We start from the raw sequence: 957,379 nt of genomic DNA on the forward strand, positions 1-957,379 counted from the left end.
GTCAAATAAATAAATCTTTAAAAAAAAATGATAGAATGTATAGTTGACATGGTTGGAATGGGGGCAATTATATGCAAATGCTTTCAATAAATACATGATAGTACTGTAAATGTATTTCTCTTATGATTTCAATAACATTTTCTTTTCTCTAGCTCACTTTATTGGAAGAATATAATATGAAATATATATAACATACAAAACACAGCTTCATTGACTGTTCTGGTACCAGTAAGTTTTCTGGTCCACAGCACATTATTAGTAAAGTCAAAAGTTGGGGAGTCAAAAGTTATTCACGTATTTCTGACTGCAAGGGGTCAGTGCCCCTAACCCTGACATTATTCAAGGGTTAATTGTATTAGAGCTAGTTGTCTGATTGTCAGGGTTGTACAGTAGTTATGTGGAATGTACTGACTTGTAGGATATAAATGCTATGGGACTCAGGCATAATCTAGCAATTTACTTGCAAATGGTTCTGAGGGAACAAGTTCTTTTTTCTTTCTCTAAGTTTTCTTTTCCCTAATTTTAAGACTGTTTTGAAAAAGTAAATAAAAAATAAACAGAAAAAGTGAAAAGCCTTAGGCAAATCTTATTTCACCATGAGGAAAGAGCTATGAATCAGTACTTAAAATTAAAATTATACATAGGTTTTATGGCAGTATAAAAATTGTAATACATAGAAACATTGACAATAGCCTTAGCAGCAATATATCAAAATGATGTCTGTGTAAATCTCTAGGTCCATATATAGTAATAACAACTGGAAAATACAAAAACGCTATCAATTAACACCCCTGAAGTACTAATGACAATTTGGTTGGTTGGGTGCTGTTTAAAAAGCTGGTATTTGGGCAGCTTGAAGCATGTAAAACCCAATAGTGCTGGCCTCCACGTATAAAACCTGCTTAAAAGTTAATTAGGTGCCAAGAAACATAGCTTAAGATATTATATAAACTTTCATTACACACATGATCCAGAAGTATTTTCCTTTATTCAAGATTTTCACACAATACGTTTAGTAGGACAGAATTAAAATGTTATACAAACATCCAGTAAATAAATTTTACTGTTTGTCTTTCAGAACATATAATTTTTCTTCTAAGTCTGTAAAAATTCTTTTGATGATTTCGCTAGTAGATCGTCATTTACATATGATTCATAAGTACATTCTAAAGAGGAGGTCATATGCCATGAGTCTAATTCAAATTCAGCAGCTTCTGAAAAGAAAAATAATTATACATTCTTTATCTAAAATACTTTGTAGTTAATTACAAGTTAGTAAAAAACAAATTTGAAGCCTTATGAGTGTTAAGAAGAATGAAAAATATCTACATAGAACTACAATATAAAATACAAGATTACTTTTAAATATATTTTGCTCATGGTTGCCCACCGAGTTAATTGCTATTGTGGATAAATATCAGAGCTTCTAGTTTTCTCATTACAAGATGAAATTACAAGATGATGACAGAGCCCACCCCTGAGCAATCATATACTAGAAACTGAACAATCAAACAGGCAATTTTAGAGTTGAATATACCATGACAGGTATAAAACAAGACACTATAAGAACACACAAAAGGGACATCCTAGTTTTCTATCAATACTACATGCTTTTTGGTGGAGGTGATATATAAGTTGATACCTGACGTACAAGGAAAAAATGTGCCAGGTGGAGGCAAGACACATATACAAAGAACATATACAAAGAGTGAGGAAGAACACTTGTGGAATTGCAAGTAGTCTACGCTGAAGAGGTGCTAGAGCAAAGCAACAGAGTAGGGTAAGTAGCGACAGAGAAGGCTGAATAATCTGGCAAGAACCAAATTGACTTGGGTGTTTTTATTCCATATAAGGAACTTGGAATTTTACTCAATGGCAAAAGGTAAGCCAATGACAAAATCAATGACTGGAGATTTAAATATCACCTGTCAAGTGACAGCTATATGGACTATAATTGCTAAGACAAGTCTGGTAGTTTTGGTCTTATACCACTAGCAGAAACAAGAATTTGAGAAAGCCCACATATTCAGGTTGACGGTTCCATAGGAATGGCAGAAGTAAAGGAAGATTATAGCCAGAAATAATAACAGCTACATAGACATTTGGAGATTTAAAAAGCCTGAATGAACACGATGACTAAATGAGGAATAAGTAAGTTCTTCATTATGTTTATGTTTTACATTTTTTATTAGCTATATATTAAAAAAATTTAATGTAGTACCTATTATCCAAACAATGGACAGGGATACCATTTACTATTCATAGTTTATTTCAGAAATCAATGACCATCTTAATTCATAAATTTGGCAACATACCTTCTTCTAGTTCTCTAGTTATATTCCTTTCCATCTCCTGCTGCATCTGAAATAAGTCAAATATTATTTATAATGTTCAAGGGACATCATCGTAGGAACTATATATAGCTTATGAAATGTGGTTTTTAAATAACACTTTTAGAGACTAAAACTAAGTTAGGGATTGCTTAAATAGAAAGATAATGACATAAATAAAATAAATCCCTACTTATTTTAATCTTAGGTAACTGAGAAGAAACATATGTAATGCTATTTAGATGAATCTGATAAAAAGTACAATTAATATTGGTCTATTGAATATACATACTTTCTGGAAGAAGAGGAAGATGGCGGAGGAGTAGAGGACCGTAGTTTTGTCCGGTCCCTGGAATTCAGCTGGATAGCTTTCAAATCATTCTGAAGACCTGTGAACTCAACCTGAGATCTAAGAAAAGAACTGTTGCAATTCTACAAATAGAAAAGCAACCACTTTCTGCAAGGTAGGAGGTGTGGAGAAGCGAATTGGCGGTGATCCATGGGAAGATAAACCGTGGGGGAGAGGGAGCCTCCATAAGCCGGCTATCAGAAAGTGATAAAGCAGTGGTGTGCAAATCAGAACTTGTAGAAGTCTGCTCCGGTGAGGGACATCCCTGCTTGAAAGGCGCTCAGGTGCAGAAGCAGGGTGGAATCCTAGGTGGGACAGCCTTATCTCAGGATCACAGGTCACAGAAAGAATGGGGGTGCCTGAGTATGAGAGAGTTCCCAGCCATTTGAGCAGTGAAGCCGGCTGCAATCAGAGAGCTGAGGAGGGGGCTTTCAGCTCAGTGTTGCCATAAACCACAAACCGCAGCCAGTTGGGTGACCGCTCTCAGAGCAGGGGCCGTACAAGCGGCAGAACCAGGGCAAGACCTCCCTCCCTCCCCCAGGAGGAGTGGCACGAATGCATGCCACAGGAGACTGCAAAGTTTGGAAACTCCAAAGGGGGTTGCATGGCTGAGATAAAAATGTTCAGTCACAGGCTGGGTGTACACAGAATGCAGACAGAAAGCAGGGAGACAAGAGTGATTGACAGCTTCTCCATGAGGGCACACTGAAGAGTGGAGGGTGCCAGCTTTCAGCTCCAGGGCTGGACACTGGGAGGCTGACATTTTCATTCTCATCCTATAAAGTGGTGCGGAAAGCCTTCAGGGAACAAAAGCCACATAGAGCAATCCCGAGGCCCGGACTTAGCCTGGCCCCCTGGCAAGGGCAGTGCAGTACTGCTGGAGCAAAGACCCCTGAGAATCAGCACCACAGGGCCTCTCCTCCAGAAAATCAGCAAGAAAATCTGGCTAAGACCAAGTTTACCGATCACACAGAAATGCAAGACTCCAGCACTAGAGGAAAATACTATATAGAATTCATGGCTTTTTCTCATGATTCCTCAATCTCTCAATTGTAATTTTTTTCCCCATTTCAACCAATTTCTTATTTTATCAACTCGTTTTTTAAAACTTTTTCAATGTTCATTTTTATAATTACATTCTATACTTTCATTGTATTTAATTTTATTTTTGCATATATAGAAGTTTTTCTTTCTTTACAATTTTGGGGTGTAGTTTCTTCTAACAAACAAACCAAAATAACACCCAGAATCTACTGTATTGCTCTGTTCTCATCACCAGTCTGATTATATTCTCTTTCGCCTTTAATTCTTATCTATTTTTTTGGTTTCAGGTCTCCTCTGATTTGTTAAGAGTAGATTTCTCTGGGGTCGTTGTTGCTATTTTAGTATTTTGTTCTCTCATTCATCTATTCTTCTCTAGACAGAATGACTAGATGGAAAAACTCACCTCAAATAAGAGAACAAGAGACAGTACTGACTGACAGGGACCTAATCAGTATGGATAAAAGTAGGATGTTGGAATTAGAGCTTGGAATAACAATTATAAAGATGCTAGCTGGGCTTGAAAAAGCACAGAAGACACTACAGAATGCCTTTCTGGAGAAATCAAAGAACTAAAAGCTTAACAAATCGAAATCAAAAGGCTATTAATGAGATGCAGTAAAAAATGGAGGCTCTACCTCTGGAAAACAGTATGGAGCTTCCTCAAGAAGTTAAAAATAGAGCTACTCGATGACCCAGTAATTGTACTACAAGGTCTTTACCGCAAAGATGCAAATGTAGTGATCAGAAGGGGCACCTGGACACCAATTTTTATAGCAGCAATATCCACAATAGCCAAACTGTGGAAACAGCCCAAATGTCCATCAACAGACGAATGGATAAAGAAGATGTGGTATATATAAATACTATGGAATATTACTACGCCATCAAAAGGATGAAATCTTACAATTTACATTGACGTGGATGGAAATGGAGGGTATTTTGCGGAGAGAAAAGTCAATCAGAGAAAGACAATTATCATATGGTTTCATACATATGTGAAATATAAGAAAAAGTGCAGAGAATCATAGGGGAAGGGAGAGAAAACTAAAAAGGGAAGAAACCAGAGAGGGAAACAAACCATGAGAGACTCTTAACTATAGGAAACAAACAGGTTTGTTGGAGGGGAGGTGGGTGGGGGGATGGGGTAAGTGGGTGATGGGCATGAAGGAGGGCACGTGATGTGCAGAGCACTGGGCGTTATATACAACTGATGATTAACTGAACACTACATCTGAAACTAATGATATATCATATGTCAGCTAACTGAAGAGAAATTTTAGGAGTGCCTGGGGGGCTCAGTTGGTTAAGCGGCTGCATTCGGCTCAGGTCATAATCCGGGGTCTCGGGATCAAACCCATGTTGGGCTCCTTGCTCAGCGGGGAGTGTGCTTCTCCCTCTCTGTGCTCTCTCTCTCACTATCTCTATCTCTGTGTCAAATAAGTAAATATATTCTTTAAAATAAAATGAAATTTTAAAAAATTTATCATATATGTATGGGTAATGGTGAAGTAAAACGTTATTTTTTTTAAGATTTTTTATTTATTTATTTGACAGAGAGACCAGCGAGAGAGGGAACACAAGCAGGGGTAGGGGCAGAGGGAGAAGCAGGCGCCCACAGAGCAGGGAGCCCAATGGGGGGCTCAATCCCAGGACCCTGGGATCATGACCTGAGCCGAAGGCGGACGCTTAATGACTGAGCCACCCGGCGCCCCAATAAAACATTATTTACTTATCTTTTCCAGACTGACTGAGCTATACTTAATAAAAATTATGTATTTAAAATAAAAAAAAAATTGGATGCTCTGCTAGAATAAATGAGGCAGAAAGGAGAAGTAGTGATATAGAAAAGAAAATAAAATGATGGAGTATAGGGACACCTGGGTGGCTCAGTCATTAAGTGTCTGCCTTTTCCTCAGGTCATGATCCCATGGTCCTGGGATCGAGCACCGCATGGGGCTCTCTGTTCAGCGGAAAGCCTGCTTCTTCCTCACCCACGCCCCCTGCTTGTGTTCCCTCTCTTGCTGTGTCTCTCTCTGTCCAATAAATAAATAAAACCTTTAAAAAAATAAAAAAAATTAAAAATAATGGAGAACAAAGAAGCTGAGGAAAAAGAGAGATAAACAACTACTTGATCATGAGGCGAGAATTCAAGAGATAAGTGATACCATAAAGCGAAACAATAGTAGAATAATTGGGATCCCAGAAGAAGAGGAAGGGGGGGTGGAAGAAGGTATATTCTAGAAATCATAGCAGAAAACATCCCTAATCTGGGGACGGAAACAGGCATTCAAATCAAGGAGGCACAGAAAACCCAACCCACATCAACATCAATAAAAACATACAGTAGTGAAGCTTGCAAATTTCAGAGACAAAGAGAAAATCCTGAAAGCAGCTCGGCACAAGAGGTCCTTAACCGACAAGCGTAGAAACATTCGACTGGCAGCAGACCTAACCACGGAGACCTGGCAAGCCAGAAAGGACTGGCATGATATATTCAGGGTGCTAAACGAGAAAAATATGCAACCAAGAATACTGTATTTATCCAGCAAGGCTGTCATTCAAACTTGAAGGAGAGATAAAGAGTTTCCAGGACAAACAGAAACTAAAACATTTGTGATCACTAAACCATCCCTGCAAGAAATATTAAAGGGGATCCTTTACACAAAGAGAGAGCCCCACAGTAACACAGACCAGAAAGGAACACAGACAATATATAGAAACAGTGACATTACAGGTAATACAATGGCACTAAATTCATATCTTTCAATAGTTACCCTGAATGTAAATGGGCCAAATGTCCCAATCAAAAGGTGCAGGGTATCAGATTGGATAGAAAAGCAAGACCCATTGATATGCTGTCTGCAAGAGAATCAGTTTAGACCCAAGGACACCGCCAGATTGAAAGTGAGGGAGTGGAAAACAATTTATCATGCTAATGGACATCAAAAGAAAGCTGGGGTAGCAATCCTTGTATCAGACAAATTAGATTTTAAACCAAAGACTGTAATAAGAGGTGAGGAAGGACACTATCATAATGAATTAAAGGGGTCTATCCAACAAGAAGATCTAACAATTGTAAATATTTGTGCCCCTAACATGGGAGCAGCCAATGACATAAACCAATTAATAACAAAATTAAAGAACACATGGATGATGATACAATAATAACAGCAAATGACACAGTGGACTGCGGGAAACAGAACACCACAACAACCACTGGTGCATATTCATTCAGATTCCGAGGTCTCTGAGAAAACTTGAGATTGCAGGGTTAAAAATAAGCCGAAAGGATCAGAGTGAAATGCCCTTGGGACGTGTGCGGTCTGTTCTAAAGTATGCAGCAGAAGATGTTTTGTAGATAGGAAGCCACCTGTAAATAGCACACTGTGCACTCCCCTCTTGGTTCCCTTGCCCTGTAAATAGCACACTGTGCACTCCACTCTTTGCTCCCTTGTCCTGTAAATAGCACACTGTGCACTCCCCTCTTGGTTCCCTTGTCCTGCTTTAAAGATTCTTATCATACACGCGGGACTAATCCTATGTACATGGAAGAATATGCCTTACTAAGCCCCTGCTGTAAATCATTATAGATCTATATCGCTGTAGAAGGTATATAAGATTATGGAAAATAAACCTCGGGACCTTGGGCTGCTTGCTCAGGGTCCCCTGTGCCTCACTCTACTGTCATCTCTTTTCCTCAGTTCCTTCACCGCCCCACTTCCATGACTCTCCGAGGTCGACACTGGACCAGATGGACTTCACAGATATATTCAGAGCATTCCAGCCTAAAGCCACAGAATACACATTCTTCTGGAGCACACATAGAACTTTCTACAGAAGCGATCACATACTGCGTCACAAATCAGGTCTCAACTGGTACCAAAAGTATGGGATCATTCCCTGCATAGTTTCAGACCACAACGCCTTGAAACTTGAACTCAATCACAAGACGAAATTTGAAAAGAACTCAAATACATGGAAGTTAAAGAGCATCCTATTAAAGAATGAATGGGTCAACCAGTGAGATGGTGTAGGCTTGTAGACCCCTTGCAGGCCAGGGTCATTTGAGGACTGCACTGAGGTTAAGGTCGGCCAGGCAGGCCTAGGCCAGGAGGAGAAAATGTTCTCTTCCCCTTACCTCATGTTGCAAGGCCTAAATGCCTGGATCAGCAGGAAGTGGCTCTTGCCTAGCTTAAAGTGTATCTCTCTAAACAGAAGTGTTCTTTCTAAAGACAAAGAACATGTTGTCTCCAAAGAAAGGATGGCTAAGAGAATTCTTTATTCTGCAAGCATAAACAGGATGTATTTTGTTCTTATTGCATTTCGTGTATCTTTCTTCACGGATGTTGGGTTGATACTTTAAGTATACATTGTTTTGTTTATCTGATCACTGCGAGTATATAGCTATGTGAGTAATAAACGGCAGTATGCAGTTGCAAGTGCTGCCTTTGCTCTGCATCCCCTGTGTCCTGGTGATTTCGTAGACCCTTACCCAGGGACCCCAACGCACTAGACGTTGACAATTGGCTCCCGAACAGGGACCCTGAAGGACGTACAGGGAGGGTGAGTAACTTAATTAAGTACAGGGTGATGGGACAAGAAACTTCTACTCCTTATGTTCGAATGCTGAAGCATTCACTTGCTGTCTATGGTATTACTGTCGTTTCTAATGATATTGAGCTGTGTTTGAAGGTTTTTCAGCAGGTTATGGCTATGACGGAGGAGTCTAAGAAACCCTCTAGGAAGCCCTCTGCTCCGCCTTTGTCGTCTGTACCAGCTCTTTCTTCTAAAAATCCTTTCCTTTCTGCTGCTTTAGCTGAGCTTGATGCGCTAGAGGATAGCGATGATGAGGCTGGCGCAGCTAATTCTGTCTTTGCTTTTCCTGTTCTCAGGCCTCCCCCAATCCAGGGGGTGGCACAAGCACCATATTATGAAGGAATAGGTATAGAAGATATTGGTCGCTTGAAAAAGGCAGTGTCTTTATATGGACCTCAATCACATTATGTTAAGGAGCTAGTCAATGGTCTGGCTCGACATTATAACAATTTTTCTCCTGAGGACTGGAGGGTCCTCTGTCGGGCTCTTTTAAAGGAGCCTGAGTATCTGCAGTGGCAGATGTGGTTTTCTGAACTTTGTATGTATGTACATGTGGTAATAGATACATATTCTCAATTTATATGGGCCACACAGCACAAAGTGGCGAAACTGCACAACATGTTATCACCCATCTCTTAAAAACTTTTGCTGTGATGGGTTTACCATCTATTATTAAAACAGATAATGGACCTGCATATAGCAGTAAAAAATTTCAAACTTTCTGTAAACAATATGGTATAATGCACAAAACAGGCATTGAGTACAATCCTCAAGGGCAAGCTATTGTAGAACGTGCACATAATACTTTAAAGTAACAAATTAAAAAATTAAAAAGGAGGAAAAAGGACCATATTTTAGCATTCACTCAATCAAATGCACGTTCTATTTTGCAACAAGCTTTGTTCGCATTAAATTTCTTGAATCTTCTGCAGGGAGATATCCTCTCCCGTGCAGAGAAACAGTTCATAGAGGGAGAGGTCGCTCCCCCTCCATTAAATGAACATATATGGCTTAAACCAACCGCAGATGCAGAATGGCGACCGGGGCTATTGCTTTGCAGAGGGAAGGGTTATGCTTATGTCTCCACAGAGGATGGACGGACCTGTTCCTGGCTCCCTGCACGATGGATCTGGTCGAGGGCCAATTCGAACGGCACCGTATCCCACCAGGCGACGGATGGGGAATCCAGACCAAGATGAACTTCCGTTACAGGCCATGGCACATCTGAATTTGGGAGGACGACGTTGCCGTCGGCAGATATTTGCTACTGCTTTGCCAACTTGGGGGCAAATTAAAAAGCTTAGTGGGGAAGGGCAAAAAAATCCTGCAGCGAACGGGGAAGGCTTGTACGCCTGAAAATTTATTTTTGGCTATGTGTGCCTTGCTTACTGTATCAGATGCCGCTACGTTGGCCAATTTACTTCTTAAGCAACTTAAGGGACTAGATCCAAAAGGTATTATTCAGAGTTTGGGGCACACCGCTGGAGGAATGGGATTTGTATTGTTGATTGTTATCTTATGCTTTATGCTGTTGCATTTTTGTTATCTAAAACCTTCCCAGAATTCTATGGCCATCCTTTGGAGGGCACTTTTATTAAAACAAAAGAAAAAAGAGGGAATTGAGATGGTGTAGGCTTGTAGACCCCTTGCAGGCCAGGGTCATTTGAGGACTGCACTGAGGTTAAGGTCGGCCAGGCAGGCCTAGGCCAGGAGGAGAAAATGTTCTCTTCCCCTTACCTCATGTTGCAAGGCCTAAATGCCTGGATCAGCAGGAAGTGGCTCTTGCCTAGCTTAAAGTGTATCTCTCTAAACAGAAGTGTTCTTTCTAAAGACAAAGAACATGTTGTCTCCAAAGGAAGGATGGCTAAGAGAATTCTTTATTCTGCAAGCATAAACAGGATGTATTTTGTTCTTATTGCATTTCGTGTATCTTTCTTCACGGATGTTGGGTTGATACTTTAAGTATACATTGTTTTGTTTATCTGATCACTGCGAGTATATAGCTATGTGAGTAATAAACGGCAGTATGCAGTTGCAAGTGCTGCCTTTGCTCTGCATCCCCTGTGTCCTGGTGATTTCGTAGACCCTTACCCAGGGACCCCAACGCACTAGACGTTGACAAACCAGGAAATTAAAGAAGAATTAAAAGAATTTATGGAAACAAAGGAAAATGAAAACACAACTGTTCAAAACCTTTGGGATGCAGCAAAGGCAGTCTGGGGAGGGAAATATCGAGCAACAACAGACTTTCTCAAGAAACAAGAAAGGTCCTAAATACACAACCTAACCTTACACGTAAAGGAGCTGGAGAAAGAACAGCAAATAAAGCCGAAACCCAGCAGGATAAGAGAATTAATAACGATCAGAGCAGAAATCAATGAAATAGAAACCAAAACAACAGTAGAACACAGCAACGAAACTAGGAGCTGGTTCTTTGAAAGAATTAATGGGATCGATAAACCCTGGCTAGACTTAGCAAAAAGAAAAGAAAGGATCCAAATAAATGAAATCATGAATGAAAGAGGAGAGATCACAACCAACACCAAGGAAATACAAACAATTTTAAGAACATATTAGGAACGACGATATGCCAACCAACTAGGCAATCTGGAGGAAATGGATGCATTCCTAGGGAGGTAGAAACTACCAAAGCTGAAACAGGAAGAAACAGAAAACCCGAACAGACCCACAACCAGCAAGGAAATTGAAGCAGTAATCAAAAATCTCGCAACAAACAAAACTCCAGGGCCGGATGGCTTCCCTGGGGAGTTCTAACAAACACTTAAAGAGGAATTAATGCCTATTCCTATGAAGCTGTTTCAAAAAAATAGAAATGGAAGGAAATCTTCCAAACTCTTTCTCTGAGGCCAGCATTACCCTGATCCCAAAACCAGACAAAAACCCCACCCAAAAGGAGAATGACAGACCAATATCCCCGAAGAACACGGCTGCAAAAATTCTCATCAAACTACTTGTCAATAGGAGCCAACAGTACATTAAGAGGATTATTCACCACAACCAAGTGGGACTTATTCCTGGGCTGCAAAGGTGGTTCAATATCCGCAAATCTGTGATACGCTACATTAATAAAAGAAAGGACAAGAACCATATGATCCCCTCAATAAATGCAGAGAAAGCATTTGACAAAGGCAGCATACTTTCCTTATTAAAACTCTTCACAGTGCAAGGATAGAGGGCACAGACCTCAATGCCATAAAAGCCATCTATGAGAAGCCCACGGCGAATATCATTGTCAATGGGGAAAAACTGTGAGCTTTTCGCCTAAGGTCAGGAACATGGCAGAGATGTCCACTCTCACCACTGTTGTCCAACATAACACTAGAAGTCCTAGCCTCAGCAATCAGACAATAAAAAGAAAAAAAAAGCATTGGAATTGGCAAAGAAGAAGCCAAACTCTCACTCTTCGCAGGTGATGTAATACTCTATGTGGAAAACCCCAAAGACTCCACCCCAAAATTGCTAGAACTCATACAGGAATTCAGCAAAGTGGCAGGATATAAAATTAATGCACAGAAATCAGTTGCATTTCTATTCACTAACAATGCAACAGAAGAAAGAGAAATTGAGTCAAACCCATTTACAATTGCACCAAAAACCATAAGATACCTAGGAATAAACCTAACCAAAGAGGCAAAGGATCTGTACTCTGAAAACTATAGAACACACATGAGAGAAACTGAGGAAGACACAAAAAATGTAAAAACACTCCATGTTCATGGATTGGAAGAACAAATTTGTTAAAATGTCTATGCTACCGCTACCCAGAGCAACCTGTGCATTCAATGCAATCTCTATCAAAATACCATCAACTTGTTTCACAGGACTGGAACAAATCATCCTAAAATATGTATGGAGCCAGAAAAGACCCTGAATAGCCAAAGGAATGTTGAAAAAGAAAACCAAAGCTGGTGGCATCACAATTCCGGACCTCAAGCTCTATGACAAAGCTGTAATCATCAAGACAGTATGGTACTGGCACAAAAACAGACACATCGGACAATGAAACAGAAGAGAGAACCCAAGAAACGGACCCTCAACTCTATGGTCAACTAATCTTCGACAAAGCAGGAAAGAACGGCCAATGTAAAAAAGACAGTCTCTTCAGGAAATGGTGTTGGGAAAATTGGACAGCCACACACAGAAGAATGACACTGGACCATTTTCTTACACCATACACAAAAATACACTCAAAATGGATGTAAGACATAAATTTGAGACAGGAACCCATCAAAATCCTGGAGGAGAACACAGGCAGCAACTTCTGTGACCTGGACTGCAGCAACTTCTTGCTGGACACGTCTCCAAAGGCAAGGGAAACGACTTCATCAAGATAAAAAGCTTTTGCACAGCAAAGGAAGCGGTCGACAAAACCAAAAGACGACTGACAGAATGGGAGAAGATATTTGCAAATGACATGTCAGATAAAGGGCTAGTATGCAAAATCTATATAGAAAGAACTTATCAAACTCAACACCCAAAGAACAAATAATCCACTCAAGAAACGGGTGGAAGACGGGAACAGACATTTCTCCACAGAAGACATTCAAATGGTCAAGAGACACATGGAAAAGTGTCCAACATTACTCGGCATCAGGGAAATAAATACAAATCAAAACCACAATGAGATATCACCTCACACCTGTTGGAATGGCTAAAATGAACAAGTCAGGAAACAACAGAAGTTGGCGGGGATGCAGACAACGGGGAACTCTCTTACACTGCTCGTGGAAATGCAAGCTTGTACAGCCACTCTGGAAAACAGTATGGAGGTTCCTCAAAAAGTTGAAAGTAGAGCTACCCAACGACCCAGCAATTGCACTACTAAGGATTTACCCCAAAGATACAAATGTAGTGATCCGAAGGGGCACCTGCATCCCAATGTTTACAGCAATTTTATTTATTTGAGAATGAGAGCTAGAGAGAGAGAGAGAGCACGAGTGGGGGGAAGGTCCGAGGGAGGGGGAGTAGGAAACTCCCACTGAGCAGAGAGCCTGAAGTGCGGCTCTGTCCCAGAACCCTGGAATCATACCTGAGCTGAAAACAGACAGTTAACTGACTGAACCACCAAGGCACCCCTCAGTACCCTACTTTAGACCCCATTTGGGGCATTAAATGAAAGGATACCTTTTATAAGAAAGGTCTGAGGAAGAACATTCTAGATGGGAATACTTGTAATATACAGTTGATCCTTGACCAACATGTCTTTGAACGGTACAGGTCTACTCTACTTACACATGGACTTTTTTTGATACTGCATTGTACTGTATTTTACGTTTTTCTCAATAACATTTTTTTCTCTAGCTTATTTTATTTTGAGAATATAGTATATAATACCTGTAATGTACAAAACACGTGTTAACGGATTATTTAATGTTATGGGTAAGGCTTCCAGAAGATAGAGAAATTAAGTCGAACTAGGCTATTAGTAGTTTAGTTTTTTAGATTCCATGCATAAGTGAAATCATATGGTATTTTCCTTTCTCTGAGTTACTTCACTTAGGAAAATACTGTGTCTACCAATGTTGTCACAAATGACAAGATACCATTCTTTTTTGTAGCTGAGTAGTATTTCACTATATACATGTAACACATCTTCTTTTTCCATTCGTCTATTGATGGACACTGAGAATGCTTCCATACTCTCGTTATTGTAAATAATGTTTCAAAAAACACAGGGGTCCATACAACTTTTCGAATTAGTGTTTTCATTTTCTTTGGGTAAATACTCAGTAGTGGAATTACTGAATTGTATCGTATTTCTATTTTTAATTTTTTGAGGAACGATGACACTTTTTGACAGTAACATTATATTCAGGATTTATAAAACGAATAATCTGACAACACTACTAGACAGGCCTTGTAAAATTAATAACCCAACACCCCTTGATGGGAGAAATTTTTATTGAAGCAATTTTATAATACCATTAATAAATACTATGTAAAATACAAACCACTTTTTCATATGACGTGACTTAAGGAACTACCAATGTAATGTTACTATCTTTTCCCCAAAAGCTCTTTTCCTAAAAATTTACTTCTGTGACCTTTGTTTATTTCCAGGTAAGAATTGTGCTTAGATAGTAGAAATAGCTTGAAGTCCTTAATAAATAGAACACATCTGCAATTTTATTTATACTTTTCCATTTATCAAAAATATAGGAGGGTAAGAAAATTATACACAGAAGAACAACGTACAATGTATCAGCAAATTTTAATTTGAAGAATTATTAACTAGAAGGATTTTCTCATAACTGTTAGTTTTCAAACTATGCCCACAGAAATCTAAGGTTCCACTGGGGACACAGCAGGATTGAGGGAGAAGGAAGTTTACAGGTGTAGTCTCATCTCTCCTTTAGCTAAACAGCTCTACGTGTCTCTGTTTTATATAATACAGTTTAATGCAAAAAAACACAAAATTTAATTTCTATTCTTTGGAAAAAAAGTTTTTCCAAAGGTATAAAAGTCACTAACTTCGTCAAAGTCCCTAATTTTACATAAGAGACAAAAAGGATCCAGAGAGATTGTAGTTTGCCTGAGGTCAAAAAACCACCTGGCTGCAAGCCAGGAATGTGGTTTGGGTCTTACTGAGCCTAGAGTTTTATGGCAGTTACTTCCTCATATTCAGGAACAACGCATGTATTTTTAACTATAACTCAGAGAATATGAATACATAAAACTTTGTCATGTGGCTCAATAATGTTCAGGCATTAGGCACAAAATAGCTTTCTAACTAAATTACAAATTTTAAAGTCATGAAAAAAAGAAAGGGACAGAAGTTATCTTAACTCCTATTAGTAACAGTCAACATATGCAATTTATAAGCACAAAGTTTTTTAACCAAAAGACAAGGAACTTGAAGGAGAAAATCTTTAGTTGAACCAAAGAACCTGAAACTGAGGAAATTCTTCCTTGAAAGAATTATTCATTTCCTTCAAATAAAACTTGGTTTATCCAAATCAATCAACAAATGAGTTACCTATGTTGTGGGTTATTTATAGCAAAATTTAAAACGCACAACAGATTTCTCTTTACCATCTACCATGCTCTGTCCAACCTCTCATCATTAGTTGGTATGTACAAAAGACATGATTAACTTTAATTAGAATTTAAATCAAGTCAGAAATTATAGGTAAACCTTCATTTCCATGTGAGGACTTTTCTCTACCTTCCTCACGACAGGAAGGGAGATTTACCTAAAGGGTGAATTTGGGAGAAGGCACTAAGCAATGCATACATGGTTCCAAATCTCTTCTTTAAAAAGATGTGCCTGCCATAGTAGCATGAATTCAAGTCTGCTCTCATCTTTGTGGGATGGGCATCAAACATTTGTTCCTTCCATTACAACTGTGTGTGGAAGTGCCTAATTTGGGATAAAGTACTGGGAAGCTCACTGTGGCTACCTACCTAAACCATATCCTCCTATTTGTTAGTATGTATTAGTAATAAAGTTACTAAGCTTATCTCCATCTGCCTGACTCCTGTGTTCTCAACTCAGAAAAAGAAGAGCAATGTCATCTGCCACCTACTCCACCACAGTTCCAACAAGAAAAATGACCAGACAACACTTAGACATGTTTTCTTCTTCCTTGACTTTATAACTAACATTCATTCTTCAAAGCAACATACTTGAAAGAGGGAAAAAGTTGACAAGAACAATTTCAGAAACAAACATAGAAAGTCAACCAAAATGAGGAGACAGGGGAGTATGTTCCAAATGAATGGACAATGCAACACTTCAGAAAAATAACTAAATGAAACAGAGATAAGTAGTCTACCTGATAAAGAGTTCAAAGTAATGGTCATAAAGATGCTCAGCAAACTTGGGAGGAGAATGGATGGATTCAGTGAGAACTTCAACAAAGAGAAAATATAAAGAAGAACCAATCAGAGCTAAAGAATACAATAACTGAAATGAAAAATACACCAGAGGGAATCAACAGCAGATTGAAAGCTGCAGAAAAGACCAGTGATTTGCAAGACAGAGTAGTAGAAATCCTCCAAGCCAAAAAGAAAAAAAGAATTTTAAAAATGAGGATAGGTTAAGGGACCTCCTAGGATTGAGCCCCACATTAGAACCCCTGCTCAGAGAGCCTACTTCTCCCTTTCCCTCTGGCCCTCCCCTCCCACTTGTGTTCTCTCTCGCTTCCTCTGCTCCCTCTCTCTCTCATAAATAAATTAAAATTAAAAAAAAAAGGAGGGGTGCCTGGGTGGCTCAGTCATTAAGCATCTGCCTTCGACTCAGGTCATGATCCCGGGGTCCTGGGACCGAGCCCCACATTGGGCTCCCTGCTCAGCAGGAAGCCTGCTTCTCTCTCTCCCACTTACCCTGCTTGTGTTCTCTCTCTGGCTGTCTCTGTCAAATAAATAAATAAAATCCTCAAAAAACAAAAAAAAAGGAAATCCATAACTAGAAGTAAAAGAAATTATGAAAGAAAGTTTTATTGGGGGGCGCCTGGGTGGCTCAGTCGGTTAAGCGTCTACCTTCAGCTCAGTTCATGATCCCGGGGTCCTGGGATCGAGCCCCGCATCAGGCTCCCTGCTCCGTGGGAAGCCTGCTTCTTCCACCCTTCCCCTGCTCTCTCTCTCAAATAAATAAAATCTTTTTTTTTTTTAAGAAAGTTTTATTGGTAAAAACAAACATACAGGAAAGGTAATAGATTAATCACTTTTATAAAGCCAGTATGAAGGTTAAAAGACAAAAGTAGTAATATCAGTTATATCTACAGTAATTAGTTAAGGGATACACAAAATAAAAAGATGTAAACTAAGACATCAAATAAATAAAACAAGGTGGGGTGTAAAAATGTAGTGTTTTTAAAATGTGTTTGAACTTAAGTAACCATCAACTTAAAATAGACTGCTATATACATAGGATGTTATATATGAACTTCATGGTGATCACAAACCAAAAATCTAAAGGCATCCAAGCATAACACTAAAGAAAGTCCTCGAATTAGAAGGGAAGAGAGCAAGACAATAAGGATGCTGAATGAAGGAACAAGATTGAGGCCACATTTACCACGAGCCTATGCTACTTTTGTCTACATTAATAAGACCATGAATATACCATCAAAACCATAAACCTATGTGCATTCATTGAAATGGGTATTTTAATAACAATGATACACAAAGGAAACTAGCTGCTATTTAAAGACTCCCTATCATTCCCATCTTAGTCATCAATCATTTAAGTGATGGCAAGGTAGATATATGTGAACTTCTTTTTAAAAATTCAAATTGTGGGGCATCTGGGTGGCTCAGTCACAGTTAAGTGTCTGATCTTGATTTTGGCTCAGGTCACAATCTCAGGGTTGTGAGACTGAGCCCTACATTGGGCTCCACACTGAGCATGGAGCCTGCTTACGCTCTGCTCCTCACCCCCTGCTTGCACCCCCTCTCTGAAAAAAAAAAAAATCAAATATTTGCTTGATTTAGCTATTTAGAAAATGCTCTACAACTGCTCAAGACATTTTGTAAAACGTGAAAAAGAAGTGTTATAAGTAAAAAAAAAAAAAATGCTATAAGTAAGAAAGCAATTAAAAATGTACTCTCATGAAAGAAAAGAGGTCATGAGACTGGGCCCTAAGTAGGGTTCCACGCTTAGTGGGGAGTCTGCTTGAAAGTCACATGCTCTCTCTCCCTCTTGTGCACTCTCTCTCTCTAAAATAATAAAATCTTTAGGGGCACCTGGGTGGCTCAGTCGTTAAGCATCTGCCTTTGGCTCAGGTCGTGATCCCAGGGTCCTGGGATCAAGTCCCGCATCGGGCTCCCTGCTTGGAGGGAAGCCTGCTTCTCCCTCTCCCTCTCCCACTCCCCCTGCTTGTGTTCTCTCTCTCACTGTGTCTCTGTCAAATAAATAAATAAAATCTTCAAAAAAATAAAATGAAATAAAATAAATAAAATCTTTAAAAAATAGTAAAATATTTCAGTTTATTTATATCTACTAAATAAAGTTAATAATAGGTATCTCTTGAAAGTAAGAGCTCCAAGAACTAAAAAAAAATCATAAAATTTCCGTCTCATTTCTTTATTAGCACATATAATTATGACTTTTACTTAGTGTGTGTTAGTTAACAACTCAGAATTTCACCAAATTAAAAACAAAAATTATATCAGAAATCTGAAACCCAAGGAAAAAAAGATAACTAACCTTGGTCAAGAAAGTCTCGATGCCATTCTTTTTAGGCCATGAGCTTGAGGTAGGAATCACTAGGTTTTCTCTTGGAGCAACATATGTATTCAACAGTGAACTGTTATTCATATTTCTAACAGAAGGCAATTCTAGGACAGGGGTCATAGCAATAGTATTAATCAAAGACGTTTTTTCCTGTGTCTCCACCAGAAGTTTGGTACTGGTCTCTCTGCCAGCTAGCTTCTCATTAGTCCTGTTAGGATTACAAAACACAATGCTTAGTATTTCATTTCTCCCCAAATCATTCCTAAATGACTTGCATTTTTTTGAAGTTTCCATAATAGTAAACAGAATGTGCCATTAAACGGTATTTTAACACTGAAAGTGTGACAGAGCAGACCTACAATATATAATGATAGGTTTAAAATTGTTCTAAAGAAGGACATATATTTCTAGAGATTCCTAACTAACAAGTAATTCAAATTAAGGAGGGACAGAAATGGCTATTAGTGATGCACATGGCTTAACAGGTAATACCTGCTGCCTTCTGGAATGGCTGGACTTACAAGATTCTTGAGGATGCCATTACACATACTTATATTTAGTAAACCAGGATGCCATTACACATACTTCTATTTAGTAAACCAGTTTAGAGATATAAAAATATAAAACCATCCCGGGGGGCTGGGTGCTCAGTCAGTTAACCATCTGCCTTCGGCTCAGGTCATGACCCCAGAGTCCTGGAATCGAGCCCTTGCTTTTCCCTCAACCTCTGCCTGCCGCTCCCCCTGCTTGAGCTCACTCGCTCGCTCTCTGTCAAATAAATACATAAAATCTTTAAAATAAAAATAAAAATAAACCATCCCTCAAAGACATTTTCAAGCATTGGCTTTCACCACTCTTGCACATTTCACTCATTACCTCAGAGAAATTGAGCATTTGGCACTGAGGAATAATTTAGACCAACAATTGCTCGATGGCAGACTTGTGATCAGAAAGAAAGAAAACAGCTCCAGAGCCAATTAGGTTATAACACAGCTACCAGGGTACTGGAGGTGGAATCTACCCTTTCTGTCTTTCACCCAGCCCCTCCTCATGTCCACCATGGTGCTATTTTTAGCCACTTTGGGAATTATACTGCCTTTCGGCCCCTAGGGGAATCTTTTTGTATTTCACATATATACTTTTATGTAAGGTAGAAAAACTACAAAGAACAGTTTGTTTCAAAGCACCTCTATTTGGTAATAATAACAAAAATCACAATCGCAAAAGTAAATTTACCAAGCTGCCAGGATGTGCAGTTTGGGTTAAAGATGCACTCTTCCAAAAATAAACTAATATTAATAAGCTCATTTCTATATAGGGCAATTCTGACAAACAATTTTATAATAACATGTTGTCTAAATTATAAAGCTTCTAACCATTAGCTTAAAGACTAGGAGATCAGATTAACTGAAAATATTAAGGGGAAAAAAATAAAATCACGTAAAACCAAAAGAAGGAGGAGAGATGCAAACTGTGTTGGACGAACATTTCAAAGGTAAGTTCTTTTACAAACATCATTTTCCAAAATTAAACTATCTAATTGGCTTTCACTTCCTACTCATCTCATGAACCTGGTTCCATAAAAATTACGCTTTAGAGACAAATTAACAAGCTAAATCTATTTTCTATGATTCTGTTTTAACTTACTTCTTCAGTTCATTTGACAATGACGTTTGAACTTTTAATTCTCCTAGGTAGAGTCGCTTGTATTTTTCCAATTCTGTTTCATAAAAATCTTGAGAACTTTTCATTCTGGATAGTTCAAATTCCAGGTCTTCAATTCTGGTTTCCATTTGATTTCTCATTAAAGCATTAGTAGTTTCTCTTATCTGTCCTAAGCTTTCTTGAGATGCTATTTGTCTCTAAAGCAAATTAAAAGCATACTTTTAAAATAAGTTATAACCTGGGTAATTATAGTATATTTCTTTCCTTTAGTTTTGAGTCAATGATTCAGAGAGCAATTGTAAATGTGAAAAAAAAAGCTGAAGTATAAAATATTTATCATCAATGTCAACTGAATTAAATCTGAATGATAAAGTTTAATCATTCTTATATTAGAACTCATGCAATCTGATAATTCAGAGAATAATAGTCATTTAAAAAATTTAAAAAGTGAACAATACAACTTAAGAATACTCCAAGTACAGGGGGTGCCTGGCTGGCTTAGTCGGTTGAGTGCCCGACTCTGGGTTTCTGCTCAATCATGATCTCAGGGTCCTGAGATAAAGCCCTGGGTCATACTCAGCATGGAGTCTGCCTGGGATTCTTTCTCTCCCTCTGTGCATCCCCTCACCCGTGCTTTCTAAATAAATAAATAAATACCTTAAAAAAAAATAATCCAAGTATGGTACAATTTTTTTTTTTTTTAAGTAGGCTCCATGCTGGGCTTGATTTCACGAGCCTGAGCTGCTCAACCAACTGAGCCACCCAGGCACCCCATGGTTAAAATTTTTAAAACACCATCTTTTCTTTTCCTGTCAATAGTCTTGTTTTATACCAACTGATCTTAAAAAATAAAATGATTCTCTACTGTGAATCATTCTGAAAAATCAATTTAGTGAGAATAATGATGAAAACTGAAATTTTTAAAGAGAAGGAACTAATGCTTCCAGAAATTTACCAAATTGCTATAAAGGAAGTAGAGGAAAACTCTACAATGCATATAACCAAAATGTAACTTGCAGTGAAATGATTAAAGCATACTACAGATCAATAAATTAACCTGGAAAAACAGATTGGCTTCTTTTAATTTTTCTGTTATGTCCAATCTTGCTCTTTCTTCAAGCTCCCGTTTATATTGTTCTATTTTACTGTATTCTACCATACTGAATTCTGCATGACTTCTGAAGTTTACTACTTGTTGTTCCAACTTCTTTTTGTTCTTCTTTAGTTTTTCATACTTCTTCTGCATTTCTTTCATAGATGTTAACTCCTGGGTAAGAAGCTGGTTGTTTGCATCCAGGTATAGACATTTTGAAGACGCAGTTTCCAGTTTTGCTGTAAGATCATCAACCTGCATGAATAAAATAATACAGTTTGTAAGTAGAGTGAAAATAGTCTAATGCAAAACTATGACCAAGTTTTTTTTTTAAAGATTTTATTTTTAAGTCTCTACACCCAACACGGGGCTCGAACTCACAACGCCCAAGATCAAGAGTCACACGCTCTACTGACAGAGCCAGCCAGGTGCTCAAATTTTGAAATAAATTCATTTTCAACAAAATGTTATCTATATTGTAAGTAGAGTCTTGGAATGTGGAACCTCAAATAACTCAGAAAATCAAGAACAAAATTAAAACCACTAGTAGTTACTAAAACAGATCTCTGCTATTGTTCTCTTTGCCACACATTTATACTTTTATTTTTCTATGATTGTTTCAGATCTTTCCTCCATAAAATAACTGTAAGTCATCTCTTAGTAGGAAGCCTCTTAACCCTTCCCTCATCTTAACACTCTATAATTTTTTAAAAGATTTTATTTATTTGAGAGGGAGAGAGAGCAAGAGAGCAAGAGTGCAAGAGCAGGGGGTGGGAAAAGCAGACTCCCCACTGAGCAGGGAGCCCAGCGTGGGGCTCAATCCCAGCATGCCAGTATCACGACCTGAGCCAAAGGCAGACACTTAACTGACTGTGCCACCCAGGTGCCCTGGTACTCCATAATTTTTAAAGAAGTTTTAGGAATATCATATTGACTTATGTAGGTCTGAGCAAATAAATGCTCACCAAAATAAGACTTTGAAAATAAAACTCTAATTAATGAATCTAAAAAGACTGACTTTAATGCCATAAGCCTTTTTCTGAATTACAAATGTTTTACGCTAATTTGAATTGCATTCTGAGAAGAAATGATTTGCAAGGTTGAGAAATCGCATCTCTCAGTAAAAAAATTTAGTGAGATGATCCATTCATTTTTGGACCAAAACAAAACGAAACAAAAAACCTTAATTCAACAGTATTATAATCCTTTGTTACGTCCCACAAAATAAGACAAAAACAACCAAAAAACTTGCTGGAGTTTCAGTGATGCTGAATTGGGAAGAACTTCTTTCCTTTAGATATGATTGGTAAGACAAGGTGAGTGGATGTGGTGGTTTTATAAATTCTTTGACACTTCTCCCATGACAATCCCCCCTCCCCCTTAATATGTGCTGGCTTTAGTAACTGGTTTCTAGTGAATAGAATATGGCAGAACTGCTGTGTGATTTTTAAGGCTAGGTTACAAAATGTGAGATAGCCTCCATCTGACTTTTTCTAGGGAAGCTCACCCTTAGAATCCAGCTGTTGTGGGAAAGCCCAGGCCACCTAGTGAGTCCTCATGCAGATACTGCAGCTGAGACTGCCCCAGCTAACATCCTAGTCAAAAGGCAGCCTCAACAGCCAAACATGTGCATGAACAAGAATAAGGTTTTAGATGATTCTAGTTCCCAGCTTCCAGTCATCGCAGGTGATGCCAAATGAAGAAGAAATGAGTTGACCTTACTCAGCCTTGTCTAAAGATGTGTGAACAAGATAAATGCTGTTTTGAGCCACTACGTTTTGAGATGGTTTAGTATGCAGCAATAAATAACTGGCACAGATACTGATATTAAAAATGGGGTGCTGCCATTAAAAACAAAACAAACTAAAAATAAAACCTCCTTTGAACCAGGAGGTAGGTGGAACCTGAAAGGATGTAGAGAAGAGTAAGAATGAAAACCAAAAGGGATTCCAAGAGACTGTTAGTGGAAACCTGATGGCCCTTGAAGAGGCTTACAGCAAAGGTTTCTAGACAAGTGAAGAAAATGACACTAGAGGGAAAGGAACTCATGCCACAAACCACTTGAAAGGAAACTCATAGGGGAGATAAGCTAAAGAAACTCTCTTCAATATGAAGGAACCGGGATTTACTGGGTTCAAATATGTTTCTCATTTACAGCCTCTCCACATGCTGAATTGTCAAATAATGCTAAAATAAATGGCTTCTGGGTTGAGAGCAAATTGAGGAAAACATGGTCTATGGATGAAGCCAAGACTATGAAACCCTTTAGTAAGAACTCGGAAGGATTTAAGGTGTGCCTCCAATTTCTTTAAGGATCTTAAGAGTATAAGAATTTTAAAGGCATTGTCAAAATGAGGTTTACAGGAAACCTGAGGTGAAAAGCTTATCTCAAAAAGACCCAGGAGAATGGCTTTTCTAATGGCATGAACTCCAATAATATTCACAGAAAACTCAAAAAGTGAAGAGAATTATAGGGGTACCTGGGTGGCTCAGTTGGTTAAGCGGCTGTCTTCAGCTCAGGTCAAGATCTCAGGGTCCTGGGGGCGCCTGGGTGGCTCAGTTGGTTAAGCGACTGCCTTCGGCTCAGGTCATGATCCTGGAGTCCCGGGATCGAGTCCCGCATCGGGCTCCCTGCTCGGCAGGGAGACTGCCTCTCCCTCTCCCTCTGCCTGCCTCTCTGCCTACTTGTGCTGTCTATCTTTCTGTCAAATAAATAAAATCTTCCAAAAAAATAAAAGTGAAGAGAATTAGAGAAGCAAAAACACTGTTTGCGAGCTTGGACTAAGAGAGACCAAGATAGTACAAGCTGAAAACAGGCCTTTGGGTCTTAGAAGTCCCACAGGGAGGAAGCAGGCTGAAAAAACAGCTAAAAACACAGGTCATTCCTTATGAAAAGGACAGAACCAAGAGCTCAAAGAGTAAAGCAAAGAGCCATGGAGAAGTATTCCCATGGTTAGGACTAAGTCCTAACTAAAGAACTGACAGCATGCTTCAGGCTATATTTCAAAACTGCTATGGACTAGCGTGCTTCCCATCTTCTTTCTGAATGGGAGAGTCCTTAGCAGGTTACCAGCATCCTGCATTTTGAGTGGTAGAGAACTGTCACTTTAATTCTCAAGTCTTCATATTGAGAGGACTTGAACTCAAGGGACTATACTTCAGACACCTTATCTCCACTGCACCTGATTAAAATGGTAAGATCTTGGATCAAGCCTGAACCTAATGCCATGCTAATTGAGATTTGTGGGAGGAGTTGAGTGTATTTTTCATGTTGGAGGAATAAAAAAATATGCTGGTTTTTAAATGTGTCCATAGGTTTTTAAATATTCATTCTATTAAAAATAAATAAATAAAAAGACCGTGGGCAATCTTAGTGACTTATCTCCTAACAAACAGAATATGGTGAATGTGATGCTCTGTGTATTCCAAAGCTAGGTTACAAAGGTAATAGGGCTTCTGCCTTGCTCTGTATCTCAGGCAGCATACTTGGAATTTCACCCTCCAACTTGTGAGGAAGCTCAGGCCACAAAGAGAGTCTAGGTGTTTCAGCTGCCTGCCTTAACTATAGTCCTAGTCAACAGCCAGCATCAACAACACCAGAAGTGATGGAACAAATCTTCAAACACTTCCATCCCCAAACCTTTCAGCTGCCCCACCTGAAGCTACGGGAACAGAAACAAGCTGTCCTGGCCACACTTTTCCTAACAGATTTGTGAACAAAATAAATGTTATTTATTTAAGCCACTAAACTTTGGGGAGTTTGTTAAGAAAAAAACAAAAAAGATAAACAGATAAATTGGTGATAAAAAGAGTTAATAAGATACATAACTTATACAGTAGAAACTGGTCTCCATTAAAGTGGGAAGTAATAAATGTCAAGATTAATTTATTAATGACAAACAGTGCTAATGAGAAGCAGCACATAACTAGAAGCAAGATCTAAGTAGTTTTCTCTCCATTTCCCCCCATTTAGGATGACATTACCTATGCATTTTTTATATATGACCTTTATTATGTTGCAGGATGTTCCTTCTAAACCTACTTTGTTGAGGGTTTTTATCGTGAATGGACGTTGTACTTCGTCAAATGCTTTTTCTGCATCTATTGAAACGATCAGATGATTCTTCTCCTTTCTTTTATTAATGTGGTGTATCACATTGATTGATTTGCAGATATTGAACCACCCCTACAACCCAGGAATAAATCCCATTTGATCATGGTGATGATTTTTTTAATGTATTGTTGGATTCAGTCTGCTAGTATTTTGTTGAGGATTTTTGCATCTAGGTTCACTAGAGATACTGGCCTAGTTCTCTTTGTGGTGTCTTTATCTGGTTTTGGTATCAGGGTAATACTGGCCGCATAAAATGAATTTGGAAGTTTTCCTTCCTTTTCTGTTTTTTTTTTTGGGGGGGGGAACAGTTTGAGAAGAATAGGTACTAACTCTTCCTTTAAGTGCTTGGTAGAATTTGCCTCTGAAGCCGTCTGGTCCCAGACTTGGGTTTGTTCAGAGTTTTTTGATTACTGATTCAATTTCTTTGCGGGTTATCAGTCTGTTCAAATCTTCTATTCCCTCCTGTTTCAGTTTTGGTAATTTGTATGTTTCTAGGAATTTATCCATTTCTTCTAGATTGTCTATTTGTTGGCATATACTTTTTCATAATATTCTCTCATAACTGTTTGCATTTCTGTGGTGGTGTTATTTCTCCTCTCTCATTTGTGATTTTATTTATTTGGGTCCTTTCTCTTTTCTTTCTGTAACTCTGGCTAGAGCCTTGTCAGTTTTATTAATTTTTCCAAAGAACCAGCAACTGGTTTCATTGATCTCTTCTAGTTTTATCTTTTTTAAGTTTCTATACTATTTATTTCTGCTGTATTTTTTTAAAGGATTTGTTTATTTGAGAGAGAGAGAGAGTGGGGAAAGGGGCAAATGGAGACGGAGTGAGGGAATCCTCAAGTAGACTCCCCGCTGAGCATGGAGCCTGAAGCAGTGCTCAATCCCAGGACCTTGAGATCATGACCTGAGCGGAAATCAAGAGTTAGCTGCTTAACCAACTGAGCCACCCTGGTGCCCCTATTTCTGCTCTAATTTTTACTATTTCCTTCCTTCTGCTGACTCTACGCTTCATTTATTATTCTTTTTCTAGCTTCTTTAGGTGTAAGGTAGTTTGAGATTTTTCTTGCTCTCGAGCAAGGCCTGTATTGCTATATACTTCCCTCTTAGGACCACTTTTGCCGTATCTCAAAAGTTTTGGTGAATGTGTTTCATTTTCATTTGTTTCCATGTATTTTTAAATTTCTTCTTTTATTTCCTGGTTGGTCCATTCATTGTTTAGTAGAATGTTACTTAACCAACATGTATTTGTGGTCTTTCAGATTGTTTCTTGTGGCTGACTTCCAGTTTTATATTATTGTGGTCAGAAAAGGTGCATGGTATGACTTCACTCTTTTTTGTATCTATTAAGGCCTGTTTTGTGGCCTAATATGTAATATATTCTAGAGAATGTTTCAGAATGTGTATTCTGCTGTTTAAGGGTGGAATATTTTGAATATATCTCTTTAGTCCATCTAATCCAGTGTGTCATATAAAGACATTGTTTCCTTGTTGACTTTCTGTTAGTTGATCTGTCCATTGATGTAAGTAGAGTGTTAAAGTTCCCAACAATTGATTATTTCTATTCCTTCCTAAAGTATCCAAACTGTACATTGTGTTCATGGATACTTTTACTATTAGGAATAAAAGCAACTTATTCCATTAAAAAAAAAACTATATATATATTAAAAATAAAGTACCATAGTATTATTGTATTATTATCAATTAGTTCTTTTATGTTTGTCATTAATTGTTTTATGTATTTGGGTGATCCCATGTTGGGTGCATAAATATTTACAATTGATCTTCTTCCTGTCAGATTGTCCTCTTTCTTACGATATAGTGCCCTTGTCTCTTGTTACAGTCTTTGTTTTAAACTCTGTTTTGTCCAATATAAGTTATTGCTATTCTGGCTTTCTTTTGATGTCCATTTGCATGATACATGTTTCTCCATCCCCTCACTTTCAATCTGCAGGTATCCTTAGGTCAAAAATGAGTCTCTTGTAGGCAGCATATACATCCTATGTCTTTTGATTGGAGCATTTAGCCCATTTATATCCGAAGTAATTATTGATAGATATGTATTCGTCATTTTACTACTTGTTTTGTGGTTGTTTCTGAGATTTTTCTCTGACCCTTTTTTGTGTCTTTGATGCTTTGCTGATTTTCTTTAGTGATATATTTGGACTCTTTCTCTTTGCATGTTTATTAGTGGTTTTGTTTTTGGTTTTCTTTTCTTTTCTTTTTAGAGAAAACATGAGCGGGGCAGGGAGAGGGAAAGTGAATCTTAAGCAGATGCCATGCCCAGCACGGAGCCCAATGCAGGGCTCAATCTCACAACCCTGAGATCATGACTTGAGCGGAAATCAAGAGTCAGATGCTTAATCAACTAAGCCACCCAGGCACCCCTATTGGTGGTTTTTGATATATAATTTGTATATAACCTCTTCTACATATAGCAGTCTATATTAAGTTCTGGTCATTTAAGTTGGAACCAATTCTTTTCTCTTCTTCTCCCCATGCTTCAGATAAGGTATATTTTATATCCTTTGTTTCTGAGTTCCTTAAATTATTTTTTACATAAATGTTCATTTCTGTTACTTTTTGCCTTTATACTGTCACTTCTGGTATCTCTTTTCCACTCAAAGAGTCCCCTTTAATGTTTCTTGCAGGGCTAGTGTAGTGGTCACAAACTCATTTAATTTTTGTCTGGGAAACTCTCTCTCTCCTTCTATTCGGAGTAATAGGCTTGCTGGATAGAGTATTCATGGTTATAGATTTTTCCCATTCACCATGTTGAATATATAATGCCACTCCCATCTGGCTTGCAAAGTTTCTGTTGAAAATATTCCTGACAGCCTTAAGGGGTTTCCCCTGGAAGTTAACTAACTTGTTTTCCTGCTTTTAAGATGTTTTCTTTATCAGTATACTTTGCAAATTTAATTATAATGTATCTTGGTGTTGGCCTGCTTTTGTTGATTTTGATGGGAGTTTTCTGTGCCTGCTAGATCTTGATGTCTGTTGCTTTCCCCAGATTAGGGAAGTTTTCTGTTATTATTTCTTGAAATAAATTTTCTTACACCTTTTCTCCCTCTTCTACTGGGACTCCTACACTACAAATGTTATTACTTTTGATGGAGTCACTGAGTTCCCGAGGTCTTGTCTCATTTTGCATAATTCTTCTTTCTCTCCCTTCTTCAGCTTTATTGCTTTCCATTACTTTGTCTTCTAGGTGATTAATTTGTTCTTCTGCTTCTTCCAGCCTGCTGTCATTGCATCAGGTATGTTTCTAATCTCATTTATTGCACTCTTCATCTCTGATTCTTTAATTCTTTTATCTCTGTTTTAAGGGTCTCACTCATGTCTTCCATTCTTTTCTCAAGCCCAGTGAGTATCCTTATCATCACTGCTTTAAATCCTCCATCAGGCATGATATTTATATCTGCCTCACTTAAATCTCTGGCCCCATGGCCTTATCCTGTTCTTTCATTTCAGATAAATTCCTGTTTTCTCATTTTGTCTATGTCTCTACCAGCTTCTCTGTGTTAGAAAAGCCAGTTATGTCACCTGCTCCTGAAAGTAATGGACTTATGAAAAAGACGTCATGTAGTGCCCAGGGTCTGGCACTTAGGGTAGTGTCTGCAGTGTGTGCTACATGCACTCTGCTGTTGTGTTCTGACTGCTCGATCCTTTAGGCCAGTCATCTGCAGAGGCTCTCCCCACCTGCTGTGGGCAGTGTTTGGTACCTGGCTGGAATGTAGCAACTTTTAAATTCGGTGTGCTCTGGTGTGCTTGTGAAATGAGAGCTGTCACCACCTCCACTGGAACTGAGGCCCTCCTGAATCTGGTCAGGAGAGGTGGTGTGGGCAGGGGTCTTCTGGGGGGGGTGGGGGGGAAGGCCTGCTGTGCTGGAACTGAGGCAAGAATGATTGATCAGGGCAGTTCCACTGGAGTGCAAGGGGACGGTTTGGTGTAAGCAAATTAGGCAGCCAGTGTCAGAGCTGCACCACTTCCCACAGGAGGCTCTGTGTTGGTGCTGAGGGGCAGTGGAGGGAAATGGCATCAGCTGGTTCCTTTGTTCCTAGAGAAGTATCTCCCTGAACACTGCCTCCCAGGGACATGCTCTGAGAAGAGCGAGTAATCTCCCCACTGTATGCCCCAGGCACTGTTCAGATCACTATTTCCATGCTGTATGCTCCCGGGTTGTTTACCTGCCTTCTCTCCAAGAGCAGCACAGTGCCCTACAGGCTCTATCCCAGCTAAGCCTGATGACCTTTAGAACTCCAGGCTTTAAGCCCCCCTCGTTGTAAGAACTCATGAAATTCAGCCCCTCTCATCTTCTAAGCCAGTGGGTATGAAGAAACGTTCTCTTTGTGCATTTCCATGTACTCCTCTCCTGCCCTTCTCTATGACCATGAATCCCTCCCCTCTATAACAGCCAGGATCTGTTCTCTCCCAAACCACATCTCTGTACTTCTACCTTCTTCAATGTGTCCTCTTCCTTCTCTTTAGTTGTGGAGTTTGTTCTGTCAGTCTTCAGGTATTAGGTGAACCTAGGCTGCTCTTACTCTGCTACCATCTTCCTTTCTCTCAAGACATTTCTCTAAGATACGCTTCAATTACAAATTATTACAACTAGGCAGGCATGCCTCTATAGATTTTCCTCTCAAGTTAGGGGAGAAGAAAGACTGGCAAGCAGAAAGACAATATGATTGCAAGTATAACAGCTGAAAAACTAGGAATAGTTTAATAACCAAAATTGGACCTTTTACCTGATCTCCATTAACTGAAATTCTAAAAGAAATAGCCAGCTTTGAGTATTTTTTAATCAATCTACTACTCAATCTTCATTCTGCTTTCATCAGTGAGGAAATAAAGAGAACATTATGGAATCATTTTTAATTTTTTCAGTAGCAAACCAAATGTACTGTCCATTGGCACTATTTAAATTAAATATAGGTGGCGCCTGGGTGGCTCAGTCATTAAGCATCTGCCTTTGGCTCAGGTCATGATCCCAGGGTCCTGGGATGGAGCCCACATCAGGCTCCCTGCTCCACGGTAAGCCTGCTTCTCCCTCTCCCATCCCCCTGCTTGTGTTCCCTCTCTCGCTGTGTCTCTCTCTGTCAAATAAATAAATAAAATCGTAAAAAAAATAATTAATTAAATATAATTTCTCCTTTATCTTACTCCAAGCTTGTTTATGTGGGGAGGTAAGTAAGACCATCTCATCTTTATGTTGTATCACAATGCTTTCCCATATCATACAAACTGGCTTTGAAAATTTATGGCATTCAAATTGCTAATCTACTATTTGTCTCTGATAACTCAATTAAATACTACCTGATATTTTACAGCTGTATTCTTGAAATAATGTAATGAAACATTTATTCCATTAATTATTTATTGAGCTATTAAAGAACATATCTTTCTATTTAAAGTAAAAGAAGAGGGATACAGACAACTGTATTTTCTGAGAATGTAGGATCTGTGCCAAGAACAGGATCAGCACCTGTGTTATACAGAAGAACCCGGTCAAAATAGTATCTAATTGTGAATTACAAGATGATGGATTACCAAGATTTCAAAACAGGAAAGCTGACAGCCCAGAGTTCATCTTTTCCTTCCTGGATGGTGAAATTTATGGATGAGTCTATGCTTTATAATAAGTTAATAAAACACAATGAAGTAACGAGTAGACAGCTGATCCTATGACCAAGATTTGATGGAAACGGATGTGGGAGGCACTGAGTGAGAGACGAAAGATATGAATGGAGAAAAGAAACAGGACTCTATCTTTTTGAGTCTGACTTCTCATCATATCATGGAGTCAGCAAGGGATAAGCTGGTAAAAGGCTCCTTCAAGAAGCAAAAAATTTCTACAGGAATAAAGTTAAGTTCTACTACACTTTTATTAGTACATAAGTGAGTGGTAAATTTACAAGACGACTAGGGAAGAATTCTCATAAAATTTGGGCAGTGACATCAGGATAGTCATATAGATAAATGTATTAGAATTGACCATCTAAAAATAAACTGTCACGTTATGGTGAATTGATTTTCAAGAAGGGTGTCAATTAAATGGAATAAGAATAGTCTTTTTAACAAATCGTAGTGGGACAAAGTAATAAAATTAGACCTCTACCTCATAGCATATATACAAAATTAACTCCAAATATAAGAGCTATAATTATAAAACTCTTAGAAAAAAACATATCATTTGTGACTGGATTTGGCAACGGTTTCTTAGGACACCAAAAGAAAAAACAGATTAAGTATATTTCATCAAAATCAAAAACTTCTTTGCTTCAAATGTCACCATCAAGAAAGTGAAAAGGCAAGCTACTGAATAAGAGAAAATATTTGAAAAGCCTATATCTGATAAGGGATTTGTATTTAGGATATATATAAATAACTCTTACAATAATGAAAAGACAATCCAATAAAGAAATGGTCAAAACAATTGATTCATTCTTTAAGGAAGATATAGAAATGGGTAATAACCACATAAAAAGATGAGATACTCAACATCATTAGTTTTTGTTTAGTTTTTTTTTTTCTAACATTTTATTTGTTTCTTTGACAGAGAGAGAGAGCACAAGCAGGGGGAGCTGCAGAGGGAGACGGAGAAACAGGCTACCCGCTGAGCAGGGAGCCAGATGTGGGGCTCAATCCCAGGACCCTGGGGTCATGACCTGAGCCAAAGGCAGACGCTTAACTAATTGAGCCATCCAGGTGCCCCTCAACATCATTAGCTTTAAGAAAAATGCAAATCAAAGCCACAAGATTGATGGAACTCATCAAGTGTATTATGCTACACCAAACAAGTCAGTCAGAGAAAAACAAATCCTTATGATTTTACTCATATGTGGAATTTAAGAAACAAAACAGATGAACACAGGGGAAAGGGGGAAAAAAGAAGAGAAAGGGAGGCAAACCATAAAAGACTCTTAACTATAGAGAAAAAACTAAGTGTTGCTGTAGTGGAGGTGGATGGGGGGTGGGCTAAATGAATGATGTACTTGTTGTGATGAGCACTGGGTGTTGTATGTAAGTGATGAATCACTAAAGTCTACTCCTGAAACCAATATGTTAACTAACTAGAATTTTAAAACTTTAAACAAACAAACAAAAAACCCCACAAGATGCCGTTTCCTACCCACTACGATGGCTATAATAAAAACAACAGATAATGGCAAACATTGGCAAAAATCAGGAAAAATGAGAACGTTCAAACACTGCTGATGAAAATGTAAAATGGTGCAGCCATGTTGGAAAACAGTGTGGCAGTTCCTCAAAGGGTTAAAAGAAAAGGTTAAAGAGAGTTACCATATGACCCAGCAATTCCATTTGTAAGTATATACCCAAGAGAAATGAAAACATGTTCACACAAAAACTTGTACATGTGTGTGTACAATAGCATTATTAACAACAGCCAAAAAGCAAAACAATCTAAAGGTCTACCAACTGATAAATGAATAAATAAAATGTGGTATGTCTGTATGGTGGGATATTATTCAGTAATAAAAAGAAATAAAGTACTGACACATGCTACAAAATAGGTATATCTTGAAAATATTATGCTAAATGAAAGAAGGCAGTCACAAAGGACCACCTACTGTGTGATTCCATTGATATGAAATGTCCAAAATAGGCAAATTTATAGAGACAGAGAGTAAGTAGTGGTTCCCTAGGGCTAAGGAGAGTAGGGAAGGGGAAACTAGCATAGGGTGAGAGGTAAAAGGTACAGGCCTTCTTTACAGGGTGACAAAAATGTTCTAAAATTGATTGTGGTACTCTTTGAATATGCATATTACATTCATTTTATCTCAATAAAGCTGTTACCAAAAAAAAAAATGTAGCACGTATATAAAATTAATAGAAAACATTTCATTGCTCAAAGCACTGAGTGACTTATTTCCCAAAATTAAATGATTTTGGAGTCCCAAAACTAATTAAAAATTACCTTCTGTTTTAGCATATTAATCTGACTATCCATTTCAATTTGATTGGTTTTTGAATTTCCAGGGAAAGTAAGCTCTCCACCTTCATATTCACTTAACTTTCTCCTTGTCACGTTTAAGAGTTTCTTAAATCTGCGGAAGGTATAGAATGAGTAAGTCAGGTTCTTCAAGAGTAAATATTTAATAAATGTTTAAATATACAATATGTTCTATCATATAAACAAATCTATAAATTATGATCTCTCATTTGTCCCAATCTCACATTGTTTAAGAAGATACTAAATTACAATCTCAGGTAAAAAATATGAAGAAAATTTTTATGATACAAGTGGCAGAATTAGTTAACTAAATTACGAGTTCTTATACATAAGTTATTAATATTTATTCTCAGTATGTTAATATAATAATCTATTATTAAATAGTGACTATAAACCAGAGACCAGTATCCAAGGTGAAGAAAAAAAGCATACTTATCCATGAATGTTTTAAAAAGACACAAAAATACATTTTGGTACCCACTAACCACAGTCTACAAGAAGAAAAGAAAATACATGCAAAAAACATCAAAAGAGATCACTCACAAAAAAACAAGAAAGAAAAATCTTTAAAGTCTGAGTTGAGAGGAAAAATGAAGAGACAAAGCTTTAGAAGAAAGGAAATCAGCAAAGAGATAATGTGTGATGGTCTATGAGACTGTTTTAGGAAAGAAGTCACATATCTTGGCTAGGATACTGTTAACAAAGTGAAAGGGTTGCAAAACAATGCAGAGAAAGACAGTTAAATGAGAGAATATCAGAGAACAAATTTAAGTACTCAGCAAAAAAACAGAAAGGGAGCCCTGTGGGAGCTACAGACATTGGAAAAAACTTTTTTTTTTTTTTAATCTGAGTGGTAAAAGCATGATTGCTAATTTTATTCTTCTTTAAGTCAGACATATATTTTTCTCTGTATATTTTATAATTAAAAAATGCAGAAAGAAAATATAAGCAAGTTGAATCAAAAAAGATGGTGTAGGAGTAGGAGAGCTTAGTTTTGTCTGGTCCGGAACTCACTCGACAGCTATAAAATGATTTTGAACACCTGTGAACTCAACCGGAGATCTAAGAAAAGAATTGCCGCAATTCTACAAATAGAAAAGCGACCACATTTGGAGAGGGTATGTGTTGTGGTGACCGTTGTGTATTATGTAAGACTGATGAATCACAGATCTGTACCCCTGAAACAAATAATACACTGTATGTTAGTAATAAAAAAAAAAAAAAAGAAAAGCAACCACTTTCTGCAAGTCTTTTTTAACTTGCATTTTTACAATTACGTTCTATCCTTTCATTGTATTTAATTTTATTTTTGTATATATATAAGTTTTTCTTTCTTTACAATTTTGGGATGTACTTTTCTAACAGACCAAAATACACACAGGATCCAGTGTATTTCTCTGTTCTATTCACCTGATTATATTCTTTTTTTTTTTTTTTTTTTTTTTTTGGTTCTGGGTCTCTTCTAATTTGTTTAGTGTATATTTCACTGGGGTTGTTGTTGCTCTTTTAGTATTTTGTTCGCTCATTCATCTATTCTCTGGACAGAATGACAAGACGTAAAAACTCAGCTCAAATAAGAGAACTAGAGGCAGTAATGACTGCCAAGGACCTAATCTGTATGGATATAAGAGGTCAGAACTAGAGTTCAGAATAAAGATGATAAAGATACTACCTGGGCTTGAAAAAAGTATAGAAGTCACTAGAGAATCCCTTTCTGAAGAAATAAAAGAACTAAAATCTAATCAAGTCGATATCAAAAAGGCGATTAATGAGATGCAATCAAATATAGAGGCTCTAAAAAAAATAGAGGCTCTAACTGAGAGGATAAACGAGGCAGAAAGGAGAAGTAGTGATATAGAAGACAAAATGAGAGAGAATAAAGAAGCTGAGGAAAAAGAGAGATAAACGACTGGATCACGAGGTGAAATTTCAAGAGATAAGTGATACCATAAAGCGAAACAATAGTAGAATAATTGGGATCCCAGAAGATGAGGAAGGGGGGGTGGCAGAAGGTATATTTGAGAGATTATGGCAGAGAACCTCCCTAATCCGGGGAATGAAAGAGGCATTCAAATCCAGGAGGCACAGAAAACCCCCTTCAACATCAATAAAAACAGGTCAACATCTCGACATATAGTAGTAAAGCCTGCAAATTTCAGAGACAAAGAGAAAATCCTGAAAGCAGCTCAGCACAAGAGGCCCTTAACCAACAAGGGTAGAAACATTAGACTGGCAGCAGACCTAACCACAGAGACCTGGCAGGCCAGAAAGGACTGGCATGATATATTCAGGGTGCTAAACGAGAAAAATATGCAGCCAAGAATACTGTATTTATCCAGCAAGGCTGTCATTCAAACTTGAAGGAGAGATAAAGAGTTTCCAGGACAAACAGAAACTAAAACATTTGTGATCACCAAACCAGCCCTGCAAGAAATATTAAAGGGGATCCTTTATGCAAAGAGAGAGCCCCAAAGTAACACAGACCAGAAAGGAACACAGACAATATACAGAAACAGTGATGTTACAGTAGTACAATGGCACTAAATTCATATCTATCAATAGTTACCCTGAATTTAAATGGGCCAAATGCCCCAATCCAAAGATGCAGGGTATCAGATTGGAAAAAAAGCAAGACCCATCAATATGCTGTCTGCAAGAGACTCATTTTAGACCCAAGGACACCTCCAGATTGAAAGTGAGGGAGTGGAAAACCATCTGTCATGCTAATGGACATCAAAAGAAAGCTGGGGTAGCAATCCTTGTATCAGACAAATTAGATTTTAAACCAAAGACTGTAATAAGAGATGAGGAAGGACACTATCATAATGAATTAAAGGGGTCTATCCAACAAGAAGACTTAACAATTGTAAATATTTGTGCCCCTAACATGGGAGCAGCCAATGACATAAACCAATTAATAACAAAATTAAAGAAACACATTGATGATGATACAATAATAACAGTGAATGACACACCGGACTATGGGAAACAGAATGCCACAACAACCACTGGTGCATGTTCGTTCAGACTCCGAGATCTCTGAGAAAACTCGAAATTGCATGGTTAAAAATAAGCTGAAAGGATCTGAGTGAAATGCCCTTGGGACGTGTGCGGTCTGTTCTAAAGTACACAGCAGAAGATGTTTTGTAGATAGGAACCCACCTGTAAATAGCACACTGTGCACTCCCCTCTTTGTTCCCTGGCCCTGTAAATAGCACACTGTGCACTCCCCTCTTGGTTCCCTTGTCCTGCTTTAAAGATTCTTATCATACACGCGGGACTAATCCTATGTACATGGAAGAATATGCCTTACTAAGTCCCTGCTGTAAATCATTATAGATCTATATCGCTGTAGAAGGTATATAAGATTATGGAAAATAAACCTCGGGACCTTGGGCTGCTTGCTCGGGGGTCCCCTGTGCCTCACTCTACTGTCGTCTCTTTTCCTCAGTTCCTTCGCCACGCCACGTCCACGACTCTCCAAGGTCGACACTCGACCAGAAGGACTTCACAGATATATTCAGAGCATTCCAGCCACAGAATACACATTCTTCTGGAGCGCACATGGAACTTTCTCCAGAAGAGATCACATATCGTCACAAATCAGGTCTCAACCGGTACCAAAAGTATGGGATCATTCCCTGCAGAGTTTCAGACCACAACGCCTTGAAACTTGAACTCAATCACAAGAGGAAATTCAGAAAGAACTCAAATACATGGAAGTTAAAGAGCATCCTATTAAAGAATGAATGGGTCAACCAGGAAATTAAAGAGGAATTAAAAGAATTCACGGAAACCAAGGAAAATGAAAACACAACTGTTCAAAACCTTTGGGATGCAGCAAAGGCAATCCGGGGAGGGAAGTATAGAGTGACAACAGCCTTCCTCAAGAAACAAGAAAGGTCCTAAATACACAACCTAACCTTACACCTAAAGGAGCTGGAGAAAGAACAGCAAATAAAGCCGAAACCCAGGAGGAGAAGAGAATTAATAACGTTCAGAGCAGAAATCAATGAAATAGCAACCAAAAGAACAGTAGAACACAGCAACAAAACCAGGAGCTGGTTCTTTGAAAGAATTAATAGGATTGATAAACCCCTGGCCAGACATAGCAAAAAGAAAAGAGAAAGGATCCAAGTAAATAAAATCATGAATGAAAGAGGAGAGATCACAACCAACACCAAGCAAATACAAACAATTTTAAAGAACATATTAGGAACGACGATATGACAACCAACGAGGCAATCTGGAAGAAATGGGTGCACTCCTAGAGACGTATAAACTACCAAAACTGAAACAGGAAGAAACAGAAAACCCGAACAGACCCACAACCAGCAAGGAAATTGAAGCAGTAATCAAAAATCTCGCAACAAACAAAACTCCAGGGCCAGATGCCTTCCGTGGGTATTTCTAACAAACACTTAAAGAAGAATTAATGCCTCTTCTTCTGAAGCTGTTTCAAAAAATAGAAATGGAAGGAAAACTTCCAAACTCTATGAGGCCAGCATTACCTTGATCCCAAAACCAGACAAAGACCCCACCAAAAAGGAGAATTACAGACCAATATCCCTGATGAACACGGATGCAAAAATTCTCATCAAGATACTCACCAATAGGAGCCAACAGTACATTAAGAGGATTATTCACCACAACCAAGTGGGACTTATTCCTGGGTTGCAAAGGTGGTTCAACATCCGCAAATCAATAATCAGTGTGATATGGTACATTAATAAAAGAAAGGACAAGAACTATATGATCCCCTGAATAGATGTACAAAAAGCATTTGACAAAGTACAGCATGCTTTCTTGATTAAAACTCTTCATGGGGCGCCTGGGTGGCTCAGTCGGTTAAGCAGCTGCCTTCGGCTCAGGTCATGATCCTGGGGTCTTGGGATCGAGCCCCGCATCCGGCTCCCTGCTCAGCAGAAAGCCTGCTTCTGCCTCCCCTTATGCCTGCCGCTCTGTCTACTTGTGCTCTCTATCTCTCTGTCAAATAAATAAATAAAATCTTTAAAAAAAAAAAAAAAAACTCTTCACGATGCAGAGATAGAGGGCACATACCTCAATACTATAAAAGCCATGTATGAAAAGCCCACGGCAGAGATCATTCTCAATGGGGAGAAACTGCGAGCTTTTCCCCTAAAGTCAGGAACACGGCAGGGATGTCCACTTTCACCACTGTTGTCCAACATAGTACTAGAAGTCCTAGCCTCAGAAATCAGACAATGAAAAGAAATAAAACATATGGGAATCGGCAAAGAAGAAGTCAAACTCTCACTCTTCGCAGGTGACGTAATACTCTATGTGGAAAACCCAAAAGACTCCACCCCCAAATTGCTAGAACTCATACAGGAATTCAGCAAAGTAGCAGTATATAAAATCAATGCACAGAAATCAGTTGCATTTCTATACACTAACAATGAGACAGAAGAAAGAGAAATTAAGGAGTTGAACCCATTTACAATCGCACCAAAAACCGTAAGATACCTAGGAATCAACCTAACCAAAGAGGCAAAGGATCTATACTCTGAAAACTAAAGAACACTCTTGAGAGAAACTGAGGAAGATGCAAAGAAATGGAAAAACACTCCATGTTCATGGATTGGAAGAACAAATTTGTTAAAATGTCTATGCTACCGCTACCCAGAGCAATCTGCATTCAATGCAATCTCTTTCAAAATACCATCAACTTATTTCACAGAGCTGAAACCAATCATCCTAAAATTTGTACGGAGCCAGAAAAGACCCCGAATAGCCAAAGGAATGCTGAAAAAGAAAGCCAAAGCTGGTGGCATCACAATTCCGGACCTCAAGCTCTGTGACAAAGCTGTAATCATCAAGACAGTATGGTACTGGCACAACAACAGACACATTGGACAATGAAACAGAACAGAGAACCCAAGAAACGGACCCTCAACTCTATGGTCAACTAATCTTCGACAAAGCAGGAAAGAACAGCCAATGGAAAAAAGACAGTCCCTTCAACAAATGGTGTTGGGAAAAGTGGACAGCCACACACAAAAGAATGAAACTGGACCATTTTCTTACACCATACACAAAAATACACTCAAAATGGATGTAAGACCTAAATGTGAGACAGGAACCCATCAAAATCCTGGAGGAGAACACAGGCAGCAACTTCTGTGACCTGGGCCGCAGCAACTTCTTGCTAGACACGTCTCCAAAGGCAAGGGAAACAAAGACTTCATCAAGATAAAAAGCTTTTGCACAGCAAAGGAAGCGGTCGACAAAACCAAAAGACGACTGACAGAATGGGAGAAGATATTTGCAAATGACATGTCAGATAAAGGGCTAGTATGCAAAATCTATATAGAAAGAACTTATCAAACTCAACACCCAAAGAACAAATAATCCACTCAAGAAACGGGTGGAAGATGTGAACAGACATTTCTCCAAAGAAGACATTCAAATGGTCAACAGACACTTGAAAAAATGCCCAACATCACTCGGCATCAGGGAAATAAATACAAATCAAAACCACAATGAGATATCACCTCACACCTGTTGGAATGGCTAAAATGAACAAGTCAGGAAACAACAGATGTTGGCGGGGATGCAGACAACGGGGAATCCTCTTACACTGCTCGTGGGAATGCAAGCTGGGACAGCCACTCTGGAAAACAGTATGGAGGTTCCTCAAAAAGTTGAAAATAGAGCTACCCAACGACCCAGCAATTGCACTACTAAGGATTTACCCCAAAGATACAAATGTAGTGATCCGAAGGGGCACCTGCACCCCAATGTTTATAGCAGCAATGTCCACAATAGCCAAACTGTGGAAAGAGCCCTGATGTTCCTTGACAGGTGAATGGATAAAGAAGATGTGTAGATATATACAATGGACTATTACTCAGCCAATAAAAAAAATGAAATCATGCAATGATGTGGATGAAACTAGAGGCTATTATGCCAAATAAGTCAGTCAGAGAAAGATAATTATCATTTGATTTCACTTCTATGTAGAATTTAAGAAACAAAACAGAGGAGCATAATGGAAGGGAGGGGAAAATAAAACAAGATGAAATTAGAGTGGGAGACAAATCTCAAGAGACTCTTAATCATAGGAAACAAACTGAGGGTTGCTGGAGTGGAGGAGGGGAGAAGGATGGGGTAACCGGATGATGGACATTAAGGAGGGCCCCTAATGTAATTAGCACTGGGTGTTATATAAGACTGATGAATCACTGAACTCTACCTTGGAAATTAATATACTTTATGTCAGTTAACTGAATTTAAATTTAAAAAATAATATTAAAAAAAGAAAATATAAGCTAAACCAAGATAACTTTTGATATGATTAAATATTAACACAGGTTTTTAGATATTAAAGTACTTGTTGGAAGAGAAAGACACTATTAAAAGGAAGTATTACCAAAGAATAAAGATATCTTGCAGAAACTCTTCAAGATGGACAATGAAAATTACAGTTGTTATTGTTAAAGGAACTGTTGTAATTATTTAAGGAATCATTAAAGATTAAGTGTAATATTTTGAGAAGTATTTGTATTTAATAAAGTAAAATTACACTTAAATCAGTTAATTAATGGTTAAAATTATCTGAAATATTACAGTCTTACCTAGTAATCTCTTTTTCTAATTCACCATTTTTCTTCATTTCTTGATCCAAACTACATTCCAGACGTTCTTTCAACTCAATAAATTTCTTTATCTGTCCCTTTTCATCATCAGAATTTGAAAAAAATTTTTAAAGAAAATTATAATTTAAAGATCTAGATACTCATTCTTCTCTCACAAAATATTATTTCTCATGAATTCATAAGTAATAACGTCTTTAGAAAGGCTCATATACTACATTTTATAAATTTCATAAATTTATAATTTTAAATTTATATGTTGTTTAAAATTTATAATTATAAGTTTTATATAATATAGTTTTATAAACCTGATGCCAATAAATACAAATTTCAAATATAAGGACCTTTCTTAAAAACAGCTTAAACTGATTTTACATTTTCATCATTATTTTTTCTAGAATTGAAATTGCCAAAATTTACTTGTTAAATACAGAGGTTCTTACCATATTAACTAAGTGTTAATGAAAAATTTTAAAAAGTGGTTATATTTACATTTTAGTTTCTAAAGATGCCCTAGAAACATTTTCATCCATAGCTTAAAATACTCTGGGTTTTGTGAGATCATACCTTTCGAAGATAATCTCTGAAAAATTCCTATGCAGTCCCCATTACAGTTTTGATGATCGTCTGACTTTAGAATGAGATACTCTCCTTCTCTGCAAGCATTGCAAGCATCTCCGCAAGGTTTCAATTTCTTCTTTTCTATTAACTACCTTTCTCTTTAAATAAAGTTTAAGTCTTCTCCATATTACATAAAAACTTTTGCTTCACTCTTGCAGCTTTTTCTATCATCCTGCTTCTCCCCTTTCACTGGACTTGAGCATTCTTTAATGTGTCATCTCATCCACAGATTCATCTTTCCAACACTTATTTTCTTCTTTTACACTAACATCGGGAGTTTCAATCCTGGAATTCCACTAAAAACTTTTGAGGGTCATCAAGGATCTTTTTTTTAAAGTCTTTATCCTGCTTTACTTCTCAGCAACAGCTGAAAACAATGACCATACCCTCCCTCTGCTCTCTAATCCCATTTTATTTCTAAATGACAGCAACCGCGGTTAGTCCCTGACCTTTGCTATTCCTTTTATCAAATCCTCTCAGAGTTGGTTAAATCTCAAGGCTTCAAAACCAGATTCTCTAATCTACATTTCCAGCCTTGACCCCTTTACTGAGGTCATCTCTACTTTTTGATCTTCCTTCTCGTTCCTCATAGACAATATTCTCAACCACACACTCAAAAACCATTACCTGATGTGGATTACCTTTATAGACAGATAATTTTTTAAAAATTTATTTATTTGAAATAGAGAGTGCATGAATAGGGGGAAGGAGCAGAGGGAGAGGGAGAAGCAGACTCCCAGCTGAGCAGGGCTCGATCTCAGGACCCTGAGATCATGGTCTGAGCCGAAAGCAGGCGCTTAACTGACTGAGCCACCCGGGTACCCCTAGACAGCTAACTTTGTACATTTTATGTTGACTCTTTTTGGTATTACTTTGAGTGTATTGTTATTTTGTCATCTCAGGGGGCACCCTTACCCTTAGGATGCTGACCACCATACTCTGTCTTGCTTTTCTTTTCTGATGCAAATGTTTCTCCCAAGGGTCAGACTATCAATTGTTTGCCTTTGTTTTCTTTTGAATAATTTCCTATTCCATAGAGATTGGATCTTATGGAAGTCTTCTTCTGAAGTTCTTTTCAGACACATACTTGACTATACTGTTTGGAAGCTTAAGTCAGCCTAGAGCTATCTCTTCTTCCCAATCCAGACTTCACCTCAAAACTATGTCCATCAAATATCTTAACCCAGGTAGTCTCTGGCCTGGGGATTCATGAGATAAAATCCTTCTAGAGATGTTAGGACTATGGACTGAGTTGGTTGAAAGCTAAGTGTTTGTTTCACAGGGTAGACCTGAAAGTGGCTAATAATTTTATGTCACAACCCTAATTCATTTCCATTGGAATCTACAGAATACCTACGGATATTCTTACAAACTTTACAAGATTTGATAGCTTCCTTAATAGATTTCTATATGACACCGTAGGGGGACAACTCCTGGCATTCTCATTCACATTTCGTCACGTTACTTGCTCAATGAAAACTACAGTAATACAATGTGACTAATTTATAGGAAATCTAGAAAAAAAATAATTTTTGATTCCCATGCAGTCCCCATTACAGTTTTGATGATCGTCTGACTTTAGAAACTTTCGATGTTTCTTTGGCCACAAAAAGGACCAGTCAACAGAATGTGCTAGTTCCCCTGATAGGTATAGCTGTATAATGAAATTTGCAAGGATGCAGCTTCTGTGACTAAAAGTAACTAGTGGTAGGTGCATCTACCTCATTGTTCCAACCTAGGACTCACAATGCAGTCTTCTCATCTTAAATCATTGGTAGCCTCTCCTATGAAGGAGGGTATAAATGGCATGATAATCCGGTTCTGCTTGGTAAACAGTTATATAGTTTTCACTACGTATCAATAAGTTGTAATCCCGGATTGCACATTAATCTTTTCTGAGATTCGATTGCTAAATCTCTGAAAGGCTGATTAACTCAAATTAATGAAAAAAAAAAAAGTTCCTGAACTTGCAGTGAATGCTAGGAGCACTATGTTACTATGTAAGGCCCTGATTGAGCAGTCATTTCCACTTTTTCACTGGCATCTCTTTTCCTTTTCAAAATCCAACAAAGAGAAAAATATATTCCTTTGAGAAAAATGTTTGCATAATGACCTAGTAGTCATTCTTGATGAAGACAACAAATTACAAATTTATAATTACAAATCACAACAAATTATCATGAAAGTAATCCATTCTCAAATCTCACTGAAGGGTTTAGATTACAAGAGAAAGTCAGAATTCAAGATCAAATTATGACTCAAAGTTTCAGAATTTTTAAACATACTGAAAAATATTAGTAGGGACTCGGACGTTTGTATGCCAATATTCACAGCAGCATTATTAACAATAGCCAAAAGGTGGGAAAACTCAATTGTCCACTGCCAGATAGATAAATAAAATGTGGCATGTATAAAATATTGCTTATCTTAGACTACCACAATCTTTTTTATTACAATCTTACTATAAAAATTATTACTTTACGAATTCAGTCAACTTCATCTATAAAGAGGAATTATACTACCAGTAGCAAGTAGCAACAATATGAATACAATAAACATTTTTATTAGTGAGAATTTTCATATTATCCAAAATGGTCTTATATACTACTACTAGAGAAATAAAAATTCCTTTTCAGTAGGACAGAAATTAAGAGACTGACTTACCAAACTTGTACTTAACAGGTTTTCCTGAAGTTGTTCAATTTTGCGCGCTTGGTTTTTGACTGTAACTTTTAACTTCGCATTTTCAACTTCAAGCCTAAAATGAGTATTTTAAAATTTATCTCACACATAAATTTTAAAACTACCGTATAATTTCTAAACAAACATCTGACTGTCTTACATAAATTCTTAAAAATTTTCAAAGTAGAAGATTTGGCAATTGTGCCATTTTTCTGGTTGTGTTTTATAGTTAATGTGCAAAACTTAAAGATAATATGCAAAATTTATGCATTTCCAAATAGTGCAAAGCTGAAATTTTTATCCAGCTTAACAATGATGTAATTATCATAACTGATATATTTCTCATTCTACACTGCTTCTCTGTTTTATAAATACTCAAGTTATTTTCTGTGCTGCTTTAAATTGTACTTTTGCATGTGATCTTTCGACGTCTCAATACATCTTACAGCCTCTGCATGTCGATCTTGTGCTTCTTGCAACTAAAAAAGAAAAAAAAGAAATACTTTTAACTACTGGCAATCTAGTATAAAACCACCATCAGCTGTTTTTGTAAATAAAATTTTAGTGGACACAGCCACACTCTCCTCTACATACTGCTTTATGGCTACAGCAGATTTGAACTGCTGCAACAGAGACCTATGGCCTATGAAGCCTAAAATATTTACAGGGAGTCTGCTTCTCTCTATCTCTCCCTTTGCCCTTCCCCACTGTTCCTTCTCTCTCTCAAATAAATAAAATCTTAAAATAAAATATTTACAATCCCCTTACAGAAAAGTTTGCTGACTTCTCTAGTTACTAAAATGTCACATTTTTAATGTTTTTAAATTATATTTTATCAGCTAAATCTACGAATTTATATATTGGTCAAAGGGGGAAAGATAGGAAATTACCTTATGGTAAACATTTCTATTTTTGTATTCGAAGTACCACATCAATTATACCTTTAAATATTCACATATGTGATGACCATGGCTGTTCCAGTGATTATAAAAGTTAACATGTTGCTTTCAGTGACAACTAGATATTTCATGGAATAGTATGAGAGGCATTATCTTCGTAGGAACCAGAATGCCTGGGGTCTGAATCCCAACTCACTAGGTATTAGCTGTGTGACCTGGAAAAAATTACTTAAAATTTCTGTGTCTCAGCTTCTTCTCTGTAAAATGAAGATAATAATAGTATCTACCACACTGGCATGTTGGGAAGATTAATTTAGGAAATTTACATGAACTATTTTTTTTATTTTTATTTTTTAAAGATTGTATTTATTTGACAGGGAGAGAGACAGCGAGAGATGGAACACAAGCAGGGGGCATGGGAGAGGGAGAAGCAGGCTTCCTGCGGAGCAGAGAGCCCAATGCCACACTTGATCCCAGGACCCTGGGATCATGACCTGAGCCAAAGGCAGACACTTAACAACTGAGCCACCCAGGTGCCCCTATACATGAACTATTTAGAAGGGCATGTGGCACACACCAAATTCTGTCTGCAATTAGCATTATTATTGTTGCTGTAGGTTATGTTCTAATAATATTTCATATTTTAGGCAGATGGCAGGCCAATGAAAGTGGTCTCTTATACAAGTTACACTGAAATCGTTCTTCATACCACTGAAAGTGGCAGCAAATGGAGAGCATGAGGCCCAGAATACATCCTCCATACTTCAAAAAACTTTTACCAATTCCACTAGCTAACAGTACTTTTTTCCACTTATAATAATTTTAACTTACTGCCTCTCTATACTACTCAGTGGACAATCTCATGGACTACAGGGTAAATAGTACCTCCTAGACTGAGTAATAAATATTTACATGACCATCAGAGGCAAGGTAAAGCCACTGACGTGGAAATAATGGACTCTTGCTAAATCAACATTCCCAAATCATTTCATGTTTATATTATCTTAGCAACCGTCTGTGTTACACTGTGTTACACTGTGTTACACTGTGTAAGTGTAAAGTTACGCTGCTTTAGCAAGTACTCTGATGAATACATTAAGGCTATGTGATATGGCATATGAGAAAAAACTGTCCCCAGGGGCGCCTGGCTGGCTCAGTGGGAAGAACGTGACTCTTGACTTTGGGCTCATGAGTTCAAGCCCCACGATGGGTGTAGAAATTACATAAATAAATAAATACACAAACAAACAAACTTTAAAAAAGAAAGGTTAAAAAAAAAAAAAAGAAAGACAAGCTGTGCCCGGAGCTTTATAGTTGGTAAAGTAATCTCAGTACTGGCTGCAAAATGAAGAAAGGCAAATTTAGACGGCTCTTCCACAGTGAGGGGGGAGAAACAAGCATTTGATTGAACACTTCTCCTCTGTCAGATTAAATGCTTTCAATTTTACATTGAATTGCTTAAAATACATTTAGAATAAAAGCTTTGTTATGTCAATGCTTTCAATCAGAAATTATTGATATGGTATGAATACTTAATTTTATCCTAAACACTGTTAAGTTAAAATATTCTCAATTTATACAAGGATAGGTACCATGCATATCCCATATTTTCCCCCTTAGATAAATGTGTACGTAGACAAAATTCTCTCTCATGAAAAAAATAAAACCAATGTAAAATCAAGGACTAAATTGTTCTGCATAGACTAGATGAGACACGTGTGAAGAGATTAAAGTCAGTGGGAATTAGAATAGTCAGAGAGAGCTTCATGGAGAATGAGAGACTATGAGCCAGGTCTGAATAGTGTAAGATTACGCAAGAGGAAGGGAAACTAAAAGGACAGAAAGGACAGCATGAGTAAAAGGCTGAGAGATGGTGAAATCAACCCAATTAACTCAGAGGATAAAATCTGATGGCAGGGAAATAAAAACAGATGTCCAGACAATTAAATCAATGTTCAGAGCAGCATTATTAATGGCCATAAAGTGGGAAACAACCCAAAGGTGCATCAAATGATGAATGAACAAGGGTTTTGGCCCACAATGGAGTACTGTTGGACAATTAAAAAAAAAAATGAAGCACTGATATATGCTATAACACAGATGAACCCTGAAAACATTAAGTGAAAGAAGCTAGTCACAAAGGACCACACACTGTGTGACCCCCCTTTATATGAAATATTCAGAATAGGCCACTCTATAGAGGGTGGAAGTAGACTGGTGGTTGCCTGAGGCTGGGGGCTCAAGGGCTAAGGGTTTCTTTTCAGGGTGATGAAAATGTTCTACTTGATGGCAGTGATAGTTGCACAACCCTATGAATATGATCAGAAACACTGAACTATACATGTTAACTGGGTGAATTGTATGGTATGTGCATTATATCTCAATAAAGTTTTAAAAAAATCCAATGGGGGCGCCTGGGTGGCTCAGTCATTAAGCGGCTGCCTTCGGCTCAGGTCATGGTCCCAGGGTCCTGGGATCAAGCCCCACATCAGGCTCCTTGCTTGGCGGGAAGCCTGCTTCTCCCTCGCCCACTCCCCCTGCTTGTGTTCCCTCTCTCGCTGTGTCTCTCTCTGTCAAATAAAATCTTAAAAAAAAAAAAAAAAAACAACGGCAGGACCCATTCTTAATTTCTTAATTCTCTCTTTTGGGTGTATATACCACACATGATCTGAATATTTCTATGCATTTACAATATATCTAAAAGGAAAAGAAAATGAAGGAAACGCCTAAGTTCAACTGGTTTGTAAAATGACTTTTCTGTACAAGTTATCCTAAATTCAGTACAGATTCTATATCCGTTCATAAAAGTGAACATGAGAAATAAGACCATTGTCTGAAACATTCCATTAAAGATTATCTTCTGATTTTGTATGGCTCACCTCATCATGGTAACAGAGATATCATTAAAAAACATTGCACCTGGGTGGCTCAGTTGGTTAAACATCCAACTCATGATTTCAGCTCAGGATCATGGAATCGAGCTGGCGCAGGGCTCTGTACTGGGCAGGGAGTCTGCTTGAGATTCTCTCCCTCTCCCTCTGCCTCTCCCCCAACTCATGTGTGTGCATGCGCACGCGCTCTCGCTCTCTCTCAAATACTACATAAATCTTTAAAAAAATTGTACAGTAGGAAAAAAAACTCCCTCAATTTCTGTGAGGAATGATGAATAAGTTTCAACTTTCCTAAGGGTAAATACTGTAAGAAAAAAAAATGTATAACACAAATAGCAGAATGAAAGTCAAAGTTTAAGAAATAAGTGCATTGTGAAGATACTAAAATTACACTAAAATATAATGAAAATACAAAAGAAAATGGTTCATAGAAATTAGCATCCTAAAACACTTTGTATTAACCTGCTACAGATTAACTGTTGACATGCTACATCTAATACATACCTGACTTCTGATTTGACCTAATTTCTTCCTCAAATTCTGTGTCTCATCTTCAAAATTAATACGGCAACGTGATGTAACCTCCAGCGAAGCCTCTGACATAGATTGTTTTTTTAGGGAATCAGCCAGTTCTAGTTGAAGGTGTCTCACCGTTACCTAATAAGACGTTTCTGTTACTGATTTTATAAATTATCTTATATGAAGTTATGTTAATAATATATAACTCTAACATATGTACTTCGAAAAATATCACCACATACAGGTCTTATCCTCTTGCCTAGTCAGTGTTATGTTACTTAGATAATTAATTCAGCCCCACTCTCCATTCCTTGTTGATGAATCTGCAAAGCTTCCCACCCTACTGAAGTCTCAAAAAGAAATGGGTATATAGGTGGGGCTAGCAGTGGTAAATTCTACATGATGACATGGTTTCCCTCTTTTTTATTAGAGGCTTAAATTAATGTCAAAGTTCCTCACATATTCAATCCTCTGCTCAAATCCTTCCAATAGATTACTATCTCAGAACAAAAGTGAAGTCATTCTAATGGGCTTCAAGGCCCTAGATAACCTGGCTTTCACCTCCCTCCCTGACCTCCATTCCTGCTACAGTACAAGAATCCTGCCACCCCCCATTAGTCTGAAAATGGAGATCCAATGCCAAGTTAATATATTACAGATACAATTCTCTTTGTATTGGACAAACTTATGCCCAAATGATAGTCATTGAGCTTTGAAATAAGCAAATTATTTGTAAAATTGCCTTAAAAAATTATAAATAGCTGTGGGAAGATTAAATCAAACAGTTTTGCTAAAGCTCTCCACAGTTGTCCCAAATTACGATTTAATGAAAAGTGCCTGCAAAGGGTTAAAAGGTCATAAGATACATGATTTCAGACTAAAAATTCAAATTTATATAAATAAAAATAAAATTATTTCAACCTAAAATGTATAAAAAGCTACCAAAGGAGAAGTACTGAGATACAGCGTCTACACTTCAGTTCATGTGGGAAATCTGGAGTAAACCGTCAAGTGAATCCACTTAATTGAATCTCAGTTTCAACATGCTCATTGCAGGTATGAACATTTCCATTTATCTGTTCATCATGGTATTAAAATGTGGTAACAAAGATTAAAATTATTATTTTGCAGTATAAGACTAAATTATTAGTATCAGCCTACTATTAACAATTTATAACTTAACCTCTTAAACTTTCATAGATGACACAACAATTTTATTCAAATTAAAGCACCTCTCAAGTCTAGTTTTTATTTGCTGGATACAAGTTATGCTGAATCATAGTCTATATATTTTTTATATTCAAGTAGATTCAAAATTCAGCCATAATCATTCAGGTCACGATCTCGGGGGCATGAGGTGGAGTTCTCTGATGTGGAGACCTCTTGGGATTCTCTCTCCCTCTCCCTCTGCCCCACTCCCATTCATGTGCAGGTGCACTCTTTCTCTCTAAAAATAATAATAATAATCAAATACTACTTTGAATTTTCTCTTAGAAAGCTTGAAAAATATTTATCTTTCTGGATACTAACTTCTCTTTCTACTTTCTCCTTTTCATACTGATACATTCTTCCTTTTAAAAGATTACATTCATTGATTAGCTCTCTATTGCTTGCTTCCAGCCAAAGACCGTGTTTTTCACTTTCAGCTTGAAGTTTTTCTACGATACCCTGAAACTGGTCTTGGATATTAATTACTACATTTTCTTTACTGGCAGCTTTGTTGTGAGCATCATCTAGTTGCTGTTGAAGCAGCATATTTTCACTTTGTAGTTGAGATAATCTCTCCACTAAGGATTCCTGCTTTCCAATGTATTTATTCACTTGATCTTGTTCATTTTGATACATGTGTTCCATTTCCTTTTGCTGACACTGTGTTTGACTTAGGTCTCTCTGTACACATTCTAAAACCAAAGTCTTTTCCCTGAGAGCATCTCTTGTGTGATGGAGCTCAATTTCTAAAGTATTGAATTCACTTTCAGCTTTAGAAAGGTTTTGAGAAAGAAGCTCATTGTTTTCTTTTAGGTTAGACACATCAAAATTCAGTTTGTCCTGCAGACGAAACCATTCATCTTTTGTTCTCTGGAAAGCAAGTTCTAGGTCTCTTTTTGATGCCTGACTTTGATCATAATCCTCTAGAGCAGTAGCTAGTCTAGCTCGATATGATCCAACTTGTGTGTCCAGTCTTTCTTTGTTTTGCTTTTCATTCTCCAGTTTAGACTTTAGCATTGTATTCTCAGTGGTCAGGGCATTAATCTGTCCACTACATTCTAATATTGTTTTTGTTAATGTTTCCTCATTCAGTTTTATGGTCTTTAGAAGACTGACATTCTTTTCTTTTATAATTTCAATGTCTTCACAATATTTACTTTCCATTCCCTGGTTCTTATTGTTTATTGTGTCTATTTCTAGTCTTAGCATGGCAATTTCATCCTGCCACATGTGGGTTTTAGGCAACAGATCTTTTTCTTCTTTATGACTATTAGACATCTTAGTAAAACAAAGGAGACTTTTAGCTGGAACTCAATAAAATGACATTATCCTGATTTTCTCTGAAATTAAAGAATAACCTATGTTTATACAATGAACAGATTGCAGTAAGTGGATATCCCAACTGGGAAAAAATAAAGTTGGGTCCAAACCTCAAACTTGATACAAGCATAAATTCCCAAAGTTTCAAAAATTTAATTGAAGACAGTGAATGCATGAAAGGAGAAAAGAAATCAAGACACAATTTTTAAGAATCTCAGACCTGGAAAGGTCTTTCTCTGATTTACAACAAACCCAGAAAGCCTGAAATAAAAGATTAATAAATCTGATTACACTAAAAATTGAATTTACAGTCTGATATCTAACACAGCTACCCCACAATAAAATCCAGAGCTCTGCTTTTATTTTGACAGATTCAATTTCCTAAAATTCTTTTTTCTTGACAATATTCCATACAAATTCTACTTTTCTAACATTTCTATAGTCACGTATAAGAATTACATCTACTGATAACTAACAAATCTAGGCACTGTACTATAAACACTTCTACCGACATCAGTGAACTTTTTAGTATCACAAATCTAGAATGGACAGGTTTAAAACATTAAGTGAGCTACAGGACTTTCCCCAGGTCTTCTTACTCCACTACTAGTCTCTTACACCAAACCGCAGCTCTTCTCTAGTGTAAATCAAAAATACAAAAAAAGCCTTATATTTCAAAATCCTGATGGTAAATAATGTAAAATTTATACAACTGTTAGAAAAATCATGAGATTATTTGCTGCTGCAATAAATTTTATTTCCTCTTCATGATGTTTTAAATAGGGGAAAATACACTGAGCTATTTTATTAGGAATAAAACACTCATCAATAAATTATCATTAGCATATAATTGTTTTAAAAGCGCCTTGTAATGAAATAGGATATTACTTGGAGCAAATTGCTACTTTTCTCAAAAGTAGAGACTAAATCCAAAAGAAAGTCTCTGAACAGGCTACACTCTTCTCCTGTTCATCAGTGGCAGTGTTAAGCTAACTTCTCTTTCAATACAGAGGTGATGAAGTAACTGCCAAAAATTGAAACATATGTTGTTAGTAGCACTAGTTTTGAGCATATGGAAAGCTCAACAATTCTTATGGAAAGTAATAAAAGCCTCTCCTTTGGATGAGGACATGATGAATGTCACTATTTGACTCTTGCAGACAAACGCATTTAAATTAAGGATATTACTTTATCCACTGGACCAAAAATGTCATCACCCCCTATGGCCCCCAAATACACACACACATACACACACACACACACACACACATATATATGCTTTAAAAATCCTCTATGCTTTCCATGATCTACAGTGTTGGTTTTTAAAATATATATATGCATACATGGAGAAAAAAATAATAATTTCAGAAAATAAAATGTATATACATATAAATACATACACACATGTACTTAAAAATAACTAAAGAAAATACCCCAGAATTTCTTCTGTTATTACCCACTTCTATCTCCTTTTGTTTGCAAAGGTGATTCTTTAGAATTCCATCTTGTACTCTGGCATTCTGTTCTCGAGAAAGTTGTAACTTAGCGTCATTTCGCTCTTCTACAACCTAGAAACATATTTTCATTAGGATTTTGGATCACACCATTAAAAAAAAAAAAGGAGGGGCGCCTAGGTGGCTCAGTCGGTTAAGCGGCTGCCTTCAGCTCAGGTCATGATCCCAGGTCCTGGGATCGAGCCCCACATTGGGCTCCCTGCTTGGTGGAGAGTCTGCTTCTCCCTCTCCCTCTCCCTGCCTCTCTGCCTACTTGTGCTCTCTCTCTCTCTGTCTGCCAAATAAATAAATAAAATCTTTAAAAAAAAAATCAAAAGCTTAAGAGAACTTAAAAATAATGTTCAAAAGAAGTAGCCTTTTTAAATACAAGGATTTTATCCTGAATGAATAACTCAACTTTTAATTTAAATGACAGCTAAATTTGTCATAAGGTAAAAATACAAGAAGATAGAGTATGTGAAAGTAAAATTTCTTTACAAAACATTTAACTAGTTCCATCATAGTCTCAAGGCGATTGAGCCTCTATTTTAACATAAAAAATTCAAAACTGGGGTGCCTGGGTGGCTCAGTTGGTTAAGTGTCCTACCCTTGGTTTTGGCTCAGGTCATGGTCTCAGGGTTGTAAGATCCAACCCTGAGTCGGGCTCTTCATTCAGCGCAGAGTCTGCTTGAGATTCTTTTCCCTCCCTCTCCCTCCCCCTTTACTCCTTCCCTTGCTCATGCTCTCTCTCTAAAAATAAATAAAATCTTAAAAAAAAAAAAGCCAACATTCACATTTATCTCAGTATATATGAGAAGACAAGAATTCCAATAAGTTAATAATTTTAGCTAAAAATATTATAGTTCCTATTAGGATAAAATTAAATTTTTTATCTATTTTATACCTAAATAATATACATTAAATCAAGGGTATATTATAAATAATATTGATGGAAATATGCAATTTTTATCAAAGATTTACCTGATCCAAATTATTTCTTACAGTCCTCAATTCCGCACCTACTGTTGCAAGACGAAGTTCAAGTTGTTGTTTCATTTCAACTTCTTTATTATACTGCTCTTCTTTTTCTCTGAATTGCTCCCTCATTTTTTCATATAATTTATCAGCATTTCTTCTTTTCTCTTCTTCTTGTGTGAAGGTAAATCTGCAAATAAATGTGCTTATTTTAAAATGTTTTGAAAGCAATAAAAAGTTCATTTTATGATCTGGTTCCACATATGTTGGTTTATTAGCCAAATGAAATTTCTATGTTCTCAATTTTTTTCTCGGGCTCATGTTTACTTTCTCACTTCAATCTCTTCCAAAAAAATATATATAGTTGAAAAGAAGCAATGAGAAAGCATTATGCAGCTTAGTAATAAGTTTTAGTACTAACTCTAGTAGATATTGTAGAGAAAGGAATTTTGAAATTATTCAAGAAAGTTAGAATTAAAAATTATCATTTTCCCCATATAGTCATAATTACTCCTCCATTAGAACAGATAATTTAGTTACTAAATAAAAAGAGAAGTTGCTCTTTATAAGAAAGTTCTACTTCACAAAACATCACAGGTACCTCCAAAAATAATTTGCAGTATAAGACAGCATCTGCAGATGTCATTTACACAACATTCACCTGTAGATTACGGTGATCCAGGACTAGCTTGGGGAGTCTAATATCTATACATTTTATATAGATAGCCCTTTACATTTTAGGTTTCTTCTTCTGCAATATTCTCAATTTACCCTGTTGATTATTATTCATTTTACTTTTTTTAAAGATTTTATTTATTTATTTGACAGAGAGAGAGAGCACAAGCAGAGGGAGCAGCAGGCAGAGGGAGAGGGAGAAGTAGGCTCCCCACCGAGCAGAGATCTGGAAATGGGGCTCGATCCCAGGACCCTGGGATCATGACCTGAGCCGAAGGCAGACCCTTAACCAACTGAGTCACCCAGGCGCCCCTATTATCCATTTTATAAATCATTTGAAAACCCCTTTTAGAACACAGGATCCATATTAATTAAGTAAACAATAAAGAGTTATATGTGCTTACAACATAGACTTTTGGATTAATTTTATAAGAGAGATTTTGAAAAAACTTAGCAGTAATCATTTTCCATTTTACTTTTTAATTGCTGCATATGTTTAAAACTGAATAAATTTTTAAAATTTTTCCTATCTTGAGATAAATGGCCATTTCATACTCTGTTGATGGGCATATAAATTAATATAAACTTCCCAGAGAACAATTTAAAAATAGAATCAAAGACCTCCTTTAAAAATTTTTATACTTTAAACAAACAATACTATATTGAAGAATTTATTCCAAGTAAGTAACCAGAATTGTAGAAATAGATTTATATAAAAGATATTCCTTACAGCACTAATTAAAGTAGAGAAAAATGGAAAATAACCAAAATGCAATTTGTTAAATAATGAGGATTCCATATGGTGGACTTCTATATGGTCATTAAAATTATGATTTGGAATATACATTAAATTATCAGTAGAAGGATTCACTGTCAAGAACTTGCTGAATTATTTTGAAGAATCTCATACTTCACACTACTAAAGACGTTTTCTTCCCTATAAAAATTCCAGAAGGTAAGTTAGCAATTATCAAACTTCTCCTACACATCTGTAGTACAAAAGTAAAGAGTTCAAGGGGCACCTGACTGGCTCAGTTGGTAGAGCATGCGACTCTTGACCTCACAGCTGTGAGTTCACACCCCACATTGGCTGTGGAGCCTCTTAAAAAAAAAAAAAAAGGTAAATAGTTCAAATATTTCCTTGAAACCAAGATGTCATACCTCAAACTGCCGAGTTCTTGTTCCCATTTCACTTTTTGATGCTCCAACTGCAATTTCAATTCTTTTGTTTCTGATAGCTCCTTTTGTAGTCCATTAACTTTATTTTCCATTTCTTTATTTTTTCTTTTAAGTTGTTTACACTGATTTTTAAGTTCTACTAATTTTTGATATGAAAGAATCGCATCCTGGATTTCTAGTAAAGTAGTAGAATCTACATCAGAGAAAAAACAAAAACAAATAAAATATATAGGGCGCCTAGGTGGCTCAGTTGGTTAAGCGTCGAACTCTTGGTTTCGGCACAGGTCATAATCTCAGACTCGTGGGATCGAGCCCCACGTCGGGCTCCACACTCAGCACAGAGTCTGCTTGAGATTCTCCCCCTGCCTTCCCCTCTGTTCTCTCCCACCCCCCACTCATGCTCTCTTTCTCGCAAACAATTTAATTAAATCTTTAAAAAAAAAGAAAATATGTGAGTACTTTTTGCATATAAAGGACTGTGTGCTTTCACATTCACTCACTCATACTTTAAACAAATATATATTGAATGACTTCAATATAAAAGATATTTTAGGGGTGCCTGGGTGGCTCAGTCAGTTAAGTGTCTGCCATCAGCTCAGGTCATGATCTCAGGGTCCTGGGATCAAGTCCCGTGTCAGACTCCCTGCTTACTGGGGAGTCTGCTTCTCCCTCTGCCCTGCCCCATCCCCTCTCGTGCACTCTCACTCTCCTTCTCTCAAATAAATGAATAAAATCTTTAAAAAAGAAAAGAAAAAATGACCAAAACCTTTCTAAATAATGAAAACTATCATCCCACAGATCCAGAAGAATCTGGCTAGGAGAGAAGAAATGGAAGTAAGCTACTATAGTTTTCTTAAACTACTATGATGGGGCATAACATTACTCAAAGGTGGACTGTGATGCTTAAGTCATATACTTTAAACCCTAATCACTAAAATAGCACAACTAAAGAGTTATAGCTAGAGTAAGCAAAATACATACATATACATACTCACATAAATAAAACTAAATCATAAAAATTACTTGATTAATTTAAAAGACAGCAGAAAGAGGAGAATAGGAGCAAAAAGCAGAAAAGACAAATAGAAGTCAAACAATTCGATGACAGATTCAAATCAACTACATCCATAATCACATTAAATGAAAATGGTCTAAAAGCCTCAATTAAAAGGCAGACTGTCAAAATGGATGAAAAAGGAAGACCCAACTATATGCCACCTATTAAAAAAATACGCTTTAAGTGTAAAGACACAAATTTTTTAAAAGGCCAGAAATATGACAGACCACACTAACAACCTGACAAAAGAACGCTGAGCTGGAGTGGCTATATTAATACGAGACAAAATAGATTTCAAAGCAAAAAACATTAGCAACAATAAATTAGGTCATTTTATAATGATAGAAAAGCCAATTAAAAGAAGCATAACAAACCTAAATGTTTATGCATCAATTAATAGGTTCAAAAACACATAAAGCAAAAATCGACAGAATTACAGAGAAACAGGCAAATTCACAGTTATAGTCTGAGATTTCAATAGGCAGAAAATCAGCAAGGATATAGTAGACTGGAACACCACCATTCTTCTCAAGTATCCATGGAACACTTACCAAAAGAGACTATATTTTGGGTCATAAAATAAATTGTAATAAAAGGAGTCAGTCAAAAGGACTGAAGTCATGAAAGTGTGCTCTGCGACCACAAACTAATTAACACACATCTGAATAACCCCTAGGTCAGGGCACCTGGGTGGCTCAGTTGATGAAGCGTCTGCCTTCAGCTCAGGTCATGATCTCAGGGTCCTGGGATCAAGCCCCACATTTGGCTCCCTGCTCAGAGGGAAGGCTGCTTCCCCTCCAGCTCATGCTCTCTCTCTCTCTCTCTAATAAATAAAATCTTGAAATAACCCCTGGGTCAAAGAAGTCCTGAAAAAAGAAATTAGAAAATATTCTGAACTGAATACACATAACATGTTAGAATTTCTGAAACCCTGCTATACAAGCACTCATATGAGCATTTACAGCACTGAATGTATATTTTAAAAAAGAAGAAAAGTCTCAAATTGATGACCTTTGGCTCCACCTTAAGAAATTAGTAAAACAGCAGTTAAAGTTTGATAACCTTTGGTTATGTAGAAAATCTGACAGAATTTTTTAAAAAGCTACTAGAACTAATAAATGAACTCATCAAGTTTGGAGAACAGAGAATCATTATACAAAAATCTACTGTATTTCTACATATTAGCAATACAAAATTAAAATTTAAGAATTAAAATTAATTTTAATTAATTAAAAAATTGAAACTGCATTGCAAAATAAAAAATACCCACAGGTAATATCATAAAGGATAAAAAGACCTATACACTAAAAACTACAAAATATTACCAAGAAAATTAAAGAAGATTTATATAATTGGAGAGAGATACTCTGTTTGGGGTTGAAAAATTCAATATTGCTAAAATTAGTCTGTAGATTCAACATAATCCAAACCTAATCTCCAGAAGACCACCAGAATGGTTTTTTTTTTTTTTTTTTTAGGAAATGACAAGCTGACTCTAAAATTCATGTGGAAAACATAAATAAATAAAATAAATACAATTCATGTTCTGGAAACACAAAGGATCTAGAATAGAATAGCAAAAGAACCCTGAAAAAGAACAAAACTGGAGGACTAACACTAACTACCTGATTTCAAAAATTATCATAAACTGGTAGTAATTAAAACAGCATGATATTGACATCAAGAAGGCCAAAGAGATCAATGGGACAGAATAGAGTCCATAAATAAACCCACACACATATGATCAACTGATCCTGACAAAGACACAATGGCATGAAGTGGAGAAAATATAGCCTTTTCAACAAATGGTGCTGGAACTGGATATCCATATGCAAAAAGAATGAACCTGGACCCATACTATGCATCATAAGTAAAAAAAAAAAAAAAGAATACAAAATGGAGGCGCCTGGGGGTCTCGGTTGAGTGTCTGCCTTGGCTCAGGTCATGATCCCAGGGTCCTGGGATCGAGCCCCATGTCCAGCTCTCTGCTCAGCGGGGAGCCTGCTTCTCCCTCTCCCTCAGCCTGCCACTGCCCCTGCTCATGCTCTCTCTCTCTCTGTCAAATAAATAAATAAAATCTTAAAGAAAAAATACAAAATGGATGACATGGATCACATGGATCACAGATCTAAATGTAAGACCTAAAACTATAAAACTTTGTTTTTAAACTACGAAACTTCTAAAAGAAAGCATGAGAGAAAACCTCTGACTTTGTGCTAGGCAAAGCTTTCTTAGATAGGAACACCGAAAGCAAAAAATCCATAGAAGAACAAATGGATAAACTGGATTTTATCAAAAAGAAAAACTGCTCTTCAAAAGACACTGTTGATAGAATGAAAAGTCACAGATTGGGAGAAAATCTTTACAAAAAAATATAGGTGAGGGCGCCTGGGTGGCTCAGATGGTTGAGCGTCTGCCTTCGGCTCAGGTCATGATCTCAGGGTCCTGGGATCGAGTCCCGCATCGGGCTCCCTGCTCCTTGGGAGCCTGCTTCTCCCTGTGCCTTTCTCTCTCGCTCTGTCTCTCATGAATTAAAAAAAAAAAAAAAAAAAAAAAAAAAAATCTTAAAAAAAAAAAAAAAAAAAAAATATAGGTGAGGGACGCCTGGGTGGCTCAGTTGTTAAGCATCTGCCTTCGGCTCAGGTCATTATCCTGGGGTCCTGGGATCGAGCCCCACATTGGGCTTCCTGCTCAGCGGAGAGTCTGCTTCTCCCTCTCCCACTCCCCCTGCTTGTGTTCCCTCTCTAGTGTCTCTCTGTCAAATTAATAAAATCTTAAAATATATATATACATGATAAAGGAACTATATCTAGAATATACAAAGAATTCTCAAAACAAGTAAGAAAACAACCTAATTTTTAAAATGACAAAGGATTTGGATAGTTCAAAGCAGATATACAAATGCCAAATAAGCACATGAAAATATGATCAACATTATCAGTTATTAGGGAAATGTATATTAAAACCGTAATGGGTAAAGTAGGCAAGATGGCGGAGGAGTAGGAGACCTGGATTTCATCTGCTCTCAGGAATTCAGCTGGATAGGGATCAAACCATTCTGAACACCTACAAACTCAACAGGAGATCGAAGAAAAGAATAGCAACAACTCTGAACAGAAAATCGACCACTTTCTGGAAGGTAGGACGTGCGGAGAAGTAAATCGGAGGCGATATTCAGGAGGATAGATGGCGGGGGAGGGGCCTCCGTGGGCCACTTCTGGCAAGTGATAGAACCACGGAGCATAAAATCGGAACTTTTAGAAGTCTGCTCCACTGAGGGACATCACTCTGGTGGCTAAGTGGGGGGTGGAACCTTCGTGGGACAGTGTGGTCTCAGGACCCTCAGGGTCACAGAAAGACCGGGGGTCCCTGAGTGCGGCAGAGCTCCCAGGTATCGGAGCGGGAAGCCGGCTGCAGAGTTGGAGCCGAGGCACGGGCTCTCAGCTCGGGGTTGCTATAAACCATGATCCGTGATACAGTCGGGCCACTGCTCCTCCAGCAGAGACCCAACAAGAGGCAGATCTGGGGAGACTCACCTTCCTTCCCCGGGAGGAGCGGCACGGGAGTGCACCGCAGGGATCTGCTGGGTTTGGAGACTCCACACCAAGTCGGGTGCCAGGGATACAAACGCGCGGTCAGAGGCCGGGTGAGCATGGAATGTGGCCGGAGACCGGGGAGACGGGAGTAACTGACTACTTTTCTCTGGTGGTGCACTGAGGAGTGGGGCCCCGAGTTCTCGGCTCCTCCGGGGCGGAGATTGGGAGGCCGCCATTTTCACTCTCCACCTCCAAAGCAGTATGGAAAGCTTGAAGGGAAAAAAAGCTCCAGAGAGCAAACCCGAGCAGATTACTTAGCCCTGACGGGGCAAGGGCGGGGCAATTCCGCCTCTGGCAAAGACATTTGGGAACCACGGCAACAGGCCCCTCCCCCAGAAGATCAGCGAGAACAGCCAGCCAAGACCAAGTTTACCGATCAATGAGAATGGCAGAACTCCTGCGCTAGGGGAATACTGCACATAGAATTCATGAGTTTTTTACCATGATTCTTTAGTCTTTCAAAGGTAATTTTTTTTTAACTGGTTTTTTTTTTTTGAATTTTTCTTTTTCCCTTTTTCAACCAACATCTTATCAATCCCTTTTTTAAAAAACATTTTTATTTTTCATTTTTAGAGTCATATTCTATCCCTTCATAGTAGTTACCTGTATTTTTGGCATATATATATATAAGTTGTTCTCTCCTTAAAATTTTGAGATAGTTTCTTCTAACAGATCAAAATATACCCTAAATCTCTAGTGTATGGTTTTTTTCTACTCCCCTGCCTGATAACATTCTCTCCTTTTTTTCTTTTTTTAAAAAATCCTCTTCTTTCTTTTTTCAAACAACTTATCAATTCCTTTTATAAAATTTTTTATACTTTCCATCTTTACAGTCATATTCCATCCCTTCAATATATCAACCCTTATTTTTGTACATATATAAGTTTTTCTTTCTTTAAAATTTTGGGAGGAACTTTCTTTTAACAGACCAAAATACACCCAAAATCTAGTGTGTGGCACTGATCTATATACCAGCCTGATCATATTGGATCACATTCTGTTTTTGTTTTGTTTTGTTTTGTTTTTGTTTGTTTTTATCTTTATCTTTTTCTTTTTCTTTTTTTTTTTCCTTTTCTTTTTTCTCTCTTTCCCTTTCTTTTCCCAGTGCTTCAGGTCTTTTCTGATTTGTTTAGAGTATATTTTCTGGGGACGTTGTTACCCTGCTAGCATTTTGTTCTCTCATTAATCTATTCTCCTCTGCACAAAATGACAAGACGGAAAAAATCACCTCAACAAAAAGAACAAGAAGTAGTACCGAGTGCCAGGGACCTACTCAATACGGACATTAGTACCATGTCAGATCTAGAGTTCAGAATCATCACCTTAAAGATACTACCTGGGCTTGAAAAAAGCATAGAAGTTATTAGAGAAACGCTTTCTGGAGAAGTAAAAGAACTAAAATCTAACCAAGTAGAAATAAAAAAGGCTATTAATGAGGTGCAATCAAATATGGGGGCACTAACTGCTAGGATAAGTGAGGCAGAAGAGAGAATCAGTGATACAGAAGACCAAATGACGGAAAATAAAGAAGCTGAGAAAAAGAGAGAGAAACAACTACTGGATCACGAGGGCAGAATTCGAGAAATAAGCGATACCATAAGATGAAACAACATTAGAATAATTGGGATCCCAGAAGAAGAAGAAAGAGAGAGAGGGGTAGAAGGTATAATGGAGCAAATTATAGCAGAGAACTTCCCTAATTTGGGGAAGGAAACAGGCATCAAAATCCAGGAAGCAGGGCGCCTGGGTGGCTCAGTCGTTAAGCGTCTGCCTTCAGCTCAGGTCATGATCTCAGTGTCCTGGGATCGAGCCCCGCATCGGGCTCCCCCTGCTCTGCAGGGAGCCTGCTTCTGCCTCTCCCATTCCCCCTGCTCGTGTTCCCTCTCTCACTGTCTCTCTCTCTCTAATAAATAATAAATAAAATCTTTAAAAAAAAAAAAAATCCAGGAAGCACAGAGAACCCCTCTCAAAATCAATAAAAATAGGTCAACACCCCGACATCTAATAGTAAAACTTACGAGTCTCAGAGACAAAGAGAAAATCCTGAAGGCAGCTCGGGAGAAGAGATCTGTAACCTACAATGGTAGAAACATTAGATTGGCAACAGACCTATCCACAGAGACCTGGCAGGCCAGAAAGGACTGGCAGGATATATTCAGAGCACTAAATGAGAAAAATATGCAGCCAAGAATACTATATCCAGCTAGGTTGTCACTGAAAATAGAAGGAGAAATAAAAAGCTTCCAGGACAAACAAAAACTAAAGGAATTTGCAAACACGAAACCAGCTCTACAAGAAATCTTGAAAGGGGTCCTCTAAGCAAAGAGAGAGCCTAAAAGCAACATAGACCAGAAAAGAACACAGACAATATACAGTAACAGTCACCTTACAGGCAATACAATGGCACTAAATTCCTATCTTTCAATAGTTACCCTGAATGTAAATGGGCTAAATGCCCCAATCAAAAGATACAGGATATCAGATTGGATTAAAAAATAAGACCCATCAATATGCTGTCGGCAAGAGACTCATTTTAGACCCAAAGACACCCCCAGATTGAAAGTGAGGGGGTGGAAAACCATTTACCATGCTAATGGACACCAAAAGAAAGCTGGGGTGGCAATCCTTATATCAGACAAATTAGATTTTAAACCAAAGACTGTAATAAGAGATGAGGAAGGACACTATATGTTACTTAAAGGGTCTATCCAACAAGAAGATCTAACAATTGTAAATATCTATGCCCCTAACATGGGAGCAGCCAATTATATAAGGCAATTAATAACAAAAGCAAAGAAACATATCAACAACAATACAATAATAGTGGGGGACTTTAACACCCCCCTCACTGAAATGGACAGATCGTCTAAGCAAAATATCAACAAGGAAATAAAGACTTTAAATGACACACTGGACCCAATGGACTTCACAGACCTATTCAGAACATTCCATCCCAAAGCAACGGAATACACATTCTTCTCTAGTGCCCATGGAATATTCTCCAGAATTGATCACATCCTAGGTCATAAATCAGGTCTCAACCGGTACTAAAAGATTGGGATCATTCCCTGCCTATTTTCAGACCACAATGCTTTGAAACTAGAACTCAATCACAAGAGGAAAGTTGGAAAGAACTCAAATATATGGAGGCTAAAGAGCATCCTACTGAAGAATGAATGGGTCAACCAGGAAATTAAAGAAGAATTTTAAAAATTCATGGAAACCAATGAAAATGAAAACATAACGATTCAAAATCTTTGGGATGTAGCAAAGGCAGTCCTACAAGGAAAGTATATAGCAATACAAGCCTTTCTCAAGAAACAAGAAAGGTCTCAAGTACACAACCTAACCCTACACCTAAAGGAGCTGGAGAAGGAACAGCAAATAAAGCCTAAACCCAGCAGGAGAAGAGAAATAATAAACATCAGAGCAGAAATCAATGAAATAGAAACTAAAAGAACAGTAGAACAGATCAACGAAACAAGGAGCTGGTTCTTTGAAAGAATTAACAAGATTGATTAATCCCTGGCCAGACTTAGCAAAAAGAAAAGAGAAATCAACAAAATTATGAATGAGAGAGGAGAGATCACAACCAACATCAAAGAAATACAAACAATTATAAGAACATATTATGAGCAACTCTATGCCAGCAAATTAGATAACCTGGAAGAAATGGATGCATTCCTAGAGATGTATCAACTACCAAAACTGAACCAGGAAGAAATAGAAAACCTGAACAGACCTACAACCACTAAGGAAATTGAAGCAGTCATCAAAAATCTCCCAAAACACAAAAGCCCAGGGCCAGATGGCTTCCCAGGGGAATTCTACCAAACATTTAAAGAAGAATTAATACCTTTTCTTCTGAAACTGTTCCAAAAAATAGAAATGGAAGGAAAACTTCCAAACTCATTTTATGAGGCCAGCATTACCTTGATCCCAAAACCAGACAAAGAGACAAAGACCCCATCAAAAAGGAGAATTACAGACCAATATCCCTGATGAACATGGATGCAAAAATGCTCACCAAAATACTAGCCAATAGGATCCAACAGTACATTAAAAGGATTATTCACCACGACCAACTGGGATTTATCCCTGGGCTGCAAGGTTGGTTCAACATCCGCAAATCAATCAACGTGATACAATACATTAACAAAAGAAAGAACAAAAATCATATGATCCTCTCAATAGATGCAGAAAAAGCATTTGACAAAGTACAGCATCCTTTCTTGATCAAAACTCTTCAGAGTAGAGGCACTGAAGGTACATACCTCAATATCATAAAAGCCATCTATGAAAAACCTACAGCGAATATCATTCTCAATGGGGAAAAACTGAGAGCTTTCCCCCTAAGGTCAGGAGCATGGCAGGGATGTCCACTATCACCACTGCTATTCAACATAGTATTGGAAGTCCCAGCCACAGCAATCAGACAACAAAAAGAAATCAAAGGCATCCAAATCGGCAGAGAAGAAGTCAAACTCTCACTCTTTGCAGATGATAGGATACTTTATGTGGAAAACCCCAAAGACTCCACCCCAAAACTGCTAGAACTCATACAGGAATTCAGTAAAGTGGCAGGATATAAAATCAATGCACAGAAGTCAGTGGCATTCCTATACACCAACAACAAGACAGAAGAAAGACAAATTAAGGAATCGATCCCATTTACAACTGCACCCAAAACCATAAGATAACTAGGAATAAATCTAACCAAAGAGGCAAAGGATCGGTACTCAGAAAACTAGAAAATACTCATGAAAGAAATTGAGGAAGACACAAAGAAATGGAAAAACGTTCCATGATCATGGATTGGAAGAACAAATATTGTGAAGATGTCAATGCTACCTAGAGCAATCTACACATTCAATGCAATCCCCATCCAAATACCATCCACTTTTTTCAAAGAAATGGAACAAATAATCCTAAAATTTGTATGGAACCAGAAAAGACCCCAAATAGCCAGAGGAATGTTGAAAAAGAAAAGCAAAGCTGGTGGCATCACAATTCCAGACTTCCAGCTCTATTACAAAGCTGTCATCATCCAGACAGTATGGTACTGGCACAAAAACAGGCACATAGATCAATGGAACAGAGTAGAGAGCCCAGAAATGGACCCTCAACTCTATGGTCAACTAATCTTCAACAAAGCAGGAAAGAATGTCCAATGGAAAAAAGACAGTCTCTTCAGGAAATGGTGTTGGGAAACTTGGACAGCCACATGCAGAAGAATGAAACTGAACCATTTCCTTACACCACACACAAAAATAGACTCAAAATGGTTGAAAGACCTAAATGTGAGACAGGAGTCCATCAAAATCCTCAAGGAGAACACAGGCAGCAACCTCTTCGACCTCAGCCGCAGCAACTTCTTCCTAGAAACATCGCCAAAGGCAAGGGAAGGAAGGGCAAATATGAACTATTGGGACTTCATCAAGATAAAAAACTTTTGCAAAGCAAAGGAAACAGTCAACAAAACCAAAAGACAACTGACCAAATGGGAGAAGATATTTGCAAATGACTTATCAGATAAAGGGCTAGTATCCAAAATCTATAAAGGACTCATCAAACTCAACACCCAAAGAACAAAGAATCCAATCAAGAAATGGGCAGAAGACATGAACAGACATTTTTCCAAAGAAGACATCCAAACGGCCAACAGACACATGAAAAAGTGCTCAATATCGCTCGGCATCAGGGAAATCCAAATCAAAATCTCAATGAGATACCACCTCACACCAGTCAGAATGGCTAAAATTAACAAGTCAGGAAACAACAGATGTTGGCGGGGATGCGGAGAAAGGGGAACCCTCCTACATTGCTGGTGGGAATGCAAGCTGGTGCAGTCGCTCTGGAAAACAGTATGGAGGTTCCTCAGAAAGTTGAAAATGGATGCATTCCTAGAGATGTAAGTTGAAAATAGATGTAAGTTGAAAATAAAAGATGTTAATAAATAAATAAAATAAAATAAATAAATAATAAATAAATAAATAAATAAAAAGATGTAAGTTGAAAACAGAGAATTTATTTTGAAAATAATAAATCCAGCAATTGCACTGCTTGGTATACACCCCAAAGATACAAAAGTAGGGATCCAAAAGGGTACATGGACCCCGATGTTTATAGCAGCAATGTCCACAATAGCCAAACTGTGGAAAGAGCCAAGATGTCCATGGACAGATGAATGGCTAAAGAAGATGTGGTATATATATATACAATGGAATATTATGCAGCCATCAAAAGGAATGAGATCTTGCCATTTGCAACGACGTGGATGGAACTGGAGGGTATTATACTGAGCGAAATAAGTCAGTCAGAGAAAGACATGTATCATATGACCTCACTGATATGAGGAATTCTTAATCTCAGGAAACAAACTGAGGGTTGCTGGAGTGGGGGGTGTGGGGGAGGGATGGGCTGACTGGGTGATGGACATGGGGAGGGTATGTGCTCTGGTAAGCGCTGTGAATTGTGCAAGACTGTTGAATCTCAGATCTGTACCTATGAAACAAATAATGCAATATATGTTTAGAAAAAAAAAAAAGAAGATAGGAGGGGAAGAATGAAGGGGGAAAATCGGAGGGGTAGATGAACCATGAGAGACTATGGACTCTGAAAAACAAACTGAGGGTTCTAGAGGGGAGGGGGGTGGGAGGATGGGTTAGCCTGGTGATGGGTATTGAAGAGGGCATCTTCTGCATGGAGCACTGGGTGTTTTGCACAAACAATGAATCATGGAACACTACATCTAAAACTAATGATGTAATGTATGGGGATTAACATAACAATAAAAAATTAAAATAAAATAGAAAATAAAACCATAATGATTAAAAAAAACATAATGATATATATATTACGTACCCATCAGAATGGCTAAGATTTAAAAAACTGACAATACTAAGTGTTCATGAATATACAGGGAGAAATTAGAACTTTCATACACTGCTGGTGGGAATGGAAGATGGTACTACTTTAGAAAACAATTTGGCAGTTTCATAACAAGGGAATATAGAGAGACATGAGACTTATGGGTGATAGATATGTTCACTGCCTGAATTATGGTTATGGTTTCATATGCATATACATATGTCAAAACTATCAAATTATACACTTCATATATGTGCAGTTTACCTAACTAAAGCTGTTGGGGGGAAAAATTTTCTATTATAGGAAAAAACATCTAAAACAGTGGCTGAGACACAGATGGAAAGGATATGAAACATGGGCGCCTGGGTGGCTCAGTCATTAAGCATCTGCCTTCGGCTCAGGTCATGATCCCTGGGTCCTGGGATCGAGCCCTGCATCCAGCTCCCTGCTCCGCGGGGAGCCTGCTTCTCCCTCTCTCACTCTCCCTGCTTGTGTTCCCTCTCTCACTGGGTCTCTCTCTGCCAAATAAATAAAAAATTAAAAAAAAAAAAAAGGATATGAAACAATACAAGATGAAGCTAGAGTACTGTGGTCTTTCACCTTAGAGCAATGAGAAGTAATAGCTAAGCTTTAAGCAAGGGGGTAACGTGATGAAACATGAATTTTTAAAGATTATGATAACTATGGTTGCAGTGTAGACCAAGATTCTGGGAGGTGGAATGACAGGGAAAACAGTCCTGAGGTTATTTCAGTATTGTAGGAGAAAAATAATGGTAACCTGACCTTGGGTGAAGGCACAGAAGAGAAGCGGAGTTAACAATACATCAGGTGTGTTGTTTGCCATTCCCATGACAAAACATAGAGTGGAAATTATAGCCCTTTGGCTGAGAGTATTCAACAGTTCTCTATTCTCATATAAAACATATTTCTGAGGTGAGTAGCTCATGAGTGTTGTGTGGTACAGCACTATACAAGATGGGCACATATTACTACAGTAATATACATACAAAGGCTTTCTACTTATACAATGGTCCTACCTTTACGATCCTGGCCAACTTGTACAGTTAGCGACTTGCAACTCATATAATTAGAGCAAGGCAACTTGGAATCCTCTGAAGCTGTTCCAGATGACTCAGTTAAGTCAAGGTCATCCATAAAATTAATTTGCTTTTTGACCTACAAATAAAAAATACTATTTCAAAATGTCCCCCAAATATTCATAAAATATACTAAGTGTAGAGAGATGATAAATACCCATCTTTTTATAAGAGCAAAAACATAGGTACTTTTTAAAAGAACTGATCTGTATCAAAACGACCTTTATCAATAATTAGTACTTCTGAAAAACTTTTTCACAATAAATGTCTATACAACAAAGGAAGATTTTCTGTTTTCACTATGCCCTTCCTAAAGTAATTTTTTACCATGGAATAATATTTCTAATAAATATTATTTATCAAAGTAATATAATAAAGCCAAAATTAAAAAAAAATAAATGAAATAGAATTATGCATATTTTTTTACCTCTTTCTTTTCATGAGATGTTTTCTTTGCAGGTCTAAAAAAAAAGACAATTCTTTTCAGGCAAGTATTAAATACTTAAAATACAAAGAATATCTAAATCATATCTAAACAATATTATTAATAATACTAACTAAGCATTAAATTTAGATCAAATGGACATAAAGCAAAGGAAAAGCATAATGTTACTTGCATTATTTGATACGAAGAAATATACCACATTTTTTGTTGTCATTTTCAATAAAAACAAGCTTTTATTGGCTCTAAAATCTACTGGGAAAGTGCAAGTTAGGTTCTTATATGAAAGAAACCCATTTTTAATAATCATGATACTAGTGCTTTGAGGATTTACTGTACAACTACTATGCATTATTATGAACCCCTTACACATCTTAAAAGTATTTTAAGCCTCACAACAATCTTATAAACATGGGTAATTATATTAGGCATTTTACACAGGAAGAAAATGAGGCACAGAAATAATTAACTTCCCCAAGCCCATACAGCTGGTCAGGAGTAGACCCAGAATTCAAATCCAGGATATGTGCCTTCAAAACGTGTGTTTTACAGTATGTGGTGAAGGTAATATTTAAGAGTTTCCAAGTAATATGACAGCAAATGAATCTACTATTATTCCATTTCTAGCTATAATTATAAATAATCTATGGATCTAACACACATTTTTTTAAAATAAGAAGACTCCATACCTAGGCAATATTGAAAATCTACTTTCCATAAACTAAAGATCTGCTTCTTCTGAAGAAGTTCATCAATGGCATTCATCTATTTATTCAACTGTTTATTCACAAATATATACTTACTGAGCACACAATATGTGTCAATGACACTGTTGGTACAGGAACCATGGCTTTTGTCATTTAGAACTTTATAATCTAAAAGTAATAATCTATGATAGATTAATAGTTTATTTTTCAATTATAAAGTCTTTCCCCTTTCCCCAGAATCGAAACAAATATTAACTTAATGCAACCAGATACTTCAAAGTCCCTAACAAAACCATAGCTATTCATGATTCTGTCAAAGGCACTGAATATCTAAAATCATCAAGGAATGATTAGTTCTACTCAGAATGGCCTAAGAGTTTGTATATTTACTATCATTTATATACTTTTAAGTCTATGAATGATACTCTCTGCACATTCAATTATATGAGAATACTCCACTGGGGAACCAATTCTGAATCAACAACTTCTTGCCAAGGGACCTGGGTGGCTCAGTTGTTAAGCATCTGCCTTTGGCTCAGGTCATGGTCCCAGGGTCCTGGGATCGAGCCCCGCATCGGGCTCCCTGTTCAGTGGGAGTCTGCTTTTCCCTCTCCCACTCCCCCTGCTTGTGTTTCCTCTCTCGCTATGTCTCTGTCTGTCAAATGAATAAAATCCAAACCCCCCCCCCCAAAACCAAAAAAACAACCTCTTGCCACAAAACTACATGAATAGGAATACTAAGGACAATTACTGTAATCTTTAAAAGATAATGTAATACAGGGGAGCCTAGGTGGCTCAGTCATTAAGCATCTGCCTTCGGCTCAGGTCATGGTCCCGGGGTCCTGGGATCGAGTCCCACATCAGGCTCCCTGCTCGGTGGGGAGCCTGCTTCTCCCTCTCCCTCTGCCTGCCACTCCCCTTGCTTGTGCATTCTCTCTCTCTGTGTCAAGCAAATAAAAAAATCTTAAAATAGGGGCGCCTGGGTGGCTTAGTCGTTAGGCGTCTGCCTTCGGCTCAGGTCATGATCCCGGGATCCTGGGATCGAGTCCCACATCGGGCTCCCTGCTGGCTGGCAGGGAGCCTGCTTCTCCCTCTCCCTCTGCCTCTGCCTGCCGCTCCCCCTGCTTGTACTCTCTGTCTGTCAAATAAAAAATAAAAAATCTTAAAACAAAAAAGATAATGTAATACAATCAATAAGCTTTCTAATATTTGGAAATGCAAACAAAATTAAATGACCATGTCTATCTCTATCGGATCATTTCCAGCAGCATACAAATGTACTCTAAAAGCTCCCATCTTAAAATTAAAAAAGAAAGAAAATTCCCTTGAATTCCACATTCTTTTTCAGTTATCATCCATTTCTCTATTACCTTTCCCCGTAAAAATTCTCTAAGGAGTTGTTTATACTTTTTCATTACAGTCCAGCTTCCATGGTGACTATTGAAACTGCTCCTTGTCAAAGTCACTTGTCCTCATCTTAACCTTTCAAGCAGTGTATCTGATATACTTGAGTATTTCTTGCCTTAGCCTGTACCTACACGACAGCGTTTTATTTCCATAAAAAGTAATCACTGCTAAACTTCCTTCAGAGGGAAACAAAGAATTTATAGATTTTACCTTACTTCATCCTGATCCATTTCACTTGAAGTGCTGTCATCATTCACTTGTACTGGACGAGAAGGTAGGGAATCCGCCTTCTCAAGCCCTGGTGTAATCACAGATACTTCTGATGTCCATTTTTCATTTTCATCTTTCCTTACTCCCTTCATATGCAAACCAGGATCACTACTTTAAAAAATCCAGTTAAAATATCCATTAAAAAGCCAATGTTTTCTAATAATTTTACTGGTAAAGAATAAAAACAATTTTTTTCTAAAATTCTGTTACCCATCTCAATGAACATTTATTAATTCACAGAACAGTTATGAAATCCAACCATATACAAGGAAATACACATCCCTTGCTTCAAAGACAGGTAAATATACAATTACAATACAATGTCATTTGTGGGGACAAAACTGCTATGGATCTCTTTGTAGGAGCTGTGGAATCAAGGACCATACACCAAGGACCTAGGAAAAGTCTTGCCTACCCATGCATCGGGTAACGGGCACACTCACTACATGTCCAGCTGTGGACCCAGCAATAGCCCATAAACTGGTTCCAGCCCCTTCCTCTCAACCACATCTGGGAGCCCCTGGAAAACACTGTCTTAGATAATCACCCATGGATGAGAGAGACTTTTTGGAAAACCAGATTTCCTGCAGAAAAGTTCCGGCACACCACCAGAGCAAAAAAAAATCAGGTTTGGACACATTGGAAAGGTAGTCATTAAAGGCTACTTCAAAAGCAAAGACAGCAATGCCAAACTTCAAAGAATATAAAAAGTCAAGGATATACGACACCAAATCGTCCAATAATTGATCTCAAAAACATGGAGATCTGTAATTTATCCAAAAAAAGAATTCAAAATAGCAGTTTTAAGGAAACTTAATGAGCTACAAGAAAACACAAAAAGCCAATTCAGGGGTGCCTGGGTGGCTCAGTCAGTTAAGTGTCTGACTCTTGATTCTGTCTCAGGTCATGATCTCAGGGTCATGAGATCCAGCTATGCATCCTGCTTACGCTCAGTGCAGAGTCTGCTTGTCCCTCTCCCTCTGCTATTCCCCCCACTCACACGCACGCTCTCTCTAAAATAAATAAATAAAATCTTTAAAAAAAAGCCAATTCAATAAAATGAGAAAAACACTATATGAATAAAACGAGAAGTTTAATAAAGCATTGGAAGGGCACCTGGGTGGCTCAGTCAGTTAAGTGTCTGACTCTTGATTTCGGCTCAGGTCATGATCTCAGGATCGTGGGATCGAGCCCTGGGTCTGCTTGAGATTCTCTCACCCTCTCTCTGTCCCTCCCCTGACTTGCTCTCTTTCTCTCTCTCTCAAATAAATAAATAAAATCTTTTTTTGAAAAAGAGCTGGAAATAGTAAAAAAGAATTAAACAAAAATTCTGGAGCTGAATGATATAGTGAATGAAATGCAAAAAAAAATAGAAATCACTGACACTAAAATGGATCAAAAAAAAATCTGTGAATTTAAAATTTTCAAATTTTAAAACTTTCAAATTATCCAATCAAGGAAGTGAAAGATATGTACACTAAAAACTACAAGACTTTGATAAAAGAAAGAGCAGAGACACAAATAGGAAGATATCTTAGTTTATGGATTGGAAAAATTAATATTACATATCCACATTATTCAAAGCCATCTACAGATTCAATGCAATCTCTGCCAAAATTCCAGTGATATTTCTCACAGAAATAGGAAAAACAATCCTTAAATTTGTATGGAACAGAAAAGACCCCAAACCGCCAAAGCAGTCCTGAGAAAGAACAACAAAGGTGGAAGCAACACACTTCCTGTTTCAAACTGTTACAAAGCTATAGTCACCAAAACAGTATATGGAACTTGCATCAAAACAAACACAAAGACCAATGAAACAGAATCAAGAACCCAAAAATAAACCCATTCATATAGTCAAGAACACTTAAAGAAGAAAAGATAATCTCTTGAATAAATGATGCTGAGAAAACTGGATATTCACATGCAAAAGAATGAAACTGGACCCCTAACTTACATCACTCACAAAAATTAACCCAAACTGATTAAAGACTTAAATGGACAACCTTAAGCCATAAAACTCCTACAAGAAAACAGGGAAAACACTCCCTGACATTGGTCTTGGCAATGATTTTAGATATGACATCCAAAGTACAAGCAACAAAAGCAAAAACAATGGAACAATGTTTCTCCACAGTAAAAGAAACAAGCAACACTCTAGTTCCATTTACGTCAAGTATAGGTTAAGGAAGGGAAAAATAAGATAAAAACAGAGAGGGAGGCAAACCAGAAGAGACTCTTAACTACAGGAAACAAACTGAGGGCTGCTGGAGGGGAAGTGGGTGGGAAGATGCTGTAACTGGGTGCTGGGCATCAGGGAGGGCACTTGTGATGAGCATTGGGTATTACATGCAAGTGATGAATCATTAAAGTCCAGCCCTGAAACTAATAATACAATATAAGTTAACTAACTTGAATTTAAATAAAATCTAAAAAACAAAAATAAACAAGTAACATAATGAAAAGGCAACCTACAGAATGGAAGAAAATATCTGCAAACCACATATCTGAAAAAAGGTTAATGTCTAAAAAATGTAAGGAATTCATACAATTCAACAGCAAAAAAACAAATAATTCAAATAAGAACTCAGCAAAGCACCTTAATAGACAGCTTTCCTCAGAAGATACTCAAATGGCCAACGGTACCAAAAAAGGGGCTCAACAACACTATTCAACAGAGAAATGCATATCAAAGCCACAATGATATATCTATCACCTCACGCCTGTTAAATGGCTTTCATCAAAAAGACAAGAGATAGCACTGGCAAAGATGTACAGAAAAGGGAATCCTTGCACACTGTTGTTATGGGACTGTAAATTGGTACACCCACTATGCAAAACACTGTGGAGGTTCCTCAAAAAACTAAAAATAGAACTATCATATGATGCAGTAATCCCATTTCTGGGAACATTTCTGATGGAAATGAAATCATCTCAAACAGGTATCTGCACCCCTGTTTACTGCAGCATTATTTACAACAGCCAAACAGGGAAGCAACCTAAGTGTCCATCAATGGATCCATGGGTTTAAAACATGTGGTATATATTTACAATGGAATATTTTAGCCACAAAAAAGAGGGAAACCTTGCCATTTGCAACAACATAAATGAACCTGGAGGGAATTATGCTAAATGAAATAAGTCACACAAAAAGACAAATACTGTATGATCTGACTTACATGTAGAAACTTAAAAAAAACAACAACAACAAATTTACATCCTGGTGCTTGCCAGGGGTAGGAGGCTGTGGGAAATGGGTAGATATTGGCCAAAGGATACAAACTTCCTGTTACAAGAGTAGTAAGGTCTGAGGGTCTAATGTACAGAATGGTGATTACAGTTAACAATACTGTATTATATATTTGAAAGTCGCTAAGAGAGTTGCTAAAAAAGAAATGATAATTATGTGAGATGGAGTTATTAACACTATTACCATTTTACTATATAAAAGTGTATTAAATTAATATAGGTATACCTTAGACTTACACAGTTATCTATCAATTATACCTCAATAAATCTGGAGAAAATTCAAAAATACTCATATGTCACTATATATATATCACTCAAAAATAGCAATAACCTGGTTAATTCTGTTTGAAAATAAAATGATTTGGGGGTGCCTGGGTGGCTCAGTCGGTTAAGTGTCTGCGTTCGGCTCAGGTCATAATCTCCAGGTCCTGGGATCTAGCCCTGCCTCAGGCTCCCCACTGAGCTTCTACCTCTCCCTCTGCCCCTCCCTCCTGCTCATGCACTCATTCTCGCTCTCTTTCTCTCTCTCTCTCTTACAAATAAATAAAATAAAAATTAATTTTTTTAAAGAAAATGATTTGGTAACTTTTGCATACTTTTAGCCTAGTATTTAATCCTAATATAAAAAGCTAGATTTACCAACAGAAAATTATAATTACTTTTTCATGGACTAAATGTATGCAAGAGAATATGAGCAGCATATAGCTACATAAATTTACAAAAGACTGAAATTTCCCACAGGAGATTATTAATTTAGGAATTGAACATGAGCCCCTAAGAGCACTAAAAACAAAAACAGAGCCAGCAATTATTGTTTTAAAACTGTTACACAGATAACTCTTCTAGTTAAAATTTAACATCCAAAAAAGAAGGATCTTCCTGAAGGCAATTATTAAACAATTCTTCTTAACCCAAATCTCAAAAATAAATCTATACAGAATATGAAATAGCTTTCATTTTGAACACAATTGATAGAAGCAACTTTTAAATAGAAAACATCTATAGATGTTAAAGTCACCTCAAACTTGGGGGGGGGACCCAAATATGAAGCCATGGGAACAAGAAGCCACCAAAACCAGTTTTAAATGTGTGCGACTGATCAATGCCCACTGGCCTCACTCACCAACCAAGCAGTGTCAGCTCCTCCCTTCTAAAAGAAAGCCAATAGGAGACAAAACCACTCCATACACATTCCTCGTGTGGCAACCAACCAACAAGAGTCTCACCCAAATTACCATGGTGTTTCAGATGATGACAAACCACTTAATTCTCTGAAAGTCCCCCAAACCTTCCACTCTACTCTTCCCAAAACCCTGTATAAGAATAGCAGACTGCTCTGTCAGAAAAGACTGTAAGTGACCAGCATAGGTCTATCTTACCAGTGGGCAATAAATTCCAACTTCATCTTTTTATTTCAGATACTGAGGGCTCATAATCCTTTGGCAAGAATTTTTAAAGTCCTATAATTTACCACCATATTTCATTTTCCTTAATAAAATATAAAGGAAGTTTGCTATTCCTCTGATCCATTTTACCATAATTAAAACTAACCTAAATACCAGTAAAACCAATAAATAGCAAGTAACCACAATATTGGGCCCCCCCAAAATAAAAAAATGCATACAACTGACAGATTAAATTGTCAGAATGGACCCATATCAAACTTTCTTTTTGTTTAAGCGAGAGTTAGTATGATGTTAAAAAACAATACATGCAGGTTAAACTCCATTCACTCAATAAACATTTGTTGAATAGAACTATATATGCTAGAACATTTTCTAGGCACTGAGGACATGGCGATGAACAGATAAAAATCCTACTCATGAGAAGTAAACACAATAACAATAAACTACACAGGCAAGATAGTACTAGAGGAGAAAAACTAAAGCAGAGAAATCAAATTTTGATGTGCTGTAGGGAAAGAGGTAATCAGGATAACCAAGAAAGGCCTTGCTAAGAAAGTAACTTTTAAGCAAAAAATTGAAGGGGGAAAAAAAAGGAAGGAGCAAGTAGCTAGCAAGACAGGAGGGTATTGGTGGGAAAAGCACTCCAGATAGAGTCAACAGCAAGTACAGAGGGATGCTCGAAGTGTTTATAGTGAGCGGGAAAAAAAAAGTGAGAAATTCAGTGTGGCTGGACAGCGTGAAAGGGACAGAAAATAGGAGGGAGGCAGTAAGGGATAGGGAGAGACCAAGATGAACAGATCATACAAGGCCTTGTAGGTGTTAGAAAGAACTTTGGCATGTACTCTGAGTGAAATAGGAGGCAATTAGGTTTTGAGCAGAGGAAGACATAATCTGACTTACGTTTTAATAGATCCACTGTGTTTAGAATTAATGGAAACAGAGAAAAGACAAAAGAACAAACAAGAAGACCAATTAGTTAATTATTACACTTATACACACAACAGATGATAGTGGCTTGGTCATGGAAGATGTGTTTGGTTCTGGATATATTCTGAAGGAAGACCTGACAAGATCTGTTGACAGTTTAGATGTGACATGTATGAAAAAGAAAAAGACATGAGTCAAAGATGATACCAAGTTTTCTGGCAGAGCAACTGGAAGAACTGTCATTAACTCAATTAGGAAAGACAAGAAGGGCAGATATAAGAAAGAATATCAGTAGTTCGATTTTGGACATGTTAAGATCATAATACTCAATAGCTATCCCAAAGAGCTATCAAATAGGCAGTTTGATATGTAGGTCTGGAATTATGCAGAGAGATTTGGGCTGGAGATATAAACCTGAAGATCATTAGAATATACAAGATAGTAAAAGTCAAGAGAAAGAAAATCAAGGACTAATGATTCCTGGAAGATGTCAATGTGTAAGTAAGAGGTGGGGGATGAGGAGAAAGAATCAAATCAGGCTGAGATGTACAGACTAGAAAGGCAGGGAGAAAACCAGGTGAGTGAGTGATACCCTGAAAGCTAAATGAAGACAGAATTTTGGAGAAGAGAGTTCTCCATTGGGTCAAATATTGCTGATAGGTCAAATAAAATGAGATCTAAGAAATTATGTTTAGATTTATTAAAGTGAAAATCAGTGGTAACCTTTGAAAAATCAATTCCGGGGTAGTGGGAGTGAAAATTACTAGAGAGAATTCAAGAATGAATAGGAGGTAAATCAGGATCAGTGAGTGTACATGGTTCTTTTAAGGATTTCATAGCTAAGAGGAATGATCATAGATGATTTAATTTTCTTGTTTAGTTCAATCCTTACACAAGGATGATGTAGTATTTCTGTAATATATTTTGTAATATAGTTTTTCAAATTACATACATGTATCACTAAATTTTTTTTAAAAAATGCCAGACTAAGGGGGCACCTGGGAGGCTCAGTTGGTTAAACCTCTTGGTTTTGGCTCAGGTCATAATCTCAGGGTTGTGGGATCGAGCCCCACATGGGGCTCTGCTCCCAGTGCCAAGTCCGCTTGTCCCTCTCTCCCACCACGCACTCTCTCTCTCTAATATAAATAAAATCTTAAAAAAAAAAAAAAGGCAGACCAAGGCATTAAATAATTCACAAAACAATAAAACCAAAAGAGTCCTTAAAATTTTTCTAGATATATAATATATATATAATATTATATAACCTGATTATCACTTTTTCTCATGCTTAGAAAGACCATAGAAAAACTATTAAGGGGGCGCCTGGGTGTCTCAGTTGGTTAAGCGACTGCCTTCGGCTCAGGTCATGATCCTGGAGTCCCGGGATCGAGTCCCACATCGGGCTCCCTGCTGAGCAGGGAGCCTGCTTCTGCCTCTGACCCTTCCCCCTCTCATGTGCTCTCTGTCTCTCATTCTCTCTGTCTCAAATAAATAAATAAATAAATCTTTAAAAAAAAAAAAACTATTAAGTTTCAACAGCAATATTTCATGCTTGATAAAAATCATCTGACTCCAGGATATATCCGAAATAATAAGTCATATTAAAATTCTATAAGAGGGGCGCCTGGGTAGCTCAGTTTTTAAGCATCTGCCTTCAGCTCAGGTCATGGTCTCAGGGTTCTGGGATCGAGCCCCACATCGGGCTCCCTGCTCGGTGGGAAGCCTGCTTCTCCCTCTCCCACTCCCCCTGCTTGTGTTCCCTCTCTCGCTGTCTCTCTCTCTCTGTCAAATAAATAAATAAAATCTTTAAAAAAAATTAAATTTAAAAAATTAAAAAAATAAAATTCTATAAGAGAAGTATAAGGGGTTTGGAATGCAGAAAATATTCCTATTTTGTAAAATGAATTTTCGTAAATTATATAATATGAAGTCACTGTTGAAAAATTTGGTGTGGTGCATATAAAAATACACTCTCTTTAAAAAGGAAGGTTAATAGCATGCATGCAAGGTCCCTTCAAAAGAAGATTCACTGCATTAGGAACATCTTGGTTTATAGCACAAGGATCATCAAATCAAATGTTTATATACAATATGGGACAAGCTGACATACGAAATCTCTTGGTAATATTCAGATCAATTTGAGGGTCCAACATTTGAACACTCAAGCTCAACGGAACTAAAACCAAAAACCTAATAGCTAGCAATTTTGTTGGTAATAAGATAGAGTGCCAGTGTAGCAGGTAACTTCCTTTTGCAACTCAGCAGATATTAAAAGCATTCTAAAATTTGCATAAGACATGACACCAAACCGAACACTTTAAATATACTTTGTTAAACAATCAGCACACTGTAGACCTAAACTCATTTTTTCAAATGGTCGCATATTACATTGTCTCATAGGGGTGACAACTTACTTCCTTACTGAAGGCTATTTAGACTATCTCCAACTTTTGGATATGAGAATGCTATAATAAATATCCTTAACATATCTGTCATATTTTATATATACAATAATGCACAATAAATGTCCTTAGAATGTGTTCGTGTGTGTGTGTGTGTGTGTGTGTTTACACAAGTCATGTTTTCCTATAGGATCTAGCCCTGGCAATGAAACATTGGAATAAAGGGACAGCATATGGGGCGCCTGTGTGACTCAGTCGTTAAGCGTCTGCCTTCGGCTCAGGTCATGATCCCAGGGTCCTGGGATCGAGCCCCGCATCGGGCTCCCTGCTCAGCGGGAAGCCTGCTTCTCCCTCTCCCACTCCCCCTGCTTGTGTTCCCTCTCTCGCTGTGTCTCTCTCTGTCAAGTAAAGAAATAAAATCTTTAAAAAAAATTAAAAAATAAACTTAAAAAAGGGACAGCATATTTAAAGTTTTTGAAACACACTGCTAACTCACCCTTCAGAAAGGAATTACCAATTTCATCTAACAACAGTGTATAGGAATGCCTTTTTCCTCACATTTGCTAACTTTGGTTATTATTTTTTTAATAAAATATTTATCACTATGACTGCAAAAAATGATATCTCGTTATTTGCATTTTTCTGATTCGCACCCAGGATGGACTAGCCTTACTAAAAATATAAAATTTGTTAATCATGAATGTTAGCTCCAACTAGAACTGGTTTTATAGGAAAATAATAATTACCTACTATTTAAATATGGCCATAGGCTTACCCATCAAAATCTTCCTTTTTCCCAACAGGAAAGAGGTGGTTTTCAGTTTTTCCACTCTCTCTTTGTTGAATTAGTCCAGCAGCAGCAGCAGCGACAGCATATATGTTTTCTAATACTGCCGTCTCATTACGTTGGTGTCTCTTCTTTTCTTCATTAATCTTTAATGGAAATTTGATACTAAGGATAATTGTTACTACATTATTCATTAAAAAGAAATTTTTTTCATTATAAATTTCTTAAAGGTTTTATTTATTTATTTATCAGAGAGAGAGCACAAGCAGGGGGAGGGAGGTACAGACGGAGAAGCAGGCTCCCCGCTGAGCAGGGAGCCTGATGCGGGACCCGATCCCAGGACCCTGGGATCATGACCTGAGCCAAAGGCAGACTCTTAAGGACTGAGCCACCCAGTCATCCCAGAACTTTTTTCATTAATTTTATCATTTGACTCTTAGTTTGTTGTAATTTTAATCGATAAAAATATTTTGTGTTTAACTTTATCATTATAAATAATTGCAATTTTTATAAGTTCTGCTTCATTTCCGTTTGAATAAAAACAGCAGAATTGGGACGCGTGGGTGGCTCAGTTGGTTAAGCGTCTGCCTTCGGCTCGGGTCTCATCCAGGGTCCTGGGATCGAGCCCCGCATCAGGCTCCTTGCTCAGCGGGAAGCCTGCTTCTCCCTCTGCCTGCCGCTCCTCCTGCTTGTGCTCTCTCTCTCTCTCTCTCTCGCTCTCTCTGACAAATAAATAAAATCTTTAAAAAATAATTAATTAATTAAAACAGCAGAATTTTCCAAAATTTGAAAAAGGGCTTTCTTAATTTTGTATTCATATCCACGCTTTGCTACCTAACATTCCCACCCCACCCCATCTGACCAGCAGATACAAAGAAATAAAAAGACAAAGACACAAAATTTGTCCTCGTCTGTCGTTACCACCTGGATTTTGCAAAAACAGCCAGATTTAAAGGATGTGACATTGTGGAGCTCCAGGAGCAAAGAGTTTTCCTCTTTCTGCACTGAGCTATTTTTTCGCCAATTGCCTTTTACAATTCTTTTTTCATTTGGATCCTAGGGTTATCAAAAAAGTGGCAGTGTTCATTAAAATATATGAACCAAAGTTCACCACAACACAAAAAGAACAGAGTGAAACTGATATTAGTGTAGAATTTTGGGAAATGAGTAATGCTCCCCAAATTCCACATTCATGGTTATCATAAACTTTTATAGCTAGAGGGTATAAAAGTAATTATCAACTTTAATCCCATTTTCCACTGATCAATGGGAGTAGAACCAAAAAAGGTTAAATGATTTGTCCAAAGTTCCTAAAGTGGCACTACCTAGCATCTTATGGCACCAAAAGACATGATACAATTCTTTAATGCTGAATCAGGTAAGTTATCAAACAAATTCATTAAATTAATCAGATACATTAAAAGTATGACACTGGCACAGTAATTTAATATCTTAATTGGGGACAAGGTGCTTAGCTACTTTTTCTTTTGAAGGAGGATATCTCTAGATTTTTGTCTATTTTTAAAACTCAATTCACCTCAAAAGTCCGTTTTCTCCCTTCGAGTTAAATACTGAGGGTTTCTGAAGGTTTATGCTACCTACATTATAAAAATCATACATGTCAAAATGTACCATATTTTATTAAACATAATATGAACGTTTGACTCAACAGAAACATGTGAGAATGGTGACAAAAAAAAAAAAAAAGTGGAGGGGGGCACCTGGGTGGCTCAGTCAGTTGGGCCTCTGACTCTTGATTTTGACTCAGCTCATGATCTCAGGGTTGTGGGATTGAGCCCCGCACCAGGCTCCATGCTCAGTGGGGAGTCTACTTCTCTCCGTCTCTCTCTCTCCTTCTCTCTCTCTCTCTCTCCCTTTGCCCCTCCCCTTGCTCATGCTCTCTAAATAAATAAATAAATCTTAAAAAAAGAGTCTGTTTAAAAAACATGTGGAGGAAAAAAGTGATAATACAAATATCTGTTATTAAAAATATCTCAAAGTGGTCCTGTTGGAATTCTAAGTTCCAAGAGTGAGTACAAAGCAGAAAAGATTGCACATACTGAAACAATAAATAGGTTTAGCTGAAATACTTGTTTATATCCTTTCTCTTAGTCTTTGCTTCTTTCCCATTTTATTGTTTATGGAAATGCAATTTATATTTAAGCCAATAAATAAAAATAAAAACCCTAGAGATGGGGCACCTGGATGGCTCAGCGTTAAGCGTCTGCCTTCAGCTCAGGTCATGATCCCAGGGGCCTGGGATGGAGCCCCATGTCAGGCTCCCTGCTCAGCAGAGAATCTGCTTCTCCCTTTCTCTCTCCCTCTGCCTCTCCCCCGGCTCATGCTTGTGCGCACACATGTGCTCTCTCTCAAATAAATAAATAAATGTTAAAAAAAAAAAAAACACTAGAGATTATTATATATCTTTTTTTAAGATTTATTTATTTTAGAGAGAGAGCATGAGCAGGAAGGGCAGAGGGAGAATGAGAGAGAAACTAAAGCACACTCCACGCTGAGCACAGAGCCCAACGCGGGGCTCACTCTCATGAACCTGAGATCACAACCCAAGCCAAAACCAAGAGTCGGATGCTCAACTGTGCCACCCAGATGTGCCAAGATAATTGCATTTTTTAAGTTTTTTTTTTTTTAAGATTTTATTTATTTATTTGACAGAGAAAGACACAGTGAGAGAGGGAACACAAGCAGGGGGAGTGGGAGAGGGAGAAGCAGGCTTCCCGCTGAGCAGGGAGCCTGATGCAGGGCTCGATCTTAGGACCCCAGGATCATGACCGGAGCCGAAGGCAGATGCTTAGCGACTGAGCCACCCCAGGTGCCCCGATAATTGCATTTTTTAAGGAATTTTCTTTACGGTTACTCTGGTTCATGAGGTCACAGGGTGCATAGCTAAATTAGTTTCCCAGGCCACATGCCACTTGGGAGACTTACAGAGAAACTTATGGAAAACCAATCATAAGAATGTTTTCCTGCACTCCTATCATTTAGATAGCAGAAATAATCTATTTCCGAACACAATTACGTATTTAGACAACCCCATGTTATACACGAACTTTTTTCCTAAGTGGAGTATCAAAATGACTCAGATTAATTGATAAAGAGAAAAAACAAAAGAGCAGCAGCAAAGTGAACCTCTACCTCTTTTTGAAGTTGAACTTTCTTTTTTTCCAAATCCCAGATGTCTATCTGTAACATGCCTATCTCGTTCTTAAACTTTTGAACATCTTGCTGTAATTCTTCTTTTAGACATACTTCTGATGTTCTGTAACTACATGGTGGAGAAGAACTCACATTTTCTAATTCGGGTTCCATACTTCTATAGTTATTAGTACTGTTATTAACTGCACAGAATGGCTTCTGGAACAAGACTTTTGTTTTCTTGTAAATGTTTGTAACGGCAGAACTATGGTGCCTTTTTATTTGAGCCATTTGTCTCATCTCATTGGAGCGGGAAAACCTTTTGTCAAAATGGCTTTCTGAATCACTAGACTGAGGTATACGTCCAATGTCTAATTTAGAATTAGTGCTATTTTGGTTCATACTTTTTGCCATTTGCACGTCAAACTCTTGGTCTTCTTTCACTTCAAACGTAGCGAGTGGGTTCCTTACTTTTTTAGTTTCTGTATCACTTTTAAAACTCTTATTTTTGTTAAAAACATGCTCCGTGTCTGGTTTGCTATCATTTTCACAGTCTGATTTATTTTCACTTAGAGAAAAATCAGAAGATGCCTGGCAAGCATATTTGAGACTAGAATTTTTTTGTTCAGGAAATGCCTGAACTACTAGAGGGACAGGCACTGCAAATATATGCTTTTTCTCACAATCAAGTCTATCATTTGTCAAGTTAGAAGGTATTTCCATTAAGTTTGCTCCTTCTTTAAAGTTACCACGTAGTGACTCTTCCTTAGGATAAGGAGCAATTTTTTGTTTTTCACAAGTTTCACCAAACTTCCACTTTAACTCACTGATGATGTGTTTTAGATTATTTTTCCACACCAATTTGCCTTGTTTGATCGAGATTTCCTCACGCTTTTGCACAGAAGGATGTTCTGAATATACAGATATATTATCCTTTCTATCACATTTCTTATTCATTTCTGGTTCTCGAGACTTTTTTTGCAGATGCAAAAGTGGAACGTTAATTTGCTGGGCTTGATTTTCACATGTCTTTTCTGCCAGGATACATGTTTGTGAAATACCTTTATCCTTAAGTAATCAAGTAGGGACAAAGAAAAATTAGAAAATAATTAAAATTTAACTGTTAAATTTCTTAATCTATGTTAAGCTGCTCCCAAGTCACTATGTTGTAACAAAGAAGTGACAAATAACTCGCCCTAGCTTAGACAGAAGAAAAACATAAATCCATAAACTTAACTTTGTCAGTTTTTTTGAAATAAACAATTCATTACATGTTACATCTACCAAAAAATGAATTAGATTATTTTTTAATGTTGCAAACTTAAAAGCATTTTATCTCACCATACTTAAGAATATATATATATTTATATATATATATAAATTATAATTTTCATATTTAAGAATAGTGAGCCCCTACAGCACATTTGAGGATTTTCTTTAAAGATTAATAACTAGAGAATAGGCAAATTTTCAATTATTAGGAGCCAAGATCAATTAACATCAATCAGAAAGAAAATTCCTAAATCTTAATTCAAATTATGTACTATGATAGTGTTATACATCACTATAATTATCTGCTTATATACAGCTCTAATATAATGTCCACTGAGAGTGGATGAGAAAAATGTTAATAATACTTACTGATTTCCTATGCTAAAATGAAATAACTGAAAAAGTTATTGTTTATTACCCAACTACAAAGGTCCCACCCTGGAAGGTGTGATTCTACAATAGGCAATTGTGCTGATTTTATGACCCCACTCTCTGAAGTCAACTACACAGAGATCGCAAGGCGAAATAAATCTTTTATCTTGGTATTAGTGACTGGCAATACAGAACTGCACATTTTGAACCACTGAGAATTACTCCTTCTACCTGAATCTAAGTCACTAGTCATCATTATTATACTGCTCATAATTTCAACTCCTTAAACATATGATTCAATATTTGATGTTACCTTCTTTATTGCATAAAAAGTTACAAAAATGTGAAGAAGCAAACAATATTCAGGAATTTTTTTTATCTCAATTCCAAGGATGAAGTTTAGCTATAAGTTACTATAAATTCTAACAATATTTTAAGTTTTGTAACTTGTAAAATTTTATAAAAACTAAATATTAAATTATAATCTAATGACTTCAATATGTCCATTCAAAAGATCATTTCATTTGAACTATGTTACATTATTAAAGCAGGAAAAACAATATAAAATCGGAAATTTAAATTTAACTTTTTACATACCTTTAGGTGGTTATTTTCACTTTCATCAAGTCTTTTTTGCTCTTCCTCTGATGTCCTTTCTAAGTCTAGTTCTGCTGGCCAATCTATATATTTAGTTAAAATGGACTACTTAGAATGGTTAGATAAAAGCTATAACCTTCTTAAAAATAGAAAATAACATTTTATCTATTGATAGTTTAAACTTAATCTTTAGCTGAATATTTACTTTAAGAAATACTTTTAATTATAGGAAGCTTCAACAAACCATTTGGGAAATACTAAATGTCACCAGGTTAAAGACATACAAACATCTCAAAGATTCATTCACAGGTTCATCCACCTAACATCAATGAACAAAACAATCAGAAACAAAATTTTATAATGCAGCAGAAACGTATAAAATCACAACAGACTGTTCTTTACCTTGTAACAGCACCTCTTAACACTCAAAGCTTCAACTACATTATTCATGGTTTCCAAAATTATTAGTATTTTTTATGCCTTTATTAGTGTACAACCTTCCTATGGGTGTATGTCCCTGATGAGTGTAAACATGCCTGAAATGTTTTCCTCTACTACTTGATAAATTTCTTCACATCTTTTAGGACACAGACTGCTATGTAAAGCCATCCTTGATTATGGCTCTTCTTCCCCAGATGAATAGGTGTCTCTTTCTTCAGGGCTGCCTTAGTACTTTATCGATTTTTCTAGTGTATCTTCACCACCTGAACTGTAAATTACTTCTTTATATATCTCTTATTTTGCTCCTGGACTGTATGGGACAATCTCTCTCACTCTCCCTCTCTTTTTGGAGAGGGGGAGGAGCAGATAGAGAGAGAGGGAATCTTGACGGGGCTCCAAGCCCAGCACTGAGCCCCACACGGGGCTCGATCTCACAACTCTGAGGTCATGACCGGAGCCGAAATCAAGAGTTGGACACTCAACCGACTGAGCCAACCAGGTGCCCCTGTATGGGGCAATCCCTTAAGTCATTTCTGTGTCTACACTCTTTATTTTACTCAGTAATTATTTACAGAGTTTCCCGTAAGTGCTAGGCACCCAGGTTTAAAGAAGCATGTAGATAAAAGGTGTCAGGAATGGTTTTTCTGGAGATAATGCCTGAACTGAAACTGAAAACAGTGAGGTCAGCCAGATTCAAAGGGGTCAGAGGGAGGAAAACGGGAAGAGTATGCAAGGCTGTAGTAAGACAAGGGAGAGAAGCACACAACAGGGTAAATATTTGTCTAAAATACAGGGATCTAAGAGGAAGTCAAGACTATGAAAGCTTTATATGTAATTTTAAGATACCTGGACACAAATATATTTTCAACAGTGGTTCATAGTCATATTTACATTTGAGACAGATCACTCTAAATGCTGTGGGGAGGAATGAATTTGAGGGGCACTGTAATAAAAGATGGGAGATGAATTAGAAGGCAGTAAGGCAAAATAAAGATGAAGTACAACTGCACTGACAGAATGGTTCCAGAAATACTGAGGCTATAAAATGATCAGGGCACAGTACAGTATAAATCTGTATTAAATGAATAAACACACAATCTTGGGTCCCTAGAGACTAACTTTGCTCATTACTTTATAAAAGGCATCAAGTGAGAAGAGAAACAATCTACATGAACTGTTTTAAGTTGCTTGTATTTATAATTTGTGTTTCAGATCTTCCTTTGTTACAGGAGCCTGTAGGTATTTTAAAAGTCCTACTTCTTGGATCTACCAAGCTCATGAAGAAGTAAAAGCAAACAAGTCACTTGTATAGGTAAATAACTTTGGATTTATTGCCTGTACGCATTACTCTAGGAGATAATTGAAAATCTTTTGAAAATACAGTGTTAATTCTACAAGGAAAGAAAGAACATAAAAGTACAGGGGTGAAAAAAATATTGTACGGTTTATTAGTACAGACCTGATCATATGACTGATAAAAGGCATGGAATGAACTGGTACATTAAGTAGAGCACACATTAGAGGTGGTTAATCAATAGACAGAGTATCTTAGTAGAATTAAAATGGACTTTCCATATATTGTTTTTAAATAATATAGTGCTCCTTAAAACCAATATTCCATTTATTTATTAAAAATAATAAAGGGAGGTGCCTGGGTGGCTCAGTCAGTTAAACGGCTGCCTTCGGCTCAGGTCATTAACCCCTGGACCTGGGATCAAGTCCCGCATCGGGCTCCCTGCTCAGCTGGGAGTCTGCTTCTCCCTCTGCCACTCCTCCCACTCGTTCTCTCAATTTCCCTCTCTCTCAAATCAATAAAAATTTTAAATAACAATAATAATAATAAAGAGGCACCTGGGTGGCTCAGTGAGTTAAGTGTCCAACTTTTGATTTAGGCTCAGGTCATGATCTCAGGGTCATGAGATTGAGCCCTCCCCATCAGGCCCTGTGCTGAGCATGAAGCCTGCTTGGGATTCTCTCTCTCCCTCTCCCTCTCTCCCCCCATCTCTCTCTCTCTAAAGAGATAAAATAAAAATAATAAAACAAGGAGATGGACTATGCATACATAGCTGAGAAGATGATACTATATAGTAAATTCTCAACTATTCCCATTACTGCTGGGAAAGCCAACTCTAAAACAAAAGTCATATAGAACATAGGAAATATTTTAATATTTGATTTGGGAAGGTGCTTTTTATAGTTACAATGAATATAGCTTGACCAATACTTGTGAATTTAGAGCTACAAAATAAAGCTAAGAAACTATGTTTTGAGTAAGCAATCTTTAGATCTCTACCTAGTATTCCCCACTGGTCCCAAAGTTCTAAATATAATCCTGCTACCTACTCTCAAGTGAATGCTAAAAACTAGCCTAAAGGAAATTACTTTCTCATAATTCTTATTCAGATGTTCCTTTGGTTAGAGGAAGAAGAGAGAGAGAGAGAGCGCACAAGCAGGGGGAGCAGCAGGGGCAGAAGGAGAAGCAGGCTCTTCACTGAGCAAGGAGCCCAATGTGGGACTCGATCCCAGGATCCTGGGATCATGACCTGAGCCACAGGCAGACGCTCAACGGATTGAGCCACCCTCGCGTCCCTATCTTCAGAAATTTTTAAGCCTTGGACAAACATCATAAATTCATCTGAGAAATGAAAGCCTCGGGTGATCTAATCATTTCCATGTAAAAACACAGTCAGTCTCAGTCCACGCTAGATCCAAAAACTACAATGCCATGAAACAGAAAATGAATATATAACAAAAATACTTTCCTTTTTTTTTTTTTTAAACAAGATTGTCTGATTTAAACCTCTTAAGACAAGGGAAAGAAAAAAGCAAGAAATGCAGAAATGAAACCTTAATGCCCACTTCACCACAAGGGCCCCTCTTATCATTTTGTATCCATGAACCCTGTACACGGTTTAAAACAGTTCTCCCATGTCATCTGAGAATCCCCGGAGTTCCAATCCATCCATTCAGTAATGCTAAATGTTATTTGACATTTTCACTCTCATTCTCTTATTAAGTGTATGGTGAAGTTTTCTAAAGATAGGATACGTGATAGTATCACAACTTGCATGATTACTGGGTCAGAGCTCTAACGGCTGAGAATGTATGATCGTGTATGCTTGTATTTTAAATGCTTGTTTTAATTTCTACTATGGTAAATATCAACACTTAAACAGAAGTTCTTTGGAATTCCTAATAATTTTTAAATAGCATAAAAGGACCCTAAGGCCAATAAGTTTCAAAATTATGGTTTTAAAAGACTGTGTCTACCAAATACTAGGATAGAACTAATTACTTCCCACAGTTTTAATAATCAAAGACACCATACACACACACACACACACACACACACACACAGAGTCCACTAATCAGAACATCTGTTTGGCTTAAGATGATCAACATAATAACGCTAAGATGAAATAAACTTAAAACACAATTGACATGATAGCAAGTGAAGCTTTACTCTAGGGAAAGGTCAGAATTGAAATAAACATTGTGAACACTGGAAAAATCTGAGAGTCTAATAATTAACTTCTGGGAATCCCAAGGAAGTAATGGGATTCCAAACTGGGAACTTCAGGAATTCAAAGCATAAAAGTAGAAACTAGAGCTAAAGCTTACATTTTAAAAGTCTCTTTTTCTTATGCTTATAAATATCTTCTGTTCAAACATGGGTATCAACAATGGTATCTACCTTATTTATGTCAAATCCTTCAGTTAAATTTGCCACCAAAAAAAAAAAAAAATTCAGAATAAGAAGACTGTGAGCATTTCAAATATTTTAGTGTACTTCTTTCCACTGTGAAATTTGTATTGTAAAATTTACCTGAGTTGGATGCTTGTTTTTCCTTCACTTCTACTGTTTTATTAGGAACAGAATCTTTCACTTCAACAGTAGGCTGAATGGGTATTAAAACAATATGATTAAGACATGATGGACCTTTCATACAATCTGTAGTTAAAAATTCAAAATAAAAATATAAAAGTTTTACCTTCACGTAAGGATAACTTTTAGGAGAATCTGAAAAGTAAAATGGACATAATGTTAATTATATGTAAACATGAAAGGCAACTAAACATTCATGCAGTTAGTACTAAGCTGAATCCTCATGCTTGGCTCTGAAAATGATTACATTAGGTTTTGGTGTTCTGTTTCTGGAGATAGGAAGGTGGTTTCGGACAGCGACAAGAGAGAAATATGAACCCAGTATAAATATTGAAAAAAAATGCAAATATATGTATTCAGTGTCAATCTTACTGATAATAACAATTGTAGCATTTAGAGAACGAACCCTATAATCTCTTTGGTTTCCAAATTTAGTTTGATTTGGTAGATCATGTTATTCTTTAAAAGTTTTTGTGAAACAGCTATCATATAAAAAAATTAGCTATCTTAAAAAAAAAAAAGCCGAAGCTTCCATATTCAAATTAATCTCATTGAAATAATGAATACCAATACAAGAGAGATCTTTGATGTCCCATAGATCTGAGGAGGATGAAAGAGTGGCTGTTTTACCCCAACTTTAGCACTCCATCTGCTTTCAGTATTCTTTGTGGAGCAGCTGTAATTTAATGTTTTGTTGAGTTGAGTGCAAATACACTCAAGTCATCTAAAGTGAATTCTCTCGAGCTTCCTCATCAACTCCAAAATTTCCTAGCTAACACGCCTCACTTTCTTCCCTCCTTCCCTTCACTATCCACCTTCTTCAAAAGTAATTTCTGGGAGCACCTGGCTCTTGATTTCGGCTCAGGTCATGATGTCTGGGTCCTGGGAATGAGCCCCTCATCAGGCTCCAGGCCCAGCAGGGAGTCTGCTTAAGGATACTCTCTCCCTCTCCCGTTGCCCCTCGCCCTGGTCGCTCGCTCTCTCTATCCCTAATATAAATAAATTTTTTTAAAAAGTAATTTCTAGATCTATGGTCTTGATTGTTCTGCTTTTACATCCCTTTTATTACGGATTATCTCCACCACTTCTTTCCTCTTTGTTTAGCAGTAGTATCTTACATCTATAACCTCTATTTCTGCATCTCCTTGCTCCCCTCTAGCTAAAAACATGCTCAGCAATAAAAACAAAATAATGCTTTTCCTTGATTCCATTATGTCTTGAACTATCCAAAGGCCCTTCCTGATTTCGCTAAAGGGAAGTCTACATCCTTCCTATGGAGCACATGACCCAAGGACCGCCAACACTGACATCACCTGAGAAGTCAGACTGCAGAATCCCAGACCTGCTGCTCACAATGTGCATTTTTAACAAGGTCTCGGATGATTCACTAAAATTTGAGAAATTCTGGTCCACACTGAGTCTGTTGCCACATTCCTTTACCTTAACTGAACCTTCTAGAAAAAGTCTCAAGTTCGTCACTATCGATTCTCCAAAACTGAAAATGTATTAAAAGTCATAAACTTTCGGGGTGCCTGGGTAGCTCAGTTGTTAAGCGCCTGCCTTCAGCTCAGGTCATAGTCTCAGGGTCCTGGGATCGAGCCCCGCACTGGGCTCCCTGCTTGGCGGGAAGCCTGCTTCTCCCTCTCTCACTCCCCCTGCTTGTGTTCCCTCTCTTGCTGTGTCTCTCTCTGTGTCAAATAAATAAATAAAATTTAAAAAAAAGTCATAAACTTTCTAATGGACTTTTTATCAGGGCTAAAGCTTCCTTGATCTCCCCCTAACTGACCCTGCTCTCTTCTTCCTTCCAATTCTCCTATTTTGCACTAAATGATACTATCTTATGAAGTGCCACCATTTTATATGACATTAAGATATATACATTTATAGCTGACTAGGACATAGCTCTGCATAATCAGCTACGCCAGTCCTTAATGACATCCCAACAGTGAGGAAATCAGTAAGAGTGGAAAAATTTTGGCATACTACTCTGACAAACTTTGGTACTGGAAGCTCACTTGATATTATTCCTGCATTTCAAATACTCTGCTCTTCCTTTTAAAAGAATTATTTTATGTTACCACCTTCCACTATAAAGAGCTGCTTTGTCCTTCATTTACTCCCGGTACTCTCCGCCTTTCTCATCATTCCCTCTTTTCCTCTTATTTCCTGATGTCCCTTAGGTCTTAGAGTATCTTGAAATGGAACCAGTAATTTAGCTCCTTCAGTGGCACTCTCAATTTAATCTGTTGCTGACCCCTGATAAGATATACAATTGATCTCCTTTTCACATCTTTCTCCTTTCTATGCATTTAATAGGTGATTTTCTTTGGATATTAGAACATATCAGTATTCCCATTTTAAATTAACATTCTATCAAGTGACTTTTTAAGAAAATACAATTCTTACCTTCTACTTGTTCATTTAATATACGTGGTCCTTTCTGATCTGCAGCTCCAAATAAATGTTTAATGTCTTTCTTTGGAGGACTCTCAGAAATACTCTGTTAAAATTAACATCAAAAATGAGCTGCATAAAGACTTTCTAATCCTTTTCTAAGAAAATATCTGAATTTCCTACTTTAACAGCAATCAGACTTACAAATAAGAAAAGCATGTATTGAAAACCAAAACATCTAAAAACCTCATATATGCTTTCTAGACTAAGTGTACCTTTTAATCTGCATTTGCCCACCAACTCTGTAAACTGAACATGGAAGGCCAAAGGAGTAAATACTTTCATAGACAGAAGACTGATTTATATGTACATTTCAACAGGAACTAACAAAACACCTAACTCTCCTTTGCATTTCCCACCAAAATAAAAGGACATTAAAAATATGTAGTTAAACAAATTCTTTAATAAGTATATTTGCTACGGATTTAAACTGTTCCTAATGGCAGAAACTTTTTCAGTGCTAAAGTAAGATACTTGACATGATGAGAAACCTTGGAGTATATCATGTTGAGTATAAACAGAATACTGTGGTAGCTGCTGCTTCATTTAGATAAACAAAGGCTTGGACTTTTTATTGATAGGAGAAATGGTTGAATGAAATGGCAAAGTAGGAAGAAAAACTTTTCTTGAAATTATATTTAAATAATAGCAAAAAATTTTAGATACAGGTATGAAACTCTTCAAAAAGTATAGTAAGCGGGGAGGGGGGGAAAGATGGTGGAGGAGTAGGGGACCCTATTTCAACTGGTCCCCAGAATTGAGCTGGATATCTACCAGACCACTCTGAGCACCCACGAAATCAGCCTGAGATGTAAGAAGATCTGGATCTCTACAAACAGAATATCGCAGGCAGTTGGTTTTGAGGTACGAAGCGGAGAGCCCTGATTCTGCGGGCAGATATCGGAGGATAAATGGCAGCGGGAGGGTGCTTGGCCGTGGGGATCCTGCACCCCCGGTGAGTGACAGCTTCGCGCACTGCGGACAGGGCACAGACTCGCAGACCGGTAGCCTCTGGAAAGAACTTTAGGGCAGCCCCTGGGTGTAAAACCAGACTGGCGGGGTCGTGCACACGCGAACCGCAGCCCTCCGGACAGAAACCCGGAGCGACGGTCGCGCGCACGTGAACTGCAGCCTCCGAGAGGGAAACATGGTGCACCGCATCCCGCCGGAGAACTGCAAGCCCCGGGGTGGGAACCCCGAGCGGCGGATTTGCGCGCCCGCACGAACTGGGAGCGGCTGGCGGTTTTAGAAACACAAAGGGCAGAGACGTGCCCCGACCTGGAGGCAGGACTGGGGGCGCTGTGGAGGGGCGCACACCCCAGGACGCTGCAGTTTATAGCAGCACGGACAGAAGCAGAGATAGTGTGGCCTGGAGAGCTCACGGAAGAACAGACTGTGGTCTCTCTGCTCTGAGGCAGAGGGTTGGAAACGGTCTCTTCTGCTCTGACTCGCGGAAGAGACGCGGAAAGCTGCCAGGGAAAGCCGCCAGAGAACAAAAGCCCCAAAGACTGATCCCCACTGAGCCCATCCCCCACCACAGGGGCTCAGGGCAACTCCGCCCAAACAGGGTTGCCTGAGTAACAGTGCGGCAGGCCCCTCCCGCAGAAGACAGGCTGGGAAAACAAGAGACCAGCAACCCTAAGGTCCCAAGAAAACAGGTGCATCTTGCTTGGGTTCTGGTCAATAATTTAGACTCTATACATTCCCTCAAACACCCATCAACAGAATGACTAGGAGGAGGAGCCCCCAAAACAGAAAAGACTCAGAGATTATGACTTATGCTGCAGATTTATGAATGGATGCAGATATAACCAAGATGTCAGAGATGGAATTCAGGCTAGCAATTGTGAAGACAATGGCTAGAATGTAGAAATCAATTAATGGCAACATGGAGTCTCTAAGGGCAGAAATAAAAGGTGAATTGGCAGAACTTAAAAATGCTATCAATGAGATCCAATCCAATCTAGATAATCTAACAGCTGAGGTAACTGAGGCAGAAGAAGCGACCTGGAAGACAATATAATAGATAAAAAGGGAAAAGACAAGGCCAGGGAAAAACAACTCAGAATCCATGAAAATAGAATCAGAGAAATAAGTGACGCCACGAAGTGTTCCAATGTCAGAATAATTGGAATCCTGGAAGGAGTGGAGAGAGAGAGAGGACTAGAAGATGTATTTGAGCAAATCGTAGCTGAGAACTTCCCTAATCTGGGGAATGAAGCAAACATTTGAGTCTTAGAGGCAGAGAGGACCCCTCCCAAGATCAAGGAAAACAGGGCAACACCCCGGCATGTAATAGTAAAACTTGCAAATCTGAGAACCAAGGAAACCATCTTAAGGGCAGTTAGGAGGAAGAGATTCCTTACGTACAGAGGCAGGAACATCAGAATAACGTCAGACCTATCCACAGAGACCTGGCAAGCCAGAAAGGCCTGGCAAGATATACTCAGGGTACTAAAGGAGAAAAACATGCAGCCAAGAATACTTTATCTGGCAAGGCTTTCATTTAGAATGGATGGAGAGATGCAGAGCTTCCACGACCGGCAGAAACTGAAAGAATATGTGACCACTAAGCCGGCCCTGCAAGAAATATTAAGGGGAGTTCTATAAAAGGAGAAAGACCCCAAGAGTGATATACGACAGAAATTTACAGGGACAATGTATAAAAACAACATCTTCACAGGCAACATGATGACAATTAATTCATATCTTTTAATAATCACTCTCAACATGAATGGCCTAAACGCTCCCATAAAACGGCACAGGGTTACAGATTGGATAAAAAGACAGGACCCATCCATATGCTGTGTACAAGAGACTCATTTTGAACCTAAAGATACATCCAGACTGAAAGTGAAGGGATGGAGATCTATCTTCCATGCCAACGGACCTCAAAAGAAAGCTGGGGTAGCAATTCTTATATCAGACAAATTAGATTTTAAACTAAAGTCTGTAAATAAGAGACACGGAAGGACACTCTATCATTCTTAAAGGGTCCATCCAACAAGAAGATCTAACAATTGTAAATATCTATGCCCCCAACATGGGAGCAGCCATCTACATAAGCCAACTGTTAACCAAAATAAAGAGTCATATTGATAACAATACGTTAATTGTAGGAGACATCAATACTCCACACTCAGCAATGGACAGATCACCTAACCAGAAAATCAACAAGGAAACAAGAGCTTTGAATGACACACTGGACCAGATGGACCTCATAGATATTTACAGAACATTCCACCCTAAAACAACAGAAGACTCATTCTTCTCGAGCGCACATGGAACTTTCTCCAGAATAGACCATATACTGGGCGACAAATCAGGTCTCAACCGATACCAAAAGATTGAGATTATTCCCTGCATATTCTCAGACCACAATGCTCTAAAACTGGAACTCAATCACAAGAGAAAATTTGGCAGAAATTCAAACACTTGGAAGCTAAAGAGCATGCTGCTCAAGAATGTTTGGGTCAACCAAGAAATAAAAGAACTTAAACAATTCAAGGAAATCAATGAGAACGAAAACACATCAGTGCAAAACCTATGGGATACTGCAAAGGCGGTCCTAAGTGGGAAATACATAGCCATCCAAGCCTCACTCAAAAAAATAGAAAGATCCCGAATTCACCAACTAACTCTACACCTTAAAGAACTAGAGAAAAAGCAACAAATGACGCCTAAGCCACGCATTAGAAGAGAAATAATTAAAATTAGAGCAGAAATCAATGAATTAGAAACTAGAAACACAGTAGATCAGATCAATGAAACTAGAAGTTGGTTCGTTGAAAGAATTAGTAAGATTGATAAACCACTGGTCTGACTTATCCAAAAGAAGAGAGAAACGACCCAAATTAATAAAATTATGAATGAAAGGGGAGAGATCATGACCACCACCAAGGAAATAGAAACAATTATTAGAAATTATTATCAACAACTATATGCCAATAAACTGAGCAACACCTGGAAAAAATGGATGCCCTCCTGGAAACCTATAAGCTGCCAAGACTGAAAAAGGAAGAAATTGATAACCTGAATAGGCCAATAACCAGTAACGAGTTTGAAGCAGTGATCAAAAACCTCCCGAAAAACAAGAGTCCAGGGCCTGGTGGATTCCCTGGGGAATTCTACCACACATTCAAAGAAGAAAAAATACCTATTCTCCTGAAGCTGTTTCAAAAAATAGAAGCAGAAGGAAAACTTCCAAACTCATTCTATGAGGCCAGCATTACCTTAATCCCCAAACCAGGCAAAGATCCCATCAAAAAGGAGAATTTCAGACCGATATCCCTGATGAATATGGATTCCAAAATCCTCAACACAATCCTAGCTAATAGGATCCAACAATACATTAAAAGGATCATCTACCACGAACAAGTGGGATTTATCCCCGGGATGCAAGGGTGGTTCAACATTCGCAAATCAATCAATGTGATAGAACACATTAATAAGAGGAGGGAGAAGAACCATATGGTCCCCTCAATTGATTCAGAAAAAGCATTTGACAAAATACAACATCCTTTCCTGATTAAAACTCTCCAGAGGATAGGAATAGAGGGAATATTTCTCAAGCTCATAAAATCCAGCTATGAAAAACCCACAGCGAATATCATCCTCAATGCAGAAAAGCTGAGAGCCTTTCCCTTAAGATCAGGAACACGTCAAGGGTGCCCACTCTCACCACTGTTGTTCAACATAGTACTAGAAGTCCTAGCAACAGCAATCAGACAACAAAAAGAAATAAAAGGTATTCAAATTGGCAAAGAAGAAGTCAAACTCTCTCTTTTCGCAGACAACATGATACTTTATGTGGAAAACCCAAAAGACTCCACCCCCAAATTACTAGAACTCATCCAGCAATTCAGTAATGTGGCAGGATACAAAATCAATGCACAGAAATCAGTTGCTTTTTTATACACTAACAACACAAGTGTAGAAAGAGAAAATAAAGAAACGATTCCATTTACAATAGCAGCAAAAACCATAAGATACCTCGGAATAAACCTAACCAAAGAGGTATAGGATATATACTCTAGGAACTACAAAACACTCATGAAAGAAATTGAAGAAGACACAAAAAGATGGAAAAATATTCCATGCTCATGGATTGGAAGAATAAACATTGTTAAAATGTCTATGCTACCCAGAGCAATCTATACCTTCAATGCCATCCCGATCAAAATTCCAATGACATTTTTCAAAGTGCTGGAACAAACAATCCTAAAATTTGAATGGAATCAGAAAAGACCCCGAATCGCCAAGGAACTGTTAAAAAAGAAAAACAAAGCTGGGGGCATCACGTTGCCCGATTTCAAGCTATATTACAAAGCAGTGATCACCAAGACAGCATGGTACTGGCACAAAAACAGACATACAGAGCAATGGAACAGAATAGAGAACCCAGATATGGACCCTCAACTCTATGGTCAAATAATCTTTGACAAAGCAGGAAAAAACATGCAATGGAAAAAAGCCAGTCTCTTCAATAAATGGTGCTGGGAAAATTGGACAGCCACATGCAGAAGAATGAAACTCGACCATTCTCTAACACCATTCACAAAGATAAACTCAACGTCGATGAAAGACCTCAATGTGAGACAGGAATCCATCAAAATCCTAGAGGAGAACATAGGCAGTAACCTCTTTGACATAGGCCACAGCAACTTCTTTCAAGATACATCTCCAAAAGCTAGTGAAACAAAAGCAAAAATGAAATTTGGGACTTCATCAAGATAAAAAGCTTCTGCACAGCAAAGGAAACAGTCAACAAAACAAAGAGGCAACCCACAGAATGGGAGAAGATATTTGCAAATGACACTACAGATAAAGGGCTGGTACCCAAGATCTATAAAGAACTTCTCAAACTCAACACCCAAAAAACAAATAATCAAGTCAAAAAGTGGGCAGAAGAGATGAACAGACACTTCTCTGAAGAAGACATACAAATGGCTAATAGACACATGAAAAAATGTTCATCATCATTACCATCAGGGAAATTCAAATCGAAACCACACTGAGATACCACCTTACACCAGTTAGAATGGCAAAAATGGACAGGGAAAGAAACAACAAATGTTGGAGAGGTTGTGCAGGAAGGGGAACCCTCTTACACTGTTGGTGGGAATGCAAGTTGGTACAGCCACTTTGGAAAACAGTGTGGAGGTTCCTCAAAATTTTTAAATAGAGCTATTTAAATAAATTCATACCCTATGACCCAGCAATTGCACTCCTGGGTATTTACCCCAAAGACACAGATGTAGTGAAAGAAGGGCCATATGCACCCCAATGTTCATAGCAGCAATGTCCGCAATAGCCAAACTGTGGAAAGAGCCAAGATGCCCTTCAACAGGTGATTGGATAAAGAAGATGTGGTCCATATATACAATGGAATATTACTCAGCCTTCAAAAAAGATGAATACCCAACTTTTACATCAACATGGATGGGACTGGAGGAGATTATGCTAAGTGAAATAAGTCAAGCAGAGAAAGTCAATTATCATATGGTTTCACTTATTTGTGGAACATAAGGAATAACATGGAGGACATTAGGAGAAGGAAGGGAAAAATGGGCGGGGGGGATTGGAGGGAGAGATGAACCATGAGAGACTATGGACCTGAGAAACAAACAGGGTTTTAGAGGGGAGCGGGGAGGGGGGATTGGTTAGCCTGGTGATGGGTATTAAGGAGGGCACGCACTGCATGGAGCACTGGGTATTATACGAAAACAATGGATCGTGGATCACTACATCAAAAACTAATGATGTAATGTATGGTGACTAACATAACATAATAAAATTTAAAAAAAAAAGTAGTAAGCTTTCATAAGGGAAGAATAAGAACATTTATTTATTAATTACCTAAAATGTACCAGGCACTCGGGCGCCTGGGTGGCTCAGTTGGTTAAGCGACTGCCTTCGGCTCAGGTCATGATCCTGGAGTCCCTGGATCGAATCCCGCATCAGGCTCCCTGCTCAGCAGGGAGTCTGCTTCTCCCCCTGACCCTCCCGACCCTCCCCCTCTCATGCTCTCTCTCTCTCAGTCTCTCTCTCAAATAAATAAATAAAATCTTAAAAAAAAAAAATGTACCAGGCACTTATTTTAGTATGCACATTTTCTTTTCTACACACAACAATAACAATGACTATGTCAATGGGGTGGATCTTCCAGCTTCCTGGTCATTCCAAGTCATAAGAGTGAAATGATGAATAGATGTGATCCATGGTTCTCTCTGTCTAGAATGTCCTTCTCCAAGACCTTCACATGACTGGTCCTTCTCATCCGCCATTTGGAGGCTCTTGCCACATTCAGAGAGATCTTTCCTGAATAAAAAAATTCCACTCCCATTCTCATCCCCATCCTAATTACAAACTCCCCCAAAACTCCTTAACCTAACATTTCCATTTTCTTTATATGAAGCACTTATAGTAACTTACCAATGGATTGTTGTATCCTTATTTTTTCTGCTCCTACCACTACAGCCTAACCCCTCAACTTATACAACCTGGTACATAGCTGATATTCAATAACAGAAATGTATTTAAGGTCGGGCGCCTGGGTGGCTCAGTTGGTTAAGCGACTGCCTTCAGCTCAGGTCATGATCCTGGAGTCCTGGGATCGAGTCCCGCATCGGGCTCCCTGCTCGGCGGGGAGTCTGCTTCTCCCTCTGACCCTCCTCCCTCTCATGCTCTCTGTCTCTCATTCTCTCTCTCTCAAATAAATAAATAAAAATCTTTAAAAAAAAAAAAAAGAAATGTATTTAAGGTCAAAACATTTAAAATAATCTCACTGAGGGGGGTGCCTGCATGGCAGCATTAGTTAAGTGTCCAACTCTTGATTTCAGATCAGTTCATGATCTCAGGGTCATGAGATCAAGCCCCATGTCGGGCTCCGTGCTGAGCATGAAGCCTACTTGGAATTCGCTCTCTCTCTCTTCTTCTGCCCCTCCCCACCCTCTCACACGCTCTCTCTCTCTCTCTAAAAAATAAATAAAATCACCTCACTGAGAAGGTCTCAAGTACCAAGTCACTATACTGTCGACCCTTACACAATGCAAAGGTTAAGGGCGTTGACAGCTGTGCAGTCAAAAATCCACATATAACTTTTGATTCCCCAAAAACTTAACTACTAATCTCCTATTGAACTTCCTACTTTAAAAGCAATTAGACTTAAAAATAGGAACAATGTAAATGAAAAACCAAAACATTTAAATAGAAGACCTCGTATATGCTCTCTAGATCTAATCTACATCTTAATTCTCCTTTGGCCATTGACTCTGTAAACTGAGCATGGAAGGTCAGAGAAAATTATAACCTAATGCTGACCTTACCAATAATGTAAAGTCAATTAACACATTTTGTGTGTTATATGTATTATATACTGTATTCTTACAATATAAAGAAAAGTTTATTAAGAAAATCATAAGGAAGAGAAAACAGATTAACAGTACTGTACTGTATCAAAAAAAACCGTAACATACCCCAACTTAGAAATGCACCTGCCCGTTCTAACTTTCCCATTCTTTTCTGGACACTACTGCCATTTATTTTACTGTCCTTCAGAAATCTTCACATTTAAAAAAAAGTGTCCTCAATATTTAATAAATCACTAAATACTGCTGTGATCATTTTTGTCCTATATTTCTATAGCAGCCTTTACAGTATACAAAGTGTTTTCACATTTGTTACCACATTTGTTCATTACACATACCTGAGAGGTAGGTATTAGTACCATTTTTATGAATCAGGTCACTGACATTCAAACAGGTTAAACAAGTTTTTCTGGCATCCCACAGCTACCAAGTGACAGAACCAGGATGCAAGCATATCTTTTGACTTCAAATACGGTGCCTGCACCATCTGAAGCACCTGCCTGTGCTAAGAGATCAGGCCCTTTTTACCCCTTCCACAGTCTGTCACCTTAGAATAGGTCATCATTACTTTATACTTATGTTTCTACAAGTATGGCTGCCACAAAGATACTCAATGCATACTATTTTAACGATCCCAAATGGCTTTTACCTATTAAAACACCACAAAACCAGGGACACCTGGGTGGCTCAGTCGGTTCTGGGATCTAGCCCCATGTGCTCAGCGGGGAGCCTGCTTCTCCCTCTCCCTCCGCACCTCCCCCAGCTCATGCTCTCTTTCTCTATCTCTTTCTCTCTCAAATAAATAAATAAAATCTTTTTTAAAATAAATAAATAAAACACCACTAAACCAAATTGTTATTATAATCCCAATGCTCCTTGTAAATCTACTTGACAATCCAAATATAATACTTTCAGGGCCCCTGGATGGCTCAGTCAGTTGAGTGTCCAACTCTTGGTATCAGTAGGGCTCTGCGCCCAGAGGGAGTCTGCTTCAGATTCTCTCTCCCTCTCCCTCCTGCTCACTCACTCTCTCTCTCTCAAATAAATGAATAAAATCTTAAAAAAAAAAAAATATATATATATATATATATATATATATATATATATATATATATATATATAAAAAATACTTTCAATTCCCAGGCGTTAGCTTTTCAAGTTCCAAGTTGTAAAAAACTATAATCCAAACTTTCTAGATCTCATCAGGAATTTTGCACATCCATATACACCACAGAATCACATCTGGCCATAGGTTGGCCTGGAGTAATTCTTTAGTTTTTTAGATAACTTAATTTCAAAACGCAAACTAATTCCTTATCACTCCTAAACCTCAGTTTTCTGCAATAATACTACACAGCTTTCATTAAGTTAAGCTTGCAAATTAGCAGAACTGTATTATGCTGTATTATTATATTTAGCACATAATTATTTTATCAATTACAGGTAAAAAGTATAAGGAAATAGTTTTTATGGGCAAATGCAGAGATGACAGAGTAAAGTCTAAGCATCCCTTTTATGCTTTAACATCATTCAATGCTTATATTTTAAAATAATAAGAAGAAAACAGTACCTCAGAATCCCAAGGTGATTCTCCATCTTCCTCTTCTCCTAATCCCAACGCTGACATCGTAACTATAAAATACAGTCACAGATACATTAATGAGAACATGTATTATTATGAATTTTAAACATATGTACAAGCTTATCCCCACTCATGAATATTTCAATAAAATAAAAGTAATAGTAGTAAAGATTTTCAGAGGGTTGAATTATTTTCAGGAAGAAAAAGTTGGTAGTAGTCGGGATACTTAAAAAGAAAGACAGCAAAAGAAAAATATCTTAATGAAATGCATAACAATCTGGATCTACATACTTTCAGATTTCTTTATACCAGCATTTGAGCATAGAAAAAAATTCACAGATGTTTACTAACTTACCACTACTATTACTTTTGTATGCTCTATCAGCAGAAGTCAGATGGTCATTAACTGTTTGCTCTTGTGGAGCAATTTCAGTAATATTAACACCATTGTCCTTTTTTCCAGTTGCCGGCTGCACCTCTCCTTCCTATAAAAACAACACAAAACAAAAACCCAACTTCAGAAAACATCACATTAATTCACTTGTTCACTCACTCACTCACTCAGAAAGACAAATACATACCGTACCTGTCAAGTCATAGGCACTATCGTGGGAGAAGCTGGAAATATAAACGACAGAGACTGCCCTATATGCTAGTAGGGGTAGAGATGGACCAAAACAATTAAGAACAGAAGAGTATCATTTACTAGTTCTACAGGTGAAGTGAATAAAGCACAGTGAAGGCACAAAGGAGAAAAGAGTTGCATATGGGAAGCTCAGGAAATGCTGCAGATAGGGCTGTATATTGAAAGACAGACAAGGTGCACAAGGAGGGTGCAAAGGACACTCTAGAAAAGGTAGAATGAGCGAAAGGATGAAGTATGAAATAACGCAGTAAGTGACGATAGCTCCAGAATGTGGCAAAACTGGAACACAACTTTTGGGAATGGGACAGAGAGAGATAATTGGAAAATCAGGACTGAACCAAAAAAGGCAAGTATCATGCTAGAATATGAACTTTCTCCTTCATGTAATGGGGATCCACTAAATAAGCAGAGGAGTTACATCGTCAGAAATATATTGTAGAAAGGTCTGACAGCAATGTAAAGATGAACATAAAGGAACCAAAACCAGAAGAGTATTTCAAAACTATACGTGAGAGAGTGAATTATGATAATAAGATATGAAAAATGGTAAGCAGGGACAAAATACTGAATGTGGTGATTTTTTTGTTTTGTTTTTTACTTTTTTTTTTTTAAGATTTTTTATTTATTTGTCAGAGACAGAGAAAGCACAAGCAGGAGGAGTGGCAGGCAGAGCGAGAAGCAGGCTTCCCGCTGAGCAAGGAGCCCAACTTGGGACTCAATCCCAGGACTCCCGCATCATGACCTGAGCTGAAGGCAGCCCCCTAACCGACTGAGCCTCCCAGGCATCCCTTTTTCTAATTTAAATTCAATTAATTAACATATAATGTATTACTGGTTTCAGAGGTAGAGATGTGGTGATTTTTTTTTTTTTAAAGATTTACTTATTTTGAGAGAGAGAGTGTGTGTGCATGCAGGGGGAGGGGCAGAGGGAGAGGAAGAGAGAGAATCCTCAAGCAGACTCCCTACTCAGTATGGAGCCTGTAACAGGGCTTGATACCAGGACCCTGAGATCATGACCTGAGCCAACATCAAGAGTCGGATGCTTAACCAAGTGAGCCACCCAGGTGCCCCTGGATGTAGTAATTTCAGGGAAGTTTGCAGTCCAGGATTTTTCCTGCTTCAGTGTTTCAGTGGCACAATATACTAGGATGGGGAAAACAAATGACAAAGCAGATTACAAAAAGTCAGGGAAGAGGAAAGGGTCAGAAACAAAGTCTTCAATCTGGGACATACCAAATTGGAAGCACCCAGGAGACTTAAGGAGAAAGTTTTACACAAATATATTTGGAGTAGGAAAAAATGACAGGAAAAGCCATGATGTTAATAAAACAAATATCTATAAAATATACTAACCTGATATAATTAATGTAAACCTACACAGAACTCTGAAATTTTCAGAATAAAAATAAAAGCGGGGGGGGGAAACCATGGGATTCAATATTTCATTTATATACTTCAACATTAGTTTCAAGGATAGAAAATAGACTTTTATTAATATAGGCAAGTTAGTGGGCACCTGGGTGGCTCAACTCGTTAAGCATCTGACTCTTGATTTTAGCTCAGGTCATGATCTCAGGTTTGTCAGATTGAGTCCCAAATCAGGCTCCATGCTCAGTGGGGAGTCTGCTTCTCTCCCTCTCTTTTCCTCTCCTTCTGCCCCTCCCCCCGACTCTCTCTCTCTCTCTGAAATAAATATTTAGAAAAAAATATATATATATAGGCAAGTATTAATTTCTATAACGAATAGCATTTTTAAGATTAATAAAAAGATTTAATTGCAAAACACCAAGATTTTGTAAGAATAATTTTCTAAAAATTAATTTTAAAAGATTTAAATTGTAGAAGAGAAATACTTATAGGATTATAGAATTTTGAGGCATCTTTAAGTACTACTACAATGTACGAGAAAAATATAAAGCCCTATTTTAAAATTCACATGATTTTCTTATTCCACTGTGAACAGCATACTAATAGCTCTAATTTCCTATCAATGAATATAGGATGGTAGTTAAAGACTGGGGAAAGAATCTAGTATTAAAAAATTAATAATCATGATCATCCAAGTTGAAGGTTTTAAAGTCTCCAAATACATGTATGATCATCAAGCAGGACCCAATATTCACAGGAGGAAAGAAGAAAGGGACAAAAAAAAAATCAAATCACCAGTATTTCTGAATTTCAGATATGAAAGAATTCACATGTTAAATTTAACAACTATGGGGCGCCTGGCTGGCTCAGTCGGAAGAGTGTGTGACTCTTGATCTCAGGGTTGTAAGTTCAAGCCCCATGTTGGGTGTAGAGATTACTTAAAATTTTTTAAATCTAAAACAAAAATTAACAACGATGAATACTAAAGTTTCCTGAGAATAATATAAAATGTATCTACTATTGGAGATATTTGAAAAAGTAAAAATCATCTTCCAGAAATAATTCTGTATACTCTGTTGGCAACCTTTCCTTCCTTATGATTCTACAATGACAAACAGTTCATATTAGAAAAAAAACTATAAATTGTGAGTTCATTCATTTGATGTGTGTCTGTGTATCTATTAAATGCAGATACAATTAAAAATAAATTATAAATCACAATCCAGAAATAAAATTTTCTATTTTTTCTTTAAGAGTGTTACAGCTTAAAATTTATTTCATTTATTGGATAAAGATTAAGAACCTCACTTACATAATCAGAAATTTCAGTTTTAATTAATGAAAAGACTAAATGCTTACTTATTTCCTCTCTTTAGTCTCAAAAAGATCTAAAACCTACCAAGATTCTACCACACAGGAAGTTAAATCAGAAACCACAAGAAAGGGCACCTGGGTGGCTCGGTTGGTTTAGAGTCTGCCTTCAGCTTAGGTCATGAACTCAGGGTCCTTGGATTGAGTCCTGCATCAGGCTCCCTCCTCAGTGGGGAGTCTGCTTCTCCCTCTGCACCTCCCCCTGCTCGTGCACTCACACTCTCTCTCTCTCACAAAAATAAATATATAAAATCTTAAAAAAGAAAGAAAGAAAGAAACCACAAGAAAGACAATGGCCAAAAATTCAAAATTCATAATAAATCTGATTAAGGCCTAAAACAGATTCCACTTTGCATTATCTATAAACACAGGTTTTGCTAAATTAAATATAAGATAGCACACTTTATTAAACTTAAATGGAAGGATAAAATTTTCTTCCAGTTCTTCATAAAAGTCAGCTGTAAGTCATTCAGAAGAGTCTAAGCATTTTTTTTATTACTTCACGTTGTTTTCTTATTTTGCACTTAAAATAATTTCTACCATATTTTGTAATATAGAGTATCTGCTCTCCCTTAGCCTCACTACTGCTGTTGTCTTTTTATAATAATCTCTCTCAACTCTTCAATCTTTACATTCATCTTGCCCTTCTTAAATGAATTCTTCCCCCCACCCCCTCCCTCATCTTCACATCCATCTAGCTGTTCTTTCCAGTTGCTTTCTAATTCTTTCCTTCCATAATGGCATACCTAAGAATTGTTTACTCCCACCAACCTTTATAAATCTCAATCTGGTACTTACCTCTCTGTTGTTATTATTTCCCCTTATGATCTTGAGGACTTCTGTTTTTTCCTAAGATTCTTTTCATTATAAGGATCAAGAGGATGGTATGTGAAAAAAAATAGGGAAAAAAGCTTAAAACAGAACAACTTACCTTTATAACACCATGGCCTGCTAACGATTTGACAGAAGGTTTTGAAAAAGCAGGACAAGAAAAGTCATTGGCTTTGAATGGTGGTTTGTAAAGAAGTCCAACTATATTTTCATCTTCATAATCAGAATTATCGTGCTCAGATAAAGTTCTACCTCCTAGTGTTATAAGGCCACATTTTGTTCCCACTTAGTAAAAAACAAAATAAAAAGAACATGAAAATATCTGTAATTTCGAATTACTGAATAATACAAGAATGGGCAAAAATTAGTGAATAACACGTCTTCAAATAGCTTACCATTCTTGAATTGCTCAGAAGCATTCATTAGCGCTCTCAAGTTTGGTTTTGGGACAGTCTAGAAAAAAATTAATAGTTTTAAGGATTACAAGTATCACATTTGATAAAATAATTATAATATTCCCCATTATCAAATGAGCACCACTACACAGAGAACACAGGTTTTGGAATCATTCAAATGGAGATTCAAATCTCAGTTCTGCCATTTACTAAGCTTATATTTTCTCCTGGGATGAGGATTATGAGAGATTTAATAGCTAGTCCCAAAATGTTATTTTCCTTACCCCTAACTGATTATTATATAAATTCTTCCTCAAAAAGTTAAAAGTAAAGCTACCCTACAACCCAGCAATTGCACTACTAGGTATTTATCCAAAGGATACAAACATAGTGATCTGAAGGGGCACCTGCACCCCAACAATTTACTTTATAGTGAAAAAATTAAATTCTTTACTACAGTTTTTTTAAACAAATAAATGTAGAGTGAGAAAAGTCAGTGTTATTAGGGATATACTATGAACGAAAGCCTCTGTTTTAGATATATTTATAATATATATGTAATGTATATATTTACAATATATACATAATATATATATTTATAATATGTAATTCAAAAAATTTAAGAGACTTCTGTTTATAGTATATCCATAATCATATTTACATATACTGAAAAATATTTTTTCCACTTACCTTTACCTTATCAGTACCTGAAAGTTATAAATTATTACTATAGAGAGAAAAAAATAGAAAAAGAAATGTTTCTAACACATCAACTTTCCACATGGAGAAAGAATTGGTAATGAGAATTCTAAGGAGAAATGTACACCTTGAAAGGATATATCTAATGAGACACAGATGGGGTTAAAGAAAAAAGTTGAGGAATTTTTATCTAAAATTCTGAGCTCATGGGGTGCCTCGGTGGCTCAGTCGGTTGGTTAAGCATCTGCCTTTGGCTCGGGTCATGATCCCGGAATCCTGGGATTGAGCCCCACATCGTGCTCCTGGCTCTGCGGGGAGCCTGCTTCTCACTCTGACTCTCTCCCCTCTCATGCTGTTTCTCTCTCTCAAATAAATAAATAAATAAAATCTTAAAAAAAAAAAAAAAGAAAATTCTGAGCTCACAATTAGAGGATACTAAAAAATATACTGTAACCTTTTTTCTTATTTATTTATTTCCTCAACATCATTCATTTGCACTTATAAATCTTAAACATAAAAAGGGAATATAGGGCATCTGGGTGGCTCAGTTGGTTAAGCGACTGCCTTCAGCTCAGGTCATGATCTTGGAGTCCCGGGATTGAGTCCCACATCGGGGGCGGGGGGGGCGCCTGCTCAGCGGAGGGTCTGCTTCTCCCTCTGACCCTCCCCACTCTCATGTGGTCTCTCTCATTCTCTCTCTCTCAAATAAATAAATCTTTTTTAAAAATAGGAATATAAATTTGAGCCATATTTTTAAAAATTCATGTATTTAATTATGACACACTATGCACATTACTTATAACATTCCATTATACAGAATTCCACCTGTCTGCTCATTTATTCACATTCAAAAAATATTAAATTGCTTCTTCCAAGCAAGACTTTATTCTAGGTGTTCCAGGAGATGGACAATTACGTTTCCTAACATCCAGTAGCTTATAATGATGCAGGGACTTTAAAATGAATATTTAAATAAGAATGAAATTTTAAATTGTAGAATCTGATACAAAGATTGAGTAGATATTTTTAAAAACTGTAATATAAAAGATTTCTGAAATTGGACATTTTACCATATGGGTATGAAGAGCCTCTGCTTCTAGAGCTGATTATTTTAGACAAAACATGTATTCTTCACTTAGATAAAGTTTTAACTATACTCTTAACAGAATTATTTTGAAAACACAGTGGAATACCTTTGCAATATAAATTTTGAGAATTTAAATTTCTGAATTTCCACAATTTCTAATATTATTTTAGTCTAAATGTACAACAAAGGATAAAAATAGAGAAAAAAGTCTTTTGTAAAACTATATGTTACCAAGGAAAAAATGTCCGCAATAATTGAATCCACTAAAGATTTCATTTAGGCATGAGTATTATAAATGTCATATTAAGAAAGAAAAGTCATGTTAAGATAACTTAAAACTCACAGAAAAATCCTTATCCTTGACCAAATATCTTATTTCCTCCATTATGGAAAAGCTTTTCCCAATATAATTTTCCTGTCATTATGTATTTTCCAGCCCATTTTTTTCAGCCTCCACCTTCAGTATTTACCAGAGTAAAAAAAAAAAAAAAAAAAAAAAAAATTTCTACAAAATGGTTTGTTCTGACCCACTTTCCATTACAAACAAAATGATGATAGGTAGGCCACTGCTAAATTTTAAGAGTAAATAATATACAAACTAAATTCAGAGCAGGAAAACAAATTTCACAAGAGTACTTTACCTTGATATCAAAATTAAAGTCTTCATCATCTGATGTAGGCCATGAATCATCAGTACCAGGTTTAACAGAAATACTTTAGAGCAAAAACATCAACAAAAACAAGTTCATTAAAAAGAAAAATCAAATGAAAGGTCAGCTATTTACTGAATGAAGTTTCTTGATATACTTAAAATTTGGCCTCTGTTTTTGTTAAGTTTTTATTTTAAATCCTATATCATTAACATACAAATGCTATATTAGTTTCATGTACACAATATAATGATAGGGCAATTCCATACATCACCCAGTGCTCATCATGACAAGTGCATTCCTTAATCTCTGTCTCCTAATTCACCCATTCCCCCACCCATCTCCCCTCTGGTAACCATCAATTTGTTCTCTATCGTTAAGAGTCTGTTTCTTGGTTTGTCTTTTTTTTTTTTTTTCCCTTTGCTCATTTTTATTGTTTCTTAAATTCTACATGAGTAAAATCATATGGTATTTGTCTTTCTCTAACTGACTTCACTTAGCATAATACTCTCTAGTTCCACCCATTTCATTGCAAATGGCAAGATTTCATTCTTTTCTATGCCTGAATAATATTCCATTGTGTATGTATATCACTTCTTTACCCATTCATCTATCAATGGACACTTGGGCTGACTCTTGTAAATAATGCTGCAGTAAACATAGGAGTGCATGTATCCCTTTGAATTGGTGTTTCCGTATTTTTTGGTAAATACCCAGTAGTGCAATTACTCGATTATAGGGTAGTTCTATTTTTAACTTTTTGAGGAAACTCCATACTGTTTCCCACAGTGGCTGCACCAGTTTGCATTCCCACCAACAATCCAAGAGGGTTCCTTTTCCTCCACATCCTCGCCAACACTTGTTTCTTGTGTTTTTGATTTTAGTCATTCTGACAGGTGTGCAGTGGTGTCTCATTGTAGTTTTGATTTGCATTTCCCTGATGATGAGTGATGTTGAGCATCTTCTTAGGTGCCTGTTGACCATCTGTATGTTTTCTTTGGAAAAATGTCTGTTCATGTCTTCTGATCATTTTTCAACCGGGTTGTGTTTTGGGTGTTGAGTTCTATCAGTTCTTTGTATTTGTATACTAACCCTTTATCAGCTATGTCATTTGCAAAGATCTTCTCCTATTCATAGGTTGCCTTTTCATTTTGTGGACTGATTCCTTCACTGTGCAAAAGCTTTTGATTTTGATGTAGTCCCAATAGTTTATTTTTGCTTTTATTGTTCTTGCCTCAAGAGACATAATTAGAGAAAAACAAACAAACAAAAAAACAAAAAACCACTGCTACAGCCAATATCAGAGAGATTACTGCTTGTGCTCTCTTCAAGTATTTGATTTCAGGTGTCACATTTAGGTCTTAAACCCATTTTTGAGTTTATTTTTAAAGAAAGTGGTCCAGTTTCATTCTTTTGCATGTAGCTGTCCAGTTCTCCCAACACCATTTGTTGAAAAGACTGCTTTTTCTCCATTGGATATTCTTTCCTGCTTTGTCAAAGATTAATTGACCATATAGTTATGGGTTTATTTCTGGGGTTTTCTGTTCTATTCCACTGATCTATATTTGTTTTTTGCCAGTACCATACTGTTTTGATGACTACAGCTTTGTAATATAACTTGAAATCTGGAATTGTGATACTTCCAATTTGTTTTTCAATATTGCTTTGGCTATTCGAGGTCTTCAGTGGTTCCATACAAATTTTAGGATTGTTTGTTCTAGTTCTGTGAAAAATGTTGGTATTTTAATAGGCATTGCATTAAATCTGTAGATTGCCTGGGGTAGTATAGACATTTTAACAATATGTGTTTTTCCCATTCATGAGCATGCAACATCTTTCCACTTCTTCTGTCTTGACACAATTTCTGTCATCAATGTTTTATAGTTGTTAGAGTACAGGTCTTTCAAAATTTGGTCTCTGTTTTTAAGAAGGTTTTCATTATCTATCTTGCCTCCACCTCTCTGAAGATGTGAAATACCTAGTAAAGACCCAGTCTTAGTTCCCATAACTAAGAGTGACAGGTAAGGAATTCTCTGAAATGTTTGAAAGTTAATTGTTCAAAAGTTAACCACAATGAATTATCGCCTTACACCTGTCAGAATGGCTAGAATCAAAAACACAAAAAACAAGTGTTGGTGAGGATGTAGAGAAAAAGGAACCCTTGTGCACTGGTGATGGGGATAGAAAATGGTGTGAAAAACAGTATGGAGGTTCCTTGAAATATTAAAAATAGAAATACCATGTGATCCAGTAATTCCATTACTGGTTACTTACTTTCCCAAAGAAAATGAAAACACTGATTTCAAAAGATATATACACCCCCATGTTTACTGCAGCATTATTTACAACAGCCAATATATGGAAACAACCCAAGTGTCCATCAACAGATGTATCTCTTACACACACACACACACACACACACAGAGGAATGTTACTCAGCCATAAAAAAGAATATGATCTTGCCATTTGCAACAATGTAGATGTACCTAGAGGGTATTATGCTAAGTGAAATAGTCAGAGAAAGACAAATACTGTATGATTTCACTTATATGTAGAATCTAGAAAGCAGAACAAATGAACAAACAAAAAGCAGAAACAGACCCAGAAATAGAGGGAATTCTGTATTGCCAGAAGGGAAGGGTTGGGGGACGGACAAAATGGGTGAAGGGGAATGGGAGGTTCAGGATTCCAGTTATAGTAAGTCACAGGGATACAAGTACAGCATAGGGAATATAGTCAATGGTATTGTAATAGCATTATGCAGTAACAGATAGTAGCTACACTTGTGGTAAGCATGTGTAACATATAGAGTTGTTCAAGCACTACCTTGTACACCTGAAACTAACATAACATCTTGTGTCAACTATGCTTCAATTAAAAGAAATAAATATATAAATGTTAAAGAACAAATTTATGTTATTAGTGGGAATACTATTCCCAGATTAAAAGATTAAAAATTATAAGGTTCAAATTTTTTCCTTCACAGGTCCTGCCTTATTTAGGTCTACATAAACGAGCAAGACCTTAAAAACCTTCATAGGCACTCAGATACCCAAGAAGAGAGACTGCTATAAAAACAGAGTCCGGGTGGCTGTGCCTCTATTTCCCTATACACTGCCTAATATTTTCTTTCTGTGAGTTCCCACACCTATTATCACTCTTCTGCAGGGCTCAGTGGTACTCTCCAACCTTTAAGTCTTTAGTCTATGAAAGCACAGACTCCAAAACAAGGATAGGCTCAAATGTCCAAGAGTAGGAGCCATTTCCTGCTCCTGGAGAACAAGCGAAATGGAGTTTCAGTCATCCATGGAGTCATCTCAACATAGACATGTTACCAACTACCCAAATAAAATCCTGTTACTGATTTGACAGCCAGTCATACCCCACCAAACCCTACATGTACATGGGCAAGGCATCAGAGAATTAAGAAAAGAGGTGGAGTGAGGAGACCGCTACCTTGGGCCATACATCTATGTTGTGTAGAATCTCCATTCCGCCTATTACTCAAGAGGATCTAAGCCACTCTCTGTAAGTTGGGGTGGAAGTAGATGATACCACATTCTTATATGCTGTAAAAAGATTCTTCCCAGTGGCTCAAATGATTTTAATATCTCTCAACAGAAAACCTGAAGTATGCTAGTTCATTCAATTAAACCAACAAACAAAAAAGCTGCTCAAGATTCTCTTCAACCCTCTATTTTAATATGCCTTTCTAAACAACTCCCAATATCCTGTGTCCTTCATTCCTTTGTGTGTGTGTGTGTGTGTATCCGTCATTCCTATAATTCATCTTTATCTAACTTATCATAAACCCCAATATTCTGACATCTTTTCTAAAACTATCCAACCCAGTGTTATTCTTCTTGAAACTTGGCCTCTCCTGCTAATTCCTTTCTTACCCCCCTTCACTGTGTTCACAAGACCCCCTCCCCATCTTTCAATTATTAAAACATTTACCTACAAGATGAGAAAAAAGGAAAAAACCTGAATTTAAATCTCATTTCTGTCACTTATCATATCCAAGTAAGTCACTTTTAATCTCTTTTGAGTTTCAAATTCTCCATTTAAACAACCACTTGGTGAGGATGTTGAACATAGGTTGCAGTACCAGAGGGTATTTTGATTAATTCATCTCTAAGATTCCTTAAGATCCTGAAATTCTATGTGCTTTTGATTTTGTCTATAGAAACACAGAGACTATTTAGCTGGCAGAAATGGAAACAATTAATGGACTAAAAGAAACACCAAGAAAAGCAGAGAATAAAGTAAAAAAAAAAAAAATCAAGAAAAGATTATAGAAAAGTCATGGAGAAAAAGAAAAAGGTCTACCAAAAAAAAGAAGAAGCTTCAAAGAACTAGTCAAGGGTACTAGCCTAGGGAAAACTAGACTGGGAAGTCAGTAAGTAGAGAATCATTTAGAAATATCCTCTAAATAGATGATAAATTTAATTAATGCAACATGGTCTACACCTAGATTACATATCCTTCACTTCTGGAAAAATCATTCATCTCAAGGAGAGCAGACATCACTATATCTAAGAATTTGCCTGATTAGGTCTTGCTTATGTAAAAGCTATGTACTGTGGCCATAGGTAACTGAGATCCACCCTAAAAAATCTTTGACAGTAAAAACAACAGACTAGTTACCACTGCAGTAATTATCTCTAGTTATCACTAGTTGTCAAATATATTAGGACAAATGCTTGAACTAACCTGGTTTCTTAAGAAAACTCTAAATCAGGGTTAACACATAACTAAATTTGACTGAGTTGATCTGACTAGGATCTGTATCTTAATCCCAGTGCTACTGAGGGACAAAAGAATGGAGATGGGAGTCACACAGGCTGACAGTCAAATCATGGGTCTGCTACTCATTAACTATGTAATCACAGGTCAATTAATCAACCTCCCTGCACCACAGCTGACTAATAAAAAATAGGCTATAATAGCAGAGCTACTTTGTGAAGCTATTGTAATGACTATATAAGTAATAAGTGTCAAGCACATAATATAGTGTCTAGCCCAGAGCAGAACTCAACAAATGCTTTTCTCTGCATTCCCTTAGTTAACACATAATTTGAAAGACTCCATAAAAATCCTACCTGCTTAAAGACTCTTCTTCAGCACTCTTATCTGCCACTAAAGAAAAAAGCAAAATACATTTTAAATCAACAATAGAAAAATACAGAATATTAAAAGTATAAGACTGATGATTTGTTAAAAAGTATTCCTTCAAGATCACACCTGGAAACCACACTGGAATGAGTATTAATTATATTATTGGTAGGCAGTTAATGCATTAAGAAATCTTACTTTCTCCTCTACATTTACCAAATGCAAGAAAAGAATGGTATTTATCAGAATTTGATACCTCCAAGTGAATGTTTATAATGACCATAATTGTAACCAAACCCTATGAGACTGACAGAAAACGGTATCATTAGCAGAATCATTATCATAGACCGACACTGTTAAACCTAAATAACATGATTCTTCTGGACTTCCACTACTAGGAGCAGTTAAAAGAGACTGCATTTATTTTGCTGTAACACAACAGAACTTCTCCAGCTCTTCAGCAGAGACTGTTAAGTTTAGGATGAAACATCTCATCACAAACTTTGGTCTATAGCCACTGTACTTTGCAGCATGGCAAAACATAGCAAACAGACTCTCTCTGGCCTTATTTCCAATTGCAGGTAAGTATGAAAGATTTTAGTGATTTTAGTGATTCTGGTTTTATAAAGTATAACCTCTTGAGACTATCTACTTTCATTGCTAGAGAGTCTATCTGGACCCATCTCTTAGACCAGAATGGTACCAATGGTTAGTGCTAGGTAGTAGTACATGATATCATTGTTCTCAACCCTCCCCATTATGTGACAAATGTCTATAGAAATCACAGTTTTTCAGTCTGTAAGGCATATGTCATCAGATCCTACACTGATGAACACAAAACAAAACAAAGGACAAAGAATATCTTGAATCACTACATTCAATTACCTTGGAATTTTAATTTTTCAAACATTCAAGAAGAGGGGCGCCTGGGTGGCTCAGTCGGTTAAGCGGTTAAGCATCTGCCTTCAGCTCAGGTCATGATCTCAGGGTCCTGAAATCAAGCCCTGCATCGGGCTCCCTGCTCAGTGGGGGTGTCTGCATCTCCCTCTCCCTCTGCCCCTCCCCCTCCTCGAGTTCTCTCTCTCTCTCTCAAATAAATAAATAATATCTTTAAAAAAATAAAATAAAATAAAAATAAATAAATAAATAAACATTCAAGAAGATATCCACTGTATGATTGCAACTATATGACATTCTGGAAAAAGTAAAACTTTTCAAGTTAGGAGTTAAGGGTTGCGGCAAAAGGAGGGATGAATAGGCACAGCACAGAGGACTTTTAAGGCAGTGAAACTATTCCAGTTCATTATATATTTGTTAAAACCAATAGAATGTACAACACCAAGACTGCACTGAAATGTAAATTATGGACTTTGGATGATAAAGATGAGTTAATGTAAATAAAACAATGTATCCCTGTGGTACAGGATGTTTGCAACAGGGGAGGCTATGCATGTATGGGAACATGGGGTAAATGGAAACTCTGTACTTTCTGCTATATTTTGCTGTTAACTTGAAAATGTTCTAAAAAGTAAGGTCTATTTATCGTGAAGGAAAAAAAAGGTATCCATTAAGCCTGCTATCACCATGTATTAAAGTAAGATACAGCCACCGTGAAAATTAAGGTAAAGACCGAAGTAACAGAATACAGGTATTATCCACCAAATTGAAGTATATGAAAATACATAAAGCAAATAATTTTAACTGCATACTTAGGCAAGAAAATAATTGACAATTATATAATCGAATCTTATAAACAGGGATTCACTATCATATGAAACAAAACTGGATTATCTATATAATTAAGAATTTTTATTCTAATTTTAAATCAGAAACCATTGTTTAATCTAAGAATCACAATGAAAGTTTAATAAGGTAAAAAAAAGATTATAATTACCTAATATTGCCCCAGTAATTTATGTACAAATACCTGTTAAATATTCACCAAAAGTCAAAAAAGTAACCAGCACTTCATTTAATACAGATCATGCTACTGAAACCAGTACCATGTGATACCATCATATTTCTTGCTGTTAAAATAAAATCTTAAAACAACAACAAAAATTAAGTCAGGGCTATAATTCCTATGCAAAAAAGATTCCATAGAGCAGGCCAAAGACTGCCACCATTAGATCCCACTTGAATGGCTGGCCCTTGGTTGGTATCCGGGAACTTGGATTTGGGGAGGGTTCCCACCATTCCATAGCTGGTAAGAGTGGCTGTGCCTAAGTGTTGGTACAAACCAGGTGTCTTATCCTGTATACTTGATTTCCTTCAGGGAGCCTGGAATTTTGGTATACGCTAGGGAGAAGATGCCTACATGATTATCATTTCAAGAAAACTTCAGGCACTGAGTCTCTACAAGATTCTTGTACTGGCAGACAACATTTCATATGTGTTGTCATAATTTGATGCTGGAGGAATTAAGCACATAACTTGATGCTGGAGGAATTAAGCACAGCCATAGGCAGAGGATTCTTAGAAGCCTGCACTTGGTTTCCTCTAGACTTCACTCCATGCACCTTTCCTCTGTGCTGATTTTGCTTTGTATCCTTTCACCGTAATAAACCAAAGGCATGAGTACAAATATGCTAAGACCTGTGAGTTCTTCTAGTGAATAACCAAATCTGGGTGTCGATCTGGGAATCTCTAATACAACTGCATTATATGAAATTTTTATGATTTGGGTTGATATTTTATACATGATTACAGTCAGACGGTTATTTCACAGAACACCTTTACTTGAATCTGGTTTTCTTAGTATCTGCCTTGGAGATTCCTGTTTTTCTATACCCATCTGAATAAAGGCATAAAAAGAAGAGATGACATAATGATCGGAAAATAATGTCAAACAAGCAACAATCTTATTTTAATCAGGAAAAAAAAAGAGAATCCTGATGATTACCAAAATGTTCTACAGTATAAAATTTCCTATAAAAAAAATGAAAAGATCACATAAATTTTCTCCAACTAAATAGGGATTAATTCAGGGCGCATGGGTGGCTCAGTGGTTAAGCGTTTGACTTCAGCTCGGGTCATGGTCCCAGGGTCCTGGGATTGAGCCCCACATCGGGCTCCCTGCTCAGCGGGAAGCTTGCTTCTCCCTCTCCCATTCCCCCTAGTTGTGTTCCCTCTCTCGCTGTGTCTCTCTCTGTCAGATAAATAAAAAAAAAATCTTAAAGAAAATAAATACATAAATAAATAGGGCTTAATACCATTTTTATGGTAGTTATGAATCAATAAGGTAACTGGGATAATTATAGAAAAATATGTAACTATCATACACAGTTTAACAACACACTATTGATTATAGTTTTGTTTCCAGTCTTTTCCTTAATTTCTTACAGAATTAAAAGCATAGTTCACCTATTAAAGGCAGTTGTCGACAAACTAGTCAAAAAGCCAAAAATAGGATGCCTGGGTGGCTCAGTCGTTAAGCGTCTGCCTTCGGCTGAGGTCATGATCCCAGGATCCTGGGATCGAGTCCCACATCAGGCTCCCTGCTCCGTGGGAAGCCTGCTTCTCCCTTTCCCACTCCTCCTGCTTGTGTTCCTGCTCTTGCTATCTCTCTGTGTGTCAAGTAGATACATAAAATCTTAAAAAAAAAAAAAAAAAAGCCAAAAATACTCCATCCAAAATATGAGTTATCCGCTCCACCCTGAAAATAGTGGATTTGATCATTAAAGATCAATAGGGCTCATTTGGGGGAAAACAAAGTGAGTTATCTTATATACATAGATGGTTAAAAACTTAATAATCTAATTGGCCACATATTCTTGTTAAGTCACAGTTTACCAATTTCTGGAAAAAATATAAAAGCATGTCACATTAAAAGTGTATCAGATAAAAATTTCTGACAATCCAGAAAATGCTTTCAGTCTTGGCAGACCATCATCACTAACTTTGTCACTGTGATACAGATACAAAGAAATTTAGCACAAGAAACTAATAAAATATGAGATACACTTTAGATTAGGTAGCCCATTACCTTAGAAGGAAATACACATATATGTCAAACATACATATGGTAGAAATGTGTTCTAATAGTGTTGGATTCCAAGACAATTTTCCTTAGCGCTTTCTTTAGAGATGAAATTCAGAAAGGAGCAGTAGAAGTGGAGATATTAGAAGAAGGCAAATGAAAAGAGGATCAAGAGAGACAACACTAACCAAAATAGTCAGGTATTGACTGTTTTTACTGACACAGAATTCCTAAACTAGTGAGACTAGTATATTCAGTGTATCACCTTATCTTTTCTCCTCGGTATTATACTAGTTTTCTGCAATAAAATATTTAAAAGAGGTCAAAAGGCTCCAAACTGCAGGTCTGTAAACTATTTCTGATCAAAATTTAAAACTCTCAAAATACAGCTGCATCATGATTCCATATCAGAGATAGGGCCTGACAGTGGCTTCCTGCCTGTTGCTGTTTTTGTTTTTGTATTCATCCAGAAGAGTGTATCAAGGACTTGAGGAAAAACTCAAGTATCTCCACCAGAAACAGGTAAGAAAGACAACACTTTTCCTCACACTTGACTCCTAGGTTTTGACAATTATGGAAAAATGTTGGCAAGTCTACTCACCAGGCTAGACCATTTTCCCTTGACCCTGTCCGGGTAGATACTGCAGTTACAAAAAAGTTACGTAGGACCTTACTTGATGTGTTATTTTTCCATATTTGGACGTAGAAAGTACCAATCATGTAAATAATAGATCGTACAACTCAAAAATTCTTTTGAAAAGGTTACCACCAAAGAGCTTTTAAAAGTTAAATCCAACTTTCTTTTCAGTAATTTCTTTCTTTTCAGTAATACGCCTCCTTGAAATATTTTTTTAATTTTTTCACCATCACTTCCTCTAATTCCTCTCTTACGTTTCCCCAGTCACTCCTCAGTCTTCTCTACTAACTCCTACTCCTCCATCCACCCTTATATTTTGGTATTCCCAGGGTTTGTTCACTGGCCTCCTTCTCATTCTATATGTTTCTCCACCATGGACAAGCTCAATCTTTGTCCAAGCTATCACTTTGCTTAATAATTCTAATCAGATTATTTCAAATCTGCACCTCCAACCTTGAAGCTCTACCTCCAGCTAGAAACCTCCTAGTATTCGATTATCCAATTACTGAAAATATACTACATGGACATTCCATCAAATTCAACATATACAGAAAAAAACCTGGTCTTCCCTACTCCCACCACTCTCCACTCTTCATCCGATAAAGTCCTACTCATTCTTCATGTCCAATTTAAATGCCAGTGTTCAACCTGGAAACACATGAATCTTCTTAGATTTCCTCTCTCCCCTAACTTTTTACATTCAATAATCACGAAATCATATTAACTATACTTCTTTTCTGTCTCTGCTTTATATTTCCCCTGCCACTGCCCTACTCAAACATGAGCTCTTAACTGATGACTTCCAGAGGGGAAAAAAAAGCCACCAACTATTATGGTTATTTCTTAAATTAATAAAAAATTTTTAAGCAAAATGAATGAGAAAGGGGGCACGTGGGTGGCTCAGTCAGTTAAGCATCTGCCTTCAGCTCAGGTCATGGTCTCAGGGTCCTGGGATCAAGCCCTGCATCGGGCTCCCTTTTCAGTGGGGAGTCTGCTTCTCCCTCTCCCTCTGCCCCTGCCCCTCTGCCCCACTGTGCTCCCTATCTCTCTCTCTCTCTCAAATAAAGAGAATCTTTAAAAAAAATTGTTTAAATTTTTAAAAATGAGAAAGACATAAAGCCTAGAAAAAGAACAACATTTTAAATTGAATAAACTGAGCCTCCTGACTTTTTCAGTATAGAAGGGTGAAAATTTCATAATGGACTGATACTAGGCTAAGGAAATATAAGCTTCCTTTGTCTTCCAGTCTCTTTACATGGTTTCCTTCAATATATCCTCCACATGAGGGGCCAGCAAACTACGGCCACAGGCCAAGTCCGACCTGCCATCTGGTTCTGTAAATAAAGTTTTATTGGAGCACAGCCACATCTATTCACCTATATATTGCTATGGCTGCTTTCACCCTACAATGGTAATTGGAGTTGAGAAACCACATGGCCTAAAATAGTCACGATCTGGCCCTTGAAAGAAAAAGCTTGGTGATCCCTATTTTATGCCATAACCAGAGGGCCCTAATTCAAATCTAATCTTATTATCCTTCTGCTTCAAATTCTCCAATGAATCCCTGCATCAAATACTGCTGGCTCCCTCCCCAATGGCCATTCCGTAATTCTTCATTCTTGCTGCAGAACTACAACTTTATTTGGATATTTGTTGTCCCCATACAGAAAGAAGGTGGCCTCACCCCAGCTTCAAAATGAGAAATGATTATTCTAAGCTATTCACAGTACCTGATTTACCAGTGACTGGTTTAGGAACAAGCATGCGATACACCCTAGCCTAGAAAATGTTAGAGGAAATTCACTGTAAGCCTCTGAGTATTCTTATTTAAAAGAAACATATAGGGGCGCCTGGGTGGCTCAGATGGTTGAGCGTCTGCCTTCGGCTCAGGTCATGATCCCAGGGTCCTGGGATCGGGTCCCACATTGGGCTCCCTGCTCCTTGGGAGCCTGCTTCTCCCTCTGCCTCTCTCTCTCTCTCCCTGCCTCTCATGAATAAATAAATAAAATCTTTAAAAAATAAAAAAATAAAAGAAACATATAGGGGGGACCTCGGTGGCTCAGTCGTTAAGCGTCTGCCTTCAGCTCAGGTCACGATCCCAGGGTGCTGGGATTGAGCCCTGCATCAGGCTCCCTGCTCCGCAGGAAGCCTGCTTCTCCCTCTCCCACTCCCCCTGCTTGTGTTCCCTCTCTCGCTGTCTCTCTCTCTCTGTCAAATAAATGGATAAAATCTTAAATAAATTAATTAGTTAATTAATGAAAGAAACATATAAAGAAAAACAGTCCTTCCAGTCATTGGATATTATCATGTGAGACTAGGCCTGGAGCTGTTGCTAATTAGCCAACCAGGAAGGGAGACATAAAATACTGCCAACCTCAAAGCTGAACAAGAGACAACTGGGACCCTGATGACATCACTGAACCATCAAAACAATTCTAGTTCCTATTGTTTTAGTCACTGTTTTGTTTTTGGGTTTTTTTTTTAGATTTATTTATTTGAAAGAGAGAGAAAGAAAGGAAGCGTGCAATAGAGTGCAAGAATTGGGGGAAGGGAAGAGGAAGAGAATCTTCAAGCCCACTCCGTGCTGAGCACGGAGCCCAACGTGATGTGGGGCTTGATCTCATGACCCGAGACTGTGTAAAACCAAGAGTCAACACTTAACTGACTAAGCCACCCAGGTGCCCCTGTTTTAGTCACTGTTATAAGTCACCTATTATTTGCAGCTAAAAGCATTTTACCTGATAAAGTTACCAAGGTCTATGGGGCGCCTGGGTGGCTCAGTTGGTTAAGCGACTGCCTTCGGCTCAGGTCATGATCCTGGAGTCCCAGGATGGAGTCCCGCATCGGGCTCCCTGCTAGGCAGGGAGTCTGCTTCTCCCTCTGACCCTCCCCCCTCTCATGTGCTCTCTCTCATTCTCTCTCAAATAAATAAATAAAATCTTTAAAAAAAAAAAAAAAGTTACCAAGGTCTACAGGGTAAGATCTACTCCTTTCCATACGACTGAAAAACTTTCATAAGCTTGCCTTAGCTAAGTGTTCACCTCATTCCAACCATTCCCATAGCACACTTTTTGTACTGGCAAAACTGAACTGCTCATAAATCCTCCAAAGGTCACTCGTACATCTTAGCCTTTGCACTGCTGTTCCGTCTGCAAAACATGTCATCTTGATGGATGTTTCTCCTGCCAAACATCGTCCTTCTGCCACTTTACCTGGCAAACTTACTATTCATTCTGCATACTTACCCTAAATTCTACCCACTCTCCTAAAACTCTAATTCCTCACTATGGACATAGTATCTGGAACATATTAAATACCAATAAAAAAATAACAATGGTAATTATAAGCACTAGGGGACTCTGGCACATAGTAAGCACTGAATAAAGTAGAGTAAATAATAAAAATGACAATGATAATAACAAATTCCTGGAGGGCAGGGATTGTATTTTTTGAATGTTTGCATTCTACAACATCAGAATAACACTTAGGAACTAAAAGACACTTGACAGTTATTTGTTAAGTGAACAAATGAAAATAAGTAAATTGCAAAACCAATAGACAGTTACCCTAAAAAAAAAAATGTCTCATTGGTATTGCTGCATACTAGCTAAGTTTTGCAGTTCTTATTGTTTGCCATTTGTTTACGATACCAGGAAGGTATTGTAAAGTCCCCAGTTTTAAGGATAGTTCCTTTTTTTTTTTTTTTAACTTTTCCCCCTATTTTATTTTTTAGATTTTATTTATTTATTTGACAGAGAGATAAAGAGAGAGCACAAGTAAGCAGAGAGGCAGGCAGACGGAGAGGGAGAAGCAGACTCTCCACCAAGCAGGGAGCCCGATGCGGGACTCGATCCCAGGACCCTGGGATCATGACCTGGGCCGAAGGCAGCCACTTAACCGACTGAGCCACCCAGGCACCCCAAGGATAGTTCCTTTTTTAATGAGACAAATCACTATATAATAATATTTACTAAATGTAATCCACTTGTAAAAATTAAAAGATCCATTTTCATAACAGGTTCAATTTATTATAATATGCTTATAGAGAAAACATAAAACATACTAACTTAAAAATCTCTTTTTCTTATTTACACAAAGATATCATATGGGATTTTAGGGGTCATGACTAAAATAATGAATTTCTTTTCAGACAATACCGCCTCATATTTTAAATTACCTACAATTAACTTCTTTTGTTGTTGTTGTTCATACGGAGGTACTTTATTTAATTTTTTTTATTATGTTCAGTTAGCCAGCATATAGTCCATCATAAGTTTTTGATGTAGTGTTCAACAATTCATTAGTTGCATGTAACACCTACTGCTCATCATAACGCGTGTCCTCCTTAATACTCATCACCTGGTTACCCCATCCCCCCACCCCCCTCCCTTCTGTAACCCTCAGTTTGTTTCCCAGAGTCCAGTTTCTCTCACGGTTTGTCTCCCTCTGATTTCTTCCCATTGTTCATGACAGCAATGCCTACAATTAACTTCTTAAATAATCTTGAATACTAGACTATTAAGAAAGAAATTAAGAAAGAAAAAAAAAATAGGGGCATCTGGGTGGTTAAGGGTCTGCCTTCAGCTCAGTTCATGATCCCCAGACCTGGGATCAAGCCCCACATCGGGCTCCCTGCTAGGCAGGAAACGTGCTTCTCCCTCTCCCTCTGCCTGCCACTCCCCCTGCTTCTGCTGTCACTATCTCTCTCTGTCAAATAAATAGACCAAATCTTAAAAAAAAAAAAAAGAAAGAAAGAAAAAAATACATATGCAATTTACACAGTAGGTTTTTTTTTTTTTTCCATTGCTCTTTCATTATCAAAACTTCCTTACTCTGACTTCATCTATGTTAGGACCACCAAAAGTAATTCACTCTGAAAAGTCTTACCTGCATTCTTACTTTGCAAATAATTGTTAAGTTTTTCTTCTCTATGTTCGGCAATTAGTTGGCGACTGCTACATATAAAAAAGGGTGATAAACAATGTTACTATTTTAATACTGATATGAAAAACATTTACCAAATATCAAATTCTTAGGAGTATTTCAAATAATATTAGAACTAATATCAAAGCTTGAAGTACCCCATATACTTCACATTTGTAAGTTCTATACACTTTTTATTAAGTATGTAATTAAAGGAGAAAAAAAGTAAGGTGAACCAGTCATGAATTCGTAATTTAGTAATTAGTAAATTAGAGTTAGCTTGCCATAATGGAAAGTGTCTAGAACTCAGAAGTCCTAAGTCTCACAGCTATTTCCTCTTGGACAAGCCACTTCTCTTGGGCTCAGAGTCTTCCTCTATAAAACAGGCATCTTACTGCCTTATTTTACAAGGTTGTTAAGAGGATTTAATGAAATATTAAACCCAAGACATGGCCTTTCGGGAAAGGTGATGCCCACTACTCTGGGAAGGGCAATATGAGACCTTTCATCACCTAATAAGAAAAGGCGCTCCATAGGATTTAAAGCAGGCTTGGAATATAGGTCTAGTAACAAAGGAGAAAGAGAAGTCCAGTCTCTTCCTGCAGCATTATTTGAACCTCTTTAACAGCTTAGAATGGTCCCAACTACCATCTGCTGGAAGAAGAGACAAGGATAATTCATCCTGAAGGTCTGGGCTAACATATGGGCTTCACGTAAGGCTTTTGAGTGTGAAGGGAAGGGTGTGTGTGGCTAAAGCCAGGAGGCCCAGCTGACAGAACAGGGTGCTGGTGCTTTGGAATAGCTGAGCATAGAAGCTTATGTAGTAAACGAAAAAAAAGTTGTAACTTTGAAGTCTAACTGTGGATCACCACGAAGACTGAGGAATGTGGATCAGCAAGGGCATCCTAGGAGCAAAGGTCAATCATGACCAGACTGCAGAACCAGTTTCTTTCTTTTTTTTTTTGAAGATTTATTTATTTATTTATTTATTTATTTATTTATTTGAGAGAGAGAGCGTGAGAGGGGGGAGGGTCAGAGGGAGAAGCAGACTCCCCGCTGAGCAGGGAGCCTGATGTGGGACTCAATCCTGGGACTCCAGGATCATGACCTGATCCTAAGGCAGTTGCTTAACCAACTGAGCCACCCAGGCGCCCTGCAGAACCAGTTTCAATGGCAATGCTGTAGTAGTTGATGTCTTTTCCTTCCAAATGACTTGTGAAAAAAGATGGTCTCTTTGGTCTTAGGGAACTCCTCAGGTTCTTGGAAAATTCCAGGGGGAAAGTATAGGAGATAGCCCTCAAGGGAAAGTATAGGGTCTTCTACTAAACTGAACATCTCAAGACCCAAGTAACTAGTTAGAAAAAACAAGGATGTTGGGGCACCTGGGTGGCTCAGTCGGTTAAGCGTCTGCCTTCAGCTCAGGTCACGATCTTGGGGTCCTGAGATGGAGCCCCACGTCAGGCTCCCTGCTCAGCAGGGAATCTGCTTCTCCCTCTGTCCCTCCCCACCCGTGCTCTCTCTCTGTCTCTCTCTCAAATAAATAAAATCTACAAAAGAAAGAAAGAAAGAAAGAAGAAGAAAGAAAGAAAGAAAGAAAGAAAGAAAGAAAGAAAGAAAGAAAGAAAGAAAGAACGAACACAGATATAACATTATTTGTACCCCATGCATAACGGTTATACTTGGAATGAAACAGATACAGTTAGGATCCCTAAGGATAAAGGTCTCAATAGTCCTGAGATAAAGAATCCTGCACCCATTACTACTTCTTACTAGTCTAGCCTTTTTCTTGATTTCTGGCAAATGATGTGGGCGAACTCACTGCCATCCCAAAACTGCCTGAATCAAACAATGAACTCTCATCTGTTACATAAGAACTAACAGGGGTGCCTGGGTGGCTCAGTCGTTAAGCGTCTGCCTTCGGCTCAGGTCATGATCCCAGGGTCCTGGGATTGAGCCCCACATCAAGCTCTCTGCTCAGCCGGAAGCCTGCTTCTCCCTCTCCCGCTCCCCCTGCTTATGTTCCCTCTCTCGCTGTGTCTCTCTCTGTCAAATAAATAAATAAAATCTTAAAAAAAAAAAAACCTAACAGTTAAATTATTATATACCTCAGTTTAGTAATAACTAACATTTTAATGTAAACACTTACACTTTAAGATCATTAAAAATAGAATATTCTTCTGCAGTCCATCCACACGCATCTTCAGAAAAGATATTAATACCTTGCTGAAGAAGAACCCTGACTAGATCTGCAGAATCATAATGTACAGCAAGCATGAGGGCTGTTCTAAAATAACAGAGAGAGAACTTCACCCTTAGGAACTTAAGAGTTATTTAAACAGCTAATTTGATATACTTTATCAGGTTAATATCTTGCCTGTCAGTACAGAACTGCCCATTAACATGTTCAAGTGCTTATCTTTGTAAATACCTCCACGGCTAAAATGAAAGGACAAAAAAGAAGCCTCTTGTCCTACTTGGCTATGACAGTGAAGTTGCTAATTTAAAGTCCTTTGATAGGGGCGCCTGGGTGGCTCAGTCGTTCAGCGTCTGCCTTCGGCTCAGGTCATGATCCCAGGGTCCTGGGATGGAGCCCCGCATCAGGCTCCCTGCCCAGCGGGAAGCCTGCTTCTCCCTCTCCCACTCCCCCTGCTTGTGTTCCCTCTCTGGCTGTCTCTCTCTCTGTCAAATAAATAAATAAAATCTTTAAAAAAAAAAAAAGTCCTTTGATGAACAAGAAACTATGCTGAGGTCACTTATCTGATGGTAAAGATTTTAAAAAAGAATTCCCCATTTCTTCCTTAATCTGATACAGTGTACTTCCAAGCCATCTAGAGGACAGGTCCATATAAAAAGCTATTTGCAGGGGTGCCTGGGTGGCTCAGTCGGTTAAGCATCTGCCTTCAGCTCAGTCATGATCTCGGGGTCCTGGGATCGAGCTCCACGTCTGGCTCCCTGCTCTAGCCCCTCCCCCTGCTCATGCTCTCTCTCTCTCTCTCTCAAATAAATAAAATCTTTAAAAATAAAAAAAAAAAAGCTTATTTGCAGGCTGAAAATAACAGTATTCATACTAATGGTAATAAAACAGTCATAGTCACAGTTAATGATGCTAAGATAAGCACGTGGTAGACACTAAATTAAATGCTATATATATATAAAATAGTACACACAACCACCCTTGAAGGATATACTATTATCCTCCTTTTCATATCAGGAAATGTATCTGGTTATGATAAGTAATGTTTCCAAAGTCACACACCCAGCAAGTAGGAAAGCTAGGAATTAAACCTAGTCTTGTGTCAATCTAAAGCCCATCTCTTTTCTCTTTATCACCCACCTATGATTTGTCCTCATTAAAGGAAAAGTCTATTCAATTACAGTTATCTTTCATTCTTCTATCCTTACCAATGAAAACCAAAAAAAAAATATACTGAACATGAAAAAGGATGATGAGCCCATATTATCTGGTAACAGTAATTATTAATCACTTAGGGATCATCCAACGTCAGTATTCTTCAAAAACAAAAAGCAATTTAAAGAGTCATCCAAAAGACACAGCAACTCCTATTTATGTTTAATTTTCATCTTTTAAGGAAAATATATATGAAGTAGAAGTTTCAAAAATACTATAAAAGGGTTAAGAAGTCCAATATTGCGTCGTAAAGTAAAATAAAAGTTAGGAGTCCACACTTTATAAAACTAATAAAACTAATATGAAACCCCTTTAGCTAATATAAAATCATATGGCAAAAAAAAAAAAAAAAAGCCTCAAATGACATTAGTCAATAATATGAAGGAATATAAATTCTACCATATACTGTTCTTCACGTTGCCCCGTCAGAATAATTGCTTTCTGCCTAACTGATGACATGTTGACATTTTTCACTATATAAATTAATCCCCTTATTAAGTTAATCTTTCTGACTTGAGTGTGCCACTCTAGAACAATATAAGGTTTAAAAAAAAACCCAAAACTACTGTACCTTTGCAACTTATCAACTGCATGTACATTTGCTTCTTTTTCTATTAAAAATTCCACCATTTGCTGTTTGTTCTCACTTACAGCAAGTAAAAATGGTGTGAGTTCATCCTGTAAAAGTGCAAAAACAATTTATAATTTACAAAATTACATATTTCCATACTGAATTTTAAAACTTATAAAGGATCCTCTAAACTCAAATATATAATATAGAAAGTACTCTCACCCTTCTGTGCTTTCACCAGCTGCTCCTTCTCTTTCAAATAGCCCTCCTCAGGGGGCCTGGGTGGTTCAGTCGGTTAAGCATCTGCCCTGGACTCAGGTCAGCTCAGGTCGTGATCCCAAGGTCCTGGGATCCAGCCCCAAGTCAGGCTCCCTGCTCAGAGGGGAGTTGGCCTCTCCCTCTGCCCTGCCCCTATGCTCCTACTCTCTCACCCACTCTCTCTCTCTCAAATAAATAAATAAAATCTTTTTAAAAAAATAAATAAAACTAAATTAAATAGCCCTCTTCCACCTCTTCAACAGATTAACTGCAGTCATTCTCCAAAACTCACTTCATTGGCTGGTTCCAAGAATCTTGGCTTCTATCACAGTATTTATTATGGTATACTCTAGTTATTTTATTGCACCCCCTCTAAACCAAGAGCTTCTTGAGGGAAGGGATTATATTTTTTCTCTCTATCTCCAAAATCTAAAACATAGCAGTAAATGCTTTAAGTATTTTTATTGAGTTAGCAACCTAAATGATTATCTCTGGAGTAGTGTTTTTTAAATTACATTCCGAAGAACATATACTTTGCTGGAAGGTAAGTACTGTGCCCCAATAGAAAGATTCAATGATCATCTATGTCTGAGAAATATTACAAAATTGCACTATATATCTAGCACAAAAGAAATCCGTTTAAATTTGCTTATCCCCATTTGACAATAGTTTTTGTGGCAAACATTAACATTTGAGAAATTAGAGTTTTGGGGATATAGTTTTGAGAGCTTTCCAATAAAAATGAAGATTTTCGGGGTGCCTGGGTGGCTCAGTCGTTAAGCGTCTGCCTTCAGCTCAGGCCATGATCCCAGGGTCCTGGGATCGAGCCCCACATCCTGCTCGGCGGAAGCCTGCTTCTCCCTCTCCCGCTCCCCCTGCTTGTGTTCCCTCTCTCGCCGTCTCTCCATCAAATAAATAAATAAAATCATTAAAAAAAAAAAAAAATGAAGGTTTTCTCCAGGTTACACAAACATGCTTGATTCTCTTCTGTCAATGGTATCAGGATCCCAAATGGCAACATAAGGCACTCTTGATCCAAATGGGTCACTGAGGAGATGGACTCAGAATTAAAAGAGTGGCTTTGGGGCAACTGGGTGGCTCAGTCAGTTAAGCGTCTGTCTTTGGCTCAGGTCATGACCCCCGGGGTCCTGGGATCCACCCCTGCATCAGGCTCCCCTGTTTCTCCCTCTCCCTCTGCCCTTCCTCCATACTCATGTTTGTTCTCCGTCTCTCTCAAGTAAATAAAATCTTAAAAACAAAAAAAAGTATCATTAAAGTGAAATCTTAGACAATTAAGTTATTTCAAAATATTTTCATTCAGGGAATGCAGGAGCTTCCAAATATGAAAAACTGACCCTACCTATGTCAACCAACAGTGTTTCTGTAAGGGCAGTGGTAGAAATAATGCATGTCACAGAAACAGAAGGTGGACTGGTGTGCGTGGTCATCAACTACTCCCCATGTACAGCTACCACCCCACTGAGGAACTACACAAGGCTGAGCAGGAACTACTCTCTGAAATGGGAGACCCCAATGTGGTACGTGGCGGGAAGAGTGGCTACAAGCACAAGTAAATGCCCCTGTAGGATGTCATGACCTGATCCCTTTGCTCTCATTTTCAGAACCTTGGGGCCTCGAGTGCCCAGGGCCTGCAACCTGCTGCTTTCTCCTCCCACTTGCACTCACCCAAGTTACCCCACTGGGTCAGGGTCTCCCACCCATTCCCAGCAGCACCCATTTCCTAAGCCCCTGCACAGCACCCAGCCTCCACCACCTCCACTCCCCTCTAGGCCTTCAATCCTTTGTGGGCTCTGAGCCCACCATCCACTCCCAAGCACTAATGGGAAGATTTTCTTTCTGGGGTGGAAGCGGGGCTGGGAGACAGAACTTCGCCCTCTCCATGGGCATCACCTTTCTCTAGCCCTCCCTGCCCTGGCTTTGGAGTTGTTTCCAGGATGACAGGACCTGATGTATAGAATTCAGTATATGTATTTATTACACATATAAATAAATATGTAAATAAAATGATTTGTGGCTAAAAAAATTTATGTATACATATATATATTATTTCAAATACTCTATAAATACACTTGATCTGCACCTTGTTTCTCACTTCAATATTTGCATGGTGTAGAAGCAGCTTCTCTGCTATTGATGTATTCGAACCAAGGGCGGCATAGTGGAGAGCAGTATTGCCAGCAATGTCCGTAAGATTTGGATCAGCACCGTGTTCTAGAAGAATACTCACGCATCTCTCATCCTGACATTGTACAGCCTGTCAGTATTATACCAAGAAACAGTGTCAATTCTGGGAATTTAAAGTAAACATGCCACAGGTTTCACCAATTAGTTATGTTTAAATGCAATAAGTTTTCATTCTAAGTAATTAAATCAAATCCATCTCAGGCAGACACAGCTGCTTCCACATACCTTCATCAGAGCAGTCCTATAATCTTTATCAAATAGGTCAAGCTGGCATTTCCTCTCCACTAGGACAGTAACGACATCTGGATGGCCATTGGCACAGGCCAAATGAAGAGCAGTCCTATGAAAGTGAAAGAACTTTTTAGGAAATTATAGTGCACTATTTCAAAACATGCAATTAATTCATGTAATTGTAAACGTTAAATAGCATCTTATTCCTGTGACTCCAAAACCAGGATTTAGTTTTCTTTTGAAGAAAGTACAATATTTATTAGTGATTCTTCACCACACTAATAAAGAGCAGCCTATCTGAGTAGGTAGAGCATGACCTCAGGATTCAGCTTAACTTGGGTTTGACTCCTACTTTAACTCTGTCACTTAACAGTTATCACCTACTTAGCCTTATCCTCAATTTCCTCATCAACAAAATGGGGATAAAAATAGTTATCTCGGGTCCCCTGCCCAGCTCAGTTTGAAGATCATGTGACTCTTGATCTTGAGGGTTGTGAATTCGAGCCCCACGTTGGGTATAGAGATTACTAAAAAATAATAATAATAAATAAAGACTAGTTATCTCACAAGACCTCGGCGTGATGCTTAAATGAGGATCTATGCAAAGTTTGTTACATAATATTATTATAACTATTACTATTACTACTATTTTACAAAGACAACATCCAATTAGGTAAAGTGATACAATTATGCCTACTTTGTAGATATGTTTTAAGGATTCGCAAGAATACTACATTTCAGTGATTCTAAGATGCTCATTTTGTCACCTTTTAATATCTCTGACATTGGAATGCAATTTATAATTCAAAATGTCTTACAACTCTAATTGGCAGAATTGTTTTGCAATTTCTTATTGGTACAGAAAATACTGGGGCATCAGACAATCTATGGTGCCTTACATTACATGAAATAATGATATACACAACAGGTCTATTGCAGTTCTAGTCATATGCCTGGCATTTAAATAAATTTTAGTTCCTGAAAGCATTATGGGAAAAGAGGACTAAAATAACGGAGAATGTTTTTTAAGTAATTCTTACTCTAATTTTCAAGAAACTAAGCCAAAGGAAACTCAGGATTTAAATAAACAGGGACAGCTCATTTTATTAAATATTTCGATTTATAAATCACATGAAAATCAAGTACTACCAATTATCAATAGTAGTATTTAATACTATTATAAATTTCAAAAGGACAAGTAAAGGTTAACTTTTACAATTTCCTATCTTCAGAAATGTTTTCGTTTGAAAGGAAAGAGGAAAAGTTTTAACTGAGATTAAGTCCTAATACTTCAATTTAAAATTGCTCATCTTAGGGGCACTTCGGTGGCTAGTTGGTTGGGTGTCCGACTCTTGGTTTTGGCTCAGGTCATGATCTCCAGATCTTGAGATCGAGCCCCATGTCGGGCTCCGTGCTCAGCGTGGAGTCAGCTTGAGATCCTCTCTCTCCCTCTAACCCTCCCTTCTCCCTCCCCAGCCACTCCCATTCACTCTCTCTCTCTCAAATAAATCAATCTTTTCTTAAAATTAAAAAAATAAAATAAAATTTCTCATCTTAGTAGTACCTGGCCGGTTCAATGAGTAGAACATGCAACCTTAGTCTCAATGATATAAATTCAAGCCCCATGTTGGGTATAGAGATTACTTAAAAATAAAATCTTTAAAATAAATAAATAAATAGATAGATGATAGATAGATAGATAGATAGATAGATAGATAGATAGATAGATAGATAGATAGATAGATAGAATTTCTCATCTTACTAATACTGGGCAACATGAAGTCTTTAAGAATGAAAAGATTCTGGATAGAGTATGTCTCCTACATTACATGTGTTCAGATTCTATTTGATAAATAAATGGATTGAAAGAGTAGATAAATACAGTTGGAGAGCTCAATATTTTTTAAAGATTTATTTCTTTTAGAGAAAAAGAGAGAGTATGCACAAGCGGGGGGAAGGGCAGAGGGAGAGGGAGAGAATCTCAAGCAGTCTCCCCACCAAGCATGGAGCCCGACATGGGGCTCCACCCCCCAACCCCGAGATCACGACCCACGCCGAATTCAACACTCTGATGCTCAACCGATTATGCCACCCAGGCACCCCAGAGTTCAGTATCTTTAAAGAAAACTTTTATAAAGTAAAGCAATACATCTGAAATTGCAACAATCATTTATATTTCCTATTTTTGATTTTTTTCATAAGGACACAACTAAAATTTTATATACTTTTATAGTATTTATATTATTTATTTTCATAAGGATGTAACTAAAATAAAATGATTACTCTATAATCACTTATATGTAATAAAGCTACACACAACAAAAAACATGTATATATTTAATGTATGAATAAAATCTACAAGTACAGGTAAAAACATTCCCTTTACTTCTGAAGAGGTTAAACGTTGTCAGAAGATACCAATCCCCACCCGCAGTCCCCAATTTTTTTTAAATAGAAAGTAAGAGGGGCACCTGGGTGGCTCAGTCGTTAAACGTCTGCCTTCGCCTCAGGTCATGATCTCAGGGTCCTGGGATCGAGCCCCGCATCGGGCTCCCTGCTCGGCGGGAAGCCTGCTTCTCCCTCTCCCACTCCCCCTGTGTGTGTTCCCTCTCTCGCTGGGTCTCTCTCTGTCAAATAAGTAAATAAAATCTTAAAAAAAAAAAACAAAACACCTGTCTGTAAAGTGGTCTACCCGGGGAATTATGAGTGGGTCCAAAGGCAGCTGAAGCTTTCGTTTTCGTGCTCCGACAGCCGGCCTGGGCGCTAGACCCCTGCTGGGGGCCTCAGGAGGGAAGACCGCAAAGCGCCCTCGGTGACAGGGGGGCTCCGCTCCACAGGCGGAGCCCGGGAAGGTGCGCGCTTCTCCCGGTCCGCCCCACCTCCTCCCCGCCGTCTCCGGCAGCCGGCCTCCAAGTCCCTATTACCTGTTCATCCGGTCTCTTTCGTCCACGCCGTGTTTCCCGGAAAGTAGAATCTTCTGCAGTTTCCTTACGTTGCCCATGCTGGCAACTTTGTGGATCTTTCTGAGATCTTTGTCTCGGATGTTGTACCCCCACCCGAAGCTGTTGGTTCCAATTCTCCTCTCAGGCAGGATGCCCGGGCCGTCCCTCCGCGAGCTGGTAACGCGAAAGGACGACCCGCCCTTCTTACTCCCGAAGCTAAAAAACTTCTTCATCGCAAAGCCTGGAGGCTTTACAAACACTTCCCCTTCCCCTCGGCTTTTCACCGCCTCTAGAGCCCAACACTAGCGCTAGAGATAAGCCAAACCCGCCTCGCCACTACATCACAATAGCGAAATTGCCAGGTTTACAATCTTTGAGCGCAGCGTAATGTAACCAAGCAACGATGCCAAACACAGATGCGCTTGCGCGCCTCACAAACCGGCGTCGCTGGGCCTGCGCGCAAAGGGCGGGCGGCCAAGGATGCCCAAAGCGCATGTGCGAGGTCCAAGTCTCTCAAATCTCAGCGATCGCTTGTGAGCTGGGCTGGGTTCCCCTTCAAACATTGGCGAGAGTTGGCTGAGCGTTTCTGAACCTTTGCAGGAGTTAGACTCGCCCGTGAGGAAAGGCACTCTTCCTATACTACTGGGGCTAGAGAGCATGAAACTTCAGGATGCTGAATGCCTCATCCCCCAGAAAACTTGCCTAAAAAAAGCTCTCCCTCAGTTTATTCCTCTTCCATATCCCTCTGGGCCCCAGCCGGTCTCCATGCAATTGAGCAGATGCAGCAATAGAAAGTCGTTTTCAGGGGCTCCGGGGTGGCTCAGGTGGTTGGGCTTCTGCCTTCCCCAGGGCATGATCCCGGGGTCCTGGAATCGAGCCCCAGGTTGGGCTCCCGGCTCAGCAGGAAGCCTGCTTCTCCCTCTGCCTCTGCCTGATGCTCCTCCTGCTTGTTCTCTCTCTCTCTCTAATAATTAAAATCGTAAAAAAGAGAATATACTATAGAAGATGTAGAGAATGATGCAGTTCATCAGGTTCTTTAACAGGTAAACAGAAAATTACTACATGACCTAGCAATTTCAATCATAGAAGTCTATCCAAGAAAAATAAAAACATACATCTGCACAAAGACATGTATACATCCAGGGAGAAGTAAGGAAGGAGAGAGGGAGAGGGAAGGAGAAGAGAAAAGAGAAAGGGAGGTGGGCAATTAAAAAATGGGATGATGAATGTGGACCAAGGGCATATGGGAGTTCCTTGTATTATTCCAGTAACATTTCTGTAAGTTTGAAATTAGATCAAAATTTAGGGCGCCTGGGTGGCTCAGATGGTTAAGCGTCTGCCTTCGGCTCAGGTCATGATCCCAGGGTCCTGGGATCGAGTCCCGCATCGGGCTCCCGGCTCCGCGGGAAGCCTGCTTCTACCTCTGCCTCTCTCTCTCTGTCTCTCATGAATAAATAAATAAAATCTTTAAAAAAAAAAAAAAAAGAAATTAGATCAAAATTTAAAATTATAAAAAAAAAGAGGCGAGGATATTGTATAGCAAACTCCCTCTATTAACTTCTTCAATGAAGACCATATACAGCTTAAAAGTTATTAGAAAACTGTAGGTAATTTTAATAAAATCACTTCAAGAATATAATTTGGTTGTAAAACCAATACAATGAGCTCTAAAATAATTTTTCTATTGAGTTAAGTAAAGTCATCTGTAAATCCTGTAACAACATGTTCATATTCACAAAATCCAAATGAAAAGCAAACACAACTTTCCATTTCTAACATAGGGTAATTCAAAGTTCACTTTGAAGGGACTGAGATTTTGGGTTAATTTTTCTTTTAATACCAAGCATAATTATAGTTATTTAGATTTTGAAGTGACTCACTTTTTATTTAACAAAACACGTGCAGCTCTGAAATAAATTTCATTAGTAAGAATGATAATGATGTTTAAAAGAAAAAAGACCATGAAAATGCAAGCTGCATTTCCAAAAGGTTATAATCATTTAAATTCTGATTATATCTGTACATTTACAATTCTCTACTCTTAGGCAAAAACAAAAAGAACTATTTTATATATGGACACTCTGGAGCATAATTAAGTGCATCTTAATGAAGTTTCCACTGACCTATATAGAAATATGGTTCACCGATAGCCAAACGGCAGCATATCTTTAACAAAGATAAAAGGTACTATCTAAAAACAAAGACAATCCTTCAACAATTTTACTTTGCCAAGTAAAACTACTTCCAAAGAGCTAAAGGCACAATTTTTATTCACGTCTAGTAGAGGAACCAACCATAAAATCACTACTTATTTTCAAATGAATAACTTATTGACATTTCTCAAACAAGCTGTTTCCAATCCTAATAGTTCTTTATTTTCTTTAACATATTTATTATGGGTTGATAATTTGCAATAGGTGTCATTATGAGAATAACCAAAATTAGATTAAACATGACAAAAGAGAGACAAAGTGTTTCACACCCTTGAGTGACACCAAGGCAAGAATGGGAGAAAAGCATTGCAAAAGACTACTGAAATGCTACTTATATATTCTTGCAGTAAAACCAGCAATGCATCCATTTTAAGAGTTATCATCTCACTTCCAATTTCTTTCCCTCAAGAACAATTTGAATCTCTTTGGCATCCAAAGTCTCATAGGTTAGTAAAGCTTCTGCTAGATTCTTATGCTCTTTTGCATGAGTCTTCAAGATATGTTTCGCTCGTTCGTATGAGTCCTGAAATGAAAAAAGCAGGTATCTAAGAGGCAGAAAAAAAAAATGTATATGCCTTAAAAAATATGAAATATATTCATTTCTACTTATAAAAGATAAAAGCATTGGGCTCCATGCTGGGCGTGGAGGCTACTTGATAGATAGAGAGAGAGAGAGAGAGAGAGAGAGAGAGAGAGAGATAGGGCAAGCTTGGTTCTCAAAGAGAAGTTTCGTATTTGCAAATGTTCTATTTTTAACCTCAAAATCTATCACATTGATAAATGAGGATTACTTAGGGAGCTACTTAAAGATATAAAAGTATGTATTATACTTATCTGCATTTTAAATAAGGTCTGTGAACAAAGAAATCTATTTCTCTATTCAATATACATGTTAAAAAGGAAAGGGAGGTTTGCTCCTTTTGCCTTGTGAGATTTCAGCAGAAAAGATCTTCTTTTCTATTGTGTTATTTGATAACAACTCTGTCAGCCTGTGACAACCATACCACTGTAAAATGAGTTTACCAACATCAAGAAGCATAAGTCATATAAACATAACACAATTATTAAAAATAAACATCATTAGACATTCTGAACAAAACCGTTACGGTCAAGTGAAATCATCAAATTAAAGAAAACATATAAAGTATTATAAATATGTCATGGAATATTGAAACTAATATCCAAGGATGAATTAGTATTAACGTTAAAAACTTCATTGGAATGAAATCCTTACATTGTAACATGAAAGACTACGATAAGGTTTTCATATTTTTAAGTTTCATAAACATTTGAACCTAAAATGTATACTAGCTAGTCATCATTTCCCTTAATAACAATGTAACCGTGCCATCTAGTGGAAAGAGTACCTACAGCCTTCCCAATCTTAACATTTCAGAAAAGTACTAGAGCAAAGAAAGAGTATTTCCAATGCCCTAAGAGTACTAGAGTATAGATTTACTCAACATAAATAGTAAAGGAAAGAGAATGAAGATTCAGGGAAGGAAGGCAGAGAGAATTCCTCTTCTGAAACACCTTCTAAACCTTTCCATTATATAAACTTTTCATATACTTAATGACTTTAAACCATTTTCTACCTCCTTAAGTTAATCAAAACCTCGCCCTCCTGTGGGAGACTCCTGAGCCCTCAAGTGGCAGCTATTGATTCTTATCCCAGACATTTCAGGGTAAAGAGGTGAACTCTTTGTTCCCCTCACCGCTGACAGACCATTACTATGCTACCCTCTTCCATAAAGCACGATTCCTTTGAAGTTTACACCATCTGACTGTAGCCCTATTCAACAGCCTTGATTTTGCAATCTACTACCCTAATTACAGTTCTCATTCACTAGACTTTCTGGAATTTAGCTCTGTCTTTTCCATTCCAAGACCTGCCTTCATGCACATCCAAATGGAATGCACATATCGAACCTCTGCACTAAGCACCAGGTCCACGTAGCTCCCTCAACTTGAAATCTTCACTAAGACACCTCAAATTCAGGAGCACCTGGGTGGCTCAGTTGGTTAAGCGTCTGCCTTCAGCTCAGGTCATGATCCCAGAGTCCAGAGATCAAAACCCACGTCAGAATCCCTGCTCAGCAGGCAGTCTGCTTCTCCCTCTGCCCCTCACCCACCCCACTCATGCTCGCTCTCTCGTTCTCTCTCTCAAATAAACAAATAAAATTTAAAAAAAAAGACACCTCAAATTCAATATGTATAAAATTCAGCTCATAATCTACATACTTCCCCACCTTAGGCCATCATCAGTGTTTTCTCAGTAAATGGCACACACAACTATACAGCTGCATGAGGCAGAAACAGCTTTGTATTTAATTTAGCTGCTCTCTCACCCAAACATCAAAAAGGCATTTTGATTCCACTAGATCAGTATCTCTTGAACGCATTTTCTCAATTTCTACACTCACTGCCCTAATCCAAGCATCTGCTGTACCATGAGGAGACTCCACAGTAACTACCAACTGATCTCACTGAGTCTATGCTCACATATTCTGTACTGCACACTGCAATCAAAAAGACTTTTGTTTTCAAAGAACTTTGTGCTTCATTCTCAGCACATGCAGGCAGCTAGGCACAAAGCAAATAATATTTGTTGAATAAAATCTATGTCAGAGTGAAAAACCAATAAAGACTCAAATAATCAATACCCCTTATTCTAACAACTCTATGGTTTTACAGCTTAAGTAGAATACTTATAATTACTGATATTAACTGTTCCTAGCCTATAGCCAGAATAAAATATTCAGTCCATGACCAGAGGCTCCCAAACAACATATTGAAATCATGGTTTCAATGGTGCACTTACTCTCTTTATTATACATACTGACATTTCTAAACAGGGGATAACCATTATCTTCTGGTAGTACCTAACTATTGAGGCACATTATGACCAGACAAATAAATAAGCATATAAAAATATGATCATTACCCTTAGAAGGATTCTAATTTCTTGTTCAATAGCAGATTGAGTTTCTGGACTCAGTTTCCCAGTATCACTGTAGGTCATAACTCCAAGCTAAAACAAACGAAAAGAAATTGAACAGAAAAACCCTAAACCACTAATAAATGTAACAGAGGAAGTACTATCCTATACTTAAGGAAACATCATGGGGACAAGGAAGAAATTCAATATAAAAACACCCTTGAGGGCAAAGAAATTTCATCATTCTTCTGAAAGTATAAGACTAAAATTAAAAATATAAGAGAAAAAATTTAAAATAATAAGTATGGCTCTGAGTACCTTCTTCGAAAACCTTTGCAGCTATTCCAAATCCAGAAATCCACAATGTAATGTATTAGAAATGATTCATGAAGCCACAGTGATAATGTAGGAGAGTGAAATATGTGGAAAGGGTAAAGTAAGCAAGCTCAGCAAATAGGTGTTTTATGTCATAAGAACAGAAAATAGAGTATCTTATCATTTGCTTAACTCATGAGATACTGTTATTGTCCAAGCAGCCAGAATGGAAAGTGAATACTATATGTTATTACTCAAAAAACAAAAACAGTTTAGTTTAGAATAAGCTGTGACAAATCTACTTGAAATGAGACGGGCGGGGGGGAAGTAAGTGTTACCAATTTATAATGAGAACCCTCTCTCATAGGGCGCCTGGGTAGCTCAGTTATTTTAAGCGACTGCCTTCCGCTCAGGTCATGGTCCCAGAGTCCCGGGACTGAAGTCCTGCATCGGGTTCCCTGCTCCCTCTGACCCTCCCCCGTCTCGTGCTTTCTCTCTCTCTCGCTCGCTCTCTCTCAAATAAAATCTTAAAAAAAAAAAAAAAAGAACCCTCTCTCATAAACAGACACTTGGCAAATCATCATTTGATACATGAGGAAGGGTTAAAATTAGCTATTACCTTTTCACTCATTCCAAATTTGGTAACCATCCGCTTTGCTATTTTAGTTGCATTATCAAAATCACTGGAAGCACCTAAAATTTTAAAATATACATAGAACTCAATTTTTTAAAGTATTTTTAAATCAGCAAGCACAATTTGAACTAAAGCCATTCTTTACAGCCAACCTGTTGTGATATGGTCAGTTCCAAATATAAGCTCCTCAGCTACTCTTCCTCCCATACTAACGTCCATCTGTGCAAGCAACTGAGCTCTAGTTTCATTCCATCTGTCATTCTCAGGCAAAAGGGACACCTAGACAATTGAAAACAAAGAAAAACTTCAGACACAGTTTGAAATACCTATATTAATAATCAGAATTATCATTTGGCTCTTGCTATAGTACTTAATATCATGATGCTGACAGCTCAAAAAAATTGAGTAGAGATGGTCTCAGGCGACTAATGACAAAACTGGCAATATACAAAATAAGAAAAATTCTTTATAAGGCAAAAGTTCATTTTATATGTAATGCGTATATGATGCTGCAAGAGGATGGACTTATACCCAGGTGCACAAAAATGCTTAAAATGTCTATCATTAGAAAGGTATGAAAATGAAACTTGTACTCGATAAGAAAAATCTTAGAAAAACTATGGAACCACTGACATAGTTTCTTTGTGGAGGGAAAAGAGCAATTACCTATTTAAGAATGATACTTTGTTGTCATTCCAGATTTAAATTTCATAATGTAAATATATAATATTTGAAATATTAGTATTCTTTATTAGCAGATGTTTCACCAGTATCTCTGATTTCACAATGGTTCAGAAGGTTAAAGAAGAAAGTTCTCAGCAAACTTAGGAATTAGTTGAATTTTCTTTTTAATTATTTTCATCAATAATTTCCTACGTAAGTTTTTGGAGAGTGTTACTTGAAAGAAAAGAAAAAAAAACTACAAGATACTTACATGTCCAAGTGTTGGCCCTCGTGGCATGATTGTAGCTTTGTTGATAGGCATTGCATCTTTAGTATAATATGCAATAATAGCATGACCAGATTCATGATATGCTGTGATGGTTTTGTTTTTGTTATCAATTTCCACACTTCTACGTTCAGGCCCTAAGGATAAAAATTTAACTGAATAAAATTATTCTGTTAGGAAAGTATATTTAGATGAATGAAACCCACTTGCCTTTAAGTAATTCTTAGGGTGACATGACTTAATATCATTAACAAATATTTTAAACCACAATAACTTGACAAATGACAACCAAAATTGTAAGAGCTGTCATCTTACTCCTTACTATCAACAAGGAAAAAGTTTAATTCTATTTCCAGAAAATAAATTTAAAGAAGAAATGTCATAACTAACCTGTTCTGAAGCCAATTCAAGATTTAAAATCAAATACTGAAAATTAGTAAAATTATTCTTTTATCAGCAATATCAGACAAGAGGAAACACATGGGCACCCCTGCCCCCAAAGAGTATAATCATACAAACTATATTTGTTCTGTAAGAGGCCCAATTGTGTGGCTATTTTTGAGTATGTGTTTTCTTACTCCTGTACCTTTCTTTTTTATAACCTTTTTCTCAAAAAGAATTTATTCTTTAACATAATGAACAGTGTTAAGACAGGGAAAAAGAAAAAAGGGGAGAGAAAACCTACCCATTAGAATTTTATCTTTGGAAAACTCTAGTTCCTTCATGGTAACCGTTTCTTTTCCATCCACAGCTGCCTTTAATGCAGCCTGGTTCACAAGATTCTCCAACTCTGCTCCAGAAAAGCCAACAGTACCTCGAGCTATAATTTCTGGATCAACAGCTACACAGACAAACACAATATTAAAATTCCAGAACAACTCTTCAGAAACAACTCGCATTCCAAAAGAAAAAAGAAAACAGCTATCCTGAACTAGAACTTAAAATATTTGTTTCACTGTAACTATAAAATAAACTTATTTTTCTAGAGGAAAAAGCCAAAATTGCCATTAAATATATCATTAAAACTACCAGTGGGACAAATCACAGAAGTTCTTAAAGAACTTTGTGGAAAAAAAAAAACAAAGAAATTCAGAGTTGCCAGACTTGATTTATAAACCTTCAAATTATAACCTAAATTGTTACTAGCCTAAGCACAAACTGAAAATGTATACTCAGACAACAGTTTATTGGGGCACCTGGGTGGCTCAGTCGTTAAGCGTCTGCCTTTGGCTCAGGTCATGATCCCAGGGTCATGGGATCGAGCCCCACATCGGACTCCCTGCTCAGCGGGAGGCCTGCTTCTCCCTCTCCCACTCCCCCTGCTTGTGTTCCTGCTCTTGCTGTCTCTCTCTGTCAAATAAATAAATAAAATCTTTAAAAAAAAAAAGACATTTTGTTTTCTGAATTTCATCTTGAAATACTTTATACATAAGTATTCAGTATTTTATGTACATTTATAAAAGCTCCCATTATAAGAAACATATCTGGTTTTACAAATTGATTCACCTATCTTTGAAAATACTGCAGCTTAATAGCTGCATTGATTACTTACGTGGGTCCATAATATTTTCATGTGTTTTGTTTTACAGTTTGCTTCTTTTGGGCCCAAAGTGATTCTATGTGTTTTTTCTACTATTACATTCATCTTAAAAACAGTTATATATATATTTATCTTCAAGTATTATTTATCTAAATAATCTAAAGAAAATAGTCTTTTTTCTTTTAAGATTTTATTTATTTATTTGAGAGAGTGAGTGAGAAAGAGAACATGAACAGGGGCAGCGGGAAATGGAGAATCAGACTCCCCTGCTGAGCAGAAAATCCTATTCAGGGCTCAATCCCAGGACCCTGGGATTACGACCTGAGCCAAAGGCAGCTGCTTAACAGACTGAGCCACCCAGGTGCCCCAAGAAATAAACTTTTTAAAAAGGACATATAAGGGGCCCCTGGGTGGCTCAGTTGTTAAGCGTCTGCCTTTGGCTCAGGTCATGATCCCAAGGTCCTGGGATCGAGCCCCGCATCGGGCTCCCTGCTCTGTGGGAAGCCTGCTTCTCCTTCTCCCACTCCCCCTGCTTGTGTTCCCTCTCTCGCTGTGTCTCTCTCTGTCAAATAAATAAATAAAATCTTTAAAAAAAGGACATATAAACGGAGAGAAAAAAAGGACATATAAAAAACTGGTCTTTTGAGACATTTGTCAAGTAACCACAAACAGGGCAGAATGAAATATTACCATTTTATAGAGATAATAATAAAGTTTATTACTGGAATCAGACTTACACTGATCAAACTTTATTTTATTGAGATACCATTTCAAAATTTCTGTTCGACCTTTTACATCTGGTCTTGGAACTGTAACCTGCATGTCAAAACGACCAGGACGTATTAAGGCACTAAAGGGAGAAGAAGAAAATATAAATTAATAATCTGAGTACACTGAAGGTCAAATTAAATAGGACTGACACTCTAAAGTCAAGATGGAAGGATAATGGCAACCAGAGGTGAGACTGGAGTTTTGGTTTTTATTTTAATTCCAGGACAGTTAATATATAGTGCTGTATTAGTTTCAGGTATACAATATAGTGATTCAACAATTCCACACATCACCCAGTGCTCATCACAACAGGTGCACTCCCTAATCCCCATCACCTATTTCACCCTAGATTGGAGTTTTGAACATAAATATTCAGATAACTCCTTGTAAAACAGGACTCAAGTAACAGTTTCAATAACCAGAAGGCAGAACAAAGGTTGACAGAGAGAGGTAATACACAACCCTCAAAAACAAAAACACGCAAGCCAGTCACTCAAAGAAAAATAATTCTAGAGCAGTCTATTATGAGAGCTACACTGTGATAGCTTCCTATCACAACTGCTGTAAGTACAGAATGTTAAACTACAGACTTAGGCAAAGATAAAACTATTAGATCAAATTAAAATATGAGTAACTTCTATGATAAAATCAAAAATTTAAAACTATAATAAATTTTATTTTAAAAATGCTCTCCACCACCCCCAAATTCTGTGATATAAAGTTGTCAGAAGATTAATGACTTTACTGAAATTTAAATCACGTATCACAGAATCTCAAGTAGATAATCGAGTGGTTTTTAATATATTCAAAGTTGTGCAATTATCAACAATCTAACTCAAGAATATTTTTATTCCCCCACCCCAAAAGAAACCCCACAGCCACCAACAGTCACCAGTCTCCATTCTTCCCACCCTCTGGCAACCACTAATCTACTTTCTGTTGCCACCGATTTGCTTATTCTGGACATTTCATATAAAAAGAATCATATGTGATGTTTTGTGATGAGCTTCTTTCTCTTTTAAAGTTCAACCATGGTTCAGTATGCATCAGTACTTGTCAAAAAAGTCTTTTAATACGTACTTATCTAATGCCTCTGGGAAGTTTGTGGCTCCTATTATGATAACTCCTTCATTGGGTTTAAAACGATTAAAAAAGAAAAAAAGTAGCACAATAGCACATTAAAAGAATTATACACTGTGACCAAGGGGGATTTATTCATAGGATGCAAGGATGGGTCAACTCCACAAATCAATCAGTGTGATACACACCACAGTAACAAAAGAAGGGACAAAAGCACATGCTAATCTCAATTAATGCAGAAAAAGCATTTGATAAGACTCAATATCTTTTTGTGATAAAAATATTCAACAAACTAGGAATAGAAGAAATATACCTCAACATAATGAAGTCCTTATATGAAAAACCCAAAGCTAACATCATACTCAATGGTGAAAGACTGAAAGCTTTTCCTATAATATCAGGAACAAGGCAAGGATGCCACTCTTACTACTCATACTCAGTATATCAGAAATCCTAGCCAGAGCAATTAGGCAAGAAAAAGAAATAAAAGGAATCCAAAGTGGAAAAGAAGTAAAATTATCTCTAGATGCAGATGACATGATCTCATGTGCAGAAAACCCTACAGACTACCAAAAAAAAAAATTATTAGAACTAATAAACAAATGCAACAAAGTTGCAGGATACAAAATCAACACACAAAAATCAGTTGTGTCTATACACTAGTAATGAACAATCCAAAAAGAAAATGAAGAAAACAATCCATCTACAATAGCATCAAAAGAATAAAATACTTAGTAATAAACCTAACCAAGAATGTGAAAGACTTATACACTGAAAACTGCAAAACATTGCTAAAAGTAATTAAAGAAGCCACAAAAAAATGGAAAGACATCCCATGTTCATAAATTGGAAGACTTAATATGGTTAAGATGCCCATATTACCAAAGTGATCTACTGCTTCGACACAAACCCTATCCAAATTCCCATAGCATTATTTGCATTAAAAAAAAATCATCCTAAAATTCATATAGAATCTCAAAGGACTTCAAATAGTGAAAACAATATTGAAAAAGAAGAACAAAGTTGAAGGGCTCATACCTTCTGATTTCAAAACACACTGCAAAGCTACAGTGATCAAAATGGTATGATACTGCCGTAAATACAGACACACAGTCCAATGGAATAGAGAGCCCATAAATAAACCCTTGCATAAATGATCAAATGAATATCAGCAAGCATGCCAAGACCACTCAATGGGGAAAGGAGAGTCTCTTCAACAAATGATGCTGGGAAAACTGGATATCCACATGCAGAAGAATGAAGTTAGACCTGTATCTTACATCATAAACAAAAATAAATTCAAGATAGATTAAAGACTTAAACATAAGACCAAACCCATAAAACTCATAGAAGAAAATATAGGGGAAAAGCTTGATGACATTGGATTTGACAAGGATTTCTTGCATATGACACTAAAAGCACAAAGCAAAAATACACAAATGGGACAATGTCAAACTTAAACATTTTAAAGGCAACCTATGAAATAGGAAAAAAAAAATTGCAATCCTGTCTCTGATAAGGGGTTAATATTCAGAATAGATACAGAATTCCTATAACCCAACAACAAAAAATTAAAATCCCCAATTGAAAAATGGGCAAGGAACTTGAATAGACATTTCTCCAAAGATGATATACAAATGGTCAAAAAGCATATGAAAAGATGTTCAACATCGAAACTTATCATCAGAGAAATGCAAATCAAACCCACAATAAGAGAGCACCTCACACCCACTAGGATGGCTGCTATCAAAAAAGCAGAAAATAACAAGTGTTGGTAAGGATGTAGAGAAATTGGAGCACTTGTGCACTGTTGGTTGAACTATAAAATGTTGTGGCCACTACAGAAAACAGTGTGGACGTTCCTCAAAAAACTACCACATGGGAGAGCCAAGATGTCCATCGACAGATGAATGGATAAAGAAGATGTGGTATATATATACAATGGAATATTATGCAGCCATCAAAAGGGATGAGGTCTTGCCATTTGCAACGACGTGGATGGAACCGGAGGGTATTATGTTGAGTGAAATAAGTCAAACAGAGAAAGACATGTATCATATGATCTCACTGATATGAGGAATTCTTAATTGCAGGAAACCAACTGAGTGTTGTTGGAGTGGAGGGTGGGGTGGGAGGGATGGGGTGACTGGGTGATAGACACTGGGGAGGGTATGTGCTCTGGTAAGCGCTGTGAATTGTGCAAGACTGTTGAATCTCAGATCTGTACCTCTGAAACAAATAATGCAATATATGTTCAGAAAAAAAAAAAAAAAAGAAGGAGGAGGTAGCAGGAGAGGAAGAATGAAGCGGGGGAAATCGGAGGGGTAGACGAACCATGAGAGACGATGGACTCTGAAAAACAAACTGAGGGTTCTAGAGGGGAGGGGTGGGAGGATGGGTTAGCCTGGTGGTGGGTATTGAGGAGGGCACATTCTGCATGGAGCACTGGGTGTTATGCACAAACAATGAATCATGGAACACTTCATCTAAAACTAATGATGTAATGTATGGGGATTAACATAAGAATAAAAAAAAAAAAACTACCATATGGGGACGCGGGGGTGGCTCAGTCAGTTAAGTGTCCAACTCTTGATCTGAGTTCAGGTCTTGACCTCAGGGTGGTGAGCTCAAGCTCTGTGTAAAAAAAAGAACAAAAACACTACCATATGATCCAGCAAACCCACCTCTGGATATATCCAAAATAACTGAAAGCAGGGTCTTAAAGAGGTATTTGCAAAACCATGTTCATAACAGCACTATTCTCAAGTCAAGAGATGAAAGCCACCAGATGTCCATTGATGGAAAAATTAAAGAAAATGTGGTGTATGCATACAGTGGATTATTCAGCCTTAAAAAGGAACATAATTCTTTTTTTTTTTTTTTAAGGACTTTATGTTTAAGTGATCTCTACACCCAACATGGGGCTTGAACTTAAACCCTGAGATCAAGGGTCCCACACTCTACCGACTGAGCCAGCCAGGCATGCCGAAAAAAGAGGGTACTTCTGACACAAGCTACAACATAGATGCAACTTGAGGCCATTATGCCAAGTGAAATAAGTCACAGAAAAACAAACAGTATGATTCCACTTGCATGTGGTGTCTAAAGTGGTCAAATTCACAGGAACTGGAAGTAGAATGCTGGTAACCAGGGGCTGTGAGAAGGGGAAATGGGGGGTTGTCCTATGGGTGTGAAGTTGCAGTATCCCAAGATTAAAAGTTCTGGAGATCTGTTTCATCAGTGAACTATACACTTAAAAATGGCTAAAATGGTCAATTTTGTTATTTTTTTACCACAATAATAAAAAAAACCCCTAATATCGCTCATAAACACAGATGCAAAAATTCTTAAAATATAAGCAAGCGGAGGCCAATAGTGTATAAAAGGATTTTAACAAGGGAAAGTGGCGTTTTGACGGCTGCCAAGTGCCACTCCCGGCTGTCAGGTGTCCCCAGGCGGCAGCCGTGGGCGGCGGCACCGCGGGGCTCTTCGAGAACGCCCCGGCCCGGCCCCGGCCCCGGAGCCGGCAGCCACTCCGCCGGCCACAGGCACGCTCCGCCCCCCCCTCAGCCCCGCCAAGAGCGAGGCCAGGGCCGCGCCATTCCGGACCCCTGTCTCCAAAGGCCAAGGCGCGGCTCGCGTGATAGGCTCGGGCAGAGCCAAGGGCATCTACGCCGCGGCCCCTCGAGCGCAGGAGCAGCAAGAAGGCTGAAGAGGTGGGTTCTTGCTGAGTGTTGCTAAGGAACCACCGGGCGCTGCCGGGGCTCTGTGCTCCTTTTGAGGTTTCACAGACCGTTCCGAACACAGCTCTCGGGCGGAAGAAAGCAAGTGGCACCGATTCTCGAGGCTTCAATTCCTCCAGCAGGAAAATAAGGTGACTGGTTCCTGCTGGCTCTGGTGGTCAAACAAGTCTGAAATGCACATTCCAGACCCTCGAAAGAGCTGAGTCTCCCCTTCTCTCTCCCTCCCGGAATACTCAACCCATGCCAGTCGGAAAATAGTCCTATCTTTACTGTGCTGCATTCCATCCATCCATTTCTAACATACCTGGCGGGGAAGCTTATTTAGTGACCTCAGACAGTCTTTGTCCAGAATACAATTTCCAAGTGCATTCCCGAAACTTCTAAGGGTAAGGAAAGAAAAAAAAAAGAGCGAGAAACAGGTTGAGAATGATTAGGTGTAAATATCAGAGACCAGATACCTTTGTGGCAAGGTGCTTCTCAACTGCAGCAGAGGAGATGGTACCTAATATACATGCAGTAACGTTTCCTGGGCACGTGCCATGTTCACGCCCTCTGTATGAGGCTCTCAGAATACAGCACAGGGCCTAACAGTCACCAGTCTCTGCCCTCAACAAGAGGTAAGGAGGGGTGCCTGGGTGGCTCAGTTGGTTAAGCGACTGCCTTCGGCTCAGGTCACGATCCTGGAGTCCCGGGATCGAGTCCCGCATCGGGCTCCCTGCTCGGCAGGGAGTCTGCTTCTCCCTCTGACCTTCCCCCCTCTCATGTGCTCTCTCACTCTCTCAAATAAATGAATAAATAAAATCTTTAAAAAAAAAAAAAACAAGAGGTAAGGAGGACGAAAAGACTAAGAAACCACAAAACCCCATTAGCACCAACTCCAGAGCAGAGAATTCTTTTTCCAAGGACGGTTCCAATTCCCCAATAATAGTGGGCAACACACACTTAGGGCACATCCTCCTCCATGACTGAAGTTCTTTACTTGGGACATCTGGCCTCCTGTATGGGTTATGGTACAGCAAGTTTTTAGTGTAGGTTCATACATGTGTGATCCAATTCACTTCAATTCTCAAAGGCCATGTAAGACCCCAAAAAAGGTTAAAAAAACCCTTGTTCTATGCACCTAAGTTGTACATACCCAAGGAAACACTGTTTAGGTGTTTTAAAGAGAATGGGGAAGCTATCTCTGTCCTTGTGTGGAAAGGTCTCCAAGACACACGACTGAGATGGGGGTAAGCAAAGTGAAGTACAGAGTAGAGAATATAGTATTCTACCACTTGATCCCAAAGAAGGCAGACCTAAGCATAAAGAAGCATGGGGAAAATACGAAGTGTAGGAAACAGGGCCGAGGGGGACAAGGGGGAGTGAGACGTGGGTTATTTTATTATTTTATAAAAATATATATATAAATTATAATTTATAAAGTTATTTTAACTTTCGTACCACGTGAACGAATTATGTTTTAAACAAACGAACAGGAAATAAAACTGACGCAGGTTAAACCCCAGCCCTTGTGCTCACCTCAGCGCTCGCTTCAGCCCGTCGGTCACGGCCTCCTTCCTGGCCTTCTCCAAAGACAAGGCTTTTGACTTGAGGCCCTCACTGACACCATAGCCCACATCTTCATGATATGAGCCATCCTGCGGGTAGAAAAGGAGTTCAGACTCCAACATGAAAAGCTGCAGCCGTGTCCCTGGTTCCACAGCTTTTCTCGCCCTCAAGGGCGTTCGCACCAGGCGCACAGAACCCAGGCGCCTTGCTAAAGGGCACACGGGCACAGAGTTGGAAGAGAATTAATTTCCAGCACTACCTTCTAGACCTGATCTCCGCGTAAATGTGCAAGACAATTCTCCCTTCCCACTTCCTCTTTCACATAAAAAAGGCACATATCTGGGGCGCCTGGGTGGTTCAGTCTGTTAAGCATCTGCCTTCGGCTCAGGTCATGATCTCAGGGTCCTGGGATCGAGCCCTACATTGGGCTCCCTGCTCAGCAGGGAGTCTGCTTCTCCCTCTCCCTCTGCCTGCCGCTCCCCCTGCTTGTACTCTCTCTCTGACAAATAAATCAATAAAATCTTTAAAAAATAAAAAATATAAATAAAATAAAATGAAATAAAAAAGACACATAGCTAACCCACCCTAAGTCTTACTAAGGTGCATTACCCCAAGGTATAAAAACCTCTGGGACACTAAACAAAAGGAAAATGTGAAATACTGTATTTAACAGACTCTTAACGACTGGATAGCAAATCTTTTTATGGGTTAGGCAGGTATCCATTTCTTGGCTTTCACCAAAAATGAAGGTACACCTGATCAAGTTATTAGCTGATAGAGAACCAAATATAATTTTGGATGACAGGACTCTGATTTTTGAGGTATAACTCAGAAAGCTTATTCAAAGAAATGAGTGACACTGTAACAACACTCTCTCCATTCCCAGTTTATTTATGTAAGGTTTTTCAGTACTAATTATAAAAATGAGAAGTTAGAATAGAATTAATGCTGAATGTTCTATCTAGGAAAAAGTAATATTAAATGATGGACATATAAACTATCTAAAAAGAAAAAAAGCTTCATCCATCTTATTAATAAATGCATTTTCCTGGGGCCCGTGGGTGGCTCAGTCGGTTAAGCATCTGCCTTCAGCTCAGGTCATGATCCCAGGGTCCTGGGATCAAGCCCTGCGTCGGGCTCCCTGCTCAGCGGGGAATCTGCCTCTCCCTCTGCCTGCCACTCCCCTACTTGGGCTCTCTCTCTCTGACAAATAAATAAATACAATCTTAAAAAAAAAAAAGAAATGCATTTTCCATAAAAATTCATTTTTTTTAAGTATATAAATTTTGATGTAGTTATTTTGTCCCCCTCATAGACCCAATTGACTGATTAATTTTGTGTTAATAATACCTGTAATAGTAACTCAATCCAGAAGAAATTTTTTATAATTTAGAGCCTTAAGGTCACTGAAAATTTACCCAAAAAAATTACTTTTAGGGGCGCCTGGGTGGCTCAGTCGTTAAGTGTCTGCCTTCAGCTCAGGTCCTGATCCCAGGGTCCTGCGATCGAGCCCCGCATCGGGCTCCCTGCTCTGCGGGAAGCCTGCTTCTCCCTCTCACACTCCCCTTGCTTGTGTTCCCTCTCTCGCTGTGTCTGTCTCTCTGTCAAATAAATAAATAAAAAATCTTAAAAAAAAAAATACTTTTATATACACATACATACACACACAGAGGAATATGCTAAGGTTATTAATAAAAGGTTCTGAACACATATAATATATATAAAATATATATTCCAAACATATACATATATTCCAAACATGTATTTTGTTTATACATATATACATATACATACACATATATACATACACACACACACATATATATATATACTGACAAAAGCCAATGGGGAGATAGAATGGAAATATGAGTTTGAGAAGAAACAATGTAAAATTTCTCATGATTAAAGAATTAGCTGGGGCGCCTGGGTGGCTCAGTTGGTTAAGCGACTGCCTTCGGCTCAGGTCATGATCCTGGAGTCCCGGGATCGAGTCCCGCGTCGGGCTCCCTGCTCAGCAGGGAGCCTGCTTCTCCCTCTAACCCTCCCCTCTCTCATGTACTCTCTCTCTCTCTCTCATTCTCGCTCTCTCAAATAAATAAATAAATCTTTAAAAAAAAAAAGAATAGCTTGCTCGTGTATTTTTTTAAGTGGATGACAGTATTTAATCGTTTATGATATTTAAAATCCATTGGTACATTTAAAAAGGATGTAACAAAATATACGTGGAATAAAGGGGACAAAGGAGACACTTATCCTGATGAGCCGTGAGAAATGTACGGAAGTGTTGAATCACTATATTGTACACCTGACACTAATATACCACCATATGTTAATTACACTTGAATAAAAAAGGAAGATAAAAATGTAACAGATTTATTTTAGAATGTCAGATTTTACAATATGCTAAAAAACATACCGTTGCAACTACAGGTTTGCCCTGTTATCCAAAAGTAGAATGTTCTCATGAAAACTTTCGTAAGCCAAAATGGCATAAAGCAGAGAATTACCATTAATTTATATGGAAATGCTTTCTGAGCATTCCCAGATGCAAAAAATAACCTCTCTTAGGCTTTTCTGATACCTTAGGACACATCTTGCTAACGGATGCACAAAACATATGGAGATAAAACACAGATGCTCACAGATGGCGTTCAAAGCTCTGCCGAGATGCTGAGTGTGGTTCCCAGGGATGGACTCGCGGGGCCACTCTTGCCACCAGGCTGTGCCTTTTTTCATAAAAGCGAAAATCTTCTCTGGATTTCTTTCAGTTAAGCGAAAACAGGTACCAGCATAGGTCTTTCATAAAAGCAGAGTGGTGTAACACAAAATTTTGAAATGCAGAGGATCTGCATTTATACTTTGGGTGAAAATTTTTAGGTGTCAGCTTAAAATGTGCAGGAAAACACAAGTTTTTCAGAATTCATTTAGGGGGCACGTGAGTAAGAATGTTTGGGTACCACCATCCTAAGGAACACTGGCTGAGCCCCAGCTCTAGAGCCTAGCTCTCTAGGCCCAGGCCAGAGAATTCTCTACCTGCTCATTCTCTCTTACCACCCACCCGGTCCTTGGAGGCAGTGGGTCTATTCCATCACCCTCACCTTCAAATGGACTCTCACAAATGCACAGACTCCCACGTAGAATTTGCCATTGTTAAGGTCAACAAAATCTAGGAGTGGGAAAGAGAACCAGTTGAAGAGGATACTGATCCCTGTGCCTCACCCATATCCTGCTGGCAACAAAATACACCTACCCTACATCCTCACCCACAAACTACTCTCATCCGAAATTAGTACCAAAGTAAGGGAAATGAAGAAGTCACTGTTGCCAGGAAACATACCCACATTCTGCTGTGTGATAGAGTGTGCCCAGCCATTGTAACCAAACATCTCATTGGCCAGATTAATTACCCTGTGACCTTCAATGTAACATACCTGGGAAAAGAAATTAAAGAGGAAAAAAAAAAAGCTTATTAAAATTCCCTGCCATACTTAAATGAGAATCAAAATTTACTTAATTTACTCCTTACCAGCTTTTTTGGCAAAACTGCCCTTTAACATTCCAGGGAAATTCTCAGTGAACTTATTTCAAAGATCTTCCAGAAGGAACCAGTTAGAACTAATGTTTTGTCTGGAGGGAGGGACTAGACTCAGAGGGGAAAGATATCCACTCACCTAGCAGTTTCCAAAACTCACAGTTTCCAAAAAAGTACAAGTCTCAGGCTGACATATATTATTGAAGACCAAAAATATACACAGAAGTGAAAATTAGAAGCAAAGGGTAAAAGAAACATTTTTAAAAGACGGTGTAACAATCCCAAGATGGCAGGTATGGAAGTCTCAAGACAACACTTCGGTCGCTTCAGATGACAATGACGGCTGGAACCCATCCCCTCCCAAAGACACTAGGAAACATCTAGCAACGGTGAGCAGGAGACCTTCTGAATCCGTGAAGACCCAGAGAGGGAGCGAGATCCTCTGAGTAGCCAGCTAGAGGGGTACCCACTTTTCAAGCATATCAACTCTCCTACCCTCTGGCCTCCTCCAGCCGTGCGGCTACTGATGTATTCCGGGCCCAGCCTCTGCCTCAGAGCATTCTGGATGGCCTGGTACTCTTCTGCTGTGTACTGATACTGCAATCCAGAGAGGAAAATTAAATTGACATTTCCCCCATTCCTACGTCAGCAAGTCTTCAACTTTTTGGTCTCCAGACCCTTTACACTCTTAAAAAGTATTGAGGACCCTAGGAGCTCTTGTTTACAGGGTTATGTCTACCAATACTAGGTATTAAAACTGAGAAACTTCTAAGGCACACCTTCCATCAGCCGTCAAAGCAGCATCCCCCTAGGCCGTGCGTGCTCTGGAGAGCCCCACTGTTCACTCAGAGAGAATGAAAGGAAAAGGCAAGAAGTATTTTAGTATTATTAAGGAACTCTTCTTGACCTCATGCACTCGGAAGAGGTCTGGTGAACCTCTGGGGGTCACTGGGCCACATTTTGAGAGGCATTGCCCTGGTGTCACCACCCTCCTGACAAAACTTTCTCAAGCCAGAATTGGTAAACTAAAACGTCCCGCCTCAGAGTCTGTATATATGTTTAATGCCCGCAAGGGAGTAGGGGAAATACCTCTTCTCTAATTCAACAATTTTCCATCCTACACGTACATAAATATACTACTACTTGTTTTGACTTTTGTCCCCTTGGTAGTTTTCCCCTTGCCCTATTTAAATGAAATACCTTTGAACCAACAGATCTCTGGTATAGACAAAGATGGAATCGAGCGGACAAAGCAAGAATCTCTTTTATATGCACAGAATATCTCCACAAAGAATATGACACCAGAATCTTTGGAACTGGGTGAAATGCGGATAGGAGTGATGGGGAAAGAGTATAAGCCTTTTCATTCACATATAGTCTACGTTTCATTTTGAATGTTTTACCACGTGAATATGTAATCTATCCAAAAAAATAAACAAAATGTAAATCTAAATGTAATCCCCAGTACTAATGCTAAAGTTCCACAATGCCCTGAGAGTTTATCAGACTCCCAAAAAATGCACCTAACGGAAAACCCACTGACAATAAATAGCTTCCAAGTATATGACGATGCTCTACAAATTACTTTCTCCTACCTTTTCACTTAACCTCATTCTTCCCAGGTATGAAAAACACACAGTTACCTGTCCAAAGCATAATACAGAGTTGCCACCAGCAGAGGAAGGATGGCTGCCACGGCCTCCAAGAACTGCTTCCTCAGCCCCAGACATGTTGATTCCGGGTGACCTCTGTAAAAACAGAAGATTTAAAAAGATCTCAAAGAATGCTAAAAGATAAAAAACAGGAGCCTCTATTCAAAATCAGATTAAATCATCCATATGTAGTATCCTACAAGTCGCTTTATTTACTTAACACTTTATTTGTAAGCACTGCCCCAATCAAGGACTAAGTTCCTCAGTGCTTAGCTACCCTCCAACATGGCATTGAAAATCCTTTAGGGACCACTTATACCCTTCTGTTAAAATTCTTGCTAGGGGGCGCCTGGGTGGCTCAGTTGGTTAAGCGACTGCCTTCGGCTCAGGTCATGATCCTGGAGTCCCAGGATCGAGTCCCGCATCGGGCTCCCTGCTCGGCAGGGAGCCTGCTTCTGCCTCTGACCCTCCCCCCTCTCATGTGCTCTCTCTCTCTCATTCTCTCTCTCTCAAATAAATAAATAAAATCTTTAAAAAAAAAAATTCTTGCTAGGGTGGGGGCGCCTGGCTGGCTGAGTTGGTAGAGCATGCGAACCTTGATCTCAGGGTCATGAGTTCAAGCCCCACGTTGGGCATTGAGCCTACTTAAAAAAACAAACCATGAGGGTGCCTGGGTGGCTCAGTTGGTAAGCGACTGCCTTTGGCTCAGGTCATGATCCTGGAGTCCCGGGATCGAGTCCCGCATCGGGCTCCCTGCTCCTCAGGGAGTCTGCTTCTCCCTCTCCCGCTCCCCCCTCTTGTGCTCTTTCTCTCTCTCACTCTCTCTCTCAAATAAATAATAAATAAAATCTTTAAAAAAAAAAAACCATGAAATGTTTGCTAGGGTGATGGTGTTATTAAAGGTGATTTTTATAATTAGAATGTATTATAATTGCAGTATTTATCATTGAAAAAGTCAAAATTACAAAGACACTCCAAGGGAGATTAATCAAGCAACTGATTACTACTACTATATGAACAACATGATCCTGGCCTCAGTGGGGTCAAAAAGGGAAGTATAAGCCAGGGGCACCTGGGTGGCTCAGTCAGTTAAGTGTCTATCTTCAGCCCAGGTCATGATCTCGGGGTCCTGAGATCAAGCCCCATATCGGGCTCTCTGCTCAGTGCAGAGTCTGCTTTTCCCCTCTCCCTCTGCTCATGCTCTCTTTCTCTCTCAAAGAAATAAATAAAATATATGTGTTTTTTAAAAAAGGTAAAAGTCATAATAACTGACCGACTTTCCAGGAGCTAACAAGCTGGCTGGTAGGGGAAGACTAACAGGGAAGTTAAAGAGCAAGAGAGAGCAGTGTGGACAGCCCTAACATTCAGGAGGAATAAAGCGTTAGACCAGTTAGGTCTGTTGCAGCATCATCATCACCTGGGAACTTACTAGAAATGCAAACCCTCAGGTCCTGCCCTAGACCTCCTGGATCAGAAACTAGAGCGGAGGCCCAGGAGTTAGTGCTTGCCCAAGGCACCAGGTGATTCTGACACAAGCTCAAGTTGGGGAGCCAATGCATTAGACTGAGACTATGCAAATGTATAGTCCATTAGAAAACAGAATTACCCTCAGAAGCACCTGCAACTGGCTGACCCACTACCTGACTGACCCCTACACCCGTCTCAGAGCAGATGGATTCAATATTGTGCCCCAGCCTTTCTGTCCCTTTCCAGCGTTCAAGATGTGGAAGCGAGGACATGGTGGGTCCTCCGGTGTGAAATTCCGGATTTCCCTGGGTCTTCCCGTAGGAGCCGTGACCAACTGTGCTGACAGCACAGGAGCCAAAAATCTGTAGATGATCTCGGCGAAGGGGATCAGGGATGGAACCGGCTTCCTGCTGCTGGTGGGGGTGACATGATGATGGCCAGAGTGAAGAAAGGCAAACCAAGTTCAGAAAGAAGGTATATCCGGCAGGTAACTGGACAACGCAAGTCCTACTGGAGAAAAGCCGGTGTGTGTCCCTGTTTCGAAGGCAACGTGGGGGTCACAGTGAACAGTAAAGGCGAACTCAAAGGTGCTGCGGTCACCGGACCAGTTGCAAAGGAGTGTGCACGCGTGTGGCCCAGGGTTGCAGCCGCGGCGGGCAGCACTGCAGGATTCTTTGGTGTGTTCAAAAAAATTTTTAATTATGTGCTCCCAATGTTTGTCTTCCTATTCTTTTCTACCGGTCACCTTTCTTTTTTTTTTTTTTTAAGATTTTATTTATTTATTTGACAGAGAGAGACACAGCGAGAGAGGGAACACAAGCAGGGGGAGCGGGAGAGGGAGAAGCAGGCCCTCCGCTGAGCAGGGAGCCCGATGCGGGGCTGGATCCCAGGACCCTGGGATCACGACCTGAGCCGAAGGCAGGCGCTTAATGACTGAGCCACCCAGGCGCCCTACAGGTCACCTTTCTTGACACCACCCAACCCTTGCCTCCTTTTGTAAAATGAAATCACTCGGTGCAAACTGGCTGTGGGTGTGTGCAAAATAAAGATAAACAGTACTTGGCAAAAAAAAAAAAAAAAAAAGTTGTGCCTCAGCAAACTTGCTTGCTGTAGTCTTCAGGTTATTTGCTGACAGTAAAACTACAGAGCTAGGAATGTTAGGTGGCGGGACGCTCCCATGGCGCCGCAATACAGCGTTTAGGGGCTCAAGTTCCAAACGTCAGTTTCTGGCTATACACCCACTAGGTGCTTGACTAAGGGAAAAAAATCACACAATCTCTCTAAAGGATGTTCTCTCATCTAGAAAATGGACAAAGGAATAATACCTGCATTTCCTCCGGGTTCTGTCGAGATTAACATGATACTGCTTGAAAACTGCATTAGAATAGGACACACAAGAAGTCCTAAAAGGTTAGCTATTGCTAAGTGCGTCTTAACTTTCTTATGTACAGTACGATGAAAATGCAAAAGATTATTTAAATGATCATAAAACACTACATTTCAACTAAGAATGATCAATTATTTCTAATCTGGCACTGAAAAAGTAGAAGGGTGGCCTACACTAGGTTAATTAATTGTCTAAAATGGTTATAACAGGGGCGCCTGGCTGGCTCAGTCAGAAGAGCATGCGACTCTTGATCTTGGGGTCGTGAGTTCAAGCCCCATGTTGGGGGTAGAGAGTATTTAAATAAATAAATAAACTTAAAAAAATAAAACAAAAAATTGTTAAAATAGAATCAATATATTATATACCTGAAACTAATATTATACCCGTATGTTAACTAACTGGAATTTAAATAAAAACTTTTAAAAAAAGAAACACTTCACATATGCTGGGATAGCTACAATAAAAAAGACAGAGAATAACCAATGTTAGTTGAGGATGTGGAGAAATTGGAACACACACATAAACACACACACATACACACACACAATCTATTAAAACAGGTTGGGTGCCTGGCTGGCTCAGCTGATAGAGCACTAGACTCTTGATCTCGGGTTGTGAGTTCAAGTCCCACGTTGGGCACAGAGATTACTTTTAAAAAAAAAACAACCAACAGGGGCACCTGGGTGGCTCAGTCATTAAGCATCTGCCTTCGGCTCAGGTCATGATCCCAGGGTCCTGCGATCAGGCCCTGCATTGGGCTCCCTGCTCGGCGGGAAGCCTGCTTCTCCCTCTCCCACTCCCCCTGCTTGTGTTCCTTTCTCGCTGTGTCTCTCTCTGTCAAATAAATAAATAAAATCTTAAAAAAAAAAAAAACCAACAATTTAAAATTGTTACAACAGGAAATAGTGGAATAAGGATCATATTTAGAATGCAATTGTAAATGCCAGAAAAAATAGTTAAAAGAACAAAGTGGGGAGAGTGCCTGGGTGGCTCAGTCAGTTAAGCGTCTGCCTCAACTCAGGTCCTGATACCAAGTCCCACATCAGGCTCCCTGCTCATCCAGGAGTCTGCTTCTCCTCTACCCTTCCCCCTCCCCCCAGGTGGCTCAGTTGGTTGTGTCCGACTCTTGATCTCAGCTCAGCTCTTGATCTCAGAGTCATGAGTTCAAGTCCCTACTTAAAAAGAAAGAAAAGAATGCAGCGGATCTGTCTCCGACGGGTGGGACTGGGGTGGAGAATAGTGTAGCAGGGATCTTTTTCCAAATAAAACTTTTAGCACTATTTCACTTTCCAATATGTACATGTATTATTTTAATAAAAATTAGAATAAAAAATTTAAAGACCTGTTATATAAAGCAGAGGTCAGCAAACCTTTTCTTTAAAGTGCCAGATAGTAAATATCTTAGGTTTTGCAGGCTACGTGGTCTCTGTCACAACTATACAACTTGGGCCTCTGAGCCAAAGATAATATGTAAACAAATGGGTGTGGTTGTGTCCCAATAAAACTTTATCACAAAAAGAGGTGGCAGATTTGGGCCACAGGCCATAGTGTGCCAACCCCTGCTATAAAGCATGCTTTGAACGTTACAGTCAGACGTGGTTCAATATCCCACCCCACCTAATACATAATACATTATTTAAGTTGGGCAATTACTTAAACTTTCTGTGCTCCAATTTCCTCATCTGTAAAAGGGAATATTAGTAAAATCAACCTCATAAATGTGTCGTATTAAAATGATGTGATAAGGGGCACTGGGTGGCTCAGTTGGTTGGGCGTCTGCCTTTGGCTCAGGTCATGATCCCAGGGTCCTGGGATCGAGCCCTGCATCGGGCTCCCTGCTCAGCGGGGTGTCTGCTTCTCCCTCTCCCTCTGCTCCTCCCCCCGCTCGCGCTCGCTCACTCACTCTCTTTCTCAAATAAATAAAATCTTTAAAAAATAAAATAAAATTATGTGATAATAACAGTATCCAGCAAAAATCATCACTGGGTACTAAAAAGTTGTGGGGGAGACTCACAAAGTTTCAAATGAGCACTTGTTCACTTATTTGTTAAAAATAAAAGGGTATACACTGGGACTGTACCTAATGCCACTGAGTTGCACACTTAAAAATGGTTAAAATGGTTAAAAATTTAAGTTATGTATATTTTGCCACAATAAAAAAAAGGAGGGAGAATAACAACACAATCAAGGTTTATATCTCCTTCAGGCAGGATCTAACCCAGTCTGGGGCCCTGCCCATCCCGTGGCTGTGTCATCTCAGCACATGTGACCTCCAAGGTCATCACTGCAAGGGGAGAAAGTTGTTAAAGTCACACCAGTTCATAGCTGCCTTAGGCCAGAAGTGATATGCATCACTTGTGGTCACAGTTCACCGGACAGAACTTGTGACAAGGCTCCAACTTAATTGCAATGGAGGCTAGGAAATGTAAGAAAGCATTTGGTGAATACTGTCTCTTCTGCATCCGTTTTCCCCCCTCCAGTGTGAGCCCCTAGAAGGCAGAAGATTCTTGGATTCTTCTTGGCCCCCCAGTGAGTAGCATGGTACCTTGTTCCTAGTAAGGGGTCAGGGAGGGAAGTCTTTGGTGAGTGATTAAATGAATGAATGGATGGAGGATGAAGTACATAGTGTAGGATACAGAGACAAAGTATATTTTTTAATTCTTTAGAAACTGATTTTATAAAGCAAGAGTTACACTTCTCACACTTAAAAAGCAACTTGCTGGGGCGCGTGGGTGGCTCAGTCGTTAAGCATCTGCCTTTGGCTCAGGTCATGATCCCAGGGTTCTGGGATCGAGCCCCACATCGGGCTCCCTGCTCGGCGGGAAGCCTGCTTCTCCCTCTCCCACTCCCCCTGCTTGTGTTCCCTCTCTCGCTGTGTCTCTCTCTGTCAAATAAATAAATAAAATCCTAAAAAAAATAAAATAAAAAAGCAACTTGCTACTTTTCTAAACAGTATCTTAGAAGTCAACCTTTTATCACAGAAAAGGACAACTTCATCTCTGCCCATAAAGTAAAACACGGAATCATTCTTTTTTTTCCCTGCCAGTTACTACTTTGAGAAAAAGTTGACTGCCTTCCTTTCTAAAACTGTCTACAACCATTTTCCTATTATAAAATTAAAATATCTTTATTGTAGAAAGCTTTACACATATATCAAAAAATACGGAAGTAAAATTTGACTGGATCACCACAACAGATAACTGTCTTTTTTTATATGTGATTGAGTTTATGTGTGTATATTTTATGTGTGTGTGTATGTATGTGCATACTTGCTAAACAAAAGTAGAATCCAAATTTATCAGGCATATCTTACGCAGCAGCTCAAATCTTCTTGGCCTTGCCTGTCTCTGAGGCCCCTGACCACTTTTTCTACCCCGGTTGCCATGAGGTAGACCAAATATGCATGAGTTCTAACTGAATGCACAGAGGCACCACCACTGGTCCCTTACTTCCTGCTCATGCTGGATGCCTCTCTCCCATCCCTGGCTTCCCTCTCACCTTGAAGGTTTGAGAACCTGTGGGACCCACCTGATGCCCACACATGCACAACCTGGAAGTCTGAGGGAGGGAATATACCATGCAGCAAACCTTTTACCAATGAGATACAGAAGCTGAGGGGTAAATTCTTCTCCCTACTTTCTTTGGGGGGGTTGTCCTGGGATACGGAACTTCATACACGCTCCTGAGAGACAGCGTTAGGAGATCAAGCAGTCAGTTGTACTTGTTACCAAGGGGTGGCCAGCTTGGAAATGTACCCTTGAACTGACTTACTCTTCCTTCTCTCCTCAATCTCCCTTTCCCTTACTTCTGCTTCCTGAAGAAATCATAGCACATAAGGTTTTGCCTCAAGTCTAGGTTCTGGGGTCCCCAGATATAGAGATACCATGGATGCTCTGCCAACTCTCCCTTCAGCTCTTACCACAAACGTGCACCCTGGCCTAACCGCCGAATGCCAACATATGTATCTCTTTATCTGAGGGCCTTTTTTGGCATCTAGGGCCCATTTTGTACCTGTTCATGGTAAGTTGGAAGAGCCAGAGAACCGATGCCCTTGGGAGCAGCCCTCCAACACTGACTGATGGGAGACCCTAGATCTCTTACCCATTTTGTGAGATAACACTGAGCTGTGAGTTCTACATTGGCTCGAGTTCCCCAGTGAAATTAGGTTTGGTTGCCCACTGGTGGTAACTGGCTTGACCATGCACCCTCACCCTCTGATGACTGCCTTTTCTTTCCTGTCTCACTCCCCTCTCCTCTACCAGTCCATCCTGGACTCTTCTCTCAGATAAGCTACTTACATTTGAAGAAAAATGTAGGGGGAGCAAAAGATACCTTTACAATGGAGAAATCTAACAGATGCTACCTTAATCAGGTAATCAAACATAATGTCACCAGTAATAGTCCCATGATAAGCTTCCTGATGGATACACTGAAAAGGTCAAAACATCACTTAGGGAGTATTCCTACTAATTTAATCATGACTCTAATCAAGAGGAAATAAGTTGAAATCTACAAGGCTTGGACTCAAACCATGTCAATGTCTCAAAAAATAAAGCAAGTGAACTCTTCTAGATCAAGAGACTAAAGACACACAATGCACAACAACAACTACAGTGTGGTCCTTGAGAGGATTTTAGATCAGAAAAAAAAGCTGTAAAGGATAGTCTGGGACAGAGGTGATTCTGACGATGGACGGCATATTATTCAATGGTATTGCATTGTTGTTAAACTTGCGTCAGTTATGTAAGAGAATGATCTCGTTCTTATATATGAGGAAGTAGTATGAGTGAATTGTCATGTTTTCTGCAACTTACTCTCAAATCATTCAACTAATAAAATGTGTGTGTGTGCGCAAAGAGGAGGAGAGGAAGATAAAGCAAAGTAACAAATTTATAAATCTAGGTGAAGGATATGCAGGCATCCCTTGTATAACTTTTCCAAAGGCTTCAAATGTTTCAAAATAAAATGTTAGGAAAGACTTCCTGCATAGCCACAGATATGGTAGCTACATAAATCCAAATATCCCAATACATCTAATGCAGACCAAAAAGAGAAACAAATAAAACCACAAATATCCCATATCTTGTAATATAATTAGAAGACTGAAAATACTGCAAGCTTCAAACTGCCTGGAATTAGAAAAAATAAACATCAACTTCTGGTGGAGATATTTCTCAAACACACATCCTAACTCTTCAAGGAGAGTAAGGCGGGACATAGATGGGAAGAGAAATGCATAGGAGAGAGAGAGGAGTAGGATGGAGAGCCTAAGATGGACCTAAACTGCTCCCGGGAAAAAAAAACCCACACTAAGTATGCAGATACTGACAGAGAGTTCTGGTAGGTCAGAGCAGTCCAGGAAAAAAAGTGTATACACAACACAAGGACGCAGTATTTGAAAGCCCATGTTTCTGGGGAGAAGATGGCAAAAAGGAATGAGCTGCCTTTGAAACTGTGCTGTGAAGGGCGGAGAGCGCAGAGTATAGACCGTATAAGACAAGAGAAAATTTAAAAGTCAAAGGACATACAACCATGTCCCCTTTTTTGGCTTTTTGCCTTCTAGTAAAGAAACCATACTCACTACACTTACAAAAGAATAGGAACTGTTCTTGAACACGGAATCTCGTAAATCATCTATCAATCCTGTTCACAAAATACAAAATTAAAGATAAAAAAGAGTCAGTGAACTTGAAGATAGTGCAACAGAAATTATATAATCTGAAGAGGAGAAAAAGACAGACTGAAAATAATGAAAGAGTCTCAGGATCCTGTGGAATAATATAAAAACAGCTAACACAAATATAATTGAAGTCCCAAAAGAAGAGGTTAAAGAGAATGGAAAACAAAAACAACAACAAAAAAATTTAATGACTTGAAATTTCCTAAATTGGGTGACAGGAATAAATTTTTTAGATTTTTTTTTTTAAAGATTTTATTTATTCATTTGAGACACAGAGATACAGAGAGAGAGAGAGAGAGAGAGCATGAGCAGTGGGAGAGGCAGAGGGAGAGGAAGAAGCAGACTCCCCGCTGAGTCAGGAGCCCGATGTGGGACTCGATCCCAGGACCCCGGGATCATGACCTGAGCCGAAGGCAGACGCTTAACCATCTGAGCCACCCAGGCGCCCTAAATTTTTTAGATTTAAGGTCAGAAAACCTCAAGCAGGATAAACACAAAGAAAATCACACCTAGACACATTGCAGGCAAACTGCTGAAAACAAAAATAAAGAGAAAATCTGGGAAACAAAGAAAAATGGCACATTATATACAAAATAACAATAAAAATGATGACTCCATCTTACAATAGAGTTAAAAAGGCATACTTAGGAATAAATTTAATGAAAGATGTATAAGATCTCCCCACTGAAAACTACAAACAGTACTAAAAGCAACTAAGACTTAGTAAAAAGGGAGACAGACCATGCTCATAGATTTTAAGAGTCAATACCATTGAAATGTTAATTTTTCCCAAATTGATGTAAAGATTAAATGTCATCCCAGTCATAACCATAACAGACTTTTTCATAGAAATTGATAAAATAGGGGGCGCCTGAGTGGCTCAATCGTTAAGCGTCTGCCTTCGGCTCAGGTCATGATCCCAGGGTCCTGGGATCGAGCCCCGCATCAGGCTCGCTGCTCAGCGGGAAGCCTGCTTCTCCCTCTTCCACTCCCCCTGCTTGTGTTCCCTCTCTCGTTGTGTGTCTCTCTGTCAAATAAATAAATAAAATCTTTAAAAAAAAAAAAAAGAAATTGATAAAATGATTCTAATACTGATATGGAAATGCAAAGGAACTAGACTGTCCAAATCAATCTTGAAAAACAACAAAGTTGTAGGACCTACACTATGTGACTTCATGACTTACTATAAAGCTACAGTAATTAAAATTGAAGTAATTAAAACTATCACTGAAACAAATAATACATTATATGTTAATAATTTAAAAAATAAATTAAAAAGTAACTAAAACTGACATAAGAATTGATCAGTGGTGGAGCACCTGGGTGGCTCAGTTGGTTAGGTGACCAACTCTTGGTTTGGGCTCAGGTCAGGTTTCAGGGTCAAGGTCTTGGGGTTGTGGGATCAAGCCCTGCATTGAGCTCTGTGCTCAGCGGAGAGTCTACTGGAGACTCTCTCCCTCTCCCTCTCCTTCTGCCCCTCCCCCTACTCTTACACGCACTCTCTCTAAGATAAATAAATCTTTAATAAAAAAAAAATGAGGGGCGCCTGGGTGCTTCAGAAGTTAGGCGTCTGCCTTCGGCTCAGGTCATGAGCCCAGGGTCCTGGGATCGAGCCCTGCATCAGGCTCCCCGCTCCGCGGGAAGCCTGCTTCTCCCTCTCCCACTCCCCCTGCTTGTGTTCCTGCTCTCGCTGTGTCTCTCTCTGTCAAATAAACAAAATCTTTAAAAAAAAAAAAATGATCAGTGGAACAGGAAAAAAAAGCCCAGAAACTAACCACCATTTATACAGTCATCTGAATGGCAATCTGAATTGCAAAGATACAAATGTAATGCAATGGCATTTTCAACAAATGATGGGACAACTGGATATCCATATGGGGAAAAAATTTTATATTTTCCAGAAAGTATTTTTCACACAATTCACAAAAACTAGAGATAGATCATAGGCCTAAATATAAAAGCTACAACCATAAAATTTCTAGAAGAAAATATAGAACTATATCTTCACATCCTAGAGGTGGTCAAGATTTCTTAGACAAGACTCAGAAAGCAGTGACAATAAAAAAAAAAAGATAAATATGACTACACCAAAATGTAATACAAAATCAAAGAGCACTCTATGAAAACGGATACGCAACCATAAAAGACTGATATCCAGGATATAAAAAAGATATAACTCCTGCAACTCAATAATAAAGACAAAAACCCCAATTTTAAGTAGTCAAAAATCCGGGCAGGTGCTTAAAGGAAGATATCCAAATGTCAACAAGCCCAGAAAGTGTTCAACATCATTAGTAATCAAGGACTAAAATTAAAACCATAATGACATACCCCTCCATACCCTCCAGAATAGCTAAAAATAAAGACTACAGCACCAAAAGTTGGCAAGGATGTGAAGCTACTGGAATTCTCATACACCGTTGGCTGGAAAAAGAATGATAAAACTATTCAGCTGTAAGCACATGCTACCCTCCATGAATAAAGAATCATGACTTAGGTTCAGAGGGTAGAACAGCCGGCCACAGAGGATTATCCCCAGGCCTTGAACCCTAATGGCTCTTTTTATACCCTGGAGATCAGTCTTTTGTTAGGTAGGTGTTGATGTTTGCCTATTCATTTTCTTAGAGTGATCTTTGATGAGAAGTTTTAAATTTGATGTAATCACATTTTTTTTTAAGTGGGTACTGCTTTCTAAGTCTTGTCTAAGAAACCTCTGTACACGCCCAGGTCATGAAGATATTCTTTTATATTTTCTTCTAGGAGCCTTATGTTTTGTAATTTTGGAAAAGAACTGATAATTTCTTTAGAAATTAAACATGCACCTGCCATATGACCCAAGAATTCTTCTGATAGATATTTTCTCAGAGAAAAAAAATCAAAGGACCAAGAAAAGATTTGTGGGACAGAGGCACCTAGGTGGCTCAGTCAGTTAAGCTCTGATTGTTGATTTTGGCTCAGGGTTGTGAGATTGAGCCCCCGGTTGGGCTCCACATTGGGCTCTGCGCTGGGCATGGAGCCTGCTTAAGATTCTCTCTCCCTTGCCCCTCCACCACCCTCTCAAGAAAAAAAAAAAAAAATGTGGGATGGAAAGGGAAAGAGCTTGAACCAGGCAGGGGCTATGAGCAAGAAATGGATGAATTCAAGAGATATTAAGAAGATCAACAAGATTTGTAAAAATGTTTTTATTCTTATCTACTTCCTTCTCACCTAAAAGAGTTTCTAATTATAAGTGGAAGGAGGAAGGAGTAAGAGGGAATGAGGCATGTTACATACGGGAATCTTCCTCTTTTGTCTGACCTTTTCTCATCTTTACTAAAGACAGGACAGGAGGCACCTGGGTGGCTCAATCGGTTAAGTGTCTGCCTTCAGCTCATGTCATGATCCCAGAGTCCTGGGATCGAGCCCAGCATCCTGCCCTCTGCTCAGTGGAGAGCCTGCTTCTCTCTCTCCTGCTCCCCATGCTTATGTTCTCTCTGTCAAATAAATAAATAAAATCTTTAAATTAAAAAAATAAAGGATAGGCAGGGCATGATCATGAAGGGTAATATAAGCCCCCTTAAAAAGCTTGAAACATTAGATTATAAACCTTGGGAGAGCAATGGAAATTTTAAGCTGAGAATGATGAGATTATATTCAGGTGTCAGAAGGCTCTTTGTCAACAGTGAATAATTGAGGGAGGGATCAGTTAGGAGTCTGTTAGAACACTCCAGAGAGAAAATGATAAAGGAAGATCATGGCCATGCGGAGAAAGAATGGACTCTGGATATGTATTACAGGGGGCAGAACCGACAGAACTCAGTGACGGGAGAGGATCTTGATTGCAAGGATTAAGAACAGCAGGATTGGAGATCAAGTTTTTTTCTTTTACTTTCATTTATGTACATGCTGCTGTAACATTTTGTGAAACTTCAAATGTCATCTTCTCTTTGAAGCCTTATGCAGGTTACACTCTAAACAGAATCAATCCTACCTTCCCTAGCATTTTAGACACACATCAAAGCACACATTACACTCATAATCCACACTCAGCCATTCAAGAACAGAAAGGCCCATATACTAATTACTGAATCTCCAGCACTTAACATAGTCCTGACCTAGCACTAGTATAGAGAGCTTTTATTTTACTTTTATTTTAGCTTCTCTTCACTTTAAAACTGCCAGTATGGTATTAAAAATGAATACCTTGAGTGGCAAAATTTTAAAAGTTACAGAGATAGAAGAATATCCACACTAGGCTTTCTGCCCTTGAATAATTACATTGGTTATGCAGTCAATTCTCATTCATGGTAGTTCTATAAAGTCATCATGAACACTGAATTATCAAATACTGAACCATTTGCTCCTAGGAGAAACACAGGGTTAGGTTCTTGGGAGCCTCTGGTCACAACATTTTCTTAGTCAATACATAATCTTGTTTTATGTGTGTTTCTACTGAAAGATACCTCACTCCATATATATTAGCTCATTAACAACAACCTCATAGCCAGCAGCATATAACTCATACCTGAACAATGCTATCTAAAAGAAGCTTTCTTTTTTTTGTAAGAGACATCACAGCCTTCTTGCACTTGTAATGCTAAACAACATTTCAGCAATATGCTTAGAGGCCATTCCAAACTGCAAAATCACTACCAAAAAGTACAAAAATGAGAAAAATGTGACACTAAATATACCTCAAAGCACCATGAGTGTTGATTTAGGGGTTACAAAGAAATTTATGGGTAGATACATTCCCAAATAGTCTGTGAATAACGAGGATCAACTACAGGTTTTTTTTATTTGGTTTTGAGATAAAACCTCTCTCCCACAGCTATTATCAGCTACATTTTTCATACACTCATCTCCAACTGCACCCAGTTCATATCACAAGGTTAACAGGTCATGGCACACATCACTCAGCAACACAAATATTTCTCTGCTAGCTACTACAATTAATGGTCTAAGAGACGACTTTAAAAAGACAACTTTCCCTAAAAGATACCAGAACTGAGGCCACTAAAATACCTGAGCCAGTCCCAGAGTTAAATGCTGGCTTATGAGAATTTCGTTTAAAAATGTGTCTCGGGGCGCCTGGGTGGCTCAGATGGTTAAGCGTCTGCCTTCGGCTGGGGTCATGATCCCAGGGTCCTGGGATCGAGCCCCACATCCAGCTCCTAGCTTCGGGGGGGAGCCTGCTTCTCTCTCTCCCTCTGCCTCTCCCCCTGCTCATGCTGTGTCTCAAATGAATGAATATCTTTAAAATAATAATAAATAACAAATAATGTGTCTCAGACTGAGTTCAGACCTTAAAAGGTCTAGGAAGCCAAAAGTAGAAACAACCCAAATGCTCATCAACTAATGGAGCAACAAAATGTGGTATACCCCTACCAAGGATTATTATTATTCAGCCATAAAAAGGAGTGCAGTATTGACAATGCTACAACATGGATGAACCTCGAAAACGTTATACTAGGTGAAATAAGCCCAACACACAAAAACAAACCGTAGGATTCCACTTATCTAGAATTGGCAAATTCAGAGACAAAAAGTAGATGAGTGGGGGGGAGGGGATAGGGACAAATGAGAAGCGCCGGCTAACGAGTTGTGGGTTTCTTTTCGGGGTGATACAAATGTTATGGGACTAGAAAATGGTGATGGTTGCACAGCCCTCGAACCGTTTAAACGGATGAATTTAATCATATATGAATTGTATCTCAATTAAAAAAAAAAAACCTATGAAGGCTAAATATGTAGCTAAACTTGAACGTCAAATTCCTTTGAAATGGGTAATTCTTTCCCAACGGCGGCCACTCCTCCCAACTCCGCCTAGCTACAGACACAAACTCCAGCACCCTTGACCCCTGTCAACCAGCAGCGTTTGGGAGGTCTCGCGCCGGTGCACCGGACCGTCACAATTAACAATACGCCGCCTGCACCCCGTCGTGGCGTCTCGGGATGGTCCAAGTCTCCTGCACTCCCGTCCCTCCCAGGAAGCCCTGATCCTGAACCCCTCCTGTACTAACTAGTACAGGCCCTGGACTCAGGATCACTCTTTGGGAGCCCGCAAGACGAGCTCAACCGCCGCCCGAATCGATCTATTCAAAATCTACGCAGCCCCACGCCCCACAGCCCCCGGCCGGAACCACCCCAACTGGGCCGCCCCCCCGCCCCCCACCCCGCCACTTACGCGCCTCGGGCAGCGCGCGGTGCACGCAGGGAGCTCGGTCTAGGTTAAATGCAAGGGGAAGGGAGTTTAGATAGAGCCGCGCAGAGGAGACTGGGAAGGAACTGCAAGAGAACCCTGGGAAGAAGGTCCAAAACGAGAGCGAGCCCAGGGCGGGCGGGAAGGACAGGAGGAGGAGCCGAAAATCAAGTCGGAAGGGGAGAAGAGCCGCAAGGCAATCTGCCGAAAGCCGTAAAGCAAGCTGGCAGCGCGACGCTGACCTCGACGCGCCAAAGCTGGTCTCTCCGCGTCGCTCCCTCTGCCTCCATCTTCGCCGCATGCCCTCTACTTTTGCGGCCGCCCAGGTCTCTGCTGCCCCCTGGCGGACTCGGCGGGCTCACGAGGGGCATTGCAGCGCCTTACTGAGAGACCGCGCAAACCCAGTCCCCAGATAGAATGCGGCTATGGGGCAGGGTAGGAACTTCTCAGAATCCGTCCGTGCACGCGAGGGATACTGCAGGAAAAGAAAAACATGCTTTTAAGTCTTCTTAAGAATGGTCATCAGATGGGGCACCTGGGTGGCTCAGTCGTTGAGCGTCTGCCTTCCGTTCGGGTCATGATCCCGGGGTCCTGGAATCGAGCCCCGCGTCGGGCTCCCTGCTCAGCGGGAGGCCTGCTTCTCCCTCTCCCACTCCCCCTGCTTGTGTTCCCTCTCTCGCTGTGTTTCTCTCTGTCAAATAAATAAAATAAAATAAAATAAAAAGAATGGTCATCAGAGGCCTTTATAGATTCCACACCAGGCAGGCACAGCAAACCGAGGCAGTGTGGACATGTTTGCTCACTAAGCCATCTTCCTCTCCTGCCACTGCCCCGCGCGCACACACACACTCATCACCTGATGGCTTCTTAAATTAGCTGGGACCGGAGGGAAATGAGAGTGTGGCAACAAGGAGGAAGGGAGTTCTTTAGAATGGCCCTTGGAACTGTGCCTTGCAACTGGATGATGACTGCACATCCTATTAGCAGTGTTCAAAAACAAGATTAATATGTTTAGTCATGACAACCCTGTCTTAAGTATTTAAGAACTCCAACAAAATCATTCTCTTACGTTTCCAAATTGGTTGTTTCAGTACACCCCTTTTAACCAGAAGGTTCATTATCTGAGCAGCAATACTCCAGAGCAAGTCATTTCCTGGATGACTACTCACTCTTCCCAGTAACACCATCGGAAGCTGAGTAAAAAGCCTAGAATCAGATCCAATGCATGAACAATTTATTTGGTAAACGTGGCATTTCAAATCAACCAAGACAGGAATGGTTTACTTTTAAAATGGTGCTGGGACGATTAGTTAACCGTTTGGGTTAGATTCCTTATCAAAACATACACTAAAATAAATTACAATTGAATTCAAGAGTGAAATGTTAAACACAAAGATACACATAAAACAAAGTAAAAGATACACAGATGAGTATCCGACCTCAGAATGGAGGACTTTCTAAGTATAAAAATGAGACAAAAATCGTAAAGTAAGAGAGGGACAAATGTAATAACTACCTACATAAAACTTTTTAAACTCCTGGAAGTTGAAAATAAAATAAACTTTAGAAGTTAACAAGAAAAAGGGAAAATATCATGAATGGTAGAGAGTTTATGTATAAAAAGTTCTAATAATAACAGGCAAATGAAATAAGTAGGTATTTCACAAAAGGATAAATATAATAAATATGAAAAAAGGTTTAACTTTAATAAAAGTAAAAAAGACATGCATACTAAAATAAGTGTATCATTTCACTCATTTCTGTTTTAAATTAGGAAATTAAAATATTTTATACAAGTATTATATGATTACATTCTTATTGAAAAATACAAACAATAAAAATAAATCCAACATTTTATTTGACCACTCATACATCAAAACCCATCCTATTCTCAAAGTCAACCATTGTTATCAGTTGATGTATATTCTTGCTGACCTTGTATTTATGATCATACATTAAAATAATGTCTGAGGGGTGCCTGACTGGTTCAGTTGGTAGAGCGTGGGGCTCTTGATCTCAGGGTCATAAGTTAAAGCCCCACATTGGGTGAAGAGCTTACTTTAAAATAATTAATTAATTAGGGGCACCTGGGTGGCTCAGTCATTAAGCATATGCCTTCAGCTCAGATCATGATCCCAGGGTCCTGGGATCCAGCCCTGCGTCTGGCTCCCTGCTCAGTGGGAAGCCCGCTTCTCCCTCTCCCACTCCCCCTGCTTGTGTTCCCTCTCTCGCTGTGTCTCTCTCTGTCAAATAAATAAATAAAATCTAAAAAAATAAAAATAATTAATTAATATTTCTGATAATTATTAATTCAGTGTAGATGATACTTTTGCACTGCTGGTAGGAATATATACTGATGCAACCTTTCAGGAAAGCAATCAGACAATATATATATGACAAAAATATATACCCTCCAGGGGCTCCTGAGTGGCTCAGTTGGTTGAGCTTCTGTCTTCGGCTTGGGTCATGATCCCGGATCCCTGGGATCAAGCCCTGTGTCTGACTCCCTGCTCAGCAAGGAGTCTGCTTCTCCCTCTCTCTGTGCCTCTCCCCTCCGCTTGTTCTCTCTCTCTCAAGTAAATAAATAAAATCATATATATATATATATATATATATATATATATATATATATATATATATATATATATACACACTCTGACACAGGAATTCAACCTCCAGGACCTTATCAACTAAAGAAAATATCAGGGATGTACACAAAGATTTATACCCTAAAAATTACTGGAAACAAATTAAAATACCACATTATGGGATCTGTTCAATAATACAGCTATTGGGGCGCCTGGGTGGCTTAGTCGGTTAAGCATCTGCCTTCAGCTCAGGTCATGATCCTGGGGTCCTGGGATCAAGCCCCATGTTCGGTTCTCTGCTTAGTGGGAAGACTGCCTCTCCTGCTCCTTCTGCCCCTTTCCCTCTGCCCATTCCGCCCTCCCTGCTCGTGTGCTCTCTCTCTCTTTCTCTTTCTCTCTCTCTTGCTCTTTCTCTCTCACAAATAAATAAAATCTTTAAAAAAATACAGCCATTAAAAATCATGTTTAGAAAAATGTCCATTGACATGCAAAAATGTCCAAGATCATTTTCTGTGCAAAAAGCAGGGTCCAAAACTATACACATAAAACAACTTGCCTACACCCATTACAATGGCTAATAGTAATTTTAAAAATAGAAAATACTCGGTGTTGATGAGGATGTAGAAAAATTGAAACCCTTGTGCCCTACTGGTAGGAATGTACAATGGGGCAAACACCATGGAAGAACCATATAATGGGGATGCCTGGGTGGCTCAGTCTGTTGGGCATCTGCCTTTGGCTCAGGTCGTGATCCCAGGGTCCTGGGATCAAGCCCCCTGTCAGGCTCCCTGCTCAGTGGAGAGCCTGCTTCTCTCTCTCCCTCTGCCTGCCTCTCTGCCTACTTGTGCTCTCTGTCAAATAAAAAAATAAAATCTTAAAAAAAAGAAAGAAAGCCATATAATGGTTCTTCAATAAATTAAAAATGGAATTACCATATGACCCAGCAGTTCTTCCATGTATATACTCGAAAGAATTGAAGGCATAGTCTTAAAGAGATATCTGTACACCTACGTTCATAACAGCATTATGCACGATAGCCAAAAGGAAAGCAACCCCAGTGTGCATTGACAGATGAGTGGATAAGCAAAATGTGGTAAATACATACAATGGAATATGATTCAGCCTTAAAAAGGAAGTAAATTCTGATACCTGGTACAATATGGATGAAATTTAAGGACATTATGCTAAGTGAATTAAGCCTGTCACAAAAAGACAAATACTGTACAATTCTGCTTATGGGAGATACCTAAGGTAGTCAAATTCATAAAGACGAAAAGTGTAAGTGTGTTACCAGGGGCTAGGGTAAGGGGGAAATACACAGTTGTTATTTAACGGACATTGAATTTCCATTTTGCAAGAGGGAAAGAGTCCTGGAGATTGGTTGCACAACAATGTGAATATACTTAATACTACTGAGCTGTACACTTAAAAATGGTTAAGCTGGTAAATTTTATATTATGTGTATTTTACCACAATTAAACATTTTTTATTTTTTAAAGATTGTATTTATTTATTAGAGAGAGAGAGAGGACAAGCAGGGGGTACAGCAGAAGGAGAGGGAAAATCAGGCTTCCCGCTGAGCAGGGAGCCCAACGCAGGGCTCGATCCCAGGACCCTGTGATCATGACCTGAGCTGAAGGCAGAGGTTTAACTTACTGAGCCACCCAGGCGCCCTTAAACATTTTTAAATTAGAATAAAATAAGTTTTAAAAGGGCGCCTGGGTGGCTCAGATGGTTAAGCATCTGCCTTCGGCTCAGGTCATGATCTCAGGGTCCTGGAATCGAGCCCCGCATTGGGCTCCCTGCTCCTTGGGAGCCTGCTTCTCCCTCTGCCTTTCTCTCTCGCTCTGTCTCTCATGAATAAAAAAATAATAATAATAATAAGTTTTAAAAGCTTGCCTACAATGAAGTAAATCAAAGAGCTTCCATACCCTCAAAGTCTCAAATGAACTGATTAATAGCTCATTCTTAAGTGTGAGGGCAGTAAAAGATCCAAGGAATAACTTTGACATAAAAGCTATCAAAAAAAAAAAAGAAAGAAAGAAAGAAAGAAAAAGTAAAACCAAGAGACAAGGCAGACATTTTACTCTATCTGCTTTGTCATTTGTTTTCTTTGTCATCTGTCTCTACCTATAATCTACATTGATATAAAATGTAAGGGAGGGTCACATACATCATGGCTCTATCACCCCATAAAAATTTGGAAGATAAAGTGAAGAAAATCTCCCAGAGAGTTGATCAAAACAATGGATAATAAAAGAGAAATAATAAGAAAATTAGAGTATCAGTCAAGGAAATCCAATATCTGACAAATAGCTATTCTGGAAAAAGAGAATAACAAAACACCAGGAAGAAATTAACAAAGAAGGGGCACCTGGGTGGCTCAGTCTTTAAGCGTCTGCCTTCCGCCTCAGGTCATGATCCCAGCGTCCTGGGATTGAGCCCCACATCGGGCTCCTTGCTCGACAGAGAGCCTGCTTCTCCCTTTCCCACTCCCACTGCTTGTGTTCCCTCTCTCGCTGTCTCTCTCTCTGTCAAATAAATAAAATCGTAAAAAAAAAAAAAAAGAAAGAAATTAACAAAGAAAAACCACAAAAGAACTTTTCAGAAATGAAAAGATATCTATATGTCTATAGATCTTCATATTGAAGGGACCCACAGTATAGCTTGGTATGATTAATTAAAAAGAAGCCACGCTGAAAAATTTTAGATCATTAGAGGTGGAGGAAATATCTTAAATGAAAATATCCAAAACGAGTACTGAAAAACTATCATTACATCAAAGTATCCAGCACCAAAAGGATTAGGAATCAGAATGGCCTTGGGCTTCCCTTGCACAGCAATAGAAGCTAAAAGACACTAAAGCAAAGCCTTCAAAATTCTAAGGGAAAACAATTTCCAACCTAGAATTCAATACCCAAACTATCAATAAAGTGAGAGTAAAAGTAAAGATATTTTTGGACAGACATGTCCTCAGAAAAAAATTCACTTGTTGCCCACCTTCTCTTGGAAGGTGAGAATGTATCAAAATGTAAAACAAGACTTAGGAAGAGAGGACGCCTGATTGGTTCAGGCAGTTGAGCTTCCAACTCAGCTCAGGTCTTGATCTCTGGATCATGAGTTCAAGCCCCACATTGGGATGGAGCCTACTTTTTAAAAACAAAAACAAAACGAAGAAAGACAAAAGCACAGGATTTAGGAAATAGGATCCAACACAGAAGAAAGGCCATGAAATTTCTGAGATGGTATGAAGTAAAAATCTCAGGAAGGCAGCTAAGCAGCAGGCCAGAGACCTATCAGTACAGAGTGGAGAAAAGGATGACAAGCTCCAGATGGAATGTGTACGGGGCGCAGGCAGGGGGGGTGGGTGGGGATGGTGATAATAGATAACCTGGCTTTTTTGACATGTGGAAAAACTGAATTGAGAATAATTAATGAGTCCTTCTGAATTAAAAAATAATAATAAAAGGGAGGTCTCTTGTTTTAGCAGAATGAGAAAGGCTAATTGGCAAATGTCGAGGAAATGCCAGAGTTGAAAAATTATCATTTGGCAACCATCAGTAAAGATCGAAGCAGGCAAACATCACCAATGGATGCTAAATCTCAGGGGAAATTTTGATGAGGAGTGGAATATTTCCATGATCCGAAATTGTCTCCCCATAAACTTATAAGTTGCAAAGGAGGGAAAAAACAGTAAGAGTATAGTGGGCACACCTTGACTAGGTGATCAAAATTAACATTACCAATGAAGGGTAGCAGGACATTGTCTCCAGATGTGATATCCTGAGAAAGACACAGCATCACCTGTGTGGTGTCCCAGAGAGAATGTGTGACCTCAATGTAATCACAAAGCAACATCAGACAAACAAAATGAGGAGCGTTCAATTACAAGAAAAAGGGTATGTGTTAGGGGCCGGAACATGAGGCACTATATTCTTCAAAACATCAATGTCAGAAAAGATAAAGGCTACGAAAATGTCCCAGAAAAAAAGGAGGCTAAAGAGATTTGACAATCACATACAATGCCTGACCCTAGAGTGTGCTGGACAGTGGGAATGCTAGAAAGGACATTTTTGGCTCAGTCGATAACATTGGAATATGGATGGTAGATTAGATAAAATTCTTAAATCAGTGTAAATTTATAAATGTATAAAGCTGACAATTGTCGTCACGCAGGAGAAAAATCCTTCGTCTTAGGAAATACACATTGAAGTATTCAGGGGTGATAGAGCCATGATGTATGTGACCCTCCCTTACATTTTATATCGATGTAGATTATAGGTAGAGACAGATTACAAAGAAAACAAATGACAAAGCAGATGGAGTAAAATGTTAACTAGATACATATCTGGGTAAAGCATAGACAGGTATTCTGTGTGCTCTTTGTATTTTTGCAATTTTTTGTAAGTTTGGAATTATTTCCAAATAAAAAGCTTTAAAATACTGTAAATGCAATATGATACTAATTTTGGATCGTATGAATTATGTATTTGTTTTCTTTTCTTTTTTTTTTTTTTTTAGATTTTATTTATTTATTTGACAGAGAGAGATAGCAAGAGCAGGAACACAAGCAGGGGGAGTGGGAGAGGGAGAAGCAGGCTTCCTGCTGAGCAGGGAGCCGGATGTGGGACTCGATCCCAGGACCCTGGGATCATGACCTGAGCTGAAGGCAGACACTTAATGACTGAGCCACCCAGGCGCCCCTGTATTTGTTTTCTTAAAAAGACTAAAAGAAACAACAGATTTTTCTGGGCAATGGGAATATAGGTGATTTTATCTTTTTTATTTTTATTTATTTGTTTATTTTTTTGAAGATTTTACTTATTTATTTGACAGAGAGAGAGAGCACAAGAATGGGAAGCAGCAGAGGGAGAAGGAGAAGCAGGCTTCCTGCCGAGCAGGGAGCCCGGTACGGGGCTCGATCCCAGGAATCCGGGATCATGACTTGAGCTGAAGGGGGATGTTTAACCGACCGAGCCACCCAGGCACCTCTGGGATTTTAAAATTCTACTTTATCCTGAGCATAATTCTTTTTATTTATTTATTTTTTACCCCTCCCCTGAGCATAATTCTTTAGACAGGATGGGTGGAGTCTTATCTCATAACAAGGACATTATTGCATAACCTTAGAGCACCCTGCTGCGAGTTGTGTGTTCTACTCTCTTCCCGTACTGCCGATTGTTTCTGCGACTCTGCCTCCCAGTACACACTTAAACCAGGCATATTAAAAATCTATCTCTCCTACCTGAGTTGTCACCCCAGTGTAAGAACTGAATCTTAATGCTTCTAGAGCCAGAAAGGGGGGATGTAGAACAGATAGAACAGCAACCTCATACATTTTCAGAGTTTACTGATCCTTCATTTCTGTAGCCCACTGGTATCCTGGAGTAAGAGAGATGGCAGAATCTCTGTAGCCCCTCAACTCCTTCCCCTGCTCCTACGGCCCTTCCCGCATTGCTTGACCCTACCGAAGGGTCTAAAATGTCTAAAAATGGTATATGATATAAAGCCCAGAAAACGGAATTTGAGGTGAATGAAGATGTTACTTCTAAAGAGTCAGCAGGAAGACTTCTTGGAGGAAGCAGCATGTGAACTGGGATTTAGTATCTGTCTGAACTGATATCAGAACTTAGGCAGTAGAAGGCTAGACACTGTACCTAATGTAATATCTTAGGAATATTATTTTGAAGTTTGCTGAATTTTTAGAAATTGCTTTTTCTGAAGTAATATTAGTAATTTGGGGGTTTTTTTTCTTTTTCTTCCTCTTGCTTGTATAGGTCTCTACCTCTACTTCTCTTACCTAGTCTTCTGTTCTTCTGTTCAGCACTACTTGAAATAAGCTTAAGGGTCATCTCATTTAATATTTTTCAAAATCTTAGAAAAAGTATCCTTTTTGAAAAAATGAAACTGTAGATATAACCAACAGAGAAAATGCAGCGGTTCTGTTCTAATGAAATTGGTGTAGGACTAGGGCACCTGGGTGGCTCAGTCGTTAAAACATCTGCCTTCAGCTCAGGTCATGATCTCAGGGTCCTGGGATAGAGCCCCGCATCGGGCTCCCTGCTCGGTGGGAAGCCTGCTTCTCCTTCTCCCTCTGCTGCTTCCCATTCTTGTGCTCTCTCTCTCTGTCAAATAAATAAGTAAAATCTTTAAAAAAATAAACAAATAAATAAAAATAAAAAAGATAAAATCACCTATATTCCCATTGCCCAGAAAAATCTGTTGTTTCTTTTAGTCTTTTTAAGAAAACAAATACAGGGGCGCCTGGGTGGCTCAGTCGTTAAGCGTCTGCCTTCGGCTCAGGTCATGATCCCAGGGTCCCGGCATCGAGCCCCGCATCAGGCTCCTGCCTCGGCGGAGAGCCTGCTTCTCCCTCTTCCTCTACCCCTGCTTGTGTTCCCTCTCTCGCTGTGTCTCTCTCTGTCAAATAAATAAATAAAATCTTTAAAAAAAAAAAAAGAAATTGGTGTAGGACTATGAAGGCTTACCCTCTCTGCCTTGAAGCACCTCTGCGGAAAAGTTTGAAAATCACTACCCACTCCCCATTCAAAGGTTCAATTTAAATGGCAAATAGTCAAGCAGCTGGTGTTTGACCATCCGTCTTTTTTTTTTTTAAGATTTTATTTATTTATTTGACAGAGAGAGAGATAGCGAGAGCAGGAACACAAGCAGGGGGAGTGGGAGAGGGAGAAGCAGGCTTCCCGCCGAGTAGGGAGCCCGATGTGGGGCTCGATCCCAGGACCCTGGGATCGTGACCTGAGCCAAAGGCAGACGCTTAACGACTGAGCCACCCAGGCGCCCCCATCCATCTTGACAGATTATTAGAATATATGCAAAAGTAACTTATACATACATATAAGTGAATTATTATTTTGGAGGTATAGGGCAATTATATTGAAGTCAAAAGACCAAAATTTGAGTCACTCTCTCCATTTATTGTCCATCTTTCAAACTTTGAGTCTTACTTTCCTCACCTGAAAAACGGACACGAAACAGAAAAGCTCAGATGGTGGGATATTGTAGAAAATCACTAGACTGTACTCCTAAAAATGCCAGGGTATGAAAGATAAGAAAAATTGAGGACGTGAAGACTAAGGAGACAATGAAAACTGAATAAAATCTGTGATTTCAAATTTCCTTTTTCTATAAATGGCAGTATGAGGACAATTGTCAAAATTTGAGTAATATCTGTAAACTAGCTAATAGAATTATATTGATGTGAATTTCCTGATTTTGGAAGTTATGTGATGGTCATCTAAAAGAGTATGCTTGTTTCTAGAAAATACAAATAGAAATATTTAGAGGTAAAGGACCACGACAACTTTCAAACCAACCAAACAGATATAAAGCAAATGTGGTTAAATGTCAACTGTGGGAAAATCTGAGTGGGGTATATGCAAATTCTTTGTGCTATGGCAACTTTTCTTTAAGACTGAAATTATGTTGAAATGAAATGCTTTACAACAGAGATGATACCTGCTTATGCACTTCATATAATTTTGGGAAAGATCAAATAAAATCTTGTGAGTGAAAGAACTTTGTAAACTGTGTCTTCCTACAAATGTAGAACATAATTATTGCTACGGCAAAGAGTTTTATAAGCTATAGGGCTCTCTACAAATGTAAAACAATTATTTCTACTGCGTTTTATAGCTTCTACAGAGAATAAGTCTAGTTCTGTATCCATTAACTCAATTATTGCTCCTCTGAGAGAAGGCTTTTTATAGCCAAAAAAGATTGCCCTTTGGTTTCAAATTTTTAGAGGGTCAGTGATCAACAGTAACTTTATTACCTCATTTATTACAAAAAAAATGTATATCCTGAGAAATTGTCTCTTTTCTGTATTTACTGCCTGAGACTAAATGTCCTCCAAAGTCCTTTTCCAACACTGGAATTTCATGATTTAACAGAAGCAATTTAGAAAAGTTATGGGAAGACTGATGCTTCTTGTCCCTGTATCATTTCACAGCTGAGCCATGATGCTGTCTTCTTTGACGCTATGTGCTAATTGACTGAACTCTGATAGGCTGGCACAGAATAGGTGCTCAATACTATAATATATATAAAAGAACCCTAGAAGGCAGAGTGAAGGACTTCTGCATTGATCTAGCCCATTTTTCTTCCCTATTTCTTTTGTTTTGTTTTGTTTTTAAAGATTTTATTTATTTATTTGACAGAGAGACACAGCGAGAGAGGGAACACAAGCAGGGGGAGTGGAGAGGGAGAAGCAGGCTTCCCGCTGAGCAGGGAGCCTGACGTGGGGCTCGATCCCAGGACCCTGGGACCATGACCTGAGCCGAAGGCAGACGCTTAACGACTGAGCCACCCAGGCACCCCATTCTTCCCTATTTCTGATGAATTTCTTCTTTTGCTTGACATACACTTAGAACCATAAGAAATAGACATTTTTACAGGTCCAAAAAGGTTGAATATCAGCAATTTCTTATGTTTAAACTTAAGGTTGAGCTAATCTATTACATATATATTAGGAGGTGTTCCTTATTTGTTTATTCTGGAACTCATAGGTATGTAGTGTTGGGTTTTTTTAGGTGGCTTGCTTCCCTTCCCCTCTGAATGACTACAGTTTGGTCCTTTCACAACTCATTAATACAACTACCAAACAGCGGGCAGAGAATTGCAACCTATATTGCTATGGCTGTTCTGGTAAAATATTAGGTAAAGTAAGTTGAGATTATTGCCTTCAATGTAACCTGGGAATTCCTGTAGATTTTAGTTGTTCATGAAATATCAGTTTCCTTTGTTGCCAAGTAAAATCAGAAGTTGGTTTGCATGCAATTGTTCTTAAGCTAATGAAAGTCTGGGAGGAAATAATTTGCATATCAATGGCAGAAATAAAAACAGGCACCATTGTTTAAGTTCTGAAAGAAATCTTCTGCAAGAATCTGGGCTCCCTGCCTGGTATCATTTCAGTCTTTCTTGTTGACAAATTTCTTATCTATATAAGGCTTTCACTGTGTTGTTACTGTAATTTATCTGTTTACTTGTATGTATCCTCCTTAAGACTGTGAATTCCTGATAGGAATCTTGTATGGTGCTAGGCACAGAGCAGGTGACCCATAAATGGCTATTGTAGGGGGTGGGAATTGGAGGGGGGGGTTGGGATAGATGACTTAATGTAACTTTTTTTTTTTAAAGATTTTATTGATTTATTTGACAGAGACACAGTGAGACAGGGAACACAAGCAGGAGGAGTGGGAGAGGGAGAAGCAGGCTTCCCACCAAGCAGGGAGCCCGATGCGGGGCTCTATCCCAGGACCCTGGGACCATGACCTGAGCCGAAGGCAGACACTTAACAACTGAGCCACCCAGGCGCCCCTTAATGTAACTCTTTTTATCTCTCAGTCCAGAATCTTAAAGAGCCCTCATAATTGTCCCTTTAATGCCTTAGTTGTTATGTTTCATTTAAAAGAATCAACTTCCCAAAACACAAGCAATAAAAGCAAAATAGACAAATGGAACTACATCAAACTTAAAAAGCTTCTGAACGGCAAAAGAAACAAAGTGAAAAGGCAACCTATAGAGTGGGAGAAAATATTTGCACATCATACATCTGATAAGGGATTAATATCCAAAATTATAAAGAATTTATACAACTCACTAGAAAAAAAAAATTCAATTAGAAAATGAGCAGAGGAAGAGTGCCTGGGTGGCTGAATTGGTTAAGTGTCTGCCTTTGGCTCAGGTCATGGTCCCAGGGTACTTGGGTCGAGCCCCATGGCGGGCTCCCCACTCAGCGGGAGTCTGCTTCTCCCTCTCCCTCTGCCACTCCCCCTGCTCATGCTCCCTCTCTCTCTCATTCTCTCTCTCAAATAAATAAATAAAATCTTAAAAAAAAAAAAAAGAAAATGAGCAGTGGACTGAACAGACCTTTTTCCAAAGAAGACATACATATGGCCAACAGGTACATGAAAAGATGATGAACATCACTAATTATCAGGAAATGTAAATCAAAACCACAATGAGACATCACCTCATATCAGTTAGAATGGCTATTATCAAGAAGATAAGGAATCACAAGTTTTGGCAAGGATATGGAGGAAAGGGAACACTTGTGCCCTACTGGTGGGAATGTAAATTGACACAGCCACTATGGAATACGTCTGGAGATTCCTCAAAAAAATAAAAATAGTATTAACATAGAATCCAGCAATGCCAGTTCTGGGTATCTATCCAAAGGAAATGAAAACAGTATATTGAAAAGATACTTGAACTTCCGTGTTTATTGCAACATTATTCATAATAGCCAAGATATAGAAACAACCTAAGTGTCCTTTGAGGGATGAACGAATGGATAAAGAAGATGTGGTGGATAGATGATAGATGATGATAGATAGATAGATAGATAGATAGATAGATAGATAGATAGATAATAGATAGATAGATAGATGATAGATAGATAGATAGATAGATAGATAGATAGATAGATAGATGATAGATAATCAAATATTATTTAGTCATAAAAAAAAGAGGGAAATCCTGCCATTTGTGACATGAATGGACTTTGAGGTCATTATACTGAGTGAGGTAAGTCAGAGAAAGACAAATACTGCATGATATCACTTATATGTGGAATCTAAAACACCTGAATCTGTAGAAATAGAGAGTAGAATGGTGGTTACCAGGTGCTGGGGATGGGGGTAGAATTAGGGAGATGTTGGTCAAAGGGTACAGATTTGTAGTTAGAAGATGAGTAAGTTTTGGGGATCTAATGCACAGCATTGTAATTATAGTTAACAATCCTGTATTATATACTTTATTTTATTTTATTTTTTTAAAGATTTTATTTATTTGACAGAGAGAGACACAGCGAGAGAGGGAACACAAGCAAGGGGAGTGGGAGAGGGAGAAGCAGGCTCCCTGCAGAGCAGGGAGCCGGATGTGGGACTCGATCCCAGGACCCTGGGATCATGACCTGAGCCGAGGCAGTCGCTTAACCGACTGAGCCACCCAGGCACCCCTGTATTATATACTTTAAAGATGCTATGAGGGGCGCCTGGGTGGCTCAGTCGGTTAAGCAACTGCCTTCGGCTCAGGTCATGATCCTGGAGTCCCTGGATCGAGTCCCGCATCAGGCTCCCTGCTCATCAGGGAGTCTGCTTCTCCCTCTGGCCCTCCCCCCTCTCATGTGCTCTCTCTCATTCTCTCTGTCTCAAATAAATAAATAAAATCTTAAAAAAAAAAAAAAAAGGTGCTATGAGACTCCATCATAAATGTTCTCACCAGAAAAAAGAAATGATAATAATGTGACATGATGGAGGTGTTAGCTAATGCTGCAATGGTAATCATATCTCAATATGTAAGTGTGTCAAATCAACATATTGTATATCTTAAATTTACATAATGTTATATTTCTTTTTATTTTGTTTAAGGAGTGGGGCTCCCAACATGGGGCTTGAACTAACAACCCTGAGATTAAGAGTCACCTGCTCTACTGACTGAGCCAGCCAGGCATCCCCGTAATGCTGTATTTCAAGTATATCTCAATAAGAAAATAAAAGAATCAATTTAATTTATGTCATTGAAATGATACAACTATTGGGGTGCCTGGGTGGCTCAGTCGGTTGGGCATCTGCTTTCGGCTCAGGTCATGATCTCAGGGTCCTGGGATCGAGCCCTGCATCGGGCTCCCTGCTCAGTGGGGAGCCTGCTTGCTTCTCCCTCTCCCTTTGCCCCTCCTCCTGCTCATGCTCTCTGTCTCTCAAATAAATAAATAAAAAATATTTTTAGGGCGCCTGGGTGGCTCAGTTGGTTGAGCGACTGCCTTTGGCTCAGGTCATGATCCTGGAGTCCCTGGATCGAGTCCCGCATCGAGCTCCCTCCTCGGTAGGGAGTCTGCTTCTCCCTCTGACCCTCCCCCCTCTCATGCTCTCTCTATCTCATTTTCTCTCAAATGAATAAATAAAATCTTTAAAAAATAAAAAATAAAAATAAATAAAAATTAAAAAATAAAAAAATATATTTTTTAAAAAAGAAAGAAATGATACAACTATTACAACTTTACAACTTTATAAGAAACTGCCAAACTATTTTCCAGAGTGGTTGTACTAGTAGCAATGTATGGAAGTTAGTCTTGTTCTTGTTCCACACCCTCATAAACACTAGGTATTACCAATCTTTTTAAGTTTAGCTATTCTTGGGGCACCTGGGTGGCTCAGTCGGTTAAGTGTCCAACTTTTGATTTAGGCTCAGGTCATGATCTCAGGGCCGTGGGATCGAGCCTCACGTAGAGCCCTGAGTAGGGCTCCTCACTGGGCATAGAGTCTGCCTCAGATTCTCTCTCTCCCTCTCCCTCTGCCCCTTTCCCCCTGCTCTTTCTCGCTCTCTCTAAAAAATAACAAATATAAAATGTTTAGCCATTCTAGTAGGTATGCAGTTGGCTGCATCTGATTTTAACTTGTTTTTCCCTAATGATTACTGATAGTGATAAGCTTTTCACATGTTTATTTCCCACTTTTATATATTCTGTGATGAGGTGTCCATAAAATTACTAGTCCATTTTAAAGAAATCAGATTGTCTTCTTATTATTGAAGTGTAAGAGTTCTTTATATATTCTCTTAAAGCTCCTCGATCAGATATATGTTTTGTAAATATTTTCTAGACTATGCTTTGCCTTTTATTCTTTAACAGTGTCTTTTGGAGAAAAATAGTTTGTTTTTGTTTTTGTTTTTTTAAGAGAGAGAGAGAGTGTAGGGGAGAGGTAGAGGGGGAGAGAGAGAATCTTAAGCAGGCTCCATGCCCAGCTGGGAGCTGATGCGGGACTCAATCCCAGAACCCCGAGATCCCGACCTGAGCTGAAGGGAGATGCTTGACCAACTGAGCCACCCAGGCATCTGAGAAAGATAGTTTTAATTTTGATGAAGTGTTATCAATTTTTAGTTGTTTGAGCTTTTTTAAAAAGATTTTATTTATTTATTTTTATTATTATTATTATTATTATTATTATTATTTAAAGATTTTATTTATTTAGGGGCACCTGGGTGGTTCAGTCGGTTAAGCATTGGCCTTCAGCTTAGGCAATGATCCGAGGGTCCTGGGATCGAGCTCCACATCAGGCTGCCTGCTTAGTGGGTAGTCTGCTTTTCCCTCTCTCTCTCTCTGCCCCTCTCTGCTGCTCATGCTCTCTCGCACTCGTGCTCTCTCCCTCTCTCAAATAAATAAACAAAATCTTTAAAAAAATAAAAATAGGGGCGCCTGGGTGGCTCAGTCATTAAGCATCTGCCTTCCGCCCAGGTCATGATCCCAGGGTCCTGGGATCAAGCCCCACATCGGGCTCCCTGCTCAGCAGAAAGCCTGCTTCTCCCTCTCCCACTCCGCCTGCTTGTGTTCCCTCTCTCGCTGTCTCTCTCTGTCAAATAAATAAATAAAATATTAATAAAAATAAATATAAATATTTTTAAAAATTAAGATTTTATGTATTTATTTGAGAGAGAGTGAGCGAGAGAGAAGGAGCAGGGGGAGGGGCAGAGGGAGAAGCAGACTTCCTGCTGAGCAGGGAGCCCAGCATGGGGTTCAAACTCATGACCCCATGATCAAGTGTCACATGCTCTACTGACTGAGCCAGCCAGATGTCCCTTACCTTCTTGGATATATACTCATAAACAGAATTGCTGGATCATATGGTGCTCTACTTTAAATTTTTTGAAGGACATTCCATACTGTTTACTATCATGGCTGCACCAGTTTTCATTCCCACCAACAGAGCCCAAGGGTTTCTTTTTCTCCACAGTCTAGCCAACACTTATTTCTTGTCTTTTTGGTTTTTTTTAAGATTTTATTTATTTATTTGACAGAGAGAGAACACGAGCAGGGGGAGTGGGAGAGGGAGAAGCAGGCCTCCCACGGAGCAGGGAGCCCTACGCAGGGCCCAATCCCAGGACCCCAGGATCATGACCTTAGCCAAAGGCAGACGCTTAATGACTGAGCCACCCAGGTGCCCCTTGTCTTTTTAATAATAGCCATTCTAACACGTATGAGGTGATATCTCATCATGCATTTCCTTGTTGATTGGTGATGTCAAGCATCTTTTCACGTGTGTTTTTTGGAAAAAAAGTTCGGTTCCTCTGTCCATTTTTTAATGCTTGGGTATTGTTTTATTTTGGTTTGGTTTGTTTGTTTTGTTGTTATTGAGTCATATGATATTTTAAAAACTGTTTTGGATATTAATCCCTTATCAGATATATGTTTAGCAAATATTTTCTTCCATTCAATAGGTTGCCTTTCTGGGAAGGTTTATTGTTTGTTTGTTTGTTTGTTTGTTTTTTAGGATATTATTTTTGAGTAATCTCTACACCCAATGTGGGGCTTGAACTCACAACTCTGAGATCAAGAGTCCCATGCTCTACTGACTGAGCCAGCCAGGGGCCCCTGGGAAAGTTTTTACTGCAGATTCAATTTATTTTAAAGATGTAGAAATATTTGCTTTATCTATTTATTTTTGAGTGAGCTTTAGTATGCTTGCCTTTCAAGGAATTTTTTCATTTTATCTAAGTTGTTGAATTTGTTGACATAAAGTTGTTCATAGTATTTCCTAATTATCCTTCTAATGTCTGTAGTATCTGTAGTGATGTCTCCTTTGATTCCTGATTTTGGTAACTTGTGTCTTTTCCTTTTTTCTCAGTTAGTTTGGAGCTGGAGGTTTGTCAGTTTTATTGATCTTTCCCAGAAACAGCTCATGATTTTATTAATTGCTGTAATTATTTTTTATTTTTAAATTTTATTGATTTTTTTTTCAGTCATCATCATTTCCTTTTGTCTGCTTACTTTAGTTTTTATTTACTTTTCCTTTTTTCTAGTTCCTATAGTGGACACTAAACCTTTGATTTTTTAACAGTTCTTTTTTTTTTTAAGATTTTATTTATTTGTCAGAGAGAGAGTGAGCACAAGCAGGGGGAATGGCAGGCAGAGGGAGAAGCAGGATCCCTGCTGAGCAAGGACCCCCCAATGCAGGACTCAATCCCAGTACCCTAGGATCATGACCTGAACTGAAGGCAGACAGTCAACCAACTGAGCCACCCAGGCGTCCCAACACTTCTTTTTTTTCTTGTACAAGCATTTAAAGCTACATATTTCCTTCTAAGAAATACTTTAGCTGTATCCCACAAATTTTGATATATAATTTTTTGGGTTTATGTATTTTTAAATTTATCTAAATGTTATTGAATAGAATATCATTCTATTTCTCTTTTTTGAAAAGCATAATGTTTTTAAGGTTGTTCCTGTTGATGTTTGTTGAGGGTTGAATTGTGTCCCCTAAAAAGATATGTTGAAGTCCTAACCCCTACTACCTGTGAATGTGACCTTAATTAGAAATAGGGTCTTTGCAGATGTAATCAAGCTAATATGAAGTCATAACCAATTAATGATGGAACCGAATCCAATATAATTTGTATACTTACAAGAAGAGAAAACAGAGACAAAGAGGGAAGACAGGCATATGAAGACAGAAGCAGAGGGGCACCTGGGTGGCTCAGTTGGTTAAACTTCTGACTCATGATCTCAGCTCAGGTCTTGATCTCAGGGTCATGAATTCAGGCCCTGCATTGGGCTCCACTCTGGGTGTGGAGCCCACTTTAAAAGAATGAAGAAGAAAAAGAAGAAGACGACAGAGGCAGACATTGGAATTACGATGTCACAAGCCAAGGAACACCTAATACTACCAGAAGCTGAAAGAGGCAAAGAAGGATCCTTTCCCCTAGACTCTTTGGAGAAAGTGTGGCCCTGTTAATACCTTTATTTTTGATTTCTTGCCTCCCAACTGTCAGAGAATAAATCTCTGTTGTTTTAAGCCATTCTGTTTGTGGTAATTTATTATGGTGGCTCTAGGAAACTAATACATTGTTATATCTAATTCATTCTGTCTAATTGCCATAGAATTTTCCATGGTGTAACCTGTACCACATTTCACCTATTTACTTTCCCCACTGTGGACATCCAGGTTTCTTCCAACTCCCCATCACCATAAATAATACTATAGTGAATATATTCATACATGTCCCTGTATACACCTGTGTGGGAATTTCTTGGGAATATACATACAAGAGTGGAATTTTGGGTCATAGACATATGTTTTATTTGCCTGAGTAATGAGATTGTGCTCCACAATAGCTGCAGTGCAGGAGAGGGTTCCTATATTTTTCTATCCCTTCACATTTATATACTTGACATTATGTAGGTTTCTAACTTTTGGCAGTCTAATAGGTGTAAAAAGATACTTTATTGTTGTTTAAAATTACATTTCTAATTACTAATGATTTTAAGCATTTCTTCCTATGCATGCTTTACATAAGTTTTTTGGTTTTTTATTCTTTAAATTGGCTGTTCATACCATTCTTCTATTGATATGCTTTTTTTCCCACATGGTCATGACTTTTTTCTTGTTGATTTGAGGGTATTGTTGAAATTCTGGATGTTAATCTCTTGGTAGATTATGACTGTGTAAATATCTGCTATTATTCTGTTAGCTGCCTATTAACTATGTCCATGGTGCCTTTTCTTGAACACAAATCCTTACATTTTATGTAATAACATTCATAGATATTTTTCCTTATTGGTTTGTAGCTTAAAATTATATCTAAAAATCCCTTCCTGGCTATCATTATCTTACATCTCCATTAAAATTATAAATTAAATATTAATAGTGTAATCTTTTATATTTGGTCTTTAATCTAGAATTTTCCTTTAAATGTGGTATTGGTTAGGGGTCCATGAGGGATGTGACTGAAGCATTCCAGATTTATAGCTTCTTAATTCTGTCACCAATAGGGCAAGGGATTCTTTTTTCTAGATCCAATTTGAAAAATTGTAGAGAAAGACTGATTGACTACCTTGAGTCACATACCCATTATTATGGCCTGATTAGCAAGATGCTTTATCAAGTGCTGGGCAGACAAAACATAGTCACTATAGAAGTGGTAAGATAGGGGCGCCTGGGTGGCTCAGTTGGTTAAGTGGCTGACTCTTGATTTTGGCTCAGATCATGATCTCAGGGTCCTAAGATCTGGCCCCATGAAGGGCTCTAGGCTCCACACTCTGTGTTCAGTGGGGAGTCTGCTTGAGGATTCTCTTTCTCTCTGCTCACGCTCTCTTGCTCTCTAAAAAAATAAATAAATCTTTTTAAAAAATGATAAGATAAATATACCTACTAATTAGAATTTAAAGTTAAAAGTTCTTAAGACTTCAGATGTAAGAACAATTGCACCCTATTAGGGGAACCAGGTAATTTTTCATGACAGAAATGACATTTTCTTTTTTTTATTTAAGATTTTATTTATTTATTAGAGAGAGAGAACAAGCACAAAGGGGGGAGAGGGGCAGAGGGAGAAGGAGAAACAGATTCCCCACTGAGCAGAGAGCCTGACACAGGGCTCGATCCCAGGACCCCGGGATCAGGATCTGAGCCAAAGGCAGATGCTCAACCGACTGAGCCAGCCAGCTGCCCCCAGAAATGACATTTTCAATAGACTAAGTATGGGTAAAATTTAGACACATAAGAAATTACATGTGTAGTGACTTTTAAGTAGAGAAAAAAGCATAATAAAGATTCACGGGCAGGAAATTAGGACTGTGTCCAAATTGGATAAATGTGCCAAATTTCTCTGGACCATTGGACACAAAAAATTTTAGTGTGTTCTGACACTCCAAAAAGGTATTTGTAGAGGACAAATTGCCCAATGGCATTTACCCCAACCCTTCATCTTTGCTAATAGAACTCTGATTTGGGATAGCAATGGATCTTGATTGATGTAAGTCTGCAGTGACAATTCAGTTCCCCTTTGCCTGATACTCATTTTCTTAGACTCCCTTGAACAAGAGGTAGCCACATGACTCAGTTCTGGCCAACAAAACTCAAGTGGATTTTGCTTTTTGGGTCCTTCTCTGTCCATTCACTTCTATTTGGCATCTTGTGTCCAAATAGGAAAGGACAGGAAAATTGCAGATGCAAACCCAGAGTCCTGACATCATCAGAACCTGGTTCAGCTTCAGGGGACTAGTCATACGGGCCTCAGCACTTAGAATAATATTACACTTGGTTTAACACTCTGCTGTTGCTGTCCTAAAATTAGGAATAATTTTTAAGAAGGGACCTTGCATTACCATTTTGCACTGGGACTCATAAATTATGTAGCAAGTCCCAATTAGAGTGGCAATGTAAATTCTGGAATCTTCTATTTCCAAACTTCTTGCTCACAGTAAGTATTGTTCTCGATGGGCACACTGTCTTGAGGTCTTCTGTTACTTGTAGTTAAATATATTCTAATACAATACATAAACTTGAGACAAGATTAACCTATAACAATGTTTCCTATAAAGTCACTGGATTCTCTGGGGTGCCGGCTGGCTCAGTCGGTAGAGCATGCCACTCTTGATCTTCTGGTTGTGAGTTTGAGCGCCATGTTGGGGGTAGCGATTACTTTAGAAAAATTTTGTTTTTCTTTACTGCTCCACCCCCCAATTTTTTTTTAAAGAAAAGAAATCACTGGATTCTCACCTCAGATAGATAAAGACTGAAATTATGTAAAGAGCATGAATTTTGGATTCAGACAGCTCTACAACTTGAGTCTTTTGCTTTAAGCCTCTGAACATCAGTTTTCTTTCTCTTAAAATGGCAATAGTTAACTTTAATCAGAGTTGCAGGATTAAATGAGTTAATGTATAAAGCACACAGCTTAATATCTGATATTTAATAGATGCTCCAGAAATGTTTGTTCAGTCGTTCTTAATTCTACACCTTACAATAAGCCCACCTGATAAAAGGAGATAAGCATTAAGAATTCCATGCAGACCAAAGTCCTTGCTTGGGCAAATTACTTTCAGATCTTAGTAAATAATAATAATAATAATAAAACAAATAAACATATAAGAAATTAATAAGTAGATAACATTGTTTAAATTGAAGAATTAAAAGTCTATGAAGAGTGAAATACAATTTTTACTTATTAAGAATTACCATTTTGGTATAGACATTGGCAAAAATGAGCTTTATCCATATTCATTTTCTCCCATTGTAAATAATATTTGTTTGGAGAAGGATCCATCATTTATTCTGCTCACGACTCTCCTTTTGGGCAGTGCTTGGCAAGGCAGCTTCAACTCTGCTTTGTGCATCAGCTGGGGTGGCTTGACTGGGGCTGTAGGAATGCTTTTCAAGATGGCTCATCCACACAGCTGGCAGATTAAGTGCTGACGCTCAGCTCAGATTTCTGTTGTAGATGGGGATGGGGGCCTAGGTTCTTCTCCATATGGGCCTTTCCACGGGGACTGCTGGGGATTTCTCACAGCCTATGACTGGACTGTCAGAGCAAGCATTCCAGAACAGCAGAAAGGTGTATTGCTTTTTATGACCTAGCTTTAGCAGGCACATAACATCCACCTGAAAACCATAAGTACACCCTGATTCAAGGGGAGAAAATATAGCCTCATCTCTCCAGGAGAGAGTGGCAAAGTCACAGTGTAAGAAGAATATGCGAAATGGAAGTTACTCCATTTTTGGCAAATACTGTCTGCCACAGAATACTAACAATTTGGGCCAAGACATGAAGTGGTTGGTAAGGCTGAAATTGGAAGGCCCTGGGCCGTATGGAATTGATGCAGTGATTCAGAAGTCCTTTTATTTTATATAAAATGGAGGTGGGTGGGGTGCTTCAGTGATAGGATCAAGTCTGGCTTCGCGAGACTGGGTGGCATTTTCCTCAAACATCACTATGTGGGTATTAGCAACTTGGCCAGATTCCAAATCTAGTAATAACATACTGTTTCTTTGAATTCGCCATGATCCCCAGGGGATGGAGTATTCTTTTTGTTTCCTGGCCTTGTCCATTGTATGATGGCAGCTGGGCCGCTTATCAAGGCACTGATGCCCTCTTCACCAAAGAGAGATGTCCTTCCGCCTCTTCTGAAAGAAATGCTGAAGAAATAAAAATGTTAATATTAATTATTTAGTCAACAGATTGCTAAGTGTACAAGATGCAGTATCTCATTTAATTGTCAAAACTTCTCTAAGAACTAGACACTATGATCGTTGCTATTTCATAGTTACGGGAAGTGCATTTTAGAGAGATGAGGTAATTGGCAAGGTTAGGGAGTATCAGAAAAGGAACTCTTAACTCTACGATACTATTATATTTAAATATGTACTTTTGGGGTGCCTGGGGGGCTCAGTCAGTTAAGCATCTGCCTTCAGCTCAGGTCATGATCCCAGAGTCCTGGGATCAAGCCCTGCATCAGGTTCCCTGCTCAATGGGGAGTCTGCTTCTCCCTCTCCCTCTGCCCCTCCCCCTGCTTGTACTCTCTCTCTTGCTCTCGTGCTCTCTGACAAATAAATAAAATCTTTAAAAATATATTTAAAAAAAATGATCAAGAAGATACCTTGATGACTCTGCAAGGAGCAGTTCTGTGGAAGGCTGAGTAGAATTGAGAGAATAGGAAATGAGGAAGTAGAAATGGCCCCTGGAAGCCACACTCTCAAGAAAGGTCATGAAAGTGATCAGAGAAATGGGGGTAGATGGAGGGAAATGTGGAGTCAAGGAAGACATTATTTAAGACAGTTACTTAAGCATGTTTGGCTGGGCTTATTCTTACTGGATTTAAGGAGCATGAATGAGATTGGAACAAAAATAGAGGAGCACATTTTTTTTTTAAAGAAAAGATTTCATTTATTTAGTTTAAATCATCATATGCTTCCATGTGAAATGTGTGGGTTCTTTCTGTTTTGCAGAGGGTACTGTATAAAATGCCCTTCCAAATATTTTACCAGCTAAGGGCTCCTACAGTGTATGGTATATTGTAATGGTTAATATATCTCATTCATTCTTTTATTCATCTTTCATTAAATAAATATTTATTAAGATACTCCTTTGTGAAAGGCACTAATCTAGGCACTGAAGATAGAGTAAAGAACAAAAAAGTCTGGGCTCTCGTGGAACTTGTATTCTAGAAGGCAGAAACATAATCTACAAGTAAACAAATATGTAGTATGGCTGGTAGAAGTAAGTGCTACTAAAAAAAAAATGAGGCAGAAGCTAGAGAGTGATGACATAAATGGTACCATTTTATTTATTTTTTAAAGATTTTCTTTTTTTTTAAAGATTTTATTTATTTATTCATGAAAGACAGAGAGAGAGAGAGGCAGAGGGAGAAGCAGGCTCCCCACAGAGCAGGGAGCCCGACGCGGGACTTAATCCCAGGATCCTGGGATCACGACCCGAGCCGAAGACAGACGCTTAACCGACTGAGCCACCAAGGCGTCCCACGATTTTCTTTTTTAAGTAATCTCTACACCCAGTGTGGGGCCCAAACCCACAACCTCGAGATCAAGAGTCACATGCTCCACCAACTGAGCCAGTCAGGTGCCCTGAAATGGTATTTTTTTTTTAAGACTTTGTTTATTTTATTTATCTGACAGAGAGAGAGAGAACGAGCACAAGTAGGCAAAGCGGCAAGCAGAGGAAGAGGGAGAAGCAGGCTCCCCACTGAGCAGGGAGCCCGATGCGGGGTTTGATCCCAGGACCCTGGGATCATGACCTGAGCTGAAGGCTGATGCTTAACCAATGGAGCCATCCAGGCACCCCAAGAAATGGTACTTTTTTAGATGGAGTGATTCCTTGGGAAAGGCATCTGAGAAGGTGACATTGCAAAGAACTAAATGAAATGAATGAGAGGCTATAGGGAAAACGAAACTCTTCCTCCTGTTGTGTGTCTCCTTTACTCTCATAATACTGTAACACACTTCTGATAACAGATGTGTGGGTTTTCCACACATGAAATTCTCTGCAACACCGGCTGGGGGTTCTACAATTCAAATAATTTCTGACACTAACCTATGTTAGGCAGACTCCACAGAGTGGTTGATTCCATGTCTTGGCTCAGTCCCACGAGACTGCCCCTCACTTTAAACTCTGATTGCAAGTAGGAAGTTCCCAGGTTACCCACCATTTTTGCCAAGTTGGCTACAAAAGTAGAGGTTGCCATTACCCCCCTCTTTGGATTAAGTCATTTTCTAGAACAGCTCAGCGGAAGTCAGGGAAACACTTATGTTTACCACTTTATAAATAATAAAGGATATTGATGAACAGTTACATACAAAGATGTTTGGAAGGGTTCTGAGCACGGGAGCTTATGTCCTCATGAACTTGGGATGCACCTCCATCCCAACACATGGATGTGTTCAGCAACCCAGATAGCTCTCCAAACTCCACTTTTGAGCTTTTTATGGAGGCCTCCTCATGTAAGTATGATGGATCCTTAACTCAATCTCCAGTCCCTCTCCCCTTCCCAGAGAATGATCTTTCTGGTGATTAGCCCCCACCCTGAAGCTATTCAGAAGCCCACCAAGAGTTACCCGGTTAAAACAAAAGACACTCCAGGGGTGCCTGGCTGGCTTAGTTGGTAGAGTATTTGACTCTTGATCTCAGTGTTGTAAGTTCAAGCACCATGCTGGATGTAGAGATTACTTAAAAATAAAATCTTAAAGGGCTCCTGGGTGGCTCAGTTGGTTAAGCGACTGCCTTCGGCTCAGGTCATGATCCTGGAGTCCCGGGATCGAGTCCCGCATCGGGCTCCCTGCTCAGCGGGGGGGTCTGCTTCTCCCTCTGCCCTCTTCCCTCTCGTGCTCTCTGTCTCTCATTCTCTCTCTCTCAAATAAATAAATAAAATCTTTAAAAAAAATAAAATAAATAAAATAAAATCTTAAAAAAAAAAAAAAGACACTCCTATTACCCAGGAAATACCATGTTTTCTAAATCTCTGTGTCAGGAACCCAGAGTCAAAGACCAAATATTAGAACAAAACATACTGCTAGCACTCTTATCACTTAGGAAAATACAAGGGTTTTAGAAGTTCTGTGCTGGAAACCGAGAACAGAAACCAATATATATTTATGGTTTTTTCTTTCTTTTTTTCTCTAGCTTTATGCCATTGTTCAAGTTTAAGGTGTATAACGTGATAATGTGATATACATATGTACTGTGAAGTGATCACCATCGAAAGGTTGGTTAACATGTTCATCATCTCACACAGTTATCTTTTGTGTGTGTGTGATGAGAATTTTTAAGATGTACTTGCTTACCAATTTTCAAGTATACAGTACAGTATTAAGTAGAATCACCTTGCTATATATTACTCCTCTAGAACGTATTCATCTTATAGCTAGAAGTTTGTACCCTTTGACCACCCTCAACCATCCTGCCCCCTATGCCCCCTGCCATCAATCTACTCTGTTTCCATGAGTTTAGTTTGTTGGGTTTTTTTTTCTTTTTACATTCCACATATAGATCCGATGACAGAATATTTGTCTTTCTCTGTCTGACTTATTTCATTTAGCATAATGACCTCAAGGTCCATCTTTGTGTTGTCACAAATAGCAGGATTTCCTTCTTTTTAGTGGCTGAATAATATTCCATTTTATTTATACAGCTGACCCTTAAATAACATGGGTTTGAACTGCACAGCTTCACTTATTTTCATTTGGATTCTTTTTTTTTTTTTTAAAGATTTTATTTGACAGAGAGACAGAGAGCGAACACAAGCAGGGGGAGCAGCAGGCAGAGGGAGAGGGAGAAGCAGGCTCCCCACTGAGCAGGGAACCTGACGTGGGGCTTGAACCCAGGACCCTGGGATCATGACCTGAGCTGAAGGCAGACACTTAACTGACTGAGCCACTCACGCGCCCCTGGATTCTTTTTTTTTTTAAGACTGGAGAGCAAAAGCCATGAGGCATTTATTTACAACTGCTTCCAGTAGGACCAAATATTAGGTGGCTGGCATAGAGGTCAGACCTGCTGCCCTCTGGGCACATGGGGAGGCCACAGAAGCTGTCAGTAACCCCTGGTTGATTCCATATCTTGGCTGGAGGAAATAATACTGCAGTGAGCACAGGGGTGCATATATCTTTTCAAGTTAGTATTATCACTTCCTTTTGATAAATACCCAGAAATGGGAATTGCTGTATCATATGGTAGTTCTATTTATTCCTCGTAAGAAGGAAAGCCATTGAAGGATTTTGAGCAGAAGAGCGACATTACTTATGTAAGTTTTAAAAGGATCTTACTAGCTGCTATGTTCAAACTAAAGGGGGCGATGATGTTATATAAGGAAACTAGTTAGAAGTCTATTTCAATAATCTAGATGAGAGATGATAGTGACCTGAGCTGGAAATGGAAAAGTTGGACAGAAATATTCCTTCTGAAGGTGTAACTCAAAGATTTGCTGATGAATTGGATACAGGCTGGGAACCAAAGAGAAGAGTAAAGAATTTTTCTTTAACTTTATAAAATTTTCAGAATGACTTTGTTTTCTTCATAAATATTACTTTTAACTGTTGAGCGGGTTATTCAGCTATTAGAATTAAAGCAATGTAGTCAAACTTATTACATAGGTACTAGCACAATCCAAGTCAATTGGGTTTCTACTCCTGAGCTCCTGAAATTATGTTTGCATTTACTGTTTATAAAGCCAAAGAGTTGGGGCACCTGCGTGGCTCAGCCGGTTGAGCGTCCAACTTCTGGTTTTGGCTCAGGATGTGATCTCACCAGTCATGATATAGACGGAGCCCCACATTGGACTCGGTGCTCGGCAGGGAGTCAGCTTGAAGATTCTCTCCCTCTGCCCCTCCCCCCAATTGTGTGCGTGCTCTCTCTCTCTCTCTCCCTCAAATAAATAATCTTTTTAAAAAAGCCAAAAGGCTTTTTTCATTAATAAGTACAAGGATTCACTAAGGAATATGCTATCTGTTCTACAAAATGTACTGAGTTATTGGTCTTTGAGAGAAATGTTCAAATCAGTCTAAACAAAGTGGTTAAACTAAATTTATTTTTTTATTAAATTAATTTTCATATTGCTGCTATGTTAAGTTGACCTCGTTTGGGGCAAAACCAGATTTTCCCATCTTTTCAATTTTTTCTTAGAAATTATTCCTGGAAGGACTAAATATAGCTGCTTTGAAAAGTTGAATTTGAGCAAATTCTGAGTGAAAGTTTCTGATCAATCTTTTTTTAAAGATATTAGCACATTAGGGGTGCCTGGCTGGCTCAGTTGGCAGAGCATGAGGCTCTTGATCTTGGGGTCGTGAGTTCAAGCCCCATGTTGGGCATAGAGCCTACTTAAAAAAAAGTAAAAAGAAAAAAAATATTAGCACATTGTAAGCACAATGTGAGCTACATAGGTTACTAGTTTTTACCTATATGCCCCAATTTTTAAATATTTGATATTTTGGATAGACATCTACAGAAAATGTATCATACACATCTTTGCTTTCTTTACAGAAGATTGGTACACATAATTTAACATTTTCTTGATGTCTCTGGATCTGCATCAACACCTATTATTAGTATATATTGTTATATATTATGGCTATGCTGTGTTCAAAGTCTCTTGACATATACAGGTTAGTCTTTTTGCTCCCTGATTAAATTGTCCTTCTGGCAGAGATTGCTAGTTACCTACCAAATCTATTGTCTCCTTTCTCATGAACAGAATTCCAAATTTTAGCCACTCAGATAAAACACTTCTATTTCTTAACTTTCCTTATATCTAGATCTGAACAGGCAACTAATTCCCTGCCAATAAGATGTAAGTAGGAGTGTTGTATGGAATTTCTGGAAAGCTCCTTAATATGGGAGGATGTGTTCTTCTTTTCTTCTACTTTTTTACTATTGGATATGATAATGGAAGGACTAGTGTCTATCTTGGACCCGGAGGGGATCTTGAGACTAGCAACCATGAGCTAAAGATGGCAAAGTGGAAAAATGGGAGCTTGGGTCCCTCAATGAGCACTGAGAAATGTCTTCTTCATATATCCCACCTACACTTCCAGTGATTTAATCTTAATTTAGTCTTTGTCTCCAGAGTCACATTCTTTTTGGTGTTGATTTCTTCTCTCATTTTGCTGATTAGTGTGGGCATTGGATTCTTATGTAGCACAATCTAATACAGTCAGGAAGCTATCCACAGATTAAAATAAAAAGCAAGATATTTATAACCAAAAATGAAGGAACATTTCTTTTTTTAAATTTTTTTTAAAGATTTTATTTATTTATTTGAGAGAGAGAATGAGATAGAGAGAGCATGAGAGGGGGGAGGGTCAGAGGGAGAAGCAGACTCCCCGCTGAGCAGGGAGCCCGATGCGGGACTCGATCCCGGGACTCCAGGATCATGACCTGAGCCGAAGGCAGTCGCTTAACCAACTGAGCCACCCAGGCGCCCCAAGGAACATTTCTTTTAACCAAAATTCTTCTTGAAATCCTTGTAGTTTGAAAGGTTGGCCTATTAGGAATGGTGGTTGACAAAGAAAATTAGCTGTTAGGATAAAATGACAACTGGAAGGGTGGGGTTGAATTCAAGGTTGTAAGTTCAAGCCCCACGTTGGGTGTAGAGATTACTTAAAAAAAATAAAATCTTTTAAAAAAATGGCAAAGAACAGCAACAAAGTAGGAACTGTGAAACGTTGATTCAGAAAGGCGGTTGGGAGTGGGCATTAGGAGGAAGTGATTGCAAATGGTAATTTAGAATAACATTTGGGAGTAGGTGGCTCATGAGACAAGGTGGTATCTGAAAAAAGTGAACTAGCAACTGAGTTATTTTAGATAGGGTGTCATAGCAATTTTAATGTTATATTAACTGCTTTTCTCATCAATAATCAAAGCCAGGCATATCCCTTGCTGAGACCTTGGAGCATTCATATAAATATATGGCTGTATATAACTACTCTCATTCTATGAAAATATAATGGTATGAAATTACTCAAGCAGAGACATAAAATCCATATGCATACATTCATAAATTACAGGGTGCAGAAGACATTGTGGGGAGGGGCATGGTATTTTTTTTTTTAAAGGCATAATCATGAAGGCAGATAAACTGCTTCTCCCTCTAGATTCTGTTACTAAGATAAAATCTAATGAGTAGGACTAAGAATCCTGCACTTGGGGGCCAGTATGACACTTAATGGAGGAAAATAAGAAGCAGTGTTTAGAATAGGTTATTAAGTTCACCTTTAATTATAGTTAGCCAAGGGTAGGTCGGAGCCACAAAGGTGAATAAACCTGAGAAAATCTGTGGATGAGGTTTTAATTTTTTTTAAGTACTATTTTTATTTATATTATATTTATTTATTTAAACTTACTATTGATGGTTATAAATAAATATAACCAGTCTGGCTGGCTCAGTCAGTAAAGCATGTGACTCTTGATCTCGAGGTCGTGGGTTTGAGCCTCACACTGGATGTAGGAATTACTAAAATAAATAAATAAATAAATAAATAAATAAATAAATAAATAAACTCTAAAAAAATATGGAAAAATAATCAAATCTAGGCTTTCCTATAAAATTTGTGGAAAAGTTTTAAAGTATAATGCCTAGCAGGAGCCTCTTATAACTAGTACCCTTCTACCTAATTGTATTAATTATTTTGGAAAGCAATTTGATAACTTTTATTAAAAGCCAAAAAATGTTTTTTTCAATAGTCTCATTTTGGAAATATATACAAAGGAATTAATCATAAACCTCACTGGCTACGATACTGCCACTGCGCAAAGCTAGGAATTAATCATAAAGTATGGAAGTAATATGCATAAAACTTGGTACACACAAAGCTTGAAGCAACCCAAATGTCCAGTATTATTTGGTCAGTCATTTATTCATTAAGCAATTTTTTTCCTAAGGACCAGCTATGTTCCAAGCACTAGGGGTAAAATAGGGAATAAAAGAAAGTTCCTTCCCTCACAGAACTTACATTTCAGAGGAGGAGATAGAAAATAAACAAACAAGGGGTACCTGGGTGGCTCAGTCACTTAAGCATCTGCCTTCAGCTCAGGTCATGATCTCAGGGTCCTGGGATCAAGCCCTGCTTTGGGGGTCCCTGCTCAGTGGGGAGTCTGCTTCTTCCTCTCCCTCTATTACTCTCCCTGCTTATGCTCATTCTCTCTCTCTCAAATAAATAAAATAAAAATCTTAAAAAATGAAAATAAACAAGCATAATACATATACTACACACACACACACACACATATAGTATGTCAGATGGAGAAAAATGAAACGGTAAGAGGGTAAGGGGGACAGGGGGTACATAGAAAGATGACTGTTCTTTGTTTGCTGGGGTTTTTTTGCCCCTGAGGGAAGAGAGCTGGCTGTTCTGTATAGGGAGTTGGGAAGGCTTCGGGGATGGTGACATTTGAGACCTGAAAGAAGTGAGGAAACCAGGCTTGAAGCTATCTGGCAGAAGATGTGTCCATCAGAAGGAGCAAGTCTTGAGCCAAGAGCATGCTTGGCATTGTTGAGAAATAGCAAGGAACTCAGTGCAACTGGGGCAGAAAGAACTAGAAGGAAATTAGCAGATTAAAGTCAAAGAGTCAGAGAGGACCAAAGAGTATTCTGAGCACAAAGGTGATATAATGTGATCTAGCTTTTTAAAGGATGGTGGGGAGAGGGAAAGAAAGCACAGAGACCAGTTAGGGAACTATTGAAATAATCCAGATGAGAAACCACAGTGGGTTGGGTCATGGTAGTAATAATGGGGTGATGAATGTGGCTGGATTCTGGACATACTCTGAAAGTAGATTGAATGTGAGGGATTAGAGAGAGGAATTAAGGAGGACTCCAGCCTTTGGGCTGAGTAGCTGGAAGGATGGAGTTGCCTCTCCTCATGCCTTTGGTGGTCTCATCTTGGCTCAGTTTTACATGCTGTGGTGGATTAAAGTTCATCTGGCAGCTGAATACCATGCAGTGAGTGACCTCAGGTGATGCCACGTGAAAGAGAATAATTGCCCAGCTGAGACAGGCTCAAATTTCCCATCCACAAAATTGTAAGCTAAAAAACAAAACAAACAACCCCCCCTCCCCCCGTTTCAGACACTAAATTTTAGGTTAATCTCTCTTGTTGCGATAGACAACCGGAACAAAGAACCATCTCTTTGCTGATGACCCACATATTGCCCGAACCTCTCACCTGAATTTGACATTCATATTTAATTGCATATCTGACATTTCCACTTGGACATGTCTTATTTTGGGTTCTCCCAGAAGTAGACTCCGAGACAAGGATTCAAGTGCAAGTAGCTTACTTGGGAGGTGATCTCAGGAAACACCAGCAGAGTAATGGGGAAGTGAGACAGAGAAAGAAAGCAGACAATAATGAGTGTGTTATTAAGCCAGTTATCACTGAAGAAAACTGCTCCATACTGTTGGGAAACTTGGAGAATTCATGTCAAACCTGTACCTCACAGTTTTCACACTCAGAGGGCACGGGAACTGGAACACTTACATGCTAACTTGGGTGAGTCATTGGTTGAGGGCGGCTCCTGGGGAAGCTAATTCCCCACTGGTCTGCTTAGCCCTCAGGCAAAGAAATGAAAACCCTGGGGGTGGGGAGAGGATTAAAGTGGGAAAGTTGAGGAAATCTGAGCAGGACTCTGACAGCATTTGCTAGGACATTAACATTTTAATGATTCCAGGACAATTGTTTGTTTTGTTGTCCTTGTTGTTTAAAGATTTTATTTTTAAGTAATCTCTACACCCAGTGTGGGGCTCAAATTCACAACCCGGAGATCAAGAGTTGCCTGCTCCACTGGCTGAGTCAGCCAGGCGTCCCTCCGGAACAATTGTTTTGTAGAATGTTCTACACACTGGCTACTGGGGATAGTTCTCCATGGTCTCACATTTCTTCATGGCTTGTGAGCAGAAGCACTAACTGTCCTTTTGCTTTGGATTACCTTTCCAAAGGTATTTGGATAATGAACAGCTTTGGAAGCTAAAGTCTCCCATCAAGACAGGCTTGTTTGTTCTTACCCAGTGTAATAAAGGTAGTATCACTCTAAGGCAAAAGTCAGGCATGTTTGCTTGCAGCCCATTAAAAAATTGGGGCTCCCTAAGCTTAGGATTCCTCTCCTGTAACTTAAATTTTGTGTGGGTATCGCCTAGCTCTTGTATTATCCTGACTGGGGCTTGGGAAACTGGCACAAGAAAATAATGACTCTGATTGCTGTTACTGCAATCCAACAGTATAAAGCACTACTTCTCGTAATAACCTCAATATATTTACTTGTTTGCTTTATCCTACAACAAAGACAAAATAGTTCCAGAATTACTATTCCATTGATGCCACCAACAACAAATCTAAGTAACTTTCAAAATTTCTTTGTAGTTATTAGACGATGTATTATTAAGGATTATAGTCAGAATACTATGTTCAAAAATAAGTGAAATTTTCGTCAGTGTGGTTATGTACCAATTTGATATGATCAAGTTCATTTGCTTCATTATTTATTTTTTTTTTTTTAAGATTTTATTTATTTAGGGGTGCCTGAGTGGCTCAGTCGGTTCAGCGTCTGCCTTTGGCTCAGGTCATGATCCTGGGGTCCTGGGATCGAGTTCCGCATTGGGCTCCTTGTTCAGCTGGGAGCCTGCTTCTCCCTCTCCCTCTGCCTGCCGCGCCCCCTGCTTGTGTTTATTTATTTATTATTTATTTTATTTATTTATTTATTTATTTATCAGAGAGAGAGCACAAGTAAGGGGCGTGGCAGGCAGGGAGAGAAGCAGCTGCTGAGCAAGAAGCCCAAGGCTGCACTCGATCCCAGGACCCGGGGATCATGACTTGAGCCCAAAGCAGACACTTAACCGACTGAGCCACCCAGGCTCCATTTCATTATTTGTGAATTAATTTCTTAAAAATACATAAACCATTTATGTGATTAAAAATTTAAACTTTACAAACAAAATTTTAAATTTTACAAAAAGGTATGCTTGGAGAAATCTCATTAGAATCCCTATCCATTCCATTCACTCCCTAGAGGTTAACTGTTATGGACCAAATTGTGTTCCCCCAAAATTTGTGTGTTGAAGATCTAACCCCCAATGTTACTGCTTTTGGAGATAGGGATTTTTTTTTTTTTTTAAAGATTTTATTTATTTACTTGACAGAGAGAGACACAGCGAGAGAGGGAACACAAGCAGGGAGAGTGGGAGAGGGAGAAGCAGGCTTCCCGCTGAGCAGGGAGCCCGATGCAGGGCTCGATCCCAGGACGCTGGAATCACAACCTGAGCCGAAGGCAGACACTTAACGACTCAGCCACCCAAGCGCCCCGAGATAGGGCTTTTAATGAGGTAATAAAAGATAAATGAGAGCATAAGGGTGAGGCCCTTATCGGATAAGACTGGGGTTCTTATAAGAAGAAAATGAGACATCAGAGCACGTTCTCTCTCCCTGTGCGCATGCAGAGGGAAAAGGCCATGTGAGGACACAGAGAGGAGGCAGCCATTTGCAAGCCAGGAAGAGATGCCAACAGAGTTGATGTATCAACAAAGACCAAATTTTCTGGCACCTTGATCTTGAACTTTTAGCCTCTAGAACTGTGAGAATATACAATTCTGTTGTTTATGCCACCCGGGCTGTGGTATTTTGTGGTAGCCCTAGCAGATTTATATAGTAACTATTAATTAGGATTTGATTTATTCTTCTTTCTCTTTCTTTTAAAGATGGGGGAGGGGCAGAAGGTGAGAGAGAGAGCGAGAGAGAGAGAGAGAGAGAGAGAGAATCTTAAGCAGCTCCACACCCAGCACAGAGCCCGAGGTAGGGCTCTATCTCACAACCCCAAGATCACGACCTGACGTGAAATCAGGAGTTGGATGCTGAACCAACAGAGCCACTCAGGTGCCCTTCTTCTTTGTTTTTTTTTGTTCTTTTTTTTTTTTTTTTGAGAAAATAAGCAAATATGTCCATTTTCCTATACAAAAAGTAGCATATTATATACTCTTTTGCACTTAACAATATACCTATAAATCGCTCTATATCAGTCTGTAGAAATCTTCATTCTTTTTTACAATTCCATTTCTTTATTGTATGTATTAAGCATAGTTTATCCAACTATATACGCAATATTTTACTACTACAAAAATGCCTGAATGAATTACCTCATATATATGTTGTTTAATGTTTGTGGAAGTGCCTGTTTAGGGAAAACACCTAGGAAATGGATAGCTGAATCAAAGGGTACATGTATATATATTTTTGTTAGATAATGCCTAGTAATCCTTTAGAGGGGTTGCACTATTCTATATTCTCTCTGGCAATGCATGAGAGTGACTTTTTCTTCACTGCCTCACCAACAGTGTTGTCAAACTTGAATTTTTGCCAATCTAATAATGAGAGATGATATTTCATTGTATTTTAATTTACATTTTTTTATCATAAGTGAAGTTGAATCTTTTGTCATATTTTTATGGGTCATGTATATATCTTTTTCTCTGGTTATCTTTTTTTAAAGTTACATTTTCTAAAAAAAAAAAGGAAAAAAATTACATTTCCTATCCAGGGTATAGCATATGCTTGATTTTTGTATATTTATTTTCTATCTAGATACATTACTAAATTATTTTATTAAGTCTAGTGGTTAGTCTATCAATTCTTTTATATAAAAAACTCTAAAGGTGACAATCATCATTTATGAATAGTAGTATTTTTGTCTCTTCCTCTCTGATCCTTATAAATTTCTGTTCTTGTGTTAGTATGCTAATTAGGACAATGATATGATGTTGAATGGAAGAGACAATAGTGGCTTTGTCTTATTCCTTATTTTATTTTATTTTTTTTAAACAATAGCTTTATTTTTAAGGATTTTATTTATTTATTTGACAGAGAGAGACACAACGAGAGAGGGAACACAGGCAGGGGGAGCGGGAGAGGGAGAAGCAGGTTTCCCGCTGAGCAGGGAGCCCGATGCGCGGCTCGATCCCAGGATCCCAGGATCATGACCTGAGCTGAAGGCAGACGCTTAACGACTGAGCCACCCAGGCGCCCCTGTCTTATTCCTTATTTTAAGGAGAATGATTTTAATGTTTTTCCACTAAAGGTAATGTTTGCTATAAACATTTTCATTTACTTTTAATTATTATATTTTACTATAAGCATTTTTAAAAACAGTTGGTTTTTTTCCTAAGTGGAACCCAACATGGGGCTTAAACTCACGACCTGATGAGTTGGATGTTTAACTAACTGAGCCACTCAGGTGCCCCGAAAATAGCTTTCTGTTAGATTAAATTTCTCCTCCATAATTGTTTTGCTAAGAAGTTTAGTTTTTGTTTTTGTTTTCATCTTTGATTGGCCACGGTTTGATATTGTCCAGTGAAATGACTCTTGGTCTCAGAAAACTGCCACTTCCCGTAGTTCCAGCCCTCTGCCGTGGTCCCCTCTGAGCAGGTGAATTCCTCTGCTGAAACTTGCATACCGTAAGGAGCCAGTATCGCCAACAGCCGGGGAAGTCAAAGATCCTAATCTATCTAGGGACAAGGTGAACAGGCAGGCTCCAGTATACTGGTTCCAAAATGTCATTTTGTTTTTTTGTTTTTTAAAGATTTTATTTATTTGACACAGAGAGAAAGAGACAGCGAGAGCAGGAACACAAGCAGGGGGAGTGGGAGAGCGAGAAGCAGGCTTCCCGCCGAGCAGGGAGCCCGATGTTGGGCTCAATCCCAGGACCCTGGGATCATGACCTGAGCCGAAGGCAGATGCTTAAGGACTGAGCCACCCAGGTGCCCCCCAAAATGTCACTTTGTAGTCATGTGATAAAGTAGCAATTATAGGCATTGAGGCCAGTGCCCTTGGTAGAAAGACACAAGATGCAACAGTCTGGAAATGCCCCTTATATTCTCATATTCTGTTCCGTGTCTGCCTTAGGTTCCACTGTGTGGCTGGCTTCACAGCCTTCCCCTCCAAAGCCATTGCTGCAGGAGATACACTTGTGTCTGTCCTCACTGACCTCGCAGTACGTCTGAACATGCTGCTTTGCAGGAAATGTATGAGGTACCTGCAGCCCTGACTGTCCCATAATCTGACGGTTTTATCTTCAGATGTCTGTAGTGTATGTGGTTCTTGGGGGACCCAGCAACAGGTAAGTGACCAGGTTCCTAGAGACAGAGGCTCTCTCTGTACACTGGTCCCAACATCCCATGAAGAAGGGTCTTGTCCCGAGAGCCAGGGCACAGCTGTGACACATCCAGACTCAGCCAATGCAGTGACCACCAGGGCGTGGCCAGGGAACTTCGGCCTTGGTTGTGAGGGACCATGCAAGTGCCACATCATGACCGTCCTTCCACGACAGATGCTGAAGAACTGGCTTGATTTGTGAATACAGGCTACCTTACTGATTTCTCATTCCTGTCCTCTGAACCTTTCACCACATTTCCAGTTTTCCAGTTAGAGGCCACAGCTGTCTTATCTTTTCCTCTGGAGACACACAGGTCTGAGTTCAGAGCAGCAACAACAGAGACAGTGTCCACGGGGGCTGGGCTATACTCCTGACAAGCTTTAGTTCGAATCCTCTCTTCAGTAATTCCACTGGGCCTGCTGTATTTAAAAGTGCTGTGTCTGGGGGCGCCTGGGTGGCTCAGTTGGTTAGGCGACTGCCTTCGGCTCAGGTCATGATCCTGGAGTCCCGGGATCAAGTCCCGCATCGGGCTCCCTGCTCGGCAGGGAGTCTGCTTCATCCTCTGACCCTATCCCCTCTCATGTGTTCTCTCTCTCTCATTCTCTCTCTCTCAAATAAATAAATAAAATCTTTAAAAAAAAAAAAGTGCTGTGTCTGAGTTTGCTTTGCAGTTTCCCCATCACTGCACAGAATCTACACAAAACCTTCTGAGAAAGAGCTTTTCAGGTGGTACCTGAAGAGCAGCATCCCTGTGGCTGTTGGAAGTTGTGTTCCCCCGCCCCCCCCCCGACCAATGGGATTGATTTTCTTGGGGTGTCTGGCTGGCTCATTTGGGAGAGCATGCGACTCTTGATCTCAGGATTGTGAGTCTGGGTGTAGAGATTACTTAAAAATAAGAAAACCTTGGGCGCCTGGGTGGCTCAGTTGGTTAAGCGACTGCCTTCGGCTCAGGTCATGATCCCAGGGTCCTGGGATCGAGTCCCACATCGGGCTCCCTGCTCGGCAGGAGGCCTGCTTCTCCCTCTCCCACTCCCCCTGCTTGTGTTCCTGCTCTCACTGTCTCTGTCTCTGTCAAATAAATAAATAAAATCTCTAAAAAAAAAAAATAAGAAAACCTTTTTTAAAAAATAGGATTTTCTTGGTGAGCTTCTGTATTCAATGCCTTATAATGTTTATCCTTTGGAAAATAGTTCAGGCAGCCACTTGCTAATCTCTGTGATTACAGCGGGCTGGCCGGGCATGGAGCTGAGGCCGGTGGGGCGCAGAGTGGAGGGCGTCCACAGCTACCACACTCCAAGCCTCCCATGCCTCTGCCCCTAGCAGTGAGGTGTGTCGCTAGGACAGGACCTGTCTTGCTAGAATTTTTATCATAAATGGATATTGGATTTTATGAAATATTTTTTGTATATCTATTGATAAACTTTTTTCTTTTTTCTTTTTAAAGATTTTATTTATTTATTTGACAGCGAGAGAGGGAACACAAGCAGGCGGAGTGGGAGAGGGAGAAGCAGGCTTCCCGCGGAGCAGGGAGCCCGATGCGGGGCTCGATCCCAGGACCCTGAGATCATGACCTGAGCCGAAGGCAGACGCCCAACTGACTGAGCCACCCAGGCGCCCCAACTTTTTTTCTTTAATACCTTAATGTGGTAAATTACATTGATTTTCTAGTATTAAATTACATTTTTATGCCTGGGTAAACCCAACCTGGTTATAACACACTATCTTTTAAATATATTGTTGTCCTTGGTTTGCTACTTATTATTTTTGTAACTTTCTTCCATGAGTATTGCTCTATAATTTAATGTTCTTGTCTGGCTTTGGTATTAATATTTTATTAACTTCAGTAAATGAGTTGGACTAGGGCATTTTCTAACTCTATTTTTTATAAATTTTTTGGAAGAGTTGAAAATAAGTTTAAAATTATTTGTTCCTTAAATATTTTGTAGAACTGATATGTATAAACTTCTGGACTTTTATTTTTTTTTTTATGAGAGAGTTTTTACTACCAATCAAATTTCTTTGTTATAAAAATATTCAGGCTTACTATTTCTTCTTCAATCAGTTTTGGAAAGTTATAAAGTATGTGTATTTAGATATCTCCACATGTTCACTAATTTCTTTGATTACCATATTCCTGTCTTTCAGAAATTTTTCTAGGGTTTTTTTTTCTGAAGTGTCATTTATATTTTCCTTTGGCAAAGATCAATTGGTAATAAACTCTGTGCTTTTGTTTATGTGAAATGTCTTTATTTTGTCCTTGGTCTTATAAAATAGTGTTACTGGGTACATAATTCCAAGATGACAGTTATTTTCTCTAAGTACTTGAAGATATTATTCTGGCTTCTGGCTTCCCTTTTGTGTTAACAAGTCTGCTGTCAGTCTAATTACTGTGCCTTTGTAAGTAAGCTGATTTTTTTTCCTGGCCTGATGTTATGGGTTGAATTGTATCACTCAAAAGGATATGTTAAAACCCTAAGCCCCAGTACCTAAGAATGTGACCTTATGGGGCACCTGGGTGGCTCAGTCATTAGGCATCTGCCTTCAGCTCAGGTCATGATCCCAGGGTCCTGGAATGGAGCCCCGCATTGGGCTCCCTGCTCCGCGGGAAGCCAGCTTCTCCCTCTCCTACTCCCCCTGCTTGTGTTCCCGCTCTTGCGCTCTCTCTCTCTGTCAAATAAATAAATAAAACCTTAAAAAAAAAAAAAAGAATGTGACCTTATTTTGAAATAGGGTAATTGCACATATAATTAGTTAAGATAAGGTCATATTGGAGAAGGGCGGCCCATTGATCTAATATGACTGGTGTCCTTTTAGGAGAGGAAAAGAGACACAGAGACATAGGTATATGAAGATATAACAGATGCTGATGGAGGCAGAGATTGAGGTTTTGCAGTTGTGAGCCAAGGAATGACAAGGATTGCTAGCAAATCATCAGAAACAAGGAAGAGGCAAGGAAGGATTTTCTCCTACCAGTTCAGAGGAAGCGTGACCCTGCTGACACCTGGCTTTTGGACTTCTAGAATCCAGAACCGTGAGACAATAAATTTCTGTTATATTAATCCACCCAGTTTGTGGCACTATGTTACAGCAGTCTTTAGGATTTAATGCAACTGATTTTAAGGTATGTTGTCCAAAAAAAAAAAAAAAATTTCTTTTATGTTGTCAGTTTCACTGGAATTTTCCAGGTTGGATTTCTTTTTACTTAAATCTTCTTAGTAACTTCTGATGTGTGGATTTATGTTTTTTATCAATATGGAAAAATAGCACTCATTATATGGATATAAGCTCATTTCCATTCTCTTGATTCTCCTTCTGGGACTCTAAGTAAATTTAAATTAGGAAACTGCCTTTTCTATCTTCATGTCCTTAGCCTGTCATATTTTCATCTCCTTGAGTCTCTGTGCTGCTTTCTAGGTAGAGATGTGTGGCAGCAATTGATAGTTTTCACTCATTAGCTATTTTCTCTTTATTTTAGTAATAGAACTTAATTTTGATGCGTCCATGACCATCCACAGTAAAAGCTTTGCCCTTGAGCAAAGAATGACCATGTAGTGAGCTTTTGCCATGGGATATAAGCAGGGTGGTGTGCACAATTTTTAGGAAGTTTTCTTTTTGGCTATTTGTATATCTTCTTTGGAGAAATATCTATTCACATTTTGTGCCCGTTTTTTTAAATGGGGTTGTCCTTTTATTGTTGAATTTTAAGAGTTATTTATATATTCTAAATATAATATCAAATATATGGTTTGCAAAATTTTTCCCCATTCTATGCACTGTCTTTTCACTTCCCTGACAGTGTCTGAGTTAGTCTGCTAGGGCTGCCATAACAAAATGCCACAGACTGGATAGGACCTCATTTAACCTTTATCACCTTTTAAAAGGCCCTGTCCCCAAATACAGCCACATTGTGAATTAAGGCTTCCACATATAAATATTAGGAGAACACAGTTTAGTCCAAAACACTCTGCCTTCTGGGTACCCAAAGTTTATATCCTCATGTACAAAATACATTCACCCCAATCCTAAATTCTTAACCCGTTCCAGAATCAACTCTACGTCCAAAGCCTCATCTAAATATCATCTAAATCAGGTATGGATGAGACTTGAAATATGATTGATCCTGAGGTAAATTCTTCTTCCAGCTGTGAGCCTATGAAACAGAGAAATTCTGTGCTTCTAAGATACAATGGTGAGACAGGCATGGATAGACATTCCCATTTTAAAAGAGAGAAATCAGCAAGAAAGGGGGGGGGGGGTGGATGCAAAGGAAGTCCAAAACTTAGCAAAGCAAATTCCATTAGATTTTCTGGCTCAATACTTTGCCCTCTGGGGCTACGGGGGTGGCAGCATCATCCTCTTGGTTCTGGGCAGTAGTTTTGTTCCTGAGGGATTGGTTGGTAGCAGCCTGACCCACTAAAACTGAGGATACAGCCTTGCCCCCTGCCCCCCAGACCTGTATCCTCTGGGCTCATGGTAGGAGTGACAGTTCTACTCATCTCTGAATAGTTTTTGGTGTTATTCCTCCCTTTTCTTGAAGGATAATGAGGACTGGCAGCCAGATAGCTCTACTTTTTTTATCCTGTAGAATCCCAGAAGTCCAACAGGACTCCTTTATTTTGGTGACTCTCTCCCCATTCTTGCGAGCTGGCAGTGTTTCTGCTGGTATAATCTCATCTCTATTCCTGGATACTTCTGAGATAGCTGATTAAATCCATGAGTCACACTCTCAGGGGGAAGAATTTTCTCTACCCTCAAGGTCCTTCTAGCTGGACTAAGAATCAAATTGATAGGGGGCAGAGTAACAAGAGAAAATCAAATTTAATAGCATATATACAGGGAATCTACACAGACATGGAAATTCCAAAGACAGTCAGGCAACGTGATGCTTGTATGAGCTAAAGAGAGGGTATCTGAGGATACAAAGGGGAGAAAGACCATTAGCAGGAAGGTGAAAGATGTTTAGAAAACCAAGGTTACCTTATTATGTAGATAAGTTTCTTAGGTAAAGGGGCAGTTAATATTAATAGCTATTAATAGCTCTATTAAAAGCTCTATTAATAGCTCTATTAAAAGTGTCTATTAATAGCTCTCTTCCTGGCACAAAGGGGCAGTTGAGGGGGGAGGTAAAAAGCTTTTTCTGAATCTGCTGGGTTTTAATTGTTTTTAATTCAAAATAATGTTCATGCCGAAGTGGCCCATCTTGGGGCAGCCTGCCCTTAGACCCTACAGCACCTATGATCTCTTTATCAAATGATTTTCCAGCCACACCTTTGATGTGCTTTGTAGAATTTACCTTTTCTTTTTTTGTAATATGGACAGTAATTGGGTACTGCCCCCAATTCCAACATGTGGGAGGGGGGGTGGGTTTCCCCACATTACCAAGAAGTAGTTCTCCAGACACCAGCTGGCTATCTTATAATTTAACTCAATTCTGACAGTATCTACCCAGAAATAGTATCAGATCCCACAGGTAAGGGCTCAGTCCCACAGGAGTGCTGTCACCCCACTGTCTTTCCTGCTCCTTCATATGCCAGATGCAAGTCTATGTTATATACCTGTGTCCTTGGCCAACTGGCTACAAATTGAAGGTTCCAGTGATCCCCTCCAACTCAGGATGCTGTCTGCAAGTTCAGATTGTTACCTGTACTTCTGACCAGTTGGCTATAAATTAGAAGTTCCCATGACCCCCTCCTTAGGATTGATTAACTTCCTAGAGTGGCTCACAGAACTCAGAGCCACATCTTTCTTAGTGGTTCTTTCTTTCCTACTGGTTTATTATAAAAGGATATAACTCAGAAACAGCCAGATGGAAGAGAGGCATTGGGTAAGGTATGGTGAAAGGATGCAGAGCTTCCATGCCCTCTCCAGGTGCATCACTTAACCCATACCTCACATGTTCACCATCCCAGAAGCTCTCCAAATCCCATCTTTTTGGGTTTTTGATGGAGGTTTGATTACATAGACAAGATTGATTAAATCACCGGCCATTGGTAATTGATTCAAACTCTCGCCCCTCTCCCTTTCCAAGAGTTGGGGGTGGGATCGGACAGAAAGTTCCAAACCTCTATTCCTGTTTCGTTCCCCTGGCAACCAGCCCCCATCCTTAGGTGCTTTAAAAAGTCACTTTACTAACATAAGCCCAGTTGTGAAAAAGGGGCTTGTTACATCTATTTCACCTATGTCACCAAATATTTTGACAAAAGATGTTCCCATTGCTTTTATTGCTCAGGAAATTCCAAGGGTTTTGGGAGCTATGAGCCAGGAACAGCGGACAAAGACCAAATATATTTGAGAAATATATTTTGGTCATCTGAGTGACCAAATATAAATCATAATGCCATAGATAGGCTAAGAATTTTCTGAATCTTCAAGTTCTCGTTCCTTTTTGCTTAATAATTCCTTCAATTCATCTCTCTTCTCCTGCATTTTACTATAAGCAGTAAGAAGAAATCAGGCTGTACCTTCAGCACTTTGCTTAGAAATATTCAACTTTACTATTTTTAAATTCTACTTTCCAGGGGCGCCTGGGTGGCTCAGTCAGTTAAGCGTCTGCCTTCAGCTCAGGTCATGATCCAGGATCCTGGGATCGAGTCCCTGCATCAGGCTACTTGCTCAGCGGGGAGCCTGCTTCTCCCTCTCTCTCTGTCCTTCACCCTGCTCGTGTTCTCTCTCTCTCTCTCAAATAAATAAAATCTTTTAAAAAAATTCTACTTTCCACAAAATACAAGAACACAATTTGGCCAATTTCTTTGCCATTTGATAAGGGTTACCTTTCCTCCAGTTTTCAGCAACATGCTCATTTCTGTCCCAGAGCTCACCAGAATCACCTTTGATATCCATTTTTGTACCAACAGTCTCTTTTCAAGGCATGCTAGGCTTTTTCTAACATGGACCTCAAAACTCTTGCAGCCTCTAATCATAAAGCTACTTCTACATTTTTTAGATATTTGTTGCAGCATCATCTCACTTCTCAGTATCAGAATCTGTATTAGTCTGGTAGGGATACATTAACAAAATATCATGGCTTAAACAACAAAAATTTGTTTCTCACAGTTCTGCAGGCTGGGTATCCAAGATCAAGGTGTCAGCAGGTTTGGCCAGCTTGTAGATGGCCATCTTCGTGTTGTGTCCTCATGTGGCCTTTTCTCTGTGCATATTCCCCAAGTGTCTCTTCCTCTTCTTACAAGGACACCAGTCCTATTGGATTAGGGTTCCACTCCTACAACCTCATTTAAATTTAACTACCTTTTTGAAGGCCTCTCTCCAAGTATGTTCACAGTTTGGGAAAGGGTGAGGAATTTTGAAGGAACACAATTCAGTCCAAACCAGTGTACTTGAAGCACAAGAGATAATTTTTTTTTTATTGTGGTAAAATATATACAACATAAAAATTACCAATTTAACCATTTTTAAATGTACAGTTGTATGACATTAAGTGCATTCATATTGATATGCAATCATCACCACCATCCTCTCCAGAACTTCATCTTCCCAAACTGAGGTTTGGGAAGTACTCTAATTCCTAAACACTAACTCCGTATTCTCCCTTCCCCAAGCCCCTGGCAACCACCCTTTTACTTTCTGACTCTATGAATTTGACTACTCTAGGTATCTCATATAGATGGAATCATACAATATACAGTCCTTCTGTGATTGGGTTATTTCACTTGGCATCATGTCTCCAAGATTCACTCATGTTGTAACATGTGTCAGGATTTCCTTCCTTTTTAAGGCTGAGTAATATAAAAGTTTTCCATTTTGGTGAAGTCCAATTTTCCTATTTTTTTTCTTTTGTCACTTGTATGTTTGGTTTCATCGCTAAAAAACTATTGCCTAATCTAAGGTCACGCAGATTTATACCTATGTTTTCTCTAAGAGTATTACAGATTTAACATTTATATTTAGGTCTATGGTCCATTTTGAATTAATTTTTGTAAATGTGAGGTAGGGGTCCAGTTTTGTTCTTTTGCATTTGGATATACAATCATTACAGCACCCTTTGTTAGAAAGACTATTCTTTTCCCATTGAATTACCTTGATATTCTTGTTGAAAACTGTCCATAAATGTATGGGTTATTTCTGAACACTTAAGTCCATTTCAGTGATATATATATGTTTACTTTTCCAGTACTACACTGTCTAGATCACTGTAGCTTTGTAGTCAGTTTTGAAATCAGGAAGAATGAATGTTTTCCTTTTTTTTCTTTTTAAGGATTATTTTGGCTATCTTGCGTCCCTTACATTTCCACGTGAGGGACGCAGCTTGTCAATTTTTGAAAAAAAAAAAAAAGGCAGCTGAGATTTTAATAGGATTGCATAGAATCTGCAGAAAAATAGGGGAGTATTGCCATTATAACACTATTAAGTCTTCTGCTACCATTTCTTGATGAACTACCTAGATTGATGATGATTTAGCTAACTTATAAACCCTGTATCTTGTGTCTTCCTACCCTCTCAGTATAGACTAACAATTACTTGCTCTTCCATTAGTTACGTTTCCTACTTTTAATTTTTTTTCTAAAGATTTTATTTATTTATTTGACAGAGAGAGAGAGAGACAGCAAGAGAGGGAACACAAGCAGGGGAAGTGGGAGAGGGAAGAGCAGGCTTCTCCCTGAGCAGAGAGCCCGACGTGGGGCTCCATCCCAGGACCCTGGGACCATGACCTGAGCTGAAGGCAGACACTTAACGACTGAGCCACCCAGGCGCCCCTACTTTTCCTACTTCTTCTTTTTTTTTTTTTTTTTTAAAGATTTTATTTATTTGACAGAGAGATACACAGCGAGAGAGGGAACACAAGCAGGGGGAGTGGGAGAGGGAGAAGCAGGTTTCCCGCAGAGCAGGGAGCCCGATGTGGGACTCGATCCCAGGACCCTGGGATCATGACCTGAGCCGAAGGCAGACACTTAACGACTGAGCCACCCAGGCGTCCCTAAACATAATCTCTTGAATGCTTTTACCTTTACTTTTACCTTTCCTCCCTATGCTCCACATCTTAAACTGTCCACTGCATTTTTACCTTATATTGTCTCCCATCCAAGTACTGACCAGGCCCGACCCTGCTTAGCTTCCGAGATCAGACGAGATCGGGCGCGTTTTACCTTTATATTGTCAACAATGGTATACATTTACAAACTATGCTTTAATGATAGCAAGATTATTCATAATTTATTAATATGTTGGATCTAAAAGTTGAACACCAGAAAACAGCACTTTCTAAGCTTTCTATCATAGTAATTAGTTATTCAGTTGAATTCTCTCTTTTTCAGATTTCTCTCCCAGAGAGATTTTATTTCCAATCTAGCCTAGAACTCTTGGGACTTCCCTGAATTAGATCTGCCCTGTCCTCCTGAATTAGATCTGATATTGTCAACTACCCTATTTTCTATCTCATTTTGCTTGAGCTTATCTTCAAGTAACTCTATTTAAAAAATGGTATTTGAGGGGTGCCTGTGTAGCTCAATCAGTTAAACATCTGCTTTTGGCTCAGATCATGATCTCAGGTTACTGGGATTGAGCCCCCCCCCCCCATCAGCCGTCAGGCTCTTGCTCAGTGGGGAGTCTGCTTCTCCCTCTCCCTCTGCTGCTCCCCTTGCTTGTGCTCTCTCTCTCTGTTCCTCTCTTTGTCAAATAAATAAATAAAATCTTAAAAAAATATAAAAAAGGGTATGTGGGAGTTTACCTTTTTGAATCCCTGCAGATCTAAAACTGTTTTCATTCTGCCTTTTTTTTTTTTAAGGTTTTATTTATTTATTTATTTGAGAGAGAGTGAAAGACAGTGAGAAATAGTATGAGAGAGGAGAGGGTCAGAGGGGGAAGCAGGCTCCCCACTGAGCCGGGAGCCCAATGTGGGACTGATCTCAGAACTCTGGGATCATGACCTGAGCCGAAGCAGTCGCTTAACCAACTGAGCCACCCACGTGCCCCCATTCTGATCTTTTACTCAATGATAATTCAGCTAGGAGTGGAACTTTTCTGAAAAGTAATTTTTTTTCTTAGGTTTTGAGGTTCAAGAAATATTTCCCTCAGAAACTTGGAACTCTTTGTTATCTTGTTATATTTAGAGTTGCTGGTAAAAATTCCAATGTCAGCTTGATTCTTGGGTCACTTCTTTTCTTTGGAAATTTAAGATCTCTGTTTTTGCAGTTCTAACATTTTACAAGGTTGTTTTTTCTTCGTTTTTGCTCTGTGCTAGTAGACACTTCAAGCTCTGGGAAATTTTCTTCCATTATTTTTGAGTAATTTTCCATTCTTTATTTACTTTGTTTTCTCTTTCTCTTGTAATATTAGTTCTCTTGGATTTATTCTTTCTTATATTTTCTCTCGCAATTTCCATCTCTCTGAGTATGTCTTCTTTTTTTAAAGTTTATTTATTTATTTATGTAATCTTTACACCCAACATGGGGCTCAAACTCATGATTGGGAGATCAAGAGTCGTGCACTCTTCTGACTGAGCTAGCTAGGTGCCCCATATTTCTTCTATTTGTAAATTTCATTCACTTTATCTTTTAACACTTATAGTGAATTTATAATTTTGGCAATTTCTTTTTTTTTTTAAGATTTTATTTATTTATTTGAGAGAGAGAGCGTGCACAAGCTGGAGGTGGGGAGAGGCAGAGGGAGAAACAGACTCCCCTCTGAGCAGGGAGCCCAACGCGGGGCTCCATCCCAAGACCCTGGGATCTTGACCTGAGCCAAAGGCAGACGCTTAACTGACTGAAACACCCAGGCACCCCTAATTCTGGCAATTTCTTATTTATGATTTCAAGACTTACTTTTTATTCTTGGATTGTTACTTCATCTGAGTATACTGAGTATATTATTCTTATTTCATAGGTGTACTAAAAGTCCATGAGCATATTAACTATTATTTTTTAAGTTCTCTGAAGTTTCTTTATTTCCTCTATGGTCACATTTTGTTTATCTTTCTCCCCTCCCCCTAAATTGGAGACTTCTTTTAAAAATCTATTAATCTAATCCTTGGTTGTCTGTTCATGTTTAAGATGAAGTAATTGGAATGCTGATTAGGAATCTTGTGGTCTTGGGAGGGTCTTGCCAACTTGCACAACTTCACTCAAGGGTGAGTGGGTAGAAAACCAGCTCCTGTGCCAGAATGAAGACTGCTTCACTCAGTCATTAAATGCTCAAATAGGGGGTGCCTGGGTGGCTCAGTTGGTCAAGCATCTGCCTTTGGCTCACGTCATGATCCCAGGGTCCTGGGATCGAATCCCGCATTGGGCTCCCTGCTCAGTGGGGAGCCGGCTTCTCCCTCTGTCTGCAGCTCCCCTAGCTTATGTTCCCTCTCTCTCTGTCAAATAAATAAAATCTTAAAAAAAAAAAAATGCTCAAATAGCTGCCCAACTCCTCCCCAGAGAGGATGAGAACTCTTGATTTTTAGCCTGGGATAAATGCCTACTGACTGTATTCGAGATAAGGAAGGGTTCTTCTGTTCTATATGGAGATCTTTATTTCACCTTCCTATTGGCTGCAGCCTCCTTCTGCACCTACTCCACATTATGGTTCCTTTAATTTTGTTTAGTCAGACTGCACTCACTTCTTGTGTAAATTAAAAAAATATATATGTTTTGGTGGTCTCCTTCCCATTTTCTATTACGTATGGGTTTTGTATCATTTTAAAAATTCCTTTATTAGCATTTTAATTGGGGTCTCAGGAAGAAGAGGTAATGAGGGCGCCTGGGTGGCTCAGTTGGTTAAGCAACTGCCTTCGGCTCAGGTCATGATCCTGGAGTCCCAGGATCGAGTCCCGCATCGGGCTCCCTGCTCCGTAGGGAGTCTGCTTCTCCCTCTGACCCTCTACCCTCTCATGCTGTCTGTCATTCTCTCTCTCTCAATAAAATAAATAAAAATCTTAAAAAAAAAAAAAGAAGAGGTAATGAATGCATGTGCTTAGCCAGCTTTTTAAAAATTTATTTTTAATTTATTTTTATTATTTTTTAAAAGATTTTATTTATTTGAGAGAGAGTGAGCATGCGCAAGAGCCGGGGGAGGGAGAAGCAGACTTCCTGCTGAGCAGGGAGCCTGATATGGGCTCGATCCCAGGACTGTGGGATCATGACCTGAGCTGAAGGCAGATGCTTAACCATCTGAGCCACCCAGGTGCCCCCCAGCTTTTTTTTTTTTTTGTAATTGAAGTATGGTTGACAACCAATGTTACATTAGTTTAAAATTATGGAATGCTTCATTAATTTGTGTGTCATCCTTGCACAGGAGCTATGCTGCTCTTCTATCATTCCAATTTTAGTGTATGTGCTGCCCAAGGGTGCACTCAGCTGGCTTTAATAAAAAAAATACTAAACGTAAGTTAAAAAAACAAACAAAAACATCTGGGGCAGAGTAGGAAATAAGAAAAAACGACCAGTGGAAGGGCAAAAAAAACAAAAACAACCCTCCCCCAAAGCACACACAAAAAAACAAACTACCACAATTCTCAGTCTGTGATATTGATAGTACCCTGTGTATGTATAACTTAGTGCTTAACATAGCAACTCTCCAGATCCACACATTTTAGCAACATCGCGGATCTCAGACATGGAGTTCACACCCCATTTTACAGTTAAGAAAAGTAAAACCCAGAAATAAAGTGATTTCCCCAAGGTCATTCAAGTAGAGAGTGGCAGAATGGAAACTAGGATATGACTCCCACTTTTTTGTTTTTACCTCCCCACACTGCTGGGGAGTAACAGGATGAGCAGATCAGCAGTTAGATGAAAAAGATCTTGAAAAACAGTCGAAGAAGGATGGCTTTTTTTGGGGTAAAAAGCCAGATGTCTAAAAAAATGAAGTATTTTAGGATGCTTATTTGGCAGCTATACAGTCTTTGGCAGCACAGTCTAACAATTGGTAGGCATATGTTGAATGTACTGAAGGGGGCGACTGTACAGCAGGACCGGGAACTGCAATAATCCAAGTGCGTGGTGATCTGGGAGGGAACAGAGTCTGGGCAGGATGTAACAGTAGAATTTGGTGAATGAATGAATGTGAATACTGAGGAGAGATGGGAAAATGTTAGTGGGATTTTGAAGGAGTGTAAATTGGTTAATTGTAGTGGAGAATAGGGGTAAAATGATGACTCGACCCCTCCGCCTCCTCCGCCTCCTCCCGGGCATTTTAAATGATTCGATTCAACCTAAAAGACTGGTGCAAATATAATTCACATCACTCCTACTTTCTTGGTTAGGGATAGTTTACCTACATTTGTAAATTAATGGATGCAGCTGCCCTCTTTGCATGACTCCGACGAAAAAAAACCGACTGCAATTCAGTACAAGAAAATTGGATTTCCTGAAATAAGGTACCATTTGCTTAGTAGACTAGCCTAGCTGTTCTGAGGACCAAATAAGACAACGTAGCACCGCATTTGGCACATCGCAGGAGCTGACTGTGCACCTTAAATTCCGCCCACGCTCTCCTCTCCCGCCGAGCTCCTACAGAAAAACCACGTACACTGGGGTGGGTCTTCCGCGACGCCTAAGTTCTTTCCCTAAGGTCGAGTGGACAGCCCCGCGGCCACATTCGCAAAAGCTAAGGGTGGGGGAAAAATCCAATTTCCCTCGGACAAAGGGTTCCCACTGCGGCCTTGGGAGCGCAGCCCAGAATGTATGATGATTCTAGACCTACTCTCGACAGCGGTGGCGGTCCTGGGGCTTGTGTAACGGGTCCCGCCAAGGAGGGGGTGGGGCTACCCTAAGGTTTGGGAAAGCGACGATTCCGCTCTTCGGGCCTGGCCGGTCCACTTCCTACGGCAAGCAGAAGGAGACAAACGCCGCCTTGCCTCGCTCCCACCTACCGCCTCTTCCCGGAGCGAACTCCGGCTCTCCCTTCCCGTGGCCGCAGGGGCTGCGCGTGGGGGTTGTGGATGCCCCGCGCCCGTTGCTGTGCTTTGGCGCGCAATCGCCTCCGGAACCTTGAGTCACCCCACTCCCAGCCCCTGACCCGCCTTCCTTTGGAAGGCGCCGGAGGCCTGCGGGCTGCCAAGTCGCATTCTCAGGAGGGTGCGGGAAGGCTAGGTGGCCCGGCCGGGAGGAGGCGGAGCTCGCGGTGTCTCGCGGCCCCGGCGGGGGCGGGGCTAGGTGTCTCGCGCAGGGGGCGGGGCGCGGTGACGTCGGCGGGCGCTAGGGCAGTACTGTGGCTGTGGTGGTGGTGGCGGCGGTGGCGGCGGTGGTGGCGGCGGCGGCGGCGGTGGCGGCGTCCGGGCGGCAGCAGCAGCAACAGCAACAGCAGCAGCCCTGAGGAGGGTGAGACGGCCGCCGTGGCGGCAGCTCGGAAGTCGGGCGGGACCGAGAGCTTTCCGCCTGCCGCTGGCGCTGAGGCTTTTTTTTTGCCTTTTCTTAGCTTGCTTCTTCCTCACGGCCCTGGCTAGGGCTGGGCAGCGCGCCCCCGGGGAGGGGCGGAGCTGTAGGTGAGGCTTCAGGACCCCCCCTCCCCCTCCTCTCCCTACCGGGGGGATGGGAAAGTCCGGGGAGGGGCGGACCCCACCCCACCCCAGCCCCCCGCGGGCTCCACCCCACCGAGCTCCAGGATTGGGCGCGAGCTGAGGCGATAGATGTGGGGAGCCCGAGGTGGGAGATGGGAGATAGGGGCTCTGGGCGCTTGGTGAGCGGAGGGTTTGAGGCGTGATGTTGCCGGCGAGGTAGTGGCGAGATGGAGAAATTGGGGAGCTATGAAGAGGTTGGGGTGCGGTCAGGGTGGATCTGTGTTTAGGCGACCGATGTAGAATGTTGAAAGAGATGATTTTTTTTTCTTCTGTGAAATGGTAAGATAGGAGATGAAGGGTGTATTTCAAAAGGAAGATGAGCTGTGGATGTTGCCTTTGAGGCAATTGGAGAAGCTATTGAACTAGGTCTCACATTTCTACTTTGGGGTTTGGATATTATTATTTTTCTTTCTCGCGGGGTGAGTCGGGAGGAAGAAAATCCCTCTGCTTTTGGCGCAGGTCGGTACATTGTGAGGGTGGCTGGATTTAAAGTTTTACACCCTTCAAGGAGAGTGAGATCTTGGATTAAGACAACTTCATTTTGGCAGCAGCATAAGGGAATAGGTCCTATTACACCTAGTTCCCTAAAGGTGTTATCTTCCAGTCTTTTTTCTGTGCCTAAAAGATCTCTTTATACCATCTCACTTATAAGCTTTATCCTGTCCTCTCTAGAGAAGGCCTGAAAATCAAGTGGTTGCTTTGGAAGACACGTTTCTGAGTAATAGTTGCAGGTGGTTGTGGTTGACTGCTTTGGATGGATAATTTGAACAGTTCTGTTGGAGCTAATTATATGATAAATGTTTAAATGTTTTAAAGCACAGCTGTCTTTTACAGCTCGTTTTTCAACAGACCTTGACATTTAGACATTTTGTGTTCAACACAGTTATTGGGGATTATTTTTATTTCTCATTTGCAGATGTTATTAGACACTTTAAAAATGAAATGGAATAATTTTTTTTTCGGTAGGTCCCTCAATTTCTGAGAAATGTTCTTGGAGTCAAGTGCTTTTAAAATGCTCTTTAATAACATTTTGGGGGCATGTATCTCACTTCATAGGGAGATAATGTTACTAAGAGTAAACGGTGTTCAGTGTTCTTCACATCAGTGTTTCACAACTTTATACATTAAATCAATCTCTTCTCGATTCCTGCTTCCTATTAGATCACTGTCAGTATTCACTGACCTTACCTATCAGTTAGTGTCATTTAAGCTGTTTCTTGCTCAGAAAACAGGTCCTGTGATGGACATGTATTATGTAATGGATGGAAGTAGGCATGACTCTCAATAATTAATTTGTGGAGGAAGAAAAACCGTCATGAAGTGGAATTTTAGCAGTGACTTTCCCAAGGCTTACTCAATTTATTTGGGAGCATAGCCAGAGAAGTGCTTTCCTGTAACCCAAGAGAGAATTATACAGATGTGAGTGTCAGTAGTTGCAGATCATTGCCTTTTTTAACATGCCTAATTAATGAGAAGACTATTATCTTCTAGAAAATACTTAAGGGCAACAGATGATACAATAGCTATAGAGAAAGGGTGTGTCCAATTTGTAATTCTAAAAGATTCAATTAAATGTATTCAAACATCAAATTAGAAGTTGGTAAATGAATACTTTTGATTTGGATTAGTTACTTAGAAGGAAAAATTAAAATTCATATATCTAGTTTGGCTTTTAAATTCTACTTTGATTTAATTGGGTATGAATGAGGACAAATGTGAACTAAGATATCAGGTGAAACTTTGTGTATTGCTAAAATTATATTTGCATGGCTGACAGTGGCATTCTTTGTGGGAATGAAATCGTGGGATTGGGGGGAGAGTATAAGGTAGAAGTGGTCTGTTTCTCTTTAGAATTTCTTATGCCTAAAAAAAAATACTACATTTTATTTTTCCAAGAAATGTCACTTGCTAGTCATTACTGTGTTGTTCTTGTTGAATTTACTGAGCTCTCTCCTCCCACCCCCACCCATTACTAAAGTCAGGTAAGTATGTCAGTCTGTTAATTCAACATTAGTACTGGAAGCAAGATAAAAGTGAAGGTTATTATAGCAACAACTGCTCTTCTTGTGCTCTAAGTTTATGCTTTTGGAAGTAGTAGAAGAGGTGTTAAATGTGCATTTTATACATACCATATCAAAACATCAATGGAAGAAGACTAGGGAATGTAATATTTTGGTTAACTAAATAATGAGTACATTCATTATCAATTTTCAGACAAATATAATGTAATGAAGGAAACAGCATACAAGTTATATAAAATATTTATTTCTATAGCTCTTCAACATCTGAGCCTTGGGGGCACTGATTCATTCAATGGTTATTTATTGAGTATGGTTCTGGGTATTTTTTTAGCGATTGGGGATACAGTAGTGAACAAAACTGACAAAAATCCCTGCCTTCATGGAACTTACCTTCCAGATACCTTTTGGGGAGATGAAGAGAAACGTGGCAAAGGAAATTAATAAAAGGTCATTGGGTTAGGAAAACCAGGAGAGTGTGATGTACTAGCAGTGAAGGAAAGGAAGTTTAAGGAGGAGGGAATGATCAAGTGTGTCATTGTTAAAAGATATGTCGGAGTGTTGGGTAAGGGAGAATTTGCACGATTATAATGTCTAGTAAGAGAAATATGAGTAAATGCTTTCTAGTGTGGGATGAAATAGATGTAAGAATTTGTCAGTTTTTTACTTCCCTGGATTGATTTTTAAAAAACATATATTTCGGGGCGCCTGGGTGGCTCAGTTGGTTAAGTGACTGCCTTCGGCTCAGGTCATGATCCTGGAGTCCCTGGATCGAGTCCCGCATCGGGCTTCCTGCTCGGCAGGGAGTCTGCTTCTCCCTCTGACCCTCCCCCCTCTCATGTGCTCTCTCTCTCTCTCTCTCTCTCATTCTCTCTCTCAAATAAATAAATGAAGTCTTAAAAAACAAACAAACATATATTTCAGGGGCGCCTGGGTGGCTCAGTTGGTTAAGCAACTGCCTTTGGCTCAGGTCATGATCCCAGGGTCCTGGGATCGAGCCCCGCATCGGGCTCCCTGCTCCGCAGGAAGCCTGCTTCTCCCTCTCCCACTCCCCCTGCTTGTGTTACCTCTCTCGCTGTCTCTCTTTGTCAATTAAATAAATAAAATTAAAAAAACAAACAAAAACATATATTTCAGTTTTTATCCTTTTCAGAACAAAATAGGCAATCTGTGAGTGTATACTATACTAAGGACAGATATGACATTTTTCTTATTTTGTTATTTTTTAATGTACTAATAACTATTATACTCATTTAAAAAATAGGTAATACACATACCAAATCAGAAGGTATGCAAGAGTACATAGGGAAAAAAAAAAAGAGCACATAGGGAAAAGTAAGTCTCCTGTCCCATCACATTGTTCCTGAAGGCAGTCACTGTTTCCAAGTTCTTGTTTTTCCTAACCAGTGAAATTTTGTGCAATAATATGGTTTAGCTATTTTAAAATTGCATAAATATAACCTATTTTATCTTCTAGTTTTTTTTTTTTTCTTTTCAGGCTTAGTATTTGTTTTCATAATTTAAGTCTAGCTCCCTGCAGGCCTTTTGTTTTTATTTTATAACAGCTTTATCAAGAGAAAATTCATATACCAGACTCATTTGAAGTGTATAATTCAATTTTTTTGGTGTGTGTAACTATCACCACAATCAATTTTAGAACATTTTCTTCACCCTCAAGAGAAGCCCTAAATCCGTTAGCAGTTACTTTTCTGATCTTTAGTTTTTAAGTTAGGTATTCTTTTGTATATTATGTGGGAAAAATGTTGTGAAATACTTGCTTACCAACTAAATGGAAATTAAGCCATTTAGTGTAAAAACACAGGTTTGTGTAAAAGTCAACTTAGATAACATTTTATTTGGTTGAGTAATGCTTGTGAAATGATTTGATTACTTAAGTATCTTTTCATTATTCCTACATTTATCATATATTTATTGAGTACCTTTTGTGTTCTAAGTCCTGGGCTGGGCCAGGTGGAATCCAGGATTAATAATGGACAGGGTCCCTTAGTCTTAAGGAGTTTTATTCTAGTGAGAGAAGAGGAAGAATTAATAGGGGTTTGTGGGCTGCTGTGCTTCAGCTCATAGGATGGATTCCTAAGCTGGACTGTTGGAAAATCTGAGATGAGATCTTAAGGATAAGTAGGAATTGGCTAAATGAAAAGGATGCAAGTAGAGGGAACAGGGTTTGCAGAGCCCAAAGGCCAGAAAGCTGTAGGGCAAATTGAGTGATCTGAAAATACTTTGGTCTGCTGGAATGTTGAGTGCTAGTGTGAGGTGTTGGTATCACTCCTTCTTTATGTTAAATAATGTGTTGTCTTAAAAAGGCAAAATCATGGGGCACCTGGGTGGCTCAATCCTTAAGCGTCTGCCTTTGGCTCAGGTCATGATCCCAGGGTCCTGGGATCGAGCCTCACATCGGGCTCCTTGCTCAGCTGGGAGCCTGCTTCTCCTTCTCCCACTCCCCACTTCTGGTGTTCCCTCTCTCACTGTCTCTCTCTCTGTCAAATAAATAAAATCTTAAAAAAAAAAAAAGAAATCAAAATCATTACATTTTTAATTTGCTTAAACTCTATGGATTGCTGTTACTTTGTAGCTGTATAACTTTGGGTGAATTACTTTACTGTCTAAAACTCAGTTAATTTTCTCATCCATAAAAGGGGGGAAAAATTGTCCTACTTCATGTGATTGTTGTGAAGAATAAATGAAATGATACTCATAAAGCTTTTAATAAAGTGCTTGGAATATAGTAAGTACTCAATAAAAATCAACACCCTGATGGTGATGATAGGGTGTGGTGGTGGTAATGATGCCTGATTTGTGGAATTCCTTTAGGATATCGTGGAACCCCAGGGAGTTCTCAGGAGACTGGAAAATGATACCTGTCTTTTTAACATTTTTCCTGGGAGGAATGAAGTGAATACTAAAAACTTTAGGCCGGCACTGTCCAATAGAACTTTCTGTGATGATAGAAATGTTTCATATACCATTCGATACAGTAGCTACTAGTCCCATGTGCTTACTGAACACTTCAGATGTGGCTAGTATAATTGTTGAGAAATAATTAAAATTGTTAATTTTGTTAAAATTAATTTAAATTGCCATGGTAACTAGTGATTAGTGTATTGGGCAATATGTTTATAGATTGATGAATCTGATACTAAACTCTGGCAGTATTTTAGCATACATTATTTAAAAGGTAGTTTTAGAGGGTGCCTGGGGGGCTCAGTTGGTTAAGCATCCAACTCATGATTTCAGCTCAGGTCATGATCTTGGGGTCATGGGATGGAGCCCTACGTTGGGCTCTGAGCTCAGCTGAGTCTGCTTGAGATCCCCCATCCCTCTGCACTCTCTCTCAAATAAATAAAATCTTAAAAAAAAATAAAAGGTAGTTTTAGAAGCCTTGTTAAGGGATACAGTGATCACTGGGATATAGCAAGGATTCATGAGGTCACTTCAGATAATAATTTCAGTTTCCTAGAGTTGACATGGTTCCTAAGCTGATAAGGAAATGTAGTAGTTGTAATGTATCTAGACTTCACCTGGATCTTTTCATGCTGTCTTTGTGGAAAATATGAGATATTTTATGAGAACAGGGACTGTCATTTGTTCTCTGCTGAGCAAATAGTAGATACTTGCTAAATATTTGATGAATGAGTGGATGATAAGACAATTAAGTGAATTCCCAACTGGCTGTGAATGGATATACGCAGAGAATAGAGTTGCTTACTGAGGATGATGGGTTTGAGGAACGGGTATTAGATGACTCATCCATGTGTGTATTGAAATAACCCAGGAGCGGTGGTATAAAAGACCGTGGCAGTGTGAACTAGTTGCCAGCATCTCCTCACTGAGTGTGGAGGATGTCCAGGTGGTCATTAGCTGATAGTGAAAAGGCAGAGGTAGAAGACTGTGTTGCTGAAAAGCATGAGAATCAGAGTAACAAAGATTTTACATGGGGGTTCAGGATTTTACATGGTCTGGAGGTGGCATGGGAAGAAAGAAGGGTACCAGTCTCATTTCCCAATGTTGGGTGTGGAGTGTGAGAGACTTAATAGCCTCCACTTGAAAGGGCTGCTTGGGAAGAGGGTCCTGGAAAAATCAGTTTTCAGGTAAGGCAGAGAGGCAGTGAAAACTTTCAGAAGAGTTTCTTCATAATGGAACAAAGTTCCTTGAGAGTATTTTTCCACCCTGCTGGCTTCTTATCATCACTTAGACTTTATTATTTATTTATTCATTTATTTATTTATTTTTAAAGATTTTATTTATGTGACAGAGACACAGTGAGAGAGAGAACACAAGCAGGGGGAGTGGGAGAGGGAGAAGCAGGCTTCTTGCCGAGCAGGGAGCCTGATGGGGGCTGGATCCCAGAACCCTGGGATCATGACCTGAGCTGAAAGCAGGGGCTTAATGACTGAGCCACCCAGGAGCCTCTATCTATCTATCTATCTATCTATCTATCTATCTATCTATCTATCTATCATCTATCTATCTATCTATCTATTTGTTTGTTTATAATAGGCTTTACTACTGATTGAGCTAGCCAGGCACTCCTCATCACTTAAACTTTATTTATTTTTAAAACGTATGTCTGTAATCTCTGCACCCAACATGAGGCTTGAACTCAAGACCTGGAGATCAAGAGTAGCGTGTTCTTTAGACTGAGCCAGCCAGGTGCCCATCATTTAAGCTTTAAAATGTCTCTCTCATCTTAACAAAAAACTCTTCTCCCAACTTCATACTTTCTCTAAGTTGCTGTCTGCTTTACAGCCGCACTTTTTGAAAGATTTGTCTACATTTGTTGTATGTCTCCATTTCTTTGCCTGTGATTCTCTTCTCAACCTATTGCTTCTGTCTTCACAATTTCATTAAAACTGTTTTGCTGGGTTACTAATGTATTTAAAGCCAATGGCTATTTTTCTATCCTCTTATTTAACCTTTTAGCTGTACTAGTTGTCTATTGCTACCCAACAAATTACCCCCCAACTTAACTTAAAACAACAAACATTTGTTTCACAGTTTCTGTGGGTCAGGCATCTGGGTGTGGTATGTCTGATTCAAGGTCACTCATAAGGCTGCAATCAAATGTTGACTAAGACTGCAGTCATCGAAAGCTCCACTGGGGGAGGGTCTGTTTCCAAGCTCAAGCATGTGGCTGTTGGCAGGCCTGAGGTCCTTGTTGGTTGTTTGCTGGAGAAATCAGTCTCCTTGCCATTTGTATCTCTGCATACGAGTACTTGCAACATGGCACCTTGCTTCTAGATTGAGAGCTCTGTGGAGGAGGAGTGGAGATATTAGCCAGTTTTTTGTAACCTATTCTTGGTAGTGCCATTCTCTCACTTGCTCTGTTCTTTTCTTTAGAATGGAATCTCTAAGATCCAACACATCCAAGGAGGTGGGGGTTCCACAAAAGCATAAATACTAGGAGGCAGAGATCATTCAGAACCATTGTCAAGATTGCCTACCACAGCAGCATTTGATCCAGCTGATTTCTCCTTCCTTTGTAAAGCTCATTTCTTTCACTGTATTAGATCATGCTTCTGTATTTCTTCCTGGTTTTTGGGCTTTCTGTCACCTTTGTTGAATCTTTCTCTAGCCATTCATTACATATGTGAATTTTTTTTTTAAAGATTTTATTTATTTATTTGACAGAGAGATAGCGAGAACAGGAACACAAGCAGGGGGAGTGGGAGAGGGAGAAGCAGGCTTCCCGCTGAGCAGGGAGCCGGATGTGGGACTCGATCCCAGGACCCTGGGATCATGACCTGAGCCGAAGGCAGACGCTTAACGACTGAGCCACCCAGGCGCCCTAAATATGTGAATTTCTATGAGTGATCTCATCTCCTGTTTCTTTTTTTTTTTTTAAAGATTTTATTTATTTTTATTTGAGAGAGAGTGAATGAGAGAGAGGGAGTACATGAGAGGGGGGAGGGTCAGAGGGAGAAGCAGACTCCCTGCCGAGCAGGGAGCCCGATGCGGGACTCGATCCCGGGACTCCAGGATCATGACCTGAGCCGAAGGCAGTCGCTTAACCAACTGAGCCACACAGGCGCCCCTCCTGTTTCATTTTTTCATCTACATGCTGAGTATTCATTTTTCTGACTTCAGCTTTTACCTCATTGCTGAGTGTAAGGACCATTGTTACTCAGTATTTCCATTTGGATGCCCCTTAAACTCAGCATATCCAAAACTAAATGTATTATTCCTGCTCTTCTCTGGTGTTCCTTAATTAATTAAATGACACTTCCAGTTGCTCAAGCCAGAGATATGTGTAGTATTCTTGATTTCTCTCATTCCTCCACCTTCCATTTTATTGTTCCTATTGATTTTATAAAATTCATTGCTGTTCAGTGATGGTGTAAATGTTTTTATGAGGTAGTGCATCCCCTGTCAGATTCCAAGCATTGAATGAATGTTTGCTAGGTGATTTTTAAGTTTCTTTCCCATTTTGAGTTACCGTGTTGGTAACTAGTGAAGGTTTTTGATTGGGAGACACATGATCGAGCTGTGCTTTGTAGATGTAGCAACTCTTGAATTCATTAAAAAAAACAAACAAACAATTTTTTAGGGCAGTTTTAGGTGCACAGCAAAATTGAGTGGAAGGTACAGAGATTTCCCATAGATCCCCACTCCTGCCCCACACATGCAGAGCTTTCTCCATTATCATCTCCCACCAGAGCGGTACATTTATTACAGTTGATCCTTGATCAGCACATCATTATCACCCAAAGTCCATATGAACTCTTATTTTTAGTGGTTGACCAAGAATGAAACTAAACTTTGTATTCCTTTTAATTTTCTTTATTATGGTGTGCTGTGTGATGAATAGACAATGGTTTTCATCAGACGGTCCTTTGTATGTATTTATTATTTACATTTTCCCTTATTTTATTGTTTTACTTTTTTGTTTGGAAGACCTTTGTATGGAAATTAGGTAACTGGAAAAAAATTGTCTGAACTTCAGTTAAACATCTCTGAAATTGTGAAAATATTTCAAGAAGTAAGTTTGGACCTTAAACATAATTTTATTATAGAAGTATAGTTTTATTAAATGAAGGAATTAATTTCTCCTTGAAGCTCTTCTTGAATGTAACACACATAAAGGAAAGTATACAAAACAAATGTATAGTTTAACTTATGAAACAAACACTTGTATAACCATCATCTAGGTTATACATTCCAGAAACTTTCTTTGCCTCTTCCCAGTCATATAAAAGTTACTGTTGTCTTGACTTTTATGGGAATCATTTTTTGCTTTTCTTTATGTAAACCTATATTTAGTTTTGTCTGTTTTTCAATTTTGTATTCATGGGATCATATTGTATATATTTTATGCTTGGTTGCTTTCACTCAACATTTTGTGAGATTTAGATTGGTGTATAGCTGTAGTTTGTTCATTTTCATTGATAAATAGTCGTCGACTGTATAAATACACCACAATTTAGGGGCGCCTGGGTGGCTCAGTCGTTAAGCGTCTGCCTTCGGCTCAGGTCATGATCCCAGGGTCCTGGGATCAAGCCCCACATCGGGCTCCCTGCTTGGCGGGAAGCCTGCTTCTCCCTCTCCCACTTCCCCTGCTTGTGTTCTCTCTCTTGCTGTGCCTCTCTCTGTCAAATAAATAAATAAAATCTTTTAAAAAAAAAATACACCACAATTTATCCATATATCAATGATGGATATTTAGGTTGTTTCCAATTTTGGGTCATTATGAATATGTCACCATGGCCATTCTTATACAGGTCTTATGGTGCATGTATTTCTGATGACTGTAAGAGCCTGGAGTGGAAAGTTCTGGGTCATAGAGTATGCGTAAGTGGAATTTTAGTAGATAATTGCCAAACAATATTCCTGTGTAGTTCTACAAACTTACATGCCCCAAAGCAATATTTGAGAGTTCCTTTTGTTCTGTATCTTTGCCAGTACTTGGTATAGTCAGTGTTACTGATTTCAGCTATCTGGTAGATTTATGGTGATATCTCATGGTTTAATTTGCATTTTACTGATTACTACTGAAGTTGAATAACTTTATGTCTTTTGGTCATTTGAAAACTGTGAAGTGCTTATTCAAATATTTTACTCAATTTTCTGTTTGTCTTTTCTGTTCTAATTAATTTATAGGGGTTATATATTTTGGGTATGAGCCCTTTGTTGGTTATTTATGTTGCAAATATTCCACTCTAATCTGTTGCTTGGTATTTTGCTCTCAATGGTGTCTTTTGAAGAACAAGATTCTTTTTCTTTTTTTTTAAGATTTTATTTATTTGAGAGAGTGAGGGAGAGAGAGCACAAGCTGGGGGGAGGGGTAGAGGGAGAGGGAGAAACAGACTCCCCACTGAGCAGGGAGCCTGACATGGGGCTCAATCCCAGGACCCCGGGATCACGACCTGAGCTGAAGGCAGATGCTTAATTGACTGAATCACCAAGGCGTCCCTTGAAGAACAAGATTCTTAATTTTAGTGTAGTCCAATTAATATTTTCCTTTATGGTTGGTGCTTTTTATGTCTACATTAGGAATCATTCCCTACCCTAAGGTCATGAAGTTATTCTCTTCTACTATTTTCTTTTTTTTTAAAGATTTTATTTATTTATTTGAGAGAGAGAGCATGAGAGGGGGGAGGGTCAGAGGGAGAAGCAGACTCCCTGCCGAGCAGGGAGCCCGATGCGGGACTCGATCCCGGGACTCCAGGATCATGACCTGAGCCGAAGGCAGTTGCTTAACCAACTGAGCCACCCAGACGCCCTCTCTTCTACTATTTTCTGGAAGTGTCCTTGTTATACCTTTCTTATATAGCACTGTGGTCTGCCTATAATTGATTTTTTGTGTGTATGCTGTGAGGTAGGAGTTGTGGTTTATTTTTTTCCTGTATGGTTAGCTAATTTTCTCAGCACCATTTATTGACAATTCTTTCCTTTTCAAAATTGCTTTGTAGGGGCACCTGGGTTGCTCAGTCAGTTAAGCATCTGACTGTTGGACTGTTGGTTTTGGGTTAGGTCATGATCTCAGGGTCCTGGGATCGAGCTCTGCTCAGCATGGAGTCTGCTTGGGCTTCTTACCCCTCCCCCCACTACTCCCCCCACAACTTGTGTGCTCTTGTTATCTCTCTTGCTCTCTCTCTCAAATAACTAAAATTAAAACCAAACCAAAACAAAAAACTGCTCTGTAATAAATTAAGTCTCTCTGTTCTGTTCCATTGGTTTTTCTATCTTGGTCCAGTGCCAGACTGTTTTAGTTACTGTAGCTTTATAGTAAGTCTTAATATCTGGTAGAGGAAGTGCTTCCACCCTGTTCTATTTTTCAAGAATGTCGTCTTCTTCCTTTTTTTTCCCCAAGTAAACTCTAGGCCAAATGAGGGTCTTGAACTCATGACCCCGAGATCAAGAATTGCATGCTAGGTACCCCCAAGAATGTCTTCTTCACATTGAATGTTTGTTAGTGACTTGCATACTCAGTAATCAAGACAGTGTGGTATCAGCATAGGGATAGCCATATGCAACAGTGGAACAGAAGAGAGAGTCCAGAAATGAACCCACACATTTATGATTAATTGATTTTCAATAAAGGTACCAAGGTAATTCAGTGGAGGAAAGGATAATTTTTTTTTTTTGAAGATTTTATTTATTTATTTGACAGAGAGAGACATAGCGAGAAAGGGAATACAAGCAGGGGGAGTGGGAGAGGGAGAAGCAAGCGCTCTGCTGAGCGGAGAGCCTGATGCGGGGCTCGATCCTAGGACCCTAGGATCATGACCTGAGCCGAAGGCAGACCCTTAACGACTGAGCCACCCAGGTGCCCCAAGGATGATCTTTTTAACAGAAAGTACTACAACAATTGAATATCAACATGCCAAAAAAAAAAAGAAACTCAAACCTTACCTCATAGGAGAAAATCTTTGAGACCTTGGGTTAGGAGAGGATTTCTCAGATACAACACCAAAAGCATGACTCAGAAAAATATTGATAAATTGGCCTTTATCAAAATTAAAGTTTTGCTTTTCAAAAGAACCCACTAAGAAAATAAAAAAGACAAACATTGGAATGGGAGAAAATATTTGCAAATACTATATCTGATAAAGGACTTGCATCCAGAATATCTAAAGAACTCTTATAACTAAATAATAAGAAAAACAGTTCTCCCCAAAATGGGCAAAAGATTTGTATAGACACTTCATCAATGAAAATCTACTGATGGTAAGCACTTGGAAAAGATACTGATTATCATTAGTCATTAGGGAAATGCAAATTAAAATTACAATGTGTTACTACTGCATACCCACTAGAATGCCTAAAATAAAAAAACTGAAGTACCAAGTGGTAGCAGGGATGTAGAGAAACTGGGATTTTTGTGCATTGTTGGTGGGAATGTTAAATGTCACAGGTATTTTGGAAAATAGTTTGGTAGGTTCTTAAGTTGAACACACATTTACTGTATATCTTTAACCATTCAACTCTTAGGTATCTACCCAAGGGAAATGAAAACATATATTCACACAAACACTTGTGTGCACATATTCATAACAGCCTTATTCATAGTAGTAAAAACTGGATGCAATCCACATGTCCATCAGCTGGTAAGTTGATAAAATACAGTATATTCATATAATGGAATACTACTGAGCAGTAAAAAGAAACAAACTACTAATTTAACAAAATAAATGAACCTCAAAAAATGTTTTGCTGAGTGAAAAAACTGCCAGTTTATAATTTTATTTACATGCAATTTCTAGAAAAGCCTGTATTGCTGAGGCCAGGGGTGAGAGTGAAGATTTAGCTACAAGTGTGTGTAAGGGAACTTACTGAGGTGATGAAAATGTAAAACTGGATTGTGATGATGGTTGCACAACTGCATAAATTTACTAAAACTCATCAAATAGATACTTAAAATGGATGAGTGTTATGGTATGTAAGTTTTGACTTAATAAAGTTGTTTTTTAAAAAAATGTTTTGGTTATTCTTGGTCTATTGTATTTCCATATAAATTTTAGAGTCAGTTTGTCAAGTTAAAAAGAAATGTTGGTGAAAAAGAAAGGGAAAGAAACATTGGTATCCTGATTGAAATTACATTGCATTTATAGATGAATTTGGGTAGAATTACTTCCTCATAATGTGGAGTCTTTGAATCACTGAATATGGTATTTTTTTTTTTCTCACATCTCTGTAATGTTTTATAGTTTCCTGTGTAGTATTCTTACACATCTTTTGTAGATTAACCTTAGGTTTATGATGGTATTATAAATGGGATTTTATTTTATTTTTTTAAAAATTTATTTGAGAGAGAGAGAGAGAGCGCGTGTGCATGCGGGGGGAGGGGCAGAGGGAGAGGGACAAGCAGACTCGCAATTGAGCAAAGAGCCCAACTCGAGGCTCAATCCAGGATCAAGACCTGAGCCAAAGGCAGATGCTTAACCAACTGAGCCACCCAGGCGCCCCTATAAATGGGATTTTTATTTTATTTATTTATTTATTATTTTTTTTAAAGATTTTATTTATTTATTTGAGAGAGAGAATGAGACAGAGAGCATGAGAGGGAGGAGGGTCAGAGGGAGAAGCAGACTCCCTGCTGAGCAGGGAGCCCGATGCGGGACTCGATCCAGGGACTCCAGGATCATGACCTGAGCCGAAGGCAGCCGCTTAACCGACTGAGTCACCCAGGCGCCCCTAAATGGGATTTTTAAAAAAGATTTTATTTATTTATTTGACAGAGAGTGCACAAGTAGGGGGAATGGCAGGCAGAGGGAGAGGGAGAAGCAGGCCCCCTGCAGAGCAGGGAGCCCAATGTGGGGCTCAGTCCCAGGACCCTGGGATCATGACCTGAGCTGGAGGCAGAGGCTTAACTAACTGAGCCACCCAGGCTTTTTTAAATGGGATTTTATTTATTTATTTATTTTTAATTTTTTTTTTTTTTTAAGATTTTATTTATTTGACAGCGAGAGAGGGAACACAAGCAGGGGGAGTGGGAGAGGGAGAAAAAGGCTTCCCGCTTAGCAGGGAGCCCGATGTGGGGCTCGATCCCAGGACCCTGGGATCATGACCTGAGCTGAAGGCAGACGCATAACGACTGAGCCACCCAGGTGCCCCTAAATGGGATTTTAAAATAAATTTTATTTTCTATTTGTTGTTGACATATGGAATAAAGTTGAATTTGAGTATTGGCTCTATTTTGCCAGGTTTTGACCAAATCTGATGAATTCTAATAATTTAATCTGTAGATTTTCTTGGGTTTCCCACTTATATAATTATGTCATTTGTGAAAAATTACTGTTTTGTGTCTTTCCTTGCAATTCTTATACCTTTTTCTTGTCTTACTTTTGGCTAGGATCTGTGGCATGCTGTTGAGTGGAGCGGTGATAGGAGAGATCCTTGTTATTTTCCCATCTCAAAGGGAAATTGTTTAATTTTTCAGTATTAAGTATGATATTGTCAAGCATATACACATAAGGCAAGACAAGGCCTGACTGATTTGACTGGTATAGTTACAGTGAACCCTTTAGACTTAAGCAGTTTATCACTTACATGGGCAGCGGAAAGGTGAGTAAGCCAAAGGTGCCAGCTCCCTGTGACCTTTGTTCCACACATCAAAAAAGTCAACACCAGAACAAAAGCCTTGCCAGTGACTACAGTGGGGCACTCTATTGATGGAAGAGGCCATTCAAATTTGCCACACAGCAGTTTTGTGGTCTATAGCTCTGTTCTGAGATGGGCAGGCTGAAAGTCATGTGCCTCATCAGAATCCAGACAGTGATGAGAAAGTGTCTCATGTCATCCCCCAAGGGAGATAGAAAAGCGATGGGAGATGACCTAGTAGCAGCTCCTTATGGGCCTCCCATCCTTTCCTGTTCTGGGGGGATTACAAGGCATTCTGCCAAGACTCAAGGAAGCTGCAAGTTGCCAAATATGGAACAGCAGAGCTCTTCCTCTACAGATACTTGTTACTTGCTTTTGCACATGTTCTTTAGTAGATTAAGAAAGTTTCCTTCTATTCCTAATGTAAGATTTTTTTTTTTAAAGATTTTATTTATTTATTTGACAGAGACACAGCAAGAGAAGGAACACAAGCAGGGGGAGTGGGAGAGGGAGAAGCAGGCTTCCCGCCGAGCAGGGAGAAGCAGGCTTCCCGCCGAGCAGGGAGCCCAATGCAGGGCCCGATCCCAGAACCCTGAGATCATGACCTGAGCCGAAGTCAGACGCTTAATGACTGAGCCACCCAGGTGCCCCTTAATGTAAGATTTTTGATCATTAATAAATGCTAAAAATCTACCTGATGCATTTTCATATCTATTGAGACAATCAGAATTTTTTTTAACCTGTTAATGTGGCTCATTACATGGATTTTTTTAAAAAAGATTTTATTATTTGACAGAGACACAGCGAGAGAGGGAACACAAGCGGGGGTGTGGGAGAGGGAGAAGCAGGCTTCCCGCTGAGCAGGGAGCCCGAGGTGGGCTGATCCCAGGGTTCTGGGATCACGACCCCAGCCGAAGGCAGACGCTTAACGACTGAGCCACCCAGGCGCCCCCATTACATGGATTTTTGAAATAGAATATCTACTGGGTAAAGAGTTTTTCTTTTTCTTTTTTTTAAGATTTTATTTATTTATTTGACAGAGAGAGCAAGAGAGCACAAACTGGGGAACAGGAGGGTGAGGGAGAAGCAGGCTCCCCGCCAAGCAGGGAGCCCGATGTGGGGCTCGATCCCAGGACCCTGGGATCATGACCTGAGCTGAAGGCAGACGCTTAACCATCTGAGCCACCCAGGCGCCCCGGGGTAAAGAGTTTCTTAACATTTGTTACCCTTTATAAAGCTTTCACTTATTTAGGGGGAAAAAAAAAACTATTGACAGAGACCTTTTTTTCTCGGACTGCTTGCCTTTTTTCTCCCTTGAGTATATGTATAGTTTTGTCCTTGTACATATAGAATTTACTGTTGCTGACCTTTTCAAGGAAGAGACTGATTTGAACTTAAAATTGGTCGCTAAGTTATTAGAGATCTGATAGACTCATAGAATTCTTATGAAACAAGAAGTAGCTATGTTTTACATTTTTCTGAGTACATCCCTTCAGGTCTTTTAGGATACATCCCTACAGATGCCACACAGGTGACCTTTCTACCTTCATGGCAATATTGACTTCATTTTCATTAGTGGCAGATAATTTTGAGTATTTCAAATAGTTTTTCATTCCTTTTCTAAACTGCTCTATTAAATTTAGGCTGAACCTTTGCTTGATGTTTTTCTCCCCTGAATAAGTAGAAAGTTATTAAGTAGAAAGAATGATTGAAAGTAGAGTTATTGACCATTTCACTTGATTTGTTCTGGTGACTTTTCTAATGGTCTGCTGGTAGTTAATTTTATAGTATTGCCAAGTTTCTGAACCCATTTTGAAATAATTTGGTTATGGTTAAGGCATATTATTTTTTAAATTTTAATAGAGCAGCAGTTTTTATCTGTTTCGCTGGTTAATAACAAGTTAACTGAAAACAGACTTTTAAATGGGGAGAACAAACTGCTAGTTGCTAGAGGGGAGGTGGGTGGAGGGATGGGTGAAATAGATAATGGGGATTAAGAAGTAAAAACTTCTAGTTATAAGATAAATACCTCATGGAGATGAAAAGTACAGGGAAGGGAGCAGAGGCAATAATATTGTAGTAATGTTTGGTGCCAGATGGTGACTGTATTTATCGCGGTGAGCACTTGAGTAAAGTATAGAATTGTTCAATTAATATGTTGTACATCTGAAACTAATATAACACTGAGGTTAATTATACTTCAATTAAAAAAATAAGTGGAAAATGGATATAAATTCTTTAGGTTTATATTCACAAATGTAGGTAAGTACATAAATACTTATTTTTCTACATAGCAAGTATATGTGTAGTTTTTAAAAGTATCAAGATTTTCTTGAAAAATTCAAAAGTGGGTTGCTTCTTAACAAATTCATGTTAAAATTCTTTTGAATAGTATAACAAAAATACCAAATTTTTATTTTCATAGTTCAAGAGTAGTACATATCTATTCCCTTTTTTTTTTTTTCCCTGTGTCTTCCCTCATTCAGAAAAGCTGTATGGAAAATCTAGTATACTTTGTTTGTGTTCTATGACTGTGTATTGTGTCTGTTTTAGCAATATAATGTTTGAAACATTGTCTCTGCCCTCAGGGTGCTAGTGCCTGGGAAGGAAGACAAGTAGGCAGTGTTAATGGACTGTGATAAGGGTTAATGATATGGACAAGAGCTGGAGTGGAAGGGAGTGGTGAAAGATGAGGCTGGAGATTGGGTTTGGATCATGAAAGGCTTTGTAAATCATGTTAGAGTCTGGAATTTTACCTTGGGGCAGTGGCAAGACTTTGGAGACGAATAAAGGAAACGTTGATATTTACATTTTATAATGAGTAGATAGGAGGAAGCGAAGTGAGGAGGCCAACTAGAAGGCTGTGGCCTTAATCCATCAAAGCCTGAAAACCAAGGTAGTAGAAATGGGAATAGGGATGCGGACAGAATTGAAAGCTTTAAAGAACGCAGGACTGGAGGCTGCTGGGAAGATGGTGGAATAGGACGACCCTGGGCTCACCTCTTGCTGCGTGGCCGCCTAGAGAACACCCACATAAATAACCCAGAAAGCAGCCCGAAAACTGGCAGAACAGACTCTCTGCAGCCCCGGCATAGACAAGAGGCCACAGCGAAGAAGGTCCACCCCCTCTGGTCGCTCTTGGCAGGAGTCCATCTGAAGTGGTGCCACAAGCCTGGCAGTGCGTACGCAGCCCAGACAAGGGCCAGCACCACTCCAAAGTGAGTCCTGTCCCAGGGAGAGGGGAAGATAACCACACACTAGTCTGACTGTGACCCCAGCAGTGGGCTGGGGGCAGGCAGCTGGTCTGACTGCAGGCCCCACCCACCAACAAAAGCTTCTCGGGATAACACAGGGAAAGTGCCTGCAGTTTGGTGCTACTGCATCTCTGGCAAATACCTGGTCTGACTCAACTCAAGCCCAGGGCAGCTCCGGGCCAGCCCACTTACACCATGGGCACCAGACTCTGCCCACAATAGGCAGAGAGCCATCGCAGGCTGGACTGAAGGCAAACACATCCCAGCCACAACAGTAGGACACCCCTGGAGCAACACACATAGATAGGAGACACCCCCTGAAGCACCATTTTCTGGTGAAAAGGAGACATCGTGCTGCAGGACCTCTTCATAAAGCCACTACTTTCAAATGCGGGAGGCATAGCTTACTTTCCTAACACAAAGAAACAGACACAGCAATAGACAGAATGAGGAGACAGAGGAATATGTCTCAAATGAAAGAACAGAACAAAATGAGAGGAGGAGACCTAAGTGAAACAGATATAAGTAATATGTCTGATAGTGAATTTAAAGTAATGCTCATAAATACTCACTAGAATTGAGGAGGGAGTGCAGAACCTCCATGAGACCCTCCACCAAGAGATAGGAGACATAAAAAAGAACCAATTAGAATTATTGGACTCACTAAATGGAAATAAAAATAGACTACCTGGAATAAATAGCAAACAAGAAAAAGTAGAAGAACGGATCAGCCACCTGGAGGACAGAGTTATGGAAAGTAATCAAGCTGAGCAGATGAGAGGGGGGAAAATACGCAAAATGAGAATAGACCCAGGGAACTCAGGGACATTGCCAAGCATAACAGTCGCATGACAGGGATCCCAGAAGGAGAAGAGTGAGAAAAGGGGGCAGAAGATTTGTGTGAAGAAATAATAGCTGAAAACTTCCTGAATCTGGGGAAGGAAAGAGAAATCCAGATCCAGGAGGCACAGAGAGCCCCCAACACAACCAATCCAAAGAGGTCTGCACCAAGACACAAAGTAAATAAGATTACAAAAAGTAGTAAGAAAGAGAGAATTTTAAAAGCAGCAAGAGAAAGGAAAGCAGTGACATACAAGGGAAACCCCATACGGCTATCATTGGGTTTTTCAGCAGAAACTCTGCAGGCCAAAAGGGAGCGGCATGATCAATTCCAACTGCTAAAAGGAAAAAATCTACAGCCAAGAATACTCTATCTAGCAAGGCTTTCATTTAGAATAGAAGGAGAGATCGAGTTTCCCAGAAAAACAAAAGATAAAAGCAGAACCAGCCACGTCCCTGTCACACACGATGCCATCAGCCTGTGGGTCCCAAATTTACAGTCCAGCCACCCTCCTGCCCAAATCAGCATGCACGGCCTGCCACCTGCTCAATGCCAAGTCAACACGCCTTCACCTCAGATTGCCAAGGGTTCAAACTAGCACTCTTCCCCTCCAATTCCAGCCCCTGTGCTCAAGTTTGTGCACAAGAGTGGGCATATTTATAACAGCAGAATGAAGCAACCCAAACAGTGACCCTATTTCTGTGGAATATAGAATGGATAAAAGGAGTGTGCTAGGCTGAGAACATCAACAAGCACATCAAAGAATAATACATACAGCATGATTCTGGTTAGTAAAAAAAAAACCTGGGAAGAATAAAACAAGATGAAATCAGAGAGGGAGACAAACCATAAGAGACTCTTAAGCATAGGAAAGAAACTGAGGGTTGCTGGAGGGGAGGAGGGGGAATGGGGTAACTGGGTGATGGGCATGAAGGAGGGCACGTGATGGAATGAGCACTGGGTGTTGTATGCAACTGATGAATCACTTCTCTACCTCTGAAACTAATAATACACTATATGTTAATTAATTGAATTTAAATAAAAGAAAGGAACCGCTCCGCCCAAAAAAATAAAGAACACAGGACTGGGTAATTCAGAATCAGTATATGTGTGTGTGTGTGTGTGTGTGTTTACATGTGCTTTTGTGGGGGAAAGGACAGTTGAGGGGAGGGAGGAGACTAAGGTGACTTACAGACTTTCAGTTGGAGCAGGTAGAACAGTGCTGTCTGATTTTGTAGCCACTACTCATATATGGCTGCTTGAATTTAAAGTAATTTAAATGAAGTAAGATTTAAAATTCAGTTCTTCAGTTGTACTAGCCATGTTTCATGTGCTTAATAGCCAAATGGGACTAGTGGCTTCTGTGTTAGAAAGTGCAGATATAGAACATTTTCATTGTGACAGAAAGTTCTGTTGTATAGCACTGGTCTGAAGTTTTTGTACCTACTACTTTTTCCCCAGAGGAAAGTCAAAATAATAGGTGGTATTTGCCCAAGTCTCCTAAGAATTCTGGCTCCAGAATATTTTAAGGGATTCTGTGAGTCTCACATAGTTATCACCATCACCACAGCACCAGTCATCATCAGATCTAGAACACTTCCATAATCAGAGATGGTTGTGTTGGAGCACTGAACTAGAGGGATAGTCATGCCATTCACTGAACTATTTATTGCTGTGGTGAGGGCAACAGGAACCTCTGGAAGGTACTGTCCAATAGAAATATGATGTGAGCCACATATTAATTAAAATTGTAATTTTAGAAACTATTAGATCTTACAATTTTTTATAACATTTTATTTAACTGAATATATCCAAAATATCATTTTCAACATGTTAAAACATATATTTAAAAAACTATTGAGCAGTTTTACATTATTTTTTCACACTGTTTGAAATCATTTGTATACTTTTTAAATAGCACATTTGTTTTTTTAAAATAAATTTTTTTTTTTAGTAATCTCTACACCCAACGTGGGGCCTGAACTCTTAACCCTGATCAAGAGCCGTGTGCTCTTCCGACTGAGCCAGCCAGGTGCCTCTTTTACAGCATATCTTAATTCACGTGCTAAGTTTTTAACCAGAAATACTTAATCTACATTTAGATTTCATAAAATTTGCAGTTGAAAAAGTGGCCTCACATATCCAACTTTTCCCAAACATGCTTAAAAATTTTCTAGTAACTGAATTCTCAGTTTTTAAATTTAACTTTTATTTATTTTTATTTTTTCAAAAATTTTATTAGAGAGCAAGCACAAGCAGGGGGGTGGGGGGGTGACGGAAGGAGATGGAGGGAGGGAAGAAGCAGACTCCTCGCTGAGCAGAGAACCTGACATGGGGCTCAACATGACGGGGGTGGGGGCTCTATCCCAGGACCCTGGCATCAGGACCTGAGCCAAAGGCAGGCACTTAACTGACTGAGCCACCCAGGTACCCCAAAATTTAACTTTTAATTACAGTGACATAAAATTAAAAATTCAGTTCCTCAGTTTCACTAGCCGCATTTTAAGTGCTCACCAACTACATGTGGCTGACTACCATATTGGGCAGTACAGTTCTGGAATAACCAAGTGCATTCACTTGATAGTTGGAAATTCAGGTCTGGAGCTCAGGAAAGAGGTGTAGAAACAGATAGCTAGATGGCAGGGACTGTGAGGAACGGGGAGATAAATAAATATGTGATTTAGGACAAATCAATACTAACTTTTTTTGTGCTTCATTAAAAAAACATGTAAATGCATCTGGTGTGATTTAAAGTAGTAGATGAGTATGCTACATGCTCAAGCTCAATATGAGCATACTGTAGTGGTTAAGAGTCTGACTTTAGAGTCAGATGTGTGATCATGGGCAATTTACTGAGCCTTTATTTATTTATTTATTTATTTATTTATTTATTTATTTATTTATTTATTTATTCTTATGTTAATCCCCATACATTACATCATTAGTTTTAGATGAAGTGTTCCATGATTCATTGTTTGTGCATAACACCCAGTGCTCCATGCAGAATGTGCCCTCCTCAATACCCACCACCAGGCTAACCCATCCTCCCACCCCCCTTACTGAGCCTTTTTAAGCCTTAGTTTCCTCATCTAGAAATGGGATAATAAAATCTTTCTCCCTGAAAGGTTTGCTGGAAGGGTTATAGGAAGAATCCATGGCGAGTATTTACCATGTCTCATTTCTAACTTTCAATTTCTTTCTTGTGGACTGTACTATAAATTTAATAACTTATTTTTTAAAGATCCATTTGAGAGAGATCGCAAGAGTGCGGGTGGGGGAGGGGCAGAGGGAGATGGAGAGAGAAACTCAGACCCTGCACTGAACACCGAGCCTGATGGGGGGCCCGATCCCACAACCCCAAGATCACCACCTGAACTGAAACCAAGTCAGATGCCCAACCGACTACGCCACCCAGGCGCCCCTTAATAATTTGTTTTAAAAAGTTATACATATTGATATAAGCTGAATCCCAGTTTCAGAAACTTTAAATTATGAAAGAATGTTTATCTTAAAATAGAGGAAATTGGAGTGCCTGGGTGGCTCAGTCAGTTAAACGTCTGCCTTCAGCTCAGGTCATGATCCCAGGGTCTGGGATTGAGCCCCACATTGGGCTCTCTGCTCAGCGGGGAGCCTGCTTCTCCCTCTCCCTCTTCCTTTTGCTCCCCCTGCTTGTGCTCTCTCTCTCTGTCTCTGTCAAATAAATAAAATCTTTAAAAAAAGAAAAAACTAGAGGAAATACACTTATTGTTCATACTGATGAGTGCTCATTATGATCCACATACTATGTCAAATGCTTTACATGATGTGAAAGGTTTTTTTTAGAAAGTGCAGTGTAGCATATTTCTATTGTAAAGTTTCACGTAACCAGATTTTGTAATAGAAAATCTGTTCTAATTCTGGAACTTTGAAGTGTATTATGGTCTAGTCTTTTTTTAGTTAGTCCAGGAACCATTGAATTCTGCTTGAATCTCTTTGGATCTCTTAAATTTATGATTTTGTAGTACTCTAGGCTAAATCTATAGAATTTAAGAGTCTGTAATTCTATATTTGTGTGTATATGTGTAAAGAATTATGGCTTAAAAAAAATACCCTTGGTGGAGTTTATTCAGAGAACCATGGTGACAGGAGAAAAATGGACTCTCAAAGAGAAAGAATTATGATTTTTACTGGCTCCACAATTCTTTTTTTCAAGTCTTTTTCTTAAGTCATATCTTGCCCATTATATCTGGCAGTGTGCCATTTTTCAAGTGTACTGGAAAAGACAAACATTTGTATAATGCTTACCCCATATGTTGAATACCTCATACGTGCTGAGAAATGTTGGCTGTCTTCTTCACAGTAGTTCCCATATACTCAGGTCTAAAATAATATTAGACATCTTGCATCTGTATTATTGCAAATAATGAAAAAAAGTTATGATGCCTTTAGGGCCAGCAGATAGGTTTGATACTATATTCGTGTGTTGGGAAGGATTTTGAGACCAGGTTCAAAAGGAAGAAATGCTCACCTTAAATTATAGTGCCTTTTCCCTCTTGTTTCTGTTTAAACATTTTTTTTCTTTTTTTAACAAGTATTATATACCCATTTGGAAAATTTTGACAACTACTAAGACAAAGTAAACAGATTTCCTCCCATTCTTTTTGTTTTGCTTATATGGATATTTGCAAACTCTAGAGTATACTATATGTTAAATGTACATCCATTTTCATGTACTGTGTTGTAAATATTTTTTGTCAGACATTAGTTGTAAATGTATTTTTGTAGGTGGCATATTAAATCATAAAAATTTTACTTAAACATTTCCCAAATGAATGAGTTAATAATAAAGCTGATATATAATTCATAATTAATGGATTTATGTACATTTTAGATCATTTAAGTAGGTAGGCTTCTTGAATATGGAATTATTGTATCAAAAGATATGAATGTTTTTAAGACCCTAAGCATAACCATTTTCAAACTTGCTGCTTCCCAAATGCTCTTATATTTTAAGGAAGGAAACAAATACTTATACAGATGCTTTATTATTTTAGGCAAGAAAATCAAACATTGGGTGCCTGCAATTTATCACTTAAACTTTTAAAGTTTATGAAATGTTTCAGACATGCAAAAGGATAGAATTGTATAATTAATACCTGTGTACCCACCACCCAGCTCAGAAATAAAATATTGTAGAGTTAAAAGCTCCTTGTGGAGGGGCGCTTGGGTGGCTCAGTTGGTTAAGTGACTGCCTTCTGCTCAGGTCGTGATCCTGGAGTCCCGGGATCGAGTCCCGCATCGGGCAGGGAGTCTGCTTCTCCCTCTGACCCTCCCCCCTCTCATGTACTCTCTCTCTCTCTCTCATTCTCGCTCTCTCAAATAAATAAATCTTTAAAAAAAAAAAAAGCTCCTTGTGGAACTTTCCCTGATTATAAATGTCTTGACAAACAATGATGTGGATATTTAATCTTCTCCAATTATACAGGCCTAAGTCCAAGATTTTTTGGGCCAGAATTCAGAAATTCTCAGATTTTAGAAAGGTGATATGATGCATATACTATATGTATCTAACTTTCCAAGCAGGATTGAGGGGCATCTTCCAGTTCCTTCATCAAATACGGAAGTATTTCTGCATCACTTCAGGTGTGATTTTGCCACCAAATTGGTTACAAAAGTTTTTAGTTTTCACAGATTTTTGGAATCCAGATTTGTGGATAATGGCTTGTGAACATGTATATCTATCTATTCACTGTGTTTGTTCAGTTTAATCTGGTAGGATTTGTTCATCTTTTTGTCAGACTGATCATAGCGTAGTATGAGATGTATAAAATGAAAGGTAATATAGCTGGAATTCAGACAATTTAATATTTTAGGATTTTAAGATATCAGGATATCCTTGAGGACTGGAGTGGTTGGGAAAGGCTATACAGCCTCCAGCTGAACTCTCTGGAACTAAGTGGCACAGGTTGTTTTCTAAGTAGAGAACACTGATTAATCACCTTGTATTTGCTTCTGAGTAACTGCTTGACAAGATGTTTGTCATGGTGAGAACTTTGATAGACCTTACAATTAACTTGATTAACTGATTGATAAGAATTACTAAAAACCATAATTACCTTGACTATAATGGAGTTAATCACCTTCTCATCCTCCCATAAAGAAGAATGGAATGGCAGCCATGACCCGTGTTAAGTGTTATTGCTGCTCCTAGCAGAGGGGCTTTTTCAGGTAGGAATGTCACCAAAACATTGCTACTGTAGCCACATAATTCTGTAATTTTTGGATTCTATGAGAATCAGATTAAGGTCATACAAACTGATGCACGGTGTTAGCAAACCTGAGAAGTTGTATACTGAAGGTGGAAGCAGAGACATATGTGCTTTAACTGGTAGGGTGTGTGTGTGTATATGTAGATACATATATTTGTGTGTGTGTGTGTTTAACCTACTGGGTGTGTGTGTGTAACCTACTAGGGGTGTGCGTGTGTGTGTGTGTGTGTTTAACCTGGTACTCACAGAGACTTTATCAGCCAGGAGCCTAGCCCATACCTAGCCCTTACCATACAATAGTGCTGAATGGTTGAGGTCCTTACTTAAGCCTTTAGTTTATAGCGAGAAGTGTGTGTGTGTGTGTGTGTGTGTGTAAAAGTAATACATGCTTACTATTAAAGGATTAAAAAGAAAAGAAGTATATATGCAAGGGAAAAAGTGATTCCATCTGACCTTTAAGAAATAGCTTCTTACTATCCAGATCATTTCTGTGTGTATACAAACATACATGTATGTAACCTTTTATATACTGATGGGATAATATTATACAATTCTTCTGTAACTTTCTTCTCTCCTTCAAAACATATTAGAGATGTCTTTATAGAAGTTATCAGACATAGATTTAAGGAATTATTTTTATTTTTTATTTTAATTTTTAAAAAAGATTTTATTTATTAATTTGACAGAGAGATAGAGCAGGAACACAAGCAGGCGGGGTGGGAGAAGGGAGAAGCAGGCTTCTGGCGGAGCAGGGAGCCTGACATGGGACTTGATCCTAGGACCCTGGGATCATGACCCGAGCCGAAGGCAGATGCCTAATGACTGAGCCACCCAGGCGCCCCAGGAATTTTTTTTTTTAATAGCAGTATTTTATTTTATAGTTTGTAGATAGCATTTTTTAATCTCTTGGTAGAAATTTAAGTTTTCTCTTTTTGCTGTACAAATCATACAATAATTGAACACCCTTGTACATATATCCTTAAACCTGTGATATTTTAAAAGTGAGACTTCTAGGTCAGAGGGCATGCACACTTGAAATGGATTTGATTGATTCTGCCAAATTGTACTTGAATGGGATTTTAAAATTTTATCTGTTAATCTTTGCATGAAGTGCTTAAGATAGCAGTGTACTTCTTGCCCCTAGTGACATTTATAACCCTTTAATAAAATGAACAGAATCTTACAAATGTTGAAATACACTATTTAAAATATTCAATTCATTTTCTGATAATAAATGCTAATTACTCATGAGTACAACCCATCACAGCAGGTTGGACTAGTAATTTTGAGATTTAGTCACAATTTCACATACAATGCTTTATTTTTATTTTTATTAAAGATTTTATTTATTTTTTGACATACAGAGACATAGAGAGGGAACACAAGCAGGGGGAGTGGGAGAGGGTTAAGCAGGCTTTCCGCTGAGCCGGCAGCCCGATGTGGGGCTCGATCCCAGGACCCAGGGATCATGACCTGAGCCGAAGGCAGACACTTAACAACTCAGCCACCCAGGCGCCCCCACATACAACGCTTTAAATAGCTAATGGGTGATATATTTTCTAGTTCACCTTGAAAACATCTCAGAGTACACCTATGGCAGTTGTAATTAATTTGAGGTAGGTTACTATGTTGCTATTGAAGGATTTTCTGCTTTCCTTAGATTTATGAATATTTGGTGTTCCTTTGGAGATTCAGGTTGTAGAGAGCTATTCTTCTAATCTGTGAGGAAAGAGTTGAGACTACTGTTTGCAGTTGCATGTTATGCTTGTAGCTATTTGTGGGAAGAGTGAGAATTAAAGGCTGACATACAATCATTGTGTGTGGAACCCTTTTTATTTTTAGGCTTCTGGGTGTACTCCAGGATTCTGAGAGGCTGTGTATGGGTATCTGTGGGGTGTGTTTTCCCTCAGTATGTATATAGGTGTGTTTTCCCTGGGGTGTGTTTTCCCTCAGTATGTATATAGGTATTGGTACCAATGCTCTTCTTACAGGGAAAAATGATTCTGGAATTTTCTGGTAATCTTCTCTTTACGGTTTTCCTGACCTAGTTGACAAGTTCTGTGGGGTGAATATGTAGCAGTGGCCAGGTCTGAACTGAGTTTTGTTGTTTTAAGACCTCATGGAGATTTGGTAATGAATATGGGAAGTAGGATTTAGGATGTTAAGAAAAACCCTAGATCACAAAGAATTGACCTCTACAAGCTATGCCTCTTTCACTTTCCTTGAGGTTTTGTCTTGGCAGCATTTTGGTTCATTTTGGAGGCTTTGAAGTAGATTATTCTCATAATTACTACTTCGGTATGGCCATCTGTATATTCTGGCTAAGGGATACAAAAAAACACTTTTCTTGGTAGGAGTGAAAACTGTTCCAGAAGGAACTTTACTAAAGAACTAAGAGTGGAAAACCCCAAATCTCACCACCCCCCACATATATTAGAAGGGTTTTAAAAATAAGAGAATGGGATATTAAAAGCAATACATGTTTATTGTAAAAATTGTGAAATTACAGAGACAGGATACTACTTTCTTATTCTAACTTAACCTTTAGTTGATAGAGCTTATAGGATATGTAGACTCATTTCTTTTCACCTTAACTCTGTCTCATTTTGATGCTCATGAATGGATATTATATAAAGGTACATAATGTCTGTAGTAGATTGGCTTTCACATTCTTGATGGCCTGATCTTCCCACTTCTTTTCTCCCCTCTTCTTCCTTCCACAACTCTGTCCATCTGTTTATAAACATATAGTGACTGAATGCATACTCTGATGCACTAATGAGTAAGGTGTACGTGTGTATTAAAATCCTGTTTTCATAGAGTGTATGGTGTAGTAATAAATACAGACAAAACATGTAAAGAAAGTATTCATAAATTCTAGTACATCCTAGGAAGGGAGCAGGCAGAATTACATGTTCTCTGTAGAACATTACTACCTGGTTCTCAGTGAGTAATGTTTACGTTGTCATCATATTTTAAACTATTTATTGGCTTTCTGTTGTTAGAGTTGATGGTAGACAAAAGAAGACAGTTATAGATCAGAAAATAAGTGTAATGCACTTGTACAATGTAAAAATAACAGTAAAGGTGATTCATGTGAGGGGCACCTGGGTGGCTCAGTTGGTTAAGCATCTGACTCTTGATTTCAGCTCAGGTCTTGGTCGTGAGTTCAAGCCCTGCATTGGGCTCCATGCTGGGTGTGGAGCTTACTTAAAAAAAAAAAAAGTGATTCATGTCAGGTAGTTGGGTGTACTGAAAACCTAGATTGCTTATTTTATACTGAGATAGGTGGTAGGAGGTTAAGAGTTTAAATTTGGGGCACTCAGTCAGTTAAGCGTCTGCCTTTGGCTCAGGTCATGATCCCAGGATCCTGGGATCGAGCCCCACATTGGGCTCCCTGCTCAACAGGAAGCCTGCTTCTCCCTCTCCGTCTGCATCTCCCCCTGCCTGAGTGCGGGCACGTTCTCTCTCTCTCTCTCTGTGTCAAATAAATAAGTAGAATCTTTTAAAAAATTAATGTTTATTCGTTTAATATATTTACCTTCTTTGTGGTAGGCCCCATTCTAAGTGTTGAGGTACAGCAGTGGACAGAAAAGGGAGAATTTACTGTCCTCATGAAGCTTTCATTCTAGTGAAGGAAGCTGGCAATATCAAAATGGAGAAGTGAAACAAATTGCATATTATATGGTAATAAAAGGTATGAAGAAAAATTAAATAATTTAGAGTTATTTAAATTATTTATCTAGAGTTAGACTAGACTTAAAAGCAGAATGGTCAAAAGTGGTTATCTGTAATGAGAAGGACAGAGAGGGAGAGACTTTAATTTTTATTATTTGAATTTTTATTTCTACATGCATGTATTATTCAATAGTAATATTTAATGCCATAGGTATAAACATATTAGTAGGGGTGCCTGGGTGGCTCAGTCGTTAAGCGTCTGCCTTTGGCTCAGGTCATGATCCCAGGGTCCTGGGATCGAGCCCCACATTGGGCTCCCTGCTAGGCGGGAAACCTGCTTCTCCCTCTCCCACTCCCCCTGCTTGTGTTCCCTCTCTTGCTGTGTCTCTTTCTGTCAAATAAATAAATAAAATCTTAAAAAACAAAACAAAACACGTATTAGTAACATATATTACCAAAATGGACACCAAATATATTTGACTCCAAACATGCTTATAATTTTTTTGAAGATTATTATTTAAATAAAAAGACATAATATCAAGATCACAATAAGTTAATACTTCACACCAGCTAGGATGGCTAGATGGACAGTAACAAGCGTCCATGAAGACATGGAGAGATTAGAACCCTCATACATTGCCACTGAGGATGGCTAGATGGACAGTAACAAGCGTCCATAAAGGTATGGAGAGATTAGAACCCTCATACATTGCCACTGAGAACTGTTGCAGATGCTTTGGAAAACAGTTTGACATTTCCTTCACATGTTACATAGACTTTTCATATTGCTCAAATAATTTTACTCTGAGGTAGATACCTTAGAGAATTACAAACATGTGTCTACACAAAAACTTGTACATGAATGTTCATAGTAGGATTATTTATAATAGCAGGAACCGAAGTGTCCATCAACTGATGAATGGATGAGCAAAATGTAGAATTTCCATACAACAAAATATTATCCATTATATGGAATGAAATACTGATATACTACATATGAATGAACCTTGAAAACATTATGCTAAATGAAAGAAACCAGACACAGAAGGCCTCATATTGTATGTTTCCATTTATATGAAATGTCCATAGTAGGTAAATATATGGAGACAATGGTTACCAGGACCTGGGGAATGAGAAACGGGGAGTGGCTGCTTATGGGTTTGTGGGATTTCTTTTTGCAATGATGAAAGTATTTTGCAATTAGTGATATAACTGTAGCCTTGTGAATATACAAAAAAATCACTGAATTATACACATTAAAATGGTGAATCTTATGATATGTGAAGTATAGCTCAATTAAAAAATGGTGAAGCAAAAATGAAAAGGCATACAAAGAAAAGTGTATTGATTCTCAGTGGGGCATGGAGGGAGAAAACACAGGGTATTAGAATATGGCGCCTTTATCAAATGAAAAATGACTGCCTGGCATTTTTAATATGTCTCCCACCCTCAATTTGATATCTATCAAAATGAACTATTATGTGTCATATCCCTTAAATATGTTGGGCTGGGAAAATAAAATTAAGGAACATCAGCAGCTTGGAAGGCGGCAAGACTATATGGATAAGTAGGCTGTTTAGGAGATTGATGCAGAAGTACTGGCCAAACAGGATGAGGTGGTAGCTGTAGGGATGGAAAGGAAATATATTAGAAAGGTAAAAATTGGTGGTACACAGTGTTTAGTTAATGAGAGTTGAATAGAGGAGTGAAAAAGGAGGCGTCAAAATGAATTCCATCAAAGTAGAGAACATAGGAGAAGTGCATGTTGTAAGGAAAATGTATGTTTAGTTAGAACTGCTGAGTTGTCTATGGGAAATCTTGGCAGATATGTATAGTAAGTAGTTGGTCATATAAGTCTGCGGGCCAAGGGGGAAGCCAGAGTTGGGAATATTGATTGAGAAAACCTAAACTAAGTACCTGCCTAAAATAGGTGATCGTTGAAGCGAGCTCAAACAGTGGCTGTGGGTAAGATTGCCCAGGGAAAGTAAAACAGCAGGAGACAACAACATGTTTGGGGATAGAGCTGTAAGGTACATACCAATGTTTTAAGGATAGGTAGAGGAAGAGGAGCAATAAAATGTCTTAGAGAGATAGTAGAATCAGAAGAGTAGTATTAGAGAGACCCAGGTAAGGCTTTCAAGATCGAAGTGGTCAGTAGTGTCAAATGCAGTGAAAGTAAAGAGAATCCATTGATTTTGGCTATAAGGAAACCATTCTGGTTTTATTCTAGAAGTGGTAGTGGGAGTTTTTAGTGCCTAGGGCTTCATCTTATGACAATATACCATTTCTGTTGGATATCTTTATACCACCCATTCCTGAAAAAGTTTTATTTTTTTGGCTTGATTATAAAAAATAGTATACACTCGAAAAAAATCTGTGGTTTGGCAAGAAAGTGAGATCACCACCAGATATCTTACTACCCAGAGTTGTACATCCTGCTGAAACTTCAAAAAAAACCCAGCCAACCAAACTCAGGTAGAGTCTATGTTTGTAACTTTTTCTTTTTTGTCTTTGGTTTGACAGTAGATAACAAACATCTTTCTCTGTCATTAAGTATAGAGCTACAAATCATCAGTTATAGTGAGATGGTATATTAATTTTCTGGGTCTGCTATACCAAATTACCACAGACTTGTTGATGTAAAAATCCAGAAATTTATTCCCTCACAGTTTTGGAGGCTGGAAGTCCAAAATCAGTATAGGCAGGCCTTGCTCCCTCTGAAGGCTTAAGAGAGAATTCCTGGTTGCCTTTTCCTGGCTCTTGGCAGTCTTTGGTGTTCTGTGGCTTGTAGCTGTACCATTCCAGTCTCTGCCGCCATCTCCTGTGTGTGTCTCTGGGACTGAATTTCTCTTTTCTCATAGAAAGACACCAGTCATTAGATTTAAGGCCTACCATAATCCACTAGAACTTATCTTAAGTTGGTTACATCTGCGAAGACTGTATTTCCAAATAAGGTCACATCCAGAGGTTCCTGATTGACTTGAATTTAGGGGTGACACTCTTCAACCTATTGCAGATGGTATTTCATTTTATAGTTTTGCCTTAACTTATATAGCCAGTTCCCCATTGTTGGACATTTAGATTGTAATTTTTTCCTAGTATGAACATAATGGAGACAGGGAATAATATATGTAGTAGGTGATGTAGCTGGGCACCTTTTGGTACTCCCTTGTCCCATCTTAACCGGATGGACATGTCCAGCAGCCCTGGCCTGAGAGGAATATGATCATCAAGCGGTTAGGCCCCTTGGGAGTGAAAGTTTGGGTTGCCATCAGGTAAGCTACTAAGACCTGTAAATAAGATGAAATTAGTGGAGGAGGGAGAAGAAGAGTACCATTTGTGTTCTTGAGAGACTGACAGCATCTGTAGTTTGTTTCAGTAACCTTCCTCTTCTGTTATTCCCCTCAAGAACAGAAGCCTATGAGAATCACGGAGAAGCTGCTTCCTGTTCCCATGTGGAGAAGTAATTCTGCAGTGCAAGGGGTGGACTGTGGCAGCCACACAAATGTACTGTTCAGATCTCCTATTGTGCGGTGCAGAATTGCCTCACTTTCTCTACTGTTATTGCCTTTGTACTTTTGTCAAAAATGAGTTATCCATATGTGTGTGGGTCTATATTACTTTTTAAATTATGAAAGTAATTCATATTCATGTTAAAACCTCAATCAGTATAGAAGAGTGTAAAAAACCCACTTTTCCTCATGACTTCTTGTATTATTCTTATAAATTAAAAAAATTTAATTTACATAATTTACATACAGACTTTTTTTTTTTTTTGAGTGGGGGGGAGAGGGAGAGGGAGAATCTTAAGCAGGCTCCAGTGCCCAGCACGGAGCCTGATGGAGGGCTCGATCTCACAACCTGAGCTGAAATCAAGAGTCAGACACTTAATCAACTAAGCCACCAGGCGCCCCAGACTTATGTTATTATTTTTAATATCTGTAGAGTATTACCATAATTTTAGACTATTACGAGTCTTGTTATTTTATTTTCAGTTTATTCTTATTCAGTTTTCCCACTTGTGTAAAAATATATATAAGATGAATTCCTAGAAATGTAGTGACTAACATTTATTGAAAACCTACTAAGAACTAGATAGGTATTTTATACTTACTCACTGATTTGGTCTTCTTAGCCATCTTTTGAGGAGAACACTATGTCCATTTTATAGATGAGGATACTGAGGCTCTGACAGATATATTTATTTGTTTACTGTTACATATTTAAATCGTGGAGCTGAACCAACCAGCCCAAGCCTTTCCTACTAGATGCTACATGACTAAGCCTCAGGAGTACAGTAAGAATTACTTAATGGGAGCTTGTTAGGATGAAATGTATATAAGGTCTATGCATTACATTTTTGTTACTGTACATTTTTACACTTACTGCCCAGAAAAGATTTCAGGTCACATTTTTTATTTCATACTTGAGCATGGTATTATTAATGTGCTTTAATATGAAGAGCAACAGTGTTAAGGAGGGTAATATAAAAGCTGTGTCCATGTATTCTGAGCACTATTGCTTGATGATTTGGAATTGTATTTTTAGTTTTTGCCATTCCACTTCATTTGTGGAACTTTAAAAAAAAAATGACTGTTGTTTTAAAAATAAATCTGATTAGGGGCACCTGGGTGGCTCAGTTGGTTAAGCGGCTGCCTTCGGCTCAGGTCATGATCCCAGGGTCTTGGGATCGAGCCCCACGTCAGGCTCCCTGCTCAGTGGAGAGTCTGCTTCTCCCTCTCCCTCTGCCTGCTGCTCTGCCTACTTGTGCTCTCTCTCTGTCTGTCAAATAAATTAAAAAATTCTTTCCTTAAAGTGTATACCACCAAAACTGAATTAATTTTAGGTTTCTTAACTTTATTTTCTGAGAACGAATTGAACCTTCTCTTGATAGGGAAATCCACTATTTTGAGGCTTTTAGGCTGTTTTTGAGTTAAGAATGCTTGTTTGGTGAAAATAAAAACTGTAAAAATTGTAATTTTTTATGGGAACATGGAAATATGATTTGATGGTGAAACTGTTATTAATAAACACCAAATCTAAGATAAACCAGATTTCTAATAATGTTCTTGTCAAAATTAGATTTTAAGAAATTTTTCTAAACATAAATCGGGTAAACTTGCAGAGATTTAAACACTGTGCTAATATTTTTTAGTATTTTTTAAAACTCTATAGGATAAGAAAACTCATTTGAAGTACTTAATAGGTCTCAGGCTATAATATTAACTTGACAGATAATTTAATAGAGATTTTTAGGTATTAAGAGCAATGTTGTATTCATTGGCATATTTTCTGCATGTGATTGCTGTGTGTGTGTATGTGTGAGAGAGAGAGAGAATTTTTAATTTTCTTACAAAATGAGGCATTAATCTGTTCTTATTGAGCTTATGGTGTCTTTTTTTGGAATTAAAATGTAGCTACAGAATTTCCTATTTTTATTCATCTAGGAAGAACAGTTTTTTAAAATATTGAAATCTTGACTGTTTAGTACATTTCTTTTTTTTTTTTAAGATTTTTTTTTTTTTTAAAGATTTTATTTATTTATTTGAGACAGAGAGAATGAGAGAGAGAGAGCACATGAGAGGGGGGAGGGTCAGAGGCAGAAGCAGGCTCCCTGCCGAGCAGGGAGCCCGATGCGGGACTCGATCCAGGGACTCCAGGATCATGACCTGAGCCGAAGGCAGTCGCTTAACCAACTGAGCCACCCAGGCGCCCTAGTACATTTCTTTATGACTTTCAGGGCATAATTTTAGAGGACAAAAATACATAGCGAAACATATAGAGAAGGAGGTTGTCAATTTATGGAATTTGGTTACAATTTAAAAATAAAGTTTATTAACATAAAGGATTTATTATTAACATGATAAAAGGGCTTTCATTATATTTGTCTTACATTGCATTTAGTTGCAGTTTCCTTAAACTAATTTCAAGCTTACTACCACCTTGTGAATATAAGAACTATTTTACTGAATTATATTCAGATTTAGGTTAACTTGTGGATTTAGCAAACATTGCATATTTGATTTGTATTAGGCACTGTGCTAGGTTTTGGAGATAAGATACTCCTTTAAGGAAGCAATTAATTAAAACATAGTACATTATTTTGAAAGCTCTTGGTTCCATGAGAGGTGCACCTAAATTAGACTGAGGGATTTAAGGGTTTGTGTAGGACTGTGACTATTAAATTTAGTTTGGAAAAATGAGCAGTAAGTAGTTAGCCAGTTGAGGGGGAAGAGGAAGGTCATAGAAATAAAAAGAGGGTATGATATTTCAGGAAATTGCAGGTACTTGATCATGGCTGTCACATGGAAAGGGAGAGTGGTTAAGAAGTAAACTGCCTTAGGGAGGTAGGCAAGACTGAAATAATGAAAAATTTTATATGCCTGCCAAGGAATTTAGATTCTTATTTTGGGAAGCCATCAGAGGAAGTATGTAGGTGTGCTCATGTCATATTTAAATTTTAGAGCAGTGGTTCTTAAACTTTTTTGTTCCACCATCTCTATACACTCTTGAAAATCAAGACTATAAATAGCTTTTGTTTATGTAGGCTATATCTATTACTATGTACTGTTTTAGAAAGTAAAACTGAAAAAAAGTAAAACTGAGAAAAATTTAAAGCATAAGAGTATACAAGTATACATTCCATTAGTTGTCAGTGGGATATACCACGTATCATGTAGCCTCTGAAAGACAATACTATACATTTGTAAGAGTGTACAGTGAAAAAGGCAAATAATATAGTATTATGAAAGTAGTTCTGTTCTCATGGACCTCCTGAAAGGATCTTAGGGAGTCTTAGGGGTTCCTGACCCACTTGGGGAATCGTATTAGAAGATCATTCTGGTGGGGCACCTGGGTGGCTCATTCGTTGAGCGTCTGCCTTCGGCTCAGGTCATGATCCCAGGGTCCTGGGGTCAAGCCCTGAGTCTGGCTCTCTGCTCAGTGGAGAGCTTGCTTCTCCCTCTCCCACTCCCCCGGCTTGTGTTCCCTCTCTCGCTATGTCTCTCTGTCAAATAAATAAAATCTTAAAAAAAAAAAAAAGATCATTCTGGCAATGGTGTTGAGAATTGTTTAGAGCCTACAAAAAGAAACATTCTTTTAATTGTGATGCAGTATGGTATGCCCCCTTGAAACAAAGATTTCAGCAACAAGTCTGTATTAGTTTCTTTTGTGGTATTAAAAAAATTACTGGATTAAAAAAACCCAAACATCTCACAGTTGGTTTTGTTTTTTTTTTTTTTTTTTAAAGATTTTGTTTATTTATTTGTCAGAGAAAGAGAGAGCACAAGCAGGGGAGTGGCAGGCAGAGGGAGAAGCAGGCCTCCCCGCCAAGCAAGGAGCTGGATGCGGGACTTGATCCTAGAACCCTCGGACCAGGACCCGAGCCAAAGGCAGCCGCTTTACTGACTGAGCCACCCGGGCGTCCCCATCTCATAGTTGTTATGTAGAGCATATCTGGCTCAAGGTTCTGGCTCAAGATATTTTGTGAGGTTGCAGTCATTTGAAGGCTTGTTTGGAGTTGGAAGACCTTTTTTGAAGCTATCTCTCACATGACTGTTGGAAGGAGGCTTCAATTTCTCAGTATGTGGCTGTCTATAGGGTAGCTTGAACATCCTTACAAATGGCAGCTAGGTCCTTACAAAATGAGGGATCCAAAAGAATGACCAAGACAGAAGCCCCATTGTTCTTTATGAGTTGTCTTGGAAGCAAATCACTAAGTCCAGTTCACATTCAGAGAGAGAGGAATTTTGCTTTCCCTCTTGGAGGGAGCAGTATCAAAGAATTTATGGAAATACCGTAAAACTACCAAAATGCTTGTCAGGAGAGTGAGTCATCCATGGGTCTTTTCTGCATGCCTTTGTGGGTATGCTAAGAATACAAGGCCCTGAGTGCTCTTAACCTGGGCCATTTCTCAGGATTGTGTATGCAGCAGGCTACCTTGAGGTAATGTTTCCCATTGGGACAGAGCAGGCTTACTGCTCGTTATAAAAGTGGTGGATTCCCTAAACTAAGTATCCTCAGCTGCAGTGCAAACCCACTGCATGTGTAGCATCTATCTGGGCCCCTCTTGTAATCTGTTGGACTTGGGGATAACAGGGAACCAATGCAGACATTCTCATACTGTTAGCTGTGTAGTGAGTAATAAAGTTTTTGATCTCTGACCCAGGAGACTCACATGTTCTGTCTGATAGGCAGAGAGAGAAAATTTGAAATAACCACCACAATAGATAGTAGATAGGGAGCTAACAAAATATGGGTAGGAAGCTAACTAAAAGACCCTGGGAGCAACATTATGGGCTCAAACTGTACAGCTGTATGATTTTATCCAGCAGCAATCAGGATTCCAGTTGTATAATCAGTGAAGGTATTTCTTTTGGATTAATCAAGGACAAGGGAGTTAGGAGTGTGAAAATTTTTTTTTTTCTCAAACTTTTGTGGTATAATTAATGTACACTAAACTGAATGTATTTAAAGTATATTAGTTTGATGAGGGTTGCCTGGCTGGCTCAATCAGTAAAGCATGTGACTCTTGATAGTGCAATTGTAAGTTCAAGCCCCATGTTGGGTGTAAAGATTACTTAAAAAAATAAAATCTTAAAAAATATATACATAATTTGAAGAGTTTTGATATGTATATGCCCATGAAACCATTACTCCAGTCAAGATAATGAACGTTTGCATCACCCCGAAAGTTTCCTCCTCCTCCTTTTTGATCCGTGCCTCCCCCAGGCACACACTGATTTGCTTTCTGTCATAATAAATTAGTTCTAGAATTCTGCATACATGGAATCATACTGTATAACTTTTTTTTGGTCAAAATTCTTTTTTGTCAGTTGTTTAAAGTGCAAGAATTATTATTTTTGTTGTTGTATGTCTGGCATCTTTTTAAAAGAAACAAATTTTTTTTGAACACTATCTTCCCTGAAGCTCATGAGATTAAAAAGCCAGTATGAGGAATTCAGAGCTAGTAAATTTCTTCCTTTCGTTGTGTAAATGAATACGGTTCTGATAATAGCAAAGACTCCCCATGCAAATGCCGTTTTGGATCTGAAAGTGACTTGGACATTAGAGTGCACCTGCTAATGTTGAAAACTTGATGGGAGTTTTTGTTATTGGATCTTAGCCTATTCAGTGTGATTTAGCTACTTGACTAGATGAAAATAAAATTCTGCACAAAAGCACAGTTGGGAATTTTTTTCTTGAATGTGGCAGTTTAATGTTCTGATGGCATGATTCCTGAGACTCTGAATTATTACTCATTATTTTGTTACTTTCACTTATTTGTTCTTTTGCCCACCATCTTTTAAGAAAGACTTTCTCCTTAATAGAGAAGTGTGATTATTTAAGCTTTATACCTGGAAAGCCTAAAATTGCCTTAATGAGTACTAGATTAGCAGGACACACTGCCTTAAAACTGTGGAAGCCTTTAATATCCTATGAACAGTTGAGCTATTCTCATCAGCAGATGATCGTGGTTAAGCACAGTAGTTAAGAGCCTACAGGGTTGTGGAATTAGGTGCCCTAATTCAAATCTTGACCCTACCACTTAATGGCTATGTGACTTTAGATGTCACTTAACACCTATAAGCCTTGTTTGTGTCATCTCTAAAATGGAGATAATGGCAGTACCTATGTTATGGGAGGCTTTTAAATATTAAATTAGATCTTACAAAATTTTAACACAATGCCTGACATGGTAAATATTCAGTGTTAGCTTTTGTTATTATTTAAGGGATTCTGGATAATGAATGGCTCTCTTATTTTAAACAATATTCAGATTACTTAAAAGAAAAAGCTTTGCATCTCTCTTTGATCTTGAAATAGAATTCATTCAAACAGTAATATGTAGGTTATTACTTGTCACCTACCTCACAGTTCAGATTAATCGTGAAAAGGAGGGGTGCCTGGCTGGCCCAGGCAGTAGAACACGTGACTCTTGATCTCGGGCCTGTGAGTTTAAGCCCCATGTTGGGCATAGAGCTTACTTTAAAAAAAAATCATAAAAAAGAAATTTTTACTTCTTAAACTAGGTTATTCCTGGAGAGGAATTTCCTAACACTACTAGTAGAATATTGCAACTTCCGAACTTGGTGTACTATTGCTCTTTCTGAGATGGAACCTTGAAGATTCAGGCTCTGTGTATTTTCTGTTCTGCTTGCTGTTACCTTGGGGCTGTCTTTACTAATGATAAGGTGAGACTGCCAGTGTATTCATATTTCTGAAGAGTAACCTGTTTGAGTTCGACTAAAGTATATGGATTCTTTAAAATCCTATTTTTGACCATGTGAATTACTTGCGTAGAATGTTCAGTGAAGAAACACTTTTTAAAAAATTTTTTTTGAGAGAGAGAAAGCACGCATGCGAGTTGGGGGTTGGCAAAAGGTGAGGGGGAGGAACAAGCAGATACCCCACTGAGTGTGGAGCCAACTTGGGGGCTCAGTTTCACCACCCTGATAACATGACCCAAGCAAAAATCAAGAGCCGAAATCAAGAGTCTGACACTTAACTGAACTATCCATGTGCCCCAGTGAAGAAACACTTTTAAGAATTCTATGTAACAGTGGATTTTTGGAAAATATTATTTAGTGTGCTGATACCTGTTACTTGACCTAAGCCAGTTCTTTGGTACTATATTAGGAAGCCATGGAGATCTCGTTGACTTATTTTTGAGAGAAGTGTGGAAAGTAGATAGTTGTGTATGTGTTTTAAAATTGGTTTTAATTATACTTATAGAATATGAACATATTTTCTTTTTAAAAAATTCAAGTTTTATTGTAGTATGAGTATAAAGTGAACCTAAAGCCTCCATAAACATTTTGCCCCCAACCTCCTCTTACAATACAAGTTCCCTTCCTTCATATTGTTGCTCTTTCAAGTTTGGCATTTCCCTATAGGAATTCTTTATACATGTTGTATAGATCTTTATACATATGTATACATATACATTTTTCACCTAGTTTTTGGTTTCTCTTTTAATTATGCTTATAGTATTTTTTGGTATAATACTTCGCCATTTTGACATAATTAAATATATTATTTGTTTTTCTTTATGGTTTTTGCTTTTTGTTTCTTACTTAAGAAGCCCTACCTTAACTCAGGTTCACAAGGGTGTTCTAAGTTTTCTTCTAGTACTTTTGGTAGTTTTAAAATTTGTGTCTTTGGGGCATCTGGGTGGCTCAGTGAGTTAAGCATCCAACTCTTTTTTTTATTATTATGTTAATCACCATACATTACATCATTAGTTTTTGTTGTAGTGTTCCATGATTCATTGTTTGTACATAACACCCAGTGCTCCATGCAGAACGTGCCCTCCTTAATACCCACCACCAGGCCAACCCATCCCCCAATCCCCCTCCCCTCTAGGACCCTCAGTTTGTTTTTCAGAGTCCATCGTCATTCTTCCCCCCTTCATTCTTGCCCCTCCTGCTATCTTCTTCTTTTTTTTTTTTTAACATATAATGTATTATTTGTTTCAGAAGTACAGGTCTGTGATTCAACAGTCTTACACAATTCACAGCGCTCACCATAGCACATACCCTCCCCAATGTCTATCACCCAGCCACCCCATCCCCCCACCCCCCACCACTCCAGCAACCCTCAGTTTGTTTCCTGAGATTAAGAATTCCTCATATCAGTGAGGTCATATGATACATGTCTTTCTCTGATTGACTTATTTCGCTCAGCATAACACCCTCCAGTTCCATCCACGTCGTTGCAAATGGCAAGATCTCATTCCTTTTGATGGCTGCATAATATTCCATTGTATATATATACCACATCCTCTTTATCCATTCATCTGTCGATGGACATCTTGGCTCTTTCCACAGTTTGGCTATCGTGGACATTGCTCCTATAAACATCAGGGTGCATGTACCCCTTTGGATCCCTACATTTGTATCTTTGGAGAAAATACCCAGTAGTGCAATTGCTGAGTCGTATGGTAGCTCCATTTTCAACTTTTTGAGGAACCTCCATACTGTTTTCCAGAGTGGCTGCACCAGCTTGCATTCCCACCAACAGTGTAGGAGGGTTCCCCTTTCTCTGCATCCCCGCCAACATCTGTCGTTTCCTGACTTGTTAATTTTAGCCATTCTAAGCATCCAACTCTTGATTTTGACTCAGGTCATGATCTCAGGGTGGTGAGATTGAGCTCTGCGTCGGGCTTCATGTTGGGAATGGAGCCTGCTTGGGATTCTTTCTCTCCTTCTCCCTCTGTGCTGCCTCCCCCTCCTGTTCATGGTGCATATGCACATACACTCTCTCAAAAACATAAAATAAAATTTATACCTTTAATGTACATCAGATTTATTTCTGTGTACTGTGTGAAGTAGGGATGTAATTTATTTTTCCAAGAGCACCAGTTGTTCAAACCCCATTTATTGAATGATTTGTCTTTTCCTTACTCTTTTGAAATGTTACTTTTAGCATATACTGAACTTACATATACAGGTAAGACTGTTCCTGAACCTGTGCCATACAATTTTAAATACTGTAGCTTTTTTTAAAAAAGATTTTATTTATTTATTTGACAGAAAGAGAGATAGTGAGAGCAGGAACACAAGCAGGGGGAGTGGGAGAGGGAGAAGCAGGCTTCCTGCCGAGCAGGGAGCCGGATGTGGGACTCGATCCCAGGACCCTGGGATCATGATCTGAGCCGAAGGCAGATGCTTAACGACTGAGCTACCCAGGCGCCCTAAATTCTGTAGCTTTAAAAGGCTATGGGTCCTTATGCGAAATCCTGGGGGTCAGATGTGGTTTGGAGTCCAGATTTTTCCTCCTGATACCCAGTGGACATTATGCAGTATCCTGTAATCATATACATTGTTTTCTCAACGACTGTATGAATAATACCTATAAACAGTAAGTGACCTCATACCAGATCAAGTCAGGTTTTGCTGCTAAATAAGAAGAAACAAAACTTACTTTTAGAGGTTTTACGATTTTTGCATTGCAAGTGAAGGATCATGGACCTGTAATTTATCTTTCTATTTAAGGAACAGCTTCCTTCTTTGTTCTTCTGTTGCAAATCGTTTAGGTTATCTTATACCTTTACTCTTCTGTTTGAATTTTAGAGTCAGCTTGTTGAGTTATTTGGAGAATCCTGTAGAGATTTTCATTAGGATACGAAGTATTTCATGCTTGTACCTTTTTGTTAGATTTATACCAAAGTGTTTTTATGGTTTGGTTGCTATTGTGAGTGGGATTTAAAAAAAATTGCATTTTCTAATTGTTATTACTAATGTACAAGAAAGTACTGATATTTATATATTGATCTTGTATCTGACTGATTTGTAGAGTTCTGTTAACTTGTTAGTTGATGATCTTGGGTTTTCTAGTTAGAAAATCATATGTTCAAACTTGAGTTTTATCTTTTCATTGCTAGTATTTATGTCTCTTATTTCTTTTTCTTTTCCATTTGCATGGCATGGTTTCAGTCTTCAGTTTTGAGACATGCAAAATACCGTTAAAATGATGTTTACAGTAAAATGTGCTGTAGACAAAATTTGAATGTGTGATAAAAAGATGATAGAAAGGGAGATCTTTCTTATGTGGGGGTAATGAAAAGTGTCTGAGAGGCAGATATTTATTATTGGGGGATTTAATGTGTGATCTTTTCATTACAGATATGGTATAAGGTATTTCTTCAAGACTGGACAGCCGAAGACCTGTTACTTCTGATTAGCCTTAAGCAGACTTACAGCCATCGAGAAACCTCACGGAATTTCATATTTTGCTTTCTGCTTTACACCTTTCTTGGCACCCACATTCATCTTGCAACCATGTATGGAAGTGCTCGCTCAGTTGGGAAGGTGGAACCGAGCAACCAGAGCCCTGGGCGTTCACCTAGGCTTCCACGTTCCCCTCGCTTGGGTCATCGTCGAACCAACAGTACGGGAGGGAGTTCTGGAAGCAGTGTTGGAGGTGGCAGTGGGAAAACCCTTTCAATGGAGAATATCCAATCCTTAAATGCTGCCTATGCCACATCTGGCCCTATGTACCTAAGTGACCATGAAAATGTGGGTTCAGAAACACCTAAAAGCACTATGACGCTTGGCCGTTCTGGGGGACGTCTGCCATATGGTGTCAGGATGACTGCTATGGGCAGTAGCCCCAATATAGCTAGCAGTGGGGTTGCTAGTGACACCATAGCATTCGGAGAGCATCACCTCCCTCCTGTGAGTATGGCATCCACTGTTCCTCACTCTCTTCGTCAGGCAAGAGATAATACAATCATGGATCTGCAGACACAGCTGAAAGAAGTATTAAGAGAAAATGATCTCTTGCGGAAGGATGTGGAAGTAAAGGAGAGCAAATTAAGTTCTTCCATGAATAGCATTAAGACTTTTTGGAGCCCAGAGCTGAAGAAAGAACGAGCTCTGAGAAAAGATGAAGCCTCCAAAATCACTATTTGGAAGGAACAGTATAGAGTTGTGCAGGAGGAAAACCAGGTTAGTTTTATATGTATGTTTACCTTTATTGACTGAATTCATGTGTGTAAGTGAAATGAGCTATTCTCTTTCTTTTCTTTCTTAGGTTTTCCTCTTCTTGGTTCATTTATCTTTCTTTTTCCTATTTATCTGAGTATTTTTCTATCCTCCATTTCTTAACCTTTTCCGGATTTGGTCCTATACCTTTGTTTTTTTCTGGTTGCCAGGTCTGCTTGCTCACTATTCTTGCTTGCTTTTCCCACTTGCATTTCCCTGCTTCTCTTTCTCTTCCTGTCTTTTCTTTAAGCCTGTATTACCTTTCTCCAGTTCTTGCAAGAGTATAATTTTGTCATCTGCTCTAAGATGCATTATCAAAATTATTCAGGTTACGTATGTAAATGTGAGGTGTAGCAGTAAGATTTACCATAGTGCTCGCTTCGGCAGCTCATAAACTAACATCGAAATAATACAGAAGATTATCATGGCCCCTGCACAAGGATGACACGCAAATTTGTGAAGAGTTCCATATTTTTGCTGGTTGAACTTGGCATTCAAGCATCGTGCACCTAGCACAATTTATGGCTCACATTATTATCTGGCAGACTGGTGTGCTGACACTCATTTCACCTGACCCAGATTCTAGTCCTGTGCACTGCCACCTGTGTGATGTTAAGTTAGTCATCACCAGGCCTACCTGTAAAATGAGGGCTCAGACAAAATGAACTCAGGTTGTCAGATTGTATTGTCTGTTTGTTTGTATGCAAAGTGTCTGAATATCCATGGCCCTCAGAGTTTTAGGGAGGGGGCAGGGAAAGGGAGGGAAGAGATGAATGTTAGTGGCTGCTGCACACCTGTGACATCTCACCAGTCTGCCAGGAACGGACTTGAGGAGGCAAGAGGCTGTCCACACAGAGAAAAAGAAAGAAAAAAAATTTACCATAATAGGTGTCAACAAATCAGTCTTGAAAAAACCAGAAAAACTACCGCAAGGCAAATCAGTATGTTGATAGCACAGAATGAAAGTTAGTTTTAAGAAGTTAGTATTGATGATATAAATATTAAGTGCCAACAATGGGAAGCAGTTTTTTCTCTTGGCATTCATGAAAGTTTAACTTCAGGATGTTTATGTAGATTTTTAAAAGTCAAAAAATTTTTTTTCTTTTTTTAGTTCTTCAGGTATAAGGTGGAAGAAAGGCAATTTGGTATGGTTGTTTGCTTCTGGAAAATAAATGAGATAACTAGGCATTAAAATTAGGGCTTTGCAGTTCGAGAGCTAAATGCTATCCTATTAGATATATGAAACTTTTTTTTTTCCCTACTCTTCCAGGTTATAGTTGATGTTTTGGCCACTGTCATGTCACTTTGCTGAGTGACATATGACTCCAAAGATGTGAACAAATCATATTCACGCTTCCAGCAATTAAAATTTTTTTTTTTTAAAGATTTTATTTATTTATTTTAGAGACAGAGCACAAGAGGGGGGAGCAGGAGCAGGAGAAGCAGACTCCCTGCTGAGCAGGGAGCCCGATGCGGGACTCGATCCTGGGACTCCAGGATCATGACCTGAGCCGAAGGCAGTTGCTTAACCAACTGAGCCACCCAGGCGCCCCTAAAATTTTTTTTTTTTAAGATTTTATTTATTTGACAGACAACGAGAGAGGGAACACAAGCAGGGGGAGTGGGAGAGGGAGAAACAGGCTTCCGCTGAGCAGGGAACCCGATGTGGGGCTCAATCCCAGGACCCCGGGATCATGACCTGAGGGACGCTTAATGACTGAGCCACCCAGGCGCCCTCAGCAATTAAAATCTTAATCATACTTTTTTTTTGACTTTTAGAACTTTTCTTAAACGTGTGTTTGAATTATTTGCTTCCTTAATAAATTCTGTCACTCTTAAAGGAGAATTTTAAAGTAGCCATCTTATTGTTGATGTTATACTTTGTTTTGGGGTTAGGTTAATAAAAATTATGAAGAAAATAATAAACTTATTTGGATTTCTTCAGCATTCTTGAATGATGCTAAGAAAGAAGGAATTGGAAGTGATCTATCTTTGATGAAGTAAATCTAAGATTTCTTTTGGTTTGTTTTACCATTCTATTACTAATAGTTCAGGCATTCATATCTACTGTTTTGGTTATTTGAAGAAGATTGCTAGTTATATATATATATTTTAAAGATTTTATTTATTTATTTGACAGAGAGAGAGACAGCGAGAGAGGGAACACAAGCAGGGGGAGTGGGAGAGGGAGAAGCAGGCTTCCCGCGGAGTAGGGAGCCCGATGCGGGGCTCAATCCCAGGACCCTGGGATCATGACCTGAGCCGAAGGCAGACGCTTAACGACTGAGCCACCCGCTAGTTATATTGTTTTGTATGTTAAAGCCCCAGACTTACTTTTTCAGTAATAAAAATAGCTTCTTTTCTCTGATCATAAAAATAATACTGAAAAATATAGATACGAAATCAAAATTTATTCCAAATCCTCCCATCTCTGAAAACTTTGCTATTCCATTGTTAACATTTTGTTGTTTCTCCATAATGAACATCTCTGTGCATACACGCATAAAATTTATACAAATGGGTGTTACATTGTGACCTTTTTTAGCCAACACATCTGCTGTATATTAAAGCCCTTTGTGTCTGAATCATTATTTTAATGCCTATATACTATTGTGTCTGTACTAGTTAATTTAACATCACAGAGTTAAAAATCTTCAAATTTATTTGATAGTACAATATGAATTAAAACTAAACATTGGGGCACCTGTGGGTGGCTCAGTCGGTGAAGCATCCGACTCTTGGTTTTGGCTCAGGTGATCCAAGGGTTGTGAGATCGAGTCCTGCATTAGGCTCCACTCAGTGCAGAGTCTGCTTAAGATTCTTTTTCCCTCTCTCTGCCCGCACTCCTCTCTTTGTCTCTCTCAAATAAATCTTAAAAAAACAACAACAAAACTAAACCTTTAATTCATTTGAATCAGAGATTTGAAAATAATTAGAAATTATGATAATTTTCTTTTCTTAGGTATATTATAACCTCAAACTACTTTGCATTTAGTTTTTAACCAGTGATTAAATGTAATTTGTCATTATACAAAATCTGGATGTTTTATTAGTATACTTAAATTTTAAGTCTCTTAGAGACCCAGCCTTTTTTAAAAAAGAGGAAATGTCCTTTAAAAAGTATTCCTTAGGAAGTTTCTTGAGTTTGAGTCTTCAAGACTTTAAAAACAAAAATGTGAAAAGAAAGAGAAGAATTAAAATAGACCCCAGTGTTAGATCTTAAAAGTAAGGACAAGGTTCCTAAGTGTTGATTCTGATACATTTATTTATTTAAAATATAGATTTCCAGGCCTTTTGCTTCATAAATATCTCTGGAGATGGAGTCCAGGAGCCTATATTTTAAACAAGCTTCTCTGGTGGTTCTGAGATAAACCAATTTGGGGATCTTTAGAATGTAGTACATCTAATTCTTAAACCAGTGTGTTGCTCATTTGCCATAGGGAATTCATGATTATTCTCTTGTCACCTTTGAGCTCAGTTGTGACAGAAGGGAAAATAAACAAGGGACCATTGGCTAAGTGCTTCTCAACCTTTTTTCTGCCTACCACACTTCAGGGTAGTGACATGTGCAGGCTCCTGCACGTAATGATCATTAACTTTGTCAGTGACCCTTAGTAGAAGGAATGTGTGTAGAGAAAAAAGTGTTTAAAATCTTAGATATGTTTATTTAAAAAAAACATCCTGGTGGGGCGCCTGGGTGGCTCAGTCGTTAAGCGTCTGCCTTCGGCTCAGGTCATGATCCCAGGGTCCTGGGATCGAGCCCTGTATCGGGCTCCCTGCTCCGCGGGAAGCCTGCTTCTCCCTCTCCCACTCCCCCTGCTTGTGTTCCCTCTCTCACTGTCTCTCTCTCTGTCAAATAAATAAATAAAATCTTAAAAAAAAAAAAAAATCCTGGTGATTTTGATATCTCCTCACCTTGAGAATCACTGATGTACGAGGTAAAATACTTAAATGACATATGACAGTAGGAGGGGGAAATAGGTTTTCTTCAGTTCACATTTATGTTCTCAGAAGGTGAAGTACAACACCAAAAGTTTATCATTCCTAAATATGAAATAATAGTAGATACATTCTGAAAGTTTTTGCAGTTTGGTGTTTAATTGTAAATATCAAGAGAGAAAAAAGGAGTTTGCTTTATTTAATCTTATGGGAAGGTACCAATGTAGCATAGGTCTTAAAAACTGTATCTGTATTTCAAGGGTAGATATTAGGTTTTTTGTTTGTAAAAATCAGATAGATAAATTTGGAGTAAGTACTGATAGTGTTTCAGTGCTCAAATATGAGGTACTTTGTATGCATTTAGACAGTTAAGCATCATAGTCTATCATACTTGAATATTATTCAGTCTCAAATATATTGTTGATAAAAATCAGTTTACTTACGTTTATCTGAAAAGTAGTTGAGCTGTAACTTCTTGTTATAAATATTGTGTAAAAATTACACATGAATAAACAATTCCCTTTAAAGTTTCTACCTTTCAAGAGTATATTGACAGTATGTGTGTGTATAAATGTAATGTGTATCAATATAAGTATATATATAATTTAAAGTGGATTTTGGTAGAAATTGAATTCAGATTACTAGATTTATCATTGAATTATCTAGCCTCCAGTATACCTTTCTGATGATCCTAAAAATGTGCCTTTCACTGAGATGGTTTTTATCATCAAGCAACTTGGAAATGCCCATTTTAACAAGGAAGATAATTATTGGTATATGTCTTTATTTTCAAATCATGAGGCAGCTAATTATGCCTATTCTTTGAAAACTGTGTGGATAAAAAGCAATGACAATATCCTTTGTAGTTATTAAACTACATTCAAGAGCAAAGTATTTGACTCTTCTGCAAAGAGTGTAGTGGGGACTCAGCACTTCAGTCCAGTGGAAGTGAAAGAGCCCACAGGACTATGATGCCAAAAAAACCATATGCACTGAAGGAGGGTGAACACAGCCTTATCTAGATTCCGCCCCTTGCCCTAATTAAGCAGCAGTGCTGGCAGGAATATATTCTTCCTGCACCCACTATAATTACCACGCAATCCTAAAATTGTATAACTTTGGTCCAAAAAGCGAAGGGTGCAATTTTAAAGTAAAGTGAGACACTGCAGAGAACTGAGAATGCTAATTAATAGATTATAGTGAGCCAACAGTGGGCCCTAATTAAACTCTGCATTCATTATACCCTCCAGAGCCCTCAGAGGTCAGACATTTTCCACTTTACAAAGAAGCCTGGTTTAATAGGATTTACAGTAATTAAACAAATTTCCCCATTCCAGTTTGAGACTGGGGATTTAGATGCATTCTAAATGTTTGATCTGATTGGGCCACAGAGGTTTGTTCTAGAATCCTATCAAATGTAAAAACACATTTGCTTAGAATTGCCTGATGTGTATGGTTCATTATTACAAAGTCCTTTTAGAAAATTGTTTCTAAAATAAATACCCAGCTGTTTTTACATCTCACACTCCTTTTGTAGTTACTGAACTTTCAAATACTGGTGGTTGGAGATACGGAACAATACATGTTTTAACAGGAAAGACCTTTTCTTTTTCTTAAATTGAGAATGAGGAAGGTTTTTAGTTTATATTTGCTGAAGAATAAAAGTTCAGCTGTGAGCTTGGTTGAATTGCAAAGCTAAGGCTTTGGATGATTTGTTTTATTTTATTCTAACCAACATTTAACAAGTTATTGTCATACTTCTTTTTTTTGATACTATGCCTTGTAATATTTCTATATGTTGAGCTTAGTTGAAGCTTAATTTTAAAAATAACTGTTTTAAAACACTTTCATTGGGATTTTCTTTGGTCAGAGTACATTCTATTCAGTATTACAGTGTGGTAAGTGAGTTTAATGTTTTATGTATTTTTTGTTGTTGTTGTTTTTGGAGTCTGATTTTATTCAGGATTTTGATTTTTGGGTTTTTATTTTATTTGTTTAGGGATCAAGAGAATTTCCAAGTTCAGAAATACAAAAAGATAAACTTACCCTATATAAATCTTTTTTTGGTCATTTGTTCTGTTAGCACACTGGTGGCTTTTAACATTTTTACAGTTTTAGGTTGTACCTTCATTTGTCACATGGTGAAAGCTATTATTTGAATTTAAATAAGCTTTTTCATGAGGTTGCTAATTGTTTCACTGTCATTTAAGTTGATCTTAAAATCTGGAATCTATGTCTTGGACTATTTGTTTAACTAGTTAATTTTGATAATTCTGTTTTAACATAGAGATGAATTATGAATGATAAAGCAGTGTATGGTGGATAACTCGGTATTATAATTTATTTTCCGGATAGATGTGATCTTTTTAGGTGTTTCAGAAATGAGCTATGTTAAAGGAACTAGGCAGGATGCCCTAAGAATATTAAATCAGAAGTAAAATAGATATGTACCTTTTGGGAAATTAACAATCATTATGAGAAGCAAAATTTGTTCATGTTTGGCTTCTACAAATTTAAGCTACCTATCCATTGGATCTTGTCACATACAAAGGTAATGTAGGTGGGTATGAGAAATTGGCTGCTTGCAGAGTTGCTAAGTTTGCTTTACCTGGAATATAGTGGAGTGCTATGAAAAATGATTCATTGAATCTCATAAAAAATGTGCAAGTATCTGACGGCTTATTTGTGAGGAAATAAGAATTTGCCAGAATATTGCAGCTTCTTCCCTCCACTCCCCCTTCTTGCATTTCACAGTGCAGTCTAGTGTGTGATTTCATCTCCGTGACAGTACTTTTTAGGGATTTGTTAATTTACAGCAACTTTGCAGATAGTAGCTTAAATATGAATTGGGAAACCCACTTTTTATTTTGTTGTGCAGAGGAAACCAGAAAATGAACTTAGTTTTTAGTTAATTAAGGGAGGACAAAGTTCCATTTCACTTTTTAAAATCATATTGCTCCTAGAACTTGACATCATATTATGGGTGCCCTATTTGCCCAGGGTGGAGGCCTCTAGAAAGCATGCTTTATAAGAAGTGGTTGAGGGAACTAAAGAAGAGGAGACTTGTGACATTTTAGTTATACTCTGTGTATTTAATGGGCAGCCATATAGAAGGAAGTTTTTTCTCTCTCTTTTTTTGGTGGGGTTGGGTGGGGAAGGCCAACATTAGAAAAATGAGTGCAGATAATAGGATTATGGATTTGGCTCCTGAGGGAAGATACTGCCATTTTCTAATAAAGGTACATCTATCTGATGGAAGAGTCAGTCTCAGAAAGTAATGCTTGACCATTACTAGAATTGGTTAGGGGGAGGCCAGAATGCCTCTGACAGTGGTGTGGGTGTTCTAAGTCTTTCAGCTTTTCAGAATGTCAGAAGTGGTGGGGAATAAAGTGGTACTTTGTGTAGAGCCATTTGGGGAGTCATCCTCCCCATCCTCCCACCTCCTTTATCCTCCCCTCCCTTGCTTCCTCCTTCTCTTCCTTCTTGACAGCTTTATTGAGATATAATTCAATTCATCCTTTAAAAGTGTGTAATTTTTTCTTAATCTGGGGTTTATTTGAAGAAGAATTTGAAGAAAGTAATAGGAAATTGCCCTAGGGATTTCTTGAGCAAGGAAATGAATGACATAACAAAAAATACTATTTAGGAGCAGCTTTTATTGCTGTCAGCAGAATGGATTGAAGCAAGGAAGGCGGGGAAAGCAATTGACTTTGTTGCAGAAGGCCTGGATTAATGTGGGTAATAGGAATGCGGAGGAAGGTGCACAATCGTGATATATTTTCAAAGAAATATTTGCATATAGACAATGATTGCAAGAGAGAAGACTGTGATGAACCATGGTATTGACATAGGGGAAATGTTTTGGCCATTGATGGAAAGTGGATAGAGATTAGAAAGTGGAACTATAAAGCATAAGCATTTAGAAATAAGGGACTAATGACTGTGACCTTAGGTACATGTACATAGATGTTATTATATGTATGCTTGTTAATGTTGGAAAATTTACTGCTCTTGTTACTACGTGTCTCTGCTTATGGGAGTAAGGAGTGGAGAGGGAGAGAGAAGCCATTAAATGGTACATCTTTTATATGTATTTTCTCACCAAGCTATTTTTGTATTTGTCTTCTTTGTTGTGGTATATTTCTTTGAAGGCAGACAGCTTGAGAGAGTCTCTCAATTCCTGAAAGTCACTATTCATTAAAAAAGGATAATAATGGTTTGTATTCCGGTGGTAAATGAACTTCGATAATAGATGTCTTTATTTTAGTTAGCAAGTTCATTGAAGATCATGTACCTTTGCATGATGAATTTGGAGTGAATTTGTCAAAAACAAAAATATTGCAGAAAATGTGCTTTCACTGAGGAAGTGATTAACTCTGTATTGGAAATGTTCTGTTCTTCCCTTATGGACAAGATTAGAAATGCTTTTTTGAACTGTATTTTTCTTTTTCTGTGTTGCCATATGCATCTCTGAAAATATTTTTCTTCCTGGAGTTGGGAGGTTTTTAACACAGATCTCTTCCTTTAATTTTTTCTTATTATTAGCAATAATGCTTATTGAAACTACCTCCTTTCTCTTTGTTCTGGCAGTCTTTCTTACCTAATAGGCTCATGGTAAGTTCTGTTACGTTTTGACATTGGTGGAGAATACGGGGTTGAAATGATACCTGTCTAGCTTAATTTAATCTTTGGAGACCTTGTGGGCTGAGAAGGTGAGAAATAGTTAAACTTTGATGTGCACACTGTACCATTCTTTAACAGCAGCTGGTGGCTTTTATACTTTCAGAGTTTGTGATATGCAGAGACCTATTTCACTTTGAAATCACCCTCGGATAACTCTTCCAGTCTTGGATGAGCCCTAAGGCACTTGTATGGTCCCCGTTAGCAGCAATTCTCAAATTTTTTGGCCTCAGGATGTTGTAAACTTGTAGAAATTATTGAGCCCCAAGTAGCTTTTGATATTTGCTATATTAGAGACTAAAATAGAAATTTATTTTATTTTTTTAAAGATTTTATTTATTTCTTTGACAGAGAGAGACACAGCAAAAGAGAGGGAACACAAGCAGGGGGAGTGGGAGGGGGAGAAGCAGGCTTCCCACTGAGCGGGGAGCCCGGTGCGGGGCTCGATCCCAGGACACTGGGACCATGACCTGAGCCGAAGGCAGATGCTTAACCCACTGAGCCACCCAGGCGCCCCTAAAATAGAAATTTAAAACAATTTTTTTTTTTTTAAAGATTCTATTTATTTGACAGAGAGAGATACAGTGAGAGAGGGAACACAAGCAGGGGGAGTGGGAGAGGGAGAAGCAGGCTTCCCACTGAGCAGGGAGCCCGATGCGGGGCTCGATCCCAGGATGCTGGGATCAGGACCTGAGCCGAAGGCAGACGCTTAACGACTGAGCCACCCAGGGGCCCCTAAAACAATTTATTAACATATTTAAAAATAATAAACACATTAAATGTTTACAAAAATGACATTTTTAATGGAAAATCGTTTTGTAAGTCTCATGTCTGGCTTAATAGAAGACAGCTGATTGTCATAACTGCTGCTTTCAATGATCTATTGCATTTTTTTGTTTTGGTTGAAGTATTTGAAGAAAATCAGGCCTCACGTAAATATGTGGTTGGAAAAAGCAGAAGTGCTTTAAAAGCCTTTTTAGGGGGAACCTGGATGGCTCATTCGGTTGACCATCTGACTCTTGATTTCAGTTCAGGTCATGATCTCAGGGTTGTAAGATCAAGCCCTGCATCAGGCTCCACGCTTAGCAGGGAGTCTGCTTGAGATTCTCTCTCTCTCTCTGCCCTTCCATCCTGCTCTCATGCATGCGCTCTTTCTCTCTAAATAAATAAATAAAAAAAATTTTTTAAAGCCTTTTTAGCTAATCATGGATATATTTTGAAACCACACCAAAATTTATTTTTTTGACACTTCATTGAAGTATGTTTTATATGCCATAAAACTCATTGATTTTAAGTGTACATGCAGTTCAATGACTTTTTTTTAGTAGATTTGCTGAGGTGTGCAGCCATAACCATAATCAAGTTTTGAACATTTTCATCAGCAAGTGGTAGTGGCAGTGTGGAATCTGAACTCTCATCAATGAGTTTTCCATAATTTGTTATGTTAAAATGAATTGGTCTGTCTTGTACTTTGAGCAGATCTTGTACATGTAGAGGATGTACATAAATATGTATGCTTTCTCCAACATTTGTAACATTGCGTAGTGGTCATTTGGAAAGTATAGGTTCATTGAATTATGAAGATCTTTCAAATGTTGCTGTATTTCATTAGACAAATTAAAAAATTTGCATTCATTAATATTCCTATCTCATTAGAAAAGTCTTTTAAGTTTTGGTTGGCTGTCAAGCTCACCAGATGGGAGATACAGGTTTTCCAAAATCCTAATTTTTGCTTGAAACTTCAAATTTTATCATTGGCAAGAAATATTGTCTGTTATTGTCTTTGAAGTGACATGTTTGTTTTGTTAATTTTTGAGAAAAATTGTCATATATGAGACTGAATAAATCATAGGTTATCAGTTCAGTCTTTTAAATTAAGATGTTGTTCACTGAGGTAACCATTGTATTTCAACATGCAGCAAAAGTGTTTTATGCCTCTTTGAAGATGTTACTTGAGCAAAGAGAGACCTGATGATGTGACTGGTGTAAAAATATTCCAGGCAAAAGGAACTAACGGTCCCAAGGCCTTAGGATCTTTTGACTATGATAAGAGGTTGCCACTAAGGGTCTTAACTAGATTATTCTTTAGCTAATGATGTTCCTCTTCTCCTATCTGTTCAATGTTGTAAAAAGATGTTCTAGTCTTTGACATCAGCAAGGCTTTTGCTTCTTTGCTATGGTTTAGGAAGGTACACTATTTCTTCAATGATAGTGAGTAATGGGAAAAGACTGGCTAAAACCTAATAGGCCAAAATTTAGCCTGCGCAATATTAAATAAAAGGAGAAAGCTTCACTGTTCTAGAAAGCCAAAAAAGTACTTCTTTTCTTTTTTTAAAAAAGATTTTATTTATTTATAAACAGAGAGCACTGGTGGGGGGAGGGGCAGCAGTAGAGGGAGAATCTCAAGCGGACTCCGGGGTGAGCACAGAGCCTGAGGCAGAGCTCAGTCTTATGACCCTGAGATCATGACCAGAGCTGAAATCCAGAGTTGGACGCTCAACTAACTGAGCCACCCAGGCACCTGAAAAGTACTTATTCAAGTTTTGGAGTGAGTTTATCCATGCATATTGAATAAAAAATTCTGCTTTGAGATCTTTGATAATGTTTTTTGGTTGTGCATTCTCAGATAATAACTGATTAAAGAGGTCACCCTTTTCCTGACAAGCTATGAAAGTGTTCATCTGTTATTGTTAGTTTTAATGTTTAGTATTTATTATTTTTGATTTAACAAATATTGAGTACCTTCTTTTTATCATTATATTTTTTCTGGTGAACTGCCCTAAGTAGAAATAAAGCTGAAAGCAATGTGAAAACTTTACAAGGTGGTGACTTGTTTTGAGTTTTTTGACTCCTGAATTAACATTAAAATTAAAGTAATTTAATGATTTAGAGGATATGTGCAAAGAATACATACATTTTCTCTTGGATTTTTTGAACATTGTCTTATTTTGTAGGGTAATATGGATATGAAGATAGTAGACTTTTAGAAATATGTAGTAACCCTTAGAAGAAGCATCGTGAAAGCAAGAGCAACAAGGTGAAAAAGGCCAAAAGAACCAGTGTTTTTTTTCTTGTTTGTTGATAGCATATATTTCTGACCTTAGAGTTTCCTTGGGAGGCTCTTAAATAGCCAGTAGTTATAGTTGGATAACTAGTAAGTATTCTCCTTATTGAGTGTTTTGTGGTAAGGATTCCTCTTTGTCTCATCAATTACCCAGTTTTTACTGTGAAGAAATTAAAAAAGGGAAAGGCTATATTGATCTATTTTTGGTTGGAATGGTGTTCACACTAATACTTAATTTTGTTCTCCTACTCTCTGGAAGCTGTTTAATATAACCATATCCATAGCCCTAAAAGAAGGAGGACCTAAGTTCTTTAAGAATCACCGTATACTTTAAAAATTATCCTTTTTTTTTTTAAACCGGCGAAAGATGGGTTTATTTGGGAATAGCAGAGAATTGCAATCCAGGACTGGCAAGCTATGGCAAAACCATAGACAAGTCCCCAAAATTATCTTGTTAACAGTGCTTGAACATTATAATTCATTGCCTTGAAAAAGAAGAGAGCAAATCATCTCGAATTTCTTGACATTAGGAATCTGTATTATCATTGCTTAACATTAGAAAGCATTGTAAAATTCTGAAAGAGAGAGAGCTCAGTTTTAAAGACTAAAAATATTGGCAGGCAATGCATATTATTAAGCCATTCTCATGGAAAATTTTATGTAACTTTTTTATTTATTTATTTTTTTTAAAGATTTTATTTATTTATTTGAGAGAGAGAGAATGAGAGACAGAGAGCATGAGAGGGAGGAGGGTCAGAGGGAGAAGCAGACTCCCTGCCGAGCAGTGAGCCCGATGCGGGACTCGATCCCAGGACTCCAGGATCATGACCTGAGCCGAAGGCAGTCGCTTAACCAACTGAGCCACCCAGGCGCCCCTTTATGTAACTTTTTTAGTTAAATATTTTTAAAAAATTTTTAATTCCAGTGTATTTAACATGCAATGTTACCTTAGTTTTAGGTGTACAATATAGTAATCCAAGAGTTCCACATTACTCAGTGCTCATCAGAAGTGTACTCTGTATCCCCTTCACCTAGTTCACCCGTCCCCCCACCCACACCTCCTCTCTAGTAACCATCAGTTTGTTCTCTAGAGTTAAGAGTCTGTTTCTTTTTTTTTTTTTAAGATTTTATTTATTTATTTGACAGAGAGAGACACAGCGAGAGAGGGAACACAAGCAGGGGGAGTGGGAGAGGGAGAAGCAGGCTTCCCGCTGAGCAGGGAGCCTGATGTGGGGCTTGATCCCAGGACCCCGGGATCATGACCTGAGCTGAAGGCAAACGCTTAACGACTGAGCCACCCAGGTGCCCCAAGAGTCCTTTTCTTGGTCTCTCTCTCTTATTTTTTTTAAAGAGAGAGAGAGCGTTGGGGGGAGGGTGGGACCGGGACCGGGGGGTGGGGGGGGGGAGAGAGAGAGAATCCCAAGCAGGCTCCCACTCAGCACCAAGCCCGGAACTGTGGTTCAGTCTCAAGACCATGAGATCATGACCTGAGCCAAAAACCAAGAGTCTGAGGCTTAACCAACTGAGCCACCCAGGTACCCCTCTCTTTTTTTTTAATGTAACTTTTTATTACTTAGTTTGTACTTGAGGAGTACAATATCTTTCCCCCTCCATCTCATTAAGCTTAAAATAAGGGATTATTTTAGAATGGTGAGCCCACAATTGTGCTGCCTTCTGCTAAAGTTACATTGTGTGTTATAGGCCTGTTAATTCTGTATGTTTCATTTTGATTTGGTTTTTAAATTCTCTGTATGGTAAAAAAAAAAAAAAGAAATTATGTATTTTTATTTTTTGATACTACTAGCATAAGATCTGAAGAGAGGTTGTCAGTGTTTTATTACACAATACACTTTTTTTTTTTTTTTGGCCCTGAAGCAGGGATTTGGACAAGATAACTTGTAAGTTTTCCTTCATGCTGTAAAATTTTGTGATGAAGGAACTTTGTTTTTCATTTTCATAGTATCTTAAAAGCATAACTGAAGGAATTATTTTTTCATTGTTTATATTGAGTTTTGCTTTTTTTTTTTTTAGATTTTATTTATTTATTAGAGAGCACGAGCAAGGGGAGGGGCAGAGGGAGAGGGACAAGCAGATTCTTCACTGAGCACAGAGCCCAACAAGGGGCTCAGTTCCAGGACCCTGAGATTATGACCTGAGCCTAAGTCAGACGCTTAACCGACTGAGCCACCAGGTGTCCCTGTATTGACTTTTTATTACACATTTTGTGAAATCTAGGAGGAGATGTATGTCTGTAATTCAGGTGTTTTCATTGTCAAAAATTATAAATAATGGTATGTTATAGATTATCTGGAGTAAAGAGTTTTGGACAGGCATCTATATATTTTTTTTCTTTGTATGCCAGTGTCATTGCTGTCATTGGTCTGAGATAATGGTATTAAAATGAAAGCAAAACCGCTTTGATTAATTGTTTACAGGTAAATATTTGTTTAAGCATTGTATTAAAAATATATATTTTTAGAGATTTTATTTATTTATTTGAGACAGAGAGCACAAGCAGAGGGAGAGGTGGAGGGCGAGGGAGTAGCAGGCTCCCCACTGAGCAGGGAGCCCAATGCAGGGCTTGATCACGGGACCTTGGGATCATGACCTGAGCCGAAGGCAGATGCTTAACCGACTGAGCCACCCAGGCGCCTCTAAAAATATTTTTTTACACAGTTGCATCCTGTGTGTTTGCTTTTTATAAACTTATTGGGAACAAAGTGAAAAGACTGTTGTATAGGATTGAAAATCTGAGAAGTTGGAAGAATATATTCAGAAAACATTCTTAATTTTGATTATCTTTCATAGATTTGATAACCTGAATAATTAGAACTTATTCTTGCCACATAGCTCTTCTTCATGGGCATAGAAATTTAGAATAGGTGCCAGGTTCTTAGGAGAGAAGTGTGCTTTAATGAGTGTTTCCAGTCTTCCCTGTGATTTCCTGGGGTATATTTCTTGTTTCTCTATGAAAGCCTGTTACCCATGGTACAGAGTGTTTTCAATAGATAAAGCAGATAAAAGAGAATCTATTTAAATGATGGTGGATAAATTCCTGATTTTCTCTTAGTATTTCTGGTAATAGGTACTAATTTTCAAGATGAGGTGTATTGGTTCTCATTTATTGGAAAGTTGTGCTAACATTGGCTGCTAGAATAGCTTGGAGGCAGAAGGTGTTTTTTGGATTAAGGTTAGAGAGGGCTTAGGGTTGTTAGATATCCTGCAATGCTTAGGATGGCCTTGCATATTTAAAAGCTCTCCCACATTCCATGATTTTCAAATGTCTTGCCAGAAATTTGTGTAGATGAAATACCTGTTTATAAGATCCTAACTACATAAATGTGCATAAATACATTAGCATTTTTGAATGGCTTCAATATATGCTGAATTTTATAGCAGTGGGAGTACTGTGTAAGTTGATGGAAGATTGTGTTTTGTTTGGAACCTTATCTAGATTTTTCTTACTGGAAAATCACTTTAACAGCAGCATTGTCTTGTTGGATGCAACCGCTTATTCAGCCCCTGCTTGGCAGTGCGTGTGTCTGGGTGTAGCTGTGCCACAGCATTTACACATACACATATTTAGCATTTACATATTAACACACTTTATTATAAAATCCTTTTTTTATAGAGCATTACATTAGTTTTTTGATTGTATGTGAGGGTGGGCTTATCTATAAATTTCATTTCAGAATAGTAAAGGGCACATTTGAAAATATTTGTTATAAAAAGGGGAGGGGTGGTTTTGGGTCTGATGAACTTGAGAATCACTGGTGTAGTGGATCCTGAATTTTAAAAAGGGAGACTTGCATTCTTGTTTTGGTCCTGGCCTTGCTAATCAGTAACTAGGTGTGTGAGACCATGGGCACGTTGTTCAATCTTTTTGGACCCAGGTTTTTCATCTGTAAAACCCAGAGAGTTGGACAAGATGGTCTCTAGAGATGCCTTGTAGAATGATCTGATTTTCATTTTGTTATTCTAATGCAGTTCTCTAGTAGTCTCTTCACCTTGATTATAATGCCCTAATTCAAGACTGATTCATATAACCAGGTTAGCACTTCTGGGAATGAGAAATACTTGACTACTGGTGTTCTTTCCAAGGTAGGCAGCATAAAATCAAAGCTTATATATAAAGAGCAGAGAGCGTTCATGTGAGTTTCATCAGTTGTCAACTGGAAAAGATGCTTTTATGGTTGTTGTGATAGTAAATGAAATTAAAGGAGATATTACACGTTATTAATAAAAGTGTAAAATTATGGACAAGCCTACCTGATATAATAGATACGCACTGCAATAGATGTTAATTGAATAAGTCAAATATTTCATAAATACAAATAATATTGTATAACATTTTTTGAAGTATGTAATGTACCTTACAGTCTGCTCTGACAAGGGAAACAGTAGCAGGGATCTGTATAGGTTTTCTGGAAAGTGGGTCACAATGGATAATAGTTTCATTTGGATAACTAATCACTACCAGTGTAGCCTTAGTATTCCTGAAGGAGTTACCAGGAACTTTGAGTAGGGTAATTAGGCCTCAGAATTTTCAGTTACAGTCATATCCATTATTTAACATTTTCATTTCTACAATGACTCATCCATGGAATTATAGAGTGCTTTCCCAAAATGAATGTAATATTGCTGGAAATAATTTTTTTACTGCTCTATTTTCTTTCTGTGGCAAGGAGTTCCTGGCTGGTTAGTTGGACCCAAAGCTCTCCGCAAATAATTTAAACTATGTGCCTTTGTATGAAGGAGACTTAACCTCCATAGCACAGTGGAGATTTCTTTTTTTTTTAAGATTTTTATTTATTTATTTAACAGAGATAGCACAAGTAGGCAGAGCGGCAGACAGAGGGAGAGGGAGAAGCAGGCTCTCTGGCGAGCAGGGAGCCCGATGCGGGACTTGATCCCAGGACCCTGGGATCATGACTTGAGCCAAAGGCAGCCGCTTAACCGACTGAGCCACACAGGCACCCTGCACAGTGGAGATTTCTTGAAAATGGGCAACACAGAATGCTTGTATTTATTCGTTATGTTTATTTTATTTTTTAAAGATTTTATTTGAGAGAGAGAGAAAGCACGCGCTTGCATGCACGCACTCAAGCAGGAGGAGCTGCAGAGGCAGAGGGAGAAGCAGGCTCCCCCCTGAACAGGGAGCCTGACGTGGGGCTCCATCCCAGCACCCTGGGATCATGACCTGAGCTGAAGGCAGACGCTTAACGACTGAGCCACCCAGGCGCCCTCATTATGTTTATTTTAAACTATTAATTTCTGTGCTGTGTGTGGGTTTTTTTTTAGCTGAAATTTCACATAAATGTATGTCACTAAAAAGGATGCTTTGCTCACATTATTTATTCGACTGACCTAAAAAATGTAGCATTACAGTGTTCTGCAGGCATTGGGAGTGATTGGGGTGGTTGGAGGTTGGGGCAGTGGTAAAGGAAGATTTTTGACTTGTAGTTCACTTTACCTTCGTATTTGGGAAGTTGCTTTTTTTTTTTTTTTTAATTTTTAGGTATATGCATAGGTTGGAAATGTAATGCAGATAAAACTGCCGTGCTTTCTATAGAGGGAATTGAATTTGTCCAAGTGTTGTGACTTGTTTCTGAATTTTTGCATGTGTGTGGTTTCTGCCTGCTATGTTGTTGCTCTTTCTAGTAGTGAGATAAGACTCACAGTGTTGGAAGAATTAAGTGTTGGTGGTTTTTCTTCCTTTTACCCATTCCACTCATAATTTGACACTTACAAGTTTGAAAAAATGTTAAAAGAGTTAGCTGGAATTAAAACCTAAAACTTGACTGTGCCCAGGTTAAGGTGGCATGTTACAGTCCTTGACAGCTCCTGCCACCTCTTTTTCTTACGACAGATGGCTTCCCCTCCTGGTTGTAATCCACTGCTGACTTTTTTCAAAGAATGAATACCATGTGTTCTCCATTTTGGCTGTGATTGTCTTCTGCCCACTCATTGGCTTCAGAGGAACTTGAAATTGGATGTACTTGCTGCTGGCATTTATGGCAGGAAGTGGATACAACTGTGACTCTCTTTGCCAGGTGTTCATTTATTAGAAAAATTGTAGCTTCCTAAAATTAAACATTATTTCTTTGTCCTACCATGAGTAAAGTGGAAAAAAGAAAGAGTGAAGTGAATTTTATTACTTTTTTTAGAATATCACTTTTTACTTGATGATGCATAGTAAATATTTTTTTGGTGGCATATTAATTAAAAAATGGGTTTTTAAACCTGAATTTCACATACTCAGAGATTTATGGTATATTAGATTGCAGTCTGTACAAAATACTGAATAGATTTAATTTTACTGAGTATAGTAAATATAATCTTGAAAGGGATTTATATCAGAGAGACTCCAAGAACAATTGAAATTGTTTGTGATGTATGGTATATTTGAATATGCTTTGTGGTACAAATGGGCACTAGTATCTGTTAATTTTAACTTTCTTGCTCAGTATCTCTCTTGTCCATTGATGGATAAAAATGATACCATCATTGGCACTGAGGAAAATTATGTCTAAATCTGAGCTAGTTTAATTCTGTAAAAATTCTATTCATATTTGGAGATATGGTGTTTGGCTTTAAAAACACTTGCTAGGTCAGAGTAAACAAATATAGGGTATTTCTTGACAAAAAAGAACTATAAACAAATACTTGCATATTACCCTCATTAGTATTGGAATTTGGCATTTCTGTCCTCAGAAGTCACTGTTCTCTCTCGAGTCTCCTGTATTTGGCTAAGTGAATCTAGTGCAGTAATGGCAAAAGTATTGCCCACCCATGGCAGATAGCCTCTAAATGTATCTTGTTAATCTTTCTAGCTGAACCTAGTTCAGTGATTCTCAATCTTGGTTGCATGTTGGCATAACTTGAGGAACTTTAAAAAAAAAAAATGCCTAGTCTCATCCCTGCCTCCAGAGATTCTGATTTAATTGGGGCTGGAGCCTGGCCTCCATGTGGAGATTTTTAAAAGCTCCCTGGATAATTCCAATGTTTGGTTAAGGTTGAGAACCTCTGGTTACTACTAATGGATAAGAATTGGTACTTGAACTGAAAGCTGTTTTTCAGTTCTCTGCCTAGTGAGGTGGTTTATAAACATGGCATGATCTACGAACATTTAAAAACAACTTTCAATCTGAATGGATACAGAGAATGTTTATCGTTGGGAATTGAGAGTACAAATATAACCTGGGGGTGATTAACTTTGCCGGTATTTTGCGATATTTTAAAAGAATTAGCTTCACAGGGTAGCTGGAAAGGTGAATGAGTGTGGAACAAGAGGTGGTCGTGTCGGAGTGGGAATACTCAGGGCATGGGGCTCTTGTAAGGAAGATGAGAAGGGTGAAAGGAAGGGAGTAAAGTCAGAATGAGCTCTGCCTTCTGGAGTCTTGTAAAAAGGGGATGGACTGGGAAGTCAGGATGGGATCTAAGTCTTGCAGTAGAAACTGTACTTCCTCTTCACTGGGCAGGTGTAGCTGGGGCTCACCCTTCTGAGAGACCAGGACTTGATGGTAGTGAAATGAATGGAATGAGAGGGCTCCCTTTTACATCCAAACTTGTTCTCTGCCCAGTGGCAAAAGGCCGAACAACCTCTATTAGAGCATTTCTCAAGCTTTAGTGAATAAGAATTACCTTTACATTTATGGGCGCTGGTTGCTGCTTCCAGCCTTCATGGTTTAGGACTGCTGGGGTAGGGCTCAAAATCTGTATTTTTAATAAACACCTTGGTCAAAGTTAGACTTTTTTGTTTGCTTACCGTCTTCACAATGTTTGCCTCATTTCTTGTACTATTCTTAATTTTTTTTAAAAAAACTGACTCACTTTTAAAAAATGGAATCTTATTAGGAAATCGTTACTGACACCTGGAAAACATATCACTTGCAATTAACAAAAAACTAAAAGAAAATACATAGCTATTTAAAGTTTCATATATGTATGTTATCACTTAAAATTATCTTGACTATAGTTTTGAATATCTGCCTGCTGATTCTGATATAAGTAGTTTTTTCATCATACTTGGAAATATATCAAATAGAGACAGCTATCATTTAGACCGAGTGGTTTTCAGCTCTGGTTGCACACTACAGTTGCCTGGGGTGCTTTTAAGATACTTTTGGCCAGTCCCCATCCCCAGAAAAAGTGATTTAATTGGTTTGGGGTAGGAGCTGGGCATCAGTATTTTAAAAACATTCTCTTAGGTAATCGAATTGTAATGTATATTTTGGGCTGAGAATTTAGAGATTTTAAAAAAAGTACAATGTAAATAGACTAAGAAGCATAAATTCATGAGTGCTAAATGAATATATCTGGGTAGAATTAGAAATAAGGAAGAGTGGCCACGTAGGGGTCTGTGAGGAAGGTCAAAGAAGGTGAATTGGTAAAGCACCAACACTCTATCCTCATTATCTCCTCTGCCTCAACCTGCTTCTCTTGTTTTCTGTGCTTGATGAATGGTAAGATTTTTTAATCTAGTCAGATGGTCCTCAAACTTGAGTGTACATCAGAATACATGGGGAGGGTTTGTTAAAGCACAGATTATTGGGCCCCGCCCTCACAGCTTCTGATTGAGTAGGCCTGGGGTGGGGCCCAAGAATTTGTACCAACAGTTTCCCAAGTGATGCTTATGCTGCTGGTCCGAATGGGCTAGAAACCTAGAACATTAGACTTAGATTTATTTTTCTCTCTCTATATCCAGAAACTTAAAAAATGATAAACATAAACCCATATTTCTGTTACCTAGAATTAGCAAACGTTAATGGTGTGTGAAGAAATATTCATTATGAATTAATATTCCCTTTTTGGTCATTATAGGCAGTAGGTATCTTATTTCACACTTTTGAATACAAGGAATAAAATATGGCAACTTTTCTGGGTTTAAGATCAGTGCTCTTTAGGTTAAACTATATTTTTCTACTTAAATAGTTCCTTTTTTTGAATAGTTCACAGAATTAATAAGCTGTATTTATTTGCCAGTCTAGAAACCTGGGGAGAGAAAGGGTAAGCTGTTATATAGGGTGGTATAAACAGTTTGACAGTGTTGTGAAAACATAGGAAGTCAGAATCTGAAGGAATAACTCATTTGTTCAGTTCTGAAACAGCATGTTCTCTCTATGGATAACTGACATTCTGCACAAACATACAGGTTGAGAGGAAAGAGTATTGATGGGTATTATTTATTTAATAAAAACTGAATTCATAATCAGTGCCATCGACTTGATTCTGCAACAGTTAAGGTAATTTTGATTGTTTAGCTTTTTGTCATGCTTTAAATAGATGCTTCATTTTGGTTACAGATCTCTCTAGCCAAGTTAATTTTGTGAGATAGCCATGATGCTGTTTTTATATTCTTCTGAAGGACATTATTAATCACCTCTGTGTATTTTTTCTTAATCTTGGAGCTAATGTCAGGATTCCCTGAACTTGCTAGCCTCTGTGAATTTTCCTCACCATTTTTTAAATTTAAATTTAAATTTTTTTAGAGTGTGGGGCTAGGGGCAGACAGAGAGAATCTCAGGCAGGCTCCACGCTTAGCCCTGAGCTCGACGTGGGGCTTGATCTCATGACCACTAAATCATTACCTGGGTTGGAACATCCAAGGGTTTGGATGCTCAACTGACTAAGCTACCCAGGCACCCCTTCCTCACCACTTTCTTTTTCTTAAAGATTTATTTGAGAGAGCGAGCGAGCATGGGAGGGGAAGGGTAGAGGGGGAGAGAGGAGAGGTAGAAAGAGAATCTCAAGCAGACTCCTTGCAGAGCATGGAGCCTGACGTGGGGCCCAGTCCCAGGACCCTGAATCATGACCTGAGCTGAAACCAAGAGTCAGATGCTTAACTGACTGAGCCACCCAAGCGCCCCTCATCACTTTTTGAAATGAAGATTAGTGCATGGCTTTGTAAAGTATAAACTTACTGCCTGATGAAAATCCTTGTATAGCTTCAGTTTGTCTTCCTCTTTCCATCCTTTCCTCCTTCCTCCCCTCTTCCCTCCCTCCCATTCATACATCCATCTCTCCATTCATTCTTCATATCACAGTATTTCCTATAATTATCTTCTTGACATGTTTCTTTCTTTCCAGACTCTTTTCCTGTTTGCTTTCTTTCTTGGATTATTTGTTCCCTCTTGCCTAGAATTCTTTATCATCAGTCACAAGTAGACCTTAGGAAAATAATCCTTTCCTTTTTTTCTTTTAACAGGGGGGCCAGTTTATATTTGCAACTCACAGCGTAAGAATGTGCAGGTAGTAGAAGATAGATAAAAGCAGAGACCATACAAATTACTGAGGTGTTTGCTTTAGTTTTCATACAATTTGGGATTTTTCCTCTTCTCTCTGGAAACTGCCTCCCCCTCCCCCCCCCTTTTTTTCTTGGCAGATGGGAGCATGGTCTTAAAACAGCCTTGACTTTCTAGGTAGTATTTGATCATCTTTCAAGTGTTTGTAGTAATTAGAACCAACACGTCAAAGCATACTACCTGTGTTATTTCTGATGTCCGGGTCTTCTAGAGTCAGGGAAAAATAGGTTATTGATTTTTTTCTAACTGGATTTCTCCTATTCATGGGTAAGGATCTGAAAATTCACAAAGAGGAAATTATTTTACATATTATATGCTGTAAAAATCAGGTATTCAAAGTTTGAACTATCACAACTTTGAGTTCATGAGAATTAGCCAAATTTTGAAATCTAAGTCCAGTCATTAGCTGACTGCCTTCCTTGTAGAGGGCTTCTCTAAAGCCAGATGATTTTCTAGGACCTGGGCACATGGTATGATGAACATCACAAAACAATTGCAGTTGGTTAAGGACAGCATGTTGTAAGCCTTTTAGGATTTTCGTTTTTGCTGGTCATTCTCATGTCACTGGGATTCTTGCCTCCTTTTAAAAATAGTTCACTTAGTTTGTACCTTGCCTGTTTGTATATTTATCTGACCTTAGATGGTGCAAAGTTCAGCATTTAGGCAAAGTGGGTGGCAGTGTTTTTCCCTGGTATGTCACCATGCATTATCTGGGATGGAATGCTTTGTGGGTCTCCTGTGGTTTCCTGATGAGAGAAAGCTGGTCCGGCTGCATTCAGTGTGACAAGATGACCTTTGTTTCTGCATATTTTCTACTTCAACATAGCATTGTCTAACCAGTCTATCAATAAATATTTATTGAGTGCCTACTGTGAATACCCTGTAGTATGCTGGGTGCTTTGAGTGATTCTTTAAGAAAAGGGGAGGGGGAAAAAGAGAAACAGACATGCTTGTGAGGAGTTTAAAACCATTTTGTCATGAACTATGTATGCTCTGTGGTTTCATAAAGGTGAATTTTAGGAATGGTAGAATTCTAGAGTATTTTGGCTTATAGACTAGCTTCAAGATTTGAATTATTTGTAAGAGTAAGCTGTTTCGTTATTAAGGTGCAACTTGTTCATGTAAGTGGAATATTATTTAATGTTAAGAATTTCCTTAAATTTGGTATTTATAGATTTTTAAAAATCATTATCTTAAAATATATAGTGTATTTCCCACAATTTCAGGATTTAAAAAAGTATTGAAATGGAAAGATACTCATATATCATAGTATATATGATCAAGTTTTTGGAAGAAGTATAAAGTTATAACAAAATGGAGTCAGGCTGCTGGGTGATTTTAGGAAGGTGACCTAGGGCTAGTTAGTTTTCTTCTTTGTGTCTTGGTTTCCTTATTTGTAAAAAGAAAATAATAATAGTGCATCATGGGAGATATGTTAGATTTATATGAGTTAAAAATACATAGAGCATTTAAAATATGGACTGGCACTAATTAAATGTTAGCTGTTTTATTTTTATTATAATCTTTTTTTAAAGGTTGAAATACAGCATGGGAAAAACTGTTTTGAAGGATACTCACCAGAATATTTTCAGTGATTTTCTCAGGATGAGTAGATTATGGATTTTTTTCTTTTTATCTGTAATTACTTTTTCCCTCTTATGATGGGCATGCTTTTCTTATATAGTGAAGTAAATGAATAAGATTTAGTCTGAATATTTATATGAATTGTTACATGACAAAAGCTAGAATTAATTGCTAGTAAATTAGTAAATATTTGAATGGTATTGAATGGGCTACTTTATCTTTTAAAGTTCACAATTTAGTATAGGAAACATGGTAGGAATACAGAGGGGAAGAAATTCTAGAGGCAGTCTTGTTCAACTCTCCATCCACCTCTTTCAGAGTGTCCCTTACAGATGCAGTATCAACATTAAATTTGCAGTGACTGGTTGTTATGAGGTAATTTATTCAACCTAAAAAGGGTTTTTTGTTTTTTGTTTTTTTTTGTTTAAGATTTATTTATTTATTTGACAGAGAGAGACACAGCGAGAGAGGGAACACAAGCAGGGGGAGTGGGAGAGGGAGAAGCAGGCTTCCCGCCGAGCAGGGAGCCCAATGCGGGGCTTGATCCCAGGACCCCGGGATCATGACCTGAGCCGAAGGCAGACTCTTTAACGACTGAGCCACCCAGGCGCCCCAAAAGGGTTTTTTTTTTTTTTTTTTAAAGATTTTATTTATTTGACAGATAGCGAGAGCAGGAACACAGGCAAGGGGAGTGGGAGAAGGAGAAGGAGGCTTTGCAGTGAGCAGGGAGCCCGATGTGGGGCTCTATCCCAGGACCCTGGGATCATGACCTGAGCAGAAGGCAGACGCTTAACGACTGAGCCACCCAGGCGCCCCTAAAAAGGGTTTTTTTGATAGACATCTAAATGTTAGGAAATTTTCTTAGATTGAAATAGACCTGCCTCTGTGTAATGCTTCTTCCAGGATAATGATATAATTGAAAAGGAGTTTATCAAATGGATATTGAGTAGCTTACAGAATTGCTGGTAGGCTGGTGAGGCTTAGCTTCTACAATGTTCCCTACTGTGGTGATGAAGAAACTTTCACTACTGCCATTGCTTCAATGGATTCTGGGGGAAATTCTGCAGTTGACGCTTTGATGCCACTTAATAGCCAAAAATTGGCCTTGTAATCACTGGGAAACTGCTGCTATTCCTATCTCCCAGAGCAGGATTCATCTGTCACCATCTGCACCAGTAAAAATGGAAATAAGGCCTCTTTCTTTTTGTCACTCAATTGCAAGGCAATCTGTGCATACATCTGATTGACTCAGTCTGGGACACATGCCTGGGGTGTGGGAATTTGAGTTTTTATTACCTTGGGGAAGCAGGAGTCATAACAAGGGGATTGCTTCATATGTAGAAAGGCTACTTAAAAGATTATGAGCACAAGCACATGAAAAGATGTTCAACATTGTTAGTCATTAGGGAAGTGCAGATCAAAACCATCCACTAGGATGCCTATGATAATAATAGTGAAAAAAGGAAATAGCAAGTGTTGGTGAGGATATAGAGAAATGGGAACACTTTTACATTGTGGGTGGGAAGGTACAGTGGTTCAGCTGCTGTGGAAATCAGTTTGGCAGGTCCTGAAAAAGTTAAATGTAGGATTACTGTATGACTGTGCAGTTTCACTCCTGGGTATATGCCCCCAAGAAATGAGAACTGACACTCTAACAAGTACACATATATACATGTTTTTATAGCAGCATAATTCATGATAAGCAAAGTTTGGAAACATTCCACATATCCATTTGTGGTATCTACATACAATAGAATATTATTCAGGCATAAAAAGGAATGAAATTCTGATACATACTATTATGCGGGAGGACCTCCCAAACATTATATTAAGTGAAAGAAGGCAGATAAAAAAAGGTCACATATTGTTAGATTCCATTTCTATGGAATATCTGTAATAGATCTGTAGAGCTAGAACACCAGTTGGTGGTTGGTCTGTGGGGGGGAGGAGTGGATGGAAACTGCTTAATGAGTAAGGAGTTTTATTTGGGAGGGGTGGAAGTATTTTGGAACTAGATAAAGGTGGTGGATGCACAACATTGTGCATATACTAAATGCCACTGAATTCAGTTCACTTTAAAATGGTTGATTTTATGTTATGTAAATTTCACCTCTAAATTATTTTTTAAGAAGTTTATGAACAGCCATTAATAAAATGTTCACTATGAAGATGATGATTTATTTACATTGATTCTAATGCTTATGGCAGCATTGCAGGGTAGGTATTAGGGACAAGAAAACAAAGAACTATATTAGTGGGTTAAAAAAAATCTTTACAGTTTAAAATACTGACTTTGAATCTATCAGATTAAGAGTGAACTTTTGAAATCTTACCAAAGACTGGCCAGTAGGGAGCACTCTTGTTACTTAACCTTGTTCTGATTATGTCTAGAGCATCTTATGTCAAAAATTTAGATTTGTTGTATGAATTTGATACTTTGGCAATTGACAGCTGGAAGCATCTGATTTATGAACTTGCAGTTCTTTGAATTCAGTTTTCAGTATTGTAGTTGAAAAGCTGTTTTTTTTTCTCCAATTGAAAAGGTGTATTTGCAACCTCATGTATTTGAAGTATGATATTTATTTAAAAGAAACTATAAAAATTATAGCTAAGCAGTAAAAATATATATCTTGTAAGATTTGTTTAAAAGAAATAGTAAATTAGTTTCTTTTTTTTTTAAACTAGGAAAAGAATTTCCCTTTTGGTAGTCTATTTCCTTTTTTGTTTGCTTTAAATTTAAAAAAGTTTTTTAAAAAGATTTTATTTATTTGAGAGAGTGAGTGAGAGAGAGAGTACACTTGCAGGGGCAGAGGAAGAGAAAAGGGAGAAGGAGAAGCAGGCTCCCCGCTGAGCAGGGAGCCCCACACAGGGCTCAATCTCAGGACCCTGGGATCATGACCTGAACCGAATGTAGACGCTTAACCGACTGAGCCACCCAGGTGCCCCAGTTTTTTTGTTTTTTGTACCTAGTTCTAAATCCTGGTTAAATATACTTTTTTGGGTTTGCCAGATATTGATGTTTTAGGCATGACTGGCCCATTGAGAACATTATATGAATGAAGGTTTGCCTCCTTCAGTAGCACCCTCAATTTAAAAAATGGTAGTCATTTTTTCATGTTTTTTTTTAAATTTTTTTTTAAAGTAAGCTCTATGTACAGTAGGCGCTTGAACTCAGGACCGCGAGGTTGAGTTAAATGCTCTACGGACTGAGCCAGCCAGGCGCCCCCTGGTGGTCATGTTTTTACAAAAAATTTTAGTGACCTTTCTTTTTAATCCATTTAGTGACATCTAAAATTTTGAATTATTTTAGCAATCTGTATTTTAATTTGGCATACACAATGCTTTTTAATCATAATTTGTAGAAATATGTCATATAATATGTATGCCTAAGTAATCAAAATGTAAGTTTCATGATAAAACATTTGCTCTTTATGGGAGTTGTACTTAGATATTTTAAATTTTATTTTTTTCTGAGAAAATAATGTTGGTTGTCAATCACTAAATTTTATACATTTAAATACAACTAATTTTATAACAAGTCAGCTTGAAACTCGCTAGTGTCGTGTTTCTTTTATCACATGAACACCATCAGTTTCTGTAAGATTTCACTATAGGAAGGTTAGGGTTGGGGGAGACTACTCAAAATATATGCAACTTTGGGGGCACCTGGGTGGCTCAGATGGTTAAGCGTCTGCTTTCGGCTCAGGTCGTGATCTCCAGGTCCTGGGATTGAGTCCCACATTGGGCTCCCGGCTCAGCAGGGAGTCTGCTTCTCCCTCTCCCTCTGCTTCTCCCTCTGCTTATGCTCTCTCTGTCTGTCTCTCTCTCTCAAAATGCATAAATAAAATCTTAATATATATATATATGCAACTTTATAACTATGACAGTTAACAGAATAAATGGTACCTCAGGAGATAACTTGGATAGCTCCAGGGTGGCAGGTCATTTTGGCTGGAGGCTGCTCCAGCAGATGCTGAAAATTCATAAAAATAATAGAGTAGAAATGCTTGCTTGCAGTGCTGAGACAATGCAGATGGAAGTGGATTTTTGAGCCCAAGAGGAAATGCAGCCTGCCTTGAACAGAGAGCTGTGAGTGCTCGGGGTGTGCTACTGTAGGAAGGGAGTGCCCTGGCTGCAGGTGCTCATTTTTAATTTGCCTAAAATAGAGCTGAAAGGATTCCTGTTTATGCAACAGCCAAGATGAGAGCATTTTCCTTTCGAATGAAGGCTGTAATTCTGTTTCTGCCCTTTGTTGTTTCTTTGCCTAGTAGAAATTACTTATGCTTTGATATGATGGTAGTTCTCTATTTATCATGATTATGTATGAGCTAATACATAATATAAAAACACACTTTATAGCAAAACAGCCTGCATGTGTGTCCTTTGGAGTTTGCCACTTTGACTGTATTCCATTTTAGCTACTGCTTTTTAGAGTAATTGCCATAGCTGGTTGTGTTAGCTTGACATTTTGATTTCAAAGATCTTATTATAGTCTTGTTCGAAATGTCAGGCAGTGACTTCAGAGTTTCTGAATGATAGGCACAAACTCTTACTAGTGCTTTGTTAGAGCATAAGATGATTTTACAGTTTCTTTGTTACTGTCTGTGTCTGTAAACTGTATGTGTGTGGCTTAAATGAGAGTTTTACTTGAGTCTAGAGATTACATTTAGATTGCCTAGTGAACCTTATATATTGACTTCAGGTTATTTGCTGTCTAAATTTCACACTTAGGTGAATTTTGAACTTGGTTAGAAACTTGATGACACTAGGTGGGGAAGGGATTTTCATAGCAAGCAGATATTACATATAGGCCAAATCTCAAGGAAAAGTATTGCTTAATATAGCTTTTTTTTTTTTTTTTACAGTTGTATGTATGTATTTATGCAAGTAATCTCTATACCCAGCCTGGGGCTTGAATTCACAACCTCCAGTTGTATGTATGTATTTATGCAAGTAATCTCTATACCCAGCATGGGGCTTGAATTCACAACCTCAAGATCAAGAGTCACATGCTCCTCCAACTGAGCCAGCCCGGCGGCCCATTTAATATAGCTTTTTCTTATAAGTTGTCCTCTCTTCAGCGAATAAGTGTCATTTCTTTAAATAGCTAATGGAAGTTAACTTTTCAAATCTCATTTAGTCCCCAAAATCACCTTTTTTGGGTGAACTTTTTGAGACCCTCCCAAGGTAGGTCGGGTCTTTTTGTTATGTATTCTCTTCCTTGAATTTGTAGCTTTTATCCCTGTTTGCAGATATTATTGTGTGTATGTGTGTGTGTTTAAAGATTTTATTTATTTGACAGAGAGAGAGATAGAGCAGGAACACAAGCAGGGGGAGTGGGAGAGGGAGAAGCAGGCTTCCCGCCGAGCAGGGAGCCCGATGTGGGGCTTGATCCCAGGACCCTGGGACCATGACCTGAGCTGAAGGCAGACGCTTAACGACTGAGCCACCCAGGTGCCCGTGTGTGTGTATTTTGATTAATGACTATCTCACGTATTTTTATGTGGACACAGACTGTTTATTATGCCTACCTACCATTGTGTCTTTAGCAAGGAACATAATGCCTGGTATATAGGAGCTACTAAAAATATTTTTTCCATTAGTGAGGGATTATACTTTAGTATTTTTTCTTTTATTCTTCAATATTTGGTTAAGTTTATTTTTCAACACTGCTGCCTCCTTATCTTTAAAGCTGTCGGAAGTAGACAGTAGTTAATTACTAGCTTTTGTTATTGATAGGGAGATCTACCAGGGTGGCCAGAGTTTTTCTTCTCAGAATCTGTGTTATTCTTTTGGTATTGAAATAGGTTAGGAGTTAGTTTTTCCTCCTAGGATAAAGTGCTGGTCTTGAATTGCTGGGGGTTTCATTTTTTTTGTGGCGCTGGTCTATAGTTTGGAATTCAAATTTTCTTTTGCTTAAGTCTGTATTAGAAACAAACATGAGGGCGCCTGGGTGGCTCAGTTGGTTAAGCGACTGCCTTTGGCTCGGGTCATGATCCTGGAGTCCCGGGATCGAGTCCCACATTGGGCTCCCTGCTCAGTGGGGAGTCTGCTTCTCCCTCTGACCCTCCTCCCTCTCGTGCTCTCTCTCATTCTCTCTCTCGCAAAAAAAAAAAAAAAAAAGAAACAAACATGAAATATTTTAGGTTTACTGAAGTCCTTAAATATTCCTTATATTCCTTTATAAACATCTCATTTAAATGTTTTTGTTTTTGACTTCTGGGGAAGATAGCAGAGTATGAGGACCCTAAACTCACCTCGTCCCATGCATACAACTAGGTAATACATCAGTGCAAATAATCCAGAAAACAACCTGAAGACTGGCCAAACAAACTCCACAACTAGAGGTAGAGAACAGGCCACACTGAAGAGGGTAGGAAGGCTGAGGACTCAGTGGAAACCTAAACCTGTGGGTCTGTCCTCTGGAGGGAGGGAGCTGTGGATGCGGAGAGGGGCAAGAAACAGACTAGCACACCTGGGAGACTACATGGGGAAGGTGAATCCCCAAAGCATTTGGCTTTGACAATCAGAGGAGGAAATTTCATGAGTTACTGCAACAAGTGGGACTTTAAGCCTGGAACTTTAAAAAATTAGCAGGCTCACCTCCAGGAGAGCCCCGAGGGCAATACGAAGCTGAGTCTCCCCTCTTTTTTTTTTTTTTTTTTGAGAGAGAGAGATAGAGAAAGGTCCATATAAGTGGGGTGGGAGGGATGGACAGAGGGAGAGGGAGAGAGAGAATCTTAAGCATGCTGAGTATGGAGCCTGATGCTAGGCTTGTTCTTATGACTTTGAGATCATGACCTGAGCTGAAATCAAGAGTCTGCCACATAATTGACTTAGCCACCCAGATGCCCCTGTGTCTCCACTCTTAAAGAGGCAGCACTACAAACAGCCCTTAGAGATACTGCTTAGAAGCAGCAGTTTGAAAAATGCTTGGGGTGTATGGGAGGGAGGGAGAGTTGGTTACTAAACTCAGTTTGCTGAGGGACTTCTCTAAGAAGAAAGGAACTGCCAGGCACAGTTTCCTTCCTCTGCCCCCAGCATAATCACACAGCCACCTGCTAAAACTAGTACAGTGTTGGCATTCACTACCTAACTTGCTTACACTACACCCTTCCCCTCCAGCCAGGCCTGTGTCAGTCCTGGTGCTGTGGGTCCACTCCCAGAGAAGACATGTGCAAACCTTGCCAACACTACCTCTCTTGACCTCCTGCACAGGATGCTCATACTTTATTAAAGCTGTACTACCATTTGTGTATGCCCTTAGGGGAGCAGCCCCGTCTGGCCCAGTCTCAGTAGCAGCTCAGCTGTGTGTCCCCTGTGGGAGAGGATCAGCACCACCTTGTTAAAAGTGTGTGCCTGCCCATTCCTTTCAAGAGCAAGAGATGTAGCTGACTTTCCTAACACACAGAAACAGACAGAGTTAGGCAAAATGAGGAGACAAAGTAATATGTCTTAAGTGAAAGAACAGGACAAAATCACAGCAAGAGACCTAAGTGAAATAGATAAGTAAATTTTAAGTAATGATTATAAAGTATTCACTGGACTTGAGAAAAGAGTAGAGGACATCAGTGAGACCCTTATAACAGGAAAAAAAGAACCAATCAGAGATGAATACAATAATTGAAATTAAAAATACACTTGATGGAATAAATAGCAGGCTAGAAGAAGCAGAGGAACAAATTAATGACCTGGAAGACAGAGTAATGGAAGTAATGAAGCTGAGGAAGTGAGGGAAAAAACTATGCAAAATGAGACTTAGAGAACTCAGTGACTCCACCAAGCATAATAATATTTGCGTAACAGGGATCTCAAGAGAAGAAGAGAGAAAGGGGCAGAAATGATATGATCTCTTCAAAGTGCTGAGAGGAAAAAATCTGCATCCAAGAATACTCTGTCCAGCAAGGCTATCATTTAGAGTAGAAGGAGATATAAAGAGTTCCTCAGATAAAAACTAAAGGAATTCATGACCACTAAACCAGCCCAAAAAGAATTATTGAAGGGGACTCTGAGTAGAAAGACCATAAGTGGGAGTATGAAAAGTAGGAAACACAAAAACAGTAAAAATAAGATATCTGTAAAAATCAGTTAGTGGATTCACAAAAGTATATAAAATATGACACCATATACTTAAAACATGGGATGGGAGAGGAATAAAGAATAGGTTCAAACTTAAGTGACCATCAAGTTAATATAGACTGCTGCATGCAGAAAATATTATATACAAACCTAATGGTAACCACAAATCAAAACCCAGTAATAGATATACAAAGAATAAGGAGAAAGGAATCCAAGTAAATTAGTAAAGAAAGCCAACAAACCGTGAAAGGAGCAAGAGAAGAAAGGATCAGAGGAAAACTACAAAAACAACCACAAAACAAATAACAAAATGGCACTAAGTACATATCTATCAACAATTACTTTGGATAGGAATGGACTAACTGCTCCAATCAAAAGACATAGGGTGACAGGGTGGGTAAGAAAACAAGATTCATCTATATGTGTTTACAAGAGACTCATTTTAGACCTAAAAACACCTGCAGATTGAAAGTGAGGGGTTGGAGAAACATTTATCATGCAAATAGATGTCTAAAGAAAGCTGGGATAGCAATACTTATGTTGAACAAAATAGACCTTAAAACTAAGGCTCTAACAAGAGACTAAGAAGGACACTTAGTAAAGGGGACAAGAAGATATAACAATTTAAAATATTTATGCATCCCACATGGGAGCAAATACATAAAACAGTTAATAAACATAAAAGAACTAATCAATAGTAATACAATAATAGTAAGGGACTTTTAACACTCCAGTTACATCAGTGGACAGATCATCCAACAAAATCAACAAGGTGGGGGCACCTGGCTGGCACAGAAGGGGGAGCATGCGACTCTTGATCTTGGGGTTGTGACTTTAAGCCCCACATTGGTTGTAGAGATTACTAAAAAAATAAATATAAAAATCAACAAGGAAATGGTGGCTTTGAATGACACACTAGATCAGATAAATCTAACAGATATATTTAGAACATTCCATCCTAAAACAGAAGAATACACATTCTTTTCAAGTGCACATGGAATCTTCTCCAAAAGAGAGCATATGTTAGGCCACAAAATAAGTCTAAACAAATTTTAAAAGTTTAGAGTCATACCATGCATCTTTTCTGACCACAATGCTATGAAACCAGAAATCAGCCAGAAGAAAAAATCTGGAAAGAGCACAAATACATTGAGACTAAATAACATGCTAGTAAACAATGAATGGGTCAACCAAGAAACCAAAGAAATTAAAAATTGCATGGAAACAAATGAAAATGAAACACAGTGGTCCAAAACCTTTTGGGATGCAGCAAAAGCAGTTCTAAGAGGGAAGTTTATAGCAATACAGGCCTATCTCAAGAAGCAAGAAAATCTCAAATAAACAATTTAAGCTTACACCTAAAGGAGCTAGAAAAAGAACAACAAAGAAAACCCCATACCAGCAGAAGGAGGGAAAAATGAAAGATTAGAGCAGAAATAAATGGTATAGAAATTAAAAACAAAACAGTGGAACAGATAAGTGAAACCAGGAGCTGATTCTTTGAAAAGATCAACAAAATTGATAAACCTCTAACCAGATTCATTTAAAAAAATAAAAAAGGACTCAAGTAAATAAAATCAGAAATGAAAGAGGAGAAATAACAACTGAAACCACAGAAATACAACTATAAGAGAATATTTTGAAAAATTATATGCTAACAAATTAGGCAACCTAGGAGAAATGGATAAATTCCTAGAAACATATAACCTCCCAAAACTGAATCAGGAAGAAATAGAAAATTTGAACAGACCGATTACCAAAAGTGAAATTGAATCAGTAATCAAAAAACTCCCGACAACCTGAAGTCCAGGACCAGATGTATTCACAGGTGAATTCTACCAAACATTTAAAGAAGAGTTGGTACCTATTCTTCTCAAACTATTCCAAAAAATAGAAGAGGAGGGAAAACTTCCAAATTCATTCTATGAGGCCAGTACCAGCCCAATACCAAAACCAGATAGAGACACCACTGAAAGGGGTGCCTGGGTGGCTCAGTAATTGAGCGTCTCCCTTTGGCTCAGGTCATGATCCCGGGGTCCTGGGATCGAGCCCTGCATTGGGCTCCCCGCTCTGAGGGAAGCCTGCTTCTCTCCCTCTCCCACTCCCCCTGCTTGTGTTCCCTCTCTCGTTGTGTCTGTCTCTGTCAAATAAGTAAATAAAATCTTAAAAAAAGAAAAAAAGACACTACTGAAAAAGAGGACTACAGGCCAGTAGCTTTGATGAACATAGATGCAAAAATTCTCAACAAAATACTAGCAAACAAATTCAACACTACATTAAAAAATCATTCACCATGATCAAGTGGGATTTATTCCTGGGATGCAAGAGTGGTTCAGTATTTGGAAATCAATCAGTGTGTATCACATCAATAAGAGGATAAAAACCATATTATTTCAATAGATGCAGAAAAAGCATTTGAGAAAGTACCACATCCGTTCATGTAAAAACCCTCAACAAAGTAGGTTTAGAGGGACCATACCTCAACATAATAAAGGCCATTTAGGAAAAACCCATAGTGAACATCATACTCAATGGTGAAACACTCATAAAATAGAATACAGGTACAAAATCCCTTCCTCCAAGGTTCTTATGGCAGATGTATTTTGGAATTTAGATTCAGATTTTGAAAGGCAATCCAGTGTGTGTGTGTGTATGTGTGTGTGTATATATATGTGTGTGTGTGTGTGTATATATATATATATATGTAGTATTTTGTGTTTGGCAGCACTGAGTAATCAAGCATACCAATGTATCTGTAGTGTAACTTGGGTGTATTCACATTAAATTGGGTAAAGAAATGGTAAACACCTCAGCAGTTGAGGACTTGTTGGATCATATAGTAGTTCTATTTTTATTTTTTTTTAGAAAGAGCGAGTGGAGGTGGGGGTGGAAAGTCAGAGGGAAAGGGAGAGAGAGAATCCCAACCAGGCTCCATGCTCAGTGTGGAGCCCAACTCAGAACTCAATCCCACCACCTTGAGATCATGACCCAAGCCGAAATCAGGAGGCAGACGCTTAACTGACTGAGCCACCTAGGCGCTGCCATAGTTCTGTTTTTAATTTTTTGAGGAGCTCCCTACTGTTTCCATAGTGGCTACACCAATTTTCATTCTCAGACACATTAGGTTGAGTAACAAAAGCAAGTTGCAAAGAGAAGCATGTACAAATGACATCATTTATGTGAATTATAAACCAGTAATAGTGTGTGAGGGTGTGTGTGTGAGAGAGAGATCTGAAGAAAATAAGGCACATTGTTGATGGTGATTTCCTTTGTTGCATGTTTGAGGGTTTTTTTGTTTTTTGTTTTTTAAAGATTTATTCACCAGTTTTAGAGAGAGTGTGCACACTTGTGAGCTGGGGGTAGCGGCAGAGGGAGAAGGAGAGAGAGACTCTCACACAGACTCCCTGTTGAGCTCAGAGCCCAATGAAGAGCTTGACTCGTGTCCCCATGATCTTGACCTGAGCCAAAACCAAGAGTTGGATGCTCAACTGACTGAGCCACCCAGGACCCCCTTGAATGAGTCTTTAAAACCCTAGGCTTCTGCCTTTTTCTCTTTTACCTGTTTAAGAATGTAAGGTTACCACTGAATTAGGTGATAGAACATCCTACAGAGCATGTTAGAACTGGAAGAGTTCTTAAATTTCCTAAATTATTGTCTTTTTTTTTAAGTGAAGTCATTACTAGTTAAATTATCGTGAATATTTAGTTTTTTTCAAACTTATACCTCTAACTCTTGATTTTTTTGTTGTTGAGATGTAGTTTACATACAGTGAAATGCATAGATAGATCTTAAGCATCATAGTTCTATGAATTTTGACAAATGCCAATACCGATATAATCTGCAGTCTTACCAAGATACAACATTTTCATCATCCCATAAAGTTCCCTGTACCCTTTCCCAGTTCGTATATTCCTTGCCCTCCAACAAATAGTGTTCTAATTCCTTTCATCTTAGATTAATTTTGCTTGTTTTAGAACTTCATAAATGGAATTATCAGTCTGTACTCTATTGTGTTTGGCTTCTTTTGCTCAGCATATTGTTTTTTACATTTATTCATGTTTTTGCAATGTATCTGTAGTTATCCTTTTTATATTGAATAGTTTTATTTGTATGGATATTGCATAATCGGTTTATCCATTCTCATGTTGTTGGGGTTGTTTCCAGTTTTTGGCTGTTATGAATGAAGCTGTTGTAAACATTTTTTTTTTTAAGATTTATTTATTTTAGGGGGTGGGAGGGGCAGAGGAAGAGGGAGAGAGAAACTCAAGTGGACTCTGTGTTGTGAACCCAGAGCCTGACGTGGGGGTGGATCTCACGACCCTGAGATCAGACCTGAGCCAAAATCAAGAGTCAGTCACTTAACCGACTGCACCACCCAGGTGCCCCTGTTGTAAACATTTTTATTTATTTTTTTATTTTTAAAGATTTATTTATTTTAGAAAGAGAGAGGGTGTGAGTACAGGGAGGGACAGAGGGGGGAGGGAGAGAGAAACTTTAGCTGACTCCTTGTTGAGCTTGGAGCCTGATGCAGTGCTCCATCTCATGACCCTGAGATCATGACCTGAGCTGAAACCAAGAGTTGGATGCTTATCTGACTCTGCTACCCAGGGGCCCCGTAAATGTTTTTTATACACATGTGCTTGTGGACATGTTTTCATTTCTCTTAGGGGGAATCTAGGAGTATAATTGTTGGGTCATAGCATAGATACATTTTTAGCTTTATGAGACACTGGCTGGGGCACTTGGGAGGCTCAGTTGGTTAAGCGTCTGCTTTCAGCTCAGGTCATGATCCCAGAGTCCTGGGATCGAGTTCCGCATTGGGCTCCCAGCTCCGTAGGAAGTCTGCTTCTCCCTCACTCTCTGCCGCTCCACCTGACTCATGCTCACTTCTGCTCATGCTCTCTCTCAAATAAATCTTAAAAAAAAAAGAAAAAAGAAAAAAACTTTATGAGAAACTGGCAGACTAATTTCCAGAGTATTGGTATACTTTCACATTCTGGTTGCTTCACATCCTTGCTAACATTGGTGGTGTTTACATTTTAGCTCTTCTAGTGGGTATGTGGTGGTATCTCATTCTGGTTTTAATTTTCATTTCCGTAATTACTAATGATATTGGTCACTTTTTCACTTGCACATTGGCTAGTTGTATATCTTCCTTTTCAAAGTATATAAGTCTTTCATTTTTAAAGCATTAGCATGTTTTTATTTGTGTTACAGGAGTTGTTTCTATATTCAGGATACAAGTCCTTTGACAGTTACTATTTCCCTCAGTATGTCGCTTACCAATTTATTTTTATAATGGTCACTTTGATAAAAGTTTTGATAAAATTTTAATTTTGATTAAGTCCAGTGTGTCAGTTTTTATTTTATCAAGTGTGCTTTCTAACACAGATGTCTAAATATATTTTACTTAAAAGTATTCAGTCAGATGAAGTGATGGTGAAAGATTTTGTGGACATAGGCCTAAGTATTTGAATTGCAAATATGATGTGGTAAGTAAACTTTCTGCAAATATGGGTGCAGGAATTAAATATTTGAAAATAATGGTAACAAATGTATTTATTGGGGTTTATATGATAGAATTGGTGAGAGTCAGGAAAGCAAATTATTTTCCCTTTTTATGAAGATTCCATCTGTTGTTCTTATTTGCGCTTAACAGTGCTACTAAATCATGAAGCAATCTTTTATACTGTCTGTTTACTACCTAAATTAATTTCTTTTCTGTTTCTTCATTAACTTTTCAAAAAATTTTCATTAATTTTTATTTTTTTATTTTTTTAAAGATTTTATTTATTTATTTTGACAGAGACACAGCAAGAGAGGAAACACAAGCAGGGGGAGTGAGAGAGGAAGAAGCAGGCTTCCCGCTGAGCAGGGAGCCTGATGCGGGGTTCAGTCCCAGGACCCTGGGATCATGACCTGAGCCGAAGGCAGACGCTTAACAACTGAGCCACCCAGGCGCCCCTCATTAATTTTTAAAACTTTCTTTTACCTATTCCATTTTATTCTGTTTTTACAGAAGCATCTGCAAGAGTCTTAGTCATACCTTATTTGATGATTGCCAATGGAGAATATTAAAGGATTGTGTACAATAAATATTTGTATCTCAGTTACTTTCCAGAAAGATTTATGATTTTATCTATAAGAGCTTTTTATTTCTGTGGTTGTTGTTCATAATTTTATCCCCAGGTGCCTTTTTGTTCTTATCAAGCTTCTCTTTCTCTCCCTTTTTAATTACACTTTTGAAAGATTTGTTTTTGTGTAGAAAAATGTGGTTAAATTTTACGTGTTGATCTTACATTTATCAGGTTGCTGAACTCTTAATGATACAGATGCCTTGTCTATAATTTTTTCTGAGTTTTCATCATATAATCCTGTATAATGACTGTTTCTTCTTTTCTGATTCTCATACCTTTCATTTCTGACTACACTTGTTCTTAGTATTTCAGCAGTCTGTCACTTGCCTAGTGTAGTCAGTTTCATTCTGATTTGCTTAATAGATTTGATTTTTATAGGAAAGCTCATTTAGTAAAAAATATAAGTATTGAAATAAGATGTGAATAATTTTGGTGGTTTATTCTGGCTTACGGATGTTCTTTGTATATGTTTTATGTTATTTTCTCCAGAGAGAATTAATTATATAAGTAATTTTGTTGGGCTTCATCTCAATTTAAAATTTTTTTTGCTGATAGTGTATGTGAAAGCATCTTAAGCAATAGCAGTGTACATGAATGCTTTTCTCTACGACTGTAAGGTCATGATCTCTTTGTACTCTCAGTATCAGTCTTTCTTGCTTCTTCTCTTTCTCTGGAGGAGAAGGTGGGGGAGGAAGAAAGAAATTCTATAGTTTCTGATAAGCTGTGGGCACACAGTGACTTCAGTGTTGACACAGCTCTGTGGGACACAGACATCAGCCCCTGTCAGCTTTATGTTGTGTTCTGCAGCTGAATGTCAGCAGGGACTCCCTTCAGATTGCTAAATTTCTTGCTTCCTGTGTGTACTCATTCAGCAAAATCTACTCCCCAAAGCAGCATTGCCAAGATTAGATGTTAATCACTTTCATAGCTGATGGATATCACCTAACTCTTTGTTCTTTATTTTTCTTTCTTTTTGATTCACATACCAGTATTTCAGTGACTAAATTTGGGGATTTTGTTAACTCATTTACCTTTGTTGCAGGTGTTTGCAACTTTTGTGTTGCAGAGAATGAAGAAAGAAGTGAATTTGACACTTGAAATGCTGCTGGAATGAACAGTATCTTTTTGGTAGCTTGTAGTTGCAGTTGTTACTGCTGAGTGTTCTCAGGTTAAACATTTATGGAAGTGGTTGTTACAGGATCCCTTGGCTGCTGCTGGTGGTGTTGTTTTTAAGTTATTTGGATGTTATTTATAATGAAATGGATCTCTTCAATCCTGTTACTGCTTAGCATGATATTTTTACTATTTTAGTTTCTGGTTTGGAGTACTATCCTTTCTATACTTCCTTTACCAGTTCCTTCTCCCGTTTTTCTCTTTCTTCCAGTTTGGCAAGTCAGAACAGGCTTTCTAGAGGACATAATGCCTGAGCTAAGAAAGTAGGATTTAAATGGGAGTGAGAGGGGAAAGGGCAGAGACCACATAAGTAGAGGTGAAGGTGTAAAAGGTAGTATGGCGATTTGGGTAACAAAAAGTAATTTGGAATTTCTAGGACTTGTGGTAAAAGTGGTTTATTGTTACTTGAATTGTTGATTATCTCTCTGAGGCCATAAAATATAAAATGTACAGTTGACCCTTGAGGAACGTGGAGATAAGGGGCACTGTTCCCTGCACAGTTGAAAATCTGCGTATAACTTTTTACTCCCACCAAAATGAACTATTAATAGCCTACTATTGACTAGAAGTCTTACTGATAACATAAACAACACAGATTTTGTATATGTATTATATACTATATTCTTATAATAAAGCAAGCTAGAGAAAAAAAAAAGTTATTAAGAAAATCATGAGGGGGCGCCTAGGTGGCTAAGTCGTTAAGTCTTTGGCTCAGGTCATGATCCCAAGGTCCTGGGATCGAGCCCCACATCAGGCTCCCTGCTCTGTCGGAAGCCTGCTTCTACCTCTCTCACTTCCCCTGCTTGTGTTTCCTCTCTCGCTGTGTCTCTCTCTGTCAAATAAATAAAATCTTAAAAAAAAAAAAATCATGACGAAGGGGCACCTGGATGGCTCATTTGGTTAAGTGTGTGCCTTCGGCTCAGGTCATGATCCCAGGGTCCTGGGATTGAGCCCCATGTCGGGCTCCCAGCTCAGTGGAGCCTGCTTCTCTCTCTCCCTCTGCTGCTCCCCCTGCTTGTGCTCTCTCGCTCTCTCTGTCAAGTAAATAAAAAGTCTTTAAAAAGAAAAAGAAAAAATTATGAGGAAGAGAAAATGCGTTTACAGTTAAAGTACTGCACTGTTTTCTTTTTTTTTAAAGATTTTTAAAAAATTTGTATCTCTGTCAAATAAATAAAATCTTTAAAAAAATAAAATTTGTGATAGGGTATAGTGCTGGTGGGTCTGTGTAACTGCGTTTTATCAATTTCTAAGCTTTATTTTTTGGACAAGAACTCTATGTGCTTTGTATAGTACTAAAAGTATGAAAGGTTCTTGTTTACTGTTGATTATCTGAAAATGCTTCTCTTTGCTTTGGATCAAACATGAACAAATTCAGGGACGCCTGCTGGCTCAGTCAGTGGAGCATGTGACTCTTGCTCTCCGGGTTGTGGGTTTGAATGTCATATTGGGTGTAGAGATTACTTTAAAAAAAATACAACATGAATAAATCCAGAGTATATAGTTAACATTTTTTGTTAGGATTGTCTTTTGTATTTTGGATAGTTTGTATTTAAGATAAAAATTTTTTTGTGATAGTTGGTAAAGAATTAATTGTTACAGAGGATGAATAATTCATTGTATTATAGGGGAAAGATACAGCTTTCCAGGGAAATTTGCATGTACTATCTACTAGCTGTTTACTTTCAAAATAATTCTCAAAATTTGTTTTGGTCAGTCTTTCATCAAAAATTTATTGAGCACTTACTATACCAAGCACTGTGCTGTGCCCCAGAGTAAAGAGATGACAGCCCCAAGTCCTAGAAAGTTTTTATTGAAGACAGAAACAAAGAAATACATTTCAGGTTAGTCTGGCAAGTGCTATTGTTTAGGGATATAGTAATGTGGCAGTACAGATCAGAACATCAAATACCCTGAGGAAGCTGTAAGCTTGACTCAGATGACTTCAGTAAGAATTATTATAAGCTCTTTTGCATCTTACATGAATAAAGTTCCGTAATGTATACATTTATATGTTTCAGAAAAAAAATTGTTCTTAATTTAACATAAAATGGTGCAATACTGGTACTTTTTCTAACTGGTCATCTTAACAAATAGTGCATTGAGTTCTCCATGATGTATTGTTTGTAATGACCCATTTTCTTGTATCCATAATACAGTAGTCCCCCCTTGGCATGGTTTTGCTTTCTGTGGTTTCAGTTACTGGTGGTCACTTGTGGTCTGGAGGTAGACCTCATTTTTCCTTCTCATTTACTGTTAGAAGGTCACTAATAGCCTAACACTACCTCACAATGCCTGCGTCATTCACCTTCAGTTTGTCACGTAGGCATTTTATTATCTCACATCATCATCAGAAGAAGGTTGAGGACAGTACAATGAACTATTTTGAGAGAGAGAGAGAGAGAGAGAGACCACATTCACATAACTATTATTACAGCATATTATTGTAATTGTTCTATTTTATTTTAGCTTTTTTTGTTAATCTCTTACTATGCCTAATTTACGAATTAAATTTTTATCATAGGTATGTATGTATTGGAAAAAACATAGGGTATATAGGATTTGGTACTATCCATAGTTTTAGGCATCCACTGGGGGTCTTGGAACATATTCCTGTGGAAAAGGTCGGGGGTGGGGGGGAGGATACTGTATTTTTTTTTTTTTTTCCTAACTAAAAATAGCTCTAGACTGCAAACTTCTGTCATTTTAGAAATCAGGATAAACTGGATCAAAGTGTTCTGTTGTTCCAAGAAACTAATGATTATATTTGGGAAGTTCTGCCTCACAGGAGCTTCTGATATTTATCTAAAACATATTGTATGAAGGGTTGCTGTGACCTTCTGTAGTTTTTGCAGATAGATGTATTATTTTTCTAATAAAAGTCATAGTCCCTGTCAGAGATTTAAGAATTTTCATTACTGTTATTCACAGTATCCTACCATTTCACTGAGATACAGCTTGGCATAATAACAGCACAATCCTTGGAGTAAATTTTAAGCTGTTACTTTCCAGTCTTTCCAGATCAACTGAATGTCAGGGTGAAAAGTGGTAGACTAGTAAGTGTTGGTATAACATTTGGAATGTGAGAAGTGTGAGATCGTTTGGAGAGTGTCATGAACAGAATTCCCAAATAGAAATTCTCCTAATGTCTTACAACTGAGATCTTCCCTTTAAATTCAATCTATCTGTTTCTGGCTGATTATTATAAATGTTTGTGAGATGTGCAGGTTTGCTCATTTTATTATCTGTATGAGTATGCTGGAAAAGGAGTAGTCTGGCTTCTAGCCTGCCTGCTGTTGTCTTCTCCCAAGGGAATTGGGAAGAATTTTTTTTTTTCTTTTTTCTTTTTTTCTTTATATTTTAATTTTTAAATTAACATATAATGTATTATTTGTTTCAGGGATACAGGTCTGTGATTTGTCAGTCTTACACAATTCACAGTGCTCACCATATCACGTACTCTCCCCAAGGTCCATCACCCAGCCACCCCATCCTTCCCATCCTCCTCCACTCCGGCAACCCTCAGATTGTTTGCTGAGATTAAGAGTCTTTTATGTTTTGTCTCCCTCTCTGGTTTCGTCTTGTTTCATTTTTCTCTCCCTTCTCCTATAATCCTCTGTCTTGTTTCTTAAATTCCTCCTATCAGTGAGATCATATGATACTTGTCTATTTCTGATTGACTTATTTCGCTTAGCATAGTTCCATCCACATCGTTGTAAATGGCAAGATTTCATTTTTTGGTGGCTGCATAATATTCCATTGTATACACCCCCCCCCCACATCTTCTTTATCCATTCATCTGTTGATAGACATCTAGGCTGGGAAGAATTTAAGTAAAGCTAGCTTGAATGTAGCCTAAAGTAGGGATGTTGATTCCTATTTCAATGGAGAAGATTGCTGTAGCTTTCTAGGCTACCAGTCAAACTATCATTTTATTTCTATTTCATAGTAAAATGGATGCAAGCAGAGCTGAAGAAGTAGACACATTAGTAGCTGTAATTTATTTCTTCACCAAAATGATAATTGCCATACTAGATTTAATCATAAGTGCTATGTGAAACTATTAGCTATAGTCAACATCTGTTTCTCCTGACTTGAATAGTGATGAATGTCCAAAAAAGGAGGAACAGTTGTACTTAGAAATCAGTTTCGGGGGTGCCTGGGTGGCTCAGTCGTTAAGTGTCTGCCTTCGGCTCGGGTCATGATCCCAGGGTCCTGGGATCGAGCCCCGCATTGGGCTCCCTGCTCAGCGGGAAGCCTGCTTCTCCCTCTCCCACTCACCCTGTTTGTGTTCCCTCTCTTGCTGTCTCTTTCTCTCTGTCAAATAAATAAATAAAATCTTTTTTTAGATTTTATTTATTTGACAGAGAGAGACACAGTGAGAGAGGGAACACAAGCAGGGGGAGTGGCAGAGGGAGAAGCAGGCCTCCCGTGGAGCAGGGAGCCCGATATGGGGCTCGATCCCAGGACCCTGGGATCATGACCCGAGCCGAAGGCAGCCGCTTAACTGACTGAGCCACCCAGGCGCCCCAAATAAATAAAATCTTAAAAAAAAAAAAAAAAAGAAATCAGTTTCGTTGTTGAGTCTAACTTCTGATATTTTCCTTTGGGATAAATTCACTCAGACTTTATCTGGGCCTTTTGACTTCAGAGGTGAAGAAGGAAACCAGAATTGATCATAGATTTCAGAGAATTATTAGCATTTTGACACATTTTTTTATTAAGGATTTTGAACTCTAACAACTGTTAAGAATCTTTACAGGGTGATGCTGACAGTTAAATGCATTTAAAAAATCCTATTTCTGATTTAAAATATTTGATACTTTTATCCTTGTTAAGAAAAAAGCAGTGCTTTTCAGAAGGTTGAAGATCACCAGAATTGAAAATTCACTACTTGCTAAGCATAATAGCAAAACCAGAAACTATGAAAGAAACATTTGGTATGTTTGCACTAAAAAAAAAAAACCTCTATGATAGCCACCATAAACTTTGTTAAAAGAAAAATGTCTGACTTGGAAATATATTTGTAACATAGATAGCAGGCAAAGGTTATTTAATCCACTTAGGAAAATAACAAAACGGGCAGAGAACAAGAACAGATGAGTCACAAAGGAAGGAATACAAGGTGCCAGTAGATATGTGGATAGATACTCAGCCATGCGTGTAATTGAAGAAATGCCAGCAAAAGAAAGAAAATACCCAGAGTTTTCAAATGTGTGGGAAATGGCCACTCCCAGATATGGTTTGGTGTTAAGTTTAAATGTGTACAGACCTTTTAGAGATAATTTTAATATATATCAAATTATAATTGCATATCCTCCAGTTCAGCAATTCCACCTTTGACAATTTATCCCTAGGAAAAATTTGGATACATGTACAAAGATAGACATATGAAGGTGCCTGTTGTAATAGTGAAAACTGAGAACCAACCTAAATATTTATCAGTGGTCATAAATAAATAATTTAATATCTATACATTGCAGTTTTATGGCAGGCATCATTTTTTCCTCATTTTCTTTATTGTAAAATACACCTTACATTTACCATCTTTTTTTTTTTTTTTTAAAGATTTTATTTATTTATTTGACAGAGAGAGAGAGGGAGGCACAAGCAGGGAGAGCAGCAGGCAGAGGGAGAAGCAGACTCCCCACTGAGCAGGGGACTCGATCCCTGGACCCTGGGATCATGACCTGAGCCAAAGGCAGTTGCTTAACCTATTGAGCCACCCAGGCGCCCCTTACATTTACCGTCTTAACTATTTTTCAAGTGTACAGTTCAATGACCTAAAGTACATTGTTGTGCAAACATTACCACCATCCATCTCCAGAACTCTTCATCCTGTAAAATTGAATCTCCATATCCGTTCAACAGTGGCTCCCCATCCCTCCCCAACGCCCACTTTTTCCAGGCCCTGGCAGCCACTCTTCTACTTTCCACATCTGTAAATTTGACTACTCTAGATACCTCATGTAAATGGAATCATATAATATTTGTCTTTTGTGACTGATTTATTTAGCGTAATGTCCTCAAATTTCACCCATGTTGTAGCCTGTGTCAGAATTTCATTCTTTTTTAAGTTTAAAATATAGGCATTTTTAGAATTTAATTTTTGAGTGGGTAGAACATCTGTTCAAATTCAAGAGGAAGGTTGGGAGGAGGGAAGATGGGAAGCGATTGCTGATTGGCATGGAATTTCTCTAAGGGGTTATGGAAATGTTCTAGAATTGGTACTGTTTGATGTACAACTTTTAATATGCTAAAAGCCACTGAATTATACACTTAAAACAGGTGAACTTTATGTATGTGATTTGTATTTCAGTAAAGCTGTTACTAAAAAAATTTCAGTGTCAGTTATACTTCAGGTAAAAAAATTTTCAAGAGGAATACAATAAATTTCTAATAAAGTGTTTTTAGAAGTTGTCCCTCAACTATTCTAGTTTTACTTTTTTTTTTTTATATTAGAGCGAGAGATAGAGAGGGAAGGACAGAGGGAGAGGGAGAGAGAGAATCCCAAGCAGGCCCCACACTCAGCACAGAGCCGGTTACAGGGCTCGATCTCATGACCCTGAGAGCATGACCCGAGCCGAAATCAAGAGTTGGATGCCCAACCGAGTCACCCAGATGCCCTCTTGTTTTGCTTTTTAAAAAAATTGTGTGACTTTCCAGAAATACTTTTATTTCTTATGCATATTTTATTTATAGTAAATAGTAAATATTACTCCCCCACTTTTAACAAAAGTGGTAGTAAATTGAACATGGTGTTCTACACCAAGCAGACATCTCTGAAGTCTGTTTTTCTTAGTTTTAGGTAAAAAGGTTTTTTTTTTAAATTACAAAAGGAAATAAAAATCAATCACAGAAGGATTACATGGTTAGATAGTATAGAAAAGTATGATGTGAAATGTAAAAGCTATCCATACCCAGAGATAGTCATTGGTAATTGTATATCCTTTTTAGACTTTTATCTCCATGTATATATACTCTTTCAAAAATTAGAATTGAGGGGTGCCGGGATGGCTCGGTCGATTGGGTCTGCCTTCGCTTCGGGTCCTGATCCCAAGGGTCCTGGAATTGGGACCCGCATTGGACTCTCTGATCGGTGGGGAGTCTGCTTCTCCCTCCCCATCTGCCTTTCCCCCTTCTCGTGCTCTTTCCCTCTCTCTCACTCTCAAATAAATAAATAAGATCTTAAAAAAAATAAAAATTAGAACTGAGATCATCCTATACTTGATATTGTGTAGTCAGCTTTTTTACACTTAAAACAATATATTGTGATCATAGTTTTTAATCACTAAATATGATCTTCATTGTTATTCTTTTTATGGATGCATAGTATTAAATTGTGTGGACATTTTTCATTTACTGTAGCTCATCACCTATTAATATCTATTTAGGTTGTTTCTAATTTTGTCACTATTATAAACAAGAATGAGTATCTTTGTACATACACCTTTGTACCCTTGCCAGGTCATTTCTTGAGATATTTACTACACTGCTATTTTGTAGTCCACCAAAATTTTTTAACAACATATGTTTTAAAATATAAATTACAAAGATTTCCATTTTATAGGGATTATTATCTCTATAAAAAGATGGTGCAGGTATTTAAATCCTTATTTATTTTTAAATATGAGGAATCTGAAATGCAGAAAGTGGCATTGTGTCCAAAATTGCATAGCAGTTAGTGTGAGAGATGGCGCTAAAACTCACGTCTTCTATTTATTCATTCATTCATTCATTCATTCATTCATTCATTCATTCATGAGAGACACAGAGAGAGAGAGAGAGGCAGAGGGAGAAGCAGGCTCCCAAGGAGCAGGGAGCCCGATGCGGGATTCGATCCCAGGACCCTGAGATCATGACCTGAGCCGAAGACAGACGCTCAACCATCTGAGTCACCCAGGCGCCTGTAAAACTCACGTCTTCTGATTGTGGGTTAGCGTTCTTTCTACCGGGGCATACTGCCAGTCCTTAAATACCTTCAGGACAAGGGGTGATTTTGTTGTTGCTTCTTCATTTCTAAAAATATGATTCTTGTGACATACTTTTGGATTCTTTGTATAATGTGCTACAATTTATCCATTCAGATTAAAGGTACATATACCTTCATTAGGGGTACAGGCTAAAGATAGGCCCTCTCAAACATTTTGTAGTTTATCTGCATTAATATCTTCATTTAATTACTCACCTATATTCTTATCTTTCCCTGTATGAAAAGCTCTCATAGTCTGTTTTTTTTTCCCCCTCTTTTGAAAGCTTTAAGTCATTTTATTTTCTCTGGGTAGTACTAGTTTCAGTGGGTTGGGAGAATAGCTTTGGTTTCAATGACAGCTCCATTATTTACTATGTGATCTTGGGCAAGTTACTTAAATCTCTGTAAGGCTAGGGTCATCATCCGTAAAATCAAAATAATAGTACATGTGTCATGGGGATTAAGTGAATTAACACATAAAAAGTGCTTGGCACAATTTGGTAGATACTACTCATTAAATGTTAGTTATTATTTAATATGTGAATTTAAATCCTTAAAAGTCATTTTGTGTTTTGATATCCTTTGTATTTTTTTGTGAAACTTTTTTTTTAAATTAATTTGAGAGAGAGTGTGCGGGAGTGTGGGGGGAGGGGCAGAGGGAGAGAATCTCAAGCAGACTCCCTGCTGAGCGGGGAGCCCAGTGTAGGGCTCTGTCTCACAACCCTGAGATCATGACCTGAGCTGAAATCAAGAGTTGGACAGTCAACTGACGGAGCCATTTAGGTACCCATTTTGGTGAAACTTTTGTATGATGTGTTTGTATTCCTGTAGATTTTCCCTTTTTCCTCCCCTACCCTTTAGTTCTATGTAATACCTTCTACTGATTTTGAACAATATCTTTATTTTGTCATGGTTCATGCAAAGTGAGGCGCTGTCGTACTTACCTTGTTTCCTGTTGGGAATAAACACAAGTTAAATAACTGAGATTTTATAGATTATCTCGATCATTTTTTTAAGACAATGTAAAACAGAATAATGCGAATCCTAATTTATTGAATTCAGGGTTCTGAGAGCCGTGGTAGCTACTTTCTGACTGACTTCCCCAATCTGCTTCGTTTTTTCTACTTGAGGAGGAAAGCTGATTTGGGGTTTTCTTTTTTGTCTTGATTCTAGCACATGCAGATGACAATCCAGGCTCTCCAGGATGAATTGCGGATCCAAAGGGACCTGAACCAGCTGTTTCAGCAAGACAGTAGCAGTAGGACTGGTGAACCCTGTGTGGCAGAGCTGACGGAGGAGAACTTTCAGAGGCTACATGCTGAGCATGAGCGGCAGGCCAAAGAGCTGTTCCTTCTTCGAAAGACTTTGGAGGAAATGGAGCTGCGTATTGAGACTCAGAAGCAAACCCTAAGTGCTCGGGATGAATCCATCAAGAAACTTCTGGAGATGTTGCAGAGCAAAGGGCTTTCTGCTAAGGCTACTGAAGAAGACCATGAGAGAACAAGACGACTGGCAGAGGCAGAGATGCATGTCCACCACCTAGAAAGCCTTTTGGAGCAGAAGGAAAAAGAGAACAGTATGTTGAGAGAAGTGAGTGACTGCTTTTTCCCTTAAGACTTACTGATGGTCTTTTTTTCCCCCTGAATAGTCAGCATCTTAGCTTAGATAAATTTATATGTTCTACTGAGTTAGTGGAAAGTAATTTCTTCTTTGGTGTTTAAGTGCTTCACTGATTTCTCTTTTGATTGGCTCTCTTGAGTGAGATGGCATTGACTGGTATGTATACTGGCTTGATAACTTTCTGTATCTTTTTTCCCCCCTCCATTTGGTTTCTGTAGACTCATTTTGTTGCTAGAGGGGCAGAGAATTTTCTTTGTTACTCATCTCTTAATTTGTTCATAGAGACACACGCAACAAAACCAGAATCAGAGTACCTAATTATTATTTAATTTTAGAATATTACTAAGAGAAAGTAAGGGGTTACCTCAGTTTAGGTGTGCTTATATAGTCCTTGGCAGTAGTAATGGATGTTTGCCCTGTGGTTTCCATGGAAACTTGCCTTGCTGTAAAAGATACGTAATAAAAATCATTTGCTGCCATGGAGGCACAGTGAGAAAGAATGATACAGAGGCACACTGCAGTTATTTTTTATAGAGGAAACTCAGACTTTAGCTGACCACTGTGACTGTTGATAATTCTTTGCTTTTCTAGGTAATGATTCATTTTAAGGAAGTATAAATGAAAAATTCATCTTACATTGAATTAAAAAAATTGACATATAATTCTCTATATGTGGCCAGAGACTTTAGCCATTTGGATGGGGAAAAAAATCTCAGAACTGTGTTAGTTTTAGTCTGAATGAAATATGAGGAAAGAAATTTAAAAAAGGTGGAATATTCCCAAAACAGCAAAATAGCAACTTTAAAAGACTACTTCTATATTTGAAGTTCTATAACTTCTCCTTTTATAAAAATTCTGAAATATTTATTTACAGTGAGGATATTTTATTTTTGATAAAGGGGAAATTCAGTGTTTTTTAAATAACATGATTTTATTACGCAGTAAAGTCACTGTAGGTTATTGTAGTAAGATTAGGAAATAGATTAGCAAAAAATCAAAACCCCAGGTATTGTTACCTAGCGATAACTGTTATGTATATGTTTACAGTCATTTTTATTATGTATACATTCTTTTTATATTTCTTTCTCTTAAAAAGGTAGAATACTCAGGGCACTGGGTGGCTTAGTCGGTTGAGCATCTGACTCCTGATTTTAGCTCAGGTCATGATCTCAGGGTTGTGCAATCAAGGGATCGAGCCCTGTGTCCTAGGGCTCTCTGCACTCAGCGGGGAGTCTGCTTGGGATTCTCTCTACCCCTTCCCCCCCTGCGCTCTCTTGCTCTCTCTCTTAAATAAATAAATCTTAAAAAAAAAAAAAGAATGCTATCCATTAGTATTGTCTAATATAACTTTCTGTGATGATGGAAATGTTTTTTATCTGCTCTGTTCATTATGGTAGCCACTAGTTACATGTGCCTATTGAGCCCTTGCATGTGGCTAGTGTGACTGAGGAACTGAATTTTAATTTCTATTTAAATATAATTAATCCAGAATTAAATTTAGTTAGTCAAATTTAAAGTGTCTACATGCAGCTAGTGGCTACATATTAATGCAGGTATGCATAATGCAATGTCACCTGCTTTTCTTAATAATTTGTTTTGACCACCTTTCTTTGGTCAGGTACAGGTAGGGTTTTGTAATTTCTAATGAATTTATAAAGTTCCATTGCATTTATTTGAATACCTTTTGCTGTTGAAAATTTTATTTTCATATTAATTTTTCAGTATTATAAAACTGCTGCACTGAATATCCTTAACCATGTATCTCTGTACATTAATTTTTGTGTTTAGGATAAATTCCTAGAAATGAATTTGCTCAAAGTGTGTGTACATTTTTGAAACTGAATAATCTTATCTTCCAGAGTGATTGGACCAGTTTATGTTCCTAGCTGCATATAATGTGTTCTTATGATTAATCTGCAGCTATGTACATGTTACGCTCTTCAAATTATCAGACTGTGATATTTTAGAAAATTGTTAATCAACTGCTGTGTCAAGGAACATTCTGAGTTTGTTTCAGTTTACTTTCAATTTACTTTACTTTATGACCTGGCCATAGAACACTATTAGAGAAGTTGTGATAATCTTATACAGCATGCAACATGAAGTCTGTACCAACATCATGAATTTTGAATGTTAGGTTTTTAGTGCTTCTGTTCTGAATATTTCGACCTATGCCTATTTATTTATTTTATTTTATTTTATTATTTATTTATTTATTTATTTTTTAAAGATTTTATTTATTTATTTGAGAGAGAGAGAATGAGAGACAGAGAGCACGAGAGGGAGGAGGGTCAGAGGGAGAAGCAGACTCCCTGCTGAGCAGGGAGCCCGATGCGGGACTCGATCCAGGGACTCCAGGATCATGACCTGAGCCGAAGGCAGTCGCTTAACCAACTGAGCCACCCAGGCGCCCTATTTATTTATTTTAAAAAAATATAAATTGAAGTAGAGTTGACATACAATGTTATGTTATTTTCAGGTGTACAATATGGTGATTTGACAAGCCTATACATAATGTGCTATGCTCACAACAGTATTTGCTACCATTTGTCACCATACAGTGCTATTACAATACCATTGACTATATTTCCTCTGCTGTACCTTTTATCCTTGTCACTTATTCATTCCATAACTGGAAGCCTCCCCTTTACCCATTTTGTCCATCCCCCCAACCCATCTCCCCTCTTGGAACCATCAGTTTGTTCTCTGTATTTTTGGACTGTTTCTGCTTTTTGTTTTTTCTTTTATTTTGTTTTTTAGATTCCACAAATAAGTAAAATCATATATTTGTCTTTGTCTCACTTTTTGCACTTAGCATAATACCCTCTAGGTCCATCCATGTTGTCGTAAGTGGCAAGATCTCATTCTTTTTTATTATGCCTATTTAATTTTGAGTTTTGGAGTTAATAAGGGGTGAATAGTTAAGGATTGTGAAAAGCCACATTGTTATTCTGGCAGAGAACAAGCAGAAAGATGGTGAATTTGAAAAACCAGTAGGAAAAAACCCATGAATTTAAGGCTTATTTTCAAGTAACAAGCTCTACAAATATCAAGTCCCACTTACGTACATAATGTGGAAAGAAATACAGGCCTTGTCAATCATACCAACACACAATTCCAGTTGCTGTTAGTAACATAGCATCATTTTATAGGAGACAAAATCATACGAATTAAAATCTTTAAGAGCAAGTGGAAATGATTGCTTCAGAAACAAATGTTCTTTTTTAAAAAAGATTTATTTACTTATTTTAGAGAGAGCAAGCACAAGTTGGGAGGGGGGCAGAGGGAAAGGAAGAAAAGCAGACTCCCTGCTGAGGGAGAAGCCCTAAATGGGGCTTTATGTCACAACCCTGAGATCATGACCTGAATGAAATCAAGAGTCAGATGCTTAACCGGATGAGCCACCCAGGTACCCCTGGAACCAAATATAAAAAAAAAAAAAAGAAAAAGAAAAAGAAATCTTTAGAATTCTTGTTTTCTTTTCAGTTTCTCCTATTTACCTTCAAGACTTAGACCAAATTTCAGTTCTTCTGTGAAGTTTTCCTTGTGTAGCTTTATACATATATGTAGATGAATCAATCATATATTTATATTTACATGTATGTTTCTTCATCATTCACTTAATTTTTTGCATCAAAGATACATTTTTTTTAAAGATTTTATTTATTTATTTGAGAGAGAGAATAAGATATAGAGAGAGAGCATGAGAGGGGGAGGGTCAGAGGGAGAAGCAGACTCCCTGCTGAGCAGGGAGCCCGATGCGGGACTCGATCCCGGGACTCCAGGATCATGACCTGAGCTGAAGGCAGTCACTTAACCAACTGAGCCACCCAGGTGCCCCTCAAAGAAACATTTTTTTAAAAAGATTTTATTTTATTTATTTTATTTTTATTTTTTTGAGAGAGATAGACTGCGAGCTGGGGGGTGGGGATGGAGTGGAGGGACAGAGGGAGAGAGAGAGAATCTTTTTTTTTTTAAAGATTTTATTTATTTATTTGAGAGAGAGAGAATGAGAGACAGAGAGCACGAGAGGGAAGAGGGCAGAGGGAGAAGCAGACCCCCCGCTGAGCAGGGAGCCCGATGCGGGACTCGATCCAGGGACTCCAGGATCATGACCTGAGCCGAAGGCAGTTGCTTAACTAACTGAGCCACCCAGGCGCCTGAGAGAGAGAATCTTAAGCTCCATGCCCAGCACAGAGCCTAACACAGGGCTCAATCTCATAACCTTGAGATCATGATCTGAGCTGAAATCAAGAGTTGGTCACTTAACCAATTAAGCCACCCAGGTGCCCCTAAAGATCTTATTTTTAAGTAATCTCTATACCCATCGTGGGGGTTGAACCCACAACCCTGACCATGCTCTCTTACTGAGCCATCCAGGTGCCCCCAAAGATACATTTTTTTAAAAGTTTACTTTGAAGATTTATGTATTAGAGAGAGAGAAAGAGGGGTGTGCATGTGCATGTGCATGTGCACACGTGTGGCGGGAGGCAAAGAGGGAGAGAATCCTTAAGCAGACTTCCTGCTGAGCCGGAAGCCCAACCTGGGGCTTGATCTTACAACCCTGAGATCATGACTTGAGCCATAATCAAGAGTTGGAAGCTTAACTGACTGAGCCAATGTGGTGCCCCACCAAAGATACATTTTTTTTTTTTTAAATCTTTATTTTGCCAGTGTCTAACAAATACAGAAATCGAGAAATGTTAGTTGAATAAGTTGAAATGCAGGCAAAAAATTTAAACCTGGAACTTACAGAAAGGATAGAGTTTTGAGTTTTTTTTTTTCCCTGGTGTGACCGGGTACTAAAACCTGATGAAGATTTGAAAACAAGTTAAATCCCAAAGCTAGTTTTGCTTATGAGTTCACTTACACATGTTATAAATAAAATATTAGCAGATAGAATCAGCATTATGGTAAAATGATAATACTCCGATCAAAAGGAGTTTATTCCAGGAATGCCAGAATGGCTCAATATATCATACATAGTTATAGTTTGTATTAGGTAAAAGGAAAAGAGAACCTTGTGGTATTTGACGGCTGTCTCAAAGATATTAGATAAAATGTTACAGATATTTTCACTGAAAATGAAACAAAATGAACTAAAAATAAGGATTGAATGTTACTTTTATGGTAAGATTTAAATAAATAATAACATAATAAATGTATATTATAAACATATTTCAAACTAATAGCCAGCATCAAGCTTACTGTGACATACTAGAAATGCCCGTTGAAGTTAGAAAGAGGTCAAAAATGGTTGTGTTCATCAGTATTTAACATTATTTTGGAAGTGTTAGGTAGTGCAATTAGATAAGGAAATGCCATAAATAATATCAGTAATGATAATGGAAAGGATATGGCTAAATTGTCATTACAGTGTAGATGGGAATATTAATATAAAGATGTCACTTTACCCCAAATCTGTAAATTTAATGTAATCACAATAGGAATGATTTTGAAACATGCCCTAATGACGTTGTAGTTTATTTGCAAGAAGAACAGTGCAGGAACACTTGCTTAAACAGATCATGATGCACGTATTTGAAATCCAGTGTTATTAAAATGTGTGGTACTAGCACAGCAATAGATAGCTAGATCAATGAAACAGAATAGGATCCAGAAATAATATAGTTTTCAGTATATGATGGATGTTTTGAAATAGTGGCCATCCATTTGGAAAACAGTTATATCATTATATCAAATTAAATTCTGGATGAAATAAAGAGCTACTTTTTTAAAACATAAAAAACACTAGAAAATATAAGCAAAAAGCTTTTATTTTTTTTATTTTTTAAAGAATTTTTTATTTATTCATTTGAGATAGAGAGATACAGAGAGAGACAGAGTAGGAGCAGTGGGGAGAGGAAGAGGGAGCAGAAGAGGGAGAAGCAGACTGCTTGCTGAGCAGGGAGCCCAATGTGAGGCTCGATCCCAGGACCTGGAGATCATGACCTGAGCCAAAGGCAGACGCTTAACCGACTGAGCCACCCAGGCGCCCCAGTAAAAAGCTTTTAATATAATCTTGGGATAGGAAAGAATCTTTCATTGCCATAGCAAGAACCTTAAAGAATTAAATTTGTGTATGTTAGAAAATACAGTTAATAAAAGTTAAAATGATAATTTGGGATAAAGCTTTCTAATATATGGCTAGACTAATACATAAAGATTGTTTCTAAAACAATAAGAGGCTAGAGGCCCTTGGTACCACCTTTCCTTTCTTGTTTATTCAACAAATATCTTTTTTTTTTTTTTTAAGATTTTATTTATTTTTTGACAGAGGGGGAGACAGCGAGAGAGGGAACACAATCAGGGGGAGTGGGAGAGGGAGAAGCAGGCTTCCCACCGAGCAGGGAGCCCGACGCGGGGCTCAATCCCAGGACCCTGGGATCATGACCTGAGCCGAAGGCAGACGCTTAACGACTGAGCCACCCAGGTGCCCTTCAACAAATATCTTTTGAGCCTCTGATATGTATTTGATCCTGGGGTAGTCATGGGCTATACATTTTTCATGTCAGCACACGTGGTCTCTGCCCTCCTAGAATTTAAAGATCTGGTGGGAGACAGTAAATTGATAATTATGAGATGAGCTACGTGATTGGGTGGAGTCTAATTATGTTGCGGGAAGGGATTTCTGTAAACAGGATAAGCATCTTTGAGGAGGTGCCCCTTAAGGGAGATCTGAAGAAAGACAAGGGGAATATCTTGCTGAGCATTTGGATAAAATCCTTTCATGAAGAAAGGGTAACAGTTTCAAAAGGCCTCATGGGAAGGAATTTTGAGGAAACAGCAAGATGGCTAGGGGGCAAAAGTAAATTGTATAAGGTGAAGGCTGGCATCAGATGACAGGTTGAAGAGGTAGCCAGGGCCAAATACATTCCTTTCATTCATCAGATATTTACTGGGCACTAACCATGTGCAAAGCAGTAGGGAAATAGCAGTGAACAAAACATGCCCTCTAGGAGAAAAAGCACTTGCCTTCATGATCCTTGCAGGTAATGCAATTGTTATATTCAAAGTGCAAGAAGAGTCCTTTCCAATGTTTAATCAAGGGAATGTTAAGATCTGGTTTGCCTTTTACAATTTACTCTGCCTGTGTTGAGAACGAATGGGGGAGGGAGAGTCAAGAGTGAACAGGGAAGTCTAATAAAGAACTTAACAGCTCTAGTCTAGGTTAGGTGAGTGGCAACTTGAAATGACCATTGCACATTGTATTACTAGTGGATCAATAAAGTCAAGAGGAATTGTGAGTTGGCAACACCAAGATATCCATAGGTTTTATTTATTGGACTTTGACCGTCTTTAAAAAAAAAAATCAGTATTTCATCAGTTCTAAGACTCACGGTTTTTCTTATTTTAACAATATGGAATTGAGTTAAATCTTACCTTTGATGGCATCTTACAGTCTGTCAGCGAGGCAGTCATGCTGGATTTGTTTGCCTGTGCATTCAGAGTCATATACCTATTCCTTTTGTTACCACTTTAGTTTAGGGTGTGAGCATTGTTGGTATTTCTCATGTTAACTTTAATTGTTGATCAGTATGTCATCAGTAATAATCATGTAGTGAATTGGCATTGAAACCAAAGTTACTGACATAGGGAAAGTTATAAAAACAGTTCAAATGATATATAGTTAAACTTTGGTTAAATAAGTACAAGAGAACTCTTATAGTCAGTATAAAATAAAAATTTTGAATGAAAAAGTTTTGTGTTGTAATTTATTTGGAGGCATTTCCTCCCTTTCTTTCCACTACATAAAACAGTGGTATGTACTACAATCAATGGCATCTTAGATTTGATGAAGTACTATAACATTAAAATGGCATTCATATCCAGGAGCATTTGTGATTAGTTTTCCATTTTGTTTATGAAAATGATTCTGTAGTGACAGGTAAATAATTCTCCCAAATAAAAGCCAAAGAAGAAAAAAATAAATTTAAATTAAGCATCATGTTTTGTTTGTACTGAAATTACATTTTTATGGGACTACTTATTGTTAGATCTTATATTGTTTCCTGCAGTACTTTTCCTTTGATTGATAGAAAAGTGAAGACATTTATTGGACAAATATTGAACCACAGTCAAGACTTGTCTCAGTCAGTGCCTGGGGCTTGGGCATATAGAGTTTTAATAAGCTTTATAGGTAGTTCTGTTATACACCAAAGTTTGAGACCCAAGTTTGGGTTCTCATTCTGTTAGCAGAACATACTTAAAGTTGGCTATGGTTGGATCTGCATTCCATATGCATACCAAACATTATCTGTAGGTCAAAAAAATACTATATTTCATACCTATATATGCTCTGAATTTTAGAAATGTAGATGCTGTTGTGGTAAATAAAATATAAATTTGTTTTAAAACATTATTACATTCATGCTAGTTTTTGTGTCTATAATATTTCAATCAACAAACCTTGTTAGCATAACTGCTATCATATCATCTAGGGGTTTACAGAAATGTTTGAGGTTAAAAGTACTAATATTTGACTAGGTTCTGGGCTAGGAATTCTGAATCTAACTAGTATATCTGAGGAATGCCTATTTTTGTCATTGGCAGTTGTAAGGTAGAAGCAGAGAAGATAGGAAGGAAAAAAAGTAAGAGAAAAAATAGAAACAGACAAAGAATAGGAAGAATTTAAAAAAAGGAGGGGGTCCCAAGTTTTCTGCTTTGTGAGTGATTTTGGAAAATATGGACAGTTGCATACCATATTCAGGTTATTCTTCCCCTTTTCCTTGTATCATTTGTGCCCATTTCTGTTTTGACAAGATCACGTTTTCTCAGTAATGCCATTACTAGAGATGGCAAAGGGTTAAAGTATAATGGTTTCTGACACAGAGAACCACGAGGACTCTTTCTGCTTATTCTCCCCGTCTTCTTTATTCCTGTCTCCTCTGTGTTTTGAGTACAGTAAACCCAGAACTTGTGTGGAGGATTGAATCTGTGAAGGGGTCTCACAAGCAATCTGGAGCTTCTACCCTTGAACCAAGGGTGCTGGGGGCTAAAACCTGAAACTTGAAAGAAAGAAATTTCAGACATAAGTACTACTTTGCAGTCACAAATACTCCTTTTTCTCAGTTGTGTAAGTAAAAGTTGACTTACTTTTTTTTTTAAAGATTTTATTTATTTATTTGACAGAGAAGATGAGAGAGAGAGCACATGAGAGGGGGGAGGGTCAGAGGGAGAAGCAGACTCCCTGCCGAGCAGGGAGCCCGATGCGGGACTCGATCCAGGGGCTCCAGGATCATGACCTGAGCCGAAGGCAGTCGCTTAACCAACTGAGCCACCCAGGCGCCCAAGTTGACTTACTTTTTAAAAGAAACTACTTAAAAGAGAAAAATAGGAAAATTCCTAACTTGCTTGGTTTCTAACTCTAGATTAGTCATTATTCTTTGGTAAATTAGTGAGAGGAAATGAACACCTTTTCTTTTGTCTACCACAGTTGACAGTATAACAAGATCCAGATAATCCTACCTGTATTTTAATTGTTTCATTTCAGGCCAAAGGAGTGAAATAGAGTGAGCAAATAGAATATTCTAGTTCTTATTTTTATTTGAATAGTACATTCATTTCTATTTCCTGTCTCCTCTCTTTATTAACAGTGCATGCATGAGTCAGAGGCTTGATGTACTCAGTGGGAAAGGGGAGTTTATCAGCTCACTGACTGCAAGATGTATTCATAATGAGTTTTAATGTGTAGGCTTCTGAATGGAAATTTGTTACAAGTGATAGGTTTAGAAATGTCTTCATAGGAAAACTTCTGCCTGTGAATGGTTTAAAATGCATCCTAGTTCCTTAGCAAAGGAGGATTTTTTTGTTCAAATGGATTTGTTTTCCTTATGTTTTGCTTATATGCTTGCTAGCATTTAAAATTATTATCGTTTAACCTTAAGACATTTGGAAATCTACCTTATTTGGAATTAGGTAATAGGAAAGAAGTCAGATAAAATTAGTTCACTATCGGAGTTGTGAGGTATTTCAAAGAAATGCAGTTTTAATGTTTTCAAGTTGATACAGAAATACCAAATGAAAAATGTAAAGTATAGGTTATAGAATTTTATTAATAGATGAAGATGATTTACAATGAGCAGGATTCATTTTATTTTTTGCTTATTCTTTTAAACATTTTACACTCATTTTATTGAATAAATATTACTAAATATCTGCTGTGTGGCCAATTGATCATCTTGCTTACAGTGTGGAGAATAGATTAAATGTGGACAAACTGGAGGTGCAGAGGAAGCTGAAGAGTTTGTTGTTTTAATGTAAGTGAGAGATTGTTATGGCCTGAACTAATGTGTTGGGATTTTGTCCTGGATTAGTGTGTTCTGGATTTGACTCTCTTCCTTAAGTGTTTTGCCTTGTGAAAATTAATTGTGGATTAACTTGATCTTTAGAAGACTTGCTTTTAAACGCTGTTAGGGCTGACAAAGATAGCCTTTCCTCTTTCAGGGCTAAATTAGCTCTACTTCTAAGACTTGGCTTTTCTGGTGTCTCTACTAAATGCCTCTGATGTTCTCCTTACTTTGGTTATTTGGAGCTAGGATTTTTCCCAGCCCCATGTGAGTTCAGGTAGTTGCTCAACTCATAGCTCTCTGATAGTTGTTCTGTCGCTAGTAATTGTTTCATGTGGAGTCTTGCCCAGTGCATGCGCACTTAGGGTTTGGCCAGAGACTCAAGGGGACCTGTGTCAGATTAGGCACTGCTGCTTTTATGGCTACCTTCCTTCTCTGTGATATTCTGCTCTGCGCGTTTCTGCTGTCTTAGGAATCTTATCCATTGATCCTTCTTCTGAGTTCTGCATGACTGCTATCTTCTGTTTGGGCTTCCTCTCCCTGCTTCACATACTGAATAGCAAGTCTGGGCCATCAGTGTTTGTTTCTCCTCTTTCAAAGGATCATAGACCTATGCGCTTGTTTTCCAGTGTCTGAAAACAGTTACTTCGTGCATTTTATCTAATTTTAAAATAGTTTACAACAGGAGGGCCAGTTTTCTATCCATTATGGTCAGATCATGTTGGTTTTGTAGAGAGTGAGAAGCAAATGGGAAACTCATTGAAGGATTCAAAGCAGACTAAACTGTCATACTTTGTTGATCCTTTGTGAAGATTACCCTGGTGCTCTCTTGAGAATGGACAAAGGAAGTGGAGGGAAACTAACAGCTGTCGTAGTAATCTAGGGTTCAGCTGAACTGGAAATGGAGTGAAGTAGAATAATTCAAGACATATTTTGAAGATGGAGCAATCCCTGCCTCCTATTTGAATTGGTTGTGGGAAATGAAGATCTGGGAAGAATGAGACACTGGTGTTTGGCTGAACCACTGGGAGGGTGGTGCCATTTAATAAGATGGAGAACACTCATCTCTCATCACACTCATCAGATGAGAGGCTAGATTAAGGAAGAGAAAAATCAAGAGTTTTGTTATGGACAATATAAATTACCTATTAGACATCTAAATAGATATATCAAATGAGCAGTTGGATAAATGAGTCTAAAATCAGAGCAGAGGGCCTAAGAATTCACTAGTGTTTCAGATAGTGTTTAAGCAATGTTATGGATTAGAGAGTTAGATGGAAAAGAGAAGAGGGTTTAGGACTTGTCACCTGGTCACTGTAAGTATTTAGGGGTCTAATTTAGAAGGAAGAACCTGCAAAAGAAACAGAAGAAGCACTTGGAGAGAAAGAAGAATAGGAGAGTGTGGTGTCATAATAGTCAAGAGAAAATGTGTATATAGGAGGGAGTGGCCCACTGCTTTGAATGCCTCTGAGAGTTCTAGGAAGATGAGGACAGAAAGGTGTCCACTAGATTTGGCACCCTGGAATTCACTGGTGATGTGGATGAATTGTTTGAATGGAGAAGTAGAGAAAGAAATAACTAAAATAATTAAATTAAAGCACGTCTTCCATTGTGTTACTGGAGAGATCAACTTTGGGAGACTGTTGCTATAATCCAGGCAGAATCTCTAGGAGGGCTGGAGAGACTGGGTATAGAAGTTATACAGCCAAAACCAGTCTCCAGTCCATCGTGCTCCTTTATCGGTTTGGTGAAGACAGTGCTGCTCTTGGTGCAGAGCACAGACACAGCAGCCTGTTTGGCTGACACCACTGACACTGCTCACTACCTTTGGAACCTCTGCCATTCCTGAGAGTGGGAGCTCAAGGTAGCTGCTGCCTCTGCCACTCATTGCCGGAATTGTCACTGTTCACGTCCCCAAGTCTTCTGTTAAAAGATTCTGGTGGAGATGAGGTCTTGTGTCTGGACTTCAACTGCAAGAAAGGCTGGGGAAAAAAGTATGTGGCATTTTTAGCTTTTATTGTGGAAGGAAGACTGTCTTAAAATGTGGAATCCCCAAACATAAAAGGGAGATTAGATATCATGGTAAGAAAGAGTGATAGATGTCCACTACAAGGTTAGATAAATAGATTTTGCAGGTTATCCATGGAACGGTAAGACAGTTGACTTTTGAACAATGAGGGGGTTGGGAGCTGACCCTTCTTTTTTTTTTTTTTTTTAAAGATTTTATTTATTTATTTGAGAGAGAGAGTGAGAGAGAGAAAGAGCACAAGAGGGGGGAGCGGGAGAGGGAGAAGCAGACTCCCCGCTGAGCAGGGAGCCCGATGCGGGACTCGATCCCGGGACTCCAGGATCATGACCTGAGCCAAAGGCAGTTGCTTAACCAACTGAGCCACCCAGGCGCCCCGGGAGCTGACCCCTCTATAGTCGAAAATCTGCATAGAATGTCTGACTCCCCCAAAACTTAACTACTAATAACCTACTATTGACTTCAAGCCTTACTGATAACATAAATGGTTGATTTACACATAGTTTGTATGTTATATGTATTAGTTACTATATTCTTCAGGTGAGCTAGAGAAAAGAAAAAGGTATTAAAAATCATAAGAGAAAACACATTTACAGTACTGTACTATATTTATTTAAAAAAAATAATACGGGTGCCTGGGTGGCTCAGTTGGTTAAGCGACTGCCTTCGGCTCAGGTCATGATCCTGGAGTCCCGGGATCGAGTCGCATCGGGCTCCCTGCTCGGCAGGGAGTCTGCTTCTCTCTCTAACCCTCCCCCCTCTCATGTGCTCTCTCTCATTCTCTCTCTCTCAAATAAGTAAATAAAATCTTTAAAAAAAAAAAAAATAATACATATAAGGACGTCTAGGTGGCTCAGTCAGTTAAGCGTCTGCCTTCGGCTCAGGTCATGATCCTGGGGTCTTGGGATGGAGGCCCACGTTGGGCTCCCCACTCAGCAGGGAGTCTGCTTCTCCCTCTCCCTCTGCCCCTCCCCCTGCTTATGCTCTCTCTCTTTAATGAATATAAATAATAAAATCTTTAAAAAAAAGAAAAAATAATACATGTATAAGTGGACCAGTATAGTTCAAACCCGTGTTGTTTAAGAGTCAACTGTAGTTGAATCTGTGGGATTGGGGAAGGGCTACCTTGTATTGGTGTGCACATTATTCAGCCAAACAAGAGCTTCCTGCTGATGGAGCAAGTGGGGCTTAAAACTCAACCAATGTTTCATGGTGAGGTTGCATCTACTCCAGAGGGGTTGCTTTTTTTCTAATTCATATTAAGTTTCTCTGTGAGCTGGTGGAGTTCCTGGAGTGGGGCTATAGAACTGAGAAGAGTTCCAAGGATGGAATTTAGAAAATGTCTGTCTGTGCTTAGGCTAGGGAAAGGACAGCGAATAAGCCTTTAGAGTTAGGATAATTCTTTAATGGAAGGCAGTTGAAAATTTTAAAGACGTTCCTTCCTTAACTCTCTCTATGGTTTAAAAAAAGAAAAAGCTATTATGTGGAGTTCAGAAAGGATGTGGACTGACAACAGCTATTAGATTTAGGAACAAGATCGTCCTTTATTTGATATTGTAGAAAGAGTCATCCAGTAGTGAGGTGAAGAAGAAAACTAGCTGATAATTTATTCATTTTTTCAGTCTTTCCTTCATCCAACAAAAGAATGGATATGGAGGAGAAATAATTTTTAATGATTGCTTACATGTCACACACTGTCTGAGGAATACAAAGGACAGTTTTGCTCTGAAGGAGTTTATGGTCTGGTATGTTAGAGAAGATTATTCCAAATACAGTAATTCCAGACTGAGGGAAGAGTGGTAAGAGATGAGGTCTTGTAGGCTACTGAAGGGACTCTGATTTTGCTTTGAGTCAGATAGGGAACTATGACAAGAGTTTTGGGCAGAGGAGTGACAAGATTAAATTCATGCTTAAAGGTCACTCTGAGTGCTCTTTTGAGAATAGACTGTAGGGGAGCAAGATAAAGGTTGGGGAGCCTAATTAGGAGCTTTTTGTTGGATTTAAAAGATATATATATTTTGTTTGTTTTTAGATTTATTATTTGAGAGAGAGGGAGGGAGAGAGGAAGAGAGGGAGGGAGAGAGGAAGAGAGAGAGAGCGAGAAAGAGAACATGCTGGGGGAGGGACAAGGGAGAGAGGGAGAGAGAGTCCCAAGTAGACTCTGCTGAGTGTGGAGCCTGATGCGAGGCTTGATCCCGTGACGCTGAGATCACGACCTGAGCCAAAATCAGGAGTCGGATGCTTAACCAACTGTACCACCCAGGCACCCGTAAAAGATATATTTTTGTTTGTGGTTTACTCCAAGTGGTAACAGTGGAGATGGCAAGGAGTGCTTGCATTTTGGATATGTTTTGAAGTTAGAGTTAACTGGATTTCCTGATTGTGGCTTGAAAGCAGAAGGAAGGCATTAAGACTCAGGTGTTTCACCTGAGTGACTGGAAGGATGGAGCAGGCTTTAGAGCACCACCAGGAGTTTACTCTTGGGCTTGAAGAGTTTGAGGTATTTGTTAAACGTACAGATGGGATACCTTGTTGAATATTTAAGGCTGGAGTTAGGGAGAAAAGTAGCAGAAAGGGTGGTATATATTAATAGTGGTTTGCACTATAGTTTCAGCAGCCAACTGGTAAATGTGGATGTTCAACAGTTACTGGTTTTTAAACTGTTGACTTTATAATTTAGAACTTTTGTCAGTTAGTGGCACTACTCTTTGAGGAAGAGGTAACCCAGTGAAGTGTGCAGTTCTGTTTTCTGTTTTCTCTCAAACCATTCTTCCTGGCCAGGCAAGAATGAATAAGTTAGGTGAAAGGTATAATTAAAGTATTATACATTCCTTTTATTATGGTTAAGTATAGTTCAGATGGAAAGTATTCATCTGTGTATTCTCCGGGATCACTAGAAGCTATGTCAGGGTACTTTGGAAATGTTGACTGATTAAGTCAGAGACATTCACAAAATCTGACAGGAAATAGCCTGAGGTGGTCTGATAACTTCACTGTGACCCTTGAAGACCTTAATTGTGATATTACTACCATCGCTTCCTTTCTTCCTGATTCTGAACTCACTAAAATTTAGATGAAAAAGGATAGTTATGTTTTTATGACATTTTGTAGACATGAACAACCTTATCTTCTTTTTTCTTTCTACTTGTCACCCCAGTAGAGAGAGATTTTCATCACAGGTAGCCAGGTTGTTACTCCGGGGTAGATGCTATAGAAAGGATGTGGTTAACACAAATGCTTTCAGTAGCTCTGTGCAGTGCAGACTGATTGTGACTGCTTTTATTTCTTCTTTTAAAAGGGGAATATTTCTGATCTCCCTTTTGGACTGTTTGGAGTTCTGATTTATATGTCTTAGAGTTATGTGGAAAATTGACACACCAGTCTGGGGTTGCGTTGTAGTTTCCATCTGTTGTACTGATTTCATCTGTGTGACTGATTTTAAATAACTGGGTGTTCACTGACAGGGACCCTTTATGCCTGTATGTTTGACCCTTGTATTTCCTTAGCCTGAATGCAGCCTGTGGGTTTTCTGATCCACTGGGGAAGGTCTGGTGGACAGGGATCAGAGTGTCTTGTAAGGCTGGGGTAATCATCATCTTTACACAATTACTCCCTCTCCCCCGTCCTTCCCTACCCTCCCTTTAAGAAAAAACAAGAGTGTAAAGGAGGACACTTACTCTCTTTTTTGCTTCTCTTGTATAGGAGATGCATCGGAGATTTGAGAATGCACCTGATTCTGCCAAAACAAAAGCTCTGCAAACTGTTATTGAAATGAAGGTAAGTTAAGAATCTACAAGAATCTTGTGAGTCACTTTATACTTTGAAGTGATTACAGACTTTCCTGTGTGAGTTTTAGAAAGTGGTATGTAATAATATTTCACTTATTTTGTAGATTGAGAAGACATAGTAAGATGATTAAAATGACACTTTAAAAGAACTTCAGTTTTATTCCCTTTTAGTTATAGATCATAACTCAAATGGGACCAAGAAGGCTTGTCCAGAATTTCTTTAAATGAGCTATGCTTAAACCTTTTGATCTCAGGACCCCTGTATTCTCTTAAAATGACAGGTTCATTCATTCATTTTTAGAAAATGCCTGCCTAATACTAAGTCTAGTAGCCATAGTTTGTCAATTGTTCTTTCAAGTAAAAATGATGTTCCATGAAAAAACTACCTAATGCAGCTTGCAACTCAAAGAGGCACACAAGTGCTATTCTGAAGGAACAACTGTCGTACTTCAGTGGGCAGAAATGCCTAGCTCCTTCCCATTTCATCACACAGAATATTAAAAAGATGTGTTCCTAAGGGTTGTGACTAATTAAAAGTAATAAATTTTACTGCTTCATTAGGGGCATTCTCAAGGGAAGCAGTCTTCCAAAAATTTTATTTCTAGGGGCTCCTGGCTAGCTCAATTGGCAGAGCGTGTGACTCTTGACTTTGGGGTCGTGAGTTTAAGACCCACATTGGGCTGAGAGCTTACTTATTTTTTTTTTAATTTCTGATATTTCTTTCTTTTTTTCTGTGAGTGCCTGACACTGAAGAGTACAGTGACTGCTGGTATAGTTTGGTGCCACTGTCTGTTGTCCTAAAACACTAGCAGTTTTTTCCCACTATTGCTTTTATACCTTTAGTGCAAATGTTAACGTAGTGGAGAAGGCAAATAAAGTCATAGTATTATTATGAAAATAGTTTTGACTATGCAGACTTCTTGAAAAGGTCTGGGGGGATCCAGCACATAGAACATGGACCATACTTTTGAAAAACTCTGCCTTAAGTTAATGAATAGTTAGAAATCTTTGGGCTCTGTGTTATGTTAAGAACTTGCCTTCTAGGGGCGCCTGGGTGGCTCAGTCGTTAAGCGTCTGCCTTCGGCTCAGGTCATGATTCCAGGGTCCTGGGATTGAGCTCCGCATCGGGCTCCCTGCTCAGCGGGAAGCCTGTTTCTCCCTCTCCCTCTCCCCCTGCTTGTGATCCTGCTCTCACTGTGTCTCTCTCTGTCAAATAAATAAATAAAACCTTTAAAAAAAAAAAAAAAAGAGCTTGCCTTCTAAATTCCTTGGATTCAAAATTTGGCTTTACTTGAACCAGTTATATGACACAGAGTAAGTTACCTAACCTCCCTATACCTCAATTTATTTATTGATAGAAGGTGGTAATAATATTGCTATCCCATAGGTTGTTTTGAGGTTTAAATTAGTTATGGCAAGTAAAACACTTTGAATAGTATCTGGCATATCATAAACTGTTAGCTGCTGCTGCTATTATTATTTTTATGAACATCATAGTCTTTCTTACAAAAGCTGAAAGACTCTTACAGATAAGGACCTCTCTTTCTTTCTCTTTTTTAGCTTCTTCATATTCCCTAAAAAGTTTGACACTTTCTGCTTTTGGGCCTTTATTTAATATTTGGTGATACAACAAGAATATTTAGTTATTGGTATATAGTTTTATCGAAATAGAGGCTTCTCAAGTACAGTTTTAAGAACTTTTCTCTGAATTTAAATGATTTCCTCTTAAAATTTTGTTTGTGTATATCTTTATTTCCAATGGGGAAAGGATTTACCAAACAAATTCTAAATTAGTAGAATTCTGGGTTCTTTATAGTTAGACAGCAGTCTTGAACATAATCCTGTAAAGAGCCTTAAAAAGGTTTCATTGTATGTTCACATTTCCTACAAATCTCTTTGTACATTTTATTTCCTGAGCCCTGTTTAAACCTAAGAATAAAACACATGAATGTGCCTATGTTTCCAAAATCATGTTATTCACCTTTGGATAGAATAGGGAAGTATAATAGTATTAATTGGTAGTGGATCTGAGTTAAGTTGTGTTAACCTTCAGCCATTTGGTTAAGAAGCAAGAGATTCTGAGATTCTGGTGGCCCAGTTGGGTCAGGTGGATGCTTTGCTGAAATCACAGCTGAAATAGTTGAGTTCCTGAGAATGTGGCATGAGCTTGAGAGAATTATGAAGGTCTAGAGTAGTCTTGGGGGGAAGAGGAAAGGAAGATGATTGCTAGACCATTAAAGAGCCTACCTGTCTTCCAGGTGATGTAATTTTCTTTTCTCTTCCCTCTGCCTTTTCTTCCTCCTCTTCCTCCCTTCTCTTGCCTTCTTCCCCCTCCCATCTTCTCCCTCTCCACTCCACTTCCCCTTTCTTCTTCTCTAATTTTTTTCCTTTTTTCTTTAGTAGTGGAGGAACAGGGAAGACTTATTGTACTGCTCTAGATGAGAGTTTTGCCAGGTAGATAATGGGAGAATTATTGGGTTGCAGATGAATTGAGCATTATGGTGAGAGCGTAGTTTGTATGATCAGTACTAGAATGTAGTGTAGATAGGAAGGAAGAGAATTCAGAGTGGGCTGACAGGTTGGGAGAAAATGTGACAGGGAAGTGGAGATCTCTGTAAGAACAGCAAATAGAAAATGATGGTGCAACAGGCCTGGGGAGAGAGTCCTGGGTGATTTTAGGATCCAGAGGGTAGTCCTATCAAGTGGATAGCTGAAATGGACTGGTGGATGAGATCATTGGAATTTAGGACATTGAAATCCCAGGATGATGGCAGGAGTGGCATTTGAAGGGACAATCGATTGTGAGCCAGGTGCCAAAGATGTTTTCAAATGGCCAGGAGTGATTGGGAATTCCCTAGATGGCAGCAGCGAGGAGGGTAAAGTGAAAAGGAGTGTGAGCTGTAAATAAAGGGAGGCAGCACTTTTCCCCTGCTCTTTTCTGGTACTGGGGCATTAGTGACCTTCATTGGAGAGAGTGCAGGGAAAGTATATCCTTTGGGAAAGTCAGTTTACCTTGGGATAAGGAGACAATTTGGGGGGAAAAAAGGTGAGGATTTGAGAAATTTAACAAGGAACAGGGGATTCCAGTAGGCTCATTGGAATTGGCTGATTAATGATGGGAAACCCAGGGCTGGGGAAGTACAGAGTAGCAAGATGATAAGGAATTTATTTACTTATTATTATACATTCTAGGAATAAGAAACCTTGTTGGAAGGACTGTTCTCACTTAAACCCAGTCTGGTTGAGTTGGTGCTAGAACAGGTTGAGCATATCAGACATTGCTTTTCTGGCTTGATTTCAGTGAGTAGCCTGGCAGGTCTCTTATCTGGGCAGTCAGTGGCAGCTTCATGACTTTCACAGTTATAGTTTGGTCCCTTTTGGGGAGAAGCTTTTATGGGATGTGATTTGGTAGTGAGGGTGCTGATTTGGTCAAGAGCTGCCTCTGTATTTGTGTTGGAGTTAGAGGAGAAGATGGATAATGTTTCTTGGGGCATTGTGGGGGCTTTGTAGAGTTAGAGGTTGTCTGTGTGATGTGTGGAGCTTGAGTTCATAGCTGGAGGCAATTTTGTCTTGTGTGGAGTACCAATGATACTAGAAATACAGTCCCTCTTTCCATTGGCCCCTTTTCATCTCCCCCCCCGCCCCCCTAATGTCAGAGGTCAACCACCTTTCATTTGCAGGTTAGTCCCATGCATATGCTTAGTATTTTAGTTATTCTTAAGGGACTACATCCTGATTTTTCCAGGAAGATGTATAGTAATCTTAAAGGTGAATTTTCAGATAGTACAATGAAAATAGTTTACAGGCATACCTTGGTTTATTGTGCCTCGCTTTATTGTGTTTTGCAGATACTGTATTTTTTACAAATTGAAGGTTTGTGGCAACCTTGCATCAAGCAGGTCTTTTGGTGCTATTTTTCCAACAGCATTTGTTCACTTCATGTCTCTGTGTCACATGTTAGAAATTCTCCCAATATTTCAAACTTTTTCATCATTATTATATTTGTTATGGTGATCTGTGATCAGTGATCTTTGATGTTACTCTCATAATTGTTTTTGGGACGCCACAAACTTGTGCCTATTTAAGATGGCAAACTTGATAAATACGTGTGTTCTGGCTGCTTCACTGACCTGCCATTCCCCTGTAACTCTTCCTTTCCTCAGGTCTCCCTATTCCCTGAGACACAACAATATTGAAATTAAGCCAATTAATAACCCTACAGTGGTCTCTACATGTTTAAGTGAAAAGAGTCACATGTCTCTCACTTTAACTCAAAAGCTAGAAATGATTAAGCTCAGTGAGGAAGACAGGTCCAAAGCTGAGACAGGCTCAAAGCCAGGCCTCTTACACCAAACAGCTGAATTATAAATGCAAAGGAAGAGTTCTTGAAGGAAATTAAAAGTGGCTACTCTAGTGAACACATGAATAAGAGTGAAACAGCCTTATTGCTCATATGAAGAAAGTTACAGTGGTCTGGATAGAAGATCAAACTAGCCACAATGTTCCCTTAAGCCAAAGCCTAATCCAGAGCAAGGCTCTAAGTCTCAATTCTGTGACGGCTGAAAGAGGCGAGGAAACTGCAGAAGAAGAGTTTGAAGCCAGCAGAGATTTGTTCATGAGGTTTAAAGAAAAGCCATCTCTATGACATAAAAGTGCAAGGTAAAACAGCAGGTACGGAGGGAGAAGCTGCAGCAAGTTCCCCAGAAGACCTAGTAAGATCACTGATGAAGGTGGCGCCACTAAAGAACAGATTTTCAATGTAGATGAAACAGTTTTCTATTGGAAGAAGATGCCATCTAGGACTTTCATAGCTAGAGAAGTCAGTACCTGGCTTCAGAGCTTCTTATTAGAGGCTGATGTGGCTGGTGACTTTAAGTTGAAGCCAGTGCTCATTTACCATTCCAGAAATCCTGGGGCCTTAAGAATTATGCTGAGTCTGCTCTGCCTGTGCCCTATAAACAAAGCCTAGATGACAGCGCATCTGTTCACAACATTACTGAATATTTTAAGCCCACTGTTGGGACCTACTACAGAGAAAAAGAGGTTCTTTTCAAAATATGGCTGTTCATTGACAATGCACCTGCTCACTGAAGAGCTCTAATGGAGATGGACAAAGAGATTTTTGTTGTTTTCATGCCTACTAACAAAACATTCATTCTGCAACCCATGGATCAGGGAGTCATTTTGATTTCCAGGTCTTATTATTTAAGAAATGCATTCATAAGGCTATAGCTGCCATAGATAGTGATTCTCCTAAAGGATCTGGACCCAAGTAAATAAAAAACCTTCTGGAAAGGATTCACCATTCCAGATGCCAGTAAGAACATTTGCGATTCATGGGAAGAGGTAAAAATACCAACCTGTATAGGAGTTTGGAAGAAGTTGACTCCAACCCTCCTGGATGACTTTGAGGGGTTCAGGACTTCAGTAGGGGAAGAGCTGCAGATGTGGCAGAAATAGCAAGAAAACTAGAATTAGAAGTGGAGCCTGAAGGTGTGACTGAATTTCTTGAATCATATGCTAAAACTTGAACAGATGAGGAGTTGTTTCTTATGGATGAGCAAAAAAAGTGGTTTCTTAAGATGGAATCTACTCCTGGTGAAGATGCCGTGAAAGTTGTTGAAATGACAACCAAGGATTTAGAATATTACGTAATCTTAGTTGATGAAGCAGCAGCAGGGTTTGAGAGGATTGACTCCAGTTTTGAAAGAAGTTCTGTGGGTAAAATGCTGTCAGACAGTATCACAGGCTCTAGAGAAATTGTTCATGAAAGGAAAAGTTAATCGATGCAGCAAACCTCTTTGTTGCCTTATTTTAAGAAATTGCCACAGTCAGGGCGCCTGGGTGGCTCAGTTGTTAGGCGTCTGCCTTCGGCTCAGGTCGTGGTCCTGGGGTCCTGGGATCAAGCCCCGCATCAGGCTCCGTGCTCAGGCGGGGGGCCTGCTTCTCCCTCTCCAACTCCCCCCTGCTGTGTTCCCTCTCTCGCTATGTCTCTCTCTGTCAAAGAAATAAATAAAATATTAAAAAAAAAAAAAAAAAAGAAATTGCCACAGTCACTCCAAATTCAGCAGCCACCACCTTGACCAGTCAGTACCTATCAACATGTAGGCAAGTCCCTCCACCAGCAAAAAGATTATGATTCGCTGAAAGCTCAGATGATAGTATTTTTTAGCAATAAGTTATTTTTAAATTAAGGTATGTACATTTTTTCCATAATGTTATTATATACTTAATAGACCATATAAACATAACTTTTATATGCAGTGGGAAACCAAAAAATTTATTTGACTTGCTTTATTGTGATATTTACTTAACTGCAGTGGTCTGCAGCTGAGCCCACAATACTTTCAGGTTATGCTTGTATTTATTTTTTATGGGCCAGGAGATTAATTGTGGCCCACTATTTTTTTTTTTAGGCTGTGGTAGAAATGGGATGCACCCACCGATTTCAGAATTTATGTTTAGTGTATCTCTTGACTGCATTACTTCAGTGCATTTAATTTTGAACTAAATATAGGTTTGAGTAGATTTGTAAAAGAAAATTTTTGTTGTGATATTTTTAAAGGTAACACAATGCAGGACAAGGAGTACATCCCCCTTCTCTCCCCTGAACCTAAAAATTGCTAGTGGTATTTGTCTCATGATAAATCCTTTAACTTTTATCTTCATGCTCTAAGAATTATGATAGCAAGGAATGTCAGTCAAGAAATCTTTGAGATAAAGTGCAAAGGGAAGTAATTTCAAAATTACTTTCTAAAGGACTGGTTTCTCTGATGTTCCAAATAAAATAAAACTATACTTAATTTATGCTTCTACTTCTTTATTTCTTAGGTGAATAAACATATACAACTTTAGATATAAAATCTTCATTTTATGTAGGAATTTTTCTGTAACTGACATCTAAAGTGATCTTTCTGCAATTGATAACATCTTAACTAGGGGATAAATTAGATACTGTGACAAGCAAAACCAAGAAATTGAACATAGAACAATGTTCTGCTGGGAGGTGATATTTGTGGAGATGATGATTTATAAGGACAGTGATTTTTAAAAAAAATTATTACAAAATACTTAAAATGTGTAGAGAACTAGAAAATAAGTAATATGATAAACTGTAATTGTTAGCATAATTATTCATCCCTTTGTTATTTTTACAATGGGATGCTATAAAATCTTTATTATTGCAAATATAGTTATACACATTATTGCATAAGTCTTTGAAACACTTTTACTCTTCTTCTCCCTCCTTTGGGAGCAGAAATAAACTTTTAGGGATCACAGTAGAATGATAGAGTAACTAGGAACGGTTTCTCTGTTAATATTACAAAATTTTTCCCTAGAAATTTGTTTGACCATGAAGTACAAAGAAACTTTAACTAGCTTTCCATTGCTTCTACTTTTTTTTTTTTTTTTAAGATTTTATTTATTTGACAGAGACACAGCGAGAGAGGGAACACAAGCTGGCAGAGTGGGAAAGAGAGAAGCAGGCCTCCCACGGAGCGGGGAGCCTGATGCGGGGCTCAATCCCAGGACCCTGGGATCATAACCTGAGCCGAAGGCAGGCGCTTAACGACTGCGCCACCCAGGCGCCCCTCTTCTACTTTTTTTTAAAGTAATTCTCTCAACTTTAAATGAGAGGGTGCGGACTTGAGGAAGAGACAGAGGAAAAATCATATTCTAGATAAGAACTGTCCTCCTTTCACCCAAGTGGCCATAAAGGATATAATTTAGGAGCAAGGCACCAAATGCTAGACAGCAGTTTTCCTGCGTATTTGTTTATCTTTATTAAATTCACCATCTGTAAAGACTGAGTTTTTCAACTTCTCTGATTCTTTGTGAATACTTTAATGTCTATATCTTCCATTATCTTCAGGATTCAAAAATATCCTCTATGGAGCGTGGGCTCCGAGACTTGGAAGAGGAAATTCAGATGCTGAAATCAAATGGGGCCTTGAGTACTGAAGAACGGGAAGAAGAAATGAAACAAATGGAGGTCTATCGGAGCCATTCTAAATTTATGAAAAATAAGGTAATGGTTTGTGATACTGTAATTTTTAAAAGAGTTTTGAGAAATTGATGCATATTTCTATTTCCTTAGTGATGATGAAGAACTTCACATTGTTTTATCAGACTTCAGGAAGGATACTTAGAATTCTTTCAAATGCAACTTTCCCAGAACTAAAGTCAGAATTACTGATGTATTGTTATTTCAAGTTTTCACTTTTAAAAGAAAGGCTGATATGTGTTGTCACAGTTTAAGATTTATATCTATCAGTGCTTCTGAGGTGATTTAGTAGAATTATATCCAAATTGAGTTTTTCTCACTACATGAGACACCAAGTTCTTTAACTCTTCTGTAGTATTTTAAAAGTCAAAACCCTAAGAGGAACCCAGTTCCCCCACTTTTTTTTTTTTCTGAAATGGCTTAAATAATATTCTATTTTCCCTTCAAATACAGTTCCATAAAGAAAACCCCTTTGCTCTATCCCTTGGAGAAAATGCATTTGTATCAGGTTTATTGTTACCTGTGTGCAATTCAAGATACATATCAGCATGGCATGTCAGTCCGTATTTAGAAACTCAGTCACAATATTTTTTCCTTAGGTCCACAGCCATCTAGTTTGATTCTATAAACTATTTAGGCACATTGGAGGATCTAGTTTATTATAGTTATCAATTTGCCAAGTTTGTTTTGGTTTAATTAAAAATCATGATTGTGATTATAAAATATTAGCTAGAAAATAAGTACCCCTCGTATCCCAATTGTATTAGTTTCCCAGTTTCTCAGAACAGAGAACTGTAGAGGAATGATACACAATTATTCTAACTCCCTCTCCAGTTTCTGTCTTCTTGCTATGGACTCATACCTGGCGTAAAAGTCAGTAGAATATTCCTTTATTATTTTAAGAATCTGTTATCAGTGACTACTGAAAATTTATGTCAGTTTTAGAACTTAAAAATTCATATATTCAAGTTTCTATTAGTTTGTATTTTTCACCCTAATTTGAGAAAATACACTATAATACAATCTCTGCTTTCCATTTGTTGATTGGCACATTTAAGTCCATTAAGAAACCCCTGTGAAAATAGAGAAACTATCTAGGGTGCTTTGCAGAAGGAATTAGGGGAACAGATTTGATTGTGTTATATAGGTTATTGTTATTTCCAGTTACTGCTCTGGCTGAAAAGCAAATAGTAAGACCTAAATTGACACATAAGTGAAAAAGAATAACAATGTCGTGACAGGTAGAGCAACTGAAGGAGGAACTAAGTTCGAAAGAGGCTCAAGGGGAGGAGCTGAAAAAGAGAGCGGCTGGTCTTCAGGCTGAGGTCTTTGCCGTAAGATTTACTCTTTGTGTTCAGCGATCCCACAGTGGGACCCTGCTAGCTCTGGCTTCTGGGTGGCTTATACTTTCGTTTTCCGGTTGGCAGCTTTGCCCAACACTGGCACTAACCAGCCTGCTCTGCTCTTTAACTGACTCCTGTTCACCAGTTTCCCATATGTCACTTTGTGTGCAGTGAGCCCTCACTTGTTCTGGTTCTTTATTGTTGCTTTTGTCACTGTATGGATGGTACTTCAAAGTGTGTTTTTTTCCCTTCCTTTTGTAGATACTTGTTGATTTATATGAATGGTAATCTCTGTTTCTTCTTTGATACAAGGATATGCAGATGTTCTCTATTCTAGTGATTACTTGAATTTGAAATTCTTTTTCTTTTTAAAGTAAGGTATAATTGATTTATAACTTTATATTAGTTTCAGATTTGCAACATAATGATTTGAGATATATATATATTAAAATGATCTTCACAGTAAGTCTAGTTAACGTCCATCACCATAGTCACAAAATTTTTTTTCTTCTTTTGATGAGAACTTTTAAGATGGACTGTCTTAGAATTTGAAATTCTTGAGTAAAGAGCTTTAACTTCGTATGTATTATCTTTAAGTGTCCATTAGGTGATTTTCCAACAAATGTTACTTTTTTTAGAACAGATGTATAGAAAGTGATTTGCTTATTTAGAGTTATCTAGTAAATTAGAATTAGCCTGAAACATAAAGTCTCTAGATCTAGTTTAATCTTCTGTCTAAAGAACTTAAAATTCCATTTCAAGATATAATACAAAAATAATAAAATAGCTAACACTCAAGCACTTATAACCTGCTTAGGTTGGTATATCACCCAGCCCCAATTTATAGATGTGGAAACTGAGGTAGCCATGTGGTGCTCAGGTGGTATATCTGGTGAGAGGTAGAGCTTGATTTTTACACAAGCAATCTGTTCCAGAACCTGCGCTGGTGAGCTCTTCCGTCTTCTGCCCTGTACTACGCCATGTGCGCGTATGTCACACCAGTGTCAGGAAAAAACTGCTTCTGAAAATAATTGTGGGATAAGACAGGAACGCAGTGTTAAAAAAAAAAAAAACTTGTGCTAATTTGATGTTTTTACTATTTATGGACCCCTTTATAGTACAGATAGTAAAGTGAAATATTTTGTCTAAAAGGGACTGATTTGGTTTATGGTAACTGTATTTTCTAGAGGCGTAGTTGATGTATCACTTTACTTTTTTTTTCTTAGCTATTATAAATATTTCTTTGTTGTGTCAGACAACAGGCTGAACACATTCCATACATTATTTTATTTAATCTCCAAACAGTACAGTAGCGTCAGTTTACTTTCTCCATTTTACTGATTAGGAAACCAAGGCTTAGAGAGGTAAATACTCAAAGACACACTTATCCTCAGGTGTGAGTGACTGCAAAGCCTCATGCTCCTAACTTTTATGGAAAATGTGTGCTTCTAAACTCTGCTTTCCATTTAGAATATTTTTGTCCCTTTCTCAGTCTTTATGGTCAATATACTAGTATTTGATGATTCTTTAATAAAGTAGATGATGAGGAAACAGGGATTTTATACTTATTTTTAACCATGTGATTGGAGGTAATCTTTAAACCGTAGTAGTTCTTTAGTTGAGGAAGTGATAACATTTTAAACATTTCTCCTGAATATTCATTCATACAACAGTTTTTAGAGCAAACTGTATGTTAAGGATGGAATAATATAAATATGTACTTTTTGTTGGAAAAGGGATATCATGAAAGATGCCACAGCATTACAGTATGTGGTAACTCCAGGGTATATATTTATATTACAGGATGAAGATAGCTGCCGTTTACAGTCATCTTCTGTTGATGTTCTAAGTATCCTCAAGTAGTTTGCATACAGTATGCATATAGAAATATTTGTGGAATGAATGAATAACTAAATCGACGAATAGAATTTTCATGCATATGAGGAAAATGCTTGTCTTCTTGCTAAACAAGAAGAGTAAATTAGACATTTATTTTTAGCACTCCTTAAAAGTCTAATTTTAATTAAAGTAATATTTATTTCATACTTCCTCATGGGAAATTGTTCTTAAAATTGACCCTTATACCTAAGATTATTATAGTAAAAATACTATAGGTACATTCAATGAAAAGAATACGAAGAACTTTCATCAGTAATACTGAAATTACTGACTTGTCAGTCAGATTTATACTTCCAATAATTAATCTGTCTGTTAGTGCACAGCTTCCTTGCTAGGCAGGATACAGAATAGAATGTAAAAGCAAATCTGATTTTTATTTGGTGCACATTTAGAATAAGAGACTATTTAGAAAATTCTTAGAAACACAGTAGAAATGTAAATGAGATGTTTAAAATAAAAATTTTTTTAAGTTAAGATGATAGAAATTTATGGCAGAATGAATGGCACCTCTTGACTTATGGATTACTCTGTCAGTAATTCAGATTCAAATTACACATGTCGATTCTTACAGAATGAGCCTTTATGCATTTAAGTCATATACTTTTTTATCCATATAGTTGGTATTGATGTTGTAGATGATATAACTTTGTAGGTGGAATCTTTTTTAAGGTCAATATCCCTAACTCATCAAAATTATATGATTTCTAAGAGGCACAGGTTTATAATGCCTCATAACACAAAAGGTGGCTTTTTAAGATAAGGATTTTATGTAAACTTTTGTTTGTGAATGAAAAAATAAACAGTATACCAGCTGCAGCTTTTGAATTTAACTTTAGCAATGCTAGGAGGTTTTCTTTTTCCCTTCTGTTTTACATCTACACTAATCCTGCTTTATGTTTTAAGAGGTCTGACTTAATAAAATGAAAACTGATCAGCACAGTGGTATTCAGATGCTTCCTGTTATCTCATAGTAATCTAATTGAATTGGGATTTTTCTCCCTCTGTTCTTTTTCTAAGGGATTTTGAAGAGTGTTTAGGAGGCACAGTACATGAAACCTGGAATTTCCCTATTTGTTGAAAAACTTTTTTGGGGGGGGGCGATGGGTGGTCATCCAAGATACGATGATGTAATAAGATGAATTATGTTTTGTCATAAAACTAATGCTATATTTAGTTTCATATTTTGTGGCTTGGATCTGTCAAAGATCCAGATCAGAGGTGGTTGTTTCATTTCTTTTTTCCTTACAGTGTTTTATTTTCTTCTCTAGATTGGTCAGGTGAAGCAGGAGCTGTCCAGAAAGGACACAGAACTACTAGCCCTACAGACAAAGCTAGAAACACTCACAAACCAGTTCTCGGATAGTAAGCAACACATTGAAGTGCTGAAGGAGTCCTTGACTGCTAAAGAACAACGGGCTGCCATCCTGCAGACCGAGGTGAGAAGAATTCTGGTATTGGCAGGGAGTCACTTCCTTGCACCTTTTCACGTGTATCGCCTGTGCTGTTTTGGTTACACTTGGATTCGGGAGATATGAATAATGTAATGAATAATTCTTTAGCAGTGTGATCATACTTTACTAAAACTATAACTGCCTTGGTTCAGTTCTTAGATCTAACAAATCTGGTGCAGTTTATGTATGCTTTTAATTCTTTGAACGTTCCCTAAGTTTGTACTTCTAAGTATACTTTGACATTGTGAAATGTTGTAAAGATAGTTATAAAAAAGAAATCCAAATGAATCTTTTGTTCTCACCCATGATGAATCTTCTGGTCATGAATGGCAGTGAGCTTGGTTACCTTGTGTTTAGATTATTAAGTGTTGTTAATTTTTGATATTATGTCTAGCTTTATGTAGGCAAACTGCAGAATCTAGAAATGTTCTAAGTAGATCTTGTTTTGAACTGCAGATCATGAGACAGTGTGCCTTCATATCCTGTTTGAAAATGAAGTTAGTATTTTCAGAAATAGCCTGTCAGCCCTGATTATAGGTAGGAATACCCTAAATAATTCCGTACAGTTGAGAATTTATCATATTTGTAATCATCAAAGAGAAGGAATTGATGATGCTATTTGGATTTATTGTCTTAAATTTTTTTTTAAAGGTCTAGTGAAATAGGGAACTTAGGTAGAAATAGGTAAACAGTTCTGCTTTATAGAAGAAAAAATAAAGCATACAACATGGATTTTTTTTTTTTTTTTTAATCTTCTTCTTTTAAAGAACCAGATAGGTAAATAAGGGCATACTTGGATGGAAAAGAGAAATGAGAAGTAAAAAGAATGCATAAAAACATTATAGACCCAGAAGATGAGAATCTCCAAGTGAGGAGGAATGGGGAAATGACCAAAACTCTTTCATGTAGTATTTTATTTTTGTACAGTGGAACTTTGTTGAAAATGAGAGATTTGGATGATGTATTTGTAATTTTCCTTACAACTCAGACTTAGAATATCTGTCAGTCTGTTATCAGGATATCAATCTCATTCTACCTCACAGGGATATTTTAGATAAAAATTAGGTTTTGGCTCTGGGGTCATAGTTACTGAGTTTGAAATTCAGCTTTACCCACTTACTACCAGGTTATGTGATCCTGGGCATGTTATTTAACTTCACTGTGCCTCACTTTCCCTCCATCTGTAAGATGAAGAGAATAGGAGTGTCTGCCTCATTGGGTTGTTGTTAGGATTAAACTGGCTTATTGTACACAGTAAAGCTTTTGTTATTGTCATCATTGTAGCTATTGTATTAAAATCAACTGATATATATAAACTGAAAGTATTAAGAGAACACAGTTGGTTTTCTTTTCATTGGCATACATTTTATTTAGAAGATCTGCTCTCTCATATTTTTATTCAGCTAGTTTTGTGTTCATCCAGGGAATTGCAAATATAAAATTATCTGGAAAATGTTACCTGCAAAGTTACTAACTTACGCCTTTATTAGAGTTTTTCATCCCGGTAACTGGTGTGCATGCAGTACTACAGAAGGGTCAGAAGAGGGTGCCAGTGTTTTGGAGGTGAGCCTACTTCCAAGTTTAGGACTGATAGCATTGGCTAGAGGTGGCAGGTGTGTGAATCAGAGAATCAGGCAGTTGGTTAATGATAATGCTAACATTTAAAAGCTTGTCACAGTCTAATAAATGACTTTTTTCCTCTTGGCAATCCATCCTTTTCTTTGTACCCCTCTCAAATAGTGTTCTTATTCGCTAGGTCTCACACAGATGGGCTTGTGATTGATTTCTTGTACTATAGAGAGTAAAGACTATATTTGTGGTCATTCTTGAATGGTTCTTATTTGTTTTTAGCCATGTGGGAGTAACTGAGTTTCAGTGATTACCCCTATAAGTCACTAGGACAACTGCTCAAATATGACCATCTCATCCTAAAAAGATAACAGTGTAAAAGCCAACAATCTTTTGAGTATAGGATAATTATATGAATGTGATATGGTGATTTATTAGTATGTGCTTTTTTCCCTCAAATTACTCTGGTGACATTTGACTGGGGTCACTTTTTCCAAAACATCTTTCTCATGTTAGAGCCCAATAAAAGGCAGTTTGAACCAGCTCTATGAAAATTCTCACATATTTTTATAATTTGCTCTTAACTGATATTGTCCTCATCTCTCCAGCTCTCCTAGACTTTGATCTAACTCTCACATCACTAAATTAAGCATGTATGAAAAAGAACATGGATCAAGGAGTTTTTAAAAATCCTTTAAGGAAAAATGGGATATGGGAAAAGACCTGATTTTCTTCTTGTTCGTGGTCGAGGGAATGAGGCCCTTTTGTGTTGGGCAGTGTACAATATATAGTATTTCTGGAATTGCTCCTATTTTATGAACATCTCTTTTAATCTGTTCTTCACAGAGGTGGTCTGGATTTAGTACCATAGTGGTTAAAAGCATGGGCTTTGGAATCAGACCTAAATGCAGCTATCTATATTTATTAGTTATGTGACCTTCGATGAATTACTTTACCTCTTTAATCCTTCATTTCTTCATTTGTAAGTACCAACTTCCTAAGGTTGTTGTGGTTAGAACGGATGTTTAATTATGTAGCTCTTATCTGAATTTAGAGGGAAATATTAAATATCAATGGGTTTCAAATTTTTTTACTTACCTTACAGTTTATAAGCACTTTTTTTTATTTGATCTCTGTTGTTTTATGTGATCCTCAGATTAATAGTATGGATTAGGCAAGATAAGTATTGGGTTTTTTTTTTTTGCTTTCATTGTGGGGAATTATGTGAAGTTTTAATTAGCATATGACTTTTGGTTGGCACTTAGGGCCAATCTCACTAGTACCCCAGAACTTTGAATATTGGTTATAATATTTTCAGGAAATTTTCTATTTTATGCCCATTCTCTTGTTTCTGAGTCTTGATGACATAGTGTGGACCTACCAATGAATTTATTTTCTGTTTGAATTCTCAATGTGCAGAGCTGATTTTGTCAATAAATTAAAATAATGGACACCTTACTGCCTCAAAGTAGTACAATTTTTTCTTCTCCAGGACATTGAATTTTAGAATTCTGTTTTGTTATAGGTGAATACTCCCATCTATATCTTACGAACAGTTTGTAGGAAGTGGTTCTTCTTTCATAGCTGATCCAGCACAAAGTAAAGAACTGCCATGGATCTCGGATGTTTAGGCCCTGGAGCTTGGATGTAGGTGCACGAGAGCACGCACCTTTTGCTTGCATTCCCAACCCAATGCCCCAGTATGCTGTGCTCTTCAAGCTGGAGTTTTGACTTCCTCAGCACACTTAGAGTTAATAATACATCCTTAGGACTGAAGTGCATTTTAGAGATCTAGTCTTTCCATAATTCATAAAACATAATCGATAATACCTGATATTGGATGCTTTCTGTGTGTCATGCAAGGATGTGTACTTTCTTTCGTTTTCTCAGTTAATCCTTGCAGTAATCTTCTAAGAAATAAGAATTGTCATAACATTTCAAAGATGGGCACACTGAAGCTTGGAGAGATTGAGGTTACATGAGTTGTTGAGTGATTACCTGGGATTCAGAATTTGATCAGTTGAAACTCCAAAACTTATGTTCTTGGTCATAATGCTATAATGCTTCCCTGTGAGGAATCTGAATATATGTGTATATATGAAACAACTGCTCAGAATAAAAGAGGATTTGGCGTCATGAGGTGGTTTGGGTTATTTTTCAGTGACTGTTTCTCTCTTATTGTTCTAGTGCATCATTGCTCCATCACCACTCTGAGCAGTGCTCAGCCTGTTACGAGTCATGGGGTAGTGGTGGGGGCAGGTGCTGTAGTGTAACATTGGTATGGTATTCAAGCCAGCTTGTGAAGGTAGCCTGATTAGCTTCTGAGTGCCCCCTTCTCCTCCACATTACTTATACCTGAGTAGATCACCTCAGAAAAAGAGTGTTGGCAGAGTAGAGATATATATTATTACACTAGAGGCTCTCAGATTTGGGGGCTTCCTGCCCACCACCACCACTCGCCCAGCTCTAAATGGTGAGTTGGCACTGTTCATAGTGGTGGATGGGGCAGTGTCTTATTTGAGGAGATGCAGATGATGATAAGCTTAAGAAGATGACAGGAAAATATAAGTGTAAGTGTGGCTGTTAATATGCTAGGGGAATAAAACAATGTATAAGTTTCAAATCTTAAGTATAAAACTCAATTTATCTAGTGGAGAATAGAAAAAAATAGCGGAGGGGGTGGGGAAAAATAAGAGGTAGACATTATGAAAAATGTTGGCCAAATGGTATGAATAATGGGAAAGGCAATATATGCAAATAAGTTAAACTTAGATTAAAAGACAAACCTCAATTGGATTAAAAAACAAGATACAGAATATATTGTCAATAAGAGTTAAGCGTAAGACAAAAAATAGCAGAATTAAAAATAAAATAGAAAAAAATTTTTAAAAATAAAAGGTATGTCAAGAAAATATGTCTTCCCAGTCTGATTTATTTTAACATTAGTTAAATTATTTATTTATTTATTTAAAAGTAGACTCCACGCCCAGTGTGGAGTACAAGGAGGGGCTTGAACTCATGACCCAGAGAGCAAGACCTGAACTGAGATCAAGAGTGGAACACTTAGCTGACTGAGCCACCCAGGCGCCACTAATTAAATTATCTTTTTTTTTTTTTTTTTTTTAGAGAGCGAGTGTGAGCAGGTGGGGAGGTGTGGAACAGAGGAGGAGGGACAAGCAGACTCCATGCTGAGTGTGGAGCCCCACGTGGGGCTTGATCTCATGGCCCTGAGATTGTGACCTGAGCTGAAATCAAGAGTCATACGCTTAACTGACTGAGCAAAGAAGTTATAAACACAGAGAGCAATGTTACATACTGATAAAAAGAACGGTAGATCAAGAAAATACAATGATTGTGAACATTTATGCATCTAACAATGTTGCCTTTAAGTGTATAAAACAACAGTGGGGAGAAACAGATGAATCAACAATTGCAGTTGGTCATTAGTACATGTTCCTTTTAGAACTTGATCAAAGAAACAAAAAAAAATAATTTAGAAAATTTCACTAACATCAATAAGTTCAAATAGGTATTCTGTAGAATATTGCACTAACAGAGGATATGCAGTGATTTTTAAGAACTTACTGAATAGTCATAAAAATCAAATGTACTAGACCACAGAGGAAATGTCAAAATTCTCAAGAATTAAAGTCACATGGACTGTTTTCTTTGACCCCTAATGCAGCAAAATTAGCAATCAGTAATGAAGAATTGCAACATAAAACTAAAATAAATCTTGAATCTGAAAATGTAGTACTTTTTTGGGGGGGTATAGTTGACACACAGTGTTATATTAGTTTCAGGTATACAACTTGGTGATTTATTAGGTTTATACATTATGCTATGTTCACCACAAGAATAGCTACCATCTGTCCCCTTATATTGCTGTTACAATATCATTGTATTCCTAATGCTGTGCATTTATTCCCGTGACTTATTTATTCCATAACTGGAAGCCTGTACCTCCCACTCCCCTTCACCTCATTTGCCTAACCCCCCACTCCCCTGTCCTCTGGCAACCATCAGTTTGTTCTCTGTATTTATAGGTCTAATTCTGTATTTTTTTTGTTTATTCATTGTTTTAGATGCCATTTATGAGTGGAATCATATGGTATTTGTCTTAGTCTGACTTATTTCACTAAGTATAGTACTATCTAGGGCCATCCATGTTTCAAATGGCATGATCTCATCCTTTTTTATGGCTATGTAATATTTCATTGTATATGTACCATGTTTTCCTTATCTCTTTGTCTATTGATGGACACATATTACTTCCATATCTTGGCTGTTGGAAATACTGCTACAGTAAATATAGGGGTGCACATATCTTTTGGATTAGTATTGCAAATGTACTACTTAATAGTCGTTGGGTTAAGGGAGACTAGAATAGGGGTGCCTGGGTGGCTCAGTTGGTTAACCGTCCCAACTCTTGATCTCTTCCCAGGTCTTGATCTCAGGATCGTGAGTTCAAGCCCCATGCTGGGCGTGGAGCCTACTTTAAAAAAAAGAAAAAAGGCTGGAATAGAAAGCAAAAGAAAATCTGTGGGATATAACTAATCCTCTGGTTTTTAGAGGGAAATGTCTTGTATTATATTTGTCAGAAAGCAATAAAGAATGAAAGCAAATAAGCTAAGTGTACAAATCAGGAGCCTAGGAAAAAAACAACAATCAAAACCAAAGAAATGGTAAGTTGGAGGGTAATAGAAACTAAGTCAGCAATCAGTAGAGTAGAGGATAAAATAAGCTGTTAGTTGTTTTAAAAAGGCTAATCAGACAGGATCATCTCTTACAGAATGATAAAGAAGTAACTACTAGTACCATACAATTTAAAAATAATAAGACAATTATAAATAATTATATTCTAATAAGCTTGAAAAGATAGAACAAATACATTTCTGGAAAATGTGACAAAGTAGGTTCAAGAGATAATAGAAAACACGAACAACAATCATTATGAAAATTAAATTGTTAATCAGTCTCAACCCTATCTCCTCCTAAATCCTATGGCTCAGATGGCTCTTTATCAAAAATTCAAAAATAAATAATCATATTTATATTTAAGTTTTTCCAAAAAGTAGAAAAAGCAAGAAAGCCCAAGACTCTATAGGGAGATATGAGGAAAAAGAAATTCAGAGATCTAGTGATATCAGTAGATGGTATAATTTAATACCGTAAGGATATTAATTCTGCCTAAGTTAGTATATACATCAATTCCAATGAAAATTCACAGCAGTAATTTTTTAGCAACTCATTTTACTTTAAGTTTTACATGGACGAGTCACAAAAAAGATACATCATTTCACTTATAGGAGGTACCTAAAGAAGTCAGATTCATAAAGATAGACGTAGAATGGTGGTTGCTATGAGTTGTGGGGAATGGAGAGGTTTTGTTTTTTTTGTTTGTTTTTTTGTTTTTTAATTGTACAGTTTTTGTTTTGCAAGAGGAAGGGAGTTCTGGAGATTGGATATACAGCAATGTGAATGTACTGAACACCACTGAACTGTACACTTAAAAATGGTTAAGATGGCAAATTTTATGTTTGTGTATATTACAATTGAAAAATTTTAAAAATTATATGGACAAATAAAGCTATTCTAACAGTAATATGAAGAAAAAGAGGAAAAGATGGGAGATCTGCCCTAATAGATCTGAAAATGTACTCCAGAGCCATAAACCTAACCAAACCAATCAGTGCACTGCAGAATGGTAGAGTACTGGCACAAGAATGGGCAGATAGAGCAGTAGAAAAAAAAAAAAATAGAGTTTAGACATGTATGTAGAGGGGAGCATCATAACTAGTGCTAGTTAAGTGCGCGTTAGAAAACTGACATACTATATGGAGAATAAAATTGGCTACCTACCTGGTGCCAGATAAAACAGTGGACTTCATATTGATTACAGACCTCAGTGTGAAAGAGAAAACAATAAAGCTAATCAATGAAAATGTATCTTAGGTAAGATATCTTAAGTGACACCATCAAATTTAAGTATTTCTGTTCAAGAAAGAGCACTACTAACAAAGTTAACAAATATGTGACTGATTGGGAGAAGGTATTTTCACCGCCTCCCAAAATAACAAAGATTGAGATATAGAATAAAAAAAGAATGCTTGGAAATCTGTAAGAAAAAGAGACTATAGGGAGGGAGAAAAGGATTTAAATAGGCAATTAACAGACAAGGAAACCTAAGTGGTTAACAAATAAATATAGCATGGGATCCTCAGTCTCATTAGTAAAAAAGAAATGCAAATTTCAGAGACAAAAGCTACATTCCATTGATCAAATTGGTAAAAATTAGAAAATGAGTTAATATTCAGTGCTTGTAAGAATTTGGTCTAACAGGAACATAGATGGCATAGTTGGCTCCAGAATCCCACTCCTGGATATGTTCCCTAGAGAAAATTTCCCACTGGTCCACAGGAGGACGTGTATAAGGAATTGAAAGCAACCCAAATGTTTTTTACTAGAGGGGTTAGATAAGTAAAATACAGTGGATGTATACCATGTAATATTATGTAAAAGTCAAAAGCAATGGTCTAGAAGTATTCATAGGGCCATACATATATATTTTTTAAAAGTAAGAGACAGAATGAGGTATATAGCATTCATATAAATTAAAAAATATGTATATAAGAATAAGCCTCTGTATTTCTAAGTTATAAGCACATTCAGTAACATCACACACATTAGAATGGCTGTGTATTGAATGAGGAATGGATATTGGTTGTGGATGGAAAAATAAGAAAATAAGACAGTAGAACTTTGCATGGATAGTTTTAAGTGAATTGAGGATTATGAGTAATTTAGTTCTTTCCTCAAGTTGATAGGCGTTTGAAAGCATTAATTCTGACTGTGTAACTATTGGGAAGTATGTCGGATATGGTGTATTTACCACATTGATTCTCAGAGTTGTTGTGGCTGATCTCTCTGGCAGGGCAGATGTCCCTGTTTTTTCTCATCCCTTCCAACATTACGCATCTGTCAGCAAGGACTCTAGGGTTTTTCTGAAGGGTTATTCTTTTTGGTAACTAAGGGACTTGGATTTTAATGGTGACACATGGATAGCAGACCTTGGCCCTAAATAGGGTAGGGATTTGAAACCGATACTCGAGTGTAAATCCAGGACTTTCCTGGGAAAAAGTGGACTAGAAAAAATTCCTTCTACCAGTATTCGTTGACAGTATGAGAAACTGACTTACCTGGTCTTAGAGTTGGAGGAAAGGTGTCTTCTCATGAGCTTTGAGTTTGAAATATGCACAGCTGCTGTTAACACCGTGATTTTAGCCTAGTCCACATAGAATCCCACAGATGAGAGCTCTGCTTAGAATGAATTTACAATTCCAAATTACTTAAACCTGTGGAAATAACCTATTCTCCCCCCTCCCCCAATATCAGAAGTAAGAACAAATAGAGTGATTAGGCCCTTAGGAACATTGAGTGATAGAATGAGATCACAAATGAAAGATTAAAATGAAGGATGGAGTAGTTAGCATAGGAGCACTCTTTGGAATGGAGAAGAAGATACAACTTTTTGGGCTGTTGTTTTAGGACTGTTGAGAGTAAAACCTGAGGCAGTGTAATAAAGGTAGCACTATCTATAGTTGTTTAGTGTCTTTTAGTCTTGGCTTTGTCACTTACTTGTTATGTAAGTTTATACTTACTTTCAGAGAAAGATCATGAAAGGTAGAGCTTGTCACTTGCTTCTAGTCGTTGGTATAATGTTGTTAAATGATACAGCAGGTGAAATTCTGCATCTAGATTGTTGTTGTCTTCTCTATCATAGGACTAAAAAGAGTAGGTTGTATATTTTAATAGTGGAAAAATGAAAGTGAGGGCCTAAGATGAGTGAAAAGAGAAATTATAAAAAAGCATCCAAGAGATCTATCCAAAGTGTGATTCAAAAACCAGTGGCCTCCGCTCACTTAAGAACTTGGAAACACAAAATCTTTTTTTTTTCTTCTAATTTTTATTTAAATTCTAGTTAGTTAACATACAGTGCATTATTGGTTTCAGGAGTAGAAGTCAGTGATTCATCACTTATATACAACACCCAGTGCTCATCACAACAAGTGCCCTCCTCATTACCTACCCATCAACCAACTAGCCCATCCCCCACCCACATCCCTCCATCAACCTTCAGTTTGTTCTCTATCATTAAGAGTGTCTTATGGTTTCTGTCTTCTTTTTTTTTTCTTTTTTCTTTCTTCCCCCTTCCTATATGTTCATCTGTTTTGTTTCTTAAATTCCACATATGAGTGGGATTGTATGGTATTTGTGTTTCTCTGACTTATTTCACTTAGCATAATATGTGCTAGCTCCATCCACATCGTTGCAAATGGCAAGATTTCATTCTTTTTAATGGCTGACTGATATTCCATTTGTGTGTGTGTGTGTGTGTATGCCACATCTTCTTTATCCATTCATCAGTCAGTGGACATTTGGGCTCTCTCCATAGCTTGGCTATTGTTAGTAATTGCTGCTGTAAACATCGGGGTGACTGTGCCCCTTTGAAGCTGTATCTTTGTATCCTTTGGGTAAATATCTAGTAGTACAGTTGCTGGATTGTAGGGTAGTTCTATTTTTAACTTTTTGAAGAACCTCCATACTGTTCTCCAGAGTGGCTGCACCAGTTTGCATTCCCAGCAACAGTGCAAGAAGGTTCCCCTTCTCCGCATCCTTGCCAGCATCTGTTGTTTCTTGTGTTAATTTTCCCATTCTGACAGGTGTGAGGTGATACCTCATGTCTTTTTTTTTTATATATATTTATTTATTTGACAGAAAGAGAGAGAGTGAGCACAAGCAGGGGGAACAGCAGAGGGAGAGGGAGAAGCAGGCTTCCCGCTGAGCAGAAAGCACGACATGGGGCTTGATCCCAGGACCCTGGGATCATGACCTGAGCCGAAGGCAGGCAGACATTTAACGACTGAGCCACCCAGGCACCCCCTTATTGTCTTTTTGATTTGTATTTCCCTGATGCTGAGTGATGTGGAGCATCTCTTCATGTGTCTGTTAGCCATCTGGATGTCTTCTTTGGAAAAGTGACTATTCATGTCTTATGCCCATTTCTTAACTGGATTATTTGGTTTTTGGGGGTTGAGCTTGATAAGTTCCTTTTAGATTTTGGATACTAACTCTTTATCAGATAACATCATTTGCAAATATCTTCTCCAATTCTGTAGGCTGCCTTTTGGTTTTGTTGATTGAAGTTTCCTTCGCTGTGCAGAAGCTTTTTATCTTGATGAAGTCCCAGTGGTTCATTTTTGTTTTTGTTTCCCTTGCCTCCGGCGATGTGTCTGTCTAGTAAGAAATTGCTATGGCTGAGGTCAAAGAGGTTCTGCCTATATTCTCCTCTAGGATTTTGATGGTTTTTGTCTCACATTTAGGTCTTTCATCGATTTTGAATTTATTTTTGTGTATGGTCTGAGAAAGCGGTCCAGTTTCATTCTTCTGCGTGTTGTGTCCAGTTTTTCCAACACCATTTGTTGAAGAGACTGTCTTTTTTCCATTGAATATTCTTTACTGCTTTGTCAGTTAGTTGACCATATGGTTGTGGGTCCATTTCTGGGTTTTCTATTCTGTTCCATTGATCTATGTGTCTGTTTTTGTGCCATGACCATACTGTCTTGATGATTATAGCTTTGTAATATAGCTTGAAATCTGGAATTGTGATGCCTTTAGAAATTTAGAAATGTGGTGATAGGAAATTATACTTCGTGATCTTGGACAAATCACTTAGTTTGGGCTTTGGTTTCATCAGCTTTTTTAAAAGTTTATGAAATATTGCCAAATACAGGAAAAAATGCAGAAAGTAATATAATAAACACCGTAAGATTTAACTTACATTTATGTTGGACCACATTAGGTGATAATTAAAGGTTCTTTAAAAGAAAAGGTTCTTAAAAAATCTTATTCTAAACTAAATACTCAGTGGAAGATCTGGGTTAAGAAGAATATTTTGTTAGAATCTCAGGGTTTTTGAACTGTTGGTGTTAGGAATAAAGATTTGAAAGTTGTTATTATGGAGGTGGTGGTTAAAGCTTAGGATTGAATTGGTTTCTCCAGAGGAAGTTGTATAAAGTGACATATGAGGAAGGGAAAATGATAGAGGATCCAGTAAAGAAAACTGAAGAGGTGGGGTCAGAGAGTTAAAGAGGAGTGAATCATATTGGCAAAGCCAAGTTAGAAGTTAGAGGAAATTGTTTCCATGTAATTCTTACTGCTCGTATGTATTTAGATAGATGTATTTATTGAGGTAAAATGAAAGAAGTTTAAGATAACTTAAGATAATTAATAGTTTTGTGATCAGAAGTGAGTGGCCGGGACGCCTGGGTGTCTCAGTCAGTTAAGCGTCTGCCTTCAGCTCAGGCCATGGTCTCAGGGTCCTGGGATCGAGTCCCACATTGGGCTCCCTGCTCAGTGAGGAGCCTGCTTCTCCCTCTGCCTGCCACTCCCCCTGCTTGTGCTTTCTCTCTCTCCTAAATAAATAAATAAATAAATAAATAAATAAATAAAAAAGAAGTGAGTGGCCAAAAGAGCAAGGTAGCCATTTTTCTGTTCATGTCCATTGGTAGAAAGATCTTGTAGAGAAAAACCTTCTGTTTTTGTTGAAGTTGGCATAACTTGTTTGCCACAGACCTTGACTCTTGGCAAGCTAGGTGGATGCTATTCCTCCAGTGCATTTGATGTGAATAAACAAGGTCTTATTCCTCTTGCCAGGCATGGCATTAGGGTGATTACTATGTGTCCTGCTAGTCTCTGAGGGGCTTTCCTGAATATGTTTTTTGTGGTTTGCAAAATATGGACCTCACGCAAAATTGTACTATGAACTTAGCTCACTACTAACCAAAAAGATCAGTGTAGAATTCAGAGCAATTAATCTAGTAGTAGCAGAGTGGTTTTTGTGGTTATTTTTATCTTAGATCTTCATACCAGCACATTTAAATTCTGTATTGCACGAGAAAAGCAGACCAAGAAAAAGTGTATGAATTAAATACTTAGTAAAGAAAAGATCACTTAGTAATTAGAGTATGGACTTGAGTAACTTACTGTACCTAATATTTGTGATACGAGATATTTTTTATAGGAAAGCCTGAATTTATAGCTACTCTTACACCGAAGGTTTGTGTTTATTACAAGAGTCTTCATTTTTTACCTTTTCCAGTCACCAATTCCTGTGGGTCTCATACCTGACATTCCCTCAAAATGGCATGCAGGTATTTATGACTGGTTAGCACTGGCACATTTACGGGTCACTTAACTGAGTAAGGGCTCTAATGTAAGCATGCAGCTAGGACATCTAGGTACTCTTGGTAAAGAAGAAGCAACATGAGGTCTTACATTTATTGTTCTATGGGACTTTAGGACTATCAGAATGAGAAACATTTAGAAATGCTGAGGGATGTATTCCTGCTGTATTCTGATTCCTTACCCACAGATGGAAAACATTCATTTTTTTGAAGTTAATGCAGAGAAGAACTAAGAGACAAGGAAATTAGGCAGTTAAGATTTACCTACAAGTTTAAATGTCTGGGTTTTTTGCCTTTATAAAAAGAATTTAATAATGCATTTTGAGAATACTGTGTGAAATGTTTTTTAGGTGAGTTAGTTTGTTTTTTGCTTGTGGTTATTGGGATATGTGGTATATGTGTTAGAAGTAGAATATATAGTATACAGAATACAAATTAGAATGTAGAAGTTAGGTACAAATGATTTAGCGTATGATTTATTTATTTTTAAAAATTTCTGACATGTATACATTTCTAAGACTTTGACCTCTTTGTGAGGAGTCAATGGGTTCAATAAGCACCCTCTTGAATCACCATGACTGATGCCCTATAATGGATTCAGCTAATAGGAACCAAATCTTATACTGTCAAATAGGATTAGTAGCCATGCAGGCCAGCTTGAGCAGTGCCTGAGTGCCACGTGGATAAGGGTCACTGGGCTCTTTTGGCATCTTAAGCAGGCTGGTTGTTGAACTTCATATTCCACAAAGGTCCTTGCTCTGTGGTGGCAGTCCTTTTCTCCAAATTGAATCTATATTCAGTTCTGACATTTGTCTTGTGGACCTTTTTGTTTCTTTGCATGGTAGAGTCTTTCTGATTTTAATAGGTTGGTGAAGAAAAACCAAGGAAATGTAAAGACTTTTGTCATCTTGCACTTTAGAAAGGACTGTTGGGGAACTCTGTGGAAATCACACAGTTCATCTTTGTTTTGCATTGGATTTTAATTCTTGCTCTGAGATCTTTAGTGCTGAATTTATGCACCAAAACTGGAAGTTCTTAGTGGTAATATCTCTTGGATTCACTACATTATTGTAGTTCCACTGTTTTCAGCAAAACATTTTTTTTTTTTTTATTACTTTAAGTAATCTTTTCTTTTTCCATGTCTCTGAGGAAAATTTTAAGTAGGCTGGCTATCTTGACACATTACATTTCATAAGGTTTTTAAGGGAAAAACATATTTAGGTCTTCATTGATTTCGTTTATTGTAATTTTCAGCATATAGATTCTTTACATGTTTTGTTAGATTTATACCTAGATATTTAAATTTTTTTGAGGGATTGTAAATGGTCATAAATTTTAAAAAATTGAAGTTCAATATTGGGTCATATTTAATTTTGTTCAGTTTATAAAATACCTACATTTTTAAAGCAAGTATAAATATTCATCTATTTTCTTTAATATTACTGTTATTAAGACCTGTTATAGGCACGTGAAATATAGATAAAAAAATAAACACTATAAAATGGTATCATGATGTGAGGTTTTAAATTTTAACAGAGTTGGATTTACCAGTATTTTTCTTATGATATACCCTTTCTGTGTCTTTTTTTAAAGATTTTTTTTTTTTTTTTTTTTTTTATTTGACAGAGAGATAGCGAGAGCAGGAACACAAGCAGGGGGAGTGGGAAAGGGAGAAGCAGGCTTCCTGCCGAGCAGGGAGCCCGATGCGGGACTCAATCCCAGGACCCTGGGATCATGACCTGAGCCAAAGGCAGACGCTTAACGACTGAGCCACCCAGGCGCCCCCTTTCTGTGTCTTTAAACATGAAACCTTCCATGCCTCAGTGTCTTAAAAGTATTTTCCTGTATTTCCTTCCAGTACCACCATTAAGATAATGAACATGCCCCCCCCATATTTTCTTGTACCTCTTTGTAATCCCTTTCTTTTGCCTTTCCCTGATATTCTTCACTCCTTTCCCCTTCTCCCTCTTCCCATGCAACCCTTGATCTATTACTATTCTTTTCCATTACTGTAATTAGTGTACATTTTCTAGAATTTTATATATATATGAAATCATATAGTATATACTTTTTTGTCTCGCTCTTAGTGGGGTAATATATAATTAGTGGTTAAGATTGTAGGATCTGGAAACAGACCAGTTAATCTGAAAGTCCTGCTCTGCTGCTTATTTATAACTATCTTTTCTAAGTCTCAGTTTCCCAGGTTGCCATGGGAAAGTGAAATTTTCCACAGGGAGAGTGCAAGTGAAGAAGATACAATGCTTGATGATTAGAATTGGGGGGATTTTTAATATGCTGTGTATAGGGTTGGCAAGCATATACATGACCAAATGGAGAAAGGTTCAGAAATCTGAGGATAGAATGAAGAAAACCATTTAATTTAGAAGTAAAGATCTGTAAAATAAGTATGACTAAAATAAAAAGGAGATGATAAGAGACTGTGTTTGAAAGGATTGCTCAGGCTGGGAGAAAAACAAGACAAACCAGAATAGGGATGAATGACGAAAAAGAGATGATAGATGATAGATGATGGGTTATGCTACGCACCAAGAGTAGATTTAGTAAAGTATAGAAGAAAGAAAATGGTTGTTTCAGAAATAAGAATTTAAGTGTTTGAAAGTTTTCAGGTGGACCTTTCCAGAATATAACAAGGTTACCATATATCATTATTAGAATAGAGGGAAATCAGAAGTGAAAAGTATTTATTGAGGGGGCATGGTAGAACTTGTGGTGAAGAATTATAAATGGAACCTACAAAGATTACTTCCCCAATTTCTGGCTTGGTGGGACAAATGGCATTGAAGTGGTGGTTGGAACAAGTGTAGTTTAGCAGAGTGAAATCTGGTGTATTTATATGTTTTTCCTTTCCGGCATAGTCCAAGATAATTTTTAAGTACATAATGACTTAACTATAGAGTCTCAAATGAGACTAGTCTTGTAGGAAAATTTTCCATAGTACTTAGCAGTAAGTACTACCATACACACAGTATTGGTTCTCAGATACCTTATAGCTTAGATGTAATATTAGATTTTCCCTGAGAGTTTTGGTGTTCTCTAAATGTGAGTCATTACCCATGTTACCTGTTTTTTCTTTGTGGGTTGGTTAATCCACAGACAGCCAGGAAAAATAATATAGGACAAGTTCAAGATTAAGGATGTTTTATAGAAATATACTTGTATCTTTGATTTGCACTTTCAGTGTTGTAGCCACGAGCTATTTGTGGCTATTGAGCATTTGAAATAGGGTAATCCAAATTGAGATATGATGTAAATATAAAAATTACAATATGCATTGGACTTTTAACACAGTATGAAACAAAGAATGTAAAATAAAGTAGTTCATTGATAGTTTTTAATATGGATTACATGTTTGAAATGACAGTTTTATAGATATATTAGATTAAACAAGTTATAATATTAAAATTAATTTTGTTTCTTTTTTATTTTTTAATACAGCTCCTAGAAAGTTTAAAATTTCATATGTGGTTTGCATATGACTCACATTATATTTCTGTAGAATAACACTGTCTTGAGGTGAAAGAAATCCACGTCCCTATTTTGCAATATATATATATTTTGAAAGCTTTTATTTATTTATTTGACAGAGAGAGACACAGTGAGAGAAGGAACACAAGCAGGGGGAGTGGGAGAGGGAGAAGCAGGCTTCCCGCCGAGCAGGGAGCCCAATATGGGGCTCAATCCCAGGACCATGGGATCATGACCTGAGCCAAAGGCAGACACTTAACAACTGAGCCACCCAGGCGCCCCCCTGTTTTGCTATAATGAATGTTTAACTATTCACTGAATTGTAAATCCTTAGTGGAAAAGCAAAAAACAAAAACAAAAACAAAAAAAACCCTAAAATAAATTTGATGTGTGAGTATGCTTAATCAAATTTGCTTTGAATGGATTTAAAAATAAGTACTATCATTAGATTTCTTTGATTTCATTAGATTTCTAGTTATTTGAAAGTTATATTTAGTGAAAGCCGTTATTAAACTTGGGGGATAAAGGTAACTGGATGCCAGACTTTAGCTGACTAGTCTTTGGGCATGAAAATGGACCTTTGCTTTCCTTTGCACGATGTCTCGATGCATTATGGGATTTTTGGTCTAAAAAGCATCGTATTCTACCTCTAGTTTCTATTATGTGATAACAGCAAGTATCATGCTTGATGATGCTTATGGTTTTCTTTCTAATTTTAGATTTTCTAAAGCATTGGGAACTTGTTAGAAAAACTAATTCTTGCGCCCCCAAACCCATTGAATCAGACTCTGGTGGCTGGGCCTGGGAATCTGTTTAAACCCTCCAAAGAGGTGGCAAAACTCAGTCTCTTTATAACAGTTCTCCGTTTTATCCCTTAATTCAGATCTATTTATCCTGGTATCATTGTATATTTAACTGATGTAAATTTTATTTTTATTACAAAGGTGCTCATAAGGTTTTAGGGTTTAATTTCTAAATAGCTATAATTATATTTAGAGTGGTATTTTATTTGATTCTAATGAAAATTTATTATATACGTATCATTTGGGCAGCTATACACATGTATTTGGAAGGGATTACATTCCTTTCTTTTCATTTAATCATTTGTTAAAATGTCACATTCTTAGGTGGATGCTCTCCGATTGCGTTTGGAAGAGAAGGAAACCATGTTGAATAAGAAGACAAAACAAATTCAGGATATGGCTGAGGAGAAGGGGACACAAGCTGGAGAGATACATGACCTCAAAGACATGCTGGATGTGAAAGAGAGGAAGGTTAATGTTCTTCAGAAGAAGGTAAGGTGCAGGTGTTCTGAGTTTAGTTTCCTACATCTGGCATATATCCTCATTCCTACCATATATATGTGTGTGTATATGTACATATATATGTATATATATATTGATATCCTTCTCACCCTTTCCTCTGAAATGTTCACTTAAAAATTTTTTTTATTTATTTTTCTTTTATTTTTAAATTTTAATTCCAATATAGTTAACATATAGTGTTATATTAGTTTCAGATGTGCAATATAGTGATTCAGGAATTCTATACATTACTTAGTGCTCATCATTAAGTATGCTCTACTCATCAGGGACATTGGCCTATAGTTCTCTCTCTTTTTTTTTTTTTAAGTAGGCTCCATGCCCAGTATGGAGCCTGACGTGGGGCTTGAACTTATGACCCTGAGATCAAGACCTGAGTTGAGATCAAGAGTCAGATGCTTAACCTACTGAGCCAACCCAGGCGCCTCTGTAGTTCTCTTTTATTGTGGAGTCTTTATTTGGTTTTGGCATCAGGGTAATGTTGGCCTCATAGAATGAATTTGGAAGTTTTCCTTCCTTTTTTGTTTTTTGGAATAGTTTGAGAAGAATACGTATTAACACTTCTTTAAATATTTGGTAGAATTCGCCTTTGAAGCCATCTGGTCCTGGACTTTTATTTGTTGGGAGATTTTTGATTACTGATTCAGTTTCTTTGCTGGTAGTTGGTCTGTTCAAGTTTCTTTTTTCTTTTTTTTTTTTTTAAGATTTTATTTATTTATTTGACAGAGAGAGAGGGAACACAAGCAGGGGAGTGGGAGAGTGTGAAGCAGGCTTCCCGCGGAGCAGGGAGCCCGATGCGGGGCTCGATCCCAGGACCCTGAGATCACGACCCGAGCCGAAGGCAGTTGCTTAAGCGACTGAGCCATCCAGGCGCCCCAGTCTGTTCAAGTTTCTTATTTCTTCCTGTTTCAGTTTTGGTAGTTTATATATCCTGGAATTTATTCATTTCTTCTAGGTTGTCCAATTTGTTGGCATATAGTTTTTGATAATATTCCTGTATGACTGTTTGTATTTTTGTGATGTTGGTTATTTCTCCTCTCTCATTTGTGATTTAATTTATTTGGGTCCTTTCTCTTTTCTTTTTGATAAGTCTGGCAAGGGGTTTATCAATTTTATTAATTTTTTCAAAGACCCAGCTCTTCCTGGTTTCACTGACCTGTTCTTTTTCGTTAAGTTTCTATATCATTTTATTTATGCTCTAATCTTTATTATTTCCTTCCTTCTGTTGGTCCTAGGCTTTGTTTGTTGGTCTTTTTCTAGCTCCTTTAGGTATAAGTTTAGGTTGTTTATTTGAAGTTTCTCTTGCTTCTTGAGATAGGCCTGTATTGCTATAAACTTTCCTCTTAGAACTGTTTTTGCTGCATCCCAGAGGTTTGGGACCATTGTGTTTTCATTTTCATTTGTTTGCATGTACTTTTTAATTTGTTCTTTGATTTCTTAGTTGACCCATTCATTGTTTAGTAGCATGTTGTTTAACCTCCATGTATTTGTACTCTTTTGAAGATTTGCTTGTGGTTGACTTTTAGTTCCATAGTGTGGGGTTAGAAAAGGTGCATAGTATGACTTCAGTCATTTTGTATTTATTGAGACCTGTTGTGTGACCTAATAGGTGTTATATTCTGGAGAATGTTCCATGTGCATGTGAAAAGAATGTGTGTTCTGCTGTCTTAGGATGGAATGTTCTGAATAGATCTGTTAAGTCCATCTGGTCCAGTGTGTCATTCAAAGCCATTGTCTCCTTGTTGATTTTCTGCTAAGATGACCTGTCCATTGATGTAAGTGGGGTGTTAATATCCCCTATTATTTTGTTATTATCAGTAGTTCCTTTGTGTTTGTTATTGTTTTATATATTTGGGTGCTCCCATGTTGGGTGCATGAATATTTACAATTGTTATATCTTCTTGTTGAATTGTCCCCTTTATTATTATATAGTGCTCTTCTTTGTCTCTTGTTAATAGTCTTTGAAGGCTAGTTTGTCTGATATAAGTATTGGTATTCAGTGCTTTTTTTTGATATCCATTTGTGTAGTAGTTGTTTCTCCATCCCCTCACTTTCAATCTGGAGATATCTTTAGGTCTAAAATGAGTCTCTTGTAGGCAGCATATAGATGGGTATTTTTTTTTTTTTTAATCTATTCTGACACCCTATGTCTTGATTGGAGCACATAATCTATTCACAGAGTAATTATTGATAGATATGTATTTATTGCCATTTTATTACTTGTTTTGTGGTTGTTTCTGGAGATTTTCTCTGATCCTTTCTTGTCTTTTTCATGTTTTGCTGATTTTCTATAGTGATATATTTGGATTTCTTTCTCTTTATTCTTTGCATGTTAGTGTTTTTTGATATGGTTACCATTAGGTTTGTATATAACCTCTTCTGCAAATATCAGTCTATATATATGTGTGTGTGTATATATTTAAAAGATGTATTTATTTATTTTAGAGAGAGAGAGTGAGCATGTGAGGGAGGGGCAGAGAGACAGGGAGAGAGAGAATCTCAAGCAGACTCTCCGCTGAGCATGGAGCCTGACGCAGGGCTCCATCTCACGATCCTGAGATCGTGACCTGAGCTGAAATCAAGAATTGGAAGCTTAACCAACTGAGTCACCCAGACACCCCCAAATATCAGTCTATATTAAGTTGATGGTCGTTCAAGTTTGAACCCATTCTTTCTTCCTCTCCTCCCCATGTTTTAGGTATATGTTATTATATTTATGTCCTTTTTGTGTGTGTGAGTTCCTTGACTGATTTTTAGAGGAAGTATTCATTTATACTGCTTTTGTTTTTCCTACCTTTTATTGTCATTTTTGGTCTCTCCTTTCCATTCAAAGAGTCCCCTTTAATATTTCTTTCAGGACTGGTTTAGTGATCACGAACTCCTTTAGTTTTTGTTTGCCTGGGAAACTCTCTCTCTCCTTGTATTCTGAATGATAGCCTTGCTGGATAGAGTATTCTTGGCTGCAGATTTTTCCCCTTCAGCACTTTGAATAGATCATGTCACTCCCTTCTGGCTTGCCAAGTTTCTGTTGAGAAAGCTCCAGCTAGCCTTATGGCTTTTCCCTTGTAAGTTACGACTTCTTTTGTCTTGCTGCTTTTAAGATTTTTTCTTTATCACTATATTTTGCAAATGTAATTACAATATGTCTTGGTGTTGGCCTGCTATTAATGATTTTGAGGGGAGTTCTCTTTGCCTCCTTGGAGCTGGATGTCTGTTTCCTTCCCCAGATGAGGGAAATTTTCAGCTATTATATCTTTTTTTTAAGATTTTAATTTATTTATTTGACAGGGAGAGAGAGAGAGCGTGCACACAAGCAGGGGGAGCAGCAGGCAGGGGGAGAGGGAGAAGCAGGCTCCCCACTGAGCAAGGAGCCCGATGTGGAGCTCGATCCCAGGACCCTGAGATCATGACCTGAGCTGAAGGCAGACGCTAAACTGACTGAGCCACCCAGACGCCCCTCAGCTATTATTTCTTGAAATAAATTTTCTGCCCCCTTTTCTCTCTTCTTCTTTTGGGACTTCTTTTTTTTTAAAGATTTTATTTATTTATTCATGAGAGACAGAGAGAGAGAGAGAGAAGCAGAGGGAGAAGCAGACTCCCAAGGAGCAGGGAGCCCGATGCAGGACTCGATCCCAGAACCCCGGGATCATGACCTGAGCCGAAGGCAGACGCTTAACCATCTGAGCCACCCAGGCGCCCTTCTTTTGGGACTTCTATAATATGAATGTTATTATGTTTGATGGGGTCACTGAGTTCCCTAAATCTGTTCTTGTGTGGCATAATTCTTTTCTCTCTTTTGTTCAGCTTCATTGCTTACCATTACTTTGTCTTCTAGGTCATTAATTTGTTTCTCTGTATCTTCCAGCCTGCTGTTCATTGCCTCAAGCATGGTTCTAATTTCATTTATTACACTCTTCATCTCTTTTGATTCTTTTTTAACTCTTTTATCTCTGTGGTAAGGGTCTCACCAATGTCTTCTTTTCTCAAGGCCAGTGAGTATCCTTACGATCTTTGCTTTAAATTCTTCATCACGTATGTTCCTTATGTCTGTTTCACAAAGATCTCTGGCCATAGCCTTATCTTGTTCTTTCATTTGGGATAAATTCCTCTGTCTTCACATTTTGTCTAAGTCTCTGCCTTCTTCTCAGTGTTAGAAAAGCCAGTTATAGATCCTCCTGAAAGTTATGGCCTTATGAAGAAGAGGTCATGTAGTTCCCAGGGAGGACGTATCAAGGAGTGTCTCCTATGTGTGGTGCATGAGCTCTGCTTTTGTGTTCTGGCTGTTCTGCCCTTTAGACCAGTCACTTATAGAGGCTCTCCTTTCCTGCTATGGGCAGTGTTTGGTCCCTGGCCTGAATTTGGCAGGTTTTAGCTAGGTGTGTTCTGGTCTACTTGTGAAATGAGAGCTGTCACCATCTCCACCATAACTGAGGCCCTGCAAAACTCTCGGGTCTGGAGACATGGTATGGACAGGAGTTTGTCCTGGTCTTCTGGGGCAGGGTCCTGCTGCACTGGGACTGAGGCAAGCATGACTGAGAAGGGCAGTTCCACTAGAGCCAGGGTGGGTAGGGCTTAGTGTAAGCAAGTTAAGCAGCCAATGTGGGTGCTGTGCTGCTTCCCGCAGTTGGCTCTGTATTTATGCTGAGGGGCAGGGGAAGGAAATGGTGTTGGCAAGCTCCACTGTTCCCAGAGATGTGTCTCTGTGAATGTTGCCTCTCAGGGAAGTGCTCTGAGAAAAGTGTGTGATCTCCCTACTGTGTGCCCCAGATGCTCTTCAGATCGTTGTTTCTGCACTGTCTGCCCCTAGGTTGTTTGCCTGCCATCTCTCCAGGAGCAGCACAGTGCCCTCCAGACTCTATCCCAGCCAAGCCCGCTGACCTTTAAAACTCCAGGCTTTAATCCCTACTGCTTACAAGAACTCATGAAATGTAGCTCCTCTCATTTTCCAAGTCAATGGCTTTGGGAAAGTGTTCTCCTTTTGCTTTCCCCTCTGTGCTCCTCTCTCTCTCTCTCTCTTTCTCGCGCCCTTTTCTGACCATGGCTTCCCTCCATCCGCAGCACCCAAGATCTGTGTCTCCCCCAAACCATGTCTCCGTACTTCCTATCTTCTTCCATGTGGCCTCTTCTCTCCCTTTAGTTGTAGAGTTTGTTCTGTCAGTCATCTGGTTGATTTCTGGGATATTTAGGATGATTTGATAGTTATCTAGTTGTGTTTGTGAGACATGGTGAGCCTAGGGTCCTCGTACTCTGTTGCCATCTTCCTGCTTCATACCCCAAGGTTTAAATTTTTATTTAATTCATGGTTGCTCTAGAATTCCTTTGAAAAAATTTCAAGAAAAGTCATAGGTGCTATGTTTCCTAAGTTCTTGCTTATTGATTATGTTATATTATCTTTTTATATTTTATAACTTTCAGAGATACGAAGAATATAGAGAATAATATAAGTAATGGTAATCATTCAGCTTAAGAAGTAAAATTTCAAATACAGTTGATGTTCCTTGGCATATCTTTACTTGATAGTATTGTCCTCCATTTTGTCTGAGAGTTGAAAATTTAATTTTGGTGTTTATGCATGCCCCCATATATTAGATCAGGATACATGGTTTTATACTTTTATAACCCATGTAACTATTAGTGAGGAAGTATACCTTACAAATAAATATGAGAAATATTTACCCTGAATGTAATCAGGGGAATGTAAAAGAAAACCAGATTAAGAAATAATTTTATACCTATTCTTTTTTGCTTTGTGGGCAAAAATTAAGAAGTCTGTGACAGTATCAAGTGTTGATAAATATGGCAGTTGGATTTTTAAATTGGTACAACTACTTTGGAAAGTCGTTATGAAATTAAACATAAGCATATCCTCCCCGATAAAGATACTTTAGATGAACTCCAGGACATGTGTAGGAACGTTCATAGTAGCCTTGTTTGGCTATAAAAACAAAACAGAACAAAACTGAGGAAACATACAAAAGTTCATTAAGAGAAGAGTGAGTAGGTAAATTTGGTATGGTCACACAATGGAACCTGTTATTTTAAGGGAAAGGAATGTTTAGGATAAAAATTCAGCAAAGTCCTTTCTTCTAGAGGTAGGGAAGGTAGAGAGATGGCATAAGGAGGGATATATAAGTATCTTAAGATGAGTAATGAGTTTGTGTGTATTTAATTTATTATACTTCATAACATGTATAAAATATTAACATAATTTAAAATAACTGGAGGCAGATTAAGTTTTGTTAAATTTGCATGGTGTATTGGTATAAAAGATATAATATCTTTTATATGTTTTCCTCTGTTTGAATATTAGTTTGAAAATTGCTTAGAAAAAAAGCCTCTGTATATATACGTATTAGTATTTTCTTTGAAAAAGAACTTTTCATATATTTCACTTTAAATTTATTTCTAATTTTATAATTCTAAAATTAGAATCACTTTTCCCTAGAAGTTCATTTGTACATTTTGGAACAATGTCTGATACAGATGTAGGGTCTTACTTGATAAAGTTTAACTGTCTGATTAAAAATTTTCATATAAATTCTCAGGCAAAAGGGTTTATTTACCTTATGGTCAAATAGGTCCAATTATGATGAATTGATGACTTGGACAGTTTGACCCTCTTTCCTTGAACCAGAATTTGGCTATTTACAGTATTTGCTGATTGAGATTAACTTGGGGCTGTATTGAACAAGTATAATCCTCCTCCTGCAGAATGACTTTTTAGGTATTAGGAACTTGCCATTTGACAGCCCTCAAATCTTGTTTTTCTAGATGATATATTTCTGTTCCTCCCAGTGTTCTCCTTTGCCCTGGTTAGTTTTTCTGATGGCAGTTATTTGTCTGAACTCATTTTTCTCCCATACTTTACTTTTCCAGTTGGAACTTTGGATTTAATTGCAAGAGAGATAATTAGAACATTATTAATATTCTTGGCCCTAACTGGTATGTGATATTGGGCAACTCACTGAAACTGACTAACCTCCAGTTTTTTCAACTATAGACAGGGTATAATAGTTACCTCAGGAGGTTTTTGTTAAATGATGTAATGTGTTGGAAAGTACTTTGGAACCTGTAAAGTGTTGCATACTGTGGATATAAGGTGTTAATATTGTTTATTCTTTTTCTTTTAAAATTTTTATTTATTAGAGAGAGAGACCACGTGCACATGAGTTGGGGGAGGGGCAAAGGGAGAGGGACAAGTAGACTCCTCACTGAGCAGGGAGCCTGATGCCAGTCTCAATCCTGGAATCCTGAGATCATGACCTGAGCTGAAGGCAGACACTTAACCGACTGAGCCACCCAGGCGCCCCTTAATATTGTTTATTTTTACTAAGTTTTACTTTGCTTAATTCAGCCAATTAATCTTTGAGGATCTTCAACTTTATGCCTTCTACCCATTTATGAGCATATTCTTTATACTTTCATATAAATGATAAAATGTTGAATAGACCAGAAAAGGCTTTTGTGATATATTGTACCTCTTTCAGATTGATTATCGAAACAATTCTCAAAGCTCTTTTTGTTGTCTGTAGAATTTTTTTTCTTGTAAGCTCAGTTTGTTTTCAGGTCTAGCCTTTTTAAAAATTCTTATTTCTCTGTGTTCTTCATTCAGACCCTTATAAACCTGGCTTGAAAATCTGAGTCAGTTGGAGAGATCACTATATAATTCTTACACTGATGCCTGGGTTATGAGCCAGTGATATGCTCAGCTGTTTTTGGCTTTTTCAGGACCACTACCCACACATTTTCCTAGCTCTCTAATCAGTGGATATATTTATATATACTGGAGCAATGTGTATATTTATATACACTGGAGAATTGTTTGCTCTTTCTCCTTTTTCCCCCTTACTGAGTACATTTATAGTTGCATAGTCAAATTGTGTTTTGTGGCTTCCCTGGAAAACTGCCTTCGTTCATCCATTTGGTGTAGTGCCTTCTGCTATATAGTAGGCACTGAGCTAAGTACCTAGACAAATAAGATGTGGTTTCTGCTCTCTAAGTTTTAGTTAAAGAAGTGGTGATATACATGGTGTATAGTGGGATACAAAGCAAGAATTTTTCGATTTGAACTTGTGTGAACGGAACTAAGTCTTGAAATTGAATGAACGTTTGCTGAGCAAATGGGGAAGGAGTAAGACATCCCAAGCCAAGAGAGCAGTGTGAATGAAAACTTGGAATAGTGTTCCTTTCCACAGTGTCATGCCTTGGAATTCTGCCTTTGCTTTTTAAACATTTTTGTAACAGGAATTTTTTTTTTTTTTTTTTGGTAACAGGAATTCTTAAAAGTTTCTGGTAGAGCTCTGTCTATGAATGCCTTTTCTTTCTTATTAGTAACTCTCATTACCTGGTCTCTGGGAAAATTATTCCCAGTTCTTACATAATGAAGTTTTCAGTGAATATACTCATCTTTATTTTCCTTTTAGTTTATTTAGGAAACTAATAAAGAGAATTCAGAGAAAGGCTCTGAAGTTTTTCTGTCAAAAACTGAAAATTTATCTGCAGTGGGGTATTGAGATAACCTTTCAGGTAGAACTTAAGCTATGCCTGGAGAGATGGCTTAATTTTGTACACAGTTAACCTACTTTGCTTCTTGATTCAGAGACTTACTTCATAAGGAAGAGGGATAGGTTAACTCTGTTTTCATCCTTTCTTTTTTTTCTGGCATCAGTTTTCTATAATCATTTTTTTCACAAATACTTATTATTGTATGTTTAAGTAATATTTAAATATTTTAATATTTAAAGGAGGAATACCAGGAAACATACTACTTTGGCATTACTTTGGGTATATTAGAAATGCATTTTAAAAAAAATCATTTTTTTTTTTTTTTAAGATTTTATTTATTTATTTGACAGAGAGAGACACAGCGAGAGAGGGAACACAAGCAGGGGGAGTGGGAGAGGGAGAAGCAGTCTCCCCGCAGAGCAGGGAGCCTGATGCGGGACTCGATCCCAGGACCCTGGGATCATGACCTGAGCTGAAGGCAGTCGCTTAACCAACTGAGCCACCCAGGCGCCCCCCCCAAAAAAATCATTGTTTTTTGAGAATAGCAGCAGCTGTGATAATGGCTGGATTGTGAGTCACATACTCTGTACTGTTTGTGGCTCTGTTTTGGCCACCACTGCCCACCCACAATCTCCTGACTCTCTAGGCAGTGGATATATTTGTATGCACTGGGATAACCCTGTGCTCAGAGAATAAAATGGGACAATAGCAGATGGCCAAGCATGCTGTACAATGGGATTAGCATTGGGCTCCTCCTTCCCAAGGTTCTCCCCTATGGTTTTAAGTAGTTTTGTGTTACAGTAAATTTCTTATCTCTATAACAAATCACTGACCTGGAAAATGTAATTGAGCATTTGAATCTGAGCTGCATTCAAAAATCTGTGTTAAAATTGTACAGCTTCTTGCTTGATTGATTATAAATTATAATGTAGCTTGGAGTTTAATTTGCTGACGCAGATGTTACCATCATTGCTTTCTATGCTTCTATAACTTATGTTGATTTTGCCTTGCTTACTTCTCCAGTTTCCTAGGTTTGGGTATTTGGAGTTTAAATTTAACGGTAACAGAAAGCTGATTGATATATATAATTAGAAGGTTGCAGTTGGTTTGTTAGTTTGGTCCTAGATTGGTTCTTTAAGTCTCTTTTGTTATTTTGTTTTTGGTAGGAAATCAGAAAGAATAGGTTTTTTATATATTCTATTTGTTTTCTGTGGAGTCTTGGTTAAGATAGTGTTACTTTCTTCACTTTTTCCATATCATAAGATGGAAAGGAGAATATGTTTTATCACTAAAAAAACAGTGTTTAGTAATTTTACTCAGAAAATTAATATTTTTAAAAATTGTCATATTTTATTTTTAGTAAGGATTAATTGCAATGTTTTCTAAGTGCTATTATTTTTAAGTCACAGCCCAGCTGCTAATGAAGCTAAAGAGAGAACCAAGTCAGTCTCTAATCAAATATTAAGTTGGAAACGAGGCTTTAGAATTTTTTTTCATTCTTTTACTTATTTTTTTTAATAGAACACAGTTTAATTAAATTTTTTTGTTTATGGAGAATATGTACAGCTAAATTCTAAAATGTTTTGTCAAAAACCAGAATGTATAGTAGATGAAGTCTGACTGATGATGATATTTTTGTTGGGGAATATACTCCATATGGATTTACTTTGCTTCATATAACCTTCCTTGTCCCGTTCCCTCCACCCCCTTTTTTTCAAGTAAACCTTAAGGAGGTTGATAGCTGAACTTGGACAGTCTGATTTAACTTCTAGTTTGTCAGCAGATAACTTTTTAAATGATGTTGATATTATACAAGTGACATTTTGTAATGAGTGATGAGTTAGTCCCTAAGAAAAGTTTACCTTGTTATAAATTACTTTAATTATGATATATTCCTGCTCACCATCCTTTCTACTTCCAGAACATTTCTCTCCAAAAATAAAAAAATAAAACAAACACAACACCCCTCATCTCTACATTCTGATAATCTAGAAACAATAAAGTTCAGTTATAAGTGATTAAAGCAACAATAGCAATAGCACTGCTTTATAATAGATGGAGAAAAATCTTCGTCTGCATAATGAACTATTTCTAAAGCTTGGTAGCTTAAACAATGATTTTTGAATGCTCACTTATTTGTGAGTCATGAATTCAGGAAGGGCTCTTTTGGGTAGTTTGTCCCTGATATGTTTGGTGACAGCTGGGGGTGTCAGCAGTTGGACGATCCACTGCCAAGCTGGCTTTTTCACTTGCATACATTCTGTCTAGGTACTCCATGGCCTCTGGCTGCATGGCTACATGGTGTCTTTTGCCTCAGGGCTTCTGCATATGTCCTGGGTATCCCACAGCATGATGAGAGTCGTCACACTTCTTATGTGGCACCTGACTCCACAGTCATAGATGTTAGAAGCAGAAGCTGCCTGACCAGTTAAGGGTTATGCTATGAATGGGTTTAGAAGTGGCAGAGGATTCCTTTTGCTGTGTTCTGTTTGTCATAGTCACAGAACTTACCTTGATTTGGGGGGTTAAGAAATACACTTCACTTCTTAACGGAGCCGTGGCAAAGCCACATTGCAGAGGAGCCTGTAAGGTGGGAGGTATTATTGTGGCCATCTTTGGAAAAAATATCTGCTCCAGTTCAATAAAAATGTTGAATAAAGGATTGAGAATATGAGGTTAAGATTTTTGTGTGTGGTGCTATGGTGATAAAGCTCTTAGTCCCTTTTTTGGTGTCTTATAATGTTGCAGACTTATTAATCAGAATGGAAGAGGAATTTTTCTTTCTTTCTTTTTTTTAAAGATTTTATTTATTTATTTGACAGAGAGAGACACAGCAAGAGAGGGAACACAAGCAGAGGGAGTGGGAGAGAGAGAAGCAGGCTCCCTGCTGAGCAGGGAGCCCGATGTGGGGCTCGATCCCAGGACCCTGGGATCATGACCTGAGCCGAAGGCAGACGCTTAACGACTGAGCCACCCAGGCGCCCCTTAGAGGAATTTTTTTATTTCCGTGTTACTTAGTGTCTTAATCTGTTATTCATAGAGCTTCTACTGTCATCCACCATTCCCTACAGAAGTCACTTCAAATCAGAAGGAATTCTAAACAGTCTATAATTGTTTTACCCAATTTAGGAATTATCACAGGGTATAAAAATATTAAAAAAAGCGTACAAAGGAATAAGGTGTAAAGAAAGGATACAAAGGATGTACTAACAGCAGAAGGTGAATTAATGCTACGTATTTATTTTAGAGCTTCACCTTAGCTGAGAAGTGCAACTGTCTAGATGAAAACTTTGTGTATTAGTGCTCTCATACGGAAGAGACTGCCATCTAGAAGATAACTGGACTGAGTATGTGCATAGATTCAAAAGAATTTTAAAGTCTTTTTTTTTTTTTTAAAGATTTTATTTATTTGACAGAAAGAGAGAGAGAGCACAAGCAGGGGGAGTGGCAGGCAGAGGCAGAGAGAGAAGCAGGCTTCCCGCTGAGCAGGGGGAGCCCGATGTGGGACTCGATCCCAGGATCCTGGAATCATGACCTGAGCCGAAGGCAGTAGCTTAACCAACTGAGCCACCCAGGCTCCCTAAAGTCTTTAAAGAACAGAGAAACTTGGCTAAATTGTTTTGTGTTATTTGGGGGAATAAAACAGGATAAATCTTAGGCTTAGAATTTTTAAGCTAGCACTAGGGGCTAATTAAATAATTTTTTTCCTAATTGAGCTATAATTCATATATTGTGGAATTTACTATTTTAAGCTATAGAATTTATTGTTTTGTGTATACTTACAAGTTTGTGCAACCATCACCACTATTTAATTCCAGAACATTTTCAAGAAGAAACCCATACCTGTTAGCATTCACAACCCCTTATCCTCTGGCAACCCCGATCTACTTTTTATCTCTATGGATTTGCTTGTTCTGACATTTCGTATAAACATAATTGTATAATATGCAACTTTTTGTGTCTGGCTGTTTTTTAACATAATGTTTTCAAGGTTAACTCATTGTAATTCTTCACTCAAGTATCAGTACTTCATTCCTTTTTATGTCTGAATAATATTCCATTAGGATGAATATAGCGTATTTTGTGTATCCATTCATCAGTTTATGGACATTTGGGTTGTTTATAGCTTTTGCCTATTATGAATAATGATTCTATGAACATTGATGTATAAGTTTTTGTATGAACTTTTATGTTTTCATTTCTCTTGTGTGTATATCTAAGAATGGAATTGATGTTAACTTCATGTTTAACTTTTTGAGGAACTGCCAAACTGTTTCTAAAGCAGCTCTATGACATTCCTGTCAACATGTGTCATTCTGATAGGTATGCAGTGGTATCTTTTTGTGGTTTTCATTTGGATTTCCATAATGACTAATGATGTTGAGCATCTTTTCATGTACTTGGCCATTTGTATATCTTCTTTGGAGAAATGCCTATTCATATTTTTTTGTTTATTTTTCAATTATTTGTCTCTTTATGATTGAGTTCTGGAAAGTCTTTATATATTGGAGAATCCAATAAGGGATTTGCAAATATTTCTCCCAGTCTCTAGGTTATCTTTTCACTTACTTGATAGCATCCTTTGGTGCACAAGAGTTTTAAATTTTGATCAGGGCCAGTTTATCTTTTTTTTTTTCTTGGTTGCTTTTGCTTTTGGTGTCATGTCAAATAAACCAATTGCCTAAATGAAGGTCACAAAGATTTCCTCGTACGCTTTCTCCTATGATTTTGTAGTTTTAGATTTTGTATTTAGATCTTTGATCCATTCCAAGTTAATTTTTGGTCTAAGGAAGGGGTCAACTTCATTATTTTGTATGTGAGTATCCAGTTCTCCCAGCACCATTTGTTGAAAAGACAGTCTTTTCTCATTGAATGGTCTTAAGACTTTTGCTAAAACTCAGTTGCTTATGGACACGTGTGTTCATTTCTGAACTCTTAATTCTATTCCATCAATGTATATGCCTCTCCGTGTGTCATACCACCCTGTCTTGATTACTGTAGATTTTTGTAGGTTTGGATATTGGGAATCGTGAATCCTCTACCTTTGTTCATTTTCAGGATTGTTTTTTTTTGGGGGGGGGGTGTCTCTTGTAATTCCATATGAATTTTGAGATCAGTGTGTCCATTTCTGTGAAAAAAGCATTTGAAACTTTGATAGGGATTGTGTTGAATCTGTTCATCAGTTTGGGGAGTATTGCCATATTAACAATACCAAGTTTTTCAGTTGATGAACATGGGGTGTCTTTCACCTTCCTTAGGTTGTCATTAATTTCCTTTATCATTGTTTTGTAGTTTTCACTTTATAAGTTTTGAACTTCTTTACATTTATTCCTGAATATTTTATTCTTTTTTATGCCATTGTAAATGGAATTGTTTTCTTCATTTCATTTTCATATTATTCATTTTTTATAGATATACAACTGATTTTTGTATATTGATTTTGTATTTTGCAACTTTGCTAAACTTGTTTATTAGCTCTAATAGTGTTTGAGTGGATTTTTTAGTAATTTCTGTATATAAGATCATGCCATCTGCAAAGAGATAGTTGTACTTCTTCCTTTCCAATGTGGCTATCTTTCATTATTTTTATTCTTCCTTAATTGCTATTCCCAAATGTCTGGTACAATGGAGAATAGAGGTAGTGAAAGCCTATATCCTTTATCTTTTTCTTAAAGACTTTTTTATTTTTAAGAGATTTCTACACCCAGCATGGGTCTTGAACTCACAACCCCGAGATCAAAAGTTGCATGCTCTACCAGCCAGGTGCCTTCTTGTCTTGTTATTTATCTTAGGAGAAAGGCTTTCATTTTTCACCATTAAGTATGATGTTAAGTGTGGATTTTTTATAGATGTCCTTTATCAGGTTGAGGAAGTCCCCTTTTATTCCTAATTTATTGAGTGTTTTTATCATGAAAAGGTGTTGTACTTCATCAAATGGTTTTTCTAGATTTATTGAGATGATCGTGTCATTTTTGTTCTTTATTAAGATAGTACATTATATTGATTGATTTTTGTATGTTGAACCAACCTTGCATTCCTGGGATGGGGATGGGTATTTTTACATAGCCTTGCAGTTTTCATCTGGAGAAATGTGAAAGCTTGTTCTATCAACATTATCATCTTGGCAATAGGAATGGACCTGAGAGAATATAGCCTTTGGATACATGCCTTATTTTTAGGTGCTAAGGTATAATATAAATAAGAACCATTCAGATGCTTATAGTGTAATGCTTTATACAATATACAAGTAATTTTGACCCTTATTAAAACATTACTTCCTTGGATTTTTAACTGTGTTTGAGTAATTAGTGAATAACTTGAGGATTTATGTTTATCTGGGTCCATTTTCTACTGATAGAATGCCATAAAAATATTCTGAGAGTCTTGCAAGCTCTAGTTCAGAGTGCCCTGATTTCTATTTTGATTGAGCACACATTTTAAACTTGAAAATGGTAATTAGCAAGCAAATATGAAAGGGTCAGATCCCTGTTGTGATAAAGGTTGTTCTTAGAGGTATCTCGGGAGACCTCATAGCAGGAACTTGTCAGAGTAATAAATATATAGATAAGTATCTAGAAAGGGACAAAGGATTTAAAAAAATACTGATCAAAGTTTTGAAGCACAGTCAGTATTTTCTTCTGCTTAAAAACTGCTTCTAATTTGACATGAATTAACTTGCACTGCATTCTCACCTGTGGGAATGGCCGTTTGGATAAATGCCCAGGTACCTGTCAACTCTGGTTGAGAAGTTGAAATAATTAACCACCTTGAAGAAGTTATTAAATCAGACTTCGATGGAGTAGCTTTTCGTGCTGTTTCTTCTTCCTGTTACACCAGTATGTGCACCCTAACCAGAAAATAGCCTCTATTTTCTAATAGAAATAGAATCAGACATGTATTTTGTTCTTTATCTGTTTCATCTTCCTGTAATTGCCAGACCTGCTTGCTTTTTTCTCCTAACCCTTTTTTTTTCTAGAGGAATTTTTTTGGATTAGAAAATTCAGGGGTGCCTGGGTGGCTGAGTCAGTTAAGCATCTGCCTTCGGCTCAGGTCGTGATCCCAGGGTTCCTGGGATTGAGCCCCATGTTGGGCTCCCTGCTTAGCGGGGAGCCTGCTTCTCGCTCTCCCTCTGCTGCTCCCCTTGCTTGTGCGCATTCTCTCGCTGTCTGTCAAATGAATAAATAACATCTTAAAAAAAAAAAAAACTCATCCAAATCTATCAAGGAATATTTACTAAATTTGATAAGATCCTTAGGTTTCCGTTGTATATAGACAAGGAATTATTGTTTTGATCCATTCTCCCTGTGTCTCACCCAGGCCAGACTCTTATTTTACACACAGCAAATTTGGTAACACAATATTTTTATAAAGTAGCTAAGTGAGCAATTTTAAGTGAAGTGGCTGTTCATTTTAAACAACGTTCTGGGTGTTTGAAAAGAATGCCACTGATGAATGATTTTTAACTTCCCCTACCCTTTTGACAATCTGATGAAAGCTGTGGGCTCTCTCCATATAAAAATGTACATAACTCATTTATGTGGACTCTGACATCATACATCCCTGCCATCCATGAACTCCTGATTAAAAATGTCCACCATCTATGAAACAAACAAGTTTGGGAAGAAGGGTCTCTGGGTTTTACAAAGCCATTAAATTATGTATGTGGTTCAAATACAAGATAAATTGTTCAAATACAAACAATTTCATGTTAACTGTAATTTAACTAGAAAGAGTATAGCTGCTGGGTATAATGGATACTGTGATGAGTGACCCAGAGCACCTTCCCCCACCCCTCCAGGGTTGAGGTTGTATTCGCTCATATGCTGGAAGTGCTTTTGACATAGTCCTTAGTTGTTAGCCCCTATGGAGATTGCCTTGGTGAGAGAACTCCCTTGCATAAGGGCATACCACTTTCCATTGAAATCCCAATGATTGATCTCTGTAGGATATAAGAGATTGAATCCATTGCCCTGACTTGAGACAACTCTTAAAGATCATCCCGGATTCAGAGCTCCTCATGGGGTTGTCTGCATACCTTGGAACTTTGTGGCCCCTGAATTTCTCCCTCTGCACAATCCTGTTCTCTCCTGACCCCCTTCCTTTCCACTGGTAGTGATCCCAAGAGTACCCTTTAATAAACTTCTTGCATAGTAAAATCTGCCTCAAGGTCTGCTTCCTGGGAAACCCAGCTTTGTCACACTAGGGTTGAGTATTAGTACAAGTTAGCATAAAAGTAGGCTTGGCTGAAATAAAAGTTTAGTGAGAGGAACTTGAATTTAGACTCAAAATATGTGAAGCATCTTATTAGTATTCCCTTCAGACCTTATATTTCCATTGGTTTTTGGAAGTCTGGGTTTCTCTGAATTCATTAGTGGTTTCTCAGTCTTATTTTAGCTTTGCAAACCCCCCCCCCCCAAAAGTCTCTGACAGCTTGATTTGTTTGGTCCCTGAAAGGTGTATATTAAATGAAGAGTTACTTACATGTCCTGCAGAAATCCCTAGAGATTTCCCATGTTGATAAGTACATATGATAAGAGAACTCCTCTTGTCATAATCCTAATCATATTACTTATCACAAATCCTAAGATTTCTTTCTTAGATAGCATTTAGAAAATTCTTGCTTTTGTCATTATTATTGAAATAATGTATAGGTCTATTCTAAATATTTGAAAAAGATGGAAAAAACCTTATAACAAAGACATTTCGGGGTGCCTGGGTGGCTCAGTCGGTTGAGCGACTGCCTTCGGCTCAGGTCATGATCCTGGAGTCCGGGGATCGAGTCCCGCATCGGGCTCCCTGCTTGGCGGGGAGTCTGCTTCTCCCTCTGACCCTCCTCCCTCTCGTGCTCTCTGTCTCTCATTCTCTCTCGCAAATAAATAAATAAAATCTTAACAAGGACATTTCTATGTGAAACTAAACTTTTCCTTCCTTCAAATTGGGATAATATTGTACATACTTTTTGATAACTTTTCTTTTTCATGTAATATTATATGATAAACAGGTTTCCATATCCTCGGTTAATAAACTGTATATGGTTGCATATTATTCCATCCAGTGGGTAGACCATGTGTAACTTAGCTAGCCACCTGTTATGTCTTTGATTTTTCTCAACTTTGTTATTGTTAATAAGTAACAAGAATCATGGCTGCTTTTTCTTTGAAACTAAGCCTAGTATGTCTGCTTTAGTTATTTAAAAATACTGGGTTCTTCCATCACTAAAATGTACTGAACCATTAGATGTAAGGCCATTCTGTCTTGATAGCCATTGTTATTTCACAACTTAAAGGGATACCACTCACATAGATGATGTAAGTTGAGTTCCTAAGTACAGTGTCACCATTGTCACCACCTCCGAAGGATTGCCATTGTGAATTTGTGGATCTTCTTTGTTTGATTTTAGCATCAGAAGGTCAGGCAAATTTTTATATATGCCTGCCAGTTAAAAAAGTATTTGAGACATTTATAGAATTGTCTACCAAGCAGATCTTGATTGGCAGTGACCTTTGGTCTCCCCAAGTTTTGCTTCATATTATCCAGTTACTTTAAGCAAGTGGTCCCTAATTCCATTATCTGTCCCATAAGCAAGGTTACCAAGCAACTTACTTTGCCTCTCAGCAATTAATAAAATCTGTCAGGAGCAGTAGACTCTGAGTGTCTTTTCCTAAAGGTTTTACCTACACTTTCTGTATAGTTCAAATTGAACAGTTTTTAAGATAAAATATAGTGGTGCTCTGATGAAGTTTATTACTTTTTAAATGTTCTCAGCTTCCCTGTAAGAATACAGTTGTATTTTAGAATTGAAAGGGATATTAGTGTTCTTTTGTTTTATGATAAATAATTAGAAAGATAAGTAACTTGCCCAAGACCACATAGCCAGCTAGTTTTTATTTTATTTTTTTATATTTATTACCTACAGTAATCCGCTCCATGACTTACATGATGAGAGAACAGCACAGTTGAGAAGGAAACTCAACCAAAAAAATAGTTACCAACCAAAATCTTTGCTGGGCTTATTAAAGACCATAAACAGTAATTGTCAATATAGATATGGGAGCTTTTCACAACGTAAACTGAGTTTAAAACATTGCTTAGAGTTTCTCATGATTTGTTGTTCTTGTGTCTTCTCATCACTGGAAACACATGATTGGATAAGTAACGTTTTTTTCTTTTTTTTAAAGATTTTATTTATTTGACAGAGAGAGGAGAGAGAGAGCGCATACAAGCAGAGGGAGCAGCAGAGGAAGAGGGAGTAGCAGGCTCCCCGCTGAGCAGGGAGCCTGATGCGGGACTCGATTGCGGGACTCAATCCCAGGACCCTGGGATCATGACCTGAGCTGAAGGCAGATGCTTAACCGACTGAGCCACCAAGGCATCCCTGGACAAATAAAATTTAAAGGCCAATATAAATAGTCTGGGCAAAAACTCATTTTGGTAAATTATAATTGTGCCTAGTTGGTATTTTTTGCCAGGGCATAGGGTAGTAGATAAACAGTGACATAGAAATTAGGGGACTTAGGAAATTTTTCCTTTTTATATTTTATTAATTACTGTAGATCCCTTTTTGCCCCCGGTTATGACTATTCATGCAGATTGTACTTCTGCCATTGATACTGGAAGGTACCATTAACAAAGTAGGTAAAGATCAGAGCCTCTCTGAGTAACTTGCTTCACACAGTAAATTGATGCTGATGACTGCTTAGAACAACTGTGGAGACATCATCAAAAAATATTCTTTAAATGATGTTTAAAGTAGGTAGGTGATTGCAAGAAGTGTTTGGGATTCCTTGTCCTTAGAACTATATCCTAGAGGAAGTCTCTTTTACCTTTACTCAGTGATTAGAACCTCAAAGGCGGAGTAATCAGTTCCACTTGACTAGTATTAATCACCCATGTTGAAACATGATAGTTCCTGACAACTGGCAAGCCTGATAAAAACCAAAACAAAAGATGTCAAGAAATCTGTGCCAATGTGGAATTGGTATGCAGCTTTGATGAATTCACATGTAGCATGCATTTGGCATTAGTCTTCCTCTGGTTTCATATATTTTTCTCTCCGGAAAATAAAAATTGTATGAGGAGAAAAAGGCTCTATATAATATAATAATTATGTTATTTTTGGTTTGTTTTTTTTTTTACAACCCAGTTAACTGAACTATACTATGATTAGAGAAGGAAATGTCATCTTTCTATAAATAGTCATTTTTAAAAAATCTTGAGTTCTTAGTTCTTCTCTATGATAATAAACTGGTGTAAACCTGGTTGCCCCTCCTCCCTGTTTATCATCAAGGACATAGACATAGAGAATGAGCACCAATTCCTTTGATCTCTATAAAATTATACTCATGCAGAAATTGAGTATACACTCTTAATAGATACTTCATGATCTCTTTCTGTATGAGATAGGGTTTGTGGAAAGTAGGAAAAAAGCCCATAGAATTATAAAATATGTCATTTTCTGTAATAGTCATTGATTTTCAATATGATCAAAAACAAGACAGGGAAAGTCTTTTTAAATCTTAACTGTTTCATTGTCAAGTGCTTTCTAGTCCAAACTAGCTTCTTTCTAGCCCTTGGAAGTCAGGCTACACAGACTTTTAATAAGACCATGATACTGAAATCCTGATTATCAAGTGTGTTTGGCTCTGCCCACTAGCTTGAATGTATTGAGTTTGGATATATGTTCCTTCCATGGAAGATTCACTTTTGCATTTGTGGTGATTTGGTACCTTCACCCTTCATTCTTTGCTTCAGTAGGGCATACTATTTTAATATAAGTGACCATAGTAAAATGTACTATGTTTATTAGGTAAACAGTATTTAAAAATAGGAGACAGTTTATGTAAAGATGCTTGAGTCATTGGTATGATTGTCTTTTCTGTTTTTTTTTTTTTTTTTCCATTACAGAACATATTTATAGCATAGTGATTAAGAGTAGGATTCTAGAGGTAGATTGCCTAGTAATTATTTCATAGTCTTCTGGTGATGCTTAAATAGTTGTTATATATAAAGTTCTTATAATAATGCCTGACTTAAAAAGAATACTTTATTCTTTTATTTTTTTTTTTAAGATTTTATTTATTTATTTGAGAGAGGAGGAGGTGGGGAAGAGAGAATGAGTGAGAGGGAGAAACAGACTCCCTGCTCAGCAGAGAGCCAGATGCGGGACTTGATCCCAGGACCCTGAGATCATGACCTGAGCCAAAGGCAGACGCTTAACCGATTGAGCCACCCGGGTGCCCCATGAGAATACCATGTTCTTTTTAAGTGTTAGTTATCACCTGTTATCACCGCCTCCTCCTCACCACCACCACCATTATTATTATTCTTATATTGTTATTTTAGGGATTCTGTGGTTTCTGTTCCTAGAAAAGGGAGAGGGGTTTTTTGGGGTTTGTTGTTGTTGTTGTTGTTGTTCTGTTTTTTTTGTTTTGTTTTTTGGTTTTATTTTTTGCAGATAGCCCAAGCATATTTAAAGGAGTATTTTTCCACTTAACATGATTCCAAATCATTTTTATTGTTCACATTCAAGTTTGTGCACAACTGATCCAGTTTTTTTCTTGGATATTGTAGTCAAAGCTTTTTTGTAAATCATTTATTTTAGATCCTGTGGATAATTGAATTTAGTATAGAAATAGGAAACTGTATGTTTTATAGGAATTGCATAATAAGTACTGAAATGCCATGATATGACACTATCTGGATGATCAGCTTTTACATTGTCAACATTAGTTAAGAGCATGATTTTGAATCACAACCATAGTGAGGATGTGTAACAGCAGCTCTCCGTAGGGCTCATGCTATCCATCATGTTGTTAGGTAAACTAAAAGACAAGTAGTTTTGTACACACTCCTCCTCCCACATACCACATACAGCATCTTTAGGGTTTATTCAGTGCTTACATGGCCAGTTTGCACTTATCTGTGTCTATTTCAGGTCTTCCTTGCTGATGGCAACTTGCCCAAAAGAGGCAATTTTATTGTCTACTGTCCTTCATTTTGTCAGTTCTTTTCACTATGGAATGTTTATTCCTCCTCTTTAGAAGTGAATAGCCATCCTTTTCCTCCCCTCCAACTCAACAATCTGTTTAGACAGCTGGGTAATTGAAAAAGAAAGTAGCTTAGGGAGAACTTGTTAATGGGGATTTTACCAAGTTTAGCAGCTTCTCCACCTGAGTATATTATGAAAAGTTTTTGCCCGCAAAGAAGAATGGATTCCTTTAATAGTGTGACTGCATATAAATTATATGAGTGGTATTGTCAGCAGTTCAACTTAATTTCTTTCTTAGATGCTGATGATGAGGGAGTGGCGGAAAGAAGGGTTTTATCCTTATGATGCGTGTAAGGGCTATTTGTATATTAGGTGGGCTCCTAAAACAAATCTGTTTTCTTGTATGTCAAACTTGGTTGGTTCTGTGAAATTTCATTTTAAAAAATGGCTCTTGTACTGTCCTTTCTTGACAAGAAATTCTAATTGGCAGTGTGATTTTATCTTTTATTTGCTTAATAAGGCTTATATGTTAGCAACTGGAATGACATGCATAGCTGGTTAAACATGTACACACCAGGGCATTACATTCTCTGTATATGGAGTATTAGATTTTGAGTGGCAAAATTCTCTTTAGTGGTTGTGAGTTTACCTAAGTATTAATCCATATGAGATTCTAATAGTGGTGTCTGATTAAAGGAAGACTAATGATTTTCATCTGTGATGGTCTTTTCTCTGACAGTAGCTTTTGAACTTTTAATGGCATTGAAAAGACTGGAGCCCATTTCAGGCATTTTAGTGGTTTACCTGTATGATTATTTCATTGTTAAAGAATAAAAATCTAAGCCTTATACAGTATTTATGGTATCTTATTCTAAATTTACCAGATCTTTTTGCAGAGCTTATTTGTTCTGCTTGTGGAATTCTTTTTTTTTTTTTTTTTTTTAGATTTTTATTTATTTATTCATGAGAGACAGGGAGAGAGAGAGAGAGGCAGAGGCAGAGGGAGAGGGAGAAGCAGGCTCCCTGCTGAGCAGGGAGCCCGATGCGGGACTCGATCCCAGGACCCTGGGATCATGACCTGAGCCGAAGGCAGACGCTTAACCATCTGAGCCACCCAGGCACCCTGCTTGTGGAATTCTTTTTTTTTTTTAAGATTTTTATTTATTTGACAGAGAGAGATATAGCGAGAGAGGGAACACAAGCAGAGGGAGTGGAGAGGGAGAAGCAGGCCTCGTGCTGAGCAGGGAGCCCGATGCGGGGCTCGATCCCAGGACCCTGAGATCATGACCTGAGCCGAAAGCAGACGCTTAACCATCTGAGCCACCCAGGCGCCCTGCTTGTGGAATTCTTATTGACTCTAGAGAGAGACTTTTTCTCTTTCCCTGTAGAATGAGGCAGTTCCTAAATGAGCTTATATTAAATTGATTAATGCAGAAGTTATCTGAACATTGTATCTAGACTTCTTTTGTTTTGTTTCAAGTTTTTATTAAATTCTAGTTAACATATAGTGTAATATTTTCAGGAGTAGAATTTAGTAATTTATCATTTACATACAATGTGCAGTGTTCATCACAATAACTGCCCTCCTTAATACCCATCACACATTTAGCCCATCCCCCCCACCTCTCCTCTGGTAACCATCAGTTTGTTTTCTATAGTTAAAACTCTTTTATAGTTAAAAACTCTTTTATGGTTTGCCTTTCTCTCTCTCTTTTTTTCCTTTCCCCTATGACCATCTGTTTTATTTCTTAAATTTCACATATGAGTGAAATATGGTATTTGTCTTTCTCTGACTGACTGATTGCTCTTGGCATAATACACTCTGGCTCCATCCACATCATGGCAAATGGCAAAATTTCATTCTTTTTAATGGCTGAGTAATATTCCATTGAACATATATACCACATCTTCTTTATCCATTCATCAGATGATGGACATTTGGGCTCTTTCCATAATGTGGCTATTGTAGATAATGCTGCTATAAATATCGGGATATATGTGCCCCTTCGAATCAGTGTTTTTGTATCCTTTGAGTAAATACCTACTAGTGCAATCGCTAGGTCATAGGGTTGTTCTATTTTTAACTTTTTTTTTTTTAAATGTTTTATTTATTCATTCATGAGAGTCAGAGAGAGAGAGAGGCAGAGGCAGAGGCAGAGGGAGAAGCAGGCTCCCCGCCTAGCAGGGAGCCTGATGCGGGACTCGATCCCAGGACCCTGGGATCATGACTCGAGCCGAAGGCAGATGCTTAACCAACTGAGCCAACCAGGTGCTCCTATTTTTAACTTTTTGAGGAACCTCCATAGTGTTCTCCAGAGTGACTGCACCAGTTTGCATTCCCACCAGTAGTGTTGAGAGAGTTCCCTTTCTCCGTATCCTCGCCAACATCTGTTGTTTCTTGTGTTGTTAATTTTAGCCATTCTGACAGGTGTAAGGTGGTATCTCGTTGTGGTTTTGATTTGTATTTCCTGAGGATGAGTGATATTGAGCATCTTTTCATGTGTCTGTTAGCCAGTATCTAGGCTTCTTTTGTAGTTCCATTCTTGGCAGGAGTTTATGTGTACGCCTAAATACAGTTTCTAGAAGTCCAAGCTTATATATTATTCATTTACTGATTAATGAACTGATATTTATTATACACCTAGTGTGTGCCAGATATGAAGATAGAAAACTGGGGTAGAGGAACAGGATTCAGTCTCCTTATGGAGACATGTATCAAACAAAGAATTACAATACGGTCAGGGATTAGTGTTAAAATGTATATATAGATGGGATAAATAGAGATAAAGGTGGTAAACATATAGATAGATGAAAGAATGGAGAGAGTGTATGTATGTATGTATATATAACATGTATATGTGTGATAGAGTACAAAGAGCATTTTATTCTCATAGAGGTAAGAGCAAGGAAATCTTTTCAAAGGAGATAACATTTATGTTGCTTTTTGAAAGCCATGTGAAACATACCAGCTAGCTCTAGTATTAGCTCAAGAGGGGACTAATTTATATTCTCCTGCTTAATTTTTCTCTTGAGAACTTATTACCATCTTAATTACTGTGTTTATTTCATTCATTTATTGTCTGCTGTATTAGGATGTTATCTTTTTGAGGATAGAGATTTTTTTGTCTGTTTTGATTATTTCTATATTCTCAACACCTAGAAGAGTTTCTGGCACATAGCAAGAGCTCAAGTATGTGTTGAATGAATGAATGAAGTTTGTGAGTTCTACAGTAATTGCCTTATTTTCTTTTAGTTTATTAAGACTATCTCTCTACAATTCCTAAATATTTTTTTCTCAGTGTTTTTCATATATGTACTTTAATCCCCCATGATAACATGCTATCTCTATAATGTTTCTCAAACCCACGCCCTCTTTTCCATCTCTCTTAGCTTTTTAATCTTCAGTATCTCTCTTTTTTTTTTTTTTTAAGATTTTATTTATTTATCTGAGAGAGAATGGGAGACAGAAAGCATGAGAGGGGGAGGATCAGAGGGAAAAGCAGACTCCCCGCTGAGCAGGGAGCCCAATGTGGGACTCGATCCTGGGACTCCAGGATCATGACCTGTGCCGAAGGCAGTTGCTTAACCAACTGAGCCACCCAGGCGCCCAATCTTCAGTATCTCTTACCTGAATTGATAAACTCTAATTATTTTCCATGTCTCTATGCAAGTCCCCTTAAATTTTTTCTTCACAGCCATCAGAATTATCTATCTAAAATGCAGAACTGACCAGACTATTTCTTTGCTTAAAAATACCTAATGGTTGCCATCTGTCTAGAATAAAATTTGTGCTCTTTAGATTGCACACAGGGCCATCCATAGCTTGGATTCAGCTACATAATGGTGAGTTCTCTTACCATCTTATAACAATAAAAATCGGTCTATTCATTTTTCTTTGTACAACTAGTGCCTGGTAATATAAAGAATTGAATAAATATTTCTTTGAGTAAATGAATGCATTACAGATGTGTATGAAGGAATGAAAAACTACAATAAGGAATTTCATTGAAAATGCTTCATGTTTAGATAAAAGGTGATATAAAAATATATTTTAACACTAGCATTTAAGAACAATTTTTCTTGGGCGCCTGGGTGGCTCAGTTGGTTGAGCGACTGCCTTTGGCTCAGGTCATGGTCCTGGAGTCCCGGGATCGAGTCCCGCATCAGGCTCCCTGCTCAGCAGGGAGTCTGCTTCTCCCTCTGACCCTCCCCACTCTCATGCTCTCTCTATCTCATTCTCTCTCTCAAATAAATAAATAAAATCTTAAAAAAAAAAACAATTTTTCTTTATACAGCTGATTTGTCTTTCTTACTGTCTTGTTCTAATCCTCAATTCACTGTGAAGTGATTTACAGTGTCATTATTGAAGTAATCCCATTTCTCATGTCTTCCCTATATTCCTCCCTCAATCCCATCTCTATATGTTGGCTCTTTTCTCTCTAGCTACTTCCCTTATTTTTTTAGAGATTTATGTATATGCATAAATGTCCATAGCTACATGGGTGTCTTTTCTGTGTTCTGCCTGTAAGTTCTGTCTTGAAAATTTTGCATGCAGTTCTGAAACCCTAGTATTAAATTATTTCTATGGAACATACACTCAGAGACAACCCTGGTCTACCTGTTTCCAACTTAAAATGATTTTTATTGTGACTATTTGTATTTCTCTTAATTTCGTTTTTTTCCCCCACACTTAGATTGAAAATCTTCAAGAGCAACTTAGAGATAAGGAGAAGCAAATGAGCAGCTTGAAAGAACGAGTCAAATCGTTGCAGGCTGACACTACCAACACCGACACAGCCTTGACAACTTTGGAGGAGGCCCTTGCAGAGAAAGTGAGTGACTGGTTTGGACTCTCCGTAGACACGTTTGCTCTGCTTCCTCATTAATCTAAAATTTTCTCTAGTAATGAGACTTGGATATAAAAGAAGAAATCCCTTAGGGCAAAAGAGAAAAGAGCTTTCTGTACTGCTGCTGTCGTAGATAGTATAAAGGGATAGAAAATCCATTTTGTTTTTGTCAACTTAAGCATCTGTTGCTAGGCAAGGTGGATTTCACACTAGAGGGTAGTGGCTGACAGTTTTCCCCCTCCCTTCCCCTCTCTTCTCCTCCCCTCCCCTCCCCTCTTCTTTCATTGCTATATTTATTTTAGAGAGAGAGGTGGGTAGGGGCAGAGGGAGAGGGAGAGATAAGCAGACTCCACACTGAGCTAGGAGCCTGATGTGGGACTTGATCTCACCAACCTGAGATCATGACCTGAGCCGAAACCAAGAGTCAGACACTTAACCACCTGTGCCACCCAGGTGCCCCCAGTGGCTGAAATTTCTAAAGACTAAGCCATACATTCCCATTTACTCTCTTCTGAAGAAAAAGAAAAGTTCTTTTTATTTATCTCATCAACTAGAATTTGGGGATGTGGGAATATCAGACATTGACCATTAGGAAGCAACATATAAATAGTTCTCCTTTACTGTACAATGTTGATACCTAATATAGTCTTGGATTTTAGTTATTAATACAACATGTTGTTTTTCTAATCTTGGCCTTGCTACTTCATTTTTGTTCATGAGCAAACCTAATTTTTCAGGAATAGTTGAGTAAATAAAGAAGTGGCCCAGCCAGTTAGGTGTTAATGTCTTGGAAGGAGGTTCAAGGAATCTTGGTGGGGCATTTTAATAGGGTTTTTAAAAAAGATTTTATTTATTTATTTGACAGACAGAGAGCACAAGTAGGCAAAGAGGCAGGCAGAAGGAGAGGGAGAAGCAGGCTCCCTCAGCAGGGAGCCTGATGTGGGGCTCAATCCCAGGACCCTGGGATCATGACCTGAGCTGAAGGCAGCTGCTTAACCGACTGCGCCACCCAGGTGCCCCCTGATAAGATGGTTTTTTTTTCTTTTTTTAAAGGAATAGGGTCACTGTTCCTTAAGCCTCTTGGACTCATAATGCTTCAGGCTATGTGCCAGGGATCAAGGCTTGATCCCTGAATACAGTCAGAAATAATAACCAGAAATATACTTAAATTGCTTCAACTTTTAGACTTCCTGAGTATCTGTTGACAGAAATTTTAATGGATTCTCTCTTTTCCCCCCACTTTTTTATGCTCTAAGCTCAACATATCATAATCTCCCAAATCTCTTCCTTTTTTGTACGTGAATTTTGAGTTGAGTTGTTTCCATTGCCTTGTGGGCAACACGTGAATTACATATAAAAAAGAAATATTTGTTACTTATCACCCTTAGGGCTGTATGTGTGTAAAGTTTTTGGATACTTGGGAGTTGAATAAAGGGGATTATTCCAAAAGAATACTTTAAGGACTTCTAATACTATTTGAGATTATAGGAAAAGAAACCTAGGGGAATCAAAAGAACAAAGCCACATCTTTATTATTGCAAGAGAGGTAGGAAGTATGAATTCCTTGAAAAGTAGATTATTAACAACTTATCACTGTCTTTTGAATGGAGCATGAAAGTGTGAAATTTATCAGCTAAAAGCTGAATTAGAGTCATATGATAGAAATATGAAAGGAATTTTCTTACGGATTGACGTGTTCTCTCATCAGGAGCGGACAATTGAACGCTTAAAGGAGCAGCGGGACAGAGATGAACGAGAGAAGCAAGAGGAAATTGATAACTACAAAAAAGATCTTAAAGACTTGAAAGAAAAAGTCAGCTTATTGCAAGGCGACCTCTCAGAAAAAGAGGTTAAGATCACCAAAATAGAATGATTTGGTTTGCTTAGTGCGTTGTATGTATATGTTGTTGGTGTTTACATAATGCATATAAAAATGTATTTGATGGAAGATTTTCTTAATATTCTTATAGCAGGCCTTTTCAGAAGATGTTAAGGGGTATTTTGGGAAGCTTTGCAGAGACATAATGGCTATTGGATCATTCATTTCCCAAGTTTAGCTTTTTCAATATGTTACGAGTTGGTTTCTTACTTGTTAATGACATTTTTATAGATCCTGAAATAACTGAAACAGTTACACATGGAAAAATACTGTGCTAATGGTAAGAAAGGTGATAGATAAAAGAATATGCAGATGGAGGAGGGCTGCTTATTTACAATATGTCTTCAAGTGCGTCTCAGTACTGGCAGAGAAATCTTAAGTGATTGCTGACCATTTAGGTGACTTAGTATATTTTGGTCTTGCTTTTGGAAGATCCTGTTAATGTGACACAAATAGTAAAAATACTGCCTTGTGATCATGTAATAATGCCTGAGCTTTAGGGACACTCTCCGATTTTCTTTCTAGTATCTTTAAGGCAATTTATGGAAATTTAAGTTTGTGGTGGAACTTTCCTTCTAAAAGGGAAAAGTATTTTATATTTACGTCAGTGTAGCTACTACAGTAACTAGTAGTGAGTACTACTGCTAGTGACTAGTTTCATTCATGAAGCTTGATCTACTTCCATTTATTTTATGGGAATGGATATGTATTGATAGAACTCTTTAAGTCACAATTCAGTTGGTATTTCTTGGGAATTCAACTTACTTTAGTTAGGACTTGAAAGCTGAAGCTGACATTGTTTTATATTTCATGAATGTTCTTGAAATGGAATTGTCAGTATATAGTAATAAATAGAAACTACAAGCCACCAAGATAATAAATTTTAAAATTTACATTTTTATTTTGTTTGTACTTAGTATTTATTCTAGATGTGTGTTGCTTCTTTCAGGCTTCACTCTTGGATCTGAAAGAGCATGCTTCTTCCCTGGCTTCCTCAGGACTGAAAAAGGACTCACGGCTTAAGTCACTGGAGATTGCTTTGGAACAGAAGAAGGAGGAGTGTCTGAAGATGGAATCACAATTGAAAAAGGTTAAAGAAAATTTTTCCACTTTTCTTACTTTGCTTTAAATAAGAACAGAGTAGAGAGCTCTGCAGTGTTCAATGTGTAATAAATTACCAATGATGTAAAAATCCCCCACAGTTCAAAATATCATTTATACCTTCATCAGTTCTCTTAATGGTCTTGTCCTCTTTTATTTTACTACTGAGCATCCTCAAACTCTTAGAAAATTGACAGTTTAGAGAAAGATTAAAAAATGCAGCTCCTTTATGGACAAAGTATAAGACCACAATGTAAAAATCTTCATTTTCTGATATGTTCCTTCCATTAGCATTGAGCTTCCTAGAAGGAGATAATCTAGCAATGATAGTCACCCATACTGGCGAGTATTAGGATGTGGTACAGATATTTATTTTCCATTTCTTTGATTTATTTCCCTCTAAGATGTATATGGCAGTTTGTAGTTTTCAGAACACTTTCATATTTCTAATCTCTGAGCTACCAACTCTGTGAGAATTGGAGCTATGACTTTTGAGCAATTACGTTAACTGAGGCCAGTTGATATTGATGACTAATAAGAAAGGGTGCAGCCTAGTCTCAACACTTTAAGTCTTGTTCTCTTTCCATATATTGGGTGTATTCAACATGATACCCTTATAGTGAATCTTCATGTAGGGTATGTCAAAAGTAAAGTCATGTTTTTAGGCTAAAGAAAGAAAGAAAATCTAGGATCTTAAAGTTATTGCGAATAAGTAGGAGAATTCTGTGTATGAGATTACGGATTCTGATTATGACCAATTCACATTTTAGCTGGCTTTTTTTCCTCACTGAAAAGGTGGAGGTAGTTTTCTATATAAAACCTGAATATCGAAGATGAAGCTGCTTATGTGTATTTAGGGTTATAAAACAGAGCGGTAACTATCAAGAGTAATATTATTCATTCATATTCCAAATTCCCCTGTTTGTGACAATCCCACATTTTCTTTCTGTTTGTTTATTTTTAACCTCTTTGTTACCATAGTCTCTTATCTTGGACTTTATATTTAGGTTTATGAGAAAAAATAAAGTTATCTTTGGGTGGAGGAGGTTGATGGCTTCCCCCTACTTCGGTTTATTACCTGTTTTACTAATGGCCAGTTTTCTTTTCATATTTTCCCTTGTTTCATTCTGGATGATATTTTCTTTCATTTTAATTCATTATTGATATTTTCCTATTATACTCCTTCCACAATGCCCAACTCTAACAAGGAGGTTGATACTGTAGTTTTCCGTATGTTTCATTTGTTTTTTTGCTTTTTCTCCCCTCTTTTAATTGAGCATTTTATATAATTCCATTTTCTTGTTGCTTTTAGCATATCAGTTATATTTCTTAAATTTTTTCAAGTGATTACCCTAAAGTTTGCCATATACATTTTTGACTTAACCCCCAACTTTACTGAGATATAATTAACAAATAAAAATTGTATATATTTAAGGCGTACAACATGATGATTTGTGTATACATTGTGAAATGATTACCACAAACTAGTTAACACATTCATTACCTCACATAATACTGTTTTATTTTTTTGTGGTGAGAGCACTTTTTAATACTCTTAGCAAATTTCAGGTATACAATACAGCATTATTAAGTATGGTCACCATCCTGTACATTAGATTCCCAGAGCTTATTGATCTTACAACTGAAAATTTATACCCTTCTTTGATCACCTTCTCATTTTTCCATCCTCCAGCCTCTGACAACCACCATTCTATTTTGCTTCAATGAGTTCAGCTTTTTTAGATTCTACATATAAATGAGATCATACAGTATTTGTCTTTCTGTGTCTAGCTTAATTTTACTTAGCATAATGTCCTCCATGTTCATCCATGTAGTCACAAATGACAAGACCTACTTTCTTTTTATGATTAAATAGTATTTGAGTATACACACACACATCGTATTTCCTTTATCCATTCATCTACTGATGGACACTTAGAGTCTTTCAGTATCTTGGCTCTTGTGCGTAATGCTGCAATGAACATGAGAGTGCAGATACCTCTTTGAGATACTGATTTCATTTCTTTTGGATATATATCCAGGAGTGGGATTGCTGGATCATATACTAGCTCCATTTAAGAATTTCTGAGGAAGCTTCGTACTGTTTTCCATAATGGCTGTATGAATTTGCATTCACACCAACAGGGTACAAGGGTTCCTTTTTCTTCATACTCTTGCCAACTCTTATTTCTAGTCTTTTTGATGATAGCCATTCTAACAGATGTTAGTTGTTATCTCACTGTGGTTTTGATTTGCATTTCCTTGATGGTTAGTGATGTTGAGCTACTTTTCATGTACCTGCTGGCCATTGGTCTGTCTTCTTTGGAAGAATATCTGTTCAGGTCCTTCACCCGTTTTAATGGGATTATTTGTGTTTGTGCTATTAAGTTGTATGAGTTCCTTATATATTTTGAATATTAACCCCTTGTCAGCTATAAGGTTTTCAAATATTTTCTCCCATTCTGTAGGTTGCCTTTTCATTTTGTTGATAGTTTTCTTTGCTGTATAGAAGCTATTTAGTTTGATGCAGTCCACCTATTTTTGCTTTTGTTGCCTGTGCTTTAGGTGTCATATCAAAAAATCAGGCAGTAAGACATTTTTAATCTAAATTCACTTTCAAAAAAATGTTATCACTTTATGTGTTATGCAGGTACATACAACAGAATACTCCCAATTCCTTCCTCCCTTCCCTGATGACATTGTTATCATTCATTTATCCATATATGATAATCACCTAATACATTACTATTATTACTTTAAAGCATTACCTTTTAGATGAAGAATAAGAATAATAGAAGATGTAGTTTTAGCTTTATTCCTTCTCCAGTTCTCTTTCTTTATGTATATGTGAGTTTCTGACCTATATAATTTTCTTCTGCCTGAGAACTTTTTTTTTCTTTTTGAGAGAGAGAGCATGAGTGTGGTGGGGGAGGGGCAGAGGGAGAAAGAGAATCTTTAGCAGGCTCCACTCCCAATGTGTGGCTCCATCTCACGACCTTGAGATCATGACCTGACCTGAAATCAAGAGTTGGACACTTAACCGACTGAACCACCCAGGTGCCCCCCGAAGAACTTCTTTTAATATATTTTTGCACGGTAGGTCTCCTGGCTGTGAATTTCTCAGTTTTTATTAGTTTAAGAAAGTCTCTATTTCTCGTTCACTTTTGAGAGATAATAACACTGGTTATGGGTTTCTAGATTGGTGGGGTTTTTTTTCTCTGTAACACTTTAAAGGTTTCACTCTGATATCTTTTTATGTGATTTCTGATGAGAAGTCTACTGTAGTTCTTAACATTGTTGTTCTATAGGTAAGGTGTTTTTTCCCCCTCTGACTTTTTTTAAGCTTTTTTCTTTGTCTTTCATTTTCTACAATTTTAATACGATGTGCCTATGTATAGGTGTTTAGAATTTATATTGCCTGGTGTTCTGAGCTTCCTGATTTGGTGTGTGTCCTTAACTTTGGAAAATTATCAGCCATTATTACTTATAATATTTCTTCTTGTTTCTTTTCCTTTTCGTATTCCAGTTATGTATATATTGCACCTTTTGAAATTGCTCCATAGTTCCTGAATGTTCTGTACTGTTCTTTTTATTACTGTTTTTTTCTCTTTTCATTTTATTTTGGGAAGTTTCTTTCTTTTTTTTTTAAAGATTTTATTTATTTGAGAGAGAGCACAAGCAGAGGGGGAAGGGGCAGAGGCAGAGGGAGAGGGAGAAGCAGACTCCCTGCCGAGCAGGATGCCCAATGTGGGGCTCAGTCCCAGAACCTTGAGATCATGACCTGAGCTGAAGGCAGACACTCAACTGACTGACCACTCAGGTCATCATTTTCAGAAGTTTCTATTGACCTGTCTTTAAGCTTACTGATTCTTTCTTCAACTATATCTGGTCTACTAATTAGTCCATCAAAGGCATTAGTTTTTCTTACGTGTTTTTTATACCTAGAATTTCCTTTGGAGTCTTTCTTAGAGTGTCCATCTCTCTGATTATATTACCCATCTTTTCTTGGATATTGCCTACTCTTCTCATTAGAGACCTTAACTGTTAATCAGTTATTTTAAATTCCCTGTCTGATTAATTCCAGCATCAGTGTAAAATATCTGAGTCTGGTTCTGATGCTTGCTCTTTGTCTTCAGACTATGTCTTTTCTTGCCTTTTAGCATACCTTGTAATTTTTTTGTTGAAAGCCAGATATGTTGTATCAGATAGTGGGTAAATAGGCATATCAGGATGTGGGTAAATAGGCATCCTAAAACTAAGGTTTTAGTCTGGCTAGATGTTGAGCTGTATTTCATGTTTGCGGTGGCTGTAGGTGCCAGAGGCTTCAAATTCTTCTAGTATTCTCATCTCTGTTGACTTTGGGTTTCTCTCTTCAGAGACAGTCTGCATCTTGTAGCTCTTTCAGCTGTTATCCTTTGTTATTATACTGGAACCCTGTTGGTGTGATGGTAAGGTGAGAGGGAAGATAAACTTTCTATAGTCTAATGATTAAGTCTTGGTCTTTTATGAGCCTGTGTCCCTGGCTGTGACCTTCACAAAGGTTTTCCCCCTTAGCTAGAGGGGGCTAGAATGGGAGAAATGCCCATCTGCCAGGTGGGATAAAACTCTGTTAAAATCTTTACTCCTGGAGAGTCTGCCTTTGGGTAGAGTACAGTTTGGGCATATTTCACAATTATTGCCCCCCATACCCTTACCAGAACCACAAAGGGATTTTTGTCAGTTCTTCACTGTGAGAACCTAGTGGGGTTCCTGGATGTAAAGTTCATTAAAATAAACTGCCCTGGGGCGCCTGGGTGGCTCAGTTGGTTAAGCGACTGCCTTCGGCTCAGGTCATGATCCTGGAGTCCCTGGATCGAGTCCCGCATCGGGCTCCCTGCTCGGCGGGGAGTCTGCTTCTCCCTCTGACCCTCGCCACTCTCATGTGCTCTCTCTCATTCTCTCTCTCTCAAATAAATAAATAAAATCTTTAAAAAAAAAAAAAATAAAATAAAATAAACTGCCCTAAACTGCAGCTTCTAGGACTTTTTCACTGTCATGCTCATCCACACTCAGCCTCTAGTAATTCCTCAAAGTCACCATTGAAGTGTTTCTACCAACAGCTTTGCTCCAGGTGGGTAGATCTCAACTATGACCCTCTGCATTTGCCTGCGTCTCTTGATTTTGGAGTTGTAGTTTGCCCCTTGACCTCAGTTCTCTGATAGGTCCAAGAAAAGTAATTGATTTTCAGTTTTTTAACTTCTTCTTGTTTTAAGAATGGTAGTGATGACTTCCAGACTTTTTACATGTTGGGGCTGAAGTTACAACAGTTTTCCATATGGGACAGACCTATGCATTCTTGTTTTGTGAAGATACATATGTGAATTTTGCTATTTAGAATAACATCTAAAACCTAAAATAAAAATACAGTTATTGCTAACATGTTTGGGAATCAGCTTTAGTTTTATTAATTAACACATTAAATATTTATGGAATTAATAGGTTACCTATCCCAAGGAATTTGAGAGTATATCACAGAAGTCTGAATTAACAGTATACATGGCTATTTATTTATTTATTTATTTCAGAGGGTGAGGGTGTGCGTGCATGAGTGGGGGGAGGGGTGGAGGGAGAGGTTGGTAAGCAGATTCCCCGCTGAGTGGGGAGCCTGATACGGAGCTCGACCCAGGGCCCTGACATCATGACCTGAGCTGAAATCAAGAGTTGGAGGCTCAAGTGACTGAGCCACCCAGGCGCCCCCAATATACATGTTTTATATAGCTTTTTTAGTTCTACTAGATGTCAAATGAACTTTTTTTTATATTATCAAAATGTTTTCTAAACTCATTAATTTATATTGGAAACTACCTCTCAAGAAAGAAGAGAAAAACCTTTGACTTTAAAATATATCTTAGAATAAATGAGAGTGTATTTCCTAATGTAAGATTGAGATAAGAAGCAATAAGATGTAATAAGACTCAGAACAATTGTTAAATATTGTGCTTCAGATTTTATCTCATTCTAGTAGATAAATACTTCCCTAGCACTATTACATTTTAAAAGCAGGGCAGTGAAATAGAGAAAGACAAATACCATATGATCTCACTTATATGTGGAATGTAAAAACAAAAATAACCTGAACCCATAGATATAAAGAACAGATTGGTGGTTGCCAGGAGGTGATGCAGGGGGAGTGGTGGCATGTGGGTGAAATGGGTGAAGCGGGTCAGAAGGTAAAAACTTCCAGTTATAAAATAAATAAGTCCAGGGATATAGTGTACAGCATGGTGATTATAGTTAATAATACTTTATGTATATTTGAAATTTGCTAAGAGTAGATCTTAAAAGTTCTCATCACAAGAGGGGAATTATTTGTAACTTTGTAGTAATAGATGTTAATTAGATATATTGTGGTGATCATTTCACAGTATACTATACATATGTCAAATCATTATGGTGTACACCTGTAACTAATGTAATGTTATATGTCAATTCTATCTAAAAAAAAAAAATAGAGCCAAATATCGTCAGATGATTTTTCAGTTTTTTTATTTGCTATAATTTTAATTCTTTTTAAAGATTTTATTTATTTGTCAGAGAGAGAGAGAGTGAGCACAAGCAGGGGGAGCGGCAGGCAGAGGGAGAAGCAGATTTCCCACTGAGCAGGGAGCCCGATGTGGGGCACGATCCCAGGACCCCGGGATCAATGACCTGAGCCGAAGGCATACGCTTAACTGACTGAGCCACCCAGGCGTCCCTACAATTTTAATTCTTTAGGAGCTTACTAGGCCTAGGATTTTGTTGTCTTTGTTTTCTACATTAGCATTTTGTTTTGTTTTGTTTTATAGCTTATTTGTAGGTTTATTTTTGTTTACTTTTTTATATAGATACAATTTATTTTTTGTTTGTGGGAACTTTTAAAATTTACTCTCTCAACAATTTTCTAATAAAACAGTATTGTTAACCATAGTCACCATGCTGTGTAGTACATCCTGCGAACTTTACCATCTTATAATTGGAAGTTTGTACTCTTTGACCACTTTCACCCATTTCACACACTCCTCTCCCTTCCCCTGGTAACCAGCCATCTGTTCTCTGTTTGTCTGAGTTCAGTTGTTTAGATTCCACATATAAGCAAGATCATGTAATATTTCTCTTTCTCTGTGACATACTTCATTTTGCATAATGCCCTCAAGCTCCATCCATGTTGTTACAAATGGAAGGAATTCCTTCTTTTTTTTAATGGGTAAATAGTATTCCATTCTGTATATGTACCATGACTGCTTTATCCATTCATCCATCAGTGGACACTTAGGTTGATTCCTGTCTTGACTACTATAAATAATGCTGCAATGAATTTGCGGGTATGGATAATCTTTTCGAGATAGTGATTTTGTTTCCTTTGGATATATACCCTGAAGCAGAATTCCTGGATCATATGGTAGTTCTGTTTTTAACTTTTTGAGGAAGCTTCATACTGTTTCCATAGTGACTGTATCGAATTGCATTCCCACCAACAGTGTATAAGAGTTCTCTTTTCTGTACATCCCCACTATACTTATTTCTCTTTTTTTTCTTCTCAAACTATTCCAAAAAACAGAGAAGGAAGGAAAACTTCCAAATTCATTCTGTGAGGCCAGCATTACCCTGATTACCAAAACCAGATAAAGACTCCACTAAAACAGAGAACTGTAGGCCAGTATCCCTGATGAACCTGGATGCAGAAATCCTTAATAAAATACTAGCAAACCAAACACAACAATACATTAAAAAAAGTCATTCACCACAGTCAAGTAGCATTTATTCCTGGTTTGCAGGTGTGGTTCAATATTCACAAATCAATCAAAAAAAAAAAAAAACACAAATCAATCAATGTGATACACCACAATAATAAAAGAAAAGAACCATATGATCATTTCAGTAGATGGAGAAAAAGCATTTGACAAAGTATAACATCCATTCATGATACAAACCCTCAACAAAGTAGGTCTAAAGGGAACATACCTCAACAAAATAAAGGCAAATACAAAAAACCCACAGCTAATGTCATCCTCAGTGCCTCTAAGGTCAGGAACAAGACAGGGATGTCTACTCTCACTATAGTTATTTAACATAGTACGGGAAGTCCTAGCCACAGCAATCAGACAACAAAAAGAAATAAAAGGCATCCAAATTGGTAAGGAAGAAGTCAAATTTTCACTATTTGCAGATCACTTGATAGTTTATAAACATAGAAAACCTGAAAGACTCCACGAAAAAACTGCTAGAACTGATCAATGAATTCAGTAAAGTCACAAGGATATAAAATAACGTTGAGAAATCTGTTGTATTTCTATATACCAATAATGAACAACAAAAAGAGAAATTAAGGAATCAATCCCATTTACAGTTGTACCAAAAACAAGTAAGATCCCTAGGAATGAACCTAACCAAAGAGGTGAAAGACTTGTACTCTGAGAATTATAAAACACTGATGAAAGAAATTGTAGATGACACAAAGAAATGGAAAGACATTCCATGCTTATGGATTGGAAGAACAAATATTGTTAGAATGTCTGTATTACCCAAAGCAATCTACACATTTAATGCAATGCCTATCAAAATACCACCAGCAGGGTTGCCTGGGTGGCTCAGTCAGTTAAGCATCTACCTTCAGCTCAGGTCCTGGTATTGAGCCCTACATCGGGCCCTCTGCTCAGCAGGGAGCCTGCTTCTCCCTCTCCCTCTGCCCCCCGACCCCTTGTGCGTGCTCTCTCTCTCTCTCAAATAAAGAAATAAAATATTAAAAAAAAATACCACTAGAGTTTTTCCACAGAGTTAGAACAAACAGTCCTAAAATTTGTATGGAACTACTGAAGACCCTGAATAGCCAAAGCAATCTTGAAAAAGAAAAGCAAAGCTGGAGGCATCACAATTCTGGACTTCAAGTTATATTAAAAAGCTGTAGTGATCAAGACAGTACAGTACTAACACAAAAATAGAACAGAGTGGAAATGGAACAGAAACACTTCTAGCTTAGGAATTTATGCCCTGTAGGTGAATTTCCATATTTTATGTCTTCTGCATGAGATAATGACCTCAGAATTATTAAGGAAAGCATTGAAATTCAACTTCTGAATTACGAGAACTGTAAAAAGTGCTAAATTCTTTTTTTTTCCCTCTGGGAAGAAATATCTCTTTCTGGAGAATTTTTTTTATCACAAGTTTTTAAAAATTATATTTTTGATCTTTTACTCTCTTTCTCTTGCTTGTTCTTTTCTTTTTTTTTTTTTTTAAAGATTTTTATTTATTTGACAGAGATACAGCGAGAGAGGGAACACAAGCGGGGGGGTGGAGAGGGAGAAGCAGGCCTCCTGCTGAGCAGGGAGCCCGATGCGGGGCTCGATCCCAGGACCCTGAGATCATGACCTGAGCCGAAGGCAGACGCTTAACGACTGAGCCACCCAGGCGCCCCTTGCTTGTTCTTTTCTTATACCATTTCCTTCTACCTTTTTTTCTTCTTTTCTTACTGACTTTTCTCCCTTTAGGATCCTGAAATAGTATTAAGCCACCCATTCCGGCCAATAAGTGTTGTGACAGAGTAGTGCCATAAAGCCCTGGTTGATGTTTTTTCTGTATTTTTTTATGAGTGGTTTTTTACTACTCTGTAGAAAATGAATGCACTTGACTTTCTCTCTCCCTTCCTCAAGTAGGAACTCTAGACTTAAAAAATGACTCCTTTCTAAAGTATATTGGGATGAATACAAAGTAGAAAAGTTTCTGTAAGATCAAAATTTCCCTCCAGGCTTGGGAAGTGTTTGCATTTCTGCTGCTTTTGCCTTGTTTTATTCTTAATTAGTTAATTCATTCAGGGCTGCCTCTCTTTCTTCTTGATTTTACTTTGTTGTGGCTTTTAACCACACCAGTTTAGATTAGAATTTTGCTAACACATTAAAATACATGTCTGCCAGTGGAATCTTTTTTAAAGGCCACTGTTAGTAACTGGATTTTCCTAACTGATTAAACCTGAAACAGAAGATGTTGGTAAAGGTCTTGATCTTAGAAGTACAGCTTTTGCTTTGACAAAGCATTTAGCCCAATTTATAGGAACATTTCTCTTTTATTCAAGGTATTTGCATCAGAGCTTTCCGAAGTATTTCCTAATAATATATATTTACCCTTTTAATATTTTTTCAAACCATTTTAAAGAACTAATTATGTTTCATTGTCTATTAAATAAGGGAAAATAAAACATCTTCACCTCTACCTTCTCTTTAAATACATTATACATGCATGGCTTTAGAGATTCGGGAGAAAAATTAAAGACTTGATAATTAGTTTTTAATTATTGAAATTGCTTTGCATTCCAAAATGCATTGAAGGTACTAGTTATATTTGCAACAGGATTCTGAAAATTCTTCTTGGTTCTACATGGGACTATTGATTTCTGACTTAGTTTGTTCCATGTTATCTTGTAAAATCCTGAATCCTGTCTTAGGAGGATATCTGTGTGTGGATAGCCATTTTCTTAACCTAACTTCATTTTTTTTTAAAAGATGTATTTATTAGAGAAAGATTGAGAGAGTGTGGGGGGAGGGGCAGAGGGAGAGGGAGAGAATCTTAAGCAGACTCCATGCTGAGCACAGAGCCAAATGTGGGGCTCGATCTCATGACCCTGGGATCATGACCTGAGCCGAAACCAAGGATCAGACACTTAACTGACTGAGCCCCCCAGGTGCCCTGTAACCTAACTTCAGTTTTATGGCATCACATTTGTAGTATAGATTGTGTATGCTCCAGGCCATGTGATTCATACATGTTGGTAAAGCAGTATATAGGAAAAGGGAAGGGAAGTAAGGGTCAAGTGGGAATTAGATCTCAGCATTGGCATTGGTTATAGTAACATCAGCAGTGAATCTCTAGTGATGCCTTTTTGAGAGAAATTGGAGAGATTATCTTGGAGAGATCAATAGTAGTCTAATGGCTTTTTTGTATATCTCACACTCAGAAAAACATGTCTTGTCATATGATTTTTGACCTAATATTCAGATATGTACTGTAGTACATCTAAATACAAATCCATTTGAAATCCATGACAATTATTTCTCAATTTATTACTACTATTTTGTCTATGTACTATTTAAGCAGAGAAAAGCTTCATAAATTGAAGACCTGCTATTAGATATTTGATAATGCTCTATTTAAGTTGAAATATAGATGGTCCTTTGGGACATGGTTTGCCCACTGCCACTATATGTGTCTGATAGAATTTGAACACTTTTCTTTGTAGGCACATGAGGCAACATTGGAAGCCAGAGCCAGTCCAGAGATGAGTGACCGAATACAGCAGTTGGAGAGAGAGATTGCCAGGTTCAAAGATGAATCTAGCAAGGCCCAGGCAGAAGTTGACCGCCTCTTGGAAATCTTGAAGGAAGTGGAAAATGAGAAGAATGACAAAGATAAGAAGATCGCAGAGTTGGAAAGGTAAGGATAGGAAAGCTGAATGGTGGACTTACTTTGTTAGAAAGGTTTAAAGTATGGTTTTAAAACTGTATACTTTGGGGGGCATACTTGTTCAGTATATCTGCCTCTCGGAATTTAGGTTCTTGAGTGTTTGTATTATTTTTTTTAATCTACTTTTTATTCTAAGTCATTGTAAATTCATTGTTGCAACATCTGAAAGGCAACATCAAAGGGGGTATATTAGGAAGCTGTAGACACCAGCATCATTGATTGGAAAGTGAGAAAGTATTCATCAATGGAGAAATTGAACTTTTCTACTAGCTGATCATGAGGGTACAAATAGCTACTTGCTTTTTAATTACTTTATTATCTACAGAGCAAATGAACCTCAAGTTCAAGGAGGTAATATTTTTTTGGCTTAGACCTTTTTTATTGAGCCCAATGCTCCTTCCGGCTATGAATTTTTAGACTTTACACAATTTGTATTGTGGAGAAGCAGGCTGTTACATCAGCGCATAGGTCAAATTTAGAAGAAGCAACATTTTGAGGATAATTTAAGAGACTTGGATATGATTTTTATGGATCTTTGACTTTGAATTCTTCAAAATGAGCTGTGTTTACAGGTCTAGCCCGACAGCTCTCTTGGAGTTTTCTGTCTTGTCTTTTTTTTTTTTTGTAGACTGTTTTTTTTTTTTTTTTTTTAAAGATTTTATTTATTTATTTGAGAGAGAGAGAATGAGAGAGAGCACATGAGAGGGGGGAGGGTCAGAGGGAGAAGCAGACTCCCTGCCGAGCAGGGAGCCCGATGCGGGACTCGATCCAGGGACTCCAGGATCATGACCTGAGCCGAAGGCAGTTGCTTAACCAACTGAGCCACCCAGGCGCCCATGTAGACTGTTTTATACTAAAGATTAAGTGTATGTCTTTCGACCTCTTCTTTTACAGCATGTATTTAACATAAATTTACAAGTACATTGAAGTAGTTCTTCTAGTAGAACTTCATTCATTACCCATATTCTTCTAAATAGAAACAACAGTGACAGAATGAAGTCATTAACCTATGTGGCTCCTTGGAGCTGATTCTTAGGAATATTTTATTTTCATGTTCTTGAAGATTGGGAAATATGAAACGACTTTCATAAGTTGTTTACTAAGTTTAAAATTTTTGGGTGACTGGAGACTTGATATTCCCCCACCCATAGAATTTTAATTTTCAAGAAACTAAAACAATAAAGTCTAACCCTCACAATTTTTCTTCACTCTACTGATTGCATACTCATGAGATTCTTCTTACTTTGATATTAACTCTATTCATATTTTCTGGTTCTGGATAAGACGAATGGATAGAATTCTTTAGATTAGAATTAAAAATTCCCGGTCTCCAGATGAGATTATTGTATTTTTATATGCCCTTCTTCATGTTTGCATTAAGTTTGTCCCCCAGCACACACACACACACACACACACACACACTTATATAGTCACATGAACACATGCCTGTCTGCTTTTGTGTTGGCCTTTTGTGTATGACCTGTGCTGCATAGGTTTTAAAATATAATACTTTTGATGGATTAGTGACTTCCCACTAAATATTTTGATATTTCAGAAGAAAAATTCCTGATCAAGTTTCATATTTCAGTTTGTTTTCTTGTATTAGAAATCTACATTGAAATTATTGCTTGTTATTCCAGGCTGCTTGCTTGAAAAACTTTTTGATTCATTTTTGGACCTAATACTGATTTTTGGAGTTGGGTGTGACTTGGAAGATAGTAAGAAATAGGATTAAATTTATATTTGATACCCAAAGCACAACAAATTGCTTTTATTAACCACTATATTTCTCACATTTGGAGAAAGTTGTAAATTATCTACTCTTCCACAGAATATAACTTAAAAGGTTAAAAAGCACCACACAGTTTTAGCCTCTAGCCAGGTACCACTATAATTTTGTTTTAGGATTTGACACAAAGTTTCTTGGCTATCAAAAAAAAGAAAGTTTTTAAAACTCAGTTTTTGCTAGTGGCTTTATAATTTGTTGCCCAGCTATATAGTTTAAGATATGAATAATAGAGACAGTTAGGATTATATTATGCCTTTTGTTCCCATATTTAGTACTGAGGTGCATGTGTGTGGCTGCTGTGTTTCTTACTAACCATTTGCTTCTTGTGTTGCCATTCCACTATTTTCTATGTGTGGGTGTCTGTCTCCCCATAATTTATCATTTGAATTTCTTCACCTTTCTTTTGATTTGTCTTATGGTCCTAATCCATTGGGGTTTTGGTCTCTGTGTGTCTCTGTGTGTGTCCCCTCTTGCCCATGCTGTTTCTCAGAAAGCCAGTCTCCCACAGTTTGTACCTTCCACGCCAGGTTTCTGTCCCTGCACCGTCAGGGGGGTTTGTTTGGGCCTTCCTGGGAAAGTGAGTGTTATATAAGGCTACAGTTCTGTACTAGACTGAATTGCTCCTGCCGCTCCTGCTACTGCTGAGGCTTGCTGGGAATTTTGCTTGATCAGAATTAAAGAACAGCCGGTATGTGTCAAGTTGAACTGTACCTCTTGGGTACTTTGTTTTGTGGAAAAAGTACGTGTTCTCTCTGGTGCGATTCTGATATTGTTGATTATGATTGTCTTCGTCTTTGTTTCTAGCCAGTCTTGGATGTGGTTGTTCTAATGCTGGAATGCCCTTTAAGTAGTGTCCCCTTACTAGTGTGACGGTAGCACCACACCATAACTCGGGATATAGAATTAGTCTCCAAGGGTGTTCAGCAGCCATCTAAATGCAAAAAAAAAGAAAAAAAGGTAGACTGTTACGATCATTGAACTAGAGAAAATTCTTAGTAACCTTTGCACATTTCCTAGTGCTTCTTACATACGGATCTCCAATGTTAAAAGGTTTAGATTAAAGAATTCATAAAGAATTCCCAGACCTGTTCTTTGTGATCTAGATAAAAATGAATAGTCCCTTACAGTGCCCTTGTAGAACAATAGTAGCTCCTGTTAGAAGATGATTCAGTGTTGTAGCACTGACTTACTGCAGTTTTTTTTTTAAGATTTTATTTATTTATTTGACACAGAGAGATAGCGAGAGCAGGAACACAAGCAGGGGGAATGGGAGAGGGAGAAGCAGGCTTCCCGCAGAGCAGGGAGCCCGATGCGGGGCTCGATCCCAGGACCCTGGGATCATGACCTGAGCCGAAGGCAGACGCTTAACGACTGAGCCACCCAGGCGCCCTGACTTACTGCAGTTTTTAAAAGGATTATGTAAGCCCACCCATATGTCTGCACATATAAAATATTTTCCCAATTAAATGTAAGAAGTATTACTTCTAAATTCATATTTTATACTGTGCTGTATATAAGTTGGGAGTGCAACCAGAGAGGCAGAAGTAGTAGGAGATATATATATAATGTCTGGAAATTTATTACGAGGAGTTGTCTTGCATGATTGTGAGGGACTGGCAAAGGAAGTCTGAAATCTGGATGGCTAGCTGACAGGAAGAGAAGATCACCAGTAGGATAGAAATATCATGGGCATGGGCAAAAATTCTGCCAAGTTCATAGGCAGAATTTTTTTTTCTCACCTGGGGCAACCTCAGTCCTGCTTTTAGAGGCCTTCCAAAGGATTCAGTTATGCCCACTCTGATTATCTGGGATAATCTCCTTTACTTAAATGGATTAGAGGATTTAATTATACCTGCAAAATACTGTCATAGCAACATCTAAATTAGTGTATAGTTAAGTATCTGAGTGCTTTAGCCTAGCCAAGTTGACATTTTAAAAAGTTATCATCAGGTGATTTTGGATAGTCTTAATAAATCAATTTAAGGAAGAACAAAAACAAAAATAAAAAAACCCTAGAGCTTTACCTGTCCTTACATAAGTAGATCAATTTAGATTAGCCTCAGGAATCCTGAATGTAGTTATGAATTTCTCTTCTAAAGTGATCATATTAGAGTTTCTATTTAGATTTATAATAGAGAGGCTTATCTTTGGCATAATGTTTAAAATATTGAAAGAAGAGTTATGGAGGCTGATAGAATTCTGATTTAATAGCTTTTCAGACTTCTGCAATAATTGTTTAAAATTTTTTTAATTAAAGAAATTGTTTTTATTGAAGTATAATTGGCATATGACATTATATTAATTTCAGGCATACAATGTAATGATTCAGTATTTGTGTAGATTGCAAAATAATCACCACAATAACTGCAGTTAACATCTGTTACGGTACAGTTACAGAAATTTTTTTTTCATATGATGAGAACTTTTAAGATCTATTTTCTTAGCAACTTTCAAATATACCCTACAGTATTGTTAACTATAGTCACCATGCTGTATGTTAGATCCCCAGGAAGTTTATACCTTTTGACAACCTTTAACCATTTCGCCCCACCCCCCCAAACCATACTTCTGGCAACCACTTAGCTGTTCTCTCTACCTATGAGTACATTTTGGGTTTTTTTTTTTGTTATATATATTTTAATTGAAGTAGAGTTGACGTACAATATTATATTAGTTTCAGGTAGACAACATAATGACTTGACATTTATATACATTATGAAATGCTCACTACAGTAAGTGTAGTGACATCTGTCACCATTCAAAGTTATTATATTACTGACTGTATTCCCTGTGCTATATTTTCATCCCCATAACTTAATTCTTTTATGCTGGAAGTTTGTACCTTTTTTTTCCCCTTTCACCTATTTCACCCATTCTACCTTCCCCCTCCCTTTTGACAACCACCAGTTAGTTTTCTGGATTTATGAGTCTATTTCTGTTTTTGTTTTTTTTTGTTTTTGGTATTTGTTTTGGTTTTTGTGGTAGCATTTTTCTTTTTCTGTTTGACTTATTTCACTTGGCATAATACCATCTAGGTCCATCCAGTTGTCCCAGATGGCAAGATTTTATTCTTTTTTATGAATGAGTGATATTCCATTATAAATATATGTACCACATCTTCTTTATCCATGTGTCGATGGGCACTTAGCTTGCTTCCATATCTTGGTTCTTGTAAGTAATGCTGCAGTAAACATAGGGGTGCATACATCTTTCTGAATTTGTGTTTTTGTTTTCTTTGGGTGAATACCCAGAAGTGGATTGCTGGGTCTCAGTATTTTAATTTTTTAAGGAACCTCCATATTGTTTTCCACAGTGACTGCACCAGTTTGCATTCCCACCAGCAGTGCACCAGGGTTCTCTTTTCTCCACATCTTCACCGACACTAGTTATTTCTTGTCTTTTTTGATCCTAGCCATTCTGGCTGATGTGAGGTGATATCTCACTGTGGTTTTGATTTGCATTTCCCTGATGATTCGTGGTATTGAGCATCTTTTGTCAGTTGGCCATCTTTATGTCTTCTTTGGAAACATGTCTGTTCCATCCTCTGCCCATTTTTTAAATTAGGTTTTTGTTGTTATTGTTGACTTGTATGAATTCTTTATATATTCTAGATATTAGCCCCTTATCAGATATATCTTTTGCATGTATCTTCTCCCATTCGGTAGGTTGCCTTTTCATTTTGTTGATGGTTTCCTTTGCTATGCAAAAGCTCTTTGATTTGATATAGTCCCAGTAGTTTATTTTTGCTTTTGTTACCCTTTTCAGGGGAGACAGATCCAAAAAAACAATATTGCTAAAACTGATATCTAAGTATTTACTACTTATGGTTTCTTTTAGGAGTTTTATGGTTTTAGGTCTTACCATTTAGGTTTTTTATCTGTTTTGAGGTTTTTGTTTTGTTTTTGTTTTTTTTAATACAGTGATAGGAAGTAGTCTGGTTTGATTCTTTTGTATGTAGCTCTTTAGTGTTCCCAACACCATTTACTGAAGAGAATGTCTTTTTCCCATTGTATATTCTTGCCTCCTTTGTTGTAGATTAATTGACTGTGTAAGTGTGGGTTTATTTCATGGCTCTTTATCCTCTTTCATTGATCTGTGTGTCTGTTTTTGTTCCAGTGCTGTACTGTTTTGATTACTGTAGCTTTGTAGTATAGTTGAAAATCTGGGCTTGTGATACCTCCAGCTTTGTTGTTTTTTCTCAAGATTGCTTTTGCTTTTGAGGGTCTTTTGTGTTTTCATACAAATTTTAGAATTATTCTAGTTCTGTGCAAAATACACTGGTATTTTGATAGGGATCGCATTGAATATAGATTGCTTTGGATAGCATGGACATTTTAACAACATTAATTCTTCCAGCCCATGAGCATAATATATCTTTTCATTTGTTTGTGTCATCTTCAGTTTGGGAGTATCCTTGAACTCGTTTTAGGAGTATTTCTGAAACTGCACTTCCTGTTATGTGATATATACATTTTCTTAAAGCTTAAACTATTTTGAAACAAGATTTTCTGTAATTCGCCACCCAAAACATTCAGACGGTTACAGTTTACAAACTTACTTCCCCCTTTTTTGTTTTCTTTCTTTCTTTCTTTTTAAAGTGTTTCTATAGTAGAAGCAACCATTTTGAAAAGATTTAAAATTTTGAGAAGTTAAACAAGGATTGAAGGTGCTAGAACAGAAGCAGCTTAGAGGCCTTGACCAAGGTTGGGCTATCTTTGTCTACCTGATACTTTATGAATCAAAAATTAACTTCCTTGCTGTTTTAATTACTGCCTTAAATCAAGAGTGATTCCCTTGTCATGCCAACTTTGGTTCTTTTAAATAAGGCAGTAATTTGAGGATACCAGTTAAAGCAGTTACACAGATTCTGCTGTGCTGATATTTTCAGGTATGTCCACACAGGGGTCAGTGCTTCTTTACCTTTGTTTCAGTCCTCTCTTTGTCTCTTCTCTTACTTCATCCCCAGGCAAATGTGTGGAACAGATCCTGTCCCTTCACTTTTCGAAAGGGCCTTCATTATACAGGAGATTTTTGCCCTCAATCAGGCAACTATTTTAAAGAGGGATATATTTGACGTTTTAAAAACAAGTTTTTATTGTGGCAGAAATGGCCTTATTTCACTTTGAAGTGGGCATTACTCTTAAGTTATTTGTATTCAACAATCAATTCTTTTTCTGTCCTTTAGTGGAAACATTAAAAAGCAAACTGGCACATATTTTGGGTGGAGATTTCCTGTAGGAACTCTGTAAGCCTTGCATGTCTTCCTTTTGGTATTTATCAGGTGGATCTTATTTTTCTTAGAAAGATGCCCCCCAAATTTTAATGTACTTTGTTTAATAGTTGTATTTGTTAATTTTAGCTGCCCCTTCTTGTATCATGACTTTTTTGTTTGTTTTTGGAAAGGGTTCTTATATAGAGTTTTTAAAATATAAGGAGTCTGAGGCACACAGAGATTATTAAATGTCTGGTCCTCTATCACATAAGTAAGTGGGTGGTAATAGAGTTGTGCCTAAGAATTCCAGAATTCCAGAGTCTTTCCCTTCCTTTTTTTTTTTCCCCCCCTAACCTCCTGTGTTCAATTTTTTATTAAGAGGCTGTTCACTTGAAGATCTTGCTGAGGTCAAAGGCTTTTCCCACATGCTAGAATGCTGTCTTAGAGGACAGGTACTTTGGAACTGGCATGTGGGTTGCTTTGTCACCAGGTGTCAGTCTTGCCTTGTCTGACTTTTAGCCTTTCTGTCAGTCTGGACTCAATAAAGAGGTATTTCTGGCCCCAGAAGACTAAGACTTCAACAAAGCGCAGCTGTTGTCTTTTCCTTTGTGATGGTGCTAGCACAAGCGTCTTTCCATGGCTTGTGTGCTAGCTGGAAATTTCAGCACTAAGGTTTCAGTTTAAGGTTTGGTTGACTCTCCTGAGAAGTAATACTCAACATACCCAATTAATATGTGCCTCTGGATATAGGATTTTCATAGAGAAGGGACTTCTTGAACTTTGTACTCTTCAGTGTGGTCTTTTATTTATTTATTTATTTTAAAGATTTTATTTATTTATTTGACGGAGAGAGACACAGCGAGAGAGGGAACACAAGCGGGGGGAGTAGGAGAGGGAGAAGTGGGCCTCCCCCTGATCAGAGAGCCCAATGCGGGGCTCGATCCCAGGGTCCTGGGGTCATGACCTGAGCCGAAGGCAGACGCTCAATGACTGAGCCACCCAGGCGCCCCTCTGTTCATTTTTCTTTTTTCTTTTTTTTTTTAAGATTTTATTTATTTATTTGACAGAGACACAGCGAGAGAGGGAACACAAGCAGGGGGAGTGGGAGAGGGAGAAGCAGGCTTCCCGCCGAGCAGGGAGCCCGATGCGGGGCTCGATCCCGGGACCCTGGGGTCATGACCTGAGCCGAAGGCAGGCGCTTAACGACTGAGCCACCCAGGCGCCCCGAGTGTGGTCTTAAATTAATTTTTAAGACCAATATGAAATCACAATGACTTGAGAGGTTGTTTGGTTGGAACACTAGTAGGTAATTTTGGACCCTAGACTTTTAATTTCAGGTCCTGGAACTCTGGTGTAGAGATGTGAAATAGAGAGGGGAAGCCAGGATACTGCTACTGCTACCATTCTAAGGAAGCCAGAGAATCGGAGACAAGTTTTGTTATTTATTCATTCACACGCACATATATACACACACATCATTAGGCCAGTCCTATGAGTACTTATAATGGAGGAAACTTAGTTTTTTCACTTTTTGATGGTTAACTTTATTTTCTTTGCTAACCATCTTTTTTAGAGCTCATCTTGAACTATTAGTTCTAGGCTCTTGCATCATGACTAAACTTAAATTTCGTGGGCTATCAAGAAAACCTAAACTGCATGTATAATATTATTTCTAAGGGAATTACATTCTGATTTATAAACAACTGGCTTTATTTAAAAAGTAGAGTATATCTAGTCGTAAGATTTAGAGCCTCTTCAGTTGATTTTGTCTCCTCCCCACCGCCCCGATTTTTTTTTTTTTTTTAAAGCAAGAGTGTTCTCACTTTGCTCAGAATTTAGGCTCAAGGTAGTTAGCCCCTGAATTAGCTGTTTGAGCTGCTAAAGTAGTAACTTAATCTCATTTTGATAAGTGAGATAAATCTGTACTTCTGTGCATCAAGATCAAGGTACCGAACTGATCTTGAACACGAAGATTGGGGTGGTTTTCCTATCCTGTCAGGAGTGAGATATAATCTGGTGTGTTATTTGCATGTATGTATGCATAAGAGAAGGAACTTTTCTGGTGGTATTTGAAGAAATTAGGGAAGATAGTTGCTAGGCTTAAATCCCATGGCTCAAGGATTTGGCCTTTTGTTTTTGATTTGCTTCTAAAGATTATTAGTGTCTGAAATTTTATGTAATGAAAATGGGAGTTGTCTTTATTTTTCATAAATCTCCTAAAATGTTTTGGGAAATGTGAACTAGTTTACAGGATGATATTTTAAATTTTTGTTTTGATAATCTTAGTAGAATTACCTCTGTTTATGTAAAAAAAATGGACCTCAAAATTAAAAGATGAATCCTTTTTTCTTATCTGCTTTTTCTTACTCTTTTCTCTTTGACTAAAATTTTCTTTTTCTGTATTTGTTTTTGGGAATCTGACCCCTTTTAACTGTTACCTTTTTGGAAAAGAAAGCCAGCTTTACTGACTTCCCTGAGGTAGTAATTTCTCTTTTGTTTATTTGTGCTATTCTTATAGTGTCTATCATGTTCTGTTGTGTGACTCTACATTATTGAGGGCCTAATCAATATATATGTTAATACAAAGAGACAGAGCTCCTTTCTCGTTTCACTATCTAATCATCCCACATTTCTTCCATTTTTATCTTTCCATTACCTGTATATTCAGACCTTTCATAAATCAAACAGATGGAGATTTTTAATCCCTTATTATACTTAACTAGTGATATTGCAGATATTTTTATTCATTTCTTCTATGTTTGTAATGTGTTTACAGTTGTGCCTATACTTTTCCTACTGTAAAAGTATAAGTAAAACGTATCTATAAAATATTTTTATATAATTTAATATAATCCTGTGGGATTATTTTTTGATCTGTAGGTTAGATAGAAGTATAGATAACCTCCTACCTCTTTTGTCACAACGAAATACCAATTATAACTTTTATTTTTACATTTTAACATCTCTGAATCTGGGGTACATGTATAAATAATGGCATGGCTTAGTTTAATTAGTATTTTTTTTTCATCTTAGTGATACATAAAGTAATGGTGCATCTTCTGTTCTTGGTGAATAGATATTAAAGATGCATGCAGAGAGAGTGAATAAAATTGTTCCAGAGAATGTGGAAGTGGAAGAAAGTATTTCCAAATTAACTTTATTTTCTAATGTACCCCATTTTATTTTATTTTTTTAATTTTATTTTTAATTTTTTTTTAAAGATTTTATTTATTTGAGAGAGAGAATGAGACAGAGAGAGAGAGCATGAAATGGGGGAGGGTCAGAGGGAGAAGCAGGCTCCCCACCGAGCAGGGAGCCCGATGTGGGACTCGATCCTGGGACTCCAGGATCATGACCTGAGCCGAAGGCAGTCGCTTAACCAACTGAGCCACCCAGGCGCCCAAATGTACCCCATTTTAAATGTGTGTGTAACCAGATGAATATATTTACTATTATAATTAGATATTTGACTGTTTTACCTACTTCCTGTTTTTTATGTAGGTAGACCTAAAAATTTTTTTTTGGACCGTTTTATTGGGAAAATGGGCTTTATGTTTATGATTGCTTCATATTGGTATCACAGTTTATTTAGCCATCTACACAGTATAAGCTAAAAATGTAAATCTACATATTTAGTCTTCATATTTATAATTTTTTTTAAAGAAATGTCAAATCGATACTCAGTTTAAGGTCTTCAGATGTCTTCTGTCTAAAAATTAGTATTAAGCTGTATATAGCTTTGGCATAAACTAGTATACAATTCATGAGGAAAATGGTTCCTTAGAGAAGAATTTCCTTACTTTTAAATTCATGGGTATGTATATTTGACCCATGAAGTTCAGTGTCAGAAAATGTGGTCTTCATGTAGTTTGAGTAGAAGAGAAGTGACTACTGCTGCAGGGGTTGCGTGTTCTTGCATGAGGGAGAATGGGCTGTGTTTGGGAAAAAAAAAGGAAAGAAAGATACTAAGAATATGATAACTGAAGATGACTGGTTCTTTATCTGATCCTGCTTGCTTCAGCTTGCTTTCTGAGGAAGCTGCTTGTTTCTTTCTTCTGCCTTGATGAATTTCACTGATTTCATTTAAAAAAAAGAAATTAAACAGCTTTGCGTAATCAATTCTATTAGGTCATCTTCCCAAAATTTCTTGTGGGCACAGCACCTTGTAATTTATTAGTACAGTCTTTATAGGAATTTTTGTTTAGTGGTTACCTTAAGTTTTTACATAAAGGGGCAAACATTAGAATTCTATAGAATTTTTCTATATGCAGACTTTTTTCTTCCATATTAATTTCCCAAGAGCTATAGTTTGATGCCAAAGTGAAATATGACTCATGAACAATGAAATAGGTAAAAAGTTGCTCACTGTTGATAGGAGTAAGCTTAATTTTTTTCCCCATGGATTTACCCAGGTCTTATTTAAAGCCATGCAACCATAAGAAATTTCAGTTAGTGTCATTGTTGACCTAACATTATTCTAATTTATTGTGTCATAACCAACAAAGATAGAAAAGATAATTGGGAACAGTCATTTAGAGATTGGCCTATTTTTGCATTTGAACATTGTCTGCATTCTCTACTGTGTTAAATATGCCAAAGATGCATGGATTTATTTTATACATTCCCTTTAGGAATCTGTAAGCATCACAAAACATATAAAATATACCCAGGGAGATGTCAACAGACCAACATTTTTATCCTGTATCTGCCACTTACACACTGTATGATTGTGAGGAAGTCACTTTTATTCTCTGTTTTTCATTTCTCTTTATCTTATAGAGTGGGAATGATAAATTTTGTCATCCTTACCTTTCATTATTTTCACAATGACTTTTAAAAACCCTGGTTCTAAATACTGAAACATTAAAAAACATTAAAGTACAAATTGAAATGGTGCTTGCATTCAAGAAATAAACCTTTTGTTTTAGATTCTGAAAGTAAAATTTAGATCCTGAAGACAATCTGGATGGCACTGGCCATTAGAAGTCTTTAAGTATTTGGGGATAATACTAACTTCAGTGAAATTGATTAATTTTTAAAAAGGAAAAACTGCCTGTTGTTATAAAAAGCAATAATGAACTACCAGGGCTTCATGCTATGTAGGAATATTGAGCATGGCAAATCTTTGCATCTCTAACTGCTGAGCAGTATTAGAAGTGGAGTGATGTTTATAGAGCTGTATATTCTTGTTCATTATTGCTTTTAGATTGCACCATTTGAGGTAGATTTTGGTAGATTTGGAATGAGAAAAAAATTAGGTTCTAATTAGGAAAAAGTTACTGTTTTCACATTTGGGACCATTATTTCAAGTTCTTCCTCATCAATTAGAATTCTGTATTCTACAGAATGATTGAAGCTCTCGATGTTTTTCTGCTTTTGTTATGGATAACTTGGATCTAAGAAATGGAGTAGGGGGTGGGTAAAGGAGTAGTCAGTTATAAGGTGGGTATGTATAACATTAAGATGATTTAAATTGTGAAATCACAGCTACTTAAATGAAAAGGGGGAAGTGCTGACCTTCTTTTCTTTTCCTTTGTGTTTAATAAATTGCTTTTTCCCCCTGCTTCAAGAAATGGTAAATTTTAGACAAAAATTTTCCTTGAAACTTATATTAAGGTACAATGGTGTAATCTAATACGAAAACACATTTGTTGAGAATTGAAAATCTGAAATTACTAATTTTTAGTGCCTGTGCAGAATCTGTGTTACCCCTTTCCCTTCTCTAATCCTGTGCTTTTATGTTTTGTCTGTGTCTATGAATAACATTGTTTCCTGAATATTGTCCTTACTAATTCTTTCTGACTTTCTCTTTCACATTTTCTTCCTGGATTTGCTGTTGTCTTCAGTCTCACCTCAAGGTCAGTATGCTTGTACTAAAACAAAGAGAAGAGCATGGTGTACTAACATTATCTTGATCTCTAATGAGGAACTGAAATGATAGCACTTACTCCAGGAAAGATATGTGTAGAAATCTAGTTATGAGTGCATAAAATGTCAGAAGTTTTAGGTTTACCAGAAGAGTGGATTCAGAGTTCTATGCTTCAAAAGATAAAGTACTCAGAAAGCAAGAATCAGACTGAGCAGGTTTTGACTGAGAGCGAAATGAAGATGAAAGGAGTCACCAGGGGAATGAGAAGAAAAATTGTTTTAATTTAATTAAAATTTCATCAGAGACACAGAAAATGCAGTATGAACGCTGGAGGGAAATTTGCTGTAGTCTGTGGATTTTTAGAAGAATCTTGAAATTATTTTACATATACAAACCTATACACCCTTGAAATTTTGGTTTTGTTTTGTGATTCTGCTGAATGGTACAACAAGTGATAACCAAAACAGCCAGCGCTGCTTCAATTTATAAGTGCCGAGGCATTATGGTAGAACCTTTACATCTTTTATTTCAGGCGTTGATCTTCCCAGCAGCATATAGAGAGATTTATTGTTTCCACTCTTTAGGTGAATAACACAAGTTCTGAGCCCATTAAGTAATTTGTCCATCTTTATTGGGAAGAGAAACTAACAGAGCACAATTGGAAACCTGAATTTTTTTTTTTAAAGAAGGAGGGGGAGGGGCAGAGGGAGAGAGAGAATCCCAAGGAGGTTCCACACTCTGTGTGGAGCCCGATGTGGGTTTCAGTCTTACAACCCTGAGATCGTGACCTGAGTTGAAATCAAGAGTCAGACACTTAACTGGCTGAGCCACCCAGGCACCCTTGAAACCTGAATTTTAGAAGTTATTTCTTGGGCGCCTGGGTGGCTCAGTTGGTTAGGCGACTGCCTTCGGCTCAGGTCATGATCCTGGAGTCCCTGGATCGAGTCCTGCATTGGGCTCCCTGCTCAGCAGGGAGTCTGCTTCTCCCTCTGACCCTCCACCCTCTCATGCTCTCTCTCTGTCATTCTCTCTCTCTCAATAAATAAATACCTTTAAAAAAAAAAAAGAATTAAAAAAAAAAAAAGAAGTTATTTCTTTTGCATGTGAGCATGGAAATGTAAATGAAGGCATGAGAATTTCTGATATGGTTCCGAAAATGATATGGTTAACACCCTATACGCTTTACCTTCGCTGCTGTTTTCTAATAGTAATGGTACCATATATATTACTGTTTATAAAAGCACCTGTCTTCTTTGAGTCTCACAGTTGGTGTATGGGTTACACAGGACAGATTATCATTCTGATGAGGAACAAAGATTAGGGAACATGATTTCTCTAGGGTCAACCAACTAGTAAGTGGTGGAACTTAGATTTGAAGGTAGATCTTCTCATTTCAGCCTCAGGACTTTATGTATTCTCTGTACTCTATCGTCAGAGTTAGAATATGAGCTATAGAGTCCCAGATAGCTTGAATTTTTTGGGTAGATTTTTTATCTGTGGTGTTTTCATCTGTAAAATTGGGATAATTATCTAATCTAAAGGGTTGTTGTAAACACTGAATGAGTTCATATAAATAGCACTTAGAACAGTATCTGGTACAGGGTAAACAATCAATATATAGAGCTATTATGATACTTCTTTTTGCCTTTTTCATGGAGTCCTGTTTGATCCGGCATATGATAGCATGATGTGATATATTTCAGGTTCTCTAAGACAATATACAGTTCTTATTGATTCTTACCACTGTTAATAGAAAGTGCAAAGTAGAATCCCAGTGCAAAAGTTGTGTATGTGTAGAAAATGTGAAAAGTAGACATATTTCTTCTGTAATGATATTTTAAGACTCCACTTTTCAGGTGCTACATTTCTATTATAAGTAGAAAGATAAGGTGGTGAGGCGTTTTAGGAAAAAGGTTCTCTTTCCCATTTCTACTTCCTGGTATTTCTTCTCATTGTTTAAATTGATGACCTAAATGATATTTCTGAAAAAGGCCCCTTACCTTTTACTCATTTAAGAATAAAGCAATTTGTGTGGGTGTAAAATACAGTAAAAAGCAAAATTAGCCCTTCTTTCATACTTACACTGATCTAATTTATGAAGAGGCATCTTCAGTCAGATTTACACTGTCCTCTTTCTTCTTTCTTAACAGATGACCTCCCCTCCTTTGCCTGGTAAATAGAGCTTTAGGGTATCCACAGTCCTGGGTTTATGTTCACTCATGTTAACCTTCCTTTTGTTTCAGTGGAACTCATGTTCCAACTCTTTTCCAAGGCCAAATTTTCCTATTCTCTTTTCTTTGGTGTTGGTTGTGATCTCTCCTTTTTCATTCATGATTTTATTTATTTGGGTCCTTTCTCTTTTCTTTTCGATAAGTCTGGCCAGGGGTTTATCAATCTTACTAATTCTTTCAAAGAATCAGCTCCTAGTTTTGTTGATCTGTTCTACTGCTCTTTTGGTTTCTATTTCATTGATTTCTGCTCTGATCTTTATTATTTCTCTTCTCCTGCTGGTTTAGGCTTTATTTGCTGTTCTCCAGCTCCTTTAGGTGTAGGGTTAGGTTGTGTATTTGAGACCTTTCTTGTTTCTTGAGGAAGGCTTGTATTGCTATATACTTTCCTCTTAGGACCGCCTTTGCTGCATCCCAAAGATTTTGAACAGTTGTGTTTTCATTTTCATTTGTTTCCATGAATTTTTAAAATTCTTATTTAATTTCCTGGTTGACCCATTCATCCTTTAGTAGGACGCTCTTTAGCCTCCATGTATTTGAGTTCTTTCCAACTGTCCTCTTGTGATTGAGTTCTAGTTTCAAAGCACTGTGGTCCAAAAATATGCAGGGAATGATCCCAATCTTTTGGTACCGGTTGAGACCTGATTTGTGACCCAAAATGTGATCTATTCTGGAGAATGTTCCATGTGCACTAGAGAAGAATGTGTATTTTGTTGCTTTGGGATGGAATGTTCTGAATATATCTGTGAAGTCCATCTGGTCCAGTGTGTCATTTGAAGCCTTTATTTCCTTTGTTGATCTTTTGCTTACATCTGTCCATTTCAGTGAAGGGGGGGTGTTAAAGTCCCCTACTATTATTGTATTATTATTGATGTGTTTCTTTGATTTTGTTATTAATTGGCTTATATAATTGGCTGCTCCCATGTTAGGGGCATAGATTTTTACAATTGTTAGATCTTCTTGTTGGATAAACCCTTTAAGTATGATGTAGTGTCCTTCCTCCTCTCTTATTTTAGTCTTTGATTTAAAATCTAATTTGTCTGATACAAGGATTGCCACCCCAGCTTTCTTTTTATGTCCATTAGCATGGTAAATGGTTTTCCACCCCCTCACTTTCAATCTGGAGTTTTCTTTGGGTCTAAAATGAGTCTCTTGCAGACAGCATATCAATGGGTCTTGTTTTTTTATACAGTCTGATACTCTTTGTCTTTTGATTGGGGCATTTAGCCCATTTACATTCAGGGTAACTCTTGAAAGATATGAATTTAGTGCCATTGTATTGCCTGCAAGGTGACTGTTACTGTATATTGTCTGTGTTCCTTTCTGGTCTATTTTACTTTTAGGCTCTCCCTTTGTTTAGAGGACCCCTTTCAATATTTCTTGTAGGGCTGGTTTGGTGTTCGCAAATTCTTTTAGTTTTTGTTTGTCCTGGAAGCTTTTTATCTCTCCTTCTATTTTCAATGAGGCTAGCTGGATATAGTATTCTTGGCTGCATATTTTTCTCATTTAGTGCTCTGAATATATCATGCCAGTCCTTTCTGGCCTGCCAGGTCTCTGTGGATAGGTCTGCCAATCTAATGTTTCTACCGTTGTCGGTGACAGACCTCTTGTCCTGAGCTGCTTGATTTTCTCTTTGTCTCTGAGACTTGTGAAGCCTTGTGTTTGGAGAACTTTGATCTCTAACTTAAACATCAAGTGGACATATTTTTCGGGGAGGTTTTACTACTTTTGTCTTTTGTATGACAGGTTTTGATCAAAATATCTCTAAACAAAACCCTGCCCCAGAAGAATTTGTCTGTGGAAGTCATTGTTGTATGCATAATTCTCTGAGTTACAAGTTATGTTAATTATAATATTGTTAGCTGGTTCATTTTAGTAGTTTTTACTCTAGCAGTAAATGCCATTAAACTATACTTACTTCTAAATAAGTTTATTTTCCAAGGAATACAAAATAAAACAGGTTTTGTTTTTCCAGTGGCAAAAATCATTTTGGTTGTGGTGTGTAAAAAAAGTCATTCTTTGTTTCAGGTTGGAATTTAGTGCAGTATTTTTTTATACAGAAGCATTTCACCATTTTAATTATGTTTTGCTAAGTCCAGTTGAGCAGACCATCCAGAGAGTATTGATGGTTTAAGATTGGATTGGATATTTGGATAACTTCATTATGAGACCTTGGGCAAGATAACTCTTAAGTGTTTGTTTTAACCACCTGTTTTGTGTTAATAGTGACACTTAAGTGTAATGTTTGTTTTTTAAGCATTTCTGGTTTGGACAGATTTGTTTTCTCTCTTCCTCTCTTCTTCTCTCCTGCTTTCCTCTGTCCCTGTTTCTGTTTAGTACAAAGCAGAGAGATTTTTATTTAGAGTAATGATGACTGAAGATTCATTCTCTATCCTTAAACATATATACATGTCTTCAGTTACTATTCAATGACATTATCCCCACAGAAGGAATGCAGAGAAATGATTCCTTGAATAGGTGAAAATATATGATTTGATTCAGAATCATTGTTACTTTTTATTTAGCGGCACCTTTGGCTAAAGACAAGACATTTAATAGGTGAAGCCTATAATTGTCATCTCTTTTACTCATTCTCTGGTCTACACAAATTGAGCTCAATATTATTGTTACCCCTATTTTGTTTAGCATGCCTGTTGCAGACTTGTCTTCAAAGCAGATCTGTGGGATACTTTCTTTTTTTTTTTTTTTTTTAAAGATTTTATTTATTTATTTGAGAGAGAGAGCACATGAGAGGGGGGAGGGTCAGAGGGAGAAGCAGACTCCCCGCCAAGCAGGAAGCCCGATGCGGGACTCGATCCAGGGACTCCAGGATCATGACCTGAGCCGAAGGCAGTCGCTTAACCAACTGAGCCACCCAGGCGCCCCTGTGGGATACTTTCTGTCAACTGCATTTAGACCAGAGTCTCCCTATATTGTTATGTAATAAAAGTTAAATACTTTATGTCTTGCTCACATTCATTCCTGTTGCAGTCTCTTTAATCTAATTTGATGAAAGAGTTGTAGAACAACAAAGAGTTCTACACTGATTTCTAAAATCTAACTTAGGGGACTCCTGGGTGGCTCAGATGGTTAAGCATCTGCCTTCGGTTCAGGTCATGATCCCAGGGTCCTGGGATCGAGCCCCACATCAGGCTCTGTGCTCAGCAGGGAGCCTGCTTCTCCCTCTCCCTCTGCCTGCCTGTCTGCCTACTTGTGATTTCTCTCTCTCTCTGTCAAATAAATAAAATCTTAAAAAAAATAAAATAAAATCTAACTTAGTCAACGAGCCATTTCTCTGATTGCACATCTTAGAGGTTTTTTTTTTTCATTATTGTCTGATACTAGGCACTAAAACCTCATAAGTAACATTTACAAAAAGAGGTATAACTATATTTTGAAGGTTTCATTCTTTTCTTTTTTGTTTTTAGCTGATATGTTCAGGATTTTATAGGCCCAAGAGCATTTCTGACCTTGTGTGATCTATTTAAGGAGTTTGACTCACAGACAAGAGTTTATAATCTAGGAGAATGATCTGTTTTTAATTGCGTTTTTTGCTTCTATTTGTCATTCTTTTGCCTTTCTTAAATAGCATTATTGTTCAAGAGTGTTTTTCCTTATTTTCTTTCCTTTCAAACAATACTATTGCCTAGTCTTTTTGTAATGGGTCACGCAAGCACAGTGTAGCCACACCCCCGTTACCTAAGTTCTCCTGAAATATAGTGTTATTATTTTGAATGTTTCATTGGTAGAAAAAAATGTATGAACACATACCTGTACTGATCTACCTAACTGTTCTACTGAAAAGTATTGGGTTTTGTGCCATCATGCATTGAAAAGTGGTAAATGTAGTTTTTCTTAGTAGCAGCTGTAGACAATTACCTGGCATTCTGTACATGAGCTAAAGATGGCAAATTCTGTAGAAAAGGGAGGAAAGGCTAAATTTAGTTAAAATTTGAATTTGTATATGGTTGCCAGATTGAGCAAATACACATACGAGATATCAGTTAAATTTGTGTTTCAGATAAACAGTGACTACATTTTTAGTATTAGTGTGTTGTACATACTGGGACATACTTATACTAAAACATTGTCACATATCTGAAATAAAAATTTGAATGGACTTCCAGTATTTTATCTGACAAACCTCGTCTGTCCCAATCTCTCTTTATCTCACTTCAGATCATAACAATGGTATGAAGTGGATGATATTTTCCTGTTTTACAGATGAGAAAATTGAGATTCAGAGGATTCAGTTGACTTACTCAGGGTCATTGCTACGATATGGCAGTCTTTAGTACAAATTCAGTTTCTCTGATTTCATGTTTACCGCATACCTTAACTTTCCTCTGTTTCTTGTTTTGTATGTCCTTGTGAGGTCCAGACACAATATGTAGATTATAATACATTTTTAAATATATGTTTTTACCTCCTTGGAGTATGGGGGTCATAAGTTGGATTAATTGTGTTATCCTTTGGTGAGAATTGCCACTTTTTTTTTTTTTTTTAACCATTTCTAGCCTGCTGTATAAGATATTCCTTCAGTAGTGATGGGATTATTTCTGGGTGTTGCCCTGGTGATTCATACAACACTTACAGCCTTGCTCAAGAAAAGCTCCACAACAACTTATATTTTAGATAGTGGGATTTATTTGGTAAGGTAATTTAGAACTGTGCTTCTCAAATTTTGATGGCATACAAATTGTATTGGAGTTTGTTAAAATGTCGTTCTGATGTGGGTTTGGATAGGGCCTGGGCTTTTTACCTTCCTAACAGCTCTTAGTCAGTGCCAGTGGTGCTGATCTGCAGAGGATGCTTTGACTGGCAAGGCTTTAGAGCACTGGCTACGAATGAATAGTTTTGGGATTGATCTTTATCCTTTTTAAAAATTTTTCACATTTAACATTATCCCTGTTGATTTCTCTAGATGAGCTCATATTTGAACTAATAAAAATCCATTTTCCGTTGATTTCAAGATAGGAATGCCACCCTTTGGCTCTGTTAAACACCATCTGGGGTGTCATATTGGCATGGGTACAGAGGCAAGTGATACTCTTCAGGATACTAGAGCAAATGAATTGTTTTCATTGGCACCTGTTACCTTGTCACTTATATGTATAAAAACATGTTGAGCAGTATAACGGAGTAACAGGGAATTGAGAGTGGAGCAAGGGGAAAGGAGTGGGTCACAAAACTCCCAGAGAGTTGGCTTGCTTGGGTGGTACGGGTTACACTTTTGCAAAAACTTGCCTTCCAGCCTCCAGTTTCTATTATCTATATGATTTCAAGGTCTCAGAATTTGAGATTGTAGACTGGGAGATAAAGATGAGGAAATCAGGGGTCTTAATGGGCAGCTGTAAGGTGATTTGGTTTATTTGCATACATGTTGATATTATACTCTCTTTAAAAAAAAAATTAAGCTGTGGTGTTTCTCCATTGTTGGTGTTTGGTTGTTTATGTTGGTCTTTGTCAGTGAAGATGATACAAGTCTAATGAAATGGAAGAACTTGACCTTTGTCGTAGACAGGAAGACATGTATATGTTTAAATTTTCTTTACTTGTTTTTGTTAAGGTGGTATTATTTTGTTTCTGTTGTGCTTGGGATATTTGCCCCTGCTGGCCACAAAAGACATTGTTAAGATGCTGTAGCTAGCTATTTGGTCTAGGTATTGAGCATTTCAGTGTTAGTTATGAGTTTCTAAATTAAAAATCACTTAAGTTTGTTAAACTTAACTATTTTGAAAGTGGTAGCAAAAATTGATTCCCTTCATGTATGATCTTTTAATTGAGATGTATAAAGGAGAGTTCTTTGCAGATGACTTTCTAAGAGAGCTAAAAGCAAGGAATAAATGGGTTTGGAGAAGTGGTCATGATGACTTAGTTTGGCAATAATCAAAAAAACTTTTATAGAATGTGTTGTGAGAGGAAAAGTCAGCACAGGCTATCATTACCTGATTTAAAGGAGGTTGGTTAGTATAAAGTATATTAGCTTGTCTGTTCTCATTACTAGTTCAGTTTATCGATGCAACTTCAGGGCAAAGTCAAATTGATTCTTTTTTGCATTACTGTAAAAACTATCTAATTGTCCCCCTGTCCCCCAAATTAGGATTCCCCTTCAGTGTGTTTTCCTAAATTTTGGAAATCTCATTATATCACTTCCCTACATAAAGTCTTACCCATTTGGGATAAACTACCAACTCCTTGCTTAGTATAATATAATTATTTGATTTTTGTTTATTTTACCTTCCTTTTTCTCTACTCTCCACCAATTTTAAGCTGTAGTCATACTGAGTGTGGTTTTCCCCCAACGTGACACATTTTCCTTTTCATCAGGGCTTTATTTGTACAGTTCTCTTTGCCTAGTACTCTATCCTCTGCTTAGTAACCTGGAGTGATCCCTTAAGAAAGTTCCTATATGGGGGCTCCTGGGTGGCTCAGTCAGTTAAGCATTTGCCTTCAGCTTAGGTCATGATCCCGGGGTCCTGGGATTGAGCCCCACATTGGGCTCCTTGCTCAGTGGGGAGCCTGCTTCTCCCTTCCCCTCTGCAGCTCCCCCTGCTTGTGCTCTCTCTCTCAAATAAATAAAATCTTAAAAAAAAAAAAGTTCCTGTATGACTTTTCAGAAAGTTTTTCCTGATTATCACCATCATGCCTACCTCCAGGTTAGGTTAGGTCCTTTTCTTGTATACTCTTGTAGCACTTATATATACAGTATATACTACTGTATTTGCTTGGATGCCTGAGAGGTATTTTGAGAACAGGTATTATTTTTATTCATGGACTTATATCCCTAGTGTTTGACAGCTGATAGTGTTGTTTACCTAAATATTTGTTGATTTAATGAGTAATGAAAATGTCAAGAACTTAGCAGACTATTAAAGCTTAGAGAAACGTAGATCATTTAACATTCCACAGCCCATTTTCTCCCGGGCAATGCCTTAGACATATTTTTTTAATTCATTGGTAATTTGGGTTCTACCCTTTGGTGAGATTAGTCTTTACCTGTGACCTAGAATTTGGTTTAGTTTTTCGGCAACCATATGGCCTTGAGGTAATTTCTTTTTCTTTCTTTTTTTTAACATTATTTTTTTATTTGAGAGAGAGTAGCAAATAAGAACACGAGTGGGGCAGGGAGGGGGAGAGGGAGAAGCAGATTCCTGCTGAGCAGGGAGCCTGATGCTGGCTCCATCCCAGGACCCTAGGATTATGACCTGAGCCAAAGGCAGCCTCAAGGCTGACCAAGTGCCCCGAGGTAATGTCTTACAGATGTAGAATTATTCTCTGACTCTTTCTCCCTGAAGCCTTTGGCTCCTTTTTGGGCTGTCCACAAAAAAGTTAAAATGTCTTATGTTTATTTAGTTTCTAATAGTTTGCAGTACACTTTCACATCTACCATCCAATGTAAATGAAGACACAAATCTGTGGAAGAACTAAAGGCTTTTTTTTTTTACACTCATCATTTCAAGTGGAGGGCAAGTGTAGTTTTTAAAAGGCAGACCTGCGTAAAAATGCTCCCAGCCTTAGGGCTGAAGCTCACTTTCTGAAGAGTTCAGTTAAGAAAAATGAAATGAGTCAATATGAGAATACCAAGGATATGCTGCTCTTCTGGAAACAGAAAAAAAAGACTGAAGGATGAAATTTCTTGAAAACAAAGGAAGCCATGGAATATAACAGCTCTATAAAGCGATAGCTTTCCACCTTTTCATTTATTTTGTATGTATCATGTAAGCCATATTCAGTCAATATTTGGTTTCAGAGATATTACCAAATAAGCAATTTTCGCTTATAATTACTATAGCAGAGAGATTAAGTGTATGGTAGTTGTAGTCAGACTGCCCTGGAGTTGAGTACCATTTCCATGATGTGTAAAACTGTGATTTTGGGCTAATTACTAAATTTTATTGGAGGTTTGGGCTTTTATCTATTAAGTGGAATTAATAAAACTTCATGAAAGTGTTTTAAGTAAGGTGACAAGAGAGATAATGTGATGATAAACATTAAGATGCTTAGTATATGATGAGAAACTTATAAAGGTGGTTATTATAGTATTTTATCTAATGTAAGTGCTAGACTTAACATTCAAACATAGACCATCCAGTCACACACACACCCTTCCCACACCTGCAAAGTAGAAAAGCATATTCCGTGATTCTCTGCAGGTTAATGTATGGGGAATTTAGGTATTTAAATTTTATGTATTAAAATATAATAAGGAAGATATGTGTGTTTGTGTGCATGTGCGTGTGTGACAATGAATGTCACTAGCTTTTTGCCATGTGCCAAATGCTATGCTATGCATTTTTCATACATTATCTTATTTATTCCACATAACAGCTCTATATCACAAATTAAAAGCTAAAAAACAAAAGACCCTGAAAAAGAGCCTTTGATCACATAAATAATGAATGGTAAACCAATATTTAATCGAGAGCTTCCAACTGTTAAAAGCTTTGCTTTTAACCTCTTCATTATATTCTTATCAGGGGCTCTCACATCCCTAGGGACCTTGAACATGTTTTGAGATATATGAGTTTACCATGCTGTTGTTATGATTTTGTATTTTCTATTTCAGTGATAATCTAAAACACGATTTATGTACATATTTTGGATCATCTGGGTGAAATCCTATAACTAGCATATTTATCCATATTCATTTGTTTTGTGGTTATGATCTCATTGTTATCAAGTATTACTGCTGTAATTGCTATGGACCAACGAGAAAAAAAGGTGGCTTTTATTTCAAGCAAAGTTCAAATGATGTTATGGTGCACTGTAGGAAGCAAACTTGTCTTTACCACTTTGACAAAGAAAAGTTTTGGGACAATTTAATCTAATGACTCAAAAGCACTTGGACCATAGTGGTAAGTACCATATATGCACTGTGAGCAGTGATTTGCCTGTGTATTAAATCAGTATTGGCGATTTGAATTTCACTGTATATTTTAGTTTTTCTTATATTTAATCTCTAACTCTAGAGTTAGTATTTGTATATTTTTAAGTATTATAATTTATGAACAGAGAATCTAGAAAATATTTTCCTTTACACGTATGCTATAATATACCATATTGTAGTTCAAGTGCAGACCCTTCACTTATGGGGATGAAGCAGTTCTGCTCGGGGGGAGAGTGCTGGAAAGCTTTGCCAGGATGCTGCCATTTGAACTTCATCTTGAAGGATGAGTACTTGTATGCTAGGCAGAGATAGGGTAATGACATAAAACATCTGAAGAGCCCAAAACAAAAACACTCCAAAACAAAAAACTTACTGCAGGAGGGAGTAGAGATATAGACATATAGAATAGAAATAAAGATGATTGTTAAGGGCCTTTGGTGCTAATTAAGGGAGTTTGGATTTTATTATGAGGTCACTATGTCTCCAACAAAAGCAAAAAGGAGGGGAATGTAAACTAATTTTTATAATTCACTTGTAGCATACTGAATTTTTATAAATTAAGTCATGTTTTGTGTACAGTCAGAACTCTATTGGTTAAAGACCCCTTGGAAGAGGAATTTAACTGTTTTTGTAATGAAAATACAACGTAAATTTTCAGATTCATAAGTTAGAATTTTTATTTATTTTTTTGCCTCCCTTTCTTCCTCTAGGCCCATCTTTTATTAATGAAAGCAGAAGCTTTAAACTTGATTCTTTCCTTCCATTTCAGTGGAATGCTTTAGTGATTAATAGTCTTCTACTCAGTTGATTTAATAATTTTCATTTTATTTTACACAAAATTTATGAAGAAAACCACTTACAGAGTTTGCTGGTCCCTAGCTTTTATTTGCACCAGAGAAAAACTATTACTATTATCTACTCAATATATCTGCTTTTTATTAATGCTGTATTAATGCCTTGATTCCCGTAGTAGCCTCCAGCTATTACCTCTCCATGTGCATGTTACAGAGAAATGTCCAAGTTAAATTAGTTTTTAAGCTGAGCCCTGTGAAACCACCAAGTAAAAAAGTATGAATGGTATGCTCTTTCTGCACACCCAGCTTGGTATACTGTTATGTGGTATGATTAAACTGTAGCATCCACAGTGCTCATCACTGACAGAGCCTTGGGGCGATGAAAGTAAATGCCTTAATATCTACAAAGCACTTCTCAGATGGAAAGAGGGAAACAAGAGAGCAGGCAGTAAAAAGCTATATGTGTTTCATTGTTTTGTTCATGCTAGAATGTTACTTTTCCTGTGTCATGGGGCCAGCAACCTCCTAGGTCTGACTTCCACCATGAAGAGTTAGCTCTCTGGTTGATTCTTTGAGGCATAGAAACAGAAAAATATGAAAAGGAGAAGAAAATTAAATAAAGTAGGAGTGTTGGGGAAGAAGAATAAATTGAAAAGAAAAAATAGAGGTGAGGCATGAGGATATATATGTTTATTTCTTAGTACCAAAATTATATGTCTTGTTTTAGACAATGATAGAAATCAAGGAATTTGATAAATAAATAAATGGATGCTCTCCATTAAATGCTTGTGCTCTCCTGTGTCATTATCAATAAATCAAGGAGAAATCCAGAGTGAGCAACACAGACCAGCTTTCTTTAAAGAATGAAAACAATTGACAGTATATTTATTCTGCCACAAATCCAAAAAGTCAAGTCATTATTTTAAGGGAGGAATTTTCTTTGGTTCTCTGTTTCTCTAGCACATATTCAGATTTCTTGGTACAATACAACCATAGCATTATGCCATATCCTTGGTCTGTTTTTTTTCGGACTTTATAAATTGATTTTGAATATACCAACAGTGCTGAGTTCTTATCTTTATAGAATTTGGATAACAGACATCAACCATTGTAGTAAACACCTCCACAAGTTATACTAAGAAGTGTGAGAATGGATTCTCTCCTTTTCTTTTCCTCTGTTCTGGTGCCATTCTAAGGAGTGTCTTTCTTAGATTTGGGGGATTGTGTGCCTGTTCCGGCCAGCATAAAACGTCCCCCTTTCTTTTCCCGTGTATTTAAGTATTTGGAGTCGATGGTTATCTGTTGAAATTCTACACGTCAGCTGAGCGCTGCTGCAAAATACAGTGCAGCTCTGACCACCACTTCCTATCCTCTACTGCCTCTGTGCTGAGATGCTGCAGAGTACTTGGGAAAAAAAGTCATACCAGTGTCCTGACAGGTCTCGCTTCAGATTTATGGCCACATATTTCAAATGTGCTCCCAATTATACAGGTAATTCTAATGCAAATGCCTGTTAAATTTGATTTTACATTTTCAGAGATGATTATATCCCACTCTGTCTTCTCTTGTCAAATCCACAAAATCCTTCCTCCCTCCCCACCCCAAAACTGCTGACTTTACTTCATATTACATCGAGAAAATCCGAATCAGATGCTACCCACCGCATCTGCCCAGCGTTAGATCTGTCAGCTTACGTGCATCTGCACTGGTGTGTTTTGCAGTGGTGTCACTGTTTTAAGGTCAACTCTATATTTTCTCTTAATTCTGTCCAGTTCCCCAGTTCAAGGATAGTGCTTTCCTTTATTTTAAAAAATTTGCTCTCCTAGTGCATCATCATAAGCATGCTTTAACATTTCCACCCTCCATCTTTGGAAGTCCTTCCCTTGACATGATAGTCTTTTCTAGCTGGCACGCCCTTTTCTCTTTTCCTGCTCAGTCAATCTGGTTTAAAAATTGACTATATATAATTGCCATCTGCATTTTCTCACCTTTCTTCAAATTCATGAAGTCAGGCTTCTCTTTTATCTATTTTTCAATCTATTTTTATCACTTCCCTAAAACTGCTTTTTCCAGGGTTTTTTGGTGGTGTAGTTCCAGGTGCCAGGTCCAAAAGTCATGTTCTGTCACCTTACTTTTCCTTTCAGCATCATTCTACACACTCCCTTCCTTGAAACGCTATTTTCTTGTGGCATTTCTGACAGCAGAGTCTACTTATTTTCTCTGTCCTTCACTTGTCATTTCTTCTCTGTTGTCATTTCTGGCTCCCCCATATTCCCCTAGAACTCAAAGGGCTCCATTTTCAGCCCTGTTGTCTTTTTTACATATACATTTCTCAGAAGATGTCTTCAAATCTCATGACTTCATGACTTTCAATATTAATGATACATTTATGGCTCCCATCTGTTGTGTATATGTGACATACCTGTCATGTGTGCACGCATGCACACACACACACACATAAGCAGCTCCAGAATAATACACTGTGGAGATAATTTCTCCATGATGTCTTTAATTAGGTATCAGACTTCACTTTGCCCAGAACAGATCTCTTCATTTTGCGCATACTTTTCAAAACTTCTTCCCCAGTGTTTCCCAGTTCAGTAAATGGTGTCACCATTCACCCATTGCTCAGGCAATAAATCACCAACTAATTCCTAATTCTTCTCTTCTCTCACTCCCTACATTAAATCTATAAGTAAGTCCTATCACACATCACAGATATAACTGAAATTCAACCATTTCTCTCCACGCTCTCCTATGAAGCATTATCTCTTGCTCAGACTACCCAGAGTAGCTTTCTAACTGGTGCCTTTGCTTCTACATTCTGTTCCTCTACTAGTCTCTTCTCCATAGCAGCTAGACTGAACTCTTAAAGCTTACAGTAAATGCTGTCACTTCTTGCTTAAGACCTCGCTGTGCTCTCCCTTTATGCTCAGAATAAAACCCAAACTCCTTACCATGGTTTATAAGGCTCTGCATCGTCTGACTTCTTGCCACCTCTGTGACCCCACCACTTCCTACTTCCCTTTTGCTATACACCATCACATCAGCTTTAAAAAAGAAAAAAAAAGAGCCAAGCTTTTGCAGTCCTCAAAGCATTTGTACTTAGGTTCTCTCTACCTCTTCTCCCAGTTCTTTACATGGCTCACTTTTCACATCCTCCATGACAATTCCTTAGTGATGTCTACCCTTACCATTGTAGCTTAACAAACTGTATCTCTATTCATGTATTCAGTATCTCTATTACATGGTTCAGTTTTATTTTTCCCATAGCGTATGCCACTGTGCTATGAGATGCTTCTTTGTTAGTTTATGTTGTTCTGCCTCTTTCAAAAATAAGTTCCATGAGGGCAGTGAGGTCATATTGGGTTCTCTTCCTTAAAACTGTGCAGCCCTTGGTATTTGGTAAATAGATAATGTGAAAACTAACTCTTTTCTGAAAATTTGACAGTTGGGTTTAGAATTCATGCTGTTTTTGTTTTTTTTTTTTTAAGATTTATTTGAGAGAGAGAACACGAGTTGGGGGAGGGGCAGAGGGAGAGGGACAGAGAGAATCTCAAGCAGACTCCCTGCTGAGCATGGAGCCCAACTTGGGGCTTAATCCCACCACCCATGAGATCATGACCTGAGCCAAAATCACCATTCAGATGCTCAACCAACTGAGCCACCCAGGCGTTCCAGAATGCATACTGGTTTTAAGTTATAAACAAATGTGTAGCTTTACCTTAGTTGATATAAACTTGAATTTTTATTAGGTTATTTTTAATTAGTTTTTATGTGGTTCACACTAATATGAGGAACAAATTAACATGTCATAAGATATATTTAGTTAAAGTGGGTATGGGAGCTGAGGGGGGTCAGTAGTAGTTATGACCTAACAGATTTACCTAAGTTTGAGTTTGAATTTTAAGAGGCAGAAGCTGAGGGAACAATGACAAAGTAAATAGGGCAGATTTAGTAGATCTCATGTGATCCTGAGAATTCTGTATTTTCAGCAAGCTACCAACTGATGATGATGTGTGTTCATGGATCACACTTTGAATAGCAAGCAAGGTGGTGGACCACATTTTATAAAACGTCTTGTGACAGAGACCTGTAGAGATCAAACTGTCTTCTTTTCCATTTTTGCTTTTCTCTCTTCTTATACATTAATTCATGTCTGTGTGAGAGTAGAGAGTGTTCAATCTCTATTATTCATCATTTCGTTGTTATAATAGTTGGGAACTCATCAATTGAGAATTAGATTTTAAATGATTAATTCATTTATGAATCTCTCTTTTCTCCTTTTCCTGCTTGAAGAATAATAAAAATATAAGTTCACTTAGAATTTAACTCCAGTTAATTAATTCAGGCATAATAGCAGTCAGTCTGAGAGAGTTAAAAAAATCTATACTAAGCCATTTAAATCCTTTTCTTTCTGTTTGCCCTTTAAGGTATGGATTTACTAGCATATTTGGGTTTTCTTGTCAATTTGGATTTAAATCAAATTACATATTGATCTATTTATAAGTAAAGAGAAGGTAATTTCATGTTTCACAGATTATTATTCACAGAATATTATTTCTGAATATATTTATTTCTGAATATATTTCTGCATATTTATTCTGAAAATTGTAGTAACATCTTTCGTTTTTACTCTTAATATAGGTTGATGATACTGCCCTTTGTGTTCTTTACCTAAGAAACAGTATTGAAAAGGATATTAATGAGGCAAAAAAGTTGGGTGTGTTCATCCACTCTAGTTAATTTGTGAATTCAGAACTCTACATGCACTCATGCTTATGTGTGCACACACACATAATACAAGGACGTGAGATAGGAAAGACAATAGGAGAGAGATTGATTTAATCCTCTTACAATTTTCTATACTTTACTTGGTTGCCTGACTTATTAGATAAAATCATTTTATTTTCTATTTAATTATCCTTTATTCTATAGAGTGAAAATGTAGAGGTAATAGCCAGAAAACCAAGATAAAGAAAGGAAATTTAAAATATAAAAAGAAAATGTTAGCAAGTGGAAAATTAAAGACCAAAAAAAAGGGAAACTTAAATGTGCCACACTGGACTACTTTCTATTAGTGTGATACAGATGAAGGCCCTATTTTGAGATAAAACCGTATCTCTTTTTTTAAAAAGTATTTAATTATTTATTTTAGAGAGAGAACGTGCATGTGCTTGCATGTGAGCAGGGGAAGGGGCAGAGGGAGAGGGAGAGAGAATCTCGAGTAGATTCTGCGCTGAACATGGAGCCCCATGGAGGGCTCGATCTCATGACCCTGAGATCATGACCTGAACTGAAATCAAGAGTCCGCCGATTGACTAAGCCACCCAGGTACCCCCATGTCTCATTTTTTAAAAACATAACTTTAAAATTTTTTTTTTTTAAAGATTTTATTTATTTATTTGAGAGAGAGAGAATGAGAGACAGAGAGCACGAGAAGGAAGAGGGCAGAGGGAGAAGCAGACCCCCTGCTGAGCAGGGAGCCCGATGCGGGACTCGATCCCAGGACTCCAGGATCATGACCTGAGCCGAAGGCACTTGCTTAACCAACTGAGCCACCCAGGCGCCCCTTTAACTTTAAAATGTTTTAAAAAAATATTTTGTCTATTGGGGCATCTGGGTGGCTCAGGTCATGGTCTCATGGTCATGAGCTTGAGCCCTGAGTCAGGCTCCACACTCAGCTTGGAGTTTGCTTGGGATTCTTTCCCTTACCTTTCCTTTTCCCTCCTTCCCTCCCCTCAACTTGTGTATGTGCTGTCTCCCTCTCAAATAAATAAAATATATATAAAATATTTTGTCTATTTTAGAAAATTTAGAACCTACAGAAAACCATTAGGAAAAAATTAAAAACATCTTAAGTATTTCCCTTTTTAATATTTATTTTTAAATTTTTTTGGTTATGTGTGTGTGCGTGTGCACACACATATATGTTTAGGATCATGCTTTGAATTTACCTTGCTATGCTGTATTTGTTACTTAGCATTTTATCATGTGGTTTTGGAGTTGATGCAGATAATCATTAAAATCGTATAACCAATATTTTGAAAACCAAAATAAACATTTTTGGTTTTTAAACACACACTACAAGTTGGATTGGAATGGTTGTTGGGATAGGATAGGGGCAGTGGAATTTTTTTATTCTTTTTTCTGAAATACAACTGAACACCCTGACCTAGTTCTGTGACTTGGGGGTAAAGTCAGAAATTTAAAAAATCACTAACTCTCAGATAATAATTATGATAAAAAGTGCTGAAGAATGAAATGGGTTTTGATTGGATCAGAAGTTAAGCCTATAAAATTGGCCCTCTAACGGAAAAAATACACCGTGATTTTAATTAGGTTTATTACTCCATGTGTCATAATGCTCCAAGTAACCAGATTACTGCTACAGGCGTTAGTGGTTGCTAGCACCATCTGGAATAATCCACAGATACAGAGTGAGAAGAATTATACACCATCCGAAATTTTTTTCTCTCTTAAAACAGCAAAATGTTTGTACCTAGTAGAGCAATGTTATGAGGAATTTAATTTTGAGAAAGAGCAATTTGATTCATGAAAACAAAATCTTGCTTCATTTTTTGGTCTTTTCTAATGCAAAGGTCCTAATCTGTTTTTTCCATTAGTTGATACAATTGACTTCAGATTAATAAAAATGGAATTATTAGCACAGAAAATTATGTAATGAGGAGAATCAAATATAAACATGACTTACATTTCTATTTCTTCTTTTTTGTTGTTGTTTTTGTTTTTATTAAATATTTATTTATTTGAGAGAGAAAGAGAGCACGAGCAGGGGGGAGGGGCAAAGGGAGAGGGAGAAACATACTCCCCACTGAGCAGGGAGCCCAACACAGGACTCGATCCCAGGACCCTGGGATCATGACCTGAGCTGAAGGCAGACGCTTAACCTACTGAGCCACTCAGGTGCCCCACCTTTCTATTTCTTCTACTGGTAACTTTTTATTATATTCTCTGTGGTTGAATCTTTCTGTGAATATTCAAGATGGCAGAAAGTACAGATCTGAAATGTGACCTTGGCATAGCTTATTAGTGTGCACTTCCATTAGAGAATGACTTTTTATCCCGCCATCTGTGTCATTAATTTACTATTTGATTTTGAATAATTTTTATAGATAAAATTCTGTGCTGAAGAAGCATTTAGAAATTTTTAAATAATTTTGTTGCCTGTAGGTAGAATCACATTCAAATCAACCTAAAAGAGAATGTGTGTTTTCAAAATCTTGTAAAGAGGATTCCACAGTTTTGTTTTTGACAGTATTATTAACTATATTCTCTGAGAAACCTTCGTTACAGAAAACATCAAAAATGTCAGAATATTTTCATAAATTTTATAAATGTTAAGCTGGAGGAAAGTAAAGAAATTTATAGAAGTAAATATGCAAAATATAAGATAGGGCTTGTCTTGTGACAAAATTGGTTTAACATTGGAAAATCTCAAAAGCCTGTCAATAAAATAAGCATTCACATATTCACAACTAAACGACAACATTTGCCAGACAAGAAAAGATAAAAAGTTTCCATAGAAAAAAGTTAACAAAAAGTTCAATAAGAAAAGATAAAAAGAATGTAAAGATTGAAAAAAAATCCTCATATATAAGTGTCTCCCTGAAATACTCAAAAGAATATGCAGAAAAATTATTAGCAGAAACATTTACTGAGTTAGTTCCATATAAACCCACATATAGAAAGCAAGTGCATGTCTACATGCCAGCAAGAAAAAATTAGAATAAAATTAATTTAATAAAATATATCAGTGGAATAATTTATTCAGGAAAGATTCATCTGTGTTTGGGACTATTAGATGAGAAGTTGGTGAAAGGTGAATTTTATAGACAGAAGAGAAGGCTGTTAGTACCTTAATACACTGATGAATCCTAGCTTCATTAAGAATGAGAAAACCAGATATTATATGCTTTCTTATGTGAGGCCATATGAAGTATACAATGTTATTATTTACTATTGTGACTTACAAAGTTAAAACTGATTCTGGTCAAGTTTTTCAAGCTAACTCTCAGTATCTAAAAAAGCAAAAAGCAGGAAATGAATTAAATGACTCCATGAAGAAACAGACAAATCACCCAAAATGTAAGTCATTTTACAAGAACAACGGAAATCTGTTTAAGAAGTCAGTGGCATTTAAAAGGGGGCAGAGGAAGAAGTAAGGGACTTTTCTCTAGATTAATAGAGCTTTGAAGAATTTAAACAATGCTGTGGACCTTTTATGAATTCTGATTCAAACAAGCCAACTGTGAAAAGATTTCTTTTGAGACAACTGGGGAACATTGAATACGGACTGGACATTAGATAACAGTGAATTGTTAATTTTGTCAATACTTACATTGTTGAAAACTACTTTTTTGAGAGTACTTTGTATAAGGAACTGTGTGTAATGACATGGTGCTGGAATTTAAAATGACAACAAAACATATAAGGTACCTAGGAATAAAATACATGGAACTCTTTTATTGAAGAAATTAAAACACTTTGTTGAAAACCTTTAAAGGATAACTAAATAACTAGAGAGACATACCATGTCAATTAATTGAAAGGTTCAAGAACATGAAAGTATCTGTTCTTCCCAAATTGATATATAAATTCAGTGCAGTTTCAATAAAAATCCCAAAAGGCTGCTGCTGAGTTTTGATTGCTGTTGTTGAGTGGTTGTTTGATTGGTTGATTGGCTGGTTTTGTGGAGCTTGACAGACTGGTTCTGTGATTTATATGAGAAGTCTAAAGGGCCAGGAAGCACCAAGATGGTCACGAATGAGAACAAGGTAGGCAGGCTTGCCTGAAATAACTATTGAGATTTCTTATAAAGACAAAATAATTAAGGAAGTATAGATTTGGCACAGAAATACACAAAGATACCAGAGAGCCACAAAATAGGCACACATATTTTCAGAAACTTTATATATGACATTTATGACAATGCGTGTTAGTGCTGCTGGGACAATGAGTTATCTATATATGTAAAAAATGAAATTTTATTCTTACCTCAAATTATACCTGAAAAATGAAATTATATCTTTAGCTCATACCATATACAACATCAGTATCAAATGGATTAATGACTTCAGTGTGAAAGACAAAGTCACAAAATTTTTAAGAGAATATCTTTATGAGCTTGGGATAGGGAAGATATTGTGAAAAAGTCACAAAATTGAAAACCATAAAGAAAATTGGTACATTTGATACAATAAAAAAATTTAAATTTTACAATTGAAAACATACCATAAAGCTATTAAGAAGTAATTCATAGATTGGGAGAATATATTTGTATAACATAGAAGAGATAAGGGATTATTATACAGAATATATAAAGAAGACTTATAAGTCATTAAGAAAAAGATACCTAATTTAAAAGTGGGCAAAATACATAAATAGCTATTTCACAGATGTGGAAACAGGAATGACCAAATACCATACGCAAAGATGTTCAGAAGTTCTGGGGAAGATGGCAGAGTAGGAGGACCCTAAACTCACCTCATCATGGATTCAACTAGATAACAGCCACATAACTGTAAATAACCCAGAAAATGACCTGAAGACTGGCAGAACAGACTCTCCATAGCTAAATGTAGAGAAGAGGCCACATTGAAGAGGCTAGAAAGGGTGAAAAGTGGTTAGGAGCTAAATGGACCGACAAGATTTTCTATGGGAGGGAGGGATGCCTCAGACGTGCAGAGGTCAAAGAAATATACTCTCACACTAGGGAGCCTGCATAGGGAAGGGGAATTCCCATAATATTTGTCTTTGAAAAACAAAGGTGCTGAATTTCATGAATTCTTAGTCAGTGAGACTTAAAACCTGGAAATTTGAAAAATCGGCAGTCTCATGGGAAAGCCAGTAGAGTGAGAGGAAACTGAGTCCCCACTTTTAAAGAGACAGCATAACAAATAGCCCCCTAGAGAGATAGCATAGAAGCAGCAGTTTGAAAAACACCTGGGGTATACTGCAGGGAGATTTGTTTACTAATCTCAGAGTGTGTGCTGGAAGGAGAAGCATCCTTGTGAGATTTCTCCAGGAACAAAGAAGCTGTTGGGCACCATTTCCCTATCCAACCCACAAGCATAAACACATGGCCACCTGTGGGAATAAGCACAGTGCCCATACTTGCTACCTAACTTGCTAACAGTGGACATGTGCCAGGCCTGGGCACCAGGTCCCCTCTCTCAGTTGACCCACACAAAACTTGCTAACACTGAGCATCTCATCCCTGCAGCACTTCTGTGGATCCATTTCTTCCAACCCAGGTTGCCTCAGTCCCAGTCAGTTGCAGGTCCCCTCCAACCAGCATGGATGTTGCTGGCACCTCGTGTCCTGCCCCATGTTTTTCTGCAGTTTTGTGCTACTGCATTTCTGGCAGATGCCTGGTGTAACTCAATTAAAGCCCAAGGCATCCCTGGACTGGTGCACTATCAACACAGGAACCAAATCCTGCCCATGAAAGGCAGGGGTAGCCATTGTAGATGACTGGACTAAAGGCAAAGGGGGCTCAGCTGCAACAGCAGGGCACATGAAGCACACAAAGGAGACACCCCTGAAGCACCAGGTTCTGGTGAACAGGGGACATTGTGTCCAGGGCAGTATAGGACCTCGTCTTCATAAGGCCATTATTTCAAGAGCAGAAGATGTAGCTGACTTCCTAACATAGAGAAACAGTCACAGAGAGTTAGACAAAATGAGGAGACTGAGGAATATATCCCAGATGATTGAACAGGATCAAATCACAGCAAGAGACCAAACAGAATGGAGATAAGTAAATCACTGATAGAGAATTTAAATAATGGTTAAAAAGATACTCACTGGACTTGAGGAAAGAGTGGAAGACCTCAGCGAAACCCTTAATTAACAAAGAGATAGAAAGCATAAAAAAGAACCAGAGAGGAACTCAATAACTGAAATTAAGAATACACTATGTGGGGCACCTGGGCCACTCGGTTGAGTGTTTGACTCGTGATTTCAGCTCAGGTCATGATCTCATGGGTCATGGGATTGAGCCGCATGTTGGGTTCCATGCTTAGTGAGGAGTATGTTTGGGTTTTTCTCCCTCTGCCCCTTCTGCCCTCTCTCTGGAATAAATAAATAAATCTTTTTTTAAAGAAAACTATATGGAATAAACAGACTAGAGGACATGGAAGAATGCATCAGCAACCTGGAGGACAAAGTAATGGAAAGCAATCAAGCTGAATAAGAGAGAGAAAAAGATAATAAAAAATGAAAATAGACTTAGGGAACTCATTAACACCATCAGTGTAATAACATTTGTATTATAGGGATCACAGAAGGAGGAGAGAGAGAAAAGGGGGTAGAAAATTTATATGAAGAAATAATAGCTGAAAAGTTCCCAAATTGGGGGAGGAACCAGAAATCCAGATCCAGGAAGCACAGAGAACCCACAACAAAATCAACCCAAAGAGGTCCACACAAAGACACATAGTAATTAAAATGGCAGAAAGTAGTGATAGAGAATTTTAAAAGCAGCAAGAGAAAACAGTTACATACAAGGGAAACCACATAAGGCTATCAGCTGACTTTTCAGTAGAAACTTCGCAGGCCAGAAGGCAGTGGCATGAAATATTCAAAGTCCTGAAAGAAAAAAACCTGCAGCCAAGAATACTCTATCCATCAAGGCAGTCATTGAAAACAAAAGAAAGAGTTTTTCCCAAACAAAAGTTAAAGGAATTCATGACCACTAAACCAGTACTACAAAAACCAGTCCTACAAAAACCAGTCCTACAAGAAATGTTAAAGGGGACTGAGTGGAAAAGAAAGACCATAAGCAAGAGTAAGAAAAGTATGAAGCACAAAAACAATAAAATTAAGTATATCTATAAAAATCAGCCAAAGAATTCACACAATAAAGAGATGTAAAATATGACACCATGTACCTAAAATGTGGCAGGTGTGTGTGTGGGGGAAGGAGTAAAGAATGGGCTCAAACTTAAGTGACCATCAACTTAATATAGACTGCTATGTGCATAAGATGTTGTATATAGGGTGCCTGGGTGGCTCAGTTGGTTAAGCAACTGCCTTCGGCTCAGGTCATGATCCTAGAGTCCCGGGATCAAGTCCCACATCGGGCTCCCTGCTCGGCAGGAAGTCTGCTTCTCCCTCTGACCCTCCTCCCTCTCGTGCTCTCTGTCTCTCATTCTCTCTCTCGCAAATAAATAAAATCTTAAAAAAAAAAAAAAAGATGTTGTATATAAACCTAATGGTAATCACAAAGCAAAAACTGGTAATAGATATGCAAAGAATAAAAAGAAAGGAATCCAAGTATATCACTAAAGAAAGTCAACAAATTGTGAGAGAGCAAGAGAAGAGAACTACAAAAACAACCATGAAACAAGTAACAAAAGCAATATATACATATCTATCAAAATTACTTTCACAGACCTGTACCTCTGGAACAAGTAATACATTATATGTTAAAAAAAAGAAGATAGTAGGAAGGGAAAAATGAAGGGGGGGAAATCGGAGGGAGAGACAAACCATGAGAGACTATGGACTCTGAGAAACAAACTGAGGGTTCTAGAGGGGAGGGGGGTGGGGGATGGGTTAGGCTGGTGATGAATATTAAAGAGGGCACATATTGAATGGAGCACTGGGTGTTATATGCAAACAATGAATCATGGAACATACATCAGAAACTAATGATTAACATAACATAATAAAATTAAATTAAAAAAATTACTTTCAATATAAATGGACTAAATGCTCCAGTCAAAAGATACAGGGTGACAGAGTGGATAAAAAAGCAAGACCCCTCTGTGTGCTACCTACAAGAGGCGCATTTCAGACCTGAAGACACATGCAAATTGAAAGTGAAGGGATGGAAAAGCACTATCATGCAAATTGAAACAAAAAAAAAAGCTGAGGTAATAATACTTAGACAAAATAGACTTTTAAAACTAAGGCTGTAACAAGAGACAAAGAAGGACACTATATCATTCTAAAGGGAACAATTCAAGAAGAAGTCATAGAAATTGTGGCAATTGTAAATAGGTATGCACCCAACATGGCAGCACCCAGATACATAAAACAGCTAATAACAAACATAAAGGAGATAATTGATAGTAATATAATACTAGGGACTTCAACACCCTACTTACATCAATGGACAGATCATCTAAACAGAAAATAACAAGGAAACGGTGGCTGTGAAGGACACACTGGACCAGAGGGAGCTAAGATACATTCAGAACATTCCATCCTAAAACAGTAGAATATACCTTTTTTTTCCAAGTGCACATGATTACATTCTCCAGAATAGATCACATATTAGGCCACAAAACAAGTCTCAATAAATTCAAAAAGGTCAAAGTCATACAATGTCATTTCCAACCACAACGCTATGAAACTAGAAATCAACCATAAGAAAAAAATCTGCAAAGACTACAAATACATGGAAGTTCAACAACATGCTACTGAACAATGAATGGGTCAGCCATGAAATCAAAGAGGAGATAAAAAATATATGGAGACAAACATAAATGAAAAGACAGTGGTCCAAAACCTTTAGGATGCAGCAAAAGCAAGTCTAAGAAGAAAGATTATAGCAATACAGGCCTACCACCTCAAGAAGCAAGGAAAACCTTAAATAACCCTCCTTATAGGAGCTAGGAAAAGAAGAACAAACAAAACCCAAAACCATTAAAAGGAAGGAAATAATAAATAATAGAGCAGAAATAAATGAAATATAAACTAAAAAAGATCCCAATAGAACAAATCAATGAAAGCAGGAGCTGGTTCTTGTAAAAGATCAACAAGATTGATATATCTTTAACCTGACTCCCCACAAAAAAGAGAGGAAGCAGATAAAATCAGAAAGGAAAGAGGAGAAATAACTGAAACCATAGAAATATAAGGGTTATAAGAGAATATTTTGAAAAATTACATGCCAACAAATTAGACAACCTTGAAGAAATGGATAAATTCCTAGAAATATGTAACTTACCAAAACTGAAATAAGAAGAAATAGAAAATTTGAACACACTGATTACCAGCAATGAAATTAAGTCAGTAATCAAAAGTTTAGGACGAGAGGCTTTTAGAGATGAATTCTGCCAAACATTTAAAGAAGAGTCAATAGCTATTCTTCTCCAAACTATTCCAAAAAATAGAAGAGAAAGAAAGGAAAGCTTCCAGATTCATTCTGTGAGGCCAGCACTACCCTGATACCAAAACCAGTTAAAGACTCCACTAAAAAAGAGAACTGCAGGCCAATATCTCTGATGAATGTAGATGGAAAAATCCTCAACAAAATACTATCAAACCAAATCCAACAATACATTTAAAAAAAAAATCGTTCACCATCACCAAGCGGGATTTATTCCTGGGATGCAAGAGTGGTTCAATAGTCATAAATTAATGCGATATGTCACATCAACAAGAGAAAAGATAAAAACCACATGATCATTTCAATAGATGGAGAAGCTTTTGACAAAGTACAACATCCATTCATGATTAAAAACTCTCAACGAAGTAGGTTTAGAGGGACCATATTTCAACATAATAAAGGCCGTATATGAAAAACCCACAGCAAACATCATCCTCAATGAGGAAAACGTGAGAGTTTTTTTCCTAAGCTCAGGAAAATGATAAGGATATCCATTCTCACCACTTTCATTCAGCATAATACTAGAAATCCTAACCACAGCAGTCAGGCAACAAAAAGAAATAAAAGGCATCCAGATTGGCAAGGAAGAAATAAAATTTCCACTATTTGCAGATGACATGATACTGTATACAGAAAACCCTAAAGATTCCACCAAAAACCTACTAGAACTGGTAAATGAATTCAGTAAGGTCCTGGTATACAAAACCAGTATGTAGAAATCTTTTGCATTTCTATACACTGGTACTGAAACAGTAGAAAGAGAAATTAAGAAAAGAGTCCCATATACAATTGCACCAAAGTATAAAATACCTAGGAATAAACCTAACCAAAGATGTCAAAAACCTGTACTCTGAAAACTATAAAACATTGGTGAAGGAAATGGAAGACAACACTAACAAATGGAAGATATTCCATGCTCATGGATTGGAAGAACAAATACTGTGAAAGTGTCCATTCAGCTGAAGTAATGTATGGATTTAATACCAATCCCTAGGAAACTATCCATAGTATTTTTCAGAGTTAGAATAAATAATCCAAAAATTTGGAGCACAAAAGACTCTGAATAGGCAAAGTGATCTTGAAAAAGAACTAAACTAGGGATAACACAATCCCAGATTTCAAGATATAGTACAAAGCTGTAGTAATCAAAACAGTATGGTACTGGCATAAAAATAGACACATAGATCAGCGGAACAGAATAAAAAACCCAGAAATAAACCCACAATTACATGATCAATTAATCTACAAAGGAGGCAAGAATATGCCATGGGGGAAAAGTCTATTTAACAAATGGTGTTGGGAAAACTGGAGAGCTTTGTGCAAAATAGTGAAAGTGGACCACTTCTTACACCATACACAAAAGTAAATTAAAAATTGACTTAAGACCTAAATGTGAGACCTGAAACCTTAAAAATCCTGAGAAGAGAGCACAGACAGTAATTTCTCTGATATCAGCTGTAACAACATTTTTCTATATATGTCTCCTGAGGCAAGGTAAGCAAAAGCAAAAATAAACTATTGGGACCACATTAAAATAAAAAGCTTCTGCACAGCATAGGAAGCAATCAGCAAAACAAGAAGAGAACCTAGTGAATGGGAGAAGATATTTGCAAATGACATATATGATAAAGGGTTTGTATCCAAAGTATATAAAGAACTTCTACAACTCAAAATGAAAAAAACCAAATAATCTAATTTTATAAAGGGCAGGAGACATGAACAGACATTTCTGCATGGAAGACATACAGATCGCCAAAAGACACATAAAAGATGGACAGCACCACTCATCATCAGGGAAACACAAATGAAACCACAATGAGATACCACCTCACACCTGTCAGAATGGCTACAATCAAAAACACAAGACATGACAGGTGTTCGTGAGTATGTAGAGAGAAAGGAACCCTTGCGCGCCATTGGTGGGAAAGCAAACTGGTGCAGCTACTGTGGAAGGCAGTGTGGTTCCTCAAAAAATAGAACTGCCAGATGATTCAGTAATTTAGTTTTTCAACTATTTACTCAAAGAATATAAAAACACTAGTTCAAAAAGATATATGCAGTCCTATGTTTAATGCAGGATTAAATAGCCAAATTATGGAAGCAGCCCAAGTGTCTGTGGATAGATGAATGGATAAAGAAGGTGTGATACACACACACACACACACACACACAGGAATATTATTCAGCCATAAAAAGAATGAACTCTTGCCATTTGCCGCAATGTAGTTGGAGCTAGAGAGTATTATGCTGAGTGAAATAAGTCAGTCAGAGAAAGACAAATGCCATATGATTTCTCTTGTATGTGGAATTTAAGAAACAGACAAATGAACAAAGAAAAAAAGAGACAAACCAAAAAACAGACTTGTAAACTATAGAGAACAAGCTGCTGCTTGCCAGAGGGGAGGTGAGTTGGGGGATGGGTAAAATAGGTGAAGGGGATTAAGAGTGCACTTATCATGAAGAACACTGAGTAATGTATAGAATTGTTGAACATGATATTGTACACCTGAAACTAATATAACACTGCATGTTAACTATACTGGAATTAAAATCTAAAAAAAGGGAAAAGAATAGAGAAAAGATGTTCAACTTTTTAAAACTATGATGAGATGTTATTTATATCTATCAGATTGTTATTATTTAGAAAGTCAGTTAGTACTAAGTGTTAATGATTTCCTAGAGGTGTAACAGGTATTGCTGTGTACTACTAGTGAAAATACAAGTTAATACAGTTTCTTGGAAAGTAATTTGTGAATTTGAAGGTATACCTATTGTATGGCCTAACATTTCAGTTTCCAGGCCCATGCCTTGGAGAAACTCTTGCATAGGTATATCAGAGTATAACTAGCAGCATTGTTCATGATAGTAAGAAAAACGAAACAACTGCAATGTTCATCACTTTGGGAATGGGTTGAAACAATTGTTTTATATTTATACTGTAGTGAAAATTGAAGGGATTGAAAAAAACTGCATTAACATTCATTGTTTACTATGGGTCTCAAAGATGTATTAAAAATAAAGAATCATTTACTTAGTAAATCGAATATGAATTTCAAATGCATGCAAACTAAACGAAGTATCCCTATATGTAACATACTATAATAAAAGCAAAGGGATTTTAAATACAACATTTAGAATATAAGTCATTTTTTTTATGTTAATCACCATACATTACATCATTAGTTTTTGATGTAGTGTTCCATGATTCATTGTTTGCATATAACACCCAGTGCTCCATTCAATGTGTCCTCTTTAATACCCATCACCAGCCTAACCCATCCCCCTACCCCCCTCCCTTCTAGAACCCTCAGGTTGTTTCTCAGAGTCCATAGTCTCTCATGGTTCGTCTCCCCCTCCGATTTCCCCCCCTTCATTTTTCCCTTCCTGCTATCTTATTCTTTTTGTTTTTTTTAAACATATAATGTATTATTTGTTTCAGAGGTACAGGTCTGTGATTCAACAGTCTTACACAATTCACAGCACTCACCATAGCACATACCCTCCCCAGTGTCTATCACCCAGCCACCCCATCCCTCCCACCCCCCACCACTCCAGCCACCCTCAGTTTGTTTCCTGAAATTAAGAATTCCTCATATCAGTGAGGTCATATGATACATGTCTTTCTCTGATTGACTTATTTCGCTCAGCATAATACCCTCCAGTTCCATCCATGTCGTTGCAAATGGCAAGATTTCATTCCTTTTGATGGCTGCATAATATTCCATTGTATATATATACCACATCTTTATCCATTCATCTGTCAATGGATATCTTGGCTCTTTCCACAGTTTGGCTGTTGTGGAACATTGCTGCTATAAACATCAGTGTGCACGTACCCCTTCGGATCCCTACATTTGTATCTTTTGGGTAAATACCCAGTAGTGCAATTGCTGAGTCATAAGGTAGCTCTATTTTCAACTTTTTGAGGAACCTCCATACTGTTTTCCAGAGTGGCTGCACCAGCTTGCATTCCCACCAACAGTGTAGGAGGCTTCCCCTTTCTCCGCATCCCCGCCAACATCTGTCGTTTCCTGACTTGTTAATTTTAGCCATTCTGACTGGTGTGAGGTGGCATCTCATTTAGGTTTTGATTTGGATTTACCTGATGCTGAGCGATATTGAGCACTTTTTCATGTGTCTATTGGCCATTTGGATGTCTTCTTTGGAAAAATGTCTGTCCATGTCTTCTGCCCATTTCTTGATTGGATCATTTGTTCTTTGGGTGTTGAGTTTAATAAGTTCTTTATAGATTTTGGATACTAGCCCATTCTCTGATATGTCATTTGCAAATATCTTCTCCCATTTTGTCTTTTGGTTTTGTTGACGGTTTCCTTTGCTTTGCAAAAGCTTTTTATCTTGATGAAGTCCCAATAGTTCATTTTTACCCTTGCTTCCCTTGCCTTTGGCGATGTTTCTAGGAAGAAGTTGCTGCAGTTGAGGTCGAAGAGGTTGCTGCCTGTGTTCTCCTTTAGGATTTGGATGGACTCCTGTCTCACATTGAGGTCTTTCAACCAGTTTGAGTCTATTTTTGTGTGTGGTGTAAGGAAATGGTCCAATTTCATTCTTCTGCATATGGCTGTCCAATTTTCCCAGTACCATTTGTTGAAGAGACTTTTTCCACTGGACAGTCTTTCCTGCTTTGTCGAAGATTAGTTGACCATAGAGTTGTGGGTCCATTTCTGGGCTTTCTGTTCTGTTCCATTGATCTATGTGTCTGTTTTTGTGCCAGTACCATACTGTCTTGATGATGACAGCTTTGTAATAGAGCTGGAAGTCCGGAATTGTGATGCTGCCAGCTTTGCTTTTCTTTTTCAACATTCCTCTGGCTATTCGGGGTCTTTTCTGGTTCCATACAAATTTTAGGATTATTTATTCCATTTCTTTGAAAAAAGTGGATGGCATTTTGATGGGGATCGCACTGAATGTGTAGATTGCTCTAGGTAGCATTGATATCTTCACAATATTTGTTCTTCCAATCCATGAGCATGGAACGTTTCTCTATTTCTTTGTGTCTTCCACAATTCCTTTCATGAGGATTTTATAGTTTTCTGAGTATAGATTCTTTGCCTCTTTGGTTAGATTTATTCCTAGGTATCTTATGGTTTTGGGTGCAATTGTAAATGGGATCGACTCCTTAATTTCTCTTTCTTCTGTCTTGTTGTTGGTGTATAGGAATGCCACTGATTTCTGTGCATTGATTTTATATCCTGCCACTTTACTGATTCCTGTATGAGTTCTAGCAGTTTTGGGGTGGAGTCTTTTGGGTTTTCCAATTAAAGTATCATATCATCTGCAAAGAGTGAGAGTTTGACGTCTTCTTTGCCGATTTGGATGTCTTTTATTTCTTTTTGTTGTCTGATTGCTGTGGCTAGGACTTCTAATGCTATGTTGAATAGCAGTGGTGATAGTGGACATCCCTGCCGTGTTCCTGACCTTAGGGGGAAAGCTCTCAGTTTTTCCCCATTGAGAATGATATTCACTGTGGGTTTTTCACAGATGGCTTTTATGATATTGAGGTATGTACCATCTATCCCTATGCTCTGAATAGTTTTGATCAAGAAAGGATCCTGTACTTTGTCAAATGCTTTTTCTGCATCTATTGAGAGGATCATGTGGTTCTTGTTCTTTCTTCTATTAATGTATTGTATCACATTGATTGATTTGCAGATGTTGAACCACCCTTGCAGCCTAGGAATAAATTCTACTTGGTCGTGGTGAATAATCCTTTTAATGTACTGTTGGATCCTATTGGCTAGTATTTTGGTGAGAATTTTTGCATCCATGTTCATCAGGGATATGGGTCTGTAATTCTCCTTTTTAATGGGGTTTTTGTCTGGTTTGAGGACAAGGTAATGGTGGCCTCATAATATGAGTTTGGAAGTTTTCCTTCCATTTCTATTTTTTGGAACAGTTTCAGAAGAGTAAGTATTAATTCTTCTTTAAATGTTTGGTAGAATTCCCCTGGGAAGCCATCTGGCCCTGGGTTTTGTTTGTTGGGAGATTTTTGATGACTGCTTCAATTTCCTTAGTGGTTATAGGTCTGTTCAGGTTTTCTGTTTCTTCCTGGTTCAGTTTTGGAGTTCATACATCTCTAGGAATGCATCCATTTCTTCCAGATTATCTAATTTGCTGGCATTTAGTTGCTCATAATATGTTCTTATAATTGTTTGTATTTCTTTGGTGTTGGTTGTGATCTCTCCTCTTTCATTCATGATTTTATTTATTTGGGTCATTTATCTTTTCTTTTTGATAAGTCTGGCCAGGGGTTTATCAATCTTGTTAATTCTTTCAAAGATTAGCTCCTAGTTTCGTTGATCCTGTTCTACTGTTCTTTTGGTTTCTGTTTCATTGATTTCTGCTCTGATCTTTATTATTTCTCTTCTCCTGCTGGGTTTAGGCTTTATTTGCTGTTCTTTCTCCAGCTCCTTTAGGTGTAGGGTTAAATTGTGTATTTGAGACCTTTCTTGTTTCTTGAGAAAGGCTTGTATTGCTATATACTTTCCTCTTAGGACTGCCTTTGCTGCATCCCAAAGATTTTGAACAGTTGTGTTTTCATTTTCATTGGTTTCCATGTATTTTTTTAATTCTTCTTTAATTTCCTGGTTGACCCATTCATTCTTCAGTAGGATGCTCTTTAGCCTCCATGTATTTGAGTTCTTTCTGACTTTCCTCTTGTGATTGAGTTCTAGTTTCAAAGCATTGTGGTCTGAAAATATACAGGGAATGATCCCAATCTTTTGGTACCGGTTGAGACCTGATTTGTGACCTAGGATGTGATCTATTCTGGAGAATGTTCCATGGGCACTAGAGAAGAATGTGTATTCCGTTGCTTTGGGATGGAATGTTCTGAATATATCTGTGAAGTCCATCTGGTCCAGTGTGTCATCTGAAGCCTTTATTTCCTTGTTGATCTTTTGCTTAGACGATCTGTCCATTTCAGTGAGGGGGATGTTAAAGTCCCCCACTATTATTGTATTGTTGTCGATGTGTTTCTTTGCTTTTGTTATTAATTGCCTTATATAATTGGCTGCTCCCATATTAGGGGTATAGATATTTACAGTTGTTAGATCTTGTTGGATAGACCCTTTAAGTAGGATATAGTGTCCTTCCTTATCTCTTATTATAGTCTTTGGTTTAAAATCTAATTTGTCTGATACAAGGATTGCCACCCCAGCTTTCTTTTTATGTCCATTAGCATGGTAAATGGTTTTCCACCCCCTCACTTTCAATCTGGAGTTTTCTTTGGGTCTAAAATGAGTCTCTTGCAGACAGCATATCGATGGGTCTTGTTTTTTATCCAATCTGTTACCCTGTGTCTTTTGATTGGGGCATTTAGCCCATTTACATTCAGGGTAACTCTTGAAAGATATGAATTTAGTGCCATTGTATTGCCTGCAAGGTGACTGTTACTGTATATTGTCTGTGTTCCTTTCTGGTCTATGTTACTTTTAGGCTCTCCCTTTGCTTATAGGACTCCTTTCAATATTTCTTGTAGGGCTGGTTTGGTGTTTGCAAATTCCTTTTGTTTTTGTTTGTCCCGGAAGCTTTTTCTCTCTCCTTCTATTTTCAATGACAGCCTAGGTGGATATAGTATTCTTTATTCTTGGCTGCATATTTTTCTCATTTAGTGCTCTGAATATATCCTGCCAGTCCTTTCTGGCCTGCCAGGTCTCTGTGGATAGGTCTGCTGCCAATCTAATGTTTCCACTGTTACAGGTGACAGACCTCTTGTCCGAGCTGCTTTCAGGGTTTTCTCTTTGTCTCTGAGACTTGTGAGTTTTACTATTAGATATCGGGGTGTTGACCTATTTTTATTGATTTTGAGAGAGGTTCTCTGTGCGTCCTGGATTTTGATGCCTGTTTCCTTCCCCAAATTAGGGAAATTCTCTGCTTTAATTTGCTCCAATATATCTTCTGACCCTCTCTCTCTTTTTTCTTCTTCTGGGATCCCAATTATTCTAATGTTGTTTCGCTTTATGGTATCACTTATCTCTCGAATTCTGCCCCATGATCCAGGAGTTGTTTATCTCTCTTTTTCTCTGCTTCTTTATTTTCCATCATTTGGTCTTCTGTATGACTAATTCTCTCTTGTGCCTCATTTATCCTAGCAGTTAGAGCCTCCATTTTTTATTACACCTCATTAATAGCCTTTTTGGTTTCGACTTGGTTATATTTTAGCTCTTTTATTTCTTCAGAAAGAGTTTCTCTAATATCTTCCATGCTTTTTTCAAGCCCAGCTAGTATCTTTATAATCGTCATTCTGAACTCTAGTTCTGACATCTTACTCATGTCCATATTGATTAGGTCCCTAGCAGTTGGTACTGCCTCTTGTTCTTTTTTTTTGAGGTGAGTTTTTCTGTCTTGTCATTTTGTCCAGAGAATAGATGAATGAGAGAACAAAATGCTAACAGGGTAACAACGACCCCAGAAAAATATACACTAAACAAATCAGAAGAGACCTGAAACCTGGGGAAAAGAAAGGGAAAGAAAGCAAAAAGAAAAAGAACAAGATAAAAACAAACAAAAAACAGAATATGATCGGATATGATCAGGCTGGTGCATAGATCAGTGCCACACACTAGATTTTGGGTGTATTTTGGTCTGTTAGAAGAAAGTGCCTCCAAAATTTTAAAGAAAGAAAAACTTATATATGTACAAAAATAAGGGTAAATACGATGAAGGGATGGAATATGACTGTAATGATGAAAATTATAAAAGATTATATAAAACAAATTGATAAGAAGTTGGTTGAAAAGAGAAAGAAGAGGATTTAAAAAAAAAAAGGGAGAGAATGTGATCAGGCAGGAGACTAGAACAAAGCCATACACTAGAGATTTAGGGTATATTTTGGTCTGTTAGAAAAAACTGTGTCCCAAAATTTTAAAGAGAGAACAACTTATTTATATATACCCAAAATAAGAGTAACTACTATGAAGGGATAGAATATGACTCTAAAAATGAAAAATAAAAAATATATTTTTAAAAGGATTGATAAGATGTTGGTTGAAAAAGGGAAAAAGAAAAATTAAAAAAAAAGATAGTTAAAAAAAAAACTAACTTTGAAAGACTAAAGAATCATGGTAAAAAAGCCATGAATTCTATGTGCATTATTCTCCTAGGGCTGGAGTTCTGCCGTTCTCAGTGATCGGTAAACTTGGTCTTGGCTGGCTGTTCTTGTTGATCTTCTGGGGGAGGGGCCTGTTGCTGTGGTTCCCAAAAGTCTTTGCCGGAGGCAGAATTGCCCCGCCCTTGCTGGGTCCGGGCTAAGTAATCTGCTCAGGTTTGCTCTTGGGAGCTTTTGTTCCCTGCAAGCTTTCCCTACAGCTTTGGAGGACGAGAGTGAAAATGGCGGCCTCCCAATCTCTGCCCCGGAGGAGCCGAGAACTCGGGGCCCCACTCCTCAGTGCGCCCCCAGAGAAAAGCAGTCAGTCACTCCTGTCTCCCCGGTCTCCGGCCGCACTCCATGCTCACCCGGCCTGTGACCGAGCGTTTCTATCTCTGGCACCCGACCCCATGTGGAGTCTCCAAACCCAGCAGATCCCTGCGGTGCACTCCCGCACAGCTCCTCCTGGGGGAGGAAGGGGAGACTCTTGTTTGGTCCCTGCTGGAAGAGCAGGGGCCCGACTGTGCGCCGATCACGGTTTATGGCAACCCCGAGCTGAGAGCCCACTCCTTGGCTCCGTCTCTGCAGCTGGCTTCCCTGCTCCCATACCTGGGAGCTCTGCCGCACTTGGGCACCCCCGGTCTTTCTGTGACCCCGAGGGTCCTGAGACCACACTGTCTTGCGAGGGTTCCACCCCCCGCTTACTCACTGGAGCGACGTCCCTCAGTGGAGCCGACTTCTAGAAGTTCCGATTTTGTGCTCTGCTGCTCTATCACTTGCCAGAAGCAGCCGACGGAGGCCCCCTCCCCCACCATCTATCCTCCCGATTATCGCCTCGGATTCACTTCTCCGCACGTCCTACCTTCCAGAAAGTGGTCGCTTTTCTGTTCAGAGAGTTGTTGCTATTCTTTTTTTCCATCTCCTGTTGAGTTTGTAGGTGTTCAGAATGGTCTGATCCCTATCTAGTTGAATTCCTGGGACCGGACAAAATTTAGGTCTCCTACTCCTCTGCCATCTTTCTCCTTCCCCCATAAGTAATTCTTATTTTAGCGTGGAGGCAGTGGAATAGGATTGGGAACTTCACAAATGCGTATAATCTTTTGTTGCTTAAGATGGGTTCCCAGATTGTTACATCATTATTTTCAGATTCATATATATTATATATAGTCTTTTGAAAGTTTGAAATATTTAATAATAGTAAAATTAGTGTTAGATTACCAAACCTTAATTGGCCACTCTACTGTTTCATAGCATTGATGTTGGTAGCCTTTCCCTATTTCCAACATAAATATCTGAATTGATTTCTTCAGAGTATCCCATGCATTTCTTTTGTTTTATGGTCTTGTGCTTCATAAAGTACATGCTAAAACTTAGTTTCTGAAACATCATTTTTACCAATTTGCTACTCTTGGTAGGAAAGAATTTTGAATTGTTAGAAAAATCTTTCAGGAAGAATTCTTTGTTGGTTTTCAGCTGTTACTTGGTGTCGGTGGTATAGATTTGTAAATGAAAATATTCTTCTCTATGCATATATATGAAAAGCTTGGCTTTTCTCCCCTTTTTCAATAGGCAAGTGAAAGACCAGAATAAGAAGGTGGCAAATCTGAAGCACAAGGAGCAGGTGGAAAAGAAGAAGAGTGCACAGATGCTTGAGGAGGCTCGACGAAGGGAGGATAATCTCAATGACAGCTCCCAACAACTACAGGTTAGAACACCTGGACGATCTGAAAGGAGAGATTTGATCCATAATTGCATGTTGTTTTCCTCTTCATCTTTATCCTCCTCTTTTTTCTCTTTCTAACCCTGCTTGCTGCCTTCCTCTGAGACCGACTGTTTAGCAATAAAGGAATGGCTTTAAATAGAAAAGGCAAGTTTTATTCCACAGCTTTGTGAGGACACCTCAGCATAGGAGAAAGTTCACCTTGCTTCAAGTTGATCGCATTTAAATTGGTAAGTTCAATGTCAGTTTAATGAGTGGGTTCTCTTAAGCTTTAGGATGGTCAGTGTTACTGTTTACCGTTTTCCTTCATTAAAGTGCATTGCTAAATCTGGTCCGTGTCTGTTTAACTTCCTTCTTTGTTTTTCATTCTTCTTTTCCCTTTTCCCCTGTCTTTTCCATTTTGCCCTCTCCCTCTTTCTTTCCATCCTTTTTAAGCATTCAATTTAGAGAACGTGTTTCATAGTCATACAGGATTTATAAACTATACTTTTTCACTTCAGTGGAGTGATAATTGATGTGTAAACCTAATTATTCACAAATTAGGGTGCAATTAGAGTCCATAATAATAGTAGTGATGATATGAGAAGTGCCCATATGGGCCCAGTACTTGGCCCTAGGCCTTGGTCATTCATGGTTTCTAACCTTTACAGTGATCCTGTGGGACAGATGGTTTTGTACATATTTTATAGATAAGGAAACTGACTCAGAGAAATTGAATTATTTGCCTAAATGCACACAGTTTTCAAAGTGGCTCAGCCATGATTTTAACAGAGACTTTCTGGATCTCTAGCCTGTCAGAATGAAGGTTTAAATTTTAGAGAAGAATATCATTAACTTTGCTAGAAACCTTTGAAACTTCTGCTAAGACTGCTAAGCCATTGCCGCTTCATTTTTCTCTCGTTACAACTTCGAATTGGGTATGAGAGAGTGTGTCACAGTTGCATTATCATGAAATCTTTACTGGAGAGATTTGGAGGAGTTATAACTGTGGAAGCCATTTTTAGGCTTTATAACAAATCCATTTCAGACATGTTTTTAATTTCTTTTTTCATTCATCTTTTATATAAATTTTATTGATTATAAAATGCATAGTCCTTATAGGAATAGTATACATTTTCTTAAATGCAGCACCTTTTGATAAAGCAGCATACCAGTTTTCCCTCCCTCTTGCCAACAACAGTCAGTACTGTCAATTTTCTCTTCCTCTCTTTTTTTTTAAATGCTAATCTGATGGATGGAAAATATTTAGGTTTTGTTTTAATTTATATTCCTCTGATTACCAGTGAGGCTAAGTATTTATTCATGTCTTAAATTTTCATTTGTTAATGTAAATCAAATGTTATGTCTCCCTCCATGTTGGCCTTTTCCTCAGGCATTTTTTGGTTCATTTATTCCTGTTTTGGGAACACATAAATATTTATCTACAAATATTTTTAAGTTGTTCTGGGCTTTCATTTTTTACTTATATATTTTTTTAAAGATTTTATTTATTTGAGAGAGACAGAGTGCACACAGCCGGGGGAAGGGGCAGAGAGAGAGGGAGAAGCTGACTCCCTGCTCAGCATGGAGCCCGATGTGAGACTTGATCCCAGGACCCTGGTATCATGAACCGAGCCGAAGGCAGATGCTTAACCAACTGAGACACCCAGGTGCCTCTTACCTTTACTTTTTAATTTAAATTATTTTAGGGTATTTTGTATCGTGAGAGTCTTATTTTTCTTCATTACTAACAATTTCATAGGTTGTTGATAGGAAATTATTTAATTGCTCACAAGTTTCAATTGGCATCTTTATATCTGAAATTATATAACAGGCTGGGGCGCCTGGGTGGCTCAGTCGTTAAGCGTCTGCCTTCGGCTCAGGTCATGATCCCAGAGTCCCGGGATCGAGCCCCGCATCGGGCTCCCTGCTCCGCAGGAAGCCTGCTTCTCCCTCTCCCATTCCCCCTGCTTGTGTTCCCTCTCTCACTGGGTCTCTCTCTGTCTCTGTCACATAAATAAATAAAAATCTAAAAAAAAAAAAAATAATAAAGTGTTTCTAGTATGATCCATGCAGACATCTAAACTATTTTACAATTCCAGTTGAAATTCATCAATATAGGACATGAATGATAAAAACAATGCGGCACATATTGGCAGTGAGCCTTTCTTATTATCAATGTTTTTAATTATAGTGCCTCTTTCTTGATACTCAGCATTTAATTTTGCCAAATTTTGTTTTCCTTACTCAAGAACTTAGCTCTGTATTAAATTTAGTTCTGAGTTGTTTCATTAATATTTTTTGTAAGCCATATTTTACTTTAATTGGCTAAATAAGATTTCAGGATAATCTGTAGTTGTCCTCAGTAAACATTTATTGAGTGCCTATTATGGAACTGTCACTGTGCTGTGATATGCTGGATATGTCAAGGTGTGTTATCGTGCAGTTCCTAAGTAATTGCTGTATAAAAAACTGAAACTAGGCAAATCCCAACAACAAGGGCTTCCTTCCTAAATAAACATTATATGAAAGCATAATCTTAGCTGAATTGACTGATGGTGATGTTGCGATTAGAAAAGCTCTCTGCTGAAAGCCTGCCCATCTTCTAAGGTTCAGATAAATGCTCCCTCCCTTTTGTGCTGCCTGCCTAAATCCTCACAGTTGGAATAAATCAGGCCCTCTGTTGTAATTCCATTAGACTTTGTTTCTGCTTTGATTTCAGAGCTTATTTTTGCTTACTTTGTATTATATACTAGTAATTTGTGTGTTGTTTCCCCAACATATTTGAGTTTGGCAACCAGGTTTTGGTACATTTGTACATAGTCGGTTCTCTCTAAAAGTGTTTATTGATTTCAGTGGCATCAATAGATGTCTAGAACCCTCCTTGTTCACAAACATCTTAGCCTGGCCTTTGGAATCTCCCATCAACTAAACCTTTATTTCTGACCTCATTTTTACGTGAGATACTTACTAGCATAGCTACTGTATCCTAGAGAAGCTGATAGTGTTTATGTTTCTTAAATATAGTTTATTGATTTTCTAATCTGGCTCTTTTTCTACACAGAATCCTTTTTCTTTAGATTTCCAGTTTTACCACTTTAAGATTCTGGCTTAAATGAACCTTTGTTAATGATCCTCTACACCCTGTTTTGTTATTGTCTTATTCCTTATTCCTCAGCCTGTGTGTTTAATTATACTTTATTGTTTTCTACTTTTTAATATTTTATAATTGTTCGTGTGTGATTTAATCACTTTCTCTTCTCAACTAGTTTATATCTGCTTTGGGTTAAGGGCTTTTTAAACATTTCTTTTCAGAAATATTGAAATATTGTTCATTAAGTACAGCTATAATCATTGTTATAAATAATAAAATAAAATTTAAAGGTTTAGTTACAAATTAAAAAAAATCTTTGTATGATGCTACAACATTTAGCATCCTAATATTCTCTAAAATTTCATAGGTTACCCTTTAAGGACTTCGCATATTTTAACAAAGGAAATGTCGGGTTTTTGGTTAGTTGAGAATATTTACCTTAAATATTTTTATTCTTTAAGTAGTAATACTCACTTTGTCTTTTGACCAAACTACAAGTTTTAGTCATATTCTAATACGACAAAGTAGACTGAAAGGGGAGGAATCTCATATCAATAGTGGTTTAGTGCTTTGTTTTTATTTATAACAAAAATAAGTATTTGAATTTAACCTTGAGAGAGGGTACTGTCACAGAGATTAATGGCTGCTGAAAGAACACTGTGGCTCTTGTGAGTTAGCTCTCCTGAGACCAATGAATATTAAGAATAAAGTTCAAAGAAAGTGAAAACAATAGAAATAGAGATAGGGAAACTTTACATATATGTAGGCATATTCTCTTTTTAGATGCATTATCAGTGAAGCCTTTGTGTTTTTCTTTAAAATTTGATTGGATTTTCTCTATCAAAAAGGAAAATTCTTCCATTTTGGTAAGATTTTTTTTCCTTTCTGAAACAAAGACTACTTATCTTTGGTTTTCACATTGGCCATGGGGATAATTATTTAAGAAAACCTTTAAAAAACTTAAGATTGTCTGATATCTTTCTAGAAATAGTATGTGATGTGTCACCTGATTAGATACCACTGATACATTAATGATCTTATAAAAATCAGTTTTGGTTTCTTAACAGATATTCTCAACCTATTTAAAGATATAATCCTATATCATTTCTTCCTCTTTAATTAATTTTTTTTCTTGGCAAGACAGGTTTTTTTCTCTCTAGAATATGGGCATAGGTGGGTTTTTATGGTGTTCTCGGCAAATAGTAAATAGAGTTAGGGATTACACTGGAAAAGTATACATAAAATTAGCATCCATTTTAACAGCCTTTTGCATAGTTCCTGGAATTAACTTGAAAATCTGGTTTTCCTGCAGGTGAAGCACCTACTCAAGTTGTTGGCATGTGTGTGATTTTTTAAAGCTTTTTGCCCAAACTGTGCTGCTTTTTACCATTTAGAAAAAAGCAAAACAAGTCATAAAATCAGTTTAAGGAACTCTGCGGTGTTGAAATGGACTCTAGTTACTTTTCTCTCTGGCCAAAATTCAATTCTATTTGATAGCCAGTGGAATGTACTGAAGGAATGTTTCTTGGTAATATTCATGTGTAGGTGGCCTACTAAGCTGCTTCCTACTGTTAGGTTATACCTATTCTATGGAAACTTTTAGCCACATCCTTTTAGCTTATTATAAGAATGCTCTCCATAAAATAATGAGTGGTTAAAGTTACATCTGGCACTAAAGTTCTTACAAGTACTGTGTCCTCATCTCAGTGAAATGAATGGTTTAATACTTTCCTTTGTGTTGTTGTGGAAATTCCTACTTTATATTTGGAAAGTGAAGTCTCCGAGAAGATTCTTTTTTTTTTTTTATTCTTATGTTAATCCCCATACATTACATCATTAGTTTTCGATGTAGTGTTCCATGATTCATTGTTTGTGCATAACACCCAGTGCTCCATGCAGAACGTGCCCTCCTCAATACCCATCACCAGGCTAACCCATCCTCCCCCCCCCCCCCCCCCCACCTAGAACCCTCAGTTTGTTTTTCAGAGTCCGTCGTCCGAGAAGATTCTTTTTAAGAGAGCAGAAGCAGGCACTATGTATCCCCTTTGCCAAGACCTCAAAGGCAAAAGTCATCCTCTTATGGACCACATAGGTTGTTTATTATTTTAAGTAAAAGATTATCTTTGGGATTTTTGGTAAAGACTTTGAAAATTTATGCTTGTTCTTTTTATAAGCATTATTGATCAAAGAAGATGTACGTACAGTAAGATTAGGCAAAGCCTGTGTCCTTGCTCAAGTTTCTGATACCCAGCTCCCAGAATTTTTAGGATAAGAACCTGCCTCATCTACATGGGGTATTTGTACTATATGCTCTTGTAAAAGTTATTTATGTAAAAGCATCATTTTATATGTATATATTTCCCCTTCTTTAATGAAATCCTTCTCCTCTTGTTTGACTTTGATTTTTAACAGTTAAGGTTGTAACAGAGTTCTCTAAACAGGGGAGATATTTAAGGGACTTTGGACAGGAGGGGGAAAGATTGTCTGTCATAAATTTTAACCCAAGTGTTATATATGTTATATATATAAAAGTGTCATAAATTTTAACCCAAAGCATTTCCTTAAAATAAAAAGTAGTTGGTGTATAACCAAATTCTGTCTCTGTGTTAGGCTAGCTTTCTTTTCTTAAAATTGACTTCATCAATGCATCTGGCTTCAGTTTTTTTCCCCCAGTAAGCATATGAGTAGTTGGTAATTGAATTCTGATATGTTGAATGATTTTAATGCAATCTTCTGCTCTGTGTGTTTGCTTGGAGGGTGGAGAAAAGGGAGGAAGAGTAAGCAGTTGCGGGGGGGGGGAGGTAATAAGGAATTACTGTCTCTTTACGTTAAGGATAATGGATAGCAGCTAATATTAATATCTTTCACAATGTGTTAAAGCCTTTTCGGTAAGTGGTGTTTACTCCAAAGGAAGCAGCTCTTAATATATTAACCCAAAGAAATGACCTCCATAATCAAGGCAGAGTCCAAATTGAGAAAGGGATGGGGAACAGGGGAGGCTGGGTTACCTTGGATAATCTACGTGAGATCTGCAGTGACTTTCCCTCTGCTGCTGACAAAGGGAAAAGCTTCATAAGCTCTGTCATTATCAAGTGATTTCTTTTTATGTTACTGTAGTATTGAACCTTTTTTCCTTTTAATTTTGAGGGCAATGTGTGAAGAGAGCAAAAAATTATTTTTTAATGTTTGTTTTGCCCTCACTGTTCTTCTTGAATGTTTGATTTGAAGGAAAGGCATTGGAGACTAGAGCCTTAAAGCTGCAGTGACAGAGCTGATGTCAAGAAGCAAAGTTCAGATGAGTGTATTAGGAGAGTTAGTAGTTGTATGGGATTTGCTAGAATCCAGTCTTCTTGTTAATGTGCCTAAAGTTACAGCTGTCACAGCTTTTGCCCTAATCTCATTCGACTATAGGAGTCTTCTTATTTAAGGATATGAAGAATATTTTGGTAGCTTCCCACTTCCTCTCTCCCCCTACCATCCCCCCAAAACTAGTCGCACAAACCCCCTGCTTTGAGCCCTATACTCTGTAAATGAAGTGGTTTTATTTAACCTTATTTGATAAGTGTAGTTGGCATAGTAAGTAGGTTTCAGCACCTAATCTAGTGGTAGGAAAACTGGTCTGTGTTAGTTTTGATGAGTGCAAACATAATTAATAGCAGTTGAAGTAAAATTCTAAAGATACTGCTTTCATTTTTAGTGATACGAACTATTTCAAATGGTAAAGCATGTTCCTTTCCTGTCTCCAGGTAGCTTTTAAGTGACTTGTCTGTGGCACACAGTACATGTCTAAATTTTGGGTTGCCTAAATTGATTAAATAGAATGAAATTCCAGGTTAGAACAGGTGAATGAAATTGTAGTTTCTTTCTCTATGTAGTTTTTCTCCCCCATGCTGCCAATTTGATATTTTTCTAAATAATGAGGGCTAGAAAATTGGGTAACTCCAAACAGTACAAATAATTCCCCTCTTTGTAATTTTAGATTAGACTGTTGTTTTTTGCTAAATTTTGTGATTTTTTGCCTCTTAAGAGTAAAACCAATTATAATGAGAATTCATAAGGGAACAGGATTTAAGGAGGGTCTTTAGTCAGTGGGGGCCAACAAGACCAGGAATACTTCATTCTCATAATTTCCGAAAAAATGGGTTTATTCCCCAAAGAAAGGAACTTTGCTAAAATGTGAGGACTGAACTTATTAATAACTTCTATTATATATAGCTCTTTAAACAACCACCCAGTAATTTTTTCCAGTTGACCTTTGATTGATTGGCATATCATCGAGTATTCTTACTACTGAACTACTAGCAAATTAAGTCAGAATCCTCTTCATTTTTACCATAATCGTAAGAAAATATTTCATTAGAACTCAGTCCGGTTACAGGTTTTATGCTGAATAATTTTTGACAAAATGCATATTTTGCTGATCTCATATCCAGTGGATATCCTAATTTTGTGTAGTATCTTTAATCTCTGCCTTTTACATATTAGGTAATCTAGTGTCATTTGGTTCCATTTTAATATAACCTCATAAAAAAAGCTCTGTCTTTCTAGTAAACACCCTGTTATCCTAACAGGTATTTTTCTCTCAGAAGCAGTTTTGATAATCACTGTTTTCATGTCTCATTGCTTTGTTGATAATTCAGTTTTCTTAGGCTGGAAGTATACTCTAGCATACTACGATAGTCATCTTCCAAGATGGCCCCAGATCATCCTTACCTCCTGGTGTTTGAGCCCTTGTGTAGTCCTCTCCCACATTGTATCAGGATTAGTCTGTGTGAACAATAGAAAATGTCAGAAGTGGTGGTATGTGACTTCTGAAGCTAGATCATAAAAGATACTGATGTGTCTGCCTTCTTCTCTTGGATCACTTGCTATGAGGAAAGCCAGGCGCCATATCATAATGACACTCAAGTAGCCCTGTGGAGAGGACAGAGGCCCCTTGCCAATAGCTATCACCAACTTGCCAACCATGTAAGTGGAAGCAGAGGACTGAATCCTGACTGACATCTTGACTCTAACCCCATGAGAGAACCTGGAACCAGAACTGTTTATCTAAGCTGTTTTTGAGTTCTGGACCCACAGATGCTGTGCAAGATAAAAAATGTTCACTGTTGTTTTAAGCTGCTATGTTTTGAGGCAACTTGTTATATAACAGTAAACAACTAATACAGGCACTTTATATCCTAGGTATTAAAGTGATATGCCATATATTGAGGTTTTTTTCCTTCAAATCCAGTTTGGTTTTCTCTGTTGGCAGAAAGTTAATACTATTTGAATTGTTTTATTAATGTTATCACTGCAATAATTTTCAGTGCTTTAGATTGTTAGAACTTTAGGCAGTTTGCCATAAGGATTCTCACCTATGTAACTCATATTTGTATGTTAATAGGCTGTGAGCTAAGAAAAGAGATGAATTTATTTTCTTTTAAAGATTTTATTTATTTATTTGACAGAGTGAGAGAGCACAAGCAGAGGAAGTGGGAGAGGGAGAAGCAGGCTCCCTGCTCAGTGCTGGGCTTAGTCCCAGGATCCCAGGATCATGACCTGAGCCAAAGGCAGGTGCTTAACTGAGTGAGCCACCCAGGCACCCCAAGAGATGAATTTATAACATGCATTCTAGTTATTGCTGTGTTGTCTGGCAGAAATAGAAATGTGGGCACGTGTATAATTTTGAATTTTCTAATAGCTTCATTTAAAAAACCATTTAAAAAGGAAACATAATAATTTTAATAATGTACTTTATTTAATTCAGTATATCCAAAATATTATCATTTCAACATATAATCAATGTGAAGATTATTGTTTCACTTTTTTTGTACTTCAAAACTTAGTGTGTATTTTTAGCACATCTCAGTCTAGCCTAACCACATTTTAAGTGCTCAGTAGCCACATGTGGCTACTGTATTGGACAGCACAAATAATGTATTTAGCTGAAGAAGTTAGGATTTAATTGTAAGCTAAAGCAGCAAGTCAGTAATGCATATAAACAACAGGAATGATTTCCTCAAACTAAAGTGTGCCATGTCATACCTTAACTTTAATCTCTGTCTATATTTAGTTTCCAGTAAGTCACCCTCTACTTTCTGAATATCTCAGATCCTTCAAACCTGTGGAATAGAAAGGATTAGAGATATTGGAGGTTCTGTGTACTTTTCTTTTCTCTGTGATTACAGTCTTAGAATAGCAGGACTGCCTCATGATTTATCTTGAAGACTGGTGAATGTGGACTTTTTAAAAGAGAAAGTAGAATTAAATTTGTATAGCATATAGTCGAAGCCTTAGGATGTACCTGGTGTAATCACTGTCACTATTTGAGTCACCAAGAAGCACTTCCCAGGGGTTTCAGCACATCCCCTTAGTTCCTCCAGCCTGTGTTTACCAAGAGCAGAAGTATACGAACTCCTTTGTGATTTGCAGTTTCTGCAGATCTATACTTTACTGACATATTATTGGCTCACACATATTCAGAGAAGTGGGTGATAACTGTCACCTCTTCTACTCGAAGTTTAGACATTGAATAGATTAGAGATTTTTCTCTTCCTTCAAACCAAAATACACCATTAAGTGCAGTGTAAATTTTTGTCACTAGAATTTTGTGTCAAACTCGTATCACCAAAATCTACTCACAACTATTTTGATAGGTATTAAAAAAAAAAAAAAAAGAAAAGAAAACTGCACAGAAAGGGGGATAGGGGACAATTTTCAAAGCTCTTGGTTTGGTGCTGTGTCTTATACATATGCTATTGGGATATTTAAGCTTTAGGTATTTTCAGAATAATAGCAGAATTTATTGCAATATTTTATCTCTTCAAAAAAATGTTCTTATTAGAATATTCCATGGTTACCTAAAGACTGGAAAAGAATTTCTCATAATTTTGACCTGCTATGCAAATAATTTGCGTGAAGAAATTCAACTTTTGAATAAAAAACCGAGGAAGAGAGTGACTTGAAATTCATGTTTTTTTCACCATTGTCACTGTCTTGAGATATATTTGCCCAGTCTCTCCTCTTTCCAGTAAGTAGTTAACCCATATGTTTAGAGTATCCATACCTGAATTGGTTACCACATTTATAACTATTTCTAGAAATTCATGTGTTCTTATTAATTTATTCACAGTATGTGCTTTTCTTGCAACATTTTAAAATTTGATTTTGAATTTTTGTTTGAACAATGCTTATTTATATCATTTACAAAGTGACATAATACTACATGGCTTATAATAATGATTGTCCTCTACCTCATTCTTGTCTAACCTGGATTCCTGCTCCCCTGAGACAACAAGCATGCTTTCAACTTTTTTGCTTGTTTCTCCTGCTGTTTACTTCCACCTCTCCAAATGACATTCTTATACTGTTGTTTTCTTATTTTTCTTATTTGGACATTAGTTATCTACTGACTTCTTATTATGAATGATGAGGAATTAGCCTTTCTAAGCAAATCACCACACACACTTCGTTCTTTCTGTCTTTCTAATACAAGTTTTACATTATTATGTCTCAGGCACATAGTATATTATGATTACATTTCCTTTACTGTACTCTGGTTTTTCCTGGTGGTAACAATAGCTTTGGGGTTTTTTAAATTTGTTTTATTATTTATTTGTATACATATCACCAGTTTATTCCCAAATTCCTTTCTCCTACTATAACATTCCTCTTGATGTTGGTACTATTATAGAATACATCATCCCTTATTTATTAATCTCGTAATCTATTCATCCACTTTTTTTCTTGGAAACATCTTTCCTTGAGTTTCTGTCCTCTCCTCTGAGTTCTCTTTATTCTCTAGGCTTACGGTTACCCTTGTGGTTCCTTTCACTACTCATTTGTGGTAGATCCCCTTTTTCCTGGGTCCCATGTCTTCCTCTTTCTAGGTTGACTTCTTAAGTTTGATGGAGCACATCTCTAGTAGCTTTCTGAGAGTCCGTGATGTGAGGTAAATTTTTTAAGACTTTGCATTCTTCCCTTACATTTGATTGATAGTTTGTATATAAAATTCTAGATCAGAAAGCATCTTTCCTTCAGAATTTTGAAGGCATTACTTCAGTTGTCTTCTGATTCTCTGTGTTTACATAAAAAATTCCAGTGCCTTCCAATTTTTTTTTTGTGGGCAGTCATTTTTGGCCTTTCTAAAACTTAAAAATCTTTTCTCTAGTATTCTAAACTTAAAAAAAAGGTAGAATACCCATATTATAGTCTAAGTATAGAAAATGTGTTTTATTTTCACTGAAAGTGCAAGAACAAGGAAGGATAATTTTAAATATGATCTAGCAGTGTGCTTAGAACTCCAGTATTTGTAGAACTAAAAGATTCTATTCACTTCTGGCATTGGCTCAATATTTTATTAAATGAATCAGATTCAAGGTGTGTAATTCAGTACAAAGGAAACTTCCTTGGTTTACCTTAGCAAATATCTATTAAGATTCCGAAAATAAGATTGGAGCCACATTTTACTCACTAGATGGATTAAGTAGTTATGGACTTTGTTGGTTTTGGTGTTGAAGGTGATGAGAATATTCGCTGTCTTCATTCTTTTGTTGCCACCATTTTACACTGATTTTTTTTTTTTAAAGATTTATTTATTTGACAGAGAGACACAGCGAGAGAGGGAACACAAGCGGGGGAGTGGGAGAGGGAGAAGCAGGCTTCCCGAGGAGCAGGGAGCCTGATGCGGGGCTCGATCCCAGGACCCTGGGATCATGACCTGAGCAGACGGCAGATGCTTAACGACTGAGCCACCCAGGTGCCCCCCATTTTACATTGATTTTAAATTGTATTGTAATTATAAGTTATATAATTTATAGTATTTCATAAATATTATTTAACAGTTTTCTGCTTTTTATTTGTGGTATTTCTTGACTTTCGTTCTTTGTCCTTATTATGGACACAGATTTTGAGCCAGCCTTTACCATTAAGTCCAGAAAACTTTTCTTAAATAAATGGCCTTGTACACAGAGCTCATCTGGTTGACTCTGATTTTAGTACTGGTTTTGATGAAACTTTCAATATGAAAACCTGCCCTGATTATCTGCATTATGACAAATTACTAAGTATCCTCTCTCTAAAAAAAGTTTTACTGATAAAGCCACAAAGCTATTTTTCAGCCCATGCAGAAAAGCAGATAATCCTGTTTGTTTGAAATAGCTTCTGGGAAGTTATCTGGGATAAGTTTTTCAGCCTCAGTTTAGGTTAGAATAACACAAGCCTCTCAGGAGATCTCCCAAAGACAGTGTAAGAGTAAAGAATATCACAGACTGGACAAAAACATAATAATGAGTTATTTAGAACCAGTTGATAATGGGAAACATTCATGTTTCTTTTTGTTTACAGCAATCTGTAATTCAGAATCCCATGTTACTACAAATAAAGTTATTCGTTGGAGATTTTGAGAGGACTGAACTCACTGACGATTGCATCTGTCTCTTTCCACATAATCCTTCTGTTGGATTTCATATTCTTTGAATCAAAAGAAACTACCTGAGCTTTTTTTTTTTTTTTTTTAAGATTTTATTTATTTATTTGACAGAGAGAGAGAGCGCGTGCACAAGCAGGGGGAGTGGCAGGCAGAGGCAGAGGGAGATGCAGACTCCCCGCTGAGCTGGGGGAGCCTGATGTGGGACTCGATCCCAGGACGCTGGGATCATGACCTGAGCCGAAGGCAGTTGCTTAACCAACTGAGCCACCCAGGTGCCCTGCCTTGGCCTTTGTTTCTGTTGGCATCATTTCCTGTCCCTCTCTGCTTGGCATTGTTTTAGAAACCTTCAACAGTAACTTCTGCAGTTTTGGAAGCTGCACTTTGCTGCTCATGGGAGGCCACCTGGAAGCATTAAGATTTCAAGAAAGAACATTTTTTGATATAGCTAAACTTCCCTGTATAAGACAGAACCTTACTTATGGGGCTAAATCAGGGTATTTTATAACATTTTCTCCTGAAGAATGAACACTTTAAAAAAATGAACGTGACCTACATTACTGAAATGTGAATATTCTTTTTTTAATCTCATTTTTTTAGTTGAGAAAAATGAGAGAGAATAAAAAATTTGTCAACTTTTTATTATGAAAGATGTTAAATAGGAAGATATTCTTTCAGTGCTGGGAGAAGAATCTGACTTACCTTTGACAGATTTCGAGTTCTGGATTTCTGCAAAGTTGTTAGAAAGGACTTTCTGTGCCTTGCACTTATAAAAGTGAACTACAGTCTAATTAAATGAGAGTTGCATAGATGAATGATAAAATCCTTTGATATCTTTTACTGATACAAGTACTCTGAAAGTTGGAGAATGTTTCAGTAACTCTTGTTCTTTTGTTTTTAATTTAATTGTGTTAATAAAAGGCAGCGCTTTCTTTTTAATCTTTTGGTTCTAGAAGAATTCAAAGAGGAAATGCTTAATAATAACCTGATGAATCTAATTCTTAATACTGCTTGAACTCTGCTTCATTTATCCTTCTTATTTTAAGATATTTCCTTTCTTACATGTTCTTAAAGTTCTGTTGGATTTTGTCTTTCTGATAGAAATCCATATTTACCTTCCCAGGAGTTAATTCTTAAGCTTATTTAGAATATCAAGGTTAGTGGGAATTGGTTGGCTAACTAATTTACTCATCCTTAGCCCGATCACTTACATCCAGTTACCATTTTTAGTTTTCTCATATGAGATTAAGAGAAAACTTTGATGTCTTGAAATCATTAGGAAACCACCTTCTTTTTCATTTACTTTTTTTTTTCCTAAATTAGTTTGCTAACAATTGTCTATATGAAGAATATAATCTGAAAAATCATGCTATTTATCTAACTTTTCATCAGGGCTGAACTTTGCAGGGAGAGACTGTTTTGGTATTGAGTCTTATTACTTAGGCTTCATCAAAGCTGGCTTAAAGCCCAGTTTAGAAAGTAATTCAAAAAACAGCTTTGTGTTTTTAAGTAATCAAGCCCTTGCTGCCTATGCTGCTTAACACAGTTTTAGTCTCTCTGTTACAGAGAACAAATCCATCACTAATTTCTCTTGCTTAACTAACTTGACCTTTTGCTCTTAATAATCTACTTCTCCAACCTCCTATTATACTTCTTTTCTTCCCTTGTTCTTTCCTCTGTGAACATGTCTTTCTGGCTTGGATTTACTTCTGAAAGTAAGAATATTTCATAAGCAAATAGTCCTTTCTTGATAAATAGTCTCTCCTTGCGTTAACTAATTAGTCTACTTCACCTAGTCTTCCATCGTTTTCCAGGACAGTCTCCGTAAGAAGGATGACAGGATTGAAGAGCTGGAAGAAGCACTAAGAGAAAGTGTACAGATAACTGCAGAGCGAGAAATGGTGCTAGCACAAGAGGAGTCAGCCAGGACCAGTGCTGAAAAACAGGTCTGCAATTTTATACAGTTACTGGCAATGTTGCTGGTTAAACAAAAGGTAAAACCCAACCAGTATAGTTTAGGTAAACTGTACATGTGTTTATAGGGTTTCAAAAGCACTTCATCAGGTGTAAGTATTTAAACCTAAAAAAGAATTGAAATAAGGTTGAATGAGAATGACTCATGTTAAGAGTCTCTGCATTAGTAATTTGGAATTTATTTCACATATATAGCTGTGGTATATGCTCATGGATCTGGTGAGATGAAATGGAACTTGTCTGTTTGTTCCAAGACTGGTCACAATCCTGCTTTTAAACTGAATGGGAAAACACAAACATTTCTGAGTTAAATGTTAAATTTAAAAAACAGTTCATTTATTTTATACCCTGCCTTGTTCAAAAGAGCAGTTAAAGTTATAACAAGGTATTAACAAGGTTAATAGCAAGCATGAAGGACATGGTTATCGTGACATTTGAGAGCACCGGGGCAGCATGCCTCAGCCCTGAAGTGACTTGTTAAAGGGTTCTGCTGCTTCTGTGTGTGGTGTTTGCTTTATATATTCTTCTCTGTCTTTTAGATCCCTGTACACTTGCTTTTGACTTTTTGTTAGGAAGGATAACTAAAATTGAGAAATGTGAATGGAAAAAAATGGTTCTAACAAGCAAAGGCTCTAATCTCAATTCCTAGTATAAGTGTGATTTGAGGTTTTGAATCTCCCTTACACAGAGATTCATGACATTTCATTTTTTCAGTTATTGTTTCCTTTCCATTTCTTTGTTGGAGAACTCTACCTGCTAAAAAGGTAAAAAATTCAGTGAGAGGGTAACCTGAACCTTTGGGGAACCCCCATGATGAGACCACTGTGGTCTTGTGAGTTAAGGTAGTTGCATAGCAAGGAAGCAGACATGGTGTAGTGTGTGCCATAGGGAGTCCCTTCATAACTGTGTTAGTGTGAGCCTATGGTTTCTTCAGTGCTAAATACAGAAAGAAAAACAGTTTTTAGCCACACTGAAGAAAAATGGAACTCTTCACAGTCTTTCAGTGTCTTTCAGTGCCCTGTTCCTACATAAATGCCTTGTCCACTTCTAATTTGAATATTTCCTGGTACACAGTTAAATAGAGCTTGGGTAGTAGAGAGCTTCAGAGAAGGGATGGTGACAGTCATTGATCCAGGGTGAAAAGGGATCTTCTTTTATCTTGATTTTACCTTTTTTATATTCTTACCTTTATTTTCAAAATGTCCCCATTTTTTCTTTCTTTAAAGATTTTTTTTCTGCTTGGGGATCATTATTTAGTGACAAATCTTACATATTGGGGGTCATGTAGAAATGTTGGCAATTAATGAACATGACGTCATTATGGCATATAAATTGCTAGTATGTGTTTTTTAAAATGTCTTACTGTGTGAACTAGTTATAATTTGCTTTTTTGGGGGGTAGATTTTTATATATTTATGTGTTTATGTATTATTTATAATAGACTTATTTTAGATCAGTTTTTTGGGGTTTGTTTTGTTTTATTTTTTAGTTTCTGGAAAAGTTGAGCAGAAAGTACACGGAATTCCCATATTTTCCTTCCTCCACTTCAGTTTTCCCTATTGTTAACATCTTGCATTGGTGTGATAGATTTATTAGAATTGATGAGCCAGTATTGATACATTATTAACTGGTCCATAGCTTACGTTTTGGTTCGCTCTTCATCTCATACAGTTCTGTGAGTTTTGCCAAATGTATCATGTCATGTATTCACTATTACAGTATCATACAGAATAGTTTCACTGCCCCAGAGATCCTCTATGCTCTACCTGTTCATCCTTCCTCCATCTCCCCAATCCTTGATCTTTCTCCTGTCTCCGTAGTTTTTCCTTTTCTAGAATGTCATGTAGGTGGAATCACACAGTATGTAGCCTTTTCTGGCTGAGTTTTTCCATTTAGCCTTGCATTTTAGGTTCTGCCATGTCTTTTTTTTTTTTTTTTAATTTTTTTTTTAAGGTTTTATTTATTTGCGAGAGAGAGAATGAGAGACAGAGAGCATGAGAGGGAGGAGGGTCAGAGGGAGAAGCAGACTCCGTGCTGAGCAGGGAGCCCGATGTGGGACTCGATCCCGTGACTCCAGGATCACGACCTAAGCCGAAGGCAGTCGCTTAACCAACCGAGCCACCCAGGCGCCCATGTCTTTTTGTGGCCTGATAATTTTGTTTTACTTCTGAATAATATTCCATTGTATAGACATGCCACAATTTGTTTATTCCAGTTGAAGAACATCTTGATTACTTCCAATGTTTGGCAATTATGGATAAAGCTTCTGTGAACATTTATGTATAGGTTTTTTTTTTTTTTAAGATTTTATTTATTTATTTGACAGAGAAAGACACAGCGAGAGAGGGAACACAAACGGGGAGTGGGAGAGGGAGAAGCAGACTCCCTGCCGAGCAGGGAGCCCGATGCGGGACTCGATCCTGGGACTCCAGGATCATGACCTGAGCCGAAGGCAGTCGCTTAACCAACTGAGCCACCCAGGCGCCCTATGTATAGGTTTTTGTATGGACATAAATTATCAACTCATTTAGGTAAATACCTGGGAATTGCTGGATTTTATGGTAAGACTATATTTAGCTTTGTAAGAAACTGTGAAAACTGTCTTCCAAAGTGGCTATATATAATTTGCTTTTAATTGCATGCTTTTTTTTTTCTCTCTCTTTCCTGTTTATCTTTTTTTCCACCATTCTGCTACTCACTGCCTATCTGAAGCTGTTGAGTGAAATATTGCATGAGACCAGTCATTTGGGCTCTAAGTGGTTTAAGGTATGAAGAAGCCGCTTTTATGTTTATATTTCTGAGGCCATTACATCCACTGTCCCTTCCTGCTGTCATTTTCTGTTCTTATTTTTATCTTTTTCTGTCTTCTAACTCCACTGTTAATTTTACTTATATGTATTAATTGTATATACCAAGGTAGTCTACAAATATTCATTTGAAATATCTTAAAAGGGTAAAGCTTTTTTTGGCTAGGGACATTATTCTTATTATCTTACTCAGGTCCAAAAATTACCTATCTCCTATCTAAATTTAGCCTCTGAGAAGAAATAACTCCCTCTGTTAGAAGGAGGATATTTCTTAATCTCAGGAAACAAACTGAGGGTTGCTGGAGTGGTGGGGGGTGGGAGGGATGGGGTGGCTGGGTGATAGACATTGGGTAGGGTATGTGCTATGGTGAGCGCTGTGAATTGTGTAAGACTCATGAATCACAGACCTGTACCCCTGAAACAAATAATACATTATATGTTAATAAAAAAAAAAGAGAGAGAAGATAGTAGGAAGGGAAAAATGAAGGGGGGGAAGTCAGAGGGGGAGACGAACCATGAGAGACTATGGACTCTGAGAAACAAACTGAGGGTTTTAGAGGGGAGGGGGTGGGGGGATGGGTTAGCCTGGTGGTGGGTATTAAAGAGGGCACGCATTGAATGGAGCACGGGGTGTTATATGCAAACAATGAATCATGGAACACTACATCAGAAACTAATGATGTAATGTATGGTGATTAACATAACATAATAAAATTTAAAAAAATAGGATATCTGTATCTCTTGATTGCTTAAAGAGCAAAGCAAAATTATTTGGGAATAATCTCTCTTAAATAAAATACAGAGCCTTTTAAAGTTTGAGAGGGGAAAACTCACAAAGGAAAAATTTTCTTCTTATAGGATCCCCTTATAGTTTCTTTATTCCCAATACATGCTGCTCCATATTGAGCCCATGCCTGATATATGAAGAAGTTGTATAGTGATCCCACAAAGGAAGATGTCCTATAACCTGTGTTGTCAAATGGAGAAATGAAAGTGAATAATCCCACGGGGGAAACCCAAGGGCTCCTTTTACTTTTGCTTTGTGCTTTTTTGCATGGATTTTCTTCTTCTGAAACTTGCCTCTGCTCAAGTTTAAGCAGGTTTTGTTGAATGTGAGAGTCCATTTTCTTAAAATGAGACTAGAGTAAAATCTGTTCTCTTAAGTCTCAGAATTGTGAGGTGGTAGGGAGCAATGTCCTTAGTTCAGCAGTGCTGCTATAAACTTAAATTTTTGAAATGCTTTTTTTTTTTACTTGAAAAGAATGTTTTAAATATCTTCACTAAGAGTAAGTTTATTTTTTGAAGAAGGCTTTTGCAACTACATTGCTAACTAAAGTTTTAAAAAATGCCTCTAAATAAGACATTTTCTTGTGGCTCAGTAAGCTGGGTTTATATCTGTTCCTAAAGAGTATTTCTTAATGTTTTGAGCATTGATAAAGATATATCCTCTCAATGTAACTAAAATTTGCACATCAGTTCTGATTTTTATTTTTAAAAGCTCAGTTTTTAATAGTGGTACTCTTTTTTTTTAATTGCCATTTTGATGTTATTTGGCTTGTATGTTAAGTATAAATTTTGACCTAGAAGATCATAAGGTTTTACCTATGATTTGCAGGTAGTTATAGATCAATGAGCATTTTTTTAAAGATTTTATTTATTTATTCATAAGAGACAGAAAGAGAGAGAGAGAGAGGCAGAGGAGAAGCAGGCTCCCCGCTGAGCAGAGAGCCGATGCGGGACTGGATCCCAGGACCCCGGGATCATGACCTGAGCCGAAGGCAGACGCTTAACCATCTGAGCCACCCAGGCGCCCTCAATGCACATTTTTTAGGGTTTTATCTTAAAAATTTTCCCCAGATATTTGCATATTAAGTATTGTGCATTCTAATAATTAAAATCACTTGAACAACAGCAAAAAATGGAACTCTGAATAAATGGCATTTTATAGCCCAACGGGACATGTTGGACCTGCTTGGTTTTCACTCTGGGTCTCATAGAGTACCCAGCTTCTTCCTTCAACATTCAAGTTCTTTTCCTTCGCTGCCAGCCAGACAGGCAGGTGGGAGAGCCAGGCTTGGCCTTCACTGTCAGTAGTTCTTGATTCTTTATTGTGAAAATGGACAGTAGAGTCATTTAAATTTGATCCAGCCTCTGCGTCTTACAAAGTTAAATAGCTTAAAAAAAGTAAAATAAGAAGGCAGTGCTTATGGAATGTGTAGTGCACATTGGTGGTACCTGCTTCATTATGATTCGCTTCTTTGCTTCTCCTGTTTCATTGTTACTTTTGAAGGCAGTGGATTTTTTCTTGAGTTTCTGTCTTCTTCCATTTCAGCTTAATCAAATTTCTTATCCTCAGCCATGTCTGGTTTGTCAGACACAGTCGTGGAGGAAATGGAGCAAGGTGCATGAGTGAGTGGGGTCCACACTGCAGTTGGCATCTGCCAAGTGTCCCATCTTTTTTCCTTCTTAAAGATTTATTAAATTCTCTATTGGCTGCAAATCTACCCAGTTATACAGCACTTATCACCATGATACCCCAATACTTTCTCAAACAGAACAAGTCACCACTCTTGAAGCATCACTCGTAACTGGGAAGCCCGTAGAAGACTTGTGCTAATAAAACTATAATTGTATAATTGTACTCCCCAGTCCTTCCCATGGCCTTCTTTCTTTTAGCTGTTCCCAGAGTTGACAGTTTATTCTTTGGCCATATAAACATAGTCCTGTACTGGTCTGAACATTTACAGTAAATTGTATTTCTCATTTTTTAAATTAAATGGCAGTAATGCTCAGAAAATAATGACCCTTTTACTAATGCTACCCTTTTACTAATGCTACCCTTTTCGCAAACATTTATTGAATACCTTGTAGTTTTCCAGATATTACACTAGGCACTGGAAATAGATAATAAAGGCAGCCTCTGCCTCAAGAAGTTCATTGTTTATTTGGAAAGACTGAAGAATGAACCTGTAATTATGGTTCAGTTTGATAAGTGCCATGGTAGTGATCTGAATAGAGAGCTTTGAGAGTAGAAGAGGAGGGGCAGGCATGTGATCCAGATTGGAGAGATGCACAGAAGGCTTCCTGGAGGAGATGACTAATGCATGAGCTGAGTCTTAAAAAGAAAGAATTAAGCAAAAAGGAGGTGGCAGGATATTCACCATATTCTGTGTAGAGGGATCAGCATATGTGAAAGCTGGAAGCATCTGGGAAACTTTAAATAGTGTTTAGTAGCTATAGTTCAGGATAAATATGTATGGCATGATCTATGGTAGGGAGGGGAAAGTGCATACAATCTGATCATGCTGAAGCATGTTTAGTCTCATGTTGTGCTCCAGCGTTTAATTTTATGTTCAAGGCAGTGGAGAACTATTGAAGCATTTTAAGCAAATCACAGTATTTTTTCATGAGTTTGCTTGCTCATTCATTCATTCATTCATTCAACAGATCTTTATTGAGTATCCAGTGGTGCTTTGGTAGTCTGGGGTAATACATTGTGATGAATAAAGCAGCTGTGGTCTCTCCCCTAAGAGAGCTTACAGTCTGCAGAGGGGCACAGACACTAATCCAACAAAAAACCCATTTAATTACAAGTTATCACAAAGTGCTATAAAACATAGGAATGGGTTTTCTGTAATAGACAATAATTTGGTGGAATTTGGAGAGGTTAGAACCTATTTTTGATTGAGTGCTCAGAGAGGGTCCTCTGAGAAAGTAATATTTAACCTGGGTCTTGAAGGGTGAGAAGCCTGCCCTGTGAAGAGTGGGGAGGAGTCAATGTTTGTGACGGCAGTAAGGTGGACAGCACTGGACATGTATGAGGATGACTGGTATGACTTGAGGGATGGGAGCAGTGCAAGGCATGCAGGACCTTACATAGGGGTGGCCAGAAGTTTGTGGTTTTTTAAGAATGGTGGAAACCATTAAGAGTTTAATCAGTGCATGACATTCGCTGATGGTGTTTTTAAAAGACTGGCTACTAGTTGGAAAATGGATTCCACAAGGCTGAGAGTGGAAGCAAGAAGATCAGATGAGTTATTAGAGCAGCCTAGGCCAGAGGTCTTCAAATTGAGGTACACATACACTTGGAGGTGGCATGAACATTTTCCAAAAGGGTGCATGGGCACAGGTCCTCAGCTTCTAAACATACTTTTCCTTCAAATTGATCTGCCTCAGAAGGCACCTAAGAGGAGCAGATTCTCTTTTTTTACTTCCCTTTTCACACACATCCCTCACTTTACAATAGGCATGCATCTCCCGAATCTTAGGATTTTATATTCTTCTAGGGAGAAAATAAACGCCTCTGGAACAGTTACAAACAGATAATTCCAAATATTGGTGTTAAGAAGATGGATCAGAAAAGGCAGATTGTTTATAATTCTTTGTTTTCAATAGAATTGAAGGATAACCTAATTAAGTTGCCAGCTGATAGATAATTATAAATAATTTTTAATAATAGGCTACTGTGTGATTGGGGGCATATAATTCTGAAGGAGTACAAAAAATTAAGATACATTGCTATAAAAAAGCTCCTTCCATTCCTATCTATTTATATAAAGGTTTCTTAGTACCTACACCTATGAAAGGGAAGCATACAATAGAATTGATACTGAACCCTGAATAAGTAATACTCATCAAGGAATATCTAAACTAATAAAATAAAAATTCCATTTCATTAAGATAAATATTTTTAATGATAAGATACATTTTTAATAAAATTTTACTCTTCACATTAATAGTATTCCTTCAAAATACCACATATGTATATTCGTTTCGATTGTATGTTATTAGTAATTGTAATGATCAACTTGAAAGAATTTTTTAATAGATTTATGACCACAGATTTTGTAAATATGAGATTTAAATTTACATACATATCTTTGATACAGAAAAGTATGAGAGTGGATCTATATAAACAGTCTAGCATAAAATAAATTACATCAGTATAAAATTTTAGGAAGAAATGGAACAGAAACACCAGGTCAAAGAGAAAAAGGAACATGTAAAATTTTTAATTACTTAAGAACAATTTGTCTTTACAATTTTTAAATAGATAAAAGTAGATACCAAGTCACCATAGTATTTATATTTAATTGGATACTTTTTTTAAAAAAGAGTGATGCTTTTTTAAAAACAAATTTTATTATTTTTTTTTAAGATTTTTTTATTTATTTGTTTGATAGCGAGAGCAGGAACACAAGCAGGGGGAGTGGGAGAGGGAGAAGCAGGCTTCCCACTGAGCAGGGAGCCCAATGTGGGACTTGATCCCAGGACCCTGAGATCATGACCTGAGCCGAAGGCAGATGCTTAACAACTGAGCCACCTGGCGCCCCTAAAAACAAATTTTAAAATACCTAAGAAATCACATTCTTTGCAACTCTTTAAACTTATGATGTTCAAAAAATAGATATCAAGTTAAAATCATAGTTATGTAAACTAGGAGGCATACAAGCAAAATCATATAGGCTCCTGGTCTAGGCAAGAAACTGTAAATTAGGAAATAGGTGGGTAAATTGAATAGTGGCAGTGGGGATGGAGACAGGTGGATGGATTTAGAATGTCTTTTGGAAATAGAGCTAAAAAGACTTGGTGAATTGCATGTATGGATAAGGCTGAAGGAGAAAACAAAGATGATTCTCCAATTTCTGGCTGGACAACTGGGCAGATGTTGGTTCCATTTTCTGAGATGAGAAATCCTGAGGGGAAGACTTGTTTGAGGATAAGAACTAAAAAATTGTTCCAAAACAATGCTAGCTACGTTATTATTAGTAGTAGAATTATTACATCAAATGTATATATCAACCCAGTTTTCTCTTCTGAGGTCCAAATCAATGAAGTAGACAGTAGCCTACTTCATGTCTACTTCATAACTTTTTTCAGATACTTCATTGACATCTCAGCCTGAAACCATCCAAATCCAGAACTCTGGATTCCTTGCTTCAGCCCAGTTTTTCGCCAGGCTTTTTCATCTCATGGAGAAAATACTCTTATCCTACAAAGCTGAAATTAGTCATAGTGAGTGTTAGGAGAAGCAAGTCCGAGAAGGGCCGAAGTGATAGGTTAGGTACAGAGATTGTAAACTCTGGTTCTCTAGTAGCTAAGAAAGTGGGTTCTGGGTTAGAATTCTTGTTGGAATTATGGTTCCATCACTTAAAAATTGTAATTTCAGGCAAGTTACTTCTCTCTCAGTTCCCTGAGCTATCAAAGATACTTACCATAACTGCCACACTAAAGAGAGGTTTTTGTACAAAGTACTTTTAACAGAGTTGGCATATTGTAAGCACCCAGTAAACCTTAGCTACGACTGAGCTTCTGTTGTTAGTACTGTGGCTCTTGATAGCTCCAAGGGAAGGGGTTGTTCTGATCAGTAAAAGGCCGGAGAGAAACTTAGTATCTATAGACCCCACCTGGTTAGTTCAGTATTTTAACCTTTTTGTTAAAAGTTCCCATTTTCATATATCAAGTTTTAATCTTTGTGACTTGAGAAGATCCTGTTCCCTGCCATTTCCCAGCCTAGAATGTATAATATGTACATCAGCTGGGAATGCCACAGCCAACTAATAGGTTGGTCAAATGGGTATCCTTCTTATCATTGGGTTATTCATTCTCTGAGAGTCTGTCTTAAGTCAATGCAGGATCTTAGTCCATTATTTTCCAATTTTCTTTTAGGTTTCCCTCATAAAAATAGTTTTAGTAGCTTTAGTAAATGGCTACAAACCTGCGCTGTGAAATCCAGTCCTAATGCTGTCCTTCAGTTTTACAGAGTTATGTATTATTCTATGACTTCCTTTAGGAAGGGAAGTAGGGAGGGAAAGAAAAATAATACTTTCTTTAGCACGATTTAAAACAATGAGAATTTGAGAACATTATGCTTAGACCTTATTCGTAGAAGTAGGAAGATAGAGAAAATTTAAGATTAAGAAAATTCTGTGTTTGATCTTCATAATCTTAAATTGGAAATATCTATTTGAATATTCATGACTTTTTCCTCTTCAACACTCAGATGCGTGCGTGTGGGCACATACACACACGTTTCCTGTGTACTGAAAATACCTTAAAAACATTATTTCATTTGCAGTGCACCCTCCTAATGCCCAGGTGTGGTATCCAAATACCAATCTGTATTAAAAGGATTTGAGGGCGCCTGGGTGGCTCAGTCGTTAAGCGTCTGCCTTCAGCTCAGGTCATGATCCCAGGGTCCTGGGATCGAGTCCCACATCGGGCTCCCTACTCGGCGGGAAGCCTGCTTCTCCCTCTCCCACTCCCCCTGCTTGTGTTCCCTCTCTCCCTGTCTCTCTCTGTCAAATAGATAAAATAAAATCTTTAAAAATAAATAAATAAATAAAAATAAAAATTAAAAAAAAATAAAAGGATTTGAGTTCCAAATAGAAGTTACTTTTTTCTTTTGACATAAAGTGAATTCTAGGAATACACATTTTTCTTCACAAGTGCTTATTTGTGACCAGAGCCTCTATAGTCTTTATAGCAGCACTCTTCAATAGAACTTTGACACAATGGAAATGTTTTATATCCCTTCTGTTCAGTTTGGCAGCTCCTAGCCACACAATGTTGTTGAACACTTAAAATGTCGCTAGAACCCCGAAGAACCGAATTTTTACATCTATTTAATTTTAATTAAATTTAAATGGCCACATCTGGCTAGCGGTTACTGTACTAGACAGTGTGTTGGATGGATGGATACTTATATATACACATACGTACTTAGCAACTACTATTTAGTTTTTCGTCCTGAGCCTGACAGAGTTGTAGTACTGATATATATATATAAGGAAAAGCACTTTCCTGATGTTGATGATCCTTTTTTTGTTTTTGGAAAAACATCTGTGGTCTAAAAGCCTATTTGTCAAAAGTAATTATTACTTTAAGAAATAATGGTGAAAGACTAGGTTAGTAGAGGACTAGGTCACTTTCAAGAAATAACCATAATTGTGAGTGTGTGCGTGCATGTGTGTGTGTGTATTACCCCATGTTCATATAATATTAGACACTTCAATTTATAGCATGCATGATGGAATTAGTATAGGAAAAAGAAATACAAAAGTTATAGAAGCGAGAAAGAGGTGTCTGTCCATAGAGAGAATATGCCACCCTAGTGTTAAGAGTTTAATGGCTTCATAGATACCACTTATTCCATTACTCCGTTATTCATTCCAATAATGCTTATTGAGAGTTTACTGTGTGCTAGAAACTTGGAATACATTAGTGAACAAAACAAATATGGTTCCTTTCCTCCTGGTGTTTATATGTTAGGGAGGTTAATCACATGATCACAGACATAAACATATTCTTTAAGATTGTGATACAGGCGGGCGCCTGGGTGGCTCAGTTGGTTAAGCGACTGCCTTCGGCTCAGGTCATGATCCTGGAGTCCTGGGATCGAGTCCCACGTCGGGCTCCCTGCTCAGCAGGGAGTCTGCCTCTCTCTCTGACCCTCCCCCCTCTCATGCTCTCTATCTCATTCTCTCTCTCAAATAAATGAATAAAAAAAAAAGATTGTGATACAGGCAAATAAAGTATAGAATTATAAAAAGAGTATAACAAGGGGAACTTATTTAGAATGAATGGTCAGGGAAGGCATGTCTAAGACATTGATACTTGACACATGAAAAGTAAATAGGAATTGGGGAGATTTAGAATGTCAAGAAATTTACGTCAGTGGAAACCACCTGTGTGAACACCCTAATAATGGGAAGAGCATGGTATAGTTATGCTGTAGAAGTAAAAGAAAACCACCAGTTAGTGGAGAATGCTGAGTAGAAGTGAGTTGGTGGCTGGGTGGATAGGTAGGTGAATGAATGAGTAAGTAAAGGAATGAAAGAACAGGTGGTATGACATGAAACTGGAGAGGAAGATAGGAAGCAGATTATGTAGGATGGTCATGTCAATGATTTTAGATTCTGTATTAATCATAATGGTTAGCCTTTAAATCATTTTAAGCAGAAGAATGACAAAACTCCATTTTATGTTTTAAAAAGATTATTCTGGCAGTTATTTGAAAAATAAATCAGATAAGTAGGGAAAAAAATAAACAAACAAGGGCACAAGGCAGAGTACCTGTTAGGAAGATAGTGCACAATCCAGGAACATAATAGGGTTGGTAGTGGAGATGGAGAGATTTATTTGGAGATAGATGCAATAGGATTTGCTGATGTTTTGCCTGTGGAAGATTGGGGAGAAGGAGGTGGCAGGGCTGATGGCCATGTTTTCTGCCATGAAAGCTAAGTCAGTGGTGGTGGTGTTTATTGAACTGTGGGGAAAACTGGAGGAGGAGCAGTTTAGGGTAGAGATTCAGCTTATGTGTATATTAAATTTGAGATACCTGTGCCCTCTTTCTCATGAAGGAGTTGTCAACTAGGGACTTGGGTATATGGCTTTAGCTCAGAGGTGTGCTGTGAGCTAAAATAGAAACTTACTCCAGTTACTCTCAAATGCACATAAATTGAGAAAGTCTTTATTATTACTAGAAAATGTGACACACTGAAAGTACATAGCATCTTACTCTTAATATAATTACAAGGTTTGAGATACTGACATTTATTGATTACCTATTAACTTCTTGTCATCATGATAAATACTTCATAGTATTTAATCACTTAAATTCTTAGATATATTAGTGTTTCCTAGAGAGAGAAAGAACATGGGGATTCATTGGGTTCTTTTTCAGAAGAACAAAGATTGGTTTGCATTTATTGAACTACATGTTCTCTCTGAATCAAACAGTGTCTTCATCTTTATTCCATCCTCTTGTCTGGATAAATCCTACTTCTCCTTCCATAAAACCCTCTCTTCCCCCCAAGTCTGAGTTATATGTCTCTCCCATGTTTTTCAGCAGCACTCTGTACTGTTTGACAACACTATGTTATTATTACTTATTTACTGTCTGTCACTTTAAGAGAGTATCTCCATCTTCTCTGTTAGAATGAAAGCTCCTTGAGGGCAGGAGTTGTGTCTTGTTTATTGTTGTATTCTTAGGACCTACCATCATGTCTGGTACATAGTGGCATTCAGTGAATATTTGTTGAGTGAATGAATTAATAATGAGTGAATGAATGAAATTTTGTTCTGACCTCCTGACTGTTTGCACTCCTGGTAACAGAAGCATCACTTTATTTACTAAACAATGTAGAGTTCGATGGCAATTTTATGAGTTTTACATTAGTTACCAAGAAATATTTTGAATTATTACAAAAATACGTTGAATTATTACAAAAATATTTTCAATTGTTTGTATTCTTTCTTGCAATTCCTCTCCATGGGATTTTTTTTTTTTTTTTTAAGATTTTATTTATTTGTCAGAGAGAGAGCACAAGCAGGGGGAGCAGCAGGCTCCCTGCTGAGCAAGGAGCCCGATGCGGGACTTGATCCCAAGACTTTGCGATCATGACCTGAGCCGAAGGCAGATGTCCAACTAACTGAGCCACCCAGGCATCCCTCCATGGGATTTGATGAAGCACTTTGTCATCTGCCAGAAAAATTCAAAAATGATTTCACACTTGTAGATTTAAAGATTTAGATATTATTACTTGAAAGCTTATTTTTTGTGGTAAAGAATATTTGGTTTTAAAGCGTGGTAGCTACAATGGAAAAATAAAATTTAGAAATCCTCATCATCCCTGACTTATCCTTACAGTGGGAAGTAAGAGGACTTATTATGTCTCATGCAGCGAGTGCGCAGCACTCTGTCCCACCGTGGCTGATCTTTCAAACAGTGGGAACTAGCAAAAAGTGGTGTTATATACCACCTAGTCTTCAACACTGAGATAGCAGTAAGCCATGTCATAAAAACATGTAAAAATTCAAAACATTCTACAGAACAGATGTAAACTCTGATCAAATTAGGATGAAAATGTTTTTGATCCTACTTTATTTCCTTCTGGTGGGACTCATATTTCTGATCATCACTGGTGAATCTGACATTAGGTTTTTCAAGATTTGTCTCATCTCTCCTGCCTTAAAGACAGATTTATAATATTAAGATTGTTTCCTTGTATTCAGTATTTTAATGGGCTCTATTTATATTTTGTAGAAGTTTCTTAACATATCATTTTTTTTCACTATTTATCCTTTATGCCTTAAACTGATTTCTATGTTAGTAGTGATGGGAATTTTTGAGGTGAGTAGCTGAGTGGTCTAAAAGTATTATAAATACAAACATGTTTCTCAGAACTATGTGGAATCATTCAGTCTTAGAAGAAAATTCAGTTGTAAAATAGCAGTATAAACCGTGCTTTAAAACAGATTACAGATTTCTGCAGAAATATCATTTTTGGTCCGTGCAAAGATTGAGGGTACTTTGTTGAAAGATACTTCATTTTTAAAAAGATGTTATTATGAAACATTCTGTTGGTAAACATGGGGAAAGTACATTTTTAATTTTCCAAGAATCTGAGATGGTGACAGTTAAATTCACAATCATCTTCTCTTTGCCATTGTGTAATCATTTCAGTATTTAAATCAAGCTCTGTCAAGGAACTTAGTAAGTTTCATTGTATACTCTTGCTCTAATGTCAGTGAGTTTGAATCTCCTTTGTTATGGTGACTGGTTATGAAATCAGTCACTTGACAGACCCCGAAGTGAGACTGCTGGAAATACGTCATGTCTGCCTTCATGGTGACAGCTGGCTACAAAACAAACCCCACCAGAGCCATTCTGCAATTGACAAGGGACTTCAAAGGCCAACAGGGCTGCCACTTCAAAGAGAATTCTGCCATCTCTGGCTTGTTGAAAGAAGAAGTTAAATGGCTATACCCTGCCATAGCAGAAATCTCCATGTTTAGACTTCTCCTTCTTTTGATCTTAGAAAGATGTATGAAATGGGCTTTAAGTTAAAGGAATGATATAGTCTGTAGCAATGGCAACCCAATATTATTCTGCATTTCAATCCACTTATTAATGGAAATTACCAAAATATGTTCAAATAACAGTAGGTCTAAAAACTCAGATGTCTCAGAGGATGAGTGTTCAGAAGAAGAATTGAAACTTCGTATTACTTTCACAAATGTGGAATAAGTCATATGGTGAATAAAATGGAGCTCTCAGTGTGTTTTTAAAACTCTCCTTCAGTTTCTCCTGGTAATTTTTATTTTTATTTCCTTTAGTAGAATTGTGTTCTGAATATTGATAGTAGGAATGGCAGACAACTAAAACCTGTAGTCTCAATCCAGTTTGCATGGTTTAAACAGACATTTCTCTTTCTCCCCTTTTAGTAACTCTGTACTTGAAATTTTAAACTACCCTGTACTGTTTAAAATGTTATTCATCTAGTTATGCTGGATACGATCTTGAAATAATTACCTCATCATTATGTTCAACAAAGGAAGGATTTCAGAGTTTTAGTAAAAGTCTTCCAATAAAAGATCAAAATACTAACAAGCATCTTGAAGAATAACAATGAAAAGGCAGCAACATGAATTCTCATTTATAATACTGATAGCCCTGAAAGATACTCATCTGATGGAGTTATGTGTAGTATACTTGAAAAAGAAGAAAGGAAACTTTATAAATAACAGGGCAGTAAAAATATAGAGATTTTATATGTAGTATGAAGTGAGAGTAGGGCTTGGCCCTGGAGTTTAAAATTATTACAAGTCAATAGCATGACCTTTTTTAAATTGCAATGTTTTCTCTCTCATCCTCTGTATTATAGGAGGATAAAGCTAAGAATCCTTAGATTATTTTGCCCTGATCTTATTTGCTTTTTTTCCTCTTAAAACTTCTACTTACATATAATAAAAGGGTTGACTTAGCAGAAGCTTTAGGCACTATAATAACTTCCTCTATAATTTTGCCAGATGGGGTCAGTAGACAACAAGTAAAGAAATTCTGAAAGGAAACTGGAGCTCCCAGGAAATAACCACATGGGATGGTATGACTGAAAAAACAAAACCAAACAAGAAAAAACTTTTTACACATGAGTGGTTTGTAACAGTAGTTCTTAAAGTGATGCATTTGGGTTTGCCTTTTTTATTATAGTTTTTTGTTCTTGAAAAATTTTTGATAAAATAGTACATGATTATATTATTCTGGAAGTTCAGGAAATATCTATGTTTCTAAATTTTGGCTTGATTTTTCCTTTTCATTCAACAAAAGGACCACATCTGTGTTTTCCAAAGTTATAATCAAATGAAAAATTAACTGCAGTGGAAAAGAAATAAAACCTTGGCACACCCCAAAATTGAACCACAGAGATGAGTGCCAGAGTCTATAGATATTGGTTTTCAAAGTAGACATGTTTTTGTACTTCTGACTAAACTCTATAACCACTACTGCACTGGGAAGCACTTTTGGAATCTATGTGACAGATCTGTAACAGATGATACTGAGTTTGCTTGTAATGAGTTCTTGGGGTGTTTGGCCCTTATTCTATTATCTCCTACTGAGAAGTTTGATAAACCAAATTATTGACGATAGAGGCAGTCATCCAAGATATCGCTGAAGGTGAAGTCATGAGAGCCAGATGGCTTCCCACTGATTTTTATATGCAGTTTATGTTCTCCTTGGCTGCACCTTCTTGGATGTTTTCAATAAAACATATTTTCCTAGAGAAATATACACAGCAGGACCTATCCTACACAACAGATAGTTTTTGTGTGTGGCATGACCCATGCTCTACTTTGGCACTCATTTGTCCCCTCCTCTTATCTCCACCTCTTTAATGAATGAATAAAGAGGTAATAAGGGCTAGTGTAAAGTGCAGTGAACCAGAAGTCAAGATGGGGATTCTAGCTCTTCTGTTTACTAGCTGTGATTTAGGGTAAGGCTCATAATCTTTCTAAGCCTCTGTAGTGGAATAAAGTAATTTATTAGCCCCACAAGTGTTTTGGTAGCCTATAAAGACAGTATACAAATGTTGAGCATTATTGTTATGGCCAGAATAATCGTGTGTGTGTGTCTGTACGTACACATTTATGTGATGCTTATGAGTTCTCTCTTGGTATCCTTGGGTTGCCAGACATTAAATCCCACCCTTTTTCTTCTTTGACTAATAGTAAATTTGTAATAAATAAAATTTTTATTTTTTATTTTACTATTTTTAGTAGTAAAATTTTGATAAACTTTTTACTTTCATTTGCCAGTATTTTTTTTATAACCATTTTCCAGGGGTTATAATGAAATAATATGTTTTCTCCACAAAAGGTATCTGCAATTGATGAAATATCATTCTTTTTACTTCTAGGTAGCTGTTTGACTTTTTTCCAGTAATGCAAATGAGGATTAAAATTTTCCATTAAAGTGTCAGTAAACTTTTATTGTTGAAAACTTAAGGAAAGAGTATGAAGCTGTTTTATTCAAATTGTTTATTTGATCTTAGAAAGAGGGCTTAAGCCCTAAATACTCTGGTCTCTGTTGGTGACTTTATGCTAGTGAGGGGATTGCTGTTTTCTGTGATGAAAAGAAATTAATGTTTTCTCCATGTGAAATGGCCAAAAATGATTTCAACTATGAAGGAAATTTCTTTTCAAAAGCTGGACAGCTTGTACAGCCCTCCTAGCATCTACTTTAGCCTGTTGTCTTGACTTCCTAGTAATGCAGAAAAAAAATTTTTTTTGAAGAGAATTTACTAGAGCTCGAAGGTCAAGGGAAAGTCTTGTCTTTCCACCTCTATTTATATTTCCCTAAATTACTCATTTGTCACAAACTCTAATGAGATATAAAGAGGTCTCAGACCCAGATGCAGAAGAGTGTAAAATGATGGTTGCCACGTCTTGTTACTGCTGCTGGAGAAAGAAAGTGTGATGTTACTTAGATTATTTCTATCCTTTTTTCTTCCAGGAGTAGAGAAGAGCCATAGAGTCTATGTGAACACAGGCAATTGTTAATTTTTATTTTACTTGATTCTGGTATGAACTCTTGGTTGCTTAAGTAAGCAAATTATAGGAGACATTAATCAAGTAACAGTCTGCTGAAAAAAAAAGTAATTTTGAGTGCTTTAATTCAGATGTTTAGTTTTTAGTTTTGATGCTTTGTTACCAAAAAAATCACCTAAATGGAATCAGCAGTGAGGTAAACATCGCCCTTCTTAAAGCCGCTTTCCAACCTCAGTGACACAAATGATGAGATTCATAGCAGCAGGGGGACATTTGCTTTGCTTTGAAAATGTGCACCCACGTTTTATTGATGTGGGATTTTTAAAGCTTCACTTAGGAATGATGAGGGCTTATTATAAGATTTATCTACCCAAGCCCTCTGGGTTGATAAAGAAAAAAGAAAATTTGAGATGGTTTGGGGGGGGAAAAAGCATTTCTTTCACATCATTGTGTTTCTACTCTTTTTAAATTTTTAAAAACAATGAAATCTTGCCATTTGCAACTACATGGATGGACCTAGAGGGTATTATGCTATGTGTAATAAGTCAGAAAAAGACAAATACTGTATGATTTCACTTATATGTAGAATATAAAAAAAAATAACAAATCAAATAAAACAGAAACAGACTCATAGATACAGAGGACAAACTATTGGTTATTAGAACAGGGAGGAATTGGGGGGTGGGGGAACTAGGTGAAGGGGATTAAGAGGTACAAGCATCCAGTTATAAAATAAATTATGGGGATGTAATATACAGCATATGGAATATAGTCAGTAATATTATAATTACTTTATATTTGTATGGTGACATACGGTAACTAGACATATTGGGTGGGGTTCATTTCAGTAATGTATAAAGATATTGAATCACCAGGATGTACACCTGAAACTTAAAGGCTATTGTATGTCAATTATACTTCAATAAAAAATTTATCTTCAGGGGCGCCTGGGTGGCTCAGTTGGTTAAGCGACTGCCTTCGGCTCAGGTCATGATCCTGGAGTCCCAGGATCGAGTCCCACATCGGGCTCCCTGCTTGGCAGGGAGTCTGCTTCTCCCTCTGACCCTCTTCCCTCTCGTGCTCTCTGTCTCTCATTCTCTTTCTCAAATAAATAAAATCTTTAAAAAAAAAAATTTATCTTCAGCTAAAGATTTGTTACCACAACACAATATTACTGGAAACTTAAAGGCAGTTGGTGATTAAGTAACACAGCCAGTCAGTGTGCATTTATCTCTTCTACAAGTCAGTCTTAGCTGTGGATTCTTATAAACCATATGCTTTTATAGAAATACCCAGCATCATTAAGTGTCCTATGGGAGTGTGAGCCATATTTTGAGAGATGGTAAAAACATTTTGTAAATTCCTCACCAGAGGAGCACATTAATTATTTAAAGTGTCATTTGTTGATTTTATTCATACTCACAAACCTTTGACAGTGTTGACTTATTAGAGAAATGCGACACTATTTAAAAAGTCATGAAATCTAGTGACTCCCAAAGTTGAATTGGAGAAATGTATTTTCTTTGGTTTCTTTTTCAGTGCTATACATGTGACTCCTGCTCATATTTGGGTTCTTCATAAGGTCAGGAGTAAAAGATAGCAGTAGTACCTTACAAATTCCTAAGTTTAATATACTGCTGAATTCAGTGTTATCTGTTACCATTAAGTTACTTCAGTAATCACTTACAATACCTTATTTTCAATAAACAGAACAGAAAATTAAATCAGTGCTATCATATAAGTCATACGCATTAAGAAAACAATTCTTAATTCTTACTTTGGTATCGTCTGCTTTGTTTTGAAGTTATGGTACAGTGGGACCAGTGCCCACCCTTTTTAAAGAACCTAATAGAGTTAATTTTACTGTGCCTTTCATCCTAGATTTCATTAGACATTGTCCAAAAAATAACCCTCCAATCATCTGTACTGCATCATTATCCCTATCTGTTCAGTACTTTCTTGCGTCAACATATTGTTCAGCTCTTCTTACTCCTACATCTTCCCACTGTGTCACCCAAATTCACAGATTCATTTGTCTTCATTCATTCATCGATTCACCAAATAGTTACTGAGTTTCTGTTCTGTGCCAGGCCCTGACACATACATTCTTAATTTCTTCCCATTCCTCTTCCCTCTCTTCCTCCTCCTCATGTAATTAACATACGGCGTTATATTACTTTTAGTTGTACAATATAATGATTCAACAGTTCTATACATTACTCAGTGCTCATCATTTTAAGCATACCCGTAATCCCCTTTATTCTACCCATATGCCCACCCACCTCTTCTCTGGTAACCATCAGTTTGTTCTCTGTATTTAAAAGTTTGTCTCTTTTGTGTGTTTGTTCTTTTTTTTTTCTTTTGTTTCTTGAATTCCACATATGAATGAAATCAAGCTATATTTGATTTCTCTTTTTCTTCTTGAACCAGCTTTCACCTTCTTTGCCTGAGGTATAATTTGGCATCTCCTTTGACAACTTCCAGCAACTCTTTTCTGGTGATAAATACGTGTTTCTTCTGAACCGTAGGGTTAGAGGTAGGACCCTTCTTGTTTCCTGTTACACCTTCAGACCATTATTCCATCCCATTCTTATGAGAACACCTACTTCTTCAAGTCTCATGCCATTCTGATATAGCATTGAAGGATTTCATTGAAAATTTTTATCTCCACTGACTTCAGAATCTGTGTGTATAATTCATTTACCTTACCCTTTCAGTTTCTTGACCTTTGTCTCTATTGATTTTCTTCATCCCATATTTGGCATTCTAAACCTTGTAATCAATCTAGCCTACCTCCAAATTCACTCATTACAGTATCTTTCTCTCTAAACACAATTGCCTATTATTTTAGCATTCTTGTTCATTTGTACTATCTTTCCATTATCATTTGAACTTCTTTTTCTCTTTTTGCTTCATCCTAATCCATTAGCCCTGTCTTTTCTTCCCTCTGTATTCCCTGTCTTGGCTTCTCTCTGTATTCAGCTTAGAAACCTTGTTCCATCATTTTAGTAATTCTGATTTTCACATTCTGAATCCTCTTGCTCCTCTATTTAGTCAGATCCCTTTAGTACCTTTCTGTTGTATTTAGGATAAAAGCCCAAATCCCTCATGGCCTACAAGATCCTTCTACATCTAGCCCCTTTCTCCCTCTCCTACCACATTTGCACCCTTCTCCTTGTTCTCAGGGCTTGTATCTTTTATCTTCTCTCTCTGCTTTCCCACTTTAGGGCCGCTATACAAGCTGGAATGCCATTTTCCTCCCCATCTGCTCTTTACTTTCTTGGGCAAACTCTCTAGGCCCCCAAAACATAGATCAAAGCCTCATGTTACGTACTGTACACAGTTTATAATAAAATATTTATGAATTTCATTAATTAATGACTATATATGTACTCAAAGCTCAAGAGCTATAGAGAAATATATCTGTTTTGTTTTCTGTTATATCTTCAATGCCTAACACATAGTACCCGGCACAAGGTGGGAATTAAATATTTAGGGGGTAGGGGAGAAGGGGGAGAAAGGAAGGAGGGAAAGATGCAAAACCGGGCATGGGAACACTCTGCAGAGTGATTTATTCGATATAATTGTGGAAAGCTTTTGTGGAACACTGATACACTGCAGCAAAACAGCATTAACTCTGAATACAATGAGGTGTGACTGCCTAGGTTGGAATCTTGGTTCTTTCCCCTCTAGCTATTATGACCTTGAATAAGGCACTTAAACTCTCCAAACCTGTATTGTCTTCTATAAAAGTGAGAATAATAATAATACCTAATATCTAGACTCAGAGGATCATTGTGAGCATTTAATGAAATGATATCTGTAAAGTGCTTCGAACACTTCAAAGTATTCAAACAAGGTAATTGCTGCTGCTGTTGTTGTTATAATAGCTATAGCTACTCTCTAGTCATAAAATACTCTAATGTTGGTATATATCTTGTCAAAGAATTACCATGCATTGACAAAAAGAACATAATGGGAAAAGAGAATATTTCTAGTATAAATACTAGTGTACATCTGTTTTAGAAATTCTGTAAATTTAAATTCGCTGTAGTAGTGATTGTGTGACACCTAGAGGAGTTTGTTGGGAGAGGATGGTAGAAGGTATATATGTATATATGTGTGTAAGCTGTCACTGGTACTTGAGAAATGCTCCTCAACTCAGGAGCTTTTTAAATTAAAAAACAAACAAACACCTTTTTTTTTTTAATTTAAAAACTTTTTTAGTAATTGTATAACAGAGTGGGTCTTAATCTAGAATTTCTTTGAAATCAAAAGAACCGGTGGACTTCTCAAATGAAAATTTGACTTCTATGATGAATGCTTAACCTCTAGGTAATCTTCCTTTGTCCACTCCTTTTTTCTAATCGTTTCATTCCTTTGGAGACTTATGTGTCTTACCCTCCTAAGAAACTATAACAAGATTTTCCATAAGCATCTTGGAAACAACAAAAAAGTATTTTGCTTTCTGTTGGGGAACAGAAGAAGGTGGGAAACTTGAAGATGCAGTCTTTGCCAGCACCTGAAGCACCTAATTGCTTTGCTTTTCTTAAGGAAAATGGGACTGTGGTAAAGTCATAATTTGTTCCTTCTTATTCTGAGTAAAAGTTTATTAGCTTGTGATTTAAGCAAACCATCTGGTTGTGCTGGCACTGCACACTATCTAGCCCTGTGCTTTCTCTTAATATGTTACTGGAGGCAGTTAAGTTGCATACTTGAATCCCAGCTCTGGCCTGGGCTTTTTTTGTGTCTTGAAACATATGTTTTTGAAGATCATACTGTGACCTGGAGCACATTTTTAAATGGTGGAGAATTTCTTCATTGTTTAGTGTGGTATATATCTCTTCATTTCTTCTACTCAGCTTTCATTACCTTCATCTCTCAGTGACTATACCTAAAACTGTATAACTGCTGTGTGGTAGGCATGTAATGGAACAGATATCCAAATGGAGATAGTTGGATGTGTTCTCTGGGGTTGTGGAAAACAGAGTATTTCAGTTTAACCTTGAAACTGTTTCCCTGGCTGGAGCCCAAGCACAAATGAGATAATTATTTGGAAATCCTGGCCTGTGGTACCATTTCTAGCCTTAAATACAAAAATGCTTTAAAACTTACTTGGTTGTATGTATAATCTGACGTAGGAATACCTTGAGGGTCTGGCACTAAAATAGATGGGAAAATGAAACAATCTAAGAAAATTACATTTTACTAACAAGCAAAATTCTGTAAGTAGAAGTATGGAATGAAAGTTGAAACATGTCTGTAAACATAACAGACTAGATGCTGGGAAAATAACTTCCACAGAAACAATTGAAGATGTTTGATAAAATATGTATCATAAGTTGGAAAGAAAGTAAGTAAATCTCAGGAGGTGAATAGACAGGGAATTAAAATATAGGTACTTGATAAGCTGTTAAACTTGAGCATCTTGGAAGAAAAAAGGTCCATGGCAGCCCAAAATGGAGAGTCTAATAGCCAACCAACTTCCCCACCCTTTTTATTTTTTATTTTTTTAAGTAGGCTCCATACCCAGCATGGAGCCCAACACAGGGCCTGAACTCATGACCCTGAGATCAAGCCCTGAGCTGAGATCAAGAGTTGGATACTTAAAACAACTGAACCGGGACACCTGGGTGGCTCAGTTGGTTAAGCGACTGCCTTCAGCTCAGGTCATGATCCCAGGGTCCTGGGATCGAGTCCCGCCTTGGGTTTCTTGCTCACCAGAGAGCCTGTTTCTCCCTCTGCCTTCTGATCCCCCTGCTTGTGCTCTCTCTCTCTTTCTGACAAATAAAATCTAAAAAAAATAATTAAAATTTAAAAATAAATAAATAAAATGACTGAAACACCCAGGCACCCCTCCCCACCCTTTTTAAAAGGGATCCAAGGGCACCTGGGTGGCTCAGTTGGTTAAGTGCCTCCAGCTCAGGTCACGATTCCAGGGTCCTGGGATTGAGCCCCACATTGGGCTGAGACATTGGATGTCCCTATGGGGAAAAATGAGATTGGTTCCCTACCTCACACCATACACAAAAAAGCAATTCTAGGTAGTTTAAAGACTAGATGTCAAACACAATACTTAACACTCTTGGGTAACTTCTCAGTCAGGTATTGTATAGCAACCACGAAACTTCTCAGTCAGGTATTGTATAGCAGCCACAAAATAACACAAGTTGTGATGGTTAATTTTATGTGTCAACTTGCTTGGGCCACAGGGTGCCCAGATATTTGGTCAAACTTTAATTTTAGGTGTTTTTGTGAGGGTGTTTTGGATGAAATTAACATTTAAATTGATACACTTCAGTAAATTAGATTGCCCTCTGTAATGTGAGTGGCCCTCATTCTGTTCTGTCCAGTCAGTTGATTCCCCTCCCCTAAGAGTAAATCCTGCCTGGTTGTGTTTGAACTGGGATGTTGGCTTTTGCCTGCTTTTGGACCCTAATTGAAACACGGAGTCTTGAGTCTTGAGTCTGCCAGTCTTTGGACCAGAACTTCACAGTTGCCTCTCTTGGGTCTCAAGCTTGCCCATTCAGTTTGCAGATCTTGGCACTTGTCAGATTCCATAATCACAGGAGCCAGTTACTTATAATAATATATATATATAAATCTTCTAATATATATTATATATTGTATATTGTATATAATTTCTTATAAAATATACATTTTAATATATAATATATGTAATGTATTTTATATGTTAATGTAATTGCTATATGATGTTATGTTATATTAATATAACTAATTATATTAATTTAACAATATTATTTATTTATTATTTATTTATTTATTTATTGGTCAGGCTTCCCCAGAGAAACAAACCTAATAGGATATATATTGAATACAGAGTGTGTGTGTATGTGTGTGTTTGCGGATGCATGCATATACAGGCATACCTTGGAGACATTGCCAGCTTAGTTCCAGACCACTACAATAAAGCGTATATGGCAATAAAGTGAATCAATGAATTTTTTGGTTTCCCAGTATATATATATATAAAAGTTATGTTTACACTATATTGTAGTTTATTAGGTGTGCAATAGTATTATGTCTAAAAAATCAATGTATATGCCTTAATTAAAAAGTACTTCATTGCTGAAAATGCTAACTAGCATCTGCGCTTACAGCAAGTTGTAATATTTTTGTTGGTGGAGGTTCTTAACTTCAGTGTTGATAGCTGTGACTGATCTGGGTGGTGGTTGCTGAAGGTGGCTGTAGCAATTTCTCTGTTTTTGTTTCTTTGGGAGTTTTTTTTGACAAGTGTTTAGGACCTTTATTAAGAGGTGCTTGCCGGGGGGCGGAGCAAGATGGCGGAGGAGTAGGAGACCTGGATTTCGTCTCCTCTCAGGAATTCAGCTGGATAGGGATCAAACCGTTCTGAACACCTACAAACTCAACAGGAGATCGAAGAAAAGAAGAGCAACAACTCTCTCATCAGAAAAGCGACCACTTTCTGGAAGGTAGGACGTGCGGAGAAGTGAATCCGCAGCGATATTCGGGAGGATAGACGGCGGGGGGGGGGGGGCTCCGTCAGCCGCTTCTGGCAAGTGATAGAGCCGCAGAGCACAAAATCGGAACTTTTGAAAGTCTGCTCCACCGAGGGACGTCACTCCGGTGGCTAAGCGGGGGGTGGAACCCTCCGGGACACTGTGGTCTCAGGACCCTCGGGGTCACAGAAAGACCGGGGGTGCCTGAGTGCGGCAGAGCTCCCAGGTAACGGAGCAGGGAAGCCGGCTGCAGAGGCGGAGCCCAGGCGCGGGCCCTCAGCTCGGGGTGGCCATAAACCGTGATCCGCGGCACAGTCAGGCCCCTGCTCCTCTAGCAGGGACCCAACAAGTGGCAGATCCGGGGAGACTCACCTTCCTCCCCCGGGAGGAGCCACGCGGGACTGCACCGCAGGGATCTGCTGGGTTTGGAGACTCCACCCGGGGTCGGGTGCCAGAGATAGAGGCGTGCGGTCGCGGGCCGGGTGAGCACGGAGTGCGGCCGGAGACCGGGGAGACAGGAGTGACTGATGGCTTTTCTCTGGGGGCTCACTGAGGAGTGGGGCCCTGAGTTCTCGGCTCCTCCGGGGCGGAGATTGGGAGGCCGCCATTTTCACTCTCCGCCTCCGAAGCTGTACGGAAAGCCCGCAGGGAACAAAAGCCCCGGAGAGCAAACCCGAGCAGATTACTTAGCCGGGAGGGGGCAAGGGCGGGGCAATTCCGCCTCCGGCAGAGACATTTGGAAACCATGGCAACAGGCCCCTCCCCAGAAGATCAGCGAGAACAGCCAGCCAAGACCAAGTTTACCGATCACTGAGAACGGCAGAACTCCAGCGCTAGGGGACTACTGCACATAGAATTCACGGCTTTTTTACCATGATTCTTTAGTCTTTTAAAGTTAATTTTTTTTTAACTGTCTCTTTTGTCTTTTTATTTCTTTTTGAATTTTTCTTTTTCCCTTTTTCAACCAACATCTTATCAATCCCTTTTTTTAAAAAAAAACATTTTTATTTTTCATTTTTAGAGTCATATTCTATCCCTTCATAGTAGTTACCCACATTTTTGGCTTATATATATAAGTTGTTCTCTCTTTAAAATTTTGAGATAGTTTCTTCTAACAGATTAAAATATACCCTAAATCTCTAGTATATGGTGTTTTCTATTCCCTTGCCTGATCACATCCTCTCCCTTTTTTTTCTTTCTTTTTCTTTTTTCTTTTTTAAATCCTCCTCTTTCTTTTTTCAAACAACTTCTTATCAATTCCTTTTATAAAATTTTTTATAATTTCCATTTTTACAGTCATATTCCATCCCTTCATCATATCAACCCTTATTTTTGTACATATATAAGTTTTTCTTTCTTTAAAATTTTGGGAGGCACTTTCTTCTAAAAGACCAAAATACACCCCAAATCTAGTGTGTGGCACTGATCTATATACCATATAGATCATATTTGATCACATTCTGGTTTTTCTTTTGTTGTTGTTGTTTTGTTTTGTTTGTTTTTGTTTTTATCTTTATCTTTTTCTTTTTCTTTTTTCTCTCTTTCCCTTTCTTATCCCACTGCTTCAGGTCTTTTCTGATTTGTTTAAAGTATATTTTCTGGGGACGTGGTTACTCTGCTAGCATTTTGTTCTCTCATTAATCTGTTCTCCTCTGCACAAAATGACGAGATGGAAAAAATCACCTCAACAAAAAGAACAAGAGGTAGTACCGACTGCCAGGGACCTACTCAATACGGACATTAGTACGATGTCAGATCTAGAGTTCAGAATCATCACTTTAAAGATACTAGCTGGGCTTGAAAAAAATATGGAAGTTATTAGAGAAACCCTTTCTGGAGAAGTAAAAGAGCTAAAATCCAACCAAGTAGAAAAGAAAAAGGCTATTAATGAGGTGCAATCAAAAATGGGGGCGCTAAGTGCTAGAACAAATGAGGCAGAAGAGAGAATCAGTAATATAGAAGATGAAATGATGGAAAATAAAGAAGCTGAGAAAAAGAGAGATAAACAACTACGGGATCACGAGGGCAGAATTCGAGAGATAAGCGATACCATAAGACGAAACAACATTAGAATAATTGGGATCCCAGAAGAAGAAGAAAGAGAGAGAGGGCCAGAAGGTATAATGGAGCAAATTATAGCAGAGAACTTCCCTAATTTGGGGAAAGAAACAGGCATGAAAATCCAGGAAGCACAGAGAACCCCTCTCAAAATCAATAAAAATAGGTCAACTCCCCGACATCTAATAGTAAAACTTACGAGTCTCATAGACAAAGAGAAAATCCTGAAAGCAGCTTGGGAGAAGAGATATGTAACCTACAAGGGTAGAAACATTAGATTGGCAACAGACCTATCCACAGAGACCTGGCAGGCCAGAAAGGACTGGCAGGATATATTCAGAGCACTAAATGAGAAAAATATGCAGCCAAGAATACTCTATCCAGCTAGGCTGTCATTGAAAATTGAAGGCGAGATAAAAAGCTTCCAGGACAAACAAAAACTAAAGGAATTTGCAAACAGAAAACCAGCCCTACAGGAAATCTTGAAAGGGGTCCTCTAAGCAAAGAGAGAGCCTAAAAGCAACATAGACAAGAAAGGAACACAGACAATATACGGTAACAGTCACCTTACAGGCAATACAATGGCACTAAATTCCTGTCTTTCAATAGTTACCCTGAATGTAAATGGGCTAAATGTCCCAATCAAAAGACACAGACTAACAGACTGGATTGAAAAACAAGACCCATCGATATGCTGTCTGCAAGAGACTCATTTTAGAACCAAAGACACCCTCAGATTGAAAGTGAGGGGATGGAAAACCATTTCCCATGCTACTGGACACCAAAAGAAAGCTGGGGTGGCAATCCTTATATCAGACAAATTAGATTTTAAACCAAAGACTGTAATAAGAGATGAGGAAGGACACTATATCGTACTTAAAGGATCTATCCAACAAGAAGATCTAACAGTTGTAAATATCTATGCCCCTAACATGGGAGCAGCCGATTATATAAGGCAATTAATAACAAAAGCAAAGAAACACATCGACAACAATACAATAATAGTGGGGGACTTTAACATCCCCCTCACTGAAACGGACAGATCGTCTAAGCAAAAGATCAACAAGGAAATAAAGACTTTAAATGACACACTGGACCAAATGGACTTCACAGACATATTCAGAACATTCCACCCCAAAGCAACGGAATACACATTCTTCTCTAGTGCCCATGGAACATTCTCCAGAATAGATCACATCCTAGGTCATAAATCAGGTCTCAACCGGTACCAAAAGATTGGGATCATTCCCTGCCTATTTTCAGACCACAATGCTTTGAAACTAGAACTCAATCACAAGAGGAAAGTCGGAAAGAACTCAAATACATGGAGGCTAAAGAGCATCCTACTGAAGAATGAATGGGTCAACCAGGAAATTAAAGAAGAATTAAAAAAATACATGGAAACCAATGAAAATGAAAACACAACTGTTCAAAATCTTTGGGATGCAGCAAAGGCAGTCCTAAGAGGAAAGTATATAGCAATACAAGCCTTTCTCAAGAAACAAGAAAGGTCTCAAGTACACAACCTAACCCTACACCTAAAGGAGCTGGAGAAAGAACAGCAAATAAAGCCTAAACCCAGCAGGAGAAGAGAAATAATAAAGATCAGAGCAGAAATCAATGAAATAGAAACTAAAAGAACAGTAGAACAGATCAACAAAACTAGGAGCTGGTTCTTTGAAAGAATTAACAAGATTGATAAAGCCCTGGCCAGACTTATCAAAAAGAGAAGAGAAATGACCCAAATCAACAAAATCATGAATGAAAGAGGAGAGATCACAACCAACACCAAAGAAATACAAACAATTATAAGAACATATTATGAGCAACTCTATGCCAGCAAATTAGATAACCTGGAAGAGATGGATGCATTCCTAGAGATGTATCAACTACCAAAACTGAACCAGGATGACATAGAAAACCTGAACAGACCTATAACCACTAAGGAAATCGAAGCAGTCATCAAAAATCTCCCAACAAACAAAAGCCCAGGGCCAGATGGCTTCCCAGGGGAATTCTACCAAACATTTCAAGAAGAATTAATACCTATTCTTCTGAAACTGTTCCAAAAAATAGAAACGGAAGGAAAACTTCCAAACTCATTTTATGAGGCCAGCATTACCTTGATCCCCAAACCAGACAAAGACCCCATTAAAAAGGAGAATTACAGACCAATATCCCTGATGAACATGGATGCAAAAATTCTCACCAAAATACTAGCCAATAGGATCCAACAGTACATTAAAAGGATTATACACCATGACCAAGTGGGATTTATCCCTGGGCTGCAAGGTTGGTTCAGCATCCGCAAATCAATCAATGTGATACAATACATTAACAAAAGAAAGAACAAGAATCATATGATCCTCTCAGTAGATGCAGAAAAAGCTTTTGACAAAGTACAGCATCCTTTCTTGATCAAAACTCTTCAGAGTATAGGGATAGAGGGTACATACCTCAATATCATAAAAGCCATCTATGAAAAACCTACAGCAAATATTATTCTCAATGGGGAAAAACTGAGAGCTTTCCCCATAAGGTCAGGAACGCGGCAGGGATGTCCACTATCACCACTGCTATTCAACATAGTATTGGAAGTCCTAGCCACAGCAATCAGACAACAAAAAGAAATCAAAGGCATCCAAATTGGCAAAGAAGACGTCAAACTCTCACTCTTTGCAGATGATATGATACTTTATGTGGAAAACCCAAAAGACTCCACCCCAAAACTGCTAGAACTCATACAGGAATTCAGCAAAGTGGCAGGATATAAAATCAATGCACAGAAGTCAGTGGCATTCCTATACACCAACAACAAGACAGAAGAAAGAGAAATTAAGGAGTCGATCCCATTTACAATTGCACCCAAAACCATAAGATACCTAGGAATAAATCTAACCAAAGAGACAAAGGATCTGTACTCAGAAAACTATAAAATACTCATGAAAGAAATTGAGGAAGACACAAAGAAATGGAAAAACGTTCCATGCTCATGGATTGGAAGAACAAATATTGTGAAGATGTCAATGCTACCTAGAGCAATCTACACATTCAATGCAATCCCCATCAAAATACCATCCACTTTTTTCAAAGAAATGGAACAAATCATCCTAAAATTTGTATGGAACCAGAAAAGACCCCGCATAGCCAGAGGAATGTTGAAAAAGAAAAGCAAAGCCGGCGGCATCACAATTCCGGACTTCCAGCTCTATTACAAAGCTGTCATCATCACGACAGCATGGTACTGGCACAAAAACAGACACATAGATCAATGGAACAGAATAGAGAGCCCAGAAATGGACCCTCAACTCTATGGTCAACTCATCTTCGACAAAGCAGGAAAGAATGTCCAATGGAACAAAGACAGTCTCTTCAACAAATGGTGTTGGGAAAATTGGATAGCCACATGCAGAAGAATGAAACTGGACCATTTCCTTACACCACACACAAAAACAGACTCCAAATGGTTGAAAGACCTCAATGTGAGACAGGAGTCCATCCAAATCCTAAAGGAGAACACAGGCAGCAACCTCTTTGACCTCAGCCGCAGCAACTTCCTCCTAGAAACATCGCCAAAGGCAAGGGAAGCAAAGGCAAAAATGAACTATTGGGACTTCATCAAGATAAAAAGCTTTTGCAAAGCAAAGGAAACAGTCAACAAAACCAAAAGACAACTGACAGAATGGGAGAAGATATTTGCAAATGACATATCTGATAAAGGGCTAGTATCCAAAATCTATAAAGAACTCATCAAACTCAACACCCAAAGAACAAAGAATCCAATCAAGAAATGGGCAGAAGACATGAACAGACATTTTTCCAAAGAAGACATCCAAATGGCCAACAGACACATGAAAAAGTGCTCAATATCGCTCAGCATCAGGGAAATCCAAATCAAAACCTCAATGAGATACCACCTCACACCAGTCAGAATGGCTAAAATTAACAAGTCAGGAAACGACAGATGTTGGCGGGGATGCGGAGAAAGGGGAACCCTCCTACACTGTTGGTGGGAATGCAAGCTGGTGCAGCCACTCTGGAAAACTGTATGGAGGTTCCTCAAAAAGTTGAAAATAGAGCTACCATATGATCCAGCAATTGCACTACTGGGTATTTACCCCAAAGATACAAAAGTAGGGATCCGAAGGGCTACGTGCACCCCGATGTTTATAGCAGCAATGTCCACAATAGCCAAACTGTGGAAAGAGCCAAGATGTCCATCGACAGATGAATGGATAAAGAAGATGTGGTATATATATACAATGGAATATTATGCAGCCATCAAAAGGAATGAGGTCTTGTCATTTGCAACGACGTTGATGGACTGGAGGGTATTATGTTGAGCCAAATAATTCAAACAGAGAAAGACATGTATCATATGATCTCACTGATATGAGGAATTCTTAATCACAGGAAACAAACTGAGTGTTGTTGGAGTGGGGGGTGGGGTGGGAGGGATGGGGTGACTGGGTGATGGACACTGGGGAGGGTGTGTGTTCTGGTAAGCGCTGTGAATTGTGCAAGACTGTTGAATCTCAGATCTGTACCTCTGAAACAAATAATGCAATATATGTTAAGAAAAAAAAGAAGAAGAAGAAGAAGAAGAAGGTAGCAGAAGGGGAAGAATGAAGCGGGGGAAATCGGAGGGGTAGACGAGCCATGAGAGACGATAGACTCTGAAAAACAAACTGAGGGTTCTAGAGGGGAGGGGGGTGGGAGGATGGGTTAGCCTGGTGGTCGGTATTGAGGAGGGCACATTCTGCATGGAGCACTGGGTGTTGTGCACAAACAATGAATCATGGAACACTTCATCTAAAACTAATGATGTAATGTATGGGGATTAACGTAAGAATAAAATAAAAAAAAAAAGAGGTGCTTGCCGTTTGTTGACTTTTTTGAAAAAATCAAGTTGTAAATTTTTATTACAAATAAAAATTAGGCTTTTAAAAATCTCATCTTGACCAGATATGAAACAATTTGAAAACCCTTAAAGGTGTATTACAAAAAACCCGGCTTTTTAAAAAAACATGTTTGTCATTACTAAAAGGAGATGTCTTTAGGCAAAAATAATAAAAACCCCATGCTCCATAGATAATGCATATAGTTCTAGTTATTTGGTTAATGGGCAAAAAACAAGCACTTAAGATCTTCAGCTCCAGTCTTTTGTTAATTTCTTATTCCTGGAATATCATACTCATTTCTTCTTATTGGATGACTAAACCAGATGATGGTAGAGAATTGGTAAACCAGTATTTACTCAGCCCTGCCCTAGTCAGAAGTTGGGGGGTTGGGGCAGATGAATTCTTTGCTGGTGGATCAGCTGCTTTTGTCTCTTTGCCACTTTGTTGTTTGGGGTGTGTCAGTAATTAAACTTGTGGAAGTACCGAGGTTGAGGTGGCTGCTTATCTTGGGTCTCATCTCCTTGATTTTCCTGAACTTCTTTATTGTTGTCTTCTCTCTGCGGTCTCTGGTGAGGAGACCCCTGCAGAATTGTTGTCTGTGACCCTGATACATACTCTGTCTCACTGGTCTACCTTGTCCTCCTGAATTCTGGTTGTCAGCACCTTCCAGCACTTCTCCCTGCCCAAGCAGGTTGGAAGACTATGGTTGATGCCCCCAGGGTCTCCACTTGTAGTAGGATGGGAATTGTTGCCTGCAGTAGGTCTGGAGCTGTTGGGTCTGGCCTTAGAAACAGTGTCTAATCCCTTATTCTTTTCCTCACTCTCACTATTTTGGCAATTCTGCTAGTAATTGCATGGAGGACCCATGTGCCGTTGATAGTGCCTACAGTGGTTATGGTCTGCTGCATATTTACTGCATTGTACTGGAGCTCCACAAGCGCCGATACCATTTGCTACCTCCTCACTCTTTTCCCTTCAACAACATCATACTCCACAGTCCCTCCATCTCCCACATTGTGAAGGTACTTCTTGGAGTTATTCCTCTTTATGACAGGTGTACAAATACATCTTCCTTAGTGTATTACTGCTGAAATACAGATATGAAACCATATCTGTATCTCACATTGAACCATTCTACCATTCCCCAAATCTTCTTATGCTTGCTGGCAGGCACCCTGATGTGAGGCCACCACGTCCAACTATGGGGTCAGGCTTGGTGTCAGCAGTGCTGGGACAGGGGCCGGGGTTGGGTGACTGGAAGGTCTCCACTTCACTGCTCATGGTTGCAGTGACGGCGATGGGGCTGGTTTAGGCAGCTGCAGCTCCTCCTGGGCTGTGATGGTAACTAGACCAGAGTTGGTGGGGCTGCTCAGGGCTTTTTGAGGTCTGCACTCCACGCCCACTACCTATTGGAATTTCTTGAAATACGAAAACAGTGGGGGTGCCTAGGTGGCTCATTCAGTTAAGCATCTGCCTTTGGCTCAGGTCATGATCCCAGGGTCCTGGGGTCTAGCCCTGTGTTGGGCTCCCGGCTCAGTGGGGAATCTGCTTCACTCTTCCTCTGCCCCCCCATCCCCCACTCATGCTTCCTCTCTCTCTCTCAAAAATGAATAAATAAAATCTTTTTTTTTAAGATTTCATTTATTTATTTGACAGAGAGAGACACAGCGAGAGAGGGAACACAAGCAGAGGGAGTGTGAGAGGGAGAAGCAGGCTTCCCACAGAGCAGGGAGCCCGATGTGGGGCTCGATCCCAGGACCCTGGGATCATGACCCAAGCCAAAGGCAGACATTTAACGACTGAGCCACCCAGGTGCCCTGAATAAATAAAATCTTAAAAAAAAAAAGAAAAAATGAAGTTTGCCACATCAACTCTTTCTTTCACAAACAATTTCTCTGTAGCATGTGATGCTGTTTGATAGCATTGTATCCACAGTGGAACTTCTTTCAGAGTTGGAGTCAGTCTTCTCAAATCTGTTACTGCTTTATCCAGTAAGTTTACATAATATTCTAAATCCTTTGTTGTCATTTCAGCTGTCTTCACGGCATCTTCAGAAGGAGTAGATTCCATCTCAAGAAACCACTTTTTTTTCAGTTTCTTTTTTTTTAATTTAATTTAATTTTATTATGTTATGTTAGTCACTATACAGTACATCATTAGTTTTTGACGTAGTGTTCCATGATTCATTGTTTTCGTATAACACCCAGTGCTCCATGCAATACATGCCCTCCTTAGAACCAACTTCTTCCAAACTCCTGTTCAGGTCGATATTTTTACCTCTTCCCATGAATCACAAATGTTCTTACTGGCATCTAGAATGGTGAATTTTTTTCCAGAAGGTTTTTAGTTTACTTGGCCCAGATCTATCAGAGGAATCCCTGTCTCTGGCAGCTGTAGCCTTTCTTAAATGTATTTCTTAAATAATAAGACTTAAAATCTGAAATGACTTCTTCTTGTTCCATGGGCTACAGAATGAATGTTGTGTTAGGCATGAAAACAATAATCTCGTTGTACATCTCCATCAGAACTCTTCCAGTGAACAGGTGAATTGTCAGTGAGCAATCATATTTCGAAAGGAATCTTTTTTTTCTGAGCAGTAGGTCTCAACAGTGGACTTAAAATATTTAGTGGACTGTTGTAAACAGATGTGCTGTTATCTAGGCTTTGTTGTTACATTTATAGAGCACAGGCAAAGTAGACTTAGCATGATTCTAAAGGGCCTTAGGATTTTCAGGATGGTAAATGAGCATTGGCTTCAACTTAAAGTCTTTAGCTGTGTTAACCCCTAACAAGAGAATCAGCCTGTATTTTGAAGACAAGCATTGTCCTCTCCTCTCTCTCACTATGAAAGTCTAAGATGTCGTCTTCTTCCAGTAGAAAGCTATTTCATCTACATTGAAAATCTGTTGTTTAGTGTGGGCACCTTCATTAATGATCTTAGCTAGATCTTCTGCATAACTTGCGGCAGTTTCTGCATCAGCACTTGCTGCTTCATCTTGTACTTTTATGTTATGGAGAGGACTTCTTCCGTTAAACCTCATGAACCAACCTCTGCTAGCTTCAGACTTTTTTTCTGCAGCTTCCTCACCTCTCTTTGCCTTCACAGAATTGAAGAGAGTTTGGCCTTGCTCTGGATTAGGCCTTGTCTTAAGGAATGTTGTAGCTGGTTTGGTCATTCCATAGAATGGAGGGTTAGTAAAACATTCTCCATATGAGTAATAAGGTGGTTTCGCTTTCTTGTCATTTGTGTGTTCACTGGAATAGCACTTTTAATTTCCTTCAAGAACTTTTCCTTTGCATTCACAATTTGGCTATTTGGTAGAGCCTCTGTCAACTTTGGACCTGTCTTCCTCACTAAGCTTAATCATTTCTAGCTTTTGATTTAAAGTGAGAGATATACGACTCTTTCTTTCACTTGAACATTTAGATACCATTGTAGCGTTATTAAATGACTTAATTTCAGTATTGTTGTATCTCAGGGAATAGAACGGCCCAAGGAGAGAGAGAGTGACAGGGGAACAGCCAGTTGGTGGAGCAGGCAGAGGACACACTACATTTGGCAAATAAGTTTACTATCTTATATGGGTGCAGTTTGTGGTGCCCCCAAAAGAATTAGAGTAGTAACATCAAAAATCACTGATCATATGTCACTATAACAAATACAATAAAAATGAAAAAGTTTGAAATATTGGGAGAATTAACAATGTCACAGACATGAAGTGAGCAAATGCTATTGGAAATAAGGCAACAGATAGACTTGCTTGACATGGGTCAAACATCATGTTCACAGATCAAAAGTCTTTAATATTGTTAAGATGACAATATCCCCAACGTGATCCACAGGTTCAGTGTAATCCATATAAAGACCCTAACTGTCTTTTTTTGCAGAAATTGACAAGCTGATCCTAAAATTGATATGAAAATGAGAGGGAGCCAGAATAAGAAAAGTTATCTTGAAAGAAAATAATAAAGTTGAACATTTCATACTTCTTGACTTCAAAACTTAACTACAAAACTTCAGGGTAGTGTTGGCATAAGGACAGAAAAAGAGATCAATGGAAAAGAACTGAGGGTTGAGAAATAAACAAATTTGAGTCACGTGCCCAATAAAATGTCCCACATTTTGGATTCAGTGGATTATTTTTTTAATGGTGCTATTTACATGGCTCCTCTTATCTTCATGCTTCCTATAAAATGACAGTTATATCTAAAGCCATAAGTTTTGCCATTTATTTAAATTTTCTTCAATTTCTTTCAATAATCTTATAATTTTCAGTATATATGTTACACATTTTTAAGTTAAATTTATACCTAGCTATTTCCTTCTTTTTGATGCTATTTTAAATGGAATTGTTTTTAATTTCATTTCGGAACGTTCATTGCTCGTGTATGGACAATTGATTTCTGTATATTGATCTTGTATTCTGCAACCTTTGTATACTTGTTGATTATAATTTATTTTAGTGGATTCTTGGCGTTTTTCACTATATAAGATCATGTCATTTTCAACTAGAGAAACTTTTGTCTTCCTTTTCAGTGTGGGTGCCTTTTAATTATCTGTGTATCCTAATTTTCCTGGCTGTCACTTCTAGTACAATATTAAATAGATATGGTGAGAAAGGACATTCTAGTCTTGTTCTTGGTGCTGTTCCTAGAGGGAAAGCATTCCGTCTTTAATCATTGAAGTTGATATTAGCTGTGAGTTTTTCATAAATGCCCTTTATTAGGTTGAGATAGTTTTTCTTTTTTCTATTTTCTTGACTGTTTCTATCATGAAAGGTTGTTAGAAATTGTTAAATGCTTTTCTGCATCTACTTAGATGATCATGTGGGGTTTTTTGGCCTATATTCTACTGATATGATTTATTACATTTATTTTTATGTGTTAAACCAACCTTGAATTCTTAGGATAAATCTCAATTTTTTTTTTTTTTTGTCTTCCTGGGTTTGACTTTCTGGTATTTTTTTTGCCTCTGTATTCAGAAGGGATATTCCTGTGTAATTTCCTTTGTTTTTCTTTCTTGTGATACATTTTTCTGGTTTTGTTATCAGGGTTTCTGCATCATGATCCCTGTTTTCCATGATTCCCATTTCTCTTGCTTTCTGCAATAAGTTGTGCAAAGTTCATCTTTTGTACATTTCTTCCCCCAAATCTGGAATCAGCTGTGTTTTTAAGGAGCCCTTTCAATCGAGTGGGAAAATATAATCTGGGTGTTGTGGTGCTCAAAGTTGTTGGCTCTCATTGCTTTTAATTCCTAAAATGGTTAAGTATGTAGGGTATGTTTTCCTTTTGGTTCTGGAATATACATAAGGGTAGGCCCCCTTTTTTTATATACATGAAAAAACATAGTGTTGGATGAAATAAGAAAGTCAGAAGATTCCATTTATACAATGTTCATAAACTGATAGAATGAACCAGTGATTTATTTTGGAATATATATATCAAAGGCAAAAACAAAGAAATGGAAGGGATTAAGTAACAAATTTAGAATGGTGATGACCTGTCGTGGGAGACTTTGGGCATACAGTTGGATAATTTCACTTATAAAGCTTCTGGATAGTGACTTTATAGATGTGTGTCTTGTTCTTGGTTCTGGAATATATGTGTATTCCTTTTTTTTTTTTTAAAGATTTTATTTATTTATTTGAGAGAGAGAATGAGAGAGAGCACATGAGAGGGGGGAGGGTCAGAGGGAGAAGCAGACTCCCTGCAGAGCAGGGAGCCCGATGCGGGACTCGATCCCGGGACTCCAGGATCATGACCTGAGCCGAAGGCAGTCGCTTAACCAACTGAGCCACCCAGGCGCCCCTATTTGTATTCCTTTTTAATATACCTGTATTTCACATTTCTTATTTATGAAATTTAAAGGTGTTTATGTACAATACGAAGCATTGTGAAATTATCTTTCCTATAATTTGTAAGTAGTCTTTAAATAATTTGTGATCTTGGGGCGCCTGGGTGTCTTGGTTGAGTGTCCGGCTCTTGGTTTTGGCTCAGGTCATGATCTCAGGGTCATGAGATCAAGCCCTGGGTCAGGCTCCATGCTCTGCTCCCTCTGCGTCTCCCCTCTTTGTGCATGCTCTCTCTCTCTACCCTTCCCTCTAAATATAAATAAATAAATCTTTAAAAAAATAAATAATTTCTGATCTTTTGCCAAGTAGACCAACAGTGCCTTCTTACTGTGGCTATTAAAGTTCTTCTTACTATTTATACTGCTGAGTTTGTTGAATACCCATATTGACAAAAATGAATTTTGACCATTATACTGTATTTATTCAGTTGCATCTGTATTGTAGATCTAAATGTAAAGTAAGTTAGAGAAAGACAAATACTGTATGATCTTACTTATATGTGGAATATAAAACAAAACAAAACAAATACAAACTCATAGAAAAAGTGATCAGTCTTGTTACCAGAGGTAGGGGGTGGGTCAAATAGGACTTGGAGAAAGGTGGTCAAAAAGTACAAACTTCCAGTTATAAGATAAGTAGTAGGGATGTAATGTACACAGCATGATAACTGTAACTAACAGTGCTCTATGATATATAGGAATGTTTTTAAGAGAGCAAATCCTAAGCCGTTTTTTTCTTCGTTCTTTTTATTGTATTTATATGAGAGGATGGATGTTAGCTGAGCCTATCGTGGTAATCATTTCACAATATATGTAAATCCACCCATGATGCTACACTTTAAAATTACACAGTGATGTATATCAGTTATTTCTTAGTAAAACTGGAAAAATTTTTTTAAAAATTCTTTTTATCAAAAGTGCGTTCAGTAAATTTTGCTATTTTCACACAGTGGAATTCCATACAGTTAAGAGAATTACAGAACTATAATTATACCCAATAACATGGGTGGATCTCACAGACATGACACTGAGTGAAGAAACTCTGTACTTAAGGGGCGCCTGGGTGGCTGAGTCGTTAAGCGTCTGCCTTCGGCTCAGGTCATGATCCCAGGGTTCTGGGATCGAGCCCCGCATCGGGCTCCCTGCTCAGCAGGAAGCCTGCTTCTCCGTCTCCCACTCCCCCTGCTTGTGTTCCCTCTCTCACTGTGTCTCTCTCTGTCAAATAAATAAATAAAATCTTAAAAAAAAAGAAAACCTGTACTTAAAATTAAATACTATGTAATTCCATTTGTACAAAGTTAAATAGGCAAAACTAATGTAAAATGCTAGAATAGGGTGCCTGGGTGGCTCAGTTGGTTAAGCGACTGCCTTCGGCTCAGGTCATGATCCTGGAGTCCCGGGATCGAGTCCCGCGTCGGGCTCCCTGCTCAGCAGGGAGTCTGCTTCTCCCTCTGACCTTCCTCCTTCTCATGCTCTCTGTCTCTCATTCTCTCTCTCTCAAATAAATAAATAAAATCTTAAAAAAAAAATTATAAAAAAAAATGCTAGAATAATGGTTACTCTTCATCTGGGAAGAGGTTTTGAGATGTGTTTCTGGGGGACTGTTAATGTTTTGTTTATTGGTCTGTGTTCTCTTTACATAGGTGTGTTCAACTTAGAGAAAATTCTTCAGGTTGCACATTTAACATTTGTGTTTTTTTCTCTATGTTGTATTTCCGTAAACATTTACCAGAAATTTTGGATGCATAAGGGTATATATAAAGTGAGCTTCCTTTTTTTAATATAGAAAAGAGAGGAATAAGTTGTTTATACAAGCTTGCTTGTGTATATTTAATCTAAGTTATATAAGAAACTGATACCATACCTTGCTTGGGGTAGTGAAAGACAGGTTGGGAGGGAGATTTTTTGATTTGTTTAAGATAAGTTCATCAAAGATGGAAATATCCCACACTTTATTAGAGCTTCTGTAAATGGTGCTGTCCATTATTGATTTTGTGTTATAAGAACATAACTTGGTATGCCATTTCAATTCAGTTTTAAATAAGATTTTACATGAATTAAACTTATTAAAATGGAATCATCCTTATTTGCAGTTTTCAGAGGGTGGGTAGTGATACATGGTAACATAAAGCTTGTAAATATGTGAATACATATCCGAGGAGAGCTGCATAATAATATATATTCTCACAGCACTGTTCTCACAGCTGTTAGCTGAGAACATTAACTTGATCACTTCTGAAAAGGTACACAAAGTAAGATGATTCAGGTGCCAAAACACTAAATGTATCTGTTTATTATCAGTGTTTAGCACCTGTTACCAATCAACATGGAAACTTTGGTTAGGTCTGAGGTGCTAACATCCTGGGATCTGTTAACAACTCTGATTTGTTATATTGCAGTTTTGTCTCTAAACTGTTCTCAGTTTTAGTATCACACAAATTGGTTTTATGTAGAAGTCAATGAATGGCAATTCCCCCACCTCTTCCTCTGAAAAGGCTTGTCACCAAAATTATTTCTTGGCAAGCAGCAGCCAGTATAAACTCTTGTGATTGGTGCAGTTGGCTGGTTGATTACCTGATTCAGGTTGGTTTTGGTATTAACACATTTTTGCCAACATATATCTTGCTTCGGAATTAAAATGAACATGTTTATTTAAGTAATTCTGATTTGGACACCACCCAGAGTGAGTGGAAATGACTGATGAAGTACATACTGTGTTTTCTTAGTTCCTTGTGTTGTAGAGTTCTGTCTTCTTTCCCTCAGGATTTTTTTCAAGTCTTTTTTAAAGCATTCTCTCTCCTCTATATGTGGTCATGTGTTTTTCTTTTTTCTTCCTGCCTTCCTTGAGAAAACTCTACTTAGAGCAAGAAGCTGTCTGATTGAATTCTAGCTGTTTTCTCCAAAAGAAATTATTTTTAATGGTGTAAACAGAAAAATCTTTGTTTGGATGAATAAAAATGACTTATTTTGTTTATACTGAGTGTTATTAGTCAAGTTTATGTCTTTTATTTCCTAAAATCCTTCAAGAGAAATTTACTATGATTTTGTTCCTCATATTTTTATCTGTGTTATATTGTGATTTCCATGGAAATTTGTGGGCCATTTCCAAATAAATTCTCTGAAAGGGACTGACTGTGGCAAAGTGTGACTTATTGAACTGATGCAGTTGTGTTTATCAAAAAGAAAATGAAGTTCTTTTTGAGGTAACTTGAGAAGAATTATAGGGGAGGGAAGACCAGAGATTTATTTATTTGTTATATTGTCTTGATATATGTGTTTGAATCAGCAAGAGTACAGGATTTTTGCTATATGCGTGTGTTTTTAATCTTGTGGACCCAGGAAATTGCCTGTTACTTAGCTCCTCTGTCTTTAATTGATCAAAATGCTCAGCTTTTCTTTTCCATACTTACCATAGGTGGAGGAATTACTGATGGCCATGGAGAAAGTGAAGCAGGAACTGGAGTCCATGAAAGCAAAGCTGTCCTCTACTCAACAGTCTCTGGCAGAAAAGGAAACTCATTTGACCAATCTTCGCGCAGAAAGAAGGAAACACTTAGAGGAAGTTCTGGAGATGAAGTAAGTGTTTATAATCTTATTTTTCAGTAGAAAACCTTTTTCTCATTGCTTTCATCATCTGGTCCAATTTATTACCGCTAACACATTTAACTTCATTTTAATGCAGACTTGTATTTCTCACTCCCTAGAACAAATTTGGGACAAATTCTGGTCAAATAGAATTATTTTTGCCTCTTCATTGAATTTTAAAGTCCGAGAGAGAGAGAGAGAATGTGTGTGTGTGTGTGTGTGTGTATGTGTATATAACCATATCCAGTTGCATCTCTGAAATTTCTAAAATCTTATGGAAAGTTTAGCCATATTGCTGAGCTTACTGAAGAACATATGTTGGTCTTGAGGTCCTATGATAGCCAGGTACTTTTTAAAAACATTTTTTTTATTATAAACACTTCCAAAGATATGCAAAAGTAGAGAAAATAGTATAATGAGCCCCTATATACATATCCCCCATATTTAACCATTAACGTTTTGCTACACTCTCCAGTTTTTACAAAATTGTCAATTTTAGTAGAACTTTGCCGTACGTCATTTTCCTACTAGTCCCACATCTTGTGACTTCCTGAGATAATTTGTTGTGAGGCATGTCATATCTGCTAGTCCATAATAGCTGCTTCTTTTTCTTCATTGTGGCACCATACCCAACCCTCACCCCTTCATAATTGCCCTGCTCCTAGGTTTTATGAAGACAGATTTATCCTGGGATAGCTCAGCGACCTTCTTTACCTCAGCAGTTGTCTGTATTTTTGTTGTCTTTTCTTCTGTTTCAGAAAAGATACTCTTTCCATCATAAAGCTAGCTTCTGATCTCTATCACAGATTTTAAGCACAGGTCCCCTCCTCTGCAGTCTTCGTCTGTTAGTTTTCTCTCACATCATCTGTGCTCACTTTCTATTAGTTTCTTCTTCTCTGCATAAATACTGAGTCTCCGTGACCTACAATAAACAGACTTCTCAGCTCAGCAAGTACTTTAGGCTAACATCACCTCTTCTTTTCTGTTGCTTTGAACTGTCAATAAACGTTGAATACCCAAATTAAAGACCAGAAGAGGATCTTGCCTTGATACCCTGGTGTGAGTTTTCATGGCACATATGATATCCTGACAGCAACCTAAGAGTTGAGGAAGCAATTGTTGGGGTGTCACCTGCATGTATGTATAGGTTATTAGGCCACAGTGCAAGGTTAAAAGATTCTAATCTTTTATGAAAGCATTACAGATGATCTACTCTTGGAAGTGATGAGTACTTGAAGCCAGAAATAAATTTGTACGCTGGGAGAATAGGGAGAGGTTAGTGTTCTGACTGTCATCAAGAGGATAAAGTTTGTTAATATGCTGCTTTGGGAGCAGTTAGTGTAAGACAAGTTTTTTGTCACTGGTGGTTGAAATTTAAAGCTTGATATTTTGGAGATGGAGTAATAGAGGTAACTTTTGAATAATAAAGCATAAAATTATTTGAATGAAAGAGGTCTGGGAACCATTCCTAAAACATGGTAGGGGGTAGAGTTGAGAAGCAAATTAAATTAGAGCCCAAAGGATTTAAGAAAATGGAAGAAGGATGGATATAATGTTGTGGAAAACAAAGTATCTCATGTGATGTTCTGAAGCAGAAACAGGCCTCACTAAAGTAACAGTAGAACAGTTTTGTTTTGTTTGCTCCATGCACCAGTATCTTGATTTTTACCTCTCAGATCTTTCCTACTAAGTACAGATATCTGCTTATAGCAAAATAGTGGTGTATTTGTGTGGGAATTTTCTTTTATCATTAGGACTTTGAAAAGATATGGAAGAAGTTTTAAAAGAATGATTCACTTCAAGCCATGGAAAGGGAGTTGTAATTTTTTTTTTCTTTTTCAGTACCACAGTGCTACACTCTATTGTGGACTTCCCTTTCCAAACCGGTCAGAGATTACATTTCTGAAAACTACTATGATTAGCAAAACTATTTTTGGTAACATCAAGCACTCACACAATAAGGCATGGGATAAATGATTAAAGTATGTAGAGAAATTTTTAAGTAGTGTAGAAATTTAGTGAAACAAACATTAAATGAAGGGTCTAGAAATAAAGTTCTAAAACCTGGTGCTGATAGATGACCTGTCTCTTAAATCACCTTCTTCAGTCGCTCAGAATATATTCGAGGCACCAGGATGTTCTTAGATTTTTCACGAGTTTGTATCGTGCAGATTTACCAACATAAAGTTGTTGTTGTTGTTGTTGTTTTGGTCTATGTTTTTTTTTTTACTACTATGTTCAGTTCGCCAACATATAGTACATCATTTGTTTTTGATATAGTGTTCCCAGAATCAATTTTAAAAGTAGTCCTTGCTTTAATTTCCACTTAAATTTCCCCTTGTTGTGGTCTTTCAGTTTCATATCTTAGTAAAATGGTCATTTAATACCTTCCTTTTAATAAGTTATCTCAGCACTTTAGACATAATCCTCTCTCCAGATATTCTGTTGAGTGTGGTGGTTCTTTAACTGGCCCGCTCTGTTTGCACTTCCCTGTAGGCCAACCCGCCATTGTGCTGCCAAGTCTGTGAAGCAACAGGTATTCTGTTGTTTCCTCTTAGAACAGTGAATTGAATTCTGTATTTTTTTTTTAAATGAGGATTTCCAATATATGGCATACAAATAAAAAGTAATCATTCATAAAACCTCAGTTGAAAACTATAGCCTAAGCGTAAATATATACAAAGCACTATGAATGACATATTGTGGGTTCTAATACAGTGTGAGCTTTTGATTCCTTTTCACTATGAAGCTGAGCAAGAGAATAGCCTTTCTTCTGCTACATTCTGGACTCCTCTCCATAGGTTGAGCAAGTTCTGCTAATCATCTGTCCTCAGTTGAGGTGTCTCAGTTTCTACAACTTTGCTCAGAATTTACTTCATTCTTTTGTTAATTTGTAAGGAGTTTACTCCCTCCAACTAATTCTACATGGTATCTGTCTCTAATTACTTATGGCAACTAGTAAGAACATACTTTCCGGAATAAAAGAGCCTGAATCTGAACTTACCAGATCTATGACTTAAGCAAGTTCTTTAACCTTTCTCTGCCTCAGTCTGCTCATTTTTAGAATAGCAATAATAATTGTTCTGGCTTCATACAATTTTCATGAAATTGTTTCATTTTTTCATGGCAGGACCCACCACATCTTAAATGTTTACATTGTTTAATTATGGATAATTGAATAAGTAAAAGGAGTTGTTCATTATAACCCCAGAACTCGAAATGTAGAAGAAACATGAGAGGAATGCAGTGAGCAAGAAAGAGACTGAAACATGTATATGTGTGACTCAGAATCCAGAATAAGAAAAGTCTCTCCTAAGGAAAAGGCAGAGCTGACCTATATATCTAAAAAACAGAAATTTTTTAGCAAAGCACTAGAATAGTGTAGTTTTCTGCAGTAATCCTGACCATGTCAGACCAAAAGGAATGACCTAATCATTCTTCTCCAACCCTAGCATTTATGATTGTAATTTCTGAGCATCTGTTACAAACAAATGGTGGCCCTGAGTTTGAAGACATGTGAAACCGTTCACTTGGTAGCATGCTAGTGAGTCAGTAGAAACATTTGAATTGGTTAGACAGCCTTGATGGAACATTTTTATTGGCAGATACCATGTTGGTTCTTCTTTTCCTTATGCTGTAGTTTTGTTAGCCATTATTTTTTTATTCCACTTTTATGTCAGTCTCTTTCCCTAAGAAAGAAAGGATGAATTGGAGAAGGGGACAAAATAATAAAATAACAATTATAGTAATCATAATAAATTTTAAGTATCAGTTCAGGTCATGAGTTTGAGTAGTATGGTTTCTAGACGAACTGGTTCATTCTCCAGTGCCTTGCATTCACACTCCTACTGCCGTCTCACCCTATGTTGGCACTATGAATAAAAAGACTCATTTTTCATGTTTAATAAAAATTTTTATGAAACTATGAATTTGACTATCCTGAGAACAGGTTTGTTTGGGGAGGGGGTAGGAGAGCTCTTTTGTTTCTTTGAGATTCCAGAGCTGTTTGATAAGTAGTATTCCATTAGTAAAGTTGGCAGAGAAATTCAAACATCTCTGGGCTAAATTATATACTCTTGAGATGCCTTTTAGCTAAAGAAAGCCCTAACTTCCCACAATAGAAAGTAAGTTTTCATATGTACCTAAGAAGAGTCCAATAATGTAATCTAAATTCTGACATTTAAAGAATCTTTTAAGAGAGAAAAATAGAATATATTTAGAATTAAGAAGGCTGTTGAAAATGGTTACTTGAGGGCGCCTGGGTGGCTCAGTTGGTTAAGCGACTGCCTTCGGCTCAGGTCATGATCCTGGAGTCCCGGGATCGAGTCCCGCATCGGGCTCCCTGCTCGGCAGGGAGTCTGCTTCTCCCTCTGACCCTCCTCCCTCTCATGCTGTCTCTCATTCTCTCTGTCTCAAATAAATGAATAAAATCTTAAAAAAAAAAAAAAGGTTACTTGAAAAAGTTCAGGCTATTTGGGGATAGTATAGGTTAGGTGTCAATCTATTACACTTTGAATAATTAAAATGAGTCTGTATTTTTTTTTAAGATTTATTTATTTGAGAGAGAGCGAGAAAACACGAGAGAGAGCAAGCACAAATGGGGGGAGGGGCAAAGGGAGAGGGAGAAGCAGACTCCTCGCTGAGCAGGGAACCCAGTGCTGGGATGGATCCCAGAGTCCTGGGATTACAACCTGAGATGAAGGCAGATGCTTAACTGACCGAACCACCCATGTGCCCGAAAGTTTGTATTTTAAATTATTATATCTTCTGATATCCTATTTCATTTTCAAATTTATTGTAAAGTTGCTGGCATTAAAGAAAAGAAATCCCAATTGGGGGATTTATGACAGTCTTCCAAATTAACCACAAAATTGAAAAGTTATGCAAATGTATCATAGGAACAGTTATACTCTAGTAACAAATTGAAGTGTTTTCTAAGTTACATAAGAACATGTATACTTTTGGGGTGCCTGGGTGGCTCAGTCGTTAAGCATCTGCCTTCGGCTCAGGTCAGGATCCCAGGGTCCTGGATTGAGCCCCACATCGGGCTCCCTGCTCGGCGGGAAGCCTGCTTCTCCCTTTCCCACTCCCCCTGCTTGTGTTCCCTCTCTCGCTGTGTCTCTCTCCGTCAAATAAATAAATAAAATTAAAAAAAAAAAAAGAAGAAGAACATGTATACTTTTTGCAAAGCCACATTTATTTATACCTCCATCAAATGCCTTTATTGGAGAGAGTGGACATATGGTAAAGGACTTGTAGTGAAGTTGGAAGCATTTTTCACGTTGACTTGAAATACTGAAATTTAAATATTCTGTAGGAAATCATATAAATTAATATAAAAATTTCCTATACTTGTAAATGAAAACAAAGTATGCTGTATAGCATAACTATAAACAAGTAACACTGCTGGGACTGGTCCTTGTTAAAATGATAAAGCAGAGGCACGCCTGGGTGGCTCAGTCGTTAAGCGTCTGCCTTCGGTTCGGGTCATGATCCCAGGGTCCTGGGATTGAGCCCCGCATCGGGCTCCCTGCTTGGCGGAAGCCTGCTTCTCCCTCTCCCACTCCCCCTGCTTGTGCTCCTGCTTTCGCTCTCTCTCTAAAATAAATAAATAAATAAATAAATAAATAAATAAATAAAGGTAAAGTAGAGTTTGTGTCTATAATCAACTATCCCTTGGAACTTTGAGTCTTCCTCTCTAGTCTTGATTAACTCTTTAATTCTGTCCCCTTTTTTCTACCCTTATCTCCAGCTCACCTATGTATCCACCTTATAGGATGTGTAATCTTAACTGTTCCTAGCATCTTTCCTCATTAGACTGATAGTTTACTTGAGGTTCTGAGTTATTATAGAACAGTGGAAGAAATGGCTTAGTTAAATATAGTAATTGTTAGAATTTTCTACCTCTTTCTGCTCCTAAACTTTGACCATGATCCTCAGCTTTTCACAAGATAATGCATGTGTATAATAAATGTTTTTCTCAAATCTTTTTATTTTCTTGCAACCTGAATTGGAATCAATTACAAATAACCCCAAATATCCCATGCCTTTCTCCTCCCTTAAAACCTTAATCCATCTTTTAGCCATTTAAAGCCACATATAACTTCCAAATAGAAGAAACCATATTCTTCAAAAAACCATGCTTCTTAATCATCTTTTCATGTAAAGAGCCTCAAATGGCTGGAATAATATCTAAGTAGCAAGTAAAGCATTGAGCTTTTCAGATAAAGGCCCCCAGAGTACCTTTCTTTTTCAGCATTTACAGTGCTTTCTCTGCCCCATCAATATATATGGTTTGTGTGCAAGGATGAAATTAAGAATATAGGTCATCTTCTTTCTCCCAAAGGAGAAAGGAGTAAGATTATTATCCTACTTCTTTTCATTTTCTCCACTACTGGAGGTGTGGGGTCAATTCTGGTCCCTTCTGTTAAATATAATGCATCAGTTAAAGGACTAACCATTGCAGGTAGGTAAGCCTTAACCTAATTGCAATACCCATTTTGAGAAAATCTGGTAAATAATATACCAGTATGAGGGTGTTTTTTCAGGACCTTTCTTTACAGTGCCTTCAGAAGGTGCCTTATAGGTAATTACTCATTCTGTAAATGGGTAAAACTTCCATCGAGCTTTGGATGTAGATGGTAGTAATCCATCCATTTAATCATAAGATTTTCCTATCAGAAGATCCGGTTATGAGTATTATAAACATCAAAGATGCTCCCTATAGCAAAGAATGTGTTTACATTTAAGCCAGTTTGCTTACATTTAAAATAAGTATAATAATATTTAGACCCACCTCATGATATTGTTGTGAGGATCAAATGAGGTAAAGTAATGGAAATACTTTGAAATTAGTGAAGCTGAATATTTGCAAAGCAAGATATTCAGAATTGAAGATCCAGTCTGCACTTAACTTCTTAGGTCTGCAGTTTTCTTATTCTGAAATGAAAGGGTTTCTTAAATCTCTAAGATCCCTGTTGTTCAAAATAGTTCTCTAAGTGAGCTTCGGAAGTCCCTTGATTCTATAGTTGTAAATGCTCTGAGTAAATCTGGGAAGTAACTTATATATAAACAGTATACTGAAAAGAAGTTGGGGGTCAGATGTTCATGAATTCTTAACTGAGGACTAGGCTGCACATTCATTGGATGAGACTACCCAGGGTTTACCAGAGATTAAGTACTACAGAGGTGAAAGTGGAATTGTGATACTAAAGGTAGAGCAGTGCTGGGGAATTTGGAATTCTAGTCCAGTCCAGAGTGGCAAAATGCTTGTTAAAACTTCTGGCATCTTGCTGAAGTAACAGAAAGCTAAGTTTTAAGAATAGGGGTCATGAACTATAATAAAGCCTACTGTAGACCCAGACCAACAAAACTTAAAGTTCCAAGAAAGTCTGCAGGGAAGGTTGAATTTGGAGGATGAGTCTTACCAAGATAGAGAGGTCTGGGAAATACCCTGAGCTTTCAGCAGATTAGCCTAACAAAGGATAAATTCAAGCTTACAGAAGTACAAGGAGGTCAACTATTAACTAAATTACATACTAGAATAAAAAGTATTGCTCTTCAGAAGAACATAACAAAATCCAGACTCTTTACAGTGTATCAACTACAGTATCCTATAGTGGGTTTTAAAATTTGCCAGACATGCCAAGAAACAGTAACATATGACCCATAATGAGGAAAAACATGCAGTAGAAATCAACTCCAAGAAGTCCTATATATCATATTTAACAGATAAAGACTTTAAAGTCACTCTTATAAATATGCTTCAGGGACTTAAAGGAAAATGTCATATTGATGATATAGGAAATCTTAGCCAACTAAGGAAAACTATTAAGAAATGGAAATTTGGAAACTGAAATTTAATGAAAAGTTCACTGAATGATCTTAATAACAGGTTAGAGCTGTCAAAAGAAAGTCCATAAATTTTAAAAAAAGATCAGTAGATACCCAATTTGAAGAACAGGGAGAATGAGGGGTATTACAAAGTGAATGGAGTCTTAGTGATATGTTGGATAATAGCAAATAGACTAACATACAGTTAACTGAAACATAAAGAGATTAAAAGAGTAAGAAAGGGGCAGGAAAAAAATTTTTTTTTTAAATAATGGCTGAAGTATTTCTCTAATTTGATTCCAAATACATAGATTTAAGGAGGTCTGTAGGAAATCTGTGTATCTCCTTTTCAATTATTTTGTAAACCTAAAATTGCTCTAAAAAAATCTTAAAAAAGAAAAACAAAAAACACACACTTGTATTTACAGATCCCAGAAACTTAGTGAAACCTAGCAGGATAAATACAAAGAAAACCACATGTGTTGACATTGTAATTCAGTTGCTGGAAACAAAACATAGGGAGAAAAACAAAAGCAGCAAGGGAAAAAAAGACACACTACATAAAGGGAAAATATGATAGCTGAGTTCTTATTAAATATATTGGAGATCACACTGATATGAGGAATTTGAGAAACAAGACAGAGGATCATAGGGGAAGGGAGGGAAAAATGAAAGAAGATGAAACCAGAGAGGGAGACAAACCATAAGAGACTCTTAATCTCAAGAAACAAACTGAGGGTTGCTGGACTGGAGGGGGGTAGGAGGGATGGGGTGGCTGGGTGTTGGACATTGGGGAGGGGGTTTGCTATGGTGAGCGCTGTGAATTGTGTAAGACTGACGAATCACAGACCTGTATCCCTGAAACAAATAATACATTATATGTTAATAAAAAAAATAAAAACAATAAAAACATTGGAGATCAGAAGAAAATGGAACTTTTTTTAAAGTACTGGGGAAAAAATTGTTAGACTAGAATTCTATGACCAAATAAAAGACTGTTAAAAAACTAGGGTTAAATATGGACATTTTCAGTTAAACAAACATGAAAAGTCTTCATTTCTAGAAAAATTGCTCTGTAAGAAATGTGAATGGATGTTCTTCTAGCTGAGAGGAAATGAAACCAGATGGGAGTATGAATCTATAGGAGAGAATAAAGAACATCAGACTTGGCAAATTAGTTGACATATATAGAAAACTTGGTTTTTTTTCTTCACATATTCTCCTTAAAAGACAACTGACTATTTAAAGCAAAAATAACAGCATTGTTTGGTGGAGTTTATAATGTATATAAAAGTGAATATGCCAACAATAGCACAAGAGGTGGGGGTGTAGCTCTATATTGTTTTAAGGTTGTTATCTTTGTGAAATAGAAAGTAGGAAGAGTCAGTTAGGAAGTTTTATAATTTCTAATCTTAATGGACTGTGGTAAGTTAAGGATGCATATTGTTAGCTGTAGAGCACCTTCAAAAAGTTAACCACAAAAACAAAAATAGAAAACAATCCCCCTGAAAATCCAGTAGAGGAAATAAAACATAATACTAAAAATTATTTTATTTAATCAGGAAAAAAAAAAGGGCAGGAAAAGGAACAATAGAGGAACAAAGAATGGAAGGAATAAATGGATGATAGAAATTCAGAATATCAATACTTACATCAAAATCAAATGGACTGAAACACTTCAATTAAAGGACAGAGATTATCAGAATGGATTTTTTAAAAGAAGCAATGTTATCTGAAACACACAGACTGTAATAAACACAAATATGTGGAAATTAAAGAATGGAAAAAGATGGTCCTTGTAAATAGTAATCATAAGAAACCTGTTATGGCTATATTAATATCAGATGAAAGAGACTTCCAAAAAGTCTTTCTGAATTAAAGAAGGATATATCATAATGATAGAGGAGACAATTCATCAGAAAGATATAACAGTTCTTTGTAATGTATGTACCCAAAAACAGAGCTTCAAAATTCCTGAAGGGCAAACTGAAAGAACTAAAGTGAAAAGCAGACAAATCCATAGTCATCAGTCATCACTGGAGATTATAACCCCTGTTTCTCAGAAATTGATAGAATAGGTGACAAGAAAACAAGCAGTAAAAATATAGAATATTTGAGATTATCAACTTGACCTATTTAATATTTATAGAATAGTACACCCGACAACTGAAGGATATATATGTTTTCTGAATATGTGTGGAATGTTCACCAACGTAGACCATATGCTGGGCCATAAAAAGAAATCTTAATAAATTTCATAAGATTAAATATGTCAGAATTGTTCTCTGACCACAATGGAATTAAATTGGAAGTTAATAAGATATCTGGAAAAGCCCCCAAATGTTTAGAAATTAAATAATACAATTCTAAATACCATGGCTCAGAGAAGTCATCAGGAATATGAGAAGTCATTTTGAACTGAATGGAAATGGAAATACAGATGTTAAATTTTGTGTTATACAGTTCAACTAGTGCTTATATCTTTGAATGCCTATATTAGAAAAAAAGAAAGTTTAAATTCAGTTATCTGAGTTCTACACTATGAAACTAGAAAAAGAAAGAGCAAAGTAAACCAAAGTAAATAGAAAGAAGGAAATAATAAAGATAAGAGCAAAAATCAAGGAAATAGAAAACAGCATAGAAAATTCACAAACTCGGGCGCCTGGGTGGCTCAGTTGGTTAAGCGACTGCCTTCGGCTCAGGTCATGATCCTGGAGTCCCGGGATCGAGTCCCGCATCGGGCTCCCTGCTCGGCAGGGAGTCTGCTTCTCCCTCTGACCCTCCCCCCTCTCATGTGCTCTCTCTCTCATTCTCTCTGTCTCAAATAAATAAATAAAATCTTTAAAAAAAAAAAAAAGGAAGAAAATTCACAAACTCAACCATGGTTTGTCAGAGAATTAATAAAATTGATAAGCCCCCTAGCAAGATTGATCCAAGGAAGAAGGAGGACACATGAATTAACAATTTCTGGAATGAAAGAGCGGAAGAGCGGATATCACTCAAGATTCTAAGGGCATTTGAAAAAATAAGAATATTTTGAATAAGTTTATACTAATAAATTTGATAACTTAGATATAATAGACAAATTCATTGACAAATACAGTTTATTAAAACTGGCTCAAAATCAGGAATATAAAATTCACCAGCCTATATCTATTAAGGATACTGAATTTGTAATCAAAAACATTTCCACAAAGAAAACTCCAGGCCCAGATGGGCTTCACTGGTGAATTATAGTTAACATTGAAGTAAGAAATAATAACAATCTTATAGAAACTCTTTCAGGAAATAGAGAAAGAAATACTTAATTCATCTTATGAGATCAGAATTAGCCTCACACCTAAATCTGGCAAAGACATACAAAAGGAGAATATTACAGGCTAATCTACCTCATGAACATTGGCATAAATGTCTCCAACAGAGTCTTAGCAAATTGAATCTAACATAAGGAGAAAGCTAATGTATTAACAACCAAGTTAGGCTTATTTCTGGAATGTAAGGTTTGTTCAGTATTTGAAAATGAATTAATTAAGTTTACTACATTGAGAATAAAAAGTAATATAACTATCAGTACATTGAGTAAAACCTTTTGACAAAAGGTAACATCCATTCATGATAAAAACTCTTAGCTGTCTAGGAATAGAAAGTTTCTTCAACTCAATAAAAGGCACATGTGACATGTCACGCCTAATGATGCAAATTGAACACTTTCCCTCTGAGATTGCAAAGGATATAAAGATGTCCACTTTTACCTCTCTGTTCTTAATCATAAACCTAAACATAAGACATAAGAGGTAAAACCATAATCTTCTGGAGGAAAACAGGAAACTTTGGAGTAGGCAAAGATTTCTTGCTATACAAAATATACTAACCATGAAAGAAAAAATTAACTGGATTTGACCAAAATTAAAAACTATTCTTTAAAAGACACCATTAAGAAAATGAAAATAATTAAATGTTAAAAGGTATTTATGTGAAAAGTATTTTGTACAGAACTTTTTTTTTTTTTTTTAAGATTTTATTTATTTGAGAGAGAGAGAGAGCTCAGGAGCAGAGGGGAGGGTCAGGGGGAAAGAGAAAAGTAGATTCCCCACTGAACAGGGAGCCCGACGTGGGGCTCGACCCCAGGACGCTGGGATCATGATGTGAGCCAAAGGCACACAGTCAAGTGGTTACTTAACTGACTGAGCTGCCCAGGCGCCCCTGTACAGAACTTTCAAATGATAGTTAAATATCTATTTCATGTGTGTTTCTATAGGATTTACCCCATTGTGTTACAGTCATTTATTTGCAGGCTTTATTATCTTCCTCCAGACACCTGACATTTAGAAGTGTTGCTCATCTTGAATCTCTGGAAATAAGCCTAGTACCCAACATATAATTGGCACTCAGTAAATATTTTTTGAATTGTATTTTTATCTTCAAAGTGGAAATAAGTATTCTAAGAGAATATAAAGCCAAATAACTTTTTTAAATAGCCTTAGTATTTGTCTTCTCTACAAGTTAGATCTTCAAGACACATTAAATATTGTTTAGGCCCAGAGTTCATCTTTTCTCTCTGGTTTAATAATCTAGGAAATTAAATAAAAGATGCTTATTTGGTTAGGAACTGTTGCTATGAAAAATATTTGTGATATACACATCAATTTTACACATAGGTCATTTTCAGCGGGAAAACAGATGAACCTTTCATTTTTAACAGAGGGTATCTTTGCTGTGCATGTGAAAGCAATTGTGGCTGGATTCATTCTTTTTCTTCTTTGTCTTTTCTTCCACATAGTGACATTCTTATAACACCCCATCAACACTGGTATAATTTTCCACCCAGAATGAAGTTATTCCTTCTCAATGTATTTGTGGTCATGCATTTTCTGGTTAGAGATACTGTTGCTTTTTAGAGCAAGGTGGTTGGTTATTAGCTACTAGAGATAGCAAATACTTTTGGTCTTGAAATTGAGCTTGAGTTTCACAGGTGGTAGTGTACACATCTGGAGTGGACTTACCAGAATATATCTCCCTATTCAGGGCTCTGGCATCATGTTTGGTGTTATCTTTCAAGATTAAAGTGCCCAAAACTATATAGCACTCTTTTTGGTATTCCTTTGTCTTTGGGTACATCTACCTCATATAACTTTCCTTTTCTTACATTATTTCTTGGGTTTGGGGGGGTGCTTTTTGTTTTTTGGGTTTTGGAGTCTTTTGCTTTCTTGTTTCTTTGTGTTTGTATTTTCTTAACTCATTTATAAAACATTAGCAGTCCTCAGAATTATCAAATGGTTAAATCTGGAGTTGGGGTTTAAAATCGTAAAAAGAGCAAGACAGTGAAAATAAGATGATTCTCTTCTCTCATAAAAATGTGATCAATTCAGATATGCTTATGGATATTATTTATTATCTTTTAAAAATAATCAAGATCTCTAGGGACGCCTGGGTGGCTCAGTCGGTTAAGCGTCTGCCTTCAGCTCAGGTCATGATCCCAGGGTCCTGGGATCGAGTCCCACATCAGACTCCTTGCTGAGCAAGGAGCCTGCTTCTCCCTCTGCCTGCCTCTGTCTCTCTCTCTCTGATAAATAAATAAAATCTTAAAAAAAAAAAAATCAAGATGTCTAGTCACTGTTAACTTTTTTTCCTTTGTTGAAAGGCAGATGTTAGAAATACTAATTTCATGTCATGGTTCCCTTTCCCATAACAGGAAATACAATGAAGTCTCATGTTACTGCTTTCATTTGTTTTTTTTTTCATCTTTGGTAGTGAGCACTGTAATCCATATCACTGAATTAAATATGGACTAGATAAAAGTACTATCATGACCTTTCTAATATCCAGGCTTCTATTTTGAAACATTTATTTATAACCAGTTCCTACTTTCATTGGTAACATAAATCTGATTATGTTTTACTTATGTTTACAAACCTTTAGAAGGCCCATATTTCAATTAAACCTCTGTAATTTTGTTCCTAGATAAATTTCTGGCTTTATATCTCTTTATACTTTTTATCTTCATTCTCCAGAAACATCTAACTATTCAAACTTACCTTATATTCTCCTTCCCAATGCTTTTGCTAAAACCATTCTTCTGCCTTAAATGCTTTCTTCATAATTCTGCCTTTTATGGTTCCACTTTTTTCTCATGGCTCACTCCAAATCACATTGGCTATAGAGAAACCTGCCTAAATCTTGTGGGTCAGCACTAATCCCCCTAAACTTGGTTCTTTGTTTTGTTTCTTTAGCGCATTTTACAGTATTTATGCCTTGTTTCTAGACTTACTACATTTCTGAAACTATGTGAAACATGGTGGATGAAATATTCATTGAGATGATATGTGTTTCTTCACAGAGCTCATAGACTTAAACACAATTTTTTGTAAAATGAAGTATAGGGTTCTGTGGGTGAAAATAAAAATAAATGGCCAGTATGAGTGGGGTACATCCTTTGATAAAACATCCTGGAAGAGATAATATATTTCAATAGAATTGGTTTTATATGTGTTAAAGTTTTGTTTTTACACATAAGCCTTTAATATATTTGTATTGTTTAGTGTGAGGAAAGTCTTTTTAGTTTTTCCCCTATGGAAAATCAGTTCCATAGTACCACCCATATAATATAGTAAGTTCCTGTATGTGCTTGAGTCTGTTTCTGGGCTCTGTACAGTTTTCTCTTCACCTATTTGTTACTGCTATGTTAATTCATTACTATTTTATTTACTGTTTTACTTTTAAATTCTGGTTTATGGTAGAACAAATCTCTATTCAGTGTTCTTTGTCTGAATCATCTGGAACCCTTACTCTTTTCATATGAGTGACATTTTTTTCTGTTAAATGCTCTGGTTTTTATTGCTGTGTGCAGAAAGGCTATTTTTTAAAGAAAATATTGCTATTGTATACCCTATTACCCCTTTATTAGTTTTATTAGAGTAGCACAAGCTCTTGTGAAAAACTTACCCTAAACTTTCTGTGGCTTAAACACAATAAAAGTTTGTTTCTCACTTGCCTAACAGTCCAGTGCTATTACTTCTGATTGGTGGGTCCTTTCAAAATCTATATTGTATTTCTGCCCTGTTTTCATTCGTATGCTTTGTGACTTTTTTTTTTTTTTTTTACATCTTCAGTGTCACTAGAAGTTTGTCTGCTTTATATTTCTTTTTAAGGAGCCAGATTTGGATGTTGTTTAATCTCTGTTCTTACATAGTAGTTTCTCTTCTATTAATGACTTCCTTCTGTTTTCCTTATATTTTCAATGTTTGTTTTTTCCAAGTTACTTGAATTGAATATTTATAGTTATTATTGAATGCCATAAATTTTTTTCTAAGACTCCCATTAGCTATATCCAAATTTTGATATATAAAAATTTCTCCTTGTGTATTATAAAGTCTTTTGGTTTCCTGAGCTTTTCTCCTTAATCTGTGTGTTATCCAGGGTGCGGTGGTTTCATTTCATGAAATTGGCAGGAAAGTATTCATTGTTGACTTTACAGTATTGCATTGTAGTGAGAAAACAGTCTACAAAAAAAACAGTTGTAGTAAGCCAAAGAGGTGTAAATATAGCTACAGTTTAATGTAGAAATGTTTAAAATTATCCATTGACTGAGTTATTGGCCTTAGAGTATATGTTGATTGTATCCTCAGGCTGTTATCAAGATGATGACACCATTTCCAGGTGTTCCTGAGACTCTTTCTTAAATAAAAGAACAGCTTTCTCAGAAGTCTTCTTCTGCCTCCTCGCATAGTAGGCTTCCTTTCAACATCCATGTGGACAGCCTGAGTCACATGCCAAGTGATTGGGAAGGGAAAATGGGATTGCCATTTTTGCCTTATTTTAATTACTATCTACCTCTGAGGTCTGGAAATAAGATCTTTATCTTTGAGTCACAATGTGGAAGAGATGGATACATGAAAAATGGTAGAAGGTAGAAAGTAGGAATGTGGATGTTGGTTAGACAGCCCAGTATAGTCTTCTACAGTTGCCATATCTCAGTATGCCTTGAGCATCAGTGAATTTATCAGAAGGGAGAAAGAGGATGTTGATTAATCTGAAGAAGTCTGATACGTGGCATTCTGTTAGGAGAACTTCTGTTATTTCTGTTAATTGCCCTTTAAGACAGTTCAGTTATTTCCAGTTTTTACAGTGTGAATTCTCCAGTTTGCTCTAACTTTTAACTTTGTCTCATGAGGATTTTTCTTATATGGTTTATAATTTTTGATAATGAGCACATCTTCTGTGGGACTTTTCTTGGGAGTCTCATTCAGATCAGCTTTGAGTTTGTGCAAGGACCAAATACATTCACTGTTTCTGGATCAATTTTTATGTGAATCTCTGTGCTTGGAATTCTGTGTATCTCATGAACCTAATGATTTATGGATGATTGTTTTCTCAACTGTTAAGTATAGACTCTTTGCTGCTCCATTGGCCTGGTAGGAAAAGTTTTTCTGGTCCCCATTTTACAAAAGGAGCCAAACTTTGTGACTTTCTTTAGCTTTATACACATACATCATTTCCACGTCTTCCTAAGCTTGAATCCTGGAATCTTCTCCCTAGTCCTTAGCTATTAAGGCCTATAACCCAGTTTTTTACCTCTCATAAGCCATTTCCACTTAAGCTCTCATCAGTTCTCTGACTTTGAGTTCTATCTTCATTACTGGCACTTCTGATTTAGCTCATACTTGATACCTAATTGTAATTTTCTATTTTATGCAGTATTTTCACGAGTTTCGAGCAGGAGGGGAGGGTCTTTTTATACTGGCAGAGTTCATAATATTTATCAGAATTATAAGTTCCATTTAAACCAAATTTATTTTCAGTATGTTAGTTTTTTTTCTCCTTCTAATTTTTGGTGGCCTTTATTTTTGTATATGTACTTTTCATTCCTGAAGTCTTCAAAATCCATAACAAGGGTTTTGATTGCGACTTTATAGACAGAGTATATGTTTCAAAAATTTTGCTATTACTTAAGGGAAGGGGTAAATTACAACTCTCTTGAACCAAAATTTTATAGGGAAAGGTAGCCAGAAGCAATGATGAAATATGTGCTTGCCCCTTTCCATCTGTATTTCTGAAATATTAGTTTGTTCTCATTAAGTTTTTATAAGGTAGAGGTTTACTTCTGCTTAAAAAACTTTCATCTTTAGCCAAACTTTGTGTGTCTTGTGGAATAGTTTATTTTTCCAATATACTTTAGAGAAAAAAAACCCTTTCTGTTCCCAGCCTGCTCATGATATCCAGCTCCTGTTGCTTTGGCTCAGAGTTCCATTCTACCTCATGATAAACACCTTCGTATCTCATTATATCTTAACTCTGTAAGCTCTAGGAACAGACTTATAGAGGAAACTTACTGTACTATCTAAATGAGCCATGACAAGCCTGGGAGTGGAATTTACTGCTGGGAAGTAGACCAGGTGGTATTAAAGGGGCTTGTTCCACGTGGTAATATTGAAGTAGAAACTGGAGGAGTGAACGTTTTTGGCTACTAATTTCCTGAAGAGATAAGACAGTCACACTGTACTTGTGTATTTCCATCTCTCCATGTAAAATTGTGTTTCAGGACTCTTCCTGTTATTTCTAGGTCTGATTTTTTATTAATTTTATTTTTATTTTATTGTCAGGCTTAATGTAATTAAAAACCTCAGTACTAAAATTCTAAGACAACAGAAGGTAGATTAAATTGTTGTTGTATTATTAAATAGACTCTACAGCTCTTCTTGCTAGGGATAAAGCCCTACTATGATGAAGTAGTATTGTTCAAAGATGTCAATAATTTCCAGATGTGGAAGAGAGCCTAAGCAGAGTATTTCTTCACCAAAACAAATACACATTTTCTAGTTGGGTCTGTGTGCTAATTAAAAGAGTGTTTTCCTCTCATTTTGTCATTATTCCATTTGTTAGAAAATATCCAAATAATTGCACTAAACACACAAACTTTTATGCATCTGTCACATGCAAACAATAGAAATATTTTGACATTGTTGTTTTGGGGAGATTTCATATGGGGATAGTGTGGGTAAATACCCTCTTTTTCCCAGTCACCACCCTGGAAAATACTGAAGGACTCCAGAGCAAGAACAGCTCTAGAGACCATTTATAACCCATCTCTTTTATCACTAAGTTGAGAGCTATTTTAACAAATGGCAGCTGTTGTCAGTTTCTTTGGATTGAAAATAAATAAATTCTGTTTTTGTTCTGCAGATAGTTAATCAGGTCACTTAATTTTGAGCCAATAAACACAGAAGGAATAGTCAAATTTAAGAAGGGTTGCATAAAATAAGTTCTTTGTCATTTGACTCAGTTGAGGTATTTTCTTCCTTTTTTTCAACCTCCAAAATCCTTCCTTCCCCCATCCCCCGCTTTGTGGTTTTGAACAGATTGCTTTAGTGAGTCCACAGGCCCAGGAATCATGTTTGTCACGTTTTAGTACTTGGGATTGAGTAGAACTTCTTCCCTTTGTAGTTAATTCTGGGTGTCATCAGTTTGAAGGAGTGTCTTCTCATCCCACTGCTTTTTAGCTTTGGTGCTTACCTGTTGCATCTTTCTAATAATTACATCTTTGTTTTCCGTTTTAAAGCATAAGATAGTTCCAGAGCTGTATTTTGTCTTTATTTTAAACTAACACCAGAGTACCACTATAGTCATCAATCACTGTTTGGGTAAGTTGGTGACTCCTTTATGCTACCCAAGATTTTTTATTTAAAATTGAGCATTTTTTACTTGCTTTTTAGGTCAGAGGAATCATATCCTCTGTGGTATTCCTTTTTCATCTCAGCTTCTTAAAGAAGTGCTATAAATAGAGGCTTTCACCTTAAAAGCACTGTGTATTTCATTGACTAGAACTAAACTGAACTGTAAGCTAATAAAAAGTACCAAATGAAAATATTATGGTATCTGATTGCATTCTATTGTAGGTGTAATGTAGTGTGAACAGTAGTAGCTTTGATTCATTGTAAATCCCATCTGAATACTGACAACATGGTTAAAAATATCAGGAGATAAATCCCACAGGTCACATTTGTGGGAATGCTCATTGTACATATGTAAGACCTTATTTCATTATTTAAACAACAGCAGTATTGCTCTTAAGGTAAGGCAGTATCGTGGGCTGTGACAGGGATAGAGGTAACATGAGAGGTGAGTGGCTGCTGAATTACGATACTTGTGCAGCTGAGATTCTTTTTCTGTTTTAGCTATAAGCTTTTTTGCATGAATAGTAGTGATCACTTCGTAGGCAATTTTCCCTTGGATCCCAGAGTATTGCAGCAGATTAGAAGCAGGTGAAGACCTGAGATTTAAAAAAGAGTTCACTTTCAATTATATTAAAATGAGGATTTTTTTTTTTTTTAAAGATTTTATTTATTTGACAGAGAGAGACACAGCGAGAGAGGGACACAAGCAGGGGGAGCGGGAGAGGGAGAAGCAGGCTTCCCGCGGAGCAGGGAGCCTGATGCAGGGCTCCATCCCAGGACCTGGGATCATGACCTGAGCCAAAGACAGCTGCTTAACGACTGAGCCACCAGGTGCCCCTAAAATGAGGAATTTTTAATCAAAAACAAAAACCGTTTATGTTGTTCCACATGGACAAATTGAAGGAGTACTTGAAATTTCTTCAAACTTACAAGCTAGACATTATCTTATAACTTCCTTAGAGGAAATCCATTTATTTATAGTAGGGCAGAGATCCCCAAACTTCCTTGGTTCCAGTGCAGTCAGTAAATTTTTCATGACCTATAGGCCAAAATAAATACCCAACAGTTCCTGACAGTGATTAAGTTCATACAATTTAAATATTTGTGTTCTGACAACTTACTTATTACTCAAAAAATAATATTGATAATTTGAATGAAAAAAATATTTTAATTTCATTCTTAAGTCACCACTACAGCGTACTAATGGGATGTGTGCTTGTTGGATACTGCAGTGTTTCAAATCTTAGAAACAGATTGAACACTGCCCCCTGATTTCTTATTCTATATTTCTGTGCATTACTGTGCTATGCTTTAAGTCACAACAAGCACTGAAAACTCAGTTTCACAGAGATAGATTGTCATGAAGTGGAACATAGCATGATCTAGTGGTGAAGCTGTAAACTACTTTGAACTAGTAATTTTCACATCTGACAGATGTGAGTTCGCTGGGTGATTTGGGAACTGTGGTAGTATTGTAGAGATTAAAATTAGCTAATAATAAGTACTGGTGGCATCTTAGTTCAAGAATAATTATTGCCCTGCCAAACCATAGGGGAAGTGGGTGAATTGTATAGTAGGCAATTAACTGACTCTTCATCTACCTATGGGGAGATAGCATGACATATTAATTAAGAACAATGGCTTTCCGAAGTAAGTCAATCAGAGAAAGACAAGTATCATATGATCTCACTGATATGAGGAATTCTTCATCTCAGGAAATAAACTGAGGGTTGCTGGAGTGGTGGGGGGTGGGAGGAATGGGGTGGCTGGGTGATAGACATTGGGGAGGGTATGTGCTATGGTGAGCGCTAATAAAGGGGGGAAATCGGCAGAGGAGATGACTCTGAGAAACAAGCTGAGGGTTTTAGAGGGGAGGGGGTGGGGGGATGGGTTAGCCCGGTGATGGGTATTAAGGAGGGCACATATTGCATGGAGCACTGGGTGTAATACACAAACAATGAATCATGGAACACTACATAAAAAAAATAATTAAAAAAAAAAAAACACAATGGCTTTCAAACTCCTTTGACTTTGACCCCAGTAAGAAAAACATTTTACATCTTCTCCCCTTTCCGTTCTCTCTTCTTTCCCTCTCCTCCCCTCCTCTCTCTTCTCTCTCTCTTTCACTCTCATACATGCACACCTAAGTGAAACATGCATTTAACAATGAGTTTCCTCATTTATAAAATGGGAATTAATAATATACAGTGTTGAGGGGATTAAATAAACTAAATAAACTAATACCTGTGAAACACTTAAAGTAGACTTTGGCTATTAACTACTGCTGTATTATTTATTATTAGAATCTTAATTGAATCTCAGTGAATAATCCCCAAATATCTTAATGAGGTTAGGGCTTTTGGGAATTGGGAAAAAACCAACCTCTAAAAATGGTTTTTTATATATATATATACAGTTAAAGGGCTGAATTTTTTTCTGGATTTTTACTCCTGGGCAGATAAATTTTGTATCCCTCACCAAAGATTTTCTGCATTTACACTTCTGAATTTGGATCCATTTGAGAGATAGAGAAGTCAGAACAAGGGAGATGAAAATGTTATCTTTATACTGAAAAAGTTGATAAGAATACATGACTTTATATTTGTAGCCAAGTGGCCTTTCTAATATTTTATTCCTGAATTAGATTTACCAACTAGCACAACCAAATAACTGCAGACATTTTACTACATGGCAGAGAGCAGAACACGATGTACTTTCTAAATAGACAAATGAAAGGAAAGGAGAGCACAGGAGGCTGAAACAAGCAAGTGCATCTCTTTCTTCAAGACTTGCCAGTCAGCTCTCAAGGGAGTGAGACTGGGAACAGGCGTAGGAATGTGGAGAATGAGTAATGTTATGCTAACAATGGGAACATCTTACAGGAATATAGGAGACGCATAATGAAGTTTGTGTTTCATAACTTTCAGTAGTTAGGTATCCTTTCTGGTACGAACTTTAAGAATAGACACATTGGGATTTGAATCTTGCTTATCCCATTTAATTGTACTGGTTTGGGCAAACTAGAATTTCTAGAAGCCCTAAAAAGGACCCAACTGCTCTGTCAGAAAAATTGACCAGTCAGTTCTCTTCCCCGTTCCATTCATACACTATTAAGTTTATTAATGTTTACTTTTTATTGATCTGCAGTAATGTTTGAGTCATGAGACCAGCCTTAGTTGATCAGTAGTTATTTCTAATAGAATAGTACTATCACGGGTGCCTGGGTGGCTCAGTTGGTTAAGCGACTGCCTTCAGCTCAGGTCGTGATCCTGGAGTCCCTGGATCGAGTCCCGCATCGGGCTCCCTGCTCAGCAGGGAGCCTACTTCTCCCTCTGACCCTCCCCCCTCTCATGTGCTCTCTCTCTCTCATTCTCTCTGTCTCAAATAAATAAATAAAATCTTAAAAAAAAAAAAAAGAATAGTACTATCACTCTGTCCTTATATTAATTGTAGTTGATATTTCCATGAGGTTGTAGCTGGTAGAGTAGTACATAATGCCTAGTCCCGGTTATAAGGTGGTAATATGTTAGGAGTATATAGAACTCATCTTTTTCATTATAAAAAATGATAGAATTATCTTGGCTTATTTTTTATAGACATACTTACGGTGAAAAAGTTTTCCTGGTAAGAGTTTTGATTGCCTCCAACTTCTCATCCTTTACTCTTCATCTTCTTCCTCCTGAGTCTTTGTTTCTTTTTTTCCCCTGTCTTTTAATAAACATCTGTAATAGCACCTGTGTCTCAGGAACCATACTGGACAATAATGATCCAATTTTGAACAAGATGTATTCAGTCCGTTTCTTCTTAGTAAGGAGAGGACACATTACACAAATAATTTAATTATGATTGTGATGTCTAATAAAAAATATAGTATTAAATGAAAATTTATAACAGAGAGTCTGAACTAATCTGCAGTGATTTTTCCCTGTGAAGTGGCATTTAAAACCTAAAGAATGAGAGTGATATCCAAAATGGTGGCATAGTAATTTCTGCACTCTTGCCCCTGCCAGAAACCTCAATTTGAACAACTGTCTCTATGCAAAATACCTTCACAGGAACCAAGGATTCATGTGAGCAATTATAGCATCTGCATGAAGTACAGAAATAAGAAAAGACATCTTGAGGAGGATAAGAAAGATAGATTCAACACTAGTCCCATCACCCTTTCTCCAAGCACAAGCAGCATAGTGCAGAGAGAGTTACCATCCCCATGGAAAAAGGAGATTGAAAAGTGAGCAACCAACTTCACCATGGTTCTCAAAGTTGGTTCACCCCAGCACTAGGCGAACTCCTGCAACCATAGGTGGTTCCTTCTGGGCTGGCTTCTGCAGCCCCAGGCAACTCCTGTGGCCTCAGGCTCCTGATGGGCTCCTGTGAACCTAGGGTCCCAGCACATTCTAGCACTGGGTGGCTCCTTTGGCCCAAACTGTCCATCAACTTCTCTGAACCCAGTTCCAGGTGGATACTTATGAATCCAGGCTTCCAGCTGGGCCCAGCACCATGCCAACTATCATAGACCGATGCTTTTGATCCATCCTGGGACGAGGCCAACTCCCATGATACCAGACCCCCCAGTCACTCCAGCATCAGGCTAATCCCTACCAACCTACTCCAGCATCAGGCTAATCCCTACCAACCTAGACTCCAGACCAGCTCCTATAGATTCAGGATTCAAACTCACTCTAGCACTATGACATCCCCCACAGCCCCACCTGCCCCAGATCCAAAGTCCCAGGTTGGCTTCTGCAAAACCAGTCTTCTGGCCTTTCCCAGGACTGGACCAGCATCCACAAATCCAGACACTGAGTCCAACCCAGTGGTTCTTCATGCCCAGTTGGCCCCAGTGGATCAGGATTGAGGTCTTCCCATGCAGACCCAGGTCCCAAGCTCATCACCACCCACTCAAGTACCAGGCCTACCTCCACAGACCCAGGCATGAGACCTGCTAATCCAAGGACTCCAGCAGCCAGCTCACTCTTAGACACTACCTGACAGTACACCTGGAATCTCTGGATGGGCTGTCTGGTGAAGGGTTTTCCCTGTCAAAGCCAGTCAGCAAAGACTGGAAGAGATGCCCGCTTCCTCAAATGCACAGACACTATGCAAGGGCCAAAAGGATCATGAATAATCAAGGAAACATGACTCCACCAAAAGAAACTAATAAAACTCTAATGACTAACCCTAAAGAAAAGTAGATCTGTGAATTGTCTGAGAAAGAATTCAAAACAATCAATTCCCTCAAAGAAATACAGTGAAATACAAGAAAACACAGACAACTAAATAAAATTAGTAAAACAGTACGTGAACAAATGAGAAGCTCAATGAAGAAATAGAAACCATTTCCAAAAACCAAACGGAAATCCTAGAGTTCAAGAATATATTGGCTGAACTGAAGAACTCAATAGAGAGCTTTGATAGCAGACTAGACCCAGTAGAAGAAAGAATTATTTAACTAGAATACAGGTAATTAGAAATCATCCAGTCAGAGAAGTAAAAAGAAAACAATGAAGAGGAGTTTAAAAACCCTACATCAATTATAGGATACCATTAAAAGAAACAATTTACGCACTATTGGAGTCCCACAAGGAGAAAAGAGGGAGAAAGATGCAGATAGCTTATTTAGGGATATAATGGCTGAGAACTTCCCAAAACTGGGGAGGTCTTCAGGCATCCATGTTCATGAATCTAATAGGTCACCAAAAAACTTCAAGCCCAAACAATTTTGTCCAAGACATTTTATAATAAAACGGTCTAAAATCAAGACAAAGAATTTTAAAAATAGGAAGGGGAAATTTCTGAGATATATAGGAACCCTCATAGGATTATCAGTGGATTTCTTAGCAGATACTTTCAGGCCAGGAAAGAGTGGGATGATACATTCAAACTGCCCTGGAAGAGGATAAAGGATAAAAAGAGAAAGGAAAAAACTGCCAACCAAGGATACCTTACTTTATCTGGCAAAGTAATCTTTCAGGAATGAAGGAGGTATAGACTTACCCAAACAAACAAAAGCTGAGGGAGTTCGTCACCACTAGACCTGCCTTACACGAAATGCTGAAAGTTCTTCAAGTTGAAACAAAAGGATGCTAATTAGTAATATTGAAAACATATGAAACTATAAAGCATATTGGTAAATGCTAAGTACATAATCAACCTCAGAATATACAAATCCTGTAATACGGTGGTGCGTTAATCAATTAACTCAAGATTAAAGGTTTAAAGGACAAAAGTATTAAACTATATAATATATAAATACAATTATTAACTATATAATGTATGTATAATACATATATAGAGAGCTACAGTAATTTTTCAGTGAATGCACAATATAAAAAGATAAATCGTGAGATCAAAAACATAAAATAAGGGGAAAGGAGAAAAAGATAGGGTTTTTCTATATAATCGAAGCTAACTTGTTACCAGGTTGAAACAGACCATTATATCTATAAGATGTTTTGTGTAAGCTGTGATAACCACAAAGCAAAAACCTACATAGGTACCAAAAGATAAAGAGAAGGGAATCAATGCATAGTGCTACAGAAAGTCATCAATTCATAAAGACAGATAACAAAATAGAAAGAAAAAGAGGAGCTACAAAACAGCCAGAAAACAATTATAAGATGGCATTAGTAAGTCCTTACCTATCATTAATTACTTTATATGTAAACAGATTAAATACTATAATCCAAAGACTAGAGTGGTCCCCGGATTGAAAAAGAAGACCCAGGGCGCCTGGGTGGCTCAGTTGGTTAAGCGACTGCCTTCGGCTCAGGTCATGATCCTGGAGTCCCGGGATCGAGTCCCGCATTGGGCTCCCTGCTCGGCAGGGGGTCTGCTTCGTCCTCTGACCCTATCCCCTCTCATGTGTTCTCTCTCTCTCATTCTCTCTCTCTCAAGTAAATAAAATCTTTAAAAAAAGAAAAGAAAAGAAAAAGAAGGCCCAACTACGCTAACTGCAAGAGACTCACTTCAGCTTTAAGGACACACATAGGCTCAAAGTGAAGGGATGGAAAAAGGTATTTCATGCAAGTGGAAAACAAAAGAGAGTAGGCATAGTTATATCAGACAAAATAGATTAAGTCATAAACTGTAACTCGAGAGAAAGAAGGTGATTATATAATGATAAATGGGTCACTTCATCAAGAGGATATAACATTAATAAATATTTGCATACCCACATAGGGACACCTAAATTTACAAGGTAGTTATTAACATATCTGAAGGGAGAAATAGACAGCAATACAATAATGATAGAGGACTTCAGTACCTCAAAATGGACAGATCAGACAGAAAATCAATAAGGAAACATTAGACTTAAATGACATATTAGTTCAGATGGACCTAAAAGACATTTGCAGATAGTTACATCCAGCAGCAGCAGAAAACACATTTTTCTCATGTGCAAATGGAACATTACCTGGGATAGATCATATTTTAGGCCACAAAACAGTTCTTAATAAATTTAAGAAGATTGAAATCATATCATGCATCTTTCCCAACCACAGTGGGATGGAACTAAAAATCAACAACAGGAGAAATACTGCAAAATCCACACGTGTGGAAATTAAATGGTACACTCATGAAAAACCAATAGGTGAAAAAAAGAAAACAATATCTTGAAGCAATCTGAAATGGAAACAACGTACCACAACTTACAGGATGCAGCAGAAGCAGTTCTAAGAGGGAAATTTATAGTAATAAATGTCTACATTAAGGAAAAAAACAGATTACAAATAAGCAACCTAACTTTACACCTTAAGGAATTAGAACAAGAAGAGCAAATTAAGCCCGAATTTATCAGGACTAAGGAAACAACAAAGATCAGAGCAGAAATACACAAAATAGAGATGAGAAAAATTATACAAAAGATCATCAAAACTAAGAGCTCGGTTTTTTTTTAAAAGATAAAATTTAAAAATCTTAACTGGGCTAGCTAGAAAAAAGAAGACTCAAAATCAGAAATGAAAGCAGAGAGATTACAACTGACACTACAGAAATACAGAGGATCCTAAGAGACTACTATGAACAATTCTTTGCCAACAAATTTGATAACCTAGGATGGATAAATTCCTACAAACAGCCTACCAGACTGAATCATGAAGAAACAAAATTTGAGCAGACCAATAACGAGTAAGGGGATTGAATCAGCAATCACAAACCTTTCAAAGAAGTAAAGCCGAGGACCCAGATCATTTCACTGATCTGAATTCTACCAAACAGTTAAAGAATTAACACCAATCTTTCTGAAATTTCAAAAAACAGTGAAGAGGAAGAACACTCACAAACTCATTTTATAAAGCCAGTATTTCCTGGTACCAAAGTCAGATAAGGACACCACAGGAAAAGAAAATTACAGTCCAAAAAAGAAAGAAAAAATGATAGTCCAATATCCCTGATGAACTTAGATATAAAAATCCTCAACAAAAATCGAGTTTAACAACATATGCAAATCAATGTCATACACCACATTTATAATAAAAATCATATTATCATCTCAATAGATGCAGAAAAAGCACTTGATGAACTTCAGCATCATTTTATGATAAAACTTCTCAACATATTGGGTATAGAAAGAATCTACCACAACATAGTAAAGACTATATATGCCAAACCCACAGTCAACATCATGCTGAATGGTGAAAAGTTGAAAGATTTCCCAGTTGAATTGGGAAAAAGACAAGTGTGCCCACTTGTACCACTCATAGTCAACATAGTTCTGGAAGTCCCAGCCGGAATAATTAGGCAAGAATAAAAAATTAAAGGTATCTGAATCAGAAAGTGAGAAGTTACCTTGTCTATGTTTGCAGATAATATGATCTTATATATAGAAAACCCGAAAGATTACACTAAAACTCTGTTAGGACTATAAAAGAGGGTGCCTGGGTGGCTCAGTCAGTTAAGCGACTACCTTCAGCTCTGGTCATGATCCTGGAGTCCCAGGATCGAGTCCTGCATCAGGCTCCCTGGTCAGTGGGGAGTCTGCTTCTCCCTCTAACCCTATCCCCCCTGGGGCTCTCTCACTCTCTCAAATAAAGTCTTTATTAAAAAAATAACTATAAAACAAATTCCATAAAATTTCAGGATAAAAAATCAACATACAAGTCAGTTGTGTTTCCATATGCTAACAATGTCCTCTCTGAAAAAAAAATAAAACAATCCCATTAATAATACCATCAAAAATAATGAAATACCTGGAAATAAATTTAACCAAGGAGGTGAAAGATCTCTACACTAAAAATTATGTCATTGATGAAAGAATTTGAAGAAAAAAAAAGTGGAAAATATTCCATTTTCCTGGATTGGAAGAATTAATATTGTTAAAATGTCCTTATTACCCAAAGCCATCTATAGGTTCAGTGCAATCCCTGTTAAGGTTAGAATAGCATTTTTCACAGAAATAGAAAAAACAATCTTGAAATTCCTATGAAACTGCAAAAGTTCCCAGATAGCCAAAACTCCCAAGAAAGAAAAACAACACTGCATGCATCACGACTCCTGCCTTCAAACATCATTGTAAAGCGATAGTAGTCAAAACACTATGGTATTTGCATAAAAGCAGACACATAGAACAGTGGAACAGAATTGAGAGCCCAGAAATAAACCCCTGCACATACGGTCAACTAGTATTTGACAAGGGATCCAAGAATACTCAATGGGGAAGGGTAGTTACTTCAGTAAATATGGTTGGGAAAACCAGATAATCTCATGCAAAAGAATGAAATTGGACATCTGTCCTACACCATACACAAAAATTAATTCAAAATGAATTAAAGACTTAAATGTAAGACTGCAAAGTGTAAAACTACTAGTAGGAAATGGGGTGGGGTGAGGAGGAATCCTTGGCATTAGTCTTGGCAATGATTTTTTAATGTGATAGCAAAAGCTCAGGCAACAAAAGCAAAAATAAACAATTGGGACTACATCAACCTAAAAAGCTTCTTCATGGCTAAAGAGACAGCAAAATGAAAAGTCAACCTACAAAATGGGAGAAAATATTTCAAACCCTCTATTTAATAAGGTCTTAATATCCAGAATATATAGGAATTCATATAATTGAACAGCAAAACAACAAAACAAAGAATCTGATTTTTTAAATGGCAAAGGAGTTGAAGTAAACATTTTCCAAAGGTGTACAGATAGCCAATAGGTACATGAAAACCTGTTCAGCCTCACTAATCATCAGGAAAATACAAATAAAAGCCACAATGAGCTATCACCTCACATTTGCTAAAGTGGCTGTTAACAAAAAGCTAAGACGTAAGTGTTCGCAAGTCTGTGGAGAAAAGCGAACCTTTTTGTACTATGGATAGGAATGTAAGTGGTACAGCCACTAGGGAAAGCCAATATAAAGATTCCCCAAAATGTTAAAAATAGAACTGCCATATCATCCATCAGTCTCACTTCTTTGTATGTATCAGAAGGAAATGACATTATTTCAAAGAGATATCTGTACCGTCATATTCATTGCAGTGTTATTTACAGTAGCCAAGACATGGAAAACAACTAATATGTCCATCAATAGATGAATAGATATAGAAAATGTGGTGTAGGTATATACAGTAAAATATTCAGCCATAAAAAAGGAAATTCTTTTATGACTGTGTGGATGGACCTTGAGGAAATAAGTCAGACAGAGAAAGGCAAATACTGTATGCTCTCACTTTTTTGTGGAATCTAAAAAAGCTGAACTCAGGGAAATGAGAATAGAATCGGGTTTGCCAGGGGCTTGGGCTTTGTGAAATGAAGAGGCGTTGGTACAGGGGTATAACCTTCCAGCTATAAAATGAGTAAGTTTTGAGAATCTAAGACACAGCATAGTGGGTGTAATTTACAGTGCTGTGTTATACACTTGAGAGTTGTTGAAGAGAATATATCTTAAATGTTACCACCAAAAATAAAAAGCATAATTATGTGATGGGATGAAGATATTAGCTAATCTTATTGTGGTAATCATTTTACAGTATATACCTGTATCAAATCATCATTGTAGTACACCTTAAACTTACATATGTTATGTAACAGTATCTCAGTAAGCTAAAGAAAATATTTACATTTCTAAAGATTTAGATTAAAAAGACTTGGGGGATGAGTAGGAGTGCCATATGACTAGGGAGCCCAGTAAAGAATTAGAAGAGGAGGAAAATATTCCAGTCAGAGGAATCAACATCAGCAGAGGTCCAATGGTGGTAAAAAGCTTAGTTTATTCTGAAAGACCTGAAAGAAACTAATGTTGTTAAGTGTAGAAAATGGGGTAAAAGTATCCAAGATATGTGAAGATGGCAGGACTTACAAGATCTTTTAGCGAGGTCAAGGATTTTACACATAAATCCTAAGATAATTTGCTTGATTTTAATTTTCTGCTTCATCTTTAGTGTTGAATTTTATAATTTTGATTTAATATAATGTGTTGACCTACAAGGATGTACTATTTTTGAATGGTTTCTTATTTCCTTTCCCATTTTCCCATTGAGACTTTGTTCTTTAAGAAACACAATGAAAGGGGTGCCTGGGTGGCTCAGTCGTTAGGCATCTGCCTTTGGCTCAGGTTGTGATCCCGGGGTCCTGGGATCGAGCCCCGCATTGGGCTCCCCGCTCCGCGGGAAGCCTGCTTCTCCCTCTCTCACTTCCCCTGCTTGTGTTCCCTCTCTCACTGTGTCTCTCTCTGTCAAATAAATAAATAAAATCTTAAAAAAAAGGAAAAAAAAGAAACACAATGAAAAGTCTTTGGTCTTATTTGGAATGAATTAGATCCTTAAAGTTACTGCTTTCAGCTACATACTGAGTAGTAGATTGATTATTGTTATTGTAAGTCTAATGTGATGATGGTTATTGATTTGTAGATGATCTTATTTTAGACTAGAAATTCCTGGAAATGGTTGTTATCCATGGCAGAAAATTTATAAGCACTATTGTATTTTTTTTTTTTTTTACTCAAAAAAGAGCAATTGCTTTCTTGTACAGGGTTATCAATTATCCTTCTGGGTGTTTCACTTGAACTAGCCATGCTTTCCTTTTTCCTATGGAGATATATAGCCAAAGTAAGTGTTTTCAACAGCTGAATGGAATGGTATTTGATTAGGCCTGAGTAATTTAAAAACTTTTCCATTGGCTTATAATGATTGAATTTGTACTATGGAAAATTAAGCCAAGTATTATTTATGCTTCCCAAAATATATAATTGCATTGTTTGAAAACTATATACCCTTTTTTCCCCAGGAACATAATTTTGTTTTTTGCATCTCAGTTCAGGGGTTGGATAGTGTATTTTCTTCTCTTAGCAGTGTATTTCCTCCTGTCTGTGGCTACAGTTTGTATTATTTCATCAATAACAGGAATAAGTGGGGCTCTTTATTTGTAATCAGGAGTATGACCACGTACCCCATATAGAGTTCTTGTTAAAATTTTAGTAGACTGCTGAATACGCTTTAGTACCTTGAGCTTGACCCCTGGCCTTAAGCATGAAAGGTGATAGGGAAAAAACAGTTGGGGGAGTGTATGTTTGCTTATAACCCACAAACATTTATATATTGACTTTGGTTGATTCTTTCCTCACTCCTAAAATAATTACTTCTCTCTCTTAAATTACATTTATTTTTAGGCCTGAATCATCTACCATATTTATGAATTGGTCTTCTTTCACATGAATTGAATTTGTTTTGAGATATTTTACTTGCAAAGTCTCTTAGATTTCATATCCTTTCTGTTTCTGCAGCCACTTGCATTTTAGCATTTAGTGTGTTATCCCTGAATAACTGCAACCTGTCTTCCTCTTTTCTCTACTCTAAACTATCTGACATGTAAATGCTAGATTGACTTTTCTCAATAATACTTTTGATAGGTTACTTTAATATAATTTAGTATTGTTTTCATTTTTAATTAAAATCCAAATGATGTTCCTATTCCAATAAAAGTGTAAGAAAATATTAATAGGACAGGGTTTTATTTTTCTCACCTAACAAGAATTATGGAGGAAGGCAGTCTAGTACAACTTCCGTGGCTCCATGATACCAAAAGGGTCTGGGCTCATTCTTTTTTTTCCACTATTCTTTAGTACATGGCTATTCTCCTTATGCTTGCAAAGTGGCTGGGTACTGCATGTTTGCAAAATGGCTGGGTACTGCAGCTTTGCATGCATATTACAGACAAAGAAAAAAACATACCAGGGGCAAAAGGTGTTTTCCAAATGAGTCTAACTCTTTCATTAAAGACCCACCCACTAGATTTCCTTTTATTTCTTACTGACAAAGGAGCTTAAAAAATCATGTTTTAGTAGGGCAGGGACTCTCTGATTCAAGATCTAGATTCCATTAGAAAACAAGGAAAATGGAGGGGCACCTGGGTGATTGTCGGTTAAGCGTCCGACTCTTGGTTTCAGCTCAGGTCATGATCTCTAGGTTGTGGTCTCGAACCCCACACCAGGCTCACTACTCAGTGCGGAGTCTGTTTCACATTCTTTCTTCCTCCCCATATGCCTCTCCCTGCTGGCATCTTGCTCTCTCCCTCTCTCTCTCAAATAAATACATAAAATCTTTTTTAAAAAAGAAAAAGTAAAAGAAAGCAAGGACAATGGAATAGGTATTGAATAGGCAACTAACAGTGTCTATTCAAAGTCTCTTGTTCAGAAAAATAACACCATTTTGTCTAGCATATTAGAATCTTCAGCTGAGTTAGAATGATAAGACCAGAGTCAGGCATTTAGAGGCACTAAACCACTTAGCGAAAATAAGCTAGTCACCTCCTATATGTAATTCAAACTTTATTACCAATTGAACAAAATATGTATAAAGAGGATCAAAAATGTTCTGATGTATCCCATTACCGTTTCAGTATTTTTTCAAGAAATAACAAATGTTCTTTTTTTTTTTAAAAAATTTTATTTATTTATTTGACAGAGATAGAGAGAGAAGGAACACAAGCAGGGGTAGAGGAAGAGGGAGAAGCAGGCTTCCCGCTGAGCAGGGAGCCCAATGCGGGGCTTGATCCCAGGACCCTGGGATCATGACCTGAGCTGAAGGCAGAAGCTTAACGATTGAGCCACCCAGGTGCCCCAACAAATGTTATTTTTAAAACCTTTTTGTTTCCTTGTTTGTTGTGGTGGTCGTGGGCTAGAGGGTGTCCGGAGCTTACATGCTAATAAGCTTACTGCCGATCAGTATTTCTGCAGTATTTCTGTACACCTATTGTGTTAGAAAGATACCCAAATTTTAACTTCAGGGATAGAGCCTTAAGGAAGTTAAGCTGTCAGGGCCTCTGTTTTCTTCATCTATGAAATGGCAACATTGGTCCTAATAGAAAAGGAGGCAAAAAATATAAATAAGCAGCTCACAAAAGTGGAAATGCCTTTGGCCAGTAAAACTATTTTAAAAAAATATTAAGCCTCATTTATGACAAAAGAAAATTTAATTTTAAAGATGCCTTTCTCAAACATACAGCAGAGATAATACCCCATTACAGTGAGACTATATATGTATATATAAAATAAGATAGGATTTTTCCTTTCCTAGTGCTGTTCTACCTGCACAATATTCTATTCATTTACATTCTAGACTTGGTACATTGAGAGACAGACAAAGATAAGAGACAGATGGTGTAATGGAATTTACAGAAAGACAGGAAAGTGAGTCGTGGCTCCTACCTCTCATCACTTGATAAAATTGATAATAATTATATATCTCTAGAAGCACAGATCCACAGTTTAAATGGTAAACATCTTTTTTACGGTGATGGGCATTTTTTTTTATTCTTATGTTAATCCCCATACATTACATCATTAGTTCTAGATGAAGTGTTCCATGATTCATTCTTTGTGCATAACACCCAGTGCTCCACGTAGAACGTGCCCTACTCAATACCCACCACCAGGCCAACCCATCCTCCCACCCCCCTCCCCTCTAGAACCAACCCTCAGTTTGTTTTTCAGAGTCCATCGTCTCTCATGGTTCGTCTACCCCTCCGATTTCCCCCGCTTCATTCTTCCCCTCCCGCTACCTTCTTCTTCTTTTTTTTTCTTAACATATATTGCATTATTTGTTTCAGAGGTACAGATCTGAGATTCAACAGTCTTGCACAATTCACAGCGCTTACCAGAGCACACACCCTCCCCAGTGTCCATCACCCAGTCACCCCATCCCACCCCCCCCACCCCCCACTCCAACAACACTCAGTTTGTTTCCTGCGATTAAGAATTCCTCATATCAGTGAGATCATATGATACATGTCTTTCTCTGTTTGACTTACTTCACTCAACATAATACCCTCCAGTTCCATCCACGTCGTTGCAAATGGCAAGATCTCATTCCTTTTGATGGCTGCATAATATTCCATTGTATATATATACCACATCTTCTTTATCCATTCATCTGTCGATGAACATCTTGGCTCTTTCCACAGTTTGGCTATTGTGGACATTGCTGCTATAAACATCGGGGTGCACGTAGCCCTTCGGATCCCTACTTTTGTATCTTTGGGGTAAATACCCAGTAGTGTAATTGCTGGATCATATGGTAGCTCTATTTTCAACTTTTTGAGGAACCTCCATACAGTTTTCCAGAGTGGCTGCACCAGCTTGCATTCCCACCAACAGTGTAGGAGGGTTCCCCTTTCTCCGCATCCCCGCCAACATCTGTCGTTTCCTGACTTGTTAATTTTAGCCATTCTGACTGGTGTGAGGTGGTATCTCATTGAGGTTTTGATTTGGATTTCCCTGATGCTGAGCGATATTGAGCACTTTTTCATGTGTCTGTTGGCCATTTGGATGTCTTCTTTGGAAAAATGTCTGTTCATGTCTTCTGCCCATTTCTTGATTGGATTCTTTGTTCTTTGGGTGTTGAGTTTGATGAGTTCTTTATAGATTTTGGATACTAGCCCTTTATCTGATATGTCATTTGCAAATATCTTCTCCCATTCTGTCAGTTGTCTTTTGGTTTTGTTGACTGTTTCCTTTGCTTTGCAAAAGCTTTTTATCTTGATGAAGTCCCAATAGTTCATTTTTGCCTTTGCTTCCCTTGCCTTTGGTGATGTTTCTAGGAGGAAGTTGCTGCGGCTGAGGTCAAAGAGGTTGCTGCCTGTGTTCTCCTTTAGGATTTGGATGGACTCCTGTCTCACATTGAGGTCTTTCAACCATTTGGAGTCTGTTTTTGTGTGTGGTGTAAGGAAATGGTCCAGTTTCATTCTTCTGCATGTGGCTATCCAATTTTCCCAACACCATTTGTTGAAGAGACTGTCTTTGTTCCATTGGACATTCTTTCCTGCTTTGTCGAAGATGAGTTGACCATAGAGTTGAGGGTCCATTTCTGGGCTCTCTATTCTGTTCCATTGATCTATGTGTCTGTTTTTGTGCCAGTACCATGCTGTCGTGATGATGACAGCTTTGTAATAGAGCTGGAAGTCCGGAATTGTGATGCCGCCGGCTTTGCTTTTCTTTTTCAACATTCCTCTGGCTATGCGGGGTCTTTTCTGGTTCCATACAAATTTTAGGATGATTTGTTCCATTTCTTTGAAAAAAGTGGATGGTATTTTGATGGGGATTGCATTGAATGTGTAGATTGCTCTAGGTAGCATTGACATCTTCACAATATTTGTTCTTCCAATCCATGAGCATGGAACGTTTTTCCATTTCTTTGTGTCTTCCTCAATTTCTTTCATGAGTATTTTATAGTTTTCTGAGTACAGATCCTTTGTCTCTTTGGTTAGATTTATTCCTAGGTATCTTATGGTTTTGGGTGCAATTGTAAATGGGATCGACTCCTTAATTTCTCTTTCTTCTGTCTTGTTGTTGGTGTATAGGAATGCCACTGACTTCTGTGCATTGATTTTATATCCTGCCACTTTGCTGAATTCCTGTATGAGTTCTAGCAGTTTTGGGGTGGAGTCTTTTGGGTTTTCCACATAAAGTATCATATCATCTGCAAAGAGTGAGAGTTTGACGTCTTCTTTGCCAATTTGGATGCCTTTGATTTCTTTTTGTTGTCTGATTGCTGTGGCTAGGACTTCCAATACTATGTTGAATAGCAGTGGTGATAGTGGACATCCCTGCCGCGTCCTGACCTTATGGGGAAAGCTCTCAGTTTTTCCCCATTGAGAATAATATTTGCTGTAGGTTTTTCATAGATGGCTTTTATGATATTGAGGTATGTACCCTCTATCCCTATACTCTGAAGAGTTTTGATCAAGAAAGGATGCTGTACTTTGTCAAAAGCTTTTTCTGCATCTACTGAGAGGATCATATGATTCTTGTTCTTTCTTTTGTTAATGTATTGTATCACATTGATTGATTTGCGGATGTTGAACCAACCTTGCAGCCCAGGGATAAATCCCACTTGGTCATGGTGTATAATCCTTTTAATGTACTGTTGGATCCTATTGGCTAGTATTTTGGTGAGAATTTTTGCATCCATGTTCATCAGGGATATTGGTCTGTAATTCTCCTTTTTAATGGGGTCTTTGTCTGGTTTGGGGATCAAGGTAATGCTGGCCTCATAAAATGAGTTTGGAAGTTTTCCTTCCGTTTCTATTTTTTGGAACAGTTTCAGAAGAATAGGTATTAATTCTTCTTGAAATGTTTGGTAGAATTCCCCTGGGAAGCCATCTGGCCCTGGGCTTTTGTTTGTTGGGAGATTTTTGATGACTGCTTCGATTTCCTTAGTGGTTATAGGTCTGTTCAGGTTTTCTATGTCATCCTGGTTCAGTTTTGGTAGTTGATACATCTCTAGGAATGCATCCATCTCTTCCAGGTTATCTAATTTGCTGGCATAGAGTTGCTCATAATATGTTCTTATAATTGTTTGTATTTCTTTGGTGTTGGTTGTGATCTCTCCTCTTTCATTCATGATTTTGTTGATTTGGGTCATTTCTCTTCTCTTTTTGATAAGTCTGGCCAGGGCTTTATCAATCTTGTTAATTCTTTCAAAGAACCAGCTCCTAGTTTTGTTGATCTGTTCTACTGTTCTTTTAGTTTCTATTTCATTGATTTCTGCTCTGATCTTTATTATTTCTCTTCTCCTGCTGGGTTTAGGCTTTATTTGCTGTTCTTTCTCCAGCTCCTTTAGGTGTAGGGTTAGGTTGTGTACTTGAGACCTTTCTTGTTTCTTGAGAAAGGCTTGTATTGCTATATACTTTCCTCTTAGGACTGCCTTTGCTGCATCCCAAAGATTTTGAACAGTTGTGTTTTCATTTTCATTGGTTTCCATGTATTTTTTTAATTCTTCTTTAATTTCCTGGTTGACCCATTCATTCTTCAGTAGGATGCTCTTTAGCCTCCATGTATTTGAGTTCTTTCCGACTTTCCTCTTGTGATTGAGTTCTAGTTTCAAAGCATTGTGGTCTGAAAATAGGCAGGGAATGATCCCAATCTTTTGGTACCGGTTGAGACCTGATTTATGACCTAGGATGTGATCTATTCTGGAGAATGTTCCATGGGCACTAGAGAAGAATGTGTATTCCGTTGCTTTGGGGTGGAATGTTCTGAATATGTCTGTGAAGTCCATTTGGTCCAGTGTGTCATTTAAAGTCTTTATTTCCTTGTTGATCTTTTGCTTAGACGATCTGTCCGTTTCAGTGAGGGGGATGTTAAAGTCCCCCACTATTATTGTATTGTTGTCGATGTGTTTCTTTGCTTTTGTTATTAATTGCCTTATATAATCGGCTGCTCCCATGTTAGGGGCATAGATATTTACAATTGTTAGATCTTCTTGTTGGATAGATCCTTTAAGTATGATATAGTGTCCTTCCTCATCTCTTATTACAGTCTTTGGTTTAAAATCTAATTTGTCTGATATAAGGATTGCCACCCCAGCTTTCTTTTGGTGTCCAGTAGCATGGGAAATGGTTTTCCATCCCCTCACTTTCAATCTGAGGGTGTCTTTGGTTCTAAAATGAGTCTCTTGCAGACAGCATATCGATGGGTCTTGTTTTTTAATCCAGTCTGTTAGCCTGTGTCTTTTGATTGGGGCATTTAGCCCATTTACATTCAGGGTAACTATTGAAAGATAGGAATTTAGTGCCATTGTATTGCCTGTAAGGTGACTGTTACCGTATATTGTCTGTGTTCCTTTCTTGTCTATGTTGCTTTTAGGCTCTCTCTTTGCTTAGAGGACCCCTTTCAAGATTTCCTGTAGGGCTGGTTTTCTGTTTGCAAATTCCTTTAGTTTTTGTTTGTCCTGGAAGCTTTTTATCTCGCCTTCAATTTTCAATGACAGCCTAGCTGGATAGAGTATTCTTGGCTGCATATTTTTCTCATTTAGTGCTCTGAATATATCCTGCCAGTCCTTTCTGGCCTGCCAGGTCTCTGTGGATAGGTCTGTTGCCAATCTAATGTTTCTACCCTTGTAGGTTACATATCTCTTCTCCCAAGCTGCTTTCAGGATTTTCTCTTTGTCTATGAGACTCGTAAGTTTTACTATTAGATGTCGGGGAGTTGACCTATTTTTATTGATTTTGAGAGGGGTTCTCTGTGCTTCCTGGATTTTCATGCCTGTTTCTTTCCCCAAATTAGGGAAGTTCTCTGCTATAATTTGCTCCATTATACCTTCTGGCCCTCTCTCTCTTTCTTCTTCTTCTGGGATCCCAATTATTCTAATGTTGTTTCGTCTTATGGTATCGCTTATCTCTCGAATTCTGCCCTCGTGATCCCGTAGTTGTTTATCTCTCTTTTTCTCAGCTTCTTTATTTTCCATCATTTCATCTTCTATATTACTGATTCTCTCTTCTGCCTCATTTGTTCTAGCACTTAGCGCCCCCATTTTTGATTGCACCTCATTAATAGCCTTTTTCTTTTCTACTTGGTTGGATTTTAGCTCTTTTACTTCTCCAGAAAGGGTTTCTCTAATAACTTCCATATTTTTTTCAAGCCCAGCTAGTATCTTTAAAGTGATGATTCTGAACTCTAGATCTGACATCGTACTAATGTCCGTATTGAGTAGGTCCCTGGCAGTCGGTACTACCTCTTGTTCTTTTTGTTGAGGTGATTTTTTCCGTCTCGTCATTTTGTGCAGAGGAGAACAGATTAATGAGAGAACAAAATGCTAGCAGAGTAACCACGTCCCCAGAAAATATACTTTAAACAAATCAGAAAAGACCTGAAGCAGTGGGATAAGAAAGGGAAAGAGAGAAAAAAGAAAAAGATAAAGATAAAAACAAAAACAAACAAAACAAAACAACAACAACAAAAGAAAAACCAGAATGTGATCAAATATGATCTATATGGTATATAGATCAGTGCCACACACTAGATTTGGGGTGTATTTTGGTCTTTTAGAAGAAAGTGCCTCCCAAAATTTTAAAGAAAGAACAACTTATATATGTACAAAAATAAGGGTTGATATGATGAAGGGATGGAATATGACTGTAAAAATGGAAATTATAAAAAATTTTATAAAAGGAATTGATAAGAAGTTGTTTGAAAAAAGAAAGAGGAGGATTTAAAAAAGAAAAAAGAAAAAGAAAGAAAAAAAAGGAGAGGATGTGATCAGGCAAGGGAATAGAAAACACCATATACTAGAGATTTAGGGTATATTTTAATCTGTTAGAAGAAACTACCTCAAAATTTTAAAGAGAGAACAACTTATATATATAAGCCAAAAATGTGGGTAACTACTATGAAGGGATAGAATATGACTCTAAAAATGAAAAATAAAAATGTTTTTTTTTTAAAAAAAGGGATTGATAAGATGTTGGTTGAAAAAGGGAAAAAGAAAAATTCAAAAAGAAATAAAAAGACAAAAGAGACAGTTAAAAAAAAAAGCAGAGCAGTGGCCTGACTGTGCCGCGGATCCCGGTTTATGGCAACCCTGAGATGAGAGCCCGCGCCTTGGCTCCGCCTCTGCAGCTGGCTTCTCTGCTCCGTTACATGGGAGCTCTGCCGCACTCAGGCACCCCCAGTCTTTCTGTGACCCCGAGGGTCCTGAGACCACACTGTCCCGGAGGGTTCCACCCCCCGCTTAGCCACCGGAGTGACGTCCCTCGGCAGAGCAGACTTCTAAAAGTTCTGATTTTGTGCTCCGTGGTTCTATCACTTGCCAGAAGCGGCCGACGGAGGCCCCTCCCCCGCCGTCTAGCCTCCCGAATATCGCCTCGGATTCACTTCTCCGCACGTCCTACCTTCCAGAAAGTGGTCGCTTTTCTGATGAGAGAGTTGTTGCTATTCCTTTCTTCGATCTCCTGTTGGGTCTGTAGGTGTTCAGAATGGTTTGATCCCTATCCAGCTTAATTCCTGAGAGGAGACGAAATCCAGGTCTCCTACTCCTCCGCCATCTTGCTCCTCCCCCTCACGGTGATGGGCATTTTGAGGCTATATAAGAAGCCCTTCTGATCAATTTCTCCTTAACCCTTAACATACTTGTTAGATTAATTGAGGCTTTATTTTCACTTTAATTTCATTTTATTGTTAAGGATCCTAATAGAATGCTAGAATAGCTAGTAGACTACTCTCAAATATACCCTGTCCATCTCAGTTAACCTCTTGAGTTGTATGATTGCTATGTTAGTCATGTTTGTTTTCATATATATCAAGATTATAATTATATTGTTAATTATAATATCAAGAATAAATGAAATAAGTATTTTTATGATTGATGAAACCAGTGACATTTGTAAGACCAAATATTTTTATGAAACTGAAGCTGAATGTTGTGGGAAGAGGATACAAGAAGTCATTTAAAAATCATTCTTGAATGAGGTGAAAAGATAATTATTAAATATTGGGGGAATTTTTTAAATCTAAAGGTGTTTTAGACTGAAATTGCTTTCAAAAATCTTTAAATTCTAGTCCTACTTTAACAAAATGAACTGGACAGGATACAAAAAAGACAATGCACAGTTTAAGTCAATGGATCATATGGTGATCTTTGGCCCTCACCTGCAACAAGAATTGGTGAAATAGTGTACATTTATATGTGTAATTTTTCCATTCTGTAGTCAACTTTTTTTTTTTGTAAAGATTTTATTTATTTATTTGAGAGAGACAATGAGATAGAGAGAACATGAGAGGGGGGAGGGTCAGAGGGAGAAGCAGACTCCCTGCTGAGCAGGGAGCCTGATGCAGGATTCAATCCCGGGACTCCAGGATCATGACCTGAGCCGAAGGCAGTCGCTTAACCAACTGAGCCACCCAGGTGCCCTGTAGTCAACTTTTTTTAAGTTAATCAACTAGCAGAATTGAGTGTCATAAAAAGGGCATCTTCTATAATTTCTTATAAACAATCTGTTGGTTCTGGGAACCTCAAAAGAATAAGGTTTTATTTGTATAGAATTGTGTAGTATAAATTTATTTTAATAAAATGTTATAAATACCTGATTCTCAAATGATAAATAACTAAAACCTACAGCACCTTTTCTATGATGTAATATCTTTAAGATTTAATACAAAGTGGGTTAAATTTTTTCATATAGATTTGTTTTGAATTCCAAGGACAACTTAATCAACAGATATTTTAGTTTTTACATTCTAAAAAGTAATGTTTTTTCAACCCTCACAAAAACTAATTCTAATCCTTGGGAAGTCAGGACAGCTGCATCATGATATGACTTGCCTAGGTTTGCTATTTTACTGAGATACCTGCCAATTGGAATTAAGACCCTGTGGGTATAATCAGGATAGACTTAATTATTGGCTTACTATATTTAAATCAGAATGAAAAGCTTACAGAATTTTGTACCCATACCCTGAAAAAATGTGAAGCTGTTTTGGACTAAAATTTCATAGCTTTTGTGGCTAATGAGGCATGAAATAAATTGGCAAGCTCAAACTACTCAGAGTACAGTGGTACTACCAGTGTGCATTTTCTAATTCCCAGCCCTTGGGATTCCAGCAAAGGTCACAAATTAAACAAAGTCGGGATTAATCAAAACTACAATCAAATAAAACCCAATCATTAATCCTCTCCTGAGTTACAATGGAGTGATTGTGTAATTGTGTGAGAAGCACTGGAGAGGGCTCTTTTGTAATATATAGGAAAATCAACATTAAGGTGTCAAACGGAAAAATGAAACCCTGCAGGTGAAGCTGTCCCTGGAGCCAAGAGAAACTGGCAGTTTATGCAGAGTTGCAAGTGAACCTTTGGAGTCTTGAAAAGGGTGTTGGCACTAGCCATAGAACATGCAGGTCTCTCAGTGGGGCCCTCCACAGAGATTAGTTTACGGGCCGCAGCAGGCCCTGTTTGCTGAGAAGCTTAGTGTTTGGGTGTAGCAGCTCCAAGCAACAGTCTCTCCAAGGTTAACTGCCAAAAATTTACTGTGTAATTCTCAGCTCTTTGTAATTTTGAAAAGGAATTTATAGAAAAGCATTTCCTTCGTGGGAGTAATTAAGTGTCAGAATATGTCATTCCCAACCAAAAGAAGGAAAATTCCCAAAGAAGAGAATTTTAAGCCCATATTTCTTCTATGTTCCTGACTTTTGGACTTACTGATGCTGGCTTTATGATTGCTGTCTTATTATTCCTGCTGTTTTCTATTCCACAGTGATTATTTTCTTCATTTTTCATCCCTTAATGTCAAGTCAGTGTCCGTTTTGCCTATTTTTAAAAGTCAACAGTAATATTATCCAGTTATGCGAAGATTATAACTTAAGAAACAATTTTGATGTTTAATTTATCCCATATTGTTTATATTATATATGGGTATAAGTTTTGCATGTGTGCTTTAAGGATAACATTGAGTCTTTATTGGTTTGCTTTCTGCTGTGCTTCACATCCGTAATAGAAAAAAATTAAATCATTTATCCCATCTCTGATCTGGTTACTGGTTCGAAAGCCCCAAAACATGATTGCCTGTTATTACGTGACTCATATTGAGTTTCTGTATTACAGAATTTCTGTTTCTTAACATGGTTTTTTGCCATTTATGTTCTAAGCCTTTGTGTATGCAGAACAGTCTTAGGTGCTGTATGGGATATCTGTTCTTTCCTCTCAAGTCATTTACCAGTTAGCATCCATGCATACTTACAGCTGGTTAGTCCCATAAACTTATGTTACTAAAAGCATCACTTGGGTTTTATCCCAAGCATTTATTGTAACAAGGTATTATTTCAGGTTTTGTCTTCATTTATGTTCCTACATAAGACATTTTCATATCACATCACAAATTGAGTTTTATCATTGGAAAATAAAGGACTTGGAATTTTAATAATGTGATTCTTGTGTTTAAACTTTTGGCCACCAAAGATGTTCTTGGCATGTTTAAATTCTGCATGTCTTTACTTAATTATAAATAAGTTTTCATTTTCAAAGTAGCAAGTCTTTATTCAGTAGAAATGGGAAAGCATATAGGATACTTGTGTGTCTGTTTATGTGTTTGTGGTAGGGGGTAGAGTTCTTGTTTCATTTTATTTTACATTTGTTTTTCTGATTGTATGTATGTAAACGAAATGTTAAATACATTGTTCTGCAGTTTGTATTTTAACTGAAGAATATGTCATGGTTATTTTTTAATGTCAACATAAAGATCTCCTCTATTCTGTTTAACAGCTGGTTAGTGTTCCATTATATAGATGTTATACTATTTTTTTAAAATTATTTCTCTGCTGAAGGCCATTTAGATTATTTCCAGTTTTGCAGTATTGCATCCAAACTGCAGAGAACGTTATTATACTTACATCTTTTCACATGTAAGCATATCGCTCTAGAATAGATTCTTTAATGGAATTGTTGAATCAAATCATAATGCATATTTTATTTTGGTACCTGTTGTTAAATTGTTCTCAACAAAGGCTCTACCACATAGGCTTTCATCAACTGTGTATGAGAGTGTGTATTTCCTCACACTGTCAGGCGTACTGTACATTATCTTTTAAACTTTTGCTGACCTATTTTTGGATTTGGGATATCTTTCCATATCATTACTCTTTCTCCTCCAGTACTATAGTATTCCATGGTACTATATTCAATTAGTTCTCCATTGTTGGGCATTGAAGTCACTTCTAATACTTAGCTATTTTACATACAATGCTACAAAGTAGTAATAAATTTGTAATAATACAAAATTTGTATAAAGATACAAATAGCCCTGTACAAAAGATATTTTGCATGTATGCAGATATATCTGTAGGATAAAGCCCCAGAAGTGGAATTGTAGGGTTAGATGGCGTATGCATCTGAAATTCTAGTTATTATTAAATGAAAAAAGCAAAATGGAAAACAGTGTGCATAGAATGCTGTCATTGGTTGAAAAGAGGGAGGCATAGGAATGTACATATGCGGACACACATACACTTATTATTTTCTGGATCAGTGGAGGACATAACGATGGACAAGAGTTAGAGGGGTATTTTTCACTCTACATACATACACATATTTTTTAAAAAATTTTTTAATTTTAACCATGAGAATGTATTACCTATATGATATTTTAAGTATTTCCTTAATGTTGTGATAAAAGCCTGAGCTTTCAAGTTAAACTAAATTTAATGTTCACTGTGTGACCTTCGGCATTTCTTTTACTCTGGATTTCAGTTTCCTCGTATGTATATGAAACTGGTAAATGCTGTCTTGTAGAGTTAGGAGACTGAAATAAGAAATTGTATGGGAAAGCATATACACACTGGCCAGCATTTGACACATGTAAGTAAATAGTAAGTTCCTTTAGATTTCTTTCATTCTTTCTGCCGGCTTTATTCCTGTAAAATGAAATCCTGAGAGGTAATGTTTTAGAGGGATGAAACTTAGTCACAGAATGTCTGTTATCTATTCCACTCTTTGTAAATGTGAATATAGAGGCCAGGGTGAACCATTTGGTTTACCAGGAAGGAGTCCTTTACCCTGGCCTGATTTTTGTAACAGTGACTTCTCTTACATTACCAGACAGTGAAAAAAATGATCATGAGTTGGAAACTAATATATATCTGTATACACACATATACACACACATATAAGAGCAGTTACAGTGCTTCATTGAGTAAAACACTTATTCAGAAGCTATGGCTGATGCAAGCAGTCCTTAAGCCAGGTTCATATGTTATCAGGCATGTATGTTGCAGTCTTGCATTGGTTTGTGTGTGTGTGCGTGGTGTGTAAACAGGATGTATTTAAAAGCCACTAAAATTTAGCTAGTGATAGCTTCTGGGAAATTCTGTAAAGAAATTTTGAATTAGTGATGTGTATATACACAAAATAATATCCACTTTTTAAAATAACAAGTACAGGAGTGCCTAGCTGGCTCAATTGGTAGAGTATGCGACTCTTTTTTTTTTTTTTTTTAAAGATTTTATGTATTTATTTGACAGAGACACAGCGAGAGAGGGAACACAAGCATGGGGAGTGGGAGAGGGAGAAGCAGGCTTCCTGCCGAGCAGGGAGCCCGATGCGGGGCTTGATCCCAGGACGCTGGGATCACGACCTGAGCCAAAGGCAGACGCTTAATGACTGAGCCACCCAGGCGCCCTGAGTATGTGACTCTTGATCTCAGGGTTGTGAGTTCAAGCCCAATGTTGGGTGTAGCGATTACTTTAAAAAATAAAAATACTAGAAAATATATAAATAAAATAACAAGTACATCACTACAATATATTTAAACGTCTTGTGTTTCTTCCAAATTCACTTTATTAGGTTTTACTTCTAAATCATTTGTACCTCAAAGACTTGATAAAACTGCTTATCAAAGATGTCAAATTAGAAAAGACTGCTGACAAGTTTATCCCTAGAGGTTTCTGTGCCTTGGGCATAGGTTTCCAACTCCAAAGAATTGAAGAGGTTCTAAATGCAATTCTTTTTTTTCTCTTCCTAAAATTTTGTATCCAGTACACAATATTCACCTTTTTTCTCCATATCAGTTTGCTTGGGAGTGCTTCAGATTACCTAGTCCACTCTGCCTCTTTGGATGGCCAGCAATTATAAAAGATAAATTACTTACTAACACAACTAAATGTGTAGCTATGAAAGTCCCTCTTTTTATATTTACTGCCTAAAAGAATAGAACATGACTTTAGGTGATTTGAATTTACTTGGTAGGATATTAATCTAATTATTCTCTAGACTTTTCTTTGAAATGTTACAAGAATTCGTAGTCAGAAGCATACTCAAGCAGTGTAACTTACTCTAGAGTTAACTTGCTGCCTATTTTTCTCATAAGTCTTTGGATGACCTTTGCTCAATTCAGTGAAATATCTAAACATGTAACACACACACACACACACACACACACTGCATTCTGTCTTACTGAAAAGAGTTTCATTTAATAATACTTCCATTTTCAAATGCAGAACATTCTGATATTTTATATTGTTTCACTTGTTTTACTATAGTTAGAGCAGCACTAAATTAATGGATATATTACTGTGTTCTTGTTCTGGTGACCAGCATTTCTAACCCTTTGAAGATGTTTTAACACCTCAGTGGTTTTCAAGTATTTTCCTTATAAGGTCAGCCTGCCTGTAAGCTGCCTTATCTATAAACATAGTTTCTACATGTGGACTGCAACATACACAATTATGCAGCAGGTCTGCAACGTTCTTTTTGTATCCCATTCTACCTATATGATATGGAAGAACTATCCAATTTATAGAACATTCAAAAATATTGGGGGGTAACTTTTATAATTTCTATTTCAGAAATGTTTTTTGTGGCTGCAAGGCTTGGCTAACACTAAAGAGATGGTTTGTCTTGTTTTCTTTAAGAATCTTTTTAGTGGCTCAGTCGGTTAAGCGTCTGCCTTCAGCTCAGGTCATGATCCCAGGGCCCTGGGATCGAGCCCCACATCGGGCTCACTGCTCAGCGGAGAGCGTGCTTCTCCCTCTCCCTCTTCCTGCCACTCTATCTGTGCTCTCTCTCTATCTCTCTGTCAAATAAATAAATAAATAAAATCTTTAAAAAAAAAAAAGAATCTTTTAATGGGACAAAAATACTGCAAAGAAAACAATAATACCTCCTACTCCTTCCAGAATGATTCTGGGACTTGTCTTTGACTCTTCACATTGGTCACAACCATTTTAGCACCCAGTCCTTTTGCATCTAAAATACTTGATTTCTCTTGTCCTCTTCTTTTTAGCACAACTGTTACTACTATGATTTTACCTTCATGATGATTTTTGCTTGAATTTCCTTAATTGCCTCCTAAATGATCTTGTCTCATTGTACTGCATGCTTCATATTGCCTGCCATAATGCTTGGCATATAGTTTGGAGATGGTGAATCTTCGACGTAAAATTCTTCAGTGTCTCTATTTCCTCTCCTCATATTCCTCCCACACAAAAATATTTTTCTTAATATGGTATGTTTAGATCTTCAGGATCACTTTCTTGCTTTCTGCCACATCTACATGTAGTTTGAGTTCATTTATTCTCATTGCTATGTAGTATTCCAGTCCATGACTATACAACAATTTGTCAGTTCAACCATAGATAGAAATTTGAGTTGTTTCCAGTTTGGAGATATTACAGATAAAACATATTATATTTTATTTGCCTCTTTACCTATAGTCTCTTCCATATAGATCCTGAATTTATCAAGGCCATATATTGTTTTTATCTTTATAATTTCCAGGACATTGCTAGAACATTTCATGGCATATAAATATTTTTGAAAGAATGGAGAGAGGGAGCAGGAAGGTTACTCTACTGTTAGAACAGACAATACCCATTGCCCTTCTTAGAATGGTAATTAAAAAAAAAAAAACTGCCCTATATTTCTTAGGCTCCTTACTGCAGCTGTGTTCACTCATAGGCCTTTGTAATGGAAAAGCAAACTCTCAGTATCTCTTTTCAAAACTTTAGGCATTTATTAAGATGCCACTTCTCCATATCTCTACTTAGTAAATTCTTCCACTCCTTCCCTGACTATTGAGCACATTTTTATTTCTCTTAGAGACAAACTTGTCTACATGAAATCAGTGGTAGAGTATTCATATATACAGTCAAGCTGTTACAGTTGCTGGAAGAATACAGATGACCAGGAATCAAACCTATATCTTTCTGAGCCTTTCCATCTCAAGAATCCACTAGGAATGAATCCGCCTTACAGCTGACAAAAGAGAATCCTTATCATGGATTATAATCCGAGGATGTAAAGAATTACAAATTCCACTTTCTTTTTCAGATCCGTTCATAAACTCAGTCTTTACTGATTTTACCCACAATTTTATTTACATATTCTTATTCAGGAATTTATGATGATGTGATTGAAGCATAGTGAATAGGTATTTTGTTGTCCATTTAGTTTCTTGATGTGCAGCTACCCTGCTTATTTCCTAAACTAACAGTGTGAAAACTTCACTGAAAGTGAAAAGGTAGACCCTTTCAGATCACAGTCACTCTAAGAGGAATCAGGATTGACTAACTGGGTAGAAAATTAAGATTTCTTTTCATTTAATAAATTTGAGAAACAAGTACAATCAACCCTCATTATTCATAAATTCTGCAAATTCACCTACCTGCTAAAATTTACTTGTAACTCTAAAATCAATACTCATGACACTTTCAGAATCATTTGTGGACATGGACAGAATGGCAAAACTTTTTGACTCCCCCTACATGCCCATCACCACCTGAGATTGAACAAGGTGATGTTTTGCCTTCTTGTTTTAGCTCCCAAGCCAAACAGTTGTCCTTTTCACGTTCTGTTTCGGCCACGTTTCACGTTTTTGCATGAAGTACCATTTAGTGTTCTAAGACACAAACGCTGTGATGGACCTTATGGAGAAAATATGTGTGTTAGTGAACCTTCATTCAGGCATGAGATACAGTGCTGTTGGTGATGAGTTCAATGTTAATGAATCAGTAACATATATTTAATAAGATACCTGTGAACAAGAACACACATAAAATACAGTTATGTATTGATTGGCTGATGAAACTGTTGTAGCCAGAGACTTATCCAAACTTAACAGTGTATTTTCCTTAGGAACAAAAGTTCGGTATTTGCTAATTCAGTGTTTGCAGCTACTTTATACGGTATAACTACCATGAATAAGAAGTATTGGCTGTACTTGATTGCCTTTTACTCCTGCTGTTATCAAGCTAAATTTATTCCTATTTTCTGTGTCTTTTTTTCCTCCAGCACTTAACACAAAACAATCGACCTTCACTTTGCTATAAATATATGTAACTTTATCTCAAACTTAAATTTCTTTTGCTACATATTCTCATATGAGACAGGTTTCTCTTGTAAAAGTAGCAGTTGCCTGGTGCACATATACCCAGTGGAGCCTGATTGTCAATGATAGTTTTTATTTAATCAATTATTCATTGAATTGTCAGTGTAGAAAATGCCACTTCTGCTTTGAATTATCAGTTTCACTTCAGAGTATAATTTAAAGGCGAGGTAGCTTCATTCCTAGAAACTTGAGACCTCTAAAGCATGCTCTATTCCTCATGAATGTTCTCTAGGGGCACTTAAAATAGAATATCTTTTACCTGTGGTTTTAGGTGATACACTGGGAAAGCATGCAGTTGCTTTAGAAGCCTTTATAAATAACACTTGGGTATTTGTATAATAAATATTATACAAATAGAATAGAAATAAATATCTTCCTTTAACATTTCCTACTTCTATTAACAAATAGAAATAAATATCTTCCTTTAACATTTCCTACTTCTCTTCCATAAGTTTATTGAATTCACTGCCCCCAACTTTATGGTATTAAGCACTTCTCTCCTTTTTTTGCTAATAAAATGAAAGACTAATAATCACTCCCACATTAATAGCATATTCCTACAAATAAGGGATTATTTCTTTCCATATCAGGTTCAGCAATGCTAATCCTTTTAGAGCCAGTGATCAGAGCAGTTTCTGTATTTTAATGCTTTGAGAAGTAGTCAGTTCTCCCAAGTTTGTTACAGGAGAATGAATAAATGTCCCTGTGCTCATATAGGATTATATACTTGAATTGATATCTACCTACTTGATGCAGTGGGGGACACACTGAATTTGTCATATGCAGTGTTTGGAATTATGGGAATTTCTAATCTACATTTGGGGCAAAATACCTAACTGGAGACACACCCTTTTCAATATGAAATTGCAGAATTTGTTTACTTAACAAAAGTTAAGGAGCAAACTGTTATCTTTTTGGTCCTCATTCTATGTGGATGTTCTGTAGTATTTGCTATACCCTACTAATTCCCACCACCCCATTCTTTTCCTTAAAGGTGGCTCCTCCCTTTGGCTGTATGATACCTCACTCTTGTACTTCTTTTTATTTATTTGTTTGTTTGTTTGTTTTTATTAGGTTATATCACTATACAGTACATCATTAGTTTTTGATGTAGTGTTCCATGATTCATTGTTTGTGTATAACACCCAGTGCTCCATGCTTTTTATTTGTCTTCTACTAGTCCTTTTAATTTTTTGATAATGGGCAATAGGGAGTAGCTTATGACTGGAATGATGAGGTTAGGAGGGAAAGTTGGAAGCAATGCTATGAAAACATTCATATGTATTTCCAAAGATTTTGGCATTTTTTCCTATATTTTGAGCCTTTATGCAAGAATATAAAAATAAGTTTGTATCTCTTTGGCAGATCACTCTGGTCACAAAATGGGAAGTAGATGAGGGAGAATAGAGATTGGGGCAGAAAGAACCTGTCAGGGAGCTAGGTCAGTATGCCAGAAGAAAGGTCTTTAATAAGAAAATGGCAAAAGGGATGGCATGTTTCTAATTAGAAACCTATAGAGAATTAAGGTTACTGACACCTTTTGAGGCTGTTAAGAGGCAGTGCAATTTTTTTTTTAATCATGGACTTCAGAGTCAAATAGAGCTAGGCACACATTCTGGTTCTGTTGTCTATTCTGTAGGTGTGACTTTTGGCATATTAGTCTCCTTGAATCAATTTTCATCACTTACGAAAATGAGAATACTAATTCACAAAGATGTTGTAAGCATAACAGGAGTATTATCAACATGTGAAAATAACAAAGAATTCATGGTGTACATAATGGGCTCTCAGCGCATGTTGGTTTCCTCTCTTCCTTTCCATTTTCTTAGTTTACATTTAAGGAAAGAGGCATTCAGAATGGCTAAGTAATTTCTGCACAGTCAGAAGGCCAATTTAGTGACAGAACTGGGACTAGATCTGCAACTTGGATTGCCCGTGGATTCTTTCCACCATATTAAGCAACATCCACATTCATTTATTCTCAAGTATACAGTTTTCAGTGAGAATAAACAAAACTGGTTTATCTTTTTTCCCCCCTCTTTATAAGATCTAGGACTTACAGAAATTGCTAAGAATTAAACACTCATCATACTAACCCCATTCCGGAAAGATGGGTGTTGAGTTCCAGTATAATCATCTTCACTAATGATATTTCCACATTTATCAGCAGTTGTTTTTAAGTTCACCTCTTCTCAACTGATAAAATTTTCCATATCTGAATTTTTATCCTTAGTGAAAGCTGCTATAGCTTGCCTCAGTAGCATTTTTCCATTCGGGGTATGTTTATATTTTCTAAATTTTCATTTCTAACTCGGTTTTCCAGTTTGCCAAACTAGTTTACCTATTTTATTTCTTTCTACTTTAGTTTATTAAGATTTATTTACTTATTTTAGGGGTGAGGGGCAAAGCGAGAGGGGGAGAGAGAATCCTCAAGCAGACTCCCTGCTAAGCATGGAGCCTGATGTGGGGCTTGATCTCATGACCCTGAGATCATGACCTGAGCCGAAACCTAGGAGTCAGACACTTAACCAACTGAGCCACCCAGGCACCCCAGTTTTCCTGTTTTAGAACAGCCAAATTATCCCAGATTTTGCTAGATTAATTCCGTTATCCCTGACTTCATTTTTCACATCTGGTTTTAGTCTTGCTGACTAAAAATTAATAAGAGTTTGTATGCCTTAATAGTAGATTGATAAAAAGAAAACTCTAGGAATTGAGAAACCTACTCTCTCTTGCATCTCTCTTCTTATTGCTAGGCTTCTTCAACATCACAATAGGAAAAATTACATTTGTAAAGTAATTTTGTATCTTAAAAAAGAGGGCCCAAACTGATATGAATAGTTAACTTTGACAGATAATTTTGGACGTAAGTATGTAGTATAGGATAATTCTGATTTTAATGTCAGCACGCTTGATGACTTGAATTATGAGGCTGGTGATAGAAAAATGAAAGCTTACAACCTAAGATACCACATTTATAGTTACTTGCAATGTGTTCTGCCTTCACTTTGAGTATTAGCTTTCCTTCCTGCCAAGGTAAGCTATTAACTTTGAAGTTAAAAACTACTTACACTTACGTATTGTAACTTTTGAAAGCACTTTTATATTCTAATATGTATATGTAAATAAATAAAATTATATTTCAGTGTAAAAAATGGTCAATGTTTATGATTCTTTTACTGTCACACCATTTGGAAAAGACTTCAAAGCTTATTGTTCCATGCATACTGTAAACTGTAAGTAGGAAATCAAATGCTGTATTTGTCTAAGGAAAGCACAGTCATATCTAGAATACATTCTCTTAAGTTTATGTCTAAAATCTGTTCTCTCAGTATTCTTTTTTGTTGTTGTTGTTAAAGATTTTATTTATTTATTTGACAGAGACACAACAAGAGAGGGAACACAAGCAGGGGGAGTGGGAGAGGGTGAAGCAGGCTTCCTGTGGAGTAGGGAGCCCGATGCGGGGCTCCATCCCAGGACTCTGGGATCATGACCTGAGCCTAAGGCAGACGCTTAACAACTGAGCCACCGAGGCACCGCTGTTTTCTCAGTATTCTTTTTTTTTTTTTAAAGATTTTATTTATTTATTTGACAGAGAGAGAGACAGCGAGAGCAGGAACACAAGCAGGGGGAGTGAGAGAGGGAGAAGCAGGCTTCCCGCCAAGCCGGGAGCCCGATGTGGGACTCGATCCCAGGACCCCGGGATCATGACCTGAGCCGAAGGCAGACGCTTAACGACTGAGCCACCCAGGCGCCCCTTTTCTCAGTATTCTTAAGTAAGTTTTCTCTCTGAGTATGGACAGAAAATGTAGTAAATTAGTTAGCAATTAAGATTAGTTAGAGATTTAACTATGGCTACATTTTACCCAGAGAAAAATTGAAGACTTGAACCCACATTCCAAAATAGAAAAGGCACTGGGAAAATATTTTTGCTTAGAAGGATTGATTGCGGGCGCCTGGGTGGCTCAGATGGTTAAGCATCTGCCTTCGGCTCAGGTCATGTCTCAGGGTCCTGGGATCGAGTCCCACATCGGGCTCCCTGCTCCTTGGGAGCCTGCTTCTCCCTCTGCCTCTCTCTCTCTCTCTCTCTGTCTCTCATGAATAAATAAATAAAACCTTTAAAAAGGGGCGCCTGGGTGGCTCAGTTGGTTAAGCGACTGCCTTCTGCTCAGGTCATGATCCTGGAGTCCCTGGATCAAGTCCCTCATCGGGCTCCCTGCTCGGCAGGGAGTCTGCTTCTCCCTCTGACCCTCCCCCCTCTCATGTGCTCTCTCTCATTCTCAAATAAATAAATAAAATCTTTAAAAATAAATAAATAAATAAAACCTTTAAAAAAAAAAAAAGGATCGATTGCTTTTGTTTTCTTCTCTGAAAACAAACCAAACCAAAAAAACCATACATATTCCTCATTTTAAATGTGCAGCATGTAACTACTTCTTATCTTGAGGCCTATAGCTTTTCTACTTCCTAGGATACTTCATTGCTTTTACCAGGATTTCACTTCTGCTGTTTTACCTTCTGAATATCTTCTCTGACTCTCTGCCAGACTTGAACCCAAGTATTAGCATTATATCAAAAGTAGGTTAGTGCTTTTATCTCCCACAGCTTACATCTTAACTTTCTTGCTCTTAATTCTGACAATAGAGTATTTGAGTGGTGCCCGTTTAATCACATATCTAGTGTTAATTGTTTCCTGTTTTGGGTTGAGTTAATTGATCCAGTAAATTAAAATGAATAAAATGGGCATAGTAGGCTTAAAAAGTATCCATCTGTTATGGATTTGCTTTTGCTTTAGAGAAGTCAGAAAGTCTGGCTCTTAGTGAGTGGTTTAGTCTTCTCTCACCATTGGAGTTGAAAGACATACTGGTGAGGTGATAATGAACTCAAAAGTCTGACCAGTGCCTGAGTGGGAAAGGAACTCAGACAGTAGGCATGCCTCACTCTGGAGTCTGCCAAGATTTTTACTTTTTAGTAGAATACAATTCGAGGTTAACAGGTAGACTTTCCTGGATACTTGTCAGAAGTGTAACATGCCATTCATGGGTACCAAAGAGGAATGTATGTTATCTTACTCTGGATGTAGCAAGTCAGAGGTCTTAGTCACAGGCACTGGGGATAATCCAATCATAGAGAAAGCATTGGAAGTAGGATTTGAATGCAAAGTCCGTGTGCGTGCTCTTGCATGCCTGTGTGTGTGTGTGTGTGAGAGAGAGAGAGAGAGAGAGAGAGAGAGAGAGAATTAGTTGCAGAGAATTAACTGTGGCCACCTTTTACAAGGTGATTGGGATAAATATGTATATCATCTCCTTGGTGATCTCCCCTTCTTCAGATTCCTAATGAGCTGACTCTTCCTTTGAGCTTCCATACAGTATCTCGTGCATATCTTTAAAAGATATTATCATATATAAAAATCTCTATATATGTCTTTTTCTTCCATTAAAAAATTATCGGGCGCCTGGGTGGCTCAGTTGGTTAAGCGACTGCCTTCGGCTCAGGTCATGATCCCAGGGTCCTGGGATCGAGTCCCGCATCGGGCTCCCTGATCTGTGGGGAGCCTGCTTCTCCCTCTCCCACTCCCCCCGCTTGTGTTCCCTCTCTCGCTGTGTCTCTCTCTGTCAAATAAATAAATAAAATCTTTAAAAAAAAAAATTATCTGATACATATTGTATGCTATGTTAGATATCAGAATTATTAGCTACTCCTATTTGATTTTTTTTCTTACTTTAAAGATTTATTTATTTATTTGAGAGAGAGAACTGGTGCGTGCAGGGGAGAGGGGCAGAGGGGAGAGTCTTAAGCAGACTCCGTGCTGAGCGCGGAGCCCAACATGGGGCTCGATCTCATGACCCTGAGATCATGACCTGAGCGGAAACCAAGAGTCCGACACTTAACCTACTGTGCCACCCTGGCACCCCCAGCTACTCCTATTTGATTTCTGAAAACATTTTCTAACAATCTCAAAATCAATTGAAAGCAGTGTCCATATTTCAAGTTTAAGTCTTTCAGTTTTGTTTTCATTATGAATGCTAGTAAATCTCTTATAACCCTAAATTCACTTTATACTTCCATTGACCCTTTTCTTTTTCCAGGTTTCACAACAGTGAAGTATTTAATAGCTTATGCATCTGTCCCCCCTTTACATACTCTGCCTCCACTGGTAACAGCCCCTCATACACATACGCTTTGTCCTGCACAGTAGGCAACTTGATGTAAATGTACAAAAATTTTTAAAGTTGATTACTGGATGTGTACTAAACATGGAATATTGGTGGGCTTTGAAAGTCTCTAAAATTGAAAAATAATTATATGTAGTAAAATTTAAATATTATTTTTGTAATATATCATACTCTGTATTTCTCAATGTTCCTTTTATAAACATTCTTGTAACCAAAACTCTTCACAGCAGGAAAACTTTCTATGATGAGTTGAAATGTCACCTTTTTTTTTTTTAATTTATTTATTTATTTGTCAGAGAGTGAGCACAAGCAGGGGGAGCTGCAGGCAGAGGCAGAGGGAGAAGCAGGCTCCCTGCTGAGCAGGGAGCCGGATGCAGGGCTCAATTCCAGGACCCTGGGATCATCACCTGAGCCAAAGGCAGACACTTAACTGACTGAGCCACCTGGGTGTTCCAGAAATGTCACCTTCTACTAGACAAGAAGAGTTATGTTTCTTCCTTTGCTTTGGCAACTAACTTTTTGTATTCTGTAACTATTTTTTAATTAAGCCACTCAAATGAAAGTATAAGGTAGTTTTAAAATTTCTGATCCTCGGTCTGTAATTCAAATAATAACATGTGATTCCAATGTTTAAGACATGGGCTGTTTTTTTACTATGGAAAATTTTAAACATATTCAAAAGTTGACCAAATAGAACAGTGAATCTCTGTATTTACCTATCATTCATCTGTAACAGTGATCAACTTGTGGCTAATTTTATTTTATCTATATCCTCACTTCTCCCATTCTGTTTTATTTTGAAGCAGATTATAGACATCATATGATTTTATCCTAAATCTTTCAGTATATATTTCTAAAAGGTGAGAATTCTTTTTTAAAAACATAGCAACAGTACCATTATCACAACTGAAAATATTAATCTCACCAAAGTTAATGTTAATATTTCCCAGGTTCTTTCTTAAATGGTTTGTCATTTTGATTACTTATAGCTTATGGAGCTTGGCATCCAAATCAGTGTACATATTGCAGTTAGTTTCCAAGTCTCTTAACTCTCTTTTAAGTTACCCCTTTGTCTTTTCTACCTCTTTCAGTAAATGTTGAAAAAAAAAAAAAAACAAGTTCTTAGCTCTGCATATTAGATTTTGCTGATTGCATCACTGTGGAGATATTTAACAAATTCCTCCATTAGTAGTATTTCTGTACAGTGATTCTTAGATTTACAGGTCTATCACATTAAATTGTCATTTTCAGTAATCAGATTTTTGCTGGTGGTATTGGTATTTAAAGACACAGGTCAAAATTAGAGATAAAATCTCTGCCACTTTTTTGGCTATGTAAATTTGAACAAGTTTATTAATTTATCTGTGTCTTTCCTATCTCAAATGAGGATAATCACATCTACCTTTTTGGGTTGTTGTAGAAAATTAAATTATTATCATTATTGGTTGTGGTTGTGGCATTCGTGATCACAGTAATGAAAAGATTGATCAATGGCTTGAAAGTAGTCTACTGATTTCAAGAAATATTTGATAGAACAGTATCCTAATATGTAATGAAAAACTTGTCGTTTTGGTATTCATAAAGAAGCTCTTTGGCTTTCCCTTTTCAGTTTTAGGCAGAACATGAAATTTGGAAAGTTTTAACAAATTATCTTATTAATACCCATCCAGATTTCCCTTTTTTCTTTATCTGTAGTAGTTTAGGAGATTGATAAGGAAGAAACAGAAAACCACATTTTTAAAAAGAAAATATTATGAATAAAAGCACTTTGCATCATTGTTCTTGGAGTCTGTATTGATGCACATTTCCAAAATGTCAAGGTCTTTTCTCGTTTAGCTTCCATTGATAAATTTCAAGGAACCTGCAGTGTACTGTTTTAAACTAGATTAGAGGATGAAAAAAGATGCCAACAGATTATGTCTGGAGGTTTGGTCAACGTTGCTGATCTTATCCGGTAACCCCTGAGTTTGGCATTGTTTCTTGTTCTTTTTAACTAGCATTTTCTGCTATAGGAAAACAACCCTCAGAAGCCAAGACAACTGATTTTATTGTTAAGCATATAAACGAGGGCATGTTTCACAGAATCCTGTAAATTTAACATTAGAAGGAGAAGGCAATTCAGTAATAAGAATGTTATAATTTTAACTTTCTTCATTACATTTGCTTTTCAGATTTGATTTTTAAAGATTGCAATTATAATTGACCTTACCACTTAGTCTTTTTTCTTTTTTTTTTTTTAAAGATTTTATTTATTTATTTGAGAGAGAGAGAGAGAGAGCATGAGACAGGGGAGGGTCAGAGGGAGAAGCAGACTCCCTGCCGAGCAGGGAGCCCGATGTGGGACTCGATCCTGGGACTCCAGGATCATGACCTGAGCCAAAGGCAGTCGCTTAACCAACTGAGCCACCCAGGCGCCCTAGTCTTTTTTCTTGAGAAAAAAAAATGAATAAACAAAAATGTGGAGACATTAAGGAATAATCTGAGGATAATAGTTTTGACTCAACATTTCTTCTTTCATCAATATGGCTTATTTCTTACCACTTTCATAACACAAGATATGGAGTAGTTTGTCTACTGATTCCTCTTCACTTCCCCATGCCTGCTTGCTTCTTTGTGTCTTATTTTTTTTATTATTAATTGTTACCATAGGACACAGTTATTTCAATTTGATATTTGCTTTACTTTTGTAATATACAAACACATACTGAAGTCAAACCTGATCAGTTTCGGGGACCTGCCTGTGATCTGAAACCATCACTCCTCTACTTTGATATTCGTAATCAAAAAACTTCTCATTTTTTTTGGAGAAAATGAGCCAAAGTTAGTATGGTATTAGTAGTCCTAAAAATACATTTTGATTTCTTTTTTTTAAAGAATGTCAGAATTTTTTACATATATGGTGTGAATCCTTAATGAAAACAAGATAGAAAAAGCCTCACTATATTGATCTGTAACCTATGGCAAAGTGGAACAAGGTTAGAAGCAAGACATTTTACTCAAAGCCTATTAGTTAAAAAGGGGTAAGTTGGAGTCTGGCCTAACAGTCCTTGACCTGACAAATTAGATTGAAGACCTAACTGCATTAAATCCCATTATTCCACCTAAATTGCCTAATCATCAGGTGATAACTTCTAGACAGCCTTAGGATAATCCTGAATCTATAAAACTGAAAGTATTCATAACAAAAGGTCACTTTAGTATACTGCCTTTGAAGCAGAAAAGCAATTAATCTGTATCCAAAAATGATGCAAACTAAGTTTTGATCCTGCACAATAGTGCTGTTTCCAAATTGAACTTTGTTAAAACATTTTTTTATCAAAGCCAGAAAGATTATATGCAAGAAGAACTTGGGACAGACTAAGTGCCATAATTATTTGTGTTTGAAATGTGAAGTTTTAGATATAGAGCAAAAACTCTCCCATGAGTTTTAATAGGAACTGCTTATAAGGACAAATGTTTTAGGTTAAAAATCCAAGTATTTTCTGGTTTGTTTGTTTCCTATTTATGAATAATTCATAGGGTAATAATATCTTCAGTCATTTAAAATTATTTCTCCCTCTTGAAAAGGTTAGGGATTGCCAAAAGAAAGTAGAACTTCCTGTTTGTACATGTCTTTTTTTCAAAATGAAGAATATAGCACAGTCATATTACTCCAGGCTCAATTCTAGATAATCTTTTACTGTGCTATTTTTTTAAATAATTTCAGAAGCCTGTGGATGACATGTAATAAGTTTACCCACATTCCACTAAAACTAAATGATTTCCATTGGTAATCAAATGTACAGTACCTGTCATGATAACTCATTTCTATAAATGAGTGCCAAGAATGACAAGATCTAAAAAACGACTTTTAAAGAAAATGCCTAACAGGTTTTTAATACAGTAATCACTGTAATTATCACTTTCTTTTCTAGTTCCTTGGTTTTCAGCTCAGGCTGCATTCTCTAACTCATACTGTGAAGACAAAGGTGTTTTTGATTCAGAAATATATGAAATCTACATAGTCTTAATTTGTAAAAAATAAAGAAAATTCCTTAACCTTTAAAAAAAATTCCTGAGATTTTTGTTTACCCTTTTTATATCTAACATTGAAAATCAACACAATTTAAAATTATTTTATGGTCCGGTTTTAGTTCTAAATCTTGGGTCCTAAGTTTTCTAGTTGCCATATTACTTCAAATTTATAACATGCCACCACCACCCACCCCCCACTTTTTTTAAGGGCCGATTACTCTGAAGAGGAAACCATAAGATGTCCCTATTAAAGTAACAAGAATGATTTTTACATGTCTTTGTGGACCCATCCCTTTAGAATAATTTCTCATATCTTTATGTTCTAACAATGAACTTTTTATAAATTATTTTTAGCAGAATAAATGTAACTTCACAAGTATTTTAGTTACTTAGAGCAGCATTTAGAGGCCTTTTACCCTGATGAGTATATAGCATTAAATGAATCTTGCTGGAATAAATTCTTCTATAGAAAGTTCTTCACATTGTTTGGAGATTGATCTTCGGTTCTTTTAATTACTTATCCTGGTTTTCCTCCTACCTCTTGGGCCATTTTTTAAAGGGCTCCTTTTTCTTTGCCTTAAGGTTTATGCTCCCCATGAGTCCATTTTCAGTTCTCTTCTCTTCTCCTCTCCTTCTGCTCCTGATATTATCTCCCCAAGTAATTTTAACTGTTTAATGGCTTCTACCATCTATATGTGCTGATGACTTCCAAGTACAAATCGACACACACACACACACACATGGTTTACTCCAGCCCATGTCTCTCTTCCAAGTTTTGAACATTTGTATCAGCAACCAACTGTAAATGACCTTCTAAACATTCCAACAATCTCAACATGGCTAAAATTATGCTCAGCATTTTCTTTTACGAAAACACTCATGGGGAGCCTGGCTGGCTCAGTCAGTGGATCATGTGACTCTTGATCTCGGGATTGTGAGTTTGAGCCCCATGTTGGGTATAGAGATTACTTAAAAATCAAAAACAAACAAAACCGCTCTTACTCCAGTATATCCAATAATAATAAATGAACCATTCACTCGGTTGTTCAAAGCAAAAACCCGTAAATAATTACTAATGACTGACTTTCTTTTGCCCCCCCACAGCTTTTTCAGTCATGTCTTACTGATCTTTAGAATTATATGTCCACATCATATTGTATCTCTCCCTGTAGCAGTTGTTCTCATGTTTTATTGCTTTAGTTTTTGCAACACCATCTTAAATAATTTTGCAACACCATCTTAAATAAACAACTCTGACTAGTTTTGTCCCTTGCTAGTGCTTTTCTTCTGTTTCTTCCAGATTGCTACTTTTTAAAACACATATATGGTCATGTCATTTCCCCTTAAAATTTTCCAAAGGCTGTTCATTGCTTTCATGATAAAATTCAGGCTCTCTCAGTTCTTTCTCTGGTCCTTTCCTTCTGTTGACCATTCCCTGGCCCTTAGTACCTCACTTTCATCTTGTTTCTTCCTCCCTAACTCCTCCCTCTGTTTTTCTTTTTTCTCTCTCCCTTCCCCCACCCTTCTCTGTCAATTTGGTACCACAGCAGGGAGTAGTCACCACTTTCTCTGAGTTTTATCTGAACCTCTCTTACTGCTTGTCGTTTTCTACCATCAACTGAAATTAACTGTGTGCATGGTTTTTTTTTCTATTAAATTATAAGCGTCTTGAAGCAGTGTTAGGATCTCTTTTACATCCCGGCAGTATAACTGTGAATAAGACACAGTCTCTGTTCTCAGTCTCACCTTTTTCATTCTTGGAACTCCTAAAGAGTTCATTTGATAAATGAATAGATGTCTGTTTAAAAGGTAGCTTTTTTTAAATCTTAGAAAAAGTATTTTTTGTCAATTTATATATATATATATATATATCTAATATCTCAAAAATAATTCTGTAACAGTCTAAACCAAATCAACTACATATCTCACAAATATTTAACGATAGCCTTCTATGAATGAAATCCTATTTGGTAGGCAAAAAGATGCAATAAATACACCACCACCACCACCACCACTAATAATAATATTATTATTATTACATTGTTTCACATTTTCTGAGTGCACACTGTGTTAAGTTAATTTATGGAAGCCTCATCAGCCTGTGAGAAAGCTGCCTTCAGTGTACTCATATAATTGAGGAGACTGAGGCTCTAATAAAGTGAGAGTAATTTTGCAAGTTATACTAATAAATGAGAAGGAACAGATCTAAAACCTTGGTTTCCTTTTGCCACCTAATGCTACTCTTATAAATCTTACCTGATTGAGGAATGGGGAAAATGTGAATAATTAAGATACTAAAAAAGGAGATGTTAAAGTAATCCAAAGAAGAAATAATGAATTAGGGTTATGTTAGAGGTAGACAATGAAGAAAATTGGAGGAGGTAGAATGAAAGAAGATTTAATGACAAAGGGATATGTGGACTCTGAAGGAAAGGGAGGAGTCAACGATGATTTAAGCTAAAAGCTCCCAAGACTTTTGACCTCTATTTTCTGGTATGCTTGGTTTCTCCTTTAAAGAGACTGGAGAATAGTTTAACAATTCCCACTGAAAGCAAATTATAAAAGCTGAGACAGAGCTACTTATTTATTTATTTTTTTTCTGTCTCAGTGAATGTTTATTCATTCAGTTTCTCAAGCCAGAAATCTGTATTCTTCTCATTTTCACCTCAAAATCATGAAGCTATGTCTCCATTTAATCATTATTTCCACTTAACTGTATTATATCACTCTTCTCTTAGGTCACCTTCTGCATAAACTTACGTTATTGTTCTTTCTCTGCTGTGTTTCTGTGAGTTTTCTACCCATGTGTCTTTATTCTTTTCCCACTTAGTTCTATGCACTTGCCGCTTGAGTGCTCTTTCTCAGCATAAAGCTAATCCGGTCTCTTGACTACTTAAAGGCCTCACATTGCTCATTCTGACTTTCAAGATAAAAATTAACTATGTGGCAACATGTCCTGGGCCCTTCAGTATCTGTCTTGTGCTCATCTCCCCAGCCTTTCACATTGTCCTTCACATCACATTCCTTATATTTGCCATACTTTTTCAATTTCTAGACATGGTTGGTCATTTATTTATCTATTTTTAAATATCCTCACATTTCATTTATTTACTTATTTATCTGTTTTATTTACTTATTTATTTTTAAGTAAGCTCTATGCCTAACATGGAGCTTGAACTCACAACCAAGAGTTACACGCTCTCCCAACTGAGCCAGCCAGGTGCCTCTAGACTTGGCTGTTTAAATTTAAATTAATTAAAACTAGAGGTGGCAGGGTGGCTTAGTCAGTTAAATGTCTGACTTGCTTTCTGCTCAGGTGATGATATCAGGGTCTTGGGATCGAGCCCCATGTTGGGCTCCTCACTGGGCATGGAGCCTACTTGGAATTCTCTCTCCCCCTCTCTTGCTGCCCCTCCCCCCCCAAATTGAATTAATTAAAATTAAATAAAATTTGGGGGCGCCTTGGTGGCTCAGTCATTAAGCGTCTGCCTTCGGCTCAGGTCATGGTCCCAGGGTCCTGGGATCGAGCCCCACATCGGGCTCCCTGCTCAGCGGGAAGCCTGCTTCTCCCTCTCCCCCTCTCCTTGCTTGTGTTCCCTCTCTCGCTGTGTCTCTCTTTGTCAAATAAATAAATAAAATCTTTTAAAAAAATTAAATAAAATTTTAAGATCTGTTCCTCGACTCCTATATTGGACAGCACAGATAAAGAACGTTTCTAACATTATGTAAAAGTTCTAATGGATAGCGCTGTTCTTGGGTATATATTAAGCTCTCTTTTCCTTGTGTCTTTACGTATGTTTCTCTCCTTTTCTAAATGTGTAATGTGCCCTTCCTTGTTTTACCTAGCTGTTTGTTTTGTTTCTTAAATCCCATATATAAGTGAAAGCACATGGTATTTGTCATTCTCTGAATGACTTGTTTCACTTAGCATTGTAGTCTCTAGCTCCATCCACGTCATTGCAAATAGCAAGATTTCATTCTTTTTTATGGCTGAATAATAAAGAGAGAAGTGTGTGTGTGTGTGTGTGTGTGTGTATGTGTATGTATCTCATCTTCTTTATCCATTCATCTTTCAATAGACACTTAGGCTGCTTCCATAATTTGGCTACTGTAAATAATGCTGTTATAAACATAGGGAGGGGTGCATGTATCTGAGATGGGGATATTTGAATCCTAGAGCCAGCAGCAGTGGACTCAATGCTGAAATTTTAAGTAATATCTTTTGTTTTGTGACTGAGAATCAACATCCTCTATTATGTAACTAGGAACAGCAATTTCACTTTTTAGAGGACCAACATTTTCTATTATCTTCTTTTGTGAGATATATAATTAACATCCTACATGACTGTGGTGCAAAATCATAGTACAAAAGGACTTAAAAGGGAAAGCAACAATACTACCTTTTCTGCCTCCGTTCGATCTCCTAGATAGAGTACACTATTTTTTCTTTTTGAAGTTTCTTCATTACTCTAGCTTCAATACTGTTTTTTCTTACTGACTCCTTGCTACAGATGTTAAGATTTAGCTCACTTAAACTTCTGCTTGCCTTCCCTCACTGTCCCAGTACTCCTATTTGTTACCTGTGTGACTTTGAATCACGCACTTAAACTGTAATTGCTGTTCTGCCAATGCCTCATAGGCTCTCTGATGAGCTACTATGCAAAATAAGTTGGTCAGTATCTCTACTCTTCTCTCTACTTCTTTTCCCCTCTAGCCTTCAGCTCCTAAATGTTGACGGGGCATGGAGCCTGAATATTTTTATTCATTTTATACAAGACACACAGCAGTGCTTTAAAATTGAAAACTTTTTTTTTCCTATTTTGGGAAATTAGCACCAATTACCTGTTCAAATATTCTTCCCCCAGTCTCTCTAGAGTTCTTTTCTTCTGCAACTCCTAGTGGACTTATACTAGAGTCTCTCAATCTTTCTTCCATGTCTCTTAATTTCTCTTGTCTATTTTTATCTCCTTGTCTCTCTTTTCTGTGTTCTGAGTGAATTCCTAATACTATCTTCCAGTTCATTTATTCTGTCTTCAACTACGTTCAATGATAAGTCTCACACTTAATTTAGTTTTTGTTTTTAATTTCAGTAACTTATTTGTTAAATTCATTTTTGAAATATACTACACTTATAGGACTACATTTTCACAAGTTGAAAAACATGTAAATTGGTCCCAGTTCAGGGAACACAGTATTACCATCTTCAGAAGCCATCTTTGTGTTCCCCTCCCTTCAGTAACCAGCATTCTGACTTCTAAAAGCATATATTGATTTTACCTGTTTTTGTATTATATAAAATGGAATTATAAAGTAAATACTGTGTCTAGGTTCTTTCACTTTACATTTTTATTCCACTTGTTACATGTAGTTAATAGTTCTTTCAGTCTTGTGCTATTTATATTACATCATGTGACTGTATCACTTATTTATCTAGCACTTACCCATCTAATAATTTCTGTAGTGTTGATGGAGACATAGATTATTTAATTAAGAGCACTTAAAAATAGTGGTACCATGAACACTTTCAGTATAATGGTGGTTCCTGATATTGAAGCTTTTACAAAGATCACAGAGCCAGTAAATGCCCTGGTTCTGTTTCTGTTTCTGTTGTTGAGGCTGTCTTCCTGATTCTCTGTGCCCTGATCCCAGAGAGCAATTAATTATTGGGAAGGATGAGGGGTAAGGAATTTTGGTTTCTAGTTTTAAGTAATGAGCTTATATCCCCTATAAAATGCTTTTAGTCCCATCATCCTATGGGAGTCAAATTCGAACCACTCCAGCCTACTTACTGATCCAGATTACAGGCAGGCTGTGTATCCAGTCCTGCATCTCACTTTCTACTTCTGTTCCATTTCTGATCCACAAATATGTTTAGATTATATTTAATCCCAGCTATAGCTTTTTAGAGTGCTCACTGTTTTATCTGTCACTGCTGTATATTTTCTGCCCAAAAGCATGAATTTACTAAAACATCTTGACCAGAAGTCTTTCTTTGAAGACTCCTGGGTTTAGGAATATATCCATGTCTGTTTTTCCCCCTTTGCTTTAAGTTCAGAAAAGTTCTAGTATTAGTTCTTTGATCATTTTCTTTTCTCTATTTTTACTATTCTCCTAAAATCTCTAGTATTTGGATTTGAGATCTCACTAGATTAATCCTCACTTTCTTTTATATTTTTAACTGTTTTCTTCTTCCTTCAGTTCTAGGGGTATTCTCTTGACTTTATCTTCACTCCTTTTGAATTTTTTTATTTTGGTAATGAGATTCTAACTTTCTCATAATCTGCATGTTCTTTTTCATGCCCTCCTAAATCTTGTTTTGTAGCTTTAATACATGAATTTCTCTGAGAAAAGGAATTAAGTCTTTTTTAAAAACTTTCTTTTGTTTCCTGAATTGTTTTTCCTTCTACCTCAATTATTAAGATTTAAAAATTTCTCTTTCATTTTGTTTTTTTAAAGATTTATTTATTTGATCGAGAGCAAGCGTGCACATGCCAGTGGGGGTGGGGGGAGAGGGAGAGAATCTCAAGCAGACTTCCCACTGAGGGTGGAGCCCCACACAGGGCTCGATCCCACAATCCATGAGATCATGACCTGAGCCAAAACTGAGAGTTGGATGCTTAATCGACTGAGCCACCTAGTTGCCCCTCTCTCATTTTAGAGGTTTATCACATATATCTGATGATCTTAATTGTCATTTATATTTGAGAACTGAGTTGATTGTAGTAGGTGGCTGAATTGAGATTCCTTTGTTGGTGTTTGTAGGTTTACTTCTCTGCTAGCCCTCTCCTCTGAATGGTGTAGCTGACAAGTAGTTTTATAGACATAAGCAGAACTTGTCAACTGGCAGAGATCTCTTTAGGATGGATGGGCATAGATCCAGCTGTTAGGTTGGAGGCTGTCCCCAAATTCAAGAATTAAAAATTTACTCAGGGCAACCAACCCTGACATAAACAGCCCTTATATCTCCCCAACTAGTTTAGTTAGTGTCATAGAGAAGATCCCTTCAGAGTTCTTTAATTGCCTTTTATAGTTGGGGAAAACAACAAGCTGCTTGTTGTATATAAGAGGACAGGAAAGTGAGGAGGAGCATTACACTATTCAAAAGATAGACCTTTAATGTGAAATCCCTTATTTTTGGCTTCTCATTTCTATTCCTCACACATGCTGATTTTGAGTCCTGAATTTCTTCAGTTTTGCAGAAGATCTGCTCCCATTTCAACATTAGTCCTCTACTGCATTAATCCTGGACTGTAGTTCCCTGTATTTCTGTTCCTCTGTCAGCCTACTTGCTTTCATGTTATTTCTTCCAGAAATGTGTTGAATTCCCCCATCTGATATTAATACTAAAGAAATACAAAAAGAAAATAAACCCCTAAAAGAGAAGTTATATCCCCCTTGTATTTCCTTAGTATCATTTCCATGGGGTCTCCATTAGACTAGAAGAGCTTTCAGACACCAAGCTGAAAGGGATAATTGGAAAGTTCATTTCACTACTGACAAATGATATAGTTATTTAACATCAATTAATTCATTCACCACCTATTAAATAGTCCTTCTGGGGCGCCTGGGTGGCTTAGTTGGTTAAGCGACTGCCTTCGGCTCAGGTCATGATCCTGGAGTCCCTGGATCGAGTCCCGCATTGGGCTTCCTGCTCGGCAGGGAGTCTGCTTCATCCTCTGACCCTATCCCCTCTCAGGTGTTCTCTCTCTCAGATAAATAAATAAAATCTTTAAAAAAAAAAAAAATAGCCCTTCTGTGCTAGAAGTTGTTCTAATATCAAGAGATACACAAGTGATTAAGACAGACAAGGTCCCTGCCTTTATAGGGAAAATGGAAGTAAAATGGGTAAATAAAATAGTTTTAGACAATGATTAAGTAACAGGAAGAAACTATAAGAGTTCTTTTCAGAAAGGTAGACAGCTAGAGGAGTTTGATGGTATACTGGGAAAAATTTTAAATAAAGAGGTAAAAAAATGCTTTTAGTCATTCTTTTTTTTTTTTAATTTAAATTCCAGTTAGTTAACATAATGTGTAATATTAGTTTCAGGTGTACAATATAGTGATTCAAAATTTCCATACATTACCTGGTGCTCATCACAACAAGTGGACTCCTTAATCCCCATCACCTGTTTATCCCATCCCCCCACCCACCTCCCCTCTGGTAACCATCAGTTTGTTCTCTATAGTTAAGAGTCTCTTGGCTTGCCTCTCTCTCTCTCTCTCTCTTTTTTTATCCCCTTACTCATTTGTTTTGTTTTTTTTCTAAGATTTTATTTATTTATTTGACAGAGAGAGACACAGCGAGAGAGGGAACACAAGCAGGGGGAGTGGGAGAGGGAGAAGCAGGCTTCCCGCCCGAGCAGGGAGCCTGATGCGGGGCTCCATCCCAGGATCCTGGGATCATGACCTGAGCCGAAGGCAGACGCTTAACGACTGAGCCACCCAGGCGCCCCTACTCATTTGTTTTTGTTTCTTAAATTCCACATATGAGTGAAATCATATGGCATTTGTCTTTCTCTGACTGACATTTTGCTCAGCATAATACTCTCTAGCTCTATCCATGTCGTTGCAAATGGCAAGATTTCATTCTTTTTTATGCTTGAATAGTATTCCTCTGTGTGTGTGTGTGTGTGTGTGTGTACCACATATTCTTTATTCATTCATCAGTTAATGGACACTTAGGCTGTTTCTATAATTTTGCTATTGCAGACAGTGCTGGTATAAACATCAGGGTACATGTATCCCTTTGAATTAACATTTTTGTATTCTTTGTATAAATACCTAGTAGTGCAACTGCTGGATCATAGGAATTCTATTTTTAACTTTTTGAGGAACCTCCATACTATTTTCTAGAATGACTGCACCAGTTTGCATTCCCACCAACAGTGCAAGAGGGTTCCCCTTTCTCCACATCCTCTCCAAGGCCTGTTTCTTGTGCTGTTGATTTTAGCCATTATGGGAGATGTGAGGTGATATCTCATTATAGTTTTGATTTGCATTTTTTTTTATAAGTGATGTTGAGCATCTTTTCATGTGTCTGTTGGCCATCTGTATGTCTTCTTTGGAAAAATGTCTCTCCAGTTCTTCTGCCCATTTTTAAATTAGATTATTCTTTTTGTGTTTGTTGAATTTTATAGGTTCTTTATATATTTTGGATACTAACTAACCCTTTATCCGATATGTCATTAGCAAATATTTTTTCCCATTCCATAGGTTGCCTTTTAGTTTTGTTGATTGTTTCCTTCACTGTGTAGAAGCTTTTTATTTTGATGTAATTCCAGTAGTTTATTTTTTATTTTGTTTCCCTTGCCTCAGGAGACATATCTAGAAAGAAGTTGCTGCCTGTGCTCTCTTCGAGGATGTCTGTAGTTTCAGATCTCACATTGAGGTCTTTAATCCATTTTGGTTTTTGTTTGGCTTTTTTTTTAAGGTTTTATTTATTTGTCAGAGAGACAGAGAACACAAGCAGGGGGAGGGGCAGGCAGAGGGAGAAGCAGGCTCCCAGTTGAGCAAGGAGCCTGATGCAGAGCTTGATCCTAGGATGCTGGGATCATGGCCTGAGCCGAAGGTAGGTGCTTAACTGACTGAGCCACCCAGGCGTCCCTTTAATCCATTTTTAATTCATTTTTTTGTATGGTATAAGAAAGTGGTCCAGTTTCATTCTTTTGCATGTTGCTTCCAGTTTTCCCAACACCATTTGTTGAAGAGATGGTCTTTTCCCCATTGCATATTCTTTCCTGCTTTGTCGAAGATTAACTGACCATATAATCATGGGATTATGTCTGGGTTTCCTATTCTGTTCCATTGATTTGTGCCAGTACCATACTGTTTTGATTATTATAGCTTTGTAATATAACTTGAAGTCCGGAATTGTGATGCCTCCAGCTTTGTTTTTCTTTGATTTTCTTTTTCATTGATTTGCTTTGGCTATTCCGGGTCTTTTGTGGTTCCATACAAATTTTAGGATTGTTTCTTCGAGCTCTGTGAAAAATGCTCTTGGTACTTTGATAGGGATTGCATTAAATGTATCAATTGCTTTGGGTAGTATAGACATTTTAATAATATTTGTTCCTCCAATACATGAGCATGGACTGTCTTTCCACTTCTTTATGTCATCTACAATTTCTTTCATCAGTGTTTTATAGTTTTTCAGAGTACAGGTCTTTCACCCCTTTGGTTAGGTTTATTCCTAGGTATTTTACTGGTTTTGGTGCAATTGTAAATGGGGTTGGTTCCGTAATTTCTCTTTCTACTGCTTCATTATTGGTATATAGAAATTCAACAGATTTCTTTACATTGATTTTGTATCTTGTGACCTTACTGAATTCGTTGATCAGTTCTAGCAATTTTTTGGTGGTTTCTTTTGGGTTTTCTGTATGCAGTGTTATGTCATCTGCAAATAGTGAGTTTGACTTCCTTGCCAATTTGGATGCCTTTTATTTCTTTTTGTTGTCTGACTGCTGTGGCTAGGACTATCAGTATTGTTAAATAACAGTAGTGAGAGTGGACATCCTTGTCTTGTTCCTGACCATAGAGGAAAAGCTCTCAACTTATCCGCATTGAGGATATTAGCTGTGGGTTTTTCATATATGACCTTTATTATGTTGATGTTCCCTCTAAAGCTACTTTGTTGAGGGTTTTTATCATGAATGGATGTTGTACTTTGTAAAATGCTTTTTCTGCCTCTGTTGAAATAATCATATGGTTCTTATCCTTCCTTTTATTAATGTGATGTATCACTTTGATTGATTTGCAAATATTGAACCATCTTTTAGGTCTTTCTTGAATTTATCTCCTCAATATTGAAAAGAAATTGGGGCGCCTGGGTGGCTCAGTCGTTAAGCGTCTGCCTTCGCCTCAGGTCATGATCCCAGGGTCCTGGGATCGAGCCCCGCATCAGGCTCCCTGCTCAGTGGAAAGCCTGCTCCTCCCTCTCCCACTCCCCCTACTTGTGTTCCCTCTCTCGCTGTGTCTCTCTCTGTCAAATAAATAAAATCTTTAAAAAAAAAAGAAAAGAAAAGAAATTAACCATGTGAATATCTAAGGTAAGAGCATTCCCGGCAGAAGATAGTGCAAATACAAAGTTCCTGAGGCAGAATTGAGCTTAGAAAATAGAAAAAATATTTTTCCCTTCCTACTATCTTCTTTTTTTCACATATAATGTATTATTTGTTTCAGAGCTACAGGTCTGTGATTCAATAGTCTTAACACAATTCACAGCGCTCACTATAGCACATACCCTCCCGCCATAGACCGAATATCTGGATCCTACAAAATTCATATGTTGAAATTTAATCCCCAAGGTGATAGTATTTGATGGCAGGCCCTTGGGGAGGTGATTATGTCATGAGGGTGGAATCCTCATGAGTGGGATAAATGCCCTTATAAAAGAAACCACTTCCCTTCTTCTGCCTATATGAGGACAAAATAAAAAGATAACCATCTCTGAATTGGGAACCAGGCTGTCACCAGACACTGAATCTGCTAACACATTGATCTTGGACTGCCCAGCCACCAGAACTGTGAGAAATAAATTTCTGTTGTTTATAAGGCAAAAAGGAAAGAAGGAAGGAAGGAAGGAAGGAAGGAAGGAAGGAAGGAAGGAAGGAAGGAAGGAAGGAAGGAAGGAAGGAAATAGAAAAACAGAAAAAAAAGAGACCTTTGAGTTTAATAAAAGAGGGGATTCATAGGAAATGTGCCCCAAACAGTTGGAAAGACCCAGGTCATTTAAGACTTTAAAGGAGTTTGAGTTTTATTCTAAATGAAGTAGGAAACCATTGAAGTATTTTATTTTATTTTTTATTTTTTTAAAGATTTTATTTATTTGACAGAGAGAGCACAAGCAGAGGGAGAGAGAGGGAGAAGCAGGTTCCCTGCTGAGCAAGGAGCCCGATGTGGGACTCGATCCCAGGACTCTGGAATCATGACCTGGGCCGAAGGCAGCCGCTTAACCGACTGAGCCACCCAGGCGCCCCTGAAGTATTTTAAAGAGGGTGTTGGCATGGTCCAATTTATGTTTTTGAGGCTTATAGACCTAGCATATATTTTGTAGGTTGAGCCTTTGGCATTCTCATGGATTGAATATTGGGGGCTAAGGAAACAAAGGGATTAAGAATGGCTCATTTGTTTTTGGCTTGAATAATTGATCCTGCTTAGTTCTAGGGATACTCCTATTTTGCTGTGGTGCTGTGCCTTGGGTGGCTCAGATTTCTGTAGCAGCCACAGTGGTGACCTGTACTTAGGTTCCAAGATTTCTAATTTACACTCAAATGCTCAGACATTTATTTGGCATATCCAGGGTGGGTAAAATCAGAAAGACTTGCGAGCTTAGCAATATGCTGTGCTGGAACTAGTCTTCTCCCACCAAGATGTCATGTTTTTGAATTTATGAGACAACTCTAAATTTTTAAAAAGCTATGTGAATGTGAGGAGTGCACTGTTAAGTCCACATAAGTAAGAAGATTCTGCCTTGGCTGTTTGCTCCAGTTTTTCAATCTTGTTTGCCTATAGAAGCAAATTCAGATGTATTCAGTGACCCAACAGGTAATATAAATTGTTGAAATGGGACATAAAATAATGATTGAAGTGGGACATTCTGAGGCACTCAACTTCATTGAAAAGCAAAACAAATGCCATGCAGATAAATAAAAATATAGCACACCATATTTATACCACAGGAAGCAATTTCTGATAGCTCTCTATAATTTTGTTCAGTTCTTGAGGTGGGGGGTAGGGGTGGAGTGGAAAGGCAGAGAAGTGATGTCAGCTTTGTGGCTATATAAGATGCTTCTCATTTTAGTCCTTCCCACACACCCCCAACAATAAATACTTGGCATCCATATACAAACAAGAGTGTCTTGTGGGAGCTATGGAATTTCCCATTGGACACCAAGGAACCTGGAAAGAATCTTGCCCACCCATACAACATAGAATAGGCAGACAGACCTTGTTCCTGTCTGTGGACGCTGAAGTGATCCATGAATCAGCTCTTGACTGAGGTCTAGGAGCCCCCGGAAAACACTAAGTCAGACAGTCACCAACAAAGAAGAAAGCCTTTGTGAAAGTCTAGGTGCACAGAGGATGCAGCACTCTGTTGGAGCAAACAAAATGTGAATTTGGACATCCTGGAGTGCGTTGTGGCTCCCACTTCAAATGTGAAGACAACACAAAATTCAAAGAAACACCGGTAATCAAAGAAACATGACACCACCACAGGATCATGATAATCTTCCCATTACCAAACCCCAAAACATGGAGATCCACAACTTCTAAAGAGTTCCGAATAGCTGTTGTGAGGAAATTCATTGAACTACAAGAAAGATTCAAGAAAACACAGAAAGAGAAAAAAAAAAATAACAGAACAACAATTCAGCAAAACCGTGAAAACAATGTATAAACAAAACAAGAAGTTTAACAACGAGATTGAAACTGTGAAATGGAACCAAACAGAAACTCTGGTACTAAAGAATTCAGTGGATTAAATGAAAAATGCCTCAGTAGCAGTCTTGATCAAGCAGAAGGAATCAGTGAGAATTAAGACAGGAACTTTGAAATTATCCAGTCAGAGGAACACACAGCAAAAAGAATGAAGAAAGTCTACATGATCTAAATGATACCATCAAAAGGACCAATTTGTGAATTATTGAAGTTCTAGAAGGAAAAGAGAATGAGAAGGGGGCAGAAAGTTTATGTAAAGAAATAAAAACAGAACGTCCCAAATTTGGGGAGAGATTTGGATATCCAAGTTCATATCAAGAAGCATGTAAGTCACCAAACAAAATCAACTTAAAGAAATCCTCTCCTGGGGTGCCTGGTGGCTCAGTCAGTTAAGTTTCTGCCTTCAGCTCAGGTTATGATCCCAGGGTCCTGGGATCGAGTCCCACATAGGGCTTCCTGCTCAGCAGGAAGTCTGCTTCTCCCTCTGCTGCTCTCCCTCTCTCTTCTCTCTGTCCAATAAATACATAAAATCTTAAAAAAGAAAAAAGAAATCCTCCCCTTTCTATTCAACATAGTACTGAAAATCCTAGCCTGAACAATTAGACAAGAAATAGAAATTAAAAGCATCAGAATTGGAAAGGATGAAGTAAAGTTGTCTTTATTTATAGATAACATAGTTTTATATATAGAAAATCCTAGGGATGCCTGCGTGGCTCAGTCGGTTAAGCATCTACCTTTGGCTCAGGTCATGATCCCAAGGTCCTGGGATCAAGTCCCACATCAGGCTCCATGCTCAGCGGGGAGCCTCCTTCTCCCTCTGCCTACTGCTTCCCTTGCTTATGCTCTCTCTCTTTCTCTGACAAATAAAGTCTTCAAAAAGAAAATCCTAAAGACACTACCAAAAAACTGTTAGATCTAATCAGTGAATTCAGTAAAGTTGCAAGATGCAAAATCAACATATAAAAATTAGTTGCATTTCTATCACTAACAGTGAGTTATCTGAAAAAGAAACAATCACATTTGCAATAGCATCAAAACAATAAAATAGTTAAGAATAAATTTAACCAAGGAGGTGAAAGATCTTTACAGTGTAAACTACCAGACATTGATTAAAGAAATTGAAGAAGGTATAAATAAATGAAAAGATATCCTGTGTTCATGAACTGGAAGAATTAATATTGTTAAATGTCCCTACTATCCAAAGCCATCTATACATTCAGTGTAATCCCTATCAATATTTTGATGGCATTTTTTACAGAAGTAGAAAAAACAATCCTAAAATTTGTATGGAACCACAAAAGAGTATGAATAGCCAAAGCAATCCTGAGAAAGAACAAAGCTGGAAGTATCACACTCCCTGATTTCAAATGACGTTACAGAACTATAATAATCAAAACAGTATGGTACAGGCATACAAAAAGACATATGTATCAGTGGAATGGAACTGAGAGTCCATATATAAACCTACACATATACAATCAATTAACTTATGGCACAAGAGCCAAAAATACTCATGGGGAAAGCACAGTCTCTTAAATGATTTTGGGAAAACTGGTCACTATCATGTACCATATACAAGTCAGCTCAAAATAGATTAACAACTTAAACGTGTAAGATCTGAAACCATAGGGCGCCTGGGTGGCTCAGTTGGTTAAGCGACTGCCTTCGGCTCAGGTCATGATCCTGGAGTCCCGGGATCGAGTCCCACATTGGGCTCCCTGCTCGGCAGGGAGTCTGCTTCTCCCTCTGACCCTCTCATGCTCTATCTCATTCTCTGTCTCAAATAAATAAATAAAATCTTTTTTAAAAATTTAAAAAAAAGATCTGAAACCATAAAACTCCTAGAAGAAAACATAGGAGTAAGCTCCTTAACATTGGTCTTCAAGATGATTTTTTGAATTTAACACCAAAAGCAAAGGAAACAAACAAAAATCAGTGAGTGGGACTATATCAGACTTTTAAAAGCTTCTGTACAGCAGCAGAAACCATAAATAAAATGAAGAGCGACCTATGGAATGAGAGAAAATATTTGCAAATCATGTATCTGATAAGGGATTAATTTCTAAAATATATAAAGAACCAATACAATTTAATTGCAAAGTAACCCCCCAGATATCCAATTAAAAATGGGCACCAGGGGTGCCTGGGTGGCTCAGTTGGTTAAGCATCTGCCTTTGGCTCAGGTCATGATCCTGGGAACAAGCCTCATGTCTGGCTCCCTGCTCAGCAAGGAATCTGCTTCTCCCTCTCCTTCTGCCCCTCCCCCTCCTTATCCCCTCCCCACCTGTGCATGCCTGCTCACTCTCAAATAAAAATAAATAAAATCTTTTAAAAAAATGGTCACAGGACCTGAATAGCCATTGTTCCAAAGAAGATATCCAAACAGCCAACAGCTATATGAGAAGGTGCCCAACATCACTAATCATCAGAAATGCACATCAAGACCACAATAAAATATCAATCACTTCATGCCTGAGAGAATGGCTTTCATCAAAAGGACAATAAATAGCAAGTGATGGGGACGATGTAGAGCAAAGGAAAGGTTTGTGCACTGTTAGTAGGAATGTAAATCCGTGCAGTCACTATGGAAAACAGTATGGAGTTCCTCAAAAAATTAAAAATAGAACCTACCATATGATCTAGCAACTTAATGTCTGGGTATGTATCCGGGAAAAAAATCACTATCTCAAAAAGGTATCTGTACCCCCATGTTCATTGTAGCATCATTTACTATAGCCAAGACATGGAAACAACCTAAGTGTCCGAGAGGTGAACAGATGAAGAAAATGTGGTAGATATATACAGTGGAATATTATTCAGCCATAAGAAACTAAGGAAATTCTGCCATTTGCAACAACATAAATGGACCCTAAGAGCATTATACTAAGTCAGAGCAAGACAAATACTCTGTTATCTCCCTTATATGTAGAATCTAAAAAGACCAAGCTCATAGAAAAGAGATAAAATATGTGGTTTTCAGAGATGGGGAATGGGGAAATTGGATTGGGCTAAGATGTTCAAAAGGTACAAACTTCCAGTTATAAGATTAATAAGTACTGGGGTTGTATGTGTACAGCATGATGGCTATAATGCTGTTAATTTTTTCTCTTTATAAAAGAGTACTGACATATTTAAATTCAGTGATAAATATTTTAAGAGGAAATGAAAATCACTTGTAATCCTCCCTAGAGCTAACTAATTAGTCATTATATAACTGTTCAGACTTCATTCTCTGTATCTTCAGGAAAAGAATTTTCCAGTTTAACAATAAGTATGAAAATCTTTTAAAATCAACTAATGTTGATCTTTATCATTATTTTCAATGGTAACAATATTCTTGTGAATGATATACCATAAATTATTTTTCTGGCCCCCTTTTGTTAAGGATATAGTGTTTTCCATTTCCTGTTGTCTTAACCATAAGTAGTATGCTGTCACTTTACTCCATCTCTGTGTTTACTGTTCTTCTAGAGGAACAAATACATACTGGTTTAAAGCATTAGATACTAACATTCCTATGTTCCCTTGAAATTCTATTCATTCTATACTATACAAAATACGTGACAGAATTTAGAGATTGAATGAAGATTTGCAGAGACATAAACTATATCCCAGAAATACACATTATCTGCTAGAGAAATTTAGTTATTTAACATATTGAATCATTAAAACTATTGAGTGTCTACTATATATCAAGCATTGCTCTAAAGCAGACTTTCATAATCATTATATTTATGTTTTAGCTTGCAGTTGTCTTTTTAATTCAGGGTTTTCTTTACAGAGATAAAAAACACAAAACATTATATTCACCCTTCAACAATTTTTAAATGTGCAGTTCCCTAGTGTTATGTACTTTACACTGCTGTAAAACCAATCTCCAGATCTTTTTTACCTTGCATTAACCACCTCTTCTTTCCCCCCTCCCCTCTGCCCCTGGTAACCACCATTCTACTTTCTGTCTCTATGAATTTGACTATGTTAGGTAAGTGTAAGTGGAATCATTCAGTATTTGTCTTTTTGTGATTGGCTTATATTCCTTAGCATAATGTCCTCAGGATTTATCCATGTTGTAGCATATAACAGCATTTATATTTTTTAATGGGCCAGGAATTTGAGACTTTGTGATTAGCTTGGCATACTTCAGGTAATTCTGTTGACAAATTTATTTCTGAATCACAGAATGGATATTCAAAACTTTGAACTTTGGAAAAATATTTATAAGAACTTCTTATATTTCACAAAATGTTAAGCAGTTTGTGCCAGTTACTGGTCTTTTGGGAGAATTCATAGATGAAAGCCATGGAATACAGGAAATCATAATATATTGTGATGATAGATATAATGGAGATATGAACAGGGTTCAATGGGAGCTTGAAGAGTGAGAGGCACCCAAGTCTACCTGGAATTAAGATAGGCTTCACAGACTACCTTACCTTTCTTATGGGAGATCTAAGAGAAGAAAGCATTGGAAGTATTCTTAATAGAGAAAATAGAATATGAAAAGTCATAAAGTTGTGAAATATTAAGGTATAATTGAGAAACTATCAGAGATTTAGTATTGTTGGAACAAATAATATTCAAGGTGAATTCTGAAGGATAAAGCTGGTAGGGTCTTGGGTACTATGCCACTAATTAAAATTTTTATTCTGTATGCATAGGGAGCAGGAAAGTGACATGATCCGATCCATATTTCAGGAAGATAATGCTGGCTCTGTTAACAATGGAGAGACTAGACCAGAAGACCAGTAAGGAATCCATTATATAGATCCAGAAAGGAATACTCTCTAAATTTAAGAATGAAATAAATATCAATATATATGTTATCTGTCTTTTTTGCCTGTCGCTCACGCTGTCTACAACTCTTCCCAGCCCCTAAACTAGCTGTCCTGGCACTAGGCAGCTTTGAAATGTTTGTTAAGAAAATGTCCCTGTTTTGACAGAGTAGAGTAGAAGCACCTGGACTTAGAGCAGACTTTACAGCTTCTCCGGGGATTTCTCATGTAGGAAACATGAGATCAACAGAGCCCTGTGCAAATAAGCTTTATAAGCAAATGACCATTTTTTCCATTATAGATTCCATCACTCCAAAGAAAATACCACTTATTGACAACTAGTATTTCCCCTTTTACCTGTATCTCTGATTTTAAAATATTTCATGGGATATTTAAATTATAGCAGCTTTGATATCAGTCTTTGTATTTTACTGTTTCAGAACTCTGTTTTTCATCATTTTGGCATGAAAATATCCCATGCAGTCATCATATTTTAAAAGGTTGCTATAAGCTACATCAGGAGTACTGTACCTAGCATAAAACCTACACGTCTCTTCTTCCTTCAAGCAGACTGTAACTTTAGAGTTTAGTTCTGTTGGTATTGATATTGAGTCATTTTCTAGGAAGTTATGTGGTTACTGTCAGCTCATCACTTTCATCAGCCAGTCACTTAACTACCCTTCCTACGCTCTCAGAACATCTGTGTCATGCGTCTTCTTCACTCTCCCTTCTAACTCACTTCTCAGATGCTTTTACTTCATTCTCTGCAGGACTGGGAAAGATCAGCACACATATACTTCCTGGTAGTGCTGGGCTTCCCTTTAGTAACTGCTTCTAAACTACATGCTAATTTAAATAAACTGTATTCTGAGGCTTATCTTTTAAATCATGGATTTCATGTGTAAAAACATTTTCTTCCTTGTTCATAAACAAAACATGTAACTGTGCATTCATAGAACTGAAGTCAGGGGAGTGTCCACTTTGGGGGAGGGTCTTTTTTTCTTTCTTTTTCTTTTTTTTTTTTTTTTCGTTTTTTAAGATCACTGATCCACTCTTGTGTTGTTTTTCTTTGCTACGTGACCTTACTTTCGGGATGCAATAGATCCTGGCAGCATCTCAATGGGGAAAAGAGACTTTTTTTTTTTTTTTAAGATTTTATTTATTTATTTGAGAGAGAGAGAATGAGAGACAGAGAGCATGAGAGGGAGGAGGGTCAGAGGGAGAAGCAGACTCCCCGCTGAGCAGGGAGCCCGATGCGGGACTCGATCCCGGGACTCCAGGATCATGACCTGAGCCGAAGGCAGTCGCCCAACCGACTGAGCCACCCAGGCGCCCCGAAAAGAGACTTTTAATACACTTTAAATATAGTATTTTCTTTGTGTTGAGTCAAAAAGATACTGATTTCTCAGCAGGAGGAAAGACTCTGGAACCACACAATAGTTTATATTGTGAAACCCCTTTACAATGCATTTTGGTCATCATGTTGTAACAAAGCAAACAGTCCTTAGCCACACGAGTCTAGGGAAATAAGACTTATGACTAAAGGATTCTTGACTAGAGGTTAAAAGATATAATTGGAGAGAAATATAAAACCGAGGGTATAATTGGGTTTCTTCTTCCTATTTCTATTCTCACAACCTGAACTCGAAGGAAAATTAGTATTTGTTAAGTGCCTTCCATGTGCCAGATTCACAGCTATAATGAGGTTTATTATTTGTAAGTGTCTCGATCTTAACAGCTACTTTGGGAAGTTTAAGAATTTGTACTACCATTTTATAGATAAGAAGTTCAGGAAGTCACTTGTCTCAAGTCACACAGGTAGTATATGGCAACATTGAAGTCCAAAGCGCATGTTCTTATGTCTGATAGTGCACCTCAAGTCAGAGGTTTTTATTTATCTATTTGTTATTCTATTCTTTTTAAAAATTTAAACAATAGCAGGGGCACCTGGGTGTCTCAGTCGGTTAAGCATCCATCTCTTGGTTTCGGCTCAGATCATCTCAGGGCCCTGGGATCAAGCTCCACATCAGGCTCCCTGCTCAGCAGGGAGTCTTCTCAAGATTCTCTCCTCCTCCCCCTCACCCCCACTCATGCATGTGCTCTCTTTCTCTCTAAAATAAATAAATAAATCTTTTAAAAAATTTAATCAATAGCAGAAGTCGAAAAAATAAAGCAAAAAATGCTCAAAAGTTAAGTGCTTAGGAAATAATCATTATTTGGAGTGAGTATTGATTCCTGTCATATTTCTATGCACATATACAAAAGGGAAAATAGGGAAATAATGGCATCATAACAACATGCCATTTTGAATAAAAATTGAATTTAATTTTACTTGATTTAAACAGAATGAACAAATGGAATTTCAACTGAATATTTCTTTACTATACAGGAGAATTTCCAAGACTTCCTCTCAATGATAAGAAAAAAGATTAAGAGGGGCGCCTGGGTGGCTCAGTCGGTTAAGCGTCTGCCTTCGGCTCAGGTCATGGTCCCAGGGTCCTGGGATCGAGCCCCGCATCGGGCTCCCTGCTCCGCAGAAAGCCTGCTTCTCCCTCTCCCACTCCCCCTGCTTGTGTTCCCTCTCTCACTGTGTCTCTCTCTGTCAAATAAATAAATAAAATCTTTTTAAAAAATTTAAAAAAAAAGATTAAGAGATTAGAGTCATGTTTTTCAATAACACTTAATCAGTATTAATTCACCCCATGCTCTAAAAAATTAGGAAATTAACACTTCTCACCAATATTTAAATACATTTTTCTCATCTCAGCTTTGCCGAGGTTTGTATCATTTACATTTTATTGTAACTTTAATTCCCAGATTTACTTAGTCTAGGTTCTACATTTAAATTCAGTGGTTATCACTATCCTTTATCACATTTTCTCTTTACTTTGTTTTTACTTTACTTTTACTTTATTTTTTGTTTATTGAATGTTATCTTTTTTAATAGTTTTTAAAATTTTTTTAAGATTTTATTTATTTATTTGAGACAGCGCCCGTGAGGATGAGTGGGGGGGTAGGGCAGAGGGAGAGGGAGAAGCAGACTCCCTGCTGTGCAGGGAGCCCAACATGGGGCTCAATCCCAGGACCCTGTGATCATGACCTAATCTAAAGGCCATCCAGGTGCCCCATGAATTTTATCTTTAATTGGCTTTTTCAGGAAAGATTTATGGATATTGAATTCCTCTTTTAATTTCTTTTGTTTGTTTTTACATGCCTGATGTTTATTTTGACATTATACTTGAAGAACTACTTAGCTGGTTATAAAATTCTTGGATGTGTTTCTGTTAATGTGGAGTAGGCGAATATTCTCTGATACCTTTCCTACCCCCACCTTATCTGAAACCTGGTTGCTTCCTCCTTCTAGACAATAGTGTAGTGCTGAAATGACTTTGGTCTGCTTTTCCATAGCCTGAGGGAGGTAAGGAGACCGGACAGTACTCAGCTAGAGCCATGCATAGTCTTTGTTGTACCACCTGGGCTCAGTTTTTTTGTGTTCTGTAATTTGATAAAATGTCACATGTTCATCCTGGTAGGAGTGAGTAGGATTCAGATCATTTGTGAAATTCTTTAGTGATCCCCGGATAATGAACTATCCTGGTAATTTTCTTGCCTGTACTAAGGCTTCGGTAGGTAAGTATTTCTCCTGATTGTCATTTTGTAAGCTGTCAAATCACCCTTCAATCTTATTTTCTCCAAGTTTGGGGTTATTACTCAGAATCCTCACCATTTTGTCACCTCATTTCTGACTTTGATACTGTTTCTGGCCTTAGAACACAGTTAAGAACTCCCCATTCCCCACCAGCATTTTTGTTTCATTTCCTTATCTGTAGCTCAAAATAAGGTTGTGTCCTTTGTCTTGTTTGGTTCCTGCAAGTGAATATTTGCAGGCTTTTACAGGGTTTTATTTATTTCTTCTAAGTATTGGAGAAGACATTCTGAAATCTGTCACTTTTGGGCAAAATTGCCATATTTAATTTTAAAGGCAATCTATATGATTTCACTTAATGTGGAATCTAAAGAAAAAATGAATAAACAAATAGACTCATAAATACAGAGAACAAACTGATGGTTGCCAGAGGGGTGGGTTGGTGGGGAGAAGGGCAAAATAGGTAACGGAGATTAAGAGGTACAGACTTCCCATTACAAAATAAATCATGGAGATGAAAAGTCCAGCATAGGGAATATAGTCGATAATACTGCAATAACATTGTATGGTGACAGATGGTGACTACACTTATCTTGGTAAGCATTGAGTAATGTATAGAATTGTCAAAATCAATATGTTGTACACCTGAAGCTAATATAACATAGTATGTCAACTATACTTTAATAATAAAAATGTTTTTAAAAAGAGAATACAATTTAAGCAGGGTGCTGCAACAGACTGCTGTGTCAGGTGTGGGCCAAGAACAGCCTCATCTTGTTATCTCAGTTTTCTGAACAATATCACTTCCTTGTGCTCTGTGATCTGGAAAGGATTGGGAAACACTGATCTAAACTCCAGGACCTGAAATCCACATATTTTGTTCTTTTAACAACAAATTTTGTTTTGTTTTGTTTTGGATATGGATTACCTAGGATGCAATCTCTGTCTCTATAAGCTATTCCTTTCCTAGGCATAAAAATTTTGGTTCATAATTAGAATAATTAAAAATAGCAGATGAGAATTGTAATTAAATTTCTTGTTTTTTAAAGTTGTATTTTTTTTTTTTAAGATTTTACTGATTTGTCAGAGAGAGAGCACAAGCAGGGGGAGTGGCTGGCAGAGGGAGAAGCAGGCTCCCCGCTGAGCAGGGAACCCGATGCGGGGCTTGACCCCAGGACCCTGGGATCATGACCTGAGCCAAAGGCAGACACTTAACCGACTGAGCCACCCAGGCATCCCTAAAGTTGTGTATTTTTTATTGAAGAATAATTGATACACAATATTGTATTGGTTTCAGAGGTATAACATAGTGACTGAATATTTGTATACATTAGGAAATGGTCACCACACTAAGTCATTACCGTATGTTACCACATATAGCTGTTACAGTATTGTTGAGTATATGCTGTACATTATATCTCTGTGTCTTATTTATTTTAAAACTAGAATACTGTACCTCTTAATTCCCTCTTCCTATTTCATCCACCACCCACCCACCTCTGCAACCATCAGTTTGTTCTCTGTATTTATGAGTCTGTTTCTGTTTTGTTTGTTCATTTGTTTTGTTTTTCAGATTCCACATGTAAGTGAAGTCATACGTTCTTCTTCTCCATCTGACTTATTTCACTTAGCATAGTACCCTATAATCCATCCATGTTGTTGCAAATGGCAAGATTTCTTTTCTTTTTTGTTTAATGGCTGAGTAATATCATATTGTGTACATTTTCCATTGTGTACATTTTCTTTAGCCATTCATCTATTCATGGACACTTAGGTTGCTTCCATATCGTGGCTATTGTAAATAATGTTGTGAGGAACATAGGAGTGCATGTGTCTTTTCAAATTAGTTTTTCATTTTCTTTGGTTAAATACCTAAAAGTGGAATTGCTCGATCATATGGTAGTTCTATTTTTAATTTTGGGGGGGAATCTCAATTACTGGTGTCTTTTTTTTTTTTTTTTAAGATTTTATTTATTTATTTTGAGAAAGAGAGCATGAGTGGAGGGAGGGGCAGAGAGAGAGGCAAAGGGAATCTCAAGCAGACTCTGTGCTGAGTGCAGAGCCCAATGTGAGCCTGATCCCCTGACCCTGAGATCATGACCTGAGCCGAAACCATGAGTCAGACACTTAACCGACTGAGCCACCCAGGCACCCGTCCATTACTATTTTCCATAATGGCTGCACCAAATTTACATTCCCACTAACATTTTCTCTACATCCTCACCAACACTTATTATTTCTAGTCCTTTTGATAATAGCCATTTTGACAGGTGTGAGGTGATACCTTACTGTGGTTTTGATTTGCATTTTCTTGATGGTTAGTGATGTTGAGCATCTTTTCTTATGCCCATTTTTTTGCTCTTATGTCCATTTTTTAATCAGATTTTTTTAAATTTAGTTTCATGAATTCTTTATATATTTTGGATGTTAACCCCTTATCAGTAAAATTACATATTTTAAGTGTTCATGTAATCTGGTTATATTAAAAATTTAATACAAGTTCATTCAATAAGTGTTTATTGAATGCCTATTTTAGATGCTAAGGAGGGAGATGTATACACAAATATATTAAAGCATGATCAAAATAAAAAATGGGAGTGTATACCTATAGCCATGTGTGTTGCCACACTGTACCATTCACATATTGACTACAACCTCAAGTTGTGCTAGGCAGTTGGCCATGTATAAAAGTAGCACAGAATTCTGGCATATATGAAACATAAAGGAATTGATGAGCAGGGATGGCTTCGAGGAGGTTGTGATATCAGAAGAGCTGGTTAGCAGTTGATAAGACATGGAGAATTGTAAGTAATTGAGTAATATTAAAGCATAAAGAAAATAGATAATGGGAGCGAGAAAGCCGTAATCATAGCTCATATACCATGCTAAGGAATTTAGCCTTTATCCTATATTACTTACATATTTCCACATAACAAGTTATCCCAGATTTAGTCGCCTAAAACAAAAGTTATTATCTCAGCTTCCGATGGCCAGAAATTTGGGAATCCTTTAGCTGTGTGCTTCTGACCCCTAACCTCTTATGAGACTCCAGTTAAGATGTCAGCTTAGGCTGCCGCCATCTGAAGCTTGAATGTGGGTTCAACAGCTATGGCCCGGATGGCTAACTCACATAGCTATTGAGAAGAGTCCTCATTTTTTCATTGGCTATTTGCAGGAGGCTTTACTTCCTCACAGAATGGGCCTCTCTATAGGCTGCTCATAGCATGGCAGCTAGCTTCCCATAGAGTGAGTGATCCCAGGGTGAGAGGACACTGAAGACAGAAGCCACAGTATTTTTTATAACATGATCTGGAAGCGATTTACATCACTTCAGGCATCGCATCTTATATTGGTGACACAGATCACCACTGGTATGATATAGAAAGAGTCTATAAATGGTATGAATACCAGGTTGTGGGGATCAGTGGGGGCCGTGTTGGAGGCTGGCTATCCTATCCTGGAAGCAATAAAGAGGTACTAAATATTTTAAGTGTAGAAGTGACATTTATATTTCATTTCAGATATATGATTCTGCTATGGAAAATGAGGTGTAGGGACAAAATTAAAGTCATGAAAACACTGTAGTAATCTAAAGTTTTTGAGACCCTAAAGTAAAGCAGCACTTATAAGGTTTAAGAGATTTTTGAGAAACACTTAAAAGATAGAAAAAGCATAATTTATTGGTTGCTGATTGGATATGGTGAGTTAGGAAGTAGAGGAGTTAAGGATGACTATTCAGTGTCTGAGTTGAGAAACTAAGTGGATATTGATGTGGTCCACTGAGATGTAGGACAGTAAAATAGATCTATCCAATAGACATTTGGATATCTGTAGGTTTGAAGTTCAAACAGAAGGGAATGAATAATAGTATAAAATGAGAAGAGGGCCTACAGTGTATCACTAGGGAATTCAACACATGGATGAGGGGGGAATGATCCTGCAAAGGAGATGAAGAAGAATTGTTAGGAGCTAGATAGTAAACCAGCAAAGTGTGATTTTATAGAAGCCAAGAGGGAACCCAGTGTTGAGAAAATAAGGAAATATAGCTAACCTATAATCATTAAAATGTAAAGCTCAGTGAAGCTCTTAAGTGTAGTCTGAAAAGCCTAAACTAAATGCTTTAATTTAGTTGGTATGGTGACCCTAACCTCAGTGTGAAAACAAAATATAATTTTTTCCAAGATAGTAGTGTTAGGATTTAATGATCCCCTTTCCATTACCCCCTCCAGAACACACACACACACACACATACACACGCACGCACACACGTGCATGCACATGTGCATCCACCCTCCCACACACACAGAGCCCACATGACTTTATAAGACAAAATTAGCTGCTTCTCCACCCCTTCCACATCTTACTCTAGTAGACAATAAAAGGAGTCAGCAAACTTTTTCCATAAAGGGCCAGATAGAAAAGATGTTAGGCTTTGTGGGTCATACGGTCTCTATTACGATTACTCTCAGCTGTGTCACTGTAGTGTAAGAGCAATCCTAGACAATATGTAAATAAATTCAGCTGTGTAACAATACAGCTTTATTTACAAAAACAAGTGGGACAGCAGTTTTACTTCTAGGTACATACCCAAAATAACTGAAAGCAGGAACTCAAACAGATGCTTGTACACCATTGTTCATAGCAGCATTATTTACAATAGCCAAAAGGTGGAAGCAACTATTTTTTTTTTAAGATTTTATTTATTTATTTGACAGAGAGAGAGACAGCGAGAGAGGAAACACAAGCAGGGGAAGTGGGAGAGGGAGAAGCAGACTTCCCACGGAGCAGGGAGCCCAATGCAGGGCTCGATCCCAGGACCCTGGGATCATGACCTGAGCCAAAGGCAGACACTTAATGACTGAGCCACCCAGGCGCCCCATAACCTAAGTATTCATCGACAAATAAGTGGATAAACAAAATGTGGTGTGTATATGTATATACACAATGGAATATTATTCAGTCTTGAAAAGAAGTGAAATTCTGGCATATGCTATCACATGGATGAACCTTGAAATAATTATGAGTGAAAGAAGCCGGACGCAGAAGGACAAATACTACATGGTTCCACTTATCTGAGGTACATAGAATAGGCCAAATTCATATAGACAGAAAGTAGACTAGAGGTTACCAAGGGCTGGGCAAGTGGAGAATGGGGAGTTATTATTTCATGGGTACAAAGTTTCTGTTTAAAAATATGAACAAGTTCCAGAAGTGGATTGTGGTGGTAGTTGTACAACACTGTGATGTACTTAATGCCACTGAATTGTGCACTTAATGGTTAAAATGGTAAATTTTATGTATATTTTACTACAATTAACAACAACAATAATGATAAAATAGAAGGGTAAGTTTGGCTCCTGGGTTATAGTTTACCAGTTCCTGGCCTAGATTGACTGCAGAGACTGTGTTTCTCTCAACTTAAATCCTTAGCATCTAACACAGCTGTTTTATTAAAGATGTACAGAAGCTCAACATAGCCAAATGAAATTAAGAATTTGGATCTTTCTTTTTCACTTGTATATGTATTTTCATAGTCTGTTTAATGTTTATTTAGTACTTAATTTTTTTATTGCAAATTGAACACATTTACTCTCTGATGTCTAAAGATCACAGGAGGAAAAAGAAAATATATTTTTGTCATTAAACCTTAAATGACTTTAATCTTCTCCATACAGTTTTGAAAATTATCAATTCTAATGAGCTCATATTATACGTAAAATGTTTATGTTTTCTCTTTGCACATGTAAGTAACAGCCTTAGATTTTACACAGTAACTGGCTTATCTTCATGGTAGAATCTGTGGCAATAAGTGGTCTGGGTGAGAAGTGGACCTGACTGACAAGAGTAGCTTTGTCTTCCTGTGACGCTTCATGTCGGTCTATAGAAATCACTAATACTGGAGAGAACATCCGAAGGGTTTTTCCTAGAAGGAAACCTGTACTTTTTTCACATTACGTCATTTATATTTCTTCAGGGCTATTTACAAATATTTATTAATGTTCATTTTTTTTTAATATAGGTCCCTCTTTACAAAGGAGGAAACTGAGAGGGTAAAGCTTGGTAAACTTCAAAGGCGATCATAGTTCTTAATGACAGGAAGAGTCTTTATGTTTCACTTAGGAACCTTAGTCAGCTATGGCCCAACTCAAAAAGTTGACAACCTTCCTTTCATTTCTAGGAAAATCACTGATTGATTGACCCTAACAGAGTAAGTAGATATTATCAGTCAGCCACTGTAGTGTATAAGAAATAGAGTATGTTGTGACATTTGTTTACTTAGTAGGTGATTTTGGAGTTTTTTGCTTTTTGGCTTTTTTGTTTGTGCTGTTTGTTTGTTTTTTTAGACTTGGGGTCAGAATCAATTGAGGATGGTATTTTTTAGTTCATTGTTTAAGTAGAATTGAGTCAAGACTCTTAGCTGTTTTCAATTGTATCTTCTTGAAATATGTCATTGAAATACTAGGATATATTTTAGTGCCAGTACTAGTGCCCAGTTCCGTTTTTCAAACTGTGCTTAATTTCTTAGTCAATTTAAAATGCACCCAAAACAAAATTAACTACCTTGAAGGGGAAAATTGAAATAATATAGTAGTTACTGTGTAGAGAAATTTTGATGGTCCTTAAGCTGTATTTCCTACAAAATACTAAATAAATTTTGTGATCGGTATCAATTTTCACATTAGCCCAAAAAGTATTCTTCTGCTGTCAGGTTAAAAATTGAAGGCTTCTCTAGAAAAGAGCTTTTTTTGTTTGTTTTTTAAAGATTTTATTTATTTATTTGACAGAGAGAGACACAGAGAGAGAGAGGGAACACAAGCTGGGGGAGTAGGAGAGGGAGAAGCAGGCTCCCCGCTGAGCAGAGAGCCGGATGTGGGGCTCAATCCCAAGACCCTGGGATCATGACCTGAGCCAAAGGCAGATGCTTAACAACTGAGCCACCCAGGCGCCCGAGCTTTTTTTTTTTAAATGCCAGTTTTTCATATATCTTTCCAACTTGTTGATTCTCTAGAGTGTAATCCATTTTAAAGCTTATCTGCAGTGTTTATTTACACTCTCTGGCAGGCTGTGAAGGCTTGTGGCATTTCCTAGTGAAAAACAACTCCAGGACCAATGTAAATGATTGCTAACTGCCTCTTCATGATTTGGGTATCTTTTCTAGTAAGACACAGATGCAAGAAGTGAGCCAGAGGTCATTAAGAAGGAACATATCTGCCCCTCTTGTTTACAGAAGCTTTAATATTTATTAATTAAAGAACTTTTGTTACTGAATTCTTTTTAGGAAACTTTTGGATTGTATGGTCAATGGTAAAGAAGCAGCTTTTAAGAAAAAAAATGTATAATGTCTTAAAACATAATATGATGACAAGATTTACAAAAACCTGTGTCCCTTGAGATTTATGAGCGATCAATCCCATTGTCATCAACATGTAGTTTGTTTGTAGTTGCTGAGAATTCCCATAGTCATTTCTTTTCCGGTTTTGATTCACTGGAAAGCTTTCGCCTTGATAGGCCTATGATTCAATTATTGTAGTTTGCCTTTATCTCCAGTCACCGTGCTCAAATTTTTGAACACCTCATGCGTATGTACAGTCCAGTCACGTTAATGGCTTGGGAAGGTATGAAGAGGCTAAGGAGCTAGATCTTTTCTCTTGACCTGTTTCTTATTGCAAAGGAATGTAGTAAAGCACTGCAGCTTTTTGTATCTATTGACCGCATGTGCCCCAAATCTATTCAGTCAATAGGTCTTTATTGAATAAAAGTAAATTTGCCTCTCTTGTATCCCAAAAGATCAGGGCATTGGGGTCAGTTCTGTGGTCATAATAAAGAGTCCCAACACTTTTTCTCCAGGGTTTCTTCAAGAAGTATAAAATAATATTAGTATGTGATGGGCCTTTGACCTGGAGGCTTCAGTAAATTCATAAAGTGATATTGATTGTCTAGCTAAAACTGACATCTTGGCTCAAAAGTAGTTCTTTTTGATAACCAGGAATGTGGTTTTGTTTGTTTTAGTGGCTTTAAGCATTTTATTCAAAAAGTTGACATAAAAAGATAACTTGATGATTATACTTAGATCTTAATGTAAAAAGCCCTTAGGAATTCAACAAATTTAACTTTTACAACTGGTTAGATTTCCAGTTTTCCCAAACAACAGTATGGAACTATTACCAGTCCTGGTTTGAAGTATATCTGATACCTACATAAGTTGCACTGATTGCAGTATTAGGTCTCCAATCCCAAAGAATGTCCTGATGACTTTGTCTCCAGAATTGCTCTAACTGGTGCTCCTTACTGAGTTACCTAGAGGAAAACTAGGTTCCTAGTCATTTGCTTTTTTATTTTGGGCACCAAAAGGTGCTCTTCTTGGTTTATGAGTTTTAAAGACTGGGAAATTTGACACAGGGAATATTATTTTTTGAGTGGGTAAATAAAGTTAGGGAAAAGCGGGGAACAAAGGAGATAAAAAAGAATGGGATGCACTTAAATTTATTCTGTAGTTCTGTTATCATAATAATTCACTCAAAAGGGATTCATTTTGAATTTAGTATTTAGTGTTAAAAGGAACAGAGGTGGGGCAAGTGCAGGCCAGCACTAAGTAACAATGGTGGATTGAGACCTATTGTATTTTTTAAATGATTCCAGGGCTGTCCAGGTGTCCTGATTTAAAGGCTGCTTCTTGAGTCAGGAAATTGTATCTTGTTCGGAGGTTTACTGTAATAAAGTGCATAGTCCTAGGGGATGGTACTGCTGGCCTCATGAATCACTTTACAGCCTGGCTATACTGACCCAAGCCCCATGATTTATGTATGTCATACCATAGTAGGAATGGCAAATATGTAAGGCACACATGGTTTCTGAGATGGTTCCTTAACAGGAAAACTGCCATAAATCCATAAAGTGAGATAGGGCAGATCCAGCCACAGCTCATGTCATGTCCAAGAGATCTCTTCCTATTTTATAGGATATATAGTTTTAGAACTGGTTAAATTAACATTCTTCTTGGAATGTGTCCATGGCCTTTTTGTGTACTATGTTTTAGTCTACCCAGTCTTAGATTCATTACTTACATCATCTTTTGTATCTAAGCTTGTGATTGCCAGTATTGCAGTAAGATTAGAATTTTACCTGGTGTTTTAACTTCATTTGATTCCCAGCACTAATAAAGAGATTGTCTTAGAATTGCACTTAGGATTTAGGCTAGTCTTAGGCTAGTGAAATACTGAGCCAAAATGGACAAGATAATAATTAATTTTTCATTTTAATCTGAATGAAATAATGTTATTTTAATTAAACTTTTTATTTTGAGATAATTGTGGATTTTGTAGATTCACATGTAGTTGTGAGAAACAATACAGAGAGATCCCATTGTACTCTTTAGGCAGCTTCCCCAGTGGTAACATCTTGCAAAACCAAGATGTGATATTGTATACAGTAGCACAACCAGGATATGGACATTGATATGGTCAAGATACAGAACATTTCTGTCACCACAGAGATCCCCTTTTATAGTCCCGCCCACTCCCCTCTCATCCCACCTTCCTTATCTCTTAGCAGCCACTAATCTGTTCTCCATTTTTATAATTTTGTCATTTTAAGAATGTTATATAAATGGAATCATACAGTATATAATCTTTTCAGATTGTTTTCATGCTGCACAGTTATCTGGGGATTAATCCAGATTAATCCATTTATCAAGAGTTCATTCCTTTTTATTACTGAGTGATATTCCATGGCCTGGATGTACTACCGCTTGTTTAACCAGGCCCTTGTAGAAGGACATCGGAGTTGTTTCCAGTTTTTGTCGGTTATGGAAAAACCCTGTTATAAACATTTGTGTATAGTTTTTTTTGTAACTTAAGTTTCCACTTTTCTGGAATTAATGCCCAGGTGTACAGTTGCTGGATCATATGGTGGTTGCATATTTAATATTTTAAACTGTCTAACTGGGGGCTCAGTCGGTTAAGGGTCCAACTCTTGGTTTCCGCTCAGGTCATGAACTCATGGGTCATGAGATCTAGCCCCACCTCCGCTCTGCACTCGGCAGGAAGTCTGCTTCAAGATTCTCTCCCTCTGTCCCTCCTCCAACTCGTGCTCTCTCGCGCACGCAATCTCTCTCTCAAATAAATAAATAAATCTTAAAAAGAAAAAAGAAACTGCCAAACTGCTTTCTAGACTGGTGGCACCATATTACATTCTCACAGTGTGTAAGTGATTCTATCTTTCCCACATCCTTGCTAGCATCTGGTATTGTCTCTATTTTTATTTTAGCAGTTCTGATAGTTGTATAATGATATCTCATTGTGATTTTTACTTTGCATTTCTCTGAGGGAGAATGATGTTGACTATCTTTTCATGTGCTTATTTGTCACCTGCATATTCTTTTCAGTGAAATATCTCTTCATGTCTTCTTTCCATTTTCTAATTAGTGTTTATTGTTGAGTTTTGAGAATTCTTTATTCTGAATATGAGTCTTTTATCAAACATGTGGTTTGCAAGTATTTCCCCCAGTCTGTATCTTATCTTTTCATCCTCTAAACAGACTCATAACTGTGACTTTAATAATTCAGTATATCTTTTAAATTAATTTTATTTTTGAGGACACATTTAGGTTAATAGCAAAATCAAGTGGAAATTACAGAGAGTCCCCATACACTGCCATCTCCATATATACACCATCTCCCCCATATATACATAATTTCTCCCACTATCAACTATGAATACCAGGGTGGTATATTTATTACAATCAATGAACCTACATTATGTCATTGTTACCCAGAGTCCATAGTTTATATTAGAGTTCACTCATAGTTTTGTACATTCTGTGGATTTCGAAAAATGTATAATGTCATATATCAACCACTGTAGTATCATATAGAAGTTTTACTGCCCTAAAAATCGTCTGTGCTCATTTATCTCTTCCTCTCCCTACCTCCTGGAAACCACCTATCTTTTTACTGTCTCCATAATTTTGCCTTTTCCAAAATGTTGTATAGTTGGAATTTTATACTATGTAGCCTTTTCAAAATGGCTCTTTCACTTAGTAATATGTATTTGAGTTTCTTTTACATCTTTTTATGGCTTTTATAACTCATTTCTTTTTAGTGCCAAACAATATTCCATTGTCTTGATGTACCACAGTTTATCCACTCACCTACTGAAGGACATCTTGATTGTTTCCAAATTTTGGCAATTATGAATAAGGCTGCTATAAACTTCCCTGTCCAAGTTTTTGGATGTAAGTTTTGCATGAACATAAGTTTTCAGTTCTTTTGAGTAAATACCAAGGAGCATGATTGCTAGATTATATTGTAAGAGTAAGGATTAGGTGTTTGAGCAGAAACTGCCAAACTGTCTCACAAAGTGGCTGTACAATTTTGCATTCCCACCAGCAGTGATGAGAGTCATTTATTCTCACCAGCATTTAATATTGTCTGTGTTTTGGATTTTGGCCATTCTAATAGGTGTGTAGTGATATCTCATTGTTGTTTTAATTTGCAGTTCTCTAGTGACATACGATGTTGAACTTTTTTTCATATGTATCTTCTTTGGTGAGATGTCCAGGTCTTTTGCCCATCTTTAAAATCAGGTTATTGGTTTTATTATTGTTGAGTTTTGAGAGTTTTTTTATATTTTGGATAACAGTCCTTTATCAGTTGTATCTTTTGTATATATTTTCTCCCATTTTAAGGCTTGTCTTCTCAGTCTCTTGAGATCTGAAATTTTTAAGCACATGTTTTATGAAATAACAGTATATGTTTGTTTTACAACAGACGTATCCAGAGTACAAAGACTTGTATGCTTAAATTAAGTAATTTAAAAGTGTTTGTTTTAATGTTGAGACATTATTAATGAAATGTAGGGGAAATAATTTTTAGATATACTTGTTAACCAAATAGGAGAGGGATTATTGGGCGCCTGGGTGGCTCAGTTGGTTGAGCGACTGCCTTCGGCTCAGGTCGTGATCCTGGAGTCCCGGGATCGAGTCCCGCATCGGGCTCCCTGCTCGGCAGGGAGTCTGCTTCTCCCTCTCCCACTCCCCGTTTGTGTTCCCTCTCTCGCTGTGTCTTTCTCTGTCAAATAAATAAATAAAATCTTTAAAAAAAAAAAAAAAAAGGAGAGGGATTATTTTCCAGGTTTATAAGTGTCACTTTCAAATAACTTTTTAGAAGGAAACAACCAGTTCCTTTTTTAAATAATATTAAACAATTGATAAATAAATTACTACTTAGTATATACTGCCTCAAAAAGCCCCCAAATCCATTAGGCCACCAATTGCAACCCAGCACAACATACTATTCTCCCCAGAGCTTCAAAAGGCCTAAATCTTCACCTGCCTTATTGCCTCTTAGGGCACTCCAAGCTCAGTCTACCACCAGACTTCCTAATGCACCATGTTCTAGTCACCTAGATTTCTCAGGATAACATTTTAAGATTGAGGCCTTACCTTGGCTCAATGCTTAGTGTGACGTTTATCACATACAAGACATTTAATGAATGTGTACTGAACTGAGCTGAACCAGCTGGAGCAAGCGGGATTAGAAGACTGAATTTTAAGTGAAAAGGATTTAAAAGACACTAAGAAAGTATAGATTTGAAATGTGAAAATTTTCAAATGACTAAAGCATCAGGCTGGAAAATTTGGGTTGGAGCCAAACTGGTTTGAATGTCTTGTAGTTTGTAAATTGATATACTTATCTTTTACATAGAATGGTGAATTTTTATAGCTAAAGGGTATTTAGAATTTATATTCTTAATCCAAAAAACATCAAATTGAGATCTGTCAGTAGATCCTCAAATAATTTCTCTTTCTCCTATACCTTCAGTCTTAAAGCAAGTATCCTCAAGTACTGGCACATGCAAACAAAATTCAGAGAAATTTGCAAAAACTAAAATAACACACATAATTAGAAATTATCTGGGGTGTTTTTTGAGATTATAACACTTGCTTTTATTCTTTCTGTTGCTTTCTCTCTTTTTATTTCTTTCAAAGTACATCCAAATACAACTTCTTATATTCATGATCCCCTCTGTAAGACAATGTGTATTTACAAAAGGACTATAATATTAAATGCCAATTCAGTATGTGTACTCAGTCAGTCTCTTAGTTCTCATTGTGATAAAATTCTCAGGTATGAGAAGCAATCAAGTCTTCTTACCCAGACATGTGTTTGGACAAATCAAATAATCAACTTTATAAATTAATACATAATGTTATGTTGTGTTGTTTTTACCTTCACAAAAAGCTTTTAATTTTTTTGTTAGACTAGTAGCAGAGATAAGGTGTCTTAAGAATTGCTGTTCTGCAGAGAGTGTCATAGAAACTACCACAGGAAAGTTAACAGAACTCCCAATCAGTAGATAATAAGCCCCTTTGTTGGGGGCCTAAGTGGCTCAGTCGGTTAAGTGTCTGCCTTCAGCTCAGGTCACAATCCCAGGGTCCTGGGATCAAGTCCCTCATCAGGCTCCCAGCTCAGTGGGGGATCTGCTTCTCCCTCTCTCTCTGCCCCTTCCCCCCCCACTTGTGCACTCTCTCTCTCTTTCTCTCTTACTCTCTTTCAAATAAATAAAATCTTAAAAAAATATATAAACCCCTTGTCAGCTGTGATATAATTCATAGGAAGTCATTTCATTTTGCCTCATCTGACTCAAGCAAGAACATTCCGTGATAATGTTATATTTTAATCCCTATAAAATTTAGTAGTATCACTCTAATCATGAACAAACCATGGAAAATGCACATTTGTTGTTTGTACTCTTTATAGTAATTTCTTAAGCCTTACCTTGTCAGCAGAAGCCTTACTTTGTTCTCCAAAATAATCAAGGCAGGAGTTCCAACATCAATTAACTGTTTAACTGAGATTGTAAGAATAGACTTTACTCATGTACAACTTACAGATTGCTTTAAATAAAATATTGGGGTTTGGGTTCAAGATGGTGGCATATGAAGTTCATAAATTTACTCCCTCCCCTGGATACAATAAATATACAACTACATATGAAATAATTTCCTCAGAAAAAGACTAGAAAACTGGATGAGCAGAGCCTCCACAAAAAAAAGGGGGGGGGGCATCAAGATGGGTAGGAGAGGGAGAGACACTGTCTTGCCAAAAAAGACTTACCCCATTTGCAGCAGTCCACCATTATGAGAGATCTCAAAAATACTGAACTATTCCCTGATAAATGAGCAGTTTCTTCTCCACATCAGGCATGCCAACCCTTGGATCCTGCAAAAGAAATAGATCCCTAAATGCCAGGTTTTGAAAAACAACAAGGACTATGTCCAGGAAAGCCATAGATCTGTAGGGAATAGAGAACCACCCACCACCCACCCTCCTTCCTTAAAGGGCTCACTCACAGACTCATTCTCTTTGGGACTTAATGCAAAAACACCAATTTGAAAAGCACATAGACCAGATGTGAAAGAGCCCCACTTACTAATTTTAAAGTGCCTATTGGAGAGGTAGGAAACTGTTGGGACTTTCTCCATGGATGGAGACATTGGCAAATGCCATATTTGCCATTTCATCCTACCTTGCCATTGTCAGTGCCCCACATCCTCAATGCAAGTGTGTGTCACAGCCAGGTTGGGTGACAGCCTAGCCCACATGTACTCTCCAGTGTCAGTCACATGTTGCAGCTGGGCTGGATGACAGCCCTGCCAATCCCTCACAACAAATATGCCCCATCATAACATGGGAACCCACAGTCCACACAGGGGACACCCCTTGAGTGACTAGCTCTGGTGGTCAGAGGGGATTACGCTTCTGGGATCCATGTACCATCTCCTTAAAAAGGTGACTGACTCCTTTAAGAGTAGGAGAGGTAGTTCTTTTGCCTAATACATAGAAACAGAGTCAGGCAAAATGAGGAGACAGAGAATAATGTCCCAAATGAAAGAACAAGGCAAAACATCAAAAAGACATTAATGAAATGGAGATAAGCAGCCCACTTTGTAAAGTATTCAAAGCAATGGTCGTAAAGATGCTCACCAAACTCAACAGAAGAATGAAGGAACACAGTGAGATCCTTAACAAAGAGATAGAAAACATAAAGTTTCCAACAGAAGTTACAGAGCTGAAGAATATAACTGAACTGAAAAATACACTAGAGGAGTTTAATAGCAGACTGGATGAACCCGAAGATCAGATAAACAAACTAGAAGACAAAGCAATAGAACTTACCCAAAGTAGCAAAACAACAAAAGAATTTTTAAAAATGAAGATAAATTCACTTTGGGGATAATGTCAAGTGGAATAATATTTGCATAATAGGGCTCCCAGAAGAAGAAGAGAGAGAGTAAAGGCCAGAGAACTTATTTGAAGAAATAATGGCTGAAAACTTCCCTAATCTGGGAAAGGAAACAGACATACAGGTCCAGTAAACCCAGAGAGTTCCACAAAAGATGAACACAAAGAGATCCACACCAGACACATTATAATTAAAATAGTAAAAGTTAAAGAGTGAATCTTAAAAGCAGCAAGATAAAAACAACTTAATGCATACAAGGGAAACTCAATAAGGCCATCAGCAAATTTTTCAGCAGAGACTTTGCAAACCAGGAGAGAGTGGCACAACATATTCAAAGTGTCAACAGGAAAAAAAACCCCAAAATTTTCAATAAACAGTTCTCAACCTGGCAAGACTATCATTCAGACTTGGAGAGATTAAGAGTTTTTCAGACAGATAAAGATGGTGGCTTTGGCAGTGAGGGACTCTGTGGTGCTGTACATGAGTACTAGCCAGCCCATGGCTTTTGTCAGAAAAATTCCCTGGACTGCGGCCTCAAGTGAGTTGAGCAAACACTTTGCACAGTTTGGCCATGTACGAAAGTACACTGTACCTTCTGACAAAGATACTGGATTTCACAGAAATACGGATTGGATTCAGTTTTCTTCAGAAGAACTAGAGGATGCACTGCAACAAGAATATCATATTACTGATGGAGTAAAGCTCCACATTCAAGCTCAAAGGCCAAAAGTTTTGCAAGGGGATTAAATATCTGATGAAGAAAAAGATTTTCGAGACTATTAACTACCTATTAAATAAACAAAATTGAAAAAAAAGTTTTCCAGACAAGCAAAAGTTGAAGGAGTTCGTCACTACTAAACCGACCTTAACAAGAAATGATAAAAGCAGCACCTCTCTAAACTGGAGGGGAAAGCACTAATTAATTACAAGAAAACATACAGAAGTAAAAATCTCACTGGAAAAGGTAAATATGTAGTAAAAGTAGTGGACCAATCACTTATAAATCAAACATGAAGGTTAAAAGATAAGAAAAGTTAAATGACAATAATTAGTTTATAGACGTTAAAGGATGCTTAAAATGAAAAGATGTAAAATGTGACATCAAAAATAAATTACTTGGCGTTCAGTTTTCCCACTGCTTGACTTATTTCACTTAGCATAATCCCCTCCAATTCCATCCATGTCAATGCAAATGGTGGGTATTCCTCCTTTCTGATGACTGAGTAATATTCCATTGTATATATGAACCACATCTTTATCCGTTCATCTGTTGAAAGGCATCTCAGCTCATTCCACAGTTTGGCTATTGTGGACATTGCTGCTATTAACACTACATCAAAAACTAATGATGTACTATATACTGGCTAACTGGACATAATAAAAAAATAGATTACTTGGGCAGGAGGGCAGGAATGTAAAATTTTGAAGTGTATTCAAATTTAAGTTGCTGTCAACTTGTCAACTCAAAATAGCTCATTCTATACGTAAGAAGCTGTATGTGAACCTCTTGGTAACCACAAAACAAAAACTTATAAATACCAGAAAACACATGAGAAAGGACAGACAGAAAGCAGTTAACAAAACGGCAATAAGTACATGATTACTTTAAATGTAAAGAGACTAAACTCCAATCAAGAAATTGAGTGTTCAGTGGATAAATTAAAACAAGACCCATCTAAAAACAAAACAAAACAAAACAAGACCCATCTATGTGCTGCCTAGAAGAGACTCAGTTCAGAAGTAAGGATACATAGAGACTGAAAGTGAAGGGATATAGAAAGCATGCAATGGAAATGAAAAGAAAGTTGGTGTAGCTATACTCGTAGCATACTAAACAGGTTTTAAAACAAGACTGTAGCGGTGCTTGAGTGGCTCAGTCATTAAGCGTCTGCCTTCGGCTCAGGTCATGATCCCAGGGTCCTGGGATCGAGCCCCACATCGGGCTCCCTGCTCCACGGAGAGCCTGCTTCTCCCTCTCCCACTCCCCCTGCTGGTGTTCCCTCTCTCTGTGTCTCTCTCTGTCAAATAAATAAGTAAAATCTTAAAATTAAAAAAAAAAAGACTAATAACAGACAAAAACGTACGTTACATAATGATAAAGGGATCAGTCCAACAAGAGAACATAACATTTATAAATATATACACACCCAACATAGGAACACCAAGATATATAAAGCAAATATTAAGGGACCTAAAGGGAGAAATTGACAGCAATACAATAGTAGAGGACTTTAAAACTCCCTTACATCAATGGTTAGATCATTCAAACAGAAATTTAATTAAAAGGAATTACTGGCTTGGGCGCCTGGGTGGCTCAGTTGGTTAAGCAACTGCCTTCGGCTCAGGTCATGATCCTGGAGTCCCAGGATCGAGTCCCATATCGGGCTTCTTGCTCAGCAGGGGGTCTGCTTCTCCCTCTGATCCTCCCCCCTCTCATGTGCTCTCTCTCTCTCATTCTCTCTCTCAAATAAATAAATAAAATCTTAAAAAAAAAAAAAAAAGGAATTACTGGCTTTAAATGACACATTAGACCAAGTGGACTTAATAGCTGTATACAGAATATTCTATCCAAAAACAACAGAATGCACATTCTTCTCAAGTGCACATGGAACATTCTCCAGGATAGATCACATGTTAGGCCACAAAACAAGTCTCGATAAATTTCAAAAGATTAAAATTATATCAAGCATCTTCTCTGAACACAGTGGTATGAATCTAGGAATCAATTACAAGAAGAAAAGTGGAAAAAACACAGAAATGTGGAGATTAAACAACATTCTACTGAAAAACCGATAGGTCATCAGAGAAATCAAAAATACCTAGAGACAAATGAAAATATAAATACAACATATAAAAATCTTTGAAATGCAGCAAAAGTGGTTCTTAGAAAGAGGATCATAGTAATACAGGTCTAACAAGAAACAGGAAAAATCTCAAACAGTCTAACTTTACACCTAGAAAAAAAGAACAAATGAAGTCCAAAGTCAGTCAAAGGAAGGAAATAATAAAGATCAGAGGAGAAATGCATGAAATAGAGACTAAAGTAAACAAAGAGATCTATGAAACTATGAGGTGGTTCTTTGAAAAGATAAACATAATTGACATGCCTTTGGCTTGACTAATCAAGCAAAAAAGAGAACAAGCTTTAATAAAATCAGAAATGAAAGAGGAAAAGTTAAACTGATGCCACAGAAATGCAAAGAATCATAAGAGACTATTATGAACAACTGTATGCCAAAAAAATTGGACAACCTTAAAGAAATTGATAAATTCCTACAAACATACAATCTTCCAAGCCTGAATCATGAAGAAACAGAATCTGTATACAAGTAAGGAGATTGAATCAGTAATCAAAAAAACCAACGAACGAGTCCAGGATCAGACAGCTTTACTGGTGAATTCTACCAAACATTCAAAGATTTAATACTTACTCTTCTCAAACTGTTCCAAAAAGTTGAAGAGGAGGGAACACTTCCCAAATCATTTTATGAGGCCAGCATTACCATTATATCAAAACCAGGCAAGGATACCACACACACAAGCACACACATACACACAATTACAGGCCGGTATCATTGATGAACATTGATGGAAAAATTCTCAACAGAATATTAGCAACTGAATTCAGTAATATGTTAAGAGGACCAAACACCATAATCAAGTGGGATTTATTCCAGGGATGTAAGGATGGTTCAGCAGCCACAAGTCAATCAACTTGATACACCACAATAACAAAATGAAGGGACAGTATCATGTGATCATCTCAGTAGATGCAGAAAAAACATGTGACAAAATTCAACATCCATTTATGGTAAAAACTCAACAAACTGTGTAGAGAGTGAACTTACATCAACATAATGAAGGCCATATGTGACCCACAGCTAACATCATACTCTGGTGAATAGCTGAAACCTTTTCTTCTCAGATCTGGAACAAGACAGCAATATCCACTTTTACCACTTTTATTCAACATAGTATTGGAAGTCCTAGCCGAAATAATTAAGCAAAAATAAATAAATAAAAGGTGGGGTGCCTGGGTGGCTCAGTTGGTTAAGCATCTGCCTTTGGCTCAGGTCATGATCCCAGAGTCCTGGAATCAAGCCCTGCATCGGGCTCCCTGCTCAGCGGGGAGTCTGCTTCTCCCTCTGTCCCTCCCCCATTCCTTCTCTCTCTTGCTCACATTCCCTCCCTCAAATAAATAAGTAAAATCTTTCAAAAAATAAAAAAAAAGAAAGCATCCAAATCTGAAAGGAAGAAAACTGTAACTATTTGCAGATGACATGATATTATATATTAAAAAGACTCCACCAAAAAACTGTTAAAACCAATAGATGAATTCAGCAAAGTAGCAGTATACAAAATCATCATACAGAAATCAGTGGCATTTCTATACACTAATAAAGAATTGTCAGAAAGAGAAATTAGGAAAACAGTGCCATTTAAAGTTACATCAAGAATATAATACCCAAGGAAAAATTTAACCAAGGAGGTGAAAGACCTGTACAATGAAAACTATAAAACACTGAAGAAAGACATTGAAGAAGACACAAATAATGGAAAGATATTCCAAGCTCATGGATTTCAGGAATTAATATTGTTAAAATGTCCATATAACCCAAAGGAATGTATGGATTCCATGTAATCCCTATCTAAATTCCAATGGCATTTTTCACAGAATTAGAACAAATAAATAATTCTAAAGTTTTTATGGAAACACAAAAGAACCTGAATAACCAAAGCAATTTTGAAAAAGAATAGCAAAGCTGAAGAAATTGCACTCTCTGGTTTCAAACTATACTACAAAGCTATAGTAATCAAAATAATGTGACATTGGGCATAAAAACAAATACACAAATCAGTGGAATAGAATTGAGATCCCAGAACTAAACTCACACATATACAGACAACTAATTTACAATAAAGGAGCCAAGAACATGCAATGGAGAAAGGACAGTCTTTTCAGTAAACGACATTGGGAAAACTGGACAGCCACATGCAAAAGAGTGAAACTAGACCACTGTCTTACACCGTACACAAAAATTAACTCAAAATGGATTAAAGGCTTGAATGTTAGACCTGAAAGCATAGAATGCCTAGAATAAAACATAGGTGATAAATATTGATATTGGTCTCAGCGCTATTTCTGTGGCTCTGACTCCAGAGGCAAGGGAAACAAAAAAATAAATAAATGGGATTATATCAAACTAAAAAGCTGCACAGTGAAAGAAACCATCATCAAAACAAACAGGAAACCTACTGATTGGGAAAAGATTTTTGCAAATCATATATCCAACAAGGGATTTAAATCCAAAATACATAAAGAACTCACACAACACATCACAACAACAACAACAAAAAACAACCCAATTAAAAATGGACAGAGGTTCTGAAAAGACATTTTTCCCATAGAGATGACCAACAGGGACATGAAAAGTTGTTCAACATGACTAATGATTAGGGGAATGCAAATTAAAGCTGTAATGCAGTATTACCTCATACCAGTTAGAATGGCTATTATCACAGTTATCAAAAAGACTAGAAATAACAAGCATTGAAGAGGATGTGGAGAAAAGGAATCTCTCATATACTCTTGGTGGGAATGTAAAATTGGTACAGCCACTAAGGAAAAGACTATAGAGATGAATCAAAATATTAAGAATAGAACTACCATATGAACCAGTTCTTCCTTCTCTGGGTACTTACTCAAAGAATTCATAAATGCTGATTTGAAAATATATGCCAAAAAGATATGCTTATTGTAGCATTATTTACAGTAGCCAAGAAATGGTAACAACCTAAATGTTCCTTGATGGATTAATGGATAAAGAAAATATTGTGTATGTGTGTGTCTATGTACACACAAACACAGACACACACATACACATATATACATATAATTGATCCCTTCACTCATTTGCCCACCTTTCAGCCTCCTTCCCCTCTGGTAACCACCAATCTGGTCTATGTATGAGTTTTTCTATATTTTGTTTTGTTTGTTCATTTGTTTTGATTTTTTAGATTCTACATATGGGTGGAAATCTTATACTTGTCTTTCTCTGTGTGACTTAATTTCACTTAGCACAATATCTTCAAAGTACATCTATGTTGTTGCAGAATACATGATTTCATTCTTTTTTCATGGCTGAGTAGTATTTCAGTGTTCTGTGTGTGTGTTTACTCCTCAACCTTTTTCAGTATGGCTTCTGCTACCAGCCCTGAAACTGCTTTTCACAGTACCTAGAAACATTCTAAAAGCTAAATCAAATGGAAGTTTTGCAGTCATAGTTTTGACTTTGTCTATAAACACTTTGAAGTATTTGATCATTTCTTATTTCTTGAAACATACTTTCTTTGGCTTTCAGGATACCACTGTCTCCCTGTTTTCTTCTGTTGCTGAGACTATCCCCCCTCATTTCTTTACAGACTTTTATTCCACCAGTGCTATGTGCCTCGCTTCTGATCTTGCTGCTTTCATGCACTCCTGTTATTTCAGCGACCTTCTATGTTGATCATTTCCACATCTATCTTTAATTCAGGGCCTGGCTTCAGGCCCATCAGTACAACTGCCTACTACATACCTCCTTTCTCAAATTCATAGAGTCTTTATAAGGATTAAATTACTTAATCCACGTAAAATGCTTAACAGAGTAGCAGGGTCTGTAGTAATCATGTTGGCGGTATTGATCATGGTGAATTTTTTCCCAGCACATTCATATTCTTTTATTCATTCTTTTGAGATCCATTGGCTTATTGTTAAATCATCACTTTCCAAATTGTGTTCTTGGAATATTAGTATGCTTCCAGGTGTTAATTGGTGTTCCCCAGAAAACTGAGGAAGTAGGGTTCCATGGTCAACTAAGTTTGGGAAATAGTTTATAAAAGGGTTGGCAAACTTTTTCTCTGAAGAGCCAGATAGTAAATATGTTGAGTTTGGGGACAATTTGGTATCTGTCATAAGCACTAAGATTTTCTCCTGCCATGCTAAAGTAGTCAGAGAAAATACATAAACAAATGAGTGTGTTTTGCCTCATTCATATTTTGTTTATAGACATTGAAATTTACATTTCAAATCATTTTCATAAAATATATTTTATATATTAGAATATAAATTATATATTTTATATATATGTTATATTATGTCACAAAAATATTTTTCTTTTTTTTTCAACCACTTAAAAATGTAAGAACCATTCCTTGCCTATAGGCTCTAAATCAACAGGTGGTTATTCAGTGGCCTATAGGCAGTAGTTTGGCTACCCCTGCTTTAAAATATAGCATCCTATTAAAGATATATAATCTACACCATAAAAAGCTCTTGTGAGTTCTGTACCAGTGGGCTGTTAGGCCCAGTGTTCCTCCTATTTATTTGACCATGGAAATCTTTTTTTCACGGGACATTTGTTAATATCTCTTTCCATACTTCTGTGGAATACACTTTTGAGAAATGTCAACCTAGAGAATAACTGTATGTGCTAGAGGTGAAATTTTGAGCTGTGGAACAGACTGGAAGTAAAAGAAAGTATCTTGCCTTTATTACTCCTCTGATGAGGTGAGCTAACTAGTCCTAGAGAGAATGCACTTTGGAAAATTGAATTACCCCTGTAAGAAAGGCACCAGTATGACACTACAGCTGAGTCAGATTGGCTGAGTTGAAGGTAGACCTGGTACCATTCATGCCTTCAGTCAGCTTTCAGAAATAGGGAAAACGTGTACCTTGCTCTAACGTAAGACAAAATGGAGCTGCTCTAAGAGAGAGAAAATATTCAGTTGAGGAGGAAGAGATCCAGAGTCCATAAACAAAACATAATCAGTAAGTTATCATTTTCTCTAGTTTTAAACTGTTAATTATTTTTAAAGTAATAAGCAAAGTTAAAGAGTTTTTCTTTTTAAGTAATCTCTATACCCAGTGTGGGGCTTGAACTTAAAACCCCGACATTAAAGTCACACACTGCACCAACTGAGCCAGCCAGGCACCCCTAAAAGATTTTTTTTAAATTTTAATTTACATACAGTAAAATTCTAGAACTTGTTTTGAAATAGTATTTTCGGTTGCCATTTTCCTGTATCTTTGAGAAGTAAACGTGTGACTTAGTAGGCTGTGATGGTTATTATGCTTTACTACTTTTGAACATACTTTCCCTATTAAAAATAATACCACTGCTATGCAGAGAAACTTCAAATAAAAAAAAAAAAACACTTATCAGAAGATTCTGCATTCCCCATTGTTTTATGCCTACTGTAACCATGTGCCCCTTACATACATAAGAAAAAATAGGTGTAATAACCATGCTTCCCAAATTATGTTTGGCATTTTACAAGTAGCTAAATCCTAAGAAAAGATGCAGAGAAGGTGGGATCATCATCCAAGCTGGCAACAATAATAATTCATCCGCCAAATGCAAGCACAGTTCCTTGCCATTCCTATAGAATTTCCCCACCAGATGTTTCATTCCAAAGCTGTGTAGGAGAGGAATTGTTCTTATAATTTTTGCCAACAAATTGATAGCAGATGGACGATAGAATTGTTGAATCTTTAATAGAGGAAGGTAATAAATTACTGAATTTGTTTTCATCTGTTTTGGCCACCAGGTGCTTTTGGTGACCTTCAAGATCTCAGCAACCCCACTGTCTCTAGTCCCCTCTCAGCACACCCCACAGTTACTCATGTATATCCCTGTAGATTTTATATGTTTCATATATAGCCTAAAGAATATTGTAGAGATTTAGTCATTGGAACATTACCCACTTTTTTTCAGGCAGTGTACCAACCAATTCAAACATTACATGTTCTGTATAATGTTGGATTTTTTTTAAATCAAGACACACTTAGCTGTTGATTATGCTGCATGGTGGAGAAATGAGTACCATGATACCACAGGCATTCTTCTAACAAATGTCATAGCAAACAGACTTGGAATGCAATGGAAGCTTTAAAAACAGAGGCAAACCGGCCTCCACGGTAGCACAGTGTGGACAGCTGGTACAGACATGTTATCCATCTATGACTGGGAAAGGTTAACTAAACAGTAGGACAGTGACAAAGTGCAGGGATTAATTGCTTAAAGCATTCAGTAATTCTTAAAACAGACAACTAAATAAATGGAGGTATTCTGGAGTTTGAATTCTGAGAAACAATGTAAGACTTTATTTTCCTTTGGAAATAGAGACTTCCTTAAGAAGACGCAATAAATGGTATAGCCTGAAAGTGTGAGTTAAAGAACAACAGGTGTGCCTTATTTTAAAGGGACTATGTCTTTATAAGGGGGGTTTGTATTCTGAAATTTTCTGTTCATATTATACCATTAAACTTGAGGCAGAACAGACATACTATTATGAAATAGTAAAGACAAAATGAAAGAAAAGGCCAGTATAAATCTTTTTGTACACATCATCCCCAGATGTTACTGTGAACCCACCACTTAGCTTCATCTCTTGAGGCTCATGCTAAAGCTGTCTCTCCACCCCTCATCTCCAACAGAAATCAGTGGGTTTAAGAACATAATTCACTAGGGATTTTGATAGGATTTGAATAATCCCCAACAAAAACTCCCTTGGCTGCCAGCTATTCTTAAAGGCAGAGATTTAGAAAGCAGAAGATCCTAAGTTCACCTATCTGTCTTGTGATGGCCCTTGCCATAAAGAAAGGAGGAAATTTACCTATGAATGCATTATGAGATGTTCACCTAAACATTTTTTCAAACAATCTGTTGGGTAGAACTATAGTACAGAAGTCCTCTCTGCACGATATTTCTAAGTCCAGTAATGGTCAGTATTATTAATGTCTGCAGTATCATCAGAATTTAAGAGTTTAAAAAAACTGGTCATTTTCACTATAGAATTGGAAGATTTTCTATGTATTTACTGAATTACAAACAGTAAATGTAAATCCTAAATAAAAACTCAGTCTTGGCAAGGATGTGGGGAAACAGGGATACCTATAAAACCTTACTGTTGGTCTTTTAAATTAGTTCATCTTTCTGTAAAGTAGTGGATCTCAAATTACCTGGACTGCTTCTTAAAAGTTATAGGTGCCCATGGGATGCCTGGGTGGCTCAGATGGTTAAGCGTCTGCTTTCGGCTCAGGTCATGATCCCAGGATCCTGGGATCCAATCCCGCATCAGGCTCCCTGCTCAGTGGAGAGCCTGCTTCTCCCTCTCCCTCTGCCTCTGCCTCTCTCTCTCTCTTTTTCTCTCATGAATAAATAAATAAAATCTTAAAAAAAAAAAAAGTTATAGATGCCCATCCTCTGAAATTCAAAGATAGTAGGTCAGCAGTACAGCACAGACTTCTTTTTTAATAATTTATTTTATGTTTGAGAACCACTGTTTGTAAGGTAAGTCTGATATATTATTATAAGTTTTACAACTTTCTATAGCTATTGACCTAATCATTCTTGAGCTGTTCTTGGGTTCCACAGGTAAATCTACTTCCCTCTCATCACTGTTTCCCTCAGTAGACACTTTGGATTGGTTGTCATGTGCTAAGAATTTTCTTATCCATTTTCTCTTTATATTATAATTTGCCATAACATAAATCTTCTTGTATCATCAAAGGCAGGATTTGTTTCTGTTTTTTCTTGTCCTGATATTTGAGAGTGATTTTCCTAAAAGAGAAAGGAGCTGAGGTTTTTGTTCTGCCACCTTGAAATAAGGGATCCAAAGTTTTGATTAGGAATCTATTGGAGTTCTTAAAATTTTGACCAAGTTATGTCCATCGACAGATGAAATGATAAAGAAGATATGATATCTATATACAGTGGAATACTAATCAGCCATCAAAAGGTATGAAATCTTGCCATTTGTAACGATGTGGATGGAACTAGAGGGTATCATGCTAAGCGAAATAAGTCAATCAGAGAAAGACAATTATATTATTTCACTCATATGTGGAATTAAGAACCAAAACACATCATAGGGGAAGAGAGGAAAAAATAAAACAAGATGAAATCAGAGAGGGAGACAAACCGTAAGAGACTCATAGGAAACAAACTGAGGGTTGCTGGAGGGGAGGCGGTATGGGGATGGAGTGGCTGGATGATGAACATTAAGGAGAGCACATGATATAATGAGCACTGGATATTATATAAGACTGATGAATCACTGACCTCTGCCTCTGAAACTAATAATATATTACATGTTAATTAATTGAATTTAAATTTTAAAAATATATTAAAATAAATAAAATAATTTTGACCAGGAGGGCAAAAGGGAAGGCATAGCAGTTTAGGGAAAAGTAAGGCCAATGGAGGCTTTTTTTTTCTTTTAAGAATAAAATAGTTGTAGCATGGGGAGAGCCTGAGCAATCAGTCATTTTAGATCAAATAAAATGCACGTTTTTATTTTTTATGAGTTGTCTTTGGAAATAGCTAGGCATTAGATAGAATCAGAAATCACTTCTACACTGAACCAGAGATAGAGACAACTTACTCTAATGAACTGTGACTATACAGAGAACAGTCCAAGGCTCTTACCTAAATGATACTGTTTTCCTTTCTGATATAATGTTTCATTATGAATTGTAGTTCCCTGCATAATACATTGAAGGGACTTTTGGTGTCTACATATTTGGGTATCACAAAAAATACATCATTAGAATGATGAATTCTTCGGGCGCCTGGGTGGCTCAGACGGTTAAGCGTCTGCCTTCGGCTCAGGTCATGATCCCAGGGTCCTGGGATCGAGTCCCGCATCGGGCTCCCTGCTCCTTGGGAGCCTGCTTCTCCCTCTGCTTCTCTCTCTCTCTCCCCGTCTGTCTCTCATGAATAAATAAAATCTTTAAAACAAAAAAAGAATGATGAATTCTTCATCTAATTAGAATCCTCTAATTAGAATATGTAGATGCATTTATATACAATTTGGTAGTTGACTAATTTATAGTTCTAGATTTCTTTTAAAGATAGGTACTGTATACTGTTATGTTACAAATTAATGTGGATCCTATAAATTTTTAGTGGATCTTATTCTAATCAATAAGTAAAATGACACATCAAATGAGTAGATATTATCTTAACAAAGTAATCCTTTCTTTTTTTTTTTAATTTTTATTTTTATTTTTTTTTTTTAAGATTTTATTTATTTGCGAGAGAGACAATGAGAGAGAGACAGAGAGCATGAGAGGGAGGAGGGTCAGAGGGAGAAGCAGACTCCCTGCTGAGCAGGGAGCCTGATGTGGGACTCGATCCCGGGACTCCAGGATCATGACCCGAGCTGAAGGCAGTCGCTTAACCAACTGAGCCACCCAGGTGCCCCAGTAATCCTTTCTTTACAACTTTTTTTTTTTTTTTAATGTATTCTGAGGGCTCCTGGGTGACTCAGTCAGTTAAGCGTACAACTCTTGATTTTGGCTGAGGTCAAGATCCGATCCAGGGTTGTGAGATGGAGCCCCAGGTCCACTGGGTGTGGAGCCTGCTTAAGATTCTCTCTCATTCTCTTCTTCTGCCCCTCCCCCTCCTTCTCTCTCTCCCTCTCTTAAAAAAAAAAAAAAAAGTATTCAGAGCACCTGGGTGGCTCAGTTGGTTAAGCATCTGCTTTAGGCTTAGGTCATGATCCTGGAGTCCTGAGATCGAGCCCCGCATCGGGCTTTGCACTCAGTGGGGAGCCTGCTTCTCCCCTCTCCCTCTACCCCTCCCCACTCATGCTCTTTCTCTCTCTCTCACTCTCTCTCTTAAATAAATGGATAAAATCTTTTTAAAAAATGGATTCTGAGACTAATTCTGAAATTTCTCTCCTTATTTTTAGATTCCATAATTTTTAGATTCCAGTTACATTGTCTGTTTTCCTAAGACTTTTCATATATTTTACTTCATATATGCAAAATGCTAAGGAGATTTAAAACATTTTATTAAAACCAGTTAGGATATATGTTCTCCTGCTTTGACAAAAATAACAGGGTAAACTGTATATAAATTTGTGTCTCTTTCATGTAATAGCCCAAACTGTGGTATTATAATTCTGCTCCTTCAAGTTTTCAGAAGTTCAGAGTCTGAACTCTCTTTTGCTTTGCCCATCCCTGAGGTGTTACCACGTGATCCAAGATGGCTCACTACCACATTGCATTCCAGCCAACAGGTAAGGGAGAAGGAAAGGGCACACTGAGCTAAGTGAGCAATAAACTACTTCAAGTATAATTCAAAAGTAAAGAAACTTAGAATATCAAAAACAAGAGTTTGTATGTCATATTCATCAGAAGGAAATTTCAGATATAACATTGTATAGAAGAGATTGTGTTTTCCTGATCTACTCATAAAGAATATGAGGTTTGTCTAAGAATAGGTAAGAATTTTTTTTTTTTTAAATAAGAACATTGGAACATCCAGCTGAGTGTCAAAATATTATCATCTGGATAATTTTACACTGATTCCATTGGTGCTGTCATTGCTAAAAATATACTTGTAACCCTTTTCTTAAGAGGTGCTTTCAGAGCCAGATTATAAGATGCCCCCAACATAAATATATGCTTATTCATTGTGGTGTAAAAAACATATCATCCTAATTTGCTGTCTGACTTCAGTGCCCCAGACTTGACGTCAAAACTAAAATTCAGTTTAATAAAAAGGATATTTGTCATAATTTCAAATACTTAAATAATGCAATAAATTTTGAAGCCAGTTTTAAAGATAAAATTGGCAGCATCATTAGAATAAATGTTTTCTAACAAATAAATGAATTCTTTGAAAACTTAGCTTTCATTTGAAATGTAAGTACAGGTGTATTTCATGAAGGAAGCAACTGGATGACTTTTGCTGTATTTTAAGGAAGTATAGGATAAGAAGGAACATCTTTGTATCTTAGTAATGTTGAATTTGCAGCAGTCCTAAGGAAGCACTGGAATTGAGGTCATTGACTTTGGGAGAAGCCCATTTAATCTCTGAACGTAGATTATGCCCTGGTGGACAACTGTAGATTGCAAGTGCCTCCTCATTTGCTGCAGTCTTACCAAAATCAGTCTTCCTCTTGTCCACTGGAAAATTTAAAATGGGTGCCCAAGCTTTGTTAAAAGAAACCTAGGCTAAAGATTTTGTTAATTTGTTTTTTAATACGGAAGGAACTTTCCAACATTTTGACACATGGGTGTTATCAGTAGAACTAAAAAGAGCTTATTAAAGTTTGCGTGATGTCTAACATTAAAGAGCAGAGAGAAACTCATAATTATTTAGTCATGTGCCTAATTTTGCTCAGTGACTAGCTTCTGTAATAGACTAAGTTCTGTGAGGTCATCATTTCAGTATATCAGTAGTACTTAGCATGGACCTGGCACATAGTAGGCACTCCAAATATTTGGCAATTGGTAACTTACATTTTATTTTGTTTGTGGTAATGGGATTCTAAGTGTCAGGTCATAGGTTAGTAAGTAAATAAAGTAGTAGTTCATGCTTCTGGACCTACAGCCTCAGCAGATAAAAATACCTAAAAAATGAAGTAGCAAAATAGTTAAGTTACTTTTCTTAGCAGCTGGCTTTTGGGACTTTTTAGTAGTTTTTGAGAGCTTCTCATGTTCCTCAGTGAGGTTCCACCCATTTTTACGTTGCTGTGGTATCTGACTAAAATATCTGTAGGGATGCTGACTGGCTCACTCTGAAGGACATTGCAACTCTTGATCTTGGGGTCGTGAGTTTGAGGCCCTTGTTGTGTATGGAGATTACTAAAAATTTTTTTTTATTTTTTTAAATAAAATATCTGTAATTAGTCTGTAGTAACTAAAACGTTTTCTCCCCTATTCTTTTCATTTTGCTGTATGCATTTTCTTAAAGATGGCTTTCCTGTTTGTTAAGCCAGTTACTGAATATGAACAGGATAAATTTCCTATGTGTTTTTTGACAAACTAAAATTAATTTCTTTCCCTCTGAAGAATCATTAAGTCATTAAATTGAAGAGTAGCTTGAGTCAAAAGCCTCACATTCAGAAATCTTAAGGGATTTGACTTTATGCAAAAGTGTCTTCTTCCTTAGAAATCGTACCTGCTTTCCCTCTACAACCCTATTCAGTTTTTATGTAGATGTTTCTTACTAGAGTCAGAAAGGGATGCTGTTTTCTGTAGGGCAGTATCCACCTTTAATGTACTAGGGCTTCTTCAAGAAAGTTTCACCTTTAAAAGATCAGCAAAAAGAAGAGTGAACATAGCAGTGACTCTAGATGAGCTCTTATGCAAAGAATTATTTGCTTTCTGTGATCCCATAATTGTGTAATTATTGAGGAAAATTTGTTTATTTGACTGTTGGAAGATCTACCTTGTTGCATATAGAATAGATAATGCTATAATTAATCGTTTATCATTTTCTTTTCTTTTATGTTTGGGTAAATGGGCTTTCCTACCCTTGGTTCAGAGACAATCAACAAAAAAGGATTTTTAGTTCTGGACTAGTTTAGTTTTGAGTTAATTGGCTCTAATTTACTGAGTGCCTACTATATAAAGAGATATATATATATATATATATATGTATATATATATGGAGGATATAGTAAAATTAAGACATGGTCCCTATAGTCAGGAAACTTACATCCTACTTGAATACTCAGGATTTATGTGCAAAATTCCCTTTTTTAAAAAGATTTATTTATTTATTTTAGAGAGAGCTTGATCGGGGGTGGGGGGGGAGGGAGAGAATCCTCAAGTAGACTCCCTGCTGAGCAGGGAGCCCAACTCAAGGCTCAATCCCAGGACTCTGATCATGACCTGAGCCAAAATCAAGAGTCAGATGCTTAACCGACTGAGCCATCCAGGCACCCTGCAGAATTCCCTTTTCAAAAAACCCTCCTCGGGGATGCCTGGGTGGGTCAGTCAGTTAAGCATCTGCCTTCAGTTCAGGTCATGGTCCCAGGATCCTGGGATCGAGTCCCGCATCAGGCTCCTTGCTCAGCAGGAAGCCTGCGTCTCCCTCTGCCTGCCGCTCCCCCTGCTTGTGTTTTCTCTCTCTCTCTCTCTCTCTGACAAATAAATAAATAAAACTTTTAAAATAAATAAATAAATAAATAACCCTCCTCAGCTTACCAGTAATGTCTCTTCCAAAACAATATATATGGTATAGGTGATAAAGTTCTATATGATTAGACAAGTGAAAGATATCAGAAATAAAGTAGCTTGAAAAGGCTTTATCAAGAAGGTACATGTAGACTTTAAAAGATGAGCTCAGGTGAGTGGAAGGTATCCAGACCCATTAAATTGAGGTGATGCTATTTAGTCTCTGGCCTGGAAAAAAAAAAAAAAAAGCCTGTTTGTATTAAACTAATAAAGAATTTATGGAAATCTGTGCTTTGGAGAGTTTTGCATACCAACCTAACTTTCTCTTTAGGGAAACTTGGTACTGTTCTTAAATACCAGATCCCTCCTGCCTTCTTAATCTTCAGCACTATAAGCAAAACCTAGATCTAAACATTCCACAGTCATGAATACGGAGTGAAAATCTCCCATGAAATTGGTTTTATATAAGTGTCTTCAGGCAAGCAAAACTCTGGAACATTGGACCATATAATGCATCATTTATAAGACTATGATTATCCATAGGGTTAAAGTGTAGTTTTTGAAAGTTTTTTACTTATTTTCAGCTAGTCAGCCCAGTGAAGGATGAAACTAATAGCTGACTCTTTGTATGAAACATGGAGTTAAAGAGTAGAAAGAATGTCCAGAGTTTACTGGGACCATATCTATAGTCAGGGAAGCTAAATTTTATTTAAAATATTCATGGAAAAGGAGCTGGATTCCAGTGTTTCTTTCTTTTTTTTTTTTTAATTTTTATTGTTATGTTAATCACCATACGTTACATCATTCTTTTTTTTAAGATTTTATTTATTTATTTGACAGAGAGATAGAGAACAAGTACACAGAGGCAGGCAGAGGGAGAGGGAGAAGCAGGCTCCCCGCTGAGCAGGGAGCCTGATGCGGGGCTGAGCCACCCTGGTGCCCCGATTCCAGCGTTTCTTAAAAGAAAGTCATTCTATTTTTTTTTTTTTGAGATTTTATTTATTTATTTGACAGAGAGAGACACAGCGAGAGAGGGAACACAAGCACAGGGAGTGGGAGAGGGAGAAGCAGGCTTCCCGCTGAGCAGGGAGCCCGATGCGGGGCTTGATCCCAGGACCCTGGGATCATGACCTGAGCCGAAAGCAGATGCTTAAATGACTGAGCCACCCAGGCGCCCCTGAAAGTCATTCTATTTTTGCATGAGGTTCTTTATTTTAGACCTTTTATCTCCAGATTGCTTTATTCTATTTCTAGTACCTTTTTTAAGTGTTGTTGTCTTATATAGCTCTAGAAAAGATGGGGCAAACTTTTGTATAAATGAATATTTACTTTGGGGCACCTGGGTGGCTCATTCGTTAGGCGTCTGCCTTCTGCTCAGGTGATGATCCCAGGGTCCTGGGATCAAGCCCTGCATCGGTCTCCCTGCTCCACGGGAAGCCTGCTTCTCCCTCTCCCACTCACCCTGCTTGTGTTCCCGCTCTTGCCTTGTCTCTCTCTGTCAGATAAATGAATAAAATCTTTAAAAAAAAAAAAAGAATATTTACTTCAAGTTTAACCAAATATTAGAACTCCAATAAATATCACCGTCACTTTATTGAACAGATATTCAGTATCACTGTAAATGATATTTAACGCTGACAGAAAACAAACTGGTTGCAGAAATTCTAAGTTATGTACAGTCTAACAGCACTGAAGCCATGTTTCTATGTTCTACTTTTGAACTAGACTTAATAAGGGAGAGCATCGGGACCCCAAGGAGGCCGGTGTCATTCACTAAGTCCTGTCAGTGTTTCAACCTCAGACTTTTCTCCTCTTCTCCTCAATTCATCTAATCTTAGCTTTTCCCACCGCCACTTCCTAGTCCAACTATAACTGAATAAAAGGCATAGTTTTTAGAGATGTAATTTTCTTTTTTAAAAAACGGTAGTAAAGGAAAAGAGTTTGAAAGAGACTTAGGAAGAATACTTACAGTGTATATTTTATCTTAAAGGTCACTTAAATTTGGAAGAATAAAAATACATTATATTTTAAGACATTATGGTAAGTGAAATAAGCCAGATACAAAAGGACAAATACTATATAGTTATCCTTATAAGGGAATTAAGGTAATTAAATTCATAGAGACAGAAAGTATAATGGTGGTTGCCCTGAGCTGGGGGTGGAGGGAATGGGGAGTGTTTTATGGGTACAGAGTTTTAGTTGGAGAAAAAAAACAAGTTCTAGAGAAGGATCATGATTTTGATGGTTGTATGACATTGTCAATATATAGTGCCACAGAATCATACACTAAGAAGTGATTAAAATGGTAAATTTGGTGTTATGTATATTTTACCATAATAAAAAAAATACATTCTGCTTCTTGTTGTCATGTTTGCTGTGTAACATTCCTCATTCAGAAAATGTTTATGATTTTGAAAATTATTGGGTTATAATATCGATACAATAAAACGTATAAATGTTAAGGGTACAATATGGTGAGTTTTGACAAATATATACACTGTTACAGCCGCCATACTCAAGCTATACATTTCCAGAAAATTCTCTTGCTTCCCTGACCAGTCTTTCTGCCGCCCCAGCTCCAACCCCTGGCAACCACTGATTTCCTTTCTGTCTCTTTGTGGATTAGATTACAATTAATTTTTTTTTTTTTAAGCAAATGGAAAAGATGCAAGGTTTGTTTTTTCTAGCAAATATGGTACAAACATCAAGTTTTGCCAGTCTGAGAAGCAGTCAGAGCTTTATAACAGAAGTGTCAATATCACAGTAGAACTAAGTATTCCAAACGTGTCATAATCTCTGCTGGTTTGGAAATACCAAAATGCTTATAGTTCAGAAAAAGTGAGGAGAAAAAATGAATACAGGTTTTCCATGCAAAATTTTATTTAATCAACTTCACTTATTGAGCTGTAACTACCAGCAATTTCTGTTTTTATTGTTTTAACTTTTTTTTAATTTCATGTTTTTTGGTTTTTAATTTTTTTATTAACATATAATGTATTATTTGTTTCAGGGGTACAGGTCTGTGATTCATGAGTCTTATGCAATTCACAGTGCTCACCATAGTACATACCCTCCCCAATGTCCATCACCCAGCCACCCCATCCCTCCCACCCCCCCTCCACTCCAGTAACCCTCAGTTTGTTTCCTGAGATTAAGAGTCTCTTATGGTTTGTCTCCCTCTCTGGTTTCATCTTCTTTCATTTTTCCCTCCCTTCCCCTATGATCCTCTGTCTTGTTTCTCAAATTCCTCATATCAGTGAGATCATATGATACATGTCTTTCTCTGATTGACTTATTTTGCTCAGCATAATACCCTCTAGTTCCATCCACATCATTGCAAATAGCAAGATTGCATTTGTTTTGATGGCTGCATAATATTCCATTGTATATATATACCACATCTTCTTTATCCATTCATTTGTCGATGGACTTCTTGGCTCTTTCCATAGTTTGTCTATTGTGGACATTGCTGCTATAAACATTGGGGTGCAGGTGCCCTTCGGATCACTCCATTTGTATCTTTGGGGTAAATACCCCATAGTGCAATTGCTAGGTTGTAGGGTAGCTCTATTTTCAACTTTTTGAGGAACCTCCATACTGTTTTCCAGAGTGGCTGCACCAGCTTGCATTCCCACCAACAGTGTAGGAGGGTTCCCCTTAACTCTGCATCCTCGCCAACATCTGTTGTTTCCTGACTTGTTAATTTTAGCCATTCTGATTGGTGTGAGATGGTATCTCATTGAGATTTTGATTTGGATTTCCCTGATGCCAAGTGATGCTGAGCACTTTTTCATGTGTCTTGACCATTTGGATGTCTTCTTTGCAGAAATGTCTGTTCATGTCTTCTGCCCGTTTCTTGATTGGATTCTTTGTTCTTTGGGTGTTGAGTTTGATAAGTTCTTTATAGATTTTGGATACTAGCCCTTTATCTGATATGTCATTTACAAATATCTTCTCCCATTCTGTCGGTTGTCTTTTGGTTTTGTTGACTGTTTCCTTTGCTGTGCAAAAGCTTTTTATCTTGATGAAGTCCCAATCGTTCATTTTTGCCCTTGCTTCCCTTGCCTTTGGCGATGTTTCTAGGAAGAAGTTGCTGCGGCTGAGGTCAAAGAGGTTGCTGCCTGTGTTCTCCTTTAGGATTTGGATGGACTCCTGTCTCACATTGAGGTCTTTCAACCATTTGGAGTCTATTTTTGTGTGTGGTGTAAGGAAATGGTCCAGTTTCATTCTTCTGCATGTGGCTATCCAATTTTCCCAACACCATTTGTTGAAGAGACTGTCTTTTTTCCATTGGACATTCTTTCCTGCTTTGTCAAAGATGAGTTGACCATAGAGTTGAGGGTCCATTTCTGGGCTCTCTATTCTGTTCCATTGATCTCTGTGTCTGTTTTTGTGCCAGTACCATGCTGTCGTGATGATGACAGCTTTGTAATAGAGCTGGAAGTCCGGAATTGCGATGCCACCAGCTTTGCTTTTCTTTTTCAACATTCCTCTGGTTATTCGGGGTCCTTTCTGGTTCCGTACAAATTTTAGGATTATTTGTTCCATTTCTTTGAAAAAAGTTGATGGTACTTTGATAGGGATTGCATTAAATGTGTAGATTGCTCTAGGAAGCATAGACATCTTCACAATATTTGTTCTTCCCATCCATGAGCATGGAACGTTTTTCCATTTCTTTATGTCTTCCTCAATTTCTTTCATGAGTATTCTATAGTTTTCTGAGTACAGATCCTTTGTCTCTTTGGTTAGATTTATGCCTAGGTATCTTATGGTTTTGAGTGCAATTGTAAATGGGATCGACTCCTTAATTTCTCTTTCTTCTGTCTTGTTGTTGGTGTATAGGAATGCCCCTGACTTCTGTGCATTGATTTTATATCCTGTCACTTTACTGAATTCCTGTATGAGTTCTAGCAGTTATGGGGTGGAGTCTTTGGGGTTTTCCACATAAAGTATCATATCATCTGCAAAGAGTGAGAGTTTGACGTCTTCTTTGCTGATTCGGATGCCTTTTATTTCTTTTTGTTGTCTGATTGCTAAGGCTAGGACTTCTAGTACTATGTTGAGTAGCAGTGGTGATAGTGGACATCCCTGCCGCGTTCCTGACCTTAGGGAAAAGCTCTCAGTTTTTCCCCATTGAGTATGATATTCCCTGTGGGGTTTTCATAGATGGCTTTTATGATACTGAGGTATGTACCCTCTATCCCTACACTGTGAAGAGTTTTAATCAAAAAGGGATGCTGTACTTTGTTAGATGCTTTTTCTGCATCTATTGAGAGGATCATGTGGTTCTTGTTCTTTCTTTTATTAATGTATTGTATCACATTGATTGATTTGCAGATATTGAACCACCCTTGCAGCCTGGGAATAAATCCCACTTGGTCGTGGTGAATAATCCTTTTAATGTACTGTTGGATCCTATTGGCTAGTATTTTGGTGAGAATTTTTGCATCCATGTTCATCAGGGATATTGGTCTGTAGTTCTCCTTTTTGATGGGGTCTTTGGTTTGAGGATCAAGGTAATGCTGGCCTCTTAAAATGAGTTTGGAAGTTTTCCTTCCATTTCTATTTTTTTGAAACCGTTTCAGAAGAATAGGTATTAATTCTTTAAATGTTTGGTAGAATTCCCCTGGGAAATCATCTGGCCCTGGGCTCCTGGTTGTTGGGAGATTTTTGATTACTGCTTCAATTTCCTTAGTGGTTATGGGTCTGTTCAGCTTTTCTGTTTCTTCCTGGTTCAGTTTTGGTAGTTTATACATCTCTAGGAATGCATCCATTTCTTCCAGATTATCTAATTTGCTGGCATATAGTTGCTGATAATATGTTCTTTTAATTGTATTTCTTTGATGTTGGTTGTGATCTCTCTTTCATTCATGATTTTGTTGATTTGGGTCATTTCTCTTTTCTTTTTGATAAGTCTGGCCAGGAGTTTATCAATCTTATTAATTCTTTCAAAGAACCAGCTCCTAGTTTCGTTGATCTGTTCTACTATTCTTTTGGTTTCTTTTTCATTGATTTCTGCTCTGATATTTATTATTTCTCTTCTCCTCCTGGGTTTTGGCTTTATTGGCTATTCTTTCTCCAGCTCCTTTAGGTGTAGGGTTAGGTTGTGTATTTGAGACCTTTCTTGGTTCTTTTTATTTTTTTAAAGATTTTATTTATTTATTTGACAAAGAGAGACAGTGAGAGAGGGAACACAAGCAGGGGGACTGGGAGAGGGAGAAGCAGGCTTCCCACTGAACAGGAGCCTGATGTAGGGCTTGATCCCAGGACGCTGGGATCATGACCTGAGCCGAAGGCCGGCCATTAACGACTGAGCCACCCAGGCACCCCACAGACCTTTCTTGTTTCTTGAGAAAGGCTTGTGTTTCTATATGCTTTCCTCTTAGGACTGCCTTTGCTGTATCCCAAAGGTTTTGAAGAGTTGTATTTTCATTTTCATTTGTTTCTGTGAATTTTTTTAGTTCTTCTTTAATTTCCTGGTTGACCCATTCATTCTTTAGGAAGATGCTCTTTATCCTCCATGTTTTTGAGTTCTTTCCAACTTTCCTCTTGTGATTGAGTTCTAGTTTCAAAGCATTGTGGTCTGAAAATATGCAGGGAATGATCCCAGTCTTTTGCTACCGGTTGAGACCTGATTTGTGACCCAGGATGTGATCTATTCTGGAGAATGTTCCATGTGCACTAGAGAAAAATGTGTATTCTGTTGCTTTGGGATGGAATGTTCTGAATATATCTGTGAAGTCCATCTGGTCCATTGTGTCATTTGAAGCCTTTATTTCCTTGTTGACCTTTTGCTTACAGTCCATTTCAGTGAGGGGGGGGTGTTAAAGTCCCCTACTATTATTGTATTATTATTGATGTGTTTCTTTGATTTTGTTATTAATTGGCTTATATAATTGGCTGCTCCCATGTTAGGAGCATAGATATTTAAAATTGTTAGATCTTCTTGTTGGATAGACCCTTTAAATATGATGTAGTGTCCTTCCCCATCTCTTATTATAGTCTTTGGTTTAAAATCTAGTTTGTCTAATATAAGGATTTCCACCCCAGCTTTCTTTTGATGTCCATTAGCATGGTAAATGGTTTTCTGTCCTCTCACTTTAAATCTGGCGGTGTCTTTGGGTCTAATAGGAGTCTCTTACAGAAAGCATATCGATGGGTCTTGGTTTCATACAGTCTAATATCCTGTGTGTTTTGATTGGGGCATTTAACCCATTTACATTCAGGGTAACTATTGAAAGATATGAATTTAGTGCCATTGTATTGCCTGCAAGGTGACTGTTACTGTATATTGTCTGTGTTCCTTTCTGTTCTATGTCACTTTTAGGCCCTCTCTTTGCTTAGAGGACCCCTTTCAATATTTCTTGTAAGGCTGGTTTGGTGTTTGCAAATTCCTTTTGTTTTTGTTTGTCCCGGAAGCTTTTTCTCTCTCCTTCTATTTTCAATGACAGCCTAGCTGGATATAGTATTCTTCATTCTTGGCTGCCATTCTTGTATGTAGAAACAAGAAAGGTCTCAAATACACAACCTAACCCTACACCTAAAGGAGCTGGAGAAAGAATAACCAATAAAGCCAAAACCCAGCAGGAGAAGAGAAATAATAAATATCAGAGCAGAAATCAATGAAATAGAAACCAAAAGAACAGTAGAACAGATCAACGAAACTAGGAGCTGGTTCTTTGAAAGAATTAATAAGATTGATAAACCCCTGGCCAGACTTATCAAAAAGAAAAGAGAAATGACCCAAATCAACAAAATCATGAATGAAAGAGAGATCACAACCAACACCAAAGAAATACATATTTTTCTCATTTAGTGCCCTGAATATATCATGCCAGTCCTTTCTGGCCTGCCAGGTCTCTGTGGATAGGTCTGCTGCCAATGTAATGTTTCTGCTGTTGCAGGTTACAGACCTCTTGTCCGAGCTGCTTTCAGGATTTTCTCTTTGTCTCTGAGACTTGTGAGATTTACTCTTAGATGTCGGGGTGTTGACCTATTTTTATTGATTTTGAGGGAGGTTCTCTGTGCCTCCTGGATTTTGATGCCTGTTTCCTTCCCCAAATTAGGGAAGTTCTCTGCTGTAATTTGCTCCAATATACCTTCTGACCATCTCTCTCTTTCTTCTTCTTCTGGGATCCCAATTATTCTAATGTTGTTTCGCTTTATGGTATCACTTATCTCTCGAATTCTCTCCTCGTGATCTGGTAGTTGTTTATCTCTCTTTTTCTCTGCTTCTTTATTTTCCATCATTTGGTCTTCTATATCACTAATTCTCTCTTCTGCCTCATTTATCCTAGCAGTTAGAGCCTCCATTTTTTATTGCACCTCATTAATAGCCTTTTTGGTTTCAACTTGGTTAGATTTTAGTTCTTTTATTTCTCCAGAAAGGGATTCTCTGGTATCTTCTTTGTTTTTTTCTAGCCCAGCTAGTATCTTTATAATTGTCATTCTGCACTCTAGTTCCGACATCTTACTAATGTCTGTATTGATTAGGTCCCTGGCAGTCGGTACTGCCTCTTGATCTTTTTTTTTTGAGGTGAGTTTTTCCATCTTGTCATTTTATGTAGAGGAGAATAGATGAATAAGAGAACAAAATGCTAAAAGGGTAACAAAGACGCCAGGAAAATATACACTAAACAAATCAGAAGAGACCCAAAACCAGGGGGGAAAGATAGGGGGAAAAAAAGAATACGATCAGGCTGGTGAATAGAACAGAGCCACACACTAGATTTTGTGTGTATTTTGGTCTGTTAGAAGAAATTGCCTCCCAAAATTTTAAAGAAAGAAAAACTTATATACAAAAATAAGAGTAAATACGATGAAGTGATGGAATAGGACTGTAAAGATGAAAATTAAAAAGATTTTAAGGGGTGTCTGGGTGGCTCAGTTGTTGAGCATCTGCCTTCGGCTTGGTTCATGATCCCAGGGTCCTGGGTTCGAGTCCCACATCGGGCTCCCTGCTCAGCGGGAAGCCTGCTTCTCCCTCTCCCACTCCCCCTGCTTGTGTTCCTGCTCTCGCTATCTCTATCTCTGTGTCAAATAAATAAATAAAATCTTTAAAAAATAAATATTTTAAATGAGGAATTGATAAGTTGGTTGAAAAAAGAATGAAAAAAATTTTAAAAAACAGAGAATGTAATCAGACGGGAGACTAGGAAAATGTCATACACTATATTTAGGGTATATTTTGGTCTGTTAGAAGAAACTGTATCCCAAAATTTTAAAGAAAGAAAAACTTACATGTAAAAATAAGGTTAAAATACAATGAAGGGATAGAATATGACTGTAAAAACGAAAATTAAAGATTTTTAAAAAGGAATTGATAAGGTGTTGGTTGAAAAAGGAAAGAAGAAAAATTCAGCTAAAAAAATAGAAAAAGAAAAATAAAGAAAATTTTTAAAATTAACTTTGAAACACTAAAGAATCCTGGGGGAAAAGCCATGAATTCTATGTGCTGTATTCCCCTAGCGCTGGGGTTTTGCCATTCTTGGCTGTTCTTGCTGATCTTCTGGGGGAGGGGCCTGTTGCAGTGATTCTCAAATGTCTTTGCCCCAGGTGGAATTGCCCCGCCCTTGCTAGGGGCCAGGCTAAGTAATTTGCTCGGGTTTGTTCTCGGTAGCTTTTGTTTCCTGAAAGCTTTCTGAGAGTGAAAATGGCGGCCTTCCTATCTCTGGCCCCAGAGGAGCTGAGAGCTCAGTGCCCCACTCCTCAGTCAGCCCTCATAGAAAAGCAGTCAGTCACTCCTCTCTCCCGGTCTCTGGCCACACTCCGTGCTCACCCAGCCTGTGACCTAGGGTTTCTGTCTCTGGCCCACAACCCCATTTGGAGTCTCCAAACCCGGCAGATTCCTGCAGTGCATTCCCATGCCGCTCCTCCCAGGGGAGGAAGGTGAGTCTCCCTGGATCTGCCACTTGTTGGGTCCCTGCTGGAGGAGTATTGGCCCGACTGTGCCGTGGATCGGTTTATGGCCACCCCAAGCTGAGAGCCTACTCTTCAGCTCCGTTTTTGCAGCTGATTCCGTGCTCCAATACCTGGGAGCTCTGCCACACTCAGGCACCCCCGGTCTTTCTGTGACCCTGAGGGTCCTGTGACCACACTGTCCCAGTGAGAGTTCCTCCACACCCCCACACCCCCACCCCCAACCCCCCCGCATAGCCACTGGAGCGACGTCCCTCAGTGGAGCAGACTTCTAAAAGTTCCGATTTTGTGCTCCGTGGCTCTAACACTTGCTGGTAGTGGCTGATGGAGGCTCCCTCCCCCGCCGCCCCGTCTATCTTCCCGAATATCGCCTCGGATTCACTTCTCTGCATGTCCTACCTTCCAGAAAGTGGTCACTTTTCTGTTCATAGGATTCCTGCTATTTTCTTCCATTTCCTGGGTCCTCTCAGGGGAGCTCTGAGATGTCACAGAGTATCCCAAACTTCACTTGGCTCCCCAGGGGTCCCTGCAGTTGTCTGTGCGTCTGTCCAGTGGAACGTGTATTGTGTTAACTTTGATTCTTTTCAAGGACTTCTGAAAAATAAGTCAGTCTATATTGGGATAACTTTTCTACCCATTCTTACATCAGTGTATTTCTTAATATAAATTGGTTTTCTTCCCTTATTTCAGGAAATAGACATAAAGCAAGAGAAGATTGAGAAGGTTCCAAATTATTCTGGGCAAAGGCCTTGCTACTGTGCTGCAGGAAGGTTATATGAGACAGGACCCCAGCATGCATTATTGGATCAAATGCCCTGAGATAGTTTGTATTTGATGACATTTGAAAGTTATTTTCCAGGGGCACCTGGGTGGCTCAGTGTGTTAAGTGTCTGACTCTTGATTTCTGCTCTTGTCATGATCTCAGGGTCCTGAGATCAGGTACCGCGTCAGGCCTCTGCTCCTCCCCAGGCTCGCATGCACGCGCTCTTTCTCTTTCTTTCATAAATAAATAAAATCTTAAAAAAGAAAGAAAGAAAGTTACTTTCCAGCATCAATACATAAATGTGATATATTTTTATATTTCATATTCACTGAATTATATAGCAATTTTTCATAGTCCCACCTGTGACTCTTGAATCCCCAAAATTCAGCATCATTTTATTCTTCATTCCTTAAAAATAATTTTTATAATATGAGAATTCTATTCATAATACATCTCCAGCAGTAACATTCTGACCTTTCTGGTTTGAGAAGCATCCAATCTCTCCTCTATGCCTCTAAATCAGTCTTTTCTAAACCCTTGCTTTACTTCTGTGGAACTTTTAATGCTACCGTATTATCAAAATCAAATCATTCCTTATTCAGCATTTTGAGTAACCCCTATTTGTCAAGGTTGGGTTAGAATCCTCAAGGATTTCATAATCTATGTTTATTCCTTACTGCTATTCCCAGACCATCTCTACTCTGATCCAACGCCACCTTTTCAGTTTCTCTTTCCCCATAGAAAATCTCGAATCCAGTTATGCAGTGTATCTTCACATATGCCTGTGCTTTTACACTTGCCACTTTCTCTTTCTCACTATCTCTGTCAAAATAAGGTCCCTCTCAGGTCCCACATCCTCAACCCAAGGTGATTCTTTGTCTACTGTATTACTTGAACATCTACTGTCCATGCGATTTATTGGCAGTTATCATTTATTGTCTCATCTCACTCATTTTATTGAAATACTACAGTTAAAGAAGATAGACTAACTCAGAAACAAAACCATTTATACAGTGTCTCTGATAATCTCTTTAAACACCCAGTCATGGAAAGCTCTACTAGTTTTTAGGCTTTCAATTCTACTTGTTAACAAGAGTTAATACATTAGATGTTCATTGTATAAACTGAAATCTCTTTGTGACTTTCCTCCCTTTAATGCCATTTGTGCCCTCTAGAGGAACACAGATTAAATGTCTTTTTCTGCTATTCTGACAGCAATTATCATATATGGATAAATCTTTTTGGATTAACGTGCCCTTTTATAACCCCATTCTGTCACGTTCCTTTGGATACGCTCTACTTTGACACTGTCTCTTAAATTATAGCATCTAGAATTGAACCTATGACTCCAGTTGTCATCTGTCTACTTAGAGAAAAACAAAACTCTTTAAGTGAAATATAAATTAGCTAAAGTTAGTGGTCTCTTTTCCAGTCTTGGTGTTCTTCATGTTTTCACATTTTTCCCCACTCTCTCTGCTCTCTAGCCTTCCATACTATTGGGGAAAAACAAAACAAAACAAAACAAAACAAAAACCTTAAAATGAAATAAGGGAATAGCTTCAATGAGTGAATACATTGGAACAGTTGGGAAAGCAAACCACCACATTGGATAAAAATGGAGTCAGTATTGGAGGTGCTATTGGTTCAAGATAAATTTGTGAAGTGCCTACTCCATTCCAGAAACTGTTCTTGGCACTTGGGATACATTAGTGAACAAAACATACGAAGATCCTGCTTTCATGGAGCTTATATTCCAGCTATTTTGAAGCAAAGGCTTTAGGCAAAAAGGAAGACAAACTATAATATCAGAGTATATAGAATGCAGAGAGTAACTCATACCAAATAAAAGAAAAAATTGTAAGTGGTTTAGGCACATGCAGTGCAGAAAATTAATATTTGTAAGCTTCTGGCATGCAAAGTCATGAATTAAGACTCTAGAAGGAAAATGATATATTTTAAAAATTAAAGATGGGATATTATTTACAATAGGCAGAGGTGGAAGCAACCCAAATGTCCATCAGCTGATGAATGGATAAACAGTGTGGCATATACATACAGTGGAAATTATTCAGCCTTGAGAAAGAAGGAAATTCTGACACATGCTACCACACAGATGAACCTTGAAGACATTATGTTAAGTGACATAAGCCAGACACAATAAGACAAATACTGTGTGATTCCCTTTATGTGAGGTTCCTAGAGTAATCAAATTCATAGAGACAGAAAGTAAATGGTGGTTGCCAAGGGCTGGAAGGGGAGGAAGAATGGGGAGTTCTTTAATAGGTACAGCTTGAGTTTTGTGAGATAGAGTTCTGGAGATTGGTTGCACAGCAGTGTGAATATACTTAACGCTACTGAATGTACACTTAAAAATGGTTAAAGTGATCAACTTTATGTTATATGTATTTTACCACAATTAAAAATAAAAAGTTTAAAAATATTTTTAAATTAGCGAGCTAATAAATTGAAAAACCAATAAACTCATAGAAACATTAAAAGAAAATTGTAAAGACATAAACCATAAACATAATATAGTTGAGGAAGCAGACCCTTGCATGTGTAGAAGAATAGAAGGACATTTACAGAGCACATGCCTGTTAATATCACTTAAACTGTGAACGTACTGAAAGGAAATGCTGAATAGACAAAAATTAGCAGTCCGGTGAGGAGTCAGGTTTTAAAGGAGAGAAAGCTACAGATTTCAGGTAGAGAGCATAGCATAAACCTAAGTGAAAACAAGTAGTAACTCAGTGATACAGGGTCCTTGGAGGACAATGAAGAAGAAGTCGGTTGAAAATTATAGCTGGTCAAATATTAAGCCAAAGCACTTAATGTGGTAAGAAACCAGATGAAAGTGAATTGGGAGAGTAGGACATTGTAGAAGGATGGTGAAATCAGAATGGGCTTAAGAATTATATAGACCCAGGGTGTCTGGGTGGCTCAGTTGGTTAAGTGCCTGCCTTCGGCTCTGGTCATGATCCCAGGGTCCTGGGATTGAGCCCTGCATGGGGCTCCTTGCTCAGTAGGGAGTCTGCTTCTCCCTCTCCCTCTGCCTGCCACTCCCCCTGCTTGTGCTCTCTCTCTCTCTCCTCTCTCTCTGTCAAATAAATAAAATCTTTAAAAAAATGTAGACCCATGATAAAAGGATGGTAGTGACTATGATAGTGAACTTGCAGATACAAAGCCACGGGCTCATTAAAAACTATTAGGAAGAACAAACAAAATGTGAACATTGGTTAGGGAGAGCAAAGAAGTCAAATTACTTAGATGTTGTCAGCCTGTGGATCTAGGAATATAGTGCTTTAATTAACATGGAAAAAGATTTATTATGGTAGATGAAAAGTTCTATTTAGTGTTGACATTCTATGTTAAAGATATTTTGGGGTACCTAGAACAGAGATAATAAGACAGTCGGTGGCCAAAGCTTGAAAGATCGGACATTTCAGTCAGGATTGCCCAAGTAGGCTCACCCACAGGCTGGTTTTCACTGAGCTTAGTTAAGGTAGAGTGTCCACCTTACTCTCTGAGTCCCCTCTGTAAGTGAAGTTAGAGAAAATAATAATCAAAAGGATTTTTTCAGGAAATGAGATGGAAGAGTGGGACAGATATCCCAGTAGTTTACTACTCACTCTGGATAGTTAAATGGTTAAATAATAAGTAAAGGAGGCATCAGAATCAAGGAGGCATCAATAAGAGAATCTAGATTTCAGGTTTATTTTAAAATTGAAGTAGATTAAACTATGCTTACATGTCATGATAGTAATAGATCTAAAGCAACTGACCTTATTCTTACTTTCCTCTGATCTCTCTCCTGATGTTTTCAGGATTATGGAATTTATGAAACATGATTGTGTAATCGTTCAATTTTAAATACCCAGTTGGAGGAAGAGGGAAAAATAAACCTTGGTGGCATCCCTTCATTCATACCCCTTTTCTGTCTGTCATTTCTGTTAAAAACACTCACTCTTAAATTGTTTACCACCATCATTCCAACACTGATTATATTTCTTTTTTACTAGTGATAGCAGGCTAATATTGTATTGTTATCAAAGATTCAGGCATTATGAAAAAGATTTTGAGCTCCATTTGCCTTGGATATTTGCATCCTATTTCTAAATGTTCTCAGAAGGGAGAAGGGGACCGAGGAGGGGGTCTTACTGTTTCTTAAAGCTCAAATGACACAGTAGAGTACTTTTAGAGACATCTTGATTCTATTAGAATTTTCAGGTCAAAGGGCAGGTTCAACTGTTATGTACTTTAAAGCACCAGGGATGGATTGAAAAGACCTCTTTAATGACTTAAAGTTGGATTTCTGCTACTACCTACTCATTATGCAAGTAATATGGCATGTTAGTCAAGCAGTAGGGGGCCACTAATCACTTTGAAAGGTCTGTGTATACATTTTCTTTTTTTTTTTTTAAATGAGGAAAAGACATTAACAGAACAAGGAGAGTAATTTAGCAGGACGAGCATTGCAGTTCTTATTTTGCTCTGGGCTTGTGGCATACATATATTACCTTTCACATTATACGTGCTTGTATTACTCCCTAGGGGCTCATGGGAAATGAAGTCAGAATGTGCTTCACTAGCAAGTCTTCCTTTTCTGTAGATAGTCTTTAGTTAGTAAAGCTCTTAAAGTCAATTATTAATCCCCATCAAGGTTCATTTTCTTTAAAATAGCCATGTTAGACTTATAATAGCTGACTTCCACGTCTCAAGCAATTGATTCTGATTAAAAAGGAACTATTTCTGGTATTTTTATTTTCTTCTTTTTAGTTTTCTGGATCTTCCAGTTTTTATTCCAAGAGTGCATATTACTTTTATCAGAAAATACCTTTCTTTTTTCAAAGAACCAATTATATTAAGAGTCAAGTGGCTACTAAAATAAGATTTTTTTTGTAATTTGCTTTTTTTTTTCCACTCTGAATTCCATTCCCTCTGAAAAGCAGGGCGTTCTTTAAAATTTTTTAGTTTCAACACTTTTGAGTGCTCTCTGTAAAACTTAACCACATAAGTTCAACCATACCATATGGTCTTTTCTATCAGATGTATTGAGGGAACAGCAATTTTTCTTATTCCCAAAAATTAGATGGCCGTTACTATTTATTAGCTTTAATATTCTTGCCTATCTTCCAAATTTTAAAAGATTGCTCTCCCCTGTAGTTGTGTATTTCAAATTTACCAAAATTATAGATAAGAGAACAATACTCTCTTTCCAAAAACAAAAGAAAAACATAAAAGCTAATATATCCATAAAAAATAATGACATTAACCAAAGTTTGTATGTTTATATGTGCAGTATGTAATCAACACCTTTTATTCTCTTGACTATCAGTTGACCTTGTTAGGCACATACACATGTAGAAATCACTATTAAGAGTATACTTTTAAAATGGAAAAGACAGTGGTATGTTAAGCTGTTAGGGAATTTTTAGAGGTTGAGAGTGATGGGTATGGGAAAGTTTGATTCTGTGCAGTTTGTAGTATATTATCAATGCTCAATAAAAAATAACATAAATGACATAATAAAATTTCTATTTGGATTTTATATAAAAAGAACAAAAGACTTGAAATTATATATCTTAGTAAAAAAGGCATTATTCCAGTGGCTCAGAGTCTAATACTACATCCTTTATTTTAAAATTTAGAATCTGAATTGTCACCTGTTATATCATATTGCAGTTTGGGAATGTGACATTTTACCCCAGAGATTAACTGTACCACACTAGCTGGCCAGCCATACCATTTATAAAAGAATTTGGAATTCAGTCAAGATGCTTCACCAACACAGAATAATTTTTACTATTTCACATTATGATGCTTTCCTTAAGCACAGAGTGGAACTCAGATCCCATCACCTTTGTATCTTCCATTTTGCAAAGGTGCTCTTTACTTCATCTGATTGGATAGAGTAATTTATCTTTCATTCATCTTCTGTTATTTGCCTGCTGCTAAATGTGTAATTCTGACTATTGGTGCACAGAAATACTGCAGCACCCTTATTGAGAAAACACATTTCTCATTCCAGCTTTGTCAGTCTTTGAGCTTCCCCAAAGGGAACAGATGACGGCAATGAGCAGGAAATTGTGCATAGCGAGACCAACTTGAACTCCTTCACCTTTAAGCTCATTTCACCACTTAACATATTTTTTTTCAAGTGGTCATTAGATATATTTAGACTATTGCTATCCCTTTGCTGTTGACTAAAGCTTCATGGGATAAGCCGTCTGCCGTTTTTTAGAATTATATAGAGTGTGGGGACAGTGGAAAATTACACTGGGGTCAATGAGAATCTTCTTCCCTTCCAACAACAAAGACTGGTTAAACAAATCCTCATTTCCATGATGTAAGCTTATCTCTCTCCTCCATTTGTTAGTACTGCTTGTACGGAGTTCTCCAGAACTACCCATCCAGAAAACAGAAAATCCTTGTCAGAATATGCAAAAGATAGTCTTCCAGTTTGTGGCTAAACTAAAACTCTTCCAGATGACTGCTATTGAAGCATAATTATCTTAACAAAAGACAGAAGCAAGGTTAAACTTGGGCAGTTCATTCTCAGATTCAGCATTTCCTCAGGTCAAAAGCTCAGGCCACTTAAATAGTTCCTGTAAATCAAATCTGCGTTCTTACACATGACTTAAATAATAGATGAGCTATTGAGGAATGCATTTTTGCCGAGGAGACTAATTGTTCACCAACTTCATTCAGATTATTTTGTAAATTTCTCATGTTCACCCCTCTTCTAAATCCCACCTTTTCCTCTGGATGTGAACCAAAAAGTAGTTAGCTAAACCACAAGGAATCTGTAAGGTTCAAGTTATTGTTTCAAAGTGCACAAATCATTGCCAAATAAAGCCACGACTGGAAACTTATTTGCATTGATGAGAGAAAGAGAATTGTAGATGTTTAGAATGCCCCGAGAACAGATGGCTGATTTTCTAAATCCTATTTCCTAATGTTTACAATTTGTTACACACTCTATACATAAGAATGTTTTCAGTTTCAGTAATGCCTCAATTTGCCTGGCAGGTACAGAATGCTTATCAAAAGAATGAATTAAATGGGTAAAATGTGTGGGTGATAGTTTTATTCTTAGTTTTAAAAAGTCATTAATTTTGTTTACTTTTTGAGTCTAACTATAAATAGGAACTCTTTATTAAGATGTCAGTATAACACATGATAAAGACATTTAGAGTCAGAGAAACCGGAGTGGGATTCCATCTGCACCATTTACTTCAAATGTGAGCTTGGGCAAGCTATATAAACTCTCTGAGCCTTGGTTTCATCACCCTTAAAATGGGGGTGATAATAGTAACTTCAAAGGATTGTTTTGAGGATAAATGAAAGTCCTGGAATTTTCTTTATTTTGTAGGCAAGAAGCTCTTCTGGCTGCCATTAGTGAAAAAGATGCCAACATAGCTCTTTTGGAGCTTTCATCCTCTAAGAAAAAGACCCAAGAGGAAGTGGCTGCACTGAAGCGGGAGAAGGATCGTCTGGTGCAGCAGCTCAAGCAGCAGGTATAATGAAATGCCAGGGAGGGCCCATGGTGGAGGGGCAGTAAGACCAGCTCTCACGCCATTCTCTACCTTTGTCTTTGCCAGCTTATATTTTAAGGTCTCGCGTCTCATATTAGACGTCTGATCTTTTTATCTAGCTAGGTTGTTTGTTTTTTTCCCCCAGAGGGAGAGAGGGGAGGGAAGGGACAGACAGAATCCTAAGCAGGCTCCACACCCAGCACAGAGGCCTTTGCAGGGCTCAGTCTCACAACCCTGCAATCACAACCTGAGCCAAAATCAAAGAGTTCCGTTGCTTAGCCAACTTAGCCACCCAGGCGCGCCTCTAGTTAGCTTTCATTAGCAGGGACTTTAATCTTCTTCACAAATCTTCTGGCTATATCTAGGAATTAGAATGTTCTTGGTAAAAGCACTGGTTTAGAAGATGTTACAAGACCCCTGTGAGGGTTTTTTAACATAGCTGAATGAAATTAGCAAAATTCTGCCCGCTTAAAATGAAAAAGGCTTATTTTTTACATCCAACCAAAGTCCTACTATAGAAGGCACTAAGTATATTTTTACTTAAACAATTTCTAGCTACTCAGAGCTGAGTAAGCTTTGAAGGTAAGAGCAAAGTTTTGCCCTTTTCTTATTCCAACCTAATCCCTCCCCAAATTTAATGCTTAATATTTATGTAAGACCTGTGAAAATAAAAGCTAAACATTTCCCTTTTGTTAATGGTTGGACAACAGTGTAAATGTACTTAATGGACATTTAAAAATGATTAAAATGATAAATTTTATGTTATATATGTCTTATGACAATTTTAAAGCTTGGGGGAAAAATCTTTGAGAATGAAGAGAAAGCTGAATTTTAAAATCTAAGTCCCCTTCTTTATCTTAATGCTCTTCACTGACCATTCCTATACTATGTGCAGTGTCCACAAGTCCTGTCTTCTGGTATCATCTGCAGTCTCAGTAACATTTTCTGTGCATTATGTCTGCCTGGATTTGCTCTTCTACCTGAAGTAATAAGACTGGGAAAGAGTTTTTCAAGTGAAGGAATTTCTTCTTTTCTACTCTAGGGGATCAGTCATCAATTGATAGCATTTTTAACATAATATTTAATGTTCCAATTAACAAGAATCAATATTTAAGCAATAAAGATATTTCTGTTTGTAGACCAATATTAAAACTGCTTAGAAATAGATTTTATGTTTATTTATGTGGCCAACCACATAAATACCAAAAGATGTCCCTTTTCTATAGGATAGGTCGATGACCAGTAAAAAAATAATCCTTTGCTCATTTATAAGCAGAAAAATCTTTTCCAGTGTCCTAAAATATTTTGCCACGGGAAGAAGACATCATCTAGTATTTGGATACCTGTTAAGTAAAACAGGAAGAATGTGCTTAATATTAAAGACATCTGCCCAGTAGTTCAAAACTGAAATTTGGCTTATCGAAGCTGATAATATGAGTTGAATAGTGGTTGCAGTGGCCTAGGAAGGTGGGGAAGATGGGGAGGTGTTGGTCAAAGAGTACGAAGTTTCAGTTATGCAAGATGAATAAGTTCTGGGGATCTAATATACATCATGGTGACTATAGTTAATATCCTATTGTATATTTGAGATTTGCGAAGAGTAGATTTTAAGTGTTCTTAAAAAAGGTAACTGTGAAGTAATAGAAATGTCAATTAGCTTTATTGTGATAGTGATTTCATGATGTATACATATATTAAAACATCACATTGTATGCCTTAAATATATACAGTTTATATTTGTCAGTTGTATAACTGCTGTGGGGGAGGTGCTGATACATGAAAAAGGAGGGTACTGTTGAAGAAGCGTTCACTAGTTTGTGGGTGTGTATATTTAGCAATATCAGTTCTCCTAAGTAGTTAGGCCTAAATATATAGACGTAAGATTTAAGTGGTTCCTGGTCCCTCTACTTTCAGGCACCAAACAGAATAAAATGTCTAGCAGACTAGAGTACTGTATCTCATTCATAGTGGCTTTTGATTACTTCGTTCTCAAGGCTATATGTTTTCAGTAGGTGAAAGTAAGGATATTTATTAATCTATGAACTCATAATCTTAAAAAAGAGCAGCTTAATGTCTTTCCATCCCACTATGTGCCCTGAATATTCTGTAGTGATGTGATCTATGTAAGGAGAAAGATAAATGTAGTTCTTGGGAGTCCTTCCAACGGTGTTTTTTGTCTGCTTTCCATGTAAAGTTTCACATTCCTGCCCTCTCAGAGTGTCTCGGATGCTGTGAGCAAGAAGGAACTGGTCTTGCCAAAGATATTTGATTCTTTAATTTTTTCTAAGTGTGTGTACTAACTTTTAGACAAGAGAGAGGCCTTTTGGAAAGAGGATATGACATCAATATTGTTTTAATTTAAAGCTTCTAGTCCTTGAATTGCTGGAATGTGCCTCAGTCTAAAGGCTATTTCCTACCAAGGAGGCAGTCAGCGTTGACGAGGCTTTCCAGTAAGTGGAGCTGCCACTGCCTGATGGGCTCTTGGCATTCGTGTGCAGTTCCTAGTGTTCGAAAGAGGTGAAGCAACAAGGGGTTTACAGATTTGGGGGTCACCCGCTTAAATGGGCCCAATTTGCATACCCACCCCAGGGCAGCTTGTCTCCTTGACTCATTCATGGCAAAGCAGCAGTTGGAGAGGCTGCATCAGAGGAAGAGGCTGGAGCCAATGAAAAAACTAAAAAATAAAAGTTGTCTAACAAACTCCAGATGTGCTGTGGTGGGTGCCAACCAGTGTGTTCGGATTATAAGTCATGAAGAAGCCCCCGCTGTGATTGTCAAGCACCCACGCTGGATTTAATGTAAACTCACATGGAACCCTGGAAAGCTTGAACACAGTCTGTTTAGCCACAGCAGCTGTCACAAGATGGCCTTTCTCTCAGCATTATTTTCTTCTTTTCGCCTCGGGAATTTTACAACCTCGTATTGTATTTGCTGTTACTGTGAAGTCTGGCTCTGCCCCTGTGTGCTCTATACAGAATGTGTCATGGGCAGATTGGGCTTTTCAAGACAAGCTGCATGGTTTGGTTTGGTTTGGGTTTTTTCCTGTTTTTTAAAGGTCAACTATAACATTAGAAGAGGAAAGGCTACAAACTTAAACTGATTTGGTTCAAATCTAGACAATCTTATTTACAGCTATGATTATAGAATCCTCTGCATTAGGATGAAATGTCAGACAATATATTCCTTTGTTCCAGCATGGTCTAGGCATGAGGGATAGAAAGAGACAGTACTTGCCTTAAAAAAGAAGCTCACAGTATAGTGCTTAAAATACTAGTTGTTCTAAACATTTGGCAAAACCATTCTGTAGAAGGGAGCCTTCCCATCTTTTCCTGCTGACAGCCTAAGCAAATCATCCCTGCATTACATGATTTATTTGCCCATTCATTTCAGATTCTTTGAGTATCTACTGTGTGTCAAATATTGTATTCATGGAAAATGAATGTCTCTCTTCCTAGTTAACAGCCTGGCAGCTAATCAGACCTAGGTTGTACCTCTAGCTGTCTCTTTTACCAGTTAAACACATTATTTCTCTGAGATTCATGTTCCTCACCTATAACATTTGGATAATGTTACCTACCTCACACCCACAGCACTTAAGCTCCCACTGCTGTTCCCTCTCAGAGATCTCTGTTTCACAGTGAGCACTGTGCTATGGGTGATACAGGCTACCTTGAGAAAAGGGGGGACTTAACAACTATGGCTCTCATTCAGTCATCTATAATAATTGTTGAATTTTCAATAGGACTATAGTATTTTTCTTAAGATTTTATTTTTAAGTGATCTCTACACCCAGTGTGGGGCTTGAACTTACAACCCTGAGATCAAGAGTCACATGCTACCGACTGAGCCAGTCAGGCGGCCCTCAATATGACTGTAGTATTTAGAATTCTACAACTAGCACATTGTGTTCTACTCCTGTGAGGAAGAACATATTTCTCAGAGCAATTAGGAGAATACGTGGTACACTTTATCCTTCCTTTTTTCTTCCTGTTTTTTTTTAATGATACAACTATAAGATAGCCGTTTTCAAAAATAATTTCAATATGTTTTTCTTAAGTCTTACATTTTCATCATCGAAGAGCATTGTTAAAATGCCCACCTGCCTGAAATTGTCAGCACTAGAACATTATAACTCCAAGCATGCGTTCTGTCTCACTCACTCTCTAGTTCTGTGACTTTCCACTTGCATACATGCCTCTTCTATCCCTGACTCATATGACTTTGCAGAAATATGTGAAAATAGAATAACTACAAAAATGGCTACCACTTATCAGTTGACTATAATATGCTGGGCACAGTTGCTTTGTATACATCATATCTAATCCTCAACACAGTTCTGTGTATATATATATATATATATATATATATATATATATATATATATATACACAGAACTGTATATAAAGATATATATATATATATATCTTTATTATGTAGATGAACCACCTGAGACCACAAAATATTAAATTTCTTGGATAAACTTCCACAAGGACTAAGTGGTGGGACGAGAGCTGGTTCTCTTCTTACTCCTACCATCTTCTGTGGAAATTCCAGACAGTTGGTAATTAGAAAAGTTGTAGTGGAATTAGAATAATACAAACAGTGCAGGGGCACCTGGGTGGCCCGATCAGTTAAGCATCTGCCTTAGGCTCAGATCATGATTCCGGGGTCCTGGGATCGAGCCCCGAGTCAGGCTCCCTGTAGAACAGGGAGCCTGCTTCTCCCTCTCCCTCTGCCACTCCCCCTGCTTATACTCCCTTGCACTCTGTCAAATAAAGAAAATCTTTTTTTTTATTAAAAAAAATAATAATACAAACAATGCTATTTCAAGTCTTTATGGCACTCATTTGTTCTCCGGAGATATAGGAAAGGGTATTTATATTCCAAACACTCCCCTCTCTGCCTCCAAAGAACTTGAAACAAAAAAGAAATGGTGGATTTGTCCCTGTTCTTCAAATTACTAAAAGAAGTGATGTGAACTTGAAGCTACAAAATTACAGTGAAGTATAATTTAGCTTCTTTTAAATCTTTGGAGATGGCAGTCCTATAGCAGAACTAAACATGCTGTTGTTCTAACGGTGCGCCTTCACGTTCTGCCTTCTTTGAACCATCTGCAGACAACTCCTAAAAGCACCAGCTGGGAGCCAGCCTCCCAGAGACTTTGACCATCCTGAGTATATGGAGACTTTTCAACTTCAGAGCGATTATAAAGTGTTTGGTCCCCTGGGTCCCCAACCTTTATACGGATAGTGAAGGGATATTCTAAGTCTGTAGCTATCCAGCAGGTAGCCTGTGCGGCCAGTCTGTTTGGCCTTTACATGGGATTAAGAAAATTGCCCACCTAAGCAATTCCCCCTGAACCTTTATCACCTATGAATATGACATGCGTGAATTAAAGAGCAATTACAATCTCCTCCCGAGAGCAGGCAGAGTAGTTGTCTCAGGGTTCTGCAGGTTTAAAACTATTGTTCCTAAAGAATATTTAGCTGACCACCCACTTGAGATTTAGACTGAATTAATTTAGTTGCTTTTCAGGATGAGTTTCTTTTTAAAAAAACAAAAGGGGTGCCTGGGTGGCTCAGTCGGTTAAGCGTCTGCCTTCAGCTCAGGTCATGATCCCAGGAGCCCCCGCATCTGGCTCTCTGCTCAGCGGGGAACCTGCTTCTCCTTCTCCCTCTGCCTGCCGCTCTGCCTACTTATACTCTCTCTCTAGCTCTCTGTCAAATAAATAAATAAAATCTTTTAAAAATACAAAAACAAAACAAAAATTAGAAAATCATTATGCTTTTAAAAAATAATCTGAAGTAACCACCTCTAAAATATTAATTTTTCATAATCACAGATTACCCTGGAAAGTTAGTTCTCGATGATGTTATTCACTGTGAACTTTAAGCTCTTGAGTTCCATAGGCAAATGCTCTACTTTCTGTAATAAGATAATGCTAAATTAGATCTAAGTAAAATAAGTAGATAAGGCAATTCACTCATAATGAGAAACCCCAAATTTTGATCGGTTGCTTTTTTTTTTTTTTAAATCAATCACTGCTTTTGAGTTATATCACAGAAAATGTTTTAGGCTTTAACCTTTTCTTTTCAAATATTAATTTCTTGTATTCATAATTTTTTATGAAAATTATTGTCAGCATTAAGCCTGTGATTCTTTATACCTTCTGTATTCCCCTTCTCCTCCAGGACTGGAACTACTCTCATTGATGATATGTTAAGACAACCATCAGGAACTCTCCTCTGTGGGGATACTGACATCAAAAATCAATTGAGTTTTAAAAAGATCTTTGTAAAGTCAGGATGGCCTCACATCTTTTATTGCACACACACACCTTTGGCTCTCTGTAATGCTGAGTGTTTGTCTTGCTCCCCGTTAGTGTGTTTGCAAAATTCTATAATTATTTTCTGACAATATCTCCTGTGAGGAAAACAGGTTATTAATAATGTAGTTCCATTTCACAGAAAGTAAAATAAAGGCCACTGATCAGCTAATAGCACAAATCAACTCTAGGTATCAAAGAGTAGGTCATACTTTAGCACAGATAGCATACACCATCCTATCGGTGTTCCTAATTGGAGTGCTGCGGCTGTAATTCAAGACAGCCTTAGCATTTCCCCTGCTGTCCAGGAATCTCTTCTTCCTTGACCCACACCCTTTACTGTTAACAGACCCTTCCAGACTCTCATCTAAACTAATTTAGTAACATTCACCAATTATTATTTAGTGCTTACTATATGCCAAGCCCTCCCCTAGGTGTTGGTGATAGAAGGGTAAGCAAATAAACATGGCTCTTGGAGACTTCTCTTTATTGCACATTCAACTACTTTATCTGGCATTCCTAGGTATTTTGTCACATAAGAATTTTCAGGTCATCTAGTTTGGCATAGAAGTTGTACTTCTTTCATACTACACAAGAAAATTGAGCAAAAATATTTATTAGTGATTTGTCACACAATTTCTCATTGTAAGAACTCTAAACTAATTTTAATTTGTCCTTATTTTATATATTCTGAACAAATTGTCAGTTTCCAAAATGCTCAAATACAAGAATTATAAATAGATTAAGGATAGCTAAGTATACTAGCTGAGTGAGCCTGAAGAATCATAAATAATGCATATATATAGTTTGGTGGATACAGAAAAACCTTGGATAAGTTGCTGTGTATCCGTGCTTCATTTCTCCCAAACAAAGTGAGTATTATCTCTCTCCTCTTTCTGTTCAGGAAGTTTGAAGATCAATTAGAACCAAAATCTTCTTGGAGCATCTGGGTGACTCAGTCAGTTGAGCGTCCAACTCTTGATTTTGGCTTGGGTCATGATCTTGGCATTGTAGGATGGAGCCCCGTGTCAGGCTCCACACTCAGTGAGGAGTCTGCTTGAGATTCTCTCTCTCCCTCTGCCCCTCCCCCCACTCACTCCCACTCTCTCTCTAAATAAATAAATTCTTAAAAAAAAAAAAAAAAAAGACCCCAAAACCAAGATCTCCTGGAGAAGATCTGTATATAGTATATAAGTACAGAGCTGTGTGATGTGTCAGGATCTCCTGGTATATATTCTGCAGAAAGGTGTCTGTCACGTAGAGAAGCTAGCTGACTGTCAGATACTAATGGCCAGGTTCATCTGCACATTTCTCAGCTAACCACTCTTTTTACTGTTCAGTCTGAATGTCACCTTTCTGTTTACAGTCTTTCCCAGTTGTACCAGTTCTGTTTCATTGCACTTACACCCAGGTGATCCTGATTGGTACTGGAGGTGATCCTATACTGTTCAGTCAAGTGTTACCATCTACTTTCTTAGTTTTCTCTTGTGTTATGTGTATTTTATTTGTTTAACCCTCATAAGACTACTTTATTTCCCTAATCTCTAAGTTCTTAATGGAAATGGGTTGCTTCAGTCTTGCTCCAGATATTTTTAATAAGTACAGTATGAAAAATATCTAAAGTGAATTATACTTTGTCTTTTATTAAGTTCTGCCCACTCTCTAGTTAAGTTTTTTAGTCTCTTGCAAGGAGCTATGTATGATATCTATGATACCTTGTATGATACTGTTATTTGTTGCTTTATTAGGTAGAGCTAAGGACTTTGACAACCTCTGATTAGGTCCAGGAAACTGGCCTATGCTTTGAGTTGGCACTTAACTACAGTCCAGCTTAGCATACCTTCAATCATCCATAAACCCACATCTATATATTCTCTCAGACTTCCTCATCCCTGGTTACTGAGAATGACAGTATACAATGTGCTATCCACATATCTCACTCAGAAACAACCTATTCTATAATATGGACTTGTTCTCTTTTGCTTCCTTTATTTTGGGTTATTTTACATCCTTGTTAATAGTGAGCAGAATGTGTGTATAGGTTAACACCCTTCTTATTTTGACTTTAGACCCCTTTTCTCACATGTTATAGGGCTGACCATTGGCCCACCTTTAAAGAGAAATCCATCATCTCTCTTTTCCTCCTTATAGCAGTGAAGGCTACTATTATACTAGCATGATATGCTAACTATGAGGTTATAGTTGAAAAGGAACTTATCATAACCACTCCAGGCACTTGGAACTTTCCAAATAAATTATCCTTTGGACTAAAATTTCTCATGCTTATTCATGGTCCAAAGGAGAATAAATTTTTGAAAGTTCAGTAAGTTCCTTTTGTTTGGTACTGAGAGTTAGGGCGCAACAAAATATCATTTGTTCCAACTCCAACTTTGGTGCATATGTTTTTCTTATCACAGTTTCGATGAAAGAAAATTCTGTTTCAGTAATGATTCTAAGTAAGCCAAGCTCAAATCATTTTATTTTGTTTGAAGTATCTTTCTCTACCTATCTCATAGTTTTGAGTAAAGAATGTAAATCTATTGTTTTGTATGTAAAAATGTGATCGTTTCTTAGATTTACTAAGTTTTGGGAAGAACTGGCTCAACTTTGTTCTGAAAAATGAAAATATAGGTTAAATATATTAGAACAAACACAACTCACATTTGGTTTTCATATTCTTAGCTTCAGGCCCTGACCCACTTATTGGAGTAACGTTTAGAACTACCAAGTTGGAGCATGGTAAATAATTGGATTCTTACTTGCCAAACTTATTGTTGATTCTCCGTAGTATGCATAGGTTTTTTCTGAACAGAGCTAAAATAGTGTGAGGGCATACTAATAATATACCAGTATGAACCCAGTTTAGTGAAGGTCACGACTTTGGATTTACCATTTTTTTTCCTAAACAGAAAAAATTTTACGAAAAGTCCTTTTAACTAGCCAAGAAAATAGACATTTCAAAGGCTGCTTATTCATTTAAAGCCTTTTCCTTGTGAATGAAATTCTTCATGGAAGTGTTTTGCCAGTAAGTTTAATATTTGTTAAGTTCCGGGGCGCCTGGGTGGCTCAGTTGTTAAGCGTCTGCCTTCGGCTCAGGTCATGATCCCAGGGTCCTGGGATCGAGCCCCACATCGGGGCTTCCTGCTCAGCAGGAAGCCTGCTTCTCCCTCTCTCACTCCCCCTGCTTGTGTTCCCACTCTCGCTGTGTCTCTCTCTGTCAAATAAATAAATCTTTAAAAATATATATATATTTGTTAAGTTCCCATAAACATAAAAGGATCAAGCTAAGCTGTCCTTGGGGTGGACACACTAGTGTTTTTCTTTCCTGTCATATAAGAAGCAAGAAAGAACCAGGACACACCTTCAGGCCTCTAGCTGGAGGTCTCCTTAACTAAATCACTCAGTTCATCAAGTGCAGTTTTTGACCTTTCACATTACAGCTGGTAATGTTGTTGCTGAACTTTCTGCTACTACTAAACAAGGATCCCCTTCACATGTTGCTCACTTCTCTTGAGGGCCCCATTCGTAGCCTCCTCAAAACCTACGTCTCTGCTATCAGTCTATTCAAGGCACATTACATTTTCACTAACACTGTCCTCAAAATCTTTCCAGCTCTTCCAGCTTCCACCCACTGCCCAATTCCAAAGCCACTCCCACATTTTAGGTTTTTGTCATGGCAGTTACTAAAATTATTATCTATTACTGCGTAAAAATTACCTGACCTTTAGTATCTTAAAACAACAAACATTTAGGGGCTCCTGGCTGGCTCAGCCAATGGAGCATGTGACTCTTGATCTCAGGGTTGTAGGTTCAAGCCCCACAATGGGTATAGAGATTACTTAAAAATAAAATCTTTAAAAACACACAAACATTATCTCACATAATTCCTGAGTGTCAGGAATCTGGGAGCAGCTTAGCTGATTGTTCTGACTCAGGGTCCCTTATGAGTTTGTAGTCAGGCTGTTGGCTAGGTCTACAGTTATCTGAATGCTTGACTGGAGCTACGGCATTCACTTCCAAATTCACTCATATGACTCTTGGCTCTGTATACACCATCAAGTCTTCTCTCTAAGGTTACTTAGTACATGACAGCTCGCTTCCCCTGAGCATGTGATCCAAGAGAGCAGGGAAGATGGAAGCCACAATGTCTTTTATAGTCTAATCTCAGAAGTGACATACCATCACTTCAACTTTATTCTGTTGAGCACATAAACCAACCCCCTATGATACAGGAGGGAACAACACAGTTGTGTGAATAACTTAGACAGGGATCGTTGAAGGCTGGCTATCACAAGTGAATGAATAAACAAATTGTGGTGCATACATGCAATGAAATACTGCTTGGCATTAAATAGGAATGAACTACAAACACACATAACAATGTGGATGAATCGCAAAAACACACCAAGCAAAAGAATCCAGACAGAAGAATATCCCATATTTATATTAGACTCCAGAAAAGACTTTAAATTTATGACCTCAGAAAGCAGATCAGACAACAAGGCAGAACTGGTTTTATCTTCCCTTCCCTACCTCAGCTCACAAGCAGGGCCTACAGTGGGAAAGGGGCAGGTTCTGTTCTCTCTCATTCCTGTTTATTTCTTCCTTTGGTGTCGGGGCCCTCAGATGTTGTTGCAGTCCTCTCACGCAGTTCTCTGACCAACACTGACACCCAGTTCCTTGAGGAAGAGCAGGAACCAAAAGACACAAACCTGGCTGCTTTCTCTAATGTCACTTGCCTCATAGGGAACTTTCGCATCTTTGCCATGCCTGTTAAATAGTGAGCATCTATAAGCCTACAGATTTGGTACTTCTCTGTCCAGCCTTCATCTGTCTCCAGTGGTCTTTTTTCCTTCTCATATAAGCACAAGGCAAATCAACAAGTCTGATGCCTGAGTAGGTACCGAACACAGGAATGAGATGCCAATTTCCTTTCCTTTTACTCTCACCCAGTGTTTAGGATTGAATACACTAGGATTTAGGATTGACTTCTGTTTGAGCCCTCTCACTCAGCTCAGACACAGGGACCCTCATGTGATTGAATATATATCCCTGTGCCATCAAGATTCCTTTCCCAGTCCTAACATCACCTCCACAGCAGTCTTAAGCAAAAAAGGCATGTGCTCACATGTTGGACTGGTGGATAGTTGTCCCTTTTCTGCCACTTCTTAGTAAGCGCTCTTTAAAATATGGCTTGTTTAGCTCTTCTTTGCCCCCAGCTTTAGTCCCTAGTCGCTAATTCTGGAACCACTGGAAAAAACCCATTCATTATAGTATTAACACTAGTTTAAAAGTGACCTCTAAAATTGGAGAGAGAACAGTAAAACTATGTTAAATTCTTTAGAAAGAGAATATTAGTAAGGTAAAGCTACAAAGAGCTCCTGAGTTGTTAATGAACAAAGGGGAAAATAGGCATAGCAAGTGTTGATGTAGCTTGAGTACTGCAGAAGCTGTTGGTGGAAACTAAAATTTAGTAGTCATCTGTCCATCTCACTAGGCAGTTTGATAATGGAGAGCATTCAAGTATCCATTTGTCCACCACAAATATATAGCGCCAGGTATCTTTTGCTTGACGGAGCAGACATTCTTCAAGAGGACAAATGTGCAGGCACACCCCTTGATGTTGCACTTGACTGGGCCTGCTTCCTCCTTTATTTGCCGTATACACATGTCCACCTCTCAGCTCTCCGGTCTCCCATTGTCTCCTGCAAGTGACTGTTACTTTTTGATCACAGAAAGTGGAAACCATCTGTCTAGCTAAACACATAATATTCAGAAGTTGCCAGAATAGAAGATTGCAGTTCAATCAGTATTTAATGATTCAACAGCCCTTATTGACTTGATCAGATAAAAATGTTAATCTCAGTGGCTCAGTCGGTTAAGCAGCTTAGGTCATGATCCTGGGGTCCTGGGATCAAGCCCTGTGGGGCCCTCCACTCCCCTCCCCCCGCTCAGCAGGGAGCCTGCTTCTCTCTCTCCCTCTGCCCCTCATCCCCACTCATGTGCTCTCTCACTCTGCTCTCTCTCTCAAATAAATAAATAAAATCTTTAAAAAAAGTTAATCTCTTTTTAATTATCCTATCTCCCTTCAAGTCTAGATTTTAATGTATTAAGTATTCAGTATACATATTTCTTTCTTTAAACCACTACAAATATAAAGATCAGCTAGATTTTTCCTGCTGATAGTATCCAGATTTATTTGAAAGGAACTGGATGCAAAGCATTTCCCATTCACTGTCCTCACCTCTGGAATTGCCTCCTACTTCCTCATCTTAATCTCTACTTTAATCTTCACTTCAAGACTCATCTTTGTAGTTTGGAATTTCCTAGCCATGAAATCTGGTTTGCGTTGTTGTTTGTTTGTTTTGTTTTTTTTTCCTTAGCAAAGTCATTCTATGCCTTTTTTCATTTACACATTCATCCTCCTTTGGGTAGAAGTTGAAACATGAGAGTGGGGGAAGAAAGAAAAAGAGAAATTATTCACTGATTATACTACAGCTATTAATTTTATTTATTCCAAGCCAAATTATTCTCATTGGGCATGGCTGTTTCTTCAGATATAGGAATTCCCATTCTGTAATGGTACAGTAGAAATAACACGAAACTGAGTGTCAAGAGACCTGAGCTCTAGCTTCAACTCTTTTGATAACTAAGTGTATAATCTTAAGCAGTAATAACACCATCAACTAACATGCACAGTTCACAGTTTACAAAGTGCTTTCAAATACCTTATAGCACCTAACCCTGGGGCTGAATGAGCCAGGCATATATCAGAGGTTAAAGAAGTGAGTGAAGTGTGTAAAACAGTAAGAGAGAGAGACTGTGATTAACTGGAGGCCACATGCTTTCAGCGTTTTACTTCCAACTTGGGACCATGCACGATGTGAGCCTCATGTTATGCAAGCATCCATTTTTTCTTCATAGAATCCACAATTTTATGTAATAAATCTCTTTTCTTAATTGAGATATAATCGACATATAACATTGTGTTAGTTTTAGGTGTATAGCATAATTTGATATATGTATGTACTGTGAAATAATTACCACAATCAGTGTAGTTAACATCCATCACACACATGGTTACACATTTTTCTTATGATGAGAATTCTAAGATCTACTATCCGTAACTTCCAAATATACAGTACAGTTTTGTTAATGATGGCCACTGTGCTGTACATTACATCCCCAGGACTTATTTATCCTGTAACTGGAAGTTGGTTTTTTTTGACCCTCTTCACCTTTAAATCTCTTGATATCTAAATGTTGGCATCTAATTTATTTTTTGTTTGTTATTTATATGAAGCCAGGCCACAAGTTGTCTAACTTACCTCTCTGGGTTTTATCTTCCTTATCTATAATATTGTATGGATAGATAAAAGGAATTTTGAAGTCTAAAGTTCTTTATTTTCCATGTTTTGACAAATTAATGTGTTTTCTTATAGCTATAGTATCTGCTAATTGCTGACATTAGGAATATTTTTAAAAGAAGTAATTATAGGGGTGCCTGGGTGGCTCAGTTGTTGAGCGTCTGCCTTCAGCTCGGGTCATGGTCCCAGGGTCCTGGGATCGAGCCCTGCATCGGGCTCCCTGCTCAGCAGGAAGCCTGCTTCTCCCTCTCCCACTCCCCCTGCTTGTGTTCCCTCTCTCTGTCAAATAAATAAATAAAATCTTTAAAAAAAAATAAAATAAAAGAAGCAATTATAAAGCATAAGAAAACACATATGTATGTAAGGATTGTTTAAATCTGTCTATAGAAATTTGCTTATTTTATGAAAGTATTGCATTTTGAAGTTGAAAAAAAATCCTAGTTAGTATCCCGTGAAAACCTTTTTTATATTCTATAAAGAAGTAGATCATCTTTTGATGAGTTTTGCTTGTTTGGAGTTAAGCAAAGTCCAGAGGTTGGGAGATGTGGGGAAATCTGGATTCCTCCCAGTCTCCTTTCATCCATCTGTTCCATCTTTTTTGTCATCAATTCCAGATGTAGGAAAATTCTTCACAAAAATCTGATAAGACTCTTTCTTCCCTTCTTTTCTAGCATCAAATCTAACTTGCCCTTCCTATTGTCAGGCTGCTGCCTTTTATGATGCAACAGGGAATTTATAAATCTTCTGAATTTCCTTATCCCTCTTGAATTGTCTCAAAGCAAATAAATCAACCTAGGTTTCCTGCCCCCATGCTTGTACCCCTCCTATTCCTGCTTCTTCTATGTCTGTCAGTGGCATGATCTATAACTGTGTTTCTTGTGCTCATTGACCTTGGTCTGAGGAACTCATTAAGCATAAGTAAAACTAGAAAGATTGGTTTGAGGGTGTTTCCCCTTTCCCCCACTAAACTTGTCTTGGTAGGAATCAGTCAGACCAGTATATTCCAGAGTATATTTCTACTGCCTCTTTTTGTCTCTTTTGAACTAATGTGGATACTTACTAAAAGTGAATAGGGAATTAAATGATACTTACATTGAAGAACAAGAAGAGTGATATTAGATAAACTACAACATTTGCTATCACAGAGTGCCCTTTACATGGGCAGTTTACATAACCAAATTAAATCGTCTGTACTACTACATGGCTCTCTAGAGAACAGTATTCATGCCATTAGTCATCTCACAGATAATAATATCTAACATTTATTGAGCTAAGCCTTATTTCGAGTGCTTCACATGAATTAACTAATCTCTACAACAACCATGTGAAGTAGTAATCCTCATTTTACTGAGGAGATTCTGGGAGAGAGAAGTTAAGTAATTGGCCCCAGGTCACATGGCTAGTCAGTGACACGGAGTCTAGGAATCCTAACAGATCCTATCACTCCAGTCCTGACCTACTAATCACTACACCAAAAGGTGTTGCCATCACTCTGTGCTTTTGGTTAGAGATTTTAGTAGTCTTCAGCCATTATTAATGACCCCATAATTCTGTCTCATGATAAATAGTACTTTAATAATCTCTTGTTTGTTTGTTTATATTCCAGTATAATTAACATACAGTGGTACATTAGTTTCAGGTGTACAGTATAGTGATTCAACAGCTCTGTACATTTCTCAGTGCTCATCGTGATAAATGTACTCTTAATTCATTTCACCTGTTCCCCACCCCCAATCCCCTTCCTCCTGGCAACCACCAGTTTGTTTTCCATATCGAAGAGTCTGTTTTGTTTCTTTGTTCATTTGTTTTGTTTCTTAAATTTTACATATGAGTGAAATCATATGATGTCTGTCTTTCTCTGATTGACTTATTTCACTTAGCAGTATACCCTCTAGATCCATCCATGTTGTTGCAAATAACAAGATTTCATTCTTTTTTGTGGCTGAGTTGTATTCCTGTATACACACACACACACACACACACACACACCATACCTTCTTTATCCATTCATCAGTCGATGGACATTTGGGCTCTTTCCATAACTTGGCTATTGTAAATAATGCTGCAGTAAACCTAGGAGTGCATATATCCCTTCAAATTAGTGTTTTTGTATTCCTTGGGTAAATACCCCATAGTGCGATTACTGGATGATATATATGGTAATTCTATTTTTACTTTTTGAGGAACCTTCATACTATTTTCCACAGTGGCTGTACCAGTTTGCATTCCCACCAACAATGCACAAAGGTTCCTTTTTCTCCACATCCTTGCCAACACATGTTGTTTCTTGTGTTGTTGATTTTAGACATTCTGACAGGTGTGAGGTGATATCTCATTGTGGTTTTGATTTGCATTTCCCTGATGAGTGATGGTGAGCATCTTTTCATGTATCTGTTGACCATCTGTATGTATTCCTTGAAGAAATGTCTGTTCATGCCTTCTGCCCATTTATTTTTAATAGGGTTATTTGGTTTTTTGGTGTTGGGTTGTATAAGTTCTTTATATATTTTGGATACTAACCCTTTATTGGATATGTCACTTGCAAATATCTTCTCCAATTCCATAGGTTGTCTTTTAGTTTTGTTTCCTTGGCTGTACAGAAGCTTTTAATTTTGATGTGGTCCCACATAGTTTATTTTTGCTTGTTTCCTGCGTGTTAGGAAACATCTAGAAAAATGTTGCTGAGGCTGATGTCAGAAAAAGTACTGCCTATGCTCTCTTCTAGGATTTTTATGGTTTCAGGTCTTACATTTAACTCTTTTTTTTATTTAAAGATTTTATTTATTTATTTGATAGAGAGAGACAGCGAGAGAGGGAACACAAGCAGGGGGAGTGGGAGAGGGAGAAGCAGGCCTTCCGCTGAGCAGAGAGCCCGATGTGGGGCTTGATCCCAGGACCCTGGGATCATGACCTGAGCCAAAGGCAGACGCTTAGCGACTGAGCCACCTAGGCGCCCCACATTTAACTCTTAAATATATTTTGAATATGTATTGTGTATGGTGTAAAAAAGTGGTCCTGTTTCATTCTTTTGCATGTAACTCTCCAGTTTTCCCAACACCATTTGTTAGAGAGACTTTTTCTCATTGCATATTGTTTCCTGCTTTGTTAAAAATTAATTGACCATATAAGGTTTATGTCTGGGCTCTCTGTTCTGTTCCATTGATGTATGTGTCTGTTTTTGTGCCAATACCATACTGTTTTGTTTACTATGGCTTTGTAGTATATCTTGATCTCCAGGATTGTGATACCTCCAGTTTTGCATTTTTTCAAGATTGTTTTGACTATTCAGGGTCTTGTGTGATTCCATACAAATTTTAGGATTGTTTGTTCTAGTTCTGTGAAAAATACTATTCGTATTTTGATAGGGATTGCATTCAGTCTGTAGATTGCTTTGGGTAATACAGGCATTTTAACAATATTTGTTCTTCCAATCCATGACCATGGAATATCTTTCCATTTGTTTGTGTCATCTTCAGTTTCTTTCATCAGCATTTTATAGTTTTCAGCGTATATATTTCAGAGTATAAGTATCCTTTAAAGGATAAAGTATATCCTTTAGTTTATTTCTAGGTGTTTTATTATTTTTGGTGTAATTGAAATAGGATTGTTTTCTTAATTTCTCTTTCTGCTACTTTGTTATTAGTGTATAGAAATGCAACAGATTTCTGTATATTGATTTTGTACCTTGTGACTTTACTGAATTCGTTTATTAGTTCATGTAGTTTTCTGGTCAAATATTTTTTTTTTTTTTAAGATTTTATTTATTTGACAGAGAGAGTGAGAGAAGGAACACAAGCAGGGGGAGTGGGAAAGGGAGAAGCAGGCTTCCCGCGGAGCAGGGAGCCCAATGCGGGGCTCGATCCCAGGACCCTGGGATCATGACCTGAGCCGAAGGCAGACGCTTAACGACTAAGCTGCCCAGGCACCCCTTTCTGGTGGAATCTTTAGGGTTTTCTGTATATAGTATCATGTCATCTGCAAATAGTGCCAGTTTTACTTCTTTCTTACCGATTTGGATGCCTTTTATTTTTTTCTTGTCTGATTGCTGTGGCTAGGATTTCCAGTACTCTGTTGAATAAAAGTGGTGGGAGTGGACATCCCTGTTTTATTTCTCACCATAGAGAATAGCTCAGTTTTTCACCATTGAGTATGTTAGCTGTGGGTTTTTCCTATATGACCTTTATTATGTTGAGGTATGTTCCTTCTAAAGCTACTTTGTTGAGGCTTTTTATCATGAATGGGTATTGTACTTTGTCCAGTGATTTTTCTGCCTCTGTTGAAATGATCATATGGTTTTTATCCTTTCTCTTATTGATGTGATGCATCATATTGATTGATTTGCAAGTATCAAACCATCCTTGCATCCCAGGAATAAATCTCACTTGATTGTGGTAAATGATTTTTTTAAGGTATCATTGGATTTGTTTTGCTAATATTTTGTTGAGAACTTTTGCATCTATGTTCATCAGAGATATTGGCTTATAGTTCTCTCTCTCTCTCCTTTTTTTTTTTTTTTTTTTTTTTTTTTTTTTAAAGGTTTTATTTATTTATTTGAGAGAGAGAATGAGATAGAGAGAGCATGAGAGGGGGGAGGGTCAGAGGGAGAAGCAGACTCCCTGCTGAGCAGGGAGCCCGATGCGGGACTCGATCCCGGGACTCCAGGATCATGACCTGAGCCGAAGGCAGTCGCTTAACCAACTGAGCCACCCAGGCGCCCTTTTTTTTTTTTTTTTTTTTTATAGTGTCTTTATCTGGCTTGGGGATCAGGGTAATGCTGGCCTCATAGAATAAATTCAAACGCTTTCCTTCCTATTGTATTTTTTGTGATTAGTTTGAGAAGAATAGGTATTAACTCTTCTTTAAATGTTTAGAATTCACCTGTGGGGCTCTCTGGTTCTGGGCTTTTGTTTGTTTGGAGTAATCATCTCTTATTTTAATTATACTAAAAATATATAAATTATCATAAAAGACTGCTTTCAATTTTGAAAAATTATTCAGAATCTCTTTTTTAAGATTTATTTGCTGATTTTAGAGAGAGTGAGAGATCGCAGTGGGGGTGGGTGAGAGGCAGAGGGAGGAGGAGAGACAGTCCCAAGCCAGCTCCATGTTTAGCACGGAGCCTGATGCGGGGCTTGATCCCATAATCCTGAGGTCACAACCTGAGCTGAAACCAAGAGTCCAGCGCTCAACTGACTATGACACCCAGGCACCCTTTATTCAGAATCTTGACAGGTCAAGACTCTTCTCTATCTTATATCAAAAGATGTCTTCTCATTTCAGGGTAGTCTTAAAAATTATTGACTGGGTTAATGAAAGTTAGAGGTCAGAGAGTTCTGATTCAAAGAATATCTGAAATCAGATAGGCTGATTTTTAATCAGCCAAGTTTGAAAACCTGTGTGCTAGTAACCCTAAATTACCATCACAAATAATTCTGGTATGAAAATAGTCATATATACATATATATTGAAATCTGGCCCCAAGGTATGACATGGCATTTATTAAGATAGCTTTAGGACACCAACATTTTTTAGTTTTAAGAATCAGTAAATTTGCAGGGCACCTGGGTGTCTCAGTGGGTTAAGCGTCTGCCTTTGGCTCAGGTCATGATCTCAGGGTCCTGGGATTGAGCCCCACATCAGGCTCCCTACTCAGTGGGGAGTCTGCTTCTCCCTCTCCCTCAGCCTGTGTCCCCCCACTTATATCATTACCATTCAAGACAATCCAGGATCTCTTGATCTCTTACTCTCTCTCTGAAATAAATAAATAAAATCTTAAAAAAAAAAAAAGAATCGGTAAATTTGCATTCTCAGGAAGAGCTCATAGAGATGAGAGATTGAAAAGCTGTTATTGGAAAGCCTCCCCAAATTAATGACTGTCAAAGAATGAACTTTGATTATACCTGAGCTCAAAGTTTTTTTCCCCTCATATTCCAAAAGTTTTATAAAATATAAGAATTTAATTAACTAAATTGTTGAGCTTTAGTACAAAAACAGTATTGTGATAATTGGTTTTCAAGGTAGACAATGCTTAAAATAAAGTTTATGGTATTACCAGTCATGTTCCCAAATAGGGCATTCTGAATTGGATATGATGTTTTCCCTGGACTTGTGTAAAATTGCAGCCTACTAATGGCCAAATCTTAAATTATGGGATCTCTGAAAACAATTTTGAACATGCCCTAGCTTTTAACTAGCTAACTCATCAGAAATAACACAAAGAGATTGAATTGATGTTTAAATATCTGTATGTTCTCTTTAAAAGTATAGCCAAATTACATACCTGAAACCAATACCAAACTATCTATTAAGACTCACAGTGAACATATTTAGAAGCCTAGCTGACTCTTCATTGGCTCTCAGTCGCTGGCCTGAATCCAGTGAAAGAACATGGTTATATCTTATCCCTATAGTCTGTGTTCAACATTTGTTAATATCAATCATTGTTAAATGGAAGATTCTTAAAATCAAGTTGTCTTTTGTAATGGTTTTCCCACAACTGCCTCTCTATTTGCCTTATTATTTAGGAAAAAAAAAAAATAGCCAAGCAGAATTATATGGCACAGGAAACCAGTTTTCAGTGCTGGTTCTACTTCAGCTGATTGCCATCATTGACTCTATTTGTATTTAGACATCAAAACAATGGTCACAGCAATATTTCCTAATCCTGGATTATTGTCTTGAATGGTAATGATATTACTAGGTACTGCTTTGCAGCTGTTCCTATGGCTGCACAATGAAATAAATACTTCTCTTAATGTGTAATAGGAAAGATAGCTAAATTATATCTTTTAATCTAAGACTAAGATGGGTTTCTCACTTTTATGTCAGCTGGTGAGGACACTCGTAACTTAACATCTTTCATTACCATAACATTGTAATTATAGAAAAGACAAAACATGAGCTGTAATTGAAGGAAATGACTTTCCATCAAACATCATTTCTGCTATTGCTTAAAGCTTCTTGTGATACAACCTTTTGAAAAAATCTTTTTTATTGAAATACAACTTACGCATAGAAAAGTCACATCCTAAGTATACACATCAGTGAATTTTCACAAAAGAACTTATTCATGTAACCAACATGCACATCTAAAAAGCAGATGATTAGTTACCAACACCCCAGAAATAGCCCTCATGCTCCCTTTCAGGCACTATACCAGGCTTGCAAGAGTAACTGTTTTCCTTGACTTCTAACAATATTGGTTAGTTTTATCTTAAAATCAAGACTTTAAATTTAAGATATTATATTACTGAAGCTGCTGGGGGTAAGGGGGCCCAGAGGCAGAGGCCAGTGGAGCCAGCACATGCCCAGAGGGCAGAGCTATGAGCCACACAGGCTTAGTCACAGTTCTTGAAACTTAATAGAATTTGTTCTGCTGGATTTCAAACTTACTTGGGACTGATGACCCCTTTATTACTTCCAGTTTTTCTCCTTTGGAATAGAAATGTCTATCCTGTCTATACCTGTCCCAGCATTATAGTTTAGGAACTGATAATTTGTCTTCTAGTTTCACATGTCACATGTCAATGGAGAGGAATTTTCCCCAGGATGGATCATACCCAGAGTATTCTTGACCCAGTTTTGATGATGAGATTTGAGACTTTTGAACTGATAGTATTTAGATGAGATTTTAAATTTAGAGTTGATGCTGTAGTAGATTAAGATATTGGGGGATGTGGGTTAGAGTGAATGTATTTTGAATATAAGAAGGATATGAATTTTGGGGGCTAGAGAACACACTACGGTGGGCTGAATGGTGCTCTCTAGAAGTGGATGTCCATGTCCAAATCTCTAGAATCTGTAAATGACCATATGGTCCAAATAATTTCCAAATAATTGGAAAAGCAGTCTTGGCAGATGGAATTAAGTTAAAGATCTCAAAATGAGATCATTCTGGATTATCTGGGTTGATCCCAAATCCAATAACAAGCCCTTGTAAGACACAGAGGAGAAGGCAGTGGCAGAGACTGGAGTGATGTGGCCATGAGCCAAGGAATACCAACAGCCACCAGAAGCTGAAAGAGGTGAGGAAGAATTCTCCCCTAGAGCCTTCTGAGAGGGAGTATGCCCTACCAACTTTTGGATTTCTTGCCTCTAGAACTATAAGAAAATGTATTTATGTTGTTTTAAGACACTAAGTTTGTGGTAATTTGTTGTGGTAGCTTTAGGAAACTAATACATGGGTGTAGATGATACAACTTCTTGAGTCCTTCATACTAACCATTTCATTCTCCAATATTCAGGGTCCATAATATATAAATAGAAGTGGTTATAAAATATATAACTTTTTACACTTCTGAATTTTATTTTGTCTCAAGTTTACTCTGGGATGTGGGGTAGGAATTCAGTTTAACCTTTTAATTTGTGCCAAGTGTTTTTCTGGGTGTAGGAATACAAAGACAAATGGGACAAATTTGTTGTCTTTGAATGTGTTAGGTTTGCTCTTTATTTGAAAGAGAAATATAAATCATTTCTATGTAATGATTAGCATTCATTGATACAGATTAGATGTATGCATTCTATCAACAGGCATCATTGAGACAGCCAGGAGGCAACCGAGGTCAAATAATATTTTCTGAGAAAGGAGAATCCTGAAAGACTAATAAGAGGTAGCTTCATGAAAAAAACTGGTAAAGAATACTTTTTAGGCAGAGGCATCAAATGAACAGACATGCTAAAAGCATGAAGCATCATGAGATCAGAGGACTAAAAGACATTCATTATTACCAAGTATATACTGCTCATGGGAGTGACATAAAATGAGACTCTGGAACTGGGAAAGAATGCTATCATAGAAAGTCTTGTATTCACAATGCTGAGGTTGTTTGGAATTGATTGTGTAGGTAATGCCAGGCTGTGGAGAGGTTTTTAATCTCACTGATATTTTCAGAGGGTTCTTTTAGGTAAATCACTCTGGGAGTTAATAGGAGTTTGAGGGGTCCTGGAGTAATAAGAGGATGGTAAGGTTAAAGACAGGGAAGATGAAGAGTCTATTCCAATTATCTAGATATGAAATGATGAAGCTGAGAATACAGGGCAGAATCAAGAAGATTCTGGTAAGATGACATAGTAGGAAGCACCAGGAATCCCCACCAAAACAGTTGTCCTGGCAGAATCTATCCATTGTAACTTTTTTGGAACTCTGGAGTCTGTTGAAGGCTTACAGTTTCCAGGGGGAAGCCTTGGTTGGTAAATTATGTTTAATTACAGTCAATTTCAGCTCTTAGCACAGTAACAGCTACCCATCCTCCACCACCAGCCATGTGGCAGGCAGCTGTGCATGTGTTCCTGCAGCAGCTTGCACACAGCTTGCAGGAGGCAGAATTGGCAGAAACAGCCCCATCCTGCAAATTCTGGAGATCTGTGATCTGATCACTGATTGCTGCTTCTGATCACCGAGGTGCAGACAAAGAGGCAGATAGCCATTGTTGTTGTTCCTCCCTCCCCCCTCCCATTATTGTAAGGCCCTCCTCCTCTGGCTGAAATGACTTCCAGGGGACTTAAAGGGCTAGCACTATTTCCCCCCTTTCATTCTTTGCATTTTCCGCAATTGGGAGCCAAACTTTAAAGACCAGGACATTCAAAAACAATTGAATATACAGGGAAAGTTAGAAAATGACCATGCATGCTCAGGGAAAGGCTCAGAAAAGACTGAAAAGACCTTAAGTTTACACCTCAGGCTGATCCTCAGCAGAGAACCGACAACAATAAATCAATCAATTAAAATAAATTAACTCAATTAAATTTAAAATTTTTTTAAATTCAAAACCCTAGTAAAGAAGGAGAATTTGATTTCCAGAGTTACCACATAAGCAAATTCAGATGTCCAGTATTCAACAAAAAAATCATAAGGCATACAAAGAAATAGGTAAAAGTTTGTGCTATTCAAAGGAAAGGATAAATCAACAGAAACTGTCCCTGAAAAAGATTTAATGGCAAATATATTAAACAACGACATTAAAACAGCAGTCTTAAAGATGTTCAAGGAACTAACGGAAGATGTAGGAAAAGTCAAAAAAAATGTGTGATACATTAACAAAAGAAAGAACAAGAATCATATGATCCTCTCAATAGATGCAGAAAAAGCATTTGACAAAGTACACCATCCTTTCTTGATCAAACTCTTCAGAGTATAGGCATAGAGGGTACATACCTCAATATCATAAAAGCCATCTATGAAAAACCTACAGCGAATATCATTCTCAATGGGGAAACACTGAGAGCTTTCCCCCTAAGGTCAGGAACACGGCAGGGATGTCCACTATCACCACTGCTATTCAACATAGTATTAGAAGTCCTAGCCACAGCAATCAGACAACAAAAAGAAATAAAAGGCATCCAAATTGGCAAAGAAGAAGTCAAACTCTCACTCTTTGCAGATGATATGATACTTTATGTGGAAAACCCCAAAGACTCCACCCCAAAACTGCTAGAACTCATACAGGAATTCAGTAAAGTGACAGGATATAAAATCAATGCACAGAAGTCAGGGGCATTCCTATACACCAACAACAAGACAGAAGAAAGAGAAATTAAGGAGTCGATCCCATTTACAATTGCACCCAAAACCATAAGATACCTAGGAATAAATCTAACCAAAGAGGCAAAGGATCTGTACTCAGAAAACTATAAAATACTCATGAAAGAAATTGAGGAAGACACAAAGAAATGGGAAAACGTTCCATGCTCATGGATTGGAAGAACAAATATTGTGAAGCAATCTACACATTCAATGCAATCCCCATCAAAGTACCATCAACTTTTTTCAAAGAAATGGAACAAATCATCCTAAAATTTGTACGGAACCAGAAAGGACCCCGAATAACCAGAGGAATATTGAAAAAGAAAAGCAAAGCTGGTGGCATCGCAATTCCGGACTTCCAGCTCTATTACAAAGCTGTCATCATCAAGACAGTATGGTACTGGCACAAAAACAGACACATAGATCAATGGAACAGAATAGAGAGCCCAGAAATGGACCCTCAACTCTATGGTCAACTCATCTTTGACAAAGCAGGAAAGAATGTCCAATGGAAAAAAGACAGTCTCTTCAACAAATGGTGTTGGGAAAATTGGATAGCCACATGCAGAAGAATGAAACTGGACCATTTCCTTACACCACACACAAAAATAGACTCCAAATGGTTGAAAGACCTCAATGTGAGACAGGAGTCCATCCAAATCCTAAAGGAGAACACAGGCAGCAACCTCTTTGACCTCAGCCGTAGCAACTTCTTCCTAGAAACATCGCCAAAGGCAAGGGAAGCAAGGGCAAAAATGAACGATTGGAACTTCATCAAGATAAAAAGCTTTTGCACAGCAAAGGAAACAGTCAACAAAACCAAAAGACAACCGACAGAATGGGAGAAGATATTTGCAAATGACATATCAGATAAAGGACTAGTATCCAAAATCTGTAAAGAACTTATCAAACTCAACACCCAAAGAACAAAGAATCCAATCAAGAAACGGGCAGAAGACATGAACAGACATTTCTGCAAAGAAGACATCCAAATGGCCAACAGACACATGAAAAAGAGCTCAATATCGCTCGGCATCAGGGAAATCCAAATCAAAATCTCAATGAGATACCATCTCACACCAGTCAGAATGGCTAAAATTAACAAGTCAGGAAACGACAGATGTTGGCGGGGATGCGGAGAAAGGGGAACACTCCTACACTGTTGGTGGGAATGCAAGCTGGTGCAGCCACTCTGGAAAACAGTATGGAGGTTCCTCAAAAAGTTGAAAATAGAGCTACCATATGATCCAGCAATTGCACTACTGGTTATTTACCCCAAAGATCCAAAAGTAGGGATCCGAAAGGGTACGTGCACCCCGATGTTTATAGCAGCAATGTCCACAATAGCCAAACTGTGGAAAGAGCCAAGATGTCCATCGACAGATGAATGGATAAAGAAGATGTGGTGTATATATATATATATATATATATATACACACACACACACACACACACACACACACACACACACACAATGGAATATTATGCAGCCATCAAAAGGAATGAGATCTTGCCATTTGCAACGACATGGATGGAACTGGAGGGTGTTATGCTGAGCGAAATAAGTCAATAAGAGAAAGACACGTATCATATGACCTCACTGATATGAGGAATTCTTAATCTCAGGAAACAAACTGAGGGTTACTGGAGTGGTGGGGGGTGGGAGGGATGGGGTGACTGGGTGATAGACACTGGGGAGGGTATGTGCTCTGGTAAGCGCTGTGAATTGTGCAAGACTGTTGAATCTCAGATCTGTACCTCTGAGGCAAATAGTGCAATATATGTTAAGAAAAAAAAAAGAGAAGAAGAAGATAGCAGGAGGGGAAGAATGAAGGGGGGAAATCGGAGGGGTAGACGAACTATGAGAGATGATGGACTCTGAAAAACAAACTGAGGGTTCTAGAGGGGAGGGGGGTGGGAGGATGGGTTAGCCTGGTGATGGGTATTGAGGAGGGCACGTTCTGCATGGAGCACTGGGTGTTATGCACAAACAATGAATCATGGAACACTACATCGAAAACTAATGATGTAATGTATGGGGATTAACATAACAAAAAAAATCTTCAAAAAAAATAAACGCATGGTGTCAGCCACAAAAAAAAAAGAAAGGGAATTGTATGTACAGCTTTTGCTGTATATAATATACTATTTTGTATTTTTGGATTATTCTTTAATACTTTAGATAATTATAATAATACTGAAGATAGTAATACTTTAGAATTACTTTAGAAAAGTATGCATTAATTTTGAAAACTCTTTTTAAACAAAATAAAATAAGTCCTAATAAATAGTGTACCTCCCATGAAAAAAAAAAGTTTATTTTTATAAACGCTTTATTCCTATTTCTGTTTCTCTTAATATGACCTAACTTAAACAGCTCATATAATTTTGAGATCTTAAACTCAGGAATTTGTTAGTTCTCATTTGCTATTCTCTTGTGCCACTCAAGAATAAACATAAATTATATGTTAAAAAAAATGTGTGAATAAAATAGAAATATCAATCAATAAATAGAAAATGTGATAAGAAACCAAAAAATTTCTAGAGGTGAAAAGTACAATAACTTTTGTAGTATAATAAGTACAGTAAAGCAGAAGAATCAGTGCACTTGAGGATAGGACAATGGAAATTGTCAAGGCTGAGGAGCAGAAAGAAAAAAGATTACAGAAAAGTGAGCATAGGCTAAGAGATATTAACAAGTGGATGAACATATGTGCATCATAGGAGTCCCCAAAGGAGAAGAGAGTTAGAATAATTGAAGAAATAATGGCTTAAAATGTCCCAAATTTGTTGAAAGACATGAACATAAACATGCAAGAATCTCAACAAACTCCAAGTAGGATAAATTCAAAGAGATCCACACCTAGACATATTATAATTTCAAAAGATAAAGAGTAAACTTGAAAAGCAGCAAAAGAGAAGTGAATCGTCACATACAGTGGGGTTTTCGATATGATTTTCAGCAGATTTCTCATCAGAAACTTTGAAGCCAGAAGACAGTGGGCTAATACATTCAGAGCACTAAAAGAAAAAACAAACAAAAAGAATCCTCTATCTGGTAAAACTGACCTTCAAAAATGAGGGAGAAATTAAGACATTCCCAATTAAAAGGAGTCAGTCCTGCAGTGAAATGAGAGGACACTAGACAGTAACTTGAAACCTGGAGAAATAAAGATTTCAATGTAGGTAAAGAAATAGAGACTTAAAATCTAGTATTATTGTAAAAATTGTTTGTGACTTTTTGTTTTCTATATGATTTAAAAGGCTAATACACTTTCAAAAAGCAGTTATTAACGTAAAAGCTCATATTACTCTAACTTTGGTTTGTAACTCCACATCTCATTTTCTATGTAATTTAGGAGATGAGTAATTTAAAAGAATTACTAGTTTATGTTTTCAGGTACACAATGTATAAAGATGTAATTTTGTACATTAAAAACTGAAAACATTGATACAACTGAAAAGGAGCAGAGTTTTCATATGTTATTGCAGTTAAGCTGGTATAAATTCAAATTAGAGTGTTAGAACTTTAGGTTGTTAAATGTAATCCCTATAGTAACCATGAACAAAATAGCTATAGAATATACACAAAAGGAAATGAGGAAGGAATTTAAACATCTCACTACAAAACAAAAAATAAATATAAAATAAGATAGTAATGCAAGAATTGAGGGATAAAAAAGCTTATAAAGCATATAAAAGACAAATAGCACAATGACAAAAGTAAATCCCTCCTTATCAGCAATTACTTTAAATGTAGATGGATTAAATTCTCCAAAAGACAGATTGGCAGAATGGATGGAAAACATAGGATCCAGCTATATGCTGTCTGCAAGAGACTCACTTGAGATCTAAAGACAAAAACAGTTTAAAATGAAAGGATGGAAAATGATTTTACATGCAAATAGTAATCAGAAAGAGGGGTGGCTGTACTAATATCAGACAAATAGACTTTAAATCAAAAATTTACAAAAGACAATGAAGGATATTATATGTTAATAAAAGGTTCAACACAGCAAGAAAATATATAACAAATATAAACATTTACATGCCTATTGACTTCAAAATACATGAAGCAAAACCTGACAGAACTGATGAGATAGACAGTTCTACAGTAATAGTTGGAGGCTTCAATACCCCACTCACAATAGTGGATATAACAACCAGACTGAACATAAGCAAAGAAATAGAGAATTTAAACAATGCAGTGAACCAACCAGCCCACACAAACATAAAGAGCACTCTACCCAGCGACAACAGCATACACATTCTTCTCATGTGAACATGGGACATTTTCCCAGACAGACTATATATTAGATCACAAATTCTGTCTCAGTAGATTTTTAAAGATATCATATAAAGTGTCTTCTCTGACCACAACACAATAAAGGTAGAAATCAATAATAAAAGTAAAACTGAAAAATTTAAAATAATTATGAAAATTAAACAATATACATTTACATAATAGATCAAAGAGGAAATGACAGGTGAAATTAGAAAATACTTAGAGATAAATGGAAACGTAGATACAACATACCAAAACTTACGGGTTAAAGTGAAAGCAGTGCTAAGAGGGAAATTTGTAGCTGTAAATGCTTATGTTAAAAAGCAAGAAAGAGGGCGACTGGGTGGCTCAGTTGGTTAAGCGACTGCCTTCAGCTCAGGTCATGATCCTGGAGTCCCCGGATCGAGTCCCGCATTGGGCTCCCCGCTCAGCGAGGAGCCTGCTTCTCCCTCTAACCCTCCCCCCTCTCATGTACTCTCTCTCTCTCTCTCAAGTGAGTAAATAAATCTTTAAAAAAAAAAAAAAAAGCAAGAAAGATCTCAAGTCAACAGCCTACCTTTCCAGCTTAACAGAAGTAGAAGAACAAACTAACCAAAGCGAGCAAAAGGAAGGAAATAATAAAGATTAGAATAGAGATAAATGAAATAGAGAATAGAAAAACAAAAAAATCAATGAAACTAGAAGTTGGTTCTTTGAAAAAGTTGACAAAATTGGTAAACCTTTAGCTAGAGGGACTAAGAATAAAGAGAGAAATCTCAGATTACTAAAATCAGAAATGTAAGTGCAGACATTACTACTGATTCTACAGAAATAAAAAGGATTATAAGAGAGTACTGTGAAAACTTGTATGCCAAAAAAATTGGATAACATGCATGAAATGGACAAATTCCTAAAAACACAAAACCTACCAAGACTAAATCACAAGAAATAGAAAATCTGATTAGACCTATAACTAGTAAGAAGATTGAATCAATAATCAAAAATCTCCCAACAAAGGAAAGCTCTGGTCCTGATGGCTTCTCTCTTGAATTCTACCAGACATTTAAAGAACTAATGACTATCCTTCTCAAACTTTTCCAAAAATGTGAAGTCCAGGAAATACTCCCTAACTCATTCTGTGGGGCCAGCATTACCCTGATACCAAAGCCGGAGACTACAAGAAAACTACGGACCACTATCATGAACACTGATGCAAAAATCCTCAGCAAAATACTAGAATACAAAATTCAGCAGTATATTAAAACAATTATACACCATGTCCAAGAGAGATTTATTCCTGGGATGCAAGAATGATTCAATACAAAAATCTATCAGTGTAATGCACCACATCAACAGAGAGAAGGGGTGGGGGGGGAACCACATAATCATCTCAATTGATGAAGTACAAGGATTTGGCAAAATTTAACACATTTTCATTATAAAAACACTCAACAAAATAGGAATAGTAGAAGGAAGCTACCTTCACATAATAAAAGGCATATATGAAAAACCCGCAACAAACATCATACTCAGTGGTGAAAGACTGAAATGAAAGCTTTCCTCTCAGATGAGGAACAAGGAAAGAATGCCCACTTTCACCATTTCTATTCAGTATAGTACTGGGAGTTCTAGCTAGAGCAATTAGACAAAAAAAGAAGTAAGATCCAAATTGGAAAGGAAAAAGATCATATCTTTGTGCAGATGATACAATCTTCTATGTAGAAAACTCTAAAGACGCCACACAAAAGAAACCTGTTAGAACTAATAAATGAATTCAGCAAAGTAGCAGGATGCAAAAGTCAACATAGAAAAATCATTGTATTTCTATATACCAACAATGAACAATCTGAAAAGGAAATTATGAAAACAGTTCCATTTATAGTAGCATCAAAAAGAATATTTACCCAAAGAAAACAGAAACACTGGGGTGCCTGGGTGGCTCAGTTGATAAGCAGCTGCCTTCGGCTCAGTTCGTGATCCCAGGGCTCTGGAATCGAGCCCTGCATCGGGCTCCCTGCTCTGCGGGAAGCCTGCTTCTCCCTCTCCCACTCCCCCTGCTTGTGTTCCCTCTCTCACTGTGTCTCCCTCTGTCAAATAAATAAATAAAATCTTAAAAAAAAAAAAGAAAACAGAAATACTAATTAGAAAAAATATATGCACCCCTACATTTATTGCAGCATTATTTACAATAGCCAAATTATGGAAGCAACCCAAATGTCTATCAATAGATGAATGGATGCAGGGAAGGTGGTATATAAAAACAATGGAATATTACTTAGCTATAAAAAAGAATGAGATCTTGCCATTTGCAACAACATGGATGGGAGAGGATATTATGCTAAGTGAAATAAGTCAGAGGAAGACAAATACCATATGATTTCACTTATGTGGAATCTAAAAAATAAGTAAATGAGTATGTTCTTAAATACAGAGAACAAACCGATGGTTGCCAGAGAGGAGGTAAGTGGGGGTATTGGTATAATAGATAAAGGGAACTAAGAGGTACAAACTTCCAGTTATAAAACAAATAACTTATGGAGATGAAAAGTATAACATAGGGAATATAGTTAATAATATTGTAATAACGTTGTTTGGTGACAGATGGTGACTATACTTATGGTAAGCACTGAGTAATGTATAGAATTGTTGAATGAATACGTTGTACACCTGAAAATAATATAACAGTGTATGTTAATTATACTTCAGTTTTAAACAAGGAGAAAAATGAATATAATTTTAGGAAGAATAAAAATTAGGAATTAACCAGGGAGACTTATAAAATGAAAACTACAAACAACATTCCTGAAAGAAATTAAAGAAAGCATAAATAAATGGAAACACATCCCATACTCATGGATTCAAAGACTTACTTTTTGGGGCACCTGGGTGGCTAAGTCCATTGAGTGGCCAATCTTCAATTTTGGCTCAGGTCATGATCTCACAATCCTGGGATCAAGCCCCACATCAGGCTCCCCACTCAGCAGGGAGTTTGCTGTCTCCCTCTCCCTCTGCTCCTCCCACACACTTGCCACTTGCTCTCTCTCTCTATAAATAAATAAATAAATAAATAAATAAATAAATAAATAAATAAATAAATAAATCTTTTTTTAAAAAGACTCAATATTGTTAAAATGTCAGTAATATCCAAAGCAATCTACAGATTCAATGTCATGTCATACCAATTCCAGTGATGCCTTTGCAGAACTAGAAAAATCCGTTCTAAAATTCATCTGGATTCTCAAGGGACCTCAGATAACCAAAACAATCTTGAAAAAGAAGAACAAAACAAAATTTCTGATTTCAAAACTTAATACAAAGCTCTAGTCATCAAAACCATATGCTAACTGGCATAAAGACAGACATATAGACCAATGGAATGTGGAGCCCAGAAATAAACCTTCACATATATGATCAAATTATTTTTAACAAGGGTGCCAGGATCATTCAATGAGGAAAGAACCATCTTTTCAACAAATGATACTGGGAATAACAGATATCCACATGCAAAAGAATGAAGTTGGACCCTTACCTAGCATTATATACTAAAATTTAATTTAAAATAGATCCAGGACCTAAGTGTAAGACCTAAAACAATAAGACTCTTATAAAAGCTTTATGAATTTGGATTTGGCAGTGATTTCTTGGATATGACACCAAAGGCACAGATAACAAAAGGAAAAAATAGACAAATTAGACTTAATGAAATGTTTAAATTTGTACACCAAAAGTTACTATCCAAAGAGTAAAATGGCAACTAACAGAATGGAAGAAAACATTTGCAAATCATATGTCCAATAAGGAATTAATATCCAGAATATATAAAGAACTCCTAAAACTTAACAACAATAAACAATCCAATTAAAAAATTGTCAAAAGATTTAAGTAGAATGCTGCAACATGGATGAAACTTGAGGACGTTATGCCAGTTAAAAATAGCCAGTCACAAAAAATCAAATACTGTATGATTGCACTTATACGGAGTGCTTAGAGTAATCAAAATAATAAAGACAAAATATAATGGTGGTTGTCAGGCACTAGGGAGAGGGAAGATTGGGGACTTACTGTTTAATAGGTATAGAATTGCAGAGTCACAAGATAAAGGGAGTTAGGAAATTAGTTGGTAGCGGTGGTTGCACAACAATGTGAATGTATTTAATACCACTGAACTGTACATGTAAAAATAGTTAAAATGGCAAATTTTACATACGTTTTACCACAGTAAAAAAAAGAAAAAGGTTTTAAGTTAAATTTTTTTTTGAAAATACAGGGCAGTTGAGATGAAGAGATAGTATATTTCGTAGGCTATAATGTGATAGCAAACACCACATAATCTGTAAAAGCTAACTTATCCATTACCCAGAATCTGCTACATGTCTTGCTGACTCTGTGAGGTGTTACTCTTCATGCAGCAATGCAATGATCTCGACCTGTTTACATTTTTATAGCTTAATTCTGTCACTCTGAAGTCTCAGTCATTGCGGAAGAAGAGACAGCTGGAGGGTTCAGTGCAGTTTTTTCTATGCTTGGGCCCAAGGCCACTTCTACCCACAGACCATTGGCCAGTCAAATATCTGTTTTGGGTGAGTGGAGGTAGTTTCACTAGTTAAGACAATTATTCCAGAAGAAAGACCCTATGTGGAGGAGAAGATAGAACATTCCTTTTTATTAAAGTTGAATTTAAGGTATCTGTAGGATATACCCAGGTAGAGATATCAAGAAGGCTATTAGATAAATACGACGTTTCAGATAAAAGTGAGAGCTAGAAATAGTGATTTTTGGAGTCATCAAACGGAAGTGCCTATAGTTAAAACCACAAAAATAGATTACCTTAAGAGAAAATATAAGTAAGTTTTGTTTACTTTTTACTGTTTTCTGAGACTCATATTAAAACATTAATTAGGGGCACCTGGGTGACTCAGGGTCGGTTAAGCGTCTGCCTTCGGCTCGGGTCATGATCCCAGGGTCCTGGGATTGAGCCCCGCATCAGACTCCCTGCTCAGTTGGGACCCTGCCTCTCCCTCTCCCTCTGTCTGCCACTCCCCCCCTTATGTGCATGCACGTGCGCTCGCGCTCTCTCTCTGTCAAATAAATAAAATCCTTAAAAAAAATTAACACATGCCATTCTTTTAATCCTTACATAATATAATGAGTATATGCCCTCTATACAACTTATTGTTAACTAGTTTCAGAATTTGCTTTATTGGATATGAACTGAACAAGTTTTTAAATGAGGTTTCAGGGCTTTTAAGATCTTTTTTCCATGTTTGTAGGTCTTATGCTTTAAGCATTTATGGCACAATATATCACAGGCGATTGTTGTGATATATTATGTACCCCATAGCCATTTTACTGTTTTGACATTATAAATTTAAATGTGTCCCTGGAAACAAGGAGGATGGGGGTATAAATGCTATGCCAACATTTCAAAGAGGTAAAATAAAGGCAGGCCAAAAAAAATTCCTTACAGAAAATAATTCAGTCCAAATCCTATCAATTGCAGGTTATTTTCTCTATTTCCCTTAAAGCATCCGAAGTTTTCAGTCTTCATGCTTTCAGTTCCTTAGCAAAACTATGTAGTATCGTTTGTTTGTTTATACTCTTGAGTAGGTTAACCTATTCACTTTAAGTGCCATTTAATTCTTTCATATATTTGGGTATTCAGTTGAACTTCAAAATATAAGTAGAAGTTTGATTTTTTTTAAATTTTGGTTAATAATTTCCTTCTAATCATAGTAACAAAAATTCTAAATTACGACTAGTAATTAGCTTATAAAAAACATTTTAACAGAAATAAACCAGCCTGTTCGGTGATGAACCTATCTGTTGATATCATTAGAACTGATTCTTAGCCAGTAAATTTCTGTGTATTTGTAGGACAGTATAATCCCCTGTAACATAAATTAAGAGTTTTTAAAAATCAATTATACAATAAATACCAAATGTCCATTAATATTGATTAATAAATCAACTTTAAAAATTAATAAAGGCTGGGGTCAGGAAGAAAATTTCAGTTGAGTCCCGACACGGGACTCAATCTCAGGACCCTGAGATCGTGACCTGAGCTGAAGGCAGACGCTTAACCAACTGAGCCACCCAGGAGCCCCAAATTAAAAATTTTTAAATAAAAGTTTCTGTTCTACTCTTAATTTTGACAGCTGTGATGTGGCCTAGTGTGTAATGCATCGGGCTCTCTGCTCAGTGGGGACCCTGCCTCTCCCTCTGCCCCTCACCCCTCTCGTGCTCTCTGTGTCAAATAAATAGATAAAATCTTTTAAAATTTTTAATTTAAAAATGCTGAATATTAACCATTAATATATTCTCCTTGACAGCTAAGATGGATTATCTTCAGTTCAGTGAAATCTACTATGTTTAAAAATTCTCCCAGCTATAGTGTGTGTCTCTGTGTTATACAAGCAAAGTATTACATACAAGCCTCTCTAAGAATTAAGGAATGATCGTAATGAGATGGAAGAGGTTAGGCTCCTACAAACAAGTAGATAGACAGTTTTGTGGGCATTTGTTGTTGTTTTGGGGTTTTTTGTGTTTTGTTTGTTTGTTTTTCTTTCTACCGAGAGAAAAAAGAAAGTAGCATTTCGTAGGAAATACAGAACATTGAAAGAACAGACATCCTGTGAGCTTAATGCCATAAATGGTGATGGACCCAAGAGTGCTCTTTTTTTCCCCCAAGAGTACTCTTGAGATTAACAGAGTAAAATTACATGAAGCCTTTATTTCCAGAAAAATTTGTTTTAAGATTTTATTTTTTTGTCAGAGAGAGAGAGCACACACAAGCAGGGGGAGCGGCAGGCAGAGGGAGAAGCAGGCTCCCTGCTGAGCAAGGAGCCCAATGTGGTGTGACTCGATCCCAGGACCCTGGGATCATGACCTGAGCTGAAGGCAGATACTTAACTGACTAAGCCACCCAGGCATCTCTACGTGAAGCCTTTAAAAAAAAAAAAAAAAAACCACAGAGTACTAAAATAAATACATGAATATCTGTAGTCAAAAGTTTTCCTTTTCGTAAATAAATCCATTTATATATGAGAAAATCAAAGAAAAAAACTTCATAAATACTTATAAACCAGAGTCCCCGGATTCTGGAGGTTTTTTTGAAACTAGTATAAGTAATAGCAACTGTGGGTTTTGGGGGATAAAACTGCTAGTTAGTTAAAATGTCTATTTTCTTTCCTTTTTGCTGAGATAACTCATTGTGGTAATGCTGAATTCTTTGTAGTGAATGAGAAATTCTACTTGGTAAATCTATTTTTAATTAATATAAATGGAAAAGTACATTATTAAATGAAAGTAATTTGATAGAAAAAGCTTTCAAAATATGAAGCTCATTGCTGGAAAAATAATAAAATATAGTCCCAAAGGGTGGAAAAGGTGGAAACTACTAAATTATCTTCATTTTGTATCAACCATGGGAAATAGATTCTGGAATTGGCAAACATACAGAGGATCTTATAAATGCTGGCAATTTTACTAGGAACTGAGTTGATACAAAGGTGAGTGAGTCTTTGTCCCCGCTCTCATAAACTCATAATCTATTAGAAGAAAATATATGTAAACAGATTATTACAATCTGACAGAGGTTCCAGATAACACTGAAATGCTTTTGTTCCAAACCTAAAGATGCAAGCTTAACGACTGAGCCACCCAGGCGCCCTTCTAAAGATGCAAGCTTTAACTACCTCTCAAAATTTGTGATGCATGATTGAGCTCATTGAGAGAAAGGAAAGTCTCCAGGTGTCAGAAGCAAAGAGGGGCTCAGAACACAGAGATTGGAGGTGTATGAACGAATGCAGCAGCAGCCCTGGGAGTCATGATTGGTTATGACCCAGTTACAACCAGGAGCTTGGATTTCAGTGCCTGCAAAAGGAAAGGGGTAGAGACATTAGGATTACATGAGGTGGAGAGTGGGAACTGAACTTCTGCTGTAGGATAGGACAGCCAGAGGAATGTAATAAAAGGAAAAGAAAGACTAATTCAGTCAAATTTTTACAACTGGTAGGTGACAAAGAAGCTTTTTCTCTGCCATGTCTCTGGAAGGAAACCCAACGTCCCCTGGATGTCAGAATTCTGAAGCCTGTACCTCCTACAGATTCAGAGTGCAAATTTACACTTGGTGTGGAAGTTCCCACCTGAAATATTAGTGTAAAAATTTATCCCACACTTACATGCCCCTTTAAAGCAATTACAGGATCACTTCAACAACCCAAACTAAACAGTATTCCCATGGAATGAAAGGTGCCCCTAAGATGAGTTCACAATCAGTCCATCATGAGGAAGATGTAAGAAACAGGAGGATCACCTCTTTAAAGACTTGAGATTATAGAGGAGCAATATTTTTATTTTTTAAAGATTTATTTATTTGAGAGAGAGAGCGTACCCATGCACGGGGGAGGTACAGAGTGGGGAAGGAGAGAAGGTCTCAAGCAGAGTCCATGCTGAACTTGGAGCCTCACTTGGGGCTCAGTCCCACAATCCATGAGATCACAACCTGAGCTGAAACCAAGAGTCAGACACTTAACCAACTGCACCACCCAGGTGACCCAGGAGCAATATTTTTAAATGATTTTAAAATAAGAGATAAAGTATAAGGAAAAAATGAGGAATGCAATATAGTGTAGTAAAGAGTATGGGCTCTTAAAATTAAGACAAATGTGAAACTACAGAAAAGAAATTATGTCACAAACACCTACTATCCCTAATAAAAAGAACTGCTAAAAATTCAGAAAATAATTTAATGGGGGGAAAATGGTTAAAAGATCATAGGGAAGAAATGTAGATGAATTTGCCTGTTCTAGGCATTTCACATAAATGGAATCGTATAACATGTGCCCTTCTTTGTGGCTTATTTTACTTAGCACAGTATTTTCAAGTTCCATTCTCACTTGTTGCATGTATCAGTACTCCATTCCTTTTTGTGGCTGAATAATATTCCATTATGGATAAACCTCATTTTATTTACCCTTTCATAAGTTGCTGGATAATTGGGTTATTTCTCCTTTTTTACTACAATCAGCTGTGAACATTTGTATACAATTTTTTTTGTTAAATATATTTTCAGTTATCTTGAGTATACACTTATGAGTGGAGTTGCCAGGTCATATGGTAAGTCTATGTTTCACCTCTTGAGGAACTGTGAAAGTGTTTTCCAAGGAGTTATACCATTTTATAATCCAACTATCATTATATTAGCATTCCTCCACATTCTCACCAGCACTTATTATTGTTTCTCATTATAGCCATCCTGGTCATTGTGTTATTTCATCATGGTTTTCATTTGCATTTCCCTAATGACTAATGATGTTGAACATCTTCCCATGTGCTTATTGCTTATTTGTATATTTTCTTTGGAGAAACATTGATTCAAATTTTTTACCCATTTTTGAATTGGGATTTTTTTTTCTTACTGAGTTGTAAGAGTTCTGGATATAAGTCCTTTATCAAATATATGATTTGTAAATATTTTCTCCCACTCTGTGGATTGTCTTTTCACTTTTTGATAGTATTATTTGCAGCATAAAGTTTTTAAATTTTGATGTAGCCTAATTTATTTGGTTTTTTCTTTTTTTTTTTCCTTTTTCTTTCTTTTTTTCTTTTTCTTGGGGTGGGGGCAGAGGGAAAGGGAGAGAAAGAATCTTAAGCAGGCTCTGTACCCAGCACAGAACCTGATACGGGGCTCGATCTCAGCAACCCCTGAGATCATGACCCTGAGCCCAAATCAAGAGTCAGAGGCTTAACCAACTGAGCCACTGAGGCACCCGTGGCTTTTTCTTTTGATATTCATACTCTTTTGGTGTCATCTCTCAAATATTATTGCCTAACTCAAGATCATGAAACACAGTTACTCCTGTGTTTTTTTATAAGAGTTTTATAGTCTTAGCTCCTACATTTAGGTCTGTGATCCATTTTAAGTTCATTCTTCCATGTGAGGTAGAGGGCCAATCATTTTTTTGCATATAGGTGTTGATTTGTTTCAACACCATTTGTTGAAAAGATGTTCTTTCTCCACTGAATTTTCTTGGTACCCTTGTCAAAAATTGACCATAAAAGTTAAAAGTTTGTTTCTGTACTCAATTCAGTTCCATTGATCTGTATTTCTGTCCCTATGCTGATATCACACTGGCTTCTGTAAGCTTTGTCGTAACTTTGAAATCAGGTAATATGACTCCTCCAGCTTTGTTCTCCTATTTCAAGATTGTTTTGGCTATTTTTATATTATTTTTATAACTGCATTGAATCTATAATTATCTCAAAATAAAGTTAAAAGAAATATGGTAGCAAATAAAGAGAAGGGGAGATAAAGGAAACAAGTAGAGCAATATGATGATTTCTTTCTTTTTTCTCCTTTTGTGCACGTTTGAAGTTCTCAATATAAAATGTTTTTTGGGTTTTTTTTGGTTATAAAAAAGGGTAGAGGTTCTTCTAGTCTAGAAGCTAGACTGTTGGTATTAGATTCTAGCCGTGTGAATTATTCATCATATGAACTTTATCATATTACCTAGGCTCTACATACCTGTTTCTTCATATATAAAATTGGGATGATAAGTACCTACTTCATATTGTTGCTATGAGGATTAAATTAAGTTACCTAAAGCTCTTAGAATAGTGCTTGGCACATAGTAAGCATTGGGTTAGGGAGGAGGGACTATTAAAAAAGTATATATAGAATTGCCAAATAATCAGTATGAAATGAAACAAAAAATCTAATCATTTAATTAAAAACTTAGTGGGCAAATTAACACATCTAAAAAGAAAATTAATGTTGTGAAAGGTAACATTGCAAAAATTACCCAAAATACAAAACAGAGAGATAAAATGGGAGAGAAAATTAGAAAGAGAGATTAACAGACACAAGAGGTAGACTGAAAAGGTACAGCATTCATCCAATAGGAGTTTTGAGAAAGATGATAGAAAATTCAGAAGAGGCAGTATTAGAATGGTTAAAAAACATTTTTATTATTGATGAAAATCATGAATCCTCAGACTGAAGAAGCACTACAAGTCTTTTTTTTTTAAGATTTTATTTATTTGACAAAGAGAGACACAGCGAGAGAGAGAGAATACAAGCAGGGAGAGTGGAAGAGGGAGAAGCAGGCTTCCCGCTGAGCAGGGAGCCTGACGTGGGGCTCCATGACTGAGCCACCCAGGCGCCCAGAAGCACTACAAGTCTTGAGAAAGACCAGTAAGCACACATACAAATCTTAGTGAAACTGCAGAATGTCGAAGAGAAAGACCTGTTACAAGCAACCAGGAAGAACAGGCAGATTACCTACAAGGATACAAGAATTTGTCAATAGATTCAATAGAATCAATAAAAGGCATAAGAGAGTGAGTTGATAAATATCTTCAAAGTGTTGAGGAAAAGTAATTGCAAATCTAAAATTCTGCACCCAAAAGTATGGATGAAATAATATTTTCAGACAGATGCTGAGAGAGTTTATCACTCATGCTCCCTCATTTAAAAATGAGCTACTTCAGTAAAGAAGAAATTAGGTGAGATGCCAGAAGCAGTGCGGGGTGGTGGAGGTGGGGGGATGGAGAATGAATGTGTAGGCAAATCTCAATAAGCTTTGAGCATAAAACGTTAATTTAGTAACAATGACAGATTGCCCCAAGTGTTCATATTATTAAGAAAGGAGAATAAAGATGCAATAACTTTGTGATACTTGTCAAGTATTATAAATAAGCAGCAAAGTAAAAGAAATAGAGTATAAAATTTCAAAATAATGAAGGAAAACACTGAATAAAAATTTTCTTCATCCATTCACCTTAAGTCAAGAAAGAGAGTAGGAAAAATACCTATACGTTATCAAAAATTTATGTTAAAATTAAGTTTCTGTTAAATTAAAATTATGTTAAATTAAATCAAAAATTATGTTAAAAATAAATCTAAATATATCAGTAATACAGTAAAGGTAAATAAGTTAAATTTTATTGAAGAAAGATGAAAAAATACAAAATCTAGCTGTAGGCTATTTTTAACTTCAGCCAATATTCTTTAAAATGTAAGCTCCATGAGGGAAGGAGCTTTACACAGCACCTAGAACAATGTCAGACATCTAATATTTGTTGAATGAATGAATAAAGAATGAATGAATGAATGAATGAATGAATGAATGAATGAATATGCTATTTTTGAGAAACATATCTAAAACAAAATGATACAGAATGAAGGAGAGTTTAATGATTTTTTAAAAATATGCTGGGCAGGGGAGCCCGGGTGGCCCAGTTGTTGGGCATCTGCCTTTGGCTCAGGTCATGATCCCAGGGTCCTGGGATGGAGCCCCCACATCGGGCTCCCTGCTCCGCGGGAAGCCTGCTTCTCCCTCTCCCACTCCCCCTGCTTATGTTCCCTCTCTCGCTGTGTCTCTCTCTGTCAAATAAATAAATAAAATCTTTAAAAAATAAAATAAAATATGCTGGGCATATACTGACCAAAAGAAAGCCAGTAGAGCTCTATGATTATTGGACAAAACAGGCTTTAAAGCAGAAAAGCAAAATTAGGTATAAAAATATTTATTATAATTACAAATGGAATAATTCACCTGAAAGATATAACAGACATAAAGCTCTATGGACCTAAGAACACTGTCACCTAAAAAGAGAAATTCCCAAGTTTACAATCATGTTGAGAAATTTAACAGAGCAAACATGAAAAAACTAAGAAGGACATAAAAAACACAGTTAACAGTCTTTATCTGTGTGTACATGTAGAATCCTGGACCCAACAATTAGAAAACATACATTCTTTAGAAGCACACATGAAACATTTATAAAAAGTGATCTCATACTAAATCTTAGAACAAGACCAACAAATGCTTATGAGTTTATACTATTCTGATCAAGTTCTCTGAATATAATGCAGTATAGTTAAAAATCAATAATAACAATAAATACCACACATTTGGAAATGTTAAAGCTCATTTTAATCATGAGTCGAAGTATAAATCCTAAGGGAAATTGCAAAATATTTAGAGGAACAATGAAAATACTACATAACAAAATGTGGGGTGCTGGTAAAGTAGTTCTTGGAAAATTAATACCCTTAAATGCATAAATGAAAAGATTAAAAATTAATAGCTAGCATCACTCAAATTTAAAAAGATATCAGAGCAAATCTCCCCCCTCCCACACAACAAAACAAAACAAGAAAGGAAATAAAAACAGAAATTAATGAAACAAAACAAACCTTAGAGAAGGTTAATGAAAACAAAAGCCAGTTCTTGGAGAAGACTTACAAAATAGAGTTTAATGACTTAATTGGAAATGAAAGATAGGAGGACAGATTGTTTAAGAAAAAAACAGATATAGATAAACAATATTTGGGAAAGGCAAAGGAGACACATCTCCAGCTACAAAAGAGACTTTTAAAATCATAGGAAAATAGGAAGAATGGTATGACCACTTATAAATCACCAAACCTGAGCAGTTTTGGTGTTTTTGAAGTTTTTTGTTTTAATTCCAGTATAGTTAAAACAGTGTTATATCAGTTTCAGGTGTACAATATAGTGACTCAATACTTCCATACCAAACCAGTGCTCATTATTAGTGTGCTCTTTAGTCCCCATCACCCGACCATCTCCCCTCTAGCAGTTTGTTCTCTTGTAGTAAGAATCTGTTTCTTGGTTTCTCACTCTCTCTCTTTCCTTTGCTCTGAGCAGTTCTTGAAACTAACAAATTTATATCAACTTAAAATCTTCCTAGTAGTAGATACAAAGCCTGGCTGTTTTTAGAGGTAAGTTCCACCAGACAGCAAACAGCAAATAATTCCTACCTTAAAACAACCATTCCAGGGCGCCTGGGTGGCTCAGTCGTTGAGCGTCTGCCTTCGGCTCAGGTCATGATCCCAGGGTCCTGGCATCGAACCCCGCATCGGGCTCCCTGCTCAGTGGGAAGCCTGCTTCTCCCTCTCCCACTCGCCCTGCTTGTGTTCCCTCTCTCGCTGTGTCTCTCTCTGTCAAATAAATAAATAAATAAAATCTTTAGGAAAAAAAAAAATTCCGAAGAATACAAAAGAAAGTTCCCTGATTCATTTCATGAGTTTAGCATAACTAAATGCTAAAAATGCAGACAAATAGAAAAAAATCATAGGGGGCGCCTGGGTGGCTCAGTTGGTTAAGCGACTGCCTTCGGCTCAGGTCATGATCCTGGAGTCCCTGGATCGAGTCCCACATCGGGCTCCCTGCTCGGCAGGGAGCCTGCTTCTGCCTCTGACCCTCCCCCCTCTCATATGCTCTCTCTCTCTCATTCTCTCTGTCTCAAATAAATAAATAAAATCTTTAAAAAAAAAAAAAGAAAAAATCATAGGCCAATATTACCTATGAATGTAGATGCAAAAATTCTAAATAAAATATGAGCAAATTCAACAATGTGTAAAAATATTACACAAAGTGCAGTTTTATCTTAGGAATTTGGGAGGGTTTAATATTTAGATTCAGAGCCAATGGGAAAAAGGGATAATCTCAATATATTATGAAGAAGCCTTAGGAAAATGAGGCTGGAGTGGTATGATGTGGTCAGACAGTGAAGGCCTTTGGTGTGTTGTTCACTGTGAGGGCCAGTGGATAGATTTTTTTTTTTTTTTTAAGCAGGATAGTATTAGGAAGATAACTGTGACAACAATTTAGAAGAAGCAATAAAAGAGTACACCAGTGGTAATATAGATGAAACTGGACAGTTAATTACAGGGGAAATATTTGGAAGCAGGATCACCAGGGCTTTGTGGCTTAATTGGATATAGACATTAGTGAAAAAGGAGGAGTCTAGAATGATTCTGAGATTTTTAGATTGAGCAACTCAGTGAATAATGACTACATTCATGGAGATAAGAAACAGCAAGTGGAGAGTTACACGTGGAGTGGTGGGGAAGGAGCGGGGAGCTCTCAGTACTTCTGCATGGTGATATGTTTGACATATGCTGTCCTTTTTGTGTTTTCATGAAGTTGCCACACTGATATGAAGAAACAGGGTAAAGAAAATAACATAACAGTTTGGAAGAACAATTTCTGATTCATAAGGAGTCTCACAAACTACCTCTGTCCTACTCCCATTTGTCACAAGTATAATAGCTTTAACAGTGATTTAATCTGCTGTCCCTTTCCATCTCTGTTGAAGGATTAAGAAACCTTTTTTAGGCTGGTCAACAGAGCCTGCAACTATAACTCTTAGATGTTTTATCAATAATGAGAACATAATATACACTTATAATTATTTCCATAAACCTCAGAAATAATAAAATGGGTCCAAATAAGATACTTGAATATATTGACCTTTCCATATCAAATAGGAATACATTTTTCTACCAGGTGTATACATTTTTTACGCCATCATTGTTCGTTGGTCTTTATTTAAATTAAGTAAAAGTCCATTAGACATATGGGTGTTTTTATCCATTCTCACCCTTCCTTACCTTTGGGTGAAACCAGGTATGTATCTTAGGAACCTGGACTTTCTAACATTCCAGCCATATGACCAGACAGATTTAGGCTTTTCACCTTAGGGGGAAAGCTATTATTTGGAGGAAGAGTGGTATAAAACCTAATGATACTTAGTTTAATCAATTCAAATTTGTCAGTTTCCACATGTACAAGATTATTCTTTACAACATTGTTTATAACAGCAAAATATTAGAAATAATCTAAATCTGCATCAACAAGTCAGCAAAGAGAACGAGGCAGCTCTTTATTTACTGATACGGAAGGCTCTTCAAGATAGAGTTAGATGGAAAAAAAAATAGTTCAGGACAATGAATAGAATATGCTCCCATTTGTTAGAGGGAAACGTGTGTGCACGCACATGGCTGTGCCATTACATAGCCATGGAATGTCAGGAAATCTTTGGTGGTACACATAAGAAACTTAAAAAGGAACTGTCAGGAGTAGGAGATGGACTGACTTTTACTGTTAAAAACTCTTTTACACATAAATGTACAAAAATATTCAAAAATAGCTAAATATTTAAAAATAGCATGGCAGTGATGGGGAGAATTGGTCGATTCGGGTCACTGCAGCTGAGATTCTTTATGGTTTGATTTTTCCTGAGGTATAATAATGTTTGAGGATAATAAACTTCAAGATTCCATCAGTAAACTGAAAATACTAATCAAGACCACCAAAATTAAACTACCAAACTGATTTAAGAATCAAAACAAAATCAGTGGAAGATACATTTTCCTGTTACTGAACTTGAACACCAGTTGAGAAAATAAAATGTAATCTGACTATGACAGCTGTTGGGCTAAATTCAGTACAAATATTCCTTCTAATCTTATTGCCTTCCTCTTCATACTGCACTGCCTCACATTGTTCTTCTCAAAGCTGTTCAACGGGTGGAAAACAAACTGTCCTGGCTACAAAGATAATCTTTAGTCATTTGTGTATAAAGAAAGACATATATAGCACAACTCAAGAATAATTAATGACTGGGGCCCCTGGCTGGCTCAGTCAGTAGAGCATGCAACTCTTGATCTTGGGATTGTGGGTTTGAGCCCCACATTGGATATAGAGATTACTAAAAAAATAAATAAATAAAATATTTTTTAAAAAGAATGTTAATGACTAATTTATATTTTTTCATGATAGGAAGTTTAAAACAAAGCTCAAGGGTAATTTGTTGAGATTGTGTTAGATGTATAACGAGTGGGACACCTGGGTGGCTCAGTCGGTTGAGCGTCTGCCTTCAGCTCGGGATCGGGTCCCGAGTCGGGCTCCTTGCTCAGTGGGGAGCCGCCTTCTGCCTCTGCCTGCCACTCCCCGTGCTTGTGCATGCTCTCTGTCTCTCCTTCTCTCTGACAAATAAATAAATAAAACCTTTAAATAAATAAATGTATAACAAGCACTGAATCTGACACACCTAACTGAACTTCTTAGGGATTATGCTTTTTTCATTTTGTATATCAAATACCAATATAACTAATTAAAGTTTAATTACAATTCACTGTGATAAAATTATTTCCAAGGTTTAACAAATGTATGCAGAAGCAATTTTAATATTTTCTTAAGATAATTATAAATGGAATAACCTAAATTAGTAAGGGTAAAATTTATTCACAATATGCTTTCTAAAATATCTCAGAATATTTCCAACTATTATTATTTCTGAAACTATTTAGATAGCTTAATAACAATAGCACAAACTGAAAAGCAAAGATTAGGGAACTAGAGAAAATCTTAAAGACTGGAATTCAAACCTTTTCTTTAAATACCTGGGTTTGGATAACTAACATACACCATTTCTTACCCTAACTAAGTATTTTTCTCTAACATGGTTAGGTTTTCTCTGATACGGTTTCTCTAACACCTTGTTTGAGCACTGACATCTTAGAGAAAGGATTACAGAATAAACAACTCCTTTTCCTCTGAGAGGGTGTGTATGCCTGTATACATAGATAGGCATTTACAACTAAAGAAGTTTATTTTAGTAAGTTTCTTCCCTTTTCTTTCCCTTCCTTTCTTCAGAGAGTCTTATTATGTCATTGGATCAGATCAGGGGAATTCAACTATCTGCACATGCACGTGGCATGGTTCAAGAGGGAAAATATCTGAATGTAAAGTATGTTTCATGTCAGTAAAACATGAAGGATTACTCCTTTTGCTTGTTGGTCTTATGTTCAGAAGAGTGTAGTACAAGAGCTCCTTAAGAGCACAGAGTCCTACAATCTATAATTTCTAATGCTCCGTGAGTGGTCAGTATTTTAGAGCTCAACCTCATGACGATTCAGGGAACAAACTTCAAATTTCTGAACACTAGATGTAGAAACACTAAACTTTAATCATCTTCATGTCTTCTGGAAATGGTGAACTAAGTTCTTATGACTATTTCTTCATTCACTTACATGAATCAAATAAGTAATCTTTGGTCTTATCTGTCTACTGTGATCAGTTCCTTTGGGAGGATTTCATACTCCCTCCTAAGAAATATTTGAAATACCTTCTGCCTTAAAAGTGGATTTGTGTGTGCTTTATTAGTACCTCTTTTTAAGTTTTTATTTATTTATTTATTACATGAATGGCTCCTATTGCAAGCTGCTACATTTTTTTTTATTAAGATTCTGTTTATTTATTTGAGAGAGAGAGCACAGGCAGGGGGAACAGCAGAGGGAGAGGGAGAAGCAGACTCACTGCTGAGCAGGGAGCCCAACACAGGGCTTGATCCCAGCACCCTGGGATCATGACCCAAGCCAAAGGCAGACAGACGCTTGACTGACTGAGCCACCCAGGCACCCCATAGTATTTCTTTTTAAGTTTTTAAACTTAAACTAGGTATCACATATTAAAGATTAAGTATGACATGTTCTAGGAAAATAACTAATCAAGTATATTTTCACTGTGCATTACTACTAAAAGCAACATGGAAAAGTTTCTTGACCATACAAATGATGTGCAAATGTTTTGCTCACTTTCTGGGTACACCTCTTTGCCCTTTCCTCCCTTTGTCCCCTTCCCCAAGACCCACTTTGCAGAAAACTTTCCATTTGTCACGCAATACCACATAACATGAGAAAAATTACCTTACATATTTTCAAGGTCACCCTAAATCATCTCAGAAAAGAGAAATTTGGCTATCCCAGACAATTTTTGATAAGTATTTTCTTTGCTGTCATTTTCTGGAGGGAGGAAACAACTGAGTAATGTGCATGTATTATTAGGTTAAAATGTGGAGAACCTAAATGTCCAACGATACGAAACTCATTAAGCATCCATTCAACTGAATACTATGCAGCCAGTTAAAATTAGATTTAAGAATTTTTTTTTTGCATTCAATTTTTTTCATCATGGTAAGTACTCTTTAATCCTTATCACCTATTTCACCCATCCCCCATACACCTCCCCTCTGATAAACATCAATTTTTTTCTCTGTAGTGAAGAGTCTGTTTCTTACTTGTCTGTCTCTCCTTTTTTCCCCCTTCATTCCAAGAATAAGTTTAATATAATTAGCATGTCAGCCTACTGACTTAAAAATTTCATAACTCACATTTTTAATGAGTTATTGCCCAGGCTGGGACTTTCATTATAATATTGAATAAGAGCAGTGGTAAAAGATAGCCCTTTTTGTCCCTCAATTTAATGTATTCACTTCAAAACTTTTGCCATTACACAGAATGTTCACTCTCTAGTGAAATGAGGAGAAAGTTCTTCATTAACTATTGATTTATTAATATTTAATATTTCTTTTTGCATCATTTTTGGTAAGTTGTTTTTTAAGAAAAGTATCCCCTTTACCTAAGTATTTAAATGTATTCGCATACATGTAGTATTTGATGATTTTTAAAATGCCATCCTATTTTGGTCCCTTCTAGTATGTGTTTGTCTTTTTTTCCTTGATATGCTTTGCTGGACATTTATTATTAATTTCAAAGAACCTGATATTTATATTAGTGAACCTAATATTCACTAATATTTGCCTTTATCTTTATTTGTTTCTTCAATTTACTTTAGGCTTAACTTACTTATTTTCAGTCTTAATTTTTTCATTTTTTATTTTTTTAAAGATTTATTTATTTATTTATTAGAGAGTGCGAATGTGAGCGTGGCGGGATGGAGGAGAAGCAGAGGGAGATGGAAAACCTCAAGCCGACTCCACGCTGATCGTGGAGCCGGACTCGGGGGCTCCATCTCACAACCCTGAGATCACGACCTGAGCTGAAACCAAGAGTCAGATGCTTAACCCACTGCACACCCAGGCACCCTTTAACATTTTCTTTCTTTATTTTTTTTTTTTTAAGATTTTATTTATTTATTTGACACGGAGAGAGAGATAGAGAGAGCTCAAGCGGGGGGAGCGGCAGGCAGGCAGAGGGAGAGGGAGAAGCAGGCTCTCTGCTGAGCAAGGAGCCCGATGCCGGGCTCGATCCCAGGACCCTGGGATCATGACCTGAGCCGAAGGCAGCTGCTTAACCGACTGAGCCACCCAGGCGCCCCAACATTTTCTTTAAATAAGGGTATTCAGAGGTTGTTTGAGGTTATAAATTTTCATCTAAGAACTACTTTAAGTTGTATTCTCAAGTTTTGGTGTATTATATATTCATTTTTTGTTGACTATAAATAGCAATTTCCATTATGATTACCTCTTCTTTAATTCATAAGTTACCTTTAAAATACATTATTTAGGGGTGCCTGGGTGTGTCATTTGGTTGGGCATCTGCCTTTGGCTCAGGTCATGATCTTGGGGTCCTGGGATCAAGCCCCATGTCAGGCTCTCTGCTCGGCAGGGAGTTTGCTTCTCCCTCTTCCTTTCCCTCTGTGTTCTCCTTCTCTCTCTTTTTTTCTCTCTCTCTCTCAAATGAATAAATAAAACCTTAAAATAATAAAAAAAAATACATTATTTAATTTTTTTAAATGTTCATTTTTCCTTATTTTTTCCTATTTTTTTATTTTATTGAATATGATTAACATACAGTGTTACATTAGTTTCAGGTATGCAATATAATGTTAATTCTATACAGGGGCAGCAGTGTGGCTCAGTCAGTTGAGCATCTGACTTTTGATTTCAACTCAGGTCATGATCTCTCGGGATCATTAGATGGAGCCCCGCATCTGGGCTTTGCACTTAGCGGATAGTTGGTTCTCTCTTTCCCTCTCCTTCTGCCCCTCCCCCCACTCAATACACGTACACGTTCTCTCTCTCAAATAAACCTTTTTTAAAAATAATAATTCTGTACATTAGTCTGCGCTCATCACAATAATGTACTCCTTTTTGGGAGGATACACCAAAGCAGATGTTAAAGTGAAATTTTTGCTATAAATGCTTGTATTAAGAAAAAAATTCAAATAAACAGCTAACATTACACCACAAGGAACTAGAAAAAGAAGAAACTTGGCTAAAATTTAGTAGAGGAAGGAAATAACAAAGAAAAATCAGAAATAAATAAAATAGAAACCAGAGTAAACAATAACATAACATTGAAAGTAATGGCCAGTTTTTCAAAAAAATAAAATTTGTAATGCTTTAACTACATTTGCTAAGACAAAAAAGAAGACTCAAAAACCAAAATGAGAAATGAAAGAGAAAATAATACAGCAGATAACCACAGAAATACATAGTGTGATAACAGATTACTGTAAATAAATATATACTAACAAATCAAATAGCTTAGGGGAAAAAAAAAACAGATAATTCCTAAAAACTCACAAGTTACCAAGATTGAATCATGAAACTTGAATCCAAGAAGTAGGAAAAAAGTAAATATTGATAAATATGTATTTATTCCCATTTTATTACTTGTTTTGCTGTTGTTTCTGGCGATTTTCTCTGATCCTTTCTTGTTTTTGTCACTTTTGGTCTCTCCTTTGCACTCAGAGTGTTTAATGTTTCTTGCAGGGCTGGTTAAGTGGTCACTAACTTCTTTATTTTTTGTTTGTCTGGGATACTCTTTCTCTCTCCTTCTATTCTAAATGACAGCTTTGGGGATAGAGTATTCTCAGCTGCAGATTTATCTCCTTCAGCATTTTGAATATATCATGTCAGTCCCTTCTGGCTTGCCAAGTTTTTGTTGAGAAATCTCCAGCTAGCCTTATGGGTTTTCCCTTGTAAGTTAAGGACTTCTTTTGTCTTGCTGCTTTCAAGATTTTCTTCTTTGCCACTGTATTTTGCAAATTTAATTACAATGTGTCTTGGTGTTGGCCTGCTTTTATTGATTTGATGGGAGATCTCTGGGCCTTCTGGATCTGGATGTCTTTTTCCCTCCCCAGATTAGGTAAGTTTTCTGCTATTCTTTCTTTCTTTTTTTTCTGCTGTTCTTGAAATAAATTTTCTGCCCCTTTTCTCACTCTTCTTCTGGGACTCCTATAATACGAATGTTAACTGCATTTGATGGAGTCACAGAGTTTCCTAAGTCTTTTCTCGTGTGGCATAATTCTTCCTTCTCTCTTTTGTTCCACTTCCTTATCTTCCATTACTTTGTCTTCTAGGTCAGTAATTCATTACTCTGCTTCTTCAGCCTGCTGTTCATTGCATCAGCCTGTTTCCAATCTTGTTTATTGCATTCTTCATCTCTTATTGATTCTTTTTTAACTCTTTTATCTCTGTGGTAAGGGTATCAGTGATGTCTTCTATTCTTTTCTCAAACCCAGTGAGTATCCTTATGATTGTTGCTTTAAGTTCTCCATCAGACCAGTTACTTAGATCTGTTTCACCTAGATCTCTGGCCCTGGCCTTATCTTGTTCTTTCATTTAGGATAAATTTCTCTACCATGGCATTTTGTCTAAGTCTCTGCCTTCTTCTGTGTATCAGAAAAGCTGGTTATGTCTCCTGCTCCTGAGAGTAATGGCCTTATGAAGAAGAGACCATGTAGGCACCAGGCCTGGTGCTTCAGGGAGTGTCTCTGGTGTGTGCTGCATGTGCTCTGCTCTTGTGTTTTGGCTGCTCTATCCTTCAGGCCAGTGGTCTGCAAAGGCTCTCCTGGCCTGAATATGGCAAGTTTTTGTTTTGTTTTGTTTTTTAGTTTATTCTTTTTTGTTGTTGTTATGTTAATTACTATACATTACATGATTAGTTTTTGATGTAGTGTTCCATGATTCATTGTTTGGCAAGTTTTAACCAGGTGTACTCTGATCTACTTGTGAAATGAGACCTGACAACAACTCCACTGGAACCGAGGCCCTGCAGAACTCTCTGGTCAAGAGATGTGGTGTGGTAGGGGTTTGTACTGGACTTTTGGGGGAGGGACCCACTGCACTGGGACTGAGACAGGCTTGACTGAGAAGGTCAGTCCTGCCTAAGCACGGGGGTGGAGCTTTGTGTAAGCAAGTTAGGCAACCAGTGTAGGCCTTGTGCTACTTCCCACAGGTGGTTCTGTGTTTTGCTGAGGGGTTCTGCTGCCATCTTCAACAGACTATAGAATAATATTTAATGGCATGATAAAGTATGTTCATAGTGATGGTGATAGCTAAAATATATTGGGTGTCCATTTTATGCCAGGCACCTTTCTAAGTGCTTGTATTAACTCAGTTGATCCTCATAACAGTCTTATAAGGAGAAAGTATTGTTATCCTCATTTTAAAGGTGAATAAACTGAGGCTCAGAGCATTTAGGTAGCTTCCCTAAACTCAGAGCAGATAGAGCAGAACTAGAATTCAGATCCAGGCAGTGTGCCTCTAAAGCCCTTACTCAGGCATTATCATATGAAAAAATACCAAGGAAAAATTTCTTTAAATAAACTTTCTCAGGGAACTAATCAAAGTGCTTTTAATCTAGGAAAGAAAATGTGTTCAAGATACCCAATCAAATTTTGACAAAAGGGAATTGGTAGAGGGGAAGGACAACTTATTGTACCAGCTATCAAAATATACTATAAAATAATAGTAATTTTTAAAATACTATATCAGGGGCACCTAGGTGGCACAGTCAGTTAAGCATCCGACTCTTGGTTTTGGCTCAGATTGTGATCCAGGATCATGAGATCAATCCCTGTATCAGGCTCCATGCTCAGCGTGTGGAGTCTGCTTAAGACTCTGTCTCTCTCTGCCCCTCCCCCCAACCCTCCTCTCTTGCACACGTGCTCTCTCTCTAAAATAAATAAAGAAATTTTTTTTTTTTAATACCTATTGTAGGGGCACCTGGGTGGCTCAGTCAATTAAGTGTCTGCCTTCAGCTCAGGTTGTGATTCCAGGCTCCTGAGATTGAGCCCCACCTCCTTGCTCAGTAGGGAACCTGCTTCTCCCTCTCCCTCTGCTGCTCCCCCTGCTTGTTCTCTCTCTCTTTCTGTCAAATAAATAAAAATCTTTAAAAAAAAACTATCATATTATAGTAGAAATAGGGAAGAAATAGGGAAAAAATCAGAAGAGTATGCTGCTTTTTATGTTTATAGGGAAGAGGCTGAATGGATACACCTAAATAGTAAGACTGATTATTACTTATCAGAGAGGGATTTATAGGTCATTTTTTTTAATTTTTCAGATTATCTACAGTGAACATTTTTAAATCACATAATATTAGGAAGTTTATTTTCAATACTTTAAAACTTTAGGTTTTAACTATATTTTGTTAGTGCAATATATTGCTATTTAGTTTTATGCATAGTCTACCCTGCATTTTCTGAATTGTTTGGTGTACAAAGTGTGTATGTATGTGTATATATACACATATATTAATTGTGGGGCACCCTGATCAGATGGGGGGACCAGTGGCACAGGCAGTGAAAGATTTCACCCAAGGCAGAACAAACGTTTATTGAATACACTGCAAGGGAGCAGCAGGCAGAACAGAGAAGGAGAGACTGCCTGCAACAAGGCAGTGGTGAGGGACCAGTTATAGGGCAGAGTGAGGAGTTATGGGAACGTATTGAATTTTCCCTTTTTTGGTTAACCGTGCCTGGTTGTATGTAGCACATTGGTTAGTTACGGCCTGTGGCTCTTTCAGGGTGGGTCGCTTACTGAGCCTGTTTGCATCAGCTTGGTGGTCGCTGTGCCCTTTCATCTTACTCAAGTTCCATTGCTCAAGCCTGTTGCCTAAAAGCAGCCTCTACATTTATATTTCTATTTATCCTTATACTTATATTTATATAATACATTTATGTATGTATATATATTTTTTCTTTTATGTATTCATTTATTCAGGTCTTGTATTAACCAATCACACAGAATCACCAATCCAGTCCTTTTTGGTAAACATGGAGAAAAGACAATAGGATAATTATCTTTTAGCCTAGTGTTGAAGAGAAGAGTTTCAGAATCTCTGACTAATTTTGAAAACCCGAATGTTTATTGATGGTGTTAAGAAAAGCTATTGCATTTTATGTATGTAGCTTCTGTCTGATCATCTTACTGAACTTTATTATAAGTTGTAACAGTTTTTCAGTTGATTCTCTTAGATTTTCTAGGCATATAATCATTTCATTTACGGATAATGATAACTTTTTTTCCCCAGTATTTATGGTCTGTATGTTATATAACATCCCCCAAAATGGAATAGTTGTTTAAAAAATGAGTAGTTCTTATTGTAACATGGAAATATGAGTCCTACATATCATGAAGTGAAAAAATAGTTACAGAGTCCTATCCTAGGTATGGTATAATCCAGTCTCTATTTTAAAAAATAAAGCAAGCACTGCATAAAGGGCTTGATTTGAGAAGATTATTCTTTCCCTCAAAATTTCTGTACTAATTTAGGTGCCTGTCTTAGTTTGCTTGGGCTGCCATAACAAAATACCATAGACTTGATGGCTTAAAGCCCAGTCCGGAGGCTAGGAAGTGCAAGACCAAGGTGCCAGCTGATTCAGTTCCTGGTGCAAGCTCTCTTCCTGGCTTGCAGAAGCCAACTTCTTACCGTCTCCTCCCATGGCGGGGAGGGAGGGAAAGAGAAAAAAGGGAGAGAGAGAGAGAGAGAGAGAAAGTGACTGAGAATGAGAGAGAATGAGAATGATCTCTTTCTCTTCTTACAAGGCCACAGTCCTATCAGATTAGGGCCCCACCCTTAGGACTTCATTTAACCTTAATTACCTCCTAAAGACTCTAGCCGGATATAGTTATGTTGAGGGTTAGGGCTTCAGCATGAATGTGGGGTGGGGTAGGGAAGGGGTGCACAATTCAGTTCAGAGCAGTGCCTAATTTCTTTTCCCTGATATCTTCAGAAATCCTATGTTTAATTTTATTTCAGACAGAATTAGTTTTATTTCTAATGACATTTTTAAAAGACTTGTTACTTTACAGTGTATCATAGAAATTTTATCTCAGTTTAACTTCACGAATCATTTCTTCTTAGACACAAAATCGAATGAAGCTAATGGCCGACAACTATGAGGATGACCACTTCAAATCCTCCCATTCCAATCAAACCAATCATAAACCCTCCCCAGACCAGGTAAGACTGTTCTTGAATGTTTTATAAAAACAAATGTGCTTTTATTTTCATGTGTCTTATACTAGCATGTTACAAATTCCGGAGTATAAGTTAGAAAAATAAAAATAAATAATTTCTGAAATCTCCTTCACTCATGTTTTTAAACATAGATTCAATTTCTGTACAGGAAGGTGGTGGTAGATGATTCTGAATATTTTAAGAGGAGATACTCAAGAGATTTGAGGACTATAAGGAATCCTTGAATTGGTTGAGAAAAAAATTAATCTCAGAGATACATACTAATTTGTAAGTGTCCTACTTTTCTTATTAAAACAATGCCTTATTTAAAAAAAAAAAAAAGACTTGTTCCTTGTGAGCTCAATAAGACACAATTCTGTTTAGAGATAACTGTTGTTTAATTGCAAATTTTTAAATCTCTCATCATCACCTATTTATTATTAAGAGTGAAAATTTCTTCTCTTCCATTTCCTTGGTTAATCCCTCCAGTATATGTTATTCTCAAGGCAAATTGTTGCCTTCAACTTCTCAGCAGTGCAAAAGAGGCATTGATGAGTCTGAAGGGAACCATATTCAACTCCAGTCTTTTGGAAGAAGGGAGCTCTCCCAAGATCTTGAAAATGATGGATGGGGGAGAGTGGTGAACAGATTACCTCATATCCCAGTGCCAAAAATCAGATTTCAACATCTCTGTCACACTCAATCTTAAAATATATAGCAGAAGGAAAAAAAATAATAGTTAAGTAATTACATCCATATGACTAAAGAGCCAAGGGAAACTCCCCCACTAAACATCTCCACTGAATGATAGCCATGACATTATCTTAGAAGAAGAAATACTGCAGATGTAAACAGCAGTAATATCCAAATTGCAATTTTTTCTAAGATTCAGAAGGTATAGTCACAGTATGATGACATTTACTAAGCCAGTTGAGGCAAGCCTTATATTTTAGAGGGAAAACAATACCAATCTTAATGTAGGCAGAATGCAGAACTGTCTGCCTGATGTCAACCGTCTTTCTTTGCCAAGAAATGATTTTGCTATCTCTGCCTGTTCTTGATACCCAGAATTAAATTTATGCCAGTGTATATAAGATGAGTATTAGATCCTTTCCTTGAAACAGGTTTTGATAATGAATAAATATTAGAAATTGGATGCCTGGGAGTAGTAGGAAGCAAACAGAAATGAGGAAAGTTTAAAAAAAAAAGGCAAAAATAAAGAAAAGCCTCCAACCTGATAATTTTGCCCAGATCCAGCCCTGGGACAGAGACAGTGTCTTGGAAGGGTAGGAAAGTAGAAGTGTAATGACAAACTAATTACTAATTTGGGTAGGTTAGGGAATTTAAAGAGTTAGAATCTAATATTAAAAAGAGTCAAGAAATTAGAGACCATTTTCTTCTACATTATGCTTATGTCTTTGTTTTAAATACTAACCAGCTCTTTTTCATTCCCATGCTGCTCTGGGGCATTGTTCCCTTTGTCATCTCTCTCCCCTAGGATGAGGAGGAGGGTATATGGGCATAGCCAATCAGATGCTCTTAGTTCAGCCATTTTGTTCAGAACGGTGAGAAACACCTTTCCTTAACTATAGAAATGTTTTTTGTTTGTTTGCTTTCAATTTTTTTTTTTTTTTACACAATCATTCTCACATCTTGTTTCTCTGTAATTCATGAAACTGTTTGGTGTGCCTCTGTTTTATCATTTTCACATGATTCCTGTGTGTATTGCTATGCTTCTGACATAGTGGGATTGGGTTTTGTGGGTTTTTTTTTCTTTTTGTGTGTTAATAGTCACTTTTATAATTTCTTTTTATACATTTTTGGGAGAACTTCCAGGGCATATAATTAAATTTCTCCTGTTACGATTTTATTAATAAACTACCTTATCTAGTGTGATTTTACAGTGTCCTGGTAAGGTTTATAGTGACTTTGTCAAACTGGAACTAGAAAATTGATCAAATACTCTGCCACTAGGTTTGGGATATACTTTTTATGATAATTATAGATATATGTCTTTAAAAAATTTGTACTGTGAACTAAAACCTTTTGGTTCTATCTGTAAAAGGATGCTCTGAATTCTCAGGGTCAGTGGTTCTTATAGAGTGTCTACCAAGGACATCCCCTAGAGCTTTAACATTACTCTCAAACTGTCCTTAAAAATAAAGAGAAGTAAAGGAAGACCTTTTAAAAAATCGGTCTAAAGAATTCTTTTTCCTCTCTTTTATGGATTGCTGCTGTGTTAAACAGTTGCCAGGACACTGTCTAGATTCTCCTTTCCAGGCCAACTGGCTGGAAAATATAGTCCAGCTGTGGCAGTATCTCCCTTTGATCTGATGCCCTGGAGGTTTGACTAAGGAAATCCTTTTCTTAGAAAAAATAATGATTACAATTAATAAGTTCACACATATTGGTGGCCTTGCACTCTCTGGATTCACTGCCCTTGCTTATTGGTGATCTCACTCTTTTGGAGTCAGTTCTCTCTGAAAAGTCTGTGTCTTGGTGTTAATACTTCTTAAAATGATGAGAACATGTGTAGACCTCTCACTAGCAAACACAGCCAAGAAGGATGATGAGGTAAGTTGTGAAAAGGGGCACATACTGTGAAGATGGGAAACTTTCCAAATGACTTTATCCTGTGGGTGTACAAGGCAAAATGTATACCAGCCAAAAAGCTATTTGGATTAGGGTGTTGCATGCCAGACAAAGCTAAAGCTGAGAAAATTCATTTGCTAATTCTATTTATCTACACTGTCCCCTGCAAGGGTAATTATTTGTCATCGTGAAGGATGTGGGGGCCATACAGTAGTTGAACATAGAATCAGTCCCCTCCTTCTAAATGAACCTGACTTGTCTATTTTGGCAGAACATAGGAGCCTCTTGGCATGCCTTAGCAGGAAGCATGTCCCTGACATATATGAATAGGATTGTATTGGTTGTATACCCTTTTTCTAGCCAATCAGAAAAGACAAGTTAGTGTTACAGGAGAGAAGGCCCGCAGATAACCTCACCAGGAGACAGAAAAATGTTAAACCTACACATAGACTTGTTCCTAAAGTCTCCATTTTATTTTATTTTCTTCCCTAATAGAACAGCTCCTAGTAAGAGTTTAAATGCTATTAATTTTGTTTTTTTAATGATTGCACTGTTGAGCTTATTGCACTAAAATATTAACTGCCATTGGTTTAACACAGTGCAGTTGCAATTAGCTGGCCATAACTGGAGTTTTTATGATACGATATTTCAAATTTTCGAAAATGTGCTATAAATGTCATAATATCATAAGGGTTTTACCTGAAGAAATGCATGAGTGACCCCTAGTACATTGATTTCTAGTTTTCTTCACTTGTTTTCTTGCTAATTCTAGAGAACAGATTTCTTAACAAAATTTCAAACTTTTGAAATTGATGATTTACCTTATCAAACTTAAGAATGTAAATAATGCTTTATGCCTAAAACATTTTATAAAACACGATATATATGTCAGCAAAGCATGAGTCTTACTAGATATAATCAGTACTCAGACCAGAAGAGAATCATAGAAGTAGAGAGCCGAAAGGGGTCTAGGCAATTTCACAAGAAATGGTAGAACATAATGTTTAAGAGTCGAGGCTTTGGAGCAGAATGCCTCTGGTCAGATCCTAACACCACCATGTATTAGCCTGTGACTTTGGACAAGGTATTTAATCTCCCCATACTTCAGTTTCTTGTCTTTCAAATGGAGGTTGTTGTGAGAAGCAGATGAGTTGTTACAGGCATAAACTCTGGAGCCAAACTGCACGGCTTTGCATCTAGACTCCTCCACCTTCTCTTTGGCCTCAGGAAATTAACTCAATCTTTGAATTCCAATTTTTCTGTAAAAATGGGTTTATTTATTTATTTATTTATTTATTTTTGAGAGAGAGTGCAGGGAGAGGGAGGGTCAGAGGGAGAGAGAAACTCTTAACAGGCTCTGCGCCCAGCGCAGTGCCCAACATAAAGCTCAATCTCACAACCCGGAGATCCTGGCCTGAGCTATAATCAAGAGTCAGACAGTTAAGCAACTGAGCCACCCAGGTCCCCTGTAAAAATGGTTTTATTAATGGCCTTCTTTGTAGGGTTGTTGGACAGATTATTAAGTTAATGTATGTAAAATGAATTAAACAGTGCTTCCACCGTGTACTCTGCTTCCATTATTATTTGTTGTTGCTGTTGTCATCATTAACTTGAATCCATCTCCAGGAATTAGTCAGCGTTCAATAAGTGTTAGTTACTATTTTTATTAATATCTAGTCCAGTGCCCTCATTCTGTAGGTAAGAGTGCAAAAAAATAAATAAAAGGATTTAGATGTGACGTTAAGGCCCCCAGGCATTTCTGTGATCTGGAAAGAGGAACTAGTAGCTGACAGTGAAAGAGATAATCTAAGACATATTGGTGATTATATCTCCCTTTTCATCACCAAAAATTTAATCTCTTATATGCTGAGGAATTTTTTCCCTTGAGAACACACCTTGAATTTTTCTATAAAAGAAATTTATTCATTGAAACTTTCTTTAAATTTGCTGTCATAACCCTCCTGAGACACACAGAATAAAGCAAGTGTTACCTCCAGTTAGAAAGCATGAGAGTCCCTTCTCTCTCCCCTCAACCTATAGAAAACTCATGTGAAATGTGTCCCTGCTACTGTCTGTCCTTTTACTTTGTGTTTTCTTTCTTGTTGTTCCCTGACAGTAGAGTGTAGGCGCCATGGGAACAGGGACTTTAATATGTTTGCTTTTATATTTCTATCATCTAAAATAATGCCTAGGGGCACCTGGGTGGCTCAGTTGGTTAAGCGACTGCCTTCGGCTCAGGTCATGATCCTGGAGTCCCGGGATCGAGTCCCGCATCGGGCTCCCTGCTCGGCAGGGAGTCTGCTTCTCCCTCTGACCCTCCCCACTCTCATGTGCTCTCTCTCATTCTCTCTCTCTCTCAAATAAATAAATAAAATCTTTAAAAAAAAATAAAATAATGCCTAGTATACAAGAGGCTCAGTAAGTATATATTGAATTAATTAACTTCTGAATTCATGAAGTCCAGAGAAGATAAAGTAAAGTTTACATTGAAACCAAGAGCATAGAATTAGCTGTTACCTTTAATATCAGCATTACTAGTACAAGAAAGGGAAATTTTGAAAGGGAAGATAGGAAAAGTGTCTAGAAACAAAAGAATTGTAGAGAGAAATGTTAAGACTTTAAAGGAAAGTCATAATTAAGTCATAGAATCTGGCTCCTATAGTTTTATACTAAATAAAAAGGAGTTGAGTATAATTCAGAAATCTTTTCTACTTGAAAACTGAACATCCTTCAGGTGGAAACTTTTCTCCTAGTAACCTGTGGTTCATAGCCATCAAGAAGAGCCTGGAGCATAATAGCTTTCATGGCATGTGCTCTTTGTGGACCTCATTCTGGGGAAGCACTTTGTGTAAACTAGCACCAGACCCCTCAAGTAAAGGATGTACTTGTCAAGAAGCTTAGCAGTTGGTCTTGTTATAAAACCATTCCGCTGACTAAAATCTGGAAATGAGTTGCATGACTATTAAATCAGCACTGTAGCATCTCAAAACATGATGTGAACCAGTATGTTATGAAACTTCTTTTTTAATTAGCGATTATATCAGTGTTAAGCCAAGCGTTTAAGACAGATTAAAACAAGTGTCTCTTGGGCGCCTGGGTGGCTCAGTTAGTTAAGCGACTGCCTTCGGCTCAGGTCATGATCCTGGAGTCCTGGGATCGAGTCCCGCATCAGGCTCCCTGCTCAGCAGGGAGTCTGCTTCTCCCTCTGACCCTCCCCCCGTCTCATGTGCTCTCTCTCTCTCTCTCAAATAAATAAATAAAATCTTAAAAAAAAAAAACAAGTGTCTCTTTCTTTTGGCATTTCCTTTTCCTTATTGTCTGTCCTCGTTGAGTTGTCCACAAAATCTCCTTCTTATCAGTTTGAAACATCCTGAAAGTAGTGTCTTGGTTAGTACTACAATGGAAATCTCTTAAATCTCTAGAGAATATATCTCTAGAACAGAGGTATTAGATTAAGATGTTACAGAATTGATTGGGGTAGTGAATTAGAATATTTTGTCAGTATAGTCCAAATTATTTATTGGACCAACTGTTTAAACAGTTTGAACCAATACCAGGATCAGTTTTTGATGTTAACAGGCAAGAAAGAATTTGACCTTGTATTTTCAGAAATGGATCAGAGATTTTAGCAAGATGCTTCTTTCCTAAAAAGCTTGGTAGGCAGTAGAATTAAGGAAGCGGGAGGATCCTAGTTGCAGGAAAAGATAACATTTGTTAAACACTATGGGCCAGACACTTTCATATCTCTTATCCCGTATTTAATTTTCACAACCACTCTAAGAACATGTTTATCAATGAGGAAACAGAGTTCATAGAAGTTAAGTAATTTTCCAAGATGACACAGGTAACAAGCGGCAGACGTTTAAACCCAAGACTGACATCAGATTCCCATGCCCTTTCCACTATACCATAATTAAAAGAGAAGGGATATTCCACTTTACAGTTCCTTGGATATAATAAGATGCAGGATAGAAGTATGTTGAGTTGAATTGCATTCCTGTGTAAGAAAATAACAAAACTGCCTTTGCCAGTAAGGGATTTCCCTTATAAAAGGTACCTAAGTGAATTTCTGACCTCACTTCACTGATTTTTTTTTTTTTTTTAATGAATATAACTACCCAGGAATCTGGTGACAAATTTGGAACTGTAGAGATTAGGAAGGGACAAGAAGTGGGTCTTGGAGGTTGAATAGAGTTTGGGTGGATGGAAGGGAAAGAAAAAGAATTTTAGATGGGAACTACCTTGAAGGAAGGCCCTAAGAAGGAGTAGCAGCCAGTGCAGAAACCAGCCTTGCTAGAACAAAGGATGTCATTGTCCTTTTATTTTTTCATTGTTATGTCCCAACCACATTTCTGTTTTAATATAGGGTGCCCATAATTCAAATAGAAAAACTACAAATATGAGTATCTCACAAGAACAGTTATATATTGAACTTTACAAAAGATTAAAATAGCAGTCAGCTTCCCCTGAACATTGTCTGAATTTGTGTGTTCTGAGTTGATTGCCTCCTCCTCTAGTTCTGATGCTCTTGGGTCCTAGTCAGAATGTGGGTTTTGGGAGCAGATTGCCTGGTTCAAAACCTCTGTGTACCTACTTTATTCATTTGTAAAATGGAAATAGTAATATACCTACCTCATAAGGTTGTTGGATGACTAAATGATATAAAGCCTTTAAAACAGTGTCTTTGTATGTCATGGTTGCTTGATTAATGTTAATTATTAATGTCTGCAACCTGAGGACACACATTGACAATTTATAGCATGATACCCACCTCCCTTCCCTTTCTGCCTCCCTCTCTCTCTTCTTGCATTTTCTTTTCTTCCTCTTGGTTCTCTTGTTCTTTTAATAGGAGGATTGGGTGAGAATTCATTAACAGTCACCTTTGGATTCAAAGTGTTCTTATACCACCTAAACTCTAGTTTAACAGCATTTCCTGTATGCTCTCCTAAGAAATGTCTTAACTGGTTTCTTCTTTGTCCTAGGTACACAGCCTTCTTTGTGCTTTTCATATTCTCCTCCTCCCTCCTTTCGCTTCCCAAAATTAAATTTAGAATTCTCAGTTTTTTCTGCTCTTCATGATTTGCCAGAGGGTTCTACTCCTTTCACTCCTAATCTTTTCATCCTGGGTTCTCTCTAGCAGTCTCAAAACTCTGTCCTCTGCCGTTACTATGCCAAGCTCTTCACCAACTCTGTCTGCATACCATACTCAGCAAGTCCCTTCTACAGGTCCCTCATTCTTTAAGCCACTATCTCTTCTTATCATTAGTATATAACTATTATATATATATATATATATATATATATATATATAATTTAGATGCTGTGTCATTTTTTTTCCTGGTCTCAAGCATCTTGAACCTATGTCAAATCCAAAAAGACTTTGGAAAATAGAGCTATTTTCAACAAGAGCATTGGGGAATCGAGACTAAAAGATGCTGACGCTAATAGTTACCATTTAAAGAATACCTACTGGGGCACCTGAGTGGCTCAGTCATTAAGCGTCTGCCTTTGGCTCAGGTCATGAACTCAGGGTCCTGGGATTGAGCCCAGCATCGGGCTCCCTGCTCAGCGGGAGGCCTGCTTCTCCCTCTCACACTCCCCATGCTTGTGTTCCCTCTCTCACTGTCTCTCTCTCTCTGTCAAATAAATAAATAAAATCTTTTAAAAAAATAAAGAATACCTACTAATTCCCAAATACTTAGCTTAAACTTATAAGCATATTATTGAATAAGAATATTCTTATTATTGAATAAGAATATGCTTATAAGTTTAAGCTAAGTATTTGGGATTTAGTAGGTATTCTTTTTTTTTTTTTTTAAGATTTTTTATTTGACACAGAGAATACAATACAACAAGCCTAGAAAATAGACACCGTTCTCATGATTTTACTGCTGAAGAAACCGAACTTCAGAGAAAGAATTTAGCAAACTTATCCAAGTTCACATTGCCTGTAGGTAGTAGAGGCCAGATATGAACCCAGGTAAGTCTGACTAAGCCAAAATTTGACCCACTTCCAGTAAGGAAACATAGCTAAGAGAGTTTTTTTTAAAAGGTTATTATGCTTTTTTATTCATACTAATTATAAGAAAAGAGAGTAAGAATATTAAATTACAATTTAAGAAAAAAAATTAATGAATATCAAAAAGAAACCCCTCATAAAAACCTAGCTTAACAAGTAGAAAGACCCCATAGTAAAGTAGAGAAGGAAAAACTTTCTCCTCTGCTTTCTTACATTCAGTGACTGGTGCCTGTGAGTCAAACTGATAAAAGACTGATTAACAGGAAAGAAAAAAAAAAAAAAAACAGATTCAGTTATGCTTGAATGCCCAGGAGCTTACAAAAAAAAGTGTAACTCAAGGAGGCAGTTAGAATTTGGAGTTTATATATCATTATAACAAAGGGAGATAAATTGTGGAGAAGAAGCTAAACAAAGGAAAAAAGATTCAAGGCTTCTGGGGAGAGGGTAAACTATAGGAAGGTGACTTGGGAATATATGGCAAATAAGGGATATTTAGTAAGATTTGTTGCAAGTAAGAGTCTCAAGTAATAAGAGTTGTCTCTGAAGTTCTTTTCCTGGTAGAGGAGAGAGAGACCTTTACAAAGGGAAATACATGTCCTGCCTTATGACAAAAAGGAAGATTGGCAGAGAGCTATGTGCTTTTAGTTCAAAACAACCCTTAATGCCAACGGGGCATATTTTGGGGTGGCATACTCATCCCATTTAGTATGTATTATTAGACTAATTTGTAACTGAGTAATATTCCATTGTCTGGATGTACCACACTTTATCCATTCACCTACTAAAGGACATCTTGGTTGCTTCCAAGTTTTTGCAATTATGAGCAAAGCTGTTATAAACATCTGTGTGCAGGTTTTGTGTGGATATAAGTTTTCAACTCCTTTAGATAAATACCAAGGACCATGATTGCTGGATTTTATAGTGAGTTTAGTTTTGTAAGCACAAGAAACTGCCACTATCTTCTAAAGTGACTATTATCATTTGCATCCCCACCAACAATGAATGAAAGTCCCTGTTATTCTTGGCAGCATTTGGTGTTATCAGTGTTCTGGATTTTGACCATTTTAATAGGTGTGTATTGGTATCTCTTTATTTTAATTTGTATTTCTCTGATGACATATGTTGTAGACCGTCTTTTCACATGCTTATTTGTTGTGTATCTTCTTTGGTGAGGTGTCTGTTAAGGTGTTGGTCTTTGGCCCATTTTTTTAAATGTGTTGTTTTCTTATTGCTGGGTTTCAAGAGTTATTTGTATATTTTGGATAATAGTTCTTTATCAAGTATGTCTTTTGCAAATATTTTCTCCCAGTGTGTGGCTTGTCTTCAATCTTGAGATTGTCTTTCACAGAGAAGTTTTTTTTTTAATGAAGTTGAGCTTATCAGTTCTTTCTTTTATGGATCATGCCTTTCATGTCTAAAAAGTCATTGCCATACCAAAAATCACCTAGGTTTTCTCCTATATTATTTTCCAGAAATGTTATAGTTTTATCTTTTATGTTTAGGTCTGTGATCCATTTTGAGTTGGTTTTTGTAAAGAGTGTAAGATTTGTGCCTAGATTGATCTTTTCTCATGTGGCTGTCCAGTTGTTCCAGTGTCATTTGTTGAAAAGACTGTCTTTGTTTAGTTGTATTGCTTATGCTGCTTTGCCAAAGATCAGTTGACTCTATGTATGTGGGTCTATTTCTGCGCTGCTTTATTTGTCTGTTCTTTTGTCAGTACCACACTATCTTGGTTACTGTAGCTTTATAGTAAGGCTTGAAGTCAGGTAGTGTCAGTCTTCCAACTTCGTCTTCTCCTTCAAAATTATGTTGACTATTTTGTGTCTTTGCCCCTCCATATGAACTTTATAGTCAGTTTTCCAGTATCCACAAAATAATTTGCTGGGATTTAAATTGGGATTGCACTGAATCTAGAGATCAAGTTGGGAAGAACTGACATCTTGACAATATTTGAGTCTTCCTATCCATGAACATGGAATATCTCTCCATTTGTTTAGTTTTTCATTGATTTCATTCATCAGAGTTTTATAGTTTTCCTCATATAGATCTTATACATATTTTGTCAGATTTATACCTAGGTATTTCATTTTCGGCGATGCTATGTAAATGGTATTGTGTTTTTTATTTCAAATTCCACTTACTCATTGTTGGTATATTGGAAAGCAGTTGACTTTTTTATATAAACCGTGTACCCTGCAACCTTGTTATTATAATTGCTTATCAGTTCCAGGAGTTTTTGTTGTTGTTGCTGTTCATTCATTTGGATTTTCTACTAGACAGTAATGTCATCTCTGAACAAAGACAATTTTATTTCTTCCTTCCCAGTCCATGTATATTTTATTTCCTGTTCTTGTCTTATTGCATTAACTAGAACTCCTAGTATAATATTGAAAAGAAGTGGTGCAGGGACTAGCCTTAAATGTACATGATCTTAGTGGGAAAGCCCCAAGTTTCTCACCAGTAAGTGCAATGTTAGCTATCTTTTTATTTATTTATTTATTTATTTTGGTAGATATTCTTTATCAAGTTGAGGAAGTTCCCCTCTATTCCCAGTTTACTGAGAGCTTTTATTATGAATGTGTGTTGAATTTTGTCAGGTGCTTTTTCTGCATCTATTAATATAATCATGTGATTTTTCTTCTTTTGCCTGGGTTAATGTGATGGGTTACAGTTAATTGATTTTCAAATGTTGAATCAGCCTTGCATACCTGGGATAAATCTCACTTGGTCTTGGTGTATAATTCTTTTCATGCATGGGTGGATTCAATTTGCAAATATTTTGTTGAGGGCTTTTACATCTATGTGAATGAGAGATACTGGTCTGTAGTTTTCTGTTCTTGTAATGTCTTTGCCTGGTTTTGGTAAAGCTGGCCTCATAGAATGAGTTAGTAAGTATTCCCTGTGCTTCTGTCCTCTGAAAGAGATTGTAGAGAATAGGTACAGTATCTTCCTTAAAGGTTTCATAAAATTTATCAGTTAACCCCTCTGGTGTAACTACTTTCCTAGGTGTTAATCTTTGTGATAATGCATCTTACAATTAGTAGACTACAAATGCATTTTCCTAAAAAATTATAAATCCTAGGTATATTTCTTTATGTAGCTATAATATACCTTCCTTGCTTCAAATATCAGTAACATATAGTACAGAAACTCCATATAACTCCAAGGTTATATGCTGTTTTTAAACCTGGCACTCACATCCTGTTATTCTATTTAGTAAGTCTCTCCATGTTTAAGGAAGAGTCCTATTCTTGGGGAAAAGAAATTGTTTTCTATAAAATAAATTTCTGCATTGAAAATTCATTTTTTTCAATTAATTTTCAAAATCAAAATGGAAGCTATGTTTTTAATCAGATTTTATTCAAGGCAAAAAATACTGAAAACAGAATCATTGAAGGAAGTGGGAAGTTGTTTAATGGGTATAGAGCTTAAGTTTTGCAAGATGAAAAATATAGAGGTTGGTTGCACAACAATGTGAACGTATTTAACACTACTGAACTGTACACTTAAAAATGGTTAAATGGAAACATGTGTGTTTTACTACAGTTTTTTTACCACAATTTAAAAAAAGTTTTTATAAAATGTAAAAACCAGCTAATAGTATCTTCTGGCAAAATATATTCAAAATATGCACTGAATATTATTTGAAACATTTTACATCTTAGTGAAGATATAATTGAAGTGAAGAAAGAGTGACATCCTTCTTTCCCAGGTAAATATCTCAGAGTTTTGAAATGGAAAATGATTGAGCTTGTTTAGCCTTTTGTTCTCTGCTTGGGAACAGGGCTATTTATTGGTTTCTTTTAGTAGTTTATCTATTAGCATATTAAAGAATTTGTGCTGTTTGCTGGGCTTCCTTGAGTTGAACTGCTTAGGATAGGAAGCCCCTTCAAAAGTGTCATTTACATAATACATTATTTTTAAATATGCTCACATTGGGGCTTATTTTAACAAAGGTCCACAACTTATTACCAAGGCTTTGTTTAGGCAGCCTAGCAGCTACAGGAGTAGTTTTGTGGGGTTTTTTAAAGATTTTATTTATTTATTTATTCGAGAGAGAGAGAGCACGTGAGAGGGGGGAGGGTCAGAGGGAGAAGCAGACTCCCTGCTGCCAGGGAGCCTGATGCGGGACTCCATCCTGGGACTCCAGGATCATGACCTGAGCCAAAGGTGGTCGCTCAACCAACTGAGCCACCCAGGCACCCCAAGATTTTATTTTATTATTTATTTATTTGACAGAGAGAGACACAGCAAGAGAGGGAACACAAGCAGGGGGAGTGGGAGAGGGAGAAGCTGGCTTCCCATGGAGCAGGGAGCCCGACGCGGGGGGGTGCTGGATCCCAGGACCCTGGGATCATGACCTGAGCCAAAGGCAGATGCTTAACGACTGAGCCACCCAGGCGCCCCTTATTTATTTATTTGACAAAGAGATAGAGAGCACAAGTCAGCAGAGCGGCAGGGAGAGGGAGAAGCAGGCTCTCTGCTGAGCAGGGAGCCCGATGCGGGGCTCTATCCCAGGATCCTGGGATCACGACCCCAGCCGAACGCAGACGCTTAACCGACTGAGCCACCCAAGGACCCCATAAGAGTAGTTTTTAAGTAAGTTGAAACACTAAGTTTGGGAACCATCTTTTAGAAATTAGCATTTACAAAAACACTCTGAACAAGGGTTTTTAAAGTAATTTTACCAGCTTCAATGAACTGGGGTCTTTACTTTGCCTTTTGTTTTGTTTTCAACATTTTATTATGAAAATTTTCCAACACATAGGAAAGTTGAAAAAAAATTGTATCTTAAACCCAGAGTCTCTAATTATTTTGTTGTATTTACTTTATCATATATCTTTCCATCTGTACATCAATCGATCTCATTTTTTCATGTATTTTAAAGTAAGTTAAGAGACACTTGTGTACATCACCCCATGCATATTAATTAAAATTCAAAATCAGTTTATGGGTTTCTTTTTTTTGTTAGTGAAATGCACAAATCTTAAGTTACACTATTCTATGAGTTTTGACAAATGTATATGCATATTGTGTAACCTAAACCCCTGTTGAGATATAGAAAGGGGTTACCAAACTTCTTTTGTTTTTGTTTTTGTTTTGTTTTTAAAGATTTTTTATTTATTTATTTGAGAGAGAGAATGAGACAGAGAGCATGAGAGAGGGGAGGGTCAGAGGGAGAAGCAGACTCCCCACTGAGCAGGGAGCCCGATGCGGGACTCGATCCTGGGACTCCAGGATCATGACCTGAGCCGAAGGCAGCCGCTTAACCGGCTGAGCCACCCAGGCGCCCGGGGTTACCAAACTTCTTAAGAGTCACAGTAAGGGCGCCTGGGTGGCTCAGTTGGTTGAGTGTCTGACTTTTGATCTTGGTTCAGGTCTTGATCTCACAGCTGTGAGTTCAAGCCCTGCATTGGGCTCCACGCTGGGCATGGAGCCTACTTAAAAAAAAAGTCACATAGTAAATATTTAGGTCTCTGTAGCAACTACTGACGTCTGCCACTGTAGTGAGAAAGCATCGGTGGATAATAAGTAATTAAATAAGAATGGCTCTGTTCCAATAAAGCTTTATTTATAGTCACTGCAGTTTGAATGTCATAAAATTTTCATGCATCATGAAATAGTTTTTTCCAACCATTAAAAAATGCAAAAACTATTCTTTGCCAATAGGCATACAAAAATGACAGCTTCCTGGATGTAGACCATTTGACCACTGGAGTTTGCCAACCCCTGATACAGAACATTAACATCTCCCAAGAAAATTTTCTCTTGCCTTTTCCCAGTCTGTACCTACTCTCATACCTAGAGGCAGACACAGTTAATGTTTGTGCATTTATTTGATGTAACTTAGTTTTCCTGTTCTAGAACCACATATAAATGGAATCTGAGTAGTACAGTCTGTACTCTTGTGTAAGACTTCTTTTACTCAGCATAATACATTTAAAATTCATTCACTTTTTTGGATTAAAGACCTAAATGTGAGACCCGAAACCATAAAAATCCTTAAAGAGAGCACAGGTAGTAATTTCTCTGATGTTGGATATACCAACGTCTTTCTAGATATGTCTCCTGAGGCAAAGGAAACAAAAGCAAAAATAAACTATTGGGACTACATCAAAATTAAAAGCTTCTGCACAGCAAAGGAAACAACCAACAAAACTAAAAAACAACCTACTGAATGGGAGAAGATATTTGCAAATAACATATCTGAGAAAGTGTTAGTATCCAAAATATGTAAAGAACTTATACATAACTCAACACCAAAAAAACCCCACAAATAATCCAATTAAAAATGGGCAGAAGACATGAATAGACATTTCTCCAAAGAAGACATCCAGATGGCCCACAGACACATGAAAAGATGTTCAACATCACTCATTATCAGGAAAATGCAAATCAAAACCACAATGAGATGCCACCTCACACCTGTCAGAACTGCCAAAATCAAAAGCTCAGGAAATAACAAGTGCTGATGAGGATGTGGGAAAAAAAGGAAACCTGGTGCACCATTGGTGGGAATGCAGACTTGTGCGGCCAATGTGGAAGACAGTATTGGAGATTCCTCAAAAATTAAAAATAGAACTACCATGGGGCTCCTGAGTGGCTCAGTCAATTGAGCATCTGACTCCTGATCTCAGCTCAGGTCTTAATCTTAGGGTTTTGAGTTTAAGCCCCACCTTAGGCTCCATACTGGGCATGGAAAAAAAATGGAACTACCCTATGATCCAGTAATCACACTACTGGGTATTTAGCCAAAAACACTAATTTGAAGGGATATATGCACCCTTGTGTTTATTGCAGCATTATTTACAATGACCAAATTATGGAAGCAGCCCAAGTGTCCATCAATAGATGAATGGATAAAGAAGATAGTGTGTGTGTGTCTGTGTGTGTCTGTATGTGTGTAATGGAATATTAGTCATAAAAAAGAATGAAATCTTGCCATTTCAAGCAACAAAATGGATGGAATGACAGAGTATAATGCTAAACTAAATAAGCCAGTCAGAGAAAGACAGATACCATATGATTTCACTCATATGTGTAATTTAAGAAACAAAACAAATGAGTAAAGGAAGAGAGAGAGAGAAACCAAAAACCAAACTCTTAACTATAGAGAACACACGGATGTCACCAGAGGGGAGATGGATGGGGGATGGGTGAAACAGGTGAAGGAGATTTAGAGTACACTTATCATGACGAGCACTGAGCAGTGTATAGAATTGTTGAATCACTGAAACTATTAAAACGGTGTATGTTAACTACACTTGAATTAAAATAAAATAAACTCATTCATTTTCTTAATGGTAGAAGTAGTTTGTTCATTTTTATTGCTGAGTAGTATTCCATTGTGTGATGACTGATCACAGTTCATTTGGATCTCTTGAATAACCTGGCTTGTTTCCACGTTGAGACAATTATGGGTAAAGCTACGATGAACATTCTTATACATATCTTTTGGTGGACATATGCTTTTATTTCTTTTGGTAACTACCTACAAATGGACTTGCCTTCGTTATATAATAGTTATGTATTGAGTTTTATAAGAAACTGCTACTTTTTCAAAGTGGTTATATCATTTTATGCTCCCACCAGCAACATCATAATGAGAGTTCTGGTTGCTCCATATCCTTCTAAACATTTGATACTTTCCATCTTTTTAATTTTGACCATTTTTATGGCTGTGTAGAGGTATTTCGTTGTGGTTTTCATTTTAATTCTGCCACTGGTTAGTGATGAACACTTTGTCATGTGTTGACTGGCTATTTGTGTATAGTCCTTTCTGAAGTATCTTCTCAAATGTGTATTTTTAAGTGGATTTTATCTTATTAATCAATAGTTGTGGGCATTCTTCATATGGCCTAGATACCAGTCCTTTTTGAGATAAATATTTTGCAAATATTTTCTCCTAGTCTGTGGCTTGTTTTCGGTTTTTTAATGGTGTCTTTTCATTATCAGAAGTCTTTAATTTATTAAAGTCTTATCAGTTTTTAAAGGTTATTGCTTTCTGGGTTCTAAGAAACTTTTGCTTAACACATAGAGCTAAAATATTCCCCTCTGGTTTTTTTTTTCCTTTTTCCAGACACTTTATTGTTTTGCTTCCATGTTTAGTTCTATAATCTATCTCAAATTAATTTTGGTGTATATTAAGGTAGGGGTCAAGGTTCATATAAATTTGTTTGTTGTTTCTTTTTTTTTTTAAAGATTTTATTTATTTGTTAGAGAGAGCACAGCAGGGGGAGCGGCAGGAAGAGGGAGAAACAGGCTCCCCACTGAGCAAGGATCCCGATACAAGACTCGATCCCAAGACCCTGGGATCATGACCTGAGCTGAAGGTAGACGCTTAACTGACTGAGCCTCCCAGGCAACCCAGTTGGTCGTTTTCTATGACAAATCCTGCAGGAGGGGTATTGAGATTGCATTGATTCTGTAAACCAATTTGGGAACAGTTAACATCTTAACACTATTAAGTCTTTCAAATCATGAACATACTATTTTTCCATTTAATTAGGTCTTCTTTGGGGTGCCTGGGTGGCTCAGTTGGTTCAGTGTCTGCCTTTGGCTCAGGTCATGATCCCAGGGTCTTGGGATCGAGTCCCACATTGGGCTCTCTCCTCAGTGGGGAGTCTGCTTCTCCCTCTCCCTCTGCTGCTCCCCCTGCTTGTGTTCTTTCTCTGTCAAATAAATAAAATTTTTTTAAAAAAATAAATAAATTGGGGCACCTGGGTGGCTCAGTTGGTTAAGCAACTGCCTTCGGCTCAGGTCATGATCCTGGAGTCCTGGGATCGAGTCCCACATCGGGCTCCCTGCTCAGCAGGGAATCTGCTTCTCCCTCTGACCCTCCCCTCTCTCATGCTCTCTCTATCTCATTCTCTCTCTCATATAAATAAATAAAATCTTTAAAAAACAAATAAATAAATAATAAATAAATAAATAAATAAATAAAAATATCTTCTCTTTTTCCTGTAGATTTGCAAAAGTGTCTAGTTTCAAATTTGGGAGTTTTTTCCTAGGTCATATTTTTATTGATTTCTAGGTTAATACCATTGTGATCAGAGAATATACTTTATATTATTTTAATAATCTACATTTTTGAGACTTTTGTTTTATGGCCCAGAATATGGTCCACTTTGGTGAACATACTATGTGTTCCCGAAAGGAATTGTATTCTTTGGTTATTACATATAGTATTCTATAAATATCAGGTATGTCCAGGTGGTTGATAAAGTTGTTCAGATATTCCATGACTTTACTAAAAAAACTTATAGGGTGGGAGAGTCCAATCTATTAGTTGTTGAGAAAGAAATATTAAGATCCTTGAGTATAATCGGAATTTTTCTATTCATCCTTTGAATTCTTCAATTTTTGCTTCGTGTATTTGGAAGCTATTATTATTGTTATTTGCACACCCATTTATGAGTGTTTTGTACTCTTGCTAAACTGTTCTTATTGTCATTATTAAATACCTTTATTTCTAGGAATGTTCTCTGTCTTGAAATTATTTTATTAGTCTTAAATCAACAAGAAGCAATATAAAGTGACAGTAGAGGTCACTTAAGTGTTGACTGGCAAATAATAGGCATTCAGTGAATACTTCTTGAATATTGACTTTCTCCAGCTTTAGTTTTTCTCAAGATTACTTTTAACTATTCATGGTCTTTCATGGTTCCATACATATTTTAAGATTATTTCTTTCTGTGAAAAAATGTCATTGGAAAATCGGTAAGGATTGCATTGAATCCTAGATTAGATTACTTTTTGTAATATGGACATTTTCACAATATCAATTCTTCCAATCCATGAGCATGGGATATCTTTCCATTTATTTGTGTCTTTGGTTTCTTTCATTAATGTCTTATGGTATTCAGTAGACAGGTCTTTTACCTCCTTGGTTAAATTTGTTCCTAGGTATTTTATTCTTTTTGATGTAATTGTAAACAGGATGGTTTCCTTAATTTCTCTTTCTGATAGTTTATTATTAGTGTATAGAGATACAAAAGGTTTTTGTGTATTGATTTTGTATCCTACAACTTTATAAAATTCATTTTATTAGTTGTAACAGTTTTTGGTACAGTCTTTAAGGTTCTCTGTATATAATGTTATGTCATCTGCAAATAGTGACAGGTTTACATCTTCCTTTCTGATTTGGATGGCTTTTATATCTTTTTCTTGTTCAATTGCTCTGGCTAGGACTTCCAATACTCTGCTGGAAAAGTGTTATTAAAAATACATTCTTGTTTTGTACTGATCTTAGAGGAAACACTCCCATTTTTTTTGTCGCTGAATTGTTAACTGTGGGCTTGTCATATATGGCCTTTATTATTTTGAGGTACGTTCCATCTATGCCTGCTTAGTTGAGAGTTTTTATCATAAATGGATGTTTAATTTTGTCAAATGCTTTTTCTGCCTCTATTGAGATGATCATATGATTTTTATCCTTCATTTTGTTAGTGTGATGTGTTGACTAATTTTGCAAATGTTGACGCATCCTTGCATCATTAGAATAAATCCCAATCGGGTATGATCAGGGGTATGATCCTTTTAATGTATTGTTAAAATCAGTTTGCTAATATTTTCTTGAGTATTTTAATGTCTATATTCATCAGGGATATTGGCCTGTAATTATTTTTTCTTGTGGCTTTTTTTTTTTTTTCTGGTTTTGTTATTATAAAATGAGTTTGGAAGAGTTCCCACTCTTCTGGGGTTTTGTTTGTTTGTTTTACGTTTTGGTTTTTTTGAAGAGTTTGAGAAGAATTGCTGTTAATTCTTTAAATGTTTGGTAGAATTCACCAGTGAAACCATCTTGTCCTGGGCTTTTCTGTTTGGGGAGGGTTTGATTACTGATTCAATCTCCTTACCAATATTTTAGATTTTCTATTTCTTCATGATTCAAACTTGGTAGTTTGTATGTTTATAGAAATTTATCATTTTCTTCTGGATTGTCTAATTTTTTGGCATATAATTGTGCCCAGTATTTCTGTGGTATCAGTTGTAACATCTCTTTTATTTCTGATTTTATTTGAATCCTCTCCTTTCTTTCTTGGAGAGTCTAGCTATTGTTTGTCAATTTTGTTTATCTTTTCAAAAAAACACTCTTAGTTTCATTGATTTTTTTTTCTAATGTCTTTTTAGTTTCTATTTCATTTATTTCTTTTTTTTTAAACCTTTTTTTTTTTTAAAGATTTTTTTTTTTAAGGATTTTATTTATTTGACAGAGAGAGAGAGAGCACAAGTAGGCAGAACAGCAGGGAGAGGGAGAGGAAGAAGCATGCTCTCCACCGAGCAGGGAGCCTGACGTGGGGCTCGATCCCAGGACCCTGGGATCATGACCTGAGCTGAAGGCAGCCGCTTAACCGACTGAGCCACCCAGGCGCCCCTCTGTTTCATTTATTTCTGCTCTAATCTTTGGTATCCTCCTTCTACTAACTTTGGACTTCATTTGTCCTTTTTCTAGTTCCTTGAGGTGTAAAGTTAGATTGTTTATTTGAGACTTTTCTTGTTTTTTAAGGTAGGCATTTATTGCTATGAACTTCCCTCTTAGATTGATCTTGACATTTTAAAGAGAAATAAAGTAAACACTGAAGTAGTCCCCTGTGATTTTCTTTACCGGCCATCTGCTGAAACATTATATCTTGAGAAGAGCTGATGATATATATACTCGGCAGGTCAGTAGTAACTCACTAACTCATAGCCAGGGAAAATACCAGAATGGCTTGGGACCTCAAGAAGCTTTTCTTTGAATCTTTAAAACCTAAGAAACTTTTGTTTTCTTTTCTTTCTGTTCAATTGGTTGTTAATCTTTTTAGCTTTGGAATAGCACTTTGCTGCTTAGACTAGAAGAGAGCTAGGATTCTTTGCTGCCAGGAAGTATTTCTTTCACATTCGTAGTTCTGTTATATAAAGGGTACGTGTGTAATTTTAAGGCACTTGTGCTGGATTGTGTTTAGTAGTTGGGAGTGAGATTACTTTTTGGTATGTGGTTTTGCTGCATTTCCTGTGGGGATAGTAATATTTTCTTGCAACAGTGGATGTTTTCTACTTTCTGCTTTCCTCTTTCCCCCCAAACATAACAGTCCTGATGAACAGAGCAGAGAAACAAGCATTGTGCACCAGCATTCTCACCAGCCTCACCAGATCCCGAACTTATTCAACTAAGAGAGGTGCCAGTCATCTGTACCTATTCAGCTTTATCTCACAGCAAGGAGTGAGACAGAGAAAAAATTGGTTACAAAAATAATTATTCCTCTGTGAACAAAGGTCTCATGCACATCATTCCTCCTTGATGTGTTTTGGGCTTTCCGGAATAACTGCGGAACAGAGTTATCTGTTTACATGATTGGACAGAGCTTTTAGCACAACCTTTCAACTGCCAAAGTTGTTTTTCTCTGACAGACTTACTATTAGGATCAACTATCATTTTTCTGGCCCTAATGCACTGAGATATTAAATTCCTCAAAGTTCAAATATGTCTATTTTTCTGTTTCACATGAACTATCCAAGAAGAATGTAGACAGCTGTTTGATACAATTAAAAAAGCATTGAATGAAGGTCAGAGATTTTAAGTAATTCATTAACATCTTAGAACCTCAGTTGAATTATTCATCTCTAAAACGAATGTGATGATAACTATCCTATTTCTCTTAAGGCAGTATAATGAATGTGAATGTTGTTTGTGAATCCATAATTTGCCATACAGTTAAGTGTTATTTGGTGACATACACACAACCAGAACTCACTTCTCTATAGCTTCTGCATGGTACTTGAAGTATAATACAGGCAGTCTTCGTTTTTAGTTTTAGAACATTTTTAATGGATACATCAAAGGAATGCTGATGGGAGCAGGAAGTAATTGTTTGAAACCAAATCTCTGTATTTTTAACACCAACTTTCTGTATTTTTAAGGTTAGTCACTGTTCCTAAAAATCAACATTTTCTGAAGCCTACATGCTTTGTGAAAGCTTGCAGATACTCTCAGAATTCTAGGACCTTTGCTGTAGGCTACAGTTTTTGCCAAATTCAAACTACAGCTATGTTATATGCTTTGTGGACTATAATAGGTGATATAGTAAGATAAAGTAGTGCATGCTAGTGAGATTTGAAAGCTCTATCAACATTATCATAGAAATAGAATACTGCTTTTATTTCCTAATGATAATCATGCCCCAATTTTTTTTCACCATGTTTTATCTACCTTTATAATTCTAAATTCAACTTACCATTCTTTTTTCCTTCATAATTTAGGATGGTCTGTGGCCAGATTTTATCTTTAACTTTTTTCTTTTTCTTTCCTTTTTTTTTTTAAGTATAATTTCCATTTTATTTTTTTCCAGTGGATAGCTTTTCTTCAGACTTAAAAACTCAGCTCCTTACATTGGCTTTGGCAGAGATGATAGGGCAGCACCTGCAGGTCTAAATCAGGATGGGGGTGTTTGGTCCTTCCAGGCTTCACGAAAATCATTCCTGACTACCTTGCTGTGAATGGCAGTAATGTAATTTCACTTACAGCTTGAGAAGCATGAAGGTGTCAAAGACCCTTGCTTCAGAAATGTGCTGATGGCTGCATCCTCTACTGTATTTCAAACAGTGAATGTCTTAATGGCCTACTCCTTGGGTACACATCAGGCACAGTTGATGCAATGAATAATCTGCACACGGCTGACAGCACTTTTCTTCATGATAATCGTTCCTTCTTTTCTTGGTCATATTGGAAGCAAGCACCCAAGGGCTCCACTTTTTCTTTAAAAAAAATTTTTTTTCTGCTGTAGAGATATTATTATAAGTGTTGGGATTCCTTCAAGATGGCTTCCTGTGCCCTCCTAATAGCCCAGTAGGACATTTAGGCCCCCAGGAGCCACAACACACTGGTACTCCAGGTGAATTTACATATCTTATTCCCACCTAGGATTTCTCTGATAACTGGTCAGAAATAACTGATAACTGGCCTGGAAATATCTCAAACCCCCTTTCACTACTTTTTTTTTCTTAAAGCCTAGACAGAGTCTTCCAGAACTGGATTACCATCAAGATAGAGTCATACCAGTTCCATTTTCCCCTTCCGCAAGCAGGAAAGGAGTAGGCCTCACTGTAGCTCTTAGATTTATATATACTCTCCTCTTTCTACCTGTCAGAATGCACACATACTGCATAAATGACTCTGTGAGGACTTCCTTTGTGTGAAACCTAGGTGTCTTGATGCATATCTGAGCTTTTACATGAGGAAGGCAGATTGAAAAGAGGAGGATTTGTAGTCAACGCTAACCACTTAGCTTGGAAAATAGAAAAGAAAAAGAATTACCCATAATCCCACCACCCTGATGCAATCTCAGTGAATATTTTGTTGTCTCACAGTCCACTGTTACTGTCTTTCTGATATGCGCTCTTGTCATAGTTGTGATACATGCACATTAGTGCACTTACAAGCTTCTACTTTCTTAAAAATGTAGTATTACCTCCCACCTATAAAACTGACAAAATATATTTTCTTTTGTGTCCTTTATAAGGCCATTGTATTCTTTTTATGGCCTTTTAGCTTGGTGGTAAATAGTATGTTTTGTCTTTAGACCTAATTTAAATGTCGCTCGGTAGCTGTGTAATTTCCCACAAATCACTTAACCTCTTCTCTCGGTGTCAGGTTCCTCGTTCGTTAAATGGCAATAATAAAACTGCAGCAAAGGCTATTGTGCAGATTAAATATAATCAGGTATTTAGTGCACTTAGCCCTTTGCCTGGCACATAGGAGGTGCTCAATAAGTGTTAGTAGCAATGACATTTATAGTGGTTGTGATACAACCCTAGAATATTTATGAGACCCACTGATGCTACTGTTTATTTTATAGATTTCTTCTCTCTCCTAACATTACTTTAATTGCACAAGTAACCCACAATCCTAGTAATTAATTTTTCCTGCAGCAAAAGAAATTAATCTTTGGTGAATCTCTAATTGAATTGTTCAAGTTCACCGGTACTGCCTGAGCAACAACATAGGTACCTCTCCAAGGCCTCCAGGCATGGGAGGTTAGCCACACATGTTGTCAGACCTAATTACCTTTCAGAAGCACCCCATGGTGGCAGATGACTTTTTCTTCTGGAGTTTTCTGACCTGAGGGTGATTTTCAGGCAGTAGTAAGAAGCAGAAGCCACCACCTCTACACTATGGTTCTAAAGTAATTCTGTACAGGCTTGCTGATTACATGAGCACAATGGAGGCAGAGACCTCTTAGACTACATGAGAAAGTGGTAAATAATTTGGGGGAGAGATCTTTCTCTTAAGTATTCTTAAGACATCATTTATACAGGTACATCCTACATTTTTGTAGTTTCTGCTGAATAATGTAAGGTGACATTGTCCTGTGACTCACATAATTTATCTCTCAGACTCAAAATTACAGTGTTTTTTTGTTTTGTTTTGTTTTTAAAGATTTTATTTATTTATTTGACAGAGAAAGACACAGCGAGAGAGGGAACACAAGCAGGGGGAGTGGGAGAGGGAGAAGCAGACTCCCTGCCGAGCAGGAAGCCCAATGCGGGACTCGATCCAGAGACTCCAGGATCATGCCCTGAGCCGAAGGCAGTCGCTTAACCAACTGAGCCACCCAGGCGCCCAATTACAGTGTTTTAAATGTCTCTGGAACATGTGCTCTCAGATTCATTGGTCCTTATCTTAATGATTATGAGCCTTTGACTAATGAGGAAAAGCTATCTTTTTCCTCTTTGCGGTGTAATTTGTGATTGAGACATTCTTCCTGGACAATAAAAATATCCTTGCGCTTTAGGGGCACCTGGGTGGCTCAGTTAAGTAGTGAACTCTTGATTTTGGCTCAGGTTATGATCCCCAGCGTCCTGGGGTCGAGCCTCATGTGGGGCTCCCCGTTCAGCAGGGAATCTGCTTGAGGATTCCCTCTCCCTCGGCCCCTCCCCCCACTAGTTCGCACTCTCTCTCTCTCTCAAATAAATAAATCTTTAAAATATCCTTGCACTTTGTGCAAAATAAAATTCTTCACACCTTACTTGATTTTCACAGTCATCTGAAAATGTGGGGGCCCTGCAGAATTCAATATATATTTATTGAATGAAAAAGCTGGTGAGTTTTACCCTAACGGAAAGTTAACATTTTTTTTTTTTAAGTAGGCTCCACTGGGCACCTGGGTGGCTCAGTTGGTTAAGCGACTGCCTTCGGCTCAGGTCATGATCCTGGAGTCCCAGGATCGAGTCCCGCATCGGGCTCCCTGTTCGGCGGGGAGTCTGCTTCTCCCTCTGACCCTCCTCCCTCTCATGCTCTCTGTCTCTCATTCTCTCTCTCTCAAATAAATAAATAAAATCTTTAAAAAAAATAAATAAATAAAGTAGGCTCCACTACTTTAAAGTCCCAATGTGGGACTTGAACTCATGACCCCATGACCCCAAGATCAAGAGTTACATGCTGTACTGACGGAGCCAGCCAGGCACCCCAGAAAGTTCCATGTATTTTATTTAAGGTTTTATGCATTAGTAGTAGATATTTTTAATCTTTTAATTTCCTCTGTACCTTAACAAGTTATTTATCCTATAATTTGATATCATTCATGTGTATCAATTTTCCTAAACTGATCTTAGCTCCAGTCAATATCTAGTGCATCTTCTAGAATATATCATTAAGTTCACCCCCCACACCTACCAGTTAATATATGATAGGACCCCCTTTTAATAGTTTTGGAAGACAAGCCTAGCAGTTGCCTATTATATCATATTTTTATTTTATAGAGTTATGTTTTGGAGGATATGATTTGAATCACATTTTATCTGAACTATTAAACAACAATCTTGTTACAGTAGGGTTCTGCAGTATTCCTTTCATTATCTTGTCCTCAGCTCTCACTAATTTGTTATTTTCTATACATTCTGTCTGTCTTTAAGATTACTATCTGTTTTGGGTTAAAGGAATATTTTCTTGGATACAAAAATGCATCATCAACCAAAACAAAAGAGTTATTCTCCATTGATGTGTCTTCCTCCTCCTTCCTGATCTGAGGATGATGAGGCTAAAGTTTCCAGCTGGATCTGGCAGTCAGCATTTCTGGGATAAATTAAATGAGCACACTTGATTGAGGTGTAGCTGGACTGTATCACTGTCTTCCTATTATCCTGGGAGATCAAAGCAGAGCACAAAATGGGGCTTAGTCTCTAAAATATTTGAAACAGATGGCTGGTTCTTTTTGGTGAAAATTCAGGTTTTAAGGCAGACCACTTGTTAGCAAGACTTCATTTCTTTTCATTGAAAGAATAGTCAACATTGAACACTGAACATATACCACTCTTTCTTCCTCAATTTCAAGACTAGAATCACAAACTTTTTGCATGAGGAGGGATTTGGCCTAGAAAGCGCTTGGACTATCTGGGTTCCTTTTTATGTAAATATAAAATAAGTTATTCAAATTTTGCTTTTGACATTTTGGGTATTAAATGAAAACGTCTTAAACGTTTAAATTTTCATAGTCATTTTGTTGATGGGTCACTATTTAAAATCTAGCACTCATATGGTTGTATCGTCCAGAAATTGAACCAGGATGTTTATCCCTCACTTCATGTTTTAACAAACTGAAAAGCCCATTTACAATTCTTTATCATTGACATCTGGGTCCTAAGTTCACATAGAATAATTCCATAAGTGTGGTTTGAGATTTTTATTGTTTGGTTTAAAACGGACTGAAATGAGAAAATTAACTAAAAAATATTTATTGGGAGACTACTCCCAATCCATATACTGCACTAGGTATATGGATTAAAGTATATGTTTCAACACTGTAAAACAACTAGTAAGGCACATATTCTCCAACAGCGAAAATTATACAAGGCACAATAGGAGAACCCAGGCCTCCACAAGAGACTCAAGGTCTCACAGAGAAGGTGATGCTTGAACTGCCTCTTAAAGGAGCCGCTGGCATTTGCCAGGCACATGTAATTTTAGACAAGGACATAGACGCATAAACAGCATAACAAATTTGGTGTACTCTTAGTAGTTTATGAGGGATAGTGCTTACGATGTATATTAATTATTTGTATGTAACCTATTACCCCCGAACTTGGCAGCATAAAAAAAAATAATAAGCCTTTGTTATCTCAGTGGTGGTGTCTGTGGGTCAGGAATTCAGGAACCACTTAGCTGGTTAGAGTCTGTTATGGGGTTACAGTCAAGATGTCAGTTGGGACTGCAGTTATCCAAAAACTTGGCTGGGAATGGAGCATCCAGTTTCAAGATGGCTCATCCACAGTTCATGTTGGTTGTTGGTAAGAACCTTCAGTTCTTCGCCATATGGATCTCTCCACAAGGTGGCCAACTTCACCCGAAATAAGTGACTCAGGAGAAGAGAACAAGGATGAAGCCACAAGTGCCTTCTGTGACCTAGAATCAAAAGTTACATACCATCACTCTTACCATATTCTCTTCCTTAGCAGCGAGTCACTAAGACCATCCCACATTTAATGGTGCAGAGTATCTTGGGCTCTACTTTTTGAAGAGAGGCATGCCTTAGAATTCATAAACTTATTTTAAAACACTACAGAGTGTCAGGGTAGGGGGGATGACAGACCATGAGGGTGATGCAGTCAACAGGTAGATCATGAAGACCTTAGTGTGCCACTGCAGTCTGTACAGGATGGACAACAAGGGGAGAATACTGGAAACAAGAAGGTCAGTTAAGATTCGCTTCTTTATTTTGTCCTGGAGAGCAATGCTGAAGGCCTGAATGGATGCAATGGTGGAAGAGTTAGTAAAGTGGGAATATGTTCATTATCAAGAAACATTGGTTCTTCTAAGAAATGTCCTAAATTGTTTCCAATCTTCTTTGGTTTAGAAAATAGAGAACACAATCTGAAAGCCCTTTTACAGTTCAGAAAGTTAACGTGTCCACAGGAACTATTCAGATAAAAAGTAGTGAATAAAGCCTGCATGAGATATAATTGTTCAAGTTGAAAAGCATCAAGCTGTGATGCGCGGCCACCAGCTGAGCGACATAGCTCCTAACCATATTTACAGGTCAGGTTACCTCTCCAGGCCTTGAACTTTTCATTTAGAAAGTAGGGCAAGGAGAAGGGAAGTAGATGACCTACATGATCTCTAAGATTCCTCTCATCTCTTATGTTCTGTACTCAAAATGAGTACAGGATGCTGTTTTGATCCAATTAGTGTTTAATTTTTGACCTTGAGAATGTTTGACTCAATAAAAATATTTGACCTATTCACAAATATTTAAATCAGGATAGACCAGTGTCAGGGAATTTTCACTGAATATTTGCCGTAGCTGAAACTAAGTTAATTAGTTTAACTTATTTAACTTATTAAACTCTGTTTAATTTCTTTTTTTTTCTTTGTTTAAAGATTAATTTATTTGAGAGAGAGCATGTGTGCGTGTGAGCAGGGGGAGGGGCAGAGGGAGAGGGAAAGAGAGAATCTCAAGCAGACTCCCCGCTGAGCATGAAGCCCAATGCAGGGCTCGATCCCAGGACCCCGAGACCATGCCCTTAGCCAGAATCAAGAGTTGGCCTCTTTTTTTATTTTTTAAGATTTTATTTATTTATTTGACAGAGAGAGACACAGAGAGAGAGGGAGCACAAGCAGGGGAAGTGGGAGAGGGAGAAGCAGGCTCTCCACTGAGCAGGGAGCCCAATGCGGGGCTCGATCCCAGGACTCTGGGATCATGACCCAAGCCAAAGGCAGACGCCTAACGACTGAGCCACCCAGGCACCCCCAAAAGCTGGCCTCTTAACCAACTGAGCCACCATACATATAATTGAAAATATCCAACTTTTTCAATATTCTTATTTTACTGAATCATTTTAGTATCAGTTTTTTTCCATATTTAAATTGTATTATGATTGGGGCACCTGGGTGGCTCAGATGGTTAAGTGTCTGCCTTCGGCTCAGGTCATGATCTCCAGGTCCTGGGATCGAGCCCCACGTCAGGCTCCCAGTTCAGCGGGGAGTCTGCTTCTCCCTCTCCCTCTGCCTTTCCCCCTGCTTGTGCTCTTTCTGTCTTTCTTTCAAATGAATAAATAAAATCTTTAAAAATAAATAAATAAATTGTATAATGATTTTATCATTCAGAGCTTTGCCCATATTAAATTTTACTAATTATAACTTTCTGCAACTGTGAATTTTCTATGCCTATTGCCAAATTCAGTTATCTATTTTGCCAGTGTTTTATTTTGATATTACTGTTGATGCAAATAATACTCATTGTGAATTGATTTTTCTATCATTTTATTTTTTTTTATCATGATAAGTGTATATTCTCTTTAATCCTCATCCTCTATTTCCCCCATCCCCCTACCCACCTCCCTTCTGGTAACCATCAGCGTGTTCTTTATAGTTAAGAGTCTGGCTTTTGGTTTGTCTTCTGACAGGAGTGAGGTGATACCTCGTTGTAGTTATGAATTGAATCTTTTAATGGTAATTATTATTTCTTAACTAGTCTGTGAGAAAATTTTAAGAATTTCCTAATATTACAGTTACCCCATTGTCTGAAATTGATCTATCATAGGGATTGGCAAAATTTTTTGTAAAGGTTCATATAGTAAATATTTTGTACTTTATGAACCCTGTGCTCTGTCAGCACTATTCAACTCTGCTGCTGCAGTATGAAAGCAACCATAGCCAATGTGTAAATAGTGAGCATGACTGTGACCTAATATAACTTTATTTAGGTGCTAAAATTTGATTTTTGTATAATTTCTACATGTCACCACATGTTCTTGTTTTCTCTTTTTCAACCATTTGAAAATGTAAAAACCATTCTTAGATGATGGATTATAGAAAAACAGGCAGTGGTGTTAAATTTGGTCCACGGAGTATAATTTACCAACCTCTGGTCTGTTGCTTATCCAGTTCTTCTTTGTTGTTCTCATCACTTCCCATGCTGTTATCTTGCCGTCCACAGTTGTTGGTGAAGCTAAGCACAGATGATAGGATTAAAATGTCCTCAGGGTCAGAATGTCAGCTAAAGTTATCAAGAATAACTTGTATTTTACATAGACTCTAATGCATTTTATAGATGATGAAACAGATTCTTGAAAATAATAATTCTTAATAATTATTGAAGGAGCTTACTATGTGGTAGACACCTGGGTTATTACAACCCCATAAAATTTACTAGCCCCAAAGTAACTTGTCCTAGGTCTCATAGCGAGAATGTTAAACCAGTCTCCAGAGCCCATGCTCTTAACTACTGCACAGTATTGCTCTATAGTTCTTCACTTCCTCACAGAGTTACCCATACAGTGCAAACATTTTATAGCAGATAATGTAAGTGATACAAATCTGTCTCCGGTGAGGGCAGCCTCTGGGTAAGAAAGCCTTTCTTCACTAGTCTTTGAAACTGGATGCCCCATAATTAACATGATTACCAGCCAAGGGCCTACATGCTCCGGCTACAGTATTTGAGTGAGTCATGTTTATGGCCACAGCCAGCCACATTGCCTTCCCTGGCACGAAAGAATGGAGGCTACTGTGTCTGCTCAGAATGTAGTGCTATAAGGCGTGACATGCTGCAGCAGCTTTTGCCAGAGAAATATTCAAGTCGATAAGATTCTTACTAAAATCATAAGATACAGAGGACCACCTGCATTACTTTAATTCCATAGCTAACTAGCAAAAAAATTCAGTGAAGTAACTAATATGAGGACAGATAAGGCAAGCAGCCAGGCAAACAACTGTGCTTTCCTATAAGGTACAAGTTGTAATTGCTCCAAGAGACACTGGGATGCAGGAGTTCCAGTTCAGAGGAGCCTGGCCCCTGCCGATCAAACCATATAGTGCCTGGGGTTGGGGGCTGTTAAGTAATATGTGAACTTGATGCTTTATTCTCGTGCACAGAAAAATATGATTGCTTAGATGGGCATGTTAATGAAATCAGGGAAAGCTGAAAACCTCCCAGTACATAGAAGATACGGCATTGAACTCACAAGATAGTCTGAGACACAAATGTCAGCCTTAGGATGGCTTTGCGGTATTCTTTGAAATGGTACATCTAGGAAACGATATGTGGATGGTTTATTAGATAGACAGATACAGAAGTACACCAAACCAAATGAGACCTTAGAGTTTAGATGAAGATGGCAGAGACTTTGCTTCCTGTGGATGATCTAGGGCTTTCGATTTCTTGCCAGCAGTAACATCTCAAATATAAGATTATAGCTGCTGAAGCCTACAAAGCAACAGAGTATGAAGAATCCCCCCAAATTGTATTTGAGCAGGTTGCTTAAAGCATGGAGAGAGCTGTTCCTCCTGTTAGTTGCTGTGAAAGTCTGTGACACTGAAAGTATACTCCCTGGAAAGAGACCAAGGAAGAGCACTTAATGACATGAACAGATTGACATGGTGACACAAAGGTGTATTCTGCATTCTCTTGTCGCTTTTCCTCTTTGCTTGATCTTTAGAGTTGGGGTTTCTACTTCACTTTTTCATTCTGTTTCCTATTTTCTAAACACCCATAATGTGTTAGGTATTCTGATTATATCAGGAGCGTGGTCTCTGTCCTTCGTATTTCCTCACTAAAACTGTTACAGATTTTGGATGTAGGTCCATATGTATGGTAGCTTTTTCATGAGGACTAAAAGCTGGGGCTGGAGCCTGGGAGATAAAACAAATATGAAGATTCTGCACAAACATAACTTTTTCCCCCACTATCAAGTCCCTTTACATTTATCCCAGGAGCCTTCCTACTCTGTTGTATCACATTGCTTCACCTGCTTCAGTCTAGATGTACTCCCATTTCTGGGTCCTCGGAGCTTTCTCCCTTGGTCTGCTGGCACTGCCTTTTTTTACTTGGTAGTACTCTACTGTTTTTCTCTCAGGATCTGTCAGCTCAGTCAGAGTGCTTGTGTTGCTCTTTCTGACCACTCTGTTCCTCACATTCCGCTGGGACTGCTGCGCTCTGCCATCAGACTTCAGAGTTGATCTTCAGTTGGCACTTAATGAGCCCTGTGTTGGATCAGAGAGAATCAGGGCACAGGGATCCTTCTTCCAAAAATTGGGTTATATATATATTATATAACACACACACAAAAGTTTGGCTTGCCCCACATTACTTAATCCTGAAATCCCCTGGCTGTTAACTTACAACATGGAACATCAGTCACAACTTGTAGGATTTCTGGTATTTCTATGCTGAGCATATTTTGTCAGAGTAACGTTTTTATCCTCCAGTAATAATAAAGCTTTGCTAAAGCATCAACTACTAGTAATAATGAAATGGTGATGTCTGTCAGAGTTTGTGTTTTGCTAAGAAATTTTTACTTTCAGAGACGGGGGAGGAGGAGATTAATTCAGTGACTATATGGGAGGTTTTATTCTCAGATAAAGAAAATGGGTAGAGAAAACCATATTCCTAATTTTTGTTTTCCCACCCAAAGCCTGGATTACTCCCAAGGTAAAAGGAGTAATGTCTGGAAATTGTTAATCCATGGGATTTGTTCATGGTGTATAAAATTTTCAGAGAGAATTTGCTTTTTAAATATGATTTCCTGATTGACTATGGCAGACATAAATCCAGGAAGGACAGCTCTGTTGGAGCAGCCAAGATCCCTCCCACATTTTTTGGTGTATATGTGTGGAGTGGAAATAAAGATTCTCCATGTGGGTAGGTCAGGAGGAGAGAGAAGTAAAAGGGAAAGGAGAGAACAGTGATGCTGCTGGGGTGAAAGTAGGGGCCGCACACCCTGACCTCTCTTGGAATTCACTGCAAGCTCACTAGGATCCTAGCTTTATTTCAGTTTATAGTAATGAGAGAGAGAAGTTAAGGAGTCACCTTTTGTGCCTCCTCTCGTGGTACTGTTTTCAGTTCTTGAAGTTCAGAAACATACCCATCCTCTCAGTTGGCAGAGTTCGAAGCTGTGCTCAAGCTGAACATAATGGCTAAGGGCCCTTTTACTCAGATCTTTCCTTCCATGTTGCTCTGGTCCCCCTCCTGCCACTACAAGCACATACATGTGCTTCTCATACATACCAGATCGCATGTCTCTGACCTGTTTGTTTCCTGGTTATTTCTGACTTTAACATGAAGAGATCAAATTCCTCTACACAACTAGTCTTTCTCTAAAAAGCACAGATACCCATTTCTGATATTTATACAGAGCTGCAGATACATTTATATTTTCCCCTGCATTTCAAGTGATAAGTAGACTCTCCTTCTCTCCCACCTGTACCCTCCTAGGCCATGTTTAATGAGGAGCCATGTCTACTAAAGGCTTCAGACACAGAACGAGCCCCTCAGTGGCCACAGCCTATCTGTGAGCATTCCGCAGTGAACTTCTAAATACCTCCATTCTCTTCTTGTGTTTGATTTGACACTAGAGTTGAAATAATAACGTGACTGATGGCAAACTATCCCATTCTACTCCTCCCAACTCTTTTAGGTTTACACACACACACACACACACACACACACACACACCCCTTTAACCTGACCTTGAAATAAGCTAATCACAGAACAGTCTCCTCCAGAGACTGGCCTCTGTTTGGGAGCCCATATAGAGATAAGCCATCCAATCTCATAGTTACTAGATAATCATACTTGGCCCTTTTCTTCTCTGTATTCCTGTAGACTGTGAGAAGGAGCCAGTGGATGTGTTCCCTGTAATGTAGATTCACATCCTTTGTTATGTCCTTGTTTATTGACATATGTCAAGGTCAGAAGGTTCCTTTTGTTTAACCTGGGCACCTCCACTTGGCCTTCTCTTCCACTTCCCGTGCAATTGGTACATTGCATTAGAAAGAGAAGAAAATGAGATGTTGTGATATGTTGTTATTGTGGTTTGCCCAGCAGGCAACAAGTGTGTTGCTGTTTTTCAGATCCATCTGTCTAGCAGACAAGTAATAATTCCAAGAAGTGTTGTTGTGCTTGACTGCAGCAAACAATTATAGCAGGAGCCCTCAGAGGATCAGAATGGAGTGTGAGTTACAATTCCAGCACTCAGGGATGTGCACAGACATGCGAGGAGTTGAAGCCGCCATTTTTGCCCGTGGCCAACTGTCTAACTAGTCTTTTTCCTTTTAAATGCTGCATCAGCATTCATTTGGCTTGCCTGCTCAAAGAATGTGAGCCTCTCTTCTCCCTCTTCTGCCTCATTTTTCTCCCCCATACCTAGAATTGTTTCCACATAATTTCTCATTCATATGTGTATAGCTGTGGAGCTTTACTATAGAATGGAGAAGTCGTTCATCTGTTTTATCGTGTGCACACTTTTACGTGCACACACACAAATATTTAAACTCTACATTGTTCACTAAAATCCAATAAATGATTTATTGTGAAGAGGCAAGCCTGCGGCCAAGAACTGAATTGAAGATGCTTTCCCATCTTTATTAGCTCTTAAGAGCAAGGAAGAATTTTGGAACATACACCTGCTCTTAGCATTTCTTTCTTTTTTTTTTTTTTTTAAGATTTTATTTATTTATTTGAGACAGAGAGAATGAGAGACAGAGAGCATGAGAGGGAGGAGGATCAGAGGGAGAAGCAGACTCCCTGCCGAGCAGGGAGCCCAATGCAGGACTCGATCCCGGGACTCCAGGATCATGACCTGAGCCAAAGGCAGTCGCTTAACCAGCTGAGCCACCCAGGCGCCCCTGCTCTTAGCATTTCTTAATCTAGCAGAGTGGATGGCTTTTTTTTTTTTTTAAGATCTTATTTATTTATTTGACACAGGGTGGAGGGGTAGGGGAGGGAGAAGCAGGCTCCCCGCTGAGCAGGGAGCCTGATGTGGGGCTCCATCCCAGGACCCTGGGATCATGACCTGAGCCAAAGGCAGACATTTATCTGACTAAGCCATCCAGGCTCCCCGAGTGGATGGCTTTATTCTAGTTATCTTACTCTCTCATCTGACCACATCATCTGGGAGCCTACTATGTGTCCTCTTGATTGGTTAGCTTATGGAGTAGTGTCTGTGCCTCATAATTGTATTCTCTCCTCTTAATGTCCATTTATCTGCACTTCTCCATCTGCACATATTTGTCTGCCCCCTTATTGGTAAATGACCTTATTTTCATGTATCTTACAAGTTTCCAAATATTAAAGTAGGTACTTGAAATATCTACAGCCTTAACATCCTCCATGAGCATATAAATAAAGGGGCTCAGCAGATTTCCTTCCCTCACTAGTGGGCAGGCCCCCAACACTCTGCTATATTTGAGTAGCATTTATTACACTGCATAAAATAGGGTAGGTTTTAACAAAATGGAGAATAAATAGGCAAAATATAGTTAGCAGCTCTGTAGTTCAGATTTCAGGATTCATTTTATTCTGTACCCTGTTTCCTATCTCCTTACGACTTTGAGTACAGAATTTTTTTCTCTCCGTCTGGATCAACAAGTAGGGGATGATTTGTTTTGTCTTGCTGAAGTGGTAATATATGCTTAAAGAAAAATTGACAACAGACTTCTGAGCTGTAAGACTAAGAGGAAATGATCACGTGTTATTTAAAAAAATTATTCCCACTTTTGTTTGTACTTCAAAACCCATAGCCTTTTTCAGTTTTCATAGACACATTTAAACTTCAACAAACCATAAAGCCCTTTAAATCTGAAACCCTTGAAGAGAGTTTTTACTTTAAGAACCAGATATTTCTACTTGTGGTAAGATTTCTGATTAACATTTATTCATCTCAGTGATCCAGTGGTCCCTGGACCTGAACTCCTAGTGATAACCAAGTATTTACTATTCCTCTCCTTTACCCAGTGTTAAAGAAAAAAAATTATCAAAAGAAAAAAATTATCCATTCACTTTTTAAAACAGCAAGACAGACTTCATTCAGGACCATTGTGATAGGTATAGGGACCACTGCAATGGAGTTTTTCGGTGGGGAGAAAGATTGTGCTTAACAATCTTTGAACTGAATACAACAAGGAAAAGTAGAAATTTATAGCCCAGGAGCAGGGTGGGGGTCAGTGGATGGAGGCTTACTAAGAGGAGACATCAGGGAGAAGGGCACATTCTGGCTAAACCCTCCTAATGGGATCCTTGCTGAAGGCAGGCCAGAGTGATCAGACATCACCTGGAGAATGGTGGAGGATGAGGAACCTGATCAGATACTGAGGGTGATCAAATATCAGGGATGGGAGATTCTTGATAAACCAATTTAGCAGAATTCTTGCTAAAGCTGGACAATGTAGAGATGAACACAGAAGCTCCAAATTTAGGGCCCAGTTGAGAAGAGAGTTCAGGGGAGCCTAACTAAAGTTAGGTTAAAGAGAGAATCTTTGTCACCAGTATATAGATAAGGTCATGAGAATGTTAATAGAGCCAGTCCAAATTTTTTATTAACTGTCATAATAATAGGTCATCTGTAAGGGAGGGTGAGAAAGGGATTCTGCTTGCTATAGAACTCATATTTGAGGTACTTAGTAAATATTTATAACACAAGTAATATTCTGAATTATTTTGCTTTTGTCGTGATTTTTATTTTTGGTTTGGAAGGTAAGTGTAAGACAGTCACATTCTATAAAATATGGGGAGTCAAATAGATATACATGAAAAGTAGTAATGAAGTCAGGATTTGGAGCCCTTAAGTTTCTTGCCTCTAACTTTAGATTATCTGTTAATTTTTCCTGAAATTTTGGAAGTTTATTGACTCTACCACTAAAAGGAAGGCAGCTATGCTATTATAGAATTGTTTTTCAGTGACTAGTCCTCTAAGCAGAAACTAAGTCTAAAGCTATTAAAATTTTCTAGATTCTCAATGTTAACAATAAGGTTTGGTTTTTGATGGAGGTTATATAGGTATATCTTACAAACTGTTCTGAAGTTTTGACTTTTTTATAGGTTATTATGAGGGTGCAGACATGCTAGGCATATTTTTGTCCAAAGTATCTCTTGCCGGAGAAGTATCAAATGAAGGCCATTCTCAAATGTATGTATTTTTTTCTATTTCGTAGGGTTAAACATTGGTAAGGACTGTAACACCAAAAATATGTAGGGAGTCCATTAATTGTCATTCTGTTTGGGCTTCAAATGAGAAGGCTAATTAAGAGGTTGGATCTCAGGGGTGCCTGGGTAGCTCAGTCGGTTAAGCATCTGACTCTTGATTTCGGCTCAGGTCATAAGATCAAGCCCTATGTCAGGCTCCACGCTGGCCGTGGGGCCTGCCTAAGATTCTCTCTGTCCCTTTCCTTCTGCCCCTCCCCGCCTCTCTAAAAAAAAAAAAGAAAAGAGGTTGAGTCTCAGAGACCATTAAGAATAAAAAACTTAGGGGCGCCTGGGTGGCTCAGTCGTTGGGCGTCTGCCTTCGGCTCAGGTCGTGATCCCAGGACCCTGGGATCGAGCCCCATATCGGGCTCCCTGCTCCGCGGGGAGGCCTGCTTCTCCCTCTCCTACTCCCCCTGCTTGTGTTCCCTCTCTCGCTATGTCTCTCTCTGTCAAATAAATAAATAAAATCTTAAAAAAAAAAAAAAAAAGAATAAAAAACTTGAATTTTATGACCTTATGTATGAAGACTAAGTTAAGCTAACCTTCACATCAAGGCAAAGAGGTTTATTTAGCAATTTAAGTGTTTGCCTGAAGTAAACTTCAAAAGTAAACTTAAAGATAAATCATGAATTTATGCATTTTAATTCTTATATACCCTCAACACATTAGTTCCACTATTTCATGATTTTTTTTAAATGTAGACCAGAACCACACCTTATTCTTAGTATTCTCATCAGCTAAAACCAGACATGGCATGGCATAGAGACATTCACTAAATGTTTGTTAAGTGAATTAGATAACTTTTTAGTTTTCAATATATGTCATTTGATATGCAGTATATCTAATCAATGTAGGCAAAGTATTATAAGGATTACTATATTTTTCAAACAACTCTATTCTTTCACCAAATAGCTGTATTTAAGTGAGAACATAACACAAAGCTCTAAACCTTTGTGAAGGGACTTAACACCGTCCTTCATCTTTCTGATCCTGGGGTATGTTATTGGTCAAGAAGATAAACTTAGTTTTTGAGGGGGAAAAAGACTTTGAGACTAGATTGATATATTTTATTTTCTTGTTTCCTTATTTACTTTTCAGAGTTAGCTCTCTGCTGGGGCCTCCGGACAAGAATGCAATTAAGAGGGGGCGCCTGGGTGGCTCAGTCGTTAAGCGCCTGCCTTCGGCTCAGGTCATGATCCCAGCGTTCTGGGATCGAGCCCCGCATCGGGCTCCCTGCTCAGCGGGAGGCCTGCCTCTCCCTCTCCCACTCCCCCTGCTTGTGTTCCTCTCTCACTGTGTCTCTCTCTGTCAAATAAATAAATAAAATCTTTAAAAAAAAAAAAAAAGAATGCAATTAAGAGAGTAATGTCTCTGGGAAGTTAATATGTTAGTTGTTCTGGGACTTTCTTGATGTACCTACATGACAGAAGTATGATGGTAACCCAATGAGAAATCAGAACTACCACTAGCATTTATGCCGTTAACGTATGGACAGTTGAACCTGCCTCTGAAGATTTCAGCAGCAGATAGAAGAACAAAAAGATTTTGTAGCCAATTAAGGGCGGTCAGCTAGCCACAGAAGAATCATAGTAAATTTAAAAATAATTTACAAGGAACACAGTAAATTATCAATAAATGTTAGCTTTTTAAAAAATGGTATCTTCCAAACAACAAAATATTAGTTACCCCAACAGCAAATACCTTAAGTCCCAAATAATATTCAGTACCTATCCATTCAGTCTTTATGATATAGATATACCATTCGTTTCAAAGTGAGTTCCTAGAATGTGTTACAACCAACTAACCCATACTTAGAGTAAATGTCTGACACGGAAACAGTAGAATAAGAAGAGAAAAGCAGGCTGTATAATGGACTGGTTTGGAGTCTTTCACTCTGCACATTCCATCCTCGTATTGAAGAGTCAAATGGTCTAAGAAAGTGTGTTCAGATATCATAGATAAATGGGTTGCAGAAATGGAATACTGTGGAATTTTCAGTTACAATCTACATCGAACAATACAGGAGCAACTCATCTGTCTTCCAAAAGACCTTTACCCATCTAATCTCACTTAAGTGGAAAGGAGGTTAAAATAAACACCTCAGAAGATCACTGTCCTCTGTCACCATATGTCATCAAACACTGACCTGTGAAGTCAGTTTGAGAACCTAGTACATAAGCAAATCCTTGCAAGAAGAAACAAAACTATCAGTACATCAATCAAAAGGTCTCTTCATCCCTTTTTACAATTTAAATTCTTTTCCTTAACAATTTGGTAAATATAGGATTGGGGGACTATTGCCATTTGGCATTATATTTGATACAAACAGAAGTTGTTTTGGCAAGTTCATTTTTTAACTTCTTTTTGCCAAAAAAGGTGTATAATTATTGTTCTGTATAGCTATAGAGCTAATGTGGCCTGACCACATTTCTCATAGTTTTTGGTAGGACTTCTTGCCAATGTACTGAGGTTGTATGTGGACAGAAGACATAACTTATGGATCCTGTAAGGCATCCTCATTCTACTTTGCAAGCGTCCCTCTTCCCTCTTGAGATTAGGCAGGGGCAGTTCTACCTTGTGGGAAATGCAATTTCTTTTCTAAGTGGCCTGTCCAAGTCAGAGAGGAAAAGGAAGAGATAAAGGCATTTCCCACATGATTGACGTGGTTAAATGTGTCCCAGAGAGGCCAAAGTGATTTTTTTTTTTAGTGGGTAGATTTGGGAACTGTGCTACTTGGGCTGTTTCTTATGCTTTCACATAGTAAACTCTATGGGTTTTGTTTTGTTTTGTTTTGTTTTTTTTAAAGCAATTCCCATTGGCATGGAAAGAAAGTATAGACATCTGGGTTATTACATGGAATAAATCTTTATCCTGGAAAAAAATGTCAAATTCCATCATATTTTAACTTTTCAACTTGGACTTTGAAAAATTCTAGAGTGCGAAAAACTCGTTTTTTAATCAGCACTTCAATATGAAATGCATTTAAATCAGCTTGAAATTTATCTTTGATTAAGAACAAGGACCTAAAACATCAATTTTTTCATCTCAAGTTATATAGTGGTGAGGTAGTATCTTTCTAAATTCCATTTACTTATAAGAAATTTGACTTCTCCATTACTACCATTTATCACATTGTCCCCTTCCTCTGTGGTCATACTTTTTTATGCCAGTTTGCCCATTCAAACATTTATTACCTAAGATACCAGCTTTTTCAGCCTTGCAGCCCAGATGTGATAACAACTATAGACACACACACACACACACAGAATGGGAATAAGTGGAAATCCCAAAAGTGAACCCCGCCCCCGAAGTTATCAATGTGTGTGTGAAAGAAGACAAGGCCAATCTAAAAAAAAAAAAAAAAATGTAAAATGAAATAGGGCTGCATTGCTTGAAGGCCTCAGGGATGTGGTGTGTGGTAATAGAACCATGACTAGGCAGTTTAGTTACTAAAGTGTAAAGTATACATTCATTTAAAGGAATATTGCTTTTAAATTGCTTTTAAGATTATGCTTTAGAATTCTTTATAAAATTTTCTGCAGTAAGTATGCATTTGTGATCAGAAATAAAATATAATTCTTTTTGAGAGATTGATGATGTTTATGAAAAGTTATCCAACTTCCTCACTCTCTAAATCCTCTGCTTTATTGAAACAATTCCTTCCTGGGTGCCTGGGTGGCTCAGTTGGTTAAGCATCTGCCTTTGGCTCAGGTCATGGTCCCAGAGTCCTGGGATTGAGTCCCTCATCGGGTTCCCTGCTCTGTGGGAAGCCTGCTTCTCCCTCTCTCCCTCTCTCCCTCTCTCTCTTGCTCATGAATAAATAAATAAAATCTTTTTAAAAAAAGAAAGAAAGAAACAGTCTCTTCCTTCTGTGATTGGCAGTGTCGATACGTCTGTCATAGGTGGGAAAGGCCAGCACAGAACTGGTACCATGAGCCTGCTGCTAGGGGTCTCTTACAGAGCCCAAGAACCTTCCACACCAGCACCTAAGCATTGAACCTTTATCCTTAAAGAATTGTGTATGTGAGTTTAAAAAATAAAATAATGCTAAGTTGATTTACTTTCTCTGGTTTGTATTTGAATTTCTATAATATGTAATACCCTATAGGCCTAAACTCTGAACTCTGATCTTTTTAATAAGCTAAAGATTATTTTAGCGACTAAACTCTCAATTATTTCATGGAAATAACATCAGAAACAGAGGAAATGTGATTTATTTATAAAGCAACCATTAAAAACCATGTTTTCCAGGAATACGTGATGTTTGAATAGTACTCATAACATTAAATGGATAAGCAATATGTATCAAGGGAAATATGAAGTGTGATACTATTAAAAGCTGATTTATAAAAGTTTATAAAAAGACGAAAATCAGTGTTGCAAATGTTAGTCTTGTTGGAACACTTATGCCTATTTTATTATTTCTTTTACACTTTTTTCCCCATATTTTTCAAAGTAAAATATTGATTTCATAATAAAAAATACAAAACTGCGTTAAAAACTCTGAAAGAGAAACGAAGAAAAGCAGCAGGAGCGGGCCTCTGAGGAGGCCAGGGAGAAATCGGTGTCACTTTTGAAAGTAATACCAGTCCTTGTTTCTGAAAATGAAGATTATTGAGCTCCTTATTCATGAGGTGGGTCAGAGGTGTCCTGTGCATGGAAAATGCCAGCCCAGTGACATGCAACAGGTACAGACCTCTGCCTTGTAAGCCCTGGGAACATTTTGAGAATTGCCAGCATTTTGGTGGGGCTTCGCAGCTCTCACAGCTGCTGTGGATCAAGCAGATGCTGCTCTAACATTCCAGCATTCTGAGATGTGAGATCGGGCCCAACTCTTCCTCAGGCTTTGACCAACTACCAAGTACCTGACCAGAGTATTGTCATGAGGGCTGTCAGATGAAATTCTGAGGCAGAAGCCAGCTGTCATTTAACGTGTTTCCAAAGGGAGTCAAGGGATAGTTATTCATCCAGGGTAAAGGAAATAGCAAAAAAAAAAAAAAAAAAAATTTTTTTTTTTTTAATGTAGGACTGTTTTTCAAGAAAAACATCAAACGAGTGTTACAACTGAGAGAATTTCAGAGTCCTTGGCTGTGAGGTGTTTGGTGTTATGTAAGGATTTATCAATCACTGTTTAAAAAGAATATCGGATAGCTCTGTGAAATGAATGAGGGGAGCTTAAGCCAGGATGAGGCAGATTTAGTAATGAGTTCACTCATCACATCTCATGGCCAAGAAAAACATGCACCTTCTCCAGAGACAGAATTTTTCTTCCATTCCAGGAGGTGAAGGAACACATGAAGTATATGTTGTCCAGGCTTTCAGTGAGCAAATTTCACTAGCAGTTTTTTATAACCACTCATAAATAAATGGGAAGAGAAATTGTGAGGTAACTGGAGTCTTTCTGTATCAGGAATGTCATCTCTGTAAAAACAAGTTAGTCGTGTGTTTAATCCCCTGCCTAAATACGAAACTCTCAGTTTCATGTTGATAGACTAAGCCAAACATTCCCTGTCTCCCAGAAATGGGTGTGACAAGTATAAATGTGCAAGTGTGTGGAACTGTATCTTTTTACAATCCTGAAGATTTCAGTGGTGCTTAGAGGAGCTTTAGTCTTTGGTCAGTTTTCTTTGACTTGGGAGGCATGAAGATATTTGAACTTCTTGTTTCAGAATGACCTTGACTTTCCTCAATTTTTTCACTTCAGATCATCCAGCCCCTCTTAGAACTCGACCAAAATAGAAGCAAATTAAAGTTGTATATTGGACACCTGACAGCCCTCTGCCATGACCGAGACCCCCTGATACTTCGTGGACTCACTCCACCAGCTTCCTATAACTTGGACGATGACCAGGCAGCTTGGGAGAATGAGTTGCAGAAGATGACCCAGGAACAGGTAAGTCTCTCATTTGAACTTTGACAAGACCCTGATAAAATTCAGCTGCTACTTAGGTTGGGGCAATAGGAGCTCCTTTGGGAAGTTCAGTGTTCAGATTCAAGATTGTTAGCAATGGGCAGTTCTTCAATAGATAATAGGAATTACCATTTGCAAGAAGTACCACTTTATTCTTCCCTCAGTGTAACTTGCTCAAGTATCAGAAAGGGCTGCTTAGAAAGGAGAGGGTTGGGGTGCCTGGGTGGCTCAGTCACTTAAGCATCCCAACTCTTGGTTTCTGCTCAGGTCATGATCTCAGGGTCTTGAGATCGAACCCCTAGTTGGGCTCCGTGCTCAGCGCAGAATCTGCTTGAGACTCTCTCTCTCTCCCTCTCACTCTGCCCCTTCCCCTGCTCGTGCTTGCTCTCTCTCTCTCTCTAAAATAAATCTTTCAGAGAAAAAAAGGAGAGGCTTAAGGATAGTCTGCTAACATGCCATACTTTATTTCATAAAAGTGATGACCACTAATAATTATAGCCACTGAAGGAAAATCTGAGTTAAGGATACTTGGATAATGGATTTTTTTTTCTTTTAAGATTTTTTATTTATTCATTTGAGAGAGAGAGCGCTAGAGCACAAGCAGAGAGGAGGGTCAGAGGGAGAGGGAGAAGCAGACTCCCCACTGAGCAGGGAGCCGGATGTGGGGCTCGATCCCAGGACTCTGGGATCATCAGCTGAGCCGAAGGCAGATGCTTAACCCACTGAGCCACCCAGGTGCCCCTGGATAAAGGATTCTTGACAAGTCAGTAGCAAGTAACTACAGTTGTCTCTAGGGAATAGTGGGTTACAACATACTACGTTTTTAAGTGAAAGAACTATTAGATGAATTAGTTTAGGTGCTCCCCATGATACATTTTCTGCATACTGTTGCCTGTAAAAATCCAATGATTCTCTTTTGTTCATATTGTGATTTTTTTTTTTTTTTTTTTTTTTAGTTCAATAAAGAAAGGCTAGTCTGGAGACAAAAACTGGGGATAAAAGAAGCAGATAGGGGCGCCTGGGTGGCTCAGTCAGTTGAGTGTCCAACTCTTGATTTCAGCTGAGGTCATTATCTCAGGGTCCTGGGATCAAGCCCTGAGTTGGGCTCCCTGCTCAGTAGGGAATCTGCTTCTCTCTCTCCCATTGTCCCTCTTCCCAAACCCACTCATGCTTGCAAGCGTGCTCTCTCTCTCTCAAATAAATAAAATCTTTTAAAAAGAAAAAAATGGATGAGGATAGCTATAGAGAGCAGACATGGAGAGTGAAGGAAAGAAAGATTGAATAAACACAGAAAAAGAGAAATAGAACAGTTTCTAAAACATTAACTCTAAGCCCCTTTAGTTCCTAGTTTACAGAGGGGTTGATGATATCCCTAACTAGGCCATGATTATACCAACTGAGAGACTTAATTGTATTCGTGCTGTAAATTTACTAAAATTCTCCAGAATTTTGAATCTATATGCTATTTTCTAGCTAAATCCTTGCTATTTAACACTGTTTGTTTACTCATAATGTGTGAAGGAAAATTGTGTTAAATACAGACACTTCCATGGTATGACAGCAATGTCAACCCACAGATCAAGAAGTGCAGACTGGAGTCTTAGAGCTGTACTTACTTCTCCATGGTATGGATATCGCCTTAGTAGACATATTTAGCAGCCTAATTAGTTATCTACTTTACTTATTTGATGAGTAAAGGTAAAGCCTACCTCTCAAATTTAGCATGTTGCCATAGAAATGTTAAATTCTCTCTTCTTGAAAGAGGGATGAAGAATGTAAAGGACAGAATGAAATTGGATTCCTAAGAGCTAAAGGACATTAATAACCATGTAGTGAAAATGCAACTGAAAACCCACTGGAAGCGGAATGCATGCCTCGTTAATTTCAAAAACTTTTACTTCAGAATTTTACAGAAGAACGGGGCTTCTTAGGGCGCCTGGGTGCTCAGTCGGTTAAGCATCTGCTTTCAGCTCAGGTTATAATCCCCCAGGGTCCTGGGATCGAGCCCTGCATCGGGGCTCCCAGCTCAGTGGGGAACCCGCTTCGCCCTCTGCCTGCCGCTCCCCCTGCTTGTGCGTTCTCTCTCCCTCTGTCAAATAAATAAATTAAATCTTTAAAAAAGAAAAAAAAAAAGAACAGTGCTTCTTAAAGCACTGACATAGTGATATATCAAAATTGAACTGGCATTAAATTATTTCTTTGTATAACAGGTTGTCTTTGAAATGAAAAAAGTATTTCTGCTTAGTTCTGTTTTCAAATATGCTTGAATGAACTTAACTCAGTTTTTCTAAGGGAAAAAAAATATCTCCAGAGTGAGACCAAAATAGGAAATTTCAAACTAAGAATTTTTCAGAAAGTTTTAAATAAATGAAAACAAGAATTCATTAATCGGCTTGCCATTATACATTATGTTACAATCAAGCTACAGTAATCATCAAAAGAGTTTTGCTCACATACATGAATTGTGTTAATCTGTTTCTTCTTGACTGAGAATGTTCTTCAGTCACTGAAGTTATTGCTTGAGGTGTGTGAAGTTGTGTCTTTAGCAGGCTTCCCTGGGAACCCTGAGAAACAGGGGACTTAGGTCATCCGTAAAGGAATACAGCAACTAACACCACCTTCTGTAAGCTTCTCCTTGGCTGCTAAAGATTGGTGGAGAAACCAACCAATTTTCTGCCAGCTCACCACAAGTAAGAATTTAAGGGGACAGTGCAGGCTATTGAGAAAGATGACCCCTAGTACTACAAAATGATTGGTCCATGAAAGTATTATGATCAAGGTTTACTTTAGTTTTTGAAGCCGAAGAAACATTAAGACCCAAATCATTGCCAAATATGCACATTGGTTTATTTTGTGGGTGTGTGGTGTGTTTACATTTTTGTTTTGGGGGATGTAGAGCCCTCTGCTGCTGACATTTGTATTATCCAACTCTGTGTGTCCTGTGCCTTTCACTGCCACCTGCCACCACCACCCCCCAATAACACCCTCATGAGGACAGGACAGGAGCCTTGTCTATCCCAAGAATAATGCCTAGCATATAGTATCTGCTCAATAAATATTTGTTGAATGAATAAGAGACAGAAGAAGACAGAATGGATAAATTCCATACTCCTTATCCTATCCTACAAGGCTTTCTTTCATTGGCCTGTTTATTAAATGCACATCTCTTCTCATCCTAGCCTTAAAGCATACCCAACCACTTAGTTTTAAACTACTTAAAGTTTTTATACTTCTGACCTTTTGCTCATATTGATCCTTCTGCCTAATATGCCCTTCCCTACTTTGTCTCCTGGGCAATACCTAAATAGGAATCTGAGTTTTTAAGCTCAGCTCAAACATCATTTCTTCTATGTATCCATTCCTGAAACCCTAGGAAGAATGTGCCGCTCGCTCTTTAAGGTTTCTGTAGTACCTACAACGCATATACTTACTTGTTTTCATATCTGTCTTTCCATTCTAGCCTTTCTGTCTGTTAAAGACATGAACTATATAATTTTCATCTTAAAATTAGCACCACATCAACAAGTACCACTTGCTCAGTAACTTAAATGAGTAAGTGAATTCTAGTGAGTTCTGCATAGCTTATTAGTTTGTATTTCATATTTGAGATTCTTATTTCTCCAACTAGGAAAGTTATTTCACTGCCAGAACCATGTCTTATATTTCTAAAGTGCCTAGCACAGTATTATGTGTATAGAGAATGTTTAGTATATATTTAGCTGATTATTTATCTATTGGACAACCCAAGACAGTTTCCTCAGTGCCATTCAGTAGCTTTGGATAAGCTTACTATTGATGTCAGGAACCATTCAGACTCATCCTGAGTCGTAACCCTATTATCTGCAACTGCCCAGCCTATAGAAGCATAACCTTATATCTGAAGATTTACCAGAATTGTTTTGTTTCCTTTGCCTTTTTAGAAGCTGGCTACCATACCAACTAAACTTACAGATTTGCTTATTTTTCTTACTTACTGGTTTTTGTTTTATGTATCCTGAAGCTCTGTTATTGAGTGCATACACATTAATGATTATTATGTCTTCTTGATGAATTTTTTATTATTATGTGACAGCAACATAACCATTCCAGCTTTCTTTAGGTTAGTGTGTGCATGGTATATTTTTTCCATGTATTTGCTTTTAAGCTATCTCGGTCTTTATATATAAAGAGTTTCTTGAAGATAGCGTATATTCCACCAGCACCGGGCACAGGTCTAGGAGACAAGGCTAGTTCTTCCTCCTTGGTTCCAGAGGGCAGGGCTACCTCCTAGGTTTCAATAGACCAGGCTATCACCCAGGGCCAGAGGGGTGGAGTTGCCTGGGGGACAGAGCATCCCGCCAAAGAGGATTATTCTTGAGCCTTAAAATCTAATGGAGTTTACCCTGCAAAGTTTTGAACTTGGCTTGGGACCCATGACCCCTTCTGGAATAGGAATGTCTAACCTATGCCTGTTCTACCACCGTATTTTAGAAGCAGATAATTTATCTGGTTTCAACAGGTTCACATCTAGAGAGGAATTTTTGCCTCAGAATGAATCATGCCTTGAGTCTCACATTTGATTTAGATGAGATTCAGGATTTAGAATTGAGGCTGAAATGAGTTAAGACTTTTGGGCTGTTGGGAGGAGGGTTAATGTGTTTTGCATGTGAGAAGCACATGAATTTGGGGGGGTATGGAGATGAGGTATTATGAGCTGAATTATGTCTCCCCAAATTTGTATGTTGAAGCCCTAACTCCCAGAATGTGACTACATTTGGAGATAGAGCCTTCGATGAGGCAATTCAGTTAAAATGAGGCTGATAGGGTGGGCCCTAATCCAATCTGATTGGTATCCATATAAGAAGAGATTAGAACCTATAGAGAAAGATGCTAGGAGTATGTAATCACAAAGGAAAAACAAACATGTAAAGACACAGAAAGAAGGCAGTCATCTGAAAGCCAAGGAGAGAGACCTCCAAAGAAACCAACCCTGCTGGGCGCCTGGGTGGCTTAGTTGGTTAAGCGACTGCCTTCGGCTCAGGTCATCCCAGGGTCCTGGGATGGAGCCCTGCATCAGGCTCCCCCTGCTCTGTGGGGAGCCTGCTTCTCCCTCTGCCTCTGCCTGCCACTCCCCCTGCTTGTGCTCTTTCTTTCTCTCTCAAATAAATAAATAAAATCTTTAAAATAAAAAAAAAAAAGAAACCAACCCTGCCAACACCTGATCTTGAACTTCTTACTTCCAGAACTGTGAGAAAATACATTTTTGTTGAGCCACCCAATCTGTGGTACTTTGTCTAGCAGCCTTGCAAACTAATATGCCTTCTTTTTGAAAGATACTCTTCTCTGGATATAGAATTCTAGGTTGACTGTTTTGTTTTTTAATACTTTAAAGATACTGTTACATTTTCACCTGGCTTCCATAGTTTCAGATGAAAAATCTTTCATATTCATGTATATATTTTTTCTTGGTCATGTTCCTTTTTTACCTGACTGCTTTCAAGATTTTCTTTTTATCTTTTGTTTTCAGCCATTTGAAAATAATGTGCCTACTTGTGTTTTTCTTTATATTTCCTGTTTGGACTAAAATCCTCTTTTGGATCTCTGAGTCTCTTGGATCTGTGTTTTGTTGTCTTTCATTAATTTTAGAAAACTCTTGGCCATTTTCTCTTCAAATATGTTTTTGGAGGGCACCTGGGTGGCTCAGTCATTAAGTGTCTGCCTTCGGCTCAGGTCATGATCCCAGGGTCCTGGGATCGAGCCCCGCATCGGGCTCTCTGCTCAGCAGGGGAGCCTGCTTCTCTCTCCTACTCCCCCTGCTTGTGTTCCCTCTCTAGCTGTCTCTCTCTGTCAAATAAGTAAATAAAATCTTTAAATATATATATATATATATATATATGTTTTGACCCTTTCTCTCTTCTCCTTCTGTAACTACAGTTACATATTTGTTAGAGCATTTGATCTTGTCCCACATCTTTTACATGTCTGTTTTGTTTTGTTCTGTCTTTCATGTTATATTTAGAGATTCCTACTATCAGTTTGGATAATTTCCATTGATCTGTCTTCAAGTTCACTTGTGTTTTTTGTGTGTCTCATAATTTTTTTATTAAATGGTAAATATTATATATGAAAGAGTGATTGAAACTGAGGCCAGGAATATTTATGTCTGGAAATGGGCATTCCTCTTGCATCAGACCATTAGCACTGGGGACTGAGTCACATAAGTCAGTAATTGAGCTGGACTTGAGTTTTGTTTTTGTTATAGTTACCTTCACTGTACGACAGGCTTCAAATTTTCCAATGAGTTACCACTATCATGTCTTTAATATAAGTTTAGGAGTATTGATTTTTTTGTTTTCCTACTTTGTTCTCAGCTTTCAACAGGTTCCCCATGCCTGTGTCACAGAGGGCTCTTTCTGTATGCTCTTGCCCTTCTCCAAGTGGCAGACTGCTTTTGTTTCTCAGTCCAATACTCATGGTGGTGCCAGGGAAGGTTTCTTCAGACTCAGTCTTAGGCAGCCTCAGTTTCAGTGTTCCTGCCCCACCCCAAGAGACAGAGAATTCTCCCTACTCTTTCATGCAAGGTCTAGACTGCAGAAAGATTTCCTGCCCTTCCCCAGTAGCAGCAGACTTCTGCTTTGAATCAGTTCAGAATATGAGGGCATAGTAGACTTCCTGTCTCTTCTCTGGTGATAGATTTCTTTACCTAGTGTCAATGCAGGAGGTAGGATGGATTCTTTACTGCTGTAGTGGGAGCCAGTCTTTGCCTAGGAACAGGGGTCATGCAGGTTTCCTGCTCTGCCCCCCGCAGCACATAGCTTTTCTTGTCAAAGCAAGGTCAGGCTCTAGCACTGAAGAGTTTCTTGCCTTCTCCAGCACATGATTTTTGCTTTATATCAGACAAGAGTCCAGGGTGCAAGTGCGTCTTGGGTGCCTGTCTTCTTATGGCAGCCACAACCATTTGTGCTCCAGCAGGGCTTAGAGTGTAGATAGACTTCTCTAGTGCTACTGCTCTACCCTCAAACCTTGCCAGGCCCCACATTCCTGTACCATAGAGGGAGGACTATCTCGGGATTCCTGCTATGCCCCTTATCTTTCTAACAAACATACTATGACATCCAGTGGAATTATTAGGAAATAAAGTCTTACCATTGGATAGAATTCTGTAAGAGTCCACTTGGGAAATAGGAGGATTGATACTATTTCTATTCCTGCTGCTGCGTAAAGTTGACAGAACTGGCATTGACTTACTCTAATAAAAGCATCCCTTTTTTGAAAGGTAGAAGATTATGTAGACCCAAAGAACTATTAAGGTTTTTTTTTCAACCTATCAGACTTAATAGGTTGGTAGCTTAATGATAATTATAGGATAGCTAGATGGCAGAATGTGATGAATTCTTTCTAGGCTCTGCCTTGAAACTGTATATAGCAGTGACTTTTAATTTCTGAGTTTTGTAAGTCTGCCCCCAAATTTTATACTCTCTGGAGCTGTCTTTGGGTGTGATATATTAGTTTTGATTGGATCAATGGTACATGGATAACAGGCAGGTTAGTACCACTGGTGTCAGCCTCATGGGAGGTGATAGTTCCTCACTATTTTCAGTTACTCTTTTACTAAGACTCTGCCCGATGAGCCCCCATCAACCTTGGAATTTTCACTTGTGCTAAAATCTTGAACATGAAAAATTCTGACCCTATATCTCTAGGCATACTGGGCTTTCTTAATTTCAGGCTTCCCATCATTCTATATCCATGTTGTTATCTTAGAGAGTAGTCTTAAGTATATATATTTTAGGAATCATAAAGTTTTTTTGCAGAAGATTGAGAAAACCTATAGTTGCCATTTTTTATATTACATATATTTAGTTGCTGTTTTGGTCCATATGTTCTTCTCTGTGTGTGATTGTATCAAATTATTTTTAATCAAATATTTTAAGCATTCAGAAAAACTATAGAGATTAATATAACATCAGCTTTATACTCAGAATTAACAAATATTAGTTTGTTACATCTGCTTCAGGGTTTTTTTTAATGCTAAATATAGTTAAAGTCTTCATACCTCTTCTCAATTGCATTTTTCCTTTTTCATCTATAGTGGCAATCGCTATCCAAAACTGGTGTGCATTTTTGCAGTCCACGTTTTACCTTTTTAATAAAAAGCACATATTTGTTTCCATAAATAATATGCAATATTGTTTAGTGTGATATAAATTTGAAATAAATGGTATCAAACTATTTAGGCTATCTTTCTGTTCATTATTGTTTACTGAACCCAGGCCCTCTAGTCACTTAGTATTGGAAAAAGAGACATTGTTGAAAGTATGAATCTTATACCATTTTACATACAGTTCTGGAGCCCTAAAGAAGCTTTCTTTGAGAAAATAGATTGAGGTAGTGTCAAAGTAGAATGCTATTATGGTACAAAGTGGCTAGCACTAAGAAAAAGTTTTATTAAGTTCAGTTTTAGATTTGAACATCTTCTCTGTTTATTTTAGTCCTGTATTTGACCACTGTTTTTATCTTCCAGAATCACAACTCATAATGACAATTCCAGGTCTGTGTTTCCCACACTACACTTCTACCCACTTCTTCTGCATAAGGTGCCTTCATTTCTTTGTCAAGCCCTCTTGCCAGCTCTTGGGCAGGAAATCTTGTTAGTGTCTCCCTGAATCCAGCATTGACACTAGCTAACATACGACTAATAGCTACTCAAGGAGTTGGTTCTTGGGGCAAGTAATATAGAACTGTAAAAATTGTGGGGAATTGTCAACTAAAACTTGTCAGTATATGCAGACAATTAGAGGCTTTAAGTTTTCAGACTTACTTATTTTCGTTGAGCTCAAGAATTTGGGTCTTGGTGTATTTGGGAGGGATAACAATGAGTTTAACCTAAGTGTTATGTATGTCTTTAAAAGGTTATATCGAACATATGCTACATACCATCTCCTTGGTTTCAGAAAGATACAACACAAAGGTGGGATGCTCCAGATATTTGCAGGTGCAGATACTAGAAAGACCATACCCCTATGTGTAACCTTTCTCATAGCTGCAAGTGATTGTGTTCAACTTTACAATGAGGTGAGGAAACATTTACAGTCTCCAGTGGCTCTCCTATTCATACACTTCTGTGTTGTATAGCATGATTTCCCTGCAACAATGAACAACTTTTCAACTTGTCACCAGCACAATGGCTCGTAGAAAGTGAATGTGGTAACCAGGTTGGAGCATAATATTGTTCATGGGTCAAAGTACCCTGATTTGAAGAAATTGTATGCATTGTGATTTACACACACTGGCCAGAGTCAGTATAGTCACCAAAGACTAAATAGATTCGTTTGGGAATACCTACGGTTAATTGTATACACTTTCAAATGGATATATGCAGATTATATTTTGAAGACTTAGTATTTGGGTCCTATTCCTTTGGTTTTCTATCTCTATGCTTTACCAGACATACATTGTTCAAATCGTGAATTTAACGCTACTTCATCGCTAGCTGCAATCTTGTCTAGGTCCGACAACCAAGTAAATTTGGAACAGGTCACATTTGAGATAGTTGATGGCCAAAGAAAGCTTGTTTTTAAATATCTTGTATACACGAAAGAACCATTATTTTACCTTTGAGATAATTTTTTCTAGCTCACATTATATTATTTTTACTTCTTATCATAAAATTAAGAAGTTATATTCACAATATTATATTCATTCAGCTTTGAGGTTAAACGGAAGCATGTTCCAAAAGGATGGAATGAATAATCAGAAACTCAGTTCTAAATCTTAAAATACTCCAAATTTAGTGAGTAGTTAGCAAACAGTGCTTCTCTGAAGGAACAGAGAATATCAGAATCTCCTGAAGAACTGTCCTCTATTCTGCGTTCCCATCTTCGTGATTCTAATAATCAAGGGGAAATGAGATTAGAGAAAAATAAGGTGAATCCAGAAGTGAGCTCTCAGGCACTGTCAAGAGAGAAACTTGATTGGTTATGCAGTTTGTAGTGTCTTACAAGATTAAAACAAATCAGGAGTCCCCATGGGTCCTGACCTAGGATCGAATTATAAGCCACATCTTCAACATTCTTCCAGTATTTACAACAATGAGTTTTATAGGCTTTTTAAAAACACCTCAACAATATAATAACATCAGAGTTCATTTAAATAGAAATGATTTTAAGAAGATCCTAAATATTGCTGCCCAAGTACTGATATTCAGGACTCCTTGGAGACATGTCTGAGTCTAACGCTGTGTGTGGTATAGTACAACATAAATCTAGAACATCTTACTATACCAGAAAGTAAGGAAGTGTTCCAAGAGTGGTAGAATATGTCAAAAGGACATGGGGCTTTCAATGGCAAAATTTTGAAGAATTTGAACCAGCAAAATCAATATTGATAATAGCAGATTATAACCCATTGAATAAAATAGAAATCTGTGAATCTGTACTGGTATAAAGAAATGAATGAATAAACAAATGGGAGAGAAAGGAAAGCCATATCGTATAGGAGAATGTGAGCTGATAAAGGTGGAAGGAATGACGGAATTAGAGAATCACTATTTGGCAACCATCATAGTAATAACTGCTTTGGCAAGAATCATCAAGAAATGTGAAAACCAGTAGGTAAAAGTTTGTATTTGCATAGTCTGAAAGTATCTCTTCACAAAGTATTTCACTTAATTAGCACAAAACTCTTTTAGTTAATTTACATTGGAAAAACCTAATAAATATCATTTAAACCGAATGATTAAAGTTAACATCACTGGTAGTGGGACAAATCAACATTATGTGTTTTCTGATAATATGCACTGAGAAGAACACAGGTATGTTTCTGCCAAACAATATGTAATCTAAATTTAACAATTAGGAAACATATACGAAGTTACATATAGATATACTGAATGATAAGGCAAAGATAGTAAATGTTAGCAATTAAGTAATCTGGGTGAAGGGTTGAACAGTTCTTTGTATTCTTGCAATTTTTCTGTAAGTTTGAAATTATTTCGAAATAAAAAAAATTTGGGGACACCTGGGTGGCTCAGTTGGTTGGGCGTCTGCCTTCAGCTCAGGTCATGATCCCAGGGTCCTGGGATCAAGTCCCGCATCGGGCTCCTTGCTCGCCAGAGAGCCTGCTTTTCCCTCTGATTGCTGCTCCCCCTGCTTGTGCTCTCGCTCTCTGACAAATAAATAAATAAAAATGTTTTAAAAAAGTAATAAAAAACAAAACAACAACAAAAAAATTTTCTTAATTTAGGTCAGTAAATACGGGGTTCAGATTTTCATCATCTTGTGAAAATGGAGATGCCTAAGAGTATTAAAAATATTAAGAAGCCTAGACAACTCTAAAATATTACCTTTAGGCAGCAACAAGATGATACAATCAGTTACAGAATGAACTTTTTGTATATTGACTGATTCAGTGTTACCCCATCACCAGTGGGGTAGACATTATAAGAAGGCAGTTTTTAGTTCAACAGAAAGAAAAACTTACTACATCTGTCAGCAAAAAAATGGACAGCCATATATGAAATCAGTTCTTTATTGGAGGAGAAGCTGCTCAGTTGGGTTGTAGGAGGAATTCAGCATTGGAAGATGATTTGAGTCAGATTATATCTAAGGTTCGTTTTTCCCCCCCAACCCTGGTTGTCTATTATTCTAATGTAAACAGCCTCCCAAAATTTTAGGACTATATTTGAATGTGACATTGTAGGTCAAACAAAAAATAAAATAAGTAGAAGACTTAAAAAGAGGAAGATAGAAATATTTTAAAAATAATTGGTTCAAAAGAGCAGCTGACATAGAAAAATTAAAGTTACAGAATTCAATTACAGGGTGAAGGCTTTTGTCTAAATGGTGAGGAGGCCCATGTTTCACCTTTTTTCTATTTCTTCTGAGGGCAAAATGAGAGAGTATATTAAATTACAAAAAGAAATATTTCAGTTAAATGGGGAAGGATCTGTGAAACATGGAATAAATTCCAAAGGGATATGGTAGAATTTCCTTTCAGAGAGATTTAAAAACTAACGTTGAGTCCCAGACATTTAGTGCCCCCGCCCTAACCCCATCATACTTGTCAATATTGTGCCCATTTGATACAGATCATCTCATGCTATCAGTACATATATACGGCCTATATGTTAAATGATTATTTTTGAAAGTGAAACTTTTATTTTTAAAACTTTAATTAAAAGCCCTGGAATTTTAGTTAAAGCCAGTGTTTTTGGTTCTAAGATTGTGCCTTTGTAAACAAGGATTAGCAATGGGTAGTTGTTTTTAGCCCTTAATAAAGAAATATGTTTTAATTTCAGATGTTAGCCCAATGGCACATATATAGCTAAAAGTACCCCCACTTTAGCAGGCATAGAAACATAAAACACTACACATAAGAGAAAAAATGAAAAAAAAAAATTGGATTTTATCAAAACTTTAAACTTGTGTTCATCAAGATGCTGGGAGAAAATATTCACCATGTGTGTGTGTTTTGAGCAAAGGACTTCCATTGAGAAGATATTTTAAAAGTCCATAGCAAAAAGACAAAACAATACAATTTTTAAGCAGACAGAAGACTTGAATAGACACTTCACAAGAAGAAGGTACACAAATTAGACACATGAAAAAATGCTCACACAAATGAAAGCCACAATGAGATTGTACCACAATCCCACAAAAATGGTTGAAATTAACAAAACTGGCAATACCAGTTGTTAGTGAGGACGTGCAGTAACTGGAACTCTGACACATTGCTGGTGAGAATTTAAACTAGTACAAGACTTTGGGAAACCATTAGGCGGTCTCTTACTAAATTATATATACTCCTGCCCTGTAACTCAAGAGAAATTCCCACAAAAAGATGTGTACAGGAGTGTTCATAACAACTTTATTTTTAAAAGGGCAAAACTGGAAACAGTCCACATGTTCACTAACAAAATAGATACTTTTAATTATGTATCATGTAATGGAATACTACTAAGCAGTAAACAACAATGAACTAATACAAGCAACTTTACCAATGAACCTCAAAAACAGTATCAAGCAAAAGAAGCCAGATACAAAATAAAATGTAATTCATGTATGATTTCATTTATATGAAATTTATATATTTCATTTCATATATTTCATTTATATGACAATTTATGAACAGGATAAACTAATCTATGGTGGTAAAAATTAGAACACTGGTTACCAAAGGAATTGACTGAAAAAGAGAGTACAAGAGACTTTCTGGGATGTTGGAAATGTTCTGTAATTTGGTTGGGGAGACGGTTTATGTGTATGGATTTATCAAAATTCATCAAATTGTACACTTAAAAATCCATGTGTTTCACAATATGTCTATGATAGTTAAAATGAAAACAGAGTGGTGCCTGGCTGGCTCAGTCAGAAGAGCATGTGACTCTTGGCTCCTCGGGGTTGTGAATTTGAGCCCCACATTGGGTGTGGTGCCTACTTTTAAAAAATAAATAAACTTTAAAAAAAAACTTTAATAAAAAATGAAAACAGGAAAATCATACCCCACTACCAGTCTCTTTTTAATTTTTTGAAGCAGTTTGACTGATAGGCAGCATCTGCTAAAAAGCTAAAAATGGAATTTCTCCTTAGAGTACAAATTCTTTTTTTCCACCATGAATGCCAGCCTCCCATCAGGGGCCCGACCACACTGGAATGAACTTGTATCAGCCAGCCTGCTCTGTGGGTCATGGAGCTTTGGATTCCAGCTCCCTTTCCCAGCACTCTATCCCATTTTTTAATTTCCAGGGAAGTATTATTCCAAAACTTGGCTCAGACCTTATCCTCTTCTTGGATTCCTTCTTCCATTTGTTTTCTTGATTTTGATCGATCACTCTTTGGCTTATATCCCTCTCTTTTCAAGGTGGTGAATCAGGGGGGTTTAATGCTGGGGCAGTATTGGGCATAGAACCTAGAAGTCATCTCCCTCATTTGGGGAAGGCATCAATCATCCGTCACAACAGGACATTTCATTCTTCTCTCTTGAATGCATTTGCACAGATTGTTGTGCCACACAAGTGAGCCAAGTGGACTTACGAGCTGTTGGGGGGCAGGGGATAGGGGGCAGCAGAAAGAGAAAATAAGAAAGAGAGAAAGAAAAAGAATGGTTCTTTGTGGGGCAACAAACTTTGTTCTGGTTCCCAGCCTGACTGTTCCTGATCTGGTTTTCTTCTTTTTGTGATGTTTGAACTTGTTTCCTCAGCTCCGATGTTGAACTCTTGTCCAAAAAACTAAGAGCAGCAGAGTGTGAGAGGCTGAGAGAAGCAAGACAAGCAATCCAGCAAAAATAACTGCAGAGCTGTGAAGATAAATGTGTGTCTGTATCGGAACTGGGCTTGAGAATGGGGGGGGGTGGGGGGGGAGGGTGTCTGTGTGTGTGTGTGTGTGTGTCTTAACAAATTTATGAGAAAAACCCTGTGGAGTAGCCTCACTGCTTCTCTCCCTCTGCTCTCACACAGTCTGGCACTTTCTCCTCTCTCTGACAGCTGCCATTAACCTTTTTCTGCAGAGCAGAGTATCTTGCCAGTTGGATGTTGAAAATCTGGCAGAGAAAAGCTTGTTCAAAAAAAGGGGGAGGAAGATAGGGAAGAGCTAGGCAGACACCACAAGAGAGGATAGGGGCTGACAGGGTGCTAAGCTGGGCCATAGGACACAAAACTGTTGCCTTACTTCTGATAAAACCCCAAAAGCTAAGTTGGGGAAAGGAAGAGGAAATGAGGATTTGGATATAGAGGCGATAAGGACCTCTTACATAGTTGAAATTACACAGTTACTGAGCTTTATTTGCAGCTCACGCTCAGTGTGAGAGAGTAGCCTTATGGTGTGCACAGGAAAGGGTGCACTTCAATGGGGACAAAACTACAGGCTTTGTGCAGAATGTAGAATAATCTTGCTTGTGCAGAGACAGAGACTATTAAGAGACCTAGCTAGATCAAAACTTTTTTTTATAGAAAAGATCCCTCCAACCATTTCCTTTCTTAACTTGTCTCAGAGAAGGGGACTTCTCCTGTTTCTGTTTTGTCTGCAGCTCTTTCCCTCCACTTCTTGACTGGGGTAGCTCTTGGTCCTCATTACTGGTACCTACCCCCAACTAGCCTGCACTAAATAAAAGTGAACATAAAACACCTACTCTGAATTCAGGTCTCATGTGTCCTTGGCTCTGCAGTGAAAAATGCAAGAACCTTTTTTTAGCCTAGTTTTTATTAGCTTGGTCTTGCACTGGACTCTTTAGAGTTCTAAAATATGAATATGGAATATTTTGTTAATTACAAAGCTCTGTATTTATAGAGATTTTAATGTTTTCTAGCTGCCCTAATTGCATTTTTCCCTTTGTGTTTAAAGTATTCCCATGGGAGAAGAGGTTAACACTCCTGATTCCCTAGACCTCCTGCAGGAACAATTATTTACCATCTTGGAATTTTAATGAGTCTTGACAGTTACTACAGTCCAGTACATTAAACACGGGTCTGTCGTCTCCAATGTCATCTTACAAAGATAATGCTCCCCCAACTAAGCAAGAAGAAAATTAATCCTGTGGATACCAACAAAAAAAACAAACACAAAAAAAACATGACCAGTATAAGTATAGGCACTGCAAACTTAAAGCCCGCGGAACTTAGAAACTTCGGAAATGACAGTTTTTTGGTCTAGTCAAGAGCATTTGAAATAAATGGCCCTTAGCTTTCTTCCAAACTATTTAATTCTTTACCAGTGGTTTGGTGGGACAGTCTAGAAATAGAAGTAACTTAAAGTTTTTATGGGCAATATCTCCTGTGTTAAGTGCCGGGGGCTCTCAACCGTGTTTCTGCCCCAACACACAGGAAGGATACAGAGCTCCTATAGTAACAGTGGCTAGGTGCAACAGTAATTCTCTAAGGGAAACCTATTTAAACTTAAGAAAAAACAAAGGTGTGGGACTGCACCCTTCTCCCAGGGGGGCATGAGCTCTTGGGTGTAAAATCAAAAGGGTACCCTGAAATATAAGCAGTCTTCAGTCTACGCACAGGCAGTTACTGTCATTCCGGACTTGGCTCCCCTGTGCCCCATAACTTAACGCCCTGCTTCCGGAGAATGGGGGGCAGTGCTGCCCCAACCTCCCTTCCTGTATTATTCAGTAGTCTGAAGAGGCCCTGCTCCTTGAATGAGCTAGCCCTTCGCGGCAGCCACTACCTACTGTTCTAATTATTGTTGCTGTCACTCCCTGAGCCTCTAAGAGAACCTCCTGCACCCCTTATAAGAACATCCTGCTGCTGGAGCCACTGCCATAGAAGTGAGGTTTTCTGCCAAGGAAAGATGGGACTGGGCCACACTCACTTGCCACTGGGGCAAGCGAAGATGTATTTCTGATGTCTGGAGTTAGAACCCGGAAGGCATCTTCCAGTATGTAAAATGTTATGAATGGTGGTTAAGTTTTGCGGCACCATACACCAACAATATTGTATTAGTTTGCAAGGCTGCCAGAACAAAATACCACAGACTGGGTGGCTTGAACAACAGTAATTTATTTCTTACAGTTCTGGAAGCTAGCAGTCCAAGATCAAGGTGTTGGCAGGGTTGCTTCCTCCTGAGGCCTCTGTCCTTGGCTTGCAGATGGCCGCCTCCTCGCTGTATCCTCACATGGCCTTTCCTTCATGTGCATGCATCCCTGGTGTCTCTGTGTCCACATTTCCTCCCCTTCACAAGGACACCAGTCGTTGCAACAGGATGCCCCCTAACAGCCTCATCTGAGCTCGGTTACCTCTTTAAATACACCTCCTTAAGTCTCCACCTACAGTCACATTCTAAGGATATGGGATTAGAGTTTCAACATGTGAGCTGGGGGAAGGAGCATGATTCAGCCCATAACAAGCATTATGGGTCAGTAGTCTCATGGGGACTACTTGGGAACATAACTACCACTTAGGTAATTGTTTCTGGGTTTCAGACAACTGACTTTCAAACAAATCTGGAAACGGCATTCCAAATAAATCATGGGGCCCTGCCTATTAAAAGGTAGGAGGGTACTGCACAATCGGTTACTCACATCCACTAAATACAGAGTACTCCCTCAGGGGAGTTGCAGGGCGTGCTGGTGACTTCAATCCAGACGGCTATATGAAAAGAACTTAGTAACTGGACCTTTCTTAAAAAGCTGTGTAATCGACCATAAAGGCACATAAAGCATGAAGCAGATACTTGTTTAGTGAATGAATGAAATCAGGAACTTTCTGGAGGTATTTTACATGGTATGAATGTTATCTTACTGCTTTGTCTACTAATTTTCATACAAGAGACCACCTAGGCACAAAAGAAAATCTCTCTACCTGGTATATGCCCTCCTGGGGAAAGTGAGCCTTTAGTTTTAACACTTAACGGATCTTGCTGTAAATTGCAGTGATGCTCAGTAGCCCTAAAGATTAGGTTTTGTTTGATGGATTAGGTTTTAATGTTATCAGACTAAAAAAAAAAAAAAATCTTACTGTTTTCTTCTTTTTTTTTTTTAAGATTTTATTTTTAGGCAATCTCAACACCCAATGTGGGGCTCAAACTCACAATCCCAAGATCAAGAGTCACATGCTCCACTGACTGAGCCAGCCAGGCACCTCTTTTTTTTTTAAGATTTTATTTATTTAAGATTTTATTTGAGAGAGAATGTGAGCAAGAAAGAGAGAGAGCATGAGCGGGGATGGAGGGAGCGCGGGGAGTGGCAGAGGGAGAGGGAGAAGCAGACTCCTCTGAGCAGGGAGCCCGGTGTGGGGTTCGATCCCAGGACTCCGGGATCATGACCTGAGCGGAAGACAGACACTTAACTGACTGAACCACCTAGGTGCCCCTAATCCTACCCTTTTCTAATGTAATCCCTAAGCCAGAGGTCAGGTGCTAACATCCTATTGCCAATTTAACAGAGAAGAATGATATGATAGTGGCTTAAAAGTAGTAGGATGGGATGTTTAGTAAAGCTCCTGCCTATGTGCCTGAAATTTCACTGTTCAATTTATTCCTTTGAATCAATTATCCCTCCAAGGTATTGCCTTTTTAAATGCAGATATTTCTAGGAAGGCTAGGATGTGGACATCATCACCTTTGCATGCCTGAGGTACCCAAACACCAGAATGATAAGAACAGTGAGTAACTGGGGAAAGTTCAAAAAAAGGACCAAATTGCCAGATTAAAAACTAGATTAATCTCCTTCTCAGTGTAACCCCAGCCTGGTGATAAAATATCATTATACTTCAGATTCTCTGGATTTTAGGCTATTTGGTACATCCAGAATATATGGGAAATCACACCAACCTTTTGTGAGTGTTTAGCCTAAATTTGAACCAGTAGATATTATTCCTAAAAGTCTGTTTACCACAGATGGATGTTAGGATGCACCTAGCAGGAAGGTAGGGAATCATCAAAAAGCTAAGGTATTGGGTTTTCTCTAGCATCCTATGATGAGATGCAGTGGAAATATTCATGAGATCTGAAAAACTCCTCTAACTAGAAATAGCCTGCAGGCGCTCAGTGGGGATCACTGTTCTTAGAGTGTTTTATCAGGAATGAGCTATATTTATTCACAGGCAAAGCTGGAGAGAATTTAGAGATCTTCGAGTCACGTCCCCCTCTTTTTTTTTTCTTTTGCACACAAGAAGGCTGAGGCCAGAGAGGTAAAGTGACCTGCCCAAGATGATAAAGCTAAGTGACACAGTAGGGACTGGACATTTCCTTCCATTTCAGACCTTTTCCCACTATTGCACCTTGAAGCCCCCTTTGGAAGGAAATCCTCTTAGCCGGTCAGAAGAGGCCCTAGTAGTAATGGTACTCTCCTCCAGTGATGGGAAACCATCTGCATGATGCTGCAAGGCCATTTTTGCCTTCTAGCCCAAGCAGAGTATGTGTCTGTAACGGACCACGGCACAGAGATGCACATCTGCTCCTGCATTGTGCACAGACCAAGCCCTGTGACTTTCTCTGGGGGAGAAAAGTGTGTGGTAGACCACTTAAAATACCTGTTAAGAAGTTTCTGTAACGTCCCTCAGGGCTGCAGCTTTGCCAACACCCCTCTTCCTCCCTGCACACTCAGTTGAACCCTTAGCGTTCAGCTCTTATGTACCAGCTAGGGTAGTGCCCACAGGCAGCAGTCCTGTAGGCACTGGGGATTACTGGAAAGAGCCCCATGCAGGACTTGCTGGGGTGTTTATTTGGCCTCCTTGGGTTCTGTGTGGTGGGATGATTCCATGACTTCTCCATCTTCTCTTGAAGAGCTCATTTTCTCACTTGGCTGCTTCTGAAGGTTGAGTTCACCTCCCTCTCCAGCTGCTTCCTCAGGAAGAGAAGCAGAGAGAAAAGATCTGGTGACCCTTCCTTTTAATAAGCTAGGTGAAACCTCCCAGAAGTACTTGCTTTGGTGTGGACTTTCCTTCTCAGGCTTGGTCATTCCTTCCATGTGGAAATGAAGCTGGGTGAAGCCACTTGAGCTCTGGACTGATGTGGCTTTGCCTACACTTTCTGGGGGAACTATGCTCATGCGTGTGGTCAGCCTTACCATTCACTGAGCCAGGTTGGACTGGAAATGTCCCTGGAGTCTCTCATTCTCACCCTTCTTCACCTAAATAAACACTGACGGCAAAATTTTCTGAGCATTAGAAGGCTATGGGACTATTTTTCTTTCAACCTCAACCATCCCCAAGAACTTTCGAATCACATCACGTATTTTCTTCCCTTTAGCAATCCAAAATTAGTTACATAACAACTCCAGACCCCTACCTCATCTCCAACCTTCTCCATGTCACATGAGACCCGATTTACTATATCGCTGCATTATGCCTGCCCCTCACAGCTGCTCATGGTCCTCCATAAGACGGCCATATGTACCCAGGGGAATCACTGAGAACAGCCCACATGACTCCAGAGCCTTGGTCAGCAATGGCACCCCTTCCAAGACCCTTCTAAATTACTGGGCCAGCAACTCGTACCACACTCAAGGGTCATTTTGTCATCTCACTGAGGAGTCAGGAAACACCACCCAGGGAATGTATCAAGTTGTCAGTAAAAAAAAAAAAAAAAAGAAAAACTCAAGCAATATCCATAGTTTCCTGTGGGAGGCTTTCCAGTCTCTCCCTGCCACACTTACCCCAGAATCAGATCCAGGTGCTGGAAACAGCGCACAGCAGTCCTGGACATGAGTGTGCATTGAACACATGCCACTGTGGTAGAGGAAATTTCCTTCTCTCTTCCTGCGTGGCCAGAGAGATGAGCTGGAACTGGATCAGGCTTTGTGCTGGTTTAGCATTAAAATCTCAGCTGCAACAAAGCCTTGTTCTTACCGCCCTGACAGTTTCAGCTTTAGATTTCTTATTAGTTGTTTGGGTTTTGTTTTGTTTTTTTTTCACCCTCTCCCTTTTGACACTTTTCTTTTCTGAGAGCCAAACCAAATACACTGGGCTGGCTAGGTAGCCTGTCTGTGTCTGCGATTCCCAGAACTCTGCTGCTGTTCTGATGGATCCTTTTGGCAAGGAGGGAAATTTTTCTCCATTTTGATAATGACAGGCCCTTCATTTTAATGTCTCTATTTACGTCAGTTAACAGATTTCTAAGAGATAATGTGAGATACTACCAATCAACTTAGGCAACCATATTAAAATTCTGCCTAACTGGAAAATATGGTTCTTTGTTTATAACACTCTACACTTTCTCAAGTCTCAAGTACTACTTCAGCAAGTCTTTGGACTGGTAAAGCCTTGTGGAGACCATCCCATCCATCTCTCTGCCTCAGGTACGTGCTTCATGTGAGCACCCCACCCAGATGGGTAACTGGCTGGTTCTTTTCAGCTTTACTGAAGTAAAATTGACAAATAAAATTCTAAGATGTTTAAAGTGTACAATTTGATGACTTGATATACATTGTGGAAGGATCCCCCCCGCCGTGAAGTTAATTAACACATCCATCACCTCACATATTTACCTTTTTTTTTTTAAGTTCTACTCACAGCAAATTTCAATTATACAATACAGTGTTATCAACTATAGGCTTGTTCTCTGAGTGGGATGATACGTCACAGTTCCCTTGATGTTCCAGGAACATTCTTACACTAAAGATGACTCCCCATTCTCTTGTATCAGGGACCAGACAGACCAATGTAAATCTTGGGTTTTATGGGGGTTTTCTGTTCCCACTTTTAACTTTTGCAGACGTGTCTTCTGCTTTCTTGCCATACTCCTCTGTTCACTCCCTTCCTTCACTTGCTCCGAGAAGGTATAACACCTATATCAAGATACAGTCTTTTAGGAAAGACAGTAACCTGAGAGGTTCTCACAGGTACAGAATACCACACAGAAAACATTTAGATTGTCTCAGCAAGGGAAGAATGCTTTAGCCAGGAAAGCAGCAGCCAGCATTTTTGAGGCGTCTAGACATAAGTAGCTTAGAAATTAAAATGTTGGTGACATCTGCAAATAAAAAATAGAGTTCTCAGAAAGCAGCGATTTGTGCTGGTTTATGTACAGATAAGTGTCTAAATCTGGATTGTCACATCATTGTACTTGCCTGGTTCCAGCTCTGCTGTATGTAAGGAGATTAATTTAGAGTGGCGGGTGCTAGCAACATGTGTTTTGGTCCCATAAATCTGTGGGACCCCAATTCATTTTACCACTTATACCTGGGTTACTTGACCTCTCAGTTGTTGCCTTTCACAAAATCATGACTGACTCTAACTTTGAAAAGAATAGTAAGCAACAATGAACAATATGACATTTTTTTAAAGAGAGCATGAGCAGGAGGGGCAGAGGGAGAGAGAATCTGAAGTAGACTTTGCGCCGAGCGTGGAGCCCAATGCGGGGCTTGATCCCACAACCCTGAGACTATGACCTTAGCCGAAACCAAAAGTTGATGCCTAACCAACTGCGCCACCCAGGCACCCCAATATGACAACTTGTAAGAGGTCTGATAGTTCGCTAGCAAGACCAGATTTCTTGTAGAACTTTCCTCTGAGGCAGGGGAGACTTCCTCTTTTCTATGGAGACCTTTTGCATCTGGACACAGTAGAGTTAGAGCCCCTAGCCACTTAGTGGTTGGGCTTGAAGGATAACACACAAGTGTTCCTGAGGCAAACACTTCAGTCAGTCTTAACTCTGCTGGCCACTGTACCTCCTTGGGCCTTGGTTGTCTGACTTGCAGGGCTAGAGAATTGAACTGGTAGTTCTTAGCTCCCTCCCAGGTTTGTGATTCTCAAGTTCAGAATCAGTAGTTCTACTGTTTGATATTTTGTCGGGGAGGGTGTTAGTGTAGAAAACTAAGTACAGGCTTTGTGTTAATACAGGTTCACTAAAAATCTTAACGACTTACTTCCGTCCGAGCTGGGGAGCTGCCTGTGGGGCACTGCAGGATTTTCAGAGCTACGGCTAAGGAAGAGAGCAGCTCCTGAGTTGCTTTTGTTACTGTTTTCTTTTTAACCTTTGAAAACTAAAGGTAAAAATTACATAGAGAAATCTAGCTATCCCAAGGCATATGGCATGCATTCATTCAATAAATATTTGGGGAGCACCTACTATGTGCCAGGCATAACATGCTCTTGAAAGTACTAGAAAATACTAGAAAGTAATTTATGATTTTCTTGCTTTTTGGGGGGGGGGCAGCAAAGCAAGGTTTATTGAATGATAGCAAAGCAATAGTACAAAGCTCCCGAGGAGGGAGGGGACCCGAAGGGGTTGCCCTGATTTTCTTGCTTTGAGAGGCTTAAGTACCTGGGGTTCCCTCCTACCTTAATGCTTCTGTCATGAGGGAATGAAAGGAGGAAGTTCCTTTGGCAATATAAAACCAAATGATTCTTGGGAAGATCACTGGACTATATCACACTGTTCAGCAGTGGAATTTTGAGTGTGGGTCATGTATATACAGGTCCCCTTGGTGGAATGGAGCTAAACTCTTGTTTTTATTATGCCATTTTGTTTAAGATTCGTCTTGGAAGAGCAGCAACATCTTATTTACTTTTTGGCCTAAGACAACAAATAGCCTTTCCTTCCTTTTTTTTTTTTTTTTTTTTTAAGATTTTATTTATTAGAGAAAACATGAGACAGCGCAAGGCAGAAGGGGGAAGACGGGGAGCGGGGGAGGCAAAGGGACAAGCAGACTTGTGCTGAGCGTGGAGCGCACTCCAGGGCTCAATCCCATGACCCCGAGACCATGACCCCAGCCGAAATCAAGAGTTGGCCACCATCAGACTGAGCCACCCAGGCGCCCCTAGCCTTTCCTTCTTATGAGAACAAAATCAGTCATTGCCTGACAAAGGAGTTCATTACAAGTTAGGGAGGAGAAGGCCCATAGCAACCTCATGATCATGACCACTTCCACTCAGCATTGCACAGAGCCTAGGGCCGTGGTGGCTTTGCTTCAGGCTCAACATGCCAAGCAACTGGGGCAGATGGAGACTTCAGGAAGAAAACTAGGAGATTCAAGCTGCAAGCTGACTTGAAATACCAAGAAAGAAAGGATTTTGGAGTTAATCTGTGGGAAATAATCATGGGACAAATATTTCAAGAGCAACTTTAGTTTTCCCTGGTACTAAATGCTAGAGGGACTCTACAGAGTGAAAAAGTGGCCAAATACCTGCTGAAAAGTAAATGACTAGACAAGAAATACCCACCATGTGCTCCCTCTGACCACATGCATTTTATGTTTTATCAACAGATATTGTGGCAAAAGGCATTTCATTTTATTCTAGTTTTTCGAAAATCCAAACTCAGAAGTTCTTTCATGTCTTCATACCTCCTAAGCAGATGTGGTTGCACAGCCTGCTGATTGGGGCTGGGGGGCTCTAGCCCCGATCTGGCCAGCATAGAGAACCATTTCAGCTTGATCCATCACCTCCGAAAGGCTCCAATTACCATGCCAGTTACCACCTCAGACCTCATGGCCTATGCATCCTGGGACCTAGCTATTAAAAACCTCAAGTTCAGATTCTTTTCTACTTCGACCAAACTAAGCATCTCTGTATAATTTCCTGCCCACTGCAAAACCATCTCAGAAAGGAATTAATCTGAGTCACTGCCAACCACAACTGAATTCATTCAGTTCCATCTCTTGTAACAATATCCTTTCTTCATATCCATCCATACATTGTCTTCTTTCACCTCACCCCCCTGTGACTATGAATAGAGCTCTTCACCTTGAAATAAAGCTATTTTCTCTCCTTTAAGACTGTCTAATTTTGTGAATTTCTGTTCGCTCTCCCTATGCCTTTGCTTGGCTATGAAGAGATATGGTAGGTATTCTGAAATCATGACCTGTGTTGAGCAGTAAATGTTCTGGGGCAATTTCCCTGAACCAGTCAGCCCATCCCTCAGCTGTACATCTTTTTTTTTTTTTTTTTTTTTTTTTTTTCCCTCAGCTGTACTTCTGTTCCTCCATCCAGCCTAGCTACGTTCCTTATTATTCTTCACACCATTAGAACCATCCTAACATTGAAAGCAGGAAGGGAACTCGATTGGCTTCCCTTACAACTAGCCTCTTATAACAATATTTTGGATGGGTGTGAGGTTGTAGAACATCATCTCTGAAATACCTAGTTTCTTTCTGAGCTTCCCGTCTGCCTGTCCCCTGAGCAGTGGTGGAGGCTGAAGCATTCTCTCCTTCCCTTGTGTTCACACACTTCTAGTGTGTGTTGCTTCGAGCATTCAGATTGAGTTGCTTTTGCATTTGTGATTCTTGGCTCGAGTCCCTCTAGAAATCATATTACTACTCTGAGTTCAGGGAGGGCTGGAATAGCTACTAAAAACAGAATACATTATAATAACATTCAGCAGACAAAGCCAGAAAATTCCTGCCAGAGACCACCTTAGTATCCTTTACTTGGCCCATATTCCATTTTTTGAGAACTTTAAACCAAGTGAGACGCCACAGTATACAGTTTATGTGCCCTGCTGTAAGGTCTGCATCATCACACTGTCTTGATTTTGAGATGCTTCACATTTTATCTTAAAAAGCTCTTTGGAAAGTTCAGTGTTTTCCCTCCAGAATTAGGATGTTCCTTCGCTTTATACTCCAGTCACTTCTCAATCGCCAGCGTTGGACAAGGTATTTTGCTAGGCAGCACTGGTATGTAAAAAAGAACCCGTCAAGGAATTTGAAGAAGAGTTGGGGAATTAAACAAATCGCCAACTCTTGAAACACAAGACAAAATTAATACTTTAGCAATATTTACCTCTGAACAGAGAAGGCTTCACAGAGAAGAGACCGTTGCGCTCAGTCATGAAGGATGAATAACATAGGGAAGAGAGGTGTGTAGGAGGGAAGATGGTCCGCATTCTAGGACGAGGGAAATAAATCAGAATAAAAGCAAAGATGAGGGCATATACCGGGAGGCTAGATGCATATGGCAAGGCTATCCCAGGAGATGAAATTGGGAAAGTAGGATGAAGTCAGATTGGACTCTCTTTTGTAAGTAGGAAATCATTTAAGATATTGGAAGAGGAGGAGGGAACCTCATCCAACCTGTTTTCAGAAAGAGTGCTCTTACAAACCAAGGTTGACGTACTTGTGAAGCTATTACAATAAGCGAAAGATACTAGAATAAGAGAGTTTATGTTAGGGCTGTGACCAGGAGATCAGCAAGGAAGAAACTAAACCAAAAGAAACATAGCCTGGAAAGGGTGTTAACAGGAATTTCCTGAAGAAGAAATGGCCAATAAATATATTTATAAATGTTTGGCCTCAATTTTTGGCTTCACTACAAATGAAAAGAATTACAAAGAACTGCAAATGAAAATAGCCTTGTCATATCAGCAAGTTTGGGGTGTGTGTGTGTGTGTGTGTGTGTGTGTGTGTTGCCCCAGTATTTTGAGTAGGTGGGGTAATGAGCACCCTTATTCATTGCCTAGAGTCTGAAAATTAGTACAGCTCTTCTGGAATAGTTTGGTAACATGTCAGAAGCTTAAAGAGGTATATACACTTTGACCCAGGAATTTTAAGAAAATGGTCATAAATATGCAAGGATTTATGTACTAGCAAGCAACATTGTTACTATTTGTAGTAATGAAAAATTGAAAACAAACTGAATTTCTAATAATGGAATTATTTAAATTATAATACATCCATAAAATGGATTACAATATGACCCATTTAAAAACTGTGTTTTAGAAGAATATTTAATCACATGAAAAACTATTTGTAGTAATTAAGTGAAAACAACAATTTATTAAACAGTATGAACAGTATGAGTTGATGTGTAAGTGGAACATTCACAAAGAAGTGTTTATTAAGCATTTGAAAAATGTGGGTCAAACTCTGGAGAGAGAAGGGAGTTAGAGATGTAATTATATTGACATACCTTGATAATCCTTAAGTTTAGCTCGCGTACAGGTTATTTTACTATTTTCTTTTGAATGTGTGTGAAACTTTCTATGCTAAAAGTTATTCAGACCCCAAAAACCCATCTCAAAAGAAGTAAATTGGCAAAGAAAGTAGATTAAATGTGTTAATGCACTAAGGTACTTAGAATAATACCTGACCCATAATAAATGTCCCATAAGTTACTTGCTGTTTTTATTACCTATAAGTTACTTGCTGTTTTTATTATAAAGCTAAAGATATAGACAGTGTTACCCCAGCAGAGGACAAAAAAGGAAGAACGGAGGAATGCCCCCCCTTGAGCCCCGGAAACCCCTGCATGTGTGGGAGGAAGCAGAAAGAACAGCAGTAGGACAGAGAAGAAATACAAGGACAGGCAGAGGAGAACCAGAAAGTCAGGAAGAGAGATTTTAGAAGGAGGTGTTATCAGAATAGCCCAGAAGAGCTCAAGCAGGTTGAAGACACTTAAAGCCATTGAATTGTGCTGTTAGGGAATCCTTGAAGTTCAGTTTTGGTTTTTGTGTTCCTTTATAACGTGCATGCAAAAAAATACACAGATGATAAGATGCAACTCAACGAGTTTTTACACACTCATGTGATGAACTCTGGGACGAGAAAGTTCCCAGCACCCCAGAAGCCTCTTGTCATGCACTACTCCACCCTCCATGGGTGACCTGACTTCTAACACTGGAGATCAGTTTTACCTGTGTTTTAACTGTTTATACCTGGAATCATACAGTGTGAACTCTTTTGCATCTTGCTTCTTTCATTCAACATCATGTTTATGAAATGTGTCTATTATGATATACATAGGTATAGTTCATTCGTTCTCATTGCTGTATGTCACTCCATTGTATGAATGAATATACCACAATTTATCACCTAGTTATTGATGGACATTTGAGTTATTCCCAGGTTTGGGCTATTTTTCTGGATTCCCTTCTCTCTTCCATTGGTCTATATGCCTGTTCTTGTGCCAGTTAAGCAGCTATGTTCATAACTATAGCTTTATAGTAATACTTTTCTTCATGATTGTTCTTCATGTTCTTATAACTTTGTTCTCTGAGATCGCCTTGGCTATTCTTGGCTCTTTACATTTCCACTTATGCCTTGAATTAGCTTGTCATTTTACACGTGCACGCACCTGCCAGAGTTTTTATTTGGCCTGTATTGAATCTGTAGATTAGTTTGGGCAGAATTAACACTTTATGCTGTTGAGTCTGATGATCCATGGTCATCTTGCATTCCTCCATTTAAGATATCTTTTATTTCTCTAAATGATGTTTGATAATTTTCGATGGACAGGTCTTGGCTTAGTAACCTTTTGAGAGAGCAGTTTCAGTGAATAGCAAAAAGTAAATTCTTTTGGTGCTAAGGAGGGAAATAGGAAACAGAGGTAGCAAATGTAAACCATTCCTTTGAGGTGTTTGATGGTAAAAGAAAGGAAAATTGGTGTTAGCTTGTGAGATTCAAAAGGTCGTTTCGGGATGGGAGTGCCCTCGGAAGCCATGGTGAAAGACCCAGGGAGAGGAGAGGTTGGAAGCGCAGAGTTAACTAAAGGGACAGGGACATGGAAGGGTGGCTCAAGTTAGCCTGGAAAAGAAATTAGGAGCAAGGAGTGTTGTGCGGTTATTGGAGGTAGTGTGTTTCACGTCTGCATTACCTTAGTAACAATTTCCTCAGACGCCCTGGTTGCTTACAGTGAACAGTACTGAGCCGTCCGGGCGCTGTGCCCTTTGTCGCCGATGGCACAGAGCCCGCACGCAGGATGTTTGAAGCAGCAAGACTTGCTGCCCTCACGGTCATCCCTAATCCACATGTTCAAATCCCTGTTTCTTTAAGCAGAGCATATTACTTTGTATTTTCCTCTACTGTGCATACCTACTCATCTATTATTCCGATAATCCCTTCTTCCAGAGTATCTTAGTTAAACGAAGGCTTAATCTTAAGGTGCCTGAGAGACTTGAGGAAGATTTTGCAGTAGAGATTTTTTGTAGAGGAAACAAGGGTGCTGAGATAAGGGACTTAATGCTTAAGTTCTAGAAAAAGCTTACAGTTTAGTGGAAATTATTTTACTTTGGAAGCGTTTTTACGTTTGTTGTTGTTTGCTTTAGATGCAGAGTTTTCAATACATACACAGAGAATTGCATCTCCCTTATCTAGAGAGGGCATTGTGTAAACTTACGTGCTATATGTAATTGTGGTGTCTTTAAGAAAGTAAACCAAGAAGACAGTATTTTTCACTGTAGTACTTGTAGTGATGGAATTAGCCTGCCGATACTAGAAGGGAGAGAAGAGGAAGTGGAAGATCTTGTTGGATTACTCAGTCTTATATACTAGGTTTGGATATGGAGCTTTAACAAGGAAAGGAAAGAGGGCGAGAAAAGGATTTAATTTATTGCACTAGGATATAATAAGCATTTTCGTTGAATCCCAAATATTACATGTTTGTACTTTTGGGGAAATTCTTTTCTGATGTTAAGTCTAAAGTGGCCTTTCTTTGGGGAGGAGGTGAGAGTTGAGTAGGGGGCAGAGCATGGGCAGTGGGCAAGGGGTAGAGGGAACAGAATGTCCTGAGTGAGATCTGGTAAATTACACTTCAGAAGCTAGAACACACTTTTCCCAATTTAACCATAGGACCCGCTGCATACTGATACCATACGAAAAACTTCCTTTTTTTTAACATGTGATGCACATGCTAAAGAAATATTTTAAAATAACGAGTTTTTGATGAAATGAAAAACATTTCAAGATTTGTTTTCACACCTGTGCTGTATAACACATCTGTCTGTGTTTTTAGTTTGATTACTTCACATTGCCTTTCTTTCCTAAGTGCTTTTTTTTTCTTTCACACATTCCTGTACTCCTTTGACTTCAGAATGACTAAAGCTTTGCATTTCAAAGTCAAAATAAAAATCCTCATTTTAAATGTAATTCCAGTCTCACAAGAAAAGTTGAGGTGTTTGATTTTTTTTTTTTAAGATTTTATTTATTTATTTGACAGAGACACAGTGAGAGAGGGAACACAGCAGGGGGAGTGGGAGAGGGAGAAGCAGGCTTCCCGCTGAGCAGGGAGCCGGATGCGGGGCTCGATCCCAGGACCCTGGGATCATGACCTGAGCTGAAGGCAGACGCTTAACGACTGAGCCACCCAGGTGCCCCTAAGATTTTTTTCAAGACAGGAAATGTTAGCATATAAGGGATCAAGTGCCAATGAACTCTCTCCCTGCTCAGCCATGCCCACATCTAATATTGCTTGCAGATAAAACGCAAACCACTCATAATCCCTGGAGAACAGAGAAAGCCCCACCAGATGGAAAGCAACTCCAACTAATGAAGGAACACTTCCTTCTCTAAACTTTGTGGTTGTTCTGATCCCTTCTCTTTTTAAACACCTTTTCCCAGGCAAATCATTCATTAGCCCTTGGAAAAAGCATAGTCTTACAGTCTGCCTCTGGTTTTTTCCCCCTAATCTTTTTCTATCACTTCTAGTTGCCCTTTCTCCTCCAATGCTAAATCACCCCTCCCGCTTCTCATGTACACCCTCCTGACATTTGTAGGTCATAATCATGTTCCCTCCCCTTAGTGTTCAGTTAGTTCAGGTTTGACACTTAGTTCTTCTAATCCTGCCTCATAAAATGATCCTTTCAGCTTCTTAGTCATGCCTGCCGTTTTCCTTTGAACTTATTTCAGTTTGTCTCCATTTTTCGGGTAATGAGGTACCTGAAAGGGAACACAGTGCCCTGGGTGTGGTTTCCCTGAAACCACTGAACAGAACGAGGGTCCTCTGAAGGATAGTGCCCAGGCCTAGCCAACCCGAAGGCCTTTTGTCACCCTCAGAGACTGGTACTGCTTCTGTCAAGACCCAGTAATTCCTGTATTCCTCAACTTCAGCGAACAGCCGAGTGCATGTCCTCCTCCGTGCCTTGTGAGCTCATACTATTTCAAATACCATTTTCTAATAGCAGCTTTGAATATTTATATTATATATTTTTATCCATATTTCTTATCATTTCAATGCTGCTTGCGGTATGAAATCAAACAATACAGAAGTATATAGAGTAAACAAAATGGATTAAAGACCTGAATGTGGAAGGGGCGCCTGGGTGGCTCAGTCGGTTAAGCGTCTGCCTTCAGCTCAGGTCATGATCCCAGGGTCCTGGGATTGAGCCCTGCATTGGGCTCACTGCTCTCAGTGGGGAGTCTGCTTCTCCCTCTTCCTCTGCACGCCCCCCAACCCGGCTCATACTCTTTCTCACTCTCTCAAATAAATAAATAAAATCTTTAAAAAAATAAATAAAAACCTGAATGTGAGACCTGAAACCATAAAAATCCTAGGAGAAAACATAGGCAGTAATTTCTTTTGCCATTTCCCTTGGCCACATTTTTCTAGATTTGTCTTGGGCAAGGGAAACAAAAACAAAAATGAACTATTGGGATTACACTAAAATAAAAAGCTTTTACACAGTGAAAGAAACCATTAGTAAAACAAAAAGGTAACCTACTGTATGGGAGAAAATATTTGCAAGTGATACATGCAGTAAGAAGTTAATATCCAAAATATATAAAGAACTTAGACCACTCAACAGCAAAAAAAAAAAAAAAAAAAAACCCTCCAAATAATACAATTAAAAATGGGCAGAGGGGGCGCCTGGGTGGCTCAGTCATTAAGCATCTGCCTTCAGCTCAGGTCATGATCACAGGGTCCTGGGATCGAGCCCCACATCCGGCTCCCTGCTCAGCAGGAAGCCTGCTTCTCCCTCTGCCTGCCACTCCGCCTGCTTGTATTCCCTCTTTCGCTGTGTCTGTCAAATAAATAAAATCTTTAAAAAAAAATAAAAATAGGCAGAGGACTTGAACAGGTATTTTTCCAAAGAAGACATACAGATGGCCACCAGACACATAAAAAGATGCTCAACATCACTGATCATTAGAGAAATGCAAATCAAAACTCTGATGACATGATGAGATATCACCTCACACCTGTCAGAATGGCTAGAATAAAAAAGACAAGAGCTAAGAGTGTTGGTGAGGATGTGGGGAAAGGGAACCCTTGTGCACTCTTGGCGGGAATGTAAATCCGTGCAGCCACTGTGGAAAACAATACCAGAAGTTCCTCAAAACGATAAAGATAGACTAATGCATGGTCCAGCAATTTCACTACTGGCCATTTACCCAAAGAAAATGAAAATAATACTAATTAGAAAAGATACATGTACTCCTATGTTTATTGCAGCATTATTTACACTAGCCAAATTATGGAAGCTAACCCAGGTGACTATCAGTAGAGGAATGGATAAAGAAGATGTTATATGTGAGACAGACAGACAGGTGTATCTACACACATACGTATATATTTTGGAATATTACTCAGCCATAAAAAAGGAATGAGATCTTGCCACTTTCAACAATATGGACGGACCTAGAGGGTATTATGCAAAGTGAAGTAAGTCAGACAGAGAAAGACAAATACCATATGATTTCACTTACATATGGAATCTAAAAAACGAAACAAATGATGAATAAACAAAAAGCAGAAACAGACCCATAAATACAGACAATGAGCTGGTGGTTGCCAGAGGGGAATAGGGTAAGCGGCTGGGCAAAATGGATGAAGGGAAGCAGAAACAGGCTTCCAGTTATGGAATGAATAAGTCATGAAGATAAAAGGTACAGCATAGAGAATATAGTTGATGGTATTGTAATAGTGTTGTATGGTGACAGATGGGAGCTACACTTGTGGTGAGCATAGTATAACATATAGGTTTGTTAAATCACTATATTGTACACCTGAAACTAATGTAATATTGTGTGTCAACTATACTTCAGTTTTAAAAAAAAACAGGGGCGCCTGGGTAGCTCAGTCGGTCCTGGGATCAAGCCCTGCATCGGGCTCCCTGCTCCGTGGGGACTCTGCTTCTCCCTCTCCCCCTGCCTGCCGCTCCCCCTGCTTGTATTCTCTCTCTCTCTCTCCCCCAAATAATAAATAAAATCTTTTAAAAAAATTTTTTAAAAAGCAGTAAAATTGAAAGCCCTTTCATCCATTCAAACTAGCCATTCTTTAATAGTTTTGGATTTCTCTTTATATATATTTTGGATGGATGGATGGATGGATGGATGGATGGATGGATGGATGGATGGATCTCCGAACATATCGATCTCTCTCACTTCTTGTTTGACACTGAGGTTGTTAATAAATTTTTTTCTTACAAATTGTCTTGATAAACAAACTTGTGTATACATTCTTGAATCTCTTACTGGTATTTTTATAGAATATACTTTTTTTTTTTAAGATTTTATTTATTTATTTGAGACAGAGAGAATGAGAGACAGAGAGCATGAGAGGGGGAGGGTCAGAGGGAGAAGCAGACTCCCTGCCGAGCAGGGAGCCCGATGCGGGACTCGATCCCTGGACTCCAGGATCACGACCTGAGCCGAAGGCAGTCGCTTAACCAACTGAGCCACCCAGGCGCCCATAGAATATACTCTTAAAAGTGGAATTATTTGGTCAGAGGATATTTGTGTTTAAATTTGGTTGATGAGACCAAATTGCTCACTATATTCCCACAGTAGAATAAGAGTACCCACTTCCCCAACAGTGGTTGTTAACAGTCTTTCGGAAACTTTTGCCAGTGTGATAGGGGGAACAAAACCCTATCTTGTTTAATCTGTATTCCTTTAATTACAAATGAAATTGAACATTTTTATGTGCTTATTAGCCATTTGTATTTCTTCAGTGAATTTTTTGTTCATATCCTGTGCCCATTTCTCTGTTATTAGGCTTGTAGTACCACTTTCATAATACATCGATACCAGTACTTGTCCTTTTGTCTTTTTTCCCTTTAGTTTATGTCGAGGTATCTTCACTCTGTACTCTCTTTGTTGAGAGTTGTTATCATAAATGGATGTTGAATTTTGTCAAGTGCTTTTCCTACATCTGTTGAGATGATATGATTTTTATTCTTCATTTTGTTACAGTGGTGTATCATATTTATTGATTTACAGATGTTGAAGCATCCTTGCATCCTTGGAATAAATCCCACTTGATCATGGCGTATGATCCTTTTAATGAAGTATTAAATGCAGTTTGCTAATATTTCATTGAGGATCTTTGCATCTATGTTAATCAGGGATATTGGCCTGCAATTTTCTTTCTTTGTGTTGTCCTTTTCTAGTTTTGGTATCAGAGCAATACTAGCCTTGTAAAATGAGTCTGGGAGTATCCTTCCTCTTCTGTTTTTTGGAAGAGTTTGAGAAGGATTGGTATTAATTCTTCTTTAAATGTTTGGTAGAATTCACCAGTGATGAAGTCATCTGGTCTTGGACTTCTGTTTGTTGGAAGGTTGATTAATGATTAATGATTCAGTTCCCTTGCTAAGAATACGTTCAGATTTTTTGTTTCTTCATGATGCAGTTTTGGTAGGTTGTGTGTTTCTAGGAATTTATCCATTTCTACTAGGTTGTCCAATTTGTTGGCATATAGTTTTTCATAGTAGTCTTTTTTGATTCTTTGTATTTCTCTGGTATAAGTTGTAACAGCTCTTCTTTCACTTCTGATTTTATGTATTTGCATTCTTTTGCTTTTTTTCTTGGTAAGTTTAGCTAAAGGTTTGTCTATTTTATCTTTTCAAAAAACCAGCTCTTAGTTTCATTGACTTTTTCTGTTGTCTTTTTAGTCTCTATTTCATTCATTTCCACTCTCATCTTTGTTATTTTGTTCCTTCTACTAACTTTGGGCTTTTTTTTCTAGTTCCTTGAGGTATAAAGTTAGGTTGAGCTCTTTCTTGCTTCTTACTGTAGGCATCTATCACTATGAGCTGCTGTTAGGGGCGCCTGGGTGGCTCAGTCGGTTAAGCATCCAACTCTTGACTTTGGCTCAGGTCATGACCTCAGGGTTGTGGGATCAAGCCCTGTGTTGGGCTCCATGCTCAGTGGGGAGTCGGCTTGAGATTCTCACTCTCCCTCTCCTTCTGCCCCTCTTTCCCCTCTCTCTCAAATAAATAAATAAATCTTTCTTTAAAATGCTTTTACTGTATCCCATAGATTTCGTATATTGTATTTACATTTTTATTTGTCCCAAGGCATTTTTTGATCTCTCTTTTGATTTCTTTCTTGACCCATTGATTTTTCAGTCACATGTTGTTTAATCTCCAAATATTTGTGAATTTTTCTGTTCTTTTTATAACTGATTTCTAGTTTCATACCATTGTGGTTGGAAAACATGCTTGATGTGATTTCAATCTTAAATTTATTAAGATTCATTTTAAGGCCTTACATATGATCTGTCCTGGAGAATGTTTTTTGTGTGTGCATTAGAAGAACATGTATCTGCAGTATAATTTTTAAATCTAGATCTTTAGGTAATTTTAAATTTATGTTTATATATGGTATGAGCAGGAATCCAACCACAGCTAGACCCAGTTGACCTAATACAATTCATTGATTTCAAATGCCTCCTGATCAGATTCTAAATCCAGTGATCTAATTTTATCAGCACAATACTCTTCTAATTAGTGTCTTTTTGCAGTATGTTTTATAATCTGATAAGCCAGTCCACACATCATTTTTCTTCCTTTCAAATATTTTCTTGGTTCCTGTTATATATATGGATAAATTTAGAATTAATCATCAAGCTCTGAAAGAGCCTTTGGGATTTGGTTTGGAAACGTATTTGTGGTATATTTTTAGGTGAAAACAAAATCAGTTCACAAATAATCTATATACTGTCATTGCCATTTTGTTTCTAAAATTACATATATATATATAATAAAACAACATCTCAAAGAATATACAAAAAATATGTAGCAGTGGTTATCTCCTGATGCTAGTATTATAGTTGATTTTTTTTTCCTGGTTTTTGTTTTCCAAATTTTCTACAATGTGTGTGTAATACTTTTTAAATTAGTAAAAAAAAAAATACTGAAAAAAATACTGAACTAAAATATATCCATTAGTAACTTCATGATTACTTAACAAACAGAAGCCAAATGGGAATAAAAAATGTTTCGCAGGAAATAAATATGTGAGTTGTAGAAAGTGAAGTGCAGATAGATACCTGGCTCAGAATATAACCCGAAGATGTCTGGAATGTTCCTGGGAAGGACTGAGGTGGGAAAACGGAGGCTGTACAACCATACAGCCCCCTCCGTTACCCTGCGCAGTTGACTTCAGTTCCGTTCAAGAGATGTGAGAGTCACAGCCTCCTCGCCTAGCAGTCTCTCCGGGCTATATTCTCTGCAGCTGGATTTAAAAGGCACCTGGTTTCTTTGGTTTCCCCATTTCAGAGATTCACATTCATATGACACAGCCAGACCTTGAAATGCGTCAAGACTTAGTGTAGTCTGGGCGCCTGGGTGGCTCAGTCGTTAAGCGTCTGCCTTCGGCTCAGGTCATGATCCCAGGGTCCTGGGATCAAGTCCCGCATCGGGCTCCCTGCTCGGCAGGAAGCCTGCTTCTCCCTCTCCCACTCCCCCTGCTTGTGTTCCTGCTCTCGCTATCTCTCTCTCTGTCATATAAATAAATAAAATCTTTAAAAAAAAAAAAAAAAAGACTTAGTGTAGTCTATATCTGGTCCTTGCATGTCCTGAGGTCTTCGTCAACATTTAACAGAAAGAAGATTGCAAAATCTGTTCCCAGCGCTTTGATATATTCGAAGAAGCAGCATGCTCATTCTTGGCTCACAGCATGTAGATTCTGTCAGCGGTGCAATTAAAACTTGGTTCTGTTTGCTCTTTAATCGACATGCTCTGTCAAGGTAATCTTACCAATTTAGCAATAATTATAACAACATCTAACATTTATCAAACATTTTCTGTGTGTCAAGCATTGCACTGCACTTTATATGAATATCTCATTAAATCCTTAAAACAGCCCTATAAATGTATTTATTTCCCATTTTATAAATGAGAAAACTGTGGCTCAGAGAGGTCCAGGTCATACAAACTGGTAAGTGCCACAGCTGACATTGAAACCCAGGCAGCCTAACTCCAGAACCTGCATCCTTAATACACTGGAAACTCAGTTTTTAATCTCTCTGCTTTCCTAAAAACCTGCTCTGCCTCCTGTACTTTCAGTCTTATTTGCTTACTGTCCTCAGCTAGAGCTGTCAAAATGATCCTCCATCCCCTCTCATTGAACTTCACCTCCTATCAGTCAGTTCTACCTTGAGGAAGTCTCACTTTCATAATACATCTTTTGCCCGTCTTTTGCCCTCCGTGTCCCCTGGCCCTGCCCCATGGCCCCGGGCTTGCCACAGTAACCTCCCTTGGCTGATTCTTCCTTCCACTCAGTCTAACGTGTTTTTATCTTCACAGTTCTCTTCCGAGAACATGAAGCTGATCATGTCACTGCACCGTTTAAGAGCTCTTAGAGTTCCTTTTTTGTTTGTTGTTTTTTAACCAGATTAGATCTGAACTGCTTAGCTCTCCATCCACAGTCTGGCCCCAGTCTGCCTCTTCAGCTTCATTTCCTGTCATTCTCTACGCAGTCCCCTTAGCTTACGCTCCCACCGCACTGAAAGGTTCCGTCTTCCCGAGGTCTGTGCCAAGCCCCTTCATAGCTCTGCGCATCTGCATTTCTTTTGTCTGCTTGAAAGCCTCTTCTTTGATCTCCCCACAAACTCCTCTGCAGCTCTCAGGATCCACATCACATACTGCCTGTAGTAACATCTGCCCAGACCCGTCCAGGATGCAGCTGTCATTCTTAGGTCTTCCCCTGTAGCATGCGTTCAGGGCTCGCTTGTGGTAACTAATTATCTGTGCATGTGTTTGTCTCTTCCATTAACCTACATGGATCTCGGGGCAAAGACCAAATGCATTCATCTTTCAGCACCGAGCACACAGGATGCCCTCGGTAAATGCTGGCTTAATGCTTGAAGGAATGTCCAAGAGAGCGTTTGAAACAATAGGAAGTTAGAATTATACTTACTCCTAAACAGAGGACTATCTTATGTGTTTCTCAGAGTAATCTCTTTAACTCAATTAGCAGGCCTAAATTAGCAGGTAGTCTAACATACTGAATAAAAGTGGTTTATAGCAAAAGGGAAAGGTCTTTTAAATATGTTTCCCTAGGACAGAGGACCATTATGCAAGATGAAGATCCATCTGAGATCATGCGTGTGCCCCTCTCCCCTGCTGGGCATGGGTGTGATATTGTGACACAGTGGAGAGAACATTCTCCCTGACGTGAGAGCACTGGTGCTGGCTTACCCCCTTTGGGACTTGGACTGGTCACCCCTTCACGAGCAAACACTCGATGTTAACTTGGACCCCTTCCTGCTTGGGAACTTTGATGCAGGAAGACTTCCCATAGAAAGTACCTCTCCTTTTTTTGGTCATTTCTTTTTTCATTTCCAGCTTTATTAAGGTTTGATTGACAAATAAAACTGACATAGTAAGTGTACAACATGATGGTTTGGTACACATTGTGAAGATCCCCAGAGTCGAGGTAATGCATCTGTCCTCTCACATAGCTCCTTTTTTTTCTCTTATGAGAACATTTCAGTTTTACTCTCTTAGCATATTTATTTATTTTTTTTAGGTGGGGAGAGGGGCAGAGGGAGAGGAAGAGAGAGAATCCCAAACAGGCTCCATGCTCGGCAGTGCAGAGCCCGATGCGGGACTCGATCCCACGACACTGAGATCATGACCTGAGCTGAAACCAAGAGTCAGACGCTCAACCAACTGAGCCACCCAGGCGCCCCTCTCTTAGCATATTTAATTATACAGTACAATGTTATCAACTGTAGTCATCATATTATACATTAGATCTTCAGACCTTATTCATGTTATAACTGAAAGTTTGTACCCCTTTACCAACCTGTCCCCATTTCCCCCACTCCCCCCGCCCTTGGTAGCTACTATTCTACTTTGTGTTTCTGTGAGTGTGTCTTTTCCCCCCACCCCCCTTCCACTTAGAAGTGATACCATGCAGTATTTGTCTTTCTGGTTTACTTCACTTAGCATAATGCCCTCTGGGTTCAACCATGTTGTTGGAAATGCCATTTCCTTACTCATGAGCAATAACAGTTAACCCAGTGCGAACAGCATCATTTTATTTTATCTGAAATCCATCTTCCTTTCCCTTTCAGCTTCAGGATGAGTTAGAAAAAGGTGAACGGGACAATGCAGAGCTACAGGAGTTTGCCAATGCCATTCTCCAGCAGATAGCAGATCACTGTCCCGATATCTTGGAGCAAGTGGTCAATGCGTTGGAAGAGTCGTCCTGACCCTGCTCTGTGGGAGCCCAGCAGCCTGCTGGAATAAATCCAGGAGTCGAGAAAGAAGAGCTGTAAGGAACGGGCACCCAGAAACTTCCTGGCACCCAAAAAACACTACAAACTCTATCCTATCTTGGTTGGTCCTTTGAGTGTGATTCCAGCACCCTTTCTACAGCTGGACATCTTAACTCTGCCTTTCGACTTTGGATATTGTCTCTACACTAATTTTCCTGATGTCCAGGGTGGGTAAGTGGCCAGGTTTCCATGAAGAACTGCCATCCAGTCATCAGCAGTGGAGAACTGTGGAAGCTGGTGGTTCTGCCCTTAACAGAGGGACATGGAGTGGAGAGCCCTTCTTCCTTCTGCCCTTGACATGAGAACTAAACCTGGAATCTCCTTGGAGTTCAACATTTTGAAAGAAAGTTCCCAATGGACTAGAGAGCTGAGTGTTCTAACATCACAACAGGTGCTTTCTCCTAAAAGGGTAAAAAAAAAAAAAAAATCTTAAGAAGAGGGGGGAAAAGAGAGAACAGGGACAAAGAGAAATTGACTCTTCTTTTTACTGTCTCTTTTGCTTACTTTCACGTGTAATGTTTTATGCAGGGGAGCTGCAAGCAGGCCTCATGATGGCTTAGTGAGTTTGGAGTCTTTACCCAGCCCTCTCTGTCTCACTCATCCTTGCTCCTCTCAACCAGTTAACAAGAGGATGGTGTGGACAGTTCTCCCCCGGGTCCCTCTTGCTTAAGACCTTTGACCTTATTATACTTAGGTTGTCAGATCATACATCTGGATCTGAAAGAGAAGAAGGGTTTGACGTGAGGCCCTGCTGTCACCACCTACAGCTCTGCTTCTGTAGAAGTTCCCTGGGGCCAGGCTGGTTTCTCCTACACATCTTCATTGGCATTCTAGGCCCCTGAGCCCCAAAAGAATGCTTCTGCCTTCCCACCACCCATGTTCCACCCACCTCCCTCCTGTTTAGCTTTACTCTTGATGTGCACTCCCAGAACCATAGCCTCGAGCATTGTCTGGAACCTCCTTCTGGCACAAATGAATGTTTCTCATCCCACACACATTCCTTCCTCCATTCTTTCATTCAGAGAATATTTATGAAATGCCCACTGTGTGCAAGTCACTGTTGGGTACCCATCCTTGACAAAAGTCTCTTTTCAGTGAGGGAGAAATGCGAAGGACTCTCTGAGACATAACCTGGTTGAGTCAAAGCAGTCAAAGGCATACCCTTCCCCTCCCCGCTCCTTCTATCTTAGTAGAAGTTCTCTTTTCCAGATGAATCTTTCACAAATGAGCCTTTCTCATTGCTCATTATAATGGAATTGATGAGGGGGCTCATCACCCTTGCGGGGGGCTGAGTCACTTACTTGCCTGCAGGATCTTATTTGGTGGTTCAGGATTTTTGTGGTTGTTGTTACCCCGCAAGGGTGTAGTGTTTAGGGGGGCTACAGCCGCAGATGGTATTTTCTTAACACATCTGTGCACACCACGTGGAACTTGGCCAGCTCCGTGTCGCAGATCAGAAAATGGACCCTAAAGTTGCAAATCCAGTTGAAGGTATTGGCATTTTGAACGGCATTCTTCCCAAGCTTAGACAGTGCCAGTCATAAATAATCAGGCACCAAGAAAGAGACCACTTCACCCAAATCTAGCCCTTTGACCACCTCTCCGGCCAGACGCCCACCAGACACTCACATCTTCTGATAAGAGTTGCTGGGCTAAATGTTTTTGTCTTGCATTTTCCTCTTTCCCCCTCCCCAGTTACTCACCCAGAGAATCTGATGCTGCCTGGAAAGTCACCACGGCTGTCAGTCTGGTATCTTCCCACCGGCAACCCTTGACTGTCCCCTTAACTTAATAGGGTCATATCTGCAGCTGCCCGGATTCCCTGCTGGTGTAAAACAGCCTCTCCTGTGAGAAGCTGTAGAATGTTTTGTGTCGAAGGTTTAAATGGGCTCTGCTCATAAACTTCTTACTGAGATGCTTCCTGATAGCCTGGCCAGCCAGAAGCAGACAAGATGGGAGATGGAGGGGTTACATAGTTAGTCGTGGTGGTTTGTGGTCAGTCACTTCAATTCCATGTATTTCTTGCACTGCCTGTAAGTGATGTAGAAAGCCCCCCGTATCTTAGGCCTGGAGTATTAGAATCTCACTTTATCATAATGCAGGGAACTGAGGGATGAGGACACCCTTGACAGGACCTGCACAGAGCAGGCAGGAGCAGAGGCCATGCCCAGAGAGGTGGCCTGGCCTGCCCCCTGGGTGTGTGACTCTCACTGCACCTCCTTTCTTTCCCTTTTCCTTTCAACTCCTCCTGTTGCTTCCCCTGGAAGTCCTCTGGACAGGTGCTTCTGAGAAGAAAAATTCCTGGACAAACATCATCTGTCTGGTCTCTATGAATCTCCTTGATTCCTCTTGGGTGGTCATCCTAGCACCTCAAATGGTTCTGAGGACTCTCTGGTTCTAGATGAAAGTAGGTTCTGGCTAAACTTTAATAGCAAACATGACCTGACCTTATATTACAAGGGCAAAATTAATACAATGTCTAGCACTTAGAGTATCTTATTGAGTTGAGATCATTCATCGAGCCAACTTTTACTAAATGCGCAATTCCCATCACACAAAGACTTACCATTGTATCTTCTGGTATTCATTTTCACAAGGTCACTCAGCTGCTGGGGAAGGTCTATAGCCTTGAAAACTCACTGCAGGTTGCCTATTAGATTCACCAAATTCATCCATCCCATTGGCAGGTCTAGTTTCCCCTTAGCACCTAAAGATCTGTACCCCAAATCAAGGTCATCATAAAAGGGGACAGGAAGAAGAGTGTGTAGAATCTAATGTGGGGCTCATGATTGACAAAATACAATGTGATTTTTCTCATCTTCTCATAGACCTCTATCCCAGGTACTCATTGAGTTCTTGGTGAAGTATCTGAATTGAGATTTACAAGGACCTGGATACCATTTGAAATGGAAAAGATTTTAAATGGGCTTTAATATATTAAGAAATATGAACAGGAATCCCCAAATCCATCTCAGCTCTAACCTTTAACCTGGTACCTTATAGTCTAATGAAGAGCTAAATGCTTCTCTCTCTTCCTCACACTTGATCTTCAGAAATGCTAGTAAAGCAGATGGGACCCAAGACTGCCTTAAGGGTCGGTAGTGGCGGTGTGACTTGGCACCTTTTGTCAATAAAAGTCTGTTTGGTTTTCCACGAGGAGTTCGTTGGCTCACCCACTCCTCAGAGAGAAGAGGAGGAGGAAGTCATCACAAAGTTTTAGTCAACTGGTGAGCTAATCCCTCCCCTATGACGTTCAGGATTGGCATTTAGACTTGCTGCTAGAGAGTCCTGCTGATCCCAGAACCATCCTGCCCTCCCCTTTGACCCCAGTTGTGAGGCACAGACCCACTGGCTACCCTTGGGGGGTTCTGAGGAAAGAGCAAATCAAGGAATATGGTGCCACATAGAATGTGACCCTCCCACGGCCCTTCCTGAGTCACAGTGGGCCCTGTGGCCGTAATATCAGTAACTTCCATGTCTGCCTCCCCAGCCTCACCTGCCACCCACAAGAGTTCAGAGCTATGGAAAAGCAGACGAGGACAGAGTAGACGCAGCAGAGCCTGCTGCCCTTTGCCAAGCCTGCAAGGCCAACCCGTCCATCACTGCCAGTCCCTGGGCCTCTCAGGACAGCGACTTGAACTGGTCAAAGAAATGTTTTAAAAAGAATCTGGAGTTTTCCCCACGTGGACTAAGGGAATGTTTGGGCAAGAAAAAACACACACACAGTACAGGGACATCCTTCTGAACAAAATGGCTGTCTTTACTTACTCTTTTTAAGCAAAAACTGTTTCCAAACTTTTTAGTGTCAAAACTGTAACCAAGTGTCTCCTGATTTTTTCCAATGTGTTTGGCGAGTGCTGTGACCCTCTTGTAGGTATTTCTCCTCCTGACTCTTTTGGGGGAAAGGTGGTTTTAGGGATTGATTTGGGGGGAGCGGGTTTTTGTCCCATCCCACATCCTCTTTTGTTTCTCTGCTTGTCGATATTGTCTGTGTGGTTCAGAGCATTGGGGCAGTTACATTGTGGCCATTGTTGAGATTATTAAGATATTAAAAAGTAGTTTGTAGAACTGAAAAGTTAACGAGCTGTGTTTTAAGAAATGCAAAACGATATCATGTTAATAAAGGAATTCAAGCTACGGGGCAGCCGAACTCCTCCCCCACCTCCCCCAAGTTGGCCGAGGTGGCAGCTGGGCTAGTCCCTTGGGAAGCACCAGTGGCCACCCTCCAGGTAGTGCAAGAGACAACTGCTGAGTCAAAGGAATTGGAATCTGGGGCTCAGAGGGTCCCCACCTGTGCCAGAGATCTCCTCTACATCCTCAGGACCTCTAGGTAGAGGTTTCAAAGTTTGTGACCCCATAACCACCCTCAAACCCACCTTGGTCCCAGCTCAGCGTGCCTAATACTGTGTGGTAACCCGGGCTTGGCTCTGAAGTCCCACAGCCGGCGGCAGCCCTGTGCGGGCCGCAGACCCTCTCTCCTGCCCACTTGGTGCTATATCATCCAGTGACCCATCCAGCACGGCCAAGCGCGGGCCAGCCTGGAACCCGCAATCCAGGCCAATGAATTGTACTCAGATCTCAGTTCCTTCTGGCTTCAGGCCCCAGGTTCTTTCCCTTTAAGCTTTTTAGAGCCTACATCTCCCAGGCCCAGGCTGTCTCTCTTGGCCCCAGAGATGCCACGGTCAGGAAAGGACGGGATCCCTGCCGAAGCCAGAGAATTCCCCCCCGGGCCAGCGCAAGCACTCTGGGCCCAGCCCTTGCTTGCACGCCACACCAGTATTGTATTCATGCCCTGATGCAGTCAGACCTACCTGAGGGCCACCCCCTTCCCGTTCTGGCCGGGCTGCCCACGCGGGCCTAGCCCACTGGCCGGGGACCCTGCCGAGTGCCCCGGGCTGTCCAGGGTGGAGACCCGATGTCTCCCCGGGATCTGCTCCCCTCTGCCCCGGAAGACAAGTGCTGCACTCTAGTGAGAGGAGCTGAGGGGCCCTGGGCGCCGACTCCTTCTAGCTTGAGTTCCTTGTGCTGACAGTAGCAGCCGCTATGATGGTGTCTGTGATGCAAATGCACCCGCTGCCTTCAACCGCGTGCGTGCGTGCGTGCGTGCGTGCATGTGTGTGTGTGTGACGGCCGGAGTCGTGGTACCGACAGGATAATGACATTACAAAGAAATTGTGTTAGAGTCAACTTTGCCTTGATAATTATTGTAAACACTTTGTCCATTTTTTTCTTTTTTATTCACCAACTAAATCCATCAGGAAATTATAAAGTTATTTAAAAATTGTGTGCTGTGTCTTTCTTTGAGTCTCAACCAGTCTGATAAGCCAAGTGAGATGAGTCTTCCAATGCCAGAAAAGCAGGGAGAAGCCAGCGGCCTCCAAGAGATTAACGCCGTGGTAGGTGAGCCAGGAACCCGCCATGTCCGGGGGTTAAGGCAGGGACGGGGGAGCCAAGGCTGGGCTCAGCCGTGAGGGGCCTGGTGGGGTGATGTCCTCGGAGAGAGGAGTCGGCCAGCCCCCTTAATTGCTTTTCAAAGTCAGTGTCCACCTCCCTTTCTCCTTCCTTAGGCGCTAGGCCCTCAGCCAGTTTCCCCATTTCGCATTGAACTGCGTTTCTGGAGCTCGTGCTCAGGTTGGGGAGCAGCCAGGGCGGGGCAGAGGGGGGTTTCACTCAGGACTGGGACTCAGGCTTCTTCGCGGTGTATCCGATGTATTAGCTCAGGGATGTGGGAGCTGCAGCAGCCAACAGAAAGTGCAAATACCAAGAATAAAGGAACCAAAGAACCTGTGCTTGAATATTCCCCAGTTTTGGTATTTGTCTTTGGCCTTCTGCTCAGTAAGAAATTATTGGGGGGGGGGGGGGTTCTTTTTGTATGAGAATTAGTTTTCTGCTTAGCTCCATTTCTCCATCTACCCCCAGAGGGGATCACCCCGCTTGCTGCGCTCTGCCCCGCTCCTGTGGAAATTCCTGCCCGCTGTGCACTGGCACTTGGGAATTGGACGGGAGAGTCAGACATCACCCCTCCTGGCAGGTTCTCCCTGCACCTGGGCTCTGGCCCTGCCTGCCTCCAGCTGGAACAGCTGCTGAGAAGTCCCACCAGGTGGAGGAACACCTGGGAGACTGCGCCATTTACAGGACTGGGAACCTGATGTTGCTCATCATTATCATCATGAAGCAGGAGCGATTTCACTTGCAGAACATGTATCATACTGCAAAATACAAGATCACAAGCACAAGCAGATGTGTCCACAGAAAGCTGTCAGATTACACTGGTCAGCTGTTTCCAGGGTTTTCCATTAATCTTATTTCACTATTTGTTTATTCACTCTGTGGTCTACCAGTACTCCATTGCAGACAAATGGACGCAGAGACCACAAGGTTCAAGGAAAATATGAGAAAACTTGCAGCAATTGAGAATTCCATCCATTAACTTGGTTTTTTCTCTGAATTAGAAAAAGACTGCTATTATTTGATTTTTTGAGGTGGAATATCTCAAGCTGGCTCAAAGATGATTAAGAACTAGTCAGTCTTGGGGCGCTAGGTGGCTCAGTCGGTTAAGCGCCCAACTCTGGATTGCTCAGGTCGTGATCTCAGGGTGGTTGAGATCGAGCCCCCACGTCAGGCTTCATGCTAGATGTGGAGCCTACTCAAGATTCTCTCTCTCCCTCTCCCTCTGCCCCTCCCAACCCCCTGCCATCTCTTTTGCGCGCTCTCTCAAAAAAAAGAGTTTGGGGTGAGGGAGTGTTTGAGATCCACGAGCTTTCCCAGATGTCCTAGAAAGAGCCCTGGACTCCCAGCCCAGAGCCTTTGGTTGCCCCCTGACCTCCCAGCCTCTCTTCAACCTTCCCCTTGAAAATAAGGCCGCCTTCATCTAGGTCACAAAGCCATAAGCCATGAGGAATAATATATATTATGTGTTTGCTTTTTGAAAGCTCCTTTAAGAGTGTAAAGCACAAAATTGCTTTTTTCACATCTTAAGTTTGCTTTAAGCTAATCTAGCATGTGTGTTGGGGAGGTGGTGAGGAGCGGGTCATCCATACAGAAAGATTGGCCATGGGTCAGTAACTGCTGGAGCTGGGGATCGGATGCCTGGGGTTCCTTATCCCATTCTATTACCGTGTATGTTTGAAATTTCCCCGAGTTAAATACTCATGTCCTTCAATTGTGCTTCCCAGTAACCACACGTGGACCTTTTCCCCCAGGATCCAAGTAATTCGCCTTCACAGATTGATGCCAGAGCCCTCAGTTCAGTATTCATGTTCTGCTGTGTTCTGGGCACCAGTCATGCCAGTAAGAGCCTGGGGCATGTCTCCCAGGAGCCAGCTTCAGCTCTCCGCACTTCACCTGTTTTCTCTCCTTTCATCTCCGTAGCCATCCTGTGAGGCGGGTGCTGCTATCCCCGTTGTACAGATGAGGCACGGGGCAGTGGGACCACCTTCCCTAGGTCCTGCAGCTCGGACCTGGTGGGGCTAGAGGTTCAACCCGGCTCCGGCTCCAGGGCCTGTGCTCTTCAACCCACTACTGTGGTCACTTCTCTTGGGGAGCTCGGTCCAGCGGAGGAAAGGAATCCCAATAAAATGTGGGAGCACAGAAGAGCAGGCAATGCTCTTCACAGACCTTCAAGTTTGACCTTGAAAGGTAAACTGAATTTGGCCAGCAGAGGAGTTCAAGGATGAGGGAGGCAGAAAAGAGGGCCCGAGCAAAAATAGGGAAGTGGGAAGGGACACAGGGTATTTGGGGATAGCAAGCTGTCTAATGTCAAGATCAAATACTGCTTGGCTTAAGACCATGGAGGAGAATTTGGCTGTCATCGTGATCCCGGGGGTCCTGGGATCGAGTCCCTCATCAGGCTCCCTGCTCATCAGGGAGTCTGCGTCTCCCTCTGCCTGTCCCCACTCCTTCCCTCTCCCGGCTCGTGCCTGTTTCTCTCAAATAAAAAAATAAAATCTTAAAAAAAAAAAAAAAAAAGACCATAGAGAAGAAGACATGGTGGCCACAAACATAGCTTCAATGGAGGCTGGATGGGCCCATACTGTGGAGATCTCTAATGCTCTGGAAAGGAAGGCCAGTTTGGGGAATCCTTAGCCACACCACCGGTGACGGAACTACAGCCACCACAAAAGGCCCATCAAGAAAAAAAGAAAAAGCAAAGCACCTGGGTGTGTCCACTCTGGAAAGTGTCCAGGCCCAGTGACCGTGGGGGCTGCTGGGGGTAGCGAGGAGCAGCCTGCAGCCGGAGCCGTGCGGGGAAGTCGCCCAGCCCTACGAGGCCGGGAAGTGATGGGCCTCGGGTCAAAGCCGGCGCGGTCTGTGCGCCAGTGTCTCTCCGCAGTTCCTGCCGCCCGGCCCGGCACCGCCAGAGCCTGAGGCCAGACAGCAGGCTCGCTGCGGCCCGGGCCTCCGAGCGGACTCCCTGGCGGCCCTGCAGGGCGGGAGGCAGCGCGGCCCGCCCGGAGGCGGTGGGCGGTTCCGAGCTCGCCGGAAACCACGTGCCCCGCTTTCCGGCGGCCGGAGGCCCGAGGCCCGAGGAGGCTGGCGCCGCCCGCAGCCGGGCGCCGTGTCCTCGCCAAGGTTCAGGCGGTGCCGCGTGGTGAGTGCTGTCTCCCCAGGCCCCCGGTGAGAAGGGGATGAGGTTGGAAGAGTCGGTACCACCACCAGCCCTCCGCGTCCCCCGAGACCATGCCCCCGCCGTGGCGAGCGGGGGAGATTGATGTCCCCCGGAAGCGGCGCTCACAGGGGGACTGGCGCGGGTCCCTCCCTTGCTTCCAGCTGTGCGGCGACAGCAAGCTGGCCTTCCCGCCTGAGTTAGCAATCCTGCCAGTCTCCCTTGTGTCTCCCGGGCTCAGTGCCCCCTCTTGCCCGCCCCCCAGCACTCCAGCCTTGCTGCTGAGGGTGAAGAACCCCACCCGCCTTCTCTTACGAGGGAGGGCGGGGCGTGTGAGGGGAAAAACGTCCATCAAGTGTCTGCGGAGTTGCCGCCGCCTCCGGCCCTGGCGGCATTCACACTCAAGACGTGGTTCCTTTGGGTTCGTCTTGGGCTTGAATTTTTTTTTTAATTACGATTTTATTCGTAAGGATTGTCGGAAACGAGGCTTTGGGGGGAGTCTGCTGGCAATCTTAACTTGGAGGGGCGCGCGCACCGGATGGGGCGGCCTCCTGGCCTCTCGCCGCGCGTGGGCGGCAGAAACGTGCTGGAACCAAGCCCAGCCCCGGGCACTGGTGTGCGAGGCCCGCAGCCGCGGCTGCCCCTCCCCCGGCGGCCGCACGTGGTCAACCGAGGGGACGCGCGCGGCAGGCTCCAGGGGGAGTGGGTGGCTGGAGGTTCTTGTATCTAGTTTTCCTTTGATCGCTGTCACGAGCATGATGTCAGGAAGATCCCGCAGCTTTGAGGCGTCATCTGACTCCAGGGAAAAAGAAAAGTCAAGAAGCCGGTCAGCCCTCCGCAGCCGTCGGCTCCTCGCTGGCCATCCCCGCGGCGCTCGCTGCTCAAAGGACCCCCGCCCAGCAGGGGCCGTGCCATCTCGGGCGGCTGTCCCCCGGCCACACCGGCTGCTTGCCCTGCACAGCCTCTGTGGGGCCCGCAGGGCTGTGGGGGACGGGATGCTTATCCCGCCGACTGCGCGGAGAACAAAAGCAACGTAGGGCTTGGCGCGTGTGAGCCCTGGCCCAGAAGATGAAGGAAGACCCAGGTTCTCCTCTTCTCTTCACTGCTTATTAGGTGTGTGGGCTTGGAGAATTCACTTGGCCCCTTTGACCTTCAGTTTTCTCTTTTTTAAAATAGAAATAATAGTGCCCAGGGGCGTCTGGGTGGCTCAGGCGGTTGAGCGTCCGACTCTTGGTTTCTGCTCAGGTCATGATCTCAGGGTCCTGAGATCGGGCCCTGTGTTAGGCTCCAAGTTCAGAGGGGAGTCTGTTTGAGATTCTCTCTCCCTCTCCCTCTGACCCTCCCCCCACTCTCTCTCTCTCTCAAATAAAATCTTTTTTAAAAAAATATTTTATTTATTTATTTGACAGAGAGAGACACAGCGAGAGAGGGAACACAAGCAGGGGGAGTGGGAGAGGGAGAAGTAGGCTCCCCGCTGAGCTGGGAGCCAGATGCGGGGCTCGATCCCAGGACCCTGGGATCATGACCTGAGCCAAAGGCAGACACCCAACTGAGCCACCCAGGTGCCCCTCAAATAAACAAATCTTTAAAAAATAAAAATAAAGAAATAAAGTGCCCCCTTCACAGGTGTACAGTGCAGTTAGGTGAGCTAATGCATGGGAAGGCTCACGGAGGGGTCCCAGCAGCTGTTTGTTGCATTAATCAGCTCGGGTGAGCCATCCTTTGCCTGGGAAACCCTTGCTGGGTCACACCCACCATCTGCAGGATAGAATTATCCCTGTGGCCTATGAGTAAATCCACATACTGTTTTGCCTAAAGACGCCAAGGGGACCATCACCTGCCTAAAAGTTCATCCCACTCTGACCGGGGCCTGTAAGTGCTATTTCCCCCTGTCTGAAATCTTACAGATGGGAAAGCTGAGGCTGGGAATGGGGAGTCTCATGTAGGGGAATTGCCACCCACCTCTTCCCTCCGCGCCCCCCCCCCCCCCCCCCCAGTCCCAGGCTCCCTGCTGCCGGGCATGAACTTGGGAGAGCACACGGGACAGCTCTGGGCCTGCCTTCTGGGAGCCCAGTCCGGGCTGAGGCTGCGCTGCCCTCCCCCAGGGGAATCCGATGCCAACAATCATATTGCTTCTGCTTTAGGAGGAAAAAACCCCAGATGCCAATGTGCCTGCCTCATCAGCTGGGGCCGTGTTATCCTCCTGCAGGGATGGGCTCCTGAATGCAAGCTTTGTCTGGCCTGCCTGTTAGTCACTGTGACAAAAGAGACCCAGGGAGACTGGAGCCCGACGTTGGATTCTTTGGCCAGGATGTCACGTCGTGGAGGCCAGGCCGCAGCGTGCAAGCAAAGCCCGGTTCCAGGACCTCTGAGCTCTCCTGCGTGCATTGGGACCAGCAGAAGTCACCCGAGGTGTCCCCACTCAACCCCACCCGTGAGCGCATACTTTGACCTCCATCCCCTCCCACCCGGGCCCCATGGCCCCCTCATCTCCCCGTCCCCTCTGCCTGGAAGGCCCCTGAGGGCAGGAAGCGTGGCTGCCTCCCTCCTGGGTCCCCTGCAGGCCCCCAGCACACACTCTAGGGCTTACCAAGTGCTTCCAGCAGATGTGCTCCCTTGTCGGCTTCCCTTGAGCTATGTATCCTGGGATTCTCTTTTCCACAGCTGGCCCGGGGTCAGCCCATGTCACTGGAAACGTATCAGTCCCTGAAATATTCACACAAACACCTGTCAGGAGCCCACCTTCCCCCGTGGGCAGGATGGGTCACAACAAGCCCACGCCAGAGCTACTTGATGTCATGGGGAGTCCCGGCTTGCTGCCTCCTCCATTTCAGGCCAGGCCACGGAGCAGCAGGGTCCCCACGACTGCAGCTCGGGGGCACACAGCTGGGAGGGCAGCAGCTGGGGTTTGACCCTGGAGCCTCGGGATCCTGTTGCAGGGGCTTACTGGGGCCTTCTCTATTCCCCCTGTGCTGACCTCTTCGCGGGTTTCCCTGTGCAGTGAGGGCCGGTAGGAGCTCTTCACAGGAAAATCTTCATGCCGAAGGGCTCAGTTGATGTCTTGGGAGCTTGCCAGGGACTGAAATGCAGCCAGTCTTTCTAAACGTTCCTCCTGGCCCTGCGAGTATGTGCATACATACACCATACACCCGAACTCTGGGTGATACACACACACTCACACTCACACACACACGCACGCGCAGGCTTTGGCCAAGTGTGAGGGTCTCCATGTTATGAAGGGAATAAGTAAACAAACTCAACATTTCTGTTTCCCTCTGAGGCTTGCAAAGAAGGTGTTAAGAGCACAAGATTTAAATCATAAACTTTATTAAAAGCCAAACAGCCCAGTGTGTGACTCTTGCCAACTCGGACAGAGTCTTTGGGGTAAAGCTACACTGAGCTAATCCAGAAGGAATCAAGTGGAGGAAGACAGCGGGTGGGAGGGAGCCAAGGCATCCAACCTATGGAAGGTGGAGTGGGGGCAGCTGCGCTTGGATTCAGCCGCCCACCCTGGCTGGGCCAGGAGGATGGGGCAGGAGCCCAGGTAAGGCCTTCAAAGTATTGAATCGTGTTTTCTAACTTTCTTCATTCTATTCCCTTAACAAATGGAGCCTCTTTATACCTGAAGGACTCCTGGCAAGGCAGGGGGAGCATGTACTCCAGCCAGTCTGAGAACAGGCCAAAGTTGCTGGGTGAGTAGCATTTGAGAGACGAGCAAGAGAGGAACGCCCCAGCTGCTCCCCGACCAGGCTCGTCTCCACCCAACCTGAGGCAGCTTTCCTCTTCCAAAGATTAGTTGCCTCTTTACCGGGGGCAGGGACCATGGCCACAAGACACAGAAAGATGAATAAGATCACGGCTTGCAAGGAGTTCTAAATCCAGTTAGGGAACCAGAACAAAGACATGAATCAACAGTAAGCACTGTAATTCAGGACAGGATCAGAGTGGAGGGGGCCAAGCAGAGGAGCTTTTCCTGGGGAGAGGGAACCACTCTTACCTCCAACCCAAATTTGGCCCCAAGATGTCTTCCCAAAATGGCTCTGCCAGACTCAAGCTCTTCACTAACCCTCAGCCCGGCTCCTGTTCTCCATCTGTCTCACCTCCTGAGGACATTTCAGCACCACTAGAGTCGCTTGGGATGTTGTGTCATTGAACTTGAAGAGTCCCACCTCCACTCTCTGACACAAGCTGGCCAAGGACAAGAGCCTGTCTCTGCAGAGCCCCTGGGATAGCAGCCATCCCATTCCACACATGACAGAAGCCCTCCATCCCTGAGCTGGCCCCAGGAGGCTCCCAGACCTGAGGGGGCCAGTGAGGACCCACAGACAACAATGGGGCCAGGAGGAAGGGATGCAGCCTTGGTTAACGGACACGGGACCCTGCTGGTCTTTTTCCCACCAGTTAGACTTCGCAGGCAGTATGGCTTCAGGAGACCCACGTGTCTTAACAAAGTATTGGTTTTATCGTAAGGTGTTAAAGATCATTGGGTGCCTGGCTGGCTCAGCTGATAGAGCACAAGACTCTTGATGGGGTCATGAGTTTGAGCCCACATTGGGTAAGAGGTTAGTACAATAATAAAATAAAATGCTTTTTTTTTTTTTTTTAAATCATCAGCACAGCTTGGGACTGGCCACAGCATTCTTCCAAATCTCCTCCATGTAATCTCCTGGGAGTACCGAGGGCCTTTGCCCAGAATCTCTGCAACCTTCAAAGATCTGGGGCGTGGGGGCGGGTCAGGCAGGACTTATCTAATCCCCTTGGAACAATTTCCTATATATGTGTGTATGTAGGTGTCTCTGTAAATAGCGATTAAATATTCTTGCCTGGATATCTGTGTCTGCAAACCAGGGCTTCTATTAAATGTAATTACTTCCTCCTGGAGTTCTTTGAATTCTCCCTCCTGAGAGAGAGAGAGGAAGAGCGGGGAGGTGTGTGCTTCGAGCCTCGCCTGAGAAGTGAGGGCCCGGAGGTGGCTCACGCAGGCTGTGTGGCTGGTCACACTTGCCCTTGACAGCCAGGAGATGCCCAGGATCCAAGAAGACCCGGGCCTGCTGTCCCTCCACCTCCTTGCCCACACCTGCCACTAAGCCGCCCCAGGGGGACAGCTTCTCATCCCCAAACCTGCCCAGCCTTCCCCAGCGGCTCTTCTTTCTTTCTCTTCCATTTTCTCCCTTTGCCTAAAAAGATCCCACCACAAAAAAAACAAAACAAGTCTTCTTCTCTTCCTCCATAAGTAGCCACCGGATCAGGAGACCACAGGGGCTGGAAAGCGCGCTGGTCTGCAGGGCCGGAGGTCACTATGCAGGTGTGGGCCGCGGACGGGTTCAAGGTCTGCTCCGTTCCCAGCAAGCGTGGGAAGGAATGTGTCCTGCGTCTCCAGGACATACATGATCCCAGCTGCTGGCGGCGGGGCCAGGTTGGTGGAGAAACTCCATCATTTGTGTCCCCTGCTTCTCCCCAGCTTTTCCTGGGATGCCTTTTGAGGTTTGCTATACGTGTTTGTTTCCAGGTTTGCGTCAGTCACTGTTGACTGTGGGTAACTTTCGTTACCAGGGCAAACCTGGGCCGGGCCAGCTCCCCACAGTGCCTCCGAGGCCTCCCACCCCAGCGGCCGCCAGCTCACCCCCACCTCGGCCTCCCCTTTGCACACACTGCTCTCCGTCCACACCACCCACCCCTGGGTTTGCCGTTATTTTCACAGTGGCCCTCTGTGAATTTTAAAAATGAGCATTAGAAGAGTTATTTATACGAATACCTCCACAGGAGGTTATTTATATGAGAACATACAGTATCCTTGATCATCCAGCTGCCGAGTTGGAGGGACGGAAAGAACCCTTTATTAAGTGCCTCTGATGAGTCAGACCCCGAGCCAGCCCTCTCCTATGTGGCTGGGATCACTGTCCACGTTTTAGACAGATGTGGAACGCGAACACGGCGCACATCTGTTTTGTCATCCATATATCCTTGTGCTTAGAAGGGTGGCTGGAGCTTTCTAGGTGTTCAGTAAAAACGTGTTCCATAAATGAATGGAAAGGAAGCAGAGGTTCAGCGCGGGATGCCACTGACGTGGAGTCCCACGGCCTGGCCATGACCAGATGGATGGCGCCAGAGGCCTGCCTGGCCCTCAGCCCGGGCTCCTTCCCTCCCCCTTCCATGGGTCTCCCTCATCTTCTCTGGTTGTAGCCCCTGGGCTCTCGCAAAGGCTGGGGTGTGACCCAAACAGCACGGTGTTTCCTCAAAAAATTAAACAGAGAATTACCATATGATCCTGCAACCCCTCTTCTGGGCATAGAATGGAGGGCGGGGTCTCAAAGACTCGTAGCCGCATTATGCACAACAGCCGAAAGGTAGAAGCAACACCAGTGGCCGACAGTGGATGAACGCATAAAACAAAATAGCCATCAGTGGAGTATTATTCTGCTTTAGAAAGAAAGAAGCTCTGATGCAGACCACACAGGGCTGGACCTGGAGACATTACACTAAGTGATTAAGGCAGGTGCAAAAGGACGAATAACGGTGGGATTCCTCTTATATGAGGGGCCTAGAGTAGGCAAATTCATAGAGACAGAAGGCAGATTAGAGGGCAGCACAGGCTGGAAGAAGAGTGGGGGGTTAGTGTTTAATGGGCACAGAGTTACCATTTGGGAAGACGAACCGTGCTCCGGAGAGGGATGCGATGGTGGCATGTGCTTCGTGCCACCGAACTGTACACGTACAGATGGTTCAAATGGTCATTTTTATGTGATCTAAATGTTATCACAATAAAAAGTTAATTAAAACTAATAAATACAAACCGGAAGTAGAATAGAGTTTTTCTTGAGAACAATGAAAAAGTTGTGTGTGTGGACTGTGGGGATGGTTATATAGCATTGTGATACTCGGTCCCACCACACTCTATACCTACGAATCGTTAAAATTATAAATTCTCTGTCACGGGCGCTCCTGGGTGGCTCCGTTGGTTGAGCATCTGGCTTCGGCTCAGGTCATGATCGAGTCTCGCATCGCATCGGGCTCCCTGCTCAGCGGGGAGTCTGCTTCCCCCTCTGCCTGCCTGTGCTTGTGCTCTTTCTTTCTTTCTCTCTTTCACATAAATAAATAAAATCTTTTTTTAAAAAAATAAAATACACCTGAGGGCTTCTTCCGTTTTCTAAATCGGGAATGGGGCACAAAGAGGTTGAGTAAACTACCTCTTATTAGATTTGTTCGGTTTAGAGCAGAATGCTCCCGAGGAATTCACTTTATATTAAAGAAAGGCTGCTTTCGATTAAGGGCATCATAAGAGAGCAGCGGGGGTCCCCCTAACTTCCCTCTTACGGCAGCATCCCCTCTCACTCTCTAAAGCAGCCGATTCCATTTTTGAACAGATTTTTATGTTAGAAAACTCTTCCTTATAGGTTCATACGTAGTGAGAGCTGGAAAGGATCTTAGAAATAATCCTGTCTACTCTCTTCATTTTCAACAGAAGGGGGTCTAGAAATATTAAGCAATGTGGTCAAGATCCCACTTTTGGCAGCACCCAGACCCCTGCTCTTGAGCCTCAGGCTCCTTCCAGCGTGGCACCTAAGACCTCTGAGCTGGGATGACCCAGCCCCAGCTAAATCGGACACCGGCTAGAATCGTCCTCCTACAGCCTCTTCTTCCTCCTGCTGTAGCCCCAGCAACATGCTCCCCTGCTCAGGGAGCCTCCCTGGCCACCGGCAATGAAGAGCACGCCTTCCCCAAAGTTAACCCAAGAGCTAGTCCACTAAAGGCAAGGCACAGGCTGAGCCTGGCTACCCATCCCCCAGTCCTTTCTACCTCAACAAGAATAAATCTGTTCCACCAGAAATAGCAGAGATCAATATTATTTGCTGCAACTAGAAATGGATACCCCACTGGGACCGCCTATGAAAAGTGCATCTCGCGTTTATTCAACAAGCTGATGTTATCTCGTGGAAACAGCAAAACACCATGTGCTGCTTGCAAACTATAATGTTCACTTAGATTCCAAAATTGCCAGCAACTACAAAGTGTAGATGTGAGCCTTTGAGGATTAGATGGGGAGTCACCCATTCCCCACTTTGGAGCCAGAAACTATATATCTGCTGCCTAGGTTTGCCCCAAATTCAATCACTGTGTCTGACAAAAATGTGAATACATTCAGCTTCATACACAGCCTCTTGAAATGGCTTGAGGAAATGAAGCCCAAATAACTTTGAAATAACTTGAAAATAACTTTTCAACCTTATAAAAGTATAGGGAGTAGACTTTCATATGAGTTCTCATGGTATCCAAGAAACAAGAAAACTGAAAAAATTTACGCTTTTAAACTTTAACTTCACGTGTGAAGAGAATATCCCATATTTTCCCTGATATTTTGGCGTCAGCGTGGGAGGACTGCCTGAGCTGAAGGACGGGCACACATAGCCACAACACTGGTCTACACCGCCTTATGCTCCCTCCTGCCCCAATAGACAGTCCTATCAAAAAGAAAATGAGTCTAATTTGCAATGATTTTTAATGACTCCAATTGAGTCCTAGTATGTGATAAGTTCTTTTCAAAGTATCCAGAAACAATTCAATAATTTTCCCTAAATTTTTTGCTGGAGACTAACATTAATCATTAAGTGTGTGTGTGTGTGTGCGTGTTTGAATCCCCACAGCAGAGAGCGCAAAACTTTTTTTTAAGCTTATTTATTTATATTCTCAGGGCACCTGGGTGGCCCCATCAGCTAAACATCTGTCTTCAGCTCAGGTCATGATTCCGGGGTCCTGGGATCGAGCCCCACGTCGGGCTCCCTGCTCAGCGGGGAGCCAGCTTCTCCCTCTCCCTCTGCCTCTCTATTCCTGCTCTCTCTCCCAATCGCACTCGCTCTCTCTCAGTCATGCTCTCTCTCTTTCAAATAAATAAATCTTTTTAAAAATGTTTTTAAAGTCTATTTATATTCTCTACACCCAACATGGGGTTCGAACTCACAACCCTGAGATCAAGAGTCAGACACTCCACCAACTGAGCTAGCCAGGTGCCCCAGCAAACTTCTTCTGTAAGGAGCACGAGAGTAAATCTGTTCATCAGTGCTGGCTTCCTGGGCAGGCACACAGGACCCTGACTTTAGAGAGGCCACCATACTTGTTTTAATGCTCTATTGTTGCCATCATGGAATTTTTAATATTCTTTTGTAACAAGGGGCCCCACATGTTCATTTTGTACTGCAAATTTTGTAGCCAGTCTTGCTCACAGGCCCATACAGTGTCTAATACAACAGCTCAGCCATGCTGCAGCCATAGGCAATAGGGAAACAAATGCATGTGTTCCAATAAAACTTAATTTGTAGACACTGAAATTGGAATTTCATAGAATTTTCACATGTCACAAAATATCGGTCCTCAAAAATACTTTTCTCCAACCATTTAAATATGTAAAAGCCATCCTTAGTTTGCCGTGCAAAAATAGGTTTTCGTCTGGATTCCGCCCCTGGTGTAGTTGGCCAACCCCTAGTCTAGAGAAAAATCTGGAGAGACCATAATTTTCCTCTTGTTTAAATTCTGGATGTTGGCTCAGATTCCTGGGGATTTGCACAGGCCATGCTAGTGTGCCGCCATATTGGGTGCAGGAATGGGATGTTATCAGTTAAGAGCTCTGCGTGTCTGCACCATGGTGGAGAGGAGCGCAATGGACCTTTCGGCAACACCTTCCCACCTATTCCCTCTGACATCCTGGATCTGGCCCACCCAATGAAAGTAGAAACGGAGATTCAGCCACCGCTCCCTTCCCCTCCTCCCCCTACAAAGCCACTGAGTTGTGATGTCAGGTCATCTTCCTCTGCCGGACCAGAGAACAGGAGGGACACTAGAGACTTCGGTGTCGACATATGTGCTGAATCCTTCCCGAAGCCTCTCTGTGTTTCTCTGGGGAGCAATGGCGGATGGCCGAGCCCAGTCTGACCGCAGAGCGTCAAGGCTCAGGAACACCCAGAACTTCCCTCTCAAAGGCATCCCTGAGCATATGCCCACTACCGCTGCCTGGCTCAAGAGCCCTCCGAGAAGCACACGGAGACAGAAAGGAGAGGCAGCCTTTCCCACTCGGTGCCTTTGACACAAGCTCCTTCTCCAGGCATCTGAGTTTCACAAACACCCTCCTCCCACTGGCCTGTCTCCCTCAGAGCCTCGGCCCTGACTGATGTTATGAAAGGCGACAAGATCAGGCCAGGCCCACTCAGCAACAGCCCAGCCCTTTCCCCAGCCACTAATTCTACTTCAGTTACACTTTCTATAGCTCCCTCCTAATGTGCTCATCCCGAGAGATGGATGACCGCGGCTAAGTGCTGGTGTCTGAGTTCATTCCAGACTCACGTCTTGAAACTGAAGGAGCCAAGTCGGCCCCCCAAGGAACGTTATAATTGCTGAAGGAAATAATCATGAGGCGAGGGGTGGGAGGATGGGTTACGGTGAAGACATCGCACATCTGAGACTTTTGCACCTTGGACTTCTGCAGGAAAGAAGAGAAGAAGCAAGAATTAGAATGTCATTGGTGGCTGGACCTCAAGCACCCTCTGCAGTGACTGTGTCTGAGGCAGGATCATCCAAATAGCTGACCGGAGGTGAAGGTGGATATCCAGCTGTGGGTGTGAGAATAAGCTCTCATGATTAGTGGCTATTTTAAAATCAGTTAACGAATTGGGCAAAGGGCTATTGAGAATACAAATTGGGCTAAGCTAAGGAACTTGCCATCTTGTTAGAAAGGTAAAACGAAGATATAAGTAGACATTTAATGTCAATACAAGGCCATATGTGATGAATTCATAATTCACTTATTCAGGAAGCTGGTGCTGAGTGCCTACTGTGTGCTAGGCAGAGACCTATGTTCTTGAGTGTGGGGATAGGCAGAGTGGGCTTCGCAGACAGTGAAGACCGTGAAGATGGGTAGTCTAGATGTGCTAAGAACGATGTAAGGATCTCTGCAAGTAATGATGTGTGCAAGTCAGTCTGGGGCCATAAAATATTTCATTTGGAGGAGACAGTTCATGCGAAGCACTGGACATTGTTTTTTTAAAGTAGGCTCCGCGCCCAGCACGGAGCCCAACATGGGGCTCAAACTCATGACCCTGAGATCAAAACCTGAGCTGAGATCAAAAGTCAGATGCTTAACCGACTGAGCCACCCAGGCGCCCCGACACTGGACATTTCTGAAGGAGGCAGTCGGTCGGGGCCTCGAGTGCCCCAGTACCAAACCGAGGATTGGCTCTAGACCTATATGCAGGAGAGTCACATGCAAAGTGGTGTTAAAGGACATAAGCTTTCAGAAGGCAAGGATTCGTTCTGATTAGCTTATATGGATGCCATCAAACAGGATAACCTGAGGAGTGAGCCATTCAATCAACAAGGCTTAAAATAAGTGCACAGAGCTCATTTCTGAGCGGTGGTAATTTGGGCAGGCAAAGCCAAAACTTGACCATGCCATCCTCCTCACGCACTCAACCTCAAAAACTCATGTGCACTTCAACTTCCTAAAGGAGGACAGGCTTTAAGATCAGGCAGACTTGGTTTGAAACACAATTCCACCACTTTGGGCCTTGGTCTCCTTGTCTATATAATGAGATAATAATACATACTTCAAACTGCCATGAGGACGTCAAATGATGATCTTTGGAGACTGCCTGGCTCAGGTCCGGGCAAAGGATAAATGTTCCGTAACACTCACTTCCCTTGCCTTCCTGTCTCTTGAAGCGCTGAGTGCATTTCTTCCAGTCTTTTTTTTTAATGATTATAGATTCACAGGAAGTTACAAAATAGTACAGAGAGGTCCCCTGTGTGCCCTTCATCTAGTTTCTGCCAACAGCCACATTTTACCTAACAATATCAAAACCAGGAAACTGACATGGTATAAGCTATAGACCTATTCAGAGTTCACCAGGTTGCTCATTTGCATGTGTGTGTTTCTATGCAACATTATCACGTGTAGATTCTTGTCAGTCACGATACAGAATTGTTCCATCGCCACTCCCTTATGCTATCTAAATACTCCATCCTCCTCCTGCCCACCTCATCTTTAACCCCTGACACCACTAATACATTCCCATTTTTACAATTTTGTCAGTTTGAGACTTTTATATCAACGGAGGCGTGCAGTAGGTTAACTTTTGAGTTTGTCTTTTCTCGGCATAATGCCTCTGAGAGCCATCCAAATTGTTGCATGTGTCAGTGGTGGGTTCCTTTTTTTTTTTTTTTTTTTAAGATTTTTATTTATTCATTTGAAACAGAGAGATACAGAGAGAGAGCGAGAGCATGAGCAGGGAAGAGTCAGAGGGCAAGGGAGAAGCAGGCTCCCCGCCGAGTCAGGAGCCAGATGTGGGGCTCGATCCCGGGACCCTGGGATCATGACCTGAGCCGAAGGCAGATGCTTAACCATCTGAGCCACCCAGGCGCCCCTGTGGTGGGTTCCTTTTCATTGCTGAGTAGTATTCTGTGGCATGGATATACCACAATTTGGGTAAACAGTCACCTCTTGAAGGATATCTGCACTGTTTCCAAGTTGGGGCTATTACCAATAGACCTGCTGTGAACTTTCACAGTGCTTGTGTGAGCGTCTGCTTTCGTTTCTCCGGGATAAATGCCCAGGTGCCCAATTACTGCATTGTATGGTCAGTGTATGCTTAGTTTTTTTTTAAGAAACTGCCAACGCATTTTCCAGAGCAGCTGTACCATTTTATATATTCACTGGCAATGTATGAGAAATCCAGTTTCTCCATATTCTGCCAGCATTTGGTGTTGTGATTTATTTGTATTTTAGCTATTCATTAATACATGTGTAGTGATCGCTCACCGTGGCTTTAACTTGCATTTCTCTAATAGTTCATGAGAAACACGTTAATTTTGTATAAAGTGTGAGATTTAGGTTGAGGTTCATATTTTTAATCTATGGATGTCCAATAGGTCCAACACTGACTGTTTGTTGAAAGGCTAGTCTTCCTCCATTGGATTGTATCTTGTTTTTGTTTTTGTTTTTTTGTTTGTTTGTTTTATTTATTTATTCATGAGAGTCAGAGAGAGAGATAGAGAGAGGCAGCGGCAGAGGGAGAAGCAGGCTTCCCGCCTAGCAGGGAGCCCGATGCGGGACTCGATCCCAGGACCCTGGGATCGTGACCTGAGCCGAAGGCAGACGCTTAACCATCTGAGCCACCCAGGCGTCCCCATTGGATTGTATCTTTACCAAAAGTCAGTTGGGTACATTTGCGTAGGTCTCTGGGTTTCTGAGTTCTCTAGTCTGTTCCATTGATCTGTCTGTCCTTCCACAGAGACCACATTGTCTCGATTGCTCTAACTATGTAGTAAGTTTTCACATCAAGTAGAGTAATTCCTCCCATTTTATTCTTCTAAATGGAGTCGGTTTTAAGACAATATCCAACTAGATTTCATATTAAACAGGAAATTTCAACATAAATTGGGTGATTTGAAAAAAATTTTTCGGAACTTGTTAAAAGGTGTGTTTTTTCCACAAAAAATGAGTGAACACATTCTCTCTTTTCCTGTTTGTTTTTCTTATTATGGTAAAATATTCACAACATAAAATTTCCCATTTTAGCCATTTTTAAGTGTGCAATTCAGTGCCATTAAGTGTATTTACATTGTTAGGCACCCATCCATCTCCAGAACTTTTTCATCATCCCCAACCGAAATTCTGTGCCCATCAAATAATTAAAAACCCAATCTCTCTCCCCCCAAGCCTCTGGCAACTATAAGTCTACTTTCTGTCTTTATGAGTTTAACTAGGTACTTTCTATAAATGGAATTATACAATATTTGTCCTTTTGTGTCTGGCTTATTTCACTTAGCATCATGTCTTCAAATGTCATCCATATTGTAGCACGTGTCAGAATTTCCTTCCTTTTTAAGACTGAATAATATTCTGGGCCACCTGGGTGGTTCAATTGGTTAAGTGTCTGACTTGGTTTTGGCTCAGGTTACGGTCTCAGAGTCGTGAGATCAAGCCCCGCGTAGGTCTCTACACTGGGTGGGCATGGAGCCTGCTTAAGATTCTCTCTCTTACTCTCCCTCTCTCTAAAACAAATAAATAAATCTTTAAAAAAAAGAAGATTGGATAACGTTCCATTATTTACCCATTCATCAGTCAATGAACATTTACGTTGTTTCCACCTTTTGGCTATTGTGAATGATGCTGACTATAAACATCCATGTACAAATATGCCTTTTGAGTGCCTGCTTTCAATTCCTTCGGGCATATACCTACAAGTGGCCATCCTCTCTTATGCCAGACTTGGGACTTGGTTCAAACATCTGCTTCCTTCTCTTTTGTCAAGACCCCAGGGACCATCAGCAAGTGGGTCCATTGGGCCACTAGGGGGAGCTCCCCACCCTGGGATTTGGTGGGGTCTTTGCTTGCTTTGCAGCTTGATGGAGGTGAGAAAGGACACTGTGACACTACAATGAAGGAAAGGGCAGCCCTCCCTCACTCTCAGAGGCCATTTCTCATGGGTTTGACCCGGTTACAGCCAGAGCAGACTGCGGGGATTCTGTGCCCTGGCATGCTAAGCACACCCTCAAACATGCTTTATTAAAAAGAACACATCTGTGTCCCCAGGCGTGAGAGATTGAGGAATCAAAGAACTGGCCTTTCCTCAATTCTTAATTTGGGGAAAATTGGTCTCCTGCCTTATTGTGAACTTGAACAGATTGTATATAAAAAGCACTTTATCTTCCACATTTGTCTCCAGCCCCACACTTCCTCTCCCACTACTTAGAGAATTAGGGTCAGAGTGGATCTCCTGCCCCTGAATGACTGCAGGCGGTGGGAATGGAGCGCTACCTCCCGGTGGGTCTGTGGTGGCCTCGGGCAGAGACTTTGACCTAAACAGCAGCAAAGGGCCTCCCCGTGCTCTCTGCAACAGGCTCTTCCCGAATGGCTGTGCAGCTGACCCCATGCCTGCTGGCTGCGGAGTCGTGGGTAGGGAACTTGACCTCTCGGTTTTCTGATCTGTAAAATGGGATAATAATAGCACCAGCCTCATAGTGTTGTGAGGATTAGATCCCTCAGCGCACAGTAACCACTCAGTTAGACCTGGTTATTATGATTGTTGTCCTGCTGTTATTATAATTCTCCTGCAGAAGTGAGTCCTGGACGAAGGCAGGTGTCCGTCCACGTACTTTCTCACACTGAAGGTCAATAGAATGTACATGAAAACAAATACCTAGGGCGCCTGGGGGGCTCAGTCGTCAGGCGTCTGCCTTCGGCTCAGGTCATGATCCCAGGGTCCTGGGATCGAGCCCCGCATCGGGCTCCCTGCTCGGTGGGGAGTCTCCTTCTCCCTCTGCCCTTCACCCTGTTCATGCTCTCTTCCTCTCAATTAAATAAACAAAATCGTTAAAAATAAAAATAAAAACTAAAAACCAACACCTGTACATACCAGTACGGTGCGATTGACTCCCTCATTAGTAGCCATGGAAGCTATCCGAGTCCAAAAGCTTTTCCTGGGACTGAGCTCCGGACTCCATGCTACCGAGACTGTGCTTCTAAGGCTGGGTTCTGCTGGAGAGGGCGGTCCCTCCCCAACCCACCGCGGACCATCAACCCCACCCCAGCCACCGCGCCTGGGCCACTGGGGTGAAACCAGAGAGGAGGAGGCTACTGGGCCTGGTCCGGGAGAAGACGGACATCTCCTGCAGTTAGAAACAAGGGCCAAATGGAGTTACTTACACCTCCTTCTTTCTGTCTCTTTCGGCCGCCCTCTGGAGCAGAGCAGGGGTCAGGTGGGAAGGCCCAGAAACAGCCCCGGGTTAAGTGGTCCCCCTTGTTGCTGCAGCCTGAGGGATGAGGAGTTAGCTGACAGGAGGGGATGGCGTCCTGAGGCTGCCCCATCTCGTCCTGGGGCTCCAGGAGCCCGGCTGATATCTGTGGGGTCAGCGGCTCCGAACACCCTTTATTGCTACCAGTTGGCCAGCCCCTCCCTGACCGCACTGAGATTGGAAATCAAGTTGCAGTGGGGTGCTGTGGGTCTCGGCCTGGGGGCTGGGGTGTGAGTGGGGTGTTGTTGTGCTGCTTGGCAGCATGAATTCCGGAGTCCAGGCCAGAGCAGGGCAGCCCTGCTGGCCTGGGGCAGCCGAGCAAGGGCCTGTGGTCACCTCCCTCCCTCACTAGGTGTTACTCCGTTCCCTCCTCTCGTCTTTGGCCCTCGGAAGACAAGGCTGAGATCACACTCTGTTTCAAACAGGGGGGAGAACTCCAGACGGGCCCCTTGGGCCCTGGCACCTGTTGGTGAGGAGGACCCAAGGCCCTTTCAGGCGGGACTCAGTCCCCACGGCACGCCCACGGGCTCTCCTTTCTTGTGCTGTCTGGGGACCCCCCTGTGCCCAAGTGCTGCTGGCTCCAGGCCGCCCTCTCTTACTCCTGGCAGCTCGTAGACGGCTGCTCCCAGAGAAGAAACTCCCCTTCTCTCCCCATCCTGGCCCAACTGCCAACCTGGCTGGTTCATTCCTCTTTCCCACCACATGAAAGGCACGCAGGCCTGGTTTGGACGGAAGTCAATATTTCTGTGCTTGGTACTGGGAGCAAATGAGGGTCCTGTGGCTGCCTGGGTCACTGTTGTCAGCCATCATGGCGAGCAGGGCCAGACTGAGGATTCTCTAAGTGCAAAGGGACAAGGTTTTTAAAATACTGATTGTGACCAGATTTGTTTTGATCTTTTAATTGGTAGAATGAGGGCGTCTTTGAAACACGCACTGAAAACCCCTCCCAGGGAGGGAAAGTCCTGAGGACTGTGGATTGCCTGGCGTAGGTTTCAATGACCTGGGCCTTCCCTGCCAACTTCTGGAGACCCTGTCCCTGTAATTTACTGCAAAGCCAGATGGGCATTTAAATTAAGGAAGGCAAGCAAGCAGCTCCTGGCTGCCTGCCGCCAGCTGGGGTGGCGGGGAGCCCTGAGCAGAGTGCCTTAGGGAGCGGACAGAGGCGGGCAGCTGCCTGGGTGGTAAGACCCAAAGACACTGGGGAGGTTCCCCATGGACTCCCCCACCTCCTCAGGGGCCCTAAAATAGCTCCTGCACTCAGAGGCCTCAGTGCCTGAAATTCCAGCACGGCAGAATCATCTGCTGGGGATCTGGTAACTCTTCTGTTTCCAGAATTTTCTGCTTAAAGCCCACCACAGATGGCAGCCCAAGCACGAGACAGGCAGGTGGGGATACAGGTATGGTTACCAGGCTACAAGAAAGGCAAAAAGGAACTTAAAAGGGGAGGTAAGAGGCCGGGCATGAAATAGGACCACAGCATCCGCACGAGGGTGAACTTACTAGCCAGCGCTACCCCTCCCCGGGCTAGTTGTCTCTTGCCCTGTTCTCTCCTTATCTGTTTCCCTCCTACCTCCTTGGGCTTGGGGAAAAGCAAGTCAGCTCCTCCAGCACATTACTAAGCCTATAAAACCAATGGTATTTATCTGTCCATTCCCCTCTTAGATTCGAAGGTGTTCAAGGTCCGTATCTGAAACTTGGCAGGAAAGGAAGTACTAATTGTAATTGTCAGTCTCTGCTGATCATCATTCTTGATCTTGGTGTCTTGATGGCGACGCACGAAGTCTCGAGAAAGACTTCTAGGACGGGAGAAATGTTCAAGTCTAATTCACAATGGAACTGATCGCTGTTTTATAGGAGTCATTTTTTTTTTAAAGATTTTATTTATTTATTCATTAGAGACAGAGAGAGAGAGGCAGAGGGAGAAGCAGACTCCCAAGGAGCAGGGAGCCCGATGTGGGACTCGATCCCAGGACCCCGAGATCATGACCTGAGCCGAAGGCAGACGCTCAGCCATCTGAGCCACCCAGGCGCCCTATAGGAGTCATTTTTATTGATCAACCTATTGAAGAACCTCAAGGATTAATGCAGGACGCTCCAGTTAGTTCAGCAGTAGGACCCAGATGCCTGCACGACTACTAGTGAGAAACAGACAACAAGGGAGGGAGTTGAGCCAAATGCTTTATTTTTGTTTTTTGATATTTTATTTGAGAGAGAGAGAGAGCACAAGCGGAGGGAGGGGGGCAGAGGGAGAGGGAGAAGCAGACTCCCTGCGGAGCAGGGAGCCCGATGAGGGGTTGGATCCCAGGACCCTGAGATCATGACCCGAGCTGAAGGCAGACGCCTGACAGACTGAGCCACCCAGCCGCCCAAGCCGCTTTCAAGGTAACATTCTGAAGGTTAACAATCAGCCATTACAATGACACGTTTTCCCACGTCACTGTTGGCTGCTTGTGACGCAACCACGGTTCCTCAAAGCCAAACACACACTTCACGTAGAAACAGCCTAGCAAAGCATCCCAGCCCATAGAGTGGAATTCGGGAGTTTACAAATGCTTTTGGTGATAATTATAGGTCAGGAGACAAACTGTTACTTACCTTGAGATGTTTGGATTACCTGTGGATTTCCTTTATCATCCTTATTAGTACCATTTAGCAAAAGTTAACTCAAACACGGTGGTGATGGCGGCATCTGGAATCCAGTCTCCCTCAGGCTCAGCGCACCGCACCTAGGCCTTGCCCAGGCCAACGCAGGAAGGAACCAGGCTGCTGGAAAACCAGGTGGATTGGAGCTCTACCCCAGCCCCTTCCCTTCCACCTCCACTGCAGTGTGGCCTGAGACAACCGGACTGGTAATTTCCTGGGGCTCAGGGGTGGCCACAGCCTTCCCTGGCTTTACACCGGCACATTTCAGCAAGCGCTTCTCCCCCCGGGGCGCCTGGCTGGGTGCGGGGCCGCTGCGACCCCGTGACTGAGCCTCACACCGGCTCTGGGGCAGAACCACCTGTGGGGCCTTCAGGGTTACAGACCGCAGCCACACAGCTTAGGCGGCCTGACGTGCAGCCTGGGAATCTGTTTCTAACAATCATTCTTTGCTGGGAAATTCTGATAAACCGGCAATTCAACCTATCAGTGCCCTGGGAAGCCTCCCAGGGAGCTCCCTCAGAGCCAATGACCTTGGGACAGCCTCTGGTCACAGGTGGAGGTGTCTCTCCTGCTTGGGGCCCCTGCAGGGCTCCTGGCTGCAAATGCAGCCTGCTTTCTTCCTCCCTCGTGCTCTGGGTACTGCCTTTCCTGGCTTTCCTGGCATCCTAACAGCCTCCAGAGAGGAAGGAAGAAGCCCCCCCCCCTCCCGCTCTGGAATGCTACCCGCCCCCAGCTGAGTTCCTGGCCTCCCTCCTGGCGGGGAGTCAGATCTTGCTCCAGCGCTGTCCCATCCCTTTCTAACAGCCAGAGTGTCCCACCCTCCCCATTTTTCTTCCCTCTGCTTTCAAGCGTGTCCAGGGCTCCCGTATCGTGAAAACCGCATCACTTGAACCCACGGCCCCTTGCCTCACCATCAGGGCCCTCCCCCGCCCTCCTTAGCTAAACTTGCCGGGATTATCTGCACTTATGTGCAAGTTCCCCGCCTTGACCCTCACAGCCGCTCTTTCCCAGCTCCCTTCACGAGGCGGCCACCGCATCTCCAGCCACCCTGACCCTTAGCCCTCCTCCCACTTCTCTGTTCTGGCTGTCAACCCTGGCTGTCCCCGTTGGCACTCCGAACACAATGGTGCAGTCAAATTCATTTTCTTCCACCCACGCTTCCATCTTTCTCAGGCTTCGAGACCAAGACCCAAGACCCAAGATCACACAGGTAGTGTGAGGCCAGTAGAGATTTCCCCACATGGGCCAACTAGGAGCCACCTGCCCAGTAGCCAAGCTAGATCCTGTCCCTGGAGGGCACTCACCTCTCTTTTGGGGAGAAGTCTCCAAGTGTGGTGAGTGGGACTCTTCTCATAAAAATGGAAAGGCCATTTGTAAACTGGTAAGTTATCTACACAGAACAGGTGTTAAGACTATCAAAACTTTCATCGGCCCTTCTGGCTTTATATAAATGCCTTCAGCTTCTGGTATCTTCGTGTGAGCTTTTCCCCAAAAGTAAAAGGCAGAGCCAGATTCGAACTCGCGAGAGCAGAGTTTTCTTCTCACCAAGCCCGCTGCCCTCAGCTCTTAGAATTTTCCCCAACCCAGATATCCCAAATTGTCTTGTGAGTCTGTGGGGGTATTCTATGCATGATGTCCGGATATTTGGGTCAGAATCTACCAGTTTTTTAAGCCCTTGTTCTTAGGAAAACATCCAGATAACAATACCAAAGGAGCCTTGAAAAGCCCAGACAGCAGAGGTAAACCAGCTGCGAAGCGGCTGTCAGGATAAAAGGTCACTCGCTTTGCCTCTCTGATTGTTAGGGGCTTCGGAGGCTCATCAGGACATTTTCTGTGCATCCCAAATACATGCTTTGAAAGCGGCCAGAGAAGCAGGCTGGGGTGGACTGGGAGGGCTATCCAGCAACAGGGGCCACCAGGGGCGGGAGCAGAAGCGTTACCTGAAGCCCTTCCTGCTGGGGCCGGGGCGGCTAAGGGGACAATTGCCCTAAGAAGGCACAGTCCAAGGGCCAGAGGTCAGCCCCGGATCTGCCCCCCATGGGAAAGCCACAGAGAGCTAAGGAAATGGAGGACGCTGGGTCCTCTGACTGTTTCTGACAAGGTTTAGTGAGCCGACCTTGGGGGGTGGTTGGTGGCCTGTGAGGACATGGCCAGAAAGGGGGGACCGTGTCTCCCTCCACCAAAAGGAGCAGGAATCAGTACACGTTGTCATAGGCCCAAATATTTGTTTTTTCTTTGTTTAAACCACAAATGCCAAGTCAGGATATGTTTTATTCAGGGGAGAAGGCAAGAGACCCCACCCAGCAATCACAGACAAAACATGGGTGAGAGCCATCCGCATTCCCATCAGGGCTTGCCTCCAGGGCTGGCTCTAGACTCCCCAGCAGCTCGCTGACTCAAGCGATGGGGCGCTCACCACTTCCCTTGGGAATCTCGCCCAGGACTCTGTCTGCTCCTCATTCGAATGTTTTCCCAGTTACTGGGCCACAAGCCCCTTTCCTGGGGGCACCGCCGCTTTCCTCCATGGGCCACAAGTTTTGACTCATCCTGGACAGAGACTGTGGCAGGAGGGGAAGGATTACGTGCAGGCATTCAGCTGGGGGTGCTGTCGTCTGTCACTGGCTCTTCTCCTGGGTCGTCAGCGGGACCAAGCAAAGGTGCCCCTTCTTGTGCTCATTCTAGGCCCCGAATGAGAAGTGTGTCCCCAACTCCACCCCACTCCTTTAGACTTTAAACTTCCTGAGCTGGGAACCGGTCTCAGTCATCTCTGTATGTTGAGGGCTCAATAAACGGTTGTATGAAGTGGACCCCCCAAATCCCCCAGGTTGCATTCCGGAATGATAGGGGCCTCCTGGACAAGACTTTCCCTTGACCTCCCACAAAGACCCTAACCCCAGGACTGATGCTTTCTTCCGAGGAGGAGAGGAACTGAGCCTATTTGTAATTTGACAAAGTGGATTCAAAGCTTTTATGGCTGCTTTAGACCAGCTCTGCCCCCAGTCCTATCTGTCCCCAGAGAAAAAGCCTTGAACTAGCTCCCCTCAGTGAAGGCAGCCCCCCGCCCCCTCCCCTGCCATGGCAATTATAGGCCATTCATTTAAGGTTGCTGGACCTGGTCTCATAAACCCCATTCACTGTGAGGTGAGAAAAGTCATAGAGAACCTCCGGCCCAAGGCAGCACAATTCCAAGGAAGCCTTTCCCTCTAATTAGTCAGGTATTTGCTAAAACAGCTCTTACTTTCCTTATTGTAAAAGCCAGAGGACAATAGCTCCTTATAGCCAAGCCAATGTGGTGGGTTCCTGGTCCCTCACTCCCTCATGCTCCCTGTGGCCCCCTTCCCCCACTAAAAGGGGGAAGCTGTCACCTTGTTTGGTTACTAATTAAGAAAAGGCAAAGCCTTCGATTATTACTATTGTTTTGTTTTGTTTCCTCACTGTACTGCATTCGAAGGCAATTTCTTTGGCAGGGTGACCTCCTACTCACTCAGGGAAGAGAAGGGGTTTCAGAATGTAAAAAAAAAAAAAAGGCATTTGGAAGGCACCCTGGATCCTTGCTGGCTGCTCTCTGTTGGTGCCCTGTTACTGGGGTCTGGAACAGGGTCCAGCAGCTGCAGCTTGAGCTTCTGTCTTCTGTGAAGCCTTGAACTCCCTGGACAGCTCACCCAGGGGTGCTGTGAGCTAACTTACCAACAGGACTTGGGGACCTCAGTAAAAGTATTTAAACATCGGTCTGGGCTCAGGCTAAAAACTGGGCTCTAGGGACTTTTCAGACTACTAATTCCCTTTAGTAAATATGGACGGGTAGTGCCAATTTTCTATGCCTCAGTTTCTCCATAAAAAGGCAGGCCAGTATTTCAGCCTGTCGCACCAGCGATCAGAGGATGCATTTCCCATTAGGAAACATTTCACTTGGTGAGCCCCCTCCTCCACCAGATTTCCTTATCCCTGAGATCTCTGCTGGGTGCTGTAGGAGAAGGGTGGGGGGTCCAGGACTAGGAGGGGATGACTTGGGTTTGTAAAGCGGAAATAACAGATCACTCTGCTTCTTTGGGGGGCATTCAAAGGAGGATGAACGCGTGCGAGTGGCTGGTGTAAATGGAAGAGCTGTTGCTGTATCCCTCTCGGCTCTCAGAACCTCCAGCTCTGCAGCGCCCCGAGTTCCGTGCTTCCTGGCAGGAGCGCTGGGTGTCCCGAGGGGGCTGCTGGAGGGGTGAGTCCCGCAGGTCCTCTCGGAGGACCAGGTCGAGCTCCTGGAGAAGGAGGCGGCGGGTGTGCTGGGCCGGAGGAAGGGGGCGGGCGGCGGGCCTCCGGGGGGCGGCACTGGCACCCCCGCGTCGAGGCCCGGGGTCGTTCTGCCGAGGGGCCGAGGGGGCGGGCGAGTGCGCCCGGGCGGCGGGAGGCAGGTGCGGAGGTCACGGTCCCAGCGCCTGGGAGGAGCCCTGAGGAGGGGTGTCGCGGGCTCCGCCGGTGGGAAGGAGCTAGCCGGGGGCCGGCGCGGCTGCCGGGGGGCGGGGAGGAGGCGCGGGAGGCGGGGCGGAGGCGGCGGAGCCCCGGGGATCCACTCGCCCAGCGCCGGCCCCTGCACTCCGAGCCGCGGCCACCACCCGCCCCGCAGCCAACTTGGGGCCGAAACTTCTTCGGGTCCCGCGCTCCGGAGGAGAGCGCGCAGCCCTGCGACGACCGACGGCGGCGCCCCTAGCCGGGCGCCCTGGGCCCAGGGCCTCCCTCCGGCTCGGCCGCGGGCTCCGCTCCCCGACTGCCCCCGCCCGCTGAGCTCGGGGGTCCCGGGCGCCGAGCAGGGAGCACCCTCCCTCCCCCAGCCGGCGACAGCAGGGTGCGCGGACTCCGAGACTCAGGACCGCCCCGGGAGGAGGGGCGTTGCGCGGGGCCCGCGGAGGCTGCCCCCGCATCTGGGGGACCGAGCAGACGCGCCGGCGGGACCCCCGGAGGGGAGCGCGCCGGTCCGCGCCGCCAGCCCCGCGCCGGGCGGCGGATGACGAGGCCAGCGCGGCGGCCCGAGCGGCCCGCTCGCTGAGAGGAGTAGGCAGGGTCTGCCCTGGGCGCCCCCGGCGGGGCAGGGGTCCCCCGACCGCGCGCCGCCGCGCCCGGCCGACCCAGCGCAGCCGGGCGCTGGAAGAGCCGGGCCGAGCCGAGCGGCGAGCCGGAGCCCGCGGGCCTGCCGGGCGGCGCGACATGCAGGTAAGCGCCCGACTGCCCGCTGTGGGAAAGGGAGCCGGCGGGCCCCCGCCGCCGCCCCCGGCCCTCGGCCGTCGCCGCCCGGGAGGCGTCCCCTTCCCGGGTTCGGCGGCCAAAACTTCCCGGAGCGCCCCGGCTTCGCGGCGCGCGGCTGCCGGCCGCGGGGAGGGCCGAGGGGCGGCGCGGCGGCTCCGGGGAGCGGGGCCCTGCGCTCGGCGGGGGACCGCGCGGGGCTCGGGCCGAGCGGGCGGCCGCGGGTCAGGTGGGGGGCAGGGAGCGCCGAGGGAAGCGCAGTTCCCCGCCCCCGGCCGCGAACAAAGCTGGGGCGGCGGGCTCTCGGCGCACGGCTGCCTCCAGCGAGCGTGCGGGGCTGGGCGCCCAGGGCGCGCTCCCGGCCGCGGGCAGGTAGGCTGGGGCTTGCTCGCCCTGCCCGCTGCAGCCCCGGCGTCCGCGGCTCTGCGTCCCCAGGGGAGGGCGGCCGGGACCCGTGCGAGCCCCTCGGAGCTTCTCGCTCAGTTTTCCGGGCTTGGTCGGCCCAGCTGGACTCCTGTGCTTGAGGTTTGCGCCCCGCATCAGCAGACTGGAGCGAGGGCTACATCTGGATTATTTTAACTCCCACGAGCAGGGTTAGTTTGGTGCCCGAATTCCTGCCTAAGCCTCAGAGCAGGTAAAGCCCTGAATGGAATTGCGACCTTCCTGTTTTCTTTCATTGCTTTTCCGCTCCTCTGCCTCATCCATCTCTGCCCTGGGAGAAGTGAGAAGTGACCTCTTTCTCCATCTTCTCGTGGAGCCTCCGTGGCTATTTGGCCATGCCCTCCAGTCAGAGCCAAATGTCCTAGATAGTTCCATCCTGCAGATGATTCAATGTGCATGGAGCTTGATTGCTTCCGTTTTGCAAGAGGGAAACCGAGGTGGCTCAGCCCGGGGGTTGGTTACCCAGCTGTGAACGGAGGCATCTGCTCTCCACTCTGCCCAGCCCCTCCTTCCCTGCTCTTGCCTCCTGACCACATTGGCAAAAGCTTTCAGTTACTACCACCTCGGGCAGAGTGTCAGCCTGGTACCTGGAGGAGAAAGGCTCAGGATCATGTTACCAGTCCTCTGAACTGCTACAGTCACCCAGGAACGTGCCCACTGGACAGAGCTGTTTTGGGACATCTGTACCATGCCATCAATGTGGGTGCAGAAAGCTCTGGGTCAGTGGGGCAGGGCCCAATATCAGCACTTAGGCACACACATGGGTGGAACCTTAGGGTGCCTCCTGTGGCTGGCCCCTAAGGCAACAGAGGGCAGGGGGAGCAGTGGACCCACCCTCAGAAAAGCCTGGGGACCCTTTCCTGGACCCAGCCACTCCTGCTGCTGTCTGATTCACATGTGGGCTTGACTTATCAAAGGCAGGACTCCCAATCTCAGGCATGGATGAGTGGATGCCAGGCCCCAAGCTTGTGCCCACACGCCTGTCCAGGCTCACACACACAAGTCCTGGCAAACATACCGACCTATGAAAGGCTGAGTGGTGGTTTTCCTCCATTTCAAAATAGTGTCTGTTCTCTCTTTGACACAGAAGATTTGTGGTTATAAATGGCAAGAAGGAGGTGTGTCTCCTGGGAAGGGAAGGCAATGCTGAGAGACCTCTTTTGCATAATTGTGAGGAGTGATGTAGCTGTGCTCTTCATGGTGATGCCAAGTCCACGAGCCCAAGGGAAGAGGCAGACTTAACACCAGGTCTCAGCACTAAAATGTGCAGGTGGAGCTGACACCAGGGTAGGAGCTGAATAGAATAAAAGGACCTAAAGAGACGATTTGTGGATAAATACCTAAGGGCAGCCACAGCTCCCTTTCCTTTCCTAAAGAAAATCAGACCGGGGGCGTGTGGCACACTGAGGGCCAGGCGGGGAAGGGGCTATGTGTGTGGTGCGGGGGTGGGGGGTGGTTCTGACTGCTGGGGGGCAGAAGCCAGCCTTGGAGGAGCTGTCTGGCCCTCTTCCATCTGTGGATTTCCTACTTTCCCAGGCTCTGGTTCCTTATATATTTGAGTATGAATATATGAGCGAGGGCGTGTGTGTGTTAGGGGTTTGGTCAGGGTGCCTGAAAACCAGTCTCCTCTTTAGTCCATTTGGCAGTTGTAGTATCTCGAAGGGTGTCTTACTGACTTGAAAAAACTGTTTCCTAAAATTTTTTCTAACCCCAAAGCATAAGTGAAAGAGCTATTGCCGAATTGCTGGGCGCCGTATGCTGTGAAAAGCAGAAATCACCTGCATATTTCATGCTTCCCCCCGCTGCCCCTCCACCCCCGACTCTAGCGGCGGCTGAAAGATTTTTTTGTTTGCTCTTCTTCAAGAAGAGCAGAGGACTAGTTCTAATTTTTACTTCTCGGATAGTTCTGCTGGTTTCTGGACTGCCCCACCTGGCATCTCCAGCAGGGGAGGAAATTTTTATATGAGGTGATAGTCCTTGCCTTCTCTGAAATAACAACCAACAGGTCCACAAAGGCGTTCCTGTTCGCTCTTCTGATTTTGTTCTCCCTAGCTCCTTTTCAAACTGTCATTTATCTCCTTAGTCTTCTACACACTCCTTCCCTCAGACACCACCTGTGTTCCAGCCCCATAGCTGAATGCAGTCCTCAGCTGTGCTGGTGCTGGTGGGTTTTGTGACTCCTCAGGTCGCTCAAGACCCACAACAGCACTGATAGAAAGATCCCCTAGCAGGGAGAGAATGTGGGGGTTCCCCAGCCTCATCTGGGCATCCTTGGCTGGTTTCTTTTTTTTTTTTTTTTTAAGATTTTATTTATTTATTTGACAGAGAGAGAGAGATGGCGAGAGAAGGAACACAAGCAGGGGAGTGGGAGAGGGAGAAGCAGGCTTCCTGCTGAGCAGGGAGCTGGATGTGGGGCTCTATCCCAGGACCCTGGGATCATGACCTGAGCTGAAGGCAGACGCTTAACCACTGAGCCACGCAGGCATCCCTCTTGGCTGGTTTCTACTGAGCATCTTCAAACTGTGTGCCTGAGTCCAGAAAAATCCAGCAGAGGGGTTGGGAATAGAAACTGTGATAGAGATGAGAAGATCTGATAGTTTCCAATCTGAGCCACCTTTTAAAGTAAAAATAACCTTCTCCCCAGTGCTGAGGAGCAGCGTGACCCCGTTGTTGGCGGAGCCCCGGGAGCGGACCTGGGAGCGGGCCTGCTGTTTGGGGACGTTCCTGCCGCACCCTCCCTGCAGCGAGAGGTGCCCAACTCCGCGGAGCAGGTGACTGCTTTGCTGCTACCAGGCCCTCTCCTCCCGCAGAGGCCCTGTTTACCTGGCTAAATTTACCCTCCACCCCTCTCCATCCCAGTTCAACCCACTGGCTGGTGGGCTGGCCACTGGGCTGGCTGCTCCAGCAGCATTTCCTGACTTCTTTGCCCCTGTGGTTGCAGTTGGGTCTTTTTGGGCTACATGAATCCTCTTCTAGACTTTCTAAAGTCGGTCTCTCTCCTCCCTGCTTCTCCACCCATGTGGCTTTCTTCCCAACTCTTTTCCTCCTGGGTGACTTGGCACCTGGTTTGGTACTTGGGGGAGACCCTCAAAGTGCCATGCACGGAGGTTTCAGGACACCTAGACTCAGGCTGCCACCAAAGGTCCCCAGGGCCCATGCTGACTGGTCACTACCCAGGCCCTCCCGCCCGCCCGGCTCTGGGACCCCTATAAGAGCAAGTACCGTGCTGGCAGCTGTGCAATCCTTAAAGGCACAGGGGGGTTTTCTCAGACTTTCTTTTTGCACCCCCAAACCTCCAAACCTCCCAAATCCCAACCTGTCTGTCTGTTCAGTTCTTGGCATAGCCTCTTTTCCTGAGGTGTTGCCGTGAAGGTTATATGGGGGTGGGGGGGCTGGGGGGGCTGGGGGTTGTCGGGAGCGGGGTGCATTGTAGCCTCTGCCTTTGGGGTGTCAGTTGTCGCTTCCATAGAGTGAGGGCGTTGGAGGCCTCTTCCAGGGCTAGCATTCTGTCGTTTTCAACAGCTTTAGCTCGTTCCTGTTGGAAATCCGTCTGCTCAGGCCCAGGCCTGGGGGGGGCGGGAAGCAGCCAATCAAAGGAGGTGCGTTCCCACCGGAGGGGCGGGCTGGGCCGGCTGCCTTCACAGAGTTACTGTTTCACAAATCGAGCTCTTGCAGGCAGGGTTTGTGGTCGAGCAGGAGGCTCTGGTTGTGCTCCTGGCTTTGGGCTCAGGCCTGGCAGGGGCCTCTGTGGTTAGTCGGCCTCCCGAGGAGGATTATGGCGAGGCTCTGTCTCCAGCTTCGGGTGACTTGGGGTTGGTGCCTGAGTTCTGGGGGCAGGCCCCCGGAGTCCATTCTTAAAAGGGTTTCCAGTCCTTTCTCCTCTACAGCCCCCTTGAGCCCCAGAAATGCTAACTCCGCAAAGGTTGCTCTTGTCTGACTAATTGATAAAAGGTCAGGAGTGGATTTCCCCAGGCCTGGAAACCGATAGCCGGGCTTAGTTAGAAAAGGCAGTGGATTAGAAGTTTTTGGTTTGCAAACTTTAGCCCCGAAAGGTCACTTTAGAGTTATCTAGAATGTTCAGTCGGTAGGTTTGCTCTGATTCCTGCTGGGGGAGTGAAAAATACGGCAGCAAAGCTTTTCTGACACGAGCTGGGGGTAATCCACTGCTGCATCTCCGCTCTGCCCTCTTCCACGGAGGGGGAGTCAGGACTTTAAGGGGAGAAGCTGCACAGCAGCCTGAGCTCTTGTGCCTGCATGTGGGGCGTCTCCTGGGTCAGGACCAGGACTCCGGCCCCAGCCGGCATTTCTCTTCCCAGCAGATACCCCGCAATGGTAGGAGGCTGCTATCGCGGCGGGATGCTGCAGCTCAGATGAGTCCCTTCATAGATCATCTCTAAGATTATATACTTCACCACTGGGAAATTTCTCCTGGGAAAATTTCAATAATGAATTACTAAAAACTTCACACAAATTTTGTTTGGGGTGCAAGAGCTGCAATCCCGGTAATCAAACCTTTAAAGAGATTTTGCACATAAGGTTAGAACTAGAACATTCCAGGTGACATTCAGGAGCAGGAGCTGGTGAATGGGGCACGGGCAGGGGGAGGGGAGAAGAGGCCAGGGAGGAGTTCTGGATTGTACTATCAGGATATGCCATGATACGAGAGGCTGTAGAGAGCTAAGACAATAGAGACCAGCGCGTGGGAGTCAGGCTGCCTGGGCGTGAATCCCAGCACTCCGTAGCTAGCTATGTACTCTTAGGCGACACAGATTACCTGACTTCTCCGTGCCTCAGTTTCCTCCCTTGTAAAGTAGAAACAGTACCTTTATACTTATGTGATTGCTGTGAGATAGGCTGTAGTAAGCTCAGTGTATATAAAGCACGGCAGCTGTGCCCAGGACTTTGCAGGACCGTTAACAGGGCTATTGATGAAGGCCTGTTGACCGTGCAGTTAGAAGTCCTCCCCCGTCCCTGACCCCTGCTCGCTCTGCATTTAAAGGTGGAGCTGTTTTGTGTGGGACGCTAGCAGCATACCTGTTGCTTAAGTCAGCCTGTGCTGGCCAGTTCTCGAAGACTCTCATGAACATGATGGAGTCCAATCAAGCATAGATATTTTGTCTTAAAGGTTTTATTTATTTATTTGAGAGAGAGAAAGTGAGCACGAGCAGGCGGGTAAGGAGCAGAGGGAGAGGGAGAAGCAGGCTCCTCCACTGAGCAGGGAACCCGACTTGGGGCTCGATCCCAGGATCTGGGATCATGACCTGAGTTGAAGGCAGTTGCTTAACTGACTGAGCCTCCTAGGCGCTCCAAGCATAGATATTTTGATCATTACATCAGTGGGAATTGAGGGTCCCAGTTTGTGGGATGACCCAAGCCAGGAGAGCACAAATGTTCAGGGTTGGCTGTCATGAGGGAGGGAAAAGTGGGACAGTCTCAGGAGAGTGGATGTGGTCCTGTAGGGTTGAGATAGGAGCAAGTCCCTGGCTGGGAGGGAAGGGGTCTTGCTGACCCCGTCTCAAACAAGTCCATTGTTTTAACTAAGCAGATGCTGATATAATCCCTGTGTTTGGAAACCACTCAAATTCTTGACATGTTGTATTTTCTTATTCTATTCTTAAAAGGGTAACCTCTATGGTATCAAATCTAAAATAAGTTTTAAATATAAAGGGGAAGATGAGAGTTGAGAGTTTTCCCTTCTCTCCTGGGCCAGGTCTGGTTCCCACTGTGAGACAGAGTCATACAGTATATATGCAGATGGAAACACTGCAGGGTCTCCCGCTCCCACGTCCCTGGGTGTCAAGCAGGTAGCCAGATTGAGTGAGGAAGTGAGGGTTTATAACACAGTAGTGGGTAAAGCAGAGCTCCCTGTGGCAAACTTGAGAGTGCCTTCCCATTTACAGGCATTCCAGTTCAGACATTTAAAATTCACTGTCCACCCTCCCAAACACCTCTGCCCTTGCAGAGACTGACTCGCTTTCCTAGCTAAGAGCCCTTCTCCAGAATGGAGGTGAGGCTGCCCCTAGGGGGTTGGATTGGGTCCTTTAGTTTGTCAAAACCCAGAGGTTACCCATCGTCAATCCTAAAGTAGTTGCTCCTTACCCAATCTGCCGGATTCTCTAAGACAAAGGCATCTCTTTCAGAGGTGTCAGAAACAGAGCCATTACAAACAGGGTTTCCTACAGAGTTTGTGTATCATTCCTGAAATTCACAGGGAGCTTTCACACTTCCTTACCCTCCTCCCCTCCATTGCAACTTAAAATACAACCCAGCCCTGGGGCACCTGGGTGGCTCAGTCGGTTAAGCATCTGACTCGATTTCGGGTCACGATCTGAGTCTCTGACCGACACCCCTCGTGTCGGGCTCTGTGCTGAGCATGGGGTATGCCTGAAATTCTCTCTCCCTCGGCCCTTCCTCAGCTCCTGCACGTGCACACACTCTCGCTCTCTTTCTCTCTCTCAAAAAAAAATTTAAAAATAAATTAAGAAAAAGACAACCCAGCCCTGCATGAAGGTCTTCCAAGCCCTCCACCGCCTGGCTCGTGCCTCTCCAGCTTCATCTTGCACTTCTCTCTGTCACACCCAGTTCCTGCCACACATGGGTGTGCATGATGCGGCTCAAACACCCCAAGCTCGTTTGGGGCCTCTGCACCTGCTGCTCCCTCTGCACCTGCTGCTCCCTCTGCCTGCACGGCTCTGGCACCTCTCTGGGCCCGATGGCTCCTCCCCACCCATTCAGGTCTCAGCTTCTCAGGCAGGGCCTGCCAAGCAGAATTGCCACCTGCCCACGGCACTCTCTGTTTCCTCTGGAGCCCTTCCTGCCCTCTGTAAGTCTCCTGTTCATCTATTAGTTCTTGTTAAAAGTCTGTCCCTGCCCCATGTTTGTCTGGCTCTGCACTGCATCCTCAGAGCTAAAACTGTGGCTGAACAGTGTCTGAGCTTAAAAGATGTCCAAGGTAGGGGCGCCTGGGTGGCTCAGTCGTTAAGCGTCTGCCTTCGGCTCAGGTCATGATCCCAGGGTCCTGGGATCGAGCCCCGCATCGGGCTCCCTGCTCAGCGGGAAGCCTGCTTCTCCCTCTCTCACTCCCCCTGCTTGTGTTCCCTCTCTCACTGTGTCTCTCTCAATCAAATAAATAAAATCTTAAAAAAAAAAAAAAGATATCCAATGTATACTTGTTATTGTTGATCTAAGGACAACGAACATTGGAATTGTATAGCATGTTCATTGCTAAAAATCGGTCCGTTTTGCCAAGTAAATATGCCATCCTTTACTGATTTTCTGATGATGATTGGATTATTCATATAACAAATATTGATCTGGGCATGCCCCAGGTGCTGGAGATGCAAGATACAGCTTCTGAACTTCAGTAGCTTTCCTCTGGTAACTTCTCCAACATGCAAGTAGCAAATGTGCAGTGTTCCCAAACCTCTCAAGTCTTTTATCCTCCCATATCCTGTGCTTCAGACCCATCTTATGATTGTGCACGTCACAGGTGGTTTGGGCATGCGGTATAGGGTGGAAATGCAGAAAGAACAGGAAGCCAGAAGAAACCGTCCAGGCCAGGCAGAGAGGGAAACTTGGAGACCATGTGTCATAGAGGAGACCCCTCTCCTGGCTCATTCCACCAGCAGCGCTCTCTGGGCTCGCAGGGATGGACTCCTGACTGGTCTCCCTGTTGACCCACCTCAGATCCTGCCACTCTCCCCCTCAGAGCCCACCGATGGCCTTCCGTCTGGCACAGGGAAAAGGCAAAGTCCCTACAGTGGCTCCCTAGCCTGGGCGGCCTGACCCTTGCTTCCCTCTATGACCTCGTCTATTCTCTCCCTTCGCTCCAGCACAGTGGCCTTCTTGCTGGTCTGTGAGCCCCGCGGGCACGCTCCTGCCTCCTGCCTGGGGGCTTTGCTGTTCCTCTGCCGGCACTGCCCCTCCTCCCTCCCCCTCCCTCGTACCTATTTTCGACCCTCTTCTCTGCCTTATTTTTCTCCATAGTACTTATAACCACCGAACATACATATTTTTATCTATTTTACATATTTGGTCTCTTGGCCGCTTCCTCTTACTAGAATATCAACACCCCAAGAGCAGGGATTTTGTCTGTTTTGTTCAGTGCTGTATCTTGAGCCCATAAAACAGTGCCCAACACATAGCGGGTGAAGGGATTGAAGGAGCCACGGGGGTCTCCCGCATCGACTTGGAAGAGTCTGCAAGTGGAAGAGGGGGTTCTTCCTCTGCTCTGTGGCTCCCCATTCTTCTTCCCTCATCCCTCACCAGATCCCAGAGGCAGGGCACTCGGGGAGGAATCTGTGGCCCCAGGACATACCTCTCTTTGTTCTAACTGATGAGATTAAGACGTGCTCACTGAAAAACACAGAATTGTTTTCATTTTTCAATTCATCCTTATTTTCATGGAAAAACGCGGAAAAAAATAAAAATATGAATTCCAAGTTAGAGACAGTCACTGATAATATATTGGAGCATTCCTTCTCAGTCTTTTCTGCACACACGTGTACAGGCACATCTGTGTTCCTAGACGTGTGTGTGTTTCTGTCGTGCTTTCTCCCTTCCCGCTGGCGAGGCCTCGAGGACAAGGACTGTGCCCGTTCCCATCTTCAGTGCCTCTCAGGGCCTGGCCTGTAGCAGGTGCACAAACTTGTCGATGAGAAGAATGATGAACAGGTGCGTGGTCTGTGCTGAGCCAGCCCCAGGGTTTCTTTGCCTTTTCGTCTCATGAGCGGCAGGCCCAGGGTCCCACCTTTACCACTTTTGTTTCCTTGTGGTCCTAAAACGGTGTTTCTGAACCTCACCCCTATTGATTATTTTGAACCTGATCATTCTTGGTTGAGAAGGGCTGTCCTGTGCATTGTAGGATGTTTAGCAGCATCCCTCACCTCTCCCCAGTAGATGCCAGGGGCACCCCCCTCCCAGGGGTGGTAAGGAAAAGTGTCCCGTGGGGGCCAAGTCTCCTCTGGTTAAGCACCATTGTTCTAAAGTGTCTCTCCTGTTCCCCTTGTTTTCGTGTCCCCTAAATCCTTTGGAAATGATATTCGTCTGTGTCACTGCCCAGGTGCGAGTTTTTATGCACCACACGTGAATTATGGCCCCAGCTTTCCCACCGGCTGTTTGTCCCTGGTCCACGCCCCACAGACACCGCTCACCCTGCTCCCACACGAATCATGCTGTTGCTCCCGGTCCCTCTCCTGCTCAGAATTTATGGGTGACTCCGCATTTCCCTGCTGAAGAGATATCTTTACGCTGCTATTCAGTGCCCTTCAAAATCTTACCCTGTCCTACCTTTCCAGATCTCTCTCCTGCTACTCCCCTATACTGTAGCCAAACTAGAAATCTTGCTTCTTAGTGTTTGCTCACACCACTGGCTCCTCTCAGATCCCTTCCCCTTCCTTCTCTTCCTCGTCATACCTACCTGTTCCTCACGGTACAGCTCAGATGCCACCTCCCTGGTCGCCTCTGCCAGCAATGATCTCTCTGTGGCTGGGAGCTGGCTCCCCGAAGAGCTCTTACAGTTCAGGGGACATCTGTGACAATGGCCCTTTCCACACTTTGCCCTACGTTGTAATACCTTGTGCTCACGCCTTTTTTCACCACTAGTTGTGTGGTTGGCTAAGCTGTCTTCCCACATGCAGCTAGGACTGTGCCCAAATCACCTCCAAAAGGTGAACAGCCATCCTACTGATCAAACGGGTCCCCAGATTGGGTGAGTTGTCCAGTAGTGGAAGGGGTTTTGTTGTTTTCTGTGTCATCGTTTAGATAGAACATCAGCCTTCTAGACTTCAGGTTAGTGGAGCAGTGGTTTTCAAACGTTGAAAAGCCTTCATCCTCCCTGCTTTCTGTCCCCTGTCCAGTAGAAAGCACATGGCCTTTGGGGGGCAAAATGGACTCCGGTTTGAACCCTGACCAACCTCATGCTGGCTATTTAGCTTTTCTGAACTCCCCGTTCTTCATCCTTTAAACATTATTAAAGGGTTAATAATGCCCAACTTATAAGGTTATTTTGAGAATTCAGTGTGATAATGTATGTGAATCAGGGCAACTCCTAGCACTTAGGAGTCTGGGTCACATTTCCACTTCTACATTGCCGAGTGCTGGGCACCAAGCACTCGGTGTTAGCGCCTTTCTTTAATTCGTCACTGAAAAAGAAAAATGGGTGTCAAGAAATTGTCACCAAGATGCTCCAAATACCTGCTCAGAATTTGGTCCAGAAGAACTGAGTGTTTCGGGGCGCCTGGGTGGCTCAGTTGGTTAAGCGACTGCCTTCGGCTCAGGTCATGATCCTGGAGTCCCGGGATCGAGTCCCGCATCTGGCTCCCTGCTCAGCGGGGAGTCTGCTTCTCCCTCTGACCCTCCCCACTCTCATGCTCTCTCTATCTCATTCTCTCTCTCAAATAAATAAATAAAATCTTAAAAAAAAAAAAAAGAACTGAGTGTTTCATAATTTGATTGGTCTTGACCTTGAGGAGACAAAGGAGACCTGAAAAACACTGTTCCAAGCTCTGCAGCTCCTGGCTCTGAGAGGTGGGTTCTGAATGCTGGTGATGATGTCTTTACTCATCTTTGCTCCTCTCTTCCACTGATGGGCCCAGCACTCAGCACTGTTACTGCTTAATAATACTGATAAATTAATGAACTGGTGGCTTCCACAGAGCTTATAATCCCCAGTTTGAGAAAGCTGGTCTTGAATCATCATATTTCATCAATACTAAGATACATTTTCGTAGATCTGAGATTAGGATGCATCTTAAAATCAATGGGTGTCATAGTTTAATTGTGAGAATTTTTCTTTCTTAGTGGTACGAAATAATGGTGCACTTTAGAATCTGTAGCATCTAATAAGTCAGGTAGCGTCATTGATCACTGTTTACCAAGATGACCCATTGTCATTTCTTGGTGCCTGCCTTAGTGTTCCCTTGGAAATGTGCTTCTGTTATTTTGCCAAATAGGATAGTTCGAGTGTCACCTTCGTGTTGAATATCTCCCCACTAAGAGTTGAAATTGAGATAGGAAATATTGGGCAGAGAGCAGATGTCCCATGGGGCGTGGCCCCTGGTGCTCCGGGATGCTCAGCCTCCCAGCAGTCACCGGGGAATCCAAAGTCTGTGCTTTGTGCCCCTGTGTTACCAGGGAGCTTGGGCAGAAGATACCTTGGACAAGTCTCCCTGTCCTCCTTCTTTAATGGGTTCACAATGTAGCCCCGCCTTGCCTAGCTCACAGAGTAGTTGTTAGGATTGAGACGGTGTGTATGAAAGTGGTTTATAACCAGTGTAAGGCACTGTTCCTACCTGTAGAAGTGGAAATGTGCAGAGTGGAAATGTGACCCAGACAGAGACTTTTTAAATCCACTGACAAGACGAAGCCCCGGGTGACTCAACAGTGATTCATAGCTGGCACTTGTCTTCTTATTTCTTTATTTCTAGGAAAGAGTCTTTGAAACTTTGTAGAAGTCTGTCTGGCCAGGTGAAATAGTATCCCTAAGGATCAAAGACAAATTACATCCTATAACTAGACTGTGTACGCTTTTTTCCTTTTATTCCTGTTTTGTGTTTTCCTGTTTCACCGCCTTGGCATTGGAAACTTCGCCAGATAAAGTATCATTAACATTAACACAAATATGGGGCGCCTGGGTGGCTCAGTCAGTTAAGTGTCTGCCTTCGGCTCAGGTCATGATACCAGGGTCCTGGGATCGAGCCCCACATTGGGCTCCCTGCTCAGCGGGGAGTCTGCTTCTCCCTCTGCCCCTCACCCCGCTTGCGCGCACATGCTCTCTCTCTCTCTCTCTCACACAAAAATAAATAAATAAAATACAAAAAAAACAACACAAATATCTTGCTCATGAAAGAGTGGGTCTAATCTCTTATGTACAGTGCTGAAGAAATCAATCAGGTTCTGCAGCCCAGTAGGTGCTGGTTCAATCTCAGCCCTGAAACTCACCAGCAGTGTGAATAACACACAGAGGTGACCTTGAGCAGTTACCCCCAAACCCACTTGACCTCAGTTTTCTTGCCTGTTAAAACCCTTAAAGAGGCCCTGGTGAGAATTACACAGAGTGCATGGAAAGCACTTCGCAGGGCCTTGCGTACGGAAATCACTCCGTAGCTGTTTGCTCTAATTATGCTCCTAAACCAGCAGGAAAACTGCTATTGTGCAATCGCCAGTGACTTATTCTGCTGACATCATCAAAAGCTTGGTTGTGTCTGGTAAGAAGGGATGGAGTTAGTGTTATTTTCATAGTTAGGCATGGCTTTAATAAGCTATGCAAACATGTCAATTCCGCAGTCATTGGACCTCAATACCATTGCATTATTGGATACATACAGTTTATTATACTGTAACCGGATCAGGGGAATCCTGGTCCAAAGTTTACCAGACAGGTTTTAAATACTTTCTTTCCAGTGAGATTCTTTTTTTTTTTTCTTTAAAGATTTTACTTATTTATTTGACAGACAGAGACACAGTGAGAAAGGGAACACAAGCAAGGGGAGTGGGAGAGGGAGAAGCAGGCTTCCCGCGGAGCAGGGAGCCCACTGTGGGGCTCGATCCCAGGACCCCGGGATCATGACCTGAGCCGAAGGCAGACGCTTAACGACTGAGCCACCCAGGCGCCCCTCCAGTGAGATTCTTGAAGTGTACTGTTCACCATCCATGTGCTGAGGACTCGTCTTCAGTGGCATCCTCCTTTCATCCTTAAAAACTCGCTCTGGCTGCCCTCAGAGTGAGCTGTGGGGAGATGGTGTGCCATGGCTACCTCGGTCCAGGAGGGAGCACACACTTCTGAGAAAATGTTGTGAACTTACTTCTACAGTCTGTATCTGGGGGTTAGGCTAAGTCTCAGGGCCCAGACTCGTACACTTCATACGTTGTATCCTCTGTTTCTTCCCACACTGCCCTATATTGCCATAGCTGAGCAATGGGGATGCTTCGTACTTTTCCTTTTTAATCAACTGTATTGAAGTATAATTTGCATACAGTAAAATTCACTGGTTGTAAGTGCACACTTCAGTAAATTTGGACACCCATGCAACCACCACCCCAATTCTGTTTCTACTTCCTGAGAAAGTCCCCTGGACCCCCTCACAGTCTCCACAGGCCAACCCTTCCCCCCACCTCAGGTAAACACTGATCTGATTTATGTCATTCTAGGTTACTTTTACCTGTTCTAGAATTTCACATACATAGAATTGTATCAGAATTCTCAGTTTTTTAGCTCTTTGGTGTCCGGCTCCTTTTGCTCAGCATAGTATCTGTGAAATGTGTCCATGTTATCAAGGTATTTTGTTCCTTTTTATTGCTGAATAAGTAGTCCGTCAAATGAATATGGGAACAGTTTGTTTATTCCCCTTTGATGGATATTTGGATTATACTAGATATTTGGTTAATATAATAATCTTTTATTTATGTTTTTAAAGATTTATTTATTTTAGAGAGGGAGAGCACGAGCGGGAGGGGCAGAGGGAGAAAGAGAGAGAATCTCAATCAGTCTCCCGACTGAGCACAGAGCCCGATGTGGGGCTCGATCCCAGGACCCCAGATCATAACCTGAGCCTAAACCAAGAACGGGCTGCTTAACCAACTGCATCACCCAGGCGCCCCAACAATTTGTCTTTTAATTGAGATATTTAGTCTATTTACATTTAGTACTATCTTTTAACTTTTTATTTTGAAATCATTTTAGACTTACAGAAATGCTGCAGTGGTAGTTCAGAGAATACCTCTATGTCCCTCCCTTAATTTCCCCTAGTGATAACAATTTATCAACCATAGAATGATGACCAGCAATAAGAAAGTCACATTGCACTATTATTAAGTCATTCACAGATCTTATTCCAATTTTGCCTATTTTTTCCTATTGTGTTTCTCTGTCCCCAAGTCTAACCCAGTGTCTCACCTCCAGTCAGTGACACTTCCTCAATGTCTCTTATGTCTTTCATGACCTTGACATTTTTGATGTGCACATTTATAGAGTGTTCCTTGGTTTGGGTTTGGGCTTGTCTGATGTTTTCTCAAGATTAGATAGTGGTTACACATTTCTGGCAGGAATACTACAGACTCGATGTTGTGTCCTCAGTTCATCATATCACAGGGTACATAATGGTGGTATTTCTTACCACTGGCGATGTTAACTTTTGATCATACAACGTAATTTTTGATATGGTTTGGCAAAGTCTACCATGTTGCTATTTGTTTTCCGCTCATCCCCTCCCATTTTGTTGTTGTTGTTGTTTGCTTTTGGTGGGCCTCTAAGGCTAACTACAAGCATCCTTAACTTATCAGGGTCTATTTAGAATCCACGTCGCATCTCTTCACAGTCCACACTTTACAGACGTGATAAAGTTACAACAGTGTAATTCCATTCACCTGCTCCCATCCCCAGATACTGTTGTATCTTTTCCCTCAATATGTGTTACAGACTCCTATTTACAGAGTTAGTACTTTTGCTTTAAATAGTCAGTTGTCTTTTGGGTAAATTGTGGGAAGAAGGAAAACAAGTTTTGTATACTTATACTCTTATTTATCATTTCAGGTGCTCTTCATTCTTTCCTGCAGACCCACATTTCCAGCCTGATGGATATCCTTTAGCTTTTATTTTATTTTTTTATAGTACAGGTCTTTTGAAAGTGAATTCTCTCAGCTTTCATTTATCTGAAAATGCCTTTATTTCATTCATACTTGTTTTTGAAGGATAGTTTTGCTGGATATAATTTTTTTTTCTTTCAGCAACTCAAAGATGTTGTTTCTTTGTGTTCTGTCCTCTGTAGTTTTTGATGAGAAGTTGGCTGTCTTTTTAAAATGTTTTGTTCCTGTACATAATGTGTCTCCCCCACCCCCATTCCCCACTGCTTTCAACATTTTATCTTTATCTTAAGGAATTTTGACTATGATGTGCCTAGGCATGGTTCTTGCAGTTTATCCTTCTTGCAGTCTAGGGAGCTTCTTACAGCTATCAGTTAGTGGTTTTCATCAAATTTGGGAAATTTTTGGTCATTCTTTCTTCCAATATTTTTTGTGTGTGTGTGTGCCCCATTATCATCCTTTTACAGTGATATTTTAATTACACTTGTATTAGACTGATTGATACCATCACTCAGGTTCCTGAAATTTAGTTCATTTCTCTTTAATCGCTCTGTCCTTTAGATTAGGTAGTTTCTATTGATGTGTCTTAATGTTCACTGACTCTTTCTTGTACTGTCTCCAATTTGATGTTAAGATTACCCAGTGAATTTTTCATTTTAGTTATTAGTCCTTAAATTTTCATTTGGTTCTTTTTATAGTTTCCATTTCTCTGCTGAGGTTTCCTTATTTCCATATGAAGCCCATATTTTTATTAAGTTCGTTGAACATATTTTCCTTTAATTATTTAAATATAATTATAATAGCTACCTCAAAGTCTTTGTCAGCTAAGTTCAACATCTAGGCATGTCAAATTTGATTTCCTTAAAGATTTTATTTATTTATTTGAGAGAGAGAGAAAGAGCGGGGATGGGGAGGGGCAGAAGGAGAGGGAGAAGCAGACTCCCCACTGAGCAGGACCCTGAGCTCATGACCTGAGCCAAAGGCAGAGGCTTAACTGACTGAGCCACCCAGGCACCCCTCAAATTTGATTTATTTTGACTATTTTGCCTAGTGATTTTTGATTGAATATTGGGTGATCATATGTTTTAAAGACTCTGGATTTTGTTAGCATTCTCTAAAGTGTGTTGATTCTTGTTTTGGCAGACAGTTAAATTGCTGGGTGATCACTTTGTGCCAGTGTAGGTTTGGTTTAACACTTCATTAGTGAAGATCTGAAGAAAGAACAAACTTTAACTTGGCAGGAATCATACCCTAGCTTCATCTTTCGTGCAGATCTTGTTAGGGCTTGGTTTTAGACTTTATTAGATTGGGTCTAGAGGAGGCCTCCCTGTAGGGCATGGCCCTTACTCCTAAGGCATGTGTCAGCTGATTCCAGGGGTGTTAACTACCACCTACTTTATATATACATATATATACACACATTATATATATACATATGTATATATATATAAAATTTTATTAAGATATAATTCACATGCCGTACAATTCAATGATTTAAAGTGTACAATTCAGTGGTTTTTATTATATTCACAGAGTTGTGCAACCATCACCACAATCAGTTGTAGAACATTTTCATGTCACCCAAAAGAAACCCCATACCCATTAGGAGTCACTCTGTTTTTCCCGTGTCCCCCTACCAGTCCCAGGCTGCCACGAGTCTGCTTTCGGTCTCTATAGATTCGTCTGTTCTGGACATTTCATAAAAATGGAATCATGGAATATGCGGTGTTTTGTACTAGATTCTGTTGGTTAGCATAATGATTCCAAGGTTCATCAATGTTGCAGCATGTATTGGTACTTCATTTCTTCATGTGGTGAACACTAGTCCCTTGTACACATTTTCCACATCTCTTCTTTTATCAGTTGATGGCCATTAGGGTTGTTTTTACATTTTAGCTATAATGGATAATTTTGTTACCAATATTTGTGCACAAGTTTTCAAGTCTCTTGGGCAGATACCTAGCAGTGGAATCACCGGGTCATTTGGCAACTCCATGTTTAACATTTTGAGGAACTGGCAGACTACTTTTCACAGTGGCTCTACCATTCTGCAGTGCCACCAGCAGTGGATAAGTGTTCCAGTTTCTCCACATCCTCATCAGCACCCGTTATTATCAGACTTTTTTATTATAGCCATCGTCGTAGATATTGGTATAGACTGATTTATGTTCCCCTCAGATTCACATGTTGAAGCCATAACTCCCAGTGTGATGGCTATGGGGCCTTTGGGAAGTAATTAGGGCTAGATGAGGTCAGAAGAGACACGAGAGTACACAGAGTCTCTCTTTGCCTTGTTGAGGACACAGTGAGAAGGTGGCTGTCTGCAAAATAGGAAGGGAGCCTTCACCAGAACTTGACCACGCTTGCATCTTCATCTTGGACTGCAGGCTCCAGAACTATGAGAAAATCAATTTCTGTTGTTGAAGCTACCTAGTCTACGGTAAGAATAAGACATGTCACTTCATAGTGACATTTCATTGTGGTTTTAATTTGCATTATTGGCCATTTGCAAATCTTCTTTGGAGAAATGTCTATTCATCCTTTGCCCATTTAAAAAATTGGATTATTCGTCTTTTAATTATTGAGTTGTGAGTGTTCTTAGTACCTCATAGCTTACCAGATTTTATATTTGCAAATACTTTCTCCTGTTTTGTGGGTTACTTACTCTTGAGTGCATTGTTTGCACCACTAAAGATGAAACTGAAACATATTGAGTAGCTAAAACAGGTCTCTGAGGCATCCTACATTAGTTATCAAGAGAGGAAGCGACCTGAACGTCTTTAGAGAAACCAGTCAAGCTGTGATAAATTGCCAAAATATGAATCTCTTATGTAGAGAGAGTATTTAATGTTGTTTTCTTGTATAATAAGTAGAAAATCCTGTAATTGTCACTAACCGATATTGTTAGGGTCCCAGGAGCTCAGAAGCCTAGGGACTTTGCTTTGGAACAGATGACTTGTGCATGAAAGGCCCATCTGACAGTTGGCTTGTTGAAGGGGAGTGTTGGCTGAGTGAGGCACCTAGTGGTTAGAGCTCAGGGATCTTAGGAATGTCCAAATTCCACAGTAACTTGAGCTTTTATATCCATAGCGTCTTTTCATAATTTTAGAAGCTTATAGGCGAGTGAAAGTTCCCTGAAAATAAAAGCAGACTTTTTGGAATGGAAGCATGTGTCATTACGTGTTGTGAGAATTCTTCCCTCGCTTCTCCCAAAATACTACATGCTGTGTGTCTTTTAAATGTGAATTGAAATTGAGTTTTGTGTTTCACGACAACTCTTAAGATAATTAGAGCTAGGGGCACCTGGGTGGCTCAGTCGTTAAGCGTCTGCCTTCAGCTCAGGTCATGATCCCAGAGTCCTGGGATCGAGCCCTGCATCGGGCTCCCTGCTCCGCGGGAAGCCTGCTTCTCCCTCTCCCACTCCCCCTGCTTGTGTTCCCTCTCTCGCTGTCTCTCTGTGTCAAATAAATAAATAAAATCTTTTAAAAAAATGATAATTAGAGCTGATGCGAGATAACACAAAATTCTAATTGAGTATTATCATCTTGTTAAATATTCTGAAAAGCATTTCCAGGAGTCATATTTCAATGGCATGTCCGTCACTGGGGATGAGTCAAGTCTCCCACACCAGCCTGTTCTTTCCGTCCGCCAGCACGCTTGTAGTTCATGGGAATCATCTTCCCAGAGCAGGTGATAATATGATAATGCTTCACATGTGTGTGTGACCTCAGGCAAATCATTTCACTCTGCCATTTGCCCACTTGTGTGGTAGTAAGAATGCTTTGAGGTGTTTGGATTAAAGATGAGGTAGACAGGTCCTGACTCGGAGAGGTCTGGAGGCGAGAACTCCCCATCTGACCCCAGGCCAATTCTTGCCTTTCCTGAATAACGGTTGCCTGAGGAGCCCTTGTGGGCCCCCCACTTCCCTGAGGTGTCGTGAGGATCGATGAAGGGATATGTGTGAGCGGACCTTGAAACCGGCCCTCGGGTCCTCAGATGTGGAGGATCATAGGAGGTGCTGTCTGGGCTTGTTGTGGGGGGTGGGGGGCGGCCCCCTTGTCGCGCAGATGGCCCATACGGGAATGGGCGGTTCGAGAACCGGGAGGCCCTGGAGAAGGAATGTGGGAACTTCCCGCTTCGGGGCTTCCGCGAGGTCTCCACACTGACTGACGATGTGGTCGCAGATTGTTTCTGTACAGCCCTGTTTACTAAGCTCTCTGCCTCACGTGTGACTTCCACCGGATGGTTTCTGTGGTCTCGGGAGGTCTATGAATCCTGTGTTCTTAGCTTGCTGTCATCTTCGCTGCAGGGGCTTGTCAGCGTTTCGGCATGGCAGATCCATTTAATCCTTACGGACTTTCTCCTCGGCTCTTCCCTGGGGACACATTTTCTGTCAGCCACCCCATATTAAACGTACATACATGCCTCAGGCTCAGGATTTAGGAGGGTACATGAGGTGAAGTGAATTAAATGAATTCCTGCGGGCAGCCGGCTTCCCGCCGACGTACTCTGCACTTTCTTCAGAGGAGCTCTTTCTCCACAGGGGAAATAAAAACCCTTCTTGGGACAGGTAACTGGGAAATGTGGCTCACACCCGTGCTTTCGGCTACGTGTGTGCGGTGCCCGCTTGCAGAAGGCCAGTCGGTCTCCTGGAACACAGCTGGAGCCGCTCACTGCGCGGCTGGGGAAGGGCTCCCGCCGTGAAGGCGCAGAGGAGCTGAGAGTGGGGATGGGGGCTCCGGGTTCCGCAGAGGAGTCGCCAGGCCCCATGGGCCCATGGGCGCCGCGGAGAGACCGGCGTCAGACGTGGGCTCCGGCGCGGCCGTAGAGAGCCACCGCCTGCCCCGGGCCGCTCACCTGCCTCCGGGGCTCCACCCCGGGCCCCCTCCTGTCGCTGGTTTTGGCGCGCGCGCGCGCGACTAGCCCCTTGGCGGTCACATGGCCTTCGTCTCACAAGTGTTGGTGCCGGGGTGGCTGGGCACCCAGAGCCGAGCGGCCCCGCAGGTCAGTCTGAGCAGGCCGACCAGCCCTCTCGCGGCTTCTGATTTTCCCACAACCCGCTGCCGGCCAGGAGGGGCGCCACTTGGGTAACTCTTGGCCACCTCTGTGTGGGCCATACAATCAGTCCTTCTTTCTTCTTGCTGTGTCCTTTGGTACCTTTTTCTCACCATCCTCTCTGACGTGGCAAGCACAGTTGGCTGCTAAAAATGCCAAGCAAGAGGGGCTCTTTTGATGAAGATTATTTAGTCCAAGAACTGTTTATTCACTGTCTATTTGTGGCGTGATGCTGTGCTAACTTCTGCCGACTACAAACATGACTGAGACGTGCTCCTTGTCTCTAAGGAGCTTATATTCTTTTTTTTTTTTAAGATTTTATTTTTTTATTTATTTGAGAGAGAGAGAGCACAAGCCGGGGGAGAGGCAGAGGGAGAAGCAGACTCCCCATTGGGCAGGGAGTCCGACGTGGGGCCTGATCCCAAGAACCTGGGATCATGACCTGAGCCAAGGCAGACACTTAACCGACTGAGTCACCCAGGCGCCCCTAAAGAGCTTATGTTCTAAAGGAAAACTTTTTTTTAAAAGGCAAAAGTTACTGTATTACAAGTCAGAACCATCTCTCAACTCTGAGACCTTGGGAAAGTCACCCAACTCTGAGCTTCAGCTTCCCAATCTCTAAACGGGGTTATGAGATTGCACCTCCAGGAATTATTGTGAAGTAATTTAAGAATGAAAGAAAGTATTCTTCTTTCAATTTATGTGTATCATCTTTTCAAATGGCTACTAAGTTTTTGGAGCATTAAAGGCTCATTAACTTCTTTGGACTTAACTACTGAAGAAATTGATCTATTAGGTATTTCTTTTCTTTTTTAAAAAAAATATTTAGGGCACCTGGGTGGCTCAGTTGGTTAAGCGACTGCCTTTGGCTCAGGTCATGATCCTGGAGTCCCTGGATCGAGTCCCGCATCGGGCTCCCTGCTCAGCAGGGAATCTGCTTCTCCCTCTCCCGCTCCCCCCTCTTGTGCTCTTTCTCTCTCTCACTCTCTCTCTCAAATAAATAAATAAAATCTTTAAAAAAAATTTATTTATTTGAGAGAGAGTGCAAGCATGAGCGGGGGGGAAGGGTGGAGGGAGAGAGAGAATCTCAAGCAGACCTTCTGCTGAGCTGGGAGCCCAACGCGGGGTTTGGGGGCTGGATCCCAGGACCCCGAGATCAAGACCTGAGCTGAAGGCAGCCGCTACACTGATTGAGACACCCGGGCGTCCCCTGCTATTGGGTATTTCTTTTGGCCCGGGCACTCCATGAAAACGTATTGGGAAGCTAAGCTTGACATGAACCAAGAGCTTATTGACTCTAAAATGCCTTTGGTTTTACATGCTACTTTTATTTCTGTGTCGCAAAGAAAGACAAACACTGCCAATAACCTATGATACAATGCCTCTGAGATAACCCTGTGGAACACAGGAACTGATGCCAGGCTCGCTTGCTTTGCGGTTTCTTTCCTATCTTCCATATGATCTGAGGGATTCGTCCATTTCTCTTGCCTCCAGGTGCATTGTTTGGCCTGTAATCAGCATATCTTTGTAGGAAGTAACTTAACTTTTCCTACCTGTGGGTATCTTTCTTAGGTCCCACAAAGCTTTATTGTTTTGCAATAAAATTTGGAACTTTGGTCATTCCTCCAGTGGCAAACATGTAATGTAAAATTTACATTCTGTCCTTCTGTTTCCATGCCTTGCTATGTACCAATGACTTTGGGTTTCAGTGCTGAATCACGGTGTCATCGTTTTGAAGACATTTAAAACGGCAGTTAAACTCAGTGTGGGTAGTACCAACGGTGCACATTACTCAGACGAAATGACAACAATATAAAAACCGTGACCGGGTGCCTGGGTGGCTCAGTTGGTTAAGCGACTGCCTTCGGCTCAGGTCATGATCCTGGAGTCCCTGGATCGAGTCCCGCATCGGGCTCCCTGCTTGGCAGGGAGTCTGCTTTGCCCTCTGACCCTATCCCCTCTCATGTGTTCTCTCTCTCTCAAATAAGTAAATAAAATCTTTAAAAAAAAAAAAAACAACTGTGACCGAGTTCTGCCCAGAGGCAGCAACGATTATGTCACAACTGCATAACTGCAGCATTGAAATGTGTTTGGCTGGCAGCACTGACATTTGCGCTCAGATTTCAGGATTGTTCAATTGTGATAAAATAAAATGTATGCTTCAGTGTCATCTTGAGTGTCGACTTTCATTGACTGATGCTGGCTCCCTTGGCTTGTATACTTTGTTAAGAAGGATCGTGAGGCCAAGTGTGGGTTCGGCGGGAAAGAGTGCCCTAATCCATTACTGTTGTCTTCTGATTGGCGTCTGAGCAAATTCAGAAGAGAGGGGCCTGTGTGTGACCTCCCAGAGTTTGAGGATGGAGAACATTTAGGAGGCCACTACAATAAGGGTCAGGTGGCACAGTGAGACTCCAAAGGGTGGCACAGAGGCAGATTTGATGAGACTTGCCACCTGCGTAGTCGCGGGCAGTGACTTGCTTGGCTTCCGTCTCGCAGGCCCGTGGTCCCCGAGGACATGACTTCTCTTACTTTGGGGCAGAGTGTTCTCTTGAAGTTCCCCTGAGCCCTCTCTCTCTCGGCCTTTTTTGGCACCCAAAGAATCTCTGTGGGACCCTCAGACATTTCCAAACTTTCCGAACTGATTGGGTCCTTTTTCCCTTCTGATGGAGGTTTTCCTGGCTTTAGCTTTCCACCAGTTTGTTTTCCCCTTGGGACTTTTTCAGACTTTCTGCATCGTTTCTGTCCTCACTCTGGGCCTCCCGCGTGACCCCTTCCCTTTAGCATCTCACCCCGCTTCCCGATCCATTATCCTCGTAGAATAACTGTTAGTGTGTATAAAACCCAATTATATTTCAATTACTCCAGTTCCAGCCCGGTGACTTATTCTCAATCCATACAGCGGTGGGTTTTAATGGCTGAAAGGCAGGCTGGAAACCGTCTCATCCAGCACTTTCCCACATGTGTTCCTCCCTAGAGGCTAAGAGATATTTGGTGGGGGAAAAAAAAGAATTGTGTGATTAAATGAGTTCGGAAAATGCTGGTTTTGACCAAATTAAACACTTTTGTTTCCCCCCCCACCACCACCACCACATAACTTTAATGTGTTCATATGCACTGTGAATCCCTCAGGCGGAGGAGTGTTTCCCATGCTTATATGACTGTGAAACCCTCTTGTTTGAGCACGTCACTGCCCTAGTCCATTGCCATATTTAGTAGATGAGCAAACTCACACGGACTAAGCATGTGACATCACTGAGGTTATTCGTCTTCAGCGGACTCCAGTGACTGCATCATGGCCACTCTGGGGGATGTTTATGAACCTCTAACAGTGCATCCAGCGAGGGTTCGAACGCTGCCGTGATGCCTGCAGAAAACTGTTCTGAACTTTCCCGGCTGAAAATGAGAATTGGCTACAGAATCTGGTGAGCTCCTAGCCAGCGTAAGCCCTTTTACTAGGGACCCAGGAGCAGCTGGATCCTCCCTCCCGAGTGTGGAGTTCCAAGCCCTTCCTGCCCGTGGGCCTTTGCACATTCCTTCCCCACTGTTGGCAGCGCCCTTTTGCACCCTGCAAGCCTCTCAGACGACCACGTTTACCACTAGATTCCTTCAGAGGGTTCTTCTTTTCATGCCTCCCTGACCTCCCCAGGCAAGGTTGCTTTCTCCTCAGAGCTACCAAAATCCTAACCCCCCAAGTCTAACACGCAATCTAGCACATTCCTTTAATGATTTGATTTTCATTTGTTCCTTCACCAGACTGGGGCCCTTGAGGGCAGAGATCCCTTCCCATTCACTGCTGTGCCCGTAGCAGCTCACCATGCCTGACCTAGAGTAGATCTTGGTGAACTTGGTTAAATGAATGCTCCTTCTCTGGTGAGGCTCGCCGGTCAGAGGAAGTGGCGGGAAAGCCACCAGCATGGGAGATCCATGGGAGCCTTTCAGAGACAAATGGCTTTGGAGGAAGCACTCGGAGGAAACCATCCAACTGGCAAGCAAGAGAGGTGCAGGGGAGAGTGGAAAATGAAGACGGTGGAGGTGTGGCAGGGAAAAGGAGCAAAGAAGGCAGAAGAAATTATTCTCCTGGACAGAGTGGGGAAGTGAGGTAGGACAGAAGAACAAAGAAAAGATGTGATCTGGCAAAAGAAAGGGTGGAGGGCTTTGAAGGCCCAACGTGCTGTGCAGGGAGGTAGAGGGAGGCAGAGAGGGGGTCCTTGCCAGCGGGGGAGGCTCCGTGCCCATCTGGCCTCCAGCAGCAGAGTGGTTCTCTGGCCAGTGCCTCACCCAGATGTTCGTTCAGTGCCCAGGCCAGGCACTGAGTGAACATCCAAATAATGGAAACCATCTCCGAGGAGGGTGTATTTTTAGCCAGGGGCTCTGGCTGTGGTAGGTGATCACTCTAATAGTCCAGATAGTCACTGCAGTGGCAGAGAGGCTTGGATGGCCAAGGTAGATTTGAATTCTTTTTTTTTTTAAGATTTTATTTTATTTATTTGAGAGAGAGAGAATGAAAGACAGAGAGCATGAGAGGGAGGAGGGTCAGAGGGAGAAGCAGACTCCCCGCTGAGCAGGGAGCCCAATGCGGGACTTGATCCCGGGACTCCAGGATCATGACCTGAGCCGAAGGCAGTCGCTTAACCAACTGAGCCACCCAGGCGCCCCGTAGATTTGAATTCTAATTCTGACCTCCCTCCTGACAGACTGTGAGGTTCTGGGAAAGTCACTTGACCCTTTCTTCTTGATCACGCTTTGCCATTCGTACTGAGGGAGAATGGCGAATGCCCATACAAAGGACTGAACTGAAAAAAAAAATGAATAGAGGACATTTCCCATCTAAAAGATGCTACACCAGAGTGTTAATAGCAGTTCTCTCTAGGTAATAGGGTTTTAAGTGTTATTTCTTCCCATTTCTTATTTTCTAACATTTCTGAAAGTAAACAGGTAATAGACTAAAACCCAAAATTACCTTTAAATAGGCAAATGCTAATTATTTGTAATAAAAAAAAAAGAACCCTTAAAACATATAGTATGTACTGGAATAGCAGCTAAGACCTGGTTTTTACTTGACTTTGACATGGACTTAGTATTTGGCAGTCACTTAACTTCTCCATACCTTTTCTGTGTATTAAAAAGAAATTTAGGGGCGCCTGGGTGGCTCAGTTGGTTAAGCAACTGCCTTTGGCTCAGGTCATGATCCTGGAGTCCCTGGATCGAGTCCCGCATCGAGTCCCGCATCAGGCTCCCTGCTCGGCAGGGAGTCTGCTTCTCCCTCTGACCCTCCCCCCTCTCATGTACTCTCTCTCATTCTCGCTCTCTCAAATAAATAAATAAATCTTAAAAAAAAAAAAAAAAAGAAATTTAGAATGCCAGCTGTTGGGGCTCCTGGATGTCTCCGTCAGTTGAGCTTGAGCGTCTGACTCTTGGTTTCGGCTTGGGTCGTGATCTCGGGGTCGTGGGATTGAGCCCTGGGTCGGGTTCTGCACTGGATGGGGAGTCTGTGTCCCCTCTCCCTCTTCTTCTGCCCCTCCCCTGCTCATGCGCATGCTCTCTCTCTCTCTCAAATAAATAAATCTTAAAAAAAAAAAAAAAAAGGAATGCCAGCTGATAAAACAAATATTTATAGTTCATGCCAGTGGTACTTTGCCACTGAAATTAAGCGACAGTACCCCTGGTTGCCATGTGTGTTTGGTCTCTGTCTCAGAGGGCCGTGGTGGAGGTCTCATTTCTGTGGCAGTGGGAAGGAGGGAGCCAGTTGGGAGAGTCCTTATTTCTCCCCCACGATGGGCAGTGTTGCCTGACCTCCCTGGAACATTGTATCAGTTCCGAGGGTCCCCTAATCGTGCAGGGTAAGAATGTGTTACATGTGAGGTCGCAGTCAAAAAGGCCTCCGTGTGTCTTTTGACCCAAGGGGTGCTGCTAGCTATGAAATGGGGCAACAGAAAGGGGGACACTCTCCTTTCAACCTAGCTTCGTATCCGGGGGCAGAAGAACTTGGCCATTCACTGAGCTGAAGACGCCGTATATTCTGATAGGGACTCGTGGGAAAAGACCTTTAATTTCTTCGATTACTTGACAGGTTCACAGACTTTATTGTGTTGTTGTTTTCTTTTTTAAACACAATAAAGAAATTGTTAATGCATGCAACATAATATTTACCACTGTTCAGTGTACAGTTCTGTGGCTTTAAGTATATTTACGCTGTTGTGCAACCATCACCACCATCCACCCCCGGAACTCTTTTGTCTTCCCCAACTGAAACTCTACCCATTCAACACTAACTCTCCAATCTCCCCTCCTCCCTCCAGCCTCTGGCAACCACCATTTTGCTGTCTGCCTCTGTGAATTTGACTATGCTGGGTGCTTCACTTAAGTGGAATCTACAATAATTGTCATTTTGCGTCTGGCTTATTTCACTTAGCATCATGTCTTCAGAGTTCATCTACGTGTCATCTCATGCACATACCACATTTTGTTTATCCAGTCATCCATCGTTGAACATTATTGTTTTTTGAAGTTTCTCTAGTTAAGGTTCTTAACACCTGATAGTGTTTCTCTTCCCTATGGCACTGTAAGCTCCTTGGTGATTTTATTCATCTTTGTTCTCCTGGTGCAGTGCATTGGTCAGTAATGTGCTGAATGAGTGAATAAACGGGTGAGATGTCTGGGGCTTGGATTTGAATATTTGCCCAAGAATCAAAACCAGCTCTTCCCTTGAACCTGATGTTCTGGATAAAGGGAGCTACAGATCTTTACTTCTCTGAACCTTCTTATCTATGACATTGGGACGTCAGACTCACTACTCGATTATTTGCCTGATCCAGCACTTTCTGAACTTTTTAGGTTAAAGTTGCTATTGAAACGCTCAGGAAATTAACACATGTTTTTTCCCCCCAGAACTCTTCTTGAATTTAAGAAATTCAAAAGTGGCTCCATTTAAAACCATTCAAAACTTGCCATGGATTTATGTTTAAAAAAATTATTGTTATATGAAAAGAAAATAGCTTGAAATATGCCCAAACCCATGTCTTTCTTTCCGTTTCTGTTGTTGCCAGGGCTTCCCCCGCGACATCTCCTCTCCTGGCTCCTGGGCCCCCAGACTCACCCAAGACCTCTCCTCTCTCTGCGTCCTTTTCTGAGACCCTAACTTATGTCGAGTCTGCCTTCATCTCTCTTTTCTTTTCCTAGATGATTTTTTTCACACTGCATCTAACCTATTGTCACTATCAGGGTGATTCCCAAAACTTAATCTCTGCCCAGACTTCTCTCCCGAGCTTCACTTCTGCACTCCAGCTGCATCTAGATATTTCTATCTGGAGAAGTTCATGTGTCTGACGTGAAACCTACATTTCTTCCGACATGCCGCCATCCTCCCCACGAATCCATCTTTCCTCCTCCTTGACCCTGAACATCTCATTAATTACCCAGCAAATCTCTTTTGCTGCTGGATGATAGATACTGAATGACAGGTGCCAGGCACCGTTCTCGGCACATAATTAGCGGGTTCGTCCAACAATTCAGAAAGTGAATCGCCAAGCCTCTAATCCACAGTCTCTAACAGTTCTCTGGCTTATTTCCTTTGCTGTTCCAGCGTGTATTTGTTTCCTAGGGCTGAGGGGACAAAGCGCCACAAAGTAGGTGGCTTAAAACTGCAGAAATATATTGTCTCATGGTTCTCGAGGCCACAAGTCTGAAATCAAGGCATCAGCAGCATTAGTCCTTCTGAGGCCTCCCATGGAGAGTCTGTTCTGTGCCTCCGTCCCAGCTGCTGGTGGCTTAGCGGCCATCTTTGGCTTCCTCGGCCTGTGGACACACTCCAGTCCTCCACCTTCACGTGGCAGTCTCCCTGTGTCTCTGCACACAGCCTTCTCTCCGTGCATGTCACTCAATCTGAATTCCCCCCCGTTTTTTAAAGATTTTATTTATTTATTTATTTGAGAGAGAGCATGTGCACAAGCAGAGGAGGGGCAGAGGGAGAGGGAGAAGCAGGCTTCCCGCCAAGCAGGGAGCCTGATGTGGGGCTCGATCCCAGGACCCTGGGACCATGACCTGAGCCGAAGGCAGACCCTTAACTGACTCAGCCACCCAGACACCTCTGAGTTTCCCCTTTTTTATAACCGTACTGGTCGTATTGGATTAGAGCCCACCCCAATGACCTCACTTTAACTTGATTACCTCTGTAAGGACACTATTTCCAAATAAGGTCACATGAATGAATGAATGAATGGATGGATGGATGGATGGATGGATGGTTAAGTGAATGAATGAATGAATGAGTTGGTCTCAATCTGCCTTTCCAACCTCTGTGCCATCATTCCCATCCAAGCACTTTGTCCTCTGGCCCAGTTTTTGGCTTCTGTTCTCCATGCTATTTCCTTTCCCAGCCCCCGCAAGTTCAGATGCTAGCCCTCGGCTAAGGCCCATCTCAAGTTGGCGTCCATGCTGCCATGACCCACTGCCGTCTGCCTTCTCCTCACCTGGTGGTGCTCTGCCGGTGCCTCCTCCGTGGCTCTGTTAGCTTCAGCTTCGTGGCACAGTGATGTACCACAGAACTTTACTCTTGTTAGAAGCCATCTTACAGAGGGGCCAAGACCAGGATGTCTGCATGTGACCACTTGGGGGCATCTTAAAAACCATGACAGATCCCCGAGCCCCACACTTTGAGATTCTGACCAGCAGGTGTGGGTGGGGGCCTGGAATCTATAGTTCCAAAAGCTCCTCCAGGAGATTCCCGTACCCAGTCAAGTATGAGAACCACTAATCCAATCCAACCTCCTTATTTTACTTACAGGGAAACTGAGCTCCAAAATTGTTGTATGACTTGCCCAAGGTCACGTAATTAGTACCAGAGTCATCCAGTGATATGGTTCCCTTACCTTCTCAGTCAGGTTGAAGCAGCTGAGGAGCAGAGTCTGTACCTCTCTTATCTTTGTAACCTATGTGCTGCCATCACCGTACATCAGTCCAGACAAGCAGTTCACAGTACGTGCTCTTGCTGAGTCACAGACTAGTGGTCATACCAGAAGCTCCAAGAGCACAGCTACGAGATCTGTCTTTGCTTACCTGGCATAGTGCCTGGCAAAGAGGAGGGTGCTCGGTTAATACTGGTTGTATGCACAGAGCATCTACCATGTACCAGGCACTGTAGTAGATGCTTTGCATACATCATCTCATTTCACTGATCTCAACTATGACCCTGTGAAGTGGGTTTTAATATTCCCATTTTACAGACAAGAAAACTGAGGGCCAGAATTTGGATAACTTATTCAGGGTCATGCAGCCAATAATTGACATAACTGAGTTTTAAACCCTAGCTCTGTCTTCAGTGCTCAGCTCTCTTCAGAAGCTGTAAGTCACCCCCAAACAATATCTAGTGCAAAAGTATTTAAAAGCCCCCAGATGTTTAGAAAGCTCAGCTTGGTTCTCAGCTCTGACTCAGCCTCGCTGCCCCATGAGGTAACAGGAAAGGTCGGTCCACTGAGAGTTTTATTGTGAATGTTACGGAACATACAGTACCTGACCATTTGTGTGCTTCTATGAGTGTGACTCAGCGCTATCAAAAGCTTTTACAAGTGTTTCTTCCTCTTTCCCTTACTTTTCTAAAAACGCTTTTAGGATCCCCCTCCTTTTGTAGGGCAGAAGTGACAGGACCAGGGCAAGCAGAGTTCAGAGAGTGTCCCAGCATGAACTATTCTAATACCAGGTTTCAAATAGGAGCTGATGGCTGGGAAACCTGAGTAGGGGGTGCGAGCGGGCCCCACACACCCAGTCCCGCGCCCAGATCACTTGCGCGGTGAGCGGGTTTCATCTGTACCAGAGGCATCACGTGTCAGAGACTCCGTGTCTAGAAATGGCAGGGCTCTGATCCGAGCTGTCAGGCATGAGAGGAAAACCTAAGTAGCCACATCCCAGAGACAGAGTTTCAGTTTTGTCATCTGAAATGTTTCTGTTATTTTTTCTCTTTCCAATTTGATGATGTTTTACTTGGATCTTGGCCTTGAATCTATTCTCCATGTCGACGATTTCCTCGTTCCTTGTGGCCTCCTTTTCATTGCTTCCGAGACCAATCCTTTCTGGGACTGTAAGGTCACCCACCCCCCACCCAGCCTCAGGGGCCTAGGGGTGAGTAAGGGGGTTGCTGCACTGGCAGGGTCTTTCAAGGAGGGGCCAGCCTCCCACTGTGATAGCTTACCTCCTCCTACTTCCAAGCAGGCTTCCACCCTGTCCCTGAATTTTTCAAATATGTACATACATTTGTTTCAAATTCTTACTTATCCTCCTGTTTTTTAAAGGGCCTCCAACATAATTACTTTAAGGACTCTGGTCTTGTAAATAACCAAGGAGGAAGCTGGGATGGTGAGCCCACGCCCAGAGGGGTCCCATGAAGCCATGGGTGGGCCTGGGGAGTCCTGACAGTTCTTTGCTCAAGGGTAGTAAATTGCCTGACTACCTGAGGAAACCGAATGAAATGAGGGGGTCCCAGGGAGTAGTGTTCCAGTGTCGGGTTGTGTTAATACGCAGCCACACTTATGGTGAGGGACTTGGAAGCCATCGCCTGTCTGCATTATCGGATCTACCACCACAAGGCCAATATATATATATACTATAGGCAAAATCTTTTTTTTTTTTGAAAGATTTTATTTATTTCGAGAGAGAGCGAGTGAGCAAGCAGGAAGACGGGCAGAAAGAGAGGGAGAGAGAATCCCAAGCAGGCTCCACGCTCCGCGCAGAGCCTGATGCGGGGCTCAGTCTCACGACCCTGAGATCATGACCTGAGCAGAAATAAAGAATCAGATGCTTAACGGACTGAGCCACCCAGGCGCCCCATAGGCAGTCTTTTTACAGTAAAATCGAAAACACCATCCAAATTCCTTGGGAGTATAGCACTAAACTCTGGATGAGTAAGTCTTACTGGAGTTTGTAGACCATGAGCTGAATTCTAGTTTTGTTTTGTTTTTTTTTAATTGTAGTGATATGTGTTTAATGGAATCTGACCTATATTACTTCTGCCAAGAGGGAATTCAGAATTACCCATTGGAGTTAATGTGGTACGAAGAACCCCAAACTTCTCATTCTCAGGATGTGAACAGGAGTGAGTCTTTAATGAAAGCATTGAGTCAGTAATTTTTGTGGTTTAATATTGCCACATGTAGTTCTGTAGACTCAGAATATATTCTCCGAGACCGGATGCTGTAGTAGAAAGAGCAAGAGATTAAGCATCCAGAAAGTAGATTGGCCCCTGGTTCTGCAACCCAAGGCAGTTTACCTAACTTCTCGGTGTACCCATTCTGTTGCCTATAAGATGGATGGGCCGGGCTGGACAGGTGGTTTTTGAGACAGTTCTTACTGAGGAGCTAGTGTGGGGATCCTTTCCCTCTCCAAGTTTCACCTGCATAAATGCCTTTATTTCTTATACTTCAACATGTGATTTTAGTAGAAAAGCAGAGTTCTAGCTCTTAAAAAAAAAAGTTTAAAACTACTGGACTAGATCATCACCATCTCTATATCTTTGTGATTCACTATAAGGTCTACCTGTCAAATTATCTACACCTCTGGATGGTACTCTCATGTTTTTAGGAAGGGTCTCTACACCAAAAGCATGAGTCAGCCAGGTTCAGCATGTAGGCAAGCTCATGCTTTGGCACCTTTCTAGTAGAGTCTAAGCCAGAAGGTCCTTTTGGGCAGCAGAGAGAGGGTTCTTATCAGTGTCTTTGGACAGGGCGCAGGCAGCAGTTTCTAGAACAGTCAGAAGAGACAAAGTTCTCTAACACCTCGACCATCCTGGCTGGACTAAGGCAAGCCTAGTACAGAACTTTGGAAGAGAAAATGAGGTTCCACCTCTCTGGACTTCCTAAGCTGCATAGTACAGAAGTCAGTCTCTGTGGCTCTGAAATGGGGACCAGGAGAATTGGGTCCCATCAAGTTGACAAGGTAATTTGAGAAAAGGCAATGTGAGGTGTGATGATGGGACAATTGTTTCTTGTTATCAGCTTGGCCTCCTCTTGACATATGCTCTTTCTGCCCCCAGTCATTCTTTCTTGACCCTTGCTTATGATGACCAGCCACCGGGAACCTTCCTCCATGCTGAGGAGGGGCAGCCATCCCTGCTCGGCCGGTTCCGTTTGCCTCAATTCTGCTTCCTTCCAGCCCTTACGCCCAGTCCTCTTAAATGTTCATGAAAAATTTCCCAACTCATGGAAGTGAAATGATCCAGCTTAGATTGTAAACCAGGAAATTATTCCTCTGGACCAGAGAGAAGAGAGAAAAACAGGAAACACAACAAACCCAAATGGAATATGTGAGAGGAAGACATACATATTCTATAGTTTCCATTAAAACAAAAGCTCCATGGGGAAGGGAATTGCAACTGTGAGATGTGCAGTGGATTTCTTTCACATATGGGCACTCAGGAAACATTATTAATGAATGATAATGATTTGTCAAGTGATTGAAAGTGTTTCAGGGAAGGAACAGGGAAGGAAAAATGGAGACATTCTTATATCTCAGTGGGGAATTGCTAGGCAGGCCATCCAGATGCCTTTTCTTTAGGGGGTTGTGAATTCCTTGTGTGTCCGGCCATCACTGTAGAACCTTAGTTTGTTCTCTCAGAACTATATGCAATCATTATATATATTGTCATTTTATACACACACACACACACACACACATATATATACACACATATACATACGCACATATATATAAACATATACATGTATATATAATTCAAGTGTGCTTCTTTGAGGTCTCTTGGGGCTGGGCAATGCAAAGTATAGTCCCGAGACATTAAGAATAACCTAGAATAGCGATGCCTGGGTGACTCAGTCGGTTAAGCGTCTGCCTTCAGCTCAGGTCATGATCTCAGGGTCCTGGGATCAAGCCCTGAGTCGGGCTCCCTGCTCAGCGGGAAGCCTGCTTCTCCCTCTCACTCTCCCTCTGTGAGCTCTCTCTCTCTAATAAAGAAATAAAATCTTAAAAAAAAGAATGACCTAGAATAATTACCTTTAATACTATAATCATAATAATCTTAAAAATATCTTCATAAGGGTGAGAAGTAAAGAACACAGTAAAATTCTTACAGAACTATGGAACAGAAAAGGAAAAGACGGGTGCATCTTTATACGTGCTAACAGAATCAGTGTCATCTTTATGTGCCTATGTGTATGTATTTATAGAGAACGTGTCTGTAAGTTGAAGCAATGAAATAGCCTGAACTTATCCTGTCTCTTTGTCTTGCCTTATCCTTTTTCTCCTTTTCATTTTTTTTCTAAGTTGAGGAAAGGTAGTGGTGGTTTGTGTAGATTATTTGCGTGGTGAGGGAACCACCGGTCAGAGAGTGGGAGAATGAGGCAGGGAAGGGAAGGCGGCCAGTAACAGGTGGGCTGATGACCTGGTTACCACTGGGGGCCTTTGAGCCTGAGCCCTCTGGAGAAGGCAGCTGGCATGGGGGGCTGGAGTGGTTATGGACCAACTGCTGTCAGTCCTGGCTGAGGGCCGTCCCAGGGAGCCTTACTTCCCAGTGCTTAATTCCTAACTGGATGGGCAAAGAGGACTTTGCTAAGAAATGTCCAGTTAAAAGGTGCCTCCTCTGCCCTGAAGTGGTGAAGCGGCGGGGGGGGGGGGGGGGGGCCGCTGGCTGCATGGTCTAGACCTGCAATGCGTCTTTTTTTTTTTTTTTTAAGATTTTACTTATTTATTGAAGAGAGAGAGCGTGTGAGCATGAGGGGAGGGAGGAGCAGAGGGAGAGGGAGAAGCAGACTTCCTGCTGAGCAGGGAGCCTGATGCAGGGCTTGATCCCAGGACCCTGAGATCATGACCTGAGCCGAAGGCAGATGCTTAAATGACTGAGCCACCCAGGCGTCCATGCAATGCGTCTTTGCTGAATCGCACTGCATTTCACTCTTGGTGATTCCCTGTAGTCTTTTCTGGATATAATGGCAAGGATTACATATACTATTTTGTCTGGTTTAACAAGTGAAAAAGACGAGGCAAGGGAAGGTAAGCTAAGCCAGGGACTAAATGAGCAAAGCAGAATAGGACCCAAGGTTCTTGACTGTTTTGCCTGTTTTGGTCCGAGCATACACTAAATATTCGATCAATCTTTGATGATATGATCATGGAGACCAAATAGTATTAATTCTCCACCGTCTCTCTCTCTTTTTTTTTTTTAAGATTTTATTTATTTATTTGAGAGAGAGAGAATGAGAGAGAGCACATGAGAGGGGGGAGGGTCAGAGGGAGAAGCAGACTCCCTGCCGAGCAGGGAGCCCGATGCGGGACTCGATCCAGGGACTCCAGGATCATGACCTGAGCCGAAGGCAGTCGCTTAACCAACTGAGCCACCCAGGCGCCCTCCACCGTCTCTCTTGATGTTTACCCCTTGGGTGGTCTCCCGAGCGGTTGTGGTAATACGGGGTGGGGGTGGCACCACGGCCAAGTACAGCCGAATCTCCAGAGAGAGGTCCCTGCGAGACAGTGGCAAATTAAATGTGCCATTATTGTCAACAGTCCTCGTTCCGCATGGCATTCGTTTATGACTAATAATCAGTCATTGTGATGGCCGTGTGACTGGGCAGTCCTTCAGTCACTGTTGTTGAATCTTGTGACTGTCTTAGATTTTAGACGTACTCGTGTATATCTCCACAAGCATGTTTTGTAGGGCAGTAGTTGTGAAACACTGCTTTTTTAATCAGCAAAGCTCAACAACATAGCTCCTCAATTGCATAAATCGAAATAATGCTTTAAAAAAGATACTTGAGGGGCGCCTGGGCGGCTCAGTCGTTAAGCATCTGCCTTCGGCTCAGGTCATGATCCCGGGGTCCTGAGATTGAGCCCCATATTGGGCTCCCTGCTCCGCGGGAAGCCTGCTTCTCCCTCTCCCACTCCCCCTACTTGTGTTCCCTCTCTCGCTGTGTCTCTCTCTGTCAAATAAATAAATAAAACCTTTAAAAAAAAATAAAAAAGATACTTGAGATATTCTAATCATCGTGTTGTTGCTTTGACTTTGAAAGGGTTACCTTGGGGTAGGGACATAGCAGTTATCAAAGAGTGACTTATTCATAAATCTGGGCTTTTCATAGATTTCTCACTAGCAAGGTTCGTGCAAGCTTGTCCCTATTCTGTTTGTCGTCATTACTAAGAGCTTTGTCTGCCTCCTTCAAGTCAGATTCACTTGAGCCTAGTGTGCAAACTATGTACCTTCTACTGCACTTGTTTCTCAGACACTTACTGAACTCCTGCTACGTACCAGGTGCTTCCCGAGTGTAGGGGTCACCAACGTGAAGACAGTTCCTGTACTGTGGTCACTTGAGACCTCACCACCCTGAGCCTGGTATTTCTACAGAGTCTTAAGTTCCAGAGCTGGACATTCTTCTACCAAGGGGATTTCAGAGGCCTCACCATCAAGGATGGGGAGGGATGACCAAAACTGTAGGGGACAAGAGAAATGACACCCACGTTTGCAAAAGTTAGCTTTGATGGAGGGAACATTTTTTATAACAACTCTACTGAAATGTAATTAATGTAGAACAAATTGCAGTCCTTTAAAGTATACAATATGGTGAGTTTTGACAGATGTATACCCCACGAAATCACCACCACAGTCAAGATACAGAGCTTTTCTTCATCCCAGAAAGTTTCCTCCTGCACCTTTGCAATTGGACACAGGGAACATTTTAATGCAAATAATGTGCCTTTTAAAATTCAGGAACATTTTCATCTGATCAAAACAGTATTTATTATACTTTTGGCTTTTTTGGCACCAGGCACTGTGAACTGTCCTGAAGTCTCAGCCCATCTAATACTTCAAAAAGTCCCTTGCACTGGACCACCAAATCCAGGGGTCCTGCCCCCTTCCCAGATGAAGGTGCCAGGTCGTGAGAGGTTAGAAGAACCACCACCTCAGGGGTGCAGGGATGCTGGCATATACAAGTTGGGGACAGGCGGCAGTGGAGAGGAAAGTTTGGGGCCAGATCACTAAGGGTCATGGATGGCGTGTGACACAGTTTAGATTTTAACCTATAGGCAAGAGTCACTGGAGAATTGTGACTGAGGAAGTGATAGAATCAGATTTGTGCATTAGAAAAATCACTCTTGGAAACTGGGTCAAAGTTACAAATAAGGACAGTTTTAGGGCAGAGGTGGTGGGAGGAGAGAGGGGCAAACACGTGGAATCTAGAAAGTAGGACTGACAGGCTGGGATGCTCCAGTTGGGCGTAGGGTTTAATAAGAGAGCAAGAAGAATCATACATAACTCCCAGGCTTATTGTTTGGCCAACCAGGGGGTGCCTTTTATGGAGGCTATAGATTATTTGGGCAGGTAGAGTAGGTTTGGAAAGATGTTTAGTTTTAGTTGTGCTGGGTTGAGATGTCTGCTAAGTAGAGATGTCTAATAGTCGGGCCTGTGGGTCCAGAGGCCTGGACTGGCTATTTCAGGATCATCCTCATTCAAGTGACATTTAAGAAAATGTGTTTGGGGGGCGCCTGGGTGGCTCAGTCGTTAAGCGTCTGCCTTCAGCTCAGGTCATGATCCCGGCGTCCTGGGATCGAGCCCCACATTGGGCTCCCTGCTCGGCGGGAAGCCTGCTTCTCTCTCTCCCACTCCCCCTGCTTGTGTTCCCTCTCTCGCTGTGTCTCTCTCTGTCAAATAAATAAATAAAATATTTTTTTTAAAAAAAGAAAATATGTTTGGAACATCCGAGTGTGCAGGCAACAGCTAGGATAGCAAGGGTAAGCCCTGGCTTTGTCTGGGAGACAGTCTCTGACTCCTAGACCAGGTTACGTCCTTTTGATTTGGGTCCCTCACCCCCCAACCTGTACTAAGTACTTTTCCTATCAGAACATTCATCCCCCATTATGGTACTTACTAATTGTTTCTTTTCCCCACAAGGCTGTAAGCTTGTGAGATTGGCACCAAGCTTGTTTCATTGCTGTGTCCTCAGTGCCTTTTACAGAGCTGGGCAGCTAGTAGAAACTCAACACATACTTTCATGCCTGTCAATTGAATGCCACCCCAACCACCCACGGCTAGGAGATCCTTCTAGGGAGAGGGAGCAAGGCAAGGCAGAGCCAGAAGCGCTAAGACTGGAGCCTCATACAACATGGTGTGGGGATGCACAGGAGAAAGTAATGGAAGGCTCTACAAAGTTCATTTGAGCCAGGCCTTGAAGGGTGAGGAAGGGTTCTCCAATCAAGCTGGGTGGGAAGCACATTCTAGGCCTGCGGGTATAAAATATGTAAGGGCACAAAGGAGTGAAAAGTTTGCATGTGACCAGCATAAGAGGCTGGGATTTGGAAGGATGAGGACTGGCAGGTGATGGGTCTTGAGGAGTCACTGGAGACCCTGAAGGCTTATGGTTCTATAGCAAGGAGCTGGGACTTGACTCTTTAAGCAACAGGAAGCTAGTGGAGATTTCTAAGCAGGATAACACTATGGTCAGATTACAGTTTTAGGGAAAAATCTCTGGGATAGAGTAGAGAGATTAAGAACCCCTCCCCCTGAAAAATGCATTTTTGGCAAGCACCTAGGTGATTCTTCCACAGGTTATCCTGAGACCACACCTAAAGAAACAGTGGTGTGAATGAGAAGCTGGAGCAAGTTAAGGCTGGTGGTAGAAGAGGTGTCTTGGGAGAGAGGCACAGCGAGTCTTCTGGGAGCTAATGAGGCCATCCCATCTAGTCAGCCAAAGGAGTCTTCAGAACCTTCTTCTGTGGAGCATCTGGGGGGCTCAGTCTGTTGGGCGTCTGCCTTCAGCTCAGGTCATGATTTTAGGGTCTTGGAATCAAACCTGGTGTCGGGCTCCCTGCTGAGCAGGGAGTCTGCTTGTCTCCCTCTCTCTCTGCCCCTCCTCCCCACTCTTGCGAATAAATAAAATCTTTTTAAAAAGAAGAAAAAGGAACCCTCTTCTGAGGCATTCAAAACTCAAGACTTCAGAGGTCCCAGAGCATCAGTGATAATAAACCACATGAAGCGGGCGCCTGGGTGGCGGCTCAGTTGGTTAAGCGACTGCCTTTGGCTCAGGTCATGATCCTGGAGTCCCTGGATCGAGTCCCGCATTGGGCTCTCTGCTCGGCAGGGAGCCTGCGTCTCCCTCTGACCCTCCCCCCTCTTATGTGCTCTCTCTCTCTCATTCTCTCTGTCTCAAATAAATAAATAAAATCTTTAAAAAAAAGAAGTCGTTTTAAAAAATAAATAAATAAATAAACCACATGAAGCTTTGCAGTCCAGCCACATGGATGCTTTTGTGGTTGGATGTGGGCAGAAAACTTTGGGGACATGGCCAGTAGAATCCTACCTTACTTCAGATGTAATCTGATCACCCCTGGTGTCCTGATGACCGTTTTAGTCCTAACATGAGCATTATTATGCCTACTGGAAAGATTTTGGTAGGAATTCGTTGGAAAAGCCAGGGGCCTTCTTTACAAGTCATCTTTGATGAACTTAATAGTGTATTTCAAAAGTACTTTCTGGCCGGTAATGACAAACAAATTGCTTCTGAACTAGATGGGAATGATCTAAACATATCCTCTAAGCACAACAGTGTCAAAAGTATCTCTGCTTGTCTTTATTTGCCCTTAAAAATCTGTTCAAAGAAATATGAACAGACTCTGGACTCTAAGAATAATATTTTCTGTGGACATATATGGACAGATAAGCAAAACCTCAAGGGAGAAAAAACTTCTATTAAAATAAAAATAAAGATCCCCCACAGCTTTATCCTTTGCTCACTGGGGTTTCTTTATTCCACTTTGAGATAAAAGTACTTCAGTTTCTCAGGAGATGCTGATTACGAGTTGAACAAAAAGAAAGTGTTTTAATCTATCTACATATCTCTATCTACCTTCCTACTTACCTGTCTCTGGCCCTGAATCTTCCAGCCATAAGTGTAGACCTGTCTGCATGGCTGGGGTTATGGTACTTTGAGTAAACACTAACACTGCTGCTTGGGACCCCTGGGAAAAAAGCCCTCCTCCTCATTGGTCAGTGAGAATACTGTGCTCACAGCTTCTACCCTGTCGAAAAGCCCCTATCTGAAGCTCATGAAAGGCTTTCAGGGATCCGAATCTCTCTCTCTCTCTCTCTCTCACACACACACACACGCACACACACGCACACACACACACACGCACGCCGCCTGGCACACTGTGATCCTTGCTTCTGGAGTTGCTTTTGGCCGCTGTCCATGCTCTGTGTCAGCATCTGGAGCTGACAGTCGTGGGAGCCTGTGGAGGCACCTGGCGGTTGGTCAGCAGGAACACAGTGAGTGGAGAGTGCGGTCAGTTTTCACGTGCACATTGGAGGAAGAGCACAGACAGGGTTACTGTCTCCGTGGCAGTATCTCTGGGGAACTGTCTGTGCTTTGATCCTGGGGAATTATTACAAAGTGGTATGCAGGTTGGCGGGGTGCCTGACGGGCTCAGTCGATAGAGCATGTGACTCTTGATGTCCAGGTTGTGAGTTCGAGCCCCACGCTGGGCATAGAGATTACCTTAAAAAAAAAAAAAAAGAAAACTCTTTAAAATAAAAAATAGTAAGGGGGGGGCCTGGGTGGCTCAGTCGGTTGAGCGTCCAACTCTTGGTTTCAGCTCAGGTCATGATCTCAGGGTTGTAGGATCAAGCCCCGGGTTAGGCTCTGCCCTCAGTGGGGACTCTGCTTAGGATTCTCTCTCCCTCTCCCTCTGCCCCTCCCCCGACTCGTGATCTCACACTCTCTTAAATAAATAAATCTTAAAATAATAAATAAATAAATAAATAGGGGCACCTGGGTGGCTCAGTTGTTAAGCGTCCGCCTTCGGCTCAGGTCACGATCCCCAGGGTCCTGGGATGGAGCCCTGCATCGGGCTCCCTGCTCAGCGGGGAGCCTGCTTCTCTCTCTCCCTCTGCCTGCCACTCCCCCTCCTTGTGCTTGTGCTTGTGCACTCTCTCTCTCTCTCAAATAAATAAATGAAATCTTAAAAAAAAAATTTTTTTTAATAATAAGTAAATAAAGTGGTCTGCAGGTTGGGCAGGAACTCTGGACTTCCTCCCTTTGCAGGGTCTTCCGGAGAGAAGGTCCCATCCTAAGAAAGCAGCTCGGGGGAACAACCCTTTGCTTGTGGAGCCCGCGGGCGTAGGTTTGTGTCTACACCGAGATGCACATGACAAACTGCACACAGTGCCTCAACACAGCCCAACAGGTTTTTTCTGTTTACATTTAACTAGCTTTGAACAGCAGGAGGAAACCTTAAATATTTCCTTTCTTCTCACAAACCCTTTCACTAATAAAACAAAATTACTGGAGATGAAGCAGAGAATAATTCAAATAGTCATTTAAATCAAGGACCTGGTTTGGCTTGGCCTCCCTTGGAGACTTTTTAGCTTGTGCTAATAAAGGCCAGGCAGGCTAAACTGACCTGAGCGGAAGGGGGCGGGGGGCAGTCCCAGAGACTGGGAGGGGGGGGAGGAGCAGTGTAGGTCATTGGGGCTCCTGTAGCCCCTCCCTCAGTATTTTTGTCCCAGTGAAATCAAGCTGAAACTGACATGGAGAGCTGCCTCCAGGAGAGGCGAGCAATTCCGTGTGGACTAGGACCTGGCGGTCACTCTCTAGGGAAGTTGGAAGGAATTCAGTGTCGTCTGTCCACAAACCTCACTTCGGCCTCCTTATCTGCCACTGGCTGACTCTTAGAGCCGCAACCCCCAACTTACTTTCTTTTTTTTTTTCTTTTTCCTAAAACACACATGAGGCACACTCCCATGGGCATATCCAGATTACAGGCGGCGGCACAGATAAATCAGGCTGTGGGTTGGGAGCGGTTCCCAGTGAAACTCCACTTCTTTTTCTCCCACTCAAGAAAGCAGACCTCCATACAAGTGAGTGTAAGATGTTACTCTGTGTCCTGAGCCCTGGGTGCAGGATTCTGGCCAATAGTAGCTGCCAAATAAATATTTACTAAGTGAAAGATAGTCTTGAATGCGCACTAATTTGTATTTTTGGAAAAGTCATTCATAAATTCTAGCGTTTTAACTGTTAGGAATTAATCCCAATAAACCAGCAGGATCTTGTGATTGTGAACGACTGTTACGTGGGTTGGTCAGAAGGAATATTTGTTAGCATTTTTATAGGCTCTTAAAGTAGTTTTAGTGATATGACTGATAAAGCCAAGCACAAGCTTTATCAGTCCTGCCACTTGCCTGTCAGCACCATGTAGATAAACTCATAATAGTTCCCAGAGAGGAACTTAAGAGATTCTTAAGCGGGAGACCAGGGGAGAGATACTCTTAATGTTGCCAGATCACCATAGACCCTTAATGTATGCTGGCAAAAGGTTAATTTCAAGATCTTACACAAATCCAGGATAAGATTCTGTATCAGATCCAAATTTGGGGCATTTGTCACCTCACTGCTGTTGGCAACTCTGAAAGCTGGAGTTGGGTCCAGAAGAATACAGCCCACTCTGTCCCCTGGGACGTCTCAGGAGAGGGAAATGGCATTAGATGAGGGACCGAAGGGTGATTTTGCCTTGTCATCCAAATGTTTCTATTCTGGATGATTTTTTATAAGGATTTTTTGAGATAAGGATTTATGTATCCCTTTGAAGAACAGCCTTAAGTAGGCAGGCATACTTTAGTAAAAATAATACTTAAAACTGTGGTGTAGAGATTGCCACCACCAGTCTGGATGATTCTGGTAAGTTCCATAGCTGTTGGGAAGTGCCGGGGCAGACAGAGCAGGGCAAGCAGGGGAAGCCACAGTCAGGTGCACAGCGATCCCAGTCAGGGACCATGATTGCCGAGTCGAGATGGTTAGGCAGGGAAGTGGTGATTTAGGGAGTTGGGTGAGCCAGAGGATAAGTGCACCCATAATAATGGAAAATGAGTGAAGAGGGAGAATTTTAGAAATATGAAGCAACACAACACAGGTGAGCTGAGCAGGAGTCAGGTGTAGACTTCAGTTATTAAGAGCGTGAGAGAAGGAGCTAGAGAAGACACTGTAGAGAAGGAAGGCTCCATTTCTCCCTGTAGGTTATCCTGCCCGATGCAATCTGGGGAATATTTCCTCTCTTCTCCATGGATTCAAGAGCACTTCCCAACAATTTTAGGAATGCCAGCTAGACATAATGAACTTTGGACCAATAGCATTTCAACCTCAAGATATAATTTCCTTCTCTCTTTAGGTCTTAAACAAAATTTTCTTTTTGTTAATTTGAAAGCCTATACTTTGTACTTCTTAATTCTAATTATGGTAATCTTGTTTTTTGAGTGGAAAATTAAGAAAGTTGGTCGTACGTTGGTTTTTACATACCTTTCTGATCTATTATTTTTTAAGATTTTATTTATTTGACAGAGAAAGACACAGTGAGAGAAGGAACACAAGGAGGGGGAGTGGGAGAGGGAGAAGCAGGCTTCCCGCGGAGCAGGGAGCCCGATGCAGGGCTCGATCCCAGGACCCCGGGATCATGACCTGAGCCGAAGGCAGACGCTTAACGACTCAGCCACCCAGGCGCCCCATACTTTTCTGATCTAATGAGAGTCTGAAAGATGTTCACATCCCAGTGTACTAAAATCTTCAACCGCCCTAAAAAATTGAGATGCATTGTCATCACTGTTCTATCAAATTATTGTTTTCAAATTGCTGTTTTACTCTTCCCCAAACTGGCTTTGGTAGGAAGAGTGACTTCTAAAACAACCGATACTTTGTTGGATACAGTATGTTAAAAGAGTGGAGAAGTATAAGAATAATGATGAGTATTAAACTAATGTTGGGGCGCCTGGGTGGCTCAGTCGATTAAGCATCCGGCTCTTGATTTTGGCTCAGGTCATGATCTCAGGATCGTGGGATCGAGCCCCACGTCGGGCTCTGCGCTGGGCAAGAACCTGCTTAAGGTTCTTTCTCTGCCCCTCCCTCCTCCCACTCTCAAAAAAATAAAACAAAATAAAACAAAATAAAATAATGCTGATAAGCCGAGGAAAGGAGCAAACAGACTTTCTGGGTAATGATTCAGGAAGTGTATCCGGGAGAGGAAGATTTGGAACAACTCTCCCTTTAAGTCACACTTGGTTTGACTCATGGTTTGCTCCTTATTTAAGGAGTCAGGCCCCCTTAGACTTTTTAGAGCGAGTACACTGTCCCTGCTGATGCCCTTGAATGTATCACTTCACCTTGCTAAAACAAGTTCATCTTCATCTAAAGTAGGCTGAAAATTATTCACTCCTGGAGAAAGCTGTCACAACATTTTGATATCCAGCAGAAGTAATTCTGCAAGCCCGTCTGTCATTATTTGAGGAGAGGACCCCAGAGGGGCCACCCTTACTTGCTGTCTTTAGGGAAACTGTATGGCCCCCTCCTCCCGCAATTACCCACCAAAAAAAGTGTGAAGGCCAACGTAGAATACTAGGATGGTGTTAGTATGAGGTATCTAATGTATTCTGTAATAATTACGCTTTTATCCATCTGGTTCTCACTTGTTTAGGGTTTTTCTGCGGGAAAACTGAAAAATCAGTAAAGCAAAATAAATCAAGAAGGCATTTATACTGGGGCACCTGGGTGGCTCGGTCGTTAAGCATCTGTGTTCAGCTCAGGTCATGATCCCAGGGTCTTGGGATCGAGTCCCACGTCAGGCTCCCTGCTCAACGGGGAGTCTGCTTCTCCCTCCCCCACCCCCCCACTTGTGTTCCCTCTCTTGCTGTCTCTCTCTGTCAAATAAATAAAATCTTAAAAAAGAAAAAAAAAGAAGGCATTTATACTCACAAAAAAGACCAGAGTTGGCTTTTTGTTTTTTTTGTTTTTGACCAAAGGTGTTTTAGGGACTTTGAAGAAAGGACCTAAAAATTGTTACTCAGCCTGGCATTTATTTTACAATATGTGCTGACTTCTAGCTTTCAGAGCTGAACAGCCTAATCCTTGATCATCCCAGAATGAGTTTAGGAATTTGTAATCATTTCCTTTTTACTGGGTATTTGCATACATCACTAACCAGCTCGGTTGAGAAGGATGAGCAGTTCTTCTGTGCTGAAATAGAATGATGAGAATTTAGGGCCAACCTGAAATGTTCATTTATCAATTAGTCCTTAATGAGCATTTATGTGTAAATGACAATATGCAGAGAAGACAAATTCCCTTCCATAGTGTACATTTTCAAATAGGCTAATAAGAATGGTTAGAGTTTTATATTTTTATCCATGGTTTGCATTAGGGCTCTGTGTTGAGGGGAGGGGTCAATATATATAAATAAGAAGAAGGATATCTGGCAAGATTGAGAACATGACCTCTTGCCCTCCAAAGCCTGGGAAGCCCTAGTGAATGCTCCCAATCTTAGCAGTGTATGGACACGGTGTGAACTCTCCCCTCTGCATACAGAGTGGGGGTTAGAGGTTAATGAATGAGTGCTCTCCTCATACACGAGATCCTGTTCGATGGTGGTTTTATAAATAAGGGCTTAAACGGGGTCGGAATAGGACCTGCATATTGCTTCCAAACTCTCTAAATCTTTTTGAAGTGATGGCGTTCAGAGATGACACCCTTCCACCAGGGAAGGGAGATATGAGGCTCTCATGCTTGGGGAACTGGACACTGCTACGGGTTCCATATGTCTAAAAGCAGGACCGAATGGAAAACAAAGCCGGGGGTGGGGGGATCCTTGCTGCCCTCTATTCTTCTCTAGTAATCCCTTAAAAAATAATTGCAGACCCAAACCTCTGGCCTCCAGCACATTTTCCACTTGATTAGAGGCCTTTGTGAGGTAGGGAAAGGGACCTGCAGCCTTGTACATTGTGCTGAGGCCTGAAATGTCCAGCTGGGATTTTTTTCCATCAAAAGGGGATTTTAGTAAAACCATTATCAGGAGCTTAAGAAGAAAAGCTGTTGAGCTGCAAGTGAGGGGGTAGATTAGCATTAGCAGGCTTGTTTTGGGCCATTGGTGGAAAGGGTGGGAAGGTGTTTGCATCCCTGCACACAAGGGCTGTAGTTTCTCTGCGAGTTCCTGGCAGGTGCAGAGGCAGGAATGGGTACAGCAGTGGGAGCTCATGGAGCTTGGGAATTGTCCATGGGGGGGTATGGAGGGGTCCATGGGGCATCAAGTGCAAGGCACCCCAAATCCAGGAGGATTGCACTCCCTGTGCTCCTCTGCTCACGGAGCTCGAGGAACCAGGACGTGTCTGTGCTGCATTAACTTGGATGTCTGCGTGGACACCTTTACTTTTGTGGGGCTGGGACTGAGGGGACATTAGGAAAGCAGCAGCCATGGCTGTCCTGTGGACAGATGAGTGGCCAGGCTGTCTGGGCCAGCGAGCTCTGCCCTGGAAGCCCTCTACAGGCAGGGTTTCAGGGGATCTCTAAAAGCGCCTTCTGGGGATCACTAGAGCTGTGGCTACACCTTCTTTGCCAAAATGGAGCCCAGAAGGCTGAGCCGAGTGCAGCTGGTGGGCAGTGGCCACTGGAGCCAACTGCTGCCTCAAGGGCCTGTGTGAGGGATGTCACCCCCCCCCCACCGCGGCCCTGGAAACGCCTGTTTTCTGTGTCTCCCAGGGTGCACTGTCGTCCTAGCTTGTTTTCCCTGTGCAACCAGGACGGTGCCAGGAGCGTGCAGCTGGAGCATACATACAGCGGGAGCATACAGCAGGAGCATAGAGCTGGAGCATACATATAGCGGGAGCATGCGGCTGGAGCATACATATAGCGGGAGCATACAGCTAGAGCATATATACAGCAGGAGCATACAGCAGGAGCATAGAGCTGGAGCATACATATAGCGGGAGCATGCGGCTGGAGCATACATATAGCGGGAGCATACAGCTAGAGCATATATACAGCAGGAGCATACAGCAGGAGCATATAGAGCTGGAGCATACGTATAGCGGGAGCATGCAGCTGGAGCATACATATAGCGGGAGCATACAGCTGGAGCATACATACAGCAGGAGCATACAGCAGGAGCATATAGAGCTGGAGCATACGTATAGCGGGAGCATGCAGCTGGAGCATACATATAGCGGGAGCATACAGCTGGAGCATACATACAGCAGGAGCATACAGCAGGAGCATGCAGCTGGAGCATACATATAGCAGGAGCATACAGCTGGAGACGAGGATGGCTGTGGGGGGTGGGGCAGCCAAACAGCGACCTGTCTGAGCAGGACGGGGTCAGGCACCTGGTGCTGTCACCTTCCATCACGTCCTCAGTCACAGTTCACCGCAGGCCAGCCCGGTGGCCTGTGAGTTGGAAGTTTTGTCTCAAGTCAGACTCCAACAACCAAAGAAAGAGGGCCTGTCTTCTTGGAGATATGTGCTGGTTCAGGAGAGCTGGTCTCGGAGGCTGCCAGTCGTTCCTTCTAACGACCATCTGTTGGAGGTGCTGGTCGTTAAATATGCTTGCCCTCCATGTCATGTCAGCTGCCTTGATCTGGCTCCTCGGCCTGCCCTGTGTTTTCTCCTCCTCGGCTCCGTTTGGAGGGTTACAGGCTCTCTATTCCTGCTGCTGCGACCTCTTTTCCTTACTTGGGTTGCCGTCCCTGAATCTGCATTCGGTATGGTCACTAATGGTGGCATATTTGAGCTACGATGTCCATAAAGCTGCCTGGGGAGATTTTCTGCTTTTATAAGACCTTCATGAATGGTGCCGCAAACGGTGATTTGCTTCCTGGCAGGGCCCTGAGTTTCCTTTCTTTTCTCTCATTCTCTAACCCAAAATGACCTCTGTATCACTGAGCTAATAAAGCCGTGCCCCGTCCAGTGACTACAGCTTGGTAGAAGTAGCCATAGGGGATATCCACCTTCTACCTTCCCCATTTTTATTCGGCGCCTGCACCACTGCTCCTCAGATCCAGGCATGGATTCCCCAAGGCCAGACTGTTGAGCACCAAGAGGGCAAGAGCCCCGAGGCCTCACCTGGCCGGTCCTCAGCCTGTCCCTGATTGTGTCATTTTATGGAATCTGGCCAAGTTGGCTTAGAAGTTCTTTCTCTTTGTTTTAATTTCTCCTACCTTTTCCTAATGCCTGTTTTCCATAAGAGGAATTTAGACATGTGAGCAACCTTACTTCTCTGTCAGGCTCTTAAATATTTTCAGTGTCATAGATTTTATGAAGATGTCTTCATCTGGGCAATAAAGATGCTCATTTTATAATAACTTAATAAAAATAGGTACTCCTAAAATTTTTTAAAGATTTTAGTTTTTCCTGAAAGGCTCTCTAGAATTTTTCATTACAGATGATATGCTTTCTATTTTTTTGCAATAAAAAAGAAAAGCCAGCACTTTTACTCTTGCTGTTAAAATTATCTCCATGTAGGATTGTAAAATTTCACCCCATTTGTTCTCCCAAACTTCCCAAATATGGCAATGTAACAGGATTTGTACAAGATGGTCTTTAAGAAAAAATAGTAATTGGGGGCCTGGGTGGCTCAGTTAGTTAAGCTACTGCCTTCGGCTCAGATCATGATCCCGGGGTCCTGGGATCGAGCCCCGCGTCTGGCTCCCTGCTCACAGGGAGACTGCTTCTCCCTCCGCCTCTACCTGCTACTCCCCCTGCTTGTGCTCTGTCAAATAAATAAATAAATATTCCAAAAAAAAATTAGAAATTGATGTTTGATTCCCACAGCCTCCAAAAGCAAAGCACTCACTGTGAACTAAATCAGGGAACCTTTATGAGGTCACATCTGTTATCTTGCTTGGAAAACAAAGTGCTACCTGGGCTCCTTCAAACAGCTTCTCTGATGTTTTAAAATTCAATTTCATCTTTTTGGCAACACGAGATTCCTCCTTTGTCAACTCTCAGACCCTGGGGAAATTCTTTGGTTTGGCAGAAGGTGGTGCAGGAGGTGACCAGAGGGCATTTGTCTGAGGGGTGGAGGTCTGGGCGCCCCACTGGAAATAGCCTCCAATTCGCAGACAATGCTGCCGCCTGCTGACAAAACACAAGGCGTGCAGACTTTGTGGAAAAATAAATTTCATCTTTCCACTTTCCATCTTCCACATTGGAAAACAAATTTCCATTCGTTTGCATTAACCATACTTTCTTTTTCTGTCTTATAGTGGATCTTAAAAATCATCTTAGCAAGCTTGCGGGAAAGAAAAACACAAGGTTGGACTCCCAGCTAGACCTGATTCATAGCTGCATCACAGTGGGGAGGGTCGATCTTTTATGAGTGGGAAAGGTTTGTTGTTTTTGGTTTTTGTGGGGTGGGGATGGAAAAGGTCAAGGAACAGTCTAGAAGAAGTCAAAATTGATTTTCCACCCCTGCTTTTCAGTAAAGTGTAGTGCTCGACTTCTGTCTCCTAACTTGCATATACACATTTTTATTTCTTTTAAGTTTTATTTAACTAATCCCTACACCCAGTATGGGGCGTGAACTCACGACCCTGAGATCAAAAGTTGCATGCTTTACCAACTGAGCCAGCCAGGCACCCCTACACAATTTTCTTTTCTTTTTTTTTTTTTTTAAGATTTTATTTATTTATTTATTGGAGAGCGAGCGAGAGAGAAACAGCATGAGAGAGGAGAGGGTCAGAGGGAGAAGCAGGCTCCCTGCTGAGCCGGGAGCCCGATGTGGGACTCGATCCCAGGACCCTGGGATCATGATCTGAGCCGAAGGCAGTCGCTTAACCAACTGAGCCACCCAGGCACCCCACAATTTTATTTCTAAAGTAAGCAGCAGTGAGGCTCTTTGCTGCTAAATCACTGTGTGGTGCTTACTCCAGTGAATTTCTGCAGCTCCTGTTGTGATTCCACTGAAATTTAGACCCTTGTGTGTGGGGAAAAGATAGGGCAGCTGTCTTCCTTTGGACCACACTGTTCTGTCGCCAGTTGACTCTGAGCACAATGGCAGAGCATCTGGCTCAAGTGCACAGACGTCAGCGGGGGTGGGAAGAGTCAGTCGTCTATTTATTCCAGACTCAGAGAATGTGGAGACCTTCCCTGCTTCCTCCAATGGCAAGCTGTGAGCCCGATAAAGCTTGGGAGAACCCAGAACCTGTCCATACCCTCTTTACAGATTCCTCAAACTTAGTAAATTGTGTGCATTTGAAATGATGTGGAAGAGCTAGAAATTGTCACTTTGTCATTTCCGTATTGTTTGCTTAGGAAACACCTACTTGTCTTTTTTTTTTTTTTTTTGTTCATGGCTATGAGCTTTTGAGCTATGAAGCTAAGGTTTAAAACACTGAAGTAAAAATGGAAGGTAAAATTCGTTGTCTTCCATCTGAGAACATTAAGAATTTGAGGGCTTAACTGTTGCAATTCCTCCCTTATTTTATCCATCTGTCCAATTTTAGCCTCGGTGATTTTACTAAAGATTCTAGGAGTATTATGACTCATTTTTACGGTTTCTTCCTATTTAGAGACCATTTCTCAAAAGCAATGGTAGCAGGTAGCTTATTCCTACACAAATGTGTACATAAAATTGACAGTTTAGGGTAAGGATTTCCTAAGGAGAAATATTATTATGGGTGTTTGTAAATATTTTCATATTCTTTTCAGATGAGGAAAACAGTTCTTTCCAAACCATGTTGAGTTATCCCGTGCTATTTATAAAAAGCTAATCTGGTCTCAAAGAACGATTTTCCCACAGTCCAATTCCAGTGACTTGAATCCATGATAGGAGTAGTAATTATTGAACAGACAGCTGTCTGCAGGGCCCCATCCTTCTGGAGTGTGGATTACATAAACTGAGGAGTAATAAACATTAACAGCCTGCCTGATATTAACAAATTAGACCCTTGTACTCTTTCTGGACAAGAGGGATTTGTAACTAAAACATCTGTTCAGTCAAGCCTTTTTACCTTTGAATGGAGAAGAGTAGCTGGTGATCCTGCAACTCAGTTCTACTTTATGAGGATTGGGTGACAGATATTTGCAGTGCGCTAAACATGCTTAAGTCCTTAGCTTCAAGACTACTGCAAGAACAGACTTAACAGCATTCGTACTTTGCATCACTACTTGTGACAAAGCAGTGCTTGGGAAACTGGCTCAAGTCCTCTGAGGACAACAGGTGACAGGTTTGACACAGCTAGCTACTTCAGTACCCTATAGCCCATTTACCAAATTGCTTCTTGAATAACCCTATACATAACGCTTGCAAAACATATCTAAATTTGCATAATGTAATGCATATTAAGTAGTAGTAACTTTCAGCACTTGGGTTTGTTTTGTTTTGTTTTGTTTGTGGGTTTTTTTTGCTCCCAGTGAAAATAGGCTCTGGTTTAGCACCTTTCTAAAGCCAAGGGGTCAGGGTGGTGTTTTGCAGGGTCTCGGGGAAAGATCAAGAGCTACCTGTGTGTTTATCCTCCTCTGATGTGGTCCTTAAAGTCTGAAGCAGTCCTTATTCTGATATGCGCGCCTCACCTCACGGAGGCAAAACCTTTCCAGCCTTGTCAAGCCTTTTTCCCCACTTATAAAATTAAATGTACAATATCAACCGGATTTGTGAAAACATTTTGAGACAGAAATTGAACACTACGTCGTGACTCAATTCTTCCAGTAGATTGCGTTCACATCCCTAACACAGTCTGCAGAAGGACCTCATTCTTCTCTTTGTAACAGACACTATTTTCCACCATCACAAATAAAAGCGATCTTACAAGGATATGTGGCATTTGTCCTTTAAACAATTAAAGTCGAAGAGGAATGAGAAAATAAAAACATTGTCTTCTTTTTTTTTTTTTAAGAAAATGACGTGCCCTTTTCTGGATTAACAAACAGCAAGCAGAAGAATTCCACTTCTATTTTGTTTTATTTGCGGGGCTGCTTAGGATAGCCCGCTAGGGCTGCACAGTTAAGATCTCAAGCTTACTTTCTCTGGCACCTTAACTGGAAGACTTGACTTTACATGGTACCGAATGTTCTGGGTTGGTACAGGCAACTCCACCCGGCAAAGTCAGAGCAATCCCTGGAAAAGAGAAAAAGACTGGAACTGATCATTTGTGGACATTTAAGTGTACTCATTGTCTAGAAATGATTCACTTTCTCTCCAAGCCCTGAGAGTACATACTTTTATGCTAGCTGTGCACTTACCTTTGCTAAGTTCTCAATTATTAATAGTTGGCAGTGATCCAAATATGAACGTCTTATCTGTTTGATACCATTCACTTGGCAAAATATTTTAACTTGCTACATCACGTTTGAACAAAAACGAGAGATGTGGCCTAAGCATAGGCCTGCGTCTGAACATAGCTATCCAGGTGTCGGATCCTGTGCTCTTCAGTAGTTCATCAGAAAGCCTCACCCCGGCCTCCCCAGTGGTTCCGAGGGGCACGAAATTTAGGTCTTGCCCTCTACGAAATGGATAGAATGACCTGAAAAGGGAGTGAGGTGAGCTGCAGGGAAGACAAGGGCAACCGAGAGGACGATGCCCGTGTGACTTACTGGAGCCGCCCTCTGTCCAGCAGGGCGCAGAGACCAGGAGCCCTCCCTTGCAGGGCACCGGCAAGAGACGGTTGCCAGAAGCTGCAAGGAGGCCTCGGTTTTGTTTTACAAATCCGATCTTTTATTCCAGAGGTTCTTGTTCTTTGGAAACAGAGTGGTCCCTGGGGGCCACTACCTTTCCCCTTTGAGAACTTGAATTCACATTTTCTAAGTCAGAAGCGGAAAAAGGTTTGGCTTATTCCAAGACCAGAGTCTCTCTAGTAGGCACGGCAGGGAAGCACCAGGATTTACATATCAAGTGTCCTTTTTTCAGAGAAAGTTCTTACCTTTAAAAGGAAACTCCAATAAAAGGAAACATTTGCTTTTTCAGATCTTTGTTGTTGATTTGAATCATGAAAGATTCATGATTTTGTTGTTGATTTGAATCATGATCAAATGATCAATTTGAATTTTCTTAACTAGTTAAAGACATACTGTAAGTTAGGCAAGCATCCCTTTCCCTGTTGCCAAATGTGAGGTAAATTGGGCAGGCCCTCCCCTGCCTTAGGACTGAGGAATCCCGCAGGAGGGAGTCCACAGCAGGGAGAATCATGCAGCACCAGCACTTCTAGCTGGAGGCCTATCATGGCCCTTAGGGGACTGCAGAAACTGAACCCCACTGTTGCATTTATCATCTTTTCCAGACAGACTTTAAGGGCTACTGTCCAAAGAAAGGTATATGGAGCCCTTTCCACACCACCACCCAAACAGTTTCTATGACGTTTATTACTTCTAGGTGATATGCACGAAGTTCCCATTTTGGTTTTTCACTTCTGAAGTTGCAGCAAATACCCGAACCAGGTTTTTTCCTGCTATTCTAAAAACTGCCCTGATGTGCCTTTTAACTTTTGTAGCACCCACAAAATATTATCATGTCCTTTAGTGGTTTTAGTCTTTAAAAGCATTTCTTTCCATTCCAGTAGTTATGGTGGAGATTGGATCCACCCATATTCCCTTTAAGTCGCGCCCTGTGGCCTGGGCTTGTCCACATGGTGATCGGACAGCTACCACTCACTTCTCTGAGGTCACCTCACTGGAACTCCAGGTATGATCAGTAACTGAACCTTCTCAGAGGACAGAAGGGAGCTAGACTTTGGAGCTGCCCCTGGTGTGCGTCCCGCTTTCCCTCCATCAGTGGCTGGGTGACTTCAGGCGAGTACTACGCCGTATCTGGAAATCAGGATACCTGTTTCAACAGGTTGCTTTGAGGACTGAAAGGAGAAATTTACAGGGACCATGCAAAGCATACCCCCGATTCTCAACACATATTCATTTCTTTCCATCCACAAAGGTTGAGAGATAAACAGTTAACCTTGGCTGATGAAAGTAAATGGTTTATTCATCGTTTCCAGAGACACTCCAGATATATTCGTAGTATACCCAGTTCAGGTTGAGGACTTTCAAACATTAATTTACCGACCTTTAGTCAGGCTTATCTTTAGCCTTCCAAGGAAAAAACAAAACCAAACAGAAAAGTGGAAAACCCTTCCCGTTAGTTGGTAGGATTATCTTGTGTATTAAAATGAAGAATGTGAGCACAGAGTCTAAGACTTAGGAGGTGCCCAAATTTTATTGACTGAATCCGTACAGTCATGCAGTCTCTTGAAAGAAGAAAAACAGCCCGAGAACTTACAGCTTGTGGAACCTTCATGCGGTATCGCGCCAAATGCTTAGAAAGCTGACCCTAAATCCACGTCCCGACTTCTTACTAGGGTTCACACATTTTTTTTTTCCAGGCAATAAGCACTGTGACCTAAGAGGGAAGGAAGAGATCCACACCTTCCCCAAAGAAAAGGAAGATGGATCTAGTGTCAGGCTCAGTTAGACCCAATTGTGATGGCTCTCCAAAAAGGAACAATGCCACTTTTGTGATATGCTCAAGCAGAAAGCTTGGAAATTTTACAAAACAATCTCACCCCAAGAGAAACTTGGGTTCTAGCTCTCTTCCTGGAAAGAGGTGTCTTTGCAGGAAAGTTTTATACCGCTCTTATTAGCTCTTGCTGGGATCTGTACTTTGTTGTTGTTGTTTAAAAAGCATCTCAGAAACAACTAAGACCTATGGGAAACCAGGAAAGTGAATTACTCCACCGTTGGAGCATTTATACCCTGCCACTTCCGCAGCCCAGCTGCGGGGTGTTGATTATTTACTGTCTACCAGAGGGAACTCTTCGCTGGAATTGTTGGTATTCATTTATCTGCCCCGAATTCAGCCTAAGAGCCCTCACCACAGTGGATCCGAGTGGAGTGGTGAGCTTCAGCGCTGGAAGTGCTTAAAATGCAAATGTGCAAGAACTCCTGGCCAACCTCCCCATCCCCCAGGAAAGTGCTTAAATACAGCGGGGCCTGGAGGAGAATGTTAAAAAGAGGGGCTGAACTGCCTTCCTCCTTTCCACCAGGACCCTCACTCACACTGTGAGATTCAGCATGCATGACTGAGCAAGTGAGCGAGTAGGCAAGGACAGCGCTCTTTTAACTTTTCTGAACAATGGCTTCAGTTCCCTCCACCCTTCACCATTTCACATCCTCCCCACACCCACTCAAAATGGAAAGAAGCCCGTCTTTTCTTCCCCACTTCCACATCTCATGACCCATTTTTCAACAGGACCCCTGGATCTCATTGCCACCCTGGGAAATTGTGACTCTTACAGATCTACTTTTTAAAAAGTTCCATTTTGTTCAGTTTCTTTCAATTTCCATGTTGTTGACAGTTTAAAACCAAAAATTATATGAATCTCCAGTCGTCACATTTCCAGCAACAAAACATTTAGATGTCAGTAGTAAACTTTACACAGAATAAATTTGTAACCATGAGCTTACTCACACCACATAGGATGCACCCAACTCTATACCTTATTTCCTCTTAGAGTACACAAACAGCACCTCCTACTCTGGCATGTACCCAAACACACACTGCCTTCAAAATAATTCACAGATACAAGGTTTTTTGTTTTTGTTTTGTTTTTTTTTTTTTTTCAAAAACATACTTCATATTTCCTCTTTTATTATATAAATATCAGTTTAACCTTTTACTGTAAGAATATAAACGTTTTAAGAGGATCTTTGTTATTATTTATACAAATTCACAAACAGTACAATTAATTGATAAAGGTCTCTGGGTTTCTTTAACTCCATGGTCTCGCATGTTGCTGTGGAGGATTCTAAAAAAATAAACAAAAACTCCAACAAAAATATACATCCTACTCAAAAGCGATTTTTTTTTTAAAGCCACAAGTCCCAACCCCCACCAAAATAAAGAAAGCCATCTATGCCTCCATTTAGAAACAGATTTTTGTTAAAACCCACAAACTCCCATTTTATTAACAGAACAGAGATAAGATGTGAGTTTTAGTCCTCTCCCCTTCACGTTACAGCCCCGGGGGCTCCGTAGGCCAACTCTGCTCCTCTGCTTCCAACAGGAAGCCTCACCGTGTGACCTTTTTTGTGGGGACACTTGGAAGAGGGTGAGGGTAGGGCAGAATTTGCATATATAATAATCATTTTCAAGACACAATCTGCATCTCAAACAAACAAAGTTCAACTCTCATTTCTTCCACACATTTGTGCTATAAATTAAGTCAAGATTTACGAACACCGTTGGGCCCTCAAATCCCAATGGGCAAGGAAAAAAAAAATTATAGCCAGAATGTGGAAGTGGGACACACTGGATGGATGGAGTTTGGGAAGAAGCCAAAACAAAAAAGATGTACAAACCCAATGGGCATCTTTCCAGTCTAGGCACAAAAATGTTTCAGTCTCAAAATATCTCTCTTGTAGAATTCCAGGGCTTCAGAGAAAAAAGTAAACTAAAACGAGGTAGCCAGACATACATATATGTATATATATATATAATTTATATATATATAATATATAGACTATATTCAGCAGAAAAAAAAAAGGACCGTGATTTCGAATTTCTTCAAAAAATAAAAACACGAAAAAGAAAGACAAAAGGAAATGAGCGTGAACAGCAGAGTACTGTAGGAGAAGTGACGAGAAGAGCCTGGGATTAGTTACAATGTGGAAGGAAGAAGGGTGAAAAGGCCGTGGTAATTGGGTTTGCTCTTTATACACTTCAAAATAAAAACCAGATCACAGTATTCAAATGAAAGCTTAAGGAAGGCAGACATTTTCCTCAACTCCCCCAGGGTTTTAAGGACTAGGCCATCCCCACCCCCTCCCCCATTTCCAAATGTAAAGCAGTGGGGATACAGTAGCTCAAACAGTCCTCCATCCCCCTGCAGAGAGGAGTGGGTGGGTAAGTAGCTGAATCGGTCTCTCCATCGTCAGGGGAAACGAGAGGGGAGTAAGGTAGGGGTAGCAGAGGAACCCCAGATGCAATGGGAATGGGTGTGTAGTGGGCCGAGGTGCTGAAGGAGGGAGAAAATGCGCCTGAGGCTTCGTGTCACTATCCCCCTTCTCATCCGCTACAATGATCTATGTGTAAGTGTGCATGTGGGGGGGGGGGGGGCGTGGTGGTGACCGGAGGATGAACAGGGCGGTACAAGGGGAGCAGGTGCTGCTGCCCTCACCTGACCTTCTCACTGTCCGTCATCTGCCAGAGTCCCAGGTTGAGTACCTTGAGGCAGGGCAGCTGCGTGATGCGCTCCAGGCCGCGCTTGGTGATTCGGGTACAGCCGTACAGGTCTATGCCCGTGAGCTGGCTCAGGTGCTCAGCGATCAGCTCCAGGCCCTTGTCTGTGATGCGCACACACTGTCCGATGTTGAGCGTGCGCAGCCCGTGCATCTGCCGCACCATGCGGTTGATGCCATCATCGCTGATGTGGCAGGAGCAGAGGGACAGGGACTTGAGGCCGTCCAGGCCCTGGGCTATGTAAGCCAGACTCTGGTCCCCCACCTTGTCACAGAACGACACATCCAGCCCTGAGAGGCGCAGGCTGCCCATGGCCAGGTGCATGATGCCCGTGTCACTGATGTTATCGCAGGAGCGCAGGTTAAGGCTGCGTAGGCTGCCCATGTGCGACAGGTGCAGGAGGCCCGCGTCCGAGATGCCCCCGCAGAAGCTGAGGTTGAGGAGCCTCAGGCCCGTCAGCCCCCGGGAGATGTGCTTTAGAGAAAGGTCAGTGAGCTTCTGGCAGTCCTGCAGCGTGAGCTGCTCCAGGCCCAGGCAGCCCTCGGCCGCGCTGCGCGTCATGCCGGCCAGGTGCCCGATGCCCACGTCCGAGAGGTGGCGGCAGCTGCGGAGATTAAGGCTCTTGAGGCGCTGCAGGCCCCAGGCGATGAGCAGGAGGCCGGTGTTGGTGATGTTGCTGCAACCCCCCAGCTCCAGCACCTCCAGGCCCTTGAGGTACTGGGCTATGCGGCCCAGGCTGCTGTCGGTGATCTGCTTGCAGAGGCTCAGGTTGAGGGCACGCAGGGAGCCGATCTCCTGCACAAACGCGTGGCCCAGCCCGTTGTCAGTGAGGTTGTAGCAGCCGCTTAGGTTGAGGCTCTCGATGTTGGCCATGCCCTGGATCACGTAGCTGAGGCTGCGGCGGAGGCTCAGGATCTGCACACGGCGGATACCCCGGGCCTGCAGGCTGGGGAACAGCGACGGGTTGGCCCGGCGCAGGTGCAGCTTGGCCTCCACCCCCCGCCACACCGACTTGTGGTAGGCGGCGTCCCGCCAGGCCGTGCACACCTGCGCCGCGCGCCCCTTATCCCGGACGTCCAGGTAGCCGAAGATCATGGCCAGCAGCTCGGGGAACAAGCACGAGATGTGGGTCTCCATCTTCCTCCTCCCCCCTCCGCGGCGCCGGGGGGAGGAGGCGCGGGCCCCGCCGCCCCTGTCCCGAAAGGCGACAAGAGCGGTTCGCCCCGGCCGCTGCCGCCGCCGCCTCGGGCCCAACGGACGGCCCCTCCCCGCCTTCCGGCTCCGGCCGCCGCCGCCGCTCCTCCTCCTGGTCCGTCCGTCCTTCCTTCCTTCCTGCCGGCTTCTCCTCCCTTCCCTTCCCTCCCCCCGCCCCGGGCTCCGCTCGGTCCTCACATCCCGGGCGGGGAAGGCGCCCTCTCACTCACTCCCGAGCCCGGCCGGGCCGCCGCCTCCGCCGCCTCCGCCGCCTCGGGTCTAACCACGCCGCGCTCGGGCCGCGCCGCTCCGCCCGCTCCGCCGCCGCTCCCACGCCCCCTGCCGCATCCTCTGCCTCCTGCCACTGCCGCCGCCGGCCGCCGACGCAGCTGCTCCGGGCCGGCGGGCCGGCCGGGGGCCCCCGGGGGCTGCGAGCACGGGCTCCGGGCGCCGAGAAGGCTTCCTGCTGCCTTTGTCTCTCGCCCGCTTTTCAAACCTCCCAGCCCGGGCCGCCCGCACTCCGCCGCCCAGGCGGGGGGACCTGGAGGCCAATCCGGGCCACCGGGCGCACGTTCCTTCACCCCCACCCCCCGCCGTCCGCGGCCAGTTGGGAGCTGCGGGCCCGGGCACGGAGGACGCCGCGGCCCGCGCGGCCGGAGCGCGGCTCGGCGCCGGGCCCGGGGCGAGCAGGCGGGCGGCGCGTTTGGTAGAGTCCGGGCCGGACCCCTCTGCCCGACTGCTCCTTCGCGCGTCCCCTCCCGCCGCGCTCCCCCCGCGCGCGCCCGCGCAATGGTACGAGCCTGCGCTGCCGGAACTGTCGGAGCCGTTACCCTGGAAACCGAGTTCTTCCTAGTCTGGTCGCCCTGGTTTTTAACCCTGTAGGCGCCATTTGAGAGCAGCTGTCAGCCGGGCTCTTCCCCACCCTTCTCCTTTTCACCCCGTAGCCCGCTATTGAGCCATTCCCTTTCTGGGCCACGCCCCAACCCCATTCCTTCTCTTTTTCTTTGCTGCTGACGTCTGCGCAGTCTTTTCCCATAGTTTACCCCTACCGTTCCTGACCCTTCCTTTACACCCTTCTCCCTTTATTATCCTTGCAAGACCCTCCTCCCAGTGGTAGTACTCAATAATCATCACTCCAACTCTCCTTCCTTTTTTTACTGTTCCTAATGCCTCTTAACATGTCCCTGTTATCACACCCCCAGTCTTCCCCAACGGGGTTGCTTCCTACGATTCCTTTCTCTCCGGTCTTGTGCCTCAAATTACGAAGAAACTCGGCTCTATCCATGACTACCTGAGCTTGACCCTGACCCTCCCCAGCCCTCATTCTAGCACTACCCATTCCTGCTGCCTTCTAGCATCTTCTGTTTGTTTCCAGACACCGCTGTGGTACTTTATACACCAAAACTTCCCTCCACTTCCGCACTTTGTTGCTGAACTGTGGACTGCCGGGAGCGCCACGGATGCCCTCGCATCGCGCCAGCCTGCTTTGCACTTCGAAGAGAGCAGCCGTCCCTAAGCCTTGCTTTATGATCTTTTTCCTTCTCGCCAGCCTCTTGGACTAAATATAAATTGTACGGACAGTTGTACTGAGAGTATATTTGTATGTACTAACACAAAGATACTTTTTAAATAAAACACAGCGACTATTGAACATAGTCTTAGCAGACTATGTCTGCTGGTTTATAAACTGGGTTTTATGGAACCAGGGCAGTGCTCTCTTTTAGAATGTGGCTCTTGGGTCTCAAATGCCGGCACAGACGATAGGATTTCAGCGTTTCCTCCTAACTATCCCCAAACCAAGAATCTTTGGATCAGAGAAAATGACCCTCTGTACTTTTAATGAACTCATGGGTCCATACAACCTCATACAGGACAACCTGATGTATTTATCAGAAAAGGAAAATGGTTTCATTGATTCTTTGAGGGCCCAAACAAGATTTTGAATGGGTTCCCTCTTCAGTATGTGAGATTAACTTTTGGCCACCTCTCTTTGCCCGGGAGACCAATGCTAGCCCAAGTACATACAGATTCACTAATAGGCAGAAGATATTTCAGACACCCCCCCACACACACCTCTCCTGTTCCTAAATCAGGAAATGCAGAAGCAAAAATTCTTACAAGTTTGCTTCCTCGCCCATGTTACGCATGGTGTGAGGCCCATAGATTTTTATAACCTTCCTGAAATAATAGACTGTACTGTTAGTCACCTAGATGATCCAGATGCGCTGTGGCAATAAGATGTCACAATTCCGGGCCATATCCGAGCTAATACTCTTCTCCTAAAGTGTATCTGGCCTTATATTTGTCTCAGTCACTTATGCCTCAATTTTTACCTTAAACTCGACATGAAAGTCACTTTTTTGTTGTTGTGCTGAGGATGTAGATGTGTTGTATTGATGTCAAAGTATGAATCCCAAACACCTTAATCCTAGTGAACACAAAACAAAGTGCTAGACCACACATGGGGCCAAGGGAGTGTATTTGTAGACTGGGAGCATGACCTGAACAAAAGGAGCTTAGTGGTTCTCCCCTAGACAGGCCATTGTTCTCAAGTCTGAAGAGTCATTCAGAGGTGCCCAGAGCACTTTCTCTAGAAGTTGGCCACCTGATCCTAGTTCTAGCAAAACTTTTTCTTGAGGGGAACTCTGGAATTTTATTAATACAGAGCCTTTTGTTTAAGACATTCAAACATATTTCAAGGATTTTCAGTAATACAATTGTTTTCATGTTCAATAAGTAGGAAAATAAACATCAAGAGGCATCTCAGGAAATGAACATTAGTGGACAAAAAGAGGTGTGGCATCAAAGAGCCCTATGCTGTCTGGAGACATAGTGACTTTGTATGGCTTTGAGAAAACATGTCCCTTTTTGGCTCTCAGTTTCCTCATGTGACACGAGGGTGATTTGACTGGATAACCTTCAGAGGCCTTTCCAGTAGTAGCACTCTAGGAGACCATGAGCCTACATTAGTCCTGTTGTCTTCTCAACCCTGGAATTTATGGATTGTTCCTAAGGCAGGCCAGAGATTAAGAATATTTTCACATGCAGTAGCTTCTTGGGGGTTTTGGTTTAGGTTCAGATTTGGGGCACAAAAGTGGATGGAGGGTATGTATCGTGGAGCAGAGACCCTGATAATCTGAAAAAGATGGATACCATTGTAGAAAATAATCTGGATAGCTGTTCATTTTTTTCCCCCACTTTCCTGAATTTTATTAAAGAAAAAGCAATGATGATAAATCTCTAGAATGTAGTCGATTTTCTGGGCATCTTCCCTCGAAAATGTGACACTGGATTTCCGAACACATGCCAGACTGTACATGGGTCCTAATTGTACTAAGTAGGTGAGAAGCTGAAATCCTAAAGTGTTCCTCAGTCTGTGGTCTGTCTTGGGATCAGCAGTAATTGCCTGAACAGCTACTACGTACGGCTTCATGAATTTTTGTCTGTAGCTCTCCGAGCTCTTCTATGTGCAGCAACCACAGAATTTGAGCAGCTTCATTAAGAACCACATCTCCTGTGTCAAAACCAAGAGTTGTTTGCCTAAAGTAACAGGCAAGCCCTCTTTTGTTTGATTTGCTGTAGCAGCTGCATCCTGGACCAAAATGCAAATTGCCTTAAGCATTACCAGGTAGTCATCCTGACGCTGAATCTGAAGAAGGTTAACCAAAGCCATTACACGAGCCTTAAAAATCAGGATTATTTACATCCAGATGGATCATTGCTGGCACTTTTTGTATTATCATGTCCCAAGTCCTTGTATTTTTCAGCATTATCTCCAGACTCAAGTCCTACAGCTAAACCAAGAAGCCAGTCAATTGTTTCTTGCCCATCTTGAATCCTGAAAGGACAGTTAACATCTCTAAGATACTTTTCAAAGAACTTGGGCTAGTCACTACTGTGGATGTTTCTTACATTACCTCCGCCTTCAATCTTGTAGTGTCTGATTTTCTGGTCTTTAAGCCAAACAATAAAGTTTCTAAATTCTGGTTCATCTTTGCAGTTGAAGCCAGCAGGGTTAGGGTAGTCGAGGGCCATCAGCCTGCCTCGGAACATGGTCCCTCCTTCTTGCGTTAGTTCCCTGGGCTTCTCTGGGGAGAGGGGAGGCAAGGAGGGGCGGGCAGCTCAAGTACTGGCAGCGCTGGATGGCTGTTCATATTTTAAGGACTTGTTGAGATCTTTTTTTTTTTTTAAAGATTTTATTTATTTATTTGAGAGAGAGAGAGAAACAGCATGAGAGGGGATAGGGTCAGAGGGAGAAGCAGGCTCCCTGCTGAGCCGGGAGCCCGATGTGGGACTCGATCCCAGGACTCTGGGATCATGACCTGAGCCGAAGGCAGTCGCTTAACCGACTGAGCCACCCAGATGCCCAGGACTTGTTGAGATCTTTCAACAAGTTGCAACCAGAAAGAAGTTTTTTCTGAATGTGCTTCTGTACAGAAGCAGAAATGACAGCCTTGTATAGGAAGTCTCTCCAAAACTTTACCAAGATATTTTTAAGGAACTAGATTTTCAGATAGGGTGTGTTTTTCACCTGGGTGAGGCCTGGGAAAACTGAGAGGCCCAACCCAAATATCAAGCTTACTTAAGGGTGTGTATACTTCCTCATTCAGAGAGGGAAGATCTGGCAGGAAAGTTCAGAAGAGATCTGTAGCTTTTTAAACTCATTCAAAAAAATGTAGATCCCAAACTGGTCGCCCAGAATATAGCTGGTAGGTATTATTAGATCAAAGGAGTTAAAATATTTTGTGTGTGTTTTATTTATTTTTTTAAAGATTTATTTATTTATTTGAAAGAGAGTGTGTGAGACGGGGGCGGGCGGGGGGTGCAGGGCGCTGCACAGAGGAAGAGGGAGAGAAGCAGACTCTCCGTGAGTGGTGAGCCCGACTTGGGGCTTGATCACAGGGCCCCGAGATCATGACCTGAGCTGAAATCAAGTCAGTCCTTTATCCAACTGAGCCACCCTAGCGCCCCTTGTGTGTGTTTTATATTAACTCTAAAGTATCCATGGCACAATGTCCATTACATAGCGGGCACCCTGTAAATGTTGTTGAGCTGAAATGATTGAGAGCAGTAATAACATAATATCTTTATGAAAGACTTCAGGCATATCAAAACTTCTCCAAGAGTCTGGACAACCAATAGAAATGGATATCTGAGATTTATAAAATGGTCCCTTTCCAACTACTTTCTAACTTCAAGATTTCTTGACAGCAACATTCTTTTCATTTCTAGTATTACTAGACAAGAGAATACCTTGGGGCACCTCTTCTTTGTTAGAGAATATTAAAGATAATAGAGGGCGAGGACTTGATTCACTGATTGCAAATAAAAGATTTAAGCAGCAGCAAAGGAACAAATAGCCTGGTTTTATTTTTTTATTTTATTTTTTTTAAGATTTTATTTATTTATTTGACAGAGAGAGCACAAGTAGGCAGAGCGGCAGACAGAGGGAGAGGGAGAAGCAGGCTCTCTGCGGAGCAGGGAGCTGGACGCGGGGCTCGATCCCAGAATCCTGGGATCATGACCTGAGCCAAAGGCAGACGCTTAACGACCGAGCCACCCAGGCGCCCCAAATAGCCTGATTTTAAAATGGGCAAAGGACTTGAATAGACATTTCTCCAAAGAAGATATACAAATGGGCAATGAGCATATGAAAAGATGCTAAACACCAGTAATGGTTAGGGAAATGCAAATTAAAAGCACAATAAGATAGTACCTCACACCTATGAGGATAGCTGCTATTAATAAAACAGAAAATAAACAAGTGTTGATGACAACGTAGAGAAATTGGAACCCTGACATACTGTTGGTGGGAATGTAGGATGAGCCCCTGTGGAAAACAGTATGATGGGTCTTCAAAAACTTAAAAATAGAACTACCATAGGTATGATCCAGCAATTCCACTTCTGGGTTTATAACGCCCCAAAATGAAAGCAAGGTCTGAAAGAGATATTTGTACACCCATCTTCATAGCATTATTTACAATAGCCAAAATGTGGAAGCAACCCAAGTGTCCATCATGATGACTGGATAAGCAAAATGTGGTATATACATGCAGCTTTAAAAAGGAAGGAAATCTGGCACTACAACGTGGAGGAACCTTGAGGACATAATGCTAAGTGAAATAAGCCAGTCACAAAAAGACAAATACTGTATGATTTCACTTACATGAGGTATGTAGAATAATCAAAGAAACAGAAAGTAGAATGGTGTTTGCCAGAGGCTTGGAGGAAGAAGAAATGGGGAATTGTTTATTGGATATAGGGTTTCATTTTTGCAAGATGAAAAGTTCCAGAGATTTGTTACACGATGTGAATATACTTAACACTACTGAATTATATACTCAAAAATAGTCAAGATGGTGAATTTTACATTATATGTATTTCACTGTAATTAAAAATGTTTAAATAGGGCCATGTGGGTGGCTCAGTCGTTAAGCGTCTGCCTTCGGCTCAGGTCATGATCCCAGGGTCCTGGAATCGAGCCCTGCGTCGGGCTCTCTGCTCCGCGGGAAGCCTGCTTCTCCCTCTCCCACTCCCCCTGCTTGTGTTCCCTCTCTCGCTGTGTCTCCGTCAAATAAATAAATAAAATCTTTTAAAAAAATGTTTAAATAGAACAAACATTTTGAAATAAAGATGTAAATAAAAGGAAAAAAATAGGTGAAAATTGTTCTATCAACAAATTGCCAGGAATACCCTGAACTATTTGTTTACTCTTCCCAAATTATTAGTTTGCTATATCCGATAAACATGGGCTTTAACCACCACAATAAAAATCAGGGCTTGGGGTCTGGGTAGCTAGAGCCCTCTCATTAGGGTGACTGTGCACTTTATTTTTTATTTTTATTATTATTATTTGGGGGGGAGGGGGCTTCCCAAGGAATTGATTTGGGCAGACCAGGGGACAGGGAGGCTCTGCATCTAAAAGAAGGTGTTGGGCCTCTTGGTGGTGAAGCGTGGCTTGTGCTGGCGCCACAGGCCCCTGCGGGGCAGCGGGGACTTGATCTGGGAGTGACGGCACTTGCTGGCTGCAGGCTCCTCCACCTTCATGATGGGGAGCCAGTGGGCACCCATGTCCGGGTAGCACTGGTGACAGCGCCCCCAGTGGCCAGGTGCCGGAACTCCCGGTACAGGCGGTGTGCGGGCGCCGCTCTGGGAGTCGGAGCGCTGCCAGGCCCCGAAGTTCCAAACGCGCCAGGGGGGATTTCTCCAACACCGGTCCACACTGGACAGTTCCCCTGAAGCCTTCTTCATCTTCTTCCGCTGAGACACAAAGCACCAGAAGGGGGACTTGGCGACCCCATGACGAGGTGCAAAGATTCGCACGCCATGGAGGGGCGCAGTGCGGCATCTGGGGTGGGCAGGCAGTGCGTCCAGGCCTTCAGGGTGCCGTCCCTGCTCTCGCCGTCACCCACGAAAGGCGACCGTGCAATTTGTTGTCCGAACTGGAAAAACTCATGAGAGCGAAAGGGGCGCTACTAATGATTACACCCCCGCCCCCATGAATGGTCACTCCCTCCTTCTCTGGAAACGAGTTGCCATTTGTATTTGCAACTTTTGAGCATTAACTCTAGTTATTTTATTTTTTTAAAGATTTGACAAAGAGAGTGGGCGCCTGGGTGGCTCAGATGGTTAAGCGTCTGCCTTCGGCTCAGGTCATGGTCCCAGAGTCCTCCTGCTTGTGTTCTCTCTCTCTCTCTGTCTCAGATAAATAAATAAAATCCTAAAAAAAAAAAAAAAAAAGATTTAACAGAGAGAGCATAAGCAAGGGTAGTAGTAGCAGAGGGAGAGGGAGAAGCAGACTCCCCACTGAGCAGGGAGCCCAATGCGGGACCCGATCCTAGGATCCCGGGATCACGACCTGAGCCGAAGGCAGACGCTTAACCCACTGAGCCACCCAGGTGCCCCGAGCACTAACTCTAATGTACGTTTTCATATTTTCAGGCACCTAACCAAAGGATTAGAAATACTTTGATAGACTAATCTCAAATATCAGCTGTCATTTGTTAATATTAACAAAAACCTTAGGTACTTGTTAAAAAAAAAAACACCTTAGGTACTTGTTATAAAGCAGATAGATATAGCAACTCTAAAAAAATAATAATAATAAGTTGTGTTGTAAATACAGCTGTTTCCAGGGCAGGGAACACCTAACAAGGTAGATTTTCAGTCAGTCAGTAGTTCAGGAAACGTTAAAACAACTTTTGTGCACGGCTTTGTGCTTTGAAGCAGACGAAGATGTGGAAGTGGTGTTTCTGCCTTTAAGGGTTGAGGACCAGGCAATGAGCTCCAGAGCAGCTGCTCCTAGTGGTGTGTTTGCTGGTGTTCCAGTGCCACCAGAGTGATCGAAATAAAATGTTTCAGTTTAGAGGGTCACCATAGGGAAGCCTAGAATTGATGAGTGGGTGTTGATGGAGGAAGGTCATTACATAGGGTGGAAACCTACTCAGAGAACAGGCTGAAGTTTTTCCTTGCTTGTTTAGAAAAAAATAAAAACACTTACTACTAGCAGCCCTGCATTGTCATACTTTGTTATGGTTCTTTCATCTTGAGGCATCAGTTAGGTTAATTTTAAAAATCACCTTTTCGGGCGCCTGGGTGGCTCAGTCGGTTGAGCGACTGCCTTCGGCTCAGGTCATGATCCTGGAGTCCCGGGATCGAGTCCCGCATCGGGCTCCCCGCTCAGCGGGGAGTCTGCTTCTCCCTCTAACCCTCCTCCCTCTCGTGCTCTCTGTCTCTCATTCTCTCTCTCACAAATAAATAAATAAAATATTTTTTTAAAAAAAATAAATAAATAAAAATCACCTTTTCAAAGAATTTTTGGGTTTTTTTTTCTCTTCAAGAACAAGGAAACTTTAACTCTTATTTATCTGGAATTGGAATTCAGTATCTGAAGTCAGGAAATTTGAGTTCATGGCTTGGACTTGGCTACTGTTTTTACAAACCAGATTGCCTTGAACAAAAATGTTCTTGGGCGCCTGGGTGGCTCAGTCGTTAAGCGTCTGCCTTCAGCTCTGGTCATGATCTCCGGGTCCTGGGATGGAGCCCCGCATTAGGCTTCCTGCTCAGTAGGGAGTTTGCTTCTCTCTCTCCCTCTCTCTCTCTGCCCCTCCCCACTGCTCATTTTCTCTCTTTCTCAAATAAATAAATAAATAAATACTTAAAAAAAAAGAAAACAGAAAAAAAAAATGTTCTTAATTGGTAGTCTTTCTCCTCGTTTGCCCAGTTCTCTGCTCTCTGACAGTAAAGATTGATGGCACACATCCAGGCAGGGATGGAGAAGAGCAGCCAGTCAGTGTTCTGCCTGGCTCCGGAAAAACGGCCCAGGGGCGAGGGTGGCTTCCCCGTGTGTCTCCCTTGAGTGCCTGCCTGGGAGATGGGGGCTCCTTAGATCACCTCTGTTCCCGTGAGCTCAATCTCCACCAGACTCGGAGTCTGAAGTTGGGCACGGGAATCCTAGCTCTGCCATCATAGACACATGGCCTCTGGCAAAGTGACTGAAATTCTTTGAGCTTCAATTTCCTCATCTATAAAATGAAAGTAATTCCTGTTCACAGAAATGTTGTGCGAATTCCCTGAGCGGGGGGAAGATCCACAGGAAAGGAAGGGCCTAGTGTAGAACCTGGCACATAGGAGAGATCTAATGAATGCTATTTTGGTTTTTCTTTGATAAATGCACTGTGGGAAAAAAAAAAACCACACAGGTGTGCCCCCAAATTGTATAGATATACATTTGCTGACAGTTAAACATTTTTTTAAAATGTTATTTCCTGTTTTTAAGAAATGTACAGGTTAAAGGAGCGGAAACAGCAAAAGTGCCAGTGCATAATAAAATGATCTTTCAGTTAGAGCAAACCATTCATCTCTCTGCACCTCATTGTTGCCTCCAAAAGTCAGGAAGAGCAGCATCTTGCATTCAGTCACCAGTAGTCCCGCGCTCCTCTTCTGCCGGAGGAACGTCCAACTTGTTGCCTTCAACGTGTTTTCATGACCGACTCTCACACTTTTGCTTAGAGCAGTGGTTCTCAAACCTGAGCGTGCATCCGAAGGCCTTTGAAGCCTTCTCAGTCAGGAGGTCTGGGGTGGGGCCCAGAACTGGCATTTCTAACAAGTTCCCAGGTGATGTTGATGCTGCTGACCCTGGATCACAGCACCAACAACCCCTGGTGAGCAACTTCCTACTACCCAGTTCTCTTTCTTCTGCTTTAAAACTTCTGTTAGGGGGCACCTGGGTGGCTCGGTCAGTTAAGCGTCTGCCTTCAGCTCAGGTCATGATCTCCAGGTCCTGGGATGGAGCCCCACTCAGTGGGGAGCCTGCATCTCCCTCTCCCTCTGCCTCTCCCCCTGCTTGCACTTTCTCTGTCTCTCTCTCAAATGAATAAATAAAATCTTAAAAAAATAAATAAAACTTCTATTAAGTTATACTTCCTAAAGGCTCTCCCTTTTTAATAGAATAAAAAAACATAGGAAAAAAAAACTATGTTTCCCCCACTCATCTTTTATCTTTTAGATCATAAGCTCATGATGACTGCATTTTTCCCCCAGTGATAGAGTGAAAAGAACATAGGTTTTGTAGTCAGACAGGTTCTGGTTTAAAATCTTGACTCTATTACTTAAAAGCTCTGTGACTTTGGACAAGTTATTTAACCAGTTGGAGCCTTGGTTTTTTTGTCTGTGAAATAGGACTAGTGATTTTTGTGCCTTGGGAGTTTGGGGAGAGTTGAATGGGATAATGCATATAACCTCCTAGTACACTTCCTGACCATAATGAAAATATCTAATATTTATGGAGCATTTATTGTGCGTTAGACTTTCTCTTAAGGTCTTACATATATGGACTTATCTGTTCTTCACAACAGCTAACCTGTACCCCCTATGAAGAAAGTTCCATTTTACAGACGAAGAAACTATGGCACAGAGAAGTGACTTGCTCAAGACCAAACAGCTAGTGGAACTGGAATTTGAACTTAGTCTAGATCTGGAGACCACATTCTAAATCACTGTGCTTTGCTGCCTCCACAGTGTAGGTTAATCATTCTACCTTGCTAGGACGCAGTTTCTATATGACACCAAAGAAGGAGGGGTCCGGGAAAACAATGGTCAGCCGTGAATGAGATAGTGACTGGACTGTGAGCAGTACTGGGCCAGGGCCAGGTGTGGCTTTCATGCAAAACACTGGAAGACCCTGGTTGATTTGCTAGCCAAGGTAGGTCAGTATTTGTGTGCATGCATGTGTGTGCATGTGAGAGAGAGAGAGAGAGCGAGAGCATGTGTGAGTTGCACGCTTTGGGTAGACACACTGATCATCCATTTTACACCTCCAGGCCCAGAGGTGGACGCCTGGCTGGCTCTGGCCTCCTATGGTCCCCAAGGAATGCACTTGTGTGTAATTATGTCACCCTCTAGTGGCTACTTCCCCATTAGCCCTTTCTTCATGGAACAGCCCACTCAGTGCTTCTTCCAAATGAAACTCAGTGAGCAGAACCTGAGGAAGACTTGGGCACGGAAGGGCAGGGCTGAGAGAAGAGGAGCATGGCCCAGGGCAAGAAGAGAGTGGGAGGGTGTGAAGGAAGGAAAACGCGCTACCGGAAATAACGACTAGTCCGCTCCTGGCTGGAAGGAAGGGGAGGCAGGAAAAGCAGAACATTCGGAGAGAAGGGAGGACGGAAGGATGTTGGTTTCAAGTGAGCCTCCTACATATCAGTTTTCATCAAGTACTATTTTGTATTTGTGGGATGGGACAGTTACTGCATCTAGAGCTCTTTCCAGAGCTTCAGTACTGAGGGCTGAAGTGGGAGTGGAGAAGGAATATTCTCGGCCAGTTTCAATTCTCTTTTCCAGGGGAAGTAAGCACAGACGGTGGGGCTAACAAAGGCTGGCTACATTCCAGGCTTTCACCACCCTGGAATGGAAGGCTAACTTTCCTGCCTCTCCATAGCCTGAGGCTGTGGTTCTTTCTGCTGGTGAAGGTCATCCTGATAGGTTTGTCATATCTTGATAAATATTTCAAAAGGCAAGGAGGGATCAACATCAATCTCACTCAGAACTGGTTTGTTACTCCACATTGGGCCTGGGACTCTGCTGTCTAAAGCCTTATTGAGCCGGAGTTTGAAGGTGATTCTTATTTTTGAAAAGGTACTGGGGCCGAGCCAGGCTTTTCTGGAAAGTTCTATGTGGACGAACCAGAGCATTTACATTTCTTACATAATTCCAGACCCAGTGGAGTCTGAGGGACCGGCCCTGGCCCTGTTGCAGAGCTCACAGCCAGCTTCCCTTTTCTGCCAAGACAGTAGGGTTAAAGGTTTAGAAAATAGCCAGAATTAACTCTTCACACCCCAGAAGAAAGATGGTTAGGAGATAAAAATCAGATCTTTACATCATGTGATACTGCTGTTTTCCTGAATACCAGTCATTCCTAAAGATGTCAGTAATACCAAGCACTGGCTTTTCCCTCTTCTGGGAGGGACATGAAAACAGCACAAAAACCCTGTCCAAATTTTTCTAAATTTGGAACAACTTCTCTCAGTTTCCAGGCCTAGAATTCAGTGAGGTTTTTTTATTTGTTGTTTACTTTTTATTTTTAAAATTTCATTTACCATTTAAGGCCAAAGTGTTCAAGTAACTTTTTTTTTTTAAAGATTTTATTTATTTATTTGACAAAGAGAGACACAGAGAGAGAGGGAACATGAGCAGGGGGAGTGGGAGAGGGAGAAGCAGGCTTCCCGCTGAGCAGAGAGCCCCACGTGGGGCTCGATCCCAGGACCCTGGGATCATGACCCCAGCCGAAGGCAGACGCCCAACGACCGAGCCACCCAGGCGCCCCAGGGTTCAAGTAACTTAACTCAAATAATCAGTGGCTACTGTTGTAACTATTGAGAATGATTTGGTTTAGCTGGGTGAGGGCACAAACTGAAATTGGAGTTGTCAACATTTTGGCACAATGACAAAACTTAGTAATTAGATGACACCTTCACTTTACAACTCTGAGAGCACTATTGGACATTTAATGGCAGCACTTGTTTGTTTGTTTTGTAAATGGAGAAAATAAAGCGTAGAACAAAGAAATGATTTTCTCAGGGCGCCTGGGTGGCTCAGTGGTTAAGCGTCTGCCTTCGGCTCAGGTCATGATCTCAGGGTCCTGGGATCGAGCCCCGCATCGCGCTCCGCATCGCGCTCCCTGCTCCGCGGAAAGTCTGCTTCTCCCTCTCCCACTCCCCCTGCTTGTGTTCCCTCTCTTGCTGCGTCTCTCTCTGTCAAATACATAAATAAAATCTTTAAAAAAAAAAAATGAAATGATTTTCTCAGGGTCCCGGGGACAATTGAGGTTAAGTGCATCTTTCCTAGGATCTGCAGAGCATCTTTGAATTCTTCACTCAGGTGCATCCTCAAGATTGCCTTTGTACTCGATGTGTGCAGCGGGAAGGATGATTAGACATTGGCAGAAGTACATAGAAATTTGATCACTTATGCTGCTAAGTGGTTAGGATTGCTAATTGGTTTAACTGCAATAAGGGAGGACCAGTGAACATTTTATTTTAGATAGAGTGATGTTAGTGACAAAGTGCTATGGGAAAACGGAAAACAATCTTTGGGATCCTCTGTCAGCCTAGTCCTCCATTTTTCTGATTTTAAACCTATAAATTTTAAAAGTTGGGCACAGTTCGAAAAAAATGTATAAACTAAGAAATGTAGCTGACAGAGCTAAAATTGAATTAGCTTGCATTATGATTTCATCAGCAACAGATCTTAGTCTGTAATGCATCACTATAGAGACTGCATATTTGCTTTCATATGCTGCATTTAATATCCTGATTATCATAATTTTCAATACAAGCATAGCATTTATTAAACACATTCTGGGGGTGCCTGGCAGCTCAGTCGGAAGAGCATGCGACTCTTGATCTTGGGGTCGTGAGTTCAAGTCCCATGATAAGTGTAGCGATTATTAAAAATAAGTAAGTAAATAAATAAATAGGGATGCCTGGGTGGCTCAGTAAGTTAAGCTTCTGCCCTCTGCTCAGGTCATGATTCTTTGCTCAGCAGGGAGCCTGCTTTTCCCACTGCCTGCCGCTCCCCCTGCTTGTGTGCATGCGCTCTCTCTCTGTGTGTCTCTGACAAATAAATAAATAAAATCTTAAATAAATAAATAAACTTAAAAAAAGAAAAAACAGTCTGTAAGTGTCTTAAACTGGCAGGAAGTTGTAGCTACTACATGATTAATACGCTAACTAAAGTTTTTCTGTGTTCTACAGTGTAAGATACTAAATGCTTAAAATTTGAGCACTTCTTAATCCTTGACCAATGTAAAGAATCATATGGTTAACATTAAATCATCTTAAATTATCCACAGCTTTGGGAGAAGGCTGGCTGTTCAGTTCTGATGTGGGAATCATGTTCCAAACTGAGGGTTTTGTTTGGTTGGTTGGTTGGTTTTGCTTTTTTAAAAATATCAAGTTTTAGGGCGCCTGGGTGGCTCAGTCGTTAAGAGTCTGTCTTCGGCTCAGGTCATGATCCCGGGGTCCTGGATAGAGCCCCGCGTCATGCTCCCTGCTCAGCGGGGAGCCTGCTTCTCCCTCTCCCTCTGCCCTTCCCCCTACTTGTGTTCCCTCTCTCTCGCTGCCTCTCTGTCAAATAGATAAATAAAACCTTTATTAAAAAATCAAGTTTTATTTTTATTTTTTTAAGTTTTTACTTTTTTTTTAAGATTTTATTTATTTATTTGAGAGAGAAAGGGAGAGAGAATGAGCAGGGGGAAGGACAGAGGGAGAAGCAGATGTGGGGCTCGATCCCAGGACCCTGAGATCATGACGAGCAGAAGGCAGACGCTTAATCGACTGAGCCACCCGGCATCCCATGCTTTTTTTTTTTTTTAAGTTTTATTCATTTAACTAATCTCTACACCCGTCGCACGGCTGGAACTCATGACAAGATCAAGAGTCGTATGCTCCTCCGACTCAGCCAGCCCGGCATACCTCAAGTTTTATTTTTTATTCTGTTCATTTGAATTCTAAGACTAGGGATGCCTAGGTGGCTCAGTCGGTTAAGCATCTGCCTTCAGCTCAGGTCATGATCCCGGGGTCCTGGGATCGAGTCCCCCGTCTGGCTCGCTGCCCAACGGGAAGCCTGCTTCTCCCTCTGCCTGCCGCTCTCCCTGCTTGTGCTCTCTCCCTCTCTGACAAATAAATAAATAAAATCTTTTAAAAAAAGAAATGAATTCTAAGACAAAGCTGGAAAGGGAGAATTGAAGACCTGAAAATAATACTGTCTGCCGTGCTGTTCTACCATGGAAAAGAAATGACTTGCAAAAAAAAAAGTTGGCGGGAATTAAGTTTGTGGTGTTATGCAAGAGAAGGCATTACATATAAAAGTTAAACTGCTTTCACACCCTGTTTCTAAACATAAGGGATGCAAATATGTGGCAGCAGTAGGTGGGAGCCTGAATGTTTTCTTAAACATTTCATAAATGTTAGGGATCCTGAAAGACTCTCAAACAAGTGGAAAATTCTATTCTGAATGAGTGTCTGTGTGCCTAGCTCCTGCTTGAGTGGACCTCCTTTTGCCCCCCTCCTCACAAAAAAGAATAAACTCTCTCTAAACATTGAAATAAGGGTGCCTGGGTGGCTCAGTTGGTTAAGCAACTGCCTTCGGCTCAGGTCATGATCCTGGAGTCCCGGGATTGAGTCCCATATCGGGCTCCTTGCTCAGCGGGGGGTCTGCTTCTCCCTCTGACCCTCCCCCCTCTCATGTGCTCTCTCTCTCTCATTCTCTCTCTCAAATAAATAAATAAAATCTTTAAAAAAAAAAACATTGAAATAAAATCAACAACAATAACACAGCTTTTAAAAGGCACGTTAGAGATCCAACTGGATTCTATTCCTTTTTTTTTTTTAAGATTTTTTTTTTTTAAAGATTTTATTTATTTATTTGAGAGAGAGACTGAGATAGAGAGAGCATGAGAGGGGGGAGGGTCAGAGGGAGAAGCAGACTCCCTGCCGAGCAGGGAGCCCGACGCGGGACTCGATCCCGGGACTCCAGGATCATGACCTGAGCTGAAGGCAGTCGCTTAACCAACTGAGCCACCCAGGCGCCCCAACTGGATTCTATTCCTGCATTTTTCTGTAGCATATCAATTTGATGTGCTTCATGGCTAAATGGTTCTTGATCTGGGTGATGGTTTCATGGGTGTATAAGGGTGTAAAAATTCATCAAGCTGTATATTTAAGATTTGTGCATTTTTCTCTACTTTTTGCTTCAATAAAAAAAGCGGTTTGTTTGTTTAAGTCAGAGGGGGTTTAATGGGTCAAGGAAAGTTTACTTCTCTGCATACAAATTATCACAAGTTCTGTTTGTTCAACAGGCTAACCAAACAGGTAGAGACTCTGCAGCAGCTGCTGCCTAGAATTAACAGGGATGGGAACTTGGCTCTACCCCTCAACCGCACAGCGCTGTCTTGCTTGTAATTGTCACTCCGTCCCTGGACCTTCCCTGCCCCGCTGCTCTCAGTGCAGAACGAGGGCGAGGATTGTGTCCGTTGTTCTGTTACGCCTCACCTGCAAGCCTCCACTCCTGCCTGTCCTGCAGCCCCTGGTACAGTGGATGCAGTCAGCATTCAACAGAGATTGCCTCTAAGTCTGACCATTTGTCTTTGGTTAATATATATTGGGGGTGGGGGTAGAGTGGGAGAGAGAGGGGCAGAGGAAGCTGTTTCTCTAAAGAATGGATCAGTGAATGAATCCGTGTTGGGGCAAACAACCTGGGGGCAAGGCAGGAGCAGGAATAGAGAGCACACAGACATTTCTGGGTTTGCCTCAGTGTTTGAGAATTGTTTTCTTAATGCTGGAAAAATGCAAGAGTTCTGTCGTTTGCTGTGTGCCGTTCCATGCTGTTCCCTACTGAACCAAATCAGGTCACATTAGACTTGTTATGTTACGCTGTGCTGTTTTCCATTGTCTTTTTGGTTGTTGATATTGGCCTTTTAGGGTTGGGTGTGTGGTTTCTCTTGATGCAAACATGAACACGTTTACCACTGAAACATTCCTAGGGGCCTGGTCATCTTCAGCTGGACGTTGTCCTTGGGATGCGTTTTTACATTCCTGTTCTTGCTTCCATCTGTGGGTGCCCTCCCGTGGCTTTCCTTGGTATGGTGGATGTGCTACATAGGAGTAGAAAAATGCAGCCTTTCCAGGAAGTCACGCAAACCATGGTGATGCTGTGTGCCATTAACGCACGTTTGTCTGTGGCCTAGCTGAGCTTCAGACCCAGCTGTCTGCCTGTTACTGCCATCCCAGACAGTGGCATCTGCAAGGGCAAGGCCCTTTTCGCAGAAGAGCAAGGACACTCCTCCCTTATTTGTGCTCCAGGGCGGCGATCCAACAGCACTCCTGCTGATAATGTTTCCTTGCTTTCAACTCGGGCACACTGGCTACTGGGCAGTTTTTACAGAGAATCCTCATTAGAATTTCCCTCTCCAGGGGTGCCTGGGTGGCTCAGTCTGTTAAGCGTCCGCCTTCGGCTCAGGTCATGATCCCAGGGTCCTGGGATTGAGCCCCGCATCGGGCTCCCTGCTCAGCGGGGAGCCTGCTTCTCCCTCTCCCTCTGCTGCTCCCCCTGCTTGTGCGATCTCTTGAGCTCTCTCTCCGACAAATAAATTAATAAAACCTTCAAAAAAAAAAAAAGAAGAAGAATTTCCCTGTCAGTTTTTTAAACTATTTTATTGAAACGGAATTTCTGGAAACCAACGGTCTTGTTCTATTTTGCTGCTAGGACCCAGATGGCGGGAGAGAGTTGGTTTCTTCCGTCATTCGGGCACACGCACTGCGTCACCTGGATGCACATCACCAGAAGGCTGATGTGGGGACGGTGCCGGGCCACAGAGCATGGTGAGGTTCGCAGAAGCAGTAGAGCCAAAACATGCCTTCTGATTCAACACTTCCGTTCTCTGTGTCGCTTCAGCACATATCACGTTACAGGGTTTCTTTTGGCAAAAACAAATTTTTGCGCATGAGTTAGCCAGGCAAAGCCCAGGGGCTCCTTGGCCAGTTGGGTTTGAGGACCCATCTGCCTCTTACGTCATTAGCAGCATTGTTGGTGTAGGGCCTCTCCTAGAATCTTTATTCATGGAGAAGCAGAAAGAAGCTCTAACAGCCCAGCTGGATTTCCAGGTCCTGAGCAGAATTTGTAACCCCTTTGACTTCTCAACTGAGAAAATTGGATGCGGCTGTCACAGAAAGAGAATAAATATGAAACCCCACAATGCTGTGCTTGCAGCCGCTTTTCTTCCATTGAACTGAACACATAATGAAAGGCAGGCACACTCGGGGAGGCACAGAGCCGAAGCAGTGCGGGGAGTCCTACAGTTCAGTCCGTTGAGCTGGTGATGGTTATGGGTAAGATACTTTAGGCCCCTTTAGTTGCCCACTGGTGGAGAGATGCGGGCAAGAACGTGATCCTCCTGCAAGTGTTCTAATCTTAAAACTAAATGACTGATGAAAGAGGAAATGCAAGTGTACCCTCACTAATAATCAAAGAAATGTAGTTTAAAATCGGATGCCCATTTTTACCTATTAGGAGAAGAGATTCTTTTAAGTGACACTATCTAAATATCTTAACTTTTTTCACTTAAAACTAAAACCTAGTGTAATGTTTTATTAGGCTTTACTTTCTTAAAAATAATGTATTTTGAAAGAACAATCAATTGCCCAATGTACTTAATGAGCCAGTTTCACTGGGTTGGTTGACTGGTCAGTAGATGTCAAAGATGTTAGGGCAGCATAAGACGTTAGGGATTATATAGTCAGCCTTTCATTACGGCATTGAGAAATCAAGGACCCAGAGCAGCTGTGTGACTTGTCCAGGGTCACACAGTTAGGAAGAGCTGGGACTGCATTAGTAAAATATGATGGGCTGTTATTTAGATCTTCTTGTAGGTAAAATAGCTTAACATAGGATTAAACTTTTTTCCTTTTTTTTTTTTAAAGATTTTATTTATTTATTTGAGAGAGAGACTGAGATAGAGAGAGCATGAGAGGGGGGAGGGTCAGAGGGAGAAGCAGACTCCCTGCCGAGCAGGGAGCCCGACGCGGGACTCGATCCCGGGACTCCAGGATCATGACCTGAGCTGAAGGCAGTCGCTTAACCAACTGAGCCACCCAGGCGCCCCTTTTTTCCTTTTTTAATACCTCAAGGATGTTGTGCTTTACTATCTTTCTAGACAGACAAAATGTCTTAGACCTCAAAGAACAGGAATTCAGGCATTGTTACCCTCACTCAATCTGTTCTCATATGACTGAGTAGGTGGATACCTCTATATATTTTTAATTAGAATAGCAATTTATCTACAATTGAAGTCCTTTTTTAAAAAAGATTTTATTTATTTATTTGAGAGAGAGAGAGAGAGCACCAGCAGGGGGAGAGGCAAAGGGAGAGGGAGAAGCAGACTCCCCACTGAGCAGAGAGCCCGATATGGGACTCGATCCCAGGACTCAATCCCAGGACTCTGGGATTATGACCTGAACCAAAGGCAGATGCTTAACCAACTGAGCTACCCAGGCACCCCTACAACTGAAGTCTCTTTGGTCTTAGAAACCACTTGAGCAACTATAAATAAAAATGGGGTGTTTACAGTCCAAAAAGGGGATTTTCTTTCTGATGGGCATAGAGCCTGATGCTGGGCTCAATTCCACAACCCTGAGATCACGACCTGAACTGAAACCAAGAGTTGGATGCTTAACCAACTGAGCCACCCAGGTACCCCCCCAAAGGGGATTTTCTTTAAAAGGACATAAGTGGATCTAATACCAGGTAGAATGAGAGGGTTGTAAGAGTTTGTGTTAGTTAAGCTAATGTTAGCTTCTGTAATGAGCACACACCCAAATGTAGGTTGGCTCTAAAGCCATCAAAGTTTGTTTCTAGCCCAAGTAGAAGGCGAAATGCATGTTCCTTATTGGCAGGCAGTTCTCCAAGGGGTAATTTTGGGACCTGGGCTTTTTCTATCTTAATGACTCTGTCCTCAGCCCTCACTTTGAAAGCCACCATGCTTATCTGCATCAAGGTGAAAGAAGGAAAGTGAGCACGGAGGACTGCTTGTTGGTGGATTTTATGGGTCAGGCGTGGAAGTGGTAGACATCATTTCTTCTAACATTCCATTAGAAAGAACTCAGTCACGGGGCGCCTGGGTGGCTCAGTCGGTTAAGCGACTGCCTTTGGCTCAGGTCATGATCCCAGGGTCCTGGGATCGAGCCCCGCATCGGGCTCCCTGCTCAGCGGGAAGCCTGCTTCTCCCTCTCCCACTCCCCCTGCTTGTGTTCCCTCTCTCGCTGTGTCTCTCTCTGTCAAATAAATAAATAAAATCTTTAAAAAAAAGAAAGAACTCAGTCACATGACGACATCTTAGCGCAGTGGAGGCTGGAGGACATAGTCAAGCTGTGTGTGGTTTCAGTGACTATCAAGTGAGCTCCACCATGAATAGCTTTGAGGGTCCAAAGTGGAAAGACAGCATATGGGGGTGAAGTCACTTCATGGGCAAACATGTATATATGTATACATACATACAAACCCAGGAATGCAGAAGTTACTGCTAATTATTTCTACTATTTTTTTAAAGATTTTATTTTTAAGTAATCTCTATACCCAATGTGGGGCTCAAACTTACAACCCCGAGATCAAGAGTCACATGTTCCACTGACTGAGCCAGCCAGGCGCCCCTATTTCTACTATTAACTATATATTTTTTGATAATTTTAATGCACGTATTTCTGCTGACTCATTCTAGGTGGTAAATGTACTTTAAGCTCTTTGTTTCTTCAATAGTGGTGACTCTTTTTGATCAGTGACATGTATTTGCAAGGTGGCCAGATCCCACGGATATCAAACCTGTTCCAAGCACCTAATGGAACCTTGGAGATGAGCATAAAAATAGTGTGGGCTCTCCCCAAAGCTACATGAAGGTATACTATCATCAGTATTCTTTATTTCAATTCAGTAGTGATCAAAGGCAAGTGATCTGAGGGCCCATGCTAGTGATTGGTTCCCACCACTAACATTTGTCGTTCTCATGGCTGCATAAGGCACAGACCACACCTCCTCCCCCTCCTTCCACTCAGGCTGACAGTGCTCTTTTTCTGCCCCTTATCCTGTTTCTGCTGGATTAGTCCTCCCAGCTGGGCTCCCGGCCCCTAGACTCTCACTCTCTATACTCCATCAATCACGATTGCTGGCAAACTATCAGCAGTTTTCCCAAATACAGATCCAATGATGCCTCTCTCCTATTTAAATGCTTTGGATAGTTTCTACAGATTACAGAATGAAGCCCACACTCTTGCGTGGCGCCTCAGGTCTTCCATGGGCAAGTCCCAGTATGAAGGTCCTGCTTCACCAACAATTGATGACTTGTTTCACTTTGAATTCTGGCTTTGGTTCTCTCTCTCTCTCTGTTTTTATTTTATTCTTTAAAGAGTCATTATTTCTTTGAGAGAGAAAGAGCATGTGCTCATAAGCACAACTGGGAGAGGGGCAGAGGGAGAGAATCTTCAAGAATCTCCCCCGTGGAGCAGGGAGACCAATGCAGGGCCCAGTCACACGACCCATGAGATCACCACCTGAGCCGAAACCAAGAGTCTGACGCCCAACGCACTGAACCACCCAGGCACCCCTCTGTTTTTATTTATTTATAATTTATTTATTTATTTATTTATTTGAGAGAGAGAGAGCACGCAGGCACGAGACTAGGAGGGGGTAGGGGCAGTGGCAGAGGGAGAAGCAGGCTCCCTGCTGAGCAGGGAACCCGATGCAGGGCCTGATCCCAGGACCCTGAGATCATGACCTGAGCAGAAGGCAGACGCTTAGCCAACTGAGCCACCCAGGTGCCCCTATCTTTTCATTGATTTTTAAGTAAGCTCCACTCCCAGGGCAGCGCCCAACTCGGGGCCCAAACCCATGACCCTGAGATTAAGACCTGAATTGAGATCAAGAGTCGGACGCTCAACCGGCTGAGCCACCCAGGTGCCCCTCTCTGTTTTTTATAGTTGAATTTGGGGCATGAAATTGTTGTGTGATGTTCTTATCATTCTCAGAATGTGTCCTGTGTTTGCAGGCCTCTGCACTTTTGCCCAGTGGCAGGGTCTAACTCTCCCATCTCCACTTGTGGGAATTCTCCCTGTCCTTTTAGGGACAAGCTCAAATACCACTCTATCATGAAGCATGTCCTCCTTTGGAATTAATTACTCTATCTTAGGACTTGGATTCAAAGGAGAACAATCGGAAAGCAGTTGGTATCTCCATTATAGCATGTCACTCCGCTAAATATTGTAATCTTGTGCATGTCTGCCTCACCCCTATAAGATTATAAGAATTTCTCTTACTCTTTGAGTAAGACCTAGTAGATGCTCAATAGTATTTATTGATTCAAACTGGAGTCACAGAAAGAATTCCATTTATATTACTTTCTGACATTTTCATTGGGTCTGAACTTTTTCCTTTTCTCTTGAGTAGCAAATGCAAAATAGCTACACATTTAGTTCTGATCATGAAAAATTGCTCCCAACTTCATTACATTGTCTCCTTTTCCTAATGATAACTCTAAAGACGGTAAGTGGAGATTGTCATTGGAATAGAAAAAGTGTATCTCGGGCGCCTGGGTGGCTCAGTTGGTTAAGCGACTGCCTTCGGCTCAGGTCATGATCCTGGAGTCCCTGGATTGAGTCCCACATTGGGCTCCCTGCTCCGCAGGGAGTCTGCTTCTCCCTCTGACCCTCCCCCCTCTCATGTGCTCTCTCTCATTCTCTCTCTCTCAAATAAATAAATAAAATCTTAAAAAAAAAAAAAAAAGAAAGAAAAGAAAAAGTGTATCTCCCTGGCTGGTAGGTGGGGTGTTGGTCCCAGGCCGTGGGTTACAGAGTTAGCTGCCCTTACTCAAGTGCCTATAGTAGGTTATGTGTTCCCTCTATTATGGCTGCCCTCATTGCATCAAATTTAAATAATAGATTTCAAATGGAGCTTTCGGTTTTGTAGGAGTCATGATTTGTTTTCTAGCTTCCACTCTAGACCAGCACCATCCATAAGCTCTCTGTGATGATGGAAGTGTTCTACTGAAAAGCCACATGTGGCCAGTGGTACCATACTGGACAGGGCAGTGATACCGAGTTCCTGGGAGAGTAACATCTTATTACTTTATTATAATCTCCCATATAGTGCTAGGTGCTCAATAGGCCCAGACAAATATTTGTTAAATGATGAACATTTTTAAAGATTTTATTTATTTATTTATTTATTTATTTAAGAGAGAATAAGCAGGGGCAGGGGCAGAGGGAGAAGTAGGCTCCCCACTGAGCAAGGAGCCCAATGTAGGACTCGATCCCAGGACCCTGGGATCATGACCTGAGCCAAAGGCAGATGCCTAACGACTGAGCCATCCAGGTGCCCTTCAGTGATGAACATTTGACATTCATCGGATGGTTGCCGAATGCTAGGTGCTTGCCAGGGCTTGTTTGCTTGTTGTCTTCATTTTGCACAGAGCCCCTCGCTGAGGTGGCGCGGACCACGAGCCTGGCCTCCATCACTGCAGCCTTCACCGGGGAAGCGAGCAGGTAGCCATGGAAGCAACTGAGCAAGAGGGCTAGAGCTCTGTGAAGGGGGCCCAGCAGAGCCATCAAAGCAAGGAAAGAATCTCAGCGGTGAACCAGAAGCCCCTTTAACATGCCCGGCCTGCCTAAATTTGGTGATCATGCTTTTTCCTGAAGCAGCCACAGAGTTCAATTGTATTGAATTGCCCAAATCAGAACCTGTGAGACCCACATACTGGGTCTGAAGCCGGCTGGCAGTGAGCCCCTTGGTGATGGGGGTCTTAGCCCTGCGGGGAGACGAGCAAGGCGGCCAGCTTGGCTTCTCACCCAAGAGGAAGGAAGGGAGGCACCGAACGCTTTCCTTTGATGCTTTTCCTTAGAAAGCTGCTTGACACTTCTTCCCTGTGAGGATTTAGGAGCTCTTCCATAGCCCCATCTAAGGGTCAGCTTGAAACATAGGGGCAGTAGCTCGGGGGAGTAACGTAACTTAGAGGGACTGGTTTCCCCCCAAATAAAAAGCCAAGTGTCATTTCTGCATGAGCAGTCGGCTGTGGGGGGGCGGGGTTCGTTGGCAGTCTGTCCTTTCACACACGGCCACTGGAGCCCAGCCAGCCAGACTCTTCCTCTGCTGTTGTCCCCACTGAGGGCCATCTGGGGGACGGTCGCTGCACCCACCACTCAAGGCCTCTGGGTCCAGAGCGGCTGTTTCTGCTGCTCTTTCCACTGCAACGTTCACCTCCCACTTGTTGATAAAAACAAAACAACCATCCTGTTTTTCCAAGTGGAAATTGCCAATGTTTGAAGCCTAAGGTTGGCAGCTTCAGTAAGATTCCAAGACAGCAAGAAGACTAGAATAAGGGGAGGCAATAAATTCTCACCCAAATTGAGTTCCTGGGATGGTATGACAGAATTGTTTAGGAAAAAAAGAAGAGTTAGCGTAACTGTGTTCAGAAAATTCCATATGTGCAAATCCAGATTTATAAATAGTTCAGAGTGATTATTCATATAGTAAAATGGCTAGTGTATATGTAACATATATAATACACATATTACGGTTCCTTTAAAAAACAGTGGCATACTTAAAAGCCTTTGGGCACCTGACAAGCAAAATGAATGCGTGAAGCAGCCAGGAGAAATGCAATGGAGAACAGTGGGATTTGGGGGAATTAGGGAGCCTGTGCACCCCTCTCCCACTCACCAAGACATTCTTAATCCAAAAATTTTAAATCATTCTGTTAGCCAAAGAGATTTATTTCGTGTCTGCCAGTTGGTGAGCCTGCTTTTTTAAATAGTAAGATTTCCCCAGGGGGCCTGGGTGGCTCAGTTGTTAAGCATCTGCCTTCAGCACAGGTCATGGTCCCAGGGTCTTGGGATGGAGCTCCTCACTGGGCTCCCTGCTCAGCGGGAAGCCTGCTTCTCCCTCTCCCACTCCCCCTGCTTGTGTTGCCTCTCTCGCTGTGTCTCTCTCTGTCAAATAAATAAATAAAATCTTAAAAAAAAAAAAAAAAGATTTCCCGAGGTCTTTTTACAATATGCTTCAGTTGGCAAAAACAGGAACGCATTTCCTTGATCGCACAAGATACATTTTTATTCTAATTAGCCCGTGACATAGAGAGGTCATCCCCCTGCCCAGAATGGGGATCCAGAATTCCATTTCTTTGCTTCATTCACCCTATCCAGGCCAGGGAATTTGCAGAAGTGGGTGGCAGTTTCCCAGGAAAATATTTTTTCCCATAGAACCAGACTCAGTGGAGATAAGGTTACTTGGAGAAAGATGAGACCGCTTTCCCGTCAACTCCTCAACTCTCTTGAAACAAAGTCCAAAACCACGGCTGCATGCTTCTAAAACAATTTCTTATACCACACTGATCGGTGGCCATACCTCTCTGCCTTCTTTGCTAGAGAATCTTTTGAAATTAATTTATCAGGATTTAGGAGAAGGAAAAATTCCTTTCTTATCTTTTGCATGGAATGAGACTTCCGGGGCACCTGGATGGCTCAGTGGGTTAAATGTCTGCCTTCAGCTTGAGTCATGATCTCAGGGTCCTGGGATCAAGCCCCTCACTGGGCACCCTGCTCAGGAAGGAGAAGCCTGCTTCTCCTTCTGCCCCCTCCCTCATGCTCTCTCTCTCTCTAGCACTCTCAAATAAAATAAATAAATAAATCTTTAAAAAAAATAAAATAATAAGACTTCTGGGGTGGGACTGCTTTTTTTTGCCCCCTCAAATGTGACAGACAAGGAGGGGTCAGCTGGGATATACCACTTTTGGGAACTGTGCAGGGCCTGGAGTCTCAGGGATTTGCCCTGCCTGATGTGTGGGATTATTCTGGCCGGGTGTGAGTGGCCACTTTACACTTCTCCAGGCACTAGGAGCTGGAGACCTGGGAATCGCTTTTCTCTGAAACACCAAGAACTAGATTTTAGTGTGGAGGCATCAGGATCTATTTCTGTGTGCCTGTCACCCTGTGCTGTGATTATGTCCATTTTGCTCCCATACTTCCCAGATTGTGAGAAATTTCTTATAGTGAATGGTAAACACAGTTTCTTGAAGAAGGGCAGTTTTGCATTTTTCTTGAGGGCCAGATTAAAATCTCACTGCTTTTACCCCCTCTAATCCCTTCACCCCCGCCCCCATCCCCAGAGCATAATTTCTCCTGCAAATGAGAGAAACAAAGAGAAAAGACACTATTTGGGAGATGAGTAATATTCTAGCTGGGAATACCTGCTCCAAAAAAAACTTTAATTTTATTTCCACCTACCATCGGAAAAGTAGATCACACAAAAGAATGCTCTGCCTTAGGGCTGAGAGGATTCATTGAGAAAAGCTTAGAAGGAACAGCTAGAGAGACCTAGAGACAGAGAGAGGCCCTTGGGAGAAATAATTAAGGCTGGCAGGGAAAGGCTATGTTAATTGAGCTGCAAAGAAAGATGAGCATCTGGGGATTCTTTCAAGAGGTTATGGGATTTTTCTGATCAAGTCTTGGGTACATAATTGCATTCATCTTTGGTCACTACTTAAAAAACCTTTTTTTAAAGATTTTATTTATTTATTTGACAGAGAGAGACACAGAGAGAGAGAGGGAACACAAGCAGGGGGAGTGGGAGAAGGAGAAGCAGGCCTCCCGCCGAGCAGGGAGCCCGATGTGGGGCTCGATCCCAGGACCCTGAGATCATGACCTGAACCGAAGGCAGACGCCCAACGACTGAGCCACCCAGGCGCCCCTTTAAAAATATTTTTAAGGGAGAAAAATATCTACAAAAAAATCCATCTAAGAAAACAACTAGCTATAGGACTAAATGGTAAAAATTGGAAGGAAAAAAAAGGGGGGGTGCGGCAGGCAGAGGTGGTTTTGCCAGAAGGCAGTTTTGGTCAGATCCTCGTTTTCTGGAGTGAGAAGAGAAGAAACAAAATGCTGAGCTGGCCCCTGGCGTGGTCATGGCAGCTGGGCCTACGTGTATAGTCAATGCAGACCTTGCACTCCGCGAATGGTACCCATGTGGTTTGCGCTGAGTACCCTCCCTCCCCAGCAAGCCCGCCCGCCCGCCCACCCTCAAATAGTTATCCCAAGTGGTTGTCTCTGTGCCTAAATTTTTCAACCTGCATTTAAGGCAGAGGTTTCTTTTTGAGTATGAGGACCCTTTCTTAAGCTCGTCCCCACAAAAGGTCACGTGCCCCCTGAGATTATAGTTGTACTTTCCACTGAAGAAATATATGAAGATCCTCTCAAATCATTGGGTGTTAATGAGACTTTTTCTCATTTTATTTATTCATTTATTTAAAAAAAAAAAAAGCTCTAGGCCCAACATGGGGCTTGAACTCACGACCCCGAAATCATGTGCTCTGCTGACTGAGCCAGCCAGACACCCAGACTTGTCCTCATTTTAATTAATTTATTTTTTTTTTAAAGATTTTTATTTATTTAACTGACAGAGAGAGACACAGCAAGAGAAGGAACATAAGCAGGGGGAGTGGGAGAGGGAGAGGCAGGCCTCCCGTCGAGAAGGGAGCCCGACATGGGGCTTGATCCCAGGACCCTGGGATCATGACCTGAGCTGAAGGCAGATGCTTAACGACTGAGCCACCCAGATGCCCCTTATTTTTTTATTTTTATTTTTATTATTTTTTTTAACGATTTTATTTATTTATTTGACAGAGAGAGAGAGCGCGCACGAGCAAGGGGAGCAGCAGAGGGAGAGGGAGAAGCAGGCTCCCCGCTGAGCAGGGACCCCAATGCGAGGCTCGATCCCAGGACCTCGGGATCATGACCAGAGCCGAAGGCAGACGCTTAACCGACTGAGCCACGCAGGCGCCCTTGTCCTCATTTAAAAATGCTTTTTGAGGGGCACCTGCGTGGCTCAGTGGGTTAAGCATCTGCCTTTGGCTCCGGTCATGATCCCAGCGTCCTCCCTGCTCCCTCCTTTCGGCTCCCTGCTCAGTGGGGCGTCTGCTTCTCCCTCACCCTCTCCTTCCCCCAGCTTGTGCTCTCTCAAGTAAATAAATAAAATCTTTTTTAAAAAAATGTCTTTTGGGAGCACCTGGGTGACTCAGTCGTTTGGGCGTCTGCCTTCTGCTCAGGTCATGATCCTGGGGTCCTGGGATCGAGTCCCACATCGGGCTCCTTGCTCAGCGGGGAGTCTGCTTCTCCCTCTCCCCGCTCCCCTGCTTGTGCTCTCTCTCTCTGTCAAATAAATAAATTAAATGTTTTAAAAAAGGTTTTTTTGTTGTGTGATATAACATATACAGAACAATGCATAGAGTGTATATGCACAACTTAATACATTGTTATAAAGGGGATTGCCATGTACCCCTTACTGAGGCTGAGAAACAGAACATTGCTGACACTCCACAAATTAATTCTCTTATGTCCTATCCTCATCACAGTCCCCTCTCCACCCCTGAGGAAACCACTCTCCTGACGGTCACAGTCATTGTTTCCCTGCCTTCCCCACGTATCATGTATGGATCCCTATGGAATCATAGTTTTTATATTCTTGTGTGACTTGCTCCTTCTCAACGTCATGTTTGTAAGATGCACGCATGTTGTTGCATGTAACTGTACTTCATTCACTTTCATCACTGCCTAATATTTCATTGCATTAATATATCACAATTAATTGGTCCATCCATGGTTGTGGATATGTGTGTTGTTTCTAGTTTGAGGCTCTTTTTTTTTTTTGAGAGAGAGAGAGTGAGTGTGCAAGCCGGGCAGGAGAGGGGCAGAGGGAGAGGGAGAGAGAATCTTTTTTTTTTTAGGTTGTATTTATTTATAAGAGAGAAAGAGCAGAGGGAGGAACGGAGGGAGAGGGAGGGGCAGACTCTGCGCTGACCCCCACATGGGGCTCGATCCCATGACCCTGAGATCATGACCCGAGCCGAAACCAAGAGTCAGACAATTAACCAACTGAGCCACCCGGAAGCCACTCCATTTTGAGACCCCTAATAGCACTGCTATTCTTTTTTTTTTTTTTAAAGATTTTATTTATTTATTTGAGAGAGAGAATGAGATAGAGAGAGCATGAGAGGGGGGAGGGTCAGAGGGAGAAGCAGGCTCCCCGCTGAGCAGGGAGCCCGATGCGGGACTCGATCCAGGGACTCCAGGATCATGACCTGAGCCGAAGGCAGTCGCTTAACCAACTGAGCCACCCAGGCGCCCCAGCACTGCTATTCTTGACTTGCATCCTGGTGTGCACGTGGGCAGACATCTCCAGGAAAATGGAATTGCTGCATTATCAGGAACATTAAAAAAAAAAAAAAAAAGTAACAGCTTTGTTGAGCTATAACTCCAATACCATACAATTCACCTGTTTAAAGTGTACAATTCTGGGTGCCTGGGTGGCTCAGATGGTTGAGCATCTGCCTTCGGCTCAGGTCATGATCTCCAGGTCCTGAGATCGAGCCCCATGTCGGGCTCCCTGCTCAGCGGGCAGTCTGCTTCTCCTTCTGCCTCTTCCTGTCTCCTGCTTGTGCTCTCTCTTTCTCTCTCAAATGAACTAAAAAAAAAAAAAAAATCTTAAAAAATAAAGTGTACAGTTCAGTGGTTTTTAATCTATTCCTGGGGTTATGCAACCACCAGCAACCACAATCATCAGTAACACTTCCAAATGAATTAGGGTTTTATTAATTATAAGGGTCTATATACATGGAGATCATCACAGTGGAAGTAGGTAGACGTATGTATTCCTTCCAGAGACAGTGCTTGGTTTGCATAAGTTCTGTGGTTCTGGGGCCCCCAGGTAAGAAGCCACTGGTTTAAGGCACCGACAGGTAGAAATTTGCCATTAACACAGATACATGTTCCCTGAAAGATTTAGCGCATTAATTCCTATGGGCTGCTTTATGACAGAGGTTCTCAGATTTGGGTGTGCCCCAGAAGCACCTGGAAAGCTTGTGTAAACAGATTGTTCGGCACCATCCGCAGAGTTCAGATTTAGCAGGTCTGGGTGGGGCTCGAGAATTTGTATATCTAATCAGTTTCCAAGCCATACTGATACTGTGAGTCTGGGGACAGTACTTTGAGCAACCTGGTAGCTGGCTATTACCTTGGAAATCAGAGAACTGAGCGTGGAAGGAATTCATTCAATCATTCCAAAGATAAGAATTAGACAAAAGACACTTACAAATTGTTGGAGGCAAAGGAGGCCATTCTCAGGCTCTTGTAGCTCGAAGTGGGGCCGCAGGAGCGGAGGGTGGGGAATACGCTTTGTAAATACTATGGAGGCCCAGCCAAGAGGACTTGACAATTGGTTGGGCGTGGAAGGTAAAGGAGAGGGAGGAGTCAAGATGAGCAGCAAGATTTTAGGCCTGGATCCAGGAAGAGACTTGGAGGGCAAAGAACAAGCAAGATTGTGAGGGAGAGTGTGATCAATCAGTATCTCAACTCCTGTACTGAGCTCTCTGGGAAGATTTACCCAGCCACCATTTCAGGTCCCATTACTGCAGATCACGCGAGTTTTCCTGGGTGGCGCATGGCTGAATGCTTGTTGGGAATTCAGTATCAGGGTTCAGAGGGACTTCATAAATTTAATGAACAAGAATGATTCTGAGGGGCGCCTGGGTGGCTCAGTTGGTTGAGCGACTGCCTTTGGCTCAGGTCATGATCCTGGAGTCCCTGGATCGAGTCCCGCATCGGGCTCCCTGCTCAGCAGGGAGCCTGCTTCTCCCTCTGACCCTCCGCCTCTCATGCTCTCTCTATCTCATTCTCTCTCTCAAATAAATAAATAAAATCTTAAAAAAAAAAAAAAAGAATGATTCTGAGGACACTGGAAATTATTGAAGTCCTTCTTTATTGCAGTCTCTCTCCTACCTTTCTCAAAACACCTTGAAATTTTCTTTGACCAAACCCCATCTTTATGGGAAATCCTTCTTCCCCTTTTCTCCTACACATTCTTCAAGGTCCTACTCCATTCCCACTTCCTGACTGTGAAGCATCCCTTGGACTCTTCAGGCACTTGGTGTGTCCTGCCTTTCAGAGTAGCTTTTTCATGTTTCCCACGGCTAGATGAAGCGCTGCAAGGAGCACCGTTTTAGGCATTTTCAGGTTATCTTATAATAAACAGCTTTAGAGGCTGCCTGCTACTCATGTCTTTGAGGAAAAGGCAGAAACAAAGCTGAGACCTGGAATCTCCAGAATCTCAATTAGCAGCTAACAGTAGATTGCCAAATAGGGATACATTAGTAGAAGCAGCTTTTTCTGTGGGCTGGGCCATATGGAAACCAAAAGGACTCCTTTGTCCAAGAGAGACTGGCCTCCATAGCCTGCCTTCTATTTTCTCACTTTTTTTTCTTAAAGATTTTTATTTTTTTGAGAGAGAGAGCCCAAGCTGAGCTTGAGCCGGGGGAAGAAGCCGAAGGAGAGGGAGAAGCAGACTCCCCACTGAGCAGGGAGCCTGGAGCGGGGCTTGATCCCAGGACCCTGACCCAAGCCGAAGGTAGATGCTTAACCAATTGAGCCACCCAGGCGTCCCCATAAAGGATTTTTTCCCTTATATTCAAAGTGAGGATAATAATGGCATAGATCACATAGAATTTTAGTGAAGCTTAAATGAGAGAATTGGATATAAAATATTTGTCTCAGTGCATGTAGAAGGTGCTCAGTAAGTGTCCTCTAGTATCAAGTATTGTCACCAGTTATCAACCAAGAGCCATTTATTATTGTCTAGTAAAACTATACTAGGCACCGTGGTGCATACAGAGGAAGTAGGGGAGGTAAGTTTGTACGTTCGGGAAACTTCGCGTCTACTGGAAGAAATATGCACGGTTCCAAGGCAGCCTGTGTGGAATGGTGTCTTCACAGTGCCAAGGAAATCCCAAGTCAATGGAAAGATTTCCATGGCATGGAATTAATCAAAGACAACTTTATGGAAGAAGTGAATCTTGAGCACGGACTTGGAAGTATTGTTGGAGATGAGAAAGCATTCCTGGGAAGAGGAGCAGAATGAGGGCTTGGGGGGTGGGAGGGGCAGAGCTTGTTCTAGGAGCAGGGAGAGATTGGAAAAGAGACCCCAAAGCGGGAATTTCAGGAGAAGAATGAGACGTGAAATGAGGCCAGGCTGGGAAGTTTAGAATGGTTGAAGAGCTGGGAACCACTATAAGTCTTCAAATGGGAATATTATGATGCAAGATTTGTGTTTCAGGAAAATTGGTGTGGGCGCCATTGGGTTAGACCACAGAGGACTGCTCTGGTGTTCAGGTGTATTTACCTGAAAATAGAGAAGGAAATTACTGAGCCTGAGTGCATTGTCGGAGGTGTTTGTCAAGTGTTTTGAGATCCATAAAGAATCTTTCTTGGGGCACCTTGGTGGTTCAGTCAGTTAAGTGTCTGACTCTTGATCTCGGGGTTGTGAGTTCAAGCCCCGCATTGGACTCCATGCGGGGTGTGGAGCCTACTTAAAAAAAAAAAAAAAAGAATCTTTCTCTACAGTGGTGGAAATGATGTGGCGGAAGGGAGAGAAGGCTCCAGCATCCTGCTCCTGCCCTACCTGCCCCCACAGAAATCATGGAATCACTGGAGACAATGGGAGTGTGGCCAGAGTTCACAAAGGGAGACACTCGCTTCCCAAAGACTGCTAAGAGTGTCTGTCAGGAACACTGACAAAATTGCAAAGGTATTTTTTTTTAAGGAGGTTCCATGCCCCAGCTTGAACTCACAACCCTGAGATCAGGAGTCACGTGCTGGACTGCAGTCCAGGTGGACTGCAAATGTATTTTTTAATCACACTTTCCATAGCTCCTCCTTGGGTCACACAGAAAGAATTAGCCAGTGGCAACCAGGAAAAGGCTCCCCTGGAGGCTGTTGGTTATTTCTGAGTAGGTTTTTAGGTGTGAGGGTGCCTGTCTGGGACAACGGGGCAGGTGTGGGATGTGACACCATTTCATGTGTGACTCATACCTTACTTGAGTTCTCGGGCTCTGCGGGAGGTCAGTCCTGACCACCCAGTGGTGGCCTCTGTGAACAGCTAATGACCTTGTCAAAGCCCTGCCGTGGGGGCGTAGGGGGTTGTGCTTCATGGAGGCACTGCTCCGACGTGTGTGTGGAAGCACAGGTCAGCCCCACTTGTCCACGTCTCTCTCCTTGCGCTCCTACCTCTGGGCTAACTACTTAAGGGAATGAAAAATGATGACCGAATCCAAAAAAGGAAGAAGACCTGGAGCCCTGTCTTCAAATATGCACCCCTTTGGTTGTGCTGGTAAAGCCGGGCATCGCAGTCTCAGTGAAGGACATGGCACAGCGGAGTCCGGGATGTGGGGTCACAGCCCTGCCACCTCCCTATCTCCACAGCAGTTTGAAGAGAGGTGGGCTGGGCAGTTATTTCAGAGTCTGGCTTTCCCTACGGGACCCCGAAGAATGTACACTATCACCCTTTACCATTCTTGATTCTTGTCCTGGCTTTCCTTCTTGCAGTATTCACGGGACCTAACACAGGAGGCGTTTCCTTGCTCACTGCCCTGTCTCCAGCCCTTAGAGCAGTAACTGTTACAGACGAGGCCCCTGGTGCACCTTTGATTAATGACTTTAATGAATAAACAAATAACTGACTGAAGAAGTAGGGCAGAGCAGATGTCTGACCGGCTCCTTCTGGCCCTCTGGAGGCATCTTCCCTTTCCCTGACCCTCTACCACTAAAGGACAGAGACCCTGGAGTCCCCTGTGCTTCACTGTGTTTGCTGTGTTTGATAGCGGGATTCACCCCCCAGCAAGGGGAGAGGCTTTCGTTCTCTGAGGAAATCCGTGGTTATGACAAAAGGCGGAACAAGGAATTCCCTCCCCTGTCTTTTCCGTATTTACTAGCTCTTTCTTCCTATGCAAAGAAGAGCCTCCCCTGGTTGAGTCGTGCTGTAAACCTCACCTGTGAGCACAAACAGGGCTTTCCATGTGTCCCACTCATCAAAGCCAAACCATCCGGCCCCACCCAGCTTCCCTCCACCCTGGCTGGGCTGAGGCCAGAAGTTTCCATGCTGCCCATGTTGATGAACCCAATCACCAGTCTTCACTTTTCTCCTCCCAGCTCCGCACAAGGAAGGCCAAGAATGTAAGCCAGGGCCGAGAGCTGGCCCCTAGGGCTCTGTGACATGCCAAGGGTGGGTCACATCTGCCTGCGTCCTGCCAGAGAGCATCCTGAGAGGTTGTCGTGGAGGTGGTGGTGGTGGGGGGGGGGCAGGGAGGGCGTGCAATTTCAGGTGCCACACATCTGGAAGGCAGAGAAAGAAGTCACCACACGTGCGGCAGTCTGTTTTTTCTTTTTAAATTTTTAAAAATATATATATTTTTTAATGCACGGCCAGTTTGATGGAAAGCACAGCATGGTAGGAACAGCTGGGCCGTGAGCCCTCTCTCCGTTTATGCTCGTGAGGCACCGAGAGGTGGGATTAGCAGCTCTTGGGAAGTTTGGCCCTAGCTGGCCTGTCACTGGGGAGTCAAAGCCACAGTGACCATTAGCAGGCACGGACTCCTGTCCTTGGCTCAGAAACGGTGCCCCCCCGCCCATGTGGCCTCGGTTGAACCTAGGACTTGCAGAGCCAGAAAGATTTCACAGGAGCTTGATGAAAAGGTGTGGCAGAAGTGAGAGACGCTGGTGTGAGGGGGGCATCCCCGGGGATAAGATGTGTCACCCGTTGGGAGACAGAACTCAGCTCTCGGGCAGTAGGAACGTGTGAGGATGTGTGGGGTCGGCGGGAGGCGCGGTGGCGGGAGGGTAGGTGTGGGGGAGGGAGGAGGACCACAGGGGAATGGGGGCAGCTCAGACTCCTCAGTCCCCAAGAAGGACTGGTAGGTGGAGTTGAGGATGTTTGCACAAGGAAACCCTTTGAAGCTCTTCTCTCGTCCTCCCCTCTCTGGACCTGGTTCCCTCCCCTCCATAAAGCCATTAGCTTCTGGTGCCGGCCCTATCTCTGCTGCATCTCTCTTGGTTCCAGTCGGTGCATTCACAGACCTCCTGCCCTGAGGGACGGGGAGGATTTATGGGGGGTAGAGGGTAGAGGGGGAGGGGGCATCCTTTAGAGGAGGCGAGGTCTGTTAGGAAAGTAGAGTGTGGGGAGCTGTTAGTCCGCGGCGCTAGAGGCCAGATCATTTCCGAGCGGGCTCTGCATGACAAAGGAGAAGGAGCAAGTTTCTTCTTTGATCTGCCCCCTGCCGGCCCCACACACCTGCCTGTTGGTGCTCCCGCCCCTGCTGAGACCTCAAGAAGAAAAACCAAAAGGGGGTGGGGACCAGGCTGTGGCCCAGCTTCCCTGGACCCTGTTCAGGCCACCTTCCTCTCTTGGTGGCCCCAGGACAAAAATATCTCCTAGGCTGATGACCCGAAGCACCTGCCGCCCCCTCCTGGAGAGCCCGGAGACCCAGGGCCGCGGGAGCCGCGCGGTGAGATGGGGTGGGGCGGCTGGGAGCGTGCGCGCCGGTGGGTGTGAGAGCGTGTGTAGAGTTGGAGGTGTTAAGGGGTCCTGGGAAGAAGACTCATTGGAGATGTGGGGTCACGCCCTGGATGAAAGCTAAGGGGGAAACGAGGTGGGGGTGAGTGGGAGGGGGCGTGTTTTTATAGACTTGCTCTAGGATCCAGAAGCAAGGATTTTCCGTTTGTTTCCAAGGGCTGGAGGAAGGGTGCTCTTTCGGGGATACAGGCACAAGCGTGAGTTACAAAAAGCACAGGCAAAGATGTGGGAAACTCTTGAGCTCCAAGGGAAGGGGTCGTTGCTTTTGGAAGATGCGTCTTCGGCGCAGACCACTGAGGCCGGCGTTGCAGACCAAGAGCTCGCTGTTGCCCTCAGTGCTCCCGGCCGCCCCTCGAGGGCCACAGCGCAGAGGAGGGGAAGGAGGCCACCTAGGAAGAGACCACCTCACGCAAGGGAGCTTTAGGGGCACATGGCATTTCTCAGAGAAGCTGCCCTGAGAAAGTGCAAAGTCCTCGCCCTTCTGTCTGCTCTATTCCTGGTAAACAGGAGCTGAGATGCGGAAACTTCCCTGGAGTGAGAAGGGTACACATTGGGAGGGAAGACTCCTAGTTGGCTGCAGGCAAATCCAACTCACCAGCTGTTCTTAGCCCAGGAAGGAGCGCTCTGACTGGAGTGAGCCGTACAGGGAGGAGTGGATGGTGCCCTGGCTTCTTTGGATGTTCTGGAAGAAGGGCAGGTGTGAGCTGCAGCAAGCACAGCATCTTCCTTGATGCTACCTGGAGCACATTCTGTTTTGGAAATGACTTGTTTTCATTTCTCTTTTCTAGTTTCTCAGCTCATTGTTTCCTTTGGAATTAGGTCCTGGGTAAGGTTCCCACAGTTTGGGGTAAGAGACACAAAGGCGGTCCCCCGGTGAGAAGAGTAGCCGTAGGAGATGGAAGATGGAAAGAGGCTGAATCTCTTTGTGGGGGGAGCAGAACTTGACGTTAGCCCCCCTTAGCACCTAATCCTTGGTGCTAACCCTCTCCTCGTCTCCCCCGGTCCCGCCTCATCGGCTGCATCTCCACATTGATGCTCCCTCCATTCTGTCTTCTCCAGGGAGCCCCATTTCGGAAGCCGACCGCCCCCGGGGTCTTCCCAGGGCACTGGGGGGGGCCGAGGCCGAGGCCAACCATGGCCAGCCTCCTGCTGCTAGCCGCCGCTCTGCTGTCCAGCTGGGCCCAGCTTCCGGCCGAAGCCAGCTCCTGGTGGTGAGTGAGAGCGGCTGAGGCCCTTCTCTACAACCTACGCCTCCTTTGGTAATTAAATGTGGAGAAGGGTCACCATGCGTTGTGATCATTCCTTTATTGGTAGGAATCCTAAGGACGGCTTTCATCCCAGGAAAACTAGGACAGCCTTTCCTCGAACAAGCCCCCAGAGGTGAAGGTTCAGCGAGGATAAAGGATTAGTTCATTTGGGTTTTTCCTCTGATCCTGTCTGCTTTCCCCTTTTTTGGGACCTTCCTCAGTCCCCATGGGTTGTTAGAAATAGCTCTTGCGTTGTTATTGGATCAATAAGAACATTGATTTCTTTTTTTCCAGTGGGAGCAAGGAGAGTAGAATTCCTATTTTATAAGTCTGAAGACCAGATGAGAGGTTGAGAGATTTGCGGGACCCTTGTGTGGCCTTCTTTTGTGTTTTTAAGACTACTGTCATGGCCAAGTCAACCTGGAAATGGCCGGCCCTCCCCACCTATCTTGCCTGGGCTGGGCCCCGCTCACATTTGTACTCAGATGGCACATCTTACAGTCTTCTCATCTAACTGAACACTTTACTCTATCTGGTAGAGCATGAGCCGAAGCGAGGACCCCTGAACGGATAGAGTGGGTTAGGGGATTTGTGGGTGGGATATGGAAGCGAAAACCTTTAGACTGTGTTGTGATGTATGTAAATTGGCTTCTGTTTGCAAGGCATAAGGGCAGTGCTATTTGAAGGAATTTATTGTTTTCCATCACATACCCTGCGCACGGGCTAAAGTGAATGAATCATCTGCACCCCCTGAATAAGTCATGTGCTGTCCTGTTAAGGTTTGGCTGTTTCTGTCCTCCACCTGGAATGAATGTCCTCTGCCCTCTCTGTTGCCCTTCTCTGCCTGCCCCATCCCTTAAGACCCATTTCACACTCTGGCCATTGCTTATAAAATCTTTTCTCTGGGGATGCCTGGGTGGCTCAGTCGGTTAAGCGGCTGCCTTCGGCCCGGGTCATGATCCCAGGGTCCTGGGATCGAGTCCCACATCAGGCTCCTTGCTCAGCAGGGAGCCTGCTTCTCCCTCTCTCTCCTGCTTGTGCTCTGTCAAATAAATAAAATCTTTAAAAAAAAAAAAAAATCTTTTCTCTGGCTGTAAGAGCTCTGTCTCTGTCTGGTCACTGTGGATGCAGAAGCGCAAGTCTGGCTTTGGCCCTTGACACCTCCCGTGTCATCCGCATTTGTGCTTCAGTTTCCTAGAATGCCCTTTGAAGACAGGGCCTCTGTTTTAGGAAGTTTCCTTTCCAAACCCTCGGTACAGGGCCTTGCACACAGAAGGAAAGCACTTGCTAAATGTGTCGAACGAATGACTTCATGCTGCACACAGCGCACGCTCACCCCTTGGACTTCTGTCCCTTTTCTGGCTCTCCGCTGTAGGTCATTAGCTATGAGCCCGGTGCAGAGACCCGAGATGTTTATCATCGGTGCCCAGCCCGTGTGCAGCCAGCTTCCTGGGCTTTCCCCTGGCCAGAGGAAGCTGTGCCAACTGTACCAGGAGCACATGGCCTACATCGGGGAGGGAGCCAAGACGGGCATCCAGGAGTGCCAGTACCAGTTTCGCCAGCGGCGGTGGAACTGTAGCACGGTGGACAACGCGTCCGTCTTTGGCAGAGTCATGCAGATAGGTAAGAGCCCACCGGCACATGGCTGCCTAGAGGAGCCGGGCTCGCCCCCCAGGCCCGGCACAGAGAGCCCTCACCGTGTCTGAGTTCTCTGAGGCTTGGAAGCGGTGTGCAAGGGGAGACGGAGATGCACACAGGAAACAGGGTCTCAGATGCCGTGTGGGCCACCCAGCTAGCGCCCAGCTTCGCTCTGTCTGCGGCGGTCAGCGGCCACTCGCTCTGGGAGGGTGGCAGAACAGCGGAGTTGAGTCCGAGCGGATGACACTGCCCTTTGTCTCAGCACAGGGGGCGGGGGGGAGGGGGCTTGGACAGCATTGGGTAGCTCTGAAAATTGCAGCTCTGAAAGTGTAGATGACTTTTACCTCTGCCACTTGGACCCTGAGAGAGAGATAGAAACTTTGGGCCAAATTGGTGATAGCTGTCATTAACCTGACCCAGATCCAGTCCTGGCTTTTTCATTCCAAAGGGATGTGTGTGAACGTGGGGGAAGGGGACAGACCAGAAGAAAGATGAGAGGCCACCTCTTCCTGGATTCCTGTCCCTTCCCCTCTCCCCTCTGCTCTCTGGCTGCCCTATTGCTTAGGTGGAGGTGTGATTTGGGGTCTAATTGTTTGAGGTCCTTTTGAAATGCAATCCTCCCCTCCCTGGCAAGAAATTGAGAAATCCGGCCCTATTCTACTGGGTCTGATTGGCAGGGCCATAGAAGGAAGGTGTTAGGGCACTGTGTTCTTCTGTCTCGCATTCTCTAAAAGAGTTTCCCCTCCAAGGAAGGAGGGCATTTGGGAGTTACTTGAGGCTGAGTTTTTCCCAAAGGACGATTTTAGCAGCAAGGAGGGTATGAGGAAGGCCCCTCTCTCCTGACCTCTTTCCCCTACCTATGTTGACAAGTGAGGACCAGGGGGAAGTATGCTTTGAACCTTGCTGCCCTCGTCCTTCCTTTAGTATCAACTCAAGGTCTAGACAAGGAGGGCTCAGATGTTCCTGCCACAGTCTTACTGGGCAGCTTTCCTAAAAGAATGGACTTGGGGTTAAGTGGGAATTGTTCATAATTTATTGATTCTCCTCAAATACACTTAGTATCTGGTAAAGTCTTAGCAGCACTCCCTGCGCTGGGTTCTGGATGAGGAGAGCAGGAGGACCCCAGGTGTAGAGAGAGGCATCCACAAATCACTTTCAGGGACCTAATGCGTGCCTGACATCCCCTAGATCCTTTTCATGTGTAATTTTGTTTGAGTGACAGCCAAAAAGTGAGCTTTACTTGAGGAAAGGAAGGAGTTAGCAGGAATGGAAATGCCACTGGGTGAGGACTGGCTTGGGGGAATGACTTGTGCCAGCCGGCCCTCCCATTCTCCCCGGACCCTGTTCTGTTATGAACGGAAACCCCTGCTTGCCTTATTTTCACAGTTTCTTTTTGTAGCTTCCCTGCAGACTTATGCTACCTGGGAAGCTATCCTCCATTCATGCCCTTGGTCCCAGGGTGGCTCCTGGGGAATCCTCTCTCTCTCTTTCTCTCTTTCATATATATGACTTCCAAGAAAGTCCTCCCTTCTTTGAAGCTGCTGCCAGAGTCCACCACCAGAGGGCAGCAGAGCACCTTGGAGGGAGCCGTGGTGCATGGCTCAGACTTGGTCAGGGGTGCATGGGGGCACCTTCCTGGTAGTTGGGTGGCACTACTGAGAAACAGAGAGAGAGGGCGTGCTCCTGTCCTGCTGTCTCCTTGTAGGGGGAAGATGCCAGGTCTCTCTAGCAGCAACATGGCTGCGGGTTTATTAGCCTCTATCCTTGAGATGGTTTGAGTTTCCACTCTGAGTTGTTGCACGTTTAGAGAAGCCCCCCAGCTTGCTTGTCCATTCTGAAGCCCTGCATTATGTCTTGCTGGCTGAGAGCAGCACTCGTAGTCTGCACTTAGCAGAGGACCCAGTTGCTCCCCAGGAATGCAGAGCTGCCCACCCTCGATGCCCCAACCAAAAGAGGCAGAGCACCTGCAAGGACACCTAATCCACCTGAGGACAGAGTGGGATCCGAGCCCATCATGATAGGCCAGGACGGTCAGAGCAGAGTGTCTGCATAATTATGCTCAGATGCGGGCACATTATTTTGAAAGGCAATTCTGAGAGACGTGATTCAGCTCGGAAAAGCATGTTTGCTAAAGAACTGAGGAAGAAATCAGACTTCTGTAGCCTGGAAATGACAAAACATAAAAGGCCTATCAGTTGTTTTCAAATGCTGAAAGGCTGTCAAATGGGAAGGGATTAGACAGCGTAGCTCCAGCAGGCGGAAGTTACAGGGAGGCATTTTTCAAATGACTATAAAAAAGAATGTTCTGGTGGTTAAAGTCATTAAAAGATGATGGGCTGGGTTGCCTTGAAAACCCAGCCGGCTTCCCTGAGGAATGCTGTGAAAAGGAAGAGTCACAGTGGGAGGGATGTAGGTCAGGCTGCACATCAGGGCTCCTCCCTGTCCCAGGACGCCAGGTCAGGGGCTTGCGACTCCATCTCAGGAAGACTTCTCAGGCATGGCTCCCGCACCGAGGGGAATAGGCCCTCCTCCAGACGAGCCTGTTGGTCACCCTAGCATCCTGGTTGCTCATTCTCCTAGTCTGACTACCCTAGATTAGATAGAGCCCTGGTCTCTGGCAGTGGATCAGCAACTGACTCAGATGTCAGTCCTGATGGCTGAATCATGAGTGTGACTTCCCACCTCATCTGGGTTTTTCTTGTCCTGCTCCTAGTCCACGTCTGACCAGAAGCTGACCCCTGGTTCCTTGAGAAAAACTGACTTGGCCAGTCTGGTCTGGTTGCAAGCTTGACTGTGTCCTACCTAGACAATCAAGAAGGAGGGCAAAGTGAGAGACCAGTTGAGGACTGTAGACTGCTTCCGTCTCCACCTGCCAAGACAGGATTATGGGAGGTCTACTTTTTTTTTTTTTTTTAAGATTTTATTTATTTATTTGAGAGAGAGAGAGAGAGAGTGGGGAGAACAACGAGGCGGGGCGGAGGAGCAAACTCCCCGCTGAGCAAGGAGCCTGATGTGGGACCCAGGACCCTGGGATCATGACCTGAGCCAAAGGCAGATGCTTAACTGACTGAGCCACCCAGGCGCCCCTATTTTATTTTATTTTTAAGATTTGTTTTTTATGTAATTTCTATACCCATCCCCACGATGAAGCAGCCAAGCGCCCTACTACTTGCCTTTTTGATTCTAGCCATCCTCATGAGTGTACAGTGGTATCTCATGGTGATTTTTTTTTTTTAAGATTTTATTTATTTGTCAGAGAGAGACACGAGCAGGGGGAGCAGCAGGCAGAGGGAGAAGCAGGCTTCCCGCTGAGCAAGGAGCCGGATGTGGTGGGACTCGATCCCAGGACTCTAGGATCATGACCTGAGCTGAAGGCGGACACTTAACTGACTGAGCCACCCAAGCGTCCCCTCATGGTGATTTTGATTTGCATTTCCCTGGTGGCTGAGTATTATTTTTTTATAAACATTTTTATTGAAGTGGAACGTGCATCATAGGAGTTTTTAAGCGGTTCACTACAGCAATAGAGAGGAACACAGTTCAGAGTTTCTACTGGAAGTGATCTGGACATTTGGTGAGATGGTGCTGAGTATCCTGTAGATGTGGTTCCCCAGTGCTCTCAAGTAGGGAGGCAGCGTGGATCCCGTGCAAGGCTGGGGAAAACAGCATGGATGATTCTGGACATTGTAATTCTGGCTCGCTTCTCCTCCTCGTCTCTGCCACTGTCTAGCTAGATAACGGCAACAATAAAAAAGACAGATGTGTGGCCCATTGAGTGGTGAGAAATTGGCAGCTGTGAGGGAGAGGTTTTTGCTAGGATACAGAGTCCTACTATTGGTCCCATGATTTCTACTCTGGCTCATTCTGTTTGTCCCACATGTCCCATAAATTCCTTAATGCCCACCCTCCCCTCCATTTAGGTCTGCCTCCTCGGAATCTACTGGCCATGTACCCTTCCCTGGAACGGATATTAGTGTGGGCCAGGGCTGGAGGGATTCATTCGTCTGTGTGTTCACAGGGTAGGGGAGGCAAATTTCTGCTCGTTATGAAGAGCAGTTTCCAACCCTTAGAGCCATGGGAAGTGAAAGACACTTCTGCTGACATCGTTTCGCCTCCTGGGAGTGTTACCGGCCAGGTGATGGTGTTGGGCCCAGGAGAGGCTGAAGGAAGGAAAGGGCCTCGGTAGGAGGCTGGCATCCCTCCCCCCCTCTCCCGCCTTCTCTTGCAGGAAGCCGGGAGACCGCCTTCACGTACGCAGTGAGCGCCGCGGGGGTGGTGAACGCCATCAGCCGGGCCTGCAGGGAGGGTGAGCTCTCCACGTGCGGCTGCAGCCGGACAGCGCGGCCCAAGGACCTTCCCCGGGACTGGCTGTGGGGCGGCTGCGGGGACAATGTGGAGTACGGCTACCGCTTTGCCAAGGAGTTCGTGGATGCCCGCGAGCGGGAGAAGAACTTTGCCAAGGGCTCGGAGGAGCAGGGCCGAGTGCTCATGAACCTGCAGAACAACGAGGCGGGGCGGAGGGTAAGCGGAGCTCCCCCACCTCCAGGCACGCACGCGCCGCCCGCTAACCAGCTGTTCTGGGCCGAGCTGGGAGCCGTGGCCTGGCCATGAGGAAGGGGGTCGTGCTGACCACGGTGATTCTGACCTACAGCCGCCGACCTAGATGCCCGCATTGCCGACCTGATCCATTTCACGAGGCTCCATTCCCCAGCAGGGCACGTGCACTTGTCGTTTTTATGAACCTTGTTTATTTCTGCCCAGGACAGCTGTCCCTAGAGCACTTGGGAGCAGCCTCGTCGTCAGGATTCCAGGCGCTCGAAGTAGAGGTCTTGTCTTCACTGCCCCTCCTCTGTAACGGGAGCGGATAGGACAGCCGCCAGTTAAGGCCGTTAGACCCAGCCTAGGGTTTATGATTTGTGAGAGGTGCAGGCGGAAGCACAGCTGACTTTTAAGAGCTGCTATCACGCACATCCGGAGGCCCGATCCAAAAGCAGGGGTCGGCGCTAATGGCAGACACGCTTCTACACCCAGAGTGCCTTGCGGGAGCCGAGTGGGAGAGAGAACCATCTTTTTTTTTTTTTTTTTTTAAGATTTTATTTATTTATTTGAGAGAGAGAGAGAATGAGAGACAGAGAGCACGAGAGGGAAGAGGGTCAGAGGGAGAAGCAGACTCCCCGCTGAGCAGGGAGCCCGATGCGGGACTCGATCCCGGGACTCCAGGATCATGACCTGAGCCGAAGGCAGTCGCTTAACCAACTGAGCCACCCAGGCGCCCGAGAACCATCTTTTGAAGGCTGTCTCACCAATCACATGTGAGACGTGACTGTTTTTGAGTCTCAGTTTCAGTAGAAACTCAAATGTGGGCTTTGAGGTGAGCGTGGTTTCCCGCTCGTGCAGAGCGTACCTGGGCATCGGCTCTAGGCTTCCTTGATGGCCGGGGGGAGGGCGCGCGCTTTCTCTGCCTGCACCTCGCTCGTGAGGACCTCACCCCTGGGCACATGCTCGGTCTCTACTTCCCTTTGCTGCGCCTGACATGGTCTGCCTCCGCCGCAGGATCCCGGAGGGCTCGCTCAGGCAGCAGCTCTGCTTGCTGCTGGTTCGGGGTTATCCCGTGTGGAGGGGAGGGTGGGGGTGCATCAGGGTCTCCCTTATAGAGAGACGTGAGGTCTGAGTGCTGGGTGGTAGGAGTCGCTGCTGGCACAGGGCCAGGGCGGACCACAGACCTCTCAGGAAGCTACACAGACTTCTTTCTGGGCGTGTTTTCTGCATTCAGGTCTGTGTCGAGCCAGCTGGCTCAGGGGCCCAGGCAAGATACTGTCGTGAGACCAAAGATGAAGTAATGAAACAATGAGACTAGCAGTTTCCTGAGAAGAAATCAATTCAGAAAGTTTATGTTGGTTCATTGGTGATTCAGGAACAGGATATGGATATATTTCTAAAAAAGTATTTACCAATTTAAAAGATCGACTCATGTTTCCCAGTGAGCACGTATCAAATAAATGGAATTGAAATGGCTTTTCTGTGACTCGGGACCTGTAATGTTGGTTTGGTAGAACGTGGTAGGCTTGTTAAACTTAGTCTTGTCAGTAGTGTGCTGTCCAGTTGAAATTAGCGTTGGTCATTTGCCCCGTGTCTTCCTTTTAGAGCCCATATCCGGGGCTAGATGTGGGTGCGAGGGGTCGTGTTAATCCAGGGCAATGTTAGGAGTTCTGGCTGTTGCTCTGGTTCAAACCAGGGCACAGAGAACAGCACAGTCTTAGATGACTTTCCACTCAGGGCATCTGTGGGCCCACCTCTGTCCCCCACAACTTCCTCTCTGGCAGTCTGCTTGCCAGTCTTTGGGGCTCTAACCACGAGAGACTGGAAAAAAAGGTTAAGATCTTCACTTTATCTCCCGAATGCCCAAATTCTATCCATTTTTTAAGATCCCGGTTCAGATACCACCTGTTCCTTAAAATCTTTCCCATCCTCCATCATTAGTAGGCTCTCTGCATCTGAACTGCAGTAGGTTATTTGCTACATTTTGAGGTCTGGCCTACTTCGCCTCCTCCCTCTGGCTGGAGCTTTCTCAGCCCAGGGATTCTGTCCATAGCTCCCCGTGCTTTACTCTGGTGGGTGGGCGCATGTGAATCCAAGCAAAGTTCCCATACTGCCGCTTAGGAAGAGGTCAAATTCATGGAAGGCTGTTTCCTGTCCTTACTCTGAGCTCTCCTTGGGGCGTTGCGGCAGATGCCGAGGTGACGGCATTCATCCTCATCCGGGCCCCATTGCAGTCGCAGGCTTGACCCCACTTCTGCTGGCTCCTCGTTTTATTGCCCTTAATTGTTTGTTTGTTTGTTCTGGCCCTTATCTTGGCCAACCTTCCTTCCATCTGCCTTGTTTCTCACTTACACACCTTCCCCGTCTTCCTCTGTCTGTCTCCCTGCCTTTGGGCCTCCTTCCCCCAGTCTCCACACCTCTTCCACAGCCTTTATCTCTTCCTTTGCTTCTGTCTGCACCGGGTTGGGAATTCCTGTCCCTCTCTATTTTTTATCCCCTCTCCAAGGAGCAGGCCTCCGCCATCAATCACCATCTGAGGCCAAAGGTATTCACCTCCCACCTCCTCACACCTACACAAAAAAATTCCGTAGGAAAGACTAAAATGGTGGCAGGAATTGAAAATTCCCTGGATTGTATTTTACAACCAGTTAATTTTATTTTTAAGTCATCTCTACACCCAACATGAGGCTCAAACTCCCAACCCCAAGATCAAGAGTTGCCCACTCCACCGACTGAGCCAGCCAGGCACCTCAACCCCCAATTTTTTTTAATGGACTATCTAGGATCTGACATCTTGGCCACAGAGTAGATCTGGGGCATACTTTGCAGGAAATTTCTCTTGGCCTTTGAGAGTCTCTAGTAGCCCCATTGTAGACATTGATGGCCAGAGCGGTGGGCTGATACTGCCTTGTCACTCAAGGGCTTAAGCACTTTCCAGATAAAAGCTGCCTAATCCTCGTGACATTACTATCAGTTACCAAGCTCAGTCATACCATTAGACAGTGCAGAAGAGGGACTTAGGGCTTTGCCAGGAGGCAAGATGTAGAACTAAGAAAATGTTTTAAAAATTAGCTTTTATCGCTTTTTCAGTTAGCAGGAAAGGCTAAAAATTGGGATTTTTTTTGGGGGGGGGACTTCTCCTGTCAGAAGAGCTTCCATATATTATCAATAGTAAAATACTTAAGAATACAATTATTACAGTGTCTTTCTTCATAGAGGAGGGGTGGAATGAATGTCTCCTTAGTGAAGATCAGTGACACTTTACTCTCGGATTCGTTTTACAAAAGCTCCCATTCTTACTCTGTGGAGTCTCCTTCAACTCTCCTTCCTCAAATCTCCCTAAGTGTAGGCTTCCAGTAGAGATGCTTATCCTGTCCCCTTGGTCACTTAGTGGCAGGGTACACAGTTTTAGGCCCTTAATGTTTCCTGCTTCCAGCAGCGCCAGATGCCTGACCTCCCTCTCTAAACCAAGGACCACTTCCAGAGGAATGTCAGGCCCCAGCTCAGACTTGGGGTGGGGGGGAATATGTGCCAGAAGAGGGTAATTGCAGACCCCATCTTTGAAGTGCCTGTTGGAATGGGGTGTTGGTCCCTTTATGCCCTGGGCCTGGAGCTGCCCGCACAATGCTGGTGCCTTTAACCTTGGGGAGGAGCCTCCTTCCTTCTCTACTAAGCCGTTTTTAAGCCCCAAGATTGGAGTGCAAAAGGGCTAGTCATTCTGACTCCCTTCTGGGTGGCCCTGAACAGATTACTGAGCCTCTCTAGAGCTTCAGTTTCTCCAACACAAAATAGTAGGAATAATTCCACACCAGAAAAGAAAAAATCAGGAAGAGTTTTGACAGTAGTAACATGAGCTGATGATGCTGAAGCGATTTCTTGTCGGCACCGCACCGAATAAAGACACAATCTGGGGACTCTTGAAAAGAAATCTGAGAGAAATCCTTGGAAAATGAGTCCCGACTCATTTGGTGACAATGGCTGTGGCATAAGAAAATGTTCTGCAGCGGGCTTGCATTTTTATCCTGCCATCTGTACGCCCGGGCCTGCTGCCAGGGCCGTTGGACACAATGCGTCAGGATGCTTTCATTGAAAAGCACTTTGTAAGCAGCATTCCGGTCGACTCTTGCTTTTTACAGTTTTGATTTGGGATAACCCAAGTTCAAATCCACTCCACATTGTTGTGGTTCAGTGGCTTTGAGATGGGTTTGTTTTCAGATGAATCGCCCCTGATGGTGGGCCCAGCAGTGACCCGCTCTTGCTTGGCCCAGGGCCCCCCCCTTCCTCCCCACTCAGCCTCTTCAGGGGGTGTCTGCTGGTGCCGGGGTGCAAGAAAATGGTCTTGGTCACAAGTACAGCGTGGTTTGTGGTGAGGCCCCTATGACTTCGTGGAGTTAATGACCAAATGTTAACACAGAAAAAGGCACTGTTGAGTTCTTAGGGGATTTGGCGGAGAGTCATGGAGAGCTTTTGCAAACCACCGCCATGCCTGCAGTTTCTGTCGCAGGCTGGTATCACGGCTGGATTTTTTTTTTTCCGACTGTACTCCATTTCATGCAAAAGCTGGACAGGGTTTGTTGCTTTGTATTTGTTTGTTTGAGACTTTTGGTCAAGGTAGAAGTATCCTTTTTTCCCCCTGATCGTAAATATGACACATGTATCATAACAAGTTTGAAGTAATAAGAAATGGACAAAGTAGGAAGGGCAAGGGCACCAAATGCCATCATCCCTGGAGCATTGCCTCCCCAGTGTTTTTCTACGTGGTGCTCCTTTTATCTGCTTTCAATCTGGGTAACCGAGCTTCCTGGAAGGATCTTTCTGTACATTTGAAGACTACTCCCCCCGCCCAGGCCTCTTCCGTATTTGGCCTCTGGCGCCCCCAGGCACCCTCCTGACACCTTCCCCCGGGGGTCCTCCTTCTGACCGCCTTCTTTCTCCTCCCCTCAGGCTGTGTACAAGATGGCGGACGTGGCCTGCAAATGCCACGGCGTCTCGGGGTCCTGCAGCCTCAAGACGTGCTGGCTGCAGCTGGCCGAGTTCCGCAAGGTGGGGGACCAGCTGAAGGAGAAGTACGACAGCGCGGCCGCCATGCGCATCACCCGCAAGGGCAAGCTGGAGCTGGTCAACAGCCGCTTCAACCAGCCCACCCCGGAGGACCTGGTCTACGTGGATCCCAGCCCGGACTACTGCCTGCGCAACGAGACCACGGGCTCGCTGGGCACGCAGGGCCGCCTGTGCAACAAGACGTCGGAGGGCATGGACGGCTGCGAGCTCATGTGCTGCGGCCGCGGCTACGACCAGTTCAAGAGCGTGCAGGTGGAGCGCTGCCACTGCAAGTTCCACTGGTGCTGCTACGTCAAGTGCAGGAAGTGCACGCAGATCGTCGACCAGTACGTCTGTAAATAGCCAGCGGGGGGCGCTCTTCCGGCCGCTTCTCCACTCTGCCTCACAAAGTTTATATTATATAAATCTATATAAATCTATTTTATATTTGTATAAATAAAGGGATGGATGATAAATAATTAAAAGAAGAAAATGGAAAGGAAAAGCTTATTTAAGAGACGCTGCTGGAGATGTTTGAGGATTGCACTGTGCCGGGGCGGGGCGCGGGGCAGGGGCTTTCCCCCCTCCCTCAGGACGTCGGGACTTGGGGCTAGTCGCTGTCTATCCACCGTGGCCTTGAGGAGTGGCGGGTAGATGGAGAAGATGATTTTGTCTGGAGTCTGCCGGCCGGATGACCGCCCTGTGACCCCCGTCATTAGGCCAGGAGGCCTGCGCAAGGTGGCAGGAACTGCGCTTACACCATCCCGTCTTCAGGGTCTTGTCCAGAATACGGATTGGTTCCGGAAGAGGCCCGGTATTTTCTTCCCCTTTCACTCGTGTGCATCCCGGCAGAACCCACAGTTACAGGAATGAGCAGAGGTCGATGTCATCTCTGACAGGTGACCACACAGAGGGACCCGCGCCTCCCCAGACTCCCAGGCCTATCTGTCCAGCGAGAATGTCTGTCCCTCCACAGTTCACTAGGTCCTGCCAACGGTTCCCTGAACCGAGGGGAAAGGGGGTCAACTGGCCTGACGTGTTAGGAGAGAGATGAACTGAATGTTTGTGCCGGAGCCGTCGTCGAGAGCCAGGAGCGTCCCTGGAGCGAGTGAACGTTGCACTGTGCTCCCATGGGGAGAGGAAACGGGGTGCTGCTGCAGTCACTTCCTCCACCACGGGGCCCCCCGAGCGACAGGAGGTGCGGCCAGCTCAGGCTCGGCTGGCCTGGCACGCTCTTTCCATCTCTGCCCCGGATGTACAGTGTCTCTCTGACATTAAATACCCTTCACTGGAGTCTCTCTCCCTTTCCTTCTTTGGACACATGATTATCTTTCATGAGTCTCCTTTTCTTTTTGATCTGATCCTTAGAACCCTGCTACGCAGCGCGTCCGTGTGGGAGAGGGTAAGGAAATGGACACTTTTTAGGGCCCTAGTCTGGTGGTTGGAGACAGAGACAGAATATTATGAGAACTGAATAAGGTAAAGCATTTAAGCACTCTCCCCAAGGGCCAACACAAAGTTAAATACTCGTAAATACTAGCTATTAACTCTTACTATTAGGAACAAAAGAATTCAGAGATTTCAGTTTAAAACTCATGTTGACCTTCCTTTCTCGCATCCTACAGCCCACCCGGTCACCTCTGGTTTATTCACTGGGTTCTTGGTAAAGCACAGGTGATGGGGACACTCTCTGCAGGCTTCTCTGTGTTGCCATGTCCAGTCTCAGACTCCAGGATCTGGAGCCGAGAGAGAGAGGAAGCAGAGCTCAGGGATAATCCACGAAGGGAAATGTTATATTCTAGAAAGGGAGGCAGTAGTTTCTGGGACACATTGATCCAGGTGCACTGGAGTGATCAGCCTGCAGGTGACCCAGTAAATCATCCCATAAAGACACCGGTTTTATTCTAGAAAAATTTACTTCTGGGGAAATAGTGGAATTAGGGAGTCCACTTGGGTTATAATGAGCAAATTATGTTGCAAAACAATCTAGAAGAGATTCTGTCAGAATCAGAATCATGGCCATGTATATGACTTGTGACTTTAGGGCCTAAAGAAGAACCTCCTGACGTGTCATCAAAGAACATCAGACCTCGGGTTATTTCGCCCTATTCCTCACGCTATTACTCAGATTCCTTTGGTTGACATTTTCAAGATGAATAGTCCGTGAAAGAAAGTGATTGAAGTCGACTGGCCTACAAAAGATCCAAACCATGTCCTTGGCTTCATTAGCTGGCATTTAGCCAAACGAACTTGGTCACACAGATCAACCATGATAATAAGGGTTTGGGACACGGGCTGGCACTATGGCTCTTCCCTACATCACCGTCGTAACTCCTGGAGGGTAACCTTATGTCAGGTGCTTCGAGTGTTTAAGAGCCGAAATCCAGTTCATCTTTAGAAACTTCAGGAAATTAGCCGTGAGAGACTAGTCCAGAGAAAGTGACTTTCATGTTCACGAAAGGAGAGGCATCATCCCTGAATTCTTTTGAGGTCTTCCTGCAGAGTCATGGCAAGGGGATTGAGTAAATAGTAAATATTTTCTTTCTGACCTAGGGAGCAAGTCGTGTGTTCAAATACCAATGCGATTGTTGCAGCCACTGACCACCAAGGTTAGGAAAGATTGAATTGCCCAAATAGATTGGGATGAAGTTATGGTTACATGTGTGTTAAGCCCTGGTGAGCTGGCAGTTGTCTGTGATGTGACCAGAAATGTGTAGGAATGTGGCTAGAAAATCTGAAGACCAACCTGAGACCGTGAGCTTCTGCTCAGAAACCACACACTGGGGTTGCCTGGGCGGCTCAGTTAGTTAAGTGGCTGCCTTCAGCTCAGGTCACGATCCTGGGATCGAGTCCCGCATCGGGTTTCTTGCTCGGTGGGGACCCTGCTTCCCCTCTGCTTGCTTATCCCCTGCTTGTGTTCTCTCTCTGACAAATAAATAAATAAAATCTTAAAAAAAAAAAAAAGAAAGAAAGAAAAAAGAAACCACACACTGTTAGAGCATGGACAGAATGTGGCAGTCAGAGCTCCTGCTCTTCCAGATGAGGACCTCCAAATCTTGAGCAGGTCCCAAACGTCCCAGGCCTCCAGCCTCAGAACTTTGTATCCAGTTGGTCTGGGGTAGAGCTGGGGCAACTGTCTGAATCTTTAACAAGGCCCTGAGGGGCTCCTCTGCTGGTGGTCCAGAGCCTGCCCTGGACCTATGGTCAGGATGAGCTGGCCCACGATCCACAGGGAGAGAGGCATCCAGGTCCTCTCAGCTACCCTGTGTAGGATTTTTCTAGTACCTGAAATGTATTATGATTAACACGTAGTCTGACTGAAGGATCACGGATGTGATGGATCATGGATGTAATGCCTGGATGTAAAGCAGTCCTAGCCATCCCAGGGATCCTTTCTATTGAGGGGAAAAAGCATTCTGGCACAGAGCAGAACTGTTTTGCCCTGGGATGTTCTACGTCCCTCCTCTGCCTAGGAGCAGTAGGGGGAAGCCTACAGATCTATTACAAATATAGTAAGGTAATATTCTCTTAGCTATTTGTTTGCATGTATCCATCTTGTCTTCAAGATAAAATTAGGAGAGCGGTGGGGCGCCTGGGTGGCTCAGATGGTTAAGCGTCTGCCTTCGGCTCAGGTCGTGATCTCAGGGTCCTGGGATCGAGTCCCGCATCGGGCTCCCTGCTCCTTGGGAGCCTGCTTCTCCCTCTGCCTCTCTCTCTCTCTCTCTCTCTCTCTCTCTGTCTCTCATGAATAAATAAATAAATAATCTTAAAAAAAAAATTAGGAGAGCGGTATGTCTGACTGCCTCCATTTAAAAGTTGACAAGAGAGTCGGAAGGCAGTCACAGCTAGGCTTAAGGTGAGGGCAGGCCTCTGTTCACAAAGGCATTCTGATGGAAGTCGCTCAAGAATTTGGATTCGAAACCCTAGTTTGGAGAACTCAGTTCCCAGTCGGCTGCTCTCTATCCCAGGAGGTGAGAAACAAAACTTACTCTGTTTATTCCTCCCTGCTTGCTGTCTCACTTTGTCATCTGTGGCTGAGAGGGCTCCACGACACACCGCTCTCCCAGCTGCAGTCGTTCATCAAAAAAGAAACCTACTGCTTGGGCAGAGAGCCACACGATCTCAAGAAGGTGGAAGAAAATAGTTATTTCCATCTTAAAACGGGCTCTGACGCATAGCCAGACCCCACTGACACTGGTCACATGTATCTCAGGAGAACTTCAGTGTGTACATGCATGTCTGTGGGTGGGTGTATGGGGGTGTGCATGCGTGCTCATGCACACCCATGCACGCAGGAATGGATGTTTCTCATCAGTTTTGGAGGGGATGTGGGGAGGCACTTGAGGCAAGGAAGCTATAACAAAAAAGTAAAAATCACTGTCACCCCTTCTGGCCGAAATGCTGCAGAATATGGATGGTCCGTCTTTACTGGAAGTTCTTGCGCTCTGGTTGGCGAATGATGACAAGCTTCCCATCTCTGGAAGGAATGTTGGGAAGCTGAGAAGGGCCACCTGAGCCACTCTTGCTTGCTAAATATTCTTGGTAGTCCTTTATTATTCTGGAACCCCTGCACTGTATTTATACCAAAACAATAAGTAAAGGATGCTTTAATTCCTGGTTTTACAGAAGATTTGTGGGTAATTTGCCCATAAGCAGGAAGGTTTTGCATAGATGTGAGGGTCAGACATTAGGCAACAGCAAGACTGAGCTCTCAGCTCTCGCACAGCTAATTTTCTAGATTCGTTGGGCATTCATCCTATAGATTATCCACATTCTTTTCTTTCTCCCTCCTGCTGTCTGCCTTTTGGTCTTCAGTCTGTTCATTTGCAACTCTACCACAGGCAGCGACAGAAGATAGAACCAAATCAGTTCATTTGGGCCTCCTAAGTAGTTTTGATAAATAACTGAGTGGGAAAAGGAGGGGCTAAAATTAGATTTTAAAATTATCTGTGAATTCAATGTGTCACTTACGTGTATTATCTACTACTCCCCAGGATAACTGAAAATAGATAGAAGCTGTCTGCAGCCAAAGTAGGTAGGAAACCACAGTGTCTGTGAAGACAGAGTTTGCCTCCGTGTGGGGCCTCTCAACAAAGCATCAGAAGGGGCCTGCAAAAGAAATACGCTACAGGAAGGGTGAATTTTTTTTTTTAAGATTTATTTATCTACCTTAGAGAAAGAGAGAGCACAAACAAGGGGAGGGGCAGAGGGAGAGAAAGAGGGGAAGCAGACTCCCCGGCTGAGGAGGGAGCCCAATTGGGGGGGTGCGGCTCTATCCTGTTAGACCCTGAGATCTGAGCAGAAACCAAGAGTCCAAGGTCCAGCTGACTGAGCCACCCAGGTGCCCCAGGATAAACTTTTTAATTCAATTATAAAGTCAAAAGGAAGAGGTATTGGTTTTTTGTGTTTTTTTTTTTTGACAGGAAGTAGGTTTTATTGGTGGGCATGAGTCGGGAGGGGGCAGTGCCGAGGTTCTCATGAGTGCAGAGCCCTCCATTTGTCCAAGGGGCCACGATTAGGGATGTATTTGACCCCACAGCCATCTGGGATAAGCCGCTTTTCAGCCACCATGTCTTCAAATTCATCCGCATTAAACTTAGTAAAGCCCCACTTCTTGGAGATGTGGATCTTCTGGCAGCCAGGGAACTTGAACTTGGCCCTGCGTAGGGCCTCAATCACATGCTCCTTGTTCTGCAGCTTGGTACGGATGGACATGACTTGGCCAATGTGGACCCTGGCTACTGAGCCCTGGGGCTTTCCAAAGGCACCCCGCATACCTGTCTGCAGCCTAGATTGGAGATAGCATGAAGTCAGACCTCAGTGTCCACTGGAAAGAGCTGTCTCCAAGGTCCCTTAGGGCAACCCATACAATCAACAGGCTGCATACACTACCAAGGAGGTTACTGTTTGCAGCCATGGCACACTGGGCCCCCATGGACAAAGAGCACAGTCGGCTTAATTGGCTGCAGAGGAAGAGGTATTGTTTTAAGTGGCCCTGTGACTCCAGTATATTTTCTAAGACTTGGGGTGTCGGGTCAACCAGCCCTTCCGCTGGTACTCGATTTGAAGTTTATGTCCTTTTCTCATATACTTATGTTATTTCCAGAGACCGTTTGAGTAGAAAGGAAGTTTCATAGAGGATTTTTTAAAAAAGATTTTATTTATTTATTTGACAGACAGAGAGGGAGGGAGCACAAGCAGGGGGAGTGGGAGAGGGAGAAGCAGGCTTCCTGCTGAGCAGGTAGCCCAATGTGAGGCTCGACCCCAGGACCCTGGGATCATGACCTGAGCCGAAGGCAGCCGCTTAACAACTGAGCCACCCAGGCGCCCCCATAAAGGATTTTTAAAAATTTCTTTTGTTTCCAGCTGTCTCCTAGAACCTTAAAAAATGCCTCGCACAGAGAAAGCATTCAATAAATACTTGCTGAATAAATGAATAAAAGATGATTTTTACTAAACAGATGAGGAAATCGAGGGATAAGATTAACTGCCCAGGCTCAAAGCTGTAAGCAACAGAAATCAACTTGAATCAGCTTCAAGGGAGGGAGGCAGTACAAGGGTTCAGGAGAGTCTTAGTGACTCCAGGGTCTTTGGGAGCTGAAGGCAGACACCCCTGACTCTCCCTCCCCCTCCTTCTTCTCTGCGGTCCGCTTCCCTCTGTGTCTCTGCAGACCAGCTTCCTCTGCTCCTCATGGCAGGAAACATGGCAGCGAACAGCATCAGAAATAACAGGCTCTGGCTCCAGCCATGGGAAATTGATTCCAAATTTCTACTGACCCTTGTGCCAAATTCCCAGGCAAGGGGCTCCTGGGCCAGGGCTCCCTCCACCATCCCGTGATCTTACAGGGGTTCAAGTCAATGAAGTGTAAGGGGTTTAAAAATTCATCGAAAGAGGAGAAGCTGCTCGATCCTCATCAGTTTCTGTGCTGATGGTTAGATCAGACAACACGTAATCTAGCTTGCTGTAGTGCATGCAAATACCTAAGTTTTTACCCTGGAAATGCTCATGAAGAGTCTTTTATTGTTGAAATGCCTAATTATGGGACAAGTCCTGAAACTCTTCTCAAAGAGGCAAAAACATGAGCCCAATGGTGTGAAGAGGAAGGCTCCTGTTCCCCAAATCACTTCTGGGAGGAGGAGGATACCCGTTGCCGTGTTTGATAGAGTTGAGGGAGTGAAGTTGCTAGGAAGCAGATGACTAGACTAGACTCAGTGACGACCCCTGGCTGACATGCCATCCCCCAGATGTAGCGATTTTGTATACTGTTATTTTATACTGTCATTCCTGTTCATGATTTAGAGATACCTCCCCGTTGATGGGGTAAATCTACAGTGTCAATCGCTTCCATCATCCTTTTCCCAGTTCTTCGAGGTCTGAGTACACGCCAAAAAGAAATACCTGAGAGGGATAAGGACTACGAGATTTTTCTGTAAATCTTCCACAGCTCCCGAGAGCAGTGACACAGCAAACGTCTGAAACTGTACACGGGTCCCACATATGGCCAGCCTTGTCTTTTTTGCTCCGAGAGCACGAGCCATCCAGCCTTCAGATCTTAAGCTGTGGGCAGGGAGGACACATTTGTAAGGTAGGAAGCAGTTCCTCTCCCACACTTGCAAGGTGCTGTGTTTCCTTCCTTGTTTTGGGTTCTAACTGGCTGATAGAAGGGCTCCTCGCGGTCCTCCGCCAGCCGCAGAGCGCGGGCTCAGGCCGCCCCCGCGCCGGGCTGCGCTGCCGTCCTGCCGGCCACACGGTGTCGCTGTTCTATCAGTTCTGGCCACACGTCTTCGGGGCTCACACCTTCGCTCAACATTTGGGCCGTGGGGTCCTGGTGCAGATGACAGAAACAGAATGTGAACAGCAGCAAAGCTGAGTTTTAGAGTTTTCGTTTGGACGGATTTGGGAAGAGTTAAGTGTTGTTTTACTTATTTTTTAAAGATGGAGTGTGGAAGGTAGTGCAGTCAAGAAAACCATGAGATTACAAAAATCAAGCCACCATGGGGGGTGGGGGGGGGCGGGGGAACAAAAGGAAACCGTGAGAATGGTGGCTAGTCTTGCTCGGCTGGGCCACTGAACATGAGCGATGACAATGGAGTGCGGGCCAGGGAAGTGGCTGCATCCTGGGCATGTGTTTAGCCGCGGTTTATTCCCTGCTCCTAACTAGTTTCCATGCAGCCAAATACTTTGCATGCCTGACGGTTATCATCATAGAAGTGGGGAATAACTAGAGCTACCAATTATCGAATGCTTGTTGTATACCAGCTGCTTTACATACGTTATATACAATTCTCTCAGGACCTCTGTAGGCTAGGCATTCTTATCCACACCTGACAGATGGGAAAACCAAGACTCAGAGCGGTTAAGTAACATCATTTTTGACTCACACAGCTAATAATTGATGCTGACACCAGAGCTCTTTCTGGTTCCTCAGTGGATTTCTAGGTAATTACAGCATCTAGTCACCCGAAACAAGAGGTGCCCATTTCCTTCTAAGTCTCAAGGTGTGTACAGTAATCTTCCCCATCTGGCCACCATGAATTTTAAATGAGAAGAGCGACTGAGGAAATTTCTTTTGATGGAGCACACGGTGGAGGGAACTTCATGATCGCGAGTCTAAAGTAACAGGACAGGGGCGCCTGGCTGGCTCAGCTGGCGGAGGATGTGACTCTTGATCTTGGGGTTGTGAGTTTGAGCCCCATGCTGGATGTAGAGATCAGTTAAAAATAAAATCTTTTTTTTTTTTTAAAGATTTTATTCATTTATTTGACAAAGAGAGACACAGCAAGAAAGGGAACACAAGCAGGGGGAGTGGGAGAGGGAGAAGCAGGCTTCCCGCTGAGCAGAGAGCCAGATGCGGGGGCTCCTGGGATCATGACCTGAGCCGAAGGCAGACGCTTAACGAATGAGCCACCCAGGTGCCCCATAAATAAAATCTTAAAAAGAAAAGTAAGGTAAAAGGACAAGGCACACAGGGCTAATGACAGAAAATCAGGCACAAAATGACCTGAGTATATTGACATACACGTTGAAGCACAGAGAAAACTGTGTATTGCTGACTTGAGGAGTTACATGCCTAGGACAATGCAAACAACTAGGTAGCTCACAGTTAGTATGAATTATAGAGCTGCCTCCTGGTGGGGTCATTATACACAAGAGTTGGCTTTTTCTTTTCTTTTTTTTAAAGTAAGCTCCAGGGGCGCCTGGGTGGCTCAGTTGGTTAAGCAGCTAGCTGCCTTTGGCTAGGGTCATGATCCCGGGGTCTTGGGATGGAGCCCTGCATCTGGCTCCCTGCTCGGTGGAGAGCCTGCTTCTCCCTTTCCCTCTGCCTGCCACTCTGCCTACTTGTGTTCTCTCTCTATCTCTCTGTCAAATAAATAAATAAAATCTTTTTAAAAAAATAAAAAATAAATAAATGAAGTAAGCTTCACACCCAACATGGGGCTTGAACTTATGACTCTGAGCTCAAGAGTGGCATGCTCTACCAACTGAGCCAGCCAAGGTGCCCTGGCTTTTTTTTTTTTTCCCCCTCTGAAAATCTTAATTTGTTTTGGCAACGTAACTAAGCCCTCAGGCTAGGCAAGACATTATGGCCCTTGGAGAAAGCACCAAGCTAGCAGGACGCAGTAAGATGGATGCCACATGGAAAAGGGATGAGCCGCACAGATGAACGATGGGTAAGTTTCAGGTGTCAAGGCCCAAGTCCTAAGAGGGAGAGGATGAACTGGCCCAGCTTTAATGTGGTGCTTAAAGAGAAAAAATACCCTTCCTTTCAATTATCAGGGAGAGGTCTGAGGGGAAGGGGGTAAGTTGCTCAAGGCTTGCCCCTCCCTGGACCTACAGCATCTGTGAGCAGAGGAAACAATGGGATTGGGCTGGTGGGAGACCAAGAGTGGGAAAGGGGAGTCACATAGTTCCCTGGGTTGATGAGTCAAACCCCGGGCTTGGCCTTCATCCCCCAGGGCCGGAGCAACATCTCTTCCTTCTGAGATGGCTTGAGCTCGCGGGACTGGGACCGTCAGCTTTCGCACCTTCCCCAGGATCCTTCGTTATTGGGATTCCCTAATGTCTCAAAACCCTTGGAGCAGTGAAGTCTCTCTCCAGGCGTTTCCTTTCCAGTCAATAAGCGGCCAAGTCTCCTGGCAGAAATGTCCTTTCCGTACCAGGAGGGTGGAAATCTGGCCAGCCCTCAGGAAGGCCCCCTCCGCGCCCCCAGGCTCAGCACAGAGAATGGTTACTCTCTACTGTAATGCTTCCCTCAAATTTACACACAGGCAAACTCCCTTTCCATCGCCTCTCCCAGGTATTAGGAGTCTGAGGTTTTGAATAATAGTGCTCTTCATAATTCACAAGTGCTCTGGAAGTGTCTGCTAGTGAACAGACAAAACCACGAACTGAGCTTCTGAACTTCCTCTCCTGATGTGCTCTTCCAGCCCGTTAGTCTCTGCACCAGGACTTAAATCTTCATCACAAAAAATAATTTGTATCGCAAGAAAAGGAGACAACCTGAAATACTTTTTTTTCTTTAAGATTTTGTTTGTTTATTTGACAGAGAGAGAGAGCACAAGAGGGGGAGCAACAGAGGCAGAGGGAGAAGCAGGCTCCCTGCGTGGCAGGGAGCCCGACACGGGGCTCGATCCCAGGACCCTGGGATCATGACCTGAGCTGAAGGCAGACGCTTAACCGACTGAGCCACCCAGGCGCCCCTCCCCTTTTTAGTAAGAATACTTTTGAATTACACGACATATTTAGCCACTGAAAGGCCCCCTCCCCAAATTCAGTATGGCCTTGGCACTTGACCGTGCGGCTGATATAGCCAGACCAGTCAAGGCGTGGAGCCTGCATGGCGTCAGACACGCTATGGGGACAGAGAGCAGGACGCGTGGTCCGATGTTTTGACGCCAAGTGAAAACATGGAGCTCTTCTCACTCACACTTCCCAGGTGTGCCCCGGGGTTCTGGGCTCAGAGCAAGAGTGGAGGAGTGCTGTGGAGGGAGCAGCTCTTGGGACTAGCCATCCTCCAGCTGCTGAGAGACAGGAGCCCGGGTCAGAGCAAGGCCAGGGAGGGAGCTTGAAGTGGACATTGAGCAGAGCTTGGAATACAGCCGGTTACTTTGGGTCCGGGGTGAGGCAGCACTCTCTCTAGGATATGGAAATGGTGACGCAAGTGGTTGTGTTCCCGTTTCGGTGGTGCTGCTAAGGAGGGCACGCTAGGCACTGCTTCCTCATTGCTGGCCCTCAATCTGGCTGAGTTGAAAATTCGGACTCCCAGGACCCAGACTTAGAGATGCTCCTGAGTGAATCTGGGGTGGGGTCTGGGAACCTGCGTTTTAAAAAGACACCTGGGGGGGCGCCTGAGTGGCTCAGTCGGTTAAGCGTCTGCCTTCAGCTCAGGTCATGATCCCAGGGTCCTGGGATCGAGTCCCGCATCGGGCTCCCTGCTCGGAGGAGAGCCTGCTTTTTCCTCTCCCTCTGTCTGCCACTCTGCCTACTTGTGCTCTCTATCTCTGTTAAAAAAAAAAAAAAAAAAAAAATCTTTAAAAAGACACCTTGGGTGATTTTGTTCTGCAGTAAGGTTTGGGAATTGCTGATAGGTTACTGTGTCCGACTACACCAAACAGTCCATGCAGTGAGATGGCTGTTTGCCGGAACAGGTGGGCTTAGAAGTGTGACCAAGACCTCAGGGTGTTAGAAGTCTGAGGATGGGAATCCGGAGTAAATCATCAATGTCTACACACTCAAGAGCAAACTGGGAGAGGGACTGGCAAGCTATCCTGGATTAGAATCTCCCAAGAGACTAAGAACGGTACAGTCTGTCCCAAATCCTCCTACATAATAACATGTGCAAGTGTAACCTCCTGAACCCATGTCCAATCTCTATTGCGGTCAGCCAGCTCCTCTGGCTTTGGAGAGATGCACAAGACACAGTGTGCATCCCGCAGCCTTGCCCCAGCCCCTGCAGCTTCTGTGCGGATCTGGGCAGGCCTGGGAGAGAATGGCTCAGGACAAGGCTCCGAACGCTGCCGGGTCCCATGCAGGCCAGAGCAGGGCAAAGCCTGCAGTTGCCCCGTTCCACACAGTCGCTGGCTCTGCCCCAGGACCCGCCGGCAGAAGCCAACTGGGGCTTCGTGTTCTCTAACCAGAGTCCCCAGGGAGCATCTCTGTTTCTGCCTTCCACAGTTCTGAATTTGGGCTTGGCACTAAATTAAGAACTCACCCCCATAAAAACCCGGGTAACCTGGAAAGTCAGCATGACTTTTTGATGGGCACGGAGACCTGGTGTTTTAGGCCTAGGGCCAGAGACCAGTATTCTAGTCAGCTCTGTGGTGGATTGGTATTGGAAGCTTGAACAGTAATACATCAGGCTTCCAGCTGGAAGCTTGCTTCCAGTCTCCTGGCCAGCTCTGCCCACCCCCGGGGGTTCTGTAAGGTTTAGCTGCCACAGAGGATGAGGAAGTAACATGGAAAATGTACACAGTTGAAAATGTACACAGTCCATTCTCGTGTTAGTTATTATTTCAGTTGTGCTGTCAATGGTCGTGAACAGACCCAATCATCTCCGGCCAGTCCCATGTTTTCTCAGCCCCCTATTGTGGTTTCCCAACAAGTAGTAAAAAATACTTTCTCTATGGGGTGCCTGGGTGGCTCAGTCGTTAAGCGTCTGCCTTTGGCTCAGGTCATGATCCCAGGGTCCTGGGATCGAGCCCCGCATCGGGCTCCCTGCTCAGCGGGAAGCCTGCTTCTCCCTCTCCCACTCCCCCTGGTTGTGTTCCCTCTCTCGCTGTGTCTCTCTCTGTCAAATAAATAAAATCTTTAAAAAAAAAATTTTTTTTCTCGGCCAAACAAAGGGGTTTTTTGGTAACAAAAACAATCAAGGTGGATATAAAGGATGTCTCTCTAACCAGACAGAGGCTTTTTGTTCACCAGGACAGGTAACTGAGAATTATAGATTTCATTCCCTAGAGAAATTTTAGAAGAGGCATTTAGATGTTTTGGGAAATTTAGTAAAGTCTGGGGACAGGGAGAAAACCGGACATACTCCAGAGACTCAGTTCAGCTACAGGACTCTGTGAGCCCTGCCTCCCTTGGGGAATTAACCAACCTCTAAAAAACATTATGAAGGACACAGATATGGTGCCCAAGACCTGGCTTCCCAAGCAACAAGCTAAGTGATCTCTCGCAGTTTCCCTAGCAATAAAACAGGGATAATAATATCTTTAACCTCAAATAAAATAATGGATGTGAAAGGCTTTTGTAAAATATAGTCCTTTTTTAAAGATTTTATTTATTTATTTGAGAGAGAGAGCGCAGGAGCAGGGGAGAGGGGCAGAGGGAGAGGGAGAAGCAGGCTCCCCACTGAACAGGGAGCCCAATGTGGGACTCGATCCAATGACCCTGGGATCATGACCTGAGCCGAAGGCAGACGCTTAACCGACTGAGCTACCCAGGTGCCCTAATAATCCTTTGAAAGAGTGAGATATTGGTATAGATGTGTTGAGCCTTGGGACACCTGGGTGGCTCGGTTGGTTAAGCGTCTGCCTTCGGCTCAGGTCATGATCACAGGGTCCTGGGATCAAGCCCCACATCAGGCTCCCTGCTCAGTGGGGAGTCTGCTTCTCCCTCTCCCTCTGCTGCTCTCTCTGTCAAATAAATAAATTAAATTAAATTTTAAAAAAAGATGTGTTGAGCCTGTTTCAAGGCAAGAGCAAAGAAAACATGATTTTTAAAAAAGTACAGGAATCATCTCTTAGTTGAAGCTAACTACAAATGCAAGGACTTTAACCTGGATCTAGTTTGGTCTTTGGTATACCTCAAAACCCACCATTCTTTCCTATGTCAGCTATGGTCTTTCCTGAGAGGGTCCTTAACTGAAAAATAAGTGAAAATTTATAAATTAAAATTTTCAAAAAAGTGAAAATTAAAAATTCAGTGAAAAATTCCACTCCTCTTTAAAAAGGAGCCACTTTTTAGAGCTGCAGTCTGTTTACCATTGTTTCTGGGGTCCAAGACCTTAGGAAACTTCAAAAGGGCCAAGGAACCTGGACTAGAGGCAGAACGGAAGTAGGCTTATCCCTGGGCCCTCAGAAGATGTGGATGAAGAGCCAGAGGCTCAAAGGAATTCTGGAATTTACTCTGCCTCCCTCCGAGTGTGGCTACCCTGCTCATAGCTCTCTTTCCTCTCCGGCTTCCACACCACGCCAGGGCAGTCACACAGAGGGGCTGAGAATTGGGGAAGTCCCGCTCAGCCCCCCCAAAAGTCTATAAAAGGGAAAAAGAGTCCCAGGATCTCGGGTTAGAAATCAGAAGGCATTTTCTGAAGGATACATGTTTACACAGGGTGGGGTTTCTGTTACCACTGTCCAGACTAGGATTTCAGGGACACACCATGGAGTTCTTTTGGGCTGCCCTGAATAATAAAGATTACACATAGCCTTGTTTATCTAGGGGAACTGTCTTCCAGTTCTAAACAATAGACTTACAAATTCCCTTTCTGAGAACAATGCCCATTCAGGAGCTGGGGACATTCTGTGCAAACAATTGCTGGCTATCAGTCACAGTTCTCAGGAGAGGGAGGTGGGGAGGGTGTTACCCCTACAGAGTAGAGTGTGCTTAGAAACTCAACTCCCAGTGTTTGTTAGGGACACAGAAGCACACTGAGGTGACGGGTCCAAACTTGCCCAGACGATCACACCCTGTGCATGTGACAGTCACAGGTCCTAACAGCATGTCACCTTACCTTTACTCGGAGCTGAAGAATATGGGGTAATTGTTACTTCCACTGAGGACAAAGTAACACACCCTCGGGTATGATCCAGGGCAACAATGCTAAGAAGAAAGGAACTCCCAGGTAGCACACTTCTCATTTTTCCTGCTTATCTTTTTTAAGATTTTATTTTTAAGTCATCTCTATGCCCAGTGTGGGCCTGGAACGCAGGACCCCAAGATCAAGAGTCACAAGCTCACCAATGGAGCCCACCAGGCGCCCCTTTCCTGCCTATCTTTTAACAATAGGGGACTAGAGAAATTATTTGGAAATCAGAACACTGAGGTTGTTTTTGGTTTTCTGGTTGTTGGGGTTTTGTTTGTTTGTTTTTTGTTTGTTTTTTGTTTTTTTTGCATTGCATAGTTTTATTTATTTCTATTTCAGTTTTTTTGCGATATCATTGACATAAATACTGTACAAGTTTAGGATGTACAGCATAATGACCTGGCTTACATATATTACATAATAATTGCCATAGTAAGTTTAGTTAACACCCACCATCTCAGATAGACTCCCCTACCCCCCAAAAAAGCTTTTTTCTTCCTGAGAACTTTTAGGATCTACCCTCTTATTGATGAGGGATCAGAAGGCAAGCTGAGGACAAAACACAAGATGACACTCTGCAACCAACACCCCCCCACACACACACACTCCTGGGTGGGATAGGTGTGACATTCCTCCAGGAAACTTAGAACTATCTTAATGTTAATGCTTTGCTAGAGGGAAAAGACACCCTTAGCTTAATAATAGCAAGTCCTCCGGTATCCTGAGGGTCTTCTTTAGCATATCAAAGTGCTTTTGGACACCTCCCTTTTTCCTTACCAACCCCAACTCCCAAGTATACAATCGGCCACTCCTCACAACCCCCGTGCAGCAGCTCATTCTACACACGGTTCCCTGTCTCTGTGTTGCGGAAAATAATCAGACAGGCGAGAAACCAAGTGGCTCTTGGAGAAGCAGGAGAACTCAGGTTTATCTTACGCCGGCGGACCCAGACGAGCTCGCACATGAAATTCTGGGCCCCGGGCAGCGGGGTTATAGAGCTTTTTATAGGGGAGTGCAGGTGGTCAGGTTCCACGGGCTGTGCTGACTGCTGGTAGGTAGGTTTACACTGGGGGTGGGGTGGGGGGTGCTTTAGGCGGGACGGCGATTAGGGCAGCGGTTAGAGCGGACAAGATGCTGGTGGTGAGAAGCCTGTAGAGGCCGAAACGGCGAGTTTTCACTTCTCCACCGACTGAGCTAGTAACTTTCCATCTTCTGGGTCCTGCTCGCCTGGGCCTGCTCTGGGTAATTTTCCTCTTCACCCAGGCTTTAATAAAACCACCATTTTGCACCAAAGTCGTCTCAAGAATTCTCTCTTGGCCATCGGCTCTGGACCTCACTCCACCAAACCTCACCACCATTCCAAATCTACATCATTAACAACTTTCAAATGTACCATAAAGCGTGTGAACCATGGTCATCACACTGTACGTTACATCCCCAGTACTTATTTACAGAAACCAGCCTTCTTCCAAACCCACAATTTGTAGAGTTCTAGGTGGAGGTAGATGAAGCTTCTCTGGAGCTTAAAGGCTATACAATGGAGGGGGGGACGATAAAAAAATTATGAATACCAAATTATGAATAGAGCCTTACAAAGCTAAAGAGAGGCCCTGAAGCTTAATCTTCATTCACTTTATGTAAAAGTCAAATCTGGTTCTAGGGCAAGTATCCAGAAGATTCCATGAAAATCTTACAGAGCCTTAAATTACGTTCTCGCTCCCTCTTGCCTTAACTGAATTCTGGATTTCCCCCGACAATATCTTCTGTTGAAAAGTTGAAAAACTCTCTGGGGTAAAGGCTCTTCCTTCTCCCGTGTCCCCATGCTGTGGTCTTGAAGGGGCAAGGATTGCTGCCTGCACACTCCACTGTTACAGAGCCTGCTCAGCAAACCCTGCAGCCAGACCTTCCCCTCTGCCCATGTGGGGGCTCCCCTGCAAATGCAGTGGGATTGGGGCATAGGGCTACCTCTTCCCCCTGACAGTCTCTGACAGTAAGCTGGCCACAGCTGTGGAACTCCTTCCCTCCTTCCCTGTATTATTTGTTAGCTCCAAAGCCTAGATCCCCTTCCCAAACCCCATCCCCAGCCTCTCCCCTGCCAAGCCCTCAGGGCTTCCAAACCTGCCCTGTGCTCTCATTACTACACTTCCCGGGGTGTCTGCCCTCCCCTGCTCTCATATTTTCTCCTCTTGGGACTCGGCCCTCCCACCGCCAGTCATGTGCACCCCATCCCACCAGCTTCCATCTTGCGCCGGCCGCCTTGTTGAGAGCAGCGCTCAGCAGCATGAGTTACAAGGGTGAGCCCGGCGGCATCCAGCCACGGAGGAAATACACTTTACTTTCTCTCCCACCGGGAGAAAGAGCCTTCTCAGAGCCATCAAGCAATCTGATTCCTGACCCCCGCAGGGTAATGAGAATCTCTGGCATCTGTATACACGTAGCTTTCATATATGCAAAGCGCTTCCCTGAGCATGACCCCCTCCACCTTGACCTACCGCTGTCTAATTTCTCTCTGTTCATTTCTCCTGCTGTGGAGTTTGCTGAAGAAAACTGGGCCACTTCGCCCTTAGACAGACCCATGCGGCTTCCCCTCCCTGCTCCTCAGCTGCGCCCCCTCTCCCCTCCCCCCGCACGCACGGGGGTCCTCCCCCGCTGACCCTGCTCCGCCCCGGCTTAGAGACTAGGAGTGTCATGAATTTCTGCCGCTTCTCTCCCCCTCTCCCTCCAAACTTGTTCCTATCTTCACGCTTCCACCCCGACAGCCTTCACCGTGGAGAGAAAGTTCGAGGAAGTTCCCTATGTGGTTTTGCTCTTACACCCGCGAGATGCCCTCGTCACACGCAGAGCAGCTGTCTGCATATCTGTTTCCCCTCTTCAATCACGAGCTCTCTAAGGGTAGGGACTGTGTCTTCCTGGGCCTGGTCCGCGCCCCGGCCTGCGGCGGTGGCCCCGTAGGTTCGCATGCCTCTGAGCCTACTGATGAATATAAAGAACGGGAAGGACCTGCTGAAGTTAAGAGAGCAAAATACAGAAGAGGACTGCGGGGCTAAAGCAATGAATGCCGTACATATGAGCAGGACCCCCTGTGGAAGCAGGGGCACCCCCAGCCTGCTGTCTCGTCTAGGAAAGCGGGACAGGAGTCTGGATTCCTGGGGAAGGAAGTGAGGCGGCGAACGCGGGGCTGGACCCGGCGGCCTTTAAAGTCGGCCCGCCCTGATGCGCTCCCCATCCCCCCAGCACGAGCGCGGCGCCCCCTGCTCGGTGCCCTTGGGTCAGCCCCGCTTCTCATCTATACGACGCAGATCGGAGGTCTTCCCCCCGCCCCTGAGAGGAGCCAGTGAGCCGGCGTGCCAAACCGAAAAATCTCCGTTTTTATTAATCTGCTGGAAGCAAGCATTAATCTCTCCCTCCAGTGGGAGAGAGAAAAGCGCTTTTCTTGAGGCTACAGTGAGGACCTGCTAATAGCCACCTTTCCAGTGAGGGTGGGCTTCTGGAAGGAAGGGCCCCGGTTTATTTAGTGATTCATTATTATGTTCTTTGGTCGTACACTTGCGGAAGGCGGCACCTGTGTCCCCGGATACAGCACCCGTTCGCTGCCCGATTGCCTGTACCGGGCACGTGCGACTGACACATGTTAAAAGCTCTGTAAACATTTGTGGGAGGGAGGGAGGAAAGAAGGAAAGAACTTAGGGGTAAATGGTTCTAGGGAGGATGCAGCCATGCTAAGGGCCCGTAGAAGGTGCAGAAGGTCAACCCCCTGAGAAGGGCCGTGGAAAGCAAAAAGGCTGAAGGAATGCACCACTCAGTCCAGAACAACTAATGAGCTTTTTAGGTTTTTGTGTTTTTTTACATTTAATTATGTTTATTTATTTACTTAAGATTTTATTTATTTATTTAAGAGAGAGAGAGCGAGCCTAAGCAGGGGGGAGGAGCAGAGGGAGAGGGAGAAGCAGCCCCCCGCTGAGCAGGGAGCCCAATGCGGGGCTCAATCCCAGGACCCTGAAATCATGACCTGAGCGGAAGGCAGACGCTTAACGACTGAGCCACCCCGGCGCTCCTTATTTATTTATTTTTAAATTAAATTAAATTTTATTTAAATTCAAGGAATTAGTATAGAGTGTATTTCTGAGGTAGAGTTCAGTGATTCATCAGTTGCATACAACACCCAGTGCTCATTCCATCAGGTGCCCTCCTTAATGCCCATCACTCTGTTACTCCATCCCTCCACCCTGTTTTGGTTTTTTTTTTTTCCTTCAGTCTTATTTTTAAATCCCCCAGTGCTTAAATAATGACATTTTGTGCAGCAGTTTCTATTTGTGATAGAAGAGATATGGGAGAGCACAGGAAATAGCCGACCACACCCTTGTCTTCACAAACAAGGGGAGAAAGATTCAAGGAAGAAGATGAAAAGGCTGTGTGTGTGAAACCTTTGAAGAATACACAAAAGCAAATTCACAATTATGCACACAGCTATACATCTGTATTTATCTCTATAGCTTTCTCTAGGGACTGGAAATCATGACTTCACACTGATAAGCAGATTCCAATTCCAGTGGACACCATAAAACTCATTCTTGTTTTCTCTGACAGTGAGAAACCTGGCTCCAAGGAGGAGTATTTTAAGGAGCTGGAAAGAAGAAAAAAGAAGCAATAGGTCACCATGATCTTAGGTTCCCACGTGCCAGCCTCCCTGCAACACCTCAAGGGTGGAGGTCAGACTAGGACAGAGGCAGTGTAAGAAGACCAGCTTGGCTGTGGGGCACCCCCAGATTGTAAGAAGTCCCAAAAGTGTCAGTGCCTCGGACTGATTTAGGACACCCTATAAATACACTCTATAAATACACACTAGGGCAGAGTTGAGTCAAAGTCAGCTGGAGCCTCTGTGCTTATGTCAAAGCTCCAGAGTTCACCCTGATTATCTCTGGGTGACTTCAGTTGTTGATCTCATCCTAGACCCAGGAATATGAGGTATGATTAATTTTGGTATTTGGAGAAAACAGGAAGGGAAGAGAGAAAGAGAAGGAAGAGAAAGCAATAAATGTATCATCGCTTCAAAGCATTCATAAAGATGGATAAAGTTGACCGCATACAAAATTTCCATGGGACAAAAATAATAAGGCAAATCAGAACATTAGCAGTAGACTGGGAAAATCTTGGTAGTGTACATCATGAGAAAGAGCTAATTTTCATTTGTACATGCAAAGAACACTTGGAAGTCAATAAGACCATTTAACCCAAAAGAAAAGTGGGCAAAAGACCTTAAAAAAATCATAAAAGAAGAAGTATGCATGGCTTTCAAACCATGAAAAAGTGATCAGCCTCATTTTCAGCAAAAGAAATGTATATTCGAATTAAAAGAGATAATTTTTCGCCTAATAGATGAGTAAAGATGAATGATTTTGATAAATTACTGTGTGAGAGAGGGTGTGGAGAAACAGGTACTCCATGCATTGTTGGGGGGGTAAAAATTGGTACCACTTCTTTGGAACAATCTATCAAAATTAAAAATGCACATATCCTTTGCTCCAGAGAACCCACCTCTACAGAATTATCTTAAGCATATCCTTACATGTGTGTACAAAGATGTATGCACAAAATCCTTCCTGCATTGTTATTTGGGGAGGAAAAGTCTGAAAGAACCTAAATGCCTGTCTGTAGTGGGAATGAATATTACACATGGCTGTTATGTAAATTGAAAACTTACACAAAATGGTTCATAGACATATATATGTATACATGTAAAAATATACAAGCTCAGGGCGCCTGGGTGGTTCTGTCGGTTCAGCATCTGCCTTCGGCTCAGGTCGTGGTCTCTGGGTCCTGGGATCGAGCCCCGTGTTGGGCTCCCTGCTTGACGGGGAGTCTGCTTCTCTCTCTCTCCCCTTCTGAACTTTCCCACTGCTCGTTCTCTCTCTCTCAAATAAATAAATAAAATCTTAAAAAAAAAGAGAAAATATACAAGCTTATTGAAAGGATATAACAAATTCATGATAGTGTTTACCCCCGGGGATAGGGACAAGGGGAACAGGATTGGCTGTGAAGGTCATAGAATTTTTTTTTTTTTTTTTTTTTGGTCATAGACTATTTCAATTTTGTCTGTAACATTTTATTTCATTTATGTAAGAAAAAAAGTTACGTCTAAACATTCTCATCAGCTCTGAAACTTTGTGTATTATACTCTTTCTTTTCTGTGTTTTTCCAGGAGGCAGGATACAGATCAGTGGGTATAAGGTGATATCTTTTGTGTAAAAGAGGCGCCTGTGTGCTTGTTTACATGGAATTGTCTCTGGAAAGACAGACGAGGTGGACAAGATGACGGTGGTTGACCGCAGGCAAGGGGAACGAGGAAGCCCTTCTGGGGTGGGAGGGAGATTTATTTTTCACAGCACATTCCGACTGTGTATGTATTTAACCATGTGAATGTACTACTTATAAAGAGCAAACAAACAAAAAGCATGTGTTAAGAGCCAGCTGTACTTAGGAAGATAAGCCTGGCCTGCCCTCCAGGTCTAGAGTCACCTTGCATTCCCGAGGGAAGGAAGGGCTTCTCTGGGTTCTCTGAGGGCTTTGCCTGAGGGGATAGAGGAGAGAGCCAGGGGTGCGCACCCTCCTACCTCCCCGCGGAGCCACGCTGACGCTGGGGGCTGCCATTAACACAGCAGTTATGTAGTGGGTGGACAAGGCAGGCAAAAAACACTGGAAAATGTCCAGTATGGCAAAGATAAGTATATTTTAGGGTGGTGAGAAGGAAGCCCTGTGGCCAGGCAAACTTCCAGATGGTTATCCTGTTTTCAAGTCAGAGTCCTCAGCAAGAAAACAAAACAAAGAGTCCAATCAATGGAAAACAAGCCATACAGATCTAATGACAAACGTTGATGAACCTTGAAGCCATTATGCTAAGTGAAATAGACCAGTCACAAAAGGACAGACACTGTGTGACTCCACTTCTATGAGGGACCTAGAGTAGTCGGATTCAGAGAGACAGAGTAGAGTGGGGGTGGCCAGGGATGGGCTGGGGGTGGGGGATGGGGAATTCACATTTAATGGGGACAGAGTTTCAGCTGGAGATGAAAAAGTTCTGGATATGGATGGTGGTGATGGAGGCACCGCAATGTGAATGTACTGACTGCACTGAACTGTATGCTTAAAAATAATTAAAATGATAAATTTTAGTGTCAGTGCCTATTTTACCACAATTAAGAAAAAAAGTTGCCTACCCAGCTGACTGACAATCCTGGTAAGCCTAAAACCTTTAACTAGTCATTTAAAGGTGCAATGCTTAACCAGTCTTATTATTGCCTCATGATCTTTAACTAAGCCCTCCTTTATTTTTTCCCTATCAATTTTCTGACGAGGGTGTGAGATACAACTTTGACCCTTATGCATAAACACGGGCACATGTGCGCTAACATAACAATGTATATATAACCATCACCAACAGCAAAACCAAACTAAACAAACAGCTCTTAAGTGATGAAGGCAGTTGAGTCTTATTTAGATTTCCTTCACAGAAGGAGGAAACATCCAATAAATCCATTTGTTTTCTGTGATGGTCGAGAGAGGAGAAAAGTTGCAATTGTGAGAGCAACCCCCACCCCTGCCCCACTCCTTCCACACAAAGCCACCCCTTGCTAACTTTCAGGTAGATGAGATTTCACGGCTTTTTGATTTTTTCACCAGTGTCCTAACTCAATTTCTTTCCAAAGACAGTGTCATAATCTGAGTGAGCCAGCATATCTCCAGCTCTGGGCTTTAGGGAGAGTCCTGGTCTCTGGACTTTGAAAAGAACTAGGGCAGAGGGAGTCTGGTATCTGGAAGAGATACTGCTGTTCACTTATGCTAGCCAAATGCTGGTTTTGTAACTTTGTGTAGCCATGACCCAATCTTTATTTACCCTAAAGCCCACTTTATTCTGCTTTTGAAATAACAGCCCAAGGAGAAACAAGGTGTCTGGTGGCATGTCACCCTAAAGAGAGTGCCCAGAGCAGGCCTGTGCTCTGGACCCTGCACCTCCCACTCAGCACCACGCGATCGTGCATGAAAACATAACCACCATAACCGAGACTCAGACCAGGGAGAAGTTGAACCATCCATCGTTGACTGGCAAATCTAGCTAAATCCAGCGAAAATATTCCTAATCTGCCTTGACCCTTACCTAAAAAGAACTTTTATTTCAGTTGGAGTTTATTTGTCTGGCAAATAGGAGCTCTGGCACAGGGAGCAGGATTGGGGAGAAATAGACGATTACAGCAACTGGGTGCAATTTGAAACCTTGACACATTAGTTTTGTTTGTACCATGCTCAAATAATCTCTAATTACTTGTCAGAAACATCACAAGCTTTTGCTCTCATAGACTGGAGAACCCCTCAGTATATCTTATTTCTTCTGGTGTGAGAAAAAACAGGGCTCATTTTTCAGTCTTACATACTTGCAAACACTCAGGCGGCAGGTGATACTTGGCTTCTTCCACACTCCAATCTGACTCTCTTTCTGGAAAACATGGAGAGGCTGGTGCTAATATCACATCCCTTTCTGAGGGCTGAGAATTCGAGGGCAGAGGAGGATCAGCTCCTGAAAGGGGGAGAATAAACCAAACCAGGAAGGGGGTGCATGGGACTGCTTGGGCCCTTTAAAGCTTTCTTTGAAGACCTTGCCTGGAGACAAAAGCTTCTTCACGCTGTCACCCTTTCTTCACTCACTTTCATTTTTTTTTTTTTAAGATTTTATTTATTTATTTGAGAGAGAGAATGAGAGAGAGAGAGCATGAGAGAGGGGAGGGTCAGAGGGAGAAGCAGACTCCCTGCCGAGCAGGGAGCCCGATGTGGGACTCGATCCAGGGACTCCAGGATCACGACCTGAGCCGAAGGCAGTCGCTTAACCAACTGAGCCACCCAGGCGCCCTCTCACTTTCAACTTTAATATTAACTGCCTGCCTTTATGTTTCCACTGCGTGCGATTCTCTACAGTGCCCTTCCGGCGGCCACTCTCTCCCCCTTACTCTTCTGTGTTTTTATCTCCACCTTTTTCACATTGGTGGTACAGGTCTGCCATAAAACTGGTTAACGGAGGAAATCCCAGTGGTTTGTTCCTTCATTCACCTTACAGTTACTGAGCACACAATTTACAAAGCACTAAAGGTTTAGACTTCATTCTGTTAATTTAAGAAATGAGATGATTTACAACTCATTTGAAACTTGTTACATTTCTCACTTCAACTAAGTTATATATATTTTTTCAATATGAAGTTGTGGGGTGTTATCAGACGCTGTCCGGTACAATGTTGTGAGTCACGGGTCTACACACCTGACATCTGGTCAAAGGTCTGCCAGTGTATTTACACCTGTAATTACAGGGCTCATTTTACCCTGTGGTTCTCACTAGTACCAATGTCTTAATCTTGAAGCTGGAGCAGTAGAACTTTCCCCTAAGATTCAGAGGTACTTACTTTTTCACCTTTAAAAACACCCAGCATTTTGGGGTGGCTCAGTCAGTTAAGTGTCTGCCTTCGGCTCAGGTCATGATCCCAGGGTCCTGGGATTGAGCCCCAGGTTAGGCTCCCTGCTCAGTGGGGAGCCTGCTTTTCCCTCTCCCTCTATCCCTCTCCCTGCTCATTCTCTCTCTTGCTCTCAAATAAATAAAAAAATAAAATCTTTAAAATAAATAAATAGGGCGCCTGGGTGGCTCAGTTGGTTAAGCGACTGCCTTCGGCTCAGGTCATGATCCTGGAGTCCCGGGATCGAGTCCCACATCGGGCTCCCTGCTCGGCGGGGGGTCTGCTTCTCCCTCTGCCCTCTTCCCTCTCGTGCTCTCTGTCTCTCATTCTCTCTCTCTCAAATAAATAAATAAAATCTTTAAAAAAAATAAAAATAAAAAATAAAATAAAATAAATAAATAAAAATTAAAAAACCAGCATTTTGGGGCGCCTGGGTGGCTCAGTCGTTAAGCGTCTGCCTTCGGCTCAGGTCATGATCTCAGGGTCCTGGGATCGAGCCCCGCATCGGGCTCCCTGCTCCGCGGGAAGCCTGCTTCTCCCTCTCCCACTCCCCCTGCTTGTGTTCCCTCTCTCGCTGTGTCTCTCTCTGTCAAATAAATAAATAAAATCTAAAAAAAAAAAAAAAAAAAAAAACCAGCATTTTAACTTCACCAATACAGCTAAACATGTATTGTTTTTCCTCCTATTATCTCCTAAAGCTGGATGTTCCTGGAGCTTCATGTCTCTCCCAGGCCCATTCCCCATCCACAATAGGGATGGGAAGTACACAGAAGCTTCAGCCTCAGTCCCATTATTGTAACTCTGATTACAGCCCAGGGCTCTGCTGTTCCCTTCCTAGTTTTTTCACATTGATGCCACAGGGCTCTGTTTGTACTTGGTTTCCCTGTGTAGGCTTCTAGTTTCCTATTGAGATCAAAGACTGAAGTGTCTATGTCTTCCCAGTATTGGTTCTTTTAGGCACTCCTCTAAAGTATATGTGATCCTGATGAAGCTATGAAGGCTGACGCCATCTCCCTCCTAATCCCCAGATAATAAAATGTGTGTGTATGGCCTATGTTGGCCAGTCAGAGGAGTCTGTCTTCCTTGGCTGTAGTGGTTGGTTCAGGAATAGGTAGAACCCACGCCAGCCCAAACAGAGCCCTTATTATACTTTTTTTTTTTCTTAACTAAAGTTACCTGGAAAGATGTTCTCTATCCATTAGGACTGCCAAGCTTGGGAAAGTGAGACAGGAACAGCTAACAGTTATCTTGCCTTTGGCAACAGAGCTACAGGCAGGGGAAGAAGACAAGCAGGGGCAAGGAAAGTTTAGAGATAGTGTGGAGGATTGGGTTATTTCTTCCAACTCTTTATGCTTAATTTGAAATTATTTAATAGAGAGATTTATCTAGCAATCTATCATCTATCATCTATCTATCCATCTCTCTCTCTCTCTCTAATCCTCTAATCTTTTGCAATTTGACTTTGCAGTGCCTCCCTCTAGAGTAAATGGAATTTACGTCTGTGCTCATTGACCTTGGACTTGGCCATATGACTTGCTCTGACCAGTAGACTATGGATGAAAATCATGTGTGCCCATCCTAAGCTGAGGCCTTATGAGTTTCCACCAACAATTTTGGATCTTTTGCTCTCTCCCATGAAAAGAACAGATAGCTGTTCATCCTTCTGCTTTGATCCCAGGATGAAGACATGGAGCAGATCTGTAGCCAACCTGAAGACTGGAGTCCACCTGAGCCCAGCCATGCCCAGCCACTATTAGCTTACACATAACCAATCTGCAGACCTGTGAGCATGAAATAAATAAATGTTTGCTGTTATGGGCCATTGAAATTTTGATGTTAATTGTTATGTAGCATTTGAGATTTGAGGCTACTTGCTACAAAGCATGATTATACTAAACATGACTAACATAGATGGCCAGTGAAAAAGAGTTCTGAGTGTATCTGATCACATTGCGTCTGAAGTCAATGCCATCCAATTATGTGAGTTGAGTTTCTATTAGGAACTAAACAGGTCAGAACCGATGCAAAAACCCTTCTTAAACTCCTACGATGTAGTCTTATAATCTTGACCAGTCATTACCAAATCCCTTTCCCGGAATATTGGTTCTGTGTATCTGCTGGGATCTTGACATAAGTGGTCAGATGAGCACAGCAATTGCACTGTTGCCACAGCCTGACCTTTAATCTCACCCAACACCCAACACTTTGAACAGGGCTGCTGTATCCCAATTGCCAAATAATCATCTGTCCCTTAACCTTAGGGCTGATACCTGCCCGCACTACAGCTGAACTGGTCCTAATCCTTGGATGCTGCCCTTTTTAGACCCAGCCGCTGCTGCTGGGTCTGTTTCTTCTATTCCTTTGGTCTCCTTAGCATTGCGCTGTACCCTTGCCCATAAACCTACATATCTGAAACAAATTACTACGACAGTGTAAATATGGTAAACATAAAAAATAAATGCAGGATAAACATTTTTCCTTAATTCATGATATTATCTTTGTATTGCAAATAGAATGTTTTTTCCTAACTTACCCTAAATTCTATTCTGGAGTTAAGTTCATGAGGAGAGGAAATCTGAAAATGTAGATCAACTTTGTCATGATCTAGAAATGGGAGGATGGAGAGCAAAATTGGTGGATATCCTTCCATGGAGCAGGTGCATAGCTCCAAGAAAATCCACACCTTAGCAGGGATTATTTAAACAGCATAGACAACATTAGGTCAAAATTTTAGATTGCTTTTGAACTCCTTAATTCTTCTTTCAAAAAATGTATATAATTTTCAGACATTTATAAGATATTTTAAAAATTTAAGCACAGATAACAATATAGAAAACACAAATAAGGGGGGCGGAGCAAGATGGCGGAGGAGTAGGAGACCTGGATTTCCTCTCCTCTCAGGAATTCAGCTGGATAGGGATCAAACCATTCTGAACACCTACAAACTCAACAGGAGATCGAAGAAAAGAATAGCAACAACTCTCTCATCAGAAAAGCAACCACTTTCTGGAAGTTAGGATGTGCGGAGAAGTGAATCCGAGGCGATATTCGGGAGGATAGATGGGGGGGGGGGCGCTCCGTCGGCCGCTTCTGGCAAGTGATAGAACCACGGAGCACTAAATCGGAACTTTTAAAAGTCTGCTCCACGGGGCGCCCGGGTGGCTCAGTTGGTTAAGCGACTGCCTTCAGCTCAGGTCATGATCCTGGAGTCCTGGGATCGAGTCCCGCATCGGGCTCCCTGCTCAGCAGGGAGTCTGCTTCTCCCTCTGACCCTCTCATGCTCTCTCTCTCTCTTTCTCTCAAATAAATAAATAAAATCTTAAAAAGAAAAAAAAAAAGTCTGCTCCGCTGAGGGACATCACTTTGGTGGCTAAGTGGGGGGTGGTACCCTCCAGGACAGTGTGGTCTCAGGACCCTTGGGGACACAGAAAGACCAGGGGTGCCTGAGTGTGGCAGAGCTCCCAGGTAACGGAGCAGGGAAGCCGGCTGCAGAGGCGGAGCCCAGGCACGGGCTCTCAGCTCGGGGTGGCCATAAACCGGGATCCGCGGCACAGTCGGGCCACTGCTCCTCTAGCAGGGACCCAATAAGCAGCAGATCCGGGGAGACTCACCTTCCTCCTCCGGGAGGAGCCGCGCGGGAGTGCACCACAGGGATCTGCTGGGTTTGGAGACTCCACCCGGGGTCGGGTGCCAGAGATAGAGGCGCGCGGTCACAGGCCGGGTGAGCACGGAGTGCGGCCGGAGACCAGGGAGACGGGAGTGACTGACGGCTTTTCTCTGGGGGCTCACTGAGGAGCGGGCCCCGAGTTCTCGGCTCCTCCGGGGCGGAGATTGGGAGGCCGCCATTTTCACTCTCTGCCTCCAAAGCGGTACAGAAAGCTCGCAGGGAACAAAAGCCCCGGAGAGCAAACCCGAGCAGATTACTTAGCCGGGAGGGGGCAAGGGCGGGGCAATTCCGCCTCCGGCAAAGACATTTGGAAACCACGGCAACAGGCCCCTCCCCAGAAGATCAGCGAGAACACCAGCCAAGACCAAGTTTACCGATCAATGAGAACGGCGGAACTCCAGCGCTAGGGGAATACTGCACATAGAATTCATGGCTTTTTTACCATTATCCTTTAGTCTTTCAAAGTTGAGTTTTTTTTAACTGTCTTTTTTTTTTTTTAATTTTTCTTTTTCCCCTTTTCAGCCAACATCTTATCAATCCCTTTTTTTAAAAAACATTTTTATTTTTCATTTTTAGAGTCATATTCTATCCCTTCATAGTAGTTACCCATATTTTTGGCATATATATAAGTTGTTCTCTCTTTAAATTTTTGAGATAGTTTCTTCTAACAGATTAAAATATACCCTAAATCTCTAGTATATGGTTTTTTCTACTCCCCTGCCTGATCACATTCTCTCCCTTTTTTTTTCTTTTCTCTTTTTTTAAATCCTCTTCTTTCTTTTTTCAAACAACTTCTTATCAATTCCTTTTATAAATGTTTTTATAATTTCCATCTTTACAGTCATATTCCATCCCTTCATCATATCAACCCTTATTTTTGTACATATATAAGTTTTTCTTTCTTTAAAATTTTGGGAGGCACTTTCTTCTAAAAGACCAAAATACACCCCAAATCTAGTGTGTGGCACTGATCTATATACCACCCTGATCATATTTAATCACATTCTGTTTTTTTTGTTGTTGTTGTTGTTTTGTTTTGTTTGTTTTTGTTTGTTTTTAACTTTATCTTTTTCTTTTTTTTTCCCTCTCTTTCCGTTTCTTTTTCCACTGCTTCAGGTCTTTTCTGATTTGTTTAGAGTATATTTTCTGGGGACGTTGTTACTCTGCTAGCATTTTGTTCTCTCATTAATCTATTCTCCTCTGCACAAAATGACAAGACGGAAAAAATCACCTCAACAAAAAGAACAAGAGGTAGTACCGACTGCCAGGGACCTACTCAATACGGACATTAGTACGATGTCAGATCTATAGTTCAGAATCATCACTTTAAAGATACTAGCTGGGCTTGAAAAAAATATGGAAGTTATTAGAGAAACCCTTTCTGGAGAAGTAAAAGAACTAAAATCTAACCAAGTAGAAATCAAAAAGGCTATTAATGAGGTGCAATAAAAAATGGGGGCACTAACTACTAGGATAAATGAGGCAGAAGAGAGAATCAGTAATATAGAAGACCAAATGATGGAAAATAAAGAAGCTGAGAAAAAGAGAGATAAACAACTACTGGATCACGAGGGCAGAATTCGAGAGATAAGCGATACCATAAGATGAAACATTAGAATAATTGGGATCCCAGAAGAAGAAGAAAGAGAGAGAAGGGCAGAAGGTATAATGGAGCAAATTATAGCAGCGAACTTCCCTAATTTGGGGAAGGAAACAGGCATCAAAATCCAGGAAGCACAGAGAACCCCTCTCAAAATCAATAAAAATAGGTCAACACCCCGACATCTAATAGTAAAACTTACGAGTCTCAGAGACAAAGAGAAAATCCTGAAAGCAGCTTGGGAGAAGTGGTCTGTAACCTACAATGGTAGAAACATTAGATTGGCAACAGACCTATCCACAGAGACCTGGCAGGCCAGAAAGGACTGGCATGATATATTCAGAGCACTAAATGAGAAAAATATGCAGCCAAGAATACTATATCCAGCTAGGCTGTCATTGAAAATTGAAGGAGAGGTAAAAAGCTTCCAGGACAACAAAAACTAAAGGAATTTGCAAACACAAAACCAGCCCTACAAGAAATCTTGAAAGGGGTCCTCTAAGCAAAGAGAGACCCTAAAAGCAACATAGACCAGAAAGGAACACCGACAATATACAGTAACAGTCACCTTACAGGCAATACAATGGCACTAAATTCCTATCTTTCAATAGTTACCCTGAATGTAAATGGGCTAAATGCCCCAATCAAAAGACACAGGCTATCAGACTGGATTAAAAAACAAGACCCATCTATATGCTGTCTGCAAGAGACTCATTTTAGAACCAAAGACACCCCCAGATTGAAAGTGAGGGGATGGAAAACCATTTACCATGCTAATGGACACCAAAAGAAAGCTGGGGTGGCAATCCTTATATCAGACAAATTAGATTTTAAACCAAAGACTGTAATAAGAGATGAGGAAGGACACTATATCCTACTTAAAGGGTCTATCCAACAAGAAGATCTAACAATTGTAAATATTTATGCCCCTAACATGGGAGCAGCCAATTATATAAGGCAATTAATAACAAAAGCAAAGAAACACATCGACAACAATACAATAATAGTGGGGGACTTTAACACCCCCCTCACTGAAATGGACAGATCGTCTAAGCAAAAGATCAACAAGGACATAAAGACTTTAAATGACACACTGGACCAAATGGACTTCACAGACATATTCAGAACATTCCATCCCAAAGCAATGGAATACACATTCTTCTCTAGTCCCCATGGAACATTCTCCAGAATAGATCACATCCTAGGTCATAAATCAGGTCTCAACCAGTACCAAAAGATTGGGATCATTCCCTGCCTATTTTCAGACCACAATGCTTTGAAACTAGAACTCAATCATAAGACGAAAGTCGGAAAGAACTCAAATACATAGAGGCTAAAGAGCATCCTACTGAAGAATGAATGGGTCAACCAGGAAATTAAAGAAGAATTAAAAAAATACATGGAAACCAATGAAAATGAAAACACTATTCAAAATCTTTGGGAAACAGCAAAGGCAGTCCTAAGAGGAAAGTATATAGCAATACAAGCCTTTCTCAAGAAACAAGAAAGGTCTCAAGTACACAACCTAACCCTACACCTAAAGGAGCTGGAGAAAGAACAGCAAATAAAGCCTAAACCCAGCAGGAGAAGAGAAATAATAAAGATCAGAGCAGAAATCAATGAAATAGAAACTAAAAGAACAGTAGAACAGATCAACAAAACCAGGAGCTGGTTCTTTGAAAGAATTAACAAGATTGATAACCCCCTGGCCAGACTTATCAAAAAGAAAAGAGAAATGACCCAAATCAACAAAATCATGAATGAAAGAGGAGAGATCACAACCAACACCAAAGAAATACAAACAATTATAAGAACATAATTATGAGCAACTCTATGCCAGCAAATTAGATAACCTGGAAGAAACGGATGCATTCCTAGAGATGTATCAACTACCAAAACTGAACCAGGAAGAAATAGAAAACCTGAACAGACCTATAACCACTAAGGAAATTGAAGCAGTCATCAAAAATCTCCCAACAAACAAAAGCCCAGGGCCAGATGGCTTCCCAGGGGAATTCTACCAAACATTTCAAGAAGAATTAATACCTATTCTTCTGAAACTGTTCCAAAAAATAGAAATGGAAGGAAAACTTCCAAACTCGTTTTATGAGGCCACCATTACCTTGATCCCCAAACCAGACAAAGACCCCATCAAAAAGGAGAATTACAGACCAATATCCCTGATGAACATGGATGCAAAAATGCTCACCAAAATACTAGCCAATAGGATCCAACAGTACATTAAAAGGATTATTCACCACGACCAAGTGGGATTTATCCCTGGGCTGCAAGGTTGGTTCAACATCCGCAAATCAATCAATGTGATACAATACATTAACAAGAGAAAGAACAAGAATCATATGATCCTCTCAATAGATGCAGAAAAAGCTTTTGACAAAGTACAGCATCCTTTCTTGATCAAAACTCTTCAGAGTATAGGCATAGAGGGTACATACCTCAATATCATAAAAGCCATCTATGAAAAACCTACAGCGAATATCATTCTCAATGGGGAAAAACTGAGAGCTTTCCCCCTAAGGTCAGGAATGCGGCAGGGCTGTCCACTATCACCACTGCTATTCAACATAGTATTGGAAGTCCTTGCCACATCAATCAGACAACAAAAAGAAATAAAAGGCATCCAAATCGGCAAAGAAGAAGTCAAACTCTCACTCTTTGCAGATGATATGATACTTTATGTGGAAAACCCAAAAGACTCCACCCCAAAACTGCTACAACTCATACAGGAATTCAGTAAAGTGGCAGGATATAAAATCAAACCACAGGGGCGCCTGGGTGGCTCAGTTGGTTAAACGACTGCCTTCGGCTCAGGTCATAATCCTGGAGTCCCGGGATCGAGTCCCGCATCGGGCTCTCTGCTCAGCAAGGGGTCTGCTTCTCCCTCTGACCTTCTTCTCTCTCGTGCTTTCTGTCTCTCATTCTCTCTCTCTCAAATAAATAAAATCTTAAAAAAAAAAATCAGTGTACGGAAATCAGTGGCATTCCAATACACTAGCAACAAGAGAGAAGAAAGAGAAATTAAGGAGTCGGTCCCATTTACAATTGCACCCAAAACCATAAGATACCTAGGCATAAATCTAACCAAAGAGGTAAAGGATCTGTACTCAGAAAACTATAAAATACTCATGAAAGAAATTGAGGAAGACACAAAGAAATGGAAAAACGTTCCATGCTCATGGATTGGAAGAACAAATATTGTGAAGATATCAATGCTACCTAGAGCAATCTACACATTCAATGCAATCCCCATCAAAATACCATCCACTTTTTTCAAAGAAATGGAACAAATAATCCTAAAATTTGTATGGGACCAGAAAAGACCCCGCATAGCCAGAGGAATGTTGAAAAAGAAAAGCAAAGCCGGCGGCATCACAATTCCGGACTTCCAGCTCTATTACAAAGCTGTCATCATCAAGACAGCATGGTACTGGCACAAAAACAGACACATAGATCAATGGAACAGAATAGAGAGCCCAGAAATGGACCCTCAACTCTATGGTCAACTCATCTTCGACAAAGCAGGAAAGAATGTCCAATGGAAAAAAGACAGTCTCTTCAACAAGCTGCGTTGGGAAAACTGGACAGCCACATGCAGAGAATGAAACTGGACCATTTCCTTATACCACACACAAAAATAGACTCCAAATGCTTGAAAGACCTAAATGTGAGACAGGAGTCCATCAAAATCCTAGAGGAGAACACAGGCAGCAACCTCTTTGACCTCAGCTGCAGCAACTTCTTCCTAGAAACATTGCCAAAGGCAAGGGAAACAAGGGCAAAAATGAACTATTGGGACTTCATCAAGATAAAAAGCTTTTGCAAAGCAAAAGAAACAGTCAACAAAACCAAAAGACAACCGACAGAATGGGAGAAGATATTTGCAAATGACATATCAGATAAAGGGCTAGTATCCAATATTTATAAAGAACTCATCAAACTCAACACCCAAAGAACAAATGATCCAATCAAGAAATGGGCAGAAGACATGAACAGACATTTTTCCAGAGAAGACATCCAAATGGCCAACAGACACACGAAAAAGTGCTCAATATCGCTCGGCATCAGGGAAATCCAAATCAAAACCTCAATGAGATACCACCTCACACCAGTCAGAATGGCTAAAATTAACAAGTCAGGAAACGACAGATGTTGGCGGGGATGCGGAGAAAGGGGAACCCTCCTGCACTGTTGGTGGGAACGCAAGCTGGTGCAGCCACTCTGAAAAACAGTATGGAGGTTCCTCAAAAAGTTGAAAATAGAGCTACCATATGATCCAGCAATTGCACTACTGGGTATTTACCCCAAAGATACAAATGTAGTGATCCGAAGGGGTATGTGCACCCCGATGTTTATAGCAGCAATGTCCACAATAGCCAAACTGTGGAAAGAGCCAAGATGTCCATCGACAGATGAATGGATAAAGAAGATGTGGTATATATATACAACGGAATATTATGCAGCCATCAAAAGGAATGAGATCTTGCCATTTGCAACAACATGGATGGAACTGGAGGGTATTATGTTGAGCGAAATAAGTCAAACAGAGAAAGACATGTATCATATGACCTCACTGATATGAGGAATTCTTAATCACAGGAAACAAACTGAGGGTTGCTGGAGTGGGGGGTGGGGTGGGAGGGATGGGGTGACTGGGTGATAGACACTGGGGAGGGTATGTGCTCTGGTAAGCGCTGTGAATTGTGCAAGACTGTTGAATCTCAGATCTGTACCTCTGAAACAAATAATGCAATATATGTTAAGAAAAAAAAAAGAAGAAGAAGAAGAAAGTAGCAGGAGGGGAAGAATGAAGCGGGGGAAATCGGAGGGGTAGACGAACCATGAGAGACGATGGACTCTGAAAAACAAACTGAGGGGGCGCCTGGGTGGCTCAGTCGTTAAGCGTCTGCCTTCGGCTCAGGTCATGATCCCAGGGTCCTGGGATCGAGCCCCGCATCGGGCTCCCTTGCTTGGCGGGAAGCCTGCTTCTCCCTCTCCCACTCCCCCTGCTTGTGTTCCCTCTCTCTCTGTGTTTCTCTCTGTCAAATAAATAAAATCTTTAAAAAAAAAAAAAACCCCAAAACCAAAAAAAACCCCAAAAAACAAAACAAAACAAAAAACAAACAGGGTTCTAGAGGGGAGGGGGGTGGGAGGATGGGTTAGCCTGGTGGTGGGTATTGAGGAGGGCACATTCTGCATGGAGCACTGGGTGTTATGCACAAACAATGAATCATGGAACACTACATCTAAAACTAATGATGTAATGTAGGGGATTAACATAAGAATAAAAAAAATAAAAAAATAAAAAAAATTATTCAGAATGTAGAAAAAAAAAAAGAAAAAAGAAAACACAAATAATACAACAAACCCCTCTATTCTCACAATCTAAGATTTGTAACTGTTACACTTTTGTCCTATGTGCTTTACCTTTTTTCTTCTGAAGAAATAAAATTATGAATGTAGCTAAAAGTCTCTTTAACCACCATCTTTGTTCTTTTCCCTCTCCGTCCCCATCCCATGAACATATAAGTTCTTTTTTTCAAATCATTGCATTTACTGTTCAAGTTGTTTTACAAACTTGTCTTTAGTCCATGGGTTTTTGAGATCTCTACACACTACTGAACTGCATGGATCTAGTTTATTCCTTTTAATGACACCACAGTATTACAATGTATGCATATACCATATTTATACCCATTCATCTACTGATGTGTATTTAGTTTGTTTCCAGTTCTCTTGTTATTCCAGAGAATGTTCCAAAACCATTCCTGTACATGTTTTCTAGTCCACCCCACAGGAGTTGACCATGTTACTCAGGATCTCCCACCCCCTTTTGAAAAATACAAGAACCTTAGCACCCTTTAATTCTATACAGCACCATCCTATCTTTCTTTTAAAAAGATTTTATTTATTTATTTATTTATTTATTTATTTATTTATTTATTTATTTATTTATTTATTTATTTATTTGACAGAGAGAGAGAGAGCACAAGCAGGGGGAGTGGGAGAAGGAGAAGCAGGCTCTCTGTTGAGCAGGGCGCCCAATGCGGGACTCGATCCCAGCACCCCGGGATCATGACCTGAGCCGAAGGCAGATGCTTAACCAACTGAGCCACCCCGGTGCCCACAGCACCATCCTATCTTACATGGTATGTTTTGAGGCACTTTAGTTCCACTTTCTTTATATATTCATCATCAGTATAATATACACTTAGACAATGAATGCATATTTAGATTTATTTAAAGCTTTATCAGTTTCTTTGCTCACATTTTTTTTTTTTTTTTTGGAGTGGTCATTTATTTTTTCTTTTGTATGCATATGTACGTGTGTGAGAAATAGATCATGCAAATAAAACTATACAAAAATGTGCAAGTACTACAGCCTTTATGTATGAATAATATATGTGAGATACCCTTCAAAATAACCTGGGAGGGGAGAAAGTTGGTGATGGTGTAGATGAAGTAAGATTGGTTGTGTACTGAAGATTAGTAAAGTTGGGTTATGGATATAGGGAGATTATGCTATTTGCTCTATTTTTGTGTATAACTGAAAATTTTCATATATGTTCAAGTATTTAGAAAATAGAAAAAGCACTATGCTGGTAGCAAAGGTCCTGGGCTCCCAAACTCATTGTGAAGCTGACTAGCTGTGTCACTTTTTACAATTCCCTTCCCTCCTCTGGGCCTCAAGTTCTTCTTTCTATTTTTTTTTTTTTAAGATTTTATTTATTTATTTGACAGAGAGAGATATAGCAAGAGCAGGAACACAAGCAGGGGGAGTGGGAGAGCGAGAAGCAGGCTTCCCGCCGAGCAGGGAGCCCGATGTGGGACTCGATCCCAGGACCCTGGGATCATGACCTGAGCCGAAGACAGACGTTTAACGACTGAGCCACCCAGGCGCCCAAGTTTCTTCTTTCTAAAATAAGAGTTAAACCAGATGATATTTAAAATCCCTTCTTGCTTGGATATGGTAAAAGACATCATAAATCTTTTTTCATTTTATTTTTTGTGTTTTTATTTAGATATAATTCCCATACCATATGATTCACCATTTTTAAAAATTTATTTATTTTTTTTGATGTAGTGTTCCATGATTCATTGTTTGCATCTAACACCCAGTGCTCCATTCAATACGTGCCCTCTTTAATACCCATCACCAGGCTAACCCATCCCCCCACCCTCCTCCCCTCTAGAACCCTCAGTTTGTTTCTCAGAGTCCACAGTCTCTCATGGTTTGTCTCCCTCTCCGATTTTCCCCCCTTCATTATTCCCCTCCTGCTATCTTCTTCTATTTTTTTTTTTTTAACATACAATGTATTATTTGTTTCAGAGGTACAGGTCTGTGATTGAACAGTCTTACACAATTCACAGCGCTCACCATAGCACATTCCCTCCCCAATGTCTATCACCCAGCCACCCCATCCCTCCCACCCCCCGCTACTCCAGCAACCCTCAGTTTGTTTCCTGAGATTAAGAATTCCTCATATCAGTGAGGTCATATGATACATGTCTTTCTCTGATTCACTTATTTCGCTCAGCATAATACCCTCCAGTTCCATCCATGTTGTTGCAAATGCAAGATTTCATTCTTTTTGATGGCTGCATAATATTCCATTTTATATATATACCACCCCTTCTTTATCCATTTATCTGTTGATGGACATCTTGGCTCTTTCCACAGTTTGGCTATTGTGGACATTGCTGCTATAAACATCGGGGTGCACATACCCCTTCGGATCACTACATTTGTATCTTTGGGGTAAATACCCAGTAGTGCAATTGCTGGATCATATGGTAGCTCTATTTTCAACTTTTTGAGGAACCTCCATACTGTTTTTCAGAGTGGCTGCACCAGCTTGCGTTCCCACCAACAGTGCAGGAGGGTTCCCCTTTCTCCGCATCCCCGCCAACATCTGTCGTTTCCTGACTTGTTAATTTTAGCCATTCTGACTGGTGTGAGGTGGTATCTCATTGAGGTTTTGATTTGGATTTCCCTGATGCCGAGCGATATTGAGCACTTTTTCGTGTGTCTGTTGGCCATTTGGATGTCTTCTCTGGAAAAATGTCTGTTCATGTCTTCTGCCCATTTCTTGATTGGATCATTTGTTCTTTGGGTGTTGAGTTTGATGAGTTCTTCTTTATAAATATTGGATACTAGCCCTTTATCTGATATGTCATTTGCAAATATCTTCTCCCATTCTGTCGGTTGTCTTTTGGTTTTGTTGACTGTTTCCTTTGCTTTGCAAAAGCTTTTTATCTTGATGAAGTCCCAATAGTTGATTTTTGCAATTCACCATTTTTTAAAAAAGATTTTACTTATTTATTTGACAGAGAAAGACACAGTGAGAGAGGAAACACAAGCAGGGGGAGTGGGAGAGAGAGAAGCAGGCTTCCTGCTTAGCAGGGAACCCGATGCAGGGCTCCATTCCAGGACCCAGGGATCATGACCTGAGCCGAAGGCAGATGCTTAACGACTGAGCCACCCAGGCGCCCCAATAAATAAAAATCTTAAAAAAAAAAAAGGTATAAAATGTACCTAAGCCATGATATAGAACATTATTATACTTCAAAAACCACTTGTATGTCACTCTTTGATCAAACTTTCTCATCATTTCTTTGCTGTCTCTCTCTTTTTTTAAAGCTGACTGTGTATCTATCCCAAAACAGTACATTAGTTTTGCCTATTTTTAAACTTTTGTATAAGTGAAATCATATTGCATGTACTTTACTGTGACTTGCTTATTTCAAAACATATTATGTTTTGCAATTCACTTATGCTAATGTAGCTTTTTAAAATTGAAGTATAGTTGACACACAACATCATATTAGTTTTCAGGTATACAACATGATTTGATATTTGTGTACATTGCAAAATGATCACCACAATGTCTAGTTACCATCTTGCAAAAAATTTTTTTGCAGTAATTGGTATATTCAGATTTTTTTTTTCTTCATGAATCAGTATTGGAAGACTATATGTTTCTAGCAACTTACCTATTTTTTTCTAGGCTGTCAAATTTGTTGGCATATAATTGTTCATAGTAGTCTCTTATGATCCCTTGTATTTCTTTTATATCAGATGCAAAATGTGAAAAGTAATGGGGAGGTGTAAAAATGTAGAGTGTTAGAATCCATTCAAATTTTTTATCAACTTAAAATAGACTGCATTTGATGTCACAATTTACATCTTTTTATTTTGTACATCCCTTAACTAATTATTGTGGTTATAGTTATTTTTGCTACTTTTGCCTTTTAACCTTCATACTAGCTTTATAAATGATTAACCCACTACATTTACTATATATTTACCGTTGAGATTTTTACTTTCAATATGTTTTCTTCTTACTAATTTGTAGCCTCCTTTTTTTTTTTTTTTTTTTTTTTTTTTTTAGCTTAAAGAAATTCCTTTAACATTTCTTGTAGAGCCAATTTAGTGGTGACGAACTAACCTTTAAGTTTTGTTTGTCTGGAAAGCTCTTTATCTCTCCTTTAATTCTGAATGATAACTTTGCCAAATAGAGTGCTCCAGGTTGGAAATTTTTCCTCTTTAGCACTTTGAATGTATCATGACACTTTCTTCTGGCCTGAAATGTTTCTCTTTTACATAATGATTTGTTTTTCTCTTGCTGCTTTTAAGACTTTCTCTTCATCTTTAATTCTTGACGTTTTAATTATAATGTGTCTTGCTGTGGGTCTCTCTGGGTTTATCTTTTTCAGAATTCTTTGGCCTTCCCGAATCTGGTTGTCTGTTTCCTTTCCCAGGTTAGGGTAGTTTTCAGCCATTATTTTTTCAAATAAATTTTCTGCTCCTTTCATCTCTCTCTTCTCCTTTTGGGACCCCTCTAATGCAGATGTTACTCTGTGTGATGTTATCTCACTTTTAAAAATTCTTTTTTCTTTTTGCTGCTCTGATTGGGTGAGCTCCACTTCCCTCTTTTCCAGCTCACTGATTCTTTCTTCTGCTTCATTGAGTCTGCTGTTGAACCCCACTAGTGTATTTTTTCAGTGCAATTATTGTATTCTTTAGTTCTTTAACTTCTGTTTTGTACTTTATATTTTCTATCTCTTTTTTGAAGTTCTCGCTGTGTTCCTCCATTCTTCTCCCGAATTCAGTGAGCATCTTTATGACCATTATCCTGAACTCTTTATCAGGTACATCACTTATCTTTCTTTTCTTTCTTTCTCTCTTTCTTTCTTTCTTTCTTTCTTTCTTTCTTTCTTTCTTTCTTTCTTTCTTTCTTTCTTTCTTTTTTTAAGATTTTATTTTTATTTATATGACAGAGAGAGAGAGAGAGAGAGCACAAGCAGGGGGAGCGGCAGGCAGAGGAAGAGGGAGAAGCAGACTCCCCGCTGAGCAAGGAGCCTGATGCAGGGCTTGATCCCAGGACCCTTGGATCATGACCCAAGCTGAAGGCAGATGCTTAACCAACTTAGCCACCCAGGGGCCCCTTATCTTTGTTTCATTAAAGTTTTTCCTCCCTTGGGTTTTATATTGTTCTTTTGTTTGGGACATACCCCATCTCCTTATTTTCCTTGACTCTCTGTTTCTACACATTAAGTGAAACAGTTATCTCCTCCAGTCTTGAAGGAGTGGCCTTTTGTAGGAGAGAGAGCTTATCATTTAACCCTGCCTTAGCTCTTGGTTGTTTCTCAAACTTTAGTGATTGTCTAAGTAACCTGATTTATTCCTGATAGGTCCCAGTTATTGAGAGACTTCCAGTTCCAGAGGGAAGGGTCTCAACCCCTAGATTCAGGCTGATTGGAAAGTAGACCCTCAGGCAGCAGCTTTTAAGGTATGTACAGTCCTGTGGTACCATAATTGTAAACCCTGCTGCCCTCTAGACCAGGCAATCTGGAGGTGTCTCCTTGGAGACAGTTGCAAAAATTTGGGCTCCAGATGAGTCCTTTCTGGGAGGCACAGAAAGTTTTAGCAAGGCCAAGGGAGAGTACAAAGTTGGCATCCCCTAGGCTATGTCCATTTCCTGAGAGCATCTCTGTAGCCTCTGGATGTGTAATAAACCCAAAATGTGCCCCTCAGGTTGACGGTCCAGTACAAGTAAATAGGCCTTTTTCACAGAAAGACTGGAGATTTGTTTTGGTCTGATGTCTGTGAAGTGCCCTGCATGTGGTAGCCTGCTAAAAACTGTGTCTTCAATTATTTCAGAACTGTGAGGCCCAGTAACCCAATCCTCCCTGGCCACCAGAGCCAGGCAATCAAGGGGCTTCCCCTATGTGGGCTGCACACATCTGCTGGCTCTGGCAGAGCCAGTGGGCAGCACTCAGCAACCCTGCTCTGGCAAGGCTGCACAGGTGGAGCGGGGGTGGGGGGGTGTACCCACCAGTGCTAGCCGGTTAGAGGGACGGTGCAGAAATGTGGCCTGCCAGCGCCTGCATCCCTGCAGAGAGAGTCCTAAGAGGATCCGGTCCATCCAACATATGCTTGAATATGAGCAAATAAATCTAGTACACATATGGTCTTGGAACTTTTCAAACTGGCACTTTTGTGCTGGGTCCCAAGGTGAGTGAGCCTGCATACAAGCCTTTTAAGAGTAGAAGCTCTGTTCCCTATAGCCCTATGCTTCTCTTGGATATAAGCCCCGTTGGTTTTCAAAGCCAGACATTTTGGGGGCTCATCTCTCTAGTGCAGATCCCAAGGTTTGAGGTGCCCGATGTGGTGCATAAACTCCTCACTCCTCAGGGAGAAACTGTATTTGTGAGATCCCTCCTGATTGTGGGTCACTACAGAGACCATATCTCTGCCCCTCCTACCTGTCTCCATGTGGCCTTTTTATCTGTTGTGGAGGAGGTGCTCAGCTATCTTCCAGGTCTTTATCAGAGGGAGTTATTTCATATGTAGCTGTAGATTTCTGTGTCCATGGGAAGAATTAAGTTCAGGATCTTCCTAGCCCACCATCTGAACTGCCTCCTCCTTGTAGCTCTTGTTTATTAATTAATTTTTCACAGTTTGTTCTATTATGCAAATATACAGGACCTTATTTATCCATTTGGGTTGTTCCCAAGTTTTTGCTATAATGACACATGATGCTACATATTCCTGTATGTCTTCTAGTACACACATATAAGAGTTACTATACCTAGCAATGGAATTTCTGGGTCATAGGATATTTGTATATTAAACTTTACTTAGTAATCCAAGCTGTCCTCCAAAGTGGTTATACAACTTGACTGCCACCTGAAGTAGGTGAGAATTCTCACCACTGTCTTTTACATTTTATTCCTTCCCTCTGGGTTCAGTATCCTTCTCCCTGAAGAATACATTTTAGTGGTTTGTGTTTTTTCTTTTTCTTTTTTTTTTTTTTAAGATTTTCTTTTTTTTGACAGAGAGAGACACAGCGAGAGAGAGAACACAAGCAGGGGGAGTGGGAGAGGGAGAGAGAGAAGCAGGCTTTCCGCTGAGCAGGGAGCCCGATGTGGGGCTCGATCCCAGGACCCTGGGATCATGACCTGAGCCAAAGGCAGACGCTTAACGACTGAGCCACCCAGGCGCCCCTGTTTGTGTTTTTTTCTAATAGAAATTCTGCAAATGTTAAGCTCTCCTGGTATTTATTTTATTGAAAATGTTTCTGTTTTATCTGCACTGTTGAATGAGAATTTATCTGGACATAGAATTCTATATAGACAATGGTTTTTGTTTTTTTCTCATCATCTTTGGGCCTTTATTGTTCCATCTACTTGCAATTCCTGTCTTCTGTCTCTGGTAGAGTTTAAGATCTTTGTGATACCTACAATTTTGCCATGATGTGTCTAGGTGTGCATTTCTTGTTTGTTTATTCTACTTGGCACTTATTTTGATCGCTGAATCAGAGGATTCATAGGTTTCATCAATTCTGAGAAATTATCAGTGGTTACCTCTTTGAGTTTTGACTCTCCCCCATTTTCTCCCTTTTCTCCTTTTTTCTAAATTTAAATTTTAATCTTATTTTTATTTATTTTCTAAGTGTTTTTATTTTAAGTTCCCAGTGCTCATCACAAGTGCTTTTCTAAATCCACATTCCTGATTTCACCCAACCCCCACCTACTTCCCCTCTGGTAACTATCAGTTTGTTCTCTCTAGTTAAGAGTCTGTTTCTTGATTTGTCTCTCTCTTTTTTTTCCCCTATGATCTTTTATTTTCTTTCCTTGTTTTAAGATTTTATTTATTTATTTGAGAGAGAGAGCATGAGCTGGGAGAGTGGGAGAGAGAGAAAGAGAGAGGGACTCCTGTTTTCTTTCTTAAATTTCACATATGAGTGAAATATATGGTATTTGTCCTTCTCTGACTGACTTATTTCTCTTAGCTTTATACTCTCTATCTCCATCCATGTCATTGCAAATGGCAAGATTTCATTCTTTTTTATGGCTGAATAATATTCCATTGTATATATACCACATATATATATTTTAATTTATTATGTTATGTTAGTCACCATACATTACATCATTAGTTTTTGATGTAGTGATCCACGATCCATTGTTTTCGTATAATACCCAGTGCTCCATGCAGTACATGCCCTCCTTAATACCCATCACCGGGCTAACCCATCCCCCCTCCCCCCTCCCCTCTAAAACCCTGTTTGTTTCTCAGGTCCATAGTCTCTCATGATTCATCTCTCCCTCCAATTCCCCCCGCCCATTTTTCCCTTCCTTCTCCTAATATCCTCCATGTTATTCCTTATGTTCCACAAATAAGTGAAACCATATGATAATTGACTTTCTGTGCTTGACTTATTTCACTTAGCATAATCTCCTCCAGTCCCATCCATGTTGATGTAAAAGTTGGGTATTCATCTTTTCTGATGGCTGAGTAATATTCCATTGTATATATGGACCACATCTTCTTTATCCATTCATCTGTTGAAGGGCATCTCGGCTCTTTCCACAGTTTGGCTATTGCGGACATTGCTGCTATGAACATTGGGGTGCATATGGCCCTTCTTTTCACTACATCTGTGTCTTTGGGGTAACCACCCAGGAGTGCAATTGCTGGGTCATAGGGTAGCTCTATTTTTAAATTTTTGAGGAACCTCCACACTGTTTTCCAAAGTGGCTGTACCAACTTGCATTCCCACCAACAGTGTAAGAGGGTGCCCCTTTCTCCACAACCTCTCCAACATTTGTTGTTTCTTTCCCTGTCCATTTTTGCCATTCTAACTGGTGTAAGGTGGTATCTCAGTGTGGTTTTGATTTGGATTTCCCTGATGGCTAATGACGATGAACATTTTTTCATGTGTCTGTTAGCCATTTGTATGTCTTCTTCAGAGAAGTGTCTGTTCATCTCTTCTGCCCACTTTTTGACTTGATTATTTGTTTTTTGGGTGTTGAGTTTGAGAAGTTCTTTATAGATTTTGGATACCAGCCCTTTATCTGTAGTGTCATTTGCAAATATCTTCTCCCATTCTGTGGGTTGCCTCTTTGTTTTGTTGACTGTTTCCTTTGCTGTGCAGAATGTTTTTATCTTGATGAAGTCCCAAAAGTTCATTTTTGCTTTTGTTTCACCAGCTTTCAGAGATGTATCTTGAAAGAAGTTGCTGTGGCCGATGTCAAAGAGGTTACTGCCTATGTTCTCCTCTAGGATTTTGATGGATTCCTGTCTCACATTGAGGTCTTTCATCCACTTTGAGTTTATCTTTGTGAATGGTGTTAGAGAATGGTCAAGTTTCATTCTTCTGCATGTGGCTGTCCAATTTTCCCAGCACCATTTATTGAAGAGACTATCTTTTTTCCATTGCATGTTTTTTCCTGCTTTGTCAAAGATTATTTGACCATAGAGTTGAGGGTCCATATCTGGGTTCTCTATTCTGTTCCATTGGTCTGTATGTCTGTTTTTGTGCCAGGACCATGCGGTCTTGGTGACCACCGATTTGTAATATAGCTTGAAATCGGGCAACGTGATGCTCCCAGCTTTGTTTTTCTTTTTCAACATCTCCTTGGCGATTCAGGGTCTTTTCTGATTCCATACACATTTTAGGATTGTTTGTTCCAGCACTTTGAAAAATGTCATTGGAATTTTGATTGGGATGGCATTGAAGGTACAGATAGCTCTGGGTAGCATAGACATTTTAACAATGTTTATTCTTTCGATCCATGAGCATGGAATATTTTTCTATCTTTTTGTGTCTTCTTCAATTTCTTTCATGAGTGTTTTGTAGTTCCTAGAGTATAGATCCTTTACCTCTTTGGTTAGGTTTATTCCAAGGTATCTTATGGTTTTTGGTGCTATTGTAAATGGAATCGTTTCTTTAATTTCTCTTTCCACAGTTGCGTTGTTAGTGTATAAGAAAGCAACTGATTTCTGTGCATTGATTTTGTATCCTGCCACATTACTGAATTGCTGGATGAGTTCTAGTAATTTGGGGGTGGAGTCTTTTGGGTTTTCCACATAAAGTATCATGTCGTCTGCGAAAAGAGAGAGTTTGACTTCTTTGCCAATTTGGATGCCTTTTATTTCTTTTTGTTGTCTGATTGCTGTTGCTAGGACTTCTAGTACTATGTTGAACAACAGTGGTGAGAGTGGGCACCCTTGACGTGTTCCTGATCTTAAGGGAAATGCTCTCAGCTTTTCTCCATTGAGGATGATACTCGCTGTGGGTTTTTCCTAGATGGATTTTATGAGCTTGAGGAATGTTCCCTCTATCCCTATACTCTGGAGAGTTTTAATCAGGAAAGGATGTTGTATTTTGTCAAATGCTTTTCTGCATCAATTGAGAGGACCATATGGTTCTTCTCCCTCCTCTTATTAATGTGTTCTATCACACTGGTTGATTTGTGAATGCTGAACCACCCTTGCATCCCGGGGATAAATCCCACTTGGTCGTGGTGGAGGATCCTTTTAATGTATTGTTGGATCCTATTAGCTAGGATTTTGTTGAGGATTTTGGAATCCAGATTCATCAGGGATATTGGTCTGAAATTCTCCTTTTTGATGGGGTCTTTGCCTGGTTTGGGGATTAAGGTAATGCTGGCCTCATAGAATGAGTTTGGAAGTTTTCTTTCTGTTTCTTTTTTTTTTTTTTTTTTTAAAGATTTTATTTATTTATTTGACAGAGAGAGACACAGCGAGAGAGGGAACACAAGCAGGGGGAGTGGGAGAGGGAGAAGCAGGCTTCCTGCAGAGTGGAAAGCCCGACGCGGGGCTCGATCCCAGGACCCCGGGATCATGACCTGAGCCGAAGGCAGACGCTTAACGACTGAGCCACCCAGACGCCCGTGTTTCTATTTTTTGAAACAGCTTCAGTAGAATAGGTATTATTTCTTCTTTGAATGTTTGGTAGAATTCCCCAGGGAATCCATCAGGCCCTGGACTCTTGTTTTTTGGGAGGTTTTTGATCACTGCTTCAATCTCGTTACTGGTTATTGGCCTATTCAGGTTGTCAATTTCTTCCTGTTTCAGTCTTGGCAGCTCATAGGTTTCCAGGAAGGCCTCCATTTCATCCAGATCGCTCAGTTTATTGGCATATAGTTGTTGATAATAATTTCTAATAATTGTTTCTGTTTCCTTGGTGTTAGTCGTGATCTCTCCCCTTTCATTCTTAATTTTAGTTTTTTTAATTTATTTTTTATTTTTTTAAAGATTTTATTTATTTATTTGACAGAGAGAGAGATAGTGAGAGCAGGAACACAAGCAGGGGGAGTGGGAGAGGGAGAAGCAGGCCTCCCGCCGAGCAGGGAGCCCGATGTGGGACTCGATCCCAGGACCCTGGGATCATGACCTGAGCCGAAGGCAGACGCCCAACGACTGAGCCACCCAGGCGCCCCATTCATAATTTTATTAATTTGGGTCCTTTCTCTCTTCTTTTGGATAAGTCTGGCCAGTGGTTTATCAATCTTATTAATTCTTTCAAAGAACCAACTTCTAGTTTCATTGATCTGATCTACTGTGTTTCTGGTTTCTAATTCATTGATTTCTGCTCTAATTTTAATTATTTCTCTTCTAATGCGTGGCTTAGGCATCGTTTGTTGCTTTTTCTCTAGTTCTTTAAGGTGTAGAGTTAGTTGGTGAATTCGGGATTTTTCTATTTTTTTGAGTGAGGCTTGGATGGCTCTGTATTTCCCCCTTAGGACCGCCTTTGCAGTATCCCATAGGTTTTGGACCAATGTGTTTTCGTTCTCATTGATTTCCATGAATTGCTTAAGTTCTTCTTTGATTTCCTGGTTGACCCAAACATTCTTGAGCAGAGTGGTCTTTAGCTTCCAAGTGTTTGAATTTCTGCCAAATTTTTTCTTGTGATTGAGTTCCAGTTTTAGAGCATTGTGGTCTGAGAATATGCAGGAAATAATCTCAATCTTTTGGTATCGGTTGAGACCTGATTTATGACCAAGTATGTGGTCTATTCTGGAGAAAATTCCATGTGCGCTCGAGAAGAATGAGTATTCTGTGTTTTAGGGTGGAATGTTCTGTAAATATCTATGAGGTCCATCTGGTCCAATGTATCATTCAAAGCTCTGTTTCCTTGTTGATTTTCTGCTTAGATGATCTGTCCATTGCTGAGAGTGGCATATTGAGGTCTCCTACAATTAACGTATTGTTATCAATATGACTCTTTATTTTGGTTAACAGTTGGCTTATGTAGATGGCTGCTCCCATGTTGGGGGCATAGATATTTACAATTGTTAGATCTTCTTGTTGGATAGACCCTTTAAGAATGATAGAGTGTCCTTCTGTGTCTCTTATTACAGACTTTAGTTTAAAATCTAATTTGTCTGATATAAGAATTGCTACCCCAGCTTTCTTTTGAGGTCCGCCGGCATGGAAGATAGATCTCCATCCCTTCACTTTCAGTCTGGATGTATCTTTAGGTTCAAAATGAGTCTCTTGTAGACAGCATATGGATGGGTCCTGTCTTTTTATCCAGTCTGCAACCCTGTGCCGTTTTATGGGAGCGTTTAGGCCATTCATGTTGAGAGTGATTATTGAAAGATATGAATTAATTGTCATCATGTTGCTTGTGAAGACGTTGTTTTTATAGATTGTCCCTGTAAATTTCTGTTGTAGATCACTCTTGGGGTCTTTCTCCTTTTATAGACTCCCCCTTAATATTTCTTGCAGGGCCGGCTTAGTGGTCACATATTCTTTCAACTTCTGCCGGTCGTGGAAGCTCTGCATCTCTCCATCCATTGTAAATGAAAGCCTTGCCGGATAAAGTATTCTTGGCTGCATGTTCTTCTCATTTAGGACCCTGAATATGTCTTGCCAGGCCTTTCTGTCTTGCCAGGTCTCTGTGGATAGGTCTGATGTTATTCTGATGTTCCTCCCTCTGTACGTAAGGACGCTCTTCCCCCTAACTGCCCTTAAGATGGTTTCCTTGGTTCTAAGATTTGCAAGTTTTACTATTACATGCCGGGGTGTTGGCCTGTTTTCCTTGATCTTAGGAGGGGTCCTCTCTGCCTCTAGGACTCGAATGTTTGTTTCATTCCCCAGATTAGGGAAGTTCTCAGCTACGATTTGCTCAAATACATCTTCTAGCCCTCTCTCTCTCTCCACTCCCTCCGGGATTCCAATTATTCTGACATTGGAACGCCTCATGGTGTCACTTATTTCTCTGATTCTATTTTCATGGATTCTGAGTTGTTTTTCCCTGGCCTCCTCTTTTCCCTTTTTATCTATTATATTGGCTTCCAGGTCGCTTATTCTCTCTTCTGTCTCAGTTACCCTAGCTGTTAGATTATCTAGATTGGATTGGATCTCATTGATAGCATTTTTAAGTTCTGCCAATTCACCTTTTATTTCTGCCCTTAGAGACGCTATGTTGCCATTAATTGATTTCTCCATTCTAGCGATTGTCTTCACAATTGCTAGCCTGAATTCCGTCTCCGACATCTTGGTTATATCTGCATCCATTTGTAAATCTGCAGCATAAGTCATAATCTCTGAGTCTTTTCTGTTTTGGGGGCTCCTCCTCCTAGTCATTCTGTTGATGGGTGTTTGAGGGAATGTATAGAGTCCAAATTATTGACCAGAGCCCAAGCAAGATGCACCTGTTTTCTTGGGACCTTAGGGTTGCTGGCCTCTTGTTTTTCCAGCCTGTCTTCTGCGGGAGGGGCCTGCCGCACTCTTACTCAGGAAACCCTGTTTGGGCGGAGATGCCTTGCGCCCCTGCGGTGGGGGATGGGCTCAGTGGAAATCAGTCTTTGGGACTTTTGTTCTCTGGCGGCTTTCCCTGGTGGCTTTCTGCGTCTCTTCCGCGAGTCAGAGCAGAAGAGACCGTTTCCAACTCTCTGCCTCAGAGCAGAGAGACCGCAGTCTGTTCTTCAGTGAGCTCTCCAGGCCACACCATCTCCACTTCTCTCCGTGCTGCTATAAACTGGAGCGTCCTGGGTTTTGCGCCCCATCACAGCGCTCCCAGTCCTGCCTCCAGGTCGGGGCACGTCTCTGCCCTTTGTGCTTCTAAAACCGCCGGCCGCTCCCAGTTCTTGCGCGCGCGACTCCGCCCCTTGGGCTTTCCACCCCTGAGGTTGCAGTTCACCGGCACGACCCCGGTGCACCGGGTTTCCGTCTTGGAGGCTGCAGTTCCCATGAGCGCGACCGTCGCTCCAGGTTTCTGTCTGGGGGGCTGCGGTTCGGGTGCGCACGACCCCGCCGGTCTGGTTTTCCACCCCGGGGGCTGCCCTAAAGTCCTTTCCCAACGCTACCAGTCTGTGAGTCTGTGCCCCGTCCGCAGCGGGGGAGGCTGTCACTCACCGGCAGTGTAGGATCCCCATGGCCAGGCACCCTCCTGCTGCCATTCATCCTCCGATATCTGCCCGCAGAATCACGGCTCCCCGCTTTGTACCTCAAAACCAACCGCCTGCGATATTCTGTTTGTAGAGATCCAGATCTTCTTACATCTCAGGCTGGTTTTGTGGGTGCTCAGAGTGGCCTGGTAGATATCCAGCTCAATTCCGGGGACCAGTTGAAATAGAGTCCCCTACTCCTCTGCCATCTTTCCCCTCTATATACCACATCTTTATCTATTCATCTATCCATAGACACCTGGGCTGCTTCCGTAGTTTGGCTATTGTACATAACACTGCAATAAACATAGGGGTGCATGTATCCCTTTGAATTAGTATTTTTGTATTTTTTGGATACATACCCAGTATGTGACTGTGGGATCATAAGGTAGTTCTATTCTTAACTTTTTGTGGAAACTCCATACTGTTTTCCACAATGGCTGTACCAGTTTGCATCCCCACTGACAGTGCAACATCCTTGTCAAAACCTGTTGTTGTTTCGTGTTGTTGAATTTTAGCCATTCTGACGGGTGTGTGATGATATCCCATTGAGGTTTTTTTTTTAAGGTTTTATTTTTAAGTAGTCTCTACACCCAAGGTGGTCCTCAAACTCACAACCCTGAGACCAAGAGTCACATGCTCCCCCGACTGAGCCAACCAGGTGGGCCCTCATTATAGTTTTGATTTGCATTTCCCTGATGATAAGTGATGATGAGCATCTTTTCATGTGTCTGTTGGCCATTTGTATGTCTTCTTTGGAGAAATGTCTATTCATGTCTTCTGCTCATTTTTTAATTGGAGTATTTGTTTTTTGGGTGTTGCGTTTTACATGTTCTTTATATATTTTGGATACTAACCCTTTTTTGGATATGTCATTTGCAAGTATCTTCTCCCATTTAAAAGGTTGTCTTTTAGTTTTGTTGATTGTTTCCTTCCCTGTGCAGAAGCTTTATAGTTTTGCTATAATCTCAATAGTTTGTTACTGCTTTTGTTTCCCTT

At 39.6% G+C, this 957,379-nt stretch overlaps 8 protein-coding genes, 2 long non-coding RNA genes, 3 other non-coding genes and 5 pseudogenes across 30 annotated transcripts; 6 read left to right on the forward strand and 12 right to left on the reverse strand.

Moving 5' to 3' along the window:
- Positions 1 to 969: 969 nt before the first annotated feature.
- Positions 970 to 135,092, reverse strand: LOC123842322 (ankyrin repeat domain-containing protein 26-like). 6 transcript variants are annotated; one of them, XM_064591732.1, is made up of 34 exons: positions 133,089 to 135,092; positions 130,159 to 130,273; positions 129,830 to 130,003; positions 127,471 to 127,577; positions 125,637 to 125,774; positions 123,455 to 123,522; positions 113,939 to 113,975; positions 108,828 to 108,900; positions 106,401 to 106,458; positions 106,106 to 106,290; positions 102,145 to 102,274; positions 101,778 to 101,839; positions 91,791 to 91,884; positions 89,491 to 89,519; positions 89,325 to 89,397; positions 85,058 to 85,140; positions 82,817 to 83,884; positions 79,652 to 79,809; positions 70,833 to 71,003; positions 68,494 to 68,527; positions 68,007 to 68,145; positions 55,429 to 55,639; positions 53,599 to 53,782; positions 52,585 to 52,692; positions 48,581 to 48,733; positions 44,695 to 44,765; positions 44,269 to 44,362; positions 40,966 to 41,063; positions 33,332 to 33,461; positions 21,240 to 21,530; positions 20,165 to 20,379; positions 18,491 to 18,725; positions 2,316 to 2,361; positions 970 to 1,214 (listed from the first exon to the last, which is right to left on the reverse strand). In XM_064591732.1, exons 1-34 carry the CDS (start codon positions 133,337 to 133,339, stop codon positions 1,096 to 1,098), a joined length of 5,202 nt encoding a protein of 1,733 aa, XP_064447802.1. In that variant the 5' UTR covers positions 133,340 to 135,092; the 3' UTR covers positions 970 to 1,095. The 6 variants fall into 6 exon arrangements, with proteins under 6 accessions (XP_064447802.1, XP_064447801.1, XP_064447804.1 ...); XM_064591731.1 differs by having other exon boundaries at positions 52,558 to 52,692; XM_064591734.1 differs by lacking the exon at positions 129,830 to 130,003 and having other exon boundaries at positions 52,558 to 52,692.
- On the reverse strand, positions 48,746 to 52,539 carry LOC135364469 (ankyrin repeat domain-containing protein 26-like). Its single transcript, XM_064591741.1, has one exon. The coding sequence runs from the start codon at positions 51,080 to 51,082 to the stop codon at positions 50,069 to 50,071; it is 1,014 nt and encodes a 337-aa protein (XP_064447811.1). The 5' UTR covers positions 51,083 to 52,539; the 3' UTR covers positions 48,746 to 50,068.
- A 267-nt stretch (positions 135,093 to 135,359) lies between the features above and the next one.
- On the reverse strand, positions 135,360 to 169,532 carry LOC123842721 (ATP-dependent zinc metalloprotease YME1L1-like). Of its 4 annotated transcripts, none has more exons than XM_064591737.1 (13): positions 168,979 to 169,532; positions 154,013 to 154,117; positions 152,865 to 152,966; positions 152,175 to 152,268; positions 151,936 to 152,003; positions 148,808 to 148,926; positions 142,433 to 142,545; positions 140,841 to 140,996; positions 140,141 to 140,292; positions 139,359 to 139,485; positions 139,192 to 139,265; positions 138,264 to 138,350; positions 135,360 to 135,842 (listed from the first exon to the last, which is right to left on the reverse strand). In XM_064591737.1, the coding sequence occupies exons 1-13, from the start codon at positions 169,105 to 169,107 to the stop codon at positions 135,699 to 135,701; spliced, it is 1,470 nt and encodes a 489-aa protein (XP_064447807.1). In that variant the 5' UTR covers positions 169,108 to 169,532; the 3' UTR covers positions 135,360 to 135,698. The 4 variants fall into 4 exon arrangements, with proteins under 4 accessions (XP_064447807.1, XP_064447808.1, XP_064447809.1 ...); XM_064591738.1 differs by lacking the exon at positions 168,979 to 169,532 and adding an exon at positions 168,722 to 168,865; XM_064591739.1 differs by lacking the exons at positions 151,936 to 152,003; positions 152,175 to 152,268 and having other exon boundaries at positions 168,979 to 169,522.
- Positions 155,743 to 156,947, forward strand: LOC135364618 (large ribosomal subunit protein uL14-like). The gene is given in 3 exon segments (XM_064593499.1): positions 155,743 to 155,881; positions 155,884 to 156,165; positions 156,940 to 156,947. Coding segments are annotated over 3 exon segments (429 nt in total).
- A 34,938-nt stretch (positions 169,533 to 204,470) lies between the features above and the next one.
- Positions 204,471 to 205,676, reverse strand: LOC123841704 (WD repeat-containing protein 31-like; annotated as a pseudogene).
- An 11,761-nt stretch (positions 205,677 to 217,437) lies between these two features.
- LOC123845096 (U6 spliceosomal RNA) lies at positions 217,438 to 217,540 on the reverse strand. The gene has a single exon (XR_006790940.1). It is a non-coding gene; the product is annotated as a U6 spliceosomal RNA (small nuclear RNA).
- Positions 217,541 to 219,387: 1,847 nt separating this feature from the next.
- Positions 219,388 to 774,948, forward strand: ERC1 (ELKS/RAB6-interacting/CAST family member 1). Of its 7 annotated transcripts, XM_064591742.1 has the most exons (20): positions 219,516 to 219,673; positions 261,971 to 262,795; positions 310,935 to 311,351; positions 327,399 to 327,473; positions 335,358 to 335,513; positions 336,731 to 336,823; positions 340,000 to 340,167; positions 357,611 to 357,778; positions 383,993 to 384,130; positions 385,854 to 385,994; positions 386,974 to 387,114; positions 398,371 to 398,564; positions 448,192 to 448,327; positions 462,639 to 462,770; positions 504,141 to 504,301; positions 634,191 to 634,335; positions 688,543 to 688,641; positions 730,883 to 731,071; positions 751,729 to 751,804; positions 769,461 to 774,948. In XM_064591742.1, the coding sequence occupies exons 2-20, from the start codon at positions 262,127 to 262,129 to the stop codon at positions 769,469 to 769,471; spliced, it is 3,309 nt and encodes a 1,102-aa protein (XP_064447812.1). In that variant the 5' UTR covers positions 219,516 to 219,673; positions 261,971 to 262,126; the 3' UTR covers positions 769,472 to 774,948. The 7 variants fall into 7 exon arrangements, with proteins under 7 accessions (XP_054363229.1, XP_064447812.1, XP_045730059.1 ...); XM_054507254.2 differs by lacking the exons at positions 219,516 to 219,673; positions 751,729 to 751,804 and adding an exon at positions 219,388 to 219,509; XM_045874103.3 differs by lacking the exon at positions 751,729 to 751,804.
- Positions 263,203 to 263,307, forward strand: LOC123845073 (U6 spliceosomal RNA). The gene has a single exon (XR_006790920.1). It is a non-coding gene; the product is annotated as a U6 spliceosomal RNA (small nuclear RNA).
- Positions 495,178 to 496,944, reverse strand: LOC123844968 (Y-box-binding protein 1-like; annotated as a pseudogene).
- On the reverse strand, positions 710,614 to 710,950 carry LOC123844080 (small ribosomal subunit protein eS26-like; annotated as a pseudogene).
- Positions 774,949 to 777,947: 2,999 nt separating the features above from the next.
- Positions 777,948 to 783,233, forward strand: LOC123844083 (uncharacterized). 3 transcript variants are annotated; one of them, XM_054507258.2, is made up of 3 exons: positions 777,948 to 779,382; positions 780,479 to 780,703; positions 782,884 to 783,233. In XM_054507258.2, exon 1 carries the CDS (start codon positions 778,344 to 778,346, stop codon positions 779,304 to 779,306), a length of 963 nt encoding a protein of 320 aa, XP_054363233.1. In that variant the 5' UTR covers positions 777,948 to 778,343; the 3' UTR covers positions 779,307 to 779,382; positions 780,479 to 780,703; positions 782,884 to 783,233. The 3 variants fall into 3 exon arrangements, with proteins under 3 accessions (XP_054363233.1, XP_064447814.1, XP_054363232.1); XM_064591744.1 differs by lacking the exon at positions 782,884 to 783,233 and having other exon boundaries at positions 780,414 to 780,865; XM_054507257.2 differs by lacking the exon at positions 782,884 to 783,233 and having other exon boundaries at positions 780,479 to 780,865.
- LOC123844081 (uncharacterized) lies at positions 778,924 to 781,384 on the reverse strand. The gene is made up of 3 exons (XR_006790692.3): positions 781,247 to 781,384; positions 780,860 to 780,975; positions 778,924 to 779,061 (listed from the first exon to the last, which is right to left on the reverse strand). It is a non-coding gene; the product is annotated as an uncharacterized LOC123844081 (long non-coding RNA).
- An 18,000-nt stretch (positions 783,234 to 801,233) lies between the features above and the next one.
- Positions 801,234 to 908,383, forward strand: WNT5B (Wnt family member 5B). Its single transcript, XM_045874114.3, has 5 exons — positions 801,234 to 801,891; positions 895,686 to 895,837; positions 897,249 to 897,496; positions 901,740 to 902,032; positions 906,995 to 908,383. The coding sequence occupies exons 1-5, from the start codon at positions 801,886 to 801,888 to the stop codon at positions 907,451 to 907,453; spliced, it is 1,158 nt and encodes a 385-aa protein (XP_045730070.1). The 5' UTR covers positions 801,234 to 801,885; the 3' UTR covers positions 907,454 to 908,383.
- Positions 852,667 to 860,031, reverse strand: FBXL14 (F-box and leucine rich repeat protein 14). 2 transcript variants are annotated; one of them, XM_045874109.3, is made up of 2 exons: positions 857,888 to 860,031; positions 852,667 to 852,843 (listed from the first exon to the last, which is right to left on the reverse strand). In XM_045874109.3, the coding sequence occupies exons 1-2, from the start codon at positions 859,084 to 859,086 to the stop codon at positions 852,780 to 852,782; spliced, it is 1,263 nt and encodes a 420-aa protein (XP_045730065.1). In that variant the 5' UTR covers positions 859,087 to 860,031; the 3' UTR covers positions 852,667 to 852,779. The 2 variants fall into 2 exon arrangements, with proteins under 2 accessions (XP_045730065.1, XP_045730066.1); XM_045874110.3 differs by having other exon boundaries at positions 852,703 to 852,843; positions 857,935 to 860,030.
- On the reverse strand, positions 859,370 to 863,196 carry LOC123844969 (RNA transcription, translation and transport factor protein-like; annotated as a pseudogene).
- Positions 866,064 to 869,051, reverse strand: LOC123844970 (large ribosomal subunit protein eL20-like; annotated as a pseudogene).
- Positions 908,384 to 912,925: 4,542 nt separating the features above from the next.
- LOC123845127 (small nucleolar RNA SNORA70) lies at positions 912,926 to 913,059 on the reverse strand. Its single transcript, XR_006790962.1, has one exon. It is a non-coding gene; the product is annotated as a small nucleolar RNA SNORA70 (small nucleolar RNA).
- An 11,078-nt stretch (positions 913,060 to 924,137) lies between these two features.
- On the forward strand, positions 924,138 to 933,207 carry LOC123844086 (uncharacterized). Its single transcript, XR_006790694.2, has 2 exons — positions 924,138 to 924,298; positions 932,854 to 933,207. It is a non-coding gene; the product is annotated as an uncharacterized LOC123844086 (long non-coding RNA).
- Positions 933,208 to 957,379: the final 24,172 nt, after the last annotated feature.

Source organism: Mirounga angustirostris, unplaced genomic scaffold (genome assembly GCF_029215605.1).
Source record: "Mirounga angustirostris isolate CCGP_5_RB_7025 unplaced genomic scaffold, mMirAng1.0.hap1 SCAF_5, whole genome shotgun sequence".
Classification (NCBI taxonomy): domain Eukaryota; kingdom Metazoa; phylum Chordata; class Mammalia; order Carnivora; family Phocidae; genus Mirounga; species Mirounga angustirostris.

Bases quoted from the DNA above. Each gene is read 5' to 3' on its own strand.
- LOC123842721 (XM_064591737.1), bottom strand. From the start codon at position 169,107: ATGCCCCTCGTGAGCCCGCCGAGTCCGCCAGGGGGCAGCAGAGACCTG. The intron at 140,997-142,432 runs GTAAGTCTGATT...TTGTCTGTGTAG, and splicing joins TAAAATAAAGTTTGATCAGT to CTGTTGATCCAGAAATTATA. The intron at 139,266-139,358 runs GTTGGCTGTAAA...TTAAAATTTTAG, and splicing joins AACTGACCATATCACAACAG to GTGCTTCCAGTGATTTTGAT.
- LOC135364469 (XM_064591741.1), bottom strand. From the start codon at position 51,082: ATGTCTAATAGTCATAAAGAAGAAAAAGATCTGTTGCCTAAAACCCAC.
- ERC1 (XM_054507254.2), top strand. From the start codon at position 262,127: ATGTATGGAAGTGCTCGCTCAGTTGGGAAGGTGGAACCGAGCAACCAG. The intron at 311,352-327,398 runs GTGAGTGACTGC...TCTCTTGTATAG, and splicing joins AGAACAGTATGTTGAGAGAA to GAGATGCATCGGAGATTTGA. The intron at 504,302-634,190 runs GTAAGTGTTTAT...TTTATTTTGTAG, and splicing joins GAGGAAGTTCTGGAGATGAA to GCAAGAAGCTCTTCTGGCTG.
- LOC123844083 (XM_054507258.2), top strand. From the start codon at position 778,344: ATGCCCCCGCCGTGGCGAGCGGGGGAGATTGATGTCCCCCGGAAGCGG.
- FBXL14 (XM_045874109.3), bottom strand. From the start codon at position 859,086: ATGGAGACCCACATCTCGTGCTTGTTCCCCGAGCTGCTGGCCATGATC. The intron at 852,844-857,887 runs GTGAGGGCAGCA...TCTCTTTTCCAG, and splicing joins ACGGACAGTGAGAAGGTCAG to GGATTGCTCTGACTTTGCCG.
- WNT5B (XM_045874114.3), top strand. The intron at 897,497-901,739 runs GTAAGAGCCCAC...CTTCTCTTGCAG, and splicing joins TGGCAGAGTCATGCAGATAG to GAAGCCGGGAGACCGCCTTC. The intron at 902,033-906,994 runs GTAAGCGGAGCT...TCCTCCCCTCAG, and splicing joins ACAACGAGGCGGGGCGGAGG to GCTGTGTACAAGATGGCGGA.
- LOC123842322 (XM_064591731.1), bottom strand. From the start codon at position 133,339: ATGAAGAAGTTTTTTAGCTTCGGGAGTAAGAAGGGCGGGTCGTCCTTT. The intron at 130,004-130,158 runs GTATGTGGAAGC...TAATACTGACAG, and splicing joins ATAGGACTGCTCTGATGAAG to GCTGTACAATGTCAGGATGA. The intron at 127,578-129,829 runs GTGCAGATCAAG...GCACTTTTACAG, and splicing joins ATATTGAAGTGAGAAACAAG to GATGAACTCACACCATTTTT.